General features: G+C 41.3%; 2 protein-coding genes, 1 long non-coding RNA gene and 2 pseudogenes across 30 annotated transcripts; 3 read left to right on the forward strand and 2 right to left on the reverse strand.

Moving 5' to 3' along the window:
- Nucleotides 1-32,434: 32,434 nt before the first annotated feature.
- CACNA2D3 (calcium voltage-gated channel auxiliary subunit alpha2delta 3) lies at nucleotides 32,435-956,779 on the forward strand. 26 transcript variants are annotated; one of them, XR_014823278.1, is made up of 45 exons: nucleotides 32,435-32,674; nucleotides 33,335-33,416; nucleotides 194,189-194,305; nucleotides 266,073-266,132; nucleotides 349,273-349,435; nucleotides 390,950-391,081; nucleotides 398,602-398,662; nucleotides 399,024-399,174; nucleotides 411,060-411,134; nucleotides 431,356-431,445; nucleotides 437,414-437,527; nucleotides 527,996-528,074; nucleotides 539,352-539,485; nucleotides 604,297-604,368; nucleotides 605,839-605,919; nucleotides 614,585-614,659; nucleotides 642,410-642,493; nucleotides 647,297-647,368; nucleotides 649,017-649,084; nucleotides 653,644-653,689; nucleotides 653,849-653,946; nucleotides 655,960-656,053; nucleotides 658,934-659,029; nucleotides 662,329-662,450; nucleotides 665,641-665,721; nucleotides 729,397-729,458; nucleotides 730,464-730,508; nucleotides 739,171-739,233; nucleotides 742,529-742,599; nucleotides 756,752-756,827; nucleotides 759,624-759,676; nucleotides 761,455-761,510; nucleotides 769,766-769,877; nucleotides 823,760-823,870; nucleotides 824,080-824,167; nucleotides 831,094-831,177; nucleotides 833,026-833,093; nucleotides 915,409-915,637; nucleotides 917,114-917,290; nucleotides 929,698-929,755; nucleotides 930,756-930,993; nucleotides 931,837-931,980; nucleotides 932,914-933,016; nucleotides 955,701-955,888; nucleotides 956,744-956,779. XR_014823278.1 is itself a non-coding variant. In XM_084988628.1 (38 exons), the coding sequence occupies exons 1-38, from the start codon at nucleotides 32,553-32,555 to the stop codon at nucleotides 829,690-829,692; spliced, it is 3,276 nt and encodes a 1,091-aa protein (XP_084844754.1). In that variant the 5' UTR covers nucleotides 32,435-32,552; the 3' UTR covers nucleotides 829,693-830,012. The 26 variants fall into 26 exon arrangements, 3 of the variants coding, with proteins under 3 accessions (XP_084844754.1, XP_084844753.1, XP_084844755.1); XR_014823275.1 differs by lacking the exons at nucleotides 930,756-930,993; nucleotides 955,701-955,888; nucleotides 956,744-956,779 and adding exons at nucleotides 896,081-896,108; nucleotides 950,211-950,472 and having other exon boundaries at nucleotides 929,698-929,759; nucleotides 931,899-931,980; XR_014823274.1 differs by lacking the exons at nucleotides 929,698-929,755; nucleotides 931,837-931,980; nucleotides 955,701-955,888; nucleotides 956,744-956,779 and adding exons at nucleotides 836,002-836,118; nucleotides 950,211-950,472.
- On the forward strand, nucleotides 95,117-95,324 carry LOC146397345 (small integral membrane protein 10-like protein 1; annotated as a pseudogene).
- On the reverse strand, nucleotides 309,795-313,089 carry LOC146397346 (midkine pseudogene; annotated as a pseudogene). Its single transcript, XR_014823340.1, has one exon. The product of XR_014823340.1 is annotated as a midkine pseudogene (transcript).
- LOC146397347 (uncharacterized) lies at nucleotides 373,889-378,568 on the forward strand. Its single transcript, XR_014823341.1, has 2 exons — nucleotides 373,889-374,147; nucleotides 374,211-378,568. It is a non-coding gene; the product is annotated as an uncharacterized LOC146397347 (long non-coding RNA).
- Nucleotides 680,384-691,510, reverse strand: LRTM1 (leucine rich repeats and transmembrane domains 1). 2 transcript variants are annotated; one of them, XM_084988641.1, is made up of 4 exons: nucleotides 691,224-691,503; nucleotides 690,876-691,104; nucleotides 686,956-687,552; nucleotides 680,384-681,023 (listed from the first exon to the last, which is right to left on the reverse strand). In XM_084988641.1, the coding sequence occupies exons 2-4, from the start codon at nucleotides 690,880-690,882 to the stop codon at nucleotides 680,590-680,592; spliced, it is 1,038 nt and encodes a 345-aa protein (XP_084844767.1). In that variant the 5' UTR covers nucleotides 690,883-691,104; nucleotides 691,224-691,503; the 3' UTR covers nucleotides 680,384-680,589. The 2 variants fall into 2 exon arrangements, with proteins under 2 accessions (XP_084844767.1, XP_020924637.1); XM_021068978.2 differs by having other exon boundaries at nucleotides 690,876-691,510.
- Nucleotides 956,780-1,004,352: the final 47,573 nt, after the last annotated feature.

Consider the following 1,004,352-nt stretch of genomic DNA (forward strand, 5'->3'; position numbering starts at 1 on the left):
ATTAAGCTGAAGTAGCTTGAAGTCCAAGCTACTTCAAAAGATTCAAGGAGGGAGTTCCCATTGTGGTGCAGTGGGGAAAAAATCCGACGAATAACTGTGAGGATGTGAGGTTGATGCCTGGCCTCACTCAGTGGGCTGGGGATCCAGTGCTGCTGTGAGCTGTGGTGTATGTAGGTCGCAATGTGGCTCACATCCCGCGTTGTAGTTGCTGTGGCTGTGGTGTAGGCCAGTGGCTATAGTTCCTATTCGACCACTAGCCTGGGAACTTTAAGTACACGGTGTGGCCCTAAAAAGGAAGGAAATCCAAGGCTCTGAGGAAATTAGGGATGATTACAGCATGCATTTTTTTTGGGAAAAAAGGCCTAGTTTATTCTTACCACAATTACTATTTTTTCCCTCTTTCTCCCCATGAAAATTTAATACTGTACTCTCAGCAAGGAGGCTTCTTCTTAATTGACAGGCACACCCTCAACTGAAGCATCTCAGGGAAGCCAAATGAAAACTAAGAGAAGACCCAGTGTGACAGACAAGCCCCCCCTAACCAAGAGGTGTGCTCTGGGAGTTTCTGCAGACTGAATCCAGAACAAGTCTCCCTCGCTCATTTGTTACTAAAGGCCTGCTCTGAGGCACACCCAGGGCTAGCTCAGAGCCCGTTCAGGAAGATCACTGCTCATAGTCTTCTAAGGGATTTTCCTCCAATTCCTGAAGCCCTGTGGTGTAGTGAAATATCATAGGCCTTGGAGTCCTGAGGACCTTGGTTCCATTCTTGTTGGGATGTTGGGAACACTCATTATTTCTCCTCTCCGCATCTCGGTTTCCTCATCTGTGAGATGGGGTGGTAGTGATCCCTAGCTTCGTAGAGTTGTGAGGATTCAGCAAGGTGATCCACATAAAGTGCTTAGCATACAGCTGGATGCACAGAAGGCACTCGATAAATCATAGCTCTCCTATGATTACCAACTGTAAGGTGGAGAGAATGATTCATCACCAGGGCCGTTATAAAAGATGAAATGAAATAAGGATTGTTAAGTGCCTTTTACCTAGAAAGTTCTCATGAATTGGCTATTAGGGGGCCATTTCTCTATGTTAGAAATATCATTCTCAACGGGTTAGAGATATGGAGGGGCAGGAAGACTCAGGTCTAAGGGAGCTATTGAATTCTAAAACAGAAGCTGTATGTTTTAGAGTTCCTGCTATGGCACAGTGAATTAAGGATCTGGCATTGCTGCAACTGTAGTGTAGGTCTCAGCTCCTGCTCAGATTTGATCCCTGGCCCTGAGAATTTCCATGTGCCACGAGTGCAGCTGAAAAAGAAAAAAGTTGTAGGTTTTCACTTTTGTATATTTTTATAGCAGTGCTGGATCCTTTAACATACTGCACGAGGCCAGGGACAAAACCTATGCCTCCACGTGACCCAAGCTGCTGCAGTTGGATTCTTAACCCACTGGGCCACAGTGAGAACTCCAGTTTCAACTTTTACAAGTAGACTTCTCCCCTTGAAGGGTCACCATAAATATGCAATGCGGAGGGAATAATCACTGTTTGAGAAGACAAAATGTCTTTTATTTTTTTAATGGCAAGGTAATAGTGGAATTCATCTGGAGAAAACCTCTTGGGGGATGAGAGAAAAGGGGTTAGTGACCCAAGGGCCTAAAGAGACTACAGCCAGCAAGAGACAGCCCTGGCCAGGGAACAGTGGGTAGATTTGAGGGATCTATCCATGCTCAGCGTTCAGCCCCTGGCCTGTGCTGTAATTACCTTTGGCTGACTCCAGATTTTATACGGGTCAGTTACACATAGAGCCTTCACTGGTGGCACTTGGGAAATGAAGTGAAGGTGGCTTTGCTCATGCTTGAGGAGAAGGGGCTGGAGGCGTGAGTTCCGGGCAGGAAGTCAAGAGCAAGAGAGGACAGGAACACATGCCCTTGAGCTACTGGAGAAGACTTTGGACCTGTCACCAACAGTGGGATGACAATGTAAGTCATCTTAGGTATTAAAGCAGAGGATGACTGTCCCAGAAGGCTGAAGAATTCAAATAAACCTTCAGGATGAGTTGCTTATTAAGTAGGTTTCTAGGAAGGTCTCTTATAATTTTAAGTGCTTGGAAACAAAACAAAACAAAATGCAACATATGCATGAATGTCTGGGGAGTATATCGTGCCAATTTTTTTGCGAAGCCAAGGTGATTGGCGATTTCTGCCACAGTACAGAGATGAGCTTTGACAACTCAAAACTGTGTGTACAGCAGCCTTGAATACAGATTCCAAAATGCTTTTTCAGTCCCAGAGGGACCAATTTGGCACTCAGGGCACACAACCTTCTCCATGTGCCACCTCAAGCTTTGGCATGGAAATCAAGGAAGAGGAGCTTAATGATAAATTAGAACATTCCCTTTGGGTAAAAATTACCTGTCACTTAAAACCCAAGCTAGGAAATCCTCCTTATTTTGCCAGTTGGTTGTGTAAACATCCACTAGCCCTGCCCAGATTTGAGCCACCCTTGGAGCGAGTGGATATTTGTTTAAGGGGAAGAGTGTCCAGGATTTTTTCCCCTTTGTAATGGAGCCAGATGATTTCTCCCATCTGTTTGGCAGTGCAATGAATTGTTAAATACATTGTACAACAATATGGGAAGGAAGAAGAGGGAGGAATATAGAAGGCAGAGAAGAACCTTATGAATCCATGAACTTCAAACTGGGCAGAAGGAAGTGGAAGAAACAAGAGTAAAATTTAGTTTGAAGGGAGGGAAGGGAATAGAAAGGAGGATTCCTCTGCATGAGGGTTTGTGACAATCATGTAGAAACAGATGCTGTTTGGGGGGAACCTCCTATGTGCTAGCCCTGGGCTAGCAAGTATGACAAGCAAAAGTAGGCTTGGTTCCTTTTCTCATGGAGCTTGCCCACTGTGATCTCTAGCTTTGGGGTAGATTCCCTGGCAAAGGTCCTGTCCAATAATAGGTTAGGACCTCTCCAGCATCACCATGCTCATCCCTATCTTTCCCCTTCAGTCATTCAGGAATCTTGTAGTTTTTCCATCCCATTGGTCTCTCTCCCCTGTCTTCTGTTCCTCACACATATTCTTTAGCTGACCCTCTCCCCTTTACCTTAGCTGAGATGCTCCCCATTTCCTGGGTAACTTTCCTTACCCCAGAATAGGTTTGATTCACCTGCTTTATATTCCCATATTTCCCCAGACGGTTTAATGAATAATTAGTAACTAAGGCCTCAGGTCTGTCTGCCCACTACTCTGCGAGTTCTGGGACAGAGCCTGTGTTGTTTTCTAGTGCCTAGCCCTGGGCATGGCACAGGATAGATACTCCATAAATGGGGGAAATGAGAGCTTTATTTTTCATAGCCTAGAAGTTACAGGTCTTAAGTTAATATTTTTAAAATGGCTGCACCCATGGCATATAGACATTCCCAGGTGAGGGATCAAATCTGAGTCATAGCTGAGACCTACTCCACAGCTGTGGCAACACTGGATTCTTAACACACTGCATCACTGTGGGAACTCCTTAATTCAATTTTTTAACCTTAGATTATTAGTCCTTTTCCCCCTGCTTCTATAACATATAGTTATTTCTTTATTAGTACATTTAGTTTTTACCCACACATCAAGGCAAAAAAAAAAAAATGGAAATATGAGATTAAAGAAATAGGCAAATTTTCTTCTATCATAATAATCAGGTCTTATTAAGTAAGAGAATGATTAATGAACCCAATTAGAATCTGTGAGGACCAGGTTCGATCCCTGGCCTTGCTCAGTGGATTAAGGATCTGGCATTGCTCTGAGCTGTGGTGTAGTTTGCAGATGCAGCTCAGATCCTGAGTTGCTGTGGCTGTGGTGTAGGCCAGCAGATAAAGCTCTGAATTGACCCCCAGCCTGGGAACCTCCATATGCCATGGGTGTGGCCCTCAAAAAATGGAGGGGAAAAAAAGAAAAAGAATGGAAATTTTTCGTCAAGGGGAAAACTGGAGAATTGGTAAAGACGTTGCTCTAAATCTCAGACTTAGAGGAAGCACTCCATTTTAAACTGTATAGTATTAATCTATGATCATGGTATCTCTCGTTTCTCACATTTGAAAAAGAAACACACATTGTCATTGTGACTTAAGATTGCAATGCTTTATGAAGGCTTTAAAAGCCCAAGAACACTGAAAAAGAGAAAATCTGCACCAGAAAATGTAAGCAAGGAAATAGGCTTTCTTGATGCTAAATTTTCTGTGGTTCTGATACCAGTGTGGGAAGATGCATTTCTGTGTAAAGTGCACACCCATGTATGCCAGATTGCACTTAGATTTACTGGCCTGCAGGGAAATTGATAAGTGCTGTGGCCTCTATTGCAAGGTCAACTCCATGAAATACAATCTTCTTCAATGTGGATTTTTCAGAAACTGCAACTGCCTCTAAGTGGTCTTCAAAGGGTTAACACAGCCACAACAGAAAATGACAGTCACTCTGTTTGTAACTGATTTCATTAAATTGAGTGGTGGCCAAAATTGCTAAGAACCTAGCGAGAATCATATGGGTCATGAGAAGAAATTCAAGAGCATGTGAAGAGCCATAGACCAGGATTCCTGACCTAAAACTACAGCTTACAAAGCAGGGCAGCTTGGCAAGTCACTCCTGCACAAGCCTCACTTTCCTTTCTGTAAAACGGGTTTAATAACAGCTCCTAGGGTCTGTAAGATGCCCAGCCATACCTGAACCTAGTAAATATTCAACAGGAGGAAGCTGGTGTGCCTCTTCCCTCAGCTCAGGGTTGTGAGAACACCAGGTCACAGGCCAGCAGGCCCTCTAGTTGAATATCACTTTTAAAGTTTCTGCAGGGTCAGAAAACTTTTCCTCCACTTTAGAGGTTTGGTTTGTTAGAAGTAGGGCCCTGATGGGATTCCTAGGGCCATTAGGAAGTTCAAATACTGTCTTGGCTATACTGCAAAGAGACTTCTGGGGGCCAATTTTTCTTCCAATTAAATGCACTTAAGAGAGTGTTGGTCCAGGAGTAAAGGAGACTGCAATGAGAAAAACAATGAAAAGAAAGGGGGGGAAAAGCAGTACACCCAGCTGACTAGCTCTTACATAAATAAATAAATTAAATAAATAAATACATAAATAAATAAAATTTTAAAAGCCAGATCCTCAGCTATTTTGCCCACTTTGCTGGCTAATACCATGTGCTCAGAGGGGAGGCATGTCCACACTCAGGGCTCTGGTCTACCCAGGCGCGCAGGGTTCCTGGGAGAGCTGGGTGCACCTTGAGGGGTGGTCTGGCACAGCCTCTTGATGCCCCTCTTCAGGTGGTCCCTCAAGGCTGCACTTGGGCTTGCATTTATGTGGCTCACTCTCTCATGTTGCAAGCCTGCCGCTAATTGACCTGCTGTTTTCTTTATTTCCCTGTTAATAGCTTTTCTTCCCCATGCCATCTGGGGACCCAGGAGGAGCATCCCGTCTCCCCCCTGCAGGGCACTGCCTGACTTTTTCTGCCTCTTCCCCATTAGAGACCTGGCTTCCCAGCATCCTGTCCCAAGGATTCTGCCGTAGGACCCAGGAGACGGGGTGCACAGAGCGCCCCTTGATGGCAGCAGCGAGCCTTCCTGGGAGCACCCCTGCCCTGTCCGCTTCCCCGGCTCTGGGGCTTCCGCAGCCAGTGTATGTGAAGTCTTCCAGCAGTTCCAGGGCTTCTGGAAGCACCATTCCCGGCTTTATTAAAAGAGGGAGGCAGAGCTGTCAACATCCTGTAAAATGCAGAGTGAGGCAGCAGCCTTGGACTACTCCTGTGTTCTTTGATGGATGGAACACATTCTTCCTGAGCACTTAATGGCACCAGGCTCTGACCAGCTCCGAATTGCTGAGCTCTCTGTTTTGGCCATAGAAGTGTGACGGGCTTGTGTCCTCCCCACACTCCTCCAAGGGTGCGTGCATCATGATCAGGGGTCAGAGTGAAATGCCCGGGAGTACAGGAGTAACGCCTTGGATTTTTCTCTTGGTGAATTCTCTTCCCTTACTCCTCGTTTATTTGCATGAGGGTGACTGCATTCTAATGAGGTGGAGGAGGGCCTGGACTGATCTAAACCCATCAATACATCCCACCCCTGGCCATAGGGATTGGGTCAAGCACTGAGTACGACCAGCAGAGGCCAGGCAGCACCAGGGCCAGGGTAATGGCCCCACTATTGGAGGAGAAAAGGTTCCTTTGACCCAATTGGGAGAGGTGAGGGAGATGGAGAGAAAGCCAGCCCTGGATGACTGACCAGGGCTTAATAATTTTATTTAAAGCTACCAACTTTTTTACTTGGAAGGAAACTTAATATCCTTATCATAAATAGCAAAACAGTATTGTTTGGCATAAACAAATATATTGAAAATAAAGCCATATTATTAAATGCTGATTTGATCCCATCGCTAGCTACAGCTATTGAGCCTAAGGCTCCTTGTCTCTTCCTTAAAATCAGATTCTAGCAAGTTATTAGAGAAATGTCAAATGAGGATTTCTACCTTGAGTAATATGAACAATTGAAAGTCAGTTTAATAACATGTCCACCTTTGTCTAAAACCACCTTACAGACTGCTCTTTGTATGTTTCCTACATGTGAAGCAATGTTATCTGTACTCAGTAGAAGTGACAACAACACTTTAAACCTGGGGGATTCTAGGAAGTTCTGTGGCACAGTGGGTTAAGGATCCAAGTGCAGATTCAATCCCTGGCCTGAGGACTTGCACATGGGGGGAAGGGGTGTGGAAAAAAAACAACATGGAAGGTTCTAGAAAGATTGCTCTATGAAGGATCTATTGGAGATAAGAACTTTCCTACCTAAGGCTCTGAGAAGTTAAGTGACTTGTTCAAGGTCATAGAACTAGTACAAAAGCAGCAGCAGAATCATGATCTCTAATGTTCTTTTCATTAAACTCGTCCCTCCTGGGAAAAGGAGGGGATCATTGGAGTAACATAAGGCCTGAATGCCTGGCACTGTGCCTGACATTTAGGGGCTTTCAATAAATATTTGAATATATGGGTACTGACTTTATATGTCACTGTTACTGTTCTAAGTCCCAGTGCTCAAAACAGACAGACCCTGCCCTGCTGGATCTGAGAGTTTATGGAAAAAGTGATGTTAATCAAATATTATATAAATATCAGAAGTAATAAAAATGTACATATTTGACTATATAGTAGACAATCTAATTAGATCTTTGTATATAATCTAAACTATTTTTTTTTTTTTGCTTTTTAGGGCCACACCCACGGCATATGGAGATTCCCAGGTTAGGGGTCCAATCAAAGCTACAGCTGCTGCCCTACACCACAGCCACAGCAATGCCAGATCTGAGCAAAGCCAGGGATCAAACCCACAACCTCATGGTTCCTAGTCAGATTCGTTTCTGCTGTGCCATGATGGGAACTCCTCATTCATTAAGTCTTGATTGAATGTCCACCAGATACTAGACAGAAATATAGCCCTACTGTTAACTTTTTTCTAGGAAAGAAATTTAGCACCTTTGTCACAGATCCCTCTTCTGTATGTTATGAATTATGGACTAGTAGCCTGTGCTAAATATTGGGGTTTATGCAGAAACTGTATAAAACTGTATCTTCTGTAGGATTGATAGATTTTTTTTTCTCAAAAGTAAAGTGAGTAATTCTGTAAAGTGGGAATGTACTTTTGCATAAGGAGCAAGTATATTTGTATTTTAGATGAATGAACCCATAATCCTACCATGCCCATTTGGTGGGTATGGAAATTGAGACAAAAGGGAGATAAATAACCTTCCTACGATCTCCCAGATAGTTGGCAAGCAAGGGGCTTGTGTGGTCTCGTTGCCAAGGGCTCAGCTCTGTACCCTGGCTGGGTCAGGACTGAGAGGTAGATGTATGGTCTAGGACAAGTCAGCTGCTCTTTGGGTTTAGGTTCTTTCATTCAAGGACAAGACACTGAAGGACAGTTGATTCTTCTGTAGTGGTTGACCAAAGGGGTCTGTGGAGGCTAAGAGCACACAACTCTTGAATGATGTTCACTTCCCTGTTCTACCACTTGGCAGGCAAGGAAATAACTCCTTGGGACCTCTACTTCTCCCTCTAATAATACTTATCTCTACCGCACAGTGTTGTACCCAGGACTTGGTGAGGTCATCCAGAGGAAGCAGGCAGCACCATGGCCAGCACACAGTAACTCCTCCACGGACGTTAGCTATTACTGTTGTTTTTCTAAGACTCATTTTCTCTTGAATAAAAGTAGACTTTTGTGTATGATACTTTGGAGGCTGGAAGTATGGGCTCTTCAGAACACCTACCTGACAGGTGAAAGACACAGTAGATTGTAAACTGCTGTTCTGTACCCTGAATAGTTAAAAAATCAGTTGCTGTGTGGTAAAATCCTCCCAGGCTTTCCTTAATTTTGGCCTTCTAATTGTGGATGTTGATTGCATGGTGATTGTTGGGATAAACTGAGCTTATCCAACCTGTATTACTCTAGCTAAGGACTATGGAAGGATTTGCATAAATCTTTTTTTTTTTTTTTTTTTTTTTTTTGCTCAGTCTTTCAGCATAAGAATTGTTATTGGCTGTCTGGCCAGACCCAGCTCCCTGGGGATCTGGACTGGTTTGTCCTCTATCCTGAGTTGGGCCAGTCTAAACACAACTTGAGTTCAGCCTGGCTTCCACCCTAGCCTATTGGTGTTCCCACTGAGGCTGGCAGGGTGAAGGGCTGGCCCTGGAATCCAGAGCTTGGCCTCCTGGGAACAGGGCTATGTGGATGAGGAGTAGGGGAGCTCTCAGTGAGAACATGCACCTTGGTTATAACTTTCAAATGTGAACACTTAGTATATGGGTTTCCATTTGTAGTGTTGGTTCACACCCATGTATTTAGAGCCAGGCTGCCTACCACTACCCCCTTATCCCCTGCTCCTCAGTTAAATCTAGTAGACCTTTTACACTGGCAGGAGGTACAGTCTTAAGGTAGAAGAGACAAAGAGGTGGCACTTTCATTGTGTATCTAATGTGATCTCAGCCATGGCCTCCTTCTCTACTGGTTCCTGAATTTATCACCATGTACCAACTTGCCTAGACAGTTGACTGGATTAGCACATATATTTTCTCATGGAGACCATATCTGAAATAATTCTGAATTTACTGCTAGGTTGAGCCCAGCACTTCAATATGAATATGTTCATGGGAGAGACATGCTGCCTTGCATGAATTTATTACTGTATTAGTTATCTATTGCTGTGTAACAAATTACCCCCAAATTAGTGACCTAAAAAATGGTACTTATCTTCTCAGAGTTTCTGTCAGTCAGAAATCTGGGCACATAGGTTGCAGTTAAGGTGTTGGCTGGGGCTTCAGTCATCTTAAGGCTTGACTTCAGAAGGATCCACTTCAGTTTCTTGTGGGCTACCAGATGGAGTCCCAGTTCCTCTAGGACTATTGACTGGAGGATATCCTTGGTTCCTGCTGTGTGAGCCTCACCATAGGGCAGCTCAAAACAGCTTGTTTTCTCAGAGTGTCAACTGAAAAAAAAAAAATTGCAGCCCCAGACATCTCAGGTTAATAAATTTAGGGCTTGTCTATGTATGGGAAGATGTAAGAGTCTGGGCTCATGGAATTCTTTTGATGTGTACCCTAACTTTCTAGGGCTAGTATCCTGCTTTTCTCTGTCCTGAAGCCCCTCAGGGTGTACAGTTAGGGGTGGCTGCAGGTTTGATGGCCGCAATATCCTTTGTTTACTGACATGGCAGGTGGCATTCTTAGTCCTCAATAGGGAGAGAGACGAGAAAGAGTCTGAGCAAAGTGGGGGTTGTAGTCTCTTGTAAGCCAGTCTTGGAAGTGACATGGCATCACTTTTACCACATTCGTTGCTTCAGTAGTAAGTCACTAGGTCTAGCTCATATTTGAGAGGAGGGGATTACATAAGAGTATGAATTCCAGAAGGCAGAGATCTATGGAAGCAATACAAGGAGACTGCCTATCACAGTCAGTCCATATGTCCATTTGCTCATTCAACCTAGAGCTTTTTAGGTCCTGGGCATTGGCCTTCAACTCATAATGCCAAACTCATTCATCTCAGTTAGAACAAAATTTTATGTTACATGAGAAATTTTTAACCATTAGAAATTCAGATCAGTTTTATTGCCATTTTTTTGCAACTTATAAATTCCCACTGTATTTGAGAGAGATCACATTAATTAATTTTTATTTTCATGTATGTAGAAAATTCTCTTCCTGATTGAAAATGAAAATGTTTCTGATTTACTCTGTGAAACTAAGACATTGACTAAAGGAATAGAAAAACACAACTATAATACACGACAGGCAAATCTTTAAATAAATAAGATGATGTAGGTTGATTCACCTAACCGAATTATGGTTATTTCATTAACTCTTCAATTGAATTCCAAATCCTCATTCTATTTGCTGAGGTAAAATTTGTTTAACATGAAGCCTTGACATCCTTTAAAATAATTATGCTTCTAAATGAAAGTTTAATTTTTAATCACTTGCTTTGCTAAAATAGAAGCAAATGAGAGGATAATATGACAATTTAAAGGATTTGCACTAGATCCCTTTGAGCTGGGAGAGACATGAATTTTTCCTGAGTGCTGCTGACTAGTGAAGGAATTTTTAGTATAGCAATAGAACTACTTCCTCACAATGTTTGCTTCTTTGATGGAAATAAAACCCGAGGGAATTAGAAGGCAACAGGGGTGGGGGTGGGGGTCCAAGCTCTCTGATCAATCTCTGACCTTAATTGTCACTGCCATCTGTCCCCACTTTGGCAGGTTCTCCCCTCCCATGAACCTCCACATTAGAGATTCAGGGCTCTTTAGTGCAAGTCCTGATATGAAGCGAGCCAATTCCCAGCAAAAGAGAATGAAAACCAATTTCATCTTGGAAGGAAAGAGGTAGATGGGACTGTGCATTTGCAAAGATGAAATCTGTACAATAGGTACAGCAGGTTAGTTTGTTTTAACTTTTGGCTAAATGGCATGTTTTGGGGTTTGTTTGCTTTTTAAATCACTTTGTCAGCGGTTAAGTAGAATGTCTGTCCAGCTCAGATCAGGAATGCAAATTCATTTTAAGAGATGTTTTTAACCAGAATTCCCAAAGGTAATGACAAACTAAGCCTCTCTTCATTAATAACTCTCTAGAGGATGGGTCTTTGTAATACAGTTGTGCAAAAAATCAAGTTTTTTTTTTCTCTCTCTCCAGGAATTGTGAATTATACCAATTCTCTTTACCTTCTCACCTTCCTCATTGCTTCACATGGCAGAGGACACAATTTTTGATACCCCATGTGCTTTTTTCCCTTGAAATAAAATGAAAAAGGGATAGAAGGGAACTGTGCCTATGATTCGGTGTTATTGGGCTTCTCTGAGGCATTGAGCTCAGAGCTGAGGGCTGATTTTGCAATGGCCTTGACTTGCAACCTGTGTTTTGTTTGTTTGATTAACTGTCTCTGGTCCTTTTAAAACCAGCGGGGAGTGAAGTGACATTCACGGTCGTCAGAGTTGTTAGGGGTTCGTGTATGATTTTTTTTAAGCTTGCTATCATTATTTATTGTACAAACAACCTTATAGCACTGTTAATATAAATCAAAATGAAAGAAAACGCAAACCTACTCAAATTTATTTCATTTTCCAGGTTCCCTCCCAAATCCTGGTTATATTCAGAAATATTTTTCGCAGTTATAATAGTAGGATAGATAAGGCTTTGCATTTTACTTTTAAACTTAAGGTGTCATACACATTTTACACACTTTTAAAAAATGTTTTATGTTCTTATTCTTCACAATTAAAATGCTCATATCTGCATAATATTCCTCTGACTATTATGAGACCACAATTTACCCAATCATATTTCGATTTTGAACATTTAGATAAAATATAGTATACAGATGTGGCTATAAAGCATTTTCTACTGCCTGTTGTGGCTCACTGGTTAAGGAACCTGACCATCATCCACAAGGACTTGGGTTCAATCCCTGGCCTTGCTCAGTGGATTAAGGATCCGGCATTGCTCTGAGCTGTGGTGTAGATAGCAGACATGGCTTGGATCCCACATTGCTGTGGCTGTGATGTAGGCCGGCAGCTGTAGCTCTGATTCCACCCCTAGCTTAGAACCTCCATGTGCCTTGGGCATGGCCCTAAAAAACCAAAAAGACAAAGACAAAAAAAAGTCCGCAAAGTGAGGTCAAAGGGTATGGATATTTTTTATCATTTTTGGTATGGTACAAGTTGTATCCTAAATGAGTTGTTCTCATTTATACTTCCATTTTCTCTCTCTCTCTCTCTCTCTCTTTTTTTTTTTTTTGGCTTTCTAGGGCCACACCCTCGTCATATGGAGGTTCCCAGGTTAGGGGTCAAATCAGAGCTGTAGCCGCCAGCCTACACCACAGCCACAGCAATGCAGGATCGGAGTCACGTCTGCGATCTATACCATAGCTCATGGCAATGCCGGATCCCTAACCCACTGAGCGAGGTCAGGGATTGAACCTGCATTCTCATGGATGCTAGTCGGGTTCATTAACTGCTGAGCCACAATGGAAACTCCTATACTTCCATTTTTGATCACATATCACTTTTACCAGTTAGCACTGGGAATTCTCATTCACATATTTTCCTTCTATTCAGGCTAGAAAATGGGTGCATTTTGCTATCATTATATCATTCTTGGTCAATAGGTAACTGGAAGTCTTTGCTCTCTGGGAACAGAAACAACTCAAGGGAAAAATTATTTAGATAACTCAGCATAATTTATTTTTTCATGTTGCTTCATTTTCCTTTGTCCATTTTTAGCTGGGAGGTTAGAAGTAGAGGAGGCCACAGCTGGAACTGAAGTGGGTTTCAGTGTTGCTGTTGCCCAAGTTGCTCACTTGGTGCCCCATGATTCCTGTATCTCTGCTTATGCTTTTCATGTAGTCTGGAACATTCTTTCCATCTATCCCCACTTTAGTGACTGTGGTAAGTAGAATTCTAAAAATGGCTCCCGAGATTCCCCCACTCTGATCTCTGAAACCCCCTGATAAGATTTCACTCCTATGACTGTGCTTTGTTGTGTGACACCATCAACTTTGGTAGGTTGAATGGAGTGGGCCTGAGCCCTTTAAAAAGTAGAGAGTTTTCTCTTCTGGAGCAGAAGAGGGAGTCATAAATTTGAAACACAAGAGGAATTTGATGCATCATTGCTGACTTGAAGATGGAGGAGGCACATGCCAAGGAATATGGACACCCTATAGTGGCTGAGAGTGGTCCCCTGCTGATAGGCAGCAAGGAAATGGGGAGCACAGACCTAAAACAGCCAGGAACTGGATTTGTTCAAAAACATGAATGAGTGCAGAAGCTGATTCTTCCCTAGAGCTTCCAGATCATAGCCCAGCTGGCCAACACTTGGATTTTGGTCTTGTGAGATCCTAAATGGAGAAGCCAGTTGAGCCCACTTGGACTTCTGACCTACACAATTGTGAGATAAATGAGGGTGTTGTTTTAAGCTGATAAATTAGTGGTGCTTATTATAGCAGCAATAGAAAACTAATACAGTGACATAGAGGATTTTTAGGCATTGTAGAAACTACTTTTAACCAACTTGCTGGGCTTGTTGGTTAAAAGATTCCATTTGTAAGAATTGCTGAATGAAACCCACAGCAGCCTGAACTTGAAAGTACTCCTGTCATCTTCTGCTACTACTAGTTGAGTCGTTTGCTCCCAAACCTGCTGACAGCTAGTTGTACAGGTTATTATAATGACATATGTACATGTGTTTAAGTATCATGTCAACTAGGGATGTAAGAGAGTGAACCTGAAGAGGGTCCATCTTTCCACAAAGATGGCATTCAATGCTTTGGAAGGACTGGATAAACAAGGGCTATGGAATTAGGTGGATAAAGCACCTAGAAGACCAGAAAAGAAATGTAAAGGTCTAGAAGTTTTGCCATTAGCTTGTTCTGCAAATATCTGTAAATTCTTCCTCCGTGGTGAAAAGTTTGGGAAGTTAGAAATTGTACATAATGCATTGGGAGGACAGCTGACATGCTGACGTGGTGCTCCCCTCAGTAGGCTGACACCCAAAGAATAGGCCTTGGCCCTACATCAGAGTGGTGAATGAAGCCACATGACAGTTTTATTTTAAAATTAGACGTTCCAGGCATTGGTCTTTATTTATATTTGATGATTCCTCTAATTAATTCCTTTCATTGATTTTTTTTTTCTTTTTAGGGCCGTACCCACGGCATATGGAGGTTCCCAGGCTAGTTGTCCAATCGGAGCTATAGCTGCCAACCTACACCATAGCCACGGCAATGCCAGATCCTTAACCCCACTAAGCAAGGCCAGGGATTGAACCTGCATCCTTACGGACACTAGTCAGATCCATTTTTGCTGAGCCACGATGGGAACTCCTAACTGTTTTTTTTTAACTGATCTAGTATCTGGTACTTCAGATTATGTCAGATAAGAGAGACTTTGTTATAACATTACAACACACACACAAAACTGCACACCTGGCAGGTTAAACAAGTTACAAATTAAATCATGTTATATGATCACATTTCTGTGAAAAATACATCTTTTAGGAGGGGAATAGGAATACCGATGGTAGTTACATTCAAGTGGTAGAATTATGGGGCTGTTGCTTATGTATATTTTCTATGACACAAACATTACTTATGAAATAAGGTGATAAAAGAATCATAATAAATACTAACTCCTAGCTAGCCTTCAAAGTCAAGGTCCAAAATATCCCCTCTCTAAAATTTGTCCGCATTCATATGAAGCTTCATAAATCACTTAAATCTTCATGCTCCCGTAGATCCTTACTTGTACATCTGGTTTCCCACTTAATTAGTTCTGATATTTAGCATGGTCAGTGGTGCTTTTCTCTTTCATGAAAGCAGGGACCATGAGTTATGAATATCCACATTCCATACCACTAAGAATCATGACTGCCACTATGGAAGTACTCATCAAATGAGTGAAAGAATTTTGTGCTGGTGCAGTCACAAATCAATCTGAAACGTCAAGAAAAAATGACTCTCTCTTAGTGTCCTTTGGTAAGCAGTTTTAAAATCATACTCTGGCCTACATGATCCAGATTATCTGTTTTAGTATCTTATATAAACTGAAAGCAAAGCCATATACCCATGCCTTGAGCAGAGCCTTTCTGGGGAAAGTGAAAACAGCCTGATGAAAAACTCACCACTGGGTGTTCAGGCAGCATGCAGATGTTAGCCCTGCTCCAGGAGAATCCACCTTTATCAGATGTTCCCTTGACTTTCCCCTCCTGTCCAGCATCTCGTCTTCCCGTGAGCAAACCATGTGTGTGTGTGTATATGTGTGTGTAGGGGAGCATTTGTCAAGTGTTCTTGAGTTTGCATCTCCGCCAAGCAGACTGGCCTCTGTCCTGATTTTGTTAGTGTGATTGCTGGAAATGGAGTGGTCTATTAAAAAGTAATGGTTGCCACTGCCTGACGGATCTGTTTCTTGCAACATTAGTGTCATGGTGATGTATTAGCAGAATCTCCAAAGTGGAAAAGCAAGTTTCCACAAATATTTTATATAAACATAAATTCACTTGCAAATGTTACTCATTTTCCTTTTATTTTTTATTTTTATCCTTTAATATTCACCATTCATCTTTCAGCATGCATGTTTCCCTCCCTGGAAGGTTCTGATAAGTGACTCTGGAAGAGAGCCAGAGGAACCTCAATGTTGTCTTATGCCCATGTTTAGAGTTTTCCGTCTGCTTCTGAGCTACTTGCAGGAGGGGAAGAGAAAAAAGATGAAGGAGAAGAAAAAAAACCCTCCAAGGCAGGATCAAGCAACTTCATTGGCCTAGGAGAGCTTTGAGAGGGATCTGTTTTTACTAGAAAGCTAAATCTGTGAAGTGATTTGAGAAGTTCCTACCATTGAGGAGCTGGGGTAGGGGATGGAGGAGAGATAGGCAGAACACAGAGAATTTTTAGAATAGTGAGAATAGTGTGTATGGTCTTAGAAAGATGAATCTACATCACCACACTCTTATCCAAACACGCAGAATGCAAACACCAAGAGTGAACCTGAAGGGAAACTATGGACTTTGGGTGATTATGATGTATCAATGTAGGTTCATTCTTGGTAAAAAAATGTACCATTCTGATGAGCAATGTTGATAAAGGAGGAGGCCACGCATGTGTTGCTCCAGGTGTTATAGGAGACATCTCTGTTCCTTCCTCTCAATTTTGTTATAAAACTAAAACTTCTCTAAAGTCTTAACAAAAAAAAGCAAAACCAAAAAAACAAGCCTCCTGCCTTCATTTCATCTTTTCCTGAAAAATGGATGGTTTCTTTTGTTGCCCCCCAACATCTAGAAGAACCAAATCAAGAAATTAATGATTTCTCCCACTAAGCCTGGACCCAACAGCCTGGATAACTGGACTAAGATATGTTTCCAGGGATTGGGACCAAAACACTCTTTCCCTTAAGACCATTCCATTAAGGACATTATAAAATGCATTAGCTAGAGGTAAGGTTTGCCTGTCTGGGAGAGGAAATTAGGATACTTGCCCAATAGGCCAACAAGCCTGATAAACCAAGAGTCCTAAGAGATAGGGATGCCACTGGGAGAAGGGCAAAGGTAGATTAGCTAGGAAGTATTAGAGACCTGGGCCTTCAAATGGAAAGAGGCCCGGTGAGGACCCCTCCTCTGTGTTTGCCGTCCTGTTTTCATTTAGTCCTGGGTCATGGATGCCTATCTGTTAGTTTTGCCTGCCCAGGATCCATTCCCACTTCTGCCAGTAACCGCTCTCTGATTTTCCTTGAGGAAGGCTCTGTTCACCACTCTCAGATTTAGGTTTGGATCAAGTTGACATCACCTCTGACCTGAGGGCTGGGCATGTGACCCTGACATGGCAAGAAAGCAGTATGCTCTCCCAAGCCACTAGAGAGATGGGTGCAGGGCCCAGTCACCTGATGTTCAGTTATTATATTTTGGATGAATTAAGAATTCTTCCTTCTATACACAGAGGAGTTTCTTGGTTGCATCATGTAAAAGTCTCCCTAGCAACAACATCTCTTTCATTATGCTTAATATTTGTCTCTTTTGTTGTTGTTGTTGTTTTCAATACTAGAGAATTTGTAATGTGGTCGAATTAGCACACACAATACTGTAGCAGCCTGGGGGGTTAAAGATAGTTAACCAGCTGAGAGAAGAATTTATTGTCTAGCTTAATATTCAGAGAAATGTGAAGGCAGGGTACTTTTGGTGGTTGAGCATTCTAAGATAAATGAACCTTGTAAGAAATGAGACTTGCAGACTGGTGTCCAATGGATTGCTTCAACCAAATCTGGTTAGCTGTAAACATCATTAGCTTAAAATGTTTTCTCTTACCCCTGTTGTCTGTGATAAGATGGGCCTCCTAAAAGGAAAAGTGCTGTTCTTTCACATTTTAACTCCTTCTGGGGGTGCTAAAGCTAGCTGAAATCAGACTTCCTGCAAGCTACATTAAGTTTGTGTTCCTCCAGGCCAGAAGGGATATTGTGATATCCCTCTGGCTTTAGAGGTTCCAATGGCAAGGCAGCTTTCTTCCTAAAATCAGGGTTTTAGTAACAAAAATAAGGAGATCTAGATCAATCTACTTGTATGCTAGTTTTACGACATTTAAAATATATTTCCTCTCCCCATATTACATTCTTTTTTTTTTTTTTATTTTCCCACTGTACAGCAAGGGGGTCAGGTTATCCTTACATGTCCATATTACATTCTTGATGTCCAAGTTCAAGGTTTGCAAAGTTTAGCTGTTAAAATATGCATCTGATGTTGTGTTTAGAGATGATTTTTTTTCAAAGAGTTCTTTGGTGGTTTTCTCAAAGTATTCTTTAAATTGCAGAAAAACGCTTTATGGAACAGCTGACCAAGTTTCTTTAAGCAATAACACTATAAAAAATTTAAAAGAAAAAGGTGGTGGTGATGATGAAAACTGTTCTTGATTTAAAGAAGACTGGATTTTAGAGATGAAATGGTCAGTTGAACCTTAGGTGGATCCTAGTTCAAATAAATAACTGCAAAAATACATTTGTAGATATATGTATTTTCAAATAGGAGAAATTTGAATATACTGTATATTAGATGACATTAAGAAATTATTTTTGATGATATTAAGATTATATCAAGATGTGAAAATGGTTTTATGGTTATGTAAGATGTCTTTTTTTTTTTTTTTTTTTTGTCTTTTTGCCATTTCTTGGGCTGCTCCCGCGGCATCTGGAGGTTCCCAGGCTAGGGGTCGAATCGGAGCTGTAGCTGCCAGCCTATGCCAGAGCCACAGCAACGCAGGATCCGAGCCGCATCTGCAACCAACACCACAGCTCATGGCCACGCCAGATCCTTAACCCACTGAGCAAGGCCAGGGATCGAACCTGCAATTTCATGGTTCCTAGTTTGATTCGTTAACCACTAAGCCATGACGGGAACTCCTAAGATGTCTATTTTTAAGAAATGCATGTTAGAGTATTTATGGATGAAATGTCATAATATATAACTTTTTTTTTTAACTTTTTTAAATTAAAGTATAGTTGACTTACAATTATGTGCCAATTTCTGCAGCACATCAAAGCAACCCAGTCATACATATATATACATTCCCTTTCTTATATTATCTTCCATCATGGTCAGTCCCAAGAAATTGGATATACTTCCCTATGCTATGCAGAAGGACCTCACTGCTTATCCATTCTATATGTATCGTTTGCATCTACTAACCACAAACTCTCAGTCCATCCCACTCCTTCCCCCATCCCAGTATTTTTAAAAAGATGAAGCAAACATGACAAAAATATTTGTTCAATATAGGTTATGGTCGTACAAGTTTCACTAAACGGTCACGTATTTTTTATGTGTCTTTGCAGTATAACACAAAGAGTTTTTTAAAGGACAAATAAATTGTCAGCAGTTTCCTTTTCTACATCTATTTTAAGAAACCAATATTGGCACCATCTCTGATGGAAATTGTAGAAGAAAACTCCAAATATAAGTTAGGTACATTTAAATGAGCTTTAAAAAATATTCTCTGCTGCTGGAATATAAAATTATGCAGCATTTATAAGTAAAAGTTCATGAAGCTCTCTTAATTCATCCATATTCTGTGGGTGGGGATAAATGAATAATGAAAGCATTGCCTGTTGAAGAAAAAAATTTCAACTCATAAATTGAGCTCCATGAAAATTATTTAAAGTACTTGTAAGTATAATAAGTTCACCAGAAATAGTTCTCATTTGCATGATAGTGTTTCCTATAAATGAACAGAAAGTAATACATGATCATTGTAAAAAACACAGATAATCCATAAGGAGAAAATTCTCCCATAATTAAAAATTTCCCAGTTATTAATATGCTGATGTATTACTACTTGGTACTTTTTTCTGAGCATAGGTATGTATCTCTCTTTTTTTTCTTCGCTCCCTCCCTCTCTTGCTGATCTCTTTCTCACTTCTTCCTTCACTTTTTCCAAGCTACCATTCGATATGGAAATGAAACCAGAAACATGAAAAGTGGCTGCACTTAAGTGAGGGGTATACTTGTAATGAAAAGATTCCACTCCTAGAAAAAAGCCATCTTTACTTTGGTAACTTACAGTATTCTTAAAATAAGTTTTTAAAATTCTTCTTCATAAGAGTGATTAGTCCTTTGTCTAAGAGGGGAGTTTCAAATATTTCCTCCAGTCTACCAGTTGTCATTTTTAAGTATTTCATAACTTTATTATTGCACTTGATCGCATTTATAAAGATTTCATAAAGTTACAAATAGTTCTAATACAAAAAAGGTAGTGATCACAATGCAAGGTAGTGCATCAGCATCTCTTAAAAACAACAGGAACATTGCTGGGCAACAATATTGCACAGAGAAATCTAATAAATGTAACTTTTTTAAAAATGGAAAGCATAAATTACATACAATAAAATGCACAAATCTTAAATGCTTAGTTTTATGAGCTTTGGCAATAGCATTCCCCTGTGCAAACACCACCCAAGACAAAATGTGGATCATTTGCCTGACCCCAGAAAGTGTCTTTGTGCCCTTTCTAGACATTTACCCACTTCCTCCCAGTTGGGCGAGGATTTTTTTGATTTGTCACCATAGATTAGTTTTCGTTTTTGGACTTCTCATTTTTTGGAATTATTAAAGTATACATTTTTTTATGTATTGTACAAGCGTAATGCTTTCGAGGGTCAGCCATGCTGTTTGTGGCATGTATTAGTAATTCATTTTGAATGCTGGGTAGCATTCCATTGTATGAATATACTGCTATTTTTTTTTATTCACTAACCTATTAATGAATAATTGGGTTGTTTTCAGTTTGGTGCTAGGAGTATTCATGGATAATTTGGAGCTGTGTGTTTTCATTTTTCGTGAGCAAGTACCTAGGAATTTGTAGATAACAAGTATAAAAAATTGCCCAAGTTTTTCAATATGTGAGAATTTCAGTTATTGCACAGCCTCACCAACACTGGCCTTTAAATTTTAACTATTCTAGTGGATGTGTGGTGGTATCTGTTAATTTAAATTAGCATGACCCTTTTGATGATGGTAATGAGCAGCATTTCAGGGGTTTTTTTGTTTGTTTGTTTGTTTTGGTTTTTTGCCATCCATAAATCTTCATTTGTGATGTACTACTCTGTTGTTTGGATTTTGATAGCAGGGAATGCTCTGCACATGTGGGGCAGGTCTATGGGTAACCTTTAATCTTCTGCTCCGTTTTGCTGTGAACCTAAAACTGCTCTAAAAAATAAAGGCTATTAAAATTTTTTAGGAGTTCCCATTGTGGTATGGTGGAAATGAATCCGACTAGTAACCATGAAGTTGCGAGTTTGATCCCTGGCCTTTCTCACTGGGTTAAGGATCCCACATTACTGTGAGCTGAGAAGTTTGCAGGTGCGGCTGGGATCCCATGTAGCTCTGATTCAACCCCTAGCCTGGGAACCTCCATATGCCACGGGTACAACCCTAAAAAAAACAAAGAAAAAAAAAATCTTCATTTGTGAAGTATCTGTTCAAATCTTTTGCCCATTTGTACATTGTGTCTTCTTAATATTGAATTGTAGAAATTCTTTATATATTCTTGCTGCAAGTCTTTTGTTAGATATTGTCTATTCATTTTTAAAGATGTCTTTCAAAGAGGTGTTTTTAATTTTAATGAAGTCCAAGCTATCATTTTCTTCTTTTTTGGTTTAGTATTTATTGTGAACTTGTAGTAATCTTTGCCTGCACCTGGGTAATAAATGTTTTTCTTTTATATTTTCTTCTAGAGGTTTTACACTTTTAGCCTTTAGGCTTATATTTATAATCTATTTGAGCTAATTTTTGTGTAGAGTGGATGTAAGGACTGAAGTTCATTTTTTTCTGTATAGATTCCAATTGTACAGAAGACTGTTCTTTCCCCCATTGAGTTAACTTGGACACTTTGTTGAAAATCAAATGACCATATAAGTATGGATCTTTTTCTGGGCTCACTATTCATTCCATTTATCTTTCTGTCTATACCTACAGTAATATCACATTTTCTTGATACTGTACCTTTACAACAAGTTCTAAAGTTGGATTGTACAAGTCCTCAAACTTTTTCTTTTTCAAGATCATTTTGTCTATTCCACATGTGTTTTATTTGTATTTTTAGAATTGGCTTTTCAACTTCTATAAAAATATTTTTTGGGGAGTTCCTGTTGTGGCGCAGTGGTTAACGAATCCGACTAGGAACCATGAGGTTGCGAGTTCAATCCCTGGCCTTGCTCAGTATAACGATCCGGCGTTGCCGTGAGCTGTGGTGTAGGTTGCAGGCGCGGCTCGGATCCCACGTTGCTGTGGCTCTGGTGTAGGCTGGTGGCTATGGCTCCGATTAGACCCCTAGCCTGGGAACCTCCATATGCCGCGGAAGCGGCCCTAGAAAAGGCAAAAAGACAAAAAAAAAAAAAAAAAAAAAAAAGTCTTTTGGGATTTTGGATGGGCCTATGCTGAATTAAGAGATCAGTTTTGGGAAAATGGACATTTTAATAACATTAATGGTTTAAGTCTATTTATTAAGACTTCTTTAATTTTGTACGAGAATGTTTTGTTGCTTTTGGTGTAGAAGTTTTAACACATCTTCTTTTTGATTTATTCCCAGCTGCTTGTTGTTTTTTAAAGTTCCTTTGTTTCTTACTGATACATATGAATGCAGTTGATTTTCATATATTGTCTTTATGTCTGTGCTGAGTTCATTCATTAGTTTTAGTAGTTATTATTTTATATATATATATATATATATACACACATATATATATTTGGTAGATTGTATGGGGTTTTCTACATATACAAGTGTACCATATGCAAATCATGAAAATTTTACTTCTTCCTTTCTAATATTTTTTTTGCCTTATTAAACTGGTTAAAATTTACAGTACAGTGCTAAATACAGGTGGTGAAAGTAGACATCTCACCCTATTTTAATTGTAGAGGGGAAATGTTCGATGTTGTCAAATTAACTAATTATTCAGGTTAGTTTGAGATTTGCTCCTTACCTCAAATATTTCTCCTTAAATATATAACTTCTAAAAATCTACTATGGAAAAAATGACCATGTTTATTTGACCCCTTAGAAAATTTGACTAATGAAGCTATTATATGATGAGGGATCAACTCCTCAATTACATGTAATTGGAAAAGTGTAGATGCAAGATCATGATTGAATGAAATGGTCAGCCAGTGAAGGAACTTCTACACTCTATAAATGGGCTGAGGATTTAGAGTACTCTTTTTCCATCAGGAAGTTATGCTCAGTTCTTATCGCCAACTCTAGTCCATGCTGAGAGAAAGAGACAGAGAACTATTGACGATGAGCACTTCCAACAGTGGCTAATCTCGTGCATACTTATATTTGCCTTTGTAATGTACATGTGCTTAAGTAGATCATCTACTAACCTAAATGATTTTCATTTATCTTATTTAAAAACTAGTTTATTTTCTGAAGTGTAGCCTTAGTGAATAGTATGAGGGGTTGCTGACTGTCACTGGGGAAGCTGACTTGGGATAAGAAGTTGAGGGTAGTGGCTTATCCAAAAATTGGCTTCAAACCGAAGGTTTACCATTTCTATTCGAAACCTGATCCATTCCTGCAAAAATTTAAATATTCCATTTATCTTCACTTTAAAAGTAATATAGCAGAAAACAATTTACCTTATGATTGTTAATATTCCTAGAATTTGTGTACCCTTGGTCCCCAAAACATGGTCATGAAAACAAATGTTTTAACATGTGATAGATATTGGCACAATTCCAATTCAACACTTCAAAGTTAAATGTCATCTAAGGGGAAAGCCACAAATGCATTCATTAGGTCCTGCTGATGTGGTCATTGTCTCAACTCAAGAAAACATGTATCCTTTCCTCTTGACTTGATGGCCATTCTAGCTTTGAGAAGTGACTTCTTCCCACCACTCGCCCCCTCATTCATTAGCACTGGTAGATCTGCCTTTCCTACCATTTCACAATTTTGGAAAGGTGATGACACACATATCATCTTTTTGGAACATTTATGCTATTTGGATGTGACCTGTGCTAATACGTCCAGACATACTCCACTTACTCTACACATTCTCCATACTCATAATTCTCCTCTCTATGCTTTTTGTAAGGATTCTAACAATACCAAAATGCCGAATGTAAACAGTGAAATGTTTTACTTCAACTTCCTGGTCTTGTTTTCTAGAGGGAAGCAACATTGACACTTCAGCATGTGCCTCTTCAGTCTGTTTCATGTATATACACTTGAAAGATACACAGTGTGATATCCTAGTAGAGTCATATCTATGTTACACCTGTATCTATATCTATACTTAAAAAAAACACAAATAAGTTTATACTAAACATATTTTTCTACAACCTGTTGGTTTTTTCAACTTAACACTCTCACTTGTCATGGACCACTTGCCATGTGGACATGTCAGTACACTGAAGTCACCTTATTCTTAATGGCTTTATGAAATTCCATTATGTAATTGACTGTGATTAATTTAACCAGTTCTCTTTGATGGATGCTTAGAGCCCTTGTCATTTCTCAAGATATTCCCAAAGAAATGGATCCGATCATGGAAAGACATTTCTCACATCTCTAACCCCCAGAAGGGAGTCTGCCCTCTATGAAATCAGGCAACTTTAGATTCAGATAATTAGAAGGTGTGCTATGCATGAACACTTCCTTATCTTGCACTTGGCTTGATGTTTTGGATGTAACACAAAACTAGAACAGTAGCCTCAGCATATGTTGCAACTGTTCATTTAGGGGCTCCTCATTTCACATGAACGTTTTCTTGCCCAGAGAATGATTGCTGAGCTCTGTCTGTGTGTTCCAGTGTGGGTGTCAGGCCACCATTGTCCAAGGCCCAAGGTAGAAGCCAATTTAAAGGAATCCTCTCAATTGGGTGCCAGACCCACCCTGCCCTAGGACAGTTTGCCTTTTGCAGACCAGATAACTGCTATGTTATGATTACTTCTCTCACATGCACACGTATGCACACAGTCAGACATATGCATAAAACATCAAGTCTGTATACTCACACATATGATCACCTACCTGTGTAAGCAGCGACACATACACAGACTTGTGCATCCACCTGCTCACACACTCATACACTCATATCAAGACATTCTGTACACACATACATATGCATGCATGCATGTTTGTGTGTAATACACTCATATATGTACATATATATAGTGTGTGTGTGTGTATATAGTATATACACACATACAGAGAATCACTACTCAGTAAAAGGTTATTGGGGAACACAATATTGTAAATCAGTTATACTTCAATTTTAAAAAAATTCAATGTATAATTTAAATAAACATTTACCCCGCTTTCCAGGAAACAAAGTTGTGGGGGTTCACAGCTAGGGTTTGGGGTTGGGGATGGGCAGGAGAGGGCTGGAGGAGCACATGGCCTTGCAAACTCAGTCGCCACCCCTCAGGAAGAGGGGCCAGTCACCTCTAACATCTGTGGGCCAGCACAATGCCAGGTTTTGGGTGAGCTGCTCCCTGGTCAGCTGGACGTTCTAGGTCCTTCCTCTGGGATGGGCTTGTGCCACTGACCAAGGACAAACTTTTCAGAGTTGGGGATAGCTCTAAGGTAGATGGGACATATCTAACACAAAGTACCCACATGTCCACCCAGTGCCTTTTCCTGTATTGGGAATTCAAGATCTCTTTTCAGGTCAGTGGAAGGTTTAGAAATGTTCAAAGGGGTTATCTAGTTTGACGGAATTCTGCTGCAGCTGTCCTAATGCCCGCTTCATGCAAGGAGCCTTGGCACAGTGAACCTGACACTGTCTTCAGGGCTATCTTTTCCAACGGCTACATTTCAGATATCTCCACAGAGCAGGACATATCTTCTAAGAGTGGAACGCTCCTGACTCACAATGGTCTCCTTGGCACATGTCTGCACCTTGAGTACCACTGAAGTGCTGGAAATAATATCACTGTTGTACAATAAATAGAATTTTTATTTTTTTGCTTTTTAGGGCCGCACTTGCGGCACATGGAGGTTCCCAGGTTAGGGGTCGAATTGGAGCTATAGCTGCTGGCCTACACCACAGCTACACCAACGTGGGATCCAAGCCTCATCTGCAACCTACACCACAGCTCACAGCAACGCTGGATCTTTAACCTACTGAGTGAGGCCAGGGATTGAACCCGCAACCTCATGGTTCCTAGTTGGATTTGTTTCCATTGCGCCACAATGGGAACTCCAATAAATGGAATTTTGAAGAGGACAAGTAGATTTCTTTCCTCTGATGGCTTAAAAAGCAGCCTTCAGTATGACATTCTCATAGTGTTTTCAAACTTTCAGGAAGTCTTTCTTGTCTCTCTTCTCTTCCTCCAACCAATATCCTCCCATAGAAATGTGTCTGAGCACTTCTCCCCAGAGAAACAGGTTCCCTGATCCTCTCCTTCTTGGCAAATCTAGTGCTTTTTTAAAAGCTCTGTCTTGGATGAGGTGGATGCTGCAGGCTGAGGAAGAAGGAAACAGGCAGGACCTTGGGAGAAAGGAATTTCAAGCTGACACCCATTCTAGCCATTCAGTTGATGTTTATTGAGCTCCCATAATATCAAAGGCCTTGCTGAAGTCATTATAGTCACGGTGATGAAGATGGGCATATCCCATCCACTGAGGGAGACACGGTGTAAACAAATACATCACTCTGCCAGTAGTGATAACTGCTAGGAAGAAAACTGAAGCAAGGTAAGAGCACAGAGGTTATGAGTGCATGTGTGTGTCGGGGGGGGAAGTGGGAGAGAGGTATGTGTTTTTCTTTTATCTGGGGAGGGTCAGGGAAGTTCTCCCCACGAAGGAGACATCTGAGCAAATACCTGAATCCAGTGAGAAAAAACCATGGGAGCCTCTGGAGGAAGAGTCCTCTAGGCAGAGGGCATAGCATATGCAAAGGCCCAAGGTGGGAAGGAGTTCAGTGTTTCCTGGGAGCTCCAAGAAGACTGGTGGGAGCTCAGTGAACCACAGGGAGAGGGATGGAAACTGAGGCTGAGGGGGGTGGGGTAGGTGGGAATCACTTGGGTGCCTTGGTAAGGAGCCTGCATTTTATTAATTTATTTGGCTGTGCCTGCAGCATGTGGAAGTTCCTGTGCCAGGGATCAAACCCGTGCTGCAGCAGCCACCCAAGCTGCAACAATAACAACGCTGGATCCCTAACTTGCTGAGCCATAGAGGAACTCCAGGAGCCTGCACTTTAATTGAAAACAGAAACCACTGGAAGATTTTGAGCAGGGGAATGACTACGATCTGATTTTTGTTTTGAAAAGGATAGCTCTGGCTACTGTTGGAAGAAGGAATGCATTTGAAAGGGGTAAGGGGAAGGGATGTCTCATTAGGAGTCAGTGGCAAGAGTTACAAAGGATATGATAAATAAGGGTGGGCCAGGCAGTGTAATGGGGATGGAGAAGTAGGCTCTGTGTGCATGCATGGATGTGTGTGTGTGGTGATGGTAAAGCAGGAAGATTTGGCACCCAAGGCCAGAGCAATAGCAAGGTGGGGAAATCTGCTTGTAAAATCTGCTCTGTAAAATGGAAGCAGTAACAAACATTTGTTGAATTCCTAACTGCATTGTCCCCTTGTACCCTCTCTCTTTCTCTTTCTTTTTTTTTTTTTTTTTGCTTTTTTTTTTGCTTTTTTAGGGCCACACCCACAGCATATGGAGATTCCCAGGCTAGGGGTTGAATCAGAGCTACAGCTGCTGGCCTATGCCACAGCCACAACATCAGATCCAAGCCTCAACTACGACCTACACCACAGCTCACGGCAATGCCAGATCCTTAACCCACTGATTGAGGCCAGGGATCCAACCTGAAACCTCATGGTTCCTGGTCGGATTTGTTTCCACTGCACCATGATGGGAGCTCCGCGTTGCACCCTCTTTATGTCTGTGTGACGTCTGCTCTGTGGCACTGCTGTTATCCATCTTTTGTGGTTGAAAAAGTGTGGCTCAGAGATGCTGGGTAACTGCCCATTTCTAACAGCTGGTGTGAGGGTGAGCCATGACTTGAATGTAGCTTTGTTTGACCCCAAAGTCATAATGCCACTAGGCTGTGCACTACATTTCATGTAAAAGAAGCCTCATGCTTGCCAACAGTGGTCCATGGCCACCAGTGTCAGAATCTTCTGAGGGCTTATTAGAAATACAGATCCCCTTCCACCTCCCAACCCAACTTGAAGCTACTGATTCAGAACCTCTGAGGGCTTGAGAACCACCTGTATAGGGGATCACGGACTCTAAGTGTCTCCCACATTTTGTCCCAGGGACTGACTGGCCCCAATGTCTGAACTGTTCCAAGAGGTATGAACATTTGTCTTCTTAATTGTCTTGAATAAGTAATACATTCACAAGGTCCCCAAATCAAAGTGATTTAAAGTGATAAACACTGTGAAGTGTCACTCTCAATCCCCATCTACTCTCTTCCTCCTAGTCTCCCAACAGGGAGTAACTGTTAGCAGTTTCATGCATTTTCCATTGTTTTCTTAGGCAAATAAAAATATGCCTTCTTGGAATGCCTGCTATGGCACAGTGGGTTAAGGATCTGGTATTGTCACTGCAGTGGCTCAGGTCACTGTGATGCAGTACAGGTTTGATCCCTGGCATGGGAACTTCTATATGACACAGGCATAGCAAAAAAAAAAAAAAAAAAAAAAATTCTTATTTTCCCCCTTCGTTTCTTACACAAAGGTGAAATGCTATATACTCTGTTATATATCTTGCTTTAAAGAAAATTGATATATTCTAGAGATCTTTTAACATTCATATGTAGAAAACATCCTCATTTAAAAAAATAGCTGCATAATATTCCATTGCATGGGTGCACCAGTTGTTTTAACCATTGATATGCTAAGAGCCAGTTGGATTGGTTCCAGTCTTCTGCTCTTAGAGATAAAGCAGTAATGAATAATCGCATGTGTACATCTTTTGGCAGCTGTAAGGTAAAGTCCCAGAAGGGGATTTCTGGGTCAAAGGTTAAATCATTTGTCATTTTGCTCCTTTGGGGTGGACCATTCTGTGTCTCCATAAGCAACACAGTCTTTCAATGGTGTTTGTAATCTATAGCAGTCGATCTTCACCCCCCTTTACCATCCTCATATGAAATTCTGAGACAATATAACTTGCTTAAAGTCAGAATTAAAACTGAAAAATCAATATGATGTTTCATTTGTTAATAGCAGGATAAATAAAAGGAATTTATTATAGAAAAAATAAAAATCTTAAAATAATTTATGATAAAATCAGAAGCATTTCACTATGTTAAGTGCTCCTGTTTTTGCACCTGTAAGCAGACTAACTAGGAATGCCACACCCCAAATAAAAGACCCATACAGAGGTGCTCTGTTGGTGACTCAGGATCTGGGAGCACAGGTGCAGTTAAAGAAGTGATTTTCCAAAATGGTAAAAGACCAAACAAAAAAACACAACCTTCCTGGGAAGGTTCTGAACAAAACAGAAAGCAACCTTCTCTTAGTTTATACTGTAGTTACATTTCTGGAAAATTCATTGTCTATTAGAACCACGCAAAAACTCTTTTCTATTTATATAAAAAATAGGTTTAAGTTCTAGATTCAGATGATTATAAGCAGATTTTTCTCCTACCTGAATGTCTAGTGGGTCCTCTGAAAATCCTGTGGGACACAGGACAATTTTTCCTTGTGTGGGACTGTTCTGCTTCCATCCATGAAATGACAATCAGATTCCAAGTCATTGCGACAAATAAGGAAGTCCCAACTGTTAAGTATGTCCCCAGGGGCAATGCCTTTTCCTGCTCTGAGAATGGCTTCTTTGGGTTCTCTGGAATTCGTTCCTTAGACCAGAACCTGGTGAGAATTTAAAAAACATTCACTTCCGTTTCATCATGTTTCACTTCTGTTTAAATCTCTTTAGTACCTCTTCATCGTGGCAGGACAAGTATAACATCTTTAGCTGATGGGACGGAATCTGAATGCCTGTCAATGAAATTTATTGGCTGGATTCAATGCTTCAGTGAGATTTGGGTATTGAGATACAGGCTTTTGGGTGAAAAGAACAAGTAGGACCGTATGCCATAGCTGCACTTGGCAAATTGGAAGGATTTCTTGGTCCCTTGTCCTGAGGTGGCTCCATGAACCCCCTGCTCTGCTTTGGAGACACACCCCCGCCCCCGCCCCCCCACCCTTTAAGTGGTGTTTTTGGATCACTGGCTAAACTTTCTGGGCTGCTTCTGTTATATATAAGTATTGGGTGAAAAAGCTGAGAGGCCCTTTCAGCACTGATTTTTGTGATTCTGAAAAGGATGATAGGACTTCAAATCTGTGACATGTTGAGCTCTGATTTTATTAATATCACATAGTTTAAATATTTTTGAGAGAGTAGGAAGTGTTTAGTGGGATCTATCTTAAATGTATTGTGCATAAGGCTCTGTTTAAGCTGGTGTGTACATTATAAATGCTCAAGATGCTGTGATTCCCTGTGTCAGGACTCCTCTCCCAGTTGCTTTCCAGTTGCCTCCAAATGCCTGCAAAGTTCACCTGCATAAGGCTGGCAGAGAATAAGGACTTAATCATAAAATGTTATCATGACCTTGGTGCTTACGTGGCCCTCAATATAGTCCAGCAGTCAAGTGGTTGTTTATATATGACTAAGCTGTATTATTTGCTATGCCTCAATTTTTTCATCAGTTAATAGGGTAACAATAATACAGACATTACAGGTACGTTTTCTTCATACACACTGTAGTTAACCTCTTGTCAAAGTGTATAATTATGCACTTACAATTATGGCTTTTGGACATTAAGCCTTTCTTTCTCGATAGTGTATAAACTCCTTGAGGGCAGGTGTCTAATTTGTTCACCACTGGATCTCCCCGGCACATTCACGGTCCTATCAGGGAGAGAGGCTTGACGGTTTTTCACTAGATGAATGAGGGAATTCATGAAGGCTATTATCACATAGATACCATGTTGGAGGCTTACAAATAAAGCCTAGTATGTTTTCACTCACTCACACACTTATTCATTCATTTAGAAAGAAGGCTCCTGGGGTCTGACAAGAAAATTATTTTTCTCCCAGCCCCCAATTTGAGTAGCAAAGCCATTCGGACCCCTTGCTCCAGGGTCAGGCTGAGCTTTTCTCGGTTTGGATCGGCTAGCACACTTCCACAGACGGGAGGTGTGCACAGAAGCGGAGAATTCATTATAACCGGTTAGTCATCCGTGGAGATTGTAGACGTTGCCCGTGGGCGGGACGCACCTGGCGCTTCCCGGGTGGGGTCTGCTCCCCGCGCTGTGCCCAGAGTTGGGAGCACGACGGGCCCACGGGAGCCCTGGCCCTCCCCGCACTCAGCAAAAACACCAAGGCCCCTGGGCGGTCCTTTCCCCCGCGCAGCCAACTCTGAGTGAGATTCAGCCCTACATCTGCTGTGGTAACTTTTTGCAGGGATGCTGGGCTGGAGAGCTGGCCTGGATTCTTGCCGACACCACCAGGCGAAAACTGGAGCCCACCCTCGCTCTCTCCCTTGAAAGTCGAGGGAGTTGAGACTGAAGGCGGGTGACAGGGAAGAACCCAAGCCCTTGTAGGGGAGTCATGCAAACCAGGCTAACTCGGGCAGCTAACGCCGGGGGACACCCCGCGGCAAATGGAGCGCACCGCTCGCCGGGGGTCAGTGGAGTTGATCCTGGCGGTCAAGGATGACTCAGCCTCGCTCGTGTCGGTCTTGGTCTTTTCTGCGGGTCAGCGCTAGGGCCCCACAAAGTTCTCAGTCAGTGGCTAGACCTCTTCCTAGACCCCTTGCAGGTACCGGGGCTCCGAAAGCAGGGTCCTGAGCTGGGGAAGGCGGAGAAAGACTCCTCAGGTTCCCGGGGTGTCCAGGGCTTCCCCGACTTCCTTATTCCTCGCCCCCGCCTAGGCGGGCCTCCTGACTGCTCCTCCTGCCCAGCGGGCGGAGGTCCGAGTGGGCAGCGGGTGAAGCCCCTGACCTCAGAGGACTCTCTTATTCCCGAAATTCAGGGAGTCCTCCAGTCAGGATGCACTCGGCGCCGCAGTGCTTTCCCTCCGGGGCCCCGCCACTCGCCGCAGTCGCGCGGACCCAGGGCCTTAGCCGGCCCCAGCGCAAGCCGTTCGGCAGCCTGGCCTGGGTTCGGGCGCGTCAGGGCGGCCCCGCTACTGCCCGAAGGCAGGCGGGAGCCCCGCGCTCGTGCTCCCGCGCCGCGCAAGCAGCGCCTCCCTCCACGCCTTCCCGGGTCGCCGCCGCGGCCGGAGGAGCAGCGGCGGGCGGCCACGCGGCAGTGCCGGCGCCAGACCACCGATTCCCAGTCCTGTCCCCACCGCACTCCGCTCCGCGAGACCCCGTCCGCCGCCGCGAGCCCCAGCCCCTTTCTCACACTTTGGCTTCTTCCCCGCACCCCTTGCCCTCCCGGAAACTGCGCGGCGGGCCGGGGGGGTCGCAACACCTCTGGGAGCCGCAGCACCCGACCCGCCGCAGCCCGTGACCGGGCTGGGTCCTCGCCTCCCGCCCGCAACCCCACCCCCACCCAGCTCCTGGCGTGGGGTCGCGGGGGCCGGCCCAGGGCCAGCTCGAGAGTGGCACCCGTGGCAGCGGACTGCGGAGTTGTAAAGAAGTCGGCGACCGCAGTGGGCCGGGCGGGGCAGGGCGCGCTCCGTTGCGGCCAAGGACACTGGAGTTTGCGAGTCCCCGCCCGCGCGGCGCCTCCCGCCCTCCTGCCGCGGCCCGCCGGACTCCCGGGGCCGCCGAGGCGGGGCCCGGCGGCCGCTGCTGCGAGAGGCGCGTCTCCCTGCCTCCTCCCCCGCCTGCCTCCCTCTCCACCTCTCTCCCTCCCTCCTCTTCTCCGCCCTCCCCGCCACCCTCCTCTCACCCCCCCGCTCCTTTTTCTGCTCCCCAAGTGCGCCCGGCGCGCGAGAGGCAGGCGGGGAGGCGCGGAGCAGGCAGCCCAGAGCGCTCGCCCACCGCCCGCTCGGCGCAGCTCTCAGCGGTCGCTCTTGTCGCCGCCGCCGGCGCGTCGTAGGTAGCCCAGCATGGCCGGGCCGGGCTGGCCGTGCCGCGCGTCCCGGGGGGCCTCGGCGCTCCTGGCCGCCACGCTTCTCTACGCCGCGTTGGGGGACGTGGTGCGCTCGGAGCAGCAGATCCCACTCTCTGTGTAAGTGCCGGGTCTTGCGCCGCCCGGGGAGGGGACCCGGCTGTCCGCCCGCAACCCGCTGTGCCCAAGTTTGGGCTCCTGCAGGTGCGGCCGGGCAGGTCCTGCAGCGGGCGTCGGCCTCACCTTTCGCACCTGCAGGCTCGGACCCAAGTGGGGCGGCAAGGCTGGGGTGGGATCCCCTCTCCCATTCCCTAGGCTGGCGAGTGAGCCCTGGAGAGGCTCACTGCCAGTGACAACACCAACTTTGAAGCCTGTTTACCGCATCCAACTTCCATGGGCCGTTTATTTACTCCCTTTCTTTGCTATCCTGCCATCTCACTTCTTTTTTGGGGGGGGGGGATGGGTGGATTTCTTCTGACTAGTCTTTGCCAGCTGATGCCCAGTTTGGGTGGTCAAGTTCTCAGGCAGTTAATTAAAATGAAATTCAGTGATCTTTCCAGCGAACCCTTTGAGCATTCAGAACTATGTTACCCCCTCGGACCCCCCCCTCCTGAGCTGCGCTTTGCAGTTTGGTGCTGGCAGATTCTACCGAGGCGCTTTTTCTTTTTTCTCCAATGTTATACCGCCCGGCTCTTGCAGCCACAGCCCCGTGTGTGCGTGTGCGTGCGTGTTGACTGTGACACGGTGTTACATTTGTTCCTGTGCCCTTTCTCCTTGTAGGGTGAAGCTCTGGGCCTCTGCTTTTGGTGGAGAGATAAAATCTATTGCCGCTAAGTACTCCGGCTCCCAGCTTCTGCAAAAGGTAAGGTTTCTGTGGTGGCAAGAAGCGATGATTTTCCAGCACAGAAAATGGAGGCAGATTTAGTTTTCCAAACAAACGTGAACCCCAAGCAGCATCAGTTATCAAAGGTGTCTCTGATCCCCTGGTTTCTTGGCAATGTACTGTGCAGTGACTTCTCCCTACCAACGGGTTATTTTTAGATGACACTTGATTCTAAACACAAAGAAAAGCAGGATACTCACTGGCACTGTCCTGGCTGGGGCTCGGAAACAGTGTTTTTGCATGGCTCTCTTCAGCGTCGGTATTGCTGTTTCAGTGTGAAAGCAGATGCTCCGCGGGCCAAAAAAAAATGCTAACTTCATCCAAGGGGCAGAATCAGTGCCTATGTTATGATGTCTTTCACCTTGCCTGCGTTGGAGGCTAGGGTTCAGTGTATCAGAGAAAGGAGCTGCACTATTGTTTGTCATCCCTGCAGTTGTACAATCCCATTATTCCCCAATCATCTAGACCCAGGGCTGGGATGCATTACATCATTACAGATAAGGAGAATGAATGTGGTTATCTTTCCACTCAGCTGCACTGCTGGGTAATAACCTATGAGAGTAGTCCACAAACTTAAGAAATTGGTCTTCGTCCATATAATTCTGGAGAGTAATGAGAATGGAGAATTGATTATTAGGCTTTTATCAAAAGCTGCATCAATTTTAATTCAAACAGGCAGCATTATGCTTAAAATTACATTGTGCGATATATGGTCCTTTTCCCTTCCCTCCAAGAAAAAAAAGAAAAAAAATGGGCCAGGGAGGAGAGATTAGAGGGGTTAAAAAAATTTCAAGTTAACAAATCAGCAGCATTAATCCAAGAATTCTCTCAAAGAATAGAAAATAAAATTGGCCTTTAGGGGATAATTCTCTGAAAATGGGTACAAACAGCTTAAATTGTTAAGTTAACTTTTAAGCATTTTAAAATGTGCTTTTTGGGCCAATGCAACATATGTGTCATGCATGCTGCCTGGTAACCAAGTACGCATTTTATTTATGGCATTCTGCTTCAGAGAGTAGCATTTTTGGGGACATTATATGAGACAATTTTTCACATGAAATCCATATATCGTAATGAAGCATCAGCCTACAATGGAATGACAGAGGTTAGTCTGGCTTAAAATTTACCAATAGCCATATTCTCTGATCTCTTGGAAAGACTGTTTGCCCAACTCTGTTATTTGGGTGTGGAGTTCATTGAATTATAGGCAGTTGATAAAAACTTGAGGTTATGATGCACCTTTATGGACAACGATAATTTATGTACCTGTGACCTGCCTCAGTTTATAGGAGTTGCCTGTTTTGTTAGTATTCTTTTAATCTGGATCAGTCTGTACCCTTTTGGCATTTTGCCTGCGTGTCAGATGTTTTATGTGAAGAGTTCTGGCCTATTGCATCGCCTGTGTGTTTTCTTTATGCTTTTAAAGAAGAGAACGTTTTGTATAACTTTAAAGAAATATTTTTTCGTCTGCATGTTGTAGTTTAGCAGCACCTCTGAAAGTATACCTTCAGAGGCTGTGATTGTTTTTTGGTTTTGCTAACATCTCTTCTTGCATTATGTAGGAGCACATGAAATACATTTTTTCTTCCTCTTTGAAGTTAACATACACACAGACATACACACAGTCACACACACTACACAAAACTCCATCAACCATATTATTGGCTACTCTATAACAGCAAATTGGAAAAAGCTAAAATGCTTCTCTTACCTTCTCATCAGCATCCTTTCTGATGGTGAATTCCCAAGCCTTGCTTTGCTTTTGTCATGTTTGCAGCTTGACAATTGGGTAATTATTTCCAGCTGTTTATGGCTTTGTTGTCATTTCTTGCTGTTGCCTGGCATTTTGTAATGTGATGCGAGGGGAAGGTGAAGTGTTGCTGGGCATTAGGTTGTGGGGTGGGCATCTGTCCTTTCATTTGGATTGCGGTCACCGGCCATGGGGTTCTGAGATACCCATGGCTTTGGTTTGCTAGGCAAGGATTTCCATGAATGGCAGGGCAGAGCATGTTAGAAAACTCGGGGAGCATTTTTGCAGATATCCTTTGGCCATCTTAGTCTGTTTGCCCCCCAAATAGGATTATATTTTTAAAATCAGCAAAGAGCATTGATTTAGAGAGCTCAGAGTATGAATGAGAAAAGATGTGAAGTCCTCAGAGTTTGGGGAGGTGTGACATCATTTAGAAAAGCAAGAAGATAGTTGCCTTTCTCTTGCCTATTTTCAAGTTTCTGGCCATTTGCATGAGGAATTACTCCTCTAAGTCAAAACCCTATGCACCCTTCCGTTATGTCATTGCATCCTTGACAATTAAGATACCCTCAAAATGAGTTGGAAAACTTGGTTGAAAAATGCTTTAACACTGTGGTAAGGGGACTCAGAGGTGACAACACTATGTTGCGTAATCGACTGAAATTATGCTTTTAAGGCATGGGTATTTAAACTTGATTTTCAGTTAAGTAAGTTTTGCTGTAGACTACTGTACAATTTCATGTACTACATGTAGTTTCTGTACTTGACACTTTGTGTTGTGATTTGATGTAGTATGTCCACTTTCTGAATGGGAGTTTAGTAATTTTTGTACTCAGGCAAAAACTTTACAAAATAGTTATTGTGAATATAAGTTAAATAATAATTGGCCATCTATTTTAAGGTGTTTGGAGACTGGGAAAACTGCCATTTTGGTAACAGGCTTTTATTAGGTAATCTAAATGAAGGTAGCCGTATTATCACCTATTTTATCAACGTAAATACAGCTGTTTCACAATGTACCTCATTGTCATGGCTTCAGAAAGGAGAACATTTCACCGGTTGTTTTTCTGTGTAAGACCTTGGCTTTCGTTACCTTAGCTTATGATAATGTATTTGGTATCCACTGCCAGACTACTCCTATTTTTTCTCCTTTATTTCTTTGCTGAGCACAGGAATGGTGATCTATTAGTTCCTGATAAAGAGGATTTTTTGATTGTATACAACGCTGTAGTCCATATTTTAGCCAAGTTTTGTGTTTCCAGTACAGAATGGAAGGACCTGGGACGGAATTGGAGTGGATCTTGAGAGGTTTGACAGCCGTATAGGCTAGCGGGCCCCTGAAAGTGCAGTGTTGGTGTGCCGCTGTCTGCTTGTACCCTGCGTTCCTTCACTGGCAGATACTGCAGGGGTTTCCATTCACTTCAACTTTTAATTAACTTTCCCATTTGACATATTCATGTCAGTATTCACTTGCTGCTATCTTGCTTCATTTTCCCCAAAGAATGTGCTTTGTGTGGGTTCTTTGGGGGAGGCATAGTTTCATTACCTCTCTATTTTGGGATTCAGTGAGTAGCGTTCTTGTAGGTCTGGTAACCTAGGCTGTTAAACTCATGGGCTCCACACCCCTAACACTCACAATAAAAGGTATTAAACTGGTTATGATTCTCATTTCATCCTCCTCAGGGAGAATTTGGTAGGAGCAGGGTTTGTCATTCTGTTTGGATCTGCATTCAGGGAGTGCACATTCATGGGAATGAAGGGTTCCAATTACATTTTCCAGAATCGTGATGATAAACACAGAGCGGAAATACAGGTACCGTGCATCTCTGCCATTAATGCTAGAAAAGAATTGACATTTACCTTGGACGCCTCATGCAGCACTTATCAAATGTGCGCGCCTTGGAATGCATAACCAGGTTTTTGCGTTATCCACTATTTATTGAGAGGGCGGCTTTAATACATGAATGTGATGTCTCTTTCCATAGGACAGAGTCAGCAAAGTAAAAGGTTGGTTCTTTAAGCCATTGTGATAATTATGACTTTTCATCAATGTGGAAGTCGATGGACTTTTAAATAATTAAATAGGAGTATTCACTTATCAGGAATTGGGTAGCAGTGCTGTGCTATCTGTAGGAAGCCTGACATGCTACAGATTGCTTTTACTGGGGAGGCGCTTCTTGGCTGAACATTTTCGTTGAATAAACGCAGTTATTTGTCATCCTGCAAGATTAATGCATTCAACCTATGCTGCCCATGTTTTAATTCCTGACACTACTTCCAGTTACTGGACTTTGCCCTGGCAGATTATTTTTCAAAGTCTTGAGATCTTGGAAATGACAGTTTTCCATCTTTCAGGACAGCTTATTTGTCTCATTAGCCCAACCAGCAGGATGTCAGCAGAGCAGGCTAAACCAGTTAGAATTTATATGGTACGTCTTACACACACATACGCCTTACTGCATTTGTACACTCTCACATGGTCACCCGCTGTCCAGATAAAGTTCTTTTGGTTTGGTTTTGCTAAGTTTGTATCTGAGCCTCTTTTGTTCATTTCTTTGTCTTCTTTTCCTTTTCTTTGAAGTTTCTTTTCTGCCAGAAATATTTCTGCTTTGCTTTTCTCTCATTAGGAACTGCTGCAACCTGCATTGCCACGATTTACAAATGCCAGTCAAAATTAAGGGAGGTGAAAACATAGGCAGACAAACTTCAGATTTTTAATTCCAATGTCGCTATTAATTTTTATCAATGACACTGGTGATTTCAGGCTGGCTTTATTTTATTTTATCTTATTTGTTCTAATACCAGTGTGCTTTTAGGTGAACACATGAGTACCAAGCCACGTAATAATTATAAAACCTGCTAGCACCAGTTATGGGCAAGCACCAGTAATGTTTCCAGTTGTGATGAATACACAGCCGTGTATCAGGATGAACAAAGGTAAAAGAAATGTGAAACCATTACCTCCGAGCACCTGTGGCCTGCCAGATGTCTCATTGTCCTGCAGTTTGGAGCACATAGTTGTGGTAGTGAAGTTTGGGATTTTAGGCTTTTCAGTCTTTGACTGATCCTCCCTAGGTGTTTAGTGCTGCCAGGCACGATGAGCAATAAGTGACCTGGTGTGTTGGGTTTACTGAAGGGGGCATACATTCTCAGAAAATCCTTTGTTTCCAGTCTGTCATTAATTCAGAGCTATCATAACAGAGACCAACAAATGGACTTTTTCTTTATCCAAGGACACATCCTCTTCCTTGCAAAAGAAGTGAGTGGCATTTATTTCAGAAGTGAGTGGCATTCATTTCGGAAGTCCCCCGTTCTTTTGCAGTCACAGTGCTGTTGAAACAGCTTCCTGAGTTGAGACCCACTGCATCTTTTAGACAGAAACTCTTAGCAGATTCTGTGTTCTCTGGGACACTATGGTTTGGCTGAGACTGGGGAAAAAAAGGGAAATAGATGTAAAGGTCAGCCTATGAATTTGCACATGAGATTCCCCTCACCCCGTTTTTAATGTAATTTTTATACAAGAGATATAATGACCAATGCTTCATCTCCAGTGACTGCGCTGATGCTTTGTATATCATGAAATGAGAGGAAAAGTTCCTCGTGTCAGGCTCCTGGCAACATCAGTAGAATCTTCATTAGCCCTCTTTGGTCCATTAAACAAAAGTTAGTTTCTCCTTCAAGAGAACAAAGAGACTAGAGGAAGAGGAGGATGCTTGATTTTCCAGAGTATTTACTGATCAGCAGCCTAGGGTGGTTGTTCCTGGAATGTAAAGCCAGTCTTGGAGACCCCTCTCTGACACAGTCCAGCCGGGGCCACAGCTCACCCTTGGCAGATGAGGCATCCACACAGCTGATGTGTTTTAGGGAATTTCTCCATGCCCAGCCAGCACATCTGCTTTTCAGGAAAACAAACAAACAAACAACAACAAAAAAAACCACGTTATTTTACAGCACAACTTTGAAGAGTTAAGGATGTCTTTGATAAGTGGTAAACCTTTTAATTTCCATTTGCTCTGAACAACACTCATTGGGTGCTCATTCCAAGGCTGTTTAAATATGGTATTCCATTTATCAGGTATATTACAGTTATGTATTGCAGGGCTTTCCAGTTACCTCAAATCAAGATTATGGAAATAAACAACTCAATAGGCAAACTGTAAATGGGCATTTTAAGGCCACATAGGGGAGGAGAGCATTATCTCTTGACAAGGAATAGACGGCTCTTTCTTCACTTTGTGCATTTCCACCTATTTATCTTGGCACCCGATATTGGAAAACAGTACCCTCCCAAGGTTAAAAGAGCTGTTATCCATGTAAACAATCTGGACAGGCATGTTGGGCAGGGCCGCAAATGGCTGTGGGTTCACAGACCAGACCTCTGGTTATTCATTTTAGGTCCAGCAACTGCCAGTCGCTCTTTGGAGCTTGCACATGTCATTACCACTATACTTATTAAATTTGTGCGTGTGTTCGTGTGCCGGTAGAAATGGATGCTGCTCCTCACAGAATGCGCCAGATGCTGCCTGCTAATGGGGGAGACTGTTCTTGTCCTCTTGGGCTGCTAGCAAGAGTGACTTGAGGGAGTGAAGCAGGGTGCTAGGATGGAACCCAGTGACCCAGTCCACCAGGCTCGTGTTTGTCTCCAGCCTCTGAGGTTTTATAGGCAGCTGCCATGGAGGATCTGCTGAGACCAGGACCAGCTACATAATTTGGGGGGGTCCAGTGCGAAAGCAAAATATGGGACCCTTTGTTTAAAAAATCGTAGAGAATTTCTAGATGAGGACAGCAGAGCATCCCAGCAAGCACAGGGTGGGCTGTGCTCATTTTGGCTTTCTCTTTTCCCTGCTGGGTAGCTCATCCTCTCCTTCTATTTTAATGTCCTGGCCACTGTCAGCCTGGGAGGTGTCCTTTGCCTGTCTTTGTTCATCATCATAATAGGTGCAGAGCTGGGAGCATTTTCAGAGACATACACCTTAGGAGATGCAGTGTTGTTAAAGGAAAGAAAAAAATGTCACTGGCCTAGGAGACTAGGAGCCATGGTGTTGGTCTTCTTATCTTCTCTGTAGGCATTTCCTGAGTGACCTTGCGCAAATGGACTAATCTAACAGTAAAACCAGGTAGCATTCGCTCTGGAGTTCCTGCCTTCCAGGTACCATGATGAGTACTTTACATCCCTCTAAATCTCTCAGCCACCTGATGCGTCAGGAACTGCCATTTGCCCTGTTTTTCAGATTTAGAAGGCTCACATATTTTGAGGCTTGCAGAAGTTAGGCAGCCTCTCCTAGGTGACCGAGCCAGCTTCCAGAGTCTGCTTGCTGTGGGCCGCAGTGCTGCTGTATTCCCTCATCTTTGTGTGACCTTTTCCTCTCTCAGTTCCAGTTTGAAAACAGTGTGAATAATACCTGTTTCTCTACCTTCAGTTGTTTGGGAGGATTAAATGAGATAACATCTGGAAAATTACTTCAGAAACAATTAAAGCCTGGGAAAGCAGCCGAGAGGACAAGGTTTGGAGTCAGATGGGCTTGGGGTTGAGTCCCAGATCTGCTGTTTCCTAGCTAGGTCACCTTGCAGTGTGATACTTCTCAACCTTCACCTTCCAGTGTGAGAGGAGACCAGTACCTTCTACCTTACAGGCTGTGGTGAAGATTAAATGAAACAGAATATGCACAGCACTTAGCACAGTGCCTGGCATGTAGCAGCCTCCTGCCATCCAATTGTGGAGGTCATTATTCGTGGCGTGAGACAAATACAAGCTCTTGAGATAACCTTCACTGAACCTCTGTGGGGTCTGGCTCCATAGACTTGAATGAGCTGGTGCATGAACGGGTGAGTGGGCATCAAGAAAGGTGGTCCCCCTTGGCACCTGACAGGGAGGAGGTTGGGGAAGCAGGTATTTCAGGGCAGGAGACCTCAGTGGACCCAGCCTGCATGCAGACCTTCACTCTTCTCCTCAAGGGCAGCTCCCTTCCCCCGAAAGTCAGGACAGTGCTCACATGAGGAATCAGGGCTTGAAGGACACCTCTGGGTCTTCCTATTACCTCCTTCCAGATTTAGGCTTGCCCTGCTGTGTAGGTGGTGGGCGAGGCTGAGGAAAGGCTGAGTGGCCCCCGCTGCTCAGAGTGAGGCCGGAAGCTACAGGAGAGACAGTGCTCCTGCCATTCCCTCACCATGGAGCAGATCCACAGGCCACGAACACTCAGTCCCCGTGCTGTCTTGGACGGCATTCCAGGCATTTCCTCCATGAGAATTCTTCCCGTGAGGCCTTGGGGGACTCTAGTCTTCTAACATCTTCCTGGGGGACGAAGCACCTCACTGGTCTTTCCCTCGGAAGGTGAAAGGCACCCTGGGTTCCTTGCCCCTCCCCCACCTCCTCTTCAGACCTTCCTTGGCACGATCTGCTATTGTGTTTGGGCTTTGAGCATCTGCTCTGTGATCTTCTTAACGACATTGAATGCCTAACACATGTAGCTCCTCTTTGAGTAAACATAGGTACTGCCACTTGGGGGAATGATGCTCTTGTAGTTGCATAACTTTTAATGATTGTTATGCATAAGCCAGTAGAGTCAGCAGTAAAAGCCACTAAGACGTCAGTAATGAAAGTAAACGTACGAATGCTTTGGTCCTCCACTTGGGCCAAGCAGTTCAGAAAATCGCTCAAGAACCATTTGTGTCTGAGATTCTTATAGAACTGCAGAGTCTGACTGCACTGGGGGTTCCTCAACATCCACCAAGGTCCTAACCAGCCCAGATGAACAGATTGTTCATTGGGACTGGAGAGAAAGGAAATGGACTTTTGTAGGTGGAGTGTTTAATAGGCTAAGCATTCTTCGTATTAAAGTAGGTACATCTGATGTGGTCCTTAGTTTCACTTGGAGACGGCCCATGTTATCTGCCTCTCATGGCGCTGGGAGATGGAATGCTTGCCATGTGATGGGGCTGGACTCAGACTGAGGTGTGTTTTGACCCCCAGCCTTTGACTTTTCTTTGCAGCATGTGTCACCCCGAAGCACCAATAATCCCACCTGAGCGCCAGTTTTAGTGGGGTTGTCAGGACCACAGAAGGATAAGAAAGGCCATGGGGGTGGGATGCCGGTGCCAGCCCTGGTTTCCATCCCCCAGGTGTGCTGTCCTCAGGTGAGGTTTCAAGATGTGTGCTCTTTTGGCAGCGAAGACAGACCTCATGAGCGTTGGGCCCCTGTGAGGCTGGGAAGGTCTTTCCCCTGTTCTGTGTGGGCTGGTGCTGTGATGGGACAGGAATGGTGGCTAACAGAGAGTGGGCAGGTTGACTGGAGGGGCCCTGGCTGGCAGGGGGTTGATGATAGTGCCTCTGTCTAGCCTGGAAGGTCGGACTGCCAAGGAGGCAAACATCCTTGCAGAACTCCTGAGCAGGATCCAGTCTCCTCATGGCTAAGACACGAGGACTTGGCTGTCCTGCAAAAATTGAGGAGCATTTCCCCTCATGTTTTCCTCCAAAAGTCAAACCTGTTCTTCATCCCTTTGCTCAGCTCCCTAAGTTTGGCTCTTGACAGTGTGTGTGCCTCTTATACAGGGTGGTTTGAGGCATTTCCCTGAGACTTTGGTGTTTTGCATTAAAATGAAGTTTTGCATTAAAATGGAAGGTATAATTGGCTTTTGGAATGCCTCCAAGTCTAGACCCTCCCATGCTGTAAACTTGACCTTGACTTTGCATTTCATTCTCTATAACTCTTGGCTCCCAGGAAAGAACCTGTCTAGTTTTAAGAGTCTAGATTTCTATTGTAGTGAGCCATACACAGTTGAAAGAGGTGTTTTTTTGTTTGTTTGTTTGTTTGTTTGTTTTTAAAAAAAGACCACGGGCTTTAGAATTGAATTCCACTCTTCTAGTCCTACTTTTACCTCCCTGGACCTTGGTTTACACATCGGCAGACCAGAACTGCAGAATAATAAAAGCCCCTGTATCATAGGGCTTTGGGGAGGGCTACGTGATGGAACATATATGAAGTAGTTAGAACAATATGCGACACATAGGAAGCCTTAGTTCTCTGGCTACTTTCTCATTTATAGTGTCTGCTTCATTATTGATGAAGAGCAAGAGAGATTCCTAGAATTTTAGTCACTTTGATCCCAGGATGAGTTCATAAGATTAAGGCAATATATGTCACACACATTTAACGTGACAGGGGCACTATGGCAAACAGATGCATTCATTATGTCCCAACAGAGATTTATTTTTAAATTTTTTTAGCCAAATTCTCCTCATTCTATCTCTTGTACAGTACAGGTGGGCAATTGTGGGATTCACTTTTGTTCTTGCTGTAACATTGCCCTGTAACTTGTAAAGCAAAGTGAGAGGAACACCAGGCAGGCATTTGGCTCTTCGTACCCACCCCATCTGAAATGCCTTTTCCATTGTGCTTTGTTGAGGCAGAGGCGGAAAAAGAGTGTAAAAAGAACAATAGGTAAATCTACTGGAGGTAAGTAGTCTTTGGCCAGGAGTCATAACATAGGGCTTTACTCCTAGCCTCCTACCAGTTTCCATTATCAGTGCAAGTTGTATTAACACAATATGCCTCATCACGCACAAACAGCTCAATGAGCATAGTTGTTTGCCCCATTGACGTCAGTGATGGTCGTTTGGCTTCTGGGATGATAAAGCTCAAGTGTGAATGTTGGGACCTCGGTCTCTGTCAGCACACTGTGCTTTTGCACACGGACACAGAAGGGACACTGTCAGGCATCCACTGAAAGGTATGTGTGTGTTTCTGTGTGTGTGCATTTTTTTTCCCCTTTTTTTGGTCTTTTTAGGGTCACACCTGAGGCATATGGAAGTTCCCAGGCGAGGGGTCGAATTGGAGCTGTAGCCGCCAGCTTATGCCACAGTCACATCAACACGGGATCCAAGCTGCGTCTGCGACCTCCACCACAGCTCACAGCAATGCCGGATCCTTAACCCACTGAGTGAGGCCAGGGATGGAACCACCACCTCATGGATACTAGTCAGATTTATTTTTGCTGTGCCACAGTGGGAACTCCCTGTGTGCATTTTGATGTACACTAGCTGTTTCCTTTTATTAAAAACTAGTAACTACTTTAAAATCCCAGGGTCTGTAGCCAAGTATTTCAGAACATCAGGAGTCATCTGGTCACCCTGAAATAAGATGTAATCCTCTCAGGAAAGGGCTCATAGCTCACTAATCTTGTAAAAAAAGCCAATAATACACATTTCCCAGAACAGAAATTTCAGAATTATGGAGCCATTACTTGATTTCCTGAAAAGCAGTACGATTTTCATTTTTTTGCATGAAACAAATGCACACATGCCATGTTGGTGATTTGAAAAATATACAAACTTAGACATTAGAGGATTATTGATTTTTTTTTGAAAAAATTTACTTTTATAGAGGTACTTCGTTTTGGGAAGGCAGAACTGTGTAGAGGTAAGAGTCTAGATCTGAGGCAGGTCCATCCAGGGTAGAATCTAGTACTATTGCTGAAGAGTCACAGGACCTGACAAGGTGGTTGCTAAGCCTCAGTATTCTTTTTTTTTTTTTTTTTTAATTTTTTAATAATGATTTTTATTTTTTCCAACATAGCTGGTTTATAGTGCTCTGTCGATTTTCTACTGTACAGCAAGGTGAATGTATACATATATACATTCTTTTTTCTCACATTATCATGCTCTATCATAAGTGACTGGACACAGTTCCTGCCTCAGTATTCTTATCTGTCAGGTGGGCACAATAGTACTCATTTCTAGTGGAGAGGTCCAAATGAGAAGATGCACACAGGATACTAAACAATAAGTGGCTCATAGGAAGTGTTTCGAAAAGATGGGCTGCTATTGTTATTTCCCAAGAGATGCTTGCACATGTCAGGGCAAGTTGGCTGCTGATGCTAGTAACTTGTCCCCTTAGGGGAGACTTAATGTCAGGCCACCCAGAGGCCTTCTTTGGAGCCCTGCATGAGAGCTGCTCACTGCTGAGCCCCACAAGGTCCTCTTAGGAGGTAATCTTAATAATGATGCAGGTACTTTATTTGTATGTCATGCCATGTGCTTTATTTGCATTCTTTCATTTAATGCTTTACATCCACTCTTGAGTTTGGTTTTCTCATCGTCTTTATTTTAGAGATGTAGACATTAAGACAGAACATGTAACTTGGTCCAAGGCTACCCAGCGTCACAACCTGGATCTTGTGAACCCTGTTCAGGTGCCTGGGCTGGGGTGGGCTCTGAGAAGGGGCAGCTGGGTAATCCCAGGACCAGCTTGTCCTGGTGCTTTGGTCTTAGCCTGCTATTGGCTCATCAGGATGGTTGGGGGAAACTTCTTCCCTACCCTTAATCCTTACCCCGGAGGAATTCTTAGTTGTCTTGGTGTATTGGCATTTGCTTTCGTAATGCAGAATCATAAAGGAGCGAGAGCCGGAATGAGGGGAGGGCCCAGTACACCCTCTAGGTTTCTTTGACTTTCCCTCTGCTTTGGCTTTCCCTTTGCTGCTTGTCTTTGTTTTCCCTTGAAGGTCAGGCAGCCCTCCCCTCATAAGGGTCGACCCTTAAGAAGCCTTTCTGAGAATCTCATTGAATGGGGCAAAATTTCCCTTTGTGTATTTCCCATGCTGATGATGGATGATTGTGTGAAAGAGCCAGCTTGGGCTCTGGGACCCTGATAAGAGGTAGGTCTGGCTTCAAGATCCAGCATGGCTCTAGTTAGCTTCACTTCCAGGCCTCAGGTTCCTTATCTGTAAAATGGGGTTATGGTGAGGATTAGCTTTGTCAGTCTGTGGTAACAGTCTTAGCACAGAACTGGATGTCTGGAAGTACCCAGTACATTTTAGCTTCTCGTTTTTTTGTCCTCCTCATTCTTTGTCTATCTTTCTTGGATATTTATTAGTATTTCTTTTCTTTTCTTTTTTTTTTTTTCCTTAGGAAAGCCGCAGTTTGTTTCTCTGCCTGATTGACAGCTAGCTTGAAGGTTACGGCCCTTGGACCCATAGGGTCAGTTTTATTTTTCGAGGAATGAGTCTGGCAGACCTGTCCATGCCCTGGCAGGTCTGGTGAAGTGTGATATCCTGAGGACCCTTATCTCTTTCAGTCAGGGTGGGGGTCGGGGGGGTGTGGAGGAAGATGCAGGTGTGCTGGACCTGAAATTCCATGAGAATAGCCTTGTTCTTTCTGATGGGGAGGGTCATCCTTGGCACTTAGGGCAGACCTGCTTTCAGGGTGGGCTTCAAGGGCTGTTTGTAGAATGCATGAATGTACAGATAAACAAAGGAGCCTTTTTCTGGTGCTCACACGCCGGTGATGGGAATGATGCTGTTGAACACAGGCCAAAACTAGGACCTTCACATTCCTTTCCCATTTACCCTCCAATGCTGGGTTTTATGAACCCCTAGCATCAGGTGTAGATGCTGTAAAAAGTCGGGGCTGCCTCCCAGCTACAGCAATCAAGCTCTGAAGCCCTCAGGGCGGGTCCCTTGCCCATAGCCTTCTTGGTGCCAGCAGGGACTGCCCTACATCTGAGCCAGCTAGTCTTTGCTTCTCCCTCATCCCTGGGGAGCATCCCAGCCCACCTCCATCAGCATCCTGAAAACATGGCTGAGATAACCCACTCTGAAGCCTCGCAGCTGGGTAGAGGGGGTCCCAGTTCTGCCGCAGCGCCAAGCTGAGCAGCTGCGGCGGGAGCACCGCAGTGCCGGGCGGGTAAGTGAGGAGCACCAAGCGAGACTGATGGGGCCGCTGCAGCCGCCACCATCAACCTGGGGGCGGCAACTGGCAAAGGCAATTAGGAAGCCGCTGCAGCTAATTCCATGAAGCGCTCGAATGCCACATTCCCAGTGACATTAGGGAGAAATGTGAATTTTAATTTCTATCCCTTTCACCTTCACGTGGGGTCATTACCTGGCCTCCTCGGAGGCCCTGCTAGCATCAAGATGCTGGGTGGTGTTTACTGACCATGATTTCACCTTCTCCATGTGGCTTCCTTTTATTTTACACTTGTTTATTTGTTTGGCTATTTAGCACATGCCTGGAACTTGGTTTCTGGGTCTCTGCACTGCAGGCATTAGGGATCTGCATCTTCGTCTGTCGCACGTACCTGCAGCATCCCCGGAGCAGCGCTACCCGCTCCTGGGCAGCATCTCAGCTGCACCCTGAACTGGCTGTTTCCGGCTCCTCCACACTGGAGGAAACCTTGTGAGAGGCCATAAAGCAAGTTTGGGTGATTTGCATTTGTATCCTGGAGGTGCAATTGTCCACTCTCTTTCCCCAGTCTGGCCCTTAGAGATACTGAAAGCAAGCACAGCCCCTCTGAGATGAGGGGGAGCAGCTGGCTGGAAAGTAGGATTTAATAGGGGCAGTTTTTCCAAAAGATGTTTAGCTCCAACCCCCCTCTCATCCTCCATTGTCAGGCCCCCCAGATATTGCATTTTGAGGTTTTTGGAGCATCCCACAGCTGGCTTCTCCCTCGAACATTATTCTGTGGAGGGCATGAGGCTTCCTGCGTGCTTTTTGCTCTGTGGAGCGCTCCGTGCCATATCATACTTGGAATTTGCTGTGTGGTCCTGCAGTCACCAGAATCCGATGCCCACCCTCTACCTTCCTGCTGAGCCTGACTACTCACCCAGAAGGTGAGATCTCCTAGTTAGGATGAATCTTGGGAATGAGTCCCTCCAGCTGAGGGTGCTTAGGGCCTGGTGGCTTGTCCCAGGGGTCCCATGAATCGGGGACCAGCCAGCCTGAAGTCCTGGCATTTCCCCACCCAGCCCCCAGGCTGTGATCAGGGCACTGAGGACACAGAGGGGAGGAAAGCGCCACGTCCCACAGTGGGCTTCTCGGAGAACACAGGAAGGCAGCCTCTAGCCCCGCATCCCTCTGTTTCCTACCCCATGCCTGTCAAAGCTCCCTGCTGCACTCCCCAGGAAACCTTCTCTACTCTCCAGGCAAAAGGGCCTTTGTAAACTTTCCTCTGATTAAGCCACATTTAAGCCTGAATTTCACCTAAAGGAAATGTTCCCCCAATGGAATTGTTTTTTAACAGCCAAAGTATTTTGTCCCGGTGTGTCACCAGGGAGCGTCCTCCTTATTAACACCATCTCCATCAGTGAAGTGGGCAGGAGACATTACAGTGAGCCAAGTGTTTATTCACTGCTAATAAACCCCTCTGAAAACCCGAGGCCTCAATCTTCTCCTTTTCCGCAATAGAGATTCTGCTTCTTTGGGGGGGAGAATGTGATGGTTTGGGGAAATCTTTAGCTGTTTTAACAGAATTATGAGAACCTACTGGCTTTTGACCAAATGTTGGAAATGTTCTCTTCCTTCCTTCCTTTCCTTACTCCCTTCCTTCCCGCTTCAACAAACACTCCTTGAATATTCAATGAGGCATGCAGAGCTGTGTTGGGTGCCAAAATCCCTTTGCTGCTGTGGCCACCTTTCACATCCTTGCCCCCAATGCTTCAGTGACAGCATGCTGCTCACAGTTCCAAACCCATCAGGCTGTGTCACGCCCCTGTGCCTCGGCCTGGGCTGTTACGGCCGTCTACACTGCTTACCCTGTTGCCCTTGTCTGGCTGCTGGGCTCTGTCTCTGGAGTATGTCAGACTTCAGTGTGCAGAAATCTCACCTGGGGGAGCTGGTTAAAATACATTATTCCAGGGACCCATCCCAAGAGATTTGGACTCAGTAAGCTTGGTCCAGGGTCCAGGAATCTGCATTCTAACAAATGTCTGAAGTAATTCTAATGTGCTCCAGGGACCACGCTTTGAGAAAGTGCTATCTATATCCCATCTCTGGGAAGGCTTCTGGCTTCCCCTGAAGAGACCCAGTCATTCCCTCTCTTTCCTACTCGGGGATACGTGCACACCTTCCCAGCATGTTTGCTTCCGTGTCTGTGTGCGTGACGTCTGTTGCATCCTGGGCCTGGGGCGGTGGCTACCTAGCCTCTGAGGCCAGCCGAAGACTGGTACTGGGTGCAGCCTTCTTCAGCGCGCATGGCGTGACTGGAGATTTTCTCTGCAGTAGAAATGGGAGCTTTGGAACAAGTCAGGCATTTTATCTTAAAAAGTCAGAAGGTACCCAGGAGCATGTCTGATCGTTGAAGCAGTTTATTTATAAATCACTGAGCAGAGTTGAAGGGGCCAGTCTCCACTTTGTGAGATGGAGAGAAATTTGTTGACCTGTCACCAATGGTTTTTCTTCTTACCAAATAGGTTACGGGGACCTGTGGTTACCAGCCCTTTAACAGGAAATTGTTTGGTGAACATCACCATGAAAGACGTCAATCTACTTCCTATAAAGGCTGCTCCTAATCTCCCTGGTACAAGAATTGCTCCCCCAGGGGCCTGTTGGGCACAAAACCGCATTTTTTCTAAGTCAGCAGCTTTCAAACTTCTTTGACCATGGTCCACAGTGAGAAATACATGGTTCAATGCAACCCATTCCACACAACTTCACATGTGAAATGCAAGTTTTATGAAACCACTTAGCTTTATTCTCTTCAGTGCACTCTGGTCTATTTGATTCACAGGACTCTCTCCTACTGTATTCTATTCTCTTCTACCCTATTCTATTCTATTCATTTTAGAAGGCTTGTGTGAGCAGTAAATTTATGTCACAACCTAATAAATGTGTTAAGAAAAATCAGTGCTCTGAGTGTTAGCAGTGTAAATTATTGGTTAGTTTAATTTTATTCTGAAAGGTGTAGTGTTGATCCTTGAGACTAAAGCTATGTTTTCCCTCGTAACAGTGATAGCTGGTGAGAGCTAATGTGTGTTGGCTAGTTTTAATGCTAGGCTGTCTGTGTAACTTTCATTTTACCTTCTCAACAACCCCATGTGACAGGTGCTCTGATAGCCCCATTGTCTTGATAGGGACGCTTAGGTTCAGGGAGGTGAAGTGACCTACCTAAGATTGCAAAGCTATTATGAATGGTGGCATTAGTTCTTGAACTCAGGGCTGTCTGACTGTGACACCTGTATGCTTACCAGTGTTTGCATTTGCCTCTTCCTAGTGCGGGAAGCCACCTCAGTTGGTCCCAAGTGTTACTCCTGGGCTGCTATGTGGGAAACCCACTTAGAGGCAAGGCAATCTAGGGGTGGCATGATGAGGGCAATGGGGAGAAAATGTGAGAGAAAGAGAGGGAAGCATGGGAAATACAAGGTGAGCAGTGGTCTTCAAAACACCTGATATTTTACTCAGCACTTAGAGATTTACAGGGAGTTTCTGCATTTGTGTTATATTGACATCCTATTCTTAGAACAGCCTCTGCATCTGGTATTTGTTATTGTACCTGATGGTCAGTTATTTGTTTTGTCATCTCCTCTCTGACCAAGGGTCATCATTCAGAGGCAGGGAACAATGCCTTGTCCTTTTTGGCATGCCCAACACCTGGCCCAAGAAGATGCCACTTGAGCATTTGGTGAATGAACAAGTGCATGAAGAGATCCTTTCACTTAATCCTGAGTAATTTCCAGTCCTCATATTCCATTTGAAGAAACTGAGCCCAAGATCACAAAGCTAAGTGCTGGAGAGCCAGGTAGAGCATCACCATCCCAGGTGCAAAAGGGACTTTTTTGTTCATATTTATTTACTTTGTGAGGATTAATTTGGTTATTACACCTCCTCCCAAGAATTTATCTTCCTACCATCTGGATCTGGATATGCTGACTTGACTTTCTGGTCATGGGGTACAATGTAACTGGACCAGAGGGTCACAAGGTAAGGGAGGGCAGGAGCCTGGCTGCGAGTCTGAGATCCAAGTTCTAGGTCCGTCTCTGACCCAGCTGAGCTCACAGTGAGCTCACAGCAGCTCACTGCTTCTCCCTGAGCCTGCACTCCATAGAGCTCCAAGGACCCTCAGTGCTGATACTCAGCATGGTTCCAAAGAATGGCTGACTGCCCATTATTTCCCATCAGCTCCACCATGAGATGGGTGGTACTCACCGTTTGGCTAGTGTCCACCCATCCCACCAGCATTTGTACAAGGCACCTGCTGGCGTAGGGCAAGGTAGGAAGATGCTGTGGGCTCTGCCTCAGGGCACTACACTCTCTCAGGGGCAGTGACTCATACCAATGCAGAGTGTTTAAAAGACAAGGCAGACTTAGCCAAATGGCCAAGAGAAGACAGAGTAGCATCCATGTTGGAGGAGGCAGAAAAGACATCCTGTCTTGCTAAATTCTCCTCTACACTTTTACTACCGTTATTTCCTGGGAGTCTTTATACGACAGACTTGTTCTTAGGCTTGTGTCCGGGAATGGAGTCATCTCTGAGTGTAAAAAGCAAAAATAAAAGGGACTGAAATATTTGACATATGAGGAGGTTCTGTGATATTTTAGACAGTGAGTAAATTGATATTTATGTAACCTGGTATATTCATTTCCCCTGATCCACCCTCCCTTGAATGTTGACTTAATAACACGTCTGCCTAAATGACATTAATTGCTTTAAACTGCCAAATTAAAAAAAAAAAACAGCATTCATTCAACAAGTGTGCTGTGATCTTTTCTATCTGGAGCCAGGAAAGAAGAGCTAAAGTGTCTTGGGGGAGAGAAGGCTGAGATGTAAGCTGAGGAGCTCAGGAAAGGGGACTTGTACATCCCAGGAACACCAGCTGCTTGGGCCCGACATAAGCAGTGGAGCCGAGGATTAAGTTCATGATACTGGACTCTGGCTGTGGGTGTGAATCCTGGTTTCACCTGTATACTGTATACTGTGGATGGTATACAGCCTTCAGCAGATACTCAGCTTCTTAATTTACATTTTCCTCTTCTTTAAGTGATCCCCATCTCTCTGGACTGTTGTGAAGATTTAGACCATGAATCTCAATTTTAGCTTAGTGTGTCTGGCAGTTGTAGGAATCCAATGAATGGCAGCTACCATTGTTTTAATTCCTACCATCTTGGAGTCATGCAGCCACTCTCTGAGGTCAGTATTGCCTGATCCAGAAGCCATCAGCTCCCCAGAGCAAGACCTCTGGCTTGTTCATGGCTCTACTTTTGGTTCCCATAACAATCTCGATTAGTAAATATTTGTGGAATAAATGATTGAGCGCAGGGAGTGAACTTTACAGGCAGAGAACACTGAAGCTCAGAGAGGTTGGCCAGATCATGAAGGACAGGACAGATTCCCAGCAGGTCTGCTTTGTCCTCAGCCATGACCATCAGCTCCAGGAGGCTTAATGGCTCCTCTTTTTAGTGTTGCCTAAATTCCTGGGAGCAACACCATTCGTTCCCTGCGATCTGAAGATGAACAGTGTGTGTATGTGTGTGTGCGTGCCACGCGCATGCCGCTTTCTGGGGTGGCATCCAAGAAGATGCGTCATATTAAGATGTAGCCTTGTGGTTGTTTAGAATCATGGAGTTCCCGTCGTGGCGCAGTGGTTAACGAATCCGACTAGGAACCATGAGGTTGCGGGTTCGGTCCCTGCCCTTGCTCAGTGGGTTAACAATCCGGCGTTGCCATGAGCTGTGGTGTAGGTTGCAGATGTGGCTCGGATCCTGTGTTGCTGTGGCTCTGGCGTAGGCCAGTGGCTACAGCTCCAATTCGACCCCTAGCCTGGGAACCTCCATATGCCGCGGGAGCGGCCCAAAGAAATAGCAAAAAGACAAAAAAAAAGAATCTAGTTGTTTGGTCAGATTTCATTCTGGGGCAAAATAACAGACTGGTAACCCTTCTATCTTTTGGAAAACTCTCTTAAAACTCTTATGTTCTGAAATAACTACAGAGTCCTACTAGAATGTTGAAATAGTTCATACCCATCAAGGCCATATTCAAGCTGCTTTTTCTGGGACTTGATAAAGGAAGCCTTTTAAACTGAGCTCAACATGTAGGTGTGTCATTCCCTTGTGTAGTGCAGTGTGATTTAAACCTCCCAGCTCACCCCCAGGTCACTCAGGTGCCCACTGCAAGGAGCGCCGAAGCGTCACTGTTTATCTGCTTTCTCAGATCTGTTTTGTGGGCGAGATTGCTAGGTTAAGAGAGGAAGAGAAGGAGAGGCAGAGAGGCTGAAGTGTGAAGAGGAGTACTTACTGTTCTTTTAAAAAAGTCCTTGAATTCAGCCCTTGAACGGTGCAGTATAAATTTGAGAGATGGTGGCTATTAATACTTTGCTTCTTGTGTAGCAGCTTTTAGTCCAGGATGTCAGAATACATCAATAACACATTCTTTCTCTATTTCTCCATTTCATGGGTAAGGAGGAGATGGAGAGCATCTCCAGAGAGAACATTGCTGCCTCGGACCATGGCTGGTCCCACACGGGAGCATGGGAAATCTGAATTTGATTGTTTCTTGCATTTATTCATTCATTCATCATTCAAATTGGTTGCCACTCTGCTACATCTTGCTACTCTGTCCCAGGTATTATGCTGGCCTTGGGGTAGAGGACAATGGAAATAAGACATAGTCTGCATCCCTATGGAGATACAGTCTAGTATGGGAAGCAGGCATTATTCAGAGAATTAGATGAGTGCATGCAAGTGTCCCTGCAGTGCTCTGAAAGCACGTAGACAGCAATGTGACCTGAGGACCTTCTCTGGTGAGGAGTTAGAGGAAGTTTTGCTGAGGGGATGAGCTTCCACAGAAACCAGAGGGATGGCAGGAATTCATATGACAGAGTTAGAAGAAAGGACCCTGGATCCTGGCCCAGCCTCTCCATCTCACCTGGGCCCATGCTTCAGTGCCTTGAGTGGGTTCTGGGTCCCTAAACTTGTTCCCTCTCTTCTTGTTCCCATTGGCCTAAACTCCTGCCCTTGTCCCTAGAGCTGCGCATTGAGTTTTCAGTCATAATGGCCTTGTGTTTTAATTCAGCTGGCAGCTATTGAGCTCCTGCTGTGCCAGGGGCTCAGTCCTGGGTCCTCAGTTGCTACTGCCTTTGGCAAGCTTTTTCCCACCTCTTTTCCCTTTTATTTATTTATTTTTTGTCTTTTGTCCTTTCAGGGCCTCACCAGCAGCACATGGAGGTTCCCAGGCTAGGGGTCTAATCGGAGCTGTAGCCGCTGGCCTACGCCAGAGCCACAGCAACACAGGATCCGAGCCACAAGCTGTGTCTGCGGCCTACACCATAGCTCATGGCAACACTGGATCCTTAACCCACTGAACGAGGCCAGGGATCGAATCCGCGACCTCATGGATACTAGTCAGATTCGTTTCTGCTGAGCCATGATGGGAACTCCTCTTTTCCCTTTTATACGTCCCCGTGTTCATCATAGTTGACCTTGGTTTCTAATTACAGTCATACCATCATTAGGCGCTTCCCCTCAGCTCCACAAGCTTCATTTAATCCTCACAACAACCTGAGAGCAGGTTATTCTGTTATTATCCATATGTAATGAATGAGGAAACAGAGACACAGAGGCTATTGATAACTTTTGCAGAGTCACTTGGCTAGAAAGTGATAGAGCCGAGATTCCAGTGTAGGCATTTTGATTCCTGTATCTGCATCTATAACCACTTCACCACTTTTTAACGTTGCCTGCATAAGGCAAGTTGTACATGTGAAGTGGCGACAGGTGCAGTGTGTCCCTCTTCCAGCGCATGCACAAGTGCAGCAGTAACTTGTGAAGGAGTAACTAGCCAAGGCTGGTCCTCCAGGTTCCAGGAGACTCAGGAAATCCAGGGTTGTGACTAAATGTCTGTGCTTTAGAATTTGTTCCTATCACAAGAAGTAGGGGGCACGGTCGATGTGCACACTGGTCATTCCGCATTCCGGCAGCCCTACTGGGCTCTGAGCAAATTTTTCTTCCCTATCTGCTTTTCTTCCCAGCATTGAAGAAATCCATAGACAGTCCAAGTTGTCGTGTGGGTGACTTCCCCTCAACAGATGCACCAAGTTGATTATTACAGGTGCAGGTTTTCTGGGTGACCACAGGGGCTTTAAAAGGTGCCAGAGACAAGAATGCAGTGCACAAACATAGAAGCTTGGATGACCACCTGGGAAGAAATAATATGCTGTGATAAACTCTAGCTTTTTTAAATGGCAAAATGTCTATTTATAACATTTTAAAAATCATGGAAATATAGAGAAATAATAAGCAAATGAAGACAAACTGCTATCCCATCATCCTGGCCTGATTACAGTTAATATTTTGGTGTATTTCTTCCTTTGAATATGTGTATGTATAGACATACACATGTGTGTTTATTTTACATAAATGCAGTCGTACAAGACGAGGTATAAGACAGTGTTTGGCAAGACATCTCAGAGTGGATCCTGGCAGGGCAGGGGCCACTTAAAATAATTCTTTTTCCTATGAAAAATAAGATTTTATCCTTTTCTTTAAAAACCTGGAAGGTACCAAATGATGCAGTAAGAAAACAATAATTCCTAACCTTATGATGCAGGAATATCCACAACAGAATTTTGTAGCATTTCCAATTCCAATTTGTTTCTCTCCCCACTGATGTTCTGCTGCTGTTAGGTAAATCTCTTCCCTTCTCTGGCAGTCTGACTGAAGCAGTTTATGGCCTGGCAGGGAGACTGTTCTCCTTTCTCCTGCTGAGGACAAATTGGAGACCCTGTTGTCAGCTGGGTGGGAGCCCCATTGGAGATGACATGAAACTGGAACCCTGTTTTCTCTGCAGAGGAATTCTGGCCTGAAGCTCTCTTCCACCGCTGGCAGGGGCTCTAGGGAATGATCTAGGCAACATGCACCCTCCCACTCTGGCTCCCTCTGCAGCACCCTGCATTTCAAAGGGGCCGCATTCTCCATCAGAGAAACATTTATTGATAGTTTTCTCTGGACAGGGCAATGGAAACTTAATACATTGTTTAAATTTTTTTCTTTTCTTTTTTTTTTTGGTCTTTTTAGGGCTGCACCCATGGCATGTGAAGATTCCCAGGCTAGGGGTCGAATTGGAGCTGTAGCCGCTGGCCTACGCCACAGCCACAATACCAGATCCAAACAGTGTCTGCGACCTATGCCACAGCTCACGGCAATGCACGATCCTTAACCCACTGAGCAAGTCCAGAGAGTGAACCTACATCCTCATGGATGCAGTCAGATTCGTTTCTGCTGAGCCTTGATGGGAACTCCCATTGTGTAAATTTAATTTCATCCTTCCCACATCCTTCTGATATAGCTGTGCTTCTGTTTTGCCTGTCTTACAGATGGGGACACGAGGCACACGTAGCCAGGTAACTTGCTCAAGTTCCCACAGTCAGTAAATGACTCTGGAGAGGGAATCAGCATGGATCATGAGGAGATTGAGACACAGTAAATATGGTGACAGCAGGTGGTTTGGAGCCCATGACTACTCACCCCTGTGTAGAAGGACCTTCTCATGGAATCCTCCCCAGGACCTCAGGGCTGGGTGTGATAATCCTCACCATACAGACCAGGCACTGTGCTTAGGGAGGGCTGGCCCAGGTCACTCAGGGCATGATCCATAGGGCAAGTTTGTATTTGGATCTGTGCACCTCCAAAGGCCTAATAACTTCAGCCCCTTGCTCTTCTGTGCTGGTCTACACCTGAGACGTTTCTCTGACCTTGGCGACTCTGGGCTCCCCGCTCTGGCTCCAAATGAAACAAAGTCTGATTCATCTCGCTGTGAAAGATAAGCCCACTTATAATTCCCATTACCAATGAACCCAACTGTTATCCATGAGGATGCAGGTTCGATCCCTGGCCTCGCTCAGGGGGTTAAGGATCCAGTGTTGCTGTGAGCTGTGTGTAGGTCGCAGGTACTGCTCTGACCCCACGTTGCTGTGGCTGTGGCCCATAGGCCTGGTAGCTGCCTAGTACCTGGGAACTTCTATATGCCGCGGGTGCGGCCCTAAAATAAAATAAAATAAAAAAGCTCACAACTCAGAGTATGTTTAGGAAAGAGTGTGGTGGGAGGACTCAGCCTCGAAAAAGATATGGGCCCAGCTCGGGGCATGTGCTCTGTACCCACACCCTCCCCTCTGAGGGTGATTGGGGCCTCTTCGTTCCCCTCTAGAACGTTGGCAGCCAGGTCCCGGGGTCTGGCTGTGCTCCGGAAAGCCTGCCCAGGAGTCTTGGGACATCTTCCCTCGCAGGGCAATGAGTCTGAGTACACCCGCAGAGAGAGGAGTTCTCTCACCCTTTCTCCCTGGGTCTTCCCCGCTGCCGCTGGCTGCATGGCTTGCCCACTCACTGCTGGGACCTGCTTCCCTGGAGGCTGGGGACACCTCCAACTCACCATTCTTTATGAGCTGCCTGAGCCTCTGGATCTCTCAGGGGCAAGCCCGAGGGATTCTGTCTGTGAATCAGTGTTGGGGGGTTCCACTGTCTTTGCCTCTGCTGGTGGGCACCCCCTCTATTCCCTGCCTGCGATTGCAGCACTTGGTCACAGGGTGGCAGCAAGAGTCAGACACGAGGCTGCAGCCGGGCTCAGTCTTTGCTGCGGACAGAGCCGCTGGCTGGGCTCTTCCCTGCTTTGGGGATTGATGTCCCAGCCAGGTCCCAGCAACTGCCAGGGGCGAAGCTCAGTGTCACTCGTGGCCTTGTCTAGCCTGTCAATGAGGAGGGAAAATTTCCTCTCTTTAGTGAAAAATGTTGACAATATACTGTGATTTCTAATCAATTCTTTCTGCACTCAAACTCCACACTTTCCCAAGAGAACTAGTGTACAACTACCCAAAAGGATGAAAAATAAATGTCAGGGTGAGTTGGGATGAGGGCACAGCTGTGAATCCCCCTGCATTGTTTACCAGCTCTGTTGCTTGAGCACGTGGTTTTGCTCTTCAGGGGCACAGTGTTTCCATCTGTAAAATGGGGAAATGATAGCTTTACTGTCATGAGGCTGTTGTGAGGAGCTGGGAACCCATGTGTTTCAGGCAGTCACCATAGTGCTTGGCACAGGGGCATGTTAGCTCCTCTGATTCTTTAAAAACCAGTATTTGGTGTGCATAGCATTAGCAGGTGAGGATGTGAAGACTCAGACTTTAGAGCCAGACTCCCTGACTCTTCCATACTCTGTGTGATCTTGAGCAAGGTACATAACCTCTCTGTGCCTCTGTTTCCTCATCCATGACATGGGGATCCTGGTAAGATTTTGATGAGGATAGCGGTGTTAATACAGGTACCTCCTGGTACACAGTAAGCCCTGTATTAATGTTGGCTTTTGTTGTCCTGCTTGACCATCTTCTTGACTGAGGGCCAGGGTGATCTTTTCCAAAGGTTTTAGGAAGAGTTATGATTAGACAGTTCTTATACCGCTGGCTTCCATGATGCTTCAGATAGGTTCCTTGAGGTGCCCGGGGGCTCCCAGCCTCAGATGTTCCCTCCCTTCGCGCTGCCCCTCCATGTGCCAAGCACAGGGCTGCGGTGCAGAGACCAGGCTAGGGGCTCACAGTGCGGCGGGACACGTAGACACAGAACCAGACCTCGCAGCAGTCAAAAACGCCTCCTAGTACAGACTGTATCCCTAGAAACAGAACGGCCCACTGGTTCAATCTTCTGGGGTGCAGAGACCTCAGAAACCAGGGGACTATGGAATCAACCAGGACTTGGCAGCTGGAACAGGCTTGTCAAGTAGAAGTTGTGCCCCAGGTTGAGGGCAGCCTGGGAATCACCACGTTCAGAGGGGAGGGAAGGAGTCAGCTTGGTCTGAGCCCTGCCCTCCAGTGTACAGGAAGGGGAGATGGAGCTGGTGAGGTGGGCAGGAGCCAGGGGACGGGTGGGCTCATTTTCACGCTACATAGGAGGCTTTAACTGCGGGGGGAGTGAGGGATGAGGGCAGGATGTGAGCAGTGTTATGTTTTATGACAGCTCATAACACTGACCCGTGTAGGTCATAGGAAGGGATGGCGGATCTCTATGGAGCCAGGAGGTCTAGTGATGAAGGTTTTATACCAGAGCAATGAGAACCGAGAGAATGGACACCCGGGAGATGTTTCAGACAGAATCCAGGCCCGTCCCTCACATCTGTGGGCTTAGGGAAGGAGCAGAAATGGAGGCTCCTGGCCTATGGCCGGACTCCTTTCTCTGCCCACCAATCCAAGCTCTAACTGGGTGGGACTTTGAGGGGGTCTCACACACACATGTGTGGACAGTCCAGCCTGCACGTCTGTGCCACCTCCACACTCCTTCTTCACACCCGGCCAGCTCTTGGCTACCCTGGGTCTGCACTTGATGGCAGTGTCATCTGCCCTTAGGGGGACCACCCGGGGCAGGGCCCCCGCACAGGTCCTGGAAGCAGGCTCGGGCAGGCATTAGGGGAGGGAATTTCGGGATTCTGGCTGCTGGAGCAAAAGTGTAGCTAGGGAAGACTATTGCCCAGGGGTGGGGGGTGGGGGCCATGTCCCCTTGTGACTGTAGGCTCCTTTCCCCTTTGAGAGGGGCATGGCTGGAGGAAAGCTAGAAGGGGGCCCTCTGATGCTTGGGGTCCAGGGTAGGGTCTTCAGTAACTGGGTGGTCTCCAAGAGCCAAGCAAGGCACACAAGAGCAGGTGCAGTCTGTAAGGTGAGGGTGACAAGTTTTGTTCCAGACATGTCCAGTTTTGGGTGCTCGCAGGACATCCTAGGGTACCTGCTCCTGCTCTCGGGTTTATCAGAAGTCCAATTCAGGGGAACATTCGTTGGGTGTCTGGCTCTTGAATGAGTAATGCACTTCATATTATTTTAGTAACAGAGGGGCTCTCCTGAAGAAACTTCTGTCTATCTTATATGGATACTCACACAAACATGCAAAGAATAGAAGCAAATTTGACCTTTGACCTTTTCTGAGAAAGCTCAGTTTTGAAGTTCTGCTTTCCTATGTAGGAAAGAAAAGGACTTTTGGTTGTTCCTGGCAAGGAAAAACAAAAAATGCAAAAAGCCTCTTAAACTCCAGTGTCTTAAGACATAGCTTGCCTGCTGGGAACTTACTTTGTCATTTTCTAGTTTCTCCCTTTTAGTTTTTACTTTAAGTGTTAAAGGTTGAAGCTTTTGAGAAAAGCTCTGAGGAATTTAAACAGAAAAACACAATGAAAATGAAAGGCAGATGGGATAGTCTTATTCCAGGGGCAGAAGGGGAATAGGAATGAATGAAAGCCAGGTGTCCCTCCCCAGCCCCCGTCCCACTCCTTAGAACATGTGCAGGGCCTGGACATCCCATTTTGGCCTTGCTTCTGTAACGCAGTGTGCCCATGGCATCTAACCTGGGGACGATTCTGGTCTCTGGGAGCTGTTATGAGAGTTTATCCAATAATCTGGACATATCAGTTCTCAGTCAATGGTAACATCATCCTCTTTCTATGATTATAATTACTATAACCTAATTCCCTTATATGGTAGAGCTATGGTCACATTTCCTAGGGAGAGACATAGTTGTCTATTAAAATAAAAGCTTTATAGAGAAATAAAAAGTGATAATTATAGTTCAGCCAGGAGTGGGGAGTATTCTAAGAGAAGATAGCCTTAAAGTAGCTGCAGAATTGATGCTTAATACATGATGGATAAATGGATGGAGAGAGGAAGAGATAGAGGAATGGGTGAATGGATGGATGAGTAAATAAATTGGATCATCAGATGGATGAATGGAGGGAGGGAGGAAGGAGGGATAGGTAGGAGAGAGGGTTGGAGGGTTGGTCGGGTGAAGAAATGGGTGGGTGGACAGATGATTGGGCAGGTAGATTGATGGATGGAGAAATGGGTGAATGGATGGTACTTGGGTGGATGAATGGATGGAATGACGAACAGATGGATGGATGGATGAGTGCATGGGTAGAGGTTAATATTCCATACTTGAAATAAATGATATTTTTAAAACTATTTCTTTTTTTACATTTTAAAAATTATAGCTGATTTTACAATGTTGTCCCAATTTCTCCTGTACAGCAAAGTCACCCAAAGTGGCCCCCCCAACACACACACACACACACACACACATATATATATATATACATTCATTTTCTCATATTGTCTTCCGTCATGTTCTATCCTAAGAGATTGGATACAGTTCCCTGTGCTATGCAGCAGGGCCTCATTGCTTATCCATTCTAAAGAGAAACAAATGGTATTAAATGAAACATTCTAATCTCAGGAGAGGAGGCATTGCTCTGAAGCTGAGTTTATACTAAACGACACACCTGGGGTGTTTCAGCCATTGAGCTTGTACCTGTTTCTTTAAAAGCTTCATTTCTATTGATAGATCCTCTATTTAGTAGGACTTTAAATCCTTCTATCCACCCATCTATCCAACCATTCATTTAATTAAAAACAAAAAAATCCATGAGAGAATTCGGCTTCTTTTTAAAACCTTCTCTGATTAAGGGCATGTGAACCTGTGTCTCACACAGTCCAGCACATAGTTGGTGGTTCTGTTCTTTAAGGGATAAATAGTGTTTCTCAGAAGTTGGTTCTTTGTCCACACTGCAACCCAAAGAACTATGGGATGGGAGATGGACAAACTGAGAAAGAAGTGAATCACTCAAGGTCCCAGAAAAGGGAAGGCAAAGACAAAATGAAACCTCAGAACGTAACTGTCCCATCTTCTTGTCTTAATTTTTAATAGTGTTTATAGAACAAAAACACATGGGGAAATATTTTAGAGACGCTTATAGTTATTTTTAAGTGCAACCTATGATTGATCTTTTTAACACTAGAAGAATTTTTATCTAAGTGTCAGGAAAAAATGTGGTGTTGTGTGCTTGTTTATTGTGATCAGATTGCTGAGGGGGGCCTCCCCTGTTTCACAAACTTGCTGGAGCAGCAAAGAGGTCCCCTGGGAAGAAGCCTTATCTAAATTGGACCTGTAGGGAGTTCCTGTCGTGGCGCAGTGGTCAACGAATCTGACTAGGAACCATGAGGTCGCGGGTTCAATCCCTGGCCTTGTTCAGTGGGTTAAGGATCGGGCATGGCTGTGAGCTGTGCTCTAGGTCGCAGACTCGGCTCGGATCCCGCATTGCTGTGGCTCTGGCAGAGGCCAGCGGCTACAGCTCCGATTCGACCCCTAGCCTGGGAACCTCCATGTGCTGCTAGAGCGGCCCAAGAAATGGCAAAAAGACAATAAATAAATAAAATTAAATAAATAAATAAATAAATTGGACCTGTATAGGTCACACTGTTGTAACCAGGAATTGAGGGTCTTGGGAGAGCTTCATCACACTCAGTTTCCTCATGAGCTCATTGTATTGTGTATATGGGCCATGGATCCGTGGAGACCGCAGTCTCCTTTTGGAAGAGAATGCGGGCAGGTTCCTCTGTACTGAGCATCAAGTCGTAGTGACACGTGGTAGCTCTGTGATCTTGGGCACGTGAAGTCACTACTCTGGGCTTCAGTGTTTGCATCTGTAAAACGAGGCCAGCATTTTCCTGGGGAAGGTTAGGATCACGTAAGTAAGCACTGACCGCACTTGATTGAGCAACCAATCAATGCCAGCCGCCCACCTGAATCCCTTAGTTCAGGAAGTGAAAGGAAATAGGAAAGGAGAAATGCACACATATGTATTTCAGAGTCAAAATAAATATGCTTACTGAGAAACGAGTGGACTAGAGGTTTGTAGGGCTTGTGGAATAACAAATCTCATTTTTTCAATCAGTATTATTGAATATATGCTGTGTATCAGGCACCGTGCTTGTGTCATTGTTTATGAATGATGAACAAGACAAACGTGGTCTCAAGGAATATGGTTGGAGGTGCCGATTGAATAGATGCTAAATAAAGGGATAATATATAACAATTAATGAAGAGACATCTTAAAGGGGCTATAGTCCATCTTTTGAATTTTTTAACATGACACACAGTAAGAAATATATTTATATGGCAAAGTGGTGTGTGTGTGATGTTTATATGTGTGTTGCACTGATGTTTCTATTCTATTTATTTAAAAAAGGTGAGTTCCAATCCACTAAATTAATTTTATTAGCTCTTAGTATTGGGTTGCTACTTGCAGCCTGAAAATGTTCTGTAGAACAATACTTAATCTTTTCTGCTGGGATTTGGCTGGGTAGTCCTCATGATAAAGCGATATGTGCTCTAACACCCTTTCAGAGCCTCCATCTGGGGCAGCACAGGCACTCAGCCAATGAAGAACTAGAGGCTAAGTAATGTGGTAGAAGACAATCAAATACTGAATTCTAGACCCTGCCACAACTTTTTAGCACAAACGATGGGGATTGTAGCAGTAGATGATTGGAAGAGCATATGTATTTTTTCAAATCTCCAGAACAGATGAACAAAATGGCTCTTTTAATCCATCTAGCTCATTTGAATGCTCTCTTCATACAAATCACTATTTTCTTTCATTCAAATTCAAACAGTTTGACTAAGGTCCTACTATGACCCAGGTTTCTTAAAAAAGAAAAAAAAAAAAGAACATAGCTAAGACTTTTGTTGCATTTGTTATGTACAAGGCACTAATCTGAGCACTTATAAGTAATAACTTATATAATATTCCCAGCAACCTGATTAGGGAGGTACTCTTATAATCCTCATTTTACAAATGAGAACCAAGTCCAGGGAAGTAAAGTAACTTGCCCAAGATCAAAGACTGGAGTCACATTCAAATCCAGAGCTCTTGGGCTTAGGAACCTGTATCCTTAACCACTGTGCTATTTTGCTAGCACATTGCGAATAGTATATTCTGTGCCTTGAATGCCTCTTAATATTTCTTCCCAAAATTATTATTGTTTCCCCGCCTGCAGACAATATGCCTAATTTTTTTCTTCTAAGAAGCCTGTTCCCCAAAGAGCCATCATCCTCCATGCACCTCTGTTTTGATCCTCATGCTTAGCCAGCCTCTTCTATAAAATCCAGGCAAATGAAGTTTCGTTCACCTGGATTTTGAGGTAGTGTGGCAAGATGTTGTACAGCCACATTGAGAAAATTTGTGGTCTTGTTGCAGATGAATAGTCCAGGGCCTTCAACAAAGCATATGCCATTGCTGTGATTTCTTCTCCCTTTGTGGAGTTGATGCCATTTCCTACTTTTCAGTCATTTTGGTTTTACCTTCATGGCTTTACTGTTTTTCTATAAATGGACTTATTTTTTAAAAGCTTCAAAAATTATTTACATGGAAACTTTGTATCAGTTCTATAAATAAATCGTAAACCATGATCACCTGCCACAGGAGAAGTACCTGCTATGAAAGCAAAACAGTTCTGTTCAATTCTAGCAGGATGGTTTTGCCTTTTGAAGGCTCTTTGCTTGAAGCCTTAGACTTTGGAGAGGTGGTTTTATTGGTCAGGGCTGTGCTAGGCTGTGTTGCAATAATAAACACATCTTGGAATCACATAACTTCCCCATGTGACAACAAAGGGAACCACACAGAGCCTGCCGAGGGTGGACAACTCTGGGTCAGTGTCCGTCCTGAATCTCGTTAGGGCCACAGGCCACTTCTATCCTGGCCCTGCTATCGTTTCACATGCCTGTCAATTGCTGTGGAAAGGGAAGAGAGGCCGAAGATGCACCCTAGCTCTTCCTGCCTCAGCTGGGAAGGGATACACATTACTTCTGCTCAGCTCCATCGTCCAGAACCAGTTACCCGGCCTCAGTCTAGTGGCAAGAGATATTGGAGACTCCTGTGGGTTAGTTCAAGATAACCTTGAGCACAGTATTGAGGGTTCTTTCTCCCTCCCTCTTCTTTCTTTCTTTCTTTCTTTCTTTCTTTCTTTCTTTCTTTCTTTCTTTCTTTCTTTCTTTCTTTCTTTCTTTTTAATATATAATGATTTTTATTTTTTTCCATTATAGCTGGTTGACAGTGTTCTGACAATATTGTCTGCTGCACAGCATGGTGAGCCAATTACACATACATGTACACATTCTCTTTTCTTACATTATCATGCTCCATCATAAGTGACCATAGTTCCCAGTGCTACACAGCAGGATCTCATTGCCAAACCATTCCAAAGGCAATAGTCCACATCTGTTTAACCCCAAGCTCTCAATCCATCCCTCACCCTCCCCCTTGGCTGGAATCTTTCTTTCTTTCATTCATTCTTTTCTTTCTTTCTTTCCTTTCCTTTCCTTCCTCCCTTCTTCCTTCCTTCTTTCCTTTCTCTTTCTTTCTTTCTCAAAAGAATGAAAAGCAAGTTGTGGAGAGGAAAACTCCCTCATGGTGTGGATGAGTGCTATTTCATGTTGGGTCATCTCTTACGCCCAGTCTATGGAAAGTCCTGTGTTCTCAGGTCCTAGCACCAGAGCCATAACTATGGGACAAGTGAGGAAGTTCATTCAGGAGTAGGGCTGCTTCCTGGAGCAAATATTCAACCTGAACACATTTTGTTTGTTTTGTAAATAGATATCTTCTAGAATTTTTATTTATTCTAGTTTAAAAATGCATAGAATGTCATTTATATTGCTACCCCACTAATCCTCTGTTTTTCATGTGATCTTGCCAACTGAGATTTTGCCAAACATAGTATTTTCTTTAGGAACATAATTGCTAATATTAGCTGATAGCTTGTTTTTTTGAGACTATGAAGCCTAATTTATGTGCCTTTGTTATGCCTCCCTAGCTCCATGAATACAGCAAACTTTTCAGTGCCCTTCTTGCCTTGGATTGGGTCCTAGAGGCAGGACCTAAGTTAGTGATCTGAGTACATATAGGTTATTTATACAATGAACCCAGGAAATACCAGCAGGAGAATGGCAAAGTAGAAAAGGGATGAGAAGGTCGACAATAAAGGGTGCTTTACTAAGCCAGTCACTACTGTGGGCACCTGGCATGTAATTCACTGGGGGATGCTGGGAGCCAGTGTAGTACACACACCGTAGAGATCCTACTCAAAGCATGAGGGAGCTGGGCCATTTATTCACCAATGCCCATCAGCCATTGATTAAGGGCTGCTCCTGGGAGCAGTCAATCCTCAGACCTTCTGGCCCAGTTGCAAGTTGGGTGGGTGTAGGTAGGACAATCCATTGCGTCTGCTACACCCATAGTGCCCTAATGGTCATACGCTTTGACTCCCTGGGAACCAGACTCCAGGATGATCCTCTCCTTCACTGAATCAAGGCGGGTTGTTCCTGGCAGAACTGGCGATTTGTGACTTCTGAGGCTCCGTCTCTGCCTTGGTCTCAAGGATCCCTTGCTCTGCAGAAGCTAGCCACCATGCCATGAGGGGCCCATGTGGAGAGGTGCTGATACCCTTGGCTGGCACCAACATTGACTTGCTAGCTAGCAGAGTGAGCCACTTTAAAAACCAAGTTAGTGAGCTAGCTAACTTGATCTCACCTTCAAGGAACACCATCCCCAGCTGAGATCTGAGGACAATCACTTGTGAGATCCCACCTAAGAAATGCTCAGCTGAGCCTTTCCTCAAATCCTGCCCCACAGAAACCATGGGAGATAAGAAATGACCATTATTGTTTTAAGCCGCTAGGGTTTGGGAGTGACTTGTTGTATAGCAATAGATAACACACTCATCAAAGTCCCTAAGTGCTTTGCAAGTCAGCAGAGGCCCCCAGGCCCTTTGCCGGAGTGATTTCCTCTTCAAGTGCGGGATTTGGATGTGTTGAACAAAGATGATGACTTGAGTGGGAACAGTAAGAAGAAAGAAGAGAAATTCTCTGTGCAAAGGCTCTTTTCAGTTACCAACTTCCTTGCAATCACTGCATTCAGAAGTCCTTTGAGGAGGGGGAGAAGCAACATATAATTTTAAAAGGAGCTGCACTATTTCAGAAGGAAATTACCCGCCAGGGCGGGAGGCATAGCAGCTTCATGGTGCTGCACCAAGATTGTCCCCTCTGCTGTGTTGTCTGTAATCTCTGCTTCCTGCAGTCTGGCTACTTAGAGCTTTGTGATTCCTTGGTGAGGGCTGGGATGGTATTAGGAGCCCCCTGGTTCGCTATTTCCGTGGGCGTTTATTTGGCTCTCTAGGGGGTATATTTTCCTGTGGCAGCTATGAGGTCACCCCGGGTGCAGCTACGAAAATCCCTCTAACTGTTAATTTAGCTCCTTTTGTGAGCTATTTTATTTCAAATGCTTTCTGTGGAAATTTTGTTCCAGACTAACTTCAAAATGTTTTCAGTATTGATTCTGTCTTTGAACAATATACTGGAGCCCACCCCTTGCCAGGAAGAAAGGAGCCCATCTCAGACTTGCAGAGCAGAGCGCTGTGTGGTTGGCTTCCTGCATCCAGCTCATCCCAGGCACAATCCTGTGGTGCATCTTCTCTCCAGGATAAACTGACTGTTCCTTTTTACACCAGATCTTTTGTTTTTAAAAGGTTAACTTTTTATACAATTTTTAAAGTTTACTTTCCATTTAGAGTTATTGCAAAATATTGGCTATATTCCCTGTGTTGTACAATTTATCTTTGAGCCTATCTTATCCCTAGTAGTTTGTGTCTTCCAGTCCCCACCCTATATTTCTTCTCTTCTCCCTCCAACTGGTAATCACTAGTGTGTTCTCTGTATCTGTGCATCTGCTTCTTTTTTTTTTTTTGTTATATCCACTAGTTTGTTATATATTTTTAGATTTCACATGAAGTGATATGATATAGTTTTGTCTTTGACTTAATTCACTTAGTCTAATAACCTCCAGGTCCATCTATCTTGCTGTAAATGGTAAAATTTCATTCTCTTTTTTCTTTTTCTTCCACTTTTTTTCCTTCTTTCCTCCCTTCCTTCCTTTTGCCGCATCTGTAGAACGTGGAGATCAAACCCCTGACAGAGTTGTGACCTGTGCCACAGCAGCTGTGGCAGCTGTGGCAACGCCGGATCCTTACCTCACTGCACCACAGTCGAGCTTCCAAAATTTCATTCTTTTTAATGGCTGACTAGTATTCCTGTGTGTGTGTGTGTGTGTGTGTGTGTGTGTAATATCTTTTTATCCATTCATCTTACATCAAATCTTGGATAACAAGAGTATAGATGCAGAACTGGCTTCTTGGAATCAGATAGCAATGCTCAGTTTTCAAGAATTGGCGATGTTTTTTCTGTCTCTTCTTTCAAAGGTTTGGCCAAGATCCCACATGCCTGCACCCAGGGTGCTGCTTCTGTGTTGTGTGAGGTAGTGGAGAGAGGGTGATTTCTCTTGGTGCAGTGATTTTTATTTGTTCATCCAGCGCTTCTGGAACTTTTACAGCTTGGAGCTTTGGGTCATACTCACTCATTTGCAAAAATGCAAAGAAAAGTGGCTGTCTGAATCTTTCCTCTGAGATGGTTGCTCATGATGTTCACAGATACTCCATTTGTCTTCCCTCTGGGTGCATGTTAAATCCCATTTCCCATCCTGTTGAAGTGTGGTCAGATAACTTGCTTTTGGACCCTGGAATATGAGTGTAGATGATATGTGTCACATCTGGCAAGAAGTCTCTAAGGGTCATGGGTCTGATCACCCTGCATAGCAACTGCAGGTTGTACAAGCTCTGTCAGTCCCTCTTAACTGAACACTCTCTAAGTGATCAAAGTTAGCCTTTGTCATTTAATTCCCATTGGGGTCCTGGCTGATTCAGTCATCATTAAACTAGTATGTGATCATTCATGAACATTGGGAAATGGGGAACTATAGAAAGAGAAAAAAATTCCAATTTTATGTGCAAGTATCATTACTATTGACATATTTTTCTCCAGATTTCTTCCTTGCTCAGTGCACTTTTTTTTTTTTTTTTTTTTTTACTTTGATTGTGGTGATTTAGGATGTTCAGTTTTCTGGCCTTTACCATTCTTGGTGTTAATACATATTCTTCATAGGATTCCTTCTCAATGGCTGTGTAATAAGACATGCCATGTGTAATAATAGAAAATTATATTCTTCATAGTTGTAATATATCCAGTAATCAAGGAGGGAATAAGTAAAAAAAAAAATTCACAAAAATTTTCACTGTTACTTCCCATGTACCAGGCTTGTGCAGAATATAGAGGCTAATATGACAGAATCAAATTCTTATGTGCCTGGAGCTGATTAGTGTTGATTCTGTATCTAATCTTCTTGGAACTTGTTTGGATTTGTTACCCACACAGTCCTTTGTCTTCCTTGGCTAATGGAATCTAGCTATTTTGAAAAACAGCACACACAAAATTTGTTCTTTTCCCAGGGGAAAAGTCAAACCTATACAATTTTGTGTTATGAAACATAGGAAAGAAATCAGCACATTAATTTGAAAGTTGTGTCATTTATGTAATAAACATACACAAACATTGCAAAATCCAGAAAATAGCAGTTATTATTATTACTACTATTATTATTATTTTACTTAATTGCCTGACATGCTCTAAAATCTGTTTTTCCCTATAGTTTTTGGCTGAATATTCATTAATCTGCTCTTCATATGATGATGATTTTGTAATACCATTTTCTATGGAGAAATGAGAGAAATGATTCAGTCTTTTTTGGCAGTGTTTGTGCACACAGGATGCCCAATAGAATAATCTGGGAACTGTTAAGAATCCTGAAGCCCAGGATACTCCCTAGACCAATTAAATCAGAATTGCTGGGACCCAGGCATTAGTTTTTTGTAAAAGCACTGGCTGAGAACCACAGCTCTGGAATGGATGGTGGAAGTTTGACTTTTATTATATTGATGGTTTAGTAAACTTTCTTTCAGCTTTGCTCTTTGTTACTGGTATTGTCATATTTATTTTTAGGCTTATCAAATTTGGGAAAACCCCTATCAAATTTCTTTCATACATGAACATTTCAAAATGCTCATTGATGACTTTAGGATATTTCAGATTTTCTGTGCATAACTAATCCTTGGAATTGAAGACACTCATTAACCAGTTTGTCCTTGGAATTGAAGACACTCATTAACCAGTTTGTCATTGGTGTCCTCATTTTCCAGGCATTTTAATGAGATTTATGCTGTTTTTCATTGAGATCAGTGTTTTGTGTCAAAGAAGTAAGAAATTAAATGACCTCCAGAAGTGTGATTGAATGAGACCATTTTAGCCAAAGGAAGCATGTGGACAAAGGTGAGGTCCAGCTGGTGAGGCCAGTGTAGATGGAGGGCAGAGGCAGGATGGGCAGCTGTGGGCGAGGTGACTGGGTGGAGGTGGGCGAGTGCCACCTACTGGCAAGTGCTGGAGGGTGGACACCTGCTATTAAGGTAATTAAGGCTATTAAGGTAAAGGATCAGTAAGCATATGAAACACAACATCATGCAGTATTAGGATTATTCCCTTCAGAGGCATGCAGAGCTTTGTGTCAATCTCAAATACAACGAATTACTAACTAGCATTGACTCTATGGGGACATGCATACTGCCCTCTTCACCCCAACTGAGTGGACCCCATTTCCAGGCCCCCAGCCGTACCAGTGTCCTCTGATGGGGAAAGAAGTATGACAGAGTTGGAGCAAAGGAGACAGTGATCTTAACCAACTGAGGTTAAAATATTTCACTTTTTTAAAAATTTGACAAAAATATGCAGGTGAACACAATGCTGGGTCCCCTGGGAGGGGCTGTTTGAAAGGTCCCTGAAGCTTGGGTTCCTTTAGCTATGTAGTTCCTCAGCCTCTGCTTTAGCACAGGAATTAGTAACTGAATGTCATGTGTTCTAGTCAAATTGAAGTCTAAGAGGGAATATAAGAGCTACCGATGATGAAGTTTCAGCTGCAGAACCTTAAAAAGCTGTCCGAACTTTTGTGCCTTTCCTTCCATTTTCATTACATGAGAAATGATTGTTTGAGGCAACAGCCTCACAGCCTGTAGGACATCATGATATGAAAATCATCATTCTTAGGCTGCCATCCTGTTTCCATTGTGTACCTTGACAAGAGGCTCCTTTAGGAAATACAGCAAAGGCTGAGCCAAAGCCAGCCTGGTTCAAGTTTCTAAGTCTCTTTATTCCCCGACATTAAGTCAGAGACGATCACTCCTTGGGGAGTAGTCACTCTGTATTTTTATACCTTCCCAGCCACGGGCACAGAGGTTCATAGGCTCATAATCTGGATTCACCTTCATGGTCAAGGGCACTTCTGATGTGTATGGACCCCTGGGAATCCTGGAGGGGGTCAGGTCACGGACAATGCTCTTCCCCAAGGACTTGATGGAAACAAGGCAAAAGATGGCATTTAGCTTCTGATTGAAAACAAGGCACTAGGCCAGAGACAGTCTGCACTCAGGATATTTACTGAGTGCCTGTTCTGTGCTGGGCATAGAGATGTTTCAGTCACTGTTGTAGAGTAACAAGCTACCCAAAGCTTCGTGGTGAAGAACAACCATTGTGTCCTACTCATGGATTATGGGGTCTGGAATTTGGACATAGCAGGGTGGCTTGTTTCTGTGGGGACCTCATCTAGGAAGACCAGGATGACCTGGCGGCTAGGGGTTGAAATTATCAGCTGTATAAATATTGGGACCTCAGCTGGGCTCTGGGCAGGAACCCTTCTTGTGGCCTCTCCAAGGGGTCTCTCTGGGCAGGATGGTTTGGACATCCTCTTAATGTGACAGTTGAGTTTCAAGAGAAGATGGAAGAAGTGAATGACATTTTGGCACCTAGTCTGAAAAATCTTGGTGTCACTTGGCATCACTTCTGCCAAGCTGGTTGAATCTGTAGAGGTCCACCCACATTCAAGATGAGGGAGTGGGAAGCTTTTTAAAAAAATTTAATTAATTATTTAATTTGTTTGTTTGTCTGTTTTAGGGCTGCACTCAAAGCCTATGGAGGTTCTCAGACTAAGGGGTTGAATTGGAGTTCTAGCTGCTGGCCTATACCACTGCCACAGCAACGCCAGATCTGAGCCACATCTACAACCTACACCACAGCTCATGGCAGTATGAGATCTGAGCCATGTCTGTGACCTGCACCACAGCTCATGGTAAGCTGGATCCTTAACCCACTGAGTGAGGCCAGGGATCTGATCTGTATTCTTATGGATACTAGTCAGATTCGTTTCTGCTGAGCCACGACAGGAACTCCAGGAGTGGTAAGCTTTTAAAAAGAACATGTAGGATGGGAAATGTTGTTGTGGCCATCTTTGGAAAATATAGTCTGTCTCAAGGGGTCCCAGGTGCTGCCCTCATGGAGCTCATAACCTAGTGGGTTATAAGCATTGCATTATTCAACAAGTATCTGTTGAGTGCTTGCAGTGTGCCACTTTCTGTTCTGTGCTGTGGGGATTCAGAGATAAATGAGATGGATGTACTCTCTGACCATGGAGCTTACCTCCTGGTCATAGAAACTGATGAGAATTAGTTAAAATTAGTGTGTAATGTAATGTCATATAGTGATAAGTGATATAAGGAAAACATACTAAAGGGATAAGAAATGATAGAAGGCACTGTTAAAGAAATCTTCGCTAATTAGGAACATTCCAGGCAGAGGGGAGAGCCAGTGCCAGGTCTGGGGGCAGAAGTATTGTTAGCATGTTTGAGAAATGGTCAGAAGGCTAGGATGGCTAGAGCAGAACAAGTGAGAATAAGAATGGTTGAAAACGAGTTGGTGAAGCAATCAAGGCTCAGGTGGTATATACACACTCCAGGTTGTGGTGATAAGTTTGAATTTGATACTGAGTTCAGTAGAAGATTGTAATAGTCAGCTTTTGCTGTGGTGTGCTGCAGTAACAACCACATCTCAGTGACCTTCATTACCTAATGACTGTGATAAGCTCTATGAGGCCAAGTCTCAGGGAAGCCTTAAGGAATGGCAGCAGTCTACCTTTCAAACCTGTAACCAAGACCCACATGGTAACTTGATCTTCATGGGTTGACTGTGGCTCTGCTCCACATCCTCTTCATCCCAGGGTCCAAGCTGAGGAGTCACCTTTCTCCGGGAGAGCACTGTCCTGGCAACAGAGGGACAGAGCAATGGTGGAAGCCACAATAGCTCTTAAAGCTACTTCTTTGAAGTTGGCATTTCATTTCTCACATTTCATTGGGCAGAATAAGTCATCCAGCCATGCCTGATGTCAGTGAGGTGGAAGTGACAGTCCTCTCAGAGGAATTGGTAGAAGCCTTATAAACAAGCAGCACACTCTTCCTGAGAGTCAGTGGAGGGTTTTGAGTGGGCAACAATATCTAATATCTTGAGGAAGATCCTGTGGAGAAACAAATGTGCCACTGCTACCGAAATGAGAGTTGGCTAGGAGAAAGCTCTGGTACTATGGCCCCCAGGGTGATGAGTAAGCTGAGACCTGCTGGATAAAAAGGTGTCAGTGCACCTATCCATCCAGCATAGTGCACATGAGGTCAGGTGCTCAGCCCCTTTCTGCACAAACCACATGGTCTAGTGGCGGAAAAGACTAGTGAACAGTCACTTTCAGTATGGTGTAGTTAGTTCCTAGACAGAGGTCAGCCCAGAGGGCCAGGACAACACCCAATTGGTACCTAACCCATTCAGGAGGTCAGGGAAGGAGATGACCCTTTGGTCAAGACTCAACATCAAATGCACCTTTCCTGTGTATTGGGGGAATCAGCTGAGACCCAGATGTCCCCTGCCTTTCCTGTGGGACCTTATATCCTGCCTTCTCTCTTCCTTGTCTTTCCAGGAGTTCATGTGTCTATCTGGTATGATCCTGATTCCACACACGTTCAGTCTGCAAGTCCCACCTTAGACTACTCCCTCCATTACTGAGTGTGGAACAGTCAGTTCTCGGTCGTGGCAAGGGACTCATGAAGGGAGCGGGCAGTCGGAGCTCACCCCAAGACTGGGCTTTCTACCCACCTCCTCTTCTCCTGGTGGTAGAATCCACAGGAGTTACTTTTGTCATTTTATTTTCTTCACTCTGAAGTTACCTTAGATCCATGTATCTGACCTTTGTCCAGAGAGCATCTGGAAGGAACTTTTCCTTCTAGGGTTAATTTTCAGATCATTTGAAAGTTCAAGAAGGGACCATGTGGTAGCTTTCTGGTCCTTGATGCGTCTCTCCAAGGCCTTAGGAGGTGGGCACTTTGTGATGAGGGCAGGATGGTCTGGTGTCTTCTCAGTCCCTGCCCGTCCTTCCTCTTGTGCTGTACACTGTAGTGCCAGCTCTGAGCAGGACAGGGAGCACCTCCGCCTGCCACTTCCTGGCTGTGCAACCTCTGACAAGTTTGTTACCCTCTCTGTGGCTTAGAGTCCTCTCAAGGTCCTTTTGCATATTCAATGAAAGTGTGCAAAGCACTTAACCCAAGCTTTGGGCCACAGTGAGGGCCCAGTAAATAATACCCTCTGTTCCTGCTACTCCCACCTTCCCTGACTATGGTGTAGAGAGAAGAAGCCAGAAAGCCTGGATTTTAGTCCTGGCTCTGCCTCTTAACTAGCTGGGGGAGAGAGGTAGGATGCACCACCTCTCTGAATCTTACCTTTCTTTTCTGTCCAACAAGATGAATAAAGAAAATCATTCTTTTTCAACAGAAACTTTAAGGGCATTAGTGGAGGGATGGTTGGTCATTGTGCGGGATAGTTCTTGGTGTGTGTCCACCCTCATTGTGTAACACTTCCCCTTCATTGTTACAACCCCAGGCAGCACCCACCACCCAATATTTCTATTGGGGGTTGTTGGTGGTACTGCCCCATGCTTGAGAACCACTGAACCAGCTTATCCTGAACTCTGATCCAATCTGACCTTGTGTTGGTGGCAGAGTGAGGATCTTGCAGGGTGGTTAGACAGGGAACACTGGGTTCTTCTGTCCTTGTGATGCTGAGGCAGCTTTCCTTCCTCTGTCACAGAAGCTTCTTGGGCTCCCATGTACATGGAGGAAGGAAAGTCTTCCCGACAAATATAAACCCAAGCCTGATTTTGTTCTAAGGATCCCTCTTTGTCCCTTAGTCATCTGCTTGGTCATTGATATACGATGGCCTCTTGAGATGGTAGAGAGGTGGCCACGTGATCACCAAAAATACATTTGACCTCCAGTGGTGTCACTTGAAGTCTGCAACGCAGAAAAAGGAACCACAGAGAGAGGTGTCTCGAGTACAGGATGGATCCCAGGCACACAATGACTGCTGCCCAGTTCCGGAAATTCTCATCTCCCTATTCGCCAAGAACCATCCAGATGGGCAGGGGCTTTGTTTGAACTCTTGAAATTTGCAGTGTGAATCCTTGTGGAGCTGGCTGCATTTCCTTCCTGACTTTCTCCACATTTCAAAGAGGAAGTCGAAGGCTGGATATTTGACCTTGGGTGCCTTTTGGTCTTGAGGACCATTGGCAGCCTGAGTCCATCATGTCCCTTTGCCCATTTATTCTCCAGAGGTTGACAGCCCTAAATTATAATGCTCCTCGCTGAATACCATTAATCTTAAGCAAGCAACTTACTGCAAGTTATTAGCTGCTCACCTTGAAATCCTGTGAATAGAGAAGAAAATTACCCTACTGTCCAAGAGCCCCTTATTAATTGAGTATGTGGCAGAAGAATACAGAGTGCGCCATTAATTTAGAAATATGGGAGTTTGTTGTCCCCTTTTATTTTTATTTTATTTCTGGATGTTGATCTAAATAAATTATTTAAATTTGGCAATTTGGGGGAAGGCTTTCCTTTCTTCTCCTGTGCCTTTGATTGTGAGTATCTTAGTTAAAAAGCTGTTAGCGATGCTTCTGACTCTGTAGTGCTCAATTTATAGAAGATGAATTTTGAAGAGTTTGTTGCCTTTATCAGATAATTTTATGAACCTTTTGGAAGATTCTTTTTTTTTTTTTTTTTTTGTCTTTTTGCCATTTCTTGGGCCGCTGCCACGGCACATGGAGGTTCCCAGGCTAGGGGTCTAATCAGAACTGTAGCTGCCAGCCTACGCCAGAGCCATAGCAACGCAGGATCCGAGCCGCGTCTGCAACCTACACCACAGCTCACGGCAACGCCGGATCGTTAACCCACTGAGCAAGGGCAGGGATCGAACCCGCAACCTCATGGTTCCTAGTCGGATTCGTTAACCACTGCACCACGACGGGAACTCCTGGAAGATTCTTAATGAGTTTTTATGAGACTTTCTGTGATAATATTCTGCACCTCTCTTTAGTTTGGAGAGATGAAAATTGCTGACTTCATGGTCTGAAAAATATTGACATCTTTTTTTACCTTTGACTGATGACATTTCAGGTCATTTCTCCTGTCAAAGATATCTTGATGAAAGTTAACACTTTGGGGAAGATTTCGGGAGTTCCAATATTACCCGGATTACAGTTTTCTTAAATTAAAAGAAAAAAAAAAGCTAGGGAACTTGTTTTGGGGAAAGGGATTGTGATTCAGTTTTTGGGTCTAGGGGAAAGTTTCTCTCTTCCCTATATGTAGAATGAAAATTTCTATAGACACAGTGCGTGTGGGTTCCTCTCTTGCACTTAATTCGCTCTATTGTGTTCTTATTGAATTGTTCCTTTGTCCATTGGAGTTACTGGTACAGCTCTGTCCCCCACAGGGTCGTGAGGGCTCCATGGGTGTTTAGTGTTAGGGCAGCGGGGAGGAAGGAGGCAGAGGCTGGAGCCGTGAGATCGCAAACACGGTTTATTGACCCATAGAGTGGCTGGGAGCACTGAACAAGTAAAACTCAGGACCCCCACCATTGGGAGAGAATCAGATTTGATAGGCAGAGGGTCATGTCCTGAGTTCTCTAGGTCTGGGATGGCAGTTGAGATGATGGGATAAAATTTAACTTTCTCCTTGGGGCTGTCTTTGTCCTTGGGAAGTCAGTCACTTCATGGGCTTGGTTGTTTCCCCTGTGGAGGTCCCATAAAGTGGAGACTGCAGGTCTGGGTCTGGGTGGGTCATTGAGTCATGTGGACTTACTCTGTTTTAGGCCTTCCTTTTAGTTTCCACCTAAGATTTATATGTCTCCAAACTAGGCATGTAGTTGGGTGACAGTAGAATGGGTTTAGTGAAGTTTTGTCAAATGGAAAAATGTATGATTATCTTAGCCCTGCAAAGGCACGGGTATCTGGTGTGCACCAGGTGTCAGAGTGGACCTCCTCCAACTCTGATTATTCACCCCTAGCATTCTGCTTTTCTGTCCTTAAGACATAGCATCTTCCAGTGTGGGTTCCTTACACCCCTGTACCATTGGTTGTTGTCATGCACAGCAGAGTCTCTGGAGATATGCAAAGACAGCTCAAGCTTAGGAGAGAGTGAATTCAAGATGGTGGGCTCCTGTGGAGTCTTGCCAAGATAAAGGAGGACCACATTGAGATCTGTGGGTTTTTTAAGAGTGGACCTAACTTTTAGAACAAGGAAGTGTGGGAGTCAGGGGATGGGGTCTCGAGCTCATCATGTCTACCACCTTCCTTTGGTGGAGGGGAATGGATGCACAGTGTGTTAAGCTCAGACTTACTGGAGACCGAGGTTCCTTCACTTAGAGAAGCTCAGGCAGAGACGCCTGTTTGGTTGGAACTGCTGTGGGATCCTTCACATCCTGGGTTGAGGCAGTGGGCGGGGGAGAAGAGTTGGAGCAGAGGACCTTAAGGGACCTTTTAGATTCTGAGTGATTTACTCAGCTCTTGCCTAGGTAAGGAATGAGTGCTGGCTTTCACTTTTTCCTCCCTAAGTGGCAGTCTCTTCTTTTGTTCTCCTTTTTTCCCAGGACTCTTCTTCAGGCCTCTCTCTCTTTCCTCATTTTTGTCCGAAGCCCTTGCCTTCAGTCTTCTTTATTTTTGTCTATATTTCTCTTCCTTTTTCTCCTTATCTATGTTTTGCTTGTTAGTGAGCCCTACAGTAGAGCAAATACCGTATTTGACTCCTTACTATTAAAGGAATAGATCTTGAGAAGAAGAAGAGTTAAAGTGAGTGGTGAAAATGAGGTCAGTGGGAGCCTCTTGCACAGAATCTGGGACACTGGAGGTTCTCCATAAATGCTTGTGGAATGAATGAGCTTGTAACTTTCATTCACTTGTGCTAGCCTCATTTCACATTTGCATAGTGGTGAGTAGGTTTTGTTTTGTTAATTCATGCAAAGATATCCTTTGAATTTTCTTCCTGATGGAGGTGCTTATCTTTTAAAATGTAAAGATGAGTGCACCGCCTCAGGGTGATGATGAGTAAGTCAGGCTGATTTGGGGGTGGGAGTTGTTTGTAATTTTGAATGGAGAACCCAGATTTGGAATGCAAGGATGCTCACCTCCCACACTGCTGTGGGAAGCCTGGTTTAATTCTACTCACAATTCAGATGAGATTCAGGTGAATTCACTGAGGTCTGTGGCTTTCTTGGCACTCCAATCTGTGTTACTGTGGTTGGCCAGGGAGCCACCTGGCCCAGGACTTACTTTAGAGCATTATTGTTGGCTCTGTGGAGTTAGCTTTTGCAAATGAACGTATGAATGAATGCAAATGGGAGGTAAAAGGGAAGGTCTCTTCAGGTTCCCTGGCCCAGAGCCCCATAAAGTCCAAAGGCCCAAAGGCTTAGCAGAGCACACTCTGGGGCCTTAGGTACTTTACTCAGTGCTAGTGTTATGGCAGATACCCAGCAGCCCTGCGCTGCAGCGTATCAGCTCTGGCGACAGCCCCGTGGCTGTAGCGTACCAGCTCCAGTAGCTCTGTGGCTGCTGTGGATCAGCTCTTTTACCTGGCGAGAAAACCAAGCGAGCACTCGGAGAGTTGGAGAACTCAGGTTTATTACGCCGGCGGGCTCAGAGGAGATCGCTTTACAGAGTCTGAGCCCGGAAGAAGGGTTTCACAAGGCTTTTATGGGCTACGTCTTCCGGGTCCAAGCTTGGCTAGTTGGACTGGAGTGATGTCAGGCAAGGTAGTAGATGTGGAAACAAATTTACAGAAGCAGATGCATGAGGGAGGACTGGTTGGGGCAGTTGGCTAGACTTTGCTTAGTAGTCATCATGGCTGGGGTCTCTCCTTTCTACATTTTATTGGGACATTTTCTCCTACACTAGGAAATCTGATGTAGTACTGCAGCCCAAGGCTTGGGTTAGGGTTAGGATTAGGTCTCACTGTCCTGCCTGGAGGTTCTTCTGTTCACTGGCCTGAAATTCCTTTCCAATTTGGGTTTGCTTTGCATCATGCCCAAGACCCTGAGATTGAAATAGATGTTTAAGGTTGACAGGAATATGATCAGGAATAGACTTCAAAACTGTCAGAGGGGGTGTTGCCTATTATAGGAGACTGGCTGTGAGCTCTTAGTATGTTATGGAAAGAGATACTCCAAGGAGGTCTCACAAACATAAAACCGAAAAAGTAAAAAACAAAACAAAAACACAGTTCCTCAAATTTCAGCCAACCTATCCAGGCTGAAAAAGAATCCATGTTTAATCTGAAACTGTAAAGAAAATAGCAGTGCCCTCTGGGTGGCAAGTCCAGATACACCCCGCTCAAGGAAAGGGAGTTTACTTTTACCATATAGAACTTTTTCCTAGACTCCAAATACTATCAAACTAGGTCCATCTGCAAGACTGAGACTAATGCCTCATGGTCCCTGGAAAGGGCTGGGGAACCCGGTTACATTTTGTTGAGTGGGCTATAGTCTCTCATCGGATCCCCCTTCCTGCATTTATTTGATAGTTTATTATTGCAGATTTATTTTTATGCGCCAGACACTTGCTCTTAAGGACCTTTCAGGCTACTGAGAGAAACAGAAAAGAAAGAATAAATACATTTTAAAAATGAAATTGTGGGAGTTCCCGTTGTGGCTCAATGGAAGCGAACCCGACTAGGATCCATGAGGACGTGGGTTTGATCCCTGCCCTCGCTCAGTGAGTAAAGGATCACGAGTTGCTGTGAGCTATGGTGTAGGTGGCAGACTTCATTTGGGTCTGGCGTCGCTGTGGCTGTGGCGTAGGCTGGCAGCAGCAGCTCTGATTCGACCTCTAGCCTGGGAAATTCCATATGCTGCATGTACGGCCCTAAAAAAAGACAAAAAAAAAATTGTGAAAAATGCAATAAAGTAAAGAGGGAACAATGATAGAGAGTTGTGCATGTGTGTGGTGGGTGGGGAAATATTTCTTAAACTTTTTTTTAAACTTTTTTTATTGAAGTATAGATGATTTACAATGTTGTATTAGTTTTAGGTGTACAGGAAAGTGATTAAGTTATATATGTGGGTGTATATATGAATTCTTTTTGATTCTTTCCCATTGTATGTTATTATTAGATAATGAATATAGTTCCCTGTGCTACACAGGAGGTCCTTTTTATCTATTTTATATAGATATAAGTATTTAAAGATTTAAAGATTTAAATATATATTAAAATAGAAATCTTTAAATCTTTAAAATTTTAAATATATATATTTGTAGTGTGTATTTGTTCATCACAAACTCCTAATTTATCCCTCCCTCCTTTTTCCTTTTGGTAATTATAAATCTGTTTTCTATGTTTGTGAGTTTATTTCTGTTTTATAATTAAGTTCATTTGTATCATTTAAATTTTTTTTAAATGCTGGATCCTTAACCCACTAGGCAAGGCCAGGGATTGTACCCACATAGATACTAGTTGGATTTGTTTCTGCTATGCCATGAAGGGAACTCTTATATATATATATATATATATATATATATATATATATTTTTTTTTTTTTTTTTTTGTCTTTTGTCTTTTTAGGGCTGCACTTGCAGTGTATAGAGATTCCCAGGCTAGGGGTCCAATCAGAGCTATAGCCGCCAGCCTACAGCAACTTGGGATCCGAGCTGCATCTGTGACCTACACCACAGTTCACAGCAATGCTAGATCCCTAATCCACTGAGGGAGGCCAACGATCGAACGTGAGTCCTCATGGATACTAATTGGGTTCGTTAACCACTGAGCCACTGTGGGAACTCCTGAAATTTTTTTAATTTATTTTTTTTGGCTATGCCCATGACATGTGGAATTTGCTGGGCCAGGGATCTAACCATGCCACAGCAGTAACCAGAGCCACAGCAGTGACAATGCTGGATCCTTAACTTGCTAAGCCACCAGGCAACTCCGTATCATTTTTTTTTAGATTCCACATATAAGTGATATCACATGGTATTTGTCTTTCTCTGACTTATTTCACTTAGTATGATAAACTCTAGGTCTATCTGTGATGCTACAAATGGCGGGCGTTATTTTGTTCTTTTCTTATGGCTGAGTAATGTTCCAGTGTGTATGTGTGTGTGTATGTATGTACCACACCTACTTTATCAATTCCTCCGTTGATATATATTTAGCTTGTTTCCATGTCTTAGCTATTATAAACAGTGCTGCTGTGAATACTGGGGTGCATGTATCGCTTTGAAGTAGAGTTTTCTCTGAATATATGCCCAGCAGTTGGTTCACTGGATCATATGGTAATCTATTTTTAGTTTTTTAAGGAACCTCCATATTGTTCTCCATAGTACCTATACCCATTTATATTCCCACCAAGAATGTAGGAGGGTCATCTTTCTCCACACCCACTCCAGCATTTATTATTTGTAGACTTTTTGATGGTGGCCATTCTGACCAGTGTGAGGTGGTACCTATCTCATTGTAGTTTTGATTTGCATTTCTCTAATAATTTGTGATTTTGAATATGGAAATATTTGTTCTATAAGGCAATGAAGACCTCTCTCTGAGGAGGTGACATTTCAGCCAAGAAATGAATGATGAGAATAAGCTAGCCAGGGAAAGAGTCTTGGGAGAAGGTAGCCTGCGAATAGGCCAGCTCAGCAACAGGCTTTGTCAAGAGACCCAGTGAGAAGGGGACCAGCACTGTTAGCCCGTTAGGTAGTTTTCCACATCAGGCCCAATTAGAGGCAGAAGGTCACGGATTCCCAACACAGTAGATTAATGAGTAAAATTCAAAGCACAATTAACAATTAAACAATGTAATAAAAATATTCCTTATTCAGATAAGTTTTAATAGTCAGATTTTGGGACACTCTGACACACAGTTTAGAATTTCAAAATATTGCTCTTGTGAACCTCTTCTGTATTGATAATTGTGTCCGCTGAGAGTCAAGAAATATCCCTCCCACCAACCTCCCTCCTTTTAGTTCAGCAATTTCACCCAAGGACAGATCAGTGAGTAAGCCTTTCTTCTATTGGAATCAGTTTTATTCAGGGAAAGCTTTTTATATGAAGTCTGGCAAGTGTATGTTTTAAAGCTTCTATTTAAGAAACCAATTTTTTGTTAAACTTGAACTTAACTGGAAGGATGAGTAAATTTTATTATTTTTGCCATGTCAATAGACTTCAGTTTTTCTCTAGGCTTTGTCAGATATTTTAAACTAAAAGGAAAGTATAGATGAAGTAATTTTTATTAAAAAAAAAACCCCTTAGACTGAATAATCGGAGATCTCGTGTGCTGCTGGAAAAACTCTGCACAGGTGATCTGATGGTGTCACTGGGGAGGCTGGGGAGGCATGTGGCCAGAAGTTCTTTTTTTTTTGTCTTTTTAGGGCCGCACCTGTGGCACATGGAGGTTCCCAGGCTTGAGGTCCAGTCGCAGCCTACTCCAGAGCCACAGCAACATGGGATCTGAGCCTTGTCTGCAACTTGCACCACAGCTAACATCAATGCCGGATCCTTAAGTCACTGAGCAAGGCCAGGGGTAGAACCTGTGTCCTCATGGGTGCAGTCAGGTTTGTTAACCACTGGGCCACTACGGGAACTCCCAAAAGTTCTTAAAGGACCTCACAGTCTGGAACTTTGAGTCTTCTCTGTTTAACTTAATTAAATTAATTAATTCTAATTTTCTTATTCTTGCTTTTTTAGGGTCACACCCACAGAATATGGAAGTTCCCAGAACAGGGGTTGAATCGTAGCTATATCTACTGGCCTACACTTCAGCCACAGCAACATGGGATCTGAGCCGCATCTGTAACCTACACGACAGCTCACGGCAACGCTGGATCCCCAACCCACTGAAGGAGACCAGGGATGGAATCTGCATCCTCATGGATCCTAGTCGGGTTCGTTAACTGCTGAGCCATGAAGGGAACTCCCTTAGTGTTTCTATTTTAGGCACATGTGTAGAACTCTTTCATGAGCCTCCTTTTCTTTTCTTTTTTTAAACTTTTTAGAGATTATTTATACCCATTTCTTAGGAACAGTTCAGGGATGAAGTTCCTTGAGAGCTTTTCTGACTCCTGTAACTGTATTATAACAAACCTGTCAATGTTTGTCTTGAGGTGGCAGTTTGTTTGCTGTGCTGAAGTGATCTTTATGAATTACAGTGAGAGGTGCCCAAGTAAGAGCTCTGGTGATTCTTAAACTGAGGGCTCTAAGGCTCTAGGGTACATCTGGCAGGCCCCGAAATCTACATGGTTGCAATTCTTCGGCGGCAGGGCTGATCCCGATGGTGGGATGGCCCCACCAAGATACTTTCCAGGTCACTCTGACACATGCACACATTGCTCTCCGAGAAATAGCACAGATTGTTTACCGTCTCCACATTCCAGACACGAAATGTTTTCCATCCTAAACTATTGAGAAGTGATCATCTAAAATGAAGGTTAAAGACATTCAGGTGTCTCTTAACAATTAGAAGCACAAGTGTTGGTGAAGGCAGGGCTCAAATAGCTCGAAGGCCTACTCCATGCAAGCCGACCACCTGTCGGAGGTGAGCCTGTTCTCACCAGTTCAAGAGTGTTTCGCTGGTACGGCCAAGGACCATTGGCTGTTGAAGAAATGGCAAGTTCCTCCCATGGGATGTCTTTCCTTTGAACCTTGATTTATTCTAGGCTGACACCCTTGGTTCTGTCTCTCCCTTTGCATCTGTCTGTCTATGCCTCCTTCTGTTTTTCTGTCCATTTCCCCCTCTCTTCTTACCTGCTTTCCTCTCTAATGCTCATTTCTGTCTGTCTTTACTCTCCTTTCTTCCTCAGCCAGAGTCCAAAGTAGATCGCGCTCTGTCCTTCTTCCTCCCCGTATCCTTTCTATGGTCAATGAAAAAGCTCTCTCTTGCTTCCACAAATGGCCTTTTTTTTTGAGAAAATACCATTGGTCCATCAAACACTCTCATTGGCCACAGGCCTTTGCACAGCTAAGTGATCCTGAAATTCTGCCCTCTGTGTCTCTTTCCAGGCATCTGCCGCCTCAACTCTTCCCTTGCAAACACAGCAATGCTGTTTACTCTCCCTGAGCTGCCAGTGTAAACCCTGGTTGAAAGGCATTCATTTGATCTGGCAGAAAACATGGTATTCATCTTGGGCTGATGTGTATGTTTTCTGTTGAATCTTTGTCATGTAGTCTTTGGCAAGCTCTGGTCCTACACACATCATTGCTTTGCACAGCTTAGATGTGGCTGAATTGTGGGGTCTCCCCCATTTGGACTCGAAATGTAGAGCTCCTCTCCATACTTTGCACGTGAAAGTGTTGCAGCAAAATGGACTGTGGAAGGATGGTCACCGCTCAGGTCTCAGGCCAGTCCCTGGGATGGGCCGCTGAGTGAGGATCCTTGGCTTTGCCCAGGAAAGAATTCAAGAGTGAGCCAAAGTATATGTTCAAGTGAGTTTATTTAGAGAGATAACACATTCCATAGACAGAGTGTGGTCTATCTCTGAATAGACCTATCTCAGAGAGGCCCTGAGTGAAACAGATTCCACAGAGTGTGGAACAGCTCCGAGGGCTAGAGTGGACCTGAGAGGAACAGATTCCACACACAGATGCCGAACCATCTCTTGGGTGAGAGAGGCCCTGAGGTGGGCTGGTGGTCAGTTTTTATGGATGGGGTGATTTCATAGGCCACTAATCATAGGCCACTAAGTTTGGGGAGGATTATTCCAGCTATTTTGGGGAAAGTGCGGGGATTTCCAGGAATTGGACCACTGCTCACTTTTTGGTCTTTTATGATCGGCCTGGGAATAGCCACGGCATGTGTCCTTTAGCTGCTGCTGTATTACAATGAGCGTGTGATGAATGAGGTTAAAGGTCGGCTGGAAGTGAATCTCCTACCATCTTGGGCCTACTTGGTTCTAACCAGTGAATGTGGCTCCTCAAGGGAGGGGGACATCCTTTTAAAGAGTGTGCCCCGCCCCCTCCCCTCCTGTCTCATATCTGAATGGCTCCTTTAATGTTGGTTACTGGTGATGGAAACACAGTTGGGCAAGGCTTTGGGTATCTGATGCCGACCCAGTGGAGAAGGTGACCATGGACTCTACCAATTTGGCATATGAAAACCTTACTTCTACAGCAAAAGTATGTAAATTAGGTTGAAACATGAAATTCTCTGTTTTTGACCTATCAAAATGTCAACTACGTAGTAGTATTAAATGAATAGGAGGAGCAGGCCTTGTTTAAAAGGACTCTTCACTTTCTATTTCGTTAATTCATTTATTCAAGACACCTTTGCAGCATTTTTTAGTGCTGGGGTTATAAGGAGAAATTGTTCTCTACCCTCTGGCCAGGAAGACAACACTCAGCTCTAGTTCAACTGTCAGGTGATCTAAGGAAAGTCTCTCAGTGTGCTGAGGACATGATGCAGTAACCAGTTGTCTTGGTTTTTAACCAGTTTTAACACTGAAAGTCCTGAGCAAACTGGGACCAGATTACTGTAGGGCAGGGGTGTAGGGAGTGGCCGTTAGGGTTCTGTGCACCAAAAAAAAAAAGAATGAGAAGAGAAACTGAGTAAAAGAAGTTTAGGACTGGAAATGAAGCTCACCCCTTCATCCTAGGAGAGGCAAGAAGCACATTAGAAAAACAAAAACTCTGGGAAGTCTCAGCAGAGAAAGCTGCTTAATCTGTGCAACCAGGATTTCGCTAATGTATTTGACCTGAGAACTCTTTTTGCTTTTACCGTCTTGTGAACATCTTTGGATTCTCCCCTCTTTGTCCTTTGGGGAAAAGTTTCATCATTCTCTATTCTAAAATGCACATTATTACCTTATATTATTAGTCTTACCCATGATTCGGGCGACAATTAGTATCAAAAGAGCCCATCACAAGAAAATTTAATAATGATGTAACCTTGGGGTTACAAGGTTTTTCAGAAGGGTTGCTAATGTGCTGTGGAGGGTTCAAGTACCGCAGGGCTATTTTTTCTCGCTGATGCACAAAGAACCAGGCCAGCCACTCAACTCTTTCTCCAAGTGTTTTTTTTTTTTTTTTTCCCCCTATGGAAGGCTTAGCCAAGTTGTTATGGAAACAGAAAGGGTCTCCTCCGCCTGAGAACAGCGCCTTGCTAATAATTAGAGAGCATGGCTGAGCAAACTTCAGTGTAACGATTAATCTTTGCAAAGCTGTACAGGTAAGCCTAAAAGATTGAACAGGTGTTTTTTGGCCTTTGCACTTTCCAGCCCTAGAAAATTTTAATTTGGAGAGAGCTGAGCAGGCTCAGGCTTGGAGTTTTTCCTTCAAAAGGGAAAGTCATCTTTTAATAGTATGGTAATTGGCTTTTTGAATTTAAATGTTTAAAGACATCTCTTAAGCCTATGGAGTTTCTGAGTCTGGTTTGCGACCCTCTTTGAGCTTGGTAAAATGCCCATATTTCAGCCTCTCTCCAGATGTAATGAGACAGAGTAACTTGGGCTGGTCTTGGAATTTGATTCTGTAACAACTACTCCAACTGAGTTTGATGTTTGCTCATTGGAGTTATCTTAGCTCTAGGACAGGGCAAACTTTTTGAAGGGCCAGGTAGTAAGTATTTTAGGCTTTTTGACTCTTATACTGTGAAAGCAGACATAAACAATATGTAAAATAATGGCCATGGCTGTGTTCCAGTAAACTCTCTTTACAAAGACAGGTAGTGACTGGATTTGATCCTTGGCTTGTAATTTGCTCACCCTTACACTAGGATCTGCAAAGTGCTGCCCACTTATTGGGATTGCAGCTCTCAAGAGTGTTTGTGGTAAAAATCACCCATGCTTCCAGATACCGCCTTCCGTCTGGTTTGAAGACAGGCAAAAGGAGATTATGCCTTTGCTGGGGGTGGGGAAGGAGTGCGTTTTGAATGATTTAATGGTAAATGATTCTCCTGACAACTACATTTGGTGAAATGAGTTTTAAAGTGGGTTGGGATCTCCATCTTTTATTGTGGCTAAGGAGGTGATGTCCTGGTCTGGGAGCTCGAACAGAACTAAATAGAGGTACTTGAATCTGTTTTGAGGAAAAGCCTCAGGTTTTTTTTGAAGGAGGAGATGGAAGTTAGGTGGTGATTTGAGGGGTGCCATTTCTCCTGTTGTCCTCTGCCCCAATTGCTGGTTAGGCCTTTTTTGCTGAGCTCTTGCTCTCTCTCTCCGGACTGGCCTTTGGAGTCAGGCAAACCAGCTCCCATCCTCAGAGCTGGATTTGCCTCCATGCCCTGGCTTCATAGAACATTGAACTCTTCTTTGGGAGTCCAAATAAGTGCAGTGACTTGAGTTTTTCTTGCCATTTCAGATGCCACATTCTGTGTTACATTCTTTGTAGCTAACTTTCCATCACTTTTAAAAGGGCTCTGAAGCATAAAGGAGCCCAGTTCTCCAAGTGTTGGTACTAAGCATTAGAGAGTGTACACTTCTGTGCTTTGTGCTGTTACATTGGGTGTGGGTTTCGATTGTCCTGACTGCATACCTCCAACCAGATTATGAGTTTTTCTGCTTCCCTTGTTCCAATATTCTGTTTTTCCAAGTGGTTTGCTCAGTTTGAGATTTTCTTTTTATGTGTTTAAGGAAAAAATGGTTCTTCTGGACCATAGCCATGAATGCACCGACTAATGCTGCTTTCAGAACATATTTCTGTTCACCTCCTTAAAGCTTTTCTTTTTTGTGTCACAGCAATTCCTTGTTATTATCTTATTTTCTGACTTCTTTTGAAGGAATAATGATGGTGGCCAATTTGTGCATTTTGCAATGTTTTAATTCAGTTACACTCATACTAAAGCTTATGTTGCAAACATAAAGGCGCACACACACCTGAGTTTTTCTCTTTGATTCAGCCTTAAAATCTGTTTCTCACATTGTTCGCATCTGTATATTGTGGTATCATTAGCTTGTGTAGCTTTGCAGTGTCATTGTCATCTTGTTGTTATCAAATACAAGAACATTTTCTTTTGTCATATTTATATCCACTTTCAAAACCACTTTGCAGGCATTTATCACAAGGCGATTTAAAGCCTTCTCTTCATTTTTTTGGTTTTTTGTTTGTTTTGTTTTTTTCTTTTCAGGCTGCCCTGTGGCATATGGAGTTCCTGGGCCAGGGATCAGATATAAGCCACAGTTGTGACCTACACCACAGCTGTGGTAACGCCACATCCTTAACCTAACCCACTGTGCCTGGCCGGAATCAAATCTGTGTCTCAGTGCTCCAGAGATGCTGATCCTATTGTATCACAGTGAGAACTCTGTCATTTATTTTTTAGGAATCTTGGCTTTTATATATTTTTAAATATGAAAATTTATGATTTGCTTGTCTTGTATGTCATTTTCACTCTTTTTTTTGGCCACACCTGTGGAGTATAGAAGTTCCCAGGCTAGGGGTTGAATCAGAGCTGCAGCTGCTGGCCATAGCCACAGCAATGCCAGATCTGAGCTGCATCTGCAGCCTATGTGCAAGTTGTGGCAACACTGGATCCTTAACCCACTGAGCAAGTCTAGGGATCGAATCCACATCTCGAGGATGCTATGTCAGGTTCTTAACCTGCTGAGCCACAATGGGAACTCCCACTCTTGACTTTTTTTTTTTTTTTTTTTTTTGACTGCACCTGTGACACACCGAAGTTCCTGGACTAGGGATTGAACCTGCAACACAACTGTAACCAGAGCCATAACAGTGACAATGCCAGATACTTAACCTGTTGAACCACAAGGAAACTCCTGATTTTTTAAAAAAAATTCCTTCTTTCTGATATGTTTTTTGTTTTCATCCAGAAAATATTTACCCAATCCCTTCTGTGGGCAACAAATGTCCCTCTACTCATTTACATGGACTTTACTTATTAACCTGTTCTCCGAAGATTGTGCTTTCTCCTTTGGGTGGAGATGTTTGCCGTGATCATTTTAGATAGCTTAGTGAGGGCTTATTAGGAGGCTTGGAGGTAGGAGTCAGAAGGGCCTGGATATTCAGTGCAGCCTAGACTCCCTGACTGGGTGACCCAGAGCCTCTTCTCTGCAACATGGGGATGATAGTACCTCCCTGAGTTGGGGTCGTATACCATGCGTATAAAATGTCTCTCATATGCCTGCAGGAGAGCCAGTGTCCCAAATGCAGGAGCTGTTACCATGATAACAAGGAAAAGGTGGATGAATCTGTTCTCTCTCCTCCCAGTGTGAATCCCTTCTCATCTACTTAGGAAGAAATACTGTCTATCTGAATATGCCAGCTCCCTGAGCCCTGTCTATTTCTAACCTGAAATGCTATGATTTGTTATAGTTACATCCCGCCAATTCAGATTCTTTATCTGTGGCTGGCTATTTTGGGTATTGGACCCACAGTTATTTCACAAGAAGGATTTGGCAGGATATCTTCAGTTTCCTAGGTTTCACTGCTTGTAACAGAAACGGTAGGTGGAACAGTCACTTCATGGCCAGGTTGCTGCCCTGGATACCTAGGAGGTGTTTTTTCAATCTCGTTGGACAATGGAGCCTCCTTAGGCTTTTTCATGGGATAATTAGCTTTGGAGGATCCTTGGTTTTGGAAAATAATCCTGTCTCTATACTTAATCCTTCTTGTTTTAAAGCTTCCATGAGAGTTTAGTTTTCAGAAAACAATTTACTTTCTTTAGTGAAAACCGTCACCACATGGTGGTAATGCTATTACAGAAGTGGATGAAGGGCCTGAGACAAAGCTTGTGTGCAGGATGCTGAATCTTCGACTTCAGGCTCTTGTGATTGCTACCAAGACGATGTCATCTTAATTTCACTGGTTTTCTATGTGGTTGGATTCTTGCTTCCTTGTCCCCAACATTTATCTCTAACATCAAGAGAATGCTGTTGCTTTTGTAGCTCATGAGCAGTGCACGCTCAAATTTCAGCTCTGTGAAATTGGTAGAAAATTAGGTAAGGAGAATTTTTTTAAAAAGGATTACCTTATTTAAAAATATTACCTTATTTCCACTGATCTGTCATCTGTTTCCATGGAAATAGAATTAGGAGATAGTTTCTGATGAGCATTTTCAGGGCTGGCTCCTGATTCCCTTTGCAGTTTCCATAGCGATGGAAGCATGCGGGTGAAGACAGGGTAAAAAGGGTTCCATACAGTAGTGAGCAGCCATGTGCACTGTGGTCCACACACTGCTCTGGAGGTTACTGTGGGGTCAGATTGATTATGAACCCCCTGTGATGCTAATACTTGCTGGAAGCTCAGAGGTTAATACTCAGAAAATGACCTTGGCCCTTAGATGGGAGGCTCTCTTGTTTTCCACCCTTATCTTTGTTTTCTAAAATCAGCTTCAGAGACAGCTTTAGTCACTTACCTTTAGTCACTTACCTGGTCACTTACCTTTGCCTCCTTAGAATTATCTCTAAAGCATCTGAAACAATCAAGTATTGATTACCTGAAATTTGGGTAGCTCTGGTCTCCCAAGGTGGGCAGAAAGAGAGAAGCTGGCTTTTGTTTGCCAGGAGTTCAGTCTCCCTGAGTCCATACACTGACAGAAGCTTTCAGATTTTCTGTCTGCTTTTAGTAAGCAGACACGGGAACAAAAAGGAAAGGCTGAGTAGCATTGTCACGAACTGTGCTTTGCTATTTCTGAGGTATGTATTGGTTGTTTTCCCTGGAAACTTTAAAATTGGCTTTCTGCTTTTACTTAAATCCAGTCAGTTTGCACCTTTACCAAAAAAGTTGGTTAGGAGCTGATACCATCAACAGAAGAAATTTTTGTTTTGTTTTTTTTTTTAAATGGCTTTTGAAGAAAGCCGTTTTAAAATAAGTAAGGATGAAATGGGATGTTTGAGTGGGTTTCCCCGCTTTTGCATCCTTTTGAAACGGCAGAATATGGGACTGTGAGAGTTGTGGCTGCTTGGTAAGGGGATGCTTTCTGGAATTAAGGCCCTTTAGGTGCTGGTCTTGAAGCTTCATTGGCATAGCAGACATGTCTCCTAAACTTTAGCTCCAAATTCCTTTGAGTTGGTGGCTGATAGGATCTGTAGTGGCTTGAATTTCTCACCTTTAAGCTGTACTTAGCTCATCCAGAAGGCCATTTGACCTTTCTCAGAGGTCCAGAACTTTTTTGATTTCAAAAGAATGAAAATGGGAATGAAGGAGTTCCTGTAGTGGCTCAGTGGTTAATGAACCTGACTAGTATCCATGAGGATGTGGGTTCGATCCCTGGCCTTGCTCAATTGGTTAAGGATCTGGCATTGCCGTGAGCTGTGGTGTAGGTCACAGACTTGGCTTGGATCCCTCGATGCTATGGCTGTGGCATAGGATGGCAGCTACAGCTCTGATTTGACCCCTAGCCTGGAACCTCCATATGATTCGGGTGCGGCCCTAAAAAGACAAAAAGAAAAAAAATTTTTTAAATGGAAATGAAAAACAGCCATGGATTTACTGAGGATTTTATTATTTGGCCCAAAGTGGGAATAGGACCACTTGGATCTTCTACCAGCATCTCAGTAGTTGAGTGTGGATTACTGATACATCGAAAGTTCTGAAAGCCAGAACTTCAGGCAGCCTTGCTCTAAAAAGGAGAAGGCCCTTTTAGGGGGGGAATCCTGCTGCTGATCTTGGGGCAGCTATCCTCTGTTCTTCAATTCTGACCCAGGTTGATCTTGACTTTTCAGGGTGCTTGGCTGCACCTCTACCGCTCTCCTGCCTGATGGCAGAGGCACCTCACCTTGGTCGAATTTTATTGAGATCCTCCGTTATTCTTCAAGTGAGTCTGCAAGCTGGACTCCTTTATGGACAAGGATGTCTCTGTCTGTGCCTTGGATGTTCTTAGCTTTAGTTTCTGAAAGACCCCCCCTTCCCCCTTTACCCATTCTATGTTTTTACTAATTTTTTTGTTACTCCTTTTTTTTTGTTAAACCATAATTGGGAAAGGAAAAAGAAAAATTGCCAGAAATATGAGTGTAAAATGAAGAACAACCTTAGTAGGATAATGACTGTGCTTCTGAGACCCTCGCCCAACCATGTGGGGAGGTGGATGGAATGGGTGAGACTCTCAGATTACCAGGTGGGACCGTACACAGCTTGTTGGCTGCACACTAGCTTTGTGCCTGGTAGGATACCAAGTGACCTTGCTTAGTGCCCATGACTTTGAGTGGGCATATGGCAAAGATCTGTCCCTTGAGTGAATGACTGAGTGTAGTTACCATCTACATTTCATAGACAGGGAAACTGAGGCTCATGACTCGTGTCAGCCCAGTACTATAAACCTCAAAACCACACAGCCACTGAAATACTTCAGCTTACTGCTGGGCTAGAGTCTCACCCTAGCTTACCTCAGCCTGAGGAGGCCTGGGCCACAGAGCTGGGATTAGGAGCCAGGCCTTCTGATCACCAGCTACTGGTTCCTTTCTTAGTGGCTCTCTTTGTAGTTACTGTCTTTGAAGCCCTGGTTTATGTGTTGCTTCCTCTGTGGAGTCTTTCAAGAACTGTGTCTGCCTGTTGCCTCAGCAGGCCTGGCTGCTCCCCTGCTGATGTTGTGAATGCACTTGGTCAGTGACCCAGAGCTGGGCATATTGCCTGCACTAAGCCTACACTGTGTGTCTAGCCTCCCAGCCTGGGAGGCCCTTGAGGGCAAGGGCTGCTTCTTCCACCCTAACTTCCAGCAGGTGCTCAGTGGACGTTTGTGGAAGGAAGGCACCCTCTAGATATTAACTCTGTGTTCTGTGAGCTAGCAGACCATCTGGTTGACCTCGTGGTGCTGAATAACAGAGATTTCCTAGGATGTCTAGGATCCTAGAGGATATAAAGCTGGAATCCCCTTTCTTCTCTGTGCCCAGTGGATGGTTCTAACCCAAGTGTAAATAGCAGAACAGCTGACTCTTAGAGTGTTCACTCTTCACTTATTGTGTGAAAAGGTTTGATTATAGGTAGAACTACAAGCTGTCAGGTAGAACATGAAGGTCTTATTTATTATATAAGGATGTACTTTATAAAGAAAGTGAGCTTTGGTGATGAATGGACACCAATTATTTTGCGGCTGTTAAGATGTTCATATTTAGTGGTAACAGCTACCATGAGGGATTATAAAAATAAATAAACTTCCTCGAGGATGAATTATACCATTCAGTGGTTAACATCCCATTAAGAACACTGGTTACTTACAATTAGACTCTTAAAGAAGTTAGTAATAACCCTGCATTTAAACAATAGTTATGGTTAGGCATACCAACTGGAGACTTTGCTAATTCCTTTCAATTAATTCTAGATAAATTGTTGGGTTTAAAATGGATGCCTCTATTAAATATGTCCTAATCTAGACCCCTATTAAATAAAGAATGCTTTTAAAAATGAGATCAGAGAGTCATGTAACTTTGCTCCAGGGTCACGGCTGTTGCGTCAGGATTAGGATTTGAATCTACCATGTATACTTTAAAATGCTTTTCAAGTGTTTTTCTATGAATAGTCTGATTTACTTTTTAGACAGTTCTTGCGAGCTGGCCCAAGTCCTGTTCCTTCTTGAAGAGGAAATGGGTTTCTGTGGACACGAGCTTTGGAGTGGATTCCTTCTTCTATGCCAATGTTGTTGTGATGGGAGCCCCTCATGGCATGATTGTGGGGGGGGTGGGATATGAAGCCGTGGGATGTCCTGGGCTCAGAGTCTGGCATATACTAAGCTAACACATGAGCTATTTTTAAAATGATATTTTTAGTGGTTTGAAGCAAATATCTAAATTTGGAAGTTGGTTTTGATACCTTAAATAATCTGATGCACTTAAAATTTCTATAAATATACCCTTTTGGAAATATACTTACAGGCAATAATATTTATCAGAGTTAAGCTTTATTTTGCCCCAAAGCTGAAGTTATAAAGTAATTTTACTGCAAATACTTATGTTTTCTATGCCAGGACTGATGGCAAATGAGGGTGTTTTGGGTAAGCCACTTAGCATGCTACCTTTTCCAGCACTCACTGAGGAGAACTCATCAACATTCAACAACTTCCTCAGAGTGGAAAAGTCTATTTACCTTAAATGAGATTTTGCTTGATTGCTATTTTTATTTTGAAAATCCAATTTTAGCTTTTTGCCTCACATAATAATGAGTTTTTTGATAAATATTGTCACCCTTTATTAAAAGTGTAAAGGAGAGGTAACAGCTTTCTGCAGTGAGGTAGTGTAATAAACAAAATCAGATGGTAGGAATCTGCTTGTCATTGGCATAAATAAATGCATAAAAGGGAACTTTTTATTGGACAGACAGGAAGAGAATGTTGATGGTAACTTTGGAGAAATTGGATGCTACCTTTGAAAATCCAGAGACTAAATTCTGAAATGAGTGTTAGTCTCCTATTTGATGTAGAGGGACTACAATTAGAAATATTTGATAATTGGGAGTTCCCCTCTTGGTGCAGTGGAAACAAATCCGACTAGGAACCATGAGGTTGCAAGTTCAGTCCCTGGCCTCGCTCATTGGGTTAGGGATCCGGCATTGCCGTGAGCTGCGGTGTAGGTTACAGATGTGGCTCACATCTAGCCTTGCTGTGGCTCTCGCATAGGCTGGCGGCAACAGCTCCAATTTGACCCCTAGGCTGGGAACCTCCATATGCTGCTGTGTGGCCCTAAAAAAAAAAAGACAAAAAAAATTGATAATTATTTCTGGTTGGGTTTTACTGTGATATAGCTGAGTGCACTAGACATGTGATGGATGGTGACTGGGGAAGTGGACCCTTGGTGATCACTTCCTCACCGTTGGCTTCCTTTGGGATGGCAGAAACTACTTATCATGGCACAAGACAGAAAATAAATCCTAGAGGCACCATGTAGTTCAAGTGACAATTTGAAAATAACATCCAGTGAAATTCCTTTGTGGTGCAACTTAAGGATCTGGTGTTATCACTGTATCGGCTCAGGTCGCTGCTGTGGCACAGGTTTGATCCCTGGCCTGGGAACTTCCACATGCTGTGGGTGCACACCACCCCCGCCCCCCCCAAAAAAAAGAAAGAAAAAAAAGAATCAGATCAGTGAATAGAAGCTGAGGCACAAATTCAGTTAACTAATAGAGGAACTCATCTGTTAGGGACTGGATCATTGGATGGAAAGCCTGTTTCTGAGTTTTATTTCACAGTGCATTATGACATTTCTTTAAATCACAATTCATCGGCCGCTGGGGAAGTAGCAGCGGCTGCGTGAGGAGCGAGAGTGAGCCAAGTGGCCGCTTAGCCCCTGGCGCCTTGTGATCAAGGCTGTCAGTAGGGGGTTTGCAGGTGGGCGATCACCCTCGGCTCTCGGCACTGCACTGGGCGAGCGGAGACAACCGGTCCATGGCTACCACGGCGGCTCCGTCTTCCTTGGCCCTAAGGGGCCTGACCCAGGCTGCGGCCCCCAGCTCGTTCCAGCGTCTTCTGCAAGGGGCTGTCCCGCACCCTGGTTGCCTTCTTCGAGCTGGCCTGGCAGCTGCGCATGAACTTCCCTTACTTCTACATTGCGGCCTCTGTGGTCCTCAACATCCGCTTGCAGGTACACTTCTAGAGCCCTCAGTAAGCAGCCAGTACCACCGGCCAGAATGACAGCCGACTGACTCCCAGGCGCCCCTGCGGCGCGGTGGAGCTGAGGGCCAGGAGCCCCACTGTCTCGCGAGAGCGTCTGGCCATGGTCCGGGCTGCGCTCTGCGCTCTCCGCTCTCCGCTCTCGGCCCAGCTTCCTAACTGCGTTTGCCGCCAAAGTGCTGGTGAAAGAAGAGGCATGCGACTCCAGGAACAGAGAACTTCAGTTAAGACCCACAACAGTATTTAAGAAGCTGTGCCTCTTTAAAACAAAAAACGAGACAAGCAAGATGCGTTAAGGGAAGGCTACTAAGAGACTGAATTATAAACAGGACATTGAATGATTTAAAAGCGTAAGATCTTAAGACTATAACGTGGAAGGCATAGGTTTTCTTTATCCCACAAAAGAAAACAAATAATCAGAAACTTTCAGCGAGGGAGTTTCCTGGCTGACTAATGGTTAGGACTTGCTGCTTTCACCACTCTTGGGGCTGGAGTTCAATTCCTGGTCCTAGAACCGAGATCCTACATCAAGCTCTGCATGCTGTGGCCAAAAAGAAAAGATACTTTTATTAAAACAAAACAACAACAAAACAAACTTGTACAGGAAATGCATCCTTCAGATACCAAACAATGTAAAGTGCAGCAAGATTTGGATCAGAGGGTTGGAGTGTAAGAAAGTGGCCTCCATTTCGGGGTCCCTATAAGTAGCATGTAGTTCAGAGACCTTGGAGCCAAAGAGAAGGAAATCCAGGCATAGCACAAAGCTTCTCGATTTATCGAATAGCATTTAAATAATGTAAATGCTGTTTATGTTCTTCATCTTTTTAAAAGGATACTTAATTATGGTTACAAAGTTGAATGCAAGTGTTCTCAGCCTTGCTGATGTAAAAGCAATTTCCAGTGAGGATGGAAGGGGAGGTACATGGAATGGTAGTGGAGTCCTTATAAAACGGGAAGTTGGGAGATAACAGTCTGTTGTTGATGGGGAAGAGGGCATTTTATTAATTAAACAGTAGCCATAAAATTGCTAAAATATAATTATGAAAGAGGGAGGAAAAGAGAGGGAAATAGTATGAGGTCAACAAGAAATGCCTAAAGATGACAGTTCTGGTGGAATGTCTCAAAAAGAAAAACATGCATTACCTGATGTGTTTGAATATAGAGTCAAGAGATTTTTGGTATTTAGAGAATCTGGAGATAATTTAGTTGTCATAGATTTTTTTAAATTAGGCACAAAGCTGAGTAATTATGAACTCCCAGGAAAAATAAGATGTATAAAAACTATACTGCATACTTCAGCTGTGAATGGTATTAGTTATATAATTATGTAAGTGCTGAAGACATAATGTAACAAATTATTAGGTAACATTGGGGAGATTGGAGAGGAGATGTATGCATAATGAGGGAGAATCAATCAAGATCTAATACAGAAAAGTTGATAAAAAAGCAATATAAACATGTTACTTAGAAAAAAGTACAATAAGAAATACCTAAGAGTTAAAAGGGATTGTCTCTGGAGAAAGAAAATCAGGGATGGGCAAAGAAAAGGTGGAGGATTGCTGTTTTGCATTACCAGTCTAACAATATTATTTGATTTTTCTTATCCATATATATATTTTCTTTGATTAAAAAATAATTTAAATTTCATTTTTAAAAGTCTTCCAGGTAATTGAAATGTACACCATTGATTAAAAGCACCAGAGTAAAAGTTTTTAAATCAGACAGATGTCTGTTAAAATGCAAACAAATTTTGTGGAGGCCATTGATCTTGTCTAAACTTCAGTTTCCTCAGTTCTATTAAATGAGAGTAAAAATACTCATCTTGAAATATCAGCCTGAGAATTAAAAATAAACCTGACTTAGTGCTCCATGTATATACAATAAACAGTGTTTGTCATTACAGAATATCTCATTAACGTATGAATAAAACTTAAAATTCTCAAAAAAAAAATCGCAATTTATCTCCATTTAAAAGATATAATCTTCCTGTTCTCCTGGGAGTCAATCAGAGACAAAGCTCGACTCTTTTTTCACCCCATCAAGTGACATCATCTCCTCAAAGAACATTTTTTCACACTGTGAAATGTAATTGACTTGACCCCCGCAAAAATGAAATACAAACCACCACAGTTCCAGTGAGCAAGAAAGTGAAATTGGGTTTGGGAGAATTGGGGATAAAAAATGAATTTTTTTTGCTACTCAAAAAAATAAAATGTAGTCAATGAGATATAGGGAGACCTCATAGTTTCATAGTAGTTTTCTGGTTCATAGTGCAGTGTCTGTTGAGAATGGTGGGTTACTGTGGGGTTGATGTTGGTCTTGTCCCCTGATTTGACTACAAGGAGCTTGGAGCCGGGGAATGAGAGGCAAGCTGTTGAGAGTCACAGAGCTGGTTGAGGACAAGGTGGGATCTGCATCCTGGTACATGTGCTCCCGGGGGCTGTTTGCCAAGGTGCCCTTGGTGTCTCTAAAACTTTTCTTTTGAGAAGTCTGTAGATTTTTCTTTTTATATCTCAGTGTATGGTGTTTCCTTAGTTTCTAGGTTCATATTTGCTTGAGTTTAAGAAGAGCCACAAAATAAATAACTCTCCAACAGAGACTTGGACAGTGACTGATTAGAGCACGTCTCTCTTCTTCTACTCACTTTGATTTAGGGAACTTGGAATTGCCTCAAGTGTCACCTGCTTTTTCCAGGGCATCTGTCCCTTTGCATTTGTGACAGTCTTTTGAGATGAAACTCAGCCATCGGAGGTCAAGTTCAAAGGCGGTGTAGTGGTCATGAGCACAAGAACATGTAATGGTTAGTCTCTTTGAGTGCAAGAAACAAGTGCTCTTATGGAGCTGGAGAAATAGAATGATCAGAGATTCAGGCTGGTAGGGGAAAGCCGGGGAACATTTGTTGCATACTCGACAAATCCTTGACTTGTCAAATCCTTGGTGCTCCCTTGATCTTTGCTGCAACCCTAGGATATGGCTGGCATTTGCGACCTATTTTAATGAATACCATCCACTTCTGTGATTGTGGACTGTGTGCCAGGCTCTGTGCTAAAAGACATAAGTGTCTTTTCTTCTCTAATTTTAGAGGCATACAAATAAGCTCTAAGAGCCTGGTCACTTGCCCGAGATCATCAGTTCCGAGTCCCTAAGTCTGGCTTTGAGCCTGGACTTTGCCCAGCACCAGCGATAGGAGCACAGAACATATGAGCCCCCTGGTGCAGCGTTCCCTTCCCCCTCCCCCTCCTCATCCTTCCCTTGCCCTGATGGCTGATGAACCATCACATGTGGAAGCACTTTATGGTTTATACAGGTTATTATTATACCTGATCAACTTGAGTTCATTTTGGGAGATGGGCTCCTTTCCTAAGCATGCTGCATGTTCTCAGCTCTTCTTGGCTCACATTTTTATTTTTCCTTTGATTCAAAGTAGTGAATGTGGGCGAAATGGAGATTTTCTCTGGAACTGGAATTCCGGAGTTTTCCAGAGTTAATAACAGAAGGGTGCAGAATTTGTCTCTGTCAGCAACATTCTGAGATGAGAATCCCAACCATGACCAGTTTCGGTGAGGAGAATAACTTCTAAGTTAATGGGTGACTGAGGCAGAAAAGCCCTAAATGGAGAGAACTCAGTGACCTTGTGTTATTACCCCAAGGGCCTGAGTGGAGGCCCCTGTGTTTTGGAAGCAGGAGGGATTTGTCTGCACTTCTTGTAGGTTCTGTTCATAAATGTTGTTACTCTTCTGTTGAAGAGCAGTAATGAACCCATTGGTTTGGAATGTGACACCATGGAAAAACCCATTTTAGTATCACAAAGTTGAGATTCCTGTATTTTTCAGATTGTAGTTCTAAATGGCTCTCAGAGTCCAGAGATTTCCAAGCTCTGCTTTGTCCTGACCATAGGCCTTTTAGGATACAAAGAGAAATACATTAGAATTAAATGGTCTTTTTTTTTTTTTTTTTCTTTTTTCAGAAGAGAGATTCTTCACAAAAGGAATCTTTTGAACAAATAACTTTGGGAGATTCTACTTTCTCAATTTTCAAACCCTCTTGGCAAGTGTTCATTTGCATGTTAAAGGCTCTGAGGGGTCCTGAGAAAGAAGCTTATTTAATTTTACCCTGGCATTTCCCAATCTTATTTAGCACCCCAAATTTTAATTTGCCTGAAGCACACTTCTAGACATGGGGTTTTAGATACTTAGAGATTAGTCACACAACATCTAAAGGTTAGATTGTATTTACTCATAAACATAGTATCTACAGATTCAAGGCCAAATCCTTTAGACCTGGAATCAATAAACTTTTTCTTTAAGGGGCCAGATAGTAAACATTTTGGTTTTTGCAAGCCATAAGGTCTCTGTTTCAACTACTGGACTCTGCCATTGTAGCATGAAAGCAAGATGATATATAAACAAATGGACAGGAGTTCCCATTGTGGCTCAGTGATTACGAACTGGACTAGTATTCATGAGGATGGAGCTTCGATCCCTGGCCTTGGTCAGTGGGTTAAGGATCTGGCATTGCTATGAGCTGTGGTATCTGCTGGCAGCTGCAGCTCCAATATGACCCCTAGCCTGAGAACTTCCATATGCTGCAGGTGTGGCCCTGAAAAGCAAAAAAACAAATAAAACACAAAAACAAAAACAAACAACAACAACAAAACAAATGGACATGGTTGTGTTCCAATAAAACTTTATTAACTGAAACAAATGACAGGCTAGATTTGGCCTGTGGGTTATAATGTGCCCAGCCTGTGTTAGGTCCCTGGACCCCAGATCACTCTGCTGCACATTCTGTGCTGTTGCCTCTGGCTGTAATACACATTTTCTTGATTCAACAGCTCCTACTCAGCTTCCCTTAGAGGCCTTCTTGGCCTCTTGGGGGCAGCTTGAGAGCCTGCTCCTCTGTCTTCCCGTAGTTCTTCATGGCCTCCTCTTTCATAGCCCTTTGCATTGTGTTGTCATCACTTGTTTACTTCTCTGCCCCTGCTGTAACTACAAGCTCTGGGGGCAGGGTCCTTCTTACTGGTGTGTATCTCCAGCTACAACAATGAAGATAGACAGTGTACCAGACACACTGCAGGCACTCACTGGGAACTTGTTGGATAAATATGATGTTGTGATAACTTGATACATTGTTTTGTCTTGTTTTGTTTGGGTGAACTCTTGGAGATGATAGTAAATACAGCAGGAGGAAATGCTGTTTTCAAATAAAAATTTAAAGCATCTCCAAAGACATGGATCATTTGGATGAATCTGGGAATGAATTCTATATCCTCTAAGGATATATGCTTCTCGGGTAAAGGAAGAAATGAGGCTACTGTGAACTGTGGCAAATTAAGCATGTGGAACAGAAAAACCGAGTGAAAATGATAATTTAGGGGGCAGTGGGGAAGTACTTGAAAGATCTGAAGGCATATTTTTCTCCTTCTTTCTCCATGTATTAGAGATTAAATGATATAGATCTTTTTCTCTTTTCACCCAGGCCTTTAAAATATTTTTTTTTCTGGTAATTTCTCTTCATATTATATGACTGCTCTAATTACATCTCTAGTTTTAAGATAATAGAACTGCATTTTTAATGTGCTCTCTGCTCTATCTGGATTTATGATTGAGTTAATATTAAAATAAAGTAGGTGAATTAAAAGGGAATGAACCTTTAAAATCTCAGATCCAACCCTAATGCTCATTCAGCTGCCTGGCTGTCCATCTCTGGAGCCAAGAGAGCCCTGTTTTCACCTGCTTTCCCAAATGGGAAGTCCCTCTAACCTCCAAGGATGGCCATGATCCTGAGATGCCCTGATGCGGACAGAAAAGAAGGCTGGCCTGGTGTTCCCTAGGGACTGATAAAGACACTAGAAAAGAGTCTTTTCATCTAGAAGAGACATTCTGGCTATCCCAGAGTCCACTGTTGGGTGTCTGAGACTCTCTTAGCATTTGTCCCCTTCTGCTGCTGTCCCAGGGTACAGGGTGTAGTGACTTTCAGAGACCTAGCAGGCAGAATAGTCCTTGACATCTTGGCCTTCAGTCTCTGGATGACTCCATCTGTATCTGGCTTGATTAACTGGCTTCCTGTCTTCGATGTTAGCAAATAAAACTCCATGTACTCAGTTGAATATTAAATACCACCATGCCCGTTTCTCACTTTAATCTTATAGAAACTGGATAGAAGGAAATGATAGAGATTTCAATTGACAACTGAAATAATTGGATACCACATTAATGTTCCTGATTTCATTAAAACACAGGAACTTCAAGGAACTCATCTGAATGAAGGAAGTAGACATACAAACTCAGAATTACAGGGCTAGAAGATAACAGCATATATAAGGCACTGTGGGGGTGTGGAGGAAGGCATCACTAGTTGTATGGAATGGGCACTAGGCAGCCAGGAAGGGCTTCCGAGGTGCAGTTGTGATGGACATAGGTGTTTAAGGATGACCTGGTGTTCATGATATAGAGGGACAGGGTGCCATAGCTTTATTCTCAGAATAAAATTCCCCACTAATTGTCTGATCCACAGATACAGCATCAGGGAATAACAGGGAATTAGGTTTTTCCAGTTCATTCCTCAGAGCATTTATAGCTGAGGAAATTATATACATGGAACTCATGATATGGATCGCTAAACATAGGTCATTGGTGTGCTTGTTCTGTCTTTTCCATTGTTACATTCGCTTTTATCAAGTATAAAAAATGAACCAGGAGAAACTGTGAGTAGCAGGAGAAGCTGTGCAGGAATTACCCTGAAGGGACAACACTGCTGAGAGAGTGATGATTCAGCACCGAGGATAGTGACATGCAGCCTGCCCAGCTCTGGGACCTGGTAACTCCTCTTGGTTCACCAGCATTGGATGTTGGTAAGCAATGGTGCCTTTGCAGAGTCTGTATTCACTGTGCCCCACGCTGTGCTTAACTGGCTGTCTTAGATTAGGCTATATAACCCTCTTCTGGAGGCTAAGTACTTGAGTCCATATTCCCCTGGTGTAGACACCTTGGAGTTGGGATCAGATCTTGTGGGCTCTTCTGCTCCTGAAACAGGTAGAAGGCCATGCTTGCTGTGTTTTTGTCCAAACAGTTGGCCCAAGGTTATAGTTTTGCTCTCATTCCTTTATGCATGAGGAATCTCCATGCCTTTTCCAGGTCATAGATTGTGAACATAGGGCCCTTTCTCTAAGAGACCCACAGATCCCACATTTCCAAACTGGCTTATTTTTCTGTTTATCAGTAGAGTGACATTAGTGGTGATATTCACTGCCAAATTATGTAGAATAAAGAGTGTCACTCGTTTAGAACTTGGCAGGCTGCTCTGACATCATTTGTGGTGTTTGTCTCTCAGCAACTTAGGATAATGAATTTGGCCTTTGACTATTAACAAATTGTATTAATGAGTTGATGGAATTTTCTCCACCCCTTCCCTAATACTCTAGCCTCAACCAGAAGTGAACCTGAGGTATCTGAGTCTCCCACGTGACTCGGCATATTTTATTGCAAGCGTTAGCTAAAACGACCCCTTTACATTGGCTTTGGAAATGCTGGTTCAACTTTGTTGAAGAAATTCTTGGGTGTTGTGATCATAAGTCCATTCCCACTTAGCTAGGTTGTTGACTTGGAAGCCTCTGTGTATGGACTTGGCTCCCTGAAGACATCCCATGGTGGAGAGTTGTATGTGTTTGTATAATAGAGCTAGCAGGATTAAGAAGGAGCTTTCCATGGAACAGGCCCCCTGATCCTGTGTGTGGTGTTTCCAGTCTGAAAGGGCTGGCGTCTTTATAAAGAAATTTTTTCATATGACTATTTCAAAACAAACTCATTAGAATTAACAGTGCTCATGGACATTTGTGGTTTGGCATAATCAGGGCCAGCGTCATAAGTGTGCGTCCTGTTCAGTCACACATGTCCCCATGCTTAGAAGGGTCTGCATTTGGTTTAACGCTCTGCTGCCGCTCTCTTGACATTCTTTGTAATTTTTGAACCAAGGGCCCCACATTTTCATTTCGGACCGGGTTTTATAAATTACATAGCCCCTCCCAGGCATAAAGTACTATGGAAAGAGAATAACAACTAGAGTACAAGGATCTTGTAGACACTTTTGTAGACCCTTGGGGAGTTCTGAGTCCATAGAGGGTACAAGGGATTTTAATAGATGTTCTGTTTGTTAATAAATGTTGTATAACTATCCTTTATAGTAGATAGTTTTGCATAAGGTCAGTGAAGACCAGAATCAAAGGCAAAGGCAGTAAGTGGCCTGTGTCTCTCTCTACCTTATTTCCTCCCTCCTGCCCCATCCTTTGAGATGGAGAGCCCAGGAGGCAATGAGGAGGGGTGATAGCCCTGCTGTCTGGTGCTGGATGAATGTCCTTTGGGAGGTGGAGCAGGCTGGCCACCTCTGGGCATAGGATTGGCAAATTACTGGGATGTGAGATGCTTCTTACTCAGCTTTAGGAGGATGTTGTCTGGAGCTGTGAGAGTCTGAAGATACCTCCTGGAAGTCCTTTCCTACCCTCTGGGCATGGAGGAGAGGCCGAGTTAACCAGAGACCTGGTGCCAGCAAGTGGACCCCATAGGCAGGCCTGTCTGCCCTATTAGCTGATTCTAGGTTCTCTGCACCTTGACCTGGGAGGGTTTAAAAGGGAGCTTTTAATTCTTACATCATTAAGGTTAATGAATGCACATAATGTTCTCCTTTTTAGTCTTCAAGTGTAACAATCCATCCTTTTAAGTGCTTTCCCCAGTATTCCTCGTTGGAGGTGGGGTTATGACAAAGAGCTGCAGGGAGGAGGAGGTACCCGGAAAGGGCAAATGTTTCTTAAAACCTCTTCCCTGAATAGAAGGCACAGAGACAACGTGAGAATATAAGGTTTAGGACCTACTGCTGCTGGTCAGAAGGTTATGTTCTAGGCAAGTGACACCTCTTCCTGCCCTGCCATCCATGTGCACAGCACTTTCTGCCTTCCTCAAATCGAGAGATTTAAAACCTCACAGCACTGTAACCTTTGATTTTTAGCTCCAGCTTAAATCTTGAAGCATGTCACTATCAGAGTTTCTGTCTATAGAAACCTTTGAATGTGAACCTCAAAGTGATCCCCCTGGTGTGCTTTCTCATCTCCTCTTTCACAATGACGACATTGGCAATAAGCCATTTTGCTTCCAGGGAAAGCAAATCTCTTTCTTCTGACTCTCCTTGTAAGATTATATAGGATTGTAAGTGCAGCATTCTAGAAACATTTTTTGACCATCCTGCTGCAATAGCAGAACTGTGAAGGTGCTGTGGACAGAACACAGGGTGGGGATCTGTAGAGCTGCATTTGAATCCTGACCCTGCCAGGCGATGGTCATTTGATCTTGGGCAAAACAGATAACCTCCTTGGGGCTTGGTTTCCTTATCTGTAGAATGGGGATCTCTGTCTAAAAAACAAAAAAGAAAAAAAACCCTTCAAGGACTGTCACTGTGACCCCAAGAGCCTTGCATGGTGTTTTGTCTGGTGTGTTTGCTCCTTGAGCAGTGTTGGTGGAAGCTGAAGAAAACTTTCCCTTTGTTGAGTTGGATTTGTTTTAATTAGCTGCAGTGAACTCCCTCAAATACAGTTAAGAATTCATATGGAGCTAAAACACATTCTGCTCTGGGGAAATGGAGGAGAACCTTGAGGCTTGGATACAGCAGGCTTTTCCACCCACTAAAAAAGAAGCAGAACTCAGGCAGCCTCAGGGAACGGGGGCAGTGTTAGGGGACAAACATGTAATCTTCATTGTCTTTTTATAATGGGTGATCACATCAGATTAATGATTTTAAAATGAGTATTTTTCTGCCCTCTGGCCGTATTTAATGTTCTAGTGCTTTTTCTTTTCTTTCTTTCTTTTTTTTTTTCATATCATCAACATCATCATCACCATAATACTATTCAGTTCAGTATTTTTGGTTTTATAACCAGGCTGAGCAGTACAATCCATTAAATGGACTTTGTAGTCTGGTATCCAGGGAGCTCCTTGGAAGGAGAAGGGCAATTTTTTTGTCTGTGTTTCCACAATGAACTGACCGAGCATGTGGAACTTGGTGACATGCCCTCTGCTCCTGGGGCATGTGCTTGAGTGGGTGGCATATTCATCCTCTCTTTTGGCAGTTGGCCCTGGAAGAGCTCAGATTTAGCCTTGGGCAAAACTGAGTATAGGTGTTAGGACTGTGTAATTGGGGTAAGTTGTGAACTTTTCTGGGCTTCCATATTCTGGTGCTTGAGGACAATGATGGATAACAATATATACCTCCACAGGGCTGTTGTGAAGACTAAAAAGGTTTGAAGAGCACAAAGCACGCAGGCGATAAGGGGCTCCATAGATGTTAACAGCCTGTTGCTGTGGCTGATGTTAGTATACAGTGATAGTTAATCCTCTGTTTCTGTCTTGAACTTGGAAATGGAGGGTCCTAGGATGCATTGACATTGAGGGACTTGGTGGAAGGAGGTTTGGATATTTGGGATCTGCCAGCTGTCTTCTAGTGCATTCCTGCTCTCCCTGCAAGTTTTCTTTAGAATGTCTTGTGCCATCTATAATGACAGAATCTGAGATGCAGTGTTTTTTTATTCTCTGTCAGTCAGCAGTGCCAAGTGACTCAAGAGTGGGTGGCCCTTCATCCTCCCACTTCCAGAAAGTTCTTTCAAAGACCGCTTGGGGGTGGAGGGGAAGACTTTTCTTTTTAACACAAATGATGTATTTTGACAAAAATATTTCACCTTGGCGAGTTTATGCTAAAGGGGAAATGCCTGCTGTTACAAACAGTGCTTATTTTTCCTTCTTCAAACAGGGCATAGACACTAAGTCCCCCATGCAGCCTGTGGAGACAACCTGTGACTGAGGCAGGGCTGGTATGATGGGTCCATTAATCTTTGGTAAAAACATGGAAACCAGAGCAATGCCCCCACAGACTCCTGGGGTCTTTCAAAAGCAGAGACCTAAAGGAGGGTGCAGCAGCCCACAGAGAGCACATGCTTTTGAGTGTCCAAACATCAGATCCCAGTGTTGCCACCACCAAGGGGTCTGGGACAAATGATCCTTCTCTGAGTGCGTTACTTCCCAGTTAAGTATCACAAGAGACGTGAAGCCACCTCAGCTCCCCACATGCTTATCCCCATACACCCAAGGGATATGTGTGTGTGTGTGTGTGTGTGTGTGTGCGCGCGTGCACACACTGTGCTAACTATAAATTGTTTTCTGGGGACCGTCGATGCTGCCCTCCAGGTGACTCAGGTGGAAGTAGAGATGTACACTGACAGCTCTGCGGCTGGTGGGGGGAAAGTAACTCTTAATTGAGCAGGTATTATGGAGCCTCAGAGAGACTTAGAGACCCAGAGGGAGTCCATCAATATAGGAGACCTACAGTGGAGGACTCCAAGCATTACAGGCAGTGAAATATTTATTGTAGCCCTATTGGGCAGCATCGACTGTCCTTTGTCATTCCTCCTGTTACTAAGGCTCTTCATGATTCCAGTTAATGTTTGTTCGTCGGTGACCTTGGCAGGCACTAGGCTAAATGATTCATCTTTAATCCTTCTAACAACCTTCTGAGGAAGGGACAGTGTTATGGAAACCATTTTTCAGGTGAGGGAGGGCAGGAGGTGTGGAGAGGTGAAGTGACACTCCCTGTCCCAAGGTAGGTCGGGGAGGCTCATTCCAGTCCAGGTGATGGGACTTTGTCATCCTTGTCTTTGGATTCCTGGCTGGAACTGTGTGGAACAGTGAGGCTGCTCTGAGTGAGCTTTGTGCTGTCCACAATCAGACAGTGGAGAAAGCAAGCAGCCAGAAGGGGTTTTGCATACCTTCTTGCAAATTGCCTCTTGTAGCCCATGCCTATTCCAGGGTCTAGGTTTTCTGGGATTAACTAGGGCTTTTCCTCTGTGCCCAGTGGTAGCATCTGGTGACATGATGATAATAAAAATTTGAACCCTAGTTTCTAGGCACTGTTATTTTTCCAAACATTATCTCATTCAGTCTGTTAGATAGGTACTATAATTAGGCCCATGATTGATGTGGCAAGTGAGGTGTGGGAAGGTTGAGTAACTTGTCATGGGACTAGGGACCAGTGAGCAGGGGAGGACAGGTATTGTTAGGGTGGTTGGATGGGGAGTACCTTCCCTTGGACTTTTGTGGCACTGACTCTGGTTGTCCTAACGTCACAGTGATTGGAGGATACTACTGGCATTCATTGTGCAGGGCTCAGGGGAGCCGCACGTGCTTTACTGTGTAGGTCAGCCTTGTTGATGGAGAGACATTGTCCTGCATCCCTCATGAGCAGCGGATAGTTTGCTGGGTTTTCCTGCAGGTAAAAAACCTGACCATAATGATCTGAGCCTAGAATGTAATATAACCACACAGTTTTTAAAACATCAGGACTTTAATAAACACTGAATTTTCCTGGAGCATGACCACCATAAATCATCAAGAGTTATTCAGTATTTTGGAGGTGTCACATCACCCAGGGCAAAGTTTACAACCATGAAGATGCACCTGTGCATATCTGTATTTGTGGCTGTTGAATTTTCGGCAATTCTACCCTGAGGTACGAACACCTGACTTTATGTTTTTTTAGTGTAGTTGTGCCTAAGTGTATACCTACTGAAATGCATATTACCTGATTATAAACCACTTGTCTTTTATTCTCTTTTATATTATAGGTCAGGCATACTATTTTTTTTTTTTTTTTTGTTAAAAAAATGTTTTTGGTCATGCCTATAGCTTATTGAAGTTCCCAGGCCGAGGATCAAAGTCACAGCAGTGACAATGCTGGATCCCTAACCGCTAGGCCTCCAGGGAACTCCTAGGCATACTGATTTTTTTTAAATGTGATATGTTGATATTATCTGAGTTTCATTTCAGGGTAGTAAAGGAGACATCACAAAATGATTGCTTAAAAAGGAGTCTTTGGTCTCATCGATGAAGTACTGCTACTCTACAAAATCAAGCCTCTTCAAGGGTGGGAGGGCAGTGAGTTCTCAGGAGGGAAATCTTACAGATGAATCCTCACAGGAAAGTTGTTAAAAGAAAACTTGAGTATGGAATGTCTTTGCTAGACCTCGGCTTGCCTCCTGCCCACACATCACAGCCCTCCTGGTTCTCTTTGAGATGTTAATTTGTTGCTAGGAAAATTATCTTGTCACTGACAAACGGAATCTGGAAGAATCAGCTCTTCTTATAAAGTGGTTCCTATGGTATCTGCAGGGCTTTGTCGGTTTGCAAGTTATGAATATTTATGTCTCACGAAAAAAATCCCTCATTTACATTGCATTCAGTAATTTCCCACTTAATTTCCCACAGAAAATAATGACATTTCCAGCCTTTGCCTAGGTGAATGTCTTCAGAGATGGTAATTTTTGCACATGGACTCAAGGGGCATCACGATTTACCTGGCTCCAAACACAAAGGCAGGCTTGCTGCCCTTAGACTGCTTCTGTATAAAATAAAGCATGTGCCCGATACATTATCGACTGGAGATAAAATGACAGACGTGATTATGGTAAATTAGACCTTTTGCATTATTTATGAGATCCAGTGTAAACTGTGTTTCACTTTCCCCTCCTCATGTTTACATAAAAGCCATTGTAGGACTTGTTAGTAAACAGTTTTAAAATTTATTATACAAAGGACCAGGTTTGAAAGACAATTCTAGTCTGGATTTCCTCATCTTTATCCATGAGCTCTTTAGGCAGAAAAGTGGATCTGTTCAAAATGTTACTGCACATGTGTCGCGTGGGCCTGAGCAAAGTCCAGGAGAAGCTGAGCTTGGGGTTGGCAGGAAACATCTTCCCTTTGGCCTCATATCTGCGGGACCTGGCCACAGCTATTTGAGCATCTGTGGGAAGGGGCTGCCATGTACAGCACGTCCTCATCCCTTCTTAGTTCTTAGGACAATACGTAATGCCTAACTGCCGTGTGAATCTGCTTTCATTCAGCATTTTTTTCTTATCAAAACTTATCAGAAGTGGTTTTTTTTTCATTTTAAAAAGTTTTATTGAAGTACAGTTGATTTACAATGTTGTAATAATTTCTGCTATACAGCAAAATGATTCAGTTATACATGTAAACACCTCTATTCTCTTTCACATTCTTTTCCCACATAGATTATCAAAGACTATTAGGTAGAGTTCTCTGTGCTTTACAGAAGTGTTTTTTTGTTTTGTTTTGTTTTTTCACCTTGCTCTTGTTACCGTCTTTTCCTTCCTCTGGCTTATATCAATCTCTTGAGGGAAGAAAGGAGGATGAGACCACAGATAAAATTCCCTCCTTGAGCTCTGTGTGTTCCTTGTGCATGACAAGAACATCTTACACTTGTTTGGAGTCTTACTTACAGTTTCTGAACTGCTTCTGCATGTGAGCGTCTTTGACCTGCAAGCTGCTGGGAGGAGCTTTCCTATGGGCTGGTGGGAACAGGTCATGGGGGGAATGGGGCTAAATAGGAGCGAGTCACCAAGCCATCCTTTCTGTATTCATTCCTTAATTTCTTAGCACATTCTTTGATGAGCTATGTCTGCAATTCTTCCCCCATTTCCTCATTGTCTCCGAGCTGAAGTTAAACATTTCTAGCCTTTGGGTGTTAGAGATGCACTTGGGAACTGAGTTCTTTATGAGGAGAGAAAACTTAGGCTTGGGCTTTGATTAGTGAAGTAATGCTATATGTATGTATCTTTGGACACATGATGAAAGTCAGAACAGCATGTGTGAAGTTCCAAGGAAAGAGAGATGTCAGAAGCTAAACCCATGCCTCTTTCTTAGCAGACTTTTCTTTTTTTAACCTAAAAGAGCTAAAAGGCTGATTCTTTTCTTTACCTGTGCATAACAAAGAAGATGGCAAACTGCTGTCTGTATTTCTTTGTCTTTGTAATACCTAAAAGAGCCCCATCCTAATAGGCTCCTTGTGGCTTTGCCAGTCTGACCGCAGAGATCTGGCATGGTGAACCTACCATCGCTTGAAAGGCCTGACTTCCCTCTGTTGGCTCAGCCTCTCCAAGGACATTTTAATGTATCTTGAACCCTCTTCAGGTGCACCATTCAGGGCTAGCAGCCTGGTGTGAGGTCAGAACTTCTGGCTTCCCTTGACCTAGGGTATTTCTGTAAAGCAGCTGGATGCTCCTGGCCAGGTTCCTTCCATAGAGTATTGAATGGCCAGACGCTGTGTGGGGCTCTATTTGCTAATTTATACCATTTGCCCACTTTTTATGCTTTAGTTCGAGTACGTTTGGACAGTGAAATTAAACTGCCCCATTTCTAGTGCACTTAATGGCTTTGTTCTGCTCTGACACTGAGCCTCATATGGAATTGTGTAAAAGAAAGAGTCTCAGTTTGGGAGCCCAGTAGAATTCAGGGTTTCATAGCTGTCAGTTCAAGGCCATGGATTTGACTGTCATGTCCCAGGTGTAACGGGCTCTGTGGGTTTACCTGGTGGTATCATCATCAGCCCCAGGTTTAGAGAGTCCTCCTTGCAGCTGGACCCAGAGTGCATGGGTTAACTGATTTTCCTGTGCTAAGTGAAGGCTACTGCCATGAGCTTAATCTATGTGCCTGGTTTCTTACATTTGCTATGGAATAGAAGGCTGTTGGCTTCATGAAATTTATTTCATTTGTTTTATTCCTGCCATTCTATCTTTCCTTTATCCCCCTCTCTTCTTCCTTACTGAGCCCTTACTTCTGGTCTTATTATTTTCCTTCCTCACCTTGTCCTTGCCCTCCTCCTCCTTAGGCTAAGGATAATATTCCCTATTTTGATACACTCTTTTTTTAAACTTTTTTTTTTTTTTTTTTTTTGGCTTCTTAGGGCTGCGGCATATGGAGGTTCCCAGGCTAGGGGTTGAATCGGAGCTGCACCTGCCATCCTATGCCACAGCCACAGCAACCCGAGATCTGAGCCGCGTCTGCGACCTACACCACAGCTCCAGCAATGCCAGATCCTTAACCCACTGAGTGAGGCCAGGGATTGAACCCGCAACCTCACGGATACTAGTCAGATTCATTTCTGCTGTGCCACAATGGGAATTCCTTTTAACTGTTTTTTAATGGATATCTTTAAGCATATTCAAAATACAGAATAATAAGGTCATCCATATTCAACAGTTATCAATTCTTAGCTAAATCTGATTTCATCTGTACCTCTACTATTCTGCTGTGCCACCTCCTGGATTATTTTGGAGCAATTCTCACATATCATGTCGTCTTTCAGTATTTCAGTGCATGTCTCTAAGAGAAGGGCTCTTTCTTGCCCTCTCTTTTCATTAGATGAAAGAAACTTAAAGCACATCATAGAAATTTGGTTACTTATAGAGGCCACTAATGGTCACTGAAAGCAGCATTTCTCAAAGTGCAGTATACATGGTGATAGAGGTAGAATGCAATAATTTAAAATATTATTACATTTGTTTTTCTGAATATATTCTATTTTATGGCAAGTGATGCTGTTATTCCACTTATGATACTGACATTAATAAAGTGACTCAATTTTAAAATAAAAATATTAGCAAAGGAAAGTGACCAGAAAACTAAGACTTAAGGACCAAATTTTGCTCACTGTTTTTTTTTTTTTTTTTTTTATAAATAAAGTCTTATTGGAACAGTTTCTCTTATTTGTTTATATATTATTTATGGCTGCTTGCATATGACTATGGCAGAATTGAATAGTTGTGACACAGATTGGCTTACAAAGTTGAAAACATTTACTATCTGGCCCTTCATAGATACATGTTTGTAACCCATGGAATAGGAAGTGTGTGCATGGAGCAAATATCACGACCTTGGCATATGAATGGCTAAAGCTTGGACATTGCCATTCAGACTCAACCTCTTGCTTTGTAGCTAATGGAGCTGAGATCCAAGGAGGGGAGGCTGGCCCTGGGTCAGGCAGCTGGGAGGTGGGAAGTCCATCTTATGGCCAATTCTGCCAGCTCCCATCCCTGGGCTTTTCCCACCATAACATGCTGCCCCAGGCCTCTGCTCATATCTCTAAGCTTTTCATGTTGGTTCTAGCCCTCACATTGGGCAGTTGTTCTGTCCAGAACAGAAATAATGTCTAGTTTTTAGTAATTTAGCACAAAATGCTTTGTATTAAGTTTTTGTTGTTGCAGCCCCTCAAATTATTACTGACTAGGAGGCAGATAATTTCAAAGACACAAGAAGAATATTTGTGAAGTTGAGTCATTTACCACCAAATAAAATAAAGTGGAGGTCTCCTAACACAAAACACTGGGCTGACTTTACTCAGGGATGTCAATTTCATTTCTAGCTTCAGTGGCAAATATGTAGCTGGGAGGAAAGCATCAAGGTAAAATAAAATGCAAAAAGATCTCTAGCAGATACTTGTGATTTTCTCATTTCAGGATCCATTCCTGCCATAATTATCAGAATAGGAACAGTGCTATAAGCACAGGTGTTATTATGTTTCATATCATTTGGCTACTTAGGGTCCAATAGTCTTGAGATTATATTGACCCATAGATATTCCCGATGTTTCCCATTTTCCTGCATTTTAGGCAAGTGCTTAAGAAAACAGGAAGATTTCCTTTTTGGTTGAGATTTTAAGACTTTGAGGTGAAAATATTGTTCTATACTTATAATTAAAATAATTATTACATTTTATGGTATAGGCAACTTGCTCAAATGATTCTGTGGTTTCTTAGAACCTCACTGTCTACTTTGATAGCCATTGGGCCACATTTGGCTGTCAAGTACTTGAAATATGACTGTTATTAATGGAGATGCAGTGTTACTGTGAAATAAACATTGGATTTTTAAACATTTAATTTATCGAAGTATAGTTGATTTGCAATGGTGTGTTAATTACTGTAGTATAATGAAGTGATTCAAAGACTACTGTGTGTGTGTGTGTGTGTGTGTGTGTGTGTGTGTATATTCCTTTCCATTATGGTTTATTACAGGATTTGAACATAGTTTCCTGTGCTATACAGTAGGACCTTGTTGTTTATTCATCCTATATATAATAGTTTTCATCTACTGATCCCAAGCTCACAAGTCATCCCTCCCAACCCCAACTTGGAAACCACAGGTCTGCTCTCTATATCTTTGAGTCTGTTTCTGTTTCATTGGTAAGTTCATTTGCGTGATATTTTAGATTCCACATGTGAGTGTGTGAATGATATCAGGTGGTATTTGTCTTGTCTGTATCTTTCTTTCTTTGCTTTTTTTTTTGCTTTTTAGGGCCCCACCTGTGGCATATGGAGGTTTCCAGGCTAGGGCTACAATTGGAGTTACAGCTGCTAGCCTATACCACAGCTCATGGCAACACTGGATCCTTAACCCGCTGAGCAAGGCCAGGGATCAAACCTGCATCCTCATGGATACTAGTCCGAGTCATTTCCACTGTGCCACAACAGGAACTCCCTGTCTTTATTGTTCTGATTTACTTCACTTAGTATGATAATCTCGAGGTCTATTCATGTTGCTGTAAATGGCATTATTTCATTCTTTATTATGGCTGAGTAATATTCCATTGTACCACATCTACTTTATCCATTCATCTATCAGTGTACATTTACATTGTTTCCCTGTCTTGGCTATTGTAAATAGTGCTGCTATGAATATAGGAATGTATCTTTTTTCAATTACAGTTTTATCCAGATATATACCCAGGAATTGGATTGCTAGTCATATGGCAACTCTATTTTTGTTTTTTTGAGGAACCTTCATACTGTTTTCCATAGTGGCTTCACCAATTTACATTCCCACCAATAGTGTAGGGGGGTTCCCTTTTTTCCACACCCTCTCTAAAACTTGTTATTTGTAAAGTTTTTAATGATGGTCATTCTGACTGGTGTGAGGTGGTACCTCATTGTAGTTTTGATTTGCATTTCTCCAATAATTAGCAATGATGAGCATCTTTTCATATGCCTGTTGGCCATCTATATGTCTTTGCTGGAGAAGTAAGCACTGGAGTTTGAGAACACGGTATAAGAAAAAGAATGTAAAACATTTCATCATTTAAAAGTATTGATAACATGTTAGAATGATAATATTTTAGATACAGTGGATTTAGCCAGATGTGTTATTGAAATTAATTTCACTTGCTTCTTTTTACTTTTTAATGTGGCTACCAGAAAATTCAAAATGTATTATGTAACCATATATTTATTTTGGAAAGTGCTCTATATTAGGATGATAATAATTAAGAAAATTTTGAGCAATTAGGAGTTCCCGTCGTGGCTCAGTGGTAAACAAATCCAACTAGGAACCATGAGGTTTTGGGTTCAATCCCTGGCCTCGCTCAGTGGGTTAAGGATCTGGCATTGGCGTGAGCTGTGGTATAGGTCTGGTGTAGGCTGGCAGCTACAGCTCCGATTAGACCCCTAGCCTGGGAACCTCCATATGCCGTGGGAACGGCTCTAGAAAAGGCAAAAAGACAAAAAAAGAAAAAAGAAAGAAAGAAAGAAAAATTTGAGAGATTAGAGCAATATTGGGGAACCTTGATTTATTTGATACTGTAGGATATTACTATGTCTGAAGGTATAGTAACAGAAGGAGTGAACTTTGGCTCAAGAATCATAGATTGAATCATCCAGCTTAGAAACCAACTCCAGGGTTTGTATTTAGTAAGTGTAAAAGCAGCCTCGGATTGCTAGGAACATGTAAGGTTATTTCATAAACAGTCTAGAACTAATTAACTGTTTGAGAAAGGATTTGAGTTTGAATCTTATGTTATACTCCCCAAATAAATTCTAGGTGGATTAAGAAAATAAATGTGGAAACACATGTGGGAAATGAAACTATTGAAAAGAATGTCATCTAATCAAATGGTGAATTTGATTTCAAATAAAAGCAGTAGAAGAAATTGTAAAGGAAGAGTTTGAAAACAGAGCAATCAGGTTTTATTCCTTAAAAAAATCTGATAAAATTAAAAAGTTGAACAAGCCAGATTCCCTGAAGTTATGTTCAGAAGACTACATTTAAAGGACACTAGAGGTCTGTGAATTCAACTGGCCTCATCCCTGCCAGTTTTCTCTTCATTAATAGGACTGTCAGATTTAACAAATACAAATATGGAACATTCAGTGAAATTTGAATTTCAGAGAAAGAGCAGATAGTTTTTAGTATAAGTGCGTTCCAAGTAATATTTGGAACATACTTTTACTATAATAGATTTGTTGTTTATCTGAAATTCAAATTTAGTTGAGAACTCTGTGTTTTACTTGGCAACCTTAGGGTTGGGAATCCCAATTCTTAGTTATGTGGAAGGAAGGGGTAGGAGTTAAGTGGTCACGTGGCTGGGCTTGGTGGAGAAGGGACCTGGGGTCCAACTGCCCTGCAATAAAGGCTTTCAATCACTTGTCCCCTTTGAGCCCTATACCTCATCTCTGCTTCCTAGATTATGGGGCATCTCTGTGTCCCAAGGCTCCCTCATGTTGCAGGCAGTTAACAGAGTGGAGGAATCAGTCCTAAGTCCCAGTTACCACACCTTCATCATTCCATTGTCTAAAATGCATGAATCTTCTTTCTGTCACTAATAGAAAGGCAGCCTTAATCAGAACACATGTTTTGTTTGTTTGTTTTTGTCTTTTTAGGGCCGCACCCACGGCATGTGGAAGTTCCCAGGCTAGGGGTCAAATCGGAGCTGTAGCTGCCAGCCTACACCACAGCCACAGCAGCGTTGTGGATCCAAGCCACATCTGTGACCTACATCATAGCTCACGATGACACCGGATCCTTAACCCATTGAGCAAGGCTAGGGGTTGAACCAGTGTCCTCATGAATGCTGATCAGATTTGCTTCCGCTGAGCCATGACGGAAGTCCCAGAACACGTTTTAATTATTCATTTAATACATGGATTCATTTTTGTCAGAAGAAAAACAGTATGTACAGAGTGAGAGTTCTAATTCCTCAGATCCTGACGAATCTGGAGCCAGGATGTTGGAGAAAATAGAAGTAGGTAAGAAGTCTATATACTCAGGATAGTCATGGTTTATGCCCGATGCCTCAGAAGTTGTTAATAGTTATTAATTATAGTTATTAATAGTGTGCGTCTTCTCCCCCCAAACTTTACTCTCTAAAGAGTCTTTGTTTTAATAGGCCTCGTTCTGTCAAACTAGGCCTGGGGGAGGGTGGATGTTAAGTGTAGAGTGTGAGCTCACAGGTAGGAGGTGGGAGGATCGTTTTTTTTGGAGAAAATGATTGGCTCTGGGAAACCTGATAGTGACTCACATATGGAGGTTCTAGTCAGCTTTGGGTGCTCCGTCCTAGGAACAGACATCCAAGGATAACCAGATGCCAAGAAAGTCTCTAATATGAAAGAGAGACCAAACAATCAGAAAAAAAAGGGAGTCCCAGAGAAGTGCAGAAGTGGAAGACGAGAAAAACATTTCAAAAAACCTACAGTATCCTCAAATATCAAAGAATATATTGAAGCTAAAGTTATGAGTAGGTACCTATAAAAGAATATGAAGAAGAAGGAGAAAGTACCTAGAAATGAAAAGTGATAGCCAAAATAAAAAATTCAATAGATGGTTTGGAAGATGAAATTAAAGACATTTCCCCAAAGTAGAATAAAATAGCAAAGATATAGGATCAGGTAAGAGAGGAAGAGGGAGGAAATTGTCCCAGATAAAAAGGCAGTTTTCCAGAACTTCAGGCAGGAGTCTCAAAATGGAAAAGTCTTACCTAATGGGGGATGGCAGTAGGTAGGAAACACATACCTAGGCATGTTGGAGTGAGAAAGAATCAGGAATCCAGTTAATGTCAAAAGCTCTCAACGGTACCACTGGCATCTAGGAGACCCTCTAAATGGGAATATGACTTCCAATCAGGGTTCCTGTGCCCTGTCAAAGAGCAAGTTTCAGTCAAGAGCAAGGGTAGAGTAATGGCCGCTTCCTTTTTCTTCTTCATTAAGTAGAAGATATGTGATCTAGGACACAGATAATCCAGTGGAGGCCCTAGGAAAGTCCTAGTATCACAGCTGGTTAGGAGGCTGCATTTTGAGTGGACCAGAGGAAGGAGGAAACCAGACTCAAGTCTCCAGGAAAAAAGGAAACAGGGAATGAAATCAGGAAATGAAAATACAAGGCAGCTCTTAACACCAGGAAAACAAGGTTCCACAAGAGAGGAAATGGCATTTCCTTGGCTTCACGGTGAACACAGTGTGTTCATGGTCAGTGTTTACATCATTAACCGTTTGAAAAAATTATGATGACTGTATTGGGAAGATGGAGGGAAGGAAAGCAGGGGATGGTGGTGAGGACTAAGTCTTTGCCACAAGAGGACTATCAATTGAAGATGTCTGTCATTGATAATATACCTATATTGCTACTTCTCGATATTTAGCAACATAGAGGCAAATGCCAGAGTAAAGAGCTAAAAGAGTTCAAAGTAATTGCCTCTGGGGCTGGAATGGGGCAGAGAGTGGGGCAGGAGACAGAAAGGAGGATTGGGGTGGAAGATTTTTTTTTTTTTTTAATTAAACAGCGTTGTTGTGTTAGGGTTTCCAGGTAGAATACAAGATGTTTGGATGAAGTAGAATTTCAGATAAATGAATATTTTTAAAGTATAAGTATGCCCATTGATGTTTGAGATGGGTTAATTCTAAAAATATACTCGTTGTTTATCCACAATTCAAATGTATCTAGACAACCTGTATTCTTTGTTGTTTAATCAAGCAACCCTAGGTTAAGTGTATCACCATGATAAAAATAAATAGAATCTGTAATTATACAGAGATTAAAAAAGGTTTGAAGATGATCCGTCTAACTTAGGTGTGGGTACCTCTAAGGTATGTTGCTGGGAAAGGGGAAGGATCTCAGTTTCTTCTTTTGCATTTTCATACTTGATGATCTCAATTTCTTCTTTTGTATTTATAATATTTAACTTGTCTTACTGCAGGCATATGTTAATTTTAGGAGTAAAGGAGTCGTAGAAACTCAAGGCAATGACAGTGCTGACTGGGTCTACATACCTTGAGGCGGGTTCTGAGTGCTACGGGGCATTGAGAAGGGGCGGCCCTCTCTGTGTGGAGGGAGGTGACATCAAGGAGGCTTAACTGTGGGAAAAGTTTGAACTTAGCTCAGGTTCTTATGAGGTCATCATGGGGAAGATGAAAACTATCTGTGTTGAGGCCATGTTTGGAAGAGCATGAGGGACTTTATGTCCTGGGAAGAAGGTCTCTTTCCTACTGGCATTTCTAAATGATGATGGCTCGTTTCTCCTTCATGCTTATTCTCCTGAGGCATATTGATTGACCTTGAAAACAAAACAGGGAAACTCTGCTATTACCCAGCCCGGAGAGAGAGTGAAATTAATGCTGAGCTCTGCAGCAGCCATGTTGGATGGAGCTATGCTGGTTACATATGGGGGTTTGGTTGATACTGAAAAGAGAAGATCCATATAATAGCTGAATTAGGACTGCTGAAATAAGCAACCCCAAAGTATCAGAAGCGTAACATAAAATAAATTTTTTTCTTATTCTTACCAGTGTGGTGCAGCTACCGTGCAAGGAGTGACTGTGTGACCTGGGCTCCTCTCATGTGGAGGCTCCACTGCTCCCTCAGCATTCCTAAAACCCTTGGCAGAACTCACTTTGCCAGCCAGCCATGAGCAAAGAGTGACTAGACACAGAGTAGGAGAGCATGTTTTAGAGGCTAGGCCGTGGCCCCAGTATCACAACAAGGGAGGCTGGGAAATGTAGTCTTCTTGAGTCCCCAAGAAGAGGAATGGGTTTAGGCAAACCTGAGGACAGTGCTCTTGCGTGCTGACCTCTCCCTGTGTCAACATATTAAGCCAGTCCCACCCAAACCCTGTCTCACTAATCCTGGGAGATTTGGTTTCAATGTTCCTATCTCCTTCCCCAGGAAACTGAAGCTTAAAGGTCTTGCCATTTGCCAAGGTCATGCAGCTAGCTAGCAAATGGGAGAGTTGATCTTGTACATAATCTGGCACCACCAGTGTATCGTAAGTGGTCCTCTACTTGCATTTTAATCATGTATTTAAGAAGAAGGTGTGTCATGAGCAAATTTCAGATGTGTTTAACATCTCTCTTGGATCCATATTGTGTTTTATGAAAATCCACATTCTTATATTGTTTTCCATATGTGTCTGAGGCTTGGAGCTGTGCATTTCTCTCCATTGCACAAACCTACTACTAACCTTCCTGGATGAATAGAAATTGGTGTAAGATTCCTGGTGGCAGTCTTCCAGGCCAGCAGCGAGGAGAAACTCTCATTTGTCTGCCTTACCTGTGGAATGTCAGGGAGCAGGCTGTGTGCACGTTACACCATAAAGGGAGTGGGCCATGGAGTGTGGTCACCAGACAGTGAAGAGAGTGCTAATGGCAAGAAGGAAGGTGACAGATCTCCTCTCTGTGTAACTTCATCACAGGAGCCCTGAGATAGAGCCCCTTGACAGAAAGCATTTCCACAGGATTACTTTGGGTTAGCTTCCTTGGGTGCATCTTTTCTCTCAGTACTTACCCATTATCCTGGAAAGTCATCTACAGCTCAGTTGGCTGAAAGACTGCCTAGGTGTGAATGCTGCTTCTCATGTCCCCTGCTAGTCCAGTCCAGTGATTCACAGCCCTTTTGAAGTTGGGGTAACTCAATGTTACTAACTCAATTTGGTGATGCATCTCCTCCACTTTTTTCTAGAAAGTCTGAGAATTGAGTGTGTTCCGGAACTTTTTTATTGGTTGATCTTGTTTGCCTACTGTCCTTCAACATGTTGATCTGCCCCAGGGGTCTCCAGGAGAGAGCTGGGTCCCCAGCAAACCCACTTACTGGCTGGAGAAGGCTCCCGTTGTGTGGGGGTGGTGGGCTCTGAGTGGCCTTTGCCTAGGTCTTGGATAACCTGCAGTCCCACCCAGGGACCTAGGTGATACTTTGACCTCCCCTCATCCCCACTCTCACTAGGTAAGGGATATCTGGACCTAGTCCCTGTGTGGCCTTGTGGGTGCTTTGCCTCTGTCACTCACCAGTGTCTCTGCTCTGCTCTTGACAATTTGGGGCCCTGCAGTGAGCTCCTTCTACTTTCATTTTGGACAGGAGTATCTCCTTCTGGTCTCTACATGTTTCCTTTCCTTGATTTAGAGCATCCTTGTGTGGGTAGTAATGAAAAACAATTTTTTTTTTCTTTGGTCTTTTTGCTATTTCTTGGGCCGCTCTCGCGGCATATGGAAGTTCCCAGGCTAGGGGTCGAATCAGAGCCATAGCCACCAGCCTACGCCAGAGCCACAGCAACGCAGGATCCGAGCCACATCTGCAGCCTACACCACAGCTCACAGCAACGCCGGATCGTTAACCCACTGAGCAAGGGCAAGTATCAAACCCGCAACCTCATGGTTCCTAGTCGGATTCGTTAACCACTGCGCCACGACAGGAACTCCAACAATTTTTTTTTTAACTTGTCTCAAGATATTTGAACCAAGGATTCACACAATTTTTATAGGATTTCAAGATATGCCTTGACATAATTGGAAACACATGAGGATATAACAAAATAAGATTGGGACCTAAGTTTGGCCCTTAGAAAAGCTCTTTAATAAGGTCGGTTGTCTATTATGCCTCACCTTCCAGTCCCTTTGTTTGCACCTGGTAATCTTGCCGCAGACTAAAGCTCTGACTGGGCTTGTGACTCAAGCGATATGAGAGAACTTTCCACAGAACTTCTAGCTAATGAAAATAGAGGTCAAAAATAATTATTCCTGTATCCATTCTGTACTGAGTGAGACTGAAAGGAGTTCACCCATTAAATTACATTTTCAGTGTTCTGTTCCAGTGTATGCTCCTTTACAACTTTATTTAAAGAAAGCATAATGTGAAAGGCTTTTAACTCTGATGGAGGAAAGACAGGAGCCTTAGTCAGTAACGGTAGAATCTCTCATCTCATCTTCTGCTCCAAGAACAAAGATTTTTAAAACCAGGGTTCAGGCAGTGCTTTGGATTATATTAATGAAACATAACCTCAATAGACCTCTCCAGAGGATGATCTAAAATGTATGTTGAGTCTAAGTATCTTTGATATTAAACTTTTTATTATTTTGCTGTTTTTTCTGTGCTCTTGCCTCCATCACTTCATTGAATATCTAAGCTATTTATTTTTTAAAAAAGTCCCTATAGAATTGAATGTTGCATGTGTATCTCTTTTATTCTATGGGGATTTTTAATTACTGAACCTGAGATGTATCTTGTAAGTATTTTTTCAGCACCTGCTATACTTTGTAGGCCCTTAGGATACGTCAATCAACAGAAGAGGATCCAGGTCATGGTGGGGCTTATATTCTAGTGGAGGAAAGACAGACATTAAGGATACACATAATATATAAGAAAAACACAAAGTTCGTTAGCAGGTGATTTAGGGGAAAAAAAAGAGAGGTATAGAGGTAAGGAAGATTAAGAGTACTGGGGGATACAGGTGGGATAGAATTGTACTAGCTCAGAGGTGGCACCTGTGTTCTGGCTTGTCAGCTCTTGATTTTCTGTCATATAGAATTAGGATGTTGAGAAATGACCTCTAAGGTTTTTGAACAGTGAGGAAGACTTTTTTAATTGTCTTGTAAGCTTTACTAAACTGCTGTAGTTTCTTAGGTAATAAGGCTGTGTAGTGTATTTCTTTGTAGGAAAATTAACAAATGTAGTTTAAAAATCTACCCACTATGCAAAAATACATATCTAATGGTAGAAGATAACTTATATTGTCCTAAGAAAAAAAGATCTGGAGTTCCCGTCATGGCTCAGTGGTTGGCGAATCCGACTAGGAACCATGAGGTTTCGGGTTCGATCCCTGCCCTTGCTCAGTGGGTTGATGATCCGGCGTTGCCGTGAGCTGTGGGGCAGGTTGCAGACGCGGCTCGGATCCCGTGTTGCTGTGGCTCTGGTGTAGGCCGGTGGCTGCAGCTCCGATTCGACCCCTAGCCTGGGAATCTCCATGTGCCATGGGAGCGGCCCAAAGAAATAGCAAAAAAAAAAAGAAAGAAAAAAAAAAAAGAAAAAAATATCTCTGTTTTTTATGTGACATTCTGTTTCAACTTCATAAGGGCACTGAGCTTCCATAGGCTCAGTTTCCTCCTGTCAGACATGGGTTGGGTGTTGGAAGAGAAAAGGGATGTGAAAAGACTTTGTGAAATGCAGCCTCTGGGGGAGGATTTAGTAAATGCATCAGGCTTCTGTCTCCAGGGCCTTCTGCTGTCCATTGTTTTCCTCATGTGTCCTCCCCCCAGGCCTGCCTGTCCCCTGAAGCATCTCCCATCCAGATTTGCCATCAAGTTTCCATCCTGTGTTGGGGCTGAATCCGGCAAAAAAGGGTGTTAGTGAATCCAGTAGTTCTTGATAGCATGTAAATGACTGATAGACTACATCCTGAGAAAGGCGGCTACGTACTAATGATTTAATGGGGGGATATATTAATAGAACTAGATAGATTACAATGAAGGGGTTATTGAATGTTATTTATTAAAACAGACAACATGCTTAAGCATCAAAAAAATTAAAAAAGGACACAGAAAAAAGTTTCTCTTACATGCCTATTTTCCATTTGCACAGTTCTTACTCCCGACCCAAACAGGTAATAATTAGTATTAGCTTATTAATCCCTCTAGATATATGTTCATGTATATACAAGTCACTCCAAATATATATTGTTTCCCTCTTTCTTATATAAGTGATAGTAATTATATATGTTGCTGCTTTTTTCCATTTAAGAATACATTTCAGAAGTCCCCCCATATTGGAGCACAGATACTTCCTTGATTCTCTTTACAGCTGCACAGTAGGGCATTTATAAATGGGTCATTCTACTTTTAACCAGGTCCCGTTTGGAGACCTGTCTTTTGCTATTCTTCCATGTCATCCTAAAATCCTTGCACAGACATCATTTCACATGTGGGTACCTTTCCTTGAGGATAAATAGAAGTATAAGTGTAAGGATAAAGGCTGTACATGTTGGCAATGTTGTTCCCTGTTGCTAAATCAACCCTTAGAGTGGTTGTACCAACTTACACCCTCACCAACCATAAGTGATAATCCTGTTTCCCCTCAGTCTTTCCTGGATGATGTGCTAGTCAATTTTTCTGCTTTTGCTCACCTGGTAGATAAAAAGGTACGCAGAGAGTTCCCATTGTGGCACAGTGGTTAACGAATCCAACTAGGAACCATGAGGTTGCGGGTTCGGTCCCTGCCCTTGCTCAGTGGGTTAAGGACCCGGTGTTGCCATGAGCTGAGGTGTAGGTCGCAGATGTGGCTTGGATCCCTCGTTGTTGTGGCTCTGGTGTAGGCCGGTGGCTACTGCTCTGATTTGACCCCTAGCCTGGGAACCTCCATATGCCACGGGAGCAGCCCAAGAAATGGCAAAAAGCCAAAAAAAAAAAAAAAAAAAAAAAAAAAGGTACACAGTTCTGAGAAGGAGGGATTTCCTCAATCCCTTTGCGTCCTCTTGACTGCCAGCTCATCTCTGTTCTGCGTCATCCCAGGAAAGCAGGTTACTAGCACCTGGGAACCTCACCCCTGGTTGGTACCATAATCTGCTCTGTTCTTTGTGTATTCCCGACTTTGGTATGTAAAACTCAGACCCATTTATATTCTTTACAAACTGAATGCTTTCCTCCCCTTGCCTAGGTGTTCTTAGTTGCTGTTTTCGGTGATAGTGGTGTACGTCCTTAAATTTTTTCTCTCATGAGCTTCCTTACCACAGTAGATAGTCATCTGTGAATTAATGCCTAATTAATGAAAGAGAACCTGTTGTTTAAAGATAATCATCAATTGTTTTCTAAAAACTGTATTTAGAAGAAGTAAGTGATTTCATTTTTTTCTATTTAGGTATTAGATTTGTTTAAAAAATGGAGAATGAGGTGCGTAAGGAAGGCAAGGCACCATCAAAACCAGATGAATTTATTTAGCTAGGAAGCTACAGGGGATGCTGTAGAAATCTTGACTCCACCCTCCTCTGTCTTGCCAAGGCATCCCCCAGACACCTTGAGGCCTTACATTTTAAGGCTTAGGGAGTGGAAAAAGAAGTGTCACCAGTAGTCATGAGGTAGATGAGTTGTGTCTGTTCCGTAATCAGAGAAGTGTGGAGGGAAGGGGGTGCTCAGCCTCTGGCTCTAGGCTTCAGTTTCTTCACCTGTGAAATGGGCATGATGATGCCACCCTCTTCACAGGATATTCCCCTTGGATTTATGAGATGGTATTGAAACTGACAGTATGAACGTCCCGAACCTAGCCAGAACACAGACTGGGACTTGAACCTGGCCTAAACCTAGATTGGGACTTAAACCCATGTTTTTAAATTAGAATCATTCACCCTGTGTCTGGACTCACTGAGGTTCAGATTCTTCCTGTCTCCACGCAGAAGGAATTCAGAGAGAGACAAAGTGATAGGTGAGAAATAGATTTATCAACATCGGACGCTTGTAAGAGGTGCAAGCAGGTGGGCATGGAAGCTCTGCCCCAAAGATCTGGTGGGCTACAGTTTTATCATCCAGGGGGAGTGGGGGGTTGGAAAAGCCTGGCTTTTCCTTTCTGGGAGTCCTGGCTCCTCCTTGGTATCCGGTAAGGTATGTGTTCAAATTGGCAGAAGGGCCCTCCTCAAACTCCTGCCCTTGGTCTGAATCTGAATGCAGGCCTCATCCCATCTCCCACCCAATGACCTGAGGCAATTCTCACACTTCCACTAGTCAAGCAAGCCTGCCTTGTTCCGTTTGAGCTGTTATTAACTTACAGTGATCTCCCAGTGTCCCCTAAGTTTCCCTCTTTAACTGTGGTCCTTCATGGGGACCTCTCCAACTGCCTGTGCCTCCTCCACCCTATGTGATGCAGTGAGTGCAGTGCTAGAGCTTCTTGTACTTTCATGGTTCCTCACAAATAGCCTTGAATCTGTGTGTAGAATGGGGACTCCCACATTGGTGATCCAAGGTCAGAATATCTACTGTCAACTGTTCCTTGTGGAGCCTCCAGATCACCTGTTTCAGTGGCTGGGACGAGAGCCCACTGCTAACAAATGCTGCCACAAATGGCTCCTGGTCACTGAAACTGGGTCACATTTCCTTCCTTTGGGAAAATGTTTGGGTTGTTTGCTTCTTGAAAATATTGCTTTTTACCCTTTTGAAAGGTTTTTCACGGATTGTTTAAATAGAAATAATAAAACCTGTTTTTCTCTGGTCCTCCCTGGCTGTATTAATTAGTATATTGTTATCATGTTAATACGGCTATTTACCAGCATGGGTTTGAGCCATGAAAGGCCCCCCTTCTTCCCCAAGCCTGGGAGGACATCGATAATACAGAAATAGTTGCTGCCTCCGTCTTTTTCCTGGGTTGCAATCCATTCTTCTTTAGTGGCTGCTTCCATCAGAATCTGCTTGTGGAAGATAACGGAACGCTTGTCTCTCTCCTGTGGTCCTCACCCCGAGGATGGTTTATTTCCTTGGATTGCTCAGAGGATGGAGGCTGAATTAAGGAATTCCTTATGATCAGCTGCTAACTCCAAGGATGGCCTCCTGCCCTCAGGCTGCCAAATGCAGGGGCTGGATATGGAACACACATTCTTGTTTTATACCACAGAGTCAATAGCAGAGTCAAATAGCATGCAACTGTCAGGTTTTCCTCTAATAATGGGAACATGTGGTAATGGAAAAAGACACTAGGTAGAAGTAAAAATAGTATCCAATGGAGAGATTTGCTGTCTACTTGGATTGGGGCAGGGTTGAATAAGGATAGGGGTTGAAAGGAAGCTTAAAGCTTTGATGTCTCTGGCCTTGAGACCCTCTCCAGCACCTGATGTTGATAGAGCTCTTTTAGTACAAGAGTCAGATAAGTAGCTGGTCCACCACCATGTAAACCCTGCCTTGCTGAGGGTTCTCAGAGCCTTGGCATTTCAAATGAAAAACTGGGATGAAGGCATATGCTGAGATCCCTTGGACCCTGGAGTTCAAGCCTTGTTGGAATGGGTCTTTTGATTCATAAAGACTCAAGATGACTTTGGCAGGAACAAAGCTGGCATAATAATTCTTGTGGGGGAAATTCTCATATATTCCAGGAGCCTCTGGCTGAGTTAATAAATTCATTAGACCTGTCACTTACCATGCCTCTAGCATCCAGCATTAACATCTTGTCTGTTGCAAGTATTTTCAAGAACCACTGTATTATCTTCTGGTCTCTCTTTTGAGGACTAAACACACAGAAGAGATCTAAAATTCACTTTTATATCACAGCTACTGAGAGAGACAAGTGGGAGGTCCTTTCTTCCCTGGTCTTTAAGGAACCAAATCTGGAGCTGAAGAGCAGGATTGGTTAGTGCCCAATAGGCTAACACTAAATGTGGGCTGGAGATGTGAATGGATTTATCTGCTGTGGCCTTCATCATTGATCAGGCAGTGTTTCCACTGCAGGTCTTACATGGAACTTCACAAGACAGATGTATTAGAGTTGAAAGATATGGTTAGCACTCCTATTCTAAACAGCTCACAGTTCTGTGGCCACGAAGCATCCTAGGGTAAAAAGAAACGGACCCTGCGTAGTCAAGAAGAAGCAGCTCTGTTGGTTTCATGTCCCATGACATTGTCCAGAGGTGACAAGACCAGACCAAAATGCAGCACTGTTGTTGTGTCTCAGAATACCTAAATATCAGTATTAATGACTGCATGAAAAGTGGTCACCATGGTTCTCATCATGCAGTACTCAGATGCTGACACCAACAAGGGCTGGGGTCCGGGGTCCAGGGTCCAGGTCCTCTGTCATTTGCCTGGAGTCTTCCTAGCAAGTCTGATGGGAGCAGATCATTCTGTGTTAAACACAATGCCCTGGAGGAGAAATCCTCAGATGTGATTTCTGCTAAGCATCCGTCCCCTGACATTTGGCTGCAACCTCATCCCTTTCCCTCAGGTCCCCTCCCATGTACACTGTGTCCTCCGTTTTCTCTCTCTTCGCTGAGGTCAGCTCCTCAGAGCAGCCATGGGATGCAGAGGCCTTGGGTTGATGAGGCAGCAAAAGCTTCTGCTCCCCCCTCATCTCCCTTCGTATTTTCTTCTGTCCGTGTGGACTTGACCTTTTGATTTTAGAAGCCAAGATTTACCTTGTCTTTGTTTGCTGGGCATGCCATACCTTGCCTGGGGGACTTCCTCTTTCCCAAGTGAATAAAGCTAGTGAGGGTGGGAGGCGGGCCAGCACATTCTTTTACTTTTCACCTGTCTTATTTTTCATCTGTCGAGTAGCCTTTCTCTTACAATTTCCAAACTCAGGTCCACAGCCTATTGTCGATGGGCATTAAAATTATTTTCTCTGATCTCAGTTAACCACAGAGAAAGAATAATACTACAGGAAGGTGTTTGTACATGTAACATAGCCCATACAAGGGTTTTGCTTTTTCATTCTGAGCTTGCTCTTCTTTTTTGAAATGACCATGATATTAGATGGTAGGGGTAGGTCCTCTGTCATTTGGCTGGAGTCTTCCTAGCAAGTCTGAGTGCACATATGTGGTTATCCCCTCATTTATTTATTTTGTTAAAAAAAAAAACAAACAAAAAAAACACGACAGGAGTTCCCGCTGTGGCGCAGTGGTTAACGAATCTGACTAGGAACCATGAGGTTGCGGGTTTGATCCCTGGCCTCGCTCAGGGGGTTAAGGATCCAGCATTGCTGTGGCTCTGGTGTAGGCTGGTGGCTATAGCTCCGATTAGACCCCTAGCCTGGGAACCTCCATACACCATGGGACCGGCCCTAGAGAAAGGCAAAAAAAACAAAACAAAAACAAAAACAAAAAAGAAACCACAACAGTCTTGTGCTGGTCCCCGGAATTAGGTGGTCTTCCCTTTTTTGGGGTTACGGACCCCTTCGAAAGCTCTATCCTCTGTTCCTATATTCCCTACTTTGAGTTTCAAGGAGGTTGGGGGCAGGTGGCACAATTTGAGAAGCTCAGCACCCAGCTTTTGCGGATGATATTTTACAACTGAGGAAGCAGAGGCTTTGAAAGATGGAATCTATGTATTCCGAACTACTACTTTTTAATATCAATCTTCTTGCAGTGAAACATTTCTTCACAATTCAGTGATTTTAAAAAATTCATGTTTTAGTGGTGTTTAAATATTCCAAATATATATGTACTTCATATAACACAAAGCAAAAGCTAATATTTGTATAATTGTTGAAATATCCTTTAAAGTCTGCACAAAGAGGTTGTTATTTAAATGTCCCCTGAAGTGTGTGGGGGTGGGCTGGAAGCACCAAAGTGCTAGGCCTACAATTGAACTTCTGGATTAATATCAACATTTTAAACTAATTAGGTGAGGAAAAAGCTTTTCAAAGAAAGCATAATGGCTTCTTACACTTCAGCTGGAAGGCAACACAGTATAATTGTCTGGTTAGAAAATTTTTTTAAAGTCAGTCATTGAGCAGATTTGAAGGAAACTCAGGAAAATTGCATTAACTATTTTGTATTGGTCAAAAACATGCACGGATGGAAGACAGCAGTGCCCAGCCAGGTCTTAATATCATCCTTTGTGCAAAATGGGGGAAGCATGCATTTAGCTCTGTTTTTTCCAAGCTCCTGTCCTGTGGGTTTTGAGGATGTTGTGGAGCAAGTCTAGCAAAAGTTCTCAGTTTCCTAGAGCCTCTGTTTGATGGAGGGAGATGAAGGAAAATTAAGTGTCAAGGGATGAGTAATTGTAGGAAGTGACAAAGCCAGAAGGAAGGAAATGTGAGCCAGTGACGGTGCTGGGTAGGATGGTGGGGAAGGCCTTTCAGAGGAGGAGGTCCCATCTGGGCTGGGAGGAGCTGACCCTGCTGGGGAGTCCCAGGAGCCCTACTAGCAGGGAGAGGATGGGACACAGAGAGAGGGTGGCTCTAGGATCTTAGAGCGAGGTGAGGTTTTATTTCTGATATGATGAGGAAGCAACCAGAGGATTGTTGAGTAGGGCAGTGATTAAGAGGACAGGCGGAGTCTCAGGGCACAGAGAGCCTGGCTTCTGAGTGTCTCCAACCCCCTTGTCTGGTAGCCTCAGTCAGTGGTAGGGTCCACCATCCTGCCCCATTCTTTGCTGCCTCAGAAAATGCCCTGGGCTAGGGAGTTGGACACAGAAGTAAGAGTGAATAATGGTCACCATTATGTGTATCCCTAGAATTTGTAAATGCCATCTTGTTGAGAAAAGGGATCCTTTAGGATTTTAAGATGAAGCACTTACCCTGGATTGTTCAGGTGGGCTCTAAATGCCATCAAAAGTGCCATTATCAAAGAGAGGCCAAGGGAGGTACAGACATCCAGAGGAGAAGAGGAGGTGAAGGCAGAGCCAAGGAACACCAAGAAATGCCAATGGCCACCAGAAGCTGGAAGAGGCCAGGAATGGATTCTTCCCGAGAGCCATCTTTTTTTTTTTTTTTTCCTTTTTAGGCCGCACCCATGGCTTATGGAGGTTCCCAGGCTAGAGGTCGAATCAGAGCTGTAGCAACTGGCCTATGCCACAGCCACAGCAACGCCAGATCCAAGCCATGTCTGCGACCTACCCCACTGCAATGCCTGATCCTTAACCCACTGAGTGAGGACAGGGATCAAACCTGCGTCCTCATGGATACTAGTCAGATTCGCTCCCCCAAGAGCCATCTTGATTTCAGACTTGTGGCCTCCTGAACTGGGACCAAATGAATTTCTTTCATTTAAAGCCACTGGTTTGTGGTAATTTGCTATGATAGCCACAGGAAACTAATAAAGGCCCTAAGAAGAAAAGGAGGGATGGAGAGATGTCTACTCCTTTCTCTTTGGACCTCCCAAACCCCAGCATGGTGGCTGGTGATGGAAGGGGAAGAAAGGCTGTGGGCAGTGGCAGCCCACCCTCCCTCCCACTTGGTGATGCTGTCCACTCACAGTCTAGAGCAGGATCTGTGTCCACTGTATATGTCCGGCAGACAGACTGGCCATGCCTTGTGAATGAGGTTCGCGGCTGGGGGAGCTTGGCAGCCTGGACTGGCACATGCCTGGAACAGCTGCTCCATCCTCAGCTAATATTGTCCCATGGGATGTGGGGCCAGTTTCCCAGACAAGCCTGGAAAAAAAAAAAATCTGATTTTTTTTTTTTTTTCAAATGACATTTCCTCATATTGAAATCTAGCTCAAGTGTTTTAGTCTGCTGGTCTGATTTGACTCTAGGGTGAAGTGAAGGGCTCTATTTTGTAACTTCAGTTTTACAGTTTTTATTTTTCCCAGAGGTTAGCATATTAACCTCCACCATCATTTTTAAGGGCCCGATTGGGGTTTTAGTTAGTGTATCAGTTTCTTAGTGCTGCTCTGACAAATGACCACAAAGCTAGTTGCTTAAAACAATACAAATTTATTATTTTATAATTCCAGAGGTCAGAAATCCAAAGTAGATTTTATGTGCTAACATCAAGGTGTTTACAGGAGTTTCTTTGTGGTGCAGTGGGTTAAGGAACTGGTGTTGTCACTGCAGGGGCTTATATTACTGCTGTGGCACAGGTTAGACCCTTGGCCCAGAAACTTCCACATACCATGTAAACAAACAAACAGACAAACGGAAAACGGCTGCAGAGCTGTGTTCCTGCTGGAAGCTCCAGGGACGAATCTGTTCCTTGTCCTTTCTGGCTTCCAGAGGCACCCATGGCACATTCTTACCTCTACTTCTATCATTGTATCTCTTTCTCTGATTGTCATCTCCTCTCTCCCGTATAAGGACCCATGTGCCTACCAGATAATCCAGGATGATCTCTCCATCTCAAAAATCCTTAACTTAATCACATCTGTAATGTCTCTTTTTCCATGTAAGCCAAAACAAGCTCTGGAGATTAGACTGTGGACACCTTTGAGGGGCTGTTACAGAGCCTTCCATAGTCAGTAGCAGTATTTACCTGTACATCTCCAAGCCCTGGAGAAAAGAAACTCTCTTGGCTGCCTTGTCTCTCACCCATTCTAGTTTGTGCTGCAGCTGGCTGATACCACTCTGAGAGCCAGTATCTCTTCCCAGCTTCAGGTACAGTGACTTCATGTAGCTTGAAAGTGACCACTGTAGAGTTTACACAATTACATCATGGAAATCGGCAACTGTTGCAATTTAGAGCTTACCACCTGCCTCCACATCTTTTCACCTGTTCCATTTGAGCTGAGATTCCTGTTTTCTGGGACACCTTCTCCATTGTTCTGTGAATTGTCATTTCACTTTTGGGAAGATGGATATGAATGTCTAGGAAGCATTATGGAGATCTGGGTATGGAGGCCATCGCTGACACCTGTTGGAACTTTATAGGTATGGATAATAAACATGTGCCCCTTGGGTTTTCCTTCTTTCAAAAGAATTTAGGGGGTGTTTGTGCATTTCTAGCTGGCATTACAATCTTACTTTTCTTGCACAAGGGAAATAATAAATTGCTGGCTTTAAACAAATGACCTCTTCCCTCCATAAGCACTTTGGGCTTATTTCCTGTGAATTCCACTGTTAGGGGACCATATGTATCCCCTCCATTGTTTAGACTTCTGATGGATAGGTGCGGTTCCACTGAAAGCTTGATGATTATGCTCCTTGGTAATCCCCAGACCCTGGTGGAATATGGCACATCTTGAATCATGCTGACAAGGTGGTGGCAATTAATTAAGGAATCTGCTTAATGAAATTATCTTTCCTTACTAATTGAAAGATTCTCATAGGGAAAATATTCTAACAAATCTTCAAGAATGTTTTTGCACTTGGCATTTTATCATGCTAACTGTGTCTTTTTAATCTCTGAAATTGTGTTTGCTATTCTCTTTTCCAGCTTTTTGATCAAGAACTTACATACAATGGGCTATCTAAAATATTAAAAAATTACAGTGTTTCCCTTTGATGTACATATTTAGTTAATTGTTTCCTGGTGACTGCTATGAATGTTTCCTTCAATTTTGTTTTCAGTCAGACTGCTTTGATAGGAATAGTATTTTCATTGCACAGATTGCAAGTGTGTTTGGGACATAATTGCTCTTATCAGTTAGATTTTTAGCAAAGCCTCATTAATTAGGCATGTGATTATTGTCTAATATTCCCTTTACAGAGGAAGTTTTTAAATAAATTTTTTAAAAATGAAGATTGACCAAAATATTGCTAGATTTACAAACGCTTGGATACTCTCATGTATCCTAAAAAGAATGGCTGATGATTAGCTTAGAAAACAAGCCATTCTCTGATGTGACAACTGGTTTCAAAAGGGCTCTTTCACTGGTTTGAGTCAGTCCTGTACATACATTATTCAGGCTGGAGGTTTGATGGGGGCAAAGCCAAGCCAAACAGTTCAGCTATTGCCCAGGACTCTTTTGGTCTTGTCCTCTAGTCCCTTTCACCAAGTGGTTTTTTTGAACCAGTGAAGCTTGGATGAAGTGGAATTGACATGCATACCCTTGGTCCCACTTTGTTCTAGGAACTCTTTGTAGCTACTCTTTTATTTCAGTTTAAAATTTCTGTGATCAGAGGATGTCATATGACCAAGATGCAATTTCTGTCTTGTAGCTCAGACATGAGGGGTAGTCAAATAATGGACTTTCAGAACTTACGTGGTGCAAAAAGATTTGGTTCATTCTCTGGACCTTATAGGTTAGGAGACCTGTTCAGAGGTCCACATCCTGAGCCTTAATTGAGCTTCAGTTTTGTTTTCTTAGTAGGATGGGATAGCAGAACCTTCAGTTCAAAACCTAGTTCTGCCCCTTAACTAGATGTGATCTTGTGGAAAGATCTGACCTCTTTGAGTTTTGATTTCATCACCTGTGCGATGGGAATAACACTTTTCTTGCACTGACAATTATTACTTAATGTATAAAATCTCTTAGCACTGGATACCACTGAGTGTTGTTAAAATGACTGAACTAACATTTGTTGACTCTGGCCAGAGTCCTTGGTGGGAGTGTGGGCCCTGTCTTTGAGGAGGTAGCTACAGTCTAGCAGGGATCTCTTTAACAAGAATTCTAGTCTTTTTATTTCAAATCTTATTTCATACATGGAGTCAGATCTTGAAATTAGAACCCTGAGAACAAGAATCTGTGATCTATTTTACCTGCAAGTTTATTCTGCCCTCTGTTATTGCTCTCAGCAGGTCCCTATCAATCTTTATTAAGGTGTTCACTCTGGTGACCAGATAATACCCTCACATTCTGAATTGAGGGATGACAGAATCACTGTTTCACAATATATGCCTCATTATTGCATATATTGTCATAAACTGAGTTTGTGTTTTCATCTTTGGGTTTCAGGCATGCCAGGAGTGTGTTGATTTAGGCATGTGTGCTCTGCCTCTGTTCTCTCCATTGGGTGCTCACATTTATTTTGGCTGTACCTGTGGCATGTGGAAGTTCCCTGGCTAGGGATCAAGCCCACGCTACAGATGCAACCTGTGCCACAGCTGCGGCAACGCCAGATCCTTAGCCTCCTTTGCCACACAGGAACTTCCTCGTGTTTGTTTTCATGGAAGACCTTGAGATCTTTCTCGAGGCCAGGTGCACTTGCAGGTTTGTGTGTCTGGGATACCTCCAAGACCCTGTGTGGCTCCCACTGTGTCAGAGCTTCCTTTGTGTTGTGTCGAAGCATCAGAAATGATTCAGACATTTCTTAAACTAGCAACACTGCTGCCATCCAGTCTGGGGAGACTTGCTTCTGTCTTCTTTGGGGGTTTTGTTTCCATGGCAGATGATTCTGTTTACTTGATTGTTGTAAGGCCTGAAGGGCTAGTGATTTCCATTCAGGGCTTCAAAGTTAGTGATAAGTTAAGGAAATGTGAAGCCTTTATGGAATTTGTTAGATTCCTTTCGGCCTTTTTCCTTCTTGTGCTCTGTTTTGCTCGTACAGCATTTACCCAGTGATAAAAACTCCTATTTCCCCCCTGAGTATCAGTTGCCTTGGCGAGCTTTTCATATAAGGCACAAATTTACTATTCTGGGATCCATTTTATAACATCTTATTCAGAGCACTCGTTTTCAAGAGAGAGGAAATTTTTAATCTTTTGGATGGCTACAGATTATAGAAACCTTGCTTCCCTTGTCATCTTAATGTAACTTCTTGTCAGCTATTCTTTGCCATTTCAACTTATGATGCTTCTAAATAACCTGAGATAGAAGATGCATCAATCATAGCAAAGTATTATGCAAGGTGGAAACTTTTCCAAAGGTTTTAATTTTAAGCAAAAGAGTTAAACATAAATAAAAAAGTAAAATCAGGCCTACTAACAGCATTGACTATAAGAAGTTTTAATTGTTTTGCCTTGTGGTATAAAGTATTTTCAGCTTATTGGTGTTTGTATAAAGTATTTTCAGCTTATTGGTAGTATAGTTTTATCATAGGAAAAATATGCCAGATTTCATTTCTTTTTCCCCATTCTTGTCAGTGGAGTGTTTTTTGGCCTCTTCGGTCACCCCAGAAGATGAAGATCCAAGATTTTGAAAAATTCTCCTTTCTGACTGCTGTAGACTAAATTATCTGTTCCCCCAAAGTTCATATGTCAAAGCCCTCGCCCCTAATGTGTTAGGCCTTTGGGAGGTAATTAGGTTTAGAGGAGGTCATGAGGGTGGACTCTTCATGATAGGATTAGTGCCCTTATAAAAAGAGACCCGCAAGCATTGTCTCCCTCTCTCTCCCCCTCTCCCGTCCCCCCCTTTCTTCCTCCTCAAGGATACAGGAAGAAGCTGCCACATGGAAACTAGCAAAAGGGCCTTCATCAGACACTGACTGTGCTGGCGCTTTGATCTTGGACTCCCAGAACTGTGAGAAATAAATATCTGTTTAAGCCACTCAGGTTATGGTGGATTTTATTAGAGCAGTTCAAACTCACTGAGACTTACCATACTCACATTCAAAAAAAATGTTTCTCGGGAGTTCCTGTTGTGGCTCAGCGGTAACAAACCCGACTAGTATACGTGAAGATGCAGGTTCGATCCCTAGCCTTGCTCAGTGGGTTAAGGATACACCATTACCGTGAGCTGTGGGGTAGGGTCGCAGACACAGCTCAGATCTGGCGTGACTGTGGCTGTGGTATAGGCTGTCGGCTGCATCTCCAATTCGACCCTAGCCTGGGAACTTCACATGCCCTAAAAAGCAAAACAAAACAAAACAAGTCTCTCAAATTTCATAAGAATTATCTAAGCCAATACATGCTTAAATTGGTAAATTGTGAGGGTCATTAATTTCCGAAAAGGCATAATAATTTTTGTAGATAATTTCAAAAAATGTGTCCTGTCATCTATGAATGAGAAGCTCTTCTTGGCGTGTAAATAGTCTCTGAGCCACAGTTAGACTTAGGAGATTCTAAAGGCAAACTCTGCCGGACTCTGTGGGAGACAGGTTGCAAATGTTGAGCTTCATTAAACATGTTATACTTACAGCTCAAGAAATTCAATAAATTTGTGTGAGAGATTATTATTTAGGCCACATGTCACCTACACAGTCTTATAAAATTCATTCTATCTTGCCAAATAATCTAGATTTGACATTTTAATTTCAGCAACATTTTATATAGATAAATGTGGATAAATAAATCTCTCTGCAAAAGGAAGAATTATAAATGCTTATTCGTTCAAATGAGCTGTAAACATTTTCTCTGCTACTTAATAGTACAAAATACATAAAGATTAATTAAATGATCTAAAATTTCCAAGCTTCTTTTTAATTGCATAAATTGAATCTGTTGCCAAAAGATATCCAGCTCTGGTAAACATGATAGATGGTAATGGGGACACATGGTGACTTGGAGAGACTCCATCTCTGGGTCCTTCTTGCGTGTGTTCGCCACAGGCTGTGGTGTACAAAAATATCCACTCTGCCAACATATAAGCCAGGGCTCAGTGGTCAGTGGTTTTGCGTGATGTCTTTAAGATGCTACCCCATTGCAATGATAAGAGGGGGTGGTTGGGGTTTGGCTCTTTAGGAAGTAGGTGGCTCAAATGTCATAGCTGCCAAATATCTAAGTTTCTATTTGTTCAAATCAAATGTTGTACCTTGGTTGGGTAGATTAAGTTCTTAAGAAGGAATTCAAAAGCCCACCTTCAGATCCTTACTCTGACAGCTAACCGCAAGGAAATATGAAGCCACTATCTCTAAGGTAGGGGCAATATTACTTGTTTCTGCCTTACAGGATAAATATAAGGGGCCCTTCTGAGTGATAATCATTAAGGTTTCTTGAAAAATCTAAAGCATTATATTAGTTAATCTGTTAGTTGATTCATGGAGTACTCTGTGAGCAGCTGCTGGAGAAGCAGGCCTTGTCCTGTCCTGACCAGCATTGTGAGCAGGAGGCTCACACATTCATGTAATTAATGTGTAGCCGTGTTGTAAGAATGCTTTTAAGTGCTTGGCATCTTGGAGCTGAAAGGGATTTTTGTCTAGTTTGGTCACCCTGTACCTTTTAAAGTACCTGGTATGTGCTCGTGGTCCCATAAAACTGGTTGAATGAATGAATGGGTAGTTTGCACGGGCATTATAATTAGTAGTACATGGTTTTGTCAGGGTTATAGGTTTTATGGTTGTAGAGGCATATTGTTGTATTCCATTCCAAGGAGACGGGCATCAAGCAGCTGTGTGACAAGTGGAGGGGTGGTCCTGGGGCGGGGTGGGAGTGGAGTTCACAGAACTCAGATAGTAGTGCCAAGGTTGCTCACTGGATGTGACCCTTTGTCCTTGGCATATCTGGGCTTGTTTATTCCCACGTGGCTTGTCTTGGTGCAGCCCCCAGCTCTTGGGCCTATGACTTCATTATCTAAGCTCAGTTATGTTTTATCAGAATGATCTCCTCTGGGCCATGGTGGGGGTGGCTTCAGCTGTGTAGACACACGTATGTGTGTGTATACCAGATATATATGATGGACAGGTGTGCTGTGTGTCCGACATGGAGAGCTCAGTTATAGAGTCAACAGTTTGACAGTTCCAGTTCTGGGTTAGCTATTGGGGTTTTCAGCTGCAAGGAGGGGATGATAGTACCTGGTTCATAGGGTTACTGTGAGCTGTAAATAAGTTAGCGCCCTAATCATTCAGTGAACTGAGTGGCTGAATGTGTAACTCGTAAGAGAGTGGCTGTTGTTTTTTGCTCTTTTGCTGCTCTCATATCAGTATCACCAATCATAGCATTACTAGGAGCTGGGTCCTGAGCTAAGAGGTTTTTTTTTTTTTTTTTTTTTTTTTTTTGGTCTTTTTGCCATTTCTAGGGCTGCTTCTGCGGCATATGGAGATTCCCAGGCTAAGGGTCAAATTGGAGCTGTAGCCTCTGGTCTACACCAGAGCCACAGCAATGCGGGATCTGAGCCGCATCTGCAACCTACACCACAGCTCACGGCAACACCGGATCCTTAACCTGCTGAGCAAGGCCAGGGATCGAACCCGCAATCTTATGGTTCCTAGTCAGATTCATTAACCACTGAGCCACGGTGGGAACTCCTGAGCTAAGACTCTTATACCCATAATTTTTCTTAATTTTCATAACAATACTATAAGGTGGGGTTTTAAGCCCAAAAGGAAACAATGTCACAAGTGGTGAATTGCATGAAGATTTGTGTTTTTTTGTTTTGTTTTGTTTTGTTTTGACAGAGAAAGAGCTTCCTTTTAAGAAATATCATATTTAGACAATCTCTGACCCCCCACCACCATATTGAACACATTCCTGGAGCCTAACATGCTTTCAGTCTCTTCCTTTCCCATCTATTGTTTGGATTTTTCCCTGTGTCACTCTTCAAAAGTCTTTTCTTAATACTTAATAGCTTATTCCTTGAAATGCAGATGTAGAACACATGGGCACTTAGATTTATGATAGCACAAGAGACAGACTTCAAATTATGTAATTAGGGTTACAAAGCCATGTTGCAATCCTTGCCCCTATTGTTTGCAGGATCTCATGCCAGTCCGTTGCCTTGTAATTTGATGGATCCATTCTGGGTACTGGTTCTCTGTAAAATGCTGTACTGATGAGATAAACTTAGGTTTATCCCTGATCCCAGGGAGTTGTCAGTCTACTGGAGAAGACACATAGACAAATAGTTATATTCAACATAGCGAGTGAATGATCTGACACTGCTAGAAAGACCTATATAGTGGCTAAGAAGTGGGGAAAGTGGTGGTGGCTTGCTTAGGAAGAGTCCTCTGATAAGGAGGCATTCACACAGAGACTGGTGTCGGTTTCCTTATCCACTCCACCTTTTTTCTTAGAACTTGCCCCTCTGACATTTTTCTGTCAGCCCCCTCACTTCTCTGGAATATCCCCTTTGTGAGAATAGGGCAACAGTCTTCTAGCGTCCACTCTTTTTTCCCAGGTCTAGCCTGCACGAGCCTGGCACAGCGTGGAATGGGTAAATGATAGACTGAGCCACAGCCATTTCTGTGGCTGTCCACAGCCTATGGCTGATGGCTCTGTGTACTGTTAGACAAGGGTGAGCCTTACATAGGGGTGTGGAGAGGCATTGCCAGGAAGAGCTTATGCAAGGTCACAGAGTCTCAGGATACCACAGATGGATGTATCCTGAGCATATATTTTTAAAGAGACTGCCTTTCCTTCTTGGCCTCTGTGGCCTTCTGTACCTTTGGGAACATATCCAGTAACACAGCACTGGTGAAGCTGGACAGTGACTCTCTGTGCTCCATTTTCTGAAGGATTGTAGGAATGTTCATTCTTTGGGAAACAATCCTTGTAACACTGGGAAAATGAGCAATCTGGACATAGTAGACTACTTGACTATGTAATCCAAGGAGAACTTGTTTGCCAGCAAAATACCTGGATCCCTTCTCAGCTCAAAGGGAAGTTGGGAATCATTAGGCATAGAAGACTTAACATTCTCTGTTTGATCGTCAGACAGTTTGTTTTCAGTCATCTTGGATGACCATTTTGAACAGAAATGGACTTTATTTAAACACCGAAGGATGGGTTGATTATTGGTAAAGATAGAATTTAGCAGGCTTTTAGGAATATTAAATAAATAAATAAAAATAAAAACCCTACTCTCCCAGATCTTGGTTTCTAATACCATTTTCCAGTAAAAGGGACCAAAGCTCCTTGGATAAATGGCAGATTTAGGACTGGGGCAGGGAATTTATAAGATAAGCCTGGAGCATTTGTAGTGTCAGAAAGTAATAAGCAAGTGCTCTAAAAACAAACAACAAGGGAGTTGCCTCCGTGACTCACCAGTAACGAATCTGACTAGTATCCATGAGGATGTGCGTTTGATCCCTGGCCTCGCTCAGTGGCCTAAGGATCTGGTGTTGCTGGGAGCTGTGGGGTAGGTCGCAGACAAGCCTTGGATCTGGGGATCTGGCGTTGCTGTGGGTGTGGTGTAGGCCAGCAGCTAACGTTCCAATTCAGCCCCTAGCCTGGGAACTCCCATGCACCATGGGTGTGGCCCTAAAAAGACAAAAACAACAAGCAACCAAACAATAAAAATGCAGTGGTGAGTTTAAGCCCAGGAGACACAGGAATCGACTGGTTGTTGGCTCCTAATGGCCAAACAGAATAATTTGAATAAAAAAATAAATAACATAATGTTGGGTTGCAACCGGAAGTATAGAGTACATCTGTGGTACGTATAGATGGGGCTGGCAGGGGGGAACAGTAGACAAGTCTTCCATGCAGACGGAGCCCAAATAATGTAGCTACTGTGTCCTGAGGGAGGCGGAGATCATAACTCCTACTCCTTCCCTCTGGGTGGCACACCATGACTTCCCTCCAAAGAACACAGTATGGAAAGGGAGGAAAAAAAAAAAACGAAAAACAGTAACTTTACAGTAGAGAAATTGACAGTTATCACCTCAGCTGGGGGATCAAGATTAACATCAACGGTGATAAATCATGTGATGTGTTAAAAATGGCACTTACTTCTCGAAACTCATAAACCCCAGTCTAATCATGAGAAAATATCTGTTGTCACCTCCTTTATATCCCCGTGGAAGAATTAATTGTGTTAAATAATTTGTGTTAAACGTTACCATATCTCTTTCTAGCAGCTCAGGTCCCTAGGAGGAATAACACATCTGGCATGAAAGGGCTTACAAAGTTTGCTACGCCAGATAAATAGAATACACCAGAGCTTTGGAACCTTTGGGACAGAGGCTTGGAGAGAGGGTTGGGGGTGGAGGAAGTGCTCAGAGAGGAGGGTGAAGTCCCAGTGCTTTCTTCCCAAGTCTCCCTACATCTACTAGAGATGGCCCTGTTGCTGTATTGAAGAAGTTACTATTTTATATTCCCTGTTAATTTAAGTATCCATGAAGTTCGGATTTATCTAAGTTGTACAAATGAATTGTAGGTCAGAAACGTTTTTACAGATTTTCATGGTACAGATTAATCTTTACCCAAGCAGCTAGATCTCTGGAACTTGACTTTTATGAAGAGGAATACTAGCTGACCTACCAAGACTTCATTTAATGGAATTGGCTTTTTAATGGCTTTTTTTTTTTTTTTGGCTCTCAGAATTATTACTTCAACATCTTTAACATGGACTGGACACCCAAGCATTTCTGCTGTTGGCATGTGCTGCAGCAAAGCATGAGGGCTTTGGTTCAATTCCCTCTCCACTGCTTTTCCCAGTTTTTCCCCTTCCATTGTAGGATTTCCCCATACCTACATGAGTTCAGCTAGTTTTGACAAGCAGGAAGAAAAAATGTCCTTGTGCATAGGAGGATTTAGGAAATAAACCCTCTGTATCTGCAGTTTCCACATCTGCTGATTTTCAACCATCAGTGGACCAAATGTATTTGAAAACAAATTCCAAAAAGTTCTGAAAAGCAAAACTTGATCTTGCTGCACACTGACAGCTATTTACATGGAGTTTACATCGCATTAGGTATTATGAATAAGATAGAGATGATCTAAAGTACATGGGAAGATGTGCTGAAGGTTATATGCGAATACTATGCTGTTTGTGTGAGGGATTTGAGCATATGACCTTCCTTATAAAGCATATAACCTTACCTTATAAAGAGGCATAAGCAAATTGCTGCTGAACCCAGAGGTAGAGCGAATCACCTGCAATGATGGAAAAAAATCCAGTTCGGGTGTTATAATTGCTTTCTTGTGGCAGTCCCACTATGTGGACTTATTTTAATAGGGGGAAAAAACCTCTCAAGCAATTAATGAATGCACTTGCTGAAACATTTTCTTTCTGTTGTCATAGAGCTTCTTACTGTTGAGGAGAAAACAGTAAATTGCAAGTCATCCATAGTTTTTGTTGTTGTTGTTTTTTTTACAGCCGCACCTATGGCATATGAAAGTTCCAGGGCTAGGAGTCGAATGAGAGCTGCAGCTGCAAGTCTGCCATAGCCAAGGAACCACTGGATCTGAGCCACATCTGCAACCTATGCTGCATCTTGCGGCAGTGCTGGATCCTTAACCCACTGAATGAGGCCAGGGATTGAACCCATAACCTCGTGGACACCATGTCAGGTTCTTAATCCACTGAAACACAACAGGAACTTCAAGTCATCTAGTTTTTATAATGTTAGTTTTTACATATGACAGTACCTGTTAGAGAAATACATACAGTTAAGCACATATATCCTGCTTTTCCTAAGAAGGAAAAGCCCTAAAGGTCATTTCCAATATAAGTCTAAATAATGTGAAAGAAGTTTTGCAGAAGCTGCTGACCTTGAAACACATGGCAGTTACCTTTCCACTATGATCTAAACTGCCCACGATAGGGTCAAGCGGGACATGGTAGAGTGATTCAGATCAACTGTCTTTATTCCTGTAGTTCAAGGAAATTAATTTTCTTATGCTTTCAAAGTGTTGTTTACCATAAATATAAGGCACAGCACTAATAAACACACTCGAGGTCTTTAGATTGTTTTGAATGTTTTGTTTATTAGGAATATATAAACCAACAGATGTGTTTGTTGCAAAGTGTAAGCATATTGGAGATGCAATGCTCATAAATATATTATCAGTCACTCTTTCTAATGATTGTCAAAATGTTAGTATTTTTTATGTGAAAAGGAGTGGGCATCTGGCCCTCTGGCTTAATATAGGACACAAGGCAGGACTGGACAATAATTATTGAGTTAGTTATGTAAGTAAAGTATAAAACCACCTTATACTTTGGCTCTGGGGGAGGAGTTTGGCTTGGAGTTTGATCAAGGCCTTTCAAAGGCTTTTGAAGAATAGGATAATATAGGCATTGGATTTAAAAAAATTTTTTTTAATTTTAAAATTTTTATTAGGGCTGCAGGTGTGGCATGTGGAAGTTCCCAGGCTAGGGGTCGAATCTGAGGTACAGCTGCCGGCCGGTGCCACAGCCACAGCAATGTCAGATCTGAACTGTGCCTGCGACTTACACTGCAGCTTGTGGCCATGCTGGATCCTTAATCCACTGAGTTGGGGCCAGTGATCGACCCCTCATCCTCATGGATACTAGGGGTGTTGATTTCTGCTGAGCTACAGCGGTAACTCTGGCATTGAATTTTTGAGATGCTTTGCTTTCAACCCTCTAAGCCAGAATGTATTAGTTAAATGCGGAAATAAATCAGTAGGTATTCATAGAGTGACCATTATGCCAAAGGAAGTATGTGGAGCAATAAACCCAACTCTTCTAGCCTTCAGAGATTTTACAATTAATTTAGAGAGAGGAGATATAAACTCAGTGACAGAGTTCATTGTCAAAGTAAGAAGCAGAGAATGCTGGAGTACCCTCAGTTTTTTTTTTTTTTTTTTTTTCCAGTTAACTGCATTTAAAAAGCATTATTATGTTTGCCATGATCCCAGTTGCCAAATGAGTAGTCCAGGCCAGAGGGCTGGGTTAGAAAGAGGATGCTCACCACGTGCAAAAGAGGTTTGGGGAGGAAAAATGTGATTCTACTGCTGCCATGGTTTACAATCATAACGTTACTTCCTGAAAAACAAAAAATCTGAGCCTTGCTCAAAAAACTTGCATAGGAGGTAACAAAGTATAGTGGGTAAATATCAGGGCTTGAAATCAAACTTTGGTGGCATTTGTGGTAGATTATCTGAGTCTCTAGTATCACTTTATTTGTTATTAAAATAGGGATAGTGAAAATATAATACTACAATAGCTATGAACCAAGTTTCTATGAAAAAATTAGAGAACACTTTAAAAAATAAAACCACTTTACCCTATGCTAGGCATGTGGTAAAGTCTCACCATACATCACCTGCTATAATAATAACTGTAACAACACCTGTGGAGTCTTATTCGAGGCCAGGAATAATGTTTACGGAATAGGTAATAGGATCATATTGTTAAAGGACTTAATTTCTAAATTTTAAATGTGAGATATTTTTATGGCACTTATGCCAAACTATCCACAACTATCTGGAGTGATTTAAGATGTTAAAGGGCCTTTCTACGAGAGAAAATTCAACCCATCAAGATATGAGAGAGGAATTGACTGGTGATGGTCATATTAGATGACCCCAGATAGGGGCCACAAAGGGGACTGGCAGATTCTCTTGGTTGGTTTTTGCAGGTCAAAAGCCCAGCAGCTTCTGTCAAAAGATCAGTGATGGTAAGCAAGTCTGTTTCCTTCCAATCTACCCACAAGAACAGTCATTACCAGATATAATCATGCTTGTCAAAGGCAGTTACGGAAAACCCTCTGCTGCTTCAGCATAATCAAAACGACAGAAGTTACAGGATGGTTTTCCTTATGAGAGGCATCCACATAGAATGCTAATTAGGTGATGTAAAAGGAATATGGATCAGCAGCTGAGAGATGCATTTCCCTCTAGTGAGTGAACATGCGAAAGGAAATAGGGGGAAGAATGTGACTTACTTGTGTTATGGTTCATGATGTGATTCTCTGTGTGGATTTCAGGCTCTTAATTCTTCTCTTCTGCTGGTTTTCTAAAGAGGTACTAGGAAGAAAAAGCTGGCTTTTCCCTCTGAAACTTTGGAGGTACTGTCACTTGGAAATATCTTGGTACAAAGAAAAAATTACCACAGGACCCAGTACCACTTATTATTATCCAACGCCCAGGAAAGAAACCTATCTAAAAATAAAGTTGGAAGGTTTTATTATTTTTTCCCACTTCTGCATTCTTTTGGGTGACCTCAAGTGGAACTTGAAACCGGTGCAGATGGGCCTAACAGCAAAGATGTAGTCTCCTTGGAGTCACTCTGAGTCTTTGCTTTTATTTCCTTCCAAACATTCAGTTTTTAAGAGAAATCTGAATGTTTATCCAGAAAATCTCAGGTGGCTCTTTTCTAAGTGGTCATGAACAAGGGGGCTTCCTGCTTATAAGGTACTAATGTAAGCTCTTAACAAGCAGGATGTCATATAGTTCTCAAAGCATACTGAGAGATTGGTCTTACTACTCTCATGAGTACTTATGTGAGAGATGAGAAAAAGTAGCACAGTGAGGCTGTGTGTGTGGCCTGAGGCCACACAGCTCCTAAGTGGTGGAGTCAGGATTCAATCCCTGGTGATAAGGCTCCTGAATCCACAGTCTCAGAAAGTTTATTAACCACAGAGGGGCTTTGGGGCAACTTTGAGATGAAGACATGGCCTGCAGAACATGGTTTGAGCCAGCTGGGCCTTATGGAGACCCAGTTGGGCATGCCCAACTCTAACTGCACACAAACCACTGTAGGCTGGAATATGCCCTCTGTGCTGCTCGAATGGCTGTTTTGGAGGTGGGAGGTGGATGGAGTGAAGGACGAGTGGCGCTATCTAGGAAGCTCCTGTGTGAGCCAGTGATTACAAGGTTGGCCTCTGGGGACACATGCAGCCAGCTTCAAATGATGAATGTTGGTACCTGGTCAATAATTCCAACACTCGCTTCCAGTATGACCTTGGGGAAGTCACATCAACTTCCCAAGCCTCAGTTTCTCTATCTAAAATATGATGATGATAACAGTACCTATGACATAGGGCTTCTCTGAGGATTAAATGAGAGAAAATAAGTAAAAGCTTTAACACAGGGTCTAGAACATGATAAGCCTGCAATCCATGGTGGAGGTGATTGCTTTTGTTTGATTGTTGTTCCTGGGGCACGGGAAGGAGTTTTGAAGATAACTGACAGTAAATAAAGCACCTTCCACCAACTGTCAAAATACAGAAATGCTCTGTAGAAAACATTTTTCCTAACATCAGAGATATTGGAGGAGATTGGGGTTCAGGTGAATTGCAGTTAGAGTTAGCCTGAATCCCAATTTCGGATCATAAACCAGGGGCACTTTGGTTCCAGATCTTCTCTAAGATTGTGCCCTCTGCCCTGTAGCTCAGCAGTGCTTTTGCCTTTATCCCTTGTCCTTGTGGAGATGTGGGAACCCAAGGCTTCTGAGAGCCTGGGTTCAGTACCTGGAAAGATGAGGTAGCGTGGGAAGACTTGAGACCTAGGGAGCCATCACATGCTTGGAAAATGCCAGGTGATGCTGGAAAAAATTGGCTTAAAATGAAAGTGGTCCTCTTGATTATATTCAGTGTTTAGTCTCCTATTGTGTCTTTACAGGGTTCCACATAATTTTCAACCCCGTTTGTTTTTTTTTGTTTTGTTGTTGTTTTTTTTTTTTTTTTTTTTTTTTTTTTGGTACTTGGCTTTTCATCACTTACCTGTTCTTAAAGTTGAGGTGTTGACTCCTATCCACAGCCTAGAAACCATTAATGAGATAGGACAAAAACTGAAAGCTTGGGGATTATCACACAAGGAACTATGGGTCCATTATGTTGCATCGCAAATGATAGTATTTTTTTTTTTTTTTCTTTTTATGGCCACACCTGCTGCAAATGGAAGTTCCTGGGCAGGGGTCAAGTTGGAGCTGTAGCTGCACCCTTCGCCACAGCCATGGCAACACTGGAACTGAGCCTCATCTGTGAGCTATGACACAGCTTGCGGCAACGCCAGATCTTAACCCACTGAATGAAGCCAGGGTTTGAATGTGCATCCTTGTAGAGACAACATCAGGTCCTTAATCTGCTGAATCACAATGGGAACTCCAGGTATTTTCATTCATGAGTATAGTCATGCTTCAGGCCAGGGAAGCATTTGTTCTGACTAAAAATGATAAGTTAATTAGAACCAAAAGGAGGAAAAAACAAAACCCAAACAAAGCATCTCTTACACACATAAAGCACCCCTTGGGAAGGCAGGGGCCTCAGAAGTTGCATATTACCTGGGTCTAGACTTCAGACTTCAAACAGAAAATTCTGTACCAGGAAATTCTTAAGCTCTGACTTGGCTTCACTGCTTTTTAGCAGCGTGATTTTGGACAAGTTACTGATCCCTCTGAGCCTCATTTTCTTTAGCTCTGGAAAGGAAAGAAGCAAAGATGTATTGGCATTTATATCATAGTATTTTAGTATTGTTAACTGTACATCATGGTATTTAAGTTATGGGATAGTGAAGAAAAGAGTAAACATCATCTAAAGACTTGGGATTCTCTTCTGGGGAAAGGGTTAGTGCATTTTGGTTGTATGCAGGGTAGTTGTATCTTGTTAGGTGGGGAGTATGACCTTGTTATTGTCTTCATTTGGAGATTAGGTATGGTTTAAAAAGATACATATAGGTGTCAAGTTGACAAAGGATGGACTTATGATGGTTAATTTCCTGTCACCTTGGATGGTGTTTTTGTATAAGAGTAACATTTAAATCAGTGGATTTTAGGATTTCCTACTGTGGCACAGTGGGTTAAGAGTCTGACTTCAGTGGCTTGGGTCATTGTGGAGGCCTGGTGCAGTGGGTTAAGGTGGCATTGCTGCAGCTGTGGCATAGGTCACAGCTCCAGTCTGGATTCAATCCTTGGGTCAGGAACTTCCATGTGTGGGTGCAGTGATTAAAAAAAAATAAAAATCAGTGGATTTCAAGTAAGCACATTCCCCTTCATAATATTGTGGGCCTCCTCCAATCAGTAGAAGACCTGAATAAAGTAAAAAGACTGGCCTCCTTGAGCAGGAGGGAATTCTCCAGCAGGCTGCCTCTTTGGCTTTATCTGTGCTATTGGCTCTCCTGGGTCTACTGGTTTTGGGGCTGGAAATGTACTACTGGCTTTCCTGGATCTATAGGTTGCTGGTCCATATTGAGCCAATTCCTTATAATAAATCAGTTGTTTCTGTGCCTCTGGAGAACTCTGACACATTCTGTACCAAACTGTGGATTTCTTTGAGGGGAGGGTGAGTAGGAGCATTCTTTCTTTTGTAACAATAAAATAATATAAAAGTGATATACAATATTCCCAAATAGCTACAAGCAGCTCTTTAATTGCCTTTTTTTGTTATTGTAGTGTGAAAGGATCATGTTACAAAGCTTTTGATACCATGGAGTTAGTGCCTTGAGTTCTAAGTTGGTTATGTGCTCAGAGAAGTTAAGACTTCTCTGAAAATGCATCTGGTAAGGTTCCTCAGAGACTCCTTTTCTCTGAGTCATTATACCCTCCAGGGATATGATGTTTGTAAAGTCTGAAGTTTGGTAGAAAGTATTCACAGTCCACAAGAGTCTGACTCTTCCATTTAGTGTCACTACCAATTTTCTTACTTAATTTTCTTCACCAATTTCTTTTGTGTGTGTGTGTATGCACATACATGTATATATGCACATAATATATACGTACATACTGGGATCAAGCAGATTCTTATTTTGTGGTTAGTGGTCAACATGTGGTTAAGTGACAAATATAGAACTAATAATCCATCTTGTATACGAAGGTAATAAGGACTCTACTTCTAGGGGGCTTATAGTCTCATAGGGGAGAGGCAAGAAACAAATGAGCAAGAAAATATCAGACACGGGTAAGAGCTAGGCAGAGAAATAGGTGATACGCTACATAGTAACTAGGTAAGTGACTCAGTCTGCATATTTTCGGAAGGCGTCATTTTATCTGCAATGCAGGTGAAGTTCAGGGAGACCTAATGACAAGAAGGAAGAAAGAACTGAGCAAAGAGCATGCTAGGTAGAAGAAACAGCTGGTACAAAAGCCCCAAGGCAAGACCAGCTTGCAGACTGTGAGGTGTAGATTATTTTAGCTGGAGAATCTAGGGGGATGGTGGTAAGGGACTAGGTAAGGGATTTAGGAAGGAAAGGATCAAGGAGTGGGGTTGAGCAAGGTGTGTGCAGGGGGAAATCCAGCCAGATGTGATCACAGTAGTGATCCTACTGCGTGGTTTTGGAAAGGGGAATGGGATGGGTTTGGAGGAGGGCTAGGAGGAAAGCAGGGAGAGTAGTGAAGGGACTTCTGCAAGAGATAACAGAGGGAGTTAAACTCAAGTCACTTTGCAAGAGGTGGGGAGAAGTAGAGTCAGCCGGTGAAACAATGGCAGGGCATCCCTAAGTCTTCTGTATAAGTCAGTATTATTCTGTTTTGGAGTTAAGAGATGACAGATATATTTGTATAACCAAACTAATTTGAAGCTATAGATTATTTAGAATGGAATAAGGTGACCAATCCAAGATTTTTTGTGGAAGTGTTATTACTGCCATCTGCCACTGTTTATTTAGAATCTGTAGACCGTAGCATTATAGTGAGCAAGAATGAGTGGAAATCTCAAATGTCAATTTATTTTGGTCCCCTCACACTGATCGCCTCTCATCCAGCTCTTATGGTGGAATAGTAGTGTTACCTCCCCAAACCGTGTTCACCTTGAGTCTGTTGTGGGCTTTGAAATCTCTCTCTTAAGTCCAAATGAATTTTCTTTGGAAGGTAAGTATGACACTGATATAGAGCAGAATTAGTATTAAGTGACTTGGCTCCAAAGGGCTAGTTAGATAAATATCAAAGTGATATGGTCATGAAATGATTTCATTTGTAAGGAAGAAAAGTAGTGTGAAATTTGAGGACCCACTGAGTTATAGCGAGGCTCTGGTGTTTTACTGTTTCAGCTCTCCTGTTGAACTCTGCTTGGTTCCAGTATTTGTGTATTGTCTATTAGCAGCTTTTGAAAATTTTTATTCATGTAGTAATCTCTCCAGAAATTCTTCTTAATTGGGATCCCAAGATACATCTATGTAAAGTTCTTGGATCCCAGTATTTTGATTTTTGTTTTTGCAAAGCTGCCTTTTTGGCATGATCATCTTATTTCTTGAAAAGAATTTCCTTTTACTAAAGGACAAGTAGATCCTTGGAGGATAAACTTCTGCTTTTTTGTAGGATGGTTTGGTGATCAGATTTCCAGAAAACTAGTCCTGGATTTTAGGTTGAGCCTTTATTATTGGATATCACACTAAAAATTATTTGAGAGTAACTTAATCATACTGTGGGTATACATAAACTTACTAGGAGATAATGTCAGTCCTACCTATTACAGAAATGTGATGGGAGCACAAGATCAGTTGTGTGTTCAAGGGTGGCGGGCTGGTATCTTGCTTCTCTCCTGTCCACTAGGGTTTAATTTTATTTCTTCTTTCCTTTGTCGTAGATGTGTTTTAGGGGCTTCTGTAAAGACAACTAGCTAGTGACTATGTCACTAGAACTTGACTAAAATTTCTTAAAGTTAGACATTTTTCTCTATGGGAGTTTCTGCACATTCTTTGCCAAGAATTTTATTGTCTCCCTCCTCTTTCTGGTATTTTCTGTGCAGGTTGCCCAGCCTAGGACACAGAACTGCTCTCTGTGCTTGTGGGACATGACACATGTCACCTGCTCCCTGCCATATGTCTGTGGCCCTTCAGCTCATTTATGCCAGGAGTGTGAGTGACATTTCCTATATTCCTGTCATCCTCGAGCCTGCTGTTGACGAGGGGCTCCATGAGAAGGTTGTTCAGGTAGAGAAATCTGGGAGTATCCTGGAAAGCAGAGCCAGCAAGAGGACTAGGACCCAAGAAAACATAGTGGATATTAGCTTCCGGGCATCCTGGTTCTTACGTTAAATCCTTTCCTGGCCTCAGAAACTTGTTCACACTTTCTGAGACTTGGCTGGCCATCCTAGAGTCACACAACTTTTGCCTTTTCTATCATCCTGTGGTTTTGGCTGGTCTTTTAAGGTCAGAATTTGATTTAATATGCTCACTGAATCATTTTGTGCCCCTCTTGTTTACACATGGCTCGATATTGGACCTCTGACATGAAAGATTCAAACTGCCCTGAGTTTGACCAGCTTTCTCAGGCACTGTTGCTCAGAGCATCTTCGTGTTGGTATGACATTTTGAGATACGATGACAATGCTGTGTTTTTAAGGTATTTCATTGCTTAGCTCAACAAGCCTTGTGTGTTGATTCTTTTTTTGAGTGAGATATTATGGCTGCATTTCTTTATTCCTGTTACCCATGTTTTGATTTGGAGGAAATATTTGTGAGTTTGTGTATGTGTGTGGCCTTTGGGAGGATTCCGTGGATAGCAAGATGGGGATAACATCAGGCTCTAATCTAAGGGAGTCTACATAAAACCAGACAGGGGTCTTGTTTAAATGTACTTTCTTAGGTTTCCTCACAGTGAGTCACTGGGCTAGATCTGGCTGGGCTCAGAAATACAAGTTTCTTCTTTTCCTGGATGATGTTGGTGCTGGTGAAGTCACTTAAGAAGCATTTCTCTGGAGTTCCTGTCATAGCTCAACAGTTAACAAACCCGACTAGCATCTGTGAGGTCATCGCTTTGATCCCTAGCCTCCCTCAGTGGGTTAAGGATCGGGCATTGCTGTGAACTGTGGTGTAGGTGACAGATGCAGCTCAGATCCCCCGTTGCTGTAGGCTGGCGGCTACAGCTCTGATTGGACTCCTAGCCTGGGAACCTGCACATGCTGTGGGTGCAGCCCTAAAAGACAAAAACAAACAAACAAAAAACAAAAAAGAAGCATTTCTCTGAGGATGGATGCTTGCCCATTAAATTACAGGTTTGGGTTTGCCAGGGATGTATCTTGAGGGTCATTTTCCACTTCCAGATAGGAAACTGGGCTTAATGGGGTGTCTATCCCACCATTCATGGCTTCTTCCTACCTACCCATTTCCCTTTCTGGGATCTAACTTAGGGACCACTGAGAACTGACAGTTAACTTTTAAACTTTGGATACTTTTTAGAACAGTATTCATTCACTCTATAGGAGTACAGTAACATATCCACCACCTGCAGTCTTCTGGTAGCTTCTCGGTGATGTGTGTGCCTGTGTATTAATGGGAAAAGATAAAGCTTGGACAAATTACTTGACTTCTCTGACCCTCAGTTCCCTTCTCGGAAAAGAGAGATGATAATGGTACCTAATGCATGGGTTGTTGCAAAGATGAAATGCTTTGTAATAAGTGTGACATAAGAGTTGCTGTTAGTATTATTGTTTTTGTTACTATAGTACTTGAATTAAAGTGAAAAATCTGGAGTTCCTGTCGTGGCACAGTGGCTAACGAATCCGACTAGGAACCATGAGGCTGTGGGTTCGGTCCCTGGCCTTGCTCAGTGGGTTAGGGATCTAGCGTTGCTGTGAGCTGTGGTGTAGGTTGCAGATGTGGCTCGGATCCCGCGTTGCTGTGGCTCTGGTGTAGGCTGGTGGCTACAGTTCCAATTAGACCCCTAGCCTGGGAAATTCCATATGCCGTGGCAGGAGTGGCCCAAGAAATGGCAAAAAGACAAAAAAAAAAAAAAAAAAAAAGTGAAAAATCTTTGTCAGAAATTCATAGGTGTCAACAAGAAAGATTTGAGGGAACTCTCTATATGCGGCATGCGTGCTCTAAGGGAGCTGGGGCAATTTCTGGGATGATTGCCGTCCTTATCTGTAATGTGGAGGCTTTATCAATGCATCTGCTGTGTGGCGTATTACTAGGACATTTTCCTGTGCTCCAGCCCCAGCTCAAAGGTGCTGCCAATTGCAGATAAAAGCTTGGGAATAATCTCAGTTGACTATTGTCTGCCTCCTTAATCTTGTCATCAGTGAAATTAATATTTGGTTGCTGAGGGAAGGCAAACATCTGTAACTTCTCCCTTTTGGAATAGCCCTTTGGTTTCTATTGCTTACATTTTTCTCTCAGGTTGAAAACCGTCTCAACCCGATTTTCTCCTTTAAAAATGGAATCATGTTTGATTTAATGGTAGTGTTTATAGCGCTAAGGAGAGTTAAGAGCCATTCTGGCGTTAAAACCTTCTAAGCCTTTAAATAAATATATTGTTATCTTGAAACTTTCCAAACTGAACTTGGAATTCACTCAGGCATCGTATAGGGCTTTGATATATCAGAGGAGCACAACTAATGATCCTGTAAATTCCTAGTAACATTGCAGCCACTCTTGCAGCTTGCAAATAACAAAACGAAATGTGGCACGAGGACATGTGTTGGCAAATGTCCATGTGTATTAATCAACCTGTTATTTGAAATATTGTCCCAATTATAGAAGATTTATTTGGGGAGAATTTGGTGTCTTATCATCATTATCATCTCTCTTCTGAATGATTTCGGCAACATCCTAACTGGGCTCCACGCTCCTTTTATTTCTTTCCATCTTGCCTAACAGTTCCTGGGATACCTTTTCTAGAATAGTCTTTCCTTCGGCTCACTCCCTTGTTTAGGAGCCCAGGGTATCTCCCATTGCCTCTAGTTGAAGTACAGTCCTTGGAGATTTGTGTTCGCCCCTCCCTATCTGCTTTCCACCTTATGTGGCTGTCTTTCCCCAACAGTCCTGTGCTGTAGATAACACCGTAGACCCCTGTTCATCCCTCAGAGCCTTTGCTGAAGTTGTTTACTCTGCCTGAGGACTCCTTCCCCACCTCCACTGCCAGGCACTCTGGCACTTGAGAAATCCCTCAGCTCCTCTCACATGTCTTTCAGTAAAGCCTTTTCCAGACATTCTACCCTCAAAATTAATCATTTCCTCTTCCTTTACTGGGGTGGAAAGGGACGTTTGGAGGCACAGAGAGGTTGAGTAACCTACCGAAGGTCATACATCTGTTAAGTGTCAGAGCTGGGGAGGGAAATAAACTACTTCATTAAAAAAAAAAATTCTGCAAAAGCAAAATTGGAAATAGAAGGTCACATTCCTGTTGCATCACAGCGGAAACGAATCCTGCTAGCAACCATGAGGTTACGGGCTGAGCAAGTCCCTGGCCTTGCTCAGTGGGTTAAGGATCCTGCATTGCCGTGAGCTGTGGTGTAGGTTGCAGATGTGGCTCAGATCTGATGTTGCTGTGGATGTGACATAGGCTGGTGGCTGTACCTCTGATTCGACCCCCACCTCTATATGCTACCAGTGCGGCCCTAAAAAGCAAAACAAAACAAAACAAAAAAACAAAAAAAAAGAAGGAACCATGGAACTAGAAAGTCAATGTCAAGTATAGGGACATAGAGACAAAAAATACAGGCCACTGTGGGAGCCCTCACCAGTGGACCACAGCCTGAAAGAAAATTGTATTTGTTGAGTCCTGAAAAAGGAAGTCCCCTTTCTCTAATCAAGGGACCATCTGCTGAGGCACATGGCAGCTCTGAAGTCCTCCTGGTCCATGAAGGGACTGCTCTAAATATGGCAAAACCTGATTGTGAATCGATAGGCATTTGAGTGAGGGAAAAAGAGAGTAGGTTTATATCGCTTGTGTGCTGTTGTGGGTCTTCCCAAGTTTCTGCTGCTTGCCAGAGAATCCACATTTCCCCACACAAGCTAGAATATGATGAAGACACGTACATGAGACTTTCCAATTAATGACATGCTATTCTCTGCTGCAGATGGCATCAACATTGAAATGCAGGATTTTCCTCTCTTGTCAGGGATCCCTGTAAATGCAACATCTATTAAATAAGCAGTTTTCTTCTTGGTACACTTTCTCACACAGAAACTCTGTAGGAAAAAAAAAATAACGAGCTTCTCTGATTAATAGGACACAATAAAATTATCAAAGGTAGTTTTTCATATTATTTATTCTACTTTTTTTGGCAAGTGCTGGCACTTTATAAATCTTTGTTTGGCCCTTCCTTCATTCACTTCGACTGACTTTCAGGCTACAGTAAGCAGGGTCTAGTTATGACCACCGAAGCAGAAATGCAGATTCAATGAGTAATTATTAAGAACTTTCCAGAATATTAGCTGTTTCAGTTGCTGTACTGACTAGTGATGGAATAGTCCATTAGACATTTCTGTTCCCAGCAACTCCTGAGAATTGATTCCAATCTGAAGCAGCCAACCGCTTTGATCAATACCATAATTACTCTTATTGATGGATTGTTTTACAATGGTAGACATCAAGGCAGTCCGTCAGCTTAGGAGGCACCAGAACTGTCCCCTGCAAGCTGTAATGTACCGCAAATATCTGATTCAAATCAACTTACTATTGAGGCCAGGATGACAAGCGTGAAATTAATTGTTCCACTTCATGTAAGACCTGCATTCTTCTTTTGAGAGAGTAATTGGTTGCCGCATGTAGCGTGAGAGCTGAGGGAGCCTTGCTTCTCTGCAATGTTTATGGACTTAGTTTTATCCCCCACCAGCAATTTTTCCCCCTACTCTTTTAGATGTCAGCAGTGTTGTACAGCTGCTGTTCCTACGGTTGTTGTTTTTTAGTGGGTCTTGTCATGTCAGAGAGAATGGTTTCCTTCTAGAGAGGTTGATTGCAGCTAGAGTACACTTCTTATAAGAAAAGCTTGTTTACAAAAAAGAGGGGGTTTGTTGGTCAACATGAAAGCAAGAAGACCTAAAAGGTGTTTCAGCGACTGTATAAAAATAATTAGGCAGCTGGCAGTTCATTCCCTGTTCCTCCATGGTTGCAATAGGCTCATTCAAGAAGAAGGACCATTTTGCTGAGATTCTTCAGAATGCAATTGACTTCAGAAGCTTGTAACTGGAGAAAATGACTAGAACACTTCAGGAAGGAAATGAAGAACAACTGAGGACCTTGGAAAATGAGGATAGTCCCAAGAATAGCTGGTCATTCAGTCCCCATGAACTGACTGACCATTAGGTGGATAAAAGCAACATCCGGGTAAAATTTGAGAGAAGTATTCTAGAGTATTTGGTAAGAAAGTTGTAAAAGATTTTTGTGAGAAAATCAAGTACGCAAGTTTATAACTGGTGCAGGAAGGTAAAAGGGCTGTGGAAACTGAAGGACATGAAAGCTCAGTAACATTCTTGGGCTCAAGGGCTTTCTGAAACGCTGGTTATATGGATAGCCTACAGAGGTGGGAATCTCTTAGATTCTAGGGATAAGTCAGAAGCTAGTACTTCTCGGCATGATAATGCTTTTTATTACCGTGGTTGTTTATTATAGCATTTCCAATTTAGATCCCTTGGGCTTGATTACAGAAAAAGGGATTCTGTGGGCAACTAATCCTATAGCCAACCCATATGTATTAAGTGCTGACTACGTGTAAGCACTATTTAGACCCTGGGCCTACTCAGGTATATAAGACCCTGGACCCCTGAAATTTACATTGTCGTGGGAAGCTTGCGAAGACAGATAGTAACATACACTCAAATATGTCAGCTAATGTCAGTGTTTGGGAAGGCAGATGAGAGAAGTTGGTTAATGAAGGCCAAGAAAGAGTAAGTAAGGTAGGTTTGACTCCAGCTCAGCTCCTGGACTTGAATTCACTTTTAGCGTTTAACTTGGTTTGCCTTTGAGGTGCACTAGGAGCAGAGCTTTCCTTTTACAATATTGGAAGGAAGAGATTTGTATGCTATCAGCATTCAGAGCAGGGGAAAGAGCCAGTATAAAATACTTGATTGAGAATGTTGGAGGTGGCTTTAGAGGTAAGTGATTCTATTTTTGCTCAGTCATGTAAGAGTTTGAAAGTATTGATTGAACACTTTCCTAACACCTGAAGGGACCAGGAGTGATTAATAATAAATAACTTACAAAAGCAAAACTCAGAGAATTGCAAAGCTCCAGGCAAGGCTGCTAAGGAGGAGGATTCCACAGTCTCAGTTGCATATGATTAGATACATCAGGTAACCTTGTTAAACTCACATCTCTGCCGTAGTGGACTCAAGTGGCTAAAGTATTAACCTGATCATTATGCTTTTTCTACCTCCTTGTTTTATGTTTGTTTGTCTCCTTCCTTTTGATGCTGGAACCCTATAAGCTCTACCCACAAGGTGGTAAGAATCTACAAAGGTCCCAGATCCCCTTGGACATAGGAGTCGCCTCAAAAAGGGCTTAGACTCAGAGTAGGCCAGTCAGAGCCTTCCACAGACGTCTGTCCAGGAAACAAGGAGAAAGGCATTCTTTCTACCCATGTGGCTCAACTGATGAGATAGAGACTGGCATGGTGACATGGACCTAACAGGCCACTGAAATGGCCTGCTTAGATGGAAGGAGGTCAGGCAGAGCTGAAAGCTGTAATGGAGAGAGACATACACAGCAGATGACACAGTCCATAGCTATGAGTTCTTGATTCTTTTGGTTATCTTGTTTAAACCAGTATACATGTTTAATAGGAAAAAAACCCTCCGAAAACCAAAAAGCTGAAATATCCTTGCACTTAATTATGCCCCGTCAATGAGATTTTATCTCTGCTGTGTGGAGAGCTGGTTAGAAGTGCTTTTACTATGCGGTGGGATTGTATGACCTCTTCCAGGAGGGAATAGCAGAGTGAAAACCGGGCTGCTTGTTCCCACGTCTCATGAGGTCTGTGCCATCGCTTCTGGATGCGCAGTGACTGCAAAGGCTTTTATAATGACAGCATCATGAATATATATCTTTAAGCCTTTCTATGAAGGAAACATACAAAATTTCAAGTCCATTTAGTAAAACAGAAGCCTGCCTACACATTGATATAGCTGCAAAATAGGGACTTCTGAGAAAAGACAAAATTTGCAGCTGCTTAAGCAAAGCACTGTTTTCCAGCCACTCAGCTTTTGCAGTGCTCAGGAATTTTCTTCTGTGTTTATGGACCAGCTGCTCTGTTAAGATTCAGTAATACATAGGCAGAGGGGTCTTGCCTAAATGTTTCCTCTTCCTCCTTCTTGGGAATCCTGAGTCTTTAGCCCTGATTTCTTCCAAGAATTGAATCCAGTAGTATTTGATGTTCTTGGACAATGCATCGCCTATTTACTAGTTACTTGAGCCATTTCTTATATGGAGCTGGTAGGTGCCAAACCTGTCTGCTTTCTAATGGAAACTATATCATATCTGTGCTGAGATGTCAGGCTATGGAACCTCTCATATTGACCTCATGTTGACTCCTCTTAAATTGAGTGCCTCACATTCCTCTTTTGGCTTACAGAGTCCCTTGGATGGGTCTCCTTCCTCGATATGTCTCCTGCTCACTCTCCCCTTTTGCTTGACGAGGCTTTGACCACACTAACTTTTTTCTTCCTTCTTTGCCAACTTCTTTCTGGCCAGGACCTTGACTCTCACATTCCCTCCATCTTGAACATTTTCCTCTCATACTCAGGTCCCAGTTCGTATGTCACCACCATGGAGGAGCTCGAACTGACCAGGCCGTCTAGAATCTAGTGACTAATGACTAATGCTGTATCCTGCAGTTCTGTCTCCTTTTTTTCTCCACAGTAGCTTTGTTTGAAGTCTGAACTCATTTCCTGCACGTTCTCTCTTTCTTCCCACTAGAATGTAAGCATCACGAGCATGAGGGCATAGTCTGTCTTATTCCCCATTGTATTTTTGGCACCTCTGTGAATAAATGGCTGAGTAGTTTACCCATTCTGCTGAACAGTGAGCTCATTCAAGTAAGTTAAAGCAATTTATTTTAACATCTCTCTTCAGCTCTCTGATATAGAGGTGAAATGAGATATGCAAGTTAGACTCCACATTGAGCCTTAATGATTTCATTTAACTTCTTAAAAGCCTTAGGAACCAACAAGACTCAAGCTTATCTTCTCACCATTGCTGGAGTCTGGTTTCAATTTTGGCAACTAGATTTCTTCTAGGCACTCCCTGTCATGGGGATTAGCTGAATTTCTGACTGTGCATATACTATCTTCTTCCCCTGCTGGGCCATTAAGCATAGTCCCAGAACTGCTATATATGCTGCTGAACCTTCTGAGCATTGCAGAGATCTTGGCACATAGTGGGTGCTCAAGGCACATAGAGAGGCTAATGATGGGGTAGAGGAAAGCTCCTGGCTGAACCCTTTTCTCTGCCTGGTCTGTACACAGGATGGTCCAACCATAGCACTCCTGAACAAATTCTCTTTCCTTATGGTTGGAGAAAACCATAAAGAAACCATTTAAAAACTCTTTGTTCACCTGTTCTTCAAGGGTTGAAAGAAATGTAACGTCTTTTTCATCGGCATAGGCAACCTGAGTTCAGAAAGCTCTATGTGTATTTAGTGATACTGGATCTTAAATTCTATCCCACACTACCCCAGGCTTATGAAGGGGGAAAGTCAGGTACATGATCCAAAATGCATACATGTGCTTTAAGGGGCAACATGCTGGAGTGCTTGAATAGGACCCTCCCTAATAAGCCGGTTAAAGTGGGTGTTTCTTTGTAGCCCCGTAGGGGTCTCCTTGGGGGAACTGTGACTTCAGTCCAGAAGGAGAGGGGTTTGGGTTGAGGGAGCAGGAGTTTCGATTTTTTGCTGCTGCACTCTAAAGAATTCTTCTGTATTTCACTTTAGCATGCTCTCAGAACCCGTGACAGCCTGTATAATTGCTGGACCGACATAAATCTATAACAACGATGGGTAGATTTTGCTGACGTGTTTGCTTCAGTCTGCAAGACTTGGTTGACTCTGTCTGCATATCATATCACAGTCTCAGGCCATTGTGGGATGGGGGAAGGAAGGCTATTCATTGAGCCTCCAAGGTCACAATGTGAGTTGGAGGGATGCGTAATAAAAGGGGCACCATTTTGTTGGTGAGACTCCCCATATATCTGTGATCTAAATGCACTGGTTAAAAAGTGACTTTAACCAGTCTTTCCTCATAGTTTGAAAGTTAAATAATTAAATGTGCTTAGGCTTTCAAAAAAGATACTGGAAAATGAAAGACCTTATCAAATTGCTGAAAGGATTTTGGAATCTTTTTCTTAAATGCATCATTTGGTCTATAGATCCATGCTGAGCACCTACTGTGTGCCTGGCACTGAGATCAGTGCTGTGGACACAAGAGTAATGACAGGCAGTTGGGTTTCTTGCCTTTCTGAGCCTGTGATCCAGCCAAGAAGAAGCTATTATTTGAGTAATAATTTAATAATTCAGCTCCCTCCTCCTGCAGCCACATGGAGAGCTCCCTTACAGTGCTGCCAGTGGAAATGGTTTTTTTTCATTTGTTTCTTTTTTTTTTTTTAATTTTTGGTGTGCTATTTATTAATTTATTTAAAATTTTTTCTTTTTAGGGCTGTACCCGTGGCATATGGAGATTCCCAGGCTAGAGGTCTAATTGGATCTACAGCTGCCAGCCTACACCATTGTCACAGCAATGCCAGATCTGAGCCACATCTGTGACCTACACCACAGGTCATGGCAATGCTGGATCCTTAACCCACTGAGCGAGGCCAGGGATCGAACCCGCACCCACATGGTTCCTAGTCAGATTTGTTTCTGCTGCGCCACAATGGGAACTCCTTGGTATACATTTTAAAATGTTGTTTTAAATTTTTAGTAATGATTTAAGAAAATATCCATTTGCCTTATACTTAGATAAATCTTCAGTCCCTTTAGACTTCTCCTACCCTGGTAACCACTGTGATAGATTTGACTTTGTGGAGACTTTTTTTTTTTTTTTTTTTGGTCTTTTGTCGTTGTTGCTATTTCTTGGGCCGCTCCCGCGGCATATGGAGGTTCCCAGGCCAGGGGTTGAATCGGAGCTGTAGCCACCGGCCTACGCCAGAGCCACAGCAACGCGGGATCCGAGCCGCGTCTGCAACCTACACCACAGCTCACGGCAACGCCAGATCGTTAACCCACTGAGCAAGGGCAGGGACCGAACCCGCAACCTCATGGTTCCTAGTCGGATTCGTTAACCACTGTGCCACGACGGGAACTCCTGTGGAGACTTTTTGTTGTACTTCCACATGTGTGTATGCATTGAAAGTCCCCCTAGTGTTCTGATATGAATGCAGCACATGTTATGCATATATCTTTGTACAACTTGCTTCTTTTATCCAGTAGGCTATTTTCATATTAGTTCATGTTGATACCTGGAAGTGTAGTTGATTAATTTTGATTACTGAGAGTTGTGATTCTTCATAATCCTCCTTGGAAGCTTGTACATTGTCCACTGATAGTAAAAGAAATAGAAATAGTTTGCATGTTTTGAGTGCTTAATGTTTGCTGAACTGTTCTAAGTATCTCACATGAATTATCATTTATTCATGAGAGCATGTCAGTGGGCTAAGCGCTGTTTTGATCATTTTACAGGGGAGGGAAATTGAGGCTTGGAGAGAGAAGGAAACTTGCCCAAGGTCACACTAACAGGAAGTGATGCCAAGATTTGGAGCCAGGTAGTACAATGCCAGAGGCTGAGATTTCTTGGTTCTTTTGAGCACCTATGGTTTCTGTAACATTAGATGATAAATGCAGCCAATGAAGCAGGGTGTGACAGAATGGTACATGACTCCTTTGGGGGCTGAGTGGGTAGTTTTCACATTTATCAACTCATAGATTCAGCAAATACCTGTTAAGTACGTCTATGCAAGTCCTCAGCAACACAGCACAGAGAGGACACAGTCCTGCCCCATGAAGCTCACAGAGGTCTAGGATGATGCTGAGTGACCGCCTGTGTGAGGCGGCATGCGTGATGTCTGTATCAGGTAGAGCAGGAGTCTTGTCCTCTCTGGGGTCCTATGGTATGTGCCCTGTGTTTTGTTTTGTTTTAATTTTCTTGCATGTTAAATGGCATTTTTTAACCTTTGCTATTAACATGAGCCTATTGGCAGATTTGGAGGAGACTAGCCTTTCTGGAGTGACATCATTACCTTCTATGTTACATTTGTACGGGCAGAAGTAAAGGACCCAGCAACGTGGTTTATCCCTACTTGATGCCCAGCCACAATATGACAGATTTGCTATTCATCCAGTTCAATCATAAATTAGCATAATCGGCTCTGGTGCCTACCCAGATGTGGTGGGTGGTGTCCTTGGCTGATTATAGAGATTGCAGCCCAGGCATTTCAGGAAACTGCTCTTACTTCCTGTTCTCCTGTCACTCCTGGTGTTGCTTTTTCTGCTCTCATGTTGAAAAGCAAAGTAAAGGAAAGGTTCTCTTATATTTAACATGTTTTGTATAATGATGGAAGATAATCGTAGTGCTATGATTCTTTTTCTTTGAAACTCAGGAGAATAGTTAAGGACAGAAGGAAGTATAAGCCACTTGGCTTTGAACTCTAAAATGCATTAAATGTTATGAAGGCTCAGATGAAGGGGAATGCTCATCTCTTTCTCCTTATTTGGGCCTAGAATAATCTTTCACTTTGGGAAAAGTTTAATATCCTTTTTCTTGATTTTTTTTTTTTAACCTGTCGACAGTGAAATGAAAGAGGAGCCGATAGGTGATGTTGACCAGTGTTTTTACCTAGTATTTTAGTTTGTAATGGGCTCAATGTGCTGGGGGATTTATACTAGCTGCTGTGAGAGGTACATGAGTCTTATTTATATCATTATTTATTTATTTGGGAACACTTGGGTAAATTTAATTATGGCCTTCTACTTTTTAGTCTGTTGAACCCCAAACTATCTAGCTTCCTTTCATTGCTTAAAGAGCACATTTTTGAGAGATGCATCATCTTTCTCAATTACATCTTTCTCTTTTTGGTATGCATATGGGGGACAAATGGAAAAAATATATATGTAAGAGAAGAAAGCATAGTCTTTCTCTTGGGTTAGAACCCACTTGTACTTTGAGGAGGTTTAAATTTCAGACTGACCTAAAGCCTTTTGAGCTTCAAGTTTAGTTTGCTCTTAGCGAAAAAGGCAGCTTCCTAGTTCAAAGAGGGGAGAAAATTTAAAGACTTATAAAATACTCAAAAGCCTTCTTGGATATCAAATAGCTCTCAGAGAAAGCATTTGATGAATGAAGGACACAGGAATTAGAAAAACATGAGCCAGTTTTGTCTTTACATATAATCATATTTAAAAGCAGTGGAAAAATTTCTTAGGTCTACAAAATTAGGGCTTAAATCAGTGGCTCTTGGAAAATTTTGGTTGTTGCCAAACCCAGAAAATGGTTCGGTTTGGCCTGAGCCTTGTAGAAGTGGAAAGTTCTTTAGCCATCCCTATGATATATGAAATGAGCATGAGCGATGTGGGAACATGAGATCTCAGTAATACTCCGTATAATTGAAATTGGATAGCCTGCTAGCTGCTGTCAATAGTATATTTAATGATTTTTTTTCTGGCTGTTATTCCAGATAAGTGAAATGGAAAAAAAGTTGAGAGAGAAGAGATGGAACATCAAGGAGTCCTCTTAACCTTTTCTAAGAGCGCCAGTTTCCTGAACTCACATGTTTTGGATTTGGGGGTTTAATATTACCTGAACTTACTCTGCCTTCTGGCTAAAGGTGTTGGATTATAGTTGTGGAGAACAGAGGGCTCTGTTGTTGCATTGCTGGCTCAAAGTGGGCCATCTCTTGAGGAACACAAACACAGAGGCCTCATGAAATGTCTTGCTCATGTACCTCACAGGGCATCACGGCCAGTTTGTTTGCCTTCAAGGTCTCCATTCTCACACAAAGACCTTTCATGTAATAATTGATATTTGCTGAAAGAGTGAGTGGGTGACTGACTACGTGATTGCAGTAGCTCCCACTCCATGCATAAAGAGCAGGGAGGGATTGATGTTGGCAGAGTTGATGCACGCCCTTTCTTACCTTAGGTTCCAATTTGGGAAGAACCACCTCTGGCAAAAGGCCACACTGATGACATCCAGCTTGACCAGACATCCTGCTAGCTGTCAGCTACCATGGGTCTGTGCCTGGCTTATTCCACTGACATGTCAGTGGTCATTGGTACCAAGTGACCCAATCTGCAGACCTGTGGGCACATTTCAGTGGGTTACAGGAGCAGGCAGATCAGCCCTTGTTAGAAGAGTGTGGTAAGAGCTCAGAGCTTCATTTTCAGCAGCACTGCTTGGTCATTTACACACATCATCTCAGCCTTGCCTTGAGCATGGACCACAGGTGACTTACATTTCAGTCATTTGTATTTATCTTAATGTGAAGGAGGGGGGAATTGTAACTAGCACAACCCCAATGTCATTGCTATTTGGGCTTCAGGGTAAGACTAAAGTAACCAGTAAGAAGAAGATGTGAGTTTATTAAAAAACAAACATCACAGGTGATGTTCAGACCTTCTAGTTGTGACAATTTGCAACTCAAATAGTAGAAGTTGGGAAACACTGCCTTTGCGTACACACTCATAATCAATGATGTATTTTTACCTTTCACGGCTTGGGTCTTGCAAAGTGATTTTTTTCATGTGAAATGTGTACTCACGCTCCTTAAGTAACCCTCCATGAATACTCTTTGATGACAATGACTTGGAATTGCAAAGCAGGCAATGGCAAGCCAGGGCCTCCTGTTCTGGGTTATTCAGGCCCATCTAAATACATGGTTTTAGGGAGTTCATAAGTCTCCATTGGAAATACAGGCTGGACCCTCTCTACTAGGCACTGGCATGAGAGCTTGTCAAGTTTCCCAAGCATGGTTAGGATATAGCAGATACTCAGTACTTCATTTTTAAAAAGAAAATTGAAGGAATCCTTTCTGAACCAGACAGAATTTAGTCACTGTTTTTTAGGAGCTCAAAGTTGGATGTGAATCTAACATCATTTGACTCTTTTTATATTGAAGGCTGACGTTCAGGGGAAAGGACATCTAATCCCTGAATGTTTTAAGCTTTTCTTGAATTTTATAAAGTATACCCTCAATGAAATATAGAAGATGAGGTAACTATAATGTTTTGGTGGCAGTGGGCTTTGGTATTCTAAGTGCTTATTCCAGAGCCCAGGGCTCTGAGTTATTTTTTCCATTTGAGACAGGTATGATTTTTCAGGGGTTTGAAATTCATTCATATAATGATTTTTGGGCTTAAGCTAATGGCACAAAAAGGTTCAGCCTGGGAGCAAAGATGTTTTGGGGATATTTTTATAGTGTTTAAAATATAAATCTTTATGGTTGCTCCAAGTTAGAAATGACAACATAAAAAGAAAGAGGAAGAAGTTAATGGTCTGAAACCTAGGTTTGGTATGTGTTTATATTCAGAATCAGAATGGGGTGCTGGCTTTGACAGTTGGAAATACTAATATTCTGATGTTCTGAGTTGTAGCTTGGGAATTTGGAAAAGAAGTTTAAAGAAAGAGCCCATAGGACAATTTTTTTTCCCCCATAGGACAAATTTTTAATAGGAAAGAAGCTACTGCCCATGGACAAGAAATTCTGCTTGTTTATTCTAGGTGAGACAGCCTTCATATAGTGGCTGCTCAGGGGGTCATGCCGCCTAAGCTGATGTCATGGCCAGTGGCTGCCATTACTGAGCTGTGACCAGCTGCTGGTCACTACACTGAGATGTGTGCCTGAGCTCACTTTGCCTTCACAGTGGCCCCCATGTATAAAGGACAATTATTGTCACCATTTTAGAGATGAGAACACTGTGATTTGGCCAAGGGAAAAAGAACTTATCTAAGGTTTCTCAGCTGGTGAGTGTCGAAGCTGAGACTTGAACTCAGGACTCTCTTTGTATTCTAACCATTATGTAAAAGGATGAAAGAAGCAAAGCATTTGGGAATGGTATCCTTGGAGGTAGTGGTTCTGAAATCATATTTTGTTTCTTGAATTTGATTTGATGAAAGGCACTTAAAACTATGTCAAATATTTAGGAAAGCGCCTGGCACAAGAGGAAAGATTATAAACTGTATCTGTTGATTGCCCTTCTTTAGTATAATAATAATATTGTATTAGATTTTGGCTCTGAGGAACAGACAAGTAGAAGCTCTCTTTGGCTGTTATACCAGAACCAGAAGCAGCTAGTCTGAGTTGGAGGGTGGACAAAGTCATAAGTGCAAACCACTTACTTCAGACCTTGTGATCCTGAGCTTTGGAAGCACCTTATTCTCCCCGCATCCAGCATTCTCCTCAAGCATATTGCAGATTTCATTTCTAAAGCAGCTTTTACCAAATTTTCCTGTGCTGAATTTGAAGATATGAAGGGGAAAAACAATTTCTTTTATCTGTCTTGTGTCGTTTCCTCTTTGGAGATGATTTTAGTTTTGTAGTTGTTAATGCTATAAGCCTTGCTTTATTTAAATACAACATATAGAAAGATTGTGCAGTGAATATTGTGGGAATTCACTGACCTGTTCCAGCCATTACCTTGATGCTTTTCTTGCATTATTGCCACCGCTCACAAGATGTTGACAGTTCTTGTTCCTTAAATGTGGTCTTGCCTGCCATCCACAGGAGACACCATCCAGAGGAGACACATTTCATCTGCCAACTCTGTTGGCGTTACATTTCTGTCTGACAATTTACCCCAAACCCGGCAACTTAAACCACTCCCACTGATGATCTGACAGTTCATAGGTTGTCAGTCCCCATGTGCCTGTGAGCTTTAGACTCAGTGTTTCCATAGAAGTCAAGGTACATACAATCTGGAGCTTGGGGAAGAATTATCTTCAGTGCCCAAGCAGGTTGTCTGCTGGACTCCTTTCCTTGCAGTCTAAGACTGGGGTCTCTATTTCTCGGCTGGCTCAGAGTCATGGACATTTTTTTAGCACCTTAGGTTTGCTCATCTTCAAAGTGCCTTGAGGCCTTCTCAAGCTTCCAGTCTCTGACTTTCCTTTTTGTCACCAGTTAGAGAAAGTTCTCTGCTTTTAAGAAGTTGTTTAGTTTTATGTATTGTTTTTATGTAAAATCAGAAACAATAAGCCGCCAAGAGGCATTGGAGAAAGGCAGGAGAACTGCATCTCATTTGCATTTTGAGAAGCAGTTCTTTCTGAGCCACAGCTGGTGGTAATAGAAAGACAATAAGTAGGAATTGAGAGATGAGGATTCAAGTCCTGGTTCAGGGGCCCTGTGTCCATAGAGCTTTGGGCACATTTTCTGGGCCTTGATTTCCCATCTGTAAAATGAGATAACTGGGCTCTTGGGGCCAGTTCCATTTTCTTTTTTCCTTTTTTTTTTTTTTTTTTCTCCCCTATACACATGCTCTCATTCTGTCTTCCCCTGGAAGCCCTCTGAAATCAACCATCCTACTTTTTCCCACTGAGCCTGGACACAGTCCTAGAATTATTTTTTAACATGGCCCTCCAGGAAGTCACCAGCAGTCCAATGGAGCTGGCGCTGGAGGTGAAACCTGTGTGACATCCCAGCACTTGGAGGTCCTGTTTCATCCCGAAATGTTACCATTCTCTGAAATGAGAAATTATCAGCTCTCTTGGCCAAATTGCATGCAGTCAGAGAAGAGCCAGTTGGCCTTGGCTTTGCTTGTCATACAGACATCTGGGGAGCAGATTCAGTTTTCAAACCACAAATTGAGGTGTGCAGGAAAAGTCACTTTCTTTCCCTCTAATTGAACTTCATTTCTAGTTTGAGCCCCTGTTCTGCCAAGTTGTTGAAACGAGATTCCAGTCAACTTGTGGTACTCCCTGCGGTTCTCCTTGGCACTGTGTCCAAGTTCCATGGACCCACGTAGAGCCCAGGCATGGAGGTGGAGGGATGTTGGCATTTTGCTGTCACTTGTCTGTGATGGCATCTGTGGAGACACCCTTGCTCCTGGTTGTCTTTGATTATGTTTAAGAGTGGCTCAGCAAACAAATGAACCCCCAAAGCTCAACAACACATAAGTTATTCTCTTGGTCAGGCAAAGTCCTCCATGACTTGGGCAATTATCTGGGGCATCTTTCATCCATACAGTGATCAAGGAACTAGCTGTTTCTGTCTTATTTCAGAAGAAGCTTCTAGTTACCCAGGCAGGGAAGAGAGAACTGGAAGGTCATTGAATGGCTCTTAAATGCATTGTTCAGGATGTGACCCATGTTTTTCCTCCATTGGCTGGGGCTGGACACATGGCCCCACCCACCCACAGAGAGGCTGGATAATAATGTGTATGGACTGACATGTGGATGTTTGAAGAGCATTACCAGTAGCTACTACAGTTTGTTCCTTTTGAGTCACTTCTGCATTTTATCATCCTGTCTGCACATCCTAACCAGGCTGCCAGCTCTCTGTAGTATACTCAAGCTGTTCTCAGTCAGTCAGGGAAGCTTTTTCTTCTTCCTGTACCTCACTGGACTTGGGGCTGTCTTGTTCTTCCACCCGCCTGTACTAAACATTTATGCCTTTTGCCTACTTTCTTGACAGCAGGGGTGTTCAGTACTTTATGCCAAATACTTAGCATAAGCCTAGTTTTGAGGTCCACAACATCCTCAGAGAGTCTGGGTGTACTTGGGAAATCAGCCAGATGCCAGTGATTTTGAAATCATTACATTTTGGTGGAGACCCATTTCAGAAACAGCCCTCATTCCAGAGATCTTGGTTATTTGAATCTTTCCTACTAGTAATCTCATGCCTGGTTTACCTGTAGCACCTGGCAGTGAGATCCATGTAGCAGTGGTGTCAAAGATGGTCACTGAGGTTAAGAGGATTCTTGGCATTTCATGAATTATGGATGACTAAACATCAAAGCTCCTACGAACTATTGTGTGGGCCTAATAAACTTCTTGTTCTCTTAAAAACAGTGTTCACTGTAGGGGCCACAGGGAACCCTGCTGCTTTCCTACACTGCTGGGGGAGCAGAAGGTGCAAGGGCTCTGTTTTCAGGTTCCCTCAACCTATGTGGATCTCTTTTGTTCCTGCCCCTGATCCCTGACTTGATCATGGTGGGGTGGTGGACACTCAGAACTGCTTCCAACATACCCTTCTTCAGGGCCCTTCCTGGCTTCTCCTGAGGACTTGCCAGCATTTGTAGTCTGGGTGGACCGGCCCTTACCATGGGCACTGCTGAGCGTGGGTCAGTGGCATGACGGGAGAAAGTGGCTTCCAGCTACACCTGACCTCATTGTTTCTGGCTTTGTTTATCCTAGCCTCTCTGTTCAAGAAGTTAAAAGCCAAGCCTTGGACTCCCTTGTTTTGGGTCCTGCTGTGAGTTGTGAGGAGAGCCAGCCTCTGCTCTGGGTTAATATGTTAGCATATGACTTTCTTCATTACGTGTTCAGTACTTACCCTGTCCTCTTCATTGTAAACATGTCACTTGGGAAGGGAAAGCAAATTTTTGTGGTTGCGCATGCCCAACACAAGGATATCTTTGGGTGAAGAAATTCGGGAGATTTGTGAAGGTTTCAGGTGAGAGTTCTTTCCTCTCATCCAGCTGTGCTTATTGGCTAGAAAGAAGGGTGTGGATCCAACTCATTACTTTTGGCCACTGGTCCCTTCCTCTTCCTCAAGTATTCATAGGCTGAAAAAAAGATTTCTTTCTCTCTCTCTCACACACACACATGCATCTGTATCCTCTGATCCCATTCTAGTCTCTGTGATTTCTTTCTCACTGCTTTCTTTAGCCTAACTATCATCCACATAAATTAAATCACTTCCTCTGCCTTCTGTGTTCCTCTCTGTGGCATTTAGTCTATAGGAAAAGACTTTCTCTAATGACTTCTAAGTCTAGACTCTTCCCCATTCTTTAAAAAAACATCTTGTGTAAAGCAGTGTATATAAATTCTAGAATGTCTGGGAAACATGCAAAGATATATTTCTATATTGATAGAATTCTTCTATCAATATAGAAACATCTAGGAAATATAGAAAAGTATTAGAAAGCAGAACTCCAGAAGTTTATCCCCTGGCTATAACTATTTTGATTCATTTTCTTTTGACTTTTAAAAAAAATCTGATGAACTTGGGTGTCTGTGTGACATCCTTTTTTTGAGGCCACTTCAACTGCAAGTGTCCTCAGATACCTTTTTGTACGGCCTCTCCCAGCTGAAAGAGATGACATCCTCCTCAGCATTCCTGGAATGTTAGTGTTCCTGCTCGTCACTGGGTTGCTCTGGATCATCATATACCAGATCATCCCCAAGCATGGTAGCTTAAGATAACAGCTCTTTTTATCTCACTGTGGGTCAAGAATTGGAGCACAGCTTAACTGAGTCCTCTGCTTCAGGGTCTTGTACAGGCTTCAGTCAAATACCAGCCATGCTGTAATCTCATCTGAAGGCTTGACTGGGGGAGGGTCCACTTCCAAGTTCACTCCTGTGGTTGTTAAACTGAGGGCCTTAGTTCTTTGCTGCCTGTTGGCTGGAGGCCTCCCTTGGTTCTTTGCCATGTGAGCCTCTCTGTAGAGCAGCTCACCACATGGCAGCTGGCTTCCATCAGAGGGTAAGCAAGAGAGAAGCCTGAGTCTTTTTATGATCTAATTTTGGAAGTGGTGTCACATTACTTTTGCCATATTCTACTCATAGAAAAAAGTTACCTGGTCCAACCACACTCTTGAAAGGGGATTATGCAAAAGCACAAATACCAGCAAGCAGGATGGGACCATTGGAGGCCGTCTTGGTCTTATTATAAACAGACTTATTTATGAATCTGCCATCCCCTGAACACTGGACTGTGTGGCATCCTGGGTAGAGTTCCACCCGACCATCTTCATAGCTCTGATCTCCACAGTCTAGTCAGATAATACATCTTGCACTTAAGGATGCTGTATTGCTTGAGCTTTGCCTGCTCCACAGTTGGAATTGGAGCTTCAAGGCAAAGGCCAAAGTGGGTGTCCCTGGGGAACTTCCTGTACCCTCTGCCTCTAAGTCTTCATGCCTTGGTACAGATCCATACTGCCAGGCTGCCCTGCCATTTTAACAAACATCGACACTTTCCTTACCTCTTTCGAACATGCTGGTATCAATAGCCTAGCCACAGACCTGACAGAATCCAATTAGCATTCTTTAATGTACACGGATCCTGCAAAGATATCTAATTCACCACCATAAATGAACTTGTTTCCTCATTCCCCGAAGCTTTGCCCCCTCTCCAGAGAGGCTCCAGAGATGAAGAGATTGGCTGTGTCACCTTGATGACTCACTTAATTTCCAAGAACAAGAGTGGAATGCATAAGTCCAAGCAAGGGCGACATGTGGATTCTGACTAAGGAATTGAAACATCACAGGCAGATTCATCTGCTCCTCTCAGCCAAGTCTGTGGGAAAGCAGCAATGACCTTCCCTGTGTGTACATGAGGGTGGACCAAATGGGACAACCTACTATTATGCATACCCTCGGGATAGTGAATATATTAAATACTGGAATCCTGATAAGCTCTTCCCCTCTTTCTGGTGGTGGTGTGTCCACAGTTGACCTGGGCTGGGCCGAGACTGCCCTCACTTTGTACCTGGCAAGTGGGTTAGGCCTTGTCTGCATGTGGCACGAGGAGGTTTGATTTTGTAGAACTTCCCTTCTCCATCCTGCTGTCTTAGCTACTAGAGAGTACTATGCAGTGCAGGCAGCACTACACCTACACGTGAAAAATTCTGGATTAGTGCTAATAATTGAAACTCCTTTGAGCCCTAGAATCTTGTGCACAGAACTGTGTCTGCCCTCCAATTGAGGACCGAGAACCTTTGCCAGGGGGCTGGTGTTTTGAGTAGCTTCCTTGATTACTCACAGGCTGTGATGAGGATATGACTGAGTCATTTATCGAGTTTTTGGATTTGATGCACCCTGCAGTGTCATTTTTATAGGAAGCAAAGTTTCCTCACATCCCAGTTTATATTCTGTGTTTTCAGTGATACATGCATTCCAAGGTTGCCTTCATCTGCAAAGAATTTCAACAGTGATTTCCTTAACATAACAGCTAGGGAGGTGTAAACGAAACCAACAGAGATGACTTGTGTATTCATTTAACATGTATTCTTGTGCACCTAGGCCTCTAGGGACCCAGGCTTGTGCTGGTGTGCAATGGGGAGAAACACAAAAATTCTAGTGTTCATGAAAGTTCTAATCTAGTGGTGATGATAGGGTACCAGTAAATACAAGTGTGGGATGCTATGAAGTCCATGAATACTGCAGCAAGAGAGAAAAGAAGAGGGGTAGTTAGGGCAGGCCTCAGAGAGGAAGTCACTTGGAATAGCTTTGTGAGTTTGTGATTATGAGTCCCCTTCCAGGCTATGCCTGCCTTGCAGACTCCTGCTGCCTATTTCCCCCTTGAGCTCAGAGATAACTGTCCTTCCAGACTACTTTGTCTCTTGTAGTCCTCAGTCTCCAGACTGTTAGCCTTTTCATTGCTATTTGCTCTGCATCTTTCTCTCATTCCCTCTCACCCTTGTCTTTCTTAGCCAACTGCTACTCATCCTCTGGGTCTCAGCTCAGGCTCTTTTCCTCCAAACAGCCCTTTGTGACCCTCTAGTCTGCAGTGGGTGCCACTCCCAGAGATTGTCTGCGTGTCCCGTACTTCCCTTATCATGGTGTTCAGCACACTACTCTCTTGTTTTCCTCCCTGATGAGGCTGTGCACTCCCAGAGGGTGAGGATCGTGGGTATCATTTTCATTCCTCTATCTCCAGCGGCCACCTTAAGTGTCTGGGGCCCTCGGACTGTGATTCCTGCAATGTGTGGAGTTGAGAGGAGAAAGGTAGCCCCACAGGAGGGTGGGGTGGGGCAGGAAGTCTGACAGTGTGTGCAGATAGCTCTCCAATCTCCATGAGAATGGGAAAGGCACTGTAAAATAAAACAGCTTCAGGAACAGTGTTCCTCCTGCTGGCTTTGAGCTAGCAGGAATGTTTCACTATTTCCAAAACAGGAGAGCATCACCCATTTCATGTAGATTCTCACACATTTTGTGACTCTTCATCTTTCTCAGTGTACATCCAGGTAGCCAAAAAGCGCATAGGGACCTAACTGTGTGTGGCAAGACAGGGGACGTGTAGAGAGACCTGGCCAACCTGCTCCACTCCCTCTCCACATCACGATAGACCCCAGGGGGAGGGGATGGCCAAACTCTGAGGAAGGAAGGCAGACCCTAGACCCCAGAGCTCATTCAGACGTGGCAGCTGTGTAATGAGGTGATTCTTCATTCCTTAAACTGCTGAGCAAGAACAGCACAGGCATGTGCCCACGGTGAGCACGTGGCACTTCATGGACCTTGGAGAACCCATGGAATGTCCAGTTGGTGAAGTTGCTTTGTTACTGTCTTCCCTCCTCCGCAGACTCTTGCTGGGAGTAAATCAATTTTCTTTTGTCATGTAGAATTAAAGCTCCAGATGAGGAGCTTCAGCTCTGTATTAGAGCAGGTATCAGGAGGTGAGATGGATCTAAATCACTTAGACCCTCCTGGCATTTAGGAATGATTTGCCTCTGGAGGGTGTTCACTCCCAGTGAGTCCGATGTGACCATTTGACGGGAGGTTTCTATCATGTCGTCCTGACCTGAGTTAACACTGCTACCAAATAGCACTGGTGGAGGCTTGCTTACATGTGTTAATGCAAACTAGTCACTCACATTCTCTCAACATTTATAATAGTAAACAGAAAGGGTCGATTCCTGAGGTGGTCTCAACAATGCAAAAGTGTGCCAACAAAAGTGTTTTTTGACATAGAAAGCTTTTCATCTCAGAATGCATTTGAAAACTTTCATAAAATGGCATGTATGGTACAAACTAATTTTTTTAAAATGTATTTATCAGCATGGAGAAACAAATGAAGGCCATATATCAAAAAGTCAAGGTTTTATTTATTTATTTTTGGTGTGTGTGTGGGGGGTGTAGAATGTTGATGGAATTATCACCAGATTTTTCTATTTGGATTATTTGTAATTTTTTTCAATAAACATTTATTAGTTTTATTTATTTTATTTTATTTTATTATTTTTTAGGGCTGCGCCTACGGCATATAGAGGTTCCCAGGCTAGGGGTCGAATTGGAGCTACAGCTGCCGGCCTATGCCACAGCCACAGCCACAGCAACGCAGGATCCAAGCCGCATCTGTAGTAACCTACACCACAGCTCATGGCAACACCAAATCTTTAACCCACTGAGCGAAGCCAAGGATCAGACCTGCAACCTCATGGTTCTTAGCCAGATTCGTTTCTGCTGCACCACAACGGGAACGCCAACATTTATTAGTTTTATAATAAAGTATCAAAGGTATAGAGAAGTAGACTTTGGTAATGAGTAAATTGGGCTATTTTAGTTACCTTATACTACTAGATTGGCATGTTAAAAGTTCTTCTGAATAGTAGCCATTGGTTTAGTAACAAACCACTGGGTGCAAATAAATAAAGAAGTATCAGCATCGGGACACAGGGTACTGTGAGGGGCATTCTGAGCCTCCAACCCCCTCATGGTAAGTGGCCATACCTGCTTGTGGAGCTGAGGGAATAGAAGCTTCAGCATCTTCCTATTAATATCATGTACATTTCTAGATGTCTAAAGTGATCTAGGAAAAGAGGGACTCTCCTCATGACTATGAAGTCACCAACCTAGGCTCTGGGCTCTGAGGATGCAGTGGTTATTAAGACCTTCATGAGTGTACAGTGTTATGATTTGAAGGACATTAAACAAAAATGTAAACATTACAAAGTGTGATATATTATGAAAAAAAATAGATTGGAAGGTGATAAAATAAAAGACATCACTTTCTCTAGGAATTAGCCCTCTAAGATGAGTGCACATTTTCAGTTTTGGCTTTTTTGCAGTAAAGTACAGTTATTATTAGCTGGATCATAAGTCATATCATGATAGTTTGTATCATTTGTGCTTATAGATTAAAATCTTTTATCAAACAGGGAGTGATGTACATGAGAAATAGGTCTTTATTTCTGAGGGCAAATTTACCTTGTGATGAAGCATTTTTGTGCTGAAGGATGTGGCTTTTTGTGACACTGAAGTTATTTTTAAAGAATAAAGAGAGAGTGACTTGGACTTTGAGCTATCAGAACTTAGGAATGTGATTATAATTGTAGTATACAAATTGCACAGTTTCAGTGAGTAGAAATATTGTCCAAAGAGAATTAATGCAAAAGGCAGAGTCATACAGTAGAAAAGACACCAGTCCAGCTGTCCCAAGATCTGGGTTCTAATCCTGGCAGGAATACCAGCTTCTTGGAGCAGATCCCTTCTTTTCTGGGGTCAGAATTCATCTTCTGAGTAGGAAGAGAAAAGGCTCACTTTATCAATGTTAATTTCTTAATTTTGACAATTGTGCCAGTTAGATATAATATTCTATTAGGGAAAGTCTTGCTTATTTCACTTAGTATTATACTCTCTAGGTCGATTCATGTTTCTGCCAATGGCATTATTTCATTCTTTTTTAAAGCTGAGTAATATTCTATTATATACATGTACGTATATTACATATATAATACACACACACACACATCTTCTTTATCCATTCATCTGTTGATGGATACTTAGGTTGCTTCCATGTCTTGTCTATTGTAAATAGTGTTGCTTCAAACTTTGGGGTGCATGTATCTTTTTGAATTAGAGTTTTCTCTGGACGTATGCCTAGGTTCTGGGATTGCAGGGTCACATGATAGCTCTATTTTCAGTTTCTTAAGGAACCTCCTTACTATTCTCCAAAGTGGTTGCACCAGCTTACATTCACACCAGCAGTGTAAGAGGGTTCCTTTTCTCTGTACCCTCTCCAGCATTATTATTTGTAGACTTTTTAATGATGGCTATTCTGATCAGTGTGATGTGACACCTCATTGTGCTTTTTGATTTGCATTTGTCTATTAGTGATGTTGATCATTTTTCATGTGCCTTTTGGCTATCTGTATGTCTTCTTTGGAGAAATATCTATTTAGGTCTTCTGTCCATTTTTTGAGTGGGTTGGGTTTTTTTTTGTTTGTTTGTTTGTTTTGATATTGAGCTCTATGACCTGTTTGTATATTTTGAAGATTAATTCCTCGTCAGTCACATTGTTTGCAAATATTTTCTCCCTTTCTGTACGTTTTCTTTTTGTTTATGGTTTCCTTTGCTGAACCAAAGCTTTTAAGTTTAATTAGGTCCCATTTGTTTATTTTTGTTTTTGTTTTCTTTAGTCTAAGAGATGGATCCAAAAAGATATTGCTACAGTTTATGTCAAAGAGTGTTCTGCATATGCTTTTCTCTAGGAGTTTTATAGTATCTGGTTTTCCATTTAGGTCTTTAATCCATTTTGAGTTTATTTTTGTGTATGCTGTTATAGAATGTTCTAGTTTTTCTTTTACATGTAGCTGCCCAATTTTCCCAGCACCACTTATTGTACACTATTTCTACATAGTGTATTCTTGCCCCCTCTGTCACAGATTAATTGACCATAGGTGCATGAGTTTATTTCTGGGTTGTCTATCTTATTCTATTGATAGATGTGTCTGTTTTTTGTGTCATTACCATAATGTTTTGATGACTGTAGCTTTGTAGTATAGTCTGAAGTCAGGAAGCCTGATTCCTTCAGCTCTTTTTTTTCTTTCTCAAAATTACTTTGGTTATTCAGTTATCTGGGGTCTATTGCATTTCCATGTAAATTAGAAAACATTATATTCTAGTTTTGTGAAAAATGCCACTGGTAATTTGATAGGAGTTGAGTATTGAATGCATTTGACATTAATAAAGTTCTTGATATGTGGAAAAAGGAGTTCATAAAGGAGTATGTGAATAAAACATGTATCCACATACACAGGAGGATAGAAAACATTCTGGCAAGCTCTCTGTGAAAATACAAATTGTTGTTTATAATTAGCTTGTTTGGAAGGTACCTGTGGCATCAGAGTAGTGAGATGAGTGTGAATTGGACTTGGTCATTGAGATGGTTAGATGTGAACAGATTTCAGCAAATCCAGGAGGAAGATCCAATCAGACTTTTTCCAGAGCATTTCTTTTGCTTTCTTTTCTCCCCCTCCTCTTTCTTTCCCCTGTTCTCCACCACAGCAGTTTCACAGGAAGGTCTGATTCAACCTGCTGCTTTCTCATTTCTTGCCCTTGGCCTTTGTCACATGGACTCAGGTCTGCTGGAGAGGGAATCTTACTAACATAAGACGGATGGGTTTTGCCACAGGGAGTTCTACATTTCCCAGGATAACATTTGTCTTTATTTCAAATCATCAAAACAGCATTTACACGAGAACAGGGATCCATGCATGCTTTTATTCATTGTGTTCTCCAATCACGGGCATTACCCTCTAATAACGGGATGTGAACAACGATATGATATAGAGGCCACTGGGCTGCATAGCAGTCATTAGCTTTCCCTCAAAAACAAAAAGAGAGGCTGCCGTTTGAATAATGATCCCTGGCTGTTTTCTTTGTACATGGGCCATTTCCTTAATTAGGTTTCAAGCTTCATCTCTCTTGTTTTTAACTAAAAAGCCAAGGGAGAGAGAGACAAATTATATTGTGGGGAAAAGGGAGAGGAGTATGTTCCATGCAGAATAAAGGGCAAATGAGTAAAATGGGAGATGGGTGGAATCCTGATGATCAGGCTGAGCTGGGTTTGTGTCTGGGCTGAGTACAGCACCCTTTGAGGCCAGGGGGACCTTTCTGCACATCCCAAGGGATACCTCTCCTGCTTCCTATCTAGAGTTTGTGATTCAGGTCTCAGGATTTCTCTTTAGGGTCACCTTTTCCTTCACTCTACCTTGAAATGACCTTGGCATATCTCTCAGACACCATGCTTAGGAATCAGCCTGGGTTCGAATCCTACCCTGCTGTGAACTGACTCTGTGACCATGGGCAAACCGCATTATTACCTATAGCCTGAAGTTATTCTTTGCTGAAATAGAAGGGATCATAATGGCTACCCATTGTGGGATTAAACTGCTTACTTTCTATGTGAAGCACTTAGTATGTGGGTCAGGATGTGTGGCCAATTAAGCTTGGGGCTCCTGCAGCTGCTGTGGTTATTATTGTTATTTTCGTTAGCCTCTGAGGGAGAGTCCTAGCAGAGGGTTCAGGACAGATGCAGTATTGTTATTTCATAGCCCAGTCCATAGTGAAAGAAAGGGAACCCGCATGTTGGAGCCATAACTTACAAAGAACATTGACAATCTCGTTTATTTTCCCCCAGAAGGTTTTATTTTCTCACCTCTTGTTTTTAACTTCTGAACGCCCTGAGATGCCAAAGATAGTGTCATATTTTGAGTCTATTGAATATGGTAGGAAATAACTTTGAAGTTAGACTTGGGCCTTAGTTCATAAATTATATCTTCTCAAATCAGGAACTTTGTGTAGTAATGCTGAATATTTCAAAAAGAAAAAAGATGGACAAATGGCAGCACCACTCAACAGCTTTTTGACCTACTCAGGCAGAAATTTTTCTTTATTCCCTCAGAGAGCCCCCCTCCTCATCTCCTCTCCTGCAGCTCCATGCGTGGAGAATATGGAGATGAATTCAGAGTCTCCTTCCTTTAGACTTCAGTTTGTGGTCTATGGACAGATAGCTTCAGCATCATCTGAGGGCTTGTGAGAAGTGCAGAATCTCTAGCCCCACTCCAGGTCTGAATCAGAATTTTCACTTTAATCAAACCCCTCAGAGATTCATATGCATATTAAGTCATGTCAAGGGCTGTGATACTTTTTCTCACTTGGAAAATGGATCAACAAGCCAAGTGGACCAAAGCCTCACCCTGGGGAATGAGAGGACTTCCTACAGGTAGTGACTCTTGATCAGAATATTGACTGAAGTGTAGAAGTTAGTTGGGTAGAGAGAGGAGTGGAGGCATCAGAGGAAGGGAGAGTTTTCTAAAAGAGAAGATTGGATGTACAAAGCCCATAATGGCATGATAATTTGACCTACCACCATTACTCTTTGTTTCCTGGATTCTTTTTAGCATTCACACAGGGCATGTTCTTGGGTCATGTGAAATAATTTTTGAACAACACAGAAGCAGCTTGCTTTGCAAACTCTGATGCATGTAGTATGGATTCATAAGACAGATAGATGGAGAGGTATTACCACCTTTGTAAGGAGATGCCTCAACTTGATTCCTTAAAAGGAAGAAGGAAAGTGTACAGGTGGGCTTTGAAGTCCTCCATCTGGGACTGGATTCATATTTTGCCACTTTGGAGAAGAAACTTGAGCCAGTTGGTAGCCTCTGTGAGTCTTGGAGTCTTGATTTGTGACATGAGGCTTTAGATACTTCAGTGGGAAGTTCATGCTTCTTGATTTTCAGATACGTGATTTTATGTTTTTTTAAAAGTCTGTGCTTTTAGCCTAAGTGAAACATCATAACAATGAGGATGCAGCTGAAGGGCCACATACCACCCTCCTGGTCCAGGGATATGGGATAGCTGCCCCCATTCTGTTTTCAAGGAGTGTTGGCCCAAGTAAGTGCCTTCCTCCCATTCTTCTTCAATTAATGTGTACATCATGGTTTTAAAGTTAATTCTCTTTTTCTATTTTTGGTTGATGTTCCAGTTTTTTCTTTTTGTATTCCTTTTCCTGGTTAACCTTTTGTAGCCCACCACCACTGTATTTAATGAAAGGCAAGTGGATTAAAGGAAGCATGGTGATCACAAGGAAATGGAACCACTAAGAAAGCATTTCAATTAATGAGAGAGACCGTGGGACAGAAAATGAATGTAGAGAAAGGCACACAAATTCAGGGCTCCTTTGTGAAGTACAATTCACCTTGAATTCCGAAAAGGGCACTTTTTCAGTGAAGGGTATGTGACAAGATTTGAAAAGCGTCCCCCACCCCTACCCCCCAGGAAAGAGGATTAACAAAAGGAGACATTATAGAATGAAATAGAAGTAAATTAACAAATTGATTTTCTGTAAGGATTGGGAGATGCAAGATTTATTTGGAAGATAAATATTTGGTAATCGAAACCTGTAAGTGTTTTGTTGCAGTTTTTACCCAGAACAGCTATGCCCACAGTGAATCTCTCATGGTTGATGAACGTGGAATGGTGTAGATCCTGGAGAAAGGCTGCCAGACTTCTCTCTGCATTTATCTTGGTGGTCTGAAGGATGAACTGTTTTGAATCTAAGCTTCCTGGGGACATAATTTGAAACTATATCTTATTGACATGTATAGGATTATCTCACTTTGACTATAAAGAAATAGTTACACATATGATCTTCCATTTGAAAAATGGAAAAAAATCTCTAAGGATATTAACCACAGGGTAACCTTTTGAATTTGGGGGTAGCAGGATTAGGGTTTTTTTTGTTTGTTTGTTTTGTTCTATTTGCTTATATCTGCCTTTTGATTGTACTTCCTATAGCAAGAACACTTTGCTTTTAGAATAAGAAAAAAGTCTCATTTTACCTTCAACTATTTTAGAAGAGTTCTTAGGGGAAGTCATAGGAGGGCTCTGGAGGTAGCCTGCCTGGATTTGAATTCCACCTTAACTGTCCTATTTTTCTCCATCTTAGACTTTACTTTCTTCTTTTGAAAAGCTATAACACAAAACAAATGTAGAAAACTGGAAAAATTCATTAAATACTCTGCCACCCTAAGGTAGCCATGATTAGAATTTTGTTATGGTCTCTCTCAGTGTCTTTTGATTTGTATTTTTACATAACTTTAGTTATAAACGTAATACACTTCTCTTAGTATTTCATGAGCAGAGTTCTCTGATAGTGCACAATTGCATGTGCACTAGATAAGATATTTGTTGACACAGTCATCCAGTGGCTGTGGACCAAGGGGAGGCTTGGTCAATGGGTTATTTAATTCATGTCTCAAATGTAAGCCTTCTGAAGCAGTCACATTCCTCTTTGCATATTATGAGGCATGTATTATAATTTTATATCAATGATTATGAAATTTCCTTGAACTTGACACATTACGTATTTTTAATCACACAAATAATAATTGTATGTTCTTTGTGAAAAATTCTAGTAACCCAGTGGTTATATAAGGAAAAAAAAATTATAGCTCTTTTCAGCCCTTAAGACCTTAGCCTGAGATAAAATATTGTTCTTAGTTTAGAATTTACCCTTCCCTGATCCATTTGAGAAATCGTCATTTATTGACAGAGCACCCAGGGAAACTCATAAGGTCTAATCTATACTTACATATACAGCGAAGCCATCTGCCAGAATTAACTGTTGGAGGAAATGTCCATAATTTGGTGTGTATGTTCAATATATATAAACATTAAATTGGATTTTAACTGTATGCTAATAATCAGGCAGTACAAGTGACATAGACCAGAGGTTGAAAACAGGCACATTGTACATCCTGATGGTGGATGTGAATCAGGGGCACATGCCCTGTCACTGTGCACACATCCAGTGACCTTTTTTTGGGCCCTTTTGCTCTTCTTGGGGAGCGTATCGGGGTGCTTAACCTGTGTCCACGCCTTAGAGAGAATTTAAGCTGTGAACTTAGGTGGGGAAAAAAAAATGAGACATTTAATTTTTACTAACCTCTAAGTGAAATTTATTACTTTAGCTTACAAATGTAGATAACAAGCTACAGCAGTGCCCAGGACTTTGTCACCAAGAAAAATCACAGATATTTTCAGGTCATATTGTCACTAATGTAGATGTCTCTTTGCTGTTGACTTTTTTTTTTTTTTTTTTTTTTCAGGGCCATACCCACGGCATGTGGAGGTTCCCAGGCTAGGGGTCAAATTGGAGCTGTAGCCTCCAGCCACAGCAACGCCAGATTCAAGCCGTGTCTGACCTACACCACGGCTCATGGCAACACTGGATCCTTAACCCACTGAGTGAGGCGAGGGATTGAACCTGCAACCTCATGGTTCCTAGTTGGATTCGTTTCTGCTGCTCTACGGTGGGAACTCCTGTTAACTCTTGTCTTTGACACTGATGGTTAGGGCAATTGAAGTCTTACTGCTAGTTCTTGTTATTTAATGCATTGTTAAAGAAACCCTAACATTAATGCATCACAAATTGATGTTTTAAATATTTTGAACACTGAACTTCAATAGAATTGGTTTCTTTCTTTCTTTTTCTTTTTTTTTTTATTTGAAAATATTCTGAAAAGAATTGGTAGGCTTCACCAGATGCCACAGCAGCCACCCCCAACCCCTACTCTCAAGTCCCCATCTTAAAGGCATACCATGGTATGAGAATAAGAATAAAGTGTACATATTGATTAATTTCCTTTTCAATTTCCTAAATGCATTCTAGGAGAAAAAAAAATATTTGGGAATTCCTGTTGTGGCTCAGTGGGTTGAGAACACAGCAAGCATCCATGAGGATGTGGGTTCGATCCCTTGGCCTTCCTCAGTGGATTAAAGGATCTGGTGTTGCCTTGAGCTATGGTGTAGGTTGCAGACACGAATTGGATCTGGTATTGCTGTGGCTGTGGCATAAGCCAGAAGCTGCAATTGTGATTTGACCCTGGGAACCTCCATACGCTGCAGGGGTGGCCCTAAAGAGAAAAAGAAAAGAAAGAACGAAAGAAAGAAAAAGAATGGGTAGGGGAAAAAATATTCATAGCCTAATGACTGTGTATGTATGTTTGTGTAGGGGAGGGGGAACAGGAACATTCGTTAACGTTTCCTAGGACTCTAGGATTTTTCAAACTGCTGTAGAAAAAAACCCTATTTCAAGAGTAATGGGTGGTCTTCCCTTGACCTGGATCCCTTAACTTCAGGGTCTCAATCCCATGCCCGGTAATCCCAAATGCACAAGAAATCAAAGTGCTTTTGGTCATTCATAAGGGCCCCTAGGGGAGAGCAGCCTCAGGTCCTGAGCCCCTGAATGGCCAGTGAACCCCAAATGGTGAACAGGACCCAAGCTCTTTCCCCACTGGCTGAACCGGGTGGATGTCCCTCCCTTCCTGGTCTGGTCTGGTCTGGCAGCTACCCTTTGAGTGCCTTAGAATCATATGATGGTGACACTTCTCACAGTGCCTGCTTCAAGGATTAGTGGTGGATGCCCGGAAGCCATCTGCACACTGTCCAGCACATCCCTGCCCTGTGGGAGATGTAAGCCCGTGTTATTCTGTCTCGGCCTCCTCATGTGAAGATGAATGAGGAGGAAGATGTTTAGAGACATTTTGTATCTGGGCCCCAGAGTGTTCAAAGAAATGTACTCAGCGGGAGATTTCAGAGAAAAACATAGATTTCTGACTTCTCTTAACAAATGGAAGATTGAGTAACCACAGTGTGCCCCTCACCCCGCAGAGATCAGCAGAAGCCAAAAAGTAGCCACCATTTAGGAGGAGACAGACCTATGCTGTTTGCTATAGGCCCGGACTGGCCCAAATCCCTTGCCAGGTATGACCCATCTGGCTCTGGAGGCATTTGAGTTACGGCTTCTGAAAGGGAGTCTTTTTAAGTTCCTTTTGGATTTTTTTTTTTTTTTCCACTATTTCTTAGGCCACTCCCGCGGCATATGGAGATTCCCAGGTTAGGGGTCTAATCGGAGCTGTAGCAGCTGGTCTACACCAGAACCACAGCAACTTGGGATCAGAGCCGCGTCTGCAACCTACACCACAGCTCACAGCAACGCCGGATCGTTAACCCACTGAGCAAGGGCAGGGACCGAACCCGCAACCTCATGGTTCCTAGTCGGATTTGTTAACCACTGCGCCACGACGGGAACTCCCCTTTTGGATTTTAACACTGCGATTTTAAGAATATTGGGGGAAAGTCCTGTGTGCTGGGCTTGGTGAAGGATGTCAGAAAGTCATTTGATTCTGAAGTTGATGATGTCTAAATTTTTAGAGGGCTTAAATTCTGTTTTTGCATCTCAGCATAGAGAAGGCCCTGTATAATGTCTTCACTTTTTGGTGGTGAGTGAAATGGGAGGGGGAGGGGGTCACCTGCTGCAAATGCCTCAAGCACCTAGGGGCAGGTGTGAGGCAAGGGCATGTTTCCATGAAGGATACTGATGCTATGGATCATTTTTTCAGCCTCTGAGATCAGCAGCAGGGGATTCTATACTAAAATCTTCCCAACCTTTTTACAGAGGAAGCTTTCAGCAGGAGAGGAGAGACCTAGTCCTCATTCTTCCCTAGCAGGGAGAGTGTGTTGATAACTGTTAAGCATGATTTCACCATGGTTTTCTTCACTCACCAAAGAAAAGCTAGAGTCTAGCTGTGCCATAAATCGATATCTCCGTATTCAGTTTGGAGTTGATGGAGTTAAAGATTCATTCAGATACAGGGTCCTAACACTCATTTCCAGTTTTTGGCTCTGTCAGTACAGAAACCACTTGAGCAGCTGCAAATAGTATTAGCTTTAAGCTTGTTACGGGTCTTGCAGACTCATTCATTGATTGCCTTCGATTTCCAGGACATCTCGGATATAGAATTAAAAAGACTTTAGTTAAGCCAATTAACTTTTGTGGCGCCTGGGCAATGACTATCCTATGCTAGAAAAGGTCATTGATGTTATTCAAATAGCAGTTTTATTTGAGCTAGGATTAAGGAAATAGGACAAAAGTTTCAAGAATTGTTTATAATGTGTTCATTTCTGTGTTGCAAGATCTTGGCCTTTAACATTGGCATCTGACCATAATTACACATACAAGTAGTTGGGTCATGTTATCCTTTCTGTAGATTGTGACTTGATTGGACCAGCTCTGAAGTATTCATCTTGCAGATGGTTCCCAGCCAAGTTTTAATCTGAGATTTCATCTCATTACACTTTATATCAAGCATTTAAAGTATGGACTTTGAGGCCATGCTACCAGACAGCTAATACACTCCTGATGATTTAAGCTCCCATTTCCACATGGTTCAGTTAGGGCCTGGAGATGGTTCCTCAGCCACCAGTCCATTTCCAAGGCCTTCTAATGTTGTGTTGGCCAGGTGGCTGGTTACTGCTAGTGGAATGTGAGCAGAACTGATGCATGTCAGTTCCATGCTAAGGAGTTCAAGGTGCATGAACATCTTCTCCATCCCTTCTTCCTGCATTTCCTGGCTGAATGCAAATGATGCCAAACCCTGAGGGGAGAACAGAGGCACCTGATGGGAGGGAGGATCCTAGGTCCCTAAATCACTATTTAAAAGACTAGTGACTAGGAACCCCCACAAGGGATGGTTCCATGAATAAGAAATAAACCTCTGTTGTCTTAAGCCACTGAGGTTTTGGGATATTTTTATTACAGTAGGTAATGTCTCCTGAATTAATATAACCTCTTACTAGTGGTGCAACCTTGGCTAAGTTACCTTATGTCTCTGTGCCTCATTTCCCTAACCTGTAAAATAGGGAGTAATGATATCTACCTGACCCAAAGTAAATGCTCAATAAATGCTGATTGCTACTATTACTGATAAATTACTATTATTGTTATTACTGTTCCTGCTAATTCTTGAGGGTTAGGAAGGATGAATTATTTTAAATTAGAAAATCAGAAAAATGTGTTTGAAAAAAATCAACTGTAGGAAATAATATATACAAGTAATCCAAGCTTTGTGAAGTAATGGTTTATTATTTGCCATTTGGCTGTAGTTAAATTTGCTGGAGTGCATAAAACATGCTCTTAAATGCATAAAATGAGATTTTTCTTCTCTAGCACACATGGACCTGTAATCATTATTTTGGCTTTTCATGTTGTAAGGATATTTGTACATCATAAATATTCATATTTCAGAGCCTTGGATCCCCATGCAGTAATCTAAAATATAACCAGTAATTGAAGGTTTTTTTGTTTTTTGTTTTTTTTTAAGTAAGCATGGAGATCATTTGATTTTTGTTCAGTGGATAGATGAATTTCCCACATTTAAAGTAGTATATTACACTGCCATGCTAGGGCAAGGATGGGTGTATCAATAGCCAGTGTAGTAGCTTGCTTCTGACTTAATTTCCCATATATAAACAGCAATCTAAAGCAGCATTCACACTCAGTTTTATCACCACAGATATAAAATTTATCAGTGGCATTTGTCCAGTTGACTGTGTGGAACAGTAAAAGCTTATGAGACTTATCAGGATTTAAAAAAAAAAAAAGTAGACAGTAAAACAGGGAGAGGAGAGAGATTCATTTTTTCATTCAGGACCTGACAATCTGAAAGTGGTAGAAATCTGTCAGAGACCACCCATGGCAGAGCCAGATGCCCTGAAGAGCATTCTCCCTGGAACTCTGTGATTTAGTAGGGTGCTCCAAACAGCTAACTGGGAACAAGGGCTCCAGGGACATGGGAGGGAACCCTGATAATTCTTGTAATAGTGCTCTCTTGAGGTGAGTACAAAGCACCTTGAGAAATAATTTAAACCCCACTACTCTTCCCCGCCCACAGCTGGAAGTTCTTAAAAACAGGCCGAGGAAACTCTTGCCTTCAGGGGTGGTCCATTGCTATGCTTCCCACCCCATAGAACAAGAGCTGCTTTCAGGTGATATTCCAGATTCCTCAAGTGGTCCCCATTTGCTACAGCCCTACAGAAGTCAGAGCCCAGCTGCTCCTTGCCTCTTCTCTGTCTGTTCTTTGGGTTGTAATTTAGTGTCCTGTCCTCTCTCTTCTGTCATTTGTAAACAAGGTCTCTAACTCTTACGCAAATTATCTCTTGATCAGATAGCTTTGACAGAGAAAAACTACATTCTTCAAGGATGTTCCTCAAACTTAACTAGATCTGGAAGAGCACTGCATTAATAGTGGGTAGGAGGGTTGTTTTTTTTTGGGGGGGCGGTTTTTTTGGGTTGTTTGTTTTTTGACCTTGGAGGCACCTGATCAGAATACCTCTGCAAAACAGAATGATTTGTACAGAATGGCATTTTCCATTTTCAAATAGAAAAATAGTCTCCTGTGACCTAGAGTTCCATGAATTCAGTTAGCTTTGTTGTTGTGATGGTTAAGAAGAAGCACTCCTTACATCAGCTTAAAGGATTTGGAGATAGATTTACTTAGAAACATAATTGCTTTTGAGTGTTGTATTTTGAAGTGACACTTCCGTATGCAATAATTGAGTTGAGAGGAATACTAGGTACATTTATGTCATAATAAGAAAATGACACTGCCTATAAGGAGAGAACCCCCAAATTGTGGATGATTAGTTGTTATTGCAACATCTTTAGTAACGTATCTAAAAACTATCATCTTCCCTCACACAAATATAGACTTCCAGCCTCCAGTTTCTGCCAGAAAGAAGCCATTTCCAAAGAATTTCTGTTGAAGACCCCTCAGTGCCTTGGAAATGTATTTGAAAAATGCCATTGCCCAGAGCAACACTGAGAGGTAGTTCATCTGTTAGGTTGTGCGCAGTAGTTTGAGACCTTCTTCTTGTTGAGATAAGATAATATCCTTTTTTTAGGAGTTATAGGAAAAATGTCAGTGTTTATTAGCACTTCTGCCATCTCCATCAGTGTTTTTTAAATGCTTTACTCACTAGCCAGCATTATGCTAGGAACTTCACACATTAGACCTGATGTGATCATCCCAAGAACAGTAGGAGGTCTGGTATCACCCACTCTGCTAATGAAGGAAAGGAGGCTAAGAGAGGCTGAGCAACCTGTCGCAGTGCTAGGATGTGAACTTAGTACATCTGGCTGGAGAGTCCTTGGTCTTAGCACCATGCCAACCGACCTAGCAAATGGGATGCCTATTGTTGATTTCCTTCTGACTTGAACTCTGGCCAGTGATTCTAAGCTAAGCAGGATGTTGATACCAGACTCCATATCAATAATAGCATGCCAGAAAATCGATACAGATTCTTTCCTACCCATCTCATCATTGTCAGTCCTGTTTGCTACGAGTAAGATAGAGGAGGAGACAGAGCAGGAACTGCATCATTTTCTCCCCACTGGAGGGACATATGATGAACTTACGTACTATCTAGAGACTGTCCCATCTCTCCCTCCACCCCCTTTGTTCCCATTGTCCATCAGACCTTGGCCATAGTTGTCCTGCCTCTGTTGACCAATCACCTTGTGATGGGTTATGACTGTCTCATTACATTAATAGTGTACTTAATAAACTTCATCTCCCAGGAAGCCTGGGATTATATATGGTGCACAATCATCTCTTTTTCTACAACCCTTGCCTCAATGATTATTTTACATTCCTCCCTGGGACCCTCTGCCTAACCTGCTGACTGTGATTATTCCTGTTCTTGGCCAAGTTTTTAGCATTTATGAAACAGTTTGGGTTGCCCACCTTTCCTGCTACTCACCCTTCCCTCCTCAGGGAGAAATATATGTCTGTGCTTTATAGACTGTTCTGCATTTAGTAGAAGACACACATTGCTCTTCCACATTGGGTAGAAGTGACATAGCTGCACTGGAGACAGCTGTGAGCCCGGGAGGAGGCACACACGCAGAACGCCTGTGTGGGATGTCAGGGCTCAGTTTTAGATGGAAATAACCGATGTGGCTCTGCTATAACTTATTGTTTGTTTGTTTTTAGTAAAAAGAACAAAATTTTATCCTCCTTATATCCCAAGGGAACACATGCATTTGCCAGTGATTCCCCACTCTTCTCCACCTGCCTCACACATGGTAGGGATTTTGTAAATGTTTATTAAATGAGTGAAAATATCAGTGATTTCAATTTAGGTTTCTTTTTTTGTACTGGTGTGCTCTTTACTTAAATGGTAGATTTAATGATTTTTATCTCCTATATTGTGGCTATTCCAGAGCTTAAAGGAATGAGAATAAGACCAAAAAGTGAATCTTAAGATAGGAACATGAGGCATTTTCTGGTCTTTTGGAACAAGCCTTAAAGGTTAAGTGTTCTGGCCTTAGCCTGTCTCAGGTTTCTTTCCCAGTAATAAGATTTACTGGGGAACTGGTTAGCAGATTTCAAGGGAAGTGCTGGAGGCTTAGGAATGAGTTGGAGAAGGAGGCCAATGTCTCTAAAGCCATGGACTTTGAGGCAAGCTCCCCACATTCTCGCTTGGGGACAAGCAGGTCTTTGCTTTGCCATCTCCTCCCCTGGACCTTCTGTCAGTCTTCATCTAGTGATTTAATTATGCTGACTCTGGAGATGTAATTTCAGTTCATGATGAGAAAATTATGAGACCAAAAGACCATGTTCACGGGCTCCAGTTCTTTGGCTAACAGTATTCTTGCATCCATCCTCTGCAAGAAGGTATTTTTTGCTAGTGCACACTCAGAACCCCTCTTCTGCATTTGGTTTCTATCCTAATTGTGATTGGTCAGAAGTCTCCTGACTGGAGCCCCTTCTCTGAGGGCTGTTCCAGGTGATTCACTTCTAGGTATTCAGTTATCACATAGGAAAAAAAATGACCCAAAGGTATGAACAACATTAAGTGCTGTGACAGTGAAGTAGTGTTTTTCTCTTCCTGGTGTTTGTGTGAAATGATCTGGCAAAATAGATGCTGCAGAAATAATGCATTTCTGTGTCTCCCTTCTCAAATGATAAATGTTCTTGGCTCATCACAAGATTTCTTGCCAAATGCTGATTCTGCTAACAGAAGGAATGGAAGCTTCAGATGTTCTCATGTGACAGAGGGAATAAAAAGTTTCTCAGACTGCCTTTCTTCTGTGTCATGAATGCTGAGAGGTGCTTTTATAAAGGGCTGTGTTCTGCCTTGACCCTGGTCTTGGCTAAAGCCACAGGCTGTGTTGCTCTGGTGTCTCCAGCTACTGCCCCAAGGCAGAGGGAGATTCAGAGGATGGCCAGGGGTGGCAGAGGGAAGAACATTAGCATCATCAACCACCTTGTCAGAATTTATCTTCTACATTAAAGCTTCAGTTCAGGAGGGCGTTAGTATGAAAATATGATACTTAGTAGAATCATCTGTAGCAGAAATTCCAAGAGAGGAAAGCAGGGGAGCACGAAGATTAGAAAGTGGCGTGTATGTGCAGGAACTGTTCTGGGGGCTTTCACGATCCTTACAGTAACCCTTAAGAACAGCTCTGGAAAATTGGCTTTCTGATCAAGGACATGGTGACCCAGAAGGTTAAGCAATTTCCCTAAAGTGAAACAGCCAATCAGTCCAAACTGCTGCTGTGTCTGACCATCAGACCTCTTGATATCGCTCAGGGAGCCTACTTCTCATTTTCTGACACTTCTGACTTTTTTCCAGTGCTGTCTTCCAAATCCTGGCTTCCCCAGCCTCCTGATTCCCTGTCTCCACCCAGTTTTATGTTCCTCCTTTCCAGTCTGTACACTGAGATTTTTCAGAACCACAGATCTGGCCATTGAGTCCCTTCTACCCTCAAATCCTTCAGTGGCCCTGGTTGTCTGTCTCCATACCCTCAGCCTCCTACCTAAGTCAGGATAAGGTCCAGATTCTTAATCCTAACACATTACCCTTGATGGCCTGGTCCTGTTCACTTCTTTGGCCTTGTCTTTTACTGGATATCCCCCCCTCCATACCTACTGCTCCCTCTGGCATCCTCTTGGCATCCCCCCTCTTCCAAGCCTAGTCATCCTTTAGGGATCCAACAAGATGGAGTGACTGCCTTGACCACCCCATCAGGGTACATAACCACAATGTTGCATCTTCTTTGCGGAGTCACTTATCAGAACCATCCTGACCATTAGGCCTTGAGCTTTCTCAAACTTTGCTTTGCTCATCAAACTTTGCTTTACTCATCATGTTGTGCTTGGTGCCTTGTCCCTTTCCTGGAATATCAGAGACGCAAAATAGATGTTTGTGGAACAAGCAAATGGAGTGCTAGAAACAGAGGTCCAGTCCAAACTGGCCTGAATCTTTAATCAGGCGGCTGTGTTTCTTCCACGTTTGTCTTCGCCTCCACCTTCCTTCTGAATATTGACAGGGACCTGCTGATATTTTCTGAATTCCTTCTCTCCCTGCTCAAGGATGACTATTTTTAAACAAAGCAAAGTAATTTCTAAAGCAGTCCTTAAGGCTGTAGAAAATAAAGTGTTACTGATGTCCCATTTGCGTGGGGAGGCAAACCCCAGAAGAGAAGGAGTTTGCGGTATTTTTGCTTCCAGGACTTTTGCTGCCTTAGAGAACAAGACAAATTGTAGCCCAAACATTGCTGTGGAGTAATTTATAATTAAGGCTCCAGGGCCACTTTCAAGAGTCAAGAGCTGCATCTGCTTCTCTGAGGTCAGGCTGTAAATTCATCCCCTTACAGGCCCCTTGGAGGGATAGGGACCTCTCCTGTGACATCCAGTGTGACCTGGTCACATGGCTTTTGCTCACTTGGGGGAGCCTTGTAAGCAGCTGTTGCCCTTGGTAACTGATGTTGTCATCTCCTGTTTTAGGCATTTGACGCTCTTGGAAGTCCAAGCCATTATTGGTTACAAATCAATGAAACAGGTACTAGGATGGCAGTGAAATGGGCCCTCTGAAGCAAGTTTGCAAATATTTAGACTATCCTTCCTCTCCCCCCACCCCCCTGCCAAGTTCAGAAGACCAAGCAATATCAGGTCTGACCTCACTGGGTTTAAAACTCACTCTCTAACCATTTGACTTTCAACAACTTACTAAATGTCTCTGTGCCTCAGCTCCCTATCTGCAGCATGGGCATGATACCTACCTCCCAGGGTAGCTGTGAGGATTAGACTCATTAACATGTGAAAAGCTTCGAGGGCCTTGCTGGGCCTATGGCCCAGGGAGCCTTAATTTTGCTGACTTCCTTGGGCGCTGCTGATAAAGACATGCTGCTTAACTACACAGATTCTAATTGGGGCCACATGCTCCTACAGAAATCTGTTATTAGAAGCCCATATTTTATTTTACCTATAACTGCAACTCTTAGATGTTCTCATTTCCAAAATAGTATGTTTATTATAAAAATTAGAAAATATAGGTAAGCAAAAAGTAGAAAGAAGAAAATCATTTGCAGTTGCATGGCCAGCTCTTTGGTATCTGTTCTTCTTACAGTGTTTTTGTATGCATGTATATGCATGTGTAGGCAGATTAGTAATTTAAAAGAAAAACTCACCCATGATTACTGTCTATAACCTATTGTAATATACCGTATGCTTGTTTCCCACATTCTTTTGCACAATTTGGGATGGTTCTGTGGAGTTTGTGTGCTTTTATAGTTTATGCTATCCAGTTTCTAGAGGTCAGATTGCTTGGTTTCATACATGGGTATGTTTTTAGTGTTTTTAATGGTTTTAGTGTATATCACCATTCCAAGCCGATAAGGGTTTGCAATTGATTAATGACTATCACTAGATCACTCTGTTTTTCACAATCCTTTGATTCCAGCCCAGTCTAATGTTTCCTGGTAAGAGTAAGGCATTACATTGTTCTGACCCAATTCTAACAGGCATTAACATGTCTTGGAAAGCAGGGTGTTTTTTGCTTATGGAATAATTTTCCCAGACTAGTGAGGAAGTAGTATGAGGCTTGGCTCATTGGCAAAGAGGACCTGTTGTCACATATTCTAAAGGGAGAGGGCTGAGTTTGAAAGAGGAATAGAACCAGTGAACTGCTAAGTTTGTCCCAGATCTGGGATCCTTGGCTTGGCCAGAGCTTCCTGTTGAGATTAGTTGGCTAGGTCATCACGCACAAACAGTCCTGGGAGACTGGCAGGCCTCCATGAAGTCAGCGGCTCTTTTTCATGGAGCAGACTTGCTAAGATGCAGGGAAAGTCTCATTGAGAACTTGGTGGATAGTCAGAGTTGACTAAATTGATCCCTTCTAGAAGTCTATTGGGAGAAAAACACATGTAAGTAACCCATATGACCAGAATAATAGGGCCTGATATAAAAACCAAAAGATTTAGATAATGGCTAATGGTGAAATACATTTTTTTTCCTTTATTTTAAGCCTCTAGATCACCTTTAGTTTCAGAATTACCTAAGACAGAGATTTATTTCACTGACTGTAAATATTAGACTGACATTATTTTTGTTTTGTCTTCTTGAACTTTACATTTTGGTAGTGAACCAACCTTGCATATAAGCTGACCTCGCCTTTTGGCTTTTGGAGCACATCTGGCAGGCAGCAGAGAACCCCCAGAATTTTTGGCTCCAAAGACATCATTGGCTTGCATCTGAACTTAGGGAAAGTTTCCAGTGATTGTCATTGAAGTTTTATTCATACACCAGAGGACACTGTTTGCCTGAGCCAGGCTTGGGCTGGCTGGAGTCCCACATCTCGGGCCAATCTAGTCAACCTCCCAAGGAATGGGAGGTCACCCTTACAGGTCTGTTAGACAATGCAGTTGCATTCTTACTTGTATCTTCCTTGTTTTGTAGCATTGCAGTTGTTCTGCAACAAGCTTTATTCAGAGGACTTCTGTGAGTGTCTGCTGGGGCCTGAGGGGTGACCACAAATACCTGTCCTCACGTCTTGGGCCACACAAGTTATGATGCCAGGAGAGATGAGCACAGAGTGCTCTGGAAACGTGGAGGGAAGGTGCAGTCCTCCTCATCTTAGGGAAGCAGGATACCCTTGTCGAGGAGGAGAGGAAGGCTAGAAGAAGGAATGATGGTTTTCCAAAGAAGAGAAAGACTCTCAAGATAAAACACATAAGATTTTTATGGACATTTTCAGGGAGCAGGGAGAAACATGTCCCTTACAACTCAAGCCATTATAGGACCATGCAAAGCCTCTCAGAATGTCTTATAAATGATGGAGTAGATTCTGTCTTGATCCATACTCGGGTGCTGCAGAAGAGCACTTGGTTTAATTTCATCAGGATCACCTTAATTCTGAGAAACTCTAAGCCCTGGGCTCAACCTTCAAGGCAGAGGCTCTAATGCCCAGTCCTAACATCCCTTCCTGCCTTCTGACCTCCTGCTCTGCTGGTGTCCAGTGGGCAGTGGGAGCTCACTGTGGCCAGATACCTCCAGACTCTATGGATTTCACTTTAGCCTTAGGGATTGGAGGAATCTTCACTCTACGTTTTTTTCCTTAGAGTCACTCCCTCTGTCCTTAAACTCTAATCTTGTTCTTTCAGGACACCCAGTATTATTGCCTCTAAGGACTTGGGAATCTAAGCTAGGAAGAGAAGTGTTTTTGTAAAACAAACATGCACACACACTCCCTTCCTTGGAGGCAAGGAAAGACTGAGCCCCCTCCCAGTTTATATATTTGAAGGTGAAGGAGAGGAAATGGGGACAAAAAATAAAGTTATATTTTAAAAATTATCCCACCATCACAAAGTTATCTTACCATTTCAGAAATTACTATGAAGGTCTCTAGAGCCTGGATAATATGTGAAGCCTCTTCTTTTTCCTGAGTAGAAGCTTGTGACTTATTAAAATCAATTAATATATGGCTTCATATAAATAAGCTGTTGGAAAAAAGGAGGACTTCATGTACCCCTGAAAGGGTTTCAGGCATTCTGCAGGGGTTCTTGGACCACTCAGAACAACTGGTGTAGAAAGACAAATTAACAGGGTATGTGATGGGTTTTAAATAAAAAGTTGTCTTTGAGAATTTGAGTAAACTCTGAATAAAATTAGTCCCTTATGAACAGACTAACAAATTATACTTACATAAAGCTCACATGTGAGATACATTGCTGATAGGGGATCTTAGTTCCCAGACCATATTTTGAACCCCAGCTGCAGTGTTGACAGCACTGAGTCCTAACCACTAGACCACCAGGAAACTCCCTACATGCTTTTTTTGCATGAGCTCTTTGAGAATACATAGGAAGTCCTCAGTAATTGAATTATTGAATTGCATTGAATTGAAGTGCTTAAATCCACATCAAGGACTCTAACATTACAAAATGTTTATAAGCTGTTATGCCATGGTACTTTCTTTAATTCCTACTTCATTTCAGGAGTTGGTAAGCTTTTTCTGAAAAGGACCACAGAGTGAATATTTCAGTCTTTGAGGGTCATCCAGTCTTTGTTGTGTCTACTTAACTTGATTGAATAAGTAACAAATGGGTGTGGTTTTGTCCCAATAAAGCTTTATTTATAAAAATAGGTGATGGATTGGATTTGGCCCAATGGTCATATATTGTTGACTCCTGTTGTAGCTGTGGCGTCATAGGTCTGAAACTAATTTTCCCTAAGTCCTTGGTCTTTGGCCATGAGAAAATTGAGTTAGTGATGTTCAAGGGAAAACACATGCCAAAAAAGCTGAGTTTCTTCATTTTTATTCTATGACATATCTGGAATAGTCAGTTTCTAGTGTTGTTGGCCAGGATAGCTGATGAATCTGGGGTGGTCCTCCAGAAGAATGGCTGAGTATGGCCCAGTTGGAAGTATAGAGTGCTGTTTTCAAGAACTGAAGAAGATGGATGATAGAGTTTTGTTTGGGTTATTCTTTTCCTGGGTGCTAGTTAAGCTTCAAGAGAACCAGAGCCAGTTTTCACATCTCTCTCTAGGTGGTTTCATTATTTTGAAATACAGTCCAGTGTCCCCAAATCCAACAGTGACAGCTATACTATAACTTTAAAACTTTATTTTTACTTATTCCTCTTAGGGAAATATGCTCTGACATCCTGGGCATGGTGTCTTGTGGTATCATGTGCCTTTAATGTTGCCCTCCTTCCTTACAGAAATACAAAGAATATGAGAAAGATGTTGCCATAGAAGAAATTGATGGCCTCCAACTGGTGAAAAAGCTGGCGAAGAACATGGAAGAGATGTTTCACAAGAAGTCTGAAGCAGTGAGGGTAAGTGCCTCTAGTTCCTGCTCTGTGTTGCCCAAAGACACAAAAGCGGCTGCAGGCAGTGGCATTGATGCACTCAGCTCTCAGAGATCAAAGTTGACTCAGCCATCATGTGCCCACTTTCTTAAGTCTGGTCAACTAGGATAAGCAGTTACTAGGGGCACAGTGACCCTTTTACCATATAGGGTTTAGATGCCAGTTTTCCTCTTAACAATTGTATGCCTTCAGTGGAGGTGATGCTAATGATACAGCCACAGAGGATGGCCTGTGGCTGTGTGATGAATTCATTAATTGCCAGAGTACATTCAAGGGTACATTGTGGTTGAAGTGAGCAAGTGTAAACAAATTTAAGCCATGCTTGCCAAAATATGGAATTGAAAATCTCCATGGGGTAAGTGAGTCTAGATGAAGTTGAAAGTTCTTTTTATCTCTGTTGGAGCATTACTGTAATGATAATGTTTGTCTTGACTGGCAAGAGCTCCCTGAAATTTTATATGAGCCGGAAGACTGGAACCGCAATGCACATGTATATCATTTTGGATTTCCAAGGTGGCCTCTGACTTTATTCCTTGTTGCCAACAAAACAGGGCATCTGAATTCTTAATTTAGGATGTATGGATGTTGCAATATCCTATGTTAATGCTATATTGGCACAGGATTATGGGAAAGAATTGCAATCTGAAGAGTTCTTTATTTTGAAAGTATATTTACTTAGCTTTCAGTTTTACTATCTCCAGAATCACTTTGTTACAAAAGTCCATTTCTTCCTTTAGTTTCTCTCACCATTAACTGGCCAAACCAAATTTCCACAAAGTATTTCTCTTTGGACCTGATAATCCCACACATTTTCTTCTTTCTAAAACATTTTTATACTATTTTGATTGAGGGGAGGAGGGACTGTAGTTTAGGTAAGAGCATGAGCTGGACCTGGGTTCAGTGTCTGCCTTTGTCACTTATTAAACTTCAGTCTTTTGTAAAACAGCCTTCATGAGCCTCAATTTCATCATTTGTAAAATGGGAAAAACTCACATAGGGAAGGTGAAGATAAAGTTATGGTTTTGAGACTTTAACACAGAACTTAATGCATGAACAGTGGTCAGTGAATGGTAGCTTCTGCTGCAACTGTGATTTTTTTTTTTTTTTTTTTCTTTTTAGAGCTACACCCTCGGCATATGGAGGTTGCCAGGCCAGGGGTCTAATCAGAGCTACAGCTGCCGGCCTGCACCACAGCCACAGCAATGCAGGATCCCAGCCGCTTCTGCAACCTACACTACAGCTCCCAGTAATGCCAGATCCTTAACCCACTGAGTGAGGCCAGGGATCAAACGCACAACCTCATGGTTACTAGTTGGATTCATTTCTGCTGCACCACAACAGGAATTCATACTATGATTATTAATTTAAATAAGATGAGATTTCTTGGTGGTTACTCTGAAGTCTCTTAGAAAAAAAAAGTGCTTTTATGTGCCATAGACATACTGTATTGGCAGCCAGCCTTGGGAACTGCCTGGTGGCCTCTGAGGTGAAGCAAGAGGTATTTTTCATAGACAAGGCAGCATGGTAGCCATTCAGATCTAACAATCAGAACGCTGATATAAAAAATTTAAAAAACCCACCACAATGACTATTTTCTGTTTATAAAATGAACACCCCCTTTTTTGGAACTTCTAGAATATATAGAAAAGTATCAAACAGAGAAAAAGAATCACCTTAAAGTCCCATCATCCAGCAGAAAACCAAGGCTTACCTTCTTCTGTTTTCTTCTTTCTAGTCTTTTTTTCTTTGCACTTCCCTGCGTGTACTTGTGTGTGTTTTTCTGTTTTCAAATTAGCAATTATATTGCCTGTTTGCTTTTATCTGTAGCTTTTTTTTTTCCCCCCATTTCTTTATTCCGTTAGAGTATAAGCATTTTCTTGTGTCACTGTGTTTCATGATTTTCTTGGATGGCTACATAACATTCCAATCTGTGGGGGTGTGTGTGTCATAATTGATTTGACTGTTCCTCTATATCTGGATAATTAAGTTGTTTATAAGCTTTGATACAAATAATGCTGCCATGAATCTTCTCGTAAGTTAACAATAGATCAACCAACTCAACACCTCCTATTTTATGCATACTCATTTCTCCTGCCCTGGGATGGAAATTACTATTATTCTCATTTTACGAAAGAGGAGACTGAGGCCAGAAGTTGAATCACTTTCCCGAGGTTACATGGGAGGTAGGGGATGGGCCCCCAGCACAGGGACCACTAGAGTCTACTTCCTTAATCAATTCCATGCCCTCAGCATCCTGCAGTGTATGCCCATTTCCTTAACATGAATTACCAAACACAGAGACAGTTCTGAACTGATCTTTAAGGCTTTTTATTCATACAAAAATACTCCTGTCCAAATAAGGTCGTGCTAATCCACAGTCCTTCAGCCTAAGCAAGGTCGTGCTAATCCACAGTCCTTCAGCCTAAGCGTGAGTTCACATTTTCCTGAATCCTTGAAAAAGGAATGTACATGTTTCATTTTGTTTGAAGTACTAGTAACATCATCCATTTGAGAGGGAAATGCTGTTACTGTCCCAAATTGGATTTCTTTGTGAATCACAGAATTTTGGAGTATAAAGAGACATAAATATCCTTAGGTTCTGCCTCTGCAGTTGACAGACAAGGGAGTCCTGGTGTCTGGAATTTGGAGGGGCTTGTGCATCATGCTCTCCTGTGATACAGAGGCCCAGCCAGCACCAGAACCTGGACCCAGTCACTCAGTGGCAGGTGTCCACATGGCCGGTGAGATAGGGGCTCTGGAGTAGAGAGGTTAATTCCAGATCTCAGCTCTGCCTCAAGGTGGGAGGCCAGTGAAAAAAGCTAAGTAATCTTGGTGGACTTCTTTTCCTCACTTGCTTCCCCAGAGATGTTAGGAGTTGATGTTAGGAGTTGATGATCCCTGCTTAGGTTTATTGAATTCACCGTGTACCAGGCTCTGTGCTAAGCATTTTGCATATGCCATCTCATTTCGTTCTTGCATCAATGCTGGATGAGGTGCTGTTATGACCATTGGTTTAGAGATGAGCAAACAGGCTTGGCTCTGGTCACTTGGGCAGGCTCAGTGGAGTTCCGTTGGCACCCAGGAGGTAGGATTGCAGTGCCTCTGTTTGCATCTCTGTCAAGTGTTTAGCACACTCATGGCAAACAGTAAAGATTCAGTACACGTTTGCTGTCACTGCAGGTTATAGGACCTCCGAGTTTGTGAACATGTAATACTGAGTCTTGAAGCTTCAGGAAGCCCCTGGTTGATGACAGGAGGGAACCTAATTTTGAAAACTTTTTGCTTTAAATTAGTGAAGTTAAAAAAAAAAAAGAGAGATTGATATGGCTGATGTGGTTCCTGAGAGTAGGAATTTTGTTTTGTTTTGTTTTATTTTGTTTTGTTTTTGCTCTACTTGAATTGAAATGCCCCCCAGGTAAAGGAATCCAGGATTCTCAGAACAATGTATTTTAAAACAGAGTATGAGGCCCTTTGTAAAAGCACACTTGAGATACCATAAAGTCTAGGGAAACTGGTCCAGCCGTATGTGGTTCTCCCCTGCTCCCAGTCTTTAAATAGGAAAGAGGGCTTGTACATCAACTTGGAGTTTGGTCTGGAGACAGTTACTTCATTGAGATCAGCCTGCTCCCTCTTGTGAACTGTGTGGCTCTGCTGACAATAGTCACAGACCATGTGGCATTTGGAATGAGACAAAGTGGACACTGACAGGCCTCCTGGATGTTAGTTTATGGTGGGGGAACTGTGGGTGTGACTGTTTTTCATGCTATAATGGAACCTCTCTTCTCTAATAGGAAAGGTTGCTCTTGCCTGTGGGACTTGAGATCATTTGAAGTGCAAAGACCTTAAATTCCAATTTGCTAGTGGGTTTATAGTGAAGGCATTGTTTGCCACAGTGCACTAGAATGCACCGCTGTGCAACAGGGCCCTGCCTTTCTTGTCCATGCCATCCACAGAGCAGTGATTCCCCCTTCTGTCTCTCTCTTTTTTTTTTTTTTTCTTTTTCAAGGCATACCTGTGGCATATGGAAGTTCCTGGGCTAAGGGTTGAATTGAAGCTACAGCTGCCAGCCTATACCCTAGCCACAGCAACGCCAGATCCAAGGTGCGTCTGTGATCTACACTGCAGTTTGCAGCAATGCTGGATCTTTAACCCACTGAGGAAGGCCAGGGATCAGACCCACATCCTCATGGAGACTACCTCTGGTTCTTAACCTGCTAAGCCACAATGGGAACTCTCCCTCTCAAATGGCCCAGGAAAACACCAGATCTTAGAATTTGCCCCATCTCTGTGATGCACTATGCCTAGCAGCCTCCCTCTTCTGAGCCCCCATCTCCATCCTTAGCAATTCGAGTCAGGTCGGAGGACCTACTGTCTCCCCTAGTACCTGCCTACCAATAACTGACTTACAAAGCACCAAGTGCTCCTCCACAGTGGATGGCTGAGAGGACCTAAGAGCACAGTTAAAAATTAGCTCATAAACAATTCTGATTATTAAAATTTCTGCTGATATCTATATCTATATCTATATCTATAGAGAGAGAGAGTGAGAGAGAGTATTTATGAGATTGGTGATAGCAAATCAGAGACCTGCACTAACACCATTAGTTTGCAGAGGGACGTTCAGTTACTGCTAGGGAAAAAAAAAAGAGTGATAGGGTAACCCAGTCCTTTAACATGTCTGTCATCTTTTGGCTGTTAAACAGTGTTGATCTTTTCCTCTGTGTCTTCTGGCTTGATTTCATCATTTTTTCTCCATCACTTTTCTCAGTGATTAGTCGAATCAGAGTGATTTTATCATACCCGTCCCCTATTTGAATTACTGCTCTCCACTATACAATTATCCTATCACAGAAAATCCTATTTTCTCCCCGTCAGATGTCTGAAGTAAATGTGAAACCTAAAGTGGCCTGCCCATTACATAACCTCTGTCATCTGGTGGGTAATGGACTATATGTAACTTTTTTTTTCAGGCTAGCAAATTACAGATAACCTTAGCTTCAATAATTGCTATTAACATAATGGTGCCGTCATTATGGTAGCATTTCTTCACTAATATTTTCTAGCACTTTTTAATGCCATTGGTGGTTAATAATTTTTTCAATTCTACTCGGAGGCTTGATGTAGGTTGTTTTAACATAGGGCCACATTGGTTTTTATGCAGCGATACTGCTCTTTGCCTTTGTGTATAAGAATTGCACCCAGATCATCATCTCCCAACTTCTTTGTTCAGACATATTCATGTTACCAAGTTCTTGATTAATACTGCTGAGCAATTTGTCAAGTTTTAAGTCCCTATGAATGGACAGGTAATGGAATCAATTTGTTTTTAGATCATGAACATTTCAAGGGAGATGGTTCATATGCTGTATGTGGAGGAAGTAATACATCCTCTGCCAGGTGTGCACACCCATTGGGCTGATCCTAAGTGACACCTGGAAATGCTCAGCTGTGAGTGTTTCAGAGATCATCCAAAATATTGATGGGAGGCAAATTTGACATAGCTCCTCTTTGTCTGAGCTGCTGATGGTGACAAAGACTTTTCCTTGGTTGTGGGAAGGGGGAAGGCAAGAGATGTGCACTGCACACCATTGGTGTCATGGACAAGCTGCTCCTGCCTTTCCTTTGTCATTAAAATCTGAGCATCCGCTAGAAGTAGCACAGACCAGCCGGAAGGATCATCTGAGGCTCCAGGGAATTCTGAGCAGGCACAGCTAAACATGCAGTTGAGGAGAATCTGTAAGAAGTAACTCTGAGTAACCGTGGGCATCTCTGATTAGGGAGATAGAGATAGACTTTTAGGACAGATACCAACACAATCAGGGGAAAGTAATGATCCTGTACTTTCCATGCAGTCCATATAACCCAAATGAGCAGCACTCCCTGAAAAGAGTAGATACATGAATGCAATGACATTCTCAGAGAATTTATGAGTTTATACCACTGTTCTGTAGAATGGTTTTCTATGGGTGAATTCCCCAACATGGTTTTTTGCCTTTGATTGCGTAGAGCAGCTTTGAGGTTATCACCCTGCAACCTGATTTGCACCAGTGTTACACTTCCTGTCCTCCTAGGCATTCCTGGGTTCAGGCTGGGCAGTGATCCACACAGCTTTCTCTGCCTGCCTTTACCGAGTGTAGACCCCTGCAAACTTAACACTTTTCACAGAGACAAAGACGATTATGGGATGGTACCTGTTTTGGTAGCATATTAGGCAAAACATGAAGTATTTTGTTTGCTGTTCAATTTTATTTTTCTCCTCCTATTAATTACAAGAATCTAAACAAAGAAACTTCACTTGGGACTGTGAAAAGACATAGCAAGCATGTTGCAGCCAAACTCACTATGTGAAGAGTCTGTTTTTTCCAAACTTTGGGTAAGATATTTCATACATTTTGAAAGCGCTCCGAAACTCCTTTTTTGCAAATAGACTTAATCCTGTTTCACTTATTTTCTGATTTACATTGATAAAATGATAAATCGGGCCCTTGAAAAAAATGTGTTTGGCTTAGAAATAAACATCTTTGCTTCCTGGAAAAAGCTAAGAGAGACTCGATTATGTATTAAAGGTTTTCCTCCTTCCTAAAGCTACCTGCTGTTCATTGCGGAACTGATTCCCATTATAGCTGTACTGTGGAAAGTAATTGCTGTTGTACAGTAATTCAATTTCAGTGCATTCACGCATCAGTTCACCGATAGTGGCTTATCTGAAGAAACCTGGGACTTGAAAGCTTTTTATCAAGAAATTCCACATGCAGCAAGACATTTTTCCTAGGTAACGAATATCAGTATTTGCATTTAATAAACATTTACCTTCTCAGAAAAATGGATTTTTTTTTCCCCTGAAGAAGAGATTTATGCCAATCTTCCAAAAAGCCAGAGGGTACTATTAAAGTGACTTTCTCTAGCTGTTTTTTTGACTGCTGTGTGTCTACATATGTATGACTATAAAACACATCTATGTTTTTATGTAAATATACATATACACTGAGGCATGAAAAGTAGGATACATCCAAAGAAGGCATGCTTTGTACCAAAAATATAAGCTAGAAAAAGGTCTCATATCTACAAGGACTGTCTGTGTACCATGTGAACACTTGTGGTGTAAAAACTCATCTATATCTGTAGGCATTGTGAAAATTGTTGGTGAGGAATGCTTTCAAAAGCAAACCCATTAAGTTGAAAATGAAATCAACCATTTTGTTTACAAATTTCTAAAGGAAAGATTTTTAAAACAGAACTCATTCTCCCCGTATTAAATACCCCTTGGAGTTCCCGTTGTGGCTCAGAGGAAACAAATCTGACTAGCATGCATGAGGATACAGTTTCAATCCCTGGCTTCACTCAGTGGGTTAAGGATCCAGCATTGCTGTGAGCTGGGGTGTAGGCTGGCTGCTACAGCTCTGGCTTGACCCCTAGCCTGGGAACCTCCATATGCTATGGGTGTGGCCCTAAAAAAAATAAAATGTGTCTTAGGTAGGTCATGGGGAGTCTGTGGATAGTAAGTTCAAAATGAGTGATAGAGGTCTCAGGAGTTGAGTATACCGAACATTGCTGGGATAGACTTCAGCTGTCAAGCAATGGAAGTAGCTGTGAAAGCATCTTTTTGCCTTGTATTCATTTCTGATCTCACCTCAAAATTTCCAAACTTGTTTCTTGAAAAAGGAGTAAATTTGTTTCAGGAAAAAATATGTTTTGAGTCACAAATGCACAGGAAAAGACAATTATTTTTTTGTGTTACTATATCTTGTAGCCTTTTTACCCTTCCCTCTGTCCTTCCCCCCTTCCTTCCTTCCCTCCTTCCTTTTCCTTCATTTCTTCCTTTTGTTCTTAACCTCTTTCAATTATTTCTTCTTTTTTGGCAAACTTTCAATTCTTTCTTCTTTTTTGGCATATTTTACAGAATATGCAACATTCCATATAAATGGCTAAGAAAATTTAGAATAGAAACCTCAAACCAGAAGAAACTTAAAAACACAGCAGCAATCTAGATTCACCCGTTTTGATGAGGTCAGCGAGCCATCCTTGATTAATGGTTGAGGACAAAACCGCATGGATCCACATGGTCTTGTGGGTTTCTCCCCAAATGGGGTTGGGGTTTCCTCTAATATACTTCAGATTGTGTCAACCTGAGCCTCACAGAGAGGCCCAGAAAGCTGCTTTCTGGGCCACAACGAGAGTAAGCAACTCGCCTGCCTCCTGAGGGAGATGTGCTTCCTGTAAAGAGTTGGAAGGAGAAATGTCGGGCATTTTGTATGCATCTTATCTACTGTCTCCTCAAGCCCTTTTTTTTCCATCAGTCCTATATGGGAGCTGGGTTGACTTGGTCAACTGCATCCTAGTTTTCTTGCCTGTTCTGGAGAGGTCAGTCTGTAGAAAGAGTTCTTGGGAGTTCCTGCTAAGGCTCAAGTGGAAATGAACCTGACTAGTATCCATAAGGATGCAGGTTCTATGCCTGGCCTTGCTCAGTGGGTTAAGGATCCAGCATTGCTGTGAGCTGTGATGTAAGTCATGGATGTGGCTCAAATCTCGTATTGCTGTGGCTGTGGCATAGTCCGGCAGCTGTAGTTCTCTGATTCTACCCCTAGCCTAGGAACTTTCATATACCATAGGTGTGGCCTTAAAATGACCAAGACAAAAAAAAAAGTGTTCTTCTTTGTGTGTAGAACCGCTGTGCCACATCCTCCCCAATTCATGGTTATTTGTCCCATTTTCAAATATTTGACCTAAAATCTCTCCTTTCGCAGAGCTTTGTCAAAGACTTAATGTGGGGTTTTCTATGTAGCTCACCTCACCTGCGTTGGTTTTCTTAAGTTTTATGCTTTGTTTTTACTGATTATAATGTACATGTTCACTGTACAGGAAAAAAGAATGTACAAACAATGATAAAGGAGAAATTAGAGATTATAATACCAGGAGGTTTTGAAAGGCACTTGACATCTTTCAATACCTTTTGGTTTTAAATATCTATACTTTCTAGATTTTTTTCTATTTGTGCATGTGTAGATGCGTATATGTTTATATATAGACTTCTAGAACACTGGCTTATTCTTTCATATAACCAGCTTTTTAAAAACTTTGCCATGTTGTGAACATCTTTTCATGTTAATGAATATGTTTCTGTTCTTTTCCATGACTATATAATAATCTGCTTTCTGGATGTTCCAGTCAGGCAGTTCTGTCTTGGAGAACATTGATGTTATTTACAGTGTTTCAGTACTATAAACAATAATATGATAAACTCTCTTGCAGAGATACTTTTTTCCATTTATCCAGTATATTTATTAGGGTATATTTCTAGAAGTAAAATCAAGGCTTTTGGTGTACCTTGCCAACTTGTCCTCCAGACTCCACCCACCTGCTTCTGCTCTCACCTGTGTGGTTAGAGAGGTACTATTTCTCCACTGTCTTCTCTATCATTTCACTATTATTAGTCTTTTAGTCTTGGTCAGTCTTACAAATATCTCTTTTTACTTCATTTTCTTTACTCCTATTCAGCATGGTGGGTCCTTTCTGGTTCCCTACCTTCCCTGTGCTAGAGTGTGAGGCAAATTATACAATGTCACAAAGCATGGGTGCACTGTCACAATATAGAGAAGGCCTGGGTGCCAGTCCCCCACCATCTCACAGAGAGGTATGCCTAGGCACTGGCTTGGTATATCTTTACATTTGTTTGTGTTGTCTTCAATTTCTTTCATCAATGTCTTATGGTCTTCAGAGTATAGAGGACATGCTTTCAGCTTTTCACCATTGAATATGATGTTGGCTGTATGTTTGTTTTATTTATTATTTTTTTTCTTAAGTGATTTTTATTTTTTCCATTGTAGTTGGCTTCCAGTGTTCTGTCAATTTTCTACTCTACAGCAAAGTGGCCCAGTCACACATACATATATGCATTCTTTTTCTCAACATTATCCTCCATCATGCTCCATCACAAGTGACTAGATATAGTTCCCAGTGCTATACAGCATTGTATGTTTGTTTTATATGACCTTGTTATGTTGAGGCATAATTCCTCTATACCCAGTTTTTTTGGCTGCACCTGTGGCATGTGAAAGTTCCTTGGCCAGGGACTGAACCCATGCTACAGCAGCAACCTGATCCATTTCAGTGATAATGCCAGATCTTTAACCCATTACACCACAAAGGAACTCTTGCCCACTTTGTTTTTTTATCATAAATGGATGTTGAGTTTTGTCAGAGGCTTTTTCTACATATGTTGAGATGATTATATGATTTTTATTCTTCAGTTATATTGATTGATTTGTAGATATCAAACCAAGTGGTTCTGACCCAGGCTTCTTTCCGACTACTGCCTCTGTACTGAGACCCAGAGCATCTGAGATATTGGCTGGCATGCATCCTTTAAGAGCAGAATCTCTGTTTCCTGTAACCCTTCAGCTCTCCTGTATACAAGTCTCACTGGCTGTCAGAACCAGGTGCTTTGAGGGCTTGCCTTCCTGATGTAGGACCACTGGACTGGGGAGCCCAGTGTGGGGTTCAGACTTCTCACTCCTTTGGAATAACCTTTGCACTTATGATTATCCTCCTGTTGTGGATACCCTACCTTGGGCTGTGAGTCTGAACTATACTGCATCCCCACCTCCCCTACCCATCTCATTGGGGTTCCTTCTTTGTATCTTTAGTTATGGAAAATCTTTTCTGTCAACCTTCAGGTCATTGTGGATAGTTGGTCTGTAAATAGTTGTGATTTTGGTGTGTCCTTGGGAGAAGGTGAATTCAGGGTCTTCTTACGATATCATCTTGGCCACACACCTCTTCCTTCCTCCCTCCCTCCTTTTCTTCCTTCCTTTCTTCCCATTAGGTTGGGTCTGATGAAGTAGAACTTGATTTCTGGACAGAGGAAGGAGGAGGAAATGAGTGTTGTGAGGCTATGACTGAACAGAAAAACTGTGATTTTCCTGGGTATTTTCTGTACCTGGCTCGAGGAGTCTTTATGCACAGGCTTGGTTCTACAACTAGAGTGTGTGCCTTCAGGCCTGGCACATGTTTCTGTTCATGTGGCAGGTGATAAACAGGGGCAGCTCACTATTCCCAAGAAATGGAACAAACTGATGTTATGAGCAAGTTCAAGAAGCTTTGTATAAATCAGAGAGTGATGTCATGAAGGAGAATTTGAAGTGATGCTCAGAGCAGTTGCCGAACTTTCCCCCCTCGTCTGGGCTTGAAGCTGTCCTAGCTGTACTCTGTCTGCATCAGGATACCCATCTTGAGCCTTCGTCTACCCCCATCAACATCATCTGTCACAGCTTCCTGTTTACTCCCTTTATACAATGCTTTGAAAGTTGTACTTTGGTTATCTCAGTTTTGACTTGAATATTATCAGTCTTTACCCTGGAACCACAGTGTCATGAGGGCAGGGACCATGATATCAGGTCATGCTTCCTTTTATATTTTTCAGACCCAGGTGGGGCACTTGGTAGGTGTCCTTGAATGAATGAACTGGCTACACTGGTAATAATGCTGTCATTGAGGTCAGCATCCCATGCTTGGGATAAATGTCTGGTCACCAGGATACAGGGCTTGTGAGGGTCTCCGTCATTTCCTGTGTGTTTGTGCCTGCCCTGCCCCCTGCGCTCCACCATATGATCCATTTTTCCTCTGCCTCACGTGTGAAGTTTGGATTTGGTTTATATTGTACATGGTTTATATTATGTTTCTTTATAATAAAGAAAAAGAAAAAATTCCAAAGTGAAATGTCATTTAAAATTCTATTTCCCATTTTCATTGCCTGTTTTTATTCTCCGTATACAAAATCAATTTTGAAGGACTTCCTGTCACTTTGGTCAAGACCCAGCGGAACAAGCAGCTTGGAAAAGAGGGCCTTGTGGCCAGGGAGATCCTGTGTGAAATTACAGTGCTGGCTGCTTCTGTTAACCAAGTAGCAATTACATCCCATCAGAGAGTACTTGTGGAGATCCTGGGCTTGCCCTGTGGTGCTCTGACTGCTTTGCTGGCTGCAACAGGAAGAACAAGGTGTCTGCAGATGGATGACATGCAGGACAATTTGAAGCAAAGTATATGGGTCAGGGTTGGGGGGAGCCAGACACAGCAATGTCACATCAAAAATGTTCTGATTTTCCAGAGCATTACATGATTGTTTCTACAAACCAGACTGGATAGAAAATAATGTGACTTAATTTATACCTAGGCAAGGTGAAAGAAATCTTAAAAGTTTTGTGGGTGGGAGGAAGTTATGGTGACTCATTGAAGTGTCACCATCAATATAGCCAGATGACAGAGTAAAGCAATAATAATAATAATAATAATAATAATAATTGTTATTATTAATACCACTAGCTATAATTGTAGAAATTACTGGCAGAGAATGAAAGGTTTCCAGAAATATTTTGAATGTGTATTTAAGATATGTAACCAGGGATGTGTTAGCAGCATCTGTTGTCTCTTTTTTTCTTTGGTCTTTGCTCAGTTTCCCATATGGAGGTAAGAAGCAGCTGGACCTGCAAACACAGGAAGATTATTTACATTTTAAAAATTAGGTTAAGAGGGGAAAACGAAAAGGTAGTTAGGAATTCAATGGTGTTAGGAATTCAATGGTGTTTCATTTACATTGCATTCAGGGGAGGTTGACAGCCCTTTGGAATAATCAGAGTCTTTGTTAAAAATCAGCTGGGATATCCTTGATTGCCCATCCCAAGCTGTACAGGCTGCTTGAACAGACAACACATAGTGCTTTGTACAATTGAGGGCAAATGGGGATTGTGTGTGTGTGTGTGTGTGTGCGCGCGCACATGAGCGCATGCACGCACTTTTTAATTGATTTTTTTGTGGGTCAGTTGGGAAGGAAAAATCATATCCTTGGGAATGTACTTAGAAGGCCTTCCTCACCGTGCATCCAGGGATTTCCAAGTGTCTCATCAAGGTGTTTGGTAGCTTTGTAAAGAGGGACTTCTTCAGGGGTCCTAGAAGCCTGAGTTACCATCTGCAAGAAGACCCTCATTTAGGTCACGGTGGAGTTGCTTATCAATAGCCCAACACCATCTAGCAGGAGCCATCTCTTTCCTCTAAGCAGATGTCTCAGGACTGGGCCAAGGTACTTACCCTCCTTAGTGCTTTTACCAAGAAGTGAACAGGCAGGTGCCAGCTGCAGAGAGGCGATGGAAGCAGTCCCAGGCGGGGGCACAGCCAGACTTGCAGGGGGTGAGGCCAGTGGGCAGCAGTTTGACTGGCTACATGGTGCCCTCTGTTATTGGGCTTTTGGATCTGGGCAGCCTACCTCCTTGAGAACTTACCCCAAAGGGTGCAGTGAAACCCTCCCCTTGCCGTGCTGGGAGTCTGGTCCTGTGTCTCAGTGGCCGTGGTCTGTGGTCCACATGAGAAATCAGAGATAGCCTCTGAGGTTAGATGTGGTGGAAATGAATTGACTCTAGGGAAGTGTGTTTAGCCTTCTCTTGGCAAAATGAGCATAGGATGGAGTAGGAACTGCTCCAGTGGTGATAGGAAAGCTCATAGACAGATCTTACTTGATCCTTGCGGTCTTTGAGAAAACAATGAAATCACATATACAAATAGGAAGTGATCAACATGTCCAGATTTGAAGCTTGAAAATGTAATAGGTGTAGCCATCTGAGGCACCCGTTCCCACACAGCAGCAGTTCACATGAACTGCCCAGTTGCCTGATTTCCATGCTGCTCCCCCATCATTTATGTTGCTACTCTAGTTCCCCAAAGTGTTGAGTTTTCGATCCTTGGGTTAGTCAGATCAGTGCCACAGCTTGTTTGGGGGAACATAGCAGAGTTTTGAGCATGTGAGATATGAAAGCTCATAGGCAGGATATTTGTTGCATTTATCATTTACTCTGCAGAAAGTAAACAGGAATCATTGTCATTGTCACAGTATTGAGGGCTTCTCATTTGCTAAGCCTCTATGCTGTGCTCTACATCTATTGTCTCATTTAAATGTTACAGTCCTGTTTTAGATTAAAAAACTTCTTGGCTGGAAGCAGGGGAAAGATTGTTCACAGGATACAGGGTTAGAAAGCATTATAGGGAGACATGGGATTTCCTTTTGTTTTTTTTTTTAAGTTTGTGATCCACTAGACAGGATTGTTTCTGAAGTTTGCTTCACCTTTAACATTTTAGAATTCTAGCCCTTGTTTTGGGCTCTTACACATAAGTCTTGTTTGTTTCATTGTGCCTTTTTGCCAATCATAAGACCTGAGCTGTGTGAGTAATTCCACATCTGGTTTCATCCACAGAATCAGGGAGCAGAAATCAGAGTGATATCTTCTCTCTCTCAGCACCTCTGCCGCCCCCCCCCCCCCCGGAACACACTAGAATGATGACTGGGACAATATCTCATGTGAAGAAAAGGATGAAAAATGTTCAAAGTGGTTACATTTGAATATTTAGCACTTATCTTTCTGTGCAGGCACCTTAGAGAAAAAAATAATTCATCAAACTTTGTTCAAGAAAAAAAGAGCATTAAGCCTTCCTCAGCAACATCAAGAGCTCACCATGGCAGGAATGGGACAATAAAGGAGTTATTTTAGCAGAATTAACAGGAGGAAATTAGCCCCATGTATCCTTCCTTTTTATCATGGTGTGGTACATTTGCATATTTTGAAATTTCACATTTGCATAGTCAATGATTTTAAATTAGGTTCTCACATTTCCTCTCTGATGTTTGTCATGTGTATAACTTGTCTTAATAACTGAGTTGTTAGCATTTAAAAAACCGTTATCTAATCATTGACCCAACCCTGAAAACATAGTGCCCAGTTACCTTTGCAATTTTTTAATAGCTTTACTGAGATGGAATTAACATAAGATGTGAGTCACTCACTTAAAGTGTACAATTCAGTGCTTTTTAGTATATTCACAGAATTTGTACTCTCATCACCCTAAGATTTTCATCAACCCAAAGGAAAAACCCTATACCCGTTAGCAGTCCTCTCTGTTCCCCCAAACATTCTTCTCCTTTCTGTGTCTATAAATTTACCTATTCTGGACATTTTTTCCATTAATTATTTTTTTAATAGTTATTTCCTCAATACAGTTTTTTTCTAGTTACACATACATGTGCAAATTCATACCCACACATACCCAGTTACACATACAGGTACACATTCTATTTTTGCACATTATCATGCTCCATCATAAGTGACTAGATGTAGTTCCCAGTGCTACACAGCAGGATCTCATTGCTAATCCATTTCAAAAGCAATAGTTTGTATCTATTAACCCCAAGCTCCCCAACCACCCCACTCCCTCCACTCCCCCTTGGCAACCACAAGTCTATTCTGCAAGTCCGTGATTTTCTTTTCTGTAGAAAGGTTCGTTTGTGCCTTATATTAGATTCCAGATATAAGTGATATCATATGGTATTCTGGACATTTGATTTAAATGAAATCATACAATGTGTGGTCTTTTGTGACTGTTTTTTTTTTCCCCACTATCATGATGTTTTCAAGTTTTATCCATGTTGTAACAAATATCAATGCTTCATTCTCTGTTATGGTCAAATATTATCCCACTGTATGGATAGACCACATCCATTCATTGTTTATCCTTTCCTCATTTGATAGTGATTTGCGTTGTTCCCAACTTTTGGCTGTAATTACTAATACTGTTCAGAACATTTGTGTACACATTTTTGCATGGACATAGGTTTTCCTTTCTTTTGGGTATACATAGGAATGGGATTGCTGGGTTACATGGTAACTCTAGGTTTAACCTTTTAAAGAACTGTCAGGTGTTTTCTAAAGTGGCTGTGTAATTTTACATTCCTACCAGCAGTGTATAAGAATTCTGACTTCCCCACCTTGCCAACACTTGTTATTTGTCATTTTGATTATAGCCATCCTGCTGAGTGTTTTTGACTTGCATTTCCCTAATACTAATAATACTGAGCTTCTTTTCATGTGCTTATTATGTGTCTTATTTGTGTATCTTTACTGAAGAAATTTCTATTCAAAGCCTTTGCCCATTTAAAAGTTATTTACCTTTTGATTATTGAGCTTTAAAGTATTTATATATATTCTAGATACAAGTCCCTTATAAATCATGATTTGAAAATATTTTCTCCCATTCTATGGGTTATCTTTTCACTGTCATGATGTAGTTCTTTGTAGCCCAAACATTTGTAACTTTAACAAAGTCTAATTTATCTATTTTTCCTTTATTGTCGCTTGTACTTTTGATGTCATATGCATGAAACTATTGCCTAATGAAAGGTTGTGGATATTTGTGCCTATGTTCTTTTCTAAGAGTTTTATATTTAGTTATATTTAGGTCTTTGATCCATTCTGAGTTAATTTTTGGTTTTGGTGTGAGGTAGGGGTCCAACTTCATTTCTTGTGGGTGGATATGAGTGATCCCAGCATCATTTGTTGAAAAGTGCCCTTGCAATTTAAAGTGAGTTCCTTTTAGCGCTGACATTTAATTGATCCAGTGCTATCATTTAAAGAGTTGGATCCCTACAGCTGTAATCACAGCAGCACTGTTGTGCTGATTCTGACAAGCATGTATCAAGCAATCTCCATGTTATCTGATTTAATACTCATAAACCCCTCTGAGTTGGGTCGAGTTATTACTAGTTATTAACCCATGTGTCAGGTAAAGCAGTTGAGGCCCATTTCTTATTATTATAAGAAACCTGTTATGCTCTAGGTTGTAGTTAATTGAGATTCAACCCAGGGAGGCTTCTTTCAACCCCTGTGCTGTACTGCCTGTCCTTAGGATCTTAATAAGATCCCATAAACAGTGGCTGCCAGGGGCCAGGAACCACACTAAGCCCTTAATGCGAATGGTCTCAGCATTTTTCAGAGCATAAAACTCATCAGAATATCCCAGGAATGTAGTTGTAATGACGATGCCATTTCAGTCATCTGAGACTTTGCTGTTCCTATGAGCTCATAGGTGATGCTACTGCTGCTGTTCAAAGGATCACATTCCAGGCAGAAAGGTGTTTGTGTGTTGGTTGTCAAACTTAGCTGCATATTGGAATCACTTGGATGTTTAAAAAAATATTTATGCCTGACCCCTCCATCAGGAATTCCAGCTGACTTGGTCTGGGATGTTGCCTTGGCAGTGAGAATTTTCAAAAACTCCTCAGGAGCTTCTAATGTACAACCAATACTGAGCATTGCCATCTCATCCTGCAGTGAGCCCCAGGGGTAGCCATTTGAGTCTATTTCTAGAAATGACTTGTAGAGGCTGACTTGTCCAAGGTCACACAGCTGCTAAGCAGAAGATCTGGGATTCCAGTCCAGGCCTATCTGATTCCAAGTCCAGCCCCCAACCCTTGCATCACCAGGCAGATAATTATATAACATTATATATGCGTCTTCAAAGTGACACAGCTTTACGGTGGGCAGCTGAATCACCAGAAGGATAGATTCTTTCACTGTCCACGAGAGTAGATCAAGCCAGGGAGCCTTTCCTGGCCAGGTGTAGTCTGGCTTTTGCATCCAAAGTGTTCGGGTACTTTAAGTGAGAGCCTTGTCTGACCTGATGGCTGCTGGCAGAGCTCTGGGAATGCATCTGAGGGCAGACAATGCCAGTAAAGTGTAATCACAATAGAGCATGAGGGAAGAAGTAAACAGTTCTGAAACTGTGCTATAAATTGTCATCCAGTGATGATTCTGTTTTATTATGGAGGTTAAATTACCGCAATCACCAGTGCACAAAGGCATTGCGGTAAGAAGACATTTGGGAACAATGTTTTTCTTCTAAGGCTAGGGTGATGGGTGTGTAGGAATAAAACACCATAACTTGTTTACTGTGCACCAGAAAGAAAAATATGAACTATAGCCATTTGCAAAGTAGCACTGTCTTTTTCTTTTATGAACTAAGCAGGTTGTGTGTTGCTTGTTGCCACAGGAAAAGATTATAAACTTGATTGGAAGATGACGTCCAGCTATGTTTTTCTTCTTTCTATATCTTCTCGCCATCTCCCATCCCTCCACTATCCCCATGGTGTGTGTGTGTGAGAGAGAGAGAGAGAGTGAACCAGACACCAGTGCCTGTCGCAATGATGACCAATTTACGGATGCTGTCTTTCTCAGGTTTCCCAGAATGCAATCAAAAGGGCTTTCTGGAATTCTCGTCATGGCTCAGTGGTTAACGAATACGACTAGGAACCATGAGGTTGCAGGTTCGATCCCTGGCCTTGTTCAGTGGGTTAAGGATCTGGTGTTGCTGTGGCCGTGGCATAGGCTGGCTGCTACAGCTCCAATTAGACCCCTAGCCTGGGAACCTCCATATGCCTCAGGTGCAGCCCTAAAAAAATAAAAGGACAAAAGAAAAAGGGGGGGGGCTTTCTATGATGGGTCACTTGATTTAGTGGTAAAGAGGATAGATTTTGAAGCTTCCTGAATCCTGAATGCCTCTTGATAGCTGTGTGATCTAGGGAAGGTCTTTCTTCTCTCTGGCCTAAGGATCATCAGCTGCAAAATGAGAGCAGTGACTTACTTCATTCACTGAATCCTGTAAAACATGTGTCCCAATTCTGGAACCACTGGAAGTGCCTAGTAATTGTTTCTTTTCATTGTCTAGCAGCAGCAATTAGCAGCATCACCACGGATCTTAAGGCATCGCTTTGTAGTAGCTGTGTTAATCCCACCAACCTTGACATAATGTGGCAGTCTTTAGAATTTATGCATAGAAGCAACTGTGTTAACTGTGGAAGTTCATTTTGTTACTGCAGAGAGCTTATCACCCTGCCTTACTTCTTATGTCATTTACAAGTGACATCAAAACCCTCATTCATTGGGAAGGCTCTTCCAAGATCCCAGTCCTGCCTCCTATCCCAGCTCTTCTGCTGCTGAATTCCCACGTGAACCTCCTGCTTATTCCTTGAATGCACAGAGCCCATTCTCTGCAGTGCCCTTGTACATGGGATTCTCTCTGAGTGGAATCTTCCTTGCCAGATCTGGTTTCTTTTTGTAATTCAGGGTTCAACCCAAATTCTTCTTAAGGCAGCCTTCCCTGGCCAGCTTGCCCAAGATAGAACCCCCTCCCATCCTACCCAAACCACTACCCTCACTCTCCTTCTCCTCTACCCATTGCCCTCTCATGTTCCTCTCATTTCCTTGTTTATGCCTTTTCTTATGGAACTTATCAGTATCTGAAATTACCTTTTAATGTATCTGCATTTTATTTCCTTCCCCACTGGTATTTAAGCCCCAAGAAGAGGACTTTGTATAAGTTGTTCATCTCGGTCAATGTCTTCTCTAGTGCAGATACCCAAAAAGTATTCATTGAAAGAGGAACAAATATTTTTCCATGTGCAGGAGGTCAGATCAGAATATTTTACCTATAAAATATTGGAAACCCAATGTAAATAAATCTTCAATAATAGCTTTTAAAATAGTAGCAACAAAACTTAAAATTTTTTTTTTGGTTTTGCGAGTGAGTTAAAGTTGTACTCTAGTGGGTAGAATTAAAGCTACTAATGATACTACTGGTTCCTAGTAATTATAGGATAGAAAGTAATATGTGATTTAATCATCAAACCCTAATTTTCTCATGGTTTTACAGAGTATAATTTGTGATGACCTGTAAATATTTATTGAATAATTAATTATGAATTTACATGCATGTATTTAATGATACTGTAAGATTATTTTTTTGGTGGAAAGATTTCGCCAAGGGTGATAAATTACAGTGCTTAACTATCTTTTGAGTATAACAAAGGACAAAGAAAAGTGACAATATGGAAAGAGTAATAATAGAAAAGTTAGGTTATAGGCAGGTAAAATCCCATTGACTTTTATTTTATTTTCTTATTTTTATTTTTAAATTTTTATTTATTTATTTATTTATTGTCTTTTCTTGAGCCACTCCCACGGCATATGGAGGTTCCCAGGCTAGGGGTTGATTCGGAGCTGTAGCCACCGGCCTACTCCAGAGCCGCAGCTACACCGGATCCGAGCTGCATCTGCGACCAACACCACAGCTCACGGCAATGCCGGATCCTCAACCCACTGGGTGAGGCCAGGGTTCGAACCCGCAACCTTATGGTTCCTAATCGGATTCATTAACCGCTGCACCACTACAGGAACTCCCCCATTGACTTTTAAAAAGCATTTAGAGATATTAACTTCCACCAGTGTTATTTTTTAGATTTGAGCTGATAATATTTTCTTCCCCATCCCCAAAATTTTATTATGACAAAGTTCAAACATACAGCGACATTAAAATAGTTTTACCACAAATATCTGTTTACCCATTATCCATATCTGTCCACCTATCCATCCCTCTGACCATCAACTAATGCATCTTATTTTTGGTGCATTTCAAAGCAAATTGCAGGCTCCTTGGTACTATTTTTAACAATCCATTTGTCATTGGAAAATAAACATGTTTTATGGAGTTTGGTTTGATATATAAGTCTAATATATTGTATGAAAAGTTCGAAGTGGAGTTAGTGAGATTTTTAGCCTAATTAAACAGGACCCAAAGTCTTCCTCTGTTTTCTCCTTAGATTTGATGTGATCTGTTATTATCATGTGTACAATCTTAGACAGGCTATTGACAAATTTTAAACTTTTGCAAGTGTGAGGAAAGACACAGAAATCCCTCCAGGTGTTTCAAACAGGAAGAGCTTTAACACAGATTTCAAGGTTTACAAAGCAATTGGAATGGCTGAGGGAATGAATATCAGAGAAAACCAACTCTAATTTTTAGGAAACCAGAAGTGTGGGGATCGCAGGGGATTTGCCACCTACAATTTCAGCCGCCTATAGTACAGAGGTGGGTGATTTACTAGAGCATGCTGGAAGCTGCTGGCAAAGCCTCCTGTGCTCTCAGCTGAAGCCCAGATACCTTTGTCTCACTGCTTTAGAGTCAAATTCTACTGCTTTGCTTCTCCTGCTCTTGCATGTCTCCCAGGAGGCCTCTCACTGGCTGAATATAACCAGAACCCTGCCTGGAGGATTCTGGAAAATGTAGTTCCTGGCCTATAAGCCTCTGCAGTACAAGGGCTGGGGTGTTACCAATAATTGGCACAAGTATATGTACCAAATTTTATATCAGAAACAAATGGGAAAATTTATATGTAAAATTCTGTCCCCAGCATGCTGAGAAAAGTAGTTAGCTACTTCACTCATTTTTCCTGGAATATGTCATTTGCTGCTACAAATGATAGTATTTTGCTATTGCAGATGTTCAGAATTAAAATCCATAACTTGTGTCCATATTGAACATTAATAAATTCATACTGACCAAAAAAAATGTGTTTGGGCGGGTGGGTTAATGACTGGTGAAAAAAAGAGCTTATCTAATGATACATCCCTAGAGTATATGTGTTTTCAGATGGTCTCATAAGGGACCAGGGGTGGAGATCTTTCCAAAGTGCAAAGGAGTGAAGTGGAATTGATGGATTGACACAATATGGGCTTGTGTTTACAGGGAAGGACTGTCTGACTTGGAGCCCTGTGGAATCATTTATGGCCTTGCTTCCCCACCCCAGGCGGGGGGGATTCCCCAAGATTCCATGTTAGAACCTCATAATCAGGTCAACACACATTCTGTACAGATTTGAGGTCAGAGGACACCTGCCCCTTCTGACACAGATATCTGCCGTGTTTTGCCTTCCAAGTATCCATCCCTCTGGCTTAGGTAGCTGCAGCCTGACGTTCTTTCATCATTCTAGACCATTGTAGGGGTGAGATGATGAGTAACACATGACCCAAGCCCGAACTATCTGACAGTCATTTATCACAGAATGGGTGCTTTACCTGAGTCAGCCCAAAGAAATCCCACTCGGGCCTTGTTTCGATAAGATGAGGACAAAGGCACTCTCTTTTCATCAATATGACTGAGCTGCTTGGATGCAGTGTGAAGGTGCCACAGCTATATTCCCTTAGCCCCATAGGGGAAGCGCCTTCTGAGAACAAAGCCCACCAGTGATACAAGCTGTGTGTGCAGAATCATACATGCACACGTGGAGGTGTGTGGTGACTGGGTTGACACTCTGAATCTAGTTGTGGCTACAACTGGTGTTTGGTTGGGCATTTTACTTCTATGAACCAATAAGTTCTCCTACCCACCCCCCCTTTTCCTCCAGTTAAATCAATTTGATGTATCTGTCACTTGCAACTAAATGTGTCTTATATATTATTCATTTAAAAAAACAAAAACTCGAGACCATTGTATACTTTTACCACGGGGCACCTCTTTTGGTCTTAGATAGTTCTGCATTGAGACACTGCCATCTCCTTCTTTGGTGGTCATTTGGGCTGTAACCCCCTGAAAGCAGGCTTGGCTCCCCCCCTTTTTTTTTCCAGTTCTTATAGAACTGTAAGCTCTCCATAGCAGGAATTGAGTCTCCTTTGAACACATAGTTCCTCCTTCTACTTTCAGGATTTACTTCTTGGCTGTCACTGGTTGAAGTAAAAGTTCAAGGTCCCCTGACCCTCACCTACAGGAGGGTCTTCTGCACAGGCCACCTCAGCCTCTGAACTTGCTTAAGGTTTCTATACCTCTTGGCTTCATTGCAAACACCAAGCTAATGTGACTTTTGACCAATCTTCTTCTGTTTGATGTCTCTTGCTCAGATCACACACGAACAAAATCACGTTTGTTTTTTTGGTGCTATTTTTAGGGCTGCAGGTGCAGCATATGGAAGTTCTCAGGCTAGGGGTTGAATCGGAGCTACAGCTACCGGCCTACACCACAGCCACAGCAACACCAGATCCGAGCCGTGTCTGTGACCTACACCACACCTCACGGCAACACCAGATCCTTAACCCACTGAAGGAGGCCAAGGATTGAACTTGCATCCTCAGGCATCCTAGTCAGGTTCATTACCACTGAGCCACGATGGGAACTCCACAAACAAAATCACTTTTTAATTTCGAATCTCTAGTGTGAAGCCTGGCTATGATCAGATCATGTAGTAACAGTGCCAGAATTGAAACAGATATAAAATATGTGTTGCTTCCAGTCCTTCATTAGGGAGTTGCAAGGTAATTACAAGTATGCAAGAACAAAGCCATGAGAAAATCACACACAATTTTGTGTGTGTGTGTGTGTGTGTGTGTGTGTGTTTCATTTGAAGCATTGGAGCTGGTTCATTCAGATTTGCATTCCATAGAGGGAGACCTGTATTAGTGTTATGATTTCAAGACCCTTGAATCATCACCAGGCTGTGCAATTGTAAAATGTGATTGGAGAAGTGAGGCTTATTCCAGCTGAAGTTGGCTTTAGGATTTATGTGATTTTCTGGTAGTATTTGTTCTGCTTTCCCCCCTTTCTTTTCTATACAACATCCAGTACTCTATTTTCTGGTATTCCCTGATTTTCCATGGGCATCTTCCCCTTCCTAATCCCCAGTTCACAAGGTTTGGATGGAGCAGCTCCCAGGTATGATTATGAGGCCCTGGTTTATCTAATAAGTAGGTGGCCTTACCGTGGTGTAAGAAGTCTGAACTGCTCAGGTCTTACTACCTCCCTGACCTCACTTCTTTGCCATTTGCTCCTTCACTCTCTGTGTTCTCCTTCTCACCTCTTTTCCTGGTCTATTCTTTTCTCATAGAGCCACATGGCTTTCTCTGCACTTCATTCTGGTCTCTGTTCAAATGTCAATTCTCAAAGAGGCACTCCCTGGTCACCCTCACTAAGATAACATTTCTGGCCCTTTTAGTCACATGGGCTAATATGCCCTACCTTGTGTGAGTTAGGTTTTCATAACTCCCTGGTTAAGAAGTCCAGATGGGAATGCTGCTTTTGTTCAAGCTCCTTCAGTGTTTGTTCTCACTCTCCTCCAAGGTCCTAGCACTTTGACTCCAGAAGTGACTAGTTCAGCATCCCCGCAGTAGAGCCCTGGGATAGATCCCTGATCTAGGCCTGACTCAGAGCTCCAGTGCCTCTTTGCTCCCAGCCAGGGAACTTTTGATGGAGATTTAGTGGGAGACTGTGCAGAGAGATGATATGCCGGAAGTGTAATGTAAAGACAGATTCAGAGTGGGGCACCTGAATGGAGCAGGAAAGTTGGTTCACCCTGTGATTTGCTTACACACATATGGGGTGACCTGATGGGAATATAAAGTCTGGGAAAGGCTGTTATTACCACAAGCATCCCCTTTTCCAGCAGCTCAAAGCCCTGAGAGGTTGTAAGTGTTAGGAGCTTCTCCAGCAATTGGTACTGAGAATTTTCACCATTCATCCATCTTCTGATGCTTATGGTAGACGCAAATCTTTACATCACTTAGCTCTTGGAATGGCACTTATGTTGTGTATATAATTATGTTCATTCCCTTTGTCTTCCAAGGTGTAATGAGGCCTTTTTTGTTCTTTGTTTTTTTTTAATGTTTCTTTAATTTTTAAATGATTTTTATTTTTTCCATTCTAGTCGGTTTACAGTGTTCTGTAATTTCTACTGTACATCAAAGTGACCCAGTTGCACATATATGTGTACATACATTCTTTTTCTCACATTATCCTCCATCATGTTCCATCATAGTGACTAGATATATTTCCCTGTGCTATACAGCAGGCTCTCATTGTTTTTTGTTTAAATTTTTCTGCTTTTTATAGTCTTAAGTATGTAGCATAGGGCCTCAGTCAATAACAATATCCATTGTCAAGTTAATGGAATAATAAAATAACAATTATTGATTGTTTACAATGGCCAGGCATAGTTCTAATTCCATTACATATATAAATTTAATCTTCACAACAATATTAAGAATGTAGTTAGTACTATTTCTCTGTCTTGTAGGCGAGGAAATTGGCTCACAGACTTGTTAAGTGACTAAGATCACATAGCTGGCAAGTGGAAAAGCTTGGACCTGGGCCTCTCCATATCTGTGTAATATTCATTATAACAATGTGCAAAAATAATATGGTAGTTGAATGTTGTTACTGTGTCACCTAAACATATATTATAATGTCTGCAACAGAGTATCCTAGGCTGCTTATCCATTGCACATTCACTGAACCATTCTTAGGTGTACATGATAGGCATTAGAGAGACTTAAAGATGGGTAAGGTAGTTTCAGGATCTGAGACGCTTACAGTCTTTAGTTAGTGATAGAAATCTATGCACAAAGCTGTCCTGTGAGGCGACAGGACTGAGTTGTTTAATAGAGACATACGATTCTGTTCAAATGCACAGTGGATGGTGGCTGATACTGTTCCGTACCAGGAGAAGGCTCTGAGAAGAGGTGGAAAAGATGGGTGGGTGGGAGGGGGAACCTTGGTTATCTGTGCCCCAGGAGCATGGCTTCTTCCGGTGTGAGGCTGATGTTTTAGAACTTGGAGACTTGTGTTCCCTCCAAACCAGTAGGTTAGATGACAAATCATCAACAAGAACAGCTTTGAACATATTACTGACCAGTTTAAAGTTTGAAAATGCCTCCTGGGCCCCAGGAGATAAAACTGACATCAATAAAGAGAGTGTCTAAGATGGCTGACCAGGCCTGGATGCAGTTGACAAGGTGGATAACTGGCTTCCAGCAAACGTGGTGAGGGGCCTCCAAAGCTTCTGAGCTGGAGCTGCCTGGAAGGGGAGACAGCAGATCTTGGCTGTCTGGTTGGCTGGGGCTCCAAGCAGGAAACTACAGGGCCTGGAGGGGAGTAGGGCCCAGGGAGGCCCCCACCCCCACCCCCTGATGTAGCTGAGTGTGCACAGACACCCCCATTCATCAAAACAATTTATTGTCCCTGCTGTTCAGAGTGAACATTCTTGGATAGTGAGCACTTGGAACAGATTTATTCCATTAAAGCAGTTCTTAAACTGTTTTTCCCTCTTGGGAAAAAGTGTGTAATCTTGAGAAGTGCTTCTAGATCTTCAGTGAATTTAAGGCTCACCTGAGAAGCCCATTAAATGCAGATTCATGGGCCGCATTTAGAGGCTTGTTTCAGTAAACTTAGAGGAGAACTGGGGTGCTGAAGTTTTAAAACCATCCCCACCTCCCCTCCCCACCTTCATCTGCCAGACAGCTTCCAGCAGGAGAGGTTGTGGAATCTCATTTTGAGAAGACTTGAGCCAGAGCAGACATTTCTGAAGGAGGGTGTATAAGATATACCTCTGCTGTGCAAGAAGAAAATATTAGAATGTGTCTTTTAAAATACCTATTTTTGTGCCTGTTCTGTAATGTGTTTAGTAGAGCCATAGGACATCAAGATAATGTATGCAATAGTGGTATTTATGTAATTTGTCTATAAATGTACCTATTTACGTGCATATGCTAACTTTTTTGCTGATAAGAGTATTCACTAAAAAAATTAAAAAAAAGTCAGAGCGTTCAAAGGAAGTTTTTGGGATTTATCTGCTGAAATAGGCTAGGCATAGCATGTCACAGATAATTAGAGGAAGTAGTAGCAGAGTATTACACTTCATTTATAATTAGTGAATAATAAGCATCATTATTAAGGCGCACTGCTGAGTTATATTTGGACTGCCTCTCTCTCTCTCTTTTCAGTTTCCAGGAGCCTTTTCTGTTTCTTTCCCTGGTTACAGCAGGGAGCGCTTCATTACCTGGTAGCTGGACCTCTGATGAAACTGAGTTCTTCCAAAGCAGACCCAGTGTTATGTTTTCAGCTTTATGTCTCTGTCCCCACCCTAGTGTCTGGGTCCCCAAATGTTTGGTGACTGAATGAGGGAAGGTGGGAAGGACTCTATCCTTTGCTTTCTATCATTGTCCTCGGCATGTTGGGAGCCATAGATAAGAGCACATTCTGTTTTGGCAATGATAAATGATTTTTCCCTAAACAATTCTTTTTAGCCTAAGATGTCATCTGACCAGAAGGTCTCTATTCCTTAGTGAACTTCTCTTTGGATGGAGACATAGACTCATAGGACCTGGTTTGGGTTCCAGCTTGGCTGTGACCTTTGTAGAAATTGCTCCTCCTCTGGGCAGGGGGTCCCAGTTTTCCCATCAGTGAAATAAGGGAGTTGGAGTGACCCAAACTCTACTGATTGCTGTTTTGCCTTCATAATTTTTGCCCAGTCTGAGTAGCACCTATAAAAGTGTTGAACAGGATATTTTTCTTTACATTGAATTCCTTAAATTTATTTTAAAAGCAGCCTTTAAATCACTAGCATTGGAGAAAAACCAGCTGGCCAGAAAAGAAGACAAGTAGGGCAGTACAGTGAACCTGGAACTGTCTTGCTTAGTTCTAGCTCACTGCTGCGGGCTGCAGGGCTTGGAGCCAGAGGCCAATGGGGAGAGGGGAGATGAGTCCAGACTGGAAAGCCATTAGAGGCTCAGAGCCCTGGACTGTAGCTTTCCTTTTCCTTGTCTCGACCACGAGGCTGGCTGGAAGAAAAGCTGGGAAAGAAATACTTTTCTCTCTCTGAGGTTTAGTGTTATTTAATATGGTGTCAAGTGACTACCTGCTGTCACTTCCCAAACACCTGAAACCTCACACCATCCCCACTGGCCTCGGCCTCTGCCTCTGCTCTTTGAGGATTCCTGGCCTTTCCTATCTTAGATAGGACATGATAGATAGGACAGGATTAGTTACTGGTCTCTCATGTTTGCCTTTTTTTTTTTTTAAATTGCATGTTTAGTGTTTGAATCATAGCTTCCTAGGACACCAGGTGTCTCTTACAGCTGTTTTCAGTTTAAATAAATATAAGGGGCTACAAAGATCCCATTTGTATCATGACATCTGTCCTCCCAAGTCCAGATTTATAGGACATGGTTCTGTATCTGTGGACCGAGTGTACCTCCTGCTTTAGACTCTTGCCGGGGGCTAAAGAGGGTTAAAATAAATGTTCCTACCCTGGAGGAGGGGCAAGCCACGTCCTGGCTCAAGAGGTTTGATGACCCTGCCTTGAAGTTGGGTTGTTGTTAGTTTAGGCCTGGTTTATAGTCATCTGTTTGTATGGGTCCCTTCTTGACATGATGGTCAAATGCTTGGCAATGGGGAGAGATAGCAGGACACAAGGAGCTCCTGAATGACAGGTACCATGTGACTCCTCCAGCGTCTGGTCCAGCCTGACGGCAGGGGGGAACATCAGTCTGAAGAGATCCTTTGGGCCTGTCAGAATAGCCTGCATCAAGGAGCATAATGTGGGATTGATTTTTCCTGTAGAATACGAAGTGGTCCTTGCTATAGTTTTATTTCCTGTTCATAATATTTAGATGTTAATTGTACTTGGGATCTAAGTAAATTGGTTTGCCATCACGTAATTGTTAATTTGTTTTTCTTCTCATGCATTTTTTTTCAATTAAGAAACTTTATTTTTAAAGCAGTTTTGTACTTATAGAAAAACTGAGCAGAATATAGAGTGTATTCCCATATGCCTGTTCCCTCCCCCTCCCCCATTCAGTTTCTCCTTTTGCCTTAGTGTGGTCCATTTGTTAAAACTGATGAATGAGTATGATATATTGTCATCAACTAAAGTCCATAGTTTACATTGGAGTGTACTTTTTGTGTTGAACAGGGTCTTAGTTTGGGCTGCTATAACAAGGTACCGTAGGCTAGCCGCATGTAAACAATGGAAGTTTATTTCTCACAGTTCTGGAGGCTGGATACTCGAGATCAAGGTACCAGCATGGTCAGGTTCTGGTGAGGGCCCTCTTCTGGGTTACAGAAGGCTGATGTTTCATCATCTCATTGCATCTTCACAGGGCAGAAAAAGAGAAAGCCAGCTCTCTGGCCTCTTCTTGTAAGGGCCCTGACCCCACTCATGAGGGCTCTACCTTCATGACCTAATCGCTCCCCAAAGCCACACTTCCAAAACCATCACATTGGGGATTAGATTTCAACATATGAATTTTAGGAGACACAAACATCCATTTCATAACGTACAGTTCTGTGGGCTCTAGTTAATGTGTAATGACATATATCTACGATTTCAGTATCGTCAGAAGAGTTTCACTGCCTGTGCTCCTGGCAACCAGTGATCTTTTTACTGTCTCTGTAGTTTTCCCCTTTCCTGTACAGTTTTTTGAACTCTGGTTAAATCTACCTGATTCTGTGCCTTTGAAGTCCTGTGCCTTCTTGTCTTAAGCAGAGTGTTGGCGGAGCCTTGAACACACATCAGAGCCCTGACATGTGTTTTCTAAGCAGATTCACATCATTGACCCCTCTTGCAAACTCAAGAGGCAGATGTTATTACCACTGCCATCTACTCCTGACACACGCATAAGGAAGGAGAGGTGGGGAGGCCAGTTAGTTGAGCCCACAGATTGCAAAGATGGTTTTAAACCCCCATCTGCCCAACCGCAAAGCTCCCCCTCTTCATCAGTACATTTTCCTACCAGCCGGGGATGTTGATGAAGAAGCGATTTAAATGCTCTTCTGAGGCTTGTAATTCTTAATTTCCTTTCATTTTGGAGACCAGCTGAAATGGAGGTCTTTATTCTGCCTTATTAATAAGTCCTTCAGATGATAACTTAAGATGATGCTTCAGGTTTTCTGCTGCTTATGTTTCTATCAGATTTGATAGAAGCCTTATAACACTCAACACAGAACCTGCTTATTTGTATGTTAAACATCAGAAGTTTGGGAGCACAGAGTAAAGAATGAGATTATGATATGACAGGATCAGAAATAACTTATTTTGACTGACTTTTTTTTTTAAATCACCAGCTCCTTCTTTATAGAAGGTGCTTTTGATGTCTGTTTGCCAGGTAACCCCATGGATCTGGTAAGATGTCTCAAGGCTTCCCTGTGCCCTATCCAAGGTAGATCCAAGTCTGTCTTTTTGGTCTGGGGACCACTATGTATACACAAACAGCCTCAGGGCTCTCCCTTATACTGACTGGTTTGTGTCCCCACCTCTTGTTTCAACCTTTTGACCCTTAGAAAGCAGGAATCTTTCTCGGAGCCTGGTAACACTGTAGGCACTTAGCAAATGCATATTTAATAAATGTATAAAGCTATGTGCTTTTCAAAGCTGACATATATATATATTTATATCTTAATTTTTCCATTCCCATATGTCAATACAAAGAAGTTAATGTTTCTTCAAAGAAAATTCCTAGATTGTTTTGCTCTTGGGTTCATTGGAGTGATGAGTGGATTACAGCCTAAGACCTGATTGATCACACAGCTAGGATCTGTGTCTTGACTGTAGCGCAGCTCTCTACCGTACACACTTTTGCTGCCTGTGAATGGATTCAATATAGCCAGTTATTGTTTTGGAATTTGGCCTTCCCTGTTCTCAGGCTGAGTGAGTATTGGCATGTTTGGGGGGAGTTCTTTTTTATTTCACTGGCTGGCATTGTGGCTGAAAGAACCATGATCATGATTCATTGAAACATTTTAACCGCAAGATAAAATATTTTTTAATCGACAGAATCTCCATATTCAAGTCAAAATGGGTAATTTTCTGGTAATTTTATTGCTAGAGCTCTAATATCTACAGTATTATGTTCTAGTTAGGAAATGCTTGATCCTCTGAACTTACAGATATCTATTTCCTTTTAAATGGAAATTCAAGGCACATTATTAGGTGTCTCTTGTTCACAGAAGAAATGCTGCCATTTCTTTACCCAGAACTCAAGTTTTTCTCATTCTGTGGTTATTGCAAATGACACAAAACTATTTGCTCATCTATTTTTCTTTTGTCAAGAAGGGAGACTTTTGTGTTAGAAACACACCTAATTGCTACTGCGGCTTTTTCGATTAGCATCCCGCAGGAGGAGGTAAGAAGCTCCTGGCTTTGTTCCAGGGAAGAGAGCGAGATTGGATCTGGAGTGGTGATGAGAATGGTGGTGTTGTAGGAGGTGGGCAAAAAAAAAAAGGCATTTCCTAGGGCAGGAGGCTGAGTTTCTGAGCTGTTTCACAGTTGACACTCTCATTTCCTCAAGCACAAGGCAGGACTAAAGAAGAGGGACCTAGGAGAATGGTATGAAGCAGAGCAAGAAGTGCCCACACCCTGAGCCCACTGAGTCTGTGGATTGAATCTGTCTAGGACTGGCCTCCTGCAACCATTTGTTCTGAACATTGCGCTTTCTCATTAGGAGTCTCTCATTAAGAGACATTCCTAAGAGGCAGCTCCTTTTAGGAATTCTGAAGCAAAGCCTTCCTGGAGCCCATCAGCAGTACCAGCCCATCTGTCACTCCTCCTCCCCACTACCCTTAATGGCTCCCCTGACTCTGCACCAAGCTGTTTGCTCCTTATCTTTGCAGAGCATTGCTGTGTTTATCTTTATTTCACTATACCCCTTTAATTTTTGTCTGCTTGACTTCTCATCATTCGCTTCCTTATCTTTAAAATCACCAATGAGTTTCTTTTTTTCTTTTTAATTGGCTGTAAACCTCTTTTGTCCACAAAGCTTCCTGGAAAATCAGACCGTCTAGGTGTCCATCATGGCCCCTAACCTGGTTTGTTAGGGGACATTCTACCCCATACCAGAGTCTCTTCTTTGTTAGGATGGATGTCCCACTTTGTTTAATCATGGCTTCCTTAAATTCTTAACTCCATTTACCACCTCAGTACTCCTTCCTGCATCTGAACATCAGGAACCTCTGTTCTTTAGCCCCGTGTTCAAAGCCGGTGCTTGCCTTCCACTAAGAGTCTGTGAATGCTGCCTACCCTGATGTACATTCCCTTTAATACATTCCCTGGACAGAGAGTGCTTGGGTTCCAAAATTGCCTGTGCAGTTGTCTTGTGTTTTGGCTTTTGATGCAGCTTTTGTTCTCTTACGACCAAGGTGGCTGAATTCAGCTGTGCCTTCATCTCTGACTGCTCATCAGGGTTGATTTGGCTGATCTGCACAGTGGGCAGGAATCTCTTCTTACTTTATGTTTAGTCTTCACAACTTTTATGGTGAGAGAGTAAAGAGAAAGGCCCCTTTGAAAGGGAAGTGGACTGCCCTTGTCCCCCTCCTTTTAACAAAAGGTGTTCAAATAACTGCAGGCTAGAAACTCAACCTGGTTTCCTGTTGCACAATTTAACTTTAGTTCTCTTTTTTTTTTTTTTTTTTTTTGCTTTTTACGGTCACACCTGCCATATGGAGGTTCCCAGGCCAGGGGGCGAATCAGACTAAGCTGCCAGCCTGCACCACACCCACAGCAATGCAGGATCTGAGCCGAGTCTATGACCTACACCACAGCTCACAGCAATGATGGATCCTTAACTCAGGGATTGAACCTGCATCCTCATGGATACTAGTCAGATTCCTTATCATTGAGCCACACACAATGGGAACTCCTAGTTCTTTTTTTTTTTTTCTAATCCAAATGCACTTTCTTTATTCAAACTGGTCCGTGGGGACTCCTAGTTCTTTTTTTAAAAAAATTGTATTCAAGTATAGTTGATTTACAATGTTGTGTTAATTTCTGCTATATAACAAAGTGATTCAGTTATGCATATATATATCTATGTATATATTCTTTTTCATATATTTTTTCCATTATGCTTTATCATAGGATATTGAATATAGTTACTTGTGCTATAGAGTAGGACTTTGTGGTTTTTCTACCCTATGTATAATAGTTTGCATCTACATTTGGATTCTGCTAATTCCAAACTCCCAACCCTTTCTTCCTCCTCCCCCTTCCCCCTTGGCAAGCACAGATCTATTCTCTATATCTGTGAATCTGTTTTTATTTCATAGATATATTGATTTATGTTGTGGTTTAGATTCCACATATATGTGATATATGATATTTGTCTTTCTCTTTCTGGCTTACTTCACTTAGTATGATACTTTCTGTGTTCATCCAAGTTACTGCAAATGGCATTATTTCATTCTTTTTATGGCTGTGTAATATTCCCTTGTGCGTATATCTTCTTTGTCTGCTCCTCTGTTGATAACCATGTCTTGGTTATTGTAAATAGTACTGCCGTGAACATTGGGCTGCATGTATCTTTTCAAATTATAGTTTTGTCTCTGTAATGCCCAGGTGTTAACTTTAGTTCTTCTTTTGTTTAGAGTCATAGTTCCAATAAGTGTAGTATTTCCCTGATAGAGGCTTTTTTTAATATTTAAATTAATCTGACCTTTATTAAACATCTGGTGCTATGCCAGACCCCAAGATAGAGAAGTGAACAAAAAAGACATGGTCTTTCCCTTGGGCTTAAGGTCTGTGTGTCTGGGGACTCAGTGTAATTTACTATGTTAAGTTCAGTGTACAGAGGCTCTACCACAAATGGGTAGAGAATTTTAAGGGTCTTCTAAGCGAAACTGCAAAATAGTTCACACTTTCACATTTTGTGCATGCTTTTCTGGAACTCAGTCAGAAACATCTAGAGGTTTCAAGATGACTGACTCAACACTTTTGCTATCAGCCTAGCCCTGTTGTATCCTCTTGCTTACATACTGGGTATAAAATGTTCTGCGGGAAAAAGCTTTCTAGATCCTCGAAACATTGGGCCTTGTAAAATGTTGTGAATTTTGCAGGACCTCTCTTGCATATATTTTCTACCTGTCTACCATCCTGAGTGGTTTTATAATTTAATATTTCCTTTTTGGTTTCATCAATGACTTTTAACATCCATTGGTTGTGACAGTCATTTAGTAAGGCAAGCAGAGGTTGTTTGCTTCTGGGTCCAGAGATTTCCAGTCCATTATGAATTTTGCGTTCTTGAGTTTGATTTTTAAACATTTTCTGTCTCCCTTTTTTCTTGTCATAGAGTCATTGGTGGCTTCTTACTGTTGCTTACTGCCATTTTCTATTTTGTTGGAATGATCAAGATTCAAAAGACCTTCACACATTTGTGTTCCCTGCTTTGCCCTACACTTTAGTTCACAGCTTTGTCTCCATGTTTGAACCTTCCAGGTAACCAAAAGTAGTTGGGATGTAATAAATAACTTTAAAGAGTGAATAATCTCAACAGTTTTTGTGGTTCTACCTTGTGTTACAAGATAAGAAACTCTTTCAACCAGTTGGTAGCCTCGTTTTTAGACTCACTCTCACCACCAAGCTTTTTGTGGAAATAGTTCTTAGAAACTGAGCACTGGTCCACCTTGCCTACTACCCCATATTCAGGGTTGTGCCTGCTGCCACATGACTTTTCTAAAGCAAATCCCAGTTACAACATCCTGTGCTCATCCCCCTCTTGACTTCCCACAGTGTGGTCTTAAGCTACTCATCTTATTCACCTTACCTCATGTTGAATCTCTGCTCTTCAAAGTCTGATTTCCCCTTTGCTGCACTTCTCTTGGAGTCTGGAGTCAAGTCTCCTTCCTCCTGGTCTTCATGGTTCTTGGTGCTTTGCTTTTGATGACCTGTACTGCCTCGCTGCATGGAATCACAAGCTGTTCTTATTTCCCTGGTTCAGGACAGGCCCTTTAGGAACCAGGGCATTCTCTTTTTTTCTTGTTTGCACGTGGTGTAATGGAAGGTCATACAGCACAGGGGCCAGAGCATAGCAGGTAAACCTGATATCTAGTTCAGCCTTTGCCTTTTTGCCCCTCACCATGCAAACTCCTTCACTTTTGTGAACTGCTGTGAGCCATTTGCTCATATATCACCTATCTCATGAGATGGTTGTGAGGCTAGAGTCCAGTACAATTTAAGAGAGTGATGTGGTTTTGGTGGCTGAGTGATTATTACTACTGCTAGTAGTAGTATTACTATTACTTCTACAAGATAGTCAATCAATACTTGTTAAAAAGATTTGAACCTCAAGAAATTTGTCTGTGCCAGTCATAGACATAAAATTGGGAAATGTCCATTGTAACTCATGGAGTCACTAACACATAAGCCAACATGTGGAAAGGTTACAAACAAAAAGCCGCACCTACTAAAGTTTTTAAAGGTTTCTCCCAGCCAGATCAGGCATATCCGTTTCCCTGGAGCAACAGCAGAGCCCATCTGGAAACACACAGCTCCAGCAATTTTAGTTTTTCTAGAAATTACCGTATATCTCCCCAAAGTGTCACTTTCAAATGTGAGTGGGAAATCAGTGGTACTTTATTCAAAGTTATCCACAAATATTACAAATAGCCAGTTCCAGAAGCTTTAGGATACAGCTGTGGTAATAAGTCCTGATAAGTTCTGGCCAATAAATCTGGTGGTTTTCTAATCACCTCATTTTAATCATGTGGTTAACTTACTGATATAGTTGCTTCTTCAAAGTCAGAAACAGTGGGACAGTTAGGGCAGCAGAATTTCTTTGTAAGTCTGAAAGAAACCTGGAGATGGAAATTTGAAATTGTTGGGCAATATAGCCATCCCCTCCTGGTTGGTGCCCAGTAGCTTAGTGTAGGGTCTTGGAGCCAGGCTGATGGAGGTTTGACTCCCACCTCTGCCCCTACCAGTGGTATGGCCCTATTTTGGCAGGTGTGGGTGTGGGGAAATCCAGGAGTGGTGTTTTTATAAAGCTATCACCCTACCCGAACTTCCCAGGTGATTTTAATTATCAGCTGTTGGGAGCCATAGCTCCAAACAAAGGTGATCTAAAGTGGCAGGGTATCCGGGTGAGTGATCTGGCCCTTTCCCTCCCCCAGCACTGCAGTGGGCCAGAGTAATGTCTGAAGATGTCAGCTTCAGCTCCAGAACCTGAAATGACCCCTTGAAAACATTCTCTTCTCCCTGGCAGGCTTCAGGGAGGGCAGTGGAGTTGGGTGATGAGATGCCAGAGCCATTCGCCAAGCCACCTCCCCACAGACTTGGGCATTTTGCCCTCTTATCCTGGCTGGAAAGCCAGACCAACTAGCCTTTGTCCAGGAGAGGTGGGGGAGCCACAGGATGGGCCCCTCCAGGTAGTCCTCAGTCCTGGACTAAGGAGAACTATTCTTCCATCTTGAAGTCTTCCCGCCAGGATGCTTTTTATCACATTGGCCCGAGAGTCCCATTACCCTTCCTTGCCACCTTTGTCTAGCTTGAGCCATTATTTTCTTTCCCCTTTGGTGTTTACTCTGTCAGATATTTAAGGGCAGTTATCATGTCTCTTTAGCCAAACTGTGCATGTTCAGGGTCTTTTCATCTTTGCACATAAATCTCAGCCTTCTAGCCCCTCAACACCTACCCATACGTGCTGTTCAGTGTTTGCTTTGGATTGAATCTTGGAAGTGGAGGACTTTTTCTCTTTAGAATTATTGGCATTGGTATGCACTTTATAAGTCTGCCACAAACACACTCACATAGGGAGTTAAGGAGACATGATCCAGTTTACTATTATTTTAAGCACAGCACAGGGCCTTTTAGCCCCCCTGATGATATCTCTTTAAATTGAATTTGAGGCATGGGCAAAAGTCAACAATGACTCGTGTTTCCATTACTTTAAAGCTTATAAACTATGAAGGATATTTTTTAAGGCCTAAAACTAAAAAAGAAAAAAACGCAAGTGTAATAAAAAATGACAAACAGTGCTGTGGTAAGCTGTAAGTTTAATGGGGTTCCAGTGGTTTCCCTCCGTGGGCCCCCTCCTCAGTGTCTTTGAGTCTGTTGTGCATTGAGTTTTCTGTCAGTGCTTTTTACTTCTCAGCAAAGCCAAATTAACTCATCAAAATCAGCCAAAAGAAAAAAAAATAGTTGGCACAACTATTTAAATAATACATTTAATTCCACTTGTCATTCTACTCAGTGGCTAAAATGTGAGATCTAAGACCTGTGTCCTTAGGCTTCTTGATCCTCACATGCTTCTCCCTGAGCTTGAGTGGGATTCCACTGTTTAGTGCTATGTATCTTTTGTATAGCATGGTCCACAAATGTAAGCCAGTTACTTCATCTTTTACTCAACAGCAGTAACACATGTAAAAATCATTTGCAACAGCAGAGAGGAGAATGACTGTGTTGGGCTTACTTATCTGTTTCCATTTCTTCAACCAATTTTTTTTTTTTTTTTTTTTTTTAATGGCTGTGTCTGGACAAATGGAAGTTCCTGGGCCAGGGATTGAATCTGAGCCACAGCTGTACTGTGACCTGAGCTGCAGCTACAGCAGTGCCAGATCCTTTAACTCACTGCACCAGGCTGGGGATCAAACTGGCACCTCTGCAGCAACCTCACCTGCTGCAGTTGGATTCTTCACCCTCGATGCCATGGTGGGAACTCCTTCAACGGAATATTTATTTAGAACATTCTCTGACCTGGATATACTTCTGGGCAGTGGAGATACTGTTGTAAACAAACTTTTTAGGGGGGTGTGTGTGTATGAAAAATATAAGGATGCTTCAGAGAATGAAAATAACAGGATGTAAGAGAGTGACTGGGTGGTGGTCAGTTTGGAGTAGGGATCGGGGACAGTCTCTCTATAGATGTGACATTGTGACACAGGGCTTTCTATAAAGGATGAGGTTGAGGAGATGGGCAAGGGGTGGGTATATATACAGCTTTGCAGGCCAGGGCTTGGAGGATGGATTTTACTTGAAGTACAATTGGAGGCCTTTGAAAGGTTTTAGGCAGTGATCTATATGATCTGATTTACCGTCTGGTTACTCCAGCTGCTATGGGGAGACCAGCTGGAAGGGGATGAGAGTGGAAACTACGCTAGCGAGGGGGGCTCCTGCATTCATCAGCTTTCAATGTGTTGAAAACTTATTTCTGTGTGCATCAGTGAAGAGATCTGGGAATGGGGTTGTATCAGTAGAGATAGAGAGAGGTACGGTAAGGGTACCTTTAAAGTTGGAGTCTCTGGAAATTGATGATAAATTTGCCCTGGGGTAGCATGTGCAAGAAGGTTGAGGGAAGGAGGGAAACAAATGATAACTCCTAGTCTTTGCTGTACAGCCTTGTTCTGCTCTGGCTATCCAAGTTTGAGATACCTATTAGACATGTGAGTAAAGATGTAAAAGAGACCATTGGCCCTATGAGGTTTAAGACCAGGGAGGAGTCTGGGCTGATGATAGAGGCTTGGGAGCATTGTCATATAGGTGGCATATTAAGTCATGTTATTGGGAAGAATCTACAGATGGAAGAGGAAGGAAAAGAGCCTGGTTGACCTATATATCCTTTTTACCTCATTCAGTCTGTTTATACTGGAAGCTCCATTGTACAAGTATGCATATAGCCAAGCTCTCCTTGATCTTCTCCCACTGACTTCTCTGAAGGCTGAATCAGTGACTTGGAATCACGCAGCTCTTGTTCAGTAGGATATTTGGAGGAACATAAGGCATCGCTGGATCATTGCTGTTTGATTTCCTTATAAATCGCAGAGGTCCCTTCTGTTGTGCTCTGTCATGATGACCCTCCAATGTCCAGATCTAGAGGGAAGGTCCCACCGTGAAATCCGAACAGCTTTTTTCTAAGGCCAGGATCAGTACAATGGAGGCTAGTTGTCCCTAGAAGAGAGCTCATAGAAGGAAGCAGAGCTGAGCTAATGGTGTTTCCTAAAATAATTTTCATTTTCTTTTTTTGTCATCTGTGTTTGGGCTGCTGTTCCCCATCTTTGTTATGTTGTATATGAATGAAAAACTATCTTTGTACTCTTATTTTTTCTCTTAGCTGAGAATTTCCAAAGCTCTGTTTCAGCCAGAGTGTTTGGGTCACTGCAAAGATACTGCTGATCCAGTTTTTTGAGCCTAATAAATCTTTATTGGCACAGAAGTCTATCTTGACACAGCGTGGTGAGTTATGCCTTGGCAGTGACTCTCAGGCACTGCGTTCTTATCCCTGTGAAACCCTTTGTAAATAATGTAGGCTGGCTCAGAGATGCTATCAGCCCAGCAGAGTCTGTGAGCAGTCTTAAAGAGGAGGAGTTGGGTGGGATGGTAGCCTCCGAATAGAAGTAGTATTCATACTAAATGTTAATGATATCCTTCAAAAAAAAATTGAAAAAATTTTTTGTTGGTGCAGTTTATTGAAAGTGGACCATATGAATCTAAAAGGTCTGTAACAGTGGTATTAATTCTTAAAAATTGAATTCTTACAGCATTCGTGTTCGTCAAAACACTTTCAGCAATGATATGCATTCTCAATTCAGAAACTTCCATCAGCACTTCCTTATTTTAGCTTGAGCAAATTCTTACTGGCAACTTTTCAAAAACACAGTTGTAGGATGTTTAGGCCCTTTGTTTTGTCATCCTTGAGATGTATATAGGGCTCCCTCCCTGTGGGCTTCCATGATTGAGGGCTCAGCATGAAAGATGACCACATTCCAATCCTCCCTTACATAAGCATACTCTCACCATACAATCCAGAAATTGTACTCCTTGGTATTTAATCCAGTGTCTTAAAACTTAAGTCAACACAAAAACTTGCACGTGATTATTTATAGCAGCTTTGCACATAACTCCCAAGACTTGGAAGCAACTAAGATTCTTCAGTAGGGGAGAAGATAAACAGTGGTACGTCCATACAATGGAATATTATTTAGTGATTAAAAAAATAAGCTGTCAAGCAATGTAAAGGCATGGAGGAACTTTAAATGTATAATGCTAAGTAAAAGAAGCTAATGTGGAAAGGCTGCCTATTGTGTATTGCACTGGCTATGTGACATTTTGGAAAAATTAAAGCTATACAGGTAGTAAAATGATCATTGATTACTCGGGTTTTGGAGAAAGGGAGGGATGAATAAATGGAATAGAGGCAGTTTGGGGAGCAGTGAAATTATTCTGTATGGCAGACACTTGTCATGATATATTTGCCCAAACCCATAAAATGTACTACTCAAAAATGAACCCTAATGTAAACTATGAACCTCAGGTAGTAATAGTATCTGGTAATAATAGTATCCTGGCCCCTTAGTGGTAATATACATATCACACTGAGGAAAGCTTTTAATAGGAGTTCTGCCACTGTGGCTCTGTGGAAATGAATCTGACTAATATCCAGGAGGACGCAGGTTTAATCCCTGGCTTTGCTCAGTGGGTTAAGGATCCTGCGTTGCCGTGAGCTGTGGTGTAGGTTGCAGAGATTGCTTGGATCTGGCATTGCTGTGGCTGTGGTATAGCCAGTGGCTACAACTCCAATTCGGCCCCCCGCCTGGGAACTTCCATGTGCTATGGGAGTGGCCTAAAAAGAAAGAAAAAAAAATAGGGTAGATTGTGTGTGTGTGTATGTGTAAAGGGGTTTGAGATGGTATATGGGAGTTCCCTGTACTTTCCCACAATTTTTCTGTAAACCTAAAACTGCTCTAAAAGTGTATTTTTTAAAGTAAAATGCCATAGAAACATAAGTGGTTGCAAGGAGAGGATTAATCATGTCTTACTGTCATTGGATTTTTTAAAACGTACTATTTATGTTTGAACCAGAATTCATTGAATTATTTCTTTGTGAAGAAGAATATGTGGTTTCGTTTAAGTAAAGAAAATGTTTTCCCTCTGAGGCCACAGCTGCAAGAAGGACCAATTGTGACATTTGGCATTAACATTCAGCATTCAAGTGAGTCACTTGGGCAGGCCACTCAATTTCTTCCTGCCCTGGTTTCATCATCTGTAAAATTAGGACAATAATGCCTGAGGATACTTAGAATCAGAGGCCTGTGGAAGTGTAAGAGGTGTGTGCCTCATGGCCCTTGAACAATCTCCTGAAATGCGAGGCGTCCATGAGCGAGCTGCTGGGGCGAGGCACCTCCCTGCTGGCCCTTGGTTTCCTTATCTGAAAAACAATTGCATCATTCCCTCCAGCCCTGGTGTTCGGTAATTCCTATGCTGACACTTAGTGTGTGAAATTGTCTATGAATCAACAACACGGCAGATTGGGTATCAACCAGAAGCAAGCAAGAGGACCAGTATTCAGTTATTAGTCACAAAGTAGAGGGAAAAATCTGGGAAGCAAATGAAAATCATTCATTTTAATAGTTTATACTTGGTATCTGTGGGATATGTTTTAGGATAATTCCCTTCCCTCCTGCCCTCTTTTGTTGTTCTCCCATAAACATTCCCCATATCCTTCCACTCAGAAATCCCTTTATGTTGTCTGAGGAGTCCCTAGTAAATAACAGGGAATGGAGAGAGACGGAGGGAGACCATTCAGTATACTCATGATATATGCATTTGGGAGAAGTCACCTCCTCTTGCAGAACTAATAGGAAAGGATTCAGGGTCTATCCTCAATTTAGTCACCCAGGATCGTGAGTTCAAGTGGTAAGTCTTGCTTCCTCCAGGTTTATGTTCCTTACTATCAGGGTTGGAATACATCAAACTGTGTGGGATGGTTGAGTTACTATTTCAGATATTCTCTGGGCACAAAGGCCTAGGGGATATACTTTTTGGGAGAGACCACTTAAACACTGAGCTGGTCCTGGCAGTGTAGACTTTGTCAGGCCCAAGTATGTGTTTGGCTTGTGTAATGTAGAGACATAAGGAACTGTTGTGCAGCTTATGGAACTGGGGTGGAGGATACACTGAAAGGAGGCCCAAAGGGAACTCTGTAAAGCATCAGGCTAGATTGTAAAGGGGAACTTAAGCCATGCTAAAGAATGGGTCATGTAGGAAGTTATATCCCCTGGAACACAAGTTCCAAGTGATACTCTGTGGGAATAAATGGTTCCAAATGTGTTTGGGAAATGAGTCTTCCTCCTTGATAGCTGCACGATGCCATTAGTGTGAAGTCCTCACAGGTCCTGCAGTGACGGGTTCCTTAACTTTGTCAAAGATGAAGCAGGCATTTCTCAAACAAATGGTATTGTGATAGTAGTATTCTTTTGTGTGTTAAGTCACTCATGGATACCCGGGCTAATACCCAGTATACTGGGGGTAGGCTTGGGGTGCTACTCTGGTCAGTGGGGGAAACAAAGTTTGACAGGAGATAGGCATTCTCAGACCGCTGGTGTAGTGATCTAGTAGCAGGTGGAGGATAGAATGGGAGGAAGGCAACGTGTTGGACCAGCATCATGAGAATGAAAGGCTGTGCCAGTGCAAAAGTTATGAGGGTCCTGGACATGTTTGCTGAGACCTAAGTCAGAAGTTAGCAAACTCCAGCCCACAGACCCAATCTGGTTGATCCACCACCTGTTTTTATCAGTAAAGTTGTATTGGAACACAGCCACACCCGTTCCCTCACATGTCATCATTGCACTATCACAACAGAGCTGAGGATTTGAGCAGAGAACATGTGGCCCGCAAAGCCCAAAATATATTCCATCTGGCCCTTTTGAGACACATTTGTTGACTCCTGATCTGATTTGTTGGTTGATTGGACTGGTTTCTTTTGCCAGGGTAAAAGAACTATGTGGGTTTTTCGGTTTCAGTTTCTTCCAACAGACGAATGAAATAAACATAGAGACTCAAAATCCTAAATAGCATATCCTAGGAATCATTCTTTTTTTTTTTTTTTTTTTTTTTTTTTTTGTCTTTTTGCTATTTCTTTGGGCTGCTCCCGCGGCACATGGAGGTTCCCAGGCTAGGGGTCGAATCGGAGCTGTAGCCACTGGCCTATGCCACAGTCACAGCAACGCGGGATCCGAGCCGCGTCTGCAACCTACGCCACAGCTCACTGCAACGCCAGATCCTTAACCCACTGAGCAAGGGCAGGGACCGAACCCGCAACCTCATGGTTCCTAGTCGGATTCATTAACCACTGCGCCACGACGGGAACTCCCCTAGGAATCATTCTTAACTTGCACGTTGAATACACGTGACAGAGGCTAGAATTGTTCTCTGCCTTTTCAGCACTGAAGGCCCAGAATAACTGAAGACCTGCCTCCATGTCGGCAGGGCTCTGTGACCCCTCCCATAGTGAGATCCAGGCTGCAGAGGTATCGGGAGGTCTTCTATGTCCTGGAATTTTGAGCCCTGTAAGCTATCAGTCATTACCTTTGGCACAGTGTCAGGCCGTGTCACACCCCCTAGGAATCCAGCTGCAGTGCCTGGTTCCTCTGAGTCCTGTTTCCTCCACACACTGTTGACACTGGCAGACGCTGTCTGTTCTCTCCCTTGGAGAGCAAATTTCTACACATATTTCTTGGGGCAAATATATTTATACACCATTTATAATGTAAAGTCTTGTGATGATAAAGTATGTGGTTGCCCCAAAAGGTAGAGTGGAGCCATTCAACTCCATTACTCCCATAGGACAGACTTATGGGGTCCATGCACGTCCTGAGCGGCCCAATACTCAGTAAGGATATTTTTCATTTTACTCCATAGAGCTATCCAGAAATCTGAAAATGTATTCTTTGAGTGGTGTTGATGCCTTTGAGAGTCTATGAAAGGGGGAAAAAGGGAGTATCTATAAGCATTGCTAATATTTGTCATTTTATTAGTGGTAGCAAGTTTCTATCAGAATCCCCTATTTTCAGAGAACTACACACAAAACATAAAAATTGTAATGTTTCTTAGCTGTGAAACATGCCAGTGAAAATGTTCACCATCTAATCATGATTTTAATATTTGCTTTTATGGAAAGTTAAGTACTAGCAAAGAATTCCACAGCTGATAAAATAGGAGGTTGTAAATGAGGTATGAAAGTTGATGTGGCTCTTGTGGAGTGGTTTGAAAACACTGTGTACCTGGCTAGAAGCTCTGCAGTCATGTGCAGGTCAGACAGAGCAGATCTGGCCAGTGCACTGTGTATCTTCATATCCCCAACACAGTTGGTGTGGTTTTTAATTCTCGTTGCAAAAGGGAATATCTAAAAATGATGAATTTTAGAAGTTCCTGTTGTGGCTCAGTGGTTAACGAACCTGACCAGGATATGTGAGGATGCGATCCCTGGCCTCACTCAGTGGGTTAAGGACCCAGACTTGCAGTGAGCTGTGCTGTAGGTCACAGATAGAGGCTCAGATCTGGCGTCGCTATGGGTGTGGTGCAGGCTGGCTGCTATAGCTCCAATTCGACCCCTAGCCTGGGAACCTCCATATGCCGCAAGTGTGGCCCTAAAAAGCAAAAAAAGGCAAAAAAAAAAAAAAAAAAAAAGAGATGAATTTTATACCCAATTCAACTTCTGGATTTTTGAGGATATCTGCTTTTTTTTTTAAACCATCGAAGGCAGATTATTGCAATGAAAGAAATCTTTACATTTAAAAATGAGACTGCTGTAGATTATTTTAAACAAGGCTTATGGTCTGGTTCTGCCATGAGCCAATTGGGTGGAGTCGGAGCGTCAGGTTTTTCTCTGGTGTAATGGAAATGGTAGTGTCTGCCTTACTGATCTCCCAGGTTTAACAAGGGGGAGGGGGAGGGAGTGGGGTGGATGGGGAGCCTGGGGTTAATGGATGCAAACTATTGCCTTTGGGATCGATTAGCAATGAGATCCTGCTGTGTAGCACTGGGAGCTATGTCTAGTCACTTATGACAGAGCATGATAATGTAAGAAAATAGAATGGGTACATGTATATGTAACTGGGTCACCATGCTGTACAGTAGAAAAAAAATTGCATTGGGGAAATAACTATTAAAAAAAAGTTAAGGGCAAAAAAAAAAAAAAAAAAAAAGAGAGAGATGTGAGAGGAATCTAAGAGATGTAAGGCAGTTTTTGAAAATGATAGCCAGATTGTTCTCTGTGGGAAGGCTCATGAAGTCTGTGAGAATTTTCTGTATGTGAATTGTGTGTGTTTGTTCATGCATATACTTAGTTCACCAAATAAATAGGCCCTATATGGGTTATGAAAACTAATCGTCAGCATGGGCCTAACAGCTACTGTGAGCTGAACGATTCTGTCATACTCAGCACTTCCCATAAATGATTTCTAATCCTTGCAACAACCCCATGGTTAGATGGTATGGCACTCTGTGTTCGTTTTCTGTTGCTGCATGACACAGTAACACCCATTAGTTGTTGTTATCTATAGGTCAGAGGTCTGGGCACAGCAGACCTGCTCTGGACTCACTAGGCTAAACCAAAGTGTTGGCAGGGGCTATGTGATCTTCTGAGGCATGGGGCTTTCTTCCAGCCTCATTCAAGTTGTTGACAGAACTCAGTCCCTTGAGGTGATAGCACTGAGATCCCTATTTCTTGCCGGCTATTGGCCAGGGGTTGTTTTTAGCTTCTATAGGCCACTCACAGTTCCTAACCATGTGGCTTTCTCACAACTTACTTCTTTAAAACCATCAGTGAATCAATCTCTCTCCCATTTCCACTTCCAAAACATCTATTGTAAAGTAATTTCATTGAGGGATTGGCTAACTCATTATATTCACAAGTGCTACCCACTCAGGGGAAGGGGATTTTGCATGATGTATTGCCAGAGAATGGAGTCACTTGGGGGACAGTCTTAGCATTTTGTCTACCATACACTCCATTTTGCAGGTGGGGAGGAATTCTCAGAGAGGTTATATTCCTAGCCCAGAGTCATGAGTCTAGTAATTACAAAGCAGGGATTTGGTTACTACAAGCCTTCCAGGTGGGATGTTTTTATATCAGGTGGTTTTATATCAGGTGGGCTGTCACAGTGTCTTTGAGAAGCACTGTGTGGGGACAAAAGAACAGCCAGGAAAAACGAGGATTTGATGGTGAAGTAGCATAGGTGTGGGATAGAGCCTGACAGAGAGAGATTGGGACCAGGCAGTGAGTGGGAACTGAGGCAGTTGCATGGGTCTCTCACCTCTGCTGCTCCACCTCCTGCTTCATTCTCCTTAGGCATCTGGGTTTCTCTGGGTCTCTGTGCTATAAAGTCAAGTAAGTCAGAAAGAGAAAGACAAATACCATATGATATCACTTATCTCTGGAATCTAATATATGGCACGAACGAACCTATTTACAGAAAAGAAACAAACTCACGGACACAGATTTGTGGTTGCCGAGGGGGGAGGGGGAGGGAGTGGGATGGTCTTGGGGTTTGGAGTTAGTAGATGCAAACTATTGCATTTGGAGTGGATAAGCAATGAGATCCTGCTTCACGGTACAGGGAACTATATCTAATCACTTATGATGGAACATGATGGAGGATAATGTGAGAAAAGGAATGTAAATAGATATATAACTGGATCATTTTTCTATATAACAGAAATTGACAGGACATTATAAATCAATTATAATAAAAAAATTTTAAAAAGAGGCTATAACCTCTCCCAAACTCACATGCATTCTAATGTCACGTAGAGGCTGATGAACGCCTTTAACCTCCAATTCCGAATTCTCAAGGAAGAGTATCTGAGAAGCTCGTCTTGTTCAGATGTCTCCTCTTGAGACAAGCTTGATTGACACAGCATGGCATCTGGGCCCCCTCAGCTGGGTTTTCGGCAGTTCTCATAGAGGGGGGTTGTGGCTGGGCAGATACTGCAGAATGCCTTTTACAGAGACCCGTGTGTAGACCTCAAGGGGGTACATTAACATTCTTTACATGTACTGTGTGTTGATTAGCTCTAAAAAATAATTAGTAAAGACCTTTTTAACACTTCGTAGCTCGATCACTGTCTGAAACATGGCCCTGTTTTCATTAAGACTAAATATCAATACAATAGGGACACGTAATTTTATCTTCCTGAAAAATCTCTCCCCTAGAATAGAAAGACCTTTGGCAATGTCTAATTATTCTTTTGCCTCTTAATTTGATAGCTTGAAAAATATTTGTAGTGTTTAAGAATGTCTGTGGAAATTTCCTGTCCCTGCCACAGATCAAATTGTTTAAATGATGGAAGGTGATTTTATATTGAACTTTGATAATAATATCTCACTTGCTGCTACTTAAGTGATTTCTTTTCCTTGTCCTTTCCTCTTAACACATGTAGGTCAAGTTACTCCTTCAGTTGAAAAAAAAAAAAAGGTGAATAGAAAGAATAGCAAATGGAAGAAAACCAATTATATAACAATTTCAGACTTTTGAAGTAAGACCATTGCATTTCCCAATATTGATTATTTTTCGCTTGATTACAGTGACTCTCTTTAGCTGTTTATTGCAGTATAGATCATAATTCACAGACTGCCTTTGTTCTTGGCTAAAAATAAGTGCAAGGAAGCGGAATGAGGAAGGAGGTGAATGAAAAGTAACATTTTTGATATCAGTGAATAAGCATTGAGTAAATAATCATATTTAGTTTTTCTAAGCATTGTATTTGACTAATAACATATTGACCTCCTCTTGTCAGAGAATCTTGGATTTCTTAATATGTACCATCTTGTGCATTTTCCCTTTATTATCTGTAGGAAACTGGAGGTAAATTTTATGTTATTTCTGTCTGGTAGAGGAGAAATGGGGAAATTAAATAGCTGGCAGTCATTACTGAGATTTGGTTTGGAATTAGGTAGTGAAACTTATGTTTCTGAAACCTCAGCTCAGTTCACCAGCTTATGTTGTTGAACCTTTGATGTGGCGCAGAAACAGGACCTTCTTTGAGTGAAGTGAAGCCACCTCATATACCCTTCAATCCCATGTATAGTCTTTGCTCATGATTTAGTCAACAGGCATTTGAGTGACTTCTGGGCTCCATATGCTTCACTGTGTTCTCTGAGCAATTGAGCAAGTTCTGAACCTTGGGGGGCTTCCATTTCAGGATATAAGATGTATCTACAAACCTCTAAAATACAAGATAGAAAATGTGGAGTGACAGGAGGCATACTCAGATAAAGAAGTTCTGAGGTTGTTTCCATGTCTTGGCTATTGTGAATAGTGCTATAATGAACATGCAGGTGCATGTGTCTTTTTTAAGGAAAGTTTTGTCCAGATATATGCCCAAGAGTGGGGTTGCTGGGTCATATGGTAGTTCTATATATAGGTTTCTAAGGTACTTCCATACTGTTCTCCATAGTGGTTGTACCTCCTTACACATAAGACGAGACACCATCAAACTCCTGGAAGAGAACATAGGTGAAACATTCTCTGACATCAACCTTATGAGTATTTTCTCAGAACAGTCTCCCAAAGCAACAGAAGTAAAAGCAAAAATAAACCAATGGGACATAATCAAACTGACAAGCTTTTGCACAGCAAAGGAAACAAAAAAGAAAACAAAAAGACAACTTACAGAATGATAGAAAATAGTTTCAAACTTTGCAGCTGACAAGGGCTTAATTTCTAGAATATATAAGCAACTTGTACAGCTCAATAGCAAAAAAACCAACAACCCAAGGGAAAAATGGGCAAAACACCTGAATAGACATTTTTCCAAGGAAGATGTACAGATGGCCAACAAGCACATGAAAAAATGCTCAACATCTCTGATTATCAGAGAAATGCAAATGAAAACTACCACGAGATACCACTTCACACCAGTCAGAATGGCCATCATTCATAAGTCCACAAATAACAAAGGCTGGAGGGGGTGTGGAGAAAAGGGAACCCTCCTGCACTGTTGGTGGGATTGTAACCCAAATGTCCATTGACAGATGATTGGATTAGGAAGATGTGGTATATATACACAATGGAATACTACTCAGCCATCAAAAAGAACAAAAGAATGCCATTTTCAGCAACATGGATGGAACTAGAGACTCTCATACTGAGTAAAATAAGTCAGAAAAAGACAAATGCCATGTGATATCACTTATATCTGGAATCTAATATACGGCACAAATGAACCTTTCCACAGAAAAGGAAATCATGGACTTGGAGAATAGACTTGTGGTTGCCCAGGGCGAGTGGGAGGAGGGGGCTGGATTGGGAGCTTGGGATTAATGGATGCGAACTATTGCCTTTGGAATGGATTAGCAATGGGATCCTACTGTGTAGCACTGGGAGCTATTTCTAGTCACTTATGATGGAGCATGATAATGTGAGAAAATAGAATGTGTACATGTATGTGTAACTGGGTCACCATGCTGTACAGTAGGAAAAAAAAATTGTATTGGGGAAATAATTAAAAAAATAAAATTGAAAAAGTTCTGAGGAGGGATCCATTAATTCAGTAACTGGTGGGGACTGGGCATTGTTTGGTTTTCTGTTCATTCATTTGTTCACTCATACATTCAGCCCATATTTACTGAGCAATGACTGTGTGCTAGAGATTGGAAAGAGTTAGGTGAATAAGACCTTCCACTATCCTAAAGTTCAGCCCGATGGGAAAGGGATGTTCCAGGGAAATATGAGAAGGATTATTCATTGTTAAACAGATGGTGAGGAGCACACTCCCCCCCCGCCCCGGTAGGGGTACTCACCTAAGCCCTAAGCTCACAGCTGTGGGCAAGCCCAAGGTATCTAGGAACAGAAAGAGGGAAGAGTCAGTTCTGTGGCTGATGTTTCTCACACAATGCAGATGATTCACAGTACGGTTAACAGTATCCAAGACGTGGAAGCAACCTAAATGTCCATGACAGATGAACGGATAAAGAAGACACACACAATCATACATACGTACATACACACATACATACACCAGTATTACTCAGCTATAAAAAAGAATGAAATAATGCCATTTGCAGCAACAAGGATAGACCTAGAGATTATCACATTAAGTGGAGGAAGAAAGAGAAAGAAAGATACCATATGATACCACTTACATGTGGAATCTAAAAAAGTGATGGAAATGAACTTATTTACAAAATGGAAATAGACTGATAGAAAACAAACTTATGGTTATCAAAGGGAAAAGGGAAGGGGAGGGATAAATTAGGATTGTGGAATTAACAGATATACGCTCTATATATAAAATAAACAACAAAGACCTATTGTATAGCACAGGAAACTATATTCAATATATTGTAATAACCTGTAATGGAAAAGAGTCTGAAAAAGAATAGATATACATACAAATGCATAACTGAATCACTTCCCTGGACACCTGAAACTAACACAACATTGTAAATCAACTATACTTCAGTAAACATACACAATGCAGTGCAGATGAAGCATACTTCTCAGTATAATACAGATTTGTCAAATATTGCAGTAAAAGATGTCTGGAACACCCCAGTGTAAGGAGTCATTTATTCTGCATTGGTTGTTCACAGAACTGGGGATATTTGAGTAGGGCGTTGAAGGAGGAATAGGAACTTGCTGGGCAGAAATGAGATGAGACTAGTCAGAGACACCACATGTAGAAAAGACACATCTGCTTCTTGTTACTTTAGGTAATGTCTAATGTTCAGTGATTATGGCGTGGGAATTACCTTCCCCAGTATTCTGCACTTTATCTAGAAAATTCCTGGAAATAAAAGGAGTTAGGCTTTACTTTTGAGAATTAATAACCCTAGGGCTAGAAAATAGTTTGCTCTGAAATTTGGAAAGCAAATGTTAAATATGTTTCCCCCCAGGTCAGAAGATGTTTAAACCCATTAGGATGCAAAGAATAGAGGTTTAAATTGGATTCACAGGAGATATGCCAGCTCCACATATATACTAGATTATTATTATTATTTTTGGAAATGACATAGGCGCTCTGCCTATAAAGTAGAGTAAGACTTCTCAGTACAACTGAAAAACTAAAAGATTTTTGAGAAAGGCTTAGGCATTTCACCTTGGAAACCACTAGCTTACTTATTCAATAGACATGGTTCCTGCATTTCAGACTCAGACTTTCTTAACTTTCCTTTTCCTTCTTTTCCCAGATGTCTTTTGATGTGAAAAAGGCAGCTGTTTGTTGAACTCCATACATACTTGCTTTATTCAAAATGATCTTACAATTATGGTTAAGATCCTTAGAAGAGGCTACCATGCTTATAAGGAGAAAAGCAACCTTAGAACAGAAGGGTGCTACAAATTCAATGCAGAAAGCAAAGAAAACAGGGTGACAAAGCAAACATTTTGCAAGTAAATATTGTGGCGGGAATCCAGGCACCTGCCAGGTGGAAGTTGTTAGGAGTGATAAAATGGTTATTGACTTGGAATTCATCCATCCTTTCCTATTCACATTTGATAAACTGCCACATCTAATTCTCTTAGTACTAACTTACCTTTTCTAATAAGTTTCTACTCTAGCTGCTGTCCAGTCATACTGCCTAGAGTGGTTTTTTTTTGTTGTTGTTGTTTTGTTTTTAGTTATAGGATTAACAAATGTTTCTGTGCACTAAATTTTATTCAGTGGACTCACTTAACTTGACCCTCACCCAGAAAGACGTTTCTTTACAATTACATTAGCAAAGGCAGAGCACTCCTGTGACCATCAGCTCTGCTCCCAACCTGCGATGGGTCCTGGCATTCTCTGGCCATCAGTACTTAAATGCCCATTATCATCTTCAGGGATGTTGTTCCCAGCCCTGAGTGGCCACCCTGGGAACAAGTCTTTAGAATAAGGAAAGCGGAAGAGTCAATTTCTGATCACTCATAACTTAATTACAAGAAACAGCTGTCAAATGCTGCTAGTTCAAGAGAAGTGCAGGTATCATGGGGAATGGCGATAAAATGCCATCCCAGGGGATTAAGGCAAAAGACAAATACAGTTTTAGAGGGTTTTGAGAGAGTTCTGACTACACGCTGCCTCCTAACTTGGTACCTAGAAGAGCTCACCCTAATTTTCTAGTAGTTTCTTTTTGAAGCCTTGCCAACTTGTCTTCCCAGTTAACTTACCTTAATTGAGCCTGGATCTTCTTACATCATCATGTTTTCCTAGAATGTCCTGGGTTATGTGCCAATAGCCCCTTTGAACCTTGAAGCATTCTTTTGTGCCTTCCTTGTCCCTGACCTTGTAAAACAGCCTACCGTCTGCATGGTTTAGATATCTGCCCACCTCCACCTCTGGTATTGGTCTGTCCTATGACTCATCATTCATTTTCTGGCTGTTGCTTATAATATTAGTTATCAGCAAAGCAGAAAATATCATTGATGATTTTCACTGAGTACTTGCATGCTAAAAACTATGATGTATTAAATGGCATAAGCTAAGTTGTTTCTCTTACTGAAATATTGGTGAGAGAAATTATATAAGGATGAAGATTTTATTAGAATACAAGAGCCACAAGTTGGTATTATTATTTTATTTTATTAACAGCTATTATTTTAATGCTTATTTAAGGTACCATATCTATGAGTTATCTTTAACATCCATCATATCAAAGTAGTTATTTGATTACATATTTGTCATCTTCACTGTTTCAGATAGTCTTTAAGAGGAGGACTGTGTCGTATTAATCTTTGCTTACTAAATAATGGTTGAATATAACTTCTAAAATGGAGACAGAGAGGAAAAAAAAAAACCTAGGTGAATTATGGATCTCTTCTGGTTCATGTAGACTTTAATTTTCACCATATAACCAGCATATCTGCTCTAATCAGTTTAATAATCAGCCTGTGTGTTCTGAAGCTAATATTTGGAGGTATGTTTCCCTTTTAACCTGTCTTTTTTTCCCTATGCTAATCGTCCTGCTTACAGCCTCCTCCCCCAGTGAAAGCTTAATTAGCATAATAGATATAGTCACAGATATGTATACATTCGATGTATCAGTATTCCAGGGTTAGCTAGTTAGTTATGGGGAGGGGTGTCACTGAAAGGGTTGCCATTCCCCCCCCCCCCACCTGATACTTTACAGAGGAACTTTTTTCTTTTAAAAAACTCACAAAATAATTTCATAACACAAAGCTTTTTTTTTTTTTTTTAATAATAGTGATATAGAATAGGCCTAAGTTCTCTTGTTAGGTGTGATTAGACTTGACAGTGACTGGGAGCCATGGACCACACACTGCTCCAAGTGGTGGGTGGTGGGATGAGTCAAAGCCTTGTGCTTCCTCAGAATCTCTTTCCCTTTGTCCTGCTGCCATCCCCAGTGGACCCTGGCCCTTCATCATCTTGGATCACTTTTATTCTAGCACCTCTTCGAACTCATTTAAGGTGAAGTTCAGTGCTTATATGGATCAGTCCAGGGTCCTTCCCCGTGCTGGCCCCAACTCTACTCTGTGGCTTTACTTAACTGCCCTGACTGATGTTCCCAAAAGAGTGCCTTGGCCTTCCATAATCTTTTTCACTGAGGATATCTGCCTTCTTAACTCTGAACATACCTAAACCCTAGACACCTCTTGAGGTTAGTTCAGAATTCATCTCCACTCTCTTCCTGGCCTCAATAATGGGAAGTCATTGCTCCTTTGTTCATCTCTTACACCTCTTATTAACTGGGCCCCTTATTTGAAATTTAGCAAATAGCATCAGAGATAGTTATTTATTATTGCAAGATGTTACTACAAATTCCTAGAGGGCAGAGACTGACATAAGCAATTTGTAATTCTTTTCACTGCCTGGTCATGTTCTTTGTGTATAGTAGATGCTTAATGAATATTTGTTGACTAATTAGTTTCATGTCCCTTAAGTTCGTATGTTTTTAATTAATTTAATAATAGTGGTTTAATTTTTTTTCTTTTTGATGTAGCATACAAAAGATAGGACAATCTATTTGGAATGCGTCAAGATATAAACAAACAGTAATAAATTATTATAAGCCTTCTAAAATGTTGTTGCTAATCTATGATCTTTTCCTCCATTTGGTGTTTACTTTTCTCAAGAAACAAGAACATTTTTAATTAGTACTATTTGTATGTTAGCTGTGGATTGGCCTAGAATTCTGCTAGATGCCATCAGTTATAAGTTCCAAGACTCCTGTGGTTGGATGTTCATACTACAACACACTTCTAAGGATCATTTTAAGATACTTAACTTACTTTTACCTTGGTAATATTTATTTAGTATTTCTTGTCAGAGTTATTGCAAATGATAGTAATTGATTTATTTAATCGGAAATGCATTACTGTGCAAAAGTCACGTCAAAGATCCTAATTAAGAACCAAGGGAATAAGTAAGTCTTTAAAGGAGATTTAAATCTCTGTACAGACTTGACTGGGGTCATAGTTGATGGACAATAACTTTCCCTCTGTTGATGGTGATTGGCAGTCACCAGGTCACATTCTGTGAAGACAGGTTGTACTGGCTAAGCTGGCAGATGCCAAGAAGTCACTTATGCTTTGAGGAACATCAGACAACAATACATATTTAATTCCGTCCTCATATATCACAAACATTCTTTTTTTGGTGACTGCTTTATTTTTTTATTATAGTTGAGTTACAATGTTCTGTCAATTTCTGGTGACAGTTTTATTGAAATATCATTTATAAGCTGCACACTTTACCCATTTAAAGTGTAAATTCGCTTTAAATTTTAGTGTGTAGATATATATATTTAACATTTTTATAATGTACATTTTATATATATATAAATTCTTAGTATAATTATACTTGTACAAACATCATCTCATTAACTTTAGAACATTTTCATCACCCTAGAAAGAAGTCCAATATCTTTAGCTATCATCCTTCAAACTTATCATCCTCCCCAGCTTTCCATCTACTCATCTGCTTTCTGTTTCTATGGATTTGCCATTTTTTTGGACTTCGCATGTACATGAATTCATATAATATGTGGTCTTTTGTGACTGACTGCTTTCACTTATACTATTTTCATTTCTATCCATGTTGGCTGTATCAGTACTTCATTCCTTTTCGTTGCTGAATAATATTCCATTGTGTGGATATACCGCAATTGTTTATCCATTCATTACCTGTTGAACATCAGGTTTGTTTCCACTTTTTGGCTATTATGAATAGTCAGACAGTTATAAACATTTGTGTGTAAGTTTTTGTGTGAAATGTGCTTTTCACTTTTCTTAAATATTCAGGAGTGGGATTACGAGGTCGTATGATAAGCCTATATTTAGCCTTTTGAGGAACTGTCAGATTGTTTTTCAAAGTGGCTGTTTCATTTTATATTACTAGGAACACTTATGCTATGAGAAAGTGGATCACAGTATAGATGAAAGGGTCTCTATGTGCAAACCAGCAGGTATGTTAATTCACATTTCTGAGTTTCTCCCATTGAGATTTTTTTCTAACGATTTTATTGAGGTATAATTTACATCCAATACAATTCACCCCTTTCGAATGTGTACTTCAGTGATTTTAGTAGGTTTACAAAGTTGTGCAGCAATAGCAATAATGTGGCAATTGATTCATATCATATTGTATGTGCATTTTCATTATTCCAGTAGGATCCCTCCTCCCATTTTTATTTATTCTATTTGTCCTTACTCACTTAATTTTGTGATTTGCTGGCCCATTTGGTAGCTGAGCTAAAGGGCTGAGAAAACTTTGTGATTAACAAACATAAGTTTGAGAAACTTCTACCAACTTAATTTTTTTTTTCAGGTCTGAGTAGGTTCACAAACTCATCCTACAATTTTAAAATCCAGGTAGCCCTGAAAACTGAAAATTTTTCATAACTCATTTGATGGAAACTTGTCATGTGGGTATATATAATATTTATTTGTTCTACTTAATGTGAATCATCATAGTCTTGCTACAGAAGTATTAGTATTTGATTATGCGGTGCTGCCCCAGCCCTCACTGGGGGTTATTTGTAGCAAATATGTGAGTCATGTATCATTTTACCTTTCTAAATTCCAAATAATCCTGAACCAGAATAGCACATCTGCACCAAAGATTTCAGATATGGTCTCATGGACCTGTATTTGGTTTTAGCAGCCAGCACTTCAGGGCCTTTGCACTGGCTGTTCTTCTTCCTGGGAAGCTCCCCCTCCAGCTATCCTCTGGGTTCTTTCTTGTTATTTAAGTTTTTGTTGATTTTATAGGGATGCCCTCCTGACCACCACAAATGTTTGTGCCTCTGTCACGTTTTACCGTGTTACCCTGTTTTACATCTTGATGGCACTCAATTCTGGCTCTCGGGTCACCATAGAGATGCTTAGGAGGCACTGAGCAGTATAGTGTGAGGAACGTGTCTCCTGCTGTAGCAGCCTGTCCCTGCTCGGGGTCCTGCTGCTCCTGAGCTGATTTTGCTCCGCTTCACATAGGGATTGTGTGGAACTTGACCTAAAGAACACTTCTGAGCATCTGCTATCAGACTACATAAGGCTGCTGCGGCTCCCAGCACATCAAAAACTGGATGTTTGTTCTTAACTCTTGTGCCAGTCCCCTGTCACCATGGAGACAAGTTTGCTAAGTGGTCTCCAGGCCTGAAAGGCAGGATCGCTCAGCTGTGAGAGATATTAGTCAGTCATTAGCCTTCAGCTTGTTTTCTTTTTTTTTCTTCAAAGATAGGTTTGAATCCATGTTTAGGGGGCAAGAAAAAGTTATCACCAGAACATCAGTCTGCTTTTCTCTCATTAGATAAATAGATGGCAGGCATGGTTTCTGATACAGTGTAAAAGATATGAGGATGTATTATTTCCTCCAATCCAGCTCTTCTTTCTTTCTTTTTTTAATCTAATGATTTTTGTTTTTTCCATTATAGCTGTTTACAGTGTTCTATCAATTTTCCACTGTACAGCAAGGTGACCCAGTCACACATACATATATACATTCTTTTTCTCACATTATCAGGCTCCATCAGAAGTGACTAGCTATAGTTCCCAGTGCTATACAGCAAGATCTCATTGCTTATTCATTCCAAAGGCAATAGTTTGCATCTATTAACCCCAAGTTCCCAGTCCATCCCACTCCCTCCCTCTCCCCCTTGGCAACCACAAATCTGCTCTCCATGTCCATGATTTTCTTTTCTGTGAAAAGGTTCATTTGTGCTGTATATTAGATTCCAGATATAAGTGATAATCATATGGCATTTGTCTTTCTCTTTCTGACTGACTTCACTTAGTATGAGAGTCTCGAGTTCCATCCATGTTGCTGCAAATGGCATTATTTTGTCATTTTTTATGGCTAAGTAGTATTCCATTGTGTATATATACCACATTTTCTTAATCCATTCATCTGTTGATGGACAGTTAGGTTGTTTCCCTGTCTGGGCTATTGTGAATAGTGCTGCAACGAACATGTGAGTGCATGTGTCTTTTCCAAGAAAAGTTTTGTCTGGATATATGCCCAAGAGTGAGATTTCTGGGTCATATGGTAGTTCTATATATGGTTTTCTAAGGTACCTCCATACTGTTTTCCATAGTGGTTGTACCAATTTACATTCCCACTAACAGTGCAGGAGGGTTCCCTTTTCTCCACACCCCCTCCAGCCTTTGTTATTTGTGGATTTATGAATGATGGCCATTCTGACTGGTGTGAAGTGGTATCTCGTGGTAGTTTTCATTTGCATTTCTCTGATAATCAGAGATGTTGAGCATTTTTTCATGTGCTTGTTGGCCATCTGTACATCTTCCTTGGAAAAATGTCTATTCAGGTGTTTTGCCCATTTTTCCATTGGGTTGTTGGCTTTTTTGCTATTGATAACTGTACAAGTTGCTTATATATTCTAGAAATTAAGCCCTTGTCAGTTGCATTGTTTGAGACTATTTTCTTCCATTCTATAAATTGTCTTTTTGTTTTCTTTTTTGTTTCCTTTGCTGTGCAAAAGCTTGTCAGTTTGATTATGTCCCATTGGTTTATTTTTGCTTTTATTTCTGTTGCCTTGGGAGACTGACCTGCAGAAACATTTGTAAGGTTGATGTCAGAGAATGTTTCACCTATGTTCTCTTCCAGGAGTTTGATGGTGTCTTGTCTTATGTTTAAGTCTTTAAGCCACTTTGAGTTTATTTTTGTGCATGGTGTGAGGGCGTGTTCTAGTTTCATTCAATCCAGCTCTTACGGCCCTCTATTTTTTTTTTTTCCCTCTTTTGGCCACCCCAGGACAAATGGAGTTCTTGAGCCAGGGATCAGATCTGAGCCGCAGTCATGACCTAAGCTGCAGTTGCGGCAATGCGGGATAGTTAACCCACTGTGCCGTGCCTTCTGTGCCAGGGCAGGAATCGAACCAGTGTCCCAGTGCTCCTAAGACACTGTCTATTCCATTGTACCACAGCAGGAGCTCCATCCCTCTATTTATACATGGTTTAGAAGCATAATACTCATGACAGGCTCTAATTAAGATATCATAGTGTCAGTTTATTTGCTTGTTAGATTTAAGTGTCTTTGCTTAAGGATCAGTTGAGGCAGCTGCTAGTGGCCATGGTTTCAAGCCCTCCAGAGAGTCTACATGGGTATCAGTGGTCTGAGTCTTTATAGATGTTTAACCAAATGAGAGTGTTGTGAGTTCCATTCTTAATCCCGTAACTCACTCCATATGTCACTTTGAGGTGGCCCCTTCACCCCTCTGAGACTATTTTTCATCTATGTGATTGGTTTGTGATAGCTCCCAAGGACTTATTGTAAGACTTAAGTGGACAAGTATTTGTAGCCAGCAAAAGAAGGGTCTTGATCATGTTCATAGACTCTTCTATGTCTTCCTGTGACTCTTCATTTGCTCAAAATCACTTAGCTCCTTTGGAATAGAAAAGAGAACTTGAAGCCCACTAAAGTTCAAATGTATTTTATGAATTAGCTGAAATTACATAGACTTGCTGAGGTTCAACTGCTTTTGATTCACCAAGTGGATATTTTGTATGTTTGAATTTACTACTTCTCTCTGTGTCTATTTTAGAGTACAGGAAGGGGCTGGGTGTTTGGAGAAAAGCAAACACGGGGTGTCAGTGTGTTGTCCATTTTGTTTCGTCCTTTAAGAGCATAGGAAAGTTACAGGAGTTCGAACTGCAGGGCACGGCCAATAAGGAGGAACACGTATGAGCATCATGATTGTCAAAAGCAGGCCTGGTATACAAATGCATTGCATAGACATTTCAGGGAATTGAAGTTTCAGTTTTTGGTCTCAGTTTACTTTTATGTAAAATGGATTAAGTCCTTCATTAGTTTTGTCTTTTCTTCATTAAAAAAAAAATCCTCCAATCTTTTATCACTAGCACATGTTCATATATCTGCTTACTTGATTGTCATTTTGAAATAAAGTTATAATTAAAGGTTGACAGGAGAAAAAGAATTGAAGTGGAGAGAATAAATTATATGAGTAACTTTTCATAAAAATTCAAACCTTCTATGTAATTTCAGTTCATTACCTAGGCATTAAAAAACGGAGAGCAGGCTTATCCTTTAAGCTGGCTTCTCATCCTTGGAAATTTTTAAATGGTAAATCTGGTTCCAAAGGGCAAAAATGTCATCTTGTGAATACAAGAGAAACATGTAAGAATTAGAAGGGGAAAATAACCAAAAAAATGAATTGAAGGCACACACTCTTCATTCAGAAACAGCCCCTTGGTTTATCAATTTCCCATGGACTTAAAAGATTATATATGTGCACGATCCTGCCCCCCAACCCTACCCCACCCCATCTCCCACCCCCCTGATTTGTCCCCTTTCCACCTGGTGTCTTAAGTTGAAATAGTTATCTTTTGGAACTTATTGGGCAGCGTTCAGCGTGCTGGCTTCAGGATCTTATTTTTGTTGCTGGAGGAGGGCCTTCTCTGAGCACATTGAAGCAAGGGACTTGTCTAAAATGTTTGGCGACCAGGATCATGGGAAATCTTATTTTTTATCATTCATTCTTTTTTTCTTCTTCTTAGGGTTGCACCTGTAGCATATGGAAGTTCCCAGGCTAAGGTTTGAATGGGAGCTGCCTCTGCAGGCCTACGCCACTGCCACAGCAACGCCAGATCTCAGCCTCGTCTGCAACCTACACCACAGCTCACAGCAGTGCCGGATTCTTAATCCACTGAACGAGGCCAGGGATTGAACCCTCATCCTTATGGATATTAGTCAGGTTCATTAACGCTGAGCCACAATGGGAACTCCTATAATTCATTCTTGATTTCATTTGAAAACAGCTTCACACACATGTATATGCAGTTGACTTTACCTTAGAGGAGTAAAAGCCAGCTTGGTCTCATATTCTAGGGTTCTTCAAAAGTCAAGACAGACTCAGGCCATTTTTGTTTTTCAAGGGTCCCAGTCTATTATAAAATGAAAAAATAACAAAACAGCTGAAAATTGTGGTATATTTTAAATATTTACATTTAACAAATTACTATTTTGTTTCTTAACAAAAGGTGCTTATAACAATATATTTGAGCTCTTTCCAAGCAGTAGAGGATACAGTAGAGAAAAATGATAATGCACCATAGACTGTGTGGTCCAGGAGAGGGATGCTTCCAGGATTTGCTGTTGTGGCTCATTGGGTTATCTGACATATTGTCCATGAAGATATGGGTTTGATCCATGGCCTCACTCAGTGGGTTAAGGATCCAGTGTTGGTACAAGCCATGGCATAGGTCACAAATGCCGCTCAGATCCAGCATTGCTGTGCTATGATGTAGGCTGGCAGCTGCAGCTCCAATTCAACCCCTAGCCCAGGAACTTCCATATGCCAAGGTGCTGCCTTAAAAAAGAAAAACAAACAAACAAAAAAGCCAAAAACCGAAAAACAACTTCTCCTTCCAGGGCTATTGTTGCCCTGTGACTGTACCTGCAATCTCTTTAGGAGATTAATGTAGAAAGTCTAAGTTTAAGGTTCTTTGAATTAGAGGCCTAGGTTCAGTGGCTTTCTGGCACCTGGGAAGGATTCCAAAGCTACCCTCATCTGGGTCAGCTAGGGAGCTTCCCGTGGAAATGTTTATTACTGCTTTTACTACGGTGAACGTATTTTCATCTTAAAACTTCCCTGCACTCTGCATTCCATTCCTGCTCTGCCTCAAGTCTGTCCCTCCCTCCCCTCCTTCCAGACTTTTTGATATAGGAGTCTGGATTTACTTTCCAGAACTCTCATCCCTCTCAGTTCTCTGCTCTCTGTACTTTGGTCCCTGCCCCTACTTCTGCTCTGAAATGGTTCTCACCTGGTCACCCTCTGGCTCACCCAGTTACATTTGATCAGAAAAGCACAAAACCAAACAAAACAAAAACTTTAGGAATTTTTATATAGGTAATCAAAAGCTGACTTGGTAGTTGGAAGAACCAGTAGGTAATTCTCAGGATGGCATCTTGATGATCTTTCTCTTTATTGCCTTGGCTCACCTTTTGATAATTTAAAAAACCTAGATAACTTCAATATTATTTAACTGCTTAAAGCTCTCCAGCTTCCTTTCTTACCGCCCCAGCCCACATGCAGTCCTGCCTCTGCACACCCTGATATAGTGGATTACGTGTAATTGCCTGGACGTGTCATGTTCTCTCTAGACTTAGGTTTTCTCATCCTGGGATGACCTTCCTCTCTCTTCTGGGGTAGCTCTTATCCTTCAGGTCTCAACATAGATGAGAAGACTCCTTGTACCTCAGATGCCTGGTCTAGTTGATCCCTCAGTGGGCAGCCCTTGTATTCCTTGCTTCTTCCCCTTTACCCATTGAGTTGTGGTTGCCTGCTGGTCTGTTTACCTCCCCAGACTGTGATTTCCTCAAAGGAAAAAGCTGCATGTTATAAACTTTATAGTCCCAAATACAATCCCTGGCACACGCACAGTAGGATTAACAGGTTTTATTTCATTTGCTCCACAGCCGTATTTTAGCTTTAGCTGTGTGCTCCAAACTGTTTTGGCATGAAGCAAGTCATCATTTTGTTGGTGATGGTGTGAGGATTGTATTTCTGAGGAGCTGTCATTTGAGCTGCAGAATGAACGATGAAGAGAGGGCACACATCCAAGGTTCTGGGAGAACGTTCTCTGCCAAGAGAACAGCAAGAGTGACAAAGGTGGTCTGAAGCCAGAAAGATGGCTGGGTGTCTAGGGCCAGTAGGGGAAGGGCAGGAGCTGAGGGTGCAGGGCCAGAACATGAAGGGCTTTGTGAGTCATGGTCATAATTGGTGGGAAGTAACTGGAAGATTTCTGTAGGGGAATGATACCATTGGAATTACTCTTTTTTTTTTTTTTTTTTTTTTTTAAAGGGCCGCACCTGAGGCATATGTAAGTTCCCAGGCTATGGGTCAAATAGGAGCCGTGGCTGTCAGCCTACACCATAGCCACAGCAACCATGGGGTCTGAGCCATGTCCACAACCTGTACCACAGCTCAGGATCCACAATGCTGGATCCTTAACCCACTGAGTAGGGCCAGGGATCAAACCCTTATCCTTATGGATACTAGTCAGGTTCATTACTGCTGAGCCACACCAGGAACTCCCCATTGGAATTATTCTTAAAAGCTTCCTTCTAAAACCATGTAGAGAGTGACTGTAGGGCTGGAAGCAGAAGTTGGAGACCTGTTAGGAGGCCAAAGTGTCTGCGGGAGGGATGGCTATAGCTTTGACTAGAACTGTAGCAGAGGAGGTGATGATAAAAGTGGTGAAACATGGGCATATTTGGGGAAGGAGAGCCCTCAGGGCTCACTGATGGATTGAGGTATTTGTGGAATAAGTGGCATTAAAGAGAGTGGTTTCACAGCTTCAGTCTCTCTTTGTTTCAGATTTTTTCCCCTCCTGTCTATTTTTTTTCAAGCACTGCTACCAGATTAATTTGAAGATGACTTCAATTTCAGAACCGATCATTTTGCTTTTATGCCCGGTCAGACCTCTTCAGCTCCTCACTCCCACTGCTGCACATGGAACGTAGTATTCCTTGGCCTTGCTCGTTGTCCTTGCTCACTTGAACCCCACTTGTCTCGTTGCACCTTTCCTCCACCCACAACCTTCCCCATTCCAAACCACCCACAGCTCTGCAGACACATGAGACTCCTTCCTCAGACCCTTTGCTATTCCTTCTCCCATCATTTTTCATGGACACTTGGCTGACTTCCACTCATCCTTTAACTTTAGACTCACTGTCACATTATTTATGAAACCCTTCCCTTACAGGCACCCATTCTCTGCTCCTTGCTTTGAGTTTTCTTAACATGTTAAACCTCGCTGCTCTTTGGTTTCACTGTGTGGAAAATTGGGGGTAATAACCATGCTGTCCTTTATAGGATGGTTGTGAGGATTAACGGGATTAATTGATTAAAGCCCTTAGAACATTTTGGCACTGGGATAGGACATGTGAAACTTAATTGTTTGCTGTTAGCACCTTGAGGGCCTCCTATTATAGCCCATGCTACACTGTCTAGTTACTTTCTTCTCTTCTCAACTTAACTATGAATGTGCCCATCATCTCCATAGCCCAAGCCTCTAGCATCTTTCTTCTCTGAAGAAAAACTTATCAGCATTATCTTGTCATCATCATCAACAATAATAATAACATTAACAGATATTCACATCATTAATAGTAAAGGACTGTATACCAGGAACTTTGGCCCAGAGTGCTCTCAGGAAATAGCTGGAGCCAAGATTCAAAGTCTGGTTGTCTGACACCTGAGCCTACCCTTGGACCAACATGACATGTTCCTTCTCCAACTGAAGATGACTGGTAAACACCTAGATGGATGGGTAGAAGGAAAGAATAGAAATGGAATTGGAATAACTTTCCCCCTCAAATACATTTTGAGTAGATAAAGGCTGACTAGACGTGGGTTGTTCTACATTTCTCCATTTTCAGGGAGAAAGGGAATTTTCCTTCCTTGGTTATTTTTGGTGCCCCGGGGCTGGGAGCTGCCTGCCACACTCACTGTCCTGTTCCATGTCTCATAGGTACCATTCATCAAAGCAGCTTGCTTTGGCAAACAGCTTAATTTCTGTGTTTGTGCCATTCTGAGGACATCAGTCAAGCCTTTGATAAAGGCCCTTCCCCATTCCATTTTCAGCCTCACTGATCACAGATTTTTCTGCTGAAGCTAAAAAAGAGAGTGGTGGATTCTGAAAGCCAGTCCTTAAGGAGCAGGTGCACAGCCTTGTGTTTGAGAACACAAGGTTTGAGTCCTTTCCTTGGCAGCAGAATTAACTTTCACATAACCTCCATGTAACTGTGAACTTGCGGAACTGTTCCAAGTTCTCTCCACATGAGAGCCAACTGTGGGAGGCACAGACTCTGTGGTCTTTTCTTGTTCCAATTAAGCTGTGTTATGCCTGAAAATCTTGTCTCTTCCCCTACCCCATCATTATAATATCTTACATTTGTGTGGAATCCTTCAGGAAATGTTTTGTGTATACATTCTCATCATATTCACACATGGAGGTATAGAGTAAAGATGGTATTATTTCAGTTCATTGGGTATGAAAGCCAGGATTCCGAGAAGTTAAGATTTTCCCAGAGTCAAACAGCTACTGAGTAGGAAGATCTGGATTCAGACTCTCATTTTGTGCCCCAAGACTATTCTGATTTTATTGGGCCGTAACATTTAAAATTCCAAAAGCATCTTGAGAGCCAAGATTAAATTATCACCTTCTTAGTGTTCCATTCAGTTCTTGTTGCTATTCTGGTTACTTAATGGGTTATCAACAAATACTGGTGAAACTAAATTGAATGGAAGTGATGGAAACTTGTTGCTACAGCCAGGATTGGAAACCCTCTGTAGGGTGGACATTCGCTCCAGGACTATCACCTTCTTAACTTGGCTGCACCTTATCTTGTCTTTCTTAATAGAGTTAGATGTTCCCATCTTCCTTAGCTAGTTGGACAACATCTTCAATGCTCTGCCATTGTGTGTTTCAGTCAAAACCTCTGAGTCAGCCCTGGAAAAGTGTAACTAAGAGCTGGAACAGAATCTTATTTACCAGTGTCAGAGTCCTCAGTGTTAGATGATTTCCATTGTGTAAAAAAAAGCTCGTCCTCAAACTGACATAATGTCATAGTTCCCTTCATCTTGAACTTGTCCTTGCAGGAAATTAATGACAGTTCCATTGCTCACAAAGGAAAGAGTTCAGTTATCTAGGAACTGATGGGTTTTGAGAGGATGTTACAAGGTTTATGGTTAAATAGACTTAATTTTGATAATCCAAGTCTAAACCACTCCCAGTAGGCCTCCATAAGAAGAAGATCATTTTTTGTTGTTGTTGTTTTGTCTTTTTTGGTCACTCCTGCTGCATATGGAGGGTCCCAGGCTAGGGTTCAGATCAGAGCTATAGCTGGTGGCCTACACCACAGCCACAGCAACACAGCGTCGGAGCTGCATCTGCGACCTATAGCACAGCTAATGGCAATGCCGGATCCCTAACCCACTGAGCAAGGCCAGAGATTGAACCTGCATCCTCATGGATGCTAGTCAGATTTGTTTCTGCTGAGCCATGATGGGAACTCCTAGAAGACTATTCTTTAGAATGCCTAATCATTTGGAAAATTTTACTTGCCCTGAAATATAAGGTTGTCTTTTCTTCTTGTCTCCTCCTGAACTGCCTTGGCCCTTGGGTAGCTTTTCGAGCAAGTTCAGTTTCCATCTTCAATAGCTTTCCAAATGTTACATTTTGGCAAATGCTGCTTTAGATATAGAACGAGATGGCTTTGGTTTGGAAATTGGCCACTCATGTTGATAACCAGTATTAATCGAATCAGCCTCAAATTGATAACAGGTGTCTCCTGTGGAAACAAAGATAATTTGTTATTGATTGTGATTGAGTCTTCTGATGTAAACTCTAGGCTTATTTTGTCTTGTAAAAGACTGGTGTAACCTTATGCAATCTGAAGTAGACAGGAAGGGGGGGTGGGGGAAGGGAGGAGAACTTTGCGCACACACACAAGATGTGTTTATTGTTCCATTACCTGCTTTCTCTGGAAACTTTATAGATTAGCTTTTATAATCCACTTTGAAATGTTTGCTGTTTTTAAAGCAGAAGCAATCTTTGCAGCTTTCAGGCAGAAGGTCATTTTATTCAAAATGTTCGCTCGTGTGCAACAAAGCTTATTTCTCCTACAGGAACAAAGAAATAATGAAGGCTCCTTAAAAGTTGTTTTTCTCTAAAGAAACGATCATCTTGATAGTTGGTGATTTATACGTGCCTTTTCTATTGGAATTGAAAAGCAAGAATGTTTGTATCAATAAGGATTACTGAATATTATCAAACTCTCAGATATGACTCTAACTGCAGTTTCCCCATTTCAGAGTGGGAGGGGAGGAAGATTTGGATTTCTTCTTGTCTAAGTGATGTCCATCTCCCCATGTTACTCCTTTCGCCCTGGTTTATTTCCTGATGGTCATCCAGCTATTGATGTGGGCTCTGTGTAGGTCTTTGAGATTCAGCTGTTTTTAGAACAAAGCCCTAGAACTTTTTCTTGCCTCCAGAACTTTGTTGACAATGTGTCCTCAGTCTGGAACACTCTTCGTAACCTCCTATTTTCCTTTAGGGCTCAGCTTTAATATCTCTTCTTCTGGGAAACTTTGTGGTCTATAGTTACCGTTATTTTTCACTTAGTCCTTTACATTGCAATAGTTATTTTCCTTGTGCATGTCTTTCATCCTTTTGTAAACCACTTCATGATGTTCCATGGCTCACTGGTGTTATAAGTCCTTTGATTACTCTAGCTACAGAAGCAGCAAAGATTAATCTATACTGTTACAGAGTGATAAAAACTCTATCCGGAGAACAGAAGGGAAGGGATTTCAACACCAGAAGGAATGAAAATGTAAATTTAAAGATCTTACTTTTTTTCCTTGATAAAATAGTTCTTAAAACTGTTGGTTCTGACTCTTCATACAAGAAAGGAGTGTTCGAAATGAGTCCTGGGAACAAATCAGTCTCATTTTATCCAGATTTCTGAACACATCTTTTGATGCCCTGATGGCATTTAATGAGAATAGAGGGATTTTTCATTTTACTTCTAGGATCAATTGAGTGTGACTTGTAGAGAGGACCTGGGTTTCCTCTGTCTCTAACTTTTCAGATAGTCAGCCTGCCAAGTTCAAGCCCTGCCCTGTAACATGGTGCTAGGATCTTATTCACCTAAATGTACACACTCGCCAAAGTGTAACTCTTACTCCATCAAACTCTAGTCCTTGAAACAAAAGCCACTAATCCTGTGTAAGGAAAATGAACCATGCGCCACTGGGTGTGGTTCTAACAGTATTCGTTCTACTGGATCCCTCCATTTGCTGGCTTCTCTACATGTTTTGGTTTTGTTGATTTGAAGAAAGACTCACGTGATCTCTTGTTCTGGTATTAATGACAATTCAATAACTAGCTCTAAGTTAATCACGAATGCAGCCCAAATCTATGTTAATGATTACAGATTTTCCTTAGAATCCAGTCCCCTCAGTTGGTTTTAAGCATTATTTGGGAAAGAATTTTATACTCATTTTAGAAAAAATGGCAGTAAAACCTTGGTATCAGTATTAAATATGTTCTTGCAAAACATGAAATGAAAATTTCTAAACATATTAAGTGCTTTGAAATCTTTGTTAAATTCCAGTATCCCATGATAACAGTATTTATACGTCAAAGCTTTTTAGCTTTAACATGAGAAATAAAAACTTTTTTCTTCGCTTTTCATATGGTTTTTATATTTCTGTTTTAAGGATTTTCAGCTATAATTGCACCTGCTTCAATTTTAGGGATTTTTATTTTAATATTTTTTTCGCTTGTACACAATTTGTTCATCTAATAGAATCAGTAGGATTCTAGTAATAAGTTACTTTGGTTGTGGAACCCCTTTGTCCATTACCTCTTCCCATTTTTCAGAGCACATTTTTTTTTTCTCTATCTTTTCTCCCATTAAGCCAAAATGATCAGGAACCAAAAAATGAAATACAAGTAGAACAAAAAATCATTTTCTTCTTCTGATCCAATTTTTACTTTGACATGATGTCCTATTTCCCCCTTTTGGACCATGACAGAAAATGTGACCTCTCCAATGGCTTTCACCCTAGCCTTGATTTAAGTGTTTTGTGGGAGGAGATTGGAGACTGTGCATTCTGTATTGTTGCATGGATATACATGGGTCATTGTAACAAGAAATGAGATGTGATTTTAAATGGAAAGCTTTAATATCCCTGCTGTTCCCTTTGGCAGTTTTGCCTTCACCACGGCTATAAATACTATCCATGGTCTAGGGCTTCTAGCATTTCTTATATATAAAGATATCTTTTGTTTGTATTTATTCCACTAAAAGGGATGAGTTATTTAGAAATATGAAAAGTCAATGTAATGTATATTAAGTAATGAATTACAACTTTTTTAGCTTGTAGGTGCTTAGTTCCAAAGTTAGGATGTATATTCCATTATATTTTTTAATCATTTTTATTGAGTTAGAGAACAGTTGGCCATTAAGGGGGGAGGAGTATCTGTGGACAAAACTGCTGTTTTCCCTTACCTTATGGCTTAGTTTCGAGTAGTAGTCTTCAAAGCCATTTTAATTTCCAGTGTTCAGTTTTAATTAAAAACCACATTCATGATTCTGTAATCCCATCTGCAGATCCAAAAGGGGAATTCATATAAGAGAAAATTAGCTTATTATTAATGAAAGAACACTGCCTTTCTAATAGATATAATAGAGTAACCATTCTCATCAGGCTCACTGGTTCCTTGTATAATAACTAAAATATTAGCACTTGTATGGTGATTTTTCTTGCCTGCAAATAATGGTCAAACTTATTTAAAAACATACTTAATTTGACTTAGGTGATAAGGATATTTCCTCAGAAACAGACATTGTAGACTGTTATTTTCTGCTGGCAGACATCAGAGTTGGAAGTTGAGTGGTTTTGACTTTGTTAATGATGAGTCAATTTATTTTTATTTTATTAATAGTAAGAACTCTGTCCTCAGGACTTTGTGTTAGGCAAATTTATGGCACATGATATCCCTAACATTTCTTTTAAGTCATTTATCTTTTTAAGAATGTTTCAAAAGAAAGATCAGTTATGCTTTTGTTCTTTCTAAAAGGTACATTGTTCTTGATGTGCTTTTTGTTCTTATCATTGTGCATTATAGCTGGGCTTGTTATTGGGGAGGTTTTCCCCTGAATTCTCCCATAAAATGTAGACCTGTCTCTCACTGGCACCAGAGAGAAGGTTGGGGTAACCCCATAGCATGGAGTGTAGGTCCTTTCAAAGAACTCTGTTCTGAAGTATTTACTTGCTTCATGTGAAATAGTATGTGTGGCTGCCAGTTGACTGTCTTCTTCTTAATCATATTTCCTAAAGCGCTGTAGTAAGCGTGATGGGGAAACATCTTAATGGAAAAAGAAATGTGTAAGATAAATTAAAGTTTAGGAAAGGCATGCAGCACTCCAAATGCAGTAGTTTGCATCTATTAACCCCAGACTCCCAATCCATCCCACTCCATCCTCCTCCCCCCCTGGCAACCACAAGTCTGAACTCCAAGTCCATGAGTTTCTTCCAGAGTGGATAAGCAATGAGATCCTGCTGTATAGCGTAGGGAACTATATCTAGTCACTTATGATGGAACATGATGGAGGAAAAAGAATTTATATGTATGTGTGACTGGGTCACTTTGCTGTACAGTAGAATTTGACAGAAACTGTAAACCAACTATAATGGAAAAATAAAAATTATTATAAAAAAAAAGGCATGCAGTGAACTTAACTTGAAAATGAATATAAAAAACTGGCCAACAGAATTCAAATTCTCATGGACTCCCTGCTCCACACAAAAAATAGGGTTCTGGCTGATTTCAGTGGTTTGTACAATATTATTGTATTGTTTCCAGTATGTTATCTTCTTGTGTACTATGGCTTGTATTGGCGTATTTGTAGTTGAAAATCATTTCATGTTACGTTATAGACAAATTTTTTATTGGCATGCATGTGTGTGGTGTACATATACATACATGTAAATATAAACGTTATATATAAAATGCATTTCATGATATATTCTTTCATGATTTCGACTTGCCTCTTATTTCCATCTTGTTCTCTTATTTGTTGGTCCTATTCTGCTTTATTGTTTTTTAAATTTCCAATTCTTCTTTTTCAATATTATCTGTCTTGATCATAGAAAAATTTTATTTTTCTCTTATCTTTTAATCATTTGTTCATTGAAATGATATTTCTTCTTTGGGCTCTCAGAGTACTTAGACACCATGAAAAAACAATTTCTATGCGTTTAAGTAAATACATGATCAAATGAATTAATTGCTTTTTTTTGATATGTTAGTGTTCAGACATGGCTAATATTTATTCTATGCCATTTATAAAGCTCAGTATGTAGATGATTTCCTCATAGATATTCTAAACCTGTTACAATGATTAAAAAATAAGTTCTCAGAAACATACAGATTTCTTTTTTCTTTTCCTTTTTTTTTCTTTTGACCCTCCCTGAGGCATGCTGAAGCCATCTGAGCTACAGCAGTGATAACATCAGATCTTTAACCCACTGAGCCATCAGGGTACTCTACAAACACATAGATTTCTTGCATCACTGTCAGGGTCCACATCATACATTTGCAAATTGGGTCAAGTGATCACAGGAGGCTGACAAGCTTCATTGAGTAGGATAATTACAAGAAGAACATGACCCATTGAAAGCTGATCCAGTGAAAGTTTGGGGTCAATCTGTATAGATAATAGCTCTTCTTTTTTTCTCTTTTGCTCTGTTTCTCGTCCTCTTCATTTTATGCCTCTCTTCTGTAAAGTATTTTATGTCTTATAGTGAAAATACATATGTGCACAGATTTTAAAAGGATAAATGAGATTTGAAAAACCTTGGAGGGTTGGTAGAGCTCATTGATCAAGAAGACTTGATGGGTGCTGTCTGTAGCCAGTGGCTCTAAAACTTTAGCAGCTTCTGAATCACCTAGATGGCTTGTTAAAACAGATTGCTGAGCTCACCTGAGAACTTCTGATTCTGTAGGACTGGAATGGGGCCTGAAAATGTGGATTTCTAGTAAGTTCTCAGGTAAAACTGATGCTCCTGGCATGGGGCTCCACTTGGAGAACAGCTGGTCTAGGGTCAGTTTTTCGTGTGTTTGGGGTGAGGAAACACTATCAGAGAGGGGAACGGCTTGCCCAAGATTTCACAATGATGGGGGTTGGATCTTCAGTAAACTCAGAACTGGGTCTTCTGGTTCTAGCCCTGGAATGTTCTCCTGGGGTCAGTGCTTTGGTTGACCAGAGGAGGAGAACCTCTCTTTGATTATCTACAGAGAGTGTGGGAAACCAGACTGGTGATTGACCACCCCTCTCAGATCCAGTCTGTGGGAGCACCATCTCTGGCTGGTCTGTCTCTTTCTTTGCATGTCCTGTTGAGAGAAGGAGGGCTTTAGTACTCTGTACTGGTTCCTGAGTTACCCAAAGATGTGTCAGCCTCTTCATTTCCATGTCCAATTTAATAATTATTCATGGAACATTTGACTGTTGATTTGTGATCATTTAAAGATTAACACCAATGTCATCATTTTTGAAACAGGGCCTGTTAAACTCAGCTCTGTAAAATGTCAAGAAAAAGCAAGTTAAAAACAGCATAGGCTCCATGAATAACTGTGAGAAAAATCGAAATGTTTGAATTGTTTTACTTGAATCTCAGGTTTTGCTTTTAGTTCAATAAAATCTCAGTGAAAGGTTATTTTACTAGATGAGTTTTCTGCAATATCCTCTAGCTTACACTTTCATGATGGGAGATAACTTATTGTTGGAAAATTCAAATTAAAGAATAAATGATTTGACGGTTGACCCATTGTCATCAAATGGAATTTCATGAAATTGCTTTTATAATATGAATTGGTTAAATTTAGTTAGGTAAGAAGAATAACAAGAGTTGTGTATTTATAGGTGTAATTTATTATTTAATTTTAGTGATTTTTTTATTGGAATGTCAGTTGTCAAAATGGCATTGATGTACCATTAAGTTCAAATACCGTCAACTGATAATTGTGTACTGAACTGAGTGCAGAATGAATTGACCTTAAATGATTGAGGGAATTAAAATAAGTACTTTTTTCCAAACCATTAGGGAAGAAAGTTAGCCCACTTAGATTTGGACTCAAGTCAATTAAATAAATCTTGACTAAGGGCCTTCTATATTAAGGAATGCCTTTTCATTTTTCTTTTTCTTTTCTTTCTTTTTTTTTTTTTTAAGGGCCACACCCATGGTGTATGGCAGTTCTCAGGCTAGGGGTCCAGTCAGAGCTGCAGCTACACCACAGCCACAGCAATGCCAGATCTGAGCCGAGTCTGCAGCCTGCACCATAGTTCACAGCAATACCAGATCCTTTATCCTCTGAACAGGGACAGGGATTGAACCTTCATCCTCTTGGATACTAGTCAGGTTTGTTACCACTGAGCCACAAGTGGAACTCTGGAATGAACTTTTCTAGATATGTTTTAGAAGCCATATCTGGCCTCAAGGGGCAGTGTCTTTGAATTTTTATGAAAGTGGTTGCAGAACATGGGTGCATTTATATACACATGACAATAAATATTCATTGGAAGAATTATGATTGGATGATCAAAGTGAAAACTAGATTTTGAGACTGATGTTGTTCTTTTCAGTTTCATTGGAGCAAAGGCACCAAGTTGCAGTTCACATGCCATGATATGTTCTGTCATTTTCGGGCAATGGAGAAACTTCAGTCTTTTCACGTTGTTGAAATGGGGTCGAGGCCACACTTTGATTGTTCCTGTTACTTTCTATCTTTCCAGCGTCTCGTGGAGGCTGCAGAAGAAGCACACCTGAAACATGAATTTGATGCAGACTTGCAGGTAACTGATTATAGTTTGAGTTAAATTGTTTTGTGCATTTTCTGCCAAAGTGGAAACACTAGGTATACTGGGAATATTAGTGTTCACGGGCTTAGAAGACTTTTGAGAGAATGGTACAGGGATGAAATATTTGTGCCTGTTTCTTGACAAGACAGGATAGTGAACCTCAACCATTTTCCACCATGCAAGTTACAGTGGGTAATAACACACACTTAAGTGCATGTAGCCGTCTTTCAATGAACAGCTAATTCTAGGCAAGTTTATCAGTCAACTGACAATAATCACAAGAGCTCTTAATGGTAAACTGATACAATAGGTGGCAGCATACATCCAAATCCCTCTGATGTGGCTGCATTTTAATGGACTAAAGGCAGTGTTTTTATGGATCTAACCTTGAATTGACTGTTAATTATATTTAAAAATTAAGTCATTCACTGATCTGGGATTTGAACATCTGCTTAATTTTTTTGTAGTGGATCTATCTAATCATGGCACACCTGTGTCTGGTCGAGAAGGATTTTGATCCTATCCTATATATAGAAAACATAGTAAAAGGCAAAAAGTGAACTGCATAGAGGTTCCTTTGGGTCACTCCAGAAGGAAATTTTATCTGTATTATCATGTTGTTTATGACTTTTCCTCACTGCTAGGAAAACAGGAATGAATCTTAACTCCTTAAGTCAGTGCTTTGCTAGAAGATATCTCTTTTAGTGACATGTGATCACATTTAGTAAACAGTGTTCATTTTGCTATGTGTTAATTTATATGGAAAAGATAAGGACAGACATAAATCTTCAAGCACAGAAAAAGATGGTGATACCAAAGGTAGCCTTTGTTTGTGTCTCTTTCTCATGGATGTACCTCTTGTCATCACTCCCATCTGTATTTTTTGCCTTGTGGATAAAAGAATGCACACTCAAATGGACTAATAGAGCAAAGTTTAATAAAGAGAATATTTACAAATATATAGTAAGATAAATCAACAAGCAATAGTATTGTACCCCAGGACAAACAACACTCCTGGCCTGAAGGAGCAAGGGGAGGGAGTGGTTTCTAGAACCCAGGGAGAATAGCTATATGGAATGGGTACTTGATAGAGGGCTGGTGACTTGGTAAGGGTAGAATTTTGGATCAAAGATACCCCAGTAGGTGTCTCTAGCTTTCTAATCTTTTGATAGTACCTACCATTGGCTGAACCCAATTATTGGTGTAGTTGATTTGGTTTCGACTTTCTGAGGTAGAAATGGGTGAAGAATAGGTATGGAGGGGAAACAAAACATTGAGCTCCCATCTGTGGGTCATTTTCAGTCATAACACCTAATTTATGAAGCAAATAGAACTAAGAATGTAGACAAGCATGAAAAGTTCCAGGGGAGGTGAAGAAGCCCTGGGGACTGCTAGTAACACCTGGAGAGGTATGAGGAAGACAGTCCCATACTTAGAGCAAAGCTGCAAAAGAAAGGGGGGAGGAGTCAGTTGAAAGTAGCAAGAAGCACCTTGCCTTCCTACATTCAGACCTGCCTGGCAGCTCAAGGAAGATCCAGGGACCATTTTTTGACCACATTTGTCTTCAGTGTGCCTCCTCTTCAGAGGGTGTGGACTTTCTAGAGTGGACAAGAAGGGATTTAGTGGAAACATCAGGAAGCACCTTTATAAATGTGAAGATTTTAAGAACCTCTTGAATGTCTTGCCAAGGGAAACTATCTCTCCTCAGGAGTACCAGAAGCTTTTTCAGGAATACGTTGGTTGTAACTGACAGAACCTCAAATTCACTTAAATTAGATAAGAATCCATGACTCCAGTCTGTTAATGCATAAATAAACAAGCAGATAGATAAATACATAAATAAAAGAGAAGGGAAAGCTCTTATAGTAGAATGCCAACTACTAAATATAGAATGAATGATGGGGAAATTATGGTAATAATTGATTTGGGCCAGAGTCTTCAATGGATGCTAAAACTAGCAGATGAAATTTGAAGAAGAACTGGATATTGACAGTCTTGAAATAACTGCCCACAAATTTCTTATTAATTACAAAGATAATTATGGATGAACCTGGCAGATACCAGGTAATCAAAGTCAATCAATAATGACACAAAGTGATGACAAAGTGCCTTCAGATGTGATGATCAGGAGGAATACATGAGCGCTTATATAGAATTCTTGTCCAAAATGTGTAACCTGAATCTAATCATGATAAAATATCATAAAAGTCTGGACTGAGGAACATTAAAGGACATTAAAGACACATGATAACTAAATGCAACATATGATCCTAAATTGGATGCAGAACCAGAAACAAAGGTAATGTGGTGAGGGAGTTAATGATTTAATTGACTTATAGGATTATTTATCCTCAGGAGAGGAAAAAATATTCTGTGGTTTAGCTCAACTGAGAGATATTTTTTGTCCATCCGAAGCTTAAACAGGAAAGAAGGGGGCAGGACACAACCCCTAATTAATGATACAGCCCTTGAGGATACAACAAAACCTGGTTAAAACCAACTAGGTTCAGGATGGCAGGAGATTCACCTCCACTAGACCTGGAGCCTCATTATAGGCTCATAGTACTACATCAGCATGCTAAATGATGCAGCCACAGGCGCCATGATATTTCCAAGAGCAGCCATAGAAGGCCAAAAGGTGGGCTGTGGCCCAGTTCCTGGAAATCCTCACCCCTTCTCTGAAATAGTTAGAACAATCCTACTACTCATTAGCCTATGACAATCCCTAGCCCATAAAAACTCAGCACCCTGTATTTCAGTGCCTTTCACCTTCTGAGATGGACCACAGGCTGCCTCTCTCAATAAATCAACTTCTTAAGTTCTCACTGAACTTAAGTAAGACATAAAGTAACCTGAACTTCAGTAAGTCCTAAGTCTGGGTGTATGAGTTTTAGTTAAAAGACAGTAGGTTTGAGTCCCAATCTGAGTCTTGGTTGGGTTAGAATTCAGCCTGTGGTTCCACTTCTAATATGAGTTATGCAATTTCTTTTTCTTTTTTTCTTTTCTTTTCTTTTCCTTTCTTTTCTTTTTCCTGCCTTCCTTTCTTTCCATTTTTGTTTTTGTTTTTGTTTTTTTTTAGGGCTGCACCTGAGGCATATGGAGTTTCCCAGGCTAGGGGTTGAATTGGAGCTGTGGCCGCTGGCCTACTTCACAGCCACAGCCCTGCCAGATCCAAGTCACATCTGAAACCTGCACCACAGTGCACGACAATGCTGGATCCTTAATCCACCGAGCAAAGCCAGGGTTGGAACCTGACATCCTCATGGATGCTAGTCATTCATTTCTGCTGAGCCACGATGGGAACTCCTGAGTTGTGCACTTTCAATGCTATCGTTATTTTTCAAGAGCATTCTGACTTTATTCTTATGACTGAGTCTTTACAATAAAATTCAGATGTAGCAGAATGATTCCCTTGTCAAATGTGGTGATGGAAACATGAATGCAGTTTGGGTATCTCTCTTGAAAAAAATAGAGACTGAGAGAATGGGTCTCTGGAGTCTTACAGTTTTTGTTACCTTGGGAACAAAGAAGGGGGGCCCATCTTTTCCTCCTCAGTCATATGTTCTGTGGAAGTACAAGACAAATAGCAGAGACTACAGTTGTGGTATGAGCACAGAGTAGGTGTTGAAATAATCTGTCAATATCACAGAGTGTCATTTACTACCTGAACCTCAGACTGCAGTGTATTCTTCACTGGGTTAGAGTAAACCATGTACTTTTGTGGAAACCTGGGAATGAGAAGACTTTGAGAAAATGGATGTGCATTGAGGAATGTCTGCTTAGATAAAGGTTTTGAGCTGCCAAGCACTGATGCTGTTACATACAAGCCTGTTAACAGCTTGGGCGTCAGCCCCGCTGCTATTCCTGGGGTAGCAGGTCTGTGTATGGTTCCTGAGTTTATTGCTAGGATGGTCCATTAGAGCTGATCAATTGTTAATCTGGGTTCTGCTGACCTCTTGCCAACCCCTGCTAGTGGATTGTTTTTATCAAAAAAATTTCAACTACCATCTGCTCACTGTGAAATAATGCTGAGAAGGTCCTCATGCTATTATCTCAGAAGAGCAGAAGGAGCTGGGAGTCTGTTTTCCTACAGAAAAAAAAGGGGGGATGGTTTGTGAAATTTCCTAAACTGTGTAGCTTCAAGCTATATAGTCTTAGCCCACCTTGTTCCTCAAATAGCAAAGCGATGTTGGATTTGCCCCTTCTTGCTCTTTAGATTGGAGGTCTTTGAATCTTTGCACCATCATGTGCTTTAAAAGTGAAAAATTTGTTTTTCATTTGTAGGATCATCAAAAATTACCCAAACAAAGGCATGTCTCCTTATTGTCAGGATTTATTTATTTATTTATTTATTTATTTTTTTGCCATTTCTTGGGCTGCTCCTGCGGCATATGGAGGTTTTCAGGCTAGGGGTCGAATCAGAACTGTAGCTGCCAGCCTACACCAGAGCCACAGCAACATGAGATCCAAGCCATGTCTGCAACCCACACCACAGCTCACGGCAACTCCGGATCCTTAACCCACTGAGCAAGGCCAGGGATGGAACCTGCAACCTCATGGTTCCTAGTTGGATTCAGGAAACACTGAGCCACGACGGGAACTCCTTATTTATCATTTAAATTTCCTCTTACAGTTTCTCCAGATATTTAACCTTTTCCTTATGGGCTTCTGGCCTGATTTCAGTGGTACCCTCTGTAGGTCTTAAATATGGCACTAAATTGTTCTTAAGAATTCGCTGGGGCAAGAGGCAACATACAGCCTCTGAAGGGTGGCATATGTGAACAACCCACAATGCAGCATCCTATACACAAATCAGAGATTTGTTCATTGGCTGGAAAATTTTCCTGTGGACACTGGTGTCAGTTTATTAGCCCTTTGGCTTTTCCGCTTTTATGTGGGTTCCAGTTTGGTGGTCTCTTGGTTTTGTTCTTTGTTCCGTGATATTTCTTATAGGGCAATTTTCAGTTAAAATGGCATCTTCCCTTTTTTTTTAATTGCATACTTTGAATTAGCATAGGTTTTTAATGTAAAGTGTATATGAGATAGATAATTTTAATGAAAACAGTTTAAAAACTCTCTTAATAATATCATATGATAATTTTGGCATTTCATTCTCATTATTTTGATGGCAAAGCCTAACTCAGGGCAAGGGTAGGGTGGTGTGGGGATGGACCCTAGCCCTGATTATCCTAACTATCGATAAATTTTCAGGTCTGCACATGTAGAATAACTTGGAGAGAAGCCTTTTCCTCTTACTTACTCTTTCTTTTCGGGTTTTTCCACCAGCAGTGAAGAAGATGAAAAAAGTCCTTTTGACAGTTTACTAAAAACCTGCTTATCTTTGAACCACAAAACATATTTCCTTTGAAAGCTGTCTTAAATAAGTGCCAATTGCACAGAGCTGGTGCACAGTGGGGGAAAAAAAAAAGAATTGTGGTTTTGAATTGTGTATCCTGAGAAAGCTTTTTCATTACAAAGTTTTCTATAATAATTTTTCTTTGTTGTTTTGAAAGTAGTAGGCAAAAAAAAGCCTGGTGACATTCAGAGGGATTACAAAATGTGAGCAGAAAGGAACTGGGGGCATGCAGAGTGTCCTGAATGTTCCCTCCTGGTCATTGCCCAGCTGCCATCGCCTATCTTGTACACACAATGTCCTGATTTCAGAGTTGGGGTGAGGGCTTTGGATTGGAAGGGATGTAGAGACCATTGATGAGATATCTCGAGGGTAGGCTGATGGCTTGTGCTAACTTGCTGGAGAAGCTTCCACCACCTCCTTGCCACTGCCTGTTGCATTAGGAGGCTGTTGTTGAAGGAGACTCTGGGGAGGAGATGGGGCAGCTTCAGAGCTCCAGCATCCCCCTGTAGGGTATCTAACATCATCCACTGGGAGAAGGAAGCCTTTCTTGGAAGGACTAGGAAGAGCATCCAGCAAACAGCAGAATAGAACTGTCCTTTTCCCGACAGTGTTTCCCTGTGGGCAGGTGAGGCTTTGCCCTGGGGAAGAAACTGTTTGTTGTGAAAAACTGTATGTTGCAAAGGACAGGTTTAGCAGAAGTACTTCCTGAGTGGAAGAAATGACTACCCTCCACTCACGGGGCTTCTCATGTATTCCTGTCAAGCCCCAATCCATCCTTGTCCTCTTGGACTGAGTGAGATGTTGAGCTCCTTGCTAAGGGAGCGGGTGGAACACCAAAGACCCAGTCCCCAGAATTAGAAATAGAATTACAATTAGAATTTAATTCTAATTGTAATTCTAATTCTGCTAGAGAGAGCCCACTGACTTTTGTGCAGTGAACAAGAAAGATATTTCTCCACAGCTATAGGAGAAATAAATGAAAAGAGAGGAAAATTTCACACTTTTCGTATTAAAAAGTAAGTCTCCTTCTTTCTTATCTAACTTATGAGAGGATGCTTTTATTTTTCCCTTTTTATTTTTCTCAGCTTGGTTGGGGGTCACAGTCTTCCTCGTTTTAAGATCTCACATTAGCTCTTTCTTAGTTAGGACTTACCCTGTCATTTATTCACAAGACTGATGTGGAAACAGTTTCTGAGGAATCTTTAAGTGTATTTTTTTTTTTTGTCTTTTTTTTTGTCTTTTTGTTGTTGTTGTTGTTGCTATTTCTTGGGCCGCTCCCGCGGCATATGGAGGTTCCCAGGCTAGGGGCTGAATCGGAGCTGTAGCCACCGGCCTACACCAGAGCCACAGCAACGCGGGATCCGAGCCGCATCTGCAACCTACACCACAGCTCACGGCAACGCCGGATCGTTAACCCACTGAGCAAGGGCAGGGACCGAACCCGCAACCTCATGGTTCCTAGTCGGATTCGTTAACCACTGCGCCACGACGGGAACTCCTTTAAGTGTATTTTAAAATCAAAATCATTTATCCGTTATTATTACACTATCATTTTTGTGCATTTGGCTAGAATATTATGTTTTACAGAGAGCTTCTATCTAGAGGGCTGAAAATGTAGGTTTTGATAGTTCTGGTCCCAACTGGACCATTTACATGCTCTAAGGTCTGATTACTCCTCCATAAAAATACAAGTTCTAAGATCTCATCCATCTCTCATGTGCCAGGATTCATTCAACAAATAGTTATCAGTGATGTCCTATGGGTCAGGCCCTAGGCTGTGGACATGGCTTAACAGATGCTATCTTTGTTCTCACAGAGCCCACCATCTAAAAGGAGTGACAGATGTTAAGGACATGACGACAAATACTTTTTCAATTTTGATCATGATGAATGACATGAAACAGAGGCATAAAGTATTATCACAGCATAGGACAAGGAGACCTTGCCTAGTATGGGAGTTCAAGGGGCCTTAGAGCAAATCCCTAAAGAGGGAGTCTTGATGGAGTGGCAATTCTAGATTCACCTTTACCACAGCTAGAAGAAATCCTACCCACCCCTCCCGCCCCTGGCCCTGAGTAACAGTGTTCTAGCCAAAGGAACAAAAATGGTAGCATGTGTATTTTGTATATATCTATGTGTGTGTGTAACAACAGAGAACCCATAATACCTGTATTTCCCATAAGTACAAAATTAAAATGTTATTTGCTTTCCATATAATACTCTTTCTCACCTCTCAACTCTAATGATACTTTATTTTTGCCCCTTTTAGATGCTTATCACTTTCCTATCCTGTTAGTTTTATACATATGTGTCCATTTGTTGCTTAATTTAAATTTATTCAGAGCTCAGAATCTTTTATGTTGTGGGACTTCCACAGAGTGAGACATGGATGTCACATTCCCGGGAAGTTCTAATCTCCCTTTTAAAAAAATATGTTTTGTTAGTTGTTGCTTTAAGGATTTATAAGGATTATAATAGACATCTTTAACTTAAGTGCACAGTGTGTCTCGAGGTAATTTCTATTCAAGGTACCACTTCACCTGAAACAAGGATAGTGTACTTCTACCTACCACTGTCCTTCATGTAGTCATATAATTATAAACACCATAATAAGACGTTATTTTTATTCTGTTTTAGTATCGCTTTAAACAACTTTCTGAAAAATTACATAAGAAATAAGGTAGTGTCTATTTTCACACACATTTATTATTTCTGAAACTCTTTTTTTCCTTCCTCTAGATTCGAGTCTTCTTTTGTTATCATTTCTCTTAAGTCTGAAGAATCTCTTAGCTTTTATTTATTTACTTATTTATTTGCATTGAAGATCTGGTAGCAACAACTGTCTTTAACTTTTGTTTATTTAAAAGTGTCTTTATTTAATTTTCATTTTTGAAGCATAATATTGCTGGATACAAAATTTTTGACAGTTTATTTTTTTTTCTTTTAGCAGTTTGAAGACATAATCCCATTCTTTCCTGATTTTTAATGTTTCTGATGAAATGTCAGCCATCATTTTTATCTTTGTTCCTCTGGATATAGTGAGTTATTATTCTCTTCTGCTTTCAAGATCTTTTTCTCCTTATCTTTGATTTTCAGTATACTGTACAGTGTGATACATTAAGAATGTTACTAGATATGATTTTCTTTTTTTTTAGGGCTGCACCTGTTGCATATGGAGGTTCCCAGGCTAGGGGTTTAATTGGAGCTGCAGCTGCCAGCCTATGCCAGAGCCACAACAAGGCAGGATCCAAGCTGCGTCTGCCACCTACACCACAGCTCACAGCACTGCCGGATCCTTAACCCACTGAGTGAGGCCAGAAATTGAAGACACATCCTCATGGATACTAGTCAGGTTTGTTTCCACTGAGCCATGACAGGAACTCCTGATTTTCTTTATATTAACTCTGATTAGAGCTTGCTGAGATTCTTGTATATCCTCACCAATTTGGAAAATTTTAAGTAATTATTTCTTTAAAAATTTACCTACCCCATTCTCTTTACATTTTCTTCTGGAACTTAAGTCATATCTTTTTCATTGCTTAATACCATCCCACAGATCATTGTGATTCTTTTTTTTTTTGCTTTGTTTCCAATCTATCTGCTATTAATTGGTTTCCAATTTACTAACCCCCTTTTTCTGTAGTCTCCAGTCCACTGTTAAACTCATCCGGGTGATATTTTATTTTATATTTTGTACTTTTAGTTGTAGAATTTTCATTAAATCTTTTTTTAAAAATTAAAGTATAGTTGAACACAATGTCATGTTAGTTTCTGGTGTCCAGAAAACTGATTCAGTTACACAAGTGTGTATATACGTGTGTGTGTGTGTGTGTGTGTGCGTGTGTGTGTGTGTGTGTATGTATATATATTCTTTTTCATTATAGGTTATTGCAAGGTATTGAATATAGTTACCTGTGCTATATAGTAGGACCTTGTTGTTTATCAAATCTTTTTGTTATAGTTTTCATTTCCTGTTGAAATTTCCCACCTATTTACTGATAATATTCATGATTTCTTTTAAGTCTTTGAACATATCTACAATAGATGTTTTAAATTACTTCTCGGCTGATTCCAGCATTTGGATCATTTTTGTTTCTATTGAGTGCTGTTTTCTTGTAAAGTCACATTTTTTAGCTTCTTCACGTGTCTAGTAATTTTGGTTGTAGTTTGGGCATTATGATTATATCTTTGATTTTTTATAAATTTCCTCATTGTAACTTAGTATATTTCCATCCATATAGTAGGTGTGCTAAAAACACCAAATTTATTGAATCCCATTAAATTGAAATTAGAAAACAGTTATTAAAGAGCTGAAGAGAAGGGAATGATAAACTATGCATAGTAGGGAAACTTCCAGTGGTGTGATCCTCTGCATTTTTAAGAACATAATTAGTGAATACAACATAGACTTATTGGTTCCAAAATTATCCAGAGGCCATCTTGCAGCTGATAGAAAGGGAAAAAAACTTTTTTGTTATAGAATCTTAGAGTGTAGGGAGAGGAGACAAGATGGCGGAGGAGTAGGGGGACACGCTCGCCCTCTCCCACAAACACAACAAAAAAAGCACATCTACAGAATAAATGACTCACACAGAACAGCAGCCAATCGCTGGTAGAAGAACCTAAACTCCAATAATGGCAAGAAGTTCTTGACATTACTAGGCAAAACAAGAGAAAAGAGGAGAGTGAGAGAAGGTGAATCCGAGCTGGACGGACGCTCCCAAAAGGGAACTGAGGAGGAGAAAGGGATCCCGCACCCTGGAAAGTCACCTACCGGGGGAAAGATCAAACAAACCAGAGGAATCTCCAGATGCAGAGAAGAGCGTAGCGGAGTACTGAAAAGCCGATCAAAAACCGAACAGACCATCTGAACTACAGGCACAGTCACCAAAAATTGAGACGCCTGGGTGGGGGCTGGGCACCGAGTCCTCAGCTCTGGAGGTTAGTCCCCGGGAAAAGGCTGGGGGATGCCAGGGTGGGGGCTGGGCACCGAGTCCTCCACTCTGAAGCTTAGTCCCCAGGAAAGGGCTTGAGGGGGCAGGTCGGAGCGGAGACTGCTTGGGAGGTCTAGAAACCGGTCTGTCAAGTTTGACGGGGCAGAGACTGTCTGGGAGACTAGAAAACAAAGCTGTCACAGAGGAAGGGAGCAATACTCTAGGGGCGGGGAAGTGGAAAGCCACATCAGAGGGAACCTGGGAGAAGAGCCTGGTCTGCGCCCGTGCTGGGGAGGGGAGAGAAGAAGGGGTGGGTCCCCATAGAATACTCCCCACACCACAGCAAGCTTACAGGCCCGCTAGCTAGCAGAAAGCTGTGCTTCCCAGTGCATCCCCTCCCCCCACCCCCACCACCCCCTACGCTCTCGCCAGACCTGGGGCTGCCTGCCATCCAGGAGGGCTGGCCTCAACAATTGCCTGAAGCCTACCACCACAGGGGCTGTCCCTGCACAGGCCTGCTTGCCCGTTGGAGGGGCTACACTTCTGCAGAGCAGCACCAAACACCACCACCAGCCCCCGAGAAAAGGCCTGCAACCCAGAAAAGCTAGAACAAGCCTAGCCAGGCCATGAAAAGATCTGCCTAATTCTTGGATGGTCTTTCTGAGTTGGGCTGCCCTGGGGAGGAGCCTCTTGGGTTTTCAGTGGCCCTGCTAGCCGCCCAAGCCCCCAGGGGGTGCTGAGCCCTAGCGGATCAGCTGCATAGGACTGCTAGCTCCAGGCAGGACCCCCTGCAGCCCAGAAAAGCTGCAACAAGCTTGGCCGAGACGGGAAAAGATCTCAGATGGTCTTTCTGAGTTGGGCTGCCCTGGGGAGGAGCCTCTTGGGTTTTCAGCGGCCCTGCTAGGCACCCAAGCCCTCAGGGGGTGCCCCACTCCCACGGAATAGCTGCTCAGCATGACCAGCCCCCTGGAAGAGCCCCTACAGCCCAGAAAAGCTACAGCAAGCTTGGCCAGACTGTGAAAAGATCTGCCTACATTCTCAGGCCGTCCTTCTGAATTGGGCTGCCCTAGGGAAGAGCCTCTTAGGTTCTCAGTGACCCAGATAGCTGCTCCAGCACCCAGGGGGCGCTGCACTCCTGAGGAACAGCTGCCCAACACCACCAACGCCCTGCAAGAACCCCTAGCCTTAAAACACCAGAGCAAGCTCTGCCTGACCAAGTGAAATCTGCTACCATCCTGGTGTGGACCTCCCAGTCCTGTCTGCCCTCAGGAAGTCCTCCTTTGCCTCAAAGAAACCCTGTTAGCCCCATCAACACTCCAGAAAAGCCACACTGCCTCAAAAAAGACTGAGCAACAACGCCAGCCCTCAGGAAACATTCCACGGCAGTGACAAGGCAAACACTGCCCGATCACGGAGAGTATAACTCCCTCAGGAGAAAGAAAACAACAAGCAAGATGAAGAAGCTGAGAAACCACCCCCAGTCAAACCAACAGGAGAACTCACCTAAAACAGTCAACAATGAAACAGATCTCTGCAGTCTGACAGACCTGGAGTTCAAAAGAGAAGTAGTGAAAATACTGAAGGAATTAAGAGAATATATGAACAGTAATGCAGATACCCTCAGAAAGGAACTAGAAAATATAAGGAGGAGCCAAGAAAAACTAGAACATTCATTTGCAGAGATGCAAACTGAACTAAGGGCAGTAAAAACCAGAATGAATAATGCAGAAGAACGAATCAGTGATATGGAAGATAGAATAATGGAACTCACTCAATCCAGTCAACAGACAGAAAACCGAATCAAAAAACTGGAGAGCAATATAAGAGACCTATGGGATAATATAAAGCGGGCCAATCTATGCATAATAGGAATTCCAGAAGGAGTAGAAAAAGATAAGGGAATGGAAAATATATTGGAAGAAATTATTGCTGGTAACTTCCCAAATCTAAAGGATACTGGGTTCAAGATACAGGAAGCACAGAGGGCCCCAAACAAATTGAACCCAAATAGACGCACATCAAGACACATCATAATAAAAATGGCAAATGTTAGTGATAAAGAGAGGATCCTAAAGGCAGCAAGAGAAAAACAGAATGTTACCTACAAGGGAACCCCCATAAGAATATCAGCTGATTTCTCTACAGAAACACTACAGACCAGGAGGGAATGGCAAGAGATATTTAAAGTGCTAAAAGGAAAAAATATGCAACCTAGAATACTCTATCCAGCAAGAATATCATTTAAAATAGATGGGGAAATGAAAATTTTTTCCAACAAACAAAAACTAAAAGAATACAGCAACACAAAACCCAGGTTAAAAGAAATACTGAAAGGGCTTCTCTAAACCAAAAAGAAAGGAAGGAAAGGGAAGAAAAAAGAAAAGAAAAAAAAAAAAAGAAGAAGAGGAAGAACTAGGACTGAAGAAACTGCAATCAGAGAGCAGTCACTCAAATAAGCCAGCATACAGATTTAATCATGAACATGCTTCAAACAAAATAAAATTAAAAAGAAAAAAATAAAAAAGAGTCATCAAAACCATAAAATGTGGGCAAGGGATGTTAGGAAATAAATAACCCTTTTTGTTTGTTTGTTTGTATGTTTCTCTTCTTAATTTTAATATAATAATGAAGTGTTTGAACTTACAGGACCATCAGGCTAAAACACACAATTATAGGAAGGGGTTAGCTTACTTAAAAAACAGGGCAACCACAAGCCAAAACCAAATATTGCATCTGCAAAAAATGAAAAAAAAAAAAAACCAAAAAACAAAAACACTCAAGCAGATAATAACAGGAGACCATCCAACCAAAAAAAAAAAAAAAAAAAAGGAAGAATGGAGAACCATAGAATCAACTGGAACACGAGGTTCAAAATGGCAATAAATAACCATCTATCAATTATCACCTTAAATGTCAATGGACCGAATGCCCCAATCAAAAGACACAGTGGCTGAGTGGATAAAAAGGCAAAAACCTTCAATATGCTGCCTACAAGAAACTCACCTTAGGACAAAGGATACATATAGATTGAAAGTGAAAGGGTGGGAAAAATATTTCACGCCAATAGACATGACAGAAAAGCAGGAGTCGCAACGCTCATATCAGACAAAATAGACTTTAAAACAAAAGACATAAAGAAAGACAAAGAAGGACACTACTTAATGATTAAGGGATCCATCCAAGGAGAGGATGTTACTATCGTCAACATTTATGGCCCAAATATAGGAGCACCCAGATACATACAACAAATATTAACATTCATAAAAGGAGATATTGATGAGAATACAATCATAGTAGGAGACCTTAATACCCCCCTCACAGCAAGGGACAGATCCTCCAGACAGAAAACCAATAAAGCAACAGAGATCCTAAAGGAAACAATAGAAAAGTTAGACTTAATTGATATCTTCAGGACACTACATCCAAAAAAATCAGAATACACATTCTTCTCAAATGCTCATGGAACATTCTCAAGAATCGACCACATATTGGGACACAAAGCTAACCTCAATAAATTTAGGAGCATAGAAATTATCTCAAGTATCTTCTCTGACCACAATGCCATGAAATTAGAAATCAACCATGGGAAAAGAAATGACAAAAAAACCTACTACATGGAGACTAAACCACATGCTACTAAAAAACCAATGGGTCAATGAGGAAATCAAGAAGGAAATTAAAAACTACCTTGAAGCAAATTTAATGAAAACACAACCTCTCAAAATCTATGGGATGCTGCGAAAGCAGTGCTCAGAGGGAAATTTATAGCAATACAGGCCTTTCTCAAAAAAGAAGAAAGATCCCAAGTTGACAACTTAACCCTCCACCTAAGTGAATTAGAAAAAGAAGAACGAAAAAGACCTAAAGTCAGCAGAAGGAAGGAAATTATAAAGATCAAAGAAGAAATCAATAAAATAGAGATTCAAAAAACAATAGAGAAAATTAATAAAACCAAGAGCTGGTTCTTTGAAAAGGTAAACAAAATCGACAAACCCCTGGCCAGACTCACTAAAAAGAGGAGAGAAAGAACCCAAATAAACAAAATTATAAATGAAAAAGGAGAAATCACAATGGATACAGCAGAAATACAATAAACCATAAGAGAATACTATGAACAACTATACGGCAATAAGTTTGACAATCTGGAAGAAATGGACAATTTTCTAGAATCTTACAGCCTGCCAAAACTGAATCAAGCAGAAACAGACCAACTGAACAAACCGATCACTAGAAATGAAATTGAAGAGGTCATAAAATCACTCCCTACAAATAAAAGTCCAGGACCAGATGACTTCACAGGTGAATTCTATCAAACATATAAAGAGGAATTGGTGACCATCCTCCTTAAACTCTTTCAAAGGTTGAAGAAGAAGGAATACTCCCAAAGACATTCTATGATGCCACCATCACCCTAATTCCAAAACCAGACAGAGATACCACCAAAAAAGAAAACTATCGCCCAATATCTATGATGAATATAGATGCAAAAATTCTCAACAAAATCTTAGCCAACCGAATCCAACAACATACCAAAAAAATTATACACCATGACCAGGTTGGGTTCATCCCAGGTTCACAAGGGTGATTCAACATACTCAAATCAATCAGCATCATACACCACATTAACAAAAAAAAGGTCAAAAATCATATGATCATCTCAATAGACGCAGAAAAAGCATTTGACAAAGTCCAACATCCATTCATGATCAAGACCCTCGCCAAAGTGGATATAGAGGGAGCATTCGTGAATATAATCAAAGCCATTTATGAGAAACCCACAGCAAATATAATCCTCAATGGGGAAAAACTGAAAGCCTTCTCACTCAAATCTGGAACAAGACAGGGATGCCCACTCTCACCACTGCTCTTCAACATCGTTTTGGAAGTCTTAGCCACAGCAATTAGACAAAAGAAATCAAAGGCATCCATATAGGAAGAGAAGAGATCAAACTGTCACTGTATGCAGATAACATGATACTATACATAGAAAACCCTAAGGACTCAACCCCAAAACTCCTTGAACTGATTAATAAATTCAGCAAAGTGGCAGGATATAAGATTAACATTCAGAAGTCAGTTGCATTTCTGTATACCAGCAATGAAATATTAGAAAAGGAATACAAAAATACGATACCTTTTAAAATTGCACCTCACAAAATCAAATACCTCGGAATACACCTGACCAAGGAGGTAAAGGACATATATGCCGAGAACTATAAAACTTTCATCAAAGAAATCAAAGAAGATGTAAAGAAATGGAAAGATATTCCATGTTCCTGGATTGGAAAAATCAATATTGTAAAAATGGCCATACTACCCAAAGCAATCTATAGATTCAATGCAATCCCTATCAAATGACCCATGACATTTTTCACAGAACTAGAACAAACAATCCAAACATTTATATGGAACCACAAAAGACCCAGAATCGCCAAAGCAATCCTGAGAAACAAAAACCAAGCAGGAGGCATAATTCTCCCAGACTTCAAGATACACTACAAAGCCACAGTCATCAAAACAGTGTGGTACTGGTATCAAAACAGACAGACAGACCAATGGAACAGAATAGAGAACCCGGAAATAAACCCTGACACCTATGGTCAATTAATCTTTGACAAGGGAGGCAAGAACATAAAATGGGAAAAAGAAAGTCTATTCAGCAAGCATTGCTGGGAAACCTGGACAGCTGCATGCAAAGCAATGAAGTTCGAACACACCCTCACACCATGCACAAAAATAAACTCAAAATGGCTGAAAGACTTAAATATACGACAGGACACCATCAAACTCCTAGAGGAAAACATAGGCAAAACATTCTCTGACATCAACTTCATGAATATTTTCTCAGGTCAGTCTCCCAAAGCAATAGAAATTAGAGCAAAAATAAACCCATGGGACCTCATCAAACTGAAAAGCTTTTGCACAGCAAAGGAAACCAAAAGAAAACAAAAAGACAACTTACAGAATGGGAGAAAATAGTTTCAAATGATGCAACTGACAAGGGCTTAATCTCTAGAATATATAAACAACTTATACAACCCAACAGCAAAAAAGCCAATCAATCAATGGAAAAATGGGCAAAAGACCTGAATAGACATTTCTCCAAAGAAGATACACAGATGGCCAGCAAACACATGAAAAAATGCTCAACATCGCTGATTATAAGAGAAATGCAAATCAAAACTACCATGAGATACTACCGTGAGATACCACCTCACACCAGTCAGAATGGCCATCATTAATAAGTCCACAAATAACAAGTGCTGGAGGGGCTGTGGAGAAAAGGGAACCCTCCTGCACTGTTGGTGGAAATGTCAACTGGTACAGCCACTATGGAGAACAGTTTGGAGATACCTTAGAAATCTATACATAGAACTTCCATATGACCCCGCAATCCCACTCTTGGGCATCTATCCAGACAAAACTCTACTTAAAAGAGACACATGCACCCGCATGTTCATTGCAGCACTATTCACAATAGCCAGGACATGGAAACAACCCAAATGTCCATCGACAGAGGATTGGATTCGGAAGATGTGGTATATATACACAATGGAATACTACTCAGCCATAAAAAGGAATGACATAATGCCATTTGCAGCAACATGGATGGAACTAGAGAATCTCATCCTGAGTGAAATGAGCCAGAAAGACAAAGACAAATACCATATGATATCACTTATAACTGGAATCTAATATCCAGCACAAATGAACATCTCCTCAGAAAAGAAAATCATGGACTTGGAGAAAAGACTTGTGGCTGCCTGATGGGAGGGGGAGGGAGTGGGAGGGATCAGGAGCTTGGGTTTATCAGACACAACTTAGAATAGATTTACAAGGAGATCCTGCTGAATAGCATTGAGAACTTTGTCTAGATACTCATGTTGCAACAGAACAAAGGGTGGGCGAAAAAAAATGTAATTGTAATGTATACATGTAAGGATAACTTGATCCCCTTGCTGTACAGTGGGAAAAAATAAAAATAAAAAAGAATCTTAGAGTGTAAACATTGTCTTTCAAAAGTTTATAATTTCTATGGCTTAATTATATTGCCACCATTCCCATTCTAAATCAACATAAAGATATTAATATTAACAAATTTAAAGACAAAAATACAACTTTATAACAGTGGTAATTGATTTTTTTTTTTTTTTTGAACAGTCAACTTTCTAGTTCAGAGGGAAATAAAGGGCATTATTTGTTCCTCCCATAATTATCTTTTATTTGTCTATGCAACTTTTTCGTATTAGCGACCCTCTTTTCTCTTTACTACTTATGTGTTTAGAAATCTTGGATTTTTATCTCTAATTTCATCAATGAAGAACAATCTAATAAAATGCCTTTGTGTTTTCTCCATTGTCCTATCTTGCTACAACATTCTTCTTTCTATCATGACCATGTATACCTTAATGTGTAAGTAATAGTGGTTAGAGAAGTCTAAAATGTTGCTTTAGAAAGCCCTTTCTTTCCTACCAACGCCAATGGTTCTTTTGTGATTCTTTTTAACCTTGGGTTTTCTCAATTGGGCTTCCTCAAAACTGGGAGTATTTGTTTAAAATAAATATTTGTTAATAACATAATTTTAAAATATATTTCAAACATAGTAAAATACCATCAATTCAAGGTTTATTAAATGTTCCAATTAAACAAATACTTTCAAATTTCACTTTCATTGTTTCTTCATCACAGTGTGATTGTAATGTTTCAGGCATCAGCTAGTTTGGAAAGGGGATGTTTTGGAACATCAGGGCCCTCTGCCATATCTGTAATTAAGTTAGAAAAACAGTGGTTCTGTTAATCATAGTATCAGAATCCCACAGTACATTTCCAGAAACTGTAGTGTCGTTCATTAAGATGGCTCACTGCAGAGGTCACTGGCAGATCCCAGAAGTTATTTCAGGGTCTTTCTCTAGCAGATTCTTTGGCAGCAATAGGAATACCCTCAGATTGCTAATTTTTCACCAAGGAGCTTGTAGTCTAGAAATTTGTGAACTGCTATTGAATTTTTAAAGCAAAACTTGAATCTGGTGGCAATACAGAAAGTAGACACCTCAAGAGAAAATTTTGATCTCGGGCGTTCCCTGGTGGCTCAGTGGGTTAAGGATCCAACGTTGTCACTGCTTTGGCTCTGTTATGGCTATAGTGTGAGTTCAGTCCCTGGCCTGGGAACTTCTGCATGCTGTGGATGCAGCCAAAAAAGAAAAAGAAAGAGAAATTTTTAGTCTCATTTGAGTCTGTTGATAAAGCACCTGGTATGTACCCAGATGAATTAATTTTCACCTTTTCTACCTTTGGTTTACTTTGTGGTGTAGGTCTTCGTTGCATATGTAATTCCAAGCACATGCCTTTGCTATAGTAACCCTAATTCTTCAAATTAAAAAGTGCTCATCACTAATTATTTTAGGACTTTTCTATTTGCTGGTTAATTAAGACCAATAGAATATAGTAATAATGATGAGAGTAATAGGTGTCATTATATACTAGGGCTTAAAGACTTCCCAGGCATTACTTCATTTAGCTCTTCTCCCCACAATCCTACGAGATAGATACTGTTATTGTCTCTGTCTTATATAAGGAGAAACTAAATGGGCCCAAGGTTATACAACAGTTGGTGAATGTGCCAAAATTCATACCCAAGACGGTATGGCCTCAGAAGACCAGTTATGTTGCCTTGTGGAACCACAAATTGTAATACTGACCTTCATTTGCCCTGGATAGAATCTTATAAAGAAAGAAATTTAAGATTAACATTCCTGTGGGCTGTTTAAAAAGTCTATCAAATACATGAAGAAGAAATTTTCTAGAGTGGTAAATTCTGATCCACAAACCTATGTAATAAAATCCTCTTTTAATAAGATACAATGATTTAGTAAAAATGATTAAGCATCACTTTCCGATTTTATTAGAAAAGTACATAAGGGCTCCTTCATCTGGCATTGGATGTATTATCTACATAGTAACCAGTGCAACTTTTTAAAACACAGTAGGGCCAGGTAACTTATTGCTTAGACTTACAGTTTGCTCACATTTAGAATAAAATATCGATGACGTACCACAAACCTGACAGAGCACCACACAACTTGCTTAAGATTGCAGGTGGGTTAGCAGCCACTTCCAACCTTCTCCTTTGTGTTCCTGTCTGACTCCTTCTGTTCTTTGAACTCCCCTGTAGGGTTTGTTTATTTTCTGTCTCTTCCAGCAAAACATAAGCTCCATAAGAGGAGGCACCTGACATCTAGTTGCTATGAGCACAAATATTGTTAGAATTAATAGAAATTCATAATGGTGATACGTTCACTAAAATCCACAGCTTGACTGGTAATCATCAGTTGTTAGTAATTCATGAAGTTGTCATCTGTTTTCTTCATTTAGAAAAGGCTGAGGAATCCCCACTGTGGCTCAGCAGTAATGAACCCGAATAGCATCCGTGAGGATGTGGGTTCAATCCCTGGCCTCACTCAGTGGGTTAGGGATCCAGTGTTGTCATGAGCTGTGGTGTAGGTCACAGATGTGGCTCAGATCCCATGAAGCTGTGGCTGTGGTGTAGGCCAGCAGCTCTAGCTCCAATTCAACCCCTGGCCTGGGTACTTACTCATGTCATGGGTACAGCCCTAAAAAGCCAAAAAAAAAAAAAAAAAAGAAAAGGCTGATTCTTTCTTGAAATAAATACTTATATCTTGACCAGAAGTGATTTAATTATTGCTCTAATATTCAACATTTTCATATATTAATGACAGCTTTTATCGAAACAGTTGGCTTTTGTTGCTACTTGTAAAATTCATGAATTGGTAATTTTCTTCATCCAAATGAGATTTTTTTCTGCCATTTAATATGCAGTTACCAAATGTATGAATATACTAATTATGAACATGATAATTGATTAATTATAGTTAATGAATATTATATGAAATGAGTATTTATCAAGTTATTAAGCAGATATATTCTGTTAGAGAAAATATCTTTAAAATTGGAAAGAAGAAAAATTAGAAGGGAAATATGTTTTCACAGCTCAGATTTCCTCTCTTGGGCAGGTCCCCACCCACCTTCCCAGCTCCTATAATCAGAGCTACGGATACCATATGTCTGTGTCAGGGACAGCCTCTTATAATACAAGTAGGAATTCAGAGGAGACATAATCAGCCTCTAAAAATGAGTATTTGACAGCAAAAATGGGTGTGACTTGAGGTCATATCTGAATCTTTGTGTTCACCAGAAATCGACTTCTAATGTTATCATCTCTTAGAATACCTTTCAAAGCTGTAAATGTCAGGCCCTCATGGAAAATCCTAGATCTTACATTTTGCTTGTCCACAGCAAAATAAAACAACAAAATAAAGTCTTCAAAACAAAACTGCTTTTCTCATGGTAATAGTCATTAATGGTAGAGAAAAGAAGTAATTTTTTTCCCTCGGAGTATTGCATTAGTAGCCAGGGCCTTGAAGTTTTGCTAATCAGCTTTGTGACCATGGGAAGGTCATGTTTCCTTTCGGACTTCATGTTACCTCAGGTAGATGAGGGGGTGGGCCTGGTTTGATTTTTCCTGCTGGATCTAGAGTTGTGTAAGTCTGTGAGGTTGTGGTGTTTTTACATGGAAAGGATAACAGTTATTTTTCCATAGGTTATAAGCATATTCTTTTAGGAAATTCAGCAGCTTAGCATCGTTACAGACATAGCATTGTCTTAAAGGAAACACCTCTGAGAATCAATCTCTCTGTTCTTTCTTTCCCCCCCAAATAGATATACGCTTCCTACTTTAAACTGAAACAGGGGGTTCTCTTGTGGCACTGCGGGCTAAGGATCTAGCATGGTCACTGCTGTGGCCCAGGTTTGATCTCTGGCCCCAGGAACTTTCACATGCCATGGGCGTGCCACCCCTCAAAAGAAATTAGGAACCAAATTAAACCTTTGCTTTTGCCTTATTTGGCTGTGATTACATCATACATGTGAATGTATTTATTCGTAATTGATCCTTCTTCGTAAAAGTTTCAGGTGGCTGAGAACATATAGCCACGATGAAAACATTTTTTCCCCTAGGATTTAAAGTCTTTTGTCTTATTCTATATGAGTTTGGCTGAAATGTAGTGGTTGTTTTGATTAAAAGAAGCATGACTGGAGAGGAAGAGGAGGAGGAATTACAACTTCTTAATAATATTTTCTGAAACACAGGTCAGGAGAACAGTGGGCCACAAATAGCTTTTGTCTGGTAAAGTGCCTTTTTGATAAAGAGGTAAAAGAGAATTCATCATGTCTGCTTATATTTGCTGTTAACATTCTGGATGAGGTCGTTATTAACTGCTGAGAGAATGTCTTTTGAAGACGGAAAGATAAAGATTTGAATCTTGGCCTTTTTTTTTTTTTTTTTTTTTTTTTTTTTCTTTTCCCTTAGTGGTGGTGAGATCCATGGCAAATTTCCTAGCCTGTTGGAATCTCAGTTCTGTATATTTAGTATGATGATATGCCTCCTGTAAGTGGGTCAGGTTTTTCCAGGGGCTTATTTATCTACACGAAATATTTAGTATACTGTCGGGTACAGAACATGATCCCAGTTCAGGGTAACCGTTATCATTACCATGGTCATTATTTTGACCAGTACGCTTGAAATACAAAGAGGGTGATTACGTTTTTACTTACATATGTAGTCTCTGCCTCCTGGACACCTGCGTCCTGTAAGGCAAGGACCACATCTGTATTTTAGCATCATGATCAGAGCTTAGATACACAGCAGCACTCAGTAAATATTTGAAGAAGGACTGAATGACTGAAGGGAAATAAATGAAAGATCATCTCAGGAATTAGATCTCCATTAGGAAAGAGGTTAAAAGTGTCATTTGCCCAGGAGAAAAAAGTGCGATGTTGCCAGAAGAATTGGTAGTAACTTTGCAGCAGGAGGGCGGTGCATGCTCAGAGCCTTAGCCATTTCTAGTCTTCTTGGGACCTTAGTGGATGATAAGATTAGGTGTTTTTTGTACATGGAGTGCCTGAACTCAAATCCTCCTTGGCCACACCTGTGCCTTCTTTTGTGTGTGTGGCAGATGGTAGGAGAGCAGAGAGAGCAAAAGATCTGGAACATTTTCCCTTCATAATCATCAGCCAATTTTGGAGCACCGGGCTAGCTGATTGTTCACGTTTGGTTTCACTGTTGTTTTAAAACAGGTTCCTTTATCTGTCAGAAGAGAAACTCAAACAAGAGACTGCTGTTGGGACAGATTTTATATTCCTCTTCCAATTTCGTTAATGATTTTCAAGGAAATCTCTCACGTAATTGCATAAGCATTCTGCCTTCATTACTAAATACCAGCCATTTATTATATTATACACTCTTTTTTGGCTCTTTGTGCCATTTGTTTCTGGGGCCTTCTGAATTTTAAATAATATTGAACTATAGGTCAGGTGGTTCTGGGTGCATGCCCTCTCATTTAAATTTCCAGGAGCGCCACCATGCTCTTAGAAATGTCTTAGCAGAGATGGATATCTGGAGTCTGGACCTTTATTCATTTCATTTGCAAAGGCAATATAATTATCAGATAAAAAATTCGTAAAATTCTTGTTGGTTTGGAGCCACCTATATTCAACTATAGAGGTCTCATACACCTCAACCCCAGTGGCAGGTTCTGACCCTGAACCTCAGGTTTATTTTTAGGCACCCACATGCACTCATGGTATATGGAGGTTCCCAGGCTAGGGGTCAAATTGGAGCTGTAGCTGCCAGCCTACCCCACAGCCACAACAACACCAGATCTGAGCCTCATCTGCGACCCAGACCACAACTCACAGCAATGCCAAATCCTTAACCCACTGAGTGAGGCCAGGGATTGTACCCACACCCTCATGGATCCTAGTTGGGTTCGCTAACCACTTAGCCACGACGGGAACTCCCAGTTATTATTATTTAAGAGGAGTTCCAAGGTCTTGACTCAGAATCACAAGGTGTGCCTTTAACTTTAGACTGTCAGGTGAGGTAGCATTGTGGGGGCTCTGATGACTGTATTTAATCCTCACACCAATCTGGTGGGGGTAGGTACTGTGATGCCCCCACTTCATGAATGAATAAAACTGGCATTCAGAGAAGTTAAATAAGTTATGTAAAGTTACACGGGGGAGTGGTGAATCTGGGAATTAGAAATTAACTGGTTTTGATTCCATGAACAGTATGCTTTCCAGAAAGTGTTTGTGAATATTTACCTTCCCCATCTTTATTTGATCTGATGTTGATGAGTGATTGGAAATTATAAGGAATTTTTAAAGTAGACTACCAGAAGTACAAGATGAATTCAGTTGAGTCAGGTAGCTGTTGTTCTTATTTTCTTGCTTTATCAGGCTGTTGTATTGTCTCCTTCTGTTTTTGATGCTATTATTCCTATATTTTCTGAAATCACCCTTTACAAGCCAAGTAATGCTTCCTAGGGTGGGACTCTGATTCCAGATGAAGAAAGAAGTATTTCTAGTGGTGTAGTGAGCTTGGTGGTGGTGTGTGGGATCAACTGTCATTTGCAGCATTGCTATACCAGGGCCCTGAGTATTCATTCGTTCGTTCGTTCATTACTTTCTTGAATCTACCTGCAAAGGAAAAGATTCTAGAATATCTCCCCTGGGACTTAGGATAGCAGGCAGGGAGCCAACAGCAGTTGGAGGTGCTTTATACAGTGAGTCAGACATGCTGTTCTCTCTGTTTCCTTCCTCTGGCTTTTTTCTATTCTCTTTAATAGACAAAAGATGGGGAAAAGCCAGAGCAGGTGACACCCGCTCTTGAGCAAGGAGGGCCTTAGGGGTCCCTTGAGAGTATATGCAGATGGGATTTACGTTATTGATGTATATGCTTCCAATGTGGCAGAAACCAGCTGTGGATCTACAAAGGTCACCTGGATTCCACAAGGGTAGAGCAGCTGTTGGCGGATTTGCTTTTCTGGGAGAGGCAACTATTTCCTGCTGCATGGTTATCATGTCAAAGGTTGGGAACCAGAGCACATAGGCAATAAGGATTTGATGAATACATATGAGAAGAGGAGATTCAAGCCACTGAGCAGCATATCGCCCCTAGGCTATTTCAAGATAGTGAGAGATACAAGGGAGGAAATTTCAGGTGATCATGGAAGAGAATATCTTCGAAGGGCATTGGGGTGAGATAGGTCTTTTCCAGTGTTTCCTACAGCAGATGGGTGGTCCACCTCATGGGGAGATTCATTATCACCTCTCAGGTTTGTCCATTGTCTTTTTTTTATAATTTACTTATAGTTTTAAATATACAATTTAGCCTGCCCTTGTGTGCAGAGAGGACATGCTTTTAATTTATTCTTTGCTTCTAATTGTAGTGTGCATGTCAGGGTTCACTGGCTAGAGAGAGAACGACCCTGCTTTTGTAAAGTAGTTAATTGGACCTGGTAACGATTACTGCCAGAAATCCCTGGAGGGGGGTGCTGGTGCCCAGCATCCTCCCTCATGGCTGTTTGCAGCATCTAGCATGCTGGGACAATGAGGATTTTCTACAAAGAAACAGTAGATTGGAGTTCATGTACCTGGCTTAAAGACACACCTCCTCCATGGTGGTCCCCAAAATATTACAATAAGAACTCCTCCATATCAATCTACTGCAAAGAAGCAATAGAAAAATGGGCAATGGATATGTGCAGTCACTTGACAGGAGTAGAATTATATGGACGAAGAAAAGATTATCTCACTAGTAATTAAGGAAAAGTAAATTAAAGCAGTGAAAGAGCATTTTTACTAATCAGGTGGCAAAACCATAATAATGATGACTATAATAATATCAAATATTGATAAAGGCCTTCGGAACTGGAACTCTCCTGGTCCAGCCACACTGCAGGTCAGCTTTGCAGAAGCTTATAAAAAACTGAAAGTGCACAGACCTTGCGAATCATCACTCCACATCTTGCATGTGCTTACAGAAACACTAGCACTTGTGTACCAGAATACAGCATTCTGTGATTTAGCAGAAATCCACAAACTAAGTTTCTACCTCTGTGGGGGAGGCCAATGAGACTATATTGTGTCCATGGAGTAGGAATTCTAAATTGAAGCTAAAAGGGATGAAGCAGATTAGCATGTAATAGCAAGGGCAATGCCCAGAACATATTGTTAACTTTAAAAAGAAAAGGCACAATTTAGAATTAATTGTACAATGTGAGAAAAAGAAAAGAATGTATACATGTATGTGTGATTGGGTCACCTTGCTATGCAGTAGAAAATTGACAGAACACTGTAAATCAGCTCTAATAGAAAAAATAAAAATCATTATAAAAAAACAATGTGATATTATTTAGGTTAAAAAGAAAAGTAGTGTAAGATGATGAGTGAATGTCTGTATATGTCCTTTATTACAGAGGAAAATGTCTGTTGGTAGTCCCTGGGGAGGGGGCTGGCATTAGCAGTGCTGTTGAAGAGGACATGAATCTTATCTGGGATGCTTATTCCATTTTTCTATGGAAATTATTTGGGATGATCAAAATTGAATTTCTAAAAGTGTGTTTTTAATTTTTTTAAGAGAAAAAGAAGAGATGAATTAGTGGGCAAATATCCATTAGATCTGCTACTTGCGTCATGGTCGTCTCAGAGGGAAGCAAAGATGAGAGCTGCCCACAGCAGGTGCTTGGAACTATTCACTTCCATTTTATTATCAGGACCCTAGCTCCTGGAGGGGTTTTGGTGATGATTAAGTGAGACTATGTGGTTTGCTCTCCCTTGCATCCTCAGCCCTGAGCACATTGCCTAGAATGAAGCTGGCACTGAAGAAACGTGCTATGAATTGGTATTGAAGGTGGAGATAGGTGTGGAGTGCTTTGCTGACTTCTTGTAGGCATGTAACTGGTGATACATTGTCATCATCTGCCTTACAGTCAGAAGTATCCTGGCTTCTGATTCTGGACAGTGGATGCTGTACGTAGGCTTTGGGTTTGCTGAAGTCTGCACTTGTCTCCTGAGTAGAAAGGCCCTCAGCATGTATAAGAGAGGGACATCCAGCACCCTCCCACTTGAGGCTTTAGTCAAAACTGCTCAGAGCATTAGATCCAGGACCAGCTTCATGGCCCATGACACGTATGGGCACATCAGGCTCCATGCTCAGAAGGGCCCCAAGCTTCATTTAATGCTCTGCTATTGGCGTCTTGATATTCTTAATGATTTTTTGAACAAGAAACCCTGCAAATTATGTAGTCAGCCATGGTCAGAGTGACTTATGGGGCCTGCCCTGGGCTAGGCTGTGAGGAGAGTTAGTGAGAACCTTAGAGCCTATTGGAGGAGAAGATTCTGCCCTGTGGCTCCATGAAAAGCAGAGGGCTCTGATGTTGAAGTAACAAAAACAGCTCTTTATAACAGTGTGAACTTTCAAGTTCCTCCAAGGAGGCCACAGAATCTGTTTGTGTTTTTGCCCTAAGGGCAACAACTACTTCTTCCTTTTGTGTCTGAATGCACATTAGACCACAGTCCCTGATGGGCCTGCACTCTCTGAAGGAAGCTTTACCACTGACTGCTGAAGACGACAAGGCTTTAATCCTACCAGTAGGTGACTGTTTTGCATTTCACTCAGATCCTAAGCAGATGGAGCCAGGACCTCTGGCAGGCTCTACTCTCTGGGTGATGGAGTAAGTGGCCAGGAGGCAGTCTTCATCACATCTGCAGCAGTTTCTAGTCTGCTGTGGTCCATGGCACTTGGATTTTTCCACACTGCTCTGCTTACCATTTCCATCCTCTCCCTACATCTCTGCATCTCTACATCTCTGCATCCCTGTATCCCTTTATCCCTCACATCCCTGCATCTCTGTATCTCCATATCCCTGGATCTCTGCATCCTCACATGCCTGCATTTCCTGCATCCCTGTATATCAGCATCCCCATGTATTCCACCTCATCACATGCCTGCATCCTGACATCTCTGCATCCCCATATGCCTCACACCCCTGCATCTCTGCCTTCCATTTGTCTTGTTCATGGAGCTGACCCTGGGGATGTAGAAGATAAGTACCCACAGCTGTTTCTTCTCTTTAAAGGAGTTTACTCAATGAAGGAATATGGATTTAGGAGTCAGATCTAATTTCAAAGCCCATGTGGCCATTTAATAGCTGGGTAAGTTCTTAGGCAAGATTCTTAGCTCCTCTGAGCCACAAATTAAGGGTTATATGAGAAAGGGATCTAAGGCACCAGACTCAGTGCTGTTTAAGCACCTTCCCACTCTGCTGCTCTTCTCCTTTTCTGGAATTTTCTAGTATCCCTGTTGTCCCCTCTCCTTCTACTCTATCCCATCTGAATAGCTCTGGGGATACCAAAAATGGTCAGGGCAGAGAGGGCTTGGATTTTCCTCCTAAATGCAGATAAATCAATATACTTACATATCATCCATTACCACTCATGGGGAGCCCCAGTATTCCCTGTGGTTTCAGTGAGTGAGTGCTGAGCTACAAGCACCTTTGGGGTACCAGACCCATGTCAGGCACTGAGAATGCAGGGAAGGGCCAGGTTCCAGCCCCTGAGCACAGCTCTGCCTTGTTAATAGCAGAGAGTAAAGCCTTTGGGAGAGGTTCACTGAATGATCTTGATGCCTTTTCCAAGAATGTGGATTAGAGATTGACACATAGCATCTTTGGGAGCCCAGCTTTCATCTGAGCAGTTCAAACATGGGTATTCCTGGCCTTGGACACTTCAGCCACCTTAGGGCACAGTGCAAGTTGGTTGGTTTAAATGAGAGTTGAATTTCTTCTCCTACTCAGACATTTTTATTAAGTGATTATTAAATTCAATTATTTAAATTTAATGATTAGTAGGTATGAATCCTGGATAACTTTTCAGACAGAAGTTGATCTCTGGCATATTGGGCAAGAGAAGACATCAGGAATATGTCTGTATCATAGATTTGCTAGGTGCAGAGAGCTGGTAGACACATTTTTATTTGTATTCTGAAGATAGAGGATGTTTGCAAAGTTTAGTTCAGGCACCAAACTCTTATATAAAATAAATGCATATTTTAAAAATGTCATAAAGTAGCAATAATTTTTATAGCTCAAAATTATCCAGCCTTCCATCTCTGTTATCAACTGCATTTTACGTATCTGTCATAATATTTGCCTTTCCACTTCTTTTAATGGGTCAGGGTATTTTGGAATCAATTACACAATGCTTTTGTTTCTCACATTAGATGTACCATCAATTCTTTTCTTAAATATTTTGTATATTAAAAATAACTTCTTAGGTGACATTAATTATGATACACATCGCTGCCGAGCTATTCTTCCCTAGTGATATTAATGATAGTGTTTCAGCTTTCCTGACTGTCTCTGTTATTAACCCATCATAAATACCAGCCCCAATTAGTGTGCAGAAGTGAAATCAGTTGAGAAGTGGAATGTATGTGCAGCAAATAAAGAGTTGATGCTGTGTCTTTCCTCAACGAACAACTGAATTTTGTCATCTGTCAAATCTGAATTCTTAATTCTTTTTGTGTAAAAATGCATACTCTGATTTTTTTCCCGCATTTTACAAAATAATTTATAATCACAGTTGGTGGTGATGTCTGTTTGCAAAATCTTATGATTTGATTTCTTTCCATTCTGTTAAGTCAGAAAATCCTATTTTTATTCAAAGATATTATGCTGTGTAGTTCCTTATTAATGTCTGCTTGTACTCCCTATTTTTGTGCCTTTCTTTGTTCTTGGTTTTTCCCTTTTTTCTCTCCCCCAAGCCTTTACCTTTCCTTCCCTCCTCCCCTCTCTAACTCCCTTCCTCCTTCCCTCTCTCTGCTTCACTCCCTCCTCTTTCTTTTCTCTTGTCCCTTTGTTTTGGAGACCAAGCCTACTGTTGACTTGCTTGGTGTATGCTTTCTGCCGGGTCATTTGGCTTTGCAGAGTATCAGAGAGTCCTGACACTTTTGGATTATCAATACATATCTATTGACTAATAAAACGTTTCATAAAACAGATTTTTCAAAGGGCATAACAGAGAGAAGCTTTTAAATTAGCAAACATCTTGGGCACACGTGCTCCCCTCGGGTCTTCTTTCCAGAAAATAGCTGTTCTTTTGGTTGTTTAAGATGTGCACCTGGGGCAGGGTGGGGGTGTGTGTGGGGTGGTTTACATCCATGGATTGCGCTTGGTGTGAGCTTTGGAATAGGTATCCAAAAGTAGTGATCTTCAAATCAAGATGCTTTTAAAGGGAAAGAAGAGCTATTGATAATTGCTCCTGGACAATAGTTATAAACCAGGATTACGGTAGGCAAACGGGTAGGATGGCCAGATGAAATATAGATACTCTGTTGAATTTGAAATTTAAATATAACTGGGAGTCCTGTGTTTTTATTTGTTATCCTGGCAACCCTATTTGTAGTTATAAACACATGGGACATGCTCCCTGCCTGCAGGTGCTTCTAGTCCAGTTATCCTAGCCAGGTTATCAGTCTCAGGGACCATGCTGATTACTTAACAGGTTACAACCCTGGAAGGTGGGTGGTGCTTTCCCACTTCACATGGGGAGGATTAACAGGTAATACTATCTCCAAGGTCAGATAGCTGGGACCTGCAAGGTAGGGCAGAGAACTGGGAGTCTGGACCAGGACCTCAGATCCTACTACCTTCAAAGCCCTGCCTTCCCTCTCCCAAACCCTCCTTCCTTCCAACCAGCATGTGACAGCACCGAACTCCTTTTGCATGTTTTATAAGAGATCCTGCAAGTGAAAAGTCTTCAGTGTTACTTCTCCACTGCTGGATCTTCCAGGCAGCAGGAGGCAACCAGCTGTTTTCACTGTATCAAACCCAATGCATGTCATGCAGAAAAAATGTCAAGTCATTTTGAAAAATATCTGAAGCATAATGTGCTTGACAGGGGTGAAACAGCATTGGCCATAGTCACGTAATTACTACCTCAGTGTTTGTTTACCATGTGGCCCTCTCTTCTTCCACTAGAATTAAATCAATCTGAGCAACAATGCAGCCTTATAAAGCCTAGGTCTCAGCCGGTACAAAGTCAGACTTTCTCAGGTTCTTCCTACGCATGATCCTTGCCAGGTTGACTAAGCAACTTAACAGTTTCCTCCACATTCCTATCTTCAGACTAAACTCAGACAGACTTATTGAATTAAAGCAAATGGAGGTCACCTCTCTCTCTCCCTCTCTTCTCTCTCTCTCTCTCTCTCTCTCCATATATATATATATATATAGCGTGTGTGTGTGTGTGCGTGTGTGCCAACGAAAAATGTTAAGATAGGGTGAGGCTCTGAAGTCCAAGATCTGATTTGAATTTAAGCTGCCGCCAGACACCGTAATATTGCCATCCACTAGATGTCGCTGATGATTCACACCAGTGCAACTGTGAGCCCATTTCTGGATGTTAAAAAAAATCCTTAAAAATGTCAAGCCAGAACTAAAAATCTGAACTTCCAAGTATTTCTTTTTTTTTTTTAACCTTTTAGTTTTTAATATCTTCTCTGTATTCATCCAAAGGGGCCTTCTTTCTCCTTTCACTGATCTCTCTCTACCTTTCTGAATTTAGCAAAAACACAAGAAGGATAAAAAGGAAAGAAACTGTCTCAGTTTCTGTGTATGTTGCTTTTTGTTTGTTTGCTTGCTTTTGAATTTTTTCTGACACTCCTCAGACGTCATTTCCTTGATGCTTTTGGTTAGTGTGTATTAACATAACTTATCCAGTTACTCTAGGTTTCCTATACCCAGTGAAGTTGATTTGCCTTTTACAGATCTGTGTTTGGTTTACTTCAAAAAAGGAGAAATATGTCTTTACTGCTGGGGGTTTGCCCCTGACAATAGGAGGGATGAGATGGTTTTTGTAGTCCAAGGAGGCTAAGTCTTTGGTCAGCCATTCTGGTGTAAAGACTCAAGCTGGAGAGATGCTCCCAGAGGAAGATGGGTTGGTTGGAAGCAGAGGTAATGAAGCCATTCCCTCTGGTATACAAAGTCAGTTCTAGGCTGGATAGTAACAGCAAAAGCGGAAAGGCTGGCAGCTGCTATAGATTTCCACTCCTAATGAGCTACATTTTTTCCCCTAGAGCATGGCTAATAGGGGATGAGATCGTCAGATTTAAAAAGGGGATGTTAAAAGAAAGTAAGGATAGCTTTAATCAAACTGAAAAATTATAAAACTAATTTTTAGAAAAGCTTGAGACCCATGTAAAGTTATTTTGTAAGTATTATAATAGCAAGCTGTGCTTTTTCTTTATTTTTTTCTTAAAGAGTAGAGAAATCTTTTTTTGGTGGGGGCACACTCGAGGCACATGGAAGTTCCCAGGCTGGGGGTCCAATCAGAGCCACAGCTGCTGGCCTACACCACAGCCACAGCAATGTGAGATCCGAGCCATTTCTGTGACCTACACCACAGCTCACAGCAATGCCGGATCCCCAACCCACTGAGTGAGGTCGGGGATCAAACCCCCATCCTCATGGATATTAGTCAGATTTGTTTCTGCTGCACCACCACAGGAGCTCCAATCTCCTGTTTTTTAAGCCACAAAACTCTTGGTGTGGGAATATGTGTTGGGGGAGTGTCAGAGCCTGATATTAGATTGGGCATTTCGTCTAGAGCCTGTCTTCAGTGCAGGGGAGCCCTGCTGGTGTAGTACCTTCTGTAAGAGTCGTCTTAAGCTTCTCAGCTGTACATGAGATTTCAGTAAGAGTTGAAAGGGACTAGCAGATGTCCTGGGGGTTATACCAGGGTGGTGCTTTATGGATGACTGTAGAGTGAATGGCCCTTTGCCAAGCTCTTCTGCTTATCTCCAGTGCCTGCTTTGGTACATTTTTTTTTTTTTTTTTTTTTTGGCTGTAGACTTTTCTTGGAATGAAGCACTTGCTTGGGTTAATTTTTAAAATAATCTTTTATGGATTTCATTATATTGCTGAAAATGTAACATCCATGAAGTAAGAATAATGTAGGGTTAAATTTCCCAGCCTTTGAAAGAAAAACGCCCAAATTCGCTGATTATAATCTGACATTCTCTTTAGAATTTTAAGGGATGAATGCCCTATAAATGCCTACTCGACTGTACAGTGGATAGAGAATTGGGGGAAAAGAAGCCACAATGCAGTATCAAAACACAAAACACTTCCTGAGTTTCCCCACAGTATGAATTAATCATATTTGATACTAATTGTGTCCTTGCTACACAACAACTTTCTGTGTAAATTGTGGGAAAATACGAAAACATTTCCAAGCCCCAAGCACGTTTTACAGTTCGCTGTATATGTGATTTGTTATTTGCTAGGTATCCCTTTCAATACAAATTATTCTCTGCAGATTTACCAAGACGCAGTATTGCTATTTTTCATTTTTCGAAAGATTACTAATATTTCCCTTCCCCTCCAATCCCTTTAAAATGTAAAAAGTATTGGGGTTAGGTCAGTAACATAGCTTTGATCGAGCTGTTGGGCTCATTTAGAATTATTTGTGCGTTTATTATTAAGATCTCCAGTGAATTGTTTGACTTTTGTAATTTATAACTCTTTGTCCCAGAGCCAACATTTGGAATTTAAACTACCAAGAAATCATTTTTTATATCTTTGATTAAAGCTCCTCTTCCAACTCAGCATACTCAGAAGTTGGCCTAGTCCTAAACATGGTTTAGTTTCCTGATGGATCTTGGGTACTCTGGGTCCCTCAGATATGCCGTGGGTTTACCCTGCAGTAAAGTCCAAAACCAGACAGACCTTTGAGTTTTCTCCAGACCTGTAATGCCCTCCGCAACAAGCACTTTCAGACTAGAGTGATAACCTTAGATCTATGAAGACACTATCAGTAGAGGGTTCCTCTACATTTATTTGATTATTGTGGAGGTTTACTGGAAAATTAATTATTTCATAGAATAGTTAATATAAGTAATATGACACTGTATTATTAACAATATATATAAATACAATAAAGTATAATTGATTGATTCATTACTTATAGTACAAGATCATATAATATATATATTATTCAATGTATATCCTTCAAATAACTTAACCTTGTAGCTTTATCTAATCTGTACGTATAAAATGTATTGAAAAAGTTGGTTGTTTGGACCTCATATTCATCTGTAGGGGTTCAGATAAGTTATAGCCATAAAAACTATGATGAAGGTCTATATTCACTGATGTGAAAAGATGGCTACACTACATTCTCAGGCAAAAATAAAATAGAAACTGCAAAATGCTCTTGTACTGTTGTGGTCCCATTTTTACAAATGTATATGTTCATAGACACACATCTAAAAGACTATTTATTCACTGGACTATTAGAATTGTAGCTACTTAAATATTTTTATTTTTCTGTACCTTCTAATTTTTATGATGAAATTATACTACTTTTTATTATGAGAAAATAAACAAGGAAGCTTTTACTTGTTGGGAATAAAAGGTTGTGTTTGTTTTCAATCTCAGTTCATTGTGTGTTTTCAGATGCTGATATCAAAATGTAACTAGAGCAAAAAACGCAGATGTGTTTCTGTAACATTGTGGATTCTAGGATAAAGTGTCATTCTCCAAAATATTGGTATCCATTTTAAAGGAGGAAGAAAAAACATGTTCTCTATCAGTTTGCCCCTGAAAACAAAAGCATTGAAATCATTTTCTCTGCTTCTTCAGAGCCAGTAGGCTCATTTCATGTCTTTCTTCCCACAAGGCTTGATTAGGATTCTCTTAAGGGTTTATCGAAACATTGCATATATATTAGAAATGTGAGGCTTTCAGCATATTCATATTGCTGTTGCTATTTATTATTTTTTTATAAATCACTCCAGGCATTAATCTTAAGAAAGCCTTCCAGGATTTAATTTATTTTAATTAAGATATAACATGAGGATGTAGTAAATGTTGACACTTTGCAAGTTCCCCATTCATGCTGTCTGCATTGTATCTTCTAATTTCCAGTTGCAAATAATGACCAACAATTACGGGGTCTTGCTTGATGCAATGGCCTTTTTTGTTTTTGTTTTTACCACGCCTTTTCTTGGGCCAAAATAATTAAGTGGTGGAATTCTTTTTTAAGAAAATCAAGTTGTTTTAGTTTAGGTAGGCTAACACAGTCTAGTCAGAATATTTTTATAGAGCCGGTGATTTGATTCAAAGCAAAAAGTAAATACAGATCCACTTGTGAAATGGATTATAAAATGACTTTGTGTTGTGCTTAATTTACACTGGAGGTTGAGAAAGAGAAGGATGAATACAGATCAGTGGGATAGTCATTGCAGTTGTGAGTAGCTGGGTATTTACTTCCTTGTTCAATGTCTGTCTCTCTTTCACATTGTAAACTCTGAGAATGGAGACTGCGTCTCTTCTTGGTTGTTGTAACTCCAGCAATCTCAGAGCCTGCAACTTAGTAGGTACTGAGTGGATAAATATCAAATGAAGGAATGTGTTCTGGAAATAGTAGAGTTGTCATCTTCAGGTATTTCTTCCTGGAGTTACTTTTCCCAAATATTCTTTAGGTTTTTATCAAAAGTTGAATTGGTCCAAAAAAATATCCGAATCATTCCTCTTTAAGAAATAGGACATTATTGATTTATCCAGTTCTAGGAAAGATGGAGTGGCCTCATTATTCCCAGATCCTCCCACTTAAAACTAAAAACCTCTAGACATCCCATAAAGAATGAGCATAGGAAGACTCTGAAAGGTAGAAGGAAGAAGACAGATCGTCTGAGAACCTTCAGACATGAGGAACCACACGGCTGTGGATCCCCTGGGTTTCTTACTACTTCTCATACATCATGAACAGAGCACGCCATAAGCCTCCCACCTGGACTGCCAATAAGCACAGACTACACAAAAACCCTGCTTCCATGGAGGACTGGGAAGAGAATGGCCTAATAGCTGAAAACCTTTTTGAGAATATTCTCTGTACACCAGCCAAGTACCAATGAAATAAATAGTCCCTCACCCCTCTGTGGTTTTAGCAGGTCCAAGCAGAGAGCTGAGCTTCTACCCCATGCCCCCATCTATACAATCAGGCAGCAGTGCTTCAGTTCTCCCACTTGGTAGTCTGGGCAGGACTGAGCAAGGAACTGGTCTCCCATTTCCTGCCTGACCGAAGCAGCAGTGTCAGCTTCTCCCACTTTGTGGTGTTTGTGTGGCTGAGTGGAACCTGAGCTTCCAGCCGCTTCTTGGTGCTCTTATTCCAGAATGAGCTGAGCCTCCACTACTGCCCTGTGTCAACAGGACTAAGTGAAGCAGTGCAAGTTGGGATTCATCAGCATTCTCCTTTCTCCTGCCCCAGTGGGAAGCTGACCTTCCACATTACCCACCCACACAGCAGCAATGAGACCGAAGGAGATGGTGTAAAGCAGAGTTAGTTGTCCCTCTGGTTTTGGCTCAGTGCCCCACCGGTGCTAATGAGGTCCCATATGGCATCAGGGAGACTCATCAGTGTGGTTTGACTCATCAGTACTCTAGTCTCTCCAACCCGTGAGAGCAGACCCAGTGGGCAGGTGAGCTTTCACCTCCACTAACATCAATAAAGTGGAATGAGGATGTGGAAATGGGCATTCTGCTCTCCTATCCTTTGGGGTTAGTAGGGCCCATTGGGAGCTGAGCTTCCTTGTCCATTCAGCAGCAATAAAATAGTGTCACTTCTGCCATCCCCCACTCTTCCAGTGGCAGTGGAGTTCATCAGGAAGCTGAACTTACACATTTACATAGAGCCAACCAAGTGACGTGAGTTGGAGCCCTGCTTTCACTGGGAAGTTGTTATCAGGGCTACCTCACCTGAATGCAGTAAGATGAGTGCAGTGTGCCACTTTTGCTGAGATAGTGTAGACAAGGCCCACTGGGAAGCTATATATGCACTCATCCAGCCTTCCTGCTGGAAGACAGACTGCTAAAGGAGAAGAATGAATAGAATTAAGAGTTTCATAATATCCAGAATGTCCAGGATACAGTTGAAAATCACTCCTCATACCAAGAACCAAGAAAAATCACAATGTGAATGAGAAAACAACCAACATGAATCAAGAATGAACCAGATATTGGATTTTATCTAAAATATCAAACAAGGGTTTTAAAGAAGCCATCATAAAAATATTTCAACAAGGAATTGCATATTTTCTAGAAACAAATGAAAATTGGAAAATTTCAACTAAGAAATAAATGTTATAAAAAGGATCAAATGGAAATTATGGAGCTGAAAGATACAATCACCAAAATAAAAGAAAAACTCACTGGATGGGCTCAATAGTAGAGTGGAGATGATAGGATAGAATAAATGAACTTGAGGACAGATCAATAGAAGCTACACTAGAATTTACCCAGACTGAAAAACAGAGAAATAGATTGGAAAAAGAAGGAGAACAGAGCTGGGGCAGGGTCATAGTCTGGAATAATTAAAAAAGAACTAGCATTCATATTTTCAGAGACCAGGGGAGAAAGTGAGAATGAAAAAGTGTTCAAAGAAATAATGGCTGAAAACTTCCTAATTTAGTGAAAGACATGAACCTGTAGATTAAGAAGCTGAAGCTGAGTAAACTCCAAACAGGATAAACCCAAAGAAATTTATATGAAGACACATTAGGATTTAACTTCTGAAAACTAAAAGCAAAGGAAAGAATGGACTTATTACTTGAAATACAACAGATTTCTCATCTGAATCCATGGAGGCCAGAGGAAGTCGTATAATATTTTTTCAGTACTGAAATTGTAGCAAGAATATCCCTCAGGAATAAAGGGAAGTAAAGAAATTCTCAGATTAAGGGATGCTAAGAGAATTTTTTGCTCCTTTTACAGGATGGCTAAAGGAAGTTCTCTAAACAGAAAGGAAATGGTAGCAGAGGCTTACAGCTTCAGAAAGGAAAGGAGAACATTGGGATGGGTAAAAATAGAGGTGAATATAATGGATTATCCTTCTTCTCACAAGTTTCTTAAACCATATGATTGAAGCAAAAATTATAAAACCAATTGTGATATTAAATGTGTACAGAGAAAATAAACAATCGTACTTACAAAGTGGGAATGTAAAAGGATCTAAATGCAAATAAACTCTCTGCAAGTCACTAGAAACATCTCTGTCAGTAGATTGCAATAAATCAGGCATTCATACTGTAATATCTAGAACAATCAGTATTTCAAATTGGTGGTTCTCCTTCCTGACTTTTTAAAAAATATGGTTATACACCTGCATATGTACCTTACAAAATGCAGAATGTTGACTTATGATTTTATATGTGCGTTCACATTTTACACGACATTCTGCAATTTGCTTTTTTATTTAATGTATTTTTTACAAGGCTTCATGGTGACTACTGTGTTAGATTTTTTTCACCACCTTAATTTTGCACCACCTTAATTTTCTGCTCCTTCATTGAGAGGCTTTCTCCCTCCCTCCCCCGCCCAGGATTTAGCCACTGTGAGCAATGTGTAATGGACATGCTTGTTGGAGGTTCCTTGACTACGTGTGTGTCTGTGTGTGTTTGTTTGTATTTGAATTTTTCTAACTGAAATAAAACCCCTTCGGTATTTTCCTCCCTATTGTTCGCTTGACTCATTCTGGCCAATATGCTAAATCAGATTTGTGCAGATCCCATTTAGCAGGGCATAGCTTTCCTAGAAATGCAAACTCTAAGAGAATCAGAAGATGTGTTCCTGCATCATGGTAGGCCTTCAGCCAAGGGGTTCAAACATTGCTGGTCACTTTTCCCAGAGCACAGGGATGTTCAGGAAGTCTTTTCACTATGTTCAGGTATCCCTGATTGCCTACAGATCCATTTCCTTGAGGATTCTTGGGACCACTAGAAAACACCCTCCATTCTTTGCTCCCTTAATTTTTTATAGCATTTATGGACATGGATCCTTCCATCTCTCTGGTCCGTTAAGATGGTTAAACACAGCTAGTCAGGAAGCCCAGTCAATGGCAACAAAGGTGCCAGACTGCACTCAGGTAGCAAGGGAGACAGATGCTCTTTGACTGAGAATGTTTGCAGGTTGGTACACCATCAGTCACTGGCCAGAAGGGAATAGACATTATGGATGCTTGGTAGCTGATTTGGTGGGATAGGGGGAAGATGTAGACATAGATGTACACACAGTGGATATATGAGTTCTGTAGGGGTTGTATTAAGGAGAATATTATAGGCAAATAGAATTATGATAAATTAGTGATGATTAAATGGCTAAAATTTCTCTGAGGACAAGAAAGGCTTTGTTAACTCCTTGGGAAGGGTAGTAGGAAAGGGTCACTCCTTTATTGCTACCAATGCTCTTTGAATATGGAAAATCTGTTGGTTTCTAAGTGAATCTTTTTTTTTTTTTTTTTCGCCTTAACTATCTTGTGAGTTGCTTCCAAAATACGGTAGAAAAATAATTTGTTTGCTGACATGTAGGGGATTTTAGTTAGTACTTTGTGTTTTATGATATGCCTTAGGATGGGTGATTTATCTTTATCAGTCTCCAAATAAGGGACATGAAGACTTTTACAAACAATTTTCAGTTGTGAAAACCTTCCTAAAAAATGTTGCTTTGGGAAATCAGGATGACCTCTTGTTCCTGATTTTCAGAGCAGCTCCCTGGGAGATGGAAAAACTCTTTGAGAAATCAGTGTATAATTAATGCGTATTTCTTTGTTTGAAAGAAAGACTAAATTATTATTAAAAGCACTTGAGGTGACCTGTCTTTTGTAGCAAGGGCATTTTGATGGCTAAATTATGATAAAGGGAGCATTGTGTTTGTCAGCTATTATCATTCTAAATTTGCATAAAAGTTATCATAATAGTGAGAGACATTAAATGCATTAATTATCCATTAAAGGGGTAATTTAACAGTCATTAAGAGAGGCACCAGTAGATTGGTGATCATCTTTACAAATGATGTACTTGATCTAAGCTTTATATAACATCAAAAAGATTAATCTGCCATTTTTACTTTGGTAAAATATACATTTTGTTTTCATTTTCTGGTGTTCTCGTGAGAGGAGGTGAGCTGAAGGTCCCTCCACTCTGCCATCCACTTTTCAGTTTGTGCCAGGAGCAGATGTCCTGTGGTGGCTTCCCTGGTCACCGAGTTGCCTGGGGAGTGGGCATCCTATCAGGGGCTCCTCGAGGTCAGGGAGTCATCTGAAGGACAGGCATCCCATCCAGAGCTTCTCAGTGGGTGCTGTTGCCTGAGGGAGTGGTCCTTGAGTCTGAGGCACACATCGCACTGGGCCCTCAGGCAGCACCTTCTTTGCTCCAGAGCCTTGGACACTGGACCTGTATCTAAAGCCCAGGTTAGTCTCCAACCAGGGTTTATGTCTAATTGATGACTAAATCCTTGTGCCAGGTGAGGCCTCCTCCCATTGAGAACTGCTTCTTTCTGTGCTCCTTATCTTGAGCTTCTCATTGAGGAGTTTTAAAGCTGGGGAAAAGAGATGTAAATGAATCACTGGCTTATTATAAAAAGGATATATAACTCAGGAGCAGCCAGATGGAAGATATGCATGAGTGAGATGTATGGAAAGGGCTTGGAGCTTCCATGAGCTCCTGTTTTAGTTTTCTGGTAGCTTCTGTTAAGAATTGAATATTGAAATGAAAGAGCAAGAATACATCTTGTGCCTGCCCTATAACTTTGCACAAGATACATGGTGATACCAATACCCAGTCTTGGACCATATTGGCTGATAGGATCCATATTTCTACCTGGCATGGGTGAGAAACCTTGCCATTGTCCCAAGATCAGTAACTATAAAGCAGCCTCATCACTGCTCTCAGTATTTCCCATTATATTGATCTTATGGCAGTTAGAGGTACCCACTTCCCATCTTCTGGACATCATAGCCAGCAGCCTGGAGCCACCTTTGTCCAGCCTATCTGTGTCTAAGTTTGAAATGTCTTTGTCTCCATTGGGGTTATGATGCTTGCAAATGAAAGGAAATGCTTAAGCTCTCCTGCACAAAGGAGTTTGTTTGTTTGTAAATTAGGATAGAGAGGTGGAACCCAAGGGCAGCAGAATAACCAGGCCATCTGAAGGGTTGAGGTGGGGAAGGGAAGAGTTCTTAGCAAACAAGACAGTCTCTTTCCCACCTACTGACATTGGTTGCTTTCCTTTCAGCCTTGTTGCAGACCTGGTTTCTCTGCTTTGCTAGGGATATGGGCCCTGGCCCTGACTGATGTGCATTTCTGAGGCCTTGCTAGATTGTAAACTCCTTAACGGTAGGAATGGTGTCCCCTATTTCTTTTGAATCTATGGCTTTTAGCATTTAGGACATACCCTTCTTTTTCATTATTAGATAAATGTGATCTAGTCTGACTTAGCAACATTTCTAAGTGGCCTTTTATATGCCAGATATCATTCATGGAAAAAATTATCCTTAACCCAACAAGGGCTCATGGGATGAATAAATTATGAGGATGATATATTTGGTTGGCATGGTGGGACACAAAAACTTTTACTTTCAAGTCTCTAATTATGCATGATTTTATACTGGCTCTTGAACAAAGAAAATCACAGAGAACCATTCTTTTTTTCTAGAATCTGCTGAAATTATTGATCATGGCTTATGCTATAAACCCATTATGGTAGACTCTATAGAATAACTCACACAGCCTGTTTCAACCTCCTCCCTTGCCCTCTTCTCCTTGTTCTCTCAGACTGTCTTTCATCTACGAATGCCCATGTGACCTAGTTCTGGCCAATGGGATATTGGCTGACATTCCTAGAGGGTTTTTTTTTTTTCCCCCATTACTTAAAAACATAAAGAGGAAGCTTTTCTTCATTTGCCTTCTTCCTATTTGGAACACAGTTGCTATGTCTGGAGAAGGAGCAGCCATTCTGCTACCATGAAAATGAAAGCCATAGGTTAAAGATGGAAGGCTAGCAAGTTGGGAGAAGCTGATACCTCAGAGAATGTTCCTGAATAGCTAGCTGCAAACTAACTGCTCATTTGTGCACAAAAAGCTCTTACTTCTTTAAGCTGTTGTTGGGTGGCTTTTTTGTTCCTTGCAGTTGAATGCACTGTGTGGACTAACATTCACATAGCAGTGCCAAAGCATTACCTGAAGAGTGTGAAGAATCATGCCCATTGGTTGAAATAGCCTAATTCAGTTGCTCCCTAAATCAGCATTTATTCATCCATGAATTAATCCATCCTTCATTAATCCAGTCAGCCATCTCTGTGTCCATTTGATTTATATGAATAGGGCAAGAGCCTACTGTATATGTTTAGCACTGGGCCAGGTCCTCTGAGAAACAGCGTTCCCATCTTATTTGGGGCCAACCACTTCATGAGTTGCTATTGAGATGAAGGTCAGAGACAGCAGGGAAAGAGCTTGGGGTTTTGGTGGATGTGAAACCACCCTTCTATTTGCCAACTGCCTGGAAACTTGAGCATCATCTATTTTTCTGTGAGTCTGCCTTTTCTGTAGAAATGGTTAGTACCTGCCTGTAGGGAGGCACTACATGGGACGTTTAAAGATGTAAAATATATGTCCTGACAGGGAGTTCCCTGGAGGTCTAGTGGTTAGGATTCAGTGCTTTCACCACTGTGGCCTGGGTTCAATCCCTTGTCTGGACACTGAGATCCCACATTAGCCACTGCATGCCATGGCAGAGAAATAAAAAAAAAAAAAAAAAAAAAAAAAAAAAAAAAAAAAAAAAAAAAAACCCTGGCACACAGAAGTGCTGAACAAAACTCCAGGGGGAAGAAAGCAAAGGGGAACTGCTGATGAAGAAAAGCACCTTGAATAAACTCCTCTTGTTTTGTTGGTGAAAGAAACTACATGGAATCAGGTGGATAAAGGGCAGCTTTTAATGCCAGAACTAGGCTCTGGGGAATTCAGGCTAGACTAGGAATTCTTCTATACCACCAGCTATCTGCCTTTTCCCTGGGTTGCTTAGTTTTGCCTTCTAAGTATATGTATGTTGGTGTGGTGGGGAGGCAGGCAAGTGGGTGTAATAATGAGGCACAGTTCCCTTTAGGCAGTGTCTTAGGTTGTGGTTAATTTGTTGCAAAACTCATGACCTGAAGGCTCTTGTTTCCTCATACTGGATTGCTATATAGGGAATTCCTATTTATGGCCTCTAATTCTTTGAGGCTTCTTTGCTAGGAGCAATTAGGAATGGGGAGGGAAAATGAAGCAGCATTGGGAATGCTTTCTTCCCCTCACCTGGCATGCTTTGCTGGGAGGAGCAGACACACCTTGCACAGACCTCCAGGTGTTGGGCTCCGCTCTTCATATATAGTGTCCTTTCCTTACCGGGTCAGTAGCATTGTGTTTAGCCTGCATGTTTGTCTCTTGCCACATACTGTCTTTAACACAGGCAAGTAGGAAGTTCCTGCTGTGGCTCAGCAGGTTATGAACCTGACTAGTATCCATGAGGATGCAGTTCTATCCCTGGCCTCACTCAGTGGGTTAAGGATGCAGTGTTGCCATGAGCTGTGTGTAGTGTCAATAACAGACGAGGCTCGGGTCCTGCATCGCTGTGGCTGTGGTGTAGGTCGGCAGCTGCAGCTCTGATTTGACCCCTAGCCTGGGAACTTCCACATGCTATGGGTGCAGCCCTAGAGAGCAAAAAAACCAAACCAAAACAAACAAACCAACAAACAAAAAACGTCAAAAAACACAGCCAGATAGAAGAGATGGGGAAGGAATACAACTTTTGCTGTTTCTTCCTTTGATCTTGAGTCACAGATCACAGTGGCTACAAGGTCATCTTTGCTTTACAGAGTTCTGTGACAAAACATGCTGCTGCTTTTTGGTTGTTACTGTGGAGAACAAACTGAAGATTTGATTTTTATGTACTCTCTTTCTCTTTGCTTCTGGAAGTCCTCATTGTGTTGTTCAACACAAAGGTGGCAATGAACTTGAAATCACCAATTTATTCCAGCAAGGCGAGGAAGGAGTGGAGACCTGCCACACTGAGTGTCACAAAGATGCTGAGTATGATATATTATTTCTCCCTCATAATGAATTCCCACCTTCTTTGGGGTTCTTGTTCGATGAGTGTCCTTGTTTGAATGTATTAACCAAGGTGCCCAGCTTTCCCCCTTAGCACCCGATCACCCCAGCAAAGGGAGGCCCTTGACACAAACCTGGCCTTTTAGACTCCCCTAGGACTTCAAATTGAGCAGAATGTCCCAGACACTCTTTGGCATTTTCTTTCTTTCTTTCTTTTTTTAATATTAAAAGAAAAGCTTTTATTGAGGAAAAAATGATAGTTTTTTTGTTGTTGTTTTCCGTTTCTTAGTAATGGTGTCATTGGGAGGAAGTAGAAAAGGGGGTGCAGGGGAGTCAAATCCTTTTGGGGGAGGAGGCTCAAGCTGCCCAGACTTTCTTGTCCCTCCTGATTTTGGGCACCTGGGGGCGGGGGTATGGGAGAGTGAAAGGGAGGAAGCAGGGCATGATTGATAAAGCTAATGAGTAGGCAAAAGGCACTGGTGGGTTATATTTTGGGTCTGTGGAGGGAGGGCATGGGTCAGGCCCCTGGAGTAAAGCCAGGGGCTCCTTGGCATCCAGGCCTGGCTGCTAATCTTCTCCCTTCCCTTTCTTGGTTTTGGCCTTGGCTTTGGTCTTGGGGGCGTGGGGCTTGGTCACATGGATGGTCTGCTGGCACTGAGCATTGTACCAAGCCTTCTTCAGGGTACCTTGGCGGGCTTTGGTGCCTGTGCCCCCATCACATGCCTCCCAGCTCTCAAACTTGTACTTGCAGTCGGCTTCAAACTCCTTCTTCCAGTTACTGGGCACTTGGCACAGGACGTGCTGCATCTGGGCCCTCGAGGAAACCCATGCTGCAGTTCTTGCTGCTGGGAGTGCAGGGCCCCCAGGTCCTCTCAGCACACTCGCTCCCCAGGCTGCCCCTCTTCACTGTGTCTTTCTTGTTGGCTACTGGATCAAGGCCGGCTAGAAGGAGGAAGCCTAGGCGCTGCATGTGGCTTGCAGCCGGTGCTGTTTCGCTCCCTCCCACGCCGGCCCATCTCTGGCATTTTCTTGTCATATTGAATAATTCTTGCTATTTGGAACTCCATGGTGGCCCTTGTTCCTTCTTTCTCATGTCTTGTTCTCTCTAGTTTTCTTGTTGATTCTTTGAGGTCCCCTTGTGCTTTCTGAACATTCTGTCTTGGTTTAAATTTCCAAAGTGACTATATTTTACTGGTGACCAGAGAACCCTGGCCAGTGCAGTGGGCCTTTTTATAAACTAACCCATTTTTTTTCTTGCACTTTTATGTCTGACTCTGTCCATGACCAGCTATCCTAAGATGACAGACAAATCAAGGAGGTCAAGTAGCATGAGTTAGGGCCTAAGGGGCTGAACCTCTCCTCCCGAGGGGCCACTCAGAGCAGCCAGCAGCGTATAGTTCTTGCTTTTGTTGCTTTTAAGCTAATGGTTGGCCTGAATTTTGAAGCTCACAGAGCTGTATATTTCTGAATAACACACACATAAGGTCCTTATTCAGAATCTGACTTATTTATTGCTCAGTACTGCTTTTAGGATTTCCTTGTTAGAAATGACCGAATTCCTTTTATTATTGCTTTAGAGATAGATATTCTCTTTCTTGGGGAAGAATCTACCTAAGCTCAAATTCCTCCATGAAATCATCCTCTCTTCATCTCTACCCTTATGCCCTGAGCAGAGTGAATTCCTGTTGGCCATGCATGAGTCAGAACTAAACTTGGCAGAGCTGCAAACTCTAGAAAGCCCACCAGGCAGGCAGCAGATAGGAGTCCAGTAGGCCAGATGTCATGATAAATTGTAGTGATTCTGAGGCTCAGGTCAGGGATATGATGGAGAAGAAGGAGCTGAGACAAATACAACCCATACCAGTGGGCTACCACTGCTCATCTCTAGCTGCAGCTGTCACATGCAAAGGTAGGTACACTGTTGTCAGACCTGAAAATCTGTATTTTGACATGAACCATCCCATTAAAAAATATTGGCAGCAAATCGAAATTTAAAATGTTGTGCATAAAATGTTGTACAGACCTCACTACTTGGGCCAAACAAAACTTGACTGCAGACTGATCTTACCCTTGGGTCTCAAGAATTCTTGACGTCTTTACTCTTAATGAACCAGGACTGAGCCATAGTAATTCATAGAGGAAAACAACTTGCAAAAGATCAAGCATAGAATGTACCTTATAGATGTGTATGCAGAGAATGGTTCTATGTCTAGATATAGATACAGATACAGCTATAGCTATCTATATTTGTGTGTGTGTAAGGATACACACACACATTAGTGTATGAATGGGAAGACAGTAAGTAGAGAAACCACATTGTTATTGTCAGTAATTATCTCCTAGAGGAAAGGAGGTGGGAAGTGTTGGAGCACTTACAAATTTTTATGGCCACACCTGCCGCATATGGAAGTTCCCAGCCTAGGGGTCAAATCAGGGCTACAGTTGTGGTCTATACCACAGTCATGGCAACACTGTATCCACGACACATCTGTGACCTACACTGCAGCTTGTGGCAATGCCAGATCCTTAACCCACTGAGTGAGGCCAGGGATCAAACCTGCATCCTCACCATGACAACGTCAGGTCCTTAACCTGATGAGCCACAATGGGAATTCCCAGCACTTAAAATTTTCATGTCCCATTTCTGTAATGTTTAAGTTTTTAGTGACAAAGATCTTACTTCCTTAGTCAGAAAAAAAAAAAAAGAAAAAAAAAAGGATACAACTAAAATGGGAAGAGAGATGTTGGGGCCTGATAGTGCTGTGCTGTATGGTTACCCCAGCCACTCTCTTTTGCGGGGAGGGGTGTTTACAAGACTTATCATCCCTGTTGCAGAGCTCCCTGAAGACAGGAACCACCTCTTTTTTGTTGCATTTCCAGTGCCTGTTTTTGAAGGTGCCCCAGTGTGTATGTGACCTTTGGCATGCTTTCTCTGACTGGACTGAATGAGTGGGTGAAGGAGTTTGATAGAAGCAGCTCTCTTAATAAGAAGCTTGGGAGCATGTTTGGACCACCTGTGTTTATTGTATAATTGTCTCAATGCTGGGTTTCATCTACTTATAGTCATGGACGGGAGACATTTTCCTGTCTTGATTTGTTAATCTGCAGTTTTACAAGATGTTTCAAGTTTGACACCCTCTGTGTCTCCTGACTGATCTGCTGTCTGTCTTCCTTTGACATTCACACATGCTAAGAATCAGATCCCTTACCTGTTCAGGGTCTCAGTTGCCAAACTTTGGCAAATTTGGTCAGGAACTTTCATGGAGGACAAATCTATAGAACATAGAGAGAAGAAAGACTCTGTGCACACATGGAACAGAGAGGCCTCAAAAGGGAGCTGCTTTAGGAGGCCCCACAGGTGGTGAGGGGGAGGGAAGTGACGAGGGGTCCACGAGTCAGGCCCCTTCTACCCTGTGCTATTGCTTTGTCTTAAAAAACTTTCATAAAAGGACAATGAGTAATATAACAAACACCAAGATTACCGTTTGGAATTAATGGATGTTCACCTTTTGTCATTTTTATGTTTGAAAATATCTTTTTTCCTGTCTTTAAGAAGTCCTGCTTCTGGAGTTCCCATCGTGGCGCAGTGGTTAACGAATCCGACTAGGAACCATGAGGTTGCTGGTTCGGTCCCTGCCCTTGCTCAGTGGGTTAACGATCCGGTGTTACCGTGAGCTGTGGTGTAGGTTGCAGACTCGGCTCGGATCCCGTGTTGCTGTGGTTCTGGCATAGGCTGGTGGCTACGGCTCCAATTAGACCCCTAGCCTGGGAATCTGAATATGCCGTGGAAGCGGCCTAAGAAATAGAAAAAAGACAAAAAAAAAAAAAAAAAAAGAAGTCCTGCTTCTATCCATACTTCAGCAGTGACAACACCAGGTCCTTAACATGCTGAGCTACTAGGGAACTCCACTTTTCAGCTAATTTTGCTTCTAATTTAGTATCTACGGCAAAAGAAGACTCTCCCCCTAGTGACTTATCACAATTCTGCTTTCTATACTGCTCAAAAGTGATTGTATCATTTCATTTATTGGAACATAGCTTGAATTTTATACTGAATTTTCTGTGTGGTTGCTAGAGGAAAAGTGCTATAATAATTTCTTTTTGTGAATAATTAATCAATAGTTCTACCTGTGGAATCAATTTGATGTTTCAGGAGGGCTACTGTACCTTAAAAATGACGCTGATGTTTTTGCCCATTGGATTAACATTAATGAAAGTAATCTTCAGTGGCAAAGCATTAATGTGAAATATGAACATGCCTATGGGACAGAAAGAAAAGAAAAATGGTAAAAAAAAAAAAAAAAAAAAAAAAAAGTACTGCTTCTTTTTGGAGTACCTGTTGTGGCTCAGCGAGTTAAGGACCTAATGTTTTCACTGTGAGAATGCAGGTTCAATCCCTGGCCTCATTCAGTGGATTAAGGATCTGGCATTGCTGCAAGCTGTGGTGTAAGTCACAGATGTGACTTGGATCCAGTGTAGCCATGGCTGTGGCGTAGGCCTCCGCTGTACTTCCTATTGAACCCCTGGCCTGGGAACTTCCATATGCTGCAGGTGCGGTGCTAAAAAAAAAAAAAAAAAAAAAAAAAAAAAATTACTGCTTCTTTTTTGATCAAAGCTTGTGGTGTAGTCCTAATGATGGGTTTTCTAAATAATGATATTTAAGGAAGCATGATGACAGTGATGTCCAAGCCATCCCAGAATCCAGGCTGCTGATGATTTTTCATTCCTCCTGCAGAGCTGGGGTGCCTGCAGTGTGTGGGGTCTGACATGCCTGCCCTGGCATTCCATCTGCAGCCCCCTATGAGTTCTCTGCACCTTCCACTCCCCTGGAATGGGGTGACTCTGATCTGTCTGATCCACAGATGAGACTTCTTCTCCATTCCAGATTCTTCAAGGTGGGATCTGGGAGGAGGGCATCCCAGGAGGAATGTTTTTCAAGCTAAGTGCTGACATCTCGCTTAATTACACAATAGGCACTTTTTTTCAGACGACAAGACTGTCCTTGTTTTTCAGTGTTGTGAACCAGACGTTCTGAGCTCATTTTCCTTTGATCAGTGTTACACAACTTTTCTTTGTGCTAATCTGTTCCAATTCAAAATAGATTAAAACCACCACATGAATGGCAGCTGCAGGTTTTTGTTTTTCTTAAAAATTATCTATTTGAAGGGGACAAAAAAAAATCTAAGAAATTGTATTATTCTTATTCTGGGTGAAAGTATTAATAATGCATTCTTTGCCAAGATGACTAAAATTGGGAAAGTATGATAAGAAAATGAAAGAGAAAGCTTGGAAAAGCAGCTTGTCTGAGGAGCACATCAGTAGCTTCAGAGGCTATTTCAGGAGAGGTTCTGAGTAGTTCACATCTAAGAACCTCAAGTGGCTGTAAGAAGAATTTCCAGAAGTTCCCGTCGTGGCGCAGTGGTTGATGAATCCGACTAGGAACCATGCATGAGGTTGCGGGTTCGGTCCCTGGCCTTGCTCAGTGGGTTAAGGATCCGGCGTTGCCGTGAGCTGTGGTGTAGGTTGCAGATGTGGCTCGGATCCCACCGAGGCCTTCGGCTACAGCTTCAATTAGACCCCTAGCCTGGGAAACTCCATGTGCCGCGGGAGTGGCCCAAGAAATGACAAAAAGACAAAAAAAAAAAAAAAAAAAAAAAAAAGAATTTCCAGAAAATGAACTATTTCCAGTGTTTTGTTTTCACGTCAGTCAAATGTAGAACACACAGGGCTCATATGCCAGACCACAGAACTGAAGGCTCTCCATCTCGTGTGGTGTGTTGGGGCCTTTGTGGCTGGCGAGCCATATAGAGCTTTTGTTTGTTTAGATTCTGTTTGTTTAGATTCTTCTTGACCTTGAGCAATGACAGGAGAGCACATCTGTTGCTCCCACTGACATCTGGGCAAGACATTTCTTTGTCCTTATTAAGTCATAGTTATTCCTTAGGGCACATAAGGCCAACTTCTCTAATCTTTTGCAAATGGTACTTTGGCAATGGTGGAAGAAAGCTATGAAGATTAGTTGTTCTTATAATAACACAAATTCTTATGAACCAACCTTTGAGCTATTTTGATGACATTTCTGGTCATGCCAGAATGGATCATTGGCGTCCTTGGTAATGGATTCATATCCTTCAGTAATGCCTCTGGGAGAAGGTTCTAGAAAGAACCAACTCACATTGAATTTAACAATAGAAAAGATGTTGTTTATTGTTTATATCTGTTTTGGTTATGACGGAAAACTTAACCCAAAGTAGCACAGCAACAAAGACATTACCAAAAAGTTCAAAGAAGTGATCTGACTTCAAGCGAAGTGGAATACAGGGACTCTGGTGCTGTTATAAGAACACCTGAATCCTGCTTCTCTGTGTTCATGAGTCAGTCAGTCCCACATTCCTAGGCCAGTTATTCTCAAGCAGGCGGAGGTAACAACCAACCTCACTTCCAGGCCTAAAGCCAAGTGGAAAGAAGAAAATACTTCCCTGGAAGGGATCACAAAACTGAGGCTCATTGCCCAAGGACTGGCCCTGCAGATTAGCCTAAGTCACATGCCCAGTCTGAGCTGATCACTGAACACTAGTCCTTGGATTGGGAACCTCTCACTGGGAACAGGAAGAGCCATCGCCTGAAGACCCATAGTCTAGACCTCATTCCATCCAGAGATTCAAACAATGTCATCAAGATCTGAGCTTTTTTCCTGTATTTCTTTTTTTTTCTTCTCATGTGTTATTTTTATTGTCAGAAAACTTATGTTTCTACCAGGTCCTCAACTACAAGTAAGAGAGGTCTGGTTCCACCTCTCTGGATGGTGAAACAAGAGGTAGGGCCTTGGTTGCTGAAAGGCCCCTCCTCCCAATGTCCCTTATAGGGAGGTGCCAATGAACGAATGAGTTTTCATGTTCTTCACCTCTTTGTATCAGGTGCTTCACTTCTGTTACTTCATCAGTTCGGGGCTTAGTTTTCCAACTGCAAGCGATCTGCGTCCTTGTGTGTTTGTCAGAGGAGCCATACCTCATCTTTGCAGAGATTCATCTTTAGTTATTTTGTGTCTCTTCATGTATCAGTTTGACTCAAAATGAATTTAATAATATGTTCTTTGGAACTATATAAGATACTCTCGTATTCATTTATTTTAGAGTGTCATTATCACTCAGCACTTCAGTGAAAAACAAGAAAAAGAAAACTACTTTTGAATGTCATAGTTTAATTGTATTTTTGAACCCTTAAATTCTGCATGTTACGTTGGAATAACCTGGAACAAGGAACTGGATCCAAGAATCAATACGTGTTCTGTTATTAATCACATTCAGTGAATACTTTTCATAGAGTGGATCATGTAAAACACAGGAGAGAAAGCTCTGGCTTCATTTGATATAAACAGTATAAAAGGAAAAGAATTGCTCTTGTTGGCTAATATTAAGGAATTGGCTAAATATAGGAATTTGTCTCTGTGTAGCTGAATATATAAGACAGGTCAAATTTACTCCATTTAATGAATATAGTGTAATTTTGCATTTTGAGTTTTCTTTCAAATTTGCATTTCTTTCTATTAAAGGAAAGTAATAACTTCAGTGCCAATTTTATGTCACTATGTATCTAAATAAATATACACTCACAAACTCTACTATTTGTCCTCTATCTTGAACCTTCTATCAATAAATGCAATAATTGGAACAACCACTTGTTTTTGGAAGAAATAGTTATTAAATTATTTACTTAAGTAATTTTTGTTTTTTTCTCCCTTTGTTAGCTAAATCAATCTATAAATCAGGTTCATAGTTCCCAGTTTTGCCATTGGTTGGCTCTGGGGAGCTGGATGAGTCTTTATATGTATTAATTTCCCATGACTGCTGTACCACAGACTGGCTTTAAAACAACAAGAAAGTATTACCTCATGGTCCTAGTGGATGAAAGTCACATTATCAGGTGCCTGGGGTTAGGACTTCAACATTTCTTTCAAGGGGACACACTTTACCTCATGAAAGTCTGCCTTTACTCCCCGTTTTAAATTCATAAAGTTTATGGTTTTCATGTGCAGATGTATTCAACTTCATTTCAAAAACCCCCAATCTTAACCTATTCCTGCATCACTCTGAGTCAAAAAACCTCAACCTAAATAGAATCAGCTCAAAAGTTTCCAAATCTCATCTTCTAAATCATCTAAATCAAGTATGGGTGAGATTCTAAATATGTTCCATCCTGGGGCAAAATTCCCCTCCATCTGGGGACCTATGCAACAAATTATCAGCTTCCAACAATAACAATGGGGCAGGCATAGGATAAGATCTTTATTCCCAGTGGCAGAAATTCAAAGGAGAAAAAGAGTCATGAGTCCCAAGCAAGTTTGCAGCCCAACACAGCAAGTTCTGTAGGTTTCACAGCCAGAGAATAATTTTCTATGGCTTGAGGTTCCACCCTCTGGGCCCCAGTTTTAGGTATATGTGACAGCTGTACTCCTTTTTCCTGTACCTATACCACAATCTATGTTAGTGTCCTAAGGCTGCCATAACAAAGTACTGCAAACTATTTGCTTAAAGCAATAGAAACCTGCCTCATGGTTCTGGGGGCTAGAAGTCAGATATCAAAGATGTTGGCAGGCCTCCCTTGAAGGCTCTAAGGAAGGGTGCTTCCTTGCCTTTTCTAGCTACTGGTGGTTGCCAGCAATCATTGGCATTCCTTGGCTTGCAGCTGCATTATTCCATTTTCAGCCTGTCTTTTCATGGCCATTTTCCTTCTGTGTTGGCCCATGTCTCTGTGTCTTCTCTTTTCATAAGTCAGGATTTAGGGCCAACCCTAATCCAGCATGATCTCATCTTATTACATCTGCAAAGACCCTGTTTCCAAATAAAGCCATTTTCACAGGGTGAGAACTTCAGTATATCTTTGGGGGAGACATAGTGCAACCCATAACATTGTACTTCTGTTTTCAGTTCCACATTTGTACAAACAGCCTCTTTGATTGCAAATGATAGCACAGATCAAACTGGCCTAAGCAAAATGAGCCTATTTGGCTCTCCTAGCTGATGAGAGCCTTGTTAATAATAGTCGCGGCTACTTCGGATTTCAGGCATAGCCTCATCCAGGGATTCAAGCAGTGTCATCAGGACCTGGGCTCTCTTGATCCCTCTCAGTTCTCGATTCCTCTATGTTGTCTTCACTGTTACGTAAATTATGCTGAATTTGTCTCTCCACTGGGTCCCCAACTGCTTATATCTCAGAGGAGATGACATCTCTTGTCATAATACTTGCCCCAAAGTTTTATTTTTTTAATTTAAAAAATTTTTTGCAAACAAGCAAAAGTCTTTATTACGGGGAAGCAGATAGCTCCCAGCACAGACACTGGGAAGGGGAGGATGAGTCCTCCCTTGCACGAAAGTTTTTGGCCTTAAAGTACCTGCCCCACATTTTGGGGAGATGGATCTTGCTGGGGCTTTTTGCCTGAGATCTCAATTTGATACACTGATGCTGTCAGTGGTGCTTACTTAAGCCATGTGGTCTCAGGTTTTGGATATCTGTCTGTCATTACCAAAAGTGAGCGGAGAACCTTCCAGGCTAACACAGGTAGATGTCCATTTCAGTATGCGAAGGGGTCAAGCTAGTAGGTTGCTAAGGGACCTTCAGCTCTAACTTTGCTACTAATCTGTCAATCTTACTGCACACCCTCCACTGGATTCTTGGCCAAATAGTTCTATAGGGTAGGTTTAGTTTCTTTATCAGGAAAACATGACTTCTTAAGGTGTTTTTTTTTTAATTTAATTTTTTGGATGATCAAGTTTGAAGTATAAATTACATACAGTACAATCCACCAATTTTAAGTGCACAATGTGATGAGTTTTGACACATGCATTCAGTTGTGTAAAATGACCAGCATAATCATTGTGGAGAATATTTCCTTCCCTCCTAGCAGTTCTCTCATGAGGTCCTTCTCCTCATCCTGATCTTTCGCCTTGTTAATAACCGCTGGTCTGTTTTCCAGTATTACAGCTTTTATAGGGATTTTTTTTTTTTCCAAAAAAAAAAAAAAAGTTCACTAAAGTATTTATAGGGTTAGAATTAAATCTATGGTACAATTCTCAGTAAACATTAGCTTTTGTTAATATGGATGGACTCAGTGAAATTGAGCAGAATCCATTCCTCATTTTAGGATGAACTATATGAAATTGCAGATGTTCAAGGGTTTTTAACCTATGAAAAATGACAACTTTTCAAGGTTCAAGCTAATAAGAGTGTGCTAAAACAAAAGAAAAATCCCTCACACTGCTCCTCATGTTGGTGCATAGGGAATTTGGTGTGGAACCTCTTTGTCCTTTGTCATTTACTCATGTGATACATATGGCTTCATGCTTGGTGATAACACTTTGGGTTGCCATCCTGGCTGGCAGTGATATGATAAGTCGTGGGTTATCATTGTAAGAAGGAAGTTCTCTTATTGAGGGTGGATTCCTGCATTCCTTCCTCCTTTAGTAATTCCCCCTAGATCTTCCTTCGGGACCTACTAGTCCTCAACTTAGTCCACAGGGTTTACATGCTTTGATCCATGTTTGGTCAATCCAAGCATGATATTTTTCTAGCCACAGGGATTGGTTCAAGGTTAGATACATGACCCTGTTCAGCCAATCACAGACTAATCCTGGGACTTGGCCAAAGGAAGATAGACTCTTCTACAGCAAAGTTTCAGCCCAGGGTTGTGAGAGCCACTTGCTGCTCTGTAGAAAAAGCCTGACTGAGAACAAAGCCTCACATGGAAGGAAGAAGAGCTGAACAACAGTGAGGCAGAGTCCAGACGATATTGTCTGAGTCTCTGTCATATCCAGCTGTGCCTTGGGTCAGACCTATTTCTGGATGCCTTTGTTACATGAGCCAGTACATTCTTGTTGTTCTTTGCTTAAACCAGAGTTGGAGTTGTTCTTTTTCTTTTTTTTCCTTCTTCTTCTGTCATTTACAACTGGAGTGTTCCTGTCTGTTACAGCCTGCATTCCCAAGGAGATATGTGTATGATCCTGTCTCCGGAAATTATTTATTTAAAATATGTATGCAGTGGACGTCAAAACCAAGAATGCTGTAAGAATACATCTCCTTTAATCCAAACAAAAAAGGAAATCTTCTGTCTTGTTTTAACCTGAAAATGAAGAGAAAATTGAGCACTTTCCACTCTTTCTGTTTCTCTCTAAGATAAGACACTGTTTTATTTTACTCTTTTTTTTTTTTTTTTTTTTGTCCATGCCCATGACATTTTGAAGTTCCTAGGCCGGGCATCAAACCTAAGATCTGTGTCACAAGAGTGACAATACCAAATCTTTAACCACTAGGCCACCAGGAAATCCCAAGACACGAGCATTTTAAAGAAAAAAAATCCTGTTTCAGTCTGAGGTTTTAAGCTATAATGCTTTAAAGAAACACTGAAATATCAATAGTGGAAGAAAAACACCTGGCACTATGGACTTTGCATCTCCTGTTTTACAAGGGCAAGTGAAATAAGGAAGGTAGTCTAAGGAAGTGCAAGGGTTCCACTTATTTTATTTTGTTTTGTTTTGTTTCTAGCCATGACTGCAGCATGTGGAAGTTCCCAGGCCAGGGATTGAACCCATGCCACAGCAGTGACCTAAACTGCTGTAGTGACAACACCAGATCTTTAACCCACTGTGCCAGAAGAGAAGTCCCTAAGAGTTCCATTTAGGAGTGATTTGTGCCCATGAATGTTGACTTTTCCCCTTTCAATCTGTTTTAGTATTCTCTTGATGAGGTGGGATATGTAACATGGGTTCTCACATGTGTCCTGTTCCCACTTAGTAGGTCCTAATTTTCATTCAGATTTTTGTCATAGTTACCCAGCCTGGTTGAAAGAGGCTAGAAAAATTTACATGAGACTCCTGAAGCTTCAGTTTTCCAGCAGAGCAAACTTTTTCAGAATTGATTAGCTTCACTTGGGCCCAGATCTGAATTCTAGATCTGCTATTATAAGTTTTTCCTTGACTGAGAACTCAATATCTTTGAATCTTGGTTTCCTTATCTTTAATATTTCTAATAATAATAATAACAACCATAACAACAACTCTCCTTTAGAATCATTGTGAGGATTAAGTGAGGTAAGGCATAAATCATGAACATTAAAGCCAACATTTGAGAACATATTTTGTGCAGGTCCCAGAACTTCTACAGAGATACTCTTGGTTGCCCGCTCAGCATTTTTAACCCTCTATTCTAACCTAATGAAACCCTGATTTGGTTCAGGAATCTACTCCTTCTCCGGGAAGCCTTGGATGCATTTCCAAGTTTCTCTTCCCTTTGGATGAACTTATCCTTCCTTTTTTTCCTTTGCATATTATTGGTCCAGGCTTGGGTATGAGATCAGACTCTGGCCAGTGAGATTTGAAGGGACATCTACTAGAAGGCTTCTGGGAAAATTATCCCTTTGATGGGATGTAATCTTCCTCCTCTGGACAGCATCATTTCTGAGGGCAAAGACTGAACTATCTGTAGCCATCTTACTGCCAACCGGAGAACAAAATCAACACAGACTGGAAGAGCAGAGAGATGAAAAGAATCTGGGTCTTCAAAACCATTGTTGACTGAACCACCTTGGCCTGCCCTAACTTGGGATGTCCTGTTATGTCACATAATACATTTTTCTATTGTTTAATCCAATTAGACTCACAAGTTCTGACTCATTACTAATACTGCTATATTTATTTTCATTTAATCCTCAAAATATCTCTGTAAGGTTAATTCTTAGCCAAGTGCCTGACCAATTCCGGTTGTTCCGTGAACACTGACTCTTCCAGCATACTCTGTCATCCTCCAATCTAGGGAATCCTAGAAGGATTTCAATGTGCTATTGTCATCTCAGCAAACGCTTTCTTATCCATTTGCTTTTGGCATTTCTTTTCACACTTCTCTAAAGGACTTTATGCTGCCCAGCTCTTTGGAGTTGTGGAAGGAAGGGATGCTCTTAGTTTATGTGCTGGGAGGAGAAGTGCTCAGTTACTGACCATGTCAAAGTGTGTACACTTCATCTTGGAACCCACCGGCATAGGGCCATGCACATGGTGGTGTGTTTCTCTTCTGTTGCTGTGTCATAAGTTGTCACAAGTCTAGCTGCTTAGAACAGTAGCAATTTATTATCTCACTGTTCTGTAGGTCCTAAGTCTGGGTAAGCTTGGCTGGTTTTTTAGGTCTCACAAGGCTGAAATCAGGTTGCTGGCTGGGCTGGGTTCTCATCTGGAGGTTCTGGGAAGAATCCTCTTCCCACTTCATTCAAATTGTTGACAGAATTCAGTTCCATATGGTTGTAGGACTGCAGTCCCCACTGCCACATAGTTGGCTCTCCCCAGGAGCTGCTTTCAGCTCATAGAAGCTGCTCTCTGGCCCTTACACATGTCTGATCCTTTTCCAAAGCCATCAAGGGCCCATTGAATTCTTCTTGTGCTTTGAATCTGCCTGATTTTTGCTTCACTACTAGCTGGGAAAATCTCTGCTTTTAAAGAGCTTGCCTGTTTGGGTCAGGCCCACATCTCATATTTTAAGGTCAACTGACTTGAGACATCAATTCCATTTGCAAATTTTTTGCAGATTAATGTTTGATCAAATAATTAGGCAACAGGAATTTTAGATGGGGCCATCTTTGAAATTCTGATTACCATAATATATCTTGTGTATACTTGTTATCATTTTTTTTGGTATTGAATCAAGGAGAGAATAGGAAGAAAATTTTTATTAAAATACTAAATTAATTGAGTTTTACTCTGCTAATTGCAGGATTTCTGCAATATGATATCAGTGTTACTCTGGTCAAACTGCCCATTGTTGTAAATAAGAAAACCAGAATCTAACAGAGAAAAAAAGAAAACCCTAGTAATTATGCTGATGTTATGGGTTTTGTTGTTTGTTTGTGTTTTTTGTTTTATTTTTGGAAGGAAGAGAAATTTGCTATTCTGGGCCAACGCTTTCCCCTCAATGGCTGGCACTGCTCAGTGATGTTACAAGTGTTATTCATATGTAGTGTTTATTTCTTTTGAGGTCCTGGGCAACAAAGTTACTTTTAAAAAAAGGATTTAAACATGTGGAAAAATTTAAAATAAGAAAGGAAGTACAATCAATATAAAGTAGTTATAAAAAATGACCCACTTCATTATAATGTTGTGACTTCTGTACCATGTTGCATTTCATTAGTTGCCCAACACTATAATTATAACTAGAAAAGTGGGTGTCTTTGAAAATTTTGGGACAGTTGCTTGGTATTTTGTTGGCAATACAGTGTTGAGAGGTTTGCTTCATCATTTTGTGGTGTTATCTTTGGGGTGAAAAAAACAGAATCATCTAAAAAGAAAAGTTCCAAGAGTCTTGGTGGATTTTGCCAAACTGTGGCTTGTAGCGTATTTGCTGAAAGCATTATGAAGTTCTCAGTAGTCAAAATCAACTTTAATTAACTTTTAAATTGAAAAGCAAATATTTGTGTGTGTGTGTGTGTGTGTGTGTGTGTGTGTGTGTTATCTTAGATTGAGAGATCCAGGCAGGGTTGGGTTTTCCTCATGCCAAAAAAATAACAATAGGAGTCCTGGCTGGCAAAATGATGTAGACTACTGCCTCAGTAGCTCTCTCATCAGGAAAATAAATTCAAAACAAAGCACCAAATGACATCTATTGGCAAGAGTCACCAAATCTATGGGTTGACAACCTGTGTGGACTCCCTTTTGTGCTGTTAACTGTAAACCTGGAAGGAGGCTTTAAAATACATCATTGCTGTCTGAACCCATGTGGACTGGTGGAGAGAGGGAAGGAGGAGGTGAAGAGAGAGGTCAGTGATTGGTAAGAAGTTGTATGGAGTCATCCTTATTAGGCTTCAAGACTTAGCTTGAATAAGACTTGGGCAAGTTGTTGTGAGACTTTTGGCAAATTGCCTTTTCTCTCAAACTCTAGTGTCCTCATCTGCAAAATAAAAATAATAACAACAATAATAGTAATAATCTCTGATATGGACTGAATATTTGTGACTACCCCAAATTCATATATTGAAACCTAATTCCCAGTGTGATGGTTTTTGGAGGTCGGGCCTCTGTGAGGTGATTAGACGATCAGGGTAGAGCTCTCATGAATGGGATTTGTGCCCTTATAAAAGAGACCCAGAGAGCTCTGTTGCCCCTTTCACCATGTGAGGTTACAGCAAAAAGACACTCAGGAAGTGAGTTCTCACCAGATGCTGAATCTGCTGGTGTCTTGACCTTGCCCTTCCTAACCTTGTTTATGAGCCATCCAACCTTATAAAAAGACTGTTGCAGCAGCCCAGATTGACTAAGACAATACCTCTTATCTTTGGATCATTATATCAAGTGATGGAAAAAAAAATAAGGATTTAGCAGAGCACCTGGCATGCATGTATTTAGGAGTTGATGGCTGTAATTGAAGGAGATTCATGAAAAAAGTAAGCAAGGGAGAGAGAGGGTCAGGGGAGGGAGGGATAGCGGGGAGAGAAAAATAAGAGAAGGGGAATTCCCATTGTGGCTCAGTGGCTAACGAATCCGACTAGGAACCATGAGGTTGCGGGTTCAATTCCTGGCCTTGCTCAGTGGGTTGAGGATCCGGTGTTGCAGTGAGCTGTGGTGTAGGTTGCAGATGCTGCTCGGATCCTGCGTCGTTGTGGCTCTGGCATGGGCCGGCGGCTACGGCTCCGATTTGACCCCCTAGCCTGGGAACCTCCATATGCCGCGGGAGCGGCCCCAGAAATGGCAAAAAGACAACAACAACAACAAAAGACAAAAAAAAAAAAAAAAAAGAGAAGGAAGAAAGGGAAGAGGGGACTAGGAGACTACTAGAAGCAGACAGAAGAAGGGTGGTCTAGATCACCAGAATTCAGTGTACTTTGGAGAATAATTTAAGTTTGAATTGAATTATTTCATTGCCCAAGAAAGTTAAGTTCCAAGATGAACATTATTTACTTTTTACACCTGTTTGAGATGTTAGGTTTCTCTGTCTTTTGATTGGAGCTGTTAAGGGACTAGTTAAGGTAGCCCACAGGATGTGTCTAATCCAGTGGCGATACTGGTGGAGTCCAGGAAATATTCTCAACCACCAGTCTTTTTATTTGCAAATTTACTTGACACTGAAGATGTTGGCATCAAACTTTTCACCCTGATCCTGAGCACAGGCCCTGAGAACTGAAATCTAAGTAAAGTATTACCTCATGTAGCACAGCAAGTTGGGTATGAATGACGAAACTGGAGGGATAGAGAGTATCCTAGTGCAAATTGAGACCCAAAGGTTGGTGTGTGCTCCTCTCCCAGTGCTGAGCTTTGCTCTTGGATTCAGGAACAAAACTGTCCTCTCTCTCAGTTACAAAGGAAAGAACACACTTTCATGAGCAACGGAGTCCTGATTTAATCTAGGGCAGAATATCTCAAGGTTTGCCAGTGCATCTGCTTTTTGGAGAAGAAAATAATTGAATTACTTTTCTCTGTTAAATTGCAAATGGCATGGAATGTCTTGGTTGTAGCAAGGGGAAAAAACAGGAATAAGGGGCTTTTGGCTCTGTTTTGCTTTGAGATTTTAGTACTATAATTGTTTAGAACAAAGGAAATCTCCTTTCAAGAAAGTTGGCCAGCATGCTTGGTCAGTCTCATGTATTTACTTGGGCTCTTCTTGGGGTCATGGAGGGGGTGTAGAGGCCCCAGTCCCACCAAGATAAAGTACTACTTTCTATCTCTAGCTTGTCTCTAGTTCATCCACACTTTGAGAATCAAACCAAATAAACACAGAGCGTTTTAGTTTATAACTTTGCCCAGGTTTGAAATAGTTTCATGATTTTTTTTTTTTTTTTAAGCTTCAACAATTCCTCTCCCTTTCACTCTTCCTGATGTAAGTGGGTATTAAGTAGGAATGTGAGCACCTCCCTCAAGCCTGCTGTAAAGAAGTAATAGGATGGCAATTTAGTGCCTGGATTTGCTCATTAGGGAGTACAGAGGGGAGGCTGGGCCTTTTGGGGGAGTTCAGTAGAGCCCAGCCCAGGGCCTGGTTCATGTTGGTCACTCTAGGGATAGTGTTGACCAGCAAGTATTTTCGGGTTAAATTGGGCTTCTAGGAATGAGACCGACAGCTAATATTCATAGGGTATTGGCTCATGTGTGAAGTGATTGGATAGGTACCCAGCGTCTAGTACCTATACCCTGAGGAAAGAACTAGCCTCACTTTTTTTGAGGTGGGAAAACTGAGGCAAAAATTGAATAGTAGCTTGACCAAGGCCATCACAGTGACACCTAATAAGTAGCAAAACACGGATTTGAGGCCACGCAACTGGACACTAGGACCTACATACTTATCTACCATGCCAGACTGTCTCCTACTACACTGTATTTCACACCAAACATCTGTCCTTTCCTCTGTGCCAACCTACTTCTCTTCCTGTGTTTCCTCTTTCTGGGAGCAGCTCCTCCATCCATTCATTTACATAAACCAGAAAGCTCAGGCTCATCCTGAACTTGCCTCCCCGCTACATGCCGCATACCAATCAGTCATCAAAATTTTGTCAAACTTCACACCATCACTATTTCCCTCACCTGTCTGTTTCTCTCCATCCCGTGGCCACTATTTTGGTTTAAGTCATCATTGTCTCATACCTGGATTTCTGCCTCAGTCTCCTTACTGGTGTTCTCATGGCCTGTCTTCCAATCTGATCTACACATAGTCCCTAGAGATTTCTGGACTTCAGATAGGACCCTTTCTGAGGTTAAAACGCCTCAGTGGACCTCCATCCCATAACAGAGTGGTCTTCCCCATAGTGCGCCCTCTTGTGTGTGGTCATTGAACAGGTGGTACCTGAGAGGCTTTTGGGTAGAACTTTCACAGGGAAGGACGTTGGACCAACAGTCAAAGAGTTCTTCTTTTTCTGTTAATCCCTATGACAATTTTAGGAAGAAAGTCTCAATTTACTATTAATGTTTGTTCAACATCTTTCTAATTCTTGATTATCTCAATTTTTAACTGAGAGAGTAGCTGTAGTTGGCTAGAATTTAATAACCTGCTCTTGTTTATTTTTATTTTTATGGTTTCTTTCTACCCTCTGGCTTGTGTTATGTTTTCCTAGTTACAGTAATGTTACAAAGTTATCTTTTAAAAGGAGTATATTTAAATGTTAAAATAACAGCGTAATACAAAATACTAATTAATGGACATAACAGGTGATATAGTATAGCAAAAATTGATCATGGCACAAAAAGATGAATTTGGAAAACCTTAATTAATTATAGAACTTCCTGGAACTTGCTCCCTACCTTTGTTGCCAGCCTCAGTTCTCCCATATTTCCCTCATTTTGGATTGTTTCTTGAAATTGACAGAGTCCTGAGCTATGGCAGAGGCCCCCACCTCTCACTCTGTCCCTTCTTAGAGATGTCATCATTTACTAGCTGAAAACGTTTTGTATTACTGCATGCGTCCTATATCCACAGAACTGTCATTGAAAGATGTCATTTTTCTAAATAATTTCTTAAAAGAAGAAATTTTCTGAGCAGTGTTATAAAATATGCAGCCATGCAGCCTCCATGGAGAACAGTATGGAGATTTCTTAAAGACCTAAAAACAGAGCTAGCGTATGATTCCAGCAATCCTACTCCTAGGCATATATCCAGATAAAACTGTAATTCAAAAAGATATATGCACCTCAGTGTTCATAGCCAAGACATGGGAACAACTTAAATGCCCATCAACAGACCAATGGATAAAGATGGGGTACATACACATAATGGAATGTTGTTTAGCCTTAAAAAAGAGTGAATATAATGCCATTTGCAGCAACATGGATGGACCTAAAGATTATCATACTAAATGAAGTAAATCAGCACCACAAAGACAAATATCATATGATATCACTTATGTGTGGAGTTGAGAAAAATGATGCAAAGAAGCTTACTTATAAAACAGAAATGGACTCACAGACATAGCAAACAAACTTGTGGTTACCAAAGTGGAAGGGGAGGGGTAAATTAGGGATTTGCGATTAACACACTACTATATCTAAAACAGATAAACAACAAGGACCTGCTGCATGGTACCAGGAACTATATTCAATATCTTGAAATAACCTATAATGGAAAAGAATCTAAAAAATTATGTATATGTCAATGAATCACTTTGCTGTACACCTGAAGCATTATAAATAAACTATACTTCAATAAAAAATAAGAAATAACTGTAGCGAAATATTTAAAAGGAAATCATTGAATGATATATTTCAAGATCTTATAGTAAATACATGCTTAGTGGGCAGCTGTTAGCCAGGCTTTTTATAGTTATTTATTCATGTATATATCATACCATTTTTAGAAGTTGGGAAACCCATCTCTGCTTAGCAACCTGTCTGATCCTTTGGAGGTTAATTCTAGAAAAATCCAGGAGAATTATTTTTTCTTCCCAATTGTTTGTTAAAATCTAGGAATCATAGGAAACTGTTCATTCCCATGTTTTCGCATAGCTGTGCAGATTCATGCAAGTAGAGTCTACGATAGGGCCTAAAACTTTCTCATAAACCCTAAAGTTATATTACACATGCTCATCCTGAAATAATCACATTGAGATTTTCTGATTCTGAACATCCTTTTTTTTTTTTTTTTTTAATTTCTCATCCTATCTCTTCACTGGGTGTTAAAGATAAAACACTTTTGCTGATTGTTGCTCAATACAATGCCATGTGGATTTGTAGTCGCTGAGCCTGTACCTCACAGTCAAACCTTTGGATCATCTAATTATGCTTTCTTACCCTATTTTACTGCCTTGGCCCACCCCCAATGATATTTGCAGTTCCTGGGTGGTGGTAAATACACATTCCAATTGCTGAAATGGGGGTCTTGTTATAAGAAAAAAAAATCATAAAAGCGGGGTTGCAAACAGATGAGTTCTAGGATATAAAACATGCATGGAAATTTTAAGCTTAAACATGGAACTTTCAATAGTTTAATGAATGTGGCTGGTCAACTTGGGCTTCCTCGTGATTTCCAGAATTATTTAAACTTCTTCATTTGGGACCCTTTGGTGGAAAACATGACTTGTACTTCCATATCCAGTGTGATGGATTGTGTGAAATGCCTGAAACGCCTGGAAACAACCTCTAGAATCTGAATCTTGTGGAAGCTGATTGGGAACCCCTTGGATCATCTGGTGGACATGACTTGTTGACAGGTGGGGAAACAGAGGCTCCAAAAGTTGAAGACTTGCCCAGGTGAAAAAACAATCCAGAGAAGAAAATCCATGCCTTCTGACTCACAGGCCTGAGATCATTCTTCTCTGATGATCACAGGAATCCCCCAGTTTGGGGGACACTGTCTGATCCTGAGCGCGGGCTTTGTTAGGGAGAACCAGCAAGGTCTGGAGATGCTCGTTTCCTGGTGGCTTCTTGGAATCCAGGTTCCCTGGAGATGGACAACACTTCTGCCATGTCTTCTAGGAAGAAAATGTAGAGGTCAGACATGAAAGAGTGGCCTCTGGCCAGACTTCCCTTGGGTAATGAAACAGGAATGATGTTTAATCAGAATGCGCACATGTATTCTGCCTCCCGAAGCTGAGAATAGTCCTGAGCTTCCCCCAGACTTGCACTGCCTTCTGGTGTTTCAGATGCACAGCCAAAGTGGTGTTGTGTTTTCAGTGTGTTCCTAGGATGCCTGAAGGATTTCTCAGAAACTTCAAGCAGATGGATAACTGATGTGGTCGCCATTACCACCCTCTGAAAAACCTGGGGCTAATAGTTCACAATGGCCCTGGCATTTGGGTGGCTTCTTAGTGACCTGGCTTCCGTGGCTTCTCTGGGGGAGATCAAAGACTTCAGAACAGCCCGAGCATGTGAAATTATTGGTAATTGTGCTCGGTTCTTCTGCAGCGATTTGTTCTCACAAGCCCAGCCTTTACATCTTTTTCCAAAAATTGTACACGGCATTCATTCTCCGGAGCAGTTGAAAAGCTAATAGACAGTCGCATTTTATTCCACCCCTGACTACAGGCAACTCTCTCACTAGATGAGTTTATCAGAATTCCATTTGCCTAGACCTTATGAAGTGAATAAATTTGAATTAATGTGTAGCTTTCTGAGGAGAGGGAAGTTACGCTTTGAGGGGTTAAGCAATGTCTGTGTTAGTTTATATAAGTGGATCTTTGTGGGTACAAATATACTCACAGCACGTTACCATTTCGCTTCTATTAGTTTACACAAAATTTTCATTAAGTGATGCTAAAATATACACATGGGGATTTCTAAGATGAGTTTTTCTTTGGAACAGTCAGATATTTATGTTTCTTTGGGTTGAGCTGGCAGATAAATATATTTTCCTTTTTAAGGGTAACACTTGGGAGAATTTTATATCAATAGTATGTACGCTACAATTCCAGTTTCCAACAAATTGTATTTGCTGTATTGGGTAACCCTCTAATAGTATATATTCCCATAATAATTAGAGCAGAATTGAGTTGTCATCAAAGAAACTGATATTCCAGACTTAGTTGTCATTTGGGGGCGGGGTGGGGCGGAAGCATTTGGCTTCTTTGTAAGTTGAAATTTTTATTATTGTATTTGTGTTTCTAAATTGACTGAATGGAACTGTGGTGGGTAAACTCATGAATGTTAATACGTCTATAGCTTCCACTTACATAACACTTAGTTATTCTGTCCTTTATTACACTCTTATAGATGTTGATGGTTCAACAATTGGAGCTTTTAAACTAATGGAAGGCTTTCAACCAAATAGAATGCCTTCATTACTGGTGAACAGGGAGATCTGAATGTGAATTGAGGTGGTTTAAACTAATCTAAGAAAGCATTTTTATAAAAGACTAATACCCCTAATTTATATGTTTATTTTCCCTTTTCTTTGATTTGAATAAATTAGGGCAGGGATTTATATTATTTCTCTTCTTTTCACATGCCTAACCCAGTGCCCCACTGCATTAGTCAGTATAATAAATAAACCTGAAACCGCAGAGAATTAACATGTAGTTTATTTCTTGCTTACATAAATGCCATTATGGGTCCAGGAGCTTTCTTGGGCATTTCTCTTCCAGTGGGTGACTTAAGGACCCAGGCATGTTCTGTCATCTGGAATATGACAAGGAGGAAATTAGAATTGCTTCTGAAATTGCTGTAAGGCTTCTGAATTGCTACAATGGAGAAAAAAATAGTGTAGGGTATTTGTAGCCCTCTTTCAAATACTTTAGATAGAAAGTGACACACTTACATCCCATTGGACAAACCTACTGCCACAAACCACAAGGGATGCTAAGAAATGTAGGTGATTACATGGGCTACTCAGTGAGCACTACTGCTTTGACCACTGAAATACATGACAGATGCCTAGCAAATATTAATTGAGAGAATGAATGAATGAATGAGTGAGTGAGTGAGTGAATGGTAAATACTGCTGAACAGCCTGGCACTCAGAGAATACTATTACTATTTTAAATTGATAGAAGAGGGATTGAAAATTGCTTTACGAATATTAACCTTAAAGAGTTTTGTGTGTAATTTTATTTACATCATTGACAGCTGAAAGAGCTTGTTGCTTTTTTAAGTCTAGATATCTTTGCTGTGCTACACAATGATTTTTTTCAGGGTCCTGACACATGGAGCATAAAAAATCCTGTTTTCTGATCTTAAATGCCTCTAAAAGCAAATAGCATCTTGCAGTTGATTAGTTGGAGTGTTGTAGAACCTTCACGGTGTGCTTGGTGGGAATGGCCCTTGTTAAGGTTACAGAGAAGGTTAAACCTCCATTGACAAGACAAAATTGAAGTCATTTTCTCTTGCCACAGAGCAGTTCCCAATCTGTATTGTCAGCTCAGAGGAGTTTATCCATTTTCTCCAGAGCATTATCTCAAATGAGGTGTCAGGGCACTAAATGGATTTACTGTCTTGTATTATTTTTTATTTTGATGTTTAACTTTTTTTATCCCACTTATTGTCATATGAAGTCAAAACAGTAACACAAAAATACACAGGGAAAGTTGGGTGAGTGCATAAAAGATCACAGGCTCACAATCTTCCGTCTTATTCCTGAGTAGTTGGTGCAGAATCCTTCTGGAATATCACTATATTTAATCTCTAGTATTTGTTTTCTTGACTCGTGACATCTCATTTCTGTAACTTGTTATGATTCAGATACTAGGTCACTTCACCTAAGCATATTCAGAATACTCACTAAATAAAAGAAACAGTATTATTTAGGTATTCTGTAATAGATGACTGCCTTTTCATGATAATCCTGTGAAGCTACAATTCTGCTGTGAGCCACATGGGAAGTCCAGTGAAGCTACAATCCTGGAAAGCAGCCTAGAACAACCAAAAATGGAGTAGGTGTTGGAGTTGGTCACATCAGGTTTCCAGTGTAGATTCTACCACCCCCTAGCTGTAGGACCTTCAGACATTTACTTAATCCTGCTAAGCTTGATGTCCTCATGGAGTAAGTTGGGAAGGAGAATTCAAGTAAGACCTTAAGAGGCCCTAAGCAAGGAAACAGTACAGTACTTGGGCACCTCATCCTTGGTGTGGCTCCAGATGACACTGGCATTTTATGAAATGACATAGAACTTATTGTGTGTGGAAAATTGAATACCATTTTTCTAGATTTTATAAAATTCTAGACATTCTTGATATATCTAGAAAAGCTTATATTTCTTTTCCATTCTAGTCTCTATCCTGTCCCCCTCCTCTTTCCCATGAAATCCCCTCCCCAAGTATATACTAAGTTAGCCTTTGAGAAATCCAGCACTTCACAGTAGGTACAATATTGGTAACAACACTTGTTCAGTTATCACACTTTTTTTTTGTCAGAGAAGCAGTTCTGTGTTTAAGATGCTAGGTAGTGATGGAAAAGACCTTAGTATAATTTGTTACCTTGGTAACTGGAATTAGATGTCACCTCCTTTTGTGTAGTGTGTGCTGTGGCCCTTATGTCTCTTCCTCTAATTCTTCCCCTGTGAGAAATGCAGAAGAAAATCACCAGAGCAACTGGACCACTGCAATACTAAGTGCTAGAACATTCTAAATTGCAGTAATAGTCATGATATTGAGTCCGAGTATTCAGTGCCTTTTAATTGCTTCTTAACTCTAAGTGGAAATGGCAAAGTTATTATGATGTAGAAACTAGGGGGTGATTTATTTTTTACCTAAATTGGGCTTTGTGAAGAAACTCATATTTTTTTAGTCTATTGGGAAATGTGAGAGTTCCTTTGAAGAACAACTTAGGTATATTATTGTGAATATAGTTTAATACCATTAATATGTAGCACCCAAATTATGGATTTTGGCCTTAGGGCCAGGGGTGTTGTCTTGCATAAAGAAATACACTCTAAAACCTAGCTAGTCTTTCTTAGCCTTAGTTGAGTCTTTTTCTTTGACTTTTTGCTACTTATTTATGGATTCAAATTCATAGGTTAATTTGTTCATTGGAACCAAGGAAGCCTTGTTAGTAGACCCTAAGGGAGCTCGTTACAGGATGGTTAGTCTTGTAAGCTGGCTTTCTGGTTTGTACCTAAAGGTCACAGATTCAACTTAGGGTTCTTGAGTATGAGCCATGTGACCATCAACTATTTCTTAGGATGATTTCATATATAGTATGTTAGCTCAGTGAGTTCTTATACATATGCTCTATAGCCCCTTCATTCATGAGGGGCCCCAAGAACCATAACTGTACAACTCCCATCTCAGTTCCACCTGCCCCATTATTGTTGATTGGACCATGGGTGGTCTTCTGACAGAGGGTGGACCAATTAAATTCCCTTTGTTAGGATTTAGGAATTGGATCAAAAGTTTAAATGCATTTGGGGCTAATCTATGAATAAAAAGAAAAGTAAACATAGAGAAGCTATGTGTATTTCTTTTTACTCTGTGAACCAGTGGACCAAGAAAGCCAGACTGTAGAGAGGAGACTGGTTCCAATGCCCAGAAAAGAGCAGAAAGAAGTGTGGGAACTTGGCCCAGGAGACTGAAGGCTTCTTGATATGATACCAGGCCTTTTCTGGGGTCTGGCTGCCTTCGTCCTTTGAATCCCATCGAGTACTTCCACATCTTAGGATACATTTCCTCACTCCTAAAAAATGACTAACAGGAGTAGACATCTGTGTTCTTTTTTCACCTGTGAAAACTGGGATTCAGGGAGGCCAATCTTTTTTTTTTGTCTTTTTAGGGCCACACTCATGGAAGTGCCCAGGATAGGGGATAAATTGGCCCTGTAGCTGCTGACCTATGGCACAGCCATTGCAATGCAGGATCCAAGCCGCATCTGCAAACTGCACAACAGCTCACAGCAATGCTGGATCCTTAACCCACTGAGTGAGGCCAGGGATCGAACCTGAGTCTTTATGGATACTAGTCAGGTTCATTACCCCTGAGCCACAAGAGGAACTCTTTCAGGGAAGCCAATCTTATTACATGTGCTGATGGTAGTGGCCCTTGGTCAGGACTTCAGCAACCCAAGGCAAATTAGAATCCAAAACAAAAGGGGGGTTCTTTAACTCACTACCTGGAGATTCCAAGGTGTGACTCTACCTTAGTATGACTAGAGTCAAGGATTTGACCAGCAATGTTTGATCAGACTTCATTCTTCTTCAGAGCTCTTGGCTCTGTTTCTGTGTGGCTTTGTTCTCTGAAGAGTGATCTCAAGTAGTAACACTGTAACTTGACACCTTAGATCAAAAGCTCAGATACCTTCATCTCCCAGCATTTGTAACATTGCCTGAAAAAGGACAGTTGCCCAGCATGGGTCACATGCTGGAGTGTGGCTGTCAGGGCTGACATTGCCCCCTGTATGGGAGAATTGGGGTTCTCTTACCAAGCAGGGGAAGATAAGATGCTGAGCAGACCAAAGCAATCATAGTCACCAATATTTGCCATTTTTTTCTTGAGTAGAAGTGACAGATGATGCTCATATGTGTGATAGACTCCCATATGCAATTTTTTTCTTCCAGCTGTTAGTCACCTCCTCTCTCTCCCACTCCAGAAAATCAGTCTGGATACGGATGATTGGGCCTGAGCTTATTATTCAGATAACCTTAAATCTACTCTAGCTAATTAGAAAAGACAGTCCTTTAGAAATGTGAGTACTTCCACCATTAGCAGTAACAAGTATGACACATCTTACAAGTGTTAGGGCACAAATGCTAATGAAAACCCTTGCTCTTGGATGGATGTTATGAGGATACTTGTATCAACACTTTTTTTGGTATAAACCTGCCTATTCAAAGCACATTTGTGTGCCTCCAAACAGCCAGGCACTTTTGGAGGCGCTGAGGTTCCAGCTATAAGAGAGAAAAAGACTCTGTCTTATATGAAGGTCGTATTTCTGATGGAGGAGGACAATGCACATAAATTTATGAACAAATAAAAAGAATTAAGATATTTTCAATAAAGAAAATACAGTAGGGTTTGGGCCTAGTATTGTCTAGTATGGTAGCCATTAGCCTGTGTAGCTATTTAAAGTTAAATTAAAATTTATTAAATAGAAATCAAATTTAAAAAATCAATTCCTCAGTCACACTAGTGACATTTTCTGTGCTCAGTAACCTCAAATGTCTGATGGCTTCTGTATTAGACAGTGCAGACATAGAAGATGTCTATCATTGCACAAAGCTCTGTGACTCTGGGCTTGACAGTGACTGGGCAAGATGTAGCTAGGGTGTTTAGGGCAGGTCTTGTGGAAAAGCTGGCACTGATGCTCAGACAGAAGCCAACCATGCAAAGTTCTCAAGGCACAGCATTCCAGGCAGTGTCAACAGGAAATACAAAGTCCCTAAGATGGAAATGGGCTTGGCCTATGTGAAAATCCAGAGAAGGCCAGTCTGTCTGATTGAGTTGGAGAGGCAGGAGAGATCAGTGTGGCCTTAGGTTTTAAATTCTATGCAAATGGGAAGCCATTACTTAAGCAGGGTAGAGACAGCTTTAATTTTTAAAGAATCATCTTAGCTGCTGGTGGGGAGGTTGAGTGGCAAGGTTAAAAGCAGCACATAGAAGGTCTTCAGAAGCCATTTGAGAATACAAAACAAGGGGAAGGCCCAGCCAGACTGGGGTGTCCATGTGTCTGGCATTCCCAGCTGCCTCGAGAGGTCCCCTCTCCTAGTGTTAGACAGAACAGTTAACCACATGAGCCACAGAGGAGTCTGGACTCTTCAGCTCCCCTCTTTAGGCCAGATCTTGGCTTGCTGTGGGCTTCCCTCTGCCCCTCTGAGTTCTACCCATGTCTTGAGGACCAGTGCTGGGCACTGCTGCTGTGGGATAGTCATTTCTTCATACTCCTTTATTAATCTTTACTGAATACCTGTTGTGTTCAAGGCATTATATTAGGTGCTGTGATTACAGTGGCACAAGAAGAAACAGCTGTATCCCTGAAAACCTGTATGTCACACTGTAGAGTGGAGGCTGTGTCAGCTATATAATCACTCAGATAAGTGCGTGATGACTCCTGCCATAAGTGCTTGGCACCTGTGCCCCATGAGAGTTCAAGAGCACCTGATAGGGATGTTCCTGGTCAGGGAGGTCAGAGGCGGCTACCCTGGGGATGTGACAATTGGGGTGGATTTAAGGAGGAGCAAGGATTCTGTAGGGGGGCAGCTGGAGAAAGTGTTCTGGTCAGAGGGAACAGTGTGGCCGGAGGTCACATGGACTAAGGATCAGGGTGCAGCAGAGGGACTGACAGACCAGTGAGTCTGCGTGGGGGGGAGCAGAGGTGACATGATGCTAGGTGGGCAGTGGGCAGAGGGACTGCTGAGGAAGCCCCCACTGGAGAGTAGGAGATGGTAATATTCTTCCCTTGTCTTTTCACACATTTCCCTTTGCTCTCTGTCAGTCAGCTCTGCCTCAGTCAAACACTCGCTGGGTAGAGCCATATGAAATTACCAATATGTAGTCTCTTTTGACCTACAAAAAGGGCAGCTTTATACAGTTCGACCTAATACTGTGAGACAAGCACTCCATTAAGTGCTTTTCTTTTATTACCCTTTATTTTTTCCTCATGATGACTCCCCTATTATGGGGATGATTGTGATCCCATTTAATGGATGAAGTAACTGAGAGATTATGAAGAAGCACCAGGGCTGGGACTTGAACCTAGCATGCTGGAGTTAAACACTCTGCTCTATGGCCCTTAAAATGAAATGCCAGTGGCCAGCTAGACATGCACGGAGCTGCAGTCTGAGGTCTGTGTAAGTAGCTTGTTAAGGAGGCCTTGAATACTCATACTTGATATCCTCAGAGGCCGGAGATTCCAGATGGCTGGGAGAGGGATATTCATTATCCATTTTTTTTTTTTAAAGGAACGGTAACACTTGGGGAATTATAAATGAGTTAATGTAACATTAATACCTGGAAATATTCTGGAACAGATCATTAAAAAAATCAATTTTCACATATGAGAAGAAAATGAGATTACTAAGTAGTAACCAGACAGCTCTAGACCTTTGGAGCAGGGCATGGATGAGTAGCAATCTGTGTCACTTCCCCACAGGATACACATGTGCTGGGAGTTTGGTGTTTGCTTGGATCATTTGGAACTAATATTCCTACTAATTTTTATTTTTTAATCTAAGTCATAAAAAGTTGGCCATTATCCCAGAGCAGGGAAGGGGAAAAAAAATAAAAGACAAGAGGAAAGAACTAAACCATATTAAGACCTTGCTCTGGGCTCTGTGCCCACGTTTTGTACATTTATCCCATTCAATCCTTAGAAAGACCCAGAGATGTAGGCATCTCCACCTACTACTTTCACAGAGAATGAAACTGAGTCACAGAGATGTGAGGGTGCCCTTAGGAAGCAAGCATGGTTTCCACTCGGCGTCGGGCTCCAAAGTCCTTCCTCTCATTGCTGGTTCTTGCTTCGAGAAGGAAACCCTATACAGGGTGAAATCCAAGCAGAGGTAGGCACAGGGATGAAATCAGGGCACACATCCAGATTCCTCCCCTGGCTTGGAACTAACTTCTGAGCAAGGAGTGGGAAGACTCTTCTAAATTGGTGGTGAGACATGGAAATGTCTTCCTAAGTGGTAGAGACGAGGAGTGATGTATCTACTCATTCATCCCACCACCTGACCAAGGACCTTCAGGCGCTGTGCTTGGTGCCAGAAGTGGAGATGAGAAAGGCATGTTATCTCTGGGAAGGAAGGATGCTCTTGAAATCCAGGGAGGCATGGGAGCTCTGCCATGGGATGCAAGGGGCTCACCATCCAAAACAAACCCTCTAAGAGTTTCTCTGGGAGTGAATATCATGATAGAAAGGACCAAAGAATCTATTGATTTCCTAAGGGGAGAGGACATTAGAGGGGGCAGGTTAACAGGGAAGGAGAAATTCTTCTAGGGGAGGAGAGAGATCCAGGCCTTGAAGATGGGATTGAGCCTCAACCACGGCTGCCCTTCACCGAGAACTTACCTGTGCCTGACACTGTGAGGGAGCTCAACATGCAGCTGTGACAAGTTCCTAGTTGCTTCACTTTACAGATGAGGAACATCAGAGAAAGACGGGTGGTGACTGGGCCGACAAGAATGGATTGGTTGAGACTGGAGCCAGTGACAGGGCCAGGTGGTGCAGTACACAAGGGCAAGGACCCACCTAGTCTGGAGGCATGCACCCACATAGGATCTGGGGTGCCAAGAGCAAGTCTGAGAGGTTCCTGGAAGTCCTTCACTATTAGGATGTGATGAGTGCACTAGCTGGGACTCAGTGCTTGCAAGTAATAGAAACCTACTCAGATTAGGTCAACAGGAGGGTTTTGTTTTGTTTTGTTTTTTAATCAAGATTGAGGTAGCGACTGCCTCAGGCACTGATCCAGCCTTCCTGGAAGGGTTGGAGACTGGGGCAATGGGGAAGCAAGTTTGTTGTTTGAATAGTACCAAGAGGGCAGTGAGGCTGGACAGGGATGAGAGGCTGGTCAGTGGAGGTGACCAGTTGGGCAAGGTGCGCTGCAACTGGATCACAGAGTCTTTCAAAGCCTGGGGAAGGGTTTGTTCGGAGGGTGGCAGGAAACCACTGGGGGATGACATAGTCTGATTCATGTTTCTAAAGCCTCACTCTGGCCACTGCCTGCCTGATAGATGGCAGAGGATAAGGAGCAGTCTGGAGCCCAACTGACAAGCCATAGTCCACTAAGAGGGGAAAGTCACTGTGATTGTTGTCCACTTGACTAGGCTGTGGTGCTCCGTTGTTTATTTGGTCAAACACCACTTCAGCTGTTGCTGTGAAGGTATTTTTCAGATGGGATTAAAAAGTGCAAGCCATTGACTGAGTAAAGCAGGTCATCCTCCATGATGAGGGGGTGTCTCGTCCAGTAAGCTGAAGGCCTTAAAAGCAAAGACAGTTTCCCTGAGGAAGTGATCTCGGAGAGACCAGTAGTGAGTTGATGACTTGAAGTGAGATCTTAATTCTCTGCTCAGGAATTGAACCTGGGCAGCCTGGATAAAAACCAGGAATCCTAGCCACTAGACTAGCTAGAGGCTAAGCGCAGAATTGCCTTGATTCTTGCCCCCTGTTGAAAGCAAGAATGTTTCAAGGAGGCAAAGACTGTAAAGACAGGTATAAAGTTTATTGTTAAAGTCACAGTACAGCATGTGGGAGAGCACACAGAGAAGGAGTTTAAGTCAGAAGCAAAGAAGTAATACACACCCTAAAGAGGAGGGTGGGACTGGAGTCCCCCTGAGTGAGGAGCACACCAGAGAGGTGATTTAAATCACTTATATAGCACAGTTTTTCCGGGTCTTTGTTTACTTTTAGTCAATTATTTTATTTTATTTCTCATACTTGACTGGACACAGGTCCTTCCCCGATGCTTGCACATCTTTTGGCAAAAATGGATTCCAGAGCAAAGGGTGCCAGGACAGTATCAAGACTTACTATGGCCTGGTGCCCCCTCCTTTTTAACCCCTAGGAGTCTTACTGTCCATGTGTAATTGGGGAGCTCTCCTTGACCCCAGGAGTGATTGATATGGTCATCTTATCTTTCTACTCCAGCAGAGCTCAGCTCCCGCAATTAACTTTCTCCTTGAGGTGTCAGAGAAAAACAAGGCCCAATCTACTCGGCTTCACAAGTCCCAGATGTTCTCAGCCCAGGGGCCCGTCTACCTCTTACCTCAGAAGAAGCAGTTCTGTCCTGAGATTGCAACATGAAAATCCTTCCCGAGTTTCCAGCCTGTCAAGCCTGCCCTACGGAGTTGCCCTCAAGACAGCTATGTCACCTATAACCTGAATTTTTAGTCTGCCAACTTACCTACAGATTTTGGGTTTGGCAGTCCCCACAATTAAATTACCCAGGTCCGCTAATCAGTAATTAATACTGCTTTCTTTCTCTTCCTCCCCATTCTGTCTCTCTGGAGAATCCTGACCAATCCAGTTATTTGCTAAATGGGTGCTAGCTTTCCTGACCTTGTGTCCTTGTGTTTTGGGTCCCACGCTTGGACTGGATTTTCCACATCAGAACTGTCCTTGTGTTCCAAGGCAAGCAGCTGAGCAGAGAAGCACAGGCCCACTTCTTGGGGAGTTTGCAGTTGGTTGGTTCCTCAGCAAACACACACAGGAAACAATTAGAGAACTTTACAGACAGGATTTCATTAAAGCCAAAATGTGTGGAGCAGATACTTCCTGGCCATGAAGAAGGCCCTTTGTGATGGGGCCTTGCAGTTTTGTTACGGAGCTTACTCGGCAGGAAGGGGAAGCAGAAGTTGCCTTTGGAAACAGTGAGTTTTGGCCTGGGCTATACATTGGAGTCACTGGGGGGAGGCTGAAAAAAATATTGCCTTGGGATTTGGATTTCATTGTTCTGAGGTTTGGCTTGGGCATCTGGATGTTGAAAATCTCTGCAGCCTGAGTTGAGAAGCACTGCCTGAAGACATGGTGATTTATGAGATTAGGTGCCTCTCACCTGGAAAGAGTTATGGAGGCAATCAGGGCAGGGTTCAGGAAACAAAGGCCTGCAGGCCATTTCCTGCCACCAGAGTGTTTTTATAAATAAAGTTTTATTAGAAAACACCCACACCCATTTGCTTTTGTATAGGCTACCTTTGCTAAAATAGAATTGAACGCCTTGACAGAAACTATCTGGCCTGCAAAACCTAAAGTATTTAATATATGGCTCTTTAGAGAAATGGTTTGCCAACCTCTAAACCAGGGAGTGATGAGTTCTCAAAGACTTGCATGGTATGGGAGAAGATGGGCCAGCTTTAAAAGCAGAGCGTATATTCATTCCATGCATCCCTTGGGTTGAAGTTCTGCCTTAGAAACCTTCTTAACCCATACAGGCAGTCATCACCAACCAACTAGAGAAGGCACCCAGACTGTACCCTTTTTGCCATCTCATGATACTTCCTATTGAATCTGAAGCTTGAGCCTACTTGGCAATATGAATCTAGCTGAGTCAATGAGAAGATCTGAACTGTTGGATTCTGCAGTTGGCAGAGGGGCAGAGCAATGAATTCTTTTCCCTGGTGGCACCCCCATCAGAACTGAAGACTGACATGTATCTGTGACAGTGACATTGGAGGAGAGGGAATGCATGGCAGGGGAATGCCCAGCTCCTGGGGGAACTCTCAGGTCATGGAGGTATCACAGAGCTTCTTCATGTATTCATCCTCTGAAGATGATTAGCACAGATCAGCAATTCCAGCTGCTTCTGGAACTACCTTTACACACAGTCTTCTGTCCCGATTTGCAGCAATACGACCTTGGTCTCCTACAGCTTCTGTTCTCAAGGTGTAAGAGCTTACAGTATGATCTACCTAACCTGCTGAGAATTTTCCTTGCTGCCACAGGGTCTTGAAGAGGTGATTCTGCATACAGGTCTGTTGAATGTAGTTCTGGTGAGAGACCTGGTGACCACAAGTATTCAGACATTGGTCCTTTGATCAGTTAGTTGGCCAATAAGTGCTAGGGGCTGAGTAAAGAGAGACAGTTCTTCCAGTTGCAGAAATAGTCTCATGGGGGAGTTGCATTGATGAAACAGTCACATGAGTACTTGTCAAGTGGCCCCCACGGTAGATGCTGAGGACACCTACATGATGAGCTATATTTGAGAAATGCTGCATACAATACCCCTCCCCCGAGATATTCAAGGTACATATAGTATACTCTCAAAATGAATTAAAGACCCTGAAAAGTCCTGAAGTGAAAAACTTCCTTGCCTTTCCTTAAGCCCCAGCTCTCCCCTCAGATTTTGTTCACTATGGTGCACAAGAATTATTTCTTATCAGTATTCCATGGAATGGCTTTCTGTTGCACAGATTGTACTTTGGAAATGCTACTTTGGGACACTGCAGAGAAGTGCTGCATCCAGGGATGCACAAAATGAGCCACTAGGATGCCCAAGAGGAATATATCTGTCTTATTTTCTATTCACTTTTATTATAATTTTTGCAGTTTTATGATACACATGCTAATATAATAGTTTGTAGTACACATGAGTTACAAATAAATATGTACAGAGATGCTGCTTAAAAACCTTTTTTAAAAAGCCTTTTTTTGTTTTAATAAAAAGAGCAGTTTTAGCTTTACAAGAAAATTTGGAGGAAGATACGGAGATTTCCCATTTGCTTCTACACATGCAGAGCCTCCCAAATTATCTGCATTACTCACCAGAATGATCCATTTTTTTCTTTAACCAGGAATGAACCTACAGTGACACATAATCCCCAACATCCCTAGTTTACCTTAGAGTTCACTCTTGGTATTTTATATTCTGTGGGTTTGGACAAATGACACTTATTCATCATTATAGTGTCATAAGACTATTTTCATGGTCTGTTCTACTCTGCCAACTTATTCCTCCTACTCTCCCATGCCGGGCAACCACTGACCTTTTTATTGTCTCCACAGTTTTGCATTTTCCAGAATTTTATGTAGTTGGAATCATACAGTAGCCTTCTCATGTTGGCTCCTTTCACCTAGTAATATGCATTTAGGTTCCTCCATGTCTTTTCATGGCTTGATAGCTCATTCGTTTTTAGCACTGAATAATATTCCTGATTGTACCACAGTTTATTTACCTATTCACGTTTTAAAAGCAGTATCTTGGTTGCTTCCAAGTTTGGCAGTTATGAATAAATCTGCTGTGAACATCTGTGTGCAAGTTTTTGTTTGGCTATGTCTTCAACTCTCTTGGGTGAATGCCAAGGAACATGCTTGCTGGATTGAATGGTAAAAGTATGTTTGGCTTTATAAGAAACCACCATACTGTCTTCCAAAGTAGCTGTACCATTTTGCATTCCTACCAGCAATGAATGAGAATTTCCATCACACCACATCTTTGGCAGCATTTGGTGATGTTAGTGTTCTGGATTGTAACCATTCTAATAGGTGTGTAGTGGTATATCATTGTTTTTTGGTTTCATTTTTTTAATTGTTTTTGGCAGCAGCCATTGCACATGGAAGTTCCCAGGTCAGGAATCGAATCCTAGCCCCAGCTGCAACCTGTGCCACAGCTGTGGCAATGCCAGGTACTTAACCCATTGTGTGGGGCTGGGGATTGAACCCATGCAGCTTCAGAGACAGTTGCACCACAGTGGGAAATCTCTTTGTTTTAATTTGCGTTTCCTTGATGACATAGGATGTGGAACATCTTTTATATGCTTCCTTGCCATTTGTATAACTTATTTGGTGAAGTTTCTATTCAGGTCTTTAGCCCATTTTTTAATTGACTTGTTAGTTTTCTTATTATTGGCTTGTAAGGGTTCTTTGAATATTTTGAATCACAGTCGTTTATCACATTTGTCTTTTGCAAATGTTTCCTCCCAGTCTGTGGCTTGTCTTCTAATTCCCTTGATATTACCTTTCACAGAGCAGTTTTTAACTTTAATGCAGCTCAGTTTATCAATTATTTCTTCCCTGGATCATGACTTTGGTGTTGTATCTAAAAAGGCATCTCCATATCCAAGGTCATCTCTGTTTCCTCCTTTATTATCTTCTGGGAGTTTTATAGTTTTGTATTTTATATTTAGGTCTGTGATCCATTTTGAGTTAAATTTAAAGGATATACATTTTGGGTTTAGATTATTTTTTTTGTATATGTTGTCCAGTTGTTCCAGCACCAGTTGTTTTAGGAGACTACCTGCTTATTTGTCCAAGATCAGTTGATTGCATTTGTGGGGATCTATTCCTGGGCTCTCTTTTCTGTTCTGTTGATCTATTTGTTCATTCTTTCCCCAATACAGCACTGCCTTGATTACTGTAGCTTTACAGGAAGTCTTGAAGTTAGGTAGGGTCAGTCCTCCAACTTTGTTCTTCTTGTTCAATATTGTGCTGAAATACTTTTTAGTGAAAGTAATGCTTGATTCTTTCTAGAGGTTTTCTCTATCTATCTCTTGAAAATCTCATAACACCCTCCTGTAGGGACAAACTACAGTCCTTAGGCCAAATCCTTCTTGTAATTTTGTAAATTTTTGGTAAATAAAGCTAGGCTGGAGCGCAGCTAGGCACACTCTTTTATGTATTGTCTGGCCACTGTCATGCTACAGGAGCAGCATTGTATCACAATAAAAACTCTATAATATGCAAAGCCAAAAATATGTACAATCTGACCCTTTACAGAAAAAGCTTGCCTATCCTTGTCCCAGTGGATCACTTTTAGACACTTATTCATTGGACCGCTGCATCCTGACCTGGTGCCAGGCCAGGTTTGGGGAATCAGCATACTTAGCGTTTTGTCCCTCATGTTTTCTTGCCAAATTTCTTCCCCTGGATTGGTTTCCTTTGTGCTATATCACACTTGGTGGATGATCAGATATACTCACAAGAGAACTAATTTACTCTGGTTAATTTCTGACAAAGACTCAGGTGACTTGAACTAAACACACCTTTTCCTTACTTCTGTGGATGTAAACACTTCGCCTCATAATTACAACAATGATTCTGAGGATTGAGAAATGATTCTTATTATTTGCACTGACTCAGCCTTTTCACAATCAATACAGAATGTGCAAATAGATTTGGGGAGAAGAAGAACATGCAATTGTCTGAGGTAAAGGATGGGCACCACCGAGCAAAATCCTTAAGTTTTTATCCTTCCTTCAGTTGCTTTCTGCGCTGTGTGGGTTATTCAATTAAATGGCAGTTTTGAAGCTGCCTCTAGAATCTATGAGTGAACCATAATGGCACTGGCCTTAACCAGGCATGTCGAGCTTTGTTTGTTAATTTACGTTTTCATGTCTCTTAAATAAATACTTCAGATTGGAATTTGCTGGATCATAGGATAGATACGTGTTTAACTTTAGAAGACGTTGCAAATGGTTTTCTAAAGTGTTTGAAACATTTTATATTTCCTTGAGCAATGTATGGGATTTCTGGCTACTCCACATCCTTGCCAACATTTACTGTTTTCAGAAATCTTTATTTTAGCTCTTCTAGTGGATGTATACTTGCATTTTGGAGCAACTATGGAGTTTTATTTTCCACTTCCCTGATGACTCATGATGTTGAATACTTTTTGGTTTGCATATTGGCCATTCATATACTTTCCTTTATAAGGTGCCTGTTCAAATCTTTTGCCTGTATTTTAATTTATGTTTTAAATTGTGTTAAAGGAGTTCTTTATGTGTCCTGTGTACATGTCATTTGTTGGATGTGTGTTTTATGAATACTTTTTCCTCAATGATGGCTTTGCTATTTGTTTTATTAATAGATAATCAGGAATTTTCAATTTTCATGAAGTCCGTATTATCAATTTTTAAAATTCTAACATAAGAAGTCATTGCCTACCTGAAGGCAACAATTTTTTTTTTTTTTTTTTAGGTATTATGGATTTGTTTTTTTCATTTAGGTCTTTTGTCCATCTTGAATGAATACGTGCATGTTGTGAATTAGAGGTTGAGGATATGTTTTCATATGGTTGGTGATTTGTTCTACCACAATTTGTTGAAAATACTTTCCCCATTGAATTATCTAAGCACCTTTATTGAAAATCAGTTGACTGTGCATGTGCAGCTTTATTTCTGGACTCTCTTCCAGTTTCATTGATCTGTTTGTCTACTCTAATGCCGATACCACACCATTTTCATTAATCAAGTTTAGAGTAAGACTTAGAATCAGGAAATGTGAATCATTAGACCTTTTTATTCTTTTATCAAAATTGTTTTCTAGATCCTTTTCATTTCTATGTAAAATTTAAAATTAACCTAGCAGTTCCCACAAACAGCCTATTGAGATTTTGGTTGAGATTTCTTTGACGTTTTAGATCAATTTGGGGAGAGTTAGCATGTTACTACTGAATTTTCCAATCCTTAAGCACAAAGCATCTCTATTTGTTTAAGACTTCTTTAAATTATCTCAGCAATATTTTGTAGTTTTTGGCATACAGGTATTGCTTTTTTTTTTTTCTTTCTTCTTTTCTTTCTTTCTTTTTTTTTTTTTTTTTTTTTTTGGTCTTTCTAGGGCCACACTTGTGGCATATGGAAGTTCCCAGGCTAGGGGTTAAATTGGAACTGCAGCTGCTGGCCTATACCACAGCTCACGGCAATGCCAGATTCTTTAACCCACTGAGAAAGGCCAGGGATTGAACCCTCATCCTCATGGATACTAGTCAGGTTCATTACCACTGAGCCACAATGGGAAATCCAGTTTTTAAAAATTTATACCTAAGTATTTTAAGCTTTATATGCTATTCTAAATGCTATTTGTTCTTCTCATTGCTCTTTGTGAGTATATTGATATAAAATTGATTTTTGTACATTGATCTCATATCCTATATCCTTGGGAGACTTACTAATTATAGCAGATTATGTGACTTCCTTAGAGCTTTCTACATATGTTGCCAAAACTCTGCCTCTGTCCACAGGTGCCGAATAGAAACACAGAGACAGAGTTTTGGGTGAAGGAGAAAAAGATAGCTTTATTGCTTTGCCAGGCAAATGAGGCCACAGCAGCCTAATGCCTTAAAGACTGTGGAATTTTTCATTTATTTTAGCATTGTTATAAATTGTGAATTCAATTTCTTTTGTATATATAGGGCCAGACATATTTTATATTCTTTCGTCTGTTTTAGTAATTTTAGTTTTCAAGGAATTTGACATTTAACTCAAGTTGTCCAATATTAGTATAAAGTTGTGTATAATATTCTCTTATATTTTTATTATCACTTGGATCTATGATGATGTTTCCTCTTTCATTCCCGATACTAGTATTTTGTGCTTCCTTACTTTTTTCTTCATCAGTCTAGCTAGGGTTTTATAATTTCATTAATCTTTTTAAAGAACCAAGTTTTGATATCATTGATTTTTTCCTTGTTATTTGTTTTTCCGTTTTATTGGTTTCTGCTTTTATCTCTATTATTTTATTCCTTTTTAGCATTGTTTTGTTTGTTCTTTTCTATCCTCTTAAGGTAATCTCAGAGTACTCATGTTAAAATTGTCTTCTAAGCTTATAAATTAATAAATTTTTCTCTAATTTCTATTTTAGTTATTTCTTACAAAGGGTATTTTTTCATTATCATTTCTTTGAAAATATTTTCCAATTTTTCCTATAGTTTTCTTCCTAAACACATGTCTTATTAAGGAGTATGTTGTTGAATTTCAAAAACTTTAGGTATGTTTTTCACTCTTTTTGGCTTCATTCAAAATTTTTTCTTTCTCTTTGTTTTTTTGCAGTTTGGATATGACATGCAGTTTTTTTTTTTTTTTTTTTTTTTTTTTTTTTTTTTTTAGTATTCATAGGTTTGGCATTCTCTGAGTTTCTCAGATCTGTTGCTTGGTATTTGTCATTAATTTTGGAAAATTCTCAGTTATTATTACTGCAGGTATTTATTCTTTTCTCTTTTCACTTTCTTCTTCTCTGGGATTCCAGTTGCACATATGCTACGCTTTTTGTAATTGTTTTATGGCTTTTGACTATTTTGTTCCTTTTTTCCCATTACATATTTTTTTCTTTGCTTTTCAGTTTGGGAAGTTTCTATTGACAGACTCAGCCTCGCTAATTATTTCCTCAGCTGTGTCCAGTCTGCCAATGAGCCATCCAAGGCATTCTTCATTTCTGTTACAGTGTTTTTGTTTTTGTTTTTGCTCTTGCTTTTTAGGGTCACACTCATGGCATATGGAGGTTCCCATGCTGGGGGTCGAATCAGAGCTACAGCTGCTGGCCTGTGCCATAGCCATACCAATGTGGGATCTGAGCCACCTCTGCCACCTAAACCACAGCTCACAGCAATGCCAGATCTTTAACCCACTAAGTGAGGCCAGGGATCAAACCTGCAACCTCATGGTTCCTAGTCGGATTCGTTTCCACTGTGCCACAATGGGAACTCCTCCCTGTTACAGTGTGTTTGATTGCTGGCATTTCCTTTTGATTCTTTTCTTAGAAAATTCATCTCTGTGGTCATCTATCTGTTCTTACCTGTTTTCTACTTTTCCTTTAGTGCCCCTGGTGTATTAACTATAGTTGTTTTAAATTCCTGATCTGATCATTCTAGCCACACCTATCATCTGCCATTTTGCAATACTGCACAGCTGATAATAGCACAGACTCTGGAAATAGACTATTTGTGTTTGAATTCCGGTTCTGCTTACCAGTGGTGTAATCTTGACATCATACATAAATTCTCTCTACCTCAGTTTCCTCATTTGTAAAGTACGATTACTGAGAAAAGCTACTTGATAGAGTTGTTAGGAGAATTGAATAAGTGTACACATGAATAGCACTTAGAACAACAAATATGACTCTCTGACATACCCATTTACTTGTTTTTTGATTTTCAGTTTCCTTTTACTTAAAGGAAGGCTGCACAAGGGCAGGGTCTGTCTTCAAACTTTAAGGAATTAAAACGTTTTTTAGGACAGCTTTCTGTTTATTCAGGAAGTACTGTGCAACATCTTATGCTTAGATTTTTCAAGAGAATTTAATTACATTGGGAAATAATTATGTAGTTCTATCACACCTATAACAGAAGCAGCCATGGACAATGTGAGAGACTTAAAGAGATTATGTGACAAGAACAGGACCCACAAGTGTAGGATAGGCCTGCCTGCAGGTAGGTCTGTTTGAGTTCACAGCCATCTTCTCTAAGCTAAATGTCATGTCCTTTGACTCTCTCTCTTTCAGTATGAATACTTCAATGCTGTGCTGATAAATGAAAGGGACAAAGATGGGAATTTTTTGGAGCTGGGGAAGGAATTCATCTTAGCCCCCAATGACCATTTTAATAATCTGCCTGTGAACATCAGTTTGAGTGACGTCCAAGTGCCAACGAATATGTACAACAAAGGTAGGACTGACTGCTGCTGTTCCTTTTAGCGGATGGAGAGGGCAGGTGGGCTGCGAAGGGCAGGGCTAACTGGTTTGGGATTTTGTGTCTTGTTTTTTTTTTTTTTTGGCTGCATGCACAACATGTTCTAGGGCCAAGGATTGGACCTGTGCTGCAGTTGTGACCTGTGCCATAGCTAAAGCCACACCAGATCCTTAACCCACTGTGTCACATGGAAACTTCTGGATATTATGCTTTTTTGAAAAACACAGTTATAAGCTGCATGTTTCAAGTACCAGCTGGGTAGGTGAAGTGTATGCTTGTTCTTCCTGGAGATTCTGAGCTTGCTGTTTTTCCAGCTGGTGTTTGCTTCAGCCCCTCTAACAGTTAGTCCAAAGATTGGCAAACTTTATCTGTAAAGGGCTAGCCAGTAAGTATCTTAGGCTTTGTGGGCCATGAAGTCTCTGTTGCAACTACCCAGTTTTGCTCTTCTGGCCTAAAAGCAATCAGAGATGGTATGTAAATCAGCAGATGATATGTAAATTGGCTTTGTTCCAAGAAAACATTTTATCTATGAAAACAGCCATATTGGACCTGTAGGCTGTAGTTTACTAACTCTTCTCTCTTATTCCTCCATTCCTTATAATCGTATTTGAAGGTTCCGGAGTTCCTAGTGTTGTCATGGAATGATTTGTGGTCTTAGAGTACATAGCTTGCATGGACTTTAATGAGGCTCCCTGTTTTCAGGCTTGTGTCCCTCAAATCTAGTCTTCTCAGAGATTCTAGAGTTCTTTCCCCCAAATTCCCATCTTCCCATTTGAGTTGAGACTATAGTGGCCAAAGAATGGTCTCTGGAATTACATGGCCTTTGGTTAGACCCTGAGTTTCATCTCTTGCTGACTGTGACCTTTTAAGATGGAACCCACCACCGCCTCTCCTTACACCTTAGCTTCCTTATATCTGGGATAGGAACAGTAATTGTGTCTACCCCTCAGGGTGGTTGCGAGGATGAAACAGATGGTGTATACAAAGGGTTCGACTTGAGGATGTTACCCTCCTCATCCTTTCCATTACTGAGTAGAATTTTGTTCTGCCTTGTCATACCTAGGAGGATCCTAAACAGAAAATTATCTTCCTAGAAAAATAAATCAGAAAGTCATGGTATCTGCAAAGTAAAAATATACCTCATTTTATGCTACTTGATGTTTCAAAAATATCAGGGGACCAGTTTCCGTTACCCACTTATTTTCAGTATCACGGTATCCCCTTGCTGGATCTGTGATCTTAAGAAGGTAACTTTGCCTTCCCAAATCTCACCTTCCCTCTTTGTAAAACCAGGATAAGGATACTACCTCCCACAAGGGGTTATTGTGAGGTTATGAAATGATACCTGAACAGCCTTAGCACGATTGTTGCTTATGGAAAGCGCCCAATGGATCTTAGTTGTCAGTGATATTATTGGGAAATAACATGAATATAAATTGCATTTCTAAATCATTCTGGGTCATTGTTTAAAGAGCTTGATCAGTGATTAAAGAGCTTCCAATTCATTGTCTCCAAAATGTTCTTCTTGTACCTCTCCTTGGTAGCTGGATACCTAACTTCTCTCTTTCCTGGTTGACCTGTTACCCATCCTTAATGTTCTAAGAGACCCATCCATTAATTATTCTGATGATTATTGCGGACCCTGTGGTGCACCAGATACAGCCTCTCCCTCCTCCCACAAGAGGTTCACAATGAACTTGGGGACCAGATAGGTAAAGACATCATAGGACACCATGTGTCACCTGCTGGCCACAGTTGCTGAAAACCAGGGGCAGTGGGAGCTCTGAGGAGGGGACCTGACTACTTGCTCCTGTGAGCAGCCACATGTTTATCTTTTCTCTCTCAGAGAAAGTGATGTCAGTCTGAATTGCCCCTAGTGGGCTCTGGAATGGACTGTATCCTATGACCTAAGCTTCACATTAGACTCTTCCTTAGAGAGCAAATTCCTAAGAACCCAAGCCTCAGAAGGCTTAACTTTTCTTTGTCCATTGGAGTTTAGTCCTCCGGGAGGATCCCGCCAGCTGAGAAGGAAACCCCCTTTGGTGCAGTGGGGCTGCAGGCAGGCCATCCTCTCAGCATTAAATACATTCCCAACGGAGGATGAAAAGTTCAGATTTTACAGAGCAATTCCAGACATAAAACAATCCAAAATGACCTTTTAAAATACGGCAGCTGCTTCAAGGTTGCTTGAACCATTAGCACCATTATAGAGATTTAATTGCACCTTGAGCTTTAAAGAAATAATGGTACCTTTTCATTGCAACACATAGGGGGCCAGCTCCACCATTGATCACATAGACTCTGAGGCTTGCTAGGCAGAATCCTAATAGACAGTCGGATTGCTTGAACTGTGGAGGCAGATAATTTTACTTAAAGTCATCCTCAGCCTCACTCGTAGGGTCTGCCTCCCACCCTTACTCAGACTCAGTGATCCCTCAGCCAGACTTTGGGTCGTGGACTAATAAGTTCCCCCAGATGCTGTGTCTTGTCTCTGCCAGGCAGTGAGTAGTTGCCCAAGGAGGAGAAGGGGAGGTTTCAGGAAAATTCCTGTCTCATTCTACCTAATTCAAACCAGTCCCAAACAGCCTTTTTCTTTTAAGTTGCAGAAATGTATTTCATGCTTAGAGTGCCCTCCAGCTCAGATCTAGTTATTGATGACATGTACTCAAAACACATGCTCAGAGCTTGGTCACTGGCTGACATATTCCTGGGTTAGAAATCTTGCCCCCAACAGAGGAAACCAGTACAGGGCCATGCTTTCCTGGCAGCTTGGACCCTTGTGGGCACATAGCTGAGTGGTGTGGTACTGGCCTAGGAGCTGCTGTGTGCTATGCTCTTGGGCGTAACTTCTGGGTACAGATGAAATTGGCTGATAAAATCTGGTCAGCCCTCACCACTGTGCTTTGGTGCCTTTCTCAAAAGCACTGACAGACTGCAGGTTCCGAGTTGGTGACATGAGGGCAGGCTGTTCTTCTGGTCACTAGAATGCAAAGAGTCTTTAGAAATGTCTAGAGTCTTTAGAAATGTGTCTTAGGGTCCTCAGAGTGCCTAATGCAGCAGCTTCATCATAAAACTTCTTTGACGATGTTTGCTGATTTGCTGCTCTGGAATCCCCACCCTGTTAGCCTTACTGTCTGTTCAGACCTCTTTGGAGACCCATGCCTTTGAAGCCGTGAACAACTCCATTCCCTCTATGAGTAAAGTGTGAAGCAGGATGCTTTTGTGAGAACTGAGGATGGTCTGACAGTGGATTCCAATAAAGCTGAACTCTTTTAAGTACTTTCTAGGCTGAAGTGCATAAAATTTACACACACATGAATAGGCACATATACACATACACACAAGTATATATGTGTGTGTATGTCTGTGTGTATATGTGTGTTTGTTTAAGTGTGTGTGTAAGAAATACGCTCAGCTCTCAGCCTACCCCTTTCATCCCCACCTTTCACCATTGTCTACCCAGGTGGGATGCTTCTGTTCACTGAGTACGCCTCTTTCTTTCCTCCATTATATCTTGTTTCACTCCATTTCTGTTATCCCTGTGTCCCCCCTTCCTGCTTATCCAAATAATCACTCTTGAAAACTAGCTAGGTACACCCTCTTTAATTCCTTCACTCTTTTGTTTTGTAAGTGACTTTAGTTGTAGCATTGTTTTGTTCTGGAAGTACATCATGCTGCATTCTTTTCCATCTCCACTTGGAGTTCTCGCAGGGAGGGCAGTGCCCCTGCCAATTCAGCCTGCTTGGTACCCTCCTTTGCCTCAAGTGCCATGCTCTTTACATAAAGGTTTTCCACAGATGGGGGGGGGGGGATGAGGTAGATGATGCCACAGAGGCAGTGGAAGTCAACCTAGGTTTTCATGTTCCCATGGTGTCTGCAAGCAACAGAAACATACCCCAGCTGACTTAAATGGAAAAGATATTTTTTGAAAGGACATTGGGTGGCTCTCAGACTCTCCAAGAAATCTAGAGAATAAGGCTTCGAAAACTGTGATGAGAGAGAGCAGCCAGGGGCCAGAGCCATAGCCAGAGCCGGCCTGCCACCATGGCTGGCCCCAGCCATGCATCTGTGACTGCATGAAATAGCTATGTTTCATTTCCCTCATTTAGAAATCAGAGAGGATAATCCTAGGGAGCTGCCTCAGGAGGTTATGGTGAGGACTAGACACTTTGAAGGCCACCCAGTACATGAGCTTGGGCAGGTTTCTCTTCCCATCCAATCCTCAGCATCCTTAGCTGTAAAGTGGACCTTATAGGATTACCATAAGCACTGTGAGAATAATGCTCATGTGAGTTGGGGTGCATTGCCTAGCCCACTGATCTTGTCTCTCGTCAGCTGGTGGAGGGGAAACAAGAACCATGTCTTGGGGTTGCGTCAGATAGCACAGGTAGCCTGTGAGAGAGTCTTGATGAAGCCCAGTGCATTCTTATGTGATCATCACCATATTAGGTTTTTGTTGTTTAGGCAGTTATGGTTAAGAAAGGAAGAACTTGAACTCAGGGAGTAATAACAGATTGTATTGTCTTTCTCATTTTTTTCCTTCTGCGGTCCCCATGAGGGAGGTTAGGCAGTACTCTGATTTCCTTTTTTTCAAATGAAGCAACTAAAGGTCAACAAATATAAGTCACATAGATGGAAAGGCCCATGCCAAGGTGGACCTTGATTTTCCAGTGAGGAATCCAGCTTACATGGCTGCCCCCTCTGGGCATGAACTCTGAGAGGATGGGACCTGTTCTTTCAGAATTTCCTGGTGTCTGGGGCTCAGTTACTTCCGGGCCACCTGGCAATATGGGAGTTTTTGCCAAGGCTGAGAACCTCAGCCCCAGGCCCATTGCCAACCCTTCTTAGGTTTTAATGCTCTCTAAGCCCTACTCACTGTAGTGAGACCCCAGACCCTTCTTTGGCCATTCTTCCCCTTCCCTCATTTCTCCAATGAATTGAGGTTCCTACTTGAGCTGGGGAGAGCTGCTGGCTCAGGTAGCTTATGCATATCAGTGCTGCAGACAACCTTGATGCGTGAAATAAAGGCTCCGACTGCTTGGGTCAGAAAGGGGGACATAGCAGCGAGGGCAGAGTATTGCCTTGATAAAGTATTCACTCATCTATGCCTTCCTTCCTTCCTTCCTTCCTTTCATCCTCCCTTCCTCTCATCCTCCCTTTCTCTCTTCCTTCCTTCATCAAATGTTGACTGTGCCAAGCCTAGAGACGTGCCCATAATTAAGAGAGACATAGGCCCTGCTCTCTGAGCAGAGGGAGAAGACGGATGCCGAACAACTCATGGTCAGTTGATGGGAATTAGAGATAGCAGACTATGGCGCTAAGGGGCCAGTTGGTGAGAGGCTGTGAAGGTCATCATAAGTTTGTGGGTACAGGAAAAATATGGTTGGGAGCTTTGCTGGGAAGAGTTCTGCAGAGGGACACTAAGCCAAGCCATACTAGGAAGAGGAGAAGAAGGGAGAGGAGGAGGAGTGCAGGGGAGATGAATGGTGTGCGACCCAGACTGGATGGCATAGGTGTGAGTCTTTGGGCCTCGGGTCCCAGAGAGTGAGCTTCAGCACAAACATCAGCTCCACTAGGGGAGACATCTGGGTTCTTCTCGGATGACGTTCCAGCCCCAGCATGGTACCTGGGACTAGTAGGTGCTCAATTAGTACTTGTTGCAAGGTGACCAATGCATGGAGGAATTTAGAAAACCTTCTCACTTCATTTATGCACAGATAGAAGAAAGACGCTGAACTATCTCTCAATCTCCATTCCCTTTCTTCCATGGGTGATGGAGGGCCTTGAAGGGGTGTACTGCTTGGCAGAGGTGGGGGATGTGTGAGTTGCAGGACTTGATCAGGGCCAGCCCTTCATCTTCTAGACATTTCAGCTCTCCTGTGCATAGGGGCCCAGCTCCTGAAAATGAACACAGGTCCAGGAAAAGGGAGCCCCATAACCATCACTGCAGAGCCTGAGAACCCTACCTGTCTGTTAAAATCCAGGGAAGGGAAAGACCCAGCCCAACTTGGATCCCTGGGCTGCCATATGGATGGGCAGGCTTGCTGGGGTTTTGGGTTTGTCAAATGTTTCAACCTATTTTTTAAATGTTGGGTTTGATAAAATGCAAAATGCATTTTGCCAGGCACTTTTCTCCTTAATTACATGTGTGTATTTTAAGGGAAATTTAATCCATATGTTTCTGATTCGTTTACACGGAAATCATTAAGACATTATTTTCTAGGAGCCATTTGATGTGCAAGAACACTCATGAGCCTTTTAAAAAGCTATGTTTAAAATTTGTTTCTTTTCCCTTTGCTTGTTTGTGTGTGTGTTGCAGGGGGGCGGGGGGGGGGGAGAAAGGAAAGAAAGAGAAAGAAAGAAAGAAAGGAAGAAAGAGAAAGAGAGAAAGAAAGGAGAATCCGGAATGTCAACAGGATGTCAGAAACAAATCTCAACTCTAAGTGGTTTGTTTTCTCCTTAGAATTCTGAGCTGAACATTTGGAGTAGGCTTGACTCTTGCTTTCTTGTCTGTTTTTGGCACTGACTGAATGTAATGGTGCCATGGCCATGAGCTGGAATCTGGAGTCAGGAGCAGAGGATTAGGCCTGCACACCTGCTTCTGTTATGGTGAAGGACATTGAGGACCTTCCCCACTGCCTGGCCCTTTGGTACCTGAGGTCCCCCCAAGGCCAGGTCACTGTCCCCAACCCTGTTCCATTAGTGAAAGCACCGCAGGCCAAGAGTGTTTTGGCCAGATACAAGATAATGCCACTGGAGTGACTCCACAGTCTTCATCCCAAAGTATTCCTTGTTTTTCTCTTCTAGTTTGGAAATTATATTTTTATGTCACGGAGTAACTATCTCTGTCTTAAAATTCACAGTTTGTGTGGCTGAGTTCAAGTTCTTTTTGCAGCTCCTTCACACTTCTATGTGTGTGTGTGTATGCATGGCACACACATAGATCTGAAAAGATATGTGTGTACACATGGGTTTGGGCCTCTCTTTTCTCAGAAGCGGTGTTATTGGAGAGACATTCTCTAGCTCCCCGTGGCCCCTTCAGCACTGCCAAGATACCCCGCTGGCTTACTCCCACCAGGACCTAGCCGCCCTGTGACTGTGCCCGCGTGTTCACTTAGCTGTGTCATACGTGTTTACATGCACGCTTTACACGTGAGGCAAATGGAAGGCCTTGTTTTTGTCAGATCATGCTATTTTCTTCCCAGCGTGTGAAAATCCATCATAAATGAAAACTCATCTTATTTTACATAAACACAGTCTCTTCCCCTGGTCAAAATGAATGTTTCAGCAGAAAGTCTTTTTTTAAAATGTAAAGCCAGTTCTGCATCGGAATGTCAGTGCGGCCCAGTAGCTCACACATTGAGGATATTTTTGTCAGAGATGAAATGGTTCCACATTTCATCCTGCAGACGTGCCATTCCAGAAGGCGTATGAGCTGAGGGAGGGAGGAGGTGGTACCTCACCATGCCGAAGTGCTCTTCACCTCGCCAGAAAGGCCGCTGCAGGAGGGTGAGGAGAAGTCCGTTCTCCCCTGTGGGGACTCGAGTGGCATTTGCAAAATTGGGTTCTGAGGACATTACTCTCACGTACTGATGTAATAGATCTTCGCAGAGCCCTTCTGGCGTGGCGGACATTAGGCATTCGCATGAGGTGGAGTGGCGATGAATGGGAAGACACTGCCCATGCTCTGTGACATTTACAGGTCAAAGGGAGACGGATGGGAAGTAATCACACCCCTGAGCATTTACTGCAACCAGAGGGGATGCAGTGAGAGAGAGGGCCCTGGTCCAGTGAGAGTGCGTCCTAGAGCATCTCAGCCTGGGCCAGGGATGACCCAGGCGTGAGGATGGCCATGGTCAGAGGACATTTTCCTAAGAAGGATGAGACTGTGTGATGTCTGAAGAATGGAAATTATTTAGCTAAGGGCTGGTGCAGGGTAGGAGGTCAGGGAGCATTACAGGAACAGAAATCACATTGCACAGGGTGTGGATAAGAAACCCTTCAAAGAGAGTTTGGGGATGAAATAAGGGAGGGAGGTGCCATGTAAAATCTGTCATTCTTGGCAGTCCTCTGTGTGCCTGAGATATTCAAGGTATTGGAATTTCTATCATAGAGAAAGCCATTTAATTTTACAAAGCAGCTTTCCTCAAACTTATTTGATAATGGCGTCCTTTTATCATGGAACAACCACTCACTTCTCAGAAGACATTGGTGTTCCTGGGAATCAAAGACTCAGAACTGGAACTCCCTATGCTCAAGTGAAAGGGCTTGAAGGCATGCCTATAATAAGTGACCAAGAAACAAAGGAAAATACGTAGTACAATGCATTTGTGATTGTGTGTGTGTGTGTGTGCGTTTGAAGGGTATGTATAAATGGTTGAATATACTGAACACTTCAGTAGGGATGTACAGGAAATTAAAGTACCTACTTTCCACCCTTCTGTTCATTTTGAATGGTTTGCTTTTTCAGAACTTAAAAACAAAAGAACAAAATCACTTGATTTACAAAAGCAACTCACCTACAAGTCATTTTTGAGTAGGCAGCTATTTGATGAAAGGAAACACATCTGTCTGTGCTGTACCAATGGCTTGCTGGTCCTTTCGGCTTGTGGAGGACATGGCCAACAGTGGTTTAGTTGGAGTCAGGAGGACCATGAAGTTGTTGATGTGTGGGATCTGCCTTTGTTGGCAATGGTATTTAGTGTCATCTTGTGCCCTTATGGTGGGAGCAGTTATTTTCATACAAATGATGCTGGCTTGGGAAAAGAGTACTGGTTTCCTTCTAAAGCGATTTCATGGTGTTCCGGTCACTCACTGACGGGTGTCACAGACACAGGGAAGCCCTGCCTCAAGTATGAAGAACATTCTGCACTTGGAAAGGAATATGTCAGCGCATCTCCCTAAAAACCATGATGAGAGGTGAGGTTTTCCAGCCTCCAGGCAAAGGCAGGCCACTGAGCAGTTTTGTTGTGCTCTTATCAGCACTGTCTCAGATACCTTGTAGGAGGGCTGTCCCTGGGTCTCTGGAGGTGAGAGGGTGCCTTTTAGTCTCTCTTCTGGTGTCTGCCCCCCTTGTGGCTGAAGTTGGTATGGGGGCTTGCTGTAGGCTTCCTGATGGGAGGGGCTGATGCCTGCCCACTGGTAGGTGGAGCTGATTCTAATCCTTCTGGCAGGTGGGGCTTAGTCTCTGGATGGGATTAGAGGCAGCTGTGTGCCTGAGGGGTCTTTAGGCAGCCTCTTTACTGAGGGGCAGGGCTGTGATCCCACCTGCATTGTTGTTTGCCCTGGGGCTTCTCAGTGCTGATGCTGATGGGTGGGCCCAGGTTTTCCCAAAATGGCCACCTCCAGAGAAAGGCACACTGCTGAATATTCCTGAGAGCTTTGCTTCCAATGTCCTTCCCTCACAACAAGCCACATTCACCCCTGTTTTTCCAAGATGTCCTCCAAGAACTGCAGTCAGTTTTGACTCAGATTCCTATGGAGACTTTGCTTTGCTCTGGGACCCAGTGCACGTGAAAGTCTGTGTGCGCCTTTTAAGAATGGGGTCTCCGTTTCGCCCAGTCCCATGGAGCTCCTGCGCATAAGCCCCACTGGCCTTCAATGCCGGATGCTCCAGGGGCTCTTTCTCCCAGTCCAGATCCCTAAACGTGAGGGTTTGATGTGGGGCTCAGAACTGTCACTCCTGTAGGTGAGTCTCTGTGAACCAGTTAGTTTCCAGTCTGTAGGGCTTCCCACCCGGGAGGTATGGGGTTGTTTACATCATGAAATCGCCCTTCCCACCTCTTGATGTGGCCTCCTCTTTCTTCTGGAGTAGGATATCTTTTTTAAGGTTTCCGGTCCATTTGGGTGAAGGATGCTCAGCCTTTAGTTGTGAATTCAGTTATTTTTAGGAGAGAAGTGGAGCTCCAGTCCTTCTGTTCCTGAGAGAGTGCCTTTTAGAGGTTTAGGGCTAAAGTGACTGGTCCCTTATGCCCCCTCCTCATTCCTGTCCTGTATCTTTACAACCTGAAGAGTGCCTGGCATGCAGGTAGGCTGTGAGGATATAACGCCCACTCTCAGGTGCATTCTCTACTCAATGCTACCAGTTCCTTAGAATGTCTGCCTATGAATCCTGTGACATCTGAAAGTTCATGTGTCAGATATTTTGGGTAGATTTTTGGTAAGTGTTTATCTTATTTACTTTTCAAGATGTCATTCCCTACACAGTGTTATCTCCAGAGGGCCCCATCCTGCATTCTCCCTCCATTCTGAAGTAGAGGGGTCACTTGTCAACACTGCTGATCATCTCTCTTTCCCCTTCTTACCCCATGGCAGTAGGACAGTCCCTGAGTGGTCTCTGCCTCGACGGATGCTCCCGCACTGTTTCCTGCCTACCCTGGTGGATATTTTCCTAACTCCATATGCAGATAAATGCAATGCACTGTGACTTTGTTTTTTGGCGGGTGGATTGATCCACATCTTAGAGTGACTCATGGCATAGAACTCTACATGGTGAAACTCAGATTGGAATTAAAAGTCAATCTGTGATTTTCCCATTGGAGCTTTGAGGCAGAGCCTCTGTAGTTGAATCCATGTGGACTTGTCTTCCCTTGGGTCTACTTTATTCAGGTTCAGTAATAGGTGCAGGGAAGTTGGACTGTCCTTGTCCTTCAGAGATTTTTCCAGGGTGGGTTTTCATATACTCACTGCTCTCAAAGGAAGAATGAAAGAGGAGCAACAGCAAGATGAAGTGCCTCAGGAGCCCAGATGAAGAGGTTCCTGTGATGGGCCGGCACTGGGGAGATTGGGGGTTTCCTCTGCTGGTGTAGGAGCCCTAAGACATGATAAACATGGCTGAGTCCTCCATCCTAAAGTGCACACAGAATTGGATGGTGGTGGTTTGCTGTTTCCTAAACCAACCTTTAAGACTGACTAGAGGGTGTCTGCTTGGTAAGGCTTTGCAGTGTTCTTGAATCTTCTCTTGGATTTCAAGAACAAGTTGTCATACTCTCTGCTCTTACCTTCGTGATTTTCTCCTGTCCATTGGTACCACCTGTATCAGGATCCTTCCCCATCTGTCACTCATCAGTGGAATATCAGACAGAATATCCCAATGTCTCAAATGGATCCATTTATAAGGGTTGTATTCTTTTCTTATTTGGCAGTTTACTGTCCTTCTTTCAAAAAAGAGTTGAAGCAGGTGTACTGAATGTGGGTCAGATCAACTTTGTTCCCATCCGTCCACCAAGCCAAATAGTCTTTTTTCTTTTGTCCTTCTTGCTCTACCTTCTCTCTTATGAACCAAAACCAGCAAACAGCAGAGTGATGTTCATATTCATTCATTGCAAAGGCACTATTTTTAAGTACAGTTTGGTGCTACCGTGTTGAATGAAAAGCAGGATATCACATAACAGAACTGTCAGTTTTATGAGTAAGTAACCCTGATCTCACAGAGAGGCCCCCTTCTGTTCACTCTTTTTGAGGTAAATACCCAGCAGGTATCAAGAGAAAATCCACCAAGAGGCTCCTGTCTCCCAAGGGATAACAGTAGCGAATTAGGACAGCTGCCGAATGTGAGTGCTCACTCTCGGGAGGTTCCATGGTGAGTGCTTCATCTATACTGTCTCCCTGGATGCCCTCAGCACCCCCATAGGCAGGAGATAATCAGGTCTGGTACATCAGCAGATGGGCCCTGGAGCCAGACAACCTGAGTTAGAATCAAGGCAGCACCACTCAGCTGTGTTGAGATTTCAGACAAAATACTTAACCACTTTGTGTCTTGGGGGAGAATAACTATATCCCGCTCAACACATGGTTTTTGTGAGGACAGCATGAGAGGGAGGCTGAGAGATAGACACTCTGAGGTATCAGAAGGTTCAGAAAGTATTAGCCACCATTATTGCCATTGCTCACCCAATTCATGGATGAGAAGACTGAGGCTCAGGGAGGTGAAGTTACTTGTCCAAGTCTGATTTCGATCTAGGCCTGCCTGACTCCCAGGTCATTTGTCTTATCTGCCATGCTTTAATGAGCATCCAGAGCCTCCCAGGAGAGGGGACCTGGGAGAAACCCTGCCCCCACGCTGTTCCTCACTCAAGGTAATGGTCAGCCTGATCAGTGTGTCACCATGGCTAGTTATTAATGATACGTCCTATAGCTAAGACTTCCCTCCAGCCAGGAAGCATCAGTGTGGCTGGGTTCACGGCTGGAATTTTGAAAAAAATATTTATGGCTGGTGAATAGCCACTGCTCCAAGGCCCCATCCCCAGTGCCCCTTGTCTACCCAAGTCTCTCCTTACAACCGAGTGCTTGGCATTGTAGATGGACCCTGCTGCAAGGCCAAGGCTGATGCCCTTTGTAGTTGCTCAGCACCTGCCATGCAGATTGCAGACACTGAGTATTGCCCAGTTGTAGTGCTGCTGCTTTCTTTTGGCTCTGATTTAACAGGGCTCATTGGCAGTGACCTCAGACTGCATCTTAGATGTGTGTCTGTTCTCTGACCCTGGGGCTCCAGCTCTTTTCTGAGGGGCATCCTGAGAGCCTCACAGTGGGGCCAGGCCTTCTGCCTTCTCTCTCCTGACACACTCCTGTGGCTTCCTCGTGTTACGCCATTTTTCTGCAGTTCTGCCACCCTGCTCAGGGTCCACGCACTTTTGGAGCTGGCTGAGGAGACCTCTGGGGCTTTCTCATGGCCACTGGGCCAGGACCCCACTAGGCCCTGGAATAAGCCTAGGGTTGCCTTGGGCATCCTTGCAGAGAGGATGAGGATGGCTGCTTACACCTCAGCTTTTTAGCTCTCAGAATTTCTGGGGTTCTCACATGGGGAGAGGATAGAAATTTCTTGGCATTCTTCTAGTGAAACACAGTGGGCTCCCATAATTGTCCTGGATGGAATCTTCTCTGGGAGTGACCATGTCTGCTGAGCCTTCTTTGTTTTAAACCAAGGTGGGTAGGGGAGGGCTAGAATCACTGCCCAGTGTAGAGCCAGCCCTCAGGCTGCTCTGTATGTATGGGGAGGCTGAGGGAAAGCTTGGGGTCTATTCCCTACTCCTCTACTTGCTGGCTGTCAGACTGAATAAGTTCATTGACCTCTGTGAAAGTTCATCATCTTTCGTCAGGCCTGGGCTCCCTGTGGTAGGATGGGGGAAGCTACTTGGCAGAATGGAGAGGAAGGTAGGCTGGAGGAGGGAAAAGAGTAATAGAGGGAGGGGGTGAGGGGGAGGGAAGAAGGAGGTGGGGGAGGGGCTCCTCCTGGCCTCAGCCTTTGGGCTAGTTCCTTCCGTGGCTGGTATTATTGATAATCTGACTCTCGCAACACTCTCTCTTTATCCTGACACATTTCCTTTTAGAGTTTTGGATTTCTTTCCCCCTGTAGCTCATGCTAAGGAGTTCACTAAAGAAGAATCAACTAGAAATTGTTTCAGTTGTCAAGATATGAAATATATTTTGACATTTTTTTTCACCTTTGTTCTCCCTCCCAAGTCTCACTTGAGTTAATAAAAAAGGAAGCAGGACCGGGGACTTGGTGGTTATTTTTTACTTTTATAGGAAAAGCAGTCTTCATCCTTCAAATTCAGAGTCACATAAAATATTCGAAAATGACGTTTATTAGCTAATGTTAGAAATTAACCGGGGCATTGTCACTTGAGCAAAGAAAAGCACTCCAGGGATGAGGGTGGAAAACTAATGAACCTTCCTGGGCAAGGGCCTTGAGTGCTTCCTGCATGGAATAAAGGGTGACGGGTGTCTTCCTGCATGTCTGCGGGCTGGGACCTCTGTTGGCTTTCACCGTGTGATGAGTGCTGAGAAAGGAGACACCGGCACACATCTAAGATGTGCCTGTTGTGATGGTGAGTCAATCGCAGACTCACTGAGTTCACCACTAAAGAAAGATGCTCTTCTGGGGTTAGGTTATAAATTTAGAAGTCAGTCTCCCAGTGCTAATGGCAGTGACTCTTGCCAAGGAAGGAGTGTTCTTGGCAGAGATGGGATAGGGCCTGGACTACCTTCAGCCCAGATGCAGTAGGGTACATGCTTCCATCCAGCCTCCAGGATCCCGCCATGCTTGTGGTCATATATACCAGCATTGAAAAGGCAGGAACAGCCATGGCGTCAAAATTTCCATGGGTTTAAAATCCAAAGACCAGCAAACCCACACCAGCGTGAATTTTAGATGAAGAAGTCAATCAGACGTTTGTACAGTGGGAGCCACTCTGAGCTTTGCCCCCTTTTCAGCTTTTCCCATTTTAAACAGCCCCCTTTTTAAAATAAATAGCTTAGTCATAGGAGACACGTAATACACTTTCAGGTTGTGCCAGAAAGAGCTTTATCTTCCATTTCCAGGCCTGTGGCATATATTTCTGTATAACGGATGGCCAAGCGAGGAGGAATTGTTTCAGAGATATTCTATCTCTGGAGGGATGTGGTTTGTATTAGCTCAGCTGACAGAAATCTCAGTCAAACTTTCTTTTGTCAAAGGATGAAAACCAAGATCTGATTTTAAATGGCGAGTGGGAGTATTAACTTGGCTGGTGAGAAGCATGACCATATGCTGGGCACTGAATGGCTTAAGTCAAGGCCACTGGGGGCTTGTCCAGCTTGTCCAGCTTGTCAAATAGAAGTGGGAAGACACTGAGGGCCAGCACAGTGCCAGCCAAGAGGTAGAGCAAGGAGTTGGAACAGCTCTGGAGTGTTTTGGTGTGCCTGACTTAGAAATGAAAACATGAAGCTGGGAGAGTTGAAATGGCTAGTGATGAGGAGGCTCAGCTACACTGAGTGACTTGCTCAAGGTCCCACAACCCTTGGTGTACTTGACCTATGCAGTATTGCCTGAATGTGAAATGCTTTGTGGGAATCGGACACCCGGGAGATTGTGCTGGGCTGAGAAAAGAGATGTGTCCTTTGTGGTCCGTCCCCCAGACACACACTCTAGCACTGCCTAGATGGGCCCAGATGGGCTTAACCAGCCAGAGAATGCTTTCCTCCTGTAGTCCTGAGGAGACAGATCTCTTTTCGCTTTATACAGCGCAGGGTTCAGAACACTAGAATTAAAGCCTTTTAAAAGCTTGTAAAACAGAGGCTGGCAGCGGCAGCGGTTTTCAAGTTGTTGTTTGCTCTGCCTTGTGTTCTGGTCAAGGATGGATTATCAGAAGCTGTGGGAGCAGATGACATGCCTTCGCAGTTGGTCCGATGCTGATTTCCGCATTCTCTACCTTCCAGAAGCAGATTTTTATATACCTGCTGGGTGTAGATTATTATCTCTACAGGCCCTTTGGGGATACATTTGGGCTGGGAGTTCCAGTGTGCTTCAGAATTATAGGTATTCTTGGCCCAACAACCTCTTGGACAAAGTTGATAGGGGTGTATGATAGAAGGATATTCATAGATCCCTTGAAGTGGCAAATTGAAAAGCCCTGCTTCATCAGAAAGATGGAAGTGGTTCATCACATTGCAGTCGCATTTTGAGCTGCTTCTGTACTCTCAGAAGATTTTTTTTTTCCCCCTGTGCAAGCAGAACTTTTGATTATTGCCTGAATTTATCAACTTGGAGTGAATAAGCTTGTCTCTGAGCATAGCAGTGAGAAGCCAGCTCTGGAAGCATCATTCAGAGGAGGACAGCTTCACTTGCTGTGCTGCAGAGTTCAAGAGAAGTAAAATTAAGTGTATTTCTGTGAAGTCCAAGATGGGAACATCAGACATCGTTGTTCACTTTCAGACAGAAAGGTTGGTTGTTTGCTGAGAACTTTCAATTGCTTGGGTTCAAGAGGACCTGGAGGCAGAGGAGACATTATTGGAAATTTGCAACTTTGGTACCTGTAGGAAAGGGAATTTGATCCACTTGTTTGCTATATTGTTGCCGAAAGTTTTCCCATTCAAAACTTAAGATCATTCCATTGGCGATCAGTATGCATGGAACTTTCAGACCCGAAGCTTCCTTGTCAGTCTGTCCTCAGGCTATTAGTGCCTTTTGTCTCTAATGTGCCCACCCTGCCTCTCTGACCTCATTTTCTACCCCTGCCATAAAGTTCCCCCCAAGGGTGCCTTCTTCTGTCGCTTGTGTGAAATACCCATTTTCTCCTCACAGTCTGTGCAGATTGCCCTCGTCCTATCTGGCATCTCCTCCATGCTGTCTCCTGTCTGTCTATATCCTGGGAACTTTCAAAGCCACCTAGCCTCCTGTCAGTCTTGGATATATCCCTAAAGGCTCCTGCATCTGGCTGACCTTCCCCTCAGAGCTCTTGCACAACTTGTTGGTGACCTCATGCAATCCATGGATTACTTTTTTTTTTCTTAATTTTTTGGGGGTAAATATAAACATAACAAAATATATTATCTGAACTGTTTTAAGTCTGTAGTTCAGTGCTTAAATATATTTGTATTTCTGTGCAATCTTATCACCATTATCCACCTTCAGAAATGTTTTTACTCTTGCAAAACTGAAACACCTTACTCATGAAACAATTCCTCATTTCTCCTCCTCCGAGATGCTGGCAACCACCTCTTTCAAAAATTTCTAAGTTTTTGTCTACACTAAGTACCTAATATAATTTCAATTGTGTAGTATTTGTCTTTTAGTGGCAAACTATTTTACTTAGCATAATGTCCTCAATGTTCATCCATGTTGTAGCATAATTCGTAACATCCTTCCTTTTTAAGGTTGAATAATATTCCACTGTATGTACGAACCACATTCACATCATTCTGATGGTGCCGGTTCCTAGCTAGTTCATGTGATGGGCTGATGCTGTGTTTTCTTCTGAGCTGTCTAAATACGAACAGATGTATCAGGCTCAGGACGTTGAAATTCTACAGAATTTAGTGCAGAAGCACCATGGTGTGTGTACCTTGTCCTCAAGTGCTTTGGAAAGGAAAATTGTGTGTGTCTCTGTATGTTGTATGTGTGTGTATCTTTATGGGGAAAGTGGGCAAACCTTGAAGCGAATGGGATAAAGTGTTAACAGTGGGAGAATCTAGAAGGGAATACAGGTGTTCTTCATGCTCTTTTTATTCCTGTAACTTTTCTGTAGGCTTGAGAATGTTTCCAAAGAAATGTTTTATTTCCATCTGCTACCCCCCTAATACAAATAAGACAAAAACATCATGGTTATCCTTGAGCCTTTTTTCCCCATCACACCTGCATCCCATCCCACAGGAAGTCTGTCTGCTCCCCTGGAAGCTCCATTCCCACGCTCTTGGCCAGATCTGCTGACACATCCCGGTCTAAGCCACCGTCTTATCTATTTGCCTCATATCAAATTAGTCTTCATGCTTCCATCTTTGTTATCAGACAGTCTTTTCTCCACATCTCAAAGTAGCCGAGGGGTTCCTTTTAAAACATGAATCAGACCACATCATCTCTCTACTCATCATCTTCCAGTTTAAAACTTATCAATTTTATCTGCCCTTCTGCAAACTCATCTTCTCCCGTCTTCTCTCTGCTCTGTTTAGACTGATCTGCTGTTTTGGAGTGCTGGATGCTCATTACCATTTGAGGATCTTCCATAAAATGCTCTCTTTGTCTGGAGCCCTTTCCCCTCTGGTTATACGTGGATTCTTCTCTCTTCATCCACTTCATTTGTTTGACTGTTACCTCCTCAGAAATGCCTTCTCTGACCACCTTTTCAAAAGAGATCCCTACCTCCTCCATCATCCTAAGTTCTTTTCTGACTTTGTTTCTCATGGGAGAATAAGTTTGGCACTAATGAAATTATTTTACACTTAATTCTTATCACTCCAATGGAATGTAAGCTCCAGGAGAAGAAGGCTTTGATTTATTCTCTGCTGTATTTTCAGAGCCTGAGCTGCAGTTCTCATATTGTGGTCCCAGAGCAGTAGCATCAGTATCATCTGGGAACTTGTTAGAAATGAAAATTCATGGGTCCTTCCCCAGATCTGTTGAATCAGTTATTTTGGGGTAGGGGGAGGAGGGGCAGCAATCAGTATTTTACAAGTTCTCTAGTTGATTCTGATGCATTTTAAAATTTGAGAATAATTACTTTCAAATAGTGCCTCACATAAGTGATAAATATTTAAATGAGTTAACAAATATCAATGCCTGTCTGTTACAATGTCCACTTTCTGCTACCTTCTTGGTTCAGAACCTTAAAATTCTATTCTATAAAAAAAAACACCTCTGTTATAACAACGTCAGTGTTTCAATTTTGGACTTTGTTAGGATTCAAGGTTAAAATATAACGTCTGTGTTTATTCTGTCTGTGCCTGCTGCCTCCTTTGTTTTATGCAGAAGCTAAGCTGTTATATCCCACCTTGATTTACCTTTCTGGTGATGGTCGTTATTGGGGAAACAAAATATTGATAGATCCAAATTATGAAAAATTATAGACATATCACTTTGTGATGCTAGAAGTTTGTTGAAAGGATATATAATGGCAGGCTGTGTCTTGAGCTAGTGAACTGGCCTGAGCCGACATTCACATCAGGCCCCATTGCCCAGCTAATAGTAGAAGCTTCCAGGTGGATAGGTCACCTGCCAGGATGCTGAGTAATACCTGTTGTGACCAGACTGTCTGCTGATCAATTTGTCATTGTCAGCTCTGAACTCATTCTTGTCTGGAGGACAGATGGAGTGGCCACCAGGCAGAATGGCCAAAGCAAAGAGTACCGAAAGGTTATTTGTTGGAAAATTAGAAATTTCAACTTCCAGAGTCTCTCTTGGAGATTTATTGCTAAGAGCTATTTACGCATGAGTATTTATGGTTGTGCTTTAGGTATTCCATTTAAAAATGTGGGCTTTCCACTTGAATTACCCTAGAGCAGAAAGAAAAGTTATTAAAAACATCCAGTTTTTAACCTTTACTCTAATCCTGTGGTACAGAGCTAATGAGAACTTGCCAAGCTGATGCTGGCCTCTTGTTGACTGTACTGAAAATGCACTGCTGAATGTGGTGGGGTTGGAGCAGTGGTGGAAGAGAAGGGCATTTCCTAATGTTACAGAAGCTCTTCCTGGGCCGTGAGATTATGTATGAGTTGCTCTGTTTTCTTCTTTGTACTTTTCTCTGCTTTCTGGATTTTCTACAGCGAGCCCTTTTTAAAGATCATGGGGCTGTGTTTAGAAAACTATCTGGTTAGGCTGGGCCACTTTCCACTTTTGTGCGAACTGAGATTGTCCTGTGGAGAGTGAGCAGGACAATCTCAAAGAGAGTTTGGACTCACCCCACCATAGATCATCCACACGGCCCTCGTTGAAACTCCTCCAGAAACCAACCATGCCAGCAGACCAGTAATGAAGGAATGCATTCTTCACAGGTTGCTAGCTGTCCTGATGTCGCTTTGGTTTCCCTGCTGCTTTGTGAGCCAGCTTCAAATAGGTGGCCACCGTAAATGCTAACCCTGGGTCAGCACAGAAAGCCATGTGCTGGGGGAGAGACCCTCGGAGGGAATGGGAGGAGATGAGGACCCTGAGCATTTCTGTAAAGGATGTTTCCCTCTCTCTTTTGCTCATTTGTTTTCCCCTCACTCTGATAGACTAGCTGAAACCTCTTCTTTTATTGTTATTATTAAGATTGCAAGAGTGGCTGCCATTCATTGAGTGTTCACATGTGTTCTACATCTTGTCACCTCTGGAAAAGCATGTAAGCTCACTCATCTGTGATATGGGGTTCTCACCGCCACCCTTCAGGGACAAACATGTAGTGCTGGGCACCAAGGACACCGACATGTATTAATAAATGCTCAATAAAAGATTGACTCACATTAATAACAATCATGTCAACTAAGTATGGTTATCCTCATTTTACAGATGAGTAAGTTGAGGCAGAGAGAGAGGTGGAGAGGTGGAGGGAGACGTGACACAAGGATGCAGGCAAGGGGATCAGCACAGATGATGAGTTCCAGGATTGGCCCTGCGAGTGGTTAAGGTTAGCTTGTCCTTTATCACTCATGCTCTGGCCCAAAGACAGAGGCACCTCATGTGGTGGGGAAGGAAATGGGCTCTGGCACTTAACCAGGGCATGGTTAAATCCTTTCTCTCTCCTTTCTACATTGTATGACTTCAGGGGAGTGCCTTACCTGTTGCCCCATCCCTCCGCCCTCCTCTGTGTTAATAGAACTACCTCATAATCTCCACTTATTTAACAAATAGCCCTTGAACACTTACTATGCCATTCCTTGCAGGGGCACAGCTCCTCCAGGGTACCCTGGAGACTTTGCTTGCATCTGAATAGAACACCCTTGCAAAGGCATGAACATAGTGTATCTGAGTCTTGGCCAGATGCCTTGGGATCCTCCTGGAATACGAGAGGATGGGAGGCTTGTAAGGAGCTGCAGTGAGCCCACTTATCTTCCTTACGAGGCAGTCATGAGACAGTTCCCCTCCTCCTAGATTCTGATGATGAGTGGGATATTCTACCCTCACAGAATAGACCTGCTGGATATAAAACCACCTATACCATCCAGGGCTGGCTCCTCAGTGGTGGGGTGCCCCACAGGTTATGTTGCAGTCATTCATCTGCCCCATTTTGTTTTGATGTCATCCTTTCATTGTATGGGACAAGAATCACAGGAACCTGACAAACACAGTGGCTTCTTTTCCTATTTAGGTAAGCAATACATGGCCCATGTCTAAGGGTAGCTCTTTGTGTCTCTCCTTTTTGAATCCGTCAGGTCCTGGCTTTGTCTGTATGCTTGAGCTTGACAGTGCAAGTTGCATCTGTATACACTGGAAAATATCATGAAATTATCATGTCTGCTCTCCTGAAATTTCCATCCTCATAGAAGGATGAAAAATAAACAATTAAATGCTCACATAAACGCATGCATCCAAGTGAGGCAGGTATTGTGGGGTAAAGTATTGAAAGCCTGTACCATCCTGTGCTAGCTCTGAGCAAAAGGGCCCTTGGACGCTCCTTCCTCCCTCCTCCAGCTCTTAGCCAGCCTAGTTTCTGGAATTTCAAAACATGGTCCAGAGCATGTAGTCATTTGAAGTGACTCTTTCCAAAGAGATTTCTTGAGAATTTGTACTGTGCCCTGAGTCCGCGGACCAGGGGTGAATGACACCAGGCTGGCCTAGCTCCTGGGCTAAGTTTCACCTTCTTTCTAAGAGGGTGGGTGGGTGGCATATCAGGGCAGTGATAGTAATAATTCTCAGGTGGCCGTGCTTGGGAGGATGGGCTCTGCTCACCAGTTGGCCAAGGTCAGGACTTGCCCACAGCAAGAGCAAGAGTTCCTAGGAGAGCAAGATTTTACTGACTCATCAGGGGAAAATTACAGCTTGTGCCAAGCAGCAAAACCTAGTCCACCCAAACCTACATCTTCCCTCTTTTCCTCTGCAACCCAGCACCAGGTCATCTTGCTCCTTGCCTCCCCTCACCTGAGCAGTCTGCTCTGCCCTCAGCTTTTGCATCTCCCACTGGGAAGATGCATGTGGGGCAATTAGTCCAACGTGGAGTGAAGACCTTGCCTAAGCCCTCCTGGAGAGTTAGAGAATCACAGCAGCAGTTTCGTTTTGAGTGCTTGCTCTAGCCAGGCCCTGTGCCCAGCCCTTTCCCCAAGGTCTCCCTGGTGTTCTTGGTCTTAGTGGAAAGAAGAACTGGTGCATCCTCTCTGCAGGAATTCTGGGGGCTCATACCTGCTCCAGGGTATGTGGGCCATTTGACTGGAAGTCCCTGCTCCACATGGTTAGGCAGCACCTGAACAGACTGTGTAAGAACATTGGAAGGAATGCTCACTGCTGATGACAGTGGTGACAGACCTGAGCCAGGCACTGGAGGCTCTGGGAGGGGGGCACCTCCACCCCTGTGTCAGGCATGGATCAGTAAGTGCCATCTCGGCCCTGTTAGTGCGAAGCAACAGCAGGTGATGCCCCTGCTCTCTTCCTCCCATGCAGAGAGAGGTCTGCAGGAAGGACATGCATTTCTTTTCTGGGACCCACAGCCAACATCATGGCCTTGCACTGATTCACTGTCATTCCACATCCAGGCTTACCCTGTTCACCCTGTGTCCACTGGGGAGTAGACCCCAGGAGGCAGCCTGGGCTCTGGTCTCAGACTTGCTGAGACCTGACTTTGGGCCTTCCTGAGCCCTTCAGATTAAGGACTTCCAGTGATGTCCTATCCATGCCATGAGCTGAGGGTAACCTTAGCCCTCCAAGATGCTTGATCTAGAGTAACATTGGCAAGTTAGATGAGGTGACTGCTAATCTCAGCTCATCCGTGGATGAGTCAGTTACTACCTTGTTACATACACATTCCAAGGATGCTCAGCAGCCTTTTCTCTCTCTCTCTTTTTTTCTCGAGCCCTCCTCCTCCCATTCAAGGACTCCTCAGTCATTAGTGAAAGAAGCTACATTAGGACAACATCTCACAGTTGGGAATGAAAGAAAGCATGCTGGCTGCTGTGCAGCCTCTTTCTCTGGCCTTCTTGGCTCTAATCCCCCTGTGAAGATGACGAATCAAAGGGGATTTGAGGTTTCAGGCGAGCAGGAGAAAGGATGCCAAGTTTTTGGGCATCTGTCGCTGTTCCCTCTAGAGAAGGCTGGCTTTATCTTCACACTCTTAGCCAGTGTTCTGAGGAATTTGCTGTCATCCTGCACTGCTCTCTCTTTCCTCTTGGCCATCATAAGACCTAAATGATTCTCAGGGGCCTCTATCTGGTTCTGTTCAAGGAGTACCCACGTGTGTGAGATCCTAGGTTTACCTCTCTTAAAGTCGGCCCTTTATTTGTGCCATGGGACCTGAAGGACCCACATTCTGCTTGAATGACTTTTTGAGTTGAGAACTTTTGGAAATGTGATCCCAGGAATTTACCTATTCTCTTTTTGGATTAATTTCTATCAATAAAAATTGGTCAAGAAGATGCGTGTACTGGCTCTGCTACTAACTATGTGAATTTGGGCTTATTACTCAGCAGCTTAAGTTCAGTGTTTCCATCTGTAAAATGGGGATTACATTAGCACCCATTCTAGAGTCATTTGAAGAATCAAATGTGTTACTGTGCATAGATGTCTTAGAATAATTCCTGCCACATCCTAAGTGATCACTATTTTGCTGATTGTGTTCATGGCCCACTTTCTTTTAAAGGCATCACTTTGGGCTTTTACCTAAGGTCCCTGTTGTCCCAGGCTCCTCATTCGTACATGTGCACAGAAGATCTGTATTGTAGAGGATTAAGTGAGACAAAGCATGAAAAGTGCTTAGTTGGGAAATGGAAAGGGCACATATATGACCAGGGTTATTATTTGGGGGGCACTTACTTTGAGGCGACTTGGAAAGCATCCTCACAGTTCACCAGTGTGTGGCTGGGCACCTCGGGCAGGATGACCTGCAGAGGAGCAGGCTTTGCTGCCAGTCTGGGAGAGAGGAACCTCTGTCCATTTTACTCAGAAGGAGAAAAAGAAGTGAGCCTGGAAACTCTACGGGTAGCAGGAAATTACCACCTATTCAATTTGCAGTCATCTTGTAAGGACAAGCTTCTCTCTCTCCCCTGGTGAATTTCTGCAGAGCATAAATCCTGCCAAGCGAATCTCATCTCCGTCTCTAATCAAGTGGCGGCCCGGCTATTGAACATGGTGATTGTCCCAGTTGTCCTTTTCATTTGGCCTTTGAGGCAGAGCTAGAATCTTGGCAGTTCTTGGAAACAATGACCTCTTACAAGAGCACTCAGTTCAGAAGCAGCTTCAAGCTCCTGATGCCTTTGTGGACAGAAGTGTTTGCATTTCTCGTGGAGTCAACAGATTGATTACGGGTACATTTTCACCTAGAGTAACAAACAATAGTGAACTGTGAAGAGGCTGCAGAGTTGTATCTATAATTGAAATACCAAATATAAAACTAAATATAATTTCCCATTATTTCCCCAAAGATACCAAGGGATTTTTGAGTTTGTTTGATGCTATTTTAAGAGACTAAATGATCTGGAGTTTCCATTGTGGCTCAGTGGGTTAAGGACCCAGTGTAGTATCAGTGAGGATGTGGGTTCGATCCCTGGCCTTGCTCAGTGGGGTAAGGATCTGGTAGTGCTGCAAACTGCAGCATAGGTTGTAGATGCTTACCATGACTGTGGCATAGACCACAGCTGCAGCTCCGATTCAACCCCTAGTCCACGAACTTTTGTGTGCTGCAGGTGCAGTCATAAAAAGAAAAAAAAAGAGATATTAAATGATCATTTTTATATACTCATGTTATCTCATAAAAAGGTAATGTGAAAAATTATCTGACAGTATTCCTAACCCAGTCATTGTCCAAATATATACATTTTAAAACAACTGAATTGAAGAACACTGTAGTAGGTTGAATTATGTTCCCCTCAAAAATTCATGTCCACTGGAAAGCTCAGACTGTGACCTTATTCGGGTCTTTCCAGATGTAATCAGCTAAGGCTCTAGAGATAAGATCATACTGAATTTTAGGGTGGGCCCTAAATCCAATCACAGTTATCCTTAAGAAGAGAGGAAGGCACACAAAGCATAGGTCATGTAAATATCAGGGAGAGATTGGACCGATGATGCTCTGGACAAGCCGAGGAATACTAGCAGTTGCCAACAACTGCCAGAAAGTAGTTGAAAGGCATGGGCAGTTTCTCCCAGAGTTTCCATAATTTCTGTCTTCTGGCCCCCACAAGTGTGAGGGAATAGATATTGGTTGGGTTAAGCCACCCAGTGAAAGGAGTTTGTTACGGCAGCCTTAGAAACAACACACTAGCCAGGGCTCTTCTGTGTCCGATTAGATAGGTTCGTACAGGACTGCAGGGGGAGGTGGAAGGCATCCAGGTCAGGAAAGACAGAGAAGGATTGGGGAACTTTCCTGAATTAGAGGAGACTAAAGTGACAGGACATCTATGGTAACGTGTGCTCCTAGATTGGATCTGGGGCTGTGGATGAAATTTAAATAAGATCCGCAGATCGGGTGTATGAGTAGTGATTTTGATTATTGGACTGTGGTTAAGTAAGGGGCTAACATTTGGGGAAGCTGGTGAAGGGTACATGGGAATTTTTAAAATACAGTTTTTGCCAGTGTTTTAAAGTCACAGTTTTTCGTAATGAAAAATTGAAACAATGATACTGTTTATTTATAGGACAAAGATGAGAGAAAAAGGCATGAGAGGGGAATCATTTTGGACATGTTAAGAATGAGGAGCTGGCTTATGTGTACATTTCTGTAGTGAAAACACAGGCATTGTACCTCTCTGTTCTCCAACCCTTTTCGCCTTACATTTGCTACATTCATTTGTTTTAAAGCAAATCCCTCTAATTGCTTAGGGTACAAAAAATGTCACCCATGAGTACAGACTTGGTACTTCTCCCCACTTGAAATGGAATGCTCTACTGCTATTACAGATGAGGGTGATGTACAGATAAGGGGGAATTGATAAATAGAACAAAAAGGCAGGGTTTAGGTGATAAAAAAGTGCATTCAGCTCATTTCCATTTTATGTAAGCAAAATATATGGAGAAGGGAGTAGATTGACTTTACATCAGGATGTTAACAGTGGTTATCAATAGCATTAGGGTGATTTTCATTTTCTTTCTGATCATTTGATTTTTTAAAATATTGAGAACATATATATATACACACACATACATATGTATATATGTCTTTTTAGGTCCGCACCCATGGCGTGTGGAAATTCCCAGGCCAGGGGTTGAATCAGAGCTGTAGCCGCTGGCCTACGCCAGTCACAGCAACACAGCAACGCGGGATCCACGCTGCATCTGTGACCTACACCACAGCTCAAGGCAACGCTGGATCCTTAACCCTCTGAGCAAGGCCAGGGATCGAACCTATGTTTTCATGGGTACTAGTCAGATTTGTTTCTGCTGAGCCACAGTTGGAACTCTAAGAATATTTTTGTTAATTAAATGATAAGTTATTTTTTAAGGGAAAGAATAAAACTATTTCCACTCTCTCCCCCTAGAAAAGAACGCTATGTTTGGTCTAAGATAAAAAGCCCCAAGTGGAATCTTCTTGCAGAATTCATTTTATTATTCTATTCTCTCACCACATAGGACCGAGACTTGGGTTGTATTACTGTTCTCAAAGGTGGCCAGCGTGACAGCTGAGCCTATTTTGGTGGTCTAGTTAGAGTCTGAAATATCCAACTGAGGAATAGTCCTTGGCTCAACACCTCAAGATTTTTTTTGAAACATTGTCTGCATTTTGTTTATCAAAAGGTCTTTCGTATGTTTCTCTTTGGCACAATTAAGTAGATTTTAGAATTTGCAGTTGTGGGTCCTTAATATATTCATCCCAAGACGCCTTTGTGCATCTGTTATGTATTTCCATATTGTTTTTGCTAATAGTTTTGCAGAGATTTTAAGCATTTGAAACTCTCCCCACCCCCACCACCTTGCCTTAAAGACAATGTCTGGAGAAAGTTAAGAACTCAGTAAGTTATTAATTTTTTTGTACCCCTCAGTGCACTGCAGTCCACTACTTTCAAGACAAAAGGGATGATTTTTTTCTTGTCCTTCTTCCTTTTCCCTCTCTTCTTATATAGACTGTGCCATTCATAAGGATCAGATTGACCCTCTGGTATGAATTTGTACTGATCTCATATGCTAATTAGCTCTGTCTTATTCCTAATTCAATTGTAAGAGATAAGATCTCCATATATACATAGTAAATACATAATATATTTTAGAGAAAAAATGTTGAACAACTTTAAATTAGATTAAATGTTTGTTTTAAGTAACATGTTTTCTCTTAAATAATTCTGTCTTTGATGATGAACTGTTGTTCTGAAACAAACTTTATTATCCTCTCTTAACTTCTTCTCTTGTTATTGTTAAGTTCACCCATGTCCTGACCTCACAAGCTAGCCTTCTTTATTTTGACCTTGTCAGCGTTGATCTGGAATCATAGATGGTCCTTGCTTTGGGACATCATTCCATGAGTAATGTAGCTCTCAGTTCTTACAAACACTTTGTTGTATTCTAGAATCATGTAACTGCTATTGAAACAGCAACAATTAACTTTATATGCTCTTTAATTCACATACAAAATAGTACCAAACTATTTAAAAATAATCAAACAGGCCAAAGGGTGAAATCACGGCAGATTAAATAAGACAGCTGAATTTGATAGTAGCTGCATAGATTACATGTCTTATCTCTAGTTAACTGCTGTAATAAAATTAGTCATCAAATGTGTTAGGACTCCAAAATGTTACTGGAGTTTTGATTTCCTCTGTATTTCTGGCAGTTTAAAATATGTTTAAAACTATTTAATCAAACTGATTAAATAACCCACTATCACTATATAAAACTTTTAGCATCTTTATTGCTAGAAGATCTTTCTGAATAACTATTTCCACAAATAAGATACTGAATTTTGGGCTACTAAAATTTTTAAGAAAGTATTTGTCAAGCCCTGACTTAAAAGCTTGCCATTATTAAAATAATTTCAGCCAAAAACTGTAAGTAGCTCTGTCCTTAAAAGTTTTGGAGATCAACTTCCATTTCTTAAAGCCTGTCCTTGTCATACATTATTTTTGTACCATCTGGCTTCTTCCTCTCTTGGTGAAGTTCCTGTTAAATATGTATGGCTTGGTTGGTTTTATTTTAGTAGCAATAACATTATTTTCTTTTTCATTGTTATTTGTAGCATGTAATCTTCTGAACTTGGAGCATTATTTCCCATGAAGCACTTCCTTCTCTCTTCTTTGATTTTTTTGCTCTGCATCCCAAGAGATCCATCTTTTGTATTAAACTTTCTTTGATAAAGTTTCTTCTATCTGTCACACACTTATAGAACACTTAACAAACTTCTTATACATTGCTGTGGTGTGGAAGTGCTTCACTTAACAAATGATCCTGCCAGATTTGAATTCTTTAACTGAATTAGTGCTTGGTGAAATCCTGAGTCTCATGGATTTTACGGCCTCTGAGATGACTCCCTGGGTGTTTGTGACCATATTGGAAACTTGGAGGAGATGTTTCTGGTTTGGCATCCTCTCTTTCCTCTTCCCTCCAGTGCCACCCTGAATTTCTTTCAGAAACCTATCCTTCATGGCTGCTTCAGACCGAAGGCTAAGCAGGTTTAAGCCAATTGATCAGGATGCCTCATCCCCCTCCTGTGTTGATTAGTTCAGGGATGGGTATACAACAAAGTCCATAAGGGTAAGAATACTTGAAGATGTCATTCTGCCCATGAGCAGGATGGGGAAAAGGTTTATGGCTGTAAGTGCTGCAGCAGTTTTGTGGCCACATAAGGGGAGAGGCTGGAGACGCTGGGGCAAAGGCTTTAGGATGAAGGCCAGGATGTATGAGAGGAAGGGTCTGAGGATGGAGCCAGCTCAGGCAGATGCAGAACAGAAAGATAGCGAAACTATTGGCAATCTCTAGATTAACCTAGCCTTTAAGCCATTTCTATCCCTAATCTTTTTAGTCCTATGGGCTAGTATTTTTTTTTAAGGTATGTTAATTAGGCTGTTTGGTTCCTTAAATTGGAAAGATTCCCAACTTGAAGAAGTAGAGGGTGCACTGACATAATCCCAGTGGAAGCAGTCTTAAGTAGCCTCCAGTTAATCAATTTAGTGGACTAATTAATGTCTTCCATTTCTTCTTCCATCAATAAAACACTTTGAGCAAGTTAAACATCCATAGCTAGTCAGCTTCCCCTGGTACTATGAAGGACACACACTTACATACAATGATTGGCTAAGTGTTAAAAGAAAGTATTTGATAAATTATTATAAATATGATTCCTTGCTGTAATTCTTATTGGTTAACCAGTCAACTGCACATCATGATTATATGATAACACACACAGATACACACATGCACACACTGTCATCCAGTACCACTGTAGAGTGGGGTGAGTTGCCACGGATGGACCTGTTTACACTAGTCATCTCTATGTATTAATAAAAAGATCACCTCTTGGAGTTCCCGTTGTGGCTCAGTGGTTAATAAATCCGACCAGGAACCGTGAGGTTGTGGGTTCGATCCGTGGCCTTGCTCAGTGGGTTAAGGATCCGGCATTGCCGTGAGCCGTGGTGCGGGTTGCAGATGCGGCTTGGATCCAGCATTGCTGTAGCTGTGGTGTAGGCCGGTGGCTACAGCTCCGATTTGACCCCTAGCCTGGGAACCCCCATATGCTGTAGGTGTGGCCCTAGAAAAGACAGAAAGACAAAAAAAAAAAAAAAAAGAAAAAAAAAGAAAAGAAAAGAAAAGAATCACCTCTCAAAAGTGAGCCAGTTTGGATAATAAGTTATAGGGTCTTCTTTGTTAAAGTCATGGAATAAAATTAAACCTACACTTTTGATTTTTCAAGAGTTTATGTGATAAGAGGAAAGGGACCATCAAGCGCCAGTCCCTGCCACTAAGGAGTTAGTGTGCATTAGCTACTGAAACTCCATAAACTCAATCATTTGGTCTCAATTAATTGGGCCAAACAGCTATTGTTCAACAATCCAATAAATAGTTGATATAAGCCTTTGTGGGATGAATGAGGTCTGGTGCAAAGACGACTGGAACATCCTTGTTAACGGTTCTTAGCCAACATTATTGGAAATTGTATTATTCCTAGTGTATGTAATGTTCTTTGGGAGTAGTTTGAACTTCTAGTGGTATAGTCAAGGTATGTTGGTCGTGGGGGGCTTATGACCTATGGATCTTCACATGAAATTGAGCAAAAAAATCAGATTCCTATAATGTCCTACGTATGTGCAGCCAGTCCCCTGGTGTCACATACATCAAAACTACCTTGGCATGAAATTGGCTTCCTCCATGGAGCTCTGTGAGGGGGCGGATCTTCCCTGCAGTTTATTTGCAGAGAACATTGTCTGCTTCTTTCTGCCCTTTCTCAGGCCTACTTCTGACTCCTGTTACGTGTTTCAGGGGTGGCAAGGGGTGTCAAGCTAGAAATGCCCTTGGTTATGTGACTACAACTACATTTTCATGGGCCTGATTGCCTATAGGAGTTTGTCAGTTTCAGAAAACATAGAAGATATATTCATATTTTATTTAAGAAAAGCCCACAATTTTCTTTATACAAGGGATGCATTCACATGTCACCTACCATCCCCCACAGTGGTTAAGATGCTGTTGAGGTTATGGTGTGAGTTACCTAGGCAGGAAACTGGGAGGAGGTAACAAGCATAATGGATTTGAGCCACTGGAACCCATTTCCCCAGCTTCAGTCATTTATGGGCCACACTCATGTCTTCCTCTGTTTTTGCCCAGTGCCTTTATGATTACTAAATGCTTGTCTTTAAACTAACTCTTTATTTTTCCTAAATAAATTTAGCCCCATTCTGAGCAATAATTTGCATATCCATATATTCAATGTGTTGCTTAAAATTTCTCTAACATGAAGTTCCCACTGTGGCGCAACAGGTTGAGAATCCAGCATTGTTTCTGTGGCAGTGTGAGTTATATCCCTGGCCAGGGAACTTCCATGTGTTGCAGGTATAGCCAAAAAAGACAAAAAAAATTCTCTAACGTAATGAGATACACAGTAACTAAAGTCTTTAAAACTTTCTTTGTGTTCTACCTGAAAGCACTTACCTACGATGGCTTGTAGGCTGTGTGTGTGTGTGTGTGTGTGTGTGTGTGCGCGCGTGCGCGCGCAAGGCATAAGACTTTTTCCATTCATGCTTTAATAAAGAGATTAAAATTTCTTTATTCTGCTACTTCATTGGTTATTTATAGCTCAGATCTTTGGCAGCATCATTGCATTTGGAAATGGGTGCTCCTCTCCTTTCCACCAGACCAGAATTTAAAAGTAAATTAAGGCGTAAAAGATCCTGTTACTAGACATGGCCATGCATTAGATGCTCCTCCTGGCCTGGTTGCAAAGACCAAGGTTCCCAGAAGCTCAAAGGATAATGAGATCCTGATACAGGGAGGAGAGTATGTCTGCAGCACCATCGCTATGGCCATACCTGTCCTCACCAGCACTGAGTTGCCTGTTAAATTGATGACAGCGTAGATGTGGACAGAAGTGCAGTAGATTGCAGCTCAGAGGCTTCTGTGGTCTTCCTCGAGGCTCAGATCAAATCCTCCCGCCAGCCCGCTCATTTTTCCTTCTTCCTCACTCAGAACTCACCTTTTAGCCATATCTGCCCTATCTCCCTCACCCCTGAGCCGGTTTTTTAGGCTGGTACCCCTGTGACAACTCTGAAAAGTCATGCAAAATGTAAATTCCTTTCCATGCCTGTACTCTCATGTGCCCCCAACCTGGGCCTTTCTTCAAAGCCAGACTCAAGGCTGCCTAGAGTCTCTCCATATAAATCCCACAGCAGTGGCAAGAGAGTCAGCTCCACACCTTTGGGTTGAAAACAAACAGCAAAGTTAGACTTGGCTCCATTTCCTTTTTTGAATGTCCCCAATCCACTTATCTTGCTGCCTGTGGTTTCTGAGCCCACTGCCCCATGATGTGTGAATCTGCTACTCCGTTGGCTTGTAGCTCTCTGTTCCCTCAACCTTCAACTCAGCGCTTTCCTTTGTCCAGCCTGCAGCTCTATGTCTTCACACCAGCAATAACCCTGACAGCTCCTTAATTGCTACACACATTTGTACAGTTCCCTGGCAATTATATTTCAGACCCTGTCAGGGTACCTGCTAGCCTCAGGGCTGTGTTTATATTAAATATCAATAAAAAGCTGATAGCATCAGTGCAGATGGCAGGCTCACAAAATCATATTTTACTGGGAGCCACGGGATGGAAGGGAGGCATGTTTAAATTTCTTTCTCTCTTCTGAAAGGTTGGAATGAGAGGATACTTTCTGAGTGAATATCAGGAATGGGTTCCTACCAAATGATGACAGCTATATATTCTGTTCTCTAGCTGGGAGTTGTCTTTTACTATGTGTGACTTGTCATAATATCAGTTTTCTCCAGAAGTGTTTCTTTGTGTTGTCTCCCCAGCCCCCAAAACACATACTCCTCCTCCTGCCTTGGAATATAAGACAGCCCTTCAAATACCCTAGGTATTTTAAAGAATTTGTTGACTGAATGCATAAGTTTATTTGGCTTTACTTTGAAGGGGTTGTATTTGGGACAGAGGCTCAGGGTTAAGTGGCTCTGAGCCTTATCCCACCCTCTACCCACATCCCCTGCACCTCCTCCACTAAGGGACCCTTTAGGTGAAAGGACATCCTAGCTCCTCACAGACTATGTGGCCTTCCCCTCATGGGACCTCCATCCCCTCAGCCTTCAGAAGTAGCATGTGCCTTCCCAGGAGCCGTGAGCATGATGGAGAATGTAGCATGCTATGGCACTGTGTGAACCCACAGCAGCACCCAGAGAGTCTCGCTAAAGGTTTCCAACACTCAATTGTGTGGTCAGGATTTTTTTTTCCCTTGTGGTTTTCAGTCTTTTATGCTCCTTATGAGTAACTTCTATCAAGTAGAGGAGTTCCTGCCATGGCTCAGTGGTTAACGAACCCAACTAGTATCCATGAAGATGCGGGTTTGATCCCTGGCCTCACTCAGTGGGTTAAGGATCCGGCATTTCCTTGAGCTGTGGTTTAGGTTGCAGACTCAGCTTGGATCCAACGTTGCTGTGGCTGTGGTGTAGGCCGGTGGCTGCAGCTCTGATTGGACCCCTAGCCTGGGAACCTCCATATGCCACAGATGTGGCCCTAAAAAGACAAAAGACAAAAAAGCAAAAAGCAAACAAACTTCTATCAATTAGAGACACACTACAAGATCAGCTGGCAGGGATATACATTCTGAGGACAGTTGTCACAGAGAAATCAGAGTTAGCAAATCTGTGACAATCCAGCTGTTGGAGGACAGACTTCCCTGTTGCCATCAGTAGATTTTCCCATTTGTGTGCCTTCTAAGCAGGAGGCCAGCACCCCTTAGACTAACTCCCCAGTGGTGCAGTATTCTGTATCACTGTCTCCTAGGCTTTCTCCTGCTAAAGACTTCCTACCTGGCTAATGAAAAGAGCTTCTACCTCTGGTGTAAACACCCGCCTTCAAAGTGTAGAACCTGTTTGGTGAGCTTGTCCTCTCGACAGCCCTGGCTTCTCTCACTCTGCGACCCTAGTGCAGGCACCGTCCTGTTCCCCTTGAAGGACAGTAGGAGCCTCTGAATATTCCCTCCACTACCCACCCCCGCCCTGCCCTTGCCCGGGTGCTGTCCAGATGGTAAAGGTATGTACCCAGCCTCTCTTCAAACCTTCCAAGGGCCCCTGTCACTCCTGAGATTGGCAGCAGACTATAGACCAGGGTCTTCAAGGTCCTGCTAGTTTTCCCTACCCCGCCTCCTTTTTGTCTTCTGAATTTCAGGTATTTAAACTTAGAGTTGGTGATGCCAGGACCACTCTGCTCCCTCCCCCTTTTAATGCCTATTCACTCCTTAAACTCCGGCTTTTTTTTTTTTTTTTTTTTTTTTGCCTTTTCTAGGGCCATTCTGGGGGCACATGGAGGTTCCAGACTAGGGGTCCAATAGGAGCTACAGCTTCCGCCCTACGCCACAGCCACAACAACACGGGATCCGAGCCGCATCTGCAACCTACACCACAGCTCCCGGCAACGCCAGATCCTTAACCCACTGAGCAAGGCCAGGGATGGAACCCGCAACCTCATGGTTCCTAGTCAGATTCGTTAAACCACTGCGCCACTGCGCCACGACGGGAACTCTTAACTTCCAGCTTTGATCAATGTTTATGAAAACCTTGTCAAAGAATATGTTCCCCAACATTGTGTTTTTCCCCTTGTGCTAACTCATCACAACTGTGATTTTGCTCATAATTAGACAATTATTGGATTTTCTGCTTCTCCCATTGGACTATTTGCTCCAATGAGTTAAAGGCTTTGCCTGCTTTTGCTTATTTCTTTATCCCCATATCCTCACACAGTGCTTGGTACCCAGTAGCTATTCAGCAGATGTTTTCTGAATGAATGAATGAAGAATAGATAAATGTGTGCTATATCCAGTACAGGGGCCAAATGCTTTGGGGAAAATTAGAAAATATGACATGATTTACACCCTTTACATGGGTTGTCCAGTGGTAGTAGGAGCAGCTACTATAAATGAAACAAGAAAAGAAAAGCCTCAGTGAGATTGGCCAGGGCACAGATGTGGATGTATGTTGGGCGCTGGAGGGCAAGTGGATTTGGAAAGCCATCTTGGGCCAGAGCAGAGCATCTTAGAGCACTGGGCAGGGGGCTGTAATCTCTGAGTGATGGGTTGGCAGGAACTACTAGAGCTTCTGAGTGATCTGACTGTGGTAGCCAGCACAGATTTGCCCTCAGGATGCCGAGTTCCAGGGAGCTGCTGTGAGGGTCTTCTAAGGCCGGTGTTTTCTAGTACTTATTGGGAGGAAAGGGGTGACGGTGCTCATCCCATCTCTGAACCTGTCCAGGGTGAGTTCTACCCTCTTTCCAACCAGAGCAAAACTTCAGGGAGGAACTAGGCTCTGGTTCTTCAGCTCTTTGCTGGAGACCTCAAGGGAGGCTTACTGGGACAAGCTTGCATACCAAATGAGATGTTTTAAATTAGTGACACCAGCTTAACTACAATTTATCAAATGCCATTTCAGGATCAGAAGTCCCTTGAGATATGCTTATTTTCGTTCTGGAAGGTCTTATCCAAGATGGTATGCCTTGTAAATGTTGTCTCTGCAAGCAGCCCTCAAATCCAAATGCCAATAGTGGTGAAAGAGCCTCACTGGTGGCTCTGCAGCAGAGACCCTGAGGGGGAGGTGTCAGGAGACCCATGCAGACGTGCTCTAGATGGTACTCGGCACTACATTATCCTTTCCACCATGTGCCCTTCCAGCAAGTCATACACATGCCCTGAGCATTGAGATACAAAGAGGCTTGGTCAGGGCCTTAAGAAAGCCTGATCCCAGCCCCCTTGTCCAGGGACCAGGCACTTCATTCATTTCTTCACAGCTGGGAGCAGCAGCCTGCTCGGAGCCACGTGTTACTGGTTGTCTAGACTGCACCTCCTTTGCTGCCTTTTTCTTCCACTCCTTATTTACGGTCTGGTAGGCAGTAAATAGAGTTCAAGGCCTCTGTTCCAATCTTCTTCCATCTCACAGTTTGGATCCAAGATGGAAGTTAGCTGGTCTCTGCCTTGGGCAAGTGATGGGCTGCGGTAGTAGACCTCAGTGCTCTGTGGAGCAGTTTGCTTCTCTGTGAAATGGGCCTTGAAAGGGTAGTTTGGAACTGTCCTGCATAGTGTGTGGCACATTGTAAAGGTGCCAGAAACAGTAATCTCTGTTGCTGTCATTATCATTATTTTGTTTTCTAGCGTAATTTTCTCCTTCTTAATGTCGATGACAAGGACCTGAGAATAATGTTTTCCAGAGGGATGAGAGTGACAAGGAGAAAGAAATGCAAGTTTCTCCACAAGGTTTTCCATATGTTAAGGGAGGAGGACTGTTTAAGATTGATATATTTAAGGTAAAAGAGACCCCAACAAACAAGTCATCGATGTGAAATCTCACTGGAGAATTAGCCCTGAAATCTAGCTTATTGAAGCAATGAGCTGAGAGTCTAGAGCACCCTCTAGGATTTGCCAATCTGGACGTGTGTTTGCCACTTAATTTACTTCCCAACTCCATCCAGAGTGATTCAGCACTGGGCCATGAGTCTTCCTCATCCCTCTCATTCTAGGACTGCCAGAAAATGCCTACAGATTTGTGAAAAGCAAGCTGCATTTAATATCTCACATATCACTAAGTTTAGAGGAAGGGTAAATATTTGGCTAATAAATCTATTTTATAATTCATCATACATCAAGGGCTAGTTACCAGATACATGCTAAGTGCTTGCTTGATAATTAGCATCAAAAGTATTCATTATTTAATCTGATCTATTTAGAATGAACACGAGAGATGCCACTTGCTTGCTGAAAAGGGAGACATGAAACCTCTGCAGCCACTCTCTTGAATTCTGTCCAAAATGCAGGGCTGAGGGAAACTGTGGAGTCGTCTCCCCCCACCAAACCCTGTGCCGGTGTAATTTTATACCCAGGAGATACACCCTTTCAAAGACCTTGAGGAAAGCCTGAGATCCTCCCTCCAGCTTGTTCAGGGCAGGAAATAAATACCTTCTTTATAAGGACCATACCCCAGCAACCCCGTTGTATGTGAATTCAGTCCCTTCCCTTCAAACAATGGTTTTTGAGTAACAGTAGTTTGTAATTCTTTGTTAGCTTATAATTGTTCACGTAGGCTCATAGTGTCTAGAAGTGGACCCATATTTTATGGTAGAAAATGGCAAGTTAATTAATACAGTGCTGCTAATTCGCTGGAGAATAAATGATATTGAGGGGAAAGATGGAGGTAGTATCAGGTAACTTTGAAGTCTGGGGAGGAGGCTCAAATACTAAGGCATCCATAAAGCTCTTGATTGCTTGAAGGGTGTGTCCTGGAAAAAGGAAGTAGGTTTTGCTGGCTATAGATTTCAGAAGAAAGGAAATTTGATTTGGGAACCATGAATAAAAGCATGATGGGCCTTGGCACTGGTGGAGCACAGAATATGTCTGTTGGAAAACGAATACTTGGAAGGAAACGTTTGCAGTCTGCTAAAATCCTCACTGTGGCCTGCCCGCCTCTCCAGCCCCATCCTGTAACTCCACCGTTTGCTCACAAGGCTCCGGTAACACTCATGGCTTTGTTGTTCCTCCAAGACACGAGTTTCTTCTCAGCTCTGAACTTTTGAACTAGGTCTTCTCTTTGCCTCGAAAGCTTTTGCTGGCTAGATAGAGGTTTTGAGCTCATGCAGGTCTCTCCTCTTAGAGGTTATCTTTGGCTATCTAGTATAACTCCCCTTCCCCTGACTAACCACCCAGGGTAATTCTCAAGCCTACCATCCCTTATAATTTTCTTCATCACACCCATTTCTATCTGGAATTCTCCTTTCTCTCCTCTTCTGACTGAAATGTCGGCTTTCTGGTCTGTCTGGTTCACTGCTGAATGCCTGAGACACTAGGTGCTCAATAAATATTCGTTGAGGAGTTCCCGTCGTGGCGCAGTGGTTAACGAATCCGACTAAGAACCATGAGGTTGCGGGTTCGGTCCCTGCCCTTGCTCAGTGGGTTAACGATCCGGCGTTGCCGTGAGCTGTGGTGTAGGTTGCAGACGCGGCTCGGATCCCGCGTTGCTGTGGCTCTGGTGTAGGCCGGTGGCTACAGCTCCGATTGGACCCCTAGCCTGGGAACCTCCATATGCCGCGGGAGCGGCCCAAGAAATAGCAACAACAACAACAACAACAAAAAGACAAAAGACAAAAAATAAATAAATAAATAAATAAATATTCGTTGAACAAACAAATGAATGAACATCACTGAGAGTGATAATTGGAGGAAGGGAGGAAGAGACGTAGGTAGAGCCTCACCTGGGTGCTCCTAGGACAGCTAGACTTCCCTGGGTGGGAAATGGGGGCTCATCACAGAGCTTTGACTGGCGATGTACTTGCTGGCAGTTCTGGAGCCCTCCTGCCGCTGGGCAGCTATGTGCCTTGTGTCACCAGCTTCTGAAGGAGGACGGTTCTCATTTGCTTTTCACAGATGGAGCCACTGGGACTCAGGGAAGTTAAGCCACAAATCCAAGGGCATTAGCTAATAAAGGCCGAGTAATGTCTCAAACCTGGGTTTCAGCTCCAGAGCCTGAGTTCCAGGCTGGTGACTACACTGTCAGGGCGCCGCCCAGAGACACACTGCAGAGAACACGGATGAAAGTTGGGAGTCTTCTTAGAACTTTATTTATTTATTCGCTAAGACACAGAGTAAATAATGACCCATATTTATGGAGCATTTTGTATGTGCCATTTGCTATGATAAGTGCCCTACACACTTTAATTTGCTTGAGGCTGATCATCTCAGGTGGGACACAGGAGGATGGAACTGAAATGCAATGGCTGCTCATTCAAAGAAATAGAACTAAAAGGAAATGTGTGCAAATGTCTGTAAGGGGGAGTGTGCAGAGAGAATGTTAGTCGTCACGTGACCCCCATGTAGCAAATTGCAAGCTTGAGAGGAAAGTACAGGTGAGAGCAGTGATTTGGGTGGAAATAAAAAAAGGAGACTACAAATGTGATTTGGGGTGGATTATATGATACATTATAAAGATAGAGCAGGGATGTGTGAGTGCTTTTCAGATACAAATTGCAAATTGATCAGAAAGGTGGTGTGGGACTCATATACTCTCTAAACATCTGCTACTAGTCTGTTTTACTAAAAGCGGAACATCTGATACATTTTTGACTGGCATTGAAGGTAATTTAATCTCTCAGAAGGTAGAGGAAACAGGAGGCAGACTTGCTATTCCCAGACTTACTCTTGACCAGTATGAATCATAAGTTGATGCAGAATGGAAAGGAACACTGGGGAAAATGACTGTATTATGTGGAGTTCAGTTTATTGATCTGAGAAGGCCGGGCGTTGACACATACACCAGACATTAAGGGAAATGATTTCAGTGCAGTTTGGTGTCTTACAGGTAGGACCCATTGAAAGAAGTCAGGAAGATTCGTAAGCTCATAAAATTATAATGCAGACATGAAGATCTGAATTGTTCCAGTAAAGAAAAACGAGAAGGCCTTTAAACATCCTTCTCTAGGAAAAAGGCCTGCACCTATTGAACTCAGATTTTAAAAGCAGTACATTAGAAACCATGGGATGTGGCTGTATTGTGTAGGATAACTAAGGGAGTATGAGTACATGCAGTGGCTTGAATAGTGGCCTTCAAAGGATATGTCTGAGTCTAACCTCCAGTGCATCCTGCAAATGTGGCCTTATTTGAAAATGGAGTCTTTGCAGATGTAACTAAGAGATTTTGAGATGGAATCATCTTGAATTTAGAGTGGACCCCAAATCCAGTGACAGATTTCTGTAAAATAAAAAGAGAGGGAGATTTGACACAGAGACACACAGAGGCCAAGGGAAGATCAGATAGGAATTGGAGTGATGTCTTTATGAGGAGGAGAAATCAAGGGTTGTTGGCAACCACCAGAAGCTAGGAGAGGGGCATGGAACAGATTCTCCTTCAGAGCTTCCAGAAAGAACCAATCCTGCACACACCTTGATTTTGGACTCCTGGCCTCTGAAATAAATCTGTTGTTTTAAGCACTCCCAGTTTGTGGTAATTTCTTAGAGCAGCTACAGGAAGCTAATACAGTCCATGAAACCCTTTAGATTAGGGATGAAAGTAAAAGCCAAAACTCAGATTAATCCAAGACTCCTGAAGAACCCTAACTGAAACAAAGGGGGCTTTTAAACAAATTTTGAAACAAAACACAAACAAGGAAAAAAGGTAAGCTTGCTACGAAGGAGGATGCTGTCCCTTTCACAAGTGGCTGTAAGTGGGTGAAGTGATCCTCAGTCACTGCAGTTCTTTTTTACATTTTTGGATATGCCCAGAGCTCCCAGAGGGAGGGAGCATTCTTAGTTACTGGGGCCACCTGGAAACATGGATAGCCTCTTACTACCCCAGAAAAGCGTGGTCAAGAATAAAGAATCGTCTACCTGGAAACTGGTGGACTCCTTAACATGTCGAGACAAGGAGTTAGTGAAATAGAGTTTTTGCTTCTAATTGTGAAAGGTTTTTATAATTGAGGTCATTGATAGAGGAGGCAATAACCATGAATCTTTCACTGTCATTATTGCATTTGCACCTTTGTGGATTCATTTAAGTGGCTTTCATAGCAAGGGGTGAGTCACAGTAATTACTGTCAAGCTTGGACAGGAACAATAAAGGTCTCCATTTTCCAGGATTGTGAGAATAAAGTTTTACTGAGAATTACTTTGTAGGAAAAAGTTAACTTGACCATTTTTTACTCTCCCAGCCTATCATGTGGTTTATTATAGTTAGAGCATTTACCCATGAAATGAGAGTTGGAATCCAAATGGACTGTTGCATCTGGGAAAGTGGTCTGAAAGAATGAGACAGGCTGGAGATGAGATAGTAAGACAAGGCACCATGTTTGCCCACTGTGTCATCTCATGAGCTGTCTCATCCCTCTACATTTTGGAGGCAACCATCTGGCAAAGGGCAGCCATCCAGCAGAGGGAGGAGTGGTGAGCGCCAGTGCGAACAGTGAGGGTTTTTTGCAGTGTACCTAGTTTACATAAACATTTCTAGAGTTACTTTGCTCTTTGGCTTACTGTGCAGCTTAAAGACTGGACCAATGGAATCTGTCCCCATCCTCTCCCTGCATAGTATAGAGGAATCTGGATTGAAGATGCCACAGTGAGACGGCTGTGACTTAGAGGCCCACAGAGAATTCTGGTGAGGGTGCTGGACTCCGGGGGATGAACTAGCTCCATTGATGACTTTGCAAATGCCTATGGCCATTAGTCCCTTTCTTTCAGTGTATTTGGCCTTCCAGTAGCCAAAACATATGAGTATTACTATTCCCACTTTACAAATAAGGAAACCACAGATCAGAGGCTTTGCCATTTGCTAGTTGGGTGTTTTAGGAAAGAACTTGACCTCCTGGTGTTCCCTTTCCACTTGTGTAGCGTGGTGGACAACAGTGGACCTGCTTTGGAGTGCTGCGGTAGGGGTGACAGGAGTGAAGATGACCATGGTGCCTGTCTCACGGGAAGGACTCAACAGAGGATTCCCTTCCTCTTTTTAATTATTACGTGCTCATCCTTTTGTTATTCTTACCCTCATCATGCTGGGATTGGACAACTTTCTCCTCCCTAAGAACAAAATTTTGCTTAATGTTGCATCATTTTGAAACAGGATCTTCCACAGTTAAAGAAAAAAAAAAAAAAAGTGGGCAGTTACAGAGCATCATCAGTGATCCACCTTCCTTTGACCACTATGCAAGAAATTCTTGCTTATTTTCTACCTTTGTGTTTGCCCTTAATTCTCACCTATAGATAAAATGCAAGGGGTTATTTTCAGGCTGCCCAGGGTGAGGAAAAGGGATTTTCTCATGGGATCAAGGGGCAGAAGTGTAGACAGTTGAGAACTGGAGAACCAGCTTTGCCTCTTCTTTAGTCCATCTCTGCATCCATCTTTCCATCTCTTTATCCATCCATCCATTTCGGGGGTTTTTGCCATGTGGTGGTCAAAGGGGGTCCAGGAGGAGACCAGATCAAGATGATCCCTGCCCTTATGGAGCTCACAATCTGCTGAATAAAAGAAGTAGAGAGGTTTAGTTACATATTTCCAATTTACTTAATTTTTTTTTAAAGTCAACTTTTAAGTCGGGTGGAGAGAATTGGAATGAGGCTGTGTTGGCTGAGGTGATTGCAGTGACAGAAAAGACAATTTTCCTATTTTTAATACTGACTTCTGACTGACTGAGGAGGTGAAAAGTGGAGCAGAATGCTAAGAAGGTCTCTCTGATTTCTCAAGGGCTTTGGTCTATGAAATTTACTTAAAAAGGGATGTTCATTTGAAGTAAGTAGCCATCAGTAGAGGCTCCTGGGTGGCTTGGAGGACTCAAGCAGGATGAAGAGGCCCTGGTGTATGGAATTGCCAGGAGCTAAACATTTTAGGTGCTATAACCTTCTTCACAACTTCCTGCAGGATGGGTCCCACGCTACTATCTACCAGCTATGTGGGATGCCATCTGGGGTTCTCTTTACTTTGGTTTGTAACATTCCTCTTCTTTCTCTCTCCCTCTTTTTTTTCAGACCCAGCAATCGTCAATGGGGTTTATTGGTCCGAATCCTTAAACAAAGTTTTTGTAGATAATTTTGATCGTGACCCGAGTCTCATATGGCAGTACTTTGGAAGTGCAAAGGGCTTTTTCAGGCAGTATCCAGGTGAGTATCTCTGCATTGAGAATTATGATGCAAGCTTCTGATCCTGTGATATTATCCTTTAGGGTTCAGGATTAATTTTTTTCCCCTTCTCTTAGGAGACAATGAAAGATGAAGTTCAAATCTATTTAATCTATTGTCAGGGTGCAGGACAAGAATGGCACTGTGACATTTGCACACACACATAAGGTATTTGGACCTGCACGTGGTTTCATCATCTTTCTTAATAGAATAATTCATAGAGCCACCCCAAAAGGGAGGACTTGAGGTGTGAAATGCACCATATTTAATCTTTGTGGACGAGAGATTGCTTTTATTACTATCACTACTACTCCTCCTCCTCTTATCACCATTATTATTATTATTATTGTTATTATTACCAGGGAAAGGAGCAAGCCATAGTCTGCTGGTTAAATTCTGACTGAAAGGTGTAAGAACTTAGGCTTCCCCATTCCAGAGCTTCCTGCTCTTGGAGGAAGAGGTTGAAAGGCAGTCCTCATGTCAGGGCCACCAGGAGCACCCTCAAATGATGTGTTTTTCAATGTTTGTCCATCAGGACTTTGGAACAGGTGTTCCTTCTAGGGCTTTCCCAGGTCTCTGCTTTACAGTAGGAATTTAATTCTGGCTTGGCTTGAATTTTAATTAAAAAAGGAAGTTTTAATTTTGCTTACAAGTTGTGAAAACAGGACTCGAGGCTGCAATTGTGCCAACATCACAGCTGTAGAAATTAACAAGCTCAACCTAAAAGAAGGAAAAAAACCACCCTGCATAATCTTGGAGCAATTAAGTGGAGTCTTTTATGTTTTCATTAAGTAAAACTAGGCACCTGATGTCTTCCCACTCTGAGGCACAGAGACTGCCAGCCTCTGCCTTCAGGAGCTGTTTGCCCTGCACACAGCATCTGTCCCCTGAGATTTGCCTGCCTAGTGCCTGCTTTGCCAGATTATTCTATATTTCCCAGGAGCTGTGTTTAGCAGGGCATGCATGGTTCCTCCTGGAGCTCACAGAAATTTAAACAATAAGCATCCTATTAAAGGCAGCATTATAATAAACAGTGGTCTATTAAAGTTCCAGTGTCACTAAATTGCAATCTGCTTTGATACACTCTGAGAGTGAATTTAATGCAGATGTTTAGCATGGAGGGGGGCTGACCCATCAGGGAAGCTACAAGGACATCTTACTATGTGGCGTTTGGATGAAGCTGTAGTGAATAAGAAGAAAGCACAGATCCTCTTTTGTCTCTACCAGCAGGACGTCTTCAAACTAAATTTGAAAGTTTCAGATTTGAAATTTGATAATAGAGATGTGTTAGTCATCTTGGGCTGCCATAACAAAACACCACCAACTAGGTAGTTTAAACAACAGACATTCATTTCTCAAAGAGTCTGAGAAGACCAAGATTAAGGTGCTGGCAGATTTGGCACTTGGTGAGACTCCTCTTTCTGGCTTGAAGATGACGTCCCTCTCCCTTTGTCTTCACATGGGAGAGGAAGGAAGATGTGGTGTTTCTCACTCTTCCTAGAAGGGCACTAATTGCATCATGGGGGCTCCACTCTCATGACCTCACCTAAACCCAAAGACACTCCTTCTTAATATCAGAGCATAGGGGTTCTTCAATGTAGGAATGTTGTGAGGACACATTCAGTCCATAACAAAAGAAAATCCTCATAAAGGATTTATCTAATAGGAAAATTAATTTATGTACAAGATTTTTATCAGTCAGAATTAGAAAGTTGACTCAAATGCTTACAGTTGTTTTATGACATTTATGGCAGAATTTTGACTTTGTAAAATTTCTGCTTGTGTCCTATGTGAATAAAGACATGGGTCATGATCCTCTGAAGGGGTTTCACTACCCTGATAAATGTCACGTGTTCACTCTGTCCTTGGTTCTGAACAGAGTAAACCTCTTATCTCCTGGACATAAAACGATTGTTAAAAGAGGGAGTCCCTGGGTTTATTTTGCTAGGATTTTTTTTTTCTTTTTAGAATATTTCTTTCCATGTTTAGAGTGGTATAGTAGTATGAATCAGTGCCAGGTGTACATGTCCTTGAGCAAAGGGATGTTCTTCCTTTCTTTCATAAGTGTGTCCTAAATTCTTGCTTTGTTTCAAGCACTGCATGAGGCCCTGAGGATAAAATGGTGCGCTACACAGAAAAGGTCTCTGTCCTCATGGGGAAATGCATTCATCTGGGATTTTGGTTGCAAGTGACAGAAACCCAATTCCAACCAGTTCCAGCACAAAACACATTTATTGACTCATGTAACTTGAAATCTCGGGAGTATACTGTTTTGAGACTCAGCTGGATTCCAGTAGCCAGTGTCATCATTTGAGTTTTGAATCTTTCCTTCCATCTCTTATCTCTTCCTTCCTCTATTCTGACAATTTTTCTCTGGCAGGTGATCTCCTTGGATGGGGGGACATGGCTGTAGGTTCACAGGATTATTTTTCAGTTACGGTTCCAGACGAAGCGAGAGCATCAGTCCCAATACCTTGGATGAAAGTCACCTCAGTCATGTGCCCACATCCAGAGAGACTGGACAGTGGGTATTGCCAGGCATCTGAAACCATGGGGGTTGGTCAGGATTACTGTGACCTTGCCTGTAGTGCATCCCGAAAGGCAGGGACAGTGACCACCACAGGGAGAGAGAGTGGTGAGCAGATCATCTTGGTTATGATATGTTTCATAGATAGGAGAGATAGAAGGTGCTAGGTAATCACCGAGAAGGAGCACTGTTTAGTCTCAGTACTCCCAACTGTTGAGAGGAAAGAGCTCCTGGAAAGAGAATTTTAATAAGCAGGAACATATTAGTGTACCTGTGGTGAAGCTGTCGATTTCCATGCATAGATTTTCTTTGTCCTCCACAGGTTCAGCTTATGTCCTGTGGGTGTGTGACAACACTCTTATGTCTGAAAAAACCTTCTGTGATGATGTAAATGTTCTATATCTTCAGTGTCTAATGTGATCCCCACTGGCCACATACAGCTATTGAATACTTGAGATGTGCCTATGAGATTCAGAAGTAAAACTTGAATTTTAAAAACTTTAACTAATTAAACTCTAATATTAAACAGCCACATGTGGCTAGTAGCTACCACTTTCGAATAGTTTACCTCTATAGGAAAAGATTTTTGTGGTCTGATACCCAGTTTCTAAGGTACTGGTCTTACCTTTCCTTGTCTGTATTGCAAAAGGAATTCCCCATGGAATTATACTGTCAGTGTGTGGCTTGACCTTCAGATGATGCTGAGTTAGGTTCTGCTCTCTTGGCACTAGTCTCCATTTTCATGTGCTAAGGAGACTGACTATGAAGACGTATGTTGTCTTAGATGATGTTAATTTCCTTCTAGTATTATTTTATAATGCCTTTGGGAGAGAAACAAGAGGATATTTGAATAGTGCACAATATTTTACATTTAATCAGATCTGAACATTTGAATCTGCAGTGCAGATTTTTTTTTTTTTGTCTTTTTAGGGCCACACCCATGGCATGTGGATGTTCCCAGGGTAGGAGTTGATTTGGAGCTATAGCTGCCGGCCTGCACTGCAGCCACAGCAATATGGGATCCGAGTTGTGTCTGTAACTTACACCACAGCTCACAGCAATGCTGGATCCTTAACCCACTGAACGGTCCAGGGATGGAACCCATGAACTCATGGATATACTAGTTGGGTTCATTACTGCTGAGCCATGATGGGAACTCCCTGCAGTACAGATTTGGACATTATTTTCAGTTTCACCTATGGCTGTGCTGAATGGTCTAGGCACCCTGCCCTGTGAAAGCTGAGGAGGTAGGCTAGGCATCACTGACACTAGTCATGAAGCCCAGAGTGCTGCAGAGAAAAGGCCGAAGGGCAGTGAAACCTGCTGCTGCATGGCGCCATTCCTTTCACCTTGAGAGTCGTGCTACAGCCAGCCTGCATGGGATCCCATAAGGTGTATTGGCACTTCCAGAAATTATATGGCTCCTGAGGTTGCTTCCTGGTTAAGTGACAATTCCCTGAATCTCAAAGATTTAAGATGAACCCACTGTCGTTCCTCTGGGATTTGAAGTTACTTGAACATTTTCGCTATATCTATGTGCACAAAAAATTACATACTAAAATCTTGATATATCCTAAGAGAGGTAGTACTCTCTGGGACAGGGTTTCCTAAAGCTTGTCTCCTAAAACATTTTGTTGTGAGATTTGTGGGAAAAGAAGGGCTCAATGGTCAGAGTAGTTTGGTAAATACTTGCCTCTACTGTCCCAGCTGCAGAGATTCAAGATGTCCTTAAGCAGAATAAGGGCCCTCCCATGTTCCTCTCAAAGCATAGAAACCAGGTTTACTCTTATTCCTTAACTTAGACTTACATCCAGTAACTTCTCGTGGAATCTCCTCATGGAAATGTCTATGGAAGGAAGAGAATGGTGGCATGGAATTTAGGAGGTCAAGTCCTAGTCCTAAATAGAAATCTCGGGAAAATCTGTTGAACTTTGAGAGCCTTGGCATCCATCCTGTGAAATGAAGATACTAGCCCAAATGTCAGGTATAGGTAAGACGACCCTTTAGGGCCAATCCATCTCTGACTTTGAGTCAAGGAGTAACCTTCATTGTTAGTCCAGGGAAGCTGTACCTAGAACTGTGCCAAGGTACTGTCTTGATCCCCACTCGGTGTGTACCTATTGCACTGATCAGAAAAGGCCTGAGCCTCCTGGTTCCTGCTGCCACCAAGGCTTCTTTCCTTGGGAATAGACATACTTTCGGCTTGGCCATATCAGCCTTCCTTCAGCATCTTGAACTTGACATACTCTTCTCAAATCTTGGCAGACATAGTTCTCTCTCCTTGGGATAACCTTCTGCACCCCGTGGCTGCCCCTCACTTTTGTTTTACAAGTCTTGTCCATATGTAGTGAGTCAAATAGTGTCCCTCCAAATTCATGTCTGCTTAGAGCATTAGAATGTGACCTCATTTGGAATTGGGATCGTAGCAGACTTAATGAAATTGGGATGAGATCCTGCTGGATTAGGATTAAATCCAGTGTAACTGGTATCTTTATAAGGGGAGAGGACACACAAATAGAGAGAAAAGACAGCCTCATGAAGACAGAGGGGGAAATTGGAATGATGCAGCTGCAAGTCAAGGAACACCAGGCATTGCTGGGGCCCACCAGTAGTTAAGAAGAGGCAAGCAGGGATTCTTCCCTAGAGACTTTAGAGAGGGCATGGCCTTGCCAAAACCTCGATGTTGAATTTCTATACACCAGATCTGTGAGAGGATAGTGTTCTTTTAAGGTACAATTTGTAGAACTTTGTTACATCAGCTCCAGAGAGCTAACATTCCATCATTCTGCTCTCAGGTCAGAAAAGATGCCTTTAAACAAAAAAAGATGCCTCCTTCATGTTAGGGATTAAAATTTTGTTTTTGTTTTTTAAGGCTGCACCTGCAGCATGTGGAAGTTCACAGGCAGGGGATTGAATCCAAGCTGCAGCTGCGACCTATGCTGCAGCCATGCAGGATCCCTAACCCACTGCGCCAGCCTGGGGCTCAAACCTGCAACTCCGCAGCAACCTGAGATGCTGCAGTCAGATTCTTAACCCACTGTGCCACAGCGGGAATGCCTAAAGCTACCTTTTGTACACTAATACAGCCCTTATGCACTTCTTCACAATATTGCTGGTGCTTGTAATTTCTTACCTAGTGTCAGCTTCCCTGCTAGACTTGAGTTTCGTGAGCCACACAGGGACCAGGTCTGTCTTTCTCAGTCACTGCTGTTTGTCTATCAACTGGCATGGTGCTTGGAGTTGGATGAACATTGTGATTAGTGGACGAAAAGCTTGGAGGTCCTTCCATTTAATCTACTTTTTCCTCTGGATTATATTCTTTATAACTTTTCCCAGCAGACTAAGAGTTTTCAAAATGTACCAACTTTCAGTAGAGTCAGGGAGGATTTACAAGCCCATTTGAAGGGAAGAGATTACAGTTAAAAAGGAGAACATTGAATGTCATTAATTCCTTCCCCCAGGGCCTGACCTAAAAGGTGGGACAGTATAACAGAATTGCATATTTTCTTCCCTAGTAGAGCACAGAAGGCTGTGATGGAAGAAGGATAGCCTAGAAGGGGTGGGGTGGATGATGATCAAATACGGTTGTGGTCCAAGAACACTCACAATTCAAGAAACATCTATGGAACATCTACTATGGGCCAACACATTAAGCAGAATTTCTCTTTATTTGGACTCAAACCAGTTCTTTGTGGAATTACACATTGGAACATTACCTAGCCTCACGATGTATATAATTTCATTATGTGTCAAGACTGACGTCCTAGCTGTACTTGGCTTTGTATAAATACAGTGTGTCAGATGTTTTTATAATAAATTGCATTCTTTTCCTAATCGTGTACAATATCATGTTCATTTTATTTTATCTTCATTAATTGGCTTCTCATCCTTCTGTTTTCTGATGTGTTACAGAAACACCTTTAAATTAGGTCCATTTGCAGGTGGGAATGTAGGTACAAGGAGACAGAACAAAATGACTCTTTGGTTTAGCAACTGCCATCTCATGGTTATCTTTGGAATAACTTAGGGGTGTTACCTTAAGCAGCCCCATGTGGTCCAGAAAGCTGGCCTTTATTAATTGGAAAGGAGAATCTCAGTGCTACAGTCTCCAGTCAGGATTTTCTCTTGTGAAAATAATTCTTGTTTTTATTTTCTTAACTCCAAAATCTATGTTTCAAATTCTCCATTCCTGAGCAGCTCTGATGGCTGAAAACAATGTTTTTCTATCTTATTTTTAGGCAGCAAACTATTTTCTTTTTAAATGAAAGTTTATCATTAAAAATTAAGTTTGAAAGAGAGAATGTCAACCTTGGACATATCCTGACCAGCCTACATGCCACGAGACTAAGTACATTGGATCCCATTTTACACAAAGGGAAAACCCCCAGGCTCCAAAGCCTGAAACTTAAATTATATTATGCAGCATAGTTAGGGTCATTTTATTTCATTTCAATGTAGAAGGCTAGGCCCAAACTCTTGATTTTAAAAACAGGAGTGAGGATAGAATAGACTTGTGAATATTCTGAAATAGAAACATATTGAATGCCTTCCACCCCTCATGCCCGGACATTGCCCTACCCAGGTCCAGGGACAGGGCCTAACTGCCCAGAAATATATGAATGATGTCACCAGGTCCAGCAACTTGCAGGACATTGAGAAATGACCTTGGCTAACTTTAATCACTAGCCATGGTAAGGGTCTGGATTCATGTCCTTTCTTGATGCACAGTGCAGTACTAATATCACCATTCTCTAGCAGATTTTGGAGCATCTGAGCTCTAGCCGTGTTTGCTGTAGTGTTCAGCCCTAAAGCTCCTTCCCAGAGCTGGTGAGGGAGCATGTGATGAGCCCCAGGGTTGGTCTTTGCATGTGATTTTTCACCCTGTTCATTCAATCAGCAAAGCAGAGCAGCCTTCAAGTGCTATGAATAAATATTTGAAGTTTCTGGGTTTCTTATAACTCCATTTTTCTTCTAGGGATTAAATGGGAACCAGATGAGAATGGAGTCATTGCCTTTGACTGCAGGAACCGAAAATGGTACGAAATGGTCAAACCTCTTAGTTATTTATTTTTATTTTTATTTTTTGTTTTTTCTAGGGCCACTCCCACGGCATATGGAAGTTCCCAGGCTAGGGGTCGAATTGGAGCTGTAGCCACCAGCCTACGCCAGAGCCATAGCAACGCGGGATCTGAGCCATGTCTGCAACCTACACCACAGCTCACGGCAACGCCAGATCCTTAACCCACTGAGCAAGGCCAAGGATCGAACCCACAACCTCATGTTTCCTAGTTGAATTCGTTAACCACTGCGCCATGACGGGAACTCCAAACTTCTTAAAAAGAGAAAACTTGCAGAGAGATTCAGGATTCATTTTTACTTAATTTTCCTCTGACCTAGGTACATCCAGGCAGCGACTTCTCCGAAAGACGTGGTCATTTTAGTTGACGTCAGTGGCAGTATGAAAGGGCTCCGTCTGACGATTGCAAAGCAGACAGTCTCCTCTATTTTGGACACGCTGGGGGATGATGACTTCTTCAACATAATTGCTGTGAGTGCAGCTGTGTTGTGCTTTCTTTGCACTTTGAATTCATTTGAACTTTTAGCCGCAAGCAGTTAACATTCTTATTGCTTTTATTTACACAGCATTAGATGCCCCTGGATGAGGGCCTGTCAGTCCCTGGATCGTGGGTTCACTGGATCGTGGTATTGGAGGGGTTTGGGGGGCTGGGAAAACAGGTTTACACATTTCTTTTCCTCACTTAGCATGCAGGCACTGTCATTTGAGAGAGTAGTAACAGATTTAGTCTTCCTAGGGAACCAACCTTTTCAAAATCTTGGGGGAATTAGACCTGGGAAATTTTTCCTTAACCTACTAGGTTTTCTCAATGTGGAAGTTAACTTTAAACTATGTTAGTCTGATGACAATGATAGTAATAGTAATCATGATGAGAAAACAACAAAAATGCCGAGAGCAGTTTAAGGCTCACAAAATAATTTATTTCAGCGTCAGAAACAAAAGTGACATTTATTTCAGTGCCTACTGTGTGCCATTTGCTCACTCTTTGTGTTTGCATTGTCTTCATTCCTCACAGCAGCTCTAGGGGGTGGGGGTGGTTTGAACGTGTCCTCAAGTGAAGCTGCAGGGCTTGAGAGTGTCAATAGCTTGGCGGAGGTTGCAGAGCTGAGAAGTGGCAGGTCTGGGAACCAAGCTGGGGCAGGAACATGCTTCCCAGGGGCACTGATTCAGGAGCCCACTTTCACTCTTTTCCTTCTCCTCCCTAATTCTCTGGTGTGAGCCTCGTCATGTTCCTTATTTCTCTTCTTTTCCTTGAGTACTTAGCTAAGTGTTCCTGCATGGTGGTTACCTGTGCTTTGCTGCATGGCCTCTATCTGGGACATGGAGTGGCTATGTCCCAGACATAGCCAAGGCAGTGTGGTGAGAGCGACAGAGCTTGAGCTTCAGAGTCAGGATTTAGTTTTGAATCCTAGTTTGGCCATATACAATGGCATGTCTTGGGGTGAGCTACTTGAGTCTGCACATCATGCCATAGCTGTGAAGTAGTTGCAGTCACATTGTCCCCAGGGTTCTTGCTAGGATAACCTGAGCTGGTACACAGGAGGGCATGAAAAAAAAAATGGATGCTATTTAAAGAGTGAGTGGCTCCAAGAATGTTGTTGCTTGGTCTGCATGGCTTCTCTGGGTCCCTGACCCTGTTTCTGAGCAGCCTTCTGTATGGGCTTGGTACCCACTTTTATTTCTTGGACGGAAGGCACAGGTGTTGAAATGACACTGGAGGGGTTTGCTTGATAAGTGTTGTACCTGCTTCTGATGAGACATCAGGGCACCATGACGTATTTATAGCCTCATATTTAAAAAAGCCCTAAAGAAAGGGAAAAGAAAGAGAATAAATGCCATGAGAACAGAGGTTAGTCTTGTTTATTCATTGGACTATCCCCAGTGTCTAGGACAGTAGCTGGCAAATAGCAGGAATTTAAATCCTTGTTGAATGAATGATACCAGCAACTGCTTTCCATAGAGTACCACCACCCAGTGTCCCATGTAGGCGATCTCATTGGATATTCACCCCAGCTATGTACCTCGTGGTGAGGAGACAGAGGCACCAAGAGGTGGTTGCTACTGACTTGAGGTCACTTGGTCAGAAAAGGTGGCACAGTGAGGACTCCCAAGTTTCCCTCCTGAGCAGAAGGAAAGAACATGCAGTTGAGCCTCTCAGCTACCTTGCTGTGAAACAGTAGGGCCTCAGGCACAGCTCTTTCAAGGAGAGTTTTCAGATAGAATTTTGGGTTTCTAAATCAAGAAAAGTTACTTTAGTTATCAGTCTATTGGGAATATGCAAATATAGCCTAATCCCCACACATCCTGAAGCATTTACAGATAAGAAACAGCTAATTTGGGACTATCTTCCTTATTAATCTTTAATTACTCATTACAGAAGTATCAGAAATTTGCATAATAAGAAGAGCTAACTAATTACATTGTGAATCCTTTATCAGTAAGGATTTATTGTTCTGTTAACAAAACCAATCGATTGAAATAATCTCTGTAAGTTCATTAAGATATACAAACAGTGTCAACTCAATTATGAAGAGAGGGTGATTAAGATAATTAAAAGTAGACATTCCAGTTATTATAGCAGTTAAGGAAAAAATTATTTTTTTTACCCCGAATTGACCCCTTATATAAAGAAACCCATTAGAGGGCCCATTAACCCTCACTGTACATCTGTTTGTTAATTTTCAACATAAATGATCACCTTCAAGGTTATTTACATAATTATTTCAACAACTGGAAAGATAGTCTGAACTTTTTTATTTGAAGCCTCTATAGTAAAATCACGAACTCTATTCCCTTAATGGGTAAGGGTGATGGATCAAATATGTTTGTGCATTTATATTAAAAGCTTGAGTTTGTAAATGGAACCACTAATTAGCACTAATCTTACGCATTGATTGCTTTTAGTATAGGCAACATATGTAAAAATTTTATCTTTTTTTTTTAGGGCCACATCCACAGCATATGGAGGTTCCCAAACTAGAGTCAAACTGGAGCTGTCACCACTGGCCTACGCCATGGCCACAACAATGCAGGATGTGAGCCATGTCTGCGACCTGCACTACAGCTCATGGCAGTGCCGGATCCTTAACCCACTGAGTGAGGCCAGGGATCGGAACCTGAGACTTCACAGATTCTAGTCAGATTCATTTCCATGGAGCCATGTTGGGAACTCCTTAAAAATTTTAAACAATTTGAAATGTCCCCATTTCCTTTTCATTTGGCATATATTCTTCTAAATTTTTCTCTATATATGCGCACATCTATTTTTCCCACAAATACATAACCCTGTTTTACAGTGCATTTAACAATTTGCTTCTATACTTGTATCAAGTATATCTGAAGAACAGAATATTCCATCCTTTATAGTTAGCATTAATTTTTTAACCAGTCCCACTTTGCTGGAAGTTAAACTGTTACTAAACTAATCCTTTCTTCTTTTGGGGGTGCCAGTCGGAGCTGCAGGGGTCCAATCGGAGCTGTAGCTGCCAGGGTATGCCACAACCACAGCAACGCCAGATCCAAGCCACGTTTGTGACCTACACCACAGCTCATGGCAATGCCGGATCCTTGACCCACTGAGGGAGGCGAGGGATGGAACCTGCAACCTCATGGTTCTAGTTGGATTCATTTCCACTGAGCCATGATGGGAACTCCTAAACTAATCTTTTCTACTCGGGAGTGCTACAGTGAATGGAGCTGGGCATATATTTTTGCACGGTTGCTTCTATTCAATAAAATCTAGAAGTGAAGCTACACCAAAGGAGGTTATGCACAGAATACCCACTAAGTAGGTAGGGTATAATGTTTACATGCTTATAAACTGTATTAGTCAGCTCCATCTGCCATAACCAAATGCCATACACTAGGTGGCATAAACAACAGAGCTATTTTCTCCCAGTTCTAGAGGCTGGAAAGTCCAAGATGAAGATCTGGCAGAGCTTGGTTTCTGGTGAGGATTCTCTTCCTCCCTTGCATACCTCCTCTTCTCCTTGTGCTCACGCAGAGAGAACGAGAAAGAGAGCAAGCTCATTTTTTCAGGGCACAATTCCGTCATGAGAGCCTTACCTTTGTGACCTCATCTAACCCTAATTACCTCCCAAAGTCCCCATCTCCAAATAGCACCAGAGTTGGGGATTAAAAGCTTCAACATATGAATTCATGGCGGGGATGGGCACAGGCATTCATTCCAAAACACCAGTATTTTGATGGTCCTAAACAGTAGACTTGGCAAATCTTCATTTGCTTTCCTTTGAATTGTCTCTTCAGGTGTGTTTAGCAGTTTTGCCTTGCCAAATTGTGTTGGTTTTTTCACCTCTATCTCCTTTTCCTATTTCCACAGTGGCATCGTTGCTTTAGTAATATGGTGTCCATTTTTCTTCCATCTGTTTAAAGTGGTCACTTGCCTCTTTCTAGGAGGGGACCCCACTGCATTCTCTTGTAAGTGCAAGGGGGCTGGTATATTTGAAAATGCCTCCATAATGCCCTGCAAATCCGTTTGAGTGCATTGTTCTTGTTGGCTAGATTCCGTTTATGGGAGAGGATGTTATCATTTCACCCTCCATTACACTGTCAGCTTTCTCTCGCTTGCTGAGTACATGTTTGAGGAGACATTTCAGTGTTTTTAGAGAGAAAGTAAAGAAATATAATCTTTATTTTTAATGCTCGAAGCCCTCATGCTCTGTAGGTTTTTCATTTGTACAAAGCTAATTCATGATTGCCTTTTGATTTTTCAGTACCGTAGTGGGGAAGGGGAGAAGGAGATTTAAAGAGTGGAGAAGGCTTTCCTTGCCCAGTCCAGTCATTTTTGCATGTTTGCATGGTTGTATTAAGTTCATTGCTAAGCACATCTTATGTTATACTGAAAACCTTCCAATTCAAATCTTTCCAGAGAATAAACTGGAAAAGGTAATATTAAAAATTGTTTTAATTTTCCTGGGCAGGGTATTGCAAAATCTTAGTCCGATGAGCTAAATGATTGAATTATGAAAGAATAGTTGAAATATGAGAGTGGTTATGTGCAGTTTAAGTTAAAAATTTAAGGTCAAACCACTGATGCATGAAGAGAGATGTCTCTGACAAGAGAAAAGCCATATTCTTCTGATTCACTTTGAAATCTAACTCCAAGCCATGCATTAAATTAACAATATTATCATAAAAATGAGGGTGCTAATTCTGTTCCAGGTTGAAATTTGAAAGATGATTTTACAGAAGCCTAAGCCATGCTTTAAATGAATACAGTATTAACTGGGCTGATATTATTGAAATCAGTTTAAATGCCTCTGTACCCCCTGTTCGTGCAGAGTTAAATAAAAAAGAGCATCATTTTGTTAGTTCATCCCAGAACTTTCTGGGGCCCTGGTTTTAATTTGTAGAATTTTCTTTAGAATTGTTTCTCCAATGCTTTGCCTGCTATGGATTTGCTTTTTAAAGTAATCGATTCCGTATTAAAAGTATGAGGATGGTATTTTCTTTCGGTGCTCATTTGTTCTGTGCTGGTAATTATGTCCAGTTGTGTTTCAAATTACACAAGAAGCTTTTGTAATGCAAAAGATCCTTGGGATGCATTGTGTTGGTGAAAATATTGTGGGTTCATCTGCTTAATTATATAATCCCTGCACATTTTCATTCAAAAAGTTATTTAATCAAAAGTGCACCAATAAAACCATAAAAATATTTAATAGAATTCCAACAATTCTACATCAGTTTCTTGCATTATATAAGCATGCCACCATTTTTGTTCTATGGGATTTTTTTTTCTGTGTGTGTGGAATTTTGGATTCTCTAAAATATACGCATTTACTTTCTTTACTTTTTGTTTATTTGTTTTTTGAAGAGAGTAGAGATTCTCATTCTATTATTTTTTTTTTTTGTCTTTATGTCCACTTTTTTTTTTTTTTCCTCTCAGCTTTGTTCCTCATCTTTTCCATCAGTAATCTTTATAGTTTTACCTTTCCTTTCTTTGTTCTGGTTATTTATTCATTCAACAAATACTGTTGAGCAGTAAGAGTTAAGTACTGGGGCTGCATTTATAAGTAAGGTTGTCTTCCTGCATGGACTTTGAGATTGTGTAAGTGTGAGTGTTGTATGTGGGCAGTTGAGCAGGTGCTCACAGTCAAGTGTGGACAGAGAAGTCTCAGAGAGGGGCAGCAGGGGAGGCCGAGAGAGCGCAGAGCTTGGGCAGTGCAGCCAACCAGGGACTCAGTGATGGTTTCTTGGAAGAAGCAATGATTAAGTGAACACTTTAAGATAGGAAGCCAGGCATTTGCAATGAGACAGGGCAGGAAAAAAGGAGAATAAACAATTGAGGAGGAAGGTGATATTTTCAGGTTATAATAAGTCTTCTCCAACCCCCAGGAAGTACAGGCCTAGTTAGGCTGTCCAAAAGGAGCTCAGTGTCTGTCTGGACATACTGGAGTGGGGGTGAGAGTGGGAGGCAGAGAGAATGGGTGGGTGAGAATGGTAGGGAAAAGAATGGGACTGGATTGAAAAGGTCAGTTCAGATCAAGCAAGTCTTGTCAGCTGTGCAGAGGAACTGGGATGTCCCTTGGGGGCAATGGAAGAAATGGAGAGTGTCTCAGCTACAGGGTGATGTGTCCACATGTTCCCTAAAGTCTCTTCCTTCTTCATGAGGTCTTCCTTCGTTCTCTTTTATAGGCAGCTGATGATCTCCTTCTGTTAGGCTTGAAAGCTGCAGTTGCTTTCATTGATCAAGTCTGGTTTCCAACATTAAGCAGGGTTTAGAATCTGAAAATCATACAGAGCCTATAGTCAGCTGTCCTCTGCTGTTCATTCTCTGGGCTGAGATTTACATGAGCCAACATGTGGCATGATTCTATACCAGTACCAAAATGTGAATCATGATTGGCGAGCCCAGCCCATTTGTTCTTTTTTATTCCTTTTTTTTTTTTTCTTTTCTTTTTTGGCTGCAACTGTGACCTATGGAAGTTCCTGGGCCAGGGATCATATCCTGAGCCACAGATGCCACCTATGCCATAGCTGTGGCAATGTCAGATCCTTAACCCACTCCGCTGCAAGAGGAACTCCTGTGCTTTTAGATCCTTCTTCCAAAACTTCTAGCCAGTCATTGAATGAAACTTAAAACTTGCCTTTCCTATTTCGGCTATCATTAAAATTGCCATTGAGCATTTTGCTGTGACTTTAAGATGCTAGATGTTGGGAGTGCTTCGAGAGATTAGGCAAAGGGAAGGAAAAGGCAGATGGTGGTATGTCCCTTGCTGTCAGACTGTAGAGTTTGGGGGTTGGCCTGAAGAGAGTGGGATATAGCCTCACATGTGGAGATGAAGGGTTTTTCTTGAGCCTTTTTTTTTTCTTTCTTTTTTTTTTTTTTGGATAGACCATTGCAACATCACAGATAAGTCCGTTTTATCATGAAAGGAAAATTAGACATTATCTTCAGACATGAGCATAGTCTTTTGCTAAAAAAAGTAAGAAAAGTGGTCCATGATCACTCCATAGTGATAATCATGTGCACATTTTGCCGGTGTTTGATGTCCCTGGCACATAGTACGTGCTTAGTTAAGCAAAGTGAGGAAAGAAAGGAACAAAGGGTTTCTTGGCAGCTGCCTTCCCAGCAGGGGATTTGGCAATAGGCTGGCTGCAATGTCTTGGCTCCTGGTCTGCCACAGACCCAGGTTACTGGGAGAATTCAGAGTGTGGCACAGGGTAGGGCAGAGTGCAGCCAGGCAGTGTTGGGGATTCTGTCTTGGATATTTAGAGAGTCATATGTGCCAATTAGAGCAATAGTTCTCTCCAACAAATGCAGTATGTGCAGCAGATGAGCCCTGTTCCCAAGAGTGGGTCACTGTCATCACCCCACCACTTACTAGCAAGTACCACCTACTTAGCACCATCTACCTAGCAAGTACCAGATCTGGTGCCACCATCACTCTTCCTCTCTGTGTAGCAAACATCACTCTCACATACATATTTTCTTTCCTTCTTGTGCATGTGCATCCAGACACTTGCTTTCTCTTTCTTATATGGGGGGTTCTGTGTTGACTCTTTACTGCATCATCTCATTTCATCCTCACAGTGAGTTCATGAGATGCAGCTACAGTCTCCATTCCTCCAACATGAATGCTGAAGCTAAAAGAGTGGAAATTCCTTGGCCAAGGTCATCCAGCTAGTGTGTATAAGAGCCAGGATTTGAACCTACTCTGTCTGCTACAGTCTCTTCAGCTCTGTTGTTCTATCTCTGTGTGCCTCAGAGGAGGCATGTCAGCCAGGCAAGAGAAAGAGAGGGAACTGAGAGTGACCAAAGCCTGGAGTCTATGTGGCAGTTTCCAAACTCTTTAAGGGGTGAAAGTTCTTTGCCCATCTCCTCACTATGTGGTTCGTATGCTGGCTTCACTATCCTTAGGGCAGTCTAGACCCTCTTCTATCCTGCTGAGAGACTCTTCCCATTTTGCAGAAACTCCCAGGAAGGACTGAACTGTTTGGGGAAGAGTAGGGAGTGGGTGAGTGCCTCCCTGGTGTTCACTCCTGGTAGTGGGAGGGAGCAAGAGCAAATGGCAGGAAAACATTCCATCTGGTGTGATGATGTACATTGCAGTCACCATTCCTATTTCCTACCCTTGATAGCTATTTGTTTACCTAGGGATGGAGAGCTGAAGGAGCCCATTGTATTTTAGGATTGGAGGTGACCAGATCTTCTCAGTTGTTAGTTGACTTGGCCATCTCACATCACTGTTTCACAAAGTAGAAATCTAAGGGACATCCTTAAAATGCAGAAATTAAAAGGTTTCCAAATGGAGAGCTGCTGGGAGCCTGGGAGCAATTTCACATGTAGGGTGCCCTTGGTGACCCCCTGGGGAGGAGTGCTGGGTAGTGTGGTGAGCTTACACAGCCCATGGGCCTCATTGGCACAGTTGCCTGGTGTGCCACATTCCCTCACACAGACAGCTGAGCCCTGCCCCTTTGATGACACAGACCAGATTGCTCAGCATAGCTTTGTCCTGATGCAGTCGAGGGAAATTAGTTAACTGCAAGCTTGGATGATGCCACTAACAAGCTGGCGGGGGTTCATAAGAGCAGATTCCTCCACTGTGGCCACAGCTCACACAGTGATGGTGAGCATGGTTTTGATTACTGCACATGTTCCTCTCTGATGAGGGCAAGAACTTCTTGGTCTTCTTTATTTTTAAGCCCTTTCAATGCCCCACCCCCACATGTACAAACGTTTAAATTAGCAAAGCAGTTTCAGGTCTTTTGCCTGGTTGGATCCTCATGGGGGCCCCGAAGGGGAAATAGAAGTGGATTAGCACCTTTTTATGCATAGGAATCTGGGATCAGAGAGCTTTAGTGACTTCCCCAAGGACACATAGTGAGTGTATGGCAGAGGCAGAACTTGGACCCAAATGTCTTGACTCCTCCCTCAGGCTTTACAACCTCAGGAATCAACACTGAGAACATGTATTAGGCAGAATGTAGATAGTTTTAAAATTTACCTTGAAAATGAAGTGGGACAATTTTGGACTGCAAGTTAGGAAACAACTGAATAAAGGTTGCTTCAGTATGTAAGCATCTCATGATCTCATGGAAGAAGCCTGGAGGTGGGCAGCTATGGTCTGGTACAGTGATTCAACAGTGTCATCTAGGACCCACACTGGCTCTATCTTGCCTCTCTGTCTTCCTCGAGTCTTACTCTCCATTCTTAACCTCCTCACCTCATGGTTGCAAAATGGCTGCTGTAGTGCCACAATAACATGCCAAGAAGGAAGGAAGGCAGTGGGTATAGAAGAGTTTCCCTTTAATGTCAAGAAAAAAATTTCATTGAAACTGCCCAGAAAACTACCCCTTATTTCATTAGCTGGCAATGGATATCACTAGACCATCTCTAGCTATACAACAGGCTCTGAAAGCATGTGTCCAGCAGAGGGGGACTGGATAGCTGTGACTGTGGCTTCAAGCTTTAAGAGTGGGTCTATTGTCACCCTGAACCATATTAGTCAACAAGGGAGCTGGAGGAGAGGGGAAATGGCTGTTTTTTCCCAGCAACTTCCAGTGTCAGTTCTATATGAACTGAAAACTTTGAAGAAGCTCTTTTTTTTTTTTTTTTTTTTTTGTCTTTTTGTCTTTTTGCCTTTTCTATGGCCACTCCTGTGGCATATGGAGGTTCCCAGGCTAGGGGTCGAATTGGAGCTATAGCAGCCGGCCTACTCCAGAGCCACAGTAATGCCAGATCCAAGCCGTGTCTGTGACCTACACCACAGCTCACTGCAACGCTGGATCCTTAACCCACTGAGTGAGACCAGGGATCAAACCCACAACCTCATGGTTCCTAGTTGGATTTGTTAGTCACTGAGCCATGACAGGAACTCCAAAGAAGCTCTTCTGCAGGCTGCACTGTGCAGTTACTTCCTGAATCCTGAGATGATGTTCCATTTGTTGACCAAGAGTCACACTCCCATTTGTCAATGGCTAATTTCAGCATTGCATGAATATATTTTTTCCTCCATGCTTTGTCTAAGCGCGAAGATCATTGAGCTATAATTTTCAGATGCTTTCGTATGACTAAAAACAACAAGCAAAGGAGATAGCAAAATTTAAACTGATAGGAAACATAAGCTTGGCTGCCAGAAAGGACAAATCATGGGCTCTGAGGTCCTGAGGTCAGTGGCTGTGAGGTCTGACTGCTTAGATTTGAATCTGCACTCTGCCCCTTATGTACTCCCTTGTGACTTGGGATAAGTCGATCATCCTCATTTTGCCTCTGTTTCCCCATCTGTAAAGGGGGAGTGATTGGAAGTACCATATGAGGTTGAGATATCCTGTGAATGAAGTCTAGTCTGTGTCTAGATAAAGGAAATACTCACTAATTGTTGTGGATATTAGTGTCATCACTACCTCTACTTTCTAGAAAACCTCCTGGCATGTGAAACCTGATGCAGCTGAGTTGCTGTTGCAAGAGCTGCTAGTCTAGTCCTTTGCAGTCTCTCACTGTGGTGTGTCCAGAGAAGTTGTCCTGAGCTGATTTCTTTATTTCACCTACTCTCCTATTCCCAATCCTCCATGGTTATCACTGCCTACAGGTGTGAAGTTCAAACTTCTTAGCCAGACTTTGCCTGAGAGATAGTTCTGGTTCCTTCCCTCTAGAGCACTGGGCTGGGCCTTTGTTCCCTTAAGTGGAAATGCCATGACACTCTCATTGAACACATTGTTCTCTGTTACCTACTGTGGGTTCAGCCCTGTGCCTGCCACAGGGAATACACTGAGGAACCAGACATGAACCCTAATGATGTGGACCCACATTGTGATGAGGGATCTAAACACCAGGAAATTAGAATTTGGGAGAAGATAGGAGAGGAGATTCTCTTATGATAGGGGCTTCTTCCTAGAGTTCCTAGAGGAGGCAGGAATCAGCTGGCCCAGAGAATGAACAGGAGTTGGCTGGGAGATGCCAAAGGAGGGCTCTAAGTGGAAGGCCCAGTGGTGGGAGGCCTGAAGGAAATGATGAAGCTTCTCAGATGACTGGAAGGTAATTAGGGCTGGCCAATGCTGAGTGTATAGGAAGGGCTAATGAGTGACCCTAGAAAGGTCAACAGGGCCGTGTGTCCAGTGCCCTGTCAAGCCCTGGGAATGTTCATCTGCAGAGCAGTGGGGCTCTCTGAATGGCATCGACAAGAGGGAGTATGATTAGATGTGTGTTTTGGAAGGTCCCAGTCTAGCTATGGCACAGAGAATCATGCTTGATGGGGAAGTGAAGACAAGAACACTCGAATTTCTTCTTCCTAGTTGTGAGCTTTGGACAAAACAAAAGGCCCTAATGTGGGTATTCCGGGGTCAAAAATAGTTAGAAGGCTGACATCCGCCTGTGTGGAAAGGTGGTGTCACTGGGCATGTGACACTGACTAATAACTGCATAGCCACCCACAGGGGAACATCAAGGCCTTTCTTTCCTCTAATCTGTCTTCATTCATGTGTCACCAGCACATGGGTCCCTTGGCTCCATGAAATCAAAGACTGGATCTGGAGACATTGACCCAAGTCTGGGATGCTCTTTAGATCTCACCTGGACCATGCACTCTCAGCCATGCCCATGCAGTCTCCATGTTTGGAGCCACCCCTGAAGGATTATCAGTTAACTATGTGCACCCTGAACACTGCCATACACCAGCATGTGCTCAGTAAGCTTCTCCCTCAAACAAGAAAGGAATAAAATCTATTTTTGATACTTAAGCACATTTTTTATAGGAGCACTTGAGAAAGTAACTTTCTTTAAATGAATTAAGCCTGTGATCATGCTCCTTTTTTGTTTGTATATGTGTGTCCTTAAATTATTTCGTACCCTTCAGATGCTTATTTGGTTTCCTCTTGGTTATTTTTTCTCTTTTCAGTATAATGAGGAGCTTCACTACGTGGAACCTTGCCTGAATGGAACATTGGTGCAAGCTGACAGGACAAACAAAGAGGTAGGGCCTGCCACTGGGTGGGCGCATCAGATGTCATGGCACACCATTTCCCTCACAGTGAGCACTTAACAATAATTCTGTCCTGGTTTCTAGAAACTCATTACATGTACTGCCCTTTCACTGAGGGCCTTGGAACTGCAGTGTGTAGAACCTTTATGAAGAGGTACAGATAAAATCATGACAGTTAAATACTTATATTGAATTTAGATGTTCACTAGTTCTGAAACAATTGCATTGGTTTTCTTTTTCTCGTGTTCTAAGCACATCATGTGTTGTGCTTTTCACCCGTATTGACACCATTGAAAGAACATGGCTCTTGCTGAGATTTCAAAGAAAACTGAACCCACCTATTACATCTCTTCTTGCACTTAATACAATTGATTAAATAATTGTTGAGATAGCTATTGGGGTAAATTGACTCCTGAATTAGAAGGTAAGCTTTATGAGGATAGGAATGATGTTACTTTCTGCTATAACCTTGATTTGCTGAGCACTGCCTTCTTCATAAATGTATTGCCTGGAGCAAAATATTTACCTTCTAACTGGAGCATCCTGGGAAAATTCCCAGAATAGATTTCTATGAAACCCTGTTTCCTTGTGTTTACCTTTAAAGCTGTCAGTAGAAACATGATAGCCACCATTGGTCACCCCTACAGGGCCAGGTGACAATTTAGGTTGAAAGTGTAGCTGTGGCTGCAACAATGTCACACTTCCTGGGAGTCATAGCTGCCACTACTCACGTCATTTTGTTGTATCTGCCATGTGAGTACAGAATGCTGCTCCCCTGTAGAGAAGACACCCATGAGCTGGCTGAGGACAGTGGTCTCTGTGGACACACTGTGCAAGTGCTGGGGAGAATCCCTGGCCCAAATGGGCAGGAAGTGGTATTAGTGCTAACTTAGATGCAGGTGGTAGAAGCACTTGGTTTGGGCATCTCTGAGGGAGTGAACAATGGAGGATTGGGATAAATTCATTATGACTAGGACCCAGAGTGAGAAGGAAAAATTATCAGAGTTAATATGCAAGCTTCAGTTTGAGGGGGAAGAAACACCATAACAAGCTTTGCTTTCAGGAAAGAGAAACAAGTACACTTGTTGAAAGAATAAGTGTATCTAGAGAATGCCTGTTCATAGTCATTTTTTAGGCTCAGTTAGGGAAAAAAAAATTTTACAGCCAAATTTCTCTAGGGACCTTCCCTTTGTTTGGCTATTGCCTGGGCCTAGATTTCACCCACTTATCAATTCTGTAGCATGGGGCTATCTTCCAGAGCCTCAAATTGGTGTCCAGTGATGGTGCTTATAACATTAAATAGAAAAGACACTTAAAATGATCAAGGCCTTCCTTCAGATGGCTTTCCAGATGAGCAAGGGCAGTGTGATATTTGGGGATATGAAGTTTTATGAATGAAAAAATTGTTAGAGAAAGTGAACTAAGAATTTATTTGAAATTGCCTTTGAACTTATGGAGTAGTTTTTATTAAAATTAATTCAGACATTTGATTCTGTCAGTATGGAATAGCCACATTTTAATTAGATACCTCCCTTTACAACTGGAAAACCCTGGAAATAACCCAACAAATAAGTATGGAAAGACTCTGCAAGGTAGAAAGAAGGTGCCTAGACTTAAAAACATGGGGTGAGTTCTCTGGGTTTCTTAGTGATTTCTATATATTCCAAATAGAGCATTCTAGAAGCTTTCCACTTGGGCCAACAGCAGGCACAGACAAAAACAAAATAGCAAGCTTCAAAGAAAAGCTTGTTTCTTCTAACCAAAGGACCAGGAAAAGGATGGCCTAACAGTAAAAATACCTATGTGTCAGTACTTTTCCTATTCCATCAAACCACCAGTGGAACAACCATTAGACCAGCCTTCCGTAGTTTCAGCAGGAATTAACAGGAAGTTGATCTTCCACCCCACCCACCCCCCACCTGGCCCTTGTGCCACACCTCAACAGAGAGACAGACTGCTAAGAAAAAAGACCAAATAGGACCCATTGTCTCATAGTACACAATCTAAGATGCCCAGGATATAATTAAAAATTCCTTGTCATGCCAAGAATGATTAGAAATCAAAAAATGAATGAAAAATGACAATCAACAGAAGCTAATATTGACATGAATCAGATGTTGAAGTTATTAAATTGTTTCACCAAGCAATTAAGAATTCTCTTGAAATAAATTAAAAAATATAAAATCTCAGCAAAAAAATAGAAATTATATATATTAAAAAAAAAGGCCAAGTAGAAATTATAGAACTGAAAAGTACAGCCACCAACATAAAAAGCTCACTGGATCAGCTCAGTTATAGATTGGAAGTGACAGCAGACAGAATCAGTAAACTTCAAGACAGAGCAACAGAAATTATCCAACCTGAACAACAAAGAGAAAATAGATTAGAACAAAATGAACAGAGTTTCAGGAACATGTGGGACAATAAAAGGTCTAGCATTTATGTCATAAAAGTGCCAGGGGATAAGAGAGTGGGACTGTATAGATATTTGAAAGATATTTTGGTTGAAAACATCCCCAAATTAGTGAAAGGCATAAATATTAATATTCAAGAGGTTTAGCAAATTCCTAATAGGATAATCCAAATAAATCCATGGTAAGACATCACAATTCATTGTAATTACAGTTAAAAAAAAAAGTGATAGCAGCCAGGGAGAAAGGACCATGCTACTTAAATTACCAATTTGAGTGATAGCAGATTTCTCATATGAAATCATGGAGACCAGAAGGAAGCATTTTTAGGTACCGAAAGAAATGAACTGTTAAGCCCAGGGTTCTGTATTCAGTGAAAATATTCTTCATGAATGAAGGAGAAATAAAGGCATTATCAAATATAAGGAAACTATGAAATTTGTTGCCAGCAAACCTACCCTTAATGAGTGGTTCGAGAAGTTCTCTAAAGAAAAAGGAAATAACAGAAAAAAAAAAAAAAAAACTTGAAACTTCAGAAAGGAAAGACTACTGGAATGGATAAATATTTGAATTAGTATGATTGAGTATCCTAATTCTCAGAAGATTCTTAAATTATATTTGATAGTTGAAATAAAAATTATAGCATAATCTGATGTGGTGCTCATGTTTGTTGAGGGAATTCTTAAGGCAATTATCTTTAAAAGTGTGGAAGGTAAAGGGACCTAATTAGAAGTAAGATTTCTACATTTCACTGGAAATGGTAAATGCTAATACCAAAAGATTATGATAAATAACATGTTTATATTAGTACTTAGAGCAATCATTAAGAAAAAAAAGAAGAATATTTAAAAAGTAACTCACAGAAATGTAGGAAAAGAGACATAGAAATGAGAAACAGAGGAATGTATGGGAAAAAGAGATATGCTGGCAGACTTAAGCCCTAAGATACACTAGTTAACTTAAATGTAAAGGGTTTAAACACACTAATTAAAAGACAGATTGGTCAAGTGGATTTTTAAAAAAAAATGTTTCAGCCATATGCTGACTACAAGAAATTCACTTGAAATACAATGCCATAAGCATATTGAAAGTAAAAACATGTAAAAGGTATAATATGCAAATATTTTTAATAGAGGAGTGGCTATATTAATATCAGATAAAGTTATCTTCAGAGCAAAGAAAATTATCAGACAAAGAAGGACAATACATAATGATAAAAGGATCAATACTCAGAAAGAGATAGCAATTATAGATATATTTGGACCAAACTACAGAGCTTCAAATCATAAGAAGCAAAAATTTAATAAGCTGCGAGTAGAAACAGAAGAACCTGTAGTTATGGTTGGGGACGTGTACACTTGCACAGTCGTGAATTGACAGACTATTAAACTGAGAATCAGGAAGGATAAGAAGTGAACAACACCATCAACCAATAAGAACTAAATACCATTTGTAGAATACTCTATTCCAACAATAGCAGAATACACATTCTTTTCAAGCACCCATGAAACATTAACCAAGAGTAAACAGATCCTGGGTCATAATACAAACCTCAACAACTTGAAAAGAGTTAAAATCATACACAATATCTTTTATGATGATTACTGAAATCACCACCACCACCAGGTGGGATTAATTCCAGATATACAAGGCTGGTTTGACATCAGTATCAAATCAATCGATACAATTAATTATATCCACAGGTTAAAGATGAAAAATCACATGATTGTGTCATTTAACTTAGAAAAAGCATTTGATAAAATCCAATATACGTTATTGATCAAAAAAACAATCTTTCAGCAAAGTAGAAACAGAGATAACCTCCTTGAATTAATTGACTACATATAAAAACCTGGAGCTGGTGGAGAGAGATAAGATGGTGAACTAGAAGGCCTCAAGCTCACCTCCTGTCACAAAAATACCAAAATTACAACTAGTTGCTGAATACCCATCAACAAAATAGACTGGAAGCTACTGAAACAGATATCCTAAACCCAAAGACAAATAAGCCACATCAAGATGGTAGGAGGAGGGGTGCTTTCATGATATAAGCAATCCCATACCCACCAGGTGGGTGACCCACAGGCTGGAAAATAACTATATACCAGAGACTCTCCTAGAGGTATGAGAGTTGCAAACCTTATGTCAGTTCTCTAACTGGGGGTCTGACACTGGGCGGAGGAGCCCAGAAGTACTTGGCTTTGAAAGTCAGTAGACCTTCAGCATAGGAGCTCCACAGGATGGGGAGGGGGGGGAAACAGAGACTCCACTCTTCGAAGGAGCATAAAGTGTTTCATATGCACTGGGTCCCAGGGCAAAGCAGGGACTCCATCAGAATCTGGGTCAGACCTACATGCAGGTCTTGGAGGGTCTTCTGGGAAAGGAGCAGGTGGCTGTGTCTCACTGTGGGGTATAACATTGGAGGTGGGGGGTCCCAGGTGATAATCATTGGCTTGAGCTCCCCTAGAGGCTGCTATTTAGGAAAAAATCTGGTGCCAGCCATCAGGGCTGAGAAGCCCCAGGCCAAACATCAAACAGGGTGGGAACACAGCCCCAGCAAACAGGCTGCCTAAAGTCCTCCAAGGTGTACTGCCTCCTCTAATCACACCCACAGACAAAGCCCACCCACCAGAGGGATAAGACTCAGCTCTGCCTACTAGTGGGCAGGCACCCATTCCTCCCATCAGGAACCCAACCACAAGCCCCTGCAACAACTTCACCCACAAGGGGGCAGACACCAGAAGCAAGAGAGGCTACAACCCTGTAACCTGCAAAAAGGAGCCACACATACAGCTACACAAAATGAAAAGGCAGAGAAATATGAGCCAGATGAAGGAATGAGACAACAAGCCAGAAAAACAGCTAAGTGAAATGGAATCTTCATGAAATAAGACTTTAGAGTAATAGTAAAGATGATCCAAGAATTTGGAAAAAAAACTGAATTCAAAGATCAATAAATTATAAGAAACATTTAACAATTAAGTAGAAGATTTCAAGATGAAAGAAGAAGAAATAAACAACACAATGACCAAAATAAAAAATTCACTGGAAGGAACCAATAGCAGAATGTAGTAAGCAGAAAAACAAATAAGGGTGTTGGAAGACAGACTAGTGGAAATCACAGATGTGGAACAGAATAAAGAAAAAAGAATGAAAAAAATGAGGACAGTCTAAGAGAATGCTGGGACAACATTAAATTCACCAACATTCACGTTATAGGGATACCAGAAAGAGGAGAAAGAAAGGACTGGAGAAGAAATTTGAAGAGATAAAGGCCCAAAACTGCCCTAATATGGGAAGGGAATCACTCACTCAAATACAAGAAACACAACGGATACCTTATAGAATAAATGCAAGGGGAACACCCCAATACACATATTAATCAAACTGACAGCAATTAAAGACAGAAAATATTGAAAGCAGCTAGAGAAAAGCAACAAATAATATACAGGGGGACCCCAATACAGAGATTAGCTGATTTTTCAGCAAAATTCTCAAGGCCAGAAGGGAGTAGCACAATATATTTAAAATGATGAAAGGAAAAACCTCCAATCAAGAGTACTCTACCTAGTAAGGCTGTTATTCAGATTTGAAGGGGAAATCTATATAGCTTTTCACCCAAGCAAAAGCTAAAAGAACACACTACCACCAAACCAGCTTTACAACAAACACTGAAGGAACTTCTCAGGGTGGAAAAGAAAAGGGCACAACTAGAAACAAGAAAATTGCAAATGAAAGGGGTCTCCAGTAAAGGCAAACACATACTAAAAGTAGGAAATCATCCACACACAAATATGATAACAAAAGCAGTAATTGTAAGAAAAGCCAAATACAAATGCGGGATACTGGAGATGCATTTGCAATTAGGAGATCGCAACTTAAAACAATCTTGAATATGTACACACACACACACACACAGACACACACACACTCCTGTATCAAAACTTCATGGTAACCAGAAATGAAAAATCTGCAATAGATACACAAATAAGAAAGCAATCCAACACAGCAATAAGATAGCCATCGAATCACAGAGAAGTGAATAAAAGAAGGACCAACTAAAACAAGTCTGAAACAATTACCAAAATGGCAATAAGAACATATGTATCGATGATTACCTTATATGTAAATAGACATGTATACAATGGAATATTACTCAGCCATAAAAAAGAATGAAATAATGCCATTTGTAGCAACGTGGATGGACCTAGAGATTATCATACTAAGTGAAGTTTGTTAGACAATGAAAAGAAAACATGATATTATTTATATCTAGAACATAAAAATGATACAAATAAAATTATTTGGAGAACAGAAGTAGACACAGAGACTTTGAAAACAAACTTATGGTTACCAAAGGGGACAGAGGAAGGTGAGGGGTGTACTTGGAGTTTGGGATTGACATATGCAGACGGTGGTATATGGAATGACTGGCTGATGGGGACCTGATGTATAGCACAGAACTCTACCCAATATTCTGTGATAGTCTATATGGAAAAATAATCTGAAAGAGAGTGGATGTGTGTATATGTATAACTGAATCACTTTGCTGTATAGCAGAAGTTATCACAACATTGTAAATCAACTATACTTAAATAAAAATTTTAAAAAGTGAAAAACAATCAAAACCCTGTAGCTCACATCAAACTTAATAGTGAAAGTTTGAAAGCTTTTCCCTTTAAGATTAAGAACAAGTAAGGATGTCCACACTGGCCACTCTTATTCAGCAGTGCTGCAAGTTCAAGCCAGGGCAGTAAATCTAGGAAAAGAAAAATTTCAGAAAGGAAGAAATTAAAGTCACCCTATTTTCAGATGACATGATCGTGTACGTAGGAAATCCCAAAGACTCTACCAAAGAAAACAAACCCTCCCAAACTCCTAGAACTAATAATTGATTTCAGGAAAGTTACATATATAAGATCAACACCCCAAACCAAACACTTCTATATAACAAAGAACACATGGAAACCAGAATTTTAAAAACAATACCAAATATACTTGCTCCAAAGAAATAAACTTAATAAAACATGTACAAACTCTGTATGCTGAAAATTATAAAATGCCCCTGAGAGAAATCAAAGAAGGCCTAAACAAATGGACTTACCATGTTCATGATTGGGAATATTCAGTGTGGTAAGAATTTCAGTTCTCTTCAAGTTGATCTCTAAGTTTAGTGAGATTCCTATCAATTCTAGCAAGGTATTTGTAGAAATAGACAAGAGTTTTCTAAAATTTACATACAAAAACAGATGGCATAGAATAGCAAACAATCTTGAAAAAGAATGAAGGGGGAATAAATATACTCAATGTTAGGCTTATTACATAGTTTTAGTAATCAAGATGGTGTGGTATAGATCGATGGAAAAGAAGAACATAGAAATACACTCACACGAATATGATCACCTAATTCTTTACAAAGGATGAAATGAATCCAGGGCGACTTGCTCAGAATAAAAAATTATAGAAGTAATCATATTAAACTGCTATTTCTGTAGGTCAAAAAATTGTCTGATAGCTCACTGTTTCTTTTAGATGCTATGGCTAGTCCCTATTACTTGGGAGATTGGGAGGTGATCTCGGGTGTAACCCACTAGCCTGTGTGTTCCCAGTAGGTTGTACTGCCGATTCAATTGATATCACTATTACCATATAAATTAATTGTGCAGGAGCCTACAAGCAAATAAAATAACTAATTGATTAAAAAAAACAAAACAAAACAAAACCTGGCAGCCAGAACAATGGTCTTTCACATGCAGATTACCCCACCAGTGTGGGAAAGTAGCCCTGTGGTCTGCCCTCTAACTTCAATTATTTTTGAGGGATTAAACCTGTTACTTTTGCCAGTCATGGTTAAAATGAGCTATGAGAAATCCCTGAAGGTTATAATGCCATGTGACTTCATTTTATGCTTGTTCCCTAGGTCGGGTCCAGTTGCCAGGCCATCTAAGCATGAACTAGCAGACTGGCCGTACAGACAGAGCCTGGGGACAGTAGGGAGCTGCCAGGGTCTCTGCCTCAGCTGCCATCACTGAGCCTAGGGAGGACTATCCAAATGCCAGGCCCAGACCTTCTGCTTTGCCCACCAAGGCCTTGGCACTATAAGCCAGCTGGCACAGGCCATGCATAGCCCTCAAGTTTCTGGCCAGTTAGTTGCCTGAAATACTTTAGGATCAGGGGTTGGCACTGAAGGCATTTCCCAGGAGCTGTTGTCTGACCTGGACCTTGCTAGTTTTGCATCCTCAAGCTGTATCTGATGCAGCCTGTCCCCTACCTGGAGGAGATAGGTAAATAGCGTGCTTGGGCAGAAGACTAAAACCTAATGGAAGGAAGATCCAGCAGGCTTGTTCCCTCTAGCTTTAGCCCCATGAATTCCTTTCACACATTGTTTGTGCTCTGTTGCTAATTCAAGAGCAGTTTCTTCTCCATTAAACACATCTGATGCACAAAGCAGAGGGTATTTCCACTTGCATAGCTGCCTGTTTCTTATCCTTAGAGCAAGAAGATGTTCTTTCTATCTGTAGTACTTAAAAGATTTGCTTTAAGTCTAGCAGCTTTCTAGGGTATTTGACGCAAACTCTTGCTGGATGAAGCTGGATTGACCTCATTTAGCAGCTAGCTGGGTCTTGCAGGGGAGCATCTAGCACAAATCAGCTTGCCCTAGTTGAAACATATCTCATGATCATTCCACTAGGGAGGTCGGAAAGTCGCATGCCTGGCTTTTTCTCAAGGACTGGTTTTGGGAACTATAGACTGCTGAGTACCCAAGATAATGGGATGTGCTGTGAGGCACTGAGGGAGCTGCCTTATAAATGGGGCCTCCTGCTGTACTTGTTTTTGGCTTTCCTGCCTCACCAGCTGTATGAGCCTCCTACACCATGGCTTCATAGTGTGTACATCTAATGAGCTGTGTGTGGGAGCTGCGGGTCTTAGAGGGGGCAGTCCACTAAGTTCAGCCCTGACCTTCCCAGTCTTTCCACTCCTAGATGCTGCACTGGACCTCCTTGCCCAGAGGTTGCTTCATTTTGGTTTCATTTTCATCAATAATTGCATGTTTATCTCTCTATTATTACTTGACAATGCTTATATCATGTGCCCATTGGAATTGTGAGATTCAGAGTAGCTGACCATGACTGCTCACAATTTTCATCATGGACACATCATGTTGGATGAGACTAGTCAGACACATTTGGCTAAATGCTAAAGAATTTTGACTTAAATAACTTCTAAATTCCCATTCTGGTCATTGAGGTGATGGATGATTAAAACTTGGCATCTGGGCCTAAGAATTCTATGAATAATATTAAACAGCGTGTCGATTCCTGAGAACACCAGAGATTTACTTGTTTAGAATATGTCAGCCTGGAGCCGCAGGATGTTTTTGAAAAAGTTTCCAGGTACTTCTGTTGCTGTTGGTACTTGAACCTACTATTAAACTTCATTGGGATCTAGTACCACCCCAAAACCTAGGCTCCAGTGCCCCCACAAAAGCTAGTGATTCTCCTTGGATTTGTTTGAATGTGGAAGCTTTATGAACATGTATCTTCTGATCTCTCATCACTGTTTTCATTCCAAGCCTTGGGAGCCTGATTTAAATACATGTCATTTTTGGAGTTCAAATATTAAATATATTCATAGTTTTGAGATGGCTTATACATCTCTTCATTTTTTTCTTGATGTTTGGCAATAGCTAATTTTAATAGCTAGCATGTCAAACTAATAGTTCCTAAGAGCTCTGTGTGCATTCCCACTCAAAGATAAAATGCTACGTTCTTGTTTTAGCCTTTCAGGACACTGGTAGGTAAAACCAGGCATTGATGAACATGCATAGACGTTTTATGTAGACGCAAAAATCCGTGAACAGAGACAGTCTTCTAATACAAATGCCAGATTCCTGCCCCTGTGTCTACCCCAAGCCACAGCTCCTATCAGGACTGGCTAAATATTTTGCAGGGCCTCAGGCAGAATGAAAATGACAGGTTCATATCTGAAAATTAAGAATTTCAAGATGGTGGCAGCAGATCTTTAAATCAATCACTGGGTTGTTCCAAACATGGGTTCCTGTGTGAAGCCAACCCTGAATTAGTCTCAAATTTGTTAGCTCTGAGAATAAATATTTCTTAATTTCTACCTGTTTATAAGATGGCTTCAAAAAAACACTCTCATACTAAGCAAAGTTGAGTCAGAAAGAGAAAGACAAATACCATATGATATCACTTATATCTAGAATCTAATTATGGTACAAATGAACCTATCTACAGAAAAGAAACAAACTCTTGGACATGGAGAACAGACCTTGTGGTTGCCGAGGGGAAGGGAGTGGAGTGGACTGGGGCTTTGGGGTTAGCAGATGCAAACTATTGCATTTGGAGTGGCTAAGCAATGAGATCCTGCTTTATAGCACAGGAAACTATATCTAATCACTTGTGATGGAACATGGAGGATCATGTGAGAAAGAGAATGTATATAAATGTATATATAACTGGGTCACATTGCTGTAGAGCAGAAATTGACAGAACATTGTAAATCAACTATAATAAAAATTTTTAAAAAGAGCATTTAAATAATAAAAGAGTTCTGAATTATTGTAGAAATTTTTGAGATAGGTAGACTGAGTTTTAGGGATCTGTCTTTATTTTATTTTTTTAACCAGGGTTAAATTTGTTTGTCCTTCACTTGCGATGATGTGAGAGTTTATCTGTCCACTAAAGGAGGCATCTGTTCTTTACCACTACCCCAGTAGGAGCCTCGATTGGGGTCTTTTAATCAGCTCCATAATCTGAGATTTCAAACTGGAGTTGAAGCAGTGCAGGTCTGCTGTTTAGACATTTCCGTTGTCTGACATTGACGGTTTTTGTGGGTGGTCCCCCTCTGTTTGGTGTCACTATCAACAAACGTGTAGAAAGAAGAAATAATGGCAGATGCAGCCAAGCTTCAATCAGCTCTGCCTTAATTGGTGAGTCGGTTGCATTTGTAGCACAGGCTGAATCAAATTAGGGAGCTGGGGCTGGGAGACAGCACAGGCCTTGACATCTGCTCAGCACGGAGAATGTAGGTAGGTGGCTCCAGCGAAGAGAAAGAGGTACTGCCCTTGGCCTCCTAAACAAGGCTCCAGGATTGCTGGGTTCACCCAACTATTAGCGGTTCTTTTCAATAATTCCTCCTACTTGCCAGGCTTTCTTGTCCCCATCTGTCCACCTTCTTCCTTTCTTTCAAGGGCCTGCCCCTCTGAGGTTTCATTGTGTGAGTCTTTCTGGCTTCCTTGAAGGCAAGGACCATCTCTTCCTCCTCTATCCTCACTTCTCCTGGCCCAGAGTCAGGCACCCACTGGGCACTTGATAGCATGTTTGTCTGTCGTGTGGAACAACCTAGTATTGCTAAAAGTGGAAAGACGGTTTCAAGACTAAGATTCCAAAATTTGGAATTCTTCCACAAATATGGATATGCTAGGAAGAGGGGCTGCATCTGGAGCAGTGGTGCTTTGTGTAATGATGCTCTTGCATTTACAAAAAAAAAAAAAAAAAAAAAAAGAGGGAGTTCCTATAGTGGCTCAGTGGTTAACGAATCCAACTAGGAACCATGAGGTTGTGGGTTCGATCCCTGGCCTTGCTCAGTGGGTTGGGGATTCTGGCGTTGCTGTGAGCTGTGGTGTAGGTCGCAGGTGTGGCTCGGATCTGGTGTTGCTGTGGCTCTGGCATAGGCTGGCAGCTATAGCTCTGATTGGACCCCTAGCCTGGGAATCTCCATAGGAGCGGCCCTCAAAAAGGAAAAAAAAAAAAAAGACTAAATAAATAAACATATTGTTAACATTTATTATGCAAAATAATAGTATGGTTAAGCAAAAGGAAGAAAAGTTTAAAAGTTACATGTTGTTGTCTTATCGCAAAGAACCAACTATAATACTGTTGTATTTATACTGAAGGCCATAATATCAGATGCATGTGCTTTCACAAAGAGGTAGATTGTGATTTTCTGGCTGTGGCACAGAAGGTTAAGGATCTGGCATCATCTCTGTGGCAGCTTCGGTCACTGCTGAGGTGCAGATTTGATCCCTGGCCCAGCTCAGTGGATTAAAGAATCCAGTGTTGCTACAGCTGTGACATAGGTTGCAGCTGTGGCTTGGATTTGATCCCTAGCCTGGGAACTTCCATATGCCACACGTGTGGCCAAAATAAAGGTAGATTGTAACTTCTTTCATTGTTTTATTTTTGTTTTTAATTAATAGAAAGTTGCAATAACCCTTCTGGTCCCTGAAATATTCTTCTACAATAATTTAGATGAATACAGAGCACTTCAACCTTTTTATTGTTGAACATAAAATTTTCTGTCCTTTTTTTTTTGCCTTTACAAACAATGCTGTGATGAGTATCTGTGTATAAATATTTGAGTATTTGCTTAATTTCCTATAATTAATTCATAGAATTTAATTGGGTCAAATTATATTTAACTTTTGTGTGCATGTAAGGCTTTTATATATATTTTAGTTTGTTCGTTGATTCAACAAGTATTTGAGTACCTGCCTTGGGCTAGGCACCATTAAGGTGTTGAGGCCATAATGTGAGCAAGATAGATGAAGTCCCTTCTCTCATGGAGATGCTAACTATAAATACATGTGTCTTCATAGCTGAGGCTTCCACAAATCTTGGCACTGTGTTTGCAATGAACTGGAGCTTGACTTCTGTCTGCTCTCTTATACTGCAGCTGATGAAAGCCTCCTTCCTTTAAGAAGCACACTTGAATCAAATCAAGGTTTTTATAAAGTTTATGGTGACCTTGGACCTTGGACCTATGTGAGAAAGATGTGAAGAGTGAGGCCTGCCTGTTTACACACACAGAATCTCACCAGGCGGGACACATAGCAGTCACTTGTATCCAAGAAGTCTTTGGACTGTAGCTTTCCTCAGTCTCTGGAAGTTCTCAGAGTGGACTCCCTCTGAGGGCTTACACGATAGATGATGAACGGATAAGATGAGCCAGGGACTCATCCTGGACTCCTCCTTGCCCCACTATGCACTGCTTCCATGGAGGTGCTGGTTCCATTTTAGATATCTCCCAATTGCAGAGAATTACCAGTTCTGGGCTCATCAGCATCATCTCACACAGGATAGTTAGTGCATTTGCCATGGAAATGAGGTTGTAGTTCAACTCACTACCTGGTCTACCTGGTATGAACTAATACTCATTGTTCACATCCAGAAGATCTATCTTGTCTCTAATTTGGCACTAGCATTCAGCAGCTGCTACCTTCAGACACTTCAATTTGTAATAGACAATGATAAGGAGAAATGAACGGGGACTGACTCAGACATGGTTCTATCAGGTCTGTACTTTTTCCCCGAAATTGCAAACATCTGGACCTGCCTCTTTATTACCCGCTTTCTTGGGCCATATGTTTTTTTCATGTTTGAGAAACACCATGTCATGGTCTGCATTCCCCACTGAAATTTAATGACAATCCGATTCACTTTGAGGTAGCAGCATCACAAGATGTGTTTAAGTGCTTCTCTCTGTAGTGTCTAGAGAGGGGAACGCATGTAGTGAGGAGATAAGAAAAAACAGTAGCTTTCCCCAGGGAAAAATAACCATATGCTCTCAAAGAGGCAGAGAAAGGGGTTTCTAGAAAATAGGTGGTCCAGTGGGAAGGATTTGAGGCCTATCAGAAAGAGCATGTCCAAGACAGAAGAGAATACCCAAATGTTTATTGCATGCTTTCTATGCACTGGCCTGGATCTGAGCACTCAGGCCGTAGGTCCCTGATGTATATACCCAATAGATGGTGTAAAATTCAGATGGGATTTCTCAGACTCCACTGGAGCCTGGAGAATCATCCCAGGGTCTAGTATCTCAGATTGAAAGACAGGTAGGGAGACCCTCTTGGAATTGCAGTTCATTGCTGTTTGGTACCATTGAGATATGTTAAAGTGTATTTGGAAATTTCCATGAGGAGTTTGAATCAGAATGAAACAGACATGATCACTGAGACACTGCTCCTCTATTTAGGCTGATTTTATAATGATGTGAGCAGTTTCCCTATTTTAGGAGAAGGCCAGTGGTACCATATCTGTTATTGGGAGAGCTGAAGATTGGAGAGCCTCCACAGGGCAGTCTTAGCTCTAGCTCCTTAGTTTTACCTTGTCACCTGATAGCCACAATACAAAGTAACCTAACAAAACCAAGCATGTTTGAACACCTGCCCTGTAGCTGTCTATCAGAATTCTGCACTCCCTGGGCACTGCCAATGCCAGAAGTGACCCAGGCAGTCAGAAACAAGTAGTCGTACGTTTCCCATATCTCCTTTGCTTTCATGCATGATCTCATCAAAAAACACAGATTCAACAATGAAATCATTAAGAATTGCAGGACAGTGACAGTAAAGCATTAAATCAAGCACGGGCCCTTTGAGCATGGGGCTCTATGTGGCTGCATGTGTCATGTGCCCATGAAACCAGTCCTGCATGAGATCCCTAGGGCTCTGTATGCTGCACCTTGTCAGGGATGTCAAGAGTTATACCCTGTGTTTGGGGAGGGCCGGGTTGCATGTGGGTTTAGACATGGGGCTCTGTACTTTGAAACCCACCTTTATCATACTTGCTCTGCCATCGTAGACAAATATTTCACCATTCTAAGCCTCCATTTTCCTATACATAAAATAGGAACCTAATAGTACTTTTTAGGGGTGTTTAGGGGGATCAAGTGAGGTTATGGATGAAAAGTACCCAGTGCACAGCATACAGTTGTCATCCCATCAGAGCTGGCTACTGTTGGAGGAATCACGTAAGGCAGTTTCTGAAAGCCTTCACATGGCTGCAGCACCTCTCGTCTCCATGTAATGAGCACAAAATTCAGGTCTGCTGAACTCAAGTGACCTGGATGGCATTACTGATAGGTTGCTGTTAGCCTTTTCCCCAAGTAGCCCAGCCAGGACCCCTGGCTCTCAAGGGCTCTGTAGATGGGGGATTTTTTTGGTCTCCTGATATCCACTTTTTATATTCATCCCCTGCTTTTAATTGGGAGGACACAAACATTCATTATAATTACATAGACAAAAAATATGATTGGTATTATTACAGAGAGAGTTATCAGTATTGATTTAACTAAATCAAATGCTGGTGGAGGAAAAGGGTAATTTCGCCAGGACTCTCTGCTGGCCTGGATGTTGTGACTGTTTTATGGAGATAAGCGGCCTCACTGTGCCTGCTGGCATCCAGGCACAGGCGGCCATGGCACTCGTGCTGGTTCATCTCCCCGGGCGTTAAGCTGCACTAATTGCTTTGGAAGCGAGGCCTTCTCCCAGGCGGCAGCATATGCTGCATGAGCGCCTGAAGCAAAGATAAAAAGCCACCCTCCTCCTCCTTTATTGAAGTTTAATAATAAAATGGAACTGTCACCATTCCCAATAAATTGTTTATTTTAATTTAGAAAAATAATGGAAACTGGCCACCTTCTGGCACATAGTTGTGGAAGAATGTTTTCCTGGCTTGGCCAATTTTGAACCTCCTAGCCTTTGGTAGCTTGCTCTGGAAGACATTCAGGCATTGGTGTCAGTAAAATCAACCATGTCTCTCTCTCTATTTAATAAAACCTGGTCCATAAAGGGTGAGCTAAGTCATTTTTCAAGGTGGATTAGATTGTAAAGTTGCAAACCAGGAAGTTGGCATGCGTGTTTTAGGTATAAAGTTTTGAAGGATTTTTTTTTCCAAATATTTCTTTTAGAAAATATGAAATTAAAATAGTCTCCCATGTTTCTGTTGTCACAGTTCTTTCAGATGACTTTCTTTTTTCTTGTAATGATAGTGGGAGGTCACCTTGATACTCCTTGCATTAGGAGGGAAAAGAAGGTATAGATGAAGGAATTATCTTACTGAGGCTTATTAAAGGGTAAGCGGCTGGGTGGGAATTGGAATTCAAGCCACCTGCCTGCTGCTCTGAGGCACTGATTCTCTTTTCTACTCACATTTCCTATCTCCATTTCGTAGGGAGCAAAACTGAGGTCAAAGCTATTTGCCTCAGGGTCTCATTCATAGCTGGCGAGTGGTCTAACCAGAGCTAGGATTCAGTATCCTGAATCCTAGTTTAGTTTTATTCTTGCAGAGTCCTGAAGGGGTCTGTATATCAATTGCTAACAGATATGTCTAATATGATTGCATTAAATGTAAACATTCTTGATTCTTTCAGTTAGCAACCCTAGCTGAGAATGGAGAAAAAGAAATCTATATTGATGAAGAGGCTGCAGGGCAGTTCAGCCAGGCCCCTTTGTTCCCTTTCAGATACTGCCCTTGGAGTGCACATGGTTAGGGGTTATCTTCAACAAGTTACTCTAGTCATAGTGGGTGAAAGACATGCCTGTTCCATCCAGTGTACCATGAGTGTGCTGTGTATGAATTGTCTGCCTCTGTATGGCATGGACACAACCATGCAGTGCAGGCCAGTGATTAAGAAGGGGAGGAAGAGAGAAAGATCATTGTAATGCAGGGGAATCTGTAGGGAAGTATTGTCTCAGCCAGGGTTATTATGATGGGTGTGGTCATCAAGGTCCTTTAGACTGAGTGGCCTAAGTACAGCTAAATACAGCTAAATTTGGTCAGGCAAAGAAACACCTTTATTGGCTCCCTTCCTGGAAAAACCTAAGCTTGGCTGGATCTAGGGGCTCAAGTCATGCTGTCATAACTCTATTTTGTCCATCTCCATTGTAGGCTTTGTTCTCATTGGCTGTTGCCTTTATTCAGGTGAGCTCTGCCTGTGCAGGGACTACGTGGCTGCTGGTGGCACCAGGCTGCCTCCATGACCTCTCAGTAATCTCAGTGGAAAGAATTTTCTTCTCTACATTTCCAGAGCAGCCAGACTGTAGTTGATGAGACGGAATTCAGAGTTTGGACAGGGCGGATCAATGGCCTACCTTTTGGTCTGGAAGGAAGGAGAAGGGAAAGAGGGGAAGGAAGGAAAGAGTGAAGTTAGCTTTACCCAGTCCATATAAATTATTGGATGGTGGGGAGGAAGGAAAATTAGAAGAGGAATGGAAACTGGACAGGCAAAATCACACATAGCCCCTGAGTACAAGGTCACAGGCTTTCCTGTGACTCACCATTAGTCATGGCTTGGTGAGGAGGAAGGACTAATATAACCCTTGTAAGTCTAGGTCAACACTGCTCAATACAACTTTATGCAGTGACGGAGATATTCTTGAATTTCACTGTCCAATGCAGTAGCCACCAGCTACACGGAGTTGTTGAGCACTTGAAATGTGGCTAGTGTGATCAAGAAACTGAATTTTAATTGTAGGTAACTTTAATTAAATTTGATACAAATAGCTACAGGTAGATCACGGCTACCATAATGGACAGAGAAGGTCTTAGTGAAGGTCACAGTGAGAGAGACGGTTCCCTGGATGGCAAGACCCCACCCTCCACCCCTGGTTTGGAGGAGAGTTGGGCTAAGGGTTAAATGCAGAGCCTGGAAGACTGGGATGGTGAAGTTGAATTAGTTCAGGTTGTGAAATAGGAGGAAAGGGAGTTTGGACATGAGGGAAAGGACAGAGAGGAGGAAACAAAGAGAGAATCCTTCATCTGTAACATCATTTGGAAACCTTTAACTTGAGGAAATATTTTTTCTATCTCATATATGGACCCAATTTGTATCAGGAAGAAACAAAATCACAATTGACCTTGTTATAATAGCAAACTGAGGGAAATTTCATGACATATCACATTTTACTCTAAGTGTTCAACAATAAAAGCAACCATTGCCTGAAGCATATTTCTGCACATGACATGCAGCTACACATGGATTAAAAGAAAAATTAAAGGGGATTGCTGTGTTATTTTAAAAAACCAATGCTGTGTAAACTTGTGTGACTGAGCAAAATTAAATGCAGTTGACAGATATGGCATCAGATGAATAGAATGAAGTTGTCAAGGCAAAGTCTGGCCACTGTAATGTGAACCTGAGGCCATTTATAGACCAGCCTCTCTGCAGGCTATGTAATAAGCATGTCATCATGCTCCATGTCCTGTAGGGTGTGTGGGGGCCACCATGGGGTGACACTTGCCCAGCCTAAGTCCTCTCGGTGGGTACACTCCCCCACAAGTCAGGTTTCCAAGGATGGAGACTCTTTAAGAAGGCAGACTGATCTGCTCTGGTACCCTCTTGCCCACCCACAATGGGATGCTTAGGCTTCCCCAGATTCAGTCAACTTCCTCGGTTTGTCCACCGAGTGCACATAAAGGACATGCCATGTGCTCGGCATCCTGCTGGGCTTTAGACACTGGGCAAGAAGAACAAAGATGCAGAAAACATGGTTCCTGGCTGTGTGGTTTGCCTGGTTCCCTGACCCTCAGCGTGCCTCTCCTCCATCATTCAGGTTACTTGATGATGACCTCTGGCCTCAGCTGCAGCCCAAGTGCAGCAATGAAGAGTAAACCTTTTGGAGACAGATTGGCCAGGTCTATGTCAAGCTCATAGCCAGTGCCTGACATGCAGGGGATCTCTCCCTCTCCCTCCCCCACCCCACCAAAAAAAAAAAAAAAAAAGCATCAGGGGTATGGTGGAAAGAAGGAGGGCATTAGAGCAGCTGAAGCCAACCCGGGTAGACCCTGGGCCAGGCAGCTAGAAGGTATGTGAATTTGGGCACTGTGCTGGGCCTTGGTCTTCTCATTTGCTGAGTGGGATGAAGGAACCTCATAGGGCTGTTGACTCAGTTACCTGGTATTTGTTAAGGACCTACCACAGAGCAGGCTTCCAGAACTGCAGCTGGAAGTCTTCTCCCAGAAGCACAAGGGCATGGTTGCTGCGAGGGAGGAGCCCACCAGGGAAGAGATTTGTTGATGGTAAGAGTATCCCGAGGGTGATCTACCAACTTCACATCCAGACTTGATTCATATTAGTCGTGAGTGCCATCAAAGTTGATCACCATAAGGAGCCCACTCAAGCTTTCCACTCCAGTTTACCAGCAAACCTGAAGCCCACTCTGCTGACCATAAGCCCCTGCTGCTTCCTAAAGGGGCCCGGCAGAACAGCATCTTACTCTCCCGCTATGTTTCTAGCCTGGAGCTTCCTTCCATGGCCACAGCTCTCATGTTTTGATCTAGTCTTTCCCCTTACTCTTTGGCTCTTTGGAGGTGGTTATTGAGCTCCTTCCATGTATCAGAAACATAGTAGATATGGGATACAGCAGACAACCAGATATGCCCTGTATTAGGAATATCACAGTCCCGAGTGGGGACAGAATCTGATTAGGCGGTAACATACCTGGAGTGCTGAGTGCAAGGTGCATCTGAGCCTGGGTGACAGCCTGGGCTTGCAGAGAAGCGTTGCAGGCTCTCAGAGGTGGTTGTTATGGGAAGGCTTCCTGGGGCAGGAAGGGGTGGTGTCCAAACTAAAACCCCAAAAGTAGGTGGGAGAGAGCATCATGACGGGGAGCAGCAAATGGATGGAGAGTATATTCCCGGTAGAAGGGAAGCATGCACAGAGTCCTAAAAATGATCAAGAGTGCGAAAACGGAAGGTGGAAAAGGGGAAAGTCAGGGAGGTGAAACTAGAGAGCAAAGTAGGACTTCTTAGCAAATTACATACTTTTCATCAAAATCCAGATTTTTTCCCTTAAAAGTAATCGAAGCTAAAAACAATTAGGTACGGTAGGTAAATTTTGTTTTGTTATGTTTTGGATTGGGAAGGCAAAAACCAAATTATGACCATTTGGGTCTGAGAATCATTGGTCTTGCTTTGGCATGTGCTTGCTCATTCAAGGTTGGTGTTTCATACAATAAGACACATGCTAATGGATTTTTTTCTTTTGCTTTGTTGTTTCAGCACTTCCGGGAGCATCTGGACAAACTTTTTGCCAAGGGGATCGGAATGCTGGATATAGCTCTGAATGAGGCCTTCAATATTCTTAGTGATGTAAGCCTTTTGAGTTGCCTTTCTCATCTCCAGGAGAATAGATGGGATGTTTTTTTTTGTTTAAGTTGTGGACCAGGATAATTATTAGCCCTGGCGGTTCTGAGCAGTGTCCAGAGGCCCAGAACGAGAGGCCCAGTATCAGACTGACCATTTGAGTCATCTGGGGTACCAGATCCAACTGCCGAGACCATAACAGCCTCCTGCTGGGCAGAGTTGATGGTGCAGTCTGGTCAGGGGACTCACCTGCCACACTCATTGACGCTGGGGCCATCAGTCAATACACCATCTAATGCAGATTTCTTTTCACCTGAGAAACTCTCAATTTCTTTATGGAGTAGACTCATTTCTTATTGTGTGTCACACCGGATCCCTACCTATGATGATGTTCAGAGGGAGAAGGGCTTCTCTGTGTGGTGTGTTTAGGGAGTGCTCCAAGCTGTACCCATCCTGCCCTTCCTTCAGCCCCTTGAGTATGCCGCTACAACGTGTAGTGGCATACTCAAGGCTCTAATAAGTACTGCAAAAAGGGGTCCTGCTTCACCTGCTCTTTCTCCCACTTCTCTGAACAAAGAATCCTTTTTTTCAGGTAGCACCTGTCAACATCCTGTGAAAATAGGTTGGGGCATCTTGGGCTGGGGACTCTGCCCCTTGATTGCAATTGTGTTAAGCTAGAATAGCATGCAGCTTTTGTGTTCTTTTTACTCTGGGAGGGAAAAGTAATGACTGTCTCTATCAATGCAGGTTCTGCATCATTTCTTTAACTAGTCTATGTTATGTGTTCTTCTGTGTCAGACACTGGGAATACACCAGTGAACAGTACAGACAAAGCGTTTGTCTTAATGGAGCTTAACCTGCAGCTCTGTGGGCTGCCTGCCATCCATTTACCTAACACTGCAGAGGTTGTATTGGTGGTCAGTTATACCTGACTCCATAACTTGAGGTTTTTTTACTCAGCTACAGCAGCCTCTCAAGCTAAGGGTAGGCCCTAATTTTAGATCTTTTTTTACCAGCAATATCTACAGGCACATGGATTCAGGTTTCAGTCCTGAGCTAGTGTCACGCATGACTGCAGAGGAGACCAAAATAAGGAGGGAGGGTGTCATGTCAGCTTCCTTCATACAAACCCCAGGCCCTTCCCTCTTCCCTCGCTCCAAGGGGCTCTTGGCTACAGATAATTAACATTTATGTGAGACAGAGTGTTTGGGACAGCACATTCCTATTAAAGGCTTATTAATAATTTATAAACATATCTTGGAGTTCCCGTCATGGCACAGCAGAAACGAATCCCACTAGGAACCGTGAGGTTTCGGGTTCAATCCCTGGCCTCTCTCAGTGGGTTAAGGATCTGGCATTGCCGTGAGCTGTGGTGTGGGTCGCAGGCGCGGATTGGATCTGGTGTGGCTGTGGCTCAGGCGTAGGCCAGTAGCTACAGCTCCAATTAGACCCTTAGCCTGGGAACCTCCATATGCCACAGGTGTGGCCCTAAAAAGATAAAAGACAAAGAAATAATAATAATTATTTATAAATATATCTTGCCAGAGCTAAGGACCACGCTACAACTTTAAATCCCAATATGCTCCCTGGATAGGCACCTTCTCAGGGCTTCAAGTGCCAAGGTCTGCATCTCAGCAGGCTCTTTCTAGGGAGTGAACTGAAAGAACTTGCCACACCTGGAAAACTGGCTCTCTTTGTTTCAAAAGCCTAGTGTCCCACGCAGAGGGAGGCTACTCGGAACTGGTGAGTCCCTTGCTTAGAAATGTACCCTGCGGATTTCTGTTTTCCTGCTCTTTGGTAGAAGTGGTGAAGGAATAAGAGTTAGGAGGTGCTTGCCATGTTTAAGTCTGTGGTCTTTGGTATCAGATAGGATGGGCTAAGAAGCCTGACTTGGTCGGAGCTGGCTGTTATGACCTTAAGAAAACTCAGCTCAGTTTCACCTTTGTTTTCCTCATCTATAAAATGGGGATAGGAATAGACTCAACACTGGCCACTAAATTTATGAAGCCCAGTACAAAATGAAAATGCAGGCCCTTTGCTCAAGTGTTAGTAAGAATTTTATGAGAGTGAGAATAGAGTGTTCAACTAACTGTGGAGCCCTGTACAGCTGTACACATCAAGGCTATGAAGCTGGGCCTGTTGGATGGGAGGTGAGAAATTAGCATGAGGGAGTGTCTCCCAGCTCCCTTTCCGCTGTACTGGGTTGAATGGGAAGTGCCATCTCCATGATCACAGACTTGAGCACAGCCTCAACTTTTGCAAGGCTGCCTACTGTTTCTAGAAGCAGCTCCCACTCTTGATGCTTTGGTCCCATTCCCTTCCCAAGTCCTCAGGAATATCTTCTTGCTTTTATCTTCCCCTCTCCTTTTCCTTGCCCTGGTGCCTTTTCTCGCCCCCATCCCTCCCACTTATCAATTCTGTTTTAAGACACTCCTAAGCCAGTGATCCCCCTGGTACCCAGTGGAATGCTGGACTGCCATGAGGCTCTGACATAGGTGTTGTGGTCAAGGTGGGGGATGCCATGCTCCACTTGGAGACTCACAGTGCACTTATACTGCTAAAGGCCTTGAAGTCCTGCAGTGAACAGACCTTTTAAAATGTGTCTATACCAGCATTCAAACTTGGTGACCCAGGAACTCTTTACTTCATTTCACAACCTCAGGATAGAATCTTGTAGAATTCATAGCTCACTGAACACACCTTCAGGCATAATATCTTTTTATCCTTTTGAGGTTGTGTTGCACTCCCAGCACCCTTAAGAGTCAGAGAAATCATCAGGACATGGTGGATTTTTTTCCCTTGAATCCTGCTGAAACAAGTTTTTGGTTTGTTTGTTTTTTGCTTTTTAGGGGTGCATCTGCGGCATATGGGGGTTCCCAGGCTAGGGGTCGAATTGGAGCTACAGCTGCCAGCCTATACCACAGCCACAGCAACGCTTGATCTGAGCCGCATCTGCTACCTAAACCACAGCTCACAGTAATGCTGGATCCTTAATCCACTGAGCAAGGCCAGGAATTGAACCCGCAACCTCATGGTTGCTAGTCAGATTCGTTTCCACTGCGCCACGACGGAAACTCTGAGAGAATTTTTTTTGAACCAGGGAAACCTTCCACAGGCCTTCATGCTTTATTTACTTTTACCTGTAAAAACCCTCTGGAGTCTGGCCAATCAGAAAGTCTGAGGGATCGAATATAAAGTCTGGAAAGAAAGAAAGGGAAGGAAGAAAAATGTTACAAAATGTCCCTGCTTGAGATTCATTGACAGTTGGCACCATATCTTTTGTTGTTGTTGTTGTTGTTGTTGTTGTTGCTATTGCTTGGGCCGCTCTCGCGGCATATGGAGGTTCCCAGGCTAGGGGTCGAATCGGAGCTGTAGCCACTGGCCTACGCCAGAGCCACAGCAACTCGGGATCTGAGCTGCGTCTGCAACCTTCACCACAGCTCACGGCAACGCCGGATCGTTAACCCACTGAGCAAGGGCAGGGACCGAACCCGCAACCTCATGGTTCCTAGTCGGATTCGTTAACCACTGCGGCACGACAGGAACTCCTGGCACCATATCTTTTGAGAGCACACTTACCCCAGAGAGAGAGAAACATTTCCATCCCATCTTTTGCCATTGGGCTTTTAAATAGCCAGACACTTTGAAAAACACAGAGATGGTTAATCTCCCATGAAAATGAAGCTTTAGCTATTTTCCACTTCATCAATATGACCTTTAGTGATATAATTCTCTTCCTGTGTATTGCGCCTGCCTTTGCAAGCTAGTATGAAGTAAAAAGCTATTTCTCAAACACACATCCCCCGCCCCGCTCTCTCTCTCTCTCTCTCTCTCTCTCTCTCTCAAACACACACACACACACACACACACACACACACACACACACACACACACGATTGAAATGAGAATTGTAGCTAGAGCTTAGAATGGTTCAGAGGTTTCTATAACTAAATGAAGTTAATTCTGTTTTGCAATTACCTGCATTTCAGTTTCAGTATTTGCTCAGATGACTGGCTTGCAGTTATTGTACAAATGGCTTTGAAAGGAGCATTCAGATAAACTTCTAAGACCCTTCCAGCTATTGATCTCTGCTGCATTTGTTAGATTCCCTGAGAACACAGAGCCAGTTTGCTACAGTAGTTAGCATCTACCTTGTCATGTGACAACTGCAATTATCTTTTTTGGCAATAAATACGATCTTTGCAGTGATTACCTTTTAAAAATTTTTCTTAGCCAATTAAATAAAATTTGGTGACATTTCAAAGACTGTTAATCACAACCAAATGCTCTAAATGTCAGGATGCATTGAAATTTTCGCTGCTAACTGATGAATCACTGAGCTAATTGTAGTTCATCATCAGGCCCTTGTCATTGTTATTATTATGGAAAACACTTTCATCACTCTCGCTATTCAATAAAAAAAAAGTTCTAGACAAATATGAAGAGAAGAGATATTACTCATCAAAGCATTTGAATTTAATTGCATTCTTCAAAATTCTCCAACTGCAGATTGCTGCAGAGAAAACCAGGGACTCAGCCAAGAAGGAAAGTGATGTTTTTAAATAAATAGCTTGGGGCAGCCCCTTCTTCCTGTCTGCAGTATTCAGATATCTTTATCTCTCTCTCATTCTTGCCTTTTGTTTGGAAGAGTTTTCCCAGGATGTTTTTGAATGAGTTACATGAACAACTGTCCCAAGGTGTTGTGATGTTTTTCCCTTCTGCAGCCTCTGTGACCAAATACATAGATAACCTGTATTCAGTAGCATGTTCCTGGGCTTATCCAATGACATAAAGGCTATTGAAAGGCAGGCTGTCCAGAATATCTCCAGAACAACCTGTTGATAAGACAAGGCTGCCAGTCTTTTTTCTTATTGCACTATAATGACAGAATTTTAGTAGCATCTCTGAACGAAAAGGACAAAGTCATTTATTGAGACTATGAAAGTCTGGTTGAAAGTGGGTCTTGAAAGAGAGGGAGTAGACTTGGTTAAGACCAGATACAAACCCTAAATTATAGTTTACGATTGAGCAAGGAGAAGACTATGAGGTCAGGGGTTTACAGTGTCTTATGGTATAAATTGTCCTTTCATACTTTCTGTTGAAGAGTTAAGGGTCTTTCAGGAAGTTCCTGAGATAAGCAATTAAGATATTTGCAGTTTTTATCTTTCTGAGCAAGAGTTTTCTAGAATAGTAAGTTATGTCAATAAAGACAATAGAATAAGAATTACTTGGAAGGCTTGGTGGTACAATGGCTCTAAGTTCTTGGGTATTTTTACCAGCTGATACTGCATCATGGGCCCAGTCTGTTCATTAATTTAAGGGCACCTGTCCAGTTTGAGTTTTTAGGAGTTGCTGCCAGGGCTAGGACTAAAGTGACACACATGCCAAGAACACAGAATTTAAGGAACACTCACTCTTAGGGTAGTGGCCTTGGCGACTGCCATGTGACCCTGCAATTCTGAAAAGGGTGGAGAAATGAAGAGCAGGATCAGGACATGAACATTTGTGGAGCCCTACTTTTAATTACCATCTGATCAAGGAACTTCATCTCTTTATTGGGAGGCTGTGTCCATTAGACCCATTCAAACCAGACTCATGTAGACTTTGAAGGAGACGTCACCTGTCACCTATGCTAGTATCCATAAGTGTGTTCTCAAAGGTACCAGCTCCTTTGGGATTGTATTCTGAAGCACTATCCATGCTTGAAGGTAGGAGAGGTTAACTGTCCTAGAATCTCACTTCCCACCTTGTGTGTGTTTTTTGGAAATCTCCTCTGTGATTCTTATTTAGCTCCAGTTTTTCAAATCAAAATCCACAAGTGTGGAAAGGCTTCTCCTGTAGCTTCTGCTTTGATGATGCATTATGAGCTCTCCTGTGAGAGTCTTTCTAAGACAGGAATTCATGCTTCTGAGGTCTCATAGATATATAGAGCCCTGTGGTGTGTTTTTCAATTTGAACTTTTTTCTTTCCACAGTTCAACCATACAGGACAAGGAAGCATCTGCAGCCAGGCCATTATGCTCATTACCGATGGGGCAGTAGACACCTATGATACTATCTTTGCAAAATACAACTGGCCGGATCGAAAGGTAAGTCAATGTTGATGGTGTCCACACAATGCCATCTGTGAAGAATCAGTATTATATTGTAACCGCCAGACTGTCCATGGATCAGTACTACATGGAGACTTAATCTCATAATGACCTATGGTTTCTCAGCCTTGTGTGTTTTGGTTGACCAAAACTGAATACTGAGGCTTTCCTTGTTCTCAAAATGAAACTTTTGGATGAGAGAAGAAACCCATGAAGACATGTTCAGTGTGTTCAATGAAAAGATTCCCTGTGAAGTGTACTTTGTCTATAGCGGACAGTGCTTCTCTTTTGTCTTCCATGGATCCAGAGCTGCTTGGTGGGCCCAGCATCTATAGAAGGGTGAAGCCATCCATAAGGGCCTCTGGCCAGCTCCTTTATGTTTCCATGTTCCTGTAATTCCTCCCTGGGCCTGTATTACCATCCAGAATCTCCTTCTATCCCCCGGTGCTGTTCCTCAGCCTTGTCAATGCCTGTGTTCCTTGTTTGAACTTTTTCTTTGGTTTCAAAGGAAACATTTTTTTATCGCATGAACTCATATGTTAGGTTATCCGTGATGGATGTTAACATTTTGTTGTTTTTGGAGTGCCTTAACCTAAAGGTTCCTCAACCTGTTAGTCAGTTTAAATTCTCTATGGAGATCTTTTAAATTATGGACCCCATTGCATACTTAGAGAATCAAAACCTCTGAGGATGTGGCCCAGGATTCTGTGTTTTTAATAAGTTCCTTATGTGGACACCAATCAGTGGATTGGCAGTTGGCAATCACCAACTCAACTAAATGGTGGAATTTTAGCAAGAAGGTGACGTTTGCCAGAGGGGGTGCTATCCCGGGGGCATCACAAAGGTGCTTTCCTATCCTGCTTGCCAGTGGCATTACCCTGACTATCTCTGTAGGCACATGAGACTATCCAGACAAAGTCCATTCTGCTTCTTCAACTTTGTATATTTAATTTCTGGGAACTGAACTAACCACACCCAGGGCAAGAAGAAGAGAAGACACTTGACAGCTGTGCACTCAGCTGTATACGGAAAGCATGTATCCTTGAGGCAATGAGATGTCATTCTACATTCTTGTAGTTGTTCCTGGTCCCCACATGTCTCTGATAACATAGGCATCTCCAAAAAAAAAAAAAAAGTTCCCTTAGTGGCTCAGTGGTTAACGAATCCGACTAGGAACCATGAGGTTGCGGGTTTGATCCCTGGCCTTGATCAGTGGGTTAAGGATCTGGCGTTGCCTTGAGCTGTGGTGTAGGTCGCAGACACGGATCCTGAGTTGCTGTGGCTGTGGTGTAGTCTCGCGGCTACAGATCCAATTAGACCCCTAGCCTGGGCACCTCCATATGCCGCAGGTGTGGCTCTAAAAAGACAAAAGACAAAACAAAACAAAACAAAAAAACATAGGCATCTCACCTCACCTAACACAATTCCAATGCTTAAAGAAATACATATTTTTGTGTAATGTGGTCCTTAAATGGACACCACCTCCTTCCCCTGTTGCTCAACCCTAGAGACAGCCATCACTTCTGAAACTGGAAGGAAAACTAGCTGTGCTGTGCTTGCTGAGAGAAGGTGGACTGCAGCTTAGCCCTAGCCTGAGGGATACCCAGGAATATATTTGGGTGAATGCAGTTCCCACAATAAGCACTGACTTTAGGATCCAACCCTTGAATAAAATGGAAGTTCACTGTTGGGCAAGGTGATTTTAGATGCAGTATTGCAGGAGATGATTTCTAGGGATGGGTAGCGTCCAGAGTTAATTCGTGATAAATATACATGATATGGAGGGAAGAGCACACTGGTTACAGTGGCACCCCCACAGCATACAGCATGGTGCTAGGCACATGGTTGCTACCTAATGCACAATCCTGAGGAGTGGCTGGGTGACTGGGGGGCCTGGGGCGGGGGAGCCATAGCACTAATCAACATGGTTAGCGCCATGGATATTTTGTGGTCAAATAAGATGTTCACAGACACCATGACATCTCACAGCATGTTGAAGGCTATTTTGCATTATTTAGGACCATCTTAAATAAAAGAAGGAGGTCAAGGCACCTTTTAATAAGCAACTCCTTTAATTCCAAATCTGCTATTATATGAGACTCATGTGCTAGGTCACATGAATCTCTCCTCTTGGTGATACTTGATGGGTAGAAGTAGCCCAGAAATATTGGTATTTAAACATCCTGTCCTGGAGTTCCTGTCATGGTTCAGTGGTTAATGAATCTGACTAGGAACCATGAGGTTGCAGGTTCGATCCCTGGCCTCGCTCAGTGGGTTCAGGATCTGGCGTTGCCATGAGCTAGTGGTGTAGGTTGCAGACACGGCTCAGATCTGGTGTTGCTGTGGCTATGGTGTAGGCCAGCGGCTACAGCTGATTAGACCCCTAGCCTGGAAACTTCCATATGCCATGGGTGCAGCCCTAGGAAAGACAAAAAGCAAAACAAAACAAAACAAAAAAAAACAAAAAACAAATAAACAGTCTGTCCTTACTTGTAGGGAGAGGCAGAGGCTGAGGCTGCAAAGTTAGGATTCTTTAGACAAGACACTCATTTCAACCTATCTTTCCAAAAGAACAATCCTGACTTCAGACCAGGTGCTTTCTTGGATTAATTGGAACCAGAGGCCTGAAAATTTCAACATCACATGAAGCAGTTTCATCTACTTATAAAGTATTATCAAGCAGAAGTAGACTTTTTATAGCAAGAGGACCTTTATCTGTGATTAGAAATTAATAGCAGGATTCTTCCCTTCCTGCTCCATTCTAGAAAGTTCTGTGACATTCGTATGCATATACAGTCTCTTCTTGCTAACTCCTCTGTGAACATGCAGGCAGTAAATCTGCCTAAAACCCTAACATGATTTAGCACTGTGTTAAAGTGAGATGCTGCGTCATGTCTAAGCTGTCATCTCTCTCCATTATTTTGAACATTAGGTATTTAGTAGAGGGTTGTGTCATGCTGTCCTTGGCACTATTCAAGATTATAGGAAACAGGAAATGGTTCAGAAGAGAGAAAAATGATCAATAGGAAATGGTTCAGAAGAGAGAAAAATGATCTTAAGGCTGGAACCTGATACCTATAAGACAGTGGTTCTCAAACTTGAAGAAGTCGTGAATCACCTGGACGGCTTGTTTCAACACAAATTGCTCACCTCACCTCCAGAGTTTCTGATTCAGTAGGCTTGGTTTTGCCTGAGAATGTGCATTTCTAGCCAGTTCCCAGGTGATAAGGATTCTACCAGTGGGAGAACTGCCCTTGAGAACTACTGCCCTAGAAATAGCCCAAGGAATAAGTTTTGGTTACTCCCTGGGCTCTGCCGCTTTTGCTTCTCTCTGCTTTCCTTTACAAGCACCTGTTCCCTCGGTCCAATCCATTGCACAGGTATGTGTTTCCTGGCTCATACTTTGTTTAAAAAATTATCAAGTAGTGGTCATCATTGAAAAATCTGGAGATAGTATATAAAATCTTAAAATTCTAGTTTTCCTCGTAAAGGGGTACACATGGCACTTTGGAGTCAACATTCTCATATGGCAAAACATGTCTGGAGCTGAGGAGTTGCTGCTCCCTTGGATGCAATTTTCCTTCTTCTTCAGCCAAGTGCCATCTTGTCTTTGTCTGAGCCCTAAATTTCAAACTCCCTCAGAACTGTCATAAGGGAAATGTATTGAAAACTCTTGAAAAGGGGACTGGACACTCCCTGAGGGCAGGAGACTCTCCTTGCTGATTTGATAAAATAAGCATCTATTTGGTGAAGCCCATGTGGCAAGAAACTAGGGGCAGCCTGTCTCCAATCAGCAGCCAGCAGAAAGCTGGGCCCTCAGTCTTAGAGCCATAGGAAGTGAATTTGGTCAATAGACCGAATGAGCTTGGGGGCACATTCTTCCCCATTTGAGCCTCTAGATGAAAACACAAGCCAGTCAACACCTGGATTGCAGCCTTGTGAGGGAGTGAACAGAAGATTCAGCTAAGCCATGCTCACACTTCTGACCCACAGAAATTGAGAGATAATGTGTTCTAGGCCACTCTATTTTTGGTCACTTGTTATGCAGCAGTAGAAACTATTAGAAGAAGAAGCAAGGTAAAGGAAGAAAGGAGAGAGAATGATTCATATCAGCGATGCTGTGAAACATCCCCACTTAGTGGCATAAAATAATAATGTAGTATTTCTTGCTATTCTGTGGGTTAACTGGATGGTATTCTGCCCCACGTGGTATGAAGGGCGTCACTGAGGAAACTGTTCATGTGCCACCTTGGTTCACCTCCCCATGGCCTCTCTCCTTGCCATGTCTAATTCCCAGGGCAACTCTGTGAGCCCTGTCTCTTCAGTGCCATAGCCTAGGCTTCCTTATGGTATGTATGGTAGCTGGGTTCTAAGAAAAGCAGAAGGAAGTGAGGAGCAGGGCAGGAGAGTAGTTGTGTGTGTCCGGTTTAAAGTTCTTTATCACCCAACCAGGGCTTTGTTCAAGGCAACTGCTTAATAAAACATTGTAGATGAGTTGGAAGAGGTAAGGCACTATTGGTGTTTAACACAATGTCTGTGGAGTCTATGAAAGCAACATTGTCATTGCCTGTGCAATGTATCTCTTGCCAGCATTTTACTTCTGAGAGCAGAAATGAAGAGCTATTTATTCATTTATTGGATGCCATTTACTTTTGCCTCATATCCATTGGTTAGTGGCTTAATGGCAGCTTTGCACACTTGGAATAAAATATGAACTCCCCAATATGAAAGGGACTCATTCCAGGATCTGCTCAAGAAATAAAGCTGTCTTCCTTTCTACATTTAAATTAGGAAAATGGCCATACCTGCCATCTATGTAGTTGTTCTTCTAAGTGAACTAAAAAAAAAAAAAAAAAAAAAAAAAGGTCATGGAATTGTTAATCATTACTTCCCTTGAAGCATAAGTAAGAGTGAGTAGATAAGAAAATGGCAAGTTAGAAATTTAAGGAAGAAGTTGGCACATGATGGCCCACTGCCTGCTTTGGGCTGTCCTTGAGCTAGGAATGATTTTTACATTTTTAAATAGGAAAAAAGCTTGAGAATAATACTTCATGACATGTGAAAATTATGTGACATTAAAATTTTATTGTCTGTAAACAAAGTATTATTGTAACACTGTTATACCCACTTGATAACTTGTTGTCTGTTGCTGAATAATTGAAAACCTGTGACAGACCATCTGGCTTGCAGAGCCTGAAATACTCATTATCTGGTCCTTTAAGAATATGTTTGCTGACCCTTGGTCTAAAGGACACTTTGAAGACTTTTACATCAATTGCTGAATAGTTGAGAGAGTCACTGGGATGCCCTCAGAAATGCATACATTGACTGAATTCAACAGAGATGGTGGTGGCATTTTCTCCCTGCCTTTCCATTGCTCTTTTCCACTCGGGTAAAGTAGATGAGCTATAAGATGGGAGACTTGATGGCAAATAATGCTTTTCTTCATGCTGTAGGTATCTCTTCCCAAAATGTGATATGACCGTTTCTTTTCTGTCATGAGAGTTTTCTGTCCTTTCCCGCTCCTGCCTTCTCCTTTGTGCCTCCCAGGGTTGGAACACAGAAGATGGTGATCTGGTGGTTCAGAAGGACAGCAAGCAGCAGGTACTCAGCCCGGAGCTGCAGGCAGTGCCCAGAATGTCATATTTTCATAAATTTCAGACTTAACAGCTCCTGGGACCCAGTTTTGTTGGTGACATGGCACATGGCACAGTCCCAGCTTTAGGTTGCTGGAGTAACAGAGGGAACACCCTGAAGAGAATCAGATTCCCTTTTTTGCCAAGACCTCAAAATGCAGATATTTCTTGAATCCAATTAAGTGGAATCCCTGGAATCCCTGTCACTGGGATGACACTGTGGGGGCAGACTCAACCCACTCATCGGTTCCTACCTCTTGGTTTGCTCTGTATTATTCTTCTGGGAGAGAGATTTCACTGCAGCTGTCACATAACAGACCACGTCTTAACTCACTTCTGCTGTAGGTAAACCATGCAGGTCTGCCTGGGTGTACTGTGCGGGTAGTGACCTTTCTGTACCTGTTAAATGTCACTGTGTCATCTGTGCTTCACCTGGGTTTGTGATGAGAAACACAGGGAGAATTAGAATCCTCCGTTTACTCCTCCTCCCCAAATTTCCATCATAAAAGAATGTTTTAAACTGATTTCCTGTACTTGAACATATAAGACAAAACTAATGAGCACTAATTCTTATTGAATGCTTCTTCAATCTGTCCTGGATGCTTCTTGAGTATTTAATTCTCACAGAAACCTGTAAGGCAAGTACCATTAATAGCCCCTTTTCACTGCTGAGGGAAACTGAGGCAGCCCGAGGCTATGTAGTTGACTTAGAGTCCATAATCAGGGTTTGGTGGAACCAAAATGACAACCCAGGAGTTGAATGCTGGGGCTCTGTGCTTGAGAGCAAAGGCAAAACAAAATGGCCTTAAGCCAGAGAAAGAGCTGTTCTTACCGAGTCCACTGTCATAAGGACAATGAGTTTTTTCCTTGGCTTTCCAACTTGCAAGTTTGGGAAAATCTGCAAAGTGTCAGAGATTTGGGAATTTCAGAACCCACTGGGGCTGCAGGCAGAGAGTAAGAGGAGGGCGAATTGTACAGCCTCAGGATGAGGCTGCCTCCATGTACCTAAGTGATTTTCCTCTTCTGAAAACACGAGGAGGAGTTCCTGCTGTGGCTCAGTGGGTTAAGAATCTGACTAGTGTCCATGAGGATGTGGGTTTGATATCTGGCCTTGCTCAGTGGGTTAAGGTTCCAATGTTGCCTCAAGCTGCGGTATAGGTCACGTATGCAACTCAGATCTGGCATTGCTGTGGCTGTTGTGTAGGCTGGCAGCTACAGCTCTGATTCAGCCCCCACTGGGAACTTCCATATGCCATAGGTGCTTAAAAAGCATTAAAAAAAATGAGGAAACCTCAAAGATGAACGCTCTTTCAGTTAGGAAGGTCGTGTGTTTTATTATCCCTTACATCCAGAACAGAAGTGAGCATGGTAGCTGTGACGCCCTTTGAGAGACAACCAGGACTCAGGGACCTTAGAGGATGCCCACTGGGACTGCAAGGGAGGTGGGTGGACATAAGCATCCTTGGTTTGAGGGTAAAGGGAAGCCCTTGATCATAGAATGGTTTGGAGGCCTGGCTTTGTAGCATTTTTTGCAAACACTGTTGGAAATCCATGTCCTCTAAGCTGAGGTCACATAGATCTCTAAGAAGGGGGCTTCTTGGGAGTTTTGCCCCAGGCCTCCCTCTCTTGGCATAATTTGGGAGCTAAAGCCACAAGCCTCCTGTGTCCTAGTGGCTTCAGAGGGGCTGAAAGGCTTAGCCCTACCTCAGCAGCTCTGGGGTAGTTTTGGAAAACTCAAAAATCTTTCTCTCTTCATCTTTCTGAGGGCAGGTGCCCCCTCTGAGGAGCAGAATTCCTGAGTTGAATGAGGGCTTATCCTTTTAAGAACATAACTCTTAAAATAATCTTAAGCGATTTGGAAGGAACTTTTTTGTTCTTTTGCTTTCTAAACTGCTTTCCCTTTCTTTGACTTTCAAGTGATTTTATTTCTTTTCTTTTTCTTTTTTTTTGTCTTTTTCAGGCCACTCCTGCAGCACATGGAAGTTCCCATGGTTGGGGTTGAATTGAAGCTGTAGCTGCCGGCCTACACCACAGCCACAGCAAGATGGGATCCAAGCCGCATCTACAACCTACACCATAGCTCACAGCAACACCCAATCCTTAGCCCATTGAACGAGGCCAGGGATCGAACCTACATCATCATGGTTACTAGTCGGTTTCGTTACTGTTGAGCCACAATGGGAACTCTGACTTTCAAGTGATTTTTACACAGCATTTTTTTTTTCCTGCCTTCCTTTGAGCCACTTGAGAAGGGATTTTTCTAAGACCACAGGGAAGGAGTTAAGCTCCATTGCTCATAGAGGACCGGGTATATGCATTCTCTTCCCCTCCACCTGCACTCTGGCTCTGTTTGTCATTCCATAGAACCAGGTTAAGGAGGGGGCTTGAGGGTGGCAGGGGCTGTTGGCAGGGGAAAAAACAGGGGAGTAGTTATTCGGGAGGGCAGTGATTAAACATATTTGTATTGAAGGACTTCTATGCCCCAGGCAACTATGTCGGAGTTCAGGAGAGTTGTGGGCCCTGGGACCAGTGGTTTCATCCCCCTGAGCCTGAGTTCCCTCACTTGTGACATGAAAGTGACAATAAGAGTGTCTCCTGTGGAGCAGAGCTCAGAATTAAATGAGAAAAGCAAGTAAATTGTTTGATTCTATACCCAGCATGGAGCAGAGAATGCCTCCCTAAACAGTAGCTACTGAAGAGCCATTTGCAGGAGGATGTGGGGGTTACTTGGGAACATATACAGTCCCCTCACCTGCCTTCTGAAGACAGTGGTGCCTGGGCAGAGGCCAAGGCCCCCATGCCGAGCCCACAAAGAGAAAGAGAATAGGCAGCAGCAGGGCAGGTGTCCCCACAGCTGTTCTGAGCCCCTGTCATGACGTGCTTTTGCAGTGGCTGGCAGCAGCCACGCATCACTAGGCTTCGTTCCTAACTTGTCTTGTCATGTTCTTCTTGCCGGAGTCACAGGATGTTGAGTACCAGCAGAAGTAATTAAAAATAAACTGAGACAGTGAACCATTGTGACTCTCCCTTCAGCAGCGAGGAAGGCCTGCGTGAGTTCTCACCACGGTGACTGGAATCGTCTTTTCTTGTCATACCATTGACTGACCACGAGAAATGAATGTTCCTTCTGTATTCCTAAGACAGCTGTAGGATTGATCACCCTTGAGAAAATACAGCAATGACACGAACTAACCCAAAACTTTCCAACCAAATGTGACTTCAGTTAGGGAGGGAGAGGAGAGGAGGGAGGGAGAAGACAGAGACATGTAACCACTGACCGTCGGAGCCCTGAAGTAAAACAGCAGGAACAAACAGGAGCATCTTGAACTTCCCTAGGAAGTTAAAAAAGCCTACTACCTAGACCACTCTCCATTGAAACCATTTATGTTGAGGAGAGCCAGCACCCAATCCAAATGCCCAGTCCAAGTCCACTCCTCATAGACCGACTCCCCGTACAGTAGCCAGGGAGAGCTTCTGACCAGCTCATAGCCTTCCCTGCTCAAGAGCCTGGCTTGGCTCCCACTACCCTTGCATCCCACTGCTGACTCCTACTGTGCCCATCATAGGCTGGAGGACCTGGCTCCTACCTGTCCTGCCAGTATCCTGCCATGTACGACATGCCCCCAGCCCACTAGGCTCTTGGAATTTCCACTGTGGCACAGTGGGTTAAGAATCCGGCTTGGGTTGGGTTTTATCCCAGCTGGGAGCAGTGGGTTAAAGGATCTGGTCTGGGATTCAATCCCTGGTCTGGGAACTTCCACATGTCATGGGTGTGGGTATAAAAATAAAAAAAATAAGTTAAAAAGATAAAACTTAGAAGCTTGGAGAAGAGGACTCAAGAGGCTGGGACTCAGACCTCTGAGGATACATTGGCTGGGAAATGCTTGGATCTCTGAGCCTAAAGGAGGGTCCCATGGAGCTGGGATCCAGACTTTTGAGGAGGGGTCTCAGAGGGGGATGCAATGAAACCAGTTCTGTGGGTGTAGGGAAAACTGCAGATTGGATTCATTCATTCACTGCTGCTGCAGTGAACTGCTCCTGCTGCGTTGAAGAGGTCTCACTAGAGTGATAGCACTGGGGCCAGGAAGCCAGAGGAAGCACAGGGAGGGAGTAAGTCCCTCGTCCTTCTTTCATCCTTGTGGCCTGCCCCCACTAACCCTTTTGGCAAAGCCTCACTATAAACAGCTGGCAAAGCCATAGCCCCAGCCTCACAGAGCCCAGTGGATTTGGTGCCCAGACACATTAGCTCATTAACTGGTACACCCAGTTATAACTGGGAGCTTGCTGAATGTGTTCAACATTATTTGCAGGCTTTTGGCATGTCAGGTTCTTATTTTCTGCATTTTTGTTTCTCTTGGACTCTTGACTCAAGCTCTTGGGGAGTAGGCAGGGGTAGGGAAGCAGTGCTGTCGAATGAAAGGAGGGTGGTATCTGAAGGCTGACAAATCTCTTTTCCCCATCTGTAAAATGGAGCTGATATTACTCACCTTGCAGTGTTGTTCAGAATTCAAGATGATGTTCTATCAAGTACAGTGCTGGGCACAGAGTGGGAGGACTTTATGATGCTATATTGTCATTGTCAGCATGATCGACAACCACTTACATTGTTAAAAATCCCTAAAATGTAGGTGTACTGGATGAATTCAAGACAATGTAGCAATATTTTTTTTTAGATATGGAAAATAGAAAGTACTCTTTTATCCCTGAATATGGATTAATCCTGCGTGGTGTCTTAGTTGACTTATAAGAAGATTAAAGTATTCAGCTGCATTTTAAAAAACATTTCCAAGCCTTTCATTTTACTTGTTTTATGAATAAATATATATATAGTACCCTGTTAACCCAAACTTCTGGCGCATTAGAAAAATATACTGAGATATATATATTTGACTATTATCATTAATTAATGATACATAATAACTAATGGTCCTCAGTTCAAATGAGCAGCTCGTTTTGGTGAAACGTAAAAAGGAGATTTGAAAATCTCCTTTTCTAATATATCTTTGTCCCTTTCTAGATGGCAGTCAATGTGCAGACTGCCCACGGGTGTCCAAGAATTACCCAGCTGGGTGACTTTGGGCAAGTGATTGACTCTCTTTATGCTTAGTTTCCTCATTGAGGAAATTGGGAGTGCAAGAACCACGCCCCCCTCGCAGGGTTGTTGTGTGGGGGCAGAGGCACTTGGAAGGCAGCAAGTGTGGGGCAAATGATGGAAAAGAGATTGTGGTCTGCGGGACCACGTGGACCAGCCTCAGCAGGTGCGTGAGAGTAACCTCCTCCAGCCCTTGCTGCTGTGGAGGCAAAAGAGGATATGGACTTGGTATGGCCCCTCTAATGGATATATGTTCATTCTAGCCTCTGTTCCACTCTCTCCCCTTGAACAGCCCATCATTCTCAGGCCTTTAGACATCTGCAATTCCTGGGCCTTTTGCCTGGGGTGCTCTGCCCCCATATTTCCACATTAGCTTACTCCTCACTCTGTCATGTCCTTGCCCAGACATACCTTTTCAATGAGATACTCCCTGACTTAAAGTTATCCCCGTCCTGACCTCCAGCAGTCTTAGTCACTGCTTTTTCATCTTGTAACATATTAAACATCACAAGGAAGTACCATGATTGATGTTCCATTTATTAGAAGCTGAACATTATGAGGGCAAGGTGCTGTTTCTGTTCTGTCCATCACTGAACCCCAGGTGACCAGAGAAGTGTCCACCTCACAGTGTGCACTCAGGGCCCCTTCTGGAAGAAAGAAGTGAATGCTGCCCAGCACTTTGCAAACATTATCTCAATTAATTTTCTTTTTTTTTCCCCCACAGTTTTTAGGGCTGCACCCGAGGCATATGGAAGTCCCCAGGCTGGGGTTGAATCAGAGTTCAGCTGCTGGTGTATGCCACAGCCACAGCAAAGTGGGATCCAAGCCATATCTGTGACCTACACCACAGTTCACGGCAATGCCTGATCCTTAATCCACTATGCGAGGCCAGGGATCAAACTCACCTCCTCATGGATCCTAGTTGGGTTCATTTTCACTAAGCCACAACAGGAACTCCTCAATGAATTTTCATTATATACCTTCATGGTATAGATATTTATAGTATGTCCCTTTGATAGGTGAGGAAACTGATATGAGAACAGGTTAAGTAACTTGACTCCAAAGCCCTACTTTTAAGCTGCCTCCAAGCACCTTGTCCTGGACTGAGGGCCTGGGATGAACTGAGCATTGAAGGCTGCCTAGGCTTCCCCAATGAGCTTCTTGGGAAGACAGAGACTGCCCAGAACTTGGTGAAAAGCTTCCAGGTAATGGAATTTGCAGCACCTTGAATGTTTGAGCAATACTTGATGCAGTGCAGATTGATGACAGGTGTCACTATGGCTGCAATGTTTATCTTCTCCAGTAGGACCCAAGATCAGCTCCTTTTGGTTCTCCTCCAAGGCTTAGTGCTTACCCACCGTAGTGCTGGATGCATAGCAGGTGTTCAGTAAACTTTGTGGAAGGGATGAAAGAACAAGTAGATTTAGGTCAAGGCAAGGTCTCTGTATCCCCACAATGGCATTGTGTGTTAAATGCCATATGCACAGAGGGATGACTTGCCTTTGAACTTGATCCCAAGTTCAGGATCCAGGAGGAAGGATCCCTAATCCCACATCTGACCCAAACCCCTTGCACTTCCTTGTCCTTCTTGCTGGTTTCATGTTGCTAGGTCTTCATCCCAGAGGGGTTGTTCACATTTTTAGCTAACTTTGTTGGTAGAGAAAACACCTTTATGCCTCAGAAATGAAGCTCCTTCCAGTATATGTTGGGAAATCCAATATTCTCCATAAGCTGACCCTTGTATTACCCCTTCAAACATCTGGGGATAAAACCTGAGGCTCTCACTGCCAAATAATTTTGGCCATCAACCTATTATCCACCTGATGACCCTGACCTTAATCATTTCCATAAAAAGTATGACCAGAGGAGATTTACAGGGCTTGGAGAATATGTTCCATCCCTGCAGCCCAGCACTTTAGACTCTTCTCTCAGCTCAGGGCTCCCCAAATGCACCTTTGCACTTCTTCCCAAGGTCTTCACATGGAAGTTGCCTTTGGTTCATTGTTCACTGTCCCATATATGATAATAAATCTGGATCTATCCTCTTCACTCCTTAGAGATTCCTATCTGGAAAACAAAACAGCTGATGGTGGTGACTGATGAGGGAGACTTGTGTGAGCTGCATGTTAACTGTCCAGCAGGAAGCTTGTGCCTGACATGTCTTATTAGAAAGCAAAGAGGTCCAAGTGGAAAGTGCACTGGAATGTCAGCTGATAGGGAGAAGTACATGGCCCTGTCACCTCTTGGGGTCACACCAGGCCCTGGAACAGATTTCCAAGGTGCCCTCTGACTTGGAGAGGGTACAGCTGGTAAGGGGCAGGAGTCTTTGGATTAGAAGCTTACATTTTTGGCACTCTCAATCCATGTTCTATGAGTCTGATCCACAGAACACATGGGAATGTCAGGGCTTTTAAGTCTTGGGATCATTTTAATCTTGCCTTCACATGATTTGTTCCTGTGCCTCAATGGAATAGAAACAAGAAATGATGGTTTTAGAATTTCAAAGAAGATGGTTCTGGTTCATACTCCAAACGGAAGGATGTCTGTGTGAGCCAAAGAGATACTTGCTGAAAAGGCTTTTTCCTTTCCCCCTACAGAAGAATCATCTCAACCCTCGTAAAAATACTGATCCTTTCCTTCCCCTGGACTTGGCCTGTTATGCACTGTTCTCATTAAAAAAAAAAAAAGAAAAAACAGAAAAAGAAAGGAAGAAAAAGACTAAAAAGGGGGAACTGATGCTTCAAGAAAATATCCAGCAAGAGGAGTCTTAAGCCAGGGATGGACAATTGGCCCCCTGACTTCACGAGAAAGAAGTGGAGCTCTCTGAGCTTCTAATTCATAAAACAGCCCAGAGCTGTTATAGCTTATTGTTACTCCTTCCCATGTTTCTTGAAAGAACTATGAGAAAAGGCAGGGGACAGCCCCTTGTGGTCCATGGATGGAGATGAGACAATGTTCTGTGGATGAGACAGCATCCCAGAAAAGACCTAGATGGGACCTGAGATGAGAGAATGCAAGTGTTTGAAAGGAGTCCTCCAGACATTTCTGGGAGGATTCCTATCTGCCCTGTGGCCAGTGTCTTCATTGACTTGATTTAAAAACTTGCAGCTATGACCAGCCAATGTCTATTCTCCCATTGCCTTTATACCTGCAAGTTCATAATGGGGAGCTCTGTGGGTCTTGGGGTCTGTGAGCGCAAGAGGGGAGTGGCTTGTTTTTAGGGACAGGGCAGGGCTTCCTGTTGTCTCTGGGGTCAGGGCAGGGGTGGCAAGACAAGGTGTCCAGCCCTCAAATCACCTGGCTATTTGCATTCTCTGTGCAATCACTTGGCCTTCGAGGCGCCAGGACTTTGATCAACCTGTGGCAAAAGGTTTGTGTGAAACCCTTTCTGATTTCCTTTCTAAAAAAACACAAATGCGATCTGGAATTGATCCCAGATAATACATCTGCCTCTTAATTTCACTTCAGAGAGGCAGGATGACAAGAAAGGCGACGAAGACAACTAAATGCATTTATGATTTATGCCCCCTGTGATAAATCAATGGATGATTTCTCCCCAAAATGTGGTCACTGCCTGGCTAACTCATACCAGCTGACACATCTGTGAGATGCATAAGGTAATGGCGGCTGAGCCCCCTCCTTGCCATGTGCACACCAGGCCTTGAACACTGCACCCCAAGGATAGGGATGTGGACGTGTGAGAAAGGGGGTCGTCTACACACAGTTAAGAAGATGCTGCTTCACTGTCACTTTTTTTTCTACTTGGGTCTGTGTTTCCCTTTCTTGCAGCCCTAATGGTGCAGCTCTGTTCAGCCTGTCCTTGGTTCATCTCCAGCATTCCTTTCTGTGCTTGCCTTCCTGTGTAGTGAGTTAGATTTTTCCATTCCCTAAAGGTGATTTGATCAGGCCAGTTCTCACTAAAGTCCTTCAAAGCAAGTGGGGAGAGTGGAAAATCGCATTAACTCTTTCACTGACTCCAGTTGCCTGTGCCGAATCCCAGATGGCACAAAGGTTCCATGTCGAGGGCCACCTCTGGGCCTTAGGAGGGGACTCTCTAGAGTGCTCGCTTGGGAAGGGTTTTCAAGCACCCACCTGGCTGGAAAAGGGGCAGGGCCATGGCCAATGGGCAGTGTCTGCTGTGTATAGGAAGACCAGTGGGGGCTCTCGTTCTCCATATTCGCCATCCCTTTCCTCTGTGGTCTCTTTGTATCCCAAAGGCCCCACCCTACCTTTCTGAACTTGGAAAGTCATATCTACATGGTCCAAAATAGACTGTCATTAGAAATTTTCAAAATTCTATTGAACCATTTTTGGCTGCTTGGCAGTCACATAGCAGCTGGATGGCTTACTTCCCCACCATTTAAAAAAAATTTTTTTTTTATTTTTAAAGCATCATCTGAAGCTAATTTATCCAGGAGTAATTTGGGCTTTAGAAGGGGAAAAGTCTCATTCGTTTTATGTTACCTGCAAGTGAAATGAGAGGTTGTGCCTCTGATTTTCCTCTTATTGAAAAATGCCTGTGTCACTCCATGTTTGCCTTTCTTGAGAAACTCTCAGGAATGCCATTTAAAGAGTTGTGCAGTGTTATTTTCCTCACCTTGATTTCCTGGGGAAAAAGTGCCAAAGCCATTTCCTGGGCCTTGTCTGGATGATGAGTTCCCTTTAGATGGGAAAAGGCAGAAGAAGAGGGTCCAGAGACTGGTGCTTTCTCCCCAAGGCCAGCAGATTGCTGCTATTCCTTGTGTTGGAGTGAAAGCCTAGCGTGGAGGGGTAGCTGGAGATGGAGGTGCTTGCTGAGGCCTGGAACATATGAGGTTTCAGTTGGAGTCTCTCATGTTGAGACCAGATCTCCCTGCTCCATGCAGACTATGTATAAAAAGGGAGACAAAATGAACCAGCTAGTACAGGTTGTTCATTTGATGTCTCTGCTGATACCTCCCATTACCATTGTCCCAGCCAGAAATAATATACCTGCAGCTGTGTTTCTGTAGGACAATGGGGACATCTAATAATATATTGGGCTAATCTAAGCCGCCTTTTCTCCAACAATGCCCCAAGGGGAAGATCTATACTCTACCTTTATGTTATCCGGTGGTACGAATCAGAAACCATTGCTGTGGAAATGACTTGTACTGTTTGGTCTCCTTCTAATAGGAAATCATAAATTAAAACAGAGCTTGATAGAGTCTGCTTAATGCCAAAATGAAATCCTCACATGTTTTGTTGGATATTACATAATTAGTCGACTTCTCAAAGGAATTCTAATTATGCCTATGGAATAAGCTCAAGATAATGAAATGCATTCATCTCTCTGGCAAGCCGTCTGTCACTAAGGACTGAGCTCCGAGTCAGTCCTCTGGGGTTCTCCTAGCTTGACCAACAAGGCTTTATTTACAGCCGCAGAACTTGGAAATGAAATACAAATTTATTTTATGATGAACCTCTTTTTTTATTCCTGCTAAGAAAATCAGTTTTCCTTAGCTTCATGTACTGTGTAAATAACCATGTGTAGAGTAGTGATGCTAATCCCAAAACACAAAGATCTCCCCCCCGCCCTGCCCCCCCCCCCCCCGTTCCCACCAATGCATTACTAAGACTCATAATCCCATGACAACTGCCAAAGATGGGAAGAGAATAATGACAAAGCCAAAGGGAGTAAGTTCTTTGACTCTGAATCTCATTATCTGTAACATTAATACTTAGTAAAAATTGGAGACCTGGGTGGGTAGGTAGATAGAGGGGTGTGTGAATGAGTGGATGGATAGCTGAACGAGAGGGCAGATGTGTAATTGAACAGATGGATGCATTTCGAATGAAGGAGGAATATAGATGGAAGAGAACAAACTCAGAAAATATATCTTTGGCTATATTATGGTGGAACCTTTTTCCTAATAATTCCTCATTTATAAACAGAAAACAAGATTCTTTTAATCCCTCAGTAGATGGCTTTTTTTTAAAAGGTAACAGCAAAGATATTAGGAAAGTTGACTTGAATGAAAATAGAAGAAATGTGTCCGAGTCAAACCAAGTAAGAATCTTACATTCTGATAGCGTAACATATATGACAGAAGTGTATTCTTTATCAGTATTGGTAACCAAAGTTAGAACAAAGCTCTGCTTAAATTTCTCTGAAAAGTAGACTTTTCTGTATCACATTAGTGAATGGAACCTAAGCCAAGAAAGAGCTATTCAGAGTGACACTTTTGAATAGCTCAGTTTCTACCTCAGTTTCTGCATTTAATAACAGAGATGCCCTCTCTGAAGAGGATGCCCTGACGCAGCCAGAGGGACGTGCAGGGATGCTGCTGGTTTTCCTTCTCCACTTTACGCAATCACAAGTCTCTCCTGATGGCCAAAGGCATCAAAGACGTTTTGGCTTTTTGTGTGAAGTCACCTCCTTTCCAAAATTGTCCCTTGAAATATTTATAGGAAATAAAGACCTCTAAAGGTATAAAACCAGGTTTCCTAAGTCTTGTTTTATGGCGTATGATTCAGTGTGACCAGGTGATTACTTGGTAGTGTGAGAGGAATCTGGATTTGCATTATCCCCAGAATGTTTGGAAATATGTTCCATCAGATCCCTTCCGTCTAGCCCAGCACCTGCGGCAGTGGAGTCCCTACAAGAACCTGTCCATGTGAGTGGCAGATGAATTCTATAGAACATCTGTGGGCATTTCTCTGGCTCTACAGTTGGATTTTCCTGCCCATCAGAGGAGCCATCCATGAACTTTCTTGAGCAAAGGGTTAGTTAATTCATGTTTGTAGCAGAAGCAGAGCCCTGTGGCTTAATTTCCCAAAGATCAGGTCCCCTTGTGTTAGTCACTTATAGACATTCTGGCTGGCGCAACATAAGTGCTGCATGAATATTGTTCTCAAAACCCCTGCATTGTATCCACTGGATTCATAAGGTGTTCACATGAAAAGAACCCTTCTTTGAACTATTTCTTTCAAACACAGAATCCAAGAACCTCAGAAATCCTGGAACCTCACTTTATGAAAGAGTAAAACATATGAATTGATTTTTAAAACTAAATCATGTCATCCGCAGGTCCATTCTCTTTTGTGGTAATTGGGTACATAATCAGTAACTGTCATCCACGGCAGAACCTGGAAGGAATCAGTAAGAGTAAGGTCAGATGTTGTTTGTAGTGCTTGCAATGGTTAGAAGAACAGGTTTCCCTCTCACTTCTATTCCTTAGAGATAGAATCCTTCCTTTTACTCAAGCCAGAGTGTTGAACCATGAAAACTGACACATTGCTTGTTATCAACAGACTAGTTTCTGCTGACTTACAAGGAGAGACACAGTTTATTTGTTGAAAAATGGTGGTAAATATTTGGACGATGTGTTAAAGGAGTCAAAAACAGGTACTTTTAAATTTGAGTTTTATATTCACTTGAGATGGCAAAAAATGATTTTTTTGGCACAAAGAAAGAATTTTCTTATTCAAAAATTCAAAGGAGTATTTATTTATAACTATTATGCAGAGTTTAAGGAAAACTTCTATTTTAAGAGACCATATCATCAGTAAGTCTCAAAATACAAGACCAAAAAAGCAAATAAATCCTCTGAGTGTGGGAGAGAATGTCTTAAATATTAATCATAAATTAGGTCTACTTTTTATAAGTGGGTCAGTAGAACATAGAGTACTTTGAATTCCTACCCTTTTTTTTTAATGCTGAGTCATTAGCATGTGACAGAGGCGAAAGACTCTAGCTTTCATTCTTCCTTCACCCTAAAATATTAATAAAAATATTTAATCAAGTGTGAGCAGCCTGCAGAGTCCAGGAGACAGGGATCTACCAGCAGGGATGCTTCTAGGGTGACTGGTCCAGCCCTGGGGATGGAGAGCACTGAAGTCACAGTATGGATATGGCTCACCCATTGTTCAAGGAGGCCTCCTTGGTCTTTTACCGAATTTAATTACAGTGACAAAATTTCAGTCACTGTTTACACAGGCTTATTCCCCAGGTATGGAAGTGTACTCTGAGCCCACTCTTGGCATTTGCTTTGCAGCAAGGAGAATTCTTTGTCTTTTAAATGAAAAACAAAATCATTCTGTTCCCTCTAATGTTACAGAAGTAAATATCTTCCTCAAACCAGCACAGATTGCTGTAGTGATAAATCTGGCTTTTCATTTCAGCTGCTTGACACAGATGACAGGGACCCTACGATTGATAAGGAACTACTTAATTGTGTGCTTGCTGTCAACGTTCCTTCAAGTCCACCATCCTGCAAAACCATGCAGGGGTCTGGCATCTAGTCTCTCCCATGCTTCACAGTAAACCTGACTTTTCTATGCCAAGACCCTTCTCTCCTGCCCACAGAGGGCATTTGCAGCTGCCGCTCCAACCCCGGAGACCCTCCTTTTTGTTACTCAACAATACACACACCTTTCAGATTCCAAATCAGGCATACCTCTCATGTCCCCTGTGCCCCAGCATAGGTCATATTCTTTTGTCTCGCTTTTATATGGGGTGGTATCCCTTTCCTTCTGAACATTAATGTCTGTTTCTTATGTTTTCATCAGTGGAATTGTCTTACTGTTTAATACCTTCATTAGACCGTATGCTACACACCGTAGAGCAGGATCATCTTCCTGGGCATGCTCCTGGCAATTGCTCAGGAGTCCTTGTTCAGAAGGGCTTTGTGCTCAGCTTAGTGCTCTGCTCTTGCTGTCTTGACATCCTTAGTACTGTTCTGAACAAGAGCCCTCACAATTCCATTTGTTACACTGGGCCCTGCAAATCGTATGGTAGGTTCTGTGTTGGGGCCATGTTTGTTTCTATCAAATTGCTAGCACATGGTGTATGTTTAAGACATGTTTTGTAAAGGAATGCTTCGGTGACAAAACATGATCTCTTTTCATTTTCACATTTTATACAGTGCCTGCAGTATCAAATGCTTAATACCTAACATCAAGTCAGGATGCTGTATGTTTCCTTGGCAGCTCACTACTTAATCTTATTCTTTTCTCTTTTTTTTTAATTTTATAGGCAGATATTTAATAGTTTTAATATGTAAATAATCTGAATGCTCAAAATGCCTGCAATGAAATAATTCAAATAAGAACTCTGCATTGGCGTTCCCATCGTGGCTCAGCAGAAACGAATCTGACTATCATCCGTGAGGACACAGGTTCAATCCCTGGCCTCAGTGAGTTAAAGATCCAGCATTGCCATGAGCAGTGGTGTAGGTTGCAGACATGGCTCAGATCTGACATTGCTGTGGCCGTGATGCAGGCCGGCGGCTGCAGCTCCAATTCAACTCCTAGCATGGGAACCTCCATATGCCGCAGATGCAGCCCTTTAAAAAAAAAAAAAAAAAAGAGAGAGAGAGAGAGAACTCTGCATCATAGTCCAACACAGTCAAACATGCTGTTGAAGAAGAACAAAAAATTATGATCCACACAATCAGAAGCTATCGTAAAAATAGAATATATACACACACTATTATATATATAATGTTAATCTTATTCTTTTCACTTGCAACCAAAATTGAATTTAAAATACCTGAATCTTATAATCTAAGGAAAAAACGATTATATAAAAGGAAGTATAAAAACAGGCTTGTCTGTCGTTAATTTTTTGTTCTATATTTAGAACCGAAAGGGTGATATTTAGAGAGCCAAAATGCTAATTGATTTGCAAAGAGTTCTGTAATAAGCTGGGGCAAACACTGCACTGGAGAAAATATCCTTCAAATAAGAGAGGAAGTTGAAACAGTGACTGGGGCTCCTCTGAAGTCAATATAAGTGCTTCCCCTTGTGCAAGGCCAAGGAAACCCTGAAATAACAAAATGCTTGGTTTGATCGTCCCATCCCGTAGTTGGGGAAGCCTTGCTCTCCCACATAGGAAGCTTGGCCAAAATGTCTGCTGAAAAGTTCATGGAGACGTGCAAGGCGTCCCCATGTTATACAGTGTGCCCATAAGTTTTCTATCACTTGTCTGAGTCGGACCTGATTTTCCCATTCTCCCTTGCCCACCCCAAAGGTGACTGCTGCAGATTGCAGAGTTGGCAGGATTTTCCAGGCTCTGCCTGCACAAGCTGTTAATAAATTAGGTGCACAGAAGTGTGATGGCAAGGCGTTTCTTCCTGGAGTTCATAGGCCTTCCAGAACATTTATGTCTCATTACAGCCCGTACAGCAGTTTATGCCCCAATAAATCAGAGAAGCTTTGCAGAGATGGGCTGGACCGTAATGAATCTTTCTGTTGGCATTTTCCCTTTACAGAAGCAAATAATGGAGCAAAACCGCCCCATCTGGCCACTCTGTAAGAGAGAACTCACAGTGGGAGCTGTTTCCTCAAGCATGACAAAGGTCACTGCAGGTAGCAGGAGCGGGAGTAGCAGCTAGGGCTGTGAGTGACAAGGTGGAATGAAGCCATTTATGAGCCTTTATCACTGTGATTATAAGCATTAGCTGGACTGTCAGGGTCCTATTCGCCCTTCCTGTGATGGGCGTTGGGTCCTCACTGATGTTTCACATTTAATTCCCTGACCTGTTGGGTGTTTTGCAAGCAGTGCAAGGAGACACACACCCTCAGCATGGCATGTGGGCCTATTCATTTTGATTTACCTTCTGTAATCTTAGTAAGGCATGCTCTTGGCTAACTGGAAGTGGTTGCCAAGCAGAGGGAGGGGCGATCACCTCACCCTGCCTTTCCTCACCAGTGCAAAGAGATGTGTGATAAAAGCCAAATAAATATGGAAATTATTATTAACTATGTGGTGATGAACAGAAATTCATTGGTCTGGTTAGGAAATCAGTGTGTCTCTAGTTGAAGTTTACCAGATAGATTTTTTTAAAAAAGGTATGAAGCGCATTAACACCTGCCTAGAAATAATGGAAGGGTTTGTTTTCTTTTTTCTTTCTTTTTTTAAAATTTAAATTAAAAATTTTGTTTCTGGCTGCACCTGCAGCATGTAGAAGCTCCTGGGCCAGGGATAGAACCTGGCCACAGCTGTAAAGAGAACCGCAGCAGTGCCAATATTGGATACTTAACCTGCTGAGCCACCAGGGAACTCCAGGGATTTGTTTTCGGTGTTTGTTCATTTTTGCAAAGGAACCCATTATCCTTTTTAGGAGTAAGAAAATATCGATCATTTCCTTTGCTTCTAATCGGGAATCTCTTTTCATTGGAGGAAAATTTACACCTAGGTAAGTCAAAGGCTTTACTTGTTTTTCCCTGATTTTCTACCTAGCTGGCCTGAGCTCCTGCCCTTTGCAGGGCTGTGGAGGAGCTTTGGAGGAGCCTCAGCTGCTTGTTTGTGTTTACAGAGAGGCTTCTGGGAGCCCTTGGAGAGTGCAGTATATCTGGCCAGACCTATTTCTCTTCCATAAAGGCTTGCCTGGTGCCTCTTCAGTAATCACTTTGCTGCTGGAAAGGCATAGGAGAGGCAAGTGAGGGAGCGCACAATTTATCAAAAGTGACAAGGAGAACAGAGCTCCTCCATCAGCCTCAGCTTCCCTCACATTTACATAACACCTTCCTTCCAGTGTTTTCCCCAGCAGATGGCCAGGTGAGGTTCACGGACTCTACACAGAAATACAGCTGCTTGGGGCAGGCACAGGGGATATTTCAGGCTCTCTCCCAGCAGAATTATACAACAGCCTGTGGAGGGAGGGAAGAGGAGGCAAGGAGGCAAAGTCACTCCCTGGCTGAAGAAGCCCTGGAAATGTAGACTCAGTGCCAAGTGCAGCTGGCATATTGGGAGTTTGCCAAGGCCCAGCACCCCAAGACTCAGGGAGAAAGCCAAATCCTGGCAGAGTCAGAAATTGCCCAGAAGTGGGTCTACCTCTGTCCACTCTGCTGTAATGGGAAAGTTAGTGAGCCTTGGTGAGGTCACAGGAGGTCATTAATGCATTAACAGAGATGATTGGGCTTTGTCAAGGGCAGCAAGACTCTACCTTTCAAAGGGAGCCTCCATCATCCTGCTTTATCAAGATCCTAGAACCAAATGAGGCACCTGCTCTGTCTGCAACTTCGTTCTGGGGCTGCTATATGAGGATATTTCATTTGTTACAGGATACCTCATTTATTACAGGATGTTAGGAACATGCCATAGCTGCTTTTTTTTTTTTTTTTTAAGGTTTCCATTTAAAACTATCTGAGCCATAGCAGGTAATTAGCACTTTTGCTTTTGGAGCAAGTGGTAACTTTTTTTCTTTTGGCCGAGCTCAAGGCATACAGATGTTCCTTGGCTAGGGAATTGAACCTGTGCCCCAACTACAACCTGAGCCACAGCACCAATAGTGACAGATCCTTAACCTGCAGCCACCAGGGAACTCCAGTTGGTTGGTTTCTTAATCAGGTTGACCACTTGGCAGATCTTGGTAAGAGAGTCTACAGAGAGAGAAGGAGATGCCACGTGTCCCTGGGGATGAGGCCAAGTTGAGAAAACACATCATGTACCTCAGTTCAGTGCCCTGCCTCCACTGCTATGTTCTAACCTACTATGCAAGCTATAACCCTATTTAGGGCTTTTTCTTACTCTAAGATTCTGGGACGATCCCAAAACTTATTCATATATCAGATTTCCAGTCTCTAAAATGCACTGATGGGAACTTTGACCTCATCTTGGAATAAAAACGAAAGATAGAAAGGGTTTGTTGGGAATCGTTTGTGCAATCCCAGGTCTGAACATGTTGGTTTTGTAATTCAGCATCACATTTAGGGCTTGGACTGAGGAGGTGTCCTGGGATGATATGATCTGGCACAGCCAAGATGCCAGCTAAACCACTTTCAGACTGGGTGACCTTGAGCAACTGAATAAGGCATCGGCACCCTGGTCTCCTTTGTGTGAGTAGGGATGGTTGTGTTAACTCTCCTGGGGTTATTGGGAGGAGTAAAGCAGAGAGTACGTGTGAACCTATAGCACAGTGACCAGCACCAAATAATTCCTCAGTAGGTGTTAACTGTGATGATGACGATGATGGGGTTGCAAATGATGAGGACAGCATTGTTACTTTGGGAACCCAGAGTCCAAAGACCCAGAAGCTAGTTTACAAGTGATAAACCTTTAAGGTACTTGAAAACTCTGAAGAGGTACATTCTTCACAATCATACCCGGTCATGAACATGTGTGTTTGCATAGTATTAGCAACCTGTGAGACTGGTTTTGCTCAGAATAGACCTTGGGAAATTATTTCATTCTCAAGATCCATTCTTTTTCTTCAAAATCTTGAAATCTGTGTTTCAAAAGCTCAGATAATTTAATGGCTGCCTTTCCTTGCCATGAATTTTTCACCTCTCATCAAAAGGCAACTTTCTTCTCCTTCTTCTTCTTTTTTTTTTTTTTTTTTTCTTTATAGGGCCACACCTGCAGCATATGGAAGTCCCTGGGCTAGGGGTTGAATCTGAACTGCAGCTGCCAGTCTACGCCAGAGCCATAGCAATGCCAGATCTGAGCCACGTCTGCAACCTATGCCACAGTTCACAGCAATGCCAGATCCTTAACCCACTGGGTGAGGCCAGGGATCAAACCCATATCCTCATGGATACTAGTTGAGTTCCTTACTGCAGAGCCACAATGGGAACTCCCAAAATACAGCTCTTTCTTAAGGGCCATGTTTAAATGACGATTCTTTAGTGCTTGGAGCAACCTTGAAAAATACCAGAGGTGATATTTGGGAAAACATATTTATAAACTCTTCATTCTGAATCTCGGCTTTAGCTGCAAATCATTCTGATGGATTTGGCTCTCTCTTGGGCTAAAGCAATTCTTTCTCAATATTTGACCTTCCTTTCTGGACTGGTCTGCTCTGAGGAGCACTGTACTCCCTCCTCTCTACCTTAGACTCCATTTGCTTCATCAACTTAAGCTACTCGAGAGATAAAGGAAATCCCCAGTCTGTCTTTACACTTGCCTGGCCAGCATCTCTGTCTTCCATGGTAGGGGAGGAATAGCAAGGGACATGACTAGGATGGCACTGGAAACCTAAAGATTTGTGTTGATTTCTGATTCATCAATAACTTTCACTTTTGTGTTATCCCCAAAGATTGTTAAAAGTTTTTTTGGTAGCAATAATGCTATGGACTGACTTTGGGTAATTGGTCTCTTTTAACATGTAAAAGCTTAGAATGTGCTTGGAGAGTTCCTGCTGTGGCACAGCAGGTTAAGGCTCTGACGTCTTCTTTGCAGTATCATGTGTTCAATCCCAGGCTGGTACAGTGCATTAAAAGGATCCTTCGCTGAAGCATCTGTGGCTTGGATTCAGTCCCTGGCCTGGTAACTTCTATATGCCATGGAAGTGGCACCCCCCCCCCCAAAAAAAAGGTGCTTGGAACATAGATATGGCTCCCAGCTCATCCTGAGTCTGATAGTCTTGATAGATGCTGACTTAGTACCTGTGTACTGCTGGGTTGCTCCAATCCCTCCTGCAACATGGTGTGTATTGTAGGCTGGCGAACAAGGGTGTGTGCTGGGCCCTACATCCTGGACTCTTTGCAGAACAGAAGAGTTCAGACATGAGCCAAGTGGACAGAATCTTGGAATTTGACCTTCTGCGTCATCTTCATATCCTGGTCATTGGGATGGCCCTTCCCATGCACTGGCAGGAATTCCAATGAGGGGAGACCCAAATCACTTGCTCCAAGGAGGATTCTCTTAGCCAGAGAAGAACAGACGAGTACTGCCAGATGCCTGCCAAAGAGAGGGCAGAGTGGATTAATTAAAACTAAAAACAATCTTCGACTGGAATTCTCTTGGAAGGTAGAAGGAAGATAGATTGGCCAAAGCTAAGAATTTTGAGACCGTCTCCCTTGCATTTAACTTTGACCCTTAAAATTACTGAAGTAGAAGAGTTATTTTTGGCAGCAGATAGGTAGTCTGATGTCCATACTTTGTTAGTTCTGGTTCAGCACATTTAGGCAGCTGGTAGTTATGGCATTTTTCCTTTTTAAACTCCAATGATGTGTGGTATTTTGGAGTCAGAAAGTTTAAATATATGTGCCCTTAAGCATAGCCCCCTGGTTAAATAAATAGATACCGTCCCAAGAACAAAAGTTACCCAATTCACTTTAGAAGTTGTTTTCTTTTTATATCCCACAGTATATAGTTTTTACATTCTAAACTTAAAACCATTGAAATGTTGGATATTCTTGAAGGGAAATAGCACAGTACTTGGTCCTGAACCCTTACAGCCATTTGCTAGACGATAAGCTCAGCTTCCTTATTTTATACAAGGAAACCTAGTGTTGGTAGCTCTATAGACGGGGAAAATAAAAAGGAAAGCATGTGGACTTGAACATACGAGCTACCTTCTAAGATTTCTTTTTTCATGACCAAGAGCTGTAAATAAGATTGAATTGATATTTGAACTAAGAAAAAAAATTACCTCTCATCACCTGTACTTAACAAGTGGTAACCTTCCATAAAAAAGAATTGGCCTCTATTTCAAGACAAATAGATGTAGGGACTTCCTGTCATGGTGCAGTGGTTAACGAATGCGACCAGGAACCATGAGGTTGCAGGTTTGATCCCTGGCCTCGCTCAGTAGGTTGGGGATTCTGGCGTTGCCGTGAGCTGTGGTGTAGGTTGCAGACTCGCCTTGGATCCCGTGTTGCTGTGGCTCTGGCGTAGGCTGGCGGCTATAGCTCTGAGTAGACCCCTATCCTGGGAACCTCTATATGCCTCGGGTGTGGCCCTGGAAAAGGCAAAAAGAAAAAAAAAAAAAGACAAATAGATATAAATTCTCTTCAAATAAACATTAAGATTTAAGAAATCTTTGAAAGTGATATGTTAATTATGGATTGTGTAGTGTGACTAAATGAAAATTCAATGAATGGTTGAAACAATTACAGTAATGGCATTTTATAAATTGTCTTTTGTACCAGAGTATTTTCTTTTATACCCTTCTGTCCCAGGAATATGTTATAAATTCTGTTTTATTGTTATGAAATACTATGGTTTTTATCCCACTCAGTTTATTATGTAGGTAGGACAAAAGTCAAATCTTTGACCAAAGGAAATACTGGAATTGTGTTGTAGTATCTTTAATGGTAAATTTTGATTGAGCCTTGGAGGAGGTGGAAGAAAAAGAAGAATTTTAATCTTAAAAACAGTTTATTAGAGATGGAGAAAGGATGATGGGCCACAGTGTTTAGAAATGAAAGTTGAGTTACCGTGGATTCTTCAGTGATAAATTTGTGCTGAGAGAGAAGTATGAAGCAAGAGGAAAAATTCATAGAATATTTTGGAAAAACGCCCATTAAAAAGAAAAGACGCAAGGAGTAGATGCAGATAGCTGTAGATGGGCTTTGTTTTTGAGGACTTCTGCTGAGTATGATAATCTGAATCTGATAGTTCTGAAAAAGGTCTAGGAGCTTAGATCAGTGGGAAGGGAGAGGCCTGAGGTGGCCCTAGGACAGTAGCTTTGCCTGCTGTTTTAAATGGGCCTTTTAATTTGGCTGGAGGTTTTCAAGATGTGACATGGTCTGGCCATGGCAGAAGGTGACGTGCCTTCTCCTCTAAGACTCAGTGGCCATGGGATTTCAAGTCTGCCTTTTGTGTAGAATAAGGTGGCAAAAAGGGAGACTGTAGACTGAGAGATTCAGGAGAGAGTGTTTAATGAGAGGAGGGGCAGAGAGGAAATTCCAGAACTCTAATCACACATGAGGGAAGAACACAAAATAAAAAGTAGACGAACAAGTTAATTAACTGCATAAATGTTTCTGCATTGTGGAAAATTTGCTTTTTCTTCACATTTAAAAATGTGAATGATGGTGTTTCCTGCAGTCTACAGAGAATTGAAGGCAAAAATACTGATGTTATGATCAGATGGCATGCAGTAGTAGCTCAAGTAATGGACTGGATTGGAGTCTCAAGGAAGCTGGTTCTTAAACATAAGTATTCAGAATTCATATCTCTTCTTAGTGGACAGTGGCACAAGTAAGGATTAAAAACCCCTATATCTGGCCAGCCCGGAACACAAAGAGATGGAAAGACTTATGACTTACTTGCCAGTGATGCTCTATAAAAAAAATCCACAAGCTCTGTAGGGACCAAATCTGTCTGTGGGACCCCATTTCACTGGAGCCCCACAGTCCTTTTCTTAGCCTCCCTAACATTCCTTTAAACTCCACCATGGAAGTAGAGGAGCTGTGGGCCCCTTTGAAGTCTATGGGTGTAAAAACTGCAAAATAATCAGACCTGCTTGTATTGCTGCCAGGACTGGTCTGCTCTCAGCATATTCCTGGGTATTATTACATTCAAAGAGGCGTGCCTCTTCCTAGATCTTATAAAACTGCACCTTTCTGATCCTGCCTTAGATAGATGCCAGGAAAAAGTTGAAGGAGTAGGAAGTTCAGGGACTATCAAGGCAGAGACTGAGGACTCCAAATTCAGAATGAGGATCCTGTTTATATGTATCATTCCCAAGGGAGTTGGAACAGCAAGGGATCCAAGTTATCGTCAAGTCCCTTGGATTTCCTAAAACATAGTATACCTTCATATATTTGTTCAGTGCCATATCCTTTGTCTACCATAACCTCTAATCTATCAAACTCCTACTTATCCTACAAGTCCCCACTAAGAAAACCCTTGTTGCTGGCAGTTGCTGACTTAACAAATGGATTTAGGAGTCCACGCAGACCATTCCTTGAAAGCGTGCTTTACGGCAGGTTTAAAATCAACAAAATAGGAGACCTGCTCAGCATCGAGAAGGAGAATTAGATTCAAAGGAGAAACCATTTCTCATTTTTAAATGAAATGGCATATCTAATCTAAATATATTCTGAAGTAAATAAAATGACCTTTTTTTTGGCAATTGCCAAATTTGCAAATTATTAGTTTTCGCAGTGCCCTGGGGAAATAATTGCATGTCAGTCTGACCCAATTAAATTCTGGCCCCTTTGTAGGGATAGTCTTAATTTAAATTTTGAAACTTTTAAAATGCAGAATGAAATCTTTTATGACCTATTGACCCTGAATTAGTTTGATAGATCTGAGTGAAATTTTTTGTTGCTATTAAATTCTAAAACCTGTTCTTATGAACACTGATAACAATAGGAAAGAGATATTTTAGTTCCTCATCTTTCAGGCAGTTACAAAAGATAATTTTATCATGTAAATCATTTTGTAAGGGTGGGTTGTAGGGCATGATGGGGGGGGGGTCTGGAATTGTAAAATAGCCTCCAAATTCATTTAGAGGCTAAAAAGTTGTTTACCAAGAAGAAAAAAATCACCAACTAAATCCCTGGATCAAGAGTATAGATACTTTGAAAGATATGCCTTCACATAATTGTGGAAAAGGAGAAGCTGATAATCTTACCCTGTTCAACAATGTTTCCTTTTTATTTTAAGGTTTTGTTCTGTTGGCTGCACAGCTGTTTTTAATTTTTCGGGTGTGTTTATATGTTTGCAAGTTTCTGAGGCTGTGCTGATGAATGGAGTTTTTATTGAATTTATATGTAGCTTTCAGATAGTGAAAATGTGCTTAAGCTTCTTCATCTTGCCCCTTATCCCCAGTCTGGGTCTCATATGAGGAAACTTATTCTACTGTCTTAGGATCCTTAGCACTTCCCTGAGCTGTGCCTCTATATGCTACTGTAATTAAAGTATTTGAAAAGGGAAAAATGGCATTTGTGACTTTAGCGGCAGGACCAAGAGATGCTGGATTCACTCTTGATGGTTTTCCCCTTGGATGGCAAAAACTGACCCAGCTGGTATCGTCCTCAAAGAGTGTCTCATTATGCCATCTTCTACAGAAAAGAACATTTACTTCCAAATGGCTGTCAGGACTTTTGGGGGAGTTATAGCAGTTTTGTTAAATTTTAAAAATGGAATTATAATCCACAGGAGGTAGAAGTGAGAGAGCCCTTCTTCTTAGTCAGTTACTTGCCTAGTGTGTAGTGAGCACGCCCTTGCTGTGTGTCAAGAGCTGAGCTGGGGAGTTCCCGTCATGGCTCGGTGGAAATAAATCTGGCTAGTATCCATGAGGATGCAGGTTCAATCCCTGGCCTTGCACAGTGTTCTGGTGATCTGGCGTTGCTCTGAGCTGTGGTGTAGGTCACAGATGTGGCTTGGATCCCGTGTTTCTGTGACTGTGGCGTAGGCTAGCAGCTATAGCTCAGATTCAACCCCTAGCCTGGGAACCTCCATATGCCGTGGGTGTGGCCCTAAAACAAACAAACAACAAGCTGAGCTGGCCACAAGGAGTGTAGGGTAACAGCCTAGAGGAGGTGTAGGTGCCTTGGTACTCAGAGTGGGAGAGCTTTGCTGTCAAGAGAGAGAACATAACTTTTGATTGCTTGTTGACTATTGGATGGCTTCCCTCCTCCCCAAACCCTATAGCTATATGAATTTTTATTTGCGAAACTTACCCTTTGTGTTCTGGTTTATGAGACTAGGGGTGAAAGGAAAAAACAAATAAATGTCCTCACTTCTCCTGACCATGTCCTTGAAGTCTATGACACCATGTCATGAGTTCTACAGATAGAAAGGATGATTAAAATATGAAACAGAGGCAAACATAATGATATACTGAAGAAGGTAGAAGGTAGAAGATTGAATAGGCAGGAAGAAAGTGTATTAGCATTTAAATGTTTATATGCTCCAAGCTTCTAATTCATGAACAACTTAGGCTCCTAGAAAATAAGTGACTTTCCCAAGGTTACAGAACCACTATATGGGGACTTGGAATTTGAATCCGCATTGGCGTGATTGCAAAATGTTAAGTTTCTGCTGTGTTGCACTGCCTCCTTTTTGTTTCTTGTTTATATATAAAACAAAACTAAAACAGCACACACGCATACATACACCCAAAACCCTAGTAGTACAATAATAACAAAAAAATGTATTTCAATGTAAGATAAGTAGAAAATGGAGAAGCAATAATTATGTGTCTGGACCTAAAGTCCATCTGTTTTATATTGTTAGAACATTGAGAATGGAATCGATAAGGAATAGAGAATTAAAGAATTTTAACTTCAAAAAGCAAATGTTGATACACTTGGAATGGTCTTTAATTATGCCTTTTCATAAACATGTCTGGAAACTTGACAATGTAGATTTGTCTCCTCACAAGGCCATCGGTAGCAATTCCAAAGCAGTAGGATTTAGGGAGGAGCCAGAGGTAACCATCTGGGTTGTGCACTGCTTGTGGAGACCAAGTTGAAACTAAATCTGTTCTTACCACCCCAAGACCCACTGCCTTCTGCACAGCTGGGTCAGCTCTGGTGACATCTTTGAAACTGAGCAATTAATTTTAGCTTCTGAGATGATTAAATTGTATGGCAAAACCTCACAGTGAAAATGTGAAAGTCCAAAATTGAATCCTGGTTATCTTGCAAAGTCAACTAGATAAAAGGTTCTTATAAACAAACCAAAAGAGATTGTATCCTTTTCATTTGCACTCTCTCTAGAAAGTTTCTCTCTGACAAAAATAAAAAGGAAAGAGAGAACTGGCAGGTCGTTTCTGAAATGGAATACTCAGAAGCAGATTTCTCCATGAGTTTCCTAGATGCCACCCACCTTCTCTTGCCTCAAGATGCTGGAAAATAGCTTGTGTGAGATGGGGTCTTCCAAAAACAAGGAAGAATTCTGAGCTCTGTGTTCTCCCCAGTAAGGGTCATTGGAAACAGCTTCTCTGTGTTGACCAGCTTGCTAGGTCCCAAAAGAAAAAGCATAGAAACAGAGAAACCAAAACCCTCCATGTGGACATGGACAACAGTGTGAAGTATTGGTTACTTGCTTAGATTCAGAATCCAGTGACCAATATTTGAAACCAGACCTAACTACTCACTAGCTCTGGGATCCTAGAAAAGCTGTCCCAGAGAAATTTTTTCATCTGTAGTATGGAAATAATCAATACTTCTCTCAAAAATGGTGAGGATTAAAATAATGCATACAGGAGTTCCCATCGTGGCTCAGCAGTGACAAACCCGACTAGTATCCATGAGGATGTGGGTTCAATTGCTGGTCTTGCTCAGTAGGTTAAGGATCTGGCATTTGCTGTGAGCTGTGGTGTAGGTCGCAGGCATGGCTTGGAATCCGTGTTGCTGTAGCTGTGGCGTAGGCCAGCAACTACAGTTCCTAGCCTGGGAACTTCCATATGCTGCAGGTGTGGCCCTAAAAAGACAGACTAGACTAGACTAGACTAGACTAGACTAGGAGTAAAAATAATGCATGCAAAACATCCAGCATAATGGTTGGGACATGGAAAAGTCCCCTTCAAAGTTTGTCAGCTTTCCTTGTCTTCTTCCAATTTTATGAGTACCACTACCAGCTGCATTAATTGGTTTCCTAGGCTGCTATAGCAAAATACCACCAACTATGGCCTTAAACAGCAGAAATTGGTTATGGAGGTTAGAAATCTCATGTCAGAGTGTCAGCAAGACCTTGCTCTTTCTGAAGGCTCTGAAGCTGAATCTGTTCCATGCCTCCCTCCTAGCTTCTGGATATTGCTAGTAATGCTTGATGTTCTTTGACTTGTGACAGCATAACTCTAATTTCTACCTCTGTCTTTCTGTGGCTATCTCTCTTCTGTGTGTCTGTGCCCAAATTTCCCTCTTCTCCTACCAGTCTTTGGTTTAGGGGCCACCTTAATCCTGTGTAAATTCATCTTAAACTTTCCAGCAAAGGCCAGCACCACAGATACCAGAGTTTAGGACTTTACATACCTTTTTTGGGATACATAGTGCAACCTACAATCAAGAATAAGTTTATTTTAGGCCCTAAGGAGCCTTGACATCATCCTGGATCTGGCAGATCCTCAGAGGTCACCTGCTTTGCCAGCTGCTGTACCTTCTTCTCTTTGCCCACGAGTGAATCTTGCCGATGGTGTTAACATTTGCTTAGCAGTTGCTTCATGAGACTTGTTCTGTCTTGTTTTCCCTCGACGCATTTTGCGGTTTGAGTAAATATTGTAGATATCTGATAAAGCAGCAGGAGATACCTTCCTCATTTCCTGTGAGGCCCTGGAGACACCATGCAAAATTGGAAACCATTATTGAATGTTTGTCATGTTCAAAAAAATTCCTCTCTGTGTTGAGAAGCTCTTGGCTGATCATAGAAACGGTGAGAGCAATCCAGTAGGTCAAGTGTGATAAAGGTGAGTGTTGGCTGGATGGTGTGAATCTCAGCCAGATAAGAGTAGGCTCTGCAAAGTCACCTCATCCTCCAGTCCCTCCTGTTTGCTGGCTGGGATGCATGTGCCCTAACTACTTGGAGCGCGTGAATCTGCAGAGATAGCTATTCACCTTCAAATTCAGCAAGATAGGAAAGCCCTGACTTTGATTCAGTGTCACCTAAGGATTTATCAACTCTGCATGTGCATCTTGGCAGCTGGGCCAAATGTGGAAAATGACAATGTTCTAGAGCATAAAGTCCTGTGGATCATGTCTCAAAGGACCACTCCTTTTCCAGAAGCGTCCAGAAGTGCACAGGGATGGACTCTGAGAGGCTATGGGCTGATTCTGAAAAATAAGAATGAGCTGAAACAACCAAAGTGAACAAGCAGGCAAGCAAGCAAGCAAACGAACAAAACCCTTAAATTGAATAAGTGAATGAGAGATCCTCAAAGTTTCTGCAAACTGCCAGATAGTAAACTTTATAGGTTTTCCCAACCATTATAGTTTCTGCTGCAGCTACTCAATTGTGCTATTGTAGTAAGAGAGCAGCTATAGATAATATGTAAAAAATGGGCGTGGCAGTCTTCTAGGGAAACTCTGTTTGCAAAAACAGGCAGTGGGCCAGATTTGGCTCATGGACCATAGTTTGCCAACCCCTGGAATGAGTCATTCAACCTGATTATTTCCTTCTGATTTCTAGAAGCTATTTCCTATATTTTCTTCTGTTTTCTAGAAGCTGATTTTCTTCCTCTTCATAGAAGTTATACAGTACAGCGATTAAAAGCTAAGTTCTAGAGAAAGAACTGCAGGGTTCAAATCCCGCTGTTTCTACTGACTGGACAAGTCATCATAAAGTCTGTTTTCTCCTCTGAGAAAATAATATTACACATATAAAATTCTTAGCATGGTGGATGACTCATAATAACTACCTAATAATTATTGGTGGATAGCTATTACTACAAACAATTGCAGAACAACTTGTTTGTCAATGCCATTGCTTTGGATCATCTTGGATCATTTTATGTTTTGTGGGGTTGTTTCAGTTGCTATCAACTGACTTTTTCCTCCAACTCCTCAGGTGAGAATCACCACACTTTCTTCTGTGCTTCCATGCATAATTATCAACTTACTTGGGCACCCTTAGTGTCTCTGAGATGCTAGAGGGCAAGGCAGGTCCTCATGTCTCTGTGTCCCACTCCAGCACCTGCCCAAAGTAGTTATCAGCAGGTGCTTGCTGAATTACCTGCTTATTACAGAAATGCCCTTTACTCTAAGGCATTATGAATTATCCTATTTCTCATAGCAGGGCTGTATTAATTCAAATCAGGAAATTTGAATTATTTGAATAGAGCAATCTCCCTAGTTAGCTAGACTAGAGTTTGCCTTATACAACCTATGAGCCAAAACTGTCATATCACTTGTTCTTATAAATAAAGTTTTATTGGCACACAGCCTTGCTCATTCATTTACACATTGTCTTCAGTTGCTTTTTCACGAAGTAGCTAAGTAGTTGCGACAGAGACTGTATGGCCCACTAGGCCTAAAAGATTTATGAACAAAGTTTGTTCCTTAGGCTAATTCCTTGATACCCTAACACTTGCCATTAAACTGCAGGTGGGTGGTTCAGACCTAGTACTCAAGACTCTGAACAGAGACATAAAATTGTCTGCCTCCCTCAAGACTGAGTCAAGTGTTACATTAATATTCAGATTGAGTCTACATACCAACAGGGGATAGACAACAGTTTCAAATACTGGGTTTAGGCTTAAATAACTTCCCAATTTACATTGCATTGAATTTCAGAAATGCACCTCCAGCATATTAAAATTTCTGGGCTATGGATTGATTCTGCACCTCTGCAGCAGCCCAAGCCACTGCAATTGGATTCTTAACCCACTGTGCCACAGTAGGATCTCCCAGAAAGAATAAAATTTAAGCTTTGTACTTGGCTGTACTTTCCAAAGTGGGCACTGGGGTGCTCCAGGGTGTGGCAGCAAAACCAAGGAACTCTGCAGGATATTTTTTTTTTTTTTTTTTTTTTTTTTTTTTTGTCTTTTCTAGGGCTGCTCCTGCAGCATATGGAGGTTCCCAGGCTAGGGGTCTAATCGGAGCTGTAGCTACCAGCCTATGCCACAGCCACAGCAACGCAGGATCCGAACCATGTCTGCAATCTACACCACAGCTCACTGCAACGCCAGATCCTTAACCCACTGAGCAAGGCCAGGGATCGAACCTGCAACCTCATGGTTCCTAGTCAGATTCGTTAACCACTGTGCCGTGACGGGAACTCCTGCAGGATATTTTAAATTTCCAAGGGAAGCACATTAACACTCAACACTAACAGCTTCAGTGGGTCATGCTACTTTCGTTTCAGTGATGTCACATCTTTGTGAGTATGGGTTTTTGGCAGTTGCTGTGATTGAAAAAGGAAGTATCATGTAAACATCAAGGTGGAACAAGAAATGAAGATATTAATGTCTATTCTGACTTCAAGACTTACATACTTGTGGCCGGTCCATCAGATATCATTTTTTCAAATGTCTAGTAAGTTGTTAGGATAACTACCTAATACATTATTACAATTTTATGTCTTTTCTTTTTTTTTTTTTTTTTTTTTCTTCCTAGGCTCATTGTGAATTGAGAAAGTTTTGGCACCTCTGATCTATGGTCTCTAAGTGCCAGGAAGAAACACTCAGTGTATTTTGATATTCAAGCGGGACTCTTCTTGTTCTTGGGAAAACAACTTCCAAGTATTTTTTTCTTTTAAAGAAATGAAAACTCTGGTAGATAGAGGGGGAAACAGGAAATTGATAGTATTAAAACTAGCCAGTTTGTAGATCCAAAAGTTTTGACAGGAAGTATCTAAAACAAAAGGAATCACTTAGATTCAACTTCTTTATGATAATTTAATGCTTATTATATTTTGGAGACATGACATTAAACAGAAAGGTATGTGCTTGCAGGAGTCATTGTAGGAATCATCGTGGCAAAGCAACCTGGCTTTCTAAACACTGCGAGTCTCCCCATACCCGGCTGAATTTGATTTCCTTTTTTTTTTTTTTTTTTTTGTCTTTTTCCAGGGCCGCACCCACAGCATATGGAAGTTCCCAGGCTAGGGGTCCAATCTGAGCTACAGCTGCCGGCCTACACCACAGCCATAGCAACACCAGATCCAAGCCGCATCTGCAAACTACACCACAGCTCACGGCAACGCCGGATCCTTAACCCACTAAGTGAGGCCAGGGATGAAACCCACAACCTTATGGTTCCTAGTCAGATTTGTTAACCACTGCGCCATGATGGGAACTCCTGAATTTGATTTTCAAGGGGGTAATTAGAGCAATACTTTGCAAGCTGCTCCTCTGTAGAACTTATACTGGTATTAAATATACAAAAAAGCTTTATTATACATTGAAAAAGCTTTATTACTGAGAATAATTCTTCTCTATATAGGTACTCTTTGTCTCCACACCTTGCCCAACAACTATTTTTTTTAAACACATGAGAAAAATTGAATTTGTCTTTGTGTGACCACTAGCCAGAATGTTCTCACTTAATGACATGCATCGATTTTCCTCCCAGTTTTATCTTTCATGTTGTATAAGCAATTTCTTATGTTTCCTATTTTCTTATTTGTCAGAATCACACATGCCTTTAAAAGCAGAAGGAGGGCTCACAGATAAATCCTTAATAGGGAAAATGGCTTTTTATCTCCAAGAGCATGGAGCTCTTTGTCCTTACCTCCTATTAATTGATCAGATGTTCATTATAAATATCCTGGTTCTTCCAAATTGCCTGCTGAGGTTAGCTCAAATAGGAGCCATTTGTGTTGGTAAAGAGCCCTTAATTTGTTTCCTTTTTTCTTTCCTCTTCTCCTTTGTCACTTTCTCCTTTCTTTCTGCCCTTCTGTCTTTCCTCTGGCTGTCACGGAAGGATGGGAAGAAGGGAGTGAGCAAGGAGGGAGGAAGGCAGCTTGCAGTTATTAAGAGCACCAGGGTTGGTTCGGTGAGGTTAATATTTGAATCTATTTTCTACCACTTGACTGCACATACTTTACTTCTCCAGACCTCAATTTTTAGCCTGCATTTTGGTGACAGTAGAATGGGCTGAAAGGATAGTTGTCAAGACTGAGCGAGATTGTAGACATAAAGCATGTAACATTTCTTCTGATAGCAGAGCAGATACTCAGAAGTCATAGCTGCTCTTACTCATGCTAATAATTGTAGTGAGAGTTGCTAAACTATGCAGTCAATGTGCTGTCTTTCTCTTGCTTTTAGCAGCAGCATTTGATGTAGTTGCTCTCTCCCCTCCTTGATGTATTTTCTTTACGTGGCTGCCAGAACACTCAAGTCTCTTGGTTTACCTCTTCTGGCAGGGCTCTCCTTCTCAGTCTCCTTTTCTGATTTCCTCTCATGTCTTTGACCTTGCTTGCTCCAGGTGCAGTGCTAGATGCTGCTCTCTCCTCTGCCTGCACTCACTCTCTTGGATGGTGATCTCATCCAGGGCCATTTCTTTCAATTGCATGTACATGTGGACAACTCCCAAATATGTATCTCCAGTGTATACCTCTCTTCTGAGGCTCAGACCTCTACATTCAACCGCTGCCTCACACTTCCACCTGGATGTATAATGGGAATCTCAGATTTCTCCTCTCCAAAGCCCAGCCTCTCATCTGCTCCGGATCTGCTCTTCTCTCAGTCACCCCTCTCTCTCTCTCTCTCTTTTTTTTTTTTTGCTTTTTAGGGCCACACTTGCAGCATATGGAAGTTCCCAGGCTAGGGGTCTAATCGGAGCTGTAGCTGCCAGCCTATGCCACAGCCACAGCAACACCAGATCTGAGCCATGTCTGCGACCTACACCACAGCTCATGGCAATGCAGGATCCTTAACCCACTGAGCAAGGGCAGGGATTGAACCTGCAACCTCATGGTTCCTAATTGGATTCGTTTCCACTGTGCCACAATGAGAACTCCTCAGCCACCCCACTTGGGTTTGATGGGAACACAGCCCATCTGGCTGCACAGGCAAGCAGTTTGGAGGCATTCTCAATATCTCTCTCTTTCTCTCCCATCCCTCATCCAGTTAGTCAGTAAATCCTATTGGCTCTACTTCAGACATACCCAGGCTCTAATGCACACACCCTGTCCCCACTAATGCCATGCTGGTCCAGTCATCTGAATTACTGCAGTTGCCACCTAACTGGTCTCCCTACCTGTTTGACATTCTCCCCTGTCTGTTCTCAGCACAGTAGCCAGAGTGATTCTTTGAAAATTATGTGTTATTTCATGTTTTTCCTCTGCTCAGAGGAGAAGCCAGTTCCTTCAAAGAATCCCCATCTCTGCTTGCCCTGCACTACCTGCCTACCTGGTATCTCTCTGACTTCTTTTCCTCCCAACCTTCTCTTCATTCCTGTGCCTCCAGTCTGGTCAGGCTCCTTAACTCTGAAACAAGCCAGATACTCTTTCTTGCCTTTGCATTTGCTGTTCCCTCTGCCTGGGACACTTGTCCTCCAGATATCTGCATGGCTAACTTCCTCATCCCCTCAAAATCTTTGCCCAGATGTCCTTGTCTCCATAAGGCTTGCCATGAGTGCCTTATTTAAAATTTTATCTTCCCACTGACTCAGGTTTGAGAACTTCCAATACCTCTTGATTTGCTCTAGTACTCCCCACCCACCCCCCACCCCTGGCAGTATTTTAACTTACCACCTTCTCACATGCAACACAACTTATTCATTTATTTTTAAGCTTTGTTGTTTGTTCTTCCCCAATAGAATGTCAGTACCACATGTGTAGGGATCTTGGTAACTTATTTACTGTTGAACCCGCAGTGCTTAGAACAGGTAGTAAATGTTCAGTACATCTTTGCTGAATCAATCATTATTACCATCATCATCATCATCACCATCACTTTTGTCATCTGTGCCAACAGCTCATTTTGGCCCATATTCCATGGAGTATGGCTAGTGATATGAATATGGAATGCTCGTGGTTTTATGGACTGTTAATGAGACCAATATCCTTTTCTTTGCGCTGCTTGTGATCTGATAGCAGAATTATATCTAAGTGAGGAACAAATAGAAATCATTTGAAATCATATGGAAAAGTAGGAAAATGTGACTTTATGAGTAAAATTTATTTATCAGGGTGTGAAGAAATGATTTTGTGTGGTTTCCCTGACTGTTTTGCTTTTTAATTTCTATTGTGTCTAGAATAGGATCCCTGATAGGATTTTGTCTGGTCTTCTGCAGAAAGCTACCTTTTAGAGATAATGCAGCACAGCCCCACTGTTGAGGAGTGAGGAGCTGTTACTCTTCCTCACCCTGTAATTGATTCTATGATATTAGGTGGCCTACAAATGGCCAGAAAATATAAAGTTTGTCAATTAAGATTTTCTCTGGTTTGTTTGGATGTGTTTAAAGATGACTTTACAAGTTTTGGAGCCCTCATCCCTGAGGGGTTGGGCTCTGTCAGCCCTTAGGAAGAGAGACTGGTTTCAGCCCTGCAAAGCCCTCTGCAGCCCTGTCTGTGACAGCCTATCGTTGAAGGAAAGAAAATGAGGCCTTATCACAGAGCATTATAAGGCTTTAAAATACAAATAAACATTAGGCCATAGAGATAGCCTCCCTCTCAAGTGAAAGTGTGGCTGCACCAGGCTGACTCTTCTGCCCCTCTCCTGGGGTATCCTGTCCAGATTTCAGCAGCAGCTGAATACTCTGCTGCTGGGTGACTTCCTGAGGACTCTGAAACCCCACAGAAATAATGCGAGGTATATAGTCAGCCAAGGAGCATATTTCGGGGGTTCACTGATTAGCTCTCAGTCACACGTGGCAAGATTGTTCAGTTTAGCAAGAAGGGGAAGGGAGGGGGCATGTGATGGCCTGGTCAAGTTCAGCTTGCCTGGCTGGGAAGAGGTTATCAGAATGGCAGAGGAAGGTGCTGAAAGTACATTCCAGGCAATGGCTTAGAAAGAAAAGTAATTATACTAATCTCCAGCTCAATGTCCTTAGTTTATTAACATGAAAATAAGCGAAGGCTGAATTCCTTCAGACCCTGGCGGCCTGGAGAGTGGCCAGCTCTAGGGGGTGTGTGACTGGGGTGTGTGGGGGGGGTATTGCAGCCTTTGTGCATAGGACAAAGTTTTAAATTTATGTCCTGTGTGCTTAGAAAGATGGTAATGTGACCAGGAGGGTTTTTTTGTTGTTTGTTTTTAAAGCCACAAGAGCTGATTCTTGAATGAGATAGCAGTGGAGGTCTCCATCAATCTTTTTGTGTCTTTTAATTTTTACTGATTAGCAAGTCCACAAGTTGCCACTTGCCCTTCATCACAAGCAGCTGATAACTAATTAAATCAGTAATATTAATTTCTACTGATCCTGTGGTCAGATTTGTTCTCCTTCTTCACCTCTAAGAGTTCTTTTTAAACCAAGCCCGTCTGTTGAGGAATACCACTTCACAGGCCCCCTCTTCCTTGTCCTGCTGCTCTGCCAGCACTGCCTGCAGAGCAAGCAGGGGTTGCCAACAGCTATGCAGGTTAAGCGCTGGGTGTGAGGCTTACAGGCTCCCTGCTTTCTTTTTCCTTTGGTCAGGGTCAGATGATTCTCCTGATAGCACATGGAACTGAGCTTCCATTTCAGTTGTGCATCCCTCCAAAATTTCTTAGAAACTGCCAGGTCTCAGCACTCTAGATACATCCCATCAACAAGCAAGATAGACTTCAGCTCAGTTACCTGTTTCAAATCACCAACAGGCAGGATGGGCTGCAGAGCAGTTCCTGGGTTGGTTGGTTTGTTCCCTTCCTTCTCTCGCTTGCTTGCTTGCTTTCTTTCTTTCTTTCTTTCTTTCTTTCTTTTAATGGTTTTTATTTTTTCCATTACAGTTGATATACGGTGTTCTGTCAATTCATTCTGCAGGCAGATTTATATGTCTCTAGCAGCCATTTGGGAAAGTGTTCCTCTTGCTCCACAGATGTCTCTGCCTGGCCAAACCTGTTCAATGCTAATGCAGTATGTGTTATCCTCTACTGAGAATTTACTCAGCAGGGGCCTGAGGAAAAACCCATTTAGGTTTAGTTCCTACAAGTGAAATTGCCAACTCTTTTTAATTAGGGCTTATAGGTGGGAGAGTTTGCTACTAGACACCTGGATTTCGTAGACCAGGAAAATGTCAAAAGGAAAATTGTCAGTGTTTTATTTTGCTTGGTCAAGATGTTAAAAGAAACAAAATTGATCAACCATTGTCTGTTATCTAACATCTCATAGAAGCACGGACATTTTAGCACTAAAATGTAGGCAGGACATTATCTCAGAATAAAAGACAGTGCTTCCAACGAAGTACATTTGACTTTGTGGAAAACTCCGTATGCACTTGCTATTTTTCTCCTTTCCCTTGCACTGATGGAGCTGAGTCTGCCCTGCCTATTGTCATTTGGTGACCCCAGGACCAAGATTCAGTTAGCCCACTGCTCAGATCCTGTGATGAGGCAGCTGGAGGATGCTTTGTGGTCAATACACTCATAATGCCAAAATTTACAGACTCAAGGAGCTACTTTGAGAAAGAGCCCAAGGTTCTGCTGGCTGGGTTTGGGTCTGTTCCCTCTGAGAGGATCCATTTTGCCCACCCTCTCCTCTGTTTGCTCTTATTGTTAATTCTGCTCCCTTTTCTTTCCTGGTGTATTTTTTTTTTCTTTTTTTACTACTGCGTCATATTTTTTTTGTTTTAAGAAACTTGGGAAAAATAAGGGGAAAAAGTTTTCTCATAAGTGTGCCTTCTGAAGATATGTCTAAAGACCTAGCCACAATCCTGTTACAGTTTTTGTAGGTGCATTTTTCACAAAATGAGGATCACACTATATCATTTTTTTGATCACTCTTCCCTTTCTAGTGCATCATTAACACTTTGTCATGTCATGAAATAGTTTATAACAATATAGTTTCAATGATGGAGTAGTATTAAAGTTTAGATTTTTCCCTTCTCTCTCTGCTTTTTTAAAAAAAGTCGTCCTTGCGCATCTCACAAGTTGTTTTTAGGACACAGAGAAGTTCAATGACTGAATCCAAAGTTAAGAGTGTTTGCAAACTATGAATACCTGTCTCTAAATGGCCTTCAAGGAGAGTCCCACTATGCACACCCCCACTTGCCAAATGACACTGTCATCTTCCCACTACCTACCAGCACGGTGTTCCTAGAGATGAACTTTGAAAAAAACATTAGCTGTTGCACTGAACTATTACCTTGATTGTGGGAACAGTATCATGATGGTTTATATATATCCAAACTCATCAAAGTGTGTGTATTAAATATGTGCTGTTCTTTGTGTGTCAGTCATATCTCAAAAAAGCTGTTAAAACTAAATCAGATCAAATCCCTTAGCCAATTAGCTTGCAGAATAACTGGAACCTCCTAATCTGCAGTTTTTTATTCCTAATAAGATTTTATACAGTCATATTTATTCCCTTCTCTGAATGACTTATCGAGCCCTTTCCCTCCTTTTGTTTTAAATCAAGGAATTAAATCAGGAAATTAATCTTTTCCCTTATCGATTTGTAAGAAGTCTTTTTATTTATTTATTAATCAAAAAATTTTTTGAGTAATATCCATACTTTATTCCCTTTAGTTAGCATAAAGTTGACAGGAAGAAAAACAGCTCTGTTGGGCAATCAATTCCATTTCAAAAAGAGTTTTGCTTTTACTGCATAAATTGCTTTTAAAATAAACAATGTCCTAATATTAAGATTTTCACTGCACTTGCTGTATATTTTTTTCTATTTTTTATGTAATGATTTTTATTTTTTTTCTATTATAGCTGGTTTACAGTAATTCTGTCAATTTTCTACTATACAGCATGGTGACCCAGTTACATATACATGTATACATTCTTTTTTCTCACATTATCATGCTCCATCATAAGTGACCAGACATAGTTCCCAGTGCTACATAGCAGGATCTTATTGCTAATCCATTCCAAAGACAATAGTCTACATCCCTGAATCCCAACCACCCCATCAATCCCTCCCCCTCCCCCTTGCAACCACAAGACTATTCTCCAAGTCCATGATTTTCTATCCAGACAATCTGGACAAAACTTTCCTTGGAAAAGACACATGCACTCTCGTTTTCATTGCAGCACTATTCACAATAGCCAAGACATGGAAACAACCCAAATGTCCATCAACAGATGATTGGATTAGGAAAACATGGTATGTATACACAATGGAATACTACTCAGCCCTAATTTTGGTTTTTTTTTTTTGTTTTTTTGTTTTGGTTGTCTTTTTAGGGCTGTACCTGCAGCATATGGAAGTTCTGTGGCTAGGGGTCGAATCAGAGCTGTAGCTGCCTGCCTACGCCACAGCCACGGCAATGCCAGATCCAAGCTCTGTCTGCAACCTACACCATAGCTCATGGCAACAGCAGATTCTCAACCACTGAGCAAGGCCAGTGATCTACCCCATGTCCTCATTTATGCTAGTCGGGTTTGTTACCACTGAGCCACGATGGGGAACTCCAAGAAGTCTTTTTACATAACGATATTAACCTTTGTCATCATCCACAGTATTTTTCTAACTTTTTTGTTTCCTTTCTGATTTTTATGATGGCTTTTGCCATGACAAAATTTAAAAATTTCGTGAGGTCCGTTATTTCCATTATGCCTTCAACTTTGGGTAATTAATATTCCTAAAAAGGACCTTGCTTTCTTGTTTTCTCTTTTTTCTGCCTCTCTTTCTCTTTTCTCTCCTCACTTGTTGGGAGAGCTGTGGGAGGCATGGCTAAGTCCAGTAGCAGGTGTGTTTCCTGTTTGTCATTTTTCTTTCTCACTTGAGTCCTCCACTGCTTTGAGATTTACGTCTTCTCAAATCTCTATTTTTCTGACTTCTAGTGACTCCATAGTTATAATCAGATAAAAATCTTAGTAGCTTCAATTATAGCTGCCGATAGCTGTAACTTTACAAATAAATAATAGTGTTATCTGTGCTTTGGGCCAGTGCCTCCCCCAAGTCAGTAGATTGGGAGCTCCTATAGGCTTCACACTGCCTTTTGAGATGGTTGGTGAGAAGGTCTCCATTCAAAGAGCAGTGACATTCTGCATGGCTGAGGAGGAGGCTCCTTCCTGCCACACTGGTATTCAGAATAGATCCAAATGCCTGTGAGGTTTGATGCTATCTGCAAAGCATGGAAATGCAGTTGCCCTCCTTCTTCAGCTGATTTCATAAATTGCATTGTTTGCTTTTCCTTATCACAGGATGTTTCCTTCAGAGAGGGTTTTGCTTCTCTGGTTGAATTCATCTAGCCTGGGGCTGGACATGCACCTATCATCAGCATATCACTTGCACATCCAGTCTCTCTGTGGTTCTACTTCATGAAAGACCCTGGTTCTCTGCCTTAGGACTAAACTCTCCAGATGACATTTTTAAAGAATGCTAAAGTGGGGAGTTCCCATCATGGCTCAGTGGTTAACAAATCTGGCGAGGAACCATGAGGTTGTGGGTTTGATCCCTGGCCTTGCTCAGTGGGTTAAGGATCTGGTGTGGCCGTGAGTTGTGGTGTGGGTTGCAGACGCAGCTTGGATCCCGCATTGCTGTGGCTGTGGTGTAGGCCAGTAGCTGTAGCTCCAGTTCGACCTCTCATCTGGGAACCTCCGTATGCCGTGGGAGCGGCCCAAGAAAATGGCAAAAAGACAAAAAAAAAGAAAAAAGAATGCTCAAGTGTGTGTGATCTCTTAAATTAGCCAACAAGATTATGTTGAAAACCATCCCTTCTTACTTTCCACTGTCTCTTGGTCTGGATCCTATAGGTGCAAGAGTATCCATAGGTTCTCCTGCTTGGGGAACCCACTGATGAGAAGCGATGTTTCTGCATCTGCGATTTGAAGCCTCCTGGCTTTGGAGTGTCATGGAAATCTCTTAAAAGTTCCTGCAGCCCCAGAGTTTATGAGCTGAGTCTGGAGTCAGTGCCAGGTGTCTGCATTTTAACCTGAACCCATTGTGATTATTATCCACAACTAAGAGTGAGACTCACTGCTTTAGAGAAGCCCCTTCATTTGCATGTAGAGCCAGCTCACTCCTCTTTCCCCATGCCAACTCCATGGGGTTATTTTCCTCACTGTCATTTTCTCAGGAGGATTATATGGGTAAGAGCAGGACCACACTCCCATTCTGGGGTCACCCTACCAGCCCCTTCAGAGTCAGGTCCATCCCATCCTGATGCTGGTGTGTCACCCTCCCGCTTTCCCCTTAACAAAGCCCTTTTGGGGAAGATGGATAGGTGATGAGGACCTGGGGTGCTTTTGAGGTCACATGGCTCTTCCTCTCATGGCTCCTTTTAGCATTTGCAAGCCAATGCTGTGGAACCATTAAAAAAAAAAAAGTCAGGAGACCAATTCTTAGGCATGGCGCCTACGTGGTTATGCTTTATTGGCCAGTACAGTTCCTTTCCCACCTGTTCCACTTGGATCAGGCTTAGGCTGTTGGACTTCTCTCTCTCACAGGAGAGAGAAGCTCTGGTTTTAGCAAGTGATAGAGGCACCTCCTGGGGTAGTCTGATCCCTGGCATCTTCCATGAATCCTGCCATGGCACTCAAAGAGTATTCATGCTTCCAGGGAAGCTCGTAACAACTTCAGTTGAATTTCCTCCAAGCAGGATTGGGAAGAACAGCCTTCTCTTCTAAGGTGGACTTTTGATAGCAGTTGCATCAGCTCTTACCAATCCTACCAGTTTCAAGAGACAAGTAAAGATTCTGAGTTTGTGGGGAAAAGTCTCTCTCTGACCATTTGTACAGAGACCTTGCTCCTAATTACACATGTCCATTACCCTTTCTTGGCCTCTTCTCCTCTTTCCTGTTCCTTCCTTCCCCCTGTCTGCAAGGAGCCCCATGTTCTGGAAGGGAGTGGAACGCTGTGCACATTTAACTTATTTTTCATGCATTCCAGAGAGAGGGTGTTGCAGCAAGAGTGCTGTAGGCGAGATACTTCTAGGCCTTTCCTAACTACCTTCCATGGATTCAAATCACCCATTTTAATGGATGCCAAAGCCACTGCTGAGAAGGGAGTGAGGGAGGGAAGAAGGAAAGATATTTGCTAAATATCTTTAAGCCGGAGTAGTTAATTCATTTTTTCCCCTTAACCAGACTTTTTTTTTTTTTCTTCTCTTTTCAGAGTTTCATTTCACCAATGGGCATGGTAATCTACATTGTTGGCCTGTCATTCATTCTCATTTTTAAATTATGCACAATCAGTACATTATCTTAGCAACATTTTCCACAAACAAAATCATATTGTTTGCCCCTCTGACTCTCTGCTGTCATGGCTGCTGCTCTTTCCTTATCTTTATTAAAACAATCAACTGCAAACAATCCAAATAACAATATTTTCAAGCTGTTGTCAAATCATAGCAACAATTGATTCCTCACAGTGCTTCCTAGGAGACTGCCTTGTGAATATAGGATTAAATGACAACAATAGGAGGTTTGTAACCAAGGAGCAGTCTCAGGAATGTGAATAGCAAATTGGGAAGATACGTTTGGACATCAGGAGCTTGGGGCAAATTTAACTTATTGAAATATCGGGATGGTAATGTTTGTTTGGAAGATGAGTCACAATTCTATTTTCCTTTGAACTCTTTCAAAAGAACTGGGCTTCCAGACAAAGGGAAATAGAATACAGTGAGAGTTGTCCATTTTCATAAACTTTCAGCGTGCTCTGTCGCTGGTCCTGTTTTTAAGAATTGTTTTAGAAAAACATAAGACATATTTAATATTCTAATCTGAAATATCTGATATTCATTTTGATATGTTTTTGGTCCCTACTGATTTTGAAAATGCTGGACACAAATACTTGACATTCGAGAGGGCAAGCAAAAGATTAAAACAGGACCTCTGCCTTCTGCTCACCATTATCTTTGAAGAGATGAAAACATTCAAGTAAGCAGAATTCTTACAGTCAGAATAAAACATGATTAGAACATTGGGGGAAGGAGATGCGATGTGACTGGGGAAAATGTTAACAGCATAGAAATAATAAATACATTTGCCTAACATTTTTTCATCTCTTATGTTGCATTTTATATATTGATACATGGACAATGGCCTAGATATATTCTTTTTCCACCCTGTGTGTCCCCCCCCCCCATATAACTGCTTATCCAAGTACAAGGATGTATATGGGAGAGAGTAAAAGCTTATACAAATCACTAACAACCACATAAATGCAAGCAGTTCAGCAAGACTGGAATTGAAGATTATTGAAACCATAGGAAGGCATTTAGGGTGTAATTACTGTTATCCTTTAGCAATTACTGTATGCTGACAGTATGTTTCATTAGAAACATAAAAGATGCTGAACTTGCTCAAAAGACTTAACATGAAAAGACAAAGGCATTAAGAAATGACAAAAGGGTGTAAAGGGGTCGAAGGGTGTAAAAAAGTAACTCAAGCCATAGGTAGCTGGTGGTTTCTAGCTTCCAGTTTTAGTTTTGCTTTTTCCCTTTGGCCCCATGACAGCCAGTCTCTGATAGAGCCCGACAGTGATAGGATGCTTGGAAAAGCCACAGGAGAGGACTGGAAAGAGGGGAAAGACTGGGCAGGATGCTGGAGGAGCAAGAGAGAAAGGGGCTGGGAAGGGTTTAACGGGCAGAGAGTGTCTCACTCCTGTCATTACAAGCCACAGTCATTCCTTTCTTTGGAAAACAACCTGCTTGCTCACGTGGCCACTTGTTTCACATCCAGATTTCCCAGAAGCCAGCATTTCCTGCGGCCTCTTCTCTCCCCTGTGACAACATATGCATCACTTTTGACCTTGTCTTGTGTTTATCATACTATTATTAGACTAGCAGCTTTTATTATATGAACATACTTCTTTTACTGTTGTAGTTCTCAGCAGTGGTTCTTTTGAAATGAGACTTTATCAAACTGGATTTGAGTCTCTGCTCTGCTGTGTGCCTTTGGGTAAGCTATTTAACCATTCCATGCCTCGGTTTATTGAAATTTTAGTTTTTTTCTTTATCCCCGTAGGTCCCACCACCCAGCAAAGGTGTTTATTAGTCAGTTTAGACTCTTGGAAAATGAGTGACCAGAAATATGCAAACCATTCTTTTAACCATGATGTTATACTGTGTGTTTGTGTAAGTGCTTGTGTGTTTGCAACCTGCGTCTGACACAGGTACATATAAGGTTGTCACTGATGGGTTTCCTAATGTAGAAGAATCCATTTCTAGCCTATATTTTCTACCTGCAAACCTAATCATAGCAAGGGGCAACCAAGGCTCAGAGAAGCTGACAGATCTGACTAGGCTCATACAACTCGTAAGTGATGGATCCAGAATTTCAACTCCCAGCTCACCCTCATCGGCACAAACCCTTGTGATCCTTCAGATGTTTGCTGGGTGAATTCTAAGTAATCGTTCTCATCCAAATGTGGCTTTTCCCACTAGCAGGTATTTCTTTTTCTATTTATGCTTTTCGGCTGGTTTTCTCTCACTCCAGGGATATGTGTGCTGTCCAGTATGATGGCCATGAGCCACTATGACTATTTTTTTAAAATTAAATAAAATTCAAAGTCTAATTTCTTGATTTTGCACTAGCCACACTTCAAGGGTTCATTAGTTAACATTTAGCTCCTGGCAACCATATTGGCTCAGATATATAATATTTTCATCATTATGAAAAATTCTATTGGACACCACTGCTCCACAATCTATCTCAAGTCAAGATGCTGTGGGTTTTTTTTGTTTGTTTGTTTGTTTGTTTTTCTGACATACATGGTTATACCCTTATTTTTATTTGAGACATTGGATAAGAAGTTGGTAAAAGAGCAGTAGTAACACTATAAAAGGATTAAATTTTGATTTAATTGACGTTATACTATGTGTTGGGCTCCATTAAGTGTTTTCTATGAGTTGTCTCATGAAATTCTTCTGGTAGCCCATTGAGATAGGAGTTATCACGGTCCCTTTTTATAGCATTGCAGCCTCACCTACTCTCAGCCTCAGGACTGTTCGGTGGAGAGAGATGGACCTACCTAACATCAGCTGCCTCCCCCAAAAGTCATAGGAAGTTCTCAAAAAAGTATGAATTGTCAGTAATTATTCTAAAGCAGAGGCAGCAGAGTTCTCTGTTCTAAATTTAAATGGAACTGGGTCAGAGTGGATGAAAGAAGTCAGGTTCTTTTCACAGTGCCTAAGTACCTCTGGTTCCTGAAAGAAACCAACTTGACAACTGAACTGAAATTTTCTTCGAGGCTTTACAAATCATCTCTGGCTCTATAAATTGACTTTATCACTACAAAGGAAAATGTGGGCATCCCACCAAAAAAGATCATCTCGTGAAAAGAAAGCAGATCAGAAACAAATTATAGGAGAAACTGTTTGTATCATCAAGGTTTGTAAAGCCATTGATCTTAATGATATTAAAATTAGCCCTACTTTGTGCAAGAAGCCTAACAGCTATTTGCAAAAATATTGTAGGAATTCTGCTTGGTTTCCTTCCCCATTCTTTCAGTACCCTGTGTTCCTACCTTAAGGATGGGCTTAGAAAAGGTGATTATGTGCCATAAATATTCATGCCCTATAAAAGTCATTTAAAAGGTTTAGGTTGGACAAGGTGCCATGTAGTTTGCATTCGTCTTACTAACCTACACAAGATTCGTTTTAGCCATCTGGGGCTAGACTTTACCTTTAAGCATTTTATAGGCTTAATTCTCCAACAAACTAAATATAAAAATAGGTCCTAGATTCGTGAGTGGTATTAAATTTTCTTCAAACTATCTAATGTCCCCCCACAGTTGAAAGGGTGACCTGTTACTTAGGTATTTTGTTTTAGACAAAAATATTCCTGATTGAAAGTGTGTTCAGCTCAGTGCTGGGCACATAGCAGGGGTTTCAAAAACATTCATAATCCTCTGACCGGGTTTTCATTGGAATTACCTAGAACTCCTGCACGAATTTCCTATCTGTTTAAGGGTCTTGTTTTCCTGTCAATATTTAGGAAAAAGGTATCACATGAAGAGCAGTAGAGAGTTTTACACACTGTTTGCAACTCTGAAGTTTTGTCCTGAGTATCCACTCATACTCCAGTTTGGAAAACATTTCATTCAAAAAGCTCAGAATGCACCCCAAAGCCAATGAATGGTTTGATAAGGAAATACAGGCTTTGGGATGTAGACAGAGATATTAACCAAGAGCCACGTTTGTTTGCAGCACTTTTTAACTACTCAAGGAATCTCAAAGTGGCTTAATTCCTGATTCAACCCCTGCTTCAACCCCCAGGTAATCACAAGAGTGATGAAAAATACAACATGCTCTCTTTCTTTTCTTAAGCTCACTTTAATCTTGATCTTTGAAAAGCAAGTGGTTTTCTTGTGCAAACAGCTTCATAGCAATGTCAAATCTGGCACCCACCATCCCTGCTGAGGTGGGGGGAGGGTTAAGGGGAGGGTTGGTACAAAAGGCTCAGTGCTCAGGGCCTGGGCTTTGAAATGACTCCAGCTGTATTGCCAATGCAAATGCAGGAGGGGAAAAAATTACTGGAACAAATCGAAAGGTTATTCAGACTAGAATTTAGAATCTCAATAAAAAAGGCTTTTATAAGCCAAAGCCCTCAGAGTAACTGGATCATTTAAAAATACACTTTTCTGCATTAAATGTAGTGTGACAGCCACATTAGAAATGCTGCAGTCCAAGTATGTTCCTTAAACATTTTTAACTGACTTGTAAGGACAGCTAAAATCTTCTATGGGGTGGGGGGGGGGTGCCGGATCTCTAGTTCATAAAGTTTCCATGTCTTTACTTTTTCCTGTTTTTCGATACCTGGTAAATGGGTTTTTACCCTTCCACTCCATTGCCTGCTGCAGGCTCAGTGATGTCCCTGGTCTGTGTGTCCTGATAAAAATTTGTTAAGCTAGTCAGTTTTTGTTTTTGGACTTGGTAGAGAACAGGCTTCTGATAACTCAGCTATCGGTGATCAGAAATGGCACACAGTTGTACTGGCCTGGAATCCCTTTAACAAGAGGTGTTTGGGCCAGAAGACAGCATAACTCATCCAATGTAAGGCAGTGACCCAAACTTGGAACTCTCTTCTCCTCGTTTAAAATTTCTTATTTCATCACCTTCAGTAAGAAATGACCCAAGTCTCCTTGTTGTTGATGTACATGGCAGTTCCCTCCAAACCCCACCCCGGAAACTTTTATTTTCTTGAGCCAAGTGGGAGATTTTTTTTTTCCAAGGAGAAACATACCAAAAGAGAGTGAAGAGTACATACACTTCCTGTGGGCTTCCAGTGTCCTCCATGTTCTCCTGGGCACAGGGCTACCCAGGACCCTGGCATAGCCCCTGGACAGTTTTCCTACCTGTTTCTTTCTCACTATGGTTCAGTCTCCAAAAGTTTGAGTCATTGTTTTTAATTTGTGAAATAGTTCATAGGTACTGAATACCCACTATCTGGAACTAGCAAATATTCACATTTCGCCATAATTGTTTCAAGTCCTTGGCCTCATTCTCCTTCCTTTCTCTTTCTCCAGGGGTCATGTTATTTCCTTTCCCAGGCAAAATTGGCTCCTCTGCTGCCAAATTTTATTGTTTGTATCAGTGTCTTAGGAATTATATTATTGAGCTAGAGTTATAGGGTAACTTCTCTGTAGCACCTTCTAGACTCCATGCTCCTTGAGAACAAAAATGTGAACTTTTCCAGCTTGTCTCCCCATCCTCTGGTGACCTGATTAGTGCTGCAGTTGGTCCTTATGAGTTTTTGGTTGTTGTTGTTTGTTGATTTGTTTTGAGTGAGTGGATGACTCCATAGTGAAAAATTAGTGAACTCATGGGTTTCAAAGAACATTCAGGCAGTTTCTCTTCTCATTGACGACCAATATTTTTAATGCGTATTTTAGCACGGGATCATAGATTTATTTAATTTAACACTATGAGCCTCCTAAATAATGTTTCTATAACTGAAACCTTTGAATTAACCTTGTTTGAATTGTCCAATATAATTATAAAATAATCTTCCTAGGTAGAAGTATGTACATTGCTTCAAGTAATATGTTGACCCTAACTTAATGAGTTTGCAATTTTGTATGAAGATTTGTTTTCTAAAGACTACTGTTTTGGTCACACCTGAAAATGGATATTGTCCTAAACAAACACTTCAGTGATAATGAAGCTCACCCTTAATATTAAGTGATAATGAGATGAGATACACAGCCCCCTTTCTCAGCATCTAGTTCTCATAAAAGAATAGACTGACCTGTTGTGGTTTCTCTGCTTCTTTCAAGACAAGCATTGCTAGCTCATTCATATTTTTTTATTACTCAATGAATTTATTACATTTGTAGTTGTGCAATGATCATCACAACCCAATTTTATAGCATTTCCATCCCAAACTCCCAGTGCATCCCCCTACCCCCCAACCTCTCTCCTTTGGAAACCATAAATTTTTCAAAATCTGTGAGTCAATATCTGTTCTGCAAAGTCCTTTTTTCTGATTCCACATGTAAGTGATAGCATTTGATGTTGGTGCCTCATTGTCTGACTGACTTCACTTAGCATAATTTCTAGATCCATCCATGTGCTAAAAATGCCATTATTTCATTCCTTTTAATGGTTGAGTAATATTCCATTGTCTATATGTACCACATCTTCTTAATCCACTCCTCTGTCGATGGACATTTACGTTGTTTCCATGTCTTGGCTATTGCAAATAGTGCTTCAGTGAACATTGGAGTACATGTGTCTTTTCGAGTCATGGTTTTCTCTGGATAGATGCCCAGGAGTGGGATTGCTGGATCAAATGGTAGTTCTATGTTTAGTTTTCTGAGGAGTCTCCGTACTGTTTTCCACAGTGGTTGCACCAATTTACATTCCCACCAACCAACTAGCTTATTCATGTGTTTTAAGGACCCACCCCATTTACATACTATCAAGCTGAATCAGCAAGGGCCTTATTTGTACATTTAATTACAGTTTTCCATAGATTCAGTGGTTTTTTGCCCTTTAGGACTCAGGACTGCATTATTTCATTGTATCCAAATTAAACTGTCTTTTAACGCACAGGGATCACTTCCTCCGTTTTCTTCATCTGACATGGTGTTTGGCTAAAATCAGGCACTGGTTCTGTTTCTGGGGCTGATATATCAGCAGAAGATTGTCGTAGGGTGCTTCACCTTGAAGTGGATATTTCTCCTTGAAGTAGTGGCAGTTCTTAACATTTTCAACAATGAAATACATAATGCATGACATTGCAATATTTGATACACACCGATGCTCACCTAAAGTTGTAAACTGGCCACCTCCTTCCCTTCTGTTCAGGTACACCCTTTATAAGAATACAGGTGGGTGGGCTGATGTTAGTAGTAGTATGATTAAAATCTGTCTATATTTAAAATGTTATCTATTCTCAAACTTTGGTGTTTGAACTTTCGTTAGTTCCTAACTAACCATGACCTTTGGCAGATTGCCATTGAGACCAGTTGCTCTTGAGTGACAATGCCTTTGGAGACTGAACCTTTTCCTAAAGTGCTATGTGTTTGGTTCCCTTAGAAAATGTTCTTGGAACTCATTTTCAGGGGTACTGTGGGAACTGAAGCTCTCCCGTTTTTGACCCTCACTCTCAGGGTGAGGAGCAGTAGGAGGCATTGATAACTTTTAAAGCTCATAGAGGGAAACATTTTTGTACTGACTGTGCCAGAATCCCATGCTCTGTGGGCAACATAATGGATTTCATTCAGAGCCCTGCACAGGCCAACTGTCATGATATGGTTGGGAAGCTTTCCATCAGCTACTGTGAGCTCCATCATTCTGTTCTCTACCTCTGTTTTTGGCTTCTCTATCCTCGGTCACATTTTACGAAGCAGCCAACCATCCAGATTGGGATTTCATGCTCTGCTGCACTGTTGCCTGAGTTATTTCTCTCACAAAGGCCTCCTTACAAAGTTCTTAATCTAAGTAATGCATAGAAGGTGTATTAAGGGGTAACAAGTGAAAGGAGGCAACAGCCAGCAACTTCCTGAAAATTGTTGTCGTTAGGGCACTTCTGTGAAGGCCCAATGATTCATTAGGGTGAGTCCAAACAAAATCCCCATTCCCAAAAACATGTGTAATGAATTCAGACCTAATTGGCCATGGTCCAGTCCAGTTCTAAGTGGGACATTCTTGGCATTTTGGAGGTCAGAGGAGAGGTTTTATTTGAAGCTTGTCATGTGTGTTTCCAACATGTTCTATTTAAGTTTATTTATTACATTCACTGGATGTGCCCATTACCTTTTCATTTCTGGACGAAGGTCAGATAAATTGGTCAACTCAGGCTCATTATACCATCAATCCAATGCCTTAATGCAAAAGACATCTATACTCTTTTCCCAATATATGAAAAGGATTAACAGAGCAACTTAGAGTTTGAATGGGAAAGAGACCTTGGTTGAGATTGACATTGGTTTTTTGGCTAGAAAAGAACCCTGACCTTGTCTTTCAACTGGAGAATTTTCTCTGCCATCCCAGTATCAGAGTGTGGCTCATGTCCCCAAAGCTTATGTGGAAGCTGTACTATTAAAAAAAAAAAAAAAAAGACCTTTTAGTAAAGGCAGCTTGCCGTAGGATTCTTGCTGACCTATTGAATTTCCTTGGTCAGCTCATCTCAGAGTTTCACTGTGTGGGGTAGCTAGACTGAGGGGGAAATTCTGGGGCACACTGTTGCCTGAATTTTAATTTGCTTGTCTGACTTCAGCAGGGAAGTGAGAACAGTGAGTTGCATGTTCTATTTGTCTATTAGAAGAACCATTCATCTAATAGAAAGGCTCTTCCAAATCCTGTTTTTATTCTTTTTTTTTTTTCTGTTGGAGTCATTTCCCAGCTATAATAATCAAGGCTTGGGTGTGTGACTTCAAGTGCACCTGTATCCACAGAGGGGCTATAGATATGCATTAGTTAAGGCTTTGAAGTAGTGCCCATGTTGAACAATGAACAAGGGTTATAGCCTGAAAAGAGAATTGTTTATTTGAAGCCAAAAGTCAGAAAAGTGGGAGACATTATTTAAGCAGCTCAGGGGCTTTATATTCCTTGCCTCTATTCAATTTGAAGAGAGTATAAAATCATCAAGTGAAACTTTTCTGAATTTGGAACTGGGCAATCTATTCCAATTCACTGATCTATAATCTCTGAGAGTAAGAAGTAGTTGTATGGTATCACATTATATATATACAAAGGTACTATCTGATGGCAGGCTACCACTGTTTTGCCTTTGTGTTCTAATAAAAAATAGAAATTTAAATTCAGTAAGATAAGTTTTACAATTTAGATTACTAGCAGTCTATAGAGCTACGAAAGACAAAGCGACAGAAAAATAACCCAAATAAACATTTCTTCGAAAGGATGGAATTGAATAAGATCGTTTTGGTTGGAGACTTTGAGGTTACTGCCAAACTGGACTTTGGGTTGTTTATAATAGGTATGTGTTGACTGAGCAGAGACATATGAAAGCTGAATGCCCCAGCCTTGGCCCAAGTATGTGGGAGGTGGAGGGCTGGAGCTATTTGGAAAAAAGATAGATAACTAAGTTTTTAGAGAAAAATGCTTTCAAATGTACATTTATAAGTTATGCCCATACTTTAAATGCTCAAATCCTTGGAGACCCTAGAATTTTCTCCAACACCTGAGTTCGTAGTGGAGGAGTAAGGTCCTAACAAGATTTACATAAGCTTTTAGTTACACATTTATTTTCCACCAGCTCAGTTTGATTTCAGCTTAAATATTGGATCTTAAGTTTCCATCTTTTTCAGTAACTCCATAAATTAAAAATTCATGTTGTTTTCTTTTTAGTTTTCCTCTAATTCTGGTATGGTGAGATGGGACCAATTTTAAATAACCTTTGTTTACATTTATTATTTAAACCTAAAATCTGACTCTACACACCTTTTCTGATTTTCTTAAACTCCATTGGTAGCCTGCTTTTTAGAGCTTATCTTGAAAATAGAAGTCCAATTGCCTAGCACCAGAGAGAGGTGCTGTCTTCCAAAAATAAAATGTATTGTTGGTTTTCACATACACACACAAATGGACAGAGATCTAGGAGCGGAACTCATAGAGTAGATTCCTTAATTTACTAAACATCAACCTATTCATGCATTGGACAAGTATTTTTTGAGCATCTTTTGGGTACCAAGCACTGAACTAGCACTCAGCCTTGGATAACACAGGTGAACAGTGATTTATGAGGGACAGGAAATATACAAGCAAACTCCAAATGATATATTTCATAGCAAATTGTTGTAAACAGATGAAGAAAAGTAAATATCTTGATGATATATTTGTATTAATAAGATGAGGCTCTCCTAAATTGCAATAATAATAAATAATAAATTTAAATGGCCTAAAAAAAACAAAGGTTTATTTCCTTTTGGATCTCTATACAATGCAGGTTGACTAGTTCTCTAGGAAGGTGACTATCCAGCTTCTTTCCATCATTGGGACCACTGTTTTCAAAATGTTGTCTCCATAATCCTGTCTGGAGGGAGAGAGAGATTGAGGAGTATTATACAAGCATATTTTTAATCAGCTAGGAAGTGAGTGTATCATTTCTGCTCATATTCAATTTGCCAGAACCTAGCTACATGAACCCAACTGAACTATAAGTGACACTGGGAAACATGGTCCTCCCGAATGCTCAGAGAAAGGAAATGGGATTGTTGAGCATCTTGATTTAAGTGGAAGACCTCATTTAAACTAGAGGTTCCAGGAAAATCTCTCTATAAGAGTGATTTTAAACCTGTAATTAGAATAGTAAATATAGTCACATTAGCAGAACATATATTTTTCTCAGGAACACATGGAACATTCTCCAGGACAGATCAAATGCTAGGTCTCAAAACAAGTCTCAAAACAATAATAAGACTGAAATCATACCAAGTATCTTTTCCAACCACAATGCAGTGGAACTAGAAATAAATAGCAGAAGGAAATCTGGAAAATTTACAAATATGTGAAAACTAAACAACATACTTTTGAACAACCAGTGGGTTTAAAGAAAAAAAAAATAAAGGAAATTAGAAAATATTTAGAACAAAGAAAAATGAAAATACAATATGCCAAAACTTAGGGGATGCAACAAATGCAGTACTAAGCCGTGCTAGATGTGATAGCTAGATAGTGCTAAATGCCTGTATTAAAAAAGGAGAAAGACCTCAGTAAAATAATCTATCTTTACATCTCCAGGAAAAAAAAGAAGAGGTTACTAGCCCAAGATTAGCAGAAGAAAGAGTGTAAATAAAAGACCTAGAGAATGGGGGAAAAATAAATAAAACTAAGAGCTGCTTTTTGGAAAAGATAAATGGAAATTCACTTTTAGCTAGACTAGGAAAATAAGAAAGAATTCTTAAGTAAAAGAAAAAAAGAAAGAGGAGACGTTATAGTTTGATGTCTCAGAAATAAAAAGGATCATAAGAGATTACTATAAACAATACTATCAAACTGAGTAACCCAGAAGAAACGAATAAAGTCCTAGAAATATAAAACCTACTGAGACTGAATCATGAATAAAAAGTCTGAACAGACTAATAACTAGTAAGGAAGTTCAATCGGTAATCAAAAACTTACCAACAAAGAAAAACCCAGGATCAGATGGCTTCATTAGTGAATTCTACCAAATATTTAAAAAGAATTAATGTTAGTCCTTCTCAAGCTCTTCCAAAAAATTGAAAAGGAATGTATACTTCCAAACTAATTTAACAAAGCCAGAATTACACTACTACCAAAACCAGAAAAAGATTCCACAAGGAAAGAAAACAGTAAACCAATATTCCTAATAAACACTGATGAAAAATTCTCATCAAAATACTAGCAAATCAAAATCAACATCACAGTAAAAGAATTATATACCATGATCAAATAAAAGTTATCCCTGAAATGCAAGGATGGGTCAACATATGCAAATCAACTAATATGATATCCCATAGCCACATTAACAGGATGAAAGATAAAAATCACATGATCATCTCACTAGATACAGAAAGGCATTTGTCAGAATTTAGCACCCTGTCATGATAACAACTGTCAACAAATGGGGTATAGAACATACTTTAATAAAGTCCTAATATGACAGACCCAAAGCTAACATCACACTCAGTGGTAAATAAATGCAACCATTTCTTCTAAGCTCAGGAAATAAACTAGGATGCATATTCTCACCAGTTCTGTTCAATAGAACTAGATGTTCTAGCCAGAGTAATTAGGCAAGAAAAGGAAATAAAAGTCATTCAAATCAGAAAGGAAGATATAAAATTATCTCTGTTTGCAAATAACATGATCTTATATGTAGAAAATCCTAAAGACTTTAAAAAATCTATTAAATACAATAAACAAATTCAATAAAGTTTCAGGATATAAAATCAATACACAAAAATAAGTTCAGTTTCTAAACACTAACAATGAATTATCTGAAAAGGAAATTAAAAGAATCTCATTTATAATAGTATTAAAAAATAAAATACTTAGAAATAAATTTAACTAAGGAGGTGAAACATGTTTTTGAAAACTAAATAAAGGTTATTTATCTCTAACTTCAAATACTACACAGGAAATATTAAACTTATTAATCAAAACCTGTTTTATTTATTTTGTTTTTATGATTGCACCTGCAGCATATGGAAGTTCCCAGACTACAGGTTGAATCTGATCTGTAGCTACTGGCCTACACCACAGCCACAGCAATGTGGGATTCAAGCCAAATCTGCACCCTGCACCACATCTTATGGCAATGCCAGACCCTTAATCCACTGAGCATGGCCAGGGATCAAACTCACATCTTCATGGACACTATGTTGGGTTCTTCACCTGGTGAGCCACAACAGGAACTCCCAAATCTCTGTTTCTTATTTTTTTATTTATTTTTTATTAAAAGTATTTTTTTTTTATTTTTGTCTTTTATCCTTTTAGGGCCATACCCACAGTATATGGAGGTTCCCAGGCTACGGGTCTAATCAGAGCTGCAGGCTGCTGGCCTACACCACAGCCACAGCAATGCCAGATCCAAGCCGCCTCTGCAACCTACACTACAGCTCATGGCAACGCTGGATCCTTAAGCCACTAAGCAAGGGCAGGGATCGAACCTGCAACCTCATGGTTCCTAGTTGGATTGTGTTTCCGCTGCGCCATAATGGGAACTCTCAGATCTCTGTTTCAGTGAAAGAAATAATAGGGACAATTTTAATAGGAAGAGAAGTTACCTTGGAGGGGCTGCATGACATAATAAGAGTGAGGGCTCTGGACAGTCTGGCTCAAATTCTATTCCTTAATAGCTGGGTGACCACAGGTAAGATTTTAAAACTCTCAGAGACTGTCTCTTTATCTGTAAAATAGAGATCATCACCATAATAAAACCTACCTTATTACCTTTTTTTTTTCAGTTGTAAAAAATTACCATTACTGCAAATGTAGCGACTTAAAACACCTCCAATTTATTAACTTAATATTCAAGGTCAGAAATCTGATGTGAGTCTCACTGGGCTAAATTCATTGTCAGTAGGCCTGTATTCGTTTCTGGAGTCTCTAAGAGATAATTTGCTTTCTTGCCTTTTCCTGTTTCTAGAGGCTATTCCATTTCTTGTCTCAGGGCCCCCTTTCATCTGCAAAGCTAGCAATTGCCAAATGAGATGTTCTCACATCACAGCACTCTGACTCTGACAGTATCTTTCACTTTAAGGAACCCTATGATTACATTGGCTCAGTGGGAAAATACAGAATAATCTCTCTGCTTTAAAATCAACAGATTAGCAATCTTAATTCCATCTGCAGTTTTCAGTCCCCTTTGTGATATAACAACATAATCACAAATTCCAGGGATTAGAATGTAGACATCATGTGGGTGTGTGCTGGCAGTTTTATTCTGCTTCCCACACTAGACCATAGGAATGCTGTGATGATTAAATGAGATGTCTCTTATAGTGGCTTAGAGTGGTGCCTGTCCCATAAGCAAATGCTTAATGAATATCAGACATAATCCCACTATGTTGGGCTCTTTAATGAAGTTGTTTTGCAGAGGGGCAGGCTGCTGGAGTTTCTGTTTTGAGAATCTGATACTACCTTGTTCACTGCTGGAAGGGATGATAAAAGGATAGAGATAAGAATAAGAGCCAATTCCTCCTTGAATCCTGCACATTGCTTTCCAAAGCCCAAGCTCAAGGTCTGAAATCCCTTTGGGATATATGACTCTCCACAGAAAACAAGCAGTTTGTGCAAAGCCAATTTTAAGAGTCATAAGAATGAGACAAACTGGGAAAGATCCAAATAAATAGTGTTATTCTCATAGAAAAATGGACAGTAGAAAGGTAAAGAGCTACATACTTTATTAGCCTGTGAAGGAGGTGGAGTCCACAGCGTAGTTAAGATAATGGACTTGGGAGCTGAAATTCCTTCTCTTCTATTCTCACTAATTGGGAGACCTCAAGCCTTTGTTTACTTATTTGACAGATGTGGGTGAAAACTGTACCTACCTTAACACGAGATGAGCTAACATAGCTTGGCACAGGGAGGGTCTGGCAGTAAATCCTAGATGGGAATAGCTCTGGGATGTTTTATATGCACTGAGGATCTCATTGAAAATAATTGGAGTTGAGAGAGCCATTCTCTCACTAATCTAGGGCCAAACTAGTGGGTTTCTGAACATTATCTTAAAAATTCTATTCTCATGTAGTTAAACCTTAGAGTGAATGTTTATTCCATTAAACTCCACTCCCCAGATAGCATGATATGTAATTAGGAGATGAAAACATTGTCTGGAGAATGAACATAGCCATTGTTCAAATTTTACACATGAGCTGATGGTTTTTTGAATCTTCCTTGTGGGGTGAAGGCTGGATTTGTTGGTTGAGGTGGATTATGACAATTGGGCTAAGGGACAGACAGCAGAAAGCCATGATTTTTTGGTTGGAAAGAGATATGTTGCAAGACCTGGACTTAGCAAAAGTAATCTCTTGTCTTGGGCTGTTTTTATCCCACAGGGCGAATAGCTAAAGATAAAAACAATGATGAAAGACAAGATATTTTAATGTCTCTAGGCCTAGACACAAGAGTGCTTTTGTTTGCAGACAGCCTTTGTTCATCTGTGTGCGATTAGCAGTGGCATTAATTTATTCACAATTGCAGTTCAGAAGGAAAGTCATCCAAGCTAAACTCTTTCATTTATGGAGCATGTTGTACCAACTCCTGGATGGAGGGAGTAAGGTGCTATGCTCTGTGGCCAAGGCTTCTTTCTGAGCAACCTGTGTTGACTCAGAGGATAAGCCATAAAAATCATCTTTTTCTGCTTCTTAGCCACACTCAGGATTCCTTCACAGGTTTGGTGCCTCCCAAGATTTTTTAGATTTCTAATGGTGACAGCAATGGCCATGCCTAGAACGTGGAAATTAGACAGGATGGTAGGTTTCACCTAGAGCTCATATGATTCAGTCCCACTCTTCTAGTCACCCAGGTATGTTCATACTTCTGGCGAAAATATTGCAATCACAGCTTCCTTCCTTGCTAGGCCAACTTCTAGCTCTGGATCATTTATACTTATTGTCATGAGGATGATACTAGCACTGGTTTATCAATGTTAATTTAAAAAATGTATTTTGAAATAATTTTAGGCTCACAAAAAAAAAAATAGGGATGAGTATTCCCACGTAACTTCATCTGACTTCCCCAGTGATAGAGTCTTACACAGGTATAGTCAGCTAACTTTTCAAAGGTCTTATCTCTTGATATCTGTGATAGACACAAGAAAGTCTAAGTGTTCAGCATGATTTTTTTACCAAGTGACCACTCCCATGTGAACACCCTAGAGTTTACGTAGAACCTATCAGCACCCTGACAGCCTCCCTTGTTGTGCCTCATTCTAGTCATTCTGTCCCCCAAACAAAACCGTTTTCCTGACTTTTAGTCAGAAATGGATTAGTTTTATGTATTACTGAGCTATATATTAATGGAAACATCTGGTCTATACTCTTTTGAGTTGGACTTCTTTTGCTTGAAGTTTCATTTACGAAATTCATGCAGGTTGTTTTATGTGCCAATAAGTAAGTTTTACTCAGTAGTGTGGCTATATTATCATTTATTTATCTCTTCTACTACAGATGAATACATCAGTTATTTCCAGTTGGGGATGTTGCAAATTATGCTGCTATAAAAATTATCCAATGTGTCTTTTATTTTACATTTACATATGCATTTCATTTGGGCATATACCTAGGAGTAGAATTACTGTCTCATAAGGTATGCACGTGTTAGGCATTAGTCTATAGGGTCAAAGAATCTTCCAAAGTGATTGCAGCAATAGGAGTTCCAGTTCCTCTCTGTCAACACTTGGTATTCTCAATGTTTTTGATTTTAGCCATTCTGGGGGGTGTGTGTGTTGGGGGGTCGTGGTGTCTATGTCATTTTAATTTGCAATTCTGTGATGACTCTTACTGATTATGTCTTCATATCTGTATTGGTATTTGGGTAACCTCTTTAGTAGTGTTGAGAAAAATTTTCCCATTTAAAAATTAGTCATTTTTATTGATTATAATAGTTCTTTATGTTTAATATACTAGTCATTTATTAGATATATCTACTGCAAATATAGCCTCCCACTCTATGGCTTCCTTTATCTCTCTTATGATGCTATCTTTTGATAAAGTTTAATAAATCAATCTTTTCATCTGTGGATAGTATTTTTTTTTTTTTTTTGTCTTTTTGCCCTTTCTAGGGCTGCTCCCACAGCATATGGAGGTTCTCAGGCTAAGGGTCTAATCAGAGATATAGCCACCGGCCTATACCAGAGCCACAGTAACACAGGATCTGAGCTGAGTCTGCAACCTACACCACAGCTCACGGCAACACTGGATCCTTAACCCACTGAGCAAGGCCAGGGATCGAACCTACAACCTTATGGTTCCTAGTTGGATTCGTTAACCACTGAGCCATGACGGGAACTCCTGGATAGTACTTTTTAGTGGATGATTTAAGTCGTATTTTCCTATGCTAGAGGCAGGTTGATATTCTCTATGCTACTTTCTAGAAGCTTTATTTTATTAAGCTTTATTATTAAACTTTGTTAAAATTCATCTGGAATTTAATTAGGGTTATATTTTTTACCACATGGATAGTTGATCCAGCACTCTTCATGAACTAAACCACCCCTTCCTCATTGTATTGTATTAGCACTTTTAAAAGTAGGGTTTTTTTTTCCCCTAGATACTCTGATTTTACATTCTTGGTATATTTGTCTATGTTTGCACTAGTTCCACTCAGTTTCAATTACTTGAGCTTTATAAGTCTTTTTTAAAATGCTTTTTAGGGCCACATCTTCACTTATGGAAGGTCCCAGGTTAGGAGTCAAATCAGAGCTGCAAGCTCTGAGCCTACATCACAGTCACAGCAATGCAGGATCTAAGCCACCATACCACACCACAGCTCAGGGCAGTGCCAGATCCTTAACCCACTGAGTGGGGCCAGGGATCGAACCTGTGTCCTCATGGATGAATTGGCTGTTACCTCTCTCTCTCTCTCTCTCTCTTTTTTTTTGGCTTTTTAGGGCTGCTTTTTAATTAAATGTAAGAATTCAATGCTGAGGCTACAAGGAAGTTAGTTTTCTTGGAGGGGAGATTTTTCATTATAGATTCAATGACTTTAATATATATAAGGCTATTTCTGTTTTAAAGTTTCTTCATAGATTATCTTTGGTTAGTTGTGCTTTTAAAGAAATGTGTCCACATTTTATTTCTATTGGAAAGGCAGTTGTCAACTTTATTATTGTTCCTTAGAGAGTATTTTTTTCTTTAACTGACTTAAAGGTCTTTATCCTTAGTTTTCACAATTTTCACTTTGATATGTCTAAATATGTTTTAATTTAATTTCACATTCATTCTGTTTGGAGTGCATGTATCATCTTGATTCTGTAGCTGGGTGTGTACCATCAGTTTTGTAAAATGTGTATCTTATTTTCTTTAAATACTGCCATTGCCCCATTCATTCTGTTAATTCCTTTGGCATTCCAATTAGGTGACAAACATTTTGACCAGATTGCATATTTATTTTTTACTTTTTCTTTATTTTCCATTATTTTTCTTTGCTGTAGTTCAATCTGTATATTTTTTACTGATTTACCTTCCAGTTCATTAATCTTCTCTTATACAGTGTCTAATATTCTATTAAACTCATATGTTAAATTCTCAATTTCAGTCATTGTTTTTAGTTCTAGAAATTCCATTCAATTCTTTTATACTTCACATTTTCATTTGATTTCTTTAGTATTCTATTTTAGTTTTCTTTAATATTTTAATCATAGGTATTTTAGAGTCCATGCCTGATAACTATAATATCTGGATCACCTGTAAGTTTGTTTATTTCTCTTAATTTTTAATTGTTTGACTCTGTTTCTTGGCATGCCTAGCAATTCTTGATTACTGGCCTGATAGTGTACACGAAAAATTGTTTAGGTTTTGGAGACTTTTCCTCTTGAGAAGAATAAATTCTTTGGCAGGCAGAAAGAACGTGGGCAGAGTACCTTGATCCAATTACAACTTGTTTATTTGTGATTTGTCATTACTTTGGGGATGTGGCTCTTTCAGAAGGGCTATGTTAATAGATGTGCAGAGGGTTAGGATTCATCTAATGGTAGCTAGTTTATCATAGCTAAAGGTAGAATTTCTCCAGTTAACATTTTCTTTTTAATTTAGCTTTAAATATTGTTTCATTCAGGAAGGTGGACTCAATCTGCTGTGGTTATTTGATTGCGTACAGAGCCACCGTGCAGTGGTGGACATCCAGACGCAGCTTCACTGATGAAATGCTTAGCACAGAAATGATAGCTTCTTCCATTTAGATGTTATTGGTAGAAGTATTGCCTTTATCTCAGTATGGTTATGAAATACTTCTAGGATATGAACTTATATGAATACTAATTCTGAAGGTGCTCTGTGTTTTAATAATTATTGTTCCCAGAGGATTTTTTGTTTGTTTGGCTTTATTGAATGTGTGTGGGCATCTTAGAAAAACTTTAAAATTCCCAGTTTTCACTTGCAAAAATGTGCATTCCATAGATTTAGCATCTTAAAAGCATAGACCAGCATCATCCACCTTATGTTTTAACTTTGCTATTCTGGACATTGAGAGTATAATAAGCAAGAGAGAAAACATCCTTTTGGAGGACTGAAATTTCCTATGAAATCCACACTAGGAGCACTACAACTGTGAATAGAAGACATGTTTTTGTGAAACACTGTGTTGTATTGGTCTCTGTGGACACCTATTGGGCCTTATTTCTGCTTCCAGTGGTTACTGACTACTTTCAAAGGCTAACTAGATCATGTGGATATGAAAGAATATCTAATGGAATGGTAATTCTGGAGTGTGTTTTACTTTCTCTAGGGAATATATCAGATTGAAACAGAATATTTAACTTACCACAGTGAGTCTGACTCTTGGCTTTGCATTGTCACATTTTTCAACAAGAATTTCTTCATTATTGAGACAAAAATTGATTTAAACTCTCATTAAACATACCTTTTTGTTTGATTTTATAAATTGAAAGTGTCGCAATATCAAGTAACAGTGTCATTGCATTGAAAGATAGAGAACTATGCTTTAAAGACTATCAGACCATTTGATCTACCATATGGAACTAAGTTTGCAATTATCCTAAAAGAGTCAACTCAGCAAAAAATAATAAAAGAATCTGAAGAGTCAGTCAGTGATTGCATATCTTGCTATTTTATATAGTTATACATCTAAATGCCTACATGTATAGATATATGCATATACCTATGTGTTTATACCTTTTTTCACCATTCCTAGACTGACTCTTAGCTAATTAGCAAACAATTACCTTTATGGAAAGTCATACTGCTTTTTGAAATGGACACTTAGAACTTATGATACTTAATACTATCCATGGCTCTCTTCCTCTTATTCATGTAGATAACGAACACTTGATCCTTCCTAATTTAACAGGTTTGCTTGACCCCATATATCATATCTATTTGTTTAAACTCTCTGTAACCCCTATAAACACTTTTGTGTTTATACTATAAGATGTCAAGACAAGATGAAATGTAAACATGGTCATTTACATCTTTTGCTCTTTCATCAAGATCATACTGTGTGTGCTGATTTTGCATTTGATACAGAACCCATTCAAGGCTCATAGTGGCCCTAAAAGAGTCATTAAGTGTCATGTGAAGAGTAACAGTGAAGGATTGGGGAGACTCCTGTCTTTTGGGGGTCACCGTGACACCCATCCTATGGAAACAACTGCACAGCCCACATCTCCAAAATCCATGTTTTTCAGCAAGACCCAAAACTCTGTGACCATGTGTTAAAATGTCTGAGTCCTCATATTCTAGATGAGGCAGGACTTTGAAAGCAGGTAATTTCTGTGGAGACATTCAGGTATATAGGCACCAACTTTGGTAAGTGGCAAACACTTTGATACATGGCAACAGCATGAATCAAAACATTGCTGTGCAATTGAGGCTGACTTTGTATTCATTTCTTTCAGTGTCATGGCTCTTTCCTTTTCTTTCTGAAAGCAACATTTTCCCTCTTATCTTCACTTATGTCTGTGTTTCCTTAATCATCTTCAAATGTTTTTTGGTTGATGTTCAAATGTCCCCATTCTTTTTTTTTTTTTAAATCTCATTTGTTGTCATTTTTCTCTTACAGAGAGAGGAAGTATTCTGTCTAGGGTATGTGTTTAAGGGTGAAAACTGTTTATAGAATCTTCATCTGTTTCCCCTGAGCCTGATCAAATATGATGACATCATTCTATAATTGTACATGATTTGGACAATGCAAAGTGCACAGGGCAGAATGTTCAGGATGGTAAACAGGACATGTTTTTGTAATTAGCCCAGAAACTCAGGCTATAACCTATAATTATATTTTTAAACATCCACTTGCAGATCCAACCAAAGAAGACAGTCCTGGCTGATACATTTTTTGAGGGGTGTTTGGTTGTTTGAATGCTGTGTACAGTTGAGACATGGGTCTCAATAGGGTTCGGTCTTTGAACTCTGGGTTAAGAATTTTGATCTGGCGAAGTCATTGATAATATCAAGATCAGGGATTTTGTAGATATTTGACTAAAATCCCTTAGTGTCTGGAATTTTGAATCAGTAATAGAAAGTCATATTAATAAGTGAAGAATGAAAAAATATATACTCAGATTATTCTCTCCATGCTTTCTTCTTGTTTTTTATTGTTCTCCCATGATATCTCATTCTGTCTAAATTGGTTATTCAAGGGCCTGCTTAAGAATCCCCACTAGTGGCTGAGATACTGTTCATTGCGACAGTTGGGGCATTGTTTCCTAAAACCTACATGTCTTGGTCATTTGAACTTTATTGGACCATTTAAAAAATAAAGAGGAGTCCTTCATGGCTCAGCCAGTTAAGGATTGTCACTGGCTTTGTCACTGCTGTAGCTCTGGTTAAAGCTGCAGTATGGTTTTGATCCCTAACCCGGGAACTTCTGTGTGCCACAGGCGCCAGCAAAAAGAAAAGTAAAGAAAGAAAAATAAAGAGGTCAGAGCACAGAAGAGCGAATCTTACTGAAGACTTATGTCAAAATTTAACAAATGCATGATCTGTTTTCTAGTGAGAATAAAAGCTTGGATTGGCTTGTATGAAGACATCAAGGGAAGTAAACCTGATTAGAACTTCCCCGAGTGGGGACTCTCTGATTTTGCCGCCGTAATGCTTAGGGGATCCATCCTAGGAGGGAAAAATTGTCATTTGGTAAAAATTTCTGTTTCTGCCCCATTTCATGGCACACTTGCACCTTGAGGGCCTTGGACTAATAAAAGAATTATAACCCAAGTGCTGAACACTGTTTAGATATCTTGGAACATTTGTTTTTTGTTCATGGATTTAGTAATTTTAATGTAAATAGGCACCCCAGCAGCTGTGTCCCCTTAAGCATATTTTATTTAGCAGCTGAGTTATCCACGTCACTTGGCAGCTAGAGATTTTCAATTTTTTCTTGTGCCAAGAGGGCAGCTGGAATAATTTGAGTACTCATTAATTTGGGAAAAAATATGAGCTGTGTATAGCAGACAACATGAGTCTTCTGTATGGTGTTGTACTAGGATAAGCAGATCAGAATAGAAGCAATTTGCCCTATCCCACAGAGGCCCTAGGATTTTAATAAGCTGGTTATGAAAATTCTATTTCTTTGCAATTTGAAGCATCTAATTAGAGGCTGTAATTTCTCTCCTATAACGAGAGTGGATGAAGGTTAACATTAGGCCTCCCGGGCCCTTTCACATTCATTTACTGAGAGAAATCAGGTAACAGTTGTAGCTAATTAGAACAGGGCATTAAATATTTAGTCGATCTTGATTTAACTTGGAGAACACATGCATGTTGTTGGGGTATGGAAAATGATAAAGGGAAGTTAAATTTAATTTTTAATCAAAGATAAACTTAAAGGCAGTATAATAATTTTAACACTGAAGATCCTAACCCGACAGCCAGAGCAGCAATTGCCTCTAGTCGTCTGAACTGTCAAGATAAAGGAAGATGATGTCGATTTAATTTCATCACTGAACACACTTCCCAAGTTCAAACAGCTGGGATTTCTGCAATCTACAGAACATACAAAGAATTCAATGATTCCTATCACAACACTGACATAAAAAAAACCACCTTCTGGATGTTTCAGAACTTGGTTTTTGAGTTTGGGTAACAAGTATATTTTTGAGAACCATCCTAAGGAGATAGGTGATTCATAGGCATTTCTTTTAAGAAAGGATTTGTGTCTAATAATGGCTCCCTGAAAGGAAATCTTCCATGAGGCAGGGCCCATGTGCTAATAGGGTAGCATTGTGTGGAATAAAGTCTGACTCTGCCATAGACAGATACTCAAAATCCTATATGCTGAGGACCATAAGTCATTCTTCTCTTGTCATAACCCAATCCAAATTATCTTCCTAAAGTGAGCTTCATTTAAGTCAGGATGTAGATATCAGAAAGAAATCCCTTATATCCAATCCCATGACTGATCTTTTCTCCAGGGCCTGACACAAAGGCAGAGCATCTTCAGAGAGCATTCAGTTCATGGGAAAGTTTCCTGGAATCCTGTAACTCACCCAGAAGCAGGCTGTTAGGAAGCCAGGATATTGTAAAAGGGGGAAAAATGAGGGGAAATGATGAAATGTCTTAAAAAAATAGATTCCAAAGAGTAACTCTAAGGCATACATCCCTCTAACTTTTCTAAGGAGGGGTTTCTGATGGCCCTCCCATCACAACTGCAGTTATTTCATTTGGGGGATACTTGAAGCATCTTCGCAGGTCTGTACAAAATAAATGGCAACTCCCAAAGACTGTCTTAGTTTGCTGCATTGGCTTCCAGTTGCCATTTATTACAAAATGGTTTCTGACGGCAATAATCCTTCGAAAATCGCCTATTATTGGGGATAATAGCTGGTTGTCAGAGTATTAACCACCCTTGACTTCACTTCAGGCTATTACATAACAAAAGAATGAACTGGTGGTGTGTCTGCCAGGTGTATTAAATTATATCATGCATTATAGAAGTTCTGTGATGGGGATTAGCATCCAGAAAAAACTATCAGAGATTGCCAAACTCATTATCTGCTGAGGCAGGAGGTTGGCCTGAGGCCTGGGGATGCAAGGCTTGGGTTGTGACTATGAAACCACTATGTCCAGCCCTTCTCTGCCCTAGCATCAAGACAGACAAGCAGCACACCAGCATTTCTTCTCTGTTTTCCACCTCTTAAGAAAATTAAAGTGTACTGCATTCACCATGGTCCACTGCAGAGCTGTATTGACTTAGTTATTCATTTGCCTGCTTTCTTAATGGCAGGCCTACCTCTTTGGCAGACTTCTGTAGTCATAGAATTTGGTAGACCCTCCCAACACCTCTTAGGAGACTAGATTTTGTTTTTGAGTCCCCTTAAGACAAGAAATATAGATGGTGGGCCTTCAGAGGGCATGACCTCTGGGAGGCTCTGCTCTAGTGTTTTAGGCACCCAGTTTCCAAAGGGGAGAAACAAAATGAAACAGGGGTTGAATATCCATGGAAGTAAACTTTCAGCTCAAATATACGGGTAAATCAGGGCTTGCCTCTTCTCAACAACTCTGGGTGATCCTTCACGTAGCTGTTATCTCAGACCATTTCTGATGATTTGTGGAATGGTGATGCTTCTTATTTTCAGTGGAATTTACTTATGAGACCTGTTGAATAGCATATCATCTCTGTAATGCATAAGCCCTAGACTGCATTTTCATGCCTGAATGTCACCTGTATAAAGTTGGGTCTTGAGTTGACATTGTACCCCCAGTGCCTCACACAAAGCCTGACATATAGCAGATGCTATATAAATCCTCTATAAATAGCATGCTGAATGGAAATGAATGGAAACTTCTGATCCTCTTTTTCTCAACAGTGTTTTCCTTATAACAAAAATATTGTATGTTCACTGTAGAAAATTTGTAAAAAATCACTTCACAGAAAAGAAGTAACACCTGTTATCAAATTGCCAGAGATTACGTGGCATTAGATACTTTGGGGTATGTCTTTCCATTATTTTTCTGTGTGTGTATATTTTTAATTTTTTGCAGATTGAATAAGACTGTGCATGGCATTTTGGAATCTATTTTGTTTGTTTAGTGATGGCTTTACAAGTCCTGAAGTGATCAGTTTTGCCATTATTTATAATGGCTTCATGAAAGTCCATTGAATGAATGTACTCTAATCCCCTTCTGCGGGAACATTTAGATTGTAATTTTTCTCTAATACAACCAGTGCTGCAACATACATCCTTTATGTTAAATCTTTGTTTTTGAAAACTCTCTGATAGTTTTCTTGGGCAACGTGGGGAGACAGACTAAGAATATCTAGGAAAACTTCTGAAAAGATGAATTAATTTGGTGAGGTAGAAAGGAAGGCAAGTAGGGCTTTCACAGAATACAAAGCATTTCAACTTTCTCTAAACCGGGAAGGACAACAGCATCTTATGGAAATCATCAATGATTAAATGTTTCGAAACCGTAGAATGTGGACTGGTATGTTGAATCTATTTTTATATTTTAGCAGAATAAATTTAAACTTGGTGGTAAAAAAAATTCCTAGAACTGATTTCTGAGAAGTGGAATTGCTGTGTCAAAGGTTATGCACATTTTACATATTTGAAACATATGGCCATTTCCAGAAAGCTACAACAATTTATATTCCCACCAGTAGAAAGATTGTTTCCTAATATTTTTATTGTCATTAACAAACCATTTTCAATTTAAGAGTAAAAACAAACCAAAAAACCCCTCAAAACTTCTGTTTTTATTTTAATTTATATTTGTAGTTATGCTTACAGGGGAGGTTGAATGTTTTATTCTATGCTTTTGTTTGTTTTATTGCCATGAGTGTTTCTTGTTCTGTGATCTGGCATTTCATGTCCTTGGCTCTTTTATTGTGTCCATGTATCATAATGTTGCAATTAAGAAAATGGGTTTTGGAGTCCCATATGCCTTAAAAAAGTTCCATAACTGTCACTTGCCTGCTGCGTGACCTGGGACAGTTTCCCTTCCCACGTTTTCTAGGCCTCAGTTTGCTCATCTGTTAAATGAGAATAATGATAGTGCCCTCCCATTGCAATCCTACCATGTATGGTACCTGACAAAGGACCAGTGCTCACCATCCTCAGTTTTAATGTGTCAGTACACATTTAATCCATCTATATTTCTTGGCACGTTCCTACTCCATATATCATCATGGATTATCCCCATTTCACCTGTGTTTATACCTTTTAATTACCTGTGGTAACCACATCAATCCATCTATCTGACAGATATCTGGGGGTATCTGCTGTGGATCAGATGCTAGAATAAGAATTCAACATATTATATTATCATCATGAAACTTACACTCTTCTGTGTGTGTGTGTGTGTGTGTGTGTGTGTGTTCTGTGAAGGGAAAAGAACATAGCCTAACTAATTGTACCAAGTACGATGCAGAAAACCAATGGTGGCTGAGACAGAGAATAAAAGGGGGACTTGTTTTAGATAACATGAAGAGGGAGGGACTTTCAGAGGTAGAACGTTTTATGGTAAGACATCTATTGTAATGGTTATTATTACAAAGACAAGAGATAAGAAGTGTTAGCAAAAGGTGTGGGTAAAAGGAACTCTTGTGCAGTGTTGGCAGGAATGTAAATTAGTGTAGCCACAAGGAAAGCAGTATGGAGGTTCCTCAGAAATTAAAGGTAAACTACCATGTGATCCAACAATCTAGCAATATGTACCCACTTCTGGATGTATATCTGAAGGAAATAAAATCACTGTCTCAAAGAGATATCTGCACTGCCATGTGCATTGCATCATTATTCACAATAGCCAAGACATAGTAATAACCTGTGCCCATCTATAGATGAATGGCTAAATGTGAGATCTGTATGATACACACACACACACAACACCCATAAAAAAGGAAATCCTGTGATTTGTAACAACGTGGATAGGCTGTGAGTTTATTATGATAATTGGAATACATTGGACAGAGAAAGGCAAATACTACATGATCTCTCTTCTTTGTGGACTCTTAACAAAAAAAAAAAAAAACCCTCATATAAAAGAGAGTAGAGTGGTATTGCCAGGGGCTTGGGAGAAAGGTGTGTGGGAAATGGGAGAGACTCTGGTCAAAGGCTATAAACTCAAAGTTATAAGTTCTGGGCATCTAATAGGCAGCATGGTAACTGTAGTTAACAATACTGCATCATATACTTGACAGTTGCAGAGAGTAAATCATAAGTATTATCACAATAAGAAAAAAGTAGCAATTATAGGAGGTGATGGATGTGTTAATAGCTATCTTTATTGTGGTCATCATTTTACAATATACCCATGCATCAAATCATATTATATAAACAATATTATATTGCACTTATAGCTCAGTAAAGCTGAGGGGTAAACAATGTTTTCTAAAAGGCTTGTTTTATCAACTTAAATAATAAATACAATGGCAGTTCCTCAGAAAACTAAATATAGAACTACATATGATCCATCAATCCCACTCCTCGGCATATATCCGGACAAAATTATAATTCAAAAAGATACATGCACACCTGTATTCATGACAGCGCTATTCACAGTACCCAACACGTGGAAACAACCTAAATGTCCATGGACAGATGAACGGATTAAGAAGATGTGGTATGTATACACAATGGAATAGTACTCAGTCATAACAACAATACTCCCATTTTTAGCAACATGTATGCAACTAGAGATTCTCATGCTAAGTGAAAAAAGTCAGAAAGAGAAAGATAAATACCATATCATATCACTTATATGTGGAATCTAAAATATGGCACAAATGGATGGCCAAGAAGCACATGAAAAAATGCTCAACATCTCTGATTATTAGATAAATGCAAATCAAAACTACTATGAGATACCACCTCACACTAGTCAGAATGGCCATCATTCATAAGTCCACAAGTAACAAATGCTGGAGAGGGTGTGGAGAAAAGGGAACCCTCCTGCACTGTTGGTAGAAATGTAAACTGGTACAACCACTATGGAAAACAGTATGGAGGTACCTTAGAACATAGAACTACCATGTGATCCAGCAATCCCACTCTTGGGTATATACCCGGACAAAACTTTCCTTGAAAAAGACACATGCACCCGCATGTTCCTTGCAACACTATTCACAATAGCCAAGACATGGAAACAACTTAAATGTCCATTGACAGACCATTGGATTAGGAAGATGTGGTATATATACACAATGGAATACTACTCAGCCATCCCAAAGAACAAACGAATGCCATTGCAACATGGATGGAACTAGAGACTCTCATCCTGAGTGAAGTAAGTCAGAAAGAGAAAGACAAATACCATATGATTTCACTTATATCTGGAATCTAATATAGGGCACAGATACCTTTCCACAGAAAAGAAAATCATGCATATGGAGAACAGAATTGTGGTTGCCAAGAGGGAGAGAGTGAGAGAGTAGGAGAGACTGGGAACGTGGGGTTAATAGATGCAAACTATAGCCTTTGGAATGGATAAGCAATGGGATCCTGCTGTATAGCTCTGGGAACTATGCCTGGTCACTTGTGATGGAGCAAGATAATATGAGAAAAAAGAATGTGTACATGTATGTGTGACTGGGTAAACTTGCTGTGCAGCAGAAAATTGACAGAATCCTGTAAATCATCTGTAATGGAAAAAATTAAAATCATTACAAAAAAAATAAAATATGGCACAAATGAACCTATCTACAGGATAGAAACAGACTCACAGATAGAGAATAGACTTGTGGTTGCCCAGGAGGAAGGAGGTGTGGGATAGACAGGGAGTTTGGGGTTGGTAGTTGCAAACTATTGCATTTAGAATGGAAAAGCAATGAGGTCCTACTGTACAGCACAGGGAACTATATACAATCTCTTGGGATAGAATTTGATGAAAGATATTATGAAAAAAAAGAATATATATATATATGTGACTGGGTCCTTATGCTGTACAGCTGAAATTGACACAACACTGTAAATCAACGGTATCTTAATTAAAAAGGAAAAAATAGGAGTTCCCGTCGTAGCGCAGTGGTTGACAAATCCGACTAGGAACCATGAGGTTGCGGGTTCGGTCCCTGCCCTTGCTCAGTGGGTTAACGATCCGGCGTTGCCGTGAGCTGTGGTGTAGGTTGCAGACGTGGCTCGGATCCCGCGTTGCTGTGGCTCTGGCGTAGGCCGGTGGCTACAGCTCCGATTCAACCCCTAGCCTGGGAACCTCCATATGCTGCGGAAGCGGCCCAAGAGATAGCAACAACAACAACAACAAAAGACAAAAAATAAATAAATAAATAAAAATAAAAAAAAAATTACATTACTTAAAAAAAAAAGGAAAAAATACATATACATTTCTTTGTATAATTTGCCATCAAGTAATAAACTGCAGATCTAAAAACCCCCATAAGTTCCTTTTTGTCAACTGGCATTTGGGCTACAGAGCTCAAAATTATGTGTGTCCTGTTCACGGAACCAAGCTGTTTGAGGGCATAAGTGTAAGAATAATGCAGTTCTGAAAGATGCTGATGCTCCTTAGGGCTCTACCATAGTCCACTTAGCCAAAGAGAAAAGCCCGTGTCCTCAGCGTTGGTCACAAAGTTAAGAGAGAGAGAGCATAATAAATTGAGGGGGGGATCTTTATACATCGACTTTTGAGAAGTCACAGTACTGAATAACAGAACAACAGGCCCCATTTCTTCTCTCTCTACCCTTTTGTTTTCGTTATATCTCTTTGCCTCCTTCTTTCTATATATTTTCAAAACTTACAACTTCAATGAAGGTGGAAGCCATATGTTTTTTTTTCTTCCCTGGAGTATCTCTAGCATTTTGCAGGGGTTTAGTACTATCTGTTGAATACGTAGCTACTATTTGATGGGTGGAAGAGTAGTTAGGAGGACGGGGAACAGAAAACAGAAAACCAAAGAGAGCTCAGTAGGAAGGGAAAAGTGGCATCAAAGGCAGGGGGCATAAAAGTAGAGCCCAAAAAAGCTAATCTCTGGAGGTGTCTTGGGACACAGCAGGTTAAGGATCCAGTGTTGTCACTACAGTGGCTTGGGCTCTGCTGTGGCGTGAGTTTGATCCCTGACCCAGGAACTTTCCACATGCTGTGGGCCTGGCCAAAAAGACAACAACAAAAAGCCCCACCTAATCTCTGAGGGGTTAGAGCCTTCTGCTTGAGGCAGCCAGTGCAAAGAGGCACAGCTGTGGGATTCATAAGTCTGTAAGATTAAAACTTAACAATTGCTTAGGATAAAATACAACTCCTACTGATTGAAGACAAGAAATAAATTTTCCCTTGAGTTTCTCAATAAGGAGTCACAGGTCCCCCTAATCCTTCCGGAAGTTTCATTCACTTTTCTGTCCCATCCACCTGTGGCCACTACTCACTGATGTCTATTTAGTGGCTCTCTAGAAGTAGGGCCTTTGAAGAGTTTGGGGGCTTGCTCCTATGGTGGGAGTTCTAGGTTTGGGGTGCACTTAAACCCTTGGAGGAGGCAGAAGTTGGTGTACAGGTAATGAGCATGTATAGACTGCCAGAGCCCTACAGATGATTCTGTTACATACATACACACACACTAACTGTCCCCAGGAGACATGTCCCTACCTGTCTGCCCCTGGGAGAATCACAGGTGAAATGGAATGAAAACTCCTCAACGATATCCTTGCAACTGTCTGACAAGCCCTTGACTTTTCTTATTGACAGTAAACCCCAGAAGGCAGTAGGTGAGATGACAGTGGGAGCTGCTATTCTGGACTAATTTTTAGTGATGGGAAGGATTGGTTGGGAAAATGAAAGTGACAAGAACCTTGGGAGAAAGCAACTGTTCTAGCTTAGAATTCATAAGAGCTGTTAGTTGTAATGATTTTGAAAATGATTTGGGCAGAATTCCAGATTCCTAAATCCTTGACCTATATAACCTGCCGCTATACTGAGTCACCAGGGTAGTTTGCTGAGGTGGTGCTCTATCCAAATCATGCTATTGCTTCTGTGGGATTTGACAAATCCCAGTGAGAACTCACAAGGACCACACTTGTGCTCAAGGCCAAATGGGCCTTGGTCCTATACCCTGGTCTGGGCCCTCAGGGTCTCACTAGTCCAGAGGTAGAGGAAGGCAAAGAGGGACACCTGGGTGAGGAACCTTAAGGAAAAAAAGAGCTTCTCTGTAAGGTCCAGAGTGGCACACCTACATTGTTCTTCAAGCTTTGCACTTCTGGGCTTTTCCCCAATCAATATTCCCTTTAGGGTCCAGGCGGGAAACAGCATCAGAGGACTCCTCTTAGAAAGAACCCTCTGAGACATACACTCTTTTGCAGGATTACATCTTCATTCCCAACCCCTCCTACTTGACTTTGCTTCATTTAACAGTACCCCTGCAGTATGTTATGTTAACCATAGTAGCTTACAAGTAAGGAAAAGAAGGCTTATAAGGTCTTCAGCTCCTTCAGAGAAGACCCAGATTCTAAAACTAGATGTGCCCAATTTCCAGTTGTCCACCCTGTCTTGGGTCCACTGCATTCTGTTAACCTGCCTACCTAGTCATCTCTGTTTTCCATGAAAATGATCTGATCTGTCTAAACTGTCACAAAATATGAGGGAAAGGAGAGACTTCCACTCCAAGTTGCTTAGAATAGCAAGTGTCCATAACACTGTTTTAAGGTGTAGTCTTTTCCATGCTAGGTGATCTGTGAAGCAGGCCGTTATTAAAATACAATTGGCTTCAGTCTTTGCGTGGCTTCCATTTAGAGTCAAGGGGTAGAACCAAGGAAGAAACGCATTATAAACCTGATCATCCACCCATGGGAGGACTTAAATAGACACTATTTTATGGCCCCTCAAGCTGAGACTGTAGTAACAAAGACCAGAGCTTTTCCATTTCTCCATTTCTTCCTATTTTATCACTGAGCTTCAGTGTAAAAAAGAAACCAAGGAAACTGAGCAGAGGGAAAGTAAAACTTCAGCTGATTGATTGCAGACCAGTCTGGAAAAATAGGAAAGTATTTAAAATGGAGTCCATAAGGAAGAAAAGGGCTCTAACACTGATAAATTCAAGTGTGCCCCATGCTGACTTCTTCTGACTTCCAAAATTTGTGAAAAGAAATGGAGAGGAAGTGGGTAACTGATATTGATTGACAATCTACTATGCTGCTCTCATGCTGAACTCTGAGCTGGGCTTAGCTGCCTCATTCTGCCCTCACAAACTCTAAATTTCTGTTTAGATATAAATCAAGTAAACAAAGAAGTCCTTACGGTTAACTGCAAAATGTACTGGGCACCGTGAAGGACACAAATCGAATAATCCAAAGGAGGGGAACTAAGGTCAGAGGGAATTAGCCACACAAAGTGGGAGAAGAAGACTACTCCAAGCAGTGGGAGAGCTTGGAAGCAGAGTCTCCAAAACCAGGATTTTGTGTTGTTTCCAGATCTTCCAGGGCATCTAACTGTGATAAGGAGTTAGCAATATATTCTAAGTGCAATGGGAAGACATTGGAGGGTTGTCACCAAGGTTATCACCACATAATCCCCCAATGTTTCATGAGCATAACATTGCCATCTCAATATGTGGAACAATTGGTTTCTCTTTTCCATAAGTAGATTTTCTGATCTGTCTTTGCATAATTTAACAGCTTTATGCATGTAAGTTTGTCTTTTTGCTTATGGTATTGAATCTGTAAGCCTTCCTGAAAGAAAGAGTAGACTTGTGAACAAATAACTGTTACCACTTGATCAGGTCTTAGAGGGTGAGAGAGGCAGAAAGTCACCTCCCAGCTGTACAGATCTATAGGAGATGAGTTGGTTTCAAGAGTCTTCCTGTCAGCAGAAGGGGATTTTTATGGCATTCTCAGTCACAAGTATTTGAGTGCTGGATTCAAAGTGGATGACACAGGAGTGCTATCTGCCCATTCCATGCCTGCTCCTTTAAATGTACCCCTTCAAAGTCTCCATGACTTGATGTGTGTTATACGAACTCTGGATTTAACAGCAATGCCTATTCTGTCTTAGGACTCTTGATATCTTGTTCCTCCATGTTGAGGACTTACTCGTAGTGTGACTTTTCTTGATCTAATTATGGGATCTGGTATCTAGTACTCACTAAATCTTCAAAGAATGAGCACATAAATGAATGAATGACTTCTCTCTCATTTTAATAAGCACTTAAGATGAAAGTGCCCATCTTGATTGTCCAAAAGACATGATCTGTTTTTGAGAAATTTATAGTGCAGAATATAAGAAGTGTGTAAGACAGGAGTTTTTAACCTGAAATCCATACTTTCCTAGAGAATCTGTGTTTGGATTTCGGTGGAGGATGTACCCCAAACCTCATGAGTCTTTTCTGAAATCGTGAATATAAATCCATGGGCAATATTTGTGGGGAGAAAAACCCATAGCCCCTGCCAAATTAGGAAATTATGACTTTCTGAAAATTGATAGAAAGTTACAGTGTCTAGTACTTTTTCTGTTTTTGTTGAGAACTGTCAATACCATTATTCTTAGCATGTCAAAACCCTCTCTTAGGAAAAATTCTCTTTTTTATTCACAAAAGCCAATGTACTCTTTCACCAAACCTCTGGATAATGTGAGGGAGGCATCCATGGATGCTTTTGGCTTCCTTGGGCTCACCTTGTTTGCTTTTACTGAACCAAATTGAAACACACGTGCAATGCAATCCTAGCTGACTGAATGCATTGCTTCAAACTTGTCCTTTCATTTATTACCTTATTTACCATTGATCACTGTGGGGGGAGATGGATGGATGATCCACATGTTGTAGGTAGAAGAAGCACAGTTCAGAGGGTTTCACTAAGTTAGTCAAGATTGCCAAGCCAGTAAGTGTGGAGCTGGCCTCACCCAGAACAGAATTCAATTTTAAGGGTACCCTGTATTTCTTTGAATGAAATAAAGTAAGGCACATAGACATGGAAATGACTGTCATGAAGGAAGAAGTTTATTATATTCATAGTCCCCTGACAGCAAAAGTCATGCTATATCATGCCCGGTGGGGCGGGGGGTGGGCGGTGGCGAGGGGGTGGAACTAGTGGGCTGAAGCCTTTATTGTGGTTTCTGTAAGAAGAAAGAGGCAAAGCAGGTTTAGAATTGAATAATTTCAGTGGGCTATGGTGAGTAGGGGCTGTCCCTGATTGTCTGTTACCTGGCTATAGATTACGGAAGGTAGATAAAGGCCCAGTGTGGGAACCTGATAAAAGGAGGTAGTTGGAGGCTGTGGTCTGGATAGGCTGGTTTGCATATCGAAGGTGCAATTGCAGGCAAATTGTTTAGGTAACAATTAGGTAACCCTGGGAGGGGCAGGTTTTCTGAGGAACCCCAGATATCAGAGTATCAGAAATACCACCTGAGCTTCCAGGTTGGTGAGCACATGGAAATATGGGGAGAGTAGTGTACTTGGAGAGCATGAGAGTTCCTTGTCCATCCTACATACCTTGCCCTAAAGCATCTCTTCCATCTGTCTGTTCCTGAGTTATATCCTTTAATAATAAACTGGTGATCTGGAGACAAGATGGATAAGTAAGACTTGAGCTGACCTCCTCTCATGAAAACATCAAAATCACAACTAACTACTGAACGATTGACAAAAAGATTGGAACCCACCCAAAAAGGTATTTTACATCCAGAGACAAAGAAGCCATAGTGAGGTGGTAGGAAGGGCATTTTTTGTGATTTAATCAAATCCTATACCTGCCAAGTAGATGACCCACAAACTAGTAATAATTATATCACAGAGGTTCTCCAGCAGGAGTAAAAGTTCTGAGCTCCATGTTAGGCTGCTCAGCCTGGAGTCTGGCATTGGGAAGAGGTGCCCCCACGGCATTTGACTTTGACAGGCAGCAGAGCTTGAGTGAAGGAGCTCCACAGGACAAGGGGAAACAGATACTCCACTCTTGGAGTCTTGGGCACAAGGTCTCACATATCCTGGGACCCAGAGTAAACAATGACTCCATAGGAGCCTGAGCCAGCCCTACCTGTGGTTCTTGGAGGGTCTCCTGGGGTGGCAGGAGTCAGCTGTGGCTCACTATTGGGGCAAGAACATTAATGACTCCCCAGGGAATATTCATCAGCCTGCTCCCTTAGACGTTACCATTTTGGCATCATGACCTGGCCCCGCCCAACAGCCTGCAGGCTCTAGTGCTGGGATGCCTCAGGCCAAACCCCCCCAGGATGGGGACATATCCCACTCATCAGCAGACAGGCTTCCTAAAGTCATCTTAAGGCCATAACCACCTCTAAACATACCTCCTGACATTGCCCTGCTCACTAGAGGGACAAGACTTAGCTCTACCCACCAGTGGTTAGGTACTAGTCCTTTGCACCGGGAAGCCTGTACAAGCTCCTGGACCAACATCACCCACCAGGGTCCAGATGCTAGACGCAAGAGGAACTACCATCCGGCAGCCTCCATAACAGACACCACAAACGAAGTTAAACAAAATGAGACAGCAGAGAAATATGTTCCAGTACAACAACTGTGGAAAACAGTATGGACGTTCTTTAAAAAAAGAAAGAAAGAAAAGCTAAAAATAGAGTCACCATATGATCTAGCAATTCCATTCCTGGGCACCTATCCAGAGAAAACCATAATTCAAAAAGATACATGCACCTCACTATTCATTGCAGCACTATTTACAATAGCCAAGACATGGAAGCAACCTAAATGTCCATCACCAGACGACTGGATAAAGAAGCTGTGGTACATATATACGTGGAATATTACTCAGCCACAAAAAGAATGAAATAATGCCATTTGCAATAACATAGGTGATGTAGAGGTTATCATACTAAATGAAATAAGTCAGACAGGGAAAGACAAATACCATATTATCACTTATATGGTGAATCTTAAAAAATGATACAAAGGAACTAATTTATAAAACAGAAACACACTCAAAGATCTTAAAAACAAATTTATGGTTACCAAAGGGGAAATGTGTGGAGTAGAGATAAATCAGGAGTTTTGGGTTAACACATACACACTACTATATATAAAATAGGTAATCAAACTTGCCCTTATTATGTAGCACAGGGAACTTTACTCAGTATTCTGTAATAGCCTATATGGGAAAAGAATCTGAAAAAGAATGTATCTATGTGAGATATGTCTCTCTCTCCTCTCTCTCTCTCTCTCTCTCTCTCTCTCTCTCTCTATATATATATATATATATATATATATATATATATATATATATATATATGTATGTATATATATGAATCTCTTTGTTGTATACCTGAATCTAACATAACATTTTAAATCAAATCTACCCCAATATAAGAATTAAATGGAAAAAATAGCACCTGAATGAAGTTAATGGAGGTGGATAGTCTTAACAGTCTAGTGAGTGAGTATCACCCACTTTTCAGGACGTCTGCAGCTTGATTTCTTATTGTTCTATGAAGTGGTGTGTTTTTTCTATTCCACTGTGCTAATCCAGGTCACAGTCTCTGGGTAACCCAGAGACATTCACCTCTTTCACTTGACAAAAATGCATAAAACTGGACTTCTTTCCTGGGCCAGAAGATTAGAAATGGCATTTTATTTTCTGAATTAGGATATTTTCAATATCACACGTGAGATATCAGGCACTGTGCTTGAGAGGAAGGAGATTATACACATTCTTAGAGCATCTCCAAAATGACAGTCCATTACTCATAATGATCTATGATATTCATTTGTTGAAATTTTATTACTTTTGTAATTTAATTCAATTTATCCCATTTTATTGCTGCTCAGGGCAGTGTTACCTTATTTGCCTCTCTTGTCCTTCTGGATAAGGATGTTTCTTCTTTTATTATGAGCATGATGGCTTCTAGATTAAAGTAGCCTGCTCAATAAAACTGTTTCCATTGGCATCAACCTTCTCCAAGCCCACCTCTACTCTTGCAGAGTTTTCATGAAGACAAATATCGGCAGTGATTTATGAAGCATTTTTGTGGTTAATCAAGTCCCAGCTTTCGTTTTCTGCTTAGAGATTAAAGATTTTATTCAGTCATGCTTCCCTGCATCAGAAGTCACAGAAATGAACAAATAACAATAAAAGTTGGTTAGGAATATTTTGTTGTGAAGATAACAGACTAAGAACATAGTATCATCAGATTGACTTTAAAACACAAACACATCAGAAGTCTTTTTTTAAAGCTGAATTTGTGTAGCATTTTTGAGAAATCTTGGAGCTATTTTAGGGAATAATTGGTTTGAGCAGTACATTGAAAGGGACAGGAGGGGGTGAGATGTAAAGGTGAGTCCACATGCCTGTGTGTGGAGACTGCTACTTGGCTGAATTGAAATTTGGAACCCATGAATATGGGCAGTCATACACACTGGGCAATTCTTTTCACAAATACCATTTGTATGTATAATCGATATAGATTACATGTTTTTAAAAGTAGAGATGCTGGATTTATAGTTAAATGTTATTTTAAAATAAAAGATTGCCTTCCTTTTTAAAAATAGAGGTAAAGACTATAGTTTGAGGCTCCCCAGTGCCTTGTCCTCCAGCCCTTTACTCTGTTTCTGGATATAATGGTGAATTATTGTAATTTGAACGAGCAGTGCTTTGGATGGACATCTACAGATATCTGGGCACAGATCTGCCCTTTCTTGGGGAAAGCAGAAAATGCAGTTGGCTGATCCTGCTTGCCCAGTCTGGTTAGAGTCTGGCATTCCTGCCTTATTGGATTGACACAAGCTTTTTTTAAATGTCATCTTGATTCAGCTCCTGTATTTTTTTTTTTTTTTAACTAGTCAGTGGATTGTAAACTTCTTGATGTTTAGCCTCAAGTTTAGTAATCTATATAGACAACTTTACTGGAAATGGCTCCAAAGATTTCTTAATTCTTAGGCTCACTTCCCTTTTCTCAGGGCTCATCTCCTTGGTGGTACTTTTTTTTTTAAGTATTGGTCTTAGGTCACCTGTGTCAGACCGTCTATGGGTGCTTTTAAAAATATAGATCCCTGGGCATACTTAATCTGAGTATCTGGAGGGTGGGTGCTAGAACTGGTGGTTTTGATGCCCAGTGAAGTCTGAGACTTCTCACCACCCTGGCCAGAGCCACTGTCATCTCTCACCTGTGATGTTTCATTGGCTGTGGTCATAGTGTCTTTGCTTTGACTCTTATCACCTTATATGGCCATGGTTTTCAAAATTGGATGCCATTAGACTGTCCATGAAGTGACTGAGTTGGGCCCTGGCTTCAGATGTTCTAATATGGTTATCTTGGGTGGGCCCTGGGCATTCGGAATTATAGATACATCACAGGAAAATTGAATGGGCAGCCAGGATGAGCACATCTCTCCAAGGCTTATTCTCTACACTGCAGACAGAACAATTCTTTCACAAGATTATGTGTCAGCCCATGTTAGATTTTTGCCCAGTCCCTCCAGTCTCTTCTGATCTTGCTACAAAAAAGCCCAGGCTCTTACAGTAGCTGCATGGTCCAAGTGATCTGGCACCTGTTGTCTGTATAAGTTCATCCCCTACAATCTCTCTTTACCTGACTCCACTTCATCCATACTGGTCTTGTCAATATTCTTTGAATAGCCGTATCTCCAGACTTTTGTACCTTCTGCTCCCTTCACCTGGAACATTATTCCCCAATAGCCATATGTGTTGTTTCCCCATCTCCATTCACGTTTTGTCCAGATCCCTGCTCAATATCACCTTATTAGAGCGGTATTCCCTTCCTCCCTTTCTAAAAATAGCAGCTCCCATCACTCTCCATTGCTTAACTCAGCTTTACTTTCTTAATAAGCTTTCAACCCAACAATTAAATAAATATTGTATATGAATTTGACATTATCTGTTCTACTCTTGTGAAAATGTAAGCTCCCTGAGGACAGTGAATTTGTTTTCTTTATCCATTGTATCCCTCACACCAAGACTGGTCCTTGGCACACAATAGGTATTCAGCAGTTACTTGTGATAGATGGATGATGAACATGACCCTTCAACTATCTCAAAGGCATGGACATTGGAAATCTCTTCATCACTGAAGGAGCTGCGTAGGCAGCCACGTCCTGTTTTCTGACTGTGCAAATGCCTCATTATAGTTCTGCTGGCAGCCACTCTCCTTCCTTTTAATGGCTCTAGAAAAGAGAGATTTTATTATCTTTGCAAACTCAAACTACCCTACATTCACCAAAGATTGAGAGGAATGGTGCCCCTGTAAGTTTCTGGAGGGAATTGCATCTGTATGAGTAAGAAGCATAATCTGCTTTGGAAAAGCTGGGTTGAATTCTTTGTGTCATCTGGGAAATTTTATAGTAAGTCGATTAAATCAAGTGAGTTTGAACTTTGAAATGTCCACATCCTAACATTTTATTTAACTTAATCGGGTTTGTAGAACATTTAAAGACCATCCAAACTCAAATGGGAGGTCAAAATGAACTAATAGGTTGATGCAGACGTCCCCTCCTCCTGCCTTTGCACTGCAGTAGTGAAAGCGGTATCTTCCTGCCTGTGGATGATTAGCACAAAGGCCTGGCTTTCTGGGGAGCTTTGGTGTGTCCTGATGACTGCCCTGGCTTGAGCTGTGCCCTGGCCCGTCCCACGATCATCTGTCCTATGAACCTGGCTTGCAGAACCACCTCCATTTGCCTCTTTTAAGGAGCCTTGCCATATAGAAGAAGTAGTTGGGCTCAAGGCAGACTTGTCAAAGTTTGTTTGATGGAGCTTCTTAGGGAAGAAATCTCCAGTTATTGGAAATAAAAATTCATCAGGTTGCAGAATCTGTTAGTGCTGGAAAACAAGGAGCAATTTGACCATGTTACTCATAGAAGTTTTACAATTACTTCCTTGAGCTGTGGAGGAAAGCAGCCCACCCTAGAAGATACAAGGCCAGAATTTAATTTCTACCTATCATCTTTTCCTGTGTTTGATTTTCACTGCACATTTTTCTTCCTATGTCCTTTGAGAGTGGTTCAGGAAGTAGCAGTGCCATTACTTTCTTTCATTTAAAATGATCCTTAATTATTAAAGCAATATTTGTTCATTTGTAAAAACATTCAAATGATATAGAAGTTTATGAAGTAAAAAGTAGAAGTCTCCTTTTGGAAAAAAATAGGGTTTTATGCCACACTGTATCCCACAACTTGCTTTCCCTTTTGTTAATATATAATGGATGTCTTTCTAATGAGTGCAAAGCTGCGTGGTATTTCACTACATGAACGTCCCATGAGTATTTTAGCCAATCAGCTCTCCAGAGAAACTTAGGATTTGCCAGTTTTTGGCCATTATGAATAATAAAGATGAAGATTTCTGCCCTTTTACATTTTTGTGTATTTGTGAAAATGTCTAAAATTAAATTACAGGGCTTTAAGAAGACATACACTCTATAATTCCCCCTACTCCTATGACTTCCTGTCATCTGTAACCTTCTTGGAGCCCATAGGCATTTTTTTTTAAGAGGATGCTTATTGTATTTATTTATTTATTTTTCCAAAGGCAATAGTCTGCATCTATTAACCCCAAACTCCCAATCCATCCCACTCCCTCCCCCTCCCCCTTGGCAACCACAAGTCTGTTCTCCAAGTCCATGATTTTCTTATAGGCATTTTATTTGCCATTCTGGCTAGAAGATAAATGCCTTGTGGTAAAATTACTGAGTCTGAAAAAATTGTAAATATAAAATGCTATTGTTAAATTGCTCTCCAAAATATTTATTTTGGACTAAAACCCCTTTCTTTTGTTGCCAGTGAAAGGCATTATTGTGAGAAGTCCAGGGCATGAACCCAGTATTGTTTGATTATGTTTATTTTATAGGCAGAGAGGCAACAAGTCATTTCCACGCCATTTCTACTCAAATAAGGGGGCCAGTTCCCTGGGAGCCAAGGACTGCACAGAAATGGAAATATTTAATGTGATTCAGATTTTCTTTCATAAGCAATGAAATAAAATACAAAGCAACAAAAAAGGTATAATGCTATAAATCTCATAGTACATACCTGATCCAGGGGCTGGTGCTGACTGGAGAAGCCACAGTAATGGTGCCAGTAGGGGGAGCGGTGCTGTTGAAGGAGGTCCTGGTGCTGGTTTTCATGATTGTGGTTATTGTTAACACAAACATTCTTGAGTAATCATGTCTGGTCTGGAGTTTGGTACAGTCCTACTGGTTTTCCAAGTGGATTGCCATCTTTTAAAAGCAGACATTATGGAAGTTTTGCCGATGGTTTACCGTGGTGTTCTGAGGTTTTAAGTATGTTTCTGAGGGAGAACTCAGTTTATCCTCAGGTTCTTCACCTGGATGGCGGAGGGGGTATGGCACCTGAAGTTACCTTTTCTCCAAACAAATGAGCTACTTTCTCTTTGGTCTTTCTCCTTTGCCTACAAAGGTAGATGCATAGCTTCATTTCCTAAAAGCTTTCTCTTATGTTTTCTGCTTTGTTAAGAACTTGCTTTCTGCAGGGTTTTTTTTGTCAGTCTCATATTTTCCTTTTAAATAACTTGAATTCAAAAGGAAAAGTGAAAATTTATGAAAAAGCCCGGGGCTTGTCTCAAGACTAGATTTCAATTCCGGTTCCTGTGTGTGTTAGCTCTGGGCCTTGCAGCTGGTTGGGGTTTCTGGATTGACAGATCTAGCATCACCAGGAAATTGAGAGGAGACTTGTGTTATCCTAAGGTCTTGGAAGACCTCTTTCATTAGATCAGGAGTTTATGAAACTAAGCAGTTCATTTTACTTAACTGGGCCTCAGATTCCCCCTAAATCAGACATCTTCAGCTAAAAGTCAACAGTGACCAGGGAGGAAAAGTGAATGGGAATGGCTCTGTATAGGGAGGTCAGTGGTAAGTACTTTGGACCTCTGACATTGCATCCCACCCACCCCCTTGCTTAGAGAGTTCCCTTCAAGAGAGCAGGAATCTCCCAATTAAAAAAAATATCTGGAGTTCCCGTTGTGGCTCAGTGGTTGACGAATCCGACTAGGAACCATGAGGTTGCAGGTTCGACCCCTGGCCTTGCTCAGTGGGTTAAAGATCCGGCATTGCCATGAGCTGTGGTGTAGGTTGTAGACGTGGCTCAGATCCCGCGTTGCTGTAGCTGTGGTGTAGGCCAGCAGCTACAGCTCCGATTGGATCCCTAGCCTTGGAATCTCCATATGCCATAGAAGCAGCCCTAGGAAAGGTAAAAAGGCAAAAAGGCAAAAAGGCAAAAAAAAAAAAAAAAAAAAAAAATCTTTCCTCTTAATGCGACTCCAGTGGGAATAGTGTGGAAAGAGCTAGGGGAGTGAGAGAGGGAAAGGCCTCCGTGTCTGCTCTATCTGCTCAGGAAGCACCCTTGCAAGAGCAGTGATGGATGGAAAGAATATATTTTTAATTTAATTTTTATTAAAGTATAGTTTTCTATAGTGTTGTGTCAATTTCTGCTGTATAACATAATGACCCAGTTATATATATATATATATATATATATACAGATTCTTTTTTCCCGTACTGTCATCCATCAAGTTCTATCCCAAAGATTGGATATAACTCCCTTTGCTATTCAGTAGGACCTCATTGCTTATCCATTCTAAATGTGATAGTTTGCATCTACCAACCCCTAAACTCCTCCCCAAACCACATTCTCCCCCTTCTGCACTGGCAACCACACATCTGTTCTCTATGTCTGTGAGTCTGTTTCTGTTTTGTAGCTAGGTTCATTTGTGCCATATTTTAGATTCCACGTATAAGTGATATCATATAGTATTTGTCTTTCTCCTTTTGACTTCACTTGGTATGAGAATCTCTAGTTGCATCCATGTTGCTACAAATGCCATTGTTTTGTTCTTTTTTATGGCCAAGTATAAATGTGTATATGTACCACATCTTCTTAATTCATTCATCTGTCGATGAACATTTAGGTTGTTAACCATGATTTGGCTATTGTGAATAGTCATGCAATGAACGTAGGGATGTGCATATATCTTTTTGTTTTTGTTATTTTAAAGTTTTTTTTTTTTTGTCTTTTTAGGGCTGCACCTGTGCACCTGTGGGATGTGGAGGTTCGAAGGCTAGGAGTCAAATCAGAACTGTAGCACTGGCCTACATCACAGACAGCAATGCCAGATCTGAGCCGCATCTGTGGCCTTCACCACAGCTCACAGCAATGCCCGATCTTTAACCCAATGAGAGAGGCCAGGGATACAACCTTTATCCTCATAGACACTAGTCAGATTCATTTCCACTGAGCCATCACGGGAATTCTATCTTTTTGAATTATAGTTTTGTACAGTGAGGAGTGGGATTGCTGGATCATGTGGTAGTTCTATAGTTAGTTTTCTGAGGAATCTCCATACTGTTTTCCATAGTGGTTATACCAATTTACATTCCCACCAACAGTGTTAGAGGGTTCCCTTTTCTCTGAACCCTCTCTAGCCTTTGTTATTTATAGACATGTTAATGATGGCCATTCTGATTGGTGTGAGGTGATACCTCATTGTATTTTTGATTTTCGTTTCTCTAATAATTAGTGATGTTGAGCATCTTTTCCTGCACCTATTGACTATCCATATGTCTTCTTTGAAGAAATGTCTGTTTAGGTCATTAGCCAATTTTTCCATTGAGTTGTTTGTTTTACTGTTGTTGAGTTGTAAGAGTTGTTTGTATATTTGAGAGATTAGGCCCTTGTTGGTTGCATCATTTGCAAAGATTTTCTCTCATTCTGTTGGTTATCTTATTTATTTCCTTTTTTGGGGGAACTCCTTGTTGTCTTATTTAAACATCTCTTGGGAGTTCTTGTTGTGGCACATCAGGTTACAAACCTGACTAATACCCATGAGGATGTGGGTTCAATCTGGGGCCTCGCTCAGTGGGTTAATGACCCAGCTGAGGCGTAGGTACAGACATAGCTGCAGTCCCGTGTTGCTGTGGCTGTGGTGCAGGCTGGCAGCTGCAGCTCTCATTTGACCCCTAGCCTGGAAACTTCCATATGCTGCAGGTGTGGCCCTAAAAAGCCAAAAAAACATTTCTTAAGTTGGAAATAAGCTATTGCCTAAGAACTAGTCTTCAAGTTATAAGTCTTAGATAAGTGGATACTCAAAAACAAAATCTTCACTTTCACAGTCAGCTCTGGGCATTTACATTGTTATCCATTCATGAACTGAGCTGTAATGTTCCAAACATTATGCCCCATCAGGGCACAGTCATCCTTTCCCTCGTCGGATGTCCTAGTGAAGACCACCCTCACAGATGTAACCACACCAGATACTGGCTACCTACAGTCACAACAGAGGCTCTGAAGGAGCAGTAGGAGTGTCTGCCCAGTCTGGCTGAGTGGAGGGGACATCAGCTGGAAAGGCTTTGGGGCCACATGTTGAACATAATTCATATAATACCATATCTTCATTTAACTCTGTCACAGAGAGGTGGCTGAAGGACCTACTTTACCTGCCAGAAGAATTTTGTTTGGACTGAGTGGAATTGACCCATATACCATTTTAAATTTGAACTGGAGAGGTTTAATGCTTTAAATTTCTTGTTCTTCTTCCATCTAACCCTCAAATACAACTTTGGGAGATGGGCGCTTTATTTCAAAAAATTTTGGCCTCGTAAGAGCAATTCGAGAAGGCAGTAGAAAGTGAGAGAACCAGGATTTTACATGTAATCTCTACTCATCAGGAGCCAAAGCTTAGGAGGGCCAGAGAGGATCCCCTTCAGTCTCCTGGCTACAAACTGTGCCTCTCATCCCAATGAAATACCATCACAGATGGTAAGAGAGTGCCTGCAGCCTGTCCTCACAACTGGGAGAGGGTGCTTAGGGTCTTCAGTGGTGTTTTTATTCCTAAGAAGAGCACACTCTGCACTTCCTGTGCGGATGAGGAAAATGACTGCCAATTTAGTCCAGACTGGATGATCCTTATCCATATGTGTGCAGCAAACCCAGGCCCATGATACCACCAGTCTCCCATTTCAAGCTATTCTCCTCTGTCACAAGTTGCACACCAAAAAACAACCACCACCAGTGCCATATGGTTTAAAAGATCAAAATCCCCAGTTTTGAATAGATTTCTAGCTGCCTGTACTTCAGATGTCTTAAATATGTTTCTACAGATGGGAAACATGGGGTATTAAAGAGGTAAACCACACGTGTGTGAGCTATGCATGTGATCTGGCAGGACAATGAAGTGTGAAAACTGCTGATCGGCGTGTTCCTCTTCCTCTCAGGTTCGTATCTTCACATATCTCATTGGACGGGAGGCTGCTTTTGCAGACAATCTTAAGTGGATGGCCTGTGCTAACAAAGGTAGGTCCCCCTGATGGGCTTACTTCTGAATAAATTAATGGATGTGCAGAAATAAAGATAGTCATGAGAAAGTGGAGGGTTCTGAGAAAGCTATGAATTCTAAGATATGGTCTGAATGTTTGTAGGTGATTATTTATTGATTTACACCAACTTCTCCTGAAATGCTGTTGTAAATTTTGAGGGCATAGTCAAGTGGGGTAGTTCAGTCTCTTCACTCTAGTACTTAGCATCTGGGTAACCTTGGGAGAATTACTATGGCAGAGCCATTTACTGTGCACCAAATATCCATGTGCTCACTTAACATTCTCAGGTCCTTTGTGTAGCCTTTAAGCTAAATTTTTTTTTTTTTTTTTTGCTCTTTAGGGCCACACCTGTGGCATATGGCGATTCTCAGGCTAGGGGTCAAATCAGACTACAACTGCTGGCCTACACCACAGCCACAGCAATGCAAGATCCAAGTCATGTCTGCGACCTATACCACAGCTCATGGCAATGCCAGATCCTTAACCCACTGAGTGAGACTAGGGATCGAACCCGCAACCTCATGGTTCCTAGTCAGATTTGTTTCTGCTGTGCCACAATGGGAACTCCTGAGCTAAAACATTTAAGAGCTGGTGTGGTAGTGTCTATATACTCTTCTGCTCTTGTGAACTCTGAAGCTACATATGGAATAAATGACATAGCCTGGGTTCCTGAGTGGCCACATAGAGCAGATGCCATTCCACTCACCCTGTCCTCTGCCATCTGCCAACGCATGATGGATAGTCTGTGTGATAAACCTTTGTGCTAAGCCACCAAGACTTCCCGTTTGTTATGTTCCTCTAACATAACTTAGCCTATCTAACTAATTAAGTTAGTTAACTTTAACCTGCTTCAATGTGGAGAGGGTGATAAAAGTTTTCCCCTTGATTCTCATTAAATATAAGGATTAAAAAATGAAATTTTACAGATCGGGCGCCTAGTTCAGTGCTAGAACACAGTAAGTGCTCAGTAATTGTTGGCTTTTCAACATTCACAGGTTAATTGATGAAAGATCCTCTATTGTGTGTTGGAAACAATGCTTTGGGGAAGGCACAGGGAGGGAAGACACAGGGCCTCCAGTCTACAGAGGGCTTCTTTTCATTCTACACACACCTAAGAAGGCAAAGCATAGGAGGCAAACAGGTGATAAAATCAAGATTCCTTGAGTCTCAAGCCAAACTTCTGGAGTTCAAATCCAGCTTCTTCCAACCACCAATCATGGTGTTGTTACCAAACCTACCTGGGTCTGAGTTATGTCACCTATAGAATGGGGGTAGTAATGATACCTGCCCCAGACAGATGTTGTGAACATGAAGTGAGGCCATGCAGCTAAAGCTGGTAGCACAGGGCCTGGCACATGAATGCGCCATATGATTTGCTGGTGTTATATTGATCTGCTGTTATAGCTTATCTCTGCTTTGATGCTACACAATCCTGCTTGACCACCCTGACAGAGCCTAGCATCCAGCTCTATGTAGAGTACCTCCCTCCATAAGCTTTAAAAAGTGTGTAAATTGGAGTTCCCATCGTGGTGCAGTGGTTAACGAATCCGACTAGGAACCATGAGGTTGCGGGTTCGGTCCCTGCCCTTGCTCAGTGGGTTAACGATCCGGGGTTGCCGTGAGCTGTGGTGTAGGTTGCAGATGCGGCTCGGATCCCGCGTTGCTGTGGCTCTGGCGTAGGCCGGTGGCTACAGCTCCGATTCAACCCCTAGCCTGGGAATCTCCATATGCCGCAGGAGCGGCCCAAGAAATAGCAGCAACAAAAGACAAAAGACAAAAAAATAAAAAATTAAAAAATAAAAATAAATAAATAAATAAAAAGTGTGTAAATTGACAATAATACTAAGAAAGGAAGATCTGTCCTATTGCATAGTAAGCTGGTTTTGGTGGATAGAGATAGTCTACTTCTATGGTGCCTGCTAAACCATCCTTTATAAAATTTCCAGTGTTTGTATGCTTCTGGAAGAAAGAGGAGTCTAGGAAGGGTTGGCAGGTCTTTAGTTTAGTGACTTAATACAAAGTCATTTGAGTTGCAAGCAACCAAAGTTGCTCCCTGAAATTAAAAAGAAGAGTGTTTTGGAGAAAAGGAGAGTGAGTCAGAACCAGAGTGGGAAGCAAAGCTTGTATCTTATGAGGGACCAGGGGACAGTGGTTTTTTGTTTGTTTTTATTGTTTTTCTTTTTTCTTTCTTCTTTTTTTTTTTTTCTTTTCTTTTTTTTTTTTTTTGGCTTTTTAGGGTTGCACCTATATGATATGGAAGTTCCCAGGCCAGGGGTCAAATCAGAGCTACAGCTGCCATCCTACACCATAGCACACAGCAACGCTGGCTCCCTAACCCACTGAGCAAGGTTGGGGAGCAAACCCTCATCCTCATGGATACTAGTCGGGTTTGAAACCCACTGAGGCACAACGGGAACTCTTTTTTTTTTTTTTTTTTTTTTTTCAGGGAGTTGTGCTTTTGTTTTGCTTTTGCTTCTTGGTTTCTTCCTACATTCTGTGGCATTCTTCTTCTCCTTCTCTGTATACAGACCTTCTCTGCTAGAGCATGTGCACATGCAGAAATTGCCACTGCATACTGCACATCCACCTAGTAACACAACACCTATTGTGCTAAAAGGAGAGTTTATATCTCCTCCCTTTGAGACTGATCAGTAACTCTCGATTCTGATTTCAAGTCCCATTCCGCCTCCCAGAAAAGTTTATGACACTCAGCTTGGGCCAGGCCTGCCACCTGCTGAATTGTATGTAGGAAGAGGTAAGCCAACAAAGGAAAATATAGTTACTCTGCGAGGATTCAGCATCGCAGGTAGATGGGCGTGGGAAGGTCTCAGAATACCTGCGTAACCAGGAAAGTAAATCTTTGCCTCACCTTCCCTTTGCTTGACATTGTCTTTAATCATCTGCTTCCACTTGGAACAGTCTTCTGAGCAAGTCTCAATTTCTTCATCTCAAAAGCAGAGAACTGCATGGAAGGTTTGAGTATTTTCTTGAAACTCTAAAATAATGTGTCCTGCAATTATTTCAGTTCATTTGCTGGCTCACCTCATTCAAAGGTATCAGTAATTCTGATCACCTGAGAGTAATGCATAGCTCCCCTTTCATTTGAGAGGGAAATACAGAAGGAATGTAGACAGAAGGAGATGGAGGCTAAGTGGATCCTAGCTTTCCTCTGAGTTGAGATACCACTCGTAAAATAATTTTTGGAACTTTCTTGACATTTGAGTGAGCTACACTTTCCCCATTTTTTCCTTTATTCTGTGGTCTTGAAAAAAGAGCTCCTTCCCATTTTTTAATTGTTAAAAGTTTCACTGTTATTCATGCCACATCAGATTCAATCCTTCCCATCAGCAAGTATGCATTTAGTCATGGGTTGTTGTTTTTACCACTGTCTGTGTCCAGCTGATGAAAATTACTCAAATTGAAGTCTTGTCTTAATCAACTAATATTACACCATAATTTAGTTGTAGTCATTGTTTATAAGAATCTTTGAAGCATCCTTTTGAAGACAATTTAGTCAACTTAGAGTATTTCAGAGCCTGGCCATAGAATATAGCCCTTTAGATTTCTGAGTGCAGCAGCTTGGAAAATCCAAGGAGGTAATAGTAGCTGCCTGGCTGGCCCAGGGGCTGGATTCTGCAGTGATTCTCCTCTTCCTGTTCAAATTCAGTTTTTTCCTTCCCTGCCAGAGTCATTCCCTCACAACAGTTTCAGCTTCCTCCTTCTGCTTCTCTTCTAAAGGGGCTTGGGAACAAAATGCCATTGTTTGCCACTCTTCCAAGTAGCAGTTGCCATCAAAATGTCAGGTTTCAGTCATCTGTGCCCATATAAACATCGGCTTCACGTTGCGTCAGTTATGGGGTTTTAGACCACGTAACGTCGGTGAGCAAGTATTCTCTTATGGTCATTAATTAAATCATTGTTTATAGTCTCAGCTTGTTATAGTATAGAGACAGCATAACATTTTTCATCTCAAGTGACATGAGGTCCAATGAGGCCCCCCCCACCCCCGCATATTTTTGCCCTGACGCAGTCGAGTTCGTCAGTTAAATGAAGCATTAGCATTTGGGGACCAGAGCAGACCCAGGGAGAACCCAGGGGAGCCCAGGGAGAAGCTTGTTGGCTGACTGACCAGAGTGACCCTAGGGAGGAGCAGTACTTGTCAGGGCCCCCACATTATCCCCGGGTCAGTGGGCAAGGACCTGTTATCCGTATAAAACTTCTTCCTTGGAAGTCTAGTAGCCATGGAGATAGTTCTCAGTCCGTGGACCCAAGTGTCCCCTGAAAATGGATGTCTGGGCACATTCATAGCCTCACAGGAGCGCTCTGCCTCCTCCAATCCACTAGCAAAATCAGAGGCCTGGAGCATATTGGTTTGTCTCATTTTATGCATAACTAGGTCCTATCTTGAGGGAACCAGCCCTAATGAGGCAAAGCAGCAAATCATTTTAAATACATTAAAACTATTACTGCCACTATAGAATGGCTTATGGAATTTAAAATTCTGCATTCACACTACTGGATAAATAAGTGAACTGGGAAAACTGAAAGAGGGGCCGACTAGCCCAGATACTCCATAAAGCCTTGATGACCTTCTGTAGTGTTCAGTGTGCCAAGATTTTAAATAAGCACTGCCTGATTCTCCTTCAGAAATCATGGGGAATGGAGTGTTTTCCAGCTGTGCAAATAAAGAAGGGCCTCTGTGTTTGGTCCTCAACCTATCTGTCATCATTAGGTCGAATAGAAATGCAGCATGAGTCTCTCTTGGTTGTCTGCATAGCCTGTCCCTTTTTGATGGGTTAATGATCATTCTCTCCTTATTTGAAAGAGAACTGGTGGCCTGAGCCCTCCTTGGAAGTTCAGACCCACAGCCATTTTCCACTAGAAACCTCTTAAGCTCACTCTATCTTTGAAAGTGTCAAATTGATGAGGCCAGAATAGTTGTTGGTGGGGTAGGGAAAAAGTTGCAATTAAAAATTTTGCTCGAGTTCCCAATGTGGCTCGGCAGGCTAAGGACCTAACATTGTCTCTGTGAGGATGCGGGTTTGATCCCTGGTCTCACTCAGTGGGTTATGGATCCATCATTGCTGCAAGCTTTAGTGAGGGTCACAGATGTGGCTCAGATCCAGTACTGTCCTGGCTGTAGTGTAGGCCACAGCTGCAGGTGTAATTTGACCCCTCGCCCAGGAACTTCCATGGGACACAATTGTGCCTGTAAAAAGAAAAAAACCTTTTTTTTCTTTTTTTTTTTTTTCTGTTTCAGAAAAGGCAGAAGAAGGCAAACATGGCAGTTATTCAAAACCTTTATATAATTCTTTTTTGTACTCTTTGACTAATAGCTCTCTAATCCCCCAACTCCAAGCCCAGAGTAACCACCTTTTGATGCTGTTGCTATAATTTCCACTTCTTTAGATTACACAGACACGTGATATCATATGGTATTTGTTTTTCTCTTTCTGACTCAGCATGGTGTACTCAGGGTCCATCCATACTGTTGCAAATGGCAGATTTCCTTGTTTCGCATGGCTGAATAATACTCTGTGTGTGTGTGTGCGTGCACTGCATCTTCTTTATCCCTTAATGGAGACTTAAGTTGTATACATTCTTTTTGTACATCCCATAGAACACGAGAATTTGAATGGGAAGGGTAATGTTTGTGAAGATGAAGACAGTGCTGCTATTGTTAGTAGCAACTAAGGATGACCAACAGCTTACAAGGTGCCAGGTAGATCTAAAACCTGAATGTAACTCTTCACCAGGATGTGAAGTTGCTTCTCTCTGGGTAGAAGAAAGCCACGGTTCATTGAGGATTCTTGCATGTTTCCCATGATTTGAAAGAATCTAGGAAAAGGAATCTAAATGTTGAGAAGGGACTTTAACAGTCTATAGCCAATAAGGACGGGAGCTGGGATTTATACCCAGCCTATGTGTTCCAGAAATGGTCCCGCTTCAGCTTGTGTAGGAATGTGGTCCCATTTCTAACATTTGATAAATGGGGACATTGTGGCTCTCCGAGGAGATGCGGCAGGATGGGATGGGGCACTGTGAAAGAGCTGTAGGCAAGCCCGCATTCCTAGTTGTGCAGTGTGGTCCTTTAAATGATCCTTTTCTAACATGAAATTTGAAATTAGAAATGTAATATTATTCACACACTAAAAGGCTTGCTCCTAAATCAGAGGTTCTGACTAATTCTGAGAGCCTAATTGCACCCTGGGAGCCTCCTTCTCCAGGTGGCACATGCCCACTGAGGCTGCTGGACTCCATGTCCTCATGGTCATTCTCTTATGGGTCCATTCTTTCCAATTCATCAGACATGTGCCCTTCAGCTCTCAGACCCCAACCTACCTCTTGCTGGTTCTTATAATGGTCCAAGGAGATGTACAGTTGTTTATGAATTGTGCATTTTTCTACAGGAGAAAAGTGCTTATTCAGCAGTGTGCAGTGTTGATGAGGGAGGACCGAGATGGAACAGAATACTGTGAGGGTCTTCCAAGAACACTGTTGTTCTGAAGGGAATACACACCAGGTCACACCACCGACATCACTGCCCACTTTTTTGCCCTGAGAAGACCAGAGCCTGAGCACTGGCTTTTTTGTTTTCAGCCTGTCTTATGTCATAGGGGAGAAGAATCTTTGAAAGGGCAGTGCCCATCACACCAAAGGTAGATCGAGGTCCTTTCCAGGTGAGGTCGGGAACCTGGGTCTCCGACCGAGGAGCAGACTTCTGGGATCCTCAGATCTGATTATTGCAAAGCAGAGTGTTTAATAATATGCTCACGGAGCATCCCATGCAGAGGCACCTTTTAGACAAGAAACTCATGAGAAATCGCGATGTAGGAGTATTAAAATCTCAGAAATACAAAGCACTGGGCTGCATGTGGTTTATCACACTGAGTAGTTGTAACCCAGAGTTCACAGGAGGCTTTGTAAGGGAATAAGGTAAATAAATTGATGTTATGGAGAAAAATGAGCAGACCATTTGTAATAGGTGGCTAATTTCAACATTAATTACTCCTTGGTAATTACCAAATGATTGCTGATTCTGTGTTCTTACATGATATATGAAGTCCAAAAAGGCACATTAAAGAAGAGAATAAACATTCAAGAGCTACAATTTAAAAGAAATAAAAAGTGATGGAGGAAGGGCAGGGGAAGTGGCCAGTTCAGAGAATGCAGACGGGGAACGAGGGAAGCATCTATGGTTACAGCCAAAGAGTTCAGCCCTCAGCAACTTCCTGTTATCCATCAAAAGGTACATTTGTTAACTAAAACTTATATGAAAACATTGAAAAATAAAAGAGGCTTTTGCAGAAATGTTTTCCAGTTTAATGGGTCGGTATTAGATGATCCGATTTGCATTAAGCTTTGCAGTATATATTATTAATATTATTTCGAAAATTCCAGCTTTTCTTACCTTTTATATGTCTGCATCCCTGGTCTATATATTGAAATATAAGTTAGAACCATGGCATGCGTTTTGAGTAGACCTCGTGTCCATTACTGAGCATTTCAGAAACCTTAGAGGGAAGCTGTACATTTCCCTACCCCATCCTCCACCTTTTCCAGCCAGAGATACAAACAGCCCGTTAGGGATTGCTTCTGGAAGAGGAGCTCTGTCCTTTCCCATTACAGGAAGAGGTAGTGTCTTACAGTGGTTAAGAGCAAAGGTCTTGGGACCAGATGAACCTGGATTTGAAGTGATTCAGGACAAATTACTAAACTCTCTTGTTTCTGTTTCCTGTACAATGAGCACAGACACACACTGGACTGTTGTGTTACCCAAGTGTAGAGAGGCAAAGGTGAATCACAGCAAGACCTTGGTGAATGACCCTGCTTCAATAACAGCCATGCCGGTTTGGGGAACACCACTCTGAACAAGATAGACAGTGGCTTTCTGTTAACCTTTCATGGAGCTAATATTCCAGTGAAAGAGAACAAAGAAAACAAGTCAGAATTCAGCAAAGGTGAATCTTCTGAAGAAAGCGCAGACAAGGCCAAGTGAGAGGATATGAGTTCAGACAGCTGGACCTGAATGATCCAAAGGAGCCAGCCCTGGAACCCTAGATAAATGGTGGGCCAGGCAGAAGGTACAGCAAATGCAAGTTCCTGGGGCGGGCCGAGTGGGTGAGCTTGGTAGGTGGGGACCTAGCGAGCGAGAGTCTTGGTGGTCAGATTCAAAAATCTGGATTTTATTCTAACTCGAAATAGAAGCTGTTTGGGAATTTTAGGCAAGGAGATGATGATCTTCTTTATCCTTTAGATGATTCTTCTGACTGCTGTCAGGAGCCTAGGTAACAAGGAGGGGATTTGTAGGGAGGCTGTTGCTTTTCCCTGGGGGAGAGGAGCAGGGCAGGAGCAGTGGAGACTGGGAGTTGGACTTGAGACATATTTTAAAGATAGAGCCAGAAGAACATGCTGGTGGATTAGCTATGGGGTGGAGTGAGGAAATGATGGCTATCAAGGATAATTCTTAATTTTTTGGCCCAGTTGGGTAGTGGCGTCATTTGCTGAGATGGGAAAAACCCGATGGGGGAGGAATGGGTTTGGCCAGGGAAATCAGGAGTTGGCTTTGGACGAGTTCAGTCTGAGAATCCTGTTAGTCATCCCCGTGGAGGTGTCAGGTATACAGTTGGCTACGGATTCCTAACTCTAGGGAGAAGCCAGCTTTTGGTAACTTCTCAGAACTTTGATTATGATAAGCAAGGCCAAGTTCGGATGATCTCCCAGCTCTATCCCCTTCCAAATGTGTGATTGTTTTTCCTTCCCACTCCCACTCTACGCTGGGGATCTGTCTCTCCCATCCCCCTCCTTCTATTTATTCCCCCTCTTCTCTTGGCCTTATTTTAGAAAACCCAAATCAGGGATTTTTACTGTTGACTTTGAGGATTAGAATAAAAACACAGACAACCAAGAAAAACTCTTGCTACGAGAGGCCGTCTTCACTGCACATTTGGCACAGGAACCCCAAATAGGAATAGTGCTATTCTGTGAATTGCTCACCCAAGTACCCTCATGGTCCAGGACCATGGAGCTCTTTCCTCCTCTTATCGAAATGGCAACCCCTCGCTTGGCTTGTCCTCTGTGTCACGTTTATCTTTCTAAGACCCTTCAGGTAGAGGCTATGGTCTACCTACTAGTGAAGGGATGAAATGTTTTCTTTCTTGTTCAAACATGGATAGCAGTCCTAGTTTATAGAGAGATGATAACTGTGAATGCTCACTGTCATCCAGCAATCTTCAAAACTTGTCTTTCCCACTATGCCTCTAAGAGAGGCCACCTGGAAGCCATGTGTGAGCAGTGACCCAGATGGACTCTGTAGCTGTAGTGACTGACCTCTGAGGGAGTGCCAGGGTGCACATGGGCCCTGCTCCTATGCCCTGAGCTAGAGCCAGGTCTCACAGCCCACGGGGACTCAGTTTCCACTGGGATAGGCGAGGGTCGGGCCCTGGCCAGGAGGGTGGAGCAGACAGGAGTGACAGTGGATGCTAATTAGCACTGTGCAAAGCTGTCATCAGGAAGCCAGAAGCCACATGGTCCCAACCTGGTTTCTGGTTGGTACACCAAATTCAAACCAGCTGGCTTTTGTTTGGAAATGCTCTGGAAGGGTTCTGGCCCTTTCTGGACAACAGAAGGCCTGGCATTTCCATACCCCAAGCCCTTAGACACTAAGAGGTTCTATAAACACTATAGCAACAGATCTGGCTTCAGAGGCACACATACCCTCTCCAGTTTGTTGGCAAGTAGGATCTGACATAAATTTAGTTATAAGAGTCCTTATTTAGAGGTATGGGGAGTAGACATGAATCTGTGTCCATCCAGTATCCCTCTGCTTAAAATGCTTCTGTGACTTCTTGCCTGAAGATAAAGTCTAAACTCCTTATATAGATCTTATGTGACAGTCCCTCTGCTCATTCTTCTGATCTTACAGCACCCTACTTCTGCCTACTCTCTCCAAGCTTTGTATTCCAGCCATTCTGAGCTATTTTTAGTTCCTAGAATGGGCCTGACTCTGACCTTGGGCCTTTACTTAAATTCCTTGATTTGCTGGGTGCACTCTTTAACCCCTCTTCCTCTAGCTAACTGGTAGCTAAGTGGACCTTATCCTTCAGGATTCAGCTATACCTTTCCTTCTTCAGGGTAGCTGAGTGATTGGCTCACCCTGCTGTGTGCTTTACTATAATGTTGACTGGGCTATTCTGTAGTGGTCAAGCTTTTTCAGATTTCCCAGAACTCCCAGGAAGCAGGAGTCATGCTCATCTAGGTAACCCCTGCTCCTCCAGTGCTAGGCTCCTTCCATTAATGATTGAATGCAGGGCCCCCTCTGGGGTCCAGACCTGGGTTCAATGCAGCCCTTCTCTTCTAGACATCTTCTAACCCACCAGCAAAGCCAACAGGACCCCAAACTGAAAAAGAGTATAGCAGAGCCCCAACTCGAGATCAAAATGGCCTCTCCAACCACAAGATGATAGCATGTTTAAAACTTTTTATGTTACTAAGAAACCATGTCTTCCCAGCATATTTGAAAGGCAGGTCTGGTAACCACATAAGGGTATGAGCTGGAATTTCAGCCTCAGACACACAAAGGACACAATTCTGTAGACGCAAAAGTCATAGATTAAGAGACTCAGGCCTGGGTTCTCCTTTGGTACTTGCTACTGTGTACCTGTGAGAACGTGGGTGAGACACGTATGCTCAGCCCGCCTCAGTCATCTTATCTTTAAAGTGAGCACAGTCATCCTCGGTGCATCATGTTGTCAAGAGTAAATGAGGCGAAGCTTATCAAATGTTTAGCAGATTTTCTGCCCCCTAGTAAGCACTTGAAATTAATTACAACTCTTGTCAGTATAATTATAAAACTGCCATAACCTTTAAATTTTGTGGTTCATAGCTTTCCCAATAATAAACACACTAAAATGACAACAAACAAAAGGGTTACAAAATGGCATGTAGAGGGGACTCCCGTTTCTACCAGAGACGGTACGTGAGTACCTTTAGAAAACATCTGGGAAGACAGTCCCTAAAGGCTTAACAGGGCCTGCTTCGGGGAGGTGGGTTCGTGGTTGATCTTAATGTTATTTCTTTTGCTTGGCTCTGTTTTTCTAACATGAAACACCATGATCATGACGTGAGTGATGGTAGAGAGGAGATACAATGTTTGAAAAGGGAAGAAAGAAACTAGAGGCAAAGACCGCGCAACGTAGGCATACTCACTGTGTAGATCTTCCCGTCTTTACTGAACTTGGTTCTCCCTTGGTAGGATTTTTCACCCAGATCTCCACCTTGGCCGATGTGCAGGAGAACGTCATGGAATACCTCCACGTACTCAGCCGGCCCAAAGTCATCGACCAGGAGCACGACGTGGTGTGGACTGAAGCGTACATTGATAGCACTGTGAGTCTGCGGGGCCCCTAGGGGAGAGCCTGAGGGTTCCTTCTGCTAAGGGAGACTTTCCCTGGGTTCATTCTAGTAGACGGCTGTAATTTCACTCCTCCTCAATGCTGGGGTTCAGTGACCTTTTCCTTTTTTGTACAGTCTGCGTTGGTCCCCTTGGCAGGCAAGGCTGGTGACAAATCCTAATATCAGAGAATGTGGCAGACTCTTGTGGAAAGTATCTGGTCAACACAGAAAACTCAATTTTGGATTCTGTTTTCTTTAGTTGCCTTTTTTTCCTTCTCAAATGGGTACAAATTCTGTCCGTGTAGCCACGATGACAGGTATGTTTGATTCAGTCTTGGCTATCATCAGAGAGGCCTAGACCTGGGAAGGTGGGATCAAAGCTCAGCTGTGAGAGTGAATTGGAGCCACTGTGGAGACCACAGCTGCCTTTTCCTTCCGTGGACAAATGAGGAAATGCTTCAGTGGTGGTTCTATGGGCATTGATTGTTATTGCACCCTGGCCATGGGCTCATTCTAAAGCCAGATTCCAAGCAAAAAAAGATTCTGATGCTGAATTAACTAAAGGGAGGAGTGTTGCCAGTCATCACGTAATGGCTCAGTGATCAAGCTTCTCGTGTAATTGCAGGGTGATTTTTCTTTCTTTTTTTTAATAATGATTTTTATTTTTTCCATTATAGCTGGTTTACAGTGTTCTGTCAATTTTCTACTGTACAGCAAGGTGACCTCGTCACACATACATGCAGGGTGATTTTTCATAGTGATAATCAGTCTGATGGGAGTGGCGTTTTTCGTTTATTGATTGTAAATGTTCTCCCAGGGCCTCTCTCCCATCCTTTGTGATGGGATTAACATCCCATTAATCATTGTAACCCAGACACAGCCATCTTCCAGAGTGATCTCATTGGCTGCCATGGCCGGCTTTTCTTTCCACGAACTCTCTTATTCCTGCTGCTCAGCTCTTCTGGCAGCTGCAGGCCAATGCAAGGCAGGAGCAGCACAAATTCTCTTATTTCCTGCTGCTCTGCTCTTCTGGCAGCTGCAGGCCAATGCAGGCAGGAACCCATCTTGGGGCACAGCATAGCAGCTTTGACAGTGGGGCCGTGGAAAGATGAACTGATCAGGAAGGGGTACTCCTTTCCCGGGAGAAATCACCCTGAGTAGAGATGGGTGTTAAGCTGAAGAACCCTTTCTGGTTGCCACGGAGACATTGAGCTCTTAGCACATTCAGAGTCAGACTCTAGTTTCATTTAGAATCATGGAAATGAAATAACTAACCGTCCCTTTTGTGTCAGAACCACACTAGCAGTAATAACTGAGCAACCATGGTACTGATTTCATCTCCTTCTCATGCATGTGGTTGAGCAAGGCCTGGGAAGCTGGCATGGAGAGGAGGTGAGGGCCAGCATTGGCATGATCAAGACTCCCAGTGGTTCTGTGTAAAAACCCTGAAGAGCAAGTTGGACCTGTCGCCTTATTTTTTTCCATCAATTTAAAAAATGTAAAGCAGAGTCTATAATTAAGACATCATCTGACCAGCACCTGGACAGACAAATCAGTAGACTAGAAAGTCCAAAGAAAAAGACCCACTTACATATGGAAATTCAATATGTGGTAAATGTGGCAACTCATGTCACTGGGGGCTAGGATGGGCTTCATAATAAATGCTTTTGGGAAAGCTGGAAAGCCTTTAGAAAAACATAAAATTAGTTATTTTCTTCACATCATACCCAAGAAAGAAATAAGAGATTTAAACTGTAAAAAATAAAGCCATATAAGCACTAAAACAAATATCCTGAATTCTTTTATAACCTGGGTTCAGAGAAAGGCTTTGTAACAATGATTCCAAAATCCAGATACAATAAAAAGAAAGATAAATAAGTTTGACTACTTAAAATAAAAAAAAATAACAAAACCCAACTTTTGCAAGTAAAAAAATCATTGGAAGTCAAAAAGTAAATGATGAAATAGGAGGAAATATATGCAACATATAGTACACATAAAGAACCAATAATCCTAATGTATAGAGAACTTTCAAAAATTAAGGGGGAACCCCCAAATTCCTATGCAAAAAAATGAGCAAAAGACATGAGCAGACAATTCACACAAAAATAATTTAGCCATGAAATATGTACAACTTCACACATAGACGAATACAGGCTAAAGTATGGTGAGATACTATTTCTCTCACTTATCAAAGTAGCAAAAATGAAAAGCTTAAGTTTGTCAGTGAGGCTGTGGGAAAAGGCACATTCATAATATTGCTTGTGGGAAGACAGAATGAGGCAGTCTCTAGGAAGGGGAGTGTGCATTTACCCTTCGATTGAGAAATCCTGCTTCTATGAATTAACCCTGAAGATAAACTTCCAACCACCCAAAAATACATGAGTACAAGATTGTTTACTGCAGAATTGCTTGTCATCTCAAAATATTGGAAGTTACCTAAGTCCCCAACCATAAGAGGTCAATTGGGTAAACTGTGGTACGTGTACATAATGGAGTCGTAGTGTTAAAAACAAAAATGAAGATGATTTCTGTTGGGTGAATACAGAATGATTTCCAGAATATATTGCTAAGCAAAATGAAGCAAAATGCAAGACTATAAATAGTGTGCTGCCCCTCGTGTAAGAAAGAAGAGGAAATAAGAGGGTATACATGTATTTGCTTACTATTATGAAGAGAAACAAAGATTGGGTAAGTCAGTAACCAATAGAATTGGTTACCTATAAGAAGTGGGAAGGAGAGCAGAGGGGAAGAATTAGTAGAGGGAGTGAGACATCTCTGAGTATACCTTTTTATATGGTTTTGACCTCAGAAGCATGTTAATGTTCTCTGTATTCAAAAATGAAAAGAAAACCAACAGAAGCTAGCAGGGGACAGCGGGTGCTAAAATGAATGAAGATAGAACCAAATGAATTCGACATTTCAAATGAACGGGAAAATTATGCAGAAAGGGGGAGACAAAGATATAGCCTTTTGAATACAGTAGTTATACACAATACTACATTTTGACCAGTACCTCACCCTCATTCTGGACAGGGAATAGGAAAAATCTGCAAATAAATTTTAAATTTCTTTTGATGTCATTTGCGGTAATATGGGTCTAGCAATTCTGAATCTAATTTGTGAGCACAGTAGGATTGAGCAAATATATAAGTAGGGGAAGATAAGGCCAATACCTGTGGCATGTGATTGAAATAAGGGTATCAGAATGAAACCCCAGCTCTGTCCATTGAAAGGGCTGAGAAGCAGCAGCACCCCAGTGGCAATAAGCACATCCAGAACCCAGATCCCAGCTTCTGAAAACCACTCCTCCCTGAAAGAAACCAGGCTTCCTTAGAGAATACTAGCCCTGAGGCAGGGAATGTGCCCACCCCACCCCTCAAAAAAAAAAAAAAAGAAAAGAAAATCTTGTGTCAGAAACTAAGGGGGCGCTCAAAACAACAATGAAGTCTTGTCAAAAGGACATAAGAAGCAATATGAAGGGGCTCTCTCACTGGTCAATTCTGCGACAGTCTGAGCTTCAAAATACAAAAGGAAAGTAATGGAATAGAACTTGAATAAAACAGAAATCCATGTGATCTCACTGAAAGTAAATAGGTAAACGGATCTCAAACAGATGGACTAAATAGATGACGAAGTGGGTGGGAAGAAGTGCAGTGGGCAATGGGAAGCTCCCTGGTCAGTGAGGAGGGAGGGAGTCATTGAGATAGAAAATCAGCACTGGACAGTGGTGATTTGACCTAAGGTCATCTACCACTGGATGCTAAATCCCAGGATAGGGGCCCCAGAGATTTTGATGATGCATAGGATATCTTCATGGTCTCCAAGTGCTTTCCTAGAGATTTTTGAAAATCTATTTGGTATGGAAAACAACAACAACAACACAGTGTCTCTATCCAGTGGCAGAATCCAGAGAAAAATCTCGAGCAGGTCATCAAAATCAGTGTCCCAAATGAGAAGCAAGTGAGCATTGTGTGCCTTTAGGACACATCAGACGTGTAGAGTATCCTGGCTGGGGTTACATAACCTGAAGGTCACGGGGAAGAAGAGAATAAAGTTTTGTGTTAACTTAAAATCTTGCTTTAGATAATGTTAATCACTTAAATCAATTGTTCTATATTTACTAATCACATACATACATATACACATATTCATTTATAGATGAGGGGCTGACAACGAGAGAGGGGAAGCACATTGCCATGGCAGCTTTTACACTAAAGAACTGATAGCAGAGGTAAAGTAAATCGTCTGGAAGCAGCTCTGGGCACACAGTGCAGAGGAATTGTTTTTTGAAGTCTTTGTGTCATCTTAAATATTTAAATGAAATTTGCATTCTCTGACATAGTCATATTTCCTTATTTTAAAATAAAATAATACTTCAAGTAGCTCATTACTGTGTAAGACAGTAGGCCAATATGACAGAGCTCATTTAGTCTACCTCTTTAGGAACCTTTGATGTACATGAAACTAAACCCCCTGAATATATTTGTCCCTGAGATGAAAGCTCAGCACTACTTCCGTGTTGTATCTCTGCAAGTAGTCCTGATAAATAAATCCCCAGAGAGAACGTTCTGAGGATTCTTTCTCATCTTGGTGATGTTGAGAAACCTGGTGGGCCAGTGAGAACATCGGAGATTCCATCTTCCTCTTTCATAGGCCTGATAGGTGAGGAGAAAGCAGCGACTGCTCCAACAGGTGCCTCTCTGGTGGGAAACAACATGTCTTTAAACTTGTCATCTAGGCCTGGATTTGGCCAGGGCAAGGACAAAAGCCCCCTGTTATTTATATGGAGTCAGAACCAGAATCATATTCTAAATTAATCTGCAGAATCTAAAGCCTAAGATGAGGCCACCGACTTTAGAACCACAGAAGATGAAGAGGGGGCGGGAATCAGCAATTGCAAGCTTGTGACCCTCCTGACACATTTAGGACAGTCTTGGCCCAGGATTGCCCTAATGTGTCTCAGCCTGCAGGAATGAAAGAGACCAAACGCAGGAGCACTTGGAGCTGTGGATGGTGAGCCCGTTTTAAAAATATCATGGTAGCGTGAGCAGTTCTGGAATTTTTATTGATAGTTAAACATATTTATAATCTACCTTAGCTTATTAACAAAGGGTATTGTGTCTAGAGTCAAGATAGCATTGGTTTGTCTATTCTATACTAGCTCTGTGACCCTAAGTTACTTACCTTCTTTGACTGTCATTCTCCTTATTTACAAAATGAGGATAAAGCCTGCCTTCCAGTGTTGACTTTAAGGATTATATGTCTGCACACTGTGAGAATAGAATAAATACTGCCTATCGTCATCCCCAACCTTAGGAAATTCAGTGTGGATTTTTCTCCTCAGCTGTTTGAAGTATTAAAAAAAATACTCTCCTTTCTTTGAAGTGGGTCTCAAAGAAACTTAATGGCAATGAAAACATGTCTTATACCATTTTGATAATGGAATTTGGGGCTTAAGAATGATGAGTACCTTGGAGGCACAATTCCTCTAGACATACCCTTTAGTCCTTTGGAATTCATTTGTCATAGTTACATGTTGTGGGCCTGCCACTGATGTCTGGGGTTGGTGCCTGAGGCCAGTGTCCCCAAGGGAGGCTGGTGGCTGTGCTGCACCAGCCAGGTAGCCCCTCACCCCCAGCCTTGCTGAGGTAAGCACTGGTTGATTTACCCAAGGAAAGGGAAATACATTAGGAGGCTTTTTAATCAACTTCCCTTTAACTGACTCTGTGTCTTCTCTTTGCTCTGGTCCAGTCTGTGTTCTTGTATACAGTACACTGGACGTTTGATCTGGAAGGTACAAGAAGCATATACACTCTGATCCCCCAGTTAGGTTGAAAGCTTTGTTGTCTTTATTCCCAAACCTATAAATGCCAGTTGTAATGTTATCATAATTGTGTAAATTAATTAAACATGATTTAAACCCACATAAAATGAAAGTTGTTGTTTCCGCAGCTCTGTAAATGAATGTCATGGAAAGACTCTGAAGAAAGTTGCTAAAAAAAGTTCCCCTTTGTTAAGTATGGGCAAAGCAACCATCAAAGACTGAGGAGAAAAACTCTTCTCAGCATTCAGAGGATATCGATATCTAATTTTTCTTTCTTTTTATAGAATACTTTACCTGGATTAGTTTGTTTTATCCTAGGTTGATGTGGTAGATCTGGGGGTCGGGGTACTGTCCACTTTCTGTCTTATTGCATCATGGCAGCCTCGGGGAACTGTGTGCTCCATGAAGGGGAAAGACCTTCTCAGACACTTAGAGAAGGGACACCAACTGATGTGCAAGTAATTGCACTTCCCAGCCAGTATGCTCTTGGGATGTGGGTCAGCCTCTCTGGTTCAGCCGGGTTTGTTTTCTTTTGCCTTATAACAAAATGTCACATGTTTACCTGCTTAAAACAATGCAAATGTATATAGTGTGGTTCCCATGGGTCAGGAGTCTAGGCACAGGTTAGCTGAATCCTCAGCATGGTGTCTTACATGGGTGCAAGTGAATGTTAGTTGCTCTGCAGTTCTCATCTGTATGTCAGAGGCCTCTTCCATGCTAATTCAGATCATGGTCAGAATTCAATCCTTTGCAATCAGTAGACTGAGGTCCCCGTTTTCTTGCTTGCTCTACACTGAGGGTTGCTTTCAGCTCTTGTAGCCCACAGTTCCTTGCCACATGGCCACTATGGGAATTTCACATAATGCTCTTTGCTTTTCTTTGGGCCAACAAGAGTATATCTCTCTGATGCTTCACTGAGATTTAAAGGCTTCTTTGATTGGTTCAGGTCCATCCAGGATAATCTGTTTTAATTAACTAAGAATCAATTGATAGTAACTTAATCATACAAGTGATACCTATACCATCATACTCACTCACAAGGCGAGGAGATTTTAGGGGGTTTAGACTTATGGAGGAAGAAATTTGAGGGGCTTTTTTAGAATCCTATCTGTTGCAACAGCCTCCGTCCATGTGCTGTGGTGCCAGAAGGAAAGATAATACCGGAAGGAAAATTCAACCACTGATACCTCCTGCAAACTCTCTATCAAGAGAAAGTCTCAGGACAGCCTTGCCTGCTCTTCATCATAACATTTCTGCTGAGCAGTGATGTCTCCAGGAGCCTGGTTCTCCTTATGACATCGTAGTCTGAAGGTAGCTTTGATTCCTTTAGGACTTGTGACCCTACTGATTTATTTCATTTCTATCAAATACTACACAAGTAGATAGTCATTGACTAGTTACTCTGGACACTCGATCCCAAATTTGCTTAATAAGGTCTTAAAAGTCTTCTTTTCCTTAGTTATCTGATGGTGACGACAAAAGGAATTCCCATTTGCTTAACTCATCAGTTATTATGGCTGAAATCCCAGCAGCAGCAAAAGTAACAATATAATTGATTTAATAGTTAATAGCTTGAAATGACCTCAGAGTACACCAGTGACCCTCTTTATCAATGTGCATTCATCCATACAGTTCTGGGTCTGGACATGATCAAGATAAAAGGTCGTGAGCAGAAGCTGAGTTTGGATTTCTGCACATGAGAGTCCAGGGTTGCATTTAACCCAGCCTGATGTAGAATTGAGACATACAAAAATTTCCTTTCAGGGTCCATCCTCTCTGCCTATTATTTCCAGTCTGATTAAATATTCTGTTTCCTGCCTGACTGTTCTATTGAATTTGCTCTCGTCATGAAGCCCAAATAAATGAATTAATGTTAACAACATTAATTATGTTTAATCTAATAAAATCTCATGTATTAATTGACAAAACAGCTAAACACCAGAATTCTGAAATCCATGGGCTTCTCATATGAATACAAGTTGCACTGCACAGTCATTATCTCTTAGGTGCAGAGCAAAAAGTCATTAACACTGGAATTTGTTCCATTTTGTAAGCAAATGACTTGTGCTTTCCAGTTGGGTTCTAATCATCTTGGGAATACTACCCAACTTGCTGTGCAGAGTAGAACTTGCCTCAGACTGAAGAAGCATCAGCATCCCTATTCGACCCCTCCAGGGGAGTTTGCACAGACTACAGTGACACACAGAAGGGAAGCAAAGAAATCTTTTAGGAACAGTGGGAATGTGACCATTTAAAATAATGAGAATTCATTACCAAGCCCCCCTGCCCCTCCCCTCTGCTGGCAATGCAATTCAGTACGCAATTTGTTGGAACTTTCAAACCAATTTAGTTGCGTTTGCAAATTGGACGTGAATCCCTGCTCCTCACCCCCTACTAAGTCCAACTTGGAGAAAATGCTTTGCATTTGATAAATTGCACATTTGTTTTGGTTCCCCATCTCGGAATGGCACCTAGGCCATTTAGGAGTTGCTTGGGTGATTGCTTTAAGCTACAATATCTTACTGCCTAGAAGCAATTACTCAGGGGGTTGAAGCCATCATAAGGAAGTTGTTGGGGCTTGGAAGCTGAATTTACAGTATTTTTCCCAAGACACCACTGCATATCAAAGAAGTCCAAATCGTCAAAACAAAAAGACACACGTAAAGAGAAATATAAACCATCCTGCTGGGTTGTGGAACAGAGAATGCCATCTGCATTACATGGCATGGAGGGAACTGATTATGTTGGGACCTCTATTTCATAGCAGATGGGTTCATTAAATTTAATAGCCTCCAGAGCCTTTAGAAACCGTGTTAAAAACATGTGGAGCATGCTGTGACACTTCACTTCTGGCCCTGCAGTCATTATAACTCTGGCATAGACTATAAATATTACAGTACTTTATTTCCATTGAAACAGATTACTATTATTATTATTTTTTGGCCAGAAGATGGTGATATTAAATAAATGCATTCTTGATTTCTGGTGCTATTTATATATATATCCAAATATTTCCCTCTTCCATTTGATTCTAGCGTACTCTCTTTAATAGGATGGATTTTTTTTTAGCTTGACCTAAAATTATGAATCATAGGTATAAAACTAGTTTTTTTAGGAAAGGTGTTCTATCACCCTGTATGGATGACTGTCAACTAGTAGAAAATTTTAGGGCTGAAAATGAAAAAAAATTTTTAGATATCAAACATTTTTTGTATTTTTAGATTTATTGTTGTTTCTGCTTTTAAGGTATAATAATTTGCAACTATCTATAATGGAAGGACAGCTCCTAGAAATAGATAAGCCTTATAAAAATAAATAAGATCATTAAGCCTGAATAATAATTTATCAGGATTATTATTATTCGGCAGTCTTTGTTTATAAGTGACAGTACCCAACTCACAGTAGCAAAGGTCAGAAAGGGAATTTGTTGACCTAGAACCAAGATATCTATATAGGTCTGAATTGAGGCATAACTGGATTTAGGGAAGAATTCCATTTATGTTGACTTGTTCCTTGACCTTTATTCGCTTATTCCCAGCAGGCTCTTCCTACAGGGTGGCAAAGATAGCCTCTACCATCCCCTAACTTTCATTATTTTTATGGCCCTTTCCCTTCCAGCATCTATGTTTAGCATATGTTAGGCTCTTGTGGTCACAGCCACATACTGAGAGGTGAGATGGAGCTACTGATTGATGGTTTGAATTTCAGAGTGGGAAAGAAACCAGTCCCAAAGGGAGTTGATACTGAAAGGACTGAGAAGTAGCAGAGTCCTGCATACAACTTGTCTGTAGAACCCCAAACTAATCCGTGCCCAAGATCATGTTTCCCACTGGAAACATCCTAAATGCCTGGGGAAGCGCTAAAACACTTTTTTGCTCTTCCCCAGCCCTGCAGAGCCTAGGTAGTATACTGAGTAATTTTGAGTCAGTGTGTGAGAATGGCCAAATGGGATTCTCTCTTGTTGATTATGTAAGGTACTGGGTTGGGTCCAGTTAGGACAGATTGAGAGGTTGTGTGTATGGTTGTGTTAGAAAACCAAATTGTCTCTGCTTTTCCCCTCAAATGTCAGCTGTATTTTTTATATTTTCTGGAGATCAATTCTCCTGTCAATCTTCATTCATAAGCAAATCATTGTCTCCTCCAAGTCCTACTTCACATAATGTCCCAGTTCAAACCTAACAGAGAAAAACCTCAGTGTTTGTGTATCTGAGTTCATTTCTGAATAGAGTATGTAACTTACTCCAGCCCATGGCTCCTCTAAGGTCAGATGTTTACCCATTATCCAATCAGCCAGGGCTGGGGAAAGGTCATGAGATAGAAACAGGTCTGCCAGAAGCTGTGGTTAGCAGATTCTGTAAGAAGGACGTATGGGTAGGAGGAAATGACTGGATTGTGAAGGAGCGGACATTTCTAGATCTCTGTCTTTCTGTCACGACTTCTCTAAGTTGCATATCCAGCTGGGTTCTAATACTAACTCTCGGGAGTATGTCTTCTTTCCTCTTCCATTCCCAGGCTCAAGGCTTCATTTTAGCCCAAGTTGCCCAAACAAATGTTCCCTTGGTCTTCTCCCTGCCCCCACCCACATCTTTGACCTTGCCCTTCCTCTTTTCCCTAATCCTGCTATATGGGTGGCAGGAACCCCTCTCCCTTATGCCTTCTGAGGGCTGAGGGAGGTATTTTGGCCACCACCACCAAATCTGTACTGCTTTTTTCCCCTCATGGCGCAGATATTTGGACAACCGAGATCCTCAGAGCTGATTCTCATGCTTTAATATGGTTTAAACTAAAATGAACACATTCCTGTTATTACCAGCATGAAGAACAATTAAAATAATCCCAGAGAATCAGCCTGTGGTTTGATATCGGCTGCCAGTTTCTCTTCTCTTGCTGTACACAGGATTTTCTCCATGTAACAGATTTAATTCTTTCACTCTTAAAACATAAGGTTTGCTGTGCCAAATATAAACCTATTGTCTATGAGACCATGTCTCTGAGATGCAACAGATAAGAATATTTCAATTGACTTGAGCTCTTCCCGATCATGGTATCCCTCCTGCCAGGTAAGTCAGCTGACTCGGGCTCTTAAGCTGCTTCTATTGAAAAATGGCAGAGGACCACTCTATTGCTTCCTCTTGCCACTAAAAATTATTCCTTCATGGCCATTCACACCTGATTGTGAATGATACAGCAACTGAGGGCTCCTTCAGTCTTATTCTGCTGATGATATGCACTCCCATTAGATGTCCAGAGCAAGCGTGAGGCTCGGTGCCAGTTCCTCACGGGAAATTCTGTCTTGTTCCGAACAAAGAAAGGAAAAGTGAAGATAAGAGTTTACTCAGGCAAAAGGAACATGTTTTCAAATCAGTTTCCATTATATTTAATCAAAAAATCTGGAACATCAGCATCTTTGCTGGTTAATGGAAACAACTATTAAGCAATCTTGTGATTAATTTCTCTTCTAAAGTGATCAAATTAAAGGTTGCTGGAGGTGAAGCAAACCTGAAGAGTCATCCCACAGTCTTTCTCTCCTACTGTTCAGGAGTATGTGTTTCCATGAGAAGGATTCTTCTTTTGAGAAGGACAGGATTCAGATGTCTTCCTTGTTCATCAGTTGACCTCTTGTGGTCCTCCAATGTAAGGATCTGTGGGCAGGACTGTCCTCACACCTTACAAGTGCAGGACCAACAGGAAGCCAAATTAGATGACTTTTCTGTCTGCCTCTGACAGACATTTCAAGGTCCAGTGAAAAGAGTTTCACACCAGTTGAAGAGATTTCAGCCCAATAAGAATCTGGAGAATTTTCATCATAAACGATCCCTCTTCAGGAATGGGACACTGTTTTGGCACTCCGTGTTCTCTTTTCTAGAGATGTCTCAGTGAATAAAGAAGAAATTTATATTAAAAAAAAAAGGAGCTTCACAAATGGTTGAGCTATTTTAACTGCCAACCAATAATTTAAAGGATCTATAGTATGGGTAGAATGACCACTGACTCAAACCTTCTGTGGGAACCTAAATTCTAAGCATCTGAATCACTTGACAACCTGATTCCTGTCTCTCTTTCAGTCTTTTCTTTTAGCATGGAGTGCTACCATCCAGCTCACCCCACTCATTCATTCCTAATCTTAAGATCCAGCCCTGATGTTCTCTCATAACTAACCACTGCACCTGTTCCTTCTTCTAGAAGCAGTCTCTTCCTCCCACCCCATCTGGACTTATCCTTTGCCCTTAGTTTCATCAGTATCTCTCTTAGAAAGCTCTCCTTTACCCCTATCTCCTCAGATCCACACCCTGTCTAAAGTGGAGCCCTCATGATATGCTTCTAAAGTATTTAGCACCATCCTAGAACTTCCTGTACTCTATCAAAAATTCCACATTTATTTGTTATCTCACTGAACTATAAGAACCTTGAGGAGGGGGATGGTGTCTGGTTCACCATGGTATCCTCAGTATAGGGTTGGGTATATAGTAGTTGCCCAAGAAAAATACTTGATTATATGAATCTCATAGAATCAGACATCTGAAGGTTGGAGAACATCTAAAAATATCTATGTTTTGTAGGCCTTGGATAAGAATGGCATAATCTCCAGTGTTTTGTTGAGATGTTGCATACTTGTTCAAGGCCATCTTAGACATGTGATCAGTGGGTTCATCTACACCATGTAATTGAGATTCTTTCTTGGGTGCACTCAGTACTACCCACCCAAGGAAGCATTTTCCACATACATCAAAGAGGTCTGAATTCATGTGTCCATGCTTTGAGAAGCTAGGATAATGACATTCTGAACGGCAAAGGTAGCTTAATATAGGTTATGTCATCGTTAAGATAAAATTGATAGTGTGTTTACTGAATTCCGTTTCATGCCGTGGAACTTAACCCACAAAGGAATTTTTTAAAAAGGTTTTGGCACTGTCAGAATCCTATTTGTTTGTCAAAGATATAATGAGTATTCAGGTATGGGTATTATATCCTTAAAAATAATTTCTTACATTTGTTTTGCATTTACTGGCTTTCAATGTGCTTTTCTCTATATCGCCTTCAAGTCTTACCTTGGTCAACAGAGCCCCACTGTCACTGACCATTCTCCTTCACTCTTAAAACATCAGCCATGCTGGTCGCCTTTTTGTTGCTTGAACACCCCCAAACATTCTCCTTCCTCAGGGCTTTTGAGCAATCTTTTTCTGGACTGGAAAGACTGCCCCCCCATTTTGCCCCTTTACTGGGAGGAGAATCATTCCCAATTCTAAGTCTCAGCTAGACTGTCACCCCTCATGGGCCTATTGACTTCCTATCTCAGATCCCTGTCTGTTTCTTTCATGGAAATTATCATTTATAATTATTATAATTATTTCAGTTAAGTACTTAGATATTTTCCTCCTCTTTAAGAATTGCTTTTGGTCTGTTTTTCCAATGATAATGTAAGGACTGGGGCAAAGTCAATCTTGGATCACTACAACCTGGCACTGTGCCTGGCGCACAATACCACACTCAATATTGGCTCAGGGAAGCAAAGTGGTTTGTTTTGAATCATGCCATCAGTCTTTTTTTAGTCCTCTCTAGAATTTGTTTTTTTCACCCTACACTACACATCTCCTTAAAAAGTACAATGAACCACCAAGAATTAGGGGAGAAATAAGAAAGAATATCGACTAGATGGTGGTACCAAGATAGAGTTTAGTATATTGTTCCTAAAATGCAACTGTCATATTTGTCTTTCCTCTTGAAAACCTAGCTGAATGGCGAAATTTAGGTCTGAAGCAACTGGTTTTTCTGAATGCCAGCTACTCAGTGGCAGTCAATAATTTTAGGTGGAAGGACAGGGAACTTTGGGAGTGAACCAGATATCTGCAGTGCTCCATTACTATGCATGTTGTTAAAAGCAATATGTTAGCAAAAGGGTTGATTGCTTGAGGCATATTGTTTATACTATGTTACTTAGGTCTGATGGAAAAGTTCCTAATGGTGGTTTTCTTGCTGAGGATATGGTTTATGGATGAAGAGTGGAATGTGATTTTTTTTGGTGGGTCATCATCATAATTTAGGTGGACTCCAAAGAAACTTGATATTGGGAGAGGCCAAGGGAAAATATTTAGGTCCATGGAACTTCTTTAGCATTAGCACTCAATTCTCCATCAAAATATAAATGCTGTCTGCTTTAAATTACTGACCTGATTCAGGCCAATTTAATTACTCTGGGCCGGGCTGGAAAGGAAAATTCCCAGAAAGTCTGATATGATAGAACGGTAGTGTGTTTTCTGAAGATGCTGAGGAATGCTTAATGAATTAGTGTTTCAATATAACTTTTGCAATAGAATACTAAGGGAATGAGCAGAGGAAAAAAAATCATAGCTTTTTGGCAGCTGTTCGCCATCATAGCACTTGAAAATCTGCTTCTTATTTAGTTTTCTGTTATGTGAAAGCGTGGAATTCTCAAGTTAAGAAATATTGATCACTGCATGACAATACATATGTAACAAAACTGTCTTATGTTGAAAAAGCTCTCCTTTTAAAGTGAGATTACTGACTCTCTTTATTTTGTTATTAAAATGTATGGTTCGTTTTCCTTAGAAAGTAATGTGGTTTTGTTAAACATAAGTTATTTAAAGGTTAAAATAATCTTAATTTTAACTATCAATATTATTAAGAACAGATTTTTCAACCAAGTAAAACTGAATGCAAACAAGAACAAACTTGGAAAAGAAAATTGGTGGCTGGGAATGCAGAAATATGTTGAGGGCTGTGTCTTGGCCACAATACATAGGTTCACAGAGGCCCTTTGCTACATTGGCAGAACCATACATTTTTGAAGGTCTGTTGATTTTCCCAGACTTCATGGAATCTAGATCAAGTTTGTCAATTTTCCATTTTTCTTGAGATGATAATCCAACCTAGGATTGAATTAGAAGTGCTCAGAGTGTATAAACTTTATGGCCTTGTTGGGGAGGAAGAAGTTTTCCTTCCTTAGGTTCTTCTGGCTGGTCTAAGAATTAAATTGAGGTGAGAGAGGAGAAAGTCAAACAAAAGTTTAAGAACATGGATACATGGGAGACAACCAGGAGAGCTGAGTAACTAAAACCTCTGGTAAAACCTCTGGTGTTAAAGATAAATAGCTGGAGAATATGTTGCCTTTTGCTTAAGTGCTAGCCAGAATATATATTCCTGATTAGGGCTGTTGACAACCTCTAAGATATAGATTACAATTAGCATACAGATTTATATCACACCATCTATGCTAACGTATTCTACAGTAAGTTACACACCACATAACACTGGTATATTATGTATCATCAGGATTTCTTCTTTGTGAAATGGAATAACAATGGTGCTGACCTCATAGAGTTGTGAAGATTAAAAATATTAATACTGCTTAGCATCATGTGAGGCACATAGCAAGTGTTCCATAACGCTCATCATTATTATCTAGAAATTCCAAATACCAGCCTTTATTGTTCTGTATATAGACTCTTGTGAACTCTGCCTTTGTTGTATTTTATACTTGCCAAATTTTGACATTCTCCAAAAGAAAGGGGGAGAGAATTGGTTATGCATTTATTTCCTTTCCCAGAAAGACATCCCTGAGTTGCCTTTACTCCTTGGAGCCATATCCCTTTTCTAAGTGGTGTGTCCAGCTTGTCCTGCCTGGAAGTTCCATTCTATGCTTAGAAACAAGAGAGAAAAAAAAAAAAAGTAGTCTACTTGCCATTGCCACTCATTGTCTCAGAAGTCTTTAGGGCTCTGACATTTAGAAACAACCACAGTAAGAAGTAATTACAGCATCAGAATTTCATGCTGTGACTGGCAGGTATGAACCAAGAAGCTTGGGAGGAAGGGCTGAGTTGTAAAAACTAGTGGTGACCTTCAGAAGCATCCTTCCCAGCAGTGCAAGAAGCCAGGTCTCATTTGAGCTGCACAGAAAGAATAATTGGGATGCTAGAACCATCAGTTTGGAGCAGTTAAAATGTACCCAGACCCTGTACCAATTGCTTTTGCATCCCTCTCAGGTGGGTTCTCTTACCTCCATTCTCCAGATGAAGGAGCCCAGCTTAGGAAGATTGAGGAATGTGCCCAAAGAGATGGGATAATGAGTGGAACAAATAGGGTGCAACCCTAGGTTGCCTTCTTGGGTGTGAGGCCTGTTTTCTCCAATGAGACATGAGAGGGTATCTCAAATTTGTGTATGTGCTCTGATGGGGAGCTACCCCACCCTGATACACTACAGATGCCAAAGTCTTTAAAATGCCTGATTTGAGATTAGAAATTTCCTTCCCATTCCCACAAGGCTGAGTTAGATTGCTTCCACCAAAGTTTGAAAAACTCATGGAACTACTTTGAGGTATGAAGACAGGGAGCTTGACTTATCCTGAATTGGGTTCCCTGTAGCACTGGCAACCCAAGATAGGAAACTTTAAATTTTGCAACATGTATCTCTCTCATGGAGAGTTCTCTATGCTGTATTAAATGACAGAGGGAAAACTCAGCTCATCACACTTGTAAAAGAAACCGCAACATTCCTGGGTTTAAATCTGTGGTCATAACAATTACGTTTGATAGGCTTTTAAATATCCTGGAATTTGCATTTTGAATGTGTTATACATCACAAAAGGATTTTGATGGCATTATCACAGCAAACACTGTAATCACATTCTATAATTTATATAACGCCAACTGCTCTCACTCTGTCAAAAATCATGATATGCTATTCCTGATCTACACAGCTTCTCTCCTGAGGGAAACTGAGGGTCCCCAATCAATCTCCTCAGAGGCATTGTTAATGACTTTGAACGGAAAGTCTGGCCACTTTGATGGGTAGTCGGGCAAGCCAAGCAGTGAGTTAATAAGTAGATCAAAACTTTAAATAAGAAATTGAACTAGACAAGGTGTCCTGAAGATAGGCCATAACAGGGTATTTAAACCTTGGGACTTAGGAAGCTGAACAATCTGGGAGACCCCACATTGCACAGAGCAATAGGATCTGTGGTTCATGCTGGAGGCCTTCCAGGGGGCTGTCCAATTAACCGTGGGGCTAAGAATTTGTCATTCTCAAAAACCTTGCCTCTGGTCTGAACCTTTGCTCACAGACTGCTTTGGAGGGGGGTAAGGGGGAAACAATGACACTGTCAGGCATTCTTTACCAAACTCTGCTTCCCCCCACCCACCCCTCAAAATCAACTTTATTTTTCTAAGACATGATGACCAAATTTACCTCTTCCCTCCATGCCTAGTCACTGCCAAATGTTCACCTCCAAATCAAAAATCCTCAGGAAAGATTTGGAACCATTAGGATATAAAAGAGAGGACTCAGGACAGAGCCTATGATAAAAAAGGGACAGAATAAAATTGCTCTGTATAAGAAAATAGGACAAATGAAAAGCAGATTTGCTTCCTAAGAGAGGGGACAACAGCCTTAGCAAGAGGTCTGGGGACCTGATCCCAGAGGTACAAAGCAACTTAAGGTCTTTTCGAGGGCAAGGATAACTCTTACTTAATGTTATTTTCTCTGTTGCATTATAACCTCCTACATCTTAGCAGAAGTCGATCATATTTTCTCAGGCTTCAGAGAGGTTTGGGGTGGGGTGGGGGGCTCTGTGGGAATTTTTCAGTTTTCTACATCTCTATACTCCTGAGAAGGGGTTGAGTGTTGTGCATGTAGGATGGTGAGGTAGTCCACAAACAGAATGAATCCAGCAGGAACAGAAACTCAGAACCAGGGTGACTGGAGATTTGGAAGCAGATTCCCGAGGACCCCAGTAGCCCCCAGCAGTGCCAAGCAGCTTCCCAATGTGAGATGGGTCTGGGTCAGGAGTATCTAAGTCCCGCTGTTGGAATGTCTTGGCCAAAATGTATGTTTCTGCCAGAATTCAGTAAGTTGCAAAATGCAGAGAAAGAGAAGATATCACTTGTGGTTTTCTCTCTCTTCTACTTGTTTTATAACATCTGCTCCTCAGTTTCTCCAGCTGAACAAATGGGGAGATTGGTCAAGATCAGGACAATGTAAATTCTGACATTCAGCCATCTGTCAATTTCAAGTAGTCTGAGATCCTTCCCATCAAGACTGTCCATGAACATGGATGATATTCCATTGTTTCCCCTCATTGTTAGGAACAACTGGAGTAGATCTCCAAGGCTTAGTCCAGCTACATAGACTTGTTTTTGTCTCATTTTGTTGTAAATTGTTTCATATTATCTATTTAAATAGTAAGAGAAGCACGTTAATTATTTGCTGGATATACAGAAGCCAGCAAGCCCAAATGCAGATCCTGCATTACATTTCTTATACAGCAATGCTTTATACAGTGATCTCTTTAACTTAGAAGGGCGGCAGGCCTGCTGAAGACAGCCCAGTGAACCATGAGATTCTTTGCTCTTGGCAAGTGAGGCAAACATCTATGTCATTGGGTTTAAGATATAAGTCCTGTTGATCCCACTCCCCAAATATTCAAGTCTTCTTCCTCCTCACTGTTTGTGAGGTGCCATCCACCCTCTCCCCTAGACTATGCCTATAGACTCCCCATTGGTCTTTTGGTTTTACAGCTCTGGGCTTTCTCTCTGTCTTTCTTTCAATTTCTTGGAGATGAGCACCCAGTCACCATCTGCCATCAGAGCCCTCACTTGTTTCCTGGCTGCCTCATACCTAATCTTTGGGTCTTAACTTTTAAATCCCTGCCTTGACTCCCACATAGAAAGAGACCACCTGTTACTCTCTTATAGAATCAGTTCTTAATCTAGATAGAACTTAGCACAGCTTATTATTGCATATTGCTTGGGCAAACTAGCTTGCTCTAATTTATACAAGGTAGTAACTTTTTCACTTGCTCTCTCTCGCTCACTCTCTCTTTTTTTTTTTTTTTTGCCACTGTATTTTCCATATCCAATACAATACCACACAAATATCAGGATGGATAAATGAATAGTATATAGGGAAGAAACATTTTCTTCTACCCTCTTTAGTATAATGAGATAGGTTCTGCAAGTTAAACTGACAAAAATGAATTAACAGGTAAAAAGATTTATTGTGTGTGCATATGAAGGCCTTTATAAAAAAGAAGTAAAGAATCAAAGAGGCAGGAAGATCTGGGAGTTAGAGGATTGGGATAGGACCTGTATACACCATTTTAATAAAGAGGGATAAATTTGTGGGGAAGTGACAAGACAAAAGAAAATGAGTTTGGGCTTCAAGAGGTGGTAAACTATGGGAAGGTGGATACATGGGGGGAACTAATGGAGGATAAGGGTTACCTTAGTAAGGTTCTCTTTTTTTTTTTAATAATTTTTTTTTTATTTTCCCACTGTACAGCAAGGGGGTCAGGTTATCCTTACATGTATACATTACAATTACATTTTTTCCCCCACCCTTTCTTCTGTTGCAACATGAGTATCTAGACGAAGTTCTCAATGCTATTCAGCAGGATCTCCTTGTAAATCTATTCTAAGTTGTGTCTGATAAGCCCAAGCTCCTGATCCCTCCCACTCCCTCCCCCTCCCATCAGGCAGCCACAAGTCTCTTCTCCAAGTCCATGATTTTCTTTTCTGAGGAGATGTACATTTGTGCTGGATATTAGATTCCAGTTATAAGTGATATCATATGATATTTGTCTTTGTCTTTCTGGCTCATTTCACTCAGTATGAGATTCTCTAGTTCCATCCATGTTGCTGCAAATGGCATTATGTCATTCTTTTTTATGGCTGAGTAGTATTCCATTGTGTATATATACCACCTCTTCCGAATCCAATCATCTGTCTATGGACATTTGGATTGTTTCCATGTCCTGGCTATTGTGAATAGTGCTGCAATGCACATGCGGGTGCACGTGCCTCTTTTAAGTAGAGTTTTGTCCGGATAGATGCCCAAGAGTGGGATTGCGGGGTCATATGGAAGTTCTATGTATAGATTTCTAATGTATCTCCAGACTGTTCTCCATAGTGGCTGTACCAGTTTACATTCCCACCAACAGTGCAGGAGGTTCTCTTTGCAGACTCAGCCTCATGCCATCTCTGAGGTGATAAAAGTGTTTCCCATGAGTAAGGGTTGTTTTCCTATTCCTGGTATGGGGGATGGAAGGAGGAGCACCTTCGCAAAAGGAAACTTATACCCAGCCTTTAGGCACAAGGAGGGAGGGTACGAAGCTTTTCCTGCATCTGCTGTTTCTCAGTTGCCTTCAGCTCAAAATAATCCATATGCCAAAGTGTCATGTTTTGAGGTGCTCTACTCTGATCTCCTTCAGATAAAATAGTCTCCACCTGGAGGAACGCGATTTGATTCTTCTTACAGTTGAGTCTATTTGCCTAACACTTATTCATTCTTAAAGTCTCTTTTTAAGTACTGCCTCCTCTGTGGACTTGTCCCTCTCTGGCTTCATGGCCCAGTTATACAGTATGGTTACTTTTAGTTTACTCCCATGTCTCTCCAATTTGTAGCATCCCAGCACAGAGTCATAAATAAATCTCTTATGTCTACCACTCTTCCCTGGCCCAGGGGCTGGTGCTTAATAGATATTTAGTAGGTAAATAAAAAGCAAGAACTTCATTATTAGTTCTGATACTAATAATGGTCTAAAACTAAATATACATATATATATATATATATATATATATATATATATATATATATATAGTAAGTTTATCACTCAGTTATAACCTAGTGGATAAACTAGTGCAAAAAAAAAAAGCTCAACTGATTTTATATATTGAATATTGAAACCAGAGACAATGTGGTGACACCTCAGCCTGTGTTGTTCCTTATCTTTGCATGTGATCTGCAAACTCAGTACTCATATGAATGCTCATCATGTGATTGAGCAAGTGAATTCATAAATATATGTCTTAAATGTACTATCTTTTATGATATTAGATTTTCATATTTTCCAGTATGGAGCTGTGGGAGCCATTGCGACTTGAAAAAGCCCTATGAGTTTTATTCATTCATTTCAGTTAATGAAAAGAAAGATGAAAACAACCAAAATGTACCATTCCCACATTTCTGAACCTTTATTTATTTATTTTGCAGGTGTCTCCTGCACACACATGTTAAGTGTGTTTGTAGGACCTTCAACACATTTAACAAACAATTTGGGGGCAATTGAATTCTGAAATAGATCGAGTTACAGTTACAGGTACAAGCTACCAAAGGAGCAATACAATCTCAGTCTCAGGTTAAACCACCATATGACCCCAAATCCATTGCATCATAAAATCTTTCAAACCCCTATCATTAATTAACTGAGGGCACCGTTAAGATTTTTTAAAGAATCTTTATTATTTTTTTTTTAATTTGGATCCAGGAGCACAATTGACTTCTGTCTTTGAAACTAGTAGGTAGCTATTTACAGTCTTCCTTTTCTTTAGCAATTCTCCATTCCTTACTGTGGGCTTCTTAAAAGGGACGATCACTTTAGACAACACTGTTATCATAGTTGCCATCGACTTCTTTTATTAATAAGCCTCCTGCTGTAGTCTGTGACTTCATATTTTCTTCAGTCTTTTGACCATCTAATCTCAGGTGTCAGTCATGACATAGCTGTGGGTCCTCAGGCTTTGCAAATCCTTTTACTTTTGTACCAGTGTTGGGTATCATGATCTTAGGGAAGTTGCTGCACAACATAGTGAATCATTGTCTCCTACTTCTCAATCTATGGAGGTGACTCTGTATGGCTCATTCCCCTTATGGGCTTTGCCAAATATTCCTTGCCTGATTATCCAGGAAGGTCCCACCTCTACTCAAGTATTCAGTGTTTAAGCATGGGGGAACATCTGTTGGGGTTCCTCAAAACCTTAGTGCCCTCAAAACTCCTGATGTCTCTGTAGTAACTGCTTTACTCTTACTATCCATTGAGGAACCAGTCAGGCAGGTGTGTCTTAAAAAATCACTTGAAATTTCCCAAATGAGAAGGAATGGAAAACCTGGAGATACTAAGGAACCAACCTTTGTCTTTCTCAACACTGTAGTGTCAGTGACTACTCTGCCAAATTTCTGAGGCTCTTGACAATTTATAGGACATTGGATAAAGAGTCACTGAACTTGGAGTTTGAAGCCTGAGAGTAAAGTCTTTGCTGTGTTCCTCATTGGTCATGTGCCCTTATGTAAATCACTTCCCTTTTCCGGGCTCCAGTTTCCTAACCTAATAAGGTCAGATGCTATGTAAACTATAATACATAACACAGAGTTAAAGTGACACTATGTATATTAAAAATATTCACATTATGATAGTCATTGCAGTAATGACTAGGTGGCATGATTTTGCCCCCAGCAAATATTCTCAGTTACTTAGTTCTAAAAAGGTTTTTCGATCAGTTTTCAGTAGCTGCTATGAAAGAGACATGTAATAAGCTTTGCTGAGTGAAAAAGAAACATGCCATTCTGAGTCCATACAATACTGACTGAACAACCCAAAATAATGATAATTGCACTCATATTTATTGAAAACTTACTATGGTCTTGGCACAGTTCAAAGAACTTGACACATAACTATATAAAAATTATCTCTAAATGATATAACATTAATATTTTTAAATATAAAATGAAATATATCATTAAGTATAAATATATAACAGTCTTACAATATAGGTGCTGTTGTTATCTCAATTTATAGATGATGAAACTGAAGAATTGAAAGGTTGAATAACTTTTCCAAATATCCATTAAAGATATTTATTTTATTTTTATTTATTTATTTATTTTTTTTAAATTTTATTTTCCCACTGTACAGCAAGGGGGTCAGGTTATCCTTACATGTATACATTACAATTACAGTTTTTATTTTAAAAAACAACAAGACCTTTCCTTTCTTCAGTAGAATATAAATCTTTTAAAATAAAACTAGTTAGTTATTTGACTATTAAGATCCTTGCTTTATGCCTGAGCCCCCCCCCCCCCCTGCCAGGCTGCTCTCTATATAAATATTGAATGGTGTGATATTTGAATTCCTTTATCATAACCAAATGGAGATTCCTTGCACGGTAGAGGTATCATCATGTGCTTGGTTCTGAATAAAGTTTGTGAGTTCCCCTGGATCTGTGTGCACTGCCATATTTAGGAGGTAGGCTTGGAAAATCCATGTGGCTGTGGCCAGAATCAAACTGTTTTGCCAAGCATGCTTTCTCCCCTCTTAATTGAGAAACCTATGGTTATTTGGATGGAAATTTAATCTGTGCCTCTGATTCATTTACTCATTCCTCATTAAATTGCTATTTAGTTCTAGCTATATGACCTGTGAGAGCTTTCTCTAAAGATCCTCTAAACCAAAAGTGGATTATGGCCACATTCGTTGAGGCCAATTTGAGTCATGACTAAAGTGAGCCCTAGCTGAGGCTTGAAGGTTCCTTTAGGCTGAGCAAGTGAAGGCACACAGACTGTGTCAGGCACCAGTGCCTATTACTCTATGCTTTGAGATCCACTCCCTATGTTCTCCCAAAGGATTACAAAATGAGTTTTTGGAGGAAGAGTCAAACTTCTTGTATACAGTTTGCTCTCCTTGTCTTTTGTCTGTGCATCCATAGATTCAACCAACCCTTTACTGGAAATACTGGGGGAGAAATTTTTCTAAAGTTTCGAAAAGCAGAACTTGAATTTGCCATGCCAGCAACTCTTTATATAGCCTTTACATTTGTATGAAGTATTATAAGCAATCTAGAGATGTTTCCAAGTGTATGGAAGGATGTGTATATCTTATATGCAAATACTGTGCCATTTTACATAAGGGACTTGAGCATCCTCAGATTTTGGTATTGAGTGGGTGGGGGCTAGAGCCAATTCCCTGCAGATACCAAGGGGTCACTATAATCCTTTTCATCCCCAATAAAGACTGTGTGTCACTTATGGACATGGCAGGGGTGTGCTGTGCTAGTTGACACAGTGGTGGAGCCTGGGGGGGATGGTTCCAATCCTCTCTGCCACTTAGCAAATGCGTCATTGGACACCATTTCCTTAACCCTTTTGTGCCTCTAGTTTTATCATATATAACAGGAAGCTAATGATAGACTATACCCCACTGGGATGTTGTAGAGATAACTGCTCTGATACTCTCTCCCAGGGGCCTGCCTGCTCCCCTCTCATGGGCCTTTGTGTGGAGCCTGAGAGTCTGCCACTATGCTCCCATTGCCACAGTGCCCTGGCACTGCTCTTTGTGAGCTGTGGTCCTGTGGCAGCAGCCTATCTTCTAGAAGGGAGTTCTCTTACTTGGCTGTGCTTAGGGGTGTCTCGGTAGGCAGTGCAGACAAGGTGAAAGGGACTGTGGAATTTTAGGTTATGTGACCTGAAAACCCCTACCCAATGCTCAGAATCCTGGCTTCTCTGGTGTCTCCTGCTGTGCATTATTAACCAGCCTTTGCCTTTGGACACTTGAAGATTTTACTGTATAGTTTTTATCCTTATATTTTATTTAATTTTCTGTTATGAATAGTCTATGGAGTTAAATCCAGTGAGCTCTGCTCACTCAGCAGAATGCCTGCACAGGATTGATGCTGAGGAAATATGTTCTGATCAACTGATTCTGTTTTCCCTCCATTATCAAGAATTAGCTAATGTTCATATGCACATGGCATTATTTGGAGCATGACCCAGAACTGTTCATATCCATTTCTTGGTTTCCCTCAATATTCAGTAGGAATATAAAGAATTAGAAAAGGGTATGAGAAGTACCCTAGACCATGGACAGGGCAGAGTGAGGGTAGGCATTGTGTGTTTTGTGTTTAGAGCAGGTGCAAAGACAGAAGCATAGAGAGGGAGTAGCAAGGAAGAGAAATGCAAGCTTAGTTCACATGTGATTAGACGCATTCCATTTTTAGCCTTCTGGCTTAAATTTGCATAATTCTTTTAAAAAGAAAAATTAATTATTTATGACTATAGCTTTTAACCAAACTGTGCATTTAAAGTAATCACTTTGGGTAATTTAAATAAAATCTTTTCTGTAAACAGTTTATGCTCATTAGAATGAGAAAACTGTTGGTTTATTCAATTAAAAGGACGCTATTGCCAGTTTGGATTCACTCTCTCACTTTTTTTTTTCACTTCAAAATAGAGGGCAGCCACATTGAGACAGATGGGACTTAATTAACTAGTCTCCAAAGTGACCAGATTTTCCTTTTTTTATTTTAATTTTAAAGATGATAGATTTCAAAAACCTAGGCATTATATTAGAATACCAAGATGAAGTTCTACAGTTTACTCTGAAAGGCAGGGGATACAGACATAAATTTGTTCCCTGGAAAACATCTGGAACTTCCTCCCCAGCCCAGCACAAGTCAAAGATAGTTCTAAACAAAGCTCTCCCATACTGTGATCTTTAAAAATACAAATATTGTACATTCTTGGTGCTTTTGTAGGCGACACCATTCACTGCAGTTAAAGAGGCTCTTTCAATGAAGCCTACCATGACTTCACAATGGTACTATATTTTGCTCACTGGTTAGTTCCCTGAATGTCAGTGGTTCCATGATATGCTCTGGGAAGGGTGACACTTGGGTTATTTGCCTCAGATCATGGCAGGTATGCAGCCTTGTTCTTAAGGTGTGAAGGTACCGGATGCTGCAAGTCCATGTTGGACCCTCCTACATGTTAGAGTGAAGTGCCTGGAAGTCGTGGACCTGCTTCCATCCCAGAACTAAACCCAAAACTGGCATTAGCATCACTGGCAGCATTTGGGTATAATGGATTGTGTACCTGATGGATTGGTAGAAACTAGGCACACTGCTGTCACAGATTTGCTTAGTGAAAACCATGTGGCTTTTCTCTAAAATAAGGTGGTTGGACTGAATAGTTGTCTTTTTTCTTCTTAATTAGCAAAACCCCCTTTAAAATTCAATAAATTTTATTATACTTATAGTTGTACAATCATTATCACAACCTAATTTTACAACATTTCCATCACAACCCCCCAGACCATCCCTCCTCCCACAACCTGTCTTCTTTGGTAACCATATGTTTCTCAAAGTCTGTGAGTCAGTATCTGTTCTGCAAAGTTCATTGTGTCCTTTTTTTAGATTCCACCTATAAGTGATAGCGTATGATGTTTGTGTCTCACTGTCTAACTTCACTTAGCATGATAATTTCTAGTTCCATCCATGTTGTTGTAAATGCCACTATTTCATTCCTTTTTATGGCTGAGTAATATTCCATTGTGTATATGTACCACATCTTCTGTGTCCACTCCAGCACAGCCCTTTTATTCAAATAACATATTTATTTTTGTTTATTTTTTATTCAAATAAAGTCTAATAAATCCCTTTTATTCAAGTCATAGCCATCATATGTAAAATAAGCAGCTCTGATTATATTGAGGTCAGGGACTCTGGTTCACAGAATTTGAGAGTTCCACAGAGCAGAGTTCATGAAACACCAGTATGGATAGTTGACAATATGTTATAGTAGTGAATCAAGTCTCTTTAGCTATGACAGAAATCCATCTCAACCAGGCTTATATGATTAAAGAAAATCTATTGAATCGTAACACTGAAATGTTAAAGTATGGATTTCTTCAGGCATGGCTGGATCTAGGTGCCCAAATGCAGTCATAAACCTGGCCTCTTGCCATTTCTTGGCTCTGCTTTCCTGTGTAGCTTTATTCTCAGATAAGACTCTCATCCCCTTGTAGTGTCATGACTACAATGGCTCCAGGTTTATGTATTTATTTTTTTATGTGTTTTATTTTTTCCATTTTAGTTGGTTTACAGTGTTCTGTCAATTTCTACTGTACAGCAAAGTGACCCGGTCATATTCATATATATATATATGAATATATATATATATATTTCTTTTTCTCACATCATCCTCCATCATGTTCCATCACAAGTAACTAGATACAGTTTTGTGTGCTATACAGCATGATCTCATTGCTTATCCACTTTAAATGCAATAGTTTGTATCTACTAACCCCAAACTCCCAGTCCATCCCACTCCCTCTTCCTCCCCTTTGACAACCACAAGTCTGTTCTCCAAGTCCATGAGTTTCTTTTCTATGGAAAGGTTCTTTATGCTTTATATTAGATTCCAGATGTAAATGATATCATATGGTATTTGTCTTTCTCTTTCGGACTTCACTTAGCATGAGAGTCTCTAGTTCCATCCATGTTGCTGCAAATGGCATTATTTTGTTCTTTTTTATGGCTGAGTAGTATTCCATTGTGTATATGTACCACATCTTCTTAATCCATTCACCTGTCGATGGACATTTAGATTGTTTCCATGTCTTGGCTATTGTGAATAGTGCTGCAATGAACATAGGGGTGCATGTATCTTTCTTTTTTCTTTTTTCTTTTCTTTTCTTTTTTTTTACAATTCAGTGATTTTCTTATTTTATTTTTAAATGATTAAAAAAATTTTTTTTCCATTATAGTTATTTGGCATATCCTACTCATGGAGCTTCTGGTCCCTTGAAGAAATCTCTTTCCCTATGTTTCTAGCTAAGACCCTAGTGCTGACTCTCATGGCTTCAGCCATGTGTTATCTCTTTCACAACCAATTGGAGTGGAGAATGGAGAGTTCTGATTCACCAGGCGTAAGTCACATGTCTACCCTTGGATTTGGAGGAGGGTGGAGTCAGCCCCAGTCTTACAAGTCCTGAGTGTAGGGGATGAGTTTAGTTTCACAGGCAAATAAAATGCTATTACTAAAAGAAAGGACAAGTTATTTTTGGGCAAAAAGCAGCTGTTCTGTCCATCTCCCTCCTAGATCTAACAGCCTATGCATCTAAGCAAATCCTGCTACTTTTCTTCTGCATCTGCGATAATTGTGTTCACGTTTGATGACAGAGGGCTTGTACCTTTGCTGAGAATAAATTGATGTTTGTATAAAGGGGGAAAGTTCTGGTGGGTTTGGGGGAACAGAGGATAAGGCAGTAGAAAATTCCAGCCCATATCGGCCATCCTGATTTCAGTCATCTTTCTAGGAAGGAAATGAATTAATTATTTTTGTCCTGTTATCATAAATACTTTTTGGTTCACCCCCCTGGTACCTCCTCTGCTGCACCAAAGGGGGAGCCAAGACTCTAACAGGTTTTAGTTTTTTACTTCCTGTATTCTTTGCAGCTATCTGGCTAGAGTTTTTTTACACTCCTCTTTCAAAGAACTCTTGCATAAATGCCCAGAATTCATGTATGATTGAGCTACTTGAATTTTGCAGATATAACCTCTGGGAATGTATCTTTGCTAAAGGTTTAATAGTAAGATGGTTTTGGCTGTGTAACACATGCATACCAAACCCTGACCTCAAGCATCTTCCTGAGAGAAGCAGAGTTAACGAGGCCAGATCATAGTTTTGGTGATGATGGGGTCAAAGCTAGAACCACGTTCCTGAGCTAGAACACTGGTGAATGAGATGGTGTCACACTCAGGACTTCTGCTTAGATCAGGATGTGCAGCCTAGATCTGCCTAGGCTTTGCAGCTTAATGTCCCCAGCTCTGACACTGCCACCACTAATCTGTTCAAGTCACTTTCATGAGGTAGTTTTTTCCTCTGTAAAACAGATCATGTTATTTGCCAATCTTTTACTATTGTTACTTACTGAATATCCCCAAACATAGTGGTGTGAAACAAAAATTTTCATATGCATACACATGCTGTGGTAGGAATCTGGACAGGCAATATCAAAGCTGGTTTATTTCTACTCCATGACATCTGGTGTCCTAGCTGTAAAGATTCAAATGCAAGTGAGTCAGTGGCTGTGCACTAGATTATTAGCTGGAAGCATTTTTCTTCACATGTCTGATTATTAATACAGGCTGTTGAGTAGGACCTCAGGTGAGCCATCCTCAGGATACTTATCCTGGCAGCATCTACATTGTCTTTCCATGTATTCAATATGCATGGGGTAATTTGAGCTTTTTCACAGCATGGTAACCAGGTTTCTAGAGCAGGGAGAAGTGCATGACTTGTTTATAATCTATCCCTGAAAGTCACATGGTACCATTTCCCCCATATTCTCTCGATTGAGGCAATCACAAATATTAAGATGTGGGAATGTAGACTCCAACTCTTTATAGAAACAATGTCAGCATTAGATTAAGTAGAGCATGGCATGGGAGATGTTGTTATGCTCATTTGGAAAATCTTCTGTATGTGGAAAATTATACTGATTGATATCAATTACAAGAACATCATAATAACAACATTTGTGATAAACACATTTTGGTCATAATTTACACACACACACACACGGTGGGATTCAGCTTGTTAATATTTTATTACGGGATCTTTGTTTCTATGTTCACAAGGGACATCAGTCTGTAGTTTTATAGTTTCCTTCTTGTAATTTATCAAGTTATGATAATGCCCATGTTATAAAATGAGTTGAGAAGAATTTCCTTCTTTATCTTCTGAAAATGTTTGTGTACGATTGTTGTCTTTCTTTTTGAATACCGTTAGAATTCACTAATGAAACCCTTGGGCCTGAAGCTTTCTTTGTGGGGAGTTTTTAATTCCAAATTAATTTTCTTTGTAGATGTAGGGTTGTTTAGATTTTGTATTTCTTTTTTTTTATATAATTTTTTTATTTTCCCACTGTACAGCAAGGGGGTCAGGTTATCCTTACATGTATACATTACAATTACATTTTTCCCCCACCCTTTCTTCTGTTGCAACATGAGTATCTAGACGAAGTTCTCAATGCTATTCAGCAGGATCTCCTTGTAAATCTATTCTAGGTTGTGTCTGATAAGCCCAAGCTCCTGATCCCTCCCACTCCCTTCCCCTCCCATCAGGCAGCCACAAGTCTCTTCTCCAAGTCCATGATTTTCTCATGGCCAAAAAAAAAAAACAAAAACAAAAACAAAAACCTAAAAACATAGATTTTGTATTTCTTACATCAATTTCACTCATACGTCCGCTTAAAATAAGTTGTTGAATGTATTGGCATAAGTATGTTCATAATATTCTCATATCTTTTTAATGTAGGTAACAGGTCTATGATGATATCTCTTCTTTCAATCCTGATGCTGCCAGTTTGTTATCAATCTAGCTCTGTTTTAAAATTTTTTGGCTATATTCAAAGAACCAGCCTTTGCTTTCCCTAATTTTACTCTTTTGTTTGTCTATGTTCTATTGCCTTGATTTTTACTCTTATTTTTTAGTTTTTAGATTTTCCTCTCAAATTGTGCTTAATTTGGTCTTTTTTCTGGCGTCTTTCTAGGTGAAGCTTTGACCATTTGACTGTTCTCCTTTTCTGTGAGCTTTTAAAGTTGTTTCTAAGAACTACTTTAGCCACATACCTCACAACTTTCGATATGTTTTGTTTTCATTTTGATTCAGTTCAAATATTTTCTAATGCCACTTGTGATTTGGGGACTTTGTGACTCTTGGGTCATAGAAATGTGTTATTTTCAAATACTTCCAGATTTTACTAGATATATTATTGTTATGAATTCTAATTTGATTCTCTTGTGTTCAGAGATTATATCCTATTATTTCAATAATTTTGTTTCTTAACACTTGTTTCAGAGCCCAGCATGTGGACTTTCTTGCTGAATATTGCATATGCACTCAAAAAGAATGTGTATTCTGCAGTTGTGCATATTGTTCTAAAACAATCTTTGAATAAAATTGCTTGAAATAGTGTTCAAGTCATCTCTATACTTACCTATTTTGTCTCTAGTTGTTTTATCAATTACAGAGAGAGGAGCGTTGAAATCACCAATGAAACTTCTAAATTTATGTCTCATTTTTCGATTCTGCTAAATTTTGTGTCACATATTTCGATGCTTTGGTATTAGCACTATGCACAGTGTCTTCTCAATGAACTAACTGTTTAATTATTATGAATTATTTTTAACCTCTCATATTTCTTGTCCTGAAATCCATTTTATTTGATATTAATACAGCTATCTCAACTTCCCTATCATTATTATTTTATGGTATGTATTTTCCATTTTTTCCCTTTAACCTGAATATCTTTTTATTTAAAGTGTACTTTTTGTAGATAACATATAGTTGGATCTTTTTTTCTCTTTTTAGTCAGGCTGACAGTCTCTACCTTTTTTATTGGTGCATTTAATACATTTACATTTAATGTAATTATCTATATTGTTTGGTTTAAATCTACCATATTATTATAAATATCTACTTATTCTGTTGTATTTATCTTCCTATTAACTTTATCATATTGTTATGAATAAATGTGTATTACATATGAGTACATAGTATAAATATAAATATTATATAACAATAAATTATAAATACATACTATATATGTTCTTATATTTTCCCTCTTTTTTGGGATCTCCTTCAGAATTAGTTGTTTTAAATGCCATTTTATCTCTACCATTGGCCTATTAGCTATACTTCTTTGTTGTATCTTTCCAGTAGTTGCCCTGGTGGAACAATTTGCATCTTCAGCTTCTCAGAGTCTACCTTCCTTATAATGGAAGCAACTTACAAGAGTATGCTGCTGTGTTCTACTTCTACCCTGTGTGCTATTATTATAATTTTTACTCCCATATATGTTTTAACCCTCGCACAATACATTCTTTTACTTTGTTTGAAACAGTTAATTAAAAAGTAGGAACAATTCTCATATTTACCCACATATTTTCCATTTCTGGTACTACTTATTTTTTTGTATAGATTCAAGCTTCCATCTGGAATCATTTTACTTTGCCTGAAGAACTTCCTTTAATCTTTTCTAAAGTGCAACTCTGCTGGCAATAAATTCTCTTAAGAATTTTTGTTGTTTTTGCTTGAAAACATTTTATTTCACTGTCTTTTGGAGAGATATTTTCACTGGATAAAGAATTTTAAGTTTACTTTTTTTTTCTTACAGTACTTTAAAACAGTTATTCCATTATTATTTGGCTTGCATTATTTCTGATGAGAAGTCAGTGATAAGCTTTATATTCGATGTCCTATAACAATGTGCTTTTTTACTGGTTGCTTTTATGATTTTGTTGCTATAATTGGCTTGCAGCAATTGTATTATAATGTGCTTTTGTATTTTGTATGTGTGCATGTGTGTTTATCTTGCTTCAGTTTTATTGAGATTCTTGGATTGGTGTGTTTATAAATTTTATCAAATTGGAGATAGTTAGCCATTTTTAATGGGTTTTGGTATTGTTTTTAGTTTTTTTCTCCCTTCACAATGTTCAGTTTTTGTTTAAATACTTGATTATATTTGTAGAAGCTAGTTTAAATTTTATGTTTTCTAGTTACATGATTTCTGGTTATAGCTCTTCTTCTGGGTATGATTGATGCTTTTATTTTTATAAGTCACCTTTTTTTGTTTCTATGTCTAGTAAATTTTTATTAGGCCTTAAGCATAATGACAGCATGATGGTGGACATTATGTTGTTGAGTGTCTAGATTTTGTTGTCTTCCTTTAAATAGTGTTGAGTTATGCTCTGACAGTCAGTTAATTTACTTATGTATCGACTTAGCCCTGTAAACACTTGCTTTTAAACTTTGGTTGGCAGGTATATGGACCTTTTACTCTAGGTGTAGTTTTCCTCTAATGCTGTGCACAATCTTTCTGAGATTCCTACTGAATGTCCCAGGTGTTTAACCAAGTATTCTATTATAGCTGGCTGGAGCTTGTAAATTCCCATCCCTGTTTAAGGCCCAGTAGATTTTCTTAGCTTACAGCTTCATTGTAGTTCCCCTCTCCTACCCTCTGTAATTGATTCATGGAATCTTCTTCTAGTTCATTTTAGTATTAAATCAAAGACCCAAGAAGCCCTCTCTGTAATTTTCTGGAGTGTTTTTTTTTTTTTTTTTTTTCCGTATAGCTTTCTCTCTGCATTGCTCTATCTTGCAAATTCTATCCACCTTAGTCTCTGTAAACTTTGATTCATTCCTCTTCAATTCAGTGCACCTTCCAGGTTTTGCTGGATATTATCCTTCTTTTTTGGGGGGTCTCATGAATGCCTCCAAGTAGAGTATTAGAGTGATTATTAGTCTCATCTTATTATTTTACCTTCTTTGAGGAAGCAAACTTTGTGCTGATTATTGACTAAGATCAAAGGATATTAGTTTCTTTTTGTATTCTATCCAGTAATCTAGTTGTTTGCGTCAGGATGAATAATACAGTACTAGTCATTCCATTGTGACCACAGTAGAAATTTAGAAATAAAAAATAATGATGATATGAGTTTATCTTCAAAATTATTTCATTAAAATTTCTCTTTGTTTATTCATATCCAAGATTAAAAACATACCGCATTTTGATTAATTTTACCAAAGAATAATCCTTATCTTTTTTGAAATGTTAGAAGACAACGACAATTTATTGGCTGTGACATTGAGATAATTTTCATTTAAACATAATACTGTCCTAATCAATTTACTTGTGACATAGCCTTTTTTAAATGCTCCTCTTTTGATTTTTTGATCATTTTATCTAACTTACGTATTCAATATGAATGGCAGCATTTAGCAGTTCAGCTTTTGGCATTTGGATTACTCTAGTTCTTAAAGGTGAACTTCAGCAGCATGTTGGCCGCTTTGAGATGTAAACAAAAGTGTCACTGATAGGACCTGACTTTCTTAACTAAGACAAAAAAGGTTCTGTAAAATGACATGAAAAAAAGCCCCTAGGAAATGAAGATATTCAATGAGTTACGCTGTTTTATGATTTACTTGTAAATTAATCAAGACCATAAGAAACATTTACTGGAAATACACATGGACTTCAGTATTTTAGGAACATGTGTTTGGCACAATGTGTTTAAGGATTGCTAAACCCCAGATTTGGGGCCGGCGTGGTGTAGCAACTGTATTTTGAGAGATTAGCAGTCCCAGCATATTAATAGATCTCCTTCTTTCTAGACATGAGGAAAATAAACCTGAAATAGTATGGTAGTCAGTGTGTCAGCAGGCTTGAATGGAGGACAAAGCTCTCTTCTACCCTACTAGCAAGCACACCACTTCATTTTAATTTTACTTCATATTCCCTTTATTATACACTAATAGATATACTGTTTTTAGAAAAAGACAAATTAAATTAGTTGACCTATTAATCCTGTCGGGTCCAAAAACAAGGTTTGGGGTTAGCCTTAATTTTCCCAATTTTAGAATGTGGATGATTGTATTTGGCCCCTGGGGTTATCATGAGAATTTTTCATAAGGACACATTCAGAGCCCTTAGCTTCTGGCCTGGTTTAACATAAGCAGTCAGCGTGTACAGCTCTTGTTGTTAGTAAATAGGATAGTCTTGACTTGAAAAGTGCTCAGATGCAAAGAGAAAATGAATATCATTCAACACATGGCTTTGGCTGTTCTTTCTCTCCAGGTGAACATAAAATACATGCACTCATGGTCCAAGGTGGTAATAATATGTGAGAGAAGAAAATGTTCAAAGATATTTCATGGAAAAGAGCTTCTCATAGACTAGAATCACAGATCTAGAGGTTTCTTAAAGGATTCTCTAATGGGGAACATTGTCAGAGGGTTGTCTGTCACCCACAACTCATACCTTTACCATTGACTGTCTTTTTAAGGTGTCCACTTCAATGAGATACAGGTTTGATGGATGAAGGAACTATATAGTCTCTTGCTTTTACTCAACAGCTTATTAAGTTTTTCATAGGTGTCAGGAAATGGAAGGACCAAGTTAAACCTTTGAGATAGAGTTAGAAATAGAGATATAAATTAAACCTATCAATGAAATATATAATTTACCAGATCGGCCAGCAAAAAATATAGCATTGGCATGGCACATCCTTTGTGAGTATGCAGAACACTTGTTTATCTTTATTTCTGGCTCCATCAATTTATTTTTTAAATTGCTGGTGTCTATATACTCTCTTCACTGCAGACATGGAGAGTGACTGGAGAGTCATTCATTTTGCAATTAATAAAAGATGTGTATTGAGGGGAGGTCATCTTTCTTGGGGGCCCAATATTTCTAGTTAAGTTGCTACACAGATTTCTTTGTGGTTCAACAGTTTGGCAGATCCCTGCAAATACTCTCGAAGACATCTGTTGAGTGAAGTAATGGTTTCATTTCAGACTCTTGAGTTTTCATTAATTTTCCTATGAGGTTTCTTTTTTTTTTTCTTTTCTTTTCTTTTTTTTTTCCCCTGTCTCCTTCTGTGGGGAGAGTGGGAACTCATTCATCTATTTTGGAGGGTTTCAAGTTCTTTGGCTCACCATCTCCACTGGGAAGGCCTTTTTGGAGGGCCATTTTGGTCATTGCTAACCTTTCTGGTTCTCTGAATCTATGACCTGCCAAATGGGCTCTCTGCATGTAGACAGCACGGCACATGTCTCTCCCAGGTGGCTGCAGATCCAGTTGGTGGGAGGCTAAGACAAAGTATCAAGATCTTTGTCTGTTGCACCTATTGGTACTTCTCTTCCTACATCCCTTTCCTCCCCCAACCTTCTCGGTACAGCATCTCCTTATATGGTCCTGAATTGGCTATAAGCTCATAGTCTCAGAGGAATTACATGACATGCATAAATTATGAAACATTTTTGCAAATTAAGTTTTAATTAAAACCAGCAGCTTAGAACATCCAACTGGAAGCAGTCACAATGTTGAAAAGTGACACTGGTAGGGAGGGAGTTCAGGAGAAGGTCTGAGTGGCTTTGCATCCTGTTCCGATATTTCCAAAATGAATCCTGTAGAAAAGAGCTTTCTGCCCTATCAGGTCCTTCTTAAACTACACTGATCTCTGGTCTGCCATGTGGACCAATGTGGTTTCCAGGCAGGAAACACGTACACATCATGGTGGTGATTTTACCTGGATTTTGCCAAATTTCCTTGATTCTACCAACCCCATGTTCTCACATGGAACTGTCAGGACCTTTGGCTCTCCCACACTGCCAGAACGCCAGATAATTTTTCAGCAAGATGACCACCCAAAATAAGGCTGAAGAATGACAATTTTAATTGGAAACGGATTTTTCTAATATAATACAGAGTTCAAGCCTGATGAGAAATGACTTCTTATTGTGAGAATTTTCAGAACATTATAATGAGCAAAAATGTCTGGAGCTTTCCCCCAGCTGATAGTCCTCAGCTCTATGTAATGTGAGAATTGTTCTGGTCTGTCCATTAATAATCCACATTTTCCATATCCCCAAAAATGTCTGCCATCAAGTAAATAATTTATGCAGGCTTGCCTTTCATCTAGGCAGGGCTCTACTGCTACAAAAAAAAAAAAAAAAAAAAAAAAGACACTGGATTTTTTCATTCAGAGTTCAGTTTGAAAAACTTGACCCTTAGTTATCAGTCTCCATCTTTTCTACCTAATAACCTGAGGATCCTGGTCTGCCGTAGGCAGGACAGTGTTCCCTGGATACCTGCAACAAAGTGAGACCTTGGCCCTTTAGGCATTTTTAAATTTAATATTTTTTCTGCCTTTCACTATTTGGACCATGGAAAAGACTCATCCATATAATCTGTATTTTTAAATTACTGGGGGATTTTTTTAAGATGATAATACCTAGTGTTGGGTGGTGAAATTGTCCCTGGGAGGAAAGAATCCTGGTCAGAGTATAAATTAGGACAGCTTTCCTTGAGGACACTTGGACTGAAATGTGCATGTCCTTTGATCAATAATTCAGCTTCCTGAAAATTTGAGAGTATATGGAAACATTTCAGTACAAGGATGTTTATTACAGTATCCATATTACAGTATCCATATTAATAACAAGGTGACTATAGCCTTGATAGCTAATAATAAATTCAGTAGTTTTTTATTCAAATAATTGAATACTGTGTTTTCATTTAACTTGGCATTAAATGAAATCAACAGTGGATGTTAGCATCATCTCTTGCTTTAAATGACTTCTTTTGCTTATCTTTGATATTTTATTTTCTATAAAAAAATCATTGCTTCTATGATTTTTTTAAGGAAACATTTTGAACAGCTTGTGCACTGCAAAGTAGGTATTTCTGTCCATATTTTTCATGACTTTAAATATACTGTTGGACAAAGAAGTTAAAGTTTGATCTGTATCCCAGACTAGATGTTGAGCAATCACTACTAGACTGTGTATGGTCAGGCAAAGTAATGTCCAAACTGATAAAAGCAAGACAAAACTTGGAATACATAAATACCATTTTCCCCATGATTTTTACAACAGTATGTGAAAAACTTAGAGGATATTAAGAGAAAATTGGAATGGGTACATAAATTATTTTAAAGTAGAAAAGTCTATTATATTTATCTTCTTTTATTGGCCCTGTTTTTGTTCCTGTCTTCCACTCTGCAAGGTTATCTATCTCTGCCACTGTTTCTGCTCTTTCCTCCTCATCCTCCTTCGCCACCATTGTGACAGGGGCCTAGATAAAGCCATGGGACAAGGGATTATAGAAGGAAAAGCTGAGTGTCCACATCTAAGGAGCTCAAGAAGGATTATGGAGCAGTGGGAATAACTGATACTCATGTGAAAGCCAGGGGAGGAGAGGATTCTGAGCAGGGGAATGACACACACAGAGAAATACCCCTTTATCCCCTGACTTATCTAATATTCTTAGAAAGGCCAAAATGGCTTCTGGAGAAATACGATGCCCTGTGTGTTTGTAAGGAATTTCACACATACCATTGGGAATTTTTGAAGAAATTACTGTTGAATATTTTTGAAGCTGAACAAGCAATATGGAAATTTTTTTTCCCTCCTTTTTAGGGCTGCACCCTCAGCATATGGAAGTTCCCAGGCTAGGGATCAAATCAAAGCTGTAGCTGCTGGCCTGCACCACAGCCACAGCAACACCAGATCCAAGCTGCATCTGCAACCTACACCACAGCTCATGGCAGTGACAGATCCAAGGCCAGTGATTGAACCTACATCTTCACGGATACTAGTGGGATTTGTAACTTGCTGAGCCACAAGGGCAACTCCAGTATGGAAGTATTTTGGTGAATCTCTTGATTTGTACAAGTAAAATCTAGTGGTGAGTAGTCATGGTCTATACCAAGATATGGCCAGCTACCAGTATCTGTGTGAATAGTGAGAGAAACTCATTCATGCAGAATATCCCCATGGCTTGTACTGAGCTGGAAGCCTCTAGAAGCTGAGTCTATGGATAGACATGGACTTTAATGACGTCACTGATGCTAAATTCTATCTCACAGCCCTGCTTTCCACAGTGCTGGCTGCTTTTAGGCCCCATGTGATAATCTTTCCCTGACAGTGCATCCTCTCAGAATCTAGTTGAGAGAGGAAAGGAAAGAGGAGAGAAAGAGAGAGATGGATGTGATTTTTGGTTATGTCTATAAAAGTCCTGATTAGGTTAGGTCACATGTCCACCCCGAGCCAATTGTTGGGAACAGTGATGAATTGATTGCCTAGTTCTGTGCACAGCCCACATCCTGGGGCTTGGAGCTGAGCCTTACCCAGAGCATGGGGACTGTGAAAGAAGGGGGTTGACGGTGAGACAAAGAGATACGTGTCCACTCTAAGAGTCACACACTGCCTAGCACAACTGATTCCGGCCTTAGCACTTCTTCACATAACCTGCTGTGAAGGAGTGATGGCCCAGTGAGAAGTGTGATCTGTGGACCATAGGAGGTCCTTACTTATTAGTATAACCTCTCACACGGCATCAGAATGGAGCACCCCTTAAAACTCTAGAGGTTACGAGGTCACAGAATAAAAAACAGCAGCCATTATGAGCCAGCAACTTTCCTAGGGACTCAACATGTATTTATCTCATTAAATCCTCACATTAATCCCATGAAATAGTGTATTTACTATAATCTTACAGTTGAAAACTCCAGAGCTCAGAGAAGACATACTGTTGCCTAAGTCTTCACAGCTCATAAGAGGTGGGATTGGAAACCCAGTCTACTAAGCTCCAAGGCTGGCCTTCCTTCCTTCCTCCCCCCTTCATCCTTCCCTCCCTCCTTTCTATCTTCCCTCCCTCCACCCTTCCTCCCTTCCTTCCCTCCTTTTTCCATGTCCCTTCTCTCTCTGCCTCCAACAAATATTCCCTCCTGAATTCTTACCAAGGGCCAGATACAGTACAGGTCTAGTTTCTAGTAATACAACAATGAAAAAAAAAAAATAAAAAAATGTAAACAGGAAGATCACAAAGTGCAATAAATATCAGACAGAAATAAACAAGATGATGTCATAGAAGGATACGTGGGGTTGAGACAAAAACTCCTGTCGGAGGAGGTGCCTTCTGAGCTGAAATCTGACAGATGAGTCAGAATCAGTGAGTCAGGGATTGTGTGGGGGGTGGGGGCAGTCAGGGTATTGACATGGGCGGGAGACCATCAGCCAATCAGAAAATGGCTACAGAAAGGCTTTGAGGCAAGCAAGGGTTGGGCAACAGGGCCAGCAAAGCACCGGGCTTCTACTTTTAGGTTGTTCTGGATGCAGTATAGAGGAAGAACTGGGGGTAGCAGTGAAACTGAGGAGATGGATATGCAGCAGTGGTGGTGTGGTGTGGGGTGGATCCACTGCTGGATCCTAGCTGAGAGACCTTCCCCTCCTGGTGTGGGTTTTGAGCCAACGAACAAAACTTCCTCTGATAAATAGAGGAGTAGGAATCTTTATCCACATTGCTTAATGAAGAAAAATGGAAGATTATAAATGCAAACATGCACAGGGAAAAAAGAAAAGAACACAAGGAACCTTTGCAGCAAATAGGGATTTATCACTCATTCATAAGGCCTGAGGCAAAGAGCCAGTTTTACAAATGGAATAAACATATGTAGACCAGGCTTTTTTTGTTGTTTTATACAGTTGGCAGGAAAATGCTTTATGTCCCATTTGGTCTTTACATATTTCATAGTGAATGTGTTGTTTTGATCAATAGATCTTTAATTGAGTTTTATTTTTAGAAAAAAGTCTGCTCAACTCTGGGAGTTGGTTGAGCCAGAGTGATGGATGTCCCCTGGCTTGCCCCCGTGGCTCCGTGTAGGACCCTGAGATAGAAATGAAGTAAATGAGGAACATTAAAACAAGACACTCCCTTTCCCTCAGTGCAGGAACTGTCTCTTTTTGAAATACTTTTACTTACCGTTAGGGATTCAAACTAGGACCTCTTCTGCCTCCACTGTGGCTCCTCACAGCTCGTTTCCCCGGCCCACCTCAGTACACAGGCCTCTAACTGGTGTCTCATGACTGCCCCACGATTCAGTCCCTGGACACAAGTGCTTGTTTACCTGCCCTCACTCCCTGGGTGAGCTCACCGCTGTGCTGACGGTGACCAGGCTGCTTATCCTACACCTCTGCCTGCAAGTCTAGGAGATATCCTCAAACTGTAAGTTTGAGACAAAACTGGCTTCTCCAGGGTTTGTTTTGCTTTGTTTTGTTTCTTAAATATGGTTCTCCCAAGGTCTTCCTCTTCTCAGTAAATGGAGGCTCTGTTTTTGCATCTACCTGGGCCAGAAGACTTAGATGCACACTTGATGTCTGTTGTTCTCTCATATCATCCAGTCTGTCTTCTCTTCTCTCAGATAGATCTAGAGTCAGACCATTACCTGCCATCTCTCCTTCCAAAGCCTAGAAGGCACATGCCTCAAGACTCCAGCCAGGGGCCAGGGTGAACCTAATGTCCAGCTGGCCTGGCTCCTAGTCAGAGCTCTACACACCGTCTGTGAATGTTGGGTGAACCATGTGTCATCAGAAGAGCCTGCTTCCAAGCAGCAGTGGCTCTGGCTGCCAGTGAGCCCATCTAAATTTGTGACGTTCTTTTCTGAGGCAAGCTGTCATTTATGTTATTTAAAAGCTCTGATAGGAAAGTTGCTCTTTGATCTCATAGATTATTTCTTTAGGAAAGTATATATGTTGTCGAAACTTTGAGGGCAGCCTTAAACCGAAGACATCACTGCAAAGTCCTGATCGCTCATGTTTCTTCCCAGGATCTTTTCTCATGTGCCTAAAGGGATGAGTCAAAGAGAGCTGTTTCCTGCTCCGCCAAGATAAAACTGAGAGAGAGAGAGAGAGGAAGAGGGAGGGAGAGAGGGAGAGGGAAGGAACGGCAAGGGCAGCTCTCCTTTTAAAGAGGTCTGTCCTCCAATTTATGCAGGAACTTAACTCTGGTATTTATTTTAATTCCTCAAACAAGTTGTAATTCTCACGGCTTCCCAGTGCATTTCATACAACATAAGCAGTGATTCAACAAAAACGCTTTCCTACGGAAACATACATTTATCATGCCGTTTATGTTTGTGTCTCCAACGTTTCTTTTCCATTGTGTGAAAAGATCTTTAATATTTAAGATACTCTTCTTTAAGTGATTCCTTATTTTAGGCTCAATTTCTTACCTCTTGATACTTTCTTTTCTGCACTCCTGAGAAGTGCCAGAGAAACATGTGTGCTTCCTTTTTAATAGTGGCAACTATAACTCAGAGGAAAGAATTAGAGAAGCATGCTTGTATTCCTGCCTTCTGAAACTGAGAGACCTTTGGGCATAAAAGGGCTTGGACATTGATTGTTGGAAGGTTGAGGTTTGCCCCTCTCCAGACCATTCTGGAGAAGCCTCTGAGATCCAGGACACCTTGTTGGTTTGGGTTTATCCCTTCTACCCTTCATTGGACTCTATCCACAGGGCAGGTCATTATGACGGGTTCAAGAAAGCCTTGGTCTTAGTGTTTGTGAAGATAGAGTGTTGCAGGGAGAAAAGAATGGAAGAGGCGGAAGATTCATATGAAGACCATAGGATGCCCAGTCTCCTTATCTTGCATCTTCTGGCACTTCCCGTGTTGTAAACTCTAGAGAGACAAAGAGTACCTTTACAATTCTCAAGTGTTTGTGGCCTTATTAATGTGTGCATTGAATTGAATTTGTTTATTCTAATATCAGGTCACCCAGCTCTCTGATTTATTATCTATGGGACATTGTATAATTACATAACTTCTAAAGGCCATTTTATTTCTCATCTATAAAATGGAGATAATAAGAGTACCTAGCATTGAGTTGTTGTGATTTAGTGGGGTGATGCATATAAAAGGCTTAACACAGGGCCTGGTGACAAGTTAACACCCAATAAATGTTAGTCTCTTTGAAAAGTAAGTTTTGAAAATGATGTAACTCCTAGAGTTAGTACTTAATGTATGAATAATGTTAATTCCGTTCCAGATTAGAAAAAAAAAAAATTTTAAATACTGCCTACTGTAATGGTAATCACAAACACTGTGGCATTCAACCAATGTAGGAAAATAGATAAATATATCTCATAAATATTCATCTTTTTCCACATACCTGTAATTTCAGTTCCTTGCCTGAGCCATTGGGAAAGCTATTATGTCTTATTTTATGGATTGACTGACTGCCTTTTCATTGTTCTTAGAATATCAACCTTGCTTCAAAAGCATAAATCCTCGTACATGCTTCCTTAACCACCAATAAAGGGAACAGTTAATGTGCTACAAAGCAAGAAAAATGGACTTTAGCATTCTTGGGACTTCCCACTGTGGTGCAGTAGAAATGTATATGACTAGTATTCGTGAGGATGAGGGTTCAATCCCTGGCCTTGCTCAGTGGGTTGGTGGCCCGTGTTGCCATGAGCTGTGGTGTAGGTCACAGATGCAGTTTGGATCCTGTGTTGCTGTGGCTGTGGCTGTCATATAGGCTGGCAGCTGTAGCTCCAATTCAACCCCTAGCATATGCCACAGGTGTGGCCCTAAAAAAGCCACCCTCCCCCCAAAAAATCAGAACATTTTTCTAATGGTCTTACCTTTATGTACAGTAGAGTTTCTCAACTTTGGCACATATGGGTTGGATGGCTCTTGGCTGTGGATGCTGTCCTGTGCGTTGTAGGATGTTTAGCACATCCCTGGGCTTTACCCACTAGAGGCCAGTTGTTTTCACTCCCTCCCCTGCCCCTGGCTTTAACAACCTCACAGATAGTCCTCCACAGTGGGGAACTGTAGACATACAGGAAGAAGGAACTAGCCTTTATAGTGTGCCCTTTGGGACTGGGCCTCAGGTCCAGCTTTTGAGGAGGCTACCAAACTAACTGGGGCTGACAATTCCTAAAACATACACTGTCAAACTCACAGGTTATCTGTTTTGTTTTATTTTATTTTATTTTATTCATCTGTTGATGCTACCGTTTCAGATAGCAGGTGGAATAATCGGCACTGTAGCTTTATATGGGGATATGATTTAATTTTAATTCTTGCTTCTCTTTTTTTTCTCGCCAATTTAGTCTTTCCATTTGCCAGTGACAGCAGAATGAAGTTTCATGGTTAATCTTAACTTCTTATATAATGATTGTTTTTTTTTCCTCCCCCTCCCCACTCCCCCCATTGTTTTTCAGCTCCCTCAGGCACAAAAGGTAAACTCTTTTTCATCACATCCAGTCATCCTCAGAACTCTGGACTCTTGCATGTCTCCATGGTTTTGTGCATTGGGCACTATTCATGACCAGTGAAATGGTTTTCCTCTTTGGACTTCAGGATCCTGACGTTGGCAGGAGCAGAAAGTTCAACAGACTTAGCTGTCCGCTATCCACTTGGCACATTAGTCCCACCAAAGAGCCCTGTGGTGGCCGGTGGTTTGAGGGGGAATCTATGCCCAACCATTTTGCTAAGAATTTTCAAATAATAGGTCACGAGTAAGTTTGGCACATTCCTTCGAACACAGCATTCCAAGTCTTCCCTGGGATACTTGCCTTGGGAGACAGATCCTATGAAAAATCAGTAAAACCTGGTAACCATGTTTAGTTTCTTGATTCTTAAGCCTGATCCCTGACACTCCTCCTGGGTTTCATTAATTAAAAAATCCACAGCTCCTTTGCTTGTCTCATTGCCTATACCACCTGGAGAGCTTGAGAGCAGAGTTCTCTATAATGGTCATACCCTTTCACTGGTCCTCATTATCTGTCTGAGACTGTCTGGTTCCACTGTCTTGAATGTACTCTGCCCAGAAAGATTCCATGTGGTTGCAGCGCTGGCTTTGCCGTATCATCCCCATGGCATGTCATTGTATCCTAAGGACAATTATGGCAGAAAACATACCCCATGATGCTTGCTGCATTGCTCCTCTATATTTCACAAACACAAGCAAGATGTCTAAAAGATACAGTAATTTCTGTGGCCCAGATGTGAGTTGGTTTCATTTCAAGAGTTGAGGTAGGGCGCCACCCCAAAATTAAACAGTACCTCCACAGCTCTCCAATTTGGAGCAAAGATAATTGGGTTTTTTTTTCTCACTAAGAGAGAGAGCACAACTGCTCTACAAAAGACAGTCTGTTCAGACCATATGGACAACCAGAGGCCTAGAAATCATTACACAATTACTCATATATATTTGAGATATTTAAACAAGGCGAGACATGCTAGTGTGTGACTTGGCTTGTGGTAATGTTTGATTACACTTCAGTACCATCACAAAAGGACTGAACACTTCATTAAAACTATTTGAGTAGAGCAACAGCTTCCAGGGTAAATATATGGTCAGAATTCCAGATTATCTGGAAGGCTCTGCATCTCTGATAGTTCATGCTTGCTTAATTGTTCACATTTGAAATTTTCTTTGTAAAGGGACTTAAACTCAGTGCTTAAAAATGGACTGTCCTCAACTTACTGGCATTTATTCGTCAAATTTCCACTGACCCATAGACAAAAGTATTCAGTTGTACAAGGTCCCTCATGAACTTGAGGTGCCATCAGCCATGGAATTTTAAAACAAACTTCAAAACAATCCAACAAAGAATATGGTAAGAACAAATGTTGCTGGGCCGTATGATTCTTCAATAGCACTTAGCTCACCACACTCTTTTCTTCTATCATCATATCTTGACTCACATCACATACCCTGCAAAGCGAGGCACATTATTTTGGTCCTAGAAAGTGAAGCACATTATTACGAGGAAGATGCTCCAGTGGGTTTTCCCATCTCCAAAAGATGTTAGACTGCCCACCAGACTTGTTCTGCTGCTTTAGATAACAAAGAATAGTTCTGTCTCTCCTTCCTCACTATGGCTACAGGTTTTCCACTTTCTATTAAAATAGAGAAAGATACTAACCTTAAACAGAAAATTAAAAGCCCTGTGATAAATAATTTCTACACTCTTTAGTTAGTTTCTGGGCAATTCAGCTCTTGGGAGAAGGACTTTGATTATAAACCTCAGGTATCCAAGGCTGGAAGATGAAGGAGGCTGAGGAGAGGCACAGTGCAGGTTGAAGGCATTCTCCCTCAGGACTACTTGTCTAAATTGTTGATGTATGAGGATCTCTGCCCCTCATGCTCCTTCCCTTCCCATCTCCAGTGTTACCAAAGGCTTTTGCTAGAAGGTTAAGGTTCTTTACAAGCATCAGTTCCTCTCAAATAGATTGTTTTGCTGCTTGACCAGCAAAAGAAGATGGCAGGTTCCATTCCAGTCTTTATCCACTTATGACGACAAGCAAGTCACAAGTGGATAAAGTGACTTATCATAAATATAATATGAACAAGGAAACAAGTCACTTAACCTCTAAATGTAATGTGAACAATATTTAGAAGTTAAGCGACTTGGTTAAGGCAAGTCACTTAACCTCTCTAGGGCTAGAGGTTCTTGTTTATTCAACAAAAACAAGCGACTAATTTCCCAGTTTTTATTCCTAAGAGTTATTTCTCTTACTTGGATCTAGCACAAAACCTCACATATGCTGAAGTGCACAAAATTTAGAGTTCCTGTTACCATTTTCTCAGCTTGGCCCCTGAGGCTCTAGAGCAGATCAGGGGGGCAGTCAGATGTGACGTGGTAGCCTGGGACCTGGACCTCCGTAGTGTTTTGTAGTCCTGACTCAAGCCTAATGAATAATCAGGAGATGACAAAAGAGCCCAGAAGGAATGTGGTGCTCCTCATGTTTCATTAAAAACTCTGTTCATCACCTGCCTCTACCTTCTATGTGGAGTCAGGAAGAAATGGATATTGGATCTGAAACCCAAACAAACCAAAGGCTTTCAGACACAATTGTTTTGAGAGATTTCTGTCCAATGATTTTGACATTACCCATAGATTTCACCCACCCATGGACACGATTGTAATGCACCCCATCCAAACCCAAGAGTTTGTTGTTCTAGGGGTAAAAAGGAGGTATCTCCAGCTGCTCTGTCTTTGGCTGGCTTTTCACATGAGGTCACGAGTGCATACATTGAACCATATGGTGTCTGCATTTGTGCTGTGTTTTTGTTGGAATCGCTCTTTGTATCATCTGCAACTGTTTTCTCTATAAATATTTTAAATAGTTATGTCTCTGTAAACATGCTTATTTTAATCTCTTGGCTGATCTACAACTAAAAGTGTCCCATTTGAGTATCCCTCTTAAGTGTAGCAGTCATTAATAATTGTTGTCTCTAAGTTATAATTTTCATGATTCTAATATTTTGAGGGTCTTCTAAAACTTCTCTTCCATCCCTTATGGCTATTTTCTAGAACAATTGTTTACAAAAAAAAATGCGTTTCATTTTGTTTTTTCCTGTGATTATTAAGCATCTCTGAGGTAATTTCTAGATTCTATAAATTCAAATCCTTGGTGAAAAATTGAGGTAGTACTAACTGGTGGTACACTTAAATATTTTCACCAATAAATATTTTCACTAGATATATAGGCAGGGTCCTAAAGTCTTGGTTAAAAAAACATGTAGCAATATAGACATGTCTTCAAGCTATCACAAATCTGTTCTTTTTCATGGAAACTGAACCACTTTATTCATTTAATTGATTGTTCTTAAGTTCAAGAAAAAGAAGTCCAAATGTAAGAAAGGTTTGCCTTTTTTCCTTACATGATAATTCTACACTTCTACAAAAATACATCGAAGATTCCACTTTATAGTAATAGAATTGCTCAAAGCCGTTTGTAAATCTATATTCAGTAATGCCCCAAATAGTCCAGTTTTGAAATTGTATATTCATCAAAGTAGGTTCTGTCTATAGGAACTAAACGTCAGTTTTTCACTGTGTGATTCATCTAATCACTGTAGCATGGAGCCTTAAATACTTAAATGCAAAAATGCTCTTTGAGGAATTCCAAATTTGGTTGTTTATGTAGTTAACTTTTCCACACAGGGGTATTCCCCTCTCCTTCATCTTGTGCTGCCTTCATACAGCTTTAGAGTTTGTCAGTGACAATGTCTTAAAATTTTTGAAGGTACTCCATGTCTTGCCTGGCACTATATTAGTTAATATCATCCTGCAGATTCTAAGCAGGCATAGGCATTTTTCTCAAAACCATAGTTAAAGAAAACCACATCTCTAATCCTGTTTGGAACAGCAATTGATGGATTCAGGGCTGCACAGTATGGCAAACCGATCCCTGTTTAATAGCCAGACCATGTGTTTTGTTTCCTGTTAGGAATAGCTTAACTTGCCTTCTTGAACAAACACAGCAGGGTTTGAGATCTGTTGTTCTTTGCCTGCTGTGATATTCTGTGCTGCTTAACTTGTATGAGGGCTCAGGAGTGCATAAATTAGCTTCTTAAATGAGGGTCAATTTTTGGTTTTTCTTTTAGGATGGAACTGTTTTATTAATTCCCTCCTCCCCTAAGTGTAAATGGGATCCTGAATACATTTGCATTTTCTTTGTTTCCTTGTTCGCATTATATTTAGGAGGAAAAAATAGAAGTCCTTTATCTAAAGACTCATTCTTTCCTTCCCCCTTTTCTTTTATTTAATCTTCTTTTCTTTCTTTCTTTCTCTCTTTCTTTCTCTCTCTCTTTCTTTCTTTTCTTTTCTTTTCTTTCTTTCTTTCTCTTTCTTTCTCTTCTTTGCTTTTTCTTTCCCTTTTCTTTCTCTTTTTCTTTCTTTCTCTCTGTCTCTCTCTCTCCTTCTGCTTTCCTTCCTTCCTCTTTTTTCTTTCTTTTGTCTTGTTCTTTAGATACAAACTCATGCAAGTAGAATTTGGCCAGCTCTTATCTCACTCTAATCAGATTTCAGCAATTGTGGGGCATCATTTATCATTCCTTGCCTCATTTAACATCTATAGTTGAAAATGTTGAATTAACTGTCATTGAAAATAGAAAATTGAAAGTTTGCAAAGCTGCTGTTTTCAAAAACTGTAGGTCTAGTGATTTTAGTGTTTCATTACAGTTATATAACCAGCTAAATCGATGCAAATGAAGTGCAAAATGGAGAGGTGATAACTCTTTATGTTTGGTTCTGTTTTATGACTCAATTTGCTTTTACCTTGACTTGCTTTGTGTGTAAACTGTTATATCTTGTTTTGATAACCTGGTTTTCCTCCTCATCATTTACTGTTTTATAGGAATGCATACAGGCATCTTTTATATACATTCCCAATCTGGGGCTATTAAGATTGACTATCCTCAGTATGGGAAGGATGATAGCAGTATGATGGGCTATGGCTTAAATTAGTAAATCTATTTCATAAATAAGGCAAAGGGAAATAGAAACTAGAACAAGTTCAGTCACTTCAGCTTCCCCCATGGCCAGCATGATGGATTCTGTGGAAATCTGAGTTACAACATATTGCTCAACCATAGTAATGATCACAGAGCAGACATTCTGTTCTTTGTGGTAGCTCTGTAGGAGTACATCTGTGGCATTTTAGACAAGCTGCAAAGAAAGGAGGTGAACTTTGTAAGGTTCACAGCTCAGTTAGTCTTGGCCAACCCCTTTCTCATTGGCCCTGTTCACCTGTGTCTTTCAGATAACAAATACATGAATGCAAGACCCTCAGTTTCAAAGTGCATGACCTCCTGATGGCAGACAGGTGCATCAGCAGAACAGTGCATAAGGGCTCTGGCTGAAACCCCATGTGGGCTAGTGGGGACCACAGAGCTCTGTTTTGAAAGCAGGATGCTATTTGCACTTCTTATTTAAGAATTATTGCTAATTTAAAATAACCTCATAATATGTGTCTACCTATATACTTGGGAAAATGTTCAGGTTGTACCTATTTTCATATATATTTGAACTTCTGTAGCATTTATATACTATTTTATAATAAGGAATAGAGCAAGGTGACAACAGAGATTTGATTTCATTATGAAAAACTAAAAGGATTTTGTTTTTGTTTTTCAGCTTTTACACTATTGAGCATGAAAATTGATAAAAAGTCTTAAGAAAACATTGCTTAGTGCATATTGAGAACTTTCACACTTGCATGCTATGACCCAATAATCCTCTTTTGGACAATCTAGCCTAAATTGATCAGTGACTTGCAGTTTCATTTATAATGAGGAAAAGAAGTGCCAAAATACCTAGCAATAGGACCATGGCTGCCAAAGTTACAGGAGTTCCAAAAGATAGAAATTTAGGAAGATGATAAAATTGTGGGTCAAAAGGAGATTTAAAAATATAAGAAAATAAATTACTTTAAAATTCTAATATAGCATTTTATGTATATTGTGCTCCTATTTGTGTGTGTGTGTGTGTGTGTAAACAGAAATATACAGACATGTACAAAAAATACTGGGAAAAAGAAATGCATGGACATGTTTAATAGTGAATATTCCGTTGTGGTAGGTGAAATGTATTTACTTTGTTTTATTTTTAATACATTTCTGTATTTTTCAAACCTTATACAATAAGCACATATTTTTATAAGATATTGCTTATAATAATAATGAACTAAATGCATACTTATAAATACATTAAATGAAATAAACTAACAAGGGTTAGTCTAACAATTTTCTCCCGAACCCAGCTCTCGCCATACATACACAAAAAGTGGGAAACTCAAATTCAGATGTGAAAACACACACATTGACACTTGGTAGAGACAGCTGTAATCAAAAGCTTGATGATTTTTACATAGCAGGTTGTCTTGCATGGGATAAATCTAAAAAGTAACTTGTTTATCAATAATCTTTATTTCCTACCAGAAAGAGAGGTCATTTTTGACCTTTAGTCCAAGGCAACCTTGATCTGAGTCCGGGAAATCATGGAAATGGTAGTCGTGTGGTTAAGCACTGGACATCACCTACCTGCCCCTCAGTTGAAGATGTTGCTGTCTTCCTCACACCTCAGTGTTGGGCTGGATGGAAGAAAGGGCTACCAGGGCTTAAAAATGGGAAAAATGGAGCTGGTGAGAATGGCATTCACTCAGGTTGCCCTACGGAGAATGCTGTTACTGCACTGTCCAGTCCTTTGTGGTGCTTGTTTGACAGAATCGGGCTATTTTACTCTTACAGCAGAGATAGGAAAGTTCGGTAGTTATGAAGACCAATTTCATGGTGGACTGGAGTAGAGGTAAAACCCAGCCTTGCAAGCTCTCCATTGAAACCTTGGGCCCGGGACCCTGAGCTTTGGTTTCCTCATTGTCATATGGGGTTCAAACCTCTCCCTCCAGGACTTTCTTGAGGCTCACATGAGCAGCACAGGCCAGGGCCCACCCACACTGACAGCTTAACTCAAGGTGGCATTGGCTGTGGCAGCAGCTTTAATACTGCTGATCATGCAAGTCCATTATACCTGGTTTAATAGAGACAGATTTGATACAAATAAAGCAGAAATGGTTTTGAAACACTGATGTAAACTGGTGTTCTTAAAAAAAAATGACTAGATACTTATAAGATTAAAAACCAAGAATTAATTTTAAAATCTTTTTTTTACTAGAATCATTTTTTTAATTTTTTTATTTCCCCAATGAATTTTTATTTTTTTTCTATTGTATAGCATGGTGACCCAGTTACACATACATGTATACATTCTTTTTTCTCACAGTATCATGATCATAAATCTCTAACATATCAATGCATTCTAGTCCCAGACTTACTTTAGAAATGTAAAGCCTTCTTCCAAAAAATTTTCATTTATTTAAGCATGTGAATGTCTTCTACTATTTATTTACTTACTTATTTCTCTTTTTAGGGCTGCACCTGTGACATATGGAAGTTCCCAGGTTAGGGATCATATCGGAGCTCTTGCTACTGGCCTATGTCACAGCCATAGCAACAGCAACACAGGATCCAAGCTGCATCTGAAACCAGTGCTGCAGCTTGTGGCAACACGGGATCCTTAACCTGCTGAGTGAGACCAGGGATCAGACTTGCATCTTCGTGGATACTAGTTGGGTTCTTAACCCTCTGAGCCACAACAGGAACTCTTATCTATTATTTAATTAAATCTAGCACAACTGTAAAGTATGACTCTCGTGAGGTGTTAAAGCAATACAAACTCATAACATTGCTAAAACAAAGTGCCCTTTTCAAAGTCAAAGAAACATCTGAATGAAAACAGTGGGATTTTAAAGCTTCTTATAAATTGTTCTTATAGTCCCTCCCCCCCCAGGAAATTTATATGCCCTTCTTCCCTCTATATAGAAAGGAAGGCAGAGGATAGAGAAAATTTTTCTCCAAAAATCCAATAAATAAAGATACTGTGGCACTAATATCAGCATAACCCATGTTAAGCCTGGGACAGTCTTGAAGAAGGATACCTGGTGTTCTGATTTCCTTGCTTCTAGATGCAATTCTGTAGGTCGTATTTATTGATCCTCATGTGGTACTGAACTCAAAGGACTGGATTGCTATTTTGAGGTCTTCTCTGTATTTATTGCTAGGTTTAGAACAGCTATATCCATCAGTTGACATTCTAGATGTGTTTCCTGCAAAAGCAGTGTATGAATTTGCACTTTATTAGTGAAAACCCTGGGAAAGAGTATCATTTAGAGGATAGCTGGATTGAATAGCTTAACGAAGTAAAGAGGTAGCATCCTAGAATGTGTGACCTTGAGCCAGAAAAAGTTTTTTCCTGATTGTGTTACTATGTTTCCATTAATGCAAAGAAGAAAGGAATAGAAAGAGAACACTCAATGAACACCATTTCAACACAGGACTAAGCAAAATCAAGACAATTCAGTGACTAATTTGGAAACCAAATTTATGTCAAAATATAAGTCTAAGTCAGATTTATCTATACCAAATCAATGGCAAATCATCATCAGTGATTTTAGTCTGACTATATAGGTCCCAGAAGAGATTTCCCGAGTGGCAGATGTCCTAAGTAAATGCCACGAGTTACTCAAGAGAAAACACACACTTCTTCTATATACTCCTAGGCATAGCCTTTCATTTCTTGACTTTTGTTTTTTGTTTTTTGTTTTTTGCCTCTTACTAGGTCCGCTCCCACAGCACATGGAGGTTCCTAGGCCAGGGGTCTAATCGGAGCTGTAGCCACCGGCCTACGCCACAGCCACAGCAACGCCAGATCCAAGCTGCGTCTGCAACCTACATCACAGCTCATGGCAACACTGGATCCTTAACCCACTGAGCAAGGCCACGGATCGAACCTGCAACCTCATGGTTCCTAGTCAGATTTGTTAACCACTGAGCCATGACGGGAACTCCAAAGTTTTTTCTTTGTTTTTTTTTGTCTTTTCTTTCTTAACTTTTCTGTCATATTTTTTATATAAACAGTTCTAATTTTCACCAACAGAATTTGCTTACCTATATTATTTCTGCACATTCAAATCAGAAAATTGGTCATATTAATGAAGCAAGTGTCTTTTAAATTTTTCATACTCAAGTCACATATTTGTTGGTCTGATCATAGCTCAGCTACCTGATTCTTTTTTCCAGTTACATAATTCACAGATCAGACATCAATTAGTGGATATATATTCATTAGAAACCCAAATGTAGCCCGGGTCCATGAGAACTGGAGAGATGGCTCGGCGCAAGCTTCTAGACATCTGATGCCAAAGGATTCAACTGAAATGACCCTCTGGGGTAAACTGGAACAGTTGTGCAATTATGTACAGCAACACTACTAAGAAGTCCAAAAACAGAAAGTTAGATGTTTATCCCTTCAAATTAACTGGAAGGATTTTGGACAACCCAGCCTAGTTTCATGAGGTAGAAAAATGTCAGGCGAAGGACTAATGCCATGGTATGGACTTTCTTTTTCCAGAGATGACTCATGGAATTGAACCACTTGCTGAATCATGACCCCTTTGTGCTTGGATTGAACCCATCCATGTTTGCCCAGGCCTGGGACACATTAGATGATTTGGCTGGGTGCTTCCGAGCCATCTGTCCTTTCTTTCCTGACCTCCTTTCTCTCCAACAATTTCCTTCCCAATGTGCATCCTTCCCAACCTTCTTTAATATTTGAAATTACAATTACCACCACCACAACTGCTTTCTAAAGCATATTATCTATATCATGGGATAAAAGAGAAATGTTTTTCGGAGTTCCCTTTGTGACTCAGCAGTTAACAAACCCGACTAAGATCCATGAGGATGTGGGTTCAATCCCTGGCCTTGCTCAGTGGGTTAAGGATCCGGTGTTGCCATGAGCTGTGGTGTAGGTCACAGATGTGGCTGGGATCTGACATTGCTGTGGCTGTAGTGAAGGCTGGCAGCTGTAGCTCTGATTCAGCTCCTAGCCTGGGAACTTCCATATGCTGTGAGTGCGAACCTAAAAAGCAAGGAAAAAAAAAAGAAGAAGAAGAAATATTTTTCTATTTTGTACATATAATTTGAATGCAAAGACGGATGAAGTTCAACTGTGGTAAAGCATCGGTTGTATTTCAAAGAAGCATATAGCTGTGTTTCCCTGCCCTAGAATGGTCTTCATGAGATCAGTCACATTTGTTGGATGTGTTAGGCACTATACTGGATGCTTTACACTTACAGCTTGATTTAATCTTCCCCAAAACTCTTGGAATTTTTCTTATCTTAGAGATGCTCTGCTTGGTTGCTTCTTTTACTGCACTCCAAGATCCTTAAGGCAAAGCATGACATTCATCTTTATACCCCCAAATCAGGAAACTGGGGGCAGAATGATTTGAACGGGACCCCTGCTGTCAGATGGGCCAGGGCTCAACTCCCCACACTGCTGCCTTTTGTGACCTAGAGCAAGGTACTTTGCCCCTTTGTCTTTAATCGATTTGTTTGCAAGATAGATATAAGTTTAAGGTTATGTATATGTTAAATGCTTACAGCAATGTTTGGTAATAGCAAAACATATTTGGAAATAGAATATGGCTGTGTGGTGGATAGATAGAAGGAAGAATGGATGAGTGGAAGCTTGGATAAATACAAATGACTCAACAATTTTGAGTAACCTGTCCTGGGATAATTCAGGCCTGTTTGCTTCTATAGCTCATTTCTCATCTCTGTGCTGCTTGAAATGATAGTGTTCAGCTAAACTTTACTTCAAGGCCTTTTCCTTTACCTCTATGACATCATGAACATTCTGCCCCTGTCAGCAGCAGCAGCAGCAGCACATAGGTACCAACCTCCCAGACAGCTGTTACAGTCTAAGTTTGACCGCATTAGCTCAGATGAGATGCACAAAGAAAAATACTAAGAGAAGGAGCCAAGAGCAAGTTGAGAGCGCACTACATAAAATGGACAGTGCCAGCCCCGGGGTCTAATTTGGACTCTAGTACCAATTCTCTGTGACTTCTTTTCCTCTCTGGGCCTCATTTATAAAGTAATTAAAAGTATGGGCTTAGAATACACTCATTCAAGGATCATTTGCTGAGCACTTGTTATGTACCAGGCTCTATACTAAATGTTGTGGATAAAAAGAGGAACCATTCCTAGCTTTGCCCTTGGAGTTCATAGGCTGTCCAGAATTCTCAGCATTTCTTCCAGTCAGTGTTCAGTGACTTTGCTGTATTGATAGTTTGCACAAATTTGGTCCTAGATTGTATCTTAGGTTGTAGAATAAATATGATTATCTTTGTAGTGAAGTTTGAGAACATCTGGTTTCCATTTCCACTTTGTTAGGGAAGGTTTTATGGAGGAAGCGGCATTTCAGGGTATCTTTAAACAAGGGGAAGGTTTTGTCCCAGGACCCTGAAACCCCCGATTGTTGGCTATGTTTTCAGGCACCTATTTGGGAGACATTTAAACCACATTTGTGAAAATATAAATCTTAAGCCACAATGGGGGGTCATCTTTGTGTCATAACTCATAGTGAATATTGGCAAGAATCTAGTGCCCCATGACACTTCCCAGTGTCCTTATTTTGGGGCATTCCTGAAAAAAGCCTGTTGTACGCTAATAAATGAAGCAGTTCCTTAGGTCAGCTTTCAGATATGTTACTATTCTCTCGTCTATGGGTTTGCTTATACGTGTGTCCCTGGTCAAAGACAGCATCCTCCCTCTGTCTGGATGTTTACTCATAAAGTGTATTCCCTGCTTAATGACTTAGATCTTTGAAACACTTGGTGAGGGTAGTGGGGGTGGGGAAACAACATAAAAAATTTCCTGAATAATAACAACTTTATTAGAAGAAAGTTACTTTTAGATTCTCATACAGATATTCCAACATTATTTAGTATTGTCATTCACAAAATTGTCTTCAAGTTGTTAAAAAGAGAAAGAATAAACAAATTCAACAATTTAGTTCATACAAGATGCAGTTATAAGTTCAAGAGGGAAATCTGTTTACTTTTATGTTTAGACAACCTAAAATACAGTGAATCTCATAAGAATTCAGGATCTCCAAATCTCAGATGCAAATAAGAATGAGTCAGTAAGAAAAGGAGAAGTCTTGGCTAAAAAGCAAAGTGTCATTTATGTAACGTTCTCAAGAACTGAGTGATGACACTTTATCAAGACAATCAAATGTAAAGCAAGGGGGGGATGTTACTTGGAAGGTTTACTTATTCTTCTTTTTTATTCTCCACTACTCTGTTAATGCCCTAAATTATTTAGGATTCAAACATCTTGCAAAAATATTGAAAAATGCCGGTGAAAATGGCAATCTAAACAATGGTTGGTGTTCTTAATTTGTCTAAAAAGCAGTTCATCTGGGTAGTATCATGAAAGACAGGTAATTCGTATTGTTTACACTGAAAGAATCAGTTCTTCAATTAAAAATAATGCCTGGAGTTCCCATCGTGGCTCAGCGGTTAATGAACCTTACTAGTATCCATGAAGACATGGGTTCGATCCTTGGCCTCACTCGGTGGGTTGGGGATCCAGCATTGCCTTGAGCTGTGGTGTAGGTCACAGACATGGCTTGGATCCTGCATTGCTGTGGCTATGGTGTAGGCCAGCAGCTACAACTCTGATTCAACCCCTGGCCTGGAAATCTCCATATGCTCTGAGTGCAGCCCTAAAAAGACAAAATAATAATAATAATAATAGTAATAATAATAATCATAATAATGCCTGCTTTTTCTAAATCTCTTGTTACAAAGAACATCCAAAATACTGATAATCAAATATAAAAACTTTTTCTCATAGCATTTTCATGTCAAAGTGTTACCATGGTTTGTTTAAAGGAATGTTTTGGTCTTTATGCAAAAAGAGATTTTAAAAATAAGATAATCGTTATTTATTTATTCAATTTTAAGGCATTACTATTCATTGCAAGCATATGCTGCTGGGTGATTTTATTTCTACTGTGTTTTCTGTAAGCGAGAGTTTTTCAGAATGTCCTTATTAAATTTTTCAACAGAAAAGAGATGAATTGAAAACATTACTTGGGAGTTCCTTCTGTGGTGCAGCAGGTTAAGAATCTGACTGCAGTGGCTCAGGTTGCTGCAGGGGGGCAGGTTTGATTCCAAGCCTGGCACAGTGGGTTGCTATAACTGCTACTCAGATTCAGTCCCTGACCTTGGAACTTCCATATGCAGCAGGAATGTGGAAGCAAAAAAACAAAAAAATCCAAAAAACTTAGGAGTTCCTGCTTTGGCGCCATGATATCGGTGGTATCACTGCAGCACCAGGACGCAGGTTTGATCCCTATCCAGGCACAGTGGGTTTAAGGGTTAAAGTGCCTTGCTTCAACTGTGGCTCAGATCTGATCCCTGGCTCAGCAACTCCATATACTGTGGGGCAACACCTGTCCCCCCAAAAAATACACACACATATACATACACTTGACCAGTAGCCATTTACAAATCTGTTGGTTTTATCACAGAAGCAAGCTATTCTTGCTTTCCCTTCTTATTTCAAAATGACTTATTAGAATATTGAGTAAATGAATTTTTAAATGTGCCTATGTGCATAAAGCCTTTCTTCTTAAAATTACTGTTGAAATAGCCAACAAATTTTATGATTACCGCTAATAGCTATGGCAATCTAAATAGCATGAGAGTAAAATTGGCAGCCAGAGACAGGTTATGATAACATTAGCCAAACAGGCAGTGTTGATACTGAGCTCTCTTTTCAGACATAAAATGCACCAATAGGATTTAGTTTCCATGTTTCAGTGAGTTTCACCTGTGTTCTTCCTCTGAAGAGGGTCTATGTGTGTCTCCACAGAAAACGTCCTTCTGCATATACCCAGTACAAAAAGTTAAGACAGATCATTGACTATGTTTCTTACTAGATTCTTGCCCTGATATTCTGTCCAATATTGAAGATGAGAGGTGTTGTGATGGTAGGAGTGGGAGATTTGGGGAAGAGGAATTAGACAGGCTTTGAAAAGGAGTAGGTATAGAGGACTTTTTTGGACTGTGAAAGGAGAGAAGGTCCAGGGATCTTTTCTGTTGCAGGAGGTTGGGGTGGGGTCCTTTACATGCTCACATACTTTGCTCATGTCTTCTTTTCCAGATTTATGTTCCCTTGCTATTCTCCTTGGTACTCTCACCAACTAATTTGTACAGAGTGTTATTCTGATGACTTTCTACTATCCAGCTCTCCCCTCACCATAGGGTGTGAAAGCTGGAGAACATGGGTGCCATCTGTTCCCATCCTGTTCCCATTGCCCCTCATTATATGCTGCCCAGAGAATGGCCCTTGGGGAGTCCCACGTCATTGGTAAACTTGAGCTTATGTAGAGAGGAGAGAATGCCAGGAAGTTGGCTTCCCTTCTGTTAAAGCTGTGTTTGAAAAAGTGGGTGTGGAAGAACCCCTCTTTTCATGCACGCACCCATATCAGATCCTGAACACCTTAAAGAATTAATGGTTCTTCTTTCAAAATATTTTATCTGATATTTAAAGATATACACAGCTGCGTCTTTCTTAGTACTATTCCTTTCCTGCGAAGGCAAAGGTTATTGACAGAACAAATAGTTAATATCTCCTCTATTTGTTTCAATCCCATGGGAAACTAAGTGACATTGGTTACAATTTAAATACATTTTTTTGTTGGTAAATCCCATAATCTAGAAATGGTTTATCTCCCAGGACCTTGTGCCTGCAATTCACCCTGACTGACACTAGATGGTGGCAGTGTCTTTTCTTGGAGTGCAAGTTAGTGTTTCTCCTAGGCGTTGGAAGGAAGACACAAAAGAAATGTAACTGTGTACTCATGAGTTACATAGACATATATAAAATATTTACATATGATGTTATAAATTAATATGGTATACTCTTAACATAGTCAGTATGCTGAGCAACATTAATAAGAAAAGTAAAACATACATAGGTAGAGTGAAGTAGAGGAGAAGTGTATCTGTAAAGAGTTAGTGAGTTGGACTTTGTTCTTGGCTCAGAGCCAGTCTCTTCCAAAGTTGAGTTCCCTGTTTGTGCACAACCTTCTCTTTGAGCCCAAGCCTCAAGGGCTGAGCAGATCTGGCAGGAGGCTCTGCTGAAAACCACCTGGCAGCCCTCAAATGGGTTGCCAAGCCTGCTGCCCTTAACTCTCTCAGATGCCTTCTCAGGGCCAGGAGTCCTGCTTGCCTCCTTTCTCTGGGGCTTGGCATTCACCCCCAGGGGCTTCCAGCTGTAGAAGAAACAGAGGGTTCTGCCACTGGCCCGGGCAAGCTTCCTCTGAATGGAGATGTGAAAGAAGGCAACATAACATATGTTCCTCAAAGGTGGAGGCTGCCCAAGTAGGGCTATAGCCATAGGTGGTCACAGTCTGCAGAGGCACCGGCAGTGCTTAACAGCCTGTCTTCCTTCCTATCCTCTTTCCCCGCTGGTTCTTCCAGCTCTCTTCTGATGCAGCCCAAAGTCGACTCTGCTTCTGTAACTTCTCACTCAGGTTCTTTTCTCAAAGCAGCCAAATTTTTATTCATTATGAAGGCTTTACACAGAATCCTAATGACAGTAGGTTTTGTTTTGCTTCATTTTTTTTTTAAACCGTTGTAAAGAATTGTTATTTCTCCAAATTCAGTATTTAGGTACTTTGGGGGTACCATTTTCCCTTTGGCCTTTCTCGCCTCAAAAATATCTCCTCTCTGCGGGTCATATATGGCACTTGGAACCACGCAGTGGGTATCTAGAACTATTGAATCATGTGTGACCAACATTGACACCTGTGTGAGTCAAGACACTTCCATTCTTAGAGTCACAAATCCAATCCATGTTCATTTGGGCAAAGAAAAAAAAAAAAAAAAAACATATTGTTTCAGCTAACCCAGTAGAAGAAAGCAGGGATGGAGCTGACCTTAGGAGTGAAGACCCCCCCCTCTCCTTTTCTCCCTCTCTCTTGCTACCTGCCTCTCCCTCTGATTTCCCCTTTCTCCCCCACCCCCCAATCTCTCCTCATCTCTCTGGCTTGACTTTATTTTCTCAGTTGCTTCTCTGGGAGAAGGGGACATGGCTGTCAAGCTTACATTCCTATAACCACACACAAAGAAGAGTTTTTCCTATTTGCTCCAGATGGGAAAAGAAGGAAAAATCCCCAAATAGCCTATTATGAATCCCAATCAGTGTGTGTGTGTTGGTTGATGCAGCCTGAGTTGGATGCTTAGCCAGCCACATGTGCAGGATGGGAGAGATTAGCTGCCATGAAAATTTTATGGATGGGAGGGGTGAAGAGGATTTCCCCAAAGGAAGGGGGTTAATATTTGCAAAAGAAGGAAAAGAAAGGTGCTGAAAATTTTTTCAGAAAGGTCTCCCCTGCATTGTTCCATTTATAAATACACTTAAGTATAAAGTAAGTGATAAGACTGCTGTGTGGCAGGAACTCATTCCTAGTATTGTTAAACTGGTTTTCAGAAAGCTTCTGAATTCATCCTATAAATCCTGAAAGGTATCAGTAAATGCTGGACAGTTTTACTTTAGTCCAGGCGGGTCCTGAAGAAAATGGTCTCTCTGCTCACATAGTGACGGCCAGTGTGCCCACCTCGATACCTCGTTAGCCTTTCTATCCCCCTGGGGGATGTGAGGTTCCTTGGGGAATAAGACCTGTATCTTATTCCTGGTTGCCTTCCCAGCACAGGGCATGGAACTTGGCACATAGCTGGTGCTCAGGAATGTTTATCAAGGGAATTGATGAATAATAATGACTAGACCTGCCTCAAAATTGATAGACCGCAAATCTGGTGCTGTTATCCTATCTGGGGCCACACCCTAGAGCTGCCTGCATTGCTGACTAGTGCCATTGGTGGGAAACTAATCAAGCCTTAGGAGGAGAGGCCTGGCATCCCGGCATGTACCTCGCACATGAATCCAAATTGCATATTCATATGAGCCCACATGCATGATTAACTTGGGAAGCTGACAGGAAGCAGTCAATCTGTTGAGCAAGTTTGTGTTTTATAAACCAGATGTTCAGTATTATTATTCATCATTTCCTTTGATACCAGAATGGTCTCCATTATGTAGCATAGGAAATGAAGGATATGGAATAATATACACTTATTATACAACAGAACACCACAACCAAGCATTTCAGAGCCCTGTTCAAAGCCTGGGCAAGTGCAATTGAATGGCAGTTCATTTTAGGATTCCCACTTGGACTTAAGTTAATGGGATTTTGCCCAGATGGACCATGGTGACCCCCCTCTCCCACTCCTACCCTTGGAAAATGAATGTTGACTCTATGTCTGCATTTTTCTTGGAAGCCACATTATGAGTCATAGGCATTGCTCTTGCCTCAGTGGCTGCTGTAGGTTAGAAGGCCACAGAAATGCAGGGACCCCATAGTGTGGTGTGGGGACAGAGGGTGTCTGGTTGTGGTTAGCTGCATAACTCCTGCTTGGTGGTCTTAAAAAAAAAAAAAACCCTTTTGCCACCAGCTGGCTATTTGCTACAGCAGGAATACAGAATACCTTTCAATCATAAAGTGCTTTCCCTGGAAATTAACTTTCAATTAAAGTTCCTTCTCCACAAAGTGTTTAAGATTCGCAGAACCCAGACCTAGCAGTGAGTGGGAAAGATGGAGCTGGTGGGTGCAGAAGGGCGCCTTCATGTTGTGCAGGCAATATTTCCTGAATGGGCTACATCAGAAGACCACAGGTCAGGGTTCTGGCCAAGCCAGTCCAAATCTGGGCCAGAACTGTTTTTGGACGAGGAGCACGTGAGCTCATAGCAATGGCTAGACGGAATTCACTATGTTTCCTTTGTTTACCTGTGGCCGGTTACAAATGAGTGGTTTCTGTACAAATACAATATATGTATTTTTTAATTTTAGGTAATGATGCAGTAATTACATTTGGAATCACCCCTGAGTGAAGTTGATACTATATTCTGGTTTAATATTTGGAAGTTAGTTTCTTGTATTTGCGCCAGGACAATTACCAGTGATTTATAACTGATTTTTACTGTTTTCAGGGAAAAAAGCTTCATTTCTCATTATTGTCAATGGTATGTTTTGATTTCACCCATGATACATGTTGGCATTGCTGAAAATTTCAATCTGAGTTGCAAAACGGAAATTGCCAAGGATTATGGATCAGTTCAAATCAGTTTTCTTTGTAGCGTTAAGGATTAATCAAGGAGTCAGAATATGGGAAGATTTCTGATTCTCAGGGGAATGTTTATCTTGGGTTGGTTCTGCCTTTGAAAATGGCCTTGCATACCCCTGATGTTGGCAATAGTACACCTTAAGTATTTTTAGCAAGATGTTGGAACCATGGTTCGACAAACTTATACACCGGTTGGCTTGGTTCCTGGCAGTGGTCAACATCATCTCATATTATTTGGTTATTAATATTATGAAAAAGCAAGTTTGTTTATTTATATTAATACCAAAATTAGGCTTCCCCAAATAACAGATCTCATGTCTACAATGTGTATTACTCAGGGTTCTCCAAAGAAAGAGAACCATAGGAGAGATATGTGTGTGTGTGTGTGTGTGTGTGTGTGTGTGTGTGTGTATGTATATATCTTATATATAGGATATATATGTTATAAATACATACTTATGTATTACATAGCAAAAAAATACATATATATGTATATGTCAAGAGAGAAAGAGAAATTTTTTTAAGCAATTGCTTTACATTAGTGTAGGGGCTGACACATCCAAAATCCATAGGGCAGGTGGGCAGGCTGGGAATTGTAGCAAGATTGGATTTTGCAGTCATGAGTCTGAAGGCAGTCTGGAGGCAGAACTCCTTTTTCCTTGGGCAACTGTTTTGTTTTTGTTTTTGTTTTTGTTTTTTCTTTCAAGGTCTTGAACTGATTGATTAGATAAACATACAGAGATCATGGAGAGTAAATCTGGGTCCTTGTTGCTTTAGGCTATAAGGGTGATTCCAGAGCAGGGCTTTCTAGTGTTGTAGTAGAACGAACTCCCCCAGATGGTTGCTGCCAGCATCTCCAGCTGGAAGAGAGTCCCACTTGTCTCCTGCCTCTCCAGGAAATTCTCCAAGGTCAACAAGTAGGTCTGACCTAGGCTTCTTTTAAACCACTGCCTCTGTGCTGGGACTTGGAGAGTGTGAGAGCAGAGTCTTTAAGAGAAGAATATCCATGTCCTCTAGCCCTATGGCTCCCCTAAACATAAGCCTCGCTGGTTTTCAAAGCCAGATGTTCAGGAGTCTTGTTTTCCCAGTGTAGGAACCCCTGACCAGAGGAGCCTGATAAAGGGACTCAGCGTCCTCACTCCTTGGGGAGAACCTCTGTGATCGTGGTATCCTTCTGTTTGTAGGTTGCTGACCTGGAGGTATGAATCTCCACTCTACCATGTCTCTATCCCTCCTATCCGTCTTATTGTGGTTCCTTCTTAATGTCCGTAGTGGTGGAAAACCTTTTCCTCTAGCTTTCAGGTTGTTCTCATTGATAGCTGCTCTGCAAGTAGTTGTAATTTTGGTGTGTCCTTGAGAGGAGGTGAGTTTGGGGTCTTCCTACTGCATCACTTTGGCCATTTCTAAAGCCAACTGGTTTAAATGTTTACCACAGGAGTTCCTATTGTGGCATAGCGAAAACAAATCTGACTAGGAACCATGAGGTCTCAGGTTCAATCCCTGGCCTCACTCAGTGGGTTCAGGATCTGGCGTTGTCATGAGCTGTGGTGTAGGTCACAGCCGTGGCTTGGATCATGCATTGCTGTGGCTGTGATGTAGGTCGGCAGCTACAGCTCTGATTAGACCCCTAGCCTGGGAACCTCTAATGCTGCGGATGCAGCTCTAAAAAGACAAAAGAAAAAAAATTAAAAAAAAAATGTTTACCACATCTAAAAAAATGCATTCACAACAACAACCAGACTGGTGTTTGATCAAACAACTGACACCGTTGCCTAGCTAAGTTGCCACCGAAAATTAACCATCACATCATGAATTCCCAGTCCTTGAGGGATCATGAGATTCTCGTGTTGTCTTGATTGTCATAGAGGAATATAGGCCCATCTTGATATAGCAGTAATACTAATAAAAACATGAACTCCTCTATCCCTGTTAGTTTTCCCAACTCTTATTAGCTTCTCTTTAGTGATCACCATTATTGATGGTAGAAAGGATTGTGCTATAACAGTGCTTCTTGAATTTTAATGTGCTTACTAATTATTCAGATAAATATTTGGATTCAGAGGACCTGAAGTGGACTTGAGATTGTTCACTTCTCGGGCCCTCAGGTGCTGGAGGTGCTGCCTTTCTGTGTACCACATGACAGGTATGGAGGCCTTGTGGCTCAGATAATCTACTGGAAGAATAAGACTGTTATAAGACTGAGTGAGTTTAATGACTTTTCTCAGGAGGCCAGCCAGTCATGGGGACCTCAGATCCTAGATTTTAGAATCTTCTCTTTATTTATCTTTCTATGGAATTAAAGGTATGGAGAAGTGCCCAAACATCAGAAAACACTCTAGACTTAAGATAGTGGATTGTCATTCACAGATTGCTTCCTTTAAGCTTAAATTGACTGTGAAGCCAAAAAGTAAACTTCTCCCACCAGACTTGCCAGTTTGGGTCCCTATCCGCATCACCACATGCCTTGATCTCACTCAAGACTCTGCTGCTTGCTAGCCATGTGACCTTGAAAGCAAGGAAGGGAAACTAGCATCTTTTGAGCACCTCCAGATGCTAGGTACCACATTGGGAAGTTTCACAGTTTATCTTTTGGCAGCAGTGCTGGGGAATAATTGGCATTATTTCGTATGAGGACATGGAGGCTAAATGATGTAGTTAATAAAAAGTCAAAGCTGAGAATTAGGAGTTCCCTGGTGGCCTAGTGGGTTAAGGATCCAGCATTGTCATTGCTGTGGTGTGGATTTGATCCTAGACCTGGGAATTTCCAAATGTTGCGGGTACAGCCAAAAAAAAAAAAAAAAAAAAAGAAAGCTGAGAATTAGAACTAGGTTGTCTCAGACCAAAGCCTGTTATGATCCAGGACTCTGTTTCCCCATTTGTTAATGCGGAGTAGGGGCAGAGCAAGGGTTCTTGCCTTTCTCCTAGCCCTGTCAGAGACAGATGCCATGGTGGGTCTCACCGCACTTGTATACAGTTCTATTAGTTACAGGAGCGTATTATGTGCCAAATTTCAAGGGTTATTCTTCTGAGGTTAATGTTCAGCTTCTTACCAGTGATTTAAAGAGAAAGCAATAAAGTTATTTTTTTAACTTTGTTTTTATTTTGTTTTTTGTTTTTTGTTTTTTCATCTGAGACCGACATGCGAAGATATGTATAAGTTCAAAAAGGCCTTGACTCAGCTACGTTGGGAGAGTAAATGCTTCCAGATTCCATTGTTTCAAGCAGGGGCAACTCATAAAACTCCTTATGCTCATGCTTTCTGATCCTCAATTTCCAGATTAAGGAGAAGCATTAATATTGCACATATTGAACATAAAAGTCTGCAAAGTAAAATAGTAAAATCAATCTGTAGTAATAAAATGAAATGAATCACTGAGATCCAAACAAGGCTTTGGATCTGTTTACTGAATGCAGTAAACAGATCAGCTAGAAGGACTGATGGCAACTGACGTTATTTTCCCTGCTGGGAGGGAGAGCTGGGATCCTCATCTGCAAATCAGGGTCGGCAGGTGTTGCACTCCTTCCTGTGCAAGAAAAGCTTGATTGGGTACTGGTCCACTCCCAGTAGCCCCTAGTCGGGAGAGGATGAGATGGCCCAAGGGTACGGCCTCCAGCCCTGTTTTTCCCAGATCATTCTCAGGTAACCGGCTTTTCTCTCTCCATCCAGCTTGCCGATGATCAGGGCCCAGTCCTGATGACCACGGTCGCTATGCCTGTGTTTAGTAAGCAGAACGAAACTGTGAGTACAGTAGCTGGATTTGCGGCTTGACGCTAGGAGGGGTGTTGACTCAGACCCCTCTGACTCAAACTCTGGTGATCTTTGTTGTTTAAGGATGGAGGATATATAACTTTTCTTCACTTTCAATCCTGCTGTTAGAATCATGAAATCAAAAACAGAAGAGAGGGGAGTTCCCTGATAGCCTAGAGGGTTAAGAACACGGCATTGTTGCTGCTATGGCATGGGTTCAGTCCCTCACCAGGGAACTTCTGCATGCTGTGGCACAGCCAAAACGCCAAAACAAAAAAACAAAAAACAAAAAAAGAAAGAAAAGGAAAAACAAGTAGAAGAGATGAATTCAAGCAAGCATCATTTTACTGTATGCAGTACTTTTCCAAAATTTAAGTGTTTAAATGAGCAGAGGAGAGAAACCCCCCAGATAAATTCTTTACTGTGGGGGCATGACCTCTCTATGATTTATGGATACAAGCCTTGAATTAGCCCCCAGGGCTATGGCAACAGAGTGCCACTAACAGGGTGGATTATGACAATAGGCATGTATTCTCACAGTTCCAGAGGCTAGAAGTCCAAAATCAAGGAGTTGATTCTAGGGAAGACCCCTTTCCTTACCTCTTCCAATGGCCCCAGATGTTTCTTGGTTTGTGGCAGCATGACTCCTATCTCTGCTTCTTCTTCTCATGGCCTCTCCTTGTCTCTCTGCCCTCTCTTCTTCTTATAAAGACACCAGTCATTGGATATAAGCCCCATCCTACATGCAGGATGATTTCACCTCGAGACCCTGAAGTGATTACATCTGCAAAGACCCTATTTCCAAATAAGAACACAGCCTAAGTTTCTAGCCGGCTGCACTCTAATTGAGGGGAAACCATGGAGAGTAGCAATGTGTATCTTATTCTGGAAGGCCTTTTCTGACATCAGAAAGTTTCAGCACATCCCATTGACCTTGGGACCTGGAACCCTGGAGGCCCATTCTTTCACCTTAGTCCTTGACTCCAACTTTCTGCCAAAAAAAAAATGTTAGGGTTATTGCATCTTTCTCTGGCTTTTTAGTCTCTCTCTCCTGGGCACCAGATGGCAGTGTAAATTGAGAAATTAGTTAACATACTAAGTGTTTCCTGTAAAAAGTTTCCATAAAAGAAACTGTTTAATCATCCCAAGTCCTTAGCATTTTCACATTCTTAATTTTCAGTGGAGAGAAGAAAATGGTTCTTAGGGTGTCTTGGTATGGGTATGTGTTGAGGGTGAAAATATGTGATGTTTAGCCTGAGAAGCTACCATTCTTGCCCAGGAATATTTTGGGTAGGAGTAGGGGATAAAAGAGGGTCCTTCTTGGAGATCCAGTTAATCTTCCATTTCTCTCAGTTTGGAGAAGGCACCAGACAGTGATCTATGGTTTGTGGCTTCTCACACGATTCTATTTCTTCTACCAAACTAGCACACTTATTATGGTTTAATGTTTCTTCTCAACAGAGATCAAAAGGCATTCTTCTGGGTGTGGTCGGCACAGATGTCCCAGTGAAAGAACTTCTGAAGACCATCCCCAAATACAAGGTAACACATTACATAATTAATGTGCAAGACGGTTTCACAACCTGCCAGAGTGCCAAGGAAAACACAAGTAAGGAAGCCCTTCTACTCTCTTTCTAGAGGGCTATTTTTTGGTTTTGGTTTTGAGCTTTTTGGTGGAATAATAACAGTGCAGACAGATCTGAGTAGGTTTACACGTGCCTACCCAGGTTCGTGTGTGTCTTTGGAAATCTACAAGTCCATGCCGGTCTATATGTGTCCTCCACCTCGATGGTCCTCTAAGCCAGTCTTGATTCACTCCAGTCTGAGAACCCTTTAACATCTGTTACTTCTTAGCAGGAACCCAGTGAGGTACAAGGAAAAGTGGTCTCTGAATCTATTGAATGAATATTCACTTTATCTTGGAAGGTGATGGGGTATAATTAATATCCCTTTCCTAATGCCAAATTAAACCTATTGTACTAAGGGAATTTTAAGTTTGTTTTAAATTCTGGGGTTAGTTGAGAAGGTGGAGTAGGTAACTTTGGAACAAAGAGATCAAGGCAGGACTTGGTAGGCCACTGCCTTGGGAGTTTGGAACAACATGGAAAAAGAACACTAGATGGAAAGGGCTCAGAAAAGGGCTGGGCAGGGGTGGATATGCTGGAACCCAGCTCTGCATGTGAGGCCAGTCCTGCCTGGGCAGAGAGGGCAGTCATGTTTCACCCTTTACCTGGCTGTGTTCCCAGCACTACTCTGGTTTATTTAGTGCTTCCACATGTGGGGGGACGGAGGGGCTCTCATGGGTCATCCAGTGCTACCCTCAGCCAGGCCTAACCCTGTTTCCATGAGAACAAGCATCCCGAGCCCCACACGGCCTCCTTAGCATGCTTTGGGTTGGGTTTGTTCTGTCTGGGGGCAAGCAGGCACACACAGACTGATGGAATACACTGCCACCTAAGCTGGGTATAGGGGTTGGCAAGTCACTATGAAGGGCGCGTGGTGGCAGTAGCCATTTTGGGATCCATAGGTATGACATTAATTTATGTTCTTTGGCTGATATGCCTAAATAAGCACTTTAGTGAAATTAGAGCAATGAACATGTCAGGAGCCTGGTTTGCACCAAAGTCTGGTTCATACTCTACTTCCTTTAGAGCAGCATTGTCCCAACTTCATCCTTTTGTTCCCACCATCACAACACATTGTCTTGTCTTTGTACCACTTGCATAGTTATTGAACACATCTTTCTCTTAATTCTCTCTTCTAACCTCAGCCTGAACAATCACATGTGAAGTCTTTTTTTTTTTTTTTTTTTTTTTTTTTTTTTGTCTTTTGGCCATTTCTTGGGCCGCTCCTGTGGCATATGGAGGTTCCCAGGCTAGGGGTCTAATTGGAGCTGTTGCTGCCAGCCTACGCCAGAGCCACAGCAACGCGGCATCCGAGCAGCATCTGTGATGTACACCACAGTTCACAGCAATGCCGGATCATTAACCCACTGATCAAGGCCAGGGATCGAACCCGCAATCTCATGGTTCCTAGTTGGATTCGTTAATCACTGCGCCACGATGGAACTCCACATGTGAGGTCTTAAGCTGAGATATGGTCAGTATATTTTTCTGATACACAGGTTAGCCAGGGGAGTGACATGACCAAGTTTCCCTTTAAAAAAGATGGCCCAGAGAGTCCTGGAACCCCATACAGAAAACTCTTACCTGTTCCCTAGTGCGGGTTCCCCAGAAAAGCAAACCAAGAGGTGGGAAGAGGAGGGTCCTCTCAAGCCACATCCTAGCCCTGTAGAACTGCCCAAGAGTCATTTCTGTGTGTGCATGCATGGGAGTGCAAGAGGGGCAGAGAACAGCCCCTGCTTCTGGTTCTAGGAGGATTTCATGGACCGACATAGTTCTCCTAACTGCACAAGGGTTGAAACCACACTGTCTCCTCTTCCTGCAGCACCAAGTGGACCAGCTCATCCATCTCCACCTTTGGCCCCCTCATAGACTGATGAGGGTTCCCTTTGCCCCCATCTGAAGGGAAGCAAGCTTCTTTGGGCCGGGTATCTGAGATTCTTGACTAGCTGGCAGGGCCCTCTCTTTTATCATTTCTTTCCCTGATGTGCTTAGCCTCCTTGGCAGGAGGAAGGCATTGATTAGTACTCTAGAGGAACATATATCTGGGATCCCACTCCATCTCCAAGGAGCTGGGTAGGGACAAGTCTTTCAAATCCTTAGTTCCTCTTCTGTCTAATGGCAATAACAACAGCACCTGCTCATGGACATGCATGAAAAAAATTGACCACTGTCATCATTCAGGAGCAATGATAACACAGTGGTCAAGAGAATGGGTATGACCCCTGTCCCCTGGGACCTGCAGCCCTCTTCCACAGAGAGCTATTGATACCTTTCCCATCCCAGATTCAGGCACCTTTGGTTTCACATCCATGGATGCTCTGCTAATCTAGATGCCCAACAGAATGATGGTTAATCCCATAACTCTGACATCTAGAAGCCCATGATATACACTCAATATGTTGGTCCCAGCTTCTTAGTATCCCCAGAGGGTTAAACACTTTCCAGAACTTCTTGCCTGGTCCTTAGCTCCTGCTCCACTTCTAGAAGAGGAAACTTCTTTGCACATGTAAGTCATTTCTATTCCCACATGCTGATTTTATTTAGATGATTAAATGAGAAAGCTACCTACATAATAAGAGGAAATGAGGACTTCCCCTTGTGGCTCAGGAGTAACAAATCTGACTAGGATCCATGAGGGCTCAAGGTCTATCCCTGGCCTTGCTTTGTGGGTTAAGGATCCAGTGTTGCCACAAGCTGGGGCATAGGTAGCAGATATGGCTCGCATCTGATGTTGCTGTGGCTGTGGCATAGGCCGGCAGCTCCAGCTCTGATTTGACCCCTAGCCTGGGAACCTCCATATGCTGTGGGCATGGCCATAAAAAGATTAAAAAAAAAAAAGGAAATGAACTCTAAGCTAAAATCAAGTGTTTAGGCTCACAAAAGGTGGTGTCCCGGCATATGGAGGTTCCCAGGCTAGGGGTGGAATCAGAGCTGTAGCTGCCGACCTACGCCAGAGCCACAGCAACGCGGGATCCGAGCCACGTCTGCAACCTACACCACAGCTCATTGCAATGCCGGATCCTTAACCCACTGAGCAAGGCCAGGGATCGAACCCGCAACCTCATGGTTCCTAGCCGGATTCGTTAACCACTGAGCCATGACGGGAACTCCAAGGCCCTTCTAATGTCACAGGGGAGCCCTGCCAACCACCTTCATCTACCAAGACTTTTACCATTGGAGTTAAGTTTCCAGAGGCAGGATAGGATATCTGGTTGATCTAAGCTCACATAATCACATGTTAGAAACTGTATAGATCCCCAGAGATGGAAAGTCAGGGGATTAGAGAAGTATTTGAGACCCCTGAGGATGGTGGGCTTTACTTTTATTGAAATTCCCTGACCTGGATGCCCAGAATTGCTGTCTTACCATTTAAGAACAGCATCCCACATTCCTTATTACTCTAAAGCCTCTCATATCATATGAGAAGATATAGAAGCCAGAATACCAGGCCACTATTTGATATGTCTAGTAAATCAAGAACGTATGAACATATAGGAACTGATACGATTACCCTTTGAATCTATTTCTCAAAACTTCCTCTACAAGGCAGGGTGCTAAGCTCTTTATAGCATTATCTCAATAATAGGTAGACACTGCTCTGACCCTTGGCTAAAGAAATGGAGGCTCAGAAATTTTAAATATCTTGCCTACTGTCACAACTGGCAGTCCATACTTTTAGCCTTTATTACCCCACAGTGATTAAGAACAATAAGGGACAATAACTGCAATAGTTCAAAGAATAGTTAAAATATTAAAAATAATATTAGTGGTTAAAATAACACCCAAAAACATTCATTGAACTTTTTACTGTGCATTCAGTATGGTAAATGTGCTGTGTATGTACTATTCCCTCTGAATCGTTATTGCACTCCCATGAAGTGGGTACCACTTGGTCCCATTTTTAGATGAAGATATGTGAAATTACTTTCTCAACATAACTCAGCTAGTAAAAGATAAATGAAACAATGTGTAATAAGGGGTTAGAGGAAGACCAGCTATAATTAACCAGCAGTGCTTGCAATGTAGGCACTGCGTTTTGCGCTTTCCCAAGGACCTGGCTGGGAACCTGAGACCCGGGTATGACATATCTTAATCTAAATTGTCCTTCCTCTGGTTCCCACAGAGAGCTTTGGAAAGAGGTGTGCATGGCAGCCAGGGTCAGCCATGGTCAAAAGGGCCTTTCTCATCCAGGAGAGGAGGCTCCAGAGAGCAGAGTGCAAATCACACCTTTTTCTCCTGATTAACACCTTGTAAAGATGAGTCAGCTCTTGGCTCTTGGGGTTTTCCCAGAAGATAGAATTCTTTCTTTTCCCTTTGCTTCATAGATTTTCCCACAAGCAATCAGACTTCCTGTAATTTTTATTAAGAATTCCAGACACCCCAGCAATAAGTTCCAGACACCACAGCCTCCGTTAACATAATGAGCCGTTTTATAATTGGGTTCATTTCATTAGCCCAAAGTCTCTACACTTGGAAGGGAAGCACCCCCTTCCCTGGGCTGTTGGACCACAAGGCCCCTGCCTCCAGAAGAGAGCACTTCAGGACGAGGGCCCCTTTGGCAGCCCCTGGAGCAGGAAGGCCTTGCGTCCCATCGGTTCTGTTATTACTCCATGGGACTGCATGTTAGAATGGACAGGAAGCCTGGTTCTATTTCAGAGGAAACAAAAGTTAAAGATCTCATCCATATATTGATTTGGGCCCCAAAGCAAATGTTGGACATGGCTGCCTACAAGCTTTAGGTTTAAGAAAGATTGAATTGCAGAATGTGTTTTGAGATTTGCTCAGTTTCTCTTCTTACATCTACATTAGATTATATCCACACACCACCAACCAACTAACAAAACCTTCTGGTGTTATTTTCTCAGACTGTTCTCCTGGGAAGGATTTTAACAAGGTAGTGTCTGAATGTCAGGAAGGGTTTCTCAGGTACAGGCTTGAAGAGGCCTGACTGTGTACCTGCTGCAGCCAGTCAGCTTCTCCTTTTCAGCTCATGTTCAAGTTTTACTTTAGCTCAGACTTTAAAGATTAACTAGATAATATGTGGGTAAAGTGGTGAATATCTATTTATTTTTTGACCACGCCCACAGCCTGTGGAAGTTCCTAGGCCAGGAATGGCACCCAGACCACAGCTGTGACAACACTGGATCCTTAACCTGCTGAGCCTCCAGGGAATTCCGATGAATGTCTTAAATACCTGCAGACCTGAACTGGGGCACCTGTCACATGTCAGACATGATGCTGGAGACTGGAGAAGTCAGAGATGAGTGAGATGGCTCCTCCCCCCAAAAGAGACCTTTCTCATGGGGAAGGCGCTGCCTAATCTAGAGCAAGGCAGAGGAAAGAAAGAGAACCAGTTAGGGTTGACAGGCAGGCAGATAAGTAAGTGTAGCATTTTCATGCCTGAGGGTGAAGGTGGTAATGGAAAAATTCTCAGGGTTTTATGGAGACATGGTATGGAAAGGAGGGTGCAACAGGTGAGACTTTTTATCAGAGGTGGTCCTGAGGCCAAGTTTATAGTGTGGGCAAGAATTAGGTAGGGTGAGATGGGAAGGAGAAGAGCTCTTGGCAGCTGGCACCATGTGAGTAAATGTCTAGGTGGGACAAAAAAAAACTGCAGTGGGTTTTGTCACTGCCATGTGCCCTAAGAGGCAATGAGTAGAAGGAGACAGGGTGGCCAGGTAGGGGCCAGACCCTGGGGAGACCTGACGGACAGGCCCATGGATCTTATCTTACACATGAAACAGGTCTTTAGTGGGCTTCACAAAGGGGAAGCAACAGAGTCAGAGTTGCCTTTGATTTTGATTAATCTGGAGGATAGATTTGTTGGGGCCAAGGCTGGAGGCAGGAACAGCAGGTAGAACCATAGTGGAATCTGTTACATGAAATCTTCATGGCTGGTAGAGTGGGGGAAGTAGTGTTGAGTCTCTGATTTCTGGAGGGAAAATTAGTGCTTAACTAGGTCAAGAGGTTGGGGATGAAAGAGAGGCGTCTAGGGATGATGCTCTGGTTTCTCACCTGGGAGTCTGGAGTGTAGTGGTGTCACCAATGGAGAGAGACAGAGCAGCACGAACAGAAAGAGCTGCTGTGTTTGGACAGGCCGAGTCTGGGGCACCTGAGGAATGTTGGATAGATGGCTGATGCAGTTGGAAACTGGGATCTGCCCCTGAGGGGAGAGGTTCAGACTGAAGCACAGAGCTGGAGGTCAGCAGCATGCAGGTGGTTGATGAATCATACTGGGAGAGAAGAGCTAAAGCAGAGAAAGGGCATGGAGACAGAAACTTTGGGGGAAATGAGTGCTTCAGGGGTGGATGGGGGTGAGGATCATATGAAAGGGAGGAAACCAGGGAATTTGGGGCTGGAGGGTGAGGGAATGGAGAGAGTCAGGTTGGAGGGAGCGGTAGGCTAATACAGCCAGGAAGATTCAAGAGAGATTTCTGTAGGGTTTGGCAATTTGGAGGCCACTGGCAACTACAGAGAAAGAAGTTCTGGTGGCATCTTGGTGGGTGACAGGGCATGGCCAAGGCAGATTCTAGTAAGGTAAGGAGAGCAGAGACGGCAATTAAACAATGAGTGAGGACCCTGGGTGCTAGGTCAGCCCAGCCTGTGCGTCTCAGGGAGCATGCAGAGGGCTGGATGGCTTTATAGGATCTATACTCAATTCACTTTCTTGTGTTTCCCTCCTTCTTCCTTTTCTGCATTCTCCTTTCTCTACCCCCCTTCCTTCCGTCCCAACCACCCCTCCATAACCACGTGATATGATCTTAGCTTGTCATAGAACTTATGTTTTGGCAAGGAGACAAGCATGAAGTAATCAAAGGCCTTGATGGATGCCCTGATTACTTATAATTAACCTCAGAAATAATTGATTGTTATCATTTTGATAACTGCTACACAAGAAAAGCAGAGGGCATTAAGGGGGCATATTCATGGACTTTTACCTTCTTTTTGAGTAGCGCTTCCTATAAGCAAACCAAGAAGGGAAGGAACACACATTAGAAGGCCCTGAGTATATTCGTCAACTATGCAATACTATTTGTTTGGTCTTGCTCTAAGTTTGAATTTCCAATCAAATCCCACTTTTGCCTTCAGTGGAAAAAGTCAGACTCTCGGAGTCCTTTTTGACCCCTCCAGTCCATGTTAAACTGGGACATAATAATGGTAATTAATGCAGTGTTGACTGTGTCTGACATTTTTCCAAGAGACAGGATGAAAGAGACGATATACATCTCAAAGGATAGGAAATCTCTGGTTTATCTTTCACAGCCTAATGAAATATACTTTTATCATTAGAATCAAGTAGAATCTTATTAAGACTTGCTGTGCAAGGCAACTCCAGAAGACAACGTCGGTTGCCCTTGACTACCACGTGCATTTTTGCTTTTTGTAGTGCAAGGAAAACTTTTAATTGCCGGTGTTAAATTCTCTGAAGTTAATTTCACATCACCTTGACGTTAAGCTAACAGGCAGACAGGGTCATTCTTGGTTTGTAAACTCTGTTGTCTGGATCATTTAATAGTATCACATTCAAGATTGTGAGCTGCAGAGAATTTTAAAGAAAAGTAACAGTGAGGGCTCACAACTATGAAATAACTCATCTGAAAAAATAGAGGACTTTTTTTTTTTTTTCTTCTCCTCTTTCACTGCTCTGGCAAAAGTGGGTTACGTTTTCTTTCTTCAGAGAGAGAGATCAGTATGAGTTTTATGCCAGAGGCCATTTTAATACATGAATGATTTGTAGGTAAATTTATTGTAGCCAATGGGTGCAGTCAACTGTGTAATAGAAATATTGTCAAAAAGCCGGGATTATTATTTAAATAAGTGCAGTGTTAAATTTGATTACATACTTTTTAAAGCTAATAAAACATTTCATTGCTCTCAAACTATTTCCCATAGTCCCATTTAGTCAGAAAACATAAATTAAGTGAGGCTCTGCATAGAAAATTACCCAGGCTTTGTGTCGATGGAGGCATGCATGGAAAAGCTTGGCAGCCTCACAATTTAAAGACGAAAGGATATAAAAGAGGTTGGCAGGCTCCTATATAGGCTGGTGGGGACACTTTTATCCTTGAAGAATTATGGAAAATGACTGCCTAGGAGAGTGTGTGCTTGAGGTGGCCCGTAGGGCTGAGGAATCGAATCGTAGGAAGCCTAGAAGCCTAGACGCCCATCAGAGGAAGGCTCCTCTTGCCTTATCTCAGGCAGAGAGACGACACCCAAACTGATAAAATTCCATTCACTTGGATGTAGGGTCTTTCCAAAAACATCAGATTCTTTCTTTTTTTTTTTTTTATTTAATATAATTGTTTTTGTTTTAAATATATCGAAGTAAGGCCTCTGGATGCCAGTGTGGGGCTCTGACATTTTAAATTGTGCTATTTGCTGAGCTAATCCTGTGACAGGTCTTCATTTCCACCAAATGTCAAGGATCAGTGCCTTGCATTCATTTTAATGAAATATTGTGCTGATAAGGGTTATGAATGCCACGTTTAAGCTGTAAATTCCTGAATGTCGGGCTGCTTTCTGCTTTGTGAATTCACCAGGGAGCAAGCTAATGAAGGTTTCTTTCTCACTTCTCCTTACAGTTAGGGATTCACGGCTATGCCTTTGCAATCACAAATAATGGATATATCCTGACGCATCCAGAGCTCAGACCACTGGTAAGAGAAATACTTATTTCTGTGTTTCTCCCTCGATGATTTTAAAAAGATTTTCTTCAGTTCTACAGTGATGATACTTGGTATTTTTCACTTGAAACACTCAATTCCTAATACTGTCTCCTAAAGGCTGTTTTAATAGTTGAACTAGCATTTTGGGCCCCTAACAGGTAACTAATGTAGGGTAAATATATGTACTATCATGCATGTATGTGTGTATTTCATATCTGATCATATATGGAAAAAAGTTAACTCTGGACAGCTTGAAACCCATCAAAATTGGTACCTTTGTATAACACATGGTCTCTCACACTCCAGACTGAGACTGCTTATTGCAAGTTATATTTGATATAACAAATTAGATCCAGGATCCCTGGCAATTCATTATGATGGGATTTGCCCCCAAATTACATTGCCTCAACCCAGTGCCTGCTGCCTGGAAGGTATTCAACAATACCTTTTTTGTTTAATTGAAACAGTTGAGATTTTCTCCATGTCCTTCCTAAGCCATAAGCCAGTAGCATTGTTTGGTGACCTGACATGTAAACCATCTCCTTCAGCATCATTTTCACTCTTTAAAGTGAGTGGCCAAATCCAGGACAGCCCAGGCAATCGCGGTCCATTCTGCCTGGCAGAGGCTGAATGGCGAGAGGCTACTCGGAGCACTGTGTGGAGAAAGATTGATTGTAAAGGGCAGCCAGGCTTGTTGAATAGGAGGCCCTGGTCCACTGGGGACTCCAAAGGGGGCACTGGCAGTAAGTGTGCCACGTGTTTGCTCTCCCTGGACTAGTAGCCAGGCGTTGGAAAAAGGACATCCCTTTGGGTTTGGTTTAGCTAATTTTGAAGAAGATATAAGAATTCTCCTGTGGCACAGGGGGTTAAGGACCCGGCATTGTCACTGCAGCAGCTTGGGTCGCTGCTGTGGTGTTGGATCGATCCCTGGCTTAGGGATGCTGTGGGCGTGACCAAAAAAATTAAATAAAGAAGATGTAAAAAATTAAATAAAGAAGATGTAAAAGTATAAAGAGTAACACAGTAAACGCTGCTTTTGAATGTTGAGAAAGTATCATTTGTTTCCTGTAGCTATACATAAATACACACACACACACACACACACACACACACTCACACACTCTCACACATACCCATCTACCTCACATGTCTTTGGCATCAGAATTAGAAAATAGCAGCAGTGCCTGCTATGCAAATGTTTTCTTTGGAGAAACATGGGGAGGGGGGCACCAGTTTGCTTCTCATTTGAATCATTGTTTAGAAAAAGTTCATGTTTGCTTTCCATCATCTTCCAACTTTGCTCTCATCGCCCTGGTATCAGTGGGGTCATGGCCACATCATGTGCATCCCGTATGCATGCTTCAAGATGGGACTTCAGGTGTTTTTGACCTCAATGATCTTTTTATCAAAAATAAAAGATGAACAGGTTAGCTAATTCCAAATGTCACTCAGAATTAATGAATCACCTAATTGAAAAACTACTAACTTTTTGAGGATATTTAAGTCTAAAGACATATTTAATTCTAAAAAGCCTGACACAGTGCCCATTCCTCAGCCACCCAGTAGGGGTCAGGGAGTGGTAGGAATTACGTATTTGGTGTGGCTCAGTATGGGTTCCTAGGGTTTAGTTATTCCAAGTTGGAGTGAATTGGAGTAAATGAAACAATCAGATCTGGATCTTTGGCCAATGAATGAAGTAGCTTTCTATTTATCAGCTTTTAAAGAAGGAGTGAAATGGAACCAGATGTCAAAAGTCACTAAGGTACATCTCCTCTCCCTGAAGCGATGGAAATGAGCAGCTCCCATCTGCGTGGTCAGTTCACAGAGTCTTTCAAGACTGGTCTTTCTATCTCCTGGTCATGCAGCAAGTGGTCTGTTTGATATAATCCATGTGATGCACTTTCCAGAGCTGTAGCCACTGAGTGGGCAGCCGAAAAGCTCTTAGAAAAGCAAGCCAACCAGTTGACACAGATTATCTCCTGACACTGCAAATATTCACAAATACAAGTCATTTCTGGTCTTCTCATTGGGAAGCATTGTACTGCATGATTTCACTGGCAGTGGTAGCTAGATTCCCATAAATAGGGTGGCCCAAGCCAATGCTGCATATCTCACTTGTGAGAACCCAAACCCAAACCAGATGAAGCATTTTGCAGCTGATCCATAATAAGAACATAAAGAGTGGTCAGGTCAGTGGGCTATCTCTCCCATTTATTGGTCTGTGACCCTGAGGCCATGACATATTCAGAAGAGGTGTGGAGGAGTTCCCGTCGTGGCGCAGAGGTTAACGAATCTGACTAGGAACCATGAGGTTGCGGGTTCGGTCCCTGCCCTTGCTCAGTGGGTTAACGATCCGGCGTTGCCGTGAGCTGTGGTGGAGGTCGCAGACGCGGCTCGGATCCAGCGTTGCTGTGGCTCTGGCGTAGGCTGGCGGCTACAGATCTGATTAGACCCCTAGCCGAGGAACCTCCATATGCTGCGGGAGCGGCCCAAGAAATAGCAAATAGCCAAAAAAAAAAAAAAAAAAAAAGAAGAGGTGTGGAGTGATGCCCACCCTTGAGGATTATATGAAATAACCCATCTGAATGTGATCAGTAAGGGGGTATTGACTCTGCCCTGAGTATTGAATTTTCCAAAGACAGCAGTGAAGAGAAAGGAACTCAACGTCACACTACACAGGTTGCCCTTGACTTCTGGCCCTGCTGTATCCCAGTAGTGTGACTCTGGGCAAGTCATACAGCCTCTTTGAGCATCATTTTCTCTTGTAGTCCTGCCATAACCAAAATGTATATGTCACTGGTGGTCAGAGTAAATGGGATAATGCAAGCAAAGAGCTCTGTGGGATAAAGCAGACCCCAGGAGATTGTGGGGACAGTGGTGGTTATAGCAGTACCCTGTTTATGTTATGTTGCTTTTACAGATCTGTGCTTAGCTGCTTTAAAGGTTGGAAGGAAACTGGTGGTAGATGCTTGGGTTGGGGATGGACTTAAAGAACACTTTTTAATTCTTCAGCTGGTTCGGATAGTTATGATAAACATTGGTGAAGGATCTTGTACACGCACACACGTGCACACACACACACAAACTGATACAGAGTTCTTGGAACCATGCAATCTGCCTGTAATTCTACTTTTAGTCTGACTTCAGCTTCACCTTTGCAACCTCAGCTAAGCCTGATGATGCCGGTCTGTCTATCCCCTTCCCTCTATCTGTGATGCTCTCTGTCTCTCTCACACACACATGCACATGCATCCTCAGTTTCCTTGGCCATCTCTGAGCTAGAAGACAGGCAGACAAAAACTATACTGGGAGGCTCCGTGTGAGCTCTATCCTGTAAGGAAACCAAAGTGTTTGCTTGTTCCTGCTGCCATTGTCTGTTTGTTTTAAAGTAGCAATAAGGTTATACTAGCAGCTGCAGTTACCAAAGAATGATAGCTCAGAGTCAGTCCACATGGAGGAAATAACCGCAGTTCTGGCACGAACAAGTAGTTCATTTCTGTCTTCCTTGTTCACCTGAACAACAAAAGCAGAAAGCTTCACCCCTCCTTTTTCCTAGCCACCAACCACGTAGCACAGAGGAGGAACTCCAGAGAGGGACGAATGAAGGGATCCTCCAAAGTCACTGTTTTCATTTGCACTTGCTTTGGGTCCTTTGGGAGAATGTAATTGATGCAGGTCCCTTGGAAACCCCCAGGGTGTACACCAGACAGAAATGCCTGGTCAGACCCTCTTGCAAGGCTGCGAACAGCCAGCCCCCAGCAGCTTTCTTGGCCAATTTGGGCAGGGAATCCTCACTCCAACCTGAGTGGCCTTCTCCAAGCCTCGCCATATAATCAAATCCTTGTTACAGATGGATGTTCCCTTCAGTTCTGGCCAAGGCTGCCAGTAGAGCAGAGGTAGGGTTGTGGCCAGTGTGGGAGGACCCAGTAAGCTCACTTAAAATAACTCCTATTCCTTCTCCATCTGCCACTGAGATTGGTTCTGCCCCTGCAGCCAGAGGAAAGAAGTGGGTTTCTCTGAAGCACAATACCAATATTTTTCTAATTTGTCCAATAAAAATTTTCCCCCAAACGTAATATTTGCCTTGATTTTATCTGGTATTTTCTTTCATCCTGTATGATTTGGGTGTGAATCATGAAGGGTCTCCAAAAACAGCTGAGAGGTAGGAGCCTTACTCAGCAAATTGGCTTTCGTTTAATAGGCAGAACTGCTCAAGTGATGCTTTGCTGTTGGTAACTGGGCTCCCCATAGCCTTTTTCCAAGTATTTCTCAACCACTCTGACCTTGCTACCTGCTTGTGACTTCTGCTAAGCTAAGTGAGGGTGATTCCACAAATGTTTATTTAGCTGTTGCCCAGCGAGCAGGGTGCTGTGTTAGACTAGGGCTGATGGAGATATCGTCACATGAGCTGGGGACCGTCTCATGGGCAGGAATTACAGCAGGAGAGATTCACGTTAGACCTTGAGGAATGCTCGTTGAGTAGTCATTAAACCTCTGAGTTTTTTTCTTGGTCTCTACCACTCTTTAACATTTAAGTTAAAACTATCTGAAAGTGTAGTTACCTAGAATTACTGTCTAGACTGATTTTTCTTGCACTTTATTCTTTCCACGTCTTTGAGAGCTTTATGAACTTTTCCTAAAATGTGGAGCCATGAATAGGTCACTTTCTTTTGCCTGACAGAGCATTGAGGGAGATGAGACTGGAAAGGGGCCACCTCGGGCATGATCTGATTTTCTTTGAGACTTTCTTTTCTTTTAGAGGAAAGGGACATCTGGGCTGATTTTCTTCCCCCAAGGAGCCCTGGAATGTGGGCCTAGTCAAACCACCAAGAGAACACAAGGAAGGCTCCCTTCCAGCAGCCACAGCACAGGCAGGGTTCCACAGAGGAGCCTGGGGCAGTCAAAATCTAGGACTCGCTTCCGTGAAACCCATGTTGTCCTTTGCCAACGGCTGTCTGCTCTGTGTGTGCAAGCCCAAAAGATGAGGAGGGATGCTGGAGGGTTTCTATTCTATACTAGATGAAAATTGGCCGATCCTGTGGGCCACTGGGTGTCGTGGTGGATGAGGTGGGAGGGGGGAATAAGGGAGAGAAACATGAATTCCTTCCTTCAGCATCTGCTAGATGTCCAGCCATGTTCTAGTGCTGAGCAAGCTGCTCAGAGTGGTTTCAGAGACGTGCCTCACCTCGCAGATCTCAAGATGGAATAGGAGGGATAAGATTTTATACTTAGGCTGTGTAAGTAACAGGCAAGATACATTTTGTGTGTTTGTTTTGTTGGTGGTAGTCTTAGTATTTTTTCACATTCGTCCATTGCTTTTACATGACAGACACTGTGATGAGTGTTTTACATTGCGAAAGCTTTTAATCATTAGGTCATTTAATGGCAGGTCTAGGGTGCAGGTGCAGTGGAAAGGCCCAGAAGCTCAAGGGAAGGGTGTGCATGAGGGCAGGCCTGGGTGGAAGATAGGTCTAGAAGGCAGCCTGGAGTCAGATTATAGACATGTGGGGGTTCCGGCTGAGGAGCTGCAGGTCTCTGCGAGGCAGTGCATATCCTCATGATACATACAGGAAGTGCTGCCTGTCAAGGAATTGACATGTTAGCCTGTATCTTCACCAAGAAGGTTATGACTTTCAGGACTCAGACTAGCTATATGCATACTAAGGGTTAATTCCTTGCTGTGCTGGGAATGTGCTTTTGCCATTTTACACACAGTAACTAGTTATTCCTCTCAACCTACCTTTGCTATGGCGGTACTGCTGCTATTTTTCTCATTTTGCAACTGAGAAAAAGGAAGCTCGGAGCAGCCGGGGGCCTTGCTCAGTGTCACGTGCTCAGTAAGTGGCAGAACCACTGTGCTCTCCTCTTCTAACAAAGATGGGGACGCTCTCAATGTGAACTTTCAGAGTGATCTTTATATGATGATGCAGATCCTCAGTCGTGCAAGGGCTAACTTCTACCCCATGCATCTTATCATTTTATTATTTATTTACTTATTTATTTTTAGTTGTTATTTCCCCAATACAATTTCTTTTTTTCTCCTGTATAGCATGGTGACCCAGTTACACATACATGTATACATTCTTTTTTCTCACATTATCATGCTTCATCATAAGTGACTAGACATAGTTCCCAGTGCTACACAGCAGAATCTCATTGCTAATCCCATTTTATTTTTTGATTAATTTTTGGACCAGGAATGCTTCAGTTAATCTTACATCATTTCTTCTTCCCAACAACAATGACTCATTACAAATGCTAAGGGTTCTTTGCAGTTCAACAGGTGTGGGTGTGGCCTCCACCACCAGCTTTGTTTGGACCTCTCCCCAAGCCATCTACCGTCATGTCCTGTTGGTTCCAAAGTGCACCCCAAGTCCACTCCCCTCTCTCTGTCACTGCCCCCCAGTCAGAGCCTCCATCCTGGCTTCCCTGGATGACTTCAGTCCCCTTTCAGCCCTGTTCTGAGCACTTAATTTTTGTCCCCACCTCACTGCGACTCCACCCACCCCCCCAGCCCCGGTGTTATTCACTCAGCAGTCAGAGGGTGCTTTCACAGCCATCTCTCAAGAGGGTCTGGCTTCTCTTGGCATTTAGAGTGAAACCCAAACTCCAGCCTGTGACCCAGTGCCCCACGAGATATGGCATTACCTCTCTGACCTGCTGGAATTGTGTGGCTGCCCACTCTGCTCACCTGTGTCCCAGGTGTACTCCAGCTCTTTTGTCTGTTCCTGTTCCGCAGAAATGCCAAGCTCCTTTCTGCTCCAAACCCTTGTGCCTTTAGTTCCCTCTACCTGGAGTCTTCTCTCTGATACACCCATGACTGCCTGGTTCTCATCCTCTGTGTCTCATCTCCCCTGTACCCCCACAGGGAGGCATCCCCTCTCTCTGACCAAAGGAGCCACACCTACCACCATCGCTTCCCGTCACATCTCCTACTTTAGTTTCCTTGGATCACTTACTACTCTTGGGAAACGTGTGTGTGTTCAGCCTCTCCCCACCATCCCTTGTGCATTCCTGTGACTTTGCTGCTGCACCGAGGGGGTAGTCAGTAAATATTTATCGAATGATTTTGATGATGTTTGAAGGGTTCTGATGACTAAATGTCTGGGTACCAATTTCCTACAATAAATGAGGAGTGCAGGTGCCACATGTTCACCCATCAAACATTTATTGAGTTCTTGCTACATCCAGTGCAAAACTTGAAGCTCATGTGATTGGTCAAGCCCTCCTTCCTTCTGCCCCTGCCTCTGCCTTTCTGTGGCCCGCAGGCACTCATCTAATGTCCCTGGGTCAGGCACTGTGCTGACAGAGTGATAGAAGCAGGTAGAAGAATACCTCTGGCACAAGGAGCTCAATGCACAAAGTAAGGTACCTGACAGTGAAGGGGGCAAGAAGAGCTATGTGCTTGCTGGGGAATCATCTGTTTTTCTGGAGAACAAGGTGCCTGAAAATGCTTGAAGGCTTCCCAGAGGAGGTGGCATGCACACCAACTATATCCACAGTCCACTCTGGAGGACACTTCGTCCCACTTAGTGGGGGCTCCACACACTTCTCAGGATCTCTATCCTTAGGCTGGACCAGGCATGACTTCTCTCTCTGCTCTTAGATTCATACATTCTGGTTTGGCCCCAGCCTGTAAGGGTATATGGAGTGGGGATCTAGCATCATATACAGTCCTTTCTGTGGCTCCTAAAGTCTGGAATCCCACCTCAGCGTCCCACTTGGGCCCTTTGCTCAGGCTGCTAGAAACTGAATGAAACTGGCCAGTAGGTGGCGCACAGGCACCACCATGTGCCCAGTCCCTGCCAGGAGAGCGTCCCTGCCCGCACACATTCTCAGAACACAGTCCAGGCCCAAGCAACTCTGCTTACGCTTGGTCTGAATCCATCCCGTTTAATTTAAAAGAAAGAATTAACAAATGCTTAGTAAATGTATCTGCTCAGGGGAGTGTGTTCTCTGAGAAAAAATAAACAAGCCTGAGTGACCCCCACGTAGCAATCCTGTTCTTTTTGAAATACATCATTTGGCAAAAGAGAAAACAGAGCCTTGCATGCTTTCCTCTTGATGAAATTGTTGAGGGCAATAGTTGGAACTGCCCAAGTCTGGACACTTGAGTGGAAGCCTTGCAGCCCTGAGTGGAGAATGCTTCCACTTCATGAACTTGGGGGTTAAGTGCATTAGACGGGTCTGGCTCTCTATTCTGTAGGCCTCAAGAACTTAGCAGCCTCTTGGTCCCCAAGTTCTGTGGCTGAGCACATGCATGGACACATAGGATATAGATGGGATTTAGCAGTAACAGTACAGAGGTTACTTACAATGTCAGGAACCAGGCTGTGTATGTATTGCCTCCTTAAGTCCTTACATCATCCTATGCATTAGTGCTTATTTCAGAGAGATTAACTGATGCCCAGGCCAGACACTGTGTCAGTCATAAAGTAAATGTGGCTCAGTTTTCAGAGAAAACAGTCAACCATAAATAGTGTCTTCATAAAATTAAACTGATTCAACTGCATAGAATTCCTTAATTCTGAAGCAATATTATAAGCTTCTTTTATAAAATGAGAATTAGGCTGGAGAGCTCCCTTGGCTTCTGCAGACAGTTTTCCCCTTAGCCTCTGCCTCCTGCCCCTGCACCCCACTTGCACGGCCCCCAGCAGTGGCTCCCTTGCTCTTGGCGATGGATGGAATTTAGCTAGTGGAGAACACACATCCCGAAGAAATGGAGAGAAGAGAGTGGGGTCAGAGTGTATATTCAGCTGTGTGTCCTCTGGGACTGGCTGCACCCGATGTAAAGCCACATCGGCCTCCTGTTCTCTGTGGGCTCCTATAACTGCTTTCCTCTGTCATTTCATGCAGAGTAGAAGAGAAGGTAGCCACTGCTTCTGGCTTCAGGGTACTGCACCATTTCTTGTAGCTTCCTACACCTTACCGCACTGTTACAATAGCCTCTTTATTAAACCTTTCCTAATTTGCCAGCTTGAATATGCCATGTGCTTCCTGCTGGGGCCCTGAGTGATACAAAGGTAAGAAAAGATGGAAGGATCGCCTAAGTTCTTACTATGCCGAGAAAGGAAGAAGAAGGAAGGAAAGAAGGAAGAATTAAAAAGAAAGAAAAGGAAGAAAGGGCAGAAGGAAAGAAGAGAAGGAGGGAGGGAAGGAGGAAGGAAGGAAGAAAGGCAGGCAGGCAGGCAATGAAGGAAAAGAAATGGTAAGATCAAAAGGCCCTCTAGCAAGTCTTTTGCTTATTTATTCATTTATATTAATTCATTAAATAATCCCTCATTGTAGTAGGAGCAGAGAGCTTCCATTTATACATTTCTAGCTAATTCCGCTTTTGCTCAAGTGATTCAGAGTTGGGGGTCTGTTGCTCACAACCAGAGCAGCCTGGCTGGTACAGCTGTGAAATTCCCAAGTCGGGGAACCACTGCTGGGTGTGGCTCTGACCCCTGTTCTCAGGGAGCCCACAGTCTGTCCTCCCTCCCTCTCTCCTACTCCCACCCCAAAACTTTCCTCTCTGTCCACCCCATCCTTTCATCCCACTAGGCTTCTTACACACACGGGTCTTTGAGTCTGAGCTCCATACGTTCTACATTATAGAAATCTCTTGATGCATCTGTCCCCTTGCTGCACTGCAAGCGACCTGAAGATACTCACTAATCAGATAGTTTTTTGTTCACTCTTGCTTATCCAGGGCCTGGTAAGATTTCTAGCAGAGGAGGCAGAATAAGAAATAAACGTGAACGAGAACCTACATAGAGGAAATTGACTACACAATGACACAGTGTATTATTAAGCACCAGGGTGAAAATACTGACAAGAAGGAGAATTTATGGGAGTTCCTGTTGTGGAACAGTGGAAATGAATCTGACTAGGAACCATGAGGTTGCTGGTTCGATCCCTGACCTCACTCAGTGTGTTAACGGTCCGACATTGCCATGAGCTGTGGTGTAGGTCAAAGATGCGGCTCGGATCCTGCATTGCTATGGCTGTGGCATAGGCTGGCAGCTGCAGCTCCAATTTGACCCCTAGTCTGGGAACCTCCATATGCCGTGTGCACCCTAAAAAGCAAAAAAAAAAAAAGAAGAGAATTTATAAAAGGCCTTGGTGTCTAGCTGTAAATGGGTGGCTGGAGAAGTTTGCAGGGAGCTGGTTTGTAACCTGTAAGCTTCAGGTCACAGTTTGTGATCCAGTCCAGCACAGTTAGGAGCAGCAAAGGGTCCTTCAGACACATAGCTGTGAAACAGGCTCATTCTTAGGCTCCTAGAGCCTACCTTCCCTCCCGTTGTTCCTTCCCTCACCTGATGTGTAGTTATTGAGCACCTCCTGTGCCAGACAATCTTTTAGATGCTTGAGACCAAGTGATAAAACAAGATGGACATGATGTCCCCCTTCATTTTGTCATGGGGAAGGTAAGTTTTTTTAAGCTCATAAGTAAGCAAATAAATGCAATGTGTTACACATTTTGGATAACCTCTCCAAAGGAAAGAGAGATCTGAGGGAACGAAAAGTAAGGAGAAGTACCTCTTCCCTCAGTTGGATGGTCAAGGAGAAGCCTTCTTTGGGATGACATTTTAAGCTGAGCCTGTAGCCATGAGGAGGGAAAAGAAATTGTTGTGCCCAGATAGTGGAGACTGGTTTAGGCTTGGGGAACCGTGTATGCAAAGACCCTCCAGCGTGGGGAGATTCAAGATGTTGGGTCTGGAAGCTGCGGGTAGATTTAGGATAGGCTTCCAAAGGTCAAGGGAAAGTGCCTTGAGGTTTTATTGATAAATTCCTATTTGGGAACATACTTGGTGAAGTACTTGCTGTGGATGCCCTGCCCATGTCCCCTCAGCCCTCACATTCATGCCTGCCAGCCTGGCTTGCAGCTGCCAGAACCCTAGTGAGGCTTTTGGAGACCACTTTTCTCAGACCTGCAGCAGGCCGGATGGGCCAGGATGTGAATTCAGCATCCTTCTACCAAAGACCAGTGAGCATGCCTGCTTCTCAGGCAGACTCTCTGGAGGTTGCTCCACACTGGTTCCCGGACCCCTGGGATTCAGCTCCAGTTGCCCACAGTGCTAACATGCTCAGCAATGCACCTTGTGTTGACTCTCCACCCGTCTCTGTCTCTGAGTCACTTTGCCAATGTCCCTACACACATTTCCTGGGAAACTATCCAAAGTAAGAATCCTGCCCTTGAATCCTAGTCTTAGGGTTGCTTCAGAGGGAACTCAAGCCAAGATAGCGAGGGATGGATATGTCTCTAAAAAATTGATTTGCTTAGACTAGAACTTCAAATGCAGTGCTGTGTGCATGCAGCCCTTTGCATTAACATGATGGCATCATGCCATTATGGTCAGAGAAGATACATGAAATAATTTCTATGCTCTTAAATTTGTCAAGGTTAGTTATGTGCCGTGGAATACTACTCAGCCTTAAAAAAAGAAAAAATAATTCCATTTGCAGCAACATGGTTGGAACTAGAGACTCTTATACTAAGTGAGCTCAGAAAGACAAATACCATAAGATATCACTTATACCTGAAATCTAATATATGACACAAATGAACCTTTCTACAGAAAAGAAACTCATGGCCTTGGAGAAAAGGCTTGTGGTTGCCAAAGGGGAGGAGGAGGGAGTGTGATGGACTGGGAGTTTGGGGTTAACAGATGCAAACTATTGCATTTGGACTGGATAAGCAGTGAGGTCCTGCTGTATAGCTCAGGACGCTATATCTAGTTATTTGTGATGGAACATGATGGAGGATAATGCAAAAAAAAGAATATGTATATATGTATGACTGGGTCACTTTGCTGTACGTAGAAATTGACAGAATATTAAAAATCAACTACGATGGAAAAAAAATCTTTTATTTTTTTAATTTTTTAAAATTTATTTATTTTTCCACTGTACAGCATGGGGGCCAAGATACACTTACATGTATACATTTTTTTCCCACCCTTTGTTCTGTTGCAATATAAGTATCTAGACATAGTTCTCAATGCTACTTAGCAGGACCTCATTGTAAATCCATTCCAAGTTGTATCCGATAACCCCAAGCTCCCGATCCCTCCCACTCCCTCCCTCTCCCCCTGGGCGGCCACAAGTCTGTTTTCCAAGTCCATGATTTTCTTTTCTGTGGAAATGTTCATTTGTGCTGTATATTAGATTCCAGTTATAAGTGATATCAAATGGAATTTGTCTTTGTCTTTCTGACATTTCTCTCAGTATGAGAGTCTCTAGTTCCATCCATGTTGCTATAAATGGCATTATGTCGTTCTTTTTTATGGCTGAGTAATGTTCCATTGTGTATATATACCACATCTTCCTAATCCAATATCTGTTGATGGACATTTGGGTTGTTTCCATGTCTTGGCTATTGTAAATAGTGCTTCAGTGAACATGCGGGTGCATGTGTGTTTTTCAAGGAAACTCTTGTCTGGATATATGCCCAAGAGTGGGATTGTGGGGTCATGTGGAAGTTCTATGTATAGATTTCTAAGGTATCTCCAAACTGTTCTCCATAGTGGCTGTACCAGCTTACATTCCCACCAACAGTGCAGGAGGGTTCCCTTTTCACCACACCCCCTCCAACATTTGTTATTTGTGGACTTATTAATGATGACCATTCTGACTGGTGTGAGGTGGTATCTCATGGTAGTTTTGATTTGCATTTCTCTTATAATCAGCAATGTTGAGCATTTTTTCATGTGTTTGTTGGCCATCTGTATATCTTCCTTGGAGAACAGTCTATTCAGGTCTTTTGCCTATTTTTCCATTGGGTGATTGGCTTTTTTACAGTTGAGTTGTATAAGTTTTTTGTATATTTTAGAGAGTAAGCCCTTGTCCGTTGCATTGTTTGAAACTATGTTCTCGCATTCTGTAAGTTGTCTTTCTGTTTTCTTTTTGGTTTCCTTTGCTGTGTAAAAGCTTTTCAGTTTGATTAGGTTCCATTGGTTTATTTTTGGTCTTATTTCTGTTGCTTTGGGAGACTGACCTGAGAAAATATTCATAAGGTTGATGTCAGAGAATGTTTTGCCTATGTTCTCTTCTAGGAATTTGATGGTGTCTTATCTTATATTTAAGTCTTTCAGCCATTTTGAGTTTATTTTTGTGCATGGTGTGAGGGTGTGTTCTAATTTCATTGCTTCACATGCAGCTGTCCAGGTTTCCCAGCAATGCTTGCTGAATAGACTTTCTTTTTCCCATTTGATGTTCTTGCCTCCCTTGTCAAAGATTAATTGACCATAGGTGTCAGGGTTTATTTCCAGGTTCTCTATTTTGTTCCATTGGTCTGTCTGTCTGTTTTGATACCAGTACCACACTGTTTTGATGACTGTGGCTTTGTAGTATTTCTTGAAGTCTGGGAGAGTTATGCCTCCTGCTTGGTTTTTGTTTCTCAGGATTGCTTTGGCAATTCTGGGTCTTTTGTGGTTCCATATAGATTTTTGGATTGTTTGTTCTAGTTCTGTGAAAAATGTCATGGATAATTTGATAGGGATTAAAATAAAAATCTTTTAAAAAATGATGGCAGGAGTTCCCATAATGGCACAGTGGTTAACAAATCCGACTAGGAACCATGAGGTTGCAGGTTCGATCCCTGGCCTTGCTCAGTGGGTTAAGAATCCAGCATTGCCGTGAGCTGTGGTGTAGGTTGCAGACGCAGCTCGGATCCCAAGTTGCTGTGGCTCTGGCATAGGCTGGTGGCTATAGCTCCAATTAGACCCCTAGCCTGGGAATCTCCATATGCCGTGGGAGCGGCCCTAGAAAAGGCAAAAAGTCAAAAAAAAAAAAAAAAAAAGAAAGAAAAAAAGAAAATGATGGCATCAGGCACATGTCCCATTCTATTTCAGGTTGCTGCACATGTATTCACCTCACATCAGCTTGCTTTCACTGAGAAGCATCAGGGAGAGTTAGCTTTAAACTGTTAATAATGGAAAAGGCACTTAAAAGAAATTTGGTTTAGAGATAGGATTCTCTGTTGCTTTATTGTTTGGTGAAAGAATTTGATGAGGACAAAGCTTTTCTTTTCACTGGACACACTCTGACCTTTGTTTTACTAGATTAATTTCATATCTAGAGTGCCCCATCTTGGATGATGAATTAGCAATAAAAGGCTCATCAAAATGTAATTACAGGCAATGTGTTGAATAATGATCTCTTAAAAATTCCTATAGATTTGTCTGCACCTCCTTCCCCTCCTGGGGGAAATGAGCCTCAGCTGCTAGCTACTAGCCAGGGCTCAGGAATGCAAAGCCTGGCCACACTGCGAGGCCAAGATGGGAGAGCTGGCTTCTATCATTGCCCAGTGTCATCTAATTGATCAATTGCTTTTCTCCATGTGACGCACATCTTTATATAATTTAAAGGACCATCTGAAGGAGGGTAGGAATACACAGGAAGTGGAAGCTCAAGATAGAGTGAAACCCTCACCTTCTCTTGCCTGGGGTGGGGAGAGAGTTATTAATTAAAACCTTAACTACCTGGACAAGAGCAGGCAGACCAGCGTGGAGAATGCAGGGAAGCGAACATTAAAGCTTTCATAACTGCAACTTCCAGGGAAGTTTGTTCCTCCTTAAAATAGGAAAACAGAGCCATCTGCTTCTAAGAGGAGACCAGACGGGGCTGTGAGAGTGAGTTTAGGCTTCCCCAAGGCGGGAGGAGGAGCCAGGCTGGTTTCTCTCCAGAGAGTTGGGCAGAGAGTTGGGCTTGGATTAGGAGAAATCTAGCCTTAGCCTCAGTGTATTGAGGAGCCCTGTAAAACCTACAGCTGGGGCTGACAGCAGAATATTCAAATGATGCAACAGTGTAAGTGCCCACACTCATTTGAATAACTGAAGAATTCAGTTATTTGAATGCCAGTGATGATTCCTCCAAGTTTACATTTTAGAAAGACAGTGCATCTGAATCCCCATGAGAGCATTAAATTGCTATCTAATTAGCAGTCCCAAATTATATATATTTAAAAGATAATTAAAGGTTTGAAGGCTGTTGGAATAACTGGTTATACATTTAAATGAATCACTAGAAATTTGTTAGTAATGTGTGCAGTTTTGTTTTTTGCTTCTTTCTTTGAAGTTTGGTAGACCCAACCTCAAGGGGTTAAGTCTGGTAGCGGTAAGATAAAGGCAGATGTTTTTAATTATTGCAACTCAAACCTCCAAATAATTATAAGCAGCTGTCATTTTTATATAATCCTAAATGATAAGATACAAAGAATGCAAATAAAAAGGTTGAGACCATGGACTTTGGGGCATGGTCTTTTAATCCCCGCCACAGCCCTGAGCTGACCATTGCCTTACACTGAGGAGGTGCCCGAACCATGATATGCTTTGCTCAACTTTCATAATCATGCAACAGGCCACATGTATTTCTGAAGACCTCCCAGGTTCCATTTCCACATTTTCTCTGGATGTTTCCAGGGCGAAGGGAAACATGAATGCATTTAGGATATTGAGGCCAGAAAGCAGTTTGGCTAAGCCAGGCAGGGCTTTTGATGGAAGTTCTCAGCCTCACTTGCCCTGTTCTCTTTGGGACAGGGCCCGCGTGACCCCCTAGTAGCTGGCATTTTTTTTGGCTTGTGGCTGGAGATTTCATAGGATTGAGTGCTTTTGTGTCCCAGCTGGCCAGGACCAGAAATCCCAAATGACAGGCTGGCCTGCCAGCCTCACCCCAGGGTGTTCTGGGTTCAAGTCTGAAATTTGATACCTGTCTCTCCCTGCAAGGACAGAGACCCCCTGAGGAGCAAGTCAGGGACATTTATCATTGTCACAGTGGCTTCTTTTGGACACAATGAATAAAACCAAAGTTCATCAGATAAAGCACACAATTCACCCCAGACAGAACGGAGGCCAGACTCTGCAAGGGACAAATCTAGACCAACATCTAAAAGGAATACACACGTATGCACGCACACACACTCACTCACTCCAAATGAAATCAAGCCCTAGGACGCCTCTGCTAAGTAATACTTGAGGCAGATTTAAATAGAGATAAGGACGCTGCTTGGCAGAAATGTGCCCAAGCAAAAAAGAGTGCCCAGTGAGCTAAGCTTAATTTCTTCAAGTTGCTACAAGAAAGAGGAGAGAAAATCCAAAGGAGTATTTATCTGGAACATTCAACAGCTGCCCGGCATCATGGAGTACTGTCACCTTTCCCCATTGAAGAAAGGTAGGGGTTTCAGACATATATCCTGGGTATTAGAATCAGTTAAAATGTTCTAATGCTCCAAAATGCCTGCTTCTCCCTTAAAAAGGTCCTTCTCTGGAGGTTCTAAGTTTCTAGCTACACTCTGGGAAAAGAGTTTGGGAGGAACTGGGTCAGGTGAAGGTATTTGTCTGATTCCCAGTCCTATAGTAAGTTTGAGAGTATGATGGCTTGGATGCCCATTAATGATGCCTGTTTTAACCAGGTGCAAATGTAGGTATAAATAGTGCCTTTATATCTATCTCATGGAAAGATTCCTTTGAGAGTTAATAATTTTAAACTCCGCTCTGCTCGAGGTGGAATTCCAGGGAGCTGGTTGATGACAACCACAGGTCATTTTGCCATCATTCCCTTGCTGTGCCCTCCAAGGATACATCTCAGGCAGGCACCGGGCCATAATCTCAGGTCCACCTATGGAAGGTTCACTGGTACATGTTTCTTCATGGAACAGAACAGTGTCTGAGGCGTGATGTCTGCGGTCAACCTCAGCTCTCCCACGATCAGCTGTATGACCTTGGATAAATTGTTTACCCTCCCTGGAGTCAGTTTCCTCCACTGAAAAGTGAGGACATAAAGTTTCTGTTGCTTGGAATTGCTATGAGAATTCAGAAAGTTCATGTTCATGAACTGCCTAGAACAGGGGAGGAACATGGTCCATGTCATCCATGTGCTTATTGGTGAGTAACCTTCCTCACTTATTTATTCACTCTGTTCACTCATTCATCAAATATTCCTGAAGAACCTACTCTTTGCCAGGCACTCTTCTAGGCACTACAGGTGGAATGCTGAATAAGAAGTAGCCCCTTTCTCAAAGTCGCTTGGGACCTAGTGGAGGAGACAGGCAGGGAAGCAGCTAATTTGAAATACAATGTGATTGTCATGGAGATGGAGCTACCATGGACCACTGAAGAGGGTACAGGAAAGATCTGAACTGACTGAGGATGGGCCATTGTGTACTTGCCGGAGGAATGGATGTCTTGGCTGAGTTCTGAGTGGCCACTTGCCTCTGAGGTGGGTTGAATCGTGTTGGGAGCAGATGGAATGATATGTGCAGAGGCCTGTTGGCAAGAATGACCCTTTTAGTAGTCAGTGCAGCAGTCTAGCTGGGGAGTATGGGGTGAGGGGCAGGAAGTGGTGAGAGAAAAGCCAGAGAAACAACCAGAGGCGGGGTGGTGGAGACTTTCTGGAATGTTGTGCATTGACCCACAGGACATGAGAAGTAATAAGGCTTCCTACTGAGTGATGCTGTGATCTGATTTGGGTTGCAGAAGCAGCCCCCTGGCTGGACTCGGGAAAATGGATTGGAGTGTGGAATCCAGGCAAGGGTGCTTAGGAAGCATGTACCTTCATCAGCAGAGAGTTATTGTGGCAGCCGATACTAAGCTGGTGGCAAGAGAGATGGAGAGATGCTATTCCATTCTAAGAGACACCTAATAGAAGCAATGGATGTGGTAGTTTGGTGAACCTGACCCCTTTACCTGGCCCATTGGCCTCTTTATTATATTTACCTGTTCCAGCCTCTACCTGTATCTCCATTATCATAGGCAAAGATAAGAGTACTCAGTCAGCCTTGCAGGAGACCTTCAGTTTTCCTATAAGTCATGAATGACGTCAGAAGTCTTTTGGGCATATGCAGACCAGCATGCATCCAGAAACACTTTAAAAAAGATTTATCAGTAAATAATAGTTTCCATCGTGGCTCAGCAGAAATGATTCTAACTAGTATCCAGGAGGATGCAGGTTCAATCCCTGGCCTCGCACAGTGGGTTAAGGATCCAGCATTGCCAGGAGCTGTAGGTCACAAATGTGTCTTGGATCTTATGTTGCCGTGGCTATGGCTTAAGCCAGCAGCTATAGATCCGATTCAACCCCTAGGCTGAGAACCTCCGTATGCTGTGGGTGCAGCCCTAAAAGACAAAAATAAAATAAAAAGATTTTTCAGTGTAATTGAGAATCATAGGCAGAAATCAAAACTAAACTTTTTGCCCAGTCACCAATTCAGTGGGCTTTATGGACAAATGATGGATGAGACCATTGAGTTTGATGGTCAGGATGTAGCTAGGGCAGAGAGCAGGTGGCTTGAAAACATGGCCACATGCATGTTTATACTGCAAAGCTCCAGGGAGGTACAGAACAAGGGCTGCCTGGGTATCATGTCTCTTCCTCCTTCCCAAATATCTTTAAACATTTTAGCAGAAAAAAGCAATAATAATAAAGCCATCCTGCCAAGCATCTCCATAAATAAAATCACACACACACATGCACATGTGACAAAGGCCCAGCAGTGACATAAAGTGATACCTTACTTGCTGGCATAAGGCATAAATGTGAGTCAAGGGTTATGGCATCTGGCATGGAAGGAATGATTCCTTTTCTTCTTTTCTGCATCCCTCTATGTACTTCACTTGGAAAATCATTGATAGCTTCCTGCCTTTCATGTCAGTAAGCACAAAGATCTTGAAGTTGAGAGGTGTCTCTGTTCTGACTGCAATCCCTCCAATGGGGGAGGAGACTAGAGTCCTTTTCCCAGGGACTGGGCTGGGCAGAGGCTTGGCAATGTTACTCAGAGCAGGAGAAAAACCAGTACTGCAGAAAACTCACCCTGCAGTCCATGGGTTAGCTGCAGCATCATTTGAGGGCTGATGCATTCCTGTTTTTCTGTGCTGGTTGATACTAATTTGTGATTTTACTTGAGTGAATAAGGAAAGTCATTGTCTTTGCCATTTCAAAACTGGAATCAATTTGTGGTGGCTAATTGTACCCCTATGTTCAAAATGGTTTGACAGGTTCCACATACCCAAGAGTCTTGATATATAATTCACTTCTCAAAGGAATAACACCATGTAAAGTTCTATACATGCAAAGTAAAAGGTTGTTTGTCAAAAGTCATTGACATACTCTCAAATTATGGAAGTCCTCTGTTTACCCTAGATACTTATCTCTTAATGACTCAGTGGTCTCTGAAATCTTTATATGCAATTGGCTTTGGAATATGGCTCATTTCTAGGCTCAACATTTCGATGCAACTCTTTGCGAAACTTTGAAATTCCTTCTGAAGGCTGTCTTGCATGTAACCTTTGCTTAGGAAGCTTTATTATTTTTTAAAAAATTATTGAAGTATAGTGATTTACAATGTTGTGTTAGTTTCAGGTGTACAGCAAAGTGAATCGATTATATGGATATACATACCCATTCTTTTTCAGATTCTTTTCCCATGTAGGTTATTATAGAATATTGAGTAGAGTTCCCTGTGCTATCTTGTTAGTTATCTATTTTTAGTTATCTGTTTATTTAGTTATAGATAGATCCTTGTTAGTTATCTTTTTTTTTTTTTTTTTTTTGACCACATTTACAGCACACACAAGTTCCTGCGGCAGGGCTCAAAGCCCCACCACAGCAATGAAAATGCCAGATTCTTAACTTGCTGAGCCACCAGGGAACTCTCCTTACTTATCTATTTCATATACAGTAGCATGTGTATGTTCATCCTAAACTGCGCTGGAAGCTTCAGAGAGGGTTCTGTCTCAAAAGTGTCCAATTTATCCGTGTAGTTGCCTTCCAGGCATCCATACACCTCTTTATTTTGTGTGTAGCCTTCATATACACTCTTCTTTCTTCTCTGCAGAGAGACGGCCTTTTCTTAGCATCACTCTTTCTCTTGAGTCAGCAGGCCTGGAGATGCCTCTCGCCTTTCACATCAGAGTCCCCTGTTCCCTATCCCTTTGTTGGCACAAAAACTTCCTCCTGCCCAACCACTCAGCATGATGTTCATTTTTACAACGAGCTTGCTTTTAAAGGACAGACTGGCTGTTGGAGAAGGAGATTTTAAATCCAAAAAAAAAATGGTGATGGCAGGGCGGGAGCTGGCCACCTCCTCCCCACACACAGCACGCGTGACTCACTCCCAGCGACTCTGAGGACACTGATTAAGATAAAGGTCATTTGGGTTTTCAAAGCAGCTGGGTTAATTGTTGTTTTTTTAAAAAATACCAGAGCTGTTATAGTTTTACAGCGATCAAAAGGACTTTTTAATCACACTAGGGGAGAGCACATAGAACTTTTCATCTTCAAGACACTTAAAAACATTAATTAATAAGAGCATGATACCTTTTAGAAAAAGGAAAAAGCTTGTTGTCTCAACATGCCCTCATTGTCTCTCTCCCACCTTCCGGCCGCCTTTACACACACCCTGTGGCCCTCTTTCCCTCAGGTGCATCTAGGCGTCTTATCTTCCCCTGAACATGAAGGATTTTCTTTCTGAGTATAGACTCATCAGAAATTCTCTCCTGCCTTAATGCTTATGACATTGTGCTGTGCGTCTTATCTGAGCTGTTGTGGAGTCCCACAACCTAAGGGGCCAGTGCTCTTTTGATGGAAATCCTTTATCAGTGATACCATTAGCTCCTACCACGCTTCTCCGAGGCATTGAATTGGGTATTGGTTCCTGGGCGTCATGTAAGTGTGATATTAGCTTATTGCATTCACTCAGTATATCACAGTCATTCTTAACCTAAAGCTGATTCTCACATCCCTGGCCATCAAGGTTCGTTTCAAGGCAGCCCCAGTGAGTTGACTGTTAACAGAGACAAGACTAGCTGGTAGGATTTAACCTCCAAGGTGGTTTTGCCACCATTAACATACCTGCTCTGTGCAGTCCTGTCAGCGTTGCCCTGAGTTAGTGAGAAGTGACCACCCAAGGGAGGCAGTGCAGAGAGTGGAGAGGACCGGACGCTCAGAAACCAGCAGAGTCTGGAGGAAATCCTGATTCGACAGCCCATTTGCCACGCCACCAAGTGACTGACTCCCCTGGGCTCTGCGTTTTCCCATTTGTGAAGCCTTACTCCTCTCTTGGAGCTGTGAGAATCACAGGAGAGATGTACAGCGCTTAGCATTGTGCCTGGCACAAGAAATCTACCCTCTTCGCAAAGAATGATAGGGAGTGAAGGGAAAGCTGGCTAGCAGAAGAGAAAAAAATATGGTTTTTTTTTTGTTTGTTTTTTGTTTGTTTGTTTTTGAAAGCAGTCACTTGGAAAGCAGAACAGATTGGTTGCTACATTTTATAAATTCCTTGTTGGAGAAATAACGAACTTAGAAAACTGAAAACAGTAACTACTTCAAAATCCTTGCCCTTTGAGAAAGATAATAGGATGTTGGGTGGCGATCTCTGCATTGGGGTAGCAAGGGCAATATTTTTTCCATTTCTTGCACTTTTCTTTATTTTTCAGATTTTCTACAATGAGCCGCTGTTACATGTAAAATCAGGGGAGGAAAAAAAAACTTAAAAAACTGCCAACACTTAAACCATTTAGATTGTGACCAAGAGAGCAGGGGCGGATAATGGACCATTGAGACTTTCTTTCCTTACGGCCACCTCCTCTGAGGCAGGACATGGTGTGACAGAATCCATGATTTGTGAATTCTAGAGGAAGAGACCATTAGCCTGTCACAAGCCCACCTGGCCACTTGGTCTTGGGACCATGTCGTTGTTTGAGACCCTTCCCTTTGACCTTGAGAAGAGTGGGCCTCCAAACCAGGTTGAACTGCCTCTTTAAAGGACTGTTAATACAAAGCCATATGGTTAAGAATCATTTTACCCTGTGAATGTGGTCTCTAGGGATACGCATGGTGAGTAGGGCTGCCATATCGTATCAGTCGGGGCAACACCAGCACTTACTAGTACTGGCCAAGGTTGTCCAGCCCTGATTTTCAGGACAAACACTGTACTCAACTGTATCTGTGCCCATTCACTTCTCATGGCAGCCCTATGAACTGAATGATCTTAGCTCCGTCCTATGGAAGAGCAAGGCAGGCTTAGGTTAATGTACTCTAGCCTGGGGCGAACAGTCTGTAGGTGCAGACCTGATTAAAATCAGCATCCCCCTCCGGGACCCTGGATTTACCCTGCTTTCCTAACTAGGCTGGTGAATTGTGCTCTGCAATTGGAGGGCAGGAGATGCTCCTTCTCAGATAGCTTCCTTGGGCTTTCCAAAGGTTCACCTGGGCCTGGCTGGAGGCCTGATAAATAACCAGTGTCCAGTAATATTTTTGGATATGTGGATGGACAGAATGAATGAATGGAGTGAAGGAACAGAGTACCCAGAAGCCATTAGGTTGCCTCTTTTGCACATGGAGGAAAGATGTGCCTCCCTTCCTTCTCCCGAAACGGCCACTTCAGCCTCTGAGACAAGAGGACACTCAGGGTCTCAGAGGAGGAGCTAAAGGTGTTCACCAGCTGAGGACCAAAACTGCCTCCAGAAACATCTGCCCAGACAAATGCTGACTCCCAGCCCCCAGCCACACCCCTTCTCCAGATGGCATTTGCTTTGGGCAAGGCCTCTTCCTCTCCAGTTGTGGGCCTCCCACCCCCATCTCCTTCCTTCCTGTTGGCAGCATGGAGCAGCATGTACATTTATCAATTATTAGCACACACAATACTTGTTTCACAGAGGCTGACTTCCTCCAGTCCTTCTCAAAAGAATATAGGAAAAGCAAGAGCATTTTTGTTTTGTTCAAACCCACACGAATACGGCCATCACCTTGGCCCATCCCATACTGCTTCCACAGTCAATCTGCAGGTAACGCAAAGGGGCATTCATATCCAATTAAACGCTGCCCGGGAAGGTTCTGGCACTGACGGCCGACCCCAGTAGTTCCACTGGCTCCTCAGATGGGTGCCCTTCTTGCCCCGTCCTCCTAGGCCACAGGCTGGTTTGTGTGTTCACCACATCTGGCCTTTATTTGAAACTCCACCTCAAAGTATTTCATAGCACAGAATATCTTTCCTTATTAAATTCTCCCCCACATATTTTTTTCATAAAACAGGCACCAAAAACTACAAACCTACCCGTGGCTCTCAAAGTATCTGTTTATAAACCTTTGGAAACCGTTTGCAATTCGTTAATCACATTTTCAAAGGAAGTTACAGTTTATAGATACACTAACAAATGCCATATCCGATGCCTCAGCCCCAGTAACGAGATCCTCACGAAGGGGAAGAGGGAGTGCGGCTGGGGGACCTGGGATTCGTCCCAGGCCAAATCCCATGGGAGAGGGGAGATCTGGCCTGGGAGTCAGAGGTTCTAGAGTTTAGGGGTTTTTTTTCTGTCGCTCTCTGATGCCATGGCCACACATATGTCCTCTCAGAGGGAAAGCAGGTACAAGGGATCAGCCATGCTCATACAGAGTTGACTATCTTGATTAGCGGTGAGGCATTTTGCAAATCACATTTTCCTAAATAATCATAAAGTACCAGAGTTTGTGAATACTTCACTTAAAATGTACTTTAAAAATGGTTCATTTAAAAAGAAAAAAGGAGGGAGTCCTTATTATGGTGCAGAGGAAATGAATCCGACCAGGAACCATGAGGTTGTGGGTTCGATCCCTGGCCTCGCTCCATGGGTTAAGAATCTGGTGTTGCTGTGAGCTGTGGTGTAGGTTGCAGATGCGGCTTGGATCTGGCATTGCTGTGGCTCTGGCATAGGCTGGCAGCTATAGCTCTAATTAGACTCCTAGCCTGGGAACCTCCATGTGCCGAGGGTGTGGTCCTAAAAAGAAAAAAAAAAAAAAAAAAAAAAAAGAGAGAGAGAGAGAGAGGGAGAAAATAAAAAGAAAAACACTAAATATAAACAAGTCAGAACTCTGATGACTACTTACACTTGAAACCTAAGCCAGCTTTTTTTTAAAAAATCTTTAAAAAGGGAAGGGGGATAATGTGGAGAGAATGTGTTGGTACATGGAACACCCAAGGGTATAAAGATTTCAGGAACAGCTTGATCCAGGCATGCACACTATGCTTGCAGAGCTCTCTTCATGACATTTCTCTGTCTTATCTGCACTGGCTTCATTCTGAGGAAGGCCCTCTCCAAGAAGTGGCAGAGATGGTCACCCAGAGCTCAAGTTCATGTCCTACTTGCCTTTGTGATGCTAGTAGATGATGAACTCCTTTCCTGGACAAAATGAGGAAAGCCTCCAAGATCGAATCTTATTTGGGCTGGCATGAGTTATTTCCCCAATCCTGAGCCAATCACTGTGTCCTGGAGAGTTGTGGGTCTCCCTCATATGCTCAGGTCACTAGTCTGCTTCTGAACCAGGATGCTCTTGGCTTCACTCAAACTGTATGTACTGAGTGTGGGATCCAAGGGAATTCTCTGTGGGAAAACCAAGGTGATTACTGTGGAAGAGTTGGGGGATGGGTGGTGGTAGTCCACAGCCCATGGGTCTTCCTAATAGAGGTCTAATCTCTAGCCATCTAGTAAGTTTTCTTAATGGGAGAAAAGATAAGGTGGATTTAGGGTCATCATGCTGGAGTTGATGCATTGCCCTTGACCTGGTTTATCTATGCACTAGTCCACTGACTTCCTTTGTTCACTCAAAGTGGTCCCTCTGCTCTACTACTGTTTATATTTTAAGGAGCTTTACCCATTAATAAAGACCCAAATAGAAAGTATTTCATACTTAGTTCACAGACATTGAACTAAGCAGACATTGTAGAAGGGTGTTCCTGAAAATAGAGTTCCAGGAGGGGTCTCCCCAGTCCCATGTTTCTTCCAGTGTGGTTCCATTACGGAGACTTGCTGGGAATATAGGGACTTACAGACCAGGAGCTGGGAAATCTTTCTTCCTTTCACTTTCTATCCCTGTCAGTTTTTTGAATACCAATAGTACAATGTACTGAATTTCTTGAGTGGTTATTTTAAAAAATGAAGGAAAACACCTAGGAATGGTCAAAAGCCAAGGGCTCTCTGTGAATTCCGCTTTTGCCAGTTGTCATCTAAAAGGACTTGGGTTCTTTAGCACAGGTCTGAGGTTTTCTGCTAGGAGAGTCTTAAGTCCCAGCTTGACGTTTGGTACACAAGTATCTTATGCACCAAGAGGAGGCACATGAGTGTGTCTGTCTGACGTTACCATCTTTAACGAACATCTTCTGCCTGCCTATGGTTCCCCCGAGGGTGACCTGAAATTATTGAGCAGGTCTCTCTTCCCATCAAGGAAATGACCTATTAACCAGTTATTTATGATGAGCCTGTCTCGTCACCAAGAAGGATATGACATTCAGGATTCACACCAGCTACATATGTATTAAGAGCTTAGTCCATGCTGTGCTGGGAATGTGCTTTTGCCGTTTTACACACAGTAACTAGTTAATCCTCTCAACCAACCTTTGCTATGGAGGTACTGCTGCTTTTCTCTTTTTGCTGAGAAAAAAAGAAAACTTGGAGCAGCTGGATGCCTTGCTCAGTGTCACATGCCCACAAAGTGGCAGAACCATTGTGCTCTCCTCATCTAACAAAGACAGGGCCACACTTTTTCTCTGAGGATAAAGGAACATTTGGTGCCATGGCCCTTAGGGGTCTTTTTGGATTTCTTTAGTAGCAGTTGAAATAACACGAAGCTTAGCATGAAAATTTGGTCAGGGGCTGGGGGTGGGTGGGGGTGTTCTCCCCCACATGTGATCTATTTAACTTGCTATTCAACTTGATATTTAACTTGCTACAGTTTTCCCATAGGCATGATGGGCAATAAACTGACTGTAGACAAGCAGCATTAAGGGTGATAAACTGCAAGAAGGTTTATCCTCGGGAGAGAATGAAGCCCTATTTAATTGACTTCACTTATATTCTTAGGATCTTGCACTTGCTAGACCTCCAATAAATGTTGAATAAACTAATAAAGGAAGATTTTGAAGTCATCAGTGGAAGAACTTCCTCCAAAAGACCGTATGGACCTAGCATTAGGCTACCCAAGAAACTGTGAAAGTTCTGCCTTTAATGGTCAGAAGCTGGGCTGCAGGAATTTCTGGGGTGCCTAGTGGTTCCCAGGAAGGGCTCTTACCAAAATAAGACTTGCAGTCTAGTAGGACAGTTGATAGAGGTCTGAGAATGTGAATGTCCGACTCTAGGTCCTCGGGGGACAACTGTGCTTCTTAGCATCGTGTGCCCTCCCCCATCTCACCTCCTCACCTTAAGAAGAGGGTGACAACCCTGGTGACTTCTTTCCTGTTCCACCCACTCAGCCCAAGGCTGGCTCTCTTGAGGGCCAAAGCTTCTAGGCACAGCGAACTTTCCATAATAGGATCCAACTGCGAATCTGCTATCATTTACAGAGGCTTCTGAGGGAATGACTTCCCTTCCTCTTCATCTGGAGTGGATCTGATGTCATAAAACTGACCGTGAACGTCTGTTACTTGGAAACCTGAAAGAAGGGAGGGGAAGGGCCGTAGGCTGGGGTGGTCAGAGCCCGGCGGCCTTCCTGGGAGGTAAGGGTGGGCCCTCTCTACAGACGTCTCAGGTTCTTGAAATGCAGTCCAGGAGCAAGAAGAGAGGAGCAAGGAGGAACTCTGGGCTCTGTTTGGCTTCACAGTGATGGGAGATCGCTCCTGTCTGGCCTCTTTTCCACTGTTTGGTTCAACACCAGCAGCGGTTTTTCTCCTTCACACTGTGCCTTTAGCACGTGTCTCCATAGTAGCCGAGCGGTATCCAAAATGGTAACCTCTGGGGTGGGGGTCTTCAAACACCTGGAGTGATGCTGCATTTCTCTTAGAATCCTACCAATTCAATCAAAAGATGATTAATTTAAAAACGAATGCAAAAAAGAGAAAAACTATTCAGAAATATGTATTTTTTCATCTATGCCATCAGACACACCTTATGAACTGGCAGAGGGGTTGCTTCTCCTGAGCCTGCAGCAGAGGGCAGGCTTTCCTACATTATAAACATCCCAACAACCAGCATTAAAGGCCCAAGACACAGGAACGTCCAGATGGAGGACTGTCCAGTTTATAAAATGATAGACGCTCTGGGTGACTAACGCCAGTGATTTAGGGGGAAAAAAGCTAAAGCTGCTTCCCCTGTTATTAGTGCACTCATCAGCTTTTCCAGAGCAATACCTTAATGGTTGTTAAATCTGGCAGTGATTCCTACTACCCACATGTATTCCAGCACAAGTAGCTGTGCTTAGCTCCACCCTGCCATGGCCTGTGTGTAGCAGGTAGAAGGTTCTGTGTGTCTGCTAAATGGTGCCAGAACATTGAGCCCAAATGTGGAAGCCAATGCTTCTGTTTTCTGGCCAAGGAATATGAAGTAGGTTTGAGATAGGAAGTCGAGATGGGGGACCTATAGACCATAGAGAGCTCTAGCTGCGTTTTCGGTGAACTGTGGAAGATGCCTTTCCTGTGTCATGAAAGGGTGGGTTTTAAAAGCTTTAGAGTAGAAGAATAAGGTTCTAGTCCACACATAGAATGTCCAAGAAAGGGATAAAGAGAAACAAAACCCGGTTTTGCATCTGGTGTGTTGAGAGGTAAGGAGTCCGCTGGTAAATTTATGTCAGACAAAGAATTAGCTTGTATATCACCCCAGCTGGAAACACATATTTGCAGGTGATTGAGTTCTACTTTCCTGTCATTAAAACTCCAGGACCAAGCCCCTGCTGCGCTTTTCTCTAGGACCCTCCCGTCATAGTCCCCAGACTCAAACCAGGTCTTGGGATGATGAAGGTTGCCCGTGATCTCAAGGGAATGTTTTGTCATCTGTCTTCTTTCTCTTCCCCTCCTGCCAGTATGAAGAAGGCAAAAAGCGGAGGAAGCCTAACTACAGTAGCGTTGACCTGTCTGAGGTGGAGTGGGAAGACCGCGATGATGTGGTAAGTGATTTATGTTCAAGCCTGGTGAGGGAGGAGCTCCATTGTAACCCTCCCTGTACCTGGAGGCTGCCCAGGAGCCAGCTGAGAGGCCCACCAGCAGGACACCTGGCCACCAGAGGGATGCAGAGACAATGGGCCCTTGTTCGAGTTTGGAGTTTTATAGCTCTCCTGCCCATAGGTCCACTTGCAAACGGGCCAGCCCCCCTGCCTGCTTTGCACCGTCTGCTAAGACCATCCACTTCTGGGCTCAGGTCCCTTCTGTAGCCCATTGATCCAGACTCTTCCTCAGTGCTATTGATGGGACCTGCCACCCTCAGGAGAGCCTGGCTAAGCAGCTGCACAGTCAGGGCCAAACTCCACCTGTCAGGATGTCCTTCCGGGGCTTTGCAGAACAACGCCTTTGCTCTTGCTTGGTCGCACCCTCCTTCTGGGGCCATCCCGGCTTTGCCCACTTCTGGGCCACATGGCAGTAACACATGCTTGGTTCTCACACAGATTCAGCCCTGGGACTATATCAAAGGCTTTCCTTATGCCCATGACGTAGCCCCGTCAGTCTTCTTGTTCCTTCCTCAGTGAATCAGATTCATTAGACATGCTGTCTTTTGTGCATCCAGGGGGACTGTCCTTAATTAAATCCTCGCTTCCCAGGTGTTCCTGTCTGGACCCTCACTCTTCTCTTTCTCTATGGAGTCTCTATGCCTAGGCTGCTTTCCTCTGCCCACACCTCCCTGATTTCTCTGGGGTCCTTTCTTAAGCTTCATCGTTGAGTCAACATTTCCATCTCTTCCTCCATCTAGCTTCCAAAGGGATGTTGAGGGGAACCATTTGAAACCTGCAGGCTGGGGTCTCCAGCTTCCAGAAATATGGCCAGCATCACAGTCCTCTTGCTGCTCGCTTTTCCTCTCTTCACATCCTCTGCATCCTGGATGTCTCAGTGAGCATAAATCTCTGAGATTTTTCCTTGACTATAAAATGCAAGAGAACATATCTGTTTTAGAAATTTAACCCAGTTCCTTCTTCATCTGGACTCAGTCTTTTTAAACCCTAGTTTAGACAAAATAACCTTGCTGTTGGATAAGCTCTTCGCTCATTCATTCTCTTTTCCTCAGTGCCAGTGACCTCATGCCATGTCAGTTCAGTGACCTGGTAGAGTTTTATATCTTCTTGTTCTTTAAACCTTGGCATCAAGAGTCATGTCCAGGCCCTTTGATTGTGCTACACCTGATGCACATGTCCTACCTTTTCCGCCCGCTGCTGCCGAGGAGCCTGCTAACATAGTCATGAGGAATGCAGTTCAGGCATTAGCCTGCCTGGGTTCAAACCCCACCTCTGCTATTTCCTGGCTGTTTGTCTCAGGCAAGCAAGTATCTTCTCTACACTTCAGTTTTGGTTTTTGTTCTTTTTTTTTTCCCCCTCAGTAAAATCGGTATGATGGCGATAGTACCTACCTCATAGAGCTGTCGTGAATACTAAATGTATCACTATATTGAAAGACGTAAAAGTGTTTACATCGTTGTGTGGATATGGTGAGCATTCTGTGAGTAGTTGCTATTATTAGAATTATTCTCAGCATCATCAATCCTCCAGAAACCTTCTCATTAATGAATGTCAGTTGTTAAACTGTCTCATGAAACTTTAAAGGGCTCATTCCATTGTTTTCCTTTCTCTTGCATCTTTACTCTATCAGTTGCTTTATTTTGACTTCCCTGGATCTTTTTGTTTTCTTTTGCAGAAGGCTTGAACCTTGTCATCAACATACTTCTCCATCCCTTCATCTTTTACATCTTAATTAATGTGGGAGGCAGACTTGATGCTCATTCTTACCTGGGAGTCTCCACATCCAGGAAGCAGGTCCTCTGCTAGTTAACACCTTGCTGATACTCCTTCTCCTCCTTTGCAGGTTACCTGAAGAGATTTATTTTATTTTTATTTATTTATTTATTTTGTCTTTTTGCCTTTTTTCTAGAGATGCACCTGCGGCATATGGAAGTTCCCAGGCTAGTGGTCTAATCTGAGCTGTAGCCACCGGCCTACACTACATCCACAGCCACAGGAACTCAGGATCTGAGCCGCATCTGCAACCTACACCATAGCTCACAGCAGCGCCGGAACCTTAACCCACTGAGCGAGGCCAGGGATCAAACCAGCAACCTCATGGTTCCCAGTCAGATTTCTTTCCACTGTGCCACAACGGAAACTCCCTGAAGAGGTTTATTACTTGGCTCATCTGTACCCTGCTTGTCCAGTCATCACCTATGCCCAAATTAATTTCCCATGAGCTGATATCTCCTTTTACTAACAATGGTTTGATGAATGCTTTCTGTTTCCTTAGCCTTTTCTTCCTTTGTCATCGGATTCCTAGCCTGTGTGATGTCCTTCACCTTCATCTGATTCCCAGGACTGGGTTCTGAGTGTCCACCCTCAGAGTTCCCACACCTCCAGCAAGTTTAGTGCTCTTATTCTTCACCAGTTGCCCTCTAGTTGTCTCTCCGGTTTGAGTCTCTTGTCTTATGTCTTTGGGAGCAAAGTAAATTTGAGACATGAATTCCTTCACTACCAATGTGCTTGATTGAAAAAACCTAGGTCACCATTTCTCTCCTAGGAATTTACACTCCCTTGATTGGGAAGTTCTGGAATCTATACAAAGCATCTTTGTGAAGGCTGCACAAGGTCCTGCATGCCCATATGCCCACCAGTGGGGTTTGCATACAAGTAGCAGAGGGCAGACTTTAGGTCAAGATCTGGGAAAGACCAGACAAGCAGAGGGTGCCAAGAAAGAAGCAGCATGAGTCTGCCCAGCTACAGAGAAATTCTTGGAAGGCACATCCCACTTTTCTTGGCAGCGAGGCTCTTGTTGAATTTAATGGTCATGTTTGTTACATAGACCCTGTGTACCTCGCAAAAGGATGTGAGGTGCTATCTTCATCAAACAAACTGGAGTTTGAATCCTAATATTTTAAGCTCTTGAAAGGGGTGTGACATTAAAGGAAAGGGAGGAGGATGGCAATGAAGATGATGGTGGGTGGTGGCGAGGTGATGATGGGGTACAGCTGACAGCTATTGAATGCTTAGGGCATGCTGCACTCTTCTCATCCAATACCTACTCCAACTTTATGAGATGGGTGTTGTCATTAGTTCTGTTTTGCAAAAAGAGAAAATGAGGCACAGAGAGCTTCAACATCATAAAGCTCAGGCCCCAGAATCTATCTGAACTGTAGTGCTATCTGGCCTCACAAGTGGGTGTTCAATAAATATAATTTATTTCCATTATAATTGAATAAAAAGGACAGGCTCGACTAATCCTCTAAGCATCTGCCTCTAGAAAGCATCAGTGACCCTGGCCTTGGACCCTGCCAGGCCCCATCGCTGATTGTTCTGTGCTACTGGGAATTGGGGGTGGGGTGGCACGGAGGCATGGAGAAGCTTACCTAATCTCTGACTTGCCTGGGGAATGTGAGAGGGGAAGGTCCCAAATGGCTTTAGGCAGGCACCAGAAAGAGGAAAAATGAAAACCATGTCAAAGATAAATCGAGCCGTTCTTAAGAGTTAGAAAGTAGACTTAATTAGGACCAGCTCTCCCCATCCAAAACCACAAAAGTTAAAATGGGAAAATATTTCCAGAAATGCCCATTATGTGTTGTTAAAAAATATCTAGAGTAAAATATATGTTTTATTTTATACATGCCTCCAGCTAAAAATTATGCTTTTACTCTCTCTCACAGAAGATGGGAATGTGAACCCAAATCTCGACAGCCCTGCATCAAATTTAGGTTGCTTGCAAGCACTGCAGTTCTCTATCGGCCAGATCTTATTCAGGCTCCTCAAAGGAGAAAAGAGGGGAAAGAATTAAAAGAAAAAGGAAAAAAAAAAAAAAAAAAACCAAGCATTGAGGCTGGGAAAGAGCTTTCCTAACAGGCTGTGGCATGTCAGCATTTGCTCCTATTTCATTAAACGGCCTCCCCATCGTCTCCTATTGGTGCCCACGACGGCACATCTTTCATCACTGTGTCTGCTGGCCTTCTCTGAACTCTTGGAAGGGTCACAAGTAATTAGCAGAGATCAGCCCGGGGTGGGGGAAGGGAGGAGGCTCACCATTCCCGGATGGGACCTCCAAAAATCAGATACAGGGCTGCCCTGTTCACTGCCCATCAGTCTCAGCCAGACCTTGCACTGGCCCAGATTTCTCCGAGAGCATTTGAAGATGATTCATGCTATGAAAAGCTAATCCCTGTCTTCCAAATGGTTGGCCTTTAAAAACAAAACCAAAGGAAAAAAAAAAAAAAAAAAAAAAAAAAACCAACCCAACAACAACAAAACTACTGTGTAGGAAAATATCTTTAACTTGATTATGTTTTGAAAAATGAGTTCTCCATGACAAACCAATACCCTTCTTGAAAATGTAACTTGCCCCCAGAGACATGCTTGCTTCTTGAGTGTTTCAGTGTTTGCTGGGCATTTGTTCTCAGGATTAATCAACATTGCACAGGCATTTTTTGGGTCATTGTTGCCCAGATATTTACAGGAGCACCCCAAATTGAAGTCGAAGATCATTTATTTATTGCTGTTAACCCCTTTCCCCCTGGACAAGAGCATTTGGATGTTTATTCTTCCAAAGCCCCATTTCAGAGGTCTGAGTACAGTATGCAGACTTACCGCAAAAGTACTCAAGAGTCGGTGGGGAAACATCTCCGCCCCATCACACACAAGCCACCAAATGTGCTCCCAAGCTGGAGGACTGAAGTTGTCCAAGACAGTATGGTAACCCTGGGAAGCGCTAACCCCGATTTTCTTTTATCGTTTTAGTTACGAAATGCCATGGTGAATAGAAAGACGGGGAAGTTTTCCATGGAGGTGAAGAAGACAGTGGACAAAGGGGTATATTTTTCTCAAACATTCTTGCTGCTTAATTTAAAACAAACCACTGTGAAAAATTAGCTTTGAAAGCTCTATCTGGAATAAATATCTTTCGCTGAGATCATTTTTCTCTTGTCTTTACTTATCTCAAACAAGATTCATGTAGTACTGTTAACCTGATCATAGTGTGTCCATTTATTTTTATTTATTTCTGAAAACTTCACCTAGCAGACTAACCATGTTTTCTTTTCTCTACGACTTTTTTTTTTTTTTTCAATCTAGAAACGGGTTTTGGTGATGACAAATGACTACTATTATACAGACATCAAGGGTACTCCTTTCAGGTAGAGCTGACCATAATACATGGACATTCCATCAGACCCATCAGTTGTGTTTGTACAAAACCTGCTGACACTCTCAGAGCTCATCATCTGAAGATAACCAAACACCCTGCCGAAAGGCCGGAAAGAGTGAGGAAGGGGCTTTTCCCAGGCTGCTTTTGTTTTTGTTTTCCAGAAGGGGGAAGATGGTTCAGGCTCACCTAGGAGAACTCACTCAATTTGTCATGGCTTTGCATCTCATTATCAAGCAAATAAGCTTTGGGGATTCCAACTAAGGGTGGAGAGATAAATTCAGAGGGTTATCAGAGTCCTTAACCATCTAACTTGCTGCCTAGTGAGTTCCATTTTGCCTTTTATTTCCATGATCAAAAAACAACCCTTCACACTTGGAGGTAGCACATCCATCCTTACATGTTGTGCTTCCATTTTAATTTCTCTGAGCTGTCCTTCTGTGCTTGTCTGCCTTTGAATCCTGTTATTTCTCTTTGTAACATCCTGAAAAATGCCTTTGGCCCCTTGCCTGCTTCCATAAGTGTATGTGGCTTTCTAAAGTCTCCCGCTACTAACTTAGTGTGATAATGCTTTTCGTAAAAAGTTATTTTAGTGGGCTTTCTTTATGTTCCTGAACTGGTGCCTCAGAGAGCTCAGAAAAGAAAGAATTTGCTGACTATAGATTCATCTTAAAAACCAATATGGCATTGTCGTCATATATGGCCAGGGATCATGGGTGGATTCCCTTTGGTATCAGAGTAGTCGAGGAGTGAAAACAGAAAGGAGCTTAAATTAAGACTATTGAGCGAGTGAGAGTATGGAAAATCTATCAAATGAAGGAGAGAGTTGGGCAAAGAGGCCCCCAACATGATCATGTCGCCACATTCAAGTGCAGTGGAAGTGTTCATTTTTGCCCTTGAGAAGGGGTTGATTTTCCCTAGTCCCAAACTGTGGGGTCTGGAAAGACCCATGTGTGGCTGAATGTAGGGCAAGTATATGTAAGGTCATAATTAAAAGCAGGGCATGTAGCCCTTGCAAGGGCATCCGAGAGAGGGGCTTGCCAGAAGGGCTCCTAGCAGCTTGCCACACCTCTTTAAACACTCACGGGAGCTGCCTATTGCTGCTGCACTTCCAATCAGAAATTACATTGAAGCAGTGGGTGGAACCTAAGAAAGACCAACACCAACTATAATCAGTGAGGTTTTGAAAGTAAATTGTTGAAAAAATGTGTTTATAGAACATTGAATGGAAATGTGAAAATGGAAATAAAAAGTTAGCCCAAAGTCTATTCCAGTTGATATCATGGATTTCAAAGTCTGCCTTGTTTCTCTGCACAGTTTAGGTGTAGCGCTCTCCAGAGGCCATGGGAAATACTTCTTCCGAGGGAACGTAACCGTTGAAGAAGGTAAGATGCTGCCTTCATCTGTCTTATCCTCCGGGGTGGAATGAAAGCCCTGAATCCAGCCCTTGTGTTAGCTAAAGAATTTACTCCTCTATCCAACCCTTTCTCTAATCCCTGGACATTTGACTCAACTCATTACTGACTTGATGTTACTTAGTGGTCCTAGACTGTTTCAGAATGGTAGGAATCCCAACCAGTGATGACTTTCGTTATGATTTCATTTAGTTATCTTCTGCTTCCATCCACAAATTTGTTGAGACAACTCACAGGAATCATCCATCTACCAAATGACTTCTTCCCATGCATAAAAACCAGACCAAGACAAATACGGATTAGTGTAAAAACTCCAAGCCAGGAAAAGAAAAAGAAAACAAAGGTATGCTAGTCTTAGTCTCCAACACAATTGAGCCACAAATTTCACTTCCGTTTCAAGGCAGCCTGGGTCCAAGGGAAATGTGATCATTTAAGTGATTTATATAAATCAGAAGGAATAAGTAGCACCTTGAGATCCCCAGATCTTCTTGTCTTCATAAAGCACCAGTGCACTGGAAATTCTCAGTAAATAGTAGCAATTGTTACAGCCCTTTAAACTTTGTTTATTTATTTATTTATTTGGGAGCCAGACCTGTGGCATATGGAAGTCCCCGGGCCAGGGATCAAGCCCTGTGTGCCACGGTGGGAACACCACAGCCCTTTAAACTTTAAAAGCACTAGCACACTCATGCTCTCCTTTTCATCTCCCAACAACCTAGTAGCTCAGAGATGTTCTCTTTCCTAATATCACCAGCCCACAGGGAGGCATGGGGCTAGCCTCTTAAAGCCTGCACTCCCACAGTGGCCTTGAGTAAGTCATTTGCCTAACCTGGGTGTTAGATTTTTTCCGTTTTGACTGAGGAGTTGGATAAGACCAGTGCTCTTTGTGGGTGTCTTCAGGGAGCATGGCCAAGAGCTGGAAGGTCAGTTAAAAGTCAGGTTTCAGTGACTTAGAACTGGTTATGAATGAGTGTGCTGACCTTCCAGAAGCTGGACTTCCTGGTGGCTCATGCTGATGATGTAGTGGAGAATGAAGAAGGAAATTGGAGATCTCTGAGATGTCAGGTTCTATAGACAGCCTGCTGGTCCACTGCTGAGTGTCCCTGTATTGTTTCACAGGTGTTGGTTTTTTTCTCTCAACTGATTGTGAGGAATTAAGGAACAGGAAGGATAGCGAAGGGGGTCATCCTGACCTGGGCAGAGCCCTGAGTGTGCCCACCGCAGACCTAATCAATCACGAGTTCTCTCTTCCCAGAGAAAGGCAAGAGAAAACAGGCAACTCTGTGATTTGGGCAAGAGCTCAACAGGATGTATTCTCAGGGATTCTTTTTTTTTTTTAACTTCTTTAATGTTCTGACCCCATGTACCATGTGCGGCTCTATGGATGTCACTGCTTGTGAAGACAGAAAATTCACATCTAAGCCGTCTGAGATCAAACTGAGGTTTAGCTCATGGTTAGAACAGTAGAAGGAGAGGTTATCAATGGATTATTTGCCTCTTTTGTGTTCGTTTCCTTAGTGAGTCCTCAATATCTGGGCCTGCCCCTCCCTCTCTCTTTTCTCTTTCTCTCTCCCTCCTTTCCTTCTCCTACCCCCTCCCCACACACATTTCTTCATTTCATTAGTCACTTTCATCTTCTGTTAGGCTAAGAGCTCACACAGAGAGAATTTCAGAGTTAACTGCCCCAGCTATGCAAGAAATTAGTTTTGAGTTCCCAGCAAGGGGAGATTGTCTGGTTATCTATACATATGAGGTCAGATCCTCTTCTCTCTGTTGCTCCTCTGTAAATAAGAGGGTTACAATCCTGCCAACTTTGTGAGTGACAGAACCCGAGAAAGCTGCTTCCCCTGGGCTACCTAGTACAGGGGCTTGTCATCTGATGGCCGTGGTGTGATTACCGTTCTGCTCTGTTTTGAAGAAAGGAGTTTCTTAGGAATGGCAACCACGCTTCTGAAGGAGCTCCCATAAGGAATGCAGTCCCACAGAATGTAGAAATTTTCAACCTGCTTTGCCAGTGGCAGGTATTACAAAGATGGTGAACAGGCTGCTTTTGCTCAAAATGTAAGGAGTTGCTACTGAGGTTGAATGTATGGGCTGTAGTTCTACCTGCTGAAATTATTTCCCTTCTGAATCTCCCGGACACTTTATTTTTTTGTATATATTGTACACAGTAATTGTCAATAAATTGAAGCTTATGTCATTATGGCCAGCATTATCAATCAATAGTAGATGTGATTTTGTCCAAAATCAGAGCTGTGAGAGAGAATAATCATAATTCCTTAAAGGTCTAGGAACTTAGTAGAGGAAGCAATCAAAAAGATCTTGCCTTCAGGGTCTGATCAAAGGTCCAATGAAATATAGGCAGAGAGGGCTTTGTAGATGAAGGTCAGTGAGAACAGAAACTAGAAAAAACAGATAGAATTGATGTCATTAATATTCCAAGAAGGTGAGATCCCAGCTCAAAGCCTCTGCACCTGTTACTCCTGCCACGAGCACTGTCTTCTCAGTTACTACATGGCTCTCCCCTCACCTCCTCCAGGTCTTTGCTTAAAGTCACTGTCACTGTGAATCATCCCTGACTCCCAGGTTAACAAGGACACTTTCTCTCATCTCTCCCCATCTCTTGTTACCCCTTCTCCTGGCTTCATTCACTCTCTCTTACTTCTTAGCCCTCACTACTGATAGGCTGTGTATTTTAATTTTATTTATGTATCTCTTTTCTGCCACTAGAAAGTATTTTATATTATTATTATTATTATTTTTTTTTTTTTTGTCTTTTTCAGGGCCTCACCTGTGCCTCATGGAGGTTCCCAGGCTAAGGGCCTAATCAGAGCTGAAGCTGTCAGCCTAAATCACAGCTCACCGCAACGCCAGATCCTTAACCCGCTGAGTGAGGCCAGGGATCAAACCCACAACCACATGGTTCCTAGTTGGGTTCATTAACCATTGAACCATGACGGGAACTCCATAATTCAGAATTTTTTTTTTTTTTGGTCTTTTTTGTCTTTTTCTAGGGCCACACCCGCAGCATATGGAGATTCCCAGGCTAGGGGTCTAATCAGAGCTGTAGCTGCCATCCGACGCCACAGCCACAGCAACACAGGATCCGAGCCATGTCTGTGACCTACACCACAGCTCACAGCAACACTGGATCCTTAACCCACTGAGCAAGGCCAGGGATCAAACTCATAACCTCATAGTTCCTAGTTGGATTTCTTAACCCCTAAGCCATGATGGGAACTCCATGAGGGCACCAGTGATTTTTGTTTTGGTTGCTGCTATATTCTCAGGGCTGAGAATAGTACCTGACACATGGTTGATGCTCAGTAAATATATGGAAGGAAGAATGGGAGGAAAGAAGGGAGGGAGAGAGGGAAGGAGGGAGAGAGAAAGAGAGGAAAGGATGGATGGATACAGAGATTGTCCTAGGGACTAATCACTATCCCATTCAACCCTCTCATGTGGTCTGTGAGTTAGACACTATCACCTGCACCTTCTGACTGGTGTAACACAAAGTGTTGAGGTGGCATTCCCAATATCCTTCAACCAGTAGGCGCTGAAGCCAGGATATGGCCACCGGGGACGTGTAGGATGATAGTCTTTCTAATTTATTCCCTACTTCCTATAAAATCAAGCAGGAGTTTGTAATGGTAGGTCTAGTACTTTACAATTTATTTTATACATTTGTATTTGAGGAGAAAACTGAAATCCTGAGTGTACTAAGATACCGTTGGTCACTTGGGAACCTGACTTTCTCAATCATTGGAGTTCCTGAAGTTGTCACGCAGAAGTGTGTGCCTTCTGATGACTCATCAAAATGATGTCACATGAAGATGCAAGGAAAGAATGATTTCACAGAGTCAGGGTGTCTCAAGCATTCTATATAAAATCCCCAATTCCCTAAGAGCTTCAGTTCTTCTAGCTACCTTTCCAGACTGATGACTCATTGTACTTAGGATCCTATAACAACTAGCAATTTTTGCTGGTCAAAAAGCAGTTGAGTGTTGGCAGTCTCATATCATTCAACCTATAATTTCACCCTCACAACCACCTGTCAGTTAGGGACCATTATTATTCCTGTTTTGCACATGTAGAAACTGACATTAAGAAAAGTAAAGCAACCTTCTTATATCACAGGAGTTTAGTGGCCCACCCAAGATCTTAACTCAGACTGTACGGGACTTTAAACTTGGTATCTCTACCATCTTGCCAAGCTTCTCTCCTAGGACTAACTGGTGTATCATTTATATCAGAGAGTTAAGGTTTTCCTAGGGCACTCAGCCGGGGGAAGTTTCAGCGGTGGCTGAGTGAGGTGCAAGTGGGGGAAGGTTCTGCCAGAGAAAATAACTTGTTTCCTACATGCAGAGTCCCTTTTCCTAGGCACATATCTTTGGAGTTAATGTCTACCTTACTCCCCCTATCCGCATCACGTCACTGCCCTAGAACACTTGAAGCACATGAGAGGATGATGGGGTCAGTGCCTTACACAGATGGTACTTACTCATGATGCCCTTCTCCTTGACCTCCAGGGCTACATGACTTAGAACATCCCGACGTGTCCTTGGCAGACGAATGGTAAGAATGGAACAATCCTTCTTCCGCATTGGTCTTCATTGCACTCTTTGATTTTGAGTTACCAGTAGTCCGTTGCCCAGTTCCCCTGGTTCAATGGCAAAGGCACATGATGCTATAAATAGATACATGTTCTTGTTTTGGGCCATGTCATGTTCCTAGGTCCTACTGCAACACTGACCTACACCCAGAGCACCGTCATCTGTCTCAACTCGAAGCTATTAAACTCTATCTCAAAGGCAAAGAACCTCTGCTCCAATGTGAGTGTGATTTCAAATGCACATGTGTGTGCATGTGGCTGTTGGGGAAGGGGGTGTGAACTGAAAACCATACTTCCTTTCACTTTTCAAGGAAAGCTTTGCTTTGTCAGAGATGCTCAGGCACATTATATACAGTCAAATTTTCTGCTTCCTGTAGCAACAGGAGAAGGAATGTGGGTTACTACAAGTCATGCAGAATCCTCAATCCCAATGTAACCCTTTGTGTTAGATTTGTCCCCATACTGAACCATTTGGTCATGTACCTGAGTAGGATGAAAATGTTACAACTGGGAAGGGACTATCACTGTCTGCTGTTTTATTTTATAAATGTGAAACAAGGGCTGGAAATAGTACTTGTCTCATCCAAGGTCATAATTTAGGTTTCCTGGTTCTCTCCAGAATGGGCTTGCCACTGTGACATATTGCCTCTTGAGGTGTCTATTCTGGTGCTTTCCCTCCTACAAGTGCCCTCTGAGGGAGCTCAGTGAGTCAGAAATGGCCAGTAGCAGGTGCAGGGGGGGTAGGGAGAGAACAGCAGCAGGCCTGATGCTCACCAAGTGCAAGAACAGTCCCTGGACAAATGTAAATTAGTTCCAGCAGCTAAAGTTTGGGCATGGGCGTTGGGGGGAAGGGGGGCAATCAATCCACCGGAACCGAGCCTGGTCCCTACTCCTAACAGATTCAGTGACATGAAATATTCTTTACATATATTATCTTATAGAATAACCACATAGCCCTATGAGAGGTGTAAGGAAGTTTCCATATGTCAACCACATCTTCATGGATGGGATGTACTTTTCGGGAAATGCTCTAGTAGAGAAAGGAACAGAGAGACATCATATGAGCCCAATTTTTCATTTTTCTTTGACTTTTTGAAAGACATTTAAAAAACAAAAGTAGAGAGATGATATAAAAAAAGCACTTACGTTTCCTACCAAACTTTGTCAAATTTTAATATTTTGCCATATTTGCTTCAGGTACTTTTTAAGGAACAAAACAGATCATGTTGAAGATCCTGAGTGCCCCTATGCTGCCCCATTCTGCTCCCAGAGAGAATTTTCATCCTGTATTTGTTCATCATTCCCATGCATTTTACACTATACGTATGCCATATGTGTGTATGTATCTTCATAAATAGTGTGTATCATTTTCATTATTTTTATAATAAGATTTATAAATATGGTAAAATATGGCATAATATATATTATTCCAAAACTCATGTTTCACTCATTATATGTTATCTTTTTGAGATTTGGGTTGATCATTTAGTGCATTTGTAGCCTCCCACTGTATAACTACATCTCAGTTTATCCGTTGTCTCTTTGAGGATGAGTTTTTTTTAGTTTTTGCTTTTACAACAAAGCTCCACTGTCTTCTTGGCCACCAGCCAAAGTGAGAACAGGCCCACTGTAGATAATAAAGCTATGGGGCTTTAGAATATCTCTGCTAGACTCATGATATCCTCCTCTTCCACAGAGCTTTCTCAAGAATCCCTTTGGATTAGGACAGATACCCTCCTTTAAAGTGGAAAAAAAAATCCTCTTTAATGGAAGGAATCACAAAATTAGAGTCCCAGGAGTAATTAAGCATCATACCCCTTTCCCTTCTTATAACCACCTGAGATCAGGGCCCTGAAGAACTGCAGATTTTGATAGTTGACAGAAATGGGGATGAAAAGAGCAAACTTTCTGAGGATCTAACCTCCAGATCCCAGAGTTGGCACACTGGTCCATGGCATGAACTACTCCATGGGGAGAGAAAGCAGAAAACTACAGGATAACCATTTACTATCCTCTCATCCACATGCTTTTGGGGGGTGGTGGTGGTCTCTGTATTGCCAGTTATCAGGTGTCAGAAATGTTTTGTATTTTCAGCTGGTGGGAGGTTAACACATAAAGCAGTGTACCATATGAGAAAGAAGCCTGCAGATACTGCAAAATGAATGCCATGTATCTCATGCTACAATGTGGGGTCCAGCCAAAGCCATCTTCTCCAGTCTCTCCCTCCCAACAGGTGATAAAGAATTGATACAGGAAGTCCTTTTTGATGCTGTGGTGAGTGCTCCCATTGAAGCTTATTGGACCAGCCTTGCCCTCAACAAATCTGAGTAAGTGGTTGCACGTGTCCCCCTTTCATGGCCATTTCCCCACAAGCCGTCCGAAATATGGTTATGGTTTAAAGAACTAAACTGTTTTAGGAGCCTGGTGTTAAAGTTCTTTAATTTTCCCCAAAGCTCCAAACCACAAGAGCTAGAGCAGATTAGCGGCTCTGGCTTGGATGGCAAGCTCCTGGGTTTGACATGTAATTTGTTTGAGTTTTAACATTACATGAAATTTGGTATGCTGAGGTAGGGTGACACTTTTGAGAGAGAGGGAGGCGGAAGGAGTATTTTGCTTCCTGCCCTGCAATGTCTCCCTCTACTTCACAGTCTGGAGGGAACTTGGGATCTGGGCCAGGCTAGGTCGTGAGGAGGATGGGGAAGTGAGAGCTCTATTTCATTAGGGTGTCAGATATAACCCTGCGGTTTATTTCTGAAGTGGAGGGTGTAGGGGGAGGAGGGCATGCAAGGGTATTTGTTGTCAAAGACTAGGGTGAGAATTGCCTCAGTAGCTTATTATTATTATTGTCATCATCATTATTACTTTTTTAAGTAGGCTATTAACAATTAAGAATAAGAAAAAAAATACCTTTTTTTCTTATACCCTCACATTGTACATTCTCTCCTTTTCTATTCTTTATTAGCTCCTTTCCTTCTTTTATCTTCTCTTTTGTATATTCTATCAGGTGTGTCATTCATTTTGTTCTCATTTTCATTCTTTTAGTTATCAAATGTTGATTGTGTGTCTGTTATGTGCTAGACACTGGGCTAAATATTGGTAAAATGGAGGTAACTTAGTCAAACATAACCCTCCCCAGCATGGTACCTGTGCTACATGAGTAAGAACTGTGATAACTATTTGAAGGAAAATTAGACATGCAGGCTGTAACAAGACGTAGAGTGGAGGTAGAAGACAGGGAAGGCTTTTCTGAGTAGGAACTAGTTTCCGGGGAACTGGAATGGCATGTGCCAAGGCCCTGAGGTGAGAAAGTATTTGCATCGTTAAGGAATTTAAAGAAGGCCAATAGAGCTGCAGTGTAGAGGGCAGGCTGGAAGATATTGGGAGAAAAGGCCACATTGGGTCCAGGTGGTTCAGAACCTTGGGAATCAGGTTAAGGATTTTGGATTTTTCACCCAGAATATTGGAAAGTCATTGAAAAATTTTAAGAAGGAGATTTTAAGATTTTAGGCAGGATGTGATCAGATTTGCATTTTTAAAAACAATCCTTGTACTTCTATGTGGAGAAAAGAGTGTAATGGGGGTAAGAAAAATAGTAAAGGCTCCTACAACATTTCAATGGATTGCCACTTGGACCAAGGCAGTGGCAGTGGGCACAAGAGAAGAGATGTACTTGTAGCATGCTTCGGAAGTAAGACTCCCGGGACTTGGTGATGGGTTCACCATGTGACAGGAGGGAGGCTGAGCTGTCAAGGATCATTCTCAGGTTTATGATGTGAATACCTTGGTAGATGGTGGTGCCATTCCCTAAGACCTTGAAGGAAGAGCAGATTTGGGACCAGACATGGCCAGAATTCTTCTCTAGACATTTTAAGGTTAAAATGACTCCCAGGAATAGATGTAAGGTAGGTAGTTTAATACATGAGTCTGGAGTCCCAAAGATATAACTGCTGTCATTATATTTGGGAGTATGTTTGGGCTGCTTTCATGGTTGGATCTTACTCCCTGAGAGCTTTGGAAAGAGTCAAAACTTTTCCTGTGATTATATTGCCTAGTGGATGTGGAAATGTTTCTTTTAGGTTCTGATGAAACTCAAAATCCTGTGCACAGATTGCTGATTCACCCCTAACAGATGCTAAAGATTTCCAAAATGGTAGCTTGCTTTGTAGTCCACATCTGTAACTGATTGGGCAGCCTAACTTTCCAATTTGGTGTAGGCTACGAGTAGAAACAAATGCATAGTGTTGGTTTCGATTTACCCCTTAAATACTTGAAGATAGTATTGACCACTTTGACAGCCATCAGAGATCAAGTAACTAAATGACCTTACATTGAATATGACATGGATAAAGCTTTGAATCAAATTGCTACTAACATATAGGGCAGGGACACAAACTCAAGAATCAGTCACTATTCTCTTCACATTCTCATTTTAGAGTAAAATTATGTATTTGTGGAGAAAGACCACTTTTTTTTTTTTTGAAGAAGGATGCATTGTGAATACCCCAAAGAACATGTTCAGACATATAAAATTTGCCTTGAAAGTTAAACAAAATCTTTAGTGAATTTTCAAATGTTTTCTCTTCTAAGGCCATCCTTAGATCTCCTATGCATGACACCCTACAGGGCTATTTGCAGAAGTCATTTTTTTCACTCATCCCTTTGCGATAGTAAGGGTGAGGATAAGCCTGTGATTTGGTAGAAGTTACTAGTTGGTGTCCCCAGAATGGTGTAGAATTCAGATCCTAGACATTTCCAGGCTGTGGGATGCTATAAACTTGATTCAGTAGCTCAGGTGCTTGTTTTTGCTAAACAGCCCTAATGGTTCAGGACAAAGAGTAGACTTGGTAGCATTAGTGCAAAAGTCTAGATCTAAGGATATTTTTCCCTCTCATTAAAATTGTCCTGCTCTTTCTGAACTTGCACCCAGAACCTTGAGATAAAGTGTGCTTACTTAGCATTGGAAGTGTATATTCTCATGCTACTTTTTTTTCATCATGGACCTCTTAGTTTTTCTGGCAAGAATTACCATGAAAACTTTTGTAAGGAATAAGAGTTTGCATGTGTGTGTGTGTTTCTATAATTTCTTCTAAAATTTCAAGTTTCGAAACTATTATTTCACAAAATATTCAATGAGTCTTAAAATGCAAAATTCATTATCTGCTTACTTTCTGACAGAATCCCCCTGACATCTGCCGCTCTGTTTTCAGGAATTCCGACAAGGGTGTGGAGGTAGCCTTCCTTGGCACTCGCACGGGCCTCTCAAGAATCAACCTGTTCGTTGGGGCTGAGCAGCTCACCAACCAGTGAGTAGGAGCACCCCTCTTCAGGGGCTCAGGGAGCTCCTGAAATGGGACATTGAAAGGGATGCTTATATCATTCCTTGATTCCACCAGTGGTAGAAACAAAATAAATTCGGGCCTCCCCAGGCCTATTGACTTTTTTCCTCTCAGTTCTACCTCTGGGGCCCCAGCGTATGTGTTCACCTGCCTGTTGTTGGCTCTCTACACTTCTGTGTTCTTTACTCTTGTTGGCTTCTGTCCACTGTCCTGCTCATCTCAGGACTCTGGAGATAGTGTGGCTGCTGGCAGAGCAGCCAGAGGGAGGACTTATTCATCTCCTGACAAATGGCTGGAGGGCATTCAGCTGTCCTGCAGCTCAGCTGAGGAGTTCCTGCCTGTGTTTCAAGTCTCCTATTTGTTTGTGTACATTTTAGCAAGCCTCTGTGCCTCAGTGTGAAACCAAGGGCCTGCAGAACCCCAGACCCAGGACCGGTCATTCTGGTCATTCTGGTCGCCCTTGGGTTTGACAGAGTCTCCTCTTCCTTCCAAAGAGACCCACATGGACAGTGGGCAGAGTGTCACCGAGTTCAGTACCTGAATGCCCTTTAAAGTCCTGCTCAGCCTCTGTGTTGTGTCTTTTTTTTTTTTTTGGCCATGACATTAGCAGCTTGATGTGGAATTTCAGTTCCCAGACCAGGGATCGAACTCAAGCCACAGTAGTGAAAGCACCATGTCCTAACCATTCGATCACCAGGGAACTCCCACACCCCCTGCCCCTGTGTCTTCAGAAAAGCACAGGGTCTTAACTCTTCAAGCTCCTGTTTGACCAGAGCAGGTATGAGCCTGGGAAATCTTTCCTGACCCTGTTAATAAGTTTTCTCAATTCCTTTTCTCTGAGGTAGGAGATGTTATTAGGCCAGGGATGAATGGAACCTGAGATTCAGAGTTTGCAAAGTATGTGTATGTGATTCCAGAGGTTTACCATGGAACTTCACAAACCTTGACCTTCAGAGTACCTTGGGGGGACAAATATCAAGTCACGGGGTGGCTGTTGACTTGAGAGGAATTGGTCCATCAGGAGCGCACTGAGCAGACACTCCTGTCCCATTAAGCCCAGCTCGGCAATGATCTTGCATCTCTTAGATGAGGCCCTGACATCAACCATAAGATCTTATAAGACCAAGTCTTCTCTTAGATTTTTGGATGTCTTGTGAACAGACTTTTAAATCCCATGTTAGAACTGTTTCCTTCTCAGCTTCTCAAACTCATCATTTATAAAGTTGACTATACTTATGGCTGGATTCTTTTCAAGCCCGCTTTAGCCCTTTGTCCCTGAACAGTTACTTTACCAGGAGGCAAGTTCCCACGAAGGACTAAAAGTGTCATTGTCAGGATACACATCACCTTCTCCTCTTAGGATCCAGAGAACCAAAGGGAGACACAGGAATAGACTTTGTAATCCTCAGAGAGAAAGGCTATTATATGTTTTGAGATTAAAACAAACACAAGAAAAGTGCTAACATCAAAACATACTGCCTTGCTAGTCTGATATCCAGGTGATTTTGATGGATTTGAAAGACAGTAGGACTATGGTCAAGACTACTAGGATGTGTACCTGGCTTACCTCACTCATTACATCTGAAAAATGAGGTAATCCTCTCCCTGAGTTGCTATGAGAATTAGAAAACTTATGGATGTAAAACTACTTTGGGGACCTAAAAATACCTACAACTCTGGGTTCTATTTACTGTGGCATTACTGTGGCCCAGCGTGAATACTCATTGGATATCTGGGTGGATGAAATCATTCTGTCTTCAGGAAACTCCAGTCACTGAGGCCTATAGAGGCACCTTGACTTCCATTGTCTTAGAGTCTTGTCCTGCCTACATTCTCCTTTCAAGTGGTATCTGTTGAGACCCAACTATTTGGATGACTCTATTAGCCAGGGCTAAAAAAATATTTTAGAATTTCTATGTTTTTTTTTTTTTTAACTGAACATACAGGGAAGAGTTCAAAATATTGTGGAGAGGTCTGGATGATATAAAGTTCTTATCCTAGAGCTAACATATGCTATCATCAGCCTCCTATACTGAGGTTCCATCCTGCCTCCACCACCTGCTTTTGGAAGCAGATCCATTATAGTTAATGGCCTCTGTAATCTGCCACCATCCCCAATATTAACAGTGCTTTCCATGCTTTCAGTATCGCCTTTTGGATCACATGTAGCACACATATAGCCTCCAGTGATGTCAGCCTCCACAGTGTGGTTACTGCTCTCCCCCTAAGTCCTAAATCAGTTCCAAGTCTAAGAGATGCTCACCTCACAGCTTCCATTTGAACCAGAGGGAGTGAAAGAACCCTCTGGGCTTTAAGAATCCCATATATTTGTGTGAACCATTTTTAGTTTACATAGTCCTTCCACACATGCTGTTATGTAATTCTGATAGTTTCAGCTAAGTGTGATATTATTACTCCCATGTTGTAGATAAATAAATGGGGCTCATAGACTCAGTAACTAAACCGAGTAACTCACCCAAGGTCATTCAGCTCTGCCTAAAACCTAGACTTGTCTCACCCAATGCCACAATGGCTTCTAGTATCCAAAAGCAGGAGCAGTCCTGTTTGGCTGAAGGGTAAGAGGGGAAGGGAGGAAGAAGCAAGGATCCCTACATGGACCCAGTTTACCTCCTTTATATAATCTTTTTCTCTTTCTTTTTTTTTTTGGGTGGGGGGGCTCTTTAGGGCCACATCTGGCGCATATGGAAGTTCTCAGAATAGGGGTCAAATCGGAGTTACAGCTGCTGACCTACACCACAGCTCACAGCAATGCTGAATCTTTAACCCACTGAACCGGGTCTGGGATCAAACTTGCTTCCTCATGGATACCAGTTGGTTTCATTACTGCTGAGCCACAATGGGAACTCTTTCCTTTACATTTTTTCTAAGAGTAAGATTTTCTTAAGATGTTGATCCTCCCAAGGATATGTATCTATGCATATGGATTTTAAGGCAAGACAAAGCTTTCTGACTACCCTTTGGTCTTCTGATATGATTTCTGGAGGCTTCGTCTGTTTGCTTCGGATGCTAAGACAATTAGTTCAGTAGATATACTAGGAAAAATCATTTCACCCACTGGGAGTCTGACTGCTAGGGCTCTACAAGATATTTCTGGGGTGCACAGTGTTACACATGTCCTCTCTGTACTGAGAAAGGCAGGTCCGGTTCTAAAAGCCAACACTGTGTTTAGCCAATAAAAGCCTTTGGGATGCTGGCTTTTCCTTGCTGCATGGTGCCATGCTCCTCTTCTTCTTTTCCATTTCAAGGGACTTCTTGAAAGCTGGAGACAAGGAGAACATCTTTAATGCAGACCATTTCCCTCTCTGGTACCGAAGAGCAGCTGAGCAGATTCCAGGGAGCTTCGTCTACTCAATCCCATTCAGCACAGGTGAGTGCCCTTGTTGGAGGCTAGCTCTGTCCCTTTGGCCTTCTGGCCTGGGTATTGCTTGCAGAGAATGGAGATGTGGCCTGGATGCTAAAGGGAACCAAATTCAGCTAAATATTGGCCAAGCCCTGAACCAGTGACCAATTCCATTAAGTGTTGCAGCCCCAAATAAAATGAAGCTTTTGCTTAACCAGACTATGCACAGAGCATATCAGGAAGCAGAACTGTTATTTTGTACCACATGGCATTTGAATACAAACTTCTCAATAGATTTTAAAAAATATTATCTTGGCCCTACTTAGAGAAATTCACGCAGCCATAACACCCTTTGCCTGAGCCTCCAGCAAGTAACATTACTTTGGAGGCTGACAGTCCCCCATTAGAACTGATTTAAATTATCACGCAAGAGTAAGGATTAAGATGTTGTGTAGCCTTGTGCTCTTCTGACATGGAGCTGCAGTGACCAATGAGAGGCATGTAGCCAATGATTCTTCCAGTCCTAAGGTTTTATGATATAAAAAAAACTAAGGTTACCTCCCCCCAAAAGAGAACTGAACACTGCCTTAATTCAACAGGTTTAGAAGAAAAAAAAAAAAAAAAAACACACACACACACACACAAAAACACTGGAGAGGCTTTCAATTGTCCTTGACTTTTTCTTGTCTCATGAATCTGATTTTATTGGTGCTCATTCTGTGCAAGGCTCTGTACTGAGCATTGTAGAAACTTCAGACATGAATAAGACAGAATTCCATAATCTTGGATTGCTTTGGGCAGTTCATTATATACTTATGTTTTATATTAGGGCCTTTCGTATTAATCTATTATAAACATTCCCAAGTTAACCCTAATTGAGGCTCTCTAATGCTTAGTGTCAAAACTCCTCCTTAAGTTTGGGCACTTACTCATTTCCATGAATGAAAACATCTTTAGAAAGAAGACTTGCAAAATGTGCAGAAGACATGTTGATAAGAACTGTGTAATAATTAGTTGAACGCACTCATTAGGAAGATGGTCCCTTATTAATGATGATATTCAAGGAAAGGCCAAATGTTATTGTAGAAATTCCCTTGTTAGGTAGGATTCTAGAGATTATTGATTAGGTTTCTTTAAGGACTGAGATTCTTGGAGACTGTGCTCCTTTGCTGACAGGTCTGTGTGTACCCATACCCATACATATGTATGTATTCTCCAGTATAAATTTGCAGGTGACTCAGGCTCTTTCTTTCTTTCTTTTTTTTTTTTTTTTTTTTTCTCGTTTTTTTGTCTTTTTAGGGCAGCGCCTGCGGCATATGGAGGTTTTCAGGCCAGGCATCGAATCAGAGCTGCAGCCGCCAACCCACACCAGAGCCACAGCAATGCCAGATCCAAGCTGAGTCTGTGACCTACACCACAGCTCATGGCAACGCCGGATCCCCAACCCTCAGAGCGAGGCCAGGGATCAAACCTGCAACCTCATGGCTCCTAGTCAGATTCATTTCCACTGCACCACAATGGGAACTCCAGGATCTTTATGTTTATCTACATCACTTTTATTACTGAAAAGAGCAAATAAAAGTAGAGTTTCATATTCTGCTGCAAACATTAAAAATAATGTCTTTTTTTAAATCGTGAAGTCTCATGATACTTTCTTTTTCATAGTCCTCTGGAGAAAAAAAATAGAATTTAGCTTGCTAGATCTGGACTGGAACCATCAAATTATCCAGAAGGGCTTTTTCCCAAAACTGCATGGGGAAGAGGAGCTACAGATAATAAGAACACCCTGTAACAGTGCTGTGTGTATGTGTCCTTGTGTGTGGTGGCCCCTCATGTTGGTTGGCTTTGATATTATTCATCATTTTTCCCACAAAGAATTATGTCTGGAAAAAATTTTTGATTAATTAAGGCTGTTGTCTAATTGATTTTTGGCAAGTGGGCTTTTTGCTGAACTTTCAATGAAATCACATAATAAAAAGGAATTTACCTTGGTCATGATAAAGTTATGGATGACATAATATCTTAGAAGATTTCATGGCCCCTTTAGATTTTGGGAAAATGTTAAAATTCACCAAGTGTAAGTGTCGCTGTTGAGCTCTCTCTCGTTTTTCCCTAGTGTATTGAATACCTGTACACACTGGAAAAGAAGCTGGTTTTTATTATGGCAGAGATTCAGGCCAGAAGAAAATTCTTAATTGCTTTGGTCATAAGTGTATTCAAATTCAGACCTACCTTCTCCCTGCTTTTAAATTCAATTGGATTCCATTCAACTCACATTTATTGAACCTTTTATAAAACAGACACTGGACTAACAATAACTATGGGCATTAGGAATTTGTATTCAGTGTCTTTTAATTTATGGGTATTAGAACCATTGTTAATAATTAAAAATCTCTGTACTAATACCACATTGTTACTGTATTAGTAAGAGTTTGGGATAAGGATTGCATTCCAGCTCTATAATTTTTGCTCAGAAAAACTGGGCTTGAAATTAGAATTTTATAGATCAGTAAAGTTTTAACCAACAAATCAGGGCTAAAATTTCGAACTCATTTTATTAAAAAAATTTTTTTTTGTCTTTTTAGGGCCACATCCATGGCATATGGAAGTTCCCAGGCTAGGGGTCGAATCGGAGCTGCAGCTGCTTACCTATGCTACAGCCAGAGCAATGCCAGATCTGAGCCACCTCTGTGACCTATACCATAGCTCACTGCAACACTGGATCCTTAAACCATTGAGTAAGGCCAGGGATCGAACCTGAGTCCTCATGGTTACTAGTCAGGATCATTAACCCCTGAGCCACGACAGGAACTCCTCTAACTCATTTTAAAATAGTGTTAAAACTTTATCTCAAGCAGCTCTCCGTGGCTATATTTAGAAAGGTAATATAAATATGATAATGGACACAGGTAAACACTACAATTAGTAACCACACATTTTTAAAACTGTGGTCCCTCCATGGTTGTTAATAATTTTGATGTGAAGAGGCTGGATATTCCCCAGTGTGGGTGGTCATAACTCAGTGGATTGATCCCTTCAGCTGAAAGGATCACCCACCTGGCACCTATGGCCTAACAGGGTGGACCAGCTCTGGGTTCTGGGAAGTAACAGTCTGCAGAACTGGTGACTGCCAACCAGTACCATAGCTCTCTTAACATGAGTGCTATGACACTCCTCATTTTTGTCACCATGTTTCTTTTTTCTCCCCCTCCTATAGGAACAGTCAACAAAAGCAATGTGGTGACAGCAAGTACCTCCATCCAGCTCCTAGATGAGCGGAAATCTCCAGTGGTGGCAGGTAAATGATAGATTTCAGTAGATGAATATAAAGGAAGCCTGGTGTCCACTGAGCTGATCAGTCAACTACTTCTCTGTATCAGAAAGTTGGTTTCAGAAAGGTAGAAAACATTAAAAAAATTTCCTTCTCAGCTTGGTGTCATCTCCTCCAATCCAACGTTCTGACAGCTGGTAGAATTTGTTGTGAAAGCAGAAATATTTCTGAGGACCTTTATTCTTAAACTCTGAGCCAGCAAGAAAGTGTTGGTATGTGCAGAGATAATTTCTTGACAGTGGGCACCATGCTCAGTTAAAGTAAGATCCAGATCTCTCATTTCTATACCATAAGGATAACAGGGGCTGTATTAAGAAAATTGTGGGTTTGTTTTAGGCAAATGCAAGCTGAAATGTACCCTTCTCTGAAGAGTCTGAAATTTTCATCAGAGTTAGTTGTATCTGCAGGTGCTGGGTTTGGGACAGGAGAAGCCAAAACACTTTATGATTGAGTCTTGTGTTGTCAAAGACACCCTGTTTCTGGCTTTTCTTGTCTCCCTCACTCTCAAGAGTGTCAGCAGATCTTTGTGGCTGGCTGGGGGCTTTCATGGGTAGTATTTACCTAAAGGGCCAGAAGCTGCCACAAGCCCTCCTTTGAGGACAGCTGCTGAGAAAATCAGAGCCTAAATGTGTGTCTGGCACATTGTCTATTTCTGATAAATTATTGGTGAAGCCTTTGGTTGATGGATGGGTGAGACCCTCCAAGTATTGTCCTGATATTGGTTAGCCTTACCCAATTTGGGGTAGCCTCTCTCCATAAGCTGTACTCTAGGGTGATTTTGAAGATCAACTTCTGTGACTTCACACACTGCAAATACTTGTGGGAAGGAATTCAGATGGATCATACATGTTTGAAGTGGTTGTTCTTTGGCTAGGAAATACTGCCTCTCCCTGCCAACGCACTCTTTATTTCCGATTTAGTCTATACATCATACGTGTATTAGCAGGGATTGAAAGATTTGGGGACAGTTGCCTTAATTATTCCTGGGTTATTTGGTTGGCAAGGAAGACAGTCTTATGCATCTAACCTGTAGCTCATGAACTCAGCAGACCTGTAACTCGTCATGCAGGAGATAAGGACTGTAAAAATTCAGGGCTGCTATCTTCACATTTTGTTGTTAGTGTCTCATGTTCCTTGAGGAAAGTAGGAGACAGGATCATTTAACTCAGCAAGATTTATTTTTGCTTAAAGGTCAGTTAGCCTTATTCACCTCCAGCCTGATCCAACCAGCTAGTTCTGGAGGCATGTTATCTCCCTGGAGTTGGGGCCACATGCAACAGCTGATAATGACATGGTCCAAACCAAACTGTCTGTTTGAAATTTCTTTCTGAAAACTTTTCTTTGGATTTCTCATTTAGTCATAATAAAGGATGCTCTGATTTGGCGCTAAGATCACTCTGCCTATCCTGTCAAAGTTTAGTATGCTCAAATATTTCTAAATGGCTTGTATTTCATAAATGTCTATTTGGCTGAGCATGGGTGAAATGTAGACTAGGCCTGGGCACTGTCTATCCAGTCTGGTGAAGACTATGACTTTTCCAGATGGTGCACTTGTCTACTGTTGAGTTAAACAGTTGGCCAGAGACCACAGGCAAGTCATGAGACCTGACTGGCTAACCATGAGTGGGTGGAAAAGACATCCTCCTATTTACTACAACTCAGTATGTGTCAACAGGTGCCCATTTTCAGCAAATAATTACAGAGCAAGACAAAGAAACAAGGTTATCCAAGGAAGTGTATTTAGTTCTTAGCTTTTAAATATGGTGATTATTAATCATTTCAAAAGTGGGTTGGGTAGACATAAGATAAAATAGAATTGCTGGATTTTGAAATCGAAGGCTGCCACGGATGCAGCACCATGGAGGCAATGACCTCCAAAAGACCTTTCTGTCTCCAAAAGCAGAGAGGGCTCTTCAGCACTTCCCCAAAATTACATTGACTCTGACTCACCCATTATGTCACTGGGTGATTAGCTTTGGTAACTTTCTTCTGTGTATTCTCCTCAAATTAAGTAGACATTGTTTACTACTCTAAAATTAAAGAGCTCATTTTAATTGGGTAAGAAACCTTGTTTTGGCAGGTGAAGATGAATATATGAGCAGGCTTGTCCCCCACACTAGTGTGCCTCCAACAGCAGATGGGGTGTAGCCAACTGGCAGTAATTTGGGGTTTCAAAGAAATCCTTGCATTAAATTGAGAACTATCTGAAAAGAAAGGTGTACAACTTTGCAAATCATTGTCAAGGACCGCTTTGAAAAGCCTGCAGGGCTCCCAGGTCTGATCTGGTGTTTTCATGTTCATTGGCTACATGTGTCTGTTTGGGATAGAAAGAGTTTCTTGTTTTGGTTTTGTGTGTGTGTTTGTGTTTTATTCTCTTCTTTCTTTCTATTTTCTTATTTTCTTTTTTTAAACAAAAACATTTAGATACTCATCTGTCAATGACATCTTTGAAGAAAGGGCAGTCAAACTGGGCCAGATTCCATTTATACGTCAGCCTCAGTGCATAAATGGACCCCATCCATCTTCTTGGCTTGTGACATTGCTTACAGTCCTTCTCTTGAGGAACTTGCCAACTCTCCAGCTGCCACTAGTGTGCTAAATTTTCTTAATTGCTTTCCCACTGCAAAGGAAGAAGTGGTAGGACTTTCTTTTTGACCCACCAAGTCTCTCTGGAGTCCTGGAACCTGCTGTGTGTGTCAGGCCCCTAATCCATTTTTCTGTTGTTATTGGAAATGCATACCTGGGACTGTAAAGCCCACGTTGATTTGTCACTCACTCTATAACTTGCTAAATGTGTGGTCTTAGATCCCTGAAGTTCTATCTTATATAGAGTTGGGATTATCATCTCCCTCACCTCACTCTGGGTTGATTTGGGAATAAAATGCGAGAAAAAAAAGCAAGAAAATATCTGAATATGAAGAAGTATAAAAATGCTAGGATTTGAGGTGGCCTATTTTTATCTTCAAGTTGGCAGCATACTTATTCATTCATTCATTTATTCAGTAAATATTCCCCGACCTCCTTCTTTTGCCAGCATTCTAGATATAAATGAATAATAACCAAGCCTTGTAATTCACAGGCTCTCACCCCACCCCTGTGCCCTCCACCAGAGATCTTTAAAAGAGCAGCTATTTTTAAAACCATATCTACAGAGGACAAGTGAATTCAAAAGCTAGAATTCAGTTACCTAGAAGCTGCTAGAGTTCAAAGGCTTTGTATTTTTCACCCTCAGTCCCTCACAGCATAACCCAGGGGAGTCCCTTTAGCATAGTGGACCCTCAGTGAGAATTTGGTACGTTGAATTGCACTTGTAGAAACCTGTTTTGCCTTTACTTAGTTGTTATTGACATGAGTTCCATAAATTACCTAGATCATGGTGTTATTTCTCCACTCTACTTTCAAAGGAGAGACCAGGCCCTACAGACTGACAATCACAGGCACGATTTCCATTGGACTAGGGTGGAAATGGCCTGGAGAAGAAAAGAAATGCATAGCAGGGTGGAAATGAGCCAAGGTGGATGGTGTAACTATTCAGGGAACTTCTTGCAGTGTTTGTCTGACTTCCCTATTCTCCTTCTAGACTCTCCCTCTGACAGATGCAAAATACTTAATCTAAAATTCTGATAAGAAGTTCAAATTTCTGAATTTTAAAGTAATAGCTAATAAATTCTGAATTATTTGCATTTGCTTTAAAATGTAAATTTTAACATATTAAAATCTAAAATCTGTCCTAAAATGTTCTAGTTTCATTTCTTAAATGAATTTTAAATTCTCCAAAGGCAAGGGCTGTCCTAATTACCTTTTTATTCCCTGTGTCAAGTGTAAGGGCCGACGTGGCAAATAAGTCAAAACTATTGGCTAAGTGACTTAAGAAAGTCAGCCTTCATTTTTACATACCATCTGTAGGTACAGATACTTCCAAAATTTACTGACCAGACAGTAGGAACACAGTACTTGACCAAGACTCTGAGTGAGGCATTCAGCAACTAAAACTCCCATCTACACCATAGTAAAATGATATAGATCAATATGGGTGTTTAAGGCATCGAAAAATTGTTTAGCATCCCATCCTAATGGCAGCTGTATTAGCTCAGTAGTTGTCTCTGCATCAGCAAATGTCTTTTCTGAGCTCCAAGCGTCTAACATGATGCTTATGATAGGTAATCCGATCAATAACAGAAAGAAATAGATTAAACATTAGAGACATTGATTATGGAAACACATATTTTAACAGATTTATTGAGGTATGATTTACATACCAAAAATTCACCTATTTTAAGTGTAAAAGTCAGTGATTTCTAGTATATATTGATGGGCTCTGATCTGCTAGTTTGTTCCTTTGCAAGGAACTCAGACCACATTAGGTCTGTTCATTGGAGGAAATTGGAAAGCATGGGTTAACAGGTTTCATTTGCATAATTCTGGACAGTGGAATGAAGGGGTGTGCTTGATGTTAGGACAGAAGATCTCATTTTAACCAGCTGGTTAAGAAAGAGATCGATTAACATCGCTGACCATTAGCTATTGTCAGGTATGTGCTATTTAAACTGAGTATACTATTTAATATAGAGTTACCTAAGTAACTCATATATACCAAATATATGAAATTCCACCAAAGGAATGTTGATAAGCAGAATATTTGCCTATAACATCTTGACAACATTATTCCTTAGAATTGGGTGAATAATGTTGCCAAAGTGTTCTAGGCAAATACTCCAGTTATTAACATTCCTTTTACTGGGATTTCATATATTTGGTATATATGAGTTAACTGGTATTCAGGAATTATGTGTCCAGTCTACATGGATAAACTCTAGTTTGTTAGAGCTGAGCAAAGGGAGGGCTTTATCACAGCAGAAATTAATGTTTACTGATTAAACTAGTTGTTCTCAACCAGGGGCAGTTTTGACACCCAGGACAACATCTAGAAACATTTTTGATTGTCACAGCTGGTTAGGAGGGGTGCTAATGGCATCTAGTGGGTAGAGGTCAGGCATGCTGCTAAATATCCTTCAAGGCGCAGGACAGCCCCCCCACAACAATAAAGGATTATTTGGTCCAAAATGTTAGTAGAAAAGAGATTGAGAAATGCTGGATTAAACTGACAGACAAACTTCAACTCTTTCAAATGCTTTCAAATTTAGTGCTTTCAAATTTAGTGTTTTCCCTTATAGGTGTATTACAAAAAGAACTTGTTTTCATTTCTTCATTTTTAATTATTGAATTCAGTAAATATATACCCAGCAGCTACTGTGTGCCTAGGTCTGAGGAGACAGCTTAGAACAAGCACCTTGGAGGCCATTGTGGAGCACATCAGGGGATGATGGTTGATACCACGAAAGGGCACTGTTGGCATCCCTGCCCAGAGGCTGGGGTGGCAGCTCCTGGTGAGGAATTATTCCAACCAAGTTGCTGCCAGTGGAGGAGAACCCCCACTTGCCTGAGAGGTATAGACAACGGACAAGTGTTGCATGAATGGGAGAAAGAAAAGGAGAAGGGAGGAGGAAGGAAGAGGAGAAGGAATTTCCAGTTAATGCTCTATAGAAAATGAAGTGTGGTTGACAGTGGCAAAGGCAGGGAAGAGCACTCGTGTTCACATTTGTATGTGGCAGAGGCAATGCTTCTCCAGATTGTGAGGAGGATGGGGCCTCAGAGAAAGCCTCCCAGAAGAGGTGACATGAGCAGAGACCAGAATGATGAGACAGCCATTGTGCAAAGATCTGTGGGATGGGCATTCCAGGCAGAGGGAATGAACTTCTCCAGAAATTGTGAATGAGATCTCTCATACAGGTTGTGTCTAGATGGCTACTCTGAGATACACTCGAGTCTCTCAGGTTTGGACAGTAATTACGAGGATTTAAAAGCATGACTGATGGGGAGATGGACAGATGCCCCAGTGGGGGAAGTGAGGGGACCCAAGGCATGTCTTTGCTCTAAATGTCAGCTATGAGGTGGGGCTTTTTATGTGTTTGGCAGTTGCTTTTCTTTTCTTTTTTTTTTTTTTTTTTTTAAGCTAACTGATGGTTGCAGTGCAGGGGCTAAAGGAAATCTAAGCCTGTAGGAATAATAACAGCAAACTTCATAGAAATGGATTATTGATGTAGCTAACAATTATGCTACATTGCAAGCCTGCAATAGAATCTAAGTTAGAGTCGGCCACATCGAACAGCTGCTCTGCATACCATGGTAGCCAGTGACAGAGCTTGCTGAGGTTCATTGCTCCAGGAATAAAAATAGCCTGGAGTCTTGAGAAACTGTATCCTCTGTGCTAACTCTCCAGGACACTCACTTCCATGAGCCACTATTCTTTTATAAACCTTATCAAAAGCCCCAACACATCCTCCACCCCCAAATCAGCAGCATAGTTTTGGAGTAACAGGTCTTTATACCCGGTTTTCACCTTCTGTATCAACAGGTTAAGACTCCTCTTTCTGAGGTCATTGTGGGATTTGAACATTAAAGCAATTGTAAGCCAAGGATTTAGAAGTGAGCACAGGGCCATTTCCCCCTTATTGCTCTGGGCTTGAGTTTTCACATTAGTAAAACGAGGTTGATTGGTGCTTTGGTTGGATTTCTAACAGCCTAGTTTTTTAAGATGGAGATCTGTTTCATCATCACAGAAAAGGAAAAGAATAAAGCAACAATGGAATATTTCTCACAGCCAGAGTCAGTCTGGCTTCAGCAGGGTGGCTCCTCTGGTTCCTTTTGAGAGAAATATATAAATTTATATAAATATGGTACTTGGTGAATGCTTATAGTTGAGTGTTCAATAATGGTTAGCTGCTAAATTATTATTGCTTTTGTTACCATTGTTAAGAATGATGTGTTACACCTACCACCATTTATTAATCAATGCTTATTGTCGTGTGCTGTTCCCGTGAAAACTTGCATAAGGAATGTCATTATAGTATCTTGAAATGTTTTGTACTTTGCAATTCACACTTTCATGTACCTATGCCTTAGAAGAGTTTGATAAACTATAGACCACAGGACCAAATCTAGGATGCTACCTGTTTTGTTTCTTTACAGTTTTATTGAGATGTATTTCACATACTATAAAATTCACATTTAAAGTGTACAGCTTATTGGGTTTTGGTATTTTGCAGGGTTGTACAACTATCACCACAATCTAATTTTAGAACAATTTCCCACCTACCCTCTTTCTTGATATCCACTCCCCACCCCAGCCGCAGTCAACCCACTAAGCTACTTCCTGTCTCTATAGATTTGCCTTTTCTGGACATTGTGGATAAGTGGAATTATACAACATGTGGCCTTTTGTGAGTGGCTTCTTTCACTGAGCTTAAAGTTTTCAGGGTTCATCCATCTTGTAGCAAATATGAGTATTCTGTCTTTTCAGTTGCTAAATGATATTCCATTATATGTATATACAACAGTTTATCCATTGACCAGTTAATGGACATTTGGGTTGTTCCCACTTCTTAATTGTTATGAACAATGTTGATATGAACATTCATGTATAAGCATTTGTGTGGATGTGTTTTAATTTCTCTTTGATAGAAATTGGAATAGAATTGTTGGGTCATATGGTAACTCTAGGTTTGATAATTTGAAGAACTGACAAGCTATTTTCCAAAGTGGCAGCACCTTTTTATAATCCCAGTTTTTCCACAATCTTACCAACACTTACTGTTGTCTGTCTTTTTTTTATTTTAAGCATCCTAGCAGGCATGAAGTGATTTGTATTTCCCTAATAACTAACTCAGTTGAGCATCTTTTCATGTGCCTGTCGGCTATTTGAATTTCTTCACTGGAGAAATGTTTATTCAGATCTTTTGACTCTATTTAAATTACGTTATTCGTCTTTTTATTGTTGAGATATGAGCTCTTTATATATGCTGGACATAAGTACCTTGTCCAATATCTACCAGCTGTTTTCGTAAGCAATATTTTATTGAAATGCAGCCATGCCCAGGTTGTCTATGGACACCTTCTATGGAAATGGCAGACCTGAGTTATCAGAATAAAGACTGCATGAACTGAAAAGCTAAAAATATTTACTCCCTTGCCCTTTACAGAAAACGTTTGCCAACTCCCACTTTAGATAAAAATATGTCACAGTCCATTTAAAAAGAAACACATAAAATGCTAATTTGTTCACTCACTGATTTCGCCATCTTTTTATCTTACAAAAAATGAAAGGATATTTAATGTGGAGGCCGTGTAAGTAGATGTTGAAGACAGAGCTTCCTCTATCAGAAGGTGTCCATCAGTTGTGCCTAATGTTTTTGTATATGTGGTTACCCAGAAATCCCAATCAAAGATCCTGAGCTTTCTAAAAATACATGCTCTCATTGTCAGTCAAGACAGTGATTTACTTAATCTTCACTCTAGTTTATAACCTCTGAACAGTGTAATCAGCATGATGCTTTGTAGACACTGAAAATGCCCTCGCATACTTTGGTGGAAAACAGATTTCTGGGATTCCCCCTCCCTCACCCACCCGGCATCGGCATGCTCATGAGAGATTTGGGGATTTATTTAGCTGCCTTAATCCAGGCAGATCTCCTAGTGACCTTGGTGGGATTTTGATCTCAGTTAAGACTAGAAAATATACGACTCAGGCTAAGTGAAGGGCTGGAGAGGATAAAGGAGCTGATGTGCATTCCCCCTCCCTAGAAGGAGAGGGCATGAGTAGAGGCTACAGCAGGAGCATAAACTTTTTGACAGTCAGTATGTAGACTCATGCTCATGGAAAATGGTGTTGCTAGTCTTTGGTGAGAAAGGAACAGTGATGATCAAAGGCTGTTTATCCCCACAGCCTCCCACAGTTTGCACTCAACAAGAGCTCACATGTTCTATTCTGGGTGAAAAGACCTGCATGAGGTCAGGATCAGTGTCTGAATGCCACTCCTACTTCAAGACCAAATTATATGTGACCAGGCTCAGGCAGACCAGGGCATACAATTATCTTAAAAAACATAGAAAGAGGTGTTCCTGTTGTGGCACAGCGGAAACGAATCTGACTAGTAACCATGAGGTTGCAGGTTGGATCCCTGTCCTCACTCAATGGATTAAGGATCCGGTATTGCCCTGAGCTGTGGTGTAGGTTGCAGACGTGGCTCAGATCCTGTGTTGCTGTGGCTGTGGCACAAGCCGGTGGCTACAGCCCCAATTCAACCCCTAGCCTGGGAACCTCCATATGCTTAAGAAAGTTCAGAATGAAAACAGAGTGCATGGTCATTTTATATAGTTTTACTTCACTAGCCTTCTTTTATCAACTTCTGGATTTTTGCTGATATAGTCAGGTTTTTTCAGCCAAAATTATTTGTTATTAAAGTACATTAATTTGTCTTATTTCTCATTTTTATGCTCTTCTCGCTTTCTCTCATGCTTTCTGGAACCCACTGCAACTAAATTTCATCCACAGGGAATCATTTCTCATCAAGGTTACCTATAGCTTCTACAGTCCCAAATCCAAAATTGAACTCCAGATATTCATTTTTCTTGGTCTGTCAGCAAGCACTTGACTGTGTTGATCACATTTTCCTTGAAAGACCTCCTTACTTGGTTCTTTACCTACCTCACTGCCTACCCTCCTAGGTCTCCTTTGCACATTTCATTCATCTCCTGATTGCACATGTTGGAGGGCTTTGGAGATCCCACCCAATCTCAAGGCTTTAAATGCCATTCGTGGGCTGGAGACCGCTTTCTCTTGACTCTTCCTTGACTACGCAGTGTCTTTACTTCTTAACTCGGCTCATCAAATGCAGTCAGTTCTAGGCTGAAGTCATGGAGTCTCTGCTATGTTTTAAGATAAGTGCTGGCAGTGCCAGGAAAGGATCCCAACTCCCAATTCTATAAACTTGTCACATCCTGAAAAGTGCCCAGGTTTTAACCTTGGGAAGACCTGCATTCAAATGCCCACTGCACTACGTATTGGTAATAGGACCTTGAACAAATGAACCAAATCCAGTGATTATGAATTTTCCTCTCCTATGTAGCAGTAAAATGCTCACATGTTTTGGTTAATGTGAGGCTTAGAGAAAATGAAAATTTACACTTGGAAAATACTGGCTTAAAACTGGGTGCTCAATAAATGTTGTTGGTGGTACTATAATTGTTCTTATACAAATAATATAATAATGTCATAGTCTTGATATTGTGGTTCACCAGAATGAATGAAGAATGGCAAGGAATGGGTTGTATTATTCATGCTAACCCCATGCTCCTGCAGCTGCATTGATCAGGTCTGCAATAAATTATCTGTGTGACTTTGGGAAAATTCCTTTCCCTTTCCATGCTTCCATTTCCCATTTGTAAAATAAGAACATGGGACTATTTCAGGGGAGCAAATAGGTTTAGTCTGATAAGTCAACTCCGGTTGATCAGGAGCTAGTATCTAGAAAACAGATTTAAAAGGGTTCCGAGGCCTTGGCTGGGCTGAGTAGAGAAGTTTGCCATAATCTATTAGCAGTGTCTAAAATAGGTAGGGGAGCTGGTCACAGCTGTTCTGCAATTTGCCAGGCCTTGTCTGAATACTCTCAGAGGATGTTTCCAACTCCCAGTCATCTGGTTCCTTTTCTGGCTCTTCTTGATGGGCCTTTGAAACTGGGTGATGTTCTGTTCTATCCATCCAAATGAATATTCAGTGTCATTGGAGTGAAAAGTAGGTGTAGATACTCTAGTCAAGAATCTGAAAGGAGGGAGTTCTCATTGTGGCAAAGCAGAAGCAAATCCGACTAGTATCCGTGAGGATGTGGATTCAATCCCTGGCCTCACTCAGGATCTGGCATTGCCATGAGCTGTGGTGTAGGTCACAGACGTGGCTTGGATTCCACGTTGCTGTGGATTTGGTGTAGGCCGGCAACTGCAGCTCCAATTTGACGCCTAGCCCAGGAACTTCCATATGCTGCCGGTGTGGCCTTAAAAAGAAAAAAAAAAAAAGAAAGAAAAAAAATATCTGAAAGGGGAGTGGGGGGATTACAAAGCTGCTTCTCTGAATTGAGAGGGAGGTTTCTTTGAGACCTCATTGCAATTTGGGCATAAAAAAAAAAAATAAATACAGAGTTTTCATCTCAAGGGAAAATAGGATAGTTCCTTGAAGTTGTGTATGTAAATCACAGCCCATTGGTGCCCTGTGGGGTTGGAATATCATATGCAGGTAGTTTTCTGTATAATAGCCTTTAGCAATGCATTCACTGGTGGGTTTGATCCAACTGAAAGCAGGTATCTCCTGATCTATGATAGAAAGTTATATATAGGTTTCTAAAGTTGTAAAACTATAATGGGTGCTACAGATGGATTATTTTAGAAATTGATTAAGCCACTTGCTTGGATATTTAGGACCTAAGACAAGAGTGTCTTATTTCTAGGGTAACTTGGCGAATGTGAGCAGTGTGATTTGATTTTCATGAACCTTCAGGAAGACATCTGCTATTCACTTTTCAGTCTTCCATTTTTGTCAGAAAAAAAAATAATAAAACGCTCAATTATCTATTCATGTTCTATCATGTGAAGCACTAGACTGTTCCCACAAGGCCAGGGATATTTGCCTTAAATTTAAAAGTTTTTCAGGCATAGATTTGACACTAGGTCTTCTTTCTCCGCTACCTCTGTGGCAGATATCCCTCCTGTGCCCTCATTGTATGTCTCACGTCTGTTGGGTCCTGCTATTGTGAATTTGCGATCTCTGGCAAAGCAAAAATAGTGATACTGCCCCACTAAATATGGTGAAGAAACCATATTTCACATAGTTTTCTGAGAAACAATCAGCACTTAAAACACGATATTTGTTCACTATATTCCTTTGGCAAGGTTCTATGTTGGAAGGGCTTTTTTATAGGGGAATCTGTGAATATGACAGCAGCAATAAACAGCTGAAAATAATCTATGAGGCGTTTGCAAATTATTCCTCATGAGCTGTAGTGGTTGTGAAAGATAATTTGTGGTTCTCGCAGAATACCCTGCAAATTGGGTCTTTCATCTGCCATGTTTTTTACAGTGAAAACATTTCATTGCTCGTATTAACAAATGATAACTCTGCATTTGTTAATCTAAACAATTTGATTTATATTTTTCTGTGCTGTGAGGCTTGTTGACATTTTAGGGTAAGTAATTATTTTCATCGCCAACCGCTCTTTGTGGTAACTGTAGGCAAAAGATAGAAATCTGAATATATGCAGGCATCGTTTTAACCATTTTCTTCAAAGACTACTCGTAAAGCAGGAATCTCTTTGCCTGAGTTATCATCTGTGCCTAGAAATCTAGCAGAACACAGGTGTTGAAGAGTGAGGATTCTAGCCATATTTGGGGTTTTCTGCGGTGGACCTCCCATATTTGGGATTTTCTCTGTCCTGTAATCACATGGGGCAGGGGACAAGGTTGACCTGCACCATCACCAGACCTCTGGCAGAGGGCACTCAACTTCTTAAATCATAGCAGTGAGAGGAGGCACACGTTGTTGGCCTTGGTCGTTCCCAGCATGTAATATGTGTTCAAGTGTCTCATGAGGTAGTTGCCAAGATTACATGACCGTTCACGACAACACCTCTCATCATGCCTGGTACACAGCACGAATTCTAGAAATATTTGGTGAAATGAGGCCGACGTATAAAAAGATCATCTTAGTTCCCTTTCTCATGTTGCTTTCTTGGCCAAGGACTCTCAGTTCAAGGCAAGGGAAAGAAAGATTTTTTTCTCACCTGGAAAGTAATTGATGCATCCTTCGACCAGATGCTCAGTCTCACTCACTGGAATGGTATTTGAGGCACAGAGCAAACAGGAGGCACCAGTGCTCAAGATGGAGCCGATTCGACACCTGGCTTTCTCTGGGATCTCTTTTTGCTTTCTTTTTCAATCTACTCTTTACTCTATCCTGGTTTATTTTAATATTCAGAAAAAATTAACATCAAATTTATACTTTTCCCTCAAGAAAAATAATTTAGCAAAATTACTGCTCCAAAGAGGTGGTCCATATTTAACTTGTGGATCTCTCTGGGGTCCACTCGTTGTGAAGCACTGTGGGCAGGTATAGATGGGCTCTGTGATATGTGTGTCCTGCAGAGTAAACTGCAGTCCATCCGTCTGTTTTCCTTAACTTCTTTACACTGTTAGGCAAGGCTTTGGCCACATCAGACAGAAAGACAATATTCCTGCCAGTGTGGACCTCCCATTCACATGCCAGGTTAGGGAATGGACTACTGATTTAGGATCCAAAACAAGTTTTACATGGCCTGAAGGGGTGCATATAGAGCCAGTACCCTGAATAGCAAATGTGTTTTATCCTTTGAACCAATTCCAATTGATTAGTTCTGGTTGCCTACAGTGCTGTCTTAAAAAGGCATCTGTGGTACATCAGGGGCTGAGCTGGGAGAAGTGCTGGGATTGATTAATGATGTCTGTTAAGGGCTCTGGAGGGACAGCTTGCCCTATATTTGCCATTCTCTGCTTTTGCCAAGTCATTAACTCCTCTGTGTAAAATGATTTTAATACTAACAGGTGACTCTAAGTATGAGGTGGAAGATCATGAGAGAGAGCAGGTAGATTCCACTTTAAGAAAATCTAGCATGAGAAAATGCAAATTCACAGAACACATAAATCTGGAGCCAATTATTGCCATTACAGAAAGATTCCATGAAAGGTTCCTTTAAATAGTGAGCTCCCCTACTGCATTAAAATGATGATTCAATTTACAAAAAATCCCTTTGCATGCAACTCTGTGGAGTCAAGCAAGCCATACCTGATTTTTTTTAAACCCCGGCCTAAATAATGTTTGGGATAGCTGCTGCCACATATCTTGCGCCTCTTGATAATTCCCCACTCTCTTCAGACTTCCTCTGACTTCCTATCCCAGAGTGTTGAGTAGACAGTCTGGGTGGTGGTCAACAGCTGCTGGCTTCCACCCTGCCACGGCTGCATTTCATTAGTGGGTAAACTGATTGCTCCGAGTATGTTTATGTGTGGGTGTGGTTGTACAAGTCTGTGCACTCTGCATACTGTGTACGTAGATGCAGATACACACAGGCCATTATCTCGCTCTCAGCCCACCCTAAATTCATTCCTGCTGTGAGAGTTATAAATGGAAGGTTCCAATCGCCTGGTGGATATGGCCTTTTAGGAATACGTGCCCCCAATTCCGCCTCCCCATCCTCTTCGTGTTTGTTTATATGTTATTTACCCTTGCATCAGAAAACTTCCCCAGACCCCGGGCCCAGGTCCTATTATCCAGCCATGGAGCCCTCCTTTTCCTCTGTGGCCTAGAAAGCCCCAAATGGTTTTCTGATTTAGAAAATTAAATATAATCTGATTCTTGTGGCAAGCTATGAAATCCCCAACCAACAGACGCTCCCGTTAAATATATAACATACATAACATCAAAAAGTATCACCGATCTAGCATGAACTTGGATTATAAAAGCACTCAGTGCCCCTTGGGTAAGATGGCCAGCTTCTTCCCAGGCACTCAAAATTGGGCAGCTTTCCAGTGGACCATAAAGTTCCCAGGAATGCTGACTGGCGTGCATGTTTGTATTTCTGCTGCTTTGTAAAAAGCAGCTTAAGGCAGGGAAGAGTACCTGAAAGAGAAATATCTTCCCTTTCTCTGTGGATAGCCTTCCCCGCATGTAAGAATTGTAATAACTGCTCAGGCACAGAGCACAAGTATCATCTCTATTTCTACTATGGTATTTTTTTAAATCTCAATGTAAATGTCTTCCCAGGAATTTTTTTTTTTTTTGACAGAAAAATCTATTGTTTTTTGTTTTTTTTTTTTCTTTTGGAAAAATCAAAATGAGGCAATAACAGTGAACTATCAGCCCTACTCAGACACTTTCTTCTGGCCTAAAATGACTATTCCTATTTGAGATGAAAGCTTTCAGGCTGGTGAGCTGTCAAATAGCTCCTTTCCTTCTGTCTTCACAGGCTCATTGGCTTGAGCCAAGCGTCCCTCACGGTACTGGGCAGTAATAGCTGCATAGGTGCAGCCATAGATGGCAGCTGCCAACATCATGAGACACACAATCCCACATACGACCCCAGTGATGACGATGGTGGCCATGGCGTGGCGCAGATTGGCCGGCCTCAGCTTGGGTTTGATCTCACACTTCCAGTGGTCTCGTTCCCCCACACCGTGGCTCTCAGGGGGCCTGGGGACAACCTGGTGGACAGCACCTGGCTGCTGCACTTGTGAGGACTCCAGGTCTGGAGAAGGAAAAGGGCAGGGCTGGTATAGCTCATGAGGGATTTTAAGGAGGTCCTTTCCCTTCCAGATATCCGGTGATGCACAGATGACACTGTCCATTATTCCTCCTTGAAGAAACAAAAACAAAGAATGATAACAGAGCCTGATACCACTGAACTCCTAAATCCTCAACCTGCAACAGGCAAATGGAATTTATAAAACACCTTTTTTTTTTTTTTTTTTTTCCTGGAGTCAAAGAATTTAACAACCATATTTTATGACTTTAGGATTTCTAAATTGGCTCGATGCTAAAAATGACACACACTAAATGGGCAATTATGTATGACCAAGAATTCATTAGAAGCCAAGGTACCTTTACCCTCTAAATGCCAAGGGAAAAAACAATGCAAAAGCTGACAGGAAGGGGCACTGGAGGCAAGCCTGAGGGCACTGCTGCGCACCTCTAATGAGCCCCGCCCCAAAGAAATCTCCTGTGCCAGATTCCCGCTGGAGATGTAAAAGATAAATAAATAAAACCAGTGTCTTTTCTTATGATGTTATGGGTTCATTACAAAGATCCCATCTCTGCCAACACTCTTCAGTGATGCCAAATAGGATGGTCAGTGGTCTTGTGAGAGTTCTGTGTGCCTGAAGATCTGACGATGACATTAGTTCGTGGGGATTAAGTACAATTAACACATCTCCCCAGACCTCAAAACGTTTCATACTTTGAGTAGAGAGTTTCTAATGGATGATGGGACTCAATTTCCAGTCTCTGTAAAGGGATTGGTTTCCTCGGGTATGATGACTACTGTTGTTCTGGGGAGATTTGAGTGCCTAGACGTTCTTTTCTAGAAAGAGCACTTGGGCTAACAGATTCCATTCTGGCCAGATTTGATCACCAATTTACTACTTGACCTCAGGCAGGTTAACTTCTCTGACTAAATATGTTTCTGTGAAAACATCCTATTTGTATCTGAGTTGAGAGTTTACAAAGACCTGTTAGATAAGTTTTACAACTCTGCTATAATGGGTAATTCTTGTCCAAGGTCATTCAGGTCATAAGGGGATGGATCAACAGCCAGGCCCAGCCCTCCCCTGTGATCCCAGCTATTTCCACTACACTCGCTGCCTGTCTCTACTTTGTCCTCTCTGAAGTCAGTGGAGTTAATACAGTGACCCTCAGTAGCACCTCACCCCTATGACCTGTGGCTCAGTTCCCCCGGATGGCTGTGAAGCCTGGCACCGCTCTTAGCCAAGTTAGAGGCTGCAGATTCTTTGTACACAGTGTAGGTGAATTATACCAAAAAGTCCCATGTGGGAGGTTGTCACTTCAGTGTTATTAAAACCTTCCATTATATGAGCACTTTAGAGTTTTGAAAATGCCTTCACATCCATTCTATCTCAACCTTATAAACCAAGTCCTGGAGTTCCTGTCATGGCTCAGTGGGTAATGAACCTGACCAGGTAACCTTGAGGTTGTGGCCTCGCTCAGTGGGTTAAGGATCTGGCATTACCATGAGTTGTGGTGTAGGTTGCAGATGTGGCTTGAATCTGGTGTTGCTGTGGCTCTGCGTAGGCTGGCAGCTGTAGCTCTGATTAGACCCCTAGCCTGGGAACCTCCATATGCCGCAGGTGCGACCCTAAAAAAAAAAAAAAAGGCAATAAATAAATAAATAAATAAGCCAAGTCCTACCATGGCCCTGTTAGTAGATGGGGCCAGTTTGCAGTCCAAGGCCCCATCATGGCCAAGGTTATACATCATGGCCATGGCAAAATTCAAGCCATATCTTTCTTGCTTTCACTGCTTAAAGTAAATCACCTATTGCCAGAGCCTTTTGGGCCTCTCCTGGCTTTTCCAGTGATCCTCTAAGGCAAGAGCCTCAACTCTAAAGCCAAAAGGTAACAGAGGAACTTTCTCCTTTCCTGAGCTGAGGTACAGGAGGCCAGAGGTGTGGTGTGGCTGCTCTGGATGAGCCCAAAGTTCTCTCAGGCTGTGCCAAGATCAAGGATCCTTGTCACACTGACCATTTCAATATTCTGCATGGAAATTAGTTGTAAGGCAGAAGGCCAGAGAGTCAGAAAGGAAGTGTGGAGCCTTGACAAGAAGTAATGACACTTAACCCAAGCAAAGAGCACTGGGACTTCTACCAGGGGAAGAGAGGCCACCTATTATGGGACTAGCGATTCCACCAGCTGGCTTAGTCCTATCCTAGACTGAAGTGTTTCACCCATCACTCCAGGGTGAAGCTCTGTCTTCCTCTAGCTCCAGACTTCCTGCTGTTTAATATTAGAGTGGGAGGCATGGCCTTGGGACCCAGAGCTGGGAGGAAACACTGACTGGAAACTGGGATATGGCTATAAGGCAGGAATTGTGGCCACCAAGAGCTTCGTGGCCTTCTGTATCCTCAGCTAGGACTTGCTTCCCAGCCTTCTAGCACTGTCTCTTCAGCCAAATCTCTGGATGACAGCTTGGTGGGCTCAGTCCCTTCTAGATTCATGGAAGTGCCAATGCAAGGAGCTCCAGCATGCCAAACACTCATTATCCCTCATCTGGCTGCTACTAGGTCTTAATCTCCATCTTGGTAGAAGACCATTACTTAGTTCTGTGACCCTAAGCAATTTTTTTTTTTTATTATTCCGTGCCTGTACTTGCTTATCTGGAAAATGGGAGAACAGGGTCATAATGAAATTCACCTCTAAGATTGCTCTTAGGACTCAGCTGGATAAAATGTCAAGTGTTTAGCACTATTCCTAGCTCAGAATGAATGTTTGATACAGTTAGCTATCAATGTAAAGATGATTTGTTTACTTATGAACGGAGAGAGAGGAATGCTAATCACAAAATCTCTGTTCATGTTGTTGTGAAGGACGCATTATTATGTATGGATCAGAGTACATTTTGCGGCTGTTGGGCCCACGGGAGGATGAAATTTCACCACCCTTGGTAGTTAGACTGGGGCCATGTGACTGCGTTCTGGCCAATGGAACCATGAAGGACACTTCCAGGCCACAAAATTGCCTGCGTCATCCTCTGTGCGCTTTGTTGTTCCTTGATGGGAACTAAGGTTTTAACCAGTGTAGTATCTATTCCCTTATTTTGCCTTTATTCATGCATCAGTAGTTAGATGGTCTTCTACATTAGCATTTATTTGGGGGGTTTATTTCATTAATTTGGGACACTTAGGTCTTGTTATCCCAAATCAATGTTGCTTTCCTTCAGGGGAAGATTGTTATCTGGGCGGGGCAGCTCTGCCAAGAGGGAGCAGTGAACCACATCATGAAATCTGAGGGCTAGAATGGGCCTTAGAAACTCCCTGGCTTAATATTGTCAGTTTCCACCTGGTGACACTGAGGACCAAAGATCAGCAGTGAGTTTGTGGCAGAGTAGGGGGAGCTATATCCTACCTCACGTTGCTTCCAATGTCCTGGACCTGAGAACTTCTTTTATTTTGTTTTGTCTTCTTAGGACACACAGAGGTTCCCAGGCTAGGGGTCGAATCAGAGCTACTACAGCTGCCAGCCGACACTACAGCCACAGCAATGCCAGATCCAAGCCATGTGTGTGACCTACACCACAGCTTATAGTAAGGCTGGATCCTTAACCCACTGAGCGAGGCCAGGAATCAAACCTGCGTCCTCATGGATACTAGTCAGAGTCATTTCTGCTGAGCTATGATGGGAATTCCTGAGAACTATTTTTTTTGTCAGGAAATATTTTTCTTTGATACAAACCATTTTCTGTGACAGTTTAGCCCATGCTTACCATTTAGTGCAGAATGCAATGGCCAGAGCCGCTTCACCTATACTACATGTATAGGTTTACATAACAGTTTTATTTGCAACCTCCTATAAGAAAGATTTTTGTTACATTATTAAATGACCTGGGTGGTAGGTCTTTGTAAAGATTAGCTGGGTAGTGACATGCTATTGGCTATTACATTTTTGAGAGAGATTATTAATTCAGTACTGTTTATTTGAAGTCAGGTGCTCTCATCCGCTTCCTTCTGTATAACTGCTGCAACCATCTAGACTCTCTCAATTCCCTAATTCATGTCTGTAGCTCCGATGTCTTCCTGAGTTATAGGCTCAAGTATATACCAACTCCAGAGCACTCCTTGGATATATACTGGGCATCTCAAGCTTGACCTGCCCAAATCGAGTTCTCGATTTACCACCTTCCGCGCATACTTGCCCATTTCCCCCATTTCCTAGCCTCCCCCTCATCAACTACTGGCATCACCATTTATCTGAATACTCCTGAAGAACAAAACATAATTGAAATTCCCAGGATACACTCTTTTTTCTTTATCTGCCACTTCAGCCCATTAGTAATTTCTATCAGTTCAATATTCTAAATTCCTCCCAGAGTTGATCATTTCTCATCGCCCATCTCTTCCTTGGATGACTAAAGTCACTTTCTCCCTCATCCCTTTGCTTCTTCTGCAGCCTTTGGTCTCCTCTCCCTAGAGTCACCAGAGTGGCCTTTGAAAATGCAATCAGGTCATAATGTTTCCCAGACTAAAGATCTTTAAGGGATTTCCATCTTGCCTGAAATAAAATCTCAATGTCTCAGCCTGCTCTGCCTGTTCCACCATGACCTGACCCCTGAGCATTTGTGTCTCTGTCCTCTCTTCCTCCCTTCCTTTGTCATAGCTACTCTTTTGTCCCTCTTTCTGTCCCTCAGTCAAGCCAAGCTTTCTTTTCCCCAATTATCTCCTGGCTTATTTCCCCTCATTGTTGCAGTTCTGCTCCTCCAAGTCATCTCCTTGGAGGGGCCTTCCTGGTCCTTTCCATCTGAAACGAAATCCCTGTCCCATCACTCTCGCTCCCCTTGCTCCACCTCTACCATTAACTGATTTGTGACCATGGATATGTGTATACCTTAGTTAACATCTGTTTCTACTGTCAGGATGTAATGTTCATGCTGGTAGGGAGTTCCTTATTCGTTGACCTTTTCTCCATGCCTGGATAGATCCCTGGCACACAGAGGCACGCAAGTATAGGATGAATGAAAGAATGACCGAATGATGCTTAAAGGGTAGGAGGAAAGAAGCACAGTGATGACGTAGAGGAAAGAATGTGAGGCCAAGACCTAAACCACTCATGCTACTCTTGTCTGTCTTTCTACTCGTGATCTTGGTCAAGTCACTGAACATCCCTGGGCTACCATTTCCCATTGATAACAGGCTAGCATTGAATAAGAAGGGGGTGGCAAACTTTTCTATAAGGAGCTCGATAGTTCATATTTTAAGCTTTGCCGTAGTCTCTGTCTCAACTTTTCAACTTTGCTCTGATAGTGCAAAATAGCCACAGAGAGTCCATAATAAATGGGTGTGGATGTGCTCCAACAGAACTTCGTTTACAAAAATGGGAGGGGGTTTTGCTCTTCAGCTATAGTTTTCAGATTTTGCTCTTCAGCTATAGTTCACTGACACCTGAGTGATTTCTAGATCCCTCATCTTTAATATTCTGAGATCTCTTGCTTTCTTTTGACATTCTGTTAACGAAATACTAAGTAACTTTGGAGAGGGAACCCCCCCCCCCCCCCCCCCGCTATTGTATCTAGTTTCAGTAACAGTGGTATCTGCTAAAGCAGAAGGGGCGATCTTAGGAAGATTCATAGCTGTTAGATGGACAGAGGCAGACAGAGAGGGTGGAAGTCCTAAGGAGAGATGCCCTGCCCCCATTTGAATCACACTTAAAAATCAGAACTTGGTGCCACTTCAGAGTTGAGCAGTTATTTAGGTGATGATCGAATTTCGCTCTCTCTTAAGGGCCTACAGTTTCCAGATAAATAACTTCATGGTATTGCTAATCAAAAAGTGGAAAGTTAATCTCTATGAATTGTTTTTGTAGATGATTTTAATTACCTGAATGTAAACACCTTCTAATGACTCATTTGCCTCTTCTGCCATACCATGAAGCGTTATCAGTGTGAAAAAGCTTACATGGACCCCTTGCATACTCTTCAACATTCCTTCTAACACAGAGAACAGTTGAGGTTCATTCTAGGCTGGTAACACACAAACGGGACTTTTGAAATAGGACATTACTAACCTTTATAGATGAATGTCTCCAGCCAGAGTTTAAGACTGAGCAAGTAGCAATTGCATTTCCAGAGGTTGTCCCTGAGAGATAAACGCCTCACTCTGGGCATGGATTCTAGGAGGGCTCGATCAAGCTGCTGAAGCCGGTTTTGTTGAATTGCAAATACAGTTAGGTTCTCCCAGTGCTCTCCCAAGGATGTAGGAAGGTGACTTATGTTGTTTGATGACAAATAAAGCTCCCTCAGCTGTGGGAGGGAATGGAAAAGCCTGCTTTCCAGGGAATGCAGGGAGTTCTGGGTTAGGTTTAAGATCCTCAAGTGCTGAAGTCCATGGAAAACTCCGGGAGTCAGATTTGAAAGAGAATTGTTGTACAGGTTCAAGGTTGTGAGCTTTGGCACGGATTTAAATGCAAAAGCCGGAAGCTCGTGTATCTGATTATCTTGTAAGTGCAGCGTCAGAGTCTGAGGAGGCAAACCAGGAGGGATTTCAGCCAGACCTTGCCGGCTACAGTCTACAGAATTAGAAGGTGAGTGACAGCGGCAACTCTCTGGGCAGCCACACACCACTGGGAACAGGAAAATCATACTTGAAAGCAGGGAAAGTTCACCTACAACAAACAGAAAGAAATTGGGATAGGAACCAGTTTGTGAGTGGCGTTGGCATTTGTTCCCCTTTGAATTCACAGGTAATGTGATTCTGAGCAGCGAACTCCTTCCATAGCCTGGAAGAGAGGTTTTATCATTTACCATCTTTAGGAGATTTGGGCTGGACTGGGTACATCCCCACTATCATCAACTGTTGCCAACTCTGTACTAACTATTGCCAGTAGCCTTGGACAAGATTCTTTTTTCGTGGCTCAGTAATCAGAAGACAGGAGACATAGAATATCAAATAGAAAGGTGAAAAAAATATTGTGTAGGGCACATGCCTGCCTTTTGTACAATGCAGCAAATTATCTGGGACTAGAAGTTTAGAAGAATGTTAGCAGGTTCAGATATTCACATTTTTTAAAAGTATGCTACAAATCAGCACTGTCCAATAGATGGGAATGATCTTTATCTAGTATTTAATATAACCATATCAACACGTATCATCAGCTACATGTGGCTACTGAGCACTTGAAATGTGACTACTGCAGCCAAGGAACTGAAATTTTATTTGCATTTAATTTTAATCAGTTTAAATAGCCATGTGGTGCTGGTGGTCCATATTAGATAGGGTAGGCCAGAAGAATTCTTACAAATCTTGATGGCCATCTCGGAATTCCTGTCATGGCTCAGCTGAAACAAATCTGACTAGGATCCATGAGGATGCATGTTTGATCCCTGGCCTTGCTCAGTGGGTTAAGGACCCAGCCTTGCCATGAGCCGGTATAGGTCACATTCGCGGCTCAGATCCCACGTTGCTGTGGCTGTGGTGTAAGCTGTAGCTCTGATTGGACCCCTAGCCTGAGAACCTCCATATGCCACGGATGTGGCCCTAAAAAGGCAAAAAAAACCCCAAACAAACAAAAAACCAAAACCAAACAAAACAAATTGATGGCCATATTTTCAGGGATATAACCCATGAATTTTGATTGTTTCTACTGCTTTTTTTTTTTTTTTTTTTTTGCTTTTTTGCTTTTTATGGCCATACTCATGGCATATGGAGGTTCCCAGGCTAGGGGTCCAATCGGAGCTACAGCTGCTGGCCTGCACCACAGCCACAGCAACACAGAATCTGAGCTGCATCTGCAACCTGTATCACAGCTCACAGCAACGCCACATCCCTAACCCACTGAGCGAGGCCAGGGATCGAACCCGAGACCTCATGGTTCCTAGTCGGATTCGTTTCTGCTGCACCATGACGGGAACTCCTGTCTCTAACTCCTTTTTTTTTTTTTTTTTTTTTTTTTTTTTAATTCAAGAGGTTTCAGAAACAAAGAAAAGCATTAAAAATAATATAGTAAACGCCCATGTTCCTGTGAATTTGCCACAGGTTGCCATATTTCTTTCATCTCTTTTTTCTTTAACTCAAAGAAACATTGCATAACTGATACTGTTGAACTCCCTTTGATTAGCACCCACATCATGTTTTCCAGCATGAACTTCCATAATATTACTAGTATATCTTTCCAGGCCTTTTAAAAACAATACTTAATAACAACAGCAATTACAAATAGCATTATAGCTCCTGTTTTCAGCCAGGCACCCCATAAGTGCTTTATATATATTAATTAATTTAGTCCTCATAACCTTGTAATTTGAGGTCTATTATTATGCCCATGTTAAAGGTGATGCACGGAAAAACTAAATCGCTTGCTACAGATCACACAAATACTAAGTAGTCAAATCATAGTTTGAACCCAGGCAATCTGCTTTCAGAGTCTGTCAGGGTTCTTACATGCTATGCTTTACTGCCTGTCATACTTTTACATACACACACAAACCCACACGCACCCATAAACACACATACATGCACAAGCTAATAATGTTTTTACATAGTGATTTTTAAAAATCTACATAAATGTAATCATTAGCATGTTTCATTTTGCAATTTGCTCTAGTTACCCAAACTGATTTATCCACTTGGATATACAGAGAGTTCATTCATTCCTTCTGACTTCTGTGGAGTATTCTATGGTGAGGCCATGAGCCAGATTTAATATTTAGCCACTCCTGAACTGACGAGCATTTGAGTTGTTGCAGTTTCTTTCATGACAAATGATGCTGCAGAAGGCATCCATGCACAGAGCTCCTTGGCCATGCAGAAATATGGACGAGGGTCTCTAGAATCAGCAGGAGCCTCCTTGCCAGGTTCAGAGAGGATGCTGAGATGACATTTTCCTACATGCTGCCAGTCAGTCTCCAGTCTATCAGTCCCTTCTTATTTCCTGAGACTTGAATTTCAAAATATGGCAAACATCCATCAAGGACATTTTGTTAAGTTAGTAGAGGAATTCACAGGGCCAGGCAATAATATTTATTTATTTTTCTTTTTAGGACTGCACCCACAGCATATGGAAATTCCCAGACTAGCGGTTGAATCAGAGCTGCAGCTGCCGGCCTACACCACAGCCTCGGCAACGCAGGATCCCTGCTGCATCTTCGACCTACGCTGCAGCTCCCCAACAACACCAGATCCTTAACCCACTGAGCATGGCCAGGGATCAAACCTCCATCCTCATGGATACTAGTCAGGTTCGTTACCAGCGGCAATTCCCCAGGCAATAGTATTTAAAACTCAAGATGGTTATCTACTCATAAAGAAAACTCTTGAGAGAGGTTTTTTGATTTTTGTTTGTCTGTCTTTTTGGCCTTAACTGGGAAAATGTACAGTGCAGCTGTCAAATACACAGAGCCTTTTCCCCTTTGTTCCCTCATTTCTCTGCTGCTGCAAATAGTTCTTTAGGGCAAGAGGGAAGATGTTTGGAAAGCCTTCTGAAGGAGATTGTGCTAAGCTTAGTTTAGATCAAGGGATGCAAAACATCACAGCCCCATTCCCTCTTGTAACATACAAAATAGCAAAACCCTCATTTTCCTATCTGTGCTTTTGCAAATAATCTAAATCTTAGTGCTAGAGCATCGTCCACTCAGAGGAGAGTCTCACCCCTCACTTTAGCTGTGGTTCTCAAGCATGAATTAGTTGCAGAAAATCATCCCACTCCCACCCCACCCCCCAAGAGGGTGATATATGAACTCCAACTTGAAGGACTGTGTTTTCTATGAAATGGCCCATGACAGGCCAACTGCATATCCGTTCATGACTGGGTCCATTGGTCTCCACCCCCTTCCTCTGACCTAACATGGCACAACATAAATCCTTCTCTCAGAGACATTTTTTTACATCTGTTTGGTCTTTTGAGAAAGACAACTTGAAAATAGGCTTCCCACAGATACCTTCCTGAGGGGATCCCCCTTCTAAGGCCCGAGGGGATTAATCATGGCTCACCTTCCATGACTGAGTCTTCACAGGCTTACCCGCTGAACCTGAAGCCCACTTTTATTAAGTTGCAGATCAACAAACCGAGGCCATGGCAAACTCCGAGTCCAGCTTTTCATTCACTTTTTTTTCTGAATCCTACTTGCACTTTTCTTCAATGCAGAGAACAGTTGTCGCTTTCAGGGGACCACTTACTTCAGCAGCCCTTCCCCTGTTTCCATCTGGCTGGGATTGTTTTCTGTAAGAGAATCTTTTGATTGTCCCCCCCCCCCTTCTTACTTAAAGCGTCACCCTCCCCAAGATCATCACTGCTTTTCCCATTGAGACAACGAGCCACAGAAAGAATGTTTGTCAAACCTCAGTGAACAGCTGTAGCATTCAAACATGACCCCAATGGCTCAGGCTCAGGCTTTTTGATTATTTAATCTGCTTGAAGTCCGGGGCACCAAAATAAAATTGCCTTCTTAATCCGGTCCTGGTTTCTGAATTCTGTTGACTTATTAACCACGCTTTGTCAAACCTCATCGGGTTGGGGGAGGCTCGCTATGGATCCTCCATCTGGGGGTCTAGCAGCAGAGCCAGCAGAGTGTGTAATATGAGGACAAATTGGCCTGCTGGAGGCTGACATGGTTTCCACAGTGCACTGTTTGGTCATCGAAGGCTTATTCAGCCAACATCCGTGGGGATTAGCTGTGTTGACAGGGTCTTGATGCCCTGAAATTCATAGCCATGGTTTCCTTTTGTGGACATCACAACCTCTTCTCCCTGGTGCCACAAATACTTCTCAGCTGCTTCTTTGCTTGCTCTCACCTCCCCCTCCCCCCCGCACCCCCCGCCCCTCACCGCCCCTGCTCCCCCCTCTACCACCACCGATTGAACTGACCTTTCGGTTTGCGTGCCTTTGGAAATACTTCTCAATCTTTCATCGTGTCCCTGATGCTGAGGTTCTGGCCCTTTCCTCATTTTTCACATATAAAACAATAAAGCCGCCCCCGTGAGCATCAGGCGTCAATGAACTGTGACTGTTCTCTAATTGAAGCCCTTGGAAACTTTCCCACTGGGGACTGGAATGTTTCTTTGAATGTGCAAATGCCCGGCCATTTACTGAGGTGGGATTTCTCTGTTAAAGCTGCAGCTTGAAGTGGGATCCTTGGCCTTTCAGTTTGAGGTTCAGAGTCAGCTGGGTCTGGATTTGAATTCAGTGTCACCATTCACTAGCTTGATGTCTCGGGGGCAGCTTGACTTGCCCAGTGGGAAGCCTGTGTCCTGGTCTCTAACATGGGGATAGCAGTAGATTTTGCTTCACAAGATTGTTCCCAAGATTACATAAAGCAATGCATGTCGTGGCTCAGAGAGCCACCCAGGAGAGTGCTTTCCAGGATGTCTACGATGCTTCATTGGACTCAGCCTTGACTCAGCAGGCAGAAGAGGGTTCCTGACAAAAGATCAGGAGACCTGGCCCCTCGTACCACTCTGGAGGTACCAGAGGGAACCAGAGGGAAAAGGCCCCTTGGGAAAGAGGTTAAAAAATCAGATTGTGACTCTCCTAATGGCCTGCTCTTCAGCACTCCTTTCATCCTTTGGCCAGGCCGCTTCCAGCCTCACAGATCCCAAGACCCTCATCCTGCCTCCTTCCGGAAAAATCTATTTCACCCAGCCTGCTGTCTTTGGTCCTTCTCTCCACTATTCTTTGAGCATCCAAAATAAATGGGGAAATCAGGTGTAGGCAAAAAAGAGTCATCTAAATCTTAATGAGGGCTAGATGGTTCCTTCCTTCCCTCCTTTTTCCTATCCGTCTACTTTCAGTTGCACAGAAATTTAATAATAGTTATTCCTATGTGATACATGACCACCCATGGGTCATAATATAACAAACACCTGTGAACCTAACACTCATTCTAGGAATTGGAAAGCTTTTAATAACTTCTATCAGCATGTATTCTTCTGTCTTTTACAGGGGTCAGTTACCTTTTTTTTTTTTTTTTTTTTTTTTTTTAATGAAAGAGCCAGATAGTAAATATTTTGGACCTTAAGGGCCACACAGTGTCTATCATCATTATTCAATGCTGATGTTACAGCACATGGCCAACCACATACATTCTGTAAACAAATGGTGGGCCTGTGCTTCCAAGAAAACTTTACTTACAAAAACAGGTAGAGAGCTAGATTGGCCCACAAACTATGGTTTGCCAACCTTGCTCGATCCTGCTGTCTAGCCACTACCGTCACTGCTCCACCCAGCCAGCTGTCCCCTATCCCAACTGCCACCACCCCGCCGGACATATCCAGCACCCTGTCTCCTTATCTGTAAAATGAGAAGGCTGGAGAGGATGATCTTTAGGGCTCTCTTATGTCTAAAACCTTGTCCTTCTAGTCAGAACACTTGAGTAGGCTTAAAAGGCTTTGTAGTTTCAGACTTTAGGGGAGCTTGGACAAACAAAGAATTTGAGTGTCTTTTTGGCTCACGGCAGAGCTCTTTAGATGTGTCCTGCAGGGCCTAGCTAGGGTCCAAGTCTCATGGACTCAGAGTCTTGAAAAAGATGTATCTATTGACAGCATAGCTGGGCCTAGAAGGCCAGGACACTTACAGGGAAATTGCGGGCAGTAGGAGCTACCTACAGTTACAGCCAGGTTATATGGATAAATGAGGAATAGCACTTCCATGGTGCTTATAGTAGAAAGACGTGTGGTTTGGGGCCAACTGTAGAAGCTCTCCGAGCCTCAGCTTCCTCTTCTGTAGAATGCCTATTTCATAGGACCAAGGGATACAAGTTAAGTGCACTGGTAGAACAAATGATCAGAAGTGGTGTCGTCTATCAGCAGGGTGTCTCCTTGAACCTCAGTCTTGACTGACTGCTCCCACCTAATATAGGAAACCCTGGGAATACTCAAGGAACCTTCATAGCTGATGGGCTCCTAGGAGCAGGGGCTTGTTTCCCAAAAAGACTCTTTGGTTCCGTTTTGATCCTGCTGACTCTAATGGCAATTCAAAATGGGCAGTGCACTCTTGGAGTGGAAGGCTCCCAGACATAGAAGAACTTCGGATGCAGAGGCTGATTGATTTATTCCATCTGACCTCAGCCCAGAGAACAAAGGGAGGCTGTGTGATCTGCATGCTAATGCCTGCAGTGCCTTCTCTCCCTCCCTTGGTGAGCCAGATGCCAGAAGTGGCAAAACAACAGTGCATGCAAAAGAATCACAGGAGCAGTGCCACAGGCCTGGAAGGCCAAGCCACTCCCTAGAAGGCCAAAGGCACTCCTGTGAAGGGCTCCTGGTGCCCAAAGCTCAGTTGCCCACATGGGAACTTACTTCAGACACATCCTCAAAGGAATATAGTGGCTACCATCACACTGTGATTTCAAGAATTTTCTAGTTTCTGTATATTTTTACATACCTATACCCTTTTGCCCATTTCCTGACATTCTTTCGCCCATTTTAAGTCAGAAAGATTCCTCATGTAAATTGGTCTATTTAACATTTCACCTCCCTCCACAAAAAAAAAAAAAAAAATTCAATAATTATTAACATTTAAAATAATGGATGATGTCTTGAAATCCAGCAAATATGTAATAGCTCTTTCTCCCAGGTGATATTATACAGCTATTTTAAAAGAATAAGTTAAATATATCCACCTGGGAGGATATTCATAATAAATTGTGAAGTTAAAGCAATTTGAATAGGAATGCACATTGTATAGTCCCATTTATGTTGCACAAGAAAAAAAGTTTTAGATGGAGAGATTAACTCTAAAAATGTGCAGTCGGAGTTCCCATCATGGCTCAGCGAACCCAACTGGCATCCATGAGGATGCAGGTTCGATCCCTAGCCTTGCTCAGTGGGTTAAGGATCGGGCATTGCCGTGAGCTATAGTGTAGGTCGCAGATAGGGCTTGGATCCCGTGTTGCTGTGGCTGTGGTGTAGGCCAGCAGTTGGAGCTCTGATTGGACCCCTAGCCTGGGAACCTCCATATGCTGTGAGTGCGGCCCTAAAAAGACAAAAAGACCAAAAATTTTAAAAATTTAAAAAATAAAAATGTGCAGTGGTTTATCTGAAAATGGAATACATGAGGAAGGACAGGCACTAAGTTGATAAACTGATTACCTGGGAAATGAGGATAATTTAAGAAGAACAAGAGGAAAATTAACTTTTTCTGTTTCTACCTCTGCATATTTTCATCTTGCTGCAACAAACAAATTTATTTCATCTGTCACTTTAAAAACACAAAGGAGGAGTTCTACTTGTGGTGCAAGTGGGTTAAGGATCCAGCATCGTCACTGCAGCAGCTTGGGTCACTGATGTGGCATGGGTTTGATCCCTGGCCCAGGAACTTCCATATGCAAGGGTGTGGACCAAAATACCCAAAACAAAAAAAAGTACAAAGGAGAAGAGCTGACTTTTGTTAAATAGAAAGAGGTTCATTTTGTTTGCTGGAAAATTTGTGATGGCTTATCCTCAAGTGACTAGCTATGTTATATGTGTAAATATAGTAGTCGTAGAGCTCACGTCCTCTCACTCCACCAAGATTAGCCCCTAAAGTGACATCTGTCTTTCTCTGCCAAATGATCTCCACATGTGACCAGACCTTTAAACTCATAGAAGCATTTCTCCCAGTTTAAACGTCTGCTCTGGTAAAATCATGGCAAAGGGTTTCCCCATCTCTGTCGGTGGGCCTCATCCAAAGCAGGTGCTGTGGTGATCTGACGTGGGGGTGACAGCCAGGCCCAGTGACAGCTACAGCCCAGGATAGCCCAGAGGAGGCCCTTGGCACCACAGATCCATGCAGAAGTTTCATTTAGTTATGGAGGAGATTTGGCACTTGGAAAATAGTTCCCATATAGATATAAAAGCCCCAGATAATATTGAAGGTGACAAGGAACAAAGGAGATACAAAAAAGTGCTGCTTCTTTGCATATTCGGGGAATAATTTAGATACTGAATGTAAATGTCCAACTCTCTTTCTCTCTGTGTATATGATCAAGAATAATAGAAATGGGAAGTAAATACATGTCAAAAATTTTAAAAAATTAAAAAAAATATTTCCCTTGGATTGTGGGATTGTGGATGACAAAATGGCACCCGGGTATAAAATTCATACCAAGCTTTTTTTTTTTTTTTTTTTTTTTTTTAAGGGCCACAGATATAGCAAATGGAAGTTCCCAGGCTAGGGGTTGAATCAGAGGTACAGCTGCTGGCCCATGCCACAGCCACAGTAACACAGGGATCTGAGCCATATCTGCAACCTATATACCACAGCTCACAGCAATGCTGTATCCTTAACCCACTGAGAAAGGCCAGGGATTGAACCCACATTCTCACGGATACTAGTTGGGTTTGTTATCGCTGAGCCACAATGGGAACTCCTATACTGAGTTTTTTAAAAGACCTCATATTGTCTCCTTCCTTCCTTTATTCTTTTCTACCTTTCTTCCTTGTTTCTTTTTCTTGCTGGTTTTATAAAACAAATAGCGAGAGAGATAGGAATATGTATTTTAAATGGCTATCATATAATTTTTTTAATGCTTACAGTGGGGCAAATATTGCTAAGGATTTATATTAGGTAAATTATAAATCCTTACTGTAATGCCACTTCTGTAACAAAGTAGACTCCAGGTCTCAGTGGCTTAACACAACAACAACTTATTTATTGTTCTCATCACAGTATAGCTCAGGTTGACAGGGGCCAGGCTCCCATACAATTATTCAGGGTCCTTCCATCTTGCCACTGTGCTTTCCTCTTAGTTCTCAGAGTCCTCTCCATCTACTGACTGATAGTGAAAGATGAAGAGGACCAGGCATGGGCCAGGCCTGGAAATGGTACTTATCAGTGCATTTACATTCCATTGGCCAGAATGAAATCACATGGTCGTATCTAACAGCAAGAGGGGCTGGGAAATGTAGTCTAGCTGTATGCTCTGGAAGAAGAGGAGTTACAGATGTTGGAGAGCATTAGCATTCTCTGTCTCCACATTTTATTTGCATTATATCACTTAAAGGTGACAATAGCTCACTAGTCTATAAGTTTGACATAGTTTCTTTTATTCTCATAGTTCCTACAATACCCTGTAGTATGCACATTAAATAGATGTTGGATGAATGAATGACAAAACTAAGGCACAGAAAAGTTAAGCAACTTGCCCCAAATTTCCAGATCATTTATTGCAAACACATGGTTTATAAGTATCCATATTAGGTAAAATATTCAGGGAACCTATAGTTTTATGTATTTTTTGTCATAAGGTCTTTTTTTAAAATACAATCCATTCTTTTTTATAGTAAGCTACAAATTTTATTATCTGGAAGCTTTAACTAACTCACAAGATAAAAACATGGTTTCCTTTTGAGCCATTCAGGAAAGAATCAATGCTGCCATATGGATTCTCTAGTGAGAAGGTGGAAACTAATATATCTCCTCATTTTTTCTTGCCTTTTGGATAGGTAAAAACTGAGGTTCAAGGACTACCTTGGCTCATTCAGTTTACTTCATATGACTATCTATAGAATTTAAACTCCCTTTATCTGTCCTAGAGATGTTGGACAAAATCAGTGGAAGAATGAAAATGAAATGTATGCCTGCAACCTCCCTAAAGCTAGGGAAGACAGTGGCCAAAATGCATGAGACTGCTTCTCAGCATCCTCTTGTCCAGTGAATACGGGTCTGAGCTAGGGTCCATGGGAACTAGGAAAGACACAGCATACTGGCTCTTGGCCTTCAAAGAACTTACCAGTTTGGAGGGTACTGTTCAACATTTCTTATTTATTTCATCAAAGATAATGCTGATCATCTCATCACCTTGCACCTGTTCCGCCTGGGGAGGCGGCAAATGACTTGCTTGGATATAGACACTGTCCCACTCTCTGGGAAACAAGTCTCAGAAGTCCTTTGGCTGGTAGCAGAGGCAGACCTAAATGCATTTTTTTGGTCCATCCACTCTTTCAAGGTTAGAGGAAGTACAGACTTCCCATTCCCATGTTTTCCCAACCTCTGCCTCCCAGCACTTAGTTTGCCTGCATGCAGGATGTATGTGAAGATAAAGATGCATTTCAGATAAGTATGATTAAAGGTAATTAGTGAGCTCATGCAGCTGGTGGAATAAACATAGGCAGATGCTGGTTGATATAAAGCTAATGAAAGAAACAAAAGGCTCAAGAAATATGGCAGCTTAGGAGGCCTGGCCAAGGCCTCACACTGACACGTTGTTTTACTTAGATCTTTTGATTGGCTACTTTTGTCCCTGCCCCAAGAATATAAATTGGAATCAAATTCATGTTCATGTTTGATTGTTTACTTATGTTACACATAAAATGAGTGTTTTGTGCAGCTCTTCTTGGTAAATTTTATTTGCTTTTATACTTTTATTATAACATGATAGTCTAGTTTCTGAACTAGATGACAATGTGTTTTTCATATTTTCAAGTTATAGTTTAGTGTATGTCTATTGTGATGCAATAATGGGTCTGTGTTTTACTCTTTTCTCTTTAAGCCTTGCTCAATGTTGGCTCTTTGCTACATGTAGCTTGAAAATGTTCTGGAAAACACAACTGTCTCAGGCAGGGCTTATACTGTACTTCACCGATTACAGATTCCAAACTTTAAAAATCTTTTCCATTATCCCAACCTTCATTTGTCCCACCATTTCATTTCAGAACAGTATCCCTGTCAAAAGCATGGAATCTGGAGTGAAACCATGTAAATTCAAATGCTGCCCCCATCATTTACTGGCTGTGTGATCTTAAGTGAGTTATTTAACCTCTCTGATCTTTAATTTCATCATCTGTACAAAGGACCCCAACTGGCAGATTTGCAAGGAGAGTTAAAGAATATTTTTATGTAAGAATCTTAATATGAATGCCTTTGCACATAGCAATGCATTCTCTGTTAATGTGGCTGTATGACATGTATCAACTAGGCACTTAGGCTGTATCTACTTGCACTATTCTGTTTGGAACAAAAACAAGCGAGTTAAATGCAAAGGCACAATTTGCTTGTGTGACAGAGTTCACCATCTTTTTGGATTATAAAGCATGAGTGTACGTGTATGTGTACTTGCCTGGAATCATTGCAGGCTAAGTAAATTTGTGCTCTCCATATCTGTGCTTGTCATCAAAATAGTTCCACAAACAAAAGAAAGTTGGTTGTTCACATCCTGTGACTATAGCCTTCACGTGGGACTTTTGTTAACAAAATGAAGGTCCTTCATTGACTTCAGTGCAGCTTCTATCCAGGTTTACAGCAGGCAACTTCCCACTCTGGTGCCATAGGAATGGTCTTATCCTTCCTTTTCATGCAAGAATCCCATACTGGGCCCCCTACTATGTGCAAGTGCTCTAATTTTTTAAGGTTTACCTACCAATTTTCCTCTAGTCAGTCCATCCTTGGGAGGAGGCCCTTTTCCCCATCCTTGCATAATTAGAGAAAGCATGTAGTCATCTCCCCAGGGCTGTTTATAACTTTCATCGTGAAGCATGACTATCAGAGTTTCGAGGTTGATAGGAGTGGAAACATTTGTGTTCAACAAGCAGGCTCCTTCATGTGTTGTCAACATTTCATTTGTGATTCTAATTAGGGCCGAGGAGAAAATAAACTCAGTGTAGTACTCTCCACTGCTATGGCTGGTGTTTATAAGTTTCTATCCATGGCCCCAAGTTGCTCTTACCATGAAGGCATTTGGAAATACAGCTGTGTGCTGCTGCTATGTGTGATGAAGGGCTAAGATGGATAAATCTGCTGGGATGTTACAGAGAATGGGCAGTGTAGGTGTTTACTTCTTAGAGACTGGAGTTTGTTTTGGTGCTTTAAATTTTGTTGAAGGTGAAAACACCCTTATATAAAAATAGGATATGTTATAGGGACTTTCATTGGGACCCATATCTCCTCTCCTCTCCTCTGATATTCTGCTATAGATTTCATTGTGTATTATTTCTTTATTAAGGAGACCTCTATTGAGTGTTCCTCATCTGTTTCTCTCTGTGTTTGGGGATATTATGGGCATGAAAATAAAACAGCAAAATAGATGGGCCCACAATACAATCTAGATAGCCACTATAGTCTTACAAGGAGGCATTTACACATTTTCTCTTCTTTCTTTCTTTTTTTTTTTTTTTTGGACTGTACCCACAGCAGGCTATGAAACTTCCTAGGATAGGGATCGATCCCGCATCACAGCAGTGACAACATCAGATCCTTAACCCTCTAGGCCAGCATGGAACTCCCATATTTTCAAACATATGAAAAATTACAGCTGTGAAAAGTGATAGGAAGAGGAAGTACATGGTCTTGAAAGAGAATTTAGTTAGGGAATCTGACTTGAGAGGTTGGGGTAGCCCTCCCTATGGATGTTAAAACCAGCTGAAACCTGAAGAATGGGCTAGAATTTAATGCAGAACAAGGTAAAGACATTCAGGTAAAGACATGGTATGGGTAAGGCTGAGAGGCCAGAGAGATGACACAGTGCCCTTGGGGCTCCTGGGAGCTAGTGTGGCTACAGCCCAGAGGGTGAGGAGAGAGCTTAGGCAGGCAGATGCTGGAGAAGAGATGGAGAAGCTGCCTGTCCAGCCTCCCACCCTCATCTTCCACTGTAACTATTATTAATATTGAGAGCCCCTTTCCCCACCACACACACACACACACACACACCCCTCTGCAAGAATGCTGCTGCCTGGTGTTGGGATCAGGATTGGAATCCTTTGCTGAGCCCTGTAATGTACTTTGGGAGATGCTGTCATTTCACAGGCTGTATCCTTTGTCAGCTCCACCATCTCACCATAGCTAGAGAAATACGTCTTGCTATCCTTCATATACTTCTTGAAGGAAGTAGAGAGGATCAATTTTGCAAGTGTTATAAAATCTCAGGACACATTTGTCAAATCCTGAAGTTTTACTTACAGTTTATGATTGTGGGTGATTCTCTTCCACTCATGCCTGAGGGGCCACAGAATGGAGCCAACCACCTCCCCACTCAGGAGTCAACCCTGCTGGGGCGCCAAGACTGCATTGGTAGAACAGAACTTTCCCTCCTGAGTAGTCATGCATACATCAGTGTGGATGCGATACCCAGCAGACCAGGGGTGGTAAATAGCTGCATGTTACCTATCTTGTGGGCCAAGGTGGCCCTACCTAGCAGCTCCATGGAGATCTCCTCTCTAGCCCAGTGCTGGAGGCAGACGACTGGTAGGATCCTGCTAATATAATCCTAGTTGTTGCTCCTGAAGCAGATCCTTGCCATTTGCAAATGTGACTAATAAGTCTGGAATATAAAGCCCAGGGCCATTTTGCTGAGGGGAGAATTTGAAACATGCCCTAGGAAGCTACTGACTGAATCCACCTACTACCTCCCCCAACTTCTACCTTTTGATGTAAACTTGTTTTTTTTTTTTTCTCCTTATCCTTTCTAACATAGTGATTTTCTAGTGATTAAAAAAAATGTTAATTCTCTATTTTTAAAAATGAACTTGAGGAGTTCCCGTCATGGCTCAACACAACCGAACCTGACTAGCATCCATGAGAATGCAGGTTTGATCCCTGACCTCGCTCAGTGGGTTAAGGATCCAGCATTGCCCTGAGCTGTGGTGTAGGTCACATGGGTGGCTTAGATTTGGCTTTGCTGTGGCTGTGGCATAGGCCAGCGGCTACAGCTCTGATTTGCACCTAGCCTGGGAACCTCTATATGCCATGGGTGCGGCACTAAAAAGAAAAAAAAAAACTTCAAAAATGAACGACAAACTGTTAGAGCATACTCAAACAGAACTTAGGTTGTAGTCTGGACATTTGCACAGGAAAGCCCAGCGTGCACTAGAAATATGATTAAGTCAGGAGATGGCACAGGCATTTGGTGTTTCTCAGTTTGAACACATGAGTGATCCCAGGTAGAGCTCTCTGCGGTTGCCAAGGGCCTGTGGGGGAGTGGTTGGTCAACAGTGGGTGCTTGTGGGTTATCTTTCTGCAATTCTCCCAGCAGCAGGACCACTGATTTCAGAAAATGAAGTGCCTGGTCCAGAAGTAGTTCACCTGAAACGGTACCAAATGTCAAACCACAAAATGGGACCCAAAGGAAACTCTGAATCTAATTTCTCATTTTTTCCTCTACTCTCCCGTCACGTTTGAAGCATCAGGGCAAGATTCATTAACAGCTTATTCTTTGCCTAATGCCTCCTCCATCTAGAAGCTCTGTTGTTCTGACTGATAAAGCACGTCCCTAAATTCTCAGAGCTGAATTGAAACATCTAAAACTCATAGAACACTCAGAAAGTCCCAGGCACAGAGTGCTTTCCCTAGAGAACATTGTAAATTCCTCTTCATTCCAGAAGTGTAACTATTATTTTCTACATCTTACTAAAGGAGAAACTGAGTCTTGGTGAGGGTGAGTCATTTGCTGGAGATGTTTACAAGTAGTAGAGCCTGATTTCAAATCCTTTTAATTCCCATGTTCTTTTATTGCATCTTATTCTTCCCAGCTTCTTGCTCTTCATCAGGGGAATAGCAAAGGAAGGGCCCTAAAGCAGACTTAGCTCAGATACAGCAGACTTGGTGGACATAATCCTCTCACTCTACCCTGTAAGACCTCTGCCCTTGGAGGTCTCCATTGCTCATTGCTTCTCAGGGCCAAGGCCCATGGAGAGAAGAGGACATTCTGCTGCCTGCCTGCTGTGGCTACAAGCTGGGAAAGTATCCTTGGGCCAGAAGTGAGGAAAGCAGGGCACTCTGTGCATGGATTTCTCACTAATCCAGTCCATCCCCTGAATGGCGCTATCAGTCAGATCTTGGCCATATTGGTCATGGCTACTCCCTTGTTCAGAAGCTGCCCCGACAGGCCCACCCTCTTTTCATCACTGGGTGGAAAAGGGAGAATTCCCTTTGATCTCTAGACCAGTAGCAGGAGAAGCATGGCATTCTGTGGGCCTGCTCCTGCCCCGCCACCAGGCGGTTGTTTGGACAGCCACATGAACAGAGCCCCTTGGCCACGCTCACTTTAAAACATCCAGGTTTTAGACTGAGGAGCACGGCTTGGGAGAAATTAGAAGGGTCATGGCTTCCCCTTCACACTGAGGAATTCTGGATCATAATGCAAAGGAGAGAAAGCTAGGCCTCAGATCTGAAAGATAAGCAGCTCAAAAAGAGGGCAAAAGACAGAGGAGGCAGCAGCTTGCCCACCAGCCCTCTGGACAGCTGGCCTTCTAGGTCAGGAAAGAACCATGCACCCTCCACATTGGTTCACAGTCTCCATCCACAGCTCCATGCCCTGAATAAAAGGTGTTGGCTTGGAACGAGGTCAGCTAAGTTTTGAGATATGTCCATAGTTTAAAAAGTAAGATGGGCAGCTCCTGGGAGACTGGGGCTGTCTTCTACTTATCCTCCTTCAGAAAATTACTTTCAAGTCAAGTAATTCGGAATAGAGGACGTATGTCTTTTAAAAATATATTCAGCTTCCCTATAGTATAGTATACTTTGAAGTATTAAAATACAGTACGCCTCACTCAAATTACGGCCTCAATGCCTTTTGCTATAAAATTAAACTATTCCTTGCTGATATTTTATTAAGCTCACCAGCATTTCAAATGCAGACATCTCACAGAGCTTCAGGCCATATGTTTTATATGCTGTTGGGGTGAACTCTGACTTTAGTCCATAAATCCCCCTTCCCCCATATCTTTATAAAGTACGGCGTTTTCAAAAACTTTGCTACAGGCTACTCCCAAATTGTGGACTGCTGGAAATAAATGTCTCTAGTTGTGTGGGTGTGAATACCTAAAAAGACAAAAAAAAAAAAAAAAAAAAGAGAGAGAGAGAAAGAAAAGTTTGTGTTATGAAAAGTCCTTGTTTCTTGGACATCACTTTTGCATTTATTGTTTGATATTATTTTTTCTTCATTTTTAGGGAGTGTGCACTTTTTCAAGGGAATGGAATTTTTCTGAAACCATATGCAAAAAAGTGTATGCATTTATGCACAATGAGTTCAGCTCTCTAGCAGGGAGTGAAAGGTATCTGTAGGTTTGCATTTTGAAAAATCAATGGGTATGGCCATAAATGCCGATCCTCTTAACAAGACTAACTTTGTCATTTAATAAGGGAGATTATTTCATAGATTTAAAACCAGTTAACACATTTAAAACTTGATAAGACAAGGCAATCTTGGGATGTTTCCTGTTCTCCTGTGATTAAAGCAAATCCAACGCTGGGACTAGGGGAGGTTTTCCATGGTACGAGTAATGCCGTGAATGTTTCTCCTGGTAATGCAATTAGGAAATATTGGCCCCAGTTAATGTAACTTAAACAAAACATGTTGTCCTCGTCAAACTTGTTCAAGTTGTTAAACAGGCAAAGCCTTGTCCAAAAAGTTAAAAAACAGGGGCATATAGTGTTTCCATGGAAACTCTGTTAAAATACTGATTTGTGGATATGATCATAATCAGCCCCATAATCTAATATGACTGAATTAAATGAAAAAGAATCTCAGTTATGAAGTAAGCCCCCTGTGCAAGAGTATTCTTACACATGCAGAAAACATATGGATCCTGACGGGCACTATTTTCAAACTACTTCTTGGCGCAGGGATGGAGCTCTAAGACTTTGGTTTCGTCTGTCCGGGTTTTCCTCCTCCGTTCATTGTTCATCGTTTTTATAATGCTGGGATTATGCAGAGGAGCAGTAAATAAAGTCTTGATGACATTTGGATTTTTCAAAATGTATCATTGCTCCCCACACAGCTCCCCATATTGTTTTCATTGTCTTTTGTGACAAGAGAAGATAACCATTCATGGGACGTTGCAAGATTAGGTTTTATTAAGGTAAAATTTCTTCCCACTCATGGAATCTTGGTAGATCTCTTCTGTTCTAAATGAATTTTAACGATTCAGTTTCAAAGAAATGGCTTTGACCTCTAGGGAAGGGCCTCAAGCCGGGAGCTAGGGTGAGTGCCTCTGGGACCCTGGGCAGAGGCTTCAAGGTCATGCTCTGGCCTCCTCGCTGCACAGTTCTATGGCTCAGTTTGCACCTGTCTGGGCTATAATAAAATTGGAAACTGCTCGCTATGGGATAAGCTTCAGCCTGGTGCAATGGCAAAGACAGCTGTCTTTCAGCAAACCTCTTTGATTTATTTGGAAGTTGTTCTGCTCAGAGAGGATCATATTTGGTATGTGTGGGATCAGCTTCCTTCTCACAAACCTGTGTCCTCAGTCATGTATGAACTTCAAATAGGGTTTACAGTGTAATTATTAGCAATAGCTGGAAGTTATTTGTACCTTAGCTTGGCATCCTAGAGCATCTTTAGAAAGACTTCTGACAGGTAGTGACAGTGCATCCCACAACAGGTGTGTCCATACATCTCATACCTGGATGTCGGGGGCATGGGTCCTAAGGTCACAGCATATCTACAGCGCTCTTTCTAGAGAGAGAGGTGCTAAGCAGAGGCAGACAGGGTTCAAAGATTCAGATCCTGACCCAAAGAGCAGGGACTAACTTCTCCCTATGTTCTCCCATCCACCTTCCAGAGTGGCTCTGCTTTCCTGGTGTGTACACTTATTCTTCTTTGGACACAGAGAGGAAGAAACAAAGAGAAAAATAGGTCAGGCCTGAGAATTGTGCCAGGAGCTTGAATCTGCTGATTACTTACTCCCTTTAATGTTTCACTTTCTATTTCTAATTAACTTGGTTTTATAGCACACTGATGTATGAACACAGTTTTTAAAAATTAAAAATGCTGAAAAGAAGCTTACAAAGAGAACAAGCAGCCTCTTGACCTACAATTCCCCCTCTGCACCCAACCTCTAGTCCCAGTTCCTAGAGGCAACAGTTTCCACCTCTCTTAGCTGCTCTATTTCTCATTAGCAAGTTGAGATTACTGGGTTTTATTTACTATTAGTCATTGCTCATTTACTTCCTTTAATACCTGGTACTTCAGACTTTTTTACACCAGCTCTTCTTGCCTTCTCACTATTCCACCAATGCCACTGGATACCTATCTCGTAGTTTCTGATTAATTAGATAGTGGTTCTATTATTAGGCCCATCTATATATATTTCCTACTGTATTAAAGTGCTATTGTATATTTTCTTTTTTTATACTATTTTTATGCTGGTCTGGAAATCCCTATGCTCTTTTATTTGCTTAGTTTTCCTTCAGCCCATCACTTGCCCCCACCCCATGTATTTCATCAGATATCTCAAATGCCTGTTATGACTATTGCCTAGACATTCAGTATTTCTGCCTATTTCATCATTCTTTGGAGAGACTTCCCTCCCTACCTCTGCCATCATCCTGTTCCAGTCTGGACAATTGCTCTCCAGACCTATGGGGCCACCAGGTTCCTAAGTTTTTCCATCACCACTTTCCTCTGTTGTAGCTTTCTTTATCCTAGACCCTGTCTTCCTGTTTTTGTTTCTGCCTTAATTCCTCATTTTGCTCACAAACATTCTCCAGTAGTTTTCTAAGAAAGGGAGATAAAATATTTATTTTTAGCCCTTGTAGCATTAAAAGCAACCTAATTCTTCTCCTATATAATATGATAATCATGTGGCTGGGTATAAAATTCTGCACTGGAGACCATTTTTCCCTCAGAGCTGTGAAGGCATTTTTCCATTTTCTTTTGACTTTCAGTGTTATTGTTAAGAAGTCTGATGCTGTTCTCATTCCTTTGATATGATCAGGATTGCCCAACCTCCATTCCAGAAGCTTTCAGAATATCCCTTAGTTTCCAGTGTCCTGAAAGACCTTGATGGTGTGAGTCCTTTTCACTTGTTGTCCTGGGCATTTTGCAAACTCTTTTGATTTAGAAATGTATATCCTTCAGTTCTAGGAAATTTTATGTTATTTTTCAGTCTTTTTTTGAAATTTATTTTTCTGAGATATTTTGTTTCCAACTTTTTTCTGCTCTTAAGTTTACTTTGACATTTTTCTTTTAAATTTCCAAGATTTTTTTTTTTTAACAGCAGCCTGTTCTTATTCTAAGGACACAATGCCTTCTTTGATCTCTTTTAATATATTGACTAGAGTTAAAGTTGTTGGGTTTTTTTTCCTTGCTGTTGGTGCTGGTAACTCTAACTCATTTAGTTTTCATGTTGAAGGTTCCCTGCAAATATGTATGGCCTTATTTCTTATTTAGCAGTGAAGCACTAAAATGCTGATTAAAAATTTTCCCCCAAATTAACTTTATTGTTGGGTGAGTCAGCGGGAACCCAGTCAATCTGAAGAACAGGAAGTAGGCTAGTAACTCCAAGGCTAACTTGAGAGTGTACAAGCCTGGTTCTCAGCATCTGGGAACTGGGCTAGGGAAGAGAGAGTAGGATGTCTCTGTACCCAGTTTAGGTATGTTGATCTTTCTCTTAGGACCTATGAACAACTACAGAGCCTATGAACATCTATAGACAATGTCTAAGGATGTATAGTGATAGAGAATAGTCTTTGAAGAGGTCTTGAGTCTACTGCAGGCACTCCTAGAATTAGCTCCATGACTTGGGGAGTTATTTAACACATCAAAACTTTACTGTCACTAACTCTTAGCCCAACCCAGTGGAATCTCAAGCTTGTCCTGTTCAATCACTCCCTCCCCCTCAAGTATAGGTGTGAAATGCTTCTTTATCACTACCCTATTAGTTCTTAGAGCCACTTTCCCATTTTCTCAAGTTATAGGTGTCCTGGTACATTATGAGAATGTGGGAAATCAGACAGGGACCAGGCAACATGTGCAGCTTGCAGAAAAGTTACTCCTGGACAATCAGTGGGAGAGTGCTGGTGTGCCCTTAGAGCGATGGGTGGTCTTCCTTGTTGGAATGAAGGAAGAGTGTGACCTACTGTTCCAATTCATTCTCCTCACAGATGTCCTTCATTTCTCCTGCTTACCCAGCTCTTTGCAAACAGTAGGAAAATTTGTTCCCTGCGTCATTATCACATTTCCTTGGTTTTAAGGTGCTGGGAATAGATGTGGGAGCTTCTAAACAAGTGAAAAGCAATACCCATTATATACATGTACTGAGAGCCTCTCAGTTCTTCAGACTCCTATCTCAGGATCTAGCCTCAGATATTCCTTCCTTTCACCCCACTTTGCCTGTTAATGCTTACCCTCCCTTCATTACAGGCTGCAATTAAAAGTCATTTCTCCTCAAAACTCCCAGGACTTGACTGGGCAACCCATTTTATACTTCCAAATCATCCTGTACATGTCTTTTCAAGCACTGATGATGGTCATTGGTTGGGTAATATCTGTATGTGTCTCTAAGCACAGACAGTGGTCACTGGTTGGATAGTAGCTGTGTAAAGCCTTAGGAGAATTTAAGCCTTGAGAATACCTGGGCTGGACTGATCATACCCTTCACCATGTCCCCCAGCACAGAAGATCCTCAATCAGTATCTGTTGAATGAAGAGAAGTTTAGAAGGGGAAGAAATGAAAAGGTAGGAGCAATCTACAGAACAATTAATAGAAGAAAAGAAGATAAAGCCTTTTGGAAATAACTCTTCCAGTAGATAAGAAAAAAATGAAAGTGTGACTTAACAGGGAATAAAAGCAAGTTCACATGCTCCAGTGCCTTGCTTGAGAATCCCAAAAAATAATGGCAGGGGCCATGTGACTTCAAGGGAACTGGCTCCAAACCTAGGAGGAGCAAGGGTTCTGCCCAACATTAGGAAAACATTTTGCCGAGTTCCTACTGTGTCTCATTGGGTTAAGAATCCAACTAGTATCCATGAGGATATGGGGGTTTTTGTTTGTTTGTTTGTTTGTTTTTAATTTTAGGGCTGCAGGTACAGGATATGGAAGTTCCCAGGCTAGGGGTCGAATGGGTGCCAGATCCATCCACATCTGCGACCTACACCACAACTCATGGCAACACCAGGTCCTTAACCCACTGAGCGAGGCCAGGGATTGAATCTGTATCCTCATGGATACTAGTTGAGTTCATTGTACACTGGGCCATAACGGGAACTCCCCACGAAGATGTGGGTTTGATCCCTGGCATTGCTCAGTGGGTTAAGGATCTTTCATTTCCACAAGCTGTAGCCTAGGTTGCAGATGTGGCTTGGATTCAGTATTGCTGTGGCTGTGGCATAGACTGGAAGCTGCAGCTCCAATTCAACCCCTAGCCAGGGAACTTCCATATGCCTCAGGGGCAGCCCTAAAAAGTAAAAAAAGAAGAAAACCACTTTGCTCTCTTCTCCAGTGAATGAAAAGAATCCAATCTTTTTTTAAACACTTGAAACAAAGGAAGAAATGAAAGGTAAAAAATGCAACTTTGGAAGCAGATGCCGTTTATAAAAATCCCTGGGACTGTTTAGTCCCCAACTGAGATTACTCTTAAGGCACAGAGCTATAGAGTGAATGATCTTCAGCTGTAATTGTAATACTCTGTGGATAAAAATAGTTAAGCATTGTGAAAAATTAATCTGCCTGTGACCATAGGGCATTTAAAATGATTAGAGTTACCTGGGGAGCCTTAGGCAAGGAATCAGCAATTCTTTGCTGTTGCCTGCTCCAAGCAGTGACAATTCAAGTAGGATTTCAGTGTTTCATTATAGGATCAGTAGTGGGGGGGGAGAGGTGTGGTGCAGGAAATAGATAGTTCCAACGGGACTTTGTGGATCTGAGAACCTGTTTCTGGGGAGGGGACAGTAATTGCTAGTAGAAGGGTCATCATTAATCCTTTCTGGAGCCCCATAAGGAGAGTGATCTTCCATTCTACAGGTTATTGTCACAACAAAGCTAACCATTATGGGGTTCTCACTATGTATCAGATGCTGTGCTAGGTTTGACTTTATCATCCTCAATTTTATGACCAAGCAGAGGGAAGTTAGATGCTATATTCTAATCCTGAGCCCACCATTACTCTGTGCTGCCTCTTGACTTTTTCAGTAGACCAATGAACAGAACTAGGGTGGAGTAGTCTTCCAGGCAGTGCTAAGGCAAACCTAAGAGACACAGAAAACAAGGAGCACAGAAGACCATAGCTGGGACTAGCCCGACAGGGAGGAAGGAAAGGAGTCACAGGTCAGGCTGAGCTGCCCATGCAGGGTAGGACTTTGCAGGAGTCACCAGGGCATTTTGGCAAAGACCTGTAGGAGAATATTGTGTCCACGAAATAACAACATGGATCCACAGCATCCCGAGTACTAGGCATCCCCCCAACAGCCTGGTGCCCTGGGGAAGGACCTTATTTACAGTGTGGAGATGGCAGAGACCTAGCAGTGTGCAAAGGGAGTCTGCTCGGGATGTACCCCATTAAAATGGGAGGTCCTCAGTCTGTCAGTCAGGACTTGGTCCTAGGAGCAGAAACTACTCCAGGTGTTCCAAGTTTTAAGGGCTTGGATACAGGGAACCCAGAAGCTCTTATGATCATTGAAGGGTAAAGAGACATAGATCAAGAAGTATCCATGCAGATGGTTCTTAAGAATTCACATGGGAGCTGCTTCAAAATACACATCTGCCAGTACATCAGCCTGCAACTGCTTCCAAAGCCATATGGCCTCTGTTTCTTTGCTGCCTTCTAGACCTAGCACTAACTCTCTGGTTGACAGACTAATCCAGAGCCACACATGGGGAGAGATGCAGGGAAATGCAAACCTGGCTTTTCTTCTTCAATTTAGGACAGGCCTCCTAAGGAGGAGGTGGTGACGTCAACTTGAATATCCCCTGTCAAGACTCTGGAACTTCCTATGACCTCAGGTTACAATGGCATTCTATTTTCACACTGCCCCCCCAAAACACACACACCCACACAAACTTTCTTTTGGTTGTGTTGGTAGTTGGGTAAGAAAGCAAACTTTTTACTGGGGAAAGTTTAGATGTGGTGCGAGCCTAAGGTCCAGTCCGGGTGACCTCCTGAGAGCCCACCAAGCTGAGCAGTTCTCTCACCACATCAATTCCTACTCTGACTCAGTAAAAACTGTGAGGTTCTTAGGAATGGTGTCAGGGGCAGACCTTACACAAGCCGCATAGACTGAAGTTGGAGGCAGGGAATGTCCCTAAAGGAGACAGTATGGGTAAGGGGAGTGGGGGTCTGCAACCTCTCTTCAAAAAAGCAACCTGCATGCCCAGCCGGCAAAAGCAAGAACTGTCTGTTCCTCAGTCTGGGCTGTCTCTGAATCATTTTGGTCGGGTTGCAAGCTTCTATGGACTTCTCAATACTCATTTGTGTAATACTAGGTTGGGTTCAATGGTCCATTCCACCACTCTAGCTCTGAACTTGTGCAGAACTACCCATCTGTGCCACAGCTAAATGGGCTGCCCTGGGATCTGGGTCCGCTAGCAACATTCCTCACAAGAGGATTGGGTACTTATTTCAGGCCTCTTTGTGTTATAAAACAAAACAAAACAAAAAAAATGTGGCCTAAAACTTTTTCCCAATGTTTTTGCTCTGAGTCTCAGGAAAAATTCAGAATTGGTTTTGAAGGGACACACTCCACAGAAGCAGGCGTGGTCTCTGCCACAGACAGATGCATCCTGTGGGATCCTAGATAGAAGAGTTCCTTTGCCTGCAATTCCCTTGGAAACAGGACCCCCAGCCAAACTCATCTGGTGCACAGTGCTCTGGGTAGAAGTAATTGTTTTTACGAGGCATTATTCATGTCTTGTCTACCTGAGGGCCACCCCAAATAATGTTTCTCTAGCTATTAAAGGCTTTATCAGGCATGAAGCCTCTCTCTTATTTTCCTTTAGGGGGAAAAGAAACAGATTCCTCTTGATGTTTACCACCTCCAGCAGCAATTTGCTGCCCACTTCAGGGCCATGTTAAGTGGTTGGCACCTGAAAAAAGGGCAGTCTTTTTCTTTTAAGTGCAGCCGGAAAATGGGAGTCATAAGTGAAAGTAGGGAACAGGGAGACGTATTTCCATGAGGCCAAGGTAGCTTTCTTGTTTTGTTGTGAGTTGGCAAACTTCAACATGCTCAAGTAGTGTTTTGTCAAATTTCTTAAATGCTGAATGTGGCACTGGCCCAAATGAATGTAGATGTTATTTTAGTGTGAGGAGAGATTTATTTTAATGTACAGATGCAGCCACTACAAAGGCCCCTTTTAATCTACTGGGAGCTCTGTTCCTTGCTCTTTTCCTCTCTGCAGCCTTTGTCTCTGGTCTAGGGAAAACTGGAGCATGCTGTGAAATTGCAGAGTATTCCCTCGTTCCTCTTCATCTCCCAAGGCAGTGACATAAGTGCTGACAATAATCATAATTAAGATGCTTATGCAAGAAAAAGCAGTTTGCAATGCTCCATTCCCTTGCATAGCCTGCCTGGAATTGAGAGACCATGCTGCTTGATGAAAGAAAATGCACTAGCGGCGGAGCCCACGTGCCCAGCTCCAGACTCAAGCAGAGCAACTCCAAAGATAAGCATTTCCTTAACTAGGACTTCAATCCTCTAAGCTTAAAAGTAGCTGCTCTTTTACCACTTTGCCTCCGGGATGGGAAATCCATCCATTGAGCTGAACCTCAGATACCAATATCTTGCACCTTAATCGAGGCCAAAATAAATGGGAAGGGAAGCACAGAGGAAGTCATAGCCCAGCCAAATCTATGCTTTCAAGGCAAGAGGAGAGAGGAGAGTCACAGACAAAAGCAAGGAGGTGGCAGCAGGAACGGGAGGAGGTTTAGAGAAAATGAGGAACAATCACCAGACTCAGTAGCAGAGACAAAACTGAAGCCAGGACAATTTTCATTCCTATCTCACTCAAGAAGTCCCTTCTATAATAATTTGGAATATTCTCTTTACTATCCCCAATGAGAAACATTGAAGACATAACCCAACCCAACCTATGGCAACCACATGCCGCCAAAAACAAAACAAAACAAAAATGTGTAGAATGCTCCCACTGTAATACCAAGAAATAAAAGGAGAGTTTACAATAGGATGATATATATTAATTAGTAATATACATGTCAGTGTGATTGGGCACAACTACAAAAGTAGACAGAAGGAAGAGGCCAGAAGCTTGCACGGAATCTGTATGAATGCATTGGTGGCTACATGGACCTCTCAGTTCCAAACCATGCCTCCTTGGTGATGGGATTCTCTGAGTCAAGCTGCAAGCCAGTGTTTTCATCACTCTCTTTCACAGGACGGAGGTTATATTTCTATAAATTTTCATGTGCAACACATCCTTTGTATTTAGATGTAAAACAGAGTTCAGTTCAAGGCTCAGCTATGGATCATGCTTTCCAAGCACATCAATACCAGAGAGAGCACTTGAAGCCCTGAGAGGCATGGAACCATTCTTTGTTGGGGGCTGTCTCATGAATTGTAGGCCTTCCAGTTATTGTGACAGTCAAACTTAAACAGCCCCCTAGGGGGTGATGCAGCCCCACAGAGAACCATGGAGGAAAATGGGCAGCAGGCTCCTGAGTCAGGCTTGTGGGCTCCATTCCCAGTTCCATCAAGTCCTAGCAGCTGTGTGGCCCTAGTTAGGTCACTTAACCGCCTGCAGCTTATCTTTAAAATGGAAAAAACATCTTCTTCCTGAGATTGCTGAAAGGTTAAGTGGGATAATGCTAGTCGGGTGCCTGGCCCATGGTGCGTACCCTGTGTTTCCTCTGTTATTGAGACCAGCTCTTGCAGCTGTGCGCATCCTGGGCTGTTTCTTCTCTGTTATCTTCCTCCTTCAGGACAAAGGCTGTTTGTTGTCTCTGCTCCAAGGTGCTCCATGGGTACGGATTTCCTTTGGCTGCTGCCTTGTTTCCAAGGAGCTTCTTCTTTCTTCTGAGAGAGGCAGCAGGCATGAAGGCTTGGAGGTGTGTTGAAAGATAGCAGGAGCAGAGTTCCCATCATGGCGTAGCAGAAACGAATCCAACTAGGAACCCTGAGGTTGCGAGTTCGATCCCTGGCCTTGCTCAGTGAGTTAAGGATCCAGTGTTGCCGTGAGCTGTGGTGTAGGTCACAGACACGGCTCCAATCTGGTAAGGCAGTGGCCAGCAGGTACAGCTTCAATTAGACCCCTACTGTGGTAACCTCCATATGCCTCGGGTGTGGCCCTAAAGGGAAAAAAAAACAAAAAACAATGATACAAGGAGCATCTGAAGAGCTCTTTTTGGCCTGCGGGAAACTGATCAGTTCACAGTGATTGGAAAGAAAAATTAAAACATAAAGCAAAATGTATGAGAAAATGATGTGTAGATTTACTAGTCTTATATTAAGCAGGGATATTAAGGAATTTCATATTATCCCCTTTTCTACAGGGATAGGCTCATTAAATATATATTCTTTTTAAGCAATTTTAGGTGACTCCGTTTAGATCATTCATTTAGATACTTGTTTTTTAACTTCTACTCTGATGACACGAAGATCTAGATTCAAATTCTAGTGCTCCAGAATCCCTCCCAGTTTCTAAATCAGAAATTTTCTTTTTTCTTTTTTATGGCCACACTGGTGGCATCTGGAGGTTCTTAGGCCAGGGATTGAATATAAGCCTCTGAAGCAAGTCTGCTGAGGCAACACCAGATCCTTTAAACCACTGCACTAGAGCAGGGATCAAACCCCCACCTCCACAGTGCTGAGCCGCTGCTGTCAGATTTTTAACCCACTGCCCCACGGCAGCAACTCCCTAAATCAGAATTTTTTATGGGTCCTCTAGGTTGGCCACCCAGAATTAATACAGAAGTGACAGTGATAATATCTACCTGTGAGGATTTTATCAAATCTTCTGATTTTACATACTCTCAGAGTTGCAGATGTTCTAGTTGGATGTAATTATACAAGGTCCAGCTTATTTAACTTCTATTCAAAAAGATAAAACATTCCAAGGCCCTTTCCGGTAACATGAAATCTACAAGGAGTCCAGACCAGCGAATGAAATGAGTTTGGGACCACTGATGGAGGGACATCAGCTCCTTAGCAGACAGATTGGTGTGTGATGCACAGTGCTCAGACTGGGAAAGACGGTGGAGGCTCTGCTTCAGGGACATAAAACAGGATATGTGTCATATTAAATATTGCACATTTTTCATGTATACAGCTGTTACTGTGTGTGTATGCATGTGACATTTATTGAATATTTGGTACATGCCAGGCCCTCTGCTACGCTCATGACATGCATTTGCTCATTTAAGACTCACAACAATCCCATAAGGTATGCGTGACTCCCATCCTGTGGTGAATAATAGGAAACTGACTGGGAAGGTCCACTGCTTGGATGTGAGACAGACAGGACTCAGAACCATGTTGCTTTGACATTTTCCAATCTGGATGTATATAAGGAAACAGTCACAGATGGCAACTAAGAAATGACACTGCTGAGGCATCTCATCTTCAGAAGTGGGACTCAGAAAATTCCCCACCCCTAGTACAGACAGAATTTGGGCCAAGATCATGGGGCACCACTGAGGCGCCATCATGTGGCGGGCAGATGGCCCAGGTTATGGGGAGAAAAGAGTTACTAGTCAATACACTGGGGCCCTGTGAAGACCCCCATAATTCTTTCCATTTGAAGATTCATGTTCATGTTAAAAGGTCCAATTTCCACCAAGGTGGTGATTAAACTATTGTATCCTCTGCTCCCCTTTACCTATGGAGAAAGCTTTTGGGATGCTTGAGGCAGCCTCATTTACTTGCCCATTTGGCCATTACAGGTAGAGGACTCTTCAGGCTGTTTGAATCACAGTGGAGGGGACGGGGGCTGATAGAACTCTGTGCCCACAGCCCTGGATTCTGTTCCAGGATGAGCCCTGAGTGAACTTGGGAAAAAGCCTAGGACATGGCATCTGATTGAACTCCTAAGGTTGCCCATTTCTTTTAAGTGCCCCATTGTTTATATTCTTGGACCATGAACAAGAAAGGACTGTGAATTTCAGTCTACACATTTCCAGTAGGCAATCACTGCAGCTTTATTGGAACTTGATTTCTGTCGGAAGCCTCAATTATCCTGGTGGAGGGAACTTTCAGTGAACCCAGTGTGTCTATTTGCCTCCTGCTAGGGCGCATTTATCATCTGATCATGCAGGCATTTCCTAAGTCTCCAGTCCCCTCTGGTCCTCTGTCATCAGTCCAGGTACAGGTCAGTGCCACAGGCTTCTCATTCCACCCTAAGATGACCCCTACAGTCAGTTGACAGGCCCCTGGGCCTCACTGACAAGTAGGCAGAGAGCCTCAGGCTGGGCCGTCTGTCTGTGGCTTCTGGCAGCAGTAGCAGGGCTAGCGGAGGCCAAGCTCCAGTGTCCCAGGGTAGGAGCCAGGAAGGTGGACACCTGCAGGGACATCGCAGTACATACAGGTCTTTCCCCCAGGGCACCAGCAGTCTGGCTTCCCTTTCCAGTCAGATCATCTTTCCAGTGTGGTCAGTTTAGGGGGCTGAAGGCAGGACGGAGACAGGAGGAACTGGCCCAGGGAGTTGCCAGATCGTCCATCCAGCCCTGAGATTCCTCTAGGCCTCTGTGTTTGAGACTCAAAAATCCAGAATTGACTCCTTTGTTCTCAGAGTTCCTTTGTGCCCTCCTTTCCCTGAGGCACTGAGTATGGAATGCTTTAGCAGAGGGAATGGAGAAGAGCCAGGGGGTGCCAGGAAACTCTGGGAAGAATGCTGGTAACAAACTGTTATCCCTCAAATAAAGCATGAGGGGAATTAACTGCTTAGTGCCTGGAATACAGTGCATTTGCTTGTTTATTCATTCAGTCAGTCAGTCCGTCCATCAGTCAGTCTTTACTGAAGGCTACTTGGTGCCAGGGAACTTTTGGAGAAGGGATAAATACCTGGGTTGGGGACAATGAGGCCAGGCAGCCTGGATCACCAGTGAGGTCTCTATCTACCTGGTACCTACCCTGCTGAGAAGGATTTGCACTTCCTGACAAATCGGAGAAGAATATGCCCTGTCCCCATGCCCATCCTAGCCCAGAATAGGCACGTGATCATTGCAGTCTGCTCTGAAAGCCCATTTAGGAACCCAAATGAAAAACTCAGCTATTGCCAAGCATGCATTTGGGAATATTAGTTTAATGAGAGAAGATGGTTTTTCCATCCTCAACATCTGCCTGATTAAATTATGGGACAAAACTGACTAATTCCTTCATCTCAAGGCTATTTCCCTAATATTCAAAGCTCTTGAGATCCCAAGAGTTTGGAAGAAAAAAGGGGCTTGGTTACTCCAAAATGCTGCCTGCCCCTCTCATTAAATATTTCCCATTCCCTTCTCCCTACCTGCTCATAACCTTGTGTGCAGCTATTCGGGGAGGACCTGCCCTGGCCAGGTATTTGACTTTAGAATGCGTGTCTAGATGGCCAAAGGGAACCAGGCTAAATAGTGTGCTGGTCTTGCCTTTCCAGGCTGCCTTCCTGCCTGAGCACCTTCATAAGCACATGGTCTTTCCTTGGTTGTTTCTGTTGTCTTTTCCTTGTCAAATGAAATAGAGACACTGGATAGAGATTGGGATGATGCTTTTGTTAACCCACCACAAAGAGGGCAATTCTACTTCTGGGGAGCTATCCCTGGAATGATCACAAGATTTTGTTTGAACCTCCTTGTTATTAGGTCCTGGTTGATGTCCGAAAAAGTTTACGGGATTTCACCTTAACCATTTGCACTGGCCATGCAGATGGTCTTGTAGTTATCAGACACTTCAAGCTTATTCTCAGTTTGGGATTTTGCATGTAGCCTAAAATGCTATTTCCACCCTCCCTCTTCACTATTCCTCATGAATTCCTATTCATCCTAGAAGTCTTCCCTCTTTATTGAATACTTCCCTAATTTTATCTCCAGAGAATTGTAATTCTAAGAAATGCCTAGTGAACAAAGAAACATGTTTCATGAAATAATTCATTTCCAAGCAAAATAAAAACATACTGAAATTTACTAAGTTAAAATGACAGACCCTTGAGGTTGAGAAGGTAGATAGTATCTGGCAAGATGCAGATGAGATTGATGTGCAAATGGAAAAACCCAGGGTTCCAGGCTTCACTCAATCAGGAAGGATTAGAAACAGGACTAGCTTCATCATCCAATCCTTGGTGCCCCACCCGCCCCACTGGATAGAAGTCCATCATCTCTCACCTGGTTGGATGAATGCCCCCAAATCAAAAGCAGCCCCTCTCACACAAACCATGCAGCCCACCATCTTCACCTGCAGATATTGCCAAAGCACGATCTGTTCACATCTCACATCCATCCCTTTCTGAGAAATTTTCTGTGGCTCTTCATTTCCTTTGGGACAGAGCCCAAGATCCCTCGATGGCGACAGTAGGTCTCTTGCAAGATAAATCTGTCTAAGAATAGTTGACATCACCATCCGCACAGGATCCAATTTCTTGGTCATTCCTTTGACCTGTTTCATAGATGCCTACCTGAGTTAGGTACTTCTCTCAGTGCAGGGAATACAGGTGTAAACAAATAGCTTCTGCCCTCAAGGAGCTTACTTTTAGCCAGATGGGAATAAAACACAATAAATAATACATAATATAATTTAATACCAAATATTGATTAATGCTTTGAAGATAAATAAAGCCATTTTGATTGTTGATAAGAATCTTTTGATAAAGATTCTGTAAACCAAGCCAAGTCAGGTTTATTCCTTATCTCAGGGAGGGAGAACATCACCCTGACAGGGTCTCAGCAATATCCCAGAAAGGGAAGATTGGGTAGATGTTGATAGGGTTCTGGGATCTGGGTGGGTCTCTCAGTGTGGGGATCTGATTGGGACTGGGTTACTTTAAGAATGAGAAACTTCTTTTTTTTTTTTTTTTTTTTTTTTTTTGTCTTTTTGCTATTTCTTTGGACCGCTCCCACAGCATATGGAGGTTCTCAGGCTAGGGGTTGAATCAGAGCTGTAGCCACTGACCTACACCAGGGCCACAGCAACACGGGATCCAAGCCGCATCTGCAACCTACACCACAGCTCACGGCAACGCCGGATTGTTAACCCACTGAGCAAGGGCAGGGACCGAACCCACAACCTCATGGTTCCTAGTCAGATTCATTAACCACTGCGCCATGACAGGAACTCCAAGAATGAGAAACCTCTTGAGTTTTAATAAATCAAGAGTTGTTTCATAAGTGAGCCCTCTATTGTTCTATCAGTTTGTTTGGATAAGTTGATTTGGGGGACATTTCTAAAAACATTATAAAGTAAATCATGAAATATTTTTACTGGTTTATATTCCTAATCTTTCTGGGCAAGAATTTTCTGGACTGAATTATAAAATCATGCAAGTCATGCTGATGGAGGCAGGCTTGGTTTTTAGTCCTGATATTTAGCAGCAGATCATAAGCTATCTCAGCACTCTTAAGATCACGCCAGGTCATTGCCTGAGATTTGCCATGTGACCTGCAGTGTAGGGTTGCCAGATTTAGCAAATCAGAAATATTTTATCTGGCAACTCTATTGGAATTCTACAAATTTTTCAACAAATTGTCTGAATATTAAATCTAGATTTCCAGCTTCTCCTGCAGCGTCAGAATAACTTGCAGTGTCCAGAAGATATTCCCATAAGGCATCAGCTGAACTGAGCTGAACCGCTCCCTTGACACCAGCTCAGGTGGTCTCTCATTCGCCCCAGTTCCCAGCCAGTCTTGAAAGGATCTGAGTTTTGGGAGGTCTGGAATGGATTCAGGCTCCCTAAGATGAGTTGGATGTGCTTGGACAAGTCTCCTTCCTTTTTTGTGCCCTGGAACATAAGCTGGAGAATCAGAGTAACTGGATACCTCCTTCCAGCTCTGTTAACTGTCCATGTGAATTTAATGTATAGTTGATTTATTAATTCAATATTGTTTCAAGTGTACATCAAAATGATTTGGTTATATATATATGTGTATATATGTACATATTATATAATATATAGTTATATAATATATTAATATATTTCAGATTCTTTTCATTTATAGGTTATTATAAGATATTGAATATTAGTTCCCTGTGTAATATTGTAAATCCTGTTTCTTATCTATTTTTAGTTAATCCCATACTCCTATTTTATCCCTCCCCTCCCTCCATTTCCCCTTTGGTAACCATAAATTTGTTTTCTTTGTCTATGAGTCTGTTTCTATTTTGTACCTAGATTCATTTATATTATTTTTTAGATTTCATATGTAAGTGATATAACATTTGTGTTTCCCTGTCTGACTCACTTAGCATGATAATCTCTAGGTCCATCCATGTTGCTGCAAATAGCAATATTTCATTCTTTTTTATGGCTGAGCAATAACCCATTTTGTGTGTGTGTGTGTGTGTGTGTGTGTCTCTACCACAGCTTCATAAACCAATCTTCTGTAGATGGGCACTTGAGTTGTTTCTGTGTCTTGACCATCGTAAATAGTGCTGTATCGTTCTGAATTTGTGTTTTCATTTTTTTTCCAAATATATACCCAGGAGTGGAATTACTGTATCATATAGTAGTTCTATTTTTAGTTTTTTTAAAGGAACCTCCATACTATTTTCCATAGTGGCTACACAAATTTACATTCCCATGTGGATACTTTAGTGCTGCCTTGCTTTAAAATATAGTCATCAACATCCAGCTCAGAGGTGTTTGGCAAATACATGTGACCATTATATTATGAGTTTTGAAATGTTTGGAAATCTGACCCTTGATTTTGTTATAATCTCTTTGGTAACTGTTATTAGGTGGTGACCTAATAAGAAATTATTAACTGGGGAGCTATAATTTGGAAGCTTATAATTTTCTTAATGGACATTGATTTGTGTAACCCTGATTAAAATACAATGAAGCCTGAGGCTTAAATGTTTTATTCTGAAAGGTTGAAAAGATGGGAATTGACTCTAAAAATGTATTGGCTGGAAAACCTCATTGAAATAATATTATTGGAAGCGTTTTGTGAGCATAAAATGATCTGACAAAAACAATTCGATGCCAGCTCCAGTGGCCTTAGAAAGCTGAGGGAATATAGGTTTCTTCACATGAAGTCTGGAAAAATGCTTCCAGATTACCTCAGGGGTGAAAAGAAAATTATTATTCCATTCCATGGCCCTGCTAATTCTTTTCAACATCGATTCTGTCAAGTAATCAGAATCTAAATGGAGGAAACATTCATAATTGTCATTTATTATACTTTACCAAAGGTGACTGCTCCCAAGAAGCTCTGACAGGACAGAAACAAAGTGATTACAAAAGAAATGTGTAGGCGAATGGATCAGGCTTCCCTACACACATTCCCAGAAGCCAGTCATAGACAGTGGGTGGGGATGGTTCTAGATTAAAACAGTCCTCTGCAGCTCTGAGTCTTCAAAGAAAATCTTCTGCTATCACGTTGTCAGTCGAGTGATAATGAGCCCTGTTTCCCCTCCCTCTCCCTCACCACAGACATATATCATGTAGCTCTTTCATACTTAAAAGCCTGCATAAGAAAGATTACACCCCCACCCCAGTTCCACAGGGAATACTTCAGAAGTGAAATATGCTGTCAGTTAGGGGGTTATATTTAAAATACCTCCTCCCCTTTTGTCATTGTTTTTCTTCACCAACATAGGCTAACATTTGAGGTGTGGCTGCTGCTGTGAGAATGTTTTTCCCCCCTAATTTCTGAAATAATACCATACCTTGGAGATTAATGTTCAGGCTTTACCAAGATTTTAATAAACAAATATGGCTTTGATCTAAATATTTTTCAAAAGGTTGTTGCTGATCATTCTCCCTCTCTTATAATCTTTTAAGAAAGCCTTTGGACTTGCCAGTCTGACACCCAGGGGGACAGAAATGCAGCTGCCTTTTCTTCCCCCTCATCTCGGCGAGTATACTCTGTTCTCAGTTTCGCCCAAATTAGTCCCAGGATTTCAGTTGTCTTTTTTGTCCAACATTCCATCATGCAATTCATTAAAATCTTCACATGAAATATTTAACAGATGAGTTATGTCATAATTCACATTACAGTTTTAAATTGTTATTCATGTGGTAAGTCATTTATCCTGGACATTAACAGACCCCTGGAATGGGCTTATATTTGATGTAAGGAAGGTTAAAGTTCTTTTCTTCAACACTCCAGGACAGTGGCCTTTTTCCAAACCCCCAGTTAATCATGAAATATTCCAAAAAAGTGACATTCAGATTCATTGTTAGTTCTACTCGCAATTAACTATTTTGAAAACAAACAGAAGAAAACATTTAAACAAATGTGGTTTGGCTAACAGCTATTATAGTTGACCATTAATTAAGGCAAGTTGTAATCCAAATGTGCCAGGCCTTGTTACTGTCACTCTAGCAATCATCGCTGTTGGGCACAAAGGAATGAAAATTCAGGGACTGTGTCAGAGGAGGACTGAGGACAAGGTGGGGGATATTTACCCAGCCGTGTGAAAAGAGCCGCTACCCTGCTTGAGTAATATGACCAGTAAAGAGCTCATTTTCTGGTTGAGAAAATGTATGGCCAGCATTTATTTGCAGAATTTGGGTTTTAAGAAAACTTGTTTCACTCCTAAGTGCTGAAATGCAAAGGAAATCCTTGTTAGCACGTGTTTTGTTTATTAACTTATTATAGTTTTATTTTTTTCTAATAAGGATACAGTTTTCTACCATATCCCTACCAAGGGATTGGAATCCATTAGAAGAAAACACTCCTGTTTGTGGGCCAAGCTAGCCCAAGGGAGCTCTGAGATCTGTTTTTCTGCCTGAGCCCTGATATGAAATAATTGTCCCCATGCTACCAGCAGTCAACAATCAGTTGAGACCCTTTGCAGCCAGGTAGCCTTGCTGATGAGCCCATGGAGCTGACAGTGACGATATTGGGAACAGTAATCCTCTTGGATTCTGTACACCTACACGTCTGGCTGTGTCCTAAGTGTGTGTGAATAATCAAAATTCCAAAAGGGGCAGGTGATAGGGTTTGCATAGTGGAGCACACCTTTCACTAATCCTGAAGGGCACAAATCCATTTCAAGCTTTCGGCTGAAAGAGAATCACTGCCTTGCATTTCCTGCTTCCTTTTGCCTTTTCCCCTCTTCTAAAGTATCGTGATTTCATAAAGTGTCTACCCACCAACATTGCCTCGCTAACAGTGGACAATATGGATTTATTATGAGTGAATTTTCTGTTCAGTCTCAGTACCTTGGCATGAGAGATGTACTTGGTGGTGAAACATAAGAATAAAGGATTAAAAACTAGGAAGAAATCATCACGTGAATATTGACGACACCGTCAAGTCTTTAGAGTGTTCTGATACACATCATTTTATTTTGTATTATTTATCCTCATCCCACAAAATCCTTTTCAGAAGCTAGAGCCAATGTGACTTGTGGAGACAGAGAAGTAAGGTACCCAAGGATACTCATCTGTCTTAGAAACAGGGTTGACAACCAGTGCTCTTGGTAAGAATGTTCCTGGTTATAATTTGTTGATGGTGGCAGGACTGTTTTTTTGTCTGCTGGATGAGCTCTCTATGTGTTGTAAATCCATCACATGGTTGGAGGACTGGGCAAATGGAGATAGGGGTGTTTGTGTGAGCTTGCGTGCCAGGCATGGTGAGCCCTATTTTACAAACCGGATTTGTGCTCCTTGGGGTATGTTGCAAGTTGAGGCCAAGCCCACAGAAAATTATTTCTAAATGAATACAATATGAAAAAGTTATTTTATTTCTAATTTTACATGTAACATTGTTCTTTGGCAAGTCTCAGATTACACTTGAATGCATGTCTATTAACCTGATATGAGATGCATGCATGATTTCATCTTGAATGCATTTGAATATAATAGCACTGGAAATGTAATTTGTATTCTCAAATTTTATAAAGCAAAATAAATAAACCTTGGAGGTGGTAGCCACATTGAGCATATTGCATTGATTTCTTTGGGTTTCTCTCAAACTAATTACCAACTTCCTCTTGTAAATCCAGGTCTTCTCACACGGGAAGGTCTGTCTGCTCTAGATCCTTCATACCTAAGTCATCTTCCTTTCTTCTACCTCCAAGGAGTGGAGAGCATAGACAGGTCTGTGGGGAATGTTATGTTTGATCTTTAAGAAACACCACTCTTCAGTTCCTCTCTGTGTTCCCTCCTGTTATCAGTGACCACTGTGCAAAAGACCTCTCTGCAATGATGAAAATACTAAAAATGTTCTAGTTCTCTTTGGTTCAGTACAGTAGCCACTAGCCTATTGAGCCCTTAAAATGAGACTAGTCCAACCCAGGAACTAAATTATTAATTTCATTTCATTTTAATTTAAATAAAACACATATGGCTAGTGGCCACCAATTTGGACAACATAGGACTGGAGCACTTGAGGTCTGTCCCAACTCTAGTGCACTAATCACTGACATTCTGCAAAGGAAGTAGCTGTATATTTTGGTGCTTGGATGATGATCTGATGCTCCATCAACTCTGAGCATCCTAAACTGCCATCCTCTCTTCAGTGATTAGAGTGCCTTCCCCAGGCCTCCACCCCTGCCTGTTGCATCCCTCATGGCTTCATTTCAATATGCTCCCCACCTAGCACGTATATTTCTGATAAACACAGGATAGAGAAAATAGGTAGGAAGGAAGTTAGAAAGTTGGGGAAAGAGGAAGCCTGGAAGGAAGATACTTCACGAAAGCTCTGTGGTCTGTATTGCTGAGCTAAAAATCTGTCCTCAGGCCCTCTTAGAATATTGAGGTGAGCAACAAGGAACAATACCCTGACTAATTCAAACCAAATTCTAGGATGTCAGTGTTTCAGATGCATAAATATTTCATGTGAAGGCTCTGGGGCTCTTTGGGATGGTGATTCTCATAACGATGATTTTGCTGTACTGCTGGTTTCCAGAAACCATCCTGGTATCTTAGGGTATTGTCCTAGGAGGATCACACAGTTGGCCTGTTGGGAAAATGCCCGAGGTATACTTGTTTCTGGGTCTGTTCTGCCCCCGGGAGATGAGTAAGGAACCACCAGATGCAGCTGTGGAAAAGAGACTCTGTCTCCGTCCTTGTGGTGCCTTGTAATCAAATGGAAGTGAGGAGCACCGTGTACTCCAGGAGAAATATGTTGATGATTTCCTGGACTGTCTAAAAAATTTCAAACCCCAGGAATGGTGTTTTAATTTTCTGCATTCTCTTTGGGACTTGGGTTTCGCTAAAGCATTTTCAGTCCTTGTTTCCCTTATTAAATTAGCAAGACTGACTTAAATCAGAATATGCTGTTATGGCTTGAAATGTTGTTGAAAGAACAAAATAGACGGGCATGACAAATATCGCAGGTTCCATTTGGGATGTGTGGGGTTGGGGGGGAAGAGAGTGGGGCTCGCAGAAGTAATGATGATTTTTTCTGATAAAAGTTAAAAAAAGAAAAAAAAAAACTGGAACAAAACAAGGGAAAATAGCAAGCCAAAGCTAAATTTCTGTTTGTGAAAGCTCATATTTATTTTTCTGAGTAGAATTGGCCATAGGATGCCCTTAAGTATTCTGCCTGTGGAGAAAAATTTTTATTGTTTTTTGAAGGTTTTTTTTTGTGTGTGTTTTGTTTGTTTTACCTTACTTTAAATAATTTTGTGCTTAAGAGATAATTGGCCAAATGCACCAAGAGCTGTGGCTGCCTAACACGTCTCATTCTCCTGTCTCCTACTGTCCTGCCCATTTCCCTGGTACTTCCTGTTTAAGGCCTTCATTGAAGATTGTTCTAAAATACAGATGTAAGGTCCTTCCACTTCTCTACTTAAAGATATTAAATGGTTCTGCAGATCATAAAGCAAGTGTCAGAAAACTTTTTCTCTAAAGGGCATAACAGTATGTATTTTAGAATTTGTTGGCCATTCATCGTCTCTTGCATCTACCAAACGTTGTAGCTATACCAGACCGTGTGTAAACAAACGAGGGTACCTGTGTTCCATTAAAACTTTATTGACAGAAAGAGGCTGGATTTGGCCCTTGGACCAACTCCTGGCCTAGAAGATACTCTCCAGCTGCGTTGGCCCGACATTTAAGCCTCCCGCCATTTGGCCTCAACCTGCACAACCATATCCCCTACTCCCATTCTTTCAAGCCTCAGAAGATAGTATGGTCCTTTAGAAGGTTCCATCCCTTTGCCTGTGAGTTTTTTGCACTTGATTCTCATCTTTCCACTGTTCTTAATTTTCCTATGAGTTGATCCCCACGCCTTTCACAAAGCTCTTGCCAATGCCTCCAGGCCCAGACTGCCCCATCCTGTGTCCCACAGTTCTCAGTTTAAGTCTCCACTATTACGTTTACCAATACACGGCTACCCTCTAACTAGACTCTGTGGGAGCATGTGGTCTCATTCACCTAACTACTCAGCTTAGGGCTCAGCATAGAAAAAACCAGTGAACAAGTGGTCATGAAGTTGACCCACTAATGGGCCTGTGAATCTCTTAGTCAGCGAGAAGTATGTTAATTTGTAGATGAACATACTACAAACCTGGATGTGGGGAAACCATGGGCCAGAGTTGCTGGAGGGAGCATGGGCAGCCAAAACACAGCCAGGGCAAAACTGAGTAGATCCATTACAGTCAAAACTGTCTGGGAGCCCTTTGGCATCAAACTCATGGCCCAGACAGGGAGTGAGTGAGGAGTGAGGGAAGCAGTGTCTAGTTTAGGGCATCAGGACCAGGGAGAGGATGCAGCCTGCTGGAGGGAGATCAGAGAGAAGCAGCCTGCATGATTAATGGGACGGAGGGACTGACTCATAAGAAAAGATTAAAGCACTCTGAGGAGCTGGGGTACAGACCAAAAGGGGCAGATGATAGCAGGCTGCAAGTATGTGAGATGGATAAACACTCAGGAGGGAGCAGCTAGCTTCATTAGAGAGGTGAAAATGGGGCCTCCATCAGAGAGTGGGAGGGGTGCTCAGAAAGGGCACGGGTCACTGATGGGGGAACTCAGTAGTTGATGGGTGGGCCAGGACAGCTCTGGGTTGCTGGGACAAAAATGCCCTGGAGAGGTCACCATGGGGTGGTTCTTTCAGGGAATCCTCTACTTCTATCTTGTTGGATCTCAAAGCCTGCCATGGCTATTGACCTTGGCCTGCAGAGACACACACAAAGGGAGAGAGAGGAACTCATTTTCCTCCCTCCTCTTAAAGGCCTGGGATTGAATGTCACAACAATTGTGAGGTTTCTGCTGTCCCTCCATGTCTTTGGTAGAACCAGAGATCCAAGACCCTTCTTAAGTCCAGAGCAGACTCTCACCTTTGCTGCTGCTGGATCTGAGCAAAAGCCCAGCTAGCACCCTAGTCTACAGCTTCCTTGGTTGGCTCATCTCCAGGAGGAATGCGGGCTCATCAGGCATTTTAGAAGACAAGATTAATTTGAAACTGCCGTGAACAGCACTTAGGCTCCAAAATCAGCTTCCTTCAGTTATTCTCTGAAATTTTTTTCCAGGGCTAGGAAGAGCAGCTCATGTATAGTCTGACCACATGGTCCGTGTCATAGTAGGTCCTCTATAGCCAACTTACTCTCTGTAGCAAGGCCTGTGAAGCAGCACATTCAGATCACCTGGGGTGCTTTTTAAACATCCTCATGCCTAGACTCCACTCTCAGAAATTCTGACTTAAATGGTCTTGGTGCGGAGGGAGAAGGCATCAGGCATCAGAATTTTTCCTGAAGTTCCCCAGATGGTTCTAATATGTTGAGAACTGCCATGAAAAAAAAATCCCTTTATTTGGGTATGATTATAATTCACACTGATATTACTCTCTTCTTTCCTTCCTTTCTTCCTTCCTTCCTTCCATCCTCCCTTCCTCCTCCCTCCCTCCCTCTTTCTTTTCTTTCTTTTCTTTTCTTTTCTTTTCTTTTCTTTTCTTTTCTTTTCTTTTCTTTCTCTCTTTCTCTTTCTCTCTTTCCATCTATCTATTGACCATACTGTCACCTGAACAGGTTTTCTAAAAAAGCAAGCATTTACCAATGGTTCATCTATGTGCTTGGCACCTTGATGGAAGCAGGGATCCAGTGTGGGGGCAAGAACATGTTGCTGAGCTTATGGTTCAGAGGATGAAGGACACTTAGGACAAAGCAGGATGAACCCAGAGTGCTGAAATGGTGCATTTCAGAGACCTCCATTCTGCATGTTGCATCCATGTTTAGCTAGAGTCTTTTCCTAGAGTCTGACATTCTAAATACAGAGATGAAGGGTGAGCCTTTCCATATACATATCCAAGTTTACTTTGACTCTCAGGCTTTGCTTCAAAAATTTGTTTAGGATGTAGAAATACACTTGTAGTTATAAGAGTAACAACCCAAGACCTTCTTGAATCTCCAAGTTCCTGAAGGCAGTACGGCAATCTTTAGCCAAGAGGGGGAGGTTGTGGGGGAGCATATAAAACAAGGGCATGCAAGATAAAAGTATATGAGTGAACTTTTTTTTTTTTTTTTGGTAATTGCATATTGCTTTTGCTAGGTATTATTACCTAGGTTGAAATTACTATAGGCAATTAAGTAAAAGAAAAAAAGTGTGAAAAAATAAATAACAATACTTGTGGTATACCTATATGGCAAAAATTGGGGAAGGTATGTGCATTGGGCTAAAGTTCGCAAAACTGCCCTGGGGCAAATGGTGTTCCTTGAGGAGTGCATGTTTCCAGCACAGAGTCTGAGTCTTTCTTTCCATCTCCTCTAAAGCTTTTTACCATCTGATGAGTTTTTTGCTCTGACTTGAGCACTTTCTAAAATGGCTTTAAGAGTTACTTTGTTTTGACTTCATGGAGAGAAATATTGTTACCTTGTTCACTGCATAGTTCTGAGGTTCCACCCAATTCTACTTCCCAAAGTTTCAAGTCACTTTCTTAACCTCTTCCATTTCTGTATATTCCTCTCACTGGAAGTAGCATTCACTGTTGCTTTAGGGAGCTTTCCACAGATAAGCAAAGAACTTTATCATCCTACCAGAATTCCTGGGGAGAGAAGATCATTGAGGTGTGGACACTGGGCACCCGTTAAACTAATCACATCATGGCAAAGTGACTCACATCCAGACACTAGTCTCATGACAAGTACTTTTCAAAATTTATATCTCAAAAATACATGCAGGAGTTCCCATTGTGGCTCAGTGGTAACAAACCCAGCTAGTATCCATGAGGACGCAGGTTCGATCCCTGGCTTCACTTAGTGGCTTAGGGATCTGGTGTTTGCGGTGAGCTGTAGTATAGGTTAGAGATACAACTCAGATCCCATGTTGTTGTGGCTGTGGTGTAGGCCAGCAGCTGCAGCTCTGATTGAACTGCTAGCCTGGGAACTTCCATAGCCATGAGTGTAGCCCTAAAAAGACCAAAAAAAAAAAAAAAAAAAATGCAGAGTTCGCATTTTAGGCATGCAAGTTCATGCAGTAATAACAGAAACAGGAATTCTGAAGAACTCTGAAGAAACCGTGATCTTCTGAATATCTTTTTTATTTCCATTCCTTTTTCAGCTGTGCTAGGCAGGGGGGTAGCACAAGAGTAAGAATTTTAGAAAAACTAAGGTAACATCTTTTCAAAGAGCCATCTGCACCGTGCTCAGTTTGTTCTGTCAAGAGTTCTATGAGTCCAGGTAACCTTGAGAATTTCTTACCTGAAAGATAGTGTCTTAGTTGTATGCTTCACTGTAAATTTAGTTAAGTGTTTTCATGTGATGTGCTTACATAAGCGTCTTGCCATGACAGATAATTTTCAATGATGATCTTAAATAATTGTGTAAAGAGATCTCTAATGCCTTGTTTTATTTATAATTTGTCCCAGCTGTAGGCATTCAGATGAAACTTGAATTTTTCCAAAGGAAGTTCTGGACTGCCAGCAGACAGGTAAGTTATAATCAACATGTTGAAGCATTAGCAACACTGTTATTATACAGGTGTTCACATTCGGGTACCCGGAGCCTGAAAGTGCCAGATTTCCGATGAATGTTTGTCAAGTGAACTGCTGGCTGCTCAGGTTACCTTTCATTTCACTACAAAATAAAAGGCTGACAGCGTGTTAGACACCACATGCTGGGAAAGCAGGGGATTTGCTCCCGCAAGCAGTTTTAATTGTGAGATCAAAATGGTGACCTTCTAAAAGAAGACGTTTTTCTTCCACGTCTCAGGGACTATGGTGATTTTTCATAGTGATATTTTTCTAATCTTGTGATGCCCATTTATTTATTTGTGAATCTCTTTACTGAATTTTTGAAGGCTTTGGTGTCACTAGGCTAGACTAAGCATGCTGCAACTGCCTTCTTTGGCCAGAGGGCTTCTCTGTCTTGGATAATCTGGGAGTATCTTGTACTAGGCATTCTGTCCTAAGTAATCTCAGTGGTATTTGTTCAGTAATTCAGCAGAAATGGCAACGTATTAAGTCGCCTCCATCTGTCCAATTCTAAATGTTGCAGTGGTATGTCATGGCTTAAATGAATATACTTGAGGAAACCATATAGCAAGAACACAGATGGCAGTTTTAACAGAAAGTCAGTAGGTAATAATTTAAAATTAAATAAATAGAGAAAAATAAAATAAATAAATATGTAATTATATTTATTGTCACTCAAAGATTTGAGGTCGTAAAAAGTTGTAACTATTGAATGAAATATAAAATAGACAATGTAAGTTAAAAGGAAAAAGAGCCAGGTTGCCCCCTAAGTTGTCTTTTATATTACTCTTTGGAGCTGGTACTTATCCTAGGAAGGGCAGGCAGATTCATCCTGGAACATTCCCTTTGGATGAAATTTGTATTTGCCAAACAGGCTAGGGCTTTGATAGCCTGTCCTTGAGTAACTAAATGGCACCATATCCAAGTAGTACATTTCTTCTTGTTTTCCCACCACCCCACAGTGTGCCTCTCTGGATGGCAAATGCTCTATCAGCTGCGATGATGAGGTAAGTCAGCCTCCTGGCCCTCTGTCTTCCCTGGGCAAGGAGTGGGAGGGGGGTGATGAGAGAGGGTGCTTTTCCACAGGGAGAATATCTCACAGAGCCAGGTCTTCTCCAAAATCCCAAGGGTATTTGCTTTCTTTTTTTTTTTTTTTCTTTCTTTCTTTCTTCCCCCAATTTGATCATTTATTAGAGCTGGAGAAATGTGACTTAAATGTCCTATGAACAACACTATTAGGATTTTGGCATTTTATAGAAAATGATACAAATTACTGCCATTTGAAGCTTACAACTCTCAAAGTTTTTTTCCCCGTATAATATCTCTTTTCATCCTCGTAACCACCTAGTGCATTGCATACAGTGAATATCCCATTTTGCAGAGGGGGAAACTGAGGATCAGAGAAATTAAATGACCTAATTTCATGTAGAAACAAGCCAAAAAAACTAGGAGTTGAAAACTCAGAATGTTGCATTCTAGCTTAGTGCCTCCCTCCAACAACTCCCTTTCCCTCCCTTCTTTCTCCTTATCTCTCTCCCTCTCTCAGTCTTGGGAGGAGGAATTTGAATCCCACACAGAAGCAACAGAAGAAAAAAGATGGACCACTGCCCTAAGTCTGTCCATCAGATTTAAATTTTTACAGCATTCGACTCCATGTACCCTCTGCCCCACATTTTGAGTTGAGCAGATGTGCAGTGGCCTTTCACTTTGGCTCAGATGGCCTTTCTCTCTCTGAGTCAGCCAAACTGCTAGTCAATACCTACACTGGAACTTATAAATGATCACATATTTATCTTCCTTCCGTTTACCATAGGGATCAAAGAAATCCTAACCAAACATAATTTCAACACAGAAAACATAGATTAGAAGTGTATTTCCAAAATGTAGGTGAAGGAAAAACAGAGAAATATAAAAGGGAGTCCAGGATGCAGCTAAAACACAGAAGGCTCAGTCCTCAATGATCTCTCTGCCAGTTAAAAAAAAAAAATCATAATTGCTGTATGAGTCACTATCCAAAAAGTAAAAGCCAATCAATCAACTTTTCAGCAAAAGCCCAACTTTTTCTGGCCATCAAATCAAAAATAGTTCTCCCTGAGGAAAGAGAATCCTGTGATGCTTGATGATCCACAAATACCATTTCAGTAAGTTTGGGGATGCAGTTCATAGGATAGTCAAGTGTATTTAAACCTCTCCTGTGTCTCTGAGGCATTGTCATACTGGAGTGCTCAGCACAATGCAGCTCAACAATAACATAGATTAATAAGTGTCACAGGGCCCCAAGTGAAGCCTTTTACTGGTACAATTACTAATCCCAAGTTAACGGTAGAACTGAGGACAGTTGGTTGGTTAATTGGGTGATGGGATAGATGGTTGATTGGCAGGTGGGATGAATGATGTTCTGGGTAATTGATTGGTTAATTGGTTACTAACTGGTTGGTTGGAGAGATGAATAAAACAAAAACTTCAACATGGGTTAGCAATTTCGGTTGGGGTAACCTTGGAGAATAAAAAAACCTCCAAGTGATTTCAATCTAGACAAACCAGTCAAAATAATAATAAATATCACTTTTTGATCCAAACTCTTGATCAGCAGAACAAGTTCCCCTAGGGATAACAGTGCAATCCTATTCTAGAGTTCTTATCAACCATAGGGTTTACGACTTCGATGTTGGATGAGGACACCCAAATGGTGCAACCGCTATGGTTAAGCAATTTGATGAAAAAAGCCAGAAGCAGTCATCTTTTCACAACCTACACTGCCTCTGTACGTTCTTATATATAAAAATAAGTAGAAATGGATTCCCACCTAGACTTAGAAACATGCAATATACGTTATTTGGTCAGGGACTGATTTCACAGGTGGTCTAGCATAGTGGTTGAAGGCGTAGGCTCTGGAGTTAGAATAGCTTATAACTGTGTCTTGGACAGTAATAAGCTGAACCTCTCTGTGCCTTAGTTTCCTCAATTATGTACTCAGGGTTGAAACAACTACCTCACAGAGTAATGGTGAATATGAATGAGAATATAATATGAAAAGTGTGTGGCATAGCTCCTGGGGAATAATAAGTGCTCAATAAATGTTAACTATCAAACAAAAATGTTTGCAGACACGAACTTCCCCTAGAGTAGTGGCTCACCTGAACCTAAAATCTTAGATGGCAATGACAGTTTCCCCTGGGCACTGTAAGCACACATGGTAGGATGCCTTCCTCATTACTAATGATCTCCTCTAGCAGCCATCAGGATGAACCCCCATTCAAGTATCATTTTAAATGTTCACATACTTTGAAAATTAAGCATGGAATTTACTGCATTGCTGAATGAGCTTGATCCAATGCTCAAATGTCCTCATTTTGCACTTTGAAATTATCATCCATTTCCCACTTTGACTCTAAGTTTTGGCTTCAGGCAACCAGTTGACATAGTTTTAAATGGAAAAGCCAGGCCCCTCTCCATCCTTTCAGCAGACTCTTTCCATGTGTCATTCCTCTTTCATAGCTTTTAATTAAGTCTTTGAGGCCATGTCCCTCCACTCCCCCGACTGCCCTCAAGTGATCAGGTCCCCATTAAAAACAGCTGTGGGGGCTCATTAAATTCACGTGCTTCTGACTTCTCCTCTATACTGAAGACCTGGCTCCACTTCCACAGACTTATCAGACACACTTGCCTTGGGCCCACTCCAGCCCCTCCCTTTCCTCCAACAAAGGACTCTCTGGGCCTTGGCTAGAGTGCCCTGGGCTGGTATGTGGAGTTGGTATGGCCAGATGTCTTCCCAGCTTATAGAAACTCATCTTCGGTTGGCCCAGGTGGCTCCAGAGCCATGTGACTGCAACTGGAGGGCCTGGCTGTGGGCCTGACTGAGGACTTTAAGGAGTTCCATTCCACCCAAGGCCAATGTTAACTTCAGAGCAAGAGAGGCATCCTCTCATAAACTCACTCATTCCTTCAAGACTAGTTATGGTGCTCTTCTAACCCTAACCCTAACCCTAAACCCTAACCCTAACCCTCGTACCTCTAAACCCTGTGGAGTCAGTGGGAAGTGAAGTCAGAAACAGCCCCTGTCCTCCAGGAGCTAACTGCTTAGCAGGGAAGATGAGCATATGTAATTATCAACTGAGAGGAGTGCTGTGCATTACACTAACTTTGGCTGGTCAGGGAAGAATTCTCACAGGAGGTAACAGTTAAGTCAACTGAAGAAGAGAAGAGGATGATGTTGGAGACAATGCCTGAAGCATGAGGAGACCATAAAGGCAGAGAGCACCATGTGCAGTGGCTGAGATGGCAGAAGAAATGGTGGAAGGCAGTTGTGGTCTGTGGAAGCATGGTTGGCGTTCAGACCAAAGGGGAGTAAGGAAGACCATGCCCACCTCTGGGCTGAGTCTGACCCACAAGTACTATTGTCCCCTCACTCCTCACTCTCTTTCCACTCACCTTTCCAAGAGCTGCCATCTCCTCATGAGAGCACCAGTATTTTGCAAAGAGAGTGGAAGATGAGAATGTTCTTTTCTACTGAGGCATTTGGAGGAGGTGCAAGAGCAGTGAATGGATGGAAAATGTCATATCTACGAGTTCTCTTGTAGCAGCATGTTAAGATCTGGTGTTGTCACTGCAGTAGCTTGGGTTGCTGCTATGGTGTGGATTTGATCCCAGGCCCAGGAACTTCCACATGCTGCAGGCACAGCTTAAAAAAAAAAAAAAATCGTATTCAAATTCAGCTACCATCCTCTTTTGTTCCAAAGTAATAGAGATTAATAATCATGATTAGACTTGGTAAGGACCTGTAGGCATTTCCTCTGGAATCTGAAAGACCTCCTTGCACCATGACAGGGATGGAGGAAGGGCTAAATCCAGGTAACTAGGTGCCTCCCTCTCTGGAACCACCCAGCCCAGCTGGAGGGGTGAGGATGGGGGGTTTGAGGTCATAGGAATAGCTACTGAGAACAAGGAAACAAGCACTACCAAGCACTTATTTCCAAAATAACCCCTTTGCAATAAATTTTTCTGAAGACCATAGAGCTAAAGGGGCACCCACACTCCACACAACTGAAAATCTATGTATAACTTAGAGTAAGCCTCCTACACAGGTTCCAGCATATGTGTGGTTCTATATCCACAGATCCAACCAACTGACTATCATGTCATATTGTAGCATTTACTATTGAAAAATACCCCTTTATAAGTGGACCAGCACAGTTCAAACCTGTATTGTTCCAGGGTCAACTATATTTTGATTTGATATTTAACCTATGTTGAAAAGATACATAAGGTAATGTGGGGTAAGAGCCAGTCTGTTCCACAAATGAGGTATTAGGAATCAGCGATGGGGCTTGGAGAAAAGATGCAGAGACTTGGCCCCACCCTCAAGTGTAAGAACCCAGCCCTCCCCACCCTTCCCCTGTCTCTCTTTCCACAAATGAAAACAACCAGCAGTACAATGTTGGGCTTCTGAATGAGTTGTTTCAAATCATTGCTGAGCCTGCTCCAAATAAAATCCATCCCCCCTCCCCCCCCCAAACAAAAGGCAGAACAAAAAGCAGTGCAGCTCAGCCCTTGCCTCCACAACCTTTTGCTATGAACTATGTAATAACATCCCTTTCTGAGAAACTTGTTTTGCAGCATTAGAATGCTTAAAAAGAGGGCACATAGTAGGTGACCAATAAACATCATTTACTGAATAGATGGAAGCATGGGTTCTTTGGGGACTCATCATGCACCTTGTACTGTGCTCAGCAACTGATACTCACCAGCCCATTTAATCTTCTCACCAATCCTCTGAAATTGTTGCTACTTCCATCATTCTGATAAGGAAACTGAGACTTGGAGTGTTAAAAGGGCTTGCTCAAGGTCACACTGACATCAGACACACAAACATCAGAGTCTTTGATTCTCAAGCTAGTGTCTTAGCCTGGGGGGTTAATACCACCTTCCAGGTAACACAGGCTTGGTGTTAATGTTTCTCACCCCCAAATATCCTTCTTTTTCCCCAACTTGCCTTTTACTGTGACTGACCAATTCCCATGGCCTGATTTGGGGCTCTAACCTCGGGTATCTACTTGATCTGTCTTTGTGATCTGGAATCAGACTTCTCTGAGTTATCAAGTCATTGAAGAAAGATATCTTAAAAAAAAAAAAAAAAAAAAAAAAAAAAAAGGAGTTCCCGTGGTGGCACAGTGGTTAGCGAATCCAACTAGGAACCATGAGGTTGCAGGTTTGATCCCTGCCCTGCTCAGTTTGTTAACGATCTGGCGTTGCCATTAGCTGTGGTGTAGGTTGCAGACTTGGCTCGGATCCCGAGTTGCTGTGGCTCTGGTGTAGGCTGGTGGCTACAGCTCTGATTCAACCCCTAGCCTGGGAACCTCCATATGCCGCGGGAGCGGCCCAAGAAATGGCAAAAAGACACACACACACACACACACACACACACACACACAAGACAACTTCTCTCACCTGCTGTCTTTATCTCTCCATTTTTCAAACAATCTCATCTTTACGTTTTATTAATAATGGCTATGGAGTGGACGCTTACAATATCTGTAAAGAACTTAGATCTCCTGGTTTCCCCAAGTCCTTCATTTGGGACAAGGTGATGGACAGACACCTTAATGAGACATTTTGCTTAATTTGGGTAAGAAGTAGTATAGTGAAGCAAAGTGGAGGACATATCTCTTCTATTTCCTTTTACTAGAGGGCAGTATGGAGAAAGATGTTGAATATTATTTATTATAAAGAGACATAGATAAAACAACTGATCAGACTGGATTCTAGCTAATTCTGTCCTCACTGTTTCATTACCCAGTGTTTTTCCCACTTAACTCTAGTGGGCTTACTCCATTCCATCATACTTCCCAATAATTTAAGCTAAGCATTTGTTGGCAGGGAGGTCTGTTTAGGAAGTCATCAGGTGACTGAATTTACCTAACATAACAGAACTGGGTATATGAAAACTAAACAACACCTTTCAGATAAAGGGACCCAGGTCTACATCAATGACATGGCATCCTTGCTTCTGACCCGTGATTTTCTCAGTGATTTGTCAATCTCAAGGTTAACAAAATCTGTTTCTTGCTCTCACCTCTTTTCCTTCCACACCAGAAGAGAGTGGGAACAAAGGTGGATATCTGAGAAGTGAGTCTTCTAATGGCCAGTCCAGCTACAATTCCATCCAGTGCTGGTCATTACAGGGAGGACAGAAAGAACCAAACATTTACGGCAAATAATGAAACATTTCTTTGAAGCTTTGTCTCTAAATAAAGTGGAAATGGTGAAAGTACATTTATTTCATTTAGCACATGTAAGTTATAATTGCAGTCATACTCTACAGAGAACATGTTTGATTTGGGAGTAAGGAGTATAATATTTCTGATGCAGTTATAAAAATCACAATATAGACCTTCACTTTATATTTGATTTTCTCAGAGTGATCACAAGGAAGGTCAAATGTAGTACAGTATGATCAGTTTCTCCAAGAATTTCTCTTAGTCCCTTGCTTTTGAAATCATTCTCATTGTAAGCATCTTTCATATTGTCTGTGGTAATGTTTTCTTTCTTACATATTTCCTCGGACAGATCCTAATGTGCCAGTGTCTTCCTGTGTAATTGGAGCTGATCTCCAATATCGTTTCATGGGCTTCATGAAATCTTGCCTCCTTCCCAAGATATTCAGTTGACTTTAAAACCTATTTGCCTTGTACCTCCCTTGTATTGTCTAATATATACAATGTTAGACAGAGAGATACTGACCAAAGATAAAGGTCTAATACCAAGAATACTATTTGGCTAGGGATGTTTGAGTAGTAACTAATTTTATAATGAGAGATGGAGCATGAGTTATGATAACTTTGAATTCTCTATGCAACTGTAAGGTTTTGAAGAGTCTGTATTTTAATATGGAGAGCACTCCTATGCTCAGCATGTATTTATTGACTGACTAGAGGTTAACCTCTGCATCAGGGTCTCTTTCTACAAAATGATGATTATGACATTCAAATAAACAACGGTATAGATTTGTCTAATGTGACCCAATATAGACTGGGTTAAAACTCTCTTGAGTACTAATGTAATCTAAAAAAATACTGCTGTCTGAAATAACTTTCTACAGTGATGGAGATGTTCAAATTAGTATAGTTATTAGTTACAGTTAGTGCAGAGCACTTAAAATGCAACTAGTGTGACCAAGAAACTGGATTTTTTAATTTTATTTCATTTTAATCCGCTTAAATTTAAATCTGCATATAGCTTGTACCAGTCATATTGGACACCACAGCTCTATGTGATTGCTTTCATCATGCTTTATCCTAAAAAAGGAGAAAGTTTGTCAAGACTCCCATCAGATCCAAAGTAATATCCATGCAGCTAAGAGCTTCTTTGAATAGCAAGAGTATGACCAAGTCATTGAACTGGCCTCTTTGCATAACCAAGAGAAACTCTTGCTCACCAAAGCAGCCAACTATTTTTTTGGGGGGGGAGGGGTTGACATGAAATTTATTTATTTTTTAAGTTTTTTTTTAATTTTAATGATTTTTATTTTTTTCCATTATAGCTGGTTTACAGTGTTCTTTCAATTTTCTACTGTATAGCAAGGTGGCCCAGTCACACATACGTATAGACATTCTTTTTTCTCACGTCATGCTCCATCTCAAGTGAACAGATACTCTTTTCTAAAAGGTGCTAGCAAGGCTTTTAATTTCCGGCTGATTCTCCACCAGTGCTTACTAATAAAAGATGAATCTTTCTGACCAACTTACCTCTATACTTTTGTGTCTGACTGAAATCAACTCAATGGATAGGTGAATGCCCCAGAAAACACTATCCCTGTGGTGGCCAGGAGCTAGGGGAATTTAGCTCAGGATAAAAGATATGTTACAAATTAAATGTTGCAGTTGGTATGTAAAGCTGCAATAAATAGAAACTGAGTTACATCAAGGACAGAATTAAACCTTAAGTTTAAACTCCACAGCACTGTAATTAAAACTTAGCCTGTAGCAAATCATTCACTTGAGATTAAAGTAGTGTGGGGGAAGCAGAGGTTTGGGCTTACCTTGCTACAATTTATAAGTCTGAGCTACCAAAAGCTAACAGCCCTGCCTCCAAATCCAGCTCCCAATTAAAAACACAGTTTGAAAACCTTTAGGAGGCCTGAGGGGCCCCTTTAACAGAAGTCTGCCCCTTCCCCCCTGCCTAAGTCTATGAACAAATTAAAAAATATTACCTGGTCCCCTGATGGTCTTCTGAGCTGACACGGTGTTTTCATTAATACATCATTAGAGTAATGGCATTGTGCTGGTGTTTTGCTTTCAAAACAGCCTGCACTTCACCCACTATGAGTATAGGCTCAGAGACTTCTGAACACTTTGTTCTTGGGATATATTATTTAGGTCATATAAATTTTTTAAAAAAGGAAGACAAGCTGTAATGACTAATTTTTAAATGTATATTCTTTTTATCCTAGTCTGGAATGTTCAAGGCTTGCTTTGTGTTTTATTTTTGTTTGTGTTTTACAAGTAAATGCTGGGGTTAGCTTAACCATGGTTTTAACTCCTACAGCCGGCAGGCATTTCTAGTTCCCCCCAAACAGCCTAAAATAGGTTTCTCTCAGATCAGAAATACATCATTTCATGTAAAAACCATGTGAGGACACAAAGTTGAAACTATGCTGTTTTGATTTTCTAGACTGTGAACTGTTACCTCATAGACAATAATGGATTTATTCTGGTGTCTGAAGACTACACACAGGTGAGTGAGAAATTTCTACAAACTCAAAGAAAAGATCTTAGAAGGTGCTTGGATCAGGGGGAACGAATTATGGTACTGAAACTCTGAGACAATGATCTGTATTTAAGATGTAATAGCGGGAGATTATAAAACCTTATTTACATCCCTCGAAGAATGTCCCAGCCTACTTCTCAGCAAGCCCCAAAGAGTTTTTACCTATGGGTGAGGAAGGGGAATAGTGGGGGGTTGCAGAGCTCAGGGTCTGCTCTTTTACTCATAAAATGTCTAATTTATAGAACTCTTTGCCTCAAGCATGGAGGTGCCTGAAAAAGTTTGGGGCAAATTTAAGGAGGCTTCCTCATTTTAACATTTTGAGAGTTTATCATGGTGTGTGTACACATATATATATATACACACACACCAATATACAAATATATCTTGACATAATTACTCTTATGGCTTTCTCTTTTGTTTTTACTTTTTAAAAACTAATTATCTGGAGTTCCCATCGTGGCACAGCGGAAATGAATCTGACTAGGATCCATGAGGTTGTGGGTTCGATCCCTGACCTCGCTCAGTGGGTTAAGGATCTGGCGTTGCCCTGAGCTATGGTGTGGGTCACAGATGTGGCTCTGGTCTGGCATTGCTGTGGCTGTGGCATAGGCTGGCGGCTACAGCTCCGATCTGACCCCTAGCCTGGGAATCTCCATATGCCGCAGGTGCAGCCCTAAAAAGCAAAATAATAAAAAGAAAATAAAAAATAAAAACTAGTTATCTGAGTTCAAGGGCTAACCTGGGTTCTCTATACAAAGGGACACAAGGATCTTGATGTAGATGAAGAATGTTTTTCATTTGAGTATGTGCAATGTGGGGACAGGGGAAGAGATAGAAGGAAACCAAGCTAGGGTGCTGAGCAAAGAAAGCTCCATTGTCATTTGCAAGTAAAAATAAAAGTCAAAATTAATATCAATGTAACAGAGAAAAAAAAAAGATTTCTTCTTTAAAACTTTGTGCATTCAGACTTTTTCCGCAATTAGAAATGAAATTAGCATATTAAAAGAAGGTCACATACAGACAAGTTCAGCAGTGTGGTGTAGTAAAGCAACACTAGAGGCAGAGGCAGATGGTTTCTGGTGTCAGCTGTCTTCCTTAACTTGTTTTAGCATCTTGGGTGTATCACTTAACCTGCAGGGGAGTCCTGGTAGGCTCTGTAAAATGAGGATAATTGACTCTAGCAGGCTTCTTCTAACTCTAGTATTTGAGAATACTAGCATTTTATAATGCAGTCTCCTTTAAATCATTTAAAATGTTTTAATAGCCACAGTGTAAGAGGACCATTAATGACTAATAGATTACTTAATTGTCCTTAAATATGGCTCCTTAGGGTCTAACCTCAATGGCTTGTCAATTTGTGACACAGCCTGTAGGTAACATGTGAAATTATGCCTGTTTCTCCTTTTATCTGTGAGACTACTGTGGAATTTTCAATGCTGACAATTATATGATTGAAACTTAAACTGTCCACACAGTCTTTCTCAGCTGCCAAACACCACTGAGTGTTGGACAGTTGATGGCATTAGATAGGAAGGATGAGATGAGCCTGTGAAACAAAGCCAGTCTCTTGGGAGCAGGAATGACCATAGGCCTATAGTAATATGCCCTTGTGCCTGGAAAGAGAAAACTGAGACACTCAGGAACTGATGAAATGGGACCCAAATTAATTCCCTGTGAGGAAGAGCTCTGTCATCCCGCCATAATCATGAAGGGTTGATATGAGAACCTGACTCTGGGGGAGGAAGGACGTGGCACATGTCTTCCAGTGGTGAGTGTTGGACCAGCCAACAAAGTGAACCACTGAAATGGTGACCCTTTCCAAGCCGTGGCCACTACACATGGGCTCTGCTCCCTCCTTCGCCTCTGGGTAGAACAGCCCAGGGAGCCTGCCCACCTGAACTGCCTCAGCTTGTTTGATGTCTGGTTTCAAACCAATTAGTCTAGTTCTTTTTTATTTAACAACCAGTTCCATTGACAATAGCACACTGACACACAGGAAATGCAGATGGCTTTCTTGTTCCCAGCAGCAGCACATACCTTCAAAATTTGCCAAAAGTTCAAGCATCCCTGGCAATGCTGGCTCCTCAGTCAGTGAAATGGCATTTCCTTTTTTCCCCCTCTCTTTTCTGACTTTTTGGTGACGTTCACATGTGCCTTTCTTCCTGAAAACCACTGGAACCTGACTGAGGCCACTTCATTTAATAGAATCAGGATTTAGTTAATAAAAAGCCTATGGAGTTTATGTAATTTGGGCCCTGACTGTAATGCCCTCCACTCACCTCCTCATAATCCTCAGAGCACCCAGTAGAGAAGGGTGTTCTCTACTGATCTATACTAGCTCATTCCAGGATGTTGGCAGAGAGGCTCTATCTGCCTATAGTAGATACACCCTCCTCCCTGGGACACTGATAGTGGCTCCAAGAGTCTGGAGGGGTGCCCGAATATGTTAATCCTTCATCCCACCATTCAGACCTTGCAACCCTCAGCCAGCACCAAGAACTAGTCTTGCAGAAGCCTCAGCCTGGCACTGGAGAAGGACTGGTAGGCCTCCGGTGCTCTGAAGACAGCCCCAGAGTTGGGGTCGGCCCTTGAAAGTCTGATCGGCCCAGCCTTCTCTTCCTGGGATGGGACAGCTTCATTCTTGGTTAGCATATTAACTGCCTATGGACGAAATGAGGGTCTTCGGTGGAAAGTCATTTAGAGAAAGGTTGTATTCTCCACTATAAGAAATTTATAGGGCTGATGACGAAGACTGCTGTATTTCCCTAAACAGGTCATTCAGGAATTATAAACAATTCTTTTTATTACTTCTTAGGAAGCACTTCCACAGCCTGTTTCTGTCTGTATAAAGTAGTGTTTTAATCACAAGGGATTGAGAGCAGATTAATGCCTACTCCTTCACCCAAGAGTAATTGTGTGTGTGTGCGTGCGCCTGTGCATAAGTGTGTGTGCAATGTGTGTGCACACGTGCTCACGTGTGTTTTAATTCTGGCATTCAGCAGATGTTATGCAATGCCACCCTTTCCCCCACCCCTGCCATGTATTTGAAACATTCACATCTGCTTACTAGTTCGCTCTGTAATCCCTGACTTCTCACAACTGCTAAGACCTTTTCCACTTTTATGTAACAGTAGTCCTGAAAACCAGCTTTTTGCTCCAGTCAGCTCCAGGACACAGACTGTGTTCGTTTTTATTTCTTCTCTGCTGTTTGGGCACATTATTTATCTACACTTCCTCATGGGTCTTCTTTTTTTCCCTGTAGACTGGAGACTTTTTTGGTGAGGTGGAGGGAGCTGTGATGCACAAATTGTTAACAATGGGCTCCTTTAAAAGGTAAGGATTTTATGGTCCCTTGCGCCCCCCGAGAAAGTTTGCCTAAATAAAATAAAACAAATCAAGGTCAAATAAAGCAAGCCCAGACTTGACCCCATGACTGGTTTGTACTTATGTTCATGCTCCAGAAGATCTCCTGAAATTTGATGCCTCTTGCATGAGTGTTAAGAGTCTCAGAAACTTAGCTCACAATGCATTCCCTGTTCCCTAGCGTAGCATTTATTAGAGGCCAGTCCTGGAGTCAGAGCCTGCACCAGGACATGATTATATTGGTCTCAAGCAAGAGATTGCAAAGAAGTAGGAAACATTTTTCACCTGGTCAAAAAGGACGATACTTTGTCTCACATTGATAAAGTGGGGAAGCTTGCTAGAAATCTGCAACTCAGAGATGGGAGGTGATGTTTAGGGACAGTTTGGTATACTTTTAGAAAACCAAGTTAAAAATTCACAAAACCTCCTCCCAGGTAGAGGTAAGTTTAAATCTGCCGCTAGAAGACAGCCTAGAATGTGCAAAATTGGTGGCAAGGACCCCTTGACTGGGTTCTGAGAGCTCTAATTGATCCTATGTGAAGCTCTTATAGGATAGTTTCCTTGCAGCCCTGTGTCCCTCTGGCCACGCCATCCCAAGAGGGATCATCAAAGCCAATAGGAAAAGCCATCACCCTATGATATCAGGATGCCAGTAACGTCCCCCCAGGAGTCAACCTGTCTCCCTTCCCTTGGCCTCCCAGGAAGAATGGTGCTTTTGTGGGCATATTTGATGCTGTTAAATATACAATAGCAGGAAACACAAGGATGGACCTCAGCTGGTCTGTGAGAACCATTGCACATTGGTTGCCAGTGAGAAAGACAGTCCTTTGGTTTATTATTCCACTGCAGCTGAATGGCCAGGAAGTGTTAGCTCAGGAAATCAGATTTTTAAGCCAGTCAATAAGACCAACTGAGCGCCGTGCTGAAAGCAGGGAATTTGAAAATGATGACCCAATTTTTGAGATTCTATAGCTTGTTTGTGCCAGAAAAAAAGGAAACAAGAAATGATATTTTTAAATGGCATAACTCCAGCCCTTCTGCAATCTCTGACACACTTGCTCTCCCGCCTGCCTGAGTGTTCTCTCCTGCTCAATCCCCTCTTTAAAATTCAAGTACATTTTCCCCCCTATTTTGCCAGGAGTCATTGTACACAAGATTGAACACTCTGCTTGGAGCTGGGCTCGGGTTGCTCTGGTGTTTTCCATGACTTCTTAAAGCTTCCCAGGGTAGCTTCTGGATTGTCTGCCAGCCAGGGCACCACTGGGTTTTTTTGTATCTTTATGCAGATATGTACATTTGTATTGTGTTAGCTTGTTTTCAACTTGGTGGGGGTAAGGGGAGACAAAAGAGGAAGAATAATCACACACATGTTTCTCATTTGAAAGCATATTTTTCAACTTTTTTAACAAAATTACTTTTTCCCCCTCTTCCCTCTAGGATATTCCTTTCAAACAGTTTGGTGGGAGAAAGAGAAAGGTTGTAGCGGAATGTTAAATTCCTAGACTTCTCCTTAATGTGGGTGAAGTATGGTTAACATGAATTTAGAACTTTCTTTTACAAGAGTAGCTAACATATTTGAGAAGAGGAAAGGGCTGGGACTCGATTCAATTTTAACAGCAACTGCTGTCATCTGGGAATTAGTTGACAAACCCCTGGGCCTCTTTGAGAGGGCCCCTCATGGCCGCCCGGGCCTCTCATAGCAATGAGAGTTTGGGTTTTGGAGTCAGATGGATTGAGTTCAAATCCAGGCTCTGACGTTTACTAGCTGCATGACTTAGAATAAGTTGTATTACCTCCCCAGTCTTTGGTTTCCTTATGTGGAAAATGAAGATGATGATAATAATTACTTGCAAAGGTTGCTGTCAGAGTTAATGAGATAATAATAAGCATAACGTTCTTACACAGTGCATGGCATATATGACGTGCTCAATAATTGCTGGCTGCTGCTGTGTTTTTTGTTATTGTGGATCTTTGGTGACGCTTTTTTTTTTTTACTTTCACACATTTCACAACAGATTTCCCATGATCCCTGGTGGTGGGGTCTCCATCCAGTGCTGGGTTGCTGCCGTCCTCCTGGGACTCAGACATTCATGCCCTTGCCCTTTCCAGCATGCAGTGCTTACTCAGAGCACAAAATTGCCGGTCCTGTTGTTCAGAGTAAATCTATAATTCAGAAGCACTGAGAGGATGTAGCCAAAAGTAACTGGCAGTGCCCTAGGCCAGATGCGTCAGGCGCTGTGTTAATCTATACCCCACCCCCAAACCAGGAAACATGGAGGCTGATTTGCTTGGTGACCTGGTTGAGTTCTGGTAAAGCTCAGGATTGATTCATCTAACTGACCTTTCATCTTAGCATTTTTGACAGTGCACACTGGCACAAAGTTTCTTGCTTTGGTCTGCTAATACCCAGTCCTAAAGAAAGGCCTTTCATACACAAGAGCACTACAAACCATCTTCTTTAGAAAGTCAGAAGTCAACATAAAGAACACCATCTCCCTTTCTCAGCCTCCCTTTTATCTCTCTCCACTGGTCCACACTTGCTGCTTCTCTCTCTAAGGCAAGATGTTGCTTGCCTACTTGGCAGTGAACTCTTTCTTTGTTTTGCCACTTATCTGGTGACCTGATGGCAATTCTACTTCACAGTGGCATCAGAGGGAAAGAACATCCACCACTTCTGCATCTGCAGTGCCGTGTGGGAGGGAGGGAAGTCACTGATTTGTGCAAACAAATGATCAATTTGGGGGAGCTTTGTGAAAACTGCAGCAAACAATCTAGGAGGTAAAGGGATCACTCTTGGTCACTTAGGTTGAGTCTTTGACTTGACTCTGTCTATCCAGCTTACAGATGACATAGTGGCTAAATAACATCCAGTAGCCACAGCAGTAAGAAAATAATGAAAGTAGCAGTGGTTACCTTCCTGGAGCACACCACACACCAGGCCTGTGTTGCACCTGACAGATCTTGCCTCTTGCAGTCCTTTCCAACAACTCTGTGAGATAAGCATAAACAGGACCAATGCCTAATTTGCAGGTCCCAATGCAAAATGAAAACGTGGGGCCCCTTGTTCAAAAATTACTAATGATTTCAAGATGGCAACAGCAGAACACTAAGCAAAGCATGGGGCCTTCTAAGTTCAGGGTTCTGTGCAGTTACACAGGCCACATGCCCATGAAGCTGGATCTAGGTATAAATACGCCCATTTGATAGATGGAAATAATGGGACATGGAAAGGGGAATCTGTGTAACAGAGCTGGATTTAAACATCTTGCAGTCTGAGCACAGGAGAATTTTCTAGCTTCTGCTCTTTACCTGGTTCTGTGTTCACTAATGTGTGGCACATGGATCTTCCTTCAGTTTCGTTTGGGACAAAGTGAAGGAGAGCTGAGGAGGAGGTTGGCTCAGCATTGTCTTATCTGGGCAAGGAGAACTTTCTGGAGGGGAGACCAACCAAGTGATAAGATCACACAGATTTCTTTTAACTGAAGTAAACAAATCATTAAACCAAGCCATGTTCCCAGGTTTCCCATATTTTCTCACAAGATGCCATATGCCTTGTCAGCTTTTTTTGTGTTTCAAACAGACAACTTGAAATACTTCTTTATTCTTATCTTGGAAAGTAAGTGGATTCCCTGAGTAGCCCTGACTCATTTTAGCTGCTTTTCCTTTTAGCTGCTTTTCTCTTTTAACTCAAGTTCATGTCCAGTATGAGCCTTATATGTGTATTTCTCAAAGGCCACACTTCATGGCCTTTGGCAGTGGCATCGACCCCTCTCACAACTACTAAGAAAATCTAGTTTCAAAATATTTTTATTAGAATTCATTTATTTCCCCATTCTTTCTTGCCCCCAGTGATGCAAATTCAATGTCGAATATGGAAAAGTGAAAAAAAATATATATAGCTGGACATAGGAGAGTGTCCAAATTTCCTTATAGTGCCTCCTTTGATACACTGAACTTGAAATATGAAGACAACATGTCAGGTTGAACCTCAGAATTGCCACTGTGTGGACTTGGATAGATTTCTCGGTCTCTCTGAATGTTGGTTTCTTCATAACCAAGACAGAAACCTCTTGGGAATCTGTGGGAATCAACTGAAGAGAAATGAAAATTCTTTGTAAATTGCAAACTGCTCCAAATAGGAGGTAAGATTAGCTCTTGGATAAGAGCTCCAAATATATGAAATTTTTTTTTTTATTTGTTATTTTTATTTTTTGTGTTTTGAGGGCCACACCCACAGCATATGTAAGTTCTTGGGCTTTGGGTTAAATCAGAGGTGCAGCTGCCGGCCTATGCCACAGCCATAGCAATGCCAGATCCAAGCCTCATCTATGACCTACACCACAGCTCGTGGTAATGCCAGATCCTTAACCCACTGTGTGAGGCCAGGGATCAAACCCATGTCCTCATAGATACTAGTCAGGTTTGTAACCCACTGAACCACAATGGGAACTCAATCTTTTTTTTTTTTTCTTTTTTTTTTTTTTTAATTTTCTTCTCTCCTGTTTAAAATCACTAATGACCCCCAAAAGGTAGTTAATACACAGCAGTTACCTCCATAGCACAGTGTCAGGGGTGCTGAGGTCTGGACTTAACCAGCATCCCTGGAGAGCTTTTAAAACATACTTATGCTCTAGCTGTACCCCAAGAGATTCAAATTAAGTTTATCTGAGGATGGAGGCCAGACATTTATGCTTTTTAAAAAAAAATCCATGTGATTCTCAGTTGCAGCCAGGGTCACAAAGTACTAAGTTAAAAGCACCTGAGTTCCAGTCTAGATACTGCCCACTTTGAAGCTACCTGACTTTTGGCAACTTTAACTTCATAATTTCAGTTTTCTTTGCAGCAAATGAAATTGAAAGAATAATGGGGAGTTACCATTATGGCTCAGTGGAAACGAATCTGACTAATATCCATGAGGATACGGTTTTGATCCCTGGCCTTGCTCAGCAAGTTCAGGATCTGACATTGCCGTGAGCTATGGTGTAGGTCGCAGATGCGGCTGGGATCTGGCATTGTTGTGGCTCTGTGGAGGGTGGCAGCTATAGCTCTGATTCAACCCCTAGCCTGGGAACCTCCATATGCCATGGGTGTGGCTCTTAAAAAAAGCAAAAAACAAAAAAAAAAAAAAAGAAGAAGAAGAAATAATGTATATACCTGCAGTGAGTGTAAAATGGAACAATGCATGCTTTTACCAAACATCCTTGTGGTTTCTGCCAAAGGGTCGTCCCTTGTTCTTTGTGTGTTTAATTAAGCTCAAGGAAGGAAAGCCCAGTGGGGTACACCTGGCCCTTGGCTTGCAGAGAAACAAACTGCTTGACAATAATTTGTTTTTGCTTTGGGAACTACTGAGAGTTCCTATCTCTCTTGTCTCTGTCTTTTCTGTTTTGTTCTGTTTTGTTTGTTTTATATGCGTGGTTCAGCACACCTGAGCTTTCACCCGTCCAAGACCATTTATATTTTCCCTGTGGGGCCTGGTGAACATCCTCCTCATCTCGCCCCACACACATTCATTAACATAGTTGACTTGTCTAAAACTCCCTGCGGCAGCTCCTTCTGCTCTTGAAATTGCTTTTCTACAAAGGTGACTCATCTGATAGGACCATCTCTGGCCCTCTCTCCATGTGATGGAACTGCACGGGCTCCATGGGGGGTAATTGGAGCTTTCTGTCTTTGGTGATCACATTACATTTTAGCAAATGCCCTCACTCTGGAGTCCAGAGAGTGTTAGAGGAGACGTCTGTTGTGTTTGGATGGCTGTTCCCTAATGCCGACTGCTCACCAGTGTCTCATACTCAACCACTCATGTAAGGAATGTAATGACTTTTTGGCTTCCTGTTGACTTGACTGTATTCACAGAAGTAGGCTTTGTCAGAGATGGCATTGAAGAGAAAAGAAGACAGATCAGGAAAAAGAATGTATATGTATGTATGACTGGGTCACTGTGCTGTATAGCAGTAATTGACACAACATTGTAAATCAGCTATACTCTAAATTTAAAAAAGAAAAGAGCAAGAGAGAGAGAGGGAAAAGACAGTTTGACTTGGACAAGAGTGTTTCTAGACCAAATTTTCTGGACGGCAAAGACATAGAGATTCCAATGGACCGCTGTCTAAAATCCTAAAACTTCTGCTTGAGGATCCCCAATTACAACAGTAACAGTATCCACCCTCATCTTCATCATAATAGCAGTATATCTCATTTTTTTGAATTCTATCTACACTCAGCCATTGACCAATACAGGTGTGAACTGTGTGGTCCACTTGTACACAGATTTTTTTCAATAGTAAATACTGCAGTAATACACAATCTGTGTTTGGTTGAATCTATAGATGAGGAGCCCTGAATATGGAGAAACGCATATCCAGAGGGCAAATTATACTGGCATTTTTGACTGCTCAGAGGGTCAGCTCTCCTAAGCCCTGTGTTGTTCAACTGTACAGGCAAGGCATTATTCAAGCAGTTTACATGCATCGCCTTAACTAATCCTTCTAACAAATCCATGAAATGACTGCTATCATTATTCCATTTGACAAAAGAGGAACTGAAAGTGGAGGCTTCATGCATTTTAGGAACTTGTCCAAGTTCACCCACAGTTGTGAGTTGGGGAGATGGAATTTGATCTCATGTCTCTCAGATTCCAGATTCCAGACCATGTTTATCTAATCATCACTCATCTTTTCCCCATCATGGAAGAGTAAAGTATTTTCTGCAGAGATATTTGTTCATATACATGCCTATTTTGCTTCCAGAGAGAATGGAAGAAAGTCTTTCAAACTTGGAGTCCAGTATCAGTTAGTAGTTGGTTTTACTAGAAATAATAGGAAATGCCAAAATAAGGGTTAAAGAACATAGGAGTCTATCTCTTTTATGTGAAGGAAGCCTGAAAATACTAATTTGGGGGCCTCTTGTTCCGTCTTTTTTTTTTTTTCCCTCTACCTTCCTCCAAGTTTGCTTTAAAACCCAAGTTTACTTCATGATCCAAGATAGCTGCTGAGCTCCAGCCATTACATCAGCAATCTAGGCTGGCAGAAGGAGGATTCTGGGAAGTCCAAAAGGCCAAGTAAAATTTCTTTATTAAAATGTCTTTCTTTGTTAAAGTACTTACTCCCATACAAAACTATCATTTGCATATAGTACTGCTTCATCACATGGCCTCACCTACCCCCGCCAAAAAAAAAAAAAAAAAAAATCTGGGAAGTATACAGATCAAAAAGTCAGGATTCTGCTAGGCAGAAGAGAAGAATGGCTGTTGGGAAATTATGATAGTCTCTGCCTCATCCAGCATGCCCTAGTTTGCTTCAGACAACCCAAGTCCTCTAAATATTGAATCTGGCTTCCTGTGATACCCACTTTGAAACTCTTCTATAGATGAGGATGTATTCTAACTCCTAGTTTTCTCCACATTTCACATGCACAGTGCAGTTCTGAACACAAGTGGTCATAACCATCATCTGATGCATCTGTCCGTGATGTCTGACCCCAGGCAATGAAAGCAGGAGCACTCACTAACACCTACAGGGCTTGACTAATAGCAGTGATACTGGCAACATCCCTAGGTTCTGACATCCTGAGCCTCAGTGGTATGCCCCTTACTCTACTCAGTGCAGTGAGTGCAGATATTACCGTGGTGCAGTTGCTATGAAATGAAGACGTAACTCCAGGAACGTGGCAGAGCCCAAGACACCCTCCCCCCTCCTGCATCCAAGTTTCTTGCCTCAAATGGATTTTGCATTTACTTATTCCTCTAGCAGAATTCAGCTCTTCCCATATATTTCTAATTCAAACAAAGAAGCAAAAGAGATTTAGTCTTTTTTATGTGGAGATTAATCATGATTGAATTTTCCCCTGAAGTTTAACAAGGAAAGGTAATTTTTATGGAAGGGACAGTTGAATGAACAAACAAGCCAGTGGCTAGGTACCTGTGCGTGTTATCCTGTGGCCCAGGATCAAAACAGATGTGGCCTGGAGAACCACAGGGACTTTATCTTCTGAGCCTTAGTTTCTTCTCCATGACCCTGACATCAGAGATAATATTTGGCTACAGAAAGTCATTGGTTATTTATATTATTAACTGCTTTTACTATCTGGATGAGATGCTGATGTGATCAGTATCTGTGACTTTATTTCTTTTCATAATCTCAGAACCTATTGATGAAAAGTATTTGGGGCTGATAGACCCTCTGCCTGATCTATAAAATAAGTGAGGCCCCCCTGTCAGGGTTCCACATTGGACCCTGAGTGGCCCCAATACTGTGTGTGCTGGGCTTCTGGCTGGTGCAGCTACATGGCACTTATTCTCTGCTAATGGTGGGTGCTCATTAACTAGATTTGTTTCAGTGATTTCCCATCAGAGGGTTCAAAGGCAGCTTTAACACACCACCTCTGCTGTGTTAGATGTGCTGTGCAGATCATAAAGGACCGTATAGTCTCTGTAAGAAGATGCTATGGGATGATGGTGACCAAGGCAAAAAGGAGACAAGGGAGAGCTCCTTTGGGATCGTCCCTTAGTTCTCACTCAGATCAACAGATCGAGCTTTCCACTCTCCCGGCTAAGATGTAGACTGAGTAAGGCTTCCCGTGGTGACAATTCCTTTCTTTAGAATTTCTTATGATCCTGCTCTATGCCCTGCACCTGCAAGTTGAAAGCTGCCCCAGAGAATGCATTGTAAAGCTCAACAAAGAATACATATTTTTACATGCTACCCTAGTGAGTCACTTTGCTTCTCATACTTTTTGATTCAAAATTGCTTAAATATGGGAGTTCCCATTGTGGTGCAGTGGAAACGAATCCAACTAGAACCCATGGGGATGCAGGTTTGATCCCTGACCTGGCTCACTGGGTTGGGGATCCAGCATTGCTTGAGCTGTAGTGTAGGTCACAGAAGCGGCTCAGACCCCATGTTGCTGTGACTGGTATATAGGCCGGCATCTGCATCTCTGATTTGACCCCTAGCCTGGGAACTTCCATGTGCCGCAGGTGCAGCCCTAAAAAGCAAAACAAACAAAAAAGTTGCTTAAATATGTCCCATAGCAGGTCTCTATGTCGGATGGCTCAATGTCCTGTTTTTAGGGCTGTGTTTACAAATAGTAAGCTGTTTCAAGACTAGTTTTGAGACAAAATTTTAGCCAAAGTAAGTTAATTCAGTGAGTCATTGCAGGTAAATTACCTGGCTTCATGGACACACAGTAGGTATTTAATAAATGCCCTGCCGTTACTAATGTGCCTAAACTAGGTGAGCTCATACCTTTGAAATCCAACCTTCTAATTTTTAGAAGAAATGTTTTTCTTGATCATGATTTTTGTCTAGTTGGAAAGAATACAATCAGCAAAATGGCTTTAAGCAAGTCCTAGTGTCGTGAGCCTGCCTACCCAGTATAGGGCACATAGCAAAGTTGCCCATGCTTGGTTTGCATTGCTTCGAATTTCTTCTTAAGAGACCGGATCTGCCTTCTGTCAAACTTTCAAAGAGCTCTGAGATGCTAATGATAAGGTCTCCCTAGCAGCTTGTGGTTGCCATGGCCTGGTGGTGATGTCATGGGGATTAAGGCATGTTATCTGTAATAAGAATAAACTCCCACTGCTGAGGGCAGCAGTGCAGCACCAATCTTGGGCTGGGCACGGCGCTCGGGGCTTATTTTAGAGCCAAATGAAAGCAAGCAATTATCATGTTCTTTAACTATAATCAGCTGAACAGGATACAGGTAGCCACAAAATGGAGTTATTTAAAACAGTAACGAAATCACTTCAAAAAGGGCAACAATCTGGAAGTGTTTCTTTCTGCAGCATCTAGTTAAAACTGACTACATGTGGAGAAGACAGAAAGTTTGTTTTGTAGCCTTCTCCATGGCAATCCCATCAGGAAAGCTTCCTTGTAAAATGAAAGATAGGAACCCTGGCCTGGAGGTTGCCCCAGAGCAGTTGAGTTTGGCCCCCGACATGTAAACAGGAGCCTTTGAAAATGATGCCAGGGGAATCCTGAGTTTCCAGCTATCTGTCTGGCAGGGCAGTTACTATGGCAAAGGGCTTTCACCTAGCTCTCACAGCTGGCCCAGCCTCTTAGTTTGGGTTGAAATTTGATTCTGGATATTGATTATGAGACTTTTTTATCTTGGGTAGTATTTCCTTTGACATTGCAATTAAACTCTGGAATGGGACACAGGGCTGAATTCTAAGCATTTCCTAGGACCTGTCAGAGCCTGCTACTGAGCAGAAGGCAGAGTTGAGTGAATTCAGCTTGGCTCCTGTCCAATTCTAGCTCTGCCACTTTGTTAGATATGTGAACTTGGGCATATTTTCAGGCTAGCTAAGACTTGGTTTGCCCCTCTGTAAAAGGGGATTGTTAGAATCTATCTTGTAGAAGCATGCTTAAAAGAGTACCGAGCTCATGGTTCAGTAGCCATCAGCTATTGCTACCATGGCCCTCAGCTATGAAGCCCATGGACGGGCTTCCCACATCATTTCTTGATAACCCTAGCATGGCTTCTGAAGGTGTCTGTTATTGCAGTAACAAGTGAGAATTTTATGTTGCATCATATATGCCCATGAGCTAAGAACACCAGGAGGCCTATCCATCCTCCAGCCAGCTGGGTAAAGCATGAGTCAATTCCCATTGCATTTAACACCACCCCCATTAATTAATAATGGCAGTGAAAACCAGACTAATAAATTATAACAGCAGCTGCAGCCCTGACTTTTGTTGAATGCTTCCTCTGTACCAGGCACTGTGCTAAAGGCAATACATGTGTATTTCCTCAGTTAATCCTCACAACCCCAATATAAGGTAGCCATTATTCTCACTCTTTTGCAGATGAGGAAACTGAGGCACCAAAAGGTTGAAAAAAAAATTGAAATAAGTGGATGAGTTAAGATTTGAGCTCAGGTCATGACTCCAAAGATGGCTTGTTAATTATTAATTCACACTGCCAGTCACTTGAGCCTTTGGAAATAGCATAGCTTTAAGAGGCCAAGCTCTTGCAAAAAACAAAATTAGGCCTTCTATTGTAAGGTTGTAAGAAGGCTGGCACATAGCAAAGTATTTTTTGGTATACTTCTACATGCCTGATTATTGAAATCTCAGAATATATCTGGGAGTCTCTTTATAAGTGAAAAAAAATGAAGCCACAGAAGAAAGAAAGCAACCTGCTATGATTGCACTCTGAATAAATGTCAGAACCAAACCTTTAAGCCAAGGCCACACTGCATCCAAGTCTCTAAGACCCCAAGCACACTCATGTTCCACTCAACCCATGCTACCTCTCATGGGCTCCAGCCCAAATTCAAGCTGCAGAGACAGAGTTGGGCAGTAGGAAGAGGATAAAGCCAATAGGATTATTGCCAAATCCTAGAAAGCCCTTTTAGCAGCACCTGCAGAAATCTCCTATTGAGGATACAGACTGTGGTGTAGTGGGCCAGTCAGGGACCCATTAGAGTTGTCCTTTGTGGTCTGCAATTGATTTCATAGCCATGTTAGTGTCAGGACTCCATCAATGATGAGTGTCTCTGTGAGAAGTTTGTTAAGGGACTTCCTTGAACCAGATGCTTGGCTGGTTCATAGATTTCATTTCTGTCTCAATAAATATAGGTTTTGCTTGCATCTATTGGCAGCAAAAAACAGGAAGACAATCAACAAGACTACCAATGTCCAGGAGTTCCCGTCATGGCTCAGTGGTTAACGAATCCAACTAGGAACCATGAGGATGTGGGTTCGATCCCTGGCCTTACTCAGTGGGTTAAGGATCCGACATTGCCCTGATCTGTGGTGTAGGTCGCAGACATGGCTCGGATCCAGCATTGTTGTGGCTCTGGCATAGGCTGGCAGCTACAGCTCCGATTAGACCCCTCGCCTAGGAACCTCTATATGCCATAGGAGCTGCCCAAGAAATGGCAAAAAGACAAAAAAAAAAAAAAAAAAAAAAAAACAAAGACTACCAATGTCCTGATGAGGAAGAGGCTTTGAGGCCTTGCCAGGAGATTGTGTGACACTGGTACACTCTTGGGCTCTGCTGCCCATGGGTGCCTATGTGGTCCTGGTCAGGGGCTGGTATCCACCTTGATTTGGTCAAATGTGGCCAGTTTTCTACTTGGTACCCATAGATGCTCTTTGGTTGATCTGTGTGTGTGTGTGTGTGTGTGTGTGTGTGTGATCTCTAGTTTACTGTCCAGAGGAGGAAGCGTTCACATCTCATTTTGCAATTGACCTCTTCGATCTCAGTTATACCATGATCTATTCAAGATTCATGCAATCAGGCAATCATTCATTCATTTGACCTTTTAAAACCTAATACCTTCTCCATACTGGCTGCTGTGGGCATAGGTGGTGGGCGTAGGTGTGAAGAAGATCCAGCCCCAGTCCTGCAGCTTGGAACTTTTATTCTAGCGTACGTTTCCAGCACAGCATTAAGTATGCTCCACATTAAGCACTGCATTATTTCAGAAAGGGATTCCTGTAGGGAGAATTCCTTCTAGTCATTTAGAAGTTCATGTATTACAGTGTTAACATGCCATCTGGCAGCTGTTACTTGACTCAGGCTGGACTTTAAGTGTCTCTCCTTTGGGATGTGGGAATAGCAGTGTTGCTGGAATTCGGCCTCTCTCTGCTGGTGCCGAATTGAAACACAGAGTTTTGGGTAAAGTAGAGAAAAATAGCTTTATTGCTTTGCCAGGCAAAGAGGGTCACAGCAAGCTAATGCCCTAAAAACTGTGCCCCCCCCCCCCATTAGAAAGAATTGCAAGGAGTTTTATGGTAAAAAGGAGAAAAACAGGTTTTCAGATAGGAATCAGAATTGGAACAAACATGCATTCTTCTTTCTTTTGGGGGAATCTTACTCATCGAAGCTGAACCCAGGAGATCTTAGCATGGCATGATGGTGGTCTTCTGGGTTATTGCCTAGAATGACCATATTTGCAAAAAGGGCATCGTGATCAGAGATCAGAACAAACTAGGAAAGTTCCTGGAAAACACCATGTGCTAATAATAATCTTTAACCCCCAGGCAATTGTGCTCAAAGTGCCTAATCTTTAATTTACAGATGATTGTGTTTAGGGTGCACTTAAGTCAGGGAGAAGGACAAGGAAGGACTCTGAGCTGTTCAATTTTAAAGTATTCATTTCTAGAAGAAGCATAAGGAATATAACTTTTCTCTTAGGTGTATAAGATGCCTATATTATTATGTGTATCCCTTGAGAGGGAACCAGGATCCTGCCCCAAGGCTGTACTATTGTTGCTTGACTGTTCCTCCCTGGTCTTTGCATCCCTTCCTTCCCTGATCAACAACTGTCTGAACCTGACCCTAGGAACTCAGGGAAGGTCATGGTGGCTGAATGAGGCCCATTTTCTAAGAACAAGAAATGGGGGACAGAGAAAGGCATTTTCTCCCAGGAGCCTCGTAGGGCTATTCTCGTTTTCAGTGGGAGGAGGAGGTGGGTCAGGGAGGATGAAGTGCATGTCTCCTTTGGGATAAGATGTTTGCTCTACTGAAAAGCTCTTAACTGCTGCCAGAAATTGCCATTCTATTTCATTTTGTAAAGTTGTTCATAGGAAACTAAAATATCTGGAAAAATTATAAAGTAAAACATCTTTGCAACTGAGTAAATGTCATAACTGGGATGAGAGCTATATTTTTATCACCATTAAAGAAAAAAATGTTTCCTTTCTTCTTTCATAAACCACACTGTTTTCAAAAGTAAGAATATGCTCCCTGCCCTGATGATGGGAATGGAGGATGGGGGATTAGAACCAATGAGCCAGCTGGTTTCCAACAAAGTGTCAAAGTGCCAGACTTATCTTGAGCCAAGCCTATTTCCTGTGCTTAAATGTGACAGAGGATCCTTCTATTTCTCAACCCAAATTGGCCCTACTCAGCTCTCCTTGACCTTGGAGACACGGTTCACATGGATTCAGTTGGGGGCCCAGAATTCAGTTAGGAGTATCCTGGTCCATGCACGTCATTCTTGGTCAGACAAATGACTCTTCTGCCAAGTTAGGGGTTTTCTCCTTCCCCCTCCCCATCTTTGCTTTGGATGGTTGTGTTGGTGACTGTTCACCTTGCTGATTGGTCCACAGCAGCATCTGGTTCTCGTGTTTTCCCATTTAGTGAAGCTCCTTTCTGTTCTCTCCTATAGAATTACCCTTTATGACTATCAAGCCATGTGCAGAGCCAACAAGGAGAGCAGCGATGGTGCCCATGGTCTACTGGATGTAAGTACGCTGCTGTCACTCCACAAGCAGCTGCGCATTTCCCCGGGTGTGAGCATGGCTTTTTTTTTTTTTTTTTTTTTTTTTTTTTGAGTCATCAAGTTTATCTGTTTCAAAACCATGATATTTAAATGTGTTTCCTATTTTACTGGCAAAGGAAAGTCACTTCTGTTTAAATCCAGTGATTATGTGAATAACCCAGGTCTAAAGTCTTCAATGGATTCATGCAGTTAACCCCCTTTTGATGGAGAGAAAAAGGGAATCTTGTCCATGCTTTCATTCTCAAATAAAAGAGAATTTGTCTTGGGTCAACAGAAATCTTCCTTTTGGTTTGTAATAGGGATGAGCAAATCCACATTTTGATCATATTCTCTAATCTAATCCTTCTGTTGCTTTTCACATCATTTTCCCTGGAACTGATTTAATCAATGGTGTCAAAGTCGAAGATCAATCAACATAGCTTTGTATCATTAGAAACTGGCTGTCAGATCACCAGATATTAACTTACAATGTACACTTAAAAATATAATTTACAGTGTGCAAGCAATGTGTTTGGCCACCAGTAACTCGAAAACACAGATAAAACAGATAAAGATACTTCAGCCTAGTCTGGCATATGGCTATAAATATAACCTTTACTTGTTATCATTTTGTAAATTTAACAGTTAACCTAAAATTTGGTTTGAAACACAAACTTTAAGAGCCATTTTGGCTTTACAGTATAAATACATACCTTCTCATTTGCAGATATAGTATCTTGCAAGGGGATTATTTAAAAACCAAATATTTAATAAAGTTCTCATATACTGAGGGAGCAAGAAGTGATTCTGAGCTGGAACATTCTGAGAGCAACTAGAAACTAAAAATTGGATGTTTTGAAAAATACTGCTTTTTAATGAGAATCAACATATCTTTCCAAACCCAACTTCTTTAACTTTAGCATGAATATTTCCAGACTTAAATGTTCCCAAGATATGTTTTTATCATTAGGCTTAAAAGCTCAATGGCTTTACTCTTTCGAATGCTAATATGCATTTAAATGTTTTAATCCTGTATTTACATAATCCCTTTGTTTATCCTGCTTTGAGCTGATTTCTGGCAGGGATTGCTGGAGTACCCTCCCCCACCCCAGCCCTCTGGGTGTGAGCTGCCCCTGTGCCTCAGCTCACCTCCCAAACCTCCTTAATCCTTTTATTCACTCTCTCCTCCTGCACTATGGAGGACCACTGAAAGGTCACTACCCATCCCAGCAAGTACAAAGACACAGAGCTGTCTTATGGTCTGCCCATCTTTTTTTTTTTTTTTTTTTTTTTTTCCTTTTTTTAGAGCTGCACCTGCAGCATATGGAAATTCCCAGGCTAGGGGTCAAATCTGAGGTACAGCTGTTGGCCTAAACCACAGCCACAGCAATGCCGAATCCTAACACCCTGAACGAGACCAGGGATCAAACCTGCATCCTCGCAGATCCTAGTTGGGTTTGTTAACCACTGAGCCAGGAGAGAACTCCCCACCCTGGCTTTTTGAAAGGTGATTATTTTTCAAACCATAATAAATTTAATGGCAGAACCACAGGACCACATAGCTGCATTTGATTTTAGGGAATAGTTGATAGTTCACATCCTTATCTGACCCTAATGCTAAAAGCCCTCTGATTCGGGGATTGATGACACCATCAGAGCAAGAGATCCAGTCTGAAATCTGGGTGGGCTGGGGGTAACCCCAGTGGACTGTTGAAGTTGTTCTGTTCATTTGCTCACTGTCTTCAAATAGGGAAGTTTTAAAAATGGTCAGGGGTATAAATTGGTTCTTGTTTTATTTGAAACTGGATAATCCCCCCATTCCTAATTCTAGTCCTTATCATTAAAATGCTTAGAAGGTAAGATTAAGCAGCCACCACAGTCAGAAACCAGGATTAGGCATTTCAATTCCTTGCTACCTAAAGGCAACCACAAAAGGTTCTGAGATTTTTTTGGACCCACCACTTGGGGCCTGGGCTTTGCCAATGTAATTGCCTGTCTCTCAGGTCCACCCACCACTCACATATCTGGCATACCTAGGTACAAAGAACCGACTGAGGGAGAGACTTGGTATTTTCCAGAATTCAGGAAATTGAATTATCCACATAGGAAATATCATAGAGTAAACAATCCCACTGCTTTTTTTAATTAAAATATTCTGAAATAAAGATTAGGCTGTCAATGCCTTCTTTTATAGAGTGAAGGGGATTTTCTGCAAGGATAAAATCACATGTTTATATGGTTATCATTTTTTTCAAGTCCGAATATGTAAGTGTGAGAAAAGGCAGCTTAAATCCTACATAATTCATGGGCGGCATTAAAATCAAGTATGTGCAATTTTTGCTTAGTTCAGTGAATGACATACAGTGATGGAGAACAGGGAATCACCTTTCTGAGAGGCAGCCCTCTGAATTACCATTTGAAATTAGCTATATGATTCCAGCCCCTGAGCATTAGGCTGCGAAATATTAGCCCCTGGAGGGTAAAGGTTTAAGCATCATTTGCTGAACTTCCTTTTTCCTCCCAGAGATAACCCTTGTATTAGATCATGTTTATTTTACTTGTAAATCACATCTCACTACAGCGGAGTTCAAAGTTTTAAAATGTTAGTTTTGGGATACAGTATCCAACCATTTTCTTCTTTTAGCTAGAGCTTCACTGTTTTTCGAAACGATATCAATCTCTCTAGAAGAATAACATTATCTTTATATAAAGCCTTAGGTTAAACTACAAATTTTGTGTGTGATACATTGTCTTTAATGAACTGAATTCTCCTCTTCAGCCTTATAATGCCTTCCTTGCTGCCGTAAAATGGATAATGACAGAACTTGTCTTGTAAGTACGATTTGCTGCATTTGTAAAAGTGTTATTGCTTTTCTTTTTGTGTTACAAAGTGACTTGGGAGCATGTGCTTCATGCTCTCAATAACCATCAGATGATTCGTAATACTCTGTGATAACCTCATCCAACGTTTCAACATATTGAATGTTGAGTCTTTTATTAAGTTATTCATGGTCACTGCTTATGTCCTTATGTCACTGTTTAGCTGAGTAACAGCTTGCAATACACAAGCCAAATTTATTTATTGTGGTTACTGTTAAATTTAACATAGATGTCTGGCTGTTTTTAATGCAGCTTGGGTGGGCTGTGGTCAGTAGAACAAATTGCGGGGCTGTCCACTGTGCTACTTTGGATGTCTTGGCATGTGTAGGTGTGGGGGGCCTGTGCAGTCATGGGTCAGGGGTTTCTCAGGTGTGATTTAATTGTTTACCCTGTCAAATTACAGTCCTGCTGGATGCATCTGTGACTTAGGTCAGACTTGAAATGGCACAAAGATGAAAGGCTTAACTTCCAGATGAGCTATTGGCTACATTACAGAAACACTGTGTCACACAGAAGGGAGGAATTCCATGGACCAGCATGGAAACCAGATCATTCACACTGCACCAAACTCTTATTCTTATTTTCCCTGTAAAGTTCCAGAACTATGGGTTTAAGGTAGATTTCTTATGGTTTGATGAACAAACTGTCTTCTTTATTGCTTTAATGTAACCTATATTAACAGTTATAACTTCAAATGGGGAGTAAATTCTACATGTACATAAGAGACAGAAAATACAGATAATAATGGGATTTTTATTGTGAGCTGCTAGAGATAGCAGCCATGAATCTGAGAAGGAAATGACTGAATTTTGATCTATTTCCATTCATTTGGAGGATTTATACTACTTTTGCATTCTTTACTAGCATTTGAGAAATTGTGATTTTTGTAGAGTTGCATTGTGGCATAACTTCATAAAGTGGAGTTTGTACCATCTGCCCCCAGCACCCTGAGACTCCACACACAGCCCCACACTCATCTGAATATGTTTGTGTTGCAATGTAGATTTTGAAGGCATCCTTTATACTGAAGATCACAGTCTATGCAGAGAATATTCTATTTGTATTTCTGAACCAAGTCAGGGGAACCCCTGTGAATGTTGACTTTTTACTATAGACTCAGACAATAACAAGAAAACAATTTCAAAAAAAGAAAAAGAAAAGGAAAGGGGGAAAAAAAAGAGTTCCTGTTGTGGCTCAGTGGAAATGAATCTGACTAGTAACCATGAGGACACAGGTTTGATCTGGTGGGTTAAGGATCTGGTGTTATCATGAGCTGTGGTGTAGGTCGCAGACACGGCTCGGATCTGACATTGCTGTAGCTGTGGCGTAGGCCAGCAGCTACAGCTTGGATTAGACCCCTAGTCTGGGAATTTCCATATGCTGCAGGTGCAGCCCTAAGAAGGAAAAAAGAAAAAAGAAAAAAAAAAAAAAGAAAGAAAGAAAGAAAAAGAAAACAATTTCTACCCATGAAGCAAGGTATTTCTCAACAGAGTCCCCGAGTCTAAGTCACCTGATGTCAGGGTTTTGCTGCTATTGGTGAAAAAATGGTCATTCACAAGTCAGATAAAACCTAGTGAAAATTCAGTGGTAACTGAACTAATCGTGTTATCTCCAGATGATGATGTTATTCTTTCAAATGAGGTGAGTGATGCTGAATCACATAGAAAGTCATTATTCTATTCAGACTGTGAGTAACCAAGTAACATTGAAATTTCCCATCTCCTGTTTAGGTTCCTGGTGGAATTTAACCTCTGCAGTTGGTGGCACTCAGATATGACAGCTAAGGGTAAGCAGCAACTACCTTCCCTTTCCTAGCTCGGAGTTGGAAACTTGGGGTTTACTGATACTTTTAACAGGGATGTGCTCACATAAAACTACCCAGGACAAAGTGATGATTTTTTTTTCTCTCTGTCAGCAAAGGCATCCTTTGTATGAAGAGCAGCACCATTCAGCAGAAATTCCACAGGCTTCATTCAGCCCATGTTGAATGTACCCTTTGACTTATTTCCTCACCTAAAGCTTTGAGGTCATATACTGCCCAGGTGAATTCTTCAAAAGCTAGAGGGCAGTGCTGAAATCTAGGGGTGACAGACACATTGCCTTTCTCAGGTTGAATAGATGGATAGCCATTACCTTTTTACCATTACCTTCATAAAGTAGAAATCTGATCATATTTCTTTCTTGGATCATATTTCTCTGCTCAGAAACCATCAATGGGAGTTCCCTTCATGGTGCAGCAGAAAGGAGTCTGACTAGAATACCTGAGGAGGTGGGTTTGATCGCTGGCCTCGCTCAGAGGGTTAAGGATCTGGCGCTGCTGTGAGCTGTGGTGTAGGTCACAGACGCAGCTGGGATCCGGCATTGCTGTGACTGTGGTTTAGGCTGATGGCTACAGTTCCAATTGGACCTCTAGCCTGGGAACCTCCATGGGCCACAGGTGTGGCCCTAAAAAACCATCAATGACTTGAGCAGTAATTAGTAGAAACTATTATATGTCTGGGCTGTAGAGTTAGATTAGTATGGATTTGAGTGCTGGCTCTGAATGTTAAGTTAGCTGATCTCTACAAGGCTCAGTTTCCCCAGAATGGAGAAAATAATAAATAATATTTATCTCATGTCATTTGTGTACATGTGTGCATTTAATGTAAGATACATCATGATATATGCTGAATAGAACTGGAATATAGTAAGCCTTCTAAATGGTAGCTGTGATTAATTCATGATGGTGATTATGACAGTGTTGATCCTAAAAATAATGAAATATTGCCATTTGCAGCAATATGGATGGACCTGGAGAATATTATATTTAGTGAAGTAAGTTGGACAGAGAAAGACAGATACGATATGATACCACTTATATATGGAGTCTAAAAATAATACAAATTAATCTATATACAAAATAGAAACAGACAGACATAGGAAACAAACTTATGGCTTTTTTCTGTGCTCATTCATAGGAAGGCATAGAAAATACTTAGGAAATTTGGTAATATAGCAAGAAAAATAATATACAAAACTGTATATACTCCCCAAAGCCCCCAGTGCTTTGGGAGAAGGAGGATGTAGAGTTAAATCAGATCAGCCATCAGGCCAATGAAGAGTCTATAAGCAGGGATGAAAATATGAATTAGGAAGAGAAAACTCTCATATACCCCAAAGGAAATTTTACCTATAACACGAACCTGCTTCTCTTTAAAATTGTACATGATTTGAAAGCGAGAGATGAGTAGGAATTTAACTAATGGGTGCTTGTTGTCTTTTTCCAGTCATTTTTCTTATATGACTAACATGTCCATGATTTTACTATTATGGGTGAAAAAAAGATACATGAGATTAAAAGAGAGGAAAAAGAAGAAAGAAGTTCAGCAGAGGCCAAGAGAATGGATGGCAAATTGGTTAGATGGCTGCTCTCTCTGCAGCACCAGTGCCTGGGGACAAATCACCATAACCTCCCAGTCAGGCTTTGAACCTGGAAGGCTGGAGAGGCTGCTTATCTGGAGATAAAGGCCCTGGCCCTGAAGTCAGCCTTCCCCTGCCACTTGCTAGTTATGCTGCTTTGGATAAGTCACTTGGTTTCTTTGGGCTTTGATTTCCTTATTTGTTGATAGAGCTAACAATAGATGTGAAGCGGTAGTGAGCAGTGGGTTAAACCGTTCATGCAAAGCTCATGTGCAAGACAGGGCACAGAATAAGTTTCTGTGTGTGGTAGTTGGGGCTCCCATGTTAGGTGGTGGTGGCTGTTTTGGTAAGATGTCAGGCTCTTGCTGAGGACTGTGCCCCGTACAAGGGCAGTAGGCTGGTAATCTCCAGTGGTTCATTTTCTGGCATTCTTCTCATTCCCACATGCCTGCCCACCCTGGTTGAGGGGCTTTGGTGGTGAGCATGAGAGTGCCCCCTCTTCATGCCAACCTCCATTGCCACTTCCCCGATTCTCACCTTGGCCTGATTTCCTTCTCCAGGACCTGCTGCCCCAAACATCTGCCCTCACTCTTGTTTTGATCCTTGACTTTGGTTCTTAGTTGTTCAGTGTCTGATGCATACTGGTCCCTGTGATCTCTGCTTAAACTAGTAGTTTTCAACCTGAGGGTGATTTTGCTTCCAGGGGTCGTTTCAACCTCTGGAGACGTTTTTGGTTGTCACAACTGGAATTTGGAGAGAGCTGCTACTGGCATTTAATGGATAGGGGTCAGAGATGCTGCTAAACTCCCTTCAACACACAGAACAGCCCCTCACAACAAAGAATTATGCAACTAAGTATGTCAGTAGTGTCACTGAGGAGAAACCCTGGGTAGACCAAGGGGGTAGGTTAGAAGAGATGAATAAGGAAGGGAGATACCATCTTGTATTCATGACAGTCATAGAAACTTGCAAAGGTTCCTTTTTTTTTTTTTTTTTTTTTTTTTTTTTGTCTGCACCCACATCTGCAGCATGTGGGTGGAAGTTTCCAGGCTAAGGATCGAACCTGTGCCTCAGCTGCAGCCTACACCACAGCTGTGGCAACAGTGGATCCTTAACCCACCATGCCACAAGGGAACTTCCAAAGGTTCCCATTTTGAAATTCCACATTCCTTCTCCTTTCTTCTATGAGGTAGCTAAAATTTTAGCTAAGAGGAATTATGTCATACTTCAGGTCTCTGTTTTCTGTCTTCAGAAGCTTTTTGAACCCTTAATAGATAATTTCAAATCCTTTCACACCATTGACAGACTGCACAAAAATCTTGTCAAATAGTTACATCATCTGCATGTGGTATGCTAGCATGCAGTGCTTTTCCCTTTGCAGAATGCTGGCAGTAGTTCTCTTCAGATCCTTTCAATGTCTCTGAGAGGAAGGGACTACTAGAATTTGTGACTGAACCTCTCTGAGTAACCTAAGTCAGACAGATAATAGATAATGGACTCAACCCTAAACCAAGACTGGCCATCTCCATTGGAAGATGGTGAGAGACACAGCTGACCTTCTGTGAATCCCTCGTTGAGCAAGCTGCTGGACGTGGACTGTCATTCAGACCTGCAGCCCCCTGCTGGGCATGGCTATGACTTTCTCCATTTTATAGATGAAAAAACTGATTCAGATGGGGGTAAAGGCACTTGCCTGCAGAACTGCTATCATCTGAATCTTTGTTAAAAGTAAATGTGAATCTCAGACCCAGGGTAAGCAGGGAAGAGTTCCAAGCCCCATAACAACATTGCCTTGCGAGGTTTCTTAGTTCTAAATTTACCCTTCACTCACTGGATAAAGACCCTGAACTGAGACATACATCTTTGTTTAGCTAAAAATGGAATCCATAATTACACTGTTTATCTGCTTCATTTCCTTAATGAAGGGGACTGTGGAAGGCCATTTCTGCTTGATTATCACAAAGGTATCATTTTGGCGAACTTGCACAAAGAGAATGGAGCTTGCTGGCACCCGGTTATGAATGGGGGTGCATTCCCAGAGACAAAAGAAGAGGAAAGCTTTTCAAATGGCAACTCTATTCATTCCTGATTGTCTGCACATAATTACTGTGAACCCAAGTCAGTTATTCTCATCAGGGACATTTGTTGCTAAGGGAAAATTAAAGAAATTCAATTGTGTGGATGCTCACTGGGGGCTTCATTGTGAGTGAACGATAGGTTCTGGCAGCTTCAGCCCGAGGCATCCAGTGTAACCAGCGTGGGAGGCAGACAGGGTGATGGCCAAGAGTGGAGGCTCTAGGATGTGACCATGTCCGTGCTCTTCTGGGCTCTGTAACATAGAGTCGTGTGACTGTGGGCAAGCAGTTCATTTCTCTGAGTTTTAGTCTCTTTGTAGAACTTGATAGCAGCAGAGCCTTGCTCCCTGTGTGGGGGTGAGGATCCCACCCATCAAAGGGTCTAACACAGTGTTTAGCATGTAGTAAGCACTTAGTGCGTATTGGTTACAAATGTGGTGGGGGGTGTTTTGCTCTTTAGGTAAATAATGATGGTTGTGATGAGTCACTTTCTGTGGGACTCCGCACAGGCTCTGTCTGCTTTCTGAACTCTTGTTTTCCCTTGTGGAAATATAAGGAATCAGTCTAGCTGAGCTCCATGAGCCTTGTGTCCCTACACCTTTGTAAGATAATGAGTTTCAAATGCCTGAGAGCCATTAGATAGCGGGCAGCCATAGTTACTGGTTTGAACTCCCATGGATAAACAGTAATGACTGGCAAATATATGTAGCATTTTCCATAGCACTCCAAACAAAGAAAGGTCTTCATAGTAAACTATGTTATTTAGATTAAATGTGGCCATGGTTTTATATGATAATTTGTATGTTTCCCCAAAGCACCAAGCAACTTCCAACCAATCTATAGCCATGCTGCAAATGAACTCAATTGTTTATCACCACATCCGTATGGGTACTCTGCAATTGTCAAGGAAACAAGAATTTCATCCTCAAAAGGGATCAGAGCCAAATGAGTCTCACCTGTGAGATTGTTGGACTCACTGTATTATAACTGGGCCCAGACAATCAGAATTAGAAATGGTGTAATTGTCAGTTATTTAAATCACATGTGCTGCCTATCTCAGCCTGCCCCAGAGACCTTTCTTCCCATTCTTCCATTGGCCAAACTTCATAGAGCAGTTAAAATATATATGGGCTGGCTCTGGTATATGGAATGACTGGCCAATGGGGACTTGCTGTATAGCACAGGGAAGTCTACCCAATATTCTGTGATAATCAATATGGGAAGAGAATCTAAAAAACAATGGATGTGTGTATATGTATAAATGAATCACTCTGTTGTACAGCAGAAATGATCACAATATTGTAAATCAACTATACTTCAATAAAACTAAAATATGAAATATACATATACACACACACATATACACACAAGACCCAGACATCCCAAGTTCAAATTTTGGCTCTCCCACATACTCACTGCATGAAGGGCAATTCACTTCATCCTCTCCTCCATTTGCTAATCTAATCTACAAAACAGCAATTGTTCCAATCTCATAGTTTAATTTTTTTTAAATTTTGTCATGTTTTACTATTTTTTTTTTAAGACTGCACCCACAGCACATGGAGGTTCCCAGGCTAGGGAACTGCCTACACCACAGCCACAGCAATGCACGATCCAAGGCGCATCTGAGACCTAACATCACAGTTCATGGCAACGCCAGATCCTTAACCCACTGAGTGAGGCCAGAGATTGAACCTTCGTCCTCATGGATGCTAGTCAGATGTGTTTCTTCCGAGCCATGACGGGAACTCTAGTCATGTTTTACTATTAAATAAAAAATACATGTAAAGCGGAATAACATCTGGCATGTAGTCATTTCTTAATAAATTTAGCTGTTACCATCATTGGATTATTATATGCCATCTGTATGCTTGTACTATATTCACTTATAATCTTTGCTTCTGTTTACTGAATCTTTATTTCAACTGACTCACTTTTGGAAATTTAAATAAACTAAATATCAAAAGGAAGCTTCTCAAATTAAAAGTCAGTATCGCTTGCCACACAGAGAAATCAATTGTAAAAATAAGAATCCTGGAAATAAAGTGTTATTGATTTGTAGTCAGAAACTCCCAGCTCCATATTTGGCCTCCCTAGACTCAAAGGAGAGAAGAGCAAATGAAAGAAAAATAAATGGAAAAAAAAAAAAAAAGATGGCACAAACTCTCAAGCATTAAACAAAGGTATCCCCCTGACAAAAATCAAGACATTGACAAAGAAATGGGAAGAGAACGATGTTCCTACCAAGTACCTCTGTGTTGTTACTGTTGGACCTGGGCTGCCTGAAATCAATCCTGTCTTCCACCCAAGGCAGGCAGTTTGCCATTAGGAACTCAGAGTTTCTCATTTCCTTTGTTTCTTTTAGTTGCCAGCAAAACACCATTCAAGAGAATTATTTACTCAGCAAGCATGTAAGGACATGTCCTGTGAGCTAGCACCACAGGGCCTGGGGATAGATGGTGTTCGGGACCTGGCCTGTGTGGGCATGAAGGTTACCAGCGCAGTCCCCTCAGTAGAGCCAGGATCAGAGAGGCAGCCATCATTCTAACCACACAGCAGTGGCTCAAAAAGGCCGACAATCTGAGGACTCAATGAAATAACACAGTGGAAGTCATGGTGGCAGAAGGCACATACACTTAAGTATCATTAGCAATGTCAGCCACTTTTCATGGATGAATTCATTTGATCCTCAAATGACCATGTGGAGTTGGTTCTGTTCTTCTCATTTTGCAGATGAGAACACTACAGTGCGGAGAAATTAAAAACCCACCTGATGTCACACAGCAGCAGCAGAATTCACAATACCCAGAATTTGTACTTTTAGCTGCTCTTCAATTAGCCTAACTCCTGGCATGTAGATGGAAACACAACTAGCTATTAATGAAGGCCATGTGTGGGTGTGTGTGAGTGTGTGTGCACATGTGTGTGAAAACTGCATGTGTGTCAGTCTGTTAAGAGCTGTACATATTTTAGTCTATTTATTCCTCAAAACAACCCTGTGAATTAGTGTGGGAATCTCCCGTTAATGTCAGTGATCAATTCCTGAAAATGATGTAATGCATTAAGAAAGCTGATTAAGTCTACTTCCTTTTGTTTTAAATGAGAAAAATTACAGTGTATTATGCTTCAACCCCAAACCTTCAATCAATTTCCCCCAAAAAATTAAAGCTTGGGAAAAACCTGGTATATGAAAGAACCACGTTAGGATATGGATGCTTAAAACATGGTTTCCTGATCACCCAACAATTACCTGGTTGTTACCAAACCGTTGTCTTGCATTCAATAACCATGTGATGGCTCAGTGCCTTCAGTCTCCCAGATGGGCATGCTATGAAACCTCTACTGGTGGTTCTGACATCCAAAGCAGTTGTATTTGGAATATAAATAGAACTTGAGACTGCCCACACATCATTTTGTTAAAATCCTATTGAGTTTTAGAGTTGAAAATGTAAATTACATATTATATGTAATATGTATGTGAGATATATATTTATAATTCTCTATAGACATCAGCCAAAAACTTTATGCAAAGTTTGGGTATTGGAAACCTATAAGCAGGCATTCTATTGGGCAAATGTTCATGAGTGAATATCCTGTGAAGAGTACCAGCACTGCTAGCATCTCCATTTTACAGAAGAGAATACTGAGGACTAGCCAAGGATAAGCTAAAAGCAGTGAAGCAGGAATTTGTACTCCAAACTTTGCTGACTTTCCCCTTTACCACCATGCTGTAGTATCTGTTATCATTGTCATCATCATTAATAGTTTCATTAGAATGCTAGCTTTATTTTTTGTTGCTATTGCTGTTATTACTATTATTATTAATTGACATTAGCACTCATTATGTTCCAAATACTGCAGTAAGTACTCAACATATATTACTTCATTGAATTCTCACTATAACCTCTAATAGAACTATATTATCCCTGATTTACAAATTTTAAAAATTGCCCACCAGGCACAATCTGTTTAAATGATTTAATCAACCACCAAGCCTTTACCAAGTACCTCTTATGTATTCATCCACATACCAGGGTTATTTAGCACTATCTTACTGGACAAGGAACTTCATAATAGTAGGATTAGGTTCATGGCTGTGTTTCAAAGACATTACGTATTTTACTATTCCATATTTCAATTTTGTTTCTGTAATAAAACCATGCAATTGTATCATGACCTTTATCTCACCCTAAATAATATGGTATAACTTGTATTTTATACATTTATCAGATATATATACATATATATGTTGTTTCTAAGTTCAAGTAAGTCTGAGGTCAGAGACCCGATGACTGATGTTGTCCCAGAAAGTAGAATTTCTGTGATGTATAAATGATAGTTGATCACTCCAACAGAACTGCTTGAGGAATTATAGCTTATAGAGTTGCTTGGCAGATGAAATCACTTGACTAATTAGAAAATAATGCATTATGCTGTGCCTAGAAAAATCACGGAGCAGCGGGAGCAGAACTGCGTTCTGAGTTACTGTGGACTGCCAGTCACAACAAAACCCGTGCCTTGTATTCTTTATCTTTTTTTTTTTTTTTTTTTTTCCTTATTCCTACAGCCCAGAAATTGAAACAGACCCTGGAGCCTTGTGATACTGAATATCCAGCGTTTGTCTCTGAGCGCACCATCAAGGAAACCTCAGGGAACATTGCTTGTGAAGACTGCTCCAAGTAAGCGCAGCCCCCCACCCCTACCCCTTTCTGCTTAGTGTGGAACTTTCCTGGATGGGCTAGTGTGGCTGACAAGCACCAGATTATGCTGAGAGCTGGAAACATGGCTGCCCTCTTGTGTGAGAAAGTCTTTCCTTCAGCTTGAAAGAAACACCACTTGGCTTTGTTACATCATTTAGAATTGGGCAATCCTTCAAATGTATGAAAATACATCCTAGAATATAGGAGATTTTTTCCTGCAGTTTGTAGATGGTTGGAAAAAGTTCTAATTGGTGTGTTTCCAATTGACAGCAATTTCAGCTGTTTGGGAAAAGTTCTTCAGTGTTTTTATTGACGGCACTGAGCCTCCAGGAATCACCCAAATCTGACATATTGGAAATGATTTCTTGGTGGCTTAGTATATGAGTGTACCTGATTACTAATGAGGTTGGCCCTCTTTCACTGGTTTTATTTGTCATTTGAGGGTCTTGGCCTCTTCATTCCTGTTGGCAGTTCTCTGCCTGGTGGCAGATCTAGTCCTACTGATTTAGGCATTCTTTCTATATTTCAGGTACAATTTCTTTGCAGGTCTTATTAGGAATATTTTGCATATATGTCTTCTTATTCCTTGGTCTATATCTTCTCATTTTATAGCTGTCTTTAGATATATATGAATTTTCTTTTGCTTATATTTTAATGTAGTCTAATTTGGTCTTATTTTCTTTGATTTGTGCATTTTGTGCCTTGTTTCAGAAACTAGTCTGCTCAAATGTAGTAAATGTATTCTCATATATTTTTATTCTGAACACTTCAAAGGATTGCATTTCACATTAGAACTTTAATATCTCTGGCATTTATTTACTCATGTGCGTGTCATGAGGTAGGATCTAATTTGGTCCTTTTCCATATACTTGGTTGGTTAACCATCACTTTTTATTGAGTAGTTTTTATTTTCCAACAGATTTACTATGACACCTGTGTCATAGTCTGAGTTCATATCTATATGCAAATCTATTTTCAGGTTTTATGGTCTGTCAATACCTGTGTCAACATCTTATCTCTTTAATTACTATTACTTTGTAATGTGGCTTGATATCCAGGAGAAAAAAAAAAATCTCTTTCTTATTCTTCTGCTAAGTCATCTTAACTATTCTTACCCTTTACTCTTTTATATTAATTATTTTTAGTGAAATATTATTCTCAATGCTAGGGTTTTGATTCAAATTTCTATTAAGTTATAGAATAATTTGAAGATGACTATTTTTTATGATATGAAATCTCTCCATTTGTAAGCTAAATCTCTCTCTTTTTTTTTTAATATGTCTCAATATAGATTTATTCCTAAACAGCTTATAGGGTTTTTTTTTTTGCTATCAGAAATGGCATATATTTAAAGTTACACTATCTGATTTGTAACTGCTAATATATGAGAATCTCTTTGATTTTTGTATATTGAATATTTTGTATCCAGCTGCTAACTGCCCTCTTAGATCTTTTGTGTATGGCTTCTCTTGGACATTTTTTCATACAGAGTAATATCATTTGTAAAATTTTACTTTCCAATCTCTATAATTAGTTGCTTTATCTCACTGGACCTCTGATACATTGTTCATTAGAAGTTCCGGGAGTAGATAACTGTATCTTGTTGCTAATTTAAAGAATTTACTTACATTTATTCCATGTTAAGTATGATATCTGCTATAAGGTTTTCAAATTCTAGGAAAATACAAGTCATATAAAATTTACCATTGTAACTATTTTTAGTGTACAATTTAAGGGTATTAAGCACATTCCCAATATTGTGCAGCCTTAATTATTGTCCATTTCCTGAATTGTTGTATGTTTTTGGTAACCTTTTATTAGATTACAGAAAACGTCAAGTGTATTTGTTGCCATGGTTATTGTTACTGCTTAAAACTTGACTAGATGTTAAAATTTATCAAAAATTTTTTCTACATCCATCACTAGAATAATTTTAATTTGTTAAATTTAAGTCATGAACTATATCATATATAAGTATCTTTAATAGTGGATGGGTTATCTAATATGAAAATATCCTTGCTTTCCCAAGATGGACTTTCATTGTCATGATTACAAAAAATAAAAAAATAAAAACAAAAACCAAAATGCTATTACTAGATTAATTTGCTCACATTATATTTTGAGAATTTTTATCTGTTCTCAAAAAGGAAAGCAGGCTTTACTCTTCCTTTCTTGTACCTGGCTTTGCTATTTGCTAAGATCATTTTATTGTCACAAAATTACTTGGAGAGTTTTTCCTATTTCTCTAGTATCTTTAACATTTTGTGTAAGATTAAATTATCTGTTTCTTATAGATTTAGTGCAACTTACCGATAAAATTGTCAGTGGCAGATGGGTTTTTGCTTATTTGTTTTTGTGTGTGAGCAAATTTTCAGTTATTGAATTAGTTTCTTCAGTGGCTAGATATCATCTCTTTGGAATTTCCATTTCTTTTTGAAATGATTTTGGCAATTATATTTCTCAGAGAATTACCTATTTCATCTCACTTTTCCAGTTTATTACATTTGTTTGTTAATAGTGTTCTCTTTTCATTAAAAATCCTATAATATTTGTGATTTTGCCCCTTTTAAATCAGCCTCTCTCCCTCCTCTTCCTCATTCCTCTCTCTTTCTCTCTTTCTCTCTCTCTCCTCCTCACACGCTCCTGTTTCCTCCTTTCCTTTCTCCCTTTCTCTCCATTCTCGCAGAAATATGTTTGTTTTATTTTTCTGTTCAAAGAACCATCATTCAGTTTGTCTCATTCTCTCTGTTACTTCTTTGACTTTCTAATTCATTTATTTTGCTTCTTATATGCATCATTACCTTTCTTCTATGTTTTTGGAATTTGTTTTTTATTTTCTACCATTTTGTGTTTGATGCCCAACTTTTTCAGCTTCATTTGTATGTTTACATACATATATAGTAAGAATTGTATGTATATATGCATATGTAGATAAAATTTCTCTCTATATTCCAATTTATCTATGTAAATTTAATAAAGAGATTTTCATTATTATTCAGCTCTAACAATTTTCTAACTTTCGTCATTTTTGGATTTATAAATTTTTAAGTAGAGTTTTAAGGTTTCCTAATATAGATGAGCTTTGAGGCTTTAAAAAAATTGATATATAATTAAATGACATCGTGGTCTGTATAACACATTTCTTTTAGTATGTGTGAAACTTGCTTTGTTTCCCAGTATTTATCCATGTGTTTTTGCAAGGAAGTTTCATTCTCTAAAAGCTGAGTGCATGGATTAATATGCATCCATTGGATCAGCTGTGTTAGCTGTGTTTCAAACTTTTTTTTTTTTTTTTTTTGGGGGGTCTGGTCTGTTTACATGTCAAGCTCTCACTAGGCTTATGGATTTTTCCATTTCCTCATGTCATTCAGTTTGTAATGCCTTTTTTTGGCTTTTTGGGGCCGCACCCACAGCATATGGAAGTTCCCAGGCTAGGAGTGGAATCGCAGCTATAGCTGCCATCCTACACCACAGCCACAGAACTGCCAGATCTGAGCCCCATTTGCAACTTACACCACAGCTCACTGCAACATCAGATCCTTAATCCACTGAGTGAGAGCAGGGATCGAACCCTCAACCTCATGTTTCCTAGTTGGATTCGTTTCTGCTGCACTAGAACTGAAACTCCCTGCTTTTTATATCTTGAAGCTGTATTACCATGAACGTTTCTCTTCAAGAATGGTATAACTTCCTAATAAATCATTCCTTTTATCAATGTAATAACCTTCCTTCTACGAAGGTACTTTATGCTTTAATACTGATTTTGTTTCCAATAGCATAGGATTAGGAGTTCTTCTTTAGGTAATATTTTCTAGGCATATTTATCCCCTTCCCTCCATTTTCAGCTGTTTCTGTCATTTTGCATAAGGATTTTGTGTCATTAATAGAATATAGCTGGATTTGAAATTTTATTATCACTGGCTATTATTTGTAGATTTAATCTTTTAAAATTGATCATGTTTTCCAGTAAGCTTAGATTTATTTCTATCATCATTTCGTGTTTTCTATTCCCCATGCTTTTTCTTTTCTTCTCTTATTTTTTGCCTTCTAATATATTCGCTCAGTTTCTTTATTCCTTTTTTTACCCTCATTATGTGTTTCTTTTTTTTAATTTTATTGGAATATAGTTGTCTTGAAATGTTGTGTTATCTCTAGGTATACAGCAAAATGATATATATATATATAAATATATATGTAATATATAATATATATGTTATATATATATAAATATATATATATGTAATATATATATATATATCAGCCATACATATACATCTATCAATTCTTTTTCAGATTCTATTCCCATATAGGCCATCACAGTATATTGAGTAGATTTACCTGTGCTATCAATAGGTCCTTGTTATTTATTGATTTATGATAGTGCGTATACGCCACTCCCAATCCCTGAAATTGTCCCTCCCCAATGTTTCCCCTTTAGTAAACATAAGTTTGGTTCTGAAAACTTTGAATCTGTTTCTGTTTTGTGAATAAGTTATTTTGTATCATTTTTCTGTCTTTCTTTTTTTTCCTTTTAGGGCAACACCCACAGCATGTGGAGGTTTCCATGCTAGGGGTCAAATCAGAGCTATAGCTGCCCACCTACACCATAGCCCCAGCAATACCAGATCCGAGCTACATTTGCAACCTACACCACAGCTCACAGCGACACTGGATCCTTAACCCACTGAGCAAGCCCAGGGATCGAACCTGTATGCTCATGGATACTAGTCAGATTCGTTTCCACTGACAGGAACTCCTCTTTTGTATCATTTTTATTAGTTTCCACGTACCAGTGATCTCGTGATACTTGTGTTTCTCTTTCTGACTTCATTTAGTATGATCAACTCTAAGTCCTCCAGGTTGCTGCACATGGCCTTATTTCATTCTTTTTTTTATGGCTGAGTAACATTCCATTGTATATATATACCACATGTTTTTTATCCATTTCTCTGTTGAGGAACATTTAGGTTGCTTCCATGTCTCAGCTATTGTAAATAGTACTGCAGGGAACATTAGGCTGAATGTATCTTTTTGAATTATGGTTTTCTTCAGGTATATGCACAGGAGTGGGATTGCTGGATCATATGGTAGCTCAATATTCAATTTTTTAAGGAACCTCCATAGTGGTTGTACCAATTTGCATTCTTGCAAACAGTTTTGGAAGGTTCCCTTTTCTCCACACTCTCTCCAGCACTTGCTGTTTGTCAAATTTTTACTTTTTTTTTTTTTTTTTCGGCTGCGCCTGAAGCAAGTGGGAGTTCCCATGCCAGGGATTGAACCTGCACCACAGCAGTGACTCGAGCCACTGCAGTGACAATACCAGATCCTTAACCTGCTGCACCAAAAGAGAAAACGGAACTCCTGTGTGTGGACTTTTTGATGATGGCCATTCCAGCTGATGTGAGTTGATACCTGAGTGTAGTTTTGATTTGCATTTCTCTCATGATTAGTGATGTTGAACATTGTTTCATGTGCTTTGGGGCCATCTATCTGTCTTCTTTGGAGAAATGTCTATTTAGATCATCTGACCTTTTTTTTTTTTTTATTGGGTTGTTGTTTTGTTTGTTTCGTTTTGCTTTTCTGATATAAAGCTGTACGAGGAGCTCCTGTTGTGGCTCAGTGGGTTAAGAACCCTACATAGTGTCCATGAGGGTGCAAGTCTGATCCCTTGCCTGGCTCAGTGGGTTAAGTATCTGGTGTTGCTGCAAGCTGTGGTGTAGGTCACAGATGAGGCTTGAATCTAGTGTTGTCGTGACTGTAATATAGCCCCAGCTGTATTTCCGATTTGACCCCTAGCCCAGGAACTTTCATATGCCACAGGTGTGGCCATAAAAAGAAAAGAAAAAGATGTGTGGGAATTTTGTACATTTTGGAGATTAATCCACTGTTGGTTGCTTCATTTGCAAATGTTTTCTCCTGTTCTGTGAGTTGCCTTTTTTTTTTTTTAATGGTTTCCTTTGCTATGCAGAAACTTTTAAGTTTAATATAAATTTCAGATATTCAAAGAATCCATTGAGATTTTAATAAGGCTGTCTTTTTTTAAGTTCTGTGAGTTTCTTTGCTTATTTTAAAAATACATGTATTCTTTTATAGAGAGTCTTATTCTTGAGCTTTCTACACCAAATAATAAAGGCCTTTTAAGATTACTTTAATAGTTTAGATTTGAAGTTACCAATCCTTCTATTTCTTGTGTCTGCTTTCTTTCCTGGTTGATTATTTTCTCATGTGTTTGTTATTTTTGACTGTGAACTTATTTTTGAACAGAATAGAGCCTGAGTTTTTCTCTTTACAGTAGATTTACATTTGGGCTTCAATCCTGTGTCCTATTGGTATTGACTATGTGGGAGTACTGTTGTGTTAGTTTTTGTATCTAGAAGTCTGTGAATGTAATCACAGTAAATATTTTTCCTAAGCAGTATGACGTTTAGGCTTACAGTTTGATTTCACACTCTAATATTGTTTTTTCCATTCAGAGCCATAGGGAGCACCATATTTCAGTTTTTTACACTTAGCTGTAACTGTACAAGTTGGTTTTTAGCATCTTTTCTTTTTTCTTTTTTTTAAAATAATTCAATGAATTTTATTATATTTATAGCTGTACAGTCATCGTCATAGCCTAATTTTACAATACGTCCATCCCAAACCCCCAGTCCCCCTCCCTTTTCTTTTCTCCACCCCCTCTCCCTCTCCAGCATTTATTGTTTGTAGACTTTTTTATGATGGCCATTCTGGCTGGTGTAAGGTGGTACCTCATAGTAGTTTTGATTTGCATTTCTCTAATAATTAGTGATGTTGAGCATCTTTTCATGTGTTTTTTTGGCCATCCGTATGTCTTTTTTGGAGAAATGTATATTTAGATATTCTGCCATATTTCTTTTTTTCTTTTTTCTTTTCACAGTTGCACCTGTGGCATATGGAAGTTCCCAGGCTAGGGGTCAAACCAGAGCTGCAGCTATAGGCCTACACCACATCCACGGCAACACTGGTTTTGAGCCACATATGAAATCTATGCATAGCTTGTAGCAACGCCAGATCCTTAACCCATTGACCAAGGCCAAGGATCCAACCTCATCCTCACGGACACCATGTCAGGTTCTTAATCCATTGAGCTACAACAGGAACTCCTTTTTCTTTTTTTTAAATGTTCACACCTATGGCATACGGAAGTCCCCTATGCTGTACCTGCAGCAACTCAGGATCCTTTAACCCACTGTGCTGGGCCAGGATTCAAGCCTGCATCTCTGCATAGATATAAGCTGCTACAGTTGAATTTTTAACCCACTGAACCACAGCAGGAACTCCTTAGTGTCTTTTCTTGTAAGTTCTTTTATATTTAAACACACTTGTTTTGTTTTACTATTTCATCCAGCATGTTTAGAGCAGAATAGCTTCTGTATTTACCCAACCCACCATGCTATAGTTTACTGTATCAGCTGAGGACTTTAGAGCCACCACAGTAAGGTACTGAAGTGTGGTGGTTTAGTGCAGAGGCTATGGAATCAGAGGGTTCAGAGTGTGAGTTCTAACTTCATTAATTGTTAATTGTGTGACCTTGAGCAAAAATCTAAACTCTCTGAAACTGATTTTGGGGATTAATAATGCTAAGCCATAGGCTTTTTGTAAGAACTAAGTCAGAAAATTTATGTTGTGAATTTAGCATAATGCCTGGAACAGTCAGTATTCAATAAATGGCAACACTTAATGTAAGCATAATACTACACAAACTTAATATAAAAAGTTTTTAACACATATAAACCATTCTGTTGAACTGTGAATGTTCCTTTTCATAGTCTAACATCACTACTATAGAATTCTCTGGAGAAAAAAGTACAACATATATGTATCTCAGATGACCAAAGTTCATGCATGATTTAAGGATTGTTGACCATTCCATGGTTTTGTGCCTCTGTAAAGTGGACTCCATTGGATTTATAATGATCATGAACCTTTTTGAGCAGAAGGACATTCTCTACCCTGTCATCATAACTGCAAAGCCCATATCCCTTGGCAAACGGTAGGTGATCATATTTAGTGGAGTAAATTAGGTTTCTCATTTCCATTCTAAGTGAGAAAACATAGAACCAAGATAAATGAGCTACTAGGGAAAGCAGTATGTTTCCTTATTGACTCATAGTTAGAAATAAGAGATAGGAATGATGTTTGATTAAAATTAGTGATCTTAAGATTTCAAACTGGAGAGAAGACTACCTTTCATTCAATCGGAGGTTAATGTGTTCTTGCTATAGCCCAGAAACTGTGTAGGCGCTTTGGAGAAACCAAGGATGGATAAGATAAGAAGTTAATGCAGGAGGTATTTACATTTGCCATGAGCAGTCTGTTTCAGAGTTTAGATTCCATATTGGGTTGAGGACTTGCAGGAGTTTGGGAAATTGAGTAAGGCCATATACTTCATTTGCTGGCAGCAGTGAAAAAATACTGCAGCCTTGCAAAGATTTTGCTTTCAAAACTTTATTTCAAGACCACCACCTAGCAGCTCAGTCATAAACTACATAATAAGCGATGATAAAGGGTCTAGGGTCTGAGTGAGGAGAGAAACAGGGGCTGGTACTTTCTTTTTCAGTAAATTTTCTATTGACATATAGCACATACAAAAAAGTATACAAACTAAGTTTGCCACTTGATTAGTTTTCTCATAAAGAGGACACATCTATGTAACCAGCATTCTGGCTAAGAAGTGAAAGAACCCCAAGAAGACCCCCAAGAAGCCCTCCATCTTCCCTTTCTGGGTGCAACCACCACTTACCATAAGATAGCCACTCTCTTGATTTCTGACATCATAGATTGGTTTTGCCGTTAGTTCTCAAGATTTAGTTCTTAAGATATAAGAGCTGATGCATGAATTACCTTAAAGGAGGTTTCTAAGGAATTTGCTTGGAAAACAAAAATAGGGCTTTAGGGAAAAAAAGTAAAGATAGTTTAGGACTTCAGTAAACATTTCTTGAGTGTGTGTTATATCCTAGACATTGGGCTATACTGTTGGGAGATAGTAATGAATGAGGCACACACAATTTCTTCCTTCATGGCGTTTACAAGCAGTTAACTAGGCAATATCAACACTCCGTGCTTAGGATTGGAGTAAATGTTGCATAGGAGCAGAGAAAGGGGACCTGGAGTGGTCAAGAGAGGCTTCTTGGAAGGAGTGGCATCTATAATAAGACCAGGTATGGAGGAGTTAGCAGGTAGGAGTATCAGGGCAGGGGGAAGAGCCTTGTGGAGGTAAAAGAAACTGTGGTTTGTTCAACAAATTGTTAGAAGTTCAGGGGAGTTGGAACACAGAGGTGGGAGTAAGGAGAAATGAGAGAAGAGGTGAGGAATAAGTACGGGCCAAATTGTGGTGTCCCTCTGATCCTGTGACAGAGAACTAGTTCTTTGAAAGACTTCAGATGCTACCCTGACATCAGTTTGGAATGACCACAAAGTTGTAAGGAAGGGAGAAAAAAATGATCAGATTCCAGATGATCAGAGAAATGACAACAGTAATAGTGACATTGGACCGACCTTTTGAAGCAGAATCTCCTGATTCAGACAGGTCATTTGCTGTACCTCTGAATGTACCCCTCACCAGCACGCACACTCTCTGGTCTTATTAGAGCAAACTCACCTGTTTCTTCTTCCTTCCCTTCTTTTCTTCATTCTCCTCTTTTCAGGGGTTAAAAATTGACAGGTTGGCTGGTGTGACTAGTTGAATAAGAAACCAATTCATGACTTTTTTTTCCTAATCCAAAAATTTTTGTGAGTCTTTGTTATAAAATTATGGTGTGATGTTGTTATCATTTTAAAATAGGCTCATAAAAAATAGTCTCATTGAAGGCTTGAGCTCTTTTATTCTTGTTTTTTGCATATCCCATTCTTTCTGCCTTTCCTTCCTCCGTTTTATGAAATAAAATTTATGAGATGATGTATGTGAGTATTTATCAAACAATTAAGATAACATTTTCCATTTTGTATGAGCTTTGTATTCTTGGAATGCAATATGGTAATAAGGAAAATGATGTTATTTGGCTTTTTGTAACCTTTCCCTTCTTGATGGCAGGTAGATTTTTCAGTACATTTGGGGCAGCTAGGCAGCTGAATTTGCCCATCTGCTTTACATTCAATGCGTGTAGAAACTTGTCAACCTTTGCTTGGAAAGAATGGGATTTTACAGGACAAATTCTTTAAAACAATTACTAATTTTTCACCAACTTTGTAGGTAACTTCAGGTCAGGGGCAGCAACATTCAAAAATAACACAATTCTACAGCATTTGGCCACGAGTGAGTTGGAAACTGAGTTTTGGTGAAAATTATAGTATTTCAAAAATTACGCACTAAGATCTTTTTCAAAGAAAAACATCTCGCCTCCCGCAATGGAACATACAAAACTGTGTCCATCACAAACCATTTTCAAGGCAGCGATTACTTTCCTCCACAAGCAATGGCAAAGCATAGAGCAGCAATCCCAAAAGACTGCACACTTCCCACGGGAACATGCTTCATGTAGCAGTTTGTTCATGGATTGTCATTAATAATCCTCCCATCTCAGAAGACATTAGATGACCTTGGTGCTTAAACATTTTGCTAGAACTCAGGAAACTGTGTCAGGTGTTCTAGCCATATTGTAGAAGTCTTTTTGGTCTCTAACAATCTTTGAAGACTGGCTGCTCCCAACTCTGTCTCTGTGTCCTGTTTCCAGAATCCCTTGTTGGTTTTACATGGAAAATACATCAAGAAGTGACTCAGTTTGCTCGAAATAGAAACCTTCACATTGGCAACTCCAAAAGTGGACATTTATCTGTCTATATCATAGACAGATATATTACAACAGAGGGGCAGTAAGCAATGTTTAAAAAAGGATTTTCAAAAATATAGGGTTTATTAAGAATGCAGGAGCCTAAAAGAAAATAAGAATTTACATAAGAATGTCATTAGGGTTGGTGGTTTGGCTGCTTTAACCAATAATTTTTGTCATTCAATATCCCACTGATTATTAAATTAATCTGTTATTCAAACAGCAATCTAAAACAACTCAGCCCATATTTTCTGGGCATTTGTGACTGTCAACAAGCTTAACAAAATTGGTTATCTAAAAAGAATGTGATGTTTTACTATTTTCCAGTACATTGCTTTTCTTCTTGATACCCTCCTCGCCCTTTGCTGAGAAAGGGATCCACAAAAGTTCCCTGGAATGAGAATCAGTTGCCAAGTTGAACACTTATAACCAATGTAAAAAATAATTAATCAAGAATGAAATTAAACACACATTACATTTTTAGCACCAGAACTTTAAAAATCTTGTCACATTTCAGTGCTGGCAAGATATTAATTTCTAAGGCAAATTAGATTTTTATGTTGTTTTGTGTGTCTGTGTATATGTCCTTTTGTTTAAAAAAGTAATATCACTCATCACTTTTCCTAAGAATTATGTTGCCATCAGTTTCACTTTGGGATCTACACACAAGCTTTGCTCATCTTTCTCGAAGCCCCCAAAGCTGTGGCTACACTCTTCTTCTCTCATCACTTCTCCCCATGCGCCTTTCATTTATCTGCTGAAATGAAAGCAAGTAATTGGTCTCGAAGCTGTGTTGACATGTTTCGTGGGCTACAGTTCAGCAAGCCATAGTTCAGGGATTCCATTTTCCTACAAATGACTCCAATTTCCTGTTGAGGTCTTTCGCTGGGTGGGCGATTTACCGCACACGTTCGTCTTCTCAGTGAATACCCTGCAGGTGTTCTTACCAAGTGGGTCTTCTGGAAACAACCTGTCCAGTGGACCCACGGCATGAAAGGGACGTGACATCTTCTTGGAGTAAAGGCTGGAGGATGGGCTCTGGAACTGGGCTACAGTCTGGGCCATCTCACTTAATCATGCAAAGATTTTAACCAGTTATTTAAACTTTCTACGTTTCAGTTTGCTCATCTCTGAAAGGGGTATAATACCTGCCTCACAGCATTTGTATGTGTGTTTAAACAAAGTATAACCCTCACATTTATCACAGTGTCCAGCACAGAGTAAATGCTTCTTAAATGGGAGATATTTTTATAGAGCACAATCCGCAAACCCATCTGTGTTGACAGTATTGTAGGAAAACCACAGAACTCCAGTCATTCCCCTCTTCCAGATTTCTTAGCCTAGAAGGTAAAACTAATAGTTTCAGTCAGGAAAAGTAGTTGGTGAGGTTTTTGCTCCAATGAGACTGTCCTAGATAAAATAGATCTTCCTGGATCTACTTGATCTTTTGGTTCATAAAAAATTTGGAATTTTGAATTAGGAACTATACATATTCGTAGCAATCAGATACTTCATTACACAAATTAGATGCAGACTTTGCCAGTGGGAGTACATGAGTGTCATGAATTATATAATTTGTAGGCGTTAAAATGTAATCGTTTTTAACCATCTAATTTGCAAGCATACACTAATTTATTGAAATATTTTTGTATCTCCTGCTCTATAGATTCTTGCCAAACTACTGTACTCAATCTTGTTTAAATGCATAAATAAATGTGATTCCATTTCCCATGAAAGAATCATTGGCCCTTTTAAACCGGCTTAGTTTGGTTCTGAGCAAGACAGCTTTCCTACTCTCTAGTGTAGAGTTAAGACCACCAAGGATCAAGTCTTTTCTTTTGTGCACCTTATTTTTCTCCAGATCTTCCCTGGTGTCATTTACTCACTTAGACTCACCATGTGTCTGGTAATGTGCAGAGATGTGGATTACCAAAATCAAAATAGTTCCTGTCCTTTAAATTTTACAGTGTTAAGCCTGTGCATCTCAGAAGGTGGTAGAAATAATTTCTTGATTCTAAAAGCAATTTCTTTCCATCACAAAAATATTTAAAATATGATTCTATCAAATCTAAATTTTTTTCAGCATTTTACCATATAATGTTGAGGACCTGCTACCCATCCCTTAATAAAGGGCTCCCTTTAAAAAGAAAAAAATATATATATATGTATAAAATGTGATATGGAGCTAGGTTTGAATATATGTATATACACACATGTGTATATATTATGGTATGGAGCTAGGTTTGAATAATTCAATACTAGCTCTTACAATGCGCAGCCTAGTTAGTGCTGTATGTTTGTGGTTGCTAAAAACATCTTGGCTTTAAACCTTAAAAAGGAGGAGGGCAAAATAAATGCTTATCTTGGGAGCTCTATTGGAACTGTTGAAATAGCGCCAGAAGATGAAAATGTGGTCCAAAAATATTAGAATAATCGGGATTAAAACCTCTGATTGATTTTTCTACCAATTCCTCTGAGTCCTAACTCAGTGAAGCAATTTGCTGGAGACAGAATTTCACTGATTCTCTTTCTCAGATGCTTAAAAGGAAAAAGTGCCGTATTCCAGAAGCAGCGATGATTACAACTTTGAGGTTCCAGATAGAGGGGCCATTGTTGTGTAGATGTTGCTATCTTTACTTGCCCTTTGATAAGCCATGTTTATAGAGGTTTCAGTAAAGGAAATGTTGTAAATTACTGTTTTCCCTCAAGAGTCCATGATGCAAAATGAGAGGGGCACATGTCTATAATGACTAGGCAGGTCTCTACCTGACATGAATTAGTCTCACAACAATTTCCCATTTGTACACTTCTTAATGTGTGGGAAAGCTGGGGTGGGAGCACATGTGAGTTTGGCTGGGCTCACAACACAGTGAGGCTTTCCTCTTCCATGCCGGAGGGTAGGAGACCAGCAGAGCCAAGGAATATTTTTAGAATGTTTATTTGCATGCGGAATGGAGGCGTGCAGAGCTGTCTCCACGCTGTTGACGTTCTCGAGTGGCCTTTCTGCGGTGCATTGTCTCCATCCCAATGGCTGTTTGCGCTGTGACGCCCACTACCCTCACCTCAAAGAGCAGTCTGTGTTCCTCCCTTGGGCTTCCTGGTGCTGCACCTGAAGTGGCTTAGCAAGTTGCCAAAACCCTATAGATGTGTGTTTATTAACTCTCCAGCTTGCCCTCCATTTGTTTAGCTTGGAAAGAGTTTATATGTTCCTGTGGGTATTAAAAGCCCATCTGATGTATTAAAGGAGCTCAAAGGATCGAAAAAGAAATGCTGTTTGAAAGGCAGCATATTGAATGTAGACATAAAACTTCTAGACACAAACCACTTTTTTCAAGAGACGTTCTACATGCTTAAGGAGGCAATTCATTTTTTCATGAGCTTTTTTCTGTGAGACCTGGATTTTCTCTTTTTCTTCAGAGGTCCTCCGCTTTCCTCCTTTCATGATTGCTTATGACTTTGACAAGAAGACCCCTTGGCAACATAGGGTAGAAGAAGGCATTCATGAGCCGCAATAATTGGAAGTCTAGATGATCACAGTCAGAAGGAAGTGGGAGAGATTCTCAGCTGGAATCATCATATCGGATGCTTCTCAAAACACTGCTATACTAACTTTTGGGAAACAAATGATGTATTTCATAAATGATTCCATTTCTATTGAAGTGTATGCCCCAGAAGTCTTAGATTATCTTAGTCGATCCAAGCCTATATGAGAAATCATATATGATTATTGTCTATTGAATGCCTACTTTGTGCCAAAAACTTCATGTCCATTTCCACATGTATTTTTCTTTCCATTTTTTCATTTCATCTCCATTTAATCAAGCAGGAACTAGAGGCAGAGGAGTTAAGTCTCCTAACGGGTGTTACAGAGCTTGTGAGGGCCAGATATAGTGAATCAAAGTCTGCCTGACTCCGAAGCCTGAGAGAGAATTCCTACAGCATCCAGCTGAATATTTCTCTGTCATGGTATTAAGTCAGCTGTAAAGCCATGTCAGACTTAGTTCATGTCTTGGTCAGTGTTCGCTTTGGAAACTGACAGTTTCACCATTCGCTTGACCTATGGGAAGAAGTCTACAAATATCCAGTTGGACAAAGCCATAAGCTTCCTGAATACCCATTTCATGCAAAGCTTTTTTTTTTTCTTTTTTGTCTTTTTGCTTTTTCTTGAGCCGCTTCCGCGGCATATGGAGATTCCTAGGCCAGGAGTCCAATCGGAGCTGCAGCCACCAGCCTACACCAGAGCCACAGCAACGAGGGAGCTGAGCCGCATCTGCGACCCACCCACAGCTCACGGCAATGCCGGATCCTTAACCCAATGAACAAGGCCAGGGATCGAACCCGCAACCTCATGGTTCCTAGTCGGATTCATTAACCACTGAGCCAAAACAGGAACTCCAAATGCAAATATTCACCCAACCTAACTGGAGGTTCTCTCACAGCACATAGCCCATTAGTATCCAAATATCTATTTATTTGTCTTCCTCCCCTACCAAATCAGGCTCCACGGGCTGGAATAATGGTACAAAGTAGTTCAGACTTTGGTGTCATGCAGACCAGCGTTTGAGTTCTCAATGCCATCACTTCCTAATTAGATGACCTTTGCTAGCTAGTAACTTACCCTTTTAGTTGCCACCTGCTCATTTGTAAAATGAAGATGCTAATAGTGCTTGCATCATTGGACTGATGCAAGCAACACAAGGTACAAGGTACAGTTATATAAAAAAAAAATGCTTCATTTAGAACCTGGCGTTTATTGGGCACTCTAAATATAGTTGGAGGTCTTATACTGAATTCATTGTAGATGGGCATGTTTAATGTTAATTCTTGTATTCCTAGCACTTAACATAGGGCCTTGTGTGTAAAATCATGCTCAGAAAATTGTTGCTTGAGACAAAGGTTCCCAGGAGAATAACTTTGTAAAGTGTGAGCAACAGGGTGGGGATATATGTAATTCTAGTAGCTGAGACACCTGTTATTTTGTGTGATATTTGAAAACAAGTATGTGTTTTGAAAACAGCTAGCTTGGATTCCTGAGAGTGAAAAGAGAACTTTATGATTCTCCTTAGGGAACGAGATGGTGGTGTAGAGTAAGGAGGGGGCTTGCCTGAGGTCCCACAGGGAAGGAAAAGCTGATGCTGGACTCAAAGCCCCATCCTTCTTTTAGGAATTTTTCTCACATTCATGCTTCTTCTCCATAGCTAATCATTATTAAATAATTATTAACTAACTAAATGCATATATGCAAGGTCTGATACAGAAACTTGATAAATAATTCAGGTTGTACACAAGCATACACAATGAGAATTGTCTCCCTCCACTAGTGACCCCATGCAACCTTTCTAGAGGGACAGTCACTGTTTCTAGGTACCAACGTATCCTTCCAGGGATGTCTTATGCAAACACAAATACACAGGTATATTAGATGCTTCACCACTTATTTTTTACAGGAATGACAGCATATTGTACATACTGTATGTCACCTTTTTTTACTTGCTAGATCTGAAACTCTCTTCTTGTCATTACATAGGTTTATCTTCTTTTTTTTTTAATGGTTACCTGATATTCCACTTGAGGGGTTCTTTTCATTTAGCTGTAATTGGACTTTTGGGTTTTTCTAAAATGTTGGCTACTTAAACCAAGTAGAAATGAATATCCTTGGGTAATATGTAATTTATCTGTCTATGTGATAAATTACTAGAAGAATCATTGGGTCAAAGGATATGTAATTTTGATAGATGCTGCAAAAATGCACTCTGGAGATGCTAACCAACTTGCACTTATACCAATTTAGGAGAATATATGTTAGTTATACTCTTACCAACAGTGTCTTATCAAAATGTTTCACCCTTTGCCAATCTCATACATGAAAAATGAAGTAGCTTTTCTTTTAATGATGAATGTTGAATATATTTCATATGTTTTAAGCTGTTTATATTTCCCTTTCTGTGTATTCGTTGATTATATTACTTATTTTTCTAAGTTGTTAGTCCTATGTTATTAGTCTCTTCTTTTAAAATATTGATATTAGACTTTAATATTGAGCTTATATAATAAGAAAATTAGCTATTAATTCTATGTATCCATTAAGAATAAATCCCATCATATTTATTTTTCTTATCACAAAAGTATCATGTGACTTTTATGGAAATGGTAAAGAATTATCCACAGTTTCATTATTTAGAAGTAAAACTACTGACAAGATTTTGCTATATTTACTTACATTCATGTTTTCTGTAGTCCCCCCACAAAGAGATGGTATTATAAACACTGTTTGATAACATGCCATTTTTTTTAAACTTGAAATGTCATAAGCATATTTCCTTGTCCTTAAATATTTCTGCAACACAATTTTAAAAAATGCTACAAAGTATATAGATTTACTAGTTTTTTTTTTTAACTAGCTTCATTTAGGCTATTTGTAATATTTGCTATATAAGCAATGCCACCATACATGAATATCTTTACTCCTAAAACTCTGTGTACCGATGTAATGATTTATTCTGGTATCAATTCCTACAAGTAAAGTACCTGGGAACTATGCTTTGTTAGGATAAGTCTTGATAAGAATCAGTTACATAGTAAAGATATAAATTTTTGTTTTTTTCTTATCATTCCTTTTTGTTTTGCTTAATTTTGAATATAAGCTATAACTTTTATAAAGAACAGATAATAGGTAGAAATTATCTTCCAGAAAACCTTCTTCAAGAAGATATGATACCAACTGTTACATAAACCTAAATGGTATGTTTTTATTTCTCATATTTAGGTGATAGGCTAAACCTGTTTGTAATTTAGCCTAAGTCTTAAGAAAAACAGAAAATACGGTAGTGATAGGCAGGTTTATGTTTTTAGTGCTTTTGTTAGTAATTATTTATAAACCTCCTTACATTATTTTTAAAAGACAGTTTTAACAAAAGGTATTGACTTCCAGCATGCCAAGTTCAGTTAATTATTTTAACTTAATAATAAGCCACATTAAAATGACATTATACAGGCTTGTTGAGGGGTCACAGAAAAATGAGATTCAGAAACATTTTTTGAATGTGTGAGCATGGCTGTAAGCATAACTATTCAGGAAAATTAAAACAACATGAAAAATTGTTGAGATTAATGACCACTGATTAAAACAGGATAAAGTGCTCAGGATGTATAAAGTCACGCAGTTCTCTGAGCAGGCCTGTGTGTTCCAGAAAGCTTACTTCGGTCTACAGTAAATCTCTCAAATGAATTATGCTAATGCTATTGATTCCAAACATTTCCTGACTGGCCTATTCATCCATTCTTATGTCACACCTCCACTGTTAAGGACTTGGGCTTCAGATGCATGCTTTTCAAGCACTGAAAATTGAATTAGTTTTTAAGAAAGGAGGCAAAACCAATAATATACAACCTTGTGTTCTAGTTTGGAAACTGTGCAGGCTAGAAAAGGAAGGATTGAATGGTTATGGTTCCTAGGATAATTCTAGCAATGCCTTCAAGCTAGGTCTCTACATATTATATGAAGCAGTTAGTTTATTTATTTATTTTTTTAATTTTATTTTTTTACAGAATAAAATACGTACATTTACACACAATTACATTCACACAGATTATTATAGCATGGATCTTAAGAAACAGATTAAGTGACTCCCACTGGAGAAGTGGAATGGAAAATATGCTGAGACAAATAGGAAATTTTTTCTATACTTTATCCCAATTTTATGGCTTTCATCTTTACTACTTAGTTTTATCTATTACATTTCAATTTTTCTTTAAAAATTAGCATTATATTAAATTGTTATATTATGCAACTAAAATTTATAAAGAAGAAAGCCTTATATACCATTAAATATTTTATATAGCATAGTAAAAAGAATAACAACTGGTAAGCATAACAAAAATAATACACCCTCTAAAAATAAGTAAAGTATAAAATGCATAAGTTGGTTAAAAAACAGTGTAGCAATATAAATATGTCCTCACAATTTGTTCCATCTCATTGATTCTTCAATAAAGGCATTACACCATTCTAGGTGGTGTGATAAGACATTATAGACTTTACATTGTACCATGGAGAGAAATGGTTATTAATAATACAATTGTAGAACTGTATTTAATTGTACAGTGGCATTATTTAATTATAATTATCGTAAATTCTTTGATGGAGAAGAAATCAGAATCAGATCTAAGAAGACTTCAGCATTCCAAGAATGATGTCAAATGACCCCATTCATGGTGGATTATGCACTTATTTACTATGAGATATATTTCTTCTCCAGAGATTCCTTGTTTGTGTATCAATTGTAGTTTCTGAACTACAATTCTGAAGTTTTGATGTAAGAGTCTATATGTATATGAGATTGTTTTAAATTGTTGTTCTCTTAATTGCAAGTTCATCTCTGGTGTCCCGCGTTTGTACCAAGCAGTTAGTTTAGATAACTGTCTACTAAAGCAGGGGCTAGTGAAGAGGCCAAAATATGTTAGCTCCATTGATGGAGCTGACTCAAGAGAAAGGTCTTGAATACACGTTTGCTTGAATTCTTTACTTAACCTTACTATGTAGAATACAAAATCAGTCCCATCAGTGATTCCCTGAACAGTGGACTAAAGTTGGTTTAAAAAGTAAATTGAGGAGTTCCTGTCGTGGCTCAGTGGTAAACCAATCCAACTAGGAATGATGAGGTTGTGGGTTCAATCCCTGGCCTTGCTCGGTGGGTTAAGGATCCAGCATTGCCGTGAGCTGTGGTGTAGGTTGCAGAAGTGGCTAGGATCCTGCATTGCTGTGGCTGTGGTGCAGGCTGGTGGCTACGGCTCTGATTGGACCCCTAGCCTGGGGACCTCCGTATGCTGTGGGTGCGGCCCTAAAAAGACAAAAAAAGAAAAAAATGAGTATATTGAGCACAGGGAACTCTACCCAATATTCTGTGATAGTCTATATGGGAAAAGAATCTGAAAGAAAGTAGATGTGTCTGCATGGGTAGCTGAATCACTTTGTTGAACAGCAGAAATTGTCATAACATTGTAAATCAACTATACTTCAATAAAAATTTTAAAAATGAAAAACACTAAAAAAGTAAATTGAGGAATTTCCTTGTGGCTCAGCGTGTTAAGGATCTGGCACTGTCACTGCTGTGGCACTGGCTACAGCTATAGCGCAGGTTTAGTCCCTGGCCCGGGAAGCTTTCACATGCCATGACCATGGTCAAAACCAGAAAGACAAAACAAACTAAAAGTAAATTGAACAGGGTGAAAGTGATAGCCATTCTTCTGGGGACATCTATGCTTATGGGCCATTTCATTAAACCATTTGACTTAGACTATTAATCATATAATAAGCCAGCTAGCTATATTGTGATGATCTCCCATCTTACATTTTTAAAATATCCCTTGTGATTTATTTTTAAGACAGCCACCATGAGCAAAGGAATTTTATTTTTTACTTTTTAAAATGCTATCATGTTTCTACTTTGTTTTCTCTGTCAGAATATGTAGCAGTTCTTTTTTATGGCTGAGTAGTATTCCATTGTGTATATATACCACCTCTTCCTAATCCAATCATCTGTTGATGGACATTTGGGTTGTTTCCATGTCTTGGCTGTTGTGAATAGTGCTTCAATGAACTGCATGTGTCTTTTTCAAGGAAAGTTTTGTCTGGATATATGCCCAAGAGTGGGATTTCTGGGTCATAAGGTAGTTCTATGTATAGATTTCTAAGGTACCTCCATACTGTTCTCCATAGTGGTTGTACCAGCTTACATTCCCACCAACAGTTCAGGAGGGTTCCCTTTCTCCACACCCCCTCCAGCATTTGTTACTTGTGGACTTATGAATGATAACCATTCTGACTGGTATGAGGTGGTACCTCATAGTAGTTTTGATTTGCATTTCTCTAATAATCAGTGATGTTGAGCATTTTCTCATGTACTTGTTGGCCATGTGTGTATCTTCATTGGAGAAATGTCTATTCAGGTCTTTTGCCCATTTTTCAATTGGGTTGTTGGCTTTTTTGTTGTGGAGTTGTATACGTTTTTTGTATATTTTAGAGATTAAGCCCTTGTCAGTTGCATCATTTGAAACAGACTATTGCCTTTGGAATGGATTAGCAATGAGATCCTGCTGTGTAGCACTGGGAACTATGTCTAGTCACTAATGATGGAGCATGATAATGTGAGAATAAAGAATGTACACACGTATGTGGAGTTCCTGTCGTGGCACAGTGGTTAACGAATCCGACTAGGAACCATGAGGTTGCAGGTTCGATCCCCGGCCTTGCTCAGTGAGTTAAGGATCCAGCATTGCCATGAACTGTGGTGTAGGTTGCGGACGCGGCTCTGATCTCACTTTGCTGGGGCTCTGGTGTAGGCCAGTGGCTACAGCTCCGATTCAACCCCTAGCCTGGTAACCTCCATATGCCGTGGAAGCAGCCCTAGAAAAGGCAAAAAGACAAAAAAAAAAAAAAGGAATGTATACATGTATGTGTAAACTGGGTCACTATGCTGTACAGTAGAAAATTGACAGAACACCGTAAACCAGCTATAATGGAAAAAAATAAAAATCAGCATATAAAATGAAAAAAAAAAGAATATGTAGCAGTTCTTTTAAACACAGGATGAGGCTCAGCAGAATCATCTGCTGCTACTTGTGGAAATGTGTGTTCCCAGACCTCACTCTGAACCTACTGATTCCCAGTCTCCAGGAGGTGGGTCTGGGAATCTATATTTTGCCCAAGTTCTCCAAATGAGGGAGATTTTCCTGGACTTCACTGTGGAAGTTTGATTCTTTCTCCTTTTTCTTAATTGGCATAAACTAGGAAGAAATCAGAGATAATTAAGAAAAAAAAAAAGAGAAAAAGATGAAAACTGAGCGTAAGGCAATGCCAAAAGTTTCATTTGCATCTGTCACCCTCCCCAAAGATTCAGAGATTGTTGGTGGTGAATTATCACTGAGTGTTCAGGGCCATAACTAGGGGATGTGGTTATAACACAACTGGGCTCAGAAGAAGATGGCTAAGCTAGTTTTCAGGCTGAGTTTATGAAAACTGAGTGACAGTTAAAAAGGGAGTAGTAATTATATAAATGAGCTGTGAATCAGGGCTTCAGGAAAACCTGAACAGAATCCGTCCAGGCATCACTGGCACTTTGGGGAGGAGGAATTTCAGAACTTGTGTCATAGAATCTTGGAGAAAGTATGTAATACCTCCCAATAAGAAGTTGTGCCCAGCTATGAACCAACACTAGGATGCAGAAGTAAGTCATTGCCATCAGTTTAGAAAAGCGGTAAAGTAAATAGGAATGGAGTTCACCACAGTGATTTTTAAAGGATGAGCCAAAATAACTGTTAGTGTATTATGGCATACATTTTCCCTCTCATTTTAGTGTATGTCTTATTTCATTTTTTTTTTCAGGGCCACACCCACTGTATATGGAGGTTCCCAGGCTAGGGATCCAATTGGAGCTGCAGCTGCCAGCCAACACAGGATCCGAGCCGCATCTGCAACCTACACCACAGCTCTCAAAAACTCTGGATCCCCAACCCACTAAGCAAGGCCAGGGATCGAACCCGCATCCTCACAGATAGTAGTCAGATTTGTTTCCATTGCACCACACCGGAAACTCCTGTTTTATTTCTTTATATAAATTGTCTTCTGTGATGTCACTTTTTCCCTCTGAAACAGTCTTTTTTTTTTTTTTTTCTTCTAGCATTACACATTTTTAAAGCAAAAAGTACAAGGTATACCCCTGCAGTTTTTAGATGAAAAAGTGAATATATTTTTAAAATGCATTTGTTTATGAAATTATTTGTTCCCTGTGCACACATGTGGTGGCAGACACTGTGGTGAGCACCAGCGATTAGGGATTGAGATTGTTTTCATTCTTATTCACAGCTGTATAGTGCTCTATTGTATGGATATATGAGAGTTTATCAACATGGTTTCCTATTGATAGACATTTTGTTTCTTTTCTTTTTCTTCTTTTAATTGCTGCACCTACAGAATGTGGACGTTCCCAGGCCAGGGATTGAATCTGAGTTGTAGCTGCAACCTACACCACAGCTGTGACATTGCTGGATCCTTTAACCCATTCACCTGGCCAGGGATTGAACCCACACCTCCACAGCCAGCCAAGCTGCTGCAGTCACATTCTTAACCCACAATGCCACAGCAGGAACTCTTCCAGTCTTTTCTTGGTTCACATGATCTTGCAACTAATAGCTTAACACACACGTAATTTACCGAATTTGGCGAGATATTTGGGGACAGATTCATAGAAGTGGGATTTCTAGGTGGAAGGGTAGACACATATATCATTTTCCTTATTGTTGCTTCTCATTCATGGAAGTATGCCATTTTGCATTTCTTCCAGCAAGGTAGAGAGTGCCTATTACTCTTTAGCCAGTGTGAACCTTGTCAAAACTCTTAGAGATTTTATTTTTTTCCCAATCAAAAAATGCTTTTATTATAGTTTCAATTTTAATATCTCTTATTAGAAATGAAATTGAAGATTTTTGGATGTATTAGAAATTTGTCTGTTTTAGTAAAATGTGTTGCAAATAATTTTCCGAAGTTTGCCTTTTAACTTTTTCAAGAAACTATTCTTTGATTTTTTTTAGACATTTCCTTTATTGTTCATTTTCTGTTTCTTTTATTATTGTTTATATTTTCTTGTATCTATTTTCTTCTCTTTGGGTTTTATTTGCTCTTTTTTTTCTAATTATTTAAGATAAAAACCTAGATTATTATTGTTAGATTGTTTTTCTTCTCTCAACATTTAAATCTACAAATTTCCCTTTAAGAATGATAATAGTATATTCCATAGACTTTTATATGTTACTTTTTTCTTTCTTTTTTTGCATTTTAGGGCCACACCTGCAGCAATTGGAAGTGCCCAGGCTAGGGGTCAAATCGGAGCTACAGCTGCTGGCCTACACCACAGACATAGCAATGCCAGATCCAAGCTGCATCTGCTACCAACACTGCAGCTCACGACAATGCCAGATCCTTAACCCACTGAGCGAGGCCAGGAATCAAACCTGCATCCTCATGGATACCAGTCAGGTGTATATCCCCCTGAGCCACAATGGAAACTCCTTATATGTTGCTTTTTAATTGTCTTCTAGTTAAAAATATTTTATAATCTACTTTGTGATTTCTTTTTTGATTTAGTTATTTAAAGTGTGTGTTTTAATTGTCCAGGTATTTGGAGTATTTCTTTATCCCTATTTCAACTCTTTTGCAGTTTAACAGCATATTCTATATGGTTTATATCCTTTGAAATTTTCTGAGACTTATTTTCTGGCTCAATATATTGCCATCTTGGTGAATATTCCACATGTACTTGAAAATAATTTGTATTTGGCAGTTGTTGGTTGGGGTATTTCATAAATGTCGATCAGGTCAAGATACTAATAGCGTTGATGAGATCATCTATGTCCTAAATGATTCATGGTCTAATAGTTGTATCAAGCACTGAAAAAGAATGGCTACTATCTCTAATTGTGTAGACTTCAGTATTTCTCTCTTTATAATTTTTTGATTCATTGTTTTGAGATTCTGTTAATAGGTATACACACTTAGGCTTTTTATGTCTTTTTGATTAACTATCTTATTTTTACTATTAAGAAATAGCCATCTGAACCTCTGGTGATATTCTCTGTATTTGTCTGATATTAATATACGAAACCAATTTTCTTCTGGTTACTACTTGCATGTTATATCTTGTACGGTTTTTTTATTTTTAGCTTGTCTGTGTCTTTAAGTGCACCTTTTGGAGGAGACATATATATGTATTTTGGTCTTACTTTTTAGTCCCTTTTGTTCTTGATATTGTTTATGGTATATTTTATTTTTATTCACATTTTAAATTTTCATACAATAAAATGTGTTCTTTTTGGCATAGAGTTCTATGAATTTTGACTAATACAACTGTATGTCTACTGTCACAATCAAGATATAATAGCCCCATTACCCTAGAAAATTCTCCTGAGGTGTCTTATTGTGGTCAACCAATCCCCCAAGCACAGCTCCTGATGAATAGTGATCTGTTTTCTTTGCCTATAATTTAGCCATTTCCAGAATATAATAGAATCATACAGATTGTAGCATGTGGAATCGTACAGAATGTAGCGTGTTGAATCTGGCTTAATTTACTTAGTAAAATGCACTTCAGGTTTATTTATGTAATATCTTGTAAAAGAAGTTACTTCCTTTTTATTACTGATTAGTATTCCAGTATGTGGTATACATACTAAGTACCACAGTTTGTTTATCCATTCTCCAGTTGAGGGATAGTTGGGCAGTTTGGAATTTTTAATGAATATGAATAAAACCAGTGTAAACGCTCATATACAGTTGTTTATATGAACATAAGTTGTCATTTCATTTGAATGAATGCCTAGAAGTTCAATTGAGTGACTGTATGTTTAATTGTATAAGAAATTGCCAAATTATGTTTAAAAATGTCTATACCATTTTGCCTTGCTAGAAGTAAATGAGAGTTCCAGTTTCCCCTTATCCTTGCCAGATTTGATATGGTTACTTATATTCATTTATTTGTACTTCCACCATTCTGAAAGTAACAGCACAATAGCATGATTTTGGTTTAGCATTTCTCTACTGAATAATGATTTTAGACTTCTTTTCTTGTGCCTATATATTTTATTCAATGAAATGTCTGTCCAAATGTTTTGCCAATTTTTGAAAATTGGGATGTAATTGACATATGGTGTTTTATCTGTTCAAGTATAATGATTTGATTTTTATGTATATAGTTATATAGTTAAATAATCATCACAACAAGTCTTGTGACAAGAAAACTTTTTTTTTTTTTTTTTTTTTTTTTTTTTTTTGCTTTTTAAGGCTGCATCTGTGGCACATGGAAGTTCCCAGGCTAGGGGTCAAATCGGAGCTATAGCTGCTGGCCTACGCCATAGCCAAGGCAACGCAGGATCCTAACTGCACCTGCAGCCTACACCACAGCTCACAGCAATGTCAAATCCTTAACCCACTGTGCAAGACCAGAGATCATACCCGCAACATCGTGGATACTAGTCGGATTCGTTTCCACGGCTCCAGAACAGGAACTCCCTAAGAAAACTTTTAAGATCTATGCTCTTAGCTAGCTTTAAATATACAATACAGTTATCACAATATAAATACATTCACCATGCACTACGACCCTATGACTTATTGCTTTATAAATGGAAGTTTGTAACTTCTGACTACCTTCACCCATTTCACCCACTCCCAGCCCCTGCCTTTGCAAATAGTAATCTGTTCTCTGTATCTGAGTTTTCTTTGTTTTAGGTTCCAGGTGTAAGTGAGAGCATACACTTTTTACCTTTTCCTGTCCAACTTATTTCCTGTAGCATAATAGCCTCCAGGTTCATCCATGTTGTCACAAATGGCAAGATTCTTCTTTTTTGTGGCTGAATAATATTCCTATGTGTGTGTGTGTGTATGTATATATATTAAATTTGCTTATCCATTCATTTATCATTGCACTTAGAATGCTTCCATTGTATTGTCTTGGTATTGTAAGTAATGCTGCAGTCATTATGGGGGTGCAGATGTATTTTAAAGTTAGTGTTTCCATTTCTTTTTGATAAATGCCCAGAAGTGGAATTGCTAGATCATATGGTAGCTCTATTTTTAATTTTTTGAGGAACCGCCATACTGTTTTCTATAGTGGCTGTACCAGTTTACATTCTCACCTTTTCATGTATCTATTGGCCATCTATATGTCTTCTTTTAAATGTTTTCTAGGGAGTTCCTGTCGTGGCTCAGTGGTTAACAAATCTGACTAGGAACCGTGAAGTTGCAGGTTCGATCCCTGACCTTGCTTAATAGGTTAAGGATCCGGTGTTGCCGCAAGTTGTGGTATAGGTTGCAGATGCGGCTCGGATCCCAGTTGCTGTGGCCCTGGCATAGGCTGGTGGCTACAGCTCCAATTTGACCCCTAGCCTGGGAACCTCCATATGCCGCGGGAGCGGCCCAAGAAATGGCAAAAAAAAAAAAAAAAAAAAAAAAAGACCAAAAAAAAATTAAATAATTAAACAAATAAATAGAAGTTTTCTATTCAGAGCCTCTGCCCATTTTTAATCAGGTTGTGGGATTTTTATTTTTTGCTGTGTTTTGTCCATTTTAAAAAATTGGCTCCATTTTTATTGAGTATCTTGGGGGTTGAGGATTTTTTTGTACGTTCTGTATAGAAGTCCTTTGTAGAAATATGTGATTTGAAAATATTTTCTTGTAGCTTGTCTTTATTCTCTCTCTCTCTCTCTTTTTTTTTTCTTTTTTTTTTTTTTTTTTTTTTTTTTTTTTTTTGTCTTTCTGCCATTTCTAGAGCCGATCCTGCAGCATATGGAGATTTCCAGGCTAGGGGTCGGATCGGAGCTGTAGCCACTGGCCTACGCCGGAACCACAGCAATGCCAGATCCGAGCCACATCTACGACCTACACCACAGCTCACGGCAACGCTGGGTCCTTAACCCACTGAACAAGGCCAGGGATTGAACCCTCAACCTCATGGTTCCTAGTCGGATTCATTAACCTCTGAGCCACAACGGGAACTCTTGTCTTTATTCCCTTAACAGTATTTTTCAGACAGAGCAGAGATTGCTTGCTTTTGTCAAAATCCTATTAACTGATTTCTTTAATGGATTGTGCTTTTGTTTTGTATCTAAGAAAATTTTTTTAACTCAAAATCACAAAGATCTTCTCTTGCACTTTCTTCTAAAAATGTTATGCTCTTTAACTTTACATTTAGGTTTGTGACCCATGTTGAATTAATTTTTATACATAGTGTGAGGTTCATAATGGGATTTTTTTTTTTTTGTATATGGATATTCACTTACTCCATTATAATTTGTTGAAAAGACTATCCTTGCTCCACTGAATTACCTTTGTGCCTTTGTTAAAAATCATATGACCTATGTGTATGTGTCATGTCTGCACTCTGTCCTGTTCGGTTGATCTATGTGTTTGTCTTTTCTCCAGTATGAAGCTGTCTTGATTACTGTAACATTCTGTTTTGTCTTAAAAAACCAGGTAATAAGAATTCATAACCTTTCCTTCTTTCCACTTTTTCAAAATGCCTTTATATATTCTAATACATTTGCCTTTCCAAGTAAATTTTGGAATAAGCTGGCCAAATTCTATACAATATCCTTCTGGGATTTTGTTTTAAATTGGATTGACTCTATAGCTCACTTTGAGGAGAATTAACATCAAAACACTACTGAGTCTTCCAGTCCATGGCCAAGGTATATCTCCCCATTTATTTAGATCTTTGATTTCTTTAGTCAATGTTTTGCACTTTTCACTTACAGAATTTTCAAATATTAATTAGAGTTTACCTAAGTATTTCCTGTTCCTTTGATGTATTTTAAATAATATTTTTTTCATTTTAATTCCTGACTGTTCATTGCTAGTATATACAAAGGGTTATTGATATTTCCCTGTTGATCTTATATTCTCCCACCTTACTAAATTGACTTAATTCTACTCACTTTTGCCTGTAGCTTCTTTAGGACTTTCTGTGTAGACAAATCATCATTATGTGCATAGAAACAGTTATATTTCTTCTTTTCCTATCTTTGTCTTATTTCCTATTGTACTGACCAGGACCTCCAGGGTGATATTGAATAGGAGAATATGAGCCAACAATCTTGGGACATTCCTGTTCATAAAGGGAAAGCATTTAGAATTTTATCATTAAGTCTAGTGTTAGCTATTAGTTTTTTCAGTGCCATTTCTTAGCTTAAGGAAATTCCCTCTTACTTCTATAAAAGTTTGTCAGAAGTTTTTTTTTTCATCTTTTTAGATAATATAATTTTCCTACTTTAATCTTTTGATATACTGTATTGCATTGATTTTGAATGTTGAACCACTTTTTCATTACTGAAGTTAGTCATATTGGTCAAGATATAATATTCTTTTCATATATTACTGGATTCAAATTACTAATATTATACTGAGAATTTTTTGCTTTATATGGCCTATTGATGTGTAATATCCTTTTTGTTGTTGTTGTTTAATGGTTTTGGTTTCAGTTTAATTCTGGCCTTCTAAAAAGATGTGTGAAATGTTTTTTTCCTCTTTCATAGTCCAGAAGATTTTGTGTAGAACCTGTATTATTTCTTCTTTAAATATTTAGTAGAACTCCTCACTGAATACTTCTAGACCTCAAGACTTCTTTGTGGACAATTTTTTAAAATTATTTTAAGATTTTAATTTTTTTCCATTATAGTTAATTTACAATGTTCTGTCAATTTCTGCTATACAGCAAAGTGACCCAGTCATATATATATATATATATATATATATATTACATATATTCTTTTTCTCATATTATCCTCCATCATAAGTGACTGGATATAGTTCCCTGTGTTATACTACAGGATCTCATTGCTTATCCACTTCAGTAGTTGCACCTACCAACCCCAAACTTCCAGTCCATCCCACTCCTTCCTTTTCATCCTTGGCAACCACAAGTCTGTTCTCCAAGTCCATGAGTTTGTTTCTATTCTGTAGAAAGGTTCATGTGTGCCATATATTAGATTACAGATATAAGTGATATCATATGGTATTTGTCCTTCTCATTCTCTCTAATTTTACTTAGCATGAGAGTATCTAGTTCCATACATATTGCCGCAAATGGCATTATTTTGTTCATTTTTATGGCTGTGTAGTATTCCAGTGTGTATATGTACCACATCTTCTTATTTGATTGGTCTGTTGACGAATTTAGGTTGTTTCCATGTCTTAGCTATTGTGAATAGTGCTGCCATGAACGTAGGGGTGTATGTACCTTTTTCAATGACAGTTTTGTCTGGATATATGCCGAAGAGTGGAATTGCTGGGTCATATGGAAGTTCTATATTTAGTTTTCTGAGGTACTTCCATACTGTTTTCCACAGTGGTTGTATCAGTTTACATTCCCACCAACAGTGTATGAGGGTTCCCTTTTCTCTTCACTCTCTCCAGCATTTGTTATTTGTTGACTTGTTAGTGATGACCAATTCTGACTGGTATGAGGTGGTACTTCACTGTAGTTTTGATTTGCATTTCTCTGATAATAAGTGATGTTGAGCATTTTTTTCATGTGCCTGTGGCCATCTGTATATCTTCTTTGGAGAAATGTCTGTTCACATCTTCTGCCCATTTTTCAGTTGGGTTGTTGGTTTTCTTGCTGTTGAGCTCAATGAGTTGTTTGTATATTTTGGAGATTAAGCCATTGTTGGTTGTATTGTTTGAAACTATTTTCTCCCATTCCAGAGGTTGTCTTTTTTTTTTTTTTTTTTTTTCTAATGGTTTCCTTTGCTGTGCAAAAGCTTGTAAGTTTGATTAGGTCCCATTGGTTTATTTTTGTTTTATTCTGTTGCCTTGGGAGACTGACTTAAGAAAACATTTGTAAGGTTGATGTCAGAGAATGTTTTGCTTTCACTTCTAGGAGTTTGATGGTGTCTTGTCTTATGTTTAAGTCTTTAAGCCATTTTGAATTTATTTTTGTTCATGGTGTGAGAGTATGTTCTAGTTTTATTGATTTACAAGCAGCTGTCCAGTTTTCCCAGAACCACTTTCTGAAAAGACTCTCTTTTTCCCATTTTATATTCTTGCCTCCTTTGTCAAAGATTAGTTGATCATTGATAGGTATGTGGGTTTATTTCTGGGTTCTCTATTCTGTTCCGTTGGTCTGTATACCTGTTTTGGTACCAGCACCACACTGTCTTGATGACTGTAGCTTTGTAATATTGCCTGAAGTCTGGGAGAGTTATGCCCCCGGCTTGATTTTTGTTCCTCAGTATTGCTTTGGCAATTCTGGCTCTTTTGTGGTTCCATATAAATTGCTGGATTGTTTGTTCTAGTTCTGTGAAAAATGTAATTGGTAATTTGATATGGATTGCATTGAATCTATAGATTGCTTTGGGTAGTATGACCATATTAACAATATTAATTCTTCCAGTCCAGGAGCATGGAATATCTTTCCATTTCTTTGCATCCTCTTTAATTTCCTTGATTAATATTTTATAGTTCTCAGCATATGTCTTTCACCTCCTTAGTAAGGTTTATTCCTAGGTATTTAATTTGGGGGGGTACAATTTTTAAAAGGTTTTATATTTTTATATTCCTTTTCTCATATTTCATTGTTAGTATACAGAAATGCAATTGATTTCTGAGTATTAATCTTGTATCCTGATACTTTGCTGAATTTGTTGATCAGTTTGAGTAGTTTTTGTGTGGAGTTCTTAGAGTTTTCTATATATAGTATCATGTCATCTGCATAGAGTGACAATTTTACCTCTTCTCTTCCAATTTGGATACTTTTTATTTCTTTTTTTTTTTTTTTTTGTCTGATTGCTGTGGTTAGGACTTCCAATACTATGTTGAGTAAAAGTGGTGAGAGTGGGCATCCTTGTCTTGTTACAGATTTTAGCAGGAAGGCTTTCCTCTGTTGAGTATTCTATTGGCTGTGGTTTTGTCATAAATGGCTTTTATGATGTTAAATTATGTTCCCTCTATACCCACCTTGGTAAGAGTTTTTATCATGAATGAATGTTAGATTTCGTCAAATGCTTTTTCTGCATCTATTGAGATGATCATGTGCCTTTCAACTTTTTTCTTTTGTTAATGTGATGTATGACATCAATTTATTTGCATATGTTGAGCCATCCTTATGAACCTGGGATAAATCCCACTTGGTTGTGGCATATGATCTATTTTAAATGTTGTTCAATTTGGTTGGCTAAAATTTTGTTGAGAATTTTTATGTCTATATTCATCAAAGATATTGGCCTATAATTTTCTTTTTTGGTAGTATCTTTGTCTGGTTTTGGTATTAGGATGATGGTGGCTTCATAGAATGTCTTTGGGAGTATTCCTTCTTTTTCAATCTTTTGAAAAAGTTTAAGAAGGATTGGTGTAAGTTTTTCTTTGTATGTTTGCTAGAATTCACCTGTGAAGACATCTGGTCCTGGACTTTTGTTGGTAGGGACTGTTTTTATTCAGTTTCATTTCTAGTGATTGGTATGTTCAACTGATCTATTTATTCTTGATTTCAGTGTGGACAATTTTTAACTACAAATTTAATTTCTTTCTTTTTTTTTTTTTTTTTTGTCTTTTGTCTTTTCAGGGCTGCATCTGCAGCATATGGAGGTTCCCAGGCTAGGGGTCTAATTAGAGCTACAGCAGAGCCACAGCAATTTTACATCTGAGCTGCATCTGCAACCTACACCACAGCTAATGGCAACGCCAGATCCTTAACCCAATGAGCAAGGCCAAGGATCAAACCCACAACCTCATGATTCCTAGTCGGATTCGTTTCTGCTGTGCCACAACGGGAACTCCCCCAAATTTAATTTCTTTAGTCAATAGAAGACTACTGAATCTATTTCTTATTGAGTGAGTTTTGGTAGTTTGTGTCTTTCAAGGAATTTCATTCGTCTGAGTTATCAGATTTATAGACATGTATTTTTGTATTCCCTCATTATTCTTTTCATATCTATAGAGTCTGTAGTTATCATCCCTCTTTCATTACTGATAGTTTTAGTTTGTGTCTTCTCTTTTTCACTTGGTAAGAGAAAACAGAGTATTAGTTTTGTTGATAAAGTTAAAGAACCAGCTTTAAGTTTTATCAGTTTCTCTATTTGTTTTCAAGTTAATTTTTCTTTTCTTAGTTTTATTACTACCTTTATCCTCCATGCTTTGAATATTTCTCTTTTTTCCCCAGTTTCCTATGGTTAAAATTTAGATTATTGATTCAAGACCTTTTTTCTTTTATAGCATAAGCATTTAATACTAGAAATCTTCCTTGAAGCACTTTTTAACTCCATCCCACAAATTTTAATATATTCTGTATTTTGTTTTTGATTAAATATTTTCAAAATATTTCAAAATATTTTCTTATTTCCCCTGAAGCTTCCCCCTTGCCCTTAGGTTATTTCAAAGTGTGTTGTTCAGTTTCAAAATATTTGTGAATCTTGCAGAAATCTTTCTGTCATTTATTTTGAATTTAATTTCATTATTGTTTGGGAACATTCTTTGTATAATTTCCATTCTTTTAAATTTGCAGAGATTTGCTTTATGATGTATATCATGATTTAATTTAGTGAGTGTTCCATTTGCACTTGAAAATAATGTTTATTTTGCTCTTGTTAATCGGAGTGTCTATAAATGTCAATTAGGTAAAATTGTTTCTATATCCTGAGCAATTTTCTGTCCACTTATTCTGCTAATTATTTTGATTACCAAAGAAAGACTGTTAACAGTCTCCAACTATAACTGCGAATTTGTCTATTTTTCCTTTCAGGGCATATTAGTTTTTGCTTCATTCATTTTGTCATTTGATTATTAGGTAGATACACAATTTTTTTTTAATTCTAAACCTTTTCTTTTTTCACTTTTAAAGTTTTATTGAAATATAGTTGATTCACAATGTTGTAATAACTTCTGCTGTTCAATAGCATTTATGCATATACACACATCCATCCTTTTTCAGATTATTTTCCCATATAGATTATAACAGAATATTGGGTAGAGTTCCCTGTGCTATGCAGCAGATCCCTGCTGGCCAGCCTTTCCATATACCACAATGTACATAGGCCACCTTCAAACCCCAAGTCTGTTTACCCCCACACCTGGCCCTTTTGTGTCTGTTTCTGTTCTGCAAATAAGTTCATTTGTATCCTTTTTTTTAAGATTCCACATATAAGTGATATCATATAATTTTTTTTCACTGATAATCTCTAGGTCCATCCATGTTGCTGCAGATGGCATTATTTCATCCTTTTATGGCTGAATAATATTCCATTGTAGATAAATACCATGTCTTCTTTATCCATTCCTATGTTGATAGACATTTAGGTTGCTTTCATATCTTGGCTATTGTAAATAGTGCTGCAGTGAACATTGGGCTGCATGTATATTTTCATTTCATGCTTTTCTGTGAATACATGCTGAGGAGTGGGATTTCTGGATCACATGATAGTTCTATTTTTAATTTTTTGAGGAACTGCCATACTGTTTTCCGTAGTGGTTGTACCAATTTACATTCCTACCAACAGTGTAAAGGGGTTCCCTTTTCTTGGAACCCTCTTCCAGCGTTTATTGTTTGTAGACTTTCTGGTGATTGCTGTTCTGGCTGGTGTAAGGTGGTGCCTCACAGTATTTTTGATTTGCATTTCTTTAGTAATTGGTGTTGAGCATCTTTTCATATGTTTTTAGCCATCTGTATGATTTCTTTGGAGACGTGTCTGTTTAGATCTTCTGCCTATTTTTCGTTGCTTGGATTGTCTGGTTTTTTGATTTTGAGATACATGTCTTGTATAGAGGTTAATCCCTTATCAGTCATTTCATACACAAATATTTTCTCCCATTCTGTGGGTTGTCTTTTCATTTTTTTTATGGTTTCCTTTGCTGTGCAAAAACTTACAAGTTTACTTAGGTCCCACTTATTTATTTTTGTTTTTATTTTCATTATCCTAGGAGGTCGATCTGAAATGATATTGCTGCAGTTTATGTCAGAGAGTGTTCTGCCTATGTTTTCCTCAAAGAGTTTTATAGTGCCTAGTCTTATATTTAGATCTTTTATCCATTTTGAGCTTATTTTTGTATATGGTCTTAGAGAGTTTGTTGGAGCATTTAGTCTGTTTACATTTAAGGTAATTATTAATATGTATATTCTTATTGCCATTTTGTTAATTGTTTTGAATTTGTTCTTGTTGGTCTTTTTTCTTCCCTTTTTCTTTTGTTCTCTTGTGGCTTGATGACTATCTTCAGTATTGTGTTTGGATTGCTTTTTCTAATTTATGTGTTGTATCTATTATAGATTTTTGATTTGTAGTTACTATGATGTTTTGGTATAGAAATACACACAGACACATACATATACACACACACACATATATATACACACACACATATATATACACACACAAGTTTGTTTTAAGTTGCTTGTCTCTTAATTGCAAATGCATTTCCAGTATCCCACATTTGTACCCTCCTCTTCTCATGATTGCTACTTTGTGTGTAGATGATTTCCTATCTATATGTCTGCCTTTACCTTCTATTTTCTGCCTAAATAAGTTACTTAAGTATTTGTTATGAAGTTATGAAGTTGGTTTGGTAGTGTTTCATTCTCTTAGCTTTTGCTTGTGTATAAACCTTTTGTTTTCTCTTTCGAATCTGAATGAGAGCCTTGCTGGGTAGAGTATTCTTGGTTGTAGGGTTTTGTTTTGTTTTTCCTTTCATCACTTTAAGTATATCATGCCACTCCCTTCTGGCCTCAGAGTTTCTGCTAAAAAAATCAGCTTATAATCTTATCAGGGTTCTCTTATATGTTATTTGTTGCTTTTTCCTAGCTGCTTTCAATATTTTCTCCTTGTCTTTAATTTTGGGCAATTTGATTAATATGGGTCTTGGGGTTTTCCTCCTTGGGTTTATTTTATATGGTATTCATTATGCTTCCTGTGCTTGAGTGAGTGATTCATTTCCCATGGTGGGGAACTTTGCAGCCATTATCTCTTTAAATATTTTCTCTGCCCCTTTTTCTTTCTTGTCCTTCTAGCATTCCTATAATGCGGATGTTGATGCATTTAATGTTATACCAAAGTTCTCTTAGACTGTCCTCTTTTCTTTTCATTCGTTTTTCTCTATTCTCTTCCTCATCAGCACATCAGTGATTTCCATCAGTTTGTCTTCCATCTTGCTTATTTGTTCTTCTGCCTCCTTTATTCTGCTATTGGTTCTATCTAGTAAATTTTTCATCTGGGTTATTGTGTTGTTTATCTCTGCTTGTTTATTCTTTAATTCTTCTATTTATTTGTCAAACATTTCTTGTACTTTATCTGTCTTTGCCTCCAGTTTTTTGCTGTTGTTGTTTGTTTCTGAGATCTGGGATCTTCCTTACTTTTAAGTCTTTTTCATGTAGGTTGCTTATCTCTACTTTGTTTAGCTATTCTTCTGGGGTTTTGTCTTGTTCCTTTGGCTCATATTTCTCTTCCATTTCATTTTGTCTAGCTTTCTGTATGGTCTCCTTTTTGCAGGCTACAGGGTTGTTGCCCATCTTCCTTCTGATGTCTGCCCCCTTGTGGCTGTGGGTGATATAGGGGCTTTTGGCTGGCTTCCTGATGGAAGGGACAGGTGCCTGCTCAATGATGGGTGTAGCTGAGTCTTGTCCCACTGCTGGGTGAGGCTGTGTCACTGGGTGTGATTAGAGGCAGCTGTGTCCCTGGGAGGACTTCAGGCAGCCTGTTTGCTGATGTCTCCCCCCCCTTGTCTGCTGTTTATCCTGGGACTTCTTAGACCTGATGAATGGGGCCATATTTTTCCAAAATGATGGCCTTTAGGGGAGCTCATATTAATGATTTTTCCCTTGGACCTCTGCTTACAATGTCCTGTTCCCACAATGAGCCACACTCTTCCCCTGCTTTCCAGGAAACCATCCAAGATCTGCAGGTAGGTCTGATTCAGATTCTTATGGTTTCCCTGCTTTGTCCTGGGACCCATTGTGCATGAAATCCTGTGTGCACCCACCAAGAGTAGAGTCTCTGTTTCCTCCAGTCCTGTGCTCAAGCCCTGCTGGTTTTCAACATCAAATACTCTAGGTGTCCATCTTCTCAATTCCTGACCTCCAGCCTGGGGAACCTGCCATGGGATTTGGCACTCTCCCTCCTGTGGGAGATCCTCTATAATATAGTTATTTTCCAGTCTCTGGGTTACCCACCCAGTGGGCTTAGGATTTCTTATATCATGAACATGCCCCTCCTACTGTCTCATGGCTTTTTCTTTGTGTTTGGGTGTAGGATATCTTTTTTGATGGCTTCCAGTCTATTTTGTTGGTGTTTGTTCAGCAGTTATTTATAATTTTTGTGTTTTCATGAGAGGAGGTAAGCTCAAGTCCTTCTAGTCTGCCATTCTGTCTGGAGGAAAAAACAGGTAGATACACACTTAGAATTGCGATGACTTGGTGAACTGACTCATTTATCACATTGTGATATCCTTTTTTATATGAATGTAATATCCAATATTTTTTATTAGAATTCGTGGTACATATCTTTGAATATTTTTACTTTGAGCTGATCTACGTGTTCATAATTAGAGGGTTTCTTGTGGACAAGATATATTTAGATCCTGCTTTTTTATCAGTATGTCAATCTCTGTCTTTTAACTGGTGTGTTTAGGCCATTTATTTTTAATTTATCTCTTGATATGTTTGGCTTAAATGCTACCATCCTTCTGACTGTTTATTTATTGTTCGTTGTTTCTTTTCTCCTACCTTGTTTTATATTGACTTTTAATGATTCAATTTTTTCCTACAATTGTTTTATTACTTTTATCTTTTTTTAAGCAGATTTTTTTAAATGGCTATACAACATTCAGGTTTACAACATTCATCTTTAATTTCTCATGATTTATCTTCAAATAACATTATATTGTTTCATCTGTGGTATATCTGACTTCTGATAATATACTCCCAATTCTTCTCTCTCATTTAAGCTACTCAGTATTTTTTTCTATTTTTCTGAACTAACTCTAAGATTCCAAATTTTTGTTTGTTAGACTACTTGATACGGTGTCATTGCTTCCTGAAGTTCTATTCATTTTTGTTTCAATTTTTTTTTCTCTCTTTCAGATTTTCTAATTTGGTAGATACTATTAACTTGGCTTCAAGTTTACTGATTGCTTCTTCTTTTGTGCCCAATTAGCTTTTAATGTCCATTCAATTAATTTTATTATTTTTAATTCAAGTATAATTAATTTACAATATTATATTAGCTTCAGATGTACAAAATAGTTATCCAGTATTTTCATAGATTATACTTTAAGTTGTTATAAAATTTTGACTATATTCCCTGTGCTATACTATATAGCCTTGTTGCTTATTTATTTTATACACTTCTTAATCCCATACCCTGATCTTGCTCCTCCCCTCTAATCTCTCCCCACTGGTAACTTTGTATCTGTGACTCTGTTTTCTTTTGTTTTATTCATTCAATTCATTTGTTTTATTTTTTAGATTCCACATGTAAATGCCTTACAGGATTTGCCTTTGTCTGACTTATTTCACTAAGCATAATAAATACCCTTCAGATCCATCCATCTGTCTACCTTGTTGCAAAGGGCTGTCTTTTATTTTTATGGCTTATTAATATTCTATTATATATCTCTATATTATATATGTATCAACCACATCTTCTTTGTCAACTATAATTCATTGTATTTTATATTTCAAGCATTTTATTATTTCTGTTTTAGGATTGGCATTTTTTATTTTAGATAATTTTCATATTTCTGCTGAAATTCCTTCATCCCTTCACCCAAAATATCCTTGGTGTTAGGTTAATCAATACATAAATATATGATATATTTTCTCATCTACATATTTACTAATTCTAACATCTGGGTCATATTTTGGTCTCTCTTTAGTAATGGACTTTTCTCTTGATTGTTTTGTCACATTTTATTATTTCTTCACATGCATAGCAATTTTTGTATACTGAATATTGTGGATGTTGTAGTTGCTCTAGATTTTGTTATCTTCCTTTGGTGAATAAGCTTTATTGTACATTACATTTAAATTACCAGGGGATCACCTTGCTCTTTGGGTGACTTGGATTTAGGTTTTAGTAGATGAATCTGTTTCATTTTTGCCCCTAGCCCTGGAATACAGTATTTATTCATTAAAACTTTTACTTTTATCATGTTTAGCATTTCTCTGTACTAGTTAAAATTATAGGTGTCACTCTAGGTTAATTTAACCTTCAGAATTTTAACATTCGGAATTTTTGGATTTTTTTTTTTTCCCATTGTACAGCAAGGGGTCAGGTTATCCTTACATGTATACATTACAATTACATTTTTTCCCCCACCCTTTGTTCTGTTGCAACATGAGTATCTAGACATAGTTCTCAATGCTGTTCAGCAGGATCTCCCTGTAAATCTATTCTAAGTTGTGTCTGATAAGCCCAAGCTCCCGATCCCTCCCACTCCCTCCCCCTCCCATCAGGAATTTTTGGATTTTAACTAAACACCTCTCTTTTGTTAATAAGAAAATATGATTCTCTTTAGTGTTGGCAGTGGAGAGAGCTAAAAAAAAAAAAAGAGAGGATGATAGTGATGACTAATCAAAGTCTTTTCTATCAACCTAGAGGATTGTAAGAGTTTTGTGCCAGGAGGAAACAATTATGTGAAAGGCAAGCATTTTAGGATGTTAGGTTGGGAAGAAACCTTGGAAATCATTTTTGTGATAGGAAAACTAGGGCTGAGAGGAGTTCCCATTGTGGATCAGCAGGTTAAGGACCGATGTTGTCTCTGTGAGGATGCAGATTTGATTCCTGGCCTTGCTAAGTGTATTAAGGATCTGGTATTACCTCAAACCGTGGCATAGGTTGAAGATGCAGCTCAGATCCAGTGTTTCCATGGCTGTGTCATAGGCCTCAGATGTAGCTCTTATTTGACCTCTAGCCCAGGAATATCCGTATGCTACAGGTGTAGCCATAAAAAGGAGAAAGAAAAGAAAAGAAAAGAAAACTAAGGCTGAGAGAAGGAATGAGATAATTACCAAGGTGATTTGCCTATTAATCGTACACTGGGAGCTTCACTTCATTGACTTTTGTACCAGTCAACTTTCCAGTACCACCTGCTATTTCCACCTCTTTTCTTGTATTCCTCATTTTATTACTCATATCTACTCCGCATATTCTATATGTGGCTGAGGGAAAGTAGTTCTGATTCTTCTTCTGAGACACTTTTCTTTTTCTATGTTTTAGTATATTACCAGTAATTACAAAAATCTGTGTGAACACTAATCTTTAAAATCTACAAAATTGCCTTTGATATAATGTTTCTGGAATACATCTACCTCTCTTGAAATTTCCCAGTGGCTCTCAGTCTCTACCTCAAGTTTGTAGTCTTCAAAATGAATAACTATGCTACTTTTTGATAAGGAACTATTTAATAGGGGTGGGAATTATTAGTAACATTGGTTTCAGAAATTAGATCTCAAAATATACCAAACTACATGATTTGTGTGACTCTTTCCCTAGGAAATTGATTCAAAGCTATGAGATATATTTTTCAGAAAACGTCAAAGTAAGGAAGCATGAATTCATCCTTTATTTCAGTCAGTGAAAATATATTGAGTTTCAGTTGTAGATCAGACAGTGTTAAAACCAATATTATGGAGAAACTCAGAGAGGGTTCCTTGATGGGGACTCACTCCAAGGATATACAGTCAAATTGGTCACATGGAAAAAGGACAGCAAGACCACTAAGGAGGTACTTTCTTAATCTTTCAGTTAATGATTTTGGAGGAATTTCACTCTGATTTTAGTTTTTCTGGTAGTTAGCAACTGAGATTATAGAGCAAATGCTGATCACTGACATTTAGTTTTCTAAATATGTATGTCTATAGTCTAAAAAATAGAAAGCTATTGTTCTATGGTCCTCATTCTTTTTAAATATAATTCCTACTCATTATAGAAAACTGAGAGGCAGAGAAATATATAAATAATAAAGTAAAAATCACATACAATCTCACAACTCAGAATTGAGGCAGAGAAGTTATATGCTTACATTCTAAAGCCAGATAGTCTGGATCTGAGTCCCAGCTCCATGTCTTATCAGACAATTAGTCAGTATCTTCAGGCACGTTGCCTAGTTCCTTCTTCTATAGGTTGTGGATAAGTAAGTTTTTAAATGGGCACTGTATTTCCTTCTAGTCTTTTTTTTTTTTTTTCTATACAAAACTTATACCTAGCCTTTTTTTTTTTTTTTTTTTTTTTTTTTTTTGCTTAACATAGCATGCTGGATGAAATGCTTTTTATTATTGTAAGCTGCCCAACCTTTTAGAAAGCAACAATTGATGTTAGAATATGACTTTGCCAGTTAAAATTAGATATGTAACTCCCCAGTGAATTCTTTTACTTTTGCATCTATTTAGACTTCTTCACGGTTCATTATGATGTTGCTCTATTTTTCGTAATAAACCCAGCAATTCACTTGGAGATTGTAGAAGACTGTGAAGTAGGAGATTATAATTGTGAATCCAAGGCAATGCCAGTGTGAATCCTTCAGTCAAGTGTTAGGTTCTCCAGTCTCAGTTTATCAGTGGATTTTTCCCAGAACACTTTTCCATGTATATTTTGATTTTTTAAGGAGTGATGGAAGGAGTCAAGTTTGAGAGCCTAAATACAGAACTTGGCTCTAATACCTATTACCTGTGCTACCTTCAAACAAGATGGAACCAAATTATTTACATTCTTTAAATCTCAGGTGCTTTGTTTATAACTTGGGAATAATATGACGTGCCTCCTAGAACTGTTGTGAAATCAAAAAGTTTTATGATTTCCCCGGTTGCTTGGCAAGTTAAGGATCTGACATTGTCATTGCTGTGACATGGGTCCCTTCTGTGGCGCAGGTCCAGTCCCTGGCCTGGGAACTTCCACATGCTGTGGGTGCAGCCAAAAGGAAAAAGAAAAAAAGAAAGAAGTGGGTTTTAGGTAAAAGACCGCCACGCAAATGACTGCTGTAGTAAGGGCTCAGCAAGCAGTAGATGGTGATGACTGTAATGAAAGGGGATGATGGTGATTACCAAAGTGTAATCATTTAAATAAAGACTTCTAGTCAGATAGATCTGGTTTTATAGAGTTTTGATACTTTGATATTTGATGGGTTTTAGGCCTTGGGAAAATTGGTTAACATATCAAAGCATAAACATTTTCATCTTTAAAATGAAGATGATAATTCTTTGAGTTGGTGTGAAGATTAAAGGGGAACTACTTGGAAAAGCACTTGGCACTAGGTAAACACTCCATAAATGTTAGCTCTTATTCTCATTATTTATAAGACAAGACATTAATAGTTCCAGTGAAAATATTTAACAAATTCCTTACTCTTCTTAAGGGATTAGAAGAAAATGGTTCATGTCATAATTAAGAGGATTTACTGAAAGCTGTAGTACAAAAAATAAATAAATAAAAAGACTAAAAAGCTCAAATAATAGCCAAGTTTTTAAAATATCTTTTGTTGTCAGCTCTTTTGAGATTTTTCTTCTTACAAGATGAGAAAAGAAAATTGGGTCCCTTTTGCTTTTCATTCTATGGGACTCTTTCCCCCATATTTCAAACACAAAATAGCTTTCCTTGCCACCTGCCTTGGGCTGATAATGCCAAAGAGCTTCCTGCCCAAGTGGTTTTCCAGCTCTGGGTCGGCACTGTAAATCTCAGCAAATCCTTAGTGGGGCTGAGGATGAGTGAAGGTCATTATTATGGCTCTTTTGACTCATTCTGTCTGCACTGTAATAAATACCACCATGGGACATTGTGCCCTGCAGACAAAGCATCATTTGGGCTTTTTGTGTGTACTTCCCATCAGCAAGTCACAAATGGAATGCCATAATGTGTCCATTGTATATGTGTTCGAATAAATAAGTATAACAAAGACAATATGCTCTTCCCATTTCATCTCAGCTCTTAACTGTGAAAACACAGCACATTTCCTACTCTAGTGAAATGGACTGGAAAGGCCTCCACCACTTTGGTTCCTGGCAGGCCATCTGAGGTATACCTAATGGGAGCCATGATAATGGTTTCTAGGGCTCAGCTCCCCAACGCCTAAGTTTTCCAATTGTAATTTGATCAGGTAATGTGATGACCACTGAAAGGAATTTTGTAGTATATTGCCTAGTATCCTTTAATTTACAAGTAACGGAAAGCTCTCTTTAAGTATTCTTAAACAGAAAAGCAAATCTAGGCTTCAGGTAAGGCTTACTCCAGTTTCCAACAGGTTAGGACCAAGACCCAGGTTTTCTTATTGCTTTTTCCATTCATAAGCATGGGAAAGTGGCCCTTGGCTCCAATGTCTGAAAGCTTCCCTGTTCTCACATGTTACGAGTAGAAATAAGAATTCAGAGTTTCTGTCTGATTGGAGTGACTTAGGTCCAGTGCCCATCTCTGAACCAGTTACTTTCTTCAGGGGAAGAAGTTGTCCCAGTCAGCTTAGGCCAAGGGAACATGCCTGGGCAGGGCTAGCTCCTCAGCAGCACCTGGGCTGCCTGGAGGAAAGGTGGATTGCCGGATAAAGAATAGGATATTAGTACCAAAGAAGGGAGATTGGATATCAAAGAAAATTGCCATGAAGGGCTGGGCATGGCCCTCTTTTTTTCTGAAATCAACTAGAAGTAAAAAGGTTTTGTATCTTGAACAATTGTTAGAATAAACAATTCTGGGCTGCTTAAACCTTGTACTGTATTCTGCATAACTCATTTGCCTGGGAACTTGTACTATTTTGAATTATATTCTTGTCTTTCATTGTTTTGCAACCATTAGTCAAAAAGTGTGTTAATACTGAGCTGAGGCCTAGAAAACAAGAATAAAGATCTGTGCCTCACTCTCAGAAGTCTAGAAGGAGATAAAATTATCTGAATTAAAAAAAATTAACTTTCTGGTTATCGAGGGAGACAGAGGAAAGGAATGAGGGAGGGAGAAAGAAAGGAAGGAAAAAAGAAAGAGAGAAAGAAAGGGAGGGAAAGACTGCTGGCTTGCGCACTGAATTGTATTGTTGAGTAAATCAGTCTCGACTGCCACCAACCTTAGACTAAGGTATCATGGCCCCATGGGAGAGCAGCAGCATGGTGGCCAAATGACTTCTGAAATTCGAAGCATCTGTCCTCATGACTTTTGATTTGAGCTTATGATAGGGAACTATCGTTTGCTTGTTTGTTTTGTTCATGACTTCTTTTTTTCTACATTGCAATTTTTTCTGTCTACTTTTCTTCTGAAACAGTTTCAAAATACAGAAAGTGTTAAGGGCAGTACCAAGAATTCCAATACAACCCTTTCTGTGAAAACCCTCAGGAATGACTTTCACATCAGAGGATCCAATTCAGGACATCATGTTGCATTGAGTTGTCGTGCCTCTCCAGTCTCCTTCAATCTGGAACAGGTGCCTCAGTTTTCCTTGACATCTTTGACATCTGTAGGCTGGGCACTTTGCAGAATGACTCTCAATTTGGGTTTGTCTGATATTGCCCATGTTAGATCCAGGTTGTGGATTTTGGGCCAGAATGAACTGTGCCTTCTGTCTGACACTCAGAGGGACTTCTCGCTGAACTTCATTTTTAATTACTCTAGAGGATAGCTCTTCCATGTGTTCACCAGGTTTATCACAAGAGAATTTTTTTCCATGGCTGACACTGTTCATATAGTTCCAAATGTAGCCTAGAATGTTGATGTCTATGTTCCAGCCTTTTCTGGTGTGGGGGTCCAAGAGTGGAAAAAGGCTATTCTGCTCCATATGCCTACAGAAGAGTATGTTTGTATAGGGGTGATCTAGGTATGTATGTCATGGCAGAATGAAAGAGAATGTTGTGTAAGGGAATGCTTTATGGAGGAAGTAACATTAAGTCATTTAGAACTGAATCAGGGTTCTTCAAGGGTTTGGGTAGAAGTGACTGCAACACTCAATCTTTTGGTCCCTGAGCTTGTGCATCAGCATTACCTGTGAGCAGATGAGAACAGCAGAGTCATTGGTGTCCTCTTAATCCCACTGAATAGCATCTGAGTTTTAACCAGTTCCTCAAGTCCTTTGTAACATGTTCAGTTTGAGGAGTGCTCATCCATACTAGTAGGAATCACTCAAGTATCTTTAAAAAATACAGAAGGCTTGGTACTACATTCAGGGATTCTAATGTAATTTGGTTTAGTCGTGTCCAGCTATGAGCTAAATAAACAAGGTAAAACAAAAAGCTCCCCAGGCAATTCCAATAGGCAGCCCAGGCTAAGAATTAGAACTTCACCTCTGTCCCAGCACTAAGAGAAAGGAAGTATGGTGTATTCAAGGACCCATGGCAGGTCAGAAGGTCTGGTTGTTGGGAAGGAGCATGATAACTTAGGGTTTGGGGCAGTTGAACTTATCTGGCTGGAGGGAGAAGAGCTTTGTTTGTTTCACTCCAGCACAGACCATTGGGCAGATACTAGGGGGCAGGGGCAAGTGGGAAGAGAGGGATGGAGTGACTCCTGCACTTGAGAAGAATTTTCCCACTTCAAGAACAGACAAGAGGCTATGGCAGGGAAACCCTTGGAAGGTATCCCGGAAATCATGCAGGTTGGCAGGGCCAGCTACCTAATTTACAGGGCCCAGGACGAAACAAAAATATGGGCTGCTTGTTCAAAAAGCAGGAAAAAGGTGTTATTAAAGGTATTGAAAGGTAAAACATTTCCTCTCCTCTGTGGTCTTTCTTGACCTGTCATGACGTTTTAATCTGCTATTGGATATTGTGCTCCATCAGGCCCAGGGACACTCACTGGGAAAGTGCAGACTCTCACAGACACCCCAGATTCTGTCTCTGTTCCTCAGTGGAATGTGCATCCCACTGGCTGCTGGGTTGTCCCTTCCACTAACACTGGACTGAGGTGCCATGTCTGACTTAGAGAACGAGACTCGATCTCCCCTCCACAGGTCCACCCCCCCATCTCATAGTGAATGGTCAATTGCTAAGGGATTTTCATTTTAACATCAAGACCTACTTGGTGCCTGGATAAAGGGGTAGGTGAAAGGTTCACCCTGGTCACAGGCTGAATATGCTATAGTGCTGCCAGCTCCCACCATGCCTTGCTCCTCCTCATACCTGCACCCAGACCTTTGCCAGGGTTGGAGGGCGATAGGTTGCCTGGTCCAGAGCAGGAGCCCAGCAGCTAAGAACCTCCCACCTCCCATGCCCCCTTGGACCTCACTTATAGAATGAAAATTCAAAGATAAAATTAAAAATTTTAAGACTGCTCTGCTTGCAGAGCAGTAAACTCCAAGTAACAGTCCTTTCTAAGTGTAGGTTCCTGTGTAACTGCACTGGTCACCTGTCCATAAAGCTGGACCTTGGCATGGTAGATGGAAGGATGGATTTGGGAAACATTGAGGAAATGGTCACATCAGGACACATTGATGTTTACAGAGAAAAGGCTTGAGAATTGCTTCAAGATCTCTAGCCTGTGTGGCTCTAAAGATGGTGGGACCATTAAGAGATACAGGAGACCAAGGGAAATAATTATTGGGATTGGGAACAAGGGGATATTTTAGATACCTGCGAATACTTCCTTTGTTTGAACATTTAATCATCCCTTGTTTCTCTGGTTTAATTGCAGAGGCTGGCATTTTCAGAACAATGACGAATAATAGAGGGGAGAAAGAGCCTTCATGCCTTCTTCCGACTCTAATTAGACACCTCTGATTTATTCCTCAGCCTGATGCTAAATTTGGTTCATAGTCAAGTGCCTATTACTATTCTCTCAAGGATTGTTTTCAAGGATGTTTTTTTTTTTTTTTTGTCAAATGCTATATAAGCATCTATTGAATCTATTGGACAGATCCCACAGCACTGCCTCTTCCACCTCTAGACAGGGTGTCCTTCATGAATAGATTTACTGGAAGAATGTGAACAGGAAGTCAAGTGGGGCTTTCCTTGTAGCCCCCGACTGAGTGAGGACAAATTGGTACTGAGCTCGTAGGTTCTAAAGAGAGCAGGCATTTGGCTGGCACAAATTTAGAGTGGAAACCATCCTCATGACCCCCACTCCTAAGTGTTTTGGAGGGTCTACAACTGGCCCACCTCAGTCTGCCACTCAAAGACTGATGAGGGGCCTAACAGGGAAGATATCAAGGTTTATGGAAAGAGGTGTTTTCCTCCAGGGGGTGTTTTTTTCCTGCTGGGAGCCAGAGGCCTGGTGGGGAATTCCCCAAATCCCTTCTGTATTTTGGAGGTATCTGAAAGAAGAGAAGTTGAGCACTGGGCCAGTGTCCTCTGGGTGGCGGGAGTGCTGATATGTTCTATCTGAATAGGGAAAAAGAGATCTGGAGGGAGATGGCTAGGTTTGGAGAAGGGGCAGCACTAAAGTAGCTTGTGGCTGGGCCAGCAAAGATGCCTGTTTCCCAGAGGGCAGGTAGACAATATGGAAGATCACGGCCACCTTGCCTAAAGCAACACGAGGACTGCTCTCCAGGAGAACCACACTAAGGGCAAGAGGCTGTGGAGTGACTGCTGATGGCAAGAGTTGCAATGAATGGTCATGTTGGGGCCACACTGAGGAGCTCTAGGTCTTTGGGAGAATCATGATAACCACACAAAAAAGTCTGCATTTGGATGCCTGGCCACATGGGGAGCACCAAAGGCCAAGTTGTTACAAGCTATGATTAAGAGATTGCACCATGACCTGGTGAGTAGGAAATGCTTCCCTCTGCTGCTCCATTTTTTCCTTGCCCCAAATGACTGAAAAAGCTAGAAAACAGAAGCTTGAAGGATGGACAGTGTAGAGCTTCAAACTAGATATGAAATTAAAGTATTAAACTAGATTGGACTAATTTTATTAACATCAATTGTTCAAAAAGTTGGAGAATCTATTCAAAACATCATTCAGAGATGAGAAGACAGGAATTCAATACAGTAGGTTCAAAAATAAGAGACTTCAGAAAAAGCTGTTTCATGTTTCTATCTCTGTTAAGCTGAGACAACTCAATAAGGTTGTTCATTTGCATTCCTGGGTTAATCCTCACTGCTGTGTGCTGTATTTCAATGTCCTACTGAAGTCTGTTTGCTGCATTTCATTTAAGATCTTTGCATCAATATTCATAAAAAGAGATTATTCTGTGGCTTTTTTTTCTTTTCTTACTGTCTGTCTGTCTTTCTGGTATAATCATGGTCAGGCTTCATATCAAGACCCTTAATAAAAAGAATTTGACATATTTCCTTCTTACCTTCCTTGTGCTTAAAAGCAACTTAAATATTTTGGAGCTACATGTGCCTTGACATGCTAACATGATTCACCTGTGGAATTTCCTGGGACTGACACTTTTGGGGTGAGCAAGTAAGGCCCTGCTCATCATCCTTTCACCTTGTTTGAACTCAGCCAGGAGTCGGTACTAGTGTTCCCCTTTTGCCTCCCCCATGCTGCAGGATAGCACAGCTATGGACTCAAACACAGCTTCAATATTTAATTTCTAGTTTAAATGTAAGCAGTCCATCACCAAATGTTTGCTCTCCACAACCTAAGGGTCTGGGTCAGTGTAGAGCATGTGGGGGCATGTTGGGGAAAAACAGGAATCTACCCACCTCCAAAGAGGATAGGATCCTTTTTTGGGGGGGGAGGGCATGCAAATGGAGATTCCCAGGCTGGGGTCAAATCCAAGCTGTAGCTGCCAGCTGTGTACCACAGCTCACAGCAACACCAAATCCTTAACCCACTGAATGAGAGCAGGGATCAAATCTGTGTCCTTATGGATGCTAGTCAGATTCGGGTTTCAGTTCATCAACCACTAAGCCACAACAGGAACTCCAAGAATAGGAGCCTTTGGAGATCCATGTACCCGACCCAACTGGAGAATAGTCCCACCCAAAACTGGATCAATGCCAAATCCACATCAGTTCCCTGTGACTTATTCATTGTCTTTTACCTTTGGCTAAAATATGGAGAATTTGTAAATGGTAAAAATCTATAAACCGTGAAAGACTTTAAAATCCTAACACTGTCAAGCCACAGTTTTGTACCCAATTAATGAAAAGAAAGCCAACCAAGTTCCCCAGATGCACACCCTGGGGTCCTCTGAGAATCTTAGCCATAGGTACCCCCACCACAAAGACTTGTCCAGGCAGCATTAGGGGAACAGCATGACCACTTTCGTCATCTGGGCAGCAAAGCCTCTTCAGCAGATAGTCCCTCTTGTCAAGGGAGATTGTCTTGAAATTGCATCATCTTTTTTTTCTCTAGTTCTTTCCCGGTCTGTCGTGAATGGAAAAGGGAGGACTGGGTTATTTCAGTTCTGGCAATGGACACATCAAAATTGTTTCCCTCTTCCCTATACTCTTTCCCTTGAGGACCTAATTTATTTTATGCGTTTTGACCTATCCCTGCTTAGAAACAACCGCTGTGATTCTCTGTTGAGGCATTTCCCTTCCGCCTTTTTTGGCCCCCAGGCCATGGTTCCTCTGCACAGTGATGTCAGTCTGGCTGCTGGGCCCAGCTGGATGGAGGTGTGTTTTATGAAGTTCAACCCTGCACCCTGGGCCATAAATACACGTTGTGCACATAAATGTACAGCTAACATTGGCCAGACCCCTCCGAAGAACCATGTTAATAAGCAGACAGTAAGTCTTTAAAATATGGAAAAGCAGTTAATCTTTCCGCTGGCAAATCCTTCGTAGGGGGTTGTTTTCCTCCACTGCAGTAATAGCTGCCTGGAGGGATTTCATCTCCTAGGCCTGGGGTAAATAAAGAAGGGAAATTTGCAGTGGGGCTTCATGGCAACACTTGGAGAGCCTTTACTTTGGAGGATAAATGTGTTCAAAGGACTACTATCTTGCACTGTCATTGAGCATCTGTGTCGAGTGATCACTGGGTCTGCGCTCAAGGAGCTTGAGCACTGATAACTCCAGTACAAGACAGAAAGTCTTCTGCCTATAGTAGCAGCCCCACAACAGGCCTGGCCTCCAGAGGCTTGTAGCTCTGCCCCTGTTACTCCAGGAAGTAACTGAGGCTCTCATTTCTCCATCTCTAAAATGGGCACGATTATGTCTTATTCGTATAGCTTCTATAGAAGTTGACTTCTGCTTTCTGAGTCCCAGTTTCCTTTTTTGTGAAATGAGAAAATCCGTATTCTTTGCCCCAGCATAATATTTGATTTTATAAATATTTTAAGAATACTTGTACACATTTTCCTTTTAAGGAACTCCAGTGTTACCCATATAAGGTTAAGTCTGCCAGGACAATTATTCCCAGTCTTCTCTCCCCCACCACTACTCTCCTGTCCCCCGCCACCCCATCCTCTCCTCCCTTGCTCTCTCTCCCACTGTGGTAGGAGGACCAGACTTGAAGGTAGGAATGGAGGCTAGCAGAGAGAAGGTGCCTAGAGGCAGGACATGCATGCTTCCTTGGAGAGATGAAAGGTCAGATTCGTAAAGTGCCTCTAACCTAATGAGCAGCCATGACTTTTATCTGCGTGTCTCAGACAGAGAGTGGGAGTTGCCAGTGGGTTGATTTAAGGAGATCATAGATGAGGACTGTCAATCTGGAGATGACATAATCTGTGCCTTATAAATATTTAATTCCACTTGGTCATTCCATTCCCTTTTATCTCTAGGAAGACACTTCATATGTTCTTTTTTTTTTTTTTTTTTGACCACACCCATGGCGTGTGGAAGTTCCCGAGCCAGAGATCAAACCTGTGCCACAGCAGAAACCCAAGCCACTGCAGTGACAACACGGAATCCTTAACCCACTGTACCACAGGAGAACTCCTATCCTTTTTTATTTGTGTTCTAACCACATGTGCTAGATTTGTTCTGTGAATTTATTCCTTCTATGGGACCATGAGTCATGGATTGCTTACTGATTTACTGTCTCTCCCCAACACATCTGATAAATCTACCTATCTCATTCATTTTTTCTTGTTCTCTGTATCAGAGTCAAATACCCTTAGATGAGTATTTCTAAGTATTCTTCCATATTTATACTTTATGTATAGTTTTGCAACATTATTTCCCCACCTACTATGTTTTGGGTATCCTTTCATGACAGTAGACATCTCTTTCACACTTTCATCTGGTGCCAAATAGACCCTGGAATAGACACACTGTTGTTTACTGAGTCTATTGATGGACTTCCAGGTGTGTTTTGTTTTCTCCTCCTCTAAATGAGCACTGTTACCAAGAGCATCTTTCTATATGTCTTCTCAGGCTCTTGTACAACAGTTTCTCTTATTGAGAAGCAAAACTACTAGAAAAATAGGATCTAAATGATTTTCACTGTTAACAATAACGATTGTTCTCAAAGTGCCTGTAAAAGTTCACTTTCCTACTGGTAGTGTAGGATACTATTCACTTCTTCACACTCTCCATCATTTGATATTACCAGAGACCTATTTTTTTTTGCCGTTCTGCTAGTGAAAAGTGCATTTCATTGTTTTAATTTCATTTCAATGTATATTTATCTAATTTTTAGTAAGAGTGAAACTTTATTTTTACCTATTAGTTGTCCAACTCTGTTTCTTCTTCTGTAAATCATCTTGGGGGTTTTGATACTGGTTAGGGGCAAGCATCTTCCCTTCTCTTTCCTTTTTATAAAATTCAATTTTAGGAGTTCCTGTCATGGCTTGGTGGAAATGAATCTGACTAGCATCCATGAGCACACAGGTTCAATCCATGGCCTCACTCAGTAGATGAAGGATCCAGTGTTGCTGTGAGCTGTAAGGTTGCAGACGAGGCTTGGATCCTGCATTGCTATTGCTGTGGCTGTGGTGTAGGCCAGCAGCTCCAGATCTGATTCAACCCCTAGCCTGGGAACCTCCATATACTGTGGGTGTGGCCCAAAAAAGATACAAAAAAATTAAAAAAAAAAAAAAAACCCTAAACTTCATACAGTTGTCCCAAGTATTCTTTATATTCAATCTTTTGAAAGAATCTTGGGATCATCACCTCAAATTCCATCAAATTCCTATTGAGATTTTTATTGTGATTACTTTTAATTAAAGGTTGATTGAAGGTTACATGACACCTTTAATATGTAATATGTTCCCTTCCACAATCACTGTGGATTTCTTAGGTTTTGTTTTATGTTCAATAAAGTTTGTCATTTTCTTCATAAAGAAATGCCTTTTTCTAGATTTATTCTTGAGCATTTTATAGTAATTATTGATACTATCAATGGCTCTTTATTTCCTAAATATTTTTTCATTGGTTATTGCTAGTGTCAGGGAAAAGCTGTGGTTTTATATGCAGATTATGTAACTGGTCAGCTTGCTTAGTTCTTTTCTTAGTTCTAATAGCTGGTCAGTGGGTTCACATGGATTTTCTATGAACACAGCAATATCTGTTCTTTGGGTGATCTGGTAGTATTCACTTGGGGGTAGATTCTCAATGAGCATTTCAGTTTTTTTTTTCATGCAATTGGTTTACTTGTGTTTTTTATAGCTTGGCCAAATGTTGATAATTTGTACTTTATTACCCAAAGTGTGTTTGCTCTAAGTTCTCAAATTATTTGTAATGATATACATAACACTCACCTAAAATGTTTAAGATGTTTCTGTATCTTTTGGGTTTTATTGTAACTTTGTGACTTCTTTTTCCTGATCAGGATTGCCTGAAGTGGACTTATGTCCCTGTCCTTTTAAGCCAGTTTGGTTTTTTTCAGTTATCTTTGCATTTTTTAGTTGCATTTTATGCTGCTTTTATCTTTATAAATTCATTCTGTCATTGATTCAGTGAATATTTATTGAGGGTCTGCTCTGTCCTTGGCATAACTCTAGGTGTTGGGGCTGGCAGATAACATGGGCAGACACATGCAGCCTTTCTCTCAGGGAAATTTGTTGTGAGGGCAGACAGTGGAGGCAAAGGAGCTTGAGAAGAAGGGCGGTGAGGTCATTGATGTCCTTACTGGAGTTGATTTGGGAAAGGAGAGAAGTGAGAGAGTAGAGAGAGAGAGAGAGACTGTGGATAATTCTTTTTAGGAGGTGTTCTGTAAATGAGGACAGTGAAATAGGGTGGTAGCCGAAGGTAAGTTTAGGGGAGAGTTCTGCGTAAACTGAAGGAAATGGTTAGGAGACAAGAGAAACTATTTGTACAATGATTACTTCTCTCTTCTTCCATCAGTCACATCCTTGCAGGAGCCTGAGGGTTGGACTTGGGAGAGGGGCAGCAATACTCAGCCCAGTGTACCACAGGGAAGACTGAGGGGCAGGCTTTTGTTCTTATTTTTCTAGCTTCTTGTTTCAAAAACATGGTTCATTTATTTACAGGTTTTTTCCCCAGTAAAAATATTTAAGGCCATACTGCACAGATGTGAGTCTGGGCTGCTCTCAGATTGTCAAGGGTGAATTTGATGTGTTTTTAACCCTTAATTTCCACTACGTGTATCATAATCTTGCTATTAATTTCTAATTGTGCCCTACTGTGAAAGATGAACATATCATTGATGCTTGTTGCTTTTTGGAATGAGTCGCAGTTCCACGTTTGAAAATAACTTATATTCTATATTGCTTAGATGTGAAGAGTTTTTGCTCTGTATTTTAAAGAAATCATGCATTCGTCAAACACCTTTGGTGTTTTATCAGTTGTACACTATGGTCAAAAATATTCATGTCCTATCTTGTTATACCGGATACAGTCCAGAGAATAGAACAGATTTGTTGAGAGAAAGATGAATGAAGTTAACTTTTAGAGAAATTGACCATTTTTTTAGGTTATAGTTTCATTCATGTGATTAGACTGATTTGATTAAATATCATGAAAAATTATCTGACAGGGATTCTAGACGTGGGGCTAAATATTTAGCTAACCTGTTGGCTCTAAAAGAATATGGGGTTTGCCCTCTAATATATTCCTCTAATGAGTGACTGGTATTGCTGGTTCAAAAATTATTTTTATGGTGACATTACTTTGTCATTTCACTGTTGGATAAGATGAGAAAGAGGTGACATTAAGCTTACTAGTTCATTAAGTTGGCCTAGCTGTACATACCTGGAATATCAGAAGCACTAAATGTCCTTAGTAACAACATGTCTTGGTCTCTGAGAAGGATGGAACACCTTAAAGTTAGTATTAATTTTATTCAAAACAATGTACCTCTATTGTGGGCCAACATTGTGCAAACTGGTCCAGGGAAAGGACTAGGAAGTTCACTTCTCCTTTGCCATTCATGTGACATAGCTTCAATCTATCCTCGAGGGAGGGAGGAGAGAAAAATCCACCCCAAAGAACATCAAATGCAACTTGGGATAATGTTTACATCCTTGGAGAAGGAAATGAGTTTTGGAAAAGCCTCACCTCTTAGACCTTAGAAATTGAGGTGATTTAACCAACTCTGGCTCACTTGTTTCATGCACACAAAAGTCCAATCTTTACAAGGTGAGTTTTATGAGCTATGTAGGGACATAGCTGTAGGTTATAAACTATTGTCTTAGTGAAGCTTCATACTTGAAAGTGAAGAATCTCACGGAAGGAGGCACCTTGTTTTCCAAAATATTATAGTATTTCCCCTACCCTGGCTGTTTCCTCATGGCTGTTAACTTGAGGAATGATAAATGACCACTCACTGTCTCTCTGCCTCTTGTTCCAACAGGTCTTTTGTCATCCAGCAGATCCCAAGCAGCAATCTGTTCATGGTGGTGGTGGACAGTAGCTGCCTCTGTGAGTCTGTGGCCCCCATCACCATGGCACCCATTGAAATCAGGTATATCCTTTTGTGTGTAGGTCCAGCCACTACTGATGAAGCTGGTAAGGGGGATCGACCATAAGGAGTGTAGGGGAGAAATCTTATAGAGGGAGAGAGGATATCCTTTCCACTGTTGGAGAAATCATTAAGGGGGTTTAGTGGCAGGTTTTGACCTCTGAAATCAGAGTAAGGAAAAGGAACATCTTGGAAATATGCCTTAACTACAGTCAACATAACGAATCCCTTAAATGTGAACGTTTAAAGGCCCAGAAAATCAGAAGGCGTCCAGAATCTTGTCATGGCTTCCATCCTGAGGTAAGTCTGAGGACCCTTTCTACTCTTTTCCCATCAGATTCAACCTGAGAATCTCACAATCATCAAAGAACTATTGCTCAAAAGTTTACTCGTGAGAAAATAATCCCCTTCAGATAAACCAAAGAAGAATATACAGAAAGGCTACATAGTACTCTACTTTCAGCTCCTCAATACCTTCTTATTTAGTGCTTAATAGTCTTTTCTTATTATATCCATGTATATGTTTTTAAAGTCTCTTTACTATCTTCACTATTACAGATGTGCTATAATTTTATCACTTTCCACTGTTACACATAAAGTGGCTCTGACCATCTTGTTTTACTTATTTCAACTTTTAGTTAAATAAAACTGCTTGCTTTTAGGCAGCCTTTTATTTATAAGAAATTCATGTACAGCAAAATTGGCAATATTAATGTCAGTTCAAGAGTCGCAATATATAAAGGTAGAATGATAAGCCTTTAAACCCCCTAATCCCAGAACTATAAAGGCAATGCATTTACACCAAAAAGTAATGATCAGAGAAAAATTAAGTTTAGTACTGAGAAGTGTAAACTTATCATAGATGTAGATGAATTAGCCCCTGCAATGCTGTAAGCAAAAAATCTTAAATATAGCAAAAAATGCAAATTTAAAAATTAACTCCACCCCTACCTTGAAAAATGGAAAACTTACCTAGACCAGTTACTAAAGGTAGACTGAGAAGCAGTCCATTTTTTAAAATGCCATCAGAGCCAGCTAGCTGTTAATTTCACCTATAAATAGCAAATAATTTTAATGTTATTTAAACTCTCCAAATCCTAGAAAAGATTTTAAAGTGAGTATAGTATTAAAAAAGAAATTTATTGAGAATATTTACTTTTATATTCAAGGGAGAGTTTATTAACAATATATGCAAAAAGGCTTTTGATAAAATTCAGTAATCACCCCTCATGAAAGCTCTATGTAAAACAGAAATATGAACAATAGTCCAAAACCACTAAAACCACTTCAATTAATATCAGAACTGCATACTTGGCACTAAAGTCATTAGAGTAAAAATCTTCTAGAGTTAATGATTTGCTTTAGTAACTAGATACATGATAAACACTAAAAAAAAAAGAAAATCAGTATTTTTTTTCTTTAAGTTTCTAGACCCAGTGAGATGAGGTTGGTGGAACAGAATAGAAATTCTTATATATGGCAGAGTTTCCATTCAAAGGGGAGAGTATAGAATGGACTTGAATGGTAAGTGATGTTCTCACAAGGAATTCTAGAGACTGGATCCATGCTCTTGGATCAGGAGAATTAATATAGTTAAAATAGTCATACTACCCGAAGCAATATACAGATTTAATGCAATCCTTATCAAATCACTCATGAATTTTTTTACAGAACTAGAACAAATAATTCTAAAATTCATATGGAACCATGAAAAAACAGAATTGCCAAAGCAACTTGAGGAAAAAGAACCAAGCAGGATGCATAATAATGCTTCCAAAGTTCAGACAATACTACAAAGCTACTGTAATAAAAACATCATGGTATTGGTACAAAAAGAGACATATGGCTCTATGGAACAGAATAGAGAGCCCAGAAATAAGCCCACACACCTACACTCAATTAAACTTTGACAAAGGAGACAAGAACATACAGTGAAGAGAAGACAGTCTCTCCAGCAAGTGGTATTGGGAAAGTTGTTTGGCTGCATATAAATCAGTGAAGTTTAGAACACTCTTGGAGCTCTCCTGTGGCACACTGGGTTAAGGATCTGGCATTGTCACTGCAGTGGCTTGGGTTGCTGCTATGGCATGGGTTGGATCCCTGGCCTGAGAATTTCTATATGTCATGGATGTGGCCAAAAAACAGGGGAGGTCATTTTTGGAGTTTCTTCATGGTACAGTGGGTTAAAGATCCAGCATCATCACTGTAGCTGCTCAGGTTGCTGCTATGGTTTGGGTCACTGCTATGGTGCAGGTTGGTGTGGGACCTTCCACATGCAGTGGGTGTGGCAAATAAATAAATAAATAAAAATAAAGTTATCTCCATTAAAAAAGAGAACAGTCCCTGAAACCATACACAAAAATAAATTTAAAATGGCCTAAAGACTTAAACATATGATATGACACCATAAAACCACTAGAAAAGAATATAGGCAAAACATTCTCTGATGTAAATCATAGCACTGTTTTCTTAGGACATTCTCCCAAGACAATAGAAATAAAAGTAAAAATAAACAAATGAGAACTAATTAAACTTATAAGCTTTTTACCCCGCAAAGGAAAACATAAACAAAATGAAAAAAACAGCCTACAGACTGGGAGAAAGTATTTGCGAATGATACGAGTAAGGGTTTAATTTCCAAAATATACAAACAACTCACACAGTTCAATAACAACAACAAAAATAGCTCAATCAAAAATGGGCAGGAGACCTAAATAGACATTTCACCAAAGAAGACATACAGATGACTAGTACGCATATGAAAAGATGGTCAACATTGCTAATTATTATAGAAATGCAAATCAAAACAACACTGAGGTACTACTTCATACTAGTCAAATGGCCATCATTAAAAAGTCTACAAATAAGAGTTCCTGTTGTGGCTCAGCAGGTTAAGAACCAGACATAATGTCTGTGAAGATGTTGGTTCAATCCCTGGTCATTCAGTGGGTTAAGGATTCGACATTGTTGCAAGCTGCAACATGGGTCACAAATGCAGCTTGGATCCAGTATTGTTGTGGCTATGGTGTAGGCCTCAGTTGCAGCTCTGATTTGACCCCTATCCTAGGAACTTCCATGTGCCACAGGTGCAGCCCTAAAAAGAAAAAGAAAAAAAAAATCTACAAATAACAAATGCTGGAGGGAATGTGGAAAAAAGGGAACTCTCCTACACTGTTGGCTGGAATGTAAATTGGTACAGCCACTATGGAGAAAGGTATGGAGTTTCCTCAAAAGACTCAAAGTAGAGTTGCCATATGATCCAGCAATTCCACTCCTGGGTATGTATACGCAGACAAAACTATAATTTGAAAAGATACAGGCACCCCTATGTTCATAGCAGCATTACTTGCAATAGCCAAGACATGGAAAAAACCTAAGTCCACTGACAGATGAATGCATAAAGAAGACTTAGTGTACACACACACACACACACACACACACAGTGGAATATTACTCAGCCATTAAAAAGAATGAAAAAATGACATTTGCAGCAACATGGATGGACCTAGAGATTATCACACTAAGCAAAGTAAGTCAGAAAGACAAATATATGATATCACTTATATGTGGAATCTAAAATAGGACGCAAATGAACATATCTATGAAACAGAAACAGTCTCACAGACATAGAGAACAAACTTGTGGTTGCCAAGAAGGAGAGAGGAGCTTGGGAGGGAAGGATTAGAAGTTTGGGATTAGTAAATGCAAACTATTATATATAGGATGGATAAACAACAAGGTCCTATTGTGTAGCATAAGCAACTATATCCAATATCCTGTGATAAACCATAAAGGAAGAGAATATGAAAAAGAATGTGCATGTATATGTGGATATGTGCGTTTATATCTATCTATCTATATATATATATATATATATATAGAGAGAGAGAGAGAGAGAGAGACAGGGATGTATAACTGACAGTTTGCTGTACACCAAAAATTAATACAACATTGTTAAATGAGCTATATTTCAAATAAATCAATAAATAAGAAATTCTAGGAACAGAAGAGACATTCCTATCCAAGACCAGAAAGTTATGATAGAAAAACAGATTTATTTAACTACATAAATATTATAACTCTTCGAAGGTAAAAGGTAAATGAAAGTTAGTATTCAATTTATAGAACTTGAAAAGATATGTATAAATCAAAGCATAAAGAATGCTTTAAATTGGCAGTTCCTGGTATGGCTCACCGGTAACAAACCCTACTAGTGTCCATGAAGACATGGGTTCGATCCCTGGCCGGGTTCAGTGGGTTAAGGATCTGGCACTGCCATGAGCTGCGGTGCAGCTCACAGATGTAGCTAGGATCCTGTATGGCTGTGGCTGTGGCCAGCAGCTGCAGCTCTGATTCAGTCCCTAGCCTGGGAACTTCTGTATGCTGTGGGTGCAGCCCTAAAAAAAAAAAAAAAAAAAAAAAAGAATGCTTTAAATTGATGTCAAACTACTGCATATAAAAATAAACCAAGGAGTTCCTGTCATGGTGCAGAGGAAATAAATCTGACTAGGAACCACGAGGTTGCAGGCTGGACCCCTGGCCTCGCTCAGTGAGTTAAGGATCCAGTTTTGCCATGAGCTGTGGTGCAGGTTGCAGACTTGGCTCAGATCTTTATTGCTGTGGCTGTGGCATAGTCCAAGAGCTGTAGCTCTGATTCGACCCCTAGCCTGGGAACCTCCATGTGCCATGGGTACGGCTCTAAGAAGCAAATAAAGTAAAATAAAATAAAATAAAATAAAATAAAATAAAATAAAATAAAATAAAATAAAATAAACCAAGAACATGAAAGAAACAAGTCATTGAGTGATCAGAAAATACAAGTACCATGGAACTATCTAGCAATAGCCATCAAAGGCAAAAATGCCCTTTAACTCTGCATTCTCACTCCTGGGCATCATCTTAGGCAGGGGCAGGAGCAGCTATCATTGTTTGCTAAGGACCTACATTCAGCACTCTTTGTAGCAGTGGAGAGCAGATGAGAAGATGAATGACCCTCAGTAAAAAAGAAACTAAATCAAATAGACCTATAATAATGGAAGTGGAGAAATTTCCATCAATTAGTGGTTAAAAACTTGATACAGAAATGAGTAAATAATATGATCTCATTTTTGTAGAACAGAGCCTCCTCTCTCCAAATAAAAAAGAAGACATACACAAAACCTTCCAGGAGTTCCTATAGTGGGTCAGCGGTAACAAACCCAACTAGTATCCATGAGGACGCGAATTCAACCCCTGCCCTCACTCAGTTTGGTAGAATATCTGACGTTGAGCTGTGGTGTTGGTCGCAGACGTGGCTCGGATCCTGTGTTGCTGGATGTGCTATGTGTGCAGCCTTAAAAAGACAAAAACAAAACAAAACAAAACCTTCCATAGCCAAGTCTCTGAAACCATCAGCCCCTTAGATGTGATCATTTACTTCAAAGGCCAATATTTTGCTTTGATAATATAATCACCACAGACATCTCTACCAGCAGCACTGGACTTCTTGAGTGTTCTGCCTAGTAGGATTCAAAGAGCCATTTTGAATATTTTATGCGTTGACAAGTGAAATCAGAGAGTCTCATACCAACATCATGAGATGTAGACAGATCCATTTCCTGGCATTTAAGTCCCAAATGATTTTGTTCATACACTGGAGAGTGGGGAGAGGTCTCGGGACTCCACATAGCTTGGGAGGTTTAAGGCATCTCGGTCTCCATCTCTGCTCTAACCAACCCTGCCTTTCCCTGTAGGAGAATGCGAGGGAGTGTGGGGGTGCACCGAATCTCCAGGCCAAGATGGTCCTTATCCTGTTCCCTCTGCTTTTGATGCTCTTCTCAAGGTGACACTGATGGAGATGTTCTCTTGGCATGCTAAGTTATGGATAAACTGTGAACCAAAATATGGTGCGACAATAGGATACATGAAATATAGTCCAACCATCAGCATCTCATGATTTTAAACTGTGCGTGATATAAACTCTTAAAGATATGTTGACAAAAAGTTATCTTTTTACTTTGCCAGTCATGCAAATGTGAGTTTGCTACATGATAATCACTCTTCATCAGAAACGGGACTGCGAGTGGGCAGTGTCCCTTCTGCTTGAAACCCATTGAAACCAATTTAAAACTGTGTACTTTTTAAATAAAGTATATTAAAATCCTAATCTCCTGGTTTGGGTTTTATTATCATTTGATTGCTGAGAATACAGAGTAGAAAGTGCATGAAAAAGTCACCCATTCCAGACAGCAGGAAAGGATGGTTGTTGGCAGAGACGTTACTCTAAAGCAGATCCTAGACAAATATTTAACAATTGTTTAGATGCTCCACTCTCAGTTATAAAAATATTTACAGAAGTGAATCAAAATATCGTCTACATCAGAATTTAATACACAGAACCTTGAATTTTGTTGAACAAAACTTCAATAGAAATCGTAATTTGGAGGAGAACACAAGCTTCCATAATATTTAAGTGTTGAACTATTTGGGAATAGACATAAAGAAGTCATAAATCTATGAATTCATTCTGAGAAGAGTTGAAGGAGGAAAAGAACAACGACTGCAAATGACTCAAGGTTTTTGCTTGAGAATTTGGCTTCTGGCTTTCCCCGTAAACAAGAGATGAAATTCAGTCTCATGTATTACAGAATGTGAAACTACCCAGACCTGTAAGCATTTCTGAAACACTGGATCCTGGACCAAAGAAAACAGATTCCATTGGCTTATGATTCCCAAGTAACCATTCCAAGGGGAATAATTCCCATGCCTACATAGAAATGAGAATATCTTTCTTTAGAAAATGGACATCTAAAAGTCATGGGGAGAAATCAACTTAAACTCTTTTCAAAAAGCTACATTATCCTGTTGATATTTTAGACAAACAAATGTTATCGTACTACTTTATACTAAAATGAATCCAGTATTTGTAGGAATAGAAAGACTAGATTTTATACTTCTTTACTATTCCTCCAACCTACAAGGTGTTCCTGCCCCGTAAGCATGCTAAGTGGGCACCTACCTCAGGGCCTTTGCACCTGCTCTTCCCTCTTCGTGGGATACTCTTTCCCCCAGATATCTCATGCCTTCCTTCTTTACCTGCTTCAGGTCCTTCCTTCTTCACAGTCCACCCTGACTTGCCAGTTTACAGTTGCTACTTCTACACTGTTCCACCCTTCCCTCTCCCCTGTTTGATATTCCTCTGTAACAGTTATTACCATTGGATTTGCTTATTGTTTGTCTTTCCCCAGGTGCAAATAAACATCAAGAAGGCAAGGATTTTGTAAGAGCAGAGTGTCTGGCTCAGAGCAGACCCTCAATAAACATTTAAGCAAGTAAGCAAATGACAGTAGTAGTAAGAGCTGTGCTACCAACGTAGGGGGTGATTGTGGATACATCCGCCTGTGGTATAGCACCAGGTGGGAGTATCAGCTTTACTGCAGAAAGCAAGGAGTAATAGGATATTCTCTATTATCCTGACATTGCTCATTTTTTAAGACTTCTACCTGCAATATTAATGATTGGCACCAATCATATCCAAAGATACTCTATCACAGAATGTTTTTATTAAAATGTTTGCTTCGGGAGTTCCCATCGTGGCACAGTGGTTAACGAATCTGACTAGGAACCATGGGGTTGCGGGTTTGATCCCTGGTCTTGCTCGGTGGGTTGAGGATCTGGTGTTACCATGAGCTGTGGTGTAGGTTGCAGATGCAGCTCAGATCTCGAGTTGCTGTGGCTCTGGTATAGGCCTGCAGCTGTGGCTCTAATTCGACCCCTAGCCTGGGCACCTCCATATGCCATAGGAGCAGCCCTAGAAAAAGGCAAAAAGCCAAAAAAAAAAAAAAAAAAGTTTGGTTTGTTACTTATAATTAAGAGGATGAACTATAAAGTGATACAGTTTAACATAGCATTATATGGCACAATTAGTTACTAAAATTATAAACTTTGTTATTAAGTATAATTGGTATCAGATTCAGAAGGCACCTAGAGCTAATCAGAATGTAACAATGCAACAATATTCTAAAATGTAGAAAACAATAACTATTAAAAAATTAATGCCATTAAAACTTCAAAATAAAAAAACAGATATGGAAATATTAAAAAACTTCATATATGTACCTATCAATGATATAAAATATATTTTATATGTATATACTAGATAAAATTCATTAAAATATAGTAGAACAATTGCAATGTTTATTGAGGGTAGACTAGTAAAACACAGCATAGACAAGAATAATGGTTTGATACCTTTATCTTAAAATTAACAACAGAACAACTCCATGTGCTATACTTTCTTTAGATTAAGATGATGTAGGACCCTAAAATGAGATAGTGATGGCAGTGGTTAAAAACTAGTATTTAATTGTGTGAAATGGTTTTAAGATAAGGTAATATGGCATTATTATTCACATTATGAACAGTATAGCACTACAGAGGATAATATTTCTCTTGTTATGAGACTATATAGTTTAGTGAAATATTAAAATCATAAGCAGAAGAGCAAAGTTTTATTGCTATCAGTATTAGAGGTCATAATAATTTAATAGACCCTCGAGAGCCATTTGCAGTGTCTGTAATTTGGGAAATTTGTGAAGATGCCTCTAATTGGCACATATATGCTGGGGGGCCTCTTGAGGGCATTTCGGCTCATGTGACTTTGTCTCATATATCCAGCTTGTAGCAGGTGCAGTTCCTGCTGGGGACTTTGCAGGCATCAACTCCCCTAATCCAGTGATTACAAATCCTTGGCAACTTTGCCCGCTAGTGGACATGTGGCAATATCTGTCACAATATTGCCACAATAGTGGTTGTCACAATTTGGGACAAGAGGAGGTACTTCTGGCATCTAGTGGATAGAGGCCAGTGATGCTGTTAAACACCCACCAAATTCTGGGACAGCCCACACAACAAGGGATTATTTACCATTTCAATAATGCTGAAGTTGAGAAACCCTGATCTAATCACTTAACAATCAACTAGCTTTTGTCTTTACAAGTTATTAGATGTCATGGACCTTCTGGATCTCCACATGGCATCTAAAATATACATGTTTGCTCCATTAATGCTAGGAATTCCTTACATAGCTTGAGATACTAACATACAGATTCAATTCAGTAGCAATCCATGTGCATAATGTCATAAAATACTCAGATGATGGGGTTCCTCTTGTCCTCCAGGCCTCAGCAGTCTTCCACTGAACACCTGGGAATCCTCGCTCACTGGCTGCTGTTTCCTTCAGAGCAAGGTACTCATGGGGCACTGGCATTGTCCCGTTCACTCTCCGTCTCCCCTCCCGATACCCCTGAGAGGGGGCTCAATTTTCTCTTTCACTGCTATATTCCCAGTGCTGGGGATTACTCCTCAAGTTCATGACACCCAAGAGGTGTTTGTGGAATGAATAAATAAGCCACCCCCATGATACCATTTATCAAAGTCCTCTGTTTACATGTTATTATGCAGAGAACTTTCTGTCTTCATTTGTAGGACCTACCATTATTCCCATTGAGGCTCAACAAGCAAGTTACCCAAACTGTAGAGCCAGTAAGAGGCAAAGCCTTCTATCATACCTTTCACCCCAACCATTACAATACAATATGCCACATGCATACATACCAGTACAGTGAACTATAGTCCCCCAGGGCAGCAGACCCCAGTCCCCTCAGATAGGTAGGAAGTCAAGATGGCAGTACTTTCTAGTTTGGCATACTATAATTCAGCAGCATTTGGGCACACAAAAGGCAATATACTATAGTAGATTGTAGTGATGTTTTTGTTAACTCTGGTTAGTCACACAGGATAATATGACACTACGGATACATCTACAGAATGTTCAAAATACAGTAATTTCTCATGTACACATTATAAGTAGATGGTTTAAACCAGGAGTCAGCAAGCTTTTTCTGTAAAGGACCAGAGTGAATATTTTAGACTTTGTGGGCTATGTTTTCTGTCTCTGTTGCAACTATTGAACTCTGTGTAACTATCAGCACAAAAGCACCTGTGTTCCACTAAAGCTGTCTTTGAGGACATTGAAATTAGAATTTACTCTATTTTCATGTCACAAAGTATTATTCTTCTTTAGAGGTTTATTTGAGATTTTAAAAATGTAAACACCACTATTAGCCTGAAAACAATACGCAATAGGCAGTGATCCAGATTTGACATGTGGGCCATAGTGGGTCAAGTCCTTGTCTTAGACGAGCTCTGCTGCCAATTTTGGAAGCTTTCCTAATGTGAGAAGTTAGGAATATCCATGCATGCTAGAGGTGGGTCAGTGCTTTACATATGGGAGTTTCTACAGGACCAATATGACCGCATGACTTGTATTTCAACATCATGCCAGCCAGCACCTTTTCAAACCCTCTAAGTATGCTAGTATCATCTAATGTCTTTCTACATATGTAACTACAAACATAAAGAGCATGACTCACTATAGGGTGCTAGCATCACTGCAGCTCGAACTGTAAGGTGGAGGTAAAGGCTGACATTACACCCTTGAGCACAGTATATTATAATTTCTGGTCCCACAATTACATGGAATGAAGCAAAACATAAAAGGACATTGCTGCTGCTAGCCTTGGATGTCTTAGAGTGGTTACTTCCCTATCAGCCTGTGCTGTGCTGTGCTGTGTGGCCTATAATACTATAATACTGTGTCATACTGCTATAGCCCACCACGTTAGGCTATCGAGAATCTTGTTAACAAAAATCCTGCCACAAAATTCTATACCAGCTAATACCATACTGCAATTACCCTCACCCTTAATGGCCAACAATAAACCAGTGATGAGAGATAAATATTTGAGTGTCATCTTTTCAATACGATATTGGGACAGTGGCATGATATGCACTCCCCACTGTAGATCAAGAAAAGTCCTAAATTATAGTCATACTGTTCTTAGATTGACTAGTCATTCTATATTGCCCTTGAATGTGCTACTGCGTCATGCGACCACATAATCTCCAAGCTATAGCAGTAAGCAGGGGGCAGAGAGGGGAGCATTTATTGATCGCTGACTGTGAAAAGCACTTCCCAATAATTCTGTGAAGTGGGCAGAACTAATTCCTCACAGTGAGCACCAGCTACAAAAGGGGCATGTTGCACACGACAGATGTGAGATTCAGAGATTACACACCTTGCCCAAGTCACACAAGTAGTGAAAGACAAAGCCCTGTTTACTTTGCCACCTTGTCAACTTTCACCTTGTCTCTTCTCTTTTCATGCCACATTCTTTTCTCAAGATCCAGTAAAGAGCAGTTCCACCAGTCATAGTGTGTTATACTGTCAGTAATGCCAGCACCAGCATTATTATTGTATTATTCCATATATTGTCTTAACAGAACATTTGACAATATTATTACTCCACAGTATGGTACACCAATGACCCTCTGTCATTATTTCAGTAACAACAACACAATCACACTCTATGTACTTTTTATAACAATAATGCTGCCCTCCTTTGTCCATAATCCTGCCTAACTTCTAGTTATGAGAACAATACACCTGCTGTGCTAGTGCAGCCTGCAGTTTTAGTGAAAACAACAGAAGTGATAGTGTGGAGCCCAGTGGTCTGTACAGTCCTATGTCTTGGATCTGGAAAGCCACTGTTGTGAATCAAGTTTTCAGGGAATAGTTAATGAAGCATTACCACTCTTCAAAGGAAGGTCTGTGGTCTGTGACTTCCTCATTTCACTTTGCTAAAAGCTTGCAGTTTGCTCAACAATCTTAGAAATCACTTGGGTTCTGTGCCAGCTCTAATATTGAAAGTAATCCCTTTGCTGTACCACTCTACACGATGGTCTTATGATTTTCATGTTGTTATGATATTACCGCTAAGCTATGTCACACTTGCTTCCAACTTGGAAGCAGTTCTGCCACTACAATAACCAGTGTGTGATATCTATAATTTTAGCAAAGATATACAACCAGTCCAACACTTTAAGTATTTACTGAAGAGATACACTCCTCAAATATTTACAGAATTTATATACCATAATGCACTTTGGTTTAGCACAATAATCAAACAGCATTCTGAAAGAACGCACATATTATGAGTGTCCTAAATATTTGTAATTTATAGTTTTATATGAGTATCATGTACTTTGCCACTGATATTTACCATCAACCAAGTTATTATTCTTTACTATTTTAGATACAGTGCATAGAATTAGATGTAGTACAAGAAGATATGGTACATGTAAACAAAGCTCAGTAATGCATGAATGCTATGCCATGTGAAGAGATCTACATTATTTTACATTATTGTCAGGTATGTTATAATGTTCTATAATGTACTTTCTCTAATACCAGAGTAAATAGTAATCTATACTAAGTTTTGTTTTATTCCTATAATTTCAGAACCAACAATGATACCATAATGAAGTTCTGCTTCCAAAATGGATAGCAACAATTATGTTAGACAGGGCTATTTTGCAATTTTTTAGCCTCAATTTGCTACCAGGCAATCTATACTAAAACATAACACACCACTTCTTATCTTGTAGCAATAACAACAAAGTACCAACTTACCTGTAAATTTAGTATTATTTTATTTTTAATTAGTATTATTTTTAGTTGTAATGTTGTTAAAAGTACAGTATGTCACATTTAACATACTACTCTGACACTACCAAAAGAAATACATGACGGTTATATAAGGCATGATCTTTGAAATCAGATAGAGTCAAACAGAAGTTTAAGTTGCACCTTCCAAGTTAATCCTTATGTGACTTCGCTCAAAGTATCCGGTAGTTGTAAGCCTCAGGTTTCTCCTCTGTATGATGGAGCTAATCACAGAACCCAACTCATGATATTCTCCTGAGGTTTAAATGAGATGCTATCTAAGTGAGGAAAACTTCTAGTTGCACAAGATGTAGTGATTTCAGTAATTATCGGTTGCTACTATTTTAATTATATTTACTATTATGTTAATACTGCAGTCTTATTTAGATAATACTACTACTACTACTAGGCTACTTAGAAATAATATTACTATAGAATATGCTATTAAGTATTTGTACCAATTTGTAAATCAAAGCTACCATCTTATTCTATGCTGTATTGGTCTCATCTTCTGCGTTAATACTTTTAATGGTAATTTTAACCCTCTTCTTTTGCCTACGACGTTATGCTAGTCTATCCTAAATTATACTTTACTCTAATGATGAGTTCTCAGACATTACTGCTTATGATAGGCTACCTATGATTTAGTCATTCTGTGCTGGCTATAAACGTGGCAAGAAAAAACTATTTGTATTCCTTAACCTACAAGCTATTCTATTTTAATTTTATATCCCACTTGGATGTATTAGGGACACCTCAATTTTGATACACGCCATATAGATTTCTTTATTTTTTCCTCCGATCCTGCTACTCTGTTTTCTCATCTTGGGAAACAGCCTTACCACCCCCACCCCCCACCACCATCCAGTGGCATAATCCATAGGCTTATAACTCCTTTGACTCTTTTCTTCCCCACTTCACGTCCAATCTCCCAGGAAGTCCTGCTGACTATCCCTTCAAAACATATCCAATCTCTTGGGATAGAACATGATAGAATATAGAATGATAAAGAGAATATATATAAATGTATGACTGGGTCACTTTGCTGTACAGCAGAAATTGGCACAACATTGTAAATCAACTATGATTTAATTTTTTATGAATTTTATCGCATTTATAGTTGTACAAAGATCATCACAACCCAATTTTATAGCATTTCCATCCCAAATTCCCAGCACATCTCCCTACCCCCCAACCTGGCTCATTTGGAGACCATAAGTTTTTCAAAGTCTGTGAATCAGTATCTGTTCTGCAAAGAAGTTCATTGTGTCCTTTTTTTCAGATTCCACATGTATGTGGTAGCTTATGATGTTGGTGTCTTGCTATCTGACTCATTTCACTTAGCATGATAATGTATAGGTCTGCCCATGTTGCTGCAAATGCCGTTATTTCTTTTCCTTTAATGGCTTTCCTTTCCTTTTAATATTCCATTGTGTATATGTACCACATCTTCTTGATCCACTCCTCTGTCAATGGACATTTAGGTTGTTTCCATGTCTTGGCTATTGCAAATAGTGCTGCAATGAACATTGGAGTACATAGCTATACTTTAATTAAAAAAAAATTGAAAATTTCCTGCTATGTTTTATCTCTGCCACTAACCTTACTTAGTACAAGTCATGAGACTCCACAGAACAAATGAGGTAGCCTACTCAAATGCCTTTGTTCTGCTCTTCACCACTCATCTCCTACCCCTGGATCCACGTTCCTCATAGAAGACAGGTCAAGTTGTGTCACTTTGCTTATTTTTCCACTGGAGATGCACTGACATCTCTGACTTACTTCAAAATGCATAAAAATATAAAATGGCCTGATGGGTGAGTAGGAACGTAGTAAACTGAGTAATTTTGAGTCATTTTCTTAACCTGTTAAAAATGTAATCTTCTCACCCATAAACAGAGATAATAAAAAGCCTCCTTACAGGATAATTATAGGGAATAAATGTTTTCACTCTGGTCAAGTGTAAAGATGGTTCCTGGTACACAGGAAGCACACAGTAATATTATCCATTATTCAAATTCATGGTATATATCTTATACAGTCAAAGTGAATCTTACTGACCATCTTGGATTATTTCATTTTTCTGTCTTAAAATCTCAAAGGACTCCCTTGGATCCATGAAATAAAGCTCAAAGATCTTAGCATGGAGTCATACTCTGGTTCACCTTAACCTACAGGGATTTAGACAAGAACCAGCTCTTCTGCTTCCCATCCGTGCTGCCCACAGACACAAGTGTGAGCAGAGAGGTCCTTGTCTGAACCTCACATGGCTCCGTTTTCAAGTCTCAAATAAAAATTCCCAACTATGTGGTAGGCATTTTAAGTGAATGCAGACCAGCACGCCATGGAACTGTATGAAACCCGTTTTGGTGAAAGCAAGTGCACCAGGCTTGGCAAACACCATGGAACCTCTAATGAACTGCAGTTTGGAACACAAACTGCTTTTGGTTTTAGAAAGAATCAAATTATCTTAAGATCTGTTGATAGAAAATCAGCTGGTGTGGGAAAGGTGAGAGGTGCTGCTATTCTTGAAAGGACGAGGCCTTTGGAAGAAAACGTCTAAACCTACCAGAATTAAAGTGCAAGCTTTGTAAACTCATAAGATTATGGGTTTAGAATTAATTCAAGTTGAGTCTTTTCCAGTTACCAGTAACCCAACACTTGGATCCATTATGTAGTCATGACTCAGTAAGTCCTTCAGAACACCCCTTTCAAACACGATGGGAATTAGATGGACTTTGTAAATATTTGGAGTTGCCAGTTTAAAATTAATTTGACTCATTTGCTTGCTGGTTGCCAGCAACTTATGAGAGTTGGAGCTTTTTCTGTAATCATACATCTCATTCATGAATCTTTTAAAGAATTTATTTGGAAAAACTATAGTGTAGAACTCAGAATACCCATTACAGAAAACAAAACATTGGTGATAGGAAAAGGGGTGGGGGGGGGAGAATGAAATAAAATTTGCCCTTGATATGTCAATTAAACTTCTAAGTCTAAACACAAAAATTCAGTTAGAAATGTAGATGTTGTTTTGAGTTCTTTCATTGGACCTGATTAATTTTTGTAAACAGCTTCATTGAAAGTGCTGCTATGAACTTTTGCGTACAAGTTTTTGTGTGGGCATATATTTTCATTTTTGTTAGGTAAATACTTAGGCATGGAATTGCCGGATCATATAGTAACACCGCACTTAACATTTTGAGGGATTGCCAAACTGTTCTCCAAAGCAGCTGCCCTCTTTTACATTCCCACTAGCATTGTATGAGTAATCCAAATTTTCCATATCCTTACCAATACTTACTATTATCTGTTTTATTACTATTATTATTATTATTATTATTGCCATTCTAGTAGATATGGCATAGTGTCTCATGGTGGTTTTGATTTGCGGTTCCTTGATATGGAGCATCTTTTCATGTGTTGATTGGTCATTTATATATTTTCTTTGGAGAAATGTCTATGCAGATTTTGGCTCATTTTAAAAATTGGGCTGTTTGTCTTTTCATTGTTGAATTGTAGGGGTACTTTATATATCCTGGATACAGATCCCTTCTCACATACATAATTTGCAAATATTTTCTCACGATCTGTGGATTGTCTTGATTTTCGTTGTGTGGTAAACTATGTTACTTCTTCTCTTGAATTTCTGGCATCTGTCTGGCTTACAAAATGCTTCCACATTTCTCTGTGGATGTTTCCAAGAATTTCAGACCTCTTGTGTCCTATCCGTAACTGAACTTCATATCCTCTTTTCCCTTATCCCAGACCTACATCTTGGTAAGTATTTTCTAGTCAGCCAACTAGGCAACTAAGGCAGACATTAACTTTTAAAATCTTTTTTCTTATCTCTTACTTCAGGTCCTCTCATGCACCAAGTAATGTTTCATTTCTGCCTTCAGCCAGGTGTTTGAAATCCTGCTACGTCTACTTTCAAAGATTAGATCATGTTTTCATCATATCTCTTCTAGTCTCTTTCAACAACCAAACCCATATTCTTGTCTTCCAGTTTGGCCTTTCCAAATGCAAAAAACAATGATGACATTCCCATGGGACACTATAGACTAATGATTATAAGCACTGGCTCTGAAAATCATACTCTCTTAGTTCAAATCCTGGCTCTTCCATTTAACCTCTGTTTCCTCAATTTCTCCTATGTAAAACTGGGAATGATAATAGTCCCTGCCTTGTAGGGTTGTGTGAGAATTAATTATTTTCTGTGAAATGCTATAAACAGTGTCTGAGATATAGTAAGCATTCAGTAAGTCTTAGCTAATATTATAATTATTGTTTTACCATTAATTAAAATTTCTCCAAGCCTTTTCTAACCTATAGGATAATGTCAAAATGCATTGCTTTGGTACCTAAGGCATTCCATGATCTGCAATATGAGCTGAGAAGCTACTTTGAGCCCAAAATCCTTGCAGTGGATTTATATATTCATTTTTCTAAATATGATACTGAGTTTAGAATTGTCCAGGGTAATTTCTCTCCAGGTGCTGTTGCTTTCCTACCCCATGAACATGTATTATGGGCTTACTCCTGACTAGGCAGAATGCTAAATACTTTATATGCACTGTCTATCTTACTTCTTACATCTGCCTTATAGACAGAGGAAGTATTGCTATGCCCAAATTCATAGCCAAGATGTATGAGATGATAAGCCTATTTGTCCAAGATCACACAAGTAGGAAGGAAAGAAACCTGGATATGGTCCCAAGTCTCTTGGACATCATGTTCTAAGCTCTTGACTCTGCCTAAGGAAATTTCTGAAGAGGTGTCCACAGACCAATGTTCTCAAAGGCACTGTGGGAAGGAATTTCAAGTGCTTGTGTCATGCTTGTCATTCCTGAATGGAGTACATCTTCCATCTGGGAAGTCTTTACAGTGTTATCCTGACATCTGAAAATTCCTAGGACAAGGGTATTTTAAGTGTAGTTTCTGAAAGCTCTTGCTAAGCAGAAATATCCTTCCTTGGGGGTAAGTGCTTTTCTTTTCTGGTTGGACCACGGCCAATTCACTTACTTAGCTGAAGCCAGTGGATCTTAGACCCAGCTTTCTTCCTTACCCAGACAGCTCCTCACACAGAGTGAAGGATGAGAGGAGAAAATGAATACTCAGGAAAGCCATCTCCTTCTTCCAGAAGTAACTCAAGGTACTTGGGCATTGGTGACTGACTCAGGGCTCTCACCTAAATATGCAGAGAAGCACATTCCCAACTGTGTGCACAGGACTTCTTCATTATCTGAAGATAATTGGTGCTGGAAAAATGCTACTTGATATAAATCCATCAAAAATAGGGACCAAATTTTCAAAATAAACTATGAAAAACAGTAACTTGCAGCTTTGAAACAAAGCTAGCAATTACAAAAACAAGCTTATTTTTATTTAATATTTAACAAAACCGATCAAAGTAGAGGGCTAGTTTATTAAAACTCTACCCTCTTAGAAAACATAGCACATGAATTGAGTATTTTTTCATTTGTCCTGACAAAATGGTATAAAGCAAAGTTCAACTTTCCTTGAATTTGTGTAACATTGTCATAAACTGTTTATCTTTCTCTTTCAAATTTATTCAAGGATTTTACAGATTTTCTGAAGATTTCGCCCACTCATTGATATTCAAATCATTGTCATTTAAAGCTCCGATTACATCCTCACTGTGGTTGATTTTCTCTTTTGGTTTAACTCAGCCCAGTCCTCCTTAGTCCATGGCTTTGAGTGTAGCTAACTTGATGGTTCAACTTTCCAGAACTCCAAGAAATTTCTGCATCCTTTGCAAAGTTTGCAGTTTCGTTTTGCAACCAATTCACGTTGTGTTTGCTTTGTGTTGTCTGATGTTTATATTGCACAATCAACATGAGACAGACCAGCAAAGATGTGGACCGGTTGGGACAGGAGCTGATGTTAAACAAAGAGGTCTGTGTAAGAAGAGACAATTTTTAAGTGATATTTTTGTACTATGCCTTTGCTTTCTTATGTAAACTCATAATTCTGGCACCTCTCATGGTACGCATTTCCTTTATTGGCATCTGGCTTTCCAAATCCAGACACAAAGATCCATTCTGGACTCTGGTTACCTTGAATCCTTTAATGTTATCTAGAGTTTGCTGAAATCCAAATTTGTTTCCATGGCCAATAAGGTCCAGCAGGGTCTCACTGGCAGAGCCATGATTCTACATCTTCATTCTCATCTCTTGCTTTTCCTCCTGCTCACTCTGCTCTAGCCACACTGGTATTCTTTAATCCTTGCCAAGCTTTTTCTGAACCTCTGTTCTTTCGTTCCTTCTATCTTGAATGTTCTTCCCACAGTTAACTCATTTTTTCTGGTTTCAGTTCACTATGAGCTTCTGGAAGAGACCTCCACTGACCACTCTACCTCACCCTTTAATCACCCTTTTGCACAACCACCTGTTTATCTTCTTAATAGCACTTAATAAGGGAGCTAAAGATCTGATCTGTCTACTTTTTGATTTCCATCTTCGTGTCCAGGATATAAGTTTCAGGAGAACAAGGACTGTATCAATTCCCTTTTTATTTTCTTTTTATTTATTTTAAAAAATTTTTTGCTTTGTATGGCCGCACCCATGGCATATGGAGGTTCCCAGGCGAGGGGTCTAACCAGAGCTGAAGCTGCCGACCTACGCCATAGCCACAGTAATGCAGGATCCCAGCCTCGTCTCCGTGACCTACACCACAGCTCATATCAATGCTGGATCCTTAACCCACTGAGTGAGGCCAGGGATCGAACCTGAAACCTTATGGCTCCTAGTCAGATTAATTTCTGCTGTGCCACAACAGGAACTCCTCAATTCCCTTTTAACATACAAAACCTGTCTTAGTCTTTGTTAGGTGGAAAGTTGTGATTTACAGTGTGCAAAGGGGTATATGGAGAGAGCTTGGGGTACTCCGTGTGCTCAGTTTGTCCACTTCAAAGAACGTAATCAAACCTCTTCCTTAAGGCCATTGGAAGAATCTTTGCTTCTTTCTAAGGTACAGAAGCCAACCGAGAGATTTTAGATTTGGGGGAGGCCTTCATGGGGAATTTTCCAGGATTAAGAATTAGATATAAAGGAAGTTACTAATTTATGTACATTCCCCCTACCTGAGGATTTTTGCCTTATTATCAAATTAATCACTTTGTTTTCCCATGGAAGAAGAGAGACGTGGGAAGCCAAATAAATGGTTCATTTGGTCATGATTTTCATCAGTCTCTCTCCCAGGGCTCTAAGGTTTACTTAAAGGGCAATTTTCCCTACATTTTAAAGGCTAACTGAAATTGGAAATATCATGGGAAAAATGCTTCCTTCCTAACTCATGAGCCATTACTGGATGATCCAGATCAGATTCTGGTTGGTGCCAAAGGAAGATAGTCCCCAAGTCATTGAAACAAAGGAATGGTAAAACTAAAGATCAGGAATCCATGTTTTCCATTGCTAAGACCTCAGAAACCTATAAAAGCAGTTGTTTTATGGGACCTCTTTGCAAAGTACTGCCCAAGTCCATTTTAAAGGCTTGAAATCCTTTGACATATGGCAATCATTATGTGTGCTCAGCTGTCTATCTTGCACAACACTTTTTTCTTCTCTCCCCTAAGGAAAGCATTTCTGAGGCCCTACATTTACCATATTTTACAAGAGGTACTTAGTGGCAAGCAAGGCTCAGAAGCAGTCTCAGGAACAGCCCTCACTAAGAGCTGCAGGAACACCAAAGCACTTTGTCTAAAGATGGAAGCCTTGAGGTGAAGCTGTTTCAGATTAGAAAGGGGCATACATTGCTAGATGGGCTTTACTTTAGAAAAATGTTTAATGACTCAGATGGCCTAGGCCTCAAAATGGAACATATTGTCATGCTTGGCCTTTTCTAAAAACAGAAGGATATGTGGGTGTCATTGAACTGTTGGGGTGTGTTGGAGTTTCCCAAAGAGCAGGTGATAGAAATGATAGAAAAACAAGTCAAGGCAGACTCTTTCAGGATGCTTCTTTGCTATATCCTTTAGGACCGGCACACTCAAAATAAGATGTTCCTGATCCCTTGAAAGGTGGAGACTTTTCCCATAGTCTTCCTCTTCCATCCTTACTGTGGGAACAATAGGTAGAATATTGTCCATATTGTATTCTTGGAAAAACCTCCCCGAAGCTGCTTTAATGTGGTTCTTTTTAGCAAAACCATCCAAAATGTCCCTAGGAAATAAAAATAGTTGAACCCAAGTGTGTGAGGCAGTGCAGTCCAGGTTCAGATCAACTATGGAAGTTATAATATGTTCTCAACATTCCTTCTTGATCTTGGCCCAAAACAGGATGAGCGAGACCTATAAGAAACATATGATGCCCTAGAAGTTTGCCATTTGTCAATAAAATCCATCCATCATGCCACAGTGCCTGGAAAGCAATTCACATAACATGTGCTTTCCCAAAATGTTAAGAACGTTTATCAAAAGAGCACATGACACACTTTCATTCCCTGCTAGGGAACACCCTTTTGTACCTTTCCTGCAGCTTTTCTAAAGGATATCAAACTGAAAAAGGTCAGGCAGAAGAAGGTGATTTCTCATCTTTTTCTCATCTCTAGCCAAAATGAGGCTTCCAAAAAATATAAGTTCAGCTCCAAAAACACTGAATTGTAACGTGTTGCTTTTTTGAAGCCTCTTGGAGAGGCAGAAAAGGGGACACTGTACTATGAAATATACAGCAAAACTATGCATCTTCTTTGGGCTTCCATCTTCTAAAGTCTTGTGCATACGTCATCTGCCCACACCCAGATTTTCTCTAAAAATCTATTCCTCCGCTAGCTCCTCCCAGCTTTCTATTTTGAGCAGCTACTTATCTTTACTTTTTAAGTTAATTTTTCTAGAAGTTAAGTTTTTAAAAAGTTAATTTAGCTCTCTTCGCTTCTTCCACTTTTCTCTATCCGTTATCCTCGCAAGCAGTGGAAAATCTTAGAATGCAAGGTGAAAGCAAGGTTGTGAATGCTCGCCCGAAAAGTATGCCCTATCACTCTTCACTTCTTAAACATACACGCACTCACACACACATACAGATTTAGTAGGTATGTGTTATTTGCAGCATTATTTGTGGTAGTGAAACTTTAGAAATGAACTAAATGCCTCTTGGTCATGAATTGTTTGAATAAATTACATGAGCTCTTTATGATCAAATGTTACACAGTTGTTAAAAATTATGTTTTCAAGTGATTTTCATGACCTGAGATAGGTATATGATATAATAGGTAGAAAAATAAAGCAAGATAAAAACTATAAGTAAAAATTATAACGTCAAGTGTAGATAACTATAAGCATCTTTACATAAGAAAAAAAGGATGAAATGATCCCAACATTTTAAGAGTAAGGTTATCTTTGGACAATGGGATTATGACCACTTTTTTGATATTAATTTTTTTGTACTTTCCTAGTTTTCTGATTTTTTCCATCATTTTTATTGCAGGCCTTCTATGTGCCAGCACCACTCTAGGCATTGGAGCTATAGGCATTAAGAAGCTGGACACAGACCATGCTCTTGGTATAAAAGCTGTTTTTTAATAGAGTCCTTGAGAGTAGCATCTCTATCTAGCCTAATGTTACATGTTACAAAATGTCTTTGTCCAACGTTTATTAACCTTTGTTCTAGTAAAACAATATCCTACTTTCTCCCTGGAAACCACCTTTTTCCCATTGTCAGCCTAGCAGCTTATGGGGAGTTGACTCAACTGTAAACTCCAGGAGCAAGACTTGATTGGTTTAAACTATCAACCTCTCCTGCTCACATATCCATGGAAAAAGAAAAATAATTTCACAATATGAAATGAATTAAGTTAGGTATAATTAGGTATAAAATCTTCAGTCATGGTATTTTCCAAATCCCTTACTGGTCTTCCTATTCCTCTCTTGCCTGCCTAGAGCCATAATACCAACAGAGATTGGGGTGATCTCTTTTTTTATGAATTGTATTACATTTATACTTGTACAATGATGAATTTTATTACTCAATGAATTTTATTACATTTATATTTGTACAGTGATCGTCACAACCAAATTTTATAGTGTTTCCATCCCAAACCCCTGGCACATCCCCCCACCTCCCCAACCTGCCTCATTTGGAGACCATAAGTTTTTCAAAGTCTATGAGTCAGTATCTGTTCTGCAAAAAAAATTCATTGTATACTTTTTTTAGATTCCACATGTAAGTGACAGCATATGATGCTAATGTTTCACTGTCTGACTGACTTCACTTAGGATGATAATTTCTAGGTCTATCCATGTTGCTAAAAATGCCATTTTTCTTTCCCTTTAATGGCTGAGTAATATTCCATTGTGTATATGTACCACATCTTCTTTATCCACTCTTCTGTAAATGGACATTTAGGTTGTTTCCACGTCTTGGCTATTGTATGCAGTGCTGCACTGAACATTGAAATACATGTATCTTTTTGAGACATGGCTTTCTCTGGATAGATGCCCATGAGTGGGATTGTTGGATCAAATGGTAGTTCTATGTTTAGTTTTCTGAGGAATCTCCATACTGCTTTCCACAGTGGTCGCACCAGTTTACATCCCTACCAACAGTGTAATAGGGTACCCTTTTCTCCACACCCTCTCCAGTATTTATTGTTTGTAGACTTTTTTGATGATGGCTATTCTGTCATAGTGGTTTTGATTTGCATTTCTCTAATAATGAGTGATGTTGAACATCTTTTCATGTGTTTTTTTGGCCATGTGTATGTCTTTTTGGAGAATTGTCTGTTTAGATCTTCTCCCCACTTTTTGATGGGGTTGTTTGGGTTTTTTTGGTATTGAGAGGTAGGGGGTATTTATAAGTTTTGGAGATTAATCCCTTGTCAGTCAATTCATTTGCAAATATTTTCTCCCATTTTGTGGGTTGTCCTTCTGTTTTGTTTAGGGTTTCCTTTGCTGTGCAGTAACTTTGAAGTTTGATTAAATACCATTTGTTTATTTTTATTGTCATTACTCTAGGAGGTAGATCTGAGAAGATACTGCTGTGGTTTATGTCAGATAGTGTTTGGCCTGTTTTTCTCTAAGAGTTTTATAGTGTCTTGTCTTATATTTAGGTCTTTAGTCCATTTTGAGTTTATTTTTGTGTATGGTGTTAGGAAGTGTTCTAATTTCATTCTTTTACATGTGGCCGTCCAGTTTTACCAGCACCACTTATTGAAGGGGCTGTCTTTTCTCCATTGTATATTCTTGGCTCCTTTGTCATAGATTAGTTGACTATAGGTGCATGGGTTTAATTCTGGGCTTTCTGTCTTGTTTCACTTATCTGTATTTCTGTCTTTGTGCCAGTACCATATGATTTTGATGACTGTAGCTTTGTAGTGTAGTCTGAAATCAGGGAGCCTGATTCCTGCAACTCCATTTTTCTTTCTCAGGAGGGTGATGATCTCTTTAGAACAGGAGATGAGTCCTGTACTACAACCTCTGAGATGTTATCCTATCCTGCTCAGAAGAAGATGCAAGCCCCTGACTGTAGACTGCAGGAGCAGATTGGGGCCCCTGCTCACCTTTCTAATATAACTCTTCCCACTGGGTCCTGATCGCTATGACCAGCCCAGAAACCTTCTTTCTCCTGTCCATCCTCCAAGCCTCTGTTTGTTCTGGGTTTTTCCAACAGAGTGGAATGGCTGAATTCTCACTGTTGGGTCTCAGATCTCTGTTCCCTGTCTTGGAGGCAACTTTGACTACAATGGCTGAGGGAGTTGCTACACCCCACCATTCTCTCTTATCAAATCACTTCACTGTACAGGCTTTCAAGTCCTCACCAACATGTGGAATTATCTGCATGTGGCACTGCTTATTCATTTCTACAGGAACCCAGTTTCTTTTGTTCAGCACTGTATGTACCCTAGGATGGGGAAGGGTGAGTTCTCATTGGGTATGAACTATGTGAGTAAATGAACAGCCCAGCAATATCTGAGAGCCATGCAGAGTGAGGGGTGTGAGGCATTGCACATCTGGTTTTGATTTCCTGGCTGTGTGTTCTTAGGTGAGTTACTTCACTTCTCTGGGCTTCAGACTCCTCACCTCAAAAGTGAGACTGAGTGTGCCCACTGGTTAAAGTTATTGTGATGATGATAAGCATGTGTTAGCATAGCTTGGCACCTAGTAGCAAGATCCTAAGTCTCCTTTCCTACATGGTACCTGGAATTGTGAGATTAGCACAGAACTTTTCAGGTTCCTGATGTCATGATCTTTGTAGTCCTTGTTCAGACACAGCCGGGTTTCTGAATATGGAGCCACCATAGGTTCTGTGGCTGGCCATCCTTTTCGTTCAAAGCCTGTTTTCATTTGAGAGTCACGAAAAGCCCTGTCAATGAAAGAAACACTTTCTTTAAGCCACACCACATGAAAAACAAAGCCCCCAAATGAGTTATATGAAAAAATGCATTCCTTGGCCCACATGGAGAAGAACATTTCAGGGCCAAAAGTGGTGCCTCTGTTTGAGGATTAAGGGTCTTATTGATCTAGTCTAAGCAGAGATCATAGCCCAATAGAACAGAACAGAGAAGGGGAAGGAAGCCCCAGAGTTGGCCCGTCACTTCTGGATGAAAGGCTACCATGTGGCCTGTGGTGAGAGGCCTGGTTAGCTAGATAGCAAAGCTGCAGACAAGGAGGGTGACCTCACTGGAAAAGAGAATGGCAACCTGCCCTTGGATTTGGGAATATGTGCACCAGACAGATGATCCTGAGGCAGCTAAGCTCACTTGTGGCTGATATAAGCCCAATCAGTTCTCCATTTTTCATGCTGATAGAGGCAGAGTCAGCCCAGTGAGGGGAGGCAGAGGAGGGTGGCTGTTGGCCAAGTCCCCTTCAGACGATCCCATTAGCAAGCAAAATCTCTCTGTAGAAAATTCCCTGTCCCAGAGGAGCAGTTAGCCTTTGTGGGTTTAACCAATAGTTATTGCATCAAGACTCTGGGCCATCCAACAAGATACCTTGTCCTAGGAGTTTGTTGCTTTTCAAAGTGACTGATGACCTCGAGCATTAGGGTGGGACTTAGGTTTGTAATATACTCAGAGACACTTCTTGAGTGCTTCTAGCCTCATATCTGAGCATCCCTGTGACTCATTCATGGCTACTCTCCAGTCTCTGAGACTTGAGGCTACCTGACTGCATGAGCAGCTGGCTAAACAACTAGACTTGGCACTATTGTCCTGATACATAGCTTTTTCAGTTCACAAAATGTTTCCACATTCATGATGTCATTTGTCCCCACTCCTAGAGGTAGGCTGGGTGAGAATTCACATCTTCCTCCCCTCAGAAATTAGGAAATTGGGGCTCAGAGAGGCTAAGCAACTTGTGCTAGACTAGGTAATGGGAGTGCTGGGATTTAAACCCAGGCCTGTGGAGTTCCCATCATGGCTCAGTGGAAACGAATCTGACTAGTATCCACGAGGATGCAGGTTTGATCCCTGGCCTTGCTCAGTGGGTTAAAGATCAGGAGTTGCTGTGAGCTGTGCTGTAGGTCACAGATGTGGCTTGGATCTGGCATTGCTGTGGCTGTGGTGTGGGCCAGTGGCTACAGCTACAACTCAACCCCTAGCCTGGGAACTTTCATATGCCACAGGCAAGGCCTAAAAAGAAAAAAAAAAGAAAAAAAGAAGAAGCAAATGGCAAATGTCAAGTCCCTGGAACAAGCCAGTTTGGAGTTGAGGGCCATCATTTGCCCTATAGTCTTGGGTCACCAAAAGCAGTCTCATCATGACCACTGCCTAGAAACTTAAAAGAAGGGAGATGAGCTCTTCTAGAAGAATGGAAGTCCAATGGGACACATCAGCTGGGTGTGCTCTTCCCCCTATATCCCTTTGTTGCTGGAATTACCCACCCTTTAGTATGTTGGCAAGACCCCCCAGGCAGTACATTCAACACTTTCATTATCATATGGGAAAGATGCATGTTTGTTTAAAAATTCAGGTTCTTTAACTTCTATGAGTCTTACAACTTCCTAAAGACCTCCAGGCCCTTTGTTGAGCTGAAGAACCAAATTAGGCTTAATATGATCTAATGTAAAGGTCTGAATTATGCCTTGAGTATACTTTCTGGGAGATGAAAGGACCAATATGCTTATAAAGTTCTATTACTCTTTAAAAAAAGACTTTTAAAATGTTGGAAGTTCCTCCTGGCTAGGGAAAGGATTAGATGCCCTGCTTTCAGTTCATTACTCCTAATATAAACACACGGTATCCCCAGTGCTCAGCATCTCTTGACTGTCTTTATACAAACTAAACAGATGGAAGGCCTTGGGCCTTTGTCTCTGAAGTCAGTTTAATGACTAGGGCAAAGTGAGAGATGTTTTGCCTGATTAAAGGCTCCGCTCTTCAAAGCCATACCTTCTTCCATTTGGGAAATGACAATGTTTATGGTGCCTGTGCCCAGTTGGTGAATGGATGGAGTAGGTAGTAAACAAATCTCTCTTTGTGCCGAAAAAATACCAGTCCTGGTAAAAAAAAAAAAAAAAAAGAAGAGGCCCATGTGGTCCATATGCTGGCACATGTTGCAAACCCAAAGTCATATAAATCTTTTCAGGATGCTCTCTATCAGATACGGACATCAGATGTGTTGGTGAGGATATGCGTAAAGGTGTGTGCTTGCAGGTTTAAAATATTTCTAATCTTGAAAGGTGATATGTTTATTATAGAAATTCAGAAAATACGGAAGAGAAAAAAAGTCACCCCCATGATCCTGCAATCCAGAGAGCAACACTACTGTCATCTTGTTACCCATGTTTCCATTATTCTCCAAATATTTAATACAAATTTTTTTTAATTTTTTTTTTAATTTGAGATCCTACAGATTTGAGGGCTTTCTTTTTTTTCATTCATTAATATATTGTGAACACCTTTCTAAATCAGTGAATATAGATTTCTTTCATCACCTTTGATAAATGTATCTATCATGTGTCATTTATCATGGCTTAATTAACCAATCTGCAGCTAGTGGACTTTTAGGTTATTTTCACTTGGTGGGGGTATATTATAAAGGACTAAGGTAATGAAAGCAAAATCCCCATGTGACAATCTTTCTGATTTTTTTCTCAGAATAAATTCCTACAGGAGTGTAGGATCGAAGGGAATGCACATTTTTGATCTTGTCGTTTACTGTTAAATCACTCTTCACAGCCTGTACCAGGAACGTATTTGTGGGTTCATTCCTTTGTATCCATGCAGATATCATTTTAGTATATTTTTCTCAATTTTAGAGGCCAAAAATGAAGACAGATTGTCTTTCTGTTGGCTCAACGGTGTCCACAGGGAGATGAATGTGTTTTGACTGTGTATGTTGGCCATCAATAGCCCCCCTTTATTGTAAATTTTGTTTTTAAGATTTTTGTTCATTTTCTATTTGTTAAAGAACTTAATTGCTTTTAAAGTTATAGTCTTTACCTTTCACATGTTTGTCATTGTTTCGAGCTCCTGTCGTGGCTCAGCGGTAAACAAACCCAACTTGTATCCATGAGGACGCAGGTTTGGTCACTGGCCTTGATCAGTGGATTAAGGATTCGGCATTGCAGTGAGCTGTGGTGTAGGTCACAGACACGGCTTGGATCTGGCATTGATGTGGCTGTGGCATAGGCTGGCAGCTACTGCTACGATTTGACTCCTAGCCTGGGAACCTCCATATGCCACAGGTGCAGCTCCAAAAAAATACCAAAAAAAAAAAAAAAATGTTTGTCATTGTCATTTACTTGTGCTTACAGTTTTTGTTTTTGTTTTGTTTTTCTGAGTTCAGAGACATATCTCTTTATGACTGACATTTCTTTGTGGTTTCTGTATTTGTCCTTATTCTGAGGAAAGCCTCCTCTCTACTAAAGTCAGAGGGTCATCTTTATTTCTTCCTACTTTTAAAAATAGTTTCTTTTTATAGTTTAGTTCACCTGGGTCTTTTTTTTCCCCACCATTACTATTTTTAAAGTGCAAAAATGGTTATATAGTTTGAAGCTACATAGAATTATTGGTCCAAAAGACAGAGTCCAACTTTTTTTTTCCTCTGGCAGCAGAAAGAGGAAATAGCATGACCCATAATGGGAAAGATATCAGCCTGAATATGCCTTTCCCTACTATGCAAAGATTTTGTGCTCTTCATAAATTAACTTTTATCAACTTTTAAGAATTACTTTAACATTGGTGACTGACACGTTTCAATCTATCAGCAAGAAAAGTGCCCAGTGTGAAAATGAGCCAAGAATTTATTGTTCCAATCTTCTTCATCCCTCAAACAACTCGGGCTATCGCCTTGAGACACCAAGACTTCAGAAGAGGAACAGGTCAGGGAGAAAGCCATGCGTTTATAGAAAAGGCTGATTTCATCAGACATATCATGAGGCAAGGGACAGCCTGAGAGAATAGGACTTGAGCAGAACTTAGACAATGGGGTGCATTTAATTAGGTAGGACAAAGGGAGAAGGAAAGCAAGGCAGGGAACCAGAGTGAGCCAAGATGCGGGGAAGAGAAGGGGGCCTGGCCACACAGGCAATTTTCCTTATTCAGTCCATTGCTGGGCAGGCGCTTTACATTTCACCAAGTGCTTAGATACACGTCACTACTTCTCATCTCTGAACCTCAGTTTTCCTACCTCTACAATGGGAGAGCAATACAAAGAGTTTCCTTTAAAAATTTCAACTAGCACTACTTAGTTGAAAAGGGGCTTAAATAATCAAAAAGTCCAGGTACAGCCTTCAGCTGTTGCTTAATCCAGGAATTTAAATGTTGTCAACCGGACCTGGTGCCATCCATTTTCATCTTCACTGGTTTCACAACCAGGGTCCATATGATCACAAGAGAGCAGACAGAAGTCCCCCACCTATATCCTTTTGGGTCCAAGTCCAGTATTCATCCTGCTTATATGTGGTCACAAGCCTGTCCATGAAACAGTCACTTTGGAGAGTGGTAAGGCTGATGGAATTATCTGATTGGCCAGGCCTGCACCATATATTCTATCTCTGGGGCCATGAATGGAGGCTAGCCTGAAACCCATAGCTTGAGTGTCAAGGAATAGTATTTTTCTCAATGAAACATGGGGTACTGTCCCCTGGAGAAGAGGGAATTAATGCTGGTCAGGCTAAAAGACGATCCTTTAGACCAAGAACCTCAATGTTTTATGATGCTGTGAATTAATCCTCAGAAGTTGATGGATTAGGTATCATCCATCCCCATGTTACAGTTGACAACATAGAGGTTCAAAAACAAAAGTAATTCTCATCAAGGTCTCCCAGCTGGTAAAAGGCATGCCAACAACTCAGGCTTGGTCTTTTGACTCCAAAGCTAAACCTCAAAGAAAGAATATTTTAGTCAGGGCATCATTAGGATCAAGCCTGGCCAGGTAGCTGCTCTGTCAACTTTTGACTGGCCTACTGGCCACAGTGTGGCCATACTTGCCCTGTCCCCCACTGACTTTATCCTGCAGACAGACAGACTGAGCAGTCAGCTCTGTGCCTGCCATGGGTTGGTAGGGATTAATGACCCTGAGAAGCTGGCCTGACAGGTGTGAAAGGGAAATTTCTGAATGTAAACTGCCTCTGCCACATGCAATCATTCGTGAGTCAAAAAGAAGAAAGAGATGACAAATTGGCCATTTTCTGGCCCCCTATGACACAAAGGTAATAAATCTGGTTTATCTCTTAGTTGGTATTGCCTACTAAAGACAAAATGAAGTGTTTAAAGGACTTGTGTAATGGTTGTTAGTCCAGCAGCAGTTCAACTGTCTTATCTCTCATAAAGATCCAATTCTGATTCACAAAGGAGACTGATATGAAAATGCCTGCTCTGAACAGTAAGGCCTTCTTCATGCTGTCATGGCAGCAGGAGGCAGTGGCCACAAGCACTGATTTTACAACCCAACAGATTGCAGAGCTATCACTGGCCAGCTGTATAATCTCCCTGGGCCTCAGTTTTGTCATCTGAAAAATGGGAATATGTGGTGGTACCTTTCTTACATGATGCCATATATCCATTTTTATTTGGTACTCATTTGATATTGATTAAGCATTTAGCACATCATGTATTGATTCAGAAGAGGATGCAGTATGGGCTACAGAGTCTAGTTGATGTCCTCTTAAGCCTTATTAAAAATGCTATTAATGCATAAAGGTGGTGCTGAAGATGCATATTAATCAATGAAACCCCATATAAATGTAAAATTTATAGTAGCAGTAAGTGTTACAAAGGAGAGATAGGTGATAATATGAGAGTGGATAATGGGCAAATGTGACCTAGTCCTAATATGAGTGGGAATTAGCCGGATAAGATTAATTTCCACTTGCGTTATGAATCGAGAAAATGTCTAAAAGTAAATGGATTGTACATTTTCTACATCCTTGCTCTTTGCAGTATCCTGGTCAATGCAAAGGGGCAAGATAAGTAACTAAAATATATAATGAGTGAAAGAAAAAGTGCTATTATTACTTCCTGATAAAATATGTATACATGTATAAAATCCAATAGAACCTAAAAACTATTAAAACAAATTTATCAAGAATGCAAGGATAATATGAATAAAATACATTGATAATATGCAAGATAATATGAAAGAAACACATGGTTTTCTCTCTAAAATTATTAAAATACTTAAAAAATTAAAACCTTTTAAAAAGTAATTTTAAAAATTATTAAAAAATCATTTAAAACTTTACAAAAACTGTAATGTTACATTTATAGTAGCATTAAGAAATATGCAATACCCATGAGAAAAAAATCAAACAATGGGTAAGATATCCACATAGAAAATCTTAACTTATTGTTGAAGTTAGAGGAGACCTAAATAACTTATGGAACACACACATTTTATAGATCAGAAGGCTCATTTATTTACAGAGGTCAGTACTAATGGTCTACATAATTAGTGCAACCATGATCTAAATGCATTGCCATTGTTCTGAGCTGAGTGTTCTATTTTTTAAATCTACCACCATCTATTTAGCCATCTTAATGCTGATAGACAGTTGGTTTCTTTTCAGATAGATTTGCCTCCATTCTCCTTCATAAGCCTGAATAAACATATGTTCAAGTGCTTCTGTGCAGATAGGTAGGTATGAGACATCATTCTGGCTCAGAATGTTCTGCCTCCATAACCCTGACTTTTGTTCATCGGGAGATGGTTCCTCACCCTGTTTGAAGAAAGCATTGCCATGTCCCATATATAAATCAAAGCATACACCTTGAATTTTGAGGAGATGTCTTTCTGAGAATGGGTAATTGCTACTCCATCCTGTGGGACAGAAACATGTACAGACTATACAGCATAACATAACAATAACATACAACATTACAACAATCTACAACAAAACCATCCTATTTGTCTGCATATGAATAAAGCTCCAAATTAGCCCACACTAGACGCTGAGCTATTCCAGTGGCTTCCAAGTCTTTGCACCACTAGCCCCTGCAAAGATTGTCACATGGCATATGCTTGATGAATATTTGTTGAATTAAAGATCCCCAGAGTTTTTCCCCAGTATTGGATGCAGCGGTCTCTTGATACACTGCAGAATTTTCTTCAATTCTAACTTGTGTTTTTGAGCTTCTTTGGATAAAGGATCTTATTAAGAGTCTGAAGAAAACCATGGACTGTCTCCCCAGAGAATGAACACATTTATACAAGTGCATATTCTCATCATGTTCTCTAAACACGGCCCCAGGGAATCCTTGGACCAGGGCGAAGGACTTCTGTTATAGTCCTAGGATAACATTACTTCTTCTGATTGGCACTATCTGGAGGGAAGTTTTGAGAGCATGTCTAGGGCTGATGGATTTTCAGAAGGAAGAGTCCCATGTGTCCTGGAGAGGGCTGTGGCAACCCAGTGCCAGGTGGTTGCCATCCTTTTCTAGACTTACACGTTCTTTTCTAAACACACTGTGTATCCTCCATCTCTGTACCTTCTGTCCAGGTGCTGACTACCCAGAATGCCATGGGCTTTCATGGGAGACAGTAGAGATCTCAGAGTAGGAGATAAGAAAGCAGGCTGCAGAGCCCAGGGCTGGCTTACCATTTAATTTATTCCTGCTCATGCCTTGACCCATCATTGGGGCAGAACTTCTTTCAACAGGGTTGGGGTAGAGGCAGCGATTTGTGAGAGTAACACAAAAGGGTTTAATTAAGTTCTCCTGAGACACAGGGTCTCTGAGAGCTGATGAAGGGGAAGGGACCTCACCAGGCTGTTTTCTTTCCTGGGTGCTTACAGCCTTCATAATATTGTTTAAAGTTAAAACAAAATACAGAAGCTTAGTTAATTTATGTCCACTTCCTACATTCTGTTTAATACATTAACTGGTTCCTTAACTTATTGGGTGATTTTGAAGACTGGTCAGAATTTATGTCCGGATGACATTTCAGCTTTTTATTACCAGTTTTACTTTGAAAAAAAGAAGAAAAATCACAATATTAAACTTATCACAGATTAAAACTTTTATTAGTGGAAAAGAAAGTGATTAAAGAAAGTGGAAAGTGGTTAAAGAAAGCCACACGAACATCTTCTTGTCTTCTCAGCACTCATGGATGGGTGTCCATTTCAAACATTAATTGTTTATGAGCAGTTGGATCAAAGCTGCTCTAAATAAGCCTTGAAATCATTACATTGTATGAAACATGTAGTCCTGAGAAACAGTCGTGCCTAAGATCTCTGCCCAACGCAATGGACAAAATTTTGTGAGCAGATGGCTTGGAGTCGGCCACCTTAACATCTTTAGCTGAGAAGGGTGAATAGGCATCAAGACTAAGGAGAGTGTAAGGAGCCATTTCTGTGTGTTTCAGGAAGGAAGGAAAGAGGGAGAGGAGTTCGGGAATATACGAGAACAATATGACTGCCTTAATCATATAGGTTAATCCATGGAAATCCAGGATCAGTTGTAATGCCTTGTGAATCGCTGTTGTTTCAATAACAATTAAATACAACAGTAGTAACTCTGTGATATTAAGAACTTCGCTGTACTTCTTCATTACTTTCACTTTCTCCCAGGAAAAACAGACACAATAATGGTATACATACTTCATAGAACTGCTATGAGAAACAAAACCATGAATGTAACACATATAAGAAGGGCAAGTCACAAGCTCTCCCTTAAAGAAAAAGCTTTTCGTTTTTATTATTGAAAATAAAAGAATTGGTCTAAAAGTTAATAAGACTTAAAGCCTAAGCATAGATAACACATAGCCTAATTCAGATCCAAATTAGATCAGCAATGTACCAGACACTACTGAAGGTGTCTCATTCATTCATTCTTAAAACATGCTCTTTCTATATCAGGTAGCAAGTAAAAGTTCTTATGAAACAGAGTGTTCAGTTTAGAGTCAAGCCCAGAGCAGACGGCTACATGTGTGTCACATCACTGGGGAAGAGCGAGTGTACCCTCACTGAGCAGTAATGATTGATCTGTCCCGTGGAAATAAGTAGATTGGGTCCAATGATGCTACACAATGCAGAGGCTCGGTTGATTAATGATCTACCAAAGACCATGAAGGGACCAATGATTAATCTTTATTGTTTTCATTGACGATAAGACCATTGCCAATTCAGTTGGAAAAGATTACTGCAAAGGGGTGTGAAACTTTGAAACAGAGACAAATGCTACATGCCCAGAAGCTAGTTTCCTTCGGCAAAAGGAAGATATTCATCATAGGATTACCATCACCCAAAGAGAAAGACTCCAAAATGAAGGTATAGAGAAAACTAACTTTCTCACCAGTGGATAAAGCCAGGCCTAAAGGGACAATGAAGGCAACACTGTTCTCTGAAAAGAGAGGCCCCAGAATTAATGAGAGACTCAGCAAGGGCCAGTGGGTCAAAAAATGACACAGGGGACCATGGCCGTTAAATGCTATTAACAATTCCTGAAGAAACAGCCCTGGAATTATTAAGAAACAAGGCACGAGGAAACCTGAAATAGAGAGTACTATTCAGGTCCAGGCATGAGGACATCACAAAAACTTGGGGGATGTTAAAAAATAACCTTATTAATCCACTAAGGACAAGAGTCAATCTAGATTTCAAATCTGGAAAATAAATATTACATGAGACCTAATGGTTGAAACAGCCAGCTAGGAAACAAAACCATTTAGGGATGTTCACGTCTTCTCAGCTGGAGAAGACCAAAGCCTTCCCACCACTTATTCAAGATGTGACTAGAAAATAAAGACCATCTAGTGTAAGGTCAGTGATGTACTGGGGTCTTGGTACCAGCTTGGAAGAACGGTAATGCAAATCAGTAAACACATCTGAAATCCTTGAAGGACAAGTGCCTACATTACCTTCCTAATTGAACCATGGATTCTTAGGAAAAACAATTCTTACTCTTACTGGATTGTTCAGATAGACTCAGAACTGCACTTACCTGGGGATGAAGGCAAATATTTCTTTAAAGCTATGGGGTTATACACTGTTTTCTTTCATGGAAGATATAGGCAAGTTAGGTCCTCATTAACAAGCAGTAACTTAAGCCAAAAAATATCTGCATAATAGAAAGCATTTATATATTTTTCTCTATTCACTCTCCCTGATTTTTAATTTGGCTTTGGGGCTTGAAAGATTGCCACCCAAGTTGAAGATCTTGGAAGCAACAACAATTGCCAAATTAGACGTGTTCATAGGTGAAGTGCACCTATTTTTATGTTTGCAATTTCATTTGAAAATCTGAGTATTTAAAAATCATACCCGATATTTCCTCACGAATTCATATTGTTGCTGTCTGAAGTGAATTGTAGAGAACAAACATCAAAGCAACAAAAAGTCTTGTTTGTTAAACTTGGCTGCATTACATTTAATCTCGCTATATACGAGGGGCTGAAGATAAAGAACTCAGAGTCCAAATCTCTGGAGTGGCTTCGCCAGTGGGATGGTTGGATGGATAAGGGGACTGGAATGGATGGTCCTTCACAGCTCATGTGCGTCAACACTGGCCAACTCCTTTCTCAGCTAGTATGCATCAGAGTTGTCTGGTGATATTCCTGACATTTTTTTTATTAACTTCCAAGACACTCTCTTGGAAACATAGGGAAAGAAATTGCAGGGCATTTGATTCCCTTAAAGAAATAAGTTTGTTTTTATCCTTGTGAAAAAGTTTTTGAATATCCTCTGTGTATGCAAACATATTTTGAGTTACTATTGACAAAATTAGGTACTTTTACTTTCTTTGCTTTTTCATTGCTATACTGCAGATATTCCTCTATAGACGAGAAAGCTGTGTATTGAAATCACAACAGGAATGGCACAGCTAGTGTTGTGAGAGGTGTGGTGGAAGAGAGGTCAAGGGCTGGGTCATTCAGAGTCCCAAGGACACATGAGAAGCCATCAAGGCTTGATCCAACTAATGTTTTAAAAAGATGGCTTGGAGGTCAAGACACAGAAGAAGCTTCTAACCCTGGGGAGATTTTAAAATGTAGTGATGCCTGGGTCCTACCCTAGACCAATTTAAAGCAGGATCTCTGTGAAGGGGTGAGGGTTTGGGAGTGCGTTAGAGGTGATTCTCTCCTGTGTAGCCTGGAACTGGGATCCATTGAGAAAAATGGATCTCTCACAGCATGGTGCCTGGATAGGCTTTTTTTACCCTGCTGGTGGGGAACATTTAATACAAAGGAAAACAATTAACTGAAACCTCTTGCACCAGTGCAGGTGTTAGGTTTATTCTCAGTAACTCAAACACAAAAGCATTCTAATCAATAGGCTAAAATGCTCTACCACCTAACTTTGATAGAAATCAAAGAGAGTAGAGGGAAGCCTAAGGACTAGAAGGAGCCTGTGATATTAATTATGTATCAGCCAAAAATAACACCATCCAGCATACCATACCTCCCTGTGTACTTTTAGTTGGAAATACGTCATTTGCCCTGCACACACCAAACTATTCCCGCTAAGGCCCTATTAAGGAACTATTTGGGGCCATGTGGAATCAGTTAAGTTCCACAATGCTGTGAACTACTGTGTTGTGAAGCTGCCTGAGCTGTTCTCCAACTAATGAACCATATCATTAATTACAGTCACCTCAAATAAAAACGCCTGAAAGGCAAGCATGATATACACAATAAATAAAAAGGTCGTGATTTGCAAAGGGGCCAGCTCATTCTGAAGCAATTGTCTCTTGTTTTCCTGGGCTGTAATTGGAGACATTAATTTGATTTATCACACTGGGCTGGGAAAGATCTTGCAGTTCCAGGAGATTAGAGAGCTGTGAAATCTGTGACCCCCCAAAGTGCTTTCACCAAGTGCAGACAACGCGTTTCAGATCAGGTTTATTATTGAAGTGACTCTTTCCAAAGAGAAAGATAAATTGCAGAGAATAATGCTCTCAAAAACCCCTTCCATTCATTTTTCAATGTGACACTTCTGGTTTTGAAGGTAAGGGTAAATTAAGCAGCCTTACTTACTACTAACAAGATCAGATGATTATAAAATTATTTTATTTGATGGTAGTGATTGTTAAGTTTTTTAAGTGACTGAAACATTTTCTAAGAGAAATAAGCCTCTGTTGCTAACATTCCTTACAAAAATGTTGTGTGGTGGTTTATCTTTCCTTTTCTATTGCTTTATGAGTGTTTATATATTCATAGTTGACTTTTTACATATATTAAGAGAAATTCCTTAATGCCCAATTTATCTGTCTAAATATTCATAGGATGGAAATTACTCTGTTAAATATATCATTGTAGCCATAGCGAAAACAATTCTTTGTAATTCTCTAAAGATTCTCATTTAAAAGGTAGGACATCATCAATTAAATATCAGTTATTTATTGGTCCTAAAAAATAAAAGAAACATTATTCGCCTATTTATTCAAAGAGCCAATCTGTGCTAACTTCAGGAACAGAAACTCTTGATACTGACCATTAATCAAATGCGTACAATGTGCTACGGCCCTGACATCAGGTGACACCTCTAAAATGCCTCTTTATACCCTATGCAAGTTCACGCCATGGGTCCTGGGAGGGCAGGGACTCACATCTGTTTTGCTCACAATATAGTCCCAGTGTCTGGCACATCATAGGTGCTTAATAATATTTGTTGAGCAACTAACTGGACAAATATCTTGGATCTCGGGCTTTCCAGAGGTTAAATGTGACCCAGGATGTTTTCATTTTCTTCAGATTCCTTTTAAATGCAACATGTTGTAAAAAGGTGTCATGGTATGTGAGAACTTTTCATAGAGTCTCTGACATCCCCCTTTTGGCCCCCAAGATTGTCTCTGAGAATGGTGGCAAAGGTCTAAATGTACCACCTTTTTATGGATAGAAGACCTGCTCAAGGTCCGCATGTCCTTCTGTCCTCTATCTGCCCTTCACCTGCCCCATGACAGCCTGGCTTGCACCCACGCAAAGGGATTTCTGGAAAGGACAACATTACAGAACAGTCTTCCCATAGTGCTGTCTGTACTCCAGGCCCTGGGCCCAATTTACCCCACAGGATTTTTATAATCTGATAATCTGGAGCATTATTACTATTTCAAGGGCAATTTTAGCTAAAAACAGGTTTAGTTGAAAGTCCCATTAAGCTGATGTACTGGGAAAAGAATGGTGTTGGCAATTTGCAGAGGGGTGTGGGGACTTCAGGCCAACAGAGCAGGAACCAGGGTTCTAGATAGAGAGACCATCCTAAGGAGAACTCTTTGCAGAGTGAAAGGAGGTATTGCATATGATGCTGGGGCAGCCAGCTAAACCCAGGCTGTGTCTGACAAAGTCATGTGGTAGGGCTCATTTTGTTCTTTAGTTCCCGTTTCCTGTGTCTTCTTCAGCACTGAAAATCACATCAGTTTGTTGGATCTTGAACCCCACTAAGGACCTGGTGAAAGTCAAGACTATTTGCAGGAAAATGCACAAGCGCAAAGACCCACAAAACAGTGCTTTTGATGTCTAGGGGTTTGTGAGCCATCAGACCCCCCCATTCACAGGTCTGAAATCAAAGACCTCCTGAAACTTGATGTATCTTTAATGATTTTCAAAACAAGTCTTTTACACCGTAGTGTGACACTCCACTTCCCCTGTATTTTTTTTCCCTTCCTTTGGCTAAACCACAGTGTTACCTTAGCAAACAGAATATTAGACCAACATGCTGAGCCAATGGGTGCCAAGGCAGTGGTTTTTCAGAGAAAAGAGCCACATGAAAGTCCCCTGAGCTGCCTCTCTGTATTTGTAACTGTTCAGTGGTTGGGAGACTAGAGAAAATAACAGCCAATAGGTGTAACATCTGAATTTGCAGAAGGGCTAAAGGCAGCCAAAACTGTAAAATGTCTCCACTTTGGGAAATGAACAAATACTTGAATTCACTGAGCAACTCAATTATTTTCATTTCAGTTTTATTAGAGGGTTATATAATATCTAAATGTACAAGGAAGGTTAAAAAAGTAGTCAAAACAAATAAAAATTGGGAGAGTGGCTGGCATCTCAGAGAGGTCTCCAAGGAATGTGGGGACATTTCCACTGTGTTGAATGGGAATCAATAATTGCCTAGAAAATGTCTTCTGGAAGCACAGTGGCATTTAATTAACAAAGTCTCTAATCATAAGAAAAGTGCTGGGTGGCTCTGGGTCAACGAAGAGAAGGCAGGGACATTGACTAGGCAAGGAGTCTGTTAAGAGGTGAAACTATCTATCAGCTCAGCTTTCTTTGCCTTTCACTGGAAATATTTCCAGTTGCCATGAGAAATCTCTGGAGTCCTAAATTAGGACCTCCTTCCTTGCTGTAACCTTGGGGCTGAATGAATCCCCTACTACCATTCCTCCTCGGCTGAGTGATCCCCATAAAACAAACAAGAAATGGTCAATTGACTGCCCTCGTGACAGGGCCATGTAAGAGGAGGTCTCGTGGGGGCCCCATGCTTCCTGTTGCCTTGGACACCTTCTGCTCTTGGAGGTTGGCTGTCTGGCCACAATTCTGTCAATAATTGAAAGACACCCTCACTTGTTGGCTAGGTATGTGTATGCGTGGGCTGCAGGGAGGGACATGAAGCCTGACAACCTTGAACACGTCCCTTCCAGATGACACCCAGAGAGGCAGAACCGTAAGAAAGGGGAATGGGAGACTCTAGAGGTTTTTTGCTTCCGTTGATCCTCCAAATAAAATAATTTGACCATTCTCATGGTTTAGCCCATCTCTGCATCAAAAAGCAAATGACCATTTGGCAGTGCCTAAGAAATAACTGTATTTAAGTAAAAATTAAGGTACAAAAATCTTTGGGGAAACCACTGATGAAGAACTAGATATACACGTGATGCTAATGTATGATCTACAGATACTTCTAGCTCATAACTGGAACACCTGTCACTGTTATTATCTTAAATAGAGATTGATCTCGACTCACCTAGAGATGGGGGCACCAGCCCCTGGTGGAAGGCAGTGGGAATGCATCATTTACAAAGCATTCAGGCCGAAAACATGAAAGGGATTCTAAAATCTAGGAAATTCTAGGGGTACTAGGAATTCTAGGGAAAATCTAGAGATTCTAGGAAATCGGGGAGGGGGATGGAGGAGTAAGTTTATCAACACTGTGAGGAACCAATTAAACAAATTCAGAAGGTGGGGGTTCCACAGGACAAGTGTCCTGATCTCTTTAACCAGTTTAAATGTTTTAGGAAAATAAAGTGTGGTTGGTGGTGAGGCCTGTTCTGATGAAAAAAAGACTCAGGAGAAGTAATGCTCTAAAAAAGTATGAATTTTCATCTTAGACTGAACAAAGTAGTTTTAAAAGATATTTGGGGACAATGAGGGAAATGGGAACATAGACTGGACTCAGAGGATATCAGGCAATTATTAATCTTGTTAGGAGTGATGCTGAGTTTTGGTTGTGTAGAATAATGACCTTCTTCGGGATTCATACGGAACTATTTTAGGATAAAACATCTTGAGGTCTATAATTTACTTTAACATCAGAAAAAAAAAAAAAAACCCAGATGACTCAAAATGGCAAAATGTTGACTTTACTAAATATAGAAAATGGATTTGTGGATGTTCATTATTTCATGCTCTAATTTTCTGTTTGTCTAAGTTTTAAAATAAAAAGTTAAAAAAGTGGGGAAAAAATATAAGCGCATTTTCCAGAAGAGGGTCTAGATACAGAGAGGACAGGGCAGCTAATAGGCATCTTCATGTTACACCTGGAGAGTTGTGCCTGAGAGGACACAATTCAGTGTAGGGCTCCCCGCTCCTCACTGCTTGAACCTGTCAGGGCTTCCCACTGCCCTTAGGGTGAAGTCCACACTCCCGGCACAGCCCAGGGGCTGCACCCACAAGCCCCACTGCTTCCCCAGGTGCCTGTGCCACACTTGCCCCATCACTGCCTCAGACACTGTGCATCCATGACCCCTGTCTTTACCACTGACATTTCTCATGGAACACACCAACAAAGCACTTCCACACAGCTCCATTCAACCCTGTATCCTTTCCCAGGCGTCTGCCTCATTCACTTCAGTGTTGGGAGGAGCCACATCTCCCCACTGGATGCCAGGAGATCAGGAGAGAGACTCAGACCATGCTCTCTGAGATCTGCAATAGATTAAAAAAAAAAAAAGAGAGAGAGAGAGAGAGAGAAAACAAACTCTTCAAAAGGATAACAAAATCATATATTTAAATTGTTTAAATTTAACAATTTTTTTAAATTTAATACACACAAATATACTTGTAATACAATGGCCATATGTGTGTGTATCATCATTTGGGCAACAAAGTCAAATTTAGATTTGAGGCTCTTTTTGGGGTCCAAAATATTCCAACCCCATAAGCTATACCCTCCAGTATTGTCACTGCCAATTTGCTTTCTTCTTTCTTTTTTGGACTGTAAGCTACATGAAGGCAGTGTATTAGTTTTCTATTGCTGTTATAACAAATTACCCCAAATTTAGTGGCTTAAAACATATCTTATTATCCAGCAGGTTTAGATTAGAAGTCTGATATGAATCTCACTGGACTGGCATCAAGTTTAGGCAGGTCTGATTTACTCTCTGGAGGCCCCAGGAAAGAATCTGCTCCTTGATTTTCTGGATTGTTGGCAGAATTGAGTTCCTTGAGGTCATAGGGCAAGTGGCTAGATATAGACTGACAGCTTTCTCAGCTTCTAGAGACTTCACAAGTTCCTCAGCTAGTGGCTTCCTTCCTCCATCTCTCAGCCAGGTACACTGAACTCAGTCCTTCTCATGTCTCATCTTTCTGTCTGAAGCTAGAAAAAGCTCCACTTAAGGACTCATGTGATTAGCCTGAGCCTGCCTGGATAATCCAGGATAATTTCCATGTCTCAAGGTCCACAACCTTAATCACATCCCCAAAGTCTTTTCACCATCATCACGGATTCCAGAGATTAGGATGTGGACATCTTTGCCGGAGCATTACTCTGTCCACCACAGGCAGCGGCCAAGATTTTCTTGTTCCTAATATTAGTTTTGGTATTATTATTACTATTATGCATTACTCCTAGTGTATCCAGCAAATTGCAAATCAGCTGCTCATTTATGTAAACTGAACAAACAATACCATGACAGTGAGTTTCTGAGTAAGGACAACTCCCATCCTTTCGCACTGGGGCATCTGGAGCATGCAGATAGTTAGCTGTGATGGTTCTGGCATTAACTCTATGATAACCAATGAGTTTCTTTATTCCTGATGGTAGCCAAGAGACTGAAAGCCAGAGCAGGGGTTGCGTAGAGTTAGGTGTTTGGGATAATTGAGTAAAATAACCAAACCATTTAATCTCATTCACCACAGCCTAGAAATAGTCCAGGAACAAATTCCTTTCTTCTTGCAGGTGCAGCTAAAGTCTGTCCAATAGGTCCAGATGAAAGCAGATTTTAGCCTTGAATTCATGGGGTCATAGTTGTCCATCGCATTACATTTGGTTTCAGGGGCTAGAACACTGATAGGAGATTCTGTAATCTGTGCCCCAGGCACAGAAACTGCAAGGTTCTCATCCCTGCATCTCTGGGAGCCAGAGATATAAGGCTTGCTGGCTGTTCATGCTCTATGCAAAGAGGCCATATCTGAGCCTCCTCTCTCTAGACTGGAGTGGCAGATACCAACTTCCCCATGTCTTGCTGGACAGCCAAACACATTTCTCCTCTCCCCCTTTAAAAACTTCTAAATACAACTCCAGTTTTTACTGGACTTATATCCATAATCAAATGCTTAACATAGAGTAGGGGAGACATAGAAAAGGAAATACCTTCACTTACAAAGTGTGTCTGAACATCCCATCTTACATAACCGTGCAGTCAGGGCTTCTCTTCTGGATGGCATGCCTGATTATGGGTGTGCCTTCTTAGGAAAATAAATGCACGGGGAGCTTTGGAGATCAGCCTTTTGTCCCCTCAGCTGGATTCTGCCAAAAGGACAAGATTAGATTAAAATACTTCTCAAAATCTTCAAATTGTGTGTGTTGACCATGGACATCAGACTAAATGATGAGATCAATTATTTAGGTAATTTGTTGTGAAAGTGTTTTTACTCTTCCCGGCTTCTAACCTAGTGATTTCCACCTATAAATCACAGGAGATTCTGACTTCATCTGAAGGTCCTCTAAGGAAATTCAGGAGGGTGAAAATCAAAATACCTTCTGGATCTACTTCATAACCAAAATAGATCTCCTCCTAGATTTAGTATCCCAGCAATTTCCATAGCTTTTCAAGACGTGTACAAATCTGACACACTATGGTACTGGATCTTGAAAGAAGCATTGTGGGTCAAATGACTCATCCAGGAGCCTTCCGGAGGCTAAATGTTTAAACAATGAGAAACAGTAGAGGAAATTGGGGTTGGTCTTTTTGGGTGTGAGTCAACTTTGTGGTGACCTAATTGGCGTTTCTAGGGGTATGAGGCAGTCCTGACCAAATTGATCTAGACAGCCTTTTCCCACTGGCAACAGCACAAAAACTAGATGACATAATTCACAGTATAGGAAATTAGGAGCAGATAGGGAACGCACACAAGACTACTGTATTTCTTCCAAAGGGAATGCACATATTGAATAGATTACTAACGAGGATCCTCAGAGTTGGCAAAATCAGTTCATTCAAGAGATAGCAGCAGAGGGAGAAGATGAAGACCAGAATATAAAGGCAAGGAACTTAAAAAGTAGACTATGATGAGGGCTCATTCGGCCACCCCATAACTAGAGTTTCTGTCACTCTTTTAAGTTCAGCAATATTGTAATTCAACATTGACATGTAAGCTAATGGATCTTTGCTGCTGAACATTCAACAGAGGGCTGATGTCTTAATTATTTTCCATTGCCTATACTAGACAATTATTCCCATAAAGTTGAATGAATGAAATTAAGCTGAAGCAAATTACTTGTAACCACCCAGAAAGCTGGGCTTATGGAAACACTTTAGAGCAAAGCAAAAAGAGTAGGTTTCCCTGTTGTTGAGTCCAGCACATCTTTAGTAGAATGGTAGAATAGCTTCCTTCTCCCTTGAAACAGAAAGAAAAAAAAAAAATTTTGGAGCTTCGTGACTATGCTAAACTGGCCAAAATCTACTCAACGGTGTCCACAGGCAGCCATGTCTTTCAACACATCCCCTTTTCCCTTCATTGAGAAAACATTGGAAAACTATAGATAGCCTTGTAATGGACATATATTTTTTTTCCCTTGAAAGTAAGGATGAGGAGTGTAGCATTTCCTCAGTTATCCCACACCAGTGGAAGACAAAACGAGAATGACATCCATTGCACAGCTAGAATTGCAAGCATTTGAATATCCCACTAGGACCCAAGCATCACTTGCCTCTAGGAGGACTGTGACGCTAGGCAAGCATGATCACACCCCCCACCCAAATTGTCCCCGTGGGGAATAGCTCAAGTGAAGATGCAATAGCAGGTTACCATGATGTATCCGGGTGAAAAATGGGGCTAGGAGCCACTTTTCCCTAAGAGAGTTGTACCTACTCTCTGGTGTTGTTTTCTTAAGTAGCATGTGACTATAGAAGAGGGAAAGCTAATAAGCTAATTTCTAGATCCTTTCATCATTAAATAAATCATGCTGGGTTGATTGCAATTGTTCTGTGAACCCTCTCTTACTTCCTGAAATGCCCAGAGATGGTACAGAGGAGTGAATTATGGATCAACTCCGGAATGGTAAAGTGTCAAGATAATGGACTCAATCAATAGATTGACACTGGTTCTATCAGTTGCTATATTATGGACATATAACATTGTATTAGTTTTAGGTGTGCAATATAACCATTTGCAAAATCATTATAAATTGCAAATGCTTACCAAAATAAATTTTGTTAAATAAATTTCACCACACAGAGTTACAATTTTTTCTTGGGATAAGAATTTTTAAGATCTACTCTCTTAGCAACTTTATTAAATATACAGCATAGCATTGTTAATTATAGTTGCCATGCTGCACACATTTTACCCACAAGATGTATTTATCTTATAATTGGATGTTTGTACCTTTTGACCACTTTCATACCTTTCCCCCACCTGCACCTCCTACTTCTGGGAACCATCAATCTGTTCTCTGTATCTATGATTTTTATTTTTTGTTTTTGTTTTTAGATTCCATGTATAAGTGATATCATATAGCACTTGCCTTTCCTTGACTTATTTCACTTAACATAATGCCTTCAAGTTCCATCCATGTTGTTAAGATTTCCTTTTTGTGTGTGGCTGAATAATATATCATTGTGTGTATGTATGTATGTATGTATGTATACGCACACACACATAATGTTTTCTTTATCCACTCATCCATCAGTGGAAACTTAGATCGCCTCCAAGTTTTTGCTATTGTAAATAATGCTGCAGTGAACATGGGAGTGCAAATATCTTTTCAAGTTAGTGATTTCCTTTCCTTTGGATAAATACCTGAAAGCAGAATTGCTGGATTATATGGTAGTTGTATTCTTAATTTTTTTTAATAGAAACTTCATACTGTTTTCCTAAGAGGCTACACCAATTTGCATTCCCACCAACGGTGCACAAGGGTTTCCTTTTTTCCACATCCTTGCCAACACTTGCTATTTCTTATCTTTTTGGTAACAGTCATTCTAATATGTGAGGGGTAATATCTCAGTGTCGTTTTGATTTGCATTTCCCTGATGATTATAATGTATATATTTCCATGTGTCTGATTGCCATTTTTATATCTTTAGGAAAATGTCTATTCAGTTCCTCTGCTCATTTTCTAATCAGATTTTTTTTTCTATTGAGCTGTAGAGTACTTTATATATTTTGGATATTAACCACTTATCAGATATATGATTTGCTAATTTTTCTCCCATTAAGTAGGTGTCCCTTTCATTTTGATAATGATTTCCTTTGGTGTGTAGAGGCACTTTAGTAGGATGTAGTCCCACTTGTTTGTTTTTACTTTTGGTGTCAAATAGAAAAATCTTTGCTGAGACCAATGTCAAGGAACTTACCCTTTATGCTTTCTTCTAGGAGTTTTATGGTTTCAGGCCTTACATTCAAGTCTTTAATCCATTTTGGGTTGACTTTTGTGTATGGTTTAAAATAGGAATTGAGTTTCATTCTTTTGCATATGGCTATCTTGCTTTCCTACATCATTTATTGAGGATACTATCCTTTACTCATTGTATATGCTTGTCTCCTTTTAGAGCTATACCTGCAGCATATGGAAGTTCCCAGGCTGTGGGTCCAATTGGAGCTGCACCTGCTGGCCTGCACCACAACCACAGCAATGCAGGTACTGAGCCACATCTGCGACCTATACCGCAACTCATGGCAATTCCAGGTCCTTAACACAGTGAGTAAGGCCAGGTATCCAGCCCATATCTTCATGGATACTATGTTGGGTGCTTAACCTGATGAGCCACAACAGAAACTCCTCCTTGTTATAAATTAATTGACCATATTCTGAATTTAATTGGGGGCTTTCTGTTCTGTTCTTTTGATAAATGTGTTTGTTTTTATGCCAATACCATATGGTTTTGATTATTTTTTAATTATTATTTTAGAGTATAGCTTAAACTATTGCATTAGTTTCAGATGTACAGAAAAATGATTCAGTTAAACATATACACATATCCATTCTTTTTCAGATTCTTTTCCCATATAGGTTATTACAGAACATTGAGCACAGTTCCTTATGCCATACTGTATGTCCTTATTGATCTTCGACCTACACCACAGCTCATGGCAACGCCAGATCCTTAACTCACTGAGTGAGGCCAGGGATCGAACCTGCACCATCATGGACACTAGTCAGATTTGCCTCCTCTGCACCACAATGAGAATTCCCTATTATTTGTAGACTTTTTAATGATGGCTCTTCTGACTAGTGTGAGGTGATAACCTCATAGTTTTGATTTGATTTCACTAATAATAGCTATGATGAGCATCTGTTTATATGCCTTTTGGCCATCTATGTATCTTCTTTGGAGAAATGTCTATTCAGATCTTCTGCCCATTTTTTGATTGGATTGTTTGTTTTTGATATTGAACTGCATGAGCTGTTAGCATATTTTGGAGATTAATCCCTTATTGATTGCTTTGTTTGCAAATATTGTCTCTCATTATATGAGTTGCCTTTTCATTTTGTTTATAGTTTCCTTTGCTCTGCAAAAGCTTTTAAGTTTAACAAGGTTCCATTTGTTTATTTTTGTTTTTATTTCATTACTCTAGGAGGTGGATCCAAAAAATATTGCTGCAATTTATGTCAAAGAGCGTTCTGCCTATTTTCCACTAAGGGTTTTATAGTATCTGGTCTTACATTTAGGTCTTTCATCTATTTTAGTTTATTTTTGTGTATGGTGTTAAAGAATGTTCTATTTTCATTCTTTTACATGTAGCTGTTCACTTTTCCCAGTACCACTTATTGAAGAGACCATCTTTTCTCCATTGTATATTCTTGACTTCTTTGCCATAGATTAATTGACCATAGGTGCATGGGTTTATTTCTGAGCTTTCTATCCTGTTCCATTGATCTATACATCTGTTCTTGTATGTTTTTAAAAATATTTCACTATATTTATTTCTAATATTTTATATGTATATTTCCAAATACATATAATCATTATAATTTTATACAGATGGTTTGGGGTCTGGGTTTCTTTTTTGAATTTTTATTAAAATATAGTTGACTTATAATCTTCCTTCACTTTCCACTGTGCAGCAAAGTGACTCAGCCACCCATATACAACCTTTTTTTTTTTTCATTTTCCATCAGATTCTTACCCAAGAGACTAGATAGAGTTCCCTGTGGTGTATAGCAGGACCCCATCACCCATCCACTCAAAATGTAACAGTCTGCATCTACCAATCCCAAACTCCCTATCAGTTCCCCTCTCTCTTCCCTACTCCCTGGCAAACACAAGTCTGCCCTCCATGTCCATGTGTTTCTGTTTTGTAAATAGGTTCATTTGTGCTATATATTAGATTCCAGATATAAGCTATATCATATGGTATTTGTCTTTCTCTTTCTGACTTACTTCACTTTGTATGAGAGTCTCTAGTTCCATCCATGTTGTTGCAAATGGTGTTATCTTGTCCTTTTTATGGCTGAGTAGTATTCATTGTGTATATGTACCACATCTTAATTCATTCATCTGTCGAAATATTCTGAAAATATTCCAAAATATTGCAGAGGAAGGAACACTCTTGAACTCATTCTATGAAACCACCATCACCTTGATACCAAAACCAAAGTTACCACACACACAAAAAAGAAAACTACAGACCAATATCATTAATGAACATAGATGTAAAAACCCTCAAGAAAGCAATAGTAAACCAAGTCCAATAATATATTAAAAGGATTGTACACCATGATCAAGTGGGATTTACTCCAGGAATGCAAATATTTTTCAATATCTACAAATCAATTAGTGTGATACACAATATTGACAAATTGAAGGATAAAAAAAAAATCATATGATTGGAGTTCCCCTGTGGTTCTGTGGATTAAGGATCCAGCATTTTTACCACTGCAGCTTGGGTAATGTTGTGGCACAGGTTCAATCCCTGGCCTAGAAACTTCTGCATGCCACAGCAAGGCCAAACAAAACAAATCAAACAAAAAAAACATATGATCATCTCAATAGATGCACAAAAACTTTTGATAAAATTCGGCACTCATCTCTTCAGAAATCAGGCATAGAGGGAACATATTTCAACATGATAAAGGCCATATATTACAAACCCATGGCTAACATACTCAATTGTGAAAAGCTAAAAACATTTTCTCTAAAATCAGGAACAAGACAAGGATGTCCACTCTCACTGCTTTTATTCAACATAGTTTTGGATGTCCTAGCCAAGGCAATTAGAGAAGAAAAAGAAATGAAAGTATTCCAAATTGGAAAAGAAGTAAAATGGTTTCTGTTTACTGATGACATAATACTGTACAGAAAAAATCCTAAAGAATGCAACCAGTGGAATTCCCGTCATGGCTCAGCGGTTAACGAATCCGACTAAGAACCATGAGGTTGCGGGTTTGATCCCTGGCCTCGCTCAATGGGTTAGGATCTGGTGTTGCCATGAGCTGTGGGGTAGGTCGCAGATGTGGCTGGGATCCCACATTGCTGTGGCTGTGGTATAGGCTGGTGGCTACAGCTCTGATTAGACCCCTAGCCTGGGAACCTCCATATGCCGTGGGTGTGGCCATAAAAAAGACAAAGAGACCAAAACAAACAAACAAACAAAAAAGATGCAACCAGAAAACTACTAGAGATCATTAATGAATTCAGTAAAGTTGCAGGATACAAAATTAATACACAGAAATCTCTTGCATTTCTATATACTGTTTGGATTATTATAGCTTTTTCATATGATTTTAAATCAGGATGTGAGATGCCTTAAACTTAGTTCTTTTTTCTCAAGATTTCTTTGACTTGGAGTTCCCGTCGTGGAGCAGTGGTTAACGAATCCGACTAGGAACCATGAGGTTGCGGGTTCGGTCCCTGCCCTTGCTCAGTGGGTTAATGATCCGGCCGTTGCCGTGAGCTGTGGTGTAGGTTGCAGATGCAGCTCGGATCCTGTGTTGCTGTGGCTCTGGCGTAGGCCGGTGGCTACAGCTCCAATTCGACCCCTAGCCTGGGAACCTCCATATGCCGTGGGAGCGGCCCAAGAAATAGCAAAAAAACAAAACAAACAAACAAACAAAAAGATTTCTTTGACTATTCAGGTTCTTTTTAAATTTCCGTATGAATTTATAATTGTTTATTTTATTTCTGTGAAAAGCACAATTGGAGAAATGCTCTTTTTTGACTCACTAGGGTCAGAGGACTCACTGGGGGGTGGGGCGTGATAGAGGAGGGGCTCCACCATTCATTTTTCTTTGGAATGGATGCCTAACATGGGAGGTGGTATTATTTAGTAGTTTAAAATGTGCTAGAGTTATGGAAACTAGGATTCATGCTGCTTAGGAGAAATGGAACCCTGCACAAATACTGAACCACTCTGAAATTGGTTTTCATTTTATAAAAGGAGGGTATTAACTGCTTTGTAGGATGGGTCTAAGCATTAGAAGAAATAATTGAAATGTCTAATCCACTACCTGGCACACAGTAATCTCTCAAAAATTCTCTTGGTCATCACTAACTCAAAACACAAGAGAGGCAATTGGGCATTGGAATGAGCAAATAGTGCCTTGCTCCCACTTATAGGAATCTGATATTTTAAATCCAAGAGGGATGCCCATGTTATGATACTGGGAAGATTTTCAGAAATCAGGACTAATTGTTCACAATGGGTTCCACAAATACAGCCTGACATTTGGAGGCATGGTGTGCACAAGCAGCTAGTGATAATTTTCAGTGGCAGCAGCAGTGCAGTTCAGGACACGATTTGCAGCCTGTCAGTTATAAGAAGCTACAGAGCCTCCCCGAGTAGAGTCTCTGATAAGAGAGAGTAGTTACAGGCTCGTGAACATGATTAAGCACCTTCCACTTACTCTCAACAGAGACTTAATTAAATACAGTGTATATTTCCTTGACTGCCTTTGCCAAAGCGGCAGAGATTTCGAATGGTTATTGCTGCAATTATTAACATGAGTAAACGATTGAAGGGATGATATTAGGAATTATAATGGCACTTGGATTGGCTAAGAGAAAGCAATTACAATGCAAACAATAGTCTTTTTCTCTTTGTCTTAAACTGGTGGTGAAGGCTAGCTCTTGATAGCTATAGCCTCAATTATTTAAAAAAAATCCCCTCTTTCTTCTACTGACTCTGTAACTAAAAGGGATCATCCTATAGTGTCAGAGCAATTTCACGAGGATGAACAGCATTATGTTAACAGAGAGGTAGCAGAGTAGGGTGCCTGCTATTTCCTTCTTCGTTTATCTCTTCAAACAGTCTACAGAGAACAGATCTAGAGCTCATTTGTTTGCAGTAGAAGCTCTGGATCACAAAGATGTGGATTTAAACCCTGTATGTGGTGGGGATTTGTTTCCTAACCTTTGGGTCTCAGTTTTTGCATTTGTAGTGTGGAGGATATGATACTCCCACTTGTGAGGATTATATGAAACCATAAAGATATAGGAAGAGCTGGCACAGGGGAACGTGATCAGTCAGTTGTAACCATTATTACATTTTGGTTAATTGCTATAATAATAATAATTGTTTGTACTTAAACTAACATAGATGAAGACACATATGAAAATGAACATGCCTTAGAGTCAAATAAGAATATATTAGGAGATAAAAGGGAACATTAGCGTATTCCCTGAAATGGGACATGGATTATTTAATAAAGAGAATTTTATTCCTGCGTGTTGACTAGCAGCTAAGCTAGCCTTTCCCCACAAGTAAGCAAGCTCGTTTGATCCCCGTATGGTAGTTCTGAGTGGATATTGCCTTCTAGCTTTGCAGAAGAAACTGAGCTCCAAGAGGTGAAGCCCAGAAACTAGAACAGGGACTATAACCTGGTGCCATTTACCCCAGTCATTTTATGCAGAACGCTGCTGGGTAGGTAGCGTCAGCTGTAAATGTGCACACTACTGCGAGGGGCTGATGCCGAAATTCAGTCCCTGGGTGAGACTGCATTCTTTGGGAGGCCAGGCACCTTTGCATCGCACAATGGTTCTTCAGATGCCAAGTTCAGAATGCTGCATCCACCCAGAGGGGGCGCCTTTTGCTTATTCAAACAAAGGAAAACTACTGGCTAGCTGGGCACTCAGCCAGGCTGTAGCTTCATTTCTATAGTTGCTCTTTAGGAATGGGGGTGGGGATTTACTTGTTTTTATTATAGCAATCCAACTGTCTTTCCCATTTGCTTTGTTTCCTCTCTCCCCTGCCTTTATTCCTAGAATGGTGGTACAGGTTTTGTGACTCTGTGTGTGTGTGTGTGTGTGTGTGTAATTTTTACATCCTGTCTTTAAATCTTTTTATTGGATTTCATCTAATATGAAATGCTTTTCCTATCAATTACACAGAGTATTTAAAAGATTTATTTTTCATCCACATGATTCTTCATTATTTACAATTTTCTGTGACTTGAGTTTATTTGAAAACTTGGATATCTCACTTCTCAGACCAACATCCAAGTTGTTTCTATAAATAAAAAGCCTGGAGTCATTTAACCTAATTTCAAAGACTCCCCTACATGTAGTTAAATGGAAGTCTAGAGTTTTCTGGTATTAATCTATGATTTTATTTTAAATAGTAGTAGTATGTTGCCATCTTATTTTATAATAATTTTTCATGTTCTGGGATCATTTTTGAAATGAGCAAGTTTATAATAATAAATGATAATTCTTAAGAATACTCAGGCTTCTCTAATTTCTGCTTATTTTTATGAACACTCAGGACAATATTGTTTGGTTTTCTAACCTTATCATTTTTGGACCCACCAAAGCTGCAACAGGCTATTTGCAATCCTGGGTGATGAGGCCATCCATCGCGGAGCCTGGTGGGTCTTGACTTGGCCAGGAATGGGGTCATTCTGCACTGGGCTTTGCTCGGGATGAAGTACATTGATGTGAGTCAGACTTGTCTTAGAAAAGGCATGAAGTCATGTCCTCCACTCTGAAAATGTACTTCCTCTTTCAAAGAGCTGAGAGCCTGGCTGGGGAACTCATGTGTATCCAAGTTCATTTCACAGACAGTTTCTGTTATTTGTGTGATTGTGAACCACCTAGGGGTGGGGCTGAGCTGGGTCTTACCCAATGTTGTATTCCCCACCCTACTTGGCACTGAGCTTGGTGATAGAAAGAACTCTAGTTAATGTTTTCTGAATTGAAATGAAATAGCTACTAACCCCCAGGAGAATATGAAAATGATAAATGTAATGGAGAGAAAGAAAGAATGGAGCATTACATTTGAGGAAGATAGCATTTGTTCATCTTTTCATGCATGCATTCATTCATTCCTTTCTTGCCTCATTTCTGAAAGATTTTAAAGCAATGAAACAGGAATAGTTGAAGGATGCAGCATATGCACTAGGACCTGCAGAATAAGTAATTTAGGGTATGGAGGTCAGGAAGAAAGGCAGAAAGAATAGCTTTTGCTAAGGTGCAGAGGTTGGACATTGCAGGTTGTGCTTGGGGAGGTATGAGAGGTGTCCTCTGGCTGGAGCTTAAGGGTGAGAGAGGGAAACAGTTGAACAGAGTCCAGAAAAGGAGCTGGAGCCCAGTCATGGGGTTGCTCTTCATTGTCTTGCCCCAAGGAAAATGATGATGAATAAGGGTGACAATACAGTCCACCAGAAACACACTCTGTAGGCAGGCAGTCCTGGGCACAAACAGCAGCTCTAGACACATGATTTCATATTTCTAACTCTTTATGCATTTGCAAGATAGGGTGCTAGTATAGGTACAAGAGTGCAAGAGCATCATGCAAGTTCGGAGTGACTGGCATAGACAGGGACTGGCATATAATAGATGCTCAATAAAGGTAGGTTACCCCTTGTCCCCATTGCTAAGCAATTCTGATCAATATAATTGTCTTCTGACAAAGTACAAGTTAAAGACCATGTCTTAGATATATTTGCAAATGGCAAAATATCTGATTTGGAGTTCTCACTGTAGATTCCTGCAGTGGGTTAAGAATCCAACTGTAGCAGCTTGGGTTGCTCTGGTGGTGTGGGTTTGATGCCTGGCCCAGCACAGTGTGTTGAACATTTCACCTGGTGTTGCTGCAGCTGCAGGATAGTTTGCAGCTTGGCCTCAGATTCAATCCCTGGCCCAGGAACTTACATATGCTGTGGGTAAGGCTATAAAAAATTTTATCTGATTTAATTTTTAAGAACCACAACATTTGGTTGGTCACTTCTGGAATAATCTTGTTATTTGTTGATTAATGGTATCCTGTTTCTTTTCTTAGCAAATTCCTGGCCTCTCCTGTGTTTTCCCACGCTTATGTCCTTTGAAATCTACCAGTCTGATTCACATATACCCACGCTTCCCAATGCCCTCTGCATGGCCTCTTTTAACATGAAGAAATTTTCATGCACACCCGAGTTACATTGTAAATTGGCCATTTGTACCTTCAGATTCAAAAGTTAAAAGTCTTTTGCATGCACTACTTCCATGCAAATCTAAGAGGCAGTTGTTTTCCACATATACTTAGCCAAAAGAAAAGTGTTTTGGTATATGGGTGCATTTAAAATAATATTTTAGGATTTTAATTATCCTTTTCAGAAAGCTTACACTTTTTCTAAAAAGTGAAGCTCACTGTGGAAAGTTTTATCCACAGTGAACAGCGCAAAATTCATATTTGCATTTCCCATATTCGATTTATCATTAAGTGAAAGACCCTTATTTCCTGGGTTACATGATGATGAGGTAAATGTAGAATGCTTTGTGAATATTTTAACCACTTAGATAATCTTAAACAACAGCTGTCACCAATCATTCGTGCTGTCGCTGATATTTTGACTCTCCTTTTTCCAAACATACAGCAAAACTGAATTTCCCTATTTCCTGGAAGTTAGGAGAGCCAAAGGATTTGATTTGGCTAGTGAAACATGAGTGGGAATGATGTGTTGCTTCCTGGTAGAAACCTTTAAGAACCAGGGAGCAACTTGCTATGTTCCCTTCCCTTGACGAGGTGACTGCTGATATTCCAGATGGTGGAGGCTCTAATAGCCTGTGCCACCCACATGGACTAGAACCCCCAGCCATACCAACAAGGACATGTGGCACAAGGAAGAAATAATCCTTTGTTGTTGTGTAACTGTTTATTATGAGATAATTGTACATTCGCATGCAGTTGTAAGAAATAGTACAAAGAGATCCCACATACCTCCCATCCAGTTTCCCCCAGTGGTAACATCTTACATAACCATCGTCCAATACCACAACCAGGAAATAGACGTTGATGAAGTCCACTGATGTGATTCAGATTTCTCCAGTTTTGCATGCACTCATTTGTGCATGCTTGTGTGCATGTGTATATTCAGGCCAATGAAATTTTATCCCTCGTGAGATCTCTAGGGCCACCGCCGGATTCAAGATACAGAACAGTTCCATCACAAGAATCCCTAATTCTACCCTTTTATAGCCACAGCCGCCTCCCTCCTTTCTTCCTTTTCCCTAACTCCTGGCATCCACTTTTATCCACATCTATACAATCTCGCCATTTAAAAAAATATGTAAATAGAATCATATAATATGTAACCTTACATTATTTTTATTGTGGTAAAGTATAGAAAATATAAAATGTGCCACCTTAACCACTTTTAAGTATGTGTACAAGTCAGTGTCGACAGTTATGTTCTCAGTGTTATGCAACCGAATGTGCAACCTTTTGGGATTGGCTTTTTTTAATCACAGCATACTTCCTTTGCAATCCATCCAGGTTGTACAGGAGAGACACTGGGATGATAACACCCAAGGCTCAGGTATACTAAGGGGAAGAAGAAGAAGGCGTTCCTGTTGTGGCGCAGCAGGAACAGATCTGACCAGTATCCATGAGGATGTGTGTTCAGTCCCTGGCCTTCTCAGTGGGTTAATGATCTGGCATTGCTGTGAGCTGTGGTGTAGGTTGCAGTTGCGGCTCAGATCCTGAGTTGCTGTGGCTGTGGCTATGGCCAGCAGCTGTGGCCCCGATTCTACTTCTAGCCTAGAAGCTTCCATATGCCGCGGGTGTGGCCCTAAAAAGCAAAAAAAAAAAAAAAAACAAAAAAAGGAAGAGGAGGAGAGAAAAGGAGGGAAGAAGAAGCAGGAGTTACCATGGAAGATTTCCACCTGAGGTTTGATGTTTCCTCATCTTGAAATTTGGCTGCTGAGTGTCTTTGATTCTAATGAGAAGACTCTCACCTGAATGCATATAAAGTCTTTGAGTTCAGTTGGTATTACTTAATTAAGATCCCTATAAAAGACCATAGTCAATTAATGAAACTGCACTTACTAAAACAGGAGATAGTCCCTCTTTTCAAAAATGGAAAACAGTCCTTTTTGCCCCCCAAAAGTAAGCATCCTTTCCCATCATGATCCTTGTAGATGTCAAAGCCCACCCCAGCTCCCAGCATGCTCCTCGGTGAGCATCAGGAGCAGGGGAGGATAACCACTTGCCAGGAACCATGCCAGGCTGTAATTTGCTGCTCAAGGAACTGTTTGCCAGGAGAGCTGCCCATGCTGGTCACATTTTATTAGCTTCCACTCACCAAGCAGCTATTTGTGACAAAAAGGGCTCCCCATCCTTAATTGGATTTGGTTTCAAGCAAATGAAATGGTGCCTTGCCACTCTCTGGCATACAGGAATGGTTTCTCCAGGCACAGATTCAGGCTAGAGAAAGAGAATTTAGAGGACCAAAGGGCGTAGGGCTTTGAGTCTGAAATGAAATGGAATGGGTGTGAGAGTGCGCTCCCCCTAGGCTATTAAAGCCACAGGAGCTCTGAAGCTGGGAACCTGTGTATTTTGATTCCAAGAGCACCTATCTTTTTTTCCCCACTCACTCATTCAACACTGAGTGCCTAATCTGTGAGCCAGACCTTTCCAAACTAAAGAGGCAAACATTATACTCTCAAACAGCTTGCATTATACAAGGGAAAGAAAGATATTACCAAGTCATACATAAGCAACTTTAAATAGTATGGTAGAAGGCGAAAAGCATTTTGGATCCAAAAAAAAAAAGGTAGAGCAGAGTGAGAAGAATTGGGAGTGTTGGGGGTGAACAAGTGGTGACATTAAGAAGGTGGTTTGGGGAGTTCCTGTCATGACTCAGAGGTAAATGAAACCAACTAGCATCCATGAGGATGTGGGCTCAATTCCTGGCCTTGCTCAGTGGGTTGAAGACCCAGCGTTGCTGGGAGCTATGATGTAGGTCACAGATGCACCTTGATCCTGAGTTACTGTGGCTTTAGTGCAGGCCAGTGGCTATAACTCCGATTTTACCCCTAACCTGAGAATTTAAATATGCCACAGGTGTGGCCCTAAAAAAACAAAAAAACAAAAACAAACAAACAAACAAACAAAAAAAAACAAGGTGATTTGGGCAAACCTCAGTGAGACTTGAGAGGGTTAAGAGGTTGGCCAGAGAACCTGCAGGAAGAATGCTTCAGGCAGAGGGAGCAAAGACCCGGAGTTGGGAGCCTGTGGGAGAACAAAGAACACAATGTGGCAGGAGTTAGGGGAGCAAGGAGGAAGGGCTAGGACATGGGGTCAGCGAGAATAGATGAACCCTAAATCATGCCAGGCTTTGGGAAGACTCTGGCCATTCCTCTGCATGAAAGGGAGAGTCGCTGAATCTGACGAAATGTGTACTTTTATTGCTTTGTTGGGACCACACCACAAGGCACAAGGGTAGAAGAACAAAGCCATGTTTGGAGGCTAGATTTCCACCTAAGAAAGAGGTGGTCATGCCGTGGACTGGAGTAGAGGGGATGTGTTAGAAACTGCAGAAATAAAGGATCTGTCTTAAAGAGAGAGGGAGCAGAATTGACTGTCCTGTGCATTGGCTGTAGGAAACAAGAGAAGGAGTAAAATTTAGGGGACCCCAAGGATTTGGGCCTGAGCAACTAGAAGCCTGAGCTGAGGGAAGAGGAAGGTAGAGCAACCTCTGCAGGGGCATCGGGGGTGGATGTGGACATGCTGGATTTGTGACATCCCTTGGAAGCAGTCCCTATAGGAGTTTGGGGTTTGGGAGAGAAGTCTGGACTGGGGAAGTTGGGAATTCGTGGCATATAGTTGCCATGTGCGGTCACCAGGGGAAGTGTGTATGGAGAAGAGGTGATGACCAAGGACTGAGCCCAGGACAGTCCAGCCAACTGAGAAGAGCCAACTGCCCATGTGTGACACATAGTAAATATTCAGTGAATGGTACCTGTGATGGCCATATGTATGGCTATATTTATTGTATCCATAGCCTGCTTGTTTTTTGTATTGATCTAAGTTAAGAAGCAATGACCTCAAATATATCTTTTCTTCTGGCCTTTAAGAGGGAAAAATTCAGTTCCCCAAAAGCCCTTGCTGTGGCATAAATGGTTCCCTGTTAAAATGAGGAGGAAGCTAAAGACTGCTTGTAGTGATCACTAACCACGTACCAAATATCTAAGTGCAGCAGGCCCTGAATTAGGCCTGAACCGGGGAGGGGGTGGGGGTGGCATGGAGATGAATAGGAGGACACAACTCTTGTCCTTAGGGTCTATACAGTCTGGTGGGGAGACACAAAACCAGGTATTAAGTGTTATGGGGCTACAACTAAGTACAGAATAAAAAGAAAGAAGGTTTAATCACAAGTTCAGGGTTTAAGATAAGATGGTTAGTAAGTGTGGGTGAATGTGGACATTTATTCATTTGTATGGATCTGTATGTATGTATGTTCCCTGGCTTTTGGAACATGTAAGCACCTAAGGAATCTAAGCATCAGAGGACTGAACTAGGGCAGTTATAGAGACTAGGGGTGGGAGCAGAGAAGTAAGTTCAATGATGTGTCAGACTGAAAAAGTCTGGGAAACAATGGAAAAGAGTTTTCAAAGAAAGGATGCAGGTCCCACCCAACCTTCTTTGATGTTCTGCCAGCTTCCTTCAGAATCTCACACTCATTCACCTTGACCTGGACCTCTGGCTTTCACCAGTCTGAGGAAAGTACTTTGATCTGCTTAAAAACAGGGTCTTGGAAAGGTGATGAGGTTCCAAGGGGCTTCTTGGCAGACAGGCCTTGCAGGCTGCCAACCTCAAAGGCAATTTGGGGTCCTGCTGCTATTGGCTCCAGCAGTGGCACCTCGGTAAGGTCTGGAGAAGACTGTGCATTATTCTTAAATCCTCAATCAAGGGGGGGACTTGGATCTCAGGGTGGAAAGCTAGGTTCCTGTTGGAAACTCTGATGTCACGGTCAAATTCGCTACTGTTCACAGTTGGATTCCCCATTTGACAGCTCAAGCTTGAAACAGAATCCTTTTTGAAATCAGAAAAAAAGGAACACATTGGGCTGAATTTCAGGAAATGCCCTAATGATGAAATCTGGGAAATGGCAAACGTGCATAACAAGGGAAGTGGTAGGAAACCCAAAGCTTGAGTCATTCAAAACCATGCTGGAGACATCACTGGAAAAAAGTTGTGGGAGAAGGGGTCTTTCTTAGTGGAATGTCCATGAAGTACCCCCTAGTGTTATAGTGGCACATTTCTCACAGCTTTTGACAGAGACTGAGTTCCAGATACGTCCTGTTTTCTTCTGCCTCACACACTGTCTACTTATGGCACAAATAAAGCACCGCACAAGCTTTCCATTTGTTCATGTCCTAAACTTCATTATCTCTTCAAGTCAAAGTTCCAGAACTTTGGAACTCAAGACAAATTTTCTTTCCTTTTTTTTCCTTTTAGGGCCGCACCCGAGGCATATTGAGGTTCCCAGGCTAGGGGTCGAATTGGGCTGCAGCTGCCAGCCTACACCACAGCCACAGCAATGCAGGATCCAGGCCGCATCTGTGACCTACACCACAGCTCACGGCAACACTGAATCCTTAACCCACTGAGCAAGGCCAGGGATTGAACCTGCGTCCTCATGGATGCTCGTCAGATTTGTTTCCCCTGAGCCACAATGGGAACTCCAAGACAAATTTTCGAAACCAGCTTTAGGAACAAAATGTGATGACTATGGCAAAGAGAAATAACAAATTCTAGTTCATTACAGATCAATTTTCCAAAGCCTGGTACGTAGATTATCTCATAGGAACCCCAATCTGTCTGTCTGGGTGAGCATTCCCTTTTTGTAGTTTAGGTTGCTGAGATTTAATGAGGTTATGATTAGCCTGGACTTCTGGCTTCAAAATCAACTCTCATGGTTGTTTCTATTCCCCTACTCTGCATCTCAAGAGAATTAAGGAAACAAATCCCACTCCACATTGTTGTGTGTCTGTTTTTAAGTTATGAAAATTCATGAAATTATTAAAGGAAAATATACAGTTTACTAGAAGATAAAAGTACTCCAAACTGAACTCCACCAATTACCCAAATAGAATTTTTCTTTGCCTTTAAACACCACCTTTCTTCCATGCTCTGGCAGATGTGGTCCTGGTTTGCTCCAAAAACATCCCTCTGGAGTTGGTAATTCACACACTTTTCTGCCTCTCCTTGGAGCAGCACTGTCTTTCCTCATCTTCAATTCTTCCCCACTGGGTATTTCCTCAACTCTACAACCTGTTCAAATAGTTTCCACCGCAAACTCCGTCTTGCCTTGTGCTAGATTGGTTTTAACCTCCTTCCCACTCTCTCTCACATTCCTTTAACTTCTGGACTTGTTTACACATGAAATACACACCATGTTATCCCCTTTATTTTCTCCCTAATCCCTTACAGACTAACCTCTTCCCTGTCCTCTTTTGAGATGCATATGGAAGGTATCATTAAACTAGTGACCTCATCTCTGTCTGCAGAGCTGACCACCACAGCCTTTTTGAAACCCCCATCAAATGATGTTTCTGGAACACAGTGACTGCTTAGTTCTTCTTCTACTTCCCTTCGTCTATCCTCTTTTATAAATACACATTTTAAAATGTCTATTTTCTGATAACTGTATTGCTCATAAATACGGTTAGAGGACTATTCTATCATTCCAAAGGCTTAACTTTTACTTCTATATATATAACCCTCTAATCTGAGTCTTTTATCCTAAAACAATTCTATTGAATATAGATCTTTGCATGTGAAATTTATGTGAAAAAGACTAACCTAAAGAATTTACTAGCCACTTTTGATTCATTACACCCCAAACTGAGATCACTTTCTGTGACCCCACCTTGGTAACACCATGCCAAACTCATCTCCTGAGCTTGAATCCTTGAGGCATCACTACTGACTCCTTGTCTCTTGCTTCTTACACCCCATAGCCTATTAAAGTCCTTATCCTGACTCTGAAAGGTACATTTATCCCTTCCTCTTATTTTCCACTGTCCTGCCCAGAAGCTCATTATTTCTCCCTAAGCTGTTGGCACAGCTTCTTGATTGCTGACAATGATAACAATAGCTAAGTTCTTTTTTTTATGAGAGCCAACTGTGTTGAAGTGCCATGCTGAGCAGCCTGTGAATATTGACAACCCTGTGAATTAGCCACTGCCATGATCCCCTCCTTACAGTGGGGAGACAGGGGTTCAGAGGCAAAGTATTTTTCCAGTCACATGAGGAAGAGCCATGACTCAAATTCATTCAAGCATCAATGACTGAGCTGATAGTCCCAGCACATATTCCTTCCCAACATAAATTTCAGCCTCATAGTCACAGCTTGACAAAATGTGGTCTTTTCCTACTTTTCCAACTTGAGGTCCCAACGTATCTGTTCCTTCTACACTAGGCTCCTGCTCTTGCAAAAGATGGTCCCTGTCTCTATACTACTTTCCTCCCCTTCACCTCAACCTTTGAGACATCTAAAAACTTACACCTTCCCAGGAAGATTTTATAGGTATCCCCACTTGGCCTCAGTCTCTCCCCCATGTGTCCTCCATGTAGTTTGCACCATGGCAATAATTTGCCTGCCCTGGTATTAGTTGAGTGTACATGTGTCTCTCTCACTAGCGGCTCCAAAACAGGGGTCGTGTTTCACATTTCTTCATTATACTGCCCCATCACCACATCAGTGCCTGGTGCAGTGTCTGGTATGTGACAAGCCTTCAATATATTTTGGCAGTATTGAATAGCAAGCTTCCATGTGCTTGGGGTTTGGATTATTAGTGATGGTGCCAAGTGGGGAGTGAGATGGTTACTCTGGTCAGTCCACCTCAGCTCTGGTACCTACAGATCCCAAAGTGTCTTTAGGCTTCATCATCTGCAGAATGCACCCTGCACTGCCAACATGTAACTGCAGTGTTCAACTTCCATGAACCATTCTACTCAATAATGGGCACTAGTTCCCTATGAAACAATTCTTTCTGTTCTTCAGCAATTACCAAACTTTGAATTTATAATCTCCATTTGATCTTCAGAATCATCAGATGGGGGCAGATACTACTATTTTTCCTTTTTTTTCTGGATGAGATATTGAGGTTCAGAGGACTAAGTCACTTCCCAGGATCGCTCAGCTAGGCCATGGTGAAGCCAGATGCAATCTGACACCCACACTCTCAACCACCCAACCGCACCATCTCTCCAGAGACCTGACGTTAATAAATGTTAGTTTCCTCCCCCTCCCCACCCCACCCGCCCCCACTGATCCGGCGGAGTTGAGACACAGCAGCCTCAGTTCAGCACAGCTGATGGTTCCTGGCCCTCTGCTTTGTCCTCGCGTGCCTGAGCTGGGCGCTTTTCCAGCCGCTGCTCCAGTGAAGATGTCCACTCACATCCTGGTCCTCGTTAATCCCCTCATTAAACTCCTCGGGAGGAGGAAGTCGTGGGAACAGCACAGGTCAGGCTCCCTTGGAGACGGGACGTGAAGTCTTGGCACACCCCTGGCCATGAGTCACTGGGAGTCCAAGCTGTGGACCGGAGAGGACGGCAGGAAACCACAGGCCCTGGTTGCGCTCTTGCGGCCAGTCTTTCGAGAGGCTGCATCACTGTGGTGGTTCAGCTGCTCCCCGACGGCCGCCTCCCCGGCAGCGCTGGGCTGTGTTTGTCTTGGCCGGTCGGCACGTGGAACCCTTCTTGGCTCAGTGTGTGCTACCGGGGGAGATGCACCCACTTCCTGAGGCTCCGCTCCCTGCTCTGGCAGCTACAGCCACTTTGTGCAGCTCCTTCCTGCTGTTCGAAGACATGTTTATGGGCAGTTGGGACATAGGGACTCTTCACCTTGGCAGCAGCTTCTCACCAAGCCAACAAATGGTCTTTGAAGTGGTCCTGGTTCCTGAGTGAACAGAACATTTTTCCTCCAGCAACAAAAACCCTTTGTTTGGTTCCCGAGCTCACCCTATCTTGATAGAAGATGGTGCTCCAACCGCAGCCCCACCCAGGAGTCTTCCACTGTCTGGTCGACAGAACTCCTCTCTTAATTCATTTCTGTTGCCCTCAGTGCATAGGTCACATTTCATCTTCCGAAAAATTCAGTGTCTGTCTTTTTCATCAGAAAAGAAATTTCTTGTCTATGGCCATACCACCCTGAACGCACCCAATCTCGCCTGATCTTGGAAGCTAAGCAGGGTCAGGCCTGGTTAGTATTTGGGTGCGAGAAAAGAATTCTTCAACCTATTTAGCTCTTCATATGTACACTACGCTGTACAATGCCCACAAGAGGGTGAAATGCAGTTCCAGACATCAGGAACCTGGGAGAAACAGACTTGGGTAGTGTTGCGTGATGTTAAAAGCAAGAGTGGAGTTGGGTATGAAAGGAAGCTTGTGTGTAAGTCTTGTCTCTACCATGAAATGGCAAGTTTCGTTATCCTCAACTGTAAAACAACTGAACATGCATCTCTTTCCCAGGGCTTCCCAGGGATTAAATGAGACAGTGTCAAGCCCTTGGCATAGTCTCTCACACTTTATTAACACCCTATAACTGGAAGCAATTATCGTTTCTCACGTTTAAGATGTGGAAACATGTACAGGGCATTATCCTCATTTATAAAAACCTCTTTGTCAGGTATCCACCCAAAGCAAGAGTATCTGCTTAGAACTAAGGCAGTCTTTCTTGATATATCTATAGGGGCTATAGAACTTAAATCATCAAGCTCTTTGTAGAACCTGATCTGAACTTATCCCTTTAGGGTCAAAGACAAATGTCAGAAAGTTTCTATTTCACCCAGCTTCCAAACCTCCCATCTGCCTCCAATTAGCAAGCAGTCAGCCTCTCCACATTGAGAGCACCCCAAGGGAGGGCTCTGGGGTGCTCTCCCATCACAGCCTGATCTGCAATTATTTCAGAGCTGGACATGACCACCCCAAAGAGACTACCCCAAACATGATGCTGCTTCACAGCATTTAAGCCTTGTAGACCATGAGGTTGTGTTCCAACATGTCACCCAGAGTTCTGATTCTACTTCTGTTCCTACCTGGAAACTCCCCTTTGCCTCTCAGGTTGCATCCTATAGGATTTGAAAATACCGAATGACAACCAGGCTGGCTTATCTGCTCTGAGAAAAGACTTGCACTCTGGCCAGGCCAGTTTGAACACTGAGCCACACGGACTGACTTCTGAACCTCCCTAATATGTCTGTTTGGTGCCTTATATATTTTAGCCCAAGGTGAAGATCTGTTCTCATTTTCTCTAGATCTTTTTATGCATTAGTCTAAACATTTGAATTTGTAGCAGCTGCAAGCTTACCTATTTGAAGTCTGTGGGTGAGACTTCTTCCTTGGAGGACATGTCAAAAGGAAAGGCACTAAAGTCTTGAGAAGTACATAAGGGTTTGGATTTTTTTTTTAAAGTAAAAAGACTGAACTCAGAGAGCATATATCTTCATTCTTCAAGGTTATGATCTGGTCCAGATGTTTTCTACTTTGTCCAACATTTTAAAGCTCCTCTTCTGTGGCCATAGGTGTACGGAATATAGACTTGACTTTCCTTTGAATTTTTTGCCATTAATAAGGCCCAGGTTCAATATATAACATGCTTTGAATTTTCTAGGTACATTTTCCAAAAAGCACTAACAGTCTTCTTTATGGAACACAATGTTTGTTGTACTTGGAAGAGTTTAGCTTGTATAGAATATGCACCTTTGAGGAAGTTGAATTTTTCTTCTTTGATTCCTTCTCTCTCTCCCTTCTTCCATCCATCCATCTATCCATTTCTCCATTCAACACATTTACACACACTTATGTTAAGCTTCTATTGGGAGCCAAGTAGTGCAATAAGTATTAGAGATTTCAAACAGAATAACATATAACCTGACTTTTAATCTAGTAGGGGAGGAAAAAATGTAGTTAAACTGGGAAAATGATGTAACCAAGGCATGAGTTCATGGGAAGAGTTGTACGGACAGATGGGGAAGAGCCTGCTTATAGAGTCAGACTGATCTTGACTTGAAACCGACCCTACTACTAAGTTGCTCTGCGTCCTTAGGCAAAGTATTTAACTCTGGGAAGACTTGCTCTCCTTGTCTTAAAATGAGGATCATGATAGTATCTACATCATAGGATTGTAGTAAGGATTCCTGAATGAAATGAGATCATCATGAAAAGCATTGAATACAGTGCTCAATGCTTAGTAGGTTCTCAACTTTTCTATCATTGGAAGTTGTGATAATGTCTAAGGAAACCTTACAGGAGAGTGAACATTAGCTTTGATCTTAAATGATGAGGAGGGATTTGTCAGATAGAAAAAGAGGTAGAGCATTGCAAGCATAAGGGATAGAGTGAGTGGCCTGGAGTCATGCATGTGTGTGACGTGAAGCAACAGGAGATGAGCATGTGGTCAGAGAGTATATTCGTGGCAAGAATCAGGTGGATGAATAGGGTAGGGGAGTTGAAGAAGAACATTGTAGCCCACAGTAAATGTAAGGCTTTATGCAGTAAACTGTGGAATGTAGCAGGCTGGTCCTCATTCCAGAAACCAGGGGTTGGAATCCTAGGGGGAGGCAGAGGAATAAGAAGCAGTTTCACAGCTGTCAATCAGCCTCCTGAGCTCCTGTTTGTTATCTACCCTCAGAGCATCCGTGACTATCAGGTATTTTCCAAAGTAGACTAAGGTATTTGGCAAAAGATTCAGTTGACCTCCCACCTTTCCTCTTCCTCTACCACTGAGGATACCTTCATGGTCTCTGATGCAAATAATGAAGGGCTGAGAATAGGGGATTCTGGAGTTTCTGGGTATGACTTAGGGGGACAAAAGTTAAACAAGATGGTCTCCAGGTTCTTCCAGTTCTGAGTCATGATTCCAAGCTACATGGATTCACCAACCACCTAAATTAATAGATCCAAGGTTATACAGTGAGAGAATAGCAGAGCCTTGCCAGGACAAGGATGGTGTTCCCTGCTTGTTGTCATTTGTATTTGAAGGACTGAAGTTGTCCTCACATTTGGACTTAGAATTCAATTTGGGAGCAAGTTGGTTCTGTGGTCTTCTTGGTTAAAATTGTAGAACACTGAGTCTTCAGCTTCTTTTCCTTCAGGATAAGGGCTTACTCTGAAAGCATCATGGGGCTGAACCCCATTCAAAAGATGGGAGTGTTTACAGTAAATTTTCTCCTGTGCTGTGGTTGGGCTCTAGGCAGGAGGCCCCAGGGAATACATTTATTACCCTCATTGATCCTCCTGCCACACTCAAGGGTGGCCAGATTCCATTATTTTGCAGCACAGGTGAGGATGAGAATGTATGTATGTGTGTGCCTGCATGCACGTGCCTGTAACAAAGTGCATTACCTTCAAGCAAGGCTTCTTTTCCCCCTTGGAAGTTCAAAGTGCAGAGGTGGCATATCCTGTTTTAAACTGTGGATGGTATTTTCATATATGTCAAAATGGCGTGTATATTCCAAGGGTAAAAGGGATATGCTTAAAGGTAGTAACACCTTATTGGCTTAGAGGCACCTCACTGGCTTTAAAATGCTTTCTTGGCACAGAGTGTAAATATTATTGGCTTTGAACCCACCCCTAAATTATGCAAAGCTTTTGTCCCTCTCTTGATTGCCAAAAGTTTCTGAGCCCCTCTTGGGCAGTGTCTTGCTGAGAGGCCACACTGCCAGAGCCCGTCGGGCGGCTGTAAAAGATGACAGCCTGAGTGAGGGAATCCGAATCTGTTTCTTATTGAGTAGCCAGGATGGTTGGGTAACTCCACAGCCAGCCATAGATCACGTTTATGGATGGCCAGGGACGTGTCATCTCGGTAGCATCTGCACAGAGTATCTTCCTGGATGACTCCAAGCTGAGGAAAGTCCAGGTGTGGCTGTGCATTCTTGCAACATCCCTCATACATAAGCAAAGCCCACTGCTGCACACATCCTGGGCCTTTCTAGGACCCCTTCTGTTGTGAACTCGGTTTTCTCAATCTTTGGAGTCAGGAAGTGACTTAAAAAGTAACTTGCTGGTACCGAGGACTCTGCTCTCCTTCTCATGCTGAATTCACTTCATTATCCAAGCTCTTTAGTCTCTGACTTACAGTAAATAATTGTCCACAGCTGTTGCAAGTTGGTTTATCCTCCAATAAAGGTCAGGATGGCTGACTAGACATCAGAGGAAAAACTTCTAAAATTTGGTGTTTAGACTAACTTACATCTATGTTTATCTCTTTTGTGTTTGTTGTAACTAAATAGGCAAGTGTGGGTTGTGGTTAAAGCATGACCAGGCAACCTGGATGTCAGGGTTTTCTTTCTCGTTCTGGTTAATTCTGACACATGTGAAATTCTCTCAGTCCTCCCCTGCCTCAGTGTCCCCTGCTGTCACACAGATGAGTATTGACTAGACTTCCTTGGAGGGGCTCATGGGGCTCTACTCATTCATAATCCAGGAAACCAAATCCTGGAAACCAGTTTTCTTTACAACACTGAGGGAGGGCCAATCTATCTCCTTCACTTGACAGGCCTCACCTAAAGCTGAAACAGACACAAATTCAGGACTGCTTAGAGCTGAAGACCGAAGTGCTCCATGGGAAAGTTTACCTTTCACACCAGGAGGCCAAAGAAGCAAAAAGACCCCATATCCCAGCAGGAAGTGGGATCCATCAGTGCCTTTCCATTTACCTTTACTGGGGGATTGGGAGAAGAGGCAAGGCTTCTACCATGTATGGTTCCAGATGGGATTTCTGGGTTTGGCTTGTGGTAGGGCCCACACAGGCTCTCCAGCTGTGTCCTGGGATCTCTAGGGGGAGGCCTAGCAGCAGGATGAGGCAGGAGATGTCTTCCTAGGGATAAAAATTTATTAGGTTAAAGCCTAATGCAAACAAATTTTCCCTAGAAACACCAACACCAGGAGCAAAAGGATAAGCAAAGATGATTCCAAAGAAAATGTAGCCCATTGCGATGACTAGTTAGGGAGGAAGGGAGGAAACCCGTAGAAAACTATAGGCTGGGAACAAAAAACACAGGACATCTGAAGATTTCTGCAAAGGAACCTCCCGACCTCCATTTGAAGCCATTATCATCTGATGCCTAGAATATCTCTAAAGCTGCTGAACAGACTTCCCTGATCTCAGCCTCTGAATAATCCATTCCCATTACCAGGCTAATTTGGATACAGAGTAGAAGGAGCATGGTATAAAGTAGAGTCTCTTGGAGTCAGTCAGACCTGGAACTCTAAGAGTTATTTAAAGTCACTGGGCCTCAATTTTATCATCATAAGAATAGGTCTCTTATGAAGATTAAATGGGATAATGTCTATAAGGTTGCTTAGTGCACTACCCAGCACATCAGTATACTTTCATAAATGATCATTGTTATTAACCTAGCACCATCCCTTCCCAACTTACAACCCTTTCACAACTCCCCATGGACCATGGCATAAAGGCTGAGCTCCTTTTTTACAAACTATGGATCTAGCATGCTATCTATACAAGTACTGTGCAATAGAACTTTCTGCAACAATGGAAATGTTCTCTACTTGTGCTGACCAAGATGGTAGCCACTGGCTACTTGTAGCCATTAAGCACTTGAAAAGGGTATGGTTGAAAAACAATTTTAAATTTTATTTGATTTTAACTTATAGTTTTCTTTTTTTATAGTTTTTAATGACTTTTTTTCCCATTATAGTTGGCTAATAGTGTTCTGTCAATTTTCTACTGCACAGCACGGTGACCCAGTCACACATAAACATATATACATTCTTTTTCTCACATTATTAGGGTCCATGATAAGTGACTAGATATAGTTCCCAGTGCTATACAGCAGGATTTCATTGCTTATCCATTCCAAAAGCAATAGTGTGCATCTATCTTTTTTATATATTACTCAATGAATTTATTTCATTTATAGTTGTACAATGATCATCACAACCCAATTTTATAACATTTCCATCCCAAACCCCCAGCATCCCCCCACCCTCCAACCTCTGTCCTTTGGAAACCATAAGTTTTTCAAAGTCTGTGAGTCAGTATATGTTCTGCAAAGAAGTTCAGTCTGTCCTTTTTTTCAGATTCCACATGTCAGTGACAGCATTTGATGTTGGTGTCTCACTGTCTAAATGACTCCACTTAGCATGATAAATTTTAGGTCCATCCATGTTACTAAAAATGCCATTATTTCATTCCTTTTAATGGCTTTCCTTTCCTTTTAATATTCCATTGTATATGTACCACATCTTCTTTATCCACTCCTCTGTCAATGGACATTAAAGTTGTTTCCATGTCTTGGCTATGGCAAATAGTGCTGCAATGAACAATGGAGTACATGTGTCTTTTCGAGTCATGGTTTTCTCTGGATAGATGCCCAGGAGTGAACAATGGAGTACATGTGCATTTTTGAGTCATGGTTTTCTCTGGATAGATGCCCAGGAGTGGGATTGCTGGATCAAATGGTAGTTCTATTTTTAGTTTTCTGAGGAATCTCCATACTGTTTTCCACAGTGGTTGCACTAGTTTACATTCCCACCAAAGTGTAATATGGTTCCTTTTTCTCTACACCCTCTCCAGCACTTAGTGTTTGTAGACTTTTTGATACTGGCCATTCTGGCTGGTGTAAGGTGGTACCTCATAGTGGTTTTGATTTGCATTTCTCTAATAATGAGTGATGTTGAACATCTTTTCATGTGTTTTTTTGGCCATGTGTATGTCTTCTTTGGAGAATTGTCTGTTTAGATCTTCTGCCCATTTTTTGATGGGGTTGTTTGGGTTTTTTTGGTATTGAGCTGCAGGAGGTGTTTATAAATTTTGGAGATTAATCCCTTGTCAGTTGATTCATTCGCAAAGATTTTCTTCCATTTTGTGGGTTGTCTTTCTGTTTTGTTTAGGGTTTCCTTTGCTGTTCAGAAACTTTGAAGCTTAAGTCACATTTGTTTATTTTTGTTTTTACTGTCATTACTCGAAGAAGTGGATCTGAGTTACTGTCATTTAAGTCAGAGAATGTTTGGCCTATGTTTTCCTCTAAGAGTTTTGTAGTATCTGGTCTTATATCTAGGTTTTTGATCCATTTTGAGTTTATTTTTGTGTATGGTGTTAGGAAGTGTTCTAATTTCATTCTTTTACATGTGGCCGTCCAGTTTTCCTAGCACCACTTATTGAATAGGCTGTCTTTTCTCCATTGTATATTTTTGGCTCCTTTGTCATAGATTAGTTGACTGTAGGTGTGTGGGTATAGTTTTCAATAGTCACAGGCAGCTACTATATTAAACAGCACAAGTCTTAGACTTTTGCATTTCCCTTGGAAAGAACTCACTCTAGCCTAATGAATTTTTTTTCACCTCTTGCTTTTTTGCCTCTAAACATTCAAGTCTATGGGGTATTGCATAAAGCTATGTTGTTTGTGCACTGAAAAAAAAATGCCCAGGTGAGAAGGAGAGTATGACCTGAAGCTTGGTTCATCAACATGATTGTCCTGGTGTGGGGCTGTATCTGCAGGGAGGATGGACCATTTTTTTTCTAATTCACCTACAGAGAAGGGGAGCCTTAATCAAAAATGTCTTTATCCAGCAGTGTCCCTACCCTCCTACTTATTACCTCTCTGGCTAAAGCCATCTTGTCTTATAAGACTAGCCCAAATTCCTGCTCACTCACTAAGCTTCTTAATTTTCTAAACTTTCAGAACTTTCTTTAGCTGGGAGACATGATGGAGGCCATTGGTTAAGAGTTCAGTTTCTAAAGCATGTGCCTAGTTGGAATCCCTATTTGTCACCTATGTGTGACCTTGGCCGTGTTATTTTATCTCACCGTGTACTCCAACTACGTAATTGGACAACAGCAGTACCACTTCTATTGTAGGACGGTTTTAAGAAGTAAACGACAATGTGGTTAAGTTAACATGATGCCTAACTCAAAGTGAGTGTGGACTTCCTGCTTGTACTCATTCTTTCTTTCAATAATTATTTATTGAGCATCTACCACATGCCAGACACCTTGTCAGCCTCTGGAAAGGCAATGGTGAGTAAACATAGATAAAATCCCTGCCCACTTAGAGGTGTGTAGGGATCCAGGTGATTTTTCAAATTATGGCAAAACAACTGTGGAACTTCAATGGGGACAAGTCCAAAGGAAAGAGTCTTAGTGCTGTGAGAGCCTGTGTTCTCTCCTAGGAAGGTCAGAAGAGAGTTTTCTGGAGTTCCCATCATGGCTCAGTGGTAACAAATCTGACTAGGAACTGTGAGGTTGCATGTTCAATCCCTAGCCTCGCTCAGTGGGCTAACATCCGGCATTACCATGAACTGTGGTGTAAGTCACAGCCGAGGCTCAGATCCTGCATGGCTGTGGCTATGGCATAGGCAGGCAGCTATAGCTCCGATTGGATCTCTAGCCTGCGAACCTCCATATGCCATGGGTGTGGCCCTAAAAAGACAAAAAAAAAAAAAAGAAAAAAGAGAGAGAGTTTTCTGAGGACAGAATGCTTGAGCTGAAATTGGGAAAAAGATGAATAGTTGTTGACTAGTTGGAGAGGAAAGGGAGAAGGTGTTCTAGGCCTGGGGGACAGCACATGCTTTCCTGGCTGGAGCCAAAAAGCCCCAAGAGGGAAAAAACAGAATAGGATGGGGCATGGTATGAGACTAGGTTTCAGGGGCTGGAGGGGCAGGCTGGGCAGGGTCTTAGAGGCAGTAGAGGAAGAGCAGAGGAATGTCAGGGTCTGTTTTGCTTCTCCACAAGATCTCTCTGGCTTCAATGTGGAGAATTCATCAGACATTACACAGGGTAGAAGTAGGGAGCTCTGGAAACTACTGCAGCCTTCCAGGGAAAAGATGGTGGTGGGGGCAGAGACCGCAAGTATGGGGATTTGAGAGCTATTATTATGTTCCTCTCATCCAAGAATTAATGACTTATCTTTTTTTTTGATGGTTAACACAGTTTAGTATTTCTATTTTTTTCAAGTCTACTATCAGCATCTGAGATACTCTGCTCTGTCATCCCAAATTAGAGGATAAGATCTTTGTAAGCAAGTGTTATTTTATATTTATTTGTATAACTTTCCTGGCACCCTGCCTATAACAATGATAAGATGAATATTTGCTCAGATGTTTTCTGAATTTCATGTGCTAGTGAGAGGGACAGTAGTATTAATGGCTGAAAATATGGGTGGGTTGTGGAGTATAAGATGATAGAAATATCTTTTTATCCGTGTTACCAGAGGAACCATGTAAAATCCCTAAGTAAAAAAAAGTACCCAGTTACTCCAATTGGACAAGGAGGATGACTCCTTTTCCAGATGGGCAAGTCTTACCTGAAGGAAGTGAGTAAAGCCAGCATAACCATACTTACCTACTACGGTACTTAATGGAAAAAAAAAAGACTTAAAATTGATCTTCACTTGTGCTCCCTGTGTAAATGTTGGTGTTATTACTATCAACACAAAATAGCCCATTCTCCTTTCTTATTCTTCTCAACTTCAAGCTTTTACTTTAGTTTAGTTTTTGTTTTTGTTTTCAGGGTAAAGCAGCAGAAATCCCAACTCAAGGTAACTTAAGCCCAGAAGAAAATTCATCTCTCAAATAACAGGTGATCCAGAATCTGGGTGTTCTCCAGGAAGGTCTAAAAGTTCAACTGTGTTGTCATGGATGAGATTCTTTCCCACTCTGTTTCATAGAGCATTAGTATCAGACCAAACATGCCCTCCATCAAAGTCATAAGGTAGGTAGGGCAGCCAAGGCAGGGTCCCAATGGCATGGAAGGGAAAACTCTAGGGGAGCAGATACAGTAACATGCATCCTTTCCCATGTCTATCTGAAGACATGGAAAGTTTCTCCACGCCATGCCATGAACTTCAACTCATCCCTTTCAGTCTGCTTGGGTCAAAAAAGGTCTTGTGCCTGCTCCCAGACTCATCACAATCTTCATGAAAAGTCCTGTGTTCTGATTGACTTAGAGTAAATAAGATTTACCCCTGGGGCTGAGGTTAGAGAGGTTTTGTGAGCAAAATTGGATGTGCATTCACAAGCGGAAAAGGAAAAAAGGTGTTGGAAAGGCAACCAATCACCTCCCTAGGATGATCTTCTTTCTAAAAACACAAGATGACCTTATAACTCATTCCAGTTCCACTTCATTCATCCACCCCTTCATCCACTCACTCATGAATATTTATTGGGTGCTTACTCTGCACTGGGCTCTAGACAAGCTTATTGAAGCATCTCAAGAATTTTTCAACTACCTCTGCACGTATTTTTCACTCACTTGCCACATATGGAGGCAAGTAGCCACATACGAGACCAACCTATTCACGTGGCACATTTTTAAAAACCCATACTCCTAACACTCAGTTCTCACATTCAGATCTTCATAAATCTGGATTCCAATGGGACCAGGTCATGATATCATTTTGGGCCTTTGTCAAGGAGGATTTACGATGGTTGCGTGCATGACCCAACCATATGCTGTGGCTGTGGAAATACTCGGGTTAGCCTGCTTTGACGTATGTACTGATGACAAAGAAAGTTACACCACACCCCAGGAAAAACACAACATGAAAACATTTCCCAATTTATCAGTGAGCTGCCTATGGTGGATGTCACTGGTAAAATCAAGATACAATTAAAAATAATTAATGAATACTTCTTGAAAAAGACATAACAGGCAGAGGATCTGGAAGCCAGCTGTGGTAACATTTCTTGAGAAGAAGGTGCATTTTAATGGCTCAGTGAAACCTGTGCCTTTAGCCTTTCAGCAAAAGGCCAGGAAAGGCAGACCTGACCCAGAGATAATGCTGGCTTTTTGTTCATATATCCTTTCAGCACAGAGGCCAAGTCTTGGGAAACAAGGTGTGATTTTCTTTTTCTTTCTTTCCTTTTTTTTTTTTTTTTTTGCTTTTTAGGGCCTCACCCGAGGCATATGGAAGTTCCCAGGTGAGGGGTTTAATCAGAGCTACAGCTGTCGGCCTACGCCACAGCTCACAGCAATGCTGGATCCTTAACCCACTGAGAAGGCCAGGGATTGAACCTGCATCCTCATGGTTCCTAGTAGCTTTGTTTCTGCTACACCACAATGGGAATTCCCCAACGTGTGATTTTTCTGAACTGAATAGATCTTTCCCTGTGCCTGACCTGAGAATTCTGAGTGTCTTCTGTGGTGATCTGTGAGTCCCTTAACTTCACACATGTGAATCGCTCGACTTCTTGAATAAAGCGGGAAAAAGAAAGAAGGAACAAAATACAGTATGTAGAGAATGCCAGTTAGAGAATGCCAGTAAGCGAAGGGGGCGGGGAGAGGGGTTGGCTACACAAGGGCCTCATGATGGTATTTTCTGGATATTTTTAAGAGAGATGAATTTTTTCTATACCTTGACAGGGGTGGTGTGTACGTACCTATGTGTACTTGTCAGAAGTCATAGCTCTATACATCGAAAAAAGTGACTTTTTTGGGGGGATGCACCCACAGCATATGGAAATTCCCAGGCCAGGAATTGAATCTGAGCCACAGCTGCAACCTATGCTGCAGCTGAGGCAAAACTGAATTGTTAACCTACTGTGTTGGGCTGGGACCAAGCCAACAGTGCCACAGAGACAAAACCAGATCCTTAACCCTCTGTGCCACAGTGGGAACTCCAAGAGTGACTTTTGATATGTATAAATACAAAATAAATTAAATGCCCATACACAATTTTTAATTAATAAATCCTCAAAGGTTGAACTACATTTTCATAATAATAGTTTAAAAATACAGTCCCCAGCTTCAAGGGAGTAATCATTTTGGGGGAAAGACGTGTAAAATGTTAGCTTCCTCACCATTTCCATAAAAGATCTTTTCACGTACACTCAGCTCTCTAATCCTCAAATCTGTCATTCTTCTGGGCCCTCTGCACTTGCTGTTCCCATTGTCTGCAGTAATCATCTCTTCTCCAGTGCAATTGATTAGTTCCTGTTTATCTCTTGGATCTCAGCTTAGTCCCCTCCTCCAGGAAGCATTCCTGGAAGGCCTCTTCCCACAGCTCAGATGTGTGCTCCTTTTTGGTGCTCTTCAGCACCTCCCACCTGTAGCTGCTTACATGCCTCCTGGTGCTTCTGTGGATTGTTGAGTTGGTGAGGGTGGGAACTATGAGTCTTGTTTGCTCATGTGGCCTGGTACCCTGGGCGGTGCCTGGATGACAAGTGCATGACAAAGGTGACAATGAAGGATGAGAAATATTTTTTAGTAGATGGCAGTTTGATGGCAGGGTGATAGGGAAGCTCCAAGTGAAGAATAAATAAGACCCACTCTGACATCTGAACTTAGTCATGGTTCTTGACCTTGACAAGTAACAGGAGCCAACTTGAGTAAACTTATGCAAAAATTTTATGGATAGGATATCAGAAGAACTCTGAAACTCAAAAACCACTGGGTTACACAAGAAAATTGAAACAGCTACTGAACAGCTTTTCAAGACCCAGACACTTTTCCTCCATCGCTAATCGCCATTTTTCCCTGTGGCTCGACTTCATTCTTCTCTGCTCCAACTTCATTCTTCTCTGTCCTAGTTGCACATGTTGGAAAAAGGCCTCCTAATAGCTAGATGCCCCTTTTACTTGAAAGAACTGGTCCAGGCTAATTGGCTGTCTATAAATCTCAATGTCAAAATCCTGGAAGGAAGCATCTGGTTGTTTCTCTTGGAGCCAGATCTGAGACAGCACTGTCAGGGTGTGGGATGCCACGGCTCACACACGGCTGCCAAGGTGGACTCTGTTCTTAGAGAAGGAATGAATGTTATTTGGGGGTTAAATAAACACATCAGTTGGTGACCACTGCTATGACGGACAGACTCACTTGTTGACTCCATGATCCTCATCTCCTGGTGTTTGTGACCATGAGTGTGGGCAGGGCCTATAACATGCTTTCAACCGAGGGATTAGGACAAAGGTGATATATGTGATTTTACAGGTATATGATTAAGTAATATAAGCTATATCCTCCATCTCACTACATCTTTCCTTGCCCTAATTGCTTTGAGGTGGCAGGTGATCACATTGGGGGACCCTATATGCTGAGGAACTGAGGGCAGCCTCTAGTCAAAAGCCATCAAGAAACTTAGTGCTGTAGCCACTAGAAACTCAATTCTGCCAACAGTCTGCGTGAACTGGGGCAACGATCCTTCCCTAATCAAGCCTCAGATGAAATCAGGGCCCCAGCCAACACTTTGACTGCAGTCTAGTGAGATTTAATCAGAGGACCCATCTAAGCTATGCCTGGGATTCTGACCCACAGAAATTATGGACAATTAGATGGGTGCTGTGTGGCGCTGCTAAGTTTGTGATGACACTTACACAGCAATAGAAAATGAATAAAATCACACAATATTTTTCAATTAAAGGTACATAAGAAGGGTCACAATTTCTCAGTAAAAACCTATAAGGTAACCTTCAAACTAACGGCACACTGTTGTCAATGGTCAAAGCATGGCACAAGAGCCCCAGCTGATGGTCAGCTGCAGGGATCCCCTGAGCCTTTGGTAGGAGGTCGCACGGTAGAGGAGATTTCACATTGATCCCCAGCCCCTGCCAGGAGGCAGATGTGTTCTGCTGGGAAATCTGTGTCAAGAGATGGAGTGGCGAGCTCACTTGGGGGCTTTGAGATAGCATATTTAACAACCTCAGGAGTTCACAGTGGTAGAGGGTACCCAGAGGAAGCAGGTAGGTGGCCCAAGGAGAAATGCGAGACAGAGCAGCAGGAAGGGTGAGGCAGCTAGAAGCTTCTGTTCTGGAGCTGCCTCTGCAAGGTACCTTTCCTCTGCCTGAACAAATAGTGGCCTCAAAGATGATTTCTGATGCTGCAAAATTGTGAGTTGGGAGGGTTTCAGAGTTGCACATGCCTGCTTCAGGGTATGGCTCTTTATCTCTCTCAGCTCCAACTTCAGTTAGCACAGCTAGTTTCTCCTCTTCCCTGAGATAGGGCATGACTGTGATGCTGGAAATATCCACAATATTGCCCCAGACTTAGATGGTAAAAATTACCTGCAATGCATAGTAAAGTTCCAGATTTCTAGAACTCTCCCCTGGAATTCCTCCTTCAGTGGGTCTAGGCTGGAGCCAGGAATCAGGTCTTTCATCAGTCTCTCCTGTGACTTGTGTTATCAGGATGCTTTGGGCAACTTCTGTGCATGACTGTTTGTGGGATTTATCCGATATGATGTCAGTGGTTCTTATGCTATGTTGGAGAGGTGGCTGCATTCCACAATGGGGAAGTGATGCCCACTTGAAACCCCCTGACTCGCCCTGAGTACCTCATAGAAAGCTGAGAGAAACCCTATAGAAAAGGATCCACGGATACACTTCCTACATCCACACATCGAGGAAGGTACCATTCACGAGCTGGTCTTCTGCCAAGACTCTTCGGGAAGTAAAACACATGCACCAAAATCAATGCTCACAGACAGAGTGCACCTGAACCTTCACGGTCTGGGGGAGGTCAGCCAAACCCCCTTACCCTGCCTCTCCTGTCTGTCCCTGTTTCCTCTGGACCAAGCAACCCAGTCAGGAGGGCACCTGTCTTAGCTTCACCTGTCTCTACCTTCCCACACAAAAATGCCATCCTTAGCAAGGCCATCTGCTTCCGTTGAGTCAGCCTACTCCTATTCTGAGTGACTCCTCTGTTGGGAAACAGCGGCAGAAGCAGGTGTACACCAGGAGAACCATTGGCAGGGGTGAGAGGCTGATGTGATCAGGTAAAGCAGCCGAGGATGAAGCCTGACTTTCAAGGAAAGCTCTCTTGGCTTCTGAACTCATTTCAGTCTGGCTTTTCCTTCTTTGGCCAGTTTTGGCTGCTGGCTGTGGCCACCCTGAGACCAGGCCAGCTAGCCCTGAAATATTTGCTATAAGGGCATGTCCAAGGACAGGCAGGAACTGACAGCCTCTATTAAACAAATGGTCCCAACATAGCTCCTGGCAAATAGAGGGGCTCCAGACCCCATAAAACCACATGGCTGTTTGGTCTCCAGGAGGCATGGCTTTCTTAAACACAATTAATGAGTCAAAAGTAATAAAAAGGGATAGAGTTCCTTTACTCCTGTCTTTTAAAAATAAGACGATGTAAGTCCTTGCAATCCTTCCATTTCTTGTCTTTTACCTTTCCCAGACTTTGCAGCTACACCCGAACCACCCCAGCACCCCCTGCCACACACACACACACACACACACACACACATACTCATGCTTACACTCACTCAAAACTCATACGCATGCATGAGGACACAACATGCACATCCAGCATGCACAAACGCACTCCTGCATGCTCTCAGGATAGCACCTTTCTTTCCTTCTCCTCCCCCTCCCCCTGGGGGCTTTATTATAGAGACTGATGCAGCCCCACCCAGCCTCTGAGGGAGAGAGATGGAGCATCCACCACAGGACTCTCTCCACTGGGCTGGGACAGAAGATGGACCGATGAATGCTCCCCAGCCCATTTATCCCAATACATGTGCCATGAGTACAGGCGGGTGAGAAACCACGTAGAGCTAGCTGCCTAAAAATAGAATATTCTAGTACCTGGAGGTGAGAAAACTAACCTTTGCCTCCATTAGACCTAAGCCTTGTGGCAGGTGGGCCTGTGCCCTATGTCTGCATCTCTCTCTAGCTCCTAAATCATGCGTCACCCTTGGCACTCAGTCTCCCAGAAGCAATCGTGTATTGTGTGATTATTATGTACAAGGAGGTAATTTACACATGTTGATGAATCTTTGCTCCTCCAATCCACCTCACTGACAAGTATGAGGTCTAATATAATAATATTCATAGCTAAGTCCTTATTTAGTCCTTACCAAGAATGATTCCAAGTTTTTAACAAACATTAACTCATTTAATCTTCCCAGTAATGCCAGAAGGCCGATGCCATTATTATTCCTGATGGACACATGGGGGAGAAAAGGCTCAGCAGGCCTGAGCCTTGGCAAGGTGAAGGCAAACGATGGAGGCCTGATGGGAACCCAGTCTTGGCCTCAGCGGCAGCTTGCCTGCCTCTCACAGTGCTGTGGGTCAGAGCATATTCTCTGGGCCTGGGCTGCTTGACATCTGAAGGTTGACCCTGCACCTTCTAGCTGTATGAGATGCAATCACTTACTTAACCCATTCAAGCCTCAGTTTCTTCACCTGGACAAAGAAGATAGTAGAGATTTTAAACTGAAAAACTTTCTGTGAGGACCAAGTGAATACATTTTTCTAGAGGAATGCTTGGCATGTGTTAAACCCTTCATAAAACAGAAACAAAACAAAACAAAACACCCCACATTATTGGAGTTCCTGTCGTGGTGCAGCAGAAATAAATCCGACTAGTATCCATGAGGATGCAGCTTTGATCCCTGGCCTCACTCAGTGGGTCGGGGATCTGGCGTTGCCATGAGCTGTGGTGTACGTCGCAGGCAAGACTCAGATCCTGAGTAAGTGTGGCTGTGGTATAGGCTGGCAGCTGTAGCTCAGATTTGACCCCTAGCCTGGAAACTTCCTTATGCCATGGGTGTGGCCCTAAAAAAAATTATTAATAATACTAACACCATGTTGCAGATGAGAAAACAGAGGACCAGAGAAGTTATATCACTTGCCTGGGGTCACATGGCTCATCAGTGGTAGATGAAAGGTGGAAACCTGGGTTGACCTTACTTTTAACTTTTTATTCTTTTATCTAGCCAACTTGCCACTACATTTTCATTGAGATCCAGAGTATGACAGTATAGCAGATCGTTTTGATAGTTCATCTCTTCAAAGCAAGTACCACTCTTTTTAAAAAATTTTGATTGGTGTAGAAATGACTTACAATATTATGTTAGTTTCAGGTGTACAGCAAAGTGAATCAGCCATACATATGCGTATATAGCCATTCTTTTTCATATTCTGTTCCCATATAGACTATTGCAAAGTACTGAATAGATTTCCCCGAGCTATAAAGTAGGTCCTTGTTACCAATTGATTTTGTATATAGCAGTGTGTATATGCCAATCCCAATTTCCCAATCCATCCCTCCCTCCAGTGTTTCCCCTTTGGTAACCATAAGTTTGGTTTCAAAGTCTCTGCGTTCATTTCTGTTTTGTGAATAAGTCCTTTTGTATCATTTTAAAATTATATTCCACATATTAGTGATTTCATGACATTTGTTTTCTCTGTCTGACTTATTTCATTTAGTATGATAGTCTCCAGGGCCATCCATGTTGCTATAAATGGCATTATTTCATTCTTTTTTATGGATGAGTAATATTCCATTGTTTATATGTACCACATCTTCTTTATCCATTTCTCTGCTGATGGCCATTAGTTTGCTTTCATGTCTTGACTATTGTAAATAGTGCTAATAGTGCTACAGTGAACATTGGGCTGCATGTATCCTTTAGAATTATGGTTTTCTTCAGGTATATGCCCAGGAGTGGATTGCTGGATCACATGGTAGTTCTACATTTAGTTTTTTAAGGAACCTCCACTCTGCTCTTCACAGTGGCTGCACTAACCTATATTCCTGCCAAGAGTGTAGGAGGGTTCCCTTTTCTCCACATCCTCTCCAGCATTTATTGGTTATAGACTTTTTGGTGATGGCCATTCTGACTTGTGTGAGGTCTCATTGTACTTTTGGTTTCCATTTCATGCATCCTAGATTGTCCAGTGTCATTGGGAGATGGCTGTAAAGAAGGGTAGTACTCACTTACAGTATCTTCAGGATTTTCTGTGAAAAATCTGTAAATGAGTACCATTCTTTTTTTTTTTTTTTTTTTCCCACTTTTTAGGGCCACACCCACGGCATATGGAAATTCCCAAGCTAAGGATCAAATCAGAGCTGCAGTTGCTGGCCTAATAGCTGCAGCAATGCAGGATCTGAGCGGTATCTTCAACCTACACCACAACTCACCACAATGCCTGATCCACAAATCACTAAGTGAGGCCAGGGATCGAATCCACATACTCATGGATACTAGTTGGATTTGTTTCTGCTGTGCCACAATGGCAACTCCAGTGAGTACTAATGTTGCATACAGCCAGCTCCTAATGACGCTGGACCCTTGAGGATGCATGTTCCCAGCACTGTAGATCATCAACAGTATTAAATCTAAATGTCAAATTGTATCCTGTCTGTTTGGCCTTTCCTAAACACACATAAAACTAAAATCTTTGCAGACTGCTTTACTGTTTTCCAAAGCACTTTCCAGACTCTTTGTTCTCCCCAGCCTTCAAAGTCCTGTACTAGCCCCTCTCCCTCAAGGGCACCTTGACCTGAACTGTGGTTTGATACATGTGGTTTCCATCCCACCATTGCTGGACAAGGTCCCTCAGGCAGTGTCTGCAACATATGAATCTCCAAAGGGTGACAACTCAAGTTTGGAAAACTGAGGCTCTAAGAGTCAGCTCCTGAAGGGGTGGCTGGTATGAGCAGAGGTGTGTTCCCCAAACTCCAGGCCACTACTAAAGAGAGGTAAGCTGAGCCCAAATTAAAGGACACCCAATTTGTATTTTTTTTTTTTTGGTGTAAATACATTTAACTCTTACCTCCCTACTTCTGAAAGTGACACAGATTAAGTGTTCTATTGCTTCAAATTAAACTCTAAATTGTTTTAAGAATATGTTTTATAAATAACGAATTATAAGTGAGTCACATAGAAAGCAAGAGTACTAAAAATCAGTCTGGCATACTCGTGTACCTTTGACATCTTGGTTGACATCCAAAGAATAGCCATATTTCCCGAAAAATTCATCAGACATGATTTTAGTAAAAGTTTTCTGGTTTGAAGAATTACCTTCCCATTGAATAAAATTTTAGTAACACTTTATTTGCATATAACTAATTAATAAATACTATGTGCTCTTAAATTAAAATGAAAAATACTATTGTTAGTAAATCAGACTAATTGATTTTTGATAAAACATATTATATATATGAACATATTGGGAGCTGGAATTGCTCAGAAATAAGGTCCATAATAAGCAAGAGAGCTTCAGCAAGCTTTAAAGCCTGGCTTTTATTAGGATTTCCCATGTCTCTGGTTTAGCAGGAAAATATAACTATGCATACAAATTGTATGGTATTGACTTAAAATGTTACCCACTTATAGAAAAGCCTAAATTAAAATAAAACAAAACAAAAATGGATTAACAGATAATTTTCTCAGCCAGAGATGGATTCTACCCTATTTTTATTAGTTGACAAGTATTTTAACAAAGTATCTTAAATTACTGGATAATTAAGATGTCCTGTTCTGTCCTTGCAACATAATCTAATATTTTATGATTCAAAGATCCTAAGTACACAGTTTTTTCCCTAAACACAACTGAAAAAAATGCCAATTTTTAAAAAGTTAAATAAAAATATAAGGGCATCAGTTGGGTGTTATATTTTAAAGCAAAACTTGGGAGATCTTTCTGTGATATTAATAATCAGTTCCTGATGTATCTTCTTAAAAAAAAACTCACTTCTTATATCTAAACTAAGTTTAATAAGAAGATACAGAAGTCCTTCTTAGGCTTGTGTAATTCAGACATTTTGGATTGATTGCATTATGAAATGCTTTTTTTTTTTTTTACATATTTGATAGTACATTCTATTAAAACATTGCTCATTGTCTCAGGGAGAATACTGTTTCCTTAATTCCAGTGATTGTTCTATTAAAGCTCAGTGATAGTTGGAGAAATAATAAGGAGTTTCAAAAACTCCGCCTTGCTTGTGCTGTGGTCTAGGCACCCATCTGTCAGTCTCTTGGGATCTAGGGACTTTAGAGCCATACCTTAATATGGTCGGGCTGCCTATTTCTTACAGAATGATCACAACTTCCTTGGGGAGTTGAGTTCTGGTCAATTTTCTGCCTCACCTGGAGCCTACCACGCATCCTATTTCCTATTCCTGCCACGCCAATTTAGAAAAACATTAAGCACGCCCACAAGGTTTGATCATTTTTGATGATTCTTAGAAAACCAAGCCCCGTATTCTGAGAAATATGAGCACCCAGGGCATGGAAGACACCAATGAAGGGATGCGTGGGAGCTTCCCCCAGGATCTCTAAAACTGTGGCAGCATTTAGCTGAGTCACTGCTGAGGCAGGTCTCAGAATCCTGCATGCATTTGCCCTGCCTGGCCTCTCAATGAGGAAGCTTCTACCACCTAAAAAGTATTTCCACAAACTCCCTGTCCATCTGCTTGCTCCTTGTTAGTACTGACCAAGCCTTTTCTTGGAAAACATAGAAGTCTTCCTTACTATGGGGAAAACTGGATACCAAACACATGCGGAGGAAAGAAATGGTAGCCACAGGATAACAGATTCTGTGGCAATGTCTTAAACTCTTTTGGGTTAACATACATAGTGTCACCTGGTTATTCATTTTTCCCAAGACTTAATTTTCCATCCTGAGTGTCTAAAGATAGAGGTTAGATCCAGATGATCCCCTGCAGTTCCTTTCAGCTTCTGTGTCTTTGAACATGGAATTTAATTTAATTTAATTGTGTCCAGGGCACCAGCTGGGTCTGATTAGTCCTAGTGTGTGTGTTGCACAGTGTGGCCACCGTGCAGGAGGTGGGAGAAGGAGGTAAAGAAAGTTTTTCAGTGGAATTACTCATTTCTCGACTATGAAGTGTATGGTATAGCAGAAGAATGAATGGTCTTGGGTTTATTAGCTCTTTCCCCCTTTTAAGAAATTCCCTGGATTCCCCTTGAGGGCAGGGACAATAACCTTACGTCTCTCAGGATCTACATGAAGTAGGGAGTCCAGTATATTCAGACTTGATTTGAAACTACATGTTTTGATCACTGGGTAGTTAAGTTCCTTACAAACCTGAGCTACCCAAAGAGGGCTTAGGATTTTAAGTCTTTAAAACAGAAGAATGTTTTATTTATTTTTAATTTTTATATGATTTTTATTTTTTCCATTCTGCTTGGTTTACAGTGTTCTGTCAATTTTCTACTGTACAGAAAAGTGACCCAGTCACTCACTCACACACACACACACACACACACACACACATTCTTTTTCTCACATTATCCTCCACCAAGCTCCATCACAAGTGACTAGATATAGTTCCCAGTGCTATATAGCAGGATCTCATTGCTTATCCACTCCAAATGCAATAGTTTGCATCTATTAACCTCAGATTCCCAGTCCATCCCACTCCTTTCCCCTCTCTCTTGGCAACCACAGGTCTGTTCTCCAAGTCCATGAGTTTCTTTTAAAACAGAAGAATATTTTAAAATGATATAGATCTATGTATCCTGACATATCTCTAAGATACAATCTTGAGGAAAGGGAAAGCATGGAACAGTACTTACAATTTGATCCCACTTACCTTGTTTAAAAAAGAAAGCAACCTCCAAAGGATTTGTTTCCTGAGGTATATATCTCTGAATATGAACACATAGGAAAACAATAGTAGCAACATACAGGCTATTCAGCATGTTGACAACAGTTGAATACAAACAAATACAAACAGTTGACAACAAATCTCTAGGAAGGGTATAAAATGGAGGTAATAAATCTGATATTACCTGATGTGTTCATATTTTTAACAACCAAACTATTAATTCAGTACTTGTGTTCTTAAAAATAAGCAAAAAACTAAAAGGTCAAAGAAATTTCAAGGCATCCGTGGGCCTCAGACAGCAAAAATACGTAGATAGATCAAAGTTGCATGGCTTATGAAAGCAAGCTGGAAAGGCACAAAATGCCCCTAAAAACAAGATCAGAGCAACATGGAAAGGGTAATGTTGGGGACACTTCTCAGACGTACTCTGGAATGTGATATAAATTAGCAGAAGTCACCCTGCCATTCACCAAATGCAATGCCACGGAAGCTGAGCCATTGGGAAGAACTACCTATTCTAAATATAAATCTTAAAGGAACATGCTCTAACATGGATGTTAATAAGTAGGTATATATTTAAACTGAAAATAACTCATTGTTTTTATACAGTTCCCATTTGGTATGCATAGACAGGTGAAAGATATTTATGCTATAAAAGGATAATACCATTTAAATCTTTCAAATATTTTGAAACTAATGTTTTTGCAGGGATTTATAAATTTTCTAAAAATTTTAATGAAAGTCTCTTCAGCTGACTGTTTAACAAAATATTTACAAGGAAAAATTCATTATGGCTGAAAATAGAATTTTTCCATCAACTTAGCAGTATTTCTTTTTCTCTACTATTTTGTTTTATTAATACAATATTATTTTATTGTAAAATTTTTCAGGGTCACTGCAGAAAACCAGAAGTTATAGAAAGTAAAAAAGTAAGAAAGCTAGGAAAAAATTTAAAATACTCATGATTTAACCAACAATATTAACCTTGGATTATATCTTTGCCAATCCTTTTATGCATATATGTATCCATATTACAAAAAAAAGATACAGGTTAGCAAAAATATTTTAAACTTCATGTATCAAAACACTTTTCATACTAATAAATCATTAGATATTTTAAAAGCTGGGACCAAGAATGCCTCCTGTCCATCAAAATGCTCTAATCAAGAATTCACTCAGGGAGTTCCCTTCATGGTACAGTGGAAATGAATCCATCTAGAATCTGTGAAGATGCAGGTTTGAACCCTGGTCTTGCTCAGTGGGATGGGGATCCAGCATTGCCATGAGCTGTGATGTAGGTTGCAGACACAGCTTGGATCCTGCCGTTGCTGTGGCTGTGACGTAGGCCCACAGCTGTATCTGTGATTCAACCCCTATCCTGGGAACTGCCATATGCCTCGGGTGCAGCCCTAAAAAGAAAAAAGAATTCACTTAATGAAAACCTTTGGTTGTTTTGAACAGTCCATCATATAACTTTTAAATGTCCCCTTATAAAGCATTCTCAAAATAAATCACTTCATTGGATCTAATCCTTCCAAAATCTGGTGAGAGAAGAAGAGACAGCACTATTCACATCCATGCATTATGGTGACACAGCAAAGTTTGAGTGTGTCCACAGCCTCCCCAAGCTGGTGTTCACCTGGTGAGAAGGGAAGCAGGACCTGACCTGAGTCTCCTGACTATAAACCCTCTGCCCCACCTCCTGGACTCCAGCCTCCTACCACCTCCTCTTTTGAACTACACAGAACCTCCTCAAACACATCGACCCTGAGCGCCCCTGGCCCTTCTCATATTGTATCTTATTTTAATGTTTCTCAAGGCACTTTTTTCTGCCTCTTAGATTTCCTGTTTTTAGTCTTCTTTTGTTTCTTGCTGTCTCTGTGAGGGCAGCCACACCACATTGGTTTCCAGCTGTAGCCCAGCATAAAGCATAGCACCCAGTACATAAAAAGTACTCATAAAGGCTTGCCAATTAAATATTACAACCTGGCCCCCTTGGCTTGAGTGGGTGCAGAATGGGGAGCTGTGGAGAGTAGACCAGCATGAGCTTAATCTGATCAGGTTCATCTGAGGAAATAGACTTCAAGTTCTTCTTCCCAACTCAGTCAACACACTGGCAGTATTATATTAAATTCCTAACTTTGAGCTCTGGGACAAATCAACAAAACAAAAGAAAATCACATGAAAAGCAGATAAAACAACCATTATTTGAATGAAAACAAACAATAAACAGAACAAAACCCAGAACCCAATAACTGATTTTTTTAAAAGTTCAGTGAAGGGGAACATTGAATCAATAGTCCCATATTATCTGAATAGCCATATGATGGGATTTTTGCGACTTCTCAACCAGCTCACTATGTGCATTACAGAAAACATTGGTAGAACATCCTGCAGTTTGTTTTTTATTAATTACTTTCCCAGTTTTAAGGAAGGACCAGTAGGAAGGCCCCCTAGTGGCCAGTTATCGATTCTGTCTCTCCGTGGGCACATCCAAAATCCTTAACTAGCAGCAAACCTTCCCAGAGCCGCATTTCTATTTAAGTGCTATTATTATCAGAAGCACTTTTAAAAACCAACTTTTCTCACAAATGGACTTCTAAGTTTAAATATTCATTCCCTTTTAAGAATTCTTTGCCTTTTCTATGTTTACAAACCTAAGAACTCCTTTCTGCATAAGGCTAAGGGAGAACAAAATTGTATTTGTTTCTCTCTTGACTACTACTAGTCTATTTGAAGATTTTGCTTTTTTGTAACCATTTTTTCCCTCCAGGAACACTCACCCAAAGAACCTGTCATGATATGCCACTATATATTTCACACTGGAATGTCTTTATTATCCAGTTTTTTCTCCAACTTGAGTTTGATTCATAGAATGGTAACATAGTTTTAAGTTGATGTATTTGGAAATAATGTCTTCTTGAAGTATAAGTTCATTTAAAAGAATATAAAACTTCATTTTCAAAAATACTGAAACACTTGAGGAGCACTGAGGTGAATATGATATTCTCAGAAATTATAACACTGAAAGAAGTTATCCCTCAAATTTTCATAACAAGGCAACAGTAACAATTTTATATATATTTTGAAAATAAGACTTTTTCACTTGGGAAAAATGATGTCAAATTTTACACATTTTCAATATGTTTCATTACTATTTATTCTAAAACCTGTTCCCTTAAAAATAAAATTAAATATCTGAAGCCTTTCCTGTGATGACAGAAGTTTGTGTTTTCTGCATTAAATGGAAAGGTCTTAATCATCCTTTAAAAGGAAGCAGTAAAACCAAAAACATACAACCCTCAGTCGATTCTGCCTTTGGATAAAGCAACTCTTCTTTCAAGATTCACATTTCCTCTATGTATTAATTCAGTTCCTGGCATTTCAGTGCATGTAAAGGGAAAAGAAAGGCAGTGATGATGGACTAGTGATGGGCAAGTTTGATTTTGTGATTCTAGCACTTTCCCCTCAGCTTATACAATTTCTTCTCACTAATCTTCATTATCTCATGTCATTGTACTCCTTTCAGTAGGTGAATGACTTTGATCATTTTTCAAAGATGAAAACACACATGAGCCATGTGAATTGTTTTTCTCAACCCTTTTGTACAGAATTATAAAAAGCAAAAGAAGACACATCTTTCCCTTTCCAAAACATAGCTTGCATTTCATTGCTGCATTTGTATACATCATCATTTCTAGAAGCTCCTTCTTGTGCTATCATTGGTGGAATAGTGGGATAGGAGGGTAACTCTGGCCATGTGTACTATTGCCAGCATGATTATTCATGTACACAAAAATAGAGACTTGCTATTGAGGTATTTTGGTTATTTTCCAAGTGATGACTAGTATAGACTTTACTTTTTTTAATTTTATGATTTCTATTTTTTCCATTACAGTTGATTTACAGTATTCTGTCAATTTCTACTTTACAGCAAAGTGACCCAGTCATTCATGTATGTGTATGTGTGTGTGTATATATATATGTATATATGTATATATATATATATTCTTTTTCTCACATTATCCTCCACCATGCTCCATCACAAGTGACTGAATATAGTTCCCTGTGCTATACAGCAGGTATTATAGACTTTAAATGGGGACAATGTAGAGATCTTTTGTGGCTCAAAGAAAGAGCCAAAAACATCTCCTTAAATGTTCTCTGAACTCAGTTAGGGATCTCCCAGCTCCCTTCATGTATTTGAAGGAGATAAAATATTAATATGAAATATTGCTGCTTCATTTGGGGCTTTAGCTATGGAGGAAGTGGAAAATCTTAAATACGTTAACCCAGAAGACTAAAGAGATGGTCTCTGTGCTTCCTTTGTGTGGGGTGAAAGATCAGCCCTAACTCGCTTTCAGTGTCCTACCTCCCCCAACCAGCCAGCAGCCACCTCGCCATACTGCACATACAGACAAGAGGCCTCGACTTCTTTGCTGTTAGAATATATAATCACCCAGAGTTAGAAGTGGAAAATGGGAGCCTCCGATCATAAGCTCATAAAAGGCAATTTCAGTGTCAGAGTGGTGGACTGAATAAATATAGAAAGGATTTATTATGAAGTTCTGTAGCGATGTTGGCACCAGAGCACACTGCTGGGCAACATTCTATCGCCAAAATCCAGGAACTAGCACAAACATTGAACCACTGTGTTCTCAGTGACAATAACAAGAGTGACTTGATGATTGGCTGGCATGGCCACAAAAGACACATGCTGGCATGTTTCGGAACATAAATGATAGATCTGCTGCTGGGAGTTTATAATTATTTAATCAAACCCAGACTGTAGGACCTGGAGGGACGTCATGTGTCCTCCCAAGAGCGGAAAAAGGACAGAACTCAAATGTTGACAGACTCCAAGGGGACCATGAGAGGTGAGGGGCCATGTGGGTGTGTGCTTTTCCTGGCCAGCCAGGGCCTGTCCCAGGCCTAGTGAACTGTCGCTTCCCCTGGGTCGCATCAACCCCAGTCAGGGCTGCAAGGAAGTGAGTTAGCGGGCCATCCTCTTGATGTGCTGATAGAATTGAAATCAATTGTATTTCTCCTCATGGAATGAAACTTATGTCCCACTCTGCAAAGGAAATCACTCATTTGATCCAACTCTTTCTCCTTAACACACACCCACATACACACACACACGTGTGAATAAAAGACTTGTGGCAGCTGCTTGCTTTATGTATACATGTTTTTCAATCCTGGCAGAGTAAAAAGCTCCCTTCCCACTGGCCCTGCCATTCAACCTCCACAGCCCATGTTTGGAAAATGGAACAATGGGTATACCATGGTCATGAGACATCCCTTGACCCTGGATGTTTAGAGACCAGGGTCTGAGAGGCCTTTACCCTTCAAAGCAATTTTTAATTCCATCACAGCCTGATGAAAAAAGAAAGGGGAGGGGATAAGGCTTTCACAAGCAATGATTGTGTATTTTGGTAGAACGAGAATAAATTATTAAATTAAATTAGCATTATACTTTATCCCTAACCCCTAAGAGAATTGGGAATTTAAATAAGGAGCTCTCTAGAATTTGGTTGTGACATGAACACTTTAAGTTTCTGTTTTAAAGCCCTACCAAAAAAATGGACTGATGATGTCATAAAAGCATAGTTTTTTGGTTTTTGTTTTTTTAAGAGTATTGAGCTGAAGCAAACAAGCATTAGGGAAAATGAATTCAATGTGATCATGATAACTTGATATAAATAATCACAGTGTTTACTTCTAAGCTTTTCCCAGTAGAAATCTTCCATTTTGGATGTTAGATTCTTTATTTTGCTTCTCCCTGCTTCTCTGTCCCCATTTTTATTTAATCGTTCTGCACAGAAAGGTTTCAGAAGATGCATGCCACCTTTCCATCTCTACCTTTCCATCTGGGAAACCTACAGGCAGTGTTGAAACCAGGGATATCATATCACTTTTTAAATTATCCATAGAGGTATTTTTTTCCTCTAAATACAATGTTTTCTTTCTTATTAAGTGCCATTAAAAATTATACAAGTGGCACACATGTACATTTTCATTGTAAATAGAATGGAGAAAGCAGTGAGAGAGCCTTCTGCTCTTGCCCCCAAACCCAAATTCCACTCCCTAGCCGCAAAGGTAACCATCAGTAATAGATTGGATGTATAAATTTCTTTCCCCCATATGCTCTTGGTAAGGAATACATTTCAGAAACAAAGTATGGAAAATATTTAACCTTCCACCATGATTATTAAGTTTTGATGTTTAAGAGGGAAAAATGCCCAAACACATAAAAGCGGAAAATCCCCAAACAATTTTTCAGATATGCATTGTAGGTTTCTTCATTCTAAAAAGACTTCCAAAGGTTTGACAGACATACTTTTCAAACACATGAAAGGACAGCTTTATTTCTAGAAAATATACTAAAATGAGGTCAATTTCTTTAAAAAAAATAGAAAATCTTTTATCAGTTTCCAAAGGGAGGAAGGGGCTAGAAGGAAAAAAATAAAAAGTAACCGTATTTCAACCACTCATAGCCTATGTTCAACCAGTTTTGTATTTTTCTTTCATCAGTGCAATGGCATAATTTTTAAAAATGTTTTGTGAGTTGGGGAGATTTTAACTCAGTCTCTTTCCACAGTATAAATGTACATTTTTAAAAAAGATGTTGTTTTTTTTAAATTGACATTTTAATAAGATAATAATCTTTATCCCTTCCTTATATATATTCAGCAATGCTAAAATAGTTTACATAGAACCCATAATTAAACAAAAATGTGGACTTAATTTAAAGGTTGCAGTCAACACTCTAATTTTGTCTTATAAATGAATTAAGAGGAATTTAAGCTAGCAGAAGAAGTTGGGATGATGGTGATGGAACAGTCTGCTTATGTATAAAACAATTAAACAAAAATGATAACGCAATTATCCAGAGAATCTTCCATTTTCCCTTTCCTGCCCTCTGAAGATGCATGGGAATTTCATGTTTATGTTGTAAGCATGTTCACTGACTAATAACTTATTGTTTACAGTTGCTAGCCTGTGCTGAATTTCTTTAAGGGCATTAATTATCAAGGGTACCATTTTCTATTGCCTGTCTGAGTAAGCTCAGGAACAGGATGACATTTTAAGTACACCTTTAGGCTATGCTCTGTCTTCACATGATGCTAAATTCAGAGAACAAAAGACAAAACCAATCTGAAAAACCACCAAGCCATTTGTCTGGCACCACATAGTCAACAGGTCCAGCCAAAGGATTGAATGCTCACATTTTATTTGCTTTTTAACTGAGATCCTTGGGCAGAGAGAGAGAGAGAAAGGGAGACGCAAGAGCTCTGTAGCAAATGACATGTGCTCATTCCACTTCAGAGGGTGCTGTGAGTGAAATGGAATATCCAGTCCCTAACTTTGAGGAACACACAACCTGGTACAGAGAACAAACTGCATAGGATTAAAGGATAATTCTGACCAAGGGCGATAAGACAAGATTCATGTTGTAAAGTTCCTAAGGAACTGCACATAAAGAAATACTTCTACTTTTTTTTCCGTATGTTGTGTTCTTTGTCTTTCTTTTGCAGAGATGGAGTTGAATGGTTGTTCAATGATCTGCAGCTCAGCTGTTATTTCTCTCCCAAAGTTCAAGTTTTCTCTAAGTAGCTTCATTCAAATCATTCATCCAGCTGCAGTTTATCAAGCAATTACAATATTTTAGTATCAACGTATCAGTGATAGAGTGACAATAGTTGACAGGACAGGAGCTGGGACAAGTGCTGCTTTAAGGAGAGCAGAGGAGTTTGGAAATAAGGGGTAAGTGTAGAGATAGAGTTCACTTACCAGTTTGGGGAAGCAAGAGGTCTCAGAGGAGGTGATGTGGAGAAGCATGAAGGGCAGTGGCACTTAGAGATGAGCCAGAGTGAGCAAGGGGAAGAAGAAAAGGGAGAAACCAAGCAGGGTGCATGCAAAGGAGGTCCCATGTTCACTTCAAGGGGAAGCAACATTGTGGCAGCATTAGAAGCCCTGTCTTTGTCTTTTTCAGGAAATCTTGAATTGAATGTTGCTTGCTCATGCATTTATTCCGTGAATGCATGGTTCTCCAAGGACAGGGGTTCCTCTGAGGCAAATCATTGCCATATTTCCAGCATCTAACCCTTCCCTGGCTCTGAATGGATCAATTGGCGTGAATCAACATAGTGTTTATCCACAGAGTGCAGTCCGAATATGATTCATGGTTTTCCAATTTGCCAAAGCAGAGGGAAACCATTTTCCAGAATCTTCTATGCCCAGTACTAGAGGAAGTGGTTGAAAAATCTCTATTTGGGGAATATCTCTTTTTGGCCTTACTCATGTCTTCTTACCTAAAAGAGCTTGCTTCATGGAGACTTTCTGAGGTAGCAGTAGGTGGGTATGCCCAGCCCTCCTGCAGCTCTGACCTGCAGGGTGAGCACACCTTAGAGATATCAGTAGCTCCTTCATAGCAGTGAGCTTTCCATGCATGGACACAGAATTTTCAAAAAATATAAGGAACATTTTTTGTAAAATTTTTCTAAACTGGCTCCTTTCTCTATTAGAAACATGGTAGTTTCCTATCCAAGAAGAGAATTTCTCTACTGCCTACTCTCTGGTGTTTTAGGAGTTAAGGTGGCATTTATGGGCTCAAGTCAATCTTATAAAATTGAAAATGAGCCCAGACCATCTCCTTTAAGCCTCATTAATGAAAAAAATTGGCTGAACTAGACTCTGGGCTGAGTTTTCTTTGAGTTAAAGGAGAACCAGGTGAATCATCTCAAAAGAATTAAGACAGCCTACTGTTGCAGCTCCAGTAACCAATTTAGTTACTGAAGGCTTCTAAAGGAATAGGGGAAACTTCAATGATTACAGCATGGACCTTTCCCAAGGGCCTCCAGTAGTTCTGTGCAGTGCCAGCCATAAAGAAGAGGGGGATGGAAACTGGAACATGAGGGATGAGAACTAGAGAGGGATGACAAATGGATGTCAGTTCTAATCAATTAGTGGCTGCTGCTTGGCCACTGGGTTGGAAAGTTGGGAAAGTTGTATCTGGGGTCATAGGAAAGGGCACTATTATTGATTATCAGTGTCTGCTAGGGGTCCACAGAGGGATGTGGGTCCAGATACAGTCACCTACACTCACTGAGTGTTGCTACTATTCCTCGAGCTCAAATTTGCTATGAGTCTTGGAGGCAAAAATATTATTTGGAAACAATTGATAACTTTTTCAAAGATAGATTTATGTATTTATCTGTTTATCTATCTGTCTATCTCTAGGAAAATGTTCTGGAGAAGAGGGAATCTGAATTTGGCTTTGAAATTTGAATAGTGGTCCTAAGGCACAAGGGACAGAATTCCTGGCAGCAGGATCCAAGATGGGAAAGGCCCAGAGATGGGGCAGGTTATTATGCATTTGAAGACCTCTGGATTTGCTGAAGCAGCTGCAGAATATATGTAAGTCTTCTAGTGGGGGGAGGGTGGCAGAGGAGGGAACTAGAAACATAATCAGAGCCATGAAAGCGATAAAAATTTGTATTTTATTCTATAGGCAATGGAAATCTTCAGAGTAGAGGAGTATTGAGAACTATTATTAAAAGATTCTTTTGCAGCAGGGCAGAAGGTAGATTGTAAGAAAAAACACTGGAGGCAAAGACTTTCACTTGGCAGGCTACTTCAAAAGCCTGGGCAAGAGTTAATAAAAGCTCGACCAAGATCGGAGACAGGGGACAGAGTCTCCTAGAAGGAGCAGATGTTCAGGATTCCTTGTGGGAGGTGAAGCTGACAGGAAGCAGGTTCCACAGGAGCACCCATCTCTCATGGTCAAGGCCAGCATAGCCCCTCTCTGAGTCTCAGACTCACACTATGTTTAAGGAGCAGGAGGGTAGGGGCCTTGCTCAGGGGAGCGGGTCAAGAATCTTGTGCTCTGGGAAAACGGTACTGACCTCCAGTGTTCTTCAAGGGCCTTGACACTGACTTGACCCAGACCGACATTTTCCTTTCAGTCATGCTTGTACTTTTCCACTTAAATGAGAGACACAAGCCCTAGTTCCACAGGGATTCCAGGGAGCCCAGAAGGGTGAAATCATCTCCTATCTTGGGATATAGCAGGCACATTATAGCTCTGTTTTCAATCCTAGAATGTAGGAGTTGGGAAGGACTTCATCCATCCCATCTGACTCCCCTGGGGCAAGAAAGAAAGGTATGCAAACAGATTATCAACAATACCAGGGAGCTTGTGACAGTGATGCAGATGCAGAACGTTTGATCTATGCGGGACGAAGACGTTGTCCTTTGTCTGTCCAACGGCTGCCTTGAATCCACAGCAGGAAACAAAGAAGCCTGGGTTTATTAGGGTGTATTTTGGAAGAGAAGCAAATCAGTGCTGCATTCATTGTCTCAAACCAATAAAATACTAAGTTGCTATAGAAATATACCTTGTCTTGAAAGGAATCCCTGAGTTAATACTTCTGTATTAAATTAAGCTAGTTTTATATCAGGCTAATATGAAACTGTGCCAATCCGGATAGGGAATGGCACAGTTTCATATTAGATCTGTATATTAGTACCTACTTAGCTGGATTAAAACAACTAGATCTGTATATTAGTACTTACTTAGCTGGATTAAAACAACCCATAGCCACACGCTCCACCACGTCGATGTTGCTAACATAGTTGTGATCTACTGCAGTGTCTCTTCCCAGACACCATCCTCCTTATGAGTTTTTATTGTCATAGTCTTTTGGTGGCAGATCACTGTGTTGACTTAGATTAAGGACATTTTACTTATATGCAAATTCAAAATAAAACTCATTTTGCACCATGCTCAGATTACACTGATGCTCCAGAAGGAAATGTCTTCATTCCTACGAGACAGCTGGAGAAGGCCACCAGTACATGCAGTCAGTCCCTTTCTTGCCACATCCAGATGTTCTGCCTTTAAGAATGTTCTCATGTCTGCAGCACACCAGCCTGACTTCGGAGTCAGAATGTGGAAGCGGTCAAAAGGGCTCCTTTCACGATCCCGCCATTCATTCACCACCCTTTCACAATGAGCAGGCGAAGAATTGTGAGCAGGATGGAGCAGACAGAGGCTTTCTCCCTTTCCTGCTCACAGATGTGACTATCCATCCAGGCTTTCCTTTCTAAGCCCTCCATGATCCATCATGGGGTGGAGGTATTTGCAGTACAAGGACATTATTCTGAAATCTGTCAGTCTTCACGTTAAATGTATTTTTGCATGTTCACACCTGTGCTTATTTTTAGTACATTTGTGTGGTCATAAGAGCATTCTGTGACAGGGAGATTACTCAAGGGGCCATTGCACTCACTTGGGATAAATGGAAACGGAGAAGTTTGGGCTTAGCAATTTCTAGAATGAGGAAGTTCCTTGAGGAGCACTAGCCAACTGTCCAGGTAGGTGAAGGGTCTGAGGGTGATTAGAATGGCCCAGGTAGCTGGGATCATCTTCCAGATTCACCTGGGACAGTCCTAGCCAAATTATAGCCTCTGGACCAACAGTATCAACATCTACTAGGACTGGGTTAGAAATGGAGCCAGGCTTTTCCCAGCCTCATCACAGACCTACTGAATTAGTCTCCAGGCACCAGGCCCAGGAATCTGTTTTAACATGTTCTCCAGGTAGTTTCCACGCATGAAGTGTGAGAAGCATTGATCTAAGATGTGGCACGTGCCATCCGCTCAAACCACAGTTAAAGCCAAGCTTGCCTGTTGACCTGGTGCTCTCATTCCTGCGGTAATCTCTTTACTTTTCAACCTTTGTATTCTGGAAACTTAACCGTAAATGGAGACCGAGTTTATGTCCTTCCTCAGTTCCTGACAGTCTGGGATATATTGACATTATTTGTTTTATATATGGGCTGGAGATGTGATACGGAATTAAACATAGTTAAGCTCCATTTTCAAAGGCCGCACCTACAAATGTGCTGCAAAAGACCAGTATTCAGCCAGTAATCTTTTTCATTTGAAAAACTATTTGAAAAATGTTTCCAAAGTCCATTTTCAGAGATCATTTCATTTTCTCTGCTCAGATTCTTAGAGGAATAAAGGGTAGAGCTGACTTTATTATTCCCATTAACAAGTCAGGAATCTGAGGCCCAGTGGATTATGTTCTGAGGGTACCTTTCATCTAGAAGTCTTGCTATGCTTTATCATGTTTCAAAACGTTTCTGGTGAAGCACGTTGTGAAGGGGCACAGTCAGAAGGAGGGTCTAGCTGTTGAACCAGGCTAGTCTGTCCTCTGGCACCACCTTCTGTGGGAATCTTCAACCCCAGAGGAAAGGGGAGGCCCGAATCTCACTCAGGCAACAGCTACAGAAGGGCTGCCTCCCTCCTCTGCTAGCACTCTACCGCCCCAGGCTCCAGGGCCATCATTCAGTGGGCAGATCACCCAGTACCCAGAGGAGGGCCAACAGCGTTTTGATTTTAATAACTCCTAAGCTGAAGATGGCCTAGTTAAACTGAGTCTGGGCAACCACTTAGCAGTTGGTTAATACTTAGACTATTTAGTCATTCGAAACAATGCAATTAAGGATGAATCATGGCTCAGTAACCTAAACAAAATCAAATTAACAAATGGGCGGCCCTCCCTTTGGTCTGGGAGGCTAATTCATAACCTCCCACCTCGACATTCCCTGAAAATGTCTTGTGCTGATTTCAGGGCCTCCAGACTCTAAATTCCTTCCTGGCACAGATCCGGATGCAGTCCTTGGGTGTACAGCCGAGTATTAAAGGAAAGAGCATTTTGAAGAAGTTTATCGTGTAGGATCTCTGGACACTGACATGCCAGGATAGTTTGTACAAGTGCAGATTTTAGGATCAAACAGACCACAACCTGAGTCCAAGCTCTACCCCTTATTAGCTGGGTGACCATGGGCAAGTTATTTAACCAGTTTCCTACCTAAAATATGGAAATAAGACCAGTACCTTATATATAGATATAGATATATCTGTATATACAATATATGTGTATCCAATAAGGATAATTATTAATAAATCTAGTTTTTGAATCAGGTTGATAATACCAGCATAACTCATTAACAGGTCTCTATATTACACCTTAAATTCTGATTTTTTTTTTCTGTAGACCTATGGTGATTAATATTTTTGGAACTCTGAAGATTTTCATAGGATAATGACACTTGGGGTGTGACAGAATTCTGCCAGTTTTTGAGAAGTGGATCCATGAAAGCATGGTGTCCTTCCCAAGGTTGTACCATTTGAGACAATACTGTGAGTGGATCTATCGCTGTCCAGGGGTCTACCTCTCTTTGAGACAGAGAGAAGCCAGCTTCCCTCACCTGAAAAGTGAGATAAGTTCTCTACAACCATACTGCTTGGTAGAAATAACAGGAATCACATAAGTCATTTTAAATTTTCTAGTGGTCAAGTTTTAAAAAGTAAAAAGAAACACTAAATTAATTTTAATGCTATGGTCCACTTAACCCAATATATCCAAAACCTTATCATCTCAACATGGAATCAACATGAAAATTTATTACTGACATATTACACATTTTGCACCACATCTTCAAAATGCAGAGTGTGTCTTATTCTTACAGCACATCTCGATTCAGAGACTAAATTTTCATCAATCATATTTATATGTATTTAATCTAATAATACTTACTGGTGAAAAAGTAGATTCTCATACCCAAGTTATTCCAAACATACTTAAAGGTTTTCTGAATCGAGTGTTGGTTTTTAAACTAAAACTTACTAGAATGAAATAAAATTCAAAATTCAGCTCATCAATCATACTACCATTTGACCATGTTCAAGTGCTTAATAGTCACATGTAACTAGTTAGTCATCCTATTGGGTAGCACAGCTCTAGTCTCTTCTAGCCCTAAAATTCTAAGTCTTGAGAAACCTTGCTACCATCTCGTACATAAAGATGACATAAAAATGATGACAAAGGGGGTAGGTGGCTTTCCTGAAGAGATGACCAATTTGTGGTTGAGAGATTGGGTGTAGGCTCAAATGCTCTTGCTTGGGTGAATTGGGCAATGGTTTAAACTCCTTGAACTCCAGTTTGCTCACACATAACACTCAGAAAGTTATCAGAATGGTGCCACATGAAGGTGATTGTACAGTTCTGATTTCGGGAACAGCAAGTGCAGAATAAAATGTGGTGTAAAAACTTCTGAATGGGTAGCCCCAAATTTCTGCTTATCTCCATTTGACAAACATAATTCTTTCACAAAGAACTCATCTTTGATTGTCACAACACTGTAAGAGCCCATTAACCCTCTAGTCATGTCTTTGGGATGTTATTAGAGAAATACCACTGATATTTTGCAGTTAGAAGTGGCTGCCACTTAGTGATATAATGAGGCAAGTTGCTCTTTTTTTTTTTTTTTTTTTTTTCCTTTTAGGGCCACACCTGCGGCATATGGAGGTTCCCAGGCTAGGGGTCTAATCCGAGCTGTTGCTGCTGGCCTACACCAGAGCCACAGCAACACCAGATCCGAGCTGCATCTGCGACCTACACCACAGGTCACAGCAGCACCGGATCCTTAACCCACCGATCAGGGCCAGGGATCAAACGTGCAACCTCATGGTTCCTAGTTGGATTCATTAACCACTGCACCACGATGGGAACTCCAAGATGCTCTTTTTTGATATGAGGCTTCTGCACATGACGTTCCTTTTTTTCTGGAATGCCCTCTCTGGGCAAATTCTACCTGGCAAATTCTTACTCATTTTTCAGAACCTGGTTCAAATGTTTCCTTGGGTCTCTTGCAAACAGAATTACTCAGTGCTTTCAGGCATTTGCTACTGTTTTACATTAAAAATCATGACAGCTAAGAGATTAGGTGGTGACAGTACTTCTTAGGTAAGTTCATAGGTAGGCTATTAGAGAATTAGACAATTTACTTCAAAGAAAAATGGCAGTTCTTGGGGGGGGTAGTAGGACCAATGATGTTTAGTGCTTTATATGAGTTATTTTATCTAATCCTAAGAACAACACTATAAGAGAGATACTATGATTCTCATTCAGAAATGAAGAAACTTGGCTAAGAACATCTGACTTTAGAGCCCTGCTCTTAGCCACTGTGCAGCCCAGACCTGCCATTTTGGAGAACATGCCAGATACTGCTCTTGCCTCCCTCAAATTTACCCTCCTTTCCCCCTCACTAGGAGAACCCCAGATCTGTTCGAGGTATCAGTGTACCCCGTTAAAAACACTCCCTTCTCTAGACTCCCTTGCCACATGCATGAGGCTTCTGGAACAGAGGACTCTGATAGGGCTTTGCTCCTTGCCTCTTCTTCCTTTCTTAAGCCTGAAATTTTTGCAGTTGATGCCTGGAGGCACAGCAGCCATTATGTGACTATGAAGTCAAGAGCCATTACTCTAAGGATCACAGGACAGGAAGCTAGGAGGAGCTAATTTCTTTGAAACTTTGACCAGCTATACCTCCCTGGGCTACTACATCCAGACTTCCCATTAGGTTATTCATATTAAATCTCTATTTGATTCAGCCACTGTAGTCAGATTTCAGCTAAAAGCAGCCAAATGTAATCCTCATTAATGGAGAGAATTTAGAGCCAGCCCAGAATTACAGCAAGCTATATTAGATTCCTTCCTCTTCACAAACTGCTGTTTTTCAGAATCTCTTCTAATTTGGCCTTTGGTACAGGACCTTATCCTTATCATTACAACTGATTGGACAAACTTCCTATCCCTCTTCTGCAAACTGATGTTGTTGCTGCCATGATATTTCCCAAGAAGGGATATTTTCTTGCCTGACTGGGATCATTCTTCCTGGTCTATCTGCAGGGTTTCCCACAAATAGCATAGAGATTCATCTGGTAAAACTGAAAATTATACGATCACAGTGACAAAGATCCCTGCCTCCCCTCAGGCCAAAAGTCAAGTGGTGCAGCAGCCTGGAGTCAAATGTCCAAAGCAATCAAAGAGGCAACCAAAAGTGATGTCCTAACTAAAAGTGCAATCCGCAGACCAAATTCCACCTTAAATCTACTTTTCTAAATAAAGTTTTACTGAAGCACAGACAGGCCCATTGGTTTATATGTTATCTTCAGAAGTCTTTGCACTACAGTGGCTGAGTTGAGTAGTTTCAACAGTGACAAAATAGCCTGTAAAGCCTAAAATATTTACTATCCCTAGACCGCCACAGAAAGTTTGTTGACTCCTCTCTGAGAGCAGCTAGCTATGGAAGAAAGGCATATCAGAGCTCGAGCAATAGTAAGAAGAAACATCAACAGTTGGAGCCCCCTTTTATCCTGCCAAGCACAGTGATAATTAGATCCTTGCCTCAGTTCTAAAAGGTGCATTTGAATTGTCCGTTTTGTGTGTAAGGATTCTGAGGCCTGTAGGAGGTTAAATACCTTTCCTGAGGTTACATCTCATAATTGTGAAGCCAGAATTCCAACCCAATTCTGACTGGATCTAAAGATCACAGTTTTAATTATTATTCTCACACTCCATTCCTCCTCTTCAGTTTAATTCGATTCCTATGGTGAATACTAAATGGAATGCAGAGAGTATTTTAAATTAAAAAATGACTATGTGGAAAAAAATGATCATATGGAAGAAGAAAATATACTCAGTTCAGAAAAGTCTGGGAGTTCCCACCGTGTCTCAGTGGAAACGAGTCTGACTAGCATCCATGAGGACACAAGTTTGATGCCTGGCCTCACTCAGTGTGTTCAAGATCCGGTGTTGCCGTGAGCTGTGGTGTAGATCACAGACGCAGCTCAGATCTGGCATTGCTGTGGCATAGGCTGGCAGCTGCAGCTCCAAATCAACCCCTAGCCTGGGAACCTCTATATGCCACGGGTCCAGCCCTAAAAAGAAAAAAGACAGAAGGAAGGAAGGAAGGAAGGAAGGAAGGAAGGAAGGAAGGAAGGAAGGAAGAAAGAAAGAAAGAAAGAAAGAAAGAAAGAAAGAAAGAAAGAAAGAAAGAAAGAAAGAAAAGTCCAGAACATGGAGATCAGGATATATGCCCCTAGACAGGCAGCAGAAAAGGAGACCTGGGACCTGAAATGATGGGAATGAAAGTGCCAGTGAGAATGGAGGGAAATTGTTTCTCTGCTCAAACTCGGCCACAGTCATGTCAATCTATGTAGACAGACTGCCTGGTCAGCCCTCCCTCCATCAGATGATGTAACACGTCACATGCCAACATTAGCCCTCTGGTGAATGAGGACCTATCACCAAAGCATGGTGCCAGTCTAGTGGATGGCCTCTGAAGGTCTGGATCACAGGACCCTGCCCTCGCTCCTCAGCCTACTCCTCTGCAAGTTATCAATGACTCCAATAGGTGTGAGCCATGACTTCATGCTGGAAAGCAAGAGGAGCGGATGACAGATGTTGAGACAGAGGACATGTGCTGAGGCCTGGGGATTTGCAGCATATGTTTAGCCTGGGAACATCATACCACAGGAGAACACATATGGAAAGAGTGGGGTGTGTCTGAAGACTTAATGTAAATCTGATGTGAGCCCAAGTTTGGAGGCGGCCACTGGAAAAGCTAATTTGGTCTTTGGTTTTACTTTAGTTGAAGTATGATATCCAGGGCATGGCAGGTGATCGTTCCATTTAACCTACCCCAGGCAGAACACACCAGGATCTGGGAAGATGGAAGTGAAAGATATGAAAGGTCTGGAGATCAACAGCTGTGCATCTATCCAAACATTTTGAGAGCCTACCACATGCAAGGCACAGGCCCTTTGTTGGATATGCAAATGATTTTACATTGAGCTCCGTTTACAGATATTAAATCAATGATTACGCATAGAATTAGGAAGCGTGGGCTGTGCCAAGAGGGGAAAGGACAAAACAATGAGGCTGAGTATAACAGTCTCCTTAAGTGAGACCTTATCTCTGGGAAGGCCTGTGACAAAGAGACATGTAAACTTAGACCTAAGAGGTCAGGGGAAGGCAGCCTCTCAACTAGTGATAGAACAATCCAGGCACAAGGAATAGCAAGTACAAAAGCCTGGAGGTGAGGAGGAGGAAGATGCCTCAGAGGATTTAGGCTATTTTAGGGAGGTGGATTTCAATCTGAATTCAATGAAGAGTCATTGAAGGGTTTTAAGCTTGGGGCCAGATGGGATCATTCTGTATCTTTGCTTTTGCTGCGGAGGATTAGAGAAGGCATGAAATCACAAGGGGAAAGGCTATTGCAACCGTCCAGACCAAAGGGAATGGCAATAGAGTCATGGAAAAGTGGCTGGAAGCCCTGGGAATTGAACCTTGGAGAAACAAATCTTAGTAGGGAATGTAGAACTTGACTTCCTATCTCCAAATAGGGAGGATGTGGAAGAGGGACTGGAGTCCCTCAGCCCTGACAAAGAAAGAATAAGTAGCAATGGCAGAAAGCTATAGGGAGGAGGTTTCCACTCCACGCAGAGAACTTGCTAGCAGGCAGTCGCCTGGATGATGCTTTCCAGAGCTGACTGTTGAGCAAGGCTTCCAAGGTCTGTGGCCTTTTTTTTTTTTTTTAATTTTTTATTATCGTTGATTTACAGTGTTCTTTCAGTCCCCCTTGGCAACCACAAGTATGTTTTCCATGTCCATGAGTTTGTTTCTTTTCTGTAAATAGGTTCATTTGTGCCATATATTAGATTCCAGATATAAGTGATATCATATGGTATTTGTCTTTCTCTTTCTGACTTAGTATGAGAGTCTCTAGTTGCATTCATGTTGCTGCAAATGGCATTATTTTGTTCCTTCTTTATGGCTGAGTAGTATTCCAATGTGTATATGTACCACATCTTAATCCATTCATCTGTTGATGGACTTTTATGTTGTTTCCATGTTTTGGCTATTGTGGTGCCATGAGCATAGTGGTACTTGTATCTTTTTCAATGAAAGTTTTTTTTTGCAGATATATGCCCAGAAGTGGGATTGCTAGATCATATGGTAATTCTATTTTTGGTTTTCTGAGGCACCTCCATACTGTTTTCCATAGTGGTTATATCAATTTACATTCCCACCAACAGTGTAGGAGGGTTCAAGGCAGCTATTTCTGATGGAACAGGAGTTCTGGTGTTGAGAGGATTATAATGCATGCAAAGAGTGTTATAAAATAGATGTGGATTTAAACCTTGACTCTCCCACATACTAGCTGAGTGATCTGGAGTCATTAACCTCTGTGATGTCTGTTTCCTCATTTGTAAAATGGGAAAAATGTTAGTGCCAACCACAAAAGTTGCAGGAAGGACTAAATGAAATGTGTAAAGGACAATAAGCACTCCATAAATGGAAGCATAGGATCAGTTATTCCTAACTGAATAGCCCAGGGGGTTGCCATTACCCAATGAACCAGGCCAGTGGTTCTCAAACGTCAGTGTGCATCAGTATCATCAGCAGCTGGAGGGCTCATTGCAACACAGATGTGAGGCCCTGCTCAAGGGAATCTGATTCACTAAGTCTGAGGCCGTCTTGTTTTGTATTTCTAACAAACCCCTGGATGATGGTGATGCTGCTGGTCTAGGGACCACACTTTGAGAACCACCGAACTAGGTTGATATTCGAAGTCTCCCCACCCCCACCTCTCATTTTTTTTCCACTCTGGCAGACAGGCTCAGGCTTAATTTGCAAGTTGTTGATGAGACAAGCCCAGAGTGACCTCCTTCTTATGCAGTTTCCTTCTTGGGGCCAAAACTTGGTTCTGAAAGGCAGCCCCCTACCCCACCCCATGTGCATTAGAGAAGGAATGAGGGGGAACAGGAGACACAGGAAGTGAAAGCACATTCCGGGAGGGGAGAGGATCACACTAGCTCACACATCTTGAGGGGCCTTTGGTATAGACGCTCGGATTCAACAACTGTCTTCTGTTTATCCTCCAGGCCTGGCTTGACTCCTGGAGAAGCAATTAATCTTTGGTTCCATTTTTCAACCATTTTTCACCCAGTTTGGAGCCCCTCTGGAGGATTCTCCTTCTCACTCACTGGAAGCTCCTAAAAAGACAAATCCATTTTTTTTGGCTTGTGGCCATTGTTCTCAGGAGTTTTTACATCGCTTAAAAAAATGCTCCCACTTTATTGTTGATTCAAAGTGTTTTTGCAAGTTCTGACACTTTTCCTGGTACCATGTTAAAGACATGGACTGAATAGGAGATGATCTCAGTAGAAACAATATTTATGAACTATTATATTTTATAAACACCTGGCATTTATATAAACAAGGGAACTGGGATTTTTAACAAGGTAACCTCTCCAGTTTGGCATTCAAACAGAAAACATGCTTATTGTGTTTCTCTTCTGCATAGGGAATCTCAATGAAAGCACTTGGCACCCAGACAATATTTTCGTAAACAGTAGTTTCAGTCTCTGGGGAGTTCTAAATTAGACATAGCGTATGTGATACTGCAATAGTTAATAATTCTCTCTGGTTTATTTTCATTAAGGAGTGATGAATGTCATCTTTACGATGATAAGTCCCTTTGAAGGACTTCAACGTGACAGTTGTGATGCTGACCCAGAAAGGTGGAGGGATAATGCGCCCAGAGCAGACCACTGATCCCAGGCCCCTAACCATGGCTGTGCCCTTCCCCCTCCTGCCCACCCCCTCCCCCACCTCCTACCCTGCCCCAATGACACCAGCCCCTCCTTTCATGTATGAGGAGACTGAGCTTCATGAGGATCAGCTGTTTCAGCCAAGGTCGCACAACTCCTAAGCAGCACAACTCAAATTCAACCAAAGTCTGCCTTAGTCTACCACATGTTCCACTCAGATTACAGTCAAAATATTTTGTAGAATTACAAGTTCCCATTTTCCTTGTTTTTATTTCTTGACCTTAAAAAAATAAAAACCAATAATTAAAACAAATTATTGAGTATGTACAGTACTAGTTGGTGGAAAGACACACGTGTCAAGCTTCGGATCCTAATCTCAAATCTAACCATCACCACCTACCAACTGTATATAACTTGAGCAAGTTGTTTAGACTCCCCAGCTCTGTTTCCTCAATGGTGGAATGGTGGGGGCGGGGGGGATGGTGGTGGTAGGGGGTACTCAGAGAGAATTCCTTCCTGCAGGACCTTTTGAGATGGTGAAATGAGATGCGTGGAAGCTCATTTCCTTTGCTGTCCATTTGGTTTCTCCTTATTCCTTACCATTGTCTCCTATTCTCCTAAATGAAGGCTGGAGTTTCCGTAAGTGGTTTTGCCCCATTCTTCACGATTGGCCCGTTTTCCAAACTCCAAGGCTCCCAGGGGATATCCAATCCTGGAGCCAAGCACACTCACTGAGAGACATGAATTTTTTTCTCTAGGACCTGTGCATGGTGAGTTCATTTCAACATCTTCTTAATCCCATGTCACTAACAACAGCAGAATCAATAAAACCCACGTGTGATGGGAGACCACAAATCTCTTTACCTGTTTGAATCAGACAAGCACCTACCCCGTTGGCACTGTCATTAAACTTCTGGGAAAATACTTTCCACACCTGGAAATATGAACTGGAAAACTCATCATGAGAGATTTTCCCGATATTTCCCAGGCTTCACTACATTGTGATTCTCAGGAAATTTTGACCTTGCTTTGTTTTGTTCTGGACTAGATTCAAAAGCATCTCTTAAATGAAAAATCATTTTCAGAAGGACTGAAAAATGGGGCCATTCATTTTGATTGCCACTAGATCCTTTTCATTCTGCTCAGCCTCTTTATCCCTAGCATTGAAAAAATAATAATAATCAACGTTGACTTGACTAGAGGCCAAGTTGGTTGACTATAGGAAAAAAAGGTGTATGAAATAAGAGATTATAGTCATTGAGAGTCTAAAAAGAGTGTAGGAAATGGAAAAGAAAAAAACGATCTGGAAATTATACTTGTCTTTTTTTTTTTTTTTTTTTTTTTTTTGACAGAACTGAATACATTTTCCAGGCTCTTGAGTTTAATTAAAGTCAAAGGAACATCTCAAAGGCAAGTGAAAGAAACAGAGCAGGCAAGACATTGAGGTGGTTGGGATAAGAAACTGTAGAATATCATGGAAAGACAATACAAAAAGCAAGGAAAGGAAAGGAGATGGGAGAGGAGAGATAGGGGTGGGGACAGGAGAGGCAGTGGGGAGAGGGGAGGCAGGGGTGGGAAGGGCAGAGAAGGGAGGGAAATCTGGATTTGCCACACCCAGCCAGAGATAGTGGATTTGTTTTCTGTGTGCAATATTCAAAGCTCTCTTTAAGTCACTGGTCCTTTTCTTAATTTCGAAGCTTGATTATCTCTCTCATCAAAGGACACACACACACACTCAATAAGCACGTGGCAGAGTCAAGATCAAACCATTTCTGATCCCAAAGCCCATGTTGTTTCTAACCCCCCACTATCTTGTGTAGAAAAGGGTTAAAAATAGCTTTATTTTAAATATTCCACTATAAGGGCAAATAGGTTCACTAGAGCAAAATAAGTACATATTTTGGTGCACTAATAATAACAGGACTTGCATGGGTTGTGTTCCTACTTTGTGCCAGGTCTGGGCCACAGGCCTTGGAGGAGTTATTTCATCTTTACAGCTCCATGGAATAGGTACTCTGAGGCTCTACCAGGTTACGGATACATGCTCCAGGTCACAGAGTTAGAGAGGCACGCTGGGATTGGAAGCCAGCAGTGGGACTCCCCAGCCAGCCTCAGTCATTGTCCCATCCAGGAAGTTCTTACCGGGAAGTCATTTGAAGAACACAGTTTCTGACGGCAGTTTTGCTAAGAGATACTGATCTGTTAATTATTTTCCCTGGATCTTTGTTTTCTCTTTTTACGTACTCTTGTCCTCAACCAAAATGTCATTGAAACCATGGTTTTCCTGTGCTAGTTTCAGATTTTCTAAAATGCATGAGACTAAATGCACATTAAAACAAATGCAAAAATAAAATAAAATAAAAAATATTAATCTGTGTACCACCTACCATTAACTTTTATGCTCTCTCAGAGGTAAGAATATTTTCCACCATTGCTGCTCAGACGTATCGCTTTATGAAGGAGGTGGAAGGAGGTCAGATCATACTCAGCACTTCCGAGTGGGGAAGAAAGAGGGAGGACTAGGACCTGGACTCAAGGATTCTGCTCCAGACCTTTACTTGCACCACAAGCCTTCCTCCTCTGCCTCATCCATGCTCCCTAGTATGCCGAGGATGCAGCCCCAGCCAGAGGCTTCAGAAAGCTTTAAGGTACAGCTGATCCTGTCTTTATTTAAAATGTTGGTATCTGGGGAGTTACCATCGTAGCTCAGAGGTTAACAAACCCGACTAGCATCCATGAGGATGCGGTTGGTGCCTGGCCTTGCTCAGTGGGTTAAGGATCCCTCATTGCCGTGAGCTGTGGTGTACGTCACAGATGTGGCTCGGATCCCACGCTGCTGTGGCTATGGTATAGGCTGGTGGCTACAGCTCCAACTGGACCCCTATTCTGGGAACCTCCATATGCCGCAGGATCAGCCCTAAAATGACAAAAATAAATAAATTTTGAAGGAAAAATAAAATGTTGGTATTTTGTTCATCATGGATATTGTTGCATTAATCTTGATTCTTCAATGAATATGGCATTAAAATGTTTTGATCACTGAGTAATGTTTTAATATATATTTGTTTTTATACCCATATCATCAAAAACATGATTTTTAATATTTTTTAACAGAAAAATATGAAGCTGATTACTTTCTACCTCAATCCAATCCACCCCTGCTTCTCCCTTAGGACCTGGGACCCCATGAGAGAACAAAACTGTACCAGTGAGCCCCGCAGTGGTTCAGAGCCACTTGGCCCTTCAACTATAAAACATGAATACATTTTAAAAGCTTTACCTTGGCACATACTGAGAAACTCCATAATATATATATATTTTAAATTTCCATTTATTTACTGATACATATAACTTCTCTTGCAAATCTCCTTTGCTTTTCTCTCTGGGGCACTTTATCTTCCAACCTTTTATCCATGATAAAGTATCCATTCTAATCAAACTAAGTAGCCTAAGCATTTTTGGTTACTACTGTATTTTTTTTTTTTTTTAAGGGGAGAGGAGCATCCAGCAAACCAGATGTAACTGTCTCCAGTTTCATTTCTTAATGTACCAGTTGCAGGTTCCTTAAAGATCCTCGGGGGTAAATCACCAACAAGAATTAGCACATCACCAGTCCAGCTTCCTCTTCCTAGCAGGTCTGTTTCAAGTTAAAGTGCACGACAGACTCAAATTTCAAAGGCATATTGCCCCTAAATTAGCCAATCAGCTCCAAACACAGCTGGAAACAAGAGCAGGGGATAATGTTTTTCAATCAGGAACAACCTTTGAAAGTTTAATTATAAATGGTAACCGTTTATTTCAAGCTAAATGAAATTTGCCACTTCTCTGTAAGCAATACACACTGGATGTCACCCCAGCCCAATCTCTATCTCTTACTGCCTCCAACAGGGGGAGTGAAAATTATGTAGATCCCCGTTCTCTAACTTCTTTTCTGTTACTCCATTATTCTTTGAAGGGAATGGAAAATGCTTGCTATACTGTTGTTCGAAGGAATCAATTTTCTGAGCAGCTCTTTTACAGAGAAATCGGTCTGGGTTGACCTGATAGGGCAGGTTAGAATCTGTATCCTTAGAACTGGCAATCCCGTTATCCATCACTGAGGACTATTTTCCAGGTCAGGGGAAGGAAGGGGTGGTCAGTTTGAGTTCGGTCTCAGGTGTCAGGTCTGGAAAGAAAAAAAGTTGTTATCTGTTCCTGTCGAGGAGACCATGACCTCCATCTCAGGGCTTCATGCTCTGGAGATAACTGCAGTGAGTCCTTCACAAGACAAGCCTACGGCATCTTCTGCGTGGGCACCTTGCAAACGTCCTCACCCGTGTGACCCCCATGGCCCCAACTTACATGTCACTCCTCCTCAGGAAGGAAGATACAGTGGGCAGGTTTGGACCTGCCTTCCCAGAGCATCACTGCTCTTTGGAATCTCCTTCTCCCCTGCTTCATACAAGTGCTCCTCCCCTTAGCCCCAGAGAGCGAGGGATGATGACTGGCCAGCCTGAGTCAAGAGCCACTCCTCAGGTGGACGTCTAATCAAGTGACATTGAAAGTGTGGCATGTCCATTGATTTGCAGGATTCTCGTGTTCCTTGGAATCAAGCCTGGAAATGGAAATCTGGTGTAGTCTCATGTTGTGAGGCAATGCAGCCCAGCCTTTGAAAACAGATAGACCTGCCATGTAAGTAGCTGAATGACCTCATGTAAACTGCTTAAATACTCTGAGCCTCCATAGTCCTATATGTAAATCAGAGACAATATCTTTCCTGCAAGGTTTTTAATAAGATAAATTACTGATTACAGAGTTCCCGTCATGGCTCAGTGGTTAACAAATCCTACTAGGAACCATGAGGTTGTGGGTTCGATCCCTGGCCTCGCTCAGTGGGTTAAGGATCCAGCATTGCTGTGAGCTGTGGTGTACGCCAGCGGCTACAGCTCTGATTGGACCCCTAGCCTGAGAACCTCCATATTCTGCAGGATAGGCCCTAGAAAAGGCCAAAAAAAGACAAAAAAAAAAAAAAAAAGACAATTACTGATTACAAAGTTCTGGAAATACCATAGATACTAAAAACATAACAAACCTGTGTAGGCACATACCAAATTATCAAGCCTCATCAGCCAGTGGTGATAAAATGGGGTCATATTTGTGTTTAACTCCCAAATGACCATGATCCTGACTCCAGGTGACAGAACCCCTGGAGGCCAGTTTTGTCCCTTCAAAACACTCAGAAATACTTTCCAAGTTTCCTTAATTACTGTCTCCCATGTGTTCACAAAATGGTCTGAGACTGTCTTCCTGGAGGCATCCTCTATCAGGTGGTTTTCCTGTTCTTTATTGTCACTGCAGTTGTGTTCCTGATTATTAAGTCACCAGAGTCCAGGCCAGAGATGCTGCCTTCTGTCCCCTCTGTGATCGCTCCCTTGGGGTGACCCGGTAGCACTGGGTCCTGGAGGCAGCAAGGAAAAAGGACTCTCCTCAACTACCTAGGCCTCCAGTTCATTCCTTATTTCCCAAAACAGCTCGGCAAACTTCTCAGAATCAGCAGCATTCAGAAATGATCCCATCTTCATTAATCCACACCTTCCAGAAAACACAGTCTGCCGAATGTGAGTTAACTGTTCCAACAATGAGACAGAAACGTTTTTGGAGCTGATGGCCACTTCTCTCCACATCCACTAACACTCCTACTCCATCCCCAAAATTTCAGAGGCCTGAGAGCTCAGTTTCAGCCTGGTCACACATGGAATCTGAGTCAACTGTTCATTAATCAAAACAAACTAACCCCTGGCGTAGAGCCTGCCCACAGCCAGTGACCATATGCTTGAAGGATAAAGGACAGATAACATATGGATTTGCAGAGGTCAAGGGCCTCCAAGAAAGGATGTGAATATGATTTGTTGGAGAGTGTTTACATTAGTTTCTTCTCCCTCTTTCTTACCCATGCCCTGTGATATTTAAGGTTTTCTAACAATAAGGAAAAATTATAGCAAGGTCAAGGTACAGCATTATTACAACTTATATCTCAGTTTGGATTTATAGGACATGTAGATATTGGGTCAATAAATAATTTGTGTGTATTGACTTATCATCAATATATAATATGTATTAGTATGTTATATACTAATATGTATAAAGAAGGTATATATATTTTATGTTTTATATAGATGTATTCCTTACTATAATTAAATATCAAACTTTAGACAAATTTAAATAATTAAGCCTCTTTCAATGAAGTGAGGTCCAAGGTAGGTGATTTGGAGAACCTATTTAACTTTTACAAATGAAACACTGATTACAAATAGTAACATATGAACATATCAAAACTCTTATATTGATTTTCCTAGAGTTTCAGAGCTAATTTTATTTGCATGTACCCCAAATGTCATGCTATGGTTGAGAAAATCTGGGAGTTCCCATCTTGGTGCAGCAGAAACAAATCCAACTAGGAACCATGAGGTGGCAGGTTCCATCCCTGGCCTCGCTCAATGAGTTAAGGATCCGGTGTCGCTGTGGCTGTGGTGTAGGCTGGCAGCTAGAGCTCCGATTAGACTCCTAGCCAGGGAACTTCCATATGCCGCGGGCGCAGCCCTAAAAGCCCCACTAGAACTCACAGCCAATTGTTTTCATGCCATGAATGCTATGTGATCATACATGTAAAGGCTGGAAACTCAGGGATGCCAATGACCCATAAATGGCCCATTGCCTCAGAGCAAGATTTCAATAAAAAACCTGCATGAAACGAGGCTCACACTTTAAAAATAAAAGGAGTTTGAGAGGGTTCCCTGTGTGGCTCAGCAGTAACCAACCCGACTAATATCCTGGGCGCAGACACACCTCAGATATCTCGTTGCTGTGGCTGTGGTGTAGGCTGATAGCTGCAGCTCTGATTCAACCCCTAGCCTGAGTACCTCCATGTGCCATGGCTGTGGTCCTAAAAAGAAAAAAAAAAAGAAAAAAAAAGAGTTTAAAACAATCAAAAAGTGGTATGAGGTCCATGACTTCATGACAAGGTTAACTCCAGGAGGCAGGCCGACTATGGATTCAAGGAAGATTCAACACGTTTTTCGCAGCCCACTTTCCAGTCACCAATGGTTGTTCTGTATAAATGTTCCTGAAGATTCTCCTTTCCAATGATGAATCTCAGACAACAACATTTCACCAAACCAGTTTTTAATGGGTCATTACTATTTTTTGCATTTTCTCTTAATGTTACTGGTCTTTCATTTCCTTGGTTGGTTAAAGTGGTATTTCTTCTCTATTTCTTGTATTTCATCTCTGTTGAGGATGGTATGACTCCTTCACCATTTCAAATTGATGAAATTGGATGTGTCTATTTCCTTAATTCCCTTAGTTTAAATGGGTTAGACTGAGTCATTACAGGCAGTTAGTCTCATCCAGACTGCCCTCCAGTGTAAATGACTAAGGGAATAAGGATCTGAGAACTGAGTCAGGAGGCCTAACTAGGCCTTTTGAATGGGGGAGGGCAAAAATGCCTGGAAAGCATAGTGAAGAAAATACAGCTAGCCTGGGTGAAACCAGATGTCTTCACCAACCAGTTTACTTCAGGTAAATTACTTAGTAAAACAAAGCCAAATACAATTTTAGTTAAATTCTGTTTGATGAGAAATGGCTGTTGTTGCATTTGTTGTTGTTTTTATTTATCTTTTAATTTTTACTTTTTTTTTTTTAATTTTTACAGCTGCACCTGAGGCATATGGAAGTTCCTGGGCACTAGGAGTCATCTCGGAGCTACAGCTGCTGGCCTGTACCACAGCCATGGCAATGCCAGATCCTTAACTCACTGAGCAGGGTCAGGGATCAAACTTGCATCCTCATGGACACTGTGTCCGGTTTTTAACCCTCTGAGCCACAATGAGAACACCTGCATTTGTTGTTGTTTTCAGATTTTTATTTGGAAATGATTGTAGATTCATGGGTAGTTACAAGAAATAATCCGAAGAGGTCCCTTCTACCCTTTGCCCAGTCTCCCCCAAGGGTAACATCTTACAAAATTATAGTGCAAGGTCACAACCAGGGCACTGACTTTGATATAGTCAAGATGTAGAACATGTACATCACTGCAAAGATCACTTCTGTTGCCCTTTTCTAGATACACCCAAGTTTTTGCTATCATCTATGCCTTAATCTCTGGCAACTGCTAATCCTTTATCCATTTCTCTAATTTTGTCATTTTATGAATTTTATATAAATGAAGTCACACAATATACCACCCGTTGAGATTGGCTTTTTTCATTTAGCATAATTCTCGAGATTCATTCAAATTGTAGTATATGTCAATAGTTCATTCCTGTTATTGCTGAATAGTATCCCTCAGTATAGAGATTCCACCATTTGTTTAATCCACTGGGACATCTGGGTCATGGTATTCCTTTAACTATTGTACAACTTGCTTGATACTAATAAGCCGTTTTGAGAATACTTACTGGAATCCAGGAGTTGTTCCAAACAATTTATACTTATTTTCTTACTTATTCTCATAATGAATTTTATTAGCCAGTATAATGTGTGATTAAACTATAAAGGAACATTAAAGAGAAGATATTTTCTCCCATGGACTTAGATGAGTCTAAAGGGAAATATTGTGTAATTCAAAATTAATAAAATCCTTTAGTTGCAGTTTCTTATAGGCGTGATATAAAATTGGAATTGAGAGACACTAAAGTAGGTGACAGGAGACTAGACACTTGTAAAAGGAAAGTATATAAATATTTATAACTTGAAGCATTGTTTAAAAAAATAAATTAAAGTATGAGGCTTAAGAAGTTTGGAGCAGGAGTTCCTGCCACAACTCAGTAGATTAAGAATCTGATTGCAGGAGTTCCTGTGTGGCTCAGCAGGTTAAGAACCCAATGTTGTCTGTGAGGATGTGGGTTTGATCCCTGGCCTTGCTCAGTGGGTTAAGGATCCTGCATTCCCGCGAACTGTAGCATATGTCACAGCTGCAGTTCTGATTTGATCCCTGGCCCAGGAATTTATCTGTGCCATAGGTGTGGCCAAAAATTAAAAGAAAAAAATCTGATTGCACCAGTTCAGGTTGCTGCAGAGGTGCAGGTTTGATCCCTAGCCTGGTGCAGTGGGTTAAAATATCCAGTAATCCTACAGCTGTGGCTTTGATCCAGTCCTTGGCCTGGGAACTTCCATATGCCATGGGTGTGGCCATTAAAAAAAAAGAAAGAAAAGGGGAAAAAAAGAAATATCAGTATATTTCTAAGGCTCAATATCAGACAATGTTCTCTAACTTCTATATAATAAAATTTAAAATTAATAAAACTGAGTTAGCTTAATATAAAAATCAATGTGTTTATAAACTAAGGAAAAATATAAAAATCTTGAGTACCAACAGTGGGTCTGTCTATCTGGGTAATAACTTGGGGAAACTAGAAAACAAAAGGGAAAATTCTACAGTTTAAAGACAATGAACGTAATACATGTCATCATTTGCCAGATGTTGTGAACTTGGTTTCTAGAATGCAATTTATAGCTATGAATACATTCTGAAAATAAAGAAGATTGAAAAATAAATAAGCTAAATGATCATCTAAAGATGGGAGAAAAAGGACAACAGAGTAAATTCAAAGAAACAAGAAAGATGGCGATATAAAAAGAAATGGCAGATGTAAAAAGTTTTACCAGTGAGGTAAGGAGTACACAATTCCTAACTTCGATGCTTTGTCTCAGAAAGTTGATAATGAGGGCAGTCTGAGTGGCTCATTTCATGAGGCTAGTACAATTTTAATAGCTAAACCAAATGAAAAGCATTCAAGACATGGAGTTTCCGTCCTGGTACAGCAGGAACCATGAGGTTGCAGGTTCGATCCCTGGCCTCACTCAGTGGGTTAAGGATCCGGTGTTGCCGTAAGCTGTGGTGTAGGTTGAAGATGTGGCTTGGATCCCATGTTGCTGCAGCTGTGATGTAGGCTGGCAGCTGTAGCTCCAGTTCGACCCCTAGGCTGGGAACTTCCATATGCCACAGATGCAGCCTTAAAAAAAAGCAAAAGACAAAAAGAAAAAAAAAAAGTTCAAAATGAAAAATACATAATTCAATTTAACTTCTGAACTTAGTTTTAAAAATCTTAAATATTACCTAGTTATTTCCAAGAGGATATTACAATTATTCAAAGATGGCTGAACATAAAAACTAGCAATATAATTCGCCTTTAACAATAGGATAACAGACTCAGGGTCACAATAGAATTAGCTAAAGCAGGTGAAAAAAATCAATATCCACCTCTAAAAGAGAACATTCTTAGAAAACTAGAAGTAATCTAATAAAATTTATCACCCCAAATCCATTGAAAATAACATTTTCATGAACAAATTTTATAAGCATTTTTTTTAAGATCAGTAACAACTGCTATTCCAAGTATTTGGGAAAGCAAAAAGATGATAAAAATAAATAACAAAAATATTGGGGAATTGGAAAAGACAAGACAAAATATTCATTAACAGTAATACACGAGAATCAGGAGAAAGCCACTAGAATTTGTAGAGAATGCAGCAAGTTGCCAGAAACAAGATTAAGTTGTAAAAGCCAGTGGTAGGCACGTACTAAAGAAAATTCCTAATGGGATGTATGATAAGAAAATAAGAAAATTTACAACAGTAACTAAAACTCTGAATTTAGTTAATAGTTAATTTAATTACAATTGCACAGGACCTTTGTGGAAAATGTTTAAATTTTATTCTGAGACGGGAAAAATGATCTGCATCAGTATTCTGCCTAAGGTTTGGGTCAATTTAACATTGAAATGATGTCAGTCAGTATACCCTGAATTAAGCTGAAAATAAATGCAATTCCAATAAAAAAATCAGGCATGATTTTTTTTTTCTGAACATGTGTTCTAAAATATATACAGCTGAATAAAAGTTCAAGATGGCAAAAAATATTATGAGATAGAAGGGTAGGGAGATTCTTCTTGCCTGATATTAAGACATATATCAAAAAAGCAGTAGTAATTAAGACAGTAGGCAATAAAATAGGAGCAGGACAGTAGACCAAGGTGGCGAATTCAAGCACCCCATTGACTCCTGATGCCTCTGAGACCTGGCATATCACAGAAAAAGCATCACAGAACAGTGGGGAATAGGACTGATTATTCAGTAACTAGCATGGCAAAAATTTCCCCACTCTACAGAAATTTTAAATTAAATCATTACAAATAAGCTTTATGTAGAGTAAGAACTAAACTGAAAGTTAAAAGTATAGACTTAATGAAGGAAGTATAGACAAAATCTTTACAACTTTGGAATAGGAGAAGCATCCTAATCTAGACTTCAACACATAAACCCTAAAGAGATAAATTGATGGCTTTGGTATCAAAATCAAAGATTTCCCATCAAAATTACACCAGAGACAAAGTTGTCAGGCAGAGGTCAGACTTACTCTTGACCCTGTAATGTCATCAGTTAAACAATGCGACTGTTAACAGAGCAGTTACTGTGTATCAGGCACTGTTCTGAGTACTCTATAAACATTGCATCTTTCATTCTTCTGGAGTACTCATTACCTACCCCCACTTTACAGATGAGGACACTAGGTTAATAAACTTGTCAAAAGTCACATTACTGGTAAAGGATGAAGCTGCAGTTTGAACCCTGATAACTGGCTCAATCCAAAATCTGTCCCCTTAATTGTGGTTACACAGCTTTTCAGGATATGCCTTGTTGATACCAAGGGAAGCAGGACAGAGAAAAGAAGAGTCAAGGATGTCCAGTACTGCAAGGATGGTAAGGAGACCATTGGATGTGACACTCCAGTGAGTTCTAAAAGTACTGTTTCAGGTGGGGGCTCACTGGCTTGTGGAGAAGTGACCAGCCAGCAAGACAGCTCAATCTATTTTTTTTTTTTTTTGTCTTTTCTAGGGCCACACCCGCGCGGCATATGGAGGTTCCCAGGCTAGGGGTCCAATAGGAGCTACAGCTGCTGGCCTACACCACAGCCACAGCACCATGGGATCCTTAACCCACTGAGCAATGCCAGGAATTGAATCCACATCCTCATGGTTCCTAGTCGGATTCATTAACCACTGAGTCATGACAGGAACTCCAAGACAGTTCAATCTTTTAAACTACAACTCTAGAAAGTTTGAGAAAGACTCATCCTTTCTTTTAATCCCAGAAACTTTAGTGTTGTGTGGTTTGCATTTTAGGAATATATTTTAAAAACTTCTTTGGATAATGCTGCCGATTATGAAAAACATGACAGCTATAAAATTCACGATCCTTACCCTCCAGAACAGACTCTCCACAAATTCAGGGTGTCTGGCAAGTTATAGCTAAAGCCTTATAAACAAATTGGTTTTCAAACCAGCATCTCCAACTAATATTTTCCACAACACGCAACCCCATTCTTGTTTGCAGTAAAACATTGGAATGAAACCATACTCTGTTTGTTCTCCAGCTCACATTATGACCCGCTATAAAATGAATTAATATTCATAAATCTTTTTTACTGCACTAATCCTGATGTTTTAAAGTGGTGATTACCACCTGACATGGGGCAGACCAACGACTCAAGGAATCTTCAGACAGCATAAGATCCTATTCCCACACGGGTGTTTGAAGAGGAAAGCAAAGCAAAAGGTTCACATGTTAAATTTGGGCATAAACACGAACATTTTGAGAAGATTTTCCATAAGGACTCCAGATACTTTGGGGGAAAAATGTCCTGGACATTTTTTCTGGAGTGTCTGGGAACAAGAGCAAGGGTGTTGGGCATGGGTTATGTAACATGGAATATGCCATGTGGACGACCTTTTTAAAATTTTCCAGATGAGATCTATAGTTTGAAAAAGCTTAGAAACATCTTCTGTGATACTCATGCTTTCTGTAATTCAAGTTTCTTCAGGCTCTGACAACTGAGCAGTGGATTAGCTCCATATCTGAAGCTACTGAGAAAGCCCACAGGCTTCATCAGGCTACCTGAGGAGAGGCAAAACTTAGAGCTGCCCAACAGGAAACTCCAAACATACTGGAAACCAAGAACGCCACGATGGTACATACAACTGAACAGAGAAACTGGGAAGAGAAGTAGATGCTTTTGGTTTTATTTTTAAGTAGAAGAATAAAGAAGCAGGATACTATTGAGAATCCTTATTCTCCATTTGGGGCCTAAGTTTTCAAGAGTAGGGAAGGAAAGAGGAGAGATGCACTCATTCACTAAGTAGTTTCTACCATGCCGAGAGCACCAGGCAAGGCCCTGGGAATTTGATGGTGAGCAAAAGCAGAACTTAAGATTCAGTAGGGAAGATGGCCAATAATGGGATGAAGGAAAGTACAATTATGAGCAGAGATCAATGATTTTAAGTGACGTAACAGAGCCCCAAGAGGGTAACCAAAGAAGCTAACCAGGTCTTGAGTCACAGAGATACTCGATAATTTGAAATTGATCACCAGGGGAAGGGAAGCAGTGCCCGAGCTCCCTTCCAGACAGATACAAGAAGGGCCATTCTCCCCAACAGCATGTGAGGGTGTGTCTGGGCTGCCTCCATGGTGGGGCTTCATCTGTCCACCTGCTCTGCTGGTCAAGGGCCCCTAAAGGTGTTAAGTCTCTTCTACCACTAGGGCCACAGAGGGTGTTCTCAGGAGCTCCCTGACCAACTACACCATGTCAGAGGAGCCCCAGGGCAGAATGTGAAGGCAGCACTGTCAGGTACACCCGGGTCAGGTGGCTGTCACAGCAGCACCTGGGGGTGTCAGGCAGGGAACAGAGGGATTCCAGAACACCTCCTCTTACTATCTAGTGCAATCCATACCTCCTAGTAGGAAACCACATGTGTTGAGCATACTGTGTGCCCGGTACTGGGCTAAACACTTTCCATGCATCCATTTACCCATACCTGGCCACATCTGACTGGGCAGGTACTGGTATTATTCCCATTTTACATTTGTGGAAGCTGAGGTCCAGGGTGGGGAGATGACTCGCCCCTGGTGTGTGGCCTTGCAGGGACAAGGATGTCTCAGCCCACTGTTCCCAGCTCCTGCTCTTACCACCACTGGAGGCTGCTCCGTAGAGCAGCCGGCCTCACAAGCCATGGCAGCCTTCCACAGGCTGGGCAGGCCCCAGCTCCAGGCCTGGTTCTTATTCGGGGAACCTGGCCAGAAATCCAGCCAGGGACCGGATGGCGTCTTGTAATTTCTTGTATCCCCCAAGCTGCCTAGCACTAAATAAATACTCGCTGACTGATTGACTCATTCTGGCCTTGCTTCCAAGTTTCCCTGGGCCCCTTCTCTAGGCAGCCGGCCCCCTCCCTGGCCTTTCAGACTCCCCCATTTCTACTAGCTCCTGAAGCCTGAATTTGGAAGTGGAGGGAGCGTTGTGTTTTCAGAGATACGAGCTGGTAACAGAAGGGGCTTAGCAGCGAGGGTGGGGGGCATTGAAGCCTTGAGAGGAAAAGGTGAAAAGGTCGTAGGGAGGGGATGGGAGGGGATGGGAGGGGTCTTTAAACTCCTTGTCCCAGGAGCCCCAAAGCAACTTGAAATCAAGAAAAATGTGTACCGACCACTCTGAGGGGATATTCCTGGGAGACCACAGAATTGAATAGATAAGGACCCAGGCTCCAGACTAGGCTCAGGTTCAAATTCTAACTGCAGTTATTACCCTACCTCTCTGTGCCTCAGGACTTTCAGCTATAAGCTGTGATAATAATAATAACAACAACCTTAGGGCTATTGCTGGGTGAAAATGAATTCATACAGTGCCAGCCTAGTGGTAAGTGCTCCATGAGCATTGATTGTCATGGGCTGTTTTTATGCAGCCTTTTTTATAACCCTGCAAGCTCAATTTGCCCCTATTTTTCTACTGATGTGCAGACAAGGCTCAGGGAAGGCAAACACTGTGCAAAAGTACTAGAGTTAAAATTCAAATACAGGTCACATTAACTCTGGAGCCCATGTGCTTCTTCTGCATCAGTGTTTACACATTTCAGTTGTTTATCTATTGGTTATTATTCCAGTATTTATGAGAATTATCTATCTACCAGAAAGGTTTTTGGTTTTTTTAATTGGGGTATAGTTGCTTTACAATGTTGTATTAGCTTCAGATTTACAGCGGAGTGACTCGGTTACACATATACATATGTCCATTATTTCCCTCCCTCCCCGCCATATAGGTTATTACAGAACATTGACTAGTTATAGAGTCAATGAGCTATAGAGCAGGTCCTTGTTAGTTATCTTTTTTATATACAGTAATGTATATGTATTAATCCCATTCTTCCAATTTACCCTCCTCCCCAGGGTTCCCCCTTTGGTAATCGTAAGTTTGATGTCGAAATCTGGGAGTTTGTTTCTGTTTTATAAATAAGTTCTTTTGTGTCATTTTTATTAGCTTCCACATATAAGTGATATCATATGATGTTTGCCTTTCACTGTCTGACTTCACTTAATATGATAATCTCTAGGTCCATCCATGTTGCTGCAAATGGCATTATTTCATTCTTCTTTATGATTGAGTGATATTTCATTATATATATATATATATATATATATATATATATCACATCATCTTTATCCATTCCTCTGTTGATGGGCATTTAGGTTGCTTCCATGTCTTGGCTGTTATAAATAGTGCTGCAGTGAACATTGGGGTGCATGTATCTTTTCAAATGATGGTTTTCTCTGGGTAGATGTCCAGGAGTGGGATTGCTGGGTCATACGGTAGTTATATTTTTAGTTTTTCAAGGAACCTCCATAATTTTCTCCATGGTAGTTGTACCAATTTACATTCTCACCAACAGTGTAGGAAGGTTCCTTTTTCTCCACACTCTCTCCAGCATTTATTGTTTGTAGACTTTTTGATGATAGCCATTTTGATGGTACCTCATTGTAGTTTTGATTTGCATTTCCCTAATAATTAGTGAAACATCTTTTCATGTGCTTTTTGGCCGTCTGTCTGTCTTCTCTGGAGAAATGTCTGTTTAGATCTTCTGACCATTTTTTCATTGGATTGTCTTTTTTTGATATAAAGCTACATGAGTTGTTTGTATATTTTGGAGTTTAATTCATTGTTGGTTGCTTCATTTGCAAAGATTTTCTCCCATTCTGTGGGTTGTCTTTTTTTTTTTTTTTTTTTTTATGGTTTCCTTTGCTGTGCAGAAGCTTTTAAGTTTGATTAGGTCCCATTTGTTTATTTTTGTTTTTATTTTCATTACTCTAGGAGGTGGATCAAAAGATATTGCAACAATTTATGTCAGAGAGTGTTCTGTCTATGTTTTCCTCTAGGAGTTTTATAGTCTAAGAGAAAGTTTCTTGAAAGGAAAAAGAATTGAGCATTGAGCAAGAGAGAAGTTCAGCTTTCCTAATTGAATGGAACGACACAGTCTGGCTCAGGCCTCAGTTACAAGCAGCTCAAATATCAGGTTTTTAAAAACCTGTTCAGATGTTCCAGGGTAGTCATTTCATAAACCTGCAGGACTTGGTACTGGTTTTTAAAATCTCATTCATAACAGTAAAATTGTTATGAAATTCTATCAACATATAATCTTTGAATTCTAGATTTAGCTAAGAGGTGTGTCATGTCTGAGTCAAAAGTTGCCTGGGTAAACCACCTGCCCCATTCCCTAGAAGGCAGCTGACCTGAGAAATTGCATCTTGGCAATAAGAGGAACATATTATGGTGGTGGCTCAAAATGTACAGTCATGAGAAGTGTGCTAGTACTTCTACCTATAGTAATATTACTACCACATACCTGTTCCTTTTTCTACTTACTCATACTCAAGGAACACTCACTATTTTCTGAATGTGTTACTTTATCTTTAAAATAATCCTTTCAAGTAAGGAATTATTTTCCCTTTACAGATCAGGAAACCAAGGCACAGAGAAGCATAGTAACTTTCCAGTGACCGCTAGTCATGGGGTGTGAGTCCCCCCAAGAAATCTGACTGAATTTTCTGTGCTCTCAGCCACTACTTTCAACTTTCTTGCTCATCCAGAGCATGAAAATGGATCTCTTTGTAGTCCCTACCAGCAGATTGGGGGTGATGCACAGGAAGAGTGTTGGAGGGAACAGGGTTTATAAAACTTGAGCAAGAAAGGACAATATACTTAAGGGAATAATATCAGATTCAATTCTGTTCCTATCACGTGCTTGAGACTTTCATTTATGCAAACCTGTGTGATCTTTATAAAATCCAGAAAAATGAGAATTTTCAATGTTGTTGAAAGTGGAAACTGAACCTTGGCAAGGTTGAATGGCTTGGCCCAAACCAGTCATTTATGCATATGATGTAGCCAGAACTAGGCTTCTTGATCTCTGGTTTCAGGGGTAGTTCCATTCTACCAGAACTGCTTTTGAGGCTATATTTATTTATTATACCTGTTTGGAAATGTAGGTTTTATTATTGTTATTCTCGTGTGATGAAGCAAACAGATCAGGAGACAACTGCCATTGAAAAGATCATCTGTTACAGTTCCCAAGAGAAGAGAACATGCCATTCCATGTAGGGCCACATAAGAAAGCAACAGGGTAAGGCAGAAGGCAGAGAGCAAGAGGGGAAAATGTGGGCAAAAAGCTTTCTTGGTGTTTCCTTAGGAAGGAATGGGTCAAGCAGGGTAAGGAAGCTAAATGCATTTTGGATTGTCTAGTTTGAATAATTTTGGTAAGCTCTGGGGCACTGGGGTTGTCCTTAGTTGTCTGGTACCTGGCCCTGAGGTGATTAGGGCAGGAGGATAGTGGCCTCTGTGTGAGAAGTGGTTGAGATATATAGGCTTCATATTTGTTGGTTTGCATATAAAGGTGCACTCTCTGATGAGATGTAAATAAAAAGACATGCCTGATACACCACTCTAGAAGAGAATAGACTTAAGGCTATCCTTCTAAGAAGAAACTGAGCAAACAGGACATAATTAGAATGGATGGATGGATGGATGGATGATCAAATGGACCAGGAGATATGTAATATTTATTCTTGCTGATGTCCGTTGTTCTAGCCTAATACATGTGGTCGTTTCAGGGGGAAACATCCCTATTTCATGATCAAGGATAAAGCATAGTCACAGAGCAGCATTCATGCAACCCCTGGGTAGATATTTCTTTCAGTTTTTTCAAAATGAAGACCCTGCTAAACGACGTGAAGGGAGATTGTAGGAGCACAGCTAGCCATCTGGGCTTTCACATTAGCTGTTATTCCCCATAACTCTGCCACTGAGACATCAGAGCATGGCCAGTCACAAACATGAAGACAGCTCCCTTCCAAAATTAATCAGAAACTTTTGACTGGGCTGTCTGCATCAAATCGGAAAGAAGAATAAGGATGCAAAGTTAGCAAACCAAAGCTAGAGAATAAAAATCTCTGAATGGGCACTTTCATTGGTTTGTTGGCAAGAAACACATTCAAGGAAACCAGCTTGATTCTCAATTCCCTTTTTCACAAATTAAAAATAACTTCTTCTGATACTTAAACACATGGGTCCCAAATGGCCAGGATAATTCATTAGCTCAGATGGAGAAAGCATTTTTCTCCATCAGTTAAGTTGGACTCATCTCACTATGACCCCCGCGTTCATAATGACACTGGAAAGAATGCTGTGTTCCAGCCCAGTCCAGCTGAATTCAGAGTGTAACTCGCTACAACTGGTGATTTTCCTTGTGGGATATTTCTCTAGAAACTCATCCCCAAGACTAGCTATTAATTGAAGAAGGTTTATTTATCCTATAGGTTTGATAATCAATCATTGGATTTCAGCACTTGTTTTGTGGGATTCCATTTCATCACTTGCTACAGTATATATTATTATTCATTATAGAAGTTTGTTAACGGTGTATTTATTTGAGTGACTCTCCCTCTAAATAAAGGGGCCTTATAAAGTTTTTTTAAAAAAATAAAGGTTTATTTTTACATCAGCTCTTTGCTTTCCTATGCTAAGCCTCAGTTCAAGGCTCTGAGCAGCATGCAAACTGAATTCCTGCATTTCAGGTCAGGATGGGGCTGTTGGAAGGGTGATAAAAGCAGCTGCACAGCCCCTTCAGCAGATTTGAGTTTTTTTCAGCCCTGTCAGTCACTTTCCCTTTGAGAAGGGAACAAGACGGCTGGTAGAGATTAGGAATGGTAATGTAAAAGTTTCTACCTACTGCATAAAATTCTTTCAAATTAATGCAAGCATTAAATTGTCAATGATTTTTCACATAAAGCAGATATTAAACTGTGCATGCCCGCTGGTGTTGGTATAAATTTTTGTCAACATTTTTGGCACACAGGGTCTGAGCCTGGGGGTCAAGAAATGTTTTTAACCAAATTTTGTTGTTTCAGTTGCTTTTTTTACACTCGTGTGTTGTAACTCAAACATAGATTCTTTTCCCAAAAATGAAATTTGGCAGGCCATTAGTCCGTAATGTGGTCTAATGCCTGTGGGTATTTTTTAAACATGTAAATGGCCAAGATATTTAGGCTTTTGAGGTTGAAAAACTGTGCACGCACTCTTAACAACTTCTTTTTCAGCTGTATTTAGTATGCATATTTATTGCACATGTGTCTTATGTAGCACACCGATTAGACTGGAGATTACTTGGGAAAATATACAAACACCTCTTCACAGGGGGGAATGTCTCCTCTTTTTACTGAGTTGTAAGAGGCAAACCGGGGTCCTGAGGGCTTACTACTAGAGTGAAGAGTCCCAACCATTCCCCCTCATCCAGGGGACTAGAAGACACTGAATATGGTACCATCCCCAGACCTGTAACAAGCTCCACAGCAGAATAATATCCAAAGGAAGAGGTGAGCATCCCTATCTCATGGTTCTAAATCCTGTCTCCGGCCTCTTTGCCCTAACCTGTACCAATGCCCTATGGACACGAATCCCAGGCTCTTCCCAGCACTGAAGACGCCACAGACAGAATCCAAAGCAAATACTCTGAGCATAAAGAAAACACATTGTAGCCTAATCCACTGTCCAGATCATTGAAAACTAACAGTTATTACCTCATTTGAAAGTAATTTTTAACAATTAGTTTAGGAAAGTATTTCATAATTTTTTGCTAGCCTTACACAAACTAAAATTTTTTCATGTAATCAATTAAATCTGGCAGCATAGCATCAGGCACTCATTAGGCTGGACTGCTTGAAATTCATGTACAATTTCTTCCTTATGCTGATCCACAGGAGCTTTTAAACGTGCGCTGGGATGCTGGCAACATCTCCCAAACATCTCAGACACATTGTCTCTCTGAACCTGAACTTTTTTAATGGTGGTTAAACATGTTGTCTGCTTTAGTTTCCTGTCTATCTTCATCATGGGCTAGCACCTGTTTCCAATAAATTATCCACAGCGCTGTATCAGCAACACCTTGGCAACAGCTGCCACCCTTAAAAGCGGAGTGCCCTTGAGGACAATACACCTGTGAACACATAGCGTGTTTATTTAGCTGAAAGCCAAAACTCTAAGTTACATAAAGCAATTATCTAAAGCCTAATGTATGCCCATTATTAACACAAAATAACCCTGTTCTTAAAAACCAATAAAAATCTATTTAAAGGATTTTTCCAAATCCCACTGAAATTTGTACTCAACTAGAGCCCTGGTCTTCGCCTGGGACTTAAAATTCTAATGGCGGGCAAGGGAGAGGTTTGTGTGTGAGTTATAATATAATATTCTTAGCTAATGCCTGGAATGGGGGCTGGAGCATGCATGGGTGGTGCAGCCAAAGCTTTCGACTGTTGAGCAAGGACATGCTTATTTAAAATAATCTTTGTTACAAGTCACTTATAAAAGAAATTTACTGTGGTCTAGAGGTTGGAAAAAGGAATGGATTGTTTCAGTTTGTATTCAAATGTAGAAATAGTTCATCCCAGGATACCTTTCTTTATGTGTTCAATGCACCTTTACTGATGGTTCATTACCTAATAGCATGACCCTTAGGTAATGGGGTTAGCGATATACTGGTAATGAAAATGGAACCAGCATCAGGTAAAGAACTGCAAACTTCCATCTTGCCACAAAAAATATGTTAAAAATGAAAATTCCAGTCAATTACAGTGACTACTGCACAGAGTTCCATTTCTAGAGCAGTTGACATGAGGTCCTTTCAAGAAATGGCATCACATGTTACATATATACTTGAGCCACAAATAAGAATGGAGAATAGGTATTGTCTTTCCCATCTTGAAGTCTCATGAAATCTGAGTGATTTTTTTTTTTGTCTTTTTGTCTTTTCTAGGGCCGTACCCACGGCATATGGAGGTTCCCAGGCTAGGGGTCTAATAGGAGCTCTAGCTGCTGGCCTATGCCACAGCCACAGCAACATAAGATCTGAGCTGCGTCTACAAACTGCACCACAGCTTACTGCAATGCGGGATCCCCAACCCACTGAGCAAGGCCAGGGATCGAACCTGCAACCTCATGGTTCCTAGTCGGATTCGTTAACCACTGAGCCACAACGGGCACTCCCTGAGTGACTTTTTGCTTAGAGTTTGTAATATGTTAATCCCTATCTGATACTTCCTGTTGACATTTAACTGATGGACCTACAGTCACTTAGGTACAAATGTGTTTTAGCACTTCTGTCTGGCCGAATGCAAATGCTGTTGGAAGTAACTGCTGATGAGTATTACAGCTTCCAGCTTGGTCCATGTCAATGTCACTGTTGGTTCACATTCACTCACACATGAGTGAGCGCCTGAAGCCTGAGAATTGGACTTTGGAAAAAAGTTTAGAAACAGCAGGCCTATGTCTTATGACAAAGTCCACAACACACCAGGCCAGTTATGATTTCCTTAAACCGGCCATGTGAGTGACGATGAGTTAGACTGCCTTCAACGGAGGAGACACTTAAGAACGTGGCATATTATGGCCATAACTGCTTTATTCTTCTCTTTGCAAGTTCCTGCTGCTTTCATTTACATTGCAACTGTTTTCTAGGCACTTATTCCAGACTACAAGCTGGGGATACCAAGATGCATTAGACAGATGGTTGTTCCTTTTTGTTGGATTACAAAGACCTCCCCGTGTGTTTGAAACATCTGTGATGAGAGACCAAGGTTCTAACTGTGATTCTGTCACGACTGGTAGAGTTGGTCTGGAGCAAGCCACTTACCCCTTTCAGCCAGTTTCCTCCCTGTAAAACATGGAAAACAATTCCTGTCACATCTATATCAGAGAAGTGACATGGAACGCAAATAAACAACTGATGCAACTATATCCTGCAAATTTCAAGCTCTGAGTCCTTTTGGGGGCCCTTTGGTTCTTCAGCTTGACTAGCCCTGAAGTCATTTCTTTAGGTGACTTATTGTTCTGAGTTTGAAGACTCAATGTTAAACCCACAAAATGCAGCCACAGCAGTGGTTTCATTATCAAAACTCCAACAAGCATTCCAGCCAGACTAATTCCCTACTGGATTCACTTAATGTGTAAGGAGATCTTTCAGCCAGACTTCACTGTGGGAAAAAAAAAAAAAAAAAAGAAGAAGAAAGATAGAAAGAAAGAAAAAAAGTATAAAGGAAAATTAGGAGAAATGTGTTTTCCTTTTCTAACCAGTCTAGCATTATGCTAATTTAAGGCTCTCTTTATAAAGATATAGGACTTCCTCCTTTGATTTATTTTCATGATTAGGGGCCCTCACAAACAGCTGCATGTAAATGTGAGAGGCACCCTGTTTGCATTTCAAGCCAGAAGAACCCTGGAAATGGATTTTTAAAAGGAGAGCTCATTCCTATCCCCTGGAGAATTTATCTTTATTAAAGGTAAGCAAACTTAGAGCATGCTTTGCTAATTTACCATGTGTACGGGAAATGTCATGAGTACAAGTTTGTACAGAAGATAAGGTTTGCTATGTTTTAATGTCTTAAATAAACTGGGTTTTGAATATTGAAAGGGTAATTCAAAAAACATTTAAAAATCCTATTGGTTTCTCTGCCTGCTTGTCAGATTTCCCATTGGTGATGAAACCCTGCCAAGTATAGATTTAGTACTGGTCATGAAACCAGACCTGGGCTTGTGGTTACTTGATAATAACTGTGATAATAAATTCATCCATTAATTTCTTTCCTGTTTCCCTACATGGGTAACATTAAACCAAGATGTTATGGTATTGGAGGGAGAAAATCATTTTCATTCACACACACACACACACACACACACACACACAGACTTTGAAACTCTATTAAGCAGCTAATTCCCAAAGACTACAGGTGTCCTTCCTATGTCATGTTGGATGGATAATGCAAAAATTGGAAATGAGATGCCCTGTGACCTGAGACTGTCAAAGGCTATTAGACACAGTGACAGGCTCCATGGAGATGGACAAGTGCATCAAAACTGGATTTGTAAAAGAAATAATAAATATAGTAGCCTACATGTGGTTAACCAGGCAAAACTTGCCCTTGTCTTCAAACTGTCCCAGTTTGAAATGGAGCCAGGACTAGCAAGTGAACTATTGCTATTATTTTGTTTTGTTTTCTTGTGGGTTGTGAGGGTACGTTAGGCTAGACCCACACACAAGGGAAAAAATGGGATCTTTATAACATACTCTTTTTGCCTCAGAGGATGTATGCAATATATGTACCTTCTGGGGACTTTCCTTCATAAACAGATGGGCTCATAAGCACCATTTTATCAGATTTAAGGTTAGGCTTCAGATTTAATCCTGTCTTATACTTGGCAATGGGAAGAGTCTGACTTTCTGCTTCCATGCCTTGAAACAGATCAATGAATCAACAGTGATTTGTTTCCCCTCCTTTTCTTTCCATCTTTACCTTGAAAGCCAGGTAAAGGATGAAAAGGGGCCAGAGTGAATTTCAGGTACTGTCCTTTTGTGTGAGGGTGACTTACGGTAACCCCCCGGGCTTGAGGTTCTGAATGCCTCTTTGCTCTAAACAAAGCAGAAAGGACAAACAACAGAATGATCTCAGAGTGTAAAACTATGCTTGCTTGTGGGATTTGATATAAGCTCATTTTGAACTGCCAGTTCATTGTTTAAAAATGCATACCTGCACAGAACCAGTTGTGGTCAAGAAGTTGATTAGCAAAAGAATGTCCTTCAGTTCCTGGAAATCCTACATAAAGAACTACCACAATTTTTGTTAAGAATGAGATTCCCTGCGAGTGACCAAAACGGAGTTGAACATTCTGCTTTAGCAAAGAGAAGGTTTGGAGGAGAGGTAATTGGAGGATAAGAAAACCATCTAGGAAGAAACCTAGAAAAATAGGGATTCTGAGAGAAACGTGTCTCTCAAGCAGAATTTAGAAAGAGATGAGAATACCTAAGATTAAGAGGATCCTTACAATTTCAGTGCTGAAGAGAAAGGGGATCCCTGATACTGGGTGCTTATGAGGCAGGGGAGTCAGGTGATCATTACAGGCATAAACTGAAAGCACATTTCCTGGCATTTCCACTTCCTACCTGTGTGTCTGGGGGCACGTTACTCAACCTCTCTACACCCTGTTTTCTACACCTCCATTTCTAGGTAAAGTACCTATTTCAAGGGGGTTGAATGAGGATTAAATGAAATAATGTATTTTAAGTTGACAGAGTGCTTGGCATAGTGTTTGGAATATTATAAATGCTCTATAAATGATAACTTTGATGGGTTAACAAATTAGAATTTAAGCCTTTATCACTGCAGTAGAAATAGGCATGACTGGGACTGAGAAAGAGAGCCAGGGAGGGGAGTATACAATGGACAAAATCTCCTGGCCCCACATACAGTACCTGATACATAAGAGGTACTCAATCATTTTCTCTCGAGGCATGAATTGTGTAGGTCAGGTGTTTCAGTATATTGAGTTGGGGCTGAGCTTTACCCGTAAGTTGTTTTTTTGACTGTTTCTGAAATACCCAGTAGAAATTGTAAGGTTATCCCACTGGTCTTGTTATAATACCAAGAAGCACAGATAAACAGGCATCCTGGAACACAGAATATGATCAAGCCAGTTCTAGATTGTCACTATGTACTCATCCTCACCATGTACCCTGACCTATGATCTTGCCTAAAACTCCTGCAGGAATTGCTCTTGTTTGGCCTGTTTATGTCAGACCCCCTTAGTGTGAGGATAATTTCAGTAGCACTAATGAAAGTTGTAACACAGGGCTGTGCAGCTGGCTTCTTTGCCAGACTCCATATGGACATTCTGGGGAGTGGCAAGTTCAAGGGAAAGATGCAGAGACATGATCAGCAAACAAGCAAGATGCCACTGTACTCTCTCCACTTTGTGCCTTGCTCCTGGAGTGGCACAGAAAGCTGGAGGCATAACAAGGGATACATGCCATTCAATAGCATAAGGAGGGGAAGAAAAGAAGAAAGGGACAGGAAGGAGAAGGAAGGGAAACTCACCTCTACAAAGTCAGGCTCAAATACCACATGCTCAAAGAGTTGTGCTATAATCAGATAAGCAATAATCATGTAGTTCGTTGTCATTTTATACCATGAAGTGTCATAAAGATGGACTGGATAATGAGACAGGATAAAGGAATTTGGGAATAGAAGCTGTTCTCCCTGATCATGAGCCCCTGTTCTGGATCTAAAATATGCAGAGCTCCATCAGAGTGGAAAAGGAGCAATCCCAAACCCCTCCAGGGGGTAGGAAGGTGCTAGGACATACAAAATGGGATGTCCACTCAAAGGGACTTGTCTAGGCTCTGCTTCTTGGGATAAGGTTTGGAGTAGATCCTAGATGACCTTCAAGGAATATCTGGATTTTTGACATGTAGACTTGGGTCTGGTCAAGGTCATTGTAGATTCCAGTTATAGTTATGATGTGGATTTAATTTGCATCTCTAAGCTCACTTGCTAATTCCATTTTCTCCAAATCCACAGAATTGATAATTAAGGGGAGTTTATATTTTTTAGTATCATTTGCATGCTAGGCACTGTGCTAGAAGCATCTCATTTAATTCTTCAGTAGCACTGGGAAGTAGATAATATTTCTATTTTACACATGAGGAAACTGAGATTTAGAGAGGGTCTTGCTGAGAGTTGTGCAGCTAGGGAGTGGTGGAGCTAGGATTATGAACTGGTTCTGCCTGCTCTTTCCTCCATAAAAGAGAGACTCAAACTGGCTAGGGGAGGGTGTCAAAAATGAAGTTGTGAGAATTATTTTAAAAAAATGTGATACTATCATGTGGATGTATTATAATTAAGCACTGAAAATATTTTCCAATTATATTGGAAACTTTTCCTTATTGGAAGTGTGCTTTTTCTGCATGAACTTCGAAAATGTGTACATTCTATGATGTAGAAATTTTACTTTGTGTCTCAGTATTTATTGTACAAAAATTTTTACGAATGAGAACAAGGGAGTATGCCCAAGGTTGTTCACTGAAGCATTCCTATAAGAGTAAAAGCAAAGCTAAATCAAACCAAACAAACAAAACCCCTAAAGGCCTGTTGATGAGAGAATTGAGAGGAGAAATTTTTCAAAACAATAAGAAAAATTTCTTAGATCTGCACAATGAGTTTTCAGATTGAAAGTTTTCAACAACATGAATACAAAATGACTCACACAAGGTATAGTATCCTGAAGTTTCAAAAATCCCTAAGCCCGTGGGCAGAATAATGAGTCATGTTTAAAGGATCAGGGATCAGAATGGTATTGGTCTTCTAAACCAGCATGGGAGGATTAAGTATCAGTTTAGCTGGTGTGCATGGCCATGTTGGGAGAAGGTTAAAAACTTCTCTTAGAGAGTCTGGAATTATTGCTAGGTAGATAGAAAACCAAAGATAAGGAAAGGCGAGGCAACCATCAATTCCAAGAAAAACAAAGAGTTCTATAGAAAAAATCATGTAATCATGGTACACCATATATGCTATCAATGAACAGCACTTATCATAATGATAAATGTATTTAATCACACATAAATGTGTCACTGTATTGGAAATTTGGAGAGAAGAGAAATATATTCATGTAATGGGATGAATGGCGAAGGAGAACTAAGTCTTCATCTTTCTAGAAAGCCAGTGGATGATACCTAAAACTAGAAAGAAAGCATTATATTTATATTATTTAGAATAACAGAAGAAATGATTTTTTCTGGAAGTGGGATTCAGGGATGAGATTGGGAGCTGCAGAAGACTGCTGCTTTTATCTTAAAGCCTCAGGGAGCTATTTTACTTTTTAAAATATATGCATCTATTACTTCGAATGTTAGAATGTTAAACTAAAATGAAAGCTATTGCATGCTTACTGGAAACATTTGGAATGTAAAAATGTAAACAAGATGACTCATAACTTATTACCCAGATAGACCCACTGTTGGTACTCAAAAGTAAGATTTGCTAGTCTGATTTTCTCTCTGCTGAAACACACTTTCATGGGCTCAGACAACATTTGAGTTTTATAGGCTTCTGTTAGCCATACAGCTAATTCCTTCTTCCTCTTTCTCCCTCTTCCCCTCCCCTTCTTCTGCCTCACTAGCCTTGAGGAATTAAGAGACCATGTTGGGGAACCCCCTGTGGCAAGGACCTGTGGGCAGCCTCTTGGAGCTGATGATATCCTTGACAGACAGCCAGCAAAAAGCCCTCAGTCCTAGTGGAAGAAGGAATTGAATTCTGCTAACAACTTAAACGAGCTTAGAAGTGAGTCCTTACCCCTTCATGTCCCAGGTGAGACCACAGCCGCAGCCAAAATGCTGAAGTCTTTTGAGACTAATGAGAAGATCCAGCTAAGCCATGCCTGAACTCCTGACATATAGAAACTGTGAGATAGTAAATGTTTGTTGTTTTGAACCATTAAGTTTGTGGAAGTACAATCACATAACAATAGAAAACTAACATTTATTCCATTGGAGAAATTAAAAAATTAAGGCACATTTTTGGGAGTAGAACATGTATAAGGATATATAAAATTGGAATTCCCAGCATCATATTGCTCATGCTGGGGATGAAGTTCAAGGTAAGCCATGCATTAGCCACAGTAGAACAGCTCTGACCTTTCTGAACCAGAATCCTTTTGTTTTCACTCTATGGAAGTGCTGACATGTTAGCTGTTTTTGCATGTGTGAAAGGATCTTATGCAGAGGGCTCATGTCTTAGAACATGCACATGGTGTTTGTACAGCAAAAATAATGTTGGTTTGCAGGACCTACATATAGTAGGATTTTACTAGAGCGGAGAGGCCTTGGAAAAACCTCCCAACCCAGCAAGCTTGTGTTTTCTTTTCAAAGAAATACCAACCAAGCTTAATTTAAATCAATAGAGAAGGTAACGGTGAAAAAAAAGGGGAAAGAATTACATAAGCACAAGATAACATAAAAGAAAGTGGCAGACAGCATATGTGAACCTGAGGGAGTGAAAATTCAATGAAAATGTAGGTGGAACTAATTGTTTCTCAGAAATGTGGCTGATTTACCTCCCTATTAGAAGGAGGCCCTAGCTGAGTGCCTTTTAATTGAAAGGAAAGAATGTACCTTGCACACGTCACAGCCTCTTGCTTACTAAAGGTTCCTGTTCTCTTTCCAGCACCTGTGGCAAGAATTGGGATATGCTGAATTGGAAGAGGAAGGGAAAAACGCAAAAATATTAGCAAAATACTTTAAAGGAAAAGCTATAAGAGAAGATGGAAACAACTTACAATGATCCAAAAGGGAGACATTAAGGCAAGTGGAAATGTTAATGTAGGCTAAAAAGCCTTTTGTCTGGGAAGAAAATGAAAAATTCCCCTAAAGGGTAATTCAGAAGCAATAATGAGCATAGTAAGAGTCGAATACACACCTATTGAATTAAACAACAAGAATATTGAAAATGATTAGTTAGCATATGGAGTCTTCACTGTGCCAAACTTTTATTCATTCAGCAAATATTAGCATGCACTAACTCTTTTATAGTTCACTTAAATCCTATGAGGTAAATAATATTGTTACTCTCCATTTTATGGAAAAGGGGACTGGAAAAGTTATGGAACTTGCCCAGGTCGCGTGGCTAGAAAGTAAAAGATCTGGGTGTTGAATTCATGACTCTCTGATCCCAATTTTCTCACCTTAAATCGCAAGTGCTGTGGTGGTAATAGAAAGGAAACCCAGGTTAAGAAATACCCACATGCAGATGGGAGGAAAGACAATGAGTTTTTCCTGGAGTTTTAGAATCACAGTGATTGCAGAAAATGCCATGGAGGGATGAGGCACAAAGATAGAGCATGAGATGTGCTCTCAGAATAAAACAGTCGGGGAGTTCCCCCTGTGGCTCAGTGGAAACAAATCCGACTAGGAACCGTAAGGTTGCAGGTTCAATCCCTGGCCTCACTCAGTGGGTTAAGGATCTGGCGTTGCTGTGAGCTGTGGTGAAGGTTGCAGACGTGGCTCAGATCTTTCAGATCTTACATTGCTGTGGCTGTGGTGTAGGCCAGCAGCAACAGTTCCGATCAGACCCCTAGCCTGGGAACCTCTGTGTGGTGCAGGTGCGGCTCTAAAAAGACAAAAAAGACAAAACAAAATAAGTAAATAAAAGAATAAAACAGTAAGACCTGTGGACGAGGGATCCCCTGTTCTTTGATTTTAAAACCCCTCTACTGATATTGGAGTGAATTAAAGAGATTGCCTACGTCACAATCACCTGGGAATCTTGTGAAAGTCCATGTCCCTGGGCCTCACCTCAGACCATTGAGTGGGAGACAGACCAAAGCTAGAGGAAGATTGTGATGGACGATAATGTGAGAAAAAGAATGCATATGTATGCATAACTGGGTCACTTAGCAGAAATTGACAGAACATTTTAAATCAACTGTAATAAAAAATTTTTTAAAGAAAAAGAAAAGGTTCTGCCCTCGAGTGTGAGTAGGGCAAACTGCTCACTTGTAGTAACAGCCCTAGTAACTGAATATGCTCAACACTGACAAGGTTAGCTCCCTGCAGAGCCCCAAACGCATATTTATTGGGCCCACCATGGCATGAGGGAAAACTTTTTAAAGATCATGGATAAGGTGATAATCACTCATCCCCCCACTCTGCCCTAAACACACCAGCAAATGAATGAATCAATGCATAAGACATGATTTTAGCTGAAAACATGTGCCCCTAGACTGGTTGCCCTGGATGAAACAGCAGTGAGTGAAGGCAAACACAGTCCTAACTCTGCTGAGTGTCCTTGGCTGGACCACAGAAGTGGAGGGTGGTGCCCGTCCTGCCAGTGGTAGCCAAGCTGAAGGAAGGACTGGGTGGACTGTCTATCTCACAAACACCTGACAGATGCTTGAAAGTTGAGCCTTTCTAGATTAGAATAAGTTCTGTTTGTTTTATCTCCCCATGTTGGGTGTAGATTTTTTTTTATTTCAATGATTTTTATTTTTTCCATTATAGTTGATTTACAGTGTTCTGTCAATTTTCTGCTGTCCAGTCACACACACACACACACCCACACGCATGCATGCACGCACGCATGCACACACACATACATTCTTTTTCTCACATTATCCTCCATCATGTTCCATCACAAGTGACTAGATAAAGTTCCCTGGGCTATAGAGCAGGATCTCATTGCTTATCCACTCCACATGCAATCATTTGCATCTATTAACCCTGAGCTCCCGTTCTACGTACAGCATAACTCTTGGCACAGAGTCTCACAAAGGGGTGAGCCACTCATAAGACTGTGTCCTGCCCTCTTGCCTCTTCTAGCTGGATAAAGGCTGTGCAACATTGGATTTTACCCTCTTCAATTTTTTCCCAGATTAACTGATATATAATTGACATACAACATTTTACACCATGTTTAAGAGTAGGGCAGACAGTGTGTTGACTCGATATACCTAATACATTGCAAAACGTTTACCACTGTAGTGTTAGCTGACACCTCCATCATAATTACCATTTCTTTTTTGTGGTGAAGACACTTCAAATCTACTCTGTGAACAACTTTCAAGTATACAGTACATTGATAACTATAATCACCATGCTGTATATTAGATTCCCAGAACTTTATCTTCTAACTGGATGCTTGTATCCTCACCCTCTTTGATTTTATACTTCTGGTAACAGGGTGAAATGCGGACGGTAGATGAACCAGAGGGACAACTTTTTAAGGAATCTCATGGACTCTTTCCTCTTGGCCCTTTCTGGAGAAAGGTTTTATTCTAACATCTGTATTTTATCCCAGCTTCTTACAAATTTCTCTTAATATAGACCATTGCCTGACTCCCTGGAGCTGTTGTATTTCTAAAGGCATCCCTGTGGTGCGTTTACTCTTATTACTTTCACCAACAGACGTGAAACTGAGATGATATTTCTAGAAATAAAATGGCTCCTCATTTTGCTACCTGTCTCAGAATCACACTGGGTCCTGCATCAAAGCCTGGAACACCATTCACAGCAACTCCCTAGTTGCCAGATTTGTTTTCAAAGAGCCTGACAACCTACATTTGATTCATCCTCAAAACCGACTTGTCAGGAGAATAAACACCAAGTGTCAGAACTTCCTGAGAAAGCTAGTGATGAAAAGCCCTTTAACGATGAGCAAATTACATTCAGTTCTAATGCCAGGAACAGAAAGAAAGCAAAATGAAGAAGCACAGAAGAGTGAGCCCAGGTATGATTTTAGATAAGGCTGGAGATGAGTTAGACTGTTAATGAGAAACAGATACTTGAAGGCTTTTCCAGACAGCAGATGCCCAGGAGAAGGAGGCTGATCTGAGAATGTCTTGCAGCCAGAAGAGATACTTTGGTGCTGGCAGTTAGTTAATTTTTTATGAAACTATCCCATCCATAGACATGCGCTGGAGAATCATCTTTGCACCTGCTTTTGCCACACATGTCCTTGCATCTTTTTCCAGACCTTCTATCCCAAGGCTGGTACGTGCATATCATGATTTCTTTGTCTTGTTTCCACCTCTGCATTCCTCTCTAGTGCTGTCAGACCAAATAAACATGCTCGGAGTGACCACTCAATACCTCAGGCTTGAGCCTTCTCAAAGCCAACATGTTAGATGAGCTCTAACAGTCTAATGGTGTGATGGTTTCCATTAACTGCTGGATCTTGCCCTGTAGGGATGGAACTAAAAAATGCATAAATTATTTAATGTAAGGTCTTTGCTGATGACTGATAAAATCAAATTAGCTGCTTTGGGGTAAGGATGAATTTGAAACAGAATTTCCTCCTTTGAAGAGACAGTGACAAATCTATTTGATAGGTCTGCATGTCAAGTTTCTTTGGTAGAAAATTGAACAGAATCCTTTGCAAGGCAAAGTGAATGAGACTGGCTTAGGTTATGGACTAGTTTTTTTTCCCCCTAAAATGTTTATTTTTGTCACATTATTAAATCCATACCCTTCCATACTCATTTCATTTTAAAAAGCAGAAAAAGGAGTTCCTGTTGCAGAGCAGCAGGTTAAGGATCTGGCATTGTCTCTCTGGCAGCACAGGTTTGATACCTGGCCTGGCGCAGTGGGTTAAGAATCCAGTGTTGCCACAGCTGTGGCATACGTCACAACTGTGGCTCAAATGCAATCCCTGGCCCAGGAATGTGCATATGTAGTGGGTGCAAAGAAAAAGAAAAACGTCAGAGAAAAAAAAAACCCTCAACCTTAATTCTAACAGTCCAATAAAACTTAACATTTGGAGTATTTCCTTCTAGCCTATTGTCTATGTGAGTATATAGTATACATATTTTTACAAAATTGAAGTCATTATATATATATATATATATGGATTTTTTAACATATTTGTTAAAACCTGATTTTAATGGGTATATAATATTCCATATTCTGACTCCATTTTAAACTATTGCTTTAGGGTAATTATTCCACCAAAGTGTACAAATGGTTTTAAGGCTTTTGATAGATGTTGCTGTATTATTTTCCAAAAATTGTGATTCACCTTACAATCCCACTAGTCATGTATGGGTTTTTAATTTGGGGGCGGTTGAGTATTAAAAACTTAGAATTTACTTTCTACGTGTAGATACTTTCCAAAATATTTGCCAGTTTGCTAGGTGAAAATACCATCTCATCACTCTTTAAATTGATTAATGAAGTATACTACTTTTTTAAGATCTAATTTATAGTCCATGCTATTACTTTAAAAATTATTCTGCTTATTCCTTTCTTCTTACCACAAAAGCTGCTTGAAAGCGTCTTTCTCTTTCACTCTCCATCCATACTCTTATCAAAATATGCATCCAACATCCCATAGCACTTAGTACTCATCTTTTATATCACATTCCCTTTCCTCCTGACTCTCCAGTCCTTTTTTTTTTTTTTTGTCTTTTTTTTGGGGGGGGGGAGCCACACCCATGGCATATGGAGGTCCCCAGGCTAGGGGTCAAATCAGAGTTGCAGCAGCTGGCCTATGCCACAGCCACAGCCACAGCCATGTGGGATCTGCGCTACATCTGTGACCTATACCATAGCTCATGGCAATGCCAGATCCTTAACCCACTGAGTGAGGCCAGGGATGGAACCCACAACCTCATGAATACTGGTTGGTTTTGTTAACCGCTGAGCCATGACAGGAGCTCCCTGACTCTCCAGTTTTAATTTATTCTATGTGGGCTCCAAATTTAATATCACAAAAGTCTAAAATCATGTTTCCAAAGACCTCTGTTTGATGGAATAAAACACAGACCCACATGTTGGCTTATTTCTCCCTTCATGCTGGCATTCTGAACCCTAATAGCTATCAGTATGTAAACAAGGCTTTGCAGAACATCATCAGTTTTTGCATAATAGAGCCCCATCTCAAGTTAGCACTTGTTGATGTCCAACAAAATAAAAAAATTTAAAAGTTATTAGATGGCCGCTACATTCAAAATATTGTCTGATGTACTCAAGAAACAGAAATTGGCAAAAGTGAAGGATATCAGTCGCTTGCTTTCTATGTGCCTTCAGTTGAAAATATGAATGTGGAGTTCACGTTGTGGTTCAGTGGATTAAGAACCTGATGTCTCTGTAGCAGTATGAGTTTTATCCCTGGCCTTGCTCAGTGTGCTAAGAATCTGGTGTTGCCGTGGCTGTGATGTAGGCTTCAGCTGCAGCTCTGATTCGACCCCTAGCCTGGAAACTTCCATATGCTGCAGGTGCTGCCATAAAAAGAAAAAAAAAAAAAAAAAAGAAAGGAAAAAAAAGAATGAATGCCATAAACATGGGCGAAAGCCCCTATCAAAATAAAATGTAATAGTTACACAATTCAAGAGAAATGCTTTAGAAAGATCCTAGCTACTAAACTGGTGCAATAAGACTATAATACACATTCCTCCAGCTCCTTTCTTCAAACAAGACACATTCATCTCTGATTGAAAGGGCAGCTGTGGCAGCAGGGTCTCCAGCTTCAAGTTTTTCAGTATAGTGTGGTCCAGAGAAGGTGGTCTCAAACTTTGAATTCTACAAGTGTGGTTTTGATATAGTTAATAGAGGTGCTGCAAAAGCCTAAAATGGAAGATGTGCCGCCTGTATCCTTTACTTTTTGAATATTGACTACGTGCCAGGTTCTGTGCCGTTCACTGGGGCTATCTTTGTGCACAGAGATAACTTGCTTTTCTGCAATTTCCAGAGGGTACATTTTGTGAACTGGCCTCCATTTTTGGCACTAGTTGACTTTGTTTTCCATTTTCCTGATCTTTCATGCTCGTGGATTCTTTTTTTTTTTTTTCTCCCCAGTATTATATGTTTCTTTGTAAGATGCCATGGATTCCTAACACAAAGCTGGATATAAACAACAGAAGAATGTTTCTAGTTAGTCATGTGCCAGCATTTTTTGCCTTGTACTTGATTAGCTACTTGAGGACAGAGGTTCTGTCTCCCTAATTAGAACATGGTATTTGTTTTTGTATTTCTCAGCGCTGTATGCAATATACTTCTCAGCGTTGTATGCAATATACTTCTCAATAAATATTTGTAGATATAATTTAGCCCACTAAAATAGTTTCTATGAGTACTGCCTATGATTAAAACAACAGTTCTGCATCAATTCTGCAATCACTCAGGCAAGAGGCATTGAAATATCCAAAACAGAGTATTGGCACAGGAAATACTGAGTTTTTAAAAATCTGCTGGATTCTGAATAAATAAGAGTCACCCAAATCAGCTAGCCTGATTTTTTTTTTTTTTTTGGTCTCTTTTCCTTTTCTAGGACCACTCCTGTGGCATATGGAGGTTCCCAGGCTAGGGGTTGAATCGGAGGTGTAGCCGCCGGCCACGGCCATAGCCACAGAAATGCCAGATCCTAGCCACGTCTGCGACCTACACCACGGCTCATGGCAACGCCAGAGCCTTAACCCACTGAGCAAGGCCAGGGATCGAACCTGCAACCTCATGGTTCCTAGTCAGATTTGTTAACCACTGCGCAACAATAGGAACTTCTAGGCTGATTTTTGAGAAACAAACAGATAGTCAATATTTTATTGCGATCACTGAGATCCAAAATGAAAATGGTCTCAGTCAAAGAAGAAACTTTGCAGACTTCAGCTGAAGTTCAGGATCAAGAGGTAAAGTAAGGCAGTTGAAGGAGTAAACTGAATAATTATATCTTGCCCAGTTTTCATTTGATACCCAAAGGGAATGAAGTTAGAAACAAAAAGGTTTGGCTTTTCTTTGGAAGTGATCTTTCCCTGGTTGGACTGAAGGGAGCATTAATGAAGTGATTCCAAGTGGAAAACGCAGGCGGCTGACCCAAGACCTGATCAACACAGGATCCATTCAGTTTGAAGCCGTGAGCCTTTCCTCTGTCTGTTCTAAGACACTGCCCCAGGCAGGATGAGAAGGTAAGGGGGTAGAAGAATGTGAGGGAGGCAGAAATGAACAAATGCACAGGACAGATGAATTCTGGCCCCAGGAATTGGGGAGGAGCTCGCTGGAGAAGGCTTTGGAGGAGGGGTGAGTCAGAGAGCCAGGCAGAAATGGAAGGATGGAAGTTATTCCAGGAGGAGGAGACCTTGAGGACAAACGCGTGGTGATGGAAGATGTGCTCTGTGTTTGGTAACGCGGGTGGTATGGCACAACCGTTGGGGTGATGTCCAATGACCAAGGCGTCAAAATATTTGGAGACCTATGCATGACTGAATTACATGCTCTGGTTCCACATTGATGTTTGAGTCCTGTATCGCTTGATCCAGGCCAGGGAGTGTTATCTCATACATTACCTGTGGGTCCTGCGGGGACCACATGGAAGTTCATCCTTCTTCACATCCTCTCTCTATCCTCAGCTAAACCAGGACTGTTTCGACAAACCTCTTGGGAAGAGGAGAACTAATACTATGATGTAATCTCTATGGATGAGTGGTTCTTGAGATATAGTCAGTGAAACCCTAAGGTCCCTTTGGAAGAAGTTCAGGGTCTTCCCTGGAAGGCAGAGAGACAAATCGAAATGGAGGGAAAGCACTCCGCCCATTTCAAAGAAAGTAGATCTGTGCTAGTCTCCTTGATAGATCAGCTCCCTGCATGAGGCTTTATTTAAAAAAGAAACAAGAAAAAGAAATTCCACACCAACCAAACAAAACACTTTCATATCTGAATATGTGGACAATCACAGCAAACTTGTGGAAGTGGGAGGAGGCCTGTTCGGTGAGTGTGAGCAGGCAATGATATTAATTATCAGAATAATTGTTTTTGTGACATTAGGAATTGATTTGAATTTGCTTATAGAGGGGAAGTTTCAAATCTAGAGCTAAGTATAACTTAGAATTGTATAACATTTACCCTTCTGGAAAAAACAAATGAAAGAATCTATCACATAGAAAGAGAAGATATATTTCTCTTGGCTTCAGCAAGCCACTAATAGGCAAACTTCAGTAATAATATCTATATATATTGACAACGTGCTCTATACCAACCACTGTGCTGAGTATTTTTATGTCCATTCATGTCGGGTTCTTACAACAGGTCTATAGAGACATTATTGTTTTAATCTATATTTCTTCATAATAAGGAAACAAGGCTTAGAAAATTAAGTAACACCCCCAAATGGCACAGTTAGTGATAATTAATAATAAGGGTAATTAATAACATAGGAATAACTGATGGAGACTATGTAACAAGTTTCCAAGTCACCCAAATCCAATTTCAAGGGCAAATACTGTCTCTGGGACTCAAGCTCACTTGGTTATATTGGAAAATTCCACAGGAAGAAATCCATCTGTCTGCCACAGCTACTGTAATCTTTGGATCTTTTGTTTCATGACTCTTTCTTATCTCCTGTCTGCTTTCCCCTCATGGACTATAATATAGTTTTTTTAAGCAATGAGATGGATGAGATATACCAAGCTTTTACATGCAAAATATGTGATTTATGGGGCTGTAATTATATCTTAATTATTACCAAAATTTTCTCATTCTTTATGACAATCACCCTCAAAGCTTCAAATAAATATATTAAAATTTTTATCTTAATTCTATTGCCAGTCAAATATTCCATTCCAGATATTTCAGGGCTAAGTCTCTAGTTCTTTCTTGCACCTAATTTCTTAGCTTCAGTAACTCATTGTTAAATGAACATAATCAGGCTGGTCTTAAAGAGTGAGGGGTGACAATGAAACATAATGTCTGTAAGATATCCCCCTTCGGGCCTGGTCCATGATAGGCACTTTGTGTGACAGTGGGGATAATAATATTAGTGCACATGTCTTTCCTCTTTATTATAAAGTCCCCAAAGGAGAAGCTCTCCTGATTAGTTGATTGTACTGTTTAGTCCAGTACAATCACTGGATTGTATCTATTATTTTGCAGGTACTGTAAATCTGACCATCTCGGATTTAAGTCCACAGCACTTTCATCACCAAGAATTAGGAGGAAGCCTGAGGCTTGCTGGGCCAGACATCTCATAATTCCAAGCAGTGGAAGCCCACCAGAAGAAAGGAGATGAGAAGGTAAGGCAAAAATGAGAAAGGAAGGGAAGAGGAAAGGTGCAAATATACAAGAAGGTAAAGGGAAGAACAGAGCCAGTGAGGGCTTTCTACTCTTCACTGTCAATGGCAAAATGCCTTCTCATCTGAATGGCTCCATTGGAGACCTTCCCTCCTCTCACCCCTTCAGTCTCCACTCAGGCTCTTTGCAGACATCTCCTCTCCCACCTCCTCCATCTGCCTCTGGCGAGGCCAGCCAAATACCCCTCCTGAACATTGTGCACTCTGCAAGGCTTTTTCTGCCTGCTAGGCTGCATCTGTGAATTCCTGCCATGGTGGGGAGGCCCCATCACTGTCTGCTGTACTGGACTGCTGAAAAGTTCTGACCTCTCACAGAGCCGGGGTGTAACCTGAAGTCATATACTTCCCAGGGGTGACCTCACATCATCCAAGCTCTATGCAACCGACACACAAGAACACTGGTTGAAATATGTCTAGGTGACACCTTTGTCGTTGCTCAGAACAGCTACAGCGATTGTTAAAAGCCATCTTTTGCTTGCTGTGCTGTGGATCGGTTTGGTTAGAGCAGAACTGAAGTACAAACCCCAGAGATGTTTGCGGAAAGCACCAAATCTCCTTATGAAGGACACCTTCTAGCTCCCAGGGCCCTTCTCCATTTGGTCTGCCAGGCCAGGAATGCTGCAAGTTGGCAAGAATGAAATCTCAGTGGCCTGGAGCTATAGTGCAATAGAATCCTTGGGTGGCAATTGCTTGTCAAAAGGCAGCAGGGTGGGCAGGGAAGTGAGCTAAACACTACGGTTGGAGTGGACAGTACCTGCTGCCCTCTCACCATCTGCCTCACCTCCACATCTTTCAGAGTAGGAACCAGTCAGGATCTCGTTAAAATGCCCCCATCTCAAGTGCCTAACACTGTGACAGTGTCCCAGGCTCTGCAACATCTACACAGTTAGCAGCAGCATTAGGGAAGGGGACATAAAGAACTTGGCCTGAGCCGACTTGTTTATGGAGAAGGGGCTTGTGATCTGGGTCCTGCACATCTGCAAATACAGCAAAAAAGATGTACTTCAAAGGTCAAAGAGTCATCTGACCACATAGGAAATTGAGTCCAAAGGGTCCTTATGCTGATAACTATTAAAGGAAAGCCATTAGGAATAACTTCCCTAGAGTTGCCCTTTAAATTAGGAAATCTGTTTATATCAGGTTTTTAACCTCATCCAAGAAGTAGCCCGAGTTCCCCTGAAGAGCCCCAGTCTCATTGTGCTTTCAAGAGACTTCAAATTGGTAACAGTTTTCCCCAAGCCTGGTGACAGCTCACTAAATCCTTCTCAACTATCCAAGCTCATTGAATGCAACCAACCCAAGGCTTTCCTGGGGGCAATGTTGACATACTTGAGAACAGCCTCTTCGGGTTCATTCATGAAATCAACAAATATTTATCAAACAATATGCCATGTTATAGAGTTTTGGGAAGACCCACCTGAAGCTCCTCACGAGGTAAAATCCCCTTTCTATCTCAAAGGAAAGAAAAACCATAACAGTATTTTAAAACTGCCACCTTCTGTGCTTCTGAACTATTTCTGGACAATGTGATCACTTTTTTTTTTTTTTTCTTTAGAGGGCCACACCCACAGCATATGGAAGTTCCCTGGCAAGGGGTCAAATCAGAGCTGCAACTGCCAGCCTATACCACAGCCACAGCAAGTTGGGATCTGAGCTGCATCTTCAACCTACCCCACAGCTCACGGTGACAGATCCTTAACCCACTGAGGGAGGCCAGGGGTCAAACCCACGTCCTCATGGATAATAGGTTTCTTCCCATTGAGCCACAGTGGGAACTCCATGATCACTTTTTAATCCTTGGGACCAATTATCCCCTGTCTGTTTAGGGCTTTGCTTACTCATCTGGGTATAACAGGAGCTCACTCTTATGCTTTGCAGTTATTATCACTGACACCCTGTTTCCAGATAGCAGCACTCAGAAAGCCAGAAATAAGGGCAAACCATTGACAGAAGACCTGTTTGCCAGACATTCTTCCACTAGAGCAACACACCAGCAACAACTCTGACCCAAAGGTAGTGTTAGACATAGACAAGGAAACCATAAATATAATTATGAGAAATATGAAAAAAAAATTGATGTGAAATGAGAATGGCCACCTGGGAAGGCAAAGGACAAATGTTAAGTAGTCAAGGGAAGTCAACAGATAAAATATTTAGAGGACACACCTACAATTCAGGGTGACAGTGTATTTCAATAATCTGTGAAGTGATCCTTTGCCCTTCAAAATTGCTCTTTCTGTCTTCTGCATCCTCTTAGCACTTGAAGCACAAGTCTGCTCTAGCCTTTACCTTGTTAAGAACCTTCTTTGTGTTTTCCTTCCCCACCAGGCAAGAGCGGCCCTCGCTTTTCCATCTCTTCCAACATCCCCCGGGGCAGTTCTGCTCTCAGCACTCTGCCGACACTTGGGACTAGAGCTGGGCTCCATTGGACCAGTAGGTAAGACACCTTTTCTTCCTCCTATTCATGGTGATTTCCTCACTGTTGGTGGTTGACGCTCAGCTCGCACCCTAACTAGGGCCAGTTTCTCAGGCACTCTCTCCAAATTGGTAAACCAGTGCCCTGGAGAGGAATACATTAGCGTACATAAGCCCGACCATTATTTCTTAGCTCAGGGCCCGTAGTAATCCTAATAAGCATTTCATCATTACACGCTCCTCAAGCAGAGAGTCTGTCGGTGTGACTGAGAATCAGAGGGTCCTCACAGAGTCCTCAGGAGAAGGATGATAAATAAAGTGACAGACAGAAGACAGAATGCTCACACCTGGTCCAGGCCCTGGTCCGGTTAATATCCTGCCTCGTCTTTCACACTGTGCTTTGTACTCCCTATAGAGATATGAAATAGCATATGAGGGAAACTACCTTGGGTCAAATAAAACAGCATGGATAAAAAGTCCTCCTGTGTGTAGACCCATTCTTCTCTGAACCTTGGCTATAAATCCAAATAATAGCACCTGCATCTTTCCAATGCAAAAAGGAAGTTGTGAAGGTCAGGAATAAACTTAAGAGTTTTGACCTCAAGAGGCGCTTGCTACTTGGAGTATTATTGTCTTCCTCATATAGTTAACAGTTATCTCTCAGTAGATGCTGTTTTGGGGGCATAGTGCTAGGTGGGCATTAAGGAAGGCACACAGGTTACCAAGCCCCAGCCCCTGCCTCCGAGGGGCTCATCATGAAGCTACTCAGAATGGTCTGCATGGATTGTGCCTGATCCCAGGGGGTTGTTTGTGACCCTCCACAATGAATAAGAAGAGGAACTGAGAGTAAGCATTTAGAAACTTGCACAACAAATACTATCCTGTCTGTTGAATGTAGTAACAAAAATTCAAATTTGCCTTTTATGTCTTCTTTTTAATTCATTTTCTGACAAATTCAGTACTGATTACATTTTATAAAAGTAAGGATCTATGACAAATTGAAAATTAAAAAACAACTCACCTTTAACTATTTACAGTTTGAGCAGTGCTGCTCAAATACACACATGACTGAACTATAAAGCAGGCAAGGATGAATACATTAAAAAACTGAAATAGTTTAATGGAGGAAGATTCTGAAAGAGATGAATGCAAAGGTACAGGAAGCCTAGGAAGTCACAAACTTCCCCTTTCCAAACTTCTTCCCCTTTCCAAGAACAAAAATTAATCAGGATAGAAAAAAATAACTTTTTTTTTTTTTTTTTTTGTCTGTTTAGGGCTGCACCCATGGTGTATGGAAGTTCCCAGGCCACGGGTTGAATCAGAGCTGTAGCCGCCAGCCTACACCACAGCCACAGCAACACAGGATCTGAGCTGTGTCTGCAACTTACACCACACCTCACAGCAACGCCAGATCTTTAACCCACTGAGCAGAGCCAGGGATCGAAGCTGCATCCTCATGGATACTAGTCAGGTTCGTTACCACTGAGCCACAATGGGAACTCCAAGAATGTAATTTTATTATTGACACAATAGGAAAAATAATCTCTTTATGACAAATGATACAATCCAGTAAACTTCATGACTCTTTAAATATTCAGAAATGTCATTTAGGGATGAAATTATTAGGACCAAACGTAAAGAAGACCCTGGAAATCTAAACAGACTTTCTTTCTGGAGAAAGTGAACAGAATGAAAACAAGCCAGAGAATCCTCAAACTATCAATGTCTTATATTAGAGAAGGGTTGGGACTGGGGACACGGCAAGACCCCAGAGTTCCTCAGTGTGCCTTCTAGAGCCACCTTTCTTCATCCCATAAATAGCATTCTGAGACCATGGGGCTGGAGTTGGAGAAGATAAACTTCGTAGTAGTTTTCTCTAGTCTAGTGGATGGCAGAAGGCAAGTAAGTAATAATATCTTAGGAGCAAGTGTTTCAACCAAGGCCTGGCAGCAAAAGAGGTGGATTAAAAGGAGAAACATGCCTGAGACCACACCACATCAAATGCCTGCTGGCCACGGGGTTTCTCTGAAACTCGAACTCTGCTCACACCACAGATGGGAAAAAATGAAATCTGAAGGATACCCACCCTTTGGGATAGAATCCACTCCCTCCACTAAGGCGGTTTCTGGGGTACAAGTTCCAACAAAACTGGAGATGAATCAAACAGACAAACTGACCAACTGCTTTGGCTGCCTTTCCTGGGAAGCTGAGAGATCATCAACCTCTAACGCCAGATCTCATGTTAGATGAGTTCACACATTTAAGGTAGACATTATTATTCTGGCAAACAAGAAGGCAGAGAACCCACTTTTTAAAAAATGAACAAGAAAAAAGAGAAAGAAAAAATGGCATGTTTCCTACATGAAAATTCTGTCCCCGGTCATCCCTTCCCCCACCACCAGACGGAAAGGTGAGAGAGAGGGTGGACAGTAGAGGAAAGAAGAAAAGGGGAGGATTTCATTTTAGAAGAATTTCTGTTTTTTTCTGTTTTTTGGTGTTTTTTTTCTTTTTATGGCCACTCATGCGGCAAATGGAGGTTCCCAGGCAAGGGTTCAAATCAGAGCTGCAGCTGCCAGCCTACACTACAACCACAGCTACACTGGATCCCAACGACCTCTATCTATGTCACAGCCTGTGGCAACACCAGATCCTTAACCCACTGAGCAAGGCCAGGGATCGAACCCACAACCTCATAGAGATAACGTCAGTTTCCTACCCTGCTAAGCCACAGTAGGAATACCCATTCTAGAAGAATTTCAATTGAAAACAAACAAACATGACCACTCTACTGAATTCTCAAATCAATTTTAAAGTACATGGATGAATGAAAGTGCCCAAAATATGGTAAGAAAATATAATCCAAGGAATAGATTTAGCAGAGTTTAGGAAAGAAACTGAGGAGAAAAAAATAGGACATAAAACTCCTTCCATCAAAGCAAGGTAAACAGGGTTTGCAAAATACATGCAATGAAACATATCATCACAAATCAATTAAAAATGTTAGGAGTTCCCATTGTGACTCAGTGGAAATGAACCCAACTAGTGTCCATGAGAATGTGGGTTCAATCCCTGGCTTCACTCAGTGGGTTAAGGATCCGGCATTGCCATGAGCTGTGGTGTAGGTTGCAGTCATGGGTCAGATCCCATGTTGCTGTGGCTGTGGCATAGGCCAGAAGCTGCAGCTCCAACTTGACCCCTTGCCAGGGAACTTCCATATGTTGTGGGTACAGCCCTGAAAAGACAAAAAAAATTTTTTTTAATAAAAAAATAAAAATGTTAAAAGCAAGAATGGTAGCTATGGAGGAAAAGACCATATATATATATGGTTATTCTGTATATTAAGTAAGTATATGTTATAATAATTAAATATGTTATATATACTTCTATACCTGACAAATAGATTATTGGTGACCATAAAGTAAAGTATGATTTTTACTATAATAACACAAATATTTAGATGAAGACCTGGGTCTACACACTGAAAGAGCTCACAGAGCCTGGAAAAATCAGTAAACATCAATAAATGCTGAGAAAAAAATTCAGTAAAATTGTATTTCAATGATCAAGAGTCCATTCTGCAAGCCTATATAGAATAGGCAAGTTACTTAAAAAATAAAAGAGACCAGGTAGATTTCTTATAGATGTAGATGCCAGAAAATAATGACAGCAGCAGGTTAAGGCCATGAGCTTTGGAGACAGACACACCTGGCTTGTCCACTCAACTGCTGTGTGGCGTAGCACTGGTACTAGTTACCTGAACCTTCTCATTCTCAGTTTCCTTATTGGTATGGAAATAGGATTCTATCATAAAATTAGCCACTGAATACTTTTATAACTCCAGAGAGGTCATGAAGAGGAACAAGACAACCATCTGTCAAACTATAAAAGCCAAAAAAAATCACCTTCAAGGCATCAAAATATACAAACTAGTGGAGCTGCAAGAAGAAACTCCAAAAAACGTAATAAGGAGAAGGACCTTATATACCGCTCTAGTCCTCATTAGGTCAAGCAGAAAATAAGTGAATAAGGCAGAAGTGGCTTAAATTGATAATCAGTTAAATAAATATCTGTTTTATGTCTCACAACCAAGAATATATATTAGGGAATTCAAAAAGCATTTACAAAAATGTTCCAAAATACTTCAAAAATGATTCCACAAAGTAAAAATAGTATGGGCTGCACTCTTTAATCACATGCAACAAAATATAAAATACGTAAAAGAACAAACAACACCAACAACTCCCTGCCCAGCAAATGAAAATTAAAAAAAAAACAACAACTCCTCAACACCTCTAATGTTAAAAAAAAAAGATCAAAACCACAAATTCCCAACATATGGAAAAATAAATGAGAATATTTCACCCCAAAATCTCTAATATAGAGCAAAAACTAAGGTAAAGAATCACCCTTACACACATTTGTTATTAAAATGAAAGCATAGAGGTAGTAAGATGAGCATTTCCTCAGAAAATACAGTGAAAACACAAAAAATAAATAAGGAAGCTGAAGGGAGTAAGTCATAAAAGTAAACTAGAGATTGATATAGTAGCAAACAGAAAAAAAAATGAGGATTGTACTAAATCTGAGAACTGATTCTTTGAAAACCCAGTAAAACAGATAAACCAATAGTTGATCAATGACTGAAAGAGAGACTACTCAGTACTCAAAATGAGGAGAATTAGAAACCGAACACAAATTGACTATTAAGAACCAGTAAGTATATGAAAAGATGTTCCTGTTCACAAATAATTACATTAATACAAACAAAACAATACTTAGATAACATTTTTAGCCATGAAATTGATAAAGATAGATTAAGGGGGAATGGGATTAACGAGCCTTTTTTTTTTTTGGACATGGTGAATGTGAAAATTCATGCATACTTCCTGGAAGGCATTTTGGTAATATTCGTCAGACTTTTGAATGTGTGTAGTCTTTGACCAAATAACTTCATTCATGGAGAAATGTTCTGAGAAGATAATTGGGCAAACACATACATATGTGTGGCACAAACAGCAAACCTAAATATTTTATATCCAATAAATGCGTGTCTTTTAAAAATTATGTTGTAGATTTACACCGGTTGACTTGAAAAGGTGTCTACAATATGTTAAGCAAAAAGAAGAAGCATGTAAATGTGAAATTATAAATTCTAATTTATTTTATTTTTTTAAATTATTTCCCTGATACAATTTTTTTTCTACTGTACAGCATGGTGACCCAGTTACACATACACATTTTATTTTCTCACATTATCATGCTCCATCATAAGTGATTAGACATAGTTCCCAGGGCCACACAGCAGGATCTCATTGTTAATACATTCCAAAGGCAATACTTTGCATCCATTAACCCCAAGCTCCCAATCCACCCCACTCCCTCCGCCCCCCCCTTGGCAACCACAAGTCTATTCTCCACGTCCATGATTTTCTTTTCTGTAGAAAGGTTCATTTGTGCCGTATATTAGATTCCAGATATGTGATATCATATGGTATTTGTCTTTCTCTTTCTGACTTACTTCACTCAGTATGAGAGTTTCTACTTCCATCCACGTTGCTGCAAATGGCATTATGTCATTCTTTTTGATGGCTGAGTAGTATTCCGTTGTGTATATATACCACATCTTCCTAATCCAATCATCTGTTGATGGACATTTGGGTTGTTTCCATGTCTTGACTATTGTGAATAGAGCTGCAGTGAACATGCGGGTGCATGTGTCTTTTTCAAGGAAAGTTTTGTCCGGATATATGCCCAAGAGTGGTATCGCTGGATCATATGGTGGTTCTATGTATAGATTTCTACAGTACCTCCATATTGTTCTCCAAAGTAGTTGTACCAGCTTACATTCCCACCAACAGTGCTGGAGGGTTCCCTTTTCTCCACACCCCCTCCAGCATTTGTTATTTGTGCACTTATTAATGATGGCCATTATGACTGGTGTGAAGTGATATCTTGTGGTAGTTTTTATTTGCATTTCTCTAATAATCAGTGATGTTGAGCATTTTTTTCATGTGCTTATTGGCCATCTGTACATCTTCCTTGGAAAAATGTCTATTCACGTCTTTTGCCCATTTTTCAATTGGATTGTTAGCTTTTTTGCGGCTGAGTTGTATAAGTTGCTTGTATATTCTGGAGATTAAGCCCTTGTCCGTTGCATCATTTGAAACTATTTTCTCCCATTCTGTAAGTTGTCTTTTTGTTTTCTTTTTGGTTTTCTTTGTCACTAAGACAGTGTGATACTGGTACCAAAACAGACAGACAGACCAATGGAACAGAATAGAGAACCCAGAAATAAACCCAGACACTTATGGTCAATTAATCTTTGACAAAGGAGGCAAGAACATAAAATGGGAAAAAAACAGTCTTTTCAGCAAGTATTGCTGGGAAACCTGGACAGCTCCATGCAAATCAATGAAACTAGAACACACCTTCACACCATGTATGCAAATAAACTCAAAATGGCTTAAAGACTTAAATATAAGACAAGACACCATCAAACTCCTGGAAGAGAACATAGGCAAAACATTCTCTGACATCAACCTTATGAATATTTTCTCAGGTCAGTCTCCCAAAGCAACAGAAATAAAAGCAAAAATAAACCAATGGGACCTAATCAAACTGACAAGCTTTTGCACAGCAAAGGAAATTATAAATTCTAAAACAAATATTTTGAATACCTACCTACTCTATGCCAGACACCCATCTAGGCAACATGGTAAGCAATAGTAAATAAGAAAGGAAAAGTTCTTGTTGTCATAGAGATTAGGACAAAAGCACAAACCAGCTATCAGGTAACACATGTCTCAGGAAAATGGTTGCCATGTATGAACAGTAGTTAATCTGTATTTAATGGGATTTAGGGTAATTTCTACTTTCTTCTGCATTTCTCTGTACTGTTTGAATGTTTTTAAATGAAAATGTCTGATTATTTTAATCAGGAAAGATTTCTTTCTGAGAGGTATAGAAATTATTGATGATTGAGGGCATGGTAGACTTGGCATTGGGGGGGTGCTAGAAAATTAGAGTAGAATTTGAATTATTTAGATTGAGATGGCATTTCCCAATAGGATCAATATATTACCATTGTTCATCAAATTTAAAATAAGAACAATATGCCTATCCATATAAATGCACAGAAGCTCTCACACAAAATGACATTTCTAGATTTAACAAATCCAGAAGTCTTCTGAGTCCTTGTCATCCAAAGATAAACACAGAAGTCAATTAACTACAACTCTTGGGAAGCATTAAACGGTCACAACTTCTCTTACTGAAATGAAAAAGCAACAGCAAACTCCTGCATGGCTCCAGGTGGTGGTAACTCTACCACAATACTGGCAATTTCTTAGATTTTCTAACCTTTTCCCATTTGAAAAAGCAGTTAAATATTTGAACAAGAAAAGAATGCATGCCTTAGTTGAACTAATTTTTCATGTTTGACTTTAATTTGGGGACTATACAGTCAGTATTTTGATATTGACATCTGTTTTATGTTTTGATTATTCCTAAATGTGCACTTCAGTTGATGTGAACTCCTCAACTGTTGGGTGACGTCTGTCATTTTAACCGCAAAACTGTCTGCGGCTTCCCCAAGAGCCCATCACGGGAATAACGGGGTTCATTGCCTTCCTCAGTACCACATTCATTTGTCTTCTTTATAAAGTTGACATTAGTTTCAGAATGCCCTGTCTGCTACTGTCTTCTGGAAACCATCTGAGTCTATTTGGCCTCGGTCAGAGGTTTCACTCAGGGCAGAGGAGTCTCAATGGCATCCATGTTCCTGTGCCCCATCAGAGCACCTCTGTTCTACCATTTGAAAGCAAAGGGCTCACACTCAACCCATCTGTTTATTATGATAGAGCTTCCCCCATTCAGTCTTAGAAGTAAAATAGTGTGTGTAGGATGGATGCATCTCAGCTGCTTTGCAGTAAAATTTGAGAGAGGCATGAGGACATGTGCTTTAAAACAATGAATTGCATTCTAATGTAACAGTTAAGCCTGAATAAAAGGAGCTTAAATAAGAAGGAAGTTTTATTTTCAAATAGATAAGAAATTGGAAGCTGGAGAGTCTAGGCAGCTTAACAGAGTCATAAGACCATTCCATCATCCATAGGAATGTCCTTTGTCCTCATGGTATAAAAGGGCTGCTCAGGTTCTAGCCACCTCACTAGCAGTCCAAATAGCATTAAAAGAAAGAATAGAAACCTTTTCTCCCTTTTTTGAGAGATTTCCCACAAATCCCAAATAAAACTGCTGTCTAAATCCCATTTTAGTTACTTGGCTGCCTAGGCTACAAAGTAAGCTAGAGAAACAGCTTTCTTTTTCTTTTCTTTTCTTTCTTTCTTTCTTTTTTTTTTTTTTTGTCTTTTTGCCTTTTCTAGGGCCACTCCCGCGGCATATGGAGGTTCCCAGGCTAGGGGTCTAATCAGAGCTGTAGCCACCGGCCTACGCCAGAGCCACAGCAATGTGGGATCCGAGCCGAGTCTGCAACCTACACCACAGCTCATGGCAACGCCGGGTCCCCAACCCACTGAGCAAGGCCAGGGATCGAACCTGCAACCTCATGGTTCATAGTCGGATTTGTTAACCACTGTGCCACAATGAAAACTCCAGAAATAGCTTTCTTTTTAAACCATGTGGTAATGAGCCAGCTAAAAATCAAGGTCCTTATTAATAGGAAGAATGGGAGAATGGATAGGCTATTAGGAGGCAACATGTGAGCACACACCAGCACATGTATACATAATTTTAATAACTATTATCCAAAACTCTTCTTAGAGAAGGGGCTGTTATTACTGAGGTACCATGAGGTATTACTTGAGTATGAGAAGATATGGCTTAAGTTAGTTTCCGGAGAAAGAGGGCAGGTCGGAAGTAGGGCTGAATTTCAAATGGGAAGATTCTGACTTTGGTTGTTGTGTCCAAGAAAGAGGCCATTAAGGGGAGAAGATAAGACACAGAGAATGCGTGAAGGGGCCAGAGGACTCTGAGGGGGTATTGCAGTGAGTTTTAAAAAAGGAAAAGAAAGAGCAAACAGAAGGGAGGAGATGGAAGGATAGAAAAAATACCTAGGTGGTAAAGTAGCCACATGGATTTGTAGAACAGGAATAGCCAATATGCAAACCCACCTCCAACAGCCCAAACTTAGTACATTCAAAAAAGGCCATTACAGGGAGTGTGCTGTGGGAGAGGGTGTTAATCTAGAAAAAAAGCTAGGAAGGGTCCTTAGCCAGGTCCATGTAGCCCACAGGGGCAGTGGACATGAGATAACATTAAGCAGAAGCAGCAGTTTTGAGACAGGTGTGACAAAGAACCAGAGAGCCACCCTGGAAGTCACTGTCATCTTGGGGCGTCTGAGGAACAGATGTACCATAAGTCACACAAGATGGGATTTTGAACCAATTCTCTTTAGAGCTTGAAGGACATTTCCAATGAGTTAAATTGCTATAAAACTGTGTTCCTTTGTGTCAATCTCCCAGTGTACATATGAGGAAGACAGAGAAATATTTATTTGTGCTTTAATAGAATGCAAGCTTTATAATATAGAAAAACAAAGTTAAATGCCATATAGCTTGTGAGTGGTTCAACCAGAAACCAGACCCTGTGCTGCTCATGCCCTCCTTCCTTAGGAAGGAAACAGTATCATTATCTCATCAGCCGATAGAGAATCTGAAGTGATGTGCTCAAAGGCTTGACTCAGTCCAGGCTTGGTGGAATGAGTGCCGTGATTGACTCATAATGTCTGCTCTATGCTTTGGCTGTGAGGCATCACTTGCCAGGCACTAGATCTCTTGTCCTCCATGGACCATGGTGATGCTCTAAATTGCTGAGATTTACAGTATTGCCTTTTAGGTGTAATAGATGTAATAAGTCATGACAGTTCAGACTTTCCAGGAAAAGGAATTTTAAAATTTCAAATTTTTAATAGAATCTTATCTACAGTGGAGCATAAAATCAGAGAAACAGAGACTCTAGGAATTGAAGGTACCCTAGTTTGTCTTGTTCAACCTACAATGTGGTACTGTAACTTCTTCTAAAACAGTCTATGAAAAATCCACCCATCCTTAGGATTTGTCATGGAGCTGGGATAATAATTACACCAACAGTAAATAACATGGGCACATCTCCTGTGTACTGCATGTTAGTTAAGGTAAGCCCTTCACAGAATGCTATCTTATTCAGCAACTTGTGAGGTGCAGTGCTCCCATTATCCTCATTTTCTAAATGAGAAAACCAACGCTGTAGGTTAAGAATTCTGCCTGAGGTCCTACTGCTGGTATGTGCTGAGATTCCTCCAACCAGGAGGCCTCCCGCCATAGACTGAGCTGATCATCCACATCTAGCAATGAGCACAGGGAGCCGAGCAGAGGCTCACCAACCCACAAGAACAAGAAAAGGTTTTCATTCCTTGTCCGAATCCTTTCCAGGGACCCATTCAGTGCCAGGATGAATTAATATTCTTAGAAGCAGCTGGGAGGGTAGTGAAATGTTTGTTCTCAGACATCTTATTGATTTGGTTCCTATTAAGAAGGAAATCTCATAAGTGAAATCTGGAAAAACAAATATTTTCTGAAAATATTTTCTCCCTCACAGCCCTCCAAGAAAGAGACCCAATGTCCTTAGACTAGAAGTGGATTAATATAGTAACTAAGGCCTCTAAACAAACAACCAATGGACTTTCTTTCCAAGAGACAAATTAAGAATTTATTGCTGCTTCCCCTCACCAGTATTTCAGTCAGTGGAACACTATTTTGTCACTGGTGGGAATTTTCCAGAGTGATTAGTGAAGACAAATCCATGGACCCCAATCAATGGGAAGTGAGTGTTCTCAGTCAAGAGGTCGGGGGGGGGGGCACAAAGTCTTAGGGTGCATGCATCCCTCTTGGACTCTAGACACAGTGGTACAGGTAGACCAGAAGTGCCTGTCACCTGTTCCCTGCCAGTAGGCACTTGTTTGCTCATTTGTTCCTTCTCCCTCTCCCCTAATATGACAGAGTGCATAGGATGTGCCAAGCTCTGTTTTAGGCACTAGGGAGAAATCAGTGGTTAAGCCAAGCCATGAAAGGCTCCTGCCCTCTCAGAGTTTGCAAGTTCATTGGAGGAGATGCAGCAATACACACTGACCAATGTCACTAAAAATTTCAGATGGTAAAATGTCCATGAAGCGGTCAAGTGACTCTCAGAGAAGATCAAAGGACCTCTTACCTCAGTCTCTCAAAGGAAACATTCCTCAGAATAAACTCCACCAAGGTCATACAAAGCCCATGAATTGGGACGGAACCCTCTTCCTCTTAAAATGGGGTGCATGCTGTAGGATTTATCATCCATGGTTTCACACAGCCTCTTTTCCACCCTGACCCATAAGGAAGAAAGTTTCCATCTGGCCTGGCATTTTTAAAAAATGATGCAGTCATGAAGAATGAGAAGACAAAAATAATAAACTCCAGAGCCTGCCTTGAGAATTATGTTTTACCAACAGGATGTGTCATAAATATGAAATGGCAAAGAAAGATGTTCCAGGATATGTCCTTTGTCCTTTGTTAGCCAGACAGATAATGAGTTACCGTCAGGGAATTTTTTTTTCTCATTTGAACATGAGCTACATATAACTTCCATACTTCTGTGAAAAGGGAACCCATAAATCACAAGTTATTGTTTCCTAGAAACTGGGATTATACAAGGGAGAACCAAACAAAACCCTTTGTTTCATGAGCTTGCAACTTTTTAATTAAATACCATTTTAAACTCACACATGCATAAGCCAAATGTTCCCAATCCAGTCTGCTTTGGAGTCGGGTGTCCAAGATCCCCCTTCTATCACTGTTGCTGTGGTTGGGGTAGGATTCGTGCATTTGCGTGTTTCAGATTGTTTTCTTTTATCAGTTTAGGTGGAATGAGAAACATGAACCTCAGGACAAGGACTAGTTCTTAACATTTCTTTTGTAATCATCATGACCAAGGATTGTGCTATATACGTGAGACTATAAAAGAATAGGTCAGGGAGGGGTGGAGGGAGGGAGGGAGGAGAGAAGGAAGAAGGAAAGGAGGTAGGGAGGAGATTCTATAACCAGGGAGTTGGACCTAAAATACTTTATCTGATCCCCATGCATCATTAGGCAGAATCTGGTTAGTTTCTAATTAACCAATATCCCCATTTCCTTCACCATTGGTGTGCATTTCCCAATTTCACATAAGGACATGAGACTAATTCCCCACAGAAGGTGGGCAGAAGGGATGTGTGTCACTTCCAAAAATGGTCCTTGCTCTGTATATCCTGCTCTGTTCCTCACGTTGTCTCCTCGCGTTCCTACTGGCTACAGCCATAGGATCTGGTGGAGGTCTCTGAGGCCCTGGAAGATGGTAGAGCCACATGATGAAGGCACCCAGGGCCCTGAATGACTCTCTGGATCATGGTGCTTTTCTCATATGGGCCTGTGACATGAGTAAGACAGGTAGGAAACAATACACATGGTTGTTTCTATACAGTTAACCAGCCCTGGACGACACACCCGTTCTTAGTCTCTTAGGCCTACTATGACAAAATACTGTACAATGCATGGACTAAACAACAACATTAGGAGTTCCCATTGTGGTGCAGTGGAAACAAATCCAATTAGGAACCATGAGATTGCAGGTTTGATCCCTGGCCTTGCTCAGTGGGTTAAGGATCCTGCGTTGCTGTGAGCTGTGGTGTAGGTCGCAGACGCAGCACGGATCCCGCCTTGGCATGGCTGTGGCATAGGCCGGCAGCTGTAACTCTGATTAGAGCCCCTAGCCTGGGAACCTCCATATGCTACGGGTTCGGCCCTAAAACAAAACAAAACAAAACAATAAAAATATTAATTTCTCGTAGTTCTGGAGGCTGGAACGTCCACCGTCAAGGTGTGGCCGATTTAGTGTCTGGTGAGAGCCCCCTTCCTGGTTCATCGGCAGCTGTTTTCTTACCATGTCCTCACTTGGCCAAGGGTATGAGGGAGCTCAATGGGGTCTCTTTAATAAGGGCCCTGATCCCCTTCCTGCAGGCTCTGCTCTTGTGACCTAGGCACCTCCCAAAGGCCCTGCCTCTGATCAACACCCACACTGGGGATTACAATTTCAACCTTTGAATTTTAGGAGGGACACAGTCTATAATAGCTTCTTTGCTCCATTGTTGCATCCATGGCAGATAACACTAGATGATACTTTGTGGATAAATTCTGATACTATCCTCAAACATGTAAGCCATGTCCCAGACGTCTTTCACTTCATGTTCAGAGGACATCCCAGAGGTCTTATCCAAGTACTTTTAATACTAAATTTATATTTTTAGCCAATTGGTAATCTACCCTTTACCATAATTCCTATTTTACAAGACCTTTAAAAAATGAGTCCATGATTCAGGTCAAGATGAGAAAAATTTTCTAAATCAAAGGTCAGCCATTTTTTTTTTCCTGCAAAGGGCCAGATAGTAAACATTTTAGGCTGCTTGGGTTTCCATTGCAACTACTCAGTCTTGATACTGAAGCACAAAAGCATCTGTAGACACTACAAAAGAATGGGCAAGGCTGTGCTCCAATAAACTGATTTATAAAAACAGGGAGCAGGCCAGATTTGGCCCGTGGGCTGTAGTTTGCTGGCCCCTGTTCTAAATCATTCTCCCATTCTCACTAAATATGAAAGAGGCCACATGTAAATTCCAGTATCCATTTCAATCTCTGTGACATTGGTTTATATTTATTTGTTTGTTGTAAACATCATGCCTTAAGTAGCCTTGGCTATGACAGATGAAGTCGTAAGCTGTATTTAATTCTTGTCTCTACCCCAGGACTGCACTGTGCCTGGCACAAGGTAAAATGCAATAAATTTTAGTTCCTTTCTACTTTCCTTAAAGCTTGCCCTTGAATGTTTGACATAAAGTCAGACCTGAATTTTAGTCCCATTTCTTAGTCTGTAGCTTCGAGCAAGTCACTTTCTCTTTGTGAGCTTAGGTCTCCAAATTTGTAAAATGAGGGTAAAAATATATAACTCACAGTGTTTCTTGGAGGGGGAACCAAATAGAATACTGTATATATTTTGTGAAATTGAGAGACCAGTACAGAGATAAGAGACTACTATTATAAGCTGCCTCTCCCTTCCTTGATTCTGGATTTATTCTTTCCTATTTGAAATGTGATTTTTTTCTCCCTGACAAATCCCAAGGAGGTCCACTAAATCCCTGTTTAGCCTAGGCCAGGAGGCTGTTGGGGTCCTCAGGCCAGCTCCACCTGTGTTCTGATTGCCTGCCAGAAACCTGAGCCTCCTTTATAGCCATTAACTGGTTCCAGAGAAGGCAGCTCCAGCTGCCAAAAAAGGTTGCTACTTTAAAGAGATAAAATGCAATAAAGATCTTTTTGTAATGGGCATTCTCAGTTTGGTTTGACCATCCAGTGACCCAAGGCACTTGGCCTTGGACCCAGTGTTATTTGAAATGAACTCTGGAATTGAGGACCTGTTTGCATCAGAAGGGTAGTACCCTTAGAATTCCACATCTAAGACCTTCAAAGTGTACAAATCAAGATCTTTTTTCAATCATGTATTAAAGTGGTGATAAAAACATTTCTGGATAGAACACTTATCTTGTTTTTGCAAGGTTTCATGGCTGTCCCATTTCAACTGGAAGTTGCCGTGTATGTAAACTTTAGATTCTAGAGTGAATCCTAGTCTTCCCACCTGAGGACATCTGTGTACCATCTAAGAATAATGCACAGTGACTACTCTAAAAGAAACAAAATGCTTTTTTTTTTTTTGCTCCATTGATGATGCTTGCATTAAAACTTGAAGGAAAACATTAGAACTGGTTCTCATAATCCATCTTCCAATATGACCTGATAGTACCTAGAACAGTGCCTAACAAGAGAAAGGTTTCAACATGGGTCTGCCAACAGGTCCAGCCCTGCAAGCTGGACATTGACCTGTATCTGCTGAGGTGGGAATGGTAAATATTCAACAAATGTGCCCTAACTTCTCCACCTGTCATCATGGCAGGCATCAATAATCACTCAGGGTGGAATTTTCCTGATAACTCAAAACAGAGCAACAGTAACATCTTGATGAGGGCAGATTTTTTGCATTTCTACATAGTCATGCCTCTGGAATAATGGTCCCTCTGTTGTTACTTTGCCTGTCCCTGGAAACCAGGTCTCCTGAAATCTTCGCTAACCTTAGTAAATTGATCCACGTATCCACTCAAGATCTCAAACTATAAAACCTGGTAACATCCTTGAAAAATCTAACCAATCAACAAACTTTATCAACTCTAGTGACCAGTATTGCTTCTCTTCAGGTCCATCCTCATGGACCTGAGCCATCTGTGGCCTCAACTATGTCAACAGCTTTTGAAGTGCTCCCTAAGTCCTCTTACCCACGCAGCTACCAGAGGGCCACTGTTTAAGCATGTCAATGGCTAATTGATGGGCCATGTGTAATCTAGCCCTTTCCTTCTTTTCCTTTCAGCTCATTCTCCTCTCCATCCCTGCAATGCAATGTAGCTTTCTTGACCATCTTTCAATTCTTGGAAAACATCCAGCTCTTGGCCCCACTTAAGGCCTTCATGCATGCTTTGTTATCTACCTGTAAGTCTATTGCCCATGGCCCCCATGATTAAGACCTGATTCTTTAGAACCAAATCACTACCTTCTCAGAAAGGTCTTCCGGGTTCACTCACTTTTCTTCTCTGTCAAACTAATGCCTGTTTCTCTGGGCTTTTTTTTTTTTTTTCTCTGAAGATCTGGATTTATTTGGAATTTTATAGGCATAGAAGTTGCAACTTTCGGCAAAAAGGGAGACATCCATGAAAACAGTACCATGGCAATTACCATGTTTCACAGTTATATTATTTTTTGTTATTACACCACTTCTCTTACCTAATGGAGTATAAGCTCTGTTGAAGTGGGGATAGTGTCTTGTCAGTGGTAGGAGAAAAAAAAAAAAAGACACACTAAACCCAAATATCCCTTCTTTCTTTGTGGTGAGAAATTCTAAGCCATATTCTTAGACACCTTTTGTGGCATCCACCTTATTCCAATAATTCCCTTCTCCAAAAAATCTGCATATATGCAGGATGAACCCCCATGCACAAGGTAGACCAGATATTCATGTGTGAACCATGGGGCACAGTCCATCTTCACTATCTGAGCTTGGTATTTCCCATCAGTTGTCTTATCCAAGTTACCTTGAGGGCAAGGATCCCTCTGGACTTGCGCATTATAAAATCCAGCAACTGAGACTCTGTGAAAGGACAGAGCCAGGAAGTGCCCCAGGCATCCACGTTTTGTTCTTTGGGTGGCCTGGGTTTGGTTTAGGCTCTAGGAATCTAGTAAGGGGACACCCAGAAAGATGAAACTATTTCCCTAAATGTCTATTCACTCAATAATCCTAAAATAATTTCTAATAAATTAGAAACAAAAGGCAATTGTGAAGGGTCTTTGTCTGTCTGTCCCCCACCCCAACCCCTCAGACAACCTCCAGGGGTAGTTTTCAGAGCTTTGGCCCATGTAAATTCCATTGTTTGTGGTTCCATTGGGAGAGTGAGTTCCTTCTCAGTTCCCGTGCAACTCTTTGAAAATGGTACTCAATGAAGGGCGTTCCTTACTGAGGAACTTTGCCCTTAGGGGAAAGTTCCAGATGACAGGTCATAAATTTAGAAGGCCCTGGTCTCAGAAAATATTCTGAACGATTTCAATAAAGTGCAGAGGGAGAAGCTTATTTTAAAAATATTCTGTCAGAAGTTTTAGAAAGGGGAGGTCTGTGCAGGAATAGAAAACAATTTACTTCCTAAAACACCCACATATTTTCTGGTCACCCACATTATACACCTTTTTGCATCAATAAAGAGGATATTTACCTCCCTACTTGACAGGTAGGCAAATTGAATCTGGGGATTGCTGAACACAGTGCTAGAAGAGTACCTTGTAGGAGTGACACCCAATAGGCCAGGCTCCACACTTCCCAGTATCTGTTCTTTCTCTTCATGCTCAGAATCTGAGCCTGACTGACATCCAAGGTGCTCAGCCCAAGAAATGGAGACCTGTTGTCTTGGATAAAGTAGATGCATTTAGGGTGACAGCAGACTAAGTTATGGCCACCATAATAGAGGGAAATAGTGAGACAGCTCAGGTACTTTGGGTAATTTGCATGAATTATGTTCCAGTTGACATTTGCAACCATTTGTTCAAAACTTAAGGCAGAGAAGTTACTTGACTTCCTTTTGGAGCCAGTGGAGAGACACGGCGATGGCTCAAATCATGTGCCTCATTAAATGTTTTCCTCTTTGTGCCTCCCTCCATTGGGAGCATTCAGAATAGTTTTTGACATATAGTAAACACTCATTAAATACAATCATCCATTGTATCCAAAGGACTGGTTCCAGGACCTGCCCTGGATACTGCAGTCCACAGATGCTGAAGTCCCATATGTATCTGTATCTGTGGGTCCTGCATCTGTGAATATGGAGAGCTATCTGTATTTGTTAAATTGCTATTAATCGATATCCCCCTAAACTTGGCCACAGACCTTCTCTGACTCTCTGGGATTCAAATCACTGTTCTAAGTGAGGGCATTTTTTCTTAAGCAGTAATTCCACCATCATTTCTACCACTGAAGGAAAATGTTATGTGAGACCACCCTTGGTCCTGACCTTGAGATGTCCTCTGGTCTCTCTGAGGTGCATCGTGCAGAGACTGGACATCACAGGCTTCCCCCACACCAGGTCTGAAGGATAAAGGTACAAACAGCTGAGAATACAAGCCATGGACCAGAGCCCAGTGAAGTCACTACTTTGGGGGCCCAGAACTGTCATCACTGTCTTTGCAAGTCCACATTTCTGGATGCTTGTGTGGACTCCGCACACCTGCAGCATCTGGCTCAGGGCTGAGCACTTTGACTAGAACAGACCAGTTCAAATCCAGCTTGACCTCGGCACTGTGCAGTGGGCCGAACTTCTCTGAAGCTCAGTTTCTTTGGCTGTGAAATGGGAGAGGCTATAACCACTTCTGGATGTAGCAGGCAGCAAACTTTGATGTGCACACAAACTGCCCAGGACCTTGTTACGACACGAATTCAAACCCGGTGAATCTGGGATTAAGCTTGAGATCCTGAATTTCTAAGAAGCTACCAGCTGAGCCACACTCAGAGTGGGGACCACCCTCAGAGTAGCAAGGTAATGGGGCATTATGTGAGATACGAGTAGAAATCAAAGATGATTATTAACATTCATAAGCATTATAAAGAAAATTATTAATAACTATTATCAGTAGGAACATTTCAATGAAAACTCATGAAATTACCACCAGCCAGGTTAGGTTAGATTGTTTCTGGCCTTTTTAGGCAAGTTTTGTGATTATATCTGAAACCTCCTTCAGACCCTCCTCATAAGCCGTAATGTAACTACAGAAGTCAAGGGCACAGTGAGAAGATATTTTATTACCGATGTATTTATGTATGGGTTTTTGGGGTTTTAAAACTGGCAATTAAAACCTTGTAAATTTGTATTATCAACAAAATAAATGTAGACGGGTTAGTTACTCATTGCTAATAAATTTGATCATTCATTTATAAAACGAATGTTCGCCCAAGAATCACAGAGCACTCTATAAATATCGCTTCACTAAGCCACAAACCACCTCGACAAGGAAGGCACACAGCACCCCTGAGGGGTTAAACAAACCCTCATGGGCCTGGGGGATGGGAGGACAGCCTGGATTCCAGCCCTCTCATCCCCTTCCCACACTCAGGTTCAGCTCCTGCCCTGCCGGGCTGACTCTTTGAAGCCTGATATCCGTTTGGAAGCATTTCAGATCAGCCTGCCTGGAGGCTCCATCCCCAGATAGCCCCAAGAACCTGTCTGTGTGAGTCAGGAGAAGCCATATTTCTCTCATTTGAGAGGCTGAGGAGGTCTTGCCGCCCCCTTCCTCTTTCCCGGTCATGTACTCTCATCAGTTCAGCTACTGTCAAAGAAGGAACTCTCGAACCCACTGGCCCGCTATGGAATTCAAATGTGGAATAAATAAAACTTTAGAACAGGTTTCCAAATCCAATATGCCCTCTTCAAGCCTTTCCCCACTGAGGGTCCCTTTCACTTCTCCCCTGTCAAAGATCTCAGTACACCCTTTTGTCACCATGTCCTGGTGCTCTGGATGGAGCCAGGCTTTGGTGTCTAGCATCACTGGGTGTGAATAACAGCCCCATGGCTGTGGGGGACCAGGGATCTCATGTTCCTTACCTGTGAATTGGGTTCATACAGCCAAGGTCACCTTATGGCTACGAGGATGTTCAGAGATGAAATATGGGAAGCACCAGGCTTGGATAGGCCCCACCAGTGGAATTCATCACTCTTCGTGGTGGTGGTGGTGGTTGGCAGGCGTGATATTGGTGACAGATTCACAGGTGCAGCACCAGCAGCAGAATCTCCAGCAACATCATGACTCTTAGAAACCCTAAGCAATAAAAATGGTGTTCTGTTGACCCCCTCCACCCACCCACACACACCCACACACACACTCATGTGCACACCTCCCACAATACACACACCTAGACACACATTCTCACATACACCTTCACACCTTCACTGACCCACCTACACATGTACACCACACGTACCCACACATCCCAGCCCCCATGCATAACTCACTACACTCCCCCACCTGCAACTCACAGTCACACCCCCCTGCATATCTACACACACACATGCAGCCTACAAAACAAACTCATTGTCCCCAAACCCAGAGGACACTAAAATTTAAATACCATTTTCTGCTGTCAAAATTCTGGCTGAGTGTATAAACACTGACCTCTCTGTCTGTGTTCGTTTCTTTCATGGAGGGAGGGGGATTGGAGGGGTGGTCCTTCCTTTGCTGGGGCCCTCAGTAGAGTAGAGGCTGCCTGGGGGCTGTCTAGCCCTACTAAATGTCACATCTCACTCCCTCCCAGATTCTCCAGCCCACCACTTTGCTGAAACACCTGCCTGCTGCCAGCCGCCAGCCCAGCTGCTGTCACTTTGCTCTGTGCCGTAAGAGGAACCCGAACCTCTGCTCCTTCAGAGCCTGTGAGCTGCCATGGTTTTATTCTCAGCCTCCATCTCTGTGTCCCACTGCTCTTGCCCCACCTTTGCGGGTGTCCCTGGAACATCCACACTCCTTTCTGCCTGGAACCCCCACAAGACTTCAAGGATTGCAGGTTGGAGGCTTATTGTCATTCATTATCTCTTCAGTTACCTCCTGGTTTCCTTTTAACTTGTGGCTGTAGCTGTATTCTTTCTGTGGATTCAGTCTCTGCAGGAGCAGGATGCATCCATACTTAATGAGCTTTATTCCTATCTTCTGTAGTGGTAAGAATTGAATGAGAATTTGAGATATTCTATTTGTCATCACTGCCTTTAGTGGATGAACAAAGAGAATCATACCATATTTGAGCAGAGAACCAAAAGCAGAGAACATGCAGGACATTAGGCTTGCAGATACTTGTCTATAGAAAGGAGGGGATCTGGAAAACTGTTTAATATCTCTCTCTACAAAAAGACGTCTGGTTTGCCCTGGGCTTGAAATGAGTCATGTCCACTGAAGGCTCTAAGACAGCCATCACTCCGGCTACCCGCTTTGTGGAGGTTCTCCTCTGAGAGGGCAAATGTCTGCTGTCAGAATCACTACATGCCGTTTTATCAACCTGAGCCTGGCTGGCCTGTGACTAGCACCAGCCATCCAACCAGAGAGAGAACAGTTGCTTACTGAAAGTGGGTGTGCTAGGATTACATTTTCAGGTAGTGTTTGAAAACGTGTTACTAGCAATTCCAGATCCATGTTTAATTTCTTTTTAATTGTTATTAAAATATAGTTGATTTACAACGTTTTGTCAAGTTCTGTTGTACAACAAAGTGACCGAATCACACACATTTCCCTGTGCTGTACAGTAGGATCCCATTGCCCATCCATTCCAAATATAACAGTTTGTATCCCCCAAACCCCCAAAATGCCCATCCATCCCACTCCCTCCTCTTCCCTACCCCATGGTAAACTCTAAGTCTGCTCGTCTTGGCCATGACGGGTTTCTGTTTTTTATTTGTTTTTTTGGTATCTTTAGATAGGATCATCTCTTCCATAATTTAAATTCCACAAATAAGTGATATCATATGGTATTTGTCTTTTTCTTTCTGGCTTATTTCATTTAGTATGAGAGTCTCTAGATCCATACATGTTGCTGCAAATGGCATTAGTTTGTCTTTTTAATGGCTGAGTAATATTCCATTGTGTGACTTGCCACATCTTCTTAAGCCATTCATCCATCAATGGATATTTAGGTTGTTTCCATGTCTTGGCTATTGTGAATAGTGCTGCCATGAATGTAGGGGTGCATGTATCTTTTTCAGTGAAAGTTTTTTCCAGATATATGCCCAGCAGTGGAATTGCTGGATCAGATGGTAGCTCAATATTTAGTTTCCTGAGGTACCTCCATACTGTTTTCTATAGTGTTTGCACCAAGTTATATCCCCACTGACAGAGGAGGAGGGTACCCTTTTCTCCACACCCTCTACAGCATTTGTTTTTTGCTGACTTGTTAATAATGGTCATTCTATATTTTGCTTGTGAGAATAAAGGTTGCCTACCATCATATCTTATTAAGTGAATTTCAATGAACTGTTTTGTGTTTTTCCCTTTCACTTCCATATAACAGTTATCCAAAAGCTATTTATATCTGTGAGTACTTGTTAGTATGGTTTAAAAATACAATATGTTTTCTTTGTTCAATTCAAACAATGTTGGTCAGTGTTTTCTGTTGCTGCCCTTTTAATGCTGAAGCTTGGCTCGCAGTATTCCTTTCTTCTAGAATATTAACCTTTCTACATAAGCCTGAGTATATTTCACTCCTTAAGGCACAGTTGAATGCTCTCAACCTTTAAGGCTCAAATGCCTCATTTTCTAGTCTTTACTGATTTCTCTACTGGAGGCCATCTACTCCCAGGTCTGCACGCTTTCACATGGGAAATAGCAAATTTCAGGTATTGGTTCATTTAGTTTTCAAAATCAGGGCATCTTGGCACGTCAGGCTTGTCCAGATTTTAATAGTTTTATTAAGATGTAGTTCACATACCATAAAATGTACCCCTTTAAAATGAATAATGCAGTAGTTTTAGTGCATTCATGGTTATCCAACTCTCATCATAATTTATTTTAGAATGTCTCCATTACCCCACAAAGAAACCCCCTAACAATACACATGAGCAGTCACACCCATCCCACTCATCCTCAAACTCTAGGCAGCCACTAATCTACTTTCAGTCTCCATGGATTTGCCTATTCTGGACATTTCATCTTAATATGACTGTACAATATATGGCCTTTTGTAACTGGCTTCTTAGCATAATATTTCCAAGTTCATCCATTTGGTAGCATTTATTAGTACTTCATTCCTTTTTATCCACTGAGTAGATGTACCTCCTTTTGTTTATATATTGGTTGCTGGACATTTGGGTTGTTTCCTTTTTGGCTATCATGAGTAATGCTGCAGTGAACATTCATGTACAAGTTTTTGCAGGTTGTGTGTTTTCATTTCTCTTGGGGGCCTAGGAGTGGAATTTCTGGGTCATATGCTAACCCTTTGGTTAACATTTTTAGAAACTGCCAAACTGTTTTCCAAAATGGCCACACCATTTTGCACACCCATCAGCAATGTAAAAAGCTTTTGATTTCTGCATATTCTCGCCAACATTTGTCGTTGTCTGTCTTTTTGATTTTCAAATCTGCATCCTTAGTTTGAAGCTTTATTTCAGAAAACAAGCTGGAGGAAAAAAGGGTATGTGGGAAACTTACCTCAGGTTTTTTGGGGTTTTTTGTTTGTTTGTTTTTGTTTTTATTTTGGCCATGCCCACAGCATGAGGAAGTTCCCAAGTCAGGGATCAAACCCTCACCACAGCAATGACCCCTGAGCCACTGCAGCGACAAGGTCAGACCTTTAACTCTCTGCACCATGGGAGAACTTGAAGAAGCTTTTTTTTCCATAAAACTCTCATGGAACATCTGACTCCCAAACAGGTGTAGCACTTGGAAGGAAGAAGCAGTGTCTTGAGAATGAAGAAGTCCCTGGTTTCTTTCTCGGCTCTAGGATTTGCAAGTGGTCCATCTTTGGTAGATTATTGTGTGACCCTTGGTTGCCTCATAGGTAAAGTGAAGATGGTATTTCCATTAGTCATTAAAATGAAATGAGGCATGTATATGAACATGTCTGGAAACTCACATGGAATGAAGGCAACAGGCTTTCTAGAAAGTTCCTTTTGAATGGTTCTCCTGGAAGTCTTGTAGTTTTGTGGCAGTGCCTCTGGGTCCACCAACAGTTGAAAGGGAAATCTTGGATAATTTTTATAAATAGTCCATATGTATGACAAGAACGGGTATACTCTGTTGAGTACAAGGATTTTATATATGTGCACATCAATCATGTTAAGTGTATGTCAAATCCAATTTGTCTTCACCTGTTTTGCTTTTGATCTTCATTGTAGACACTTTCCCACACTACGTATTCATCCATTTTTGTAGTGTCTTTATAGCTGACATTTCAGTCTAGTCCTCTCCTGGGTGTTCTGGTCCATCCCCAAGTCCTCTAGTGCCTGATGGTGCTTTCCCACAGCCCAAGAGCAAAATATCATTGTTGAGAGTGGAAGCTTCGGAAACATACAAACATGAGTTCAAATCTCAGCCCCATCACTTCCCAGCTTATGAACTTAGAGAGCTAACTTAACCTCTCTGAGCCTCAGAGTTCCTGTCTGTGAAATGGGAAGATTAAGAGTCACTTCCACTCTGGATGGTTGAGCAAATTCAATGAGGTAATGTATATATAGCACTTTACACAGAGCCTGGATCAGGAAACTGATAAGGGTTCAGTAAATGCCAATTTCTGTTGATAACAATAAATAACATCAAGGACAGCAGTAGCTGCTCACATCCCAGAGTGCTTAGTATGCTCTGGGCACTAAGCCAAGTGCCTCAGATGTATCAGCTCATTTACTTCCCACAGGAAGCCTATGCTAACAATGTGATCGGCATCACCATTTTAGAGATGAGGCCACCCCAGGGTGCAAAGCCATGAAGCAGTTGGCCCAAGGTCACCAGTAAGCGGTGGATCTTGAACTGCACCTCCAGCCATGGGAGCCTGGCCTCATCTTTTGATTATAAAGTGGGTCATGGAACTGACAAAAAGACACACCACAAAAGGGACTATTTGTCCCACATCCCTTCCTGTGGCCTCCCAGAAGTGCCCTGAAGCACAAGGCTCCGCTCTGGGTGGCTACTGTGGTTCTTCTTTTGTGTCTGAGAAAGAAGAGCATTCGATAGGATCCAGCTGCCAGCTCCCTGTATTTCCAGAGTAGCTCCTGGGGCTGGGACAACAGAGCCCTTATTAGCCTCCTGTTCTAAGCATAGTTGCAAACATCTGAGAAAAAGCTGGGATGGAAAACCAAGCAAACCTTTACAATGTGGACAATGAAAAGGCACTGTTGGGACACATTTATGGATAACATGCAACACTTTCAAAAGCTAACGCTCTTGGACACAGCCCCGGTTTCCCAGTTCAAGTCCTATTTTAGAAACAGACCTACAATACACAAATATATTCCCACCATAAAAAAAATAATAGCAAAGAATACGTATTATGAATATAAAATAAAAAGTTGCTTATTATTCCTCACCTCCACCCTGAACCCACATCTCTTTCCAGTGGTAACCGCCATCAATGGATTGGATGTGTCTCTTTCCAAACGTCTTCCTTTGTGTTTGAATGTATACAGATATACATTCAAATACAAAAGAATATATATGTGTGTGTGTGTATATATACACACATACGTATACATAAATATGTTTAGTTTTGGAAAAATATTCTGTTTCTACACAAATGGTGTCAAATTTGTTTGCAGAATAACTTTGTTTGCTTTATTCAGTTAACAATAGGTTTGAGAAAAGGCTCCAAGTCTGTGCACACACACAGCCACATCATTCTTTATTAACTAGTGAGGTGTTTCCCAGGGTGTGGTGCTGCCATAAATTATTCAACCTTGTCCTTCTTGATGGACATTTGGGTCGTCATGGGTGGCCAACTCTAAGACGGTCCCCAGTGATCTCTATGCCCCTGTGTAATTGCCTCCCTTTGAGTGCGGGCCGGCTTTCATGATTCGCTTCTAAATCAAAAGAATAAAGCAAAGGTGATGAGATGTCACTTCAATGATCAGGTTTAAGGGTCTTTAACGTGCCTCTTGCTAGCCGATTCTTTCTCTGGCAGGCTTTTAGAACTGCCCATGTGGCAAGGAACTAAGGCCAGCCGCTGGCCAACAGGTAATGGAGTCCTGATAACACCATGTGAGTTTGGAAGAGGATCCTTCCCCATTAGAGTCTCAGATGAGCCTCCGGGGCTGGCCAACACCTTGTGAGAGATCCTGAGGCAAAGGGCCCAGGCTAAGCTGTGCCTCCATTCCAGATCTGCAGAAATAGGCTGCTATGTTTGCAGGAATTTGATTTGTAGCCATAGATAACTGGGGGAGTTGTTAATTGCTTTCTCACTTACGCATCACTAGAACAAATATTCTTCTGTTTATGACTAGTAGAGTACTCTAGGATCAAGTTCTAGATCTGAAATTGCTCGATCTAAAGGTATAGATATATAACACACATAAATAACACTAAATTAACCTCCCAAAATAGGAAGTTCCCATAGTGGATAAGCAGTAATGAACCTGACTAGTATCCATGAGATGGCGGGTTCAATCCCTGGCCTCGCCCAATGGGTTAAAGCATCTGGTGTTGCTGTGAGCTGTGGTGTAGGTCCCAGACACAGCTCAGATCCCACGTTGCTGTGGCTGTGGCGTAGGCCAGCGGCTACAGCTCCAATTTGACCCCTAGCCTGGAAACTTCTATATGCCACGGGTACGGCCGTAAAAAGCAAAAATAAACAAACAAACAAATAAATAAATTCATAAATAAATAAAATTTTAATTTTATAAATAAATTTTATATAAATTTAATTTATAAAATTTGTTTTTAAATGTATAAATAAATTTTAGTTTTATAAATAAGTAATAAATAAAAAAATACACTCACGAAAACGTCTACTTCTCTCAGGGCCCTTGCCAAATCATTGATGATTTAAATAATATCAGTGTGAGAAAATCCATACTGCTTTACTTTGATTGCATTTTCGAAATTATCAATCAGGGTGAGTTTTTTTTTTTTTATTTTTCATAAATCCATTGGCCTTTTTTCATCAACTGGAGGTACGGATATGACTACTATATCTGGAGACACACTACAATCATCCACGCCGTTGGTGATGCTGATGTTGATCTCCCAAAGTGTTGCCAAATTTCTCCACTGCATAGTTACTGCCTGACCCTTTGCAAGTAATAAGCAATTTATGGGTGAATTTTCTGAGATCATTCATATTCCCTGCTTCTAATTAAATTATCCCCATGGATTTAGCTGTGGCTTAGAATATAATAATATATTCACAATATTATATAGTTATTTTATAACATTAATATTTATAAAGTAATAATATTATTATCCACCCTCTATTATAGTGGATGCAAAATTATAGTTTTACAACTCCAGTACTCCCTCCACATTAGGCAGTCCACATTCAGCCTTATTTTATAGAAGGAAGATTTCCTCTCCTTCCCCATTTATGTATTGTTATCACAGTTTCTTGTGATAATGTATCACAATTTCTTGTTTTTCCTCAATAATGTATAATTCATTACTGTCCTTTTGGTACCTAAATTTTCCCAGATTTGGAGCCCCTTGGAGTTGGACATTATTTCCTTGTGATATGCTTGTCTTTTTGTAAAATTGTTATTATTGTCACTTCTTTATTTTCTGACACAGCAAAGGATTCCAGGCTTATCTTGTGCAAACCTGCTCTAGCCCCAGAAGCAACCATTTCTTTGAGGAGCCCTAGTTCCTTTGGTGGGCAAAGGTATTTTAGATCAAGATCTGGGCACCAGGTATGGTCATTAAAATGGACCCATTTTAAATGCAGTTTGGTGAGTTTCGATGAATGTATTAACTCTTTTAACTACCACCACAATCAGGATATACAGTTTCCTTTACTTGTCAAAGTCCCCTTATCTTGCCTGCTCTTACACAATTTCCTCTATCCAAAATGTTACTATTTTCTGTCCCACACCCATTCTGCAAAACCCAGGTCAAACTTTCATTTTTCTTAGAATTATGTTCAGTTTACTCAGCCAAGTTTTCTTGTTCCTTCTTTGCTCTCCTAGAACAGAGGGTGAAAGTGCTTGCTCAACACTCAAAGAGCTCTAATTAAGATGGATTTGCTTACCAGCTGTGTGTCCTTGGGAAGGTTACTCAACCTCTCTCTGACCATTGTTTCCCCATCTATAAAATGAGTCACCCCCGAACCATTCCCATATCCATCACATGCGACCTGTCACCATAAGCCCTGGAGGAGCTCTCAGATCTTTGCCTTTCTTTATATCTTCACAACCACCCCTCTTGCATCTCTCTCCTGGAGATCTAATCTCTCAGCTTCCACCCTTGGACCCATTATAATGTGTTTTCTACAAAGCACCCCAAGTCATCTAAGAAATGCTAATCAGCTCCATGACCAGCAGGTGCTACCCACTCCAGTGGCTTCTCAGCAGCCTTTCTCCTTATATAGCCTGTGAGGACCTTCTGTATCTGACTTCTCCTTGCTCGTATCACACTTCATTCTCCTGACTTGCTTTCAATGAGTTCTTCCAATTCTGCACACACCAGCCTCCTCCCTTTGGCTAGAATACTTTCCCTATCTCTCCTGCTTAATTTATCTTCATCTTCATGTGGCTCTATCCTCAAGAAGCCTCTCCTGACTTCTTTGAAATCCCCTCACTGTGCACTCCTCCAGCTCTGTGTCACTTTTAGGGGTACTTACTATACATAGTTATACCATCTCATTTATATTTGGTGATATTTTTCATGAATGTCAGCCTCCCTGAATCTGATCTCATAACAACTGTACCTTTCCTAGGATTGACACTCAATCGGTATTAGTTGAAGAAATGAACATGCCATGGGATTGGTGTCAGGGTGAAAAAATGAGATAATACTGTGTGAGGGAGGGTTTTTTTTTTTTTTACCACATCCACAGCATGCAGAAATTCCTGGGACAGGGATTAAACCCACAACACAGCAGTGACCTGAGCTGCTGCAGTGACAATGCCAGATCCTTTATCTGCTGTACCACAAGGGAACTCCATGGGAGGGGTTTTTATGCATAGTTTTATCACTCTCCTTGCCCTACTTACCATTTTCTATCATGAGTTCTTATTTAGATGTCTGTCTTCTTTACCTTCCAAAAACACCTTGAAGGTGAAGGCAAGTCCTCTTTTGTGTCTAGTTTCTAGGACAGTGTCTGTGCTTAGTAAGGGCTTTATAAGTGTGTGATGAGTCAGTAAAAGGTTAAATGGATGGATGAATTAAGTTATCTCACCTTCAAATGCATCTATTTCCCGAAAAGGAGAAAATATGGGTGTTTATCTCATGGACCAGTTGTGAGGGTTTAGCTGGCTTGATATTTGCAAAGTGCTTAGAATAGTATCTGGCAAATCATTTAAGTTCTCTGACTATTAAATTAATACATACAAAATATGTACTATGCTAGAAAAATATAAGGAATTTGAGTTGTCAGGTCCATCACTGAAAATCTGCAATAAGGTAGGGGGGAGTTTGTTGAGGGGTCATTTCTTTCTGCACACACAAGACATCATCTGTCTCTGTTTTAGAAAACTCTAAACATCGACCTCTTTTTTAAGTTCACATCACACATTCCTAATCACCCTTTACCCATTTTAAAAACCAATTATTAGCTGTGGGATAAAATGAATTTCTCTTTAAATTGCTTGCTACTGTTCTTTCAAGCTTGTTCATCTAACCAAAACCAAATTGGATTGTGCAATATTCAAAGCAAAGGAGGTCAGCGTATGATCAGCTTGGACCTTTTTTTCCTAATTATTCAGGACTATTAGTTCTAACCACATATGTGGATTTTTTAACTCCTCCCAAAAGAACTCCACAGCCCTAATACATCCTCTTCATAAAACCTCAACTTAAACGAAAACAAAACCCTGCTGATTTCTTGACTTCCAATAAAAATCTGATATATGCCACCTTTTCCCAACAGATCCAGTGATCAGCTTAGTCATACTGGTAATTTTCCACTTGACATCCAGAGAGGCTCAGTCACTTGTATACAAGAGACTTGCCTATGAAGGCACAGTGCTCATGAATGATTCTGGAACAAGACAATAAAGCCTTCTCCGTAACCATCCGCTTGAATGAGAAACAAAGGTGGCAACTGTCCCTTCCATATTCAGTTCTTAGTTATGAAGTTCTTGACAGTTTCCATTTAAACATTGTTGGTGTGAACTCCTTTAGGAGATTGAATCATGTTTTCTATTCCTTACATCCCAGAACATAATCCTTTTTCTTCAGAAGTAAATAGGGCAGTATCTTGGGCGTTTTCTGAACATCTTGTCAAAGCACAAAACCTTTTCTTTCAGGCCAGCATTCATCAGCTGTGCCTGTCTTTTACTCTGACTGAAAAAGAAAATGGTCCAGTCTTCCAACTGGCTATTCTCTGGTTGCCTTAATTCATGAGAAGCCAAGAAGGGAAAAATTGGTAGGTTCAACAGTGTTGGACAAGGATAAACAGAATCATATCACATTAACTGTAATTTACAGCATTTCAACACATCCCTGCTTCTGCCAAAGCCAGCAAGATCAGCCCCCACTGGAAAAAGGAGAATGGGGTGGGGTGGGAGGTGGAATAGGAAATTCAAATTTCTATTTTCTAAGCTGGAGTTTGAGAATTAGAGACCCATCAGCACTTTCTTGAATGTTTTGCTCATTCATGCTATAAAAATAAATATCACAAAATATTTTCTGGACCCAGCCTCATGTGTTACTAAAACCAAAGCCAATGTGCTTCCAAACACACTCATGAGGCTAGTTTCACAAGGACGGACATTGTCAGGCTGGCAGGCGGCCACTGGAGGAGTTATTGAAATTCAATTCAGAATGATGTACTCTGCATGAAAATGCCCATTTACAAGCATCCAAAAGGATGAAGAATTTCATAGGAAGATGACAGCAATGACAACTTCTATGACCGACCAGGGTTGCCTGGAGATGATTACCCTGAAACACACACGCACTCCCGGAGCTTTGCTGGAAAGTCTTCTGAAGGCTGCGACTGTTTGTGTTCAGATGGAATCTCTGTATATGAAGCTATTTATTACAGGCTGAGTAAACAATATATGCATTGGGGGGCGGGGGATTTGTAGCTAAAATATCCATTGCGGGGTAGACATCAGGGATGCCAACCCCCAGGCTCAGGCTGGAGCCCAGTGCGGAGAGGACCCCCTTTTCTAACATGAGTGCTCCCCAACAGGCTGAGAAAAAGAACATCTGGAAGTTATGTTCTCCCTGGAGAACCCCAGGAAACACTGATATCGTTTTTTCCAGCACATGACCTAGGAACAATTTTTCTAGCTAAAACTATGGCGATGTAAGAACATGTGATTTAACAACTCAACCCTAAATGTTGTACTCTTCTTTTTTAAACTTTCAAACAAGATTAAAACCATTTCTACAAGGGCAGGGATTTGCTCTTATTCACGGCTGCCTTCTTAGGACCTGAATAAGCATCCTCAGAAAGGGCAGGTAGTCAAAATGCATGTGCCTGGTCACTTCAGAGTTTTTCTAGCAAATTCCTTTGTTACTATTGAGTCTGTTAGTGAGATAGGAAGCGCTACAGATTTTAAAAGGGAATTCTGGGAGAGGGGAATATGCATTACAGAAGTTTAAAAAAAAACTATTCGGTAAAATCATTTCATCCTCTGTGTTGGATGAACACGATTATAGCATTTTAGAGGTGGTTATTTCTTAGGTCCACCTCTACTGAACACCAGCAGTTGGTAGAAGCAAAGTCTGAGAATCATCAGTATAACCTATCCTGACATTGCTGAGAACAGATGTTTAGAATGCAAGTCAAGGTAGGGTCGTGATTCTCAGCTTGACTAAAAAATGTCAACGAATGACCGCAGAATAAAGGTACTGCATGAAGTGATTCCATATGGTTGTACAATGCCCTGTGTCTGTGCACCTAGTCGCTTGAAACTATGGAGTTTCTTCATTCTCAAAGAAAACCGACTCCAATTACTGGTGACAACTCCAACCTGAATTAGCGACATTAGAATCCACAGAATATTTTGAGAAGCTTAACATGTCATGATGTGTAAACCAACCTTTTAATTAAAATGAGAACAACCTAGTGCTGCCTAGAAGGGATGAACTTAAATAGTTCATATAAATGGATACAAAACAACTGTTATCCTCTCTGTATGCATCTGGACATCATCCAACCATGAGATATTTACTGAGCATTTGCTATGTACCAGGCACTGGTTTACCTGCTGGGATTCGGCAATAAACCAGACCAAGTAGATGGTGACTTCATGGAATGCATATTTTAGTGAAGAAGAGAAATGAACACAAGTGAATGAATGAATTTATGAGTAATTTGATGTATTGACAAGTGTTATGAAGACATTTTATTCAGGAAAAGAGGAGAACAATTGATAAAACAGTGGAGGTAGGATGGCATATTAAATATGGTAGTCACAACCACCTCTCTGAGGAGATGACATATGGATCAAGATGAATGAAAGAGTAGGTTGTGTAAAGACTGGAAGAAGAGCTGTCTAGACAGAAGGATCAGTATGTTCCAGGGCCCTGAGTCAAGAATGAACTAGAGTTTTCCAAGCATAGTGAGAAGGCCATTGTGGCTGGGCAAGGAGGAGAGTGATAGGAAATGAGATTCAAGAGGGGTATAGGGCCAAATCACCAAGGGCCTCATAGACCATAGTAAAAATTTTACAATATATTCTAAATGTGAGGAAAGGCCTTTGAATTTTGTTTTTTAATAAGGAAGTGATTTGATCTGATTTTACTTTTATTTTTTTATTTTTTTATTTTTTTTAGGGCCACACATGTGGTATTTGTAAGTTCCCAGGCTAGGGGTCAAATTGGAGCTGCAGCTGCCGGCCTATGCCACAGCCACACAATGTAGGATCCAAGTCGCTTCTGTGACCTACACCACAGCTCAAGGCAACACCAGATCCTTAACCCACTAAGCAAGGCCAGGGATCAAACCTGCATCCTCATGGTTACTAGTAGGGTTTGTTACTGCTGAGCCACAATGGGAACACCTGATTTTCTTTTTTTAAAATGGCTCTAATTGTTTTTAGAGAAATAAAATCTGTGTGCTCTGTTGTAAGAAATGGCAGGGTCAAGAGATGGAGAAGGAGGAGGAGAAAAAAAAAAAAAGAAAACCAGACAGATTCATTAGGAAGTTTCAATAGTAGTACCCTGGAAAGAAATAGCAGGGTCTTAGACCAGAGAAGTAATAGGATGTGAGAAACAGTTAGATTAGGAAATATTTTAAAATAGAGGAAACAGAACCTCCAGGCAGAAAAGATGAGGAAAAAAAATTGGGGAGTTCCTATTGTGGCTCAGCAGAAACGAATCTGACTAGTATCCATGAGGATACAGGCTCAATCCCTGGCCTTGCTCAGTGGGTTAAGGATATGGCATTGCCGTGAGCTGTGGTATATAGGTCACAGACATGGCTTGGATCTGGCATTGCTGTGGCTGTGGTCTAGGACAACGGCTACAGCACTGATTCAACCACTAGCCTGGGAACCTCCATTTGATGTGGATGCAACCCTAAAACACCAAAAAAAAAAAAAAAAGGAGAAAGAGACATTATGGACAGCTTCTAATATTTTAGCATAAGCACTAGAGTGCATTTACTGAGATGAAGGGACAGGAAAAGGAGCAGAGATGAAGAGGAAATCAGAAATTCCTTTGGAGGCATGTTAATTTGAAATATTCTTTACACATAGAGATGCTGAGTAGTCTAATGGAAGTGAGAAAAATATTCATAATTTGTTGCCGAGTGGTTAAATGTCAAAATTCCAGGAGTAAACAGTAAATGTGGTTCTCTTAACCTCTCAAACTTTAGAAAGTACTTCATTTTTTTTCTCTCAAAAAGTAATTTCTAATTTGACTAATTGAACTTATCTAGAATTCAGTACTCCATAATTACTAAAATACAGATTTTTAAAAAGTATATGTGGAACATCTACCAAAATAGACTCTATGCTGGAGCAAAAATGCAAATCTCAACAATTTTAAAGGAATATGTTTTTCAACTCAGTAGAACCGAAGTAAAAATCAATAATAGAAAAATAATTAGAAAATCTCTAAATACTTGGAAATTAAGCAACCCAATTACATCTACATGACATATGAGTGGAAGAATTAATTAAATGGAAAATAGAAAATATTTTGAAGTAGACAAAAATGAGATATGAAATACCAAAATGTATAGGATGCAACATAAGCATTGTTTAGAGGCAAATTTGTAGCTTTAAATACAGAGAGTAGAAAAAAAGTTCAAACTTCCACTCAATAAACTATAAATAGATTACCAAATTTAACTCAAAGAAAGTAAAAGAAAGGAAATGATACAGGTTAGCACAGAAAGCAAAGAAATAGCAGATACAAAATGGGGAAAAGTAAGAAAGCCAAAAGTTGATTATTTGATAGATGAGTAAACTGACAAACCCTTAGCAAAAACTGATCAAGGAAAAAAAAAAGAGAGAAAACACAAATTACCAATATCATGATTTTAACAGGCCATATCACCCCAGATTATACAAATATTAAAAGAATCATAATGGGTAATGTTGAATATCTTTTTGCAATAAATTAAAAAACTTAGATGAAATGGGTAAATCTTTTGTAAACAACTTACAACTTAGTAAAACTAACACAAGAAGTAATAAATCTGTTTTTAAAAATGAAATATTTAACTAAAAACCTTCCCCCTAAGAAAACTCCAGTCTCAAATGGTTTCATAGGCGAATTCTTCAAAACATTAAAAATAAATAACTACAATTGTATGTAAACCCTCAGAGCGTAAAGATAGGGAATATTTTAAAACTCATTTTATGAGGTTATAACAACCCCAACACCAAAACATGACAAAGCTATTATAAAAAGGATGAAGACAGGCTGATTTCTCTCATAAACAAACAAAAAAATTATTATTTCTTAAAATTCACTATGCTGTACACAGAAATTGACACAGCTTTGTAAATCAACTATACTCTATTTTTTTAAAAATTCTCTTAAAATACTTCTTGACCTCTATTTTTTTCAGTTAGACTAACTTGTAAGTAAATTTGATGACTCTGAGAAATATATATGTTTTTAAAACTGAAGTCTTGCCTATAAAAAAGTAGGTGTCTTCAGTTTCCATTTTACCACCAAAGAATATATTTGTGGCCTTGGAACAAAGTTTATCATAATTCTTCTTTCTGGAGCAAACCCATATTTTGGTCCATTTAAAGAAAATAATTAAAAATAAAACATCTGCTCAGCTCACCAAACCTCATTTGCATGACAAATATCTGCTAACATAAATGGTAACATGAGATCATTCCCGTGTATTCTTATGGTGAGTTGCAGGTGAGAGCAAGCATATACATGCTGAAGCATACTCATACATAACAGACTTTGGTAACCACTTGGCAACAAATCATAGGAAGAGCTGTGATATTTTTAGACAACAAATGGCACTACATCATCTCAAGTTATTTTTATATAATAAACTGTTACATAAATTAAAAGGTTGTAGTTTATTATTTTCTTGCTTGTAAAAGCTTTGGAATATTTTTGTGTGCCATCTGATTAATCTCAGTGCCCCTGAAATATGTTCATCTTGATTTGGCCATTTTGGAACAAACACAGACCAGTCAGGCTCATCTATCAGCAATGTACCTAAATCATCAAATTGGGCTGATTTATTGTATTGAATGGACTGGATGCTTCATAGGTAGTTACAAACCAATCAGCTGTAATGGTTCTCAAAGTGGGGCACCCAGACCAGAAACATGAGCATCACCTGTGAACTTGTTAGAAATGCAAGTTCTCTTATTTGCTCAACGTCATCAAATCAGAAACCAAATCAGAAACAATGTCCTGGGCTTTACCAAGCTCTCCACATGGCTTTGCTTTCCCCTCCAGTCTGAGGACCACTGAGGATCCAAGGATTATCAATTTCTTTCATTCATTCATTCATTTTTTGCTCTTCTTGCAATACATATACCACATAGTGCTCATTTATACAATATATTCATCTAAGACAGTTTTCAAGGAAATGTAGGAAAAAATTATGAGTGAATAAAAGGCTACAGTAATTTGAAATCTAAATATTGCAGATTGATATTTGTCACTCTGTTTTGGCTATGGCATGAATGAAATTGTTTATAGACTAGTCATAAACTCTAGACACATTGGCTTTAACTCCACTTCTTTCTCACTCAAGAACACACATCAGAAACCGAAGCTGGTGGGAGTGATCATGCTGTCCAGCATCATGATTTGCATACAGGAAGAATGAGCGATCTTTAAAAGACTGAGCTCTGGGGTCTGAGAATAGTTGTGAGGATTAAATGAAAGAAAATATATACAGAACATTCTTAGCATAGGGTGGCACATAGTAAGTCCTAAATGAATATTACCAATTGTTACTGTTAGCGTTGATACTATTGGATCAAACAAAAGTAAACCTTTGATAAACTTCATTTTATGATCCATGTATCAGACTGAGCCCTTTTGATAACAAGTTACAGAAACTCAGAGCTAGATTAGGCAAAAAGAGAGAAATTATTGGTCTGTGAACCAAAATACAG

Source organism: Sus scrofa, chromosome 13 (assembly GCF_054392235.1).
Source record: "Sus scrofa isolate SSC_HxYL_T2T_F1_AM1 chromosome 13, Sscrofa_HxYL_maternal_Yorkshire_Landrace_v2.0, whole genome shotgun sequence".
NCBI classification, from domain to species: Eukaryota; Metazoa; Chordata; class Mammalia; order Artiodactyla; family Suidae; genus Sus; species Sus scrofa.

Bases quoted from the DNA above. Each gene is read 5' to 3' on its own strand.
- LRTM1 (XM_021068978.2), bottom strand. The intron at 681,024-686,955 runs GTTAGTAATGTC...TGTTTCTTCAAG, and splicing joins GGAGACATTCATCTATAAAG to GAGGAATAATGGACAGTGTC.
- CACNA2D3 (XM_084988627.1), top strand. From the start codon at position 32,553: ATGGCCGGGCCGGGCTGGCCGTGCCGCGCGTCCCGGGGGGCCTCGGCG. The intron at 349,436-390,949 runs GTAGGACTGACT...CTTTTTTTTCAG, and splicing joins AACGAATATGTACAACAAAG to ACCCAGCAATCGTCAATGGG. The intron at 431,446-437,413 runs GTAAGCCTTTTG...TTCTTTCCACAG, and splicing joins CCTTCAATATTCTTAGTGAT to TTCAACCATACAGGACAAGG.